General features: G+C 43.6%; 2 protein-coding genes and 2 long non-coding RNA genes across 5 annotated transcripts; 2 read left to right on the top strand and 2 right to left on the bottom strand.

The window, feature by feature from the left end:
- Positions 1-302,286: 302,286 nt before the first annotated feature.
- LOC132402214 (probable voltage-dependent R-type calcium channel subunit alpha-1E) lies at positions 302,287-903,086 on the top strand. Its single transcript, XM_059984957.1, has 48 exons — positions 302,287-302,411; positions 303,926-304,246; positions 450,247-450,352; positions 450,836-450,975; positions 522,869-522,960; positions 531,643-531,795; positions 551,288-551,478; positions 583,414-583,517; positions 595,538-595,653; positions 607,515-607,590; positions 621,137-621,267; positions 631,359-631,595; positions 633,134-633,246; positions 658,919-659,031; positions 670,157-670,288; positions 671,860-671,932; positions 675,756-675,873; positions 678,510-678,577; positions 687,098-687,195; positions 693,722-694,339; positions 695,817-696,115; positions 718,208-718,307; positions 721,755-721,884; positions 726,915-726,974; positions 729,179-729,285; positions 732,184-732,195; positions 732,496-732,592; positions 736,578-736,738; positions 768,416-768,550; positions 771,577-771,778; positions 779,758-779,922; positions 811,418-811,528; positions 812,026-812,109; positions 813,572-813,688; positions 816,896-816,961; positions 817,069-817,160; positions 820,190-820,331; positions 825,224-825,351; positions 831,308-831,404; positions 846,880-846,985; positions 853,729-853,836; positions 858,000-858,100; positions 860,086-860,192; positions 872,662-872,767; positions 891,726-891,830; positions 892,614-892,782; positions 893,406-893,569; positions 902,554-903,086. Exons 2-48 carry the CDS (start codon positions 303,927-303,929, stop codon positions 903,082-903,084), a joined length of 6,801 nt encoding a protein of 2,266 aa, XP_059840940.1. The 5' UTR covers positions 302,287-302,411; position 303,926; the 3' UTR covers positions 903,085-903,086.
- Positions 893,953-917,271, bottom strand: LOC132402215 (uncharacterized). Its single transcript, XR_009514847.1, has 3 exons — positions 915,171-917,271; positions 902,910-903,080; positions 893,953-901,796 (listed from the first exon to the last, which is right to left on the bottom strand). It is a non-coding gene; the product is annotated as an uncharacterized LOC132402215 (long non-coding RNA).
- Positions 917,272-926,441: 9,170 nt separating this feature from the next.
- On the top strand, positions 926,442-936,810 carry LOC132402213 (glutamine synthetase, mitochondrial). 2 transcript variants are annotated; one of them, XM_059984955.1, is made up of 8 exons: positions 926,442-926,593; positions 926,821-926,913; positions 927,339-927,513; positions 928,618-928,779; positions 929,928-930,074; positions 931,686-931,813; positions 934,259-934,458; positions 935,367-936,810. In XM_059984955.1, exons 2-8 carry the CDS (start codon positions 926,836-926,838, stop codon positions 935,683-935,685), a joined length of 1,209 nt encoding a protein of 402 aa, XP_059840938.1. In that variant the 5' UTR covers positions 926,442-926,593; positions 926,821-926,835; the 3' UTR covers positions 935,686-936,810. The 2 variants fall into 2 exon arrangements, with proteins under 2 accessions (XP_059840938.1, XP_059840939.1); XM_059984956.1 differs by lacking the exon at positions 926,821-926,913 and having other exon boundaries at positions 926,445-926,593.
- Positions 936,811-980,083: 43,273 nt separating this feature from the next.
- LOC132401633 (uncharacterized) lies at positions 980,084-986,674 on the bottom strand. Its single transcript, XR_009514645.1, has 2 exons — positions 986,539-986,674; positions 980,084-980,383 (listed from the first exon to the last, which is right to left on the bottom strand). It is a non-coding gene; the product is annotated as an uncharacterized LOC132401633 (long non-coding RNA).
- Positions 986,675-1,153,433: the final 166,759 nt, after the last annotated feature.

The following is a 1,153,433-nucleotide window of genomic DNA, read 5'->3' as shown; positions in this document are numbered from 1 at the left end:
ACGACACTTCACCATCACAAGACCATTATATCTTGCCCAGCAGATCCTCAATTACATCATGGTCATGTGACAGGCACAAGATACCCACGGGGTATGTAACACTATGTTCTGAAAAATCATTTAGAATCTTGTTTATATTATTGGCTAATTTACCATTGTATTTAATCTTTTCCTCCCATATAGCTTTCTTGGTTGCCCTCTGTTGGTTTTTAAAGGCTTCCCAATCCTTTGACACCCTACTAATCTTCTCCAGTTTGCAAGCCTTCTCTTTTGCTTTGATATTGTTCCCAACTTCCCTTCCCTTACTTGGCCCATTCTCCCCTGGTGAATTTCTGGGAATAATTTGGGAGCCATTCAATGAAATTCTGCTGTGGCTCCCAGATTACTCCCACAGACCCCTGCTATTGTTGCTCCCACCATCTTCCCTTCCAATCATTGTTGGCCAGCTCCTTCCTCGTCCCTCTGTAGTTACCTCTACTCATCTATAATACTCCTACATCAGACTTCAGTTTCTCCCTCTCAAACTGCAGGGTGAATTCTATGGTCACTGCCTCCTAAGGATCCTCAATTAGTCTGCCTCATTACATAGCCCCAAATCCAGAAATCACTGCTTTGGCCACAAGCCGCTCTAAAAAATCAACTTGTGGACATTCCACAAATTCATTAGCAACCTGGTTTTTCCAGTCTACCTGCACGTTGAAGTTTCCCATGATTACTGAACTCTTCTCATGTTTTCTATCCCCTGGTGGATTTTGCACTCCATGTCCTGACTCCTATTCAGAGGCAGAGGAATGGCGAAGGAAAAAGTGAGTTGGAAAATTCAATATTGAGCTCAGGAATATTGAGACACTATGCCTCAATGGAAGATGAGATGTTGTTTTTCAGGTTTGCAATGGGCTGCATGCTAACTGTGCAAGAGGCTACAGATGGATTTGCCTGAATGCAAAGGGACAGACAACCAGTCAGGTCACTCTTGTGGACTGAACACAGACACTCTGGCTGGCGAACAGCCTTTGTCGATTTGTTTCTGCAATGCAGGGGAGGCCACATTGATAAAACCTGATACAGTACACTGGATTGGAGGTGCAAGTGCATCACTATTTCACTCTGAATGGTGGAAGGAGAGAGGGGAAAGTATAGGTACTCCAAGCCCTATGATTACCTGGGAAAATGCCAAAAGAACAGGAGTGGTAGGTGGGAATGGAACTCACTAAAAGGGAGAGAAGTCTGTGAAATGTAAAGGAGCCAAGAACATGTGTCTGGTAGTGGAATCAAGTTGAAATTAGTAGAGATTATGAAGGATGACCATTTCAACGTAGAAACTGTTGTGCAGGAGGGAACACTCTTCTTGAACTGTCGGGGAGGAGAGGGGTGAAAGTAGGGCTGTGGTACACAGATGCGGTATAGTCAAGGATTTTTTCCACCATGGTAAAGGGAAACCCACCAATCAGAAAAAAAATGAAGATAGTTTTAGAGTCAACTTCCCAAAATGTCATAGAAACAGAAATGTCATAACAGCACAGAAACAGACATCTTCACCCGGAATTAATAACAGGTATGACAGTTTCCGCCTCCTCCACCCACTTCATAGCAACACTGTTCTTCCTCAGATCCCTGATAAGCCTTTTACCTCTTACCCTTTGCCCTTTACTTTACCACACTTCTGCTATTCTAATTTTGTATCTCTCTGTCAGTCCCTCCTCATCCTCCTCCACTCCAATCCTCTCCTCATATCTGAAATGTTCCATCCAAGGCCACATCCTGGTGTATCTCCTTTGCTCCCTAATCTACAATCATGACATTACTCCAGAGTAGGGATTATTTCTCATCAAAGCCAGTGCAATGCTGGTGGAGAAACTAGGGGAATAGAATATCATCCTTATAGGAGACTGAGAGGGAGGAACTATAGGTGAGAGAACAGAGGGAGTCTTTGTGCTTACAATGAATGTTTATAAGTCACTCATCCCCTGGGATGAATCCAGAGGTACAGATAGATCATGTAAAGATGAGAGCAAAGTAAAGAGTAGAGACCTTTAGTATTTTACCATCTTCCTGTCGTGAGTCAGGCTCACAATAAACATTCATTCTTAGCCTACAGGCTTCCATAGCTATCTCACTCTACCTTACCCCCTTCTCTGCTATACTTGCCCTAGCGATGTGACCCTCTGCATTGATGTCTCTGAAATGTCTTCCTTCTTCCTGAACTATGGCTTGGATCCAATTGACTTGAGATGACTGCATATGCATGAATGCAATTGACACATGAATATGACCCCGAGACCACAGTGATTGGGTGTCTTAGTGGGAAGACCCAAGCATTTGAAAAATTACATGTAACTCAAAAGAAGCATTATGAGGACATTGAAACTACAGAAATTGTCCTGTCGCCGTTGTTGTAACATATCAAAATATGCTGTTGTATTGGGCCAGGGAGTCTCTGTCTCTGTCTGTCTGTCTGTCTCTCTCATGACTCCAAAGGCTCCCAAATAAAGACTTTCATATCTACCAGCTGTCTCTCTTTGGCGACTTTGTTCCCAGGTACAACTTTCCCCTTCCTTCCTGGACAGAGAAGCTCCCCTAGTCCTCAGTTTTCATAAGCCCAACCTCCATATTCAACAGATAAACCTTCACATGTTCCACCACCTCCAACAAGATTCCATTCCAGATATACCGTCCCTTCCTCACCCCTTTTACCAATTTAATGGGTTCTCTCCCTTTGCAGCTCTCTGATCTGATCTCCTGTCATTCTGTCTTACAACAATTTTCCCATGCAGCTGCTGGAAATACAACATCTTACTAACTTTCCTACTGACTATGCAGGGGCCTTCCAGATGAAGCAGTGATTCACTTGCTCTTCTTACAACATTCAGTGATCTTCCTTACACTGGAGAAACCAAGCCTGAGCTCTGTCCACAGGACTGTTTTAGCCCAGAGTTTTGTGTTACCCATCAGTCAGAGTGAGAGTGGGATGATGAATTAAAGCGGAAAGCAACAGGAAACAAACAGAACTAATGCAAGGTTTTGATCTGAAATGCCAACAGTTCCTTGTCCCCATAGATGCTGCTCAACTTGCTAAGTTCCTCTAGCATCTTGGTGGCAAAGGCTGGGGCAAGAGTAAAGTGATCAGCTGGTACCAATGCATAATGGTCAATGGTTAGTTTGTGACTAGTTCTGGTACTGTAGAAAAACATTTGGGACAGTCCTGACCAGGGCTCTGGATGGTGCTCCTGCCAGTTTGTTGAGTAAGCTTCCTCAGTACGAATCAGGTAGACTCCCAGAGAGAGGTTTCACATGAAAGGTTTCATCACTTCCAACGGAGTCAATTTGCTATTGATTGCCAGGAGTCCAGAGCATTTATTCTTTTGGATCTGTGCAGAAGATATGACTGAATACATCAGCTAGTATTTGGACATCCTCCACGGGTCAGAGAGATCTGTGATCATATGGGGCATGCTGTCAGTGGAAGCTGAGAGGTCAGTTTCCATGACCATTTCATACCTGTCAATCACCTCTTCCTCCAGAACACAGGAGCATCTCCATGCCTATGGAATATAGCAGGCTGGACACATTTCAAACACACAGCTTACGCAGATCATGTGGGATAGTCAAGGCTTCGGTAACTCTCACCATACATTCAACAGCAGAGATGCGGCCCAAGCTGAAATGTGTATAGAATCATTAAATGGTATGAGTGAGCCACCTACCTGAATGTCTTCTCTTGACTGAGCAGAGAGCTGTGACCAAAGGTGAAGTAAGCCCTGGTCTAAATGAATGTTATAATGAATGGACCAGCCCAGGACCAGTTGAGGCAGATTATATTGTCCAGCACTGAGCCCAAGCAGGGAAAAATGGTCTATTGGACTCTTCTTATCTTTGGGATTCTGCTACAAGGCTGGGTTGTTAATGGTTTGACTCAAATGGGACACCTCATTGAGCATAAGACCACAAGAAATTGCAGAGACGTGAATACAGCTTAGCCCATGATTGACGCCTCCTACATTTCCCACCACTTTGGCAAAGCAGCCAACAGTTAGATTAATCTTAGAAAAGGTTAAAAGGTCAGAACAAGATTTTGGGCTAAATGGCTTTTATTGTGCTCTATGTTCTATTAGCATAATCGTGGACCCACTGCAATCCTACTCATTCTTTCTTTTCCCTCTTGCATCATGCAGAAGCTTAAGAACACATACCACCTGGCTCAAGGATAGCTTCTTATCAAACTCCTCATACACCAAGAGATGAACTCTTCATCTCTTATGGCCCTAACATTTTATTTGTCTACCTGCACTGCACTTTCTTTGTAAATACAAAATGTGCTCTGCTTAACTTTGCATTATCTCAATGGAATTAAGTACGAAATGATTTTTCTGAACTAAAGCTTTACACTGTATCTCAGCCCAGTGATAATCAGAAACCAGTTATCAATTACATTGCTGTTGGATGCTGTACTTTGGTCAGCCAGAACACCCATTATCAATGACAGCTCCGAGCTGGGGAAGCCTTCCTGTTTCTTATTCCACTCAACCCAGATCCGACAGGACAAATTCTGGAATCTCTCATTCTCCCAACACTATGGGATCGGCCACATAGAGGCTGCCAACATTTAGGAGGCATACACTTGTGAATCTGTAGATGGGTGACTTGGGAGCTGCAGCAATAAATACACTGGTAGTGGAGTGGTTGGTATACCAGTCATTGACGGCGTTGACAGAGCCAATCAGTTCCCACAAGGGTATGTTGAAACTCCCCCTGCAAGGATGCCTCTATTAATCAAGAAAAGGGACATTTCTGGAAAGAAATACACCATCCCATGCCTGTGTGTGTGTGGGGGGGTACATGTTCGGGTGAATGGTGAGGTGTGAAGTGTAGCAAGCTCGGTGGTATCAGCTGTTCAGTTACAGACATCCATCCACAACACTAGAGAATAGACTTCCCTTGATCAAAGAGTCCCTGATTAATCTGCATCCTTCCAAGAGAAGATTTAACCTGCTCTTTAGAATAGATTCTAACAGTCAATCAGTGAAGTTAAGCTACTGTCCCATATCTTCTCAGTTAATCCTTTCCACTCTCTCTAAACAACTTTAGAACATCAGCAATAATCCAACCATTCCTATCCCTGGGAGGATTGCAGTATTGTCATCAAAGCTCTGGAATTATGTCCCTTGCCCCCAGTTCACCTGGAGATTTATCAATTTACAAAGACATGAAATGTCTTAAAATGTTCTCTTTTGCACATCTCTATTAATGCCACATCAGGCCTCTCTTCAACGAAGGCAGAGGCATAGTCGTAATATATACCAAGTACTCTGAGTGATGGTACATGGTGTGATTCATAACCAGCATCCCACAACTGACTTGTGGGACAGAGTTGTGGGTGGAGAAATAGAAACAGGCACATGTTCCAACAGATCAAATTTCTTAAACTGACATATGACGTGAAGGGAGAATTAAGAATTGTAAGTTAATTCTTTCCATTGATTCATTCACACCAGGTGGAAGCTGCTCTGATATCTCAAAATACCCACAGCCGACAAACCAACCACCTTCATAGATCTGGAGCTACGAACAAGAGCAGCCCCAGAAATCTGGGTTTCATCCTCACCTCTGCAGCTGTCCATGTGGGCTTCCTCCCTCATCCACCCAGCACTCGGGCCAGTGAGTTCACTGACAGTTGTAAGTTGTCCTTACTGTGCTGGTGAGTGGTAGAATGTGGAGTGAGTTGACGGGAGTATTGGGAGAAGTTTTAAAAATGTGATTAATACAGCATTAGGGAAAATGAGTGGTTAATGGGTATGACAGAGAGAACTCAGTAAAACACAATCCTTACACGCACACACACGTCATTCTGCTGTCATTGCACTGTGTGTGCACACTTCGCTGTCTTCCCTGCTACATTCTCATAACCAAGCTGATGCGCTCGGTTCGGCTTTATGGTGCCTTTCCCACCATACACAGCAGAATATTCCATTTCTTTACTAATGGGGATGTGTAAATGTGTACAGTATGTATTGTTTGTATACTTTACTTAATGTGGATATTTCTGCTTATTTTGTAATATGAATGTAACTACATTTCGGGGTGCATCATATTCCAATTCATGTGTAGTCTTAAGTTAACTTTTTTTTGGTAATTAAGGATTATATGTCCTAGTGTAAAAAAAGGAGCTGACCACCCTCAGGAGGGGAGAGAGATTGTTGCTGCCCAGAGCTCACACTGGACAGAATAAGTATGGACCTATTATTGTGTTTCCTGGTAGGTATCTTCTTGTAAATATTGGCAGTTTTCACTCTTTTTGCGAATTTTTCTAAGTTTGACTTTTTGACGCATTCTTCAAACACCCTTGCAGAAGAGTGCTAAGTGACGCCAACCATTGGTCGTAACCCCATATGGTGACTGTGGTGGGATTGCCAGGCACAAAGAACTGTCAGAAAGATTGTGGTCCCAAGTCAGGAAACCCCAAGACGAAAAATGAAACAGATGCATGAGAAACAGCGGAGGAAGAACTTCGGCCCAGGGCCAAAGTACAAGGGCCTCCGAACTCTCCCTGGAAAATCTGTTCAGAGACTTTTTGTCTGCCCAGCAGAGGAGAGATGATGCTTTTAGGAAGGAACTTTAAAAACCTGTGGAAGGGCTTTAAATTGATTTCCAAGGGGAACCCTCAGGAGGACAGCCCGGATATGGCAACGGCCAGAGCAGGAGTAGGCCTTCCAGCTAGTTCCAGTACTGACAGGTAAAGCACTCGGAGCCTACACTGCAATGGGTGAAGAAAGGTCCATCTGACCAATGGAGGCACTGTTGGCTAAATGTGATAGGTCGGCAGAAATCTATTGCCAACACTCCACCATCAGGGGAGTCACCCAACCGAGATGTATCATTGTCTGCAGGGTCCCAATGCCAATGGATATGACCAGAGCAGAAATCCAAGGAGGGGATTGGTGAGGACATTGTTCTGGAGCAGCTGCTGTGGATTCTTCCTCCAGAAACCAAAACATGGTTCCAAGAGCATGAGCCAGTGGATGGACTGGCTATGTCCTGACTTGCCCTGCAGTACCTCAATTCCCACAAGGGGGGTGGGGGTGCCACCTCTGCCATCAGTCTGAAGCAACAGAGACTCTAACACTCCAAGGGACTCTCAGAGTAACTCTGCTAAATTTGGAGGTGAGAGAAAAGAGGAGAAAGAACTTTGGTAATTGCTCCTAAGGCTTTTATTTGCTTCCATTGTCAGCAGCCAGGTCATAAGTCCTCGGTGTGTCCTATCAAGAAGCCCAAACTCTCAGGTATGTGTTTTATACCAATAGAGGGAAAATGTGATGATGATGATGATGATGATGATGATGGTGATGATGATGATGATGATGATGATGATGATGGTGATGATGATGATGATGATGATGATGATGACTGTAATGATTGTGAGTATGGTAATGGAAAACAAGCTGTACAAAACTCTATGTTGTCAACATGAAACCGGGGCCTCAGAGCTGTGAATCAGCAGCTCTAACTGATGTACCACAGTGCCAGAAATGAGAGTGTGTGGCTGGGCTGTTGCAGAGGGACCTGACTGCTTTACGCCCAGCACCACTGTGTCAAGATTAAACCGGGGTTTCAGACCTGTGAGTCAGCAGCTCAATGTGGTGCACCACAGTGATCCAATTACAAAACATCTTCAGACTCTCTCTGACTTTTCTCACTGGTGTTTTGTTACCTCTCTTTGCTTTCCTTCCTTCCTTTTTCGAAGAGTGATCATTACAACTTCGCGGGGCGTCACATTTGCTTTGATATTAACTGAGTTAACAGCAAGTATCACTCTGACACTCCCAGTACTCTTTCAAGCTCTTTGTATTAATCTTTGACATAAGCATCCCTTTTCTGATCATCCTACACCTCGTTAGGCAGGGGGTCTGGATTCAGAGGCCCCACTATTTTCTTTCTGGGAACAAGTCTACTCTGAACTCTTGACCTTGCTTGTTGAGGGCCTCCCACTGCTCTGGGGCGGGTTTACCTTTAAGGAGCTGTTTCCAGTCCTCTTTTGCTGAATCACTTCTCAGTCTATTAAGAATGGCTTGAACCCAAGCGAGGATCTTTCAAGTACAGAATGTATAGCACAGGAACAGGATGCTCAGCTCACAATGCCCACGCCAACCACGATGCTGACATAAGCCAATCCCAAACACAAGAGCTTCTGCTGATGCCGGAACACACACAAAATACCGGAGGAACTCAGCAGGTCAGGCAGCATCTAGGGAGAGAAATGAACAGTCAGCATGTTGGGATAAGACTCTTTATCAAACTAATCCCATCAGTCTGCACATAATCCACATGCTACCATTCCTGTCATTGTGGCTATCTGAATGCCCCTTAACCATCACTATTGTGTAGTTTTGCACCTGTTTTTGTCACTGTTCTTTTCCGTGACCGAGTGAAATTAGGTGACTTATGTTGACTATTACAACCTGTTCTCACACAGCGATCCCTGGAGCTGTTTGGGTGTGACAGCTTTAGGCAAAAAAAAATGCAAATCCATCCCAAGTGAGAGACAAAGTCAATTTTATTATCAGATGCAGAACTTGTACAGATGCAATGAAAAACCTACTTAGACCGCAAGACATTGGAGCAGATTTAGGCTATTCGGCCCATCTAACCCACTGCCATTTCATCATGGCTGATCTGTTTCTCTCTCAATCCCATACTCCTGTCTTCTCCCTGTAACCTTTCACTAATCAAGAACCAATCAATCTCCACCTTAAATACATCCAACGTCTTGGTTTCCAAAGTGATTTGTGGCAATGAATTTCACAGAGTCACCAACCTCGAGGTAAAGAAATTCCTCCCGTATTCTCCATTCCAGATTGACATCTCTCTATTCTGAGGCTGTGCCCTCTGGCCCTAGACTCTCTCACTATAGGAAACATCCTCTCCAAATCCACTCTAGCTAGGCCTTTAAACACTTAATAGGTTTCAATGAGATCTCCCCTCATTCTTCTAAATTTCAGCGAGTTTAAGAACATAACAAAATAGGAGCAGGAGAAGGCCATCCGGCCTATCGAGTCTGCCCCACCATTCAATAAGATCATGGCTGATCTGTCCATAAACTCAGCTCCATCTACCCGCCTTTTCCCCATAACCCTTAATTCCTCTACTATGTAAAAATCTATTTAACTGTATTTTAAATATATTTAGAGAAGAAGCCTCAACTGCTTCCCTGGGCAGAGAAATCCACAGATTCACCACTCCCTAGGAAAAACAATTTCTCCTCATCTCCGTCCTAAATCTTCTCCCCTGAATCTTGAGGCAATGTCCCCTAGTTCTAGTCTCACCTACCAATGGAAACAACTTTACTACTTCTATCTTATCTATCCCTTTCAAAATTTAGTATGTTTCTATAAGATCCCCTCTCATTCTTCTGAATTCCAGACAGTACAGTCCCAGGTGACTCAATCTCTCCTTATAGGTTAACCCCTTCATCCCTGGAATCAACCTGGTGAACCTCCTCTGTACCGCTTCCAAAGCCAGTATATCCTTCCTCAAGTATGGAGACCAGAACTGTACACAGTACTCCAGATGCAGCCTCACCAGTACCTGTAGAGTTGCAACATGACCTCCCTACTCTTGAATTCATCCCTCTAGCAATGAAGGCCAATATTCTGTTTGCCTTCTTAATAACCTGTTGTACCTGCAAGCCAACTTTTCGTCATTCATGCACAAGCACTCCCAAGTCCCTCTGCACAACAGCATACTGAAATCTTTCACCATTTAAATAATAATCTGCTCTTCTATTATTCCTTCCAAAATGGATAATCTCACATTTACCAAAGTTGTATTCCATTTGCTGGACCTTGGCCCACTCACTTAACCTATCTAAACCCCTCTGCAGACTCTCCACATCCTCTGTACAGTTTGCTTATTAGGCTACGCTATACTCAGTCTCCTCTTCCAAATCATCAATGTAAATGGTAAACAGCTGCGGGCCCAGCACTCCACTCACCACAGACTGCCAACCGGAGAAACACCCATTTATACAAACTTACTGCCTTCTGTTGTTTAACCAATCCACTATCCATGCCAAAACACTTCCCCTGACTCCATGCATCCATATCTTATTTGTAAATCTCTTATGTATCGAACGCCTTCTGGAAATCCAAGTATATGACTTCCACCTGTTCCCCTCTATCCACTGGACTCATTATGTCCTCAAAGAACTCCAGTAAGTTTGTCAAACAGGACCTGCCCTTTCTGAATCCATGCTTCATCTGTCTAATGGAACCACTCCTTTCTAAATGTTTCGCTAATTCTTACTTAATGACAGCTTCAAGCATTTTCCCGAGTACAGATGTTAAGCTAACTGACCTATAGTTGCCCAAAAGTGGCGTGACATTTGCTGTCTTCCAATCCGCCGGGACCTGCCCAGAGTCTAGAGAATTTTGGTGAATGATTACCAACACGTCTACTATAACCTCCACCAATTCCCTCAGCAACCTGGGATGCATCCCTTCAGGATCAGGGGGCTTATCTACCTTCAGGCCCTCTATTTTGCTCATCACTAAACAGTGATTTTAACAAGGTCTTCACCTCCCATTTCATCCATAACATGATTTTTTGGCATATTAGATGTGTCCTCCACCATGAAGACTGACACAAAATAGTTGTTCAATGCCTCAGCCATTTCCTTATCACCCAATATCAATTTCCCCTTCTCGTCTTCCAAGGGACCTATGTTGACTTTAGCCACCCTCTTCTGCTTTATATATTTGTAACACGCTATAAGGTTTCACAGTTAAGGCACAGACTAGAAGGGCTGAAATGGCCTGTTTCTGTGCTGTAATTGTTATATGGTTATATGGTTATAACGTAATGGCTTCTATGTAAAGTTCCACTGTTAAGGTAATAGTTTCTCTGTAGCAAGAATGTTTGGGTTATGACTAGAGATAATGGGACTTTGGAATTCAGTGGCTATCCAATGGGAGAAATGTTGTTCTTTCTTGTGTGTCTGGGAGCTGGGTTTTTCGCGGTCTTTAGTCGAGGAGAGATGAAGAGGGAAGACGTGTGTGGAGAGAGCTGGTAGACCACCGGACGGAGTGGACTGGGATCTGAGGGTCCGAAGGTCAGCGACATTCGGAGAAGGCTGATGGTGGAAGAATGACTACTGAGTGAGCTCCAATGTAATTTTGATTTTGACTTGGGCCCTTTTTTTGTTTTGTTTATTTTCATTACTAACCTTATATTCAGATTAAGATTCATAAAGTCTATCATTTAATTGCATATGGCGTACTGTCTGATATTTTGTGTTGTGGGTTTGTAACTGGGGGCACATTACACAGCATCCACACAAACGTGATTACCCAGTTTGGCGGGGCTGAAAGCTGATTCCTCTAGATGAAAACGAGCTGGGCAAGCCTGAGGGTTATATATTTATAAAAACTTTTGCTATCTGTTTTTATATTTTATGCTAATTTACTTTAATTCCTTAACTTCTCTTTCCTTATTTCTTGTTCTTTGTTGATTTTTAAAATTTTCCCAATCCTCCAGACTCCAACTACTCTTTGCGACTCTGTACACATGAGCTCTTAATTTGATGCTATCTTTTATTTCCTTAGCTATCCAAGGCTGGCCCTTCCCACACTTACTGCCCTTACTTTTGGCTGGAATATACTTTTGTTGAGCACTGTGAAAAATCTGTTTGAAAGTATTCCACTGTTCCTCATCTGTCCTTCCAAATAACCTGTGCTCCCAATCCACATTAGCCAACTCCTCCCTCATCCTGTTGTAGTCTCCCTTGTTCAAGCATAAATCACTAGTTTTAGATCTAACTATTTCATCCTCCATCTGAAAGCGAAATTCAATCATACTATGATCACTCTTTCCAAGAGGATCCCTGACTACAAGATCATTAATCTTACCTGTCTCATTGCACGGGACTAGATCTAAGATAACATATTCTCTTGTAGGTTCACTAACATGATGCTAGAGAAAACCCTCACGGATACATTCTACGAAGTCCTCCTCAAGGCTTCCTTGACCAACCTGATTCACCCAATCTCCGTGGAAGCCCTCATGACAACTGCCATTCCATTCTTACAAGCCTCAGCCTCAGAGGTGGTTAATCACCTCTGCCATTGCAATATTTTTATTAGGTAGCCTATAGACAACTCCCACTAGTGATTTTTTTCCCTTTACTATTCTTAATCTCTACCAGATGGACTCAACATTCTGCTCCATAGATCTTAAATCATCTCTCACAATCACCCTGATCTCATCCTTAATTAAGATTGCCACCCCACCTCCTCTGCCTTCCTGCCTATCTTCCGGTATTACCTGATACCCTTGGATGTTTAATTCCCAGTCATCATCACCTTGCAACCTGGTTTCTGTAATGGCTGCTAAATCATATGCCTTGGTACTGATCTGTGCCACAAGTTCACTAACCTTGTTTCTAATACTACAGACATTTAGATAAAATGCCCTTATACTCATTGTTCTTTCAGAATCTAGTGACCTATGTGATTTTTGCTTTTTACTTTTATGTACTATACTCTTACTTTTTTTCTTCACTAACTCTGGCTTTGGTCTCTGCATCACTTCCCTCTTTTTTTCTGTGTGGGTTCCCATCCCCTTGCCATATTAGTTTAAAACCTCCCCAACAGCACTAGAAAACAATCTCACTAGGACATTGATCCCGGCCCGGAGTCAACAAATGCTCCACCTACGATAAGCCTTCCAATCCTGGAATCATTTTCATGAACTTCCTTTGAACCCTCTCCAGTGTCAACACATGCTTTCTTAGATAAGGAACCAAAACTACTCACAAAACTCCAAGTGATGCCTCACCAGTGCTTTATAAAGCCTCAACATTACATCCTTGTTTTCATACTCAAGTCCTCTTGAAGTGAATGCAAACATTGCACTTGTTTTCTTCACTACCAACTCAACCTACAAATTAACCTTTAGGAAATTCTGCACGAGGACTCCCAAGTCCCTTTGCAGCTCAGATTTTTGAACTTTCTCTCCATTTAGAGGATAGTCTATACTATTATTCCTTTACCAAAGTGCATGACCATACACTTCTCTGCCACATTTTTGCCCAATCGATCATGGCTAATGAAGATGGCACCAGTGAACAATGCAACCAAAGAAGATATCCTTCAGGCAGTTCAGGAAATTACTTCTTTCACATTTTACACCTCCTTCTCCTTTCCAATATATTCAGCGACTGTAGTTTGATGGTGAGTGATCTGGCATATTGCTTTCTCTGAGAGAAATTGATGAGCGTCCAAGCAAAATGCACGGCCTGGAGACTGAAAGGCCTGGAGATCGTGCTCTATCCATGCCAGTATTTTCCTTGTAATACACAGGCTCTTATCTTGCTAACTAGCCTCATGTGAGGTACCTTGTCAAAGGCCTTCTGAAAATTCAAGTACACAACATCCACTGATTCTGCTTTGATTATCCTGCTTGTTATTTTCTCAAAGAATTCCAACAGGTTCCCACCCCCCACCACAAACAGAGTTGCAAGAGGATGGGAATCAGAGTGCCAAAACAGTAGGTGGAGAGGTTGTGGAGACAGATGTTTGTGAAACTTCAGGCAAAGTCAGGAATCGAAAGGTTGAGCATGGTGCGACTAGTGTCCTGAGCTCAGTATTCTGGGGTTTCATTGCTTTAGATGCGACAGAGCAGGAGGGATTAAAGGAGGATGGTTGGCATTACTAGTCAAGGAAAATGTGACAGCAGTGCTCAGTCAGGACAGACTGAAGTACTTGTCTAATAAGGTGTTATGGTTGGAACTGAGAAATAAGAAAGGTATCCTGGTAAACCTCTTCTGCACCCTCTCCAAGGCCTCAACATCCTTCCTATAGTGGCTGACCAGAATTGTACGCGATACTACAGAGTTTTATGAAGTTGCAACATAACCTCTTGAGTTTTGAACTCAAACCATTGACTTAGAAAAGTAAGCATTCCATAAGGCTTCTTACCACCCTAACAACTTGAGCAACCACTTTCAAGGAATTTTGAAACTGGGACCCAAGCTCTCTCTGCTCAGCAACACTTAACAACTTCACCATTGAAAGTGCACTGTCCCTTGCACTTGCCTTACTGAGGTGCAACACCTCACATTTTTCTGGATTAAGTTCCACCTGCCATTTCTCTGTCTATAAATGCAACTGACCTATACCACGCTGTATCCTTTGCCAGTCCTCTACAACATTAACAGTCTTGGTATCATCCATAAACTTACTAACCCACCCATCTGCCTTTTCATCCAGGTCACTTATATACTACACAAACAGCAGAGGTCCCACCACAGACCCTTGTGGAACAGTATAAAGTACAGACCTCCAGCGTGAATAAGTTCCTTCAACTACAACCCCTGTCTTTTAAGTGCAAGTCAGTTATGAATCCAATCAGTCAATTTGTCGCCGTTCCCATGCATTCTAATCTTGATTTGCCTCCCATGAGTGACTTTTTCAAACGGCTTACTAAAATCCATGTAGACAACATCCACTGCTCTACCTTCATCAATTTCACTCTCATCACATTGTCAAAAATCTCAGTCAGGTTGATATGACCTGCCCCACACAAAGACTTGCTGGTTCACCCTAATTAGGCCATGGGTTTCCAAATGCTCATATATTCGATCCCTGTGAGTTTTCTTCAGCAATTTCCATACAACTAACGTGAGACTCACCGGTCTATAGTTTCCAGGATTTTCCCTTGTTCCCTTCCTAAATAGAGGTACAATGCTAGCCACTCACCAGTCCTCCGGGACCTCACCTGCTCCTAGGGAGGACAGACAGATACTGGTCAAGGCTCCAGCAATCTCATCCCTTGCCTCCCTCAATAACTTGGGGACTTATCTGCCTTCATACTCATTAGGAGGCCCAACACTTCCCCCTCCTTTACTTCTAAATGTGCTAACATAGTTATACACTCAGCACTGATCTCTTGCTCCTCCATGTCCTTCTCCTTGGTAAATACTGAAGCAAAGTACTCATTAAGGGCCTCCCTTCTCCACATTCTAGCAAATATTCCCCCCTTTATCCTTGAGTGGTCCTGCCCTCTCCTTAGTTATATTCCTACGCTTGATGTGTGTATAAAATGCCTTGAGATTCACCTTAATCCTACTTTTAATCATACTTTTTCATGGCCCCTCCTGGCTTTCCTAATTCCTTTCTTTGGTTCTTTTCTGGCTTCTTTATAATCCTCATGTGTTTCGTTTGATCCCAACTTCCAAAGCTTTACACACTTTTCCTTTTTCTTCTTGACTAAATTCATCACTTCTCTGGGCATCCAAAGTTCTCTTATCTTCCCATTCCTGTCTTCCCTTCTAACAGGAACATACCTTTCCTATACTCTTGCGCAATTGATCTTTAAACACCCTCCACATTTCTGATGTAGACCTGCCAGAAAAAAAGAGTTCCCAATTAACACTCTTTAGTTTTAGCCTAATTCCCTCGTAATTTGCCTGACTCCAATTTAAGAGTGTCCCACAAGGACCATACCTATCCTTATCTGTAGCTATCCTGAAAGTCAAGAGATGTGCTTACTGTTCCCTAACCACACACGCTCTGAAAGCTCACTCACCTGGCCAGGCTCATTCTCCGATATGAGGTCCAGTACAGCCCCTCCTCTCATTCGACTCTCTACATATCGACTGAAGAACCTCACCTGGATATGCACTAAACAAATTATGCCCCTCCTAAACCCCTTGCATTAGAAAGTTCCCAAGTTATATTCAGGAGCTGAAATCCCTCATGACAACAATCCTATTATTTTTATGCATTTCCTTCCTGTGATTACATATCTATTCCTCACTGTTCTGGTGGCAGGGGTGGGGGTGGGGGGTGGAAGCTGGTGTACAATCCTGTCAGTTTGATTACACCCTTCCTATTCCTGACTTCTACCCAAATGGGCTCAGCATCTGACCCCTCCATTATGTCTCCTCTCAGTGCAACTGTGATAGTGCAACTCCCCCCTTCTCTATCTTTTCTAAAACTTCAAAACCCTGGTACAATAATCACCCATTCCTGCCCCTCTCTCAGCCAAGTTTCAGTAATGGCTACAACATTACAGACCCATGAATTGATCACCCTTAACCATAATACACAAAATATAAATATAAAATACACACACTTCAGACATCTGACCCATCATACTTGTTATTTTGATTTTGTCTTTCAACACTTTCCCTGACATCCAATCCTTCCCTTGTTGACCTGGGTCTCTGGTTTTCAACCCCCTGCAAAACTAGCTTAAACTCTCCCGAGTAGCATCAGCGAACCTCTTGGCCAGGTATAGTTCCCCTCCAGTTCAGGTGAAACCCGTCCCTCTTGCACAGGTCACCCCTTCCCCAGAAAAGGTTCCAATGATCCAAGAACTTGAACCTTAGTGTCCTGCACCATTCCCTCAGTCACTCATTCATCCATGCTATCACCCCATTCCTACCTGCACTAGCCCATGGCACAGGGAGTAATCTTGAGATTACAACCTTGGAGATCCTTCACGTCTGCCTCTTTCCTAACACGATACACTCACTGTGTAAAACCTCTCCTCCTCTTCTGCCTGTGCCAATATGCACCACAACCTCTGGCTGTTCCGCCTTCCCCCTGAGAATATCCCACAGCCGTTCCGATACATCATGGATCCTCGCACCCAGGAGGCAACACACCATCCTCGGTGGCCACAGACTCTCCTGTCTGACCCCCTAACTATCGAGTCTCCATAACTAGCACACTGTCTGACTTTACCCTTCCCTGTCAGCCCCAGAGAGCCATTAGCCCAGCTGCTGCTGCCATGATCCGATGGGTCATTTCCCACCACACCAGCAGTATCCAAAGACATATGGTATACTTGTTGCTGAGGAAACCCTGCACTGATTGCTTATTCCCCTCTCCAGGTGATCACCCATCTACCATCTGAAATCTGTACTCTGGCTGTCAGCACCTCCTCAAAAGTCTAATCTATAATGTCTTCACCATTATTATCCTGAGTACTTCCAACTCCAGTTCCAGCTCCCTGACCCAGTCACTTCCCACAGATGTAGTCATCAGGAAAACCATCAGGTATCCTGAATTCCCACGTCTGACAGGAGGAGCATTCCATCCTGACTACTCTATACCAAAAAAAGAACTTCACAGTCTCACTACACACTGCCTCCACTTGTAAACCAACTGCGCCATGATGAGAGGGCGTACAGGAGTAAGATGTGCCAACTGGTGGAGTGGTGCCGCAGCTACAACCCGGCACTCAACATCAGTAAGATGAAGGAGCTGATTGTGGACTTCAGGAAGGGTAAGATGAAGGAACACATACCAATCCTCATGGAGAGATCAAAAATGGAGAGAGTGAGCAGCTTCAATTTTCTGGGTGTCAAGATCTCTGAGGATCTAACCTGGTCCCAACATATTGATGCAGTTATAAAGAAGGCAAGACAGCAGCTATACTTCTTTAGGAGTTTGAAGAGATTTGGCATGGAGGCTGTCTGGTATGGAGGGGCTACTGTACAGGACTGAAAGAAGCTGCAGAAGTTTGTAAACCTTATCAGCTCTATCTTGGATACTAGTGTACAAAGTACCTAGGACATCTTCAGGAAGCGGTGTCTCAGAATGGCAGCGTCCATTATTAAGAACCTCTAGCACCCGGGGCATGCCCTTTTCTCACTGCTGCCATCAGGCAGGAGACAGAAGCATCCCACAACGTTCAAGAACCACTACTTCCCTTCAACCATTTCATTCTTAAACCAAATGGCAAAACTCTCATCACTATGTTGTATTAATGCTTTGATTAGTGGTTAGTGCTCAGGGTATTGGAGTTTGGAGTTCATTTGTTAACTTGGCAGCAGCAGTTCAATGCAATACATAATCTAGCAGAGTGAGAAAAAATAGTAAATAAAGTAAAAATAATAAATAAACAAGTAAATCAATTACATATATTGAATAGATTTTTAAAAATGCAAAAGCAGAAATACTGTATATTTTTTTTAAAAAGTGAGGTAGTGTCCAAAGATTAAATGTCCATTTAGGAATCAGATGATGGTGGGGATCATTGATGATCGGTGTTGCCTTCTAGAGGCAGGATATCCTGGAGATACTACCTACAGTGGGGAGGAACATGCCCATGATGTATTCAGCAGAGTTCACTACTCTCTGCAGCTTCTTACGTTCCTGCACATTTGAATTGCTGTAGCAGACCATGATGCAAACAGAGAGACACAGGAAAATACAGTTACTGGAATATGGAGCAACAATGCGCTAGAGGAACTCAGTTGGTCACACAGCTTCTGCGACAGAAAACAACGTTTCAGTAGAGCTACTAGGACTTGATGTTTCAATGCCAATGATAAAGTCGGCACTGTCAATGTTGGCAGTAGACTTGGAGTGGCGACGAGCAGGGTAGCTACGTCATTGGGGTCATCAGGTGGGCACCCTCCTTCTTTGACGTTTCGTTGATAAGCCTACGGCATCTCCAGAGGGCTCAACGGTGCTACCTGACGCCCCAGGTACACCCCCCTCAGTTCCATACCCTCCTGTCTTCATCTTGCAGCCCAGTTGTTGTCTTTCCTTTTAATCCAAATCCAGTTGCTGCTTTCCTCTGCTGCATTTGACAAGGACTTGATTGCTTGTTGGAGGGAGATACCCCTCACCCTCACCTTCTTCAATAGACTAGCCGTAGATGTAGCAATGAATCCCCCGCATCACACCTCTACAGGGAAAATCTTGGTCTTCCAGCCGTTCAGAGCAGCTTCAGTTGCCAGTTCACAGTACTTGGTCTTTTTCCTCTCATAAGCTTCTTCAACGCCATCTGTGAGTGAGTGGGCCAGTGAAGGAGTGGAGATTTGAGGCTTTGACTCGAGAGGCTTCGACGAGGAGAGGCGGAGGATGAGCTCGGGTAAGCCCGGGTAAGTTCCTTTCAAAGGAGAAAGTTTCAAAAGTTGAGGCAAGTATTGGGTAGGTCATGGCAGCTGAGATCAGCCCCGTGGTTTATTCATCCTGCAGCATGTGGGAAATCAGGGATACTTCCAGTGTCCCCTGATGACTATGTGTGCAGGAAGTGTGTCCAACTGCAGCTTCTGGCAGACCGCATTGAGCGTCTGGAGCTGCGATTGGATTCATACTGGAGCAACCGCGATGCTGAGAAAGTCATGAATAGCACGTTCAGTGAGTTGGCCACACCGCAGGTAAAGGCTACACAGGCAGAAAGGGAAGGGGTGGCCACTGGACAGCGTAGCAGTAGGCAGGTAGTGCAGGAGTCCCCTGAGGTCATCTCCCTCCTAAACAGATATACTGTTTTGGATACTGTCGGGGGAGATGTCTCATCAGGGGAAGGCAGCAGCAGCCGAGTTCATTGCATCATGGGTGGCTCTGTGGCACAAGAGGGAAGGAAAAGGAGTGGGAGAGCTATAGAGATAGGGGATTCAATTATAAGGGGAATAGATAGGCGTTTCTGCGGCCGCAAACAAGACTCCAGGATGGTATGTTGCCTCCCTGGTGCAAGGGTCAAGGATGTCTCTGAGCGGCTGCAGGACATTCTGGAATGGGAGGGTGAACAGCCAGTGGTCGTGGTGCACATAGGTACCAACGATATAGGTAAAAAACGGGATGAGGTCCTACAAGGTGAATTTAGGGAGTTAAGAGATAAACTAAAAAGTAGGACCACAAAGGTAATAATCTCTGGATTACTACCAGTGCCATGTGCTAGTCAGAGTAGAAATAGGAGGATATTTCAGATGAATACGTGGCTTGAAAAATGGTGCAGGTGGAGGGATTCAAATTTCTGGGGCATTGGAACCAGTTCTGGGGAAGGTGGGACTGGTATAAACAGGACGGTCTGCACCTGGGCTGGACTGGAACCAATGTCCTAGGGGGAGCGTTTGCTACTGCTGTTCAGGAGGCTTTAAACTAATGTGGCAGGGGGATGGGAACAAGTGCAGAGAGTCAGAGGGGTGTAAAATGAGGGTAGAAGCAAAAAGTAGTAAGGTGAAAAGTAAAAGTGGCAGGCAGGCAAATCCAGGGCAAAAAGCAAAAAGAGCCACTTTTCAACATAATTGTATAAGGGCTAAGAGTGTTGTAAAAACAAGCCTGAAGGCTTTGTGTGTCAACGCGAGGAGTATTCGTAACAAGGTGGATGAATTGAATGTGCAGATAGTTATTAATGAATATGATATAGTTGGGATCACAGAGACATGGCTCCAGGGTGACCAAGGATGGGAGCTCAACATCCAGGGATATTCAATATTCAGGAGGGATAGACAGGAAAGAAAAGGAGGTGGGGTAGCATTGCTGGTTAGAGAGGAGATTAATGCAATAGAAAGGAAGGACATTAGCCTGGAGGATGTGGAATCAATATGGGTAGAGCTGCATAACACTAAGGAGCAGAAAACGCTGGTGGGAGTTGTGTACAGGCCACCTAACAGTAGTTGGGGATGGCATTAAACAGGAAATTAGAAATGTGTGCAATAAAGGAACAGTAGTTATAATGGGTGACTTCAATCTACATACAGATTGGGTGAACCAAATTGGTAAGGGTGCTGAGGAAGAGGATTTCTTGAAATGTATGCAGGATGGTTTTCTGAACCAACATGTCAAGGAACCAACTAGAGAGCAGGCCATTCTAGATTGGGTATTGAGCAATGAGGAAGGGTTAGTTAGCAATCTTGACGTGCGAGGCCCCTTGGGTAAGAGTGACCATAATATGGTGGAATTCTTCATTAAGATGGAGTGTGACATAGTTAATTCAGAAACAAAGGTTCTGAACTTAAAGAAGGGTAACTTTGAAGGTATGAGACGTGAATTAGCTAAGATAGACTGGCAAATGATACTTAAAGGGTTGATGGTGGATATGCAACAGCAAGCATTTAACGATTGCATGGATGAACTACAACAATTGTTCATCCCAGTTTGGCAAAAGAATAAACCAGGGAAGGTAGTGCACCTGTGGCTGACAAGGGAAATTAGGGATGGTATCAAGTCCAAAGAAGAAACATATAAATTAGCAAAAAAAAGTGGCAAAGTGGCACACCTGAGGACTGGGAGAAATTCAGAGACCAGCAGAGGAGGACAAAGGGCTTAATTAGGAAAGGGAAAAAAGATTGTGAGGGAAAGCTGGCAGGGAACATAAAAACTGACTGTAAAAGCTTTTACAGATACGTGAAAAGAAAAAGATTGGTCAAGACAAATGTAGGTCCTTTACAGTCAGAAACAGGTGAATTGATCACCTGTTAGGGAACAAAGACATGGCAGACCAATTGAATAACTACTTTGGTTCTGTCTTCACTAAGGAGGACATAAATAATCTTCCAGAAATAGTAAGGGACCGAGGGTCTAGTGAGATGGAGAAACTGAGGGAAATACATGTTAGTAGGGAAGTGGTGTTAGGTAAATTGAAGGGATTAAAGGTAGATAAATCCCCAGGGCCAGATGGTCTGCATCCCAGAGTGCTTAAGGAGGTAGCCCAAGAAATAGTGGATGCATTAGTGATAATTTTTCAAAACTCCTTAGATTCTGGATTAGTTCCTGAGGATTGGAGGGTGGCTAATGTAACCCCACTTTTTAAAAAAGGAGGGAGAGAGAAACTGGGGAATTACAGACCGGTTAGTCTGACATCGGTGGTGGGGAAGATGCTAGAGTCAATTATCAAAGATGTGATAACAGCACATTTGGAATGAGGTGAAATCATCAGACAAAGTCAGCATGGATTTGTGAAAGGAAAATCATGTCTGACGAATCTTATAGAATTTTTTGAAGATGTAACTAATAGAGTGGATAGGGGAGAGCCAGTGGATGTGGTATATTTAGATTTTCAAAAGGCTTTTGACAAGGTCCCACACAGGAGATTAGTGTGCAAGCTTAAAGCACATGGTATTAGGGGTATGGTATTGATGTGGATAGAGAATTGGTTGGCAGACAGGAAGCAAAGAGTGGGAGTAAACGGGACCTTTTCAGAATGGCAGGCAGTGACTAATGGGGTACCGCAAGGCTCAGTGCTGGGACCCCAGTTGTTTACAATATATATTAATGATTTAGACGAGGGAATTAAATGCAGCATCTCCAAGTTTTCAGATGACACGAAGCTGGGCGGCGGTGTTAGCTGTGAGGTGGATGCTAAGAGAATACAGGGTAACCTGGATAGGTTAGGTGAGTGGGCAAATTCGTGGCAGATGCAATTTAATGTGGATAAATGTGAGGTTATCCACTTTGGTTGCAAGAACAGGAAAACAGATTATTATCTGAACGGTGGCTGATTAGGAAAAGGAGCGATGCAACGAGACCTGGGTGTCATTGTACACCAGTCATTGAAGGTGGGCATGCAGGTACAGCAGGCAGTGAAAAAGGCAAATGGTATGTTGGCATTCATAGCAAAAGGATTTGAGTACAGGAGCAGGGAGGTTCTACTGCAGTTGTACAAGGCCTTGGTGAGACCGCACCTAGAGTATTGTGTGCAGTTTTGGTCCCCTAATCTGAGGAAAGACATCCTTGCCATAGAGGGAGTACAGAGAAGGTTCACCAGATTGATTCCTGGGATAGCAGGACTTTCATATGAAGAAAGACTGGATCGACTAGGCTTATACTCACTGGAATTTAGAAGATTGAGGGGGGATCTTATTGAAACGTATAAAATTCTAAAGGGATCAGGCTAGATGCAGGAGGATTGTTTCCGATGTTAGGGAAGTCCAGAATGAGGAGTCACAGTTTAAGGATAAAGGGGAAGCATTTTAGGACCGAGATGAGGAGAAACTTCTTCACACAGAGAGTGGTGAACCTGTGGAATTCTCTGCCACAGGAAACAGTTGAGGCTGGTTCATTGGCTATATTTAAGAGGAAGTTAGATATGGCCCTTGTGGCTAAAGGGATCAGGGGTTATGGAGAGAAAACAGGTACGGGGTTCTGAGTTGGATGATCAGCCATGATCATACTGAATGGCAGTGCAGGCTCGAAGGGCCAAATGGCCTACTCCTGCACCTATTTTCTATGTTTCTGAGTTTCCCATGGTACTGTCAATTCCACAACATATGCCCACTTGGCTGTTGTGGACCACAGGACTATGTCTGGCTGGAGTGTTGTAGCCGCAACGTCTGGGGGAAACACAAGCTTTTTCTTCAAGCCCACATCCATTTTCCAATCCTGAGCAACATGCAGAATGCTTATATCCTTTGATGTTATTTGGTGCTCTGGAGGTTGGCCTGCTGGTACAAATCGTGCAAAGTGGACATTTCCTGCCGAGGTTTGTGGGAGAGCGTTTACGGTGGGTTGCCTCTGTTCCAAGATTGATGCCAGCTGTCTGAGAACTTGGTTATGCCGCCAAATATATCGGCCCTGGCTGAGGCTCATGGTGCATCCTGTTAAAATGTGCCTTAGTGATCCAGGTGCTTGACAAAGAGAGCAAGTGGGGTCTTCTCCCCACCTCTGGTTCAGGCTCTGGGGTGTTGGTAGGAGGTCATAAGTGGCTCTGATGACAAAACTTAGCCGAGATCCCTCCATCTCCCAGATGTCACGCCAGCTGAGTTTCCTCTTTTCCAGGCTCTCTCAATTAGTCCATTGGTCCTGCTTGGCCATTGAAACTGCTCTAGCATGTCACTTTGCCTCCTCCTGTCCCCTCACCTCCTCAACCACGAGCCGTCTCTTCTGCACTGCTGTTGCCTTGTGCCATTGAGGAGCCTTTGGGACGAGCCTGAGACTGGCTCTCCCATGTTGGACTTGGCCAGCCACATCCCTGAAGCGAAGAGCAGACCTGGCACTCTGAACACTTCAGATGGGGTCCACTTCCTCCCCGTTGCCACATGGGGGGCTGCTGTTCGAATAACAGTATCTTCAGATTCAGTGAGGGTAATGACCAACCTTGCTTTGGTGCATTTGTATTCTTCCACAAGACTTGTAATTGGTAATTCCAATTTGCCGTTCCCGTACGGTCCAACAGGACTTAAGCATCGTGGAAGTCGAAGCCACTGTTTCACATGTGTGCTGATCACTCTTTCGAGCTTTTCCACCTTGTTGATGGGGATTTCATACACTGTTAAAGGCCACATGAGTCTTGGGAGTATGCCCAACTGGGAGCACCACAGCTTGAGTTTTCCTGGCAGCAAGGTCTTGTTGATGCGAGCTATGTATGTGATGGTATCCTTTTCGAGTTGTTTAAACTGCTCGGTGTCCTTGAGCTTAGCATCATACCATCGACCCAAGCTCTTCACTGGCATTTCTGACACAGTTGGGGCAGGTGTTCCATCAATATGAAATCTTTGATCCATGAGTTGACCTTTGACAATGGAGATGCTTCTGCACTTGCTGGGCTTGGTCTTCATCCTCGTCCATATGATGTTTTGATGAAGCTTTTCTAGAAGTCTCTTGGTGCAGGGGACAGTTGTCGTCAGTATTGTTATATCATCCATATAGGCACGTATCGGTGGTAACCTTTGACCAAACTGTAGCCGATCAAAGCACTGCATTTGGACCAGGATACTTTCCATAGTACATCTTCTGGGTTTTGTGACAATGTTCCATGACAAGCTGAGGCTCCTTGCTCATATTGACACTGGTGAGTATCCCTCGTGATTAACAGCCCTTCCTCTAAATCATAACACTTCACTGTACATTCAGTTACTGCTTTTCCTTGTAAGACCTCAGTGAACTGTTGGAATGAAATGATGGTGTGCAAAGCGAAGCTTTTCACTATACCTCAGTTCATGTGATAATAATAACTCAATTTACCAATTTGTGAGCCCGGGACAGGTCAGATGTCTTAATGTCCAGGAACTTAAAGCTGCCGACTCTCCATGGGGCATCCCCCAATCTGGACTAGCACGTGTTTGACCTCCCTCCCCTTCTGATTAGTTCTTCAGATCTACTGACACTGAAGAAGTTATTTTTATGACACCACTCAACTAGACGTCTTATCTCACTCTGGTAAGTGGCAGAGCCACTTGTCATTCATCTAACAGCATCTAACAGAGATGTCATTCATCTAACAGCAGGAGAACAAGCAGAGCCACTGACCACACTTCACCATCTACAGATTCAGTCACTACTTTGCATCAACACTCCCCCTTGTTTGTATCCCAGCATCTCCTTACCCCGTCTGCACGGATCTGTATTCTACAATGCGGCTATCACTCCTCTGCCTTTAATCAAAAAGGGATTTTCTCACTTAATCCAGGAACATCTCCGCAACTTTGAAGTAGCAGATTTTGGCTGATGCAGTGGATCTCACAGGAGGTTTGAAACCCCCATATATTTCAAATGTCGTTTCGCCAAAATCAAGACAGAAAATTGCGAGTACACGTTAGGTCAGGCAGCATTCCTGGAGGAGAAACAGAGTCAAAGTTTAGATTGATGTCCATTCATTAGCAACCAAAAAGGGAACAAACAAGCTTGCTGAGATGAAGGGCGGCTTATCTGTGATGTGGTGGAGACCAAAGTCATCAGAACAGTATTGTGTGAAACAGGCCCTTCAGCCCACAATGTAGTGCCTAACCAATTAAATTACGAATCAAATGGCCAACTAAACTAATCCCCTCTGCCTTCACAATGTCCACATCCTTCTATTTTTCTTCACATTCATATTCTTATTGAACCGTCTCTTAAAAGTCCTGAAATGTATCCGCTTCTGCCACCATTTCAGTCATCCACTGCTTTCTGTGTAAAAGACCTGCCCCTCACATCTCCTTTGAATTTGCCCCCTCTCACCTTAAATGCATGCCCTCGTATCTTAGAGATTTCAATCCTGTGAGAAAGACACTATCTGTCTACTCTATCTCTGGCTCTTACCCTCTCATAAACCTCTGTCAGGTCTCCCTGCAGCCTCCAGCGTTCCAGAAAAAACAACCTAAGTTTGTCCAAACTCTCATCGTAGCACACGCCCTTTTATCCCGGCAAACTTCTTCTGCACCCTCTCTAAAACCTTGCCATCTTTCCTTCAATGTGGTGGTGCAGTTCTGCAGATGTGGCCTAACTCGCATTTTATAAAGCTGCGACATAACTTCCTGCCTCTTGAACTCAGCGCCTCAACTAATAAATGGAAGCTTTCCGTAAGCCTGCTTAACCACTCTATCAACCTGTGTAGTCACTTTCAGGGCTTTATGAACTTGGATCCCAAGATCTTTCTGCTCATCAACACTGTTAAGAATCTTGCCCTTAACAGTGTACTGTCTCTTTATATTTGACCTACCAAGGTGCAACACTTCATGTTTGGCCGGATAAACTGCATCTGCTATTTCTCCATCCATATCTGCAATTGATCTATATCCCACTGTATTCTTTGCCAGTCTTCTACTCTATCCACAACTTCACCACTCTTCGTGTCATCTGCAAACTTCCTAACCCACCCATTTATATTTTCAACCAGGTCATTTGTATATCTCTGCACAAACAGCAGAGGTTCCAGTGCAGATTCCTGCAGAACACCATTAATCATAGGTGTCCAGCTAGAGCATGGCCTCAACCACAACTCTGCCTTCTATGGGCAAGTCAGTTCTGAATCCAAATGGCCAATTTATCATGAATCCCATGCATGTTAATCTCTGGATGAGGCTCCCATGAGGGACCTTGTCAAAATCTACGTGGATATTATCCACAGCTCTACTTGCATCAATCATCCTTGTCACCTTGTCAAAACATTCAAATCAAGTTAGTAAGACATGACTTGCCTTGCACAAAGCTGTGCTGACTCTCCCTAATTATTCCATGGGGTTTTCCAAATGCTCAAAAATCCTATCCCTAAGAATTCTCTCCAGTAACTTCCCTACCACTGAGACTCACTAGTCTAAAGTTTCCAGGATCATCCTTGGTTTCCTTCTTGAACAGTGGAACAACATCGGCTCCTCACCAATCCCCTGGGTGTGGCTCGAGAGGACACAAAGGTACTGGTCAGGGTCTCAAGCAATCCCTTCACTTGTCTCTCCCAATAACTTGGTGTATCCCAGCTGGCTCTGGGGATTTATCCACATTAATGCTCTTTAAGAGACCAAACACTCCTTCCTCCTTTTATTTTAAAATACTGTAACATATTAATACTCTCAGCACTGATCTCTCTATCCTTCACATCCTTCTCCTTGGTAAATACTAATGTAAAATACTCATTAAGGACCTCACCCCCCCCCCCCCATCCGTGAGTGGTCCTACCCCCTCCCTAGTTATCCCCATGCTCCTGATGTATGTATAGATTGCCTTGGGGTTCTCTTTAACCCTACCTGCCAAGAACTATTCATGGCCCCTCCTGACTTTCCTAATTCCCTTCTTGAACTCTTTTCTGGCTTCTTTACAATCCTCAAGGGCTCTGTTTAATTTTACCTTCCTAAGCTATCTATATTTTTCTTTTTTCTTCTTAACTAAGTTCATCACCTCCCTCGACACCCTAGGTTCTCTTACCCTGCCATCCTCGTCCTTCCTTCTGACTGGAGCATACCTGTTCATACCTGGAAATAACCTCCACATGTTGGACGTGGACTTACCCAAATACAGTTGTTCCCAGTTAACTCTCCCTAGTTTTTGCTTAATGACCTCATAATTTGCCTTGCTCCAATTTAATACAAGGTCCATACTTACCCTTAGCTATAGCTATTTTTTGTTTGGTAACTGCTCACCCACTGAAGGGCCAGCTACCTGGCTCATTACCCGACACCAGATCCACTACAGACCCTCAGAGTGATTTAAGAAACCCACCTAACAAATCCTACCCTATCCAAACCTCTTCCACTAAGAAGGCCGTTTATATTCAGGAAGTTGAAGACCCCCCAAGACAACAACCCTATTGCTTTTACATCGTTCATTAATCTGCTTGCATATCTCTTCCTCAATGGATTAGGGTAACAATTATTGTAAAACCCAGCAGTCAGAGAGAGAGAAAAAGGAAATGGAAAAGTCCAACCACTTCTTTGTAAAAAAAATATAAAAGATGTGCCTAGCTGAAAATGTTAAATTCAGTATTATGTCCCAAGGGCTGTCATGGACACAAACAGACAAGATTCTGTTCCTCAAGCCTACCCTGGGATTGTCTGAAGTATGGATGTGAAGGCAGGGAATCAGCTGGGAGTTTGATGGAGAATTGCGTACAACTGGGTCACGTTTGTGAGCTGCATGGATGGTCTGTCAGGTGATTACCAAATACGTGTTTGGCTTCACTTCCATATCCCATATCTTCTAACTCATCGAATCCCATACATCCCAACCTCATCACACCCCATCCCATCTCACATTGTCCTACTGTACCCACCCCATCCCATCTCACCCTGTCCTACTTACTTACCCTCCCACCCCACTCCATCCCATCTCACCCTGTCCTATGTATTTACTCTCTCCCACCCCAGCTCACCCTGTCCTACTTACTTACCCTCTCACCCCACTCCATCCCATCACACCCTGTCCTACTGCACCCACCCCATCCCATCTCACACTGTCCTACTTACCCTCCCACCCCACTCCATCCCATCTCACCCTGTCCTACGTACTTACTCTCTCCCACCCCACCGCACCCCAGCTTACCCTGTCCTACTTACTTACCCTCCCACCCCTCTCCATCCCATCACACCCCGTACTACTGCTCCCACCCCGCCACCCCGTCGATTCAGTCTCCCCCTGTCCTACCGTATCCACCCTACCCCACCCTATAGTCTCACCCTATCCTGCTGTACCCACCCAATTCAGTCTCACCCTGTCCTACTGTACCCACCCCCACCCCATTCATTCTCTTTCCCATTTTACTTCCGTCAGTCCAAGAATGCTGAGCTGTACAGCACAGATGGACGCTTCAGACCATAACTTCCATGCTGATATTTGTTCCAGATATCATCCAGTTTGTGTGTAAAGACCTCAGGCCTCAGATCCCCTTCCCCTCATCTTAAACTTGCGCAGCTTAACCTGGGTTTTGTGAAGCTGAAACATAACACCCCAAATCCTGTATTTAGTGCCCCAAACAACATGCATGTCATATATCCTCTTCACCGTCCTATCAGCCTATGTTGCTACTTTCAAGAATTTGACCCCAGAGTCTTGCTGTTCATGAACAAGAACCCCTTTCCATCACATTCTACCCCAGCATATCACCTCCCCAACTAAGACATCCTATCCTACCTTACCCTACTCCCCTCAACTCATTTTACCCTACCTAAACCACCCTACCCACCTCACCCCATTCTGGGATGTACGGTTTTGCCTTTCTTCATGAGCTACAAAGTTCTGTGGGACAAACTTCTCACCAACAAGTTCCTGATGCAGTTTGATCTCCATGGGTCTCCACGGGAAGGTGGGGTCTGATGGGTGACAAGTTTGTGTTGGTCATGTTATCGATGTTGCCAGTCCCAGTGCAGGTGTTGCTAGGCTACATTGTCAGGGTGTGTGGGTTACTTTACGCTTACAAATTATGAACAGTCACAAGGTGTTGGTCAGACCACATGTGGAAGATGCTGAGCAGTTTTGGATTCCTTATCTAAGAAAGGATGTGAGTGATTCTAGGATTAATGCATGATGTGATGGCTCTGGACCCATACTCACTGCAGTTTAGAAGAATGAGGAAGGATCTCATTAAAATCTACCAATAATTGAAAGGCCTAGATAGAGTGGATATGGATAGAAGGGGAGATGAGGAGCAAAGGACACAAGCTCAGAAATCCCTTTAGAACAGAGATGAGGAGGATGCAGAGCATGGAGAATCTGTGGAATTCACTGCGTGGGAGCCGAGTCATTGGGTATACTGAGAGAGGAGTTTGATAGGTTCTTAATTAGTAAGGCTGTCAAAGGTTATGGGGAGAAGGCAGGAAAATAAGGTTGAGAGGGATAATAAGTCAACTATAATAGAATGCCCTAATTCTGTTCCTATGTCTTGTGTCCCTCTCCCCCCTTTCCCTCATCACCCGATTATCCCATAAGACGATGTCTTTGTTTCTGGTGAAACAATCAGACTCTGTTATGAGACGGGTGGGCTACATCCACCAAACTGTGCCAAAGGCCCCAGCTTCTCCATGGACTGAACAGGTCCTCCACGAACATGCAGGAGGAGGAGTGGGAGGAAGCACTGACTGATTGCAGTGCCCTCAGTAATATCGTGACCACTGTCGGGTGGGCAGTCTGACACAATGGAGAGATATTAAATTGAAGCTTGAACTAAAAACCAGCATGGCACATCCTCTGAAAGCAATCTCTATGAATGATTACCGATTAAAGTGATGATGAAGTCCCGCCCATCCACTTCACAGCAAAGAAGTTGTTCTGATGCTCAGTCACCCACTGATAACACAGCAGCTAGTTTACACTGAACCACAAAAGCCACAATGTGACAATAGTCCATCTGGACAGAGTCTCAGTGGTGATCTTGAGGCTTCAGAGAAAGCAAAGAAAAGAAAAGCTCAAGTGGTTTCGTTCCCTTTTTTATATCAGCTCAGTTAGGATGGTAGAGATGCCAGGCAGGATAGTGGAATGTTCCTCTTGTGGGACGTGGGAAGGCAGGGAGACCTCCAGTGACCCTGATGACTATGACTGCAAGACATGTATCCAGCAAACTGGATGCTTTTAACAATCTGCATTAAGGAGTTGTTAACTGGAGGAACTCTGGATCGTTCGGGAGGCTGAAGGATGATAGATAGGATATACAGGCAGGTAGTTACACCCAGGTTGTCCCACTTGGTGGCACAATAATATCGGTGCCGGACTCCGGAGTGAAGGTTCCCGAGTTCAAATTCAAGTTGGGTTGAGCATCAAGCTGGCAACTCGGCCTCGTAAGAACAAGAATAGCTCGCTACGGAAACACCGTCATGACAGTGCCCCGATAACTCCACTGCCGAGTTAAGGGCTGTTCTAAAAGTTACATCCAGGTGCAGGACACAGGAGACTGGGTGACAGTCAGGAAGATGAAAGGGATTAAGGAGCCAGTGCAGAGTACCCCTGTGGCCATTCCCCTCAACAACAGGGATATCACGTTGGACACTGTCTAGTGGTGGGCGGTGACTGGTGCTGAGACTGCTTCTGTGACTCCGAAGGGAAGTGGGGAGAAGAGGCACGCTGTGGTGATAGAGGATTTATTAGTTTGGGGATTGGACAGGTTCTGCGGGTGAGAACGAGATTCCCAGATGGTATGTTGCCTACCGGGTGCCAGGGTCCAGTACATATTGGATCGAGTTCTTAGCATTCTTAAATGGGAGGGTGAACAGCCAGAGGTCATGGTCCATGTCGGTAGCAATAACATGGGTATACGTGTGACAAGGTTCTACAGAGGGACTTTAGGAAGCTGGTGCTAAGTTAAAGGGCTTGAGATCTCAGGATTGCTACCTGTGCCTCATGATAGTGAGGCCAGAACTAGGAAGGTTATACAGTTTAATATGTGGCTAAGGATTTGGATCATTGGGCTCTCTTCCAGGAAAGGTGGGACCTGTATCAAAAGGACGGCTTGCACCTGAACTGGAGGGGAACTAATATCCTAGCGGGAAGGTTTGTTAATGCTGCACGGTGAGATTTAAATTAGAGCTGCAGGGGGATGGGAACCAGAGTGCCAGAACAATTAATGGAGAGACTGTGGAGGAAGATGGTGATAAGACAAAGTTAGGAATCAAAAGTTTGAGCATGGTGTGACTGGTGTCCTGAGCTGCATATATTTCAATGCAAGAAGTATCGTAAAGGCAATTAATAGTGCTGAAGATGAGGTAGCTGGTTACTAACAGAGGCAATGTATAGTGAAGAAACTGAAAGATCTGAAGGTAGATAAGTCAGCTGGACCAGATGGTGTATGCACCAGAGTTCTGAAAGAGGAGGCTGAGGAGATTGTGAAGGCATTAGTAATGATCGTTCAAGAGTTACTAGATTCTGGATTGGTTCTGGAAGACTGAAAATTGCAAATGTCACTTCACACTTCAAGAAGGGGGAGAGGCAGAAGAAAGGAAACTATAGGCCTCAGAGGTCTGACCTCAGTGGTTGGGAAGATGTTGGAGTTGATCATTAAGGATGAGGTCTCAGGGTACCTGGTGGCACATGATAAAACAGGCAGTAGTCAGCATGGTTTCCTCAAGGGAAAATCATGCCTGACAAATATGTTAGAATTCTTTGAAGAAATAGAAAGCAGGTTAGACAAAGGAGAATTGACTGATATTGTGGATTTTCAAAGGGTGCTATTCATGAAGCTGCTTATCAAGCTACAAGCATATGGTTTACAGAGAGGTTCTAGCATGGATAAAGCAGTGTCTGATTGGTAGGAAGCAAAGAGCAGGAATAAAGGGAGCCTTTTCTGTTTGGCTCTCGGTGGCTAGTGGTGTTCCACAGGGATTTGCGTTGGGACCAATTCTTTTTAATGATGTCAATGATTTGGATGATGAAATTGATGGCTTTGTTGCAAAGTTTGCAGACAATATGAAGATTGGTGGAGAAGCAGGTAGTTTTGAGGAAGTAAAAGGGGCTAAAGAAGGATGGACAGATTAGCAGAAAGGGCAAAGAAGATAGATGAAGGCACGGGTAGTTTTGAGGAAAAACAAAGGCTGCAGAAGGACTTCGATTTAGAGAATGGGCAAAGAAATGGTAGATGGAAAAAAGAGTCAGTCACTTTGGTAGAAGAAATGAAAGGGTTGACTGTTTTCTAAATGGAGAGAAAATACAAAAATCCTGCTTGTGCAGGATTCCCTAATGTTCAATTTGCAGTTTGAGTCTGTGATAAGGAAAGCAAATGCAATGTTAGCATTCATTTCAAGAGGACTAGAATATAAAGAATGTAAAAGGAATCTTAAGAAAGAGATTAGAAAAGCTAAAAGAAGATACGAGGTTGGTTTGGCAAATAAGGTGAAAGTAAATCCGAAAGGATTCTACAGTTATATTAAAAGCAAGAGGATAGTGAGGGATAAAATTGGCCCCTTAGAGAATCAGAGTGGTCAGCTATGTGTGGAGCCGAGGGAGATGGGAGAGATTTTGAACGATTTCTTCTCTTCGGTATTTACTAAGGAGAAGGATATTGAATTGTGTAAGGTGTGGGAAACAAGTAAGGAAGTTATGGAACCTATGACAATTATAGAGGTGAAAGTACTGGAGCTTTTAAGAAATTTAAAAGTGGATAAATCTCCGGATCCTGACAGGATATTCCCCAGGACCTTGAGGGAAGTTTGTGTAGAGATAGCAGGAGCTCTGACGGAGATCTTTAAGATGTCATTAGAAACGGGGATTGTGCTGGAGGATTGGCGTATTGCTCATGTGGTTCCATTGTTTAAAAAGGGTTCTAGAAGTAAGCCTAGCAATTATAGACCTGTCAGTTTGACATCAGTGGTGGGTAAATTAATGGAAAGTATTCTTAGAGATAGTATTAATTATTATCTGGATAGACAGGATCTGATTAGGAGTAGCCAGCATGGATTTGTGTGTGGAAGGTCATGTTTGACAAACCTTATTGAATTTTTTGAAGAAGTTACGAGGAATGTTGACAAGGGTAAGGCAGTGGATGCAGTCTATATGGACTTCAGCAAAGCCTTTGACAAAGTTTCACATGGAAGGTTAGTTAAGAAGGTTCAGTCGTTAGGTATTAATGCTGGAGTAATAAAATGGATTCAACAGTGGCTAGATGGGAGATGCCAGAGAGTAGTGGTGGATAATTGTTTATCGGGATGGAGGCCGGTGATTAGCGGGGTGCCTCAGGGATCTGTTTTGGGCCCAATGTTGTTTGTAATATACATAAATGATCTGGATGATGGGGTGGTAAATTGGATTAGTAAGTATGCCAATGATACTAAGGTAGGAGGTGTTGTGGATAATGAGGTGGGTTTTCAAAGCTTGCAGGGAGATTTATGCCGGTTAGAAGAATGGGCTGAACGTTGTCAGATGGAGTTTAATGCTGAGAAGTGTGAGGTTCTACATTTTGGCAGGAATAATCCAAATAGAACATACAGGGTTAATGGTAGGGCATTGAGGAATGCAGAGGAACAGAGAGATCTAGGAATAACAGTGCATAGTTCCCTGAAGGTGGAGTCTCATGTAGATAGGGTGGTGAAGAAGGTTTTTGAAACGCTGGCCTTTATAAATCAAAGCATTGAGTACAGAAGTTGGGATGTAATGTTAAAATTGTACAAGGCATTGGTAAGGCCAAATTTGGAATATTGTGTGCAGTTCTGGTCGCCGAATTATAGGAAAGATATCAATAAATTGGAGAGAGTGCAGAGACGATTTACTAGGATGTTACCTGGGTTTCAGCACTTAAGTTACAGAGAAAGGTTGAACAAGTTAGGTCTCTATTCATTGGAGCGTAGAAGGTTGAGGGGGGATTTGATTGAAGTATTTAAAATTTTGAGAGGGATAGATAGAGTTGACGTGAATAGGCTGTTTCCATTGAGAGTAGGGGAGATTCAAACGAGAGGACATGATTTGAGAGTTAGGGGGCAGAAGTTTAAGGGAAACACAAGGGGGTATTTCTTTAGAGAGTGATAGCTGTGTGGAATGAGCTTCCTGTAGAAGTAGTAGAGGCTAGTTCAGTTGTGTCATTTAAGGTAAAATTGGATAGGTATATGGACAGGAAAGGAGTGGAGGGTTATGGGCTGAGTGCGGGTAGGTGGGACTAGGTGAGATTAAGAGTTCGGCACGGACTAGGAGGGCCGAGATGGCCTGTTTCCGTGCTGTGATTGTTATATGGTTATATGGTTATAAGAGGAAAGACATGATGTTAAAGCTTTATAAAGCACTGATGACGCCTCACTTGGAGTGTTCTGGGCAGTTTTGGGCCCCTTATCTTAGAAAGAATGTGTTGAAACTGAAGGAGATTCATAAAAATGATCAAACATGAGGAAATCTGCAGCTGCTGGAAATTCAAACAACAACACACACAAAATGTTGGTGGAACACAGCAGGCCAGGCAGCATCTATAGGGAGAAGCGCTGTCGACCTTTCGGGCCGAGACTCTTCGTCAGGACTAGTCAGGACCCTAACGAAGGGTCTCGGCCCGAAACGTCGACAGCGCTTCTCCCTATAGATATTGCCTGGCCTGCTGCGTTCCACCAACATTTTGTGTGTGTTGTTGTCATAAAAATGATTCCAGGATTGAAAGGCTTGTTATATGAAGAATGTTTGATGGCTCTATGCCTGTATTCACTGGAATTCAGAAGAATGAGGGGTGACCTCATTGAAACCTTTTGAATGGTGAAAGGCCTTAATAGAGTGGATATGATGTTTCCTATGATGGGAGAATCTAAGACCAGAGGAGATACAGCCTCAGAATGAAGGGTTGTCAGAATTGAGATGAGGAGAAATTTCTTTAGCCAAAGAGTGGTGAATCTGTGGAATTATTTGCCACAGGCAGCTGTGGAAGCCAAATCTTTTTGTATATTTAAGGTAGAGGTTGAGAGATTCCTGACTGCTCAGTGCATGAAGGGATATGGGGAGAAGGCAGGAGATTAGTCTGAGAGGAAAATTGGGTCAGTCATGATGAAATGATGAAATTGGCAGACACAATTGGCCAAATGGCCTAATTCTGCGCCTTTATCTTATGGTCTTATAATAATGATAAATATGGGCCTGAACATCCCACAGAATCTGCTGCTATTCTCCAAAGTAACAGCTTGGAAAGGAAGTGCCCGGTTTGTTTTTACCCTAAGTCGGGGGTCGGCAACCCGCGGCTCCGGAGCCACATGTGGCTCTTTTACGTCTGTGCTGCGGCTCCCTGTTGCTTTGGGAAATAATTGGTTGTGGCGACCCTTTTCCTGGCACATCCGAACCGACTCACAATTAGATAGCCTACGGGGGGTTGCGAGCACAGAGCTTTGGAGCCTCTGCGCCATGGGGGGCAGGTTGAGGGAGGCTTAAAAGTGAGACTGAAGATTTCGAATAAAGTTTTTTCCTTCGACTGCAGTTACCGACTCCGTGTCGTAATTTTAGCGCTGCGTGTAGCACACCGCTACATGGTCAGTATTTAATTAAAATGTATTTTATGTTAGTTTGTTAGTTTTTGAAATGTAAATCTAAATTTGAAGATTATGGTGATCTTGTACAATCTAAATAAGACGTTGTGGCGACCCATTTCCTGACACATCCGAACTGGCTCACAATTAGCCAGCATTCAGGCTAAGGGAGATAGCCTACGGGGGTTTGTGAGTACGTGTCTTTTGCAGCATCCGCGCCCATGGGGGGCGGGTTGAGGGAGGCTTAAAAGCAAGGCTGTTTAGTTCGAATAAAGCTATCTTTGACTGCAGTTTACTGACTGCATGTAGCACACCGCTACAACGTGTTTTTATCACTGGCTGTCCAGAGGGGAGGTGCTGAAACGCTTTGTCGCGTGTCTGGAAGAAGTGAAAACTTTCCTGGGCAGCAAAGGGCTCAACTTTCCTGAGCTGGAACAGCCAGAGTGGCTGGAAAAGCTACACTTCATGGTAGACATGACAGCGCACCTGAACACGCTGAACACAGCTCTTCGACGGGGTAAGGACGTACAGCCCTGCACATGTTGGAGGATGTTTTGGCATTCGAGCGCAAGTTGACGTTGCTTGCCAGAGATTTACAGAAAGGCACATTGTCTCACTTCCCCAATTTGAGAGAGTTCAAACAAGGTCACGACATGATAAATTCGGAGTATTTACATTCTGCAATCATCGCAATGCAAACATCGTTTGGGAAAAGCTTCAGTGAGTTCAGAGAGGAAAAAAACACATTATCCTTCCTGGTTACTCCCCTAAGCATCGATCCATCCCTACTGAATACGACTGCATTGTCAGGTGTGAGTCAACCTGAACAAGTATGATAAATATTTTAATTGCCTATTATTTTACTTATATTCATATGTTTTCATTGTTCAGTGAAATAGTCCTTTTATTTTTCAGGTTGACAGCTGGCTGACATTAGTTTTGGTTTGCTGCTGGCGGCAAATTTAAGTTTGGCGTTTTTCATAAATACAAGAAGGACTCAAATAGACGATGAGTATTTTACTTAAAAGTAACCTTCAACCCAACGTCTTTTTTTCGGAGTTCAAAATGTTTTTGTTGCATGCAGAAATGTAATTTCGTTTCTCTGCAGGAGTTCATCAATTTCATAAATGCAACACATTATAGTTTGTTTATACATAGCATAAAGGCAAAACAAAACGTTGTATGCAGTGTTATTTCATTTTAAATGTCAAACGGGTTTTGCGGCTCCCAGTGTTTTCTTTTCTGTGGGAAACTGGTCCAAGTGGCTCTTTCAGTGGTAAAGGTTGCTGACCCCTGCCCTAAGTAAAGGTATTCTCACTGTGACTCACATGATAGAGAGGCCTCAAGTCATATTCACTTGTTCATTCTTCTTTGACCCTTAGTTCCATCTAGTAGATTGGTCCAAAGATTAAGAAAAATAAACTGGATTCAAAATTAGCTAGGGCTTAGAAAATAGAGGGTGGTGGTTGAGACCGTAAATCAGGGTGGAGGTCAGTAACCAATAGCGATTTGCTGGGATCAGAGCTGGCACTTCTGCTGTTTGTGATGCAGAAATTATATAGATTTCTATATAATTATATAGATATGTAGATGGGCTAATTAATAAATTTGCAGGTAATACAGAAATTGGTGGAGTGTGGAAAGTGATGACGGATATAGATTGAGTCAAAGTTCATACAGCATGGAAAAAGGCCCTTTGGCCCAACTGTTTCATGCCAACTAAGATGTCAATATAAGCTAGCCCCATGTGCCCATGATTGGCCCACATCCCTCTAAACCTTTCCAATCCATGTATCTGCCCAAGTATCTTTTAAATGTTGTTGATGTATGGCAGTTCGAAATATGGGTAGAGAAATGCCAGACAGAGTATAATCCCAGCACGTATGAGGTGTTGTACTTTGGAAGCTCAAAAATAAGAGGAAATTCTGTGGCAAAGTGGCATGAATGCACAAAGGGATTTTGCAAGTCCGAGTCCATGGCTTCCTCAAGGTGGCAACACAGGTTAGGTTGGTAACAAAGGCATAGAGCAGTGGTTCCCAACCTTTTCTATGCCCCACACCCCTAGGAAATGTTTGGTTAATGTTCGCACCCCCTACAAAAGTAATATCATATTTGAAGATGAAAAAGTCTAATTTCTAATTTTTGAACCACATACAATAATGCGGGTGAACAACTTGAACTTAAAAAAATAAGCTTTTAACTCAGTGCATAAAATGCAAATATATCTCGAGCAATTAGATTCTAATTTATTCAGAAAAAATTGTAAACAGTGAAATCAATCCCAATTGTGAACATAAAATTCAATGACTTCTTTGCTCCTGCTTCTCATTCATGATTTTGTCAAAAGGGGGAATTTTCTTGCTGACTGCGATCTGCAGGTCTGCCTGTGGATTCAGGCGATTCCTAGATTTTGTCCTGATTGACAAAAGAGAACTGAGTCCAGATTCACACAAGTATGTTGTTGCAAATGGAATGAGGACACGGAGTGCTTTTCCACCAAGTCTTGGGAACATATCCAGTACTACACACCAAAACTCCTCCAAAGACTTGTTTTCAAATTGCATTTCAAGAGCTCAATTTGTCCGCAAATAAATAAGATCTTCCTTCAGTTTTTCATCATCTCACATTTTCTCCAAATTGTAGGAATATGGATTCATGATCCATTCTTCTGAAATCTTCAGGTCTCCAGCAGCAAAATATCCATCAAATGATTCTAACAGCATTTCCAAATGAGCCACAATTTCTTCACGCACAGTAGGAGTTATGGATCCAGCATCATCAACCATTTCTTCTAGTGAAGGAAAATTTGAGAGACTGCCTCTTTCCATCCTTTGACGCCAAAGACGTAGCTTTTCTTTGAAGGCATTCAACTTTTCACAAGCCTTCATTATGTTTATCCCTTTTCCTTGAAGAGAAACACTCAGGTCATTCATACGAGTGAAAATGTCAGCTAAGTAAGCCAGCATTTGGGCGAATTCCTGTGATTCCATTGCCCCAACCAGATCACATTCCCGCTCCTCCAGAAAAACTTTGATTTCTTCCTGCAGTTCAAAGAAGCAGGTTAAAGCGTGTCCTCGTGACAACCAACGGACTTCTGTGTGGAAAAGTAAAGCTGAATGCTCAGAATGCCCTGAATGCCCAGATCCTCACAAAATGATTTGAAGATGCGATGGTTCAAAGCACGCCCCCTGATCCAGTTGATGATCTTCACACAAGTATCAAAGGCTTCCTTCAAATTTGGAGGCAATGTTTTTGATGCCAAAGCATGCTGATGAAGAAAACAATGGGTAACTTGCAAGTCTGGAATCTCCTTTTTTATCAATGCAGAAAAGCCAGATTTATTTCCAAGCATTGCAGGTGCCCCATCAGTGCACACAGAACCAATGACTTTGATATCTAAATCATGTTTGGCAAAGAAGTCTTTCACCAGCTACATCACATCCTTTGCAGTTGTGTTTGTTTTCGGATCAGGAAACAGGAAATCTTCCTTCACAGCACCATCATTGACATACCTCACTAATGTGATGAGTTGACTACAACTGGAGACATCAGTTGACTCATCCAACTGAATAGAGATTTTAAGAGGACTAGCTCTGACATCTGAGATGACTTGATCCAAAATATCTTTACTCAAATCACTGATTCAGTTGTGAATGACATTATTTGATAGGGGCACCTGTTCAATTTTTTTTCTTGCTTCTTTGCCCAGGATAATTGTTGCCATTTCCAGTGCACATGGCTTGATGAGATCTTCGGCAATTGTATGGGGCTTCTTGGATTTGGCCAGTTTATATGCCACTTGGTATGAAGCAAGAAACAGTGGTTTTTCAACAGAAGTGAAACCTAATTTTGGAAGAGTTCCATGTGAATCAAAATGAGCTCTTTTGGTTTTCAGTGACCCAACATCATGTCCTTCAACATCAGCTCTGTCGTGCTTGTTCTTGAAGTGCTCTTGAAGCTTGGATGGCTTCAGATTTGAGTTGGAAAACACAATGCTACAAAGAATGCACTGGGGTTTTTGCAAGCCATCATTTCCTGTTGTGCAAGTGAAACCAAAGCACACATAGTCACCATTCCATTTCCTTCCTTTTGACGTGATGAAGGGTTAAGGGTAAAGAGAAAAATATAAGCTAATATGAGAAAAACTATCTGACTAAGTCAGGGATGACTGCTTTACTCAACCAGACATGCCTATAGCAAAGTATCGTGAGAAATACACTTTAGAATATTATATTATGATATTATCTGCAGTTACGCCAAGATAAATCGTCAGGTGGAAATGCTACAGGGACACAACGCAACTTATTAGGCTACTCTCTACTGAATTTACACACCTATTTCTGATAATTACCAGAGATATGAGCTCCCATCACACGATGCAAAGTCCTCGGTGCTAACCATGATACTTCCTCAATTAACACAATTCAAAATCATCAACGATTCAAGAAAAAAACCTTTTAAGAGAAAAAAACCTTTGAAATTCAAAAACTTCTTTACTACATTGAGACAAATACAAATGAAAGACTTCAGCTGCTTTTTATCAAAATGCCGCTTTTTAAAATGTTATAAATGAATAATTTACCTACTGTCTGCGGGTTTGGTTTTAATGCGAAGTCGTTACTCGATGGTTGATTTGGGATGTATAAAGATTTTGGCATTATGAGATAATTTTTAACTCTGAGATGTAACCTTCTAGCTAACATTGATGAGACTCCTCAACTCTGAGGTGTAAATCCCAGGTAACACTGATGAGACTCCTCAATGCTGACTTGGGCAGCAGGAGACTGGAGTGTGCTTAGGACAAGCGTTACTACCACTTCTCAAAGCACACTGGCAGCTGTCTGAGAGATGACTCGTGACTCATCACTCAAGGACACAAGCCACTCTTTGTCACACCCCCTGAAATTTTATCTCGCACCCCCTGGGGGTGCGGGCACCCCAGGTTCGGAACCCCTGGCATAGAGCGTGCTTACCCTCATTGACTGGGGCACTGAGTATAATAGTCACAACGTTTAAGGGAGATTTGGACAGATATATAGATAAGAAGAGTTGAGAGAGAGGGATATGGGTCAAATGCAGTCAAATGTGACTAGATCAGTTAGGCTCTTTAGTCAGTATGAACGAGTTGGGTTGATCTATGCTATTGAACTATGTCTCCATGCTATTGACTCTACGACTCAATAAGGTTGAATCATTTGTCGCTCTGCACTCCTTTCCAAAGAACTTTAATGAATTGCTGCTGATCAGTTTGAAGTCAGATTTGTAGAGCACAGAAGTGGGTCCTTGGGCCCACTATGTCAATGTCCATCCTTCTGCCCAACTATAATAATCTCATTTACCCCCATTAAAACTGTACCCTTCTGTGCCTTGCCTATTTAAGTGTCTAAACATTTCTGACATATAATCGTACGCATCTATCCTCACCCACCACCCTTGATGGAAAAGAAGCTCACTTTAGTGATGGGGTAATATTCCAAGGTGATGGACTGGGGTGGGGGCAAGATGACAGGCAGGTGACGTCAGGTAGAGGTGAGGGAGAGAGACAGTACCAGATGGAACACCGGAGGAGAGTCTGAAGATAGCAGACATGGTTGCTGGGGGCAGATAAGCAGGAACACCAGTGCAGGATTCGGAAAAGTAAAGTCAGTAAGAATGGGAACTATAGGAGGAGAGGTGATTGACAATTGGAACCAAACAGGGGCTGGATAGAGGAGGGGTGAACTTTCCATGAAGTAGATTTTGGAGCCAGGAAGTGAAGGAGATGAAGATGGGTGAAATAGGACTGGGGCAGGGCTGGAGGAGGGACAAAAATGGGAGGACTGTTGGATCAGAAGAAGAGTAGTGGGGAAGGGAGAGAGGTGAAAAAAGGGATGGAGGGTGGGGAAATTTGAAAATTCATGCCATTGGATTGTAGACACCCAGACAGAATATAAGGTATTGATACTTCAGTTGGTATTGGACTTCACCTTGTCTTCCCACCCCTGTCTGGTCCCAAATTGTCATCCACCGCTCCCCTAATAAGACTAAAAGACCATAGGAACAACCCCATTCTCCTGCCTTCTCCCTGTAACTTTTGACTCCCTGATTAATTAGGAGTCCTGATGAAGGGTCTCGGCCTGAAACATCGACTGTACTTCTCCCTATAGATGCTGCCTGGCCTGCTGCGTTCCACCAGCATTTTGTGTGTGTTGCTTGAATTTCCAGCATCCTCGTGCTTGCGTTAATCAAGAACCTATCAACCTCCATTGTAAATATACTTGGCCTGCACAGGCATCTGTGGCAATGATTCGCCATCCTCTGATGCAAGAATATTTTTCCCAGATCTGCTCTAAATGGATGTTCCTCTATTCTGAGGCTGTGCTTTCTGGTCCTTGGCTCCCCCAATATAGGAAACATCCTCTTCACATCCACTCTACACAGACCTTTCAATGTCCAATGGGTTTCAATGATAGTCCCCCCATTCCTCTAAACTCAAGTGAATATAGACCCAAAGTCATCATTTGCTGCTCCTGTGATAACCTTTTCATCCCTGGGATCATTCTTGCAAACCTCCTCTAAGGCCAGCTCGTGCTTCTTTTACTGACCAGAACCCAGGACTGGTGCAATTTTTGTGTCACTGCTTATTTCCCTCCACCTCCACCACCCTCCCATCTTACTCAATCTGATGTTTCTCCCTCCCCCTTTCTGCCACCATCTATCAGTCTTCAGCACGAGCCTGGTTAGCCTGTCAGCTCACAATCCTCCCTGGCTGCAGCCCTTCTCTTCTCAACTCTCCGCTCTCAGTCCGTACAGGGTTTTGACCCGTGACACCGCCCGGTTTTCTTGGCTGCGCCGATCTGGTCTAGGGAATACACACAGCTTGAGGTGGTGCTCCCACCGCAAACGTCAGTTTCTGTGGGTGCTTGTAATTTGCCACCCTGTTACAACTCAGTGACAGCACACTGCATAAGATTAAAAGAATTGTATTTATGAATCTCAACTTCACTAAAGGGTTAGTAAAGAAAAGAAAGGAAAAAACAAAGGGCCGTCATAATCAAACAGTCAAACGTGCACAGGGTGGAGCTCAACTCTTCCATATTCACTGATCCACGGTCGACCTCAGCAACTTGCTGCACGGAATCATAGACCCCCCACTGGGTCAAATCCTGTGACCGATTGGCTCCAGCATCTTCTCTCTTCATCTCCTGCTGAACAAAAGACAAGCTTACATTCCAAAGCACCCATTATCTCCAACCATAACCCAAATACTGTTTCTACAGAAAGACCATTACGTTAGCAATGAAACCTTTAAACAGTCGATATTGGCGACGTGAGATGAAGAGTCCTTGAAAGTGAATCCATTGGTTGTGAGAACATTTCAATGATGGAGCACGTGAAGTTAATGAAATTATCCCTTTTGGTTCAAGAACCTGATGGTTGAGGGGTAATAAGTGCTCCTGAACCTGGTGGTGTGGGTCCTGAGCCTCCTGCATCTTCTTCCTGATGGCAGCAGTGAGAAGGGAGCATGGCCTAGGTGGTGGGAGTCCCTGATGATGGATGCTGCTTTCCTGTGACAATGCTCCAAATGGATGTGCTCAGTGGTGGGGAAGATGTTACCCACGAAGGAGTGGGCCATATCCATTACTACTTGTAGGATTTTCTGTTCGAGAGCATTGGTGTTTCCACATCAAGCTACTCAATCAATCAATATACTCTCCACCCCACCTCCTGAGCCATTTGTCAAAGTTTTAGGTGTCATACCAGACCTTCACAAACTCCTAAGGAAGTAGAGGCAATGTTGTGCTTGCTTCGTAATTGCACTTAAATGCTGGACCCAAGACAGGTCTCTGAAATGATAACATTAAAGAATTTATAGTTGCTGACCCTGTCCACCTCTGGTCCTCTGATGAGGACTGGCTCATAGACCTCTGGTCAACTCCTTTGGAAGTCAATAATCAGCTCTTTGGTCTTGCTGACTTTGAATAAGAGGTTGTTGTTATGGCACAACTCGGCCAGATTTCCAATCTCCCTCCTGTACGCTGATTCATCACCACCTATGATTTGGCCCACAACAATGACGGCCGACGTCAGAAAACTTGTAACTGGCATTGGAGCTATGTTTAGCCCACAGTGATAAGCGTAAAGGGAGTAGAGCAGGGGGCTAAGCACCCAGCCTTCTGGTGCACCTGTGCTAATGGAGACCACAGAGTAGATGTTGTTGCCAATCCAAACTAACTGGCGTCTACAAGTGAGGAAATCAAGGAACCAATTGCACAAGGAGGTTTTGAGAACAAGGTCTTGAAGATTATTGATAAGTTTTGAGGGGATGATAATATTGTTTGCACATTCCAAGCACCAACTGCTCTCCATGTTAAAACAAAACTTAGCTGGCACATCTCTTTTAAACTTTCTTCCTCTCACCTTTAACCTATACCCACTTGAACTTGTTATTCCCCATCTGGGGAAAAGACTGACTATTGGCCTTCTCAATTTTACATATTTCTATTAAGGCTCTCCTCAACTTCGGACAGCCCAGATAAAACAACCAAAGTTGTCCAACCTGTTACACAGCACGTAAACAGGATTCATCCATGCCGAGACTCCTGTCAAAGCTTGTCCCATTTATCTGTGTTTAGCCCATACCTCTCTAACCCTTTCCTAATCACATCCCAATCCAACTACCTTGTTAATGTTTTTAATTCACTGTCTTTCCTGCTAATACTCTCAAATCCAGGCAATATCCAGTAAAACTCTTTTGCACTCTTTTCAAAGTCTCCACATTCCTCCTATTAAAGTTGTGCACAGTTCTCTAAATGTGGCATCCCCAAAGTATTATACAGATGCAACTTTTATTCTTAACACAGTGACCAATGAAGTAGCTGAACAGTTCTGGTAAGACGATGGCACATGCAAATGAAGCAGCATCTCAGGGGCCAACCAAAGGTACATTTTTTCTTTGTAAAATTTGTTTTTTTATGATCCAAAGACAGTTCTCCAAGAACTTTGCACAGTCCAGGGCTACACCGTCAGTCAGCCACTCATCGATCAGAGCAGCCGGACTGGTGTCAGTGGCAGAGCTGGCTGAGGTGTTGAAGGGGTTGGCCGAGAGGTCAAAAGGTCAGCCAGGGTGTCAAAGGGTCCGGTCAACAGCCCGCCGGGACGTCGTTGCAGCCAGTTTGGGTGTGGAGGAGCTGATCTGGCTGCAGAGCGTGTTGATGCCCACTACTCGGAACTATTGGATTTGGTGCAGATTACCTTGAGGGACCTTTTCAAGTGCTTTATGAGGTTGCTGCCAGGGCTCATGTGCCCGAGTTATAGCAAAAGATTGGGTAAGCTGGTACTTCATTCCCTGGAACATAGGAGACAGAGGAGAGATCTCACAGAGGTGTCAACAATCACGAGAGTGCATGTATATGGTCCCTTTCTCAGAGAATGGAGAACTAAAAACTAGGAGAGAGAGGAAAGATTGAAAAGGAACCTGAGGAGCAACTTCTTTAGTTGGAGCATATATGGAATGAGCTGCCAGAAAAAGTGTACATGCAGGTGCGATAACAACATTTAAAAGACATTTCGATAAGTATTTTGTTAGGAAGGGTTGAGAGTGATATGGATTAAAGATGGGCAATGGGACTAACTTGGCAGGCATGCATGGCCTGGGCTGAAGGACCTGTTTCTGGGCTGTACTGCCTTCGAGATGCGAGAGGAAACCAGAGCCCTTTGGAGTCCCTTGGGGACCTTGCCATCTCCACACTCTGACAGGACTGAGGTCAAGATCAAACCTGGCCTACTGGAGCAGTGCACCACATGCTTTGGAATCGATGACATTTTGGAAAATGGCATCCTAAAGCAACCACTACCTCCAGGACTAATCTCAGCAACTTCTAGCTGCATACTCTGCCTTTCACTAAGTGTAACAGCAAGATAATCCCTTTACTCTGCATCTTTGAAGTGGAATAGCATTCCAAAGAGTTCCTGATGGTGCAGTCAACCAACAACTGACACTACACCGCTCTCTCTACTAGGTCAAGGAGGAATGTGAAAATAAGGATTAGAATTTTACAACTGTGGGTTATTTCACCAGGGTTCAGTGAATGAAATTTGCAATGCTGTGGACATAGGTTTTCTTCGAGAGTGTGGGTGGCTGAAAGAGTTGGAACAATCAAGGCTGGATCTAACGGCGAGCCTGTGAGTTAATTGCCCCAAGAGTTGAATGGGTTCATTAGGTGCAGTCCCAGCATTGTCCACAAGAGGACACTACTGCTTCATCTTCCATCCATCAGTGCCTTCAGTGTCATTGTGGCCATTTGCTCACTAACGAGATTTATAAAGCAAGTGATGAATTATGTGCTCTGTTCTCATTTTTACACAGACTGTTCCCTTGCCCCCCCACCCCACCCACCTTGCACACACAGCTCTTCAGTCTCCATTCCAGAGCAAGGTAAGCTGACCTCAGAGCCCAGGGTGCACCTGACACTCACCGTACAAGAAGGTGGGCCTCACACTCGATGTCCACAAGCAAGTCACCCATATTAACTGCCGCACTCCAACACACTCCCTTAACCATAAATATTCCTGGTGAGACCCCAGAAAATATGGACCAAAGTTGAGTTTATTGTTAAAAGCACATGTGCACGAATGCAGTGATACAACAGTTAAAGTACTTGCAGGATAGAACAACATTTAAGCAGAATTCACAAGGAAAACATTTAAAATAAATCATATCCGATTTTCACAAGTAAGAACACAATGAAAAAAATCTCATTTTACCACAGGGTGACCAAGGTGCCTGTAAGCAGACAAACAAGGTTGTATAATTTAAACATTTGATAATAAACGTACTTTGAATCTTTGAAGGTGGTTATAGTGTTGCAAAGCTGTAGAGTTTAAGATTTTGAAAATTGGTCAAGAACCAAATACTTGTAGGTGTTCCTAAACCTGATGGTGCAGGACTTCAGCTTCTGCACCACGTGTCTGATGGTAGTTGTGGCAAGATGGCATGGCCCAGATGCTGAATGTTCCTGCCATAGCTCGCTCCCGTATCTCACAACCCAAACCTCATGAACAGACATCAAAGGCAGGCATCAGAAACACCATCCGTCAACACCTTAAATGCAAAGTCTGAGAAAGAACGTGCCCAAAGATCAAGATAAACCTGACATCAAGCTAATGGCCCAGCATTCCCAAGCCTGGACCACACAGCGCAGGCACCCGAGGGACCTCAGGGATATCGCTAACTTCCTCCAGCAGACTAAGTGAAGATAAGTAGACACTCCCAGCACAACACCCCAAGCACTCAAGCCCTCAGTTACTCTGCCAGCTCACTGGGCAAGCCATGTTGTTCTCATACTCAATGCCCACCTTCAAAACAGGCAGTCTGACATCTGTCTTGGAAAGAGACCATGAGGAAGGAGAAACAGATTCAAGGACACACTTAAGGTCGGCTTGATACATCGATACACCAACAGGAGGTCCTATCCATGAACACAACCGGATCATGCCAGGGCACACTTCTACTCTTCCAAACCCAACCACCTTGCAACACCTTTGATGTAAAGGGCACCAATACTCCCATGTGTCCATCCCTCCCACACTTGAAACACTTCCTGGATCTGGGCTAACATCACCACCTCAATCTTTCGCCAGGACAAATGGTGCTCCAACCTCTGTCACCTATCAGAATACAGAAGCTGGCCCTTCACCCGATCATGCCAACCACCAAGCTCCCATCTATATTAGTCCCACTTTGCAGTAAATGGCCTGTCATGTTCCAAATCATGGCAATTCAAGTGCCAAGCTAGTGCCCGCTTCCAGAACACGCGCAAAATGCTGGAGGAACACAGCAGCATCTAGGAAAAGAGAATAGTCAACATTTCGGGCTGAAACCCTTCCATCAGCTCCTCTGAGAGTCGGCCACTTCTGGATGAACAAGTCTCTTTTAATCCTTTGACCATGTACCCTAGACCCATACCCTCTGCTATGGGGAAAGGTTTATCATGATCTATCCCACCTCTTCCCCTCAGTTTTATATGTTTCTATTAGGTTGAAGGAAAACAAAGCTAATCCAGTCTCTCCTCACAATTGAAATGTCCCATCCCAGCAAATCTCCTGGATATTCCCTTCCAAGTTAATCACTTCTTCCCTATTGCGTGGTGACCAGAATTCCAGCTGTGGCCAAATATAAAACTGGAAAATACAACTCAGAACAGCCCAACACCGGAACAGGTCCTTTGTGCCACAGTTTTTGAGATGGCCATGATGCCAAATTAAACTAACCCTATCTGCCTGTTCTTGGTCCATGTCACTTTATTCCCTGAATGTACACGTGTATGTCTGAATGCCTTTTAAGTGTTACTATCAAATCTGCTTCCACCACCTCCCAAGCAGCATTTTCCAGGCAAATTTCTTACAAATCTCCTTTTAACTTTTTCCATCTCTCCTCAAACCAATGCCCTTTTCCACCTTGCATTAAAGATTCTGACAGTCCACCCTATCCCTGGCTCTCATCATTTTATCAACTTCAATCCAGAGAAAATAATCCGAGTTTGTCCAACCTTTCCTGGTAAACCTCTTCTTCATCTTCTCCAAAATGTCCACATCCTTCCTATAATTCAGTGACCAGAAGTGCACGCAGAACTTAACAAAGTGGCCTAACCAAAGTTTTATGCTGGTGCAGCACGACTTCTCAAATTTACTACTCGATGGTCTGATGATGCTGCATGTCTTCTGCATCACCTTCTATGGCCACGGAATGTTGTCACTACCAGGGAGCTACAGTACACAGATGCACCTCCAAATCCCTGGGTACTAAGGGCCCTGCATGCTATGTTCTCCTTACATCAGTCCTCTCAAAAGTGTAATACATCACAATTGTCCAGAGTAAACTCCATCTGCTGTTTTTTCATCTATAATCTGCTTTATTCTTCAACAGCTTTCCTCACTGACCACAACTTTGCTAATTTTTCTATCAGCAGTCCACTGACCATTTTGTCCACTTCTTTCAAACACCAGGAGTCCCAGAGGTCCACAGATCAAACTTTTGATTTCTGGATCATCGGCATTTTTTCTAGGGAAGGTATGATGTGTAAAAACAGACAGATTACCCCTGATCCCTGAGGGGGATCAATATCCTTACAGGCAGGTTTGCTAGAGCTGTTGGGGAGGTTTAAGCTAATTTGACAGGGGAATGGGAACCGGAGAGGTAGGGCTGTGGATGGGGCAGTTGACCTACAAGTCAATGTAGTGTGCTGTAAGACCTTGAGGAAGGACTGGCAAATGATAGGGCAAAGTTGCAGTCAGTGGGATGAGTTGGTGTAGCATGGGGGCAATATCAAAAAGGGTGATGAATACAGGACTGAAGGTGTTATATCTGAATGTATACATTGTACGGAATAAAGTAGGTGAACTTGCAGCACAGTTACAGATTGGCAGGTGTGATATTGTGAACATAAATGAGCTGTGGGTTGAAATAAGATCATAGTTGGGAGCTTAATATTCAAGGATACACATTGGATTGAAAGGACAGGCAGGTAGGCAGAGGGGGTGGGGTGGCTCTGTTGATAAAAAATGAAATCAAATCATTTGAAAGAGGTGACATAGGACTGGAAGATACAGAATCTTTGTGGGTAAAGAAACTGCAAGAGTAAAAAGACCCTGATGGGAGTTATACACAGACTCTAAACAGTAGCTAGGATGTGGGATATAAATTAAAATGGGAGTTAGAAAAGGCAAGTAATAAGGACAATGTTATGATAGTCATGGAGAATTTAAATAGGCGGGTGGATTGGGAAAATCAGGTTGGTGCTGGATCCCAAGAGAAAAAAAAATTGTGGAATGCCTACGAGGTGGCTTCTTAGGGCAGCTTGTAGTTGAGCCAAGTAGGGGATCAGCTATTCTGGATTGGGTGCTGTGTAATAAACTGGATTTGATTAGGGAGCTTAAGGCAAAGGAACACTTAAGAGACAGTGATCATATTATGATAGAATTCACTCTTGCAATTTGGGAGGGAGAAGATAAAGCCAGATGTATCAATTTACAGTAGAATAAAGGGAATTACAGAGGCATGAGAAAGGAGCTGTCTAAGGCTGACTGGAAGGGGACAGCAGAACAGCAATGGCTGGAGCTTTGGGAGGGGGGCAATTCAGAAGGTGAAGGATAGATATATTCCAAAGATGAATAATTATTCTCAAGGATGAAGCAATTGTGGCAAGTGAAGTCAAAGACATCATAAAAGCAAAAGAGAGGGCATATAATACAGCAAAAATTAGTGGGAGATCCTCAACAACCTGGATCAACATGTTGATGTGGGTGGCGACTTGTGTGCTTCAAGGACTCCATCAGGTGACTCCATGTTGGCACTGCTGTGGCAGAGACGCCAGACAAAGATTGATCCACCCCTGCCTCCTGAGTGGACAGACTCACATTTACCCCTCCCGGGCCACACTTCAATTAGGGGTGTGAATGCCATATGAAACAACAACAACAAGTGGGAGGTTAGAGGATTGGGAAGTTTTTAAAAAAAAACAAAATTTGTGCATGGAAGGTCATGTTTGATAAATCTTATTGAATTTTTTGAAGAGGTTACGAGGAAAGTTGACAAGGGTAAAGCAGTGGATGTTGTCTATATGGACTTCAGTAAGGCCTTTGACAAGGTTCCGCACGGAAGGTTAGTTAGGAAGGTTCAGTCGTTAGGTATTAATATTGAAGTAGTAAAATGGATTCAACAGTGGCTGGATGGGAGATGCCAGAAAGTAGTGGTGGATAACTGTTTGTCAAGTTGGAGGCCGGTGACTAGTGGTGTGCCTCAGGGATCTGTACTGGGTCCAATGTTGTTTGTCATATACATTAATGATCTGGATGATGGGGTGGTAAATTGGATTAGTAAGTATGCAGATGATACTAAGGTAGGTGGCGTGTGGATAATGAAGTAAGTTTTCAAAGTTTGCAGGGAGATTTAGACCAGTTAGAAGAGTGGGCTGAACAATGGCAGATGGAGTTTAATGCTGATAAGTGTGAGGTGCTACATTTTGGTAGGAATAATCCAAATAGGACATAGATGATAAATGGTAGGGCATTGAAGAATGCAGTAGAACAGAGAGATTTAGGAATAATGGTGCATAGTTCCCTGAAGGTGGAATCTCATGTGGATAGGGTGGTGAAGAGAGCTTTTGGTATGCTGGCCTTTATAAATCAGAGCATTGAGTATAGGAGTTGGGATGTCATGTTAAAATTGAACAAGGCATTGGTCAGGCCGAATTTGGAGTATTGTGTACAGTTCTGGTCACTGAATTATAGGAAAGATATCAACAAAATAAAGAGAGTACAGAGAAAATTTACTAGAATGTTACCTGGGTTTTAGCGCCTAAGTTACAGGGAAAGGCTGAATAAGTTAGGTCTTTATTTTTTGGAGCGTAGAAGGTTGAGGTGGGACTTGATAGAGGTATTTAAAATTATGAGGGGGATAGATAGAGTTGACGTGGATAGGCTTTTTCCATTGAGAGTAGGGGAGATTCAAACAAGAGGACATGATTTGAGAGTTAGGGGGCAAAAGTTTAAGGGTAACACAAGGGGGAATTTCTTTACTCAGAGAGTGGTAGCTGTGTGGAATGAGCTTCCAGTAGAAGGGGTAGAGACAGGTTCGGTATTGTCATTTAAAGTAAAATTGGATAGGTATATGGACAGGAAAGGAATGGAGGGTTATGGACTGAGTGCAGGCCAGTGGGACTAGGTGAGTGTAAGTGTAGGCATGGACTAGAAGGGCCGAGATTGCCTGTTTCAGTGCTGTAATTGTTATATGGTTATATGGTTATAACTGAAAAGACCATGGGGGGGGGGGAATGAAATATGAAGGTAAGCTCATCAATAATATAAAAGAGGATACAAAATGTATTTTTGGATATGTAAAGAGTAAAAGAGAGGCTGGAAAATGACACTGGAGAGGTAGTAATGGGGGATAAGTAAATGGCAGATGAACTTATGAAGTTTTTTGCATCAGTCTTCACTGTGGAAGATGCCAGCAGTGTGCCAAACATTTGGGAGTGGCAGGGACAGAAATGGGTGATGTTGCTGTTACTAAGGCCAAGGTGCTTGGGAAGCTGAGAAGTCTGAAGGTAGACAAGTCACTTTAATCAGGTGAGCTACACCCCAGGTTTCTGAAAGACGTAGTTTAAGAAATTGTGGAGGCAATAGTAGTGATCTTTCAAGAATCATGAGATTGTGGTTCTGGAGGACTGGAAAATTACAAATGTCACTCCACTCTTTATGAAGCGGGAGAGGGAAAAGATAGGAAATTAAAGACCAGTTAACCTGACTTCAGTGGTTGAGAAGATGATGCAGTTTATTATAAGTTTTGGGGTACTGGGAGGCACTTGATTAAGCAGGCCAAAGTCAGCATGGTTTCCTTAAGGGGAAGTTTTACCTGACAAATCCTTTAAAATTACAGGCAGGATAAGCAAAGTAGAGTCAGTGGATGTTGTTTATTTGGATTTTCAGAAGGACTTTGACAAGTTGTTAAATGTGAGGCTGCTTAACAAGATAAGAGCTCGTGGTATTCCAGGAAAGATACCAGCATGGATAGCAGGAGGCAAAGAGTGGGAATAAAGAGGGCCTTTTCTCCTTGGGTGCTGGTGATGTGGTGTTCAGTATAGGGACCTCTTCTTTGCCATTATATGGCAACGAATTGGATGATGGAATTGCAGATGATACAAAGAGAGGTGGAAGAGCAGGTAGTGCTGCCGAAGTAGGGGGTCTGCAGAAAGACATAGACGGATTGGGAAAATGGGCAAAGAAGTGGCAGAAAGCAGTGAAGGGAAGTGAACGTTGGTAGAAGAAATAAAGACACAGACTATATTCTAAATGGAGAGAAAATACAAAAAAATTGAGGCACAAAGGGACTTGGGAGTCCTTGTGCAGGATTCCCTAATGGTTAACTTGCAGGTTGAGTCTGTGGTAAGGAAGCCAAATGCAAAGCTAGCATTAGTTTTGTGATGACTGGAATACAAGTGCAAGGCTTTAATACTGAGGCTTTATAATTTCTGCTCAGTCCACAGTTAGGGTATTGTGAGCAGTTTTGGGCCCCTTATCTAACAAAAGATGTGTTGGCATTGGAGAGGTCCAGAGGAGGTTGACGAGAATGATTCTGGCAATGAAAGAATTAATGTATGAGGAGCATTTGATGGCTCTGGACCTGTACTCACTGAAGTTTAGAAAAATGAGGGGAGGATCTCATCGAAACTTATTGAATATTGAAGGCCTGGATAGAGTGGCTGTGGAGAGGATGTTTCCTATAGCGAGGAGTCTAGAACCAGAGAGCACAGCCTTAGAATGGAGGGTCATCCATTCAGAACAGGAATTTCTTTACAGAGAATGGTGAATCTGTGGAATTCATTGCCATGGACCACTGTGGAGTCCAATTTGAGTATATTTAAAACAGAGGTTGATTAGTCAGAGTGTCAAAGGTTACGGGGAGAGGACAGGAGAATGATGTTGAGAGGGATAATAAATCATCCAAGATCGAATGGCGGACCAAACTCAATGGGCTGAATGTCCTCATTCTGCTCCAATGTCTTTTGGTCTTATGGACCTGATTATCGACCTCTCACTAGAATAACTCCCTACCACAACACTGTCCAAGGCCAAGACTCCAGCGATCCCATGCATCCTAATCTTTGGATCAGCCTGCCACGAGAAGCTTGTTAAATGATTTAAAGATTCACAGTACGTATGCGGTATACAACCCTGAGATTCATCTTCCCACAAAACAAAGAAAACCATGGCACCCATTCAAAGAGAAACATCAAATCCCTAATGTGGAAAAAAGGACAAATGGCACAAATGGTAAAAAAAAATGAAAAACACAGAGTATAAAACATCGAGCCACAAGTCATCAAAAACAGTGCAGGAATATTCAGCTCAGCTCAGTTCCGTTTAATCTAGCTCTGTGTCGTTTGCTGACTGCAGGCCGCAGAGCCAATCCGTCCCGATCAAAATCACACAAAACAGCAACCTGAAACACATCCTAAACGTTCACCCCACAAACTACATCGATTAACTCCTGACCAAGGCTCTGGCACCATCAAGTGAAAGGGGGAGAGAGAGAGAGAGAGAGAGAAAGAGAGAGAGAGAGAGAGAGAGAGAGAGAGAGAGAGAGAGAGAGAGAGAGAGAGAGAGAGAGAGAGAGAGAGAGAGGGGGAGAGAGAGGGGGAGAGGGGGAGAGAGAGAGAAAGAGAGAGAGAGAGAGAGAGAGGGGGGAGAGAGAGGGGGGAGACAGACAGACAGTCAGTTCAAACATAGGTCCCTTCCTCCAGGAACAGCGAGTGAGAAGGAGAGAGAGAGACTGGTTACACACAAGTGAACACTTGCCCACATTCCTCTCTCCTCCTCGTTAATTCCTCAACACTTTAGTCAGCGAGATCTGCGAGAAACAGAGTCTATCATAGGCTCCAGGCTTTTTGGCCTCAGACTACACCCTTCACACAAAACCTCATTGAACTCCCTCAGAGACAGCAAAGCACCAGATCACTCAATCGGCCTGAACACACACCAAACTGTAAATCACAGCTTCCCACTGCGGCAGAATCATATTTTAAAAAAGGAGTAAAAGAAGTGAAGGAAGTGGTTTTGTGAACCGTCTGAAGGATGTCACCTTTGGTCATGTTATTTGCAGGTGCCATCTAGTAAAGTCATGTAAACGTCCTCTGCCCTGCTGTCATCAACTGCCTTTATCGCTGACCGAAAAATTCAGATCCAATTCATAAGACAGAACCTTCTCCACACAAAACCATGTTGACTGAACCTATTGGTCATGCTTTCCACATGAGTGAATCCTGTAGCTAAGGATCTTCTCTGGCAATTCCCTACCACTGATGTAATAGGTCTGTAATTTCCTAAACTATCCCTATTTAGCTTCTTAAGTAAAGTAACAAAATCAGCTACTCTCCAGTCCTCCAGGACCTCACCTGTGGCTAGAGAAGATGCAAAGACCTTTGTCAAAGCCTCTTCTCTTGCCGCTCTCAATCACCTGTGAACAGATTCCATCAGGTCTCGGTGACTTATCCATCTAAACAGTCTTCATCCATCTAAACAGGCCCAGGTTCTGCAACTTCTCAATCAGGATTGTGGGAATGATGGTATTAAATGCTAAGCTATAGTCGATGAACAGCATCCTGACATAGGTGTTGGTGCTGTCCAGGTGGTCTAGGGCCATGTGAAGACCCATTGAGGTTGCAGCTGCCATTGACCAGTGGTGATAGGCAAATTGCAATGGGTCTAGGTCCTTGCTGAGGCAAGAGTTCAGTCTAGACATGACCAACCTCTCAAAGCATTTCATCTGTAGATGTGAATGCTTCCAGGTGATCATGACTTTACAAAGTCATACCATAACGGCCCTGCCATGGCTGATAACAACTAATCCAAATGTTGGCTTACCGAGCTTGTCCAGGGGTGATGCCACCCTCAGAGATCCTTGGACACTCCCCACCCCCCCCCCCCCCATCTTTGTATACTCTAGATCTGTACTATTCTTTCCATTGGTAGGCAACCATCTCTTTGCATCGGCCAATACTCTGCTGTTTGCTCATTGCCATTGAATTGCAGCCAGACACGGTGTGGGAGTACAGCACTGGCCCACCCTGTCCACACCAGCCACAAAGCATCAGGTACTGAGCAACTCACCCCAGACTCTACCACCCGTCTGACACTAAGAGCAATTGAAAACAGCCGATTAACCTGATCAGGGGTAAACCCATGTATTCAGAGGGAGAGCTCCACACAGACAGTATCCGAAAACCAGACTGAATCCCCGTCTTTGCAGCTGTAGGACAGTGGCTTTACACTCTGTGCCACTTAAAACTTCCCACTTGCGGCTACAATCAACAACCTAATCACACCTCCCAAAGTTTATTATCAGAGTACATGCATGTCACCACAAACAACCCTCAGCTTCTTTTTCTGCAAATCAATAGAACAGTAACTGTAAACTGTTAACAGACGTGCAAATACAGATATAAATAAATAACAAGCATGAGAAAACAACATAACAGAGTCCATAAATGAGTGTAGCCTTCCCCATTTGTTCAAGAGCCTGATGGTTGAGGGGTAGTAACTGTGGTTCAACATCTGCAACCAATCAATTAACGCAGATAGCAAACAGCGAGGATCCCACAGTGTGATCCCCCCCTCATTACAGCCTCACCCACAGTGCTATCCCCTTCGTTACAGCCCCACCCACAGTGCAATCCCCCCTCATTACAGCTCCACCCACAGTGCAACCCCGTTACAGCCCCACCCACAGTGCGATCCCTTTCGTTACAGCCCCACCTACAGTGCAATCCCCCCTCATTACAGCCCCACCCACAGTGCAACCCCGTTACAGCCCCACCCACAGTGCGACCTCCCTCGTTACAGCCCCACCCACGGTATGACCTTCCCCCTCGTTACAGTCCCACCCACAGTGCAACCCTCCGTCATTACAGCCTCACTCACGGTGCGACTCCACTCCGTTACAGCCCCACCCATGGTACGACCTTCCACCCCGTTACAGCCCCACCCACGGTATGACCTTCCCCCTCATTACAGGCCCACCCACAGTGCAACCCTGTTACAGCCCCACCCACGGTGCGACTCCACCCCGTTACAGCCCCACCCACGGTAACACCTTCCCCCTCGTTACAGTCCCACCCACAGTGTGACCCTCCGTCATTACAGCCTCACTCACGGTGTGACACTCCAACAACTACCAGCCCTTATTTTTTGCAAAACTATAAAAGTTTATTTACACAATAAATACACAAAATACAAGCATTAAGTATTTACAAGACAGCTAATAAATTCAAATTAAAATATGATTACAACTGCTTACAAAACAGTCAGCTCCCTCGAAGGCCTACTGCTCCCAGGAATTTGCCACTGTCCCCATCGCGACCACGTGTTCCCTCTCCGAGGACAGCCGGGCACGATCGTATCCTCGGAAAAGGGACAGGTAGTCGGCTCGTGCAGCACCCTCCACTTCCCAGGACCCAGACCCGTGAATGTCCATCTTGTCCAGGCCCAGGGGTAAGCCCACCAGGAGATCCTCCTGGCGACCCGCCCGTTCCGTACTGGGTGCCCGTGGATGAGGAGCGCAGGGCTGAAGTGCAACCAGAACCTGAGCAGCAGCCCCTTCAGAAACTCAGACAGGGGCTGCAACCTCTCACACTCCGTAAACACCTGGTACACTGACTCCGCCCGGCCACAGAATGGACAGCTGGACGGGGTGTCGGTGAACCTGCTCAAAAACCTGTTGTACGGTACCGTCTGATGCAACGCCTTCCTCCCCAGATCCCCGATGTACAGGGGAGGGGCCCCTGCATAAAGAGATTTCCACTGGGGACCTCCTCCGCTGACACAGACCGTCAAGGTGAGTCCGGTCGGCAGACGGAGGCGAGGAAGTGAAAGGTGAGCAGGAGCAGCCCGGACAAGAAACGTTCTGGAGCGTCACGGAACGGCACGGTGGCATCCCCGTGAGACGGCTCTCGTTGTGCGGGACCCTCCCCCGCGTGGCCTCCCGATGCAATTCACTCAAAGCAGTGCAGCTGAGAATGTCCACTGGGAGCCGTGTGCCCTCCTGCAGGCAGAGCCCCTGGAGAAAGTGTGGTCGTTGTACTCTGCAGGGTCCAGAGTCAGAGAGCTGCCAGCTGGGTGCCCATGCACACCAGTTACTGACCACCTTCCGCAATCGGAACACACAAAACCACTGCAGAGACCCAGAGCCTGCTGTTGCTCTCCAGCCTCTTCTGGGTCCTGGAGCCAAAAGCAGCGGGTGGGACGAAGGTAATAAGCCAGTACCACTCCATGGAGGTGACTAGCTGATTTATAACCAATGCCTTCCTCCGGTAGGAGATCGCACAAAAGAGGCTTGACTAGCACCCCAGCCGGGCAGACATCTTTGTCTTCAAGTCCCACCAGGCCTCCTCTGTCGAGCTCAGGTAGACCCCCAAGTAGAGGAGGTGTGTGGTGTTCCACGCAAATGGCCTCAACCCCTCCGGTAGGGATCCACCTGCCTCTGACCCACCGAGACCCGTGACTCTTCTCCCAGTCGACCCTCGCAGAAGACACAGCCTAGAAAACACGCTAGCAGTCTCGCATCCTCTACAGGTTAACCGGGTCAGTGACAACGTCATTGGTGTGCGCTGAAAGAATGACCTCCAAGTCTGGTTCACGCAGAACCAAACCCGTTAACCCCTTGTGGAGAAGGGGCAGGAATGGCTCCACTCAACTGAGTACAACTGCCCTGACATGGGGCACCAGACACACCTCCCCGCTCCCAAAGCACCAGGATGGTGTCAAGGACCCATTGACATTAACAAGGCACTCCACTGCAGTGTACAGCAGTCAGATGCAGAGTGCCCCAAGCCCGAATGCTCGCAGAGACCGATAAAGGTACCCGTGTCTACCCTGTCAAACACCTTCACTTGGTCAAGGGAGAGAAAGGTCACTAACAGACTGGCTTCTCGGCACAGGCAAATCAGACACCGGATGAGGTGGATAATGCCCACTTGAGCCAGCACAGAGCCTAGACGACTGGCCGTTCCCTGCGCTGAGAGAGATACTAGGCACCAATTCCTTAGACAACGGAGATCCCTCTTCTTCAGCAGCTTCTCTACAACTGCTCTGTACCAAGAGAGAGGCAGCTCACCAGTTGCCATGCTTTCCCCCAATTCCCTTGCATAATCGGCCCTCGCAGGGTCGGAGAAATTCAACAGTCAATCCATCTATTTCCAGGGATTTGCCTCTCTTCAGCGGGCTGAGGGCACTGGCCAGATTCCCGAAAGATAGCAGGGCGTCCGGACGCTCAGTACCCCCAGGGCTGACCTTCGGCAAGTCCTCCCACAGAGCCTCGCGTGCATCCTCACTGCACAGGTCCAGTCAGAATAGAGCCTCGTAAAAGGAATGAACTTCCTCATCAATTCTCGCTGGATCCATGATGGAGGAGCCAGTAACTCCACAAACTGCCTGCGGACACCTCTCCCCTTCTCGAGAGATCCTACAGCATCTGGACCCCTGAACTCACATTAGCACCTCAGGACCTCTTAAGCTCCAGGTGCCTCAGTGCCTTCTCCTTCCTCTGGCATTCATCCCAGAGGGGCTGGTTCCCTCTGGTGGGCCGTAGCTGGGACTCAGAAGGAGCTGATCCATCTCGAACATCCGCTGCTTGTTTGACCCGTGCGCAAATTTCTGGCAGAAGTGGGATGTAAGCCTTGCCCACATCCTACCAGAGTCTCAAAGAGGAGTAACTCCCTCACTCCTCCTGCCAGGACTCCCAGAAGAGCCGGAACGAACCCCGGAACCGGCCGTCCTCCAGCAGCCTTTTGTTGAAATGCCGGTTTGCGGACCCCACCCGTGCGGGCAGCGCATTCAGCTCCACCCACACCAGGCGGTGGTTCGAGATCGCAACCGGCCACGTGGAGTCAGCCGACACCCGGGAGGCGTGCACCCAGGAGATGTAGAGTTGGTCGATCCGTGAGTCCCCGTCCCTCTGTACCTCCTGGAGAAAGCACAGAGGTCAGGGTGAAGGCTCCGCCAGTCATCGACCAAGTCCGAGGAGGCAATCAACTCCCGTAACGTCCTCACCGATGCTCAGCTACTCTGGGGACCAGTGTGACCCCTCTCCTCGAGGGTGCAATTGAAATCACCCCCAGGATAACACAGTCGTCACGATCTATGGACCCCAGCAACGCGGACACCTCTCGGAACAGGCGCCTGCATCGGGCCGGGCTCAGGCGCGTACGCACTGACAAAATGCATTGGCACGCCATCCTGACGCACGGCGAGGTGAAGCAGGCAGCCTGGCACGAGATCCTAAACCTGCACTATCTCAGGCTGGGAAAAAGGGTCACCCCACTGGAAGTGGAGTTGAGGTGGCTCATGTGGAACCCTCTCCCCCTCTGCCATTCCAGGAGCCAGGTTTCCTGCAGATCTCCCATCCCGGAGGACAGAGAGATGATGGAATCTGTGGAGAGTGCCCCCCTCCACTGCATTGATGTTAAGGGTCACAACACTCAGCCTCATGACTCACCTTATTGAGACCCGTCACCAGAGCCCCTGGGAGAAGGAGCAGAGCTCTCTTTCGAGCCCTCTCCCGTCTTCGCCCTACAGCCCTTCTCCAGGGACTCCAGGAGTCTCTTAAACTGCACCTCTCCTTACGGGTCACCTCAGCTCCCCTCCCCTTCGTTTGGAGGATCGTGCGGATCGACTGGACGACCCCTCCCAGACCCGACCAGCGATCAGTGGCCAACTGGGCCTTGAAACATTTCCTCCAGCAGTCCCTCAGGAACTGCTCGGTCTCCTCCAGAGAGACGGGCTGTGACTCGGTGTTGGATCGAGGAAGTCTGCCATCTCAGCTTCAGAAGAGTCCCCCTCTTCCCCCTCACCGGGTCCAACGTACTCCTCACCCTCCAGGCAGTCGGCCAATGTGACCAACGCACCTCTCATCCTAATTGTAGACCCGGCCACAGGCCCTATCTCATCCCCGGGACCAGTGACGGAGGGAGGCCCCTCCACCTCTGGATCCAGAATTCCTCCCACATCCCAGAGAAAACCTTGCTGGGTCGTACCCATTACACCCTCGGCACCTTCCCTGGAAACAACAGTAGGAGAGTCCCCTCCCTCCTGACCCCTTGGGACACACTCCCTCTGTCTGGCTGCACGGGATGGTGATTCCCGGTTACTCCGGTTTCCCTCATGGACTACACAGTCCTCGGCTGGGCACTCAGCCTTGATTGAGGCAACAATCCAGTAAACTAATCCCACAGGCAACCCCTGTTCTACAGGGCTTTGCCCCTCCCAGGGAATACGTGCTCTGAGTGTGCAGCCTCAACTGCCTCTTCACACAGCCCCTTACCAGCCCGGAGGATGCATGTTCATGAGATGCCACCCCAACGGAGAGCCCTTGTAAGACAGGGCTACCCTCCAGATCTGTGGGGACATCCTCCATGCATACAGCCTTTACAGGGGTAAATCCTCCTCCTCGTGGCCCCTGATTTCCAGTCTCAGGGGACACATCCCTCTGTCTGTACCTCCGAGGCAGAGTTGCCCATCTGACAGTTCGGGCAATTCTTCCGAATGTGCCCAAACTCTTTACAGGCATGGCACCTCGGGCAACCCATAGCCCACGGGATGGTACAGTAATGCCCTTCAAAATAAACCTGAAGCTGCCCCTCAGCATCCCCACCCCACTCCAGAGGCATAAGCAGACGGTACTGGAATGAGAATAGGTGCTCATAACCCCACGGAGGTGCCCCGTACCGTATTGGGGTTATTTTCGAACGTACCTCGCCGATGGAGCACAGATGGGGAAGAGGGTCTTGTCAGGGATATGGGGGTGGGCGTCAGAGAGTACTACCATCTACACAAGGTGAACACTTGGCTGCACCTGCTTAAAAACCCTCCCCACCTTTAACCCCTGATTCAGGGCCACAAACACACCCCTCACCGACTTCAAATGCGTAGAAAATGGTCTTTCCATTCAAAACCACAGATGCAACAATGCCCTCACGGTCACCAGTAGTCTCCGCCGCTGCTTTTATACACCATTCCTACTGACTAAAGTGGGCACTGTGCAGCTCTCTTTAAAGTCAGTAGTTTGAACAGGTGAACCCTTTGTGAACCCTCGGCCTCCACATTCGACGTGGTACCGACATCCTGGAGCTGCAACCCGTCAAGATGCAGTCAGGATTGAAAGGTTCAACACTCCCCTGGGTTATTACACAGCCTGTACCCAGCGGAACACCGACAGGCAGTCAAAATGAAACTGAACTAGCCCAGGGTGACTGGGTGAAGAGGACCTTGGACTTCAGCGTGGCCCGTGGCAGAAATGACTGGCCTGGAAAGACACTTTCATTCGCTGTGGCACTGACAGTGCTGAGGTTTTTAACACGGCACCAACTTTCCCTGTCTGCCCACTCATCCCAGATGGGCTGGTCCCCATCGGGCGGCCCAGCCGGGACTCCAGGCCGACCAGCTCCTTCTCGAGCCTATTCTGGCAGAACAGTCGGATGTGAGTCTTAGCCACATCCCACAGGATCTCAGAGAAGGGAAGCTCCACCACTCCTCCTGCCAGGACTCCCGGAACAGCCGGAATGAATCCAGCAGCCGGTTGTTGAAATGCCGGTACGCGGACCCCACCCGTGCGGCCAGCACATTCAGCTCCACCCACACCAGGCGGTGGTCCGAGCACACAACCAGCCACATGTCCATCCCCAGGACCAGTGACGGAGGGAGGCCCCACCACCCCTGGATCTAGAATCCCTCCCACAGCCAGGATAGAAGCCTGCTGGGCTGGGCGCATCTCACCCTCGTCATCCCCTCTGGAATCAGCACAAGGAGAGTCCCCTCCCTCCTCACCCCTCGGGACACACTTCCACTGATTAGCTGGGTGGGATGGCAATTAGGGTTGCTCCGGCTCCCCTCGAGAACTACACACTCTTCGGCAGGGCACTTTGCCTCGAATGAGGCAGCCATCTGGGAAACTAATCCCACAGGCGACTCCTGTTCTGCAGGGTTTTGCCCCTCCCCAGGGAATACGTGCTCCGAGTGCCTAATCTCAACCAAAGGCAAGTCTGCCTCCCCACACGGCCCCTCACCAGCCCAGAGCTCACGCGCCCAGGAGATGCCTCCCCAGGGCCCCTGTATGACAGGATGATCCTCCAGCTCAAGGGGGTATACACAGCACAAATGGCCTTTACCAGGGGTAAATCCTCCTCCTGAGGCCCCTGATCCCCAGTCTCAGGGGACACATCCCTCCGTTGTTTCAGGCCGCAGATATGCTGAGGTACACTGACCTCCATTACAGAGGCGTCGTCAGCCTCCGGCACCACCCCCACCCCCTCAGACTTTTTGATCTCACCTCGCCTTGGGAGCACAGGTAGGGGAAGAGGGTCCTAACAGGTATATTGGGGTGGGCCTCAGGGAGTACTACCAACTGGCTCCACCTGCATTAGGGCCCTCCCCACCTTTAATCCCCGACTCAGGCCCCAAAACACCCCTCGGTGACTTCAAATAGAAAAGAGTTTTCCCATTCAAAACAGCTGACTGCAACAATGCCCTCGCGGCCTCGAACAGTCTCCGTCATGGCTTTTATGGTGACATCCCTACCAACTGAAATAGGCACGGTACACTGTACAGCGTTCTGTAAAGTCAGTCATTTGAACGGGCGGTCCTCTTCGTCAGCCGTAACTATCGAGCCTGTGGCGTCCGCATATGGCAGTGGTGCGGACATCTTGGAGATGCAAACCGCCATGACGCAGTTTGAATTTAAAATTTCAACACTGCTGTTGGGATACGACGCAGTCCACACCCAGCAGAACACCAGCAACCATGCAAAAAGAAACAGTTCAGAGGCAAGATAAGACGAGACGGGGAAGGGAAAGTTCATGTGGTGTTAAAAATCTCAGTGCTGTCTGAGCAGCTGCAAACAATGGCATCTCGGAGTGCGGTTGCTGTACAGGCATTGCTGCAGAGTCCCGAGGCAGAGGGCCGTCAGCAGGGTGCACACGCATGCTGCCCTCCATGATCTGAAGGCTCAGGACCACCGCAGAGACCCAATGCCTCCAATTCCCCCAGAAGTCATCTACCAGCCTCTTCTGGGTCCTGGAGTCCAAAGAAGTGGGTGGGACTGAAGTAATCAGCTGGTACCATATTATGGAGGTGATCAGCTGATTTCTAACCAGCGCCCTTTCCCATTTACCAAACCCGTTAACCTCTGATGTAGAAAAAAACAGGAATGACTCCACACAGAGTACAACTGCCCCGACATGGGGCACCCCTGACGCACTCTCCTCCCAAAACACAAGAGCACTGTCAAGGACCCATTACCCTTAACAAGGCACTCTGCAGCAGTGTACAACAGTTCGACACGGGCCACGTTTACCCGAATGCTTGCAGAGTCCCCAAAAAGGTATTGGTGGTCCCTTTGTCAAGTGCCTTCTCCTGGTCAAGGGAGGGAAAGGCAACTGACAGACCAGCTTCTCAGCACAGGTAAATCCGATCCCGGACGAAGCGGATATTGTCCTGGATCGACCGCCCTGGGAATGTGCAGAGCTGATCAGAGTGGACCATTTGTGCCAGCACAGAGCCCAGATGATTAGCCATTGCCTGGGCAAAGATCTTGTACTCCACTCTGAGGAGGGTTACTGGGCGTCAATTCCTCAGGCAACAGAGATCCCCCTCTTTGGCAGCAGGGCAAGAACTGTACCCTGATTTGAGATCGCTGGCTCTGCAAAGCATTCTCTCCCACAGTGTGACACTTACTCAGTTCTGACACTCCCTCAGTACTGGTTACACTTTTCTTCTTTAATCAGGCATTTTGTCTCCAGTTGAAATAAATCCCAATAAAAATCTGTAGTGATGGAATTGCGCTCCCCACATGCTGGCTGATATAGCTTTTCCCTCCCTATGTGGCCCCTGATGTGTGGGTGTCCCTGGCAGGACCAGAGTTTATTAACCGCACACAACTTAGTCTCAGGAGCCTAAGGCTTGAGCTTCTGCCGTCTGCGTGGTTACTGATCTCCCACAGAGAATCAAAATCAGGTTCAATATCTATCATTGGCACATGTCGTGAAATTTGTTGTTTTGCAGCAGCAGTTCATAATTTTAAAAGCTATGAATTACAACAAGAAATACAAGAGGTGATTGATAAGTTTGTGGCCTAGGGTAGAAGGAGTCAATTTTCGAAAACATTTATTTTTCAACATAGCACCCTCCTGCATTTACACATTTAGTCCAGTGGTTGTGGAGCACACGGATCCCTTCTTTGTAGTAGTCGGAGTCTTGGACCTCCAGAAGTGGTCCACAGCAGGGGTGATTGATAAATTCATGGCCTAAGGTAGAAGGAGATGAGTTATACAGCTCTCGTTACATGCACATGCTGTTCAACTCTGGATGATTATGCAGAAAGTTTGAAGTTAATCTCATCCACAAAGAAGGGATCTGTATGCTCCACAACCACTGTACTAAATGTGTAAATGTAGGAGGGGACTATGTTGAAAAATAAATGTGCTAGGTTTTCTAAAATTGACTCCTTCCACCTTAGGCCACAAACTTATCAATCACCCCTCATAGAGAATGTATTCCAGTTAATTGGGACACATCAGGAACATTCCTTTAGGCCCAAGACAGAGGATACCCCAATTAGCCAAAGTTTCATGGAACTAGTTAAAAAGGTATAAAACAGCAAGCTACTGTTTAACTGAGTGGCAAATTATTATTTAAATGCAATAATGCCACCCACACTGCTTTGTCCAGTTCCATTTTTTCCAGGTCTGTAGTAATTGAGTTTAAGGGGTGGAGCACAGCAGCCAGGTTTGGCTGTAATAGTATTTGACTAATCCTAAAAAGGACCACAACTGTGACACATCCTTTGGTCCTGGTGGATGTTCCAGTAAAAATGCCACACTAAGACTGCTTGTCTTAAAGGATTCACATTTGTTGCACTGAGGCCTGGAACGATTAGAAGCCCATGATCTTCTAAGTCTTTTTAACACCATCTTGAGATTTTGGCAATGTTCCTTGGCATTCTCACCAGTGATGATGATGTCATCCAGGTAACACTGAGTGCCTGGGCAGCCTTGCAGAATCTGGTCCAAAGCTTTCTGCCAGAGTGCCGGTGCAGATGCTTCTCCAAAAATAAGCCAATTATATTGATAAAGCCCCTTGTGTGTGTTTATGGTGAGAAACACTTTGGGCTCTTCTTCCATCTCCATCTGTAGGTAGGCCTCAGCTAAATCCAAAGAACATAGAACATAGAAAACCTATAGCACAATACAGGCCCTTTGGCCCACAATGCTGTGCCAAACATGTATTTACTTTAGGAATTACCTCGGGTTTCCCAGAGCCCTCTGTTTTTCTAAGCTTCATGTCCCTATCCAGCAATCTCTTAAAAGGCCATATCATATCTGCCTCCACCACCATTGCTGGCAGCCCATTCCACACACTCACCACTCTACATAAAAAAATTTACCCCTGACATCTCCTCTGTACCTACTTCCAAGCACCTCAAACTTTGCCCTCTCATGTTAGCCATTTCAACCCTGGGAAAAAGCCTCTGACTATCCACATGATCAATGCCTCTCATCATCTTATATAACTCTATCAGGTCACTTCTCATCCTTCATCACTCCAAGGAGAAAAGGCCAGGTTCACTCAACCTATTCCCACAAGGTGTGCTCCCCAATCCAGGCAACATCCTTGTAAATCTCCTCTGCACCCTTTCTATGGTTTCCACATCCTTACTGTAGTGAGGCGACCAGAACTGAGCACAGTACTCCAAGTGGGGTCTGACCAGGGTCCTATATAGCTGCAACATTACCTCTTGGCTCCTAAATTCAATTCTACGATTGATGAGGACAAATATACCATACGTCTTCTTAACCATAGAGTCAACCTGTGCAGCAGGTTTGTGTGTCCTATGGACTCGGACCCCAAGATCCCTCTGATCCTCCACACTGCCAAGAGTCTTACCATTAATACTATATTCTGCCATCACATTTGACCTACCAAAATGAACCACTTCACACTTATCTGGGTTGAACTCCATCTGCTACTTCTCAGCCCAGTTTTGCATCCTATCAATGTCCAATTGTAACCTCTGACAGTCCTCCACACTATCCACAACACCTCCAACCTTTGTGTCATCAGCAAATTTACTAACCCATCCCTCCACTTCCTCATCCACACCATTAATAAAAATCACGAAGAGTAGGGGTTCCAGAACAGATCCCTGAGGCACTCCACTGGTGACCGACCTCCATGCAGAATATGACCTGTCTACAACCACTCTTTGCTTTCTGTGGACAAGCCTGTTCTGAATCCACAAAGCAATGTCCCCTTGGATCCCATGCCTCCTTACTTTCTCAATAAGCCTTGCATGGGGTACCTTATCAAATGCCTTGCTGAAATCCATATACACTACATCTACAGCTCTACCTTCATCAATGTGTTTAGTCACATCCTCAAAAAATTCAATCAGGCTCGTAAGGCATGACCTGCCTTTGACAAAGCCATGCTGACTATTCCGAATCATATTATATGATTCCGAATCATATATCACTTTGCCACTCTGCCACTTTGAGTTGTTTCTTTCCAGAAAGCTTGACATATATATCCTCTATCCTGGGCAGATTATATTGATCTGCTCTGGGTTGGCAGTGACCCTAAAATCATCACAGCACCTTACAGACCCATCCTTCTTGGCTACTGGGGCCATTGGCATTGCCCATAGGTTCCAGCCAACCTTCAGCCTCCATGTGATCTTGCTCACCTGCTACTTTATCACAGATGGTACAAGGATCCAGACAGGCTTTGTAAAACTTGGATGTAGCATTCTCATTAACACTTGATGTTTGAGTTTTCCAATGCCATCCTCGAACACGGTCGTAACATCATCCAGTACCTTTCTTAATTCACTTTGAGTTGACTCTATTGCAGGGAACATGACGTGCAAATGGTGGATGGATCTCCAATCAAGTTGTTGTAGTCTCAGCCAATCACAGCTCCACAATGCTGGACCTCCTGTATTTACCACATACAAGCCCAATGTATCTTGTTGGTTGTATTTCACTGTTATAAATATTATTTCCACAGGAGGTATTTTTTCTCCTGTGTAAGTTCATAGCTGGATATCCGCAGGCTTCAGTTCAGTATCTTTGAAGTGCCATTCAAACTCATTTTGTGGAATGATAGAAACAGCTGAGACAGTGTCCAATTACATTTCAATTAATTTGCCATTTACTTCTGGTGCAAGCCATATTGCTTGTCTCTTGCTAGTTTTCACATGGTAAATCTCAGGGTTTTTTTTATCAACAGCATGCAGATCAGTACACTTTTTGAAACTGCAACTTGACTTTCTATCTTTTTCTCTTCTCTTGATTTATTTTTGTCTGCCCAACATACTCTTTGAGTGTGTCCTACTTTGTTGCATTTTCTGCAAGTTTTGCCCTTAAACCTGCATTGGTCTGGTGTATGTGAGCCCCCGCCACAATAGTAACATAATTTGTTCAGCCAGGCAGGTTTCTGTTTAGTTCATACTCACTTTAATTCCTGACTGCAACTCAAATGCATCTCTCTCTGCTGTTTCCATTGATAAAGTGATTTCAACTGTTCTTGTAAATGTGAGTTAGGCTGCAGTTAAGAACTGTTTTAAATGCTTTCATGTAAGATTCCACAAACTAAATGATCTGTCAGTCATCATTAAGCCCATTACTGAACTGACAATGATCAGATAATCTCTCCAAATCAGCCACATAAACTAACATGGACTCCCCTTCTTTTTGATTCCACTTATGAAACCTGAAGTGTTCTGCTATCAACAATGGTTTTGGTTCTAAATATTCCTGCATTACATTCACAATATTAGCAAAACTCATCTCAGCTGGGTTGATTCAAGCAGTTAAACTACTAAGGAAACTGTATGTTTTTCCACCAATTGCACTCAGTAAAACCGGCACTCGCTTTCATTGGCTATTTCATTTGCTTTGAAATACTGCTCAATTCATTCAGTAGAAATGACCCAGTCATCTGTTGTGGAATCAAATGTGTCTATCTTTCTGATGTCACGAGCCATTACTGCATTTTTATGTATTATTATCACCCAGTGCACACTGTTAATGAACCTGTGAATTTTGTCAATTTTCTGCCTTTCTTTAATTCAACCACCTCTTTCCACTTCCAAAGGGACGTGCTGTGTTTCATCAGGTAGGTAGTCATCTCAGGTCTGTTTCAAAACTACCGAATCACCACTGTTATGTTTTGTAACTCCAAAATATAAAACCAATCAAAAGAAAAGCGCGGGAGCCCAGGATAATGTGCGCACTTAGCTCTTACTTTTGTGAGGTGCACACTCATCATGTAGTGCCATTCACTTACTTTTACATATAATGAATTATGTAAACAACAGTGCTTAATCAAACTGTATATATATATATAGTTTGATTAAGCACTGAATGTGCTGAATGTGTATACACACACACACACACACACACACACCCACACACACACCCACACACACGCACACGCACACACACACATGAACACACACACATGCACACGCACACACACGCACACATGCACACGCACACACACACGCACACACACGCACATGCACACACACACATGCACACACACACATGCACACCGACACACACACACCCACATGCGCACACATGCACACATGCACATGCACACAATATTGTTTAAATATCACTGAAATATTAAATGTACAGCACCACTTAAGGATCTTGTGCTTGAAGTGAAAGCAAGTGGTTTGGGTAATGAACTAGTATTTTATTTTGCTACTTACTGGGAATGATTTGGCAGATAGTGAAAAGAGAATTGGACATATTAATAATAGAACATAGATCATAGAACCGTGCAACACAGGAATGCAGTGCAAAACCAACAAAAAAAGTAAATTAAAAAAGCAAAACTAATCCCTCCTACCAACACAAAGTCCATATCCCTCCATCTTCTTTACATCTATGTCCCTATCTAAACATCTCGTAAAAGCCTCTAATGTATTTGCCTCTTACCACCACACCAGGCATCCACCACTGGGTAAAAACTTACTTCTCACATCCCCCTGAACCTACCACCTGCCTCACCTTCAATGCATGCCCTCTGGTATTAGACATTTCAGCTCTGGGAAACAGATATTCCCTGTACACTCTGTCCACACCTCTCATGATCTATCAGATCTCCCCTCAGTCTCCAGTGCTCAAGAGAAAACAACCCAAGTTTATCCAGCCTCTTGTGATAGCCCATGCCCTCAAAACCAGGCAGCACCCTGGTGTGGTAAACTATGTATACCTGTCTGGACACGCCCCTCTGCTGACTGCTCCTGTGGCTTCTCCCACAGACCCCTGTGTAAAGGTGATTGGAGGCACTGCTCCTCCCTCAGTCTCCAAGATGTAGTGGTCTCATTTGTTGCTAATAAAAGCCTATCGTTCGCCTCCTGTCTCCGAGAGTTATTGATTGGTGCATCAATTTTATGAACAGCAATTTTAAAACATGGAGAGCATTTTGTGACCTGACAGATTGGATATTGACCCTCAATCTCTTGGAGCCAGCATTGCTTTTGAACTCTGGCTTGCATGCTTCGAATCATACCTGCAAGAGATTCATGAGCCTGAACCTACAATGATGCACAAAATTCTCCTCTCCAGGGTCAGAGTCCCTGATCAGGGACCTGCCGACCTACCAAGGGGCACTGGATGCCCTCAAAAGACAGTACCTGCGGCTGGTGAACACCATCTATGCAAGACATCGCTTAGCGACACGGCGACAACAAGCCGGAGAGTCAAGTTCTGAGTTTGTCTGAGCCCTACAGACATTCGTGCAGGCCTGCGACTGCAGGGGGCTGACGGCGGAACAGCATGTGGAGCTCCTGGTATGAGACACCTTCGTTACGGGGATCAGGTCAGTGTACGTGCGCCAGCAGCTGCTGGAACACGCTGATCTTACCTTACATTCGGTGATCAAGCTGGCCAACACATTGGAGACTGCTCTGCACAATGCTGACGCTGTCCAGCCACGCGATCTCCTGCCGGCCCCATGGACGCTGCAGACCCCGCAACCCACCGGTGAATCGACCTCGGCTGCTGCCAGTCGCAAGTCTGTGAAATCCCCTCAACCCGGCGTATTGACCACAGCAGCTGCCAGTCACAAGTCAGCGCAGTGTTACTTCTGCGGACTCGAAAAGCACCCCCGAAAATGCTGCCCGGCCCGAGAAGCTACCTGCTCCAGCTGCAGGAAGAAGGGCCACTTCGCCAAGGCCTGTAAGTCTAAACCACGAGCGGGGTCAAGCAACGCTGCATGCGAGGCATGGGGGCCACCATCTTGGTCGCCGCCATCTTGTCTGCCCGCCTCGTGTGGGCTGCCTGCCCTCCTCATGCAAGGCATGGGGGTTGCCATCTTGGCCACCGCCACCTCGCCCCGCCCCCGACCCACGGGTGCTTACTGGGCACCAAGACGGCGATGCAACTCTGGCCTCTGTGACCCTCGACCCAAGCGCTCCACACCAGCTCGCCAGGTCAATGATGGACATCCTGGTGGAGGGGCACAGGACTCACTGCCTGTTTGACACAGGCAGCACTGAGAGTTTTATTCACCCGGACACAGTGCAACGCTGTGGACTCGTGACACAGCCGATAAGCCAGAGGGTCACCATGGCTTCTGGATCGCATTCCACAGACATCCGGGGGGTTGTGTAGCGACGTTGGTGGTGCAGGGCACAGAATATCGGAACTTTGCATTACTGGTCATGTCTCAACTGTGTGCCCCTGTGCTATTGGGGCTCGACTTCCAGAGCCACCTGAAAAGTGTGACAATGGAGTATGATGGGCCCCTCGCACCAATCACTGTCAGAAATCCTCAGTTTTGTGGGACTTCGTCATATACCCCGCTACTGACCACACACATCCCACCCAACACCATGCCAATGGCCGCACTACTGACACCACTTGCAGCCTCTCCACCCTCAATATCCCTCCCCCATTGCTGTTCGCCAACCTGATCCCCGACTGTAAGCCTGTGGCAACTAAAAGCAGGAGGTACAGTGAGGGGGACAGGGCCTTCATTAAGTTGGAGGTGCAGCAGCTGCTCAGGGAGGGGATCATTGAGCCAAGCACAAGTCCTTGGAGGGCCCAGGTGGTTGTTGTTCGGACCGGATAGAAAAATAGGATGGTTGTGGACCATAGACAGACCATCAATAGGTTCATGCAGCTTGACATGTACCCCCTACCCCGCATCGCAGATATGGTCAACCAGATAGCTCAGTACAAGGTGTACTCGATCATAGACCTGAAATCCGCTTACCATCAGCTCCCCATCTGCCCGGAGGACCACCCCTACACTGCCTTCGAGGCGGGCGGCAGGCTCTATCACTTCCTGCGCGTCCCTTTTGGTGTCACAAATGGTGTCTCTGTCTTCCAGAGGGAAATGGACCGGATGGTGGACCAATGCCAACTGAAGGCCACATTCCCATATCTGGATAACATCACCATCTGCGGTCACGACTGGCAGGATCACGACACCAACCTCCAACGATTTTTCCAAGCGGCCAAAGCTCTTAACCTCACCTATAACAGGGACAAGTGTGTGTTCGGAACCACCCGACTTGCTATCCTTGGGTCTGTCGTGGAGAACTGGGTCATTGGCCCTGACCCCGACTGTATGCACCCCCTGTTGGAACTCAATCTTCCCACCACCCTCAGAGCGCTCAAACGGTGCCTGGGCTTCTTTTCCTATTATGCCCAATGGGTCCCTCACTACGCAGACGAGGCCCGCCCCCGGTCAAGTCCACCGCATTTCCCCTCTCCACCGAGGCCCGCACAGCCTTCCGCCGCATTAAAGGGGACATTGCCAAAGCAACGATGCATGCGGTGGATGAGACCATTTCCTTCCAAGTAGAGAGTGACGCCTCCGACTTCGCGCTGGCTGCTACCCTCAATCAGGCAGGAAGGCCAGTAGCATTCTTTTCTCGTACCCTTCAGGGCCCTGATATTCGGCACTCCGCCGTGGAGAAAGAAGCCCAGGCCACAGTGGAAGCTGGAGGCACTATCTTGCCGGCAAAAGGTTCACCTTGCTGACCGACCAGCACTCAGTTGCGTTGATGTTCAGCAACCAACAGCGGGGCAAAATCAAAAATGATAAAATTTTGAGGTGGAGAATAGAACTCTCCACCTAAAACTATGACATCATGTACAGGCCTGGAAGGCTCTCCTGATGCCCTATCATGGAGAGTGTGTGCTAGCGCACAGCTCGACCGGCTATACACCCTCCATGCAGATCTTTGCCACCCGGGGGTCACCTGACTTTATCACTTTGTGAAAGCCCAGAACCTGCCGTACTCCCTGGAGGACATCAGGACGATGACCAGGGACTGCCAAGTCTGCACTGAGAGCAAACTGCACTTCTACCGTCCTGAAAAGGTGCAACTTATCAAGGCCACCCGCCCCTTTGAGCAACTGAGTGTCGACTTTAATGGCCCCCTTCCCTCCACCGACCGCAATGTGTACTTTCTCAACATAATCGATGAGTACTCGCGGTTCCCCTTTGCCATCCCCTGCCCCGATACCACTGCCATGTCCGTCATAAAAGCCCTGCGCCAGCTCTTCACTCTGTTCAGATATCCCTGCTATATCCACAGTGATAGAGGGTCCTCGTTTATGAATGACGAGCTGCGCCAATACCTGCTGGCTAAGGGCATTGCTACTAGTCGGACCACGAGCCATAATCCCCGGGGGAATAGACAGGTGGCGAGAGAGAATGCCACTGTGTGGAAGGCCACACTCTTAGCCCTTAGGTCAAAGGGATTGCCGGTCTCTCGCTGGCAGGAAGTCCTCCCCGAGGCACTCCACTCTATCTGCTCCCTGTTATGCACATCCACCAATACCACCCCTCATGAGCGACTCTTTTCTTTTCCCAGGAAGTCTGCCACTGGGACCACCCTACCCGCTTGGCTGACGTCCCCAGGGCCAGTGCTGCTCCGGAAACATGCGCGAAGCAATAAATACTCCCCGCTGGTAGAGAGGGTTCACCTACTTCATACAAACCCCCTGTATGTCTACATGGTCTTACCTGATGGGCGAAAGGACACGGTCTCCATCCGTGACCTGGCACCTGCAGGAGACCTATCCTGAACACTCCATGGTGACTATGAACCCCGTACCTACCATTGCATATACCCACGAGACACCACGCACACCAAGCCCTACACAGACTCCTCACGACACTCCCAATCCAGGCGCCACGCACACGCATGAGGGATTACTGACACCTAATGGGCTGGCACCTCAAGTCAGGCCGGAGCCAGCACAACCACCGGTGCTACGTAGATCGCAGCGACAGACTCGACCGCCTGATAGACTTGACCTGCAAATACACTTGTAAGAAACTTCGCCCTGTGGGGACTCTCTTTTAAAACAAAGGGGGGGTGAATGTGGTAAACTATGTATACCTGTCTGGACACGCCCCTCTGCTGACTGCTCCTGTGGCTCCTCCCACAGACCCCTGTAGAAAGGCGATTAAGGCCCTGCTCCTCCCTCAGTCTCCAGGATGTAGTAGTCTCATTTGCTGCTAATAAAAGCCTATCGTTTGCCTCCCGTCTCTGAGAGTTATTGATGGTGCATCACCTGGTGAACAACCTCTGCACTCTCTGCAAAGCCTCAATATCCTTCCTACAGTGGGGAAACCAGAACCGTGTGCAATACTCCAGATGTGGCCCAACCAGAGTTTTATAAAATTGCAACATAACCTCTTGACTTTTGAACTCAAAGTATCAATAATAAAAGCAAGCATTCCATAATCCTTCTTAACCACCCTATCGACCTGTGTAAGCACAAGTCTGGGGTGTAAAATGTTTCAACTAGTACCTGTATGAGAGAGAGTTTACCTTCGTTACTGATCATCAACCACTGGTGCCATTTTCAGTCTACAGAAGGGTGTCCCAAAAAAGCAGCAGTGTGAATTGTTTCTTGGAGGACACAAGACTGACTTCAAGAGGACAACTAATCATGGACACTGATGCACCGTCAATAACTCTCAGAGACTGGAAGTGAACGATGGGCTTTTATTAACAGCAAAAGGGAGCATGACATGTCCAAGACTGAGGGAGGAGCAGTGCCTCCAATCGCCTTTATACGGGGTCTGTGGGAGGAGCCACAGGAGCAGTCAACGGGGAGGGTGGGGGCGTGTCCAGACAGGTATACATAGTTTACCACAGACATGCTGATGGATTGTTACATTTACCCATGGAAAAGGAAATACAGGAAAATTCACAAAAGAGGACACTCCTCTTGACATATTCTCCCTGATGCTAGTCGTAAGTCTCCTTACTACGGCAGTGATGACACAAAGGGAAACCATAAAGGACCCCCCCCCCCCCCCCACACTGTCTCAGATTCTCACAGCAGCCCAACCTGCACAGCAGAAATTCTAGATCCCCCATTTTTACCAGCGCTGGCATGAACTTGCCCTTGACAGGGGTTGTCTAATGTGGGGAGTGAGAACTGCTGCACCATACCAGCTGAGGGCTGGTGCGCTGGAGGAGCTGCTGGACACACTGATCATCTAGGCATGGTCAAAATGAAAGCGTGGCACAAAGCTTAGTTTGGTGGCCTAGTATAGATCAGCAGATGGAGCAGCTTGCCGTTGACATGCTCTGTTCAGGATGCCAACACGTACAGAAGAAAGGTGCCCAGAGCAGTCAGAACTGTTTCTTGCAGTCCCAGAGTCAACCCCTACAATTACCATAGTGGAGGCCCCAGAACCTGACATTATGTCAGAGCCCCCATGCCCTAGTAAAAATATGACATGCATTAACACTACCAATGCCCTTTACGATTTTATTTACCTCTCTCCGATAATGTCTCCCTAAAACTCAGTCCCAGAAATCCTAGCAACATCCTTGTAAATCTTTTCTGCATTCTTTCCCCTTAAATATATATATACACACCACTGGGTGGAGTGGACTTGGAGTGAGGGTCCGAAGGGCAGCGACTATCGGAGGAGGTCGACGTGGACAATCAGCTCATCAGTGAGCTCCAACCTTGCGCCATGGACTGTTTCATAAGATTGGGCCCTTTTTCTCTTTTCATTGTCTTTACTAACCATATAGTCAACGTAAGAGTTATAAAGCTTAATCGTTTAATTGCATATTGTGTACCGTTTGTTATTTCAGGGTACTGATTTGTAACAGTATCCACACAAGTGATTTTTTTTAGTTTAGCCGGGCCGGGGGCTATCACCCCCCCCCCCATATTAAGCCATTTGCAGAAGTGTGAGTTACAATTGTGGGGACTTGTCCAGGATTGATTCCGTTGGATGCTGTGTGATTAGCCTGAGCAATGAGCCAGTGGGACAGATATTTGTACTCCGGATGAATTGTTAATTCACCCGTTAAGTTACAGTTAAAGTTGCGATTGTGGGTGGAGGTTTGATAAAATGGCTGCTGTGGCTGTGTTTTCATGCAGACCAGTAGCTGGGGAGATTTCCAAGACAGGGTTCTCTGGCTTCTGAGGAGTGAGGGGAAGGAGTGGTCGGATTCAGAATGTCTAATTAGTCCACGTCCCCTGGTGAAGAGTGAGAATTCTGAGGCAGTATCCACCCTTATGTCTCCGGCGAATAAATCCCCCAAGTTTATTTTAACCTGATTGCTTTGAAGACAAATCAGCTGCTGGAATTGAGTTCTGCTCCTCAGCGAGATGACCCGGGCATTGGTACCATCTGGGCAGCAGTCGAAAAGGGAGACATGGCTCAGTGTCGGTGTCGGTGTCCCCATTACTACGAGAATAGCCTCGGTTGGAGTTGAAGAACCAGATCTTATACGGGGTCACGTCACCCCCAGACCGACCCTGGTGTTGCCAGCTGGTTCTGCCTGAGAAATACAGGAGGATTACGGTGAAGTAACTTCAGGATGATTCTGGACATTTGGGGGTGGGAAAGATCTATGGATTGCTTGGAGACCAGTATTACTGGCCCCGAATGAAGTCAGAGGTCAAAGAATACTCTAAATCATGCATTCGTTGCATATGGTGGAAGACATTGCCTGTGCAGGCAGCTCCCTTGTCCCACTTGTAGAGTGCAGGGCCTCTGGACCTGGTGTGTATGGATTTCCTGCCCATAGAACCTGATGCCAGCAGCACAGTGCAATGTCTTAGTCATCACAGACCACTACACCAGATATGCTCAGGCTTTCCCTACCAAGGACCAGAGGGCGTCTACGGTGGCAGAAGTGCTATGGGAGAAGTATTTCATTCATTATGGTCTTCCCAGGTGGATACATAGAGATCAAGGACGGGATTTCGAGAGCAGACTCATCCATGAGTTACTGGGGAAGTCGAGAAGTTGAGGACCATGCCCTATCACCCACAGGGTGATCCCCAGCCAGAGAGGTTTAATCGGACCTTGTGAGACATGCTCGGGACCCTGGAGATCAACAAGAAGAGCAAGTGGAGGCAACATATTGGGCATCGGGTTCACAGTTAAAACTGTAGCTGAAATGAAGCTACTGGGTACTCGCCATATTATCTGATGCTTGGGCGTGAGGCAAGATTGCCTATTGATCTTTGTATTGGGACTGGTGAGGGTGACTTACCACTAAAGACTTATCTGAAGTATGTGTCTGACTTGAGAAAGGAATTGAAAAAGGCTTATGAATTAGCTGGGTTCGCGGCTGCCCAGCAGAATCAAGGGAATAAGAGGAGTTATGGTCACAAGGTGAGTTTCTCCCAACTCCTACCGGGAGACGGAGTCCTCATAAGGAACTTGGGGCTACCTGGAAAGCATAAGGTGGCTGCCCGCTGGGCGGCTACGCCCTATGTGATGCCAAACCTACCAGTTTACCAGGTGAAACCAGAGGATGGGAATGGGCCTGTCAAGATTCTGCATCGGAACCACCTGTTGCCCCTGGGTCAAGATGTGCAGGTAGACCCAGAGCCCGACTTCTAGCCTACACTTCGTAAGAGAAAACTTGGGGTGACTACTAGGCCCCCAACAGGCAAGGTTAGGCCGGCCCCCACTCTTGCAAGGGATACTGATTCGGAGGACCTGGATGTGTGGTATATGCCACCTTTTGCTAACTCCCCATTGATTGAGGAAGAGACTCCCAGCCCTTCTCGCGTTGAGACAGATGAAGTGGGGGTGGGGGCTATCTGTGGGCAGCCTGGGTTGCAGAGGGACTCTGCAGGGGAGGAAGCAGGGCTTAGCCAAGGGACAGAGGGGTCCAAATTGCAGGTGGGCACAAGTGATTGGTCGGGGGAGGCCTCGCCAGTAGTGTCTGAACCTGAAGAGTTAGGTGAGGGGGTGAGGAGGTCTCAGAGAATTAGGAGACCACTGGATAGGCTGGCCTATATAGCACGAGTGGAGCAGAGTGTGACCCCTACTGTTTTCGGGAGCTATGTCACTGCCTTGTGCACTTGGATTGGACTTTGTGTTTTGCAGGAAGGGTTGGCGAATTATCTCAACATCATGAGGACATGACTAAATTTGGTGGTGGGGGGGAAGAGTGTAACATGCTGTTGTTCTTTCTTGTGAGGGAGATTTTTGTGGGTTTTTGCCAGGGAGAGACGAGGAGAGAAGACGCGAATGGAGAGTTGGTAGACCGCTGGATGGGGTGGACGGAGTGAGGGTCCGAAGGGCACAGACAATCGGAGGAGGTCAATGGTGGACAATCAGCTCATCAGTGAGCTCCAACATTGCGCCATAGACTGTTTCATAAGATTGAGACCTTTTCCTTTTTTTTTCCCGTTGTCTTTACTAACCATATAGTCAAAGTAAGAATTATAAAGCTTAATCGTTTAATCGCATATTGTGTACCGTTTGTTATTTCGGGGTACTGATTTGTAATGGGGAAACATCGCACAGCATCCACCCAAACAAGAATTTTTTAAAGTTTGGCTGGGCCAGCGACTAACACCCCCTATATTAAGCCGCTCGTCGAAGAGTGAGTTACATTTAATTTAGTAATACAGCGCAGAGCCCTTTGAGCCAGGCTACCCCACAACCCCAACTAAACCTAACCTAAACATGGGACAATTTGCAATGAGCAATTAATCTAACTGGTATGTGTTTGGACTGTAGGAGGAAACAGGAACTCCTGGGGAATATCCATGCATTTCATACAGACTCCTAACAGAACTGTGCTGAACTGAACTCTGAACTCCAGAACGGCCTGAGGCATGATAATGTTGTGTTAACCACTATGCTACTGTGGTGCCCAGCATTTCCCCAATTACTATTACTGAAACCAAGGCCTCAGCAGCATCCTACAACCACACCTTTAAACTTGATGGCCTGATTGATACCAAAAGGCACATATCTTTAGAAGTTTGCCACGGTTTCTGATGAAGTGCCGAATCTCCGTAGACTCCTGAGGAATTAGAGGGGCTGTTGTGCTTTCTTCACAATTACATTTATATGATGGATCCAGGGCAGTTACCTAAGAATGTGACACCCAGGAATTTAAAGTTACTGACCCTCTCCACCTCTGATCCTCCGATAATTACTAGGTCATGGATCTATGGTTTCCCTCCCCTGAAGTCTACAATCAGCTCCTTGGTCTTATTGACATTGAGTGAGTTGTTATGACACCACTCAGCCAAGTTTTCAATTTCCCTCTTGTATGCTGATTCATTCCCACCTTTGATACAGCCCACAGCAGTGGAGTCATCAGTAAACTTGTGTATGGTATTGGAGCTGTACTTAGCCACACAGTCGTAGGTGCAAAGTGAGTAGAGCAGGGGTCTCAGTACACATCCCTGAAGGGCTCCTGTGCTGATGGAGATTGTGGAGGAGGTGTTTTTGCTAATCTGAACTGACTGGAATCTACAACTGAGGAAATGGTGGTTGTGGTGGTTGGAGGTCAATCATATCCTCAGGGCATCACTGCAGGAGTTCAACACAGACCCTGTGGATCACCACTAATCACTGGTTGGAATCATACCTGATACAAAGGAAGATGGTTGTGGTGGTTGGAGGTCAATCATCTCATCCTCAGGACATCGCTGCAGGAGTTCCTCAGGGAAGTGTATTATTGGCTAGCTTACTTTGGTATTCCATTTTTGCCTTCTTAATGACTTCTTAGTTACATATTATTGGTTTTAAAAGCTTCCCAATCCTCTAACTTCCTACTAATGCTTTGACGTCTCTTGTTATCCACGGTTATGACATCTTGCCTTCAGAGTACTTCTTCTTCTTTGGTATGCACATATCCGGCACCTTTGGAATTGCGTCCAGAAATCCCAGTCATTGCTGCTCTGCCATTATCTTCTTTCAATCGATTCTGGCTAATCCCCTCTCATGCTTCTGTAATTCCCTTTATTCCACTGTAATACTGATACACCTGACTTCAGCTTCTTCTCCAATTTCAGGGTGAAATCGATTACATTATGATCATTTTTCCCCTAGGGGCTCTTTTACCTTCTACTCAACTCTGGTTCTATGCACAAGACCCAATCCAGAATAGCTGATTCCCTGGTGGGCTCAATCACAAACTGCTCTTAAAAGCCATCTCCTTGGCATTCTAGAAACTCCCCCTCCTGGAATCCAGCAGCAACCTGATTTTCCCAATCTACCTGCATATTGACATCCCAATGACTATTGTAACATTGCTCTTTTGGCATGCATTTTCTATCTCCCATTGTAATTTGTAGACCACATCCTTACTACTGTTTGAGGGCCTGTATATAACTCCCATCAAGGTCTTTTTGTACCCTTGCAGTTCCTTAGCTCAATCCCCAATGATTCAACACCTTCCAAATCTATGTTGCTTCTTTTTAACGATTTGATTTCATTTTTTAGCAACAGAGTAACTCCTTTCAATACAATGTGTGTCCTTGGACATTAAGCTCCACGCTATAATCTTCTTTCAGCCATGATTCAGTGATGCCCTTAGCATCATACCCGCCAATCTACAAGTTCATCTACCTTATTCCATACACTGCGTGCATTCAAATATAACACCTCTAATCAGTATTCACCCCTTTCCATTCTGTCCAGCTTCAATATTGCAACTCATCCTGCTGACAGCAGTTTTGCCCTGTCGTCAGCATATCCTTGTTAGGAATCTCACTACACATCTGTTCATTAACCAGCTACCTCTTCCTCAGCACTATCACTCCAGTTCCCATTAAGCCATCCTGAACAACTCTACCCAACCAGCCCATAATGATACAAATCTTACTCAGGTTCAGGTGTAATCCAACCCTTTCATACAGGACGCACCTTCCCAGAAAGAGATCTCATTGATCCATAAATCTGAACCCCTGCGCCAGTTCCTCAGCCACACATTCACCCGTTACATTCAAGTTATCATATTCTTACCCTCAATGTTGTGTGGCACAGGCAGCAATCCGGAGGTTACTGCCCTGGAGGTCCTGTTTCTCAGCTTTCTACCCGACTCCCTGAAACCTCTCTTCAGGACCTCTTCACCAGGTCATTGGTGCCCTGGATCCGATCTGAGACATACCTGATCCTGGCACCAGGGAGGCATCCGGGTACCTTTATTGCACCTTCTGGAGTTCATCTCTGTCCCTCTGACTATGGAATCTCTTATTGACACAGCAGTCCTCTTCTCCTCTCTGCTCTTCTGTGCCCCAGCACTAGGCTCCAATCCGGAGACCAGGTCACTGTGTCCCCCCCCCCCACCCCACTGGTAGGCCATCCCCCTCAATGGATTCTATAGTTATAAACTTATTATTGAGGGGGGCGGCCACATGGGTACTCTGCACTGGCGGGGTATTTCCCCTCTTTCTCCTGACCGTCACCCAGTTACCTGTCTCCTGTAACCTAGGAGTGACTTCCTCCTTGTAATTCCTGTCTATCACCTCCTCATTCTCCCGTATGAGACAAAGGTTATCGAGCTGCTGCTCTGGTTCCTTAACACGTTCTCACAGGAGCTGCAGCTTGGTGCACCTCTATCCAGTCTCCCAGAATTCCCTCATCCCACTACAAAACACTGGCCCTGGAGCCATTCCACTAAGCTACTGTGCCCTAGCAGAAGAGGAATGAACAAGTAAGGACAGAGTGAAACTCGCCCCACACTTTACCTCGCCCAAGCCTGATGAGCTCGTGACACACTCAAAGGAAAGGCCCCTCCACTGCATCTGAGTTATTTTGATTGGCTCTTTCTAGGGAATCCCTCTTGCTGATTGGTCAGAGAAACTGTCGTGAAGCTCTGACTTTTCAATCATGAACGCGGACCTGACCGAAAGTTAGCTCTTTCTATGCACTGCCTCTTGCTGATTGGTTGTTCCTCAACTCAGAGAAACGTCCGCTTTAAATTTCGATCACGGTGCAGGAAGTAGCTCCCTCCACGCAACCCTCGACACTGACCGTCCAAACCAGAGAAAACCACCCCAAAGTTCGGCCCTGCAAATCCTGAACGCGAATGGTCGGGAAGGCAGCTTCCCCCATGCACTGCCTCCCGCTGACTGGTCAAACCCCACCTCAGAGAAACGGTGGCCAAGCTTTGCCTTTCAAATCTCGATCTCAGTCGAGACTGAAAGGCAGCTCCCCTTACCCCAGTGCTCGTAGAGGCAAATGCGATGGTGGTGTTAGATATGCAGCAAATGAAGCGATTTGGATCATGTGCGAGCAAGAAGTTTAGTTTAACTTGGCATCATATTCACTGCAAGCAACGAGAGCCGAAGAACCTGTTCCTGCGCTTGACTATTTTATAATAACTCACCAACACGATAATGCACTGATACAAGTGGTGCAGTGGTCTGGAGAGACAGTTGCTGCATCCAGGATACAAGAATGTGAAAACAATATTGAGAGAATTAATCAGTAACATCCTCCACCACCTAATTTATCAAAGGTTCCCAAGGCATTGTAAATGTGGATTAGACACAGTAAAGCTCCTTTTTCACTGTCCCATCACACAATCCTGGGACACAGACAGCATGCATTTTGTTGCCCCCTATCCATCAAATACTCCTGACAGGTTTTTGTGGGTTAGACGTAAAGCTAAATGCTCTGTTCCAGTATGGATTTCCAGAGGAGTGTGGGTTTGGTTCAGGATGAAGCTTCTTTGTTCCATCAAATGCTCCCTGGGCAGACACAGCAGGAGGTAAATCTCCTGTTGCACATTACGTTGACAGAATGATGCACCCTGCACCTCTCCTATTGTACACTCTCGGATTAGGAATAGACGGGTTCAATTCAAAGCAGAGTGCTCTTTTTCATTGATTCTATAGCAGGCATGGGCAAACTACGGCCCGTGGGCCATATGCGGCCCATTAAGCTTTTTAATCCGGCCCGCAGAACCTGATGAAATTATATTAATAAACCTTGTTAACGTTTTTTTCCCCGCAATTCTGGCATCTTCCCAATAGATGACGCACTCTATATACATTGACCTTTGTTGAGGTGCAGCGTATTACTCCACATTTGCGCTTTACTTTGTGACCTTGTGGCGACCCATTTCCTGGCACATCCGAACCGGCTCACAATTAGCCAGCGTTCCGGCTAAGGGAGAAAGCCTGCGAGGATTTGCGAGCACAGAGCTCCGCATATTGGCGCGCTCTCACTGTTCTGTCATTGTGCAGGCCGTTGTTGAGTTTTGGCACAGGGGACAATTGAATAAGAAGGAGCAGGACAAGTAGACCTGCATCTCCTACCATTTTTGAAATAAAGACAGTCAGGAGGAGAGTGATGATGATAATATCTTGAAGGATAACAGAATTTTCAGTGCTTTAAAATTATAACTGTTACTATTAAAAAAAGCTGTATTTTATTCATTTAATTTTCAGTGTTTTAAAAGACATTTCAATAAATAGCTAAATACCATGGGACTTCAAAGACAGATATTTTGTTGTAATGCATTTGTTCATTTTCAATTGAAATTAAAGCACATGTTTTCTACATATCCCATGATATTTTATTTTCTCTTATGAGGTGTATTACCAAAACACTCCGTCCATCTGCTCCTGGTCCGGCCCCCCTGTCAAATTTTAGAACCCTTTGTGGCCCTCAAGTCAAAAAGTTTGCCCACCCCTGTTCTATAGTGTCTCTTTGTATGTTCTGTGAACAGCCGCAGGAAGGAGAATCTCAGGACAGTATACATATGCAGCCATGGTAGTAAACGGTGACGTAGGTGTACTTTGATAATAAACTTTGAGCTCTGTCTCATTGCTATGCAATCTGGGCTACATTCCAAATAATGAAGCGCGTGCCTATGGCGCGGTGTAGTGTGGTACTGGCTAACCCAAGGATCAAGATTAATGAGGAATCTCCATTGTCAAGGCTCCAATATGTGCCGTGACTGACACCAACCCGGCAGGAGCTCACGCAATCTCGGCACGTGTCACAAAGTGGCATTCTGTTGCCATGGCTGCCAAGTCCTGCCACACATGTAAAGCAAAAGCTGCAAACAACAGAAAGCCTTGTCACGCGAATCTGAACTTTCACCTTGTGTCTTTGTGCTGCCTAATAAAGAAGGAAAAACAATAAAGGAGCAGAGAAGCCTCACAGCACATTGCAGCAAATTAGCACCCAAGGTGTTTCCCATGGATACTGTTGGGGCCTCAGATGGGAAATGAAACTGTACACTTAGCACAGCTCACCAAGCTGTTTCTTGTTATTTCTGTTAGCCAGGGTGAGTCAGTCAGTGCAAGACTGCAGAGGCACTGCTTTCTATGAAGGATTGTTTCTTGTCAGGAATATTTGTGAGGGAGTGCTGCACTGCTGGGGAAGCGGAGCAGGGGACTGAGGCGAGACAGGGGCCTGGAGGGAGTGCTGCACTGCTGCAGAGATGCCGAAAGAGTCTTTGTAACTGAGGATGCAATCAGAACATAACATATAACACTACAATTTGTCCTGTGATGTGCCCATGTTTTAATCTACTCAGGGAGCAATCTAATTCCTCCCTCCTACATTGCTCCTGATTTTTTTTCATTATCTATGTGCCTATTTAAGAGTTTATTGAATGCCCCTGATATGTCTGCCTCTACCAGCACCCCTGGCAGAGCATATGTTCACCACTCTCTGAAAAAAAAACTATCTCTGGCATCCTCTCTCTGTTTTCCTCCAATCAGCTTAAAAATTATGTCCCCTCATATTTGCCACTTCTGCCCCGGGAAAAAGTCACTGCCTAACCACTCAATCCATGCCACTTATCATCTTGTACACCCCTATCAAGTCACTTCTTATCCTCCTTCGCTCTAGAAAGTAAACCTTAGCTCACTCAGCCTATCCTCCCAAGACGCTCTCTAATCGAGCCAGCGTTCTTGTAAATCTCCTCTGAACTCCTTCTCAAGCTCCCACGTCCTCCTTATAATGAGATGAGCAGAAGCTAAAACCAGACTTCAATTGTGGTCTACGCAGGGTTCACAGAGCTTCAGTATTACCTCACAGCTCCTGGACTCAATCCTTCATCTTACACACACCGTGTGCCTTCTTAACAGCCCTATTATGTGTGTGGCAACTTTGAGGGGTTTATGGCCGTGGACCCTGAGGTCTTACACGCTGTTAAAGCTATATTCTGCCTGTAAACTCAATCTTCCAAAGTGAATCACTTTACGCAGGCTGAACTCCATCTGCCACTTCTCATTTCAGCCCTGCATCCTGACAATGTCCTGTTGTAACCCACGACAACCTTCTACACTACTGACAACTCCGCCAACCTTCGTGACATCTGCAAACTTAGTAACCCACTTCATCATCCAACTCATTTTTAAAAACATCACAAAGAGCGGGGGTCCCAGAATAGGTCCTTGAAGAAAACTACTTGTCACTGACCTCCAGGAAAAATACACTTCATCTACTACCACCCCTTGTCTTCTATGGCCAAACCAGTTCTGTATCCACATGGCCAAGATTCCCTGGATTCCATGCTTGTTGGAATGGGAATTAGGATGCTCTGCATTTCAACTCTATCCCTGTTAAGGCAGTGGGGTGAGGGCGGATGCCTGAGAAATGGAGGAGACACTGGTGAGGGCAGCATCAGTGGTGGAGGGATGGAACTCCTGTTCTTTGAGGAACATCACTGATATTCTGGACAGGAAGGTTTCATTCTGGGAACAGATGCAGTAGAGACAAAGGAACTAGGAAAAGTATGTAACTGGGGATCTCCAACCTCCGTAGAATCTCTTGTGCTTCTGAAGCCCTGTGCCTTGCATTGTGAAGTGTATTAGAGGGTGCAGCACAAAGTGCTGAACAGACCCAAAGACCAATGGATCATACACCTTTCTGGAGGACTCCCTGCTGAGGCTGGAAATGAGCCTTGTCATGTTTTTCAGGACAGAGCAGTTAGCTTCAGATTGACATCTGATAGAATAACTCTTGTGTGAGAGAAACTGCCAGAAAATTCAGCAGCTTCGGCAGTATCTGGCCAAGGAGGGGTGGAGTCAATGATCCTTAATGAGGAGTCCTCTCTCAGCAGTGCCTCCTCCTTCATGGGAGGGCAGGGCCAGGAGCACTGTTCTCCTGAAGATCTATTGTTGTGTGCACATGTCCAGTGAGAAACAGAGATACATAAATCAAATGTGACAATGAAGAAAAGTCTTTACAAAATGAGTAGTGCAATCACTGACAAGTCCATGGTTCTGAAGGAGGTTCCTAGTGTTCCATTGTTCAGGTAGGGTTGGGGTTGTGCAGACTCACTTGAGATCCTGATGTGTGTAGGAAAGTCGCTGTTCGTGAACTTGGTGGTGTGGGACTTCAGGGTCCTGCCTGGTTTCAACGAGGAGAGGACGTGACTGAGAAGGTGGGTATCCTTGATGATGGGTTCTCAGGGTAGCACCTCCTGTGATGGAAAGGGCTGTGCCCATGGTGATGACTCTCTGCAGCATACCGTATTGGGCAGTGCCAGGTTTTTGTATTTGTTAATTTTCAATGGTGCATCGTTACACACACCGGCCCAATTTGTTTCTCCAATTATCTACATTAGGACTGAATCCTTCTTAGCCTTGCTTATTCCAATGCCTGTCCAAGAATCTCTCAAACATAATGATTTTATTAATTCCAAAACTTTGCCACGCAGCATGTTCCAAATATCACCCACTTTGTGTTTTAAAAAAAATTATCCCTCAAATACTTTTTTAAGCTCTTTCCTCTCACCATCAACCTGCTCTTTTTGTTTTTAATACCTCTAGGAGTGGGGAAATGACTGACTGTCGACCTCCTATAACTCGATGTACTTCTGTCAGGTCATGCCTTGGCCTCCTTCACTCCTGTGAAGTCTCCCCCCCAAACCTGAGGTGCTCCAATTCAGAAAATATCCTGATAAATCTTCTCCGCACTCTCCGCACGCAAGCCTGTGAGGAAAGTGTGTCCGTGGGCCCCTGTCAATGTTTGAATATTTTATATTTTCCACACTTCTCCATCTGACACACAAGGAAGCCATTCTGCCATCAGGTCTATCCCAGCTCTCAGAGAAATCCTATTCTCCCCAGATGCCCATCATCTGCTCCATCTCTGGATTCTTGCCCTCACCCACATACTAGGGGCAAATTACAGCATTCCTTGGGGATGTGGGAGAAAGCTTGAGCACCCAAGGGAAAGCAAACTCCACACAAACAGTACTCACTCTTCTGGCTCCCCCTCAGAACCACTCTAAATCTCAGCCCTCTGGTTTTACCAATCACTTTCCTATTTATATCCTATCTATACTCCTTAAAATTTTATACAACTCAATCATGACTCCTCTTAACCGCCTTCACTCCAGGTAAAACAGATGTAGCCTCTCCAGCCTCTCCTCATAACAGAGATGCTCCTGGTGAATCTCTTCTGCACCCTCTCCATCACTGTCAGAGATTTAGTCACCGCACCATTCAGTGTGGTGACCAGAAATGCTTGCACTACTCCAGCCGAGGTCTGACTGATGTTTTATAAAGTTGGAGTGTAGAGTGTAGACCTCAGTGGTCTTGTTTTCAATGTCCCATCTAATGAAGGCCAGTATCCCATGTGCAGTCTTAATCGTGTAATTTATCTCCACTGCTAACTTTGTCTGTATACTAACGTCTCTCTGGGACCCTGCCATTCATGGTATATGTCCTAGTTTCATTAGTACTCATAATATATGTAAAGGGGGTTTCTTCGTTTTTCTTTGTTACTGTTGGGAAAGGGTTTCTTTGTTTTGTTAAAAGCAGGAATGTTTCTTTGTTGCGAGAGAGTGCTGGGAGAATTGTATTCCTTTGTAAACCAAATGGGGATTAATGTTCTTTCTTCTGAGTCTGTAATCTTTTGTTGACGGGCTTTTGGGCAGATCGGCGCAAGGGGGTCGAGAGAGAGGATGCAATGCTGTAAACTGGGCGAGGATCGGACCCCAAGCGGGGGTCCGAGGCTGGGAGGTACTCTGAGGAGGGGGGATGAAGCTAGATGTGCTTGGTTGACCACTCGGAGGGTCCTGAGCTGCGAGTCGAGGAGTTCGGAGGGGATCGAATGGTGGCCAGAAGACTTCAGTAATTGAGCTCCAACGGTTGTGCACGAAGTGGTTTGGACTTTGATAAGTTTGGCACCTTTTCTTTATTTTTCTCTTCATATATATTGTATTGTTATTAATCACTTAGTTATAGTAACCTTTATAAATTGTACTCATTTAATCGCATATGGTGTACTGTCTGTTTTTGGGCGAGGCGGGGACATCACACAGCATCCACACCAGCTGATTACCCAGTTTGGCGGGGCTGAAGGCTGCTCCCCCTAGACGAGAACGAGCTGAGCGAGCCTGAGGTGACCCAGGGGGTTACATATACACCACAGGACCATAGTGGTTAGCACGATGCTGTTACAGCTCTGTGGGTTTCGGCGTTTGGAGTTCAATTCCGGTGCTGTTCTGTAAGGAGTCAAAGGTCAAAGTTCAAAGTATATTTATTATCTAAGTATGAATAAATTATACAGCCTTGAGGTTTGTCTACTTACAGACAGCCATGAAACAAGAAATCCAAAAGAACCCATTGAAAAATGACTAACATCCAATGTGCAGAGAGAGGAAAAAACACAAATTGTGCAAACAATAAAAGGAAGCAACAGCATTCAGAACAGAAGTGAATCCATAGACATGAAGCGCCGAGCAGCCACAGCAGGTCACAGCCTCAGTTCATCCCTCAGTGGGACAAATCAGAGCTCACAGACACAAAGCCCGAAGCAGGTCACAGCCTCAGCTTTGGTGCTGTGGAGAGCAGAGGAAATGTTGCAGAGCAGCAACCTGACCGTCACTTCCGGTCCCGACATTTGATCTTTTCAATCCACCCAGCCCGGCATTCAAATTGTCCAAGCACTGGGTTGTCCCTCGTAGTGTCGCATCAATATACTCTGGGCCTGGACCATGTCTCAGCCCACACCCAAACTTTCCAAATTGGCCTGATACTTAGATGGATCCAGTCTCTCTCTCTCGATTTAGGTGGGTGAGCTCCGAAACTCCTCCATTCTGACTTTTCTCTGCTTTGCATGCACCGTCTCCATCTTGACCATGTCTAGACCTCGCTCCGACCACTTCACTTCCAACATGTCATGACCTCTCACTGACTTCACATTGCACCCCAGCATTTCAACCCTCAAGTCAGCTCACCTCTTCATTGTTTGTGGTGATTGTTTACCACAAATTTCCACAGAAAATGTGTTATTAAGGAAGCATCTGGTTGCGCTTTTTGCTTTATGAACCTCCAGTAAGCTGTCATCCATCTTGAGTAGCGCCATGTGAAACTGGCAGAGTCTCTGTATGTCCTCACTGTAGGATACATGGGTTTTCCCCAGCTGCTCCAGTTTCCTCCCACAAGATGTACCCAGTAGGTTAACTGGTCATTGTAAATTGTCCTGTGATTGGGCTGGGGTTAACCAAGGTAGTGGGGTTGCTGGGTGGCATGTCTGGAAGGGCCGAGCGAGCCTACTCCGCACTGTATCACTAAACAAATACATTACTTCTCAATATCAGGATTAAGCTCTATCTGCTATTACTCAGCCCACTTCACCAACACATGATTCTCATACTGTGACCTGACACTTCCATCTACACTATCAACAACCCCACCAACCTTCGTGCCCCCTATATCCACATCATACATGCAGCATCAGTCCCTGTAAAACACCACTAGGCACAAATATCCGATTACAAAATCAAATCATCACTTCATTCCCTGTCTCCTATTGCCAAGCCAGTTTCAGATCCAATTTATCGAACTGCTCTGGATCACCATGAGCCCTAATTGCTAGGACTGGTCTCGCAAGAGTGACTTTGTCAAAGGTTTTTCTGAAGTTTGTGTAAATCACATCTACTACACCTCCCTCATTGACATGCCTGTTAACTCAAAAACCTCAGTCAGATTGGTCAGACACTACCAGAATCTTTGTTTATCAGTCATCTCCTTTCCAAGTGATCATTAATAGTTTGTCCTATTGGGCCCTTCACCAGATGACCTTGGAGCTCTAGAATGAATCCTTAGTTGTCAGGACCCCCCCCCCCCGCCCCCCAGGACTCTTCATTACCACTCCCAATCAGCCTACCATTTACTCCATCGGCTCGAGCACTATTTCACGTGCCTTACCCTCACTGGGGTTAAATTCTACCTGCAAGTGCTTTTCTATATCCCTCACTTTCGAGTGTCAAACAACTACTGCCCTTAATCTGAAATGGTCCCGAATTGGAGGAAAGCTAATTCTTAAATGATAAGTTAGGATGTGGGAAAAAAAATTGATTTTGACCAGCTACATGCAGACAAATCTGTGTTGGACAGCTTGTAGTTTGTTAAAAGTGGAAGTTCAGAGCTAACATGTTCTTGTGAGGGTTATAGATAAGGAACAATAATTCACACAATCCTGGACGTCAAGGGATGCCAAGGACTGTGGAACGGGGGATAGTGGAGTCCAGGTGAGGGAGGTAATGATGTGAGAAGCTGGGTGACAGATGGAAGAGGCTGTAGAAGAAATAATCCTGTAAGTTAGGACAGTGGACCCTGAGGTAAAGGGAAGGAGGTGGGGATCTAAAGGCAGGTATCACCCTGCACTGCCTGACCCACTTTAACAAGGCAAAAGGGCAGAAATGCTGTAAGAATTCCACTGGTCAAACAGCATTTGTGGAGAGAGAAGCTAATCAATATTTCAGGGCACCCTATCACAGAGGGATGGCAGAGGGTTTACAGTTTTGAAAGCACAGCTGGGGGCACGGAAGGGTCAGTGAGGTGTTGGCCAGCAAGGAATTAAGATCTGCAAAACAGCAAATTGAAATGAGACTAGCACTGTGGAAACAGACAAATCAAATACTTGTTCTTGCCAAATATTTGAAGGAATGGGGACTGCTATTCTGTGAGACCCTTCTTGAAGCCACAGCTCCTGTGAAACTGTGAACCAATTTTTTGATCAGGGATGTGCTGATCGGAGTAATTGAAAGTGGATACAGCAAAGTCCCTGTTAATGAGCTACAAAAACTAAGATAATTTCCCAGTAATAAGCTGTTTATTTGGTTTGGTAGAAATGAACTGGAATTGGTTTATTATTGTCATGTGTACTGAGGTACAGTGAAAAGGCAGTTTTGCACACTGTTCAGAGAGATCAGTACATTTTGAAATAGATCGAGGCAAGATGACAAAGTGTAATGGCTACAGAGCAAGTGCAGTCCTGGTGAACAACAAGATGCAAGATCATCATGAGGTGGATTGTGAGGTCAAGTGTCTGTCTTATCCTCCAGAGGAAGCTCTCAGGTTTTTCCATCTTCTGCATGATGTAAGACAGGGGGAAAGAAAATGTCCGGGGTGTGTGTGTGAGGTCTTTGCTGGTTGCTTTACTAAGGCAGCAAGAAGTAGAGATGGAGTGAAGGGTTGGTTTCTATGATATGCTGAGCTGTGTTAGCAACTCCTAGATTCCTCGATTCCAACATCATTATTTGCGATATGGCTCATTACACTGGTATCATTTGCAGTTTCATGTGATCTCGTACAGAGCTGCTGCCATTCCAAGCCATAATGCAACAAACTAGGATGCTTTCTCAGGTGGATTAATGAAGATTGGTAAGGGTCAACCGGGACATGCCAAATATCTTCAGCTTCCTGAAGAAGCATTGATGAGCTTTCTTGGCCATGGCGTCTGCTTGCTTGGTTCAGGACAGGAGATATTGCTGTTATTTACTTGTTGCTCTCAATCCTCTCAACCTCCACATCATTGAGAAGGGAAGAGCATATGCACTGCCTCCATCCTGAAGTCAACAACGAGTACTTTTGTTTCGCTGACATTGGAGGAAATGTTGTTGCCATGACACCATGTTACTAAGTTCTCCATCTCCTTCCTAGATTCCAACATCATTATTTGAGATATGGCTCATTACGCTGGTATCATTTGCAATTTTGTAGATTAATTTGGAGCAGAATCTGACAAGGCAGTCATGGGTGCATAGGGAGTAGAGTAGGGGGCTGAAGACACAGCCTCATGGGACACCAGGTTTGAGGATCATTGTAACAGTGGTGTTAAAGGCTATTCTTACTGATAGTGGTCCGTTGGTCATGATGTTAGCAATCCAGTTACAGATGAAGGCATTGACTCCCAGAATCTAGAAATTGGTGATGAGTTTGTTTGGAATTATTGTAAGGCAGAGCTGTAGTCGATAAACAATAGCCCAACAGAGGTGACTTTAATGTGCAGAATCTTCAGAGATGAGTGTAGAGCCAGGCTTGTGGAAAGAACAGCCTGTGACTTGAGGTAATCCTAGTCCAGTGTTTGGCTAACCTGACTAATATGGTTCAAACTGGTGCACTACAGGGAGAACACAAGAAAGTTAAAAGAAGCACAAAAATGGGGGAGGATCCATGAAGATATATTGCTCCTCTTTTTTCAAAGAACAGCATTTCTCTTCCACCCCCGTTGATGCTACACTTACCCACATCTTCATTTCCTGTGCATCTGCCCTCACCCCACCCTCCCACTCATAACAGGGAGAGGGTTCCTGCTCTCCTTTCTTCCCATCCAACTGGCCTGCATGACCAGTACCATTCTCTGCAACTTCTGCCATCTCCAATGAGTTCCAACCATTAAGCACACTTTTCTCGCCTTCCCTATCTCTGCTTTTCATTTGGGTTGCTCTCTACGTGACTCACTTGTCACTCATCCCTCCTCACTGTTCTCCCTCCTAGTATTTATCCCTGCAAGTGTGACAAATGCTCCAATTAGCCCAGCATCTCCTACCTCACCACCACTCAGGGCCCCAAATAGTCCTTCTGGGTGAGGCAAAGCTTCAACTGTGAGTCTTTCAGGACAATCTACTGCATCCAGTACACCCAATGTGGCCTCCTCCACATCGGTGAGTCCTGACACACATTGGGTCCTCTTTATTGAGTATTTTTGCTTTGTCCACTGCAAAAGGCAGCATCTCATTAAAGTGGCTACCCATTTTGATTTTACTTCCCATTGCCATTCTGACAGGATTGTCCATGGCTTCCTCGACTGCCAATGGGAGGCCAAACTCAAGCTGTAGGAACAACACCTCATATTGTATCCGGGTAGCCTCTAACCTGATGGCATGAACATCAATTGCTTGATCTTCTGCAAATTTCCCCCCCCCCCTCTGTTTTTCTCTTTGTCCATTATCCATTCTGCCCCTTCGCCTCAGTTGCCCATCACCTCCTATTGGTCTCAACCAGCATCCGCCAGCTTGAACTTCTCCACCCCCTCCACTTTCTTACTGTGGTTTCTGTCTCTTCCTTTCCAGTCCGGATGATGGATCTCAGTTGACTGTTTTCTCCCCTCCATCTCAGATGCCGCCAGACTCCATCGTTTTAAATGGTGTTGCATCACATACAGAACATGAGATTAAAAGAATTGCAAATGAATCGGTGTTTCATCTGGAAAGTCTGTTTTGGTCCATGGATGGTGAATAGTTGGGTGTTACATCTTTGGTTACATGGGAAGGTACTGTGAGAGGGGGAATAGTGGGGTGGAATGAAATGATTGGTTTCTTTGAAACATGGTAGGGTAAAGAGGGGGAAATGTGATGGGTGGGGTAACTGTGCTGGAGCTGGTGGAAAACACTCAGGATAATTCATCGAGTGTGAAGGATAGTGGGCTGGAAGTTGGGGATGAGGAGAGCTTTTTGTTCTATCCCAGGGCAAAAAGTTTGACAGTCAAAAAGCAGAAAATAGAGGAAAATGCTGTTGAGAGCTTCACCATCATGGCAGAGAGGAAACTGTTCTTCAGGAAGACGGAGGTGTTTCAAAGGCACCACAATAGATGGTCTCATGTCTGGAACAAACGTAATGGAGACAAGAAACTGGGGAAAAGGAATGGCCTCCCTACAGGAGGCAGTCTTCTTGCTCAGGTAGTCTGAGGGCTTTGTAGCTAGACGTCTCCTGACATAGAGACAGAAATTTAGTAAAGGAAAGGAAGTGCCTGAGGTGGATCATGTAAATGTGACAGAAGGATGCCTAGACAGAAACGTGGATCTCAACATTTTTTTTACACAGAGTGGTGGCTGCCTGGAATGGACTGCCATGGGTGCTGTTGGAAGGAAATCGATAGATGTGTTTAAGAAGCAAATGCAGAGATTTAATTTAATTTAAAATCTCTTCTTGACAGACTCGGTGGATTGAAGGGTCTGTTCCTACCCTATACTCTTCTCTGTTTAATGTTCTATCCAGCTTCTGCTTCTAACTACAGCTCTCCATACCAGACAACATCTTTGTGAATCTCTGCAGCACTCCCTATTGCTACCACACAGCTCCTGTAATGTGGTGACCAGAATACTCCTAGTGCAATGTTACCAATGTTCTGTCTAACTGCAACATGACATCCCAAGTCTTATGCTCAGTGCCTCAGCTTAGCCACCCTACCACTTTCGAAATGTTTGAAGAATCTCTTGGGATTTTTATTAACTCTGCCTGCCAGATCAATCTCACACCCACTTTTGCCCTCCAGATTTCCCTTCACAGTCCTTCCAAACCCTCAACAATTCTCCTACCTCGGATATAAGGCTCGCTGGCCTGTAGCTTCCAAGCTTTTCCTTACTGCCCTTATTGAACATCAGCTATCTTCCAGGTACCTTACCTGTAGCTAACAAAGATGCAAACATTACTTCAGGGCCTCAGCAATCTCCTCTAACAGACCCTAGGGATTATGTACCCAAATATATTCCAATAACTCTAACACTTCCTCCTTCCTAATACAGACAGGATAGCAACCTAACCTCCCAGTCTCTACAACCTTCTCCTTGATGAATACTGATAATCATTCATATTCCTGACACGACGCATTTTTCTGGTTCCCAAAGGGCTCTATTCCCTTCTTCACTACACTCTTGCTTATAATGTATTTAGAAAAGGTGTTAGGATTCCCCTTTGCCAAGTTAATTTCATGCCCCCATTTTGCCCTTTTAATTTCTCTGATCTCTCCTGCAGGCATTGCAAACCACAAACAACATTTCCTTCTCTTGACATGCGCTCCCTTCTTCTCCTACCACCTTCAATATCCTCTGTTTCAATATCCTTCAAGGTTCCCTAAACTTATCATTTCTGCCTCTCTCCCCTACAGGGAGAAGCTGCCTCTGAACTCTTACTTTCTTGCTTTTAAACACCCACTTATCAGATGTTGTTTTCCCCTCTAGCAGCTGTTCCCAATCTACCTCACGCAGATCCAAGTGAAATCCTTTCACGTCTTTCTCACAGTACTCATGACATAGGAGGAGAGTACTTCGTCCATCATGACTAAACCAGCTTCAGTTCCCTCTGGTTCTTTCACTGCCCACCACCACATGGGGTACTTCACAATGGCAATTAACCTAACAGTGTGCACACTTGGTAATACCAGAGCACCCAGGGAAATCATGCGGTCACAGGGATAACACAGAGAGCACCCGTGGTCAGGATTGAAACAGTGAGGCAGGGCTCTACCCTTTGTAACATCCTACCTACTCCCCCTCCAGCTCTTGGTGGGTATGTGGAACAAGCTGCCAGAGCAAGTGGTATTATGCAACTTCCCCAGGACATTTAGACAGGTATAAGGATAAAAAAGGTTTGGAGGGATAAAGGGCTCGCCGGCCGGGTTGACAGCTCACCTCGGAGAAGGAAAGCTCTGATCTCAAACCTGAACTGCCTTGGCATCTATACCACTCATGAGGAAAGTTCAGGAGTAAACCCCAAGGAAAACTCCAGGGCAGGAATCCCTCAAGCAGTCTTACATTGTGTTCAATCCTGACTTGCAACTCTGGTACCAAACTGTATCGGTCTCTGCCGTTCCAGGGGGTTCGTCAGATGCGTGAAGTGGGGGAGCTTGCTGCCCGGGCCACAGCTTGCTCTCTATATCGTACTGCCCAGGATTGTGTATCTGGACAGCTTGGGTGCAACATCCACGGTCAACTCTGACCAACGGAGGCATCAGGCAGACAGGAGGGATGTGGGCCAAACGCAGGCAAATGAAACTGGTTTAGATGAGGATTTTTTGTTGGCATGGACAAGTTGCAATGTTTCGGTGCTGTATCGTTGCAGACTCTGTCACCCCAAACCTACCGCTATGGTGTAAGCGATCAGCAGAACAGCTCAGATAGAGCTCAGCTGCAGCACAAGGACTTGGCTTTCTTCATGCTGGAGCTACCTGGAGCAGTCAGTGGGAGTAGACCTGTGAGTAATCAGGAGTGTGGGGGAAGTTTTTGAAAATAAAATCAGAGATGACTGTATAGGAAGACTGTTCCCTCTTCTGAGAGGCTGTTGGTTGTATTGCAACTTGCAGCAAGACGTATATAATTAAAATTAGCAGCAAGCAAGGCTATTATCGAGACTAATGCATTATATAAAAAAGCTGTTTCATTAATTGTATTTCAAAACCAAGCAGATACAACACAAAGTACACCATGTAGGGTTAGGTGTGGTTTACTGGGGATAATGAATTAATAAAATGTTTACTTGAAAAGGAGAGAGAAGAATTTAAACAATGACGCTGAGAATGAAATAGGGAAAGGGAGCATGTTGACGATAAAGTGACCATTATACCAGTTACCACCCCCTTGGCTTCCAGACCACATCCCCAGTGCTCTCCTCTACCTTTACATAAAAACTATACAGAATTTTGATTTAAGATGTACAGTGAAAGAAAACAGGGACACCGCAGTCACAATGCTAGTGCCCACCCTACCTTTCTGGCCATTACATAAAAACTATACAGAATTTTGATTTAGGATTCACTGTGAAAGAAAACAGGGACACTGCACATGCAAACAGTGACAAATTATTGCAAAAATTATACAAATCTATCTAAAGCTACAAATTTGACTCTTTGCGGTGATGGGAACCACTCATCACCGACCGGCTCGGGGCCAGTCTCCCGACCGGCTGTTTCTCAACATCCCAAGAGCACGGCCTGGAAGACAAGCACGCCTTCAGGATTCCTAGGTTTTGCTGTCCTAGGGATGAGCTGATGCCACCAACTGAAACATCATGGGAGGAAACGGAAGATTGGGAACAGTGTCAGGGGCTCGGTACTTGACGAATCACGTGCTCTCTCATTGGTGGGGGAGAGGTTGCTGCCGATTCTTGAGTTGGAGAACTCGGGGAAAAGAGCGATGCAGCAGACTGCAACACCATAAGATCAGCAAGTTGTTTTGCTTATGTCTTCTCTCTCGCTGTGAAAGGGGGACATTTCTCTGGCCCTTTTTAGGAAGAAAGAAAGCCTGTGGTATGTTGAATTGTCGGGTGAACTATTCGTTCTCCTTTTACTGCATATCATGATCTCTCTTGGGGGCTTTGGGGGCTCTCTTGGTCTTGCTTGGTGGGCGGAGGGTGCTGATGCTTTTTGCTGAAATAAGTCGGGGTGGGGTAGGGTCATTGCTTCGCTGCTGTATGTGTGTGGGAGGGGGAGTAGGGAGAGCTTTGGGGTTCTAATGTTCTTTAGGGAACTGTTTTTGTGGATGTCTGCAAAGAACATGAACTTCAGGGTGTATATAGTATGCATTCTCCGATACTAAATTGAACTATTGAATTATTGAAATAAAATTATTTCTTTATTTTGCAGTAAAAACAATTTTCATCAGCAATTTGAGTGCTTACATCAGTAGTCCAAGTATTCTCTACCTCATTGCTTTTCCACCTTTCAGTGAGATGGAGGGGCTTGGTGCAGTGATATCAGCTTCTCAGCATCAGGCTGAATGTCACTGAGAAGGAGTCTCAGATCCCCACGTTCGGTAATTCGGAGCCTGTTTCATCGTTTGAAAGAATTTGGGCTACTGCAATATAGGGTAATCCACTAAATATGATGTTGGAAAGACAATAAAGAACATTTTGATCTTCTTCTACACTGCAGGATAGCATTCAGAGATTTCTTTCTGCAACCAGAAGTCTTGATTTGAATTTTTGAACCTCAGCTTCAGAAGGTAGGAGAATGGAGTTGAGAGGGAAATGGATCAGCCATGAAGAAATGGGAGAGTAGACTGGATGGGCCAAATGGCCTAATTCTGCTCCTATATCTTATGATCTTCAGGTCAAAATCATTTTTTTTATATCAAGATTAGTTCTTGCTCCGTCCTTCCTGTTAATTCCTCTTTACAACTGTTCAGGAATTGATTTATTACCCAATGTGGAATTTGGATAAAGGGAAGCTCCTGAGATCTCTCTGACTTCTCTCTTATACAGCTCATCCAGATGCGCACAGTATATTTGTAGATCATCATCTAGCATTCATTCTTCCTCTTCCAACTCAGAGAAGCTCAAAAATTGGAAAAGGTCAGGACAGCCAATGTTGCACTCAAATAAGGTTAACTTGGAGAGAAATGTGGCGACGATTGATTTGACTTTGTTAAGATTCACATAATTTCCTTGTAATTGAAGACTGATTTCATTAAACTTAGTGAATAATTCTGATAAATCAGCAATGTCGTGCCTAATAACTGGATTACTGAATGAAGCATTGGAGTCTTCAAAGAATTTTATCAAAAAGCGCATAAACTCATCCTAGGCATTTTTCTTTTGACAGCATGCAACAGGAAGCATTCAAACTGATTACCATTCTCAATATAAAGATCTCAAAATATGGAGAATTGAGATCACGGATTATATTTACCGCTGTGATAACAATATTTAATGATTTATGCAGCAAGATGTGCACTGTGAATTACACAGAGAATGGTAAATATGTTAGGTGCAGCATTTTTTCAAGAAAATAATAACCCAGAGGTGGTGCCCTGTCATTGATAGTTCCCCCATCTGTTGCACAAGTAAGCAGGTTGGTGAGTGGAACGTCATTCTCTTTGAAAAATTGCTCAGCAACCCTGAAATGTTGACTGCCACTTCATATCTGTTTCTAGTCCCCTTGTAAATAAAAACTCTTGAGCCATGCTTTCATCGTTTATGAAGCAAATATAACCAAGAAGTAAATATTCATTGCCTGGCAAAGTTGACTCATCCACTGCAGAGCAAATTCTGTTGTCCTAAGTATGTTTCACAAAGTGTCTTCCACATTCTCAGACATTACATCTATTTGTCTTCGATTAGCTTACCTTCATAGTTCATCTTTTCCCTCCTAATGGCTGTTTTAGGTGCCTTCTGTTGATTTTTAAAAGCTTCCCAATCCTCCAACATTCCCACTAAACGTTGGTATGTTATATGCCTCTCTTTTGCTTTTATGCTGTCTTTGATTTCCTTTGTCATCCACAGTGTACTGTCTCCTTGCACATGCCCTACCAAGGTGCAACACCTCACATTTATCTGGGTTAAACTCCATCTGCATTGTTTCTGACCATATCTGCAACTGATCTATATCATGCTGTATTCTTTGCCAGTCTTCTGCTCTCTCCACAGCTCCACCAATCTTGATATCATCCACAAACTTACTATCTACATTTTCATCCAGGTCATTTATGTATATCACAAACAGCAGGGGTCCCTGTGGAACATCATGAATCATAGACCACCAGCTCGAATAAGTCTCTTCAACCACTACCCTCTGTCTTCTACACTCATGCATGCAGACACTGCTCTACCTTCATCAATCTCTGTCATCACTTTGACAAAGAACTCAATCAACACAATGCAGTGTTGGCTCTCCCTAATTAGGCCATGGGTTTCTAAATGCTCATATATGCTATCCGGAAGAATTTTCTCCAGGAATTTCCCTATGACTAATATGAGACTCAACAGTCTATGAATGCCAGGATTTGCCCTTGTTCCCCACACAACATTAGCCACTTGCCAGTCTTCTGGGACCTCGCCTGTAGCTAGAGAGGACAGAAAAATACTGTCAATGACCCACCAATCTCCTCTTCTGCCTCCTTCAATAACCTGGGGTAAATCCTATCAAGCACCTTAATACTTATTAGGAGGCCCAACACTTTCTCCTCCTTGACCTGTAAACACCCTAACGTATTTACATAAACCCTCAGCACTGGTTTCCTGGTCCTCCATGTCCTTTTTCTTGGTAAGTACTTAAGCAAAGTACTTATGAAGTACCTCACTCACATTCTTATGTATAGAATGCCTTGGGATTCACCTAAATCCTATTTGCCAAGGACTTCTCATGGCCCCTCCTGGCTTCCCAAATTCCCTTCTTTAGTTCTTTTCTGGCTTCATTATAATCCTCATGTGTTTCGTTTGATCCCGACTTCCAAAGCTTTACATACTTTTCCTTTTTCTTCTTGACTAAATTCTCTGGACATCCAAGGTTCCCTTAGCTTCCCATCCCGGCCCTTCCTTCTAACAGGAACATACCTTTCCTGTACTCTGTGCAATTGATCTTTAAACACCCTCCACATGTCTGATGTGGACTTGCCAGAGAAAAGGTGTTCCCAATTAACACTCCTTAGTTCCTGTTTAATGCCCTCATAATTTGCCCTATTCCAATTGAAGATTCTCCCTCAAGGATCATACCTATCCTTATCAGTAGCTATCCTGAACGTTAAGGAGTTGTGCTCACTGTTCCCTAACTGCTCACCCACTGAAAGCTCAGTCACCTGGCCAGGCTCATTCTCCGATACTAGGTCTAGTATGGCTTCTCTTCTCATTGGACTGTCCACATGCTGATTTAAGAAACCCTCCAGGATACACTTAACAAATTTAGCCCTATCTAAACCCCTTGCACTCAGAAGGACCCAGTTTATATCAGGGAAGTTGAAATCCTCCATGACAACAAACTGATTAAAGAGGCTGGGATCCGAGGGGACCTTGCTTTGTGGATCCAGAACTGGCTTGCCCACAGAAGGCAAAGAGTGGTTGTAGTTGGGTCATATTCTGCATGGAGGTCGACGACCAGTGGTGTGCCTCAGGGATCTGTTCTGGGACCCCTTCTCTTCATGATTTTTATAAATGACTTGGAATAGGAGGTGGAGCGATAGATCAGTAAATTTGCTGATGACACAAAACTTGGGGGTGTTGTGGATAGTGTGGAGGGCTGTCAGAGGTTACAGTGGGACATTGATAGGATGCAAAACTGGGCTGAGAAGTGGCAGATGGAGTTCAACCCAGATAAGTGTGAGGTGGTTCATTTTGGTAGGTCAAATATGATGGCAGAATGTAGTATTAATGGTAAGATACTTGGCAGTGTGGAGGATCGGAGGGATCTTGGGGTCTGTCCATAGGGCACTCAAAGCAGCTGCGCAGATTGACTCTGTGTTTAAGAAGGCCTAAGGTGTGTTGGCCCATGGCACAGGGAGTAATCTGGCAAATACAGCCTTGGAGGTCCTTCTTCTTGCCTCTTTCCTAACACTATGCAGTCACTGTGTAAGACCTCTTCTCCTCTTCTACCTGTGTCATTAGTGCCAATACTGTATACACCATGACCTCTGGTTGTTTCCCTTTTCCCTTGAGAATATCCTGCAGCCACTCCAATACACCATGGACCCTAGCACTCAGGAGGCAACCCATCATCCTGGTGTCTTTTCAGTGGCCACAGAATCTCCTGTCTATCCTCCTAACTATCGAGTCACTTATATCTACTGTACTACCTGATTTTACCCTTTCCTGTTAAAGCCTCAGAGCAGCCACAGAGCCAGCAGCCTGGCTTCAGCTGCTCTGATCTGATGGGTTATTCCCTCAGCACTATCCAAAGATATATAGTATACTTGTGCTAAGGGGAATGGCCAAAGTGGAACCCAACACTGACTTCTTAATCCCCTTATTCTGCTGGGGGTCACCCATCTACTGAGCGAAGCCTGTAATCTGGGTGTGACCACCTCTTCAAAAGTCTCGTCTATAATAATCTCAGCCCGCCTTGACCTTGACCTTGAGTACACCCAACTCCAGCTGGATGTAGTCCATTCCAAACTGGAACAGGGCAGGTTTTGAAGGGGTGAGACAGATGTTTGCAGAAGTTGATTGAAACAGCGTGTTTGCAAGCAAAAGGTCATCTGGTAAGTGGGTGTCTTTTAAAGGTGAGATCACGAGTGCTGAGGGTCTGCATGTTCCCTTTGGAGAGAAGGGTAAGACAGCTGCGGACAAGTGAATGCCTTAAGGATGCATATACTGTATGTGTCTCTCTCTAGGCAGGAGTTTACTTAAGAAGGAAATCGGGAGAGCAACAAGGGGACATGAGATAATGACATCAGGAAATAAAAAGAACCAAGAAGATTAAGGGAAGTAACTCAGGAGAAAATTACAGGCTATTTGGGTCATTTATTTGTGGAGCAGCAGGAGCTTATCCAGATCCCCAAGGAGCATTTCTTCTCTGTTTTAATATGGAGAAACATTTGAAAACTTGGAGTTAAAAGGACATGTCCTGGAAAAGGTCTGCATTCCGGTAGACGAGGTGATAGACATCATAAATGTAGGCTGACCAGGGCATGATCAGGTATATTCAACAACACTGCAGATGGCTAAGGGAGTAATTGAGGGGACCCTAGCTGAGACATAGCCTCTAATAGGTATGATACTGGAGAAGACTCTGAGGGGAAAGTTATATGTTATGTGCACCTGCAACGGCAGGATTGATTAGCAATCAAGATCACAGCTTTGTGTGTGGGAGATTGTGTCTAATTATGATTGAGTTTTTTGATGAAATGTCACAGAGTCGGAGTTATGTAGCACTGAAACAGGCCCTTCGGCCCAACAGGTTCACGCTGGCTAAAATGCTCATCTAATTTATTCCTACTTGCCCGGGTTTGGTCCAGAACCTTCACAGCATTTCCCATCCATGTACCTGCGAGTTTTCTTTAAATATTGTTATCATACTTGCTTCATCTACTGCCTCTTGCAGTTCATTCCAATTCTATGTTCTCAGAATATTCATGTTAATTTGTGGCCATCGAAAAGTTCTGGCTGAAATAAGGAAAGGCTTTAAGTGGCCATCTCCTGTATTAAGCATCATTGAATACATATTCCTGCCATTTAAAGCACAATTCAGGGCATGTCTGTTTTGTCACAGTATTCTGGCCAGTAGTATATTCAATAAGCTATCCCTTTGGTTGTGTAGCAGTTAGCGTATTCTTTTATAGGGCCAGTGACCCGGGTTCATGAGGGTTTTCTCCAGGTGCTCCAGTTTTCTCCCACAATCCAAAGGCATTGTGTTAGTCGGTTAATTAGTCACATGGGTGTAATTGGGTGGTGTGGGCTCGTTGGTCTGGAAGGGCCTATAATGTATATTTCCCTAAATAAAAAATGCATGTATGTGTCACTCTTTGTTAAAACAACTGCCCCTAAAATTCCTATTAAATCTTACCACTCTCTCCTTTAATCCTATACCCTCTAGTTCTTGATTTTCCAACCCCAAAGGAGTAATTTTCACCCTATCTTTGCTTCTTGTGATTTTACATATATCTGTAAGATCACTTCTCCATCTCTTATACTTCGAGCTAAAAAAGTGCCAGTCTCACCAACATCTCCTTATAAGTCAGTCACGTATGACAAAGCGATCAAGGAGGTCAATGAGGACAGGGCAGTAGACATGGTCTACATGGACTTCTGTCGGCTGCTCTGGAAGGCTAGATCATATAGATTCAGGGGAGAAGAAGCTAACTGGATATGCAGTGAGCTCAATGGTAGGAAAGAGAGTGTAATTTTTCTTAGACTGGAAGTCTATGATTAGCGGTGTGTCAGTACACACAGGGGAGAAGTGATCTTACAGATATATGTAAAATCACATTGTTGTTTGTTATCTATAACAATGATTTGGATGAAATGTGCAAGGCCTGGTTTGTAAGATAGGTGGTATTACAAGCAGTGAAGAAGAATATTAAGAATTACAGCGGGATATTCATCAGCTGGGCAAGCGGGCAAAGGAATGGCAAACAGAGTTTAATTGAGATAAGTGCAAGTTCTCTGTGAGAAGACTTTCATAGTGAAGTGTAGGACCCTGAGATGTATTGTAGAAACCATATCACCCATGTTGCCAGTGAAATGTAGCACACCAGACAATTACTTTGCCTAACAACTATATGCTATTAATCACAATTAGTTCAGACAACTCAGATTCAGTACATAGTTTCAAACAAGACTCGTTATCTCGATAGCTTATTTTCACAACTCCTTTGGTTACTCAACTCTTCAGCTCACTTCTACAACTTCCAGGAGCCACTGCCTGCACCTAGACCTCACCCAGTCTAGATGAAGCTGTCAGAGTTTGATCTTGACAAGTTTTTCTCTGACTCCAGACTCAAGATTGTCTTCTTTAGAATCAGAATCAGGTTTATAATTGTCAGGATGTGTCGTGAAATTTGTTAACTTAGCAGGCGCAGTTCAATGCAATTCATAATATAGAAGAGAATGAACAAATAAATAAATAAATTATAGTATACGTATATTGAATACATTTAAAAACATGCAGAAATAACATATGTTAAAAAGGTGAGGTAGCATTCAATGTCCATTTAGGAATCGGATGGCAGAGGGGAAGAAGCTGTTCCTGAATCACTGAGTGTGTGCCTTCAGGCTCCCGTACCTCCTCCCTGATGGCAGAGGGGAAGAAGCTGTTCCTGAATCACTAAGTGTGTGTCTTCAGGCTCCCGTACCTCCTCCCTGATGGCGGAGGGGAAGAAGCTGTTCCTGAATCACTGAGTGTGTGTCTTCAGGCTCCCGTACCTCCTCCCTGATGGCGGAGGGGAAGAAGCTGTTCCTGAATCACTGAGTGTGTGTCTTCAGGCTCCCGTACCTCCTCCCTGATGGCGGAGGGGAAGAAGCTATTCCTGAATCACTGAGTGTGTGCCTTCAGGCTCCTGTACACCCTCCCTGATGGCAGAGGGGAAGAAGCTGTTCCTGAATCACTGAGTGTGTGCCTTCAGGCTCCCGTACCTCCTCCCTGATGGCAGAGGGGAAGAAGCTGTTCCTGAATCACTAAGTGTGTGTCTTCAGGCTCCCGTACCTCCTCCCTGATGGCGGAGGGGAAGAAGCTGTTCCTGAATCACTGAGTGTGTGTCTTCAGGCTCCCGTACCTCCTCCCTGATGGCGGAGGGGAAGAAGCTATTCCTGAATCACTGAGTGTGTGCCTTCAGGCTCCTGTACACCCTCCCTGATGGCAGAGGGGAAGAAGCTGTTCCTGAATCACTGAGTGTGTGCCTTCAGGCTCCCGTACCTCCTCATTCAGTGAGAAAAGCACATATCCTGGGTGCTGAAGGTCCTCAGTAATGGATGTTGGTTGGTCCTTGGAGTCCCTGCTGCTGGTTATCTCATAAGGAATATATTATATATGTTTCTTTACCTACTTTCCAGACATTACTTAGGACTAAACCAGAAGGGCATCTTAGCCAGCATGGACTAGTTGGGCCGAAGGGTCCGTTTCAGGCTGACTCCAAGACACTCCCTCAAAAAACTCAGTTGTCATCATAGTTAGAAAGTCTGGTTTAAGATGGCACTGGGGAGACCCAGCGACTACTCATCAGTGACAAACCAAACAAATACAGCTAAATACTTCATTAATAACACTTCCTCTGGTAAAAATTTCTGGTAAACGATTACTGCAAACATTGGCAAGGTGAGTGGAGGCGAGGCAGAGTCACGGCGAACGGAGGTGATGCAGAGTCGAGGCAGGTGGAAGCGAGGCTGAGTCAAGGCAGGCAGAGGTGAAGCAGAGCTGAGGCAGGCGGAGGCAAGGCATGCGGAGATGAGGCTGAGTCAAGACGATGAGAAGTGATGCAGAGTCAAGGCAAGTGGAGGAGAGGCAGAGTCGAGGTGGGCAGAGGTGAGGCAGAATCAAAGTGGGTGGAGGTGAGGCAGACTTGAGGCCAGCATAGGTGAGCTGAGGCGAGTCCCATCCACCAAGACCGAGGGCGAGGAAAGACCCAAAGTCTTAGCACCAGGATGATTTGGAGATGTCAGATACAGGTCAAAATGTGGCCTGTATTTTTACGCATTTCCTTCATCTGTTTACATATCTGTTCCTCAATGGCTACTGGGGGAGGCTGTAATACAATCCCATTAGTGTCACCCTTCCTATTCCTGACCTCTACCCAAATGGACTCAGTTTCTCAACCCCTCCATTATGTCTCCCTTGAATGCAGCTGTGATATTGCCCCTGATCAGTAGAGTAACTCCCCCCTACCCCCTTTACCTCTTTCTCTATCTTTTCTAAAACTTCAAAAACCTGGTACATTAACTATCCATTCCTACCCCTCTCTCAGCCAAGTTTCTGTCATGGCCACAACGTCGTAGTTCCATGTAAAAATGAAAAATGTTGTCTCATTTTTTGCTGTGTACTGTACCAGCAGTTATGGTTGAAGTGACAATAAAAGTGACTTGACTTGATGTGCTGATCCATGCTCTAAGTTCATCACCTTTACCCATCGTATTCCCAGCATTAAAATACACACACTTCTAACTATCTGACCCATCATACCTGTTATTTTGATTTTGCCTTTCAATAATTTCCATACCATTTCCCTTCCTGTTCAATCCTTCACTTCCCGACCTGGTGTTCCTGTTCCCAGCTGCCTGCAAAACCAGCTTAACCTCTCCTGAGTAACATTAGCAAATCTCCCGGCCTGGATATTGGTACCCCCTCCAGTTCCGGTGCTACCCATCCCTCTCGTATAGGTCACCCTTTCTCCAGAAAAGATTCCAATGATCCAAGAACTTGAAGTATGATGGTGCACGATCTCCTTTGCCATTCATCCATCAATGCTATCACCCCATTCCTACCTGCACTAGCCTGCACCAAGTAATTGTACTCAATTACAGTTACCCAATATATCTGAGACCTTCCATCCATTTCAATCATGAGCCCACCAAGACATCATAATATCTATCTATCCAGTCACGTAACTATCTATCTGTGTAACTTACTCAGCTATTGAACAAATACATTTTTAACATTTTCTTTAACAATAAGCACAATTCATTGCCATGTGAGTGACAGACTTATAGCAAGTTATATTGGTGAATAAATATGCTTGAAGAAATTAAAAGGACTAAAATCTAACAGAGGCAGCTGCATTGAAAATGGAATTTTTGTTGGTGAATATTTACAATACTGCAAAGAACTTGTGAACAGAAGCAGAAAATTTGAACTGCCACTTGAAAGTGGAAGCATTAAAGTTGGGAACTAGGCAAATTAAATGTTATGGTTTGTGAAAATAATGGAAAATAATAAGGATCTGGTAAAGACGTGGTAAGCACAGTCAATGTGATTTTTGAAAGCCATGAATTTGGGAAAATGAGGCAGGCAAGCTTCCTCAATAAGATTCGCTCAGTCAGACTCACGTCCACTGGAATGAAGTGCTTCAAGTAGTTGGTTATCGCTTGAATTAACTCCTGCTTGAGCAAAGACCTGGACTTGCTGCAATTTGCCTACTGCTGCTGTACTTCAACTTCCTTACTGCGAGACCACAATCAGTGCCGAAAGGCAATGACATCTCCTCCGCTCTGACTATTAACACTGGCACTCCTTAAGGATGCAAGCTTAATCAGCTGCTCCACTCTCTATCCTCATGACTGTAGCTAAGAACAGCATACACATCTATCAATTTACTGTTGACACCAGGATTTACAGCAGTGAGACAGATTGACTGGTTGAGTGGTGTTGCAACCACAACTTTGCACTCAACATCAGCAAGACCAAGGAACTGACTGAGAACTTCAGGAAGGAGAAGTTGGGAAAACACCCAAGCCCCCATTGAGGGGTCAGCACTTGAAAGAGCTTGCAGCTGCAAGTTCCTGGGCTTCAACATCTCAGTGGACCTATCCTGGACCCAACATATTGATATAAACATGAAGAAGGTGCACCCATGGCTCTACTTCATTAGGAGTAGTTTAAGTAGCTTGCACCAAGCTGCTGCAAATCTGAATTCAAAACAGAAAATGTTGGAAATACCCTGCATCTGTGGAGACTGCACATGTAGAGAAAAAAGCAGGGACTGTACATATCGAGAAAGAAGTGGGGACTGAACATTTGGGTCCCTTTATTTACTCCTCAGCGTCTTGTCCCTCAGTGGCATCATTCAGGAACACAGCATCCATTTGCAAGTGACCATATCGAGCCCATACCTCTCTAGCAGGTGACTCCCCACCCACTCTGAGATGAGATTCAAGCCATGAATCACATACCCTTTGCTCTCCCCAGATTCCCCTGCCTTTAGGCATCAGGTATTGCAGCACATTATTAAGTGTTCCTATAGTCTTTGATTATCGTTCATCATACTCAATCTTCACCCTACTCCTAGCCATTCCATTCCCCTCCCTCTGAACCTTCACCCTACTCCAATCCATTCTTTTCTCCTCCCTCTGAATCTTCACCCTACTCCAATCTAGTCCGTTCACCTCCCTCTAACTCCTCAGTTTCTTCAAACCTACCTCTGTCCAACTTTTGATCACCTTTATTCTACCTTAACTTAGCCTGTTTCGAACTTTGTCTTTATCCCTTGGGAAAATGGGAAATTTTACTATGTTAAAGTGATATACAAGTGCAAGTTATTATTGTATAGTCTGTATATCTGCGTTTGCCCAAGTCTTCATGGGGCTTTGTTATTACAAGTGTGTGCTTGCGTTGTATCTGTGTATGTTCATTGGAAAATTGATCTGTGTCTTACTGTGTTTATGTGCATGTATGTGTACGTGTGTGTGTGTGTGTGTGTGTGTGTGTGTGTGTGTGTGTGTGTGTGTGCACATGTGAGTGAGAGAGAGTGAGGATCGATGCAGTGAGCTTCATATGAGATGTGAGTGGATATGTTGAAGCCATTGTTCACTGCCCCCTCTGGTATCATTCTGCAGTGACTGAGCAAGTCCCTCACTCACTCTTTCTCTCTGTCACTCTCTCTCTCTCTCTCTCTCTCTCTGTCTCTCTCTCTGTATCTTGCCTCTTCAAGGAAGCTTACTTTAAAGGGCTCCGAAGCTGACACATGAAGCACACACTCAACTCAGGTAAGTGCCTGTTACATTTTATATATTGGGACTGTGTGAGTGAATGGCTCATGTTGGTGTGGAGCCTCACTTTGTCGCCAGCTGGTTCTCTCACACACATCGGCAGAAGCGTTCACACAAAGGCGATCTTGAAGGTGATGAAGCCTGCTGCCTGTTCCTGCCTCAGTCTGCCTGCTGCTGACAAGCATTCAACAAGCACATTCAACTGAAAATAATGCTTCACTGATTCGGTCATTCTTTTCAGAGCATTCAACAGGCTTGCAGCCTTTGAAGACATGTTTTGGTTTATGTCTCATGGAATTGCTGTATATTCTGACAAATAAATTGCCAGACTCACATCTTTGAGTGGAACTTGCTTTGAATCTGATACTGCCCAAATCAAGTTAGCCATCAAGTGTGTGAGCAGGGCAAGACACAGAGATCTGGGTGTGTTCCCACAACAGGCACAGCTCAGGATACGTGTCCAACTTTCAGATCAGTAATTTTTGCCAAATTTTAGTACTGCTCCAAAGCGCTGAGCAAACCAAGATACGTTGGGCAGGAGCCAGACGGACAGCAGCTATCTCTATGATTTAGTTCCTGACTCTTGGCTCCTTAATGATTCCATGCACCCCGCTCTCACTGGGATAGAGGTTCACGGTACCTTTCATTGGGCACTGATGCTCACACAGGAGCTCCTTCACTGTCAGCAGGTCTCATCCAACACCATTTGGCTCTCTTGAGGTTACAGCTCCAATAAATGATACAGCATTACTCCCAAGGGTCACCAACACTAACAGCTCCTGGGTTACCGACACTATAAGGCCCGGCTCTCACTAGGCAGGCACAATCGTTAGGATACTTAGTTGGTTACTGTTGCAGTGACACTGACGCTCACTGGGGTTTGGGGCCCATACTCATCTATTGGGTTAAAAACAAAATAACCCAGCAGGTCAGGATGAACGTCTGTGTTCCAGCTCCGACACAAGCTGGAATCAAACATGTTTTAACTATCTGAGGAGGGACAGGAATGGGAGAACAGAGAGGGTCAGTGATTGGGTGGAGCCCAGAGAGACCGAGTGGTTTAAATTGCGGTGCTGGCTAAGAGAGAGTGGCAAAGGCTTATTAATGCAACACACACAAACCACTGGATAACGCCACAGGCCAGGCAGCCTCTATGGAAAACAATAAACAGTCAACATTTAAGGTCGAGACCCTTCGTCAGGACTGGAGAGAAAAGACGAGAAGTCAGAGCAAGAAGGTAGGAGGAGGGGATGAAGAAGTACAAGGTAGTAGGAGATAGGTGAAACCGGGAGAGGGGGAGGAATGAAGTAAAGAGCTCGGAAACTGATGGGTGAAAGAGATAAAGAGCTGGAGAAGGGGAATTCGGACAAGAGAGCACAGAAGGCCATGGACGGAAAGGAAGAGGGAGGAGCACCAAAAGGAGGAGATGGGCAGGTAAGGAGATAAGGTGAGAGAGGGAAAAGGGAATGGGGAATGATGAAGGGGGACATTACCATAAGTTTGAGAAATTGATGTTCATGCCATCAGGTTGGAGGCTATGCAGGTGCAATATAAGCTGTTGCTCATCTAATCTGAGTGTGGCCTCATCATGACAGTGGAGGAGGCCATAGACTGACATGTCAGAATGGGAATGGGAAGTAGATGAAATGGGTGGCCACTGGGAGATTCCGCTTTTTCTGGCTGATGAAACATAGGAGCTCAGTGAAGTGATTTCCCAGTCTCACCACTTTACTGGAGGCCACGCCAGGAGCACTGTATACAGTAGGTGACCCCAACAGACTCACAGGTGAAGTGTCGAAGGACTTTTTGGGGACCTGGATGGCAGTGAGGGAGAAGGTGTAGTACTTGCCCACTTGCAAGGATAGGTGCCAGGAGAGAGATCAGAGGGGAGGGATGAATGGACAAGGGAGTCACGTAGGGAGTGATTTCTGCAGAAAGTGGGGGGAAAGGGAAAGTTGTGCTGATGATGGGATCCCGTTGGAGATGATAGAAGTTATGGAGAATTATGTGATGGGCACGAAGGCTGCTGGGGTGATAGATGAGGCCAAGATGAACCCTGTTCCTGGTGAAACGGCACGAGAATGAGGTGAGGGCAGACATGTGCAACATGGAAGAGATGCGGTTGAGGAAGGGAAGCCCCTTTCTTTGAAGAAGGCGGGCATCTCATTAGTTCTGTAATGAAAAGCCTCACCCTGAGAGCAGATGTGGCAGAGACAGAGGAATTGAGAGAAGGGGAAGGCACTTTTACAAGATTTATTAATTATTGCTGGTAAGTGTGAATGAGATGTAAATAGAGTGATACAGGAGAGTCGATGAGAGAGTGAAGAATTGCAGGAAATCTTTAAAAAATGAGAGCACCTGTAAAGAGAGTACACCTGAGTTTAATATTACAGATGGAATGAACTTCCATCAAATCTGGCAATTTTCTCACACGATTTAAGGATTGGTTACATGAAATCACTGAAATCCTGATGGTTGTAATGAGACCTGTCAGAAGATGAGGTGCTGTTCCTTGAGAGAGGAGATGAGTCTGCCCATAAGACCTCAGAACATTCATGATGATCTTGGTGCTACATCTTGCTCTTGTACAAAACTCAAAGGTTCATCGCCTTTACTGCCAACTTCCATCTGTACTCATTTCCACGTGATCCATTCCTGACTGTTCCTTGCCTTTCCTCAATTATTTTTCCCACTCAGTAGATCAGTTCACCATCAAGATCTGTTACAAGCCCACTGGCTCCCATAGTCAACTTAATGACACCTCCTTACATCTTGCCACCCGAAACTCTACAATCCAATCTCCCAGTTCCTCCATCCCCACTCTATGTCTGATAACACAAATTTCTACATTAATGTCTTTAAGATGTCTTCCTTTTTTCTTAACAGTGGCTTCCTTGCTGCCAGTTGCTAGGGACCTCAACAGTGCCAGTCCCATTTCACTCCCTTCTACCTTCAGCCAAGGAGCTAAGGATAGAGTTCCCCTTGTTCACACCTTGCACCCACCAGCCCCTACATTCAGCAGATCATCCTCTGTAATTGTTGATGCTTCTAGAGCAATTCCCCCACCACACCTGTCTTCTCCTCCTGAAGGGAATAAGCCCTTAACAGCTCTATGAACCACTCTTCCATTTCTACAAAGCCACTTCTTGTGCCACTTTCCAGCACAACCACAGGAAAGGTATTGTTATTTTTGCTTTTATATCCTCTCTTTGCACCACCCAGTGACCTGAACAGCCCGTATGGATGAAGCAGCAATTCCTGTGTGCTTCTTCCAATCTATTGCACTGCATTAACCACCTGTAATGTGGTCTTCTCTACCTGGAGAACTGAGTGACAGTGCTGTGGAGTATATGTGCAACGTGCAGGAAACTTGTGTGATCTGTGGACACCAGACTGTGCCCAGCACCACTGTCTGTAGTACGAGCTTTGTGCTTCATGTGTACCATTTTGTTATACTTGATGTATCTTGCATATGAACCATTCCTTGGAGAAACTGCATGATCTACTGTGGGTGTCTGACTGAGAAATGTTGTGGGTCATACTAATAGAAGCAGCTTCTCACATCACTTGACTCACTACAGTTGTGCTATTTAAGGGATATCTGACCACTTTCACGTGCTGTCACACCAGAAGCTCTCTAGGAGAAAGAGGTCTCAAGACATCAAAGGAAAAATGCCAGTGTTTCAATTGTCACTAAGTCTTACAGTACAATATGACGGACACTAGACCTCACAATCTACCTTGTCATGGCCTTGCACCTTATTGTCTGTCAGCACTGCACCTCCTTTGAAACTGTAACACAATTCTATGTTCTGTTACTGCCTACCCCTTTTCTCCGTTGGCAGAAATCAGTGCAAGAAGTCGTTCATTGGTGACGCAGCGCGAGGTTTAAAAAGCTTGGTGCTTTTGGACTTTTCTCAGTGGGCGTGTAAAGAAAGGACATGTAAGTGGAGCAGCCATTGCTGCTGTGGCCATTGTTGGAGTGGGCAATGATACAAGGGCTGATTGATAAGTTCGTGACCCAAGGCAGAAGGAGTCAATTTTAGAAAACCTAGCACATTTATTTTTCAACATAGTCCCCTCCTACAGGTACACACTTAGTCCAGCGGTCATGGAGCATACGGATCCCTTCTTTGTAGAAGTGGTCCACAGCTGGGGTGATTGATAAGTTTGTGGCCTAAGGTAGAAGGAGATGAGTTATTAACTTCAAACTTTCTGCATTATCACTCAAGGAGCTGAACTGTACGTGTGTGTAACGAGAGCGTCTTGGACCTCCAGGTGGTCCACAGCAGGGGTGATTGATAAGTTTGTGGCCTAAAGCAGAAGGAGATGTGTTATACAGCTCTTGTTACATGCACATGTAGTTCCACCCTCTGAGTGAAAATGCAGAAAATTTGAGGTTAATAACTCATCTCCTTCTACCTTAGGCTAGAAACTTATCAATCATCCCGTGCTGTGGACCACTTCTGGAGGTCCAAGACACCAACTTCTACAAAGAAGGGATCCGTTTGCCCCACAACTGCTGGACTAAGTGTGTAAATGTAGGAAAAATAAATGTGCCAGGTTTCCTAAAATTGACTCCTTCTACCTTAGGCCATGAACTTATCAATCACCCCTCATAGAGTGGGCAATGATGGAGTGGTCCAGCTTTGTCTCAACAGACTTGGGCAAGCACAGGCAGTGGTTCTAAATAAATAAGTAAGGAAGCTCCTCAGAAGTTTTACTTCCTGTTAGCACATAGCACACACAGGTGCAGAGTACACCTGTGGCCATTCACCTCAATAATAAGTACACGAGTTCTGACACTACTGAGAGGGGCGAGCTACTGGAGAAGCCACGGTGACTGGGTCTCTGGCACTGAGTCTGGTGTTGTGCCTCAGAAGAGCGGAGAGGTGAAGAGGACTGCAGTGGTGATAGGAGATTCCTTAGTCAGAGGAACAGAGACGAGGTTCTGTGGGTGCAATAGAGACACATGGATAGTATGTTTCTTAGCTAGTGCCAGGATCAGGGACGTCTCGGATCAGGTCCATGGTATTCTCAAAGGCGAGGGTAAGCAGCTAGATGTCTTGGTGCATATTGGCACAAATGACCTAGGTAGATAATGTGAGGAGGTTCTGAAGAAAGATTTTAGGAAGCTAGGTACAAAGCTGAGAAACAGGACCTCCAGGGTAGTAATCTCTGGATTGCTGCCTGTGCTATGTGTCAGTGAGGGTAAGAATATGATGATTTGGCAGGTGAATGTGTGGCTGAGGAACTGGTGCTGGGGCAGGGGTTCAGATTTATGGATCATTGGGATCTCTTCTGGGGAAGGTACAATTTGTACAAAAGGGACAAGTTACACCTGAACCAGAGGGGTCCAATATTTTTGCAGGCAGGTCGGCTAGAGTTACTCAAGAAGGTTTAAACTTATTTGGCAGGGCAATGGGAACTGGAGTGATAGTGCTGGAGATGAGGTAGCTGGTTTACAAACAGAGGCTGTGCATAGTGAGGAGAGGCTGTTGAAAGGGCAAAATTGCAGTCAACAGGATGAGTTGCAACGTAAAAGGTGCACAGAATTGAAAAGGGTGAAAACAGGACTGAAGGTGTTATATTTGAATGCACGCAGTGTATGGAATAAGGTAGATGAGCTTGTAGCACAGTTACAGATTGGCGGGTATGATGATGTTGTAGGCATCACTGAGTCAAAGTTCAAAATAAAATTTATTATCAGAGTACATGCATCTCGCCACATACAACCCTGAGGTTCTTCCCCTGCAGGTGTACCTGGAAATCTATAGAACAGTAACAGTAAACTGTAAGCATCAGGAACTATAAACTGTAACCAAATTGTCCAATGTAGATACAAATAGATAGCAATACATAACGAGCATGAAACGGAGTCCTCAAATGAGTGTCGCTATCCTCTTTTGTTCAAGAGCCTGATGGTTGAGGGTAGTGACTGTTCCTGAACCTCCAGGTGCAAGTCCTGAGGTTCTTGTACCTTCTATCTCATGTCAGCCGTGAGAAAAGAGCATGGTGAGGATCTCTGATGATGGATGCTGCTTTTCTTCGGCAATGTTTCATGTAGATGTGCTCAATAGTCGGGAGGGTTTTACCTGTGACATACTGGGCTCAATCCACCAACTTTTGTAGGATTTTCTGCTCAAAGGCATTGGTGTTCCCATACTAGGCCGTATAGCACACATTCCACCCAATATCAATAGAAGTTTGCCAAAGTTTTCAACGACATGTCAAGCCTCTGCAGACTCCTGAGGAAGTTGAGGCTCTGTCATGCGTTCTTCGCAATTATATTTATATGATGGGTCCAGGACAGGTCCTCTGAGATAGTGACACCCAGTAATTAAGGTTATTGACCATCTCCAGTGACCTATGACCAGCAGCCAATCAGCATTAGAGATTGATTAGTAGGGGGACATTAAAGGAAGGCAGGGCAAACACAGCAGCCATAGTGCCAGTCATCTGAGTGGTCATAGTCAGGGTGGTGATCTTGAAGCTTCAGCTCTTCAGGGCTTCAGTGAAAAGAGGCTTCACTCAGAGAAAAGCTCAAGTTTTTTCCATCGCTTTTTTATATCTGCTCAGCTAGGTAGAGATGACAGGCAGGAGAGTGGAATTCATCTCTTGTGGGATGTTGGAAGGCAGCAAGACCTTCAGTGTCCCTGACCACCACAACTGCAAGAACTGCATCTACCTGCAGCTACTAACAATCCACGTTAAGGAGTCGGAGCTGGAACTGGATGAACTGCGGATCATTCAGCAGCCTGAGGGGATGATAGATAGGACCTACAGAGAGGTAGTTACACCCAAGGTGCAGAACAGAGGAAACTGGGTAACAGTCAGGAAGTGAAAAGAGGTTGAGGAACCAGTTCAGAGACCCCTGAGGCCACTCCCCCGCCTTAAAAACAGGGATAGCACTGAATACCATCAGTGGGGATGACCTAACAGAGGAATATCCCAGTGGTCGGGTTTCTGGCACTGAGTCTGCCTCTGTGATTCAGAGGGAAGTAGGAAGAAGAGGCACACTGAGGTTAAAGTGGGATTTTTTAGTTTGTGGAATGGACAGAAGGTTCTGTAAGCGAGAACAAGAATCACACATGGTATGTTGCCTCCAGATCAAGCCCTCAGCACTCTTAAGTAGGAAGGTGAACAGCCAGAAGTCATGGTCGGTGTAAGTACCAATGACCTGGTAGGACAAGTGACGAGGTTCTGCATAAGGAGTTCAGGGAGTTAGGTGCTAAGTTAAAGGTCAAGATCTCCAGGATTGTTATCTCAGGATTGCTACCCATGCCACATGCTAGTGAGGCCAGAAATAGGAAGACATTTTTTGCCTGCCTTTTTGTTGGCTTTGTGGAACAGTCCATGTTCCAAGCCTATACGGGTATCCGTCCCCCTCTCTTCCTTCACTCCATCGACGACTGCATTGGCACTGCCTCCTGCACGCATGCTGAGCTCGTCGACTTCATTAACTTTGCCTCCAACTTTCACCCTGCCCTCAAATTTACCTCGTCTATTTCTGACACCTCCCTCCCCTTTCTTGATCTTTCTGTCTCCATCTCTGGAGACGGCCTATCTACAGATATCTCACAGCTACCTGGACTATTCTTCTTCCCACCCTGTCTCTTGCAAAAATGCTACCCCTTCTCACAATTCCTCCGTCTCCGCCGCATCTGCTCTCGGGATGAGGCTTTTCATTCCAGGACGAAGGAGATGTCTTCCTTTTTTAAATAAAGGGGCTTCCCTTCTTCCACCATCAACTCAGCTCTCAAACACATCTCTCCCATTTCCCGCACATCTGGCTTCACCCCATCCGCCCACCACCCCACTCAGGATAGGGTTCCCCTTGTCCTCACCTACCACCCCAGCAGCCTCCGGATCCAACGTATAATTCTCCGTTACTTCCGCCACCTCCAATGGAATCCCACTACCAAGCACATCTTTCCCTCCCCCGTTCTTTCTGCTTTCCACAGGGATCGCTCCCTACGCGACTCCCTTGTCCATTCATCCCCCCCACCCCTTCCCACCGATCTTCCTCCTGGCACTTATCCTTGTAAGCGGAACAAGTGCTACACCTGCCCTTACACTTCCTCCCTCGCCACCATTCAGGGCCCCAAACAGTCCTTCCAGGTGAGGCGACACTTCACCTGTGAGTCAGCTGTTGTGGTATACTGTGTCCGGTGTTCCCGGTGTGGACTTCTATATACTGGTGAGACTCGACGCAGACTGGGAGACCGTTTCGCTGAACACCTACGCTCTATCCGCCAGAGAAAGCAGGATCTCCCAGAGGCCATACATTTTAATTCCATGTCCCATTCCCATTCTGATATGTCTATCCGTGGCCTCCTCTACTGTCAAGATGAAGCCACACTCAGGTTGGAGGAACAACACCTTATTTTCCGGTTGGGTAGCCTCCAACCTGATGGCATGAACATTGACCTCTAACTTCCGTGAATGCCTCTCTTCCCTTCTTACCCCATCCCTGATATATTTAGTTTTTTTTCTCTCTCTGCCCATCACTCTGCCTGTTCTCCATCTCCCTCTGGTGCTCCCCTCCCCCTTTCTTTCTCCCTAGGCCTCCTGTCCCATGATCCTTTCCCTTCTCTCGCCCTGTATCTCTTTTGCTAATCACCTGTCTGGTTCCCAGCTTCACCCCACCCCCTCCGGACTTCTCCTATCATTTCGCATTTCCTCCTTCCCCTCCTACTTTCACATCTCTTGCTATCTTTCCTTTCAGTCAGTCCTGACGAAGGGTCTCGGCCCGAAACGTCGACAGCGCTTCTCCCTATAAATGCTGCCTGGCCTGCTGTGTTCCACCAGCATTTTGTGTGTGTTGCTTGAATTTCCAGCATCTGCAGATTTCCTCATGTTTGCCAATAAGAAGACTATACAGTTTAATACATAGTTGGTGTAGGAGGGAGGGATAATATTTTTGGATCATTGGGTTCTCATCCAGGGAAGGTGAGACCTATATAGAAGGGACAGCTTGCACCTGAACTGGAGGGGAAACTAATATCCTAGTGGGAAAGTTTGTAAAGCTGCACAGAGGGGTTTAAACTAGAGTTGCAGGGGATGGGAACCAGAGTGCCAGAACAGTTAGTGGAGACATTGTGGAGGCAGATGTTGGTAATACCTCAGACAAAGATAGAAATCAAAAGGTTGAGCACAGTGCAACTCGTATCCTGAGCTGTGAATATTTCAATGCAAAAGTATCGAAGGAAAGGGGGATAATATTGCTGAAGATGAGGTAGCTGGTTTACAAACTGAGGCAATGTGTAGTGAAGAGAGGCTGTTCATAGGGCAAAATTTCAGTCACCAGGATGAGTTGCAACATAAAAGGCAGACAAAATCAAAAAGGGTGAATACAGGACTGAAGATGTATCTGAATGCGTGCAGTATATGGAATAAGTTAGATGAATTTGTAGCACAGTTGCAGATTTGCAGGTTTGACGTTGTAGGCATCACTGAATCATGGCTGAAATATAATAGCTGGGAGCTTAATGTCCAAGGATACACATTGTATTGAAAGGATAGACAGGAAGACAGAGTTGCTCTGTTGAAAAAAATGAAATTAAATCATTAGAAAGAGGTGACAGAGAGACAGAAGGTGTTGAATGACTGTGGATAGAGCTAAGGAACTGCAAGGGTAAAAGGACTCTGATGGGAGTTATATACATACCCCTAAACAGTAGTAAGGATGTGATCTATAAATTATGAGAGATAGAAAATGCATGCGAAAAGGGCAAGACTGCAAGGGCATGGGGGTTCCAATATGCAGGTAGATTGGAAAAACCAGGTTCGTGTTGGATTTCAAGAGGGAGACTTTCTAGAATGATTACAAGATAGCTTTTTAGACCAGCTCATAAAAGGATGCCATAAATTTCTTCAGAATAATAAAGGGTAAAAGAGAGGTGAGTGTGGATATCTGATCGCTGGGAAACAATGCTGGAGAGGTAGCAATGAGGGACAAAGAAATGGCAGATGAACTGGATAAGTATTTTGCATCATTCTTCACTGTAGAACACATTAGTAGTGTGCTGGAAATTCCTGGTGTCAGTGGTCATGAAGTGTGTGAAGTTACCATGACTAGAGAGAAGGTTCTTGGGAAACTGAAGGGTCGGAAGGTAGGTAGGTCACCTGGGCCAGTTTGTGCACTCCCCAGGGTTCTGAAAGAGGTGGCTAAAGAGAATATGGAGACATCAGTAATGATCTTCCAAGAATCACTGGATTCTGGAATGGTTCCAAAAGGCTGGAAAATTACAAATGTCACTCCATTCTTCATGAAGGGAGAGGGGCTGAAGAAAGGAAACTATAGGCCAGTTAGTCTGACCTCAGGGATAGGGAAGATGTTGAAGTTGATTATGAAGGATGAGGTCTCAGTGTACTAGGAGGCACATGATAAAATAGGCCATAGTCAGAATGGTTTCCTCAAGGGAAAAATCTTGCCTGACAAATCTGTTGGAATTCTTTGAAGGAATAACAAGCAGGATAGACAAAGGAGAATTCATTGTGTATTGGATTTTCAGAAAGCCTTTGACAAGACGCCACACATGACGCTGCTTAACAAGCTACGAACCCTTTGTATTACAGGAAGGATTCTAGCATTGATAAAGTATATTTCAACCATCTACCAATCACTGTGTAAAAATAATCTACCTTGTAAACCTTTATACTTTACCTCTCACACCTAAGCCTATGCCCTCAAGTATTTGACATATCCACCCTCCTTCTTGGAAAAAGATTCTGATTATCTATCTATCCATGCCTCTCTTAATTTTACAAATTCCAATCAGGCCTCTGTTAGACGAAATTTATTTTATTTAGAGATACAGCCAGGAACATCCCCCTCTGTCCTAGCAAGCCCATACCACCTAATTACACCATGTGAACAACTAACCTGCTAGCCTGAAGCAGAAAGAACCCGGAGCACCTGGAGCAAACCCATATGGCCATGGGCTAATATTTCCAATCCAGCCAGCATTCTCTGCAAATCCTTTCCTACACATTCTCAACTCTCCACATCGTTAATGTAATGTGGTACTCAGAACAGCACAGAAAACGCAAAATGCGGCCTAATGACTGCTTTACACTGTGGCAATGTGACTTTCTGACATTTATAATGCCCTGGCCAATGAAGGCAACTATCCCAAGAGCCACCTTCAGTGCTCTATCTTGTGTTGCAACTTTCAGGAAGCTACAGATTTTGATCCCAAGCTCCCTCCGTAGGTCAATGCTGTTAATGCACACTTTTTCCTTACATTTGACCTTCCACTTTTCCACATTGAACTCCATCTGCCATTTCCCTGTCCATATTTCCAGAGGTTGCAATAAAGATGTCATCGTGGATTCCTGGGGTCCGACAGATGTTTTTGTGACTGTCATCATGAGACATGTGTTATAATTGTCCCTCTGCTGTCAGGGCATGGTCTTTCACTTCACAGTGAGGGCACTGGCAAGTAGAATGAGAGAAGGTTAGTTGATGCACAGGTTAGATGTCTCTGCTGGGATTATTCTCAAATACGAATCTCTTCATAATCTATTAACCTCTGCATTAAATATCCAGAAAGACTTAGCCTCCACAGCTGCCTGTGACAATGAATTCCACAGATGCACCTGGCTAAAGAAATTCCTCCTCATTGCCATTCTAAAAGGATGTTGCTCTGTTCTGACACTGTGTCCTTTGGTATTAGACTCTCCCACCATAGGAAACATCCTTTCCATATCCACTCACCATTCGATAAGTTTCAATGAGATCCCCCTCCCCCAATTCTTCTGAATTCCAGCAAATACAGGCTCAGAGCCAGCAAACAGTCTTCATATGACATGCCATTCAATCCTGGAATCATTTTTATGAACCTCCTTTGAACCTTCTCCAGTTTCAGCACATTCTTTCTAAGATAAAGAGCCAAAACTGCTCACAGTACTCCAAGTGAGGCCTCACCAATGCTTATATAAAGTCTCAACGTCACATCCTTGCTTTTATATTCTAGTCCTCTTGAAATGAATTCTAATATTGCATTTGTTTTCCTCACCACAGAGTCAACCTGCAAGTCAATCTTTAGGGGATCCTGCACAAGGACTCCCAAGAACCTTTGCGCCTCAGTTTTTTTTGTATTTTCTCTCCATTTAGAAAATAGTCAACCCCTTCATTTCTTCTATCAAAATGCATGACCATACACTCTCCAACACTGTATTCCATCTGCCACTTCTTTGCCCATACTACCAATCTGTCAGTCCTTCTTTAGCCTACTTTCTCAAAACTATCAGCCTCTCCATCAATCTTCACATCATCTACAAACTTTGCAACAAAGCCATCAATTCCATCATACTGATTACTGACAGAGTTGGTCCCAACACAGACCTCTGTGGGACACCACTAGTCACTGGCAGCCAACCAAAAAAGACTCCCTTTATTCCCACTCTTTGCCTCCTGCCAATCAGCCACTACTTTATCAATGCTAAAATATTTCCTGTAATACCATGGGCCCTTAGCTTGTTAAGTAGCCTCTATTGTGGCATCTTGTCCAAGGCCTTCTGAAAATCCAAGTATACAATATTAACCAATTCTCCTTTGTCTATCCTGATTCCTATTTCTTCAAAGAATTCCAGCAAATTTGCCAGGGAAGATTTTCACATGAGGAAACCATGCTGACTGTGGCCTATTTTATCATGTGCCTCCAAGTATCCTGAGGCCTCCTCCTTCATAATCAACTGCAATGTCTTCCCTATCCCTGATGTCACACTAACTGGCCTATAGTTTCCTCTCTTCAGCCTCTCTCCCTTTTTGAAGAGTGGAGTGACATTTGCAGTCTTCTGTAGCCATTCCAGAATATAATGATTCTTGGAAGATTATTACTAACGCTTCCACAATCTCTTTAGCCACCTCTTTCAGACCCTGGTCCAGGTGACTTATCTACCTTCAGACTTTTCAGCTTCCCTAAAACCTTTATATCCACTCCTGCCTCTCTTTTACACTTTAAAATAAACTTTTGATATCCTATTTAATATTATTAGTTAGTTTACTTTTGTATTCCATCTTAACTTGACTTTTCTCATTGCCTTCTGTTGGTTTTTTAAATCTTCCCAATCCTTCAACTTCCCACTAAATGCCCTTGTGTTCTTTTTTATGCTGGCTTTGACTTCTCTTGTTAGCCATAGTTGTATCATCTTTCCTTAAAAATACTTCTTCCTCTTTAGGATGTATATATCCGGTGCCTTCTGAATTGCTTCCAGAAATTCCAGCCATTGCTGCTCTGCCATCATCCCTGCCAGTGTTCTTTTCCAATCAATTCTGGCCAACTCTTCTCTCATGCCGCTGTAATTCCCTTTACTCCACTGTAATACTGATGCATCTGACTTCAACTTCAGGGGGGAATTCAATCATATTATGATCACTTTCCCCTAAGGGTTCTTTCACCTTAAATTCTCTAAACAATTCCAGATTATTGCACAACACCCAATCCAGAATAACCGATCCCTTGGTGGGCTCAACTACGAGATGCGCTAACAAACCATCTCATAGGCACTCTAGAAATTACCCCTCCTGGGATCCAGCACCATCCTAGTTTTCCCAATCTACCTGCATATTGAAATCCCCCATGACTATTGTAACATTTTCTATCTCCCACCGTAATTTGTAGACCACATCCTTACTGCTGTTTGGGGGCCTGTATACAACTCCCATCAGGGTCTTTTTACCCTTGCAGTTCCTTAGCTCTATCCACAATGATTCAACACCTTCTGACCTTATACAAACCTCTTTCTAACGATTTGATTTCAATTCTTACCAACAGAGCACCACCCCTCTGCCTTCCTGCCTGTCCTTTCAATACAATGCGTGTCCTTGGACTGAGAGCTTTATGCTCTCAGTTATAATTTTCTTTCAGCCATTATTCAGTGATGCCTACATACCTGCCAATCTGTAACTGTGCTTCAAGTTCATTTAGCTTATTCTGTTTGCTGTGTGCATTCAAATAAAACACCTTCAGTCCTGTATTTACCCTTTTCAATTTTGTCTGCCTTTTATGTTGCAACTCCTTCTGTTGACTGCAATTTTGCCCTGTCAACAGACTTTCCTCACTACACATTGTTCCTGTTCATAAACCAACCACCTCATCTTCAGCACCATCATCCCCCTCTCCTACAATACTTCTTGCTTTGAAATATACGCAGCTCAGGACACTAGTCACACCATGCCCAAACTTTTGATTTCTAACTTTGTCTCAGGTTTTTACCAACATCTGCCTCCACAACCTCTCCACTAACTGTTCTGGCACTCTGGTCCCCAATTCCTTCGCCATGTATTGAACCATATAATCTTCCTAGTTCTGGCCTCACTAGCACCTGGCACAGGTATCGGTCCTAAGATCACAACTCTGACGGTTCTGCCCTCTAACTTAGCGCCTAACTCCCTGAACTCTCTATGCAGAACCTCATCATTTCCATGTCATTGGATCACGACCTCTGGACGTTCACTTAAGGATGCCAAGGAGTCAATCCGAGATGGCATGAGCCCTGGTACCCACTTCCCTATCATCACAATGTGTTTTTTATCCCTCCTCTCTTCAGAGTCAAAGTGCCAGAACCCAACCACTGTGACTTCCCTCTGTCAGTCAACCCCTCCCACCAGTATCCAACGTGATATCCCTGTTGTTGAGGAGATGGCCACAGGGGTACTCTGCACTGGCTCCTTAACCCCTTTCTCCTTCCTGACTGTCACCTGGTTTCCTGTGTTTTGCACCTTGGGTGTAACTACCTCTCTATCGCTCCTGTCTATCACCCTTTCAGCCTCCGGAATAATCCGGAGTTCATCCAGTTCCAGCTCCCACTCCTTAACGTGGATTACTGGAAGCTGCTGCCGGATGAATTTCTCACAGCTTTAGTCATCTGGGACACTGGAAGTCTCCTTGCCTTCCCACATCCTGCAAGAAGTGCATTCCACTATCTGCCTGGGCTTTCTACAGTCCAAGCTGAGCAGATGTAAAGAAGGGAAGGAGAGATAAGACTTAACCTAGAGCTTTTCTTTACTTTCTCTCACTGAAGCATCTCTTCGCTGAACCTTTGAAGAGCTGAAGCCTCAAGCTCACCACGCTCACTCTGTTCACTCAGAAGATGGCCACTGTCTTCCTTTTGCTAATCAATCCCAAACGAGGATGGTCGCTGGTCAAAGCTCGGACAGTAGACCTGAGTGAAATCACGTCCTCTCAAACTTCTAATGTCCGGATTGCTCACTGGTCAAAGCTTTATACAACGACCCACCGCTGCCTTTTCTACTCAGACAGTGGGTCTGAGTGAAATCCCTGTGTACTAAGATGCAGGAAGAAACTCTTTTCACATAGATCCATCTGGATAACTTCATCACATCAGTACATTGAGGTAGTACAAGTGGAAAGCAAATACAGAATACAGTGTTACAGATGGAGAAAGGGCAGTGTAGATGGACAAGAAGGTGCAAAGACCAGATAGCTTGCCAGGTCAAGAGTCCATCTTACCATACAAGATGTCCGTCAATAGTCTGAAAACAGCAGGATAGATGTCCTTGACTCTGGTGGTACATTCTTTCAAGTTTTTGTATCTTCTGCCCGGTGGGAGGGAAGGAGAAGAGAGAATGTCCAGGGTGGACAAGGTCTCTGGTTATGTTGGCTGCTTTACTGCGGCAGGAGAATCTTATTGTGCAGTATATGGGGGGGAAGCTGGTTTCTGTGTTGGACTGGGCTGTGTCCACAGCTCTGGTCACAGGCAGAGCAGTTGGCATGGTGCATCTGGATAGGATGTTTTCTATGGTGCCTCAATAAAATTGGTCAATGGCGACATGCTGAATTTCCTCATCCTTCTCAGGATGTGGAGGCACCAGTGCTCGCTCTTTGCCATAGCATCTATGTGCCTGGATCAGGACCGGTTATTGGTGATGTTTACACCAGGGAACCTGAAGTTCTCATTCCTCATGAACTCAGAGCCATTGATGTAACCAGGAGCTTGTGCATGACCCTGCTTCTGTAGTCAAAGACCTGCTCTTTGGCTTGCTGCTATTGAGGGAAAGGTTGCTGAGACTATACAACACAACTACCTCCTTTCTGTACTCATCATTATTTATCATATGGCCCACTACGGTTGTGTCATCTGTTAACTTGTAGATGAAGTTAGAGCAAAATCTGTCCTCACAGTCGTGAGTGTAGAGAGAGTAGATTAGGGTACTGAAGATGCAGCATTGTGTGATGCCAGTGTTGAAGATAATCATGGTGGGGGTAGTCCTTACTGATTGCGGTGTATTGGCCAGGAAATCAGTGGCAAACAGAAGTGTTCTGTCCCAGGTGTAGAAGTTTAGAGATGAGCTTCTTTGGAATAAGACCATAATACCATAAGACATAGGAACAGATATAGGCCAACACAAGGAAATCTGCAGATGCTGGAAATTCAAGCAACACACACAAAATGAACACACAAACACACAAAGTACACAAACAGAAATAGGCTACCTGGCCCATCGAGTCTTCTCCGCCATTCAATGATGGCTGATCTCTTTTTCCTCTATCCTCCTCAACCCCAGTTCCCCGCCTTCTCCCCATAACCTTTGATGTCATGTCCAATCAAGAACTTATCAATCTCTGCCTTAAATACACCCAATGACCTGGCCTCCACAGCTGCATGTGGCAACAAATTCCACAAATTCACCACCCTTTGGCTAAAAAAATTTCTCCACATCTCTGTTTTGAAAGGGCGCCCCTCTATCCTGAGGCTGTGCCCTCTTGTCCTAGACTCTCCCACCATGGGAAACATTCTTTCCACATTTACTCTGTCTAGGCCTTTCAACATTTGAAAGGTTTCATTGAGATCCCCTCTCATCCTTCTGAATTCCAGACAGTACAGACCCAGAGCTACCAAATGTTCCCCATATGATAACCCTTTCATTCCTGGAATCATCCTTGTGAACGTCCCCTGGACCCTCTCCAATGTCAGCACATCTTTTCTAAGATGAGGAGCCCAAAACTGTTCACAATACTCAAGGTGAGGCTTCACCAGTGCCTTATGAAGCCTCGGCATCACATCCCTGCTCTTGTATTCTGGACCTCTTGAAATGAATGCTGAATGTATTACGGCAGTGAGGGTAGTGCTGAAGTGAATCTGTCAGGTTGTCTGGGAGGCTGGAGCTCTTCATGATGGTGGGTGTCTGAACTGCCAGGTGTTAGTTTCTTATTTTATTTTACATTTTACGTTAGTGATTGTTCATAAGATTACGAGAGACAGTAATAGGAAACAGAGTCAGAATTTTTCTACCAGACTAGAAAAGTCAAATACTAGAGGTATTCATGCATTTGAGGTGAGAATGGAGAGTTTCCAAAGGATGTGCAGGGCAGGTTTTCCACATTGAGCGTGGAAGTTGCTAAGATTTTGGCGGAGAAAATACAATAGACACTTTTACAAGGCTTTTAGATGGGTGCATAAATATTCATATCATGGAGCAAAGTACGTTATGCAAAGGTGTATAAGATGATGAGAGGCATTGATCACGTGGATAGTGAGAGGCTTCTTCCCAGGGCTGAAATGGTTAGTACAAGAGGGCACAGTTTTAAGGTGCTTGGAAGTAGGTACAGAGGAGATGTCAGGGGTAAGCTTTTTATGCAGAGGGTGGTGAGTATGTGGAATGGGCTGCCGGCAACGGTGGTGGAGGTGGATACAATAGGGTCTTTTAAGAGACTCCTGGACAGGTACATGAGTTCAGAAAAACGGAGGGTTATGGGTAACCCTAGGTAATTTCTAAGGTAAGGACATGTGTGGCACAGCTTTGTGGGCCAAAGGGCCTATATTGTGCTGTAGGTTTTCTATGTTTCTAAAGGCTGAAGGGGTTTAGGCACTGCCTAACGCAGGATCTGTGGGCTGAAGGACCTGTACCTGTGACATACTGTCCCCCATCTTATGTTTTATGGTTGTTATGGGGCATTTAGGGAGCAGTGTATGATACGAGTTGTAAATTAAAAATTGGCAGTGATTTTGTTTGACCTGGAATTCTGCTGGAATAGAAAACTACATTGAAACATGTGGCATCAACAAACAGTGGCTAATGTTGAAGGAATGAATACATAGCTTGCAAGTAAACATACAGTATATCTCATTAAGGCAAACAGAACCCAATAGGTAGAGTGGACTAGCTATAACTTTCAAGAAAAGTTACTGAAAATATTAGATCAAAGGAAAATAATACATAATGTTTGACAAAAAGACAGATCTGGAGATTGTGAAAATATTAGAATATAGCAAAGGAAGATTAAGACATCAATAAGAAAATGAAAAGCAGAAAATGAGAGTAGGCGAGCAAGAAACAAGACTGGAATCTCTCAAAGTATGGAAAATTTAAGATGAGACTAAGACGGGAGAAATAATTATAGAGCAATACTCAAAAACTGGAGGAACTCAGCAGGTTAGGAAGCATCCGTGGAAATGCATAAACAGTCACTGTTTTGGGCTGAGACCCTTCATCGGGACTGGAAAGCAAGGTGGGGGGGGGGGAGATGCCCTTGCCCAGAATAAAAAGTGGGGGGGGGGAGGGGAAGGAAGACAAACTAGAAAGCAATGAAGCCAGATGGGTAGGAAAGGTAAAGGGCTGGAGAGGGAACCTGGTGAAATAATAGCAAGGAAATTAAGAGAATATCTGATTTCATAAGAAACAAAATCCATAGTAAAATACAGATCCAGATTAGCCCCATAGAATCACACAGCTCAGAACTATGACCTGTGGCCCACTCTCTAGGTACTAGGCATCAAGTACCATGTACACTAGGGACTTCTTTATGCCTTGGACCAATGCCTTTAAGCGGGGGGTCTGTGGACTCCAGGCTGGGAACCCCTGATCTATACAAATCCCATTTATTGTCACAACCTTATACATCTTGATGATCGTGGTGTCCATTGGCATCGGGCATTGGTCTTAACTGCTGCAGGCCTTGAGTAGAAGAGCACGGCACAAAAATAACTGAAAGGCATGTTGCGTTGTGTTCAGATATCGTAACCTTGCAGAGGAAGAAAGATTGATTGAGTGAGTTGGGCAAAAACTTAACAGACAGAATATGATATAGAAAAGAGTGAGGTCACGCACTTCAGGAACAGGAATTAAAAGGCGGATTTTTATCAAAACGGAAAGACTGATCTAGTTATTGTAGTGCATGAATCATAAGAGCTTAGCACCAAGTAGTTGAATCAAATAGCATTTTGGCCTTTATTACAAAAACATTTAGAGTTTAAATATAGGGAGGTTTTGTTCCAGATGTACAGGGTGTTGATAAAGTCGCAACTGCAGTACCATGCACAGATTTGGGTCTCTTATCCAGAAAACATAGAATGTGCAAAGGATGTTTCCTTTGGTGGGAGAATCTGAGACCAGAGGACACAGCCTCAGAATAGAGGGGTGTCCTTTAAGAACAGAGATGAGGAGAAATTTCTTTAGCCAGAGAGTGGTGAATCTGTGGAATTCTTTGCCACTGGCAGCTGTGGAGGCCAAGCCTTTATGTATATATATTTAATGCAGAGGTTAATAGATTCTTGATTGGTCAGAGCAGGAAGAGATACAACGAACATGTACAACAAGCTGGAGGAACTCAGCGGGTCGGGCAGCATCCTGGAAACGAGCAGTCAACGTTTCGGGCCGAGACCCTTCATCAGTACATGTTGCTTTGACCCCAGCATCTGCAGTGTACTTTGTGTTGGAGAGGAGACTGGGGCTGAAAGGAAAATTGGATTAACCATGATAAAATGGTGAAGCAGACTCAATGGGCCAAACGGCCCATTTCTGCTCCTATATATCTTATGGTCTTATAGAACAGTACAGGCCTTTGGGCCCAGAATGTTGTTTCAACCTTTTAACCTACTCTAAGATCAATTTAATTCTTCCCTCCTGCATAACTCTCCATATTTCTATCATCCATATGCCTCTTTAAAAGTTCCTTAAGTAGCCCTGATGTATCTGGCTCGACCACCACACTAGGCCCCGCATTTCATGCACCCGGTAAAAGGATCTAGTAGCATTAGAACAATCCAAAGGAGATTCACCAAGATAATTCCTGGGCTGAAAGGGATGGCCTATCAGGAGAGGCCAAACATTTTGCAATTTGCACTCAATTTCCACAATGTCCTAGATTGATATGCCCTGGGAATTTATCCATCTTAATATGCTCTCGTTAATCTCCTCTTATGATATGCATATGATTGTATTCTTTGGAGCAAAGCTAATTTTTGATGACATTAGACAGGAACTTGCAAAGGTTGATTGGGAAAGGCTGTAGGAAAAATCTTAGTTGACCATACTCAGCAAATTGTTTGCAGTTCTGCTCACCCTGTTATAGGGAGGATGCTGAGATTATGGAAAAAGTTCAGAGGAGGTTTATTAGGATGTTGTCTGGATTTGATGGTGTGAGCTACAAGGAAAACTTGGACAAGTGTGGGTTGATTTCTGTATGTAGAGTGCTGAAGACCTAATAGAGGTTTTTAAAATTAGGAGAGGCCAAGATTAATTTTCAATCGAAGCAGGAGGCTGAGAGTGGAAGTCTGAAGCATCACGGAGAGAAGGTCGTTTTTCTTTAACTGATCGGGGAAAAGAGGCTAGACTGCGCAGGCACGTGACACAACGCGCCAAGGTTTAAAAGAAAGACTGCCTTATACAGCGGCCATCATCGTAGTGGCCATCGTTGGAGTGGACTGAGTCGGAGTGGGACGGCTTTGGCTCAATCAGGCTTCGGCAAGAAACAGGCAGAGGCGAGGGTAGGTTCCGGTAAGTTTCTGTTTTCTTTTTTTTTTGTTCAGACTAGAGAATATGCCAGGCAGGATGTTGGAATGCTCCTCTTGCAGGATGTGGGAAGTCAGGGAGACTTCCGGTGTCCCTGACAACGATAGCTGCAAGAAGTGCATCCAGCTGCCGCTCCTAACAAACCGCGTTAGGGAACTGGAGCAGGAGCTGGATGACCTCCGGATCAGTCAGGAGACTGAGCAGTTTATAGATAGTAGCTTCCGGGAGGTAGTTACACCTAAGAAACAGGGCACAGGTAATTGGGTTACCGTCAGGTGAGGGAAGGGGAAAGGGCAGGTAGTGCAGGGTTCCCCTGTGGCCATTCCCCTCCAAAACAGGTATATCGATTTGGATACTGTTGGGGGGATGGCTTACCTGGGACAAGCTGTGGCAGCCGGATCTCTGCCACTAAGTCTGGTTCTGCAGTGCAGAAGGGAGGGAGGAAGAAGAGGAGAGCGGTAGTGATACGGGACTCCATAGTCAGGGGTACAGACAGGAGATTCTGTGGTTGTAACAGAGACTCCTGGATGGTTTGTTGCCGTCCTGGTGCCAGGGTCAGGGATGTCTCTGATTGAGTGCATAGCATTCTGAAAAGGGAGGGTGATCAGCCAGATGTTGTGGTACACATTGGTACCAATGACATAGGTAGAAAGAGTCAAGATGTCCTGAAGAGTGAGTACAGAGAGCTTGGTAGGAAGTTGAAAAACAGGACCTCGAGGGTGGTAATCTCTGGATTGCTGCCTGTGCCACATGCAAGTGAGGGTAAGAGTAGGATGCTCTGGCAGATGAACACGTGGCTGAGAAACTGGTTTAGGGGGCAGGGTTTCAGATTTCTAGATCATTGGGACTTCTTCTGGGGCAGGTGGAACCTGTACAAGAGAGACCAGTTGCATCTGAACTACAAGGGGACCAATATACTGGCAGGGAGGTTTGCTAGTGTTATTGGGGAGGGTTTAAACTAGATTTGCAGGGGGATGGGAACCAGAGTGCCAGAGTAGATAGTGGAACGGGGGTAAAAATAAATGATGTTAGTAGTTCATGCAAAGTCACAAATAGTAAGGTTGTGTGTGGTAGTAATAATCTTCTGAGGTGTGTATATTTCAATGCGAGGAGTATTGTGGGAAAGGCAGACGAGCTCAGGGCCTGGATTGACATGTGGAATTATGACTTCATAGCCATTACTGAAACTTGGCTACAGGAGGGGCAGGACTGGCAGCTCAATGTTCCAGGGTTCCGATGTTTCAGATGTGATAGAGGCAGAGGGATGAAGAGTGGGGGGTGTGGCTTTGCTCGTCAGGGAAAATATTACAGCAGTGCTTCAGCAGGACAGATTAGAGGGCTTGTCTACTGAGGCCATATGGGTGGAGCTGAGAAACAGGAAATGTATTGCCACATTAATCAGGTTGTATTATAGACCACCCAATAGTCAGTGAGATTGGAGGAGCAAATCTGCAGAGAGATACCAGACAACCGCAGGAGACAGAAAGTTGTGATTGTAGGGGATTTTAATTTTCCACACATTGATTGGGACTCCCATGCTGTTAAAGGTCTAGATGGGTTAGAGTTTGTAAAATGTGTTCAGGAAAGTTTTCTAAATCAATATATAGATGTACCAACTAAGGAAGATGCAATATTAGATCTCCTATTAGGAAACGAGTTAGGACAGGTGACAGAAGTGTGTGTAGGGGAACACTTTGGTTCCAGTGATCATAACACTATTAGTTTCAACTTGATCATGGATAAAGATAGATCTGGTCCTTGAGTTGAGGTTCTAAACTGGAAAAAGGCCAAATTTGAAGAAATGAGAAAGGATCTAAAAAGCGTGGATTGGGACAGGTTGTTCTCTGGCAAGGATGTGATTGGTAAGTGGGAGGCCTTCAAAGGAGAAATTTTGAGAGTGCAGAGTTTGTATGTTCCTGTCAGGGTTAAAGGCAATGTGAATAAGAATAAGGAACCTTGGTTCTCTAGGGATATTGGAACTGATAAAGAAGGAGAGAGATGTATAACATGTATAGGCAACAGTGAGGATATAAGATGCTTGAGGAGCATAAAAAGAGTAAGAAAATACTTAAGAAAGAAATCAGGAGGGCTAAAAGAAGACATGAGGTTGCTTTGGCAGTCAGTGTGGAGGATAATCCTAAGAGTTTCTACAGGTGTGTTAAGATTGAAAGGATAGTAAAGGATAAAATTGGTCCTCTTGAAGATCAGAGTGGTCGGCTATGTATGGAACCTGAAGAAATGGGGGAGATATTAAATGTGTTTTTTGCATCTGTATTTACTAAGGAAACTGGAATGGAGTCTATGGAAACAAGGCAAACAAGAAGGGAAGGGATAGAATTTATACAGATTAAAGAGGAGGAGGTGCTTGCTGTCTTGAGGCAAATCAGAGTAGATAAATCCCCAGGACCTGACAGGGTATTCCCTCAAACCTTGAAGGAGACTAGTGTTGAAATTGCAGGGGGCCTGGCAGAAATATTTAAAATGTCAATATCCATGGGTCAGGTGCCGGAGGATTGGAGGATAGCTCATGTAGTTCCATTGTTTAAAAAAGGCACGAAAAGTAAGCCGAGAAATTATAGGCCAGTAAGTTTGACATTGGTAGTAGGTAAATTATTGTAAGGAATACTAAGAGATAGGATCTACAAGTATTTGGATAGACAGGGACTTATTAGAAAAAGTCAGCATGGCTTTGTGCATGGTAGATCATGTTTAGCCAATCTACTAGTGTTTTTCAAGGAAGTTACCAGGAAAGTGGATGAAGGGAACACAGTGGCTGATGTATACTTGGACTTCAGTAAGGTCTTTGACAAAGTCCTGCATGGGAGGTTAGTTAGGAAGATTCAGTCGCTAGGTATACATGGAGAGGTAGTAAATTGGATTAGACATTGGCTCAATGGAAGAAGCCAGAGAGTGGTAGTGGAGGATTGCTACTCTGAGTGGAGGCCTGTGACTAATGGTGTGCCACAGGGATCAGAGCTGGGTCCATCGTTATTTGTCATCTATATCAATGATCTGGATGATAATGTGGCAAATTGGATCAGCAAATTTGCTGATGATACAAAGATTGGAGATGTAGTGGACAGTGAGGAAGGTTTTCAAAGCTTGCAGAGGGATTTGGAGCAGTTGGAGGAATGGGCTGAAAAATGGCAGATAGAGTTTAATGCGGACAAGTGTGAGGTATTGCATTTCGGAAGGTCAAACCAAGGTAGAACATACAAGGTAAATGGTAGGACACAGAAATACAGTAGAACAGAGGGATCTGGGAGTACAGATACATAATTCCCTGAAAGTGGCGTCATAAGTAGTTAGGGTTGTAAAGAAAACTTTTGGTACATTGGCCCTTATAAATCAAAGTATTGAGTATAAGAGTTGGAATGTAATGGTGAAGTTGTATAAGACATTGGTGAGACCAAATTTGGAGTATTGTGTGCAGTTTTGGTCACCTAATTACAGGAAGGATATTAATAAGGTTGAAAGAGTGCAGAGAAGGTTTACAAGGATGTTGCCAGGACTTGAGAAACTGAATTACAGAGAAAGGTTGAATAGGTTAGGACTTTATTCCCTGGAGCGTAGAAGGATGAGGGGAGATTTGACAGAGGTATATAAAATTATGATGGGTATGGATAGAGTGAATGCAAGCAGGCTCTTTCCACTGAGGCTAGGGGAGAAGAAAAGGACATGGGTTAAGGGTGAAGGGGGAAAAGTTTAAAGGGAACATTAGGGGGGGGGGGCTTCTTCACACAGAGAGTGGTGGGAGTGTGGAATGAGCTGCCAGATGAAGTGGTGAATGCAGGCTCACTTTTAACATTTAAGAAAAACTTGGACATGGATAAATGGTGTATGGAGGGATATGGTCCAAGTGCAGGTCAGTGGGACAAGGCAGAAAAATGGTTCGGCACAGCCAAGAAGGGCCAAAAGACCTGTTTCTGTGCTGTAATGTTCTATGGTTCTAAGATAGGATAGTCAATCATAACTTGTTCTTCAGGGTAGATATGTCAAATAACAGAGGACATACTTATATGGATAAGGGGAGAAGTTTAACGGCAATTGGGTATATTATCACTGAGAGGTCGAGAAACTTTTTGCTAAATTGAAATTTGGGCCAAATGTGGGCAGACAGGAAAGCACCGTGATCAGCGTGGATGGGTTGGACTTTAGGATGTGTTTCTGAGCTTTCAATGAAATAGTCATGGCTTCTCGGTGCAGCACAGCACACAGGTCCTTCACCCCAGTGACTCCATGTCAACTATGAAGTTCATCCATTTAGATCCAGATTCCTGCATCCAGCCCATATTCCTCTAAGCCCCACCACTGCATTTACTTATCCAAGTGCCTCTTAAATGACACTATTGCTTCAGCTGCTTTCTCTGGCAGCTCATTCCATATATTCACAACTCGGGCATGAAAATGTTGCCCCTCAGGTTTCTTTTAAATCATTCCCCTCTCACTTTAAACTTATGCCTCCTAGTTTTGGACTCCCCTAACTACCCTGGGCAAAATATCTGCTGCCACCCATCTTGTCTGTGTTCTTCATGATTCTCTTGGAGATTACACCTCATTCTCCTGCACTCTAAGGAATAAAGACCTGGACAACCTCTTTGTAGAACTCATGCTCTCTAGCCTGGCAACATCCTCATAAATCTTTTCTGCACTCTTTTCAGTTAACCATGGCCGGCCTTTAACAGGTGACCAAAACTGTACCCAATACTTCAAGTGTGGCCTCACCACTGACTTACACAAGTTCAACGTATTTTTCTAGCTCCTATTCTCAGTTCTGTGAAGGCCAGCGTGATAAATACTTTTCTCATCACCCTGTGTATGTGTGATGCCTCTTTCAAAGAACTACAGAATGCTGTTGTACACTACATTACACACCCCAGTGCCCTAGCATTCATTTATAAGTCCTACGCTGGTTTGACTTACTAAAATGCATCACTTCACACTACTTGTATTAAAGTCCATTTGCCACTTTCCCTTAATGATCAAGATGTCCCTGTAATCTACGATAATCTTCATCACTATAAGCAACACCTCCTAATTTCATGTCATTCACAAATTTACCGATCAGGTCTTGTGCATTCACATTTCTATAAATAGCGAATAACAAAGGTATCAACAGTGGTATCTGCGGTACAGCACAAGTCATCATCATCCATTCTGGCAAACAACCTTCAACCACCACCTATTGGCTCCTACCTCTGAGCCTATTTTGAAATCACCTAACCAGCTCTCTCTGTATTCCATGGGACCAAAACTTCTAGACCAGATTACCATGACCAACTTTGCTGAAGTCTAAATAGACAACATCCACTTACCTATCCTCATCTACCTTCTTGGTTATTTCTTCCAATAATTCTGAAGGGTTTATCAAGTGTAGCTTTCCATGCGCAAAGCCATGTTGATCCATTCTAATCAGACTCTTTCTCACCAAACGTGAGTACATCCAGTAACCTCAGAATTCCCTTCAGTAACATGCTCACCACTGACGGAGGCTGACCAGCCTGTAGTCCTCTAACATGTCCTCGCTACCCCTTTTAAACAAGGAAACAGCATTAGCTTCCCTCCGGTCTTCAGGAGCTAATGACAAAGCAAATATTTTCATAAGAGCTTCCACATTTTCTCCTCTAAACTCCCACAAAGTCTGAAGGTGCACTTAGGATTTATCCATATGAGTCGAAGAGTCATAGAAAAGTACAGCACAGAAACAGGCCTTTCAGCCCATTTAGTCCATGACGAGCCATTTAAACTGCCTTCTCCAACTGAGTGGCATTCGGATCATAGCCTTCCATACCCCTGCCATCCAAGTACCTATCCAAACTTCTCTTAAATGTTGAAATTGAACTTGCATGCACGGCTTGTGCTGGGAGCTCATTCCGCAACCCCACAACCCTTTGAGTGAAGAAGTTCCTCTCATATTCCCCTTAAACTTTTCACCTTTCACCCTTAACCCATGGCTTCTAGTTGTAGTCTCACCCAATCTCATGGAAAATTACCTTATCTATACCCCTCAATTTTGTATACTTCTATCAAATCTCCTCTCAATCTTCTACATTCTCAAGAATACAATCCTAACTTATTCAATCGTTCCTTACAACTCAGGTCCTCCAGAGCCAGCAACATCTGTGTAAATTTTCTCTGCACTTTTTCAACCTTGTTTACATCTTTCCTGAAAGGTAGGTGACCAAACTGCACACAACACTCCAAATTAGGCCTCATCAAGGTCTGATACAACGTCCCATCCTATCTTCTGTACTCAATACATTCATTTATCAAAAGCTTTCTTTATGGCCCTATTTACCTGTGACACCACTTTCAATGAATTATGAACTTGTAACCACAGATCCCTTTGTTCTATCATGCTCCTCAGTGCCCTACTGTACACTGTGTGAGACCTATCCTGTTGCTCCTGCCAAAATGCAATACCTTACACTTGGCTACGTTAAATTTCCTTCTGCCATTTTTCAGCCATTTTCCAGCTGGTCCAGATCCTACTGCAAGCTCTAATAGTCTTGCTTGACTACTAGACACCCAATTTTGGTGTCATCCACAAATTTGCTGATCCAGTTAACCACATTATCATTCAGATCGTTGATATAGATGGCGAACAATAAGAAACCCAGGACTGACCCTTGCCCCAATCCACTCGTCACAGGCCTCCAGTCAGAGAGGCAATTATCTGCTACCACTCTCTGGCTTCTCCCATAAAGTCAATGACTAATCCAATTTACTACCTCTTCTTGAATGCCAAGCAATGGAATCTTCTTCACCAATGCAGGACCCTGTCAAAAGCCTTACTAAAGTCCACTTATACAGCATCTACTGCCTTGCTTTCATCAACTTTCCCTCTAACTTCATTATAATCCCAGCCATCTCCTGCAGCTCAAGACAGGTAACTTTGCTCTTCCTAATATAGCTATAGAATCGCTTGGGATTTTCCCTAAATCCATCTCATAACCTCTCTTTTCCCTCCTCAATTCCCTCTAAAATGTCTTTTTAATCTCTTTGTCAATGTCAAGGGATTCACTTGTCCCTGCCGTCCTAAACCCAATCTATGCTACAGTCTCCTTCTTGACTGCAGCCTCAATATCTCTTGTTAGCCAAGGTTCTCTGAACTTGCCAGGCTTAACCTTCCCCAAAACAGGAACATGCTGCTCCTGGATCTTGATATCCCACGATGTTTGTTCCTTTCCCTTCTGACAGACCAATACTGCTAAATCCTGCCTGGTACCCCCATCATTAGCCCTGCTCCCTAACCTCTACTTTTTCATCGCTATCTTCAAACCAATAGAATTACAGTCATGAGTGCTCTCTGATTGCTACTTCTGTTACTGGCCTTGTTCCCTACAGAAGATCCAGTGTTGCACCCTCCCAGGTATGGCCCTCCATGCTCGGGAAACTTTCTGGACATGTTTCACAAATTCCACCCCGAATAAACCCCTAACAGTCAAAACTAGAAAATTAACATCTCCCACTAAAAGTACAACCTAATTATTCCTACAACCACAAGCAACTTCTCTACACATCTGCTCCTCAAGTTTCCGCTGACTGTTGGAGTTCAGGATCAGCATGCTCCTGTGAGGATCAAGGATGAGGCCAGGTTTGAGAATCTTGGATGACAAGAGATAGTGCAAGTTTAGTTTGTTGGAAGCAAATCAGAATTAGATTTAATATCACTGGCATATGTTGTGAAATGTGTTAACTTTATGGCAGCAGTACAATGAAATACATGATAGATAAGCACAGAGAAAAACTGAGTTACATTAAGTGTGTGCGTGTATACACACACACACACACGCACACACACATGCATATATATATATATATATATATATATATATATATAGAAAGAGAGAGAGGGAGAGAGAGAGTTAAGATAAAATAAGCAGTGCAAAATTACAGAAATAAAAATAATGAGGTAGTGTTCATGGGTTCAATGTCCATTTAGAAAACGGATGGCAGAGGTTCCTGATTCACTGAGTGTGTGCCTTTAGGCTCCCGTATCTCCTTCCCGACGGTAACAGTGTGAAGAAAGCATGGTGGGGATCCTTAATGATGGACACTGTCTTCCATCAAGTGTAAGATTTAATAACTTGAAATCTGACAAGGCCATTGAGGAATATAAAGGAAGCAGGAAAGAATCTAAACAAGAAATTAGGAAAACCGAAATGTCTTTGGCAGGTAAGATAATAAATAACAAGGGTCCCATCACTAACCCCAGAAGCAGATGGAGAGTGGTTGAAGGAAACTAAAAGAAAGGTCTCAATTGTATTTACACAGGGCTGGTGGGTAGAAAGCACAAACAGTCCAAGGTGATGTGACCACTTTATTAGGTACCGCCTATGTGTACGTTCGTGATTTTCTGCTACTATAGCCCATCTACTTCAAAGTATGGCATGTTGTATGTTTAGATATGCTCTTCTGCACATCACTGTTGTAACTCATGATTATTTGAGTTACTGTTGCCTTCCTGCAAGCTTGAACTAGTCTGGCCATTCCCCTCTGATCACTCATTAACAAGACGTTTTCACCCACAGAACAGCTGCTCACTGGGTTCTTGCACCATTCTCTGTAAACTCTAGAGACCAGTTCGCATGAACATCCCAGGAGACCTGCAGTTTCTGAAATACTCATACAACCCTGTCTAGCACCACCAGTCTTTCCACAGTCAAAGTCACTTAGAACACATTTCTTCCCCATTCAGATATTTAGTCTGAACAACAAATGAACCTCTTGACCATGTCTGCATGCTTTTATGCATTGAGTTGTTGCCATCTGTTTGGCTGATTAGATATTTGCATTAACGAGCAGGTGTACCTAATAAAATGGCCTCTGAGTGTATAATATAATTGCAAAAACTTAAATTTTGCTCAAAAATAAGCCCTTCCACAGAGGTTGGGTGGGACTACAGCCAGAGGTCATGGGTTTAGGCTGAAAGGTGAAAAGTTTAAGGGGAACATGAAGGGAAGTTTCTTCACTTAAAGGGTCATGAGAAAGTGGATAAGTGTTGCATACAAACTGAACAATGTTTAAGAGAAGTTTGGAAAGGTACATGGATGGGTATGGAGGGCTATGGTTTCAGTGCAGGTCGATAGGAGTAGGTATTTTAAATGGTTCAGCACAGACTAGATGGACCAAAGGGTCTGTTTTTGTGCTGTACTTTTTTATGAGTCTATGACTCAAAATAGAACAGTGCACTTGATATTCTTGGTATGAAGTGTTTAGAAAAGATAAGGAAGGAAACAAGAAAGCAAGTATTAATTAAGAAAAGTACTAAAATGTTCTCGAGAAGTCAATTGCAGAACCCATTTGGTTTCAAGTTATTTATTTATCTAGAGATACAGTACGGAACAGGCCCTTCCTTCCCAATGAGCTGCACCACCCACAGCCCATTTATTTAATCCTAGGCTAATCACAGGAAAATTTACAATGACCAATTCACCTACTAACTAATACATGTTTGGACTCTGGGAGGATACTGGAACACCCAGAGGAAACACACGTGGTCACAGGGAGAACGTACAAACTCCTTACAAATGGCACTGGAATTGAACTCTGAACTTTGGAATGCCCCAACCTGTAATAGCGTCACATTAACCGCCATGCTACTATTGAGTGTAAACCAGAAAGGAGTTACCACACCACCGGGATCTTCTAAAGATCACCAAATACTGAGTTGGAGATGGAGTGATAATAGCTCAGTATTATAGTCATAGAGCTGTACAGCACAGAAACAGCTCTTCAACCATCCAGTCCGTGCCAAACTATTATTCTGCCTAGTTCCACCAACACACACCTGGGACATAGCCTTCCATACCCCTCCCATCCATTCAAACTTCTCTTAAATGTTGAAATTGAAACTGCACCCACCTCTTCCACTGGCAGCTCATTCCACACTCTCATCACCTTCTGAGTGACGGTTTCCCCTCATGTTCCCCTCAAACATTTCACCTTTCATCCTTAACCCATGATTTCTAGTTCAAGTGTCACCCTACCTCAATGAAAAAAAGCCTACTTGCATTTACCCTATCTATATCCCTCATAAGTTTGTATATTTCCATCAATTGTCCCCTCATTCTCCCACACTTCATGGATTTAATTGAGATAATTTTCCATCTGAGAGCTCAAGGAGGAGAAGAATCTCTGAAGTATGTCCAGGAGAACTTCCTTGATAAGAATGTTTTGGCTCATTATAGAAGGAGCTATCATTGTATTTGGGATGGGGTGGCCAATAAATGGGAGAACATTTGGAGAGCAGTGATCATCTTGATTGGTGAGAGAAAGGTATCGGGTGGTCTGAAATAGAACAATAAACTAAAGGAAGGCTGACTTCAGTGGCACGACAGACTAAAATAGAAAACATAATCTGATGAAGGAACTCAATGGGTCAAGTAGCATCTGTGGAGGAAAGGAATTGTCAGCATTTAGGGTCAAAATCCAACATTAATTTCATCGGACATCAGACTTCATTGTTATCCAAGTCATTGATACAGATGACAACAACAAAGGATCCAGCACTGACCTCTGTAGCACACCACTAGTCACAGACCTCCTCTAGTCACTAGAGAGAAAGGCAAACCTCTACTACCACTCTCTGGCTTCTCCCACAAAGCCAATGTCTAATCCTATTTACTATCTCATCTTGAATGCTGAGTGACTGAACCTTCTTGACCAACGTCCCATGCGGAGCTTTGTCAAATGGCTTGCTACAGTCCATGTAGACATCATCCACTGCTTTGCCCTCATCCACTTTGCTGGTAGCTTCCTCAAAAACCTCTATAACATTAGTTAGACATGACCTACCATGCACAAAGCCATGCTGACCATCATTAATCTGTCTATGTCTATCCAAATACTTATACATCCAGCCCCTTAGAATACCTTTGAATAATTTTCCCACAACTGATGTCAGACTCACTGGCCTATAATTTCCTGGTTTATGCTTAGAGCCTTTTTAAACAGCAGAGCAGCATTGGCTTTCTTCCAATTCTCTGGAATCTCTCCTGTCGTTAAGTATTATTTAAATACCTCAGGATAGCAAACACCTCTTCCTCTGTAATGTGTATAGAGTCCATGAAGTTGATGCCACTTTGCCTCACTTCTATAGACTCTGTGTCCACCTCCTGAATACAGATGCAAAAAAAATCTCCCCCACCTGTTCTGGCTCCACACAGTGATTTCCATTCTGGTCTTCCAGAGGACAAATTCTGTCCTGTACAATTCTTTTGCTCTTAACATATCTGTAGAATCCCTTAGGATTCTCCTTCATCTTGTCTTCTATAGCAACCTCATCTCTTCTTTTCACCTTCCTGATTTCTGTCTTAAGCATTTCTTGCATTTCTTGTACTCCATAAGCAGCTCATTTCTTCCTACCTGCCTATACCTGCTATGCACCTCCTTTTTTCTCTTAACTAGGGCCTTAGAAACCAAGGTTCCCTACACTTGTTATCTTTACCTTTCACTCTAACAGGCACATACAATCATTGTGCTCTCAAAATTTTGCCTTTGCCAGGAAACAGCCTCTCCCAATCCACACTTGCCAGATCATTTCTGATATCATCTTAACCTGTAGACCAGACTTACCTTTTTCCAAATTTACTTTGAAACTAATGGCATTGTGATCACTGGATGCAAAGTGTTCCCCTACACAAACTTCTGTCACCTGCCCTGTCTCATTCCCCAGTATCACATGTCCTTTCATTGGGACTTCTACGTACTGATGAATGAAACTTTCCTGAACACAGTTGACAAACTCTACCCCATCTAGATACACAGGAACACAACTGGACACTTGATGTAAAAGAGGTGAGAAAGGAAATAATCAGGGTCAAGGTAAACAACACTTGGAACCACGTGAGAAATTGGGGGCAGGACCTGTGTGTGAAGTGGATGGAAGGATTCAGGAGATTGAAAGGGATAAAGATGGGTGAAGGAGGGCTGGGAAGAGCGTGGGAAAAGGGAAGACGAAAGGACCAGAGGATCAGGAGGGTGGAGGGGAAGGAATAAAGGGGGATACCTAAAATTGGAAAATTAGTACCCATGCCATTGAGTTGTAGACAGAATTTAAACAAAACTAACCAAGACTGAAGCAGAATAGTGGCAAGTAGAAATAGAATAAGAAATGAATGACCTTGAGAGCAGAGACATGCAGGCTACGTACATGCCCACACAGATTAACAGTAAATAAAGCAAGCCCGAGCTCCTTAGCTCAGAATAAGGCAGAAATAATGCAGGTTGGGGAATAGCTTGAAAAACTAAGTTGGTGAAAAACTGGCTAAAGCGAAAAGCTGAAGGGAAAGTGGAAAAGAAAAGAATGACCACCACCATCCTCCAGGCCATGCTCTCTTCTTGTTGCTGCCATCAGGAAAGTAGTACAGGAGCCTCCAATCCCACACCACCAAGTTCAGGAACAGAAAATACCCTTCAACCATCAGGCTCCTGAACCAGCGTAGAGAACTTCACTGAACTGATTCCACAACCTATGAACTCACTTTCAAGAACTCTGCAACTCTGTATTACGTATTTATTCATTTGTTTGTCTTTTCAGATAATTAATATTATTATCTTTGCATTTTCACAGTAAGTCTTCTTTTGCAAATTGGTTGCTTGTCAGTCTTCATTTATGTGTAATTTTCATCGATTTTGTTGCAATTCTGTGTTCATAATTGGAAAAAATGAATCTCAAGATAGTATATAGTGATATATATGTACTTTGATCATAAATTTACTTTGAACTTTGAACTTTAACATGAACAATCCCAAGAGTTCAGTGGGTCTGTAAACTGGTCATTAGAAAGTTAGTTTCTTATTGTCACATACCAAGGGTACATTGGGAAAACATTGTTTTACTACCATCCACACAGATCTTTATTGAGGTTGTACAAGAGAAAAGCGATAGCAGAATTCAGAATAAAGTGTTACAGTTACAGAGAAAGTGCTGTGAAAGACAAGACTGTAATGAGGCAGTGATGCACCATAAATAACTCTCGGAGACGGGAGGCAAACAATAGGCTTTTATTGGCAGCAAAACGGAGCACGGCATCTCAGAGACTGAGGGAGGAACAGTGCCTCGATCGCCTTTTTACGGGGTCTGTGGGAGGAGTCACAGGAGCAGTCAGCAGAGGGGCGTGTCCAGACAGGTATACATCGTTTACCACAGGTAGATTGTGAGGTCAGGAGTCCATTTTATTATGAATAAAGAAGATATTCCTGAACTAGCTGGAATACTGAACGTGCATGTAAAGGACCCCAGTCTGGTCACTGGGGAATGGCAGATAGTAAAGGATCCCAGTCTGAGGTCAGTGGGAGAAGACAGCAACAGTCCTCGGCGTATGATCAATTAGAAATCACAGACAGTGAAGATCCACAAAGTGTGGCCAAAGGAGGATGATTAGCAATTAGGGCCTCATGCCTGTGGTAAATTAGGGATCACAGACTGTAAGATTCTTTGAGGTGCACTCCAGGTGGAATGTCAGCAGTGAAGATCTTGGGGATCTGGTGAAATGGGGATAACAGTTAATTGAGGTCATAGGAGTATGGTTATTGAAGGATTATGACAGAGGAGGTCTTGGTCCATGGGAGATGGTAGACTGAATGTTCTTATGATGTGGTCAGTGGAGGATGATTTACAATGAAGATCTCCTACATGTGGTCATTCTGGGAAAGCACACAGGGATCATCCCAGGTATGTGGTCAATGAGGAATTAATGACAGTGAAGGTCCGATGGGTGTTGAGGTTCATGGGTTTGGCAGACAGTTAAGATCCTGCAGGTGTGATTCCGGAGGACTGAAAAATAGCAAATGTCACTCCCTTCTTTAAGAATGGAGAGGGCAGAGGAAAGGAAATTATAGATGATGTTGGAGTCAATTGTTAAGGATGTGGTTTTGGTGGTGGAATTCTTTGAGGAAATAACAGGCAGGATAGACAAAGGAGAGTCAGTGAATGTTGTTTACTTGGATTTTCAGGAGGCCTTTGACAGGTACCACAGGCTGCTTAACAAGATAAGAAACCATGGTATTATAGAAAAGATACTAGCATGCATAGAAGATTGACTGGCTGGCAAGAGGCAAAGAGCCAAAGTCTTTGCTGGCTAGTTGCTGGTGAATAGTGGTGTTCCACAGGGGTTGATATTGGGACTATTTATTTTCGCATTATATGTCAATAATTTGGACGAAGGAATTATTGGCTTTGTGTCCAAGTCTGCGGATGATACAAAGATAGGTGGAGGGGCAGGGAGTGTTGAGGAAGCAGAGAGTCTGCAGAAAGACATAAACAGATTGAGCAATTGGGAGAATTGATATGAAGAGGATAGACTTCTCTGTAGTGGGTGAGTCTAGGACCAGAGGACACAGCCTCAGAAGAGAGGGACATCCATTTAGTACAGAGATGAGGAGGAATTTCTTTAGCCAGAGGGTGGTGAATTCTGTGGAATTCATTGCCACAGACTGCTATGGAAGCATGGTCTTAGAGTATATTTAAAGTGGAGGTTGATAGGTCCTTGATTAATCACAGCCTCAAATATTATGGGAAGAAGGCAGGAGAATTGGGCTGACATGGATAATACAGTAAATCAGTCATGATGGAATGGCAGAGCCAACTCAATGGGCTGAATGGCCTAACTCTGCTCCTGTGTCTTATGGTCTTTTGATTTTATGGTTGACTCACAATGAAGGTCATTCTGGGAAAGTAGACAGTGACCGTCCTGGGGGATGGTCAATGAGGGATTAATGATAGTGAAAATCATGGGGAGAGTCATGGGGAATGACAAGTGAAGGTTGCCAGCCTGTGGTCATTGTGGGAAAGCAGGCAGTGACCATCCTGGGATTTGGTCAATGAGAGATTAATGATAACGAAAATCATGGGGAGAGTCATGGGGAATGATAACGAAGGTTGCCAGCTTGTGGTCATTTTGGGAAAGCAGGCAGTGACCATCCCGGGCTATGGTCAGTGAGGAATGATCTCCTGTGTGTGGTCAATGAAGGATGGCAGGCAGTGAAGGTCCCTACAGTCTGGGCAGTTAGACTAGGACAGTCGGCAAATAGACTGCATCTGGAGATCAAAGAGTGTGAAGGGCATAGTGGTGTGGTTAATGGAGAAGACTGGGGGAAGATGGATGACGATGGTCTCAGGGTGTGATCAATGGGGTTCACATAGGGTGTGGTCAGCGGCGGATGACTAATAGTTGTGGTTCTTGATGTGTGCTCAATGGGATAAGTCAGACTATGGATGTCATTGGGGTTGTGGTCTACAGGGGTGACAGATGGTGAAGGAGCCTGAGGTCTGGTGAATGCTGGATGACTGACAATCACTGGTCTTGTCGGAATGACAAAAAGTGAAGATTCTGGGTCTGTGTTGAATGACAGAGATTGGAGGTCTACAGGGATCCTGTTTTATGTTCTGATGTGCATTAGGGATTTTGCAGGGACAAGCAGGGTTTTCATCCCAAACCTGCAAAAATATCAAGATTTGGAAAGTTAAGCCGTGTGCAGTAGAGTGATAGACTGCAGGAAGAGACAAGGAGACAGGCAGAGTGGGCAGATAAGTGGGAGCTAAATTTTAATTCAGAGAATTATGAACTGATTCACTTTGGCAGAAACAAGATGAGACAATAGAAGTGGAATAACACAATATGAAAGAGCATGCTGGAGCACACTAATCTGGCTGCATGTGAATGTGGGTGGGGAGGTGGCGAATGGTTTAGAAGATTGCGTGATCCTGGGACTTATAAGGAAAAGAGAACAAGAACAGGAAGCTGCTGTTGGTTAGATTGTATTGCCATTGGTTTATTATTGCCACATGTACCATGACACATTGAAAAGCTTGTCATAGAGTACAGCACAGAAACAGGCCCTTCAGCCAATCTAGTCCATGCCAAAACCATCTAAATGACCTACTCCCAAAGACCTGCAAGGACTCGTTGTCCTGCATACTGTTCAAGCAGATCAAATAATTACTCAGCACATTGAGCTAGAATCAGGAAAAACAATAACAATGCAGAATAAAGTGTAAAAGCTACCGTAATGGTGCAGTGCAGGTGAAAGATAATGTGCAAGATTGTAACCAAGTAGATTGTGAGGCCAAGATTTCATCTTATCATTCAAGAGATCCATTCAGGAGTCTGATGATGGTGGGATAGAAGGTGTCCTCGAGCTTGGTGGTATGTGCTTTCAGGCTTTTGTTTTAATCTTCCATGGGATGGGAGAGAGAAGAGACAGCATCCAGGGTGTGTGAGATCTGTGATTATGCTGGCTGCATCATTGCATTGAGAAGTGTGGACGGACTCCATCTAGGGATGACTGGTTCCTGTGATGTGCTCAGCTGTGATCACAACTCTCTTCAGTTTCTCACAGCCACATGCAGAGCAATTCCCATTACAAGCCGTTACGCAGCCAGGCAGTATCCTGGATAGAAATTGGTAAGAGTCAATGGAGACATGCCGAATTTCTATAGCTTCTTGAGGTGTTGGTGAGCTTTCTTAGCTGTGACATCAACGAGAATGGACCAGGACAGGCTATTGGTGATGTCCACATCTAGAAAGTTGAAGCTCTGAATCTCAGTACTGTTGACATAGGTCGGAGCATAGGGTCTTGGCCCAAATGTCGACTGTTTACTCCTTTCTATAGGTGCTGCCTGGCCTGCTGAGTTCCTCCAGCATTTTGTGTGTATTACATAGATAGGAGCACGTACACTGCCCCCACCCCTCCTTTTTCTGGTGTCAATGACCAGCTCTTTTGTTTTGTTGACATTGAGGAAAAGGTTGTTGTCACTAAGTTCTCTGTCTCCATAGTGTACTCTGACTCATCATTACATGGGATACAGCCAATAACATGGGATCTGCAATCTTCTAGATGGAGTCTGCCCACATGGTCATGAGTGTACTGGAGTAGCGAAGGTGTTGTGTTATTGGCTTGATTGGCTCTAATTGCATAACTGGCTTGGTGGTGGAAACCAAAGGGTGATGGTGGAAGGCTGATTTTGGACTCAATGTTTGTGACTAGTGATGTGCCACTTGGTGCTAGGCTCATTGCTACTTGTCATCTCTAGCAATGATTTAGTTGGGAATGCACAAGGTGTGGCTAGTAAGTCTATAGATGGCACAGATAGGTTCTATTGTTGACAGTGAAGGTAGTTTTCAGATTTACAGAAGGACCTCAATCAGCTGGATTAGTGGTTTGAGAAGTGGAGTTTAATTTGATAAGAATGTGGTGTGCATTTTGGTAAAACAAATCAGAGTAAGATTCACAGTGAACTGCAGGGCCATGAGCAGTGTTGTAGAGCAGAGGAATCTAGCAATTACATGCCCTGAAAGTGATGTTGTAGATAGGTAGGGTGGTGAAGCAGGTTTTTGGCATTCTGGCCTTAATCAGTCAGGAAACCGAGTATAGAAGGTAGCATGTTTGTTGCAGTTATACAAGATATTGATGAGGCTGCATTTGGAATACCATGGGGGACTGAGTGATTGAGAGCATGAATAAGTTGGGACATTACTCATTGGAGCATAGGAGAATGAAGGGTTATCTTTTCGACATGTATGAAATTGAGGGTCTTTTTCCAAGGGTTGGGATTCAAGAACTAGAGGGCAGAGGGTTAAGGTGAGTAGGGAGAGATTTAATAGGAACCTGATGGGCAACGTTTTCACCCAGAACAGTAGTCAGGATATGGAATGAGCTAGCAGAGGACGTGGTTGAGGCAGGTACATTAAGCATATTTAAAAGGCACATGCATAGAAATGGTTAAACAATATGGACCAAACATGGGCAAATGGGTCATGATGAAATGGGTAGTTTGGTCATTATGAATGGATTCAGTTGAAAGGAATGTTTCTGTGCTGTATGACTCCAATACTCTGTGACAATTTAGTTAGACAAAAACACACTACCTGTGTAGTAAACAGAAATGTAAACAAACTAAATACATAGCTGATTGGAGTCCTTCCCATTGGTTGTATTCCTGTTGTTTAATTGGCCAGCTAGGTGCAGGAGGTTGGGAAACCCAGCAGCTGCTCTCAGCAAGAGCATGTTTCCTGAGGAGCATCAGCTCAGGGTGTTGAACTGCAGTCTAAATTACCTTCAGAGGAGGAGCGGTACCTGGACAATTCGATCCAGGAGATGGTCATAGCTCCAGATATGAAGCCACCTGGTCAGGGACAGAAAAGTGTAACTACAAATCAGGTAGGTGTTTCACCTGGAATGCATTGATACAGGACCCTCAGGAATTAGGAGGACATAAAGGGCCACGAAATATCATTGGCAGACAAGGTTAAGTGGAATTCCAAAGCTTGTGTAAATATGTCAAGGTGGGGGGAGGGTGTAACAGGAAAAGACCATGGGAGCTGGAGATGTGGGCAATGCCATATATTAATATTTTTGTATTCACCAAGTAGACAGATAGCTTAGGGCAAGGAATGATCTAGAACATCTTAGTATTAAAAAGAGGAGATACTATATGTCATAAAGGTTAGTAAGTTTGTAGGGCCTGGTAAACACTAGGACCCTAAAGATAATTTTAGAACAAGGAAAGGTACAAACTCTTTGAATGTGGTGACACAGGTAGACAAGTTGGTGAGGAAAGTGCTTGGTATGCTTGCTTTCATTACTCAAGTACTGAGTAACAGAGTGGTGACAGCGTGTCTGCTAGCATGTAATGTTGAGGTTTTATGATTGGTCAGACCTCACAGAGTATAGTGAGCGGTTTTGGGCCCCTTATCTAAGAAAGAATATGCTAGCATTGGACAGGGTCCAGAGGAGATTCATGAGAATATTCCCAGGAATGAAAGGGTTAATGAATGAGGGTTTGATGGCTCCGGGCCTGTATTCACCAGAGTTCAGAAGAATGAGGGAATCTCACTGAAAATGATTGAATATTGAAAGACCTCGACAGAGTGGATCCAGGGGGAATGTTTCCTACAGTGGACGTTCCTAGGACCAGAGGGCACTGTCTCAGAATAGAAGCATGTTCCTTTATAACAGAGGTTAGACAGAAGGTGGTGAATTTGTGGAATTCATTGCCACAGGCGACTATGGAGGCCAAGTCATTGGGTACACTTAAGGTGGAGGTTGACAGGTTCTTGATTAGTAAGGGTGTCAAAGGTTATGAGGAGAATGGGGTTGAGAAGGATAATAAATAGTGGGGTAGACTTGATGGGCAAAATGGCCTAATTCTGCTCCTATGCCTTAGGGTCTTACCATGCTATAACTGTACAAGTCATTGGAGAGATCACACATGTGTACATTTCTAGTCTCCCAGCTCTTCATCCACTGTCTCCAAACTTCATATTTACTTCATGTCTTTTTGCTGCATTTTGCAATACTTGCAGACTTCTGTGTTGCTTTAGCTGGTGGACACAAACGGTGGACAAAAGAGCTATTTCATCACAGTGCACTATGCTCCTCTGCAGTCTTCAGAACCTCATTCCCACAAACACTGTGTAATCTCAGAGTGACAAATGGGCTCAACATAACTTTCTTGGGGATGTACTAAAGGGAGCTGTGGAATGATTGTTGGACTTCAGCAGGTCGCAGCTCTTCTGGAATGTGCTCTTGACATGATAACAGGTAACACTGTGGATAAGATATCACTGGCTTGTAGCTCCAGAGATCTGAGCCCGACCTTGACCTCAGGTGCTGCTCGTGTGCGGTTTGCATATTCTCCTTGTGAAATGTCCCAGTCTGGTGAATGATCCCAGACTAGAAACTCTTTCTCTGAGTTTTTCCAGCACTTTCTGCTTTTACGTCAAATTGCCCGCACGTCCTTCTCGTGCGCTTTGTAGATTAATTAGCTGATGTAAATTACCTCTAGCATGGGTAAGTAAGGGGCACGTAAGAGAGAGTAAGATGCAGCGTTACGGGGAAATATGAGAGGCGAATGGGACTGAATTGTAACTTCTCTGGGAGATGCTATGGGCTGAATGCTCCTTTCCGTTACTTTGAGCTTGATCTGTGGGAACAACTATGCTGCCTGTTGTCCCTCAAACACTTGAAGGATGATAATTATGTCACATCAGTGCTTCAAAAATATTGGTGAACAGCTCGGAACCAAGCCTTTCTCCAATGAGGAACTGTGAGCCTTATGACACAGACCTTGCCAAGACCGAATACCCCACTGCTTAAGCTTAGAGAGAAGACGCAATCCCTGGGAGACACACCACCATCATGCGATTTCCTGGCATTTGAAATCGACATGCTTGTAACTAACTGAGGCTACCACTTCTGGCTACTTTCTTTCTACATAAGCAGTCTGCAGGTGTATAAAGAAATTATTTTGAGCATTATCTTGGCTGTTAACTCATCACAGTAAGCCTGCCTCTACATTACCACTAAGGTCATGCATGGGCATTGAACACAGTCTGAAACTGACACACTATAACACAAGTGCTGAAAATGCTGATGTTCTCAGATGGACAGTATTTTAACACCTCATAAAAGAACAGATTCACTCCAGAATCATACCACAATGGCCATCATTGGTCACAGTGGCCACCATCTTCTGCCTCAGGTAGCAGCTTCCAATATACCAGCTGTTGTCCTGATGTTCCAGTGTATTGTTTCAGATATCAAGTGACCTTTCAGAGAAGGAGTGCTGGGTAACAGCACAATATTAGTCCCATAGGGCTACACAACTGTTGTATTAATAAGTGTGTCTTGTGCAGCCACTATTATTGTACACTGAATATGCATTGTGAAATCCAGGAATCAGCAACACTTGGATAGACAGATGTGGTTTAGCACATGTGCCCAAGGGCATAGAAACTGCTTTACTGACTCCTAGTGTGCTATGGCGCCCACGCGTACCAACTTCAGGAACCGGCAGTTCCACCTACAGTGACTCCCAGTTGCTTATCGATAGAATAAAAATTATTTTTCACTTGATGCACAGGAATAGTTCCACAGAAATGGAGACATACAGGTCTTCAGACACAATTCCTTCAACAGTACAGAGATGGCAACACATTCTGATTTCAATTCAGATTCAGATTGATTTATTTGTCATATGTACATCAAAACGGGCCAGCCGGCTGCTGGAGTAGTGGCATCAGCTCTGGACTTCAGGGCAGATGGTCCTGAGTTCAAACCAGCCGGGTCCCAACCTGGGCAGCAGCAGTATCTGAGCAGAAGAATGGCTTGGCAATCTACCTCCGAATCTTGTCACAGAAACCCAATGGTCCACGAGGTCACGAAGAGTCGGACTCGACTTAACGACTGAATAACAGACATCAAAACAACTAGTGAAATGTGTGATTTGTGTTAACAACCAACACAACCTAATGAACAGCTGAGGGTCGCCTGCAAGTGTCACCACACATTCCGGCACCACGGGCACAATATTCAGCAGAACATGAAGGTGAATGAAATGCTGGCCTTTAGTACAAAAAGGATGGATATAAAAAAGGGGCAATTCTTACTCAACAGTGCAAGGCATTGGTGAGACTACAGGTCAGTAGTATGCCCCATTTCCCAATCTACCATTGACGCTGCTCTCACCTACACCTCCTCTATTTCCCAAACATCCGCGCTCACCCCATCTTCCAACCACCTTAACAGTGATAGAGTTTGTCTTGTTTCTTACCTACCATCCCATGAGCCTTTGCATCCTGTACATCATTCTCCATAACTTCCACTATCTCCAAAGGAATCCTGCTACCAATTATATCTTTCCATCCCTCCCTTTCTCCAGGGATCACACCCTCAGTGAGCCCCTTGTCCATTTGTCCCTCCTCACTAATCTCCCTTCTGGGACTAATCCCTGAAAGTGGAATAAGTGCTACACCTGCCCATTTACCTCCTGCCTCACCTCCATTCAGGACCCAAACAGTCCTTCCAGGCGAGGCAACACTTCACCTGCAAATCTGCTGAGGTCATCTATTGTATCCAGTGCTCCCAATGCAGCCTCCTCTACTTTGGTGATACCCATTGTAAATTACGAGACAGCTTTATTGAGCGCCTCCATCCATCTGCCAGCTGTGTTATCAGCTCAGAGTTGAGGTGAATGAAGTTATCCACAGTGGTTCAGAAGCCTGATGGTTGAAGGGTAATAATTGTTCCTGAAGCTGGTGTTGTGGGACCCAAGGTTTCTGTACCTCCTGCTTGATGGCAGAAGCAAGAGAGAGCATGGCCTGGATGCTGATGAGGGATGTTGCACACCTTGTAGATGTGCTCAATGGTGTGGGGGGCTTTACTTGTGATAGTCTGGGCTGCATCCATTACTTCTTGTAGGCTTTTCCAATGTTGGGCATTGGCATTTCCATACCAGGCTGTGATGCAACCAGCCAGTATGCTCTCCATTGCACATCTATGGAAGTTTGTCAAAAGTTTCAATGAAGTGCCGAATCTTTGCAAGTTCTAAGTTTGCCTGGATTGGGGAGCATGCCTTCTGAGAATAGGTTGAGTGAACAGCCTTTTCTCCTTGGAGTGAAGGAGGATGAGAGGTGACCTGATAGAGGTGTATAAGATGATGAGAGGCATTGATCGTGTGGATAATCAGAGGCTTTTTCCCAGGTCTGAAATGGTTGCCACAAGAGGACACAGGTTCAAGGTGCTGGGGAGTAGGTACAGAGAAGATGTCAGGGGTAAGTTTTTTACTCAGAGAGTGGTGAGTGAGTGGAATAGGCTGCTGGCAATGGTGGTGGAGGCGGATACGATAGGGTCTTTTAAGAGACTTTTAGATAGGTACATGGAGCTTAGTAAAATAGAGGGCTATAGGTAAGCCTAGTAATTGCTAAGGTAGGGACATGTTCAGCACAACTTTGTGGGCTGAAGGGCCTGTATTGTGCTCTAGGTTTTCTATGTTTCCAAGAAAGTAGAGGTGCTGCCATGCCATTTTTTGTAATGGCACTGGCCAGATCCTCTGAAATGATAAAGCCAAAGAATTTAAAGTTCCTGGCCTTCTTCGCCTTTAGTCCCCAATGTGGAGTGACTCAAGGATGCCCATTTTCCTGCTCTTGTCATCAATAATCTGCTCTTTGGTTTTGCTGATGTTGGGTGAGAGATTGTTATGGCATCTTTCAACCAGATCTCCATCCTATATGTTGATTTGTCACCACCTTTGATTTGGCCAACGACCGTGTTATCAGCAAACTTAAATATAGCATTGGAGCTGTACTTTGCTTCACATTCATAAGTATAAAGTAAGTAGAGCAGGAGGCTAAGCACACAGCCTTGTGGTGTACCAGTGCTGATGGTGATTGTAGAGGAGATGTTGATGCCAATCTGAACGGACTGGGGTCTGCAAGTGAGGAAATTGCAGATCCATTGCACAAGGAGGGGTTGAGGACGAGATCTTGGAGCCTATTGATTGGTTTTGCAGGAGTGATGGCATTGAATGCAGAGCTTCAGTCAATGAAGAGCATCCTGATGTATGTATCTTCATTGTCCAGATAGAGTCACAAAGAACTTCAGCACAGGAACAGGCCCTTCAGCCCATCTAGTCTGTGCCAATTCTGTCTAGTCCTATTGACCTGCTCCTGGACCATTGTCCTCCATAACCTTCCCATTCACATATTTACAGAAATTTCTCTTAATTGTTGAAATCAAACCGGAATCCATTACTTCCACTGGCAGCTCATCTACATTCTCACCACCTTCTGATTGATGGAGTCCCCCATCAGATTCTCTTTAAATATTTCACCTTTCACCCTCTGGTTATCTCAGGTAACCTATGACCCCTAGTTCTACTCTCACCCAATTTAAGTGTCAAAAGCCTGCTTGCATTTACCCTGTCTACACCCCTCGTAATTTTGTATTCCTCTATCAAATGCCGCCATTCAGCTATGTTCCAGGTAATAAATTCAGAGAATGATTCCTAACCTATTCAATCTTTCCCTGTAACTCAGGTGATCAAGTCCGGGCAACATCCTTGTAAGTTTTCTCTGTACTCTTTCAATCATATGGACATCTTTCCTGAGGGTAGGGTCACCAGAACTGCACACAATACTGCCTCATCCATGTTTATTGAAGAGTTTTCAGTGATCACTGCTGCCTTGAAAAATATTTATTTGTTCCATGATCATCTTTTGACATATATAATAAAACTTTGGAAGCAAAAACTTTGGAAGTTTAATTCTGTAAAACAAGACAGAATTTCAATGATGGACTAAATCTGAAATAAATGTTGGTTTAAAGTGACAGGACAAACAGTACTGTTCATTACAAGACATCTTTAAAGATATCTTTTTTCTAAAGTTCATACACAAAATGCTGGTGGGACACAGCAGGCCAGGCAGCATCTATAGGGAGAAATGCTGTCGACGTTTCGGGCCGAGACCCTTCGTCAGGACTAACTGAAAGGAAAGATACTAAGAGATTTAAAAGTAGGATGGGGAGGGGGAAATGCGAAATGATAGGAGAAGACCGGAGGGGTTGGGGTGAAGCTGAGAGTTGGAAAGGTGATTGGCAAAAGGGATACAGAGCTGGAGAAGGGAAAGGATCATGGGATGGGAGGCCTCAGGAGAAAGAAGGGGGGGGGGGGGAGCTCCAGAGGGAGATGGAGAACTGGCAGAGTGATGGGCAGAGAGAGAGAAAAAAAAACAAACAACTAAATATGTCAGGGATGGGGTAAGAAGGGGAGGGGCATTAACGGAAGTTAGAGGTCAATGTTCATGCCATCAGGTTGGAGGCTACCCAGCCTGTATATAAGGCATTGTTCCTCCAACCTGAGTGTGGCTTCATCTTGACAGTAGAGGAGGCCATGGATAGACATATCAGAATGGGAATGGGATGTGGAATTAAAATGTGTGGCCACTGGGAGATCCTGCTTTCTCTGGTGGAAAGAGCATAGGAGTTCAGTGAAACAGTCTCCCAGTCTGTGTCGGGTCTCAGCAGTATATAAAAGGCCACACCGGGAGCACCGGATGCTGTATACCACACCGGCTGACTCACAGGTGAAGTGTCGCCTCACCTGGAAGGACTGTCTGGGGCCCTGAATGGTGGTGAGGGAGGAAGTGTAAGGGCAGGTGTAGCACTTGTTCTGTTTACAAGGATAAGTGCCAGGAGGGAGATCGGTGGGAAGGGATGGGGGGGGATGAATGGACAAGGGATTCATGTAGGGAGTGATCCCTGAGGAAAGCAGAAAGAGGTGGGGAGTGAAAGATGCGCTTGGTAGTGGGATCCTGTTGAAGGTGGCGGTAGTTACGGAGAATTATACGTTGGATCTGGAGGCTGGTGAGGTGGTAGGTAAGGACAAGGGGAACCCTATCCCAAGTGGGGTGGCAGGCGGATGGGGTGAGGGCAGATGTGCGGGAAATGGGAGAGATGCGATTGAGAGCAGAGTCGATGGTGGAAGAAGGGAAGCCCCTTTGTTTAAAAAAGGAAGACTTCTCCTTCGACCTGGAATGAAATGCCTCATCCCGAGAGCAGATGCGGCGGAAACAGAAGAATTGTGAGAAGGGGATAACATTTTAAAATCTCTGTCTCTGCCGCATCTGCTCTCAGGATGACGTTTTTCATTCCAGGATGAAGGAGATGTCTTCCTTTTTTAAACAAAGGGGCTTCCCTTCGTCCACGATTGACATTGCTTCTCCCTATAGATGCTGCCTGGCCTGCTGCATTCCACCAGCATTTTGTGTGAGTTGCCTGAATTTCCAGCATCTGCAGATTTCCTCGAGTTTCCTCTAAAGTTGTTGGTTTTTAGATTGTCTACCTGCTGTATGTTCTCCATAGCTGTTGCACTTTATTCTGTACTGTTATTCAATGCTGTTGAGGTAAAACTGTTGTAATGATCTGTGTGAAGAGCAGAGCAAGCTTTTCACCCCATCCCCGTACATGTGACAATAATAAATCAATTCCAGCTTTCATGTGCATGGTGAATAACAATTATACTTGAAATTAAATGTCTTGATTCAGCTAATGGCCATCTTGTCCCTTGCAACTGAACATGACAACAAGATTTTGCTTCATGCTTGGAGATACTTTTCCTGTGCTGAAGTTCTGTGCTTATTGGATCAAACAGGATCAGGCAACTATAAAACACAACTTCCAACACACCAATGGTTTTAATTCCTGCTGACATTTATCCGTTCCCTGACATTCAAATCATAGAGAACCAGAGCATAGAAACAGGCCCACTGGCTCACTCAGTCTGCTGCATACTCCCCTCGACCCACACCTGGATCATAGCCCTCCTACTCCTCCCACGTAAACCTCAATGTTGTGTTTGAACCCTTGCGCTTCAGCTGGCAACTCGTTCCACACTCTCGCCACCCTCTGCAATTCCTTCTCATTCTCACACTTGATTCCATCTTCAAACATGTGGTATTCAATCGCTCTGAAGTTACAGGTATGAAGGTGATAATATCTAACCATGAAGAGATTCCAGGCTCTTCCATGAAGAGCCAATAAACTGGCACCTCCTGTTGACCTGAAACGATGGTAGGCAAATTGAAGTGGATCCAAGCCGCAGCTCAGGCAGGGGTTGATGTGTTTCGTCACCAACCTCTCAAAGCACTTCATCATAGCGAGTGTAAGTGCTACTGGGTGATAGTATTTCAGGAAGGTACCATGTTCATAATTGAAGTCTGCTTGAAGGAGGTGTGTGCCCCAGACTGCCGAAATGAGAGATTAGATATCAGTGAACACTCCAGCCAGTAGAGTCGCACAGGTTGTCAATATCCAGCAAGGTACACTGTCTGGCCCAGAAGCTTTCTGTGGGTTCACCCACCTGAAGAATGTTCTCATGTTAGCCTCAGAGATTGAAGTCTCTGGGTTGCTGGGGTCTGTGGGAGTTCATAAAGGTGTCTCCAAGTTGAACTAAACTAACTGGAGTTTAGAAGAATGAAAGCCAAGCTCGTTAAATCATATAAGATTCTGGATCATATAATGGTAGATGTTGAGAGGATGTTTCCAGTTGTGAGTTCCAGTTCTCCAGTTCTGTTTCTCTCTCTACCAGTGAGGCCTGATCTACGGAGCATTCCCAGCTCTTTAATTTTATTCCTAGAATAGGGAGCAATAGAGTTGAGGTGGAGTTTACTGTCATACGCACAGGAACAAGCATGCTCAGGTCCAATTGCAGCAGCACCACACATGCACAACAAAGATTCACAACATTCACACAAGAAACATAAACATATATTATATCGGAAAGAACACAATTAGCACAAACTTTAAAGTCCATTGTAATGCAAAGTGATTATACTTCACAGAGGTAGTGATTAGAGTAGTGCAGATTGGTTAAGGAGTTGCACATTTTAGAAAAAGATGAGAATTTCTCCTCTCAGTGGGTGGTAAGCCACTGGAATTCCCTAACCTAGAGATTGTGGAGACATTGAACGCCTTCAAAGCAGGTGCTGACTGACAGTCAACTTCCAAGGAAGTCAAAGGTTAGGGAAAAAGAGTGGGAAAGTGTTGTTGAGGTCAACAGCTGGATCAGCCATGATCTGACTGAATGGCTCAGGGCCTACCTAATTGGCCCACTTTTCTCCTTGTTTCTTCCACCCTTGCATCCTATATCTTTTTCTGTGCTTTTATCCCAGCTAATGTTACTGTAATTTATTTCCCACCTCTCTCTGCCTTGTTATTTCTGACTTCTCTGAAATCCACCCACGTAATTAACACTTTCACCTGACCCTGCCCGTGACATTCTCTTCAATATGACGACCTCTTGTTTTGTTCTCCAGTTTTATTTATTTTTCTAGCACTTCACCCACCCACACAATTAAAATTGTTCCGCTAACTAACTTTGCTACATATTCTCCTTGTTTACCCCACCCCCTCAAGTATCCCCCTACCTCCCATGAACTATCTCATCCTGAAAGCCCTGTAACAAGGAGTGTTTAGCTGCACCTACTGTGTCCCTTTAAACTAGGTCTCAATTTGACCATTATGACATACTGTGTAGTGCTGAATGTCTTCTGGGGTCATCCAGTTATACAACCCAAAAACGGCCCCTCATCCAACTTGGTTGTCCATGTCAAACAAGTTGTCTACTTGAGCTATGAATACGTACACAACGCTGGAAGAACTCAGCAGATCAGGCAGCATCCATGAGAAAAGAATAGCCAATGTTTTGGGCCAAGACCCTTGTTTTTTTTTGTCTACTTGAGTTAGTTCCACTTCCTTGCATTTTGACCATATCCTTATACCTTTTAACATCCATGTATCTATCTAACTGCCTCTAAAATATTGTAATGGCATCCACTTCTCAAACTTGCTCCATGTAGCCATCACCCACTGTGTGAAAAAAGTGCCCCTCAGTTACTCTTTAAATCTTCCCCTTTCACCTTTAGACCTTCGTCCTCTGGTTTTAAACTTCCCTATCCTGGGTAAAAAACGTCACCTTATCTAAGTCACCCTCAGTCTCCTCTACTCTAGAGAATGCAGCCCCAGCCTATCCAGTCTCTAGTTTTAACACACACATTCCGATCCCAGTAATCTTCTGCACTCTTCCAAGCTGAATGACATCCTTCCAAGAATGTAACAAAATGAAATACAAAACACCACACTTTCTCTGTAACACTAATATTTCTGGATTCTGTCCCTTGATTTACCTTAAGGTTTTGGTGTGATGAAATGATTTGAATAGCAGGCATACAAAGTGAAGATTTTCACTGTACTTCAGTACACGTATCAAAAATAAACCAATTTATACTGGATTCATTGGCCAATGAAGGCAAGCATGCCAAATGCCTTGGGTATTACTGCTTTTAGAGAACTATGTACCCATACACTAGGTCTGACTGTTCTAGGGCCCTTATTTCATAAGTCTTGCCCTGGTTTAACTCACCAAACTCCAACACCATGTACTTCTCCAAGATAAATTCCATTTGCCATTCTCTGGCCCTCTTCCCAAGTTGCCCTTGTGAACTTGGGCAACTTGTTTCACTGTCACATTCAATTGTGTCTCTTCTGCAAATGTTAACCATGTTAACAACCTTCATTAAAACAGATGACCAATGAAAGTGAGCCCAGCAACGATCCCACCCCAGATGGTGCCTGACCTGTTGAGTTCCTTCAGCAGCTTGACTTTATTCTCCATATCATATTCCGATATATCCGTTTCTGCCCTCAGTCCATCTGGATGAAAGGGACATCTTATGAGAGAAAGTTAAACAGTTTGAGCCTGCCCTTTTCCCAAGTTAGATGACTGGTAATTTCACTGAGACATGAAAGACTGAGAGACGCTGAGATAAGGTTCCTCTCCAGCTTGTGGATTAGTGCAGCTCCAACAACTCTGTAAAAGCTCGGCACCATCTGGATAAAGCAGCTTACTTGATAGATACCCAGATTAGTGTAATTTTAGTGTAAACAAGAGCTTGATAGTTAGCACAGCATTGGATCAGTTTTCTGCTCTGTGACTCTGTGACAAATCAACACAACTGCCCTTTAATTATCTGCCCTGGCTCTCCTTAATCAAACTAAACTTCCCTAAATGGATGTCAATTTTTTCCAGGATCATTGGTTTCAAAAGTTTCTCTGTAAGTGAGGTTACGCTGACCAACCTTTCCCCAATCCTATCCCACTCAACAGGATGGAATGAGTCATAGGAACAGGCCCTTCAGCCCACTGGTCCATGTCAAGCAAGATGTCCATTTAAGCTCATCTCACCTACCTGTACTTGACCCATATCCTTCTAAACCAGACGTTCCCAACTGTTTTTATGCCATGGACCCCTACCATTAACCGAGGGGTCCGTGGACCCCAGGTTGGGAACCCCTGATCTAAACCCATCCTCTCTATTCATCTGCCCAGGTATCTTTTGAACATCATAATTTTACCCTCCTCAACTATTTCCTTTGGCACATCATTCCATAAAGCTATCACCCTTTCTGGGAAAAAGTTGCCTCTTAGCTCACTTTTAAATCTTTCCCCTGTCACTTTAAGCCTATGCCCTCTGCATTTTGATACCCTCTCCCTGCAATGTCTGTGTGAACTCATTCTATCTATGATTTTATACTCAGTCTCTTATGCTCAAGAATGGAGTTTTAGCCTGCCTCTCTCTATAACTTGGTCTGTTGAATTATAGAATATAAAACAATAAAGAACAGGAAAAGGTACAGCCCACAATGGTGTGCTGACCTAATAAAGCTAATGACAGCAAGTGCCTGCTGTCTGCACAAGGGCCAAATCCCTCCATTCTCTGCATCTCCATTATATCTACTTGGACCTCCACCATTCATTGAATGCACTCTGTCTGGTCCAGGTGACTTGTTCACATCTGCTGGAGGAACTCAGCAAATCAAGCAGCATTTGTGGAGGAAAGGGATATTTCAGATCCAGCCTCTTCAAATGGACTGAGGGTGGAGGGGGAAAGGGCTTGTATAAAGAGGTGAGAGGAGGGGCAAGGCAGAGGTTGGGTGATCAGTGAAACCAGGTGATGAATGGAAAAGAGGGCAGATAGAGACAGGTGAGTGAGTGGAGGTTAGAAGTTGGAGGTCTGGGAGGAGAAAAGATGAAGCTGATTTTGATGCTATCTAACCCATTGAGTTCCTCCAGCAAGTTTGCTGTTTTTTTGCTCCAGATTACAGACATCTGCAATCAGTCTGCGGCCTAGATTTTTTGTTGCCTTCACTGTCCTGTTTGAAACCCTCCTCATTCCTCTAGGTATCTTCAGAAATTTTTGAAGCCATGCATTGGATTGCCCCGTGTCATTCTTAACTATTAATCTAACACTCAACGTGATCCAATGATTTACAGCCCAAGTCTTCCATTGATACAGGAGCCACTTGACCCCCAACCCCAGGTCCCACTGAAGGTTCATCTCCATCTGTGTGAGGTCCTTTAACCCAGCACTGAGAACGCAGCATATGATACAGTCCTCAGTTACTGAAACAGTCCCTACGCTCACTGCATTTTGTTGTCTCACATGTCCTCTGTGCCCCATAGTTCTACGTTCTGAAAAGTTTCTCTTCAAGATGTCAACAGTCTACTGTTGTTTGGTAGAGGCACATGCAGTGGACGTTGTCTCACGTCCTGTCAGTGGTCTCTCTCTGCAAACTCCAGCCATTTCTATGTGCTACAACCCAGTTCATCCATGCTGACCAATTTAAACATTGTAATTGTACCTTCCTCTACTCCGTCCTCTAGCAATCTGCCACCTCCCTCTGTGTGAAGAAGTTGCTTTTCATTTTGCCTTTGAATCATTGCCATCTCACGTTACACCTAATCCCTCTCACTTTAGACTCCTTACCCTGAGACAAAGACTGTAACCATTCACCTTCTTGATGCCTTACAGGATTTTATAAACTTCTAAAAGGTCACCCTTCAGCCTCCTATGCTACGGGGAAAGAAGACCAAGCATTTTCTTATACCTCAGGCCCTCCAGTCCCAGCACATCCATGTGAGTCTTTTCTGCACAATTTCCTGTAGCTGGGTGACCAGAACTGGACACAACACTCCAAGTGTAGTCTCACAGTTTGGTCTGCAGGACACCAAGTCTTCTGGAGTTGCTATGCTGTAGGGATTACAGGTCTCAACTAGCTCCTAATGATTGGGGAATCTGAGTATTTCTTCTCTACTCCCCTTGTAATGAGGCTCGTTATTAACTTGTTATTCTGATGGAATGTCATCTTTTGTTTCAACCTCTGCCTTCCTATTTAAGTAACACAAGTCTGAGAACATTGATTCCTTCCTCCTGTGCATCAGATTCCCAAGCTCTGCACTCTATTCAATTTGTGTGTCAGCATGATCTGTTCACATCCAAAAGACCTGAATCAGCCCCTGCTGACTGCAATTACCAGCTATTGTGGTACCAGTTCTAAATGACCATCCAATTAACATTAATTACCGCTGGGACACAGCTTGTTTACTGTTGGCAAAACTCTGAAAAGTATAGGCAGTTGAATGTGAAGCCAAATTGAATTTCAGAAATAATTTTTTTTAAAGCAGCCACTCACTCGCTGATCAATGACTCGAAGGATAAACTTGGGTTTTAATACTGTTCACTCTCCTCATTATCTGCTATTTCTTTCTTTATAGATAAACATTCCATTTCCCATTGAAAACTGCAATTACATCTGCTCCCACGGCTTCCCCAGGCATTTTAAAAACAACCATTCTTGTCACCTTTGGTTCTTTTGCCAGGAGGACATCCTTGCCAATCAAGTTTTCCTCACCCACCCGCCCAGCTCATGGATTTCTCCTCTAACCTAATCTCCCCATCTCCCAAGCAACAGCTCCCAGATTCCACATTAGAGTCAATCTGCATTGACTAATTAACCTACTAGAATGAGGGAGAAGACTCAAAGGGAGAAATGTGCAAACTCCACACAGGTCAGGATTGAACCTGGAGCAGCGAGGCTGAACCATATTGCTACCCTTCAGTTGATGCTCCCTTACTCTTGACACCTCCCTCAACAGCAACAATCTCCCCCTGTTCTTCCTTGCATGGCTCCATTAGATCCCTGCTTTACATCTCTTCTAGTGTAAGGCCAGAAAGTTCAGCTGTAGCTGAAACAATGGTTGATCCCTGCTCCTGTATTCCATGCCTCTGTTTATGAACACTGGATTCCTTTCTGTTATTTGTTAACAACTTTCTTACCAACTCAACCAGTTTTGACAATTTATCCACCTATACCCCAGATCTCTTATCTTTCCAACCCGTCGCTTCATTTACTAATCAAAATTAAACTGAGCCTTAAATTTCACCAGTCCTGCCCGAGCTTGTCCTATGAAACTGTGTTTGGCTTTTACCCTTTAAACTTTTCATATCCATGCATCTGTCCAAATGACTTTTAATTGTTGTAATTTTTCCCACACCTGCCACTTCTTCTGGCTGCTCCCTCCATACACTCACTTCCCCCATTTGCAAAATATGCCCCTCAAGATCCCTTTTAAGTCAAACCTTCCACCACCAAGGAAAACAAGCAACAGCCTATCCTTTCTCTCCTTACTTACGTCTTCTAGTCCCAGTAACTCCTCATGAGTTTTTCAGATTAGTGACACCCTTCCCAGATCTAGACAACCAGGATTGCACACGGTACTCAGAATGTGATCTCACCAATTTCTCACCAACAACGTAGACTGGATAAATACATTCCATTCCCATTTTCTAAATTAAATCTATTAACTTGTTCTAATGTGTTTCATGAGTCTGACTCATTTGGTAGCATTTATTTCATTGAATTCTTGGCCTTCAATTTTGATGACAAGAATCAATTATCATAAGCCTTTTGAAGTCCATAATGTACATTAACCACATTTCCCCCATTTACCCTTGCAGCTACTTCTTTTAAGAAGTTTATTAGGTTACTTTGACATTGTGCGTACTGTGCCATGTCATTGACGCGGGCGATCACGGTCTTTCCATGACCATGATTGTTCTTGGCAAATTTTTCTTCAGAATTGGTTTTCCATTGCCTTCTTCTGGGCAGTGTCGTCACAAGACGGGTGACCCCAGCCATTATCAATACTCTGCAGAGATTGTCTGCCTGTTGTCAGTGGTTACATAACCAGGACTTGTGATATGGACCTGCTGCTCATACGACCATCCACCACATTCTGATCAGTGGGAGGGGGTGAGATAAACAGGTGCTATGGGTGACCTATGAGCTAGCAGAGTGAAAGAGCGACTTACATCTCCTTTGATAGAGATGTATCTCCACCCTGCCACCCAACTTTGAAGGAAATCAACTTTGCTGAATGCACAATGACTTAACCAATCAATCCACATCTGTCCAAATGATTGTTGATTCACTCCCTGATTTTTTGGTTCTCGATTATAAAATGGTATAGCACAACAACAGGCCCTTTTGCCCACAAAGTCATGCTGAAGTAAATAAGCTAACAGCACCTAATCTCAACTGTCCGTATATGGTCCATATACCTCCAATCTCTGCTTATCCATGTGCCTATCGAAGAGCCTCTTAAATATCTATATTGTATTTGCCTTCAATATGATCCCTGGCAGAACATTCCAGGCACCCATCACTCTGAGAGTGTAAAAAAAAACTTGCACGTCACATCTCCTTTTAACTTACTCCCCCCTCACCTTAAATGCATGCCCTGTATTAGTCATTTCAACTCTGGGAAAAAGCTACCAGCTGTCAACCTATATTGTGCCTCCTCATAATATTACAAACTTCTATCAAGTCTCCCTTCAGCCTCTGCCGCTCCAAGTTTGTCCAATCTCCCTCTATAACTGACATACTCTAATCCAGACAGCATCCTCTTCACTCCTTCCAAAGCCTCCTCATCCTTCCATAATGTGGTGGCTGGAACTGAATGTGACACTCTAGTCTTCCTGTCTGTTGAAATCAGTGCCTTGACTTGTAAAGGCAGGCATACCAGTACTGATGACCCCTTCTCCCGTCTTCAACCCTCTATCTCTTCCTGGACACCCTGCTCTGGTCTTCTTCCTGCTCGGATCTTCTCATTGCCAACTGCCAATGAGACATCAACTGTCTCAACTTTAGCGCTCCTCTCTCCAATTCCAACCTCACTCCCTCTGAACACTCTACTCTCCACTCCCTCTGCACAAAATCCAAACTTCACCATCAAACCCACAGATAAGGAGTGTGTTGTAGTAGTCTGACCTCTACCTTGATAAGGACAATTCTCAGACACCTCCTCCTACTTACCCCTCGAACAGGACCACATTAAGGAGCACCAGGCCATTGTCAACTGCACCATCACTGACATGATTAACTCTAGGGATCTCCTACCCACTGCTACCAACCTTAGAGTTCCCTTGTTCTGCACCTCCTATTTCTACCTCCTACCCAAGATCCACAAACCTGCCTCTCCAGTTAGACCCATTGTTTCAGCTTGTTCCTGCCCCACTGAACTTATATCTGCATACCCTGACTCTGTTTTACCCCCCCCCCCCCCCCCGGTTCAGTCCCTTCTTACCTACATCCGTGACATTTCACACACTCTGGATCTTTTCAATTACTTCAAGTTCCCTGCCCCGATCTTCTCATTTCCACCATGGATATCCAGTACCTATCCACCTCCTCCCCCTTCAGGAGGGCCTTAAAGCTCTCCACTTTTTTCTAGATAACAGGTCCAACCTGTTCCCCTCCACCATCTCACTCTTCCATCAGGCCTTGCTCTCAATAATTTCACCTTCCTCCAACTTCTTCCTACTTCCTTAAAACCAAAGGTGTAACCATGGGCACTTGCATGGGTCCCAGTTATGCCTGCCTTTCTTCATCTACATGGAACAGTCTACGCTCCAAGCCAACTAACTCCCCAACTTTTTCTACACTGCATTGACAACTGCATTGGGCTTGCTTTCTGCAACCACGCTGAGCTCATTGACTTCATTAACTTTGACTCCAACTTCCACCCTGTCCTCAAATTTACCTAATCCATTTCTGACACCTCCCTTACTTTTCTTAATCTCATTGTCTACTGATATATTTTATAAACTTACTGATCCACACAGCTACACTAACTATTCCTCTTCCATCTGTCATTTGTAAAAATGCCATCCCCTTCTCCTAGCCTATCTCTGGCGCATCTGTTCTCAGGAGGAACTTTTTCATTACAGAACAAATGACATAATAAGACAATAAGACATAGGAGCAGAATTAGGCCATTGTCCCATTGAGTCTGCGCCACCATCATGGCTGACCCCCTTTTCTTACCCCCTTCTCAGCTCCACTCCCCGGCCTTCTCCATAACCTTTGATGCCGTGTCCAATCAAGAACCTATCAAGCTCTGCCTTAAGTACACTGAACAACCTGGCCTCCACAGCTGCCTGTGTAACAAATTCCACAAACTCACCAATGTCTCACTAAAGAAAATTTTCTACATCTGTTTTAAATGGACGCTCCTCTATCCTGAGGCTGTGCCCTCTTGTCCTACACTCCCCCACCATGGGAAACATCCTTTCCACATCTACTCTTTCTAGGCCTTTCAATAATTTAAAGGTTTCAATGAGATCTCCCCTCATTCTTCTAAATTCCAGTAAGTACAGACCTAGAGCCATCAAATGTTCCTCATATGATAACCCTTTCATTCCCTGATTCATACTTGTGAACCGCCTCTGGACCCTCCCCAATGCCAGCACATCTTTTCTTAGATGAGGAGACCAAAACTGTTCACAATACTCAAGATGAAGTTTTAGTTTCAACTTGATCATGGATAAAGATTGATCTGGTCCTCTGGTTGAAGTTCTAAACTGGAAAAAGGCCAAATTTGAAGAAATGAGAAAAGATCTAAAAAGCGTGGATTGGGACAGGTTGTTCTCTGGCAAGGATGTGATTGGTAAGTGGGAGCCCTTCAAAGGAGAAATTTTGAAAGTGCAAAGTTTGTATGTTCCTGTCAGGGTTAAAGGCAAAATGAATAAGAATAAGGAACCTTGGTTCTCAAGTGATATTGGAACTCTGATAAAGAAGAAGAGAGAGATGTATAACATGTAAAGGCAACAGGGAGGAAATAAGATGCTTGAGGAGTATAAAAAGAGTAAGAAAATACTTAAGAAAGAAGTCAGGAGGGCTAAAAGAAGACATGAGGTTGCTTTGGCAGTCAGTGTGAAGGATAATCCTAAGGGCTTCTACAGGTAGGTTAAGATTGAAAGGATAGTAAGGGATAAAATCGGTCCTCTTGAAGATCAGAGTGGTCGGCTATGTACGGAACCTGAAGAAATGGGAGAGATATTAAATGGGTTTTTTGTATCTGTATTTACTAAGGAAACTGGAATGGAGTCTATGGAAACAAGGCAAACAAGTAGGGAGGCCATGGAACTTATACAGATTAAAGAGGAGGAGGTGCTTGCTGTCAAGGCAAATCAGAGTAGATAAATCCCCAGGACCTGACAGGGTATTCCCTCGGACCTTGAAGGAGACTAGTGTTGAAGTTGCAGGGGCCCTGGCAGAAATACATAAAATGTCAATATCCATGGGTCAGGTGCCTGGAGGATTGGGGAACTGTTATTTAAAAAAGGCTCAAAAAGTAAGCCAGGAAATTATAGGCTGGTAAGCTTGACATTGGTAGTAGGTAAATTATTGTAAGGAATACTAAGAGATAGGATCTACAAGTATTTGGATAGACAGGGACTTATTAGAAAAAGTCAGCATGGCTTTGTGTGTGGTAGGTCATGTTTAACCAATCTATTAGAGTTTTTCGAGGAAGTTACCAGGAAAGTGGATGAAGGGAAGGTGGTGGTTGTTGTATACATGGACTTCAGTAAAGCCTTTGACAAGGTCCTGCATGGGAGGTTAGTTAGGAAGATTCAGTCGCTAGGTATACATGGAGAGGTAGTAAATTGGATTAGACATTGGCTCAATGGCAGAAGTCAGAGAGTGGTAGTGGAGGATTGCTACTCTGAGTGGAGGCCTGTGACTAGTGGTGTGCCACAGGGATCAGTGCTGGGTCCATCGTTATTTGTCATCTATATCCATGATCTGGATGATAATGTGGCAAATTGGATCAGCAAATTTGCTAATGATACAAAGATTGGAGGTGTAGTGGACAGTGAGGAAAGTTTTCAAACTTTGCAGAGGGATTTGGACCATTTGGAGGAATGGGCTGAAAAATGGCAGATGGAGTTTAATGAGAACGCGTGGGAGGTATTGCACTTCATAAGGTCAAACCAAGGTAGAACGTACAAGGTAAATGGTAGGACACTGAGGAGTACAGTAGAACAGAGGGATCTGGAAGTACAGATACATAATTCTTAAAAGAGACTTCACAGGTAGATAGGGTGGTAAAGAGAGCTTTTGGTAAATTGGCCTTTATAAATCAAAGTATTGAGTATAAGAGTTGGAACATAATGGTGAGGTTGTACAAGACATTGGTGAGACTAAATTTGGAGTATTGTGTGCAGTTTTGGTCACCTAATTACGGGAAAGATATTAATAAGGTTGAAAGAGTGCAGAGAAAGTTTACAAGGATGTTGCCGGGACTTGAGAAACTGTGTTACAGAGAAAGGTTGAATAGGTTAGGACTTTATTCCCTGGAGTGTAGGAAAATGAGGGGTGATTTGATAGAGGTGTATAAAACTATGTTGGGTATAGATAGAATGAATGCAAGCAGGCTTTTTCCACTGAGGCTAGGGGAGAAAAAAACAGAGGTCATGTGTTAAGGGTGAAGGGGGAAAAGTTTAAAAGGAACATTGGGGGGGGGGTTCTTCTTCACGCAGAGAGTGGTAGGAGTATGGAATGAGCTGCCAGATGAAGTGGTGAATGCAGGCTCACTTTTGACATTTAAGAAAAACTTGGACAGGTACATGTATGAGAGGTGTATGGAGGGATATGGCCCAGGTGCAGGTCAGTGGGACTCGGCAGAAAAATGGTTTGGCACAGCCAAGAAGGGCCAAAAGGCCTGTTTCTGTGCTGTAATGTTCTATGGTTCTATGAGGCCTCACCAGTGCCTTATGAAGCCTCAGCATCATATCCCTGCTCTTCTATTCTGGACCTCTTGAAATGAATGCTGACATTGAATTTGCCTTGCTAACTACCAAGTCTACCTTCAAGTTAACTTTTAGGATGTTCTGCACAAGGACTTCCAAGTTCCTTTGCATTTCAGATTTTTGGATTTTCTTCCCATTTAGAAAATAGTCTGCACATTTATTTCTTCTACCAAAGTGCATTTTCCAACAATGTATTTCACTTGCCCATTCTCCTAATATGTCTAAGTTTTTCAACCACCTACCTGCCCCTCCACCAATCTTCGTATCAACTGCAAACTTGGCAACAAAGCCATCTATTCCATCATCTAAATCATTGATATACAATATAAAAAAATGAGGTCCCAACAGTGAACCCTGTGGAACACCAGTCACTGGCAGCCAACTAGAAAAGGATCCTTTTATTTCCACTCGCTGCCTCCCACCAATCAGCCAATGCTCTAACCATGCCAGTAACTTTCCTGTAGTACCATGGGCTCTTAACTTGGTAAGCAGCCTCATGTGTAGCACTTTGTCAAAGGACTTCTGAAAGTCCAAATATACATCTTCCACTACATCCCCTTTATTTATCCTACATGTAATTTACTCAAAGAATTCAAAAAGGTTTGTCCGACAAGATTTTCCCTTAAGAAAACCATGCTGACTTTGTTTCATCTTGTCCTGTGTCATCAAGTACTCCATAACCTCATCCTTAACAATTGAGGTCAGACTAACTGGTCTATAATTTCCTTTCTGCCGCCTTCCTTCTTTCTTAAAGTGTGGAGTGACAGTCCTCTGGTACCATGCCAGAGTCCAATGACTTGGAAAGATCATTACAATGCCTCCACAATCTCAACCATTACCTCTTTCAGAACCCCAGGAATGAGATGTCCTCCTTCTTCAAAGAAAGGGGCTTTCCTTCTCCCACCATCAACACTGCCTCACCCACAACTCTTCCATTTTGTGAAGCTCTGTCCTCACCCCCACCTCCCACTACCCCACTAGGGATAGGGTTCCATTTGTCCTCACTTACCACCCCACCAGCCTTCATGTCCAGCGCATAAATTCCCATAACTTCTGCCATTTCCAACAGGATCCCCCACCAAGCACATCTTCATCCCCCCACTTCCCACTTTCTGCAGGGATATGCGACACCCTTGTCCGTTCAACCCTCTCCACTGATCTCCTTCCTGATACCTAGCCTTGCAAATGGAACAAGGGCCATATCTGCCCTACACCTCCTCCCTTAATACCATTTAGGGCTCCATCTACTGCATCCAGCACTCCCAGTGGGGCCTCCTGTATATTGGTGAGACCCAATCTAGATTGGGAGACTGCTTCACTGAGCATCTACGCTCAGTCCGTCAGAAAAAGCGTAATCTCCCGGTGGCCACCCATTTCAATTCTACATCCCATTCCTATTCCAATATGTCAGTCCATGGCCTCCTCTACTGTTGCAATGAGGTCACGCTCAGGTTGGAGTATCAACACCTTATAGTCTGTCTGGGTAGCCTCCAACCTGATGGCATGAACATTGATTTCTTGAATTTCTGGTAATTGCCCCCCCCCCCCGTCCTCCACCATTTCCATTCCTGTTTCCCTCCCTTGCCCATCTCCTTACCTGCCTATCACCTCCTTCTGGTGCTCCTCCCCCTTCCCTTTCTTCCATGGTCTTCTGTCCTCTCCTTTCAGATTTCCTCTTTCAAGCCCTTTTCTCTTTCACCTAACAACCTCCCAGCTTATCACTTCACCCCTCCCCCTCTCCAGATTTCACCTATCGCCTGGAACATATTCCTCCCCTCCCCCACCTTCTTGCTTTCTTATCTTTTTTTTTCCAGTCCTGATGAAGGGTCCCACCCCAAAACATGGACTGTATACTCTTTTCCATAGATGCCGCCTGGCCTGCTGAATCCCTCCAGCGTTTTTTTGTGCTACAAGCATACCATATGCCTTCTTTACCATGCCGTCTCCTTGTACAGCCATTTTCAGGGAGCCATGGACTTGTACCCCAAGGTTCCTCCGTCCATAAACACTGTTTCAGGCCCTATTAACTGTCCTGTCCCTCTACATTTGATCTTTCAAAAGTGTGACCCTCACTCCTGTCCATATTAAATTCCATCTGCTATTTCTCTATCTATATCTGCAAAAGATCTATAATCTCACTCTATCCATTGGCAACCTTATATATAATCCACACCACCAATCTTTGTGTCATCTACAAACTTCCTAATCCACTCATACACATTTTCTTTCTTTTCTTTTTAAATCTTTTTATTAATTTTTAAGCAAACATAAATGAAACATGAATACAAAGTGTTTGAGAGTACATAGTTGATAGTTTAAGTAGACATTTAAATATATAATAATCAATATATATAGCCTCCCAAACTCATAGTATTTATGAACAAAAGAAACAAAAAGTAAAAAAAACCCAAAAAAAAGAGAAGAAAAAAAACACTAACCAACATGGGCCATTGCATAATGTTAGATACATACTGTAGTGCCAATAACTCCGAACCTCCATCCAAATAATTAAGGATAATAAAAGTGAGGTTTAGGAAAAGACAATTTAACTCATATGAAAATGTTGAATAAATGGTCTCCAAGTTTCTTCAAATTTAACTGAAGGATCAAAAACAACACTTCTAATTTTTTCTAAGCTCAAACAAGAGATAGTTTGAGAAAACCACTGAAATATAGTTGGAGGATTAATTTCTTTCCAATTCAGTAAAATAGATCTTCTAGCCATTAATGTAACAAATGTAATCATTTGTCAAGATGAAGAGGATAAATGACTATTATCCACCATTGGTAAACCAAAAATTGCTGTAATAGGATGCGGTTGGAAATTGATATTCAGAACTCTTGAAATAATACTGAAAATATCTTTCCAGTAATTTTGTAAACAAGGACAAGACCAAAACATATGGGTCAATGAAGCAACATCAGAATGACATCTGTCACAGGTTGGATTAACATGAGAATAAAATCGAGCAAGTTTATCCTTAGACATATGAGCTCTATGTACAACCTTAAATTGTATTAGGGCATGTTTAGCACAAATAGAGGACGATTTGACTAATAGTAAAATTTTCTCCCACTGCTCAGTGGACATAAGACAATGAAGTTCTTCTTCCCATTCCTTCTTAATTTTTTCTGATTTTTTCATGATTTTCATGATCATATTATAAATGACAGCTACTAAACCCTTTTGACAAGGATTCAGAGCTAAAATTCTTTCCGTAATGTCCGATGGACATAGTTTCGGAAAAGACTGTAACTCATTATACAAAAAATTTCTAACTTGCAAATATCTAAAAAAATGGGTTTTAGGTAAATTATATTTATTAGATAGCTGTTCAAAGGACATAATGCTATCATCCAAAAACAAATCACGAAAACATGTTATACCTTTTGTTTTCCATAAAAGAAAAGCTTGATCCATAAAAGAGGGCCGAAAAAAATAGTTAGATATTATAGGGCTTGATAAGATGAACTTATTCAAACCAAAAAATTTATGAAATTGAAACCAAATTCGCAATGTATATTTGACTATAGGATTAGTTATTTGCTTATTCAATTTAGATAAAGAAAAAGGAAGTGAAAATCCTAAAATTGAAAACAATGAGAAGTCTTGTACAGATTTATATTCCAAATTTACCCATTGTGGGCAAGCAGCTGTAGTCAATTCTTGTGTCCAAAATATTAAATATCGTATATTAACTGCCCAATAGTAAAATCTCAAGTTTGGCAAAGCCAAACCACCCTCCTTCTTAGGCTTCTGTAAATATTTTTTACCTAGTCTAGGATTTTTATTCTGCCACAGATAAGAAGATATTTTGGAGTCAATAATATCAAAAAAAGATTTAGGAATAAAAATTGGTAATGCTTGAAATAAATATAAGAATTTGGGTAATACCATCATCTTAATAGCATTAATTCGACCAGCCAATGACAGAGATAGTGGAGACCACCTGGTAGCAAGTTGCTTAATTTGGTCAATTAAGGGTAATACACATTTTCATCCAGGTCATTTGTATATATTTGCAAGAACTGTCAGGGAGGGTTTAAACTATTTTGGCAAGGGGATGGGAACTGGAGTGCTAGTGCTAGTGCTAGTGCTAGTGCTAGTGCTAGTGCTAGTGCTAGTGCTAGTGCTAGTGCTAGTGCTGAGGATGAGGTAGTTGGTTTACAAATAGAGGCAGTGTATGGTGAGACTGTTAACAAAGAAAGGCTGATGGTGAAATTGCAGTGACTGGATGAGTTGCAATGTAAAAGGAGGACAAAATCAAAAATGGTGATGAATTCAGGACTGAAGCTGTTATAGTTGAGTGTACACAGTATATGGAATCAGGCAGATGAACTTGTAGCCCAGTTACAGATTGGCATGTATGATGCTGAGGGCATCATTGAATTGTAGCTGAGAGAAAATCACTGAGCAGAGGCTGAATGAAGATCAGAGTTGGGAGCTTAATGTCCGAGGGTACACATTCTATTGAAAGGACAGGCAGGTAGGCTGAGGGGGTGGGGTGGATTTGGTGGTAAAAAATGATATCAAAACAATAGAAAGAGGTGACAGAGGATCGGAAGGTGTAGGATCATTGTGCTTAGAGCTCAGAAACTACAAGGGTAAGAAGACCCTGATGGAAGTTATATACAGGCCACAGAACAGGAGCAAAGATGAGGTCTACAAATTACAATAGGAGATAGAAAATGCATGTTAAAAAGGCAATGCTATGACATTCACGGGGGATGTTAATGTGCAGGTAAATTGAGAAAATCGGATTGGTGCTGGATTCCAAAAGGGGGATTTTCTAGAATGCCCATGAGAACGCTTGGTTGAGCCGAATCTGGGATCAGGTCTTCTGCATTGGGTGTTGTGCAATGAACTGGAACCAAATAGAGAGTTTAAGGTAAAGGAACCCTCAGGAGCCAGTGACATAATATGATAGAATTCATCATGCAGTTTGAGAATGAGAAGCTAAGGTCAGATGTATCTATATTATAGTGGAGTAAAGGGAATTCCAGAGGTGTGAGAGAGGAGCAGGCCAAGACTGATCAGAACTGAATATTGATGAGAATTTCTGGAAGCAATTTATCCCAAAGAAGTAGTAGTATTCTAAAGGCAGGATGACACAATTGTAGCTGACAAGATAAGTCAAAGCCCACATAAAAGCCAAAGAAAGGGCAGTAATAGAGCAAAAATTAGTGGGAAGTTAGAGGATCGGGAAGCTTTTTTTTAAAAAAAACAACAACTAAAAAGTCATAAAGGAAGAAAAGATGGAATACGAAGGTAAGACGGGCAATAATATTAAAGAGGATACCAAAAGTTTCTTCAGATATATAAAGTGTAAAAGCAAGGCAAGAATAGATATCAGAGCACTGGAAAATGATATTGGAGAGGTAGCATGGGGGACAAGGAAATGGCAGATGATCTGAATAAGTATTTTGCGTCGGTCTTCACTGTGGATACCAGATGTTTAATGATGCCAGGGGTGCAGAAATGCGTAAAAGTTTCCATTACTAGGGAGAAGGTACTTAGGGAACGAAAAGGTCTGGAGGTCGATAGGTCACACCACAGAGTTCTGAATGAGGTGGCCGAAGAGATTGTGGAGGCATTCTTTCAAGAATCAATAGATTCTGGCATGGTTTTGGACGATTGGAAAAATGCAAATGTCACTCCTCTCTTCAAGAAGCGAGAAAGGCAGAAAAAGGAAATTATAGGCCAGTTACTCTGATCTCAGTGGTTGGGATGATGTTGGAGTGGATTGTTAATGATGTGGTTTCAGACACATGAAAAATAGTCCATAGTCAGCATGGCTTCCCTCAGAGAAAATCTTGTCTGTCAAATCTTTTGCAATTCTTTGAAGAAATAACAAAAGAAAATCAGTGGATGTTGTGTACTTGGAATTTCAGATGGCCTTTGACAAGCTGCCACATGAAGCTATTTAACAAGTTAAGAGCCCATGGTATTACAGAAATGACACTACCATGGATAAAGCATAAGGCTCTCCTAATTGTCTTCTTAAGGCTTTTTTTCTAGTGTCCTTATAATCCCCAAGGCCTCTGATTGATTTTAGTTTCCCAAACCTTAAATACACTTAATTTTTTTTCTGAACTAAATTCACCACTTCTCTCAGCATCCAAGGTTATATTACCTTTCCATCTGTGTACTTCCTTCTTACCAGAACATACATACCAGTCCTATATACTGTGCAGTTAGTCCTGAAACAACCTCTACATGTCAGATGTGAACTTACCCAAAAGTAGCTCATCAATGAACTTCCCCAGTCCCTGGCTGGTACCCTTGTAATTTGACCATCTCTGTACAACACTCTCCCATGTCCTTATTCATAAATACACATCCTGATTCATAGCTTTCTTAAAACTATTGCTTCAATGTTCTTGAACTGAAAGGTCAGTCATCTGCAAAAGATCATTTCCCAACAGCAGGTCCAGTATGGCTCCTCCTCTAGTCAAACTATCTGATTTATGAAACCTTGTGTATATTCAGGAAGTTGAGGTAACCAGTGATAACAATGCTGTTACTTTTGCACTTTACCCTAACATGCCTGTGTATCTTTTCCTTAATGTCCCAATTGCTATGGGGGGGTGGGGCGACTTCTGTAGTATAATCCAATCAGAGAGATTGCATCTTTCTTATTTGAGTTCTACCCATGTAGTCAGTATATGAACCCTCTGTTATGTGCCCACTGACTCCAGCTGTGCTGTTGTCTTGATTAATAGTGCAACCCCCACCCCCAGCATCCTTTCACCTCCTCCCCTATCTGTTCTAAAATCATTGAGACCCTAGAACATTAAGCAACCAATCCTGTGCCTCTCAACCAAGCTTCTACAAAAGCTACAACATAATGTTTGCTCTTATTGATCCGTACTCTTAAATCCATCACCCTTACTTTTCACCGGGCTACAGTCTTCGCCAGCAGTCACTTGTTTGGTTGAGACGCTGTGAGGTTTAGACTGCCCATCTCATCAACCTGCACCAGGACCACAGCCCTCCATACCCCTACCGTCCATGTACCTATCCAAACTTCTCTTAAATGTTGAAATTGAGCTTGCATGCACCACTTGTTCCACACTCTCACCACCCTCTGAGTGAAGAAATAATCATGGGACAATTTACAATGACCAATTAGCCAGGTTTAATATCACTGGCATACATCATGAAATTTGTCAGCTTTGCAGCAGCAGTATAATGCAACACATGATCATTGAAAAAAACCCTGTGAATTAACGTACAAATACATAAAATATTTAAATTAAATAAGTAGTGTAAGAATAAAAATGTAACTGGTGAGGTAGTGGTCATGGGTTCACTGTCCATTCAGAAATCAGATGGCAGAGAGGAAGAAGCTGTTCCTGAATCACTGTGTCTTCAGGCTTCTGTCCCTCTTTCCTGACAGTATCAAGAAGAGGGCATGTCCTGGGTGCTGGGGTTCCTTAATGACGGATACCACCTTTTTGAGGCATCACTCCTTGAAGATGTCCTGGATACTATGTAGGCTAATGCCCATGACGGAGATGACTAAGTTTACAATGCTCTGCAGCATATTTCGATCCAGTGCAGTAGCCCCCCCCCCCACCCCTCGCTCTACCATACCAAATGGCGATGCAGCCAGTTAGAATGCTCTCCATGGAACATCTGTGAACATTTGCGAGTGTCTTCGTTGACATTCCACGTCTGCTCAAACTCCAAATGAAATATAGGCCCCATCACGCCTTCTATATGAAATATAGGCCCCATCACGCCAGCATTGTTACATTGGGCCCAGGATAGATCCCCAGAGATATTGACACCCAAGAACTAGAAATTGCTCACTCTTACCATTTCTGTCCCTCTGTGAGGACTGGTGTGTGTTCCCTCATCTTACGCTTTCTGAAGTCCACAATCAGTTCTTTGGTCTTACTGATGTTGAGTTCAAGGTTATTACTGTAACACCACTCAACTAGCTGATATATCTCGTTCCTACATCTTTGAACTGCGAGAAGATACTGGAACAAGCACCTGGAGGAGACCCACACACACACAGGAAGAACACACAGGCTTTCTTACAGAGGACACCAAAATTGAACTAAATTCCAAAGCCCCAAGCTGCAAGAACGAAACTAACCACCATCCTACCATACTGCCCCAGAGGTTTCCATAGTTCAAGAAGCATACAGGAGATTCTAGAAGAGGAACCTGGATGGTATGTTACCTCTCAGGTGGCAGGGGCAGGGATGTCTCAGATCAGGTCCATAGCATTCCAAAGGGGGAAGGTGAGCAGTCACAACCCGTGCTACATATTGGCATCAATGACATAGGCAGGGAAAGGGAGTAGGTCCTAAAGATAGAATAGGGAGTTAAACAGAAAACTGAAAAGCAGGATCTGCAGGGTAGTAATTTCTGGACTACAGCCTGTGACTCATGCCAGGATGATCTGACAGATGATTGCACGGCTGAGGAATAATGCAGGAGGCAGGGGTTCAGCTTTCTGGATCATTGCAATCTCTTCTAAGGAAGAAGGTATGACCTATACAAAAAGGACAGGTTACACATGAACTTGAGGGGAACCAATATCCTTGCAGGCAGATTTGCTAGAGCTTTTGGGGAGGATTTAAATTGATTTGGCAGGAGAATGGGAACCAGAGAGATAGGGTTGAGGATGGGGCAATTGATATACAAGTAGATGCAGTGCATAGTAAGACTGTGAGGAAGGACAAGAAGATCATAGGGCAAAATTGCAGTCAGTGAGATGAACCGAAATGTAACATGGAGGGGAAAAAAATCAAAACTGGTGATGATCGCAGGACTGAAGGTCCTACATTCAAATGCACACTGTATAGGAATAAGGCGGATGATCTTGTAGTGCAGGTGTGACGTGGGCATCACTGAGTGGTGGCTGAAAAAGATCATAGCTGGGAGCTAACATCCAAGGATACACATTGTATTGAAAGCACAGGCAGCTAGGCAGAGTGGATGGAATTCAGATTCAGATTCATTTTATTGTCATTTAGGAACCACAAATGCAATGCAGTTAAAAAATGAGACAACGTTCTCCAGAATTATATCGCAAAAAAAGCACACGACAAAACAGACCACACAAGAAAAACCACATAACATTTGGTAATCCCCAATCCAGAGTCCGGAGAGGCTGCTGCATATCAATATCGCGCTACTGTCTTAGCGTGTTCCCCAGAAAGGAACTCCAAACCCATCAGACAAAACAAGACTACCCAGTCACACCAAGTCAAGAGACCAACACTACCACCCAACAAACCGAAAACCTACACAAAAACCACATAGTTATAGTTAACATTTAGTTGCAACAGTGCAGACAATACCATAATTGATAAAAGACTAACTGACAAAAACCACATAATTTAACATATAGTTCCAACAGTGCAAAGCAATACCGTAATCTGATAAAGAGCAGACCATGGCACGGTAAATGAAAGTCCAGACAGCCCATCATCTCACGCAGACGGTAGAAGGAAGAAAAACTCTTCCTGCCATGAACCTCCAGTGCCGCAGCCTTGCCAATACAGCCCCCTAGAAGCTGATGGTAAAAAATGAAATTAAATTCTTAGAAAGAGGTGACATAGGATAGGAGGAAAATGTAGCATCATAGAACGTAGAACAGGAACAGGCCCTTCAGCCCACAATGTTGAGTGAACCAGATAAATAAATTAAAAAACCCAAATTCTAATCCTCCCTGCTTACACAATGTCCATATCCCTCCATCTTCCTCATATTCAAGTGCCTATCTATAAAGCCTCGAATGTATTTGCCTCTACCACCACACCAGGCAGCGCAGTCCAGACATCCGCCACTCTGGGTAAAAAACTTACCCCTCACATCTACTTTGAACTTATCCCCTCTAACCTTCAATGCATGCCCTCTGGTGTTAGGCATTTCAACCCAGGGAAAAAGAAACTCCCTGTCTACTCTATCTACGCCTCTCATGATCTTATAGACCTCTAGCAGCTCTCCCCTCAGCCTCCAGTGCTCCAAAGTTCATCCCTCCTGTCACGATAGTCCATATCCTCTAAACCAGGCAGCATCCTGGTAAACCTCTTCTGCACCCTCTCCAAAGCCTCAACATCCTTCCTAGAGTGGGGCGACCGAACTGTACACAGTTGTCTAGATTGGCCTAACTAGGGTTTTATGAAGTTGCAACATAACCCCTTGACTTTTGAACTCAATTCCTTGACTACTAAAAGCAAGCATTCCATAAGCTTTCTTAACTGTTCTATCGATCCATGTAGCCACTTTCATGGAGCTAAGAACTTGGATCCCAAGATCTCTGCTCAGCAACATGTTAAGGATCTTATCCTTAGCTTCAGACTGTCTCCTTGCATTCACCATACCAAGGTGCAACACCTCACATTTATCTGAGTTGGCCGTGGGATTGAGTTCAAGAGCTGTGAGGCAATGTTGCGGCTATATCTTATTTAGACCCCACATGGACTACTGTGTTCAGTTCTGGTCACCTCACTACAGGAAGGATGTGGTTACTATAGAGAGAGTGCAGTGGAGATTTACAAGAATGTGGCCTGGATTGGAGAGCGTGTCTTATGAGAATAGATTGAGTGAACTTGGCCTTTTCTCCTTGGAGTGATGGAGGATGGGAGGTGACCTGATAGAGGTGTATAAGATTATAAGAGGCATTGTTTGTGTGGATAGTCAGGGGCTTTTTCCCAGGGCTGAAATGGCTAGCACAAGAGGGCACAGTTTGAAGGTGCTCGGAAGCAGGTGCAGAGAGATGTCAGAGTTCTTCCACACAGAGAGTGGTGGGTGCATGGAACACACTGCCAGTGATGGTGGTAGAGGCCAGTACAATAGAGTCTTCAAAATGATTCTTAGATAGGTACGTTTAGGGCTCTGTGGTATGGAAATTCTAAGTAGTTTCTCGAGTAGGTTACATGGTCCGTACAATATTTTGGGCCGAAAGGCCTATAGATTTCTATGTTCTACGCAAACTCCATCTGCCACTTCTCAGCCCAAGTCTGCAAATGATCTATATCACATTGTATTCTTTGCCAGTCTTCTATGCGATCCAAAACTCCACCAGTATTGGTATCATCTGCAAACTTACCAACCTACCCATCTACACTTTCATCCAGGTCATTTGTATACATCACAAGCAGCAGAGGTCCCAACTCAGATCCCTGCAGAACATCATGAATTACAAAGCTGTGGCTTGAATAAGTCTTTTCCACCACTATACTCTGCCTTCTACGTGCAAGCCAGTTCTGAATCCAAATAACCAATTTGCTGCATCTTCATTTTCTGGATTAGCTTCCCATTGGGGACTTTGTCAAATGCCTTACTAAAATCTATGTAGTCAACATCCACTGCTTTACCTTCATCAATCTTTCTCATCGCCTTGTCAAAAAAAACTCAGTCAAGTTGGTAAGACATGACTTATCCCACACATAGCCACGCTGGCTCTTCCAAATGCTCATATATCCTATCCCTAAGAACTTCCTCCAGCAATTTCCCTACAACTGACATGAGACTTACCGGTCTATAGTTCCCAGAATTTTCCCTTGGTCCCTTCTTAAACAGAGGATTAATATTAGCCATTGCCAATTCTCCAGAAGACATGAGGATACTGGTCAAGGCCCCAGCAATCTTGTCTCTTGCCTCCTTCAGTAACCTGGGTAAATTCCATCAGGCCCACAGACCTCTCCACCTTAATACTCATTAGGAGACGCAACACTTTCTCCTCTTTGATCTCTAAATGCCCTAACATATTTATGCACTTTGCACTGATATTCTGCTCCTCCCTGAACTCTTCCTTGCTAAAAACTGAAGCAAAGTACTCATTAAGTACCTCCCTCACATTCTGGACAAAGAAGCAAATGTTTCCCTCTTTATCCTTGTGTGGTCCTACCCTCTCCCTAGTTATTCTCTTGCTCTTGATGATCATCAGGATAAAGTTAACAAACCACAAGGGTAAACAAATCGCAGAGGAGGCAGCTTGCTCTGTTGGTAAAAAATGAAATCAGATCATTAGAAAGAGGAGACGTAGGATCAGAAGGTGTTGAATCTCTGTGGATAGATCCAAGGAACTGCAAGGGTAAAAAGACCCTGATGGGAGTTATTTTCAGGCCACTGAACAGTAGCCAGGATGTGGGATACAAATTACATGGGAGATAGATAATGCATGTAGAAAGGACAGTGTTGTGATAATCATAGGGGATTTCAACATGCAGGTAGATTGGGAAAATTAGGCTGGTGCTGGATTACGAGAGAGTGAACTTGTAGAATGCCTACAAGATGGCTTTTTAGAGAAGCTTGTGTTGAGCCCACTAGGGGAATGGCAATTCTGGATTGAGTGTTGTGAAATGATCCAAATTTGATTAGGGAGCTTAAGGTAAAGAAACTCTTAGGAAGCAGTGATAGAATTCATCTTGCAGATTGAGAGGGAGAAGCTGAAGTCAACTGTATTAATACTACAATGGAGTAAAGAGAGGAGATACATAAGGGAGAACATGGGAGTTGTAAATAGACCCCCAAACAGTAGTAAGGATGTGATCTACAAATTACAACGGGAGGTAGAAAATTAATGCTGAAAGGGCAATATTACAATAATCATGGTGGATTTCAATATGCAGGTAGATTGGGAAAGTTAAGTTGGTGCTGGATTTCAAGAGGGGGAATTTCTTGAGTGCCTACAAGATGACTTTTTAGAGCAGCTCGTGATTGAGTGCACTAAGGGATCAGCTATTCTGGATTGGGTGTTGCACAATGAACCAAAATTGGTTAGACATTAAGGTAAAAGAACCCTCAAGAAGAAGCTAATATGATTGAATTCACCCTGAAATTTGAGACAAGAGAAGCTAAAGTCAGAAGTATCAGTTAAATAAAGGGAATTACAGAGGCATGAGGGAGGAGTTGGCCAGAATTGATGGGAAAAGAACACTGGCAGGGATGATGGCTGATCAGCAATGGCCTGAATTTATGAAAGCAATTCGGAAGGCACAAGATATATATATACCCCAAAGAGGAAGAAGTATTCTAAAAGAAAGATGACACAACCATGGCGAATGAGAAATCCAAGCCAACATAAAAGCCAAAGAGAGGGTATATAATAGAGCAATAGTGGGAAGTCCAAGGATTGGGAAGCTTTTAAAAAACAACAGAAGACAATTTAAAAAGTCATTAAGAAGGTAAAGATGGAACATGAAAGTAAGCTAGCCTATAATATTAAAGAAGATAACAAAAATTTCTTCAGACACATAAAGTGTAAAATAGAGGCGAGAGTGGATATTGGACCACTGGAAATTGATGTTGGAGAGGTAGTAATGGTGGACAAAGAAATGGCAGAGAAACTGAATAAGTTGCAACCTGATGGCATGAACATTGACTTCTCTAACTTATGTTAATACCCCTCCTCCCCTTATTACCCCATCCCTTATTTATTTATTTCCCCCCTCCCCTTTTTTCCACTCTCTGCCATCACTCTTTGCCTGTTCTCCATCTCCCTCTGGTGCTCCCCTCCCCCTTTCTCCCATCTCCCTCGGCCTCCCATCCCACGATCCTTTCCCTTCTCCAGCTCTGTATCCCTTTTGCCAATCACCTTTCCAGCTCTTAGCTTCATCCCACCCCCTCCGGTCTTCTCCTATCATTTCACATTTCCCCCTCCCCCTCCTACTTTCAAATCTCTTACTATCTTTCCTTTCAGTTAGTCCTGACGAAGGGTCTCGGCCCAAAACATCGACAGTGCTTTTCCCTATAGATGCTGCCTGGCCTGCTGTGTTCCACCAGCATCTTGTGTGTGTTACAAGTATTTTACATCACTGTGGAAGAGACTAGCAGTATGGTGGAAGTTCCAGCTGTCAGGGATCATGAATTGTGTGAAGTTACCATAACTAGACAGAAGGTTCTTGGGAAACCAAAAGGTCTGAAAGTAGATAAGTCACCAGGACCATATGGTGTACACCCCAGGGTTCTGAAGAGATTGTGGAGGCATTAGTAATGATCAATTGATTCTGGAATGGTTCCGGAAGACTGAAACGTTGCAGGTGGCACTCTACTCTTCAATAAAGGAGAGAGACAGAAGAAAGGAAGCTACAGGTCAGTTAGTCTGACCTCAGTGGTTGGGAAGATGTCAGAGTCGATTATTTAGGATGAGGTCTCTGGGTACTTGGAGGCACATAATAAAATAGGCCATGGTTAGTATGGTTTCCTCGAGGGAAAATCTTGCCTGATAAATCTGTTGAAATTCTTGAAGAAATAATAAGCAGGATAGACAAAGGAGAATCGATTGATATTCAGTTTTCAAAAGGCCTTTGGCAAGGTGCCACACATGAGGCAGGAGGCAAAGAGGGGGAATAAAGAGAGCCTTTTCTGTTTGGCTACCGGTGACTAGTGGTGTTCCACATGGAACCGATTCTTTTTACATTATACGAGGGGTGATTGATAAGTTTGTGGCCTAAGGTAGAAAGAGTCAATTTTAGAAAATCTAGCACATTTATTTTTCAACATAGTCCCCTCCTACAGGTACACACTTAGTCCAATGGTCATGGAGCATACGGATCTTGAACCTCAAGAAAGTGTCCACAGCAGGGGTGATTGATAAGTTTGTGGCCTAAGGTAGAAGGACATGAGTTATACAGGTCTCGTTACATGCACATGCAGTTCAACTCTTTGAGTGATTATGCAGAGAGTTTGAAGGTATTAACAGGATGCAGCGAAGATTCATCAGACTGACTCCAGGAATGGTGGGTTTGCTGTATGTGCAGAGGTCCAGTAGGCTGTGACTCCATTCACTGGAGTTTAGACAGCCGAGAAGTGACTTCAATTGAAACATACAATCTTCTGACAGGGCTCGACAGGGTGGCTGAAAGGAAACTGTTCACTCTGGCTGAGGCATCTAGAAGGTGAGGTTTGCAAGCACTGAAACAAAAACATTTCATTACACAGCCAGTGTCCTGCCCTTGTCTGAGAAAGGCAACAGGAAACAATTCAGAAACTATAGGCACAAACGGGTACAATGGTGGAAAGCTGCACTGAGATCGCAGATCTGCCATGGTCCTGATTAAGTGCAGAGCAGGGGTTGGATGTCCAATTCCTACTTTCATTTCTTGTCCTGATGATCAAGGGATTGTCAATTTACTCACTTGTGGAAGAAGCAACATAAAAGATGGTTGAGGGTTAATTCTGACAAAGGGTCTTTGAGCTGAACCATTAACTCTGTTTCTTTTCCCAGAGATAAGGCTTGACCTGCTGTGTATTTTCAGCACCATAATAAAAAAAGCCGAGGTGCGTTTACACACTAACCTTGAGAGTGATGACGTTTACCAGGAATCCTTGTTGTTGCTAGATGTTCCAGGGATTCCCTCACTGAATCACTCATTCCCAGGTCTTGCCTGCCCTTTAGAATTCTCCCATGTTGCAAAGAGCTTAAGTAGCACATGGTAATCAGATACTTGGCCTTTGGTCCCAGTTGGTGAGTGCATTGTGGGAGTGAGATTTGAAAAAGTGAGTGAAGCCAATTGAGACACCCTGCATGCCTGACTGCAAGGAGCCTTTGGCGAGTGCATTGTGGGATTGAGATTTGAAAAAGTGGACGGGGCCAGCCAAGACATTCTGCACATTCTGTGGGGTAATTCAGCACTTGGGAAAGCCACTAGAATTAAGTCAGGTTTAAACAGAGCAGCCACTGTGGGAGCAGCCTTAGTGTTGGAGTGAGGGTTTCAAGATTTGCCTCAAAGACTATGGTAGGTTTCTTTCTTACTTTGTATGTCAGTGCCTAGCTAGTGTAGTGAAAATGGGTCCAGGGACGTGGTAAATTTCATGTGAGATGTGGGAATTCTGGCCGACCTGCAGTCTCCTTGATAACCACCTCTGTGTAAAGAGTATCCAGCTGCAGCTCTTTACAAACTGTGTTAGAGAACTGGAGCTGCAACTGGATGACCCATGGCTCATTTTGGAGATCAATAAAATTGACAGAGAGGTAGTCACCCCCAATTTATAGGAGGCAGGCAGCTGGGAGATTGTCAGGAGAGGGAAACAGAATAGGCAGACAGTGCCACTTTGAATACTGTCACCGGGGGTGGGGGGGATATCGGGGGAAAACCATAGCAACCAGGTCTCTGACACTGAGTCTGGCTCCATAACTCAGAAGGGAATGGGAAGAAGAGGTAGTGATAGGGGATTCAGCAGCTAGGGGAGCGGACAGGAGATGCTGTGAATGTGAAAGAGACACATGTTGCCTCACTGGTGCCGGGGTCAGGCATATCTCAGATCATGTCTACATCATTCTAAAGGGGAGGGTGAGCAGCCAGAAGTCATGGTACATATAGGTACTAACGACATAGGTAAGAAAAGGATTGAGGTCCTGAAGAGAGAATAAAGGGAGCTATTCAGAAGCTGAAAAGCAAGACCTCAAGGATTGTAATCTCTGGATTGCTGCCTGTGCCACGAGCCAGTGAGAGAAAGAATAGGGTGATTTGGCATCTGAATGTGTGGCTGAGGAAATGGTGCAAGGGCAAGCGTTTCAGATTTGTGTATCATTGGGATCTCTTCTGGTTGTCACAAGGGCAGGAATGGCTGCTGGATGTTCTGGGTTTGGATGTTTCAGAAAGAAGGGAGGTAAAAGAGGTGAGGGAGTGGCGTTAATCAGGGATAGTATCACAGCGGCAGAAAGGGAAGACGTTGTGGAGGGATTGTCTATTGAGTCAGTGTGTGTGTGTGTGTGTGTCAGAAACAGGAAGGAGGCAGTTACTCTATTGCAAATATCCTATAGTCACCCCCCCCCCCCCAATAGCAACAGAGACACTGAGGAACAGATTGGGAGGCAGATTTTAGAAGCGTGCAAAATAGGGGCAATTATAATGCTATTAAGCAGGACCTGGGTATTATAAATGGAGGCTGTTTAGGGAGCACTTGCCTGGGGTTTTGCATATGTCTGTCCCGTTAACATCTAATGAAGAATAAGAAAGCAGCATATTTAAGGTTTACGAAACAAGGATCAGACCGGGCTCTAGAGAGTTATTTAGGATGGATTTAGGAGTGCTAGAAGAGAGTATAAGTAGGATTAAGGAACACCCAAAGGCGTTCTATGTGTATGTGAAGAACAGGAGGAGTGTGCGACCGATCAGGGATAAAAGAAAACTCAAGTCTGGAGTCAGAGGAGGTAGGGAAGGTTCGTAATGAATACTTTGCTTCAGTAATCACCAGTGAGAGGGACCTTGACATTTGTGAGGACATCATAGAACAGACTAATATGCCAATATAATATAACATCTGTTGATGCTAAAAAAGAGCCTGAGCTGGAACTTTTGAAAAAGAGTAGAGTAAATAAGAACCTGGGTCCAGAGAAGATATACTTTAGGTTACTACGGGAATTGGGGAAAGAGATTACTGTGCACTGGCCGCTGGAGTTGTACCAAATGATTGGAAGGTGGCAAATGTTACTCATTTGTTCAAGAAAGGGAGTCAGGATAATCCTGGGATTATAAACCAGTGAGTCTTCCTTCGGCGATGGGCAAATTTTTGGAGAAACTTCTTGAGAGACACGATTAACAAGCACTTGGAGAAGTATAGTCTGATTAGGGATAGTCTGCATGACTTTGTGAGGGGTAAGACATACCTCATGAGCCCAATTGAATTCTTTGTGGATCTAACAAAGGTAAAGTGCTGGATGTGGTGTATATAGATTTTAGTAAGGCATTTTCAAGGTTCCCCATTGTAGATTAATTCAGAAAGTCAGGAGGTATGGAATCCAGGGAAACTTCACTGTGTAGATTCAGAATTGACCTGTCCATAGAAGACAGAGTGTGGTAGTAGATGGAGTGTATTCTGCCTGGAGATCAGTGACTGGTGGTAATCCACATGGATCTGTTCTAGGGCCTCTGCCTTCACAATTTGTATAAATGGCTTGGATGAGGAAGAGTGGGTTAGTAACCTTGAAGATGACACTTAGGTTGGTGGAGTTGTAAATAGTGTAGAGAGTTGTAGAGTGCAGAAGGACATTGACATTGACGGAATGCAATAGAACATAGAATAGTACGGCACAGTACAGGCCCTTCGGCCCACAATGTTGTGCCGACCCTTAAACCCTGCCTTGCATATAATCCCCCACCTTAAATTCCTCCATATACCAGTCTAGTAGCCTCTTAAATTTCACTAGTGTATCTGCCTCCACCACTGACTCAGGCAGTGACTCAGGCACTGACTCAGGCACTGACTCATGCCATGCGCCAACCACTCTCTGAGTAAAAAGCCTTCCTCTAATATCCCCCTTGAAGTGGCAGATGGAGTCCATTCCAGAAAAGTGTGAAGTTATATTGTAGGCAGAATACAAGTTAATGGCAGGATTCTTGGCAGTGCGAAGGAACAGAGGGATGGTGGGTCCATGTCCATCGATTCCTCGAAGTTGATAGGATGATTAAGAAGGTGTAGGCTGTGTGGCCTTCATTTGTTGGGGGATTGAGTTCAAGAGCCACAAGGTAATGTTGCAGCTCTATAAGACTGGTCAGACCACACTTGAAATATTGCATTCAATCTGGTCCCGTCATTATATAAAAGATGTGAAAGAAGCTGCAGTGAAGATGCATCTACTTCATTAGGGGCTTGAGATGATGTGGTATGTCCCCAAAGAGCCTTTCAAATTTCTTTAGCTATATGGCGGACAGCGTTCATCACAGCTTGGTATGGAGGCTCCATTGCATCGAGTCATAAGAGGCTGCAGAAGGTTGTAGACTCAGCTGGCTCTATCGCAGACACAACCCTGCCCACCACTGAGGTCATCTTCAAGAGGCAGTGCCTCAAGAAGGCAGCGTCCACCATTAAGAGCTCTCACAATCCTGGACATGCCCACTTCCCATTATTACCAGTAAGGAAGAGGTAAGGGAGTCTGAAGACCCACACCCAGTGCTTCAGGGACAGTTTCTTCCCTTCATCATCAAATTTCTGAATGGTCCATGAGCACTGCTTCATTATTCCTTATTTTTGTGGGCTTATCTATTTTGTAATTGATAGCAGTTTTATGTCTTAGCACTACACTGATACTGCAGAATAACAGATTTCACGTTATCTAAGACAGTGATAATAAATCTGATTCTGATTCTGAGGCCTTGGAACGGAATGACGGTGGTATAAGGGAGTGTCACCAGTGACAGGAAGCAGGGACGATGGGCTGAAGGGCAAGCCTTTTGAGACAAGGTTCTGTGCAGCCATCAAAGAAGAAATCTGTGTATTTCTGAAAGGTTTCTGTGAAAGAAATTAAGTGTATTGTATGGAAGTATTTTCCTGGCAAGCATTGAATTTCTGATCCATTTTTTTAAAATTGTGTCAAATTGTCATTACGTCTGATGCAACCTCTGAGTTCAGTCAACATAATCTGCTCTGTGTAAATTGTTCTCACTCACCCAACCATTATGATTCATTTTGCATCACTTTCGAAGCTAAAAATAACCACTACTGCTGTGATGACAACTGCTGACTCTCCTGCTGTTCACTTCAGTTTTACATATAAATGCTGTGGCCTCATCAGGTCCAACATGCCTCATCACCCCACCTTCCCTCTCCCTCTGCCATGAAGCCCCCATCTTTCCAGACCTGTCTCGCTCCCTTGCACCATGCACACATCCTCTCTCAGAACTGTTGAGGATGACACAGTGCAAAACATGATTCAATGTACACATCCTCTCAGTAGAGACCTAACCACATTCTATGCTCTAAATCATGAACCTAGCTATGTTACACCGCTGTATTGGCTAACGTTCTGCACATAGTTAACTGCAAAAATAAAAGACTGAATAAACCTTGCATTATGTTGATAATTGGTTGATACAGAACACAGAGGTAAAGGAATCCCCACTGAGTGGCAGCATATCAAAACAAACTTCAGCTTTGTGTATGACACATGTAGATGTCTTAGATGAAGATAGTGTTTTATACCTAATTCTGGACTTTTTTTGTTGGAGATATATTAACTGTGTGGGTATAAGACAGAGAAATGAGTTTAAAACTAAATGCTTGGCCATACTTGGGGGTTTTAAGGAACACATTCAAATAGAAAGGCAGAGAGAATTTGAGCCAAGCAGGATCTTTGCAAGGAGAGTCTGAGACACCACGAGGAGGAAACATGGAGGTCAGTGGAAGGTTTATGGAGACTTTAGATGTGTAAGAGACCAAGTGTGAAAAAAAACAGATGTTTCAAGGATCTCTGAAATTGTAGATCGTGCAGAAGGAAAGAGGGTTGAATTCATGAAGGGGCATAAAAACGGAATTTAAATTCCTGAAGGGAATTTAAATTAAGAATTTCAATTTTGGGGAATCTGGGCAAATGTGAGGTGTTGTACTTTGGAGATCAAATGTAAAGGGAAGGTACTCAGTTAATGCCATTGAACTTCTGAAGGTTCTTGGCACCTAAGTTCAGAGCTCCCTGAAAGAGGCTTCCCAAGTCAGTAGGGTGGTAAAGAAGGCATATGGCATGCTTGTCTTTATTAGTCAAGGCATTGAGTTCAAGAAAGTCATGCTGCAGCTTTCAAAAACTCTGGTTAGGTCACATCAGGAGTATTACAGTTAATTCTGGTCACCCCATTATAGGAAGGAAGTGGGGCCTTTGGGTGCAGAAGTGTTTTACCAAATTGCTTCCTGGATTAGAGGGCGTGTGCTACAAAGAGAGATCAGACGAAGCTGGACAGTATTCTCTTGAGATTGAGGGGAGACCTGATGGAAATTTATAGGTACAATAGCTAGCCAGTACCCTTTTCCCAGGATGAAGTGTCTAACCCCAAAAAGTATGCATTTGAATCGGAAGGGGAAGTTCAAAGGAAATCTGTGGGGCAAGGTCTTTTTTTCATGTAGGGAGTGGTGGGTGCCTGGAAGGAATGATATCAGAGGCAGAAATGGTGGCTGTGATTAAGAGCCCCTTCAAGAGCCAATTGAATTTACAGAGAATGGAGGGACGGGGACCATGTGCAGCTAGAAGGGATTAGGTGCTTTTAGTTTAATTTGCTTGGCATTACATGGTAGTTTTAAGCACCTACTTCTGTGCTGTGCTGTTCTATGTTCAAATTAAAGATCTATTTACAGAGGACTCAACAAGGAACAACCCAGAGTTATGGGTGAACAGGATGGTGTGAGGAGCTCGGTTGAACTTGTTATGAACGAATGGTAGAAGAGCTCACTCCTTGAAACAGTTTGTCTTTATGTACTCTATCAACTCCTTAAGATCTTCATTTACATCAATTCAAAGTAAATTTTATTATCAAAGTACATATACGAAAAAGGATCGAGTGCTTTCCCAACATATATGATGAATAAACTCTTCTTGGGCATCCAGCCAGGAAAAGTGAAATTTGATTGTCTTCTTCTTCTTTGGCTGTCCATCAGAATCCGATGACGACGTCCATTCCTTTAACGGTGAGATCTTTGATGACTATACAGTCCTATCCTGACCCACGAGTTCTATTGCAGGTGGTACTGGTGGTAGTATAATATAACCATCTAACAATTACAGCACAGAAACAGGCCATTTCGGCCATTCTAGTCCATGCCAAACGCTTACTCTCACCTAGTCCCACCTACCTGCACTCAGCCCATAACCCTCCATTCCTTTCCTGTCCATAGACCTATCCAATTTTTTTTTAATGGCAAAATCGAACCTGCCTGTACCACTTCTACTGGAAACTCATTCCACACAGCAACCACTCTGAGTAAAGAAGTTCCCCCTCGTGTTACCCCTAAACTTTTGCCCCCTAATTCTCAACTCATGTCCTCTTGTTTGAATCTCCCCTCCTCTCAATGGAAAAAGCCTATCTACATCAACCCTATCTATCCCCCTCATTATTTTAAATACCTCTATCAAGTCCCCCCTCAACCTTCTACGCTCCAAAGAATAAAGACCTAACTTGTTCAACCTTTCTCTGTAACTTAGGTGCTGAAACCCAGGTAATATTCTAGTAAATCTCCTCTGTACTCTCTCTATACTCAATGCTCTAATTTATAAAGGCCAGCATACCAAAAGCTTTCTTCACCACCCTATCCACATGAGATTCTACTTTCCGGGAACTATGCACCATTATTCCTAGATTACTCTGTTCTACTGCATTCCTCAATGCCCTACCATTTACCACGTATATCTTATTTTGATTATTCCTACCAAAATGTAGCACCTCACACTTATCAGCGTTAAACTCCATCTGCCATCTTTCAGCCCACTCTTCTAACTGCCCTAAATCTCTCTGCAAGCTTTGAAAGTGATGGCAACCATGGCTGCATTTCTCCTGGCTCTCTTCTGCTGTCTTCTGGTTGTTCTTTCCATCTCCAGAACACGAACCCCATCCCTACACAGCTGTCACCAAGTGTTACGATCAGCAGCAACATCCTCCAGGTCCTCAGGTCTGATCTTGCGCTTCCTTAAAGCATTCTTCATCTGATCCTTATAGCGCTTCTTCGGCCCTCCAGCTGAGTGTCGACCATGATGTAGCTGGCTGTATGACACTCTGTGGGGTAGCCGACATGGGGGCATCCTTATCACGTGCCCCAGACACCGCAATTGACGCTGGGTGATCATGGCCTCAAAACTTCTGCAGATGGTCTTTACAAGTATTTCAGAGTGAGGGACCTGCTCACGCCAAGTAATTCCCAGGATGCGCTGGAGGCAGCTTATGTGGAAGCGCTCCAAGGACTTGATGTGATGGCTGTCTGTAGGTTACCCAAGCTTCACAGCCATAAAGGAGGGTGGTGACACAGATCGCTTGGTATACGGCGACCTTTGTAGAGGGACGAAGGCTCCTGTTCTGAAAGACTCTACCCCGAAGTCTCCCAAAGGCAGCTGTTTAATGCGGCTCTGGATGTCGTTGTCAATGCCGCTATCCTCAGAGAGAATGCTCCCCAGGTATTTGAAAGATGGCACTACTGACAGCTTTTCATTACTAACAGTGAAGGCAGGTCGGGTGGGTGGAACACCAGTACTCCATTGGCAAACCACTTCTGTCTTGGTGGTATTGACAGTCAGCCCCATCCTGCTGTACGCTCTCACCACCACAGCAAGGACAGTCTGAAGATCCTCCGGAGTATGGGCCACAAGAGCGCAGTCGTCTGCATACTGCAGCTCCAGGACCCACTCTCTACGGAGTTCGGTGGTTGTGTGGAGCCTCCTGATGTCAAAGAGGTTGCCGTCTAATCTGACGTCCACTGCCACACCACTGCTCTCTTCAATCTCGCTGTGGAGAAGCTTGGTAACACACAGGAGGAAGATGTTAAAGAGCACTGGCACTAGCACACACCCTGCCTCACCCCTGTGCGTACAAGGAAGGGCTCGGACTCTTGTCCTCCTATGGTCACCCGAGCAGTCATCCCATTGTGGAACTGGCGGAGGATGTTAACAAATTTGTTGGGACAGCCAAACCTGAGGAGGACATCCCATAAGAGCTCTCTTTGCACAGTGTTGAATGCTTTGGGGAGGTCGACAAAGGCCATAAACAGGTCTTGATGTTGCTCCGGGCACTTTTCCTGAAGCTGCCGGGCTGTGAAGATCATGTCGATCGTGTCCCTGTTCTTGGTAAATCCACACTGCGACATAAGGCAGCATTGACTCGGTGATGTTGCTGATGAGCCTCTGAAGCGTCACCTTAGCCAGGACCTTTCCAGCAACAAAAAGGGGTGATATGCCCCTACCATTGCCACAGGTGGCCTTGTCACCCTTGTTCTTATAAATTACAACAATGTTTGCATTTCTCCATTACTGTGGGATGTTCTCGTCAATCCAGGCCTTGGTGATGTACGGTAGAGGGTGTGCATACACATGTACCCTCCGTTCTTCAGTAACTCGGCAGGGATATTGTCAGTGCCAGGGGACTTACTGTTCCTAAGGGAATGGACAGCTGACAGAACCTCCTGGAAGGTTGGTGGTAGACTGAGGTTGTGGATAGGAGGAAGTTCAGGCATTTCGTCCAGGATGGTGGGGTCTGCGTCAGAATCCTGATTAAGCAGGATGTTAAAATGCTCAGCCCACCTCAGCAGAATGGTATTCTGATTCTTCATAGGTGTTTGACCATCTGCTGTTTTCAGGGGAGTAACGCATCGATTTATTGGGCCGTAGTTGGTTTTGACAGCATTGTAAAAATTATGCATGTCATTATTATCGGCAAAGGACTGGATTTCATGTGCCTTTTCAGTCCACCACTCATTTTCCTCCGAGCCGCCTGCCAATGCTGCCTGATGCTGGTGGACGATGGGTTGTCTAAAGTTGCCCGGTGTGCTTTGTGCATGTCTTTAAGCAAGTTGTGGATGGTATCTGAGTTGTCATCAAACCAGTCTTGGTGGTTTCTGCTCTTATGGCCGATGGATTGGGCTGCTGCCTCATAGAGCGCAGAGCTGATATAGGTCCACTGTTGTTCCGTGGTATTTTCTGAACTCAGGCAAGGTTCCAGCTCCCTTAATTTCTCAGACAGAATGCATCGAAACTCACTTCTTGGTTCTATGTTTCGCAGGCGGTTGCAATTTAGCCACTTTTTATTGGGCTTTTGCATCAGTAAGGGGGGACGCACTTTCATATGGAGCTTGGGCACAATCATACGGTGGTCAGTCCAGCACTCTGCACCCCTTGATGTCACTATGTCTCACAATGATGAAGTCGATCATGTGCCAATGTTTAGAGCGAGGGTGCATCCACGAGGTCTTATATTTTGCCTTCTGCTGGAAGATGGTGTTGGTTATGGTAAGGTTATGCTCCAAGCAAAGAGTAAGTAGCCTCATGACATTTGCATTGACCTGGCCAATACCATGCCTACCTAGCACTCCACTTCATATCCTGTTGTTCTGTCCCACCCTAGCGTTGAAGTCCCCAAGCAAAAGGATCTTATCATTCTTAGGGATCCAGCAAAGAGCTTCATCCAATGTCTGATAACAACATTCCTTGTCCTCATTCTCAGGTGGCAAAGTTGGTGCGTAAGCATTGAGAAGCGTGGCATAACGTTTCTTTGCCAGGGGGATACAGAGGGTTATTAGTCTTTCACTAATGCCAACAGGTGTTTCTATGAGACTTGGTAGAAAGGTGTTTACGAGCCTGTGCTGATCAGCTGGCTCCCATCTTCACTCAGCTCTTTAACTGATCTCTGGAGCTGAGTGAGGTTCCGACTTGCTTCAAGTGCTCTACCATCATCCCCGTCCCCAAGAAACCCACTATCACAGGACTGAACGACTACAGACCTGTCGCATTGACATCTGTGGTCATGAAATCCTTTGAACGCTTGGTGTTGAACCACCTGAAGACCCTCACCAGCAGCCTGCTGGATCCCCTGCAGTTTGCCTACCGGGCAAATAGGTCAGTAGACGATGCAGTCAACCTGGGACTGCACTATATCCTGCAACATCTGGATCGTCCTGGGACCTATGCTCGGATACTGTTTGTGGATTTCAGTTCGGCGTTTAACACCATCATCCCTCATACCCTCTGCTCCAAATTGTCTCACCTCACTGTGCCACCTGACCTCTGCGATTGGATTTACAGCTTCTTGACCAACAGAAGTCAGCAGGTAAGGATGGGACAGGTCACCTCGGATACTCGAATCACCAACACCGGCGCCCCCCAGGGGTGTGTCCTCTCTCCACTGCTGTTCTCCCTCTACACCAATGACTGCACCTCCTCCAACCCCTATGTGAAGATTTTGAAGTTTGCAGACGACACCACCGTCATCGGACTTATCCAGAACAGGGATGAGTCTGCATATCGACAGCAGGTGGACCAACTGGCGCTCTGGTGCAGTCGGAACAATCTGGAGCTGAACATGCTCAAGACAAAGGAGATGATAGTGGATTTCAGGAGACATCCCCCCCGTTATGTCGCCCCTCACAGTCCTCGGCAGCCCTGTGTCCACCGTGGAGAACTTCAGGTTCCTGGGAACCACCATCTCTCAGGATCTGAAGTGGGAGCAGAACATCAGCTCCATCCTGAAGAAGGCCCAGCAGCGGTTGTACTTCCTGCGGCTCTTGAGGAAATATGGTCTGCCTCAGGAATTGCTGCTGCAGTTCCGCCACCAAGCAGGATAGAACCAGACTTCAGCGCACAGTGAGGACTGCCGAGCGCATCATTGGAGCCTCCCTGCCCTCTATCGTGGACCTGTACTCTTCCAGGTTGAAGAAGAGGGCGGGGAACATCATAAAGGACTCCTCCCACCCTGCGCACGGACTGTTTGAACTGCTTCCGTCTGGTAGGCGCTTCAGATCCCTCCAGACTAAGACTAATAGGCACTGGAAAAGTTTTTTCCTTACTGCGGTCACTTTGCTGAACAGTTAACTGCCGGTTAACTGTTGGCTAACTATTACTTGGATTGCACTACTTGTATGTATAATCTATATTTTCATTTATATTTATCATCTGTTATGAGCAGAGAGACAACATCTGCCGGAAGTAAATTCCTTGTATGTGTACAAGCACTTGGCGATTAAAGTCTGATTCTGATTCTGATTCTTGATGGCCAATCCTACTCCGTGGAGATGTTGTCCACCTGGGGGGAAACCTTTCCAGACGAAGGTGGAACCCATCCCTTCCTGTGGTAAAGAGCCTTCATCCAGGAGCCTGGTCTCACTCAGGGCAGCAATGTCGATGTTGTAGCACCTCAGCTCAGCAGCGATCAAGGCGCTTCTCTGATGAGGTCTGTCAGAGATGCCATACGAGTCCTTACATTCCATGTTTCCAGTTTTAAGTTGTATTGTTTCTTATTTCGACTGCAGTAGTGGATAGGCATGGTAACCTATCCAGGTGAGTGATTGAATGAGCAATTTTTAGGCCACCTTTTCTATGCCCTTCCCCAATTGGGGTGAGCAGTGCGGTCCCTAAACAGGGCTGCTCAGTCGCACAGGGGTCTGCCGAAAACAGCTGCCACTCAGTCCCAGCTGCTAGCAACCAAATACCCTGTGCCGCTGCCGTGCAGGGTTCTGACTAGGAGCGTCCCAGTCCATTCGTACCTGCTCCCATTGCCAGATGCCCCATCACTGTCAGATGTCAACCATATGTAAGGTTCAGGTATTGTTCACCGTGGTCAGAGGTGGAGACCTGCGCAAGGAAGATATTAAAGTGCCACAGGGGGTGCGCCATCCCCAGTAGCACTATCTTCACCATGATGGGGTAAATCCCGGTGGCAAGGGTGGACCCAGGATAACCGGTCCCACATCTTGGCTGCAGGAAGCTGCCGGGTCCTTGGTCTGTTAAGGCCCGTCTATTGCGCACTGCCAGCGCATTGCTTTTCTGTCAGGGTGTGCTCCCTTAGCCTTGTCTCAACAGACTTACCACATGGCAGTGGGGCTATTTACCCACAGCTGGGACAGTGGTTGATGGGCGCCAGGGCGTATCCACACAGTGGTGGGCCTGCACGCCATGTCTCTGGGGCCCACTGCTGCTCTGAGATCCCCTGTAGTTTAGCCTGGGCCTGTAAGATACCTAGTTGCCACGTGTGGCCCTGAGGAGGCACTGCAGGAGTCTTGGTGGTGGAGAGGCTCTGGACTGGCAGGGGGAGGCTTACACACTCGGCTCCTCTTTTCACCCTCTGTTGAGGAGGCTGGCCAGCGGCAATAGCTGTAAGCAGAGAGTAGCAAGCAGAGCACCATGCGGCACACACCATGCAACATGCACTAACTACACTACTGCACTAGACGCTTCACACACACCCTGTAAGCAAGTACTCCACCCACGCACAAATTTGATTGTAAACAAGGTGGGACAGCAGAAACCTGATTTTATGAGGACTAATCAATCAGGAGGGATGGACAACAGAAGTGTATATACCACTGGACAGACATGCCCAGGCATCATCCCTGATGAAGATGGCAGAGTTTGTCATCAAAATGTTGGTTAAAATCGATACCTACACCTATGTGGAACCCAGAGTTTATTCATCAAAGTACATATATATTGCCATATACAACCCTGGGATTCATTTTCTTGTGGACATACTCAGCAAATCTATAGAACAGTAATTATAACAGGATCAATGAAAGATCAAACAGACTGCAGAAGACAACAAACTGTGCAAATGCAAAAATAATAATTAGCAATAAATAATATGAAAATGAGATAATAAGATAAAGAATCCTTAAAGTGAGATCATTGGTTGTGGGAACATCTCAATGATGGGCAAGTGAGTGTAGTTATCCCCTTTGGTTCAAGAGCCTGATGGTTGAAGGTTAGTAACTGTTCTTCAACCTGGTGGGGATCTCTGATGATGGATGACAGCATTTCATATAGATGTGTTCAATGGTTGGGAGGGCTTCACCCGTGATGTACTGGGCCAAATCCACTAACTTTTGCAGGATTTTCCATTCAAAGGGATTGCTGTTTCCATACCAGGACATGAGTCAGTATACTCTCCACTGCACATCTATAGAACTTTTTTGAAGTTTTCGATGTCATGCTGAATCTCCACAGGGTCCTAAGGAAGTAGAGGTGCTGACATGCTTTCTTTGCAATTGCAGTTTCGCGTTGAGTCCAGGACAAATCCTCTGAAATAGTAACACACACAGTGATTTAAAGTTGCTAACCCTCTCCATCTCTGATCCTCCAATGAGGAACGGCTCATGGACGTCTGGTTTCCCTCTCCTGAAGTCCACAATCAGTTCCTTGGTCTTGCTGACATCGAGTGAGAGGTTGTTGTTATGGCACAACTTGGCTAAATTCTCAATCTCCTTCCTGTATGCTGATTCATCACCACCTTTAATTCAGCCCACAACCATGGTGTCATCAGCAAACTTGTATAAGGTACAATTGTACATGATCCTTGAATTTCTCGTAATAAAGTTTCCAGTCCTGGGCGGCTGAAGCAAGGAGTATTGGAAGTCTTAACAAGTATGGCATCTGAGGACAAAGATCTTCCTCTTTCTGTTCCCACAAATACTGTCTGATCTGCCCTTCCTGCCTCTCTTTCCATTACCCTCTCATGATGCCTATCCCCCTTCAGAGTCACAGAGTCATACATAATGGAAATATGTCAACCAAGCTGTTTACCTCAGCTAGTCCTATTTCGCCCATTTAATTCTTTCCTATCCAAATATCCTTTAAACATCATAATTGTGCCTATCTCTACCACCTCCTCTGGCAGCTCATTCCATATACTCATCATACATTTGCCCCTCACCCCACTCTTTTAAATCTTTCCTTTCTGAACTTAAACCTATATCCTTTTTTTAAGGCTCCCTTATCCTAGAAAAAAGACAATGACCACTCATTTTATCTATGCCCCTCATGATTTAATAAAACTTTGAATGGTGACTACTCAACCTCTTTTATTGTTCCTGGGAAAAGAACCCTAGCTATCCAGTCTCTCCTAAGAACCTGACCCTCAAGTCCCACCAACATCCTTGGGAATCTCTTCTGCACTCTCTCTAGTTTAGTCATACCCTTTCTATAGCATGTTGAACAGAACTACACATGCTATTCCAGGTGGGGTCTCACAATGAACAGGTGTAACATTGCATCCTTACTTTTGTTCTCAATGTCCCATCCAATGTATGCCATATGCCTTCTTTATCATCTTGTCTACCTCTGTCTCCAGCAAACTATGTACCTGTATCCCTTGATCAATGACACTCTTCTGGGCTCTGTCATTCATGGTGTTTGTCCTGCCTTAGTTTAATATTACAAAATACATCACTTTGCACTTGTCCAAGTGGAATTCCATTGCCATTCTCTTGCCCATTTTCCCAGTTGATGTAGATTCTGTTGTAATCATTGACAACCTTCTTCAAGTTGCCCTTGCCACATCTCCCTCACTTCTCCCACAGCCCAAACTCCCTTCTCTTCAGTCTGTTCACTTATACCTCCCCTTCCAACTCCTCCTCTTGCTACATTCTCTCCCCCGGCCTCTTACTTTGAATCGTTCTCATTCACCCCATATCCACAACATGTCTCCCCTGAAATGAAAACCCAGAGGAGTGGCAGAGGTCTTCAAATGATAAAAAGGTGCAGTGAAATAATGATAATTATGGATACTGATATTTATCATCTGAATGAACAAACGAATTCAGGAGAAGCATCAGTATGTAGAGAGGTGAGAACCTGACATTGGTCCCAAGGGAATGCTTAAGTGGAGAGGGAAGATGCATTCAGGAGGGAACTGTGCAAATAGGTGAGGGAGGAAAGAAAGCAAGGGCAAGGGCAAAGAAAGAAGTGTGGAGTGGTGTCTGAGTGGAGGGTGACTCCCTCTCACACTGCTCCTGTGTTTTCTTTAGCTGTAGGAAAGGAGGGTAGATCATGTGCTTCCTTCTGCTGATGAGTAGCGGCAAGAAGGTATTTAGTATAAATTGGCACAACACAGTGGGCCAAATGGCCTGTGCAGTGCTATGTTTTATCACCTGAGTGATGTGATCAACATGCAGGAAACAGCATACCCTGGTGCTTTCTTTCTTTTTCAATCTTTTTATTGAGTTTCATATATAAAAAAAAACATAACTAACCTGGTGCTTTCACAATCATTTTGGGGCATTTTAACCTGGCCAGCTTGAAAAAGTCACTAAATAATTATTATCAACAAATCACTTGTTATACCAGAGGAAGCAACACTGTTACACCACCATTAAGAATGCCTACTGTGCTATTGTGTGCCCACATTTCGGGGAGTCTGATCACCTAATCCCTGCGTATAGGCTGAGACTGAAGACTGCAGCACCAGTAATGAGGATCAAGAAGCTATCGACGAGGTAAGCACGGGAGCACCTACAGGACTGTTTTGAACCAGTAGACTGGACTGTATTCAGGAAATCACCTTCAAATCTGGATGAGTATGCTGCATCTGTGTGAATGAGTGTGTGCCTACGAAAACTTGCTGTACATTCCCAAACCAAAACCCATGGATGAACCAGGAGGCATTTAAATCTGGCGACCCTGGTCTGTACAAGAAAGCCAGGTTTGACCTACAGAGGGCTATTTCAAGCGCAATTCCATGCGAGGTTGGAGGCGACATTAGATACACATCAACTCTGGCAGGATTTGTAGGACATTACATGAAAGGCAGCAATGCCTCACTACCAGATGAGCTCAATGTCCTCTACGCCCACTTTGAAAGGGAGAATATAACTACATCTGTGAAGATCCCTCTTGCATCTTTGACCCTGTGATCTCTGTCTGTTGTCAGGCTGATGTCATCTGTGACCCTGTGACCTCTGTCTGATGTCAGGCTGATGTCATCTGTGACCCTGTGACCCTGTGATCTCTGTCTGATGTCAGGCTGATGTCATCTGTGACCCTGTGATCTCTGTCTGATGTCAGGCTGCCTTTCTGGAGGGTGAACCCTCGCAAGGCGGCAGGCCCCAGTGGAGCACCTAGTAAAGCTCTGTAAACTTGTGCCAACAAGTTTATTGGAGGAGTATTCAAGGCCATTTTCAACCTCTCACTGCTATGGTCAGAAGTTCCCACCTGCTTCAAAACAGCAACAGTCATACCAGTGCCCAAGAAGAGCCGTGTGAACTGTCTTAATGACTGTCATCCAGTAGCACTCACATCTATGGTGATGAAATACTTTGAGAAGTTGGTCATGGCTAGAGTCAACTTCTGCCTAGCAAGGATCTGGACTGCCACTTGCCTGTTGCTACAATAGGTCTACAGCAGATATAATCTCAATGGCTCTTCGCACGACCTTAGATCATCTGAATCATATTTATGTCAGGGTGCAGTTTGTGACTATAGCTCAGCGTTTTACACCATCACTCCAACAGTCCATAGATAAGCTACAGAACCTGGGCCTCTGTACCTCCCTCTGCAACTGGATCCTCGACTTCCTAATGGGAAGTCCACAGTCTGCGCAGATTGGTGATAACGTATCCTTCTCGCAGACGACCAACACTGGCGCACCTCAGGGGTGTGTGCTTAGCCCACTGCTCTACTCCCTCTATACCTATGATTGTGTGGCTAGGCACAGCTCAGGTGCCATCTATAAACTTGCTCATAATAGAATTATTGTTGGTAGAATCTCAGATGGAAAAGAGAGGACATACAGGAGCAAGATATACCAGCTAGCTGAGTGGTGTCGCAACAACAAACAACAAACTCTATGTCAATAAGACGAAGGAGCTGATTGTGCACTTCAAAAAGAGTAAGACAAGGGAACACAAACCAATTATCATAGAGGAATCAGAAGTGGAGAGAGTGAGCAGTTTCAAGTTCCTGGGTGTCAAGATCTCTGAGGATCTAACCTGGTACCAACATATTGATGCAGCTATAAAGAAGGAAAGACAGCATCTATATTTCATTAGAAATTTGGAGAGATTTGGTTTGCCACCTAAAACACTCAAAAACTTCTATAAACGACTCATGGAGAGCATTCTGACAGGTTGCATCACTGCCTGGTATGGGGTGGTGGGAGACTACTGCACAGGACCGAAAGAAGCTACAGGAAGTTGTAAAATTAGTCAGCTCCATCTTGGGTACCAGCCTCTTTAGTAGCCAAGAAATCTTCAGGGAGTGGTGTCTCAGAAAGGCAACATCCATTATTAAGGACACCATCATGCAGGATTTGCCCTCTTCTCATTGTCAGGAAGGAAGTACAGAAGCCTGAAGGCACACACTCAGCGATTCAGGAACAGCTTCTTCCCCTCTGCCATCTGATTCTTAAATGGAATTGAACCTATGAACACCACCTCAAATTTCATGACACTTGATAATAAACCTGGTTCTGATTCTGATTCGACACTGTGAGCCTGAACCTCCATCAAATTGCTGACGGCTTTCCTGTCTGCTACCAATATCTACCACAATTCTCCAACAGTAGTACTCTCTGCCACCAATCCCTCTCCATGAACCATTCTGCTTCCCGTCTATATCAAGTGATCCTGACTGCTACATCGCTCCTACCACATTCCTGTCCATGACTACTGTACTTTAATGGTCCTGTCCATTATCACTGTCTGCCAGTAACTTTATCATCACACAATTAGTGTCCTGGTGCCCTAACTGTTGTCCTCAGCTTCCCTGTCAGTGTTAAGGAACAAATGTGGATATGTGGTGACTTGATTTGCAAGGTTCTACACTGAACCGTGCACAGTGGAGTGGAAAGTTGCCCTTAGTTGTATCAAATTCCATCATGATAGTTTGGTAATTTTATTTTAGTTAATTAACTTAAAAAGCTTGACTGAGAAGTTGGTGTTGGTAATGGTACTGAGAAGATTCGAGACTGTAGTTAAAACCAATTTGGTTCACAAACATTCTTTAGGGAAGAAAATTCTGCTTTATTAAGTGAGTCAAAAAAATTATCCTACACATGCATGCAGCAAGACGGAGACAAAATCCAGCAAGAGCTGAGAAGTGTCTGAGACAGAAATGTGGAACGGCAGCGTGTGTCGGAGCAATACTAATCCTAGGACGCTGATATCACCAGCAACCAGTACCTCAACTGAACCAGTAACACAGAGTCATGGAATATAACTCAATACCAGGCCTTTCAGTCCAACCAGTCCATACTTACCGCAGTGCCCACTCAGCTAGTCCCAACATCCTACAGTCAGCCCATATCCTTCAAGCTGCATCCCTCCACGTACCTATCCAAATAATTCTTAAGTGATACTATTGAACCTGCCTTAACCACTTCCTTTGGCGACTCCATATACACATCAGCTGTGTAAAAAAAGTTGTCCTTAGGTCCCATTTAAATCTTTCCCTTCTCTCCTTAAACCTATGACCCCAGTTTTGGACTCCCCTGCCTTATCTTTGCCACTCATAATTTTAAACATTCTAAAAGGTTGCCTCTCATTCTCCTGCCTTCCAAGGAAAGATGACCTCGCCTACATACTGTCTCTCTTTTACTCAGGTCCTCTAGTCCTGGCAACATCCTTGTAAATTTTCTCTGTACTCTTTCCAGTTTAACCATCCCTTTCCTATAACAGACTGTCCAAAACTGTACGCAGTGGTCCAAGTATTTGTTCTTCAACAACATAATATCCCAGCTGTTGTACTCATTACCTCGAATGATGAAAGCCAGTACGTTAGGCTCCATTATAATCATCCTGTCTACCTGTGATACCACTTTAACGAACTATGCTTATGTATTCATTAAATAAACACCATGGTTACCAGGTAAGAAGCATGGCTGGGTATCCTGTGTTCAACAACTCACCTTCAGACACACCATTCTCCATATTGTATCCTCCGAGTACACCAATCTCCATACTTTAACCTCCAGACACAACAATCTTTGTACCGCATCCTGCAGGTACACCAATCTCCATACCAAATCCTGCGAGTACATCAATCTCCATACTTTAACCTCCAGACACAACAATCTCTGTACCGCATCCTGCAGGTACACCAATCTCCATACCGTATACTGCGGGTACACCAATCTCCATACCAAATCCTGCAGGTACACCAATCTGCGTACCGTATCCTGCAGGTACACCAGTCTCTGTACCGTATCCTGCAGGTACACCAATCTCCGTACCAAATCCTGCAGGTACACCAATCTCCGTACCAAATCCTGCAGGTACATCAAACTCCGTACCGTATCCTGCGGGTACACCAATCTCCGTACCGTATCCTGCAGGTACACCAATCTCCATACCGAATCCTGCGGGTACACCAATCTCCGTACCGTATCCTGCAGGTACACCAATCTCCATACCGTATCCTGCAGGTACATCAAACTCCGTACCGTATCCTGCGGGTACACCAATCTCCATACCGTATCCTGCAGGTACACCAATCTCCATACCGAATCCTGCGGGTACACCAATCTCCGTACCGTATCCTGCAGGTACACCAATCTCCATACCGAATCCTGCGGGTACACCAATCTCCGTACCGTATCCTGCAGGTACACCAATCTCCATACCGTATCCTGCAGGTACATCAAACTCCGTACCGTATCCTGCGGGTACACCAATCTCCATACCAAATCCTGCGAGTACATCAATCTCCATACTTTAACCTCCAGACACAACAATCTCTGTACCGCATCCTGCAGGTACACCAATCTCCGTACCGTATACTGCGGGTACACCAATCTCCATACCGTATCCTGCAGGTACACCAATCTCCATACCGAATCCTGCGGGTACACCAATCTCCGTACCGTATCCTGCAGGTACACCAATCTCCATACCGTATCCTGCAGGTACATCAAACTCCGTACCGTATCCTGCGGGTACACCAATCTCCATACCGTATCCTGCAGGTACATCAAACTCCGTACCGTATCCTGCGGGTACACCAATCTCCATACCGTATCCTCGGGTACACCAATCTCCATACCAAATCCTGCAGGTACATCAAACTCCGTACCGTATCCTGCGGGTACATCAAACTCCGTACTGTATCCTGCGGGTACACCAAACTCCGTACCGTATCCTGCAGGTACACCAATCTCCATACCATATCCTGCGGGTACACCAATCTCCGTACCATATCCTGCGGGTACACCAATCTCCATACCAAATCCTGCGGGTACACCAATCTCCGTACCGTATCCTGCAGGTACACCAATCTCCATACCGTATCCTGCGGGTACACCAATCTCCGTACCGTATCCTGCGGGTACACCAATTTCCATACCAAATCCTGCAGGTACACAAATCTCCATACCAAATCCTGCAGGTACATCAAACTCCGTACCGTATCCTGCGGGTACACCAATCTCCATACCAAATCCTGCAGGTACATCAAACTCCGTACCGTATCCTACGGGTACACCAATCTCCATACCGTATCCTGCAGGTACACCAATCTCCATACCAAATCCTGCAGGTACATCAAACTCCGTACCGTATCCTGCGGGTACACCAATCTCCATACCGAATCCTGCAGGTACATCAAACTCCGTACCGTATCCTGCGGGTACACCAATCTCCGTACCGTATCCTGCGGGTACACCAATCTCCATACCAAATCCTGCAGGTACATCAAACTCCGTACCGTATCCTGCTGGTACACCAATCTCCGTACCGTATCCTGCAGGTACACCAATCTCCATACCGTATCCTGCAGGTACACCAATCTCCATACCGAATCCTGCGGGTACACCAATCTCCGTACCGTATCCTGCAGGTACACCAATCTCCATACCGTATCCTGCAGGTACATCAAACTCCGTACCGTATCCTGCAGGTACACCAATCTCCATACCGTATCCTGCAGGTACATCAAACTCCGTACCGTATCCTGCGGGTACACCAATCTCCATACCGTATCCTGTGGGTACACCAATTTCCATACCAAATCCTGCAGGTACATCAAACTCCGTACCGTATCCTACGGGTACACCAATCTCCGTACCGTATCCTGCAGGTACACCAATCTCCATACCGAATCCTGCAGGTACATCAAACTCCGTACCGTATCCTGCGGGTACACCAATCTCCATACCATATCCTGCAGGTACATCAAACTCCGTACCGTATCCTGCGGGTACACCAATCTCCGTACCATATCCTGCAGGTACACCAATCTCCGTACCGTATCCTGCGGGTACACCAATCTCCATACCAAATCCTGCGGGTACACCAATCTCCGTACCGTATCCTGCAGGTACACCAATCTCCATACCGTATCCTGCGGGTACACCAATCTCCGTACCGTATCCTGCGGGTACACCAATTTCCATACCAAATCCTGCAGGTACATCAAACTCCGTACCGTATCCTGCGGGTACACCAATCTCCATACCAAATCCTGCAGGTACATCAAACTCCGTACCGTATCCTGCGGGTACACCAATCTCCGTACCGTACCCTGCGGGTACACCAATCTCCATACCAAATCCTGCAGGTACATCAAACTCCGTACCGTATCCTGCAGGTACACCAATCTCCGTATCGTATCCTGCAGGTACACCAATCTCCGTACTGTATCCTGTGGGTACACCAGTCTCTGTACCATATCCTGTGGGTACACTGATCTCCATACCGTATCCTGCGGGTACATCAATCTCCGTACTGTATCCTGTGGGTACACTGATCTCCGTACTGTATCCTGCAGGAACATCAATCTCCATACCATATCCTGCGGGAACATCAATCTCCGTACTGTAACCTGCGGGTACACTGATCTCTGTACAGTATACGATGCACAATGTAGGGGATTCTGAATGTTCTCCTCTTGGCTGCATGTGAAGCTCAGAAGTATAGATAATCATTTTGATAATGGAATTTCCTACTGTCCATACTGGCCAAAATGGAATTAAATTAATCCCATTTCCCTGTTTATAATGTGGAGATTCCAGGTCTTCAAATAATTCAACAGCACGCAGGACTTGACTGGCACCTTGCCCAGCATCTAAAACTTGATTATGCACTGCCTGAAATGTGTGCCCCCTACAAAACACACTGGCCAGTTAGTACAGCAGCCTGTTTCCCCGTCACCCTCTACCAAGAAGTCACACCTCATATTGTACCTTCCAGCTACAGCCACATCACCTGAGAATGCTGATGCAGCTTACAGAAAGATTTATTTTGCTGTTTGTGGGTCTAAAGGGCTACCCCATTAGAAGGCAAGGGCCCCCCTTTCAATCACTGGAACCAACTATGACTAGTTGTGCCCGTTCTTGAAATTGTGGGACAGTCCAATAGACATAAACAGGCCACGAAAATTACCCCAGTAAACCTGTAGTGATCTCTGCACTGACTCAAACGGAGGTTGACAGAATTCAGTCCAGGATGCTGTCCAAGTTGCGTGCCATCTTGGACAATGTCTCCCATCCACTCCATAATGTACTGGTTAGGCACAGGAGTATGTTCAGCCAGAGACTCGTTCCACCAAGATGCATCATAGGAAGTCAATCCTGCCTGAGGCCATCAAACTTTACAACTCCTCCCTTGGAGTGTCAGATACCCTGAGCCAATAGGCTGGTCCTGGACTTATTTCCACTTGGCATAATTTACTTATTATTTAATTATTTTTTTGTTTTATATTACTATATTTCTACACTGTTCTTGGTTGGTGCGACTGTAATTTCCCTCAGGATCAATAAAGTATGTCTGTCTGTCTGTCAATTATAGGGCAAGGGAAGTTACCTTGAATGGGAGGAGTTGAGTGTTGAGGAACTATAGGAGGACTTTGGAGAGTAGATCCCCACATCTTGTAGATGTTAAGGCATTCAGTTTAGAAGTCTGGAAGTTACACAGCAGCTTTGTAAAATTCTATTTAGCCCCATCTGGAGTATTGTATACAGTTCTGGTTGCCCCATCACAGGAAGAATGTCAATGCTTTAGAGAGGGTGCAGGAAAGGTTGCCAGGATTTTGTCTGAATTAGAGGGCATGTGCTATAAGGAGAGTCTAGACAAACTTGGGTTGATTTCTTTGGAGAGGCAGAGGCTGAGGGGAGATCTGATAAGAGAGGCACAAATGGAGTAAGTGGGCAATACCTTTTTCCCAGGACAAAATGTCTAATACTGGAGAACATATGTTCGAGGTGAGAGGGGCTAATTTTGAAGGAAATGTGAGGGAGAAGTATTTTACACACAGTGGTGGGTGCCTGAAATGCACAGCCTGGGGACATTTAAGAGATGCACAATAATGTGAAGATTGTGGAAGGATATGGACGTTGTGTAGGCAGAAGTAATTAGTTGGTGATTTGATTCCAAATGTAACCGTTTCAGCAAGACGTTGTGGGCTGTAGGGCCTGCTCCTGAGCTGTACTGCTCTATGTTAAATCTTTAAAGGGAACTGGACAATGCATGAGGTTGCTAGAGAGCTGCAGAGGATTCTAGGACAAGGAATAGAATATAAAAAGAGAGGATTATGCTGGAACTGATTAGTCCAGAGCTGGAACACAGCATAGAGGTAAGATTACCACATTGCAGGGAAGATGTGATCACACGAAGAGGTTGCAGATGAGATTCATTAGGATATTGCCAAGGCTGGGAATCTGTCCCTGAGCAAAATTAGGACTGCAGTTGTTTTCCTTGGAACAACAGAGGCCGAGAAGAGAATTAAATGAAGTGGATCGAGATATGAGGTTAGAGTAAATAAAGAGGACCTACTTCCCTGAGCAGATGGTCATAACCAAAGAATTAGTATAGAGGAGAGATGAGGAAAGGTTCCCTCACCCAGCATCTGATGGGGAAAGAAACTCATTGCCCTAAAGTGTAATGGAGACAGAAAACTCTATCACATTCTCTTAATGCCGGGATATTTACTGGAGGGACTATGGACGAGTGCTGGGAGGTGAGGGGGCGGGTGGTTGTCTGTCTTTTTAAACTAGCCTAAGGACAATTGGTTGACAATTGTGTTAAGAGTTTTCTGTGAGTCAGCAACTAATTGTTCAACATTCAGAGAAAAAGTATGATAATTACAGGTGAGTTAGATGTTCAACGGTGGGTAAATAATTGGATTTTTTTATGGAATATACATCAAAAGTTTTGAAACTGATGTAGGAGATATGATTGGAAAATGACCCTGGTGAAACATGGCAAAATGTTACAGGCGGCTTAAAAAATCTTCTAAATATACTTCTGAACTACTCTCACTGTAACCTGCAGCCTGTAACATACTTTTGAACCATCTGAATGAACCGGCGATTTCACTATCTTCGAGAGGACTGACTGGACTTAACTCTCAAGCTTGCAGGTGTATGAGGAATTGCTAAAAATCTGTAATCACGGAGACATGGCTCACTCCGGTTACGATACACCAGAGAAGGAAGTAGGTGGTGGGGGGAGGGGGGGGTTTAATGATAAAAACTTTGTGGTGCTCAGATGCAGCGGTCTTGTCACACACTTGTTACTGCGACCTGGCATATCTGCTGATTAATTGCTGACCATTCTACTTATCTGGAGAGCTCTCCTCTGCGATCCTAACTGCTGTTTATATGCTGCCAAAGGCCAACGTTAAGCAGGTACTCGGGCACTGAGTGCCGCCATCAGCAAAGAAGAAATCATTGTTGGGGACTTCATTCAGGTTGTTCGAAGGAATCTCTGCCCAATTATCATCAACGTATCACCTGCACCACCACAGGGTCCCAACACAGTCGACCACTGCTGTACTATGATTAGAACTGCACACTTTTCAATCCCTAGACCACATATCAGAAAATCTGATCACTTAGCTGTCCTCTTTTTTCCTCTTTTTTTTCTCCAGTCCTGATGAAGGGCCAAAACGTCGACTGTACTCTTTTCCATAGATGCTGCCTGGCCTCCTGAGTTCCTCCAGCATTTTGTGTGTGTTACCTGTGTGGTGAACTACATATACCTGTCTGGACAAGCCCCCTGCTGACTGCTCCTGTGGCTCCTCCCACAGACCTCTGTATAAAGGCGATTGAGGCCTGAGCCCGGCCCTCAGTCTCCAGGATGTAGTATGGTGGTCAACCACTGCTTTTTCTTTCTTCCAGTCGATAAAAGCCGATATCTCGCCTTTACGTCTCAGAGAGAGTTATTGATGGTGCACCAACCTGCATACAGGCAAAATAAATACACCCACAATTGTCACATACTTTATAAAAACACAAGTGTGTCCCCACAAAATCATTCAGTCTTCCCTAATCAGAAGTCCTGGATAAACCAAGAGATCCACAATCTGCTAAGGGCCAGAGCAGTGGCGTTCAGGTCTGGTGACCAAGTAAGGTACAAGAGGTCCAAGAATGATATCTAGAAAGCACCTCGTGTCGAGCGGCAATTCCGGACCTAACTTGAATCACCAAAGGATGCTCGACGGCTGTGGCAGGGCTTGAATGCTATCATTTCCTACAAAGTGAAACTAAGCAACATAGGTGACAACAGGGTTTAGCTCCCAGGTGAGCTTCAATGCCTTTTATGCTCGCTTTGACAGTCAAAACATGGAGGCACCTTCACAAACTCCCACAGGCCTCGACGACTATGTGATTTCAGATTCTCAGGCTGATGTGAGAGCATCCTTCAGGAGCGTGAGCCCACAGAAAGCACCCAGACCAAATGAAGTACCTGGCCGAGTACTAAAGACCTATGCCGATCAACTGGCTAAAGTGCTCTCTGATACCTCTTGCTTCAGCAGTCTCAGGTACCCACCTGCTTCAAGCAGGCTTCAATTACACCGGTGCCTAAGCAGAATGTGGTAACCTGCCTCAATGACTATCATCCAGTAGTACTTACATCCACTGTAATGAAGTGTGATAAGAGGCTTGGCGATGAAACATATTAACTCATGCCGGAGAAGCAACTTTCATCTGCTACAATCTGCCTACCCTCACAACAGGTCAACAGCAGATGCCATTTCATTGGCTCTTGACTCAGTCCTGAAACATCTGGGCAGCAAAGATACATGCTTCAGGATACTCTTCATTGACTACAGCCAAGCATTCAATACTATCATCTCCTCAAAATTAATTAGTAAGTTTCAAGACGTATTACTCTGTACCCACCTCGTGCAATTGGATCCTTGATTTCCGCATTTCCAGACCCAGTCAGTTTGTATTGAAACAACATTTCCTCCACCATCTCCATCAGCACTGGTGCACTACAAGGCTGTGTGCTTAGCCCCCTGCTCTACTCGTTTTACACTTATGACTGTGTGGCTAAGCACAGCTCCGATGCCATATTCACATTTGCTAATGACACCACTGTCACAGACTGAATCAAAGGTGGTGACAAATCAGCATACTGGAGGGAGATTGAAAATCTGGTTGAATGGTGCCACCAGAACAGCTTCTTACTCAATGTCAGAAAGACCAAGGAGCTGATTATTGTCTTCAGAAGGAGGAAACCTGTCACAGGAAAGCAGCATCCATCATCAAGGACATCCACAATCCAGGTCATGCTCTCACCTTGCTGCAGGAAGGAGGTACAGAAGCCTCAGGATCCACACAAGCAGGTTCAGGAACAGTTATTATCCCTCAGCCATCAGAGCCTGAGCCGGAGGCATAGCTTCGTTTGACTTCACTCCCCCCATCACTGAACTGCTCCCGCAACCTATGGATTCACTTTCAAGGAATATTCATTTCATGTTCCCAATATTTATTGCATAGTATTTAGTAGTATTATTATTATTTTTTTCTTTTTATCTTTCTTTTCATACTTGCACAGTTTGTTGTCTTTTGCACACTGGTTACTTGTCCTGTTGGGTGGGGTCGCTTACTGATTCTATTGTATTTCTTGTACCTACTGCAAGGCAATGTATCTCAGGGCTGTATATGGTGACATTTATGCACTTTAATCATAAATTTACTTTGAAGAAGTAAATGAACTTCAAAGAACTTTACTTTGAAGAAAGAAACTTGCAAATAATACAAAAGAATCCTGATAAGGATTTCAACACAAAGCATCCATAGATGTTGATCAACTCGCCGCGGTCCTCTAGCAAATTTTTTTGCTGCTCCAGATTCATCTGTGGTCTCTTGTATCTCCAAAAGAGAATTACTGTTGATATTGTAGAAGAGATTTGGACTGTAAGAACTAATCAATAGAATAGTCGTGTGGGAAAGACAAGGTAATTCAGCACAGAGAAGGGTGAGGTAATATACTCTGGGAGGCTTAAGAAAGGAATGGTCGTATGTTTAACTATAAGCAAAGAACATTCTGATGGTGTTTATTTTCAATTCCCTGAAGGAAGCAAAACAAGTGGTAAACTCAAAAGCGAAAACCCGCTGATTAAAGCAGAAATGCTGAAACTGCTCAACAGTTCAGGCAGCATCTGTCAAAAGAGAAACAGTCAATGATTCAGATTAATGATCAAAGAGAGAAAACAAGTCAGTTTTTACTAGAAGAGAAGGTGAGGGGGAGATGGTAGAACAAAGGAAACGTCTCGGATAGGATAAGACCAGAATGCTTCTTTGTTTAATGTGCTGTTAATGTTGACAATACATAGGTTTCAGTAAATAAATAAATTCCATAAAAGAGAAGGTAACAAAGAGATAGTTTGAAACGATTTTGGAATTCTGAAAGCAGAGACAGTCTGAAGCTGGGGTGAAGACACTTGACTGACAAAACAGGAACAGCTTAATAAATAGATCAACAACCTAGTCATAGAGTTTTAGAGTCATATGGTCAAACAGCATGGACAGAGGCCCTTCAGTGCAACTGGTGCAAGATTTATCTAAGCTGGTCTCATTTCCCCACATTTGGCCCATACTCTCCTGTCCTATCCATCTGTCTGTCCAAGGGTCTTTTAAATGTTGTTATTGTATCTGTCACCACCACTTCCTCTGGCCACTCATTCCAAGTACTCACCACTCTCTAAATGGAAAAGGTTTTCTAAATCTCTCCGCTCTCACCTTAATCCTGTACCTCTTGTCCTTGAATCCCTAACACGGAAAAAGACTAAGTGCATTGACCATTATAATTTTATACACCTCTATAAATTCACCCATCATTGTCCTTTGCTCCAGTGAATAAAATCCCAACCTACTCAACCTCTCCTCCATAACTCAACTTTCAAGTTTTCTCTTTCCAATTCTGATGAAGGTTGCCAGACCTGAAACCCTATCTCTTTTTCCATTGATGCAGCCTAAACTGCTGAGTATCTCAATTCAGTTTCTTCTTTTGTTAGGAGTCAGTGTTGGGTGTCACTGCTTCCTCAGACAAATGGCATTTCACTGCTACTATTTTGTGATTTGGGACTGAGACAGCATAATCCAGGTGCCCCCCCCCCCCCCCCCGACATATAGCATAGCCACAGCAGACGCCAAACATTTCAAAATTATCTTTGCCAAGTAGAACCAGTTCCTCGCAGCCAACTCTTTCTCCACTCACTGCCTGATGTTGATGATCCCCTGTTAGCACAGGTGGGACAGGAGCTCAGGGAAGGTGGGGGGGGGGGGGGGAACGTTTCATACTGCTATCTCTTGAATTTTTCATGTGAGCTGAACACATGGTGCTAAGAGGATCGAAGGCCAATTGTCAAATGTGGCACCCAACCAGCACTGATTAACATGATAAACTGTTTGGTTTGAGCACTTTCAGCAGGTGCAGCCACTTCTCCTCAACGTGACAAAAGGTGCCAGACTGCTGAAGAAGTGCAACTACCACTCAAAACCTTCCATCCAAGTGGACTTGGGAGAGCCTACTTTATGGTCATTGGGGTATTTCTCTAGAGCAGCGGAGACTTGGGGGAGGTTTGATAAAAGTATATAAAATTATGTGAGGCCTAGAGAGACAGACGGTATCTTTTACCCAGGATTGAAATGTCTAATGTTAAAGGGTGAGAGAGGAAAAGTACAAAGGAGATATGCAAAGCAAATCTTTTACTCTGAGTAATGGATGCCTGGATTACCCTGCCATGGGTAGTGGCAGTAGGAGACAGCAAAGGAGCTCTTATGAGACTTTTAGACAGGCAGATGAATACACAGAAAAGGGAGTGATATGGTCACTGTGCAGAGAAAAAGGATTAGATTAATTAGAGGTCATTGATCTAACTCATTTACCACAGTATTGTGGGTTCTGTGTTATGCAGTTCTGTTTACATAATGCATTTTGGGTTACTTCTTTCTCATTCAGTCAATGAACGTGGGCAATGAGGCCCATCCCGTCCTTCCCGGAGAAGGTTGTGGTGAGGTTCTGTGGACTTTGTGCTCTCACTGTGCTGTTAATTGCCTGGCGATGGAGTAGGTCTGCAAAAGAGGTCATTGCGGGCGGTTTTATCTCATTGTCCCCTTCCGAGTGGTGGAGGTGGCAGGTCGGGGAGGTGCTGTCCGAGCAGACTGCTTGAGTAACTGTGTGCCAGTGTTTAGGCAGAGGGCAAGTGTCTGGATCGAGTCGAGCTTCTTGAGTATGGATCCTCTTTACTACAGAGCAAAGCACAGCAAATAGAACTTAATTGATACAAGGTGATGAAGTTTGGGAGGTTTTATGAGGGTTGATAGGGCATACAGTTGAAATATATTGAGGAGCTGGAGGATCTTGGTGTACAAATTCACAGATGCCCCGAAGTGCCAGCACAGAAAAGGCAAAATGCTTCGAACTTAAACCATTACAGCACAGGAACAGACCCTTTGGCCAATGATGTTCTGCCAAAGTAATTAAACTAGAAATTAACTGTTTTACTAAACTAATCCCTTCTGCTTACATGATGTCCATACCCTCCACTCTCTGCAAATGCATGTGTCTATCTAAGATGCCTCTACCAGCCTTGGCAGCACGTTCCCGGCCCCCGCCTCTCTCTGTGGATAAAGAAACACCCATTCATAGATGCTTGCCTTCACAAACTGGTGCATGGAGGTAAGAGCAGGGGGTCATAGCGCAGCTTTCTAAAACTTATACTCGGCCACTATGGAAAGGATGTGCTTACACTGGAGAAGATGCAGAGGAGAATCACCAGGGTGTTGCCTGGAATGAAACGTTTCAGTTATGAGGGAGAGATTGAAGGCTAATCTGATAGGAGTATATAAAATGATGAGAGGATTAGGTAGCTTAGAGAGTAATAAACTTTTCCCCTAACAGAAGCATATAAAACCAGAGAAATAAGAGATTGAGAATTAGTTTATTATTGCTACACCTAGCAAGATAAATGAAAGCTTATGTTTTCATAGAGATCATGACAGATCCAGACAGATCATGCTTTACGTAAATTCATCAAGGTAGGAAGGAAACAAATAACAGAATGCAGAATATAGAAATGAGAACATTTCGGCACAGTACAAGCCCTTTGGCTTATGATGTTGTGCCGACCTTTTAACCTACTCTAAGATCCTCCAGCAACACACACAAAATGCTGGTGGAACACAGCAGGCCAGGCAGCATCTATAGGGAGAAGCGCTGTCGACGTTTTGGGCCGAGACCCTTCGTCAGGACTAACTGAAAGGAAAGATAGTAAGAGATTTGAAAGTAGGAGGGGGAGGGGGAAATGCAAAATGATAGGAGAAGACCGGAGGGGGTGGGGTGAAGCTGAGAGCCAGACAGGTGATTGGCAAAAGGGATACAGAGCTGGAGAAGGGAGACGATCATGGGATGGGAGGCCTAGGGAGAAAGAAAGGGGGAGGGGAGCACCAGAGGGAGATGGAGAACAGGCAAAGAGTGATGGGCAGAGAGAAACTCACAGCTCTCACAGCTACCTGGACTATTCCTCTTCCCACCCTGTCTCTTGCAAAAATGCTATCCCTTTCTCACAATTCCTCCGTCTCCACCACACCTGCTCTCGGGATGAGGCTTTTCATTCCAGGACAAAGGAGATGTCTTCCTTTTTTAAACAAAAGGGCTTCCCTTCTTCCACCAACAACTCTGCTCTCAAACACATCTCTCCCATTTCCCACACATCTGCCCTCACCCCATCCGCCCACCACCCCACTCGGGATAGGGTTCCCCTTGTCCTCACCTACCACCCCACCAGCCTCCGGATCCAACGTATAATTCTCCGTAACTTCTGCCACCTCCAGCGGGATCCCTCTACCAAGTACATCTTTCCCTCCCCCCTTTCTGCTTTCCACAGGGATCTCTCCCTACGTGACTCCCTTGTCCACTCGTCCCCCCCCCATCCCTTCCCACCGATGTCCCTCCTGGTACTTATCCTTGTAAGCGGAACAAGTGCTACACCTACCTTTACACTTCCTCTCTCAACACCATTCAGGGCCCCAGACAGTCCTTCCAGGTGAGGAGACACTTCACCTGTGAGTCGGCTGGTGTTGTATACTGCGTCCGGTGCTCCTGATGTGGCCTTTTTTATATTGGTGAGACCCAACGCAGACTGGGAGAACATTTCGCTGAACATCTACATTCTGTCCGCCAGAGAAAGCAGGATCTCCCAGTGGCTACACATTTTAATTCCAAATTCCATTCCCATTCTGATCTGTCTAACCATGGCCTCCTCTACTGTCAAAATGAATCCACACTCAGGTTGGAGGAACAACACCTTATATACCGGCTGGGTAGCCTCCAACCTGATGGCATGAACATTGACTTCTCTAACTTCCATTAATGCCCCTCCCCTTCTTACCCCATCCCTGACATATTTAGTTTTTTTTTCTCTCTCTGCCCATCACTCTGCCTGTTCTCCAACTCCCTCTGGTGCTCCCCTCCCCCTCCTACTTTCAAATCTCTTACTATCTTTCCTTTCATTTAGTCCTGACGAAGGGTCTCGGCCCGAAACATCGACAGCACTTCTCCCTATAGATGCTGCCTGGCCTGCTGCATTCCACCAGCATTTTGTGTGTGTTGTTTGAATTTCCAGCACCTGCAGATTTCCTCGTGTTTGCCTAAGATCCTCCATAGCCTTTTATTTTTCTATCATTAAAGTGCCTATCTGAGAGATTCTTAAATGTCCTGAATGTATCTGCCTCCACCACCACCTCTGTCAGAGTTTTCCATGGACCCACCACTCTCTGTGTAACAAACTTAGCTCTGACATCCCCCCTCTACTTTCCTTCAAACACCTAATAATTATGCCCCCTCATATTAGCCACTCCTACCCTGGGAAAAAGTCTGACTGTCCACTCAGTCTATGGCTCTTAACATCTTGTACACCTCTATCAAGTCACCTCTCATCCTCCTTCACTCCAAAGAAAAAACCTATAGACTAACTTCATAAGGCACGCTCTCTAATCCAGGCAACATCCTGGTAAATCTCCCTTACACCCTCTCTAAAGCCTTCCCATCCTTCCTATAATGAAGCAACCAAAACTAAGTACAATATTCCAAGGCTGGCTTAACCAGGGTTTTATAGAGTTGCAACATTACCTCACAGCTCTTGAACAAAATCACACGACTAATAAAGACCATCACACCATACACCTTCTTAGCAATCCTACCAACTTGCGTGGCACTTGGATCTGGACCCCAATGTCACTCCGTTCCTCGACACTGTCAAGAGTTCTGCCACTAACCCTGCCATTAATTTTGTCTTCAAATTTGATCTTCCAAAATGAATCAATTGCTTTAGAATTTTCTGGGTTGAGCGCCATTTGTCACTTCTCAGCATACCTCTGCACCCTGTTAACGTTCTACTGCAACCTGCAACAACCCTGCTCTCTATCCACAACTCCACCAACCTTTGTGTCATCTGTAAACATACTGACCCACACTTCCATTTCCTCATCCAGCTCACTTATAACTATCACAAAGAGCAAGTGTCTCAGAACAGATCCCTGAGGAACACAACCGGTTGTCGGCCTCCAGGCAGATGATGTTCCATCTTAACACCCTCTGCCTCTATGGGCGAGCCAATTTCAAATCCAGTACATGGACAACGTCACCGTCTTCTGCTCTGGTCCGAGGTCAGTTCGCAGGCTGATCAGCATCTGCGAACAGTTCGAGCAGGCGTCGGGGGCCAGGGTCAACCGCACGAAGAGCGAAGCCATGCTCTTCGGCAACTGGTCTGACCGATCCAGCGTCCCCTTCACCATCAGGGCTGATCACGTGAAGGTGTTGGGGACCGAGGCGTGCAACAAGAACTGGCAGGAGCGGACTGCCAAGGTCAAAAAGAAACTGGGACTGTGGGGAGGGCGCTCCCTATCAATAGCAGGCAAGAACCTGGTCATCAGGTGTGAGGTGCTCTCAGGGCTGCTGTACTTGGCGCAGGTGTGGCTAGTCCCCTGCTCCTTCAGCTCGGAAATCACCCGAGCCGTCTTCAGATTCGTCTGGAGATCCAAGATGGAGCAGGTCAGACGGACCACAATGCACAAGTCCCTGGACAACGGGGGCAAAAACGTCCCCAATGTCGCCCTCACCCTGATGGCCAGCTTTGTGTGTGGCTGCATCAGGTTGTGTGTGGATCCCAGGTACGTGGGCACCAAGTACCACTATGTGCCCAGGTTCTACCTGCCAACCTGGCTACGAAGGATGGGCCTGGCCCCTTTCCCGCACAACACCCGTCAGCTGGTCATTGCCGCCATACCTGTCCTTCATAGAGAAGTTCTTTCAGGTCAACGCCTTTGACCACAGGGCCAGGCAGTGGTCAGCACGTAAGGTCCTGCAGGCACTGCAGGAGAAGGACGAGATGGACACAGTGGGGTGGTTCCCTGAGCAGACTGTCCAGTTCATCTGGCAAAATGCCTCATCGCCAGACCTCACCAACAGGCACCAAGACCTCGCCTGGCTGGCGATGAGAGGGGCCCTCCCAGTCCGATCCCTCCTGTATGCCCGGAACGTCGTCCCCACACACCTCTGCCCACGGGAGGACAGCAGAGAGGAGGAGTCGGTGACTCACCTCTTTGCACACTGTGGGTTCGCGGAGAAGGTGTGGAGGAGGATGGAAGGGACAGTGTCGAGGTTCATCCCCAGCAACTGCGTAACAGAGGACTCTCTAATCTACCGGCTGTTCCCGGGGACGCACACCGAGACCAACATCTGGTACTGCTGGCAGATCATCAACTCAGTGAAAGACGCTCGTTGGTCGGCCCGAAACTTGATGGTCTTCCAGCACACGGAGATGTCCGTGGGGGAATGCTGCCGACTGGCACATTCTCGGCTGCAGGAGTATGTCCTGAGGGACGCACTCAAACTCGGTGCAGCCACTGCAAGGGCCCGCTGGGGATGGACCATAGTCTAGGGTTCTTCTCCCGCAGGAGTTGAGGGGTAGGGGGGCGGGGTGTATACCCCTCAACACGTGTATGTAAATATGAAGTAACAGAATGCCACTTGGGTGGCTAAAGTGTGGGAATGTAAAGACTGTAATGGAAACATTTATAAAGGACTGAGAGTCATTGAATGGTTTATTGTATATAATTTTATTTTTGAATAAAGTATATTTTGATTAATAAAAAAAATTTCGAATCCACGCAGCCGTTTCCCTGGATCCCATGTCTCCTGACTTTCTCAAGGAGCCCACTATATGGTACTTTTATCAAATGCCTAACCAAAATCCATATACACCTCATCCACTGTTGTATAGTCTTCAATGTGCTTTGTCATATCCACAAAGAATTCAACCAGATTCCTAAGGCTTGACCTGTCCCTTACAAAGCCATGCTGACTATCCCTAATCAGTCTATGCTTCTCCAAATGCTCATAAATCCTGTCTCTTAGAATCTTTTCCAATAATATGCCCATCACTGAAGTAAGACTCACTGGTCTATAATTCCTAGGGTTAGCTCTACTCCCTTTCTTGAACAAAGGAATAACATTTCCCACCCCCCATTACCTGCTGCTACTTCTGTGTTATAGTAACAGAGGAAGTGAAGAGCAGCGACAAATTTAAGGGCCACAACATGGATGTTGGGAGTTTATCTTTGCCATATAAGAAGTCTATTTAAGAGTCTCATAACAGTGAATAGAAACTGTCCTTGAACCAGATAGTACCTATTTACAATCTTTAGCATTTTCTACCCAATAGGTGGGGGTGAGGGTGGGAAATGACCAGGGCAGGGGTGGGCTTTGATTATGTAAGTGGCTTTCTTGAGGCAGTGGGGAGTGTAAATGGAGGGGAAGTTGTTTTTGTGCTGGGCTTGGCTTCGCTCACAACTCTCTGTAATTTCTTGTGGTCTTGAGCATACTCAGCTGCTGTGCTTTGTACGTTCACCAGTAAAAATTGTGAGTGTCATTGGGGACTTGCTGAATTTTCTCAGATCTATAGAAGACTTGAAAGATAATATTCTCACCCAGATACGAATCTGTTTGAGAGGTGGCAGAGGTAGGCACACTCACAAAATTGAGAATGATATGGATGAGTATTTGAATCACGGGCTGCAGACCAAGTGCTGGTACATGGTAAGAATCTAGATAAGTACTCGGTGATTGATGATATGAAGGGCCAAATGGCCTGTTTTTGTGCTGTGGGACTGTAACCACGGTGAGTTCTCTGCTGTAACCTGTGCTGTTCTCTCTCAGGAGAATGAATAGAATTTGCTGAAGGTTGTTTTTTCTGATGTTGTGACTGCAAGAATCTCAAGAGGGAAGCTGGTTGCAGTTGCTGTATCCATTTTTCATACTCATCTGTCTGATTCTGCAATGGTGCTATTTAACCATTCTTAGTTGTAGTCATCAAAGTTCACCTCTCAGTACATCTTGTGTCCTCTTTATTCAAATGTTGTTCAATATGGAGGAGTAATGACTCATTAAACGAAGGAGGCAGGAAGATGATAATCAACAGGAGCTTTCTTTGCCAGTGACTGTGAATGTGTTCTTCAGGGTATTGGCCTGAAGGTAAGATTCTGTGAGTACGATGGCACCTGCCTCTTGCTACTCCATGAGCAGGAGACCACTGCATTAGGGCAGGTCCACTGAAGGTCAAGAAGATGACTTTCCAGGACTGGTGACACTGAAGCTGATGCTACGCGATCTGATTTGTATGGTTATTCACTCTGGCAGAAGTTGTTCGAAACAAAGTTTGAAGTTTGTGAGACAGAGGAACTGGATCTTGAGGGCAGGGCAGCTGTAGGGGTCCAATTAGAAGTGAGAGCGCAAGGATAACTCGGGACAGGGTCGGACCACTCAAGGATAGAGGGGGATCATTTGTTTATATGTAGAGAATGTAGTGAGGTTATTAATGAGTACTTTACAGCACCATTTGCCAAGCAAAATGATATTGAGGATAGGGAGATCAGTGCTGAGTGTTTTGATATGCAAGGGCGTATCGAGGTAAAGGAGGAGGTAACGTTGGGTCTCTTAAAGAGCATTAAGGTGGATAAGTCCCCAGGGTCTGATGGGATATACTCCAGGATATTGAGAAAAGCAAGGGAAGAGATTTCTGGGACCTATACCAGTATCTTTATGTCCTTTCTAGCCACAGGTGAGGTCCCAGAGGACTGGTGATTAGTTAATGTTATTCCATTATTTAAGACGGAACCAGGGATAATCCTGGAAAATATAGACTGGCGATTCTCATGTTAGTGGTAGGGAAGTTACTGGAGAGAATTGTTAGGGATAGGATTTATGAGCATTTGGAAAACCCCATGGAATAGTTAAGAAGAGCCAGTATGATTGAGTTTTTTCATGAGTCGATGAGGGTGATTGATGAAAATAGAACAGTGGATGTCATCTACATAGATTTTAGTAAGGTGTTTGACAAGGTCCCTCATGGGAGGCTCATCCAGAAGATTAAGATGCATGGGATCCACAGTGAATTGGCCATTTGGATTCAGAATTGGCTTTCCCACAGAAGGCAGAGGGTAGTGGTTGAAGGGATTTACTCTAGCTGGAGCTCTGTGATTAGTGGAGTTCTGCAGGGATCTGTACAGGGACCTCAGCTGTTTGTGATGTATATAAGTGACCTGGATGAAAATGTAAATAGATGGGTTAGTAAGTTTGCAGATGATACAAAGGTTGGTTGTGTTGTGGATCAAACAACACACACAAAATGCTGGTGGAACACAGCAGGCCAGGCAGCATCTATAAAGAGAAGCACTGTCGACGTTTCGGGTTGAAAACCTTCGTCAGGACTAACTAAAAGGAAAGATAGTAAGAGATCTGAAACTAGTGGGGGGAGGGGAAATGCAAAATGATAGGAGAAGACTGGAGGAGGTGGAATGAAGCTAAGAACTGGAAAGGTGATTGGCGAAAGTGATACAGAGCTGGAGAAGGGAAAGGATCATGGGACGGGAGGCCTCGGGAGAAAGAAGGGTGGGGGGGAAGCACCAGAGGGAGATGGAGAACAGGCAAACAACTAAATATGTCAGGAATGGGGTAAGAAGGGGAGGAGGGGCACTAACAGAAGTTAGAGGTCAATGTTCATGCCATCAGGTTGGAGGCTACCCAGCCGGTATATAAGGAGTTGTTCCTCCAACCTGAGTTTGGATTCATTTTGACAGTAGAGGAGGCCATGGATAGACATATCAGAATGGGAATGGGATGTGGAATTAAAATGTGTGGCCACTGGGAGATCCTGCCTTCTCCGGCAGACCGAGCGTAGGTGTTCAGCAAAACAGTCTCCCAGTCTGCGTCAGGTCTCACCAATATATAAAAGGCCACACCGGGAGCACCAGACGCAGTATACCACACTGGCCGACTCACAGGTGAAGTGTTGCCTCACCCGGAAGGACTGTCTGGGGCCCTGAATGGTGGTGAGGGAGGAAGTGTAAGGGCAGGTGTAGCACTTGTTCTGTTTACAAAGATAAGTGCCAGGAGGGAGCAATCCCTGCGGAAAGCAGAAAGAGGTGGGGAGGGAAAGATGTGCTTGGTAGTGGGATCCCATTGGAGGTGGCGGTAGTTACGGAGAATTATACATTGGACCTGGAAGCTGGTGGGGTGGTAGGTGAGGACAAGGGGAACCCTATCCCGAGTTGGGTGGTGGGCGGATGGGGTGAGGGCAGATGTGCGGGAAATGGGAGAGATGCGTTTGAGAGCAGAGTTGATGGTGGAAGAAGGGAAGCCCCTTTGTTTAAAAAAGGAAGACATCTCCTTCAACCTGGAATGAAATTTTCCTCATGTTTGTGTTGTGTATAGCAGGTAAGACTGGAAAATGGGATATAGATCATCTGTAGATATGGGTGGAGAAATGGCAGTTGCCGTTTAACTTAGATAAATGTGAAGTCTTACACCTTGGTAGGTCAAATGTAAACAGACAGTACAGTACACTGTTAAGGGCAAGATCCTTACCAGCATTGACGAGCAGAGGGATCTTGGGGTCCACTTTCATAGCTCACTGAAAGTTGCTAAATAAGGGTTGTTGAGAAGGCAAATAGCATGTTTGCCTCTATTAGTTGAGGCATTGAGTCCAAAAACCAGGAAGTTATGTGGCAGCTTTATAAAGCTCTAGTTAGGCCTAGAGTTGTGGTCACCCCGTTACAGGGTGTATGTCAAGGCTTTGGAGAGGATACAGAACAGATTTACCCAGATTAGAGGTCATGTGCTATAATGAGAGGTTGGATGAACTTGGGTTGTTTTCTCTGGAGAAGCGGAGTCTAAGTGAGGATTTGACAGAGGTTTATAAGATTATGAGAGGCATAGGAAGAGTAGACAGACAATATCCTCTTCCAAAAGTTGAAATGTCTAATACCGGAGGGCATGTATTTAGGGTGAGGAGGGCTAATTCCAAAGGAGATGTGAGAGGCAATTTTATTTTACATGAAGAGTGGTGGGTGCCTGAAATGCACTGCCTGGGGTGGTGGCAGATGCAGAAACACTGGAGACTTTTAAGAGATGTTTAGATAGACACATGGAAGGATATGGACATTGTGTAGACAGAAGAGATTAGTTTAGTTAGCCATTTGATTCCTAATTTACTAGCTTCAGCACAACATTGTAGGCTGTGCTGTACATTCTATGTTATATGAATACGAGTGAACTAGATGGAATTTCACAGCACAATAGTTTCATGGCATCCATTAGGGATACAAGTATTATCTTCAGATTACTTAATTAACTGAATTTAAATTTCCTACTAGCTGTGTGGGTTCAGACTTATAATTCCAGCTCATTATTCTTGGCCTCTGGATAACTTGTTCAGTAACAAAATCACTGTTGCAATAAATTGGATTATAACACTTCTGTACATAGAAGGAAGTATATTTTTGAGCAATATTTTTCCAGTTACAGCACACAGGTGTAGAAATCCAGTGAAAACAGAGCATTTAAGAAAACATTGCATGTAATGCACAAAGCTAACTGTGTAAAGGATTGCAGGAAACAAAACACACTAGCAGGGTGGTCTTCAATAACTGTGAGCACTCGCTTGTTGGAGGAATGAGGCAAGTTTTAAAAAGAACTCGGGATCTTTCAGGATTTTTCAGCAGAGTTCCATCACCGTGAGCACTCGTTTGTTGGAAAGGTGATAAGAGATTTAAAAGGAGTTTGGGGCCCTTCAGGGCTTTGCAGCAGACTTCAATCATTGTGAGCACTTGCTTATTGGAGAGTTAGTGTGAGGTTTAAAAAGAGCTTGGGACCTTTCGAGACTTTCTGTTATACTTTAATCATCACGAGCACTCACTTATTGGAACGATGGTGTGAGGTTTAGTCCACAAGGCAAAGGAGTAGAAAAAGACCATTCAGTTCATTAAGTCTGCTCCACCACTCCATCATGGCCAACTTACAACCTTTTTCAACCCCATTCTCCTGCCTTCTCTCTGCAACCTCTGATGCCCAGACTAATCAACCTCCTCTTTAAATGTACCCAACGGCTTGGCCTCCACAACTGCCCGTGGCAGTGAATTCCACAGATTCACCACCTTCTAACTAAAGAAATTCCTCCTCACCTTCTATTCTGACGCTGTGCTCTCTGATCCTAGACTCACCCACTCTAGGAAACATCCTTCCACAATCGCTCTATCTCATCCTTTCAATATTTGATCAGTTACAATGAGATCCCCCTTAATTCTTCTGAACCCTGGTGAGTACAGACACAGAGCTATCAAACGCTCTTCACATATCAACCCTTTCATTGCTGGATCTTTCCTGTGAACCTCCTCTGGACCTCCCCAATGCCAGCACATCTAAACTACTCACAATACTCCAAGTGGTCTGACCAATGCATTATAAAGCCTCAGCCTTGCTTTATATTCTTGTTGTCTTGAACTGAATGCTAACGTTGCATTTGCATTTCTTACCACTGACTCAACCTGCAAGTTAACCTTTAAGGAATCCTATACAAGGACTATCAAGTCCCAGTGGGGCCTTTTGGGTCTTTTCAGCAGACTTCAGTCCTCATGATCTATTAGGCACTTATTAAAGACTATAAAACTAAATTAGGTGAAACAGAGATGCCACAGTATGATTGGGACAATGTTAGAGTGGTCACTGTTTGGCTCAAGAAGATTAGAGAAAAAGAGGTGAAAGCTCTAAGTAACTTTCTCATAGCTTTCTTTCTTTCCCTGTTTATTAGTACATAGCTAATGTGTTGAGAATTGGTCCAGGTTCAATGGTATGTTCTTTGTGTGAGATGTGAAAACTCCAGGAAACCTCCAGTCCATAAGACCATAAGACATATATAGGAACAAAATTAGGACATTCAGCACATTAAATCTGCTTACTATTCCATCAAGGCTGATGTATAATCCCTTTTAACCCCATTCTCCTGCCTTCTTCCTATAACCTGTGACACCTTGACTGAGCAAGAACCTATCAACCACAACTTTAAATATACCCAATGACTTGGCCTTCACAGCAATCTGTGGCAATGAGTTCTACAGACTCATCACCTAAAGAAATCCCCCCTCTGCCTTACCTTTGTTCTAAATGGCTGTCTCTCTATGCTGAGACTGTACCCTCTGGTCCTAGTCTATAAGAAACATCCACTCTATATAGGCTTCAATGAGGTCCATCCCCATTCTTCCAAACTCCAGTGAGTACAGGCCTAGAGCTATCAAATGCTCCTCAAACGTTGAACCTTTCATTCTCGGAATCATTCTTGTGAACCTCCTCTGGGCCTTCTCCAATAGCAGTACACCTCTTTGATAAGCAGCTGAAAACTGCTCACAATATTCCATGTGGTCTGATGAAACCTCTGGCTTATACCGTCCTCTTATACTCTAGTCCTTTTAAAACGAATGCGAATATTGCATTTGCCTTCCATACCACCAGCTCAGCCTGCAAGATATAGTAGCTGGTCATTGCATCAGACGATGACAGGAAACCTGTGTGGTAGGGTTTTTAAAGTGGTGTCAGAATCAGGTTTATTATCACCGGCATGTGATGTGAAATTGGTTAATTTAGCAGCAGCAGTCCAATGCTATACATGAACTATGTCTAGAAAAAAGTAATAAATAAAATAAAACATAATAATAAACAGGTAAATCAATTCCATATATTGAATAGATTTTTACAAATGTGCAAAAATAGAAATACTGCATATTAAAAAAAGTGAGGTAGTGTCCAAAGCTTCAATGTCTGTTTAGGAATCAGATGGCAGAGCGGAAGAAGCTCAAGTCAAGTCAAGTTTATTGTCATTTCGACCATAAACTGCTGGTATAATATCACTGAGTGTGTGCCTTCAGGCTTCTGTATCTCCTATCTGATGGTAACAGTGAGAAAAGGACATGCCCTGGGTGCTGGAAGTCCTTAATAATGGACGCTGCCTTTCTGAGACACCACTCCCAAAAGACATCCTGTGTACTTTGTAGGCTAGTACCCAAGATGGAGCTGATTAGATTTACAACCTTCTGCAGCTTCTTTCCGTCCTGTGCAGTAGCTCCTCCAAACCAGACAGTGATGCAGCCTGTCAGAGTGCTCTCCATGGTACAACTATAGAAGTTTTTGAGTGTATTTGTTGATATGCCAAATCTCTTTAAACGCCTAATGAAGTATAGCCACTGTCTTGCCTTCTTTATGTCTACAATGATATGTTGGGACCAGGTTAGATCCTCAGAGATCTTGACATTGAGGAACTTGAAGCTGCTCACTCTCTCCACTTCTGATCCCTCTATGAGGATTGTACCATTGTACTCAGGTAGTTCCACTCTTTCAACCTCAGAAGTCTGAGTCCAGTGGTATGAACCAGTATCACAAACTGGAGTCTTCCTTGGTTGCAGTGGACGATCATAACGCCTTCTGTGCCTTGTCATGCCCTTCGCTCTCCACGGTGTGTGGTAGAACTGCACTCATGACTGTTGCATCTCAGTGTAGATCTCATCCACCCAGTCCACCAGAGCTGACATCACAATCTGGGTCAGGCATGTCCCTACCTCTCTGGGGTATGAGGCCCACTGGCTACCCTCACCTGGTTTAGCCTGCCTGTCAAAGCAGTGCACCAGGGTGTGACCGCTGTCACATGCAAACAGCAATTTGTAGTCACAAGCGAGAGCTGAGTGTTCGGTGGGGAACAAAGGTGAGTACTTCCCCTCCCTGGACACCCCATACATTCCACTTGTATCTGCCAGATAATCTTTAGGGAATCCTGCACATGGACTCCCAAATCCTTTTGTATCTCTGATTTTTGAATTTTCTCCCCATTTAGAACGTAACCTATGCCTTTATTCCTTCTACCAAAGTGCATGACCATACACTTTTCATCTGTCACTCTTTACCCATTCTTTCAATCTGAATGTGGGGGTAGAAGGGTGGGTTGGCAAGTTTGCAGATGACACAAAGGTTGGTGGTGTTGTAGATAGTGTTGAGGATTGTCGAAGATTGCAGAGAGACATTGATAGGATGCAGAAGTGGGCTGAGAAGTGGCAGATGGAGTTCAACCCAGAGAAGTGTGAGGTGGTACACTTTGGAAGGACAAACTCTGGTTAGGCCACACTTGGAGCACTGTGTCCAGTTCTGGTCGTCTCGGTTTAGGAAGGATGTGGAAGCATTGGAAAGGATACAGAGGAGATTTACCAGGATGCTGCCTGGTTTAGAATGGATTATGATCAGAGATTAAGGGAGCTTTACTCTTTGGAGAGAAGGAGGATGAGAGGAGACATGATAGAGGTGTACAAGATATTAAGAGGAATAGACAGAGTGGACAGCCAGCGCCTCTTCCCCAGGGCACCACTCCTTAATACAAGAGGACATGTTCTGTCTAAGTCTTTCAACACGACCTGCCCCTCCACCTATTTTCATATCGTCTGCAAACTTGCCATTCCCCTAATGGGCTCAACTGCAAGCTGCTCTTAAAAAGCATTTCATAGGCATTCTGAAAATTTTCTTTCTTGGAATCTGGCACCAACTTAATTTTCCCAATCTACCCGCATATTGAAATCCCCCACTAGGAGAATGGCAATTCTAGATTGGGTGTTGTACGTGCCTTTTCTGTCTCCCATTGTAATTTATATCCCACATCCTGGCTACTGTTTGGAGGCCTGTATATAATTCCCATTAGGTTCTTTTCTTACCCTTGCAGTTTCTTAACTCTACCTACAAGGATTCTACATCTTCCAATCCTCTTTCTAAGGATTGCCTTTAATTTTTTACCAACAGAGCCACCCTATCGCCTCTACCTATCCACCTGTCTTTTCAATACAATGTGTATCCTGGGACGTTAAGCTCCCAACTATGATCTTCGTTCAGCCATGGCTCAGTGATGCCAGTGGTAGCTAAGTAGTTATAAGTGTCCTTTAAGACTACTGTATGAAGTATATTCAGCTGCAGCTTCTTACAAAACTTGTTAGGGAAGTAGAGCTGCAACTGGTTGGTCTTAGACTCATACGGGAGACTGAGGAAGTGACAGATACGAGGTACAGGAAGGTAGACACCCCTGAATTGTAGGAGGTAGGTAGCTAGTTGACTGTCAGGGGAGGGAACAGGAAAAGACAGTCAGTGCAGAGTATTTTTGTGGCCATTCCCTGATATGTATACCGATTTGGATACTGTTGTGTGGGGGGGGGGGGGGGGGACACAAGCTTCCGGGGAAGCTGCAGTGACAGACAGAAGCCAGTGCACTGTCTGGCTCTGTAGCTCAGAAGGGAAGGGGGAAGAATACAATAGTGATCGGGGATTCCATAGTTAGATGAGATTCTGTGGACGTGAAAGAGGCACATGTATGGTATCTTGTCACCCAGGTGCCAAGGTCAGGGAGGCCTCAAATCATTCTCAGGAGGAGGTTTGAACAGCTGGAAGTCATGCTACATATTGGTGCCAATGACATAGATAGGAAAAGGGAGGAGGCCTTGAAGAGAAAATATAGGGAATTAGGTAGAAAGCTGAAAGGCAGGACCTCCTGGTAGTAATCTCTGGATTTCTGTCTGTGCCATGCACCAGTGAGGGTAACAATTGGATGATTTGGCAGATAAATGCATGGCTGAGGAAATTCTGCAGGGGGTGGGGTTTCAGATTTCTGGATCATAGGATTCTCTTCTGAGGGAGAGTATGACCTGTATAAAAAGGACCTGTTACACCTGATCCTAAGGAGTACCAATGTCCTTGCAAGCAGCTTTACTAAAGCTGTTGGGGTGAGTTTAAACTAATTTGCTTGAAGGATGGGAACTGGGGTGATAGGACTAAGGATAGGACAATGGGTATACAAGTAGATGCAGGGTGTAGTGTGACTGTGAGGAAATTCAGACAGATAATTGGGCAAAATTGCAGTCAATGAGTTAGATGAGTTGAAGTGTAGCACGGGGAGCAAAATTGTAAAGGGTGATGAATGCAGGACTGAAAGTGTTAACATTTGAATGCCTGCAGTATAGGAATAAGGTGGATGATCTTGTAGCGCAATTAGAGATTGGCATGTATACCGTTATGGGCATCACTGAGTCGTGGTTGAAAGATCATAGTTGAGAGCTTAACATCTAAGGATACATATTTTATCAAAAGGACAGGCAGGTGGGTGGAGGGGGTTGTGTGACGCTGATGATAAAAAATGAAATCAAATCCTTAAAAAAAGGTGTCATGCGATCAGAAAATCTATCATCCTACTGGATAAAGTTAAAAAAACTGCAAGCGTAATAAAAACACCGATGGCAGTTATATTCAGACCTCTGAACAGTAGCCAGAATGTGGGATATAAGTTACAAAGAGAGATAGAAAAGGCATGTGAAAGGGGCAATGTTGCAATAATCATGGGGGATTTTAATATGCAGGTAGAATGGGAAAATCAAGTTGGCGCTGGATCCAATGAGAAGGAATATGTAGAATGCTTATGAGGTGGCCTTTTTAGATAAGCTTATGGTTGAGCCCACTAGCAGAATGAAATTCTGTTTTGGGTGTTGTATAATGACCAAAATTTGATTAGGGAGTTTAAGGTAAAGGAACCCTTAGGTGACAGTGATTATGATAATGATAGAATTCGTTCTGCGGTTTGAGAAGGAGAAGATAAAGTGAGATGTATCAGTAATACCATGGAGTAAAGGGAATTACAGAGGCATGAGAGAGGAGCTGGTCAACATTGATTGGAAAGGGACACTAGCAGGGATGATGGCAGAACAGCAATGGCTGAAGCTTCTGAGAATAACAATAAGTATACCGTTTTGGATACTGTTGGTGGGGACAACCTACCAGGGACAAGTTGCAGTGGTTGCGTCTCTGGCACCGAGACTGGACCCTCAGCTCAGAAGGGAAGGAGGGAAAAGAGCAGAGCAGTACTGATAGGGGATTCGATAGTTTGGGGGACAGATAGGAGGTTCTGTGGAAGAGATCGAGAAACCCGGATGGTCTGTTGTCTCCTTGGTGCCAGGGTCCGCAATATCTTGGATCGAGTTCTCAGTATTCTCAAGAGGGAGGGTGAGCAGCCGGATGTCGCAATGTAGGGACCAATGACGTGGGTAGGAAGAGTGAGGAGGTCCTGAAAGGTGAGTTTAGGGAGCTAGGTGCCAAGTTACAGGACAGGAGCTCCAGGATAGCAATCTCAGGATTGCTACCAGTGCCACGTGCAGGTGGGTTTAGAAATAGTAAGACAGTGCAGATCAACATGTGGCTGAAGACATGGTTCATGAAGGAGGGCTTCAGATTTATAGATAATTGGCCAGTTTTCCAGGGAAGTTGGGACCTGGTCCAGCAGGACAGTTTGCATCTGAATTGGAGGGGGACAAATATTCTTGCAGGTAGGCTCCAGTGGACTTAAACTAGATATGAGGGGGGAGGGAAACCAGAGTGTAGGAACAGATGTATGGGAGAAGGAAGAAAAAGAAGAGAGTAAAGTTCTTTGTACTGTTAGAGATAAACAGAGAGGAAGAGGTGGTGAATTTCTTAAATGCATTTATTTTTATGCTAGGAGCATTGTAAGAAAGGTGGATGAGATTAGAGCATGGATTGATACCTGGAGAGGGTTGTAGCTATTAGTGAAACATGGTTGCAGGAGGGGTGTGATTGCCAACTAAATATTCCTGGATTTTGTTGCTTCAGCTGTGATAAAATCGGAGGGACAAGAGGGAGAGGTGTTGCGTTGCTTGTCAGAGAAAATATTACAGTGGTGCTCTGGCAGGAAAGATTACGGCGCTCATCTAGGGAGACTATTTGGGTGGAATTGAGGAATGGGAAAGGTGTAGTAACACTTATAGGGGTGTATTATAGACCACAATGGGGAACGAGAATTGAAGGAGCAAATTTGCAAGGAGATAGCAGATAGTTGTAGTAAGCACAAGGTTGTGATTGTGGGAGATTTTATTTTTACACACATAGACTGGGAAGCCCATACTGTAAAAGGGATGGATGGTTTGGAGTTTGTAAAATGTGTGCAGATAGTTTTTTGCAGCAATACATAGAGGTACCAACTAGAGAAGGGGCAGTGTTGGATCTTCTGTTAGGGAATGAAATAGGTCAGGTGACGAAGGGACCTTCGTTGGGGAGCACTTCGGGTCCAGTGATCACAATGCCATTAGTTTCAATATAATTATGGAGAAGGATAGGACTGGACCCAGGGTTGAGATTTTTGATTGGAGAAAGGCTAACTTTGAGACGTTGCAAAAGGATTTAGAAGGAGTGGATTGGGACAATTTGTTTTATGGGAAGCATGTAATAGACAAATGGCGGTCATTTAAAGGTGAAATTTTGAGGGTACAGAATCTTTATGTTCCTGTTAGGTTGAAAGGAAAGGTTAAAAGATTGAGAGAGCCATAGTTTTCAAGAGATATTGGAAACTTGGTTAGGGAAAAGAGAGATATCTACAATAAATATAGGCAGCATGGAGTAAATGAGGTGCTCGAGGAATATAAAGAATGTAAGAAGAATCTTAAGAAAGAAATTAGAAAAGCTAAAAGAAGATATGAGGTTGCTTTGGCAAATAAGGTGAAAATAAATCCAAAGGGTTTCTACAGTTATATTAATAGCAAAACGATAGTGAGGGATAAAATTGGTCCCTTAGAGAATCAGAGTGGACAGCATGTGTGCAGCCGAAAGAGATGGGGGAGATATTGAACAATTTCTTTTCTTCGGTATTCACTAAGGAGAAGGATATTGAATTGTGTAAGGTAAGGGAAACAAGTAGGGAAGTTATGGGAACTATGACAATTAAAGAGGAGGAAGTACTGGCGCTTTTAAGGAATATAAAAGTGGATAAGTCTCCAGTCCTGGCAGGATATTCCCTAGGACCTTGAGGGAGGTTAGTGTAGAAATAGCAGGGGCTCTGACAGAAATATTTCAAATGTCATTAGAAACGGGGATGGTGTCAGAGGATTGGCGTATTGCTCATGTGGTTCCATTGTTTAAAAAGGGTTCTAAGAGTAAACCTAGCAGTTATAGGCCTGTCAGTTTGATGTCAGTGGTGGGTAAATTAATGGAAAGTATTCTTAGAGATGGTATATATAATTATCCGGATAGACAGGGTAACTGATTAGGAACAGTCAACATGGATTTGTGCGTGGAAGGTCAAGTTTGACAAACCTTATTGAATTTTTTGAAGAGGTTACGAGGAAAGTTGACGAGGGTAAAGCAGTGGATGTTGTCTATATGGACTTCAGTAAGGCCTTTGACAAGGTTCCACACAGAAGGTTAGTTAGGAAGGTTTAATCGTTAGGTATTGATATTGAAGTAGTAAAATGGATTCAACAGTGGCTGGATGGGAGATGCGAGAGAGTAGTGGTGGATAACTGTTTGTCAGGTTGGAGGCCGGTGACTAGTGGTGTGCCTCAGGGATTTGTACTGGGTCCAATGTTGTTTGTCATATACATTAATGATCTGGATGATGGGGTGGTAAATTGGATTAGTAAGTATGCAGATGATACTAAGGTAGGTGGCGTTGTGGATAATGAAGTTGGTTTTCAAAGTTTGCACAGAGATTTAGGACAGTTAGAAGAGTGGGCTGAACGATGGCAGATGGAGTTTAATTCTGATAAGTGTGAGGTGCTACATTTTGGTAGGAATAATCCAAATAGGACATACATAGTAAATGGTAGGGCATTGAAGAATGCAGTAGAACAGAGTGATCTAGGAATAATGGTGCATAGTTCCCTGAAGGTGGAATCTCATGTGGATAGGGTGGTGAAGAAAGCCTTTGGTATGTTGGCCTTTATAAATCAGAGCATTGAGTATAGGAGTTGGGATGTCATGTTAAAATTGTACAAGGCATTGGTAAGGCCGAATTTGGAGTATTGTGTACAGTTCTGGTCACCGAATTATAGGAAAAATGTCGACAAAATAGAGAGAGTACAGAAAAGGTTTACTAGAATGTTACTTGGGTTTCAGCACCTAAGTTATAGGGAAAGATTGAACAAGTTAGGTCTTTATTCTTTGGAGCGTAGAAGGTTGAGGGGGGACTTGATAGAGGTATTTAAAATTATGAGGGGGATAGATAGAGTTGACGTGGATAGGCTTTTTCCATTGAGAGTAGGGGAGATTCAAACAAGAGGACATGAGTTGAGAGTTAGGCGGCAAAAGTTTAGGGGTAACACGAGGGGGAATGTCTTTACTCAGAGCTTCCGGTAGAAGTGGTAGAGGCAGGTAGTGTATTGTCATTTAAAGCAAAATTGGATAAGTATATGGACAGGAAAGGAATGGAGGGTTATGGGCAGTGTACAGGTTGGTGGGACGAGGTGAGAGTAAGCATTCGGCGCAGACTAGAAGGGCCGAGATGGCCTGTTTATGTGCTGTAATTGTTATATGGTTATATAAATACAACTAACACCAACAGGACATCATCCATGTGTTCATTGAATTCAGGAAGGCATTCAAAAGGGTGTGGCATGATGCACACTGGGCCACAATGAGCCAGAAGCTGCTCCAAACCATCAAGCAGTTCTACACCAAAGCTAGCAGTGCGGTACTTGTTTAAGGCAAAGTTAGAGTGTGGTTCCACACATCAGTTGGAATCTGACAAGGCTGCCTCCTTTCACCCATGCCGTACAACATTTTCTTGGAGCAAATAATGACAGATGCCCTGGAAGACCATATCAGCACAGTCAGTATCAGAGGACAGATCATAACCAACCTTCAGTTCGCCAATGACATTGATGGGCTGGCAGGATGAATTGGCCTGCCTTATGAACCATCTGAAGGACACATCTATCAGATATGGCACGTAATTCAGCCCAGAGAAAATCCAAGCTGATGAGAAACAGTGAGCAGCCAGTCACGACAAAAATCACTGTCAGCAGACAAGAGCTAGAGGCTATCAAATGGTTCAAGTATCTTGGCGCCATCATCAACCAAGAAGGATCAAAGCCTGAAGACCTTGCAAGGACAGCCCGAGAAACAGCAAAGTTGGCTGAACTAAAACCAATCTGGAGAGGCAATAACTTTGCACGCAGATCCAAGTTGAAACTCCTGCATGCACTTGTGCTCTCCATCTTCCTGTATGCATGTGAATTATGGACTTTGACAGCAGAACTGCAAAAGGAGATCCAGGCAGTAGGAATGAGATGCTTTGGAGGCTCCTTGGCATCTCCCAAACGGACCATGTCTCATACGGCGAAGTATGAAGGACCATCACCCAGCACTCGAGACACTATGAAGATCTACTGTCCACAGTAAAGAAGAGAAAGCTGAGGTGGTATGGCCACATAACAAGATCAAGTGGACTCTCAAAGACCATTCTTCAGGGGATGGTGCGGGGGAAAAGAAAAAGGGGCAAACAGAGGAAGAAATGGACAGACAATGTTGCAGAGTGGACCCGAGAGAGGTTTGCCACAACCCAGGCACTTGCCCACAACCGTGAGAGGTGGAGGCAACTGGTGCAGAGCTCACATGTACAGCATCCCTACGGCCCAGGCGGGTTGCAGAATCCGTAACCATAACAGTAACTTACATGTCACCACTTACATCCCTCAGATTCTTCTTCCTGTGGGCGTACTCCACAAAAAAAAACAGTAACTATAAACAGGATCAATGAAAAACAAACTGTACAAATACAAATATAAATAAACAGCAATAAATAACGAGAGCATGAAATAACAAGATAAAGAGTCCTTAAAGTGAGATCATTGTTTGGGGGAACACCGGAAATTGAATGAGTGTAATTATCCCCTGTTGTTCATGAGCCTGATGGTTGAGGGGTAGTAACTGTTCTGGAACCTGGTGGTCTGAGTCCTGAGGCTCTTGTACCTTCTACCTGATGGCCGCAGTGAGAAAAGAGAGTGGTCTGATGATGGATGCTGCTTTTCTATAACAAAGTTTCACGTAGATGTGCTCAATGATTGGGAGGGCTTTACCCAGTGAATCCACGACCTTTTGTAGGATTTTCCACTCAAAGCCATTGGTGTTCCTTTACCAGGCCATAATGCAGCCAATCAATACACTTTCCACCACACATCTGTATAAGTTTGTTCAGGTTTTTGAAGACACACTCAATCTCTGCAGACTTCAAAGGAAGTTCAAAGGTTAATTTTATTATCGAAGTATGTATGCAGAGCACAACTCTGAGATTCCTCTTCTCCAGATAGCCATAAAATACAGAAAAGCCATGGAATTCATTTACGTTGAGCCCCCTCCCCGCACAAAAAAGAAAATGAAATAAAATTCGCAAACTCCAAAGCCCCAACCTCTCCCTCGCACAAAACTAACAGGTTGCCCAGCCAGACAGCAGCTAAGACATCAAACCCCTAGCCCCCAAGCCCATCCCATGCAAAAAGAAACCATAGTCTATACTGATAAACATGTCTTGGAATTTCAAAAATACCGAGGAGAGCAACAGCTCAAATTCAGTCCTTTCACAAGGCCTTCATCCGTCAAGAAGCAGTCTCCCGATCTGCAGCCCGACACAGCCTCTCATGGGGAGTGACCTCTAGCCAGACACAGGTCTCAACCCCTGGTCCGATCCATTAGGAATGACCAGAGTCAATCATGGTCTCCTGTTCAGGACAGCTCATGCTCATGGTCCTCTCCTGGACTTTTCTAGGAACGCACAGCACTGGATCATTCAGCTGAATGCCAGACTCTGAGCCACGGGCTCCGACAGCTTCTGAAACACAATTAAGATAAAGAGAATAAGTAAAAGATGCAGAAACGGTGAAATAATTGACTATCTGGAAGATGTCACCTCGGAATTGTCGTTTGCATTAGAGATGTTCTCATGTTCTTCTTTCTTCCTTCTATCGTCTGCGTGAGATGATGGACTGTCTGGACTTTGAGACTTTCATTTACCGTGCCATGGTCTGCTCTTTATCAGATTACGGTATTGCTTTGCACTGTTGGAACTATATGTTAAATTATGTGGTTTTTGTCAGTTAGTCTTTTATCAATTATGGTATTGTCTGCACTGTTGCAACTAAATGTGAACTATAACTATGTTGTTTTTGTATAGGTTTTTGGTTTGTTGGGTGGTAGTGCTGATCTCTTGACTTGGTGTGTCTGGGTAGTCTTGTTTTGTCTGGTGGATTTGGAGTTCCTTTCCGGGGAATGTGCTAAGATGGTAGCACGATATTAATACGCAGCAGCCTCTCCGGACTCTGGATTAGGGATTACCCAACGTTATGTTGTTTTTCTTGTGTGGTCTGTTTTGTCATGTGCTTTTTTTGTGATATCATTCCGGAGAACGTTGTCTCATTTTTTAAATGCATTGCATTTGTGGTTTCTAAATGACAATAAACTGAATCTAAATCTGAATCTGAATGTTTTGTTTGCATTAAATTTATATGAAGGGTCCAGGACAGGTCCTCTGAGATAGTAGCACCCAGGACAGACCCTCTGCACCTCTGATCCTCCAATGAGGACTAGCTCAAGGATCTCTGGTTGCCCTCTCCTGAAATCTACAATCAGCTCTTTGGTCCCACTGGCATTGAGTGAGAGGTTGTTGTTATGGCAGATTTTCAGTCTCCCTCCTGTATGCTGATCCATCACTACCTTTTATACAACCCACAACATCAGCGAAATTGTATATGGGTTGGAGCTATACGTAGCCATACATTCATAGGTGAAATGCAAGTAGAGCAAGGGGACTAAGCACACAGCCATGTGGTGTTCCTCTGCTGATGGCGATCGTGGAAGAGATGTTGTTGCCAATGTGAACTGACAGGGGTTGACAAGTGTGGAAATCCAGGATCCAATTGCACAAGGGGGTATTGAGGCCCAGGTCTTGGAATTTACTGATTAGTTTTGAGAGGATGATGGTATTAACTGCTGAGCTATAATCGATAAAGGGGATTCTGATGTGTGCATCTCTGCTGTTCCAGGGTTGAGTGAAGAGGCAATGAGATGGCATGTGCTGTAGACCTGTTGCATCGGTAGGCAAATTGGAGCAGATCCAAGTCGCCACTCAGACAGCAGCTAATATGCTTCAACACCAAACTCTCAAAAGACTTCATCCTGTGGATGTAAGTGTCATTGAGACAGGTTACTGCGCTATTCTTGGGCACTGGTATAATTGAAGCCTGCTTGAAGCAGGTGGGTACCACACACTGCCAGAGCGAGAGGTTGAAGATATCCATGAACACAGCAGCCAGTGGTCAGCACAAGTCTTCAGTACTCAGCTAAGCACTCCAGGTACTCCATCTGGACTAGGTGCTTTCCTTGAATTCACTCTTTTGAAGGCAGCCCACATGTCATCTTTAGATACTGAGGCCAAAGGATCATTGAGAGACGTGGGGATATGTGATGGTTCCTCCTTGTTCTGGTGGTCAAAGTGAACAGAGGAGGCATTGAGCTCATCGGAAGTGAAGCTCTGCTGTCCCCATGTCACAACATTTAACTTTGTAGGAAGTTATGGCATTCAATCCCTGCCACAGCTGTCGAGCATCCTTCATTGATTCCAGTTTTGTCTGGAATCTCCACTTCGCCTGTGAGATGGTTTTCCAGAGATTATACCTGCACCTCCTGTAGCATTCTTGATCTCCAGACTTGAATGCCTCTGATCTGGCCCTCAGCAAATTCCAGATTTCATTGTTCATCCAGGGCTTCTGATTGGGGTAAGCTCTGAACAATTTTGTGGGGATACACTCATCCACTGCTGTTTTAATAAAGTCTGCAATGACCCTGGTGTATTCATTCATGTCCTCAGATGAGTGCTTGAACATGGCCCAGTCCACTGACCCAAGGCAATCCTGTAACTGTTCCTCAGCCTCCCGCAACCATCTCTTTGTTGTCTTGATCTCTGGAGCCTTGCTTATTAGGCTCTGTCTGTATGCAGGAGATAGCGGAGCATCCATATGATCTGACTTGCCAAAATACAGTCTCAGAAAGGAATGATAGTCATTGCTTATCGTGGTATAGCAGTGGTCTGGTGTGTTGGGACCTCAGATGCAACAGGTTACATGCTGGTGATAATTGGGCAGGGTTTTCTTCAAACAGGCCTGGTTGAAATCACTGACTATAATTTGAAATGTGTTGGGATGAGCTGTTTCTTGCCTGCAGATGACGTTGTGCAGTTTTGTGAGTGCTTGATTATAATCAGCTGCTGGTGGTATATGGCCCCCCTTGGATCATGTTATAATGTTCTACAACATTGAATCACAGCAGATTTAATTTAGCTTTTTTGACACTTAGTAAGACCCTTTTGTGTTGTAAAGATCATCACTGGAGCAGCCAATTGGTTTCAGAAGTCCCATAATTCATTAAATGAAGATCATCATATGCAGTCAAGGTGTTTCAGTTGATTGTAGTAAAAATACACACTGTACATTCAACTGCTGGTGAGTCAGTATCCTGGCAAAAATTGTACCATGAAGAGAAAAGAACACTCTAAGCAACTTCTTGAAGGAGTTATTGAAAAGAACAAGTCTGGAGATGGATATAAGAAAATCTCTAAATGACTGAATATCCCCTTAAGTTGAGTCAATCATCAAGAAATGGAAAGAATATGGCTCAGCCGTAAATCTGCGTAGAGCGGGCAATCCTCAAAACCTGAGTGACTATGCAAGAAAGGGACTAGTGAGGGAGGCCAGTCCTATGACAACCCTGGAGGAGTTACAAGCTTCAGTGGCTGAGATGGGAGAGACTGTGAATACAACAACTGTTGTCTGGTTGCTTCACTAGTCGCATCTTTATGGGAGAGTAGCCACTATTGAAAAAAAACTCACATGAAATCTCATCTAGGGTTTGCCAGAAGAGAGACTCTGAAGTCAGCTGGAAGAAGGTTCTATGGTCTGATGAAACCAAAAGTGAGTTTTTGGCAATCAGACTAAACAGTATGGTTGGTGTAAGCACTGCACATCACCAAAACATACCATCACTAGCACGAAATATGGAGGTGGCTGCATCATGCTGTGGGGATGCTTCACTGCAGCAGGCCCTGGAAGGCTGCAGAGGGTAAAATGAATGCAGCAAAATACAGGGAAATCCTGGAGGAAAACCTGATGCAGTCTGCAAGAGAACTGCAACTTGGGGGAAGATTTCTTTTCCAGCAAAACAATGACCTAAAGCATAAAGCCAAAGCTACATAGGAATGGCTTAAAAAATACAATGTCCTGGAGTGGCCGAATCTTCAATCCAATTAAGAATATTGACTAGACTTGAAAAAAGGCTGTTCAATCATGATCCTATGGACTCTGACAGAACTTGAGCAGTTTTGTAAAGAAGAATGGAGGATAAATTGTAGTGTCCAGATGTGCAAAATTGATAGAGATCTATTCACACTGATTCAAAGCTGTAATTGCTACCAAAGGTCATCTACTAAATACTGGCTTGAAGGGGGTGAATAATAATGCAATCAATTATTTTGTGTTTAATAACTGTAATGAATTTAGACCAATTTCTAGAAAGTTGTTTTCGCTTTGGTATGAAAGAGTCTTTTCAGTTAAGCAGTATCAAAAAGACAAATCAAATCCACTGTGATTCAATGTTGTAAAAGATGAAAGCTTCCGGGGGGGGGGGGGTTTCAATACTTTTTATAGGCACTGTAAACTATGGTCAGGATCATGGATGAGAACTCCTGAGGCAAATAGAATGGTCTACATTTGATTTTAAGTGTTCTAAGTCAGGCAAACAAGAATTCGACATAACCCCCAAGTCCGAACACCAAAGAAAATTGACTAAAAAGCACACATCGACACCTTTTTCCTTACCCGGGTGTGCAGTTTGATCTATCCTGAAAATCATCAAACCTTCTGCTCTGACCACCACGTCTGGAGTATCCATTGAGAGGCAAGTCTCAGTGCAACAAGCAATTGAGATGTGCTTCATCTACCTCTGATACAACAGCCTTGCCCTGAGATCACCAATCTCATTTTCCAGTAACTGCACTTTTGCCAGCAAGATTCTAGGTAGACAAGGACTCATCCTTCTGATTCAGCCTGGTTTGAATTCCACTTCTCAAGCCTCGTTTTCAGCCATGGCGTTGACCCTTAAAGGTGCTGCACTTAACTGCTAAGCATTTAACTGTCGATCATGAGATCTGAAGATCATTGATGTAATTTTGTAGTCTGTTAAGAGGAACTTTGTATACTGCAGATTGTGGTGAAAGTAACTCGGAAGAAGTATATTGCCCATGTAGTGACTTTGGTCAAAATGATTTTACAGCTTCTATATCAAGAAAGCATTGCCTGGAATTGTGTTATGCCCTCCTGTCCAGCATTAAAGTGCTGTGCACATCTCTATCCAGTTAGATCTAATTAAAAGATTTTAAAATACTTTTTAAAAACATATGCTTAAACAGGTTTACTGGAGTTCCTGTGGAAAACAAATCAGTACTTAAAGTTTTCTCCCAACGCAGCTATAGAAAGGTGACTCTTGAAGGAGTGGGAAAAATGTTGAGTCACAGTCCAGTGTGTCTGGTCTGATCAGTTTCCACACCTCTCCCTCTGCTATCAGGGATGTTGTATGTTGGGTGTTGCATATTACATTGGACCAACTCTTTGTTCCACATGTCCACGCTGACCATCGAGTACCTATCTATACTAATCCCAATTACCAACCCTTGGTTCATTATTTACAATGTTTTGACAAGTTAACTGCTCCTCCAGATTTTCTGAAAATTGTGAGTATACATGCCTTCTCCCATGGTGCATTCCAGATTGCAAACACCTGAAGTGGAAAAGCTCTGATTTCCTTAAACCTCTTACTCCTCACCTTAACTTTTACCTTCTGGTCTTAGACACCTCAGCCATGGGGAAATGTACTTCACTATCTGCCCTATCTATGCCTCTCATAAACTTTGTACATCTCCATCGGGTTCTCTCTCTGCCTGGTAAACAAACTCAGCTTTCATAACTGCATCCCAGGCAATATCCTGCTGAATCTCTCTGAACCCTTTCCAGTACAATCAGGTCCCTCCTATAACATAGTGATCAGAACTGCACACAATCCTTCAGCTATGTCCACACTAATATTTTGTAAATGTCCTCTCTGTTCTGGCATTCGAATGCTTTGCCCAATGAAGGCAAACAGCCTGTGCTCTGTCATCATCTTCTCTATCTGTGCTGCCACCTTCAGGGCTTTTTATTCTTGTACATCAAGGTTCATTTATTCTTCAATTTTGCTCAGTTCCCTACTGTTCATGATGTGTGACTCATCCTTATTAACACTTTAAAATGCATCGCCTCACATGTACCGGGATTAATTGCCATTGTTCCACACAACTTCCCAATGACCAAAATTATTCTCCTCCTCATTCTCAAAAACATTCAGGTCATCTTCAGAATTACTAATCATGTTAATCACTGATGTATGCAACAAACACATGAATCCCATGACTGATCCCTGTCATCCACAGCTGGTTACAAACTTCCAGTCATAAAAATCCCTTCCCCTCATTACGTTGCAAATATTGAATTCAATTTTCCAGCTTTCCCTCAATCCCATGATAGGTTTAGGACCAGCTTTCGTTTGGAGACTTTGTCAAAGACCTTCCAGAAGTCTATGTAGATCACATTGATCTCATCAATTTACTTAGTTACCTCTTCAAAAAATTCAATTAAAATTGTCAAACAGGATCTCAGAACATCAAAGCCATACTATCTCTGATCAATCCTTGCCTTTCCAAGTGTAGATTAAATTCTCCCTCAGGAATTTTTTTCAAATGTTTTTCCACAACTGATATCAGAGCGATGGACCTGAAATTACTTGGCTAAATTCTTCTGCCCTTCTTGAAGGAAGATACATTTGCTATCTCTTAGCTATCTGGCATCTCCCCTTTAGTGAGAAAAAGTTACAGATCTCTCTGTTAGGACCCTATTCTGCCCTTTCCTTTACCCTCCTTGCCCCTCACCCTCTTTTCACCATCCCAAATAAAATTTCCAAATTGCAGAATACAGATGAATAGTATTTATCTTAGACCTCAGCCACAGCATTTGGTTTCTCATACAGATTTTGTTAGAGCCTAAAGTGCCCCATTCTTTCCCTAATTATCCTCTTCCTAATATATTCACAAAACATTTTGGGATTTTCCTTAATCATATCTGTAAATGATAATTTGTGCCTCATCTTAGTTTTCCAAATTTTTCTAAGTCAATCTCCCACTGACATTGTCTTTACTCTTAATAGGCACCCCTGATTTTTAAACCTTGATATCCCAGTACATGCAGGATTCTCTAGATTTGCTGTCTCTAATCTTAAGAGAACATGTTCGCCCTGAACTCTCAATATTTCACTCTTAAATTACCCCTTAATAACCTTTCCCATTCAACATTTGCTGGACCCTGAACAGCGAAGGTGAAACTGACCTTCCCCCAATTTATGACTAACTTCCAGATTATCCTTAGCCCTTCCCAGAAGCAATGCCCACTCGGAGGAGACATAGTTCACTCAGGTTTACCGATGGAGCAGAAAAGGCAGTAACTTGAGGCAGTTTGGCCACTGTTTAAAGCCCCAATAAATATTCAGGATTGATTGACAAAAACAAATTAAAGTAAGGCAGAAGCAAGTGGAGTGGCCATCGTTGGGGTGGTCAGAGTCCGAGTGGAGATTCTGAGACTTTAGCTCTTTGAGACTTCAGCGAGGAGAAGCTTGAGAGAGAAAAGGAAAAAAAGCCGTTGGTGGAGTTTTTTTTTTAACCCTATTGTTCATCCTTGCTTGTATTTGTTCAGTTAGGAACAGTTAGAGATGCCAGGCAGGATAGTGGATCGCTGCTCTTGCGGGATGTGGGAAGGCAGGGAGGAAAAACGGTGTCCCTGACGAAAACACCTGTGAGAAGTGCATCCAGCTGCAGCTTCAAACGCTATGTGTTAAGAGTTGGAGCTGGAGCTAGAACTAGATGAACTCTGGATCGTTTGGGAGGTTGTGGGGGAAATAGATAGGACAAGCCGCAGGATACTGGAAACTGGGCGACAGTCAGAAAGGGGAAAGGGGTTAAACAGCCAGTTCAGAGTATAGTACCCCTATGGACATCCCCCTCAACAATAGGTATACCACTTCGTATACTGTTGGGGGGGTGGGTAATGACCAAGCAGAGGAAGGTCACAATAGTCAGGTTTCTGGCACTGAGTCTGGCTCTATGAATCAGAAGGGAAGTGGAGAAGAAGAGGCATGCTGTGGTGATAGAGGATTCATTAGGTAGGAGAATGGAAAGGAGGTTCTGTGGGTGAGAAGGAGATTCCTGGATGATGTGTTGCATCCCGGGTGCCAGGGTCTGGGACATCTCAGATCAAATCCTCAGCATTCTTAAGTGGGAGAGTGAACAGAGGTCATGGTCCATGTAGGTACCGATGACATGGGTAAGAGGAGTCATGAGGTTCTGCAAAGTGAGTGCAGGTGCTAAGTTAAAGAGCAGGGCCTCCAGGGCTGTGATTGCTACCAGTGCCATGTTCTAATAAAGCCAGGAAGGGGAAGATTATACTGTTTAACATATGGCTTAGGAGTTGGTGTAGATGGCAGGGCATTAGATTTTTGGATCATTGGGCTCTCTTCTAGGAAAGGTGGAACCTGTACAGAAGAGATAGTTTGCACCTGAACTGGAAGGAGACTAATATCCTGCATGGGGCATGGGGTAGGTGGGGGGTGTTAAACTAGAAATGTGGGGAATGGGAAACAGAGTGCCAGAACAGTTAGTGGAGAGGTTGTGGAAAGAAATGTTGTTAAGACCTCAGGCAAAGTCAGTAATCAAAAGGTTGAGCATAGTGTGACTAAGTGTCCTGAGCTGCGTATATTAAAAACATTAAGTATTGTAGGCAAGGCAGATGAGCTCAGGGCATTGATTCAACTCCTGGAATTATGATATGGTAGAAACACTCAGTTGCAGGAGGGGCAGGATTGGAAGCTCAGCATTCTGAGGTTCTGTTGTTTTAGACGTGATGGAGCAGAAGGGATTAAAGGAGGAGAGGTGGCGTTATTAGTCAAAGAAAATATCACGGCAGTGCTCAGCCATGACAGACTGGAGATCTCATCCAGTGAGGTGTTATGGGTGGAACTGAGGAACATGAAAGGTATGACCATGTTATTCGGGCTATATGACAGACCACCCAACAGTCTGAGGGATTTGGAGGAAGTTTGTGGAGAGATCGCAGAGTGTTCTAAGAAGCATAAGGTTGTTACATTAGGTGGTTTTAATTTTCCACACATTGACTGGGACTCTCATACTTTAAAAGGACTAGATGGAATAGAGTTTGTCAAATGTGTTCAAGAAAGTTTTCTTAATAAGTATGTCGAAGTCCCAATGAGCAAGTGTGTGATATTTGATTTGCTATTGGGGAATGAGACAGGGCAGATGACAGAAGTTTGTGTAGGGGAACACTTTGTATCTAGTGATCCTAAGGCCATTAGTTTCAAAGTAAGTATGCAAAAAGATGGGCTGGTCCACAGGTTGAGCTTCAATTTTGATGGTATCTGGCAAGTGTGGATTGGGACAGGCTGTTTTGTGTCAAAGATGTACTTGGTAAATGAGAAGCCTTCAAAATTGTAATTTTGAGAGTACAAAGCTGTATGTGCCTGTCAGAATAAAAGGTAAAGATATCAGGTTTAGGGTACCTTGGTCTTCAAGAGATATTGAGGCCCTGGTTAAGAGGAAAAAGGAAGTGCGTGGCAGGTAGAAATAAATGAGATACTGTGGAGTTTAAGAAATGCAAGAGAACACTTCAGAAAGAAGTCAAGAAGGCATGAATTTGCTCTAGCAAACAACGTAATAGGAAACCTTCGGGTGTTTTACAGATATGTTAAGAAGGATTGCAAGGGACAAACTTGGTCCTCTGGAAGATCAGAATGGCAGTTTAGCCTTCCAGTCACGCCTTGCATCCTTACTTATCTGGTTTACTTTTGCCTTGCCTAACTTTTGACTAGCCAAGTTCTCCATTTGACTGAAACTTCCGCCGCCCCCCTCCCCCCAACTAAACATCTACTGTGTGGTTCCACCTCTGTGGGCGAGGCTGAAACAGCATTAGTTCAAAACACCACCCCCTCCCCAACATATTAACTAGCTAACGTCCAGGCCATCAAGAATAAAGTTGATGAACTAAGGGTAAGACTGACCTTTCAACGGAAACTGAGAGATTGTGCTATTTCTCATTGAAGCTTCCACCTGCTTCACCTGACAGCATCACTCAAGGGCTTCTCAATTCACCAGATGGACCATCCATGGGCAAACTGATGTGATGTCAACCAAGACAGCTTCAATAGTGATTACCAAATTACTACCAACATGTGTCCTGTCCCACCAGGAGCCTAAAGACCCTTGTTTATTGCTTTACAAACATCAAAGGTGCCTGTATAGCACTTTCCTCCCACTACCCCCACCCCCCCATCCACATTTGGGTAAATCAGACTGCCAGGCTGTGCTCCCACTCCCTGCATTCAAACGGAAGTTGAAATGGGACAATCCAGCACAGAAAGTACAATGCTGGTCTAGGAAACAGATGACCTCCTATGTGACCACTTTGGTTTGCTAGACTGGTCCATATTGAAGACTTTGCTGCCAGCCTCGACGAATATGTCACTACTATCACAGACTTTATCAGCGAGTTTGTTGAGAAGTGTGCACTAATCCAGATGTTCTCAAACCGGAAACCATTGAACTGGGAGATCTACACTTTTCTGAAGTCTAGGTCTGCAGCATTCAAATCAGGTGAGCGTGTCCTTTGCAAACAATCAAAAAATCATAAAGCCATCCAAGATGTTGAAAGCCAGTCCAAAATCAAGTCACAGTTTAGCCGTCAGCTGTGGCAGGGCTCACATAACAGGTTACAAAACGAAGTCGGGCAGCATCACTGCCAACAGCACATCCCTTGACAAGTGAACGTATCTATGTTCATCTTGAACAGCATGGAATAGATATGTCACTACCCATTCCAACAGTGTCCGGTGCACCTGAATCTGTAGTCACCATCATGGACATAAGATCAGTCATCGGAGAGCGAACCCACGGAATGTATTAGGCCGATAGTGCCCCGCACAGTGTCTTTACATCCTGTGCAGATCAATTGGAAGGGGTATTTGCAGTCATTCATAATCTCTCCCTGCTGAAGGCTGTGATTCCATTCTGCTTAAAGAAAACCACAATAATCCCAGTACCCCCCCACCCCAAAAAAGATAATGCAAGCTAATGTGCCTTAACAAATACCATCCTGTGGCTCTGATACCTACCATCATGAAGAGCTTCAGGAGGCTTGTCATGGCACACATCCACCCCTGCCTTCCAAACAACCTCGATCCACTGCAAGTTACAGTTATCATCCTCAATGAGATAGGGAGCTTAGTGACAGGGTGTCATTACAGCAACCTTTCCCTGAATATCAACAAAACGCTAACCTCAGGAAGTGGGGTGGTGCACATGGTCCTGTCTACGTCATTAGTGTTGAGGTTGAGAACTTCAACTTCCTAGATGTGAACATCACCAATATCCTGTTCTAATCCAACACCTTAATGTCACAGCCAAGAGAGTTCACCAACATCTCTACTTCAGGAGGCTAAAAAAACAAATTATCATGACCCCATCAACCCGCGTAATTTTTTTTTATCAATTCACCATTGAAAGTGTTGAATCTGAATATATAATGGCTGATGACTGCAAGAAACTGAATTTGAATCTGAATTGACTATTTCTTACATCCTTCACATACATGAGGAGTAAAAATCTTTGTTACATCTCTGTCTGAATGTGCAAGTTATAGTAATTTGTATTAAATAGTATGTACAGTAAGATATATCACAGAACAGTCAATATAACATAGAAATACAATTGTGTCAGTGTGAATTAATCAATCTGATGGCCTGGTGGAAGTCCTGGAGCCTGTTGGTCCCGGCTTTTATGCTGCGGTACCGTTTCCCGGATGGTAGCAGCTGGGACAGTTTGTGGTTGGGGTGACTCGGGTCCCCAAAGATCCTTCGGGCCCTTTTTATGCACCTGTCAATGTAAAGAGTCTGGTGAATAAAATCGACAATCTCAGAGCCAGGGTGCTGAATCAGAGGGACATTAGGACCGTGTGTGTCCTTTGTTTCCCAGAATCCTGGTTAACCCCTTCCGTATCAGATGCAGCGATTCAGATCAATGGGTTTACTATACACCATCGTGATAGGTCTAGAGTCTCTCAAAAGCAGAGGTGGAGGAGTATGCCTCATGATCAACTCTTTTTGGCACACAAATATTTCAGTGCTGTCCCAATTCTGCTCACCAGACCTGGAATATCTAACAGTAAAGTACCAGCCTTTTTACCTACCATGGGGGTTCTCTGGGGTCATTTTGGTAGCTATTTGCATTCCACCTCAGGTCAAAGTCAAGCAGGCTTGAGATGATCTAAGTAATGGGATGCATGGAACTGCGCTAAGCAACTACCATCAACAGATCACTTGCAATACCGGAGGAAACAACACACTGGACCATTGCTACACCACCGTTAGGAATGCCTACTGTGCTATTCCATGCCCTCACTTTGGGAAGTCTGATCACCTGGCTGTACTTCTACTCCCTGAGTATAGGCAGAGACTGAAGACTTCAGCACCAGCAGTGAGGACTAAGCAGGTATGGACAAGGGAAGCACAGGAGCGCCTGCAGGACTGCTTTGAATTGGTGGACTGGACTGTACTCAGGGATTCATCTTCGAACCTGGATGTGTATGCTGCCGTTGTTACTGACTTCATTAAAACCTGTGTGGATGAATGTGTGCCTACAACAGTGATGTCAAACTCAAGGCCTGTGGGCCATATCCGGCCCGGCATACAATTATATCCGGCCCGCGAGATCATTTTAGATCGATCTATTATTTTAATTATTAATGGCCCGGCGATATGAAGCCTATGATTGTAAGTTAATACCAATCATAAAAATAATGCTTGCTCAGCAGTCTTCTTCATAAGAAACGGAATTTGTGGAAGTGAAACACTTTGTAGTTATAGCAGAGACTGAGACACATGAGAACAGGCTGAAAAAACGGAGGCAATGAAAGCTGCGTTCGCACGCGTCCGACTGATCCGGCCCACATGAAGCTGCATTTTGCCCAATCCAGCCCGTGACCTAAAATGTGTTTGACACCCCTGGCCTACAAAGACTTACCGTACATTCCCAAAACAAAACCCATGGATGAACCAGGAGGTATGTCATCTGCTGAAGGCTAGATCTGTGGCATTCAAGTCTGGCAACACAGGCCTGTACCAGAAATCCAGGTATGATTTGCGGATGGCTATTTCAAGGGAGAAAAGACAATTTCAAACAAGTTTGGAGGCGACATCGGATGCATGGCAACTCTGGCAGGGTCTGCAAAACATTACTTCCTACAAGGCGAAACCCACTAGCATGAAAGGCAGCGATGCTTCACTACCAGATGAACTCAATGCCTTCTAAGCCCGCTTTGAAAGGAAGAACACAACTACAACTGTGAAGATCCCTGCTGGACTTGATGACCCTGTGATCTCTGTCTCAGAGGCCGATGTTAGACTGTCTTTAAAGAGAGTGAACCCTCACAGGGCAGAAGGTCCCGATAGAGTACCTGTGAAGGCTCTGAAAACCTGTGCCAACCAACTAGCGGGAGTATTCAAGGACATATTCAACTTCTCACTGCAATGGGCAGAAATTCCCACTTGCTTCAAAAAGGCAACAATTATACCAATGCCTAAGAAGAAGAATGTGAGCTGCCTTAATGACTATTGCCCGGTATCACTCATATTGACAGTGATGAAATGCTTTGAGAGGTTGGTCATGACTAGACTGAACTCCTGCCTCAGCAAGGACCTGGACCCATTGCAATTTGCAAATCACCACATTAGGTCAATGGCAGGTGCAATCTCAGTGGCTCTCCACACGGCTTTAGACAACCTGAACAACACAAACATCTATGTCAGGATGCTGTTCATCGACTATAGCTCAGCATTTAATACCATCATTTCCACAATCCTGATTGAGAAGTTGCAGAACCTGGGCCTCTGTACCTCCCTCTGCAATTGGATCCTAGACTTCCTAACCAGAAGACCACAATCTGTGTGGATTGGTGATAACATATCTTCCTCGCTGACAATCAACACTGGCACACCTCAGGGGTGTGTGCTTAGCCCACTGCTCTACTCTTAATAAACACATGACTATGTGGCTAGTCATTGCTCAAATACCATCTATAAATTTGCTGACGATACAAACATTGTTGGTAGAACCTTAGGTGGTGATGAGAGGGCATACAGGAGTGAGATATGCCAACCAGTGGAGTGGTGCCATAGCAACAACCTGGCACTCAATGTTATTAAGATGAAAGAACTGATTGTGGACTTCAGGAAGGGTAAGACAAAGGAACACAAAGCAATCCTCATAGAGGGATCAGAAGTTGAGAGAGTGAGCAAGTTTAAGTTCCTGGGTGTCAAGATCTCTGAGGATCTAACCTGGTGCCAACATATCGATGTAGTTTCAGAGAAGGCAAGACAGTGGCTGTACTTCATTAGGAGTTTGAAGAGATTTGGCACGTTCACAAATGCGCTCAAAAACTTCTATAGTTGTACTGTGGAGAGCATTCCAACAGGCTGCATCACTGTCTGGTATGGAGGGGCTACTGCACAGGACTGAAAGAAACTGCAGAAGGTTGTAAGTCTAGTCAACTCCATCTTGGGTACTAGCTTACAAAGTACCCGGGACATCTTTAGGGAGCGGTGTCTCAGAAAGGCAGTGTCCATTATTAAGGACTTCCAGCACCTAGGGCTTGTCCCTCTTCTCACTGTTACCATGAGGTTGGAGATACAGAAGCCTGAAGGCACACACTCAACAATTCAGGAACAGCTTCTTCCCCTCTGCCATTCGATTCTTAAATGGAAATCAAATTTTTGGCCACTATCTCACTTTTTTTTAATATACAGTATTTTTGTTTTTGCACTCTTTTTAAAGTCTATTCAATATATATATACCGTAATTGATTTACTTATTTTTTTATTTTATTTTTTCTGTCTGTTAGATTATGTATTGTATTGAACTGCTGCTCCTGAGTTAACAAATATCATGTCACATACTGTGATAATAAACCTGATTCTGATTCTGAAATGTCCTGAATAGTGAGAAGTACACATCCACAGATGCGCTGGGCTGTCCGTACCACTCTTTACAGAGCCCTGCGATTGAGTTGAGTACAGTTCCCATATCAGCCAGTCAGGATGCCCTCAACGGTGCCCCTGTAGAAAGCCCTTGGGATTTGGGGTCTCGAGCCAAACTTCTTCAACCGTCTGAGGTGCTATTGTGCTTTTTTTCCATCACACAACCAGTACGTACAGATTAGGTAAGATCCTCAGTGATGTCTATACCAAGGAACTAGAAGCTGTTTACCCTCTCAACCCCAGATCCATTGATGTCAATAGGGGTTAGCCTGTCTTCATTCCTCCTGTAATCCACAACCAGCTCCTTTGTTTTTGTGACATTGAGGGAGAGGTTGTTTTCTTGACACTGCTGTATCAGGATGATTGACTTCTCTGTAGGCTGCCTCGTTATTATTCGAGAAAAGGCCAATCAATGTAATATCACCTGCAAATTTAATTAGCAGATTGGAGCCGTGGGTGGCGACACAATAATGGGTATACGGAGAGTAAAGGAGGGAGTTCATGTGTTGAGGACACTGCAAAAAGTTGTGAACTCAGCTGAGTACATCACAGGAACCAGCCTCGCCTCTATCGACCTTTGTCTATATTTCTTCGAGTAACAGAGTTAGAGAGCACTACGGTACAGAAACAGGCTCTTCGGCCCATCTAGTCTGTGCTGAACTTTTATTCTGCTATGTCCCATTGAGCAGCATCTGGACCGTAGCCCTCCATTCCCCACCTATATTCTTTTAAATGTTGAAATCAAACCCACATCCACCACTTCCAGTGGCAGTTCATTCCACACCCTTACCACCATTTGAATAAAGAAGTTCCTCCTTCTGTCTCTTTAAACATTTCATGGATTTTGAATGCAAAGTTTGAAAAAATTCAGCGGGGTCAGACAGGTCATGTTGCACTCTTGTGATAACCAGAGACATTGGCCTGTGGATTCTGAGCAGGAGTTTTGTAAAACCTCTTTTCTGCTGTTCAGCACTCTTAAAATCAGTCATCAGGCATTTTGCAAGGGCCAATTAATGTTAGGTTATAGCACTTGAGGCTTTGGCTTGAGAGGCAGAGGCTAAGGTAGATTTTGGGTAAGTTTCCTTATTTTCTTGTCTATTACTACCTTGTAGTGTAGTAGGAATAGGTCCAGGGCCAGTGGTGTATTTTTCATGTTGGGTGTGGGAGTTGTAGGAGACCAGATTTCTGAATGATCATGAATCCATGATAACTATTTCTCCCTGGTAACTACATCTGCGTGAACTGCATCCAGCTAAATCCCCTCACAGGCCATGTCGCAGCAACCTTGCACTCAATGTCGGGAAGACCAAGGAGTTGATTGTAGACTTTTGGAAGAGGAAGTCAAGGGAACACAAATCAGTCTTCATTGAGGGATCAGCAGTGGAAAGAGTGAGCACTTTCAAGTTCCTGGGTGTGAACCTCTCCATTGTGGCCCAACATATTGATGCAATTAATAGGGCCAAATTGCAGTCATTGGGATGGGATGAAGTGTGTCATTGTAATAAAAGTATCAGGAACAGGGGTAATAAAGTTAAAGCATGGTTTAGTACATGGAACTATGACACTGTGGCCACTACAGAGACTTTTCACAAGGACAGAAATGGCTGCCGGATGTTCCGGGCTTGGATGTTTCAGAAGGAACAGGAAGGGAAGTTAAGAAGTGGGGGAGTGGCGATGCTAACTGGGGATAGTACCTCAGCTGCAGGAAGGGAGGATGTCATGGAAGGAATGTCTACTCAGTCCATGTGATGGAAGTCAGAAATGGGAAAGGAGCAAACACTATTTGGTCTGTTTTATAGACCATCAATAGCAAAAGAGACACTGGGGAACAGATTGGGAGGCAGATTTTGGAAGAATGCAAAAATAACAGGGTTGTTATCATGGGTGACTTTAACTCCCTAATGTTGATTGGCACTTCCTGAGTGTAAACGATGCGGATGAGGCAGAATTTATTAGGTGTGTCCAGAAAGAATTCTTGAGGCAATATGTAGACAAGCTGACGAGAGGAGAGGCCATACTGGATTTGATGCTGGGCAAGGTGTCAGATTTCTCAGTGAGACATTGACCGCAACTCCCTAACCTTTATCATATCCTTGCAGAGGGACAGGCACAGGTGGTATGGAAAAGTATCTAACTGTGGGAGGGGCAACTGTGATGTTATTAGTCAGATGTGGAACATTTCATCAAGAGGACAAAGAAGCTTACTTAAGGTTTAGGAAGCAAGGATCAGCCAGGGCTCTAGAGAGTTACAAGGTAGCCAGGAAGGAACTGGAGAACAGACTTGGAAAAGGTAGAATGGGGCATGAGAAAACTTTGGCAAGATTAAAGGTTTTCTACACGTGAAGAACAGGAAAATAACTGAAATGAAGGTAGGACCAGTCAATGATGGAAGAGGAATCATATGCCTGGTGTTGGGGGAAGTCATGAAAGAATACCTTGCTTCAGTGAGAGGGACCTTGACATTTGTGAGAACAGAGTAAAACAGGCTGATATGGCTAGAATATGTCGACGTTAAGAAAGAGGATGTGCTGGAACTTTTGGAAAAACATGAGGATAGATCGATCCCGGGGCTGGTTAGAATATACCCCAGGCTGCCATGGGAAGTGAGGGAAGAGGTTGGTCCAGTTTCCTCCCACAGTCCAAAGACATACTGGTTAGTAGGTTAATTGGTTATTTTAAATTGTCTTTGATTAGGCAAAAATTAAATAGGTAGGTTGCAGACAGGTGTGGCTCATTGGCCTGGAAGGGTCATTCCATGCTCTAAATAAATGAATAAAATGTTGGCGCAATATTGTGGGAGAAAGGGCCTATGCTATACTCTGTGTTCTATGTTCCTTCACCCTTAACCCATGACCTGAAGTTCTAGTGTAAACCTCAGTGGGAAAAGCCTCCTTGCATTTACCCTAGCTATACCCCTCATAATTTTGTAAACATTGTTGCCTCTGTAAAGCAGCCACCATAATCAAAGATCCCTCCACCCCAAGCATTCTCTCTTCTCCCCTCTGCCAGCAGGCAGAAAGCATATACCACCTGGTTCAAGGAGAACTTCTATCCCATGTTAACAGACACTTGAATAGACATTTTGTAGAATAAGATAGAGTCTTCAGCTCTCAATCTACCTCATTACAGCCTTGGATTTTATTGTTTACCTGCACTACTTTTAGACCATAAGACATAGGAGCAGAATCAGGTCATTCAGCCCATCGAGTCTGCTCTGCCATTTTTATCATGGCTGATCTGTCATCCATCTCAACCCCATTCTATTGCCCTGTAACCTTCGATGGCCTGACTAACCTATCAACCTCTGCTTTAAATAGACTCAATGACTTGGCCTCCACACCTGTCCATGCAAATGAATTCCACAGATTCACCACCTTCTGGATCAGAAATTGCTTCTTATCTCTGTTCTAAATGGATGTCCCTCTATTCTGAGGCTGTGCCCTCTGGTCCGAGACTCACCCACTTGTAGGAAACATCCTCTGCACGTTCACTCTGCCTAGGCCTTTCAATATTTGATTGGTTTCAATGAGATCCCCCCATCCACCCAACACCCCCACCCCCAACCACATTTTCTCAGTAGCTTTTACACTTTATTCTGTATTGTTACTGTTTTATCTTTTTCTAACTCAATGCACTGTGTAATGATCTGATCTGTATAAGCTTTTTGTTGTGTCTTGGTACATGTGACAATTATAAACCAATGCCCCCTGCTCCGTAACATTTCTAATAACATTAAATGTGACTAATACAAGTTTGCCTTTTGGGTATTTACATCATTAAAATTTGAAAATGATAAATGATTTGTGGTTGTTGGGAATTAAATATTAGCGTTGAGCTATTGATTATTGGATGTTGAGAAATTAATCTTTGGAAGCTGGGGGTTGGTAATTGAATGCTGGGATTTGGAGTTTGGGAATTGGGTGTTGGAGATTGGATGTCAGGTGGGAGTTGAGCGCCGGAGCTAGAATGAGTATGTAATGCATCACGCGTAGTAACTACATGCCCTGTTCAGAACTCTGACCTGTCTCTTACTCTGTATCTCCCAAAGGCACCAGAGATGTTTGCCGTTGCCTCGGAGAACTTGTCTCCCACCATGGACCAGTCGTTTGAAGCCGTGCTAGAGACCAGCCCTCAGGACAATCTGCTGCCAAGTTGGAGGGTGCTGTCCAGGCGACCTTGCTCCATGCTGATGGCACACTGCAGGCTAGAGAGCTCCCTGGGCAGCCCAAGCCCCAGCCCTGGCACTATGGCCCGTGACACCAGCTCCTGTTTCAGCTTTGATGGCAGCAGCTGGTCCAGTGTACCGGTATGGGGGCTCAGCCCACTGCCCCTCGACCAAGCCGCTTTCCTCCTCAGTCCTCGTGTCATGCAGAGGAGGGGAGGTTTGGTGGAACAGCGAGACGTCATCAGGGCGCACGAGGCGCACAAGCTACAGAGCACGCCGCAGGCTCGTCGCAGGGAGTGGGAGTAAGTTTGTCGGGAGTGAGTGAGTCGGAGGGTGGGAGTGCGAATGTCTAGCGCTGGGTGTGGGATGGAGGCAACTTGGACGGATGCTGTAGCAGCATAGAGGTTAGTGCAAAGTTCTTACAGCTTGTGGTGTCAGAGTTCAGAAGTTCAATTCCAGCATCCTCTGTGAGCGCTTGGGTTACCTCCCCCATTCCAATGAATACCAATCACTTGGTGAACTGGTCATTGTAAGTTTTCCCCCGATGAGCTAAATATGTGGGCTGCTGGTTGGTAGAGCTCAGTGAGCTGGTAGGGCCTGTTCCACTGTAAATAAACAGCAGCCCAAGCTCAGTGCAGGGTGCAGGGGCCAGTACTGCCACAGGATGAGGGAAAACAGTGAAAGGCTGGGGGGAGGGAGGTGGACAAAGAGGAGGTGGTAAGAGAGAGATTGAGAGGGGTTAGGGAAGTTGTAGGAGAGAGAGAATAAGGCAAGGGAGAATGAATGGCCAGTTCATCAAAATCTTTTTGCCATTCTCTGGGTATCAAAAGTAAGAGGGCATAGGTTTAAGATGAGTGGAAGGGTTTTCAAGAGGTAAGTTCCTGTTACTCAGAACAGGATTGATAACTGGAAAGTATTAAAAAAGGATCTAGCTAGTGCTTTCCTGGCATTTATGACGAATAAAGTCTTCTTGGGCTTCCAACCGGGTAGTTATCGATTTTAACTGACATTTCAATGACAAACTTAATGATGCCTGGGGATGTCTGTTCCGGTGGTATTTATACTCCTGTAGTCCATCCCTCCTAATTGGTTAGTCCTCATCCAATCAGGTTTCTGCTATCCTACCTTGTTTACAATTGAATTCCAGTTCCAAGGTAGGACAATGGAAACCTGGTTGGATGAGGACTAGCCAATCAGGAGAGATGGCCAACAGGGGTATAATTACCACTGGACTAGACATGCCCAGGCATCATCCCTGATGAAGATGACAGAGTTTGTCATCAAAACATCAGTTAAAATCGATACCTGTACCTGGCTAAAAGCCCGAGGAAAGTTTATTTCTCTGGAAAGTGTTGTCAGAGAAGGTGGTAGAGTCAGATATATTTGTACAGCATTTCTATACATATTTTGAGTCACAACACACAGAATATTGGGGGAAATCAGCTAGTCAGGCAGCATCACTGGAGACATTTCAGCCTGCAACATGGAAGAGAGGAGACTGGATAATGAGGGACAGGGCATGGAGGTGGATGGGATGAGAGAGAAAGAGAAAAACACTTTAGTCATGGAAGCAGAATAGGCATTTGTTTAAAAAGCAAACATGAGGAAATCTGCAGATGCTGGAAATTCAAGCAATACACACAAAATGCTGGTGGAACACAGCAGGCCAGGCAGACTCTTGCTATCTTTCCTTTCAGTTAGTCCTGACGAAGGGTCTCGGCCTGAGATGTCGACAGAGCTTCTCCCGATAGATGCTGCCTGGCCTGCTGCGTTCCACCAGCATTTTGTGTTTGTTGCTAGGCATTTGTTTAATGTGCTTTCACTACTAGCCAACAAGGACAGGACTGTACTCCTTCATTACTACCTTATTAAATAAACTATTTCCTTTCATTTCTTTAGAGCAATAGAGAGATACAGACAGACCATTCAGCCCTACTGGATCTGCACTGACACATTGGCACTAACCCTATATTTAATACCCTGATATCCACTGATCTCTGTTCTGAATGATGACTGAGCATCCACAGCCCTTCGGGGTAGAGAATTCCCAAACATTATCACAATTTCTCTTCATCTCTAATTCATTCTGACTCTCCCTTAATCTGTGCCTGTTCATTCTAGTCAGGGGTGTCAAGATTTTGAAGCAATTGAGATCACTTTTCATTTTTTTGAACTCCACATGATAAAGGTCTAACTAAATCTCCTTTCATGTGACGTGCCTACCACCCCAAGAACCACTTGCATCCTCCCTTTGCCAGGTACACCTTTTCTTCAGTGGGCTGCAATCAGCGTGGGGCCAATCTCAAGAGAAGAGGTGTAAGCAGAGCAGCCATTGTTGGAGCTGTCGTTTTTGGAGTGGGGGAGTGTTACAGTGGTCTGGCTTTGGCTCAACAGGCTGTAAGAACAGACTTGGGCAAGCACAGGCGAAGGTTTGAAGTAAGTTTTTAGTATATTTTTGTTAGTACATAGCTAGTGTGCCGAGAATGGATCTGGAAGTAGTGGTATGTTCTTTATGTGTGATGTTTGAACTCCAGAGACCTCCAGTCTACCTAGTAACTACATCCACATAAACTGCATCAAACTGCAGCTCCTTAGAGACCATGTTAAGAACTGGAGCTGTAGTTGGATGACATTCCATTCATTTGGGAAGATGAGGTGATAGATAAAAGTTACAGGGAGTTGGTCACCCCCAAGTTGCAGGAAGCAGGTCACTTGGTGACTATTAGAAAAGGTAAAGAGAATAGGCAGCCATTGTAGAGTACCCCTGTGCCCATTCCCCTCAATAATAAGTGTGCCGCTTTGGATACTGTTGGAGGAGATTACCAGCAGGGTCTCTGGCACTGATTCTCGCTTTGTGGAGGAAAGGGGGAAGAAGAGGAGTGCAGTGGTGATGGGGAATTCCATGATTAGAGGAACAGGAAGCAGGTTCTGTGAATGTGAAAGAGACACTGGACTGTATGTTGCCTCACAAGTGCCAGGGTCAGGGATGTCTTGGATCAGGTCTATGGCATTCTGAAGGGGGAGGTGGAAGAGCCAGAAGTCATGGTGCATATTGATACCAAAAAGGGAGGAGGTCCTGACGAGAGAATATAGGGAGTTGGGCTGAAAGCTGCAAAGCAGGACCTCCAGTGTAGTAATCTCTGAATTGCTGCATGTGTCACTCTTTAAAAAGGGAGGGAAGGAGAATAGGATGAATGGATGAAGAATTAATGCAGGGGACAGGGTTTCAGATTTCCAGATCATTGGGATCTTTTCAGGGGAATATAGGACCTGTATGTACAATGTCCTGTGTATGTTACTCAAAATGGCTTCTTTGGTTTGTTACGAGTAGGAATGCTTCTTTGTCGGATAAGTGTTTCTCTCGCCATTGTTTCGCTTCAGAATGGCTGATATGGTAATTGTATTCATTTGTTAATCAATGGGGAATGTTATTGTGTCTTGTGAGGCTGGGAACTTGGGGGAGGGGTTTTCGCGGGTTTTTGGTGTGAGGGGAGTCGGGAGAAAGACGCTGAGGGAGGTGGACATGCGCTCGGAAGACCACCGGGGAGTCCGGGGTGGAAGACGTGGAAGTCGGAGGCAAGCGACGAAGGGTCGAATGGTTTGATGGTTGAGCTCCAACGAGTGCACTAAACAGACTGAACTTTGATAAGTTGGCGCCTTTTGTTTTTTTCCATATATATATATAGTATTGCCTAATACTGCTTTAATTTTAGTAAACTCTTTAAAGTGTATTTCTTAACGGTATTTGTTGTGGGTTTGATACCGTTGGCGGGCACGAGGCATAAACTTGATTCTCACAGCACCTGCGCATACGGGAGGTGGGTTGGTGAGTGGCTGGATCTCCGTTTCCCCTAGACATATACCAGCCTTTTGGGTAAGTGTTACATGTACAAAAAAGGACAGTTTACACCTGAACCTGAGGGGGACCAATGTCCTCATGGGCAGGTTTGCTGGAGCTGTTGGAGAAGGTTTAAACTAATTTGTTAGGGGAATGGGAACTGGTGAAACAGAGCTGAGAACAGGGTAGTTGGTATACAGTTAGATGCAATGTGTATTGAGACTGAGAAAGAACAGGCCGATGATGGGGAGGATAATTGCAGTCAGTGGGATGAATCAAAGTGTAATAGTGGTATGACTGTTGGTAAAAATGAAACCGAATCCTGAGGAAGAGATGAAGTAGTATTGGAACTTGCTGAATCCTTGTAGGTAAAAATACCCTGATGAAAGTTGTATACTGGATTCTGAACAGTAGCCAGGATGTGAGCTACAAATTACAGTGGGTGATTGAAAAGGCATGTCAAAAGGGTAACGTAGCAATAATCATGGGAAATTCCAATATGTGGGTAGGGGAAAATTGGGTTGGTGCTGATTTTAGATCCCAAGAGGGAATTTCGAGCAGTTTGTGGTCAAGCCCTCTAGGTGAAAGGCAATTCTGGGTTGGGTGTTATGTAATGAACTAGATTTGATTAGGGAGCGTGAGGTAAAAGAACCCTTGGGAGGTAGTAATCATAATATGATAGAATTCATCATGTAGTTTGAGAGGGAGAAGATGAAGTCAGATATATTAGAATTACAGTGGAGTAAAATGAATTACAGAAACATGAGAGAGGAGCTGGCCAAAGTCGATCAGAAGGGGACGCTCACAGTGACAATGGCAGAACAGCAATGTTGCTGCTATTATTAAGGAGAAGGTGCATGGGAAGCTAAAAGGTCTGAAGTCAGATGGACTACACCCCAGGTTTCTGAAAGAGGTAGGTGAAGTGATTGCAGAGCCATTAGTAATGATCTTACAAGAATCACTAGATTCTGGAATGGTTCCTGAGCACTAAAAAATTTCAAATGTCCCTCCACTCTTTTAAAAAGGGAGGGAGGCAGCAAAAAGAAATTATAGGCCAGTTAGCCTGATTTCCATCATTTGGAGAGATGGTCTATTATTAAGGATGAGTTTTGGGGTACTTGGAGGAAAATGATAACATAGGCCAAAGTCAGCCTGATTTTATAAAGGGGAAATCTTACCTGACAAATCTGTTGGAATTCTTTGAAGAAATAACAGGCTGGATAAACAAAGGAGTCAGTGAATGTTGTTTATTTGGATTTTCGGATAGCCTTTGACAAGGTGCCTCAAATCAGGCTGCTAAACAAGATAAGAGTCCGTGGTATTACAGGAAATATACTAGCATGGATAGAGGACTGGCTGACTGCAAAGGATGTGAATAAAGGGGATCTTTTCCGGTTGACTGCCAGTAACTAGAGATGTGCCGCAGGCTTCAGTGTTGGGACCACTTCTTTTCATGTTATATGTCAACGACTTGGATAAAGGGATCGATGGCCTTGTGGCCAAGTTTGTGGTGATATGATGATAGGTGGTTGGTCAGGTTGTGTTGAGGAGGAAGGGTGTGTGCAGAAGGGCTTAGATAGATTGGGCGAATGGACAAAGAAGTGGCAGATGGAATGTAGTGCAGAGAAGTGCAAGGTCATGCACTTTGGTAGAAGGAGTAAAGGCAACAACTATTTTCTAAATGGAGAGAAAATTCAAAAATCAAAAGTACAAAGAGACTTGGAAGTCCTCTTACGGCATTCCCTGAAATTTAATTTGCAGGTTGAGTTGGTGGTAAGGAAGGCAAATGCATTGATTAGAATTGATTGAGAGGGCTAGAATACAAAAGCAAGGCTTTACAAAGCATTGGTTAGATCACACTTGGAGTATTGTGAGCCCCATATGTAAGAAAAGAACTGCCGGCATTCCAGAGGAGGTTCACAAGAATGATCCCAGGAATGATAGGGTTAACATATAAGGAGGGTTTGGTGGCTCACGGCCTGTACTTGTTGGAGTTTAGAAGAATGAGGTGGTGGGGATGTCTCATTGAAACCTACCAAATATTGAAAGGCCTCAATAGAGTCAACGTGGAGAGGATGTTTCCTATAGTGGGTGAGTCTAGGACCAGAGGACCCAGCCTCATAATTTAAGACTATCCAATTAGGACACAGACTCACAGATGGTGAGTTTGTGGAATTCATTGCCATAGACAGCTATGCAGGCCAATACATAGGGTATATTTAAGGTGTTGATAGGTTCCTGATTAATCAGGGAGAAGGCAGGAGAATGGGATTGAGAGAGCTATGTTGGAATGGCAGAGCAGACTTGATGGACCAAATGGCCTAATTCTGCTGCTGTGAGTTATGAATTTTCATTACATAAGGAGACTAACATTGTATGGAGTCACTAAAGCCCTAGCCCTATGTGATGTAGTAACATATCTTTATTCTTGTACTGAAGTGCTCTTGAAATAAAGCTAACTTAACACTTGTCTTCATAACTGCCAATTGAACCTGCATTTCAGCTTTCAGTAACTTGCATACTAGGACACCCCGGCTATGCTTGAACATCAACATTTCCCAAACTCTCACCACTTAAAACATACTCACAATTTTTACTTTTACTACTGATGAATCACCTCACATTTTCCACATTATACTCTACCAGCCACATTGTTGCCCACATTGAGTTGAAGCCTCTCTACATCACCACCCACATCCCCCTCAGTTTCACATTATCAGCAGACAGGAAAATGACAGATTTAGTGGCCTCTTCCAGATTATCACCGTGAGTTGTGTATTGTAGGGGTCCACGGGTGGATCTGGTCACTAGTTATAGCCTAGTGATCTGAGAAGGTCAGTTTGGTCCTGCTCCTGGTTTTCTATCAGTTATCAATGACAATCCACACCAGTGTATGATCTCCAATTCCATGTACTCTGACCTTGTTCACCAATCTCCTGTGTGGGTCAGAGGGAATAAGGGGAGTTATAGAGAGGTCAAAGGGAATGAAGGAATTGGGGATGAGAAGAAAAAGAAAACCAAGTGGGAAGAGAATGCTGATGAGGAGAGATGAGGATTGGGAGAGTGGGACAATGAGAAAGTAAAATATATAAAGCAAGATTTGGAGGAAAAAGAGCATGGGGAAAGTAAAGGTAAAAGAAAGAGGGGAAGACATTTGAAAATCAAGAGGATGAAGATGAGGGTTGAGGAGACAGAAAGAGAACAAGGAGATGGATAATAAGGAAAGGAGATGAGCTGAAAGTGGGGAAAGAATAGGAGGAGACAGGGCAGTCAGAGGAAAGAGTGGATAAATTGTGAGGGAAGAGGAGGGTGAATTTGAGGGTAGAGAGGATGAAAAGGGTAATGGGGTGAAGAGAAAGGGCATGAGGGAAAGAGACGTGAGGGAAAATGGGAGAAAGAAAGGATGAGTGAAAGACAAGATGCAGAGTGAGAGGAGGAGATGGGAGGTGGAGGCTGATATACAAAAACAGACAGAAAAAGAGAGTGGACAAGCAAAGAAAGTAGAATGAATGGGATGAAAAGGGGAAAGATGAGAAAGAAATATTGGGAAAGAGAGAATAAAGCAGTATGGAGTTGGGTGAGGGAAAGAGTGGAGTAAGTGACAGGCTGGAGTTAGTGAGAGAGAGGTTGCTTATTCCACATACTTCATGGTTTTATTGCAGTGTCAATGTCCATCACACTCTGCCTGAATATGTTCAATGACTCAGTCTCCTGAGCTCTCTGGAGCAGGAAATTGCGAACAGTTACAATCCTCAGAGGAGATTTCTCCTCATCTGCATTTAAAATGGGTGACCCCTTATCTTATCTCCCTAGTTTTTGAAAATCCACCAAACCTTTCACTCCTGGAATCAACCTGCAAACCACCTCTACACTACCTCCTATTTCATTCCTTAAATACAGTGACCCAAACAGTCCACAGTGCTCCATGTGTGGTCTTATCAGCAGCCTTTAAACCTGAATCAAGTCTTCCTCATTTGTTGTGTTCATTCCTCTGGTTGACATTCCACTTGTCTCAACTTACTTGTACCTGCTGTCATCTTTCTTACTCATGTGCTAGATGCCAGGTCCTTCTGCACTGTAACATTGTGTAGTCTCACTTTGCTTTCATAGAAACTTGCTTTTCCATTCTTCCTTCCAAAGTGACCACCCTCACTGTCTCCCATGTTATACCCCATCTGATAGCTCTTACCCACACAAAGTGGTACTCGGAATGCAGTGGTCTCAGAGTATGAGCTTTGGTGAGTGAGGGGGCCGTATCTGTTATTTTAAGTTTGATTTGTTTAAGTTTTATTAAATTTGATAATGATTAAGTTTGGTTATTAAGGAAGTGATACTTTGCAATGATGTTCTTTGTGAACCGAGAATCAGATTTATTTCATTGACACAGATGATATGAAACTCATTGTTCAGTGGTAGTAGTACAATGTAAAGACATAACATCACTATAAAAGTACAAAACTGGTATGAAAGTAATAATGAGAGTGTTTATTGGTTCATCAGATGTCTGACTGTTGAAGGTTAAAAAAAAACCTGTTTCTGAATCACTCACTGTGGGTCTTCGGGCTCCTGTAACTCCTCCCTGATGGTAGTAATGAGAAGAGGGTGTATCCCGGATGGTGAGGTTCCTTAATGATGGACGCTGCCTTTTTGAGGCATCATTCTTGAAGGTGTCCTGGACAATGGGGAGGGTTATGCCCACAAACCTCCACAGCCTCTTGAGACCCCATGAATCAGAGCCTCTATACCAGGCTGCATTGCAACCGGTCAGAATGCTCTCCTTTGTACCTTCGGAGAAATACCATCGATTTCCTTTCGTACCATTGGGGAGGAGGTAGAGGAGCCTAAAGATCCCCCACTCAATGATTCCGGAGCAGCTGCTTCCCCTCCATCCTCAGATTTCTAAATGGTCTCTGAACCATGAATGCTACCTCCTCATTCTTCTTTTTTTTTGCACTATTTATTTATCTTGTACTTCATAGTAATTTCCTGTCTTTGCACAATGCTGCTGTCACAAAATAACAAACATCACGTCATAAAAGGCAGTGATAGTAAAGCTGATTTAGATTCTGATTCCACAATTCCCTGGAGAGACTGCTTAAAAGAGTTTTCATAGAATCATATAATTTTTGTGTCATCTGCAAATTTATTAATCATACTCCTACATTCACATCTAATATATCAATGCATATAACAAGCACCTTTCTCTGTGCTGCACTGCTGGGGTAGAGGCTTCCAATCACAAGAACAGCCCTCCAACACGACCTTCTTTCAAAGTCGAAGTAAATTCATTTTCAATTGGCGTACAGCTACCATATACTATCCTTGCAGGCATTCAGACAAAGAAATACAATAGAATCAATGGGGAACTACACACAAAGACAGACAACCAATGTGTAAAAGAAGACAAACTGTGCAAATAAAATTAACAATAAGAATAAATAAATAATACTGAGAATGTGAGTTGTAGAGTTCTTGAAAGTGTTTGAATAGATCAAGGAATCAGTTCAGTGTTGAGTTGAGTGAAGTTATCCACATTGGTTTATTGGAGCTGTACTTAGCCTCACAGTCATAAGAATAAAGCAAATAGAGCAGGGGCTAAGCACACAGCCTTGTGGTGCAACTGTTCTGATTTTAATTGTGAAGGAGATGTGGCCAATCTGTACTAACTGGGGTCTGCTGTTGACGAAATCAAGAATCCAGTTGCACAAGGAGGTTTTGAGGCTTAAGTCTTGGAGAGTTTTGATTAGCTTGAAGGGGATAATGGTGTTAAGCTCTGAGCAGTACAATGCAGAGCATTCTGATATGTGCACCTTCACTGTCCAGATGTTCCAGAGCTGAGTGAAGAGCCAATGAGATGGCATCTGCTATTGATCTGTTGTGACAATAGGCAAATTAGAGTGGATCCAAGTCATTCCTCAGGCAGGAGATGACATACTTCATGATTATCTTTCAGAGCACTTCATTACAGTGGATATAAGTGCTACAGAAAGTTAATCATTAAGGCAAGTTACCACATTCTTTCTGGGCACTGGTATGATTGAAGCAGGTAGGTACCTCAGACTGCTGAAGCAAGAGGTTGGAGATGTCAGTAGGCACTCCACATATTGGCAGGAACTCCCATACTGTAAAATGACTAAATGGGATCGCGTTTGTCAAGCATGCTCAGGAAAGTTTCCTTAATCACTACATAGAAGTTCCAACGAGTGTGTGATACTTGATCTCCTGTTAGAGAATTAGGCAAAGCAGGTGACAGAAGCTAGTGCTGGGGGATGCTTTGCATCTAGTGATCATAATGCCATTAGTTTCAAAGTAAGTATGGGAAAAGACAGGTCTGGGCCACAGATTGAGATTCTAAGCTGGAGAAAGGCCAATTTTGATGGTATCAGAAAGGATCTGGCTGCTTTGGTGTACGTGTTACATGGGAGGCCTTCAAATGAAATTTTGAGAGAACAAAGCTTGTACGTGACTGTCAGAATAAAAAAGTAAAGATAACAGGTTTAGGGAACCTTGGTTTTCAAGAGATATTAAGGCCCTGGTTATGAGAAAAAGAGGTGCTTTGTAGGTATAGGCAGGTAGGAACAAATGAGGTACTTGAGTACAAGAAATGAAGGAGAACAATGAAGAAGACCATCAGGAAGGCTAAAATAAGGCATGAGGGAGCTCCAGCAGACAAGGTAAAGGAGAACTTTAAGGGTGTCTACAGCTACATTAAGAGCAAAAGGATTGCAAGGGACAAAATTAGTCTTCTGGAAGATCAGAATGGTAATCCATGTGTAGAGCCAAAAGAGATGGGGGAGATCTTAAATGGATTATTTGCATCTGTATTTATTTGGGAGATGGACACGGTCTATAGAAGTAAGGCAAAGCAGCAGAGAAGTCATGGACCCTATAGTGGTTACAAAGGAGAAGATGTTTGCTGTCTTGAGGCAAATTAGGGTGGATAAATCCTCTGGGCCTGACTGGGTGTCCCCTCGGACCCTGTGGAGGTAAGTGCTGAAATTGCAGGAGCCCTAGCAGAAATATTTAGATAATCCTTCGTGACAGGTGAGGTTCCTGGAGGCCATAGCTGGACCTCTAGTACGTTCCTGAGATACCAGATCTATCTGGCCTTGAACAGATTGCAGATCTCTTGGTTCATCTAGGGCTTCTAGTTAGGGAAGACTGAATGATCTTGTGGGGACATTCTTGTCCACAACTATCTTTATAATGTCCGTGACAACCGTGACATATTCTTTCAGATCTTCTGATGAGTACTTGAACATGGCCTAGTCTACTAACTCGAAGAAATCCCGTCACCAGTCCCCTGCCTCCAGCGACCACCTGTTTGTTGTGGTTACAATTGGTATCTTGCTTTTTAGCCTCTGCTTGTAGGAAGTGCAAAGCCAAATGATCAGATTTGCTAAAATGTGGTGAAGGAATGAAATAGTAGGCATTGTTGATCGTACTGTAGCAGTAGTTGAGTGTGCTGTGTGATGTGCTAAAGATAACCAAGTCAATATTGAATCAATGAGGAAGCAGGGAGTCTGCAGAAGCAGTTGGACAAATTGATAAGGTTGTTAAGAAGGCACATGGATGATAGAGTAATGTTGGAATATGTAGGAGGGAAGTGTTAGAATGATTTTAGAGTAACTTAAGATGTTGGCACAACACAGTGGGCCAAATGTCATGTACTGTGATTCTGTATTCTCTAACACTGTCTGTTTTCAAACAGCTTTAGAGGAACTTTGATCCATGTGTAGCCCATTCTCGTGCTAACCTGAAAGCCTTTTTTATGGTAAACTGCTTCTGAAATTAGCTCATAGTTTAACATATCTAGAAACTTTTGAGACTAATATCCTGTTTGTGTTGGAGGTGAGCATAAAGTTAGGTCCCATCAGTATCTGTTCTACCAGTATCATTACATGCCCTGAGAGTGTTCAGTTGGGCGTAAAATGTTGCTGTGGTCTAACGCTTGCTGTAACTGTCCATACTTGATTTAAATGTTGTCAAAGGTGCAAAACTGTATATGTGGCCTGTCTGAGAAGTGCTTTACAGGACAGAGGGAGCATCACTCTTACATTAAAAATATGAGCACATAATGCCCTTGGAAGAACTAATAAAGTATACAATAATAGTAGGGTGCAAAGGAGCACTGAGGAGCAGAGGGACCTTGGTGTGCAAGTCCAAGGATCACCGAAGGTTCAAAGTTTATTATCGAAGTATGTAAATGAAACCATACACTACGAAATTCATTTTCTTGCAGGCATTCACAGGAACAAAGAATACAAGAAAATCAATGAAAATAACACAAAGACCAACAAATAACTAATGATATTAATAATGAATAAATAAACAAGATACAGAGTTATAGAGTCTTTGAAATCAATGCCATAGGTTGTGGGATCAGTCGAGACAAGTAAAGTTATCCATGCTCATTCAGAAGCCTGATGACTGAAGGGTAATAAATGTTCCTGAACCTGGTAGTGTGGGGCCTTCTTCCTGATGGCAGCAGCAGCAGCAAGAAGAGAGCATGTCCTGGATGATGGACACTGCTTCCTTCTGACAATGCTCCTTGTAGATGTGTTCATTGGTGGGGAGGGCTTTTCCTGTGATGGACTGGCTGTATCCACTATTTTTTTGCAGGTCTTTCTCTTCCTCAGCATTAGTGTTTCTAGACCAGGCCATATAGCAACTATTTGGGATACTCTCCACTATGCATCTATAGAAGTTTGTCAAAGTTTTAGATTAAATTGTAAATTTGCATAAACATTAAGAAAGTAGAGACACAACCATGAATTCTTTGTAGCAGCAGTTACGTGCTGGACCTAGAAAAGATCCTCCAAAATGATTTCCCCTAACCCTGAAGGTACTAACCCTCTTCACCACTGATCCCTTAAAGAGGACTGGCTTAAGGACCTTTCTGGGAACTGGAGTGATAGGGCTGAGAATAGGGTAGTTGGTTTACAAATAGAGGCAGTGTGTAGTGAGACAGCCAGCAAGGACAGGCTGATGATGGAGCAAAATTGCAGTTAATGGGATCAGTTGCAATGTGAAAGGTGGACAGAATTGAAAAGGGTGATGAATACAAGACTGAAGATGTTGTATTTGAATGCAGACAGTATATGGAATAAGGTAGATGAACTTGTAGCTCAGTTACAGATTTGCACACATGACATTGTGGGCATCACTGAATCGTGGCTGAAAGAAGATTATACCTGGGAGCTTAACATCCAAGGATACACATTGTATTGAAAAGACGGGCAGGTGGGCAGAGGGGGTGGCATGGCTCTGTTAGTTTAAAACAAAATGAAATCACATTCTTAGAAAGAGGTGGCATAGGATTGGAAGGTGTAGAATCATTGTAGGTGTAGCAAAGAAGCTGCAAGGGTAAAAAGACCCTGATGGGAGCTGCATACAGGCCTCTGAACAGTAGTAAAGATGTGGGCTACAAACTACAATGGGGAAACCGTAAAGGTATGTCAAAAAGGCAATGTTATGATAATCATAGGGGATTTCAGTGTTCAGGTTGATTGGGTAAATCAGTTTGCTGCTGGATCCCAAGAGGGGGAGTTTGTAGAATGACTACAATATGGCTTTTTAGAGCAGCTTGTGGTTGAGCCCACCAAGGGATCAGCTATTCTAGACTGAACCAGAATTGATTAAAGAACTTAAGGTAGAGAAACCCTTAGGGGAAAGTGATCATAACATGATTGAATTCACCCTGAAATTTGAGAAGGAGACACTAAAGTCAGATGTATCAGTATTACTATGAAGTAAAGAGAATTACAGGGGCATGAGAGAGGAGCTGGCCAAAATTGATTGGAAGGGGACACTAGCAAGGATGATAGAAGAACAGCAATGGCTGGAGTTTCTAGAAGCAATTTGGAAGGCACAAGATAGTTACAAACCTAAGAAAAAGTGTTCTGAAGGCAAGATGACACAACTGGGGCTGACAAGGAGAAGTCAAAGCCAGCATAAAAGCTAAAGAGAGGGCTTTTAATAGAGCAAAAATTGATGGGAAGTTAGAGGATTGGGAAGCTTTTAAAGACCAACAGAAGGCAACTAAAAAAGCAATAAAGAAGGAAAAGATGGAATATGACAGTAGGCTAGCCAATAATATTAAATAGGATATCAAAAGTTTCTTCAGATACATTTTCAATAGGAGATAATGGACCGCTGAAGAAAGATGCTGAAGAGGTAGTAATGGGTGGCAAGGAAATAGTGGATGAATTGAATAAGAATTTTGCACCAGTCTTTATTGTAGAAGACATCAGTAGTATGCCAGAAGTTTAAGAGTGTCGACGGACAGAAGTGAGATATACCGCCCAGCCATCCCAAAATTTATTCCTACAATTTTCAATGACCAACTAACCTATCAACTGGTATACCTTTGGACTGTGGGAGAAAACTGCAGCACCCAGAGGAAATCCACAAGGTCACAAGGCAAACGTGCAAACTCCTTACAGGCAGTGGCGGGAATTAAAATTGGGTCGCTGGTACTGTATAGCTTTGTGCGGACCACCGATACCATGCCACCTGTTTAATTAAAGGAAAACCTTGCCTGACAAATCTGGTGAAATTCTTTGAAGAAGTGAAAAGCAGGATAGGCAAAGAAGAATCAGTGGATGTTGTGTACTTGGATTTTCAGTAGGCCTTCCACAAGGTGCCAGACATGAAGCTGCTTAACAAGAACCCATGGTATTATAGGAAATATACTAGCATGGATAGAGTATTGGCTGATTGGCAGGATGCAAAGAGTGGGAATAAAGGGTGCCTTTTCTGGTTGATTGCCGGTGACTAGTGGTTTTCCACAGGGGACTGTGTTTGGACTGATCCTTTTTACGTTATATGTCAATAATTTGGATGAAGGAATTGATGGCTTTATGGCCAAACTTGTGGATGATACAAAGACGGGTGGAGGATCAGGTAGTGTTGAGGAAGCAGAGAGGCTACAGGAGGACTTAAACAGATTTGGAGAATGTGCTAAGAAGTGGCAGATGTAATTCAGGGTCAGGAAGTGTATGGCCATTGTATGCACATTGGCAGAAGAAATAAAAGCTAGACTATTTACTAAATGGTGAAGAAATTCAAAAATCTGAAGCATAAAGGGACGTGGGAAACCTCATGCAGAATTCCCTAAAGGTAAATTTGCAGGTGGAGTCAGTGGTGAGGAAGGAAAATGCAATGTTAGCATTCAGGTCAAGAGGATTCCAATAAAGGCAAGGATGTAACTTTGAGGCTTTATAAGGCACTGGTGACACCTTAGTTGTAGTAGTGTGAACAGTCGTGGGCCCATATCTAAGAAAGGAGGTTCACGAAAATAATTCCGGGATTGATAGGGTTATCAAGGGAGGGGTGAGGGGACAGTAGATGTCCCTCCCTTCGCCCTTTCCTTCTTCTCCTCACCATCACCTCCCCGTCCCATTAGCTCAAACTCCTCACTTCTTTGCCCTCCCCTTTCCCCGCCTTATATCTCCCTCCCTACCACTCTCTGCCCCTCCTTCCCCATCCACCATCTACCCCTCACCATCCGACCCTACCCTCCTCATATCTTTATACCTTCTGCATGGAGGCCAGTGACCAGCGGTGTGCCTTAGAGATCTGTTCTGGGACCACTACTCTATGTGATTTTTATAAATGACCTGGAGGAAGAAGTGGAGGGATGGGTTAGTAAGTTTGTTGATGACACAAAGGTTGGGGGTGTTGTGGATAGTGTGGAGGGCTGTCAGAGGTTACAGCAGGACATTGATAGGATGCAAAACTCTGCTGAGAAGTGGCAGATGGAGTTCAACCCAGTTAAGTGTGAGTTTGTTCATTTTGGCAGGTCAAATATGATGGCAGAATATAGTATTAATGGTAAGACTCTTGGCATTGTGCAAGATAAGAGGGATCTTGGTGTCTGAGTCTATAGGACAAAGCTGCTACGTAGGTTGACTCTGTGGTTAAGAAGGCATTAATGACAGGCAATGATCATGTGGATAGTCAGAGGCTTTTTCCCAGGGCCGAAATGGTTAGCACGAGAGGGCACAGTTTTAAGGTGCTTGGAAGTAGGTACAGAGGAGATGTCAGGGATAAGTTTTTTTACGCAGAGAGTGGTGAGTGCATGGAATGGGCTGCTGGAGGTGGACACGATAGGATCTGTTAAGAGACTCCTGGATGGCTACATGGAGCTTAGAAAAATAGAGGGGTTAGGGTAAGGCTAGGTAGTTCTAAGGTAAGGGCATGTTTGGCACAGCTTTGTGGGCTGAAGGGCCTGTAGTGTGCTGTAGGTTTTCTATCTTTCTTTCTTTCTATCATATGAGGAGCGTTTGATGGCTCTAGGCCTGTTGTCACTGCGATTCAGGAGACCGAGGGGGAATGTCATCTCAACCTATTGAATGTTGAAAGGCCTTGATAAGAGTCAATGGGGAGAGGATGTTTCCTATGGTTGGGGAGTCTAAGACCAGAGGACACAGACTTGAAATAGAGGGACATCCATTTAGATTGGAGGTGAAGAGGAATTTCTTCAGCCAGAGAGGTGGATCTCTGGATTTGTTGCCACAGGCAGCTGTGGAGGCCAAGTGATTGAGAATATTTAAGGCAGAGGTTGATGGGCTCTTTATTAGTCAGGTCATGATGAGCTACAGAGAGAAGGCAGGAGATTAGCGCTGAGAGGGAAATGGATCAGCCTTGGTGAAATGGTGGAACAGGCTTGATGGACCAAATGGTCTGATTTTGTTTCTACTGTATAACTTATGGTCTTCCTCCTGTAGTCAATAACTCTACAAATACATAGTTCCCTGAAAGTGGGGTCACAGGTAGATATAGAGCAGTGAAGAGGGCTTTTTGTACACTGGCCTTTCAATCAGGGTGATGAGTATTGAAGTTGGAATGTTATGACACAGTTGAACAAAATATTGGTGAGGCCGTCTTTGAAACATTGTTCAGTTTTGGCCATCCTGCTACAGGACAGTTGCCACTAAACAGAAGAGAGTGCAGAGGATACTTATTAATATTTAGCCAAGACTTGAGGGTCAGGATAATGGAGACAAACTGAAAGGGTTGGGACTGTATTCACTGGAGCATAGGAGGTTGAAGGATAATCTTAGCAGTTTGCAAAATCATGATGGGTATAGATTGGGTGAATGCACAAGTTCTTTTCCAAAGGGCGGGGAATCAATAAGTTGAGGACATGGGTTTAGGATGAGAGGACAGATGCATAACGGAGAGCTGAGGGCAAATTTTACAACTGGAGTATGAAATGGGGAATGAGCTGCCAGTTGAAGTAGCTGAGGCAGGTATATTAACAATATGGAGAAGAAATGTTTAGAGGGAAATAGGCTAAACATAGGTAACTGGGACTAGCTTAGATAAAAACATTGGTGTGGACCAGTTGGGCTGAAGGGATTGTGTCCATGCTGTATAACAGAGAGGTGGTAACTATACTTTCATTAGCATGTAAGATAAGAATAGCGAGGTTGGGGTACAACTTTACAAAACATTGGTTAGGCCACGGGGAAGTACTGGCTACAGATGTATGAAGGATGTGATTGTACTGAAGAGGATGCAGGAGAGATGCACAAGGATCTTATCTGGGATAGAATACTTCAGCTCTGAGGAGTGACCCCAGAGGCTGGTCTGTTTTCTTTGGAGTGGATGAGGCCAAGAGGGACCAAATAGAAGTGTATAAAATTGAGGAGAATTGATAAGGTGGGTAGTGGGAAATTTACCCCCCACCCCCTCCCCAGCAGTGTGGCTAAAACTAAAGGACTTGGGTCAAGCTGAAGAAGCTTGAAGGGGATCTGAGGAAGAACTTTTTATTCCAAATGGCAGATGGAATCAGAAGAGCACTGATTGAATCAGTGATGCAGACATTTAAGGGCTACTGAAACAAGCACTTCAAGGATATGGACCAGTACTGTTTAATGAGATTAGTGTTGATGGGTAGCATGATGGTTAGTGTTGACTTGATGGGCCAAAGGGTCTGTGTCTTGCTGTCTCATGGGACTGCTTTGTGGAATACTGTTTATCCAGATCCATGAGGATCCAGACTGGGAGGACCATCAGATGGCAGAATGCACTGCCATGACGGGGCTGGACGGCAGTCACTGTCAAGGAAGTGGAAAGACTAAGGGAGCAAAGAAGAGAAAAATCACAGATGCTAGAAATCTGAGCAACACACAAAATGCTGGAGGAACTCAGCAGGCCAGGCAGCATCTAGGAAAAGAGTACAGTCGAAGTTTCGGGCCGAGACCCTTCAGCAGGACTGGAGAAATAAAGCTGAGGCGTAGATTTAAAAGGTGACGGGAGAGAAACAGCAAGTGATAGGTGATAGGTGAACCCTGGAGGGGGAGGGATGAAGTAAATTGCTGGAAAGTTGAATGGTCATAGAGATACAGGGCTGGAGAAGTGGGGGTCTGATAGAGGACAGATGGTCATGGAAGAAAAAAAGCGAGAGGAGCACTAGAGGGCTGCGATGAGCGGGCAAGGAGATAAGGTGAGAGACAGAAAAGGGGATGGGGAACAGTGAAAGGAGGGACATCATTGGGTTTGAGAAATCGATGTTCATGGGAGGCTACCCAGACAGAAAATAAGGCGATGTTCCTCCAACCTAAGTGTGGCCTCATCATGACAGTGGAGGAGGCTAGGGATAGACGTATCGGAATGGGAAGCGGAATTAAAGTGGGTGGTCACTGAATGATCCCGTTTCTTCTGGCGGACAGAGTGTAGGTGCTTGACGAAACAGTCTCCCAATCTAAGTCGGGTCTCACCGATATACAGGAGGCCACACTGGGAGTACTGGACACAGCATATGACCCCAACATACTCACAGGTGAAGAGTCGCCTCACCTGGAAGGACTGTTTGGAGCCCTAAATGGTAGTGAGGGAGGAAGTGTAGGGGCAGCTGTAGCACTTGTTCTGTTTGCAAGGATAAATGCTGGTGGGGAGGAATGAATGGACAAGGGAGTTGCGTAGAGAGTGATTCCTGCAGAAAGTGTGGTGGGGAGGGAAAGATGAGCTTGGGAGTGGGATCCCTAAGACTATGGGAGCAGCCTGGACATGAAGGACCTCCATATGGTCACAGTGATACAGAATATGAAAAGGTCCTTTGCCCCATGAGTCTACACTGACCATCAATTGCCCATTTCCTTCAATCCTATATCAGTCCACATTCTCCTCTGCTCACCTACACTTTAAAGGAAATTTACTGTGGCCAGATCACATAGCTTTGGGAGCAGGTAGGAAACAAGAGGAAATTCCTACGGTCATAGGAAGAACACGCAGCCTCCATACAAACTGCACTCAGGTCAGGATTGAACCCAGATGTTTGGTGCTGTGAGGCAACAGCCAAGTTTCTGGCCTGAATTTGATAAACATTTCCATCCCAGTGGGGTGGGAGGCGGGTTGGGATAAGATTGCTCCACACTTTGATGGGACCGGCAGAGGCTTTCCCATGGGTTATGATGGTGTGTGGCTCACTCCCCTTCGCACACCACCTGCTTGACCGGTCAACCTGACAGACAGTCCTCTGCTGGTAAAGGAATAGAGACACTCTCACTCAAGGTGATCACATCCCCGACTCTGAACATGTTCCAGTTAAAGTTGGGCAACTCCCCCTGGAGCAGCTGATCTCCATTGATGAGAGGTGTGTGGCAACTTCAAGACAGTGCCCAGTCGGGAAAGGATACCAACAAAGAGGATACTTCATGGATGGGTCAAAACTGCTTTCCTCAGTTAGGACAGCCTGAATAGTGGAACACCCTGATGTTCCCTCTTGCTCAGGCAGAAGTCCAGGAGCACAAAGTCATCAGAAAGTTACAGAAATAGAACAGGGTGCCTGGCGGATAGTGTGGTGCTATTGCAGCTCAGGGTGTTGGAGTTTGGAGTTCAGAGTTCAACCCTGGTGTCCTCTGTAGATCCTGCCTGTGAAATGCGTGAGTGTTTCTCCAGGTGCTCCTGATTCCTCCCACAGTTCAAAGGTGTACCGGGTAGGGTAACTGACCATTGTACATTGTCCCGTGATAAGGTTGTTGGGGTTTGCTGGGTGGTGCAGCTTGAAGGGTGGAAGGGCCAATTCCGCAATGTGACACTAAGTAAAAATAAAACCGAGACAGACCCTTCATCCCATTTTGTCCATGCTGACCAAATTGCCTACCTGAGGGGTAGATTACAGGAAATGTTTTCCCTTAGAAACAAACTAAACCAGTGGACATAGATTTAGTGTAAGAGATTTAGAGGGAATGTGAAGTTCACCCAGACAGTGCTGAGCACCTGCAACATCATCAGTAATGTTCAGACATGGCAGCTGAGGCAGGGATTCCAGTTGTAGGTTTGAGATGAGAAATACTCTGATCCTAAGCACAACACAAGTGGCGTCATCTCCCTTTATAGTTGGTATCTTGTCCTTACTGCCTACACTTGGAGGAGGAAGATGAACACATGTATGGTTTGCCAGTGTATGTCTCCTTTGCAGCCAGGGCTCTGCCTGCCCCACCTGGTGTGAGCAAAGCTCCTCAACTGTGTAAAAAGGCAGAGGTGACACCTTGTAACTTCACCAACCAGCTGCTGAAGGATGAGTGACTTCCATTGACTCCAGATTGACCAGAGAAAGAAGCAGGGATGCTTGTCTTCAAGACTGTGGTGGTTGTCGACATACTTGTTTCTTCTGCCAGGAGAAAGGCAGGGCTCAGGCACCTTGAGGGAGAGGTGTAAGAGAAAACCTCTTCAGCTTTAAGAAACTATCATCTGGTTACCTTTTCCAGTCGGTTTTCAAGTCGCATTTCTCCTGGTCACGAGTAACTTCTTGGGTCTTTATGCACACTTAAGACTTGTGAGCTAGTCTGGGTTGTACAACATCTGGCCAGCTGTATTCCACCTGTGTGGCGTGTACCTGTGTCATTCCTGTGAAGATAGTGGGTTTGACTGTATGAAGGATGTGCAAATGAAGAGAGAAAACTGAGCCAATGTCACAGATTGATGGGTATTGAATTGACTTTATTTCTTACATCCTTCACATACACGAAGAGTAAAAATCTTTATGTTACATCCCCCACCTAAATGTGAAGTCATAGTACTTTATGATAAATAGAACAGTCAATGTAATATTGAGTACACACAAATCAGCGTGAGTTAATCATTCTGATGGCCTGGTGGAAGGAGCTGTCCCTGGCTTGTCCTGTTGGTCCTGGCTTTTATGCTGCAGCACTGGTTCCTGAATGGTAACAGATGGACTCAGGTCCCCAATGATCCTACAGGCTCTTTATACACACCTGTCCTTGCAGATGTCCTGAAGCATGGGAAATTCACAACTACAGATGTGCTGGGCTGTCCACACCGTTCTCTGCCGAATCCTGTGATTAAGGGAGGTACAGCTCCCATACCAGGCAGTGATACAGCAGCCAGTCAGGATGCTCTCAATTGTGCCCCTGTAGGAAGTTCTTAGGATTTGGGGGCCCATACCAAACTTCCTCTGCCATTTGGTGTGTACAGACCATGTGAGGTCCTTGGTGATGTGGATGCCAAGGAGCTTAAAGCTGTTTACCCTCTCAACCCCAGATCCATTGATGTCAATGGGGGTTAGCCCGTCTCCATTCCTCCTGTAATCCCAGAACCAGCTTCTTTGTTTTTGTGACATTGAGGAAGAGGTTGTTTTCTTGACACCACTGTGTCAGAGAGATGACTTCTTCTCTGTAGGCCACCTCGTTACTGTTTGAGATTAGGCCAATCAATGTAGTGTCGTCAGCAAATTTGATTAGCAGATTAGAGCTGTGGGTGGCGACACAGTCATGGGTATACAGTGAGTAAAGGAGAGTACTCAATATACAACCCTGATGGGCTCCTGTATTGAGAGTCAGAGGAGTGGAGGTGAGGGAGCCCACTCTTACCCCCTGACGGCGACCTGACAGGAAGTCCAGGATCCAGCTGCACAAGGCAGGGTCAAGGCCGAAGTCACTAGCCAGTAGTATGCTAGGGAGTGGCGGCCGATTTGGATAGAACTATGGTGCTGAATGCTGAACTGTAGTCCAAGAACAGCATTCTCACAGAAGCATCCTACCGCAGATGTGTAAGGACGGTGTGTAGAGTTGTGGCTATTGTGTCGTCTGTCGATCGGTAGGCGAATTGCAGGGGGTCCTGTTTGGGTGGTAGCAAGTTGCAGGTGTAATCCTGACCAGCCTGTCAAAGCATTTGCTTATTATTGAGGTGAGTGTGACAGGACGCCAGTCATTTAGGCATGTTACCTTGGTCTTTTTTGGTACAGGAACAATAGTGGATAATTTGAAGCAGGAGGGCACTCTACACTGGGAGAGGGAGAGATTAAAACTGTCAGTAAACACACTATGGTGAACTACATATACCTGTCTGGACACGCCCCCTGCTGACTGCTCCTGTGGCTCCTCCCACAGACCCCGGTATAAAGGCGATTGAGGTCTGAGCCCGGCCTCTCTGTCTCCAGGATGTAGTATGGTGGTCAACCACTGCTTGTTCTCTCTTCCATTCAATAAAAGCTGATATCTCACCTTCACGTCTCAGAGAGAGTTATTGATGGTGCATCACACACCTTCCAGTTGTGCTGCACATATCCTGAGAACTCACCCTGGGATGCCGTCTGGTCCCGCAGCCTTGCGACTGCCACTCATTGGAAACCTCTGCATGCCTCAGATGACCAGGTTGTAGCGGTGGCTTTCCTCGGAGGGTCAGAGTTAGCGACATCGAACCGAGCGTAAAAGCCATTGAGCTCATCTGGGAAAGAGGCCACGATGTTGGCAGCACCACAACGTTTGGTTTTGAAGTCTGCAATGGTATGCAACCTCACCATAACTCACGTGTGCTATTCATTGTAAATCTTGACTCAATCTTGTTCCTGTATTGCTGTTTCGCAGCCTTGATAGCTTTGCGCAGGTCATAGCTGCTTTTCTTGAGCTCTAGCTCATCACCAGCGGTGTAAGCTCGATGTCACACTGTAAGTGCTGCTTGCACAGAACTATTGATCCAGGGTTTCTGGTTCGGAAAGAACCTGGCCAACTTCTGGCGGACAATATCATTGATGCACTTTGGGACAAAGCACGTGACTCCATCGGTGAATTTGGAGACATTGTGGCGACCCACTTCCCCGCGAACTCGAACCGGCTCACAAAGCGGCGCGCGCTGGCATTGAGGCAGGTCCCAAAGAGGGCGCCAAGCCTGCTTCACCAGCAAGGGGAAAAGTCCGCGCGTGGGACAGGACTGTGAATATGCGCCCCCTTCAGCATTCCGGCCCGGGGAGGGCGGGATCAGAAAGGCCTTAAAGCGAGGCCACAAAGTTTGAATAAACCTCTTTTGTAACTGCAGCTCACCAACTCCGTGTCATTATTGCAGCGCTGCGTGTAGCACACTGTTACAACATCCTCATCATGAAAGACTTTCCAGTCAATGTAATTGAAGCAGTCCTGCAGCATGGACACCAATCGGCTGGACCAACGGTGAACGGTTTTAACTATGGCCACGTATTGTTTCAGCTTCTGCTTGTACGTTGGCAGAAGCAGGATCGAAGAGTGATCTGATTTTCCAAAAGCTGGGTAAAGGAGAGCTTTATAAGCATTGTGGAAGGGAGCGTAACAGTGGTCAAGTATCTTATCTCTATGAGTGCTCACCTGGATGTGCTGATAAAACTTCGGAGAGATTTTCGTCAGAGATGCTCGATTAAAGTCACCGGCGAAGATGAAGGCAGCCTCTGGGTGTGCAGTCTCCAGTGTGTTGATGGTCTCAAACAGTTTCTTGAGAGCCGGGTCAGTATCAGCCTGCGGTGGAATGTACACTACTGTGATGGTAACAGCCGTGAACTCCCTAGGCAGCCAGTAGGGTCTGCACAGAAGCACCAGGTAATCCAGGTCTGGGGAGCAAAAGGAGTTGAGTGCATGCACGTTCTGGGGGTTGTGCCAAGCATTGTTGACTATGAAGCATACCCCTCCTCCTTTACACTTCCCAGAGAGGTTTTACACCTGTCCGCCTGGAACAAGGAGAACCCAGAGGGCTCGATGGCATGATCCGCTATCTCCTCCATCAGCCAGGTCTCCACGAAGCACAAAATGTTACATTCCTTTTTTTCCCGCTGACAGGAGATTCAAGTTCTCAGTTCACAAAGCTTGTTATCCAGGGACTGAACATTAGCCAGTAGTATGCTAGGGAGTGGCGGCCGATTTGCACGATGTCTCTGCCTCAGCAGGACGCCGGCCCTTCTCCCTTGCTCTGGCGCTTCTTCCAAGGTAGTGTCTCCCATGGATCGTGAAAGCAGAGGTTCCCAGTGTAGGAAAGGCGGCACATAGTGAGTAAATGCCATCTTTCCGATGTTCAGAAGGGTCAGTCTATTGTATCTGATGTGACTATCAGAAAATACTTGAACAGAAAATGCTAAGAAAATCATAGAAATTAGTAGATTTGGAACAGAGCTCACAACACAGCCGCTGTACTTGGCACCATCTTGATCTTGTCAGATGTGAACAAAAAAAGTAAGATACGTGATGTAGTAGAGTTTGAAAATGTCCAGAAAACTACAATGTTATCCATTGGTAGCATTCCTCAAACTTTATTGGCCATTGGTATAAAAGTGTAGGAGGCTACAAACAGATTGGTCTAAATGTGAATGGGAAGGAGAATTAAATAAAGTACACTAAGTTAGAAACCCTGGCGAATCACTGCTTTGGTTTCAGGATGGTGGGAGGGGAAAAGGTAATGGGGCAGGAGCTACATCTCCTGAGGCTGCATGGCCAATTGAAGGGGAGGTGGTAGGAGCAGTGAAAAAGTGGGCCAGCGAGTCTTGAACAGAATGACCCCTTTGAGAATGGGCAGGAAGATGTGTATGGAGGTGGAAATTTTTAAAAAGGATCTGTTAAATGCCAAGTCTGGGTGGATAGTGAGACCCTGATGAAGTCTATATCCATATACATTCCCATATCAGGAAGAGATGGATGAGAAGAGAGATGCAGTTAATAGATGAGATCTGGTCAAGGGTTTATCATCTTGCAGTCGAGTTACTGTCAAATACATGCATAGATGAAATGAAAACCTGCAATTATGCACAATTTTTACAAGAAAGAACATAATTAGATCAAATGAAAAGCAAAGTACCTCATGAAAGTCATTATGGTGTTACAATACAGAGGTAGTGATTAGGTTCTTCAACCCAACTAGCTCTCTATCCCTCTGAGAAGGTCTCTGTCTCTATCCCTGTCCTTTCCTTTGTCCAATTCTCTCAGATCCTGAGGTAGGCCTGAAGTAAGCTTGGAGCTCGGGCCTCTCCTCAGTTTCCAGGCAACACGACTCAAGATGCCTAGTCATCCTCCATGGCTTTCATTTGAATAGTCTCTTCCACTGCTTGCCAATCTCTGTCCCCTGCTGACAACACCACAGGACAGAGGAAAATGGCAGCAAAACAATCTTTGGGCTGCTAAATTGGAATTTGCTGCTCCGAGGTTAGAACATCTGTGAATATACTGTGCCTCCTTGTAGGATGGATCTGCACTTCATTTGAGGTCCAGAAGGGGACCTGGAATTTGGGACTGAATTGTCCCTGTGTCCACCACCTTTTGCCAACATGAAGAGTCATACAGCATGGAAAAGGCCCTTCAGCCCAACTGGCCTACACTAAGCAAGATTCCCATCTAAACTGGTCCCATTTGTCCCCATTTGGCCATATCCCTCTAAACCTTTTCTATCCATGTACTTATCCAAGTGTCCTTAAATGTTGTTAATGCACCTGCCTCAAAAAACTTCTTTTGGCCGCTAATGTTATACTCTGACCAGCTCTAGGTGAAAAGGTTCCTATTTAATCTCTCCTCTCTCACCTTTGAAACTGATGTCCTTTAATTCTTGATTCCACAACTCTGGGAAAAGACCAAAATTACCTTGCCTATTCCACTCATGGTTTTATCTATCTCTATAAAATCATCCATCTGTCTCCTGCACACCAAGGAATAAAGTCCCAACCTGCTCAAGCCCTCTCCATGTAACAGTCCCTTAAGTCCTGGCAACATCTTTGTAAATCTGTTCTGCATTCTTGACAGTCTGGTGGCATCTTGGCTCTCTCAGGGTGACCGAAACTGAATACAATATTCCAAGTGCAGCCTCGCCAACTCAACGTACAATGACAACATAACATCTTAACTTCTATATGCTGAGTTCTAACTGAAGGAGACCAGCACGTCAAAATCCACCTTCACCACCCTGTCTACCTGTAACACCATTTTCAGGGACCTATATGCTTGTACTCCCAGGTCCTCCAGTTCTACAACACTCTTCATGATCCTACAGTTCACTGCGATAAGTTGGCAGTGGAAAGAGAAAATGTATTTGAGGTATTCTACCAGACCAGGAAGAATTAGGGTAATCCCTGACTCCACCCCCACCACACCAGCCCCTTTGTTCAGGTTCAGGTGAGAAAGGTGAAGCTTTCCAGGAATGAAGGGCAGGAATATTGTGCAGTGCTCTCCAATGGGTTCCATTCTTAGCGAGCCTATTCTGAAGGCCAGAGATGCAACCTAATAAGACTTCAGGAAAATACAGTCTTCCTGTCTAATAGCCTGAAAACCCAATGGCCTCAGCCTTCACACAGGTCTCCATACCCATGTTGGGATGGATAGATCTTTGATATTAGAAAAGATGACAGACTTCTCCACAGGTGCAACTTCACCATTACAGTCACAAAGCTGTAGGAGAACGTGAAGTGGACATGGATCTACATGCTACACCAACCTCCAGTAGAACCAGCAGCAAAAATACACAGTAAAGGGTTAAGGAGATGAATTGCCAAGGACGGTGACAATGCTATTATGGTAGACCTTCAGTTGGAGGAGGATTCTGACCACTTGAAATTCCCTCTGTTTTACTACACTTTAAGGTTAGAACACAGAACAGTACAGCATAGCATAGGTCCTTCAATCCACTACATCAATGCCAATTTAAACTAGCCCCATCTGCCCCCCATCCTCTATCTGTTCATGTGTCTATCTAAATGCTTTGTAAACATTGCTATAGGGAAAAGATCGTGACCATTCCCCTTACCTATACAATGACTTTGACTTTATTTAACTCGGACTCCTGTGCTCCAGTGAGAATTTTCCATTCGATCCAATCTCTCCTTGAACTAAAGGCCTCGATTCCAGGCAGCATCTTGGTGTATCTCTTCTGCACTCTTTCTACCACTATTGGATTCTTCCTTGCTTTCCATGAAATTCTGAGATAGATTTCATCAGCTCCTGGGGATTTCTACACCTTAGTGTATGTCATTTTTCCTAACCTTCCTCTTTCCTGATACATATTCCTGACTATCAGCTACAGTAGGGCATACTGTATACAGTAAGTAGGGTGTCAGAGAATGATGCGTGGAGGCACCTTGGTACTCAAGTCCATACTTCTCTAAAGTTGGCAACACAGGTGGATATGGTGGTGAAGAAGGCATATGGCATAGTCCAGTGCAGAGAATAGAAGATTTGGGACATGAAACACTGGGTTGATGCTTTTTTTGATATCATGTACAGTTCTGGTCACACTGTAGGAAGGGTGTGGTCACGGTGGAGGAGGTGCAGAGGAGATTCACAAGGATTGGACCAGACAGAAATTTATAAAATTATCAGAGGCATAGAGTAGACAGTTAGGGACATTTTTTCCAGGGTAGGGGTGACGTAAGACAAGAGGACATAGGTGAGAGGAAGGGGATAATAGAGAATCTTAAGCTTAATATTCTCACATAGTGTTGGAATCAGCCTGAGGAGGAGGTGGACATTCTCCCAACATTTAAGAGGCATCTACTGTAGATCTGCATTTGAATTGCTAAGGAATAGAAGGCTATGAACCTAATGAGGGTAAAGAGCAATTGAATTGATGCATACACGGGTCGGTGTGGATATCTTGAGATGTTCTCTGCTGCACAGCACTGACTCCATAAGCATGTTACAAAAAAAGTTACAAAAAAAAAATTTCTCTGTGCCTTTTCCTAAACCTATGCTATCTCGTAAACAGTTCTGCCATGGAGAAAAGTATGCTTTTGTCTAACCTATCTGTGCACCCCATTATTTTGTCTACCTCAATCAGATCCCTTCTGAGCCCCCTACCTACCTTGGGCTGCTGGATGGAATGCAACAGTTTCAATGCCTATCACTTGACTCCTGTAACAGTACAGAGTGACCTATTCCTTAAATTGCAGTAGTTCGCACTTCCAGGCCTTGGATGTTTTACCAGTATCCGGCCAAAACAAGAGGTGTATATGCCCATGAGAGAGGGAGATATTAGGATGTTCAGAAGCCGTTAAATGATGAGGTGAACCACATGGTTAAATGGTCTGTTTCCATACTGCAAATTTGATGTTGTTCAGTGCAGCCCAAATGCAGACCACTGGAACACTTGAAATGGCAACAAAAATAAGTGCTTAACTTTAAATGCTGTAGGTCCACCGCAGAGGGTAAACCTGTTGACAGATCTTCACACCATACCTGCCAGGTGAGTATTGAACAAGTATTTCAGCCAGTATCCAATCTGCAATATAACTGCATTAGGGATGTTTTCTGATTGAATTGTTGTGTCTGTCCTGGGCAGTGCAGATGGAGATTTACTCTTTCCCTACTGCATGCAGTGCTTGCCCTGGGAATCATTGATGGGATGGTGCTAGTGAGCAATTCTATATTTGCCCTGTGTTGGCTCTGCCCTGTAAAGTTAAATGGAGCAATTCCGCTGACAGTCTACTTGAACTAACTTCTCATGGTCAGTATTGGCCACCACGTGCTAAACTTATAGAGCTTTCTTTGCTGTCCTGGGTCAGCACTGAGAAGTACAATATCTGATTATTTATCTTTTTTGTCAAATCTCACTGCTGTGTTTTCCAACATTACAACATTAGAATAGACAATAGACAATAGGTGCAGAAGTAGACCATTCGGCCCCTCGAGTCTGCACCACCATTCTGAGATCATGGCTGATCATTCACTATCAATACCCAGTCCCTGCCTTGTCCCCATATCCCTTGATTCCCCTATCCATCAGATATCTATCTAGCTCCTTCTTGAAAGCATCCAGAGAATTGGCCTCCACCGTCTTCCGAGGTAGTGCATTCCACACCTGCACAACTCTCTGGGAGAAGAAGCTCTTCTTCAACTCTGTTTTAAATAACTGACCTCTTATTCTCAATCCATGCCCTCTGGTACTGGACTCTCCCAACATCTGGAACATATTTCCTGCCTCAATCCTATCAAATCCTTAAATTATCTTAAATGTTTCAATCAGATCCCCTCTCAATCTCCTCAATTCCAGCGTGTACAAACCCAATCTCTCCAATCTCTCTGCGTAAGACAGCCCTGCCATCCCAGGAATCAACCTAGTGAATCTACGCTGAACTTCCTCAACTGCCAGAATGTCCTTCCTTAAACCTGGAGACCAAAACTGTACACAATATTCCAGGTATGGTCTCACCAGGGCCCTGTACAAATGCAAAAGGACATCCTTGCTCTTGTATTCAATTCCCCTTGTAACAAAGGCCAACATTCCATTTGCCCTCTTCACTGCCTGTTGCACTTGCTCATTCACCTTCATTGACTGATGAACTAGGACTCCTAGGTCTCTTTGCATTTCTCCCTTACCTAACTCTACACCGTTCAGACAATACTCTGCCCTCTTGTTCCTGCTTCCAAAGTGGATAACTTCACATTTATTCACATTGAATGACATCTGCCAAGTATCTGCCCACTCACCCAGCCTATCCAAGTCTCCCTGTATTCTCCTAACGTCCTCTTCGCATGTCACACTGCCACCCAGTTTAGTATCGTCAGCAAACTTGCTGATATAGTTTTCAATGCCCTCATCTAAATCATTGACATAAATCGTAAAGAGCTGTGGTCCCAATACAGAGCCCTGTGGTACCCCACTAGTCACCTCCAGCCAGTCCGAGAAACACCCATTCACTGCTACCCTTTGCTTTCTATCTGCCAACCAGTTTTCTATCCATGTTGAAACCCTGCCCCCAATGCCATGAGCTCTGATTTTACTCACCAATCTCCTATGTGGCACCTTATCGAATGCCTTCGGAAAATCTAGGTATACAACTTCCACTGGCTTACCCTCGTCTAACATCCTTGTTACACCCTCAAAAAACTCCAACAGATTAGTCAAGCATGATTTGCCCTTGGTAAATCCATGCTGGCTCGGCCTAATCCTATTTCTGCCATCTAGATGTGCCACTATTTCGTCCTTAATAATGGACTCAAGCATCTTCCCCACGACTGACGTTAGGCTAACAGGGCGATAGTTCTCCGTTTCCTCCTTCCCTCCCTTCTTGAAAAGTGGGATAACATTAGCCACTCTCCAACCTTCAGGAACTGATCCTGAATCTAAGGAACATTGGAAAATGATTACCAATGCATCCGCAATTTCCTGAGCCACCTCTTTTAGAACCCTCGGATACAGACCATCTGGACCCGGGGATTTATTAGCCTTCAGTCCTACCAGTCTACTCATCACAGTTTCTTTCCTAATGTCAATCTGTCTCAATTCCTCTGATATCCTATGACCCTGGCCCATCCATACATCTGGGAGATTGCTTGTGTCCTCCCTGGTGAAGACAGATCTAAAGTACGCATTAAATTCTGTTGCCATTTCCCTGTTTCCCATAACAATTTCTCCCAATTCATTCTTCAAGGGGCCAACATTGTTCTTAACTATCTTCTTTCTCTTCACATAGCTAAAAAAGCTTTTGCTATCCCCTTTTATATTCCTGGCTAGACTGAGCTCATACCTGATTTTTTCTCTCCGTATTGCTTTTTTAGTTAAGATCTGCTGCTCCTTAAAACTTTCCCAATCATCTGTATTCCTACTCATCTTAGCCCTGTCATACTTCTTTTTCTTTAATGCTATACAATCTCTGACTTCCTTTGTCAACCACTGTGGCCCCTTCCCCCTCTTTGAATCCTTCCTTCTCATTGGAATGAACTGCTTTTGCATCTTTTGTATTATGCCCAAGAATATCTGCCACTGCTGATCCACTGTCTTTCCTGCCAGGGCATCCGCCCATTTAACTTTGGCCAGCTCTTCCCTCCTGGCTCCGTAGTCTCCTTTATTTAATTGCAACACTAACACCTCTGATCTGCCCTTATCCCTCTCAAATTGTAGATAAAAACTTATCATGTTATGATCACTACTTCCTAATGGCTCCTTTACTTCAAGATCACTTATCAATTCCTGTTCATTACACATCACCAAGTCCAAAATAGCCTCGTTCCTGGTTGGCTCAAGCACAAGCTGTTCCAAAAATACATCCCTTAGACACTCCACAAACTCCCTATCCTGGGGTCCAGCACCTACCTGATTCTCCCAGTTCACCTGCATGTTGAAATCTCCCATAACGACTACATCACCTTTAGCACATGCCAATGTTAACTCCCTAATCAACTTGTACCCAATATCCACGCTACTGTTTGGGGTCTGTACACAACACCCATTAGGGTCTTTTTACCCTTGCTGTTCCTCAGCTCAATCCACACAGACTCTACTTCCCCTGTTCCCAAGTCACCTCTTGCTAAGGACTGAATCTCATTCCTTACCAGCAGGGCCACCCCACCCCCTCTTCCCATATTTCTGTCTCTACGATAGCACGTATACCCTGGTACACTCAATTCCCAGGCCTGATCCCCTTGCAGCCATGTCTCCGTTATCCCAACAATATCGTAGTTCCCCATTTTCATCTGAGCTTCAAGCTCATCTGCCTTATTTCTGACACTACGTGCATTCAAGTATAGAATTCTTAGCCCATTCCTCCTCTCTTTGCTTAAAAGACTGTCTACTGTACCTAACCCAGCTCCTTGAACTTCCATCGGGCTAATTGCACCCTGAATTTTGATGACCTTCTCAAGATCACCCAAACCTTCTACACATGCTCCTTCTGACCAACCCTCTGGATCTGGATCCCTGCCCCCTGCACATCTAGTTTAAACCCCCCCGAGCAGCACTGGCAAACACTCCTGCAAGAATGCTAGTACCCCTCCGGTTCAGATGTAGACTGTCCCTTCGAAACAGATCCCAATGTCCCTGGAACAAAGACCAATTATCCAAAAACCTGAACCCTTCCTTCCTGCACCATGCTCTCAGCCTCGTATTAATGTGCATAATCATTCTATTCTTCGCCTCACTCGCACGTGGCACAGGTAGCAATCCCGAGATTGTCACCCTGGAGGTCCTGCCTTTCAGCTTCGCTCCTAACTCCCTGAACTCTCTAAGCAGGACCCCCTCACTCACCTTACCTACATCGTTGGTCCCTACATGGACTACTACATCTGGGTTCATGCCCTCGTTCTCAAGAATAGCCTGCACCAGATCTGAGATGTCCCGGACCCTGGCACCAGGGAGGCAACATACCATCCGAGACTCCCGATCTGCCCCACAAAATCTCCTATCTGCCCCCCTAACTATAGAATCCCCTAAAACTATCGCTCTCTTCTCTTCCCTCCTCCCCTTTCTGGTTGAGGGTTCAACCTCTGTGCCAGAGGCAGGACCACTGCAACTCATTCCTGGTAGGTCATCCCCATCAACAGTATCCAGTACGGTATACTTATTGTTAATGGGAATGGCCGCAGGGGTGCTCTGCTCTCTCTGCCTGCTCCCCCTGCCTCTCTGGACCGTCACCCATCTGCCTAAATCTTGGTTCTTTGGTGTGACTACCTCCTGATAACTCCTATCTATCTCTGCCTCTGCCTCCCGAATGATCCGTAGTTCATCCAGCTCCAGCTCCAACTCCCTAACTCGGGCTGATAGGAGCTGCAGCTGGACGCACCTCTTGCAGGTGTGGTCATCAGGGACAACTGTGTTGACCCTGACTTCCCACATACTGCATACGGAGCACACCACTGCTCTGACTGTCTCCCCCATACCTGAACTGGATTGATAGAATAAGTCTAAAAAGCACCTAGCGACCTTACCTTCTTCCCCTCAGCGAGCAATCACACAGCCTTACCGAAGTCCCCTTACGCCGAAGCCCACTTAGCCAAAGCCCAGGACTCTGCTTCCACGGACTCCGCTGCCCGCTCTGACAAGAAGTCCTGCCTTTTAAAGTGCGCGCTCGACGCTGACGTCACTCGCGCCTGCGCGAGTTTTTACCTTATTTTTTACCTTACAAAATTAGCTGCAGAACGTAGTGATGAGGAATAGACACCTGAATTTGGCCCCATAATTTCCAATGTCTTCCATCTCTGGGGTCCAGTTCATCTCAGCTGTATGCCATCTGTGGTATACTGAAAGAAACAGATTTCTCTAATTCATTGTCAGCTTCATCTTTAGGGCCTAGTTTTAAGGTGAGGATTAAGGGGTTTGGGGTGGTGGGGAGGGGAGATTAGTCAGAGGAAGGATAATTTTCACCTGGAAGATGATTGCAATCTGGCATGTAGTGTGTCTGAGGCAGGTATGAATGCAGGCAATTGGTTAAGATTTAGAACACAGAACATAGAACAATACAGTACAGTACAGGCCCTTTGGCCCACAATGTTATGCCGACCCTTAAACCCTGCCTCCCATATAACCAGCCCCTCCACCTTAAATTCCTCCATATACCTGTCTAGTAGTCTCTTAAATTTCACTAGTGTATCTGCCTCCACCACTGACTCAGGCAGTGCATTCCATGCACCAACCACTCTCTGAGTAAAAAACCTTCCTCTAATATCCCCCTTGAACTTTCCTCCCCTTACCTTAAAGCCATGTCCTCTTGTACTGAGAAGTGGTGCCCTGGGGAAGAGGCGCTGGCTGTCCACTCTGTCTATTCCTCTTAATATCTTGTACACCTCTAACAAGTCTCCTCTCATCCTCCTCTCCAGAGTATAAAGTCCTAGCTCCCTTAATCTCTGATCATAATGCATACTCTCTAAACCAGGCAGCATCCTGGTAAATCTCCTCTGTACCCTTTCCAATACTTCCACATACTTCCTATACTGAGGCGACCAGAACTGGACACAGTACTCCAAGTGTGGCCTAACCAGAGTTTTATAGAGCTGCATCATTACCCTGCGACTCTTAAACTCTATCCCTCGACTTATGAAAGCTAACACTCCATAACCTTTCTTAACTACCCTATCTACCTGTGAGGCAACTTTCAGGGATCTGTGGACATGTGCCCATAGATCCCTCTGCTCCTCCACACTCCCAAGTATCCTGCCATTTACTTTGTACTCAGCCTTGGAGTTTGTCCTTCCAAGGTGTACCATCTCACACTTCTCTGGGTTGAACTCCATCTGCCACTTCTCAGCCCACTTCTGCATCCTATCAATGTCACTCTGCAATATTTGACAACCCTCAACACTAACCACAAAACCTCCAACCTTTGCGTCGTCTGCAAACTTGCCAATCCACCCTTCTACCCCCCACATCTAGGTCATTAATAAAAATTACAAAAAGTAGAAGTCCCAGAACTGATCCTTGTGGGACACCACCAGTCACAACCCTCCAATCTGAATGTACTCCCTCCACCACGGCCCTCTGCTTTCTGCAGGCAAGCCAATTTAAGAAACAACCGGAAAACACTTTATTCCCAGGCCATAGTAGACAGCGAAACAAGTGCAGATAAATAGTTAATTACCTGATGGGTTTTTTTAAAATATTTTTTTCTGGCAGGATTATTGGGATCAAAGAACAATGTATCAACATAGTTAATTCAGAAACAAAGGTTCTGAACTTAAAGAAGGGTAACTTTGAAGGTATGAGACGTGAATTAGCTAAGATAGACTGGCAAATGATACTTAAAGGGTTGACGGTGGATATACAATGGCAAGCATTTAAAGATCGCATGGATGAACTACAACAATTGTTCATCCCAGTTTGGCAAAAGAATAAACCAGGGAAGGTAGTTCACCCATGGCTGACAAGAGAAATTAGGGATAGTATCAACTCCAAAGAAGAAACATATAAATTAGCAAAAAAAAGCAACACACCTGAGGACTGGGAGAAATTCAGAGACCAGCAGAGGAGGACAAAGGGCATAATTAGGAAAGGGAAAAAAGATTATGAGAGAAAGCTGGCAGGGAAAATAAAAACTGACTGAAAAAGCTTTTATAGATACATGAAAAGAAAAAGATTGGTCAAGACAAATGTAGGTCCTTTACATTCAGAAACAGGTGAATTGATCATAGGGAACAAAGACATGGCAGACCAATTGAGTAACTACTTTGCTTCTGTCTTCACTAAGGAGGACATAAATAATCTTCCAGAAATAGTAAGGGACCGAGGGTCTAGTGAGATGGAGAAACTGAGGGAAATACATGTTAGTAGGGAAGTGGTGTTAGGTAAATTGAAGGGATTAAAGGCAGATAAATCCCCAGGGCCAGATGGTCTGCATCCCAGAGCGCTTAAGGAAGTAGCCCAAGAAATAGTGGATGCATTAGTGATAATTTTTCAAAACTCCTTAGATTCTGGATTAGTTCCTGAGGATTGGAGGGTGGCTAATGTAACCCCACTTTTTAAAAAAAGAGGGAATTATAGACCGGTTAGTCTGACATCAGTGGTGGGGAAAATGCTAGAGTCGGTTATCAAAGATGTGATAACAGCACATTTGGAAAGAGGTGAAATCATTGGACAAAGTCAGCATGGATTTGTGAAAGGAAAATCGTGTCTGACGAATCTTATAGAATTTTTTGAAGATGTAACTAGTAGAGTGGATAGGGGAGAGCCAGTGGATGTGGTATATTTAGATTTTCAAAAGGCTTTTGACGTCCCACACAGGAGATTAGTGTGCAACGTTAAGGCACACTGTATTGGGGGTATTGATGTGGATAGAGAATTGGTTGGCAGACAGGAGTAAACGGGACCTTTTCAGAATGGCAGGCAGTGCCTAGTGGGGTACCGCAAGGCTCAGTGCTGGGACCCCAGTTGTTTACAATATATATTAATGATTTAGACGAGGGAATTAAATGCAGCATCTCCAAGTTTTCAGATGACACGAAGCTGGGCGGCGGTGTTAGCTGTGAGGAGGATGCTAAGAGGATGCAGGGTAACCTGGATAGGTTAGGTGAGTGGGCAAATTCATGGCAGATGCAATTTAATGTGGATAAATGTGAGGTTATCCACTTTGGTTGCAAGAACATTGAAAACAGATTATTATCTGAATGGTGGCCGATTAGGAAAAGGGGAGATGCAACGAGACCTGGGTGTCATTGTAGACCAGTCATTGAAGGTGGGCATGCAGGTACAGCAGGCGGTGAAAAAGGGAAATGGTATGTTGGCATTCATAGCAAAAGGATTTGAGTACAGGAGCAGAGAGGTTCTACTGCAGTTGTACAGGGCCTTGGTGTGCAGTTTTGGTCCCCTAATCTGAGGAAAGACATTCTTGCCATAGAGGGAGTACAGAGAAGGTTCACCAGATTGATTCCTGGGATGGCAGGACTTTCATATGAAAAAAGACTGGATAGACTAGGCTTATACTCACTGGAATTTAAAAGATTGAGGGGGGATCTAATTGAAACGTATAAAATTCTAAAGGGATTGGACAGGCTAGATGCAGGAAGATTGTTTCCAATGTTGGGGAAGTCCAGAACGAGGGGTCACAGTTTAAGGATAAAGGGGAAGCCTTTTAGGACCGAGATGTGGAAAAACTTCTTCACACAGAGAGTGGTGAATCTGTGGAATTCTCTGCCACAGGAAACAGTTGAGGCCAGTTCATTGGCTATATTCAAGAGGAAGTTAGATATGGCCCTTGTGGCTAAAGGGATTAGGGGTTATGGAGAGAAAGCAGGTACAGGGTTCTGAGTTGGATGATCAGCCATGATCATACTGAATGGCGGTGCAGGCTCGAAGGGCTGAATGGCCTACTCCTGCACCTATTTTCTATGTTTCTATGTATCGGAGGAAATCAGGTCAGGATCAGTGGAGGGAAGCTCTTGGGATATTGTGGACATTTTTGTTGCCCAATTCCTGTGTGGTAATAGTCTGCATTTGGGCTGACTACATCTGATTTATAGCACAGAAACAGACACTTTAACCCACCAGATCCATCCCCGCATTTGTGCTGCTCTTCATTATTTAACCCCTTTCAATACATCTGAATATTTCTCTTTCTCGTACATTTAAACAGCACTTGTTTAGGGATGGAATACACTGAATACATCAGGTTCTGTTCTATGCTTTATTTTCCTCCAAGTGAGCCCCTGAATTTCCATGCTTTTGGTGTGCTCAGCTGCAGAGAGTACAAATTGGATCTGTTTTTTTCACTTGCTCCATTTGCATTAATTTAGTTCAATAATGAATTTTCATATTTGTAAGTAGATGTTTATTTAAAGACAAGATTCATATTTTAATTGTGCCCAGGCTGCAAGGTAAACATGTAACTCTCCAAAAGCACATTCCTATAAACACTCTCATTATCAACAAAGTGTGTTCTGTTCTGATGACTCTGTGATTGCCCCCAAGCCGAATACATTATCAAATTTGTTTGGGGGTGAGCAAGTCAGCCAGGGAACCTGTTCTTGATCAAAGTCTTGTGCTGGAGAGTGCACACGATGCTGTGCATGGAGAGGGCCGGTGTAGCTGATATGCTTTTCTGCAGACATTTACTTCTGTCTGTAGACCTTAGTTGAATGACCTAGAAATTCTAAAGTGCATACAGATGTATGCAAAACTGTTGCTAGAAAGAGACATGTGCCAGTTGTTGGTGGGGTCAGAGGGAAATTGGATGTGTTACATCCGAAGATGTAAATGTTGTGATGCCTTGGCTTTAACTACCCAGATGACCATGTGTTATTTTACACTTCATCTGTGAAATAAAGACACAAATTACAGCATAGGTGCTGTTGCAATTGTGACAACATTACTGATGTACTTCAGTAAACCTTAGTGAGAAAGGGGCTTTCCTTCATCCCTTTCTCAACCTAATTCTATAGAATGTATCCTGCTCTTGATCTATCTTAGCCAACCTCCATTTTGTCACCTGTCCTACATCTCCCTCCTTTCTCCCAGCTCTACTTTTCAAAATGTAAGTTCCCCAGTTCTGTGGAAGTGTTGACCAATGACCCATAATGTTGACCAATGTTTCTTTCCACAGATGTTGCTTGACTGCCTGAGTTTTTCCAGCATTTTTATTCTTAGAAATATTTGATTTAGTAAGCTTTTTCCAGTGTGGTTGGATGGATGGCACTAGCTTTAAATAACTTGTTGGAAGATATCTTAGCAACACATACAAAATGCTGCAGGAACTCAGCAAGCCAGGAAACATCTATGGAAAAGAGTAAACAGTCGATGCTTTGGGCTGAGACCCTTCGTCAGGACTGTTGTTTGTGTTGCTTGGTCATCAAGCATCTGCAGAATTTTCTCTTGTTTGTGATTGCAAGATATCTTACCAAGTTCCACATAGTTTGGTTAGTCTAGTCTCACCTACTTTGGTAGAACTAATCTTCTCTATTTTTAACCAGATAGATGAAACATCTTCAGTATTATTTCATCTACGTTGGAGTGATGGATATCACCAAGTGTCATATAATGTTTTGAGTCTAATTTTAGATTTACCCACCTTGGTGGGACAGAACTTATCTAGCTTTATTTAGTTTGTGAAACTGATCTTAATAAATCTTGTCTGGTTTATCGGACAGTCATTTAATCGTTTGTTGTCCTGTTGAATGGATCTGCTTGTTTTATTCCCTTAGTGTAAATTATTTTACAAGATTCTCTTGTCAGAGATGCAGCCTGACCTGCCCGCCACATGCCAACTTTTCTGTTTCAAACAAGGGCTGGAAGTTTATGACAATCTGTTTGCAACCTCCATCTCCAACTTGCTCACTAGTTTGGGGAGCATTCCATCTACAGCAGTTGATTTGCCCACCTTAAGTGTTGCCTTTCCAACACCACTTCTAATTCATTATCCCCTTCCACAACAGCTTTGCAGAACCTTCCTTGATGAAGACCGTTTAAAAAGTACTCAGTTGGCATTCCAATACTCCTCACTATTTCAATTGAACTCTTTTGGAACCTCCGCTGTTCTCATGCCACAGTGGCTTCCTATATATTTTACTAGTTACAATAGACAGATTCTCCCATAGTTATTGTCTTCTGTCATTGTCCTCTCTCCTTTCAGGTGACACAATTAGTTTGGTCTCACTTGAATTATCATCTGACATGTGTCACACACATTTTTTATTTCATTTCTATGTTCTTTGTTATCCAACAAGTTGTGGCTTGCTTCCCCCATAGGCATGTACCCAATCTGTACCTTAAGTCCCCAGTACAAATAGATTTAGCTCCATTTTACCCACACCAGATCTTCATGAGCCATACAGCACAGAATCAGACCCTTTGACACATCTGTGCTGACCCAGTTTTCTACTTCATCCTATCTATCTGCACTCAGACCATAGCCTTCCATACCTCGCTCAACCAAGAGTCTCTTAGATAGGCACAACAATGTACAGAAAATGAAATGATGTGGACCATGACCAGGAGATTAAGTATCATTAACTTAAATAGTCTCACACCAATATCATGGGCCAAAAGACTATTCCTGTGCTGCATTACTCTTGAGTCTAAGGATTGGGAGAAGAAAGCTTTAAGTTCCAGAGGAAATGGAGAGGGGCAAGAGAACTAAAGGAAAGGTCTATGATGAAGTGTCAGTCAAGAGAGATTGAATGATAAAATGGCATGGTGCCAATTGAGAAAATGTGGTGAGGGCTGATGAACAACACAATGTGTGTCTTGGTAAGATATAAATAGAATAAAATCTGATCCACCAGATGAGGAGAGAAAAGTGAATATTGGAAACGTAAGCAACAGGCTGGTTATCCGCAATAACTGAATTCAGTGTTGAGTCTGAAATTCTGTGATGCCCTAAGTTGGGATATGAGCACAGTTCCACAAGCTTACATTAGGCATTTTTGGAAAAAGTTGGATTGGGAGGGAGAATTAAAGTAAGAGACAGCATGATATCAGGGTTGTAGACCAAATTAAGGTGTGCTGCAACGTTGTCACCCAGTCTGTGTTTGGTTTTAAAGAAGGGAACTTAGTGAGGTGAATAAAGCACACAAAATTGGAAGAAATTCCAATATGGATTTAATGAAAGGTGCAATGAGAAGGGTGATGACAGACTATTCTGGAGTGAATTCTTCGGAATTTTGAAAGGTGAGTTAGGTGTAAGTTGCTAGTACCACCTTAAGGGTGTGAAAATTGGAGGCAGTTGGGATAGAATATGATAACGAAAGGATTTCTATCTGTGCTCTGGATGGGAAGAAAGGAGGTTAGAACAGAAGCACAAGAAATGGAAGAGATGAGCTTTAGAGTCCTGTTGACCCTCAGGAGGGGGAAATCTCAGTTGAGGAACCAAAGATGCAATGGAAATAGAGAAAATGGGAGAACCAAATTGAGTCTTTGTGGCAAACAGAGTAAGTTGCAACAACAAACTTGCACTAAACATAAGTAAGATCAAGGAATTGATCGAGGAGGTCAGGAAGTGGAAGTAGAGGAAGACACACAAGACCTCACTGAGAGATCAGCAGTGGAAAGGGTGAGAACTTTCTTCCTGGGTGCCAACATCTCTGAGGATCTATCTTGAGCTCAACATATCATTGCACTACAAAGAGGTCACAACAGCAGCTATATTTCATTGGGAATTTGAGATTTGGTATGTCACCAAATAGTCTAGCATATTTCTACAGATAGACAATAGACAATAGGTGCAGAAGTAGACCATTCGGCCCCTCGAGTCTGCACCGCCATTCTGAGATCATGGCTGATCATTCACTATCAATACCCAGTCCCTGCCTTGTCCCCATATCCCTTGATTCCCCTATCCATCAGATATCTATCTAGCTCCTTCTTGAAAGCATCCAGAGAATTGGCCTCCACCGTCTTCCGAGGCAGTGCATTCCACACCTCCACAACTCTCTGGGAGAAGAAGTTTTTCCTCAACTCTGTTTTAAATAACTGACCTCTTATTCTCAATCCATGCCCTCTGGTACTGGACTCTCCCAACATCTGGAACATATTTCCTGCCTCAATCCTATCAAATCCTTTAATTATCTTAAATGTTTCAATCAGATCCCCTCTCAATCTCCTCAATTCCAGTGTGTACAAGCCCAATCTCTCCAATCTCTCTGCGTAAGACAGCCCTGCCATCCCAGGAATCAACCTAGTGAATCTACGCTGCACTTCCTCAATTGCCAGAATGTCCTTCCTTAAACCTGGAGACCAAAACTGTACACAATATTCCAGGTGTGGTCTCACCAGGACCCTGTACAAATGCAAAAGGACATCCTTGCTCTTGTATTCAATTCCCCTTGTAACAAAGGCCAACATTCCATTTGCCCTCTTCACTGCCTGTTGCACTTGCTCATTCACCTTCATTGACTGACGAACTAGGACTCCTAGGTCTCTTTGCATTTCTCCCTTACCTAACTCTACACCGTTCAGACAATACTCTGCCCTCTTGTTCCTGCTTACAAAGTGGATAACTTCACATTTATTCACATTGAATGACATCTGCCAAGTATCTGCCCACTCACCCAGCCTATCCAAGTCTCCCTGTATTCTCCTAACGTCCTCTTCGCATGTCACACTGCCACCCAGTTTAGTATCGTCAGCAAACTTGCTGATATAGTTTTCAATGCCCTCATCTAAATCGTTGACATAAATCATAAAGAGCTGTGGTCCCAATACAGAGCCCTGTGGTACCCCACTAGTCACCTCCAGCCAGACCGAGAAACATCCATTCACTGCTACCCTTTGCTTTCTATCTGCCAACCAGTTTTCTATCCATGTTGAAACCCTGCCCCCAATGCCATGAGCTCTGATTTTACTCACCAATCTCCTATGTGGCACCTTATCGAATGCCTTCGGAAAATCTAGGTACACTACATCCACTGGTTTACCCTCGTCTAACATCCTTGTTACACCCTCAAAAAACTCCAACAGATTAGTCAAGCATGACTTGCCCTTGGTAAATCCATGCTGGCTCGGCCTAATCCTATTACTGCCATCAAGATATGCCACTATTTCGTCCTTAATAATGGACTCAAGCATCTTCCCCACGACTTACGTTAGGCTAACAGGGCGATAGTTCTCCGTTTTCTCCTTCCCTCCCTTCTTGAAAAGTGGGATAACATTAGCCACTCTCCAATCTTCAGGAACTGATCCTGAACCTAAGGAACCTTGGAAAATGATTACCAATGCATCCGCAATTTCCTGAGCCACCTCTTTTAGAACCCTCAGATGCAGACCATCAGGACCCAGGGATTTATTAGCCTTCAGTCCTATCAGTCTACTCATCACAGTTTCTTTCCTAATGTCAATCTGTTTCAATTCCTCTGATATCTTATGACCCTGGCCCATCCATACATCTGGGAGATTGCTTGTGTCCTCCCTGGTGAAGACAGATCTAAAGTACGCATTAAATTCTGTTGCCATTTCCCTGTTTCCCATAACAATTTCTCCCAATTCATTCTTCAAGGGGCCAACATTGTTCTTAACTATCTTCTTTCTCTTCACATAGCTAAAAAAGCTTTTGCTATCCCCTTTTATATTCCTGGCTAGACTGAGCTCATACCCGATTTTTTTCTCTCCATATTGCTTTTTTTTAGTTAAGATCTGCTGTTCCTTAAAACTTTCACAATCATCTGTATTCCCACTCATCTTAGCTCTGTCATACTTCTTTTTCTTTAATGCTATACAATCTCTGACTTCCTTTGTCAACCACTGTGGCCCCTTCCCCCTCTTTGAATCCTTCCTTCTCATTGGAATGAACTGCTTTTGCATCTTTTGTATTATCCCCAAGAATATCTGCCACTGCTGATCCACTGTCTTTCCTGCCAGGGCATCCGCCCATTTAACTTTGGCCGCTTTCTAACTGGTTACATCAACTTCTGGCATGGAGCTGCAGAACTTACAAACACAGCCAGCTTCATCATGGGCACTCACCTCTCTAGCATCCAGGACATCTTCAAAAGGCGATGCCTCAAAAGAGCTGCATCCATCATTCAGGACCCTTATCACTTAGGACAAGCCCTCTTCTCATTGCTACAATTAAAGATGAAGCACAGGAGTCTGAAGATGCACATTCAACATTTTAAGAACAGCTTCTTCCCCTCCGCCATCCTCTTTCTGAATGGACATTGAAGCCAGGAACACTGCTTCACTATCTTTTTCTCTTTTTACACTAATTGCACCTTATTGTAATGTATTGGTTTTTTTTAAAATGATGTATTCCACTGTACTGCTGCCACTAAACAACAAATTTCATGACAAGTCGGTGATATTAAAGCTGATCTGATTTAGAAGTAGAAGTGTATTTAAACAAAACTGGTTGCTAACCTGTCAACTGAAAAGGAGAGAAAGGGGTTGAGGAACTGAATGGAAATGTCAGATACAACTGAGAACAAGGTGGAAATTGACAGTGACAACTACACAATTTTCCAGTTTTGTACCAGGAGCAGTGCCAATATAACCATTAAGGTAAAGAAAAATGAGACCAGAAGAGGCCCTGTGTAGGATCAAAACAAAGGTCATTCCACATCTCCCACAGGGAGGGCACAGCTTGAGCCCACATGAGTTCCACCTTTTGATTGAAAGGAACTGAGAGAGTGTCGAAAAGAGTTCAGTGAAATGAGGACAGCTCAGTCAGGTGCACAGTGGTGGCTCGGAGTGACTGGATGGACCTCTGCTCGAGTAGGTACCACCCTGGTATGAAATGGAGGTACAGAGGGATTGGGTGTCCATGCTGAAGCAGAGCTAGTTAGGGCCAGAATCTGGAAACAATCAAAGCAGATGAGAGCATTGCTAAATTCTGATTGCATTGAAGACTTACCAGAATGCTACTTTACTGTACTTGGAATGTTTTAGCTGGAAGGAGAGACTGGATAGGCTGAGTTACAAGCAGCATGAACAGAATTGATAGTGATTTTTTTTTTCAATAGCAGGGATGTTAGTGACTGGAGATTGGGGTTTAAGATACTGGGCACAAGATTTAGGGGGAATCCAAGGAAGAACCTTTACACTTAAAGGATGATTGGTATCCACACCACACTGCCAGTGTGTGTAATGAAGACAGAAGCTCTCAGTATTGAAAAAGTAAACTGAGAAGAAGTAGCATCGCCAAGGTATGTTCCACTATCAACCAAGTGTTAGTAAATGGAGCAAAAACTGAGCTGGTACAGGAACCCTATGGGTCAGTCAGCAGCTGTGGAGGGAAATGGATGTTCCTATTGGTCCACCTTGCCTCCCTTATTTGGTTCCTCTCTACCTTCTTTTCTTATCAGACTCCAGAATTGGCAATACTTTATTACCTCCACCTGTCACATCTCAGCCTCTGTTACTATCTCCACTCTTTCCTACCCAATCTGACTTTGTCAGCCAATCAACCCTTCCTCACCTGGATCTACCTGCAAGCTCTTGACTCACTCCTCCCCCTTGACTAATTATACTGACTATCTTTCCTCTATCAGTTCAGTTGAATTGTTTCAACATGAAACATTGACTGTCCATTTCCCTCCTCGCATATCAGATTCGGGTTTAGTATCATTGGCGTATGTTGTCAAATTTGTTGCTATGAGGCACCAGTACATTGCAGTAAGAACACATATTTTAAAAATTAAATGAAATTAATTGTGCAAAAAGAGGGGGGGGGGGGGAAATAGTGAGCTAGTGTTCATGGGTTCAATGTCCCTTCAGAAATCTGATGGCAGAGGGGAAGAAATTATGCCTGAATTGTTGAGTGTGTTCCTTCAGGCTCCTAGATGGTAGCAATGAGAAAAGGGCATGGCCTGGATGACAGGGGTCCTTAATGATGGATACTGCCTTTTTGGAACATCACTCCTTGAAGATGTCCTGGATGCTGGGGAGGTTATTGCCCATGATGGAGCTGGCTGAGTTCACAACTTTCTGCAGCTTATTTCAACCATTGGAAATGACTCCACAGATGCTGTTCATTCTGCTGTCTACCTCCAGCTTGTTTTTAGCTCCATATTCCAATACCTGCAGTCACTTGCATGCTGGTAAATTGAATTGGTTTAGTTAGCTTGTGTGTTGGTTAGCCTATACATGATAGGTCAAAGAGAATGCTGCTGGACGATGAAAATGTTAATGACTCTAACATGAAAAATTGAAATAAGTTAGGACACAAGTAAAACATACTGCAGAAATTAATTGGATTGAAATATGATAAATCCCCAAACCTGTTGCTATTCGTCCAAGTTTTGAAAGAGGTGGCTATGGAGATAATGGATCAACTTCCAAAATATCATATATCTGAGAACAGTACCTTGAAGCCACAGTTGTTTCTGACTTGCTGCATCTCCACGCAATATTTTCTGGCACAACCACAGTCCTTGTACTGAAAAATACTGGAAGGAGTTCAAAACAGCCCCCACTTGGCAAGTGATGAATCCATTGGCGACCTCACCCACTGGCACCAGGGCTGTTTCGATGAAACGAGAAAACAATGCTTGAATTTGAAATATCCCCAGATTGAATGGAGGAACTTGCTGCACTTGGAACATCAACATTTCATGGCAGCAAATAAAAGAGGTGCTCAGGGAGAAAAACTCAAAGATCTATATTATCAAAGAAAATTTGGTGAAAATACAAGAAGAAGGAGATCAAGCTCTATACTGATAAATGATATTTGGAGCTTTTCCCAGGTCAACAGGTTGTTTATGGTTCAACAACCTAGGGTTCCTCCTTGGTTTGGAGGATATGTGCTTCAAGAAGAGGTTTGACAAGCCGGGGTTATTTCCTCTAGACCAGCGATGGCTGAGGGCAGATTTGATATTAATTTATAAAACTATGCATAGCACAGATAGAATAAACAGCCAGCATCTTTTCCCAGAATTGAATCTCTGATACTAGAGGGCATATATTTAAGGTGAGAGGGGCAAAACACAAAGGAGACGTGTGGACAAGTTTTCTTTTAACCAGAGGTTCCCAGCCTTTTTTATGTAATGGACCCTTATCATTAATTGAATGGTAACCCCTGTGGGTTGGTAGAATGCGCTGCCAGCTATGGGGGTAGAGACAGAGAGCATTGGAGTTTTTAAGAGATTCTTTAATAGATACACAAATATGCTGAGGAGAGAAGGATAAAGACAATGGGATAAGACTCACCAAGAGGAATAAAAAGCCAAAGAATTATTCACTTCCCCTAAACCCAAGAATGTGTCAAGTAAGCCAAGAGTCATGAGGCTTCAGGAGGAAATGGTTTGCCAGTTAGTCTTCATGGCTGGAAATTGGGAATTGGTTCCATGAACTTTTTTTTTTGGAATATGGGACAGAAAGTGGAGGAAAACCAACACATTGATTTCATTAAGAATGGGGACATGCCATTGTGGAAATTTTTGAGAGATTGGCTTGTTCTTCACTGTCTGGAAGTCAACCTGGAATCTTAGGGAGAATGTTAGAAACCACATCCAGACCTGCGCATTTCCTTCATGACCTTGACAAGACTTTGACCCAGTGCAAAGATATTGACAAAGATACTGTCTTATGAAAGATATTGACTAGATTTGACTTCCCAGCACAATGCAATAGATTTATAAAGCTTTTGTTGTCCATTGTCTGTATAGATAATGGTTAGTTTTGTATGTCCTTTAAACAGCAATCAGGTTACTATCATCACTCTGTCTGGTCATCTCGAGAATTATTTAATCCTTACCAAAGGCTACTTTCTCTTTGGAATTTGATTTGGGTAAATGGATGGAGAGTTCTTTACTATTTTTAAACGCTCAGGTTTCTGAGACATCTATCTGAGGAACCGACCACCCTTGTTTACATCAATGACCATCTCAAGTCTGCATAAAATCCCTTTGCTGAGGCTTGGCCAGTTCAAGAAAGTCAAGAAAGTCAAGGTTATTAGCCAACTCAAGTTCCTGAAAATGACTCTCCCTGATTTTCACTGAGGGATAGATCCTGGAAACAGCTCCTTTCCTCAGAGGATACCACCTTTCCTGTGAGTGTCACTGATGAGATTTGCCATTGGATCAGTTCTAGTTGAAACTATGAGGCCAACAGAGAAATTGAGGTGGATTTGCCAGACAGCCTTGGTTTTAAAGTTTTGGTCTCTTAAGCTTTTCTTTCCAGTGGTATACCTTCAATTGCCATCAACAGTGGAAGGTCGTTGGTTCTACTTCAATGAAAGACCACAAACATGTCTGATTTTATATGAGTAAAAACCACAATACACTATTTGTGGACGACTGCTGTCCTCATTCCAATTTGTGAGGTAAACAGGAATTTGACATTTCATTGGAAGCCACAAAACAACTCGCAGAAAATGTGAGGTCACTGCAGCTACGTGGAACGGTCATACAGCAGGGAAACAGGCTCTTCTGCCCAATTCATCCATACCAACAAAGGTATTGTCTTGACCTAGTCCCACTTGCCTGCATTTGGCCCATATTCTTCTCAACCTTTTCTATCTGTACCTATTTAAATGCCTTTTAAACATGTTTAAAACCCCAGTTTTTTCAGTCCTGAAGAAGGATCTCAGATCAAAATGTTGATAGTTTATTCATCCCCATAGATGCTGCTTGAGTTCCTCCTGGATTCTGTGTGTGTTGCTTTAGATTTCCAGCATCTGCAGACTTGCTCATGTTTATCTTTGGCCGTCATGCCCGTGGTGAACACTATGTTCAATTAAACTAAATCTCTTCTGCCTATACAGAATCAGAATCAGACTTTAATCGACAAGTACCCGTGCACATACAAGGAATTTACTTCCGGCAGATCGTTCTCTCTGCTCATAACAATAATAATGATAAATATAAATGAAAATATAGATTATACATACAGGTAGTGCAATCCAAGTAATAGTTAGCCGACAGTTAACCGGCAGTTAACTGTTCAGCAAAGTGACCGCAGTAAGGAAAAAACTTCTCCAGTGCCTATTAGTCTTAGTCTGGAGGGATCTGAAGCGCCTACCAGATGGAAGCAGTATCCATATATCTCCATTCCTTGCAGATTCATATGTCTATTTTTTAAGCAGCCTCTTAAATGTCACTATTGTATCTGCTTCCATCCCTCCTCCTGGCAGTACATTCCAGACATCTAGCAGTCTCTATGTAAAATAAATTACCCCACACATCTCCTCTGAACAAACATGAGAAAATCTGCAGATGCTGGAAATCTAAGCAACACACACAAAATGCTGGAGGAACATCTAAGGTAAAAAGTACAGTCAACATTTCAGGCAGAGACCCTTCCTCAGGGCTGGAGAAAAAAATATCTACTCCTCTGCTTTTTTTCTCCAGTCCTTCTGAAAGGTTTCGGTCTGAAACGTCAACTGTACTTTTTTCCTTAGATGCTGCCTGGTCTGCTGAGTTCCTCCAGCAATTTGTGTGTGTTCCTTTGAACCTAGCTCTTTATCTTAAATTGTATGCCCTCTAGTACTACACATTTTGACCTAGGAAAAATATACTATGAGCCCAAAAATAATTTATGCACTATAATCTCATAATTATATAAGCTTGTATCAGTTCTCTTCTTAGCCTCTGACACTCCAAGAAAAAGACAACCTCTCTTTGAAACACATGCCTCATAAACCAAGCAACATCCTAGTAAACTTCTTGTACACCCTCTTCAAAGGCTCCACATCTTTCTGGTAACAGGATGATCAGTATCACACATAGTACTTCAAGTTCAGCCTAACCGAAGTTTTATACAGTTGGAACATGACTTCCTTATTCTTACAAGCAGTGAATCAACCAATGAAGGCAAACCATCCTATCTATCCTTTCAGGGGGCTATGGGCTTGGACACCCTCAAGATCCCTCTGTTTAACAATGTTGTTAAGTGTGCCATTTACCGTATATAGTAGACCTCCCAAAGTACAATACCTCACACTCCATCAGCCCAGATCTAGAACTGACCTATTTCCTAGATTTGTGGAAAATAATTGTAAAGACAAAACAATCAGTATTGAGCGAGTGGAATGTTGGGCTACTTGGCACAAGGGGGAATTGCCTGGTATAGAATGATTGTGAGCAAACGTTGCAGTAGCTCCTCTTCAGCTTCTCTAAGCTGAGCTTCCCCTCATTAGGAAACAAGCAAGGAAACAAGAATTGGAATTACCGTGCAGAGAAACCAGGGGTGACACTTCCAGCCCAGGGGTTTTTCTGGAGATCTGCAAGGGGGGAGTCAGACAGGAGCTCAGGAGCTTGGACAACGGTCCCAGAAAAGACACTAGAATCTTCAAGAGGTCTGGACATATGTGTATAAGAAAGGAATTGAGAAAGTTCAATGAAAAACACTAGGTTCTGCAGATGCTGGAAATCTTGACATGCTGGAGAAACTTAGCAAGCCAGGCAGCACCTATGAACAGGAATAAATAAACCATCTTTTGGGACGAGACCCTTCAGCATCACAAAAAAAAACAGAATACAACATGTACTTAAGGGAGCATCTGCGCAGGGAGAAACAGTTGAAAATTGTTTTAAAAACTCAAGGTACTGTAAATCTGAAATTAAAATAAAGCAGAAAATACAGGAAGCACTGGGCAGGTCAGACAGCATAGACCTGAAACATTAACTGGTCTCTCTTTTACAGATGATGCTCACCTGTTGAATGCTTCCAGTATTTTCTGTTTTTAAATTTCAGATGTCCAGTTTTTTTTATTGATTTTCACGCAAAGACCACGCAGGTTTAATACATGCCTAGAGGTAAATAAAGACAGAAGTGAATGATGGGGGACTGAAGGAATCACGCGATACACAAATCTAATGGAGTTGTGTGTGTAAGGATAACTATCAACCGGGAATACAAGGTAGTCAGTGTGAATTTAACAGGATTAGGACGACAGAAGTGCGGCTCTTCCCGATATGTGTGTGTGATCGTGTAAAAGAGATGGATGAGTATGAATCATCTTCGAGGTGTGGATGGGTTCGGATGCAATGGGAAGGACGGCTATGTGTCAGTATTGGGGGAGGGTGTGGGGAGCTGCAGCGAGCCGAGCGGATGGGCAAGGTTTGAATGTGGAGCAGCGACGCTTTGAGGGAGCGGGCTGTGGTGGGCAGTTGCTGCCGTGCCGCACCTTGTCCCACAGGCGGCAGTGTGAGGCTGTCCGGGGGCGCCAGGGCGCTGGCTGCGACCTCGGCGGATCCACGGTCACCCGGCAAACGGAGAGCCCGCGCACATCAGCGCCTGGCTGGTCGCAGGTTCGATCCTTCGCGGGGCCGCACAGTAAGGAACCTTTCTCGACGTCGCGCTTTGTTTTTTTATTGCCTTTGGATGAATGAATCGTGTGGATGGGTTCGGATGTGTTTCATACTGCAGAGACACAAAAAAACCTACCCGCTGTAGTCAACGGAGGGTCGTCCTGATCTGGAACGAGGGAGGAAAGTACGACGGGGTGGGGGAGGAGGGAGAAGAGGAAGGAGAGGGCAGAGTGAATGAGGGAGGGGGCTGGGGTTCAGAGTCCAGCTGGGCGCAGGTCGGAGGTCATCCGCAATTGTGGCGAGCGTGACCCCAAGGCGGTGGCGGTGGCGAGCGCCCTCCCTCCCTCCATCACTCTCTCCTCTCCATCCGTCCGCCGGTAGTCAGTGAAGCACTGGGCCGGCGACAGGGAGCCCGGCGGCCGTTGTCCAGCCTCGCCGTCTGTCTGCGGGCGAGAGTGAGTGTGGGGGGCGAGGGAGGGACAGCGGATCAAATCCCCACAACCCTCGCCCCTCGCACCGGTCCCTTACTCTCTATTGCGCTCCATTCTTCCCTCACATCCCCCCTCTCCGTTCCTCCATCTCCATCCTCATTCGCCCTTCTTCCTCTCTGTTCGTTTACTTTTCCCTCTTGAACCAACCCTCATCTCTCAGACCTCCGTCACCCCTCCACCCAAACCCCCTTACTCCTCTCACATTCCGCCTTCTCCTTTTCTCAACCCTCACACTTCCCTTGCCACCTTTACCCGTTGCCTATCGTCGCCCACATTGTTTATCCTAATCCCCCATAAAATATAGAAGTATTAGGCCATTCAGCCCATTGTGTCTGCTCCACTATTCGATCAAAGCAGATCTTTTTTCAACCCCATTTTCTCACCTTCCCCCCAAAACCTTTAATCCTCTTACCAATCAGGAACCCATCAATCTCTGCCCTTAAATACATCCAGTAACTTGGGCCTCCAAAGCCCTCTGTTGTAGCAAATTCCACAAACTCAGCACTCTCTGGCTAAAGAAATTCTTCCTCATCTCAGTTCTAAAGGGACGCCCCTGTACCCTCAGATGTAAAACTCTTCTACTAATGGAAAAATCCTCTCTATGTCTATTCTCTTGGCTTTTCAGTATTTGATGTGTTTCAATGAGAAACCCCCCACAATCTTCTAAACTCCAGCGAATACAAGCCCAGAACTATCAAACATTCCTCACAGGTTCTGAGCCAAAAATTGCATAGAGTGCTCCAAATGTGGTCTGACCAATTCCTTATATAGCCTCAGCAGTACATCCTTGCCTTTATATTCTAGTTTTGCCTTCTTCCCTACCAACTCAGTTTGCAAATTAACTTTAAGGGGATCCTGAACTAGGACTCCCAGGTCCCTTGCAGCTCCGATTTTTGAATTCACCATCCATATCCTAAACCCCCCCCCCCCCCCGCATCTGTCACCCTCCTAATTCCTCAGCTATCCTGTTCCCCTCTGTTTCCCTCTTGCCACTTGCCTACCCTCCTTCCTCCCCTCAGCATCTCAACTGCCTGCTCTCTCTCCACAGGATGGCTCGGTTTGGGGAAGCAGTGAGCGGTTTGTCTGCCGATGCCAGCCCGGAGCAGGGAAAGAGCCGCCACCAGGTGCCGGTGAGTGGGGAAACGGCCGCAGCGGCCGCCGCAGCAGGAGCAGCGGCAGCGGTGGCAGCAGCAGCGGCGGCACAGGGCTCGGCTGGTTTCAAGCAGAGCCGGGCACAGCGGGCACGCACCATGGCTCTCTACAACCCCATCCCTGTTCGACACAACTGCTTGACCGCTAACAGATCCCTCTTCCTGTTTGGAGAGGATAATATCATCAGGAAGTCAGCCAGAAGAGTCATCGAATGGCCATATCCTTCCATATCTACTCGCTCGAGTGTCTCACCCAATCCACCATCTTCCCGCTGCCATCTCACCCCAAATCCCAGAGTGGTATAGAACAGAAACTGCCCTTCGGCTCACCACGCCCATGTCCACCTTCCTGCCCATTTATACTATTCCTATTTGCCTGCATTAGGACATTATCCTATTGTGTCTGCTTGCATCATGACCTCTGGCACTAAGTTACAGATATCAATCACTCTCTGTAAAAAAAGAACTTACCTCCCAGATCCCTTTTAACTTTCCTTTCCTATAAATTTCCTATAAACTTACACCCTCTTGTTTTTGATAAAAATACTGTGGGAAAATGTTTCCGAGTATTTACCCTATCTATACATTTCATAATCTTATATACATCTCCCTGGTCATCCTTCGCTCCATGGAAAGCAAGCCCAGCCTGTCCAATCACTTCCCATCACTAAATCCTTCAATCCAGTCAACATTCTAGTAAACCTCCGCTGCCCTCTCTCCAGAGCAGTCACGTCAGAACTGCACACCACACTAGTGTTTTCTAATGTAGTGACATGCTGTCCAACTTTTACTTTATATTTGACATCTTGATTTTATGTTGGGGCATGGAATATCTTCCCATTCACCTATCCCATCGTGAGCTCAACCCTACCATCCATCCACTCACCCATCCCTCCATTCCCCCAAGGGAGTGTAACACATTCATTCCCTAGTTTCTTATCTCTGCCCAAGCCGCTACAAAAAAATCCCAAGTATACTGACGGAACTAGATCAGCCCAGGTGCTGTTTCTTTGTCATTTCACGAAGAAACAAGGGAGTGTTAAATGGGGGTGCTGAAAAACTCTTGTCCATGGAAGCGCCTGTCCCTGTTACAAAAGCTAGGGTAAAACTGAAAGTTTCCCTGACCTGGAAGTGTGGCCCCAGCTGTGCACTTCATTGATTTCAATGTCAGACATGTGGCTTTATGTTGTATTCATGACATATTTTAGAAAATTTTCATCTGCTGGACTGAGCTATTAAATGGCTTCGCTACTTGTTTCAATCATCAATGCAGGTAATTTTTTTTTACCATTTAATCAGTGTGTGAGAGTACATTGTTATGCAGAACTGTAATGAGGTAAGCTAACTTGTAGCTGGCATTAACAATGCTTCTTGATTTGTTGATTTGGCTCGATGCCTTCAGTGAAGTCTAAGAGATTTTCTCTGAATTTCTCCCTTCCCCACCCAACTTGCAGTTTGTGATGGACATTGAAATGTGGTAGTTTTAGCACACACCTTCACCCAGAGTTGCTTCATGATTATACTTGTGCTTTCATTGTGTACCGCTGTCTAATGCTAGTTAATAGACAATAGACAAGAGATAGTAGGTGTAGGAGTAGGCCATTTGGCCCTTCTAGCCAGCACCACCATTCACTGTGATCATGGCTGATCATACACAATCAGTACCCTGTTCCTGCTCTCTCCCCATATCCCTTGACCCTGCTATCTATAAGAGCTCTATCTAACTCTCTCTTGAATGCATCCAGAGACTTGGCTTCCACTGCCTTCTGGGGCAGAGCATTCCACATACCCACCACTCTCTGGGTGAAAAAGTTTTTCGGCATCTCTGTTCTAAATGGCCTACCCCTTATTCTTAAACTGTGGCCTCTAATTCTGGACTCACCCATCAGTGGGAACATGCTTCCTGTCTCCAGCGTGTCCAATCCCTTAATAATCTTATATGTTTCAATCAGATCCCCTCTCATCCTTCTAAATTCCAGCGTGTACAAGACCAGTCGCTCCAATCTTTCAACATATGACAGTCCCGCCATTCCAGGAATTAACCTTGTGAACCTACGCTGCACTCCCTCAGTAGCAAAAATGTCCTTCCTCAAATTTGGAGACCAAAACTGCACACAATACTCCAGGTGTAGTCTCACCAGGGCCTTGTACAGCTGCAGAAGGACCTCTTTACTCCTATACTCAATTCCTCTTGTTATAAAGGCCAGCATGACATTAGTTTTCTTCACTGCCTGCTGTACCTGCATGCTTGCTTTCATTGACTGATGTACAAGAACACCTAGATCTCGTTGTACTTCCCCTTTTCCTAACTTGACTCCATTTAGATAGTAATCTGCCTTCCTGTTCTTGCCACCAAAGTGGATACCCTCACATTTATCCATATTAAACTGCATCTGCCATACATTTGCCCACTCACCCAACCTGTCCAAGTAACCCTGCATTCTCATAACATCCTCCTGACATTTCACACTGCCCCCCAGATTTGTGTCATCAGCAAATTTGCTAATGTTACTTTTAATCCCTTCATCTAAATCATTAATGTATATTGTAAACAGCTACGGTCCCAGCACTGAACCTTGCGGTACCCCACTGGTCACAGCCTGCCATTCCGAAAGGGACCCGTTAATCGCTACTCTTTGTCCTGTCAGCCAGCCAATTTTCAATCCATGTCAGTACTCTGCCCCCAATACCATGTGCCCTAATTTTGCCCACTAATCTCCAATGTGGGACTTTATCAAAAGCTTTCTGTAAGTCCAGGTACACTACATCCACTGGCTCTCCCTTGTCCATTTTCATAGTTATATCCTCAAAAAACTCCAGAAGATTAGTCAAGCATGATTTTCCCTTCATAAATCCATGCTGACTCAGACTGATCCTTCTACTGCTATCCAAATGTATTGTAATTTCCCCTTTTATAATTGACTCCAGCATCTTTCCCACCACTGACGTCAGGCTAACCGGTCTATAATTCCCTGTTTTCTCTCTCCCTCCTTTCTTGAAAAGTGGGACAACATTAGCCACCCTCCAATCAGCAGGAACTGTTCCTGAATCTATAGAACATTGGAAAATGATTACCGCCCCTTACTCCCCTTAAGATCTTACTTCCTCTTTGGAATGAACCGATCCTGCACCTTCTGCATTATTCCCAGAAATACCTGCCATTGTTGTGCTAGGGTATTGTTCCATTGAACTTTGGCCAGCTCCTCCCTCATAACTCCAAAGTTCCCTTTGTTCAACTGTAATACTGACATATCTGATTTTCCCTTCTCCTTCTCAAATTGTAGGTTAAAACATATCATATTATGGTCACTACCTCCTAATGGTTCCTTTACCTCGAGGTCCCTTATCAAATCCAGTTCATTGCACAACACTAAATCTAGAATTGCCTTCTCCCTGGTAGGCTCCAGTACCAGCTGTTCTAAGAATCCATCTCGAAGGCACTCCACAAACTCCATTTCTTGGGGTCCAGTACCATTCTGATTCTCCCAGTCTACCTGCATGTTGAAATCCCCCATGACAACTGTATCATTACCTTTGCGACATGCCAATTTTAACTCTGCATTCAACTTACCCCCTACATCCAGACTGCTGTTTGGGGGCCTGTAGATAACTCCTATTCGGGTCTTTCTACCCTTAGAATTTCTCAGTTCTATCCATACTGATTCTACATCCCCTTAAGATTGTGTCTTTTACTGTAGCCCATGGTTGGATCAGGTTGGTGATGGAATATGTTGTTGGCAGTAGTTGTTGCCTGACACCTGACACCTGAGTAGCACAAAAATGTTAAGCACTTTATAAAATTAATATATGATGGGAGTGCACATTTCAATGGAAGTATACATTTCCGATCCTGGGAATATTTTGGGAACGAAGAGTAGAGCAACTTTCCGATGTCAACCAGTGCTGATGAAGGAACGGTCAATATGTTTCCAAGTAGAAATGTTTGCAAGACCTGGAGATGACAGTTTATCTTGGAAGAAATATTAAGCTTCTTGTTTGTGCACTGATGAATGACAACATAGTCACGGTGTTGCTAAATTTTAGTGACTAAGATTGTGCTGGTTTGTTCAAGAACTGAATGATTGAAGGGAAGCATCTGTTCTTGAACTTGAGAGTGGGGATTTCTGCTTGATGGTATGAATTGGATGGTGGGGTCTTTGGATGAGGCAGCGCTTGCTGTAGATGCCACCAATTATGGGGAGTGACGTGTGTGACATGTTGGCAGATACAATGGGTGTGGGAAGTGGTTGGGTTGAGTCCTGGTAGTTTGCTTGTGGGAAGTGCTGCTGACGAATCTGTAGTGCCTTGTATTGCTGATTCACGTTATATCTGTGGTCTAAGGCGTCAGGACTTGTTTAGGGTGCCAGATGCTAATCAAATAAGTCACAGATGGGTCAGATCAGGTGAGAACTTCAGGTGTCCTTCTCTGTAGAGTATTGTCACTGAGCAATATAGCATGGGTACAGGCTCTATGGCCCCCACCCAGTTTCAGAGTTCAGCCCGAATCCCTGTAAACCCCGTGCCTCCACCAACTTATCCAAGTGCTTAAATGAATCAGAATCAGAACCATATCTTGAAATTTGTTGTTTTGCAGCAACATAGAGCCAAAAGATAAATTGACTATAATTATAAAAAAAAGTGCAAAAAAATGGAATAATTATGTAGTGTAATGGGTTTGCGGACTGTTCAGAAATTTGATGGCAAAGGTGAAGATGCTGTTCCTAAATAATTTGAAATGGGTCTTTTGGCTCCATTGCCTCCTTGCCCATGGAAGTAATGAGAAGAGAGGGCATGTCCCAGATGGTGAGTGAACTTAGTGATGGATGTCACCTTCTCGATGTGGAGGGGGTTGTGCCCGTGATGGAGCTGGCTGAATCCATAAAGCTGCAGCCTCTTGCAATCCTGTACATCGGAGCCTCAGTACTAGGCTGCGTTGCAACCAGTCAGAATCCTCTCACTATAGAAATTTGCACAAGTCTCTGGTGACATAACAAATCTCCATGAACTCTTAAAAGAAGTAGAGCCGCTGGTGTGCTTTCTTCCGATTATACAAATGTGTTGGGCCGATTCGTATTATATATAGTTGCACATGCATACGTGCAAGCCTACTGTACATGGTAATAGACGAATGAAATTATACCATTGAACCTGCTTCAACCACTTTCTCTGTCAGCTTATTTCAATATACTCACCCCCCCCCATGCATGGAAAATGTTGTTACACAGGTCCTTTTAAAATCTTTCCTCCTTTCATCCTAAACATATAGCTTTGGACTCCACTACCATGGGGAAAAGGCTGTTATCATCTACTTCATAGAGGTGTTTAAATCTATGAGAGGCATTAGTAAGGTCACCCCTCATTCTCTTGTGTTCTGAGGAATAAAGACATATCCCAGCAATTTGGGCCCTTTAGTCCTGGCAACTAGTGTCACAGAGTCATAGAGAACCATAGAGCACTACAGTACAGAAACATGACCTTTGGCCCATCTACTTCATGCTGAACTATTATTCAGCCTAGTCCCATCGACTCGCACCTGGACCATAGCCCTCCATACAATACCCATGCATGTATAGTAGTTATCCAAACTTCGCTTAAATGTTACAATCAAACCCGTATCCTCTACTTCCACTGACAACTCATTTCACATTCACATCACCTTCTGAGCAAAGAAGTTCAATCTTAGATTCCCCTAAAGTATTTCACCTTTCACCTTAATCTATGACCTTGGAGGAAAAATCTTGCTTGCATTTACCCTTGTAATGCCCCTCATAATTTTGTATACCTCTATCAAATATCCTCTCTTTCTCTTACTCTCCAGGAAATAGTCTTAATCTATTCAAGCTTTTCCTGTAACTCAGGTCCTCTAGACCCAACAGCATCTTGTAAATTTTCTTTGTACTTTTTGAACTTTATTATATCTTTCCTGTAGGTAGGTGACCAGAACCGCATATAATATTTCCAAATTAGACCTCACCAACATCTTCACACAACTTCCACATAACATTCCAGAGTACTTCACACACTGATTTACAAATGCCAATGTACAAAAGCTCTCTTTATGACCCTATCTGTCTGTGATGCCACTTTCAAGGAATTATGGATCTGTATTTCCAGGTTTGTTCTACCACGCTTTTCAGTGCCCTCTGTTTACTCTATAAATCCTAACCCTTTGTTGACCTTCCAAAGTGCATGACCTCATACTTGTCTGTCTGTAATTCCATCTGCCATTTTTCCAGATGGTTCAGATCCTGGTGTAACCTTTGATAGTTTTCTCTCACTGCCCCCAGTCTTGGTGTCATTCCCAAATTTGCTGATCCAATTTACTACATTATCATCTAAATCCTAATATAGATGACAAACAACAATGGACCCAGCACCAATTCCTGTGGCATATCACTAGTTACAAACCTCCAGTCAGAGAGGAAGCCATTTACTACCATTCTCTGGCTTCTCTCTGTTGAACCCAAATCATACTAAATGCCAAGCAACTGAACCATCTTGATCAGTCTCCTGTGTGGAACTTAGTCAAAGATCTTGCTAAAGTCCATGTAGACCATGTCCACTTTTTTCCTTGATCAACTTTCCTGGTAACCTCCTCAAAAAACTCTATAAGTTTGGTTAAACACAACCCACCATGCACACAGCCATGTTGAATGTTCTTAATCCTCAGAATACAAAGACATCCCTTTAGAACAGAGATGAAGCAGAATTCCTTCAGCCAGAGGATGGTAAATCTGTGGAATTTGTATCACAGACAGCAGAGAAGGCCAAGCCACTGGGTATATTTAAAGCAGAGACTGAACATTTCTTTATAAGTAGAGGTGTCAAAAGTTATGGGAAGAAGGCAGCAGATTGAGAGGGATAATAAATCAACTACGATTGCATAGTGGAGCACACCCGAAGGGCCGAATAGTCTAATTCTGCTCCTATGTCTTATGATCTTGTAATCTAATCAGGATCAGTTTATCCAAGTACTTATAGATCCTGTCCCTTCGAATGCCTTCCTATAATTTACCCACTACCACCGTCCGGATCACTGGCCTATAATTTCCTGGCTCATCCTTGGTCTTTCTTGAACAACGGAATGGCATTAGCTGTACTCCGATCCTTCAGCACCTTACCTGTGGCTAAGGATATCTTAAATACCTCAAAATTCAAAGTGAATTTTATTATCAGATTACATATACGTCACCATATAGAACCCTGAAATTAATTTTCTTGTGGACATACTCAGCAAATCAATAGAATAGCAACTATGACAGGATCAATGAAAGATCAACCTCTACGAGGATTCCTGCAATTTCTGCACAAGCCTCCCACCAGGTGCAAGAGGATACCTTTTCAGGTATCCCTTTGCACTTAATTGGCCATCCTAATTTGCCTCAAAAAAGCAAACACTTCCTTATCTGTAATCCATATACTGTCCTTGACCTCACTGCTGCTTTGCCTCAGTTCTATCAGGTCTTGAGTCCATCTTCGAGTAAATATAGAAGCAAAAATTTGATTTAAGGTCTCCCCCATCTCCTTATTCTCCATGCATAGATGGCCATGCTGATTTTCAAGAGGACTAATTTTGTCCCTTGCTCACCTTTTGCTCTTAATTTGTCTGTAGAAGCACTTGGAATTCCCTTCACGTTGTCTGCTGAGGCACCCTCTCCTGATTTCCTTCTTGTGTGATCTCTTGATTTGTTCAGGACCTCAATATCACTCAAAAACCAAGGTTCCCTAAACCTAAGCCTTGCCTTTTATCGTAACAGGAACATACAATCTCTGTACTCTCAATATTTCACTTTTGAAGGCCTACCCTTTTGCCAAGCATAGCTTTACTAGTTGAAGAGATTTTTTTTTTGTGGCTGTCCAACATATTAAAAAATATATTTTAATTCTTTAAAGAAATGAAAAAGAAAAAGTGAACAGAATGTCTAGTGATCTCGTTACTACCACTCGGTCAACATCAGAGTCCAAACTGCAGCAGTAGTTGTGGAACTTCTTCATCCAAGCTGAGATATGGGAACAGACTGCTTCATAATCTGAGAAGTTGTGCACAGAGCTCAACACTTTTCAGTCATCAATAAAAGTCCCATTTCAGACAAGGGTGGTGAGTTTCTGTTATGGGGAGGGAAAGGGATATATATCAAGGTATTATATAGAGGATGGGAACTATCACTCGTATTCTGTCCAATAGTAACACTCATTCAACAGGATTATATGGTCATGATCACGTTGACATTTATAGAAGTGTGCCCTATGTAAATTGGAAGCCACATTTGGCAATGCATTTGACATATACTTCATTGGTTAAAGTCTGCCTTGCAATGCCACAACTGAAAATTCTCCTTATAATTCTTTATCATTCTTTAACTAATCCTCTTCTTTCAATCACTTTTCACTCTTCTGAAAAAATCAGACATTCTGCATGGAGGCCAGGGACCAGTGGTGTGCCTCAGGGATCTGTTCTGGGACCCCTACTCTTTGTGATTTTTATAAATGACCTGGATGAGGAAGTGGAGGGATGGGTTAGTAAACTTGCTGATGACACAAAGGTTGGGGGTGTTGTGGATAGGGTGGAGGGCTGTCAAAGGTTACAGCGGGACATTGATAGGATGCAAAACTGGGCTGAGAAGTGGCAGATGGAGTTCAACCCAGATAAGTGTGAGGTGGTTCATTTTGGTAGGTCAAATATGATGGCAGAATATAGTAAGACTCTTGGCAGTGTGGAGGATCAGAGGGATCTTGGGGTCCAAATCCCTAGGACACTCAAAGCTGCTACGCAGGTTGACGGTGGTTAAGAAGGCATATGGTGCATTGGCCTTTGTCAATTGTGGGATTGAGTTTAAGAGCTGAGAGGTAATGTTGCAGCTATATAGGACCCTGGTCAGACCCCACTGTGCTCAATTCTGGTCGCCTCACCACAGGAAGGATGTGGAAAACATAGAAAGGGTGTAGAGGAGATTTACAAGGATGTTGCCTGGATTGGGGAGCATGCCTTATGAAAATAGGTTGAGTGAACACGGCCTTTTCTCCTTGGAGTGATGGAGGATGAGAGGTGACCTGATAGAGGTGTACAAGATAATGAGAGCTATTGATCATGTGGATAGTTAGAGGCTTTTCCTCAAGGCTGAAATGGCTAGCATGAGAGAGCATAGTTTTAAGGTGCTTGGAAGTAGGTACAGAGGAGATGTCAGGGGTAAGACTTTTTACTCAGAGAGTGGTGAGTGTGTGGAATGGGCTGCTGGTGGTGATGGTGGAGGCAGAAACAATAGGGTCTTTTAAGAGAACCCTGGATGGCTACATGGAGCTTAGAAAAATAGAGGGCTATGGGTAAAGTCTAGCTAGTTCTAAGGTAGGGATATGTTTGGCTTTGTGGACTGAAGAGCCTGTATGGTTTCTATGTTTCTATGTTTCCCACCACCCCACGCTTCCAGCAGCCCAGAATCTGTCCCAAACTAGTTCCACTTTCCTGTTTTTCTCATTATGAAGAACCTAAACTGATGTTAATGCCCCTTTCTTTGCCCATAGGATGACCCTATTGTGTGTGATTGAGAGGTGAATTTTGGGAGAGGTCTTTCAAGTCCATCATTGCAAGTTGGAGTTTCAGTTTAGAATCATTGTGTAAAGTTCAGAACCTTGCACTGCCATTCCCCTATGCTTATGGAGGGAATTTCAATTTGACTTCAATAGGGCTCTTATATGCATGCAGAGATCTGTGTTTGTCTTCATTATGCTTATTGGTTGGTTGATTGTCACAGTCTACAACCCTGCTGTCTGCTTGGACCCCAACGTGTGTTTCTGTTGAGGTGGTTTGTATTTGAAACGATAGGAAAACTAATATTTGGGGATGAATTTTTGTCTGGAAGCCAATCATAGGATTCTTGGATTGGTAGTGGGGGAGAGGGATTTTATAGCTAGAATGTCAGACTTGCAGCAGTAAATCTACATCAAAAATATCAATTTGCCAAAGGAACTCGATGAGTCATGTAGCATCTGTGGGGGGAGAGGGATAAGAATTGTTGATGGTTCAGGCCAAAAGACCCTCTCAACCTATTGAGTTCCTCTAGCACATGGTGCGTTGCTTCAGATTAAAGCATCTGCAGTCTCTTGTGTCTGCTTTCTGTCTTGAATCTGACTGAAGTTTGAGATAGATAAGTCATTGAGTTACATTCTGGAATGGGGAGTTTGAGCACCTGTAAATAATTACTAATGAAATCGTAGCATTGTTAATGCACGCTGCCGTCCTGGTCACTGAATTTCTGGCTGCTGTTGTTTTGTGATAGCAGTGAGTGTGATGGGGGTGCCTGCTGTTTGTGAGTTGTTGCCTTGCTGAGTGTTAAACGCAGGGCTTGCTCGATCATGAAGTGCTGAGAGGAACTGGGTGGGCAACAGTTTTCTGCTTTGCTTTGAATAATTAATATTCTGCAGATCATTGCAAATAAAATCCAAAGGATTATGCTTTCAGTTGCTTCTTAGACTGTTGATCTGCAGTAGTTGCTCTGTGTTCATTGGTTATGTGGAGCCCCTCCCCAAACAGCCCACACCAGGGCTGCCTCACAACTGGGCAACAATGCTTTGTGCTCTCCTGTTGTCCAAATGCTGATCCAGATTTGAGCCCAGTGGGATACCAGCTCTTCCCATGGGCAGTGGATGTTAATAAACTGATTAATATTCCATCAGGCACATGGCTGAATATTTAATGTGAGGACACAGCACTGAATTTTCTGCAGCTGTTTCTCAATCTCTACCACTGAAGTCGGTGGAGGAAATATCCGATCGTTTTATCCTTATAAACATTAACAAATCTTCTGCAATGCAATTCAGAGGAAGGTTTCTTCCTGAGTACACAGAGAGAGAGAGAGAGAGAGAGAGAAAAATGGTGATGAAGAGCACACATTTCTCCCGAGTGAGGAGCAGCGGACTGCTGGACCGTGTAAACACAAAGGAGCTCTCATATTATTGTATTTAAAAGCCAGACTTACATACGTATATCCTAACAAATGGCAGAACGTTTACCCTCTCTCTCCACTTAGAGTAATTGCTGTTTATTGATCTTGTGTACTTTTAATGCCCGTCATTGTAGTGCTGTGGAGGAATAACTACCATATTGGAAAGATTTTTGTGTATTTTATGACTTGTGGGTGGGTGTCTGTACAAATGGAACTAGTTTATTACCCTGGGACAGTCTGTATCCTTTACCAATTCTGTCTTGGGAAGACCATAACTCCAGCCACAAAGCCATTCTTCACCAATGAAGGCAAACAGTTAGTGAGCTATTCTGGAATCACCGCAGACCAAATATATCTTCACCTTATTCCAACAAAGGTTACTTGAGGCAAGAGGGTATGTGTGTGTGCTTTATATTTCCCATCCCCATCTAATGTGGAGCATAAATGCTATCCCCTAACCCCACCTCTGTGCTACATGCCTGCAGGTCATTACAAACGCCTAGCAATTCAACAAATACATGGATACATAGTGACCCTTTCTGCCAGCAGGCTGACCTGTATCTCCATTTCTGTCACTCCTTAACAATCACAAGCTCCAACTGTCTTTCCTTCAGCATTTCAAGAGTCTGGAATTGCAAATATGTTTTTTTTAATAAAGATTAATACTTGAAACATATGTTGCATCATGTGACAAGATTCAATTCCAGTTTCAAACCAGTTGCAGAAGGCATGAAGTGTTTTTGCAGCTATTTGTCACAGATGCAGACGTCTCTGTGAACCAGTTAATGGTGATCAGCAGAAGCAAGGGCCAGTGTCACACCCACTGAGCTTTGTGACTCACTGCTGCTGGGCTGCAAATGGATCAGAAAGAGATTCACATTACCCACCAATCCCATTCCTGACTGATTCCACTGTTCGAGAGGTATCAGAGTAAACCAAAGGAGAGGCACTTAGGGTAACGAGAAAAATAAAAATTGTTGCAAAGGTAGGCAAGACTAACATTTACTTCTTTGACCTCTGCAAAGAAATGTGCCTTTGAAGTGGTCAGCCTTGTCTTGGCCAGTTTAACCTACCTCCTGCATGATGCCTTTCTTTGCAGATGCCAATTGCCCACATTAGGACCATGTCCCTCCACTCCTTTCCAGTCCAAATGCTTTGTAACTGTATCTGCCTCACCCATCTCCTCTGGCAGCTTATTTCAGTAACCATCAGTGAGAAAAACCTATCCTTTAGATCTTGTTTCTTAACCTGTACCTCTAGTTTTAGACTAACCAGCCCTGGAATAAAGACTATCTATCCTATCTGTGCCCCTCTGGAAGGTCGCCCCTCTGCCTCCTTTGCACCAGGGAAAGTAGTTGCAGCCGATCCAATCTCCCTGCTTTCCTTGCAACCCTGTCCACCTGTGTCGCCATTTTCCATGAGCTATGGACTTTCACCACAAACTTTTTTATGTATATCAACATTCCTAAGATCACTGCCACTTACTCAAAACGTCCTATCAGAACTTGACCTCACAAAGTGCATTACCTCACATTTATCTGTATTAAATTCTATCTGCCAACTCTCTGCTCAACTTTCCAGCTGAACTATGTCTCACTGTATCCTTAGACATCCATTTTTGTTACCTGCAACTCTTTTTATCTTTGTTTCATCTGCAGACTTACTAATCAGATCACCTATCTTCTCATCCAAGTCACTTATAGATGTTACAAACATCAAAGGTCCAAGCACTGACCCTTGCAGGCGCACTAGTGGTTACAGACTTCCAGTAAGAATAACATCGCTACCAACCTCTGCTTCCTATCACCCAATCAGTTTCAAATCATTTTGCCAATGCTCCTTGGATTGTTTGTGCCTTAAATCTTTGATCAGACTGCTTTGTAGATTCTTGTCATAGAGTTATGTTGTCCACCTAGCTAACCCCAATTTCCTGATCTCGATCTATATATCTCTCCAGGCACTTCCCCTCTATGTTTCCATCCCAAAGTGCTTCTTAAGTGGTAATATTATACCTGCCTTCAGTACTTCCCTGTGGCAGCTCATTCCATATACTCACTACACTATGCATGAAAAACTTGCCCCTTGAATCCCTTTCAAAAAGTGAAGGTGTAATGTTGAGACTTTCTAAAGCACTGGTGGGACATCACTTGGAGTAGTGTGTGCAGTTTTGGGCTCCTTATCTTAGAAATTGGAGAGGGTTCTAAGGAGGTTCACGAAAATGATTCCAGGATTGAATGGCTTGTCATACAAAGAGCGTTTGATGGCTCTGGGCCTGTATTCACTGGAATTTAGAAAAATGGGGGGATGACCTAATTAAAACCTATCAAGTGGTGAAAGGCCTTGACAGAGTGGACATGGAGAGGATGTTTCCTATGGTGGGAGTGTCTAAGACCAAAGGACACAGCCTCAAAATAGAGGGGCATTCTTTTAGAAAAAAGATGAGGAGGAATTTCTTTAGCCAGAGAGTGGTGAATCTGTGGAATTCATGGCCACAGGCAGCTGTGGAAGCCAAGTCTTTGTATATTTAAGGCAGAGTTTGATAGATTCTTGATTGGTCAGGGCATGAAGGAATACGGGGGAAGGCAGGAGATTGGGGCTGAGGCAGAATGGATTAACCATGATGAAATTGTGGAGCAGACTCAATGGGCTTAATTCTGCTACTATATTTTAAGGTATTATGGTCTAAATCTTTGTCACCTTAAACCTATGTACCCTAATTTTGGAATCCTACCCTGGAGAAAAGATGGTTAATGTTCATCTCATCTATGCCTCTGGAAATATTAAGCATCTTTATGAGGTCACCCCTTATTTCCTGTGTTCAAAAGAATAAGATCTAATCTAGTTGACCTCTCCCTGTAATATTAGCAATATCCTCATGAAATTTTCTTGCACTATTTCTAATTTAAACATATTTTTCGTGTAACAGGGTGACCAAAACTACACAGTACTCCCAAGTATAGCCTCACCAACAATTTACTTCAGTGCAATATCCCAATTTCTATACTCATTACCTGACTGATCAAGGCCAGTGTGTTGAACATCTTTTTCATCAATCTGCCTAACTGATGCTGCTTTCAACAAATTATGCATTTGTTTCCATAGGTTCTTCTGTTCCATTACATTCCCTAGTGCCCTACTATACATACTGTCAATCCTACACTGGTTTGACTTTCCAAAATGCATCATCTGACATTTATCTGTGTTGAAATCCATTTGCCATTCCTTGGCCTGCTCCCCTAACGAGTCCCCCTATAATCGAAAAACTTCAGAAGTCCTTATAGAACAGGTGTACCACTTGCCTTTATCAATTTCTTAGTTGCCTCCTCAAAAACCTCAGATTTGTGAGTCATCTTCCTGTACAAACCCATGCAAGCTTCTCCTAGCCAGTTCCTGCCTTTCCAAGTGAACATAAACTCTGAACTCAAAGCCTTCTCTAACAACTTTCCACTACGGATTTTCCACTACAGGCTTTTCCACTACAGGCTTTACCATCTACAGGCTACTTTCCACTACAGGCTTTACCATCTACAGGCTACTTTCCACTACAGGCTTTACCATCTTGCAGCTGCTGCCCTTTTTGAACAAGACGACAGCATTAGCCATTTGCCAGACTTCTGATCTCTCACCCAGGCTAACAAAGATGCAAAAATCTCAATCAGAGCAATTACCCGGTCTGTAGCATCTTGGGATAAATTGCACCTTTAAGACCATATGACATAGGAACAAAATTAGGCCATTCAGCTCATCGAGTCTGCTCCACCATTCCATCGTGTCTGATTTATTATCCCTCTCAACCTCTTTCTTCTGCCTTCTTCCTGTAACCTTTGCCACTGATTAATGAAGGACCTATCAACCTCCGCCTTAACTATACGCAATCACATGACCTGCACAGCCATATGTGGCAATGAATTCCACAGATTCCCGCCCTCTGCCTAGAGAATTTTTTTCCTCATGTCTGCTCTAAATGAACATCCCTCTATTCTGAGGCTGTGCCTGCTGGTTCTAGACCACCTGCCCCCCACTATAGGAAACATCCTCTCCACATCCACCCTGTCTAGGCCTTTCAAAATTTGACAAGTTTCAATGAAACTTATTTTTATTGGTATTTTTTATTGTTATTTGTTATTGTTATTGTTATTGTTCTTATTGTTCAAAGAGTACAGGCCCAGATCCATCAAATGTTCCTCATATGTTAACCCTTTCTTTCCTGGGGTCATTCCTGTAAACCTCCTTTGGACTGTTTCCAATGCTGCTAGCTCTCCTTTTCTCAGAGAAGTGGCCCAGAACTGCTCACAAGTGTGGTGTGAAATACCTTATAAAGCTTCAGCATTACATCCTTGCTTTTGTATTCTAATCCTCTTGAAATGAATGTTTGCCTTCCCTACACTGATTTAACCTGCAAGTTAATCTTATGTCATGAGCCTCTTTGCACCTCTTATTTTTGAATTTTTTCCCCATTTAGAAAATAGTATACACCTTTATTCCTTCTACCAAAGTGCATGACATTGTACTTACCTACTGTATGTTGCATTTTTGCCACTTCTTTGCCCATTTCCCCAATCTGTCTAAGTCCTGCAGACACCCGGCTTCGTCAACACTACCTGCTCCTCCCCAGATCATCTTATGACCACAAACATGGCCGCAAAGCCGTCAGTTCTTTCATTCAAAATCATTGACTTATAACGTGAAAAGGAACAGTCCCAGCACCAACCCCTGCAGCACACCACTAATAACCGGCAGCTTTATTCCCACTGTTTTTCTCCTACCGGTCAGCCAATCTTCTATCCATGTTAGAGCGTATCCTGAAATACCATGGGCTCTTATCTTGTTATGCAGCCTAATGTGTGGCACCTTGTCAAAGGCCTTCTGAAAATCTGAATAAACAACATCCATTAACTCCTTTGTCTATCCTGCCTGTTATTTCCTCAATTTGTCAGCCAAGATATCCCCTTGAGAAAATCAGGCTGCCTTTGGCCTATTTTATCATCTGTCTCCAAGTACCCTGAAACATCATCCTTTATAATAGGCTGCAACATATTTCCAACCACTGAAGTCAGGCTAACTGGCTTATAATTTCCTTTTTTCTGTCCTCTTCCCTTCTTAAAGAGTGGAGTGACATTTACAATTTTCCATTCCTCAGGAACCATTCCAGAATCTAGTGATTCTTAAGAGATAATTGTTAATGCCCCCACAATCTCTTCACCTACTTCTATCAGAACCCTGGGGTGTAGTCCGTCTTGTCCTGGTGACTTAACTATCTTCAGACTTTTCAGCTTCCCAATCACCACCTCCTTGGTAATAGCAACTACACTCTCTTCTGACCCCTGACACTCAAATTGCTTCCACACTGCTAGTTTCGTACACAGTGAAGACTGATCCTAAGTACTTATTGAGTTCATCCACCATTTCATTGTCCTCCATTACTACCTCTCCAGCGTCATTTTCCAGCGGTCTGATATCCATGCTCACCGCTTAACGTTGACATCGCTTCTATCGATGCTGCCTAGCCTGCTGTGTTCTACCAGCATTTTGTGTGTGTTGTTGTTCATATTTCGTCTTTTCTTTCTTTATGGCTTTTTTAGTTGCCTTCTGTTGGTTTTTAAAACTTCCCAATCCTCTACCTTCCCACCATTGTTTAAAAATATGCCCCCTCTTTAGCTTTAATGCTGTCTTTGACTTCCCTTGTCAGCCACAGTTGCCTCATCCACCTTTTAGAATACTTCTTCATCTTTGGGATGATCCATCTGAATTGTTCTCAGAAGTTCTAGCCTTTGCTCTTCTGCCTTCATTCCTTCTAGCGTCCCGTTCCAATCAACTTTGGCCAGCTTCTCTGTCATTCCTCAGTAATCCCCTTTACTCCACTGTAATACTGATACATCTGATTGTAGCTCCTCCTTCTCAAACTGCAGAGTAAATTCTGTCATGTGATCACTGTCTCCTAAGAGTTCCTTTACCATAAGTTCCCTAATTAAAGCTTGTTCATTGCACCCAATCCAGAATTGCCTTCTCCCTAGTGGGCTCAACCACAAGCTATTCTATAAAGCATTAAAATAATACCCTCTCTTGGGATCCAGCACCAGCCTAATTTTCCTAATCTACCTACATATTGAAATCCCCCATGATTATCATAACATTGTCCTTTCTACAAGCCTTTTCCATCTTCCATTGTAATTTGTATCTCACATCCTGGCTATTGTTTGGAAGGCTGTAGGTAACTCCTATCAGGGTCTTTTTACCCTCTCAGTTTCTTAATTCTACCCACAAGGATTCTACATCTTCCGATCCTATTCCACCTCTTTCTAGTAATGTGATTTTGTTTTTTTACCAATAAAGCCAACCAGCCAACCCACCCCCTCTGCTTGTCTTCCTGTGCTTCAATACAATGTGTACTTGAATGTAAGCTCCCAACTGTGAACTTCTTTCTCAGAGATGTCTGTAACATCATATCTGCCAATCTCTAACTGCACTACAATATCATCTACCTTATTCCACATACTGCATGAATTCAAATATAATACTTTTAGTCCTCTATTCATCACCGTTTTTGATTTTGGGCCCCCGCTACACTTTAACTTATCCCACTGACTGCAATTTTGTCTTTTCATCTGCCTGTTCATTCTCATAGTCTCACCGCACACTGCATCTAGTTCTATGCCAACTATCCCATCCTTAGACCTACCAGTCCAGTTGCCATCCCTGAAAATTAGTGTTATCCCTCCCGAACTGCTCTAGCAAACCTGCCTGCAAGGATATTGGTTCCCCTCAGGTTCAGGTGTAACCCGTCTTTTTTCTATTGGTCATACGTTCCGCAGCGAGATCCCAATGATCCACAAGTCTGATAGCATGCCCCATGCACCAATTCTTCAGCTACGCATTCATCTGTCTATCTTATCCTCACTGGCATTTGGCACAATCATCAGTTCAGAGATTGGAGAAAACCCTGGAAAAAACTTCTTGTTTTTTAAATTTATTCTGGATAGTTTCATAACCTCTCCTGCATTTAAACTATTTAGTTTACAGACACACTTCAACTTATCCCACTGACTGCAATCTTGCCCTATCAACCGCATATCCTTCCTTACAGTCTTACTATACAATGCATCTACTGGTATGTCAACTGCCCTATCCTCTACTCTGTCCCTGCCAAATTAGTTTAAAACCTTTACAAAATCTTGAGCAAACCTGATCACAACATGATAGTTCCAGTCCCAGGTGTGATCCATAATTTTTGTACAGGTCATACCTTATCTGAAAAATTGTCTCTGCACCAATTCCTCAGCCATGCATTCATCTGCTAAATCATCCTCGTCTTACCTTCACCACCATGTGGCACAGGCAGTAATCTATAGATTACTACACTTCAGGTCCTGCTTCTCAGCTTTCTACCTAGCTGCCTATATTCTCTCTTCAGGACTTAATCCCTTTTCCTACCCATGTTGTTGGTGCCAATAAGAACTACAGCTTCTGGCTGCACACCCTCCCCTTTCATAATGCTGTTTATCCTGGTTGACAGAGTCATTTCATGACCTCTTCTAATACCTTTCTTAAGTTTTCTCCTGTATCACTATAAATTTCAAAGGAGTTACTCAATGCCAATTCCCTACACCTAACATGCTCTTTCTTCTTTTTCCTGATCAAGCACTGTAAATCGAAGTTTCCTTAAACTTGATAAATTGTTTTTTTTTAGATGTACTGAGGTACAGTGAAAAAGGTTTTGCATTCCATCCATACAGATAATTTCATCTTATCTGATACAGGAATGCAGATAACATTTTACAGAGAAGGTAAAAGTAGGCAGACACTAAGGTGCATGGCCATATCTGGGTAGATTGTAACGTCAAGAGTTCATCTTATCATATAAGAGGTCTGCTCAATGTCTTATAACAGCAGGTTAGAAGGAAATCTTGAGCACTGTGGTCCATGCTTTCAGGATTTTGTATCTTCTGTCTGATGGGAAGTGGGAGAAAAAAGGACGTCTGGGGTGGAGGTAACTGATTGTGCTGGCTGCTTTTCTAAAGCAGCCAGAAATGTAATCCATGGAGGGGAGGCTGGTTTCTGTAATGTGCTGAGTTCTGTGCACAATTTGCTGAAGTGTCTTGCGGTCTCAGGCTGTCAAGAATGGTATTTGAACCCTACATCCAGTGAGATTGCGAACTGAATGCAGTGCCTTGAATCACCCAGCCATCCCAATGAGCAACTTTGCTTCTTACCCTTTCTGAGAGATGCTGCCTCTGAACTCTTACACATCCCCTAATTATTGGATATTGTTTCCCCTCTAGCAGCTGCTTCTAATAGACTTCCAAGAGTTTCTGTCTTGTACTATTGAAATCTACCTTCCCCTTGTCAAGGGTTCTATCTCGAGGACCAACCTCATCTTTCTCCATCATGACCTCTAGATTTCTCTGCAGATGCTTCAGCCACTTGTCTGTCTTATTCTCTAAGGTCAAGTACAACTCCCACCTTAGTAGGGCTCTGTACATAGTTCTTCAGAAAGCCCTGTCCAATGCGTTTTACAAATTCCTCCACGTCTGATCCTCTTAGACTAAGGCAATCTGTCTCAATATTGGGGAAGTTAACCCTCCTCCCACCCCTGCTACTGTAACCATGAAATTTTACAGACTTCTGTGTCTGCCTACATGTCCTTTCTCTAAGTCCCACTGAAAATTGGGAGGCAAATAGAATAACCCCATCATAATACAGTGTCTTTTTTATTGCTTAACTTCAACTGTACAACCTGATTGGCTGATCCTTTAGGACATCTTCCTGTCAGGAGAGCAACCACCCTCCCCTTTTGCCCTGAATCAGTCATGTCTGACACTTCTGTACCATAGAGCATTAAGCCGCCAGTCCTGCACTTCCCTCAGGATGTTCTCGATTGCAAAAATATAATCCATTGCGCTAATCCCCACTCTCAGCTCCTCTGTTTTACCTATAAGATAGATGAACTGAGTGTGGGGATCAGTGCATTGCTTCCTCATACCCTCTTCTGTGTCAGTGACGCCATCGTGTCAGCTGCAGATTTGCTAATCAAATCTCCTACATTCACATTTACATCATTAGTATACGGTATATAACAATTAGTGATACGTTCGCAGGTCAGGCCCCTAGGCATTATAGCAATAGTTTTAACTCATTGAGGCCCTTATTGTGATGCCAATAGCTTTCCAATTTGAAACCATGGCTGCTGTACAATAATATTAGCAGCCAAGGTTCTTTGTGGTATGCCAGTAACTACCAGCTGAGACCCCAGTTGTTGTGCTAATAACTTTACTGTTATTGTTGATAACCCATTATAGACAATCACTTGGATATTGTCATATTTTCTTTTTTCATTAGAGCATGGAAACAGGTCCTTCAGTTTAACTAGTCCATGCCAAACACAGCATCTTTCCTGCTAGTGCAAGTTGCGGCATTTGACCCACAACCCCCCAAGTCCCTCCCCTCTTTGTATTTATCCAAATGCTTCTTAAATCCTGCTGTTCTATCCACCTTACACTTCATTACAGGAACTCCGTTACCTCTGTGTAAACAGCTTATCTCTTCAGGTCTCTTTTAAATGTCTCCTTTCTTACCTTTTATATATGTTCTCTGATTTTGGAATCCTGAACAGTGGGGAAATGATGATAACCATCCAACCATCCAACTTCATGATTTTATAAACCTCTGTAAGGTCACTCCTCTTTTTTTCTACATTCCAGGGAACAAAGGTCCAGCTTGGCCTACCTCTCCCTGTAATTAAGGCTCTCTAGTCCAGGCAGCAATATCTCCTCTGTCCAGCTTGACAGTGTCTTTCCAATAACAGTGTGACCAAAACTGAACACAATACAAACGCAGCCTCACCAACGACTTGTATAACTGCAACATCCCTACTTTTAAATTCAGTGTCCTGACTGATGAGAGCCAGTGTGCTGAACACCTTCTTAAAACCCTGTCTACTTGTGTGGCTACATTCAGAAATCTGTCCCTGTTAGTACCCTGCCAATCACTGTGCAAGTCTCGTTCTGATCTGACTATCCAAAGTACATCACCTCACGTTTAACAAAGTTGAATCCCTTTGCCATTCCTCAACCATTGTAACTTGCTTCACTGTCTCCAAGACACCCTAATTTAGTATCAACAGCAAACTTGCTAATCATACTATGTGCATTCATATTCAAACCATTTTCGTAGATAACGTGTAACAACACTGACTCCTGAGGCACCCCACTAGTCACAGGCTGCCATTTGTAAAATTGATCTTCAACCATCACCCTCTGTGCCTATCATCAGCCAATTCTGAATCCACCTCACTAACTCCTCTTGAATCCCATGCAATCTAACATTCTAGATCAGCCTGCCATGCAGGACCTTATCAAAGACCTCACTGAAGTCTATATGGACAACATCCACTGCTCTATCTTCATTTATCCCCTTAATTACCTTTTAGAAAAGTTCCAAAAGATGCAATATATCAGACATGACCTTCCACACAAAGCACTATGCTGACTACTCCTGATCAGGCCCTGAATATCTAAGTGATGGTAGATCTTGTTCCTCAGAATTCCCTACAGTAACTTCCTTTCAACTGGAGACTGACTCACCAGCCTGTATTTTTAAGGCCTGTCCTTTGCAATCCTTTTTGAAAAATGGAATAATATTAGTCACTCTCCAGTCTTGTGGAAGTTATCAAGGCCCTCGTGTTATGGCAGTACCATTGCTGGATGTTGACAATGTGAGGGAGCTAGTGTTTCTGTTTGAGGCCCTTGGTACCATGGCAATAACTTGACTTTGCATGGTCTTAGTTTATGGCAGCAACTTTGGAGGATGAGCCTCTTGCTTTTTTGGAAGTCACTTCACTGGTCAAGCCCTCAGTTTTTTTGCCAATAGCTTTAATAATTCAGGAATTCAGGAATCTTAGGTAATTTTTCAGTAGCTCTACTAGTTGTACATGTTTTGGCACAGATTTTACACATTGATGCTCCTAGAATTACAACAGTTGGTTTACTAACTTGCTTTCCTTGGTTTTATGGTTTTTGCTTTTCTATTAAAAGCTCTTAACCTCATGGCAATAATGTTACTAGCTCTGATCCCTTGTGTTTTGGCTATGACCACGTTTGTGGAGGTGTTATAGCAATAACTTTTCTGGTCAATGCTTTTGGTATTACACAAATAATTCATCAAGCCCTTGATGCAGAGGCTATTTGAAGTTCTTGTAGTTTTGCCAAAGTTATTGTTGCTCTGGCATTAATTCAAAATCAGGAACAGAATCTGAATGGGGTTTATATCACTGTTTTAAGTTATGTGAAATCTGTTTTGTGGCAGCATTACAGTGCAAAGATAGAAAATAACTTTAAGTTACAAAATAAGTAGAGCTAAAAAAGGAATAACAATCTTGTGTTCATGAAGTGCTAAAAACTTCATAGCAGGGAGGAAGAAGCTGTTTCTGAATCATTGGTTGGGAGTCTTCTGGCTCCTGTACTTCCTTCCTGATGGTAGTAATGAGAAGAGGGTGTCTCCTGAATGGTGAATTTTACCATTGATAACTTAAGTTGATAACTTGAGTGTTATGGCAGCAACTTTACAAATTCAGGGCCTTAATGTCATAATAATTACTTTGCTAATTAAGACTTCCTTGGCTTAATGACAGTATATTTTCAATTTGTCAATTTGTTGATGTGATGACGATTTAATATAGGTGGTCATTCATGATGTGTCCTGAAGAAGGGTTTTCGCTCAAAATGTTTTTTTCCATAGATGCTGCCTTACCTGCTGAGTTCCTCCAACATTTTGTGTGTGTTATTTCATGTTTACATTTTCTTACAAAATATCTAGATCATTTGGCCCATCTAATTTATCCCCTCAGAGCATTTCCACTTGCTTCCTTCTGACTGATGCTCCATTTTGCCATAAGGGCACGTAGATTACCAGCGGAGGTTCTTGTAACATTATTATTTGTGCCATTAACTTTATTGGTTGGTGAAGTGAAAATGACTTTACCAGTTAATGATCTTGATGAAATGGAAATAGCTTGTCAGATCCTGGATCAAAGTTCAAAGTTAATTTATTATCAATGTATGTATATGTCACTATATACAATCCTGAGATTCATTTTCTTGTGGGCATACACATTAAATTCAAGAAATTCAATAGAATCAATGAAAGATGATACAATAGGATTAACAACCGATATGCAAAAGAAAACAGACTGTGCAAATACAAAAGAAAAAAAATGCAATAAATATTGAGAACGTGAGGTGAAGAGTTCTTGAAAGTGATTTCATAAGTTATGGGGACATTTCAATGATGGGCAAGTGAAGTTAAGTGAAGTTATCCCCTTTTGTTCAAGAGCCTGATGATTGAGGGGTAATAACTGTACCTGAACCTGGCAGTGTGAGTCCTGAGGCTCCTGTACCTCTTTCCTGATGTCAGCAGTGGGAAGAGAGCATGTCCTGGATGGTGAAGGTCCTTGATGATAGATGCTGCTTTCTGGAACAGTGCCCTGTGTAGATATGCTCAGTGCTGGGGAGGGCTTTGCCCATGTTTGACTGGGCCATATCCACTACTTTTTGTAGGCTTTTCTGTTCAAGGTCATTGGTGTTTGCAGCCAGACTGTGATGCAGCCAGTCAGTATACTCTCCACCACACGTCAATAGAAGTTTGTCTCAGGAATCAGAGGTGCTGCCGTGCTTTATTCATAATGATACTTAGACAGGTCCTCTAAAGCAAATTTAAGGTTGCCAACCCTCTCTACCTCTGATCCTCCAATGGCTCATGGACCCCTGGTCTTCCCCCTCCTGAAGTTAATAATCAACTCTGTGGTCTGGCTGACATTGAGTGAGAGGTTGGTGTTTTGACTAACTTTTCAATCTCCCTCCTGTATGCTGATTCATCACTACCTTTGATTTGGCCTATGACAGTGGTGTCATTGGCAATCTTAAATATGGCATTGAAGCTTACTTAGCCACTCAGTGGTAAGTGTAAGTTGAGTAGAACAGGGGGCTAAGCACACAGGCTTGTGGTGCACTTGTGCTGGTGGAGCTTGTGGAGGAGATGTTGTTGCCAATCTGAATGTGCCAGGGTTGAGTGATGAGACAATGAAATGGCAACGGCTGTAGACCTGTTGTGACAATAGGCAAATTAGAGTGGATCCAAGTCACTTCTCAGACAGGAGTTGATATGTTTCATCACCAACCTGTCAATGCACTTCATCACAGTGGATGTAAGTGCTACTGGGTGATAGTCATTGGAACACACAAAATGTTGGTGGAACGCAGAAGGCCTGGCAGCATCTATAGGAAGAAACACAGTCGACGCTTCAGGCTGAGATCCTTCATCAGGACTAACTGAAAGAAGAGATAGTAAGAAATTTGAAAGTGGGGGGAGATCCGAAATGATAGGAGACGGGAGGGGGAGGGATGAAGCTAAGCGCTGGAAAGTTGATTGGCAAAAGGGATACAGATCATGGGATGGGAGGCCTAGGGAGAAAGAAAGGGGGAGGGGAGCACCAGAGGGAGATGGAGAGCAGGCAAGGAGTGATTGTGAGAGAGGCAGAGAGAGAAAAAAGAGAGAAAAAGGAAAAAAAAGGGTGGGTAAATAAATAAATAGATAGATAGATAGATAAATAAATAAATAAGGGATGGGGTGAGAAGGAGAGGGGGAGCATTAATGAAAGTTAGAGACATCAATGTGCATGCCACCGGGTTGGAGACTACCCAGACGGAATATAAGGTGTTATTCCTCCAACCTGAGTGTGGATTCATCTTGACAGTAGAGGGGGCCATGGTTAGACATATCAGAATGGGAATGGGACGTGGAATTAAAATGTCTGGCCATTGGGAGGTCCTGCTTTCTCTGGCGGACAGAGCATAGGTGTTCAGCGAAACGATCTCCCAGTCTGCGTCGGGTCTCACCAATATATAAAAGGCCGCGCCAGGAGCACCGGATGCAGTATACCATACCAGCCGACTCACAGGTGAAGTGTCGCCTCACCTGGAAAGACTGTTTGGGGCCCTGAATAGTGGTGAGGGAGGAAGTGTAAGGGCAGGTGGAGCACTTTTTCTGCTTACTAGGATAAGTGCCAGGAGGGAGATCGGTTGGAAAGGATGGGAGGGACAAATGTACAAGGAAGTCGCACATCTTTCCCTCCCCCACTTTCTGCTTTCCAAAGGGATTGCTCCCTATGTGGATGTAAGTGCTACTGGATGATAGTCATTGAGGCAGGGTACCACGTTCTTCTTAAACACCAGTATAATTGAAACAGGTGGGTACCTCAGACTGCCGAAGCGAGAGGTTAAAAATCTCAGTGAACACTCTTGCCAGTTGATCAGAATGGGTCTTTAGTACTCGGCCAGGTACAGAGCCGGATGCTTTCCATGGGTTCATCCTTCTGAAAGATACTCTCAAGTCTGCCTCAGAGACTGAAATCGCTGGGTCATCGGGCACTATGGGAGTTCATGAAGGTTCCTCCATATTTTGGTGGTCAAAGCAAGCATAAAAGGCATTGAGCTATTCTGGGATTGAAGCCTTGTTGTCACCTATGTCACCTGTTTTCACTTTGTAGGAGGCAATAGCACTCAAGCCCCTGCCACAGCTGTCGAGCATCCTTCAGTGATTCAAGGTAGGTCTGGAATTGCCTCCACATGTGTGATGACTTTCCAGAGATCATACCTACACCTCTTGTATCTTTCATGGTCACCAGACCTGAATGCCACTGCTCTGTGCTTAGCAGATTGTGGATGACTTGGGTTTATCCAAGATTCTGGTTGGGGAAGACTTAATGATTTTGTGGGACACACCAATCAATGACTGATTTTATAAAGTCCATAACAAGTGTGTTGTATTCATTCAGATCCTCTGATGAGTCCTTGAACATGGCCCATTCTACTGACTCCAAGCAATCATGTAGCCACTACTCTGCCTCCTGCGACTGCCAATGGGAGTATCTTTACTAGTTAAGGCTCAAGATGTAATGTTAGTACCTTTATTATTCAAGGCTTCTACTATTGCTGCAATAGATTATGAGGCCCTTAATGTTATGGCAATAACTCATTGAAACCCTCAGTATTTTGGTAATACATTTACTTGTCAAGATTCTGGGTGTTAGGGCCATATACTTTACTATTCAATCCCTATTTTGGGCAATATCTTCTCTAGTTAGCATTCCCAATGTAATGGCAATAACTTTACTCATTGAGAACTTTGTTATTACAGTAAAAATGTTAATACATGGCCTATGACATTATGGTGAAAACTTTACAAATCAAACCATTGGTGCTACAGCAGTACTTTAGGATTTCATGGTGAAAATAACTTTGTTTTGTCAAGGCCCTAGCAGGAACATAATTAGTTAAGGACCTGAATATAATGGGAACAATTTCTGTAATTGAAACACTTACTGTTAAAATTAAATTGGAAATTTTGGTTACTATGGATGCAATAAAGGTGAAAAACTTTGATCCGGAGTATACATTGCATCAAAGCTTTGAGGTAGAACAAGGGGAACCAATAACAGTATGCAGAATAAAGTGTTCCAGCTATACAGGAAGTGCAGTGCCAGCAGAAGATAAGTTGCAAGATCATAACAAGGTCAAGAGTCCGTTTTGCTGTACTGAGGGAACCGCTCAATAGTCTGAGTACAGTATAGAGCATGGAGGGATCTGCTTTTAGAGTTTTATAACTTCTGCCCAATGGGAGGGGAGAGAAGGAAGAATGTCTAAGATGAGTGGAGTTTTTGATTATGTTGGCTGCTTTAGCTAGGCAGTGAGATGTAGACAGAATCCAAGGAGTAGAGGCTAGTTTTTGTGATGTGCTGAGCTGTGACCTGCAACTCTCTGCAGTTTTTTTGTAATCATTGGCAGAAGAGTTTCCATACCAATCCACGTTGCATCTAGGTAGGATGCTTTCTATGCTGCATCTCCGAAATTGGTGAGGATCAACAGGGACATGTGAAGTTTTCTTAGTCTCTTGAGGAAGTGCTGGTGCACTTTCTTGGCCATCGTGTCTACGTGGTTGGACCAGGATAGATGATGTTCAATCCCTCAGCTACTTCAATCCCTCAGCCCTTTTGACCTCAGCACTATTGATATTAACAGGAACATTTGTACTGTTTCCCTCTTCGAAGTCAATAATCAGCTCTTGTTCTATTGACATAATTAGTCAATTATGTAATTGGGATCTCTCAACCCTTTCAATCTTAGCACTATGAATTTATATAGAAGTGTGTGCATCACTCTGCTTACTGAAGTCAATGACCAGCTCACTTGTTTTGCTGACATTGAGTGAAAAGCTGTTTTTATGCTATCATACCATTAGGCTCTCTATTTCTTTCCTGTACTCTCATTGTTAATTGAGATTTCGCCCACTGTGGTGGTGTCATCTGCACACTGTAGATGGAGGTGGAGCAGGATATGGCCTCACAGTCGTGAGTGTATAGGATGTAAAATAGGGGGCCAAGGTCACTGGTGTTGAGGATAATTGTGATGGCAAAAACTACTGGTCAGTGTTTAGGTGTTTTGTTGTGACCCTTGCAGTATTAACTTTAGTTGTTGAGTTACTGGTACCAATATCTACCTGTGGAAGTCGTAGCTGATAAAGCAATATGTTGACTAGTGAGATCTTTGATGTCCTGAATAACTCTTGAAAGATCATTACTAATGCTTTCACAATTTCTTCAGTTGCCTCTTTCAGAACCAGTCCAGGTGACTTATCTACCTTCAGACCTTTCAACTACCTCAGCACCTTGATCTTTGTCACCGTTACAACCTCACCAGTGTCATTTTTTAGTAGTCTGATATCCACACTCCCCTCTCTTTAACTCTTTATATACCTGAAAAAATATTTGGTATCTTATATTATTGGCTAGCTCATCTTCATATTTCATCTTCTCACTCCTTATTGCTTTTTTAATTGTCTTCTGTTGGTTTTTAAAAGTTTCTTAAACCTCTAACTTCTCACTAATTTTTGCTATATTATATGTCCACTCTTTTCCTTTTACATTGTCTTTGACTTCCCTTGTCAGGCACAGTTGCCTCATCCTCCCTTTCGAATACTTCTTCATCTTTGGGATGCGTCTATCCTGTGCCTCTGTAATTCCCTGTACTCTGCTGTAATATTGATAAATCTGACTTTATCATCTCTATCTCAAAAAGCAGGGTGATTTCTATCATTATAATCACTGTCTCCTAAGGGTTTCTTTATCTTAAGCTCCCAAATCAAATCTGATTCATTATACATCATGGAATCCCCCATGATTATCACAACATTGTCTTTTTTACAAGTCTTTTCCATCTTCCATTGTAATTTGTATCTCACATCCTGGCTATTGTTTGGAAGGCTGTAGGTAACTCCCATCAGGGTCTTTTTACCCTTGCAGTTTCTTAACTCTACCCACGAGGACTCTACAATTTCTGATCCTGTCGCCTCTTTCTAAGAATTTAATTTTATTTTTTTACTAACAGAGCCACCCCATCCCTTCTGCTTACTTGTCTGTCCTTTCAATATAATGTTCATCCTTGGATGTAAACTTCCAGCTGTGATCTCCTTACAGCCATGACTTAGTGAAGCTCACAACGTCATACCTGCCAATCTCTACAAGTTCATCTACTTTATTACATATACTGCATGCATTCAAATGTAACTTGTTCAGTCCTGCATTCATCACCCTATTCAATGTTGCCCTCATGTTACCAGAAGCTAAATCATTATCCTTTTCTGAACCACACACTGCATCTACTTGTATACCAACTGCCCCATCCTCTGCCCTATCACTTCAGTTCCCATTCCCCTGTGAAATTAGTTTAAACCAAGGGTTCCAATCTTTTTTTTATGCCATGGGCCAATATCATTCACCAAGGGGACCATGGTCCCCAGTTTGGGAATCCCGAGTTTAAACTCTCCCCAGTAGCTTCAGCAAACCTGGCGGCAAGTTTATTGGTCTCTGTCAGGTTCAGGTGTAACCCATCCCTTTTGTACAAGTCATACCTACCCCAGAAGAGATCACAGTGATCTAGAAATCTGAAATGCTGCACCAATTCCTCAGCCTCGCTCTCATCTGCCAAAGCATTCTTACTCTCACTGGTGTGTGGCGCAGGCAGCAATCCAGAGATTATTACCCTGGAGGTCCTGCTTTTCAGCCTTTTAACTACTCTCTACATTATCTCAAATACAAGAAAATTTACCGATGCTGGAAATCCAAGGTGTGTTGCCCTATATTACCTATTCAGGTCCTCATCCCTTTTTCTACCAATGTTGTTGGTACCAATATGTACCACAACTATTGGGTGCTCACTCCCCCCTCTTAGAATGGTCTGAGACATCCTTGACTCTGGCACCTGGGAGGCAACATAGAATCTCCTGTCTGCTCCCCAAACTATGGAATCCCCTATACCTACTGCAGTCTTAGACCATAAGATATAGGAGCAGAAATAGGCCACCTGCCTAATCATGGCTAATCCATTTTTCCTCTCAGCTCCAGTCTCCTGCCTTCCGTCCCCCCGTATCCCTTCATGCCTTGACCAATCAAGAATCTATAACCTCTGCCTTAAATAAACACGAAGACTTCCCCCCCCCCGCCACTGTTGCTTGTGGAAGGAATTCTACTGATTCACCACTCTCTGGCTAAAGAAATTCATCCTTATCTCCATTCTAAAAGGACACCATTCTAATCTGAGGCTGTGTCCTCTGGTCTTAGACTTTTCCATCATAGGAAATAACCTCCCTACATCCGCTCAATCAAGGCCTTTCATCATTTGATAGGTTTCAATGAGGTCACCCCTCATTTTTTCTGAATTCTGGTGAATACAGGCCCAGAGCCATCAAACACTCTTCGTATGACAACGCTGTTCTTTTTTCCCCTCTTCCCTTCTGAGCCACAGAGCCAGACTCAATGCCAGAAACCTGATCTCTGTGGTTTTTCCCTGGTATGCCATTCTGCCCCACCCCCTCAAACAGTATCCAAGGCTGCATACTGTATACTTGAGCAGAAAAGCTACAGGCATACTCTGCACTACCCACCTATTCCCTTTCCCTTTCCTGACAATTTAGCATCAAGGTCCTTTTGGCAAGTTGAAGCCCTTGGTATTCTGGTGATAGGTTTTCTCATGGAGACCTTGGTGCTTATGCAGAAACTTTATTCCAAATGCTTGAACTGATAAGATTATCCTTTTGAACAAAGGGTCATAAGTTATTTTGTAACTGGCAGTACTTGGTAAAGTGGCAATACCTTCACTAGCGAAGAGCTTTGGATTCATAATAGGTAACTGTTGGTGTGATACAGTGAATTTACTCAATGGTACTTCTGAGTCAGTTCCTCAAGATTGAGAATGATTGGCTTCTTTTTGGGCTTTTGTTGACCCTGTGCTGTCTAATGAGCCCATGTGAGATCCATGGACCCATCCACAGATGAGACTGGAGGTAATTTATGAATTTGTACACTTTTTCCATTTACGGTGGGCTGTGTGCCTCAATTTATGAAGTAATTGATGACGTCCTGAGTGCTGTTTTAAATGGACATGTGCAAGAGGCTCTGGAAAGTCGGTGGGGATTTTACACTCCAAGGAAGATTTGAATCTTCTTCTAATTGGCCTCAATCTCTTCTCAAGACAACTCGAAAAAGTGTCAAATTGGGATGTTGGTGTTGATCTGAGAACGGTGTGGCCTACTCAACAGAGTTGACTGACTACCAGGTCCTCAGGTTTGGAGGTGTTGGCCTGTGACAGGCGCCTGACATTGACAGTCTTTTTGTTAAAATTAATCCGAAGGATTTGCAGAGACAGTGAGCGATCTATCAGGTAGCTATTTGTATGCGTTTGAAACGTGGACCACCTACTGTAGCTTAATACATCCATTTTAGTCATCACATGGCAATAATCATAGCTACAAGCTCCAACTCAATCACCAAAACCTCCTGCTTCCTTGCTCATCTGCAGCTGAATTCCTTCCTTACCTTCTTACCTCCACAATATCTATTTTCCTTTGGTTAGCCTCTTGCCTTGTATTTTCTGTGAGCTAGTTATTTAGAAGTATTTTGCATATGGTCCGTGCTCTGCCTGATCTGTTTCCTCGTCACACCTGGCTGCTGACTTATATTAACACTTTGTCAATTAACACGCTGATTTTGCTTAGAGACACAAATCTGTAAATGCTAGAATCTTGAGCAAAAACATATTGCTGGAGGAACTTGTCAGATTAAGCAGAATCTGTGGAAGGAAATATGGTAGTCACTGTTTGTTCTGAACTATCCACTTCCCTCCAAGGTTGCTACCTGATGCACTGAGTTCCTCGAGCAGCTCATTGATTTTTCTTGTCCTACTTTCGGTTCTCTCTGTGAGCTGCTTTCTCTTTCTCTGTAATCTCTTCTGTCCTGTAATCAGAGGAGGACCTTTTTCACCTGGACATTTACTTGGATCTGCAATGTCTGAGAGAGTAGTGGAAGCAGAGTCACTGACAGCATTTGAAAACTGTCTAGATGAACACTTGACTAGTTTTGGCATGGATGGTTATGGGTCAGGTCCTGAAAAATGGGTGCCGACTGGTCAGTATGGGCAAGGTGGGCCAAATGGCCTGTTTCTATGAATGTTTATATAGCTCTCCAAACCTGCACATTCTGGATTTCAATTGCTCCATTACTGATAGTTGTTGTTGTTCCTTTTCTGCACTTTGTGGTGCATCGAGCGGCAGCCTTGCTGTTTCTTTAGCATTTTTGCCTTTTTTTACGAGGCCGAGTTGTTAGCTTGATCTTAACCCAGCATGGATGGAAAGCGTGGAAGGAGCTGGCCAGATTCGAACCCCGGACCACTTGCCTTGAAGTCCAGTGCAGATGTCACTACCCCATCAGCCGGCAAATGGCAGAAATGCCAAGCCCCAAATTCTGGAATATTCACCCTGATGGCCTTCACCATTCAACCACTCTTTCCTCCTAGATGTTCTGAGGGTAAAAGGCATGATGTCTTTCAAGATTCACTGACAGAGTAATCTCAAGTGAACATGAGATGTTTAGAGTCTTGGACTGGGGGATGGCCAATGTTGTTCCTTTATTTAAGAAGAGCTGCAAGGATAAGCTGGGTAATTATAGGCTGGTTTTACATCAGTGACAGGGAAATTAATGGAGAAAATTTTAAGAGACAGGATTGCGTGCACTTGAAAAGGTAGGGACTATTTAGGATAACAAGCATGGCTTTGTGTAGGGAAAGTTCTGTCTTGCTAATTTAATGCAGTCCTTTTATTGATGAGGGCAGGGTGGCAAATGTTGTCTTCTTAAGGCAATTGACAAGATCTGCATTTTAGGTTGGTCCAGGAGATTCCAATGCAACTTGGCTTATTGGATCCAAAATTGGCTTGGTAAAAGGAGTGGGAGGGTAGTGGTACAAGTCTAGAAACTAGTGGTGTACCACACCAGTCATTGCTGGCCTCTTTGCTCTTTGTGATATATGTACATTAATGGCTTGCATGTGAATGTAAGACATATGATAAGTTTGTGGATGGCACAAAAGCTGCCTGTGTCCATGCCAGTGAAAATAAGAATAGGATGATTTGGAGGGTGAATGCATGGCCGGGAGCAGGAGTTCACATTTCTGCATCATTGTGAACTCTTCTTGGGACCTATACAAAAGTGATGGGTTACACCTGAACCCAATGGAATAACATCCTTGCGGGCCAGTTTGGTAGAGCTGTTCTGGAGGGTTTAAACTAATTTGGCAAGGAATGGGAACCGGAGTGATAGTGCTGATAACAGGGTAGTTGGTTTACATGCAGAGGTAGTATGTAGTAAGACTTCTTGCAAAGAGAGGCTGATGATAGAGCAAAATTACAGTCAGTGGGATGAGTTGCAATGTAAAAGGGGGACAAATTCGCAAAGGTGATGAAATATAGGACTGAAGGCGCTATATTTTAATGCACACAGCATACAGGAGAAGGTAGTTGAGCATGTAGGACAGTTAGAGATTGCCAGGTATGACATTGTGGGCATTACTGAGTCATGGCTGAGAGAAGGTTATAGCTGGGAGTTTAACAGCCAAGGATACACATTGTATTGAAAGGACAGGGGCTGAGGTGGCTCTTTTGGTAAAAAAAAATGAAATCATATTCTTAGAAAGAGGTGACATTGGATTGGAAGTGTAGAATTGTGGGTAGAGCTAAGAAACTGCAAGGCTAAGAAGATCCTGATGGGATTTATATACAGTCTCAGAACAATAACCAGGATGTGGGCTACAAATTACAATGGTAATTAGAAAAGACTTGTCAAAAGGACACTGTTTCAATAGTTTTTGGGGATTTCAATACGCAAACAGATTGGGAAAATCAGGTTGGTGCTGGATCGTAAGCGGGGGGAATTTGTAGAATGCTGACAAGATGGCTTTTTGACAGATCGTGGTGAAGCCCACTTAGCTATTCTAAATTGAGTGTTGTGTAATGAACCAGACAGAACTTAAGATAAAGGAACCCACTGGGAGGGAAGTGATCATAAAGTGATAGAATAATCAGACATATCAGTATTACAGTGGATTAATGGGAGTTACAGAGGCACGAGAGAGGAACTGGCCTAAGTTGATTGAAAGAGGGCACTAGCAGAGATAATGGCAGAGCAGCAATGGATAGTTTTTCTGGGAGCAATTCAGAAGGTGCAGGATAGATACCTCCCAAAGAAGTAGTTTTTTCAAAGGATGGATGATGTAACCATGGTTTATAAGAAAGTCAAAACCACCATAAAAGGCAGAGAGGGCATATAATAGAGCCAAAGTTAGTGGGAAGTTAGAGGATTGGGAAGCCTTTAAAAAAAACAACAGAAGGCAACTAAAATGTCATAAATAGGGAAAAGATGGAGAATATGAAGATAAGCTAGCCAGAAATTTTTCAAATATATAAAGCGTAAAAGAGAGGTGAGAGTCGATATCGGTCCACTGGAAAATGATGCTGTAAAGGTAGTAATGGGAAACAAAGAAGTGTCAGATGCACTGAATAAGTATTTTGCATCATTCTTCACTGTGAAAGGTGCTAACAGTATGCTGAAAGTTTGAGAGTGTCAGAGAGCAAAAGTGAGTGAAGTTGCTATTACTTGGATGAAGATGCTTCGGATACTGAAAGGTCTGAAGGTAGATAAGTCACTTGGACGAGATTGGTCTACACCCCAGGGTTCTGAAATAGGTAGCTGAAGAGATTGTTGAGACATCAGTAATGATGTTTCAAGAATCAATAGATTCTGGCGTTGTTCCAGAGGACTGAAAAATTACAAATGTCACTGCAGTTTTCAGAAGGGAGAGAGGCAGAAGGAAGGAAATTATAGGGCAGTTAGTCTGATCTCAGTGGTTGAGAAAATGTTGGAGTCAATTATTAAGGATCTGGTTTCTAGGTAGTTGGAAGCATGTGATAAAATAAGCCAAAGTCAGCATGGTTTCCTTAAGGGAAAATTTTGCCTGATAAATCTGTTAGAATTATTTGAAGAAATAACAAGCAGGATAGACAAAGGAGAATCAGTGGAAGTTGTGTACTTGGATTTTCAGAAGGCCTTTGACAAGGTGTTGCACATGAGACTGTTTAACAAGTTAAGAGCCTTTAACAGCATGGTATTACAGGAAAGTACTAGCATGGATAGGCCATTTGCTGACTGACAAAGAGAGGGCCTTTTTTGGTTGGCTGCTGGTGACTAGTGGTGTACCACAAGGGTCTGAGTTGGGACAGCTTTTTTTCACATTATGTGTCAATGATTTAGATTCAGGATTGGTAGGCTTCTGGCCAAGTTTGTGGAAAAGACAAAGATAGGTAGGGGTGCAGGTAGTATTGAGGAAGCAGGGAGTCATATACTTTGGTAGAAGGAATAAAGACATAGAGTATTTTCTAAATGGAGAGAAAAATCAGAAATCAGAGGCACATAACGAATTGGAAATCCTCGTGTAGTATTCCATTGAGGTTAATCTACAGGTTGAGTCTGTGGTAAGGAAGGCAAAGACAATGTAGCATTCATTTTGAGAGGACTAGAATATAAAAAACAAGAATGTAATGCTATGCCCCCTTATCTAAGAAAGAATGTGCTAACATTGGAGAAGGTACTGAGGAGGCTTGCAAGAATGATCCCAGGAATGAAAGAATTAACTTATGAAGAGCATTTGATGCTCTGGACCTATACCCCCCCCCCCACCGAAAATTTAGAACGATGAAGGGGATTCTCTTTGAAACCTATCTAATATTAAAAGGGCCAGAGAGACTGGATGTGGAGAAGATGTTTCCTACAGTGGGACAGTCGAGAACCAGAGGGCATAGCCTCAGAATATAAGGACATCCCTTTAGCACAGAGCTGAGGAGGAACTTCTTTAGCCAGAGGGTGGTGAATTTGTAGATTTTGTTGCCTTAGATGGCTGTGTAGGCCAAGTTATTGGGCATACTTAAAGCAGAGGTTGATAGTTTCTTGATTAGTAAGGGTCTCAAGGGAGTGGGAAGAAGGCTGGAGAACAGTGTTTAGAGGGATAATAAACCAGTCATGATGAAATGGTGGAACAGACTTGATGTGCTGAGTAGCCTAATGTTGCATCTTTGTCGTATGGTCTGATGGCTGGTCTTATTTTCCCTGGAACAAAGGAGGCTGGTGGTTACGATGATAAGCTTAGATAGGGACATGGTAGCGACATCAAAAGCAAGAGACCATAGGTTTAAGGTGAGATAAAAAGTTTTAAAGGGGATATCTGGAATGCAGTGTCTGAAGAGGTGATGGAATTAAATACAATAACAGTGTTCAACGACCAAAGCGTACAGTTACAAAGGGAAAAGAGTACACAGATGGTAATGCCGCTATGTACATGGTGGGGCCAAAGAGCTGGTTTCTGTGCTGTCCAATGTTATGATCCTTTTCCTCTCCTTTGCACACAGCTATAATATACTGACGGCTTTACCGTCTTTGGTTTTATTGATCATCATCCTGCATCAAAGTCAGGTAGTTTTGTTTTAAGTTTCACGCTGGAAGCCCAAGTAGAAAAATCAAACCTGTTGCTTCAGTGTACCTAGTGAATACTGCAGTTCTTTAAATGGTCCCTTGCATCAAGTAAATGTACAAAGATATGCCTGTAGTTGTTTATCCCTCTGTGGATTATACAAGCTCGTATGCTATCATAATCATATTGCTGTGATGTGAATTTTTGATGGGTTCAGTGGGTTGCTGTATTTCCTACGTAGCAATAATTATTCCTCTTCAGAAGTACTTTGTAGTCTGTAAAGCAGTTTGAGTGACCTGAGCCTGTGAAAGGTAATGTCGTTACAGTGCAACTCTGTCCATGCCTGTTGTAAGTCTGAATACATGCATATCTTATTATATGCAATACCATTGTTAACCTGAAATTATTAACCTGCTCAGTTGAAGATAAAACACCAAAGACACGAAATTACCTCTGAAGCGGTTTTTATTCAGAGAGGAGTTCGCAGCCCCACACACTTCGGGCGTAAGGTAGCCAACTCCTAATTTGTCAGTTCACAGAGGTCATACTTGTACCCAAAAATGGGGCACTACATTCGCAAATATGGTTACCGATTCAAATTCATCGATTGATTGGCTATTGCATAGTTAAGCACGCAAAATACTCGGAATGAGCATAGACGCAAGCGAAGTACTTGGAATAAGTATAGACGCAAGCAAAACACTCAAAATAGGTATATAGATCAGATACTTTGCCAAACGCATTGTCTTGCGGTGGCAAGGTTCCTCTTTGCTTGTGGTTTCTACATAGGTCTGGCATCCTATTTTAGTTACCTGTTCTTTGTTCTCCTACACTTCCCCAATGATGTATTCTCTCCCTGGTCCTGTCTACATATTTTGCTACACTTACCCCTCGTCCCCCCCTTCTACACGTACCCCCTACCCTCTCCACATTCTCATTCCCTTCTGTGATCATGAAATGATCACTCCATAACAGTCTATTATTATCTAGGAGCTTATTTCAATTAACATACATGTGGTCTGATTATATATTTGGCTTAGCTCTGGACCTGTGTATATGGAAATGATAATTCTTTCTCTTTAGATATGTGTGCCTACTTTGTAGCATAGTAATAAATTACATCACTGGGTTCTATTCCTGCTGTGAAATGTTGGCATAATGGTTGAGAGTGGTAATATCACTTACCTGCGTGGATCGTGATAATTGACTGTTACAGTGGGCTTTGTCTCCATTCTGTGTGTGTGCTTCTAGCTTGCTGCTCTGCTGGCCTCTTCCCTGTCCATTGCATAGTGATATAATTGGCTCTGCCTTGCATGAAATGTAAGACTTTGTTTTAGAGGGCTATTTTCTCAATTGTGGCTATAATTTATTGGTACATTGCAGCTAATTTGTATACATGCTCCTAATTTGTTCATGTGCTAGATAGACTCTGTTCATTTCCTGAAAAAAATACTGCAACCTGCTGTGCTCTGCCTGTAGCTTGCTACTTGAGTAGAATTTAGTATGAATTTGTCTGCCCTGTAAATTTTAGCATTATCTCTTTGGTTCTAATCTTACACTTTGGCATGCAAGTGTGTAGCTGAATGAGAGTTGCAACACAGGTGCCATGGGAGTGAAAAGCCATTTGGTATGCCTGCCTTCATAGGCCAAGGTACTGAGCATAAGAATTCTGATGTAATGTTGCAGCTGTCCAAAAACATTGGTTAGACTGCACTTGTAGCATTGCGCACTATTCTAGTCATGGTAGTATTAGAGTGCAGGTGTGATTCACTGCTGTCACCTGGAATGGTGGGCTGTAGTTATGCGGAGAAATGCAGATAGGCTGGGTCTGGTTTTCCTTGGAGTGAAAGGGATGGGCGGTGACCTCATGGACGGTTTATAAGATCATGACTGACATAGAAAAGGTGAAAGGTCGCAGTTTTTTCAGGGTAGTGAAGTTTAAACCCAGAGGGCATAGGTTTAAAGTGAGAGGGGAAAGATTTAAAGGGGATATGAGGGGCAACCTTTTCACACTGAGGTTGGTGGGTATATGGAACATGCTGCCAGAGGAAGTATACAGTTGCATAAATGGGCAAAGGTAGGAAAATTGGGACCAGCTTAGAAAGACACCTTGGCCACTATGGACAAGTTCAGGTTTATTGTTTTGGGCATAAGTGCCATGATTATTAGCTTCCTGCAGTAACCGGATGGTATTGTATAATCCTGACAAGCATACATTACTGTGGTGAACTATGTGCCTGTCGGGACACGCCCCTGCTGACTGCTCCTGTGGCTCCTCCCACAGGCCCCTGTATAAAGGAGACCTGCGGCCTGAAGATCGGCCTCAGTCTCCAGGACCTTGTATGATAAACACTCACTCCTGGTTCCTTCTTCCAGTCAATAAAGGCCGATATCTCGCCTACGTCTCAGTGTGAGTTATTGATGGTGCATCAATTTTATTGACTGGAAGTTTTAAAACATGGAACCCGTTTTGCGTCCGGACCGGTTGGATTTGGACCCTCAAGACCCTGACGCAGCTCTCGCTTTTGAACACTGGCTTGCATGCTTCCAATCGTACTTGGCGGAGCTTCGTGCGACTGAACCCGCCGTTATGCACAGAATCCTACTCTCGAGGGTCTCCTCCAAAGTTTACTCCTTTATCCGGGACCTGCCGACCTACGAAGGGGCACTGGACGCCCTCAAACAACAGTACCTGCGGCCGGTGAACACCGTCTACGCACGACATCGCTTAGCTACCCGGCAACAGCGGCCTGGCGAATCGTGCGCTGAGTTTCTCCGAGCACTACAGACACTCGTCCGAGCTTGTGACTGCAAGACGCTCACGGCAGAACAGCATGCGGAGCTGCTGGTGCGAGACGCCTTTGTGACGGGACTGAGGTCAGTGTACATGCGCCAGCGGCTGCTGGAGAACTCGGATCTTACCTTAAGCTCGGCGATAGAGAAGGCCAACGCTCTAGAAGCTGCGCGGCATAACGCCGACGCTGTCCAGTCGCGCGATTCCCCGCCGGTTTCGTGGACGCCTCAGACCCCGCCACCGCCGGCTCCCGGGAGCGAATTCGCCAACGCCGCCGCCAGTCGCCATTCCACGAGCTCCCCGACCCAGACCACGGCTGTGGCCCGTAAGAAACTCGTGCCTTGTTATTTCTGTGGCCAAAAGAAACATCCTCGACAACGCTGTCCAGCGCGAGAAGCGACCTGCTCCAGCTGCGGAAAGCGGGGCCACTTCGCCAAGGTCTGTAAGTCTCAACCTCGAGCGGAGTGCAGCGCTGCGGGTGAAACGTGGAGGCCGCCATCTTGCATGCCGGGATGTGGGCGGCCATCTTTGTCGACGTCAGCACGCCCCGCCCCCGATCCTCGGATGCTGACCGGGTACCCCGGATGTGAGCGGCCATCTTTGTCGGCGTCAGCATGCCCCGCCCCCGACCCTCCGATGCTGACCGGGTACCCCGACGGCGATCCAACTCTGGCCACTGTGACTCTCGACCAAAGCGCCCCACACCAGCTTGCAAGGTCCATGATGGACATCCAGGTGGAGGGGCATTGGACTGGATGCCTGTTTGACACGGGCAGCACTGGGAGTTTTATTCACCCGGACACAGTGCAACGCTGCGGACTTGCAACGCGGCCGGTCAGTCGGAGGTTCCATTTGGCCTCTGGGTCGCAGTCCGCAGACATCCGGGCGGGTTGTGTAGCGACTTTGGTGGTGCAAGGCACAGTATATCGGGACTTTGAACTGCTGGTCATGCCTAATCTGTGTGCACCTGTGCTATTGGGGCTGGACTTCCAGAGCCATCTCGAAAGTGTGACTATGGTATACGACGGGCCCCTCCCACCACTCACTGTCAAGAATCCTCAGTTTTGTGGGACTTCTTCACATACCCCGCTACTGACCACACACACACACGGACACACACATCCCATCCAGAACCAGGCCAACAGCTGCGCTACCGACACTTGCAGCCTCTCCACTCTCAAGATCCCTCCCCCACCGCTGTTCGCCAACCTGACCCCCGACTGTAAACCTGTGGCAACCAAAAGCAGGAGGTACAGCGCGGGGGACCGGGCCTTCATTCGGTCGGAGGTGCAGCGGCTGCTCAGGGAGGGGATCATTGAGCCGAGCACAAGCCCTTGGAGGGCCCAGGTGGTTGTTGTTCGGACTGGGCAGAAAAATAGGATGGTGGTGGACTATAGTCAAACCATCAATAGGTTTACGCAGCTTGACGCATACCCCCTACCCCGCATCGCGGATATGGTCAACCAGATTGCTCAGTATAAGGTGTACTCGACAATAGATCTGAAATCCGCTTATCACCAGCTCCCCATCTGCCCAGAGGACCGCCCCTACACCGCCTTCGAGGCGGGCGGCCGGCTCTATCACTTCCTGCGCGTCCCTTTCGGTGTCACGAATGGTGTCTCTGTCTTCCAGAGGGAAATGGACCGGATGGTGGACCAGTACCAACTGCAGGCCACATTTCCCTATCTGGATAACATCACCATCTGTGGTCATGACAGGCCAGATCACGACGCCAACCTCCAACGGTTTCTCCAAGTGGCCGCAGCTCTGAACCTTACTTATAACAGGGACAAGTGTGTTTTTGGTACCACCCGCCTTGCTATACTTGGGTATGTCGTGGAATACGGGGTTATTGGGCCTGATCCCGAACGTATGCGCCCCCTGTTAGAGCTCCCTCTTCCCACCACTCTCAAGGCCCTCAGACGGTGCCTGGGGTTTTTTTCCTATTACGCCCAATGGGTCCCCCATTACGCAGACAAGGCTCGCCCCCTGGTCAAGTCTACCTCGTTTCCCCTCTCTGCTGAGGCCTGCGCGGCCTTCAACTGCATTAAAGCGGACATTGCCAAAGCTACGATGCATGCAGTGGACGAGACCGCTCCCTTCCAAGTGGAGTGTGATGCCTCCGATTTCGCTCTGGCTGCTACCCTTAATCAGGAAGGCAGACCAGTAGCATTCTTTTCTCGCACCCTCCAAGGCTCTGAAATTCGGCACTCCGCGGTGGAGAAAGAAGCCCAGGCCATAGTGGAGGCTGTTAGGCACTGGAGGCACTATCTTGCTGGCAAAAGATTCACTGTGCTGACCGACCAGCGCTCGGTTGCGTTCCTGTTCAGCAACCAACAGCGGGGCAAGATCAAAAATGATAAGATTTTGCGGTGGAGGATAGAACTCTCCACCTACACCTATGATATCCTGTACCGGCCTGGCAGACTCAATGAGCCCCCTGATGCCCTATCCCGGGGAACATGTGCTAGCACACAGCTCGACCAGCTGTACGCCCTTCATGCACAACTTTGCCATCCGGGGGTCACCCGATTTTACCATTTTGTGAAAGCTCGGAACCTGCCGTACTCCCTGGAGGACATCAGGACGATGACCAGGGACTGCCAAATTTGTGCCGAGTGCAAACCGCACTTCTACTGTCCTGACACGGCACAACTTGTCAAGGCCACCCGCCCTTTTGAACGCCTGAGTGTTGACTTTAAGGGCCCCCTTCCCTCCACTGACCGCAATGTCTATTTTCTCAGTGTTATTGACGAGTTCTCACGGTTCCCCTTTGCCATCCCCTGCCCCGACACCACTGCCACGTCCGTCATAAAAGCCCTGCGCCAGCTCTTCACTCTGTTCGGGTATCCCTGCTATATCCACAGTGATAGAGGGTCCTCCTTTATGAGTGAAGAGCTGCGCCAGTACTTGCTAGCTAGGGGCATTGCTACCAGTCGGACCACGAGTTATAATCCCCGGGGTAATGGCCAGGTAGAGCGGGAGAATGCCACAGTGTGGAAGGCCACACTTTTAGCCCTCAAGTCCAAAGGGTTGCCGGTCTCTCGATGGCAGGAGGTCCTCCCTGAGGCACTGCACTCTATCCGCTCTCTGTTATGTACGTCCACCAATGCCACCCCTCACGAACGCCTATTCTCTTTTCCCAGGAAGTCTGTCACTGGGACCACCCTACCAGTTTGGCTGACGTCCCCGGGGCCAGTGCTGCTCCGGAAACATGTGAGGAGCAATAAATACTCCCCGCTGGTGGAGAGGGTTCACCTTCTCCATGCGAACCCCCAGTATGCTTACGTGGTCTTACCTGATGGGCGGGAGGACACGGTCTCCATCCGCGACCTGGCACCCGCAGGTGCAGCAGACCACTACCCTGAAGGCTCTCCGGTAACTGTGAACCCTGCACCAGAGGTGACACCGTACTCACCAGGCCCTACACAGACTCCTCACGACACTTGTATACCGGGCGTTTCGTACGCATTTATACCAGGCGCCTCGCACATGCATGAGGGATCACCGGCGCCTAGTGGGCAAGAACACGCGCAACCCCCGTCCCCTGTGCAATCGCCAATGTTGCCGGCACCTATGCAGTCACAGCCGGTGCTACGTAGATCGCAGCGACAGATTCGACCGCCTGATCGGCTTGACTTGTAAGAACCTTCGCTACATGAGGACTTTTTCAAACGAAGGGGGGGTGAATGTGGTGAACTATGTGCCTGTCGGGACACGCCCCTGCTGACTGCTCCTGTGGCTCCTCCCACAGGCCCCTGTATAAAGGAGACCTGCGGCCTGAAGATCGGCCTCAGTCTCCAGGACCTTGTATGATAGACACTCACTCCTGGTTCCTTCTTCCAGTCAATAAAAGCCGATATCTCGCCTACGTCTCAGTGTGAGTTATTGATGGTGCATCAATTACATACTGTAAATGTAATTGAACATAAGGTAACACCAGAAGTCTCTCTGCATTTTATAACTGATTCTATAACTGGAATAAATTTGTATCTGTCCATTGCTGGAGTTGCTCAACAGATTGGGTTCAGTGCTTCTGATGTGTCAGATTGTACTGGGCTTTGTCTCTACCCTATACATGTGGCTATTACCTGTTTGTCAATATAGGTACGTGGAAAGCATACAAGGGTTTCTAGAGCTGTGATTGTATTGGGCTCCCTGTCCACAAAGCCCTAAACGAAAAAAAAGACTCTAAGCCTATCTGATTTAGATATCACCGTAGGAGGTTTACACTGAATCCATCTACTCTTCAAAGATTAACGTACTTCCCAGTCTATCCAATGCAGCAAGGTTTATCTGTCAATACCCACTGCTTGTGGTGCCTCCACCCACCCCAACCAAAGTATCAAAGCTATCAAAGTAGCTTAAAGACAGTTTACTTTATCTTAAATTATACAGTTAAATTTAGACAAATAGTTTTTAATACACATTTAGCACTCACAGGGGATTTATAAAAGATTTCTGAATTACAAAAGATTTACAAACTACAAAGGATTTCCAAACAAGTACAATTCTTATGAACTAGAAATCATACCAAATTGCAGATGAGCGAGTCGTCGGACAGAAACCAAAGGTTGAGTATTGAATTCTAGTTCTTCTTTATTCAACCCTATATTTCTGTCATTCTCCTTGTCATTCCTAATTCCTAATGCTCTTCATATTTATACTATTTTCTACTGGATGACATCATCTGCATATGTTCCAGATACCTTTGCTGGAACAAAGTAACTTGCACAGATGGATTTAAAAGCTTCTGATTGCAGAGATCCTAAAAATCCACAACTAACATTGTGAGGATGGCCTTCTGAGTACACAAACGGCCCAACTTGTAACAATGCTTGACGTGCTTAGTGACTTTGTCTTGTGTTTAACTAATGGAGACAAGAAGTCACTTTGCAAAATTTCAAACTGATGGCTGCTTGCAATTTACATTAAGAACTGGCTCTGGTTCTTGTTTACAACAAAAAGCTGAGCGAAGAATATTTTTTTGCAAGTTCAACTTTATAACCAACAGCTCTGACCCTTTGAAAGGGTTATGTTGTTGTGCAAGAGCTTAGAAATAAGCCTCTCAGGTTCTGGAAGGTGAACATCCATGATAGAAGGGATATGCCAAGGTGGGTGTATGCAAGCTTGCTTCGGTGCTATAATGTAAAGTTTCAGTCTCTTGAGTGAGCAGCAAATGCTTGAAATAGTATTTGAGGAAGTGGTTTAAGTAAGTACAATAACCACATTTAAGAGAAACACTCGGACAGGTACATGTACAGGAAAGCTTGAGAGGGATATGGGCTCAACATGTGCAAAGATGGGGATCTTGGTAGGCATGGACCTCTGCATCTGAAGGGCTTGTTTTGATGCTGACCTGAAGCTTGGTGTCTGCATATACACAAGCATCCCCTGCTAGGCCACTGTGTTTGTGTGACGTCAGATGGAGTGGTGCAGGTTGTAGTAAGAATGACTGAAGGAAGTGTTAGGCCATTAGTGCAGCCATGTTTGACACCAGTCTTGACAGAGACACAAGAGACTGCAGATGCTTGAATCTGGAACAAAGAAGCAAGTTGAATCCTGACAAAGGGTTTCCACCTGAAATGTTAACAATTCTTTGGTAATCTGCTCAGGCACCAAGCACGGGTCTGTGGTGCAGAAGAGAAAGAGAGAGAAGAAGGGAGTGGTAGTGATAGGGGACTCGATAGAGAAGGGGAATAGACAGGAGATTTTGCGAACATGAACAGGTCACCCGGATTGTATGTTACCTTCCAGGTGCCAGGGTCAGGGATGTCTCAGATCACGCCCACAACATATTGGAGAGGGTGGGGGAACAGTCAAATGTGTTGGTACATGTTGGTACCAGTGACATAGTAAGAAAAAGCAATGAGGTCCTGAAAAGAGAATTTAGAGAGCTAGGCAGAAAGCTGAGAAGCAGGACCTCCAGTGTAGTAATTGTTGGATTGCTGTCTGTGCCACGAGCCTGTGAGGGTAGAAACAGGATGATTTGGCAGAGATGCGTGGCTGAGAAACTGGTGCAGGGGGCAAGGCTTCAGATTCTTGGATAATTGGTATCTGTTCTGAGGAAGGTATGACCTTTTCAAAAGTGACAGTTTGCACCTGAACTCAAGAGGACCAATGTTCTCGTGGGCAGGTTTGTTAGAGCTGTAGGGGAGGGTTTAAACTAACTTGGCAGAGGAGTGGGAACCAGAGTGAAGGGACTCAGGACAGGATGGTAAAAAAAAGTAAAGATAGCCTGCAGTCAGATAGTCAGGAATGGCAGGCAGGTGATGGGACTTTGTTGCAGCCAACAGGCTGAGTATCAAATCATTAGGGATGCAGAATCAGAAAGGATAGCAAATACGGTGCTCAAGGTGTTGTATCTAAATGCGCATAGTTTAAGAAATAAGGTGATGATCTAGTTGCAATACTGTATTACAGATTGCAAGGTATGATGTTGTGGCCATCACTGAATTGTGGCTGAAGTATGGTTGTAGTTGGGAGCTTAATGTCCAAGGTTACACATTACAGTGGCATGCAAAAGTTTGGGCACCCCTGGTCAAAATTTCTGTTACCGTGAATAGTTAAGTGAGTAGAAGATGAACTGATCTCCAAAAGTCATAAAGTTAAAGATGAAACATTCTTTTCAACATTTTAAGCAATATTAGGTATTATTTTTATTTTGTACAATCTTAGAGTGAAAAACGGAAAGGAGCACTGTGCAAAAGTTTTGGAGCCCCAAGAGATTTAACCTCTCCGATAACTTTTACCAAGGTCTCAGACCTTAAATAGCTTGTTAGGGCTATGGTTTGTTCACAGTCATCGTTAGGAAAGGCCAGGTGATGCAAATTTCAAAGCTTTATAAATACCCTGACTCCTCAAACCTTGTCCCAACAATCAGTAGCCACGGGCTCCTCTAAACAGCTGCCTAGCACTCTGAAAATTAAAATAAAGCAGGAGAAGGCTATAAGAAGATAGCAAAGCATTCTCAGGTAGCCATTTCCTCAGTTCGTAATGTAATTAAAAATAGCAGTTAACAGGAGCGATGGAGGTCGAGTTGAGGTCTGGAAGACCAAGGAAACTTTCCCAGAGAACTGCTCATAGGATTGCTAGAAAGGCAAATAAAAACCCCCGCTGGACCCCCTTCAGGAAGATTTAGCAGACTCTGGAGTGGTGGTGCACTGTTCTACTGTGCAGCGACACCTGCATAATATGACCTTCATGGAGGAGTCATCAGAAGAAAACCTTCCCTGCATCCTCACCACAAAATTCAGTGTCAGAAGTTTGCAAAGGAACATTTAAACGAGCCTGATGCATTTTGGAAACAAGTCCTGTGGACTGATGAAGTTAAAATAGAATTTTTTGGCTGCAATGAGCAAAGGTATGTTTGGAGATAAAGGGGTGCAGAATTTCATGAAAAGGACATCTCTCCAACTGTTAAGCATGGGGGTGGATCGATCATGCTTTGGGCTTGTGTTGCAGCCAGTGGCACGGGGAACATTTCACTGGTAGAGGGAAGAATGAATTCAATTAAATACCAGTAAATTCCTGAAGCAAACATCACACCATCTGTAAAAAAAAGTGAAGATGAAAAGAGGGTGGCTTTTACAACAGGATAATGATCCTAAACACACCTCAAAATTCATAATGGACTACTTCAAAAGGCGCAAGCTGAAGGTTTTGCCATGGCCCTCACATCCCCCAACCTAAACATCACCGAAAATCTATGGATAGACCTCAAAAGAGCAGTGCATGCAAGACGGCCCAAGAGTCTCACAGAACTAGAAGCCTTTTGCAAGGAAGAATGGGGGAAAATCCCCCAAACAAAAATTGAAAGTCTCTTATCTGGCTACAGAAAGCATTTACAAGCTGTGATACCTGCCAAAGGGTACTGCCTAAGTACTGACCATGCAGGGTGCCCAAACTTTTGCTTCAGGCCCTTTTCCTTTTTTGTTATTTTGAAACTGTAAAAGATGAAAATAAAAAAGTAATCTTGCTTAAAATATTAAAGAAATGTGTCATCTTTATGCCTTTTGGAAATCAGGTCATCTTTTACTTGCTTAGCTATTCACAGTAACAGAAATTTTGACCAGGGGTGCCCAAACTTTTGCATGCCACTGTATATCAGAGGGATAGGAAGGTAGGCAGAGGAGAGTGGTGTGGCTCCACTGGTAAAGAATGGCAACAAATCTGTAGAAAGATGTGACATAGGATCGAAAGATGTTAGATCCTTGTGGGCTGAGTTAAGAAACTGTGAGGGTAAAAGGATGTTTATGGCAGTTATTTACGGGCCTCCCAACAGAGGCTGGGAGATGGACCACAGGTTACAACAGGAAATAGAAAAGGCGAGTCAAAAGGGCAATGTTATGGTAGTCATGGAGATTTTAACATGCATTAAGGGAAAATCGGGTTGTAATGGATCTCAAGAGAGTGAGTTTGTTGAATGCCTAAGAGATGGCTTTTTAGAGCAATTTGTTGTTAAGCCCATTAGAGGATCAGCTATACTGGATTGGGTGTTATGTAATGAATTGGAGGCGATTAGGGAGTTTAAGGTAAAAGAACCCTTAGGAACCAGTGATCACAATATGATTGTGTTTAACTTGAAATTTGATAGGGAGAAAGTAAAGTCTGATGCAGCAGTATTTCAGTGGAGTCAAGGAAATTACAGTGGTATGAGAGAAGAGTTGGCCAAAGTAAATTGGAAGGAGCTGCTGGCAGGGATGTCAGCAGAGCAGCAATGGTGTGCGTTTCTGGGAAAATGAGAAAGATGCAGGACATGTATATTCTAAACATGAAGAAATACTCAAATGGTAAAATAGTACAACTGTGGCTGACAAGGGAAGTCAAAGCTACTGTAAGAGGGTATAAAACAAAGCAAAAATTAGTTGGAAGTTAGAGGATTGGGAAGTTTTTAAAAACCTACAGACAGCACCTGTACAGAAATGAGACTGGAAATAGAAAATGAGGCAGGAGAAATAACGGGGCACAAGGAGGTGGCTGATGAACTAAATGAGTATTTTGCATTAGTCTTCACTGTGGAAGACACTAGCTGTATGCCTGATGTTGTAGTGGATGAAGGAAGAGAAGTGGGCACAGTTACTGTTACAAGAGAGAAGGTGCTTAAAAAGCTGAAAGACCTAAAGGTACGTAAGTCACCCAGACCAGAGGAACTGCACCCTAGGGTTCTGAAAGAAGTAAGTAGTGTTAGAGATTGTGGTGGCATTAGAAATGATTTTGCAAAGATCTCTGGCATGGTGCTAGAGTATTGGAAAATTGCAAATGTTACTGCACTCCTTAAGAAAGGAGATTTCTTAAAGGAAATTATAGACCAGTTGGCTTGCCCTCAGTGGTTGGGAAGATGCTGGAGTCAATTGTTAAGGATGAAGTGATGGAGTACTTTGTGACACAGGACAAGGTGGTACAAAATCAGCATGGTGTCCTTCAGGGAAAATTCTTTGAGGAGATTACAAGTAGGATAGATTAAGGGGATACGGTGGATGTTGTATATTGGACTTTCAGAAGGCCTTCGACAAGGTGCCACACATGAGGCTGCTTACCAAGTTAAGAGCCCTTGGAATTACAGGAAAGTTACTAACACGGTTAGAGCATTGGCTGTTTGATAGGAGGCAGTGAGTGGGAATAAAAAGATCCTTTTCTGGTTGGCTGACGGTGACTTGTGGTGTTCCGCAGGGGTTGGTGTTGGGACCACTTCTTTTTATGATGTACATAAATGATGTAGATGATGGAATCGATGGCTTTCTTGCCAAGTTTGCAGATGATACAAAGATTGGTGGAGGGGCAGGTAGTGTTGAGGAAACAGGATGTAGAGGGACTTAGATTAGGAAAATGGGCAAGAAAGAGGCAAATGAAATACAATGAATTGTATTTATTTTATTTCTTTCTTGACATACATCAGTAAAAATCTTTACGATGAGTCTCCATCTAAATATGCAATGTGCAATTTATGGTAATTTGCAATAAATAGAACAGTCAATGTAACATAGAAATACACTCAGATCAGCATGAGTTAAGCATTCTGATGGCCTGGTGGAAGAAGCTGTCCCTGAGTCTGTTGGTCCTGGCTTTTATGCTGCAGTACTGTTTCTCAGATGGTAGCAGCTGGAATAGATTGTGATTGGGGTGACTCGGGTTCCCAAAGATCCTACGGGACCTTTGTCTTTATAAATGTCCTGAATCATGGGAAGCTCACAACTACAGATGCGCTGGGCTGTCAGCATCACTCTGAGCAGGATCCTGTGATTAAGGGAGGTACAGTTTCCATACCAGGCAGTGATGCAGCTAGTCAGGATGCTCTCAATTGTGTCCCTGTAGAAAGTTCTTAGGATTTGGGAGGCCATTCCAAACTTCCTCAATCGTCTGAGGTGAAAGAGGTGCTGTTGTGCCTTTTTCACCACACAGCTGATGTGCACTTTTCACCACACAGCTGATGTGCACAGACCATGTGAGGTCCTCAGAGATGTGGATGCCGAGAAACTTAACGCTGTTTATCCTCTCAACCCCAGATTCATTGATGTCAATAGGGGTTAGCCCAGCTCCTGGAATTCACAACCAGCTCCTTTGTTTTTGCAACATTGAGGAAGAGGTTATTTTCTTGACACCACTGTGCAACAAAAATGACTTCTTCCTGATAGGCCACCTCATTATTGAGATTCAGCCAAGCAATGTAGTGTTGTTGGCAAATTTAATTAGCAGATTAGGGCTGTGAGTGGCGACACAGTCATAGGTATACACTGAGTAAAGGAGGGGACAGTACACAGCCCTGAGTGGCTCCTGTGTGGAGAGTCAGAGGGGTGGAGGTCAGGGAGTCCACTCTTATCACCAGCTGGCAATCTGACAGGAAGTTCAGGATCCAGGTGCACAAGGCAAGGTCTAGGCCAAGGTCTCTAAGTTCTTGTCGAGCCTGGATGGAATTATGGTATTGAATGCTGAACTGTAGTCCAAGAACAACATTTTCACATAAGCATCCTTCTTCTCCAGATGTGTAAGGATGGTATGTAGAGCAGTGACTATGGTGTCGTCTGTCGATTGGTTGTGTTGGTAGGCAAATTGTAGGGGGTCCAGTCTGGGTGGTAGCAAGCTGCAGATGTAATCCTTGACCAGCCTCTGAAAGCTTTTTTTTTTAAACTTTTTTTATTGCATTTTTAAATGGTTACAAAGTATGAAAAAACAATGTATATAACCCTTACCCCCTCCCCTTAACCCCTCCCCCCTAACTGCCCTATAGAAAAAAAGAAAGAAAGAAAGAAAGAAAGAAAGAATGCCTGGTTGTTGGAAGATCTCCACATGCTCCATGGAATTCGTAACAACTTTAATATGTATATTTATTTCTTTCCCCTAATAACCAATTGTTTCATCTTCAGAGCATCTATATATTTAATCCTGTCTTTTGTAAATAAGGGCTCCAAATTTTCAGAAATGTTTCATATTTATCTCTTAAATTACAAGTAATTTTTTCTAATGGAATACAACCATAGATTTCTTTCTTCCAAGAATCTATACTGAGGTGAGTGCGACAGGATGCTAGTCTTTAAGGCATGTTACCTTGGTCTTTTTTGTTACAGGGACAATGGTGGATAACTTGAAGCAGGAGGGCACTCTAGGCTGGGAGAGGGAGAGATTAAAAATGTCAGTCAGCAGACCTGCCATGTTGGAAAATGCTTAGTCATGCACTTTGGTGGTGGAAATAAATGTGCAGACTATTTTCTAAATGGGAAGAAAATCCAGGAATCTGAGATGCAGAGGGACTTGGAAGTCCTTGTGCAGAACACCCTAAAGGTTAATTTGCAGGTTGAGTCGGTGGTAAGGAAGACAAATGCCATGTTAGTATACATTTCAAGTGGTCCAGAATACAAAAGCAAGGATGTGATGCTGAGGCTTTATAAGGCACTGCTATGGCCTCACCTTGAGTATTATGAATAGTTTTGGGCCCCTTATCTTAGAAAAGATGTGCTGGCATTGGAGGGGGTCCAGAGGAGGTTCACAAGGATGATTCCAGGAATGAAAGAGTTATATGAAGAACGTATGATGGCTCTGGGTCTGTACTTGCTGGAATTCAGTAGGATTGGGGGAGGGAATCTCACTGAAACCTTTCAAATGTTGAAAGGCCTAAATAGAGTAGATGTAGAAAGGATGTTTTCCATGGTGGGAGAGTCTAAGACAAGAGGGCACAGTCTCAGGATAGAGGAGAGCCCTTTCAAAACAGAGATGTGAAGAAATTTCTTCAGCCAACGGGTAGTGAATTTATGGAATTTGTTGCCACATGCAGCAGTGGAGGCCAGGTTGTTCAGTGTATTTAAGGTAGAGATTGATAGGTTCTTGATTGGACATGGCATCAAAGGTTATGGGGAGAAGGCCGGAACTGAAGTTGAAGAGGAGATTTTTAAAAAAGAGGAACAGCCGTGATTGAATGGCGGAGCTGACTCGATGGGCCAGATGGCCTAATTCTGCTCTTATGTATTATGGACCCCCCCCCCCCCCCCACCCCACAGATGCTACTCAGTATATTGAGTTTCTCCAGCAGATTGTTTGCTGGTCCCTACTGAGATGGATTCTGTAGATCCATAGGTTAGGATCACAGTTTTCATGAGGCTTAACTTCTGCTGAATTTAGAGATGGTATCACCCAGACTTGCTTGGTAGATGGAGGCAAAGGGTTCAGCCAAGTTTACTGCTGCTCTCTGCATTTTTCAAGGATGTGTTAAGGCGAGATTTTTTGTAGGTTGTGATGGAACATAACCTCCTTGACCAGTGGGGGAAAGCAATTGATGAAACCCCTTAACTGCCAGATTATTGTTTAACCCTTTCATATTGTACAATGCTAAATCTAAAATAGCCTGTTCCCTTGTTGGTTCCTCAAAATAGTGATCTAGAAAGCTAACTCCATTAATTCATCCTCCACACTATTACTGCTAATTTAGTTAGCCCAGTCTATATTTAGTTTCAAGTCTCGAATGGTTTATTGTATTACCTTTGTTACATTCACATCGAATTTCCTGATTTATACCTGCCCTACATTAGCACCACTGTTTGAGGCCTATCACCTCTCACCAATGCAGTCTGCCCCTTGCTGTTTATCAGCTCCACCCAAATGATTAAATATTTTTGATTTCCTGAGAATAGACCATTCCATATAACCATATAACAATTACAGCATGGAAACAGGCCATCTCGGCCCTTCGAGTCCGTGCAGAATGCTTACTCTCACCTAGTCCCACCGACCTGCACTCAGCCCATAACCCTCCATTCCTTTCCTGTCCATATACCTATCCAATTTTACTTTAAATGACAATATCGAACCTGCCTCTAGCACTTCTACTGGAAGCTCGTTCCTCACAGCTACCATTCTCTGAATAAAGAAATTCCCCCTCGTGTTACCCCTAAACTTTTGCCCTCTAACTCTGAACTCATGTCTTCTTGTTTCAATCTCCCCTACTCTCAATGGAAAAAGCCAATCAACATCAACTCTATCTATCCCCCTCATAATTTTAAATACCTCTATCAAGTTCCCCCCTCAACTTCTACGCTCCAAAGAATAAAGACCTAACTTGTTCAACCTTTCTCTGTAACTTAGGTGCTGAAACCCAGGTAACATTGTAGTAAATCTCCTCTGTACTCTCTCTATTTTGTTGACATCTTTCCTATAATTTCCTATAATACACAATACTCCAAATTTGGCCTGACCAATGCCTTGTACAATTTTAACATTAGATCCCAACTCCTATACTCAATGCTCTGATTTATAAAGGCCAGCATACCAAAAGCTTTCTTCACCACCCTATCCACATGAGATTCCACCTTCAGGGAACTATGCACCATATTTCCTAGATGACTGTGTTCTACTGCATTCTTCAATGCCCTACCATTTACCTTGTATGTCCTATTTTGATTATTCCTACCAAAATGTAGCACCTCACACTTATTAGCATTAAACTCCACTTAAATGTCTTTATTTCATCAATTATTTTAAAGTTGTTTGTTTTTCTTTTCCAGTTTTCCTGTTAATTAATTAAGAATCCTGGAATCTTTCAGCCATGTCCCTGTTAGAACTTATCCATTTATTTGTGAATTTGCTGTGCATTTAGCATCTAGATAAACAGACTTCATTTCTGTTGTTTTACAATTTTTTCCCCACTCTATGCTCATTATTACCATTCTGCACCATTATTTTGTCTCTGATTGTCAACTTAAAAAAATTATTTCTTGCCAAAAATCCCCAGCCCACCGTTATTCATATGAAAATCTTATTTGCAACCCTAGTTACTCAACTGGGTGGAATGTTGTCCCAATAAATACCTTTCCCAGTAGCAGTGCTAGTGACCAGTGAATTCAAACTCATTTTTCCTATACCAGGCTTTGACCTACAAGTTGAACCTTCTGATCTGATTAACAGTTTGCACATGGCTCAGGTAGGAATCCAGAGATTATTACTCTGGTGGTTTTGTCTTGATTCAGAAATTGGTTTCTCATATTCCTTCTGTTAGTTGATTCCCAGATAGACCACAAGAACTGGATCGTTCTCCTCCCATTTTGTGTTCCTGCCTAGCCTTGAGCAGGTGACATTTAGACTGCACTTGTGGCTGCAGAAAATAGTTCCAACAAGGAAGATGATAAGTGCAGCTGCAATGTGACTGATGGAGGTCAGAGAGTAACCAGCAAACAGATGTGGAGTTTGAGAAACTTCCATTTGAGTTGTTGAGCTGAAGTCTGAGAAGAATGGTGAAATTTACATGGGGAGTTTGATCATAGTCCTTAGGGTCATGGTACTATACAGCATGAAAACAGGCCCACTTGCCTATGCTAACCAAGGTTCCTATCAAAGATGGCCTTATTTGCCTACACTTGGCCCACATCCCTCTAAACCAGGATTCTCAAACTTTCTTATGGCATGGACCAATTACCATTAACTGAAGGGTTGGTGGACCCTAGTTTGTCTAAATGTTTTCTGTCCATGTACCAGACCAAGTGCTTTTCTTAAATGTTGTTAAGGTACCTGCTCAACAACTTCCTCTGACATCTCATTCCATGACCACCCTCTTGGATGAAAAGGTTGGTCTCAGGTTTCCATGGAATCTCCTCTCTCACTCTAAACCTATTAAGAGTAGTTGGTTATATATCCGGATGGGCTGGGTGGAATATGGAGGGCTATGGTCCAGGTGCATGTTAATGGGACTAGGCAGAATATAGTTTGGCATAGACTAGGTGTGCTGAAAGGCCTTTTTTAGTGCTATTGTGCTCTGTGCCATCTGGTTCTTGATTTTCTTTCTGTGCAAAAAAGACTGCGCACATTCCCCCTATCCATGCCCCTCATAGTTTTATACAGCTCTGTAAGATCACCCCTCATTCACCAATGCGCAGTGAAGAATGTCCCAGCCTAATCAACCTATCTTTATAGCTTAGTCGCTCTAGCCTTTCCATTCTTGCCAGATTATTGGCACATTTTCTTTATATGGTGGTCAAAACTGAACTCAATATTCTAGATGCAGTCTCATTTAGATTACAAAATAGCTAGGGTTGATCGGTGGTCAAGGACAAACGGATATTAGTGCAGATGTATATGAGGTGTTGCACTCACAAATCAGGTAGCAGTTATACGGTGAACAGTAGGGCACTGAGGAGTGCAGTAGACCAGAGGGATCTGGGAATACAGATACATAATTCCTTGAAAGTGATGTCACAGGTAGATAGTATTGTAAAGAGAGTTTTTAGCACAAAGTGTTGAGTACAATGGATGGCATGTTAAATTGAAGTTGCATAAGACATTGATGAGGCCTAATTTGAAGTAATTTGTACAGTATGTTTGCCTACCTATAGGAAAGATGTCAATAAGATTGAGGGAATGCAGAGAAAATTTACAAGGATGTTTCCAGGACTTGAGAAGCTGAGTTATAGGGAAAGGTTGAATAGGCTAGGACTTTTTTTCCCTAGAGTGTAGGAGAATGAGGGGAGATTTGGTATAGGTATACAAAATTATGAGAGGTATAGATAAGTTAAATACAAGCAGGCTTTTTTCAGTTAGTTTCAATGAGACTAGAATTAAAGATTATGGGTTAATGGTAAAAGATGAAATGTTCAAGGGGAACATGAGGGGAAATTTCTTCACTCAGAGGGTGGTAAGAGTGTGGAACGAATTGCTAGCAGAAGTGTTGGACCACAATTATGATTTCAACATTTAAGAGAATATTGATGGGTATCAATATAGGTGCATGGATAAGTGAAGTGTGGAGGGTTTGTGGTCCAGGTGCAGGTTGATAGGACTAGGCAAGTTAATAGCTTGGCACACACTAGATGGGCTGAAGGGCCTGTTTTTGTGCTGCGCTGTTCTGTGACTCTATGAATCTATGTGAGTAGGGTCAGGTATTTCTGGGCACTCTGTATGATGAAGTCCAATAAATAGAATGTTTAATAACATTTTCACTTCTAAATATTTGAATCTGTTTGGCAGCATCAGAATCAGGTTTAATATCACTGGCATATGTCATGAAATTTGTTGTTTTGTGGCAGCAGTACATTGCAATACATTACAATTAAAAACACGAAATTACAATACGAAATTATATAGATACAATTATATATAGAAGTATATGTATTAAAAATGAATTAAGCAAATTGTGCAAAAGGGGAGCAAAAAGATAGTGAGGCAGTGTGCATGGGTTCATTGTCCTTCAGAAATCTGATGGCAGAGGGAAAGGAGCTGCTCCTGAAATGTTGAGTGTGTGCCTTCAGGCTTCTGTACCTCCTCTTTTATGGTAGCAATGAGAAGAGGGCATGTCCTGGGTGATGGGGGTCATTAATGATGCCTTTTGAAAGTGTACTGAATGCTGGGGAGGCTAGTGCCTATGATGGAGCTGGCTGAATTTACAGCTTACTGCAGCTTTTTCTGATCCTGTGTCGTGGCCCCTCCGGACCAGAAGGCGATGCAACCAATTAGAATGCTCTCCATGGTACATCTGTAGAAATTTGTGAGTCTTTGGTGTCATACCAATTCTCCTCAAACTCCTAATGAAGTATAGATGCTGTTGCACCTCCTTTGCTGTTGCATCTATATGTTGGACCCTGGATAGTTCTTGAGATATGTTATCACCAAGGAACATGAAACTGCTCAGCCTTTCCACTGACGATCCCCTGTTGAGGACTGGTGTATGTTCCCTCAACTTCTCCTCCTGAAGTCAACAATCAATCCTTTGATTTTCCTGATGTTAAGTGGAGGTTTTTGTTGTGACACCACTCAACCAGCTGATCTGGCTCACTCTTGTGTGTCTCCTTGTCGCAATCTGAAATTCCACTAGCAATAGTTGTGTCATCAGCAAATTTATAAATGGCGTTTGAACTGTGCCTAGCCACACAGTCTTGGATGTAGAGTGAGTAGAGCAATGGGCTAAGCACACATCTGAGGTGTGTCAGTGTTGATTGTCAGCGAGGAGGAGGTGTTAACTTCTGACCCACCTTGACTGTGATCTCCCAGTGAGGAAGTCAAGGATCCATTTGCAAAGGGAGTGACAGAGACCAAGGTTTTGGAGCTTGTTGATTACCTAAGGATACTGAGGGTATGATTATGTTGATCTGTAAGGAGAGAAAATATTAATGTTGTATTGGTCTTAAATATTAACCATGTTTTCAGGCATGCTGCCCAGTGGGTTGAACATTTTTTGGTTTCTGTTATTTTATTTCACCTATCTAGTACATTGCTAATTAGTTTGGTCTATTATTTCAAGATCAGTTTTAGTTTGAACTCAGCCCATGGTTTATAAAACATGCAGTCCAGCAAGAATCAGTTGCAGAGTGAAATCAGAATTCAAGATAATCTTTCCTGTCCCAGGTGTAAAGTATTGATAAATTAAATTAATCAGGTAAATTGGCTTAATATAATTATATGTACCAAAGTACAGTGAAAACTTTGGTTTGCCTGCCATCCATGCAGATCTTTTCATTATAGTGGTGCATTGAGATCATGCAAGGGAAAACAATAACAGAATGTCTGAGCAGTTTTAGGCCCCTTATTTAAGGAAGGATGTGCTGATGTTGGAGAGGGTTCAGAAGATGTTCACAAAAATGATTCCCGGAATGAAAGGGTTACCTTATGAGCAGCCACTGAAGACTCTGGATCTGTACTTAATGGAATTTAGAATAAGTGGGGTAAGGTGCGGGATAGCATTGAAATCTGTCTAATGTTGAAAGGCCTAGATAGGGTGGATGTAAGGAGGATGTTTCCTTTTGGGGGTGACTAGAATCAGTGGGCACAGCCTCAAAATAGACGGTCCATTTAGAACAGAAATGAGGAATTTCTTTAGCCACATGGTGGTGAATCTGTGGAATTTGTTGCCGCAGGTGACTGTGAAAGCCAGGTCATTGGGTGTATTTAAGGTGGAGGTTAATTGGTTCTTGATTAGTGATTGGGTGAAAAGTTATGGGGAGAAGGCATGAAAATGGGGTTGAGAGGGTAATGGATCAGCCATGATGAAATAGCGGAGCAGACTTGATGGGCTGATTGGCCCACTTCTGCTTCTGTGTCCTATGGCTATATGGTCTAATGCAGCAAGAGGTTACAGTGACTTATCCTACTGCCATGGAGACAGTAAGGTGCAAGGTCATAACAAGTTCGATTGCGTGGTCAAGAGTCCACCTTATCATACTAGGGAACTGATCAGTAGTCTTATAACATTGGGATCGAAGCTGTCCTTTGGTGTGGTGGTACATGATTTTGTATCTTCTGCCTGATGGAAGAAAGGAAAAGAGAATGTTCAGGATGGGTGTGGTCTTTGATTATGTTGGCTGCTGTACTGAGGCTGCAAGAAGTGTCCCTATTTCTCTGCATTTTCTTATAGTCTTGGGCTGTACGGTTGCCATACCAAGCCAAGGTGTATTCAGATGTGATCCTTTCTGTGGTGTGTGTATCTGTAAAAATTGGTGAGATTCAAAGAGAAGATGTCAATTTTTTTTTAGCCTCCTGAGGAAGTGGAGGAGTTAGTATAATTTCTTGGCTATTGCACCATCCTGCTCTGCTTTTAATTGAGGTACCTTCAGCAAACAGATGAAGAATCAAATATAATATCCGCCTGATCTGTATTTAGCTATTACAATATAGAACTGGACAGAAACAGGCCTTTCAGCCCACCAAGCTGTGGCAAACCAATTAAAATAATGATGCTAATTTGACTAATCCCTTTTGTCTGTGCATGTGCCATATTCAAGTCCCATCTAATAGACGCCGAAGAAACACCTCCTTTGGAGCTGACTCCACCACCACTGTTGAGCACACTGCAGGCACCCACCACACCGTGTTTTTAAAAACAAACCTGCTCCACGCATCTCCTTTGAACTTATTAAATCCAGCCAGGCTGAAAATTAAATCTTATTGAGCATATGTAATAAAAGCCACACCCTTTGATAAAAATTACTGGCATTTTGGTTTGGTGTTGAGATCACAGATTTGCCTGGTTAAGTGGCGCACCAGGACGGCAATCCCTCCCTGCTCCCAGGGTCTAAAGTAAGTGGTGTCCGCCCTGCTCGACACAGGTGAATGGATGTTGCCAGTAACTTTACTGATGAGTATCATATAAATAACTTCAGAAGCATGAGGCAAGTGGGCAACCAGACTCTGAAGAGGAAGCAGAGTCAGGGTTCTGTCTCTTTCTCAATTGGCTAGTGTGTGAGGTTACCCACCAGGTCATCTTGACTCAAGTATTGTAAATGATAACTTCTGCACACTCAAAAGACGTACAGTCTGAGGCTGAAATATTTATATCCTTTAATGTAAGAAACTTGCAAATGGGCTGCCTTGATTGATCTCCCTCTTTGTCTGATAATTATGCAGCTGTATCTTTGGGTGCTGAGAATTGGGCCCTGTTCAGTGTCTTCACATTTATGCTTGGCTGAATAACAGACTATTACCAAGTTCCTGTGCAGACTGAACAACTAGCAAAACAAGCTGCTCTCCCCCACCCTAGGCCGACAGAGACTGATTGTGAACTGATAGACATACTGTTATATCAGTCTTGCCAGTAATAAACTAAGCAGTCTTTCCCAGATTTGCTTCAGGTTTCAGAACATCTTGTTTACCTTCATCTACTGAATAATAACCAAGTAATTATTCTGCTGCAGGAGCACTATGCAGCTATGTTCACAGTGCCTTAGATCTTTTTAACCTTTATACTTCTAGTTAAATAGGTTATTTATGCACCATATATATTTCTGGTTATTGATTTATTATTTAGTTCAGAACCTAATTCTGAGAGATTAATTGGAAGTTTAAATTTCACTCCTGGGTCTAGATGTCAGCTGCAGATGTACTGTATAAATGTAGAATGGTTAAGAAAGCAGATCACTGTTCCTTTTGATACATTGATTATTTTTTGCACTTTAGCAGAACTTGCTGCTTATAGGACATGGAATTCTGCATTAGCACAAGATCAGGATAGATACTATATTCTGCAGTCACAGACTCGAATCCTAAAGAGGACTATTATTGTCCAACTAGTGGCAGCGGGAAGGATATCTCTTTGGGACTGGAGAGGAACTTGGATTGGGAGAGATTGGATTGTCATGGTCAATGTCATGATAATCCTTTGCAGGCACCCCGGAGTACTGAAAAAATACCAGTAATTCTGTGTCTGCAGAAATAATTCAGATCTACAGCCGGATAAGTATACTGACATCAGTGTCCACTTTCACACCATCATTCTCGGCCCAGCATTGAGAGCTCCCCAGACGAATCACATCGTCTGCAGAGTTGACACCATCCTCTTGTTTTTGGAGATTCTATTCCAAGCTGTGTGATGGGAATCAGTTTCCATCAGGATACCGGTTTAAGATAAACACAAAGTATACTGCAGATGCTGTGGTCAAGTCAAGACATACAAACAAGCTGGATGAACTCAGCAGGTCGGGCAGCATCCATTGAAAGGAGCAACGGATCCTGACGAAGGGTCTCGGCCCGAAACATTGACTGCTCTTTTCAACGGATGCTGCCCAACCTGCTGAGTTCATCCAGCTTGTTTGTACATACCGGTTTAAGATGGTGCTGCTGAAGAAGAGTGACAGCTTATTGGTAGTTTGAAAGGCATGAAATTTGACTAAAAAAATTATTAATATCTTTCCTGTAGTAATTTGTTAGAAACTATCACATTGAAGAGGAGAGTGAATTTGAGGGGTGAGCTTTGCTGGTGCATTGCAAAATTGATGCAGATATAGTTGGACTGAGTAATTCAGAGGGGAGCAGTCGAGGCAGAGGAGTTTTGATGCCTGTCCAACTAACCTAAGAACCGTGCCAACTTGGAGAAGTCGAGAACAGCTTTGGGCTGGGTGGCATGGTTGAGGTCCGGAGCGTTTTGCTGCAGTGGGGCCTGGGTCCTAATGCAAGGCACAGACCACTATTTGGACAATCTAAATGCTAGCTCGGATAGACTGGAAGGGTAGGCTGTCAGGAGTTGGGCTGATTTCGCTCGATCTCCCATGACACTGAGGCTGTGAGACTGCCTGGGTTGCTGTGCTTCATGTCTGCAAGCTTCCTGATGATTTGCCCCACTAATATGATGAACTGAGACTCTGGATTGTTCCAGGGATTTGGATCTAAGGATTCAATTTGGTTCAGAATGCTGTGCTCGCTTCTATTGTTTCCATGATCTGTGTGGTTTTTTTTTAAATTTCTCCTTCTCTGTGCATTGGGTGTTGGTCTTTAACTTTTTAATTGGGTTCTTTTGGGTTTCTTGCTTTGTGACTGCCTGTAAGCAGACAGATCTCAAAATTGTATAATTTTAAACATTCTTTGATAATAAATGTATTTGAACCTTCAAAACAAATTACCAGGAAAAAAAATTCTAGCATGGTCTTGAGTTGTAACTAATGCTTGCTCAAAATGGAGCACAAGTATTCAGGAAGGTATTGAGAACCTTGACTTGATGTGAAGTTCATGACAAAACACTCACATCGCCAGGTGCTTGCTGCTCCATTTATAGTGAGAGGAACCTGGAGATCCCTTACTGGTCATGCCACCCATCTTAGTTTCCATGAAACTGTAGTGAAAGTGACATTCTTGATCCTGTGGGACTGTTCAAGAAGATGAAGAAAAACTGAAAGGTTTAAAAATATAGAACCGAGAAGTTCTGATGAGGGAGAGAGCCAGTCAAAATTACAGGCAGAACTACAAAGTAATAGGATGAAACAGAGCAGAAAATAAGATGTGTGACTCAGATTAGTGTGAGGGAAATGGGTTTCAATTCATTTGGCACTGGTGAAAATGAAGGAAATGTTTGGTTGGGACACACTTCACTTCCAGGGGACTATAGCCAATGTCTTGCAAAATCAAGTTATTAGGTTTTTGGGCCCGAAATGTCGACTGTACTTTTTTCCATAGATGCCTGCTGAATGCCAGCATTTTGTGTGCGTTGCTCGGATTTTCAGCATCAGCAGATTTTCTCTTGTTTGTTATTAGGTTTAAAGATAGTATTTCCAACAAAGGTGTTTTGGGGCATGGGGGTAATGTAGGGGTAATGCAGATTTCTGGTGTGGTGAGGTTTAGTGAATTAAACACAAAGACATAAGCAGGGTAATGATGTGGATGAGACAGTTATCAGGTGACCAAAACTGAGAATTGGATGTTTCAGAAAGATAGGCAAAATTAGAAGGAAGAGGAGGGAGGCAGTGAATCAGAAACTCAGTGAAGTATCCTCAGTTTTTGTGGAGTTAAGGATTATAAATGGCAGAAAGCACTGGTGAGATTAGTCAAAAGGCCTCCTAATAGAAGCTGCACTATTGAATATACCATCCATCAGAAATAATACAAGATCATACCAAAGGTAGAACACTTTATGAGAAACTAATCTTCAAAATTGTTGAAGGTAATCTTGAGGATGAGGTCAAGAAATCCAAAGGCAATTTCCATCATTAACAATGCACTGTGTCTATATCTACATTAAATACCAAAAGAATTTGATGGTACCATTGTCTGACAGCAGCTTTTGGTAATGAGAAACAGCTCTCGTTGCTTCTGAGTAATGTTCTCTCACTTGAATTGACTTTATTACTTACATCCTTCACATACATGAGGAATAAAAATCTTTTATGTTTCGTCTCCGTCTAAATGTGCAATGTGCAATTTCTAGTAATTTGTAGTAAGTAGTATATACAATAAGATATACAACAGAACAGTCCATATGGCTTAGAAATACAGTTGTATCAGTGTGAATTAATCAGTCTGATGGCCTGGTGGAAGAAGCTGTCCTAGAGTCTGTTGGTCCTGGCTTTAATGCTGCAGTACTGTTTCCTGGATGGTGGCAGCTGGAAGGAACAGTTTGTGGTTGGGGTGACTCGGGTCCCCAATGATCCTTCGGGCCTTTTTTACACACCTGACTTTGTAAATGTCCTGAATAGTGGGAAGTTTACACATACAGATGTGCCGGGCTATTCGCACCTCTCTCTGCAGAGTCCTGCCATTGAGGGAAGTACAGTTCCCATATCAGGCAGTGATGCTGCCAGTCAGGATGCTCTCAATTGTGCCCCTTTAGAAAGTTCTTAGGATTTGGGGTCCCATAACAAACTTCCTCAACCGTCTGAGGTGAAAGAGGCTCTGTTGTCTTTTTCACCACACAGCCAAAATGTACAAATCATGTGAGATCCTTGGTGATGTTTATACAATGATTCACCCTGGGGCTCAACCTCTCAACCCCAGATCCATTGGTGAATATGAGTGAGCCGTTCTCCATTCCTCCTGTAATCCACAACCAGCTCCTTTGTTTTTGCGACATTGAGGGGGAGTTTGTTTTCTTTACTGTGGTAGGCTTCTACAGTAAGTTGAGTGAATCACTCAGAAATATAGCCACCAATGACAGGACTGTGTGAGTTGAGATGACTATACCAGTTAGAGCATTATCTCATAGAGCACTAAACACAAACAGAGAATTTCTCTGCAGAGAAATAGACCACTAAGTTATGCGCCTGGTTGCACCTATGTTAAAACAAGTCAATTTTTGCAGGTTATGTACTCGCTCATCAGTAAGCTCTGCATTGTGCTGAATGCTTTTTGGAATGTGAGTTAATTCATGGTGAATTGAATAGATCGACCAGTTTTCTAAGAATACTTTTCTACCATTGTCATAACCTTCAGTTATTGATGGTATAGTACGGCTTTCTTTAGGAGACCCAATGACTAGTCCCTCCACTTGGAAGTTGTCACTCACTTCCAATGCAGTTCGTAACGTCATAGATTCAAACAGCATGTAAACCGGCCTTTCACCCCAACGTGTCAGTTACAACCAAACTAGTAGTCTAAACTGGTCCCATTTGCTACTCCAGAGAATAGTTTTGATTCTGATTTTGGGCAGTGTTGCGTGGAGTTTGTACGTTCTCCCTGTGACTGAGTGGATTTCCCGCAGGTACTCTGATTTCTTCCTGAAGCTCAATTGCAGGTTGTTAAGTTAGTTGGCTATTATAAATTGCCTCTTGTGTTTAGATAAGTGGTGAAACTTGTCTACTGCCTACTATCTTGTTGACCACGCAAAAGATAAAAATAGCATTTTGTGATCTTCCTCAATCATGAGTTGAAAGCAAATTATGAAATGGTAGACACAACCAACCAAAGGATGGTTCACCTTCTGATCCACTAAGTTATTGACAGCCACAACTGGAAAGGCAGATGGAGCTTGGGAATGCTGGGCTGAAGTCTTTTAATGTGACGGCCATATTTTTCCAACAAATTGCTAAGCTTGTGTATTTATTTGCTAGGGATATGACAGGGTTAAAATCAGATTTAATGGCAGTGTTATCCTAAGTTACCCTTACTGAGCAATCAGCAACATTTAATTATCCTGTGTCCAAGCTGCAGCCCTTGTTGGCTTGTATATTGAAAGAAAACTGAGATTTAGTACATTTCATCCCCTGGCAGCAATGCACCACCTCCATCACCACTCGAAATAAAAGTGAACAGCAGCCAATTAAACAACGTCAAGTCCTTCTGCTGCCTTGGTAACCAGTGACACAAGCTGTGACAACGAACTTCCAGCACGTTTAAAGTCAGCACCTCAGCTTTCGGTTGCTAACAAAAATAACTGCGGACAATTTGGGGGAGGTTTCTTTTTCGTCATAGTGTCTGTACAATACTAAATTAACAGAGCTGATATACTCCTTTGTCTGCTTTACTCCTTGAGACCTGTCAGTATTGAATAACTTAATGGCTACAATAAACCCACCTCCCTCAGCAACACAGTGGGAAGCTGATCATTTTGAAATGTTGACACAAGTAGCCACACCTACTGTACTAGCCATGCTGACATAAACACTTTATACATGGAAATTGCTGTAGAGTGAATTTGCAAATGGCAGTACAGGCCATTCCTGTTACAAACCCCTGCCTTGTGGATATCCCTCAATACAAACAAGCTGACTTCCAAGTTTTTGGCTTTGTGTAATTGCCTGATAAAATTTTAAACAAGTTTTGAAACAAGTTGAGTTTAACTAACTTTATCGCAGAGCTTCACTGGTGATAGTGAAGGGAACCGAGTGAATTGGAGTTGGCCAGTGCAGTTCAGACTGATCCTGGGGCTGTCCTTTGCTGAGGCAGAGGCAATATTGGAATTGTGGTTTGAACCACTGTATGGTTCGGTCTGTATGGGGACGGTTTTGCCATTTGCTGTGGGGCTGCAGGCATCTTCTCAATCGTGGTAACAGAGTATTTCCATGTACCTTCTGTCTATGTACCCCTGAGCCATGGCAGGCAGGGACTGGGTGGAGCTGAGTAGACTCATTCACTAACTCACTGAATCAATGAGGTCGACTTATGCCATCCTTCTTGTGTCTGCTTACCTCTCCTATCACAACTGTTTTCATGATCCTCTCCCACACACTATCTGTTCATAAATTGGTAAATTGGTTTATTATGTCACACATGCCAAGGTACAGTGAAAAACTTGCCTGCCACATTAATCATACAGATCATTTCATTACACTGTATATTGAGTTGGTACAGGAGAAAATAACCAATTGCAGAATAGAGTATTACAGTTACAGAGGAAGTACAGTATAAGCAGAGAGGCAGTAAGGGGGAAGGCCTTAATGATGTAGCATGAAAGCATGGTCCATCTTATTGTAGAATATAAGGGAAGGATGGAAGCTGTCCTTCAACCTGGTAGTACGTGCTTTCAGATTTTGTATCTTCTTTCTGGTGGGAGGTGGGAGAAGAATGGGTGGGGTCTTTGATTATGCTGACTGCTTTTCTGAGGTCGCAAGGAATGTAGACGGAGGCCATGGAAGGGAGGGTAGTATCCATGACATGAAAAGCAGTGTCCACAACTCTGCAGTTTCTTGTGCTCCCAAGAAGAGCAATTGCCATCACACGTAAAATGCTGGAGGAACTCAGCGAGCCAGGCATCACCAATGGTGGGACGTGGATTGATTTTGGAGTAAGTTAAAGCGTTGGCATAACACCATGGGCCGAAGGGCCTGTGCTGTTCTATGTTCCAAGTACACAGTCAACATTACAGGCTGAGACCCTTCATTGAGCAGTTGCCATACCAAGCACCCAGATATGGAACTTTGATGAAAATTGGTCTTGGTCAATAGCGACTTGCAGAATTTCTGTAGGCTCCTGAGGATGTAGAAGGACTGCAGCACTTTTTTGGTCATGTCGTATCTGTGGTTGGACAAGGACAAGCAATTAGTGATATTCATTCTCAGTTACTTCAAGCCCTCAGTCCTCTGGACCTCTACACCATTGAAATTAACAGAAGCATGTGTACCATTCCCCTTCCTGAATCGATTTCTTTTGTTTCACTGACACTGAGGGGAAGGTTGTTGCCACGACACTATATCACTAAGCTCTCTATCATCTTCTTGTACTCCAGGTCATTGTTATTTGGGAAATTGCCCACTGTAGTCTGCAAACTTGTAAGGGGACTTAGACAATCTGGTCACACATCCGTGAATGCATAGAGAGTAAAATAAGGGCTGCACCTGCAGCCTTGTGGAGCACCAGTGTTGGGGACCATGGCTGTGGAGAGTATCCCAACAACATTGCTGCCTATCCTTACTGATTTCAATCTGATGGTCATGAAGTCAAGGAACCAGTTGCAAAGGGCAGTATTGAGTCCCAGGTCGAGGAGTTCAGAGATGAGTTTGCCTGGAATTATGGTATTGAAGGTGGCGATGTAGTCAACAAACAATGGTGGCATAGAGCACTACAGCACAGAATCAGGCTCCTCAGCCCATCTAATTCAAGCCAAACTATTATTCTGCCTAGTCCCATCAATCCATACCTGGTCCGTAGCCTTCCATATCCCTCCCCTCGATGTACTTATGCAAATTTCTCTTAAATGTTGAAATCAAATCCATATCCACCACTTCTGCTGGGAGTTCATTCCACATTCTCATCACCTTCTGATTGAAGAAATCTCCTTTATGTTCCCCTTAAATGTTTCACCTTTCACCCTTAACCTTTCACCTCTAGTCTCACCCAACCTCAATGTGCTTGTATTTACATAGCTATACAAATTTGTTATACCATTGTCAAATCTCACGTCATTCTTCTACACTCCAGGGAATGAAGTCCTAACTGATTCAGTCTTTCCCTATAACTCAGGTCCTCAAGTACTGGCAGCATCCTGGTAAATTTTCTCTGCATTTGTTCATGTTTATTGATATCTTTCCTGTAGGTTGATGACAGGAACTACACACAGTACTCCAAAATAGTCTCACCAACGTTTTACACAGCTGCAAAATAACATCCCTAACATTCACTGTGTAAATCTTGCTGTGGTTTGTCTTCCAAAGTGCAGCACCTCACACTTGTGTGCAATAAATTCCATCTGCCATTTTTCAACCCATTCTGCCAGCTGGTTGAAATGCTGTTGACAGTTTTGATAGTCTAATAGGTGTGTCTGTACTGTCCAGATGCTCCAGAGATGAGTTTAGGGCCAGGGAGGTAGTGTCTGCAATGGACCTGTTTCAGTGGCAGGCAAATTACAGTGGTTTGATCATCACTATCTTATGTGAAGTACCATGCAAAATCATGAAACCTGTGTAAATTACAAAATAAGTAAGTGCAAAACAGAAGGAATAATGAGATAGTGTTCATAGACTCAAAGATCACCACAACACAGAAACAGTCTCTTGGGTCCATCTGGCCAACTATTATTCTGCCTTGTGCTTTTGACATGCATCCAGAACATGGCCCTTCATACCCCTCCCATCAATGTACTTATCAAAACTTCTCTTCAATGTTGAAATCGAGCTCATATGCACCACTTGTGCATTTTGTTGCAGCTTGTGGAACAACATGCAGCTTGTTCCATACTCTCACGGCCCTCTGAGTGAAGAAATGGCCATTCATGTTCTGCTTAACCTTATTCTCAAACTCTGAATTAAACATAGTCGTTGGTGTGCCTTTTTCGTAATTTCATCAATCTGTTGTCACAGGTAGATAGGGTAGTAAAGAGAGCTTTTGGTACATTGGCCTTTATAAACCAAAGTATTGAGTCTAAGATAAAAACACAAAAATGCTGGCAGAACTCTTATTGAGTATAAGAGTTGGAATGTTATGGTGAGGTTGTGTAAGGTATTGGTGAGGCCGAATTTGGAGTATTGTGTGCAGTTTTGGTCACCGAGTTACAGGAAGGATATTAATAAGGTTGAAAGAGTGCAGGGAAGGTTTACAAGGATGTTGCTGGGACAAGTGAGAAACTGAGTTACAGAGAAAGGTTGAATAGGTTAGGACTTTATTCCCTGGAGCGTAGAAGAATGAGGGGAGATTTGATAGAGGTATATGAAATTATGATGGGTATAGATAGAGTGAATGTAAGCAGGCTTTTTCCACTGAGGTTAGGGGAGGAAAAAACCAGAGGACATGGGTTAAGGGTGAAGGGGGGAAAGTTTAAAGGGAACATTGGGGGTGCTTCTTCACACAGAGAGTGGTGGGAGTGTGGAATGAGCTGCCAGATGAAGTTGTAAATGCAGACTCACTTTTAACATTTAAGAAAAACTTGGACAGGTACATGGATGAGAGGTGTATGGAGGGATATGGTCCAGGTGCAGGTCAGTGGGACTAGGCAGAAAAATGGTTTGGCACAGCCAAGCAGAGCCAAAAGGCCTGTTTCTGTGCTGTAATGTTCTATGGTTCTATGTTGGGATCAGGATAGATATCCTGGCACCGAGGAACTTAAGTGGTCACTCTTTCCCCCGCTGATCTCTCATTGAGGACTGGGAGATGTTCTTTCAAATTTCCCTTCCTGAAGCCCATGATCGATTCATTAATCTTGCTGATGTTAACTGTGAAGTTTTGTTGCATCATCTCACTCTCTCCTTCTCAGTCTTGTACATCTCCTCATTGAGATTTTACCAATAACAGTGGTGTCATCTGTGGATCTATAGATGGCACTTGAACTGTCCTTGGAGAGTAGAACAGAAGGTTCGAAACAATTCATGATGGTGGATGTTAGAGTGACTGAGAGTAGTCAGTAAGTCACTTCATGAAGGCAGTTAGTCATTTCTCAATTATGAACAGTTCTCAGTAACTGAATCTTGCAGTAGCCCGGGGACTGCTATATTAGCTCTTCCCAGGCTCGCCTGGTTGACTGCGTCAAGTAGCACAATGAATCTGCCTGGCTGGTCAGCTGTCTGGGAAGATGGGGTCTGTATAACAAACATGGCACTTATTTACAAAGAGTGCAGAATGAATAACAAAACAGCAGGCGGCCTGCTTGGCAGGCAGCAGAAGGGAACAGAGACACCAAATGTCCTGGCAGATACAAGAAACAGCAGATACTGGAATTTGGAGGAAGAAATAAGCTGCTAGAGGAACTTGGCCGTTCAGGCAGCTTCTGAGGAGGGAAATGCACAGCTGAAGTTTTGATTCAAGAGCCTTCATCAGGACTGAAAGATAGAGGGAAGATGACTGGTATAATGAGATGAGGGGAAGGGGTGAAACAAGAGTTGGCAGGTGGTAGTGGATCCAGATGAAGAAGGATGATAGGCAGGATTGGGGATGGGACTGTGGCTATAGTGACAGAGGCTGGGAGATGATTGGTGGAGATAACTCCTGATGTTGCCTTTTCTACTTCGCTGAGCACCTTCAAACATGGCCAGCTGAAGCTCCCGGGTACCAGCCATTTTAATTCTCCTCTCCATTCCAACCTCAAAAGAAGGCAATGGAAAACCACTTCTGTTAGGAAAATTTGCAAGAACAAGCGTGGTCATGGAAAAACCATGATTGCCTATATCATATGACATGGCACATAACGAACGAGCAAACCTGATTCCAACACCAACCTGTCAGTCTGTTTTCAACCTCTTCCACATCATTGGTGAGGCTAAACGTAAATTAGAGAAAAAAGACTTCATCTTCTGCTGGTTTATTCAACAAACCAACAACATGAGCATTGAATTATCCAACCTTTGATTAACTGTTTTCCTCTGTCCCTTTTCTTTCTCCTGCTGATCTACTCAGTTTTTACTAAATCCCCCAATTTCCAACACCCTGTTTCTTTTCTCTTTCCCCTCCTCCACCTACTCCAATTGTCCATCACCCACACACTGCTCATGTTAGGACTTCCCCGTACTGTTCCCACCTGCCTTCTCTATCTAGCTATCTCCCTTGATTCCTTGCTCCACCTTCCTGTCCTATCAGATTCTACCAACTGCTGCCCCTTCTGTTCTCCACCTCTCACCTCCCAGTCTCTTGTGCTATTTCTACTCCCCTTTTCCTCCACCTGCTCATCACCCCTCTACCAGCTCTTGTCCCATCCCTTCCCCTCACATCTTTATACTGATTGTCTCCTCTCAATCTTTGAGAAAGGTCTTGACTTGAGATGACACTTTCCATTTCCCTCCACAATGCCACCTGACCTGCTGAGTTATTCTAGCATTTTGTTTATTGTTCCAATATGCCCTGGCACATTTCCCACCACTGTGTGTGGGAACTAATTTCTAGGATTAATTGCTGTCATTCTCAGACACATTGCAAGTCATAGTGGTTACACTTTAGATGCTTGTCTGGAGGGTTGGCAATAATATAAATGGGCTTGTGTCTTGATGGAATGCTGCAACCCATGTTTTTTACAGAAATCCTTTAAATTCAAGTGTACTTGATTATGGAGCATGTCCTATCATACTAATGTCCCAATTGGAATTGCTTGCCAACAAGAGTTTATGTCTGTGCAAAGCTGAGAATGTTTTAATGCAACTTTCTGAGTCTGGAGTTGTTCTTGTCCTGCAGAAGTTATGTCCATGGAAGGACTGATTCCTAACTTCAATTCATCTTGCAAAGTTGTCTAAGCATCCAGTGGCAAGAAGTCCTACAGCTTTCTATGTTTACAGGACTTACTCACCACTTGCCTGTTAGGTTCTGATTTATTTCTGCAAGACTATAGCACATGTACTGATTTACAGGAAATACTGTACCAGGTGCTGAATGATGTGACATGGCCAAATTTCTGCACAAGCTGTTGGCTCCTGTATGTGAATGCATGTGCAGTCATTTCCATCTGGAGGAGTGGGGAAGTCATGAGTAGAATGAAGGTGGGGATAGGACTTTGAACAGAAGGTCTTCAGTCACCTATCCTTTTACCTGAATCTCAGCAGGGAGCAGAGGATGAGGCTTCTCTCAATGAGTAACAGTGTCCTTCAAATGTTCCATCTGCTATAAACGACACTGCAGTGTCCAAGGAGTGTAAAGGTGATTATTGGCACAGTCCAGGCATTCTCCAGTTGTAGCTGGCCAGTTGTGAACACTTTCTAAGGTGCCATCACCTGTTAATGTGAGCACTCACTGACACTTTACTAACCAGGAGATCTTTGTATGTTTCATTGTCCTTTGCAAGTGCTGGTGGTTCTTCCATGGTGCAGTGTGTGGTTGCTTTGTACATTAACTAAGATGGCCCTCTGCAGCCAGAAAGGATTTCACTCTGCTGGTGAAAACCCATGGTGTCACCATAAGCTGTGCAGAGTCCTGGAGAGTGAATCTTTAGGTTGTAGGAATAGTTCACTGTAGGAGTGAGTGAAGTTATCCCCTCTGGTTCAAGGGCTTGATGGTTGAGGGATAGTAACTGTCTTTGAACTCTCTAAGTCCTGAGGCTCCTCCAACTCCTTCCTGATGGGAGCAGCGAGAAGAGAGCATGGCTTAGATGGTTGGGGTTCTTGATGATGGATGCTGTTTTCTTGTAACAGCACTCCAAGTAGATGTCCTCAATGTTGGGCAGAACTTTAGAGTCATAGTACACTACAGCACAGAACCAGGCCAATCAGCCCATCCAGTCTGTGTTGAACCATTGATCTGCTTAGTCCCATTGACCTCCACCCAGACAATTGCTCTCCTTATCCCTCCCATGCATGTACAGTAATTATCAACACTTCTTACATTTTACAATCAAATTTGTATCTACCACTTCCACTGGCTGCTCATTCCACCCTCACACCACCCCTCAAGTTTCCCTAAAATATTTAATCTTTCTCCCTTAACCTATGACCTGTAGTTCTACTCTCAACTAACCACAGAGGAAAAATTCTGCTAGCATTTAGCCCTGTCTATACCCCTCATAATTTTGTATACTTCTATCAAGCCTGCCTTCCCACTCTCCAGAGAGTGAACTTTTAATCTATTCAGACTTTCCCTATAACTCAGGTACTGAAGTCCTGGCATCCACCTTGTAAGTTTTATTTACACTCTTTCAAGTTCCGTATCCCTCCCATGTATGCACCTATCCAAATTTCTCTTACATTTTGAAAGTGAACGTGCAATTATCACTTGCACTGGCATCTTGTTACACACTCTCACCACCTTCAGTGAAGAAGCTACTCCTCATGTTACTCCTCAAGCTACTTCAGCATTCCTCCTTTCACCCTTGAATCATGACCTGCAGTAGTAGTCTCACCCAACCTCAGTGGAAAAAGCCTGCTTGCATTCACCATATCTATACTCCTCATAATTTTGCAAACCTCAATCAAATATTCCCTTAATCTTCTACATTCTAGGGAATAAATTCATAATCTGTACAACCTTTCCCTATGAACTCAGACCCTCAAGTTCCAGCAATATCTTTGTAAATTTTCTCTGCATTTTTATCACCTACCTTTCCTGTAGGTAGGTGACCAAAATTGCACACAATACTCCAAATTAGGCTTTACCAATATCTTACATAATTTCAACATTAGATCACAACTCCTGTACTCAATATATTGACTTAAGAAGCCGCTGAGCCTGTCATCAGTAGTGGGAAAGTTATTGCAAGGTATCTAAAGGAATACCTTGCAATAACACTTTCTTTACAACTCTGTCTGCCTGTAACGCCACCTTCAAAGAATTATAGACCTGTATTTCCAGATTCTTCTGTTCTACCACAGTGCCCTACTGCTTACCTTGTAAGGCCCACCCTGGTTGGTGCTCCTAAACTGGAACACCTCACATTTGGCTGCATTAAATTCCACCTGCCATTTTCTGTCCATTTTTCCGGCTGTTCCAGATTTCGTTGCCAGACCTGATTGTCTTCCTTGCTGACCACAACAATTCTATTCTTGGTGTCATCTACAAATTTATTGATCCAGTTTACCACATTATAATCGAGATCATTGATATAGATGACAAACAACAATGGACCCATCACCAGTCCCTACGGCACACCATTAGGCCCAGGCCTTTAGTCAGAGAGGCAACTATCTACTAATACTTTCTGACTTTTCCCTCAAAGCCAATGTCTAATCCAATTTACTACCTCATCTTGAATGCCAGGTGACTGAACCTTCTTGACCAAACTCTCATGCAGAACTTTGTCAAGATCTTGTTAAAGTCCATGAGGACAACATCCACTGCCTTGCCTTCATCAACAGTTCTGGTAACTTACTTGAAAAACTCTATAACATTACCACGCACAAGCCATGTTGACTATCCCTAATCTGTCCTTGTCTATCCAAGTACTGTAGCTGGTCCTTTAGAATATCTTGCAATAACTTTCCCACTACTGATGTCAGGCTCAGTGGTTTATAATTTCCTGTATTATTCTTGGAGTCTTTCTTAAACAATAGAAGATTAGCTATCCTCCAATCCTATGGCACCCCACCCATGACTAATGGTGTTTTAAAATTGGGACCTTGCAATTTTTGTACCAGCCTCCCATAGATTCAGAAGGAACACCCTGTGTCAGGCCCTGGGGAATTTTATTCACCCTAATTTGCCTCAAGATATCAAACACCTCATCCGCTGTAATCTATATAGTGTCTATGACCTTGCTGCTGCTTTGCCTCACTTCTATTGAGTCTATGTCTGTCTCCTGAGTAAATACAGATGCAAACAATCCAATGAAGATCTCCCCTATCTCTTTTGGCTTCATGCATAGGTTACCACTGATCTCCAGAGGACCAATTTTGTCCATTGCTAAAATTTTGCTCTTAATATATCTGTAGAAGCCTTCAGAATTCCCCTCCACTTTGTCTGCTAGAGCAACCTCATACCTTCTTTTAGTTCTCCTGTTTTACTTGTTAAGTGTTCTCTTTCATTTCTAATACTCCTCAAGTACATTATTTGTTCCTACCTTTTTCTCTTAATCGGCCTCAATATCTCTTGAAAACCAAGGTTCCTTGAACTTGTTATCTTTACTATTTATTCTGATAATCATATACAAGCTTTGAAGTCTTAAATTTTCACTTTTGAAGACCTCCATTTACACCTTTGCCTGAAAACAACCTGTCCCAAGCCACACCTGTCAGATCCTTTCTAAAATCATTAAATTTGACCTTTGTCCAATTTTGAATCTGAACCCAAGGACCAGACCTATTTTTTCGATAAGTACCTTGGATCTAATTGCATTACGAGATGCGAAGTTTTTCCTTATACAAGCTTCTGTCACTTCCCCTGTGTCATTCCTTAATAGGTGATCTAATATCACACTCTCTCTGGTTGGGACTTAGATGTACTGATTAACAAAACGTTTGTGAACACATTTCACAAACTCTTTCCCATCCTTTTACAGTATGGGAGTCCCAATCAACATGTGAAAGTGAAAATCACCTTCTATAACAACCTTGTTTTCCATGCAACAGTCTGTGAGCTCTCTACAAATTTGCTCCTCTATATCCTGTTGACTGTTGGATGGTCTATAAAACAATCCCATTAATGTTATCACACCTTTCTTGTTCCTTAGCTGTGCCATAAAGCCCACTGGATGAGCTCCCCAGTCTGTCCTATCTGAGCACTGCCGTGCCATTTTTCTTAACTAAATATGCCACTCCTCCCCCTTTGATCGCTTCCGCTCTATCACATCTAATACAACAAATCTCTGGAACTTTGACCTGCCAGACATAGCCTTCCTGCAAAAAAGTCTCACTAATCACTACAATGTCTGAATTCTTCATGCTGATCCATGCCCTAAGCACACCCACCCTTCTCTCAATACTCCTTGCATTGAAATGTACACAGCTCAGAACATTAGCCCCACCATGCTCAACCTTTTGATTCCTGACTTTGTAGCCTTAACAATATCTTTCTCCCCATTCTCTCCACTCACTGTTCTGGCACTCTGGTGCACATCCCCCGCAACTCTAGTTTAAGCCCTCCACTCCCCCACACATCACCAGCAAACCTTCCCACTATGATATTAGACCCGCTCCAGTTCAGCTATAAACTATAAAGTTCATCTGTACGGATCTCACCTTCCCTGGAAGAGAGCCCATGATCCAAAAATCTGAAGCCCTCCTTCCTACACCATTCCTTAGTTGCAAGTTAAACTGTATAATCTTACTATTTATGCCCTTACTAGCACATGGCACCGGTATCAATACTGAGATCACAACCCTGAATGTCCTGTCTTTTAACTTAGCACCTAACTCCCTGAACTCACTTTGGAGGACTTTTTATCTCCTCTACCAATGTCATTAGTGCCAACATGGACCATGACCTCTTAAGAATGCTGTGGTCTCGATCTGAGATGTTCCTGACCCTGGTTCTCGGGAGGCAACATACTTTCTGGGAGTCTCATTCTCATCCACAGAACCTCCAATCTTTTCCCCTAACTGTTAAATCCCCTGTCACTACAGCTTGCCCCTTCTCTTCCCCCCCTTCCCTTTTGAACCACAGGGCCAGACTCAGTGCCAGAGACCTGACTGTTGTGGCTTTCCTCTACTGGGTCATTCCCCCTCCCCCACCAACAGTATCCAAAGTTGTTGTTGAGGGGAACAACCACAGGGGTACTCTGCACTGGCAGTCTATCCCCTTTCCCTCTCCTGATGGTCACCCAGTTACCTGTATCCTGCATCTTTAGTGAAGCTGCCTCCCAAAATGTCTTGCCTATCAACTCCTCAGCTTCCTGATTAATCTAGAGTTCATCCAATTCCAGCTCCTTTGCATAGTCTGTTAGAAGCTGCAGCCTGATGCATTTTTTGCAGGTGTAGTCATCGGAGACATTGGAGCTCTCCCTGCCTTTCCACATCCTGGAAGAGGAGTGTTCAACTACCCTGCCTGGCATCCCTACTGCTCTAAATGTGTAGTAAGAAAGAATAAATAACAAAAAAAATTACCAATGGTCTGTGCTTCTCCTCAGTAAAGGCTCTGATGCTGGACTGAGCTGTATCTACTGTTTTCTGTAGGATTCTCTGTTCAAGGGTATTGGAGTTTCTGTATCAGGCTGTGATGCAACTAGTCAATATACTCTCCACCATACATCTATAGAAGTTTGCCAAAGTTTTAGATGATATGCCAAATGAAACTACAAACTACAAACTTCTACAAAACCTCTACAAACTTCTAAGTAAGTAGAGGTGCTGCTCTGCTTTCTTCGTAATTGCACTTACATGCTGGGACCAGGGCATGCCCTTAGAAATGATAACACCAAGGAATTTAAAGTTGCTGACCCTCTCCACCTCTGGTTCCCCTGATGAGAACTGGCTCATGGATCTGTTTTCTTCCTCATGAAGTCAATCATCAGCTCCTTGGTCTTGCTGACATTGAGTAAGAGGTTGTTGTTTTGGCACCACTCAGCCAGATTTTCAGTCTTCCTCCTATATGCTGATGTGTCACCAGCTTTAACTTGGCCAACAACAGTGGTGTGGTCAGCAAATTTAAATATGGCATTGGAGCTGTGTTTAGTGTCACAGTGTCAAGTATAAAGCAAGTAGAGCAGGAGGGTAAGCACACAGCCTTGTGCAACTATGTTGATAGTGATTGTGGAGGAGATATTGTTGCCAGTTTGAACTGACTGGGGTCTGTAAGTGAGGAAGCTCTATTTATTTATTTATTCGGCAATAAAGGACAGAGTTGGCCCTACTGGCCCTTTTGAGCCACATTGCTGCGGCAACCCCTGACAAACCTGATTAACCCTGACCTAATCACAGGACAATTTACAATGACCAGTTGACCTACCCTGAACCTCTTTGGACTGTGGGAGGAAACCAAAGTACGCAAGGAAAGCCCATGCATTCCATGAAGAAGACGTACAGAGACTCCATACGGAACAGCGCTGGGATTGAACTCCGAACTCAGGAACGTCCCGAGCTGTCATGTCATTGCGCTAACTGTTATGCTGCCTTGGTGCAAGCATCCAGTTGAACAAAAGGGTACTGAGGCCTAGATGTTGGATCTTATTGATCAGTCCACCCCACATGACAATGGATGTTGGGCAGGCAGAAATTTCCCATAGTGGCAGACATCCTCCTTGCTCAGTGTGCCATTATGCCATGCTAAGAGTGATGGAATAGAATTGGCTTCCTCTGGATTTGTTCCAGCTATTGGTGGAGCAAGTCTCAGTGTTCTTCCAAAGTGGTGACAATTGTATCGTTCTCTCTGCTAAGTGCTGAAGTACAAGTGGTGGCGTTTAAGGGATTTCCAAAATGCGCTGCTGGAAGGAGTGCTATAATGTGGCACTTGCCATTTTGAATGGGATTGTGAAATATAAGACTTTGCTTTACAGTTGGCTGAATTCTAAACGTTGGTGTTTCTGTAGTGTGCTGGCCAGAGTAAGAGGTGTGAATGCAATTTAACAATTGTTCATATTTTATAGAGTAAAACAACAGAAAAACAGGCCCTTTGGCCCACTGTGTCCATGCAAGCCATGAAATAGGGTATGCTGAATAAAACATCAATATATCCTTGTGTCCGCCCTTGCATAATAGGAATCTCAGAGATTCATATTCCATAGCATATTATATAATCCTGAATATATTGAAATAAAATGCCTTAATGCTGTTGATTGTGCCTTTAGGGAAATTGTTGTATTGCTTATATTAAAATTTGAGAAGGAGTGGTACATTAAAAGTATACTCTATTGCAGAAGAAATTATATGTGTTGCTATATTTGATAGAATCAGAATCAGATTTGTTATGTGATTTTGTGTCTTTGTGATTTTATGTCTTTGCACTGTACTGCTGCCAGAAAACAACAAATTTCACATCATAAAACTTACAAAATACATAAATAGTGCACAAAGGGAATAATAAAGGAAATAGTGTTCCTGGATTTGTGGACAGTTTCAGAAATCTGATGACAGAAGGGAAGAAGCTGTTCCTGAATCAATGAATGTGAGTCTTCAGATTCCTGTAACCTCTCCCTGATGGTAGTAATGAGAAGAGGGCATGACCTGGATGGTGAGGTTTCTTGGAGAGAGTAATATTGAATGCCTTCAGGAGTATTGTTCCAGTTCAGGAAAACCATGCAGGCATGTTTTTCGAGGGAATGCTATTATATATCAATACAGATATCTCAAGGATGTCCGTTAATAGAAGTGCACATTTCTGTGGAGATTCATAAATCAAAGATGAGTCTCCAAATCACTGACTGGAGATGGATAGCACTATTAGAACATTAGAAAGGTTTTGTCAAGACCAGGCCATTCAGCCCAACAAAGCCTGCCAAATTCCCATTCACATAGTGTGTTGAAATAACTATCGAGTTTAGATTTGAAAGTCTCTAAGGTACTACTCTCAACTATACAACTAGGTAGTTTGTTCCAGGTGTCCACAACTCACTGTGTAAAGAAATGCTTCCTGATGTTAGTGTGAGATCTCCCTTTAACCAGTCTCCATCGATGGTCCCACATCCTCGTTGATGGATTAATTTTGAAGTAGCAGCTGACATCCACCTGACTTATACCCTTAATGATTTTGAACACATCTATCATGTCTCTCTTCTCATTCTAAAGATCTGGAGTCTAGTTGTCCTTCTCTGGACTCTCTCCAGTGCCTTCACATCCCTTACACAATATGGAGACCAAAATTGTGCACAGCTCTCAAGTTGTGGCCTTACAAGTTCATTATACAGCTTAAGGAGAACATCCCTAAATTTGAACTCCACTGAGCGCATACAGTATATAGCCTAACATTCTATTAGCCTTCCTAATCACTTCTGTGCATTGTCTAGATGTTGATAGTGATGAGTCTTCAGGGTGTCCAGCTCCTTCTCATACAGTGCAATTTTTAACTCAAGATCCCTATTATACATTTATATCTAATATTTCTACTTCCTTTATGTAGTATTTTACATTTGCTCACATTAAATTTCATCTGCCATTTATCTGCCCACATCTATTTTTTATTTAGATCTAACTGTATTGATTCCGCTGCCTGAATCTTATCAGCTCATCACCTTAATTTTATGTCATCAGCAAACTTTAGTAGTTTATTTGTTATGTACTTATCCAAATCATTAATGTAAGTTTAAAAACAGCAACTGTCCCAAAACCGATCCTGCAGAACCTTACTTTTAACATCACCTAGGCGTGAAAATGATCCTCTCAGCATAACGCAATGTTTTTTGCTTTTGAGCCAATTCTGCACCCATTCACAATCCTTACCCTGAATCCCTCCCTCCTGTGATTTGATTATTAACCTTTTGTGGGGCACGTCAAAAACCCTCAAAGTCCAAGTAAATGATATCAGCTGCTCTACTGTTACCATAAATTTTAGTTGCCTTTTCGTAGAACTCAAGCATATTAGTAAAACATGATTTCCCCTTTTCTGAACCATGCTGACCTTCTGCTAATATGCCTATTCTTACCAGTTGCTTTTCCATCTCATTCTTTATTAATGTTTCCATTATATTGCCTGAAATACTTTAAGCTTACTGGTCTATAGTTACCAGGGTCAGTGTGGTCACCCTTCCTATATAACGGGACAATGATGGTCCAATTCCAGTCCTTAAGGATTTCACCAGTCTTCACTGACTTTTGAAAAATACATGTTAGGGTTTTGTATATATAAATACAGGCCTGTTTAAGTACCCTTGGATTTATTGTACCTGCTTTGGGGGAAGTGCTCAACAGAAAGGGGTATTTCTTTGAGAGGAGAGGGAAGGATAATGGAGGGAGAGTGGAGGAAGGAAGGAGAGAAAAAAGAAACAAAAATAACAGAAAATATCTGAAAAATTGTTGATAATGTTAGAATAGATGAGGGTGGATGTGATCTGTTGACATTTTCAGAATCTTTTAGATGAAGTCCCACAAAGGTGATCAGTCAGTAGGGTAAATGCACCCGAGTTTTGCTTGTTTTTGTACGATGATGATTAATGAAGGTCATTAATGTCACTTTAACATTAATGGAGATTATGCTCATGCCATCTCCCAACAGTGCATGCTTCCTCCTTTACTTCTTTCCCTTTAGCCCTGCAACTTTACCCTCACTCACATACACATCCATCAATCTTTTTTTTTGATTTGCCGGCTATTTTTTTAATGTTAGGGTTCAGGTTACAGTTAGCAGCTAACTCCCACAGAACATCCTTAGGGTGTAGGAAGGACCAAGAGTATAACTGTACCATTCATGCACACTCCATACATTGAACCCGGTCTGCCCAGTGCTTATAAAGCCTCAACATCACATCTTTTTTCCTGTATTCCTCTTGAAATTAATGCCAACATTGCACTTGCCTTCCTGATCATCAACTCAACATGCAAGTTTATCTTTAGGGAATACTGCACAAGGACTCCCAACTCCCTTTGCATCTCAGATTTTTTGAATTTTTTCCCCTTTTAGAAAATAGACTCCATCTTTATTCCTTCTACCAAAGTGTGTGACCATATATTACTCTACATTATATTCCATCTGCCACTGCTTTGCCCGTTCCCCTATCTCTCTAAGTCCTTCTGCAGACTGTGTTTCCTCAAAATTTCCTGCCCATCCACCTATCTTTGTGTAATCTGCAATCTTGGCCACATTGCCGTCAATTCCAAATCCAAATTGTTGACGTATAATGTGAAAAGAAGCATCTCCAGTACAGACCTCTGTAGAACACCACTGTCACTGACTGCCAACCAGACTAGCCCCACACCCTCTTATTCCGACTCTTTGCCTCCTGCTAATCAGCTGAACTTCTATCCATGCTTGTACCTTTCCTGTAATATCTTGTTAAGTAGGCTCATGTTCGGCATCTTGTCAAAGGCCTTCTGAAAATCCAAATAAACAACATCCTCTAACTCTCCTTTGTCTATCCTGCCTGTTATTTCCTCAAAGAAATCCAATAGACTTGTTGGCAAGATTTTCTCCTTAAGGAAACCATGCTGACTTTGGCCTACTTTATCATTCGCTTCAAGTACCACAATGCCTCATGCTTAATAATGACAACTTAATAATACCAAATCACGGAAAGTTAACATGCAGGAGCAAGCAGTAAGGAAGCCAAATGGTACATTGGCTTTTATAGCCTGTGGAGCTGCGTAAAGAAATGTGAGTTCATTTAAAACAATATGTTTCTGGATATTTGAGGAATCACGTATTTTTGGGATGATGTGTGTGGCTGAGATGGAAGGTGAGCTATTATCTTTATGGATGGGTAGACAGTTTATGTTCTTGAATAAATCTTGATTTTTGTGGCAAGATTGTACAATAGTTACTTTCAGGGTTTCTTACTAAAACCTGGATATGTTCATCATTTACTCAACTGATCTCCAGTTGCTTTGTGATCTCTGCCACTGGATTTTAATGGGGAGTTTGAGATATTCTGACATTCCTATGCAGGCACGTCCACTACCCTCAGTTCTGCACATTCTGTACTCAAGCAGTAGTTGCCAACCAGGTGCACCAGCTGGTGTCCCAGGTTAAGACCCCACTGCATCACCTGGAGCCATCCACAAGTTATCCAGAGGCATGTGACACAAGTAGTGTGATGGCGTTTCAACTATGAGCTCTAAAATATTGTTTTTGATACCCTACTGTGTTAATTTAAAAAAAATTCTTTTCACATGAATTCCATGAGAGCCAATTTTATCTCATATCTTAAACTTTGTTTAGTGATTTGTGAATTCAGTAAGGGTGATTTCCGTTTGTCAAATAGCTGTAATGTGGAGGGTCACCTGTATATGTTTCACTAAATTACCTTCTATTCTTGAAAACTTCATTAAATTTACCCAAACCTGCTCAATCTTTCTTCATAGGTAAACTCTGTTATTATAGGAGCCAAAGTTGTGAGCTTTCTTTGTGTACTTCCAATGCAAGCTTGCCATCTTTACACCCAGAATCTGATACTATACACGGTGTTCCAGAAATGGTCTCAACAATACCCTATAAAATTGTAAGAAAACTTACCTATTCTTATACTTCATACCTCTTGTGTTAAAAGCTGACAGTGAACATTGAATTCTCTGATTTCAAGTAAACTGCTTCCCTATTATCCCTTTTCTCTCTCCTGATCTGCCCAGTTCTCCTGGCACCTACCCCAGCTCCCTTCATCCTGCTTCTTTTCCCTCCTCACCCACTGCATCTGTCCATCACCCACACACTACTCCCACTGGTTCCACTTACACATTGTTTCCATCTGCTCACCCCACTTCCTTCATTTGATGCCATGTCGAGCTTTATCTCCAATCAGATTCCACAAACTTCAGCTCTTTGACACCTCCGCCCATCACCTCCCAGCCTCTTTCGCTCTTTCCACACTCCCTTCCTCCATTTTTCTGTCACTCAACCTCACCTCTTACCCCACCCCTTCACTTCTTTATACTGATTGTCTCCTCTCAACTGGCTCTCTTCCCTATACATTTTAAGTCCAAATCAATAGAGGATCAAATTTGTAAAGAGATCACAGACAGTTGCAAAAAACCATAAAGGTTGAGATAGTAGGTAATTTTAACTTTCCACATATTGACTTTGACTCTCATATTGTAAAAGGGCTGGATGGGAAAGAATTTGTCAAATGTGTTCATGCATGTGTCCTTAGTACATAGTTGTCCCAATTACAGAGAGTGTTATACTAGATCTTCTGTTAGGGAATGAGACTGGGCAGTTGACAAAAGTTTGAAGGGGAACACTTTACCTCTGATGATCATAATGACATTAGTTTTAATTATGAAAAAAAATCTGCTCCAATATTGGAGAAAGGCCAAAATTGATGGTATCAGAAAGGATCAGGTAAGTGTGGATCAGGTCAGGTTACTCTCTGGCAAAGGTGTACTTGGTAAGTGGGAGGCCTCCAAAAGTAAAATTTTGAGAGTCCAGTGTATGTTCCTGTCAGAATAAAAGCCAAGCACAGCAGGTATAAGGAACACACACAAAACACTGGAGGAGCTCGGTTTCTATGGAAAAGAGCAAACAGTCAACGTTTTGGGCCGAGACCTTTCATCGAGACCATCAGGTATAGAGAACCATTGTTTTTGAGAGAAATTGAGGCCCTGGTTAAGAAAAAGAAGGAGGTGCACAGCAGGTGCATGAGGAGTATAAGAAATGTAAGAGAACACAAGCAGGAAATCAGAAGGGCTCAAAAAAGCCATTAGATTGCTCTGGCAGACAAGGTGAAGGAGAATCCCAAGGGCTTCTACAGATATATTATGAGGAAAAGGGATAGCAAGGGACAACATTGGTCCACTGGAAGATCAGAATGATCATCCTTGCCTGGAGCTGAAAGGAATGAGAGAGAACTTAAATGTTTTTTTGCATCTCTCTTTACCTGGGAGACGGACAGAGTCTATCACAGTGTGGCGAAGCAGCAGCACTGGGTCATGGGCCCGATACAGATTACAGAAGAAGAGGTGCTTGATGTCTTGAGACAAATTAGGATGGATAAATACCCAAGGCCTGCAAGATGTTCCCTTGGACCCTGTGGGAGGCAAGTGCAGAAATTGCCGGGGCCCTAGTAGAGATATTTGAAACATCCTTAGTCATGGGCGAGATGCTGTAAGGTTGGAGGATAGCTAATGTTGTTCCATTGTTTAAGGTGTTACATATCCCGTAACTGGATAACTCACCAGCAAAGATAGAGAGGTCAGTTGGAGTCTGATGGCACTAATTTCGAACGTTTTATTCATAAAGGGGCACAAAATTAAGGTTAACACAAACACTCAGAACATATACATCGGCCAAACTCAATCTAAAGCGCGGGTATAGCAATAATCATCATTAAGAAATAATCTCAACTGTTGTCTAGGGGATAATATATTGTCCATTGGAAATATAAAAGTCACTCAGAAGTCTGCAGGCGTCAGACTTTTTGGGGAATTGCTGGGTTTCATGTGTTTCAGAGAGAGTAAGGAGAAACGGGAAAACTTGCCCGGGTCTTTGACGAAGCAACACCGTTGAATCAGGGGAGCGTTGTTTCCCTGTTATTAGTTAGAAGTCCTTCTCGGTATTATCAGCCACCTGCTCCCTAGGCAGAGAAGTTATGGAGCGCTCATGGCTTTTGACTGGCTTCCAGCTATCACGGGAGCGATGAGCGATCGAGTCCTTCTGTGCGTCTCTCTCTGGGGAACAGCCTTCTGCAGTCCCCTTTTATCTTGACTTGCAGAGTTGTAGATGTCCATCAAAGTAGGGTGATGCAATCCCCACCCCCACATTGCCCGAGGGTGTCCATATCCGTGGTAGCTGTCACGTAGCAGGGTCATGCCCTTAGCACAGGTGTCTCTAAGAGCCCTGGCCAGAACCGTTACATTGTCTCTCATTTTCCTGGGTCTGAGACCCGAATTAATAGTGATCTTGCGATTCTCCGGAAGGAGGGGGCTGCTCCCGCCCCTTCGGCCCCTCAGAACTGTGGTACATTCATAACAAAGGACTCTTAAGACTAAGCCAAGAAATGGTAGGCTGGTAATGGGAAAGTTATTTGAAGGTGTTCTAAGGGACCAAATAAATAAGTTTTTGGATAGACGGGGACTGATTAAGGATAGTCAGCATGGCTTTGTGCATAGTCTGTCATGTCTAACCAATATTATAGAGTTTTTCAAGGAAGTTACCAGGAAAATTGATGATGGCGAGGCAGTAGATGGGTCTGCATGGGTTTGAGCGAAGCTTTTGACAAGGTTCTACAAAGGGAGGTTGGTTAGAAAGGTTCAGTCACTTGGTCTTCAGGATGAGGTAGTAAATTGGATTAAGCATGGGCTTTGCAGAAGAAGCCAGAGAGTGGTAGTAGATGATTGCCTCTCTGACTGGAGGCCTGTGGCAAGTGGTGTGCTGCAGAGGCCAGTGGCTCTGTTGCTGTTTTTCATCCATTTCAATGATCAGGATGATAAAGTGGTTAACTGGATCAGCAAATTTGTGGATGGCACCATGATTGGGGATGTAGTGGACAGGGAGGAAGCTTGGAGTGGGATCTGGACCAGCTGGAAAAGTGGGCTGGAAAATGGCAAATGAAGTTTATTGCAGACAAGTGTGAGGTATTTCACTGTGGGAAGACAAACCAGGGTAGGTCTTACACAGTGAGCAGTAGGGCACTGAGGAGTGTGATAGAATAGAGGGTTCTGTGAATACCAATCCATAATTTCTTGAAAGTGGCATCACAGGAAGAAAACTTTTGACATATTGGCCTTCATAAATCAATACATTGAGTATAGGAACTGGTATGTTATGTTGAAATTTGTGAGGCCTACTTTGGAGTATTGTGTGCACCTACCTACAGGAAAGATGTAGATAACAATGAAAGAATGCAGAGCAAATGCTTCTGGGACTTGAAAACCTGAATTGTAGGAAAAAGCTGAATAGGTTAGGACTTTATTTCCTAGAGCATAGGAGAGTGAGTGGAGATTTGACGGAGGTATACAGAACTATGAGGGGTACAGTTAGGTTAAGTGCAAGCAGGCTTTTTCCACTGAGGTTGGGTGAGACTATAACTTGAAGTCATGGATTAAGGGTGAAAGGTAAAATGTTTACAGGAACATGAATGGGATTTTCTTCACTTAGAGAGTGGTGAGTGTGTGAAACGAACTACCAGCGGAAGGGTGGATGTAGGTGTGGTGAACTATGTACCTGTCTGGACACGCCCCCTGCTGACTGCTCCTGTGGCTCCTCCCACAGGCCCCTGTATAAAGGCGATCTGAGGCCTGACGCTCGGCCTCAGTCTCCAGGACATAGTATGATAGACACTCACTCCTGGTTCCTTCTTCCAGTCAATAAAAGCCGATATCTCGCCTTACGTCTCAGTGTGAGTTATTGATGGTGCATCAGTAGGTTTGATTTCAACATTTAAAAGACATTTCGACGGGTACATGGGTGGGAGGGTAATGCAGGGCTATGGTCCAGGTGCAGGTTGATGAGACTAGGCAGATTCATGGTTTGACGTAGAGTGGAGGTGCTTAAGAGCCTCTTTCTGTGTTCCATGACACTGAGGGGTCTCAACCTGAAACATCACCTGTCTACTTTCCTCCACAGATGCTGCCTGACCCACTGAGTTCTTCCAGCACTTTTGTGAGTTACCCGATTTCTCTTCCCAGTAATGTCTTGTAGTAGCAGGGTAACCTTTATACATGATCTATGAGGATGGTCAATTGTTGCCATCTAATCATGTTAACAACAGCACCCGGTTGGTGACTTCGAGAGTCTAACTACACTGCAATGTTCTGTCCTCCTTGACTTAACCGTGTGCGGCCTGCTGTGCTTGGTAGATGGGGAGAAAAAAGCACATTGAAAAGTGATAGTGAGGAGGAGGAATGTAAGAGATGCATGCTTGCACCATCTGCATTGTGTAAATCAGCAATGTGTTTAAAGGGAAATAGGATGTCAGAATAGTGGTTAGTCATTAGCAACTTCTGTGTTCCCTATGGCTGAGGCGTTCAGCAACAGTGAAGCCTCTCTCCCAGAGAATTGCACATATGCATGTTTGGCACCAGTTCACCTTGTCCTGCAAGAAAGAAGGAACTGTGTCAGTCAGCTGTGTCTTTTAGATGTTGCCGAAGAGGTAGAAGTCAGAAGATGTGTTTGTGAGTTGTAGAGGAATGTTTAGTGTGTGAAGGCAGTGAGGGAGAGATATGAATTGTGAATGGTAGTTCTTTATCATTTGGTGAATGGGGTTGTGTTCTATGAAGTGATGGGTGAGGCTTAGGTTGAATTAGGGGATGAAAGGTAACTCAAAATGTTTTTACTGACTACGGTAATGTACATTATATCATTAAACTCCTCCTCGTGTGGCAGTGTTCTTCTTGGGACTTCTATCCTGACTTTTCCACCTTCTGTCATTACTATGTGTTGCTCAACTACCTACCGTATATGTCTTGATTACTTCTTTTTCCTGTTTTCCTTCTACACCACACAACTATGTTTGAGGATGGGGGGGGGGTGGTGTTGGTTTACTCCTCACTGCAATATGTCATCTCATGTGACAGACTCCCAGGTATGGAAAGAATTCAGCCAATGTCAATATCACTAACATCAGTGGTGGGAAAGGACCAGGAGTGGATTCTGAGAGATGGGATCTACCTGCATTGAGCTGGTTAGTCCTTAGAGATAGTCAGTGTGGCTTTGCATGTGGGAAATCGTGTGTCACAAATTAGGTTGAGTTTTTGAAGAGCTGACCAAGAGAATTGACAAGGCAGGGGGTAGGGTTCAATCATTTGGGATCCAGGGTGAGCTAGCCAATTGGATGCAAAATTGGCTTGGTGGCGGTGTGGTCAGTGTTTTTCACAGCAGTGATGTACTGCATGAATTGGTGTTACCCCTGTTGTTTGTCATCTATATTTGAGTTTTATGATAATGCAATTGGCATGGTTAGTAAGCTTGTTGATGAAACCAAGACAGGTGGTGTGATGGACAGTGTCTGCAGTTACATGATCTACTGTAGAACAATAGGGAAAGTTAGAATAGCAGATGGAATTTAACTTGGACAGTTGAAAGTTATGCATTTTGGTGAGGCAAACCAGGGCAGAACATGTGCAGCTGGGCCCTGGGGAGTGTTGTAGGACAGAGAAAGAGACTTGCGGGTACAGTTGTATAGTGTTAGAAACTGGCTACACAGGTAGAGAGAATGGTGAAGAAGCCATTTGGTACACTTCCCATTATCAGTCAATACAGGAGTTGGAACATCATATTATAACTGTACAAGACATTGTTGAGTCTGCACCTGGAATATTGTGTGCAGGTCTGGTCATCATACAATGGGAAGAATGTGATTAAGCTGAGGGTATAGAAAAGACACACAGGGATTCTGAAAGGATTTGAAGGCTTGAATTATAAGGAGAGACTGGAGAGGCTGGTTCTGTTTTCTCTGGAGTAAAGGAGGATGAAGGGTGACCTTATACAGGTTTATAAAATCATTCTGTGGCATCTCTAGCTTAATTACATCCTTCTTTTATGATGGCATATCGCATTCTCACAGAAGTGTTTTAAGCAGTGCTGTAGTACAAAGGCTCTATCGAGCTGACTGATATAACTCTGCATTTGTGCAGACAGAGTGATATGATACATACATAGTTGTAAGTACCAGCATGTAGTGCATCCGTTAGGATTGTGGTGATGTTTTGTTGCTATAGAGGGAGCATCAGGTTAGACTAATGTCAGCAGTAGGGAAAACACCAGAATCTATTGTTAGGAAAGTGGTAGCAGAGCACTTGGAAGACAATAACAAAAATAGGTAGTCACACAACACAGATCCCCATTTAAACTTGCCCCATTTAAAAATTAGAATCAGGTTTATTTTCACTGTATGGTATGTTATGAAATTTGTTGTTTTGTGGAAACAGTGCAGTTCAAAGACAAAATTGCTATAAATTACAAAATCAATAAACAATGCAAAAATGGAATAATGAAGTAGTGTTATTGAATTGTTCAGAAATCTGATGTGGAGGGGGATGCTGTTGACCTGTAGGTCTTCAGGCTTCTGTACTTTCTTCCTGATGGCAGTAATGAGAAGAGAGCATTTGAGAGCCTTCAGTGATGGATATCACTTTCTTGAGGAACTGCCTTAATGTAGATGTCCTTTTGGTCAATATCCCTTTTTCTATCCAGGTACCTGACCATTACCTTTTAAATACTGTTAATGTATCTGCCTCAAAATGTTCGATTATAAGTACTTTATGCAAGAAAATGTTGTACTTCAGACTCCTATTAATTCTCTGCCCTCTTCCCTCTCCCATCGTAAACCTACGCCATGTAGTTCGTGAGTTCCGAACCCTGGGGAGAAAAGAGAGCATTCACCCTATCTATGTTCCTCATAACTTTATACAACACTATAAGATTGCTCCTCATTCTCCAAGACTCCAGTGAATAAATTCCTAGCTTGCCCCACTCAGTACCTCAAATCCTGGCAACATCCTTGTAAATCTCTGCATTTTTTCTGGCTTAATGTCAAGTATGATCTCACCAATGTCTTGTGCAACTGCAACATTATATCCCAACCTCCTCAATCTATAACTCAAGAGATTCTGCAGAAGCTGGAAATCTTGAGTAAGACACTCAAAATGCTGAAGGAATTCCTCTCCAAATGCTGCCTGACGCGTTGAGTTCTTCCAGCATTTTGTACGTTACTCTGCCCTGACTGATGAAAATGATTGTGATTGCAGTGATGTTTCTATAGAGGGAGCATCACCCCCACAGACTAGTTAGATTGACGTCCATATAAGGAAAATACTAGAAGAATCTATTGTCAGGACAGTGGGAGCCGAGCACTTACAAAATAATAACTGAAATAGATAGAGTCAAACATACAGTTAGGTCTGAAAAGTGCCTTTTGACTAACCTGTTTGAGTTTTGAGGTTGTGACGAGCAGAATGGGTAAGAGCAAATCAGCTGATCTGTATTTGTATTTCAAGAAGGTCTTTGATAAGGTCCCATATGGATAATTCAATCAAAGTAAAGGATATGATACTAAGTGTAAATTACTGGACAGGATTGAAGATTGATGGACAGGATACATTCAGAACGAGCAGCTCAATCCTGGATTGCGAGACTATTGCAAGGGGAATTGCTGCTGAGGCTTCCAGCTGTTCAGAATCTATGACAATGATCTAAATGAGGGGTCAAGCAGTTTAAATGGTTCGTCACAGACGAGATGGGCCAAAGGGCCTGTTTCTGTACTGAACTTTTCTATGACTATATCTGGATTTGCTGGTAATACAAAGCTGGTAGAAGTGGATATGGCAGGGCCCCAGACTGATTTCATGTGAATATAGAGAGGCTAAATTAAGATCAAAAGGATTGCAAATACAAAACAAGTCCTCTGGAGATTAGATTCTCTGTTTGGAGGGAAAAGAGATGGGAGAGATCTTGTGTTTTTTTAGCATCTGTCTTGACTCAGGAGACAGACACAGAGTCTGTAGAAGTGAGGCAGTGACAAGTGAGGGATTGGAGGATAGCTAATCAAAGACTCTAAAAATAAACCAGCAAATTATAAGCCTGTGAGCCTGACGTCAGTAGTGGTTATTGGAAAATATTATAAGAGTTTGGATATATGAGTATTTGGATAGACAGGGATTGATTAGGGATAGTCAGCATGGCTTTGTGCATGGTAGGTGCTGTCTAACCAATCTTATAGAGATTTCCAATAATGTTATCAGGGAAGTTGATAAAGGCAAGGTGGTGGATGTTGTCTACATTGGCTTTAGTGTGGCATTTGACAAAGGTCCCACATGGGAGGTTGGTCAGGGAGGTTCAGACACTTGGCATTCAGGATGAGGTTGTAAATTGAATTGGACATTGGCTTTACAGAAGAAGCCAGAGAATGGCAGTAGAGGGTTGCCTCTCTGACTGGAGGCTTGTGATTAGTGGAATGCTGCAAGGACCAGTGCTGGGTCCATTGTTGTTTGTCATCTATTTCAATGATCTGGATGATAATGTGGTTAACTGGATCAGCAAATTTGCGGACATCAGCAAGATTTGGGGTGTAGCGCACAGCGAGGAAGATGATTAAAGAAGGAGGTGAAAAAGAACCCAAGGGCCTGCAGAAATCTCTAGAACTTGCGGAAGTTTCTTTTCGTGTGTCTACTATAAGAAAAACACTGAACAGGAATGGTGTTCATGGAAGGAACCATGTAGGAAACCACTGCTCTCCAAAAAAGAAAAATTGCTGCACGTCTCAAGTTTGCAAAGCCCTATTTGGATGTTCCACAGTGTTCTGTAGACAGACGAGACAAAAGTTGAACTTTTTGGCAAAATTGCACACCATTATGTTTGGAGGAAAAGGGGCACTGCACACTAACACAAAAACCTCATTCTAACTGTGAAGCATGATGGAAGGAGCATCATGGTTTGGGGCTGCTTTGCTGCCTCAGGGCCTAGACAGTTTGCAGTCCTTGAGGGAACAATGAATTCAAAATTGTATCAAGACGTTTTACAGGAGAATGTCAGGGTTGCAGTTTGTTACATGAAAATTAATAGGAGTTGGATGATGCAACAAGACAATGATCCCTAAAGTAAACCAACACCAGAATGGTTTAAAAAGAAGAAAATTTGTGTTTTGGAATGGCCAAGTTAGAGTCCAGGCCTTAACCTAATTGAGGTGCTGCAGCATGACCTGAAGAGAGCTGATTGTGCAAGGTACCCCCGAAATATTGATAAATTGAAACAGTTTTGTGTGAAGGAATGGTCTAAAATGCCTCCTCGCCATTGTGCAAATCTGATCATCAGCTGCAGGAAACGTTCAGTGGATGTTATTGCTGCTCAAGGAGGTTCTACCAGTTATTAAATACAGGGGTTCACATACTTCTTCTCAGGCCTGGAAATTCTCCAATTTTGTCTCTCAATTCAAGGACCAGACTTTGAAACTCATGGAATTATGATCAGTAGATTCAAAGTGTTTCCCTACATATACTTCTGTCACCTGCCCTGTCTCATTCCCTAACAGGAGATCCAGTATCACACTCTGTCTAGTTAGGACCATTATATATTGATTAAGAAAACTTCCCTGAACACATTTGACAAACTCTATCCCATCCAGCCCTTTTGTAGTATGGGAGTTCCAGTCAACATGTGAAAAGATAAAGTCACCTACTATTACAAACTTATTTTTCTTGCAGTTGTCTGCCATTGCTCTGCAAATTTGGTCCTCTAACTCCCACTGACAATTGGGGGGTCTATAATGTCATTAATGTGTTTATTCCTTTCTTATTCCTCAGTTCTACCCATTTCTGTGTCTTATGCAAAATACTGGTTGCATTGAAATGAACACAACTCAGAACGTTATTCTCACTATGCTCAACCTTTCAATTCCTGTCTTTGTATGGGCTTAATAACATCTTTCCCCACAACCACTTCCTGGCACTCTAGTTCCCATCCCCCTGTAACTTGATGGTTAATGCAGGAATGTAGCACTGAGATGTAATTGAAGCCATTTGGATTGAGTGGCAGAGAAAACAGGTACAGATATTTGGATTGAGTGGCAGGGAAAACAGGTACAGATAGATCTACCTCTACATCTATCCATGATGTTCTGATGCACTGTCAGAAGTCTTTTCTTCCATCAAAGAATTTCTGGAATCCAAGTGTCATAGAAAGGATTTTGTGATGATAATGTACCTTTGATATGGGAGTACTGAAACACAAGCTGTCATTCCTCCAAAGTGAGTGCAGTAACACAATTTTTTAAAATAATTATTTGTATGATATGTGAGCTTTAGGTCAGGCCGGCACTGGATGCCTTCTCCCAGGCTACTGAAATGCAGGTGTGGTGAACAACTTTTTTGAAGTGCTGAAATTGAGGCAAAAATGCTCCCACAGGTCTGTTAGGGAGGACTGCCCGTGTGATGATGAAACAGCTATATTATATTTTTAAGTCAAAGTAGTATGCAAGTTAGAGACTTGTTCATGCAAATTTCCCTGGGGGAAAAGAGGAATGGGGATGGGAAAAGATCATTGCCTCATGACAAGACCTTGTCCTAGAAACTTGACTGCACTAGAAAATGTACACGAGAATAGAAGTGGCTGAAGGGACCTGTGCCAGTTTGAACTGCCGCTCCTATCTGAAATTCATCTGTGCAACCCATTAAAGAATTGCAGTATTTAAGAGCGCAGAAACAGGCTCCACAACCTAACTTGCCTTTGCCTTTCATGATACCTAGTTACATTAATCCTATTTGCCCACATTAGTGCTGCCCAAATACATTTAAACATTGTAATTGTGTCCACTCATAGAACTACCTCTGGCAGCTCACTCCAGGTAACCACCACCCTGTGTGTGGAAAACCTGCCCATCAAATCTCCTTTAAATTTTGCCCTCTAGAGTGTTGTCCCTGGGAGAAAGATTATGGCTACTTACCATTTCTATACCCTCATAATTTTATCTACCTTCCTAATGTTACTATCAACTTTACACACTCCAAGGAAAACAGTCCCAGCTTACGCAACCTCTCCCCTTAACTACAGCCTTTCATTCCAGACAAAATCCTGCATTCTCTCTATTGTTACCACATCCTGTTTGTAATGTGGCAACCAGAACTGTAATCAAAATTCTAAGTGTCATCTAATCAAAGTTTTGTTCAACTGTGAGATCATGTCCTAACTCTTATACTTGGTGTTTTGGCAAGCATTCCATATGCCTTTTTCACTGCCCTATTCATCTATGTTGCCAATTTGAGAGAACTATGGATTTGCACCCTAAGGTCTCTACATATATAAATTTCTTAAGATCCCTGCTGTTTATTCTGTTTGTTCCACCAGAATTTGACCTCTCCAATTGCATTACCTCACACTTCCTTGAATTAAGTTCCATTTGTCATCAAAAGGCTGAACTATTCAGCTGATCTACAATGTGTCCTGCTATATCTCTGGACAATCTCCCACACTATCATGATGCTACCAGTTTTAAAGTCTTCTGGAAACTTATTAATCAGACCACCTCCCATCCAAGTCAATTGTATTTATATGACAAACAACTAAGGTCCCTGCACCAATCCCTGTGCTACATCAATCAGGAAAGAATCTCCTATCCACCAAGCCTCTCTGACTCCCGTCAGCAGATCCCGTTTGCCAACACCGTGTATCCCATATTCCTTAACCATTGGGACCAGCGTAGCCTGTGAGATCATGTCAAAAGCCTTGCTGACATCCATGTTAACTACACCTACTACTCTGCTGTCTTCATTTTTGTTACACCTCCTCAGAAAACTCTATTAGATTTGTGAGACATGATCTCCCTGCACAAAACCATGCTGACTCCTATAACCATTCCCTGCCTTTCCAAGTGAAGATAAATCCTGTCTCTCAGAATCTTCCCCAACAATTTCTCTACCACTCTTTAAGAAGAGAGGAAGGCAACAAAAAGGAAATCACAGGCCAGCTAGCCTGGCCTCAGTGGTTGCGAAAGTGTTGGGAGTCTATTATTATGGATGAGATTTCGGCGTTCTTGGAGACTGAGATAAAATAAGTCAAAGTCAACATGGTTTCTCCAAAGGGAGATCTTGCCTGATGAGTTCTTTGAGGAAGTAACAAGTAGGGTGGACGAAAGAGAGGTGATGGATGCCATTTACTTGGATTCTCAGAAGGCATTTGATAAGGTGCCACATATAAGGCTGCTTAACAAGATAATATGTTATGGTGTTACAATAAAGATACAGGCATGGATAGTGGAATGGCTGACAGGCAAGAGGCAGAGAGTGGGAATAACAAGAATCTTTGCTGGTTGGCTGCCAGTGACCAAGTGGTGTTCCTCTGGACAGCTGCTTTTCACATTGTTTGTCGAAGATTTGGATAATGGAATTGATGGCTTTGTGGCAAAGTTTGTGGATGATACGAAGATAGGTGCTGAGGAAGCAATGAGATTGCAGCAGGACTCAGACAAATTGGAAGGAGGGGCAAAACAGTGGCAGATGGAATACAGTGTTGGAAATGCATGAAAATGCATTTTGATGAAAGGAACAATAGTGTGGACTATTATCTAAATGGGGAGAAGGTTCAAACATCAGAGGTGCAGAGAGACTTAGGAGTCCTTGTGCAAGATCCCCAGAAGGTTGAGCCTGTGGTAAAGAAGACAAATGCAATGTTGGCATTTATTTCAAGGGGAATAGAATATAAAAGCAAGGAGGTATATTAGTCAGGCTGTACTTGGAATATTCTCAAAAGTTTTGGGCTCTATATCTCAGAAAGAAGGTATTGCCTTTGGACAGAGTCCAGAGGAGATTCACGAGGATAATTCTGGGACTGAAGGAGTTAACATATGAGGAGCATTTGGCACTTTGGGCCTACCGAATGATGAAAGGACTGAATGGGGTGGATGTTTCCTCTGGTGGGGATATCCAGAACTAGAGGGCACAGCCTCAAAATTGAGGGAGGACCTTTTACATTTGCAGAACAGAAGTAAGGAGGATTTTTTTATATAGAGAGTAGTGAATCTATGGAATGCTGTGCCACAAACTGTGGTAGAGGCCAAGTCCATGGGTATATTTAAGGTGGAAGTTGATTGTTTCCTGATCGGTCAAGGCATAAAAAGGATATGGAGAGAAGGCAAGTGAATGGGGTTGAGTGGGATCCGGGATCAGCCATGATGGACTGGTGGAGCAGACCTGATGGGCTAAATGGCCACTTTTGTTCCTCTGATTTATGGTCTTAAGATCTATAGCCATGATGGTATCTTTCCTGTAATACCGTGGACTGCTTGTTAAGCAGCCTCATGTGTGGCACTTTGTCAAGAGCCTTCCCAAAGTTCAAGTGCACAATATCAACCAATTCTCCCTTGTCCATTCTGCTTGTTATCTCTTCAAAGAATTCCAACAGATCTGCCAGGTAAGGTCTTCCCTTGAGGAAACCATACCTACTATGGCCTATTTTATCATGTACCCTTCAAGTACCCCAAAACCACATTCTATAACAACCAACTCTGACATTTTCCCAACCACTGAGGTCGGACTAATTGACCTATCATTTGCTTTCTTCTGCCTCTCTCCTTTCTTGGAGTGACATTTGAAATTTTCCAGTTACCCGGAACCATTCCAGAATCTAGTGATTCATGAAAGATCATTACCAATGACTTCACAATCTCTTCAGCCACCTCTTTCAGAACCCTGGGGTGTAGACCATCTGGTTCAAGTGATTTATCTAGCTTCAGACCTTTCAAGCATCTTCATCCTAGTAATGGCAACATCAAACACTTCTGACACCTGACGCCCTCAAACTTCCAGCATACAGCTAGTGTCTTCCATAGTCAAGACTGATGCAGAATACTTATTCAGTTAGTCCACCATTTCCTTGTCCCCCCACTATGAACTCTCCAGCATCATTTTCCAGTGGCCTGATATCCACTCTTGCCTTTCTTTTACACTTTATGTATTTGAAGAAACTTTTGGTATCTTCTTTAAAATTATTGCCAAATTTACTTTTGTATTCAACCTTTTCCTTCTTAATAACTTTTGTTGCTTGCCTTCTATTAGCTTTTAAAAGATTCCCAATACTTCACACTAGTTTTTGCTCTATTATATGCCCTCTCTTTGGCTTTTTTGTTAACAAGACCTCTCTTGTTAGCCACTGTTAAGTCATCTTGTCCTTAGAATAGATCCTCCTCTTTGGGACTTGTATATCCCCTGCCCTCTGATTTGCTTCAGAAGTTTCATGCCATTGCTGGTCTGCTGTCATCCTTGTCAGTGTTCTTTTCCAGTCAATTTTGACCAGCTCCTCTCTCGTGCCTCTGTAATTCCCTTTACTCCACTGTAATACCGATACAACTGATTTTAGATCATAAGACAAAGGAGCAGAAGTTGGCCATTCAGCCCATCGAGTCTGTTCTGCCATTTTATCATGAGCTGATCCATTCTCCCATTTAGTCCCACTCCCCCGCCTTCCACCATAACCTTTGATGCCCTAGCTACTCAGATACCTATCACTCTCTGCCTTAAATACACCCAATGACTTGACCTCTACTGCCGCCCGTGGCAACAAATTCCACAGATTCACCACCCTCTGGCTAAAAAATTTTCTTTGCATCTCTGTTCTGAATAGGTGCCCTTCAATCCTAAAGTCATGTCCTCTCGTACTAGACTCTCCCACCATGGGAAACAACATTGCCACATCCACTCTGTCCATGCCTTTCAATATTTGAAATGTTTCTATGAGGTCCCCCCTCATTCTTCTAAACGGCAAGGAGTACAGTCCAAGAGCAGTCAAAATTTCCTCATATGTTAACCCTCTCATTCCTGGAATCATTCTAGTGAAACTTCTCTGAACCCTCTCCGAACCCTCTCCAACGTCAGCATATCCTTTCTTAAATAAGGAGCCCAAAACTGCACACGCTACTCCAAGTGAGGTCTTACCAGTGCCTTCTAGAGCCTCAACCTCACATCCCAGTTCCTATACTCTATTCCTCTGGAAATGAATGCCAACATTGCATTCACCTTCTTCACCACTGACTCAGCCCAGAGGTTAACCTTAAGGGTATCCTGCACGAGGACTCCCAAGTCCTGTTGCATCTCAGAACTTTGAATTCTCTCCCCATTTAAATAATAGTCTGCCCGTTTATTTCTTCTACCAAAGTGCATGACCATACACTTGTAACCCTTACCCAACAGGCTGGTATATGTCTAGGGGAAAGAGGAGATCCAGCCACTCACCAACCCACCTCCCGTACACGCAGGTGCTGTGAGAATCGAGTTTATGCCTCGCTCCGGCCAGCAGTATCAAACCCACAACAAATACCGTTATGACATACACTTTAAAGAGTTTACTAAAATTAAAAGAGTAGTAGGCAATACAATATATATATATATACAAGGAAAAAAACAAAAGGCGCCAACTTATCAAAGTTCAGTCTGTTTAGTGCACTCGTTGGAGCTCAATCAACGAACCATTCGACCCCTCGTCGCTTGCCTCCGACCTCCACGTCTTCGCACCTAGGACCGCGCCCGGGTGACTTCCGAGCAGTGCAGCGCACGTCCACCTTCCTCGACGTCTTCCTCCCGCCCTCTCCTCCCACCAAAAAACCCGCGAAAACCCTTGCCTCAAGTCCCAGCATCACAAGACACAATAACATTCCCCATTGATTAACAAATGAATACAATTACCATATCAGCCATTCTAAAGTGAAACAACGGCGAGAGAAACACTTATCCGACAAAGAAGCATTCCTACTTGTAACAAACCAAAGAGGCCATTTTGAGTAACATACACAGGATATTGTACACACTTTTCAACATTGTATTTCATTTGCCACTACTTTGCCCATTCTCCCAATCTATCCAAGTCTCTCTGCAGACTCTCTGTTTCCTCAGCACTACTGGCCCCTCCACCTATCTTTGTATCATCAGCAAACTTAGCCACAAAACCATCTATTCCATAATCCAAATCGTTGATATACAACATAAAAAGAAGCGGCTCCAACACAGACCCCTGTGGAACACCACTGGTAACCGGCAGCCATCCAGAATGGAATCCCTTTATTCCCACTCTCTGTTTCCTGCCAATCAGCCAATGCTCTATCCATGTATGTAACTTTCCTGTAATTCCATGGGCTCTTATCTTGTTTAGCAGCCTCATGTGCGGCACCTTGTCAAAGGCCTTCTGAAAATCCAAATACACAACATCCACTGCATCTCCCTTGTCTAGCCTACTTGTAATTTCCTCAAAAAATTGCACTAGGTTTGTCAGGCAGGATTTTCCTTTAAGGAAACCATGCTGAGTTCTGCCTATCTTGTCATATGCCTCCAGGTACTCCGTAACCTCATCCTTGACAATCAACTCCAATAACTTCCCAAACACCGATGTTAAGCTAACAGGTCTATAATTTCCTTATTGCTTCCTTGCCCCCTTCTTAAATAGCGGAGTGACATTTGCAATCTTCAAGTCCTCCGGAACCATGCCAGAATCTATTGACTTTTGAAAGATTATTGCTAATGTCTCCACAATCTCCACAGCTATTTCCTTCAGAACACGAGGGTGCATTCCATCTGGTCCGAGAGATTTATCTACCCTTAGACTATTCAGCTTTTTGAGTGCTTTCTCTGTCATAATTGTGACTGCTCACACTTCTCTTTCCTGACGCTCTTGAGTGTCTGGTATACTGCTGATGTTTTCCTCAGTGAAGACTGATGCAAAATACCGTTCAGTTCCTCCGCCATCTCCTTATCTCCCATTACAATTTCTCCAGCATCATTTTCTATCGGTGCAATACCTACTCTCACCTGTCTTTTACTCTTTATATACTTGAGAAAGCTTTTAGTATCCTCTTTGATATTATTTGCTAGCTTCCTTTCATAGTTCATCTTCTCCCTCTTAATGACCTTCTTAGTTTCCTTTTGTAAGCTTTTAAAATCTTCCCAATCCTCTGTCTTCCCACTAATTTTTGCTTCCTTCTATGCCCAGAGAGCTGTGGGAGTCTGGAATGCTCTGTCCCAGAAGGCAGTAGAGGCCAAGTCTCTGGATGCTTTCAAGTGAGAGCTAGATAGAGCTCTTATAGATAGTGGGGTGAAGGGATATGGGAGAGGGCAAGAACGGGGTACTGATTGTGTATGATCAGCCATGATCACAGTGAATGGCGGTGCTGGCTAGAAGGGCCGAATGTCCTACTCCTGCACCTACTGTCTATTGTCTTTGCTCTTACTTTGGCTTTGACTACTCTTGTCAGCCATGGTTGCATCCCTTTTCCATTTGAAAATTTCTTTTTTTTTTGGAATATATCTGTCTTGCACCTTTTTCACTTCTCACATAAACACCAGCCACTGCTGCTCTGCCGTCCTTCCCGCTAGTGTCCCTTTCCAGTCAACTTTGGCCAGTTCCTCTCTCATGCCGCTGTAATTTCCTTTACTCCACTGATGCATCGGATTTCGGCTTCTCTTTCTCAAATTTCACTGTGAACTCAATCATGTTATGATCACTGTCTCCTAAGGGTTCCTTCACCTCAATCTCTCTAATCATCTCTGGTTCATTACACAATACCCAATCCAGTACAGCTGATTCCCTAGTGGGCTCAACAACAAGCTGTTCTAAAAAGCCATCTCGTAGACATTCTACAAATTCTCTCTCTTGAGATCCAGTGCCGACCTGATTTTCCCAATCCACTCGCATGTTAAAATCCCCCACAATTATCATAACCCTGCCATTCTGGCAAGCCTTTTCAATTTCCTATTGTAATTTGTAGTCCACATCACTGCAGCTGTTATGAGGCCTGTATATAACTGCCATCAGGGTCCTTTTAACCCTGCGATTTCTTAGCTCAACCCATAAAGATTCTGCAACTTCCGATCCTATGTCACCTCTTTCTAATGATTTAATATCATTTCTTACCAATAAGGCCACGCCACCCCCTTTGCCAACCTGCCTATCCTTCCGATACACCATGTATCCTTGGACGTTCAGCTCCCAGAGACATGCATCCTTTAGCTACGTCTCAGTGATGGCCACAACCTGCCAACCTGTAGCTGTACAACAAGATCATCCACCTTATTCCTTATGCTGCGTGCATTTAAGTATAACACCCTAAGTCCAGTATTTGGTACTTTTTGCTTTGATTGCGCTGCAACTCATCCCAATGGCTGCAAATTTGCCCCATCACCTGCCTGTCCTTCCTGACATCTTTACTGCTCACTGTCTTAGGTTTATTTGTTTTCCCCCTCCTTTGCTCTATCATTCTGGTTCCCATCCCCCTGCCAAATTAGTTTAAACTCTCCCTAATAGCGCTATTAAACCTTCTCACCAGGATATTGGTCCCCTTCAGGTTCAGGTGTAACGTCCTTTTTGAACAGGTCATACTTCCCCCAGAAGAGATCCCAATGATCCAAGAATCTGAAGCCCTGCCCCCTGCACCAGTCTCTCAGCCACGTATTCATCTGCCTGATCTAACTATTCTTGCCCTCGCTAGCACGTGGCACAGGTAGCAATCCTGAGATTACTACCTTGGAGGTCCTGCTTCTCAGCTTCCTTTCTAACTCCCGGAAATCTCTCTTCAGGACCTCTTCCCTTTTCGTATTTACCAACCTGTACCAAGACAGCTGGCTGCTCGCCCTCTCCCTTCAGAATATTCTGGACCCGATCCGAGACATCCCGTACTCTGGCACTTGGGAGGCAGCACACCATGCAGGTATCTCTATCAGGCTCACAGAATCTCCCGTCTGTCCCCGACTATGAAATCCCCTATGACTACTGCATTCCTCTTCTCCCTCCTTCCCTCCTGCACAACAGCGCCAGGCTCAGTGCCAGAGACCCTGTCACTGTGGCTGTCCCCTGTCAGGACATCTCCCTCAACAGCATCCAAAACGATATACTTGTTGCTGAGGGGGGCAGCCACAGGGGTGCTCTCCACTATCCAGGCATTTCCCTTCCCTGTCCCGACAGTCACTCAGTTTTCTGACCCCTGTAGCATAGGGATGACTACCTCCCTGTAGCTCCTGCTTATCACCTCTTCACTTTCCCTAATAAGCAGTAGGTCATCAAGCGGCAGCTCCAGATCCCTAACACGGTGTCTGAGGAGCTGCATCTCGGTGCACCTGGCGCAGATGTGGCCATCAGGGAGGCTGGAGGTCTCCCAGGATTCCCACATCTGACACCCTGAACGAAGCAGTGACCCAACTCTACATGAACGAAACAAGGGAAAATAAGTCTACTTACCCACTTACCTCGCCAAACACACAAACTTTTTAAACAGTTAGCTCGTACCGTTAGCTGTGTGAGCCCTGGTGTTCCTCCATCTGTCCGGGCCGATTCACTAAGGGGAAAAATAGAGTTGGTGTCTCGCTGTCACCTCTTCCCATTACCGCCTAAGCCCATAGAGCCAAAGCCCTACACTCTGCTACTTGCTCTATAGGGTGGTCTTCTTTTTAAACTCTCCGTGCTGTCCTGTTTACGTTACGCGCCTGCGCAGCCTCGCCCATTTTGTACTCGAAGAAGTTTTTTTTTAAACTGCTTTCCTTCAGAATTTAGCTCTCACGCCACCCTTCTAGTCCCGATCCAAAAAACTTTTAGCTTCCCCTTCTCAAATTTCAGGGTGAATTCTATCATATTATGATCATTTACCCCAAAGGGTTCTTTTACCTTAAGCTCTCTAATCATTCCAGTTCATTGCACAACACCCAATCCAGTATAGCTGATGGCCATGAGCTGCTCTGAAAAGCCAGCTCATAGGTATTCTAGAAACTCCCACTCTTGGGATCCACCACTAACTTGATTTTCCCAATCTACCTGAACGTTGAAATGCACTGTGTCTTTTAAATCTTGATTGAGGACCTGATTGAAGGGTAGCTCTTCTTATGTCCTCCCACTTGGTGATTGATTGCAGTGGAACTCTCGTCACTGAGGTACAATTAATGTTGTGAATATTGTTTCAAGAACCTGATGGTTGTAGGGAAATAGTTGTTCTTGAACCTGGTGGTGTGGGACCTCAAGCTTATGTACCTCCTGGAGGGCAGGATCATCTGGGATTCTTTAAGATAGGTGCCAACTTCTTGAGGCATTGTCCCTGGTAAATTCTGTTGATGGTGGGGAGGGATGTGCCCACAACAGACTGGGCTGTGTTCACTATTCTCAATAACCTCCTGTGTTTCTGTACATTGGAATTGCCAAAGCAGACAGGATACCAAGAAGAACCAGTGCTGGTATGATGGGAACGACAAGCGCAAGGAACTAGTCAACCACAGATAGGATGGGAAGTTCATATTTCTTGAAGAAAAAATGTGGCAGAGATGAAAAACCCCAGACCTAAAGAACATACACTCAGTGGCCTCCTTATGTGGTTCATCAATGCAGATGTCTAATCAGCCAATCATGTGGCAGCAAACCAATACACAGGACCATCCAGACATGGTCAAGATGTTCAGACCAAACATCAGAATAGGGGAAGAAATGTGATTTAAGTGACTTTGACTGTGGAATGATTGTTGGTGCCAGACAGGGTGGTTTGAATTTCTCAGAAAATGCGGATCTCCTGGGATTTTCACACACAACAGTCTCTAGAGTTTACAGAGAATGGTGCAAAAAACAAATCCAGTGAGCAGCAGTTCTGTGGGCAAAAGCACCTTGTTAATGAGAGAGACCAGAAGAGAATGGCCAGACTGGTTTGAGCTGACAGGAAGGTGACAGTAACTCAAGTAACCATGCATTCCAACAGTGGTTGTGCAGGAGAACATGTCTGAATGCACAGCACATCGGACCATGAAGTGAATGGGCAACATCAGCAGAAGACCATAAGCATATATTCAGTGGCCATGTTATCAGGTATATGAGGTACCTAATGAAGTGACCACTGAATGATTAGTGAATGGTGAGAATCCAAGAAGCAATATACTGGCAGCAGGAACCTAACCCATGTGAGTTCCTCAGTGATGGAAAAGCCATACGTGCTTCAAACACCTGAAGCCTCACCCAGCGAGAGCCAAAGCCAAAGTGAACTCAACACAGATGGATAGGTTGTCAGCTCTAATCCAAAGGCACTTAAAAGATGTTCTCAACTATTTAGTTCCCTGGCCTCCGTAACTGGGCTAGCCTTGCTGCTATCCCCAACTGACAAGATATTGAGGAAGTCAGATTGCTACTTGAAAGTAGCAAGGAGGTTCATGATGAAAGCTGAAAACTCACAATTCTACAATCTCATCCTCTGGGGGAAGGTAAATGTAATTATTGTTAAGAAGGGCGACACTCTTGATTTCCAAATCAGAAGTCAGTACACTGAAACACACCCTTTGGCTCGAATCATCCAAGGTACCCACCTAAACTAGTCCCATTTTCTGCATTTGGCCATACTCTCTCTGAACCTTTCCTATCCATGAACCTGTCCAAAAGTCCTTTAAATGTTGCTGTTGTACCAACTTTAGCAGCTCGTACCATATATCCACCATCCTCTGTGAGAAGAAGTTGCCCCTCAAGTCCCTTTTAAATCTTTCACCTCTCACCTTAGGTTTTGGTTCCCTTTCCCTGGGAAAACAAACGCATCTCTCTATATCCTCATGATTTTATTCACCTATTAAAGTTGCCCCCTATTCTGCGATTCTCCAAGGAATAAAGATCTAGCCAGCCCCTTCTCTCCCTACGACTCAGTTCATCCAGCCCTGGCAACATTCTCATAACTCTTTCCAACTTGATGATGTTATTTTCACCTTATTTCAGTGCTCCAAAAGTGTAGGGATCTCCACCCTCTTCAAAATATGGCTGTCTGTCACTTCAATAAAGTGTTTAATGCCTTCTGTCAGGAGAGACTGCTGCACTAATGGTTGTGATGTGCTGAAGTGAACCAAAGGGTCACAAAGTGCTCAGCTTTAGCGATCTGTAGAAACACAGGACATAGAACAGTACAGCACAGGAACAGGCTCTGTAGTCCATTAGTCTCTGATGACCACAATACCAACTTAAACTGCACACCTGCCTACAGATATACTGTTTGATCCAGGGAAGCCATGATACTAACAAATACTGTGATGCACAGTAAAATATTTTTTGGTGAAGTTCAGCATCAAACAATTCTGCAGCATTCTCCTGACACTTTTCTCAATTTCTCTGACGACCATGTTGTACTTCACCTCCAACAGTCTAGATGTGGAACTGAACTGATGGGGAACTGTTCACTGAAGCATCCAGTTGACTATCCACATCGAAAGAACAAGGACCTCTGCCAATTTGCTCCATTTACATAATGAAATGGTGATTAGTGTTGTGCAGGTTGGTTTAAGAACCAAATCGTTAAAGGGAAAAAGCGGCTCTTTAATCTGGTGATGTGAAACTTGCAAATTTGTGTATCTCCTGCTCAATGGTTCCTGTAACAAGATGGCATAGAGTGGATGGTGGGGATCTTTGATGACGTTGCCTTCTTGAGATACAGTGGATAGTGGAGTGGAATGTGTTGGGCAGAGTTGATGAATTGGTGAGAGACCAGCTGGAATATTGTGAGTAGTTCCGTTATCATACTCTGGGAAGAATATGAATAAGCTGGCGAGGATGCAGAAGGTTCACAAGGATGATGTTGGAACTGGAGCATTTGAGTTGTAAGGAAAGACTGGATAAGATTAGTTGTTTTCCTTTGAGCAAAGCAAGTTGAGGAGTGCCTTCATAATTAGAAGGGGCACAGATAATTTGGATTGTTGCAGTCCCAGGGTAGTGGAGTCTAAAACTAGAGGACATATGTTTAAAGTGAGAGAGGAATGATTCAAAGAGTCTAAGGCAAGTTTTCTCACACAGAGAGCAGTGGGTAGTGTACTGCCAGAGGAAGTGGTAAAAGCAGGTATGATTGCATTAAAAGACACTCATCAGGTACAGGAATAGGAAAGGTTAGAGTGGAATATAAAACGTGGAATATAAAGCAAGAATATTGTCTGATCACTCTCCTTTAATAATGACAATGATAATGATAGATAAAGAGGAATCAATTTATAGATGGAGATTTAATTCAATTTTACTAAAACGTCAAGATTTTTGTGATTTTATGAAAAAGCAGATTCAGTTCTTTTTAGATACAAATTTACATTCAGTTGATGATAAATTTATATTGTGGGAAGCAATGAAAGCATATTTGAGAGGCCAGATAATAAGTTATACTTCTAAAATTAAGAAGGAATATATGATAGAAATAGATCAATTGGAAAAAGAGATTATAAAATTAGAAAAAGAATCTCAAAGAAATATGACAGAAGAAAAACAAAGACAACTTATTAATAAGAAGTTAAAATATAATACACTCCAGGAAAGGTTAGAGTGATATGGGCCAAGTGAGGGCAAATGGGACTAGCTTAAGAAAGCACACCTTAATTGGCATGGGCCATTTGGGCCTGTTTCCATGTGTATAATTCTAGGACTCTGTGGATATTTACAAGTCTGATCACCACACCACTGCAAGGATGTGATTATCCTGAAATTTACTGTGGTGATACCAGGGATAGAGTATTTAGTTAATGGAATGACTGGATACTCTGTGTTTGTCTTCTCTGGAAATGAGGGGGAACCTGCTATAAGTATCCAAAGTTATGAGTGCTGTGAATAGAGTAGATTTTAAGAAACTGCTTAGATGTGAATATACAATTTATGATAAAGTGTTTGCAGACGACACAAAAATGGGTGGTGCTGAAGGTAGTAGTAAGGATGACAGAGGCTGCTAAACAATATTGATCAGCTGGTAAATTGGATGGAGCAATGATGGATGCAAGTTAGTCCCAATAAAGTATGTGATGATGCATCTTGGAAGTCAAAGGAAGGTAAAACACATCATAAACATGGGTCTCTGAGGAATTATTAAGGAATAGAAGACCTTGGTTTGCAAGTCAATATATTCTTAAAAATAGCAGCACTGGGTAGATCAGGTGGTAAAGCAGACTTGTGGGACACTGGCCTTCATTAGCTGTTGTATTGAATATAACTGTATGGCGGTCATGATTCAGCTTTTAAAGTAGCAGCTCAAGTAGTTGGGATCTCTTTGAGGGTAGGAGCGAGCTGTACAAGAGAGACGGGCTGCACCTGAACTGGAGGGATACCAATATCCTGCCTGAAAGATCTGCTACTACTGCTTAGGAGAGTTTAAACTAGAGTTTCAGGGGGTGGGGTGGGACTTTGAACAGTAGAGTCGCTCTCGACTTTTCCCCAGGGGGAGGATGCTAAAAACAAGAGGGCATAGGTTTAAGATAAGAGGCAAGGGATTTGAAGGGGACAACAAGGGCAGTTTCTTCACATAAACAATAGTGCGCATTTGGAATGAGCTGCTGGAAATTGTGGTTGACGTGGACACATTAGGAACATTTAAAAGCCATTTAGATAAGTACTTGAATAGGAGGGATCAACCAGTGCAGCTGTGGGCCAAAGGTCTCTAGATGGACTAGTTTGCTGGGCAACTCATTTAGGCTGAAGGGACTATGTGACTCCAAGGCAGGGGTTTCCAGTGCTTTTTCATGCCCCGGACCCTTACCATTAAATGAGAGGTCATGGACCCCTGCTGTATGGCTAGGCCAGAGGAGGAGGAGGGCTCTTGTTGCTGTGCTGTATTGCACTGCAGAAGGTGATTAAGAGATTGATCAAGGTGTAATCTGGGTTGTAATGTTTCAGTTACAAGGAGAAACTGGATGGGCTGGGGTTTTCTTTGGAGTGGAGGAGGCTGACTGGGGACCTGTAAAAGTATATAAAATTATGAGGGACTTAGAGCGGGTAGTGAGAAATGTGACCCTATAATGGGGACATCTAAAATCAGAAGCCGTGGGTTTAAGGTGAGGAGTAAGAAAGCTAGCGGGGATATGAGGAAGCCTTTTCTTCCTGGCCGTGGGTGGATGGAATCTGGAATGCACTGCATGACAAGGTGATGTAATCAGATTTTCTCACAATATCTAAGGTATCTGGATCTGCACTTAAACGTGCAAAGTGTAGAAGGCAAGTATCTAAGTGTTGGTAAATGGGGTCAAAATAGATGGGACAATGGTCACTATTAACACTAAGTGTTTGTATGTATGTGTGTGTTGTCCTTGGAGCTGGTATGAAAATATAAGTATGCCTCAGTTGGAGAGAGTGCAGTATTTGTGTGTGGACTTCTACAGTGCCAGGGTATGTCTCCATGAAGGAAATGGTAACATTTCCTGGATGAATTCCTTGATACACATCTGTGTTTCTCTTGCTTTCCTGGAGCGAGTGTTCTATGAATTGGTCTGAAGGGAGTGGTGCAGTAGAGGTATGGTTCACTGTTGGGTGTGTTATAGTACAAGTGCACATGTTACACAGGTGTGTCACAGAGTAACAACCCTTCACTCAAAACAGTTCATGTTGACTATGTTGACCACCAGCTAGTCCTAATTTACTGTGTTTAGCCAGTATCCATATAACCTACACCCCTCCATGTACCTATCTTCTTAAATAATACTATTGCACCTGCCTCAACTACTTCCTCTGTTATCTCATTCCATGTGTCCACCACCCTCTGTGTGTTGAAGTTGTCCTCAGGTCCCTTTTAAATCATTACCCTCTCATCCTAAAGCTATTGTCCCTAGTTTTAGGGACACATCTGCCATAAAGAAAAAAACGTCATGTTCCACCCTATCTATGCTTCCCATAATTTTAAACATCTCTTTAAGGTTGCCCCTGACTGATGAAGTCAATAGTGCCAGTTATGTGTATCACTGGTGTGTGTAATAATTCAATTGTGTGTTTCACTAAAGGGAGTGCAAGTGTGTGATTCATTAGAGAGAAAGCAATGCAACATGAGAGTTTGCGTTACTATATACAGAATGTTGCATAATCTTGTTTTACCCTAGGTGAGAGCTGTTGTATGAATATACGATTCCCAGGTGGAAACACAGTAGTTGCAAGATTGTGCTTCATTTGAAGGAGGGTGCTAATATACCTGACCATTTCCCCAGAGTCAGCAGCATAATCGGTATATATTTGTGTGCTATGATACAGGATTGTATTTACATTTTGAATATGCTCTGATGTAGATCATAGTCATAGTCTCATAACTCTACAGCACAGAAACAGGCCATTTGGCCCATGTAGCCCATGCTGAACAATTTATCTACCTAGTCCCATTGACCTGCACCTGAACCAAAGCCCTCCATACCCCTCCCATCCATGTACCTATTTCTCTTAAATGTTGAATTCGAACCCACATCCACCTCTTCCACCGACAACTTGTTCCACACTCTCAGCACCCTTTGAGTGAAGAAGTTGCCCCTCATGTTCCCTACGAACATTTCACAGTTTTACCCTCAACCAATGATCTCTAGTTCTTGTCTCGCTCTACCTCAGTGGAAAAAGGCTGCTTGCATTTAACCTATCCATAATCAAAATAATTTTGTATACCTCTATCAAATTGCCTATCATTCTTCTTTGCTTCAAGGAATAAAGTCATAACCTATTTGAACTTCCTTTATAACTTAGATCCTTAAGTCCTGGCAATATCCTTGTAAATTTTCTTTGCACTCTATCAATGTTACTGAAATCCTTTTTGCAGGTAGATGACCAGAACTTCACATAGTACTCCAAATTAGGCCTCACCAATGTGTTATATTTTGTCTTAAATATATTTACTGAGGTAGCCTTCACTGATTTGTTGGGCAGAGAATTCCACAGATTCACCACTCTTTGGGAAAAGCAGTTCCTCCTCATCTCTGTCCTAAATTTACTTCCCTGAATCTTGAGGCTATGTCCCCTAGTTCTAGTCTCACCTACAAGTGAAAACAACTTTTCTGCCTCTGTCTTATCTAAACCTTTCATAATTTTAAATGTTTCTATAAAATCTCCTCTCATCCTTCTGAATTCCAGCAAGTACAGTCCCAGGCGACTCAATCTAACCCCATCTCTAGAATCAGCCTGGTGAACCTCCTCTGCACTGCTTCCAAAGCCAGTATATCTTTCCTCAAGTAAGGGAAATAGAACTGCACACAGTACTCCAGGTGTGGCCCCACCAGTATGCTATACAGTTGCAGCATAACCTCCCTGCTCTTAAATTCAGTCCCTCTAACAATGAAGGACAACATTCCATTTGCCTTCTTGATAGCCAGCTGCACCTGCAAACCATCCTTTTGTGAGTTATGCACAAGTACTCTTAAGTCCTTTTGCACAGCAGCAGGCTGTAATCTTTTACCATTTAAGTAATAATCTGATCTTCCATTTTTCCTTCTAAAGTAGATGACCTCACATTTACCAACATTGTACTCCATCTGCCAGACCTTTGCCCATTCACTTACCCTATCTATATATATCTCTGCAGACTCTCCGTGTCCTCTGCAAATTTGCTTTTCTACTCAATTTAGTGTCATCAGCAAAACCTAGATCACTACACTTGGTCCCCTCTTCCAGATTGTTAATGTATATTGTGAACAGTTGCAGGCCCAGCACTGACCCCTGTGGCACACCGCTCACCACTGATTGCCAACCAGAGAAACATCCATGTATCCCAAAACTCAGCTTTCTATTGGTTACCCAACTCTCTATCCATGCTAATACATCACCCCCAACTCCATGTATCTTTATCTTATGAATAAGTCTTTTATGTGGCACCTTCTCGAATGTCTTCTGGAAATCCAAGTAAATAATGTCCATCTCTTCCCCTCTATCCACTGCACTTGTTACATCCTCAAAGGACTCCAGTAAGTTTGTCAAACAGGACCTGTCTTTGCCGAATCGGTGCTACGCCTGCGTGATGGATCCATTTCTTTCCAGATGACTGGCTATTTCTTCTTTAACAATAGCTTCAAGCAGTTCTCCAACTACAGATATTAAACTAACTGGCCTATAGTTACATGCCTTCTGCTTACATTCTTTTTTTTTTGAACAGTGGCACGATATTCGCCTTTTTCCAATCTGCCGGGACTGCCCAGAGTCCAGAGAATTTTGGTAAATTATCACCAAAGCCTCAACTATAGCTTCTGTCATTTCTTTCAGAACCCTGAGATGCATTCTATCAAGACCAGGGGACTTGTCTATCTTTAGGACCACAAGTTTGCTCAGCACTACCTGTTTAGTGATAGCTATTGTATTGAGGTCCTCACCTCCCATCACATCCAAATCACCTCTCTTCAGCATGTTAGACATGTCCTCAACCGTGAAAATCAATAAAAAAATAGTCATTCAAAGCCTCGGCCATTTTCTCATTACCCTTTATCAATTCCTCCTTCTTGTCTTCCAAGGGACTTACATTCACTTCGGCCACCCTTTTCTGCTTTATATAATTATAAAAAATTTTTACAATCTTTTTTATACTTTGGACTAGTTTATTTTCATAATCTATCTTCCCTTTCATTATTGTTGTTATTTGTTGCTTTTTAAAGTTTTCCCAGTTTTCCAGTTTCCCACTACTCTTGACAACGTTGTATGCACGAGCTTTTAATTTGATGCCATCTTTTATTTCCTTAGTTACGCAAGGCTGGCTCTCCCTACTCTTACTGTCCTTGCTTTTAACTGGAATATATTTTTGTTGAGCACTGTGAAAAATCTCTTTGAAAGTCTTCCACTGTTCCTCAACCATCCCACCATATAGTCTTTGTTCCCAGTCTACACTATCCAACTCCTCCCTCATCCCACAGTAGTTTCCCTTGTTTAGGCATAATACACTGATTTTAGGTCAAACTATTGCACCCTCCATTTGTATGAGAAACTCAATCATACTGTATTCGCTCTTTCCAAGAGGATCCCTAACTACAGGATCACTAATTTTACCTGTCTCATTACACAGGATTATTACCAGATCCAAGATAGCATGTTCCCTTGCAGGTTCAGTAACATGGCTTTCATGTATGTATTCTACGAAGTCCTCCTCAAGGCTGCCTCGACCAACTTGATTCACCCAATCAATGAGCAAGTTAAAGTCCCCCCATGCCAACTGCTGTTCCATTCTTAAATGCCTCAGTTTATTGCCTGTGCCACTGTAATGTTATTACTCGGTGGCCTATAGACAGCTCTCACCAGTGATTTTTTTCCCCTTTACTATTCCTAATCTCTATCTAGATGGATTCAACATTCTGCTCCTTAGATCTTATATCATCTCTCACTATCGCCCTGATTTCCTCCTTAATTAAACGATCTTCATTACTTTCTTGACTATCCTTCTGTATTATGTGATATCCTTGTGTATCTAATGGCCACTAAATCATACCACTTTATACTGATTCGTGCCACAAGTTCACTGACATTTTTACAAATACTACGAGCATTCAGATAAAGTGCCCTTACACTCATTGTGCCTTTAAAATCTAGTAATATTTTTCTCTTAGGCATGGCTTTTCTGCACTCTACCTTTTGTTTTCTCTTTTTTAAATTTTTGCTTTATTTTTATCCACATTTTTCTTTTTTACTTTATCCATACTTCTCCAATCTGTTGAACCCACCCCACACTATTTAGTTTAAAGCCCTATCCACAGCCCTAGTTATGCAATTCGCCAGGATCCAGGTCCCATCATAGTTCAGGTGGAGCCTGTCCCAGTGGAACAGCTCTCTCCTTCCCCAATACTGGTGCTAGTTTCCCATGAATTCAAACCCACTTCTCCCACACCAATCCTTGAGCCACACATTTAACTCTCTAATTTTCTTAACCCTGTGCCAATTTGCATGTGATTCAGTTAGTAATCCAGAGATTACCACCTTTTTGGTTCTGCTTTTTAATTTAATCCCTAGCTGCTCAAAATCCCTCAGCAGAACCTCTGGTAACATCCTCAAAAAAACTCTTTAAAATTGGATAGACACGACCTATTATGCACAAAGCTACGTTGTCTATCCCTAATCATTCCTTGTCTATGCAAACACTTACACATCCAGACTATCTTCCAGTAATTTGCCCACGACTGATGTCAGGCTCACAGGCCTATAATTTCCTAGCTTAGTCTTCAAAGGTGCAATTAATGTAAGAGAAATGTATACTGTATATATCCTGAAATGCTTTTTCTTCACAACCATCCACGAAAACAGAGAAGTGTTCCCTAAGAATGAATGACAGTTAAATGCTAGAAGTCCAATGTACCCCCACTCCCCTCCCTCCCACGTGTAAGCGGCAACAAGCAATGATCCCCCTCTCCCCCACCAGCAAAAAAAGCATCGGCACCCACCACCAAGCACTCAAGCGTGCAGCAAAGACACAGACTTGTAGTACCCCAAAGACAACTCATTTACCTGGTATTTGACATACCACAGTCTCTCTCTCCCTAATAAGGGAAAAAGAGTTGTCTCCGTTTCAGAGCGAGAGGGGAGACATAACAAACAACTCGCTGGTTTATGGTGTTAAAAGTGTGTGGCATTGCTTTTTCCAAGCTCTGTGCCCAAAGATCTCAGATCTTAGAGCCTTTCTTAAACATTGGAAGAGCATTAGTTGTCCTCCAATCCTCTGGCGTGGCTAGGGAATGGTTTTTACCTGAACTGGAGGGGGAGCTAATATCCTTGCTGGAAGGCTTGCTAGTGCTTCTCAGTGTGGTGAGGAGGGTTTAAACTGAAGTTGCAGGGGATGGGAACCATTTTACAGGGCAGATAGTAGAGTTGTTCTGGGGAAGGATGTTGTTAAGCTAAGCCTACATTCCCAGACAGGAATAAAAATGTTGAAAAGTCCAATACCAAGTTGCACACTGGTGTGATACGACCAAGGAGTAGGACTTTGTTCACCATGGTCTGTGAGGTAATAGTGTTGAATGCCAAACTGACATATGTAAATGCATGTTTCATTCAGAACAGTGTCCTCATTAAAGTGTGTGTGTTTCTAAAAGGACTGTTAAACAGATGAGGGCCCAGAACTGTTCACCAAGTGCAATCTGACCAGTGTTTTCTAGTGTCTCAGCATTACATCCTTGCTCTTGTGTTCTAGTCCTCTTAAAATGAACGCTGACATTGAATTTGCCTTCCTTATCACCCATTCAAACTGCAAGTTAACCTTTAAGGATCCTGCACAAGGACACCCAAGTCCCTTTCCACCTCTGATTTCTGTATTTTCTCTCTGTTTAGAAAATAGTCTATGCCTTTATTCCTTTTACCAGAATGCATAACCATATACTTCCCTCCACTATATTCCAACTACCACTTCTTTGTCCATTCTCTAAACTGTCCAAGTCCTTCTGCAGATTCCCTGCTTCCTCAACACTACCTGCCCTCCCACCTGTCTTCATATCATCCACAAACTTGGCCACAAAGCCATCAGATCTGTCATCTAAATTGTTAACAGTATAATGTGAAAAAAAGTGGTCCCAACACTGACCCATGCAGAACACCACTAGTCACTGGCAGCCAACCAGAAAATGCCCCCTTTATTCCCACTCTTTGGCTGCCCCCAGTCAGCTAATCTTCTATCCATGCTACACACACAGAATGCTGGAGGAACTCAGCAAGCCAGGCACATCCATGGAAAAGAGCACAGTCAACGTTTTGAACTGAGACCCTTCATCAGGACTGGAGAAAAGAAGATGAGAAGTCAGAATAAGAAAGTGGAGGGAGGGAAGGGAGAAACACAAGGTGATAGGCAAATTCCTATTTCCATTCCATTGTGTCCCCTCCATTGTCGTGATGAGGCCAAATTCAGGTTGGAGGAACAACACCTTGTATTCCGTCTGGGTAGCCTCCAACCTGATGGCATGGGCATCGATTCCTCAGACTTCTGGTAATGCTCCTCCCTTCATCATTTCCCATCCCCTTTTTCCTCTCTCTCCTTGCCTGGTCATCGCCTCCCTCTGAAGCTCCTCCCCCCTTTTCTTTCTTCCATGGCCTTATGTCCTCTCCTATCAGACTCACACTTCTCTAACCCTGTGTTTCTTTCACCAATCAACTTCCCAGCTCTTTACTTCACCACTCCTCCTCTGGGTTTTACCTATCACCTTGAGTTTCTCCCTCCTCCCCCCCCCCCCCACCTTTTAGCTCTACTCCTCACCTTTTCTTTTATTTCTTCAGTCCTGCTGAAGGGTCTCAGTCCAAAACATCAACTGTTTACTCTTTTCCATAGATGGTCCCTGGTTTGCTGAGTTCCTCCATCATTTTGAGTGTGTTGCTTGGATTTCCACCATCTGCAAATTTTCTCTTCTAGGTGATAGGTGAAGCTGGGAGGGGTCTGGTCCAGGTAACTTATCTACCTTCAGACCTTTCAGCTTCCTAAGCATCTTCTCCTTAATAATAGCAAGCATACTCACTTCTGTCCCCGACACTCACGAATTTCTGGCATATTACTGATGACTTCCACAATGAAGTGTGTGGTTTCAGGTTCCTGTACCTCCTTCCTGATGGTAGAAGTGAGAAAAGGACATATCTTAAATGGTGCGGGGTCCTTAATGATGGATGCTGCCTTTTTGAGGCATCCTCTACTCGTTATATATCTGAAAAATACTTTTGATGTCCTCATTTATATTATAGGCCAGCTTACCTTAATTCATTTTCCCTCTTCTAACTTCCTTCTGTTGGTTTTTAATAGTTTCCCTATCTTCTAACTCCTCACTATTTTTGGCTACATTATATGCCCCTCTCTTGCTTTTATCCTGTCTTTGACTTCACTTTTCAGCCTTTTTGAGTACTACTACTCCCCCTTTGCTGTGTATTTATCCTGCACCTTCCAAATTACTTCAGAAACTCCAGGTATTGTCTTTGTGCCGTCGTCCCTGCTAGTATCATTTTCCGATCAGCTCCTCTCTCATGCCTCTGTAATTCCCTTTACTCCACTGTAATACTGGCACATTTAGTTTTATCTTCTCCCTCTCAAAACTACAGCATGAATTCTAATATTTTATGGTCACTGCATCCTACGGGTTCCTTTACCTTAAGCTCTCTAATCAAATCTGGTTCATTACATAACACCCAATCCAGAATTATTTTTTCCTAATTGGGCTTAACCACAAGCTGCCCTAAAAAAAACTATCTCTTAGGCATTCTATACATTTCCCTCTCTTGGAAACTAGCACCAGCCTTATTTTCCCAATCTATCTGCATGTTGAAACCCTCATGACCATCATAACATGCCTTTTTACATGCCTTTTTTGTTTCCCATTGTAATTTGTACCCCATTCTGGCTCCTGTTTGGAGGCCTGTGTATAACTTCCATCAGAGTCTTTTTACCCTTGCAGTTTCTTAACTCTACCTCAAGGATTCAACATCTTCCAATCCTATGTCACCTCTTTCTAAGGATTTTATTTCACTTTTTACCAATGGATCCACCCCACCTCCTCTGCCTACCTGCTGGTCCTTTCGACACATTGTGCATCTTGGATGTAAGCTCCTAAGTATCTTCTTTCAACCATGATTTGGTGATGCCCACAAGGTCGTTCCTACTAATCTCTAACTGTAATGTATGGATCTTTTTCTTTTAAAGCAATGACACCCCGCCCCCACCCCAGCTCTGTGTATTGATCTATTGTCTACGCATGCACTATTGTTTACACATGTGCATAGTTTTCTCTCCCTCTCCCCTTCTCCTTCTCTCTCTCCCCCCCTCTCTCCCTCTCTCCCCAATGTGAATACACCAGTTAAAGTCATCTCACATGAGCATACTTTTATTTAATCAATATGTAGTTGTGTTTGGAGACGAGTACGAACCTGAATGTCAGAAAATATCACGAACTGCACCGCCAGTTACAGGATTACAGCATAATTACAGGATTACAGCACAATTACAGGATGAAGCAGCGAGAGTTAAACAGCACGAAGGTGCAGATGCTAGCAAAAGAGCACGTGAGTAACACAGTGAAAGAAGTTCTGAATTTAAAGTGAAAATAACATATCGATGGCTTCAGTTGGGAAAGCTGACTATTTCACAGCGCTGATGAATGCTGGGAGTCATATCAACAGGGTGGAACTGTACTGTAACGCAAACAACGTGGATGAGTAAAAGAAAGCCGCTACACTTCTCAGCTTAATGGGTGCTAGAATGTACAGTCTCTTACGCAACTTAGTAACCCCTGTAAAATGGTTACAAGTATACAGTTTTACAACACCACTTGAGCTCTAAACTGTTGGTAATAGCTAAGAGATTTACATTTTACAAAAGGTACCAGTCAAAAGATGAAAGCCTTTCTGAATTCATTGCAGAACTGTGCAGACTTTCCCACTACTGTGACTTTAGAGATGGACTTTCTGATTCATTAAGGGACAGGCTTGTATGTGGCATGCATAGTCAAAGCACTCAAAAGAAGCTACTCTCCGAAAGAGACCTAATCTTAGAACAGGCATTGACCATTGAAATATCATTAGACACTGCTGAAAAGGGTGCAGCAAAACTACAGAAAAACTGGTTAGGATGTGAAATGCACAAAATGACCCTGAATGGTGCAAAAAGCCAAAAACGTTATCGATACAGCAAATCCTCCCATGATGCCAATTACTGTTGTTTCAAAGAAAAAGTTTACAGAAAGTGTCACAAGTGAAGGTCACATAGAGTGTGCAAGGCAGACGAAAAGCATAACCAGTGAAAAGTCTTAAACGCAAAACTAAGCAAATGCATAAAGCTACCAAATATAAAACAGAATCAGACAACATAGAGTCTGACAAAGGTGAATTGTCATGCCTAGAACTGCATGGTATTATTGAAACAGATCACAAAATCATCTGGATCACAATAGATGTGTCTGGTGTAAAACTGAAAATGGAGCTGGATACAAGGTCAGCTTTGTTCATAATTTCAGAGGCTGACTGCAACAAATTGTTTTCTAAGAAATAATTAGAGAAGACCGCAAGTGATGCTAAAGACTTAAACCGGCAAAAATGTGTCTCCCAAAGGAAGCTGAAAGTGAATGTGACATATGGAGGCCAAACGCAACAGTTAGAGCTTTATGTGTTGAGAAGTAGAGGGGCCAACAACTTTTGGACATGAATGGTTGAGAAAAATCCAACTAGACTGGCACTCAATCAAAGCTCTCAGTGTGACATTGACAAGCAACGGCAACCCAAATGGTAACACTAACCAGAGACTGGCACAGCTGCTTAATGCTATTTAGAAGGTGTTTGAGAAGAAGATTGGTAAACTCAAAGGAATGAAGGCCAGAATTGAACTGGATGAAGCAGCAACACCAAGATTCCATAAAACGTATCCAGTGCTTTATGCACTACATCCTAAAGTGGATGCTGAACTGCAGAAATTGGAGACTTCTGGAATTTTCTCCATGTTGGAGTGGAGTGATTGGGTCATGCCCATTGTCCCAGTGATCAAGAAAGGGAAAGCCAGAGCTGTTCACATATGTGTGGATTTCAAGGTGAGCATCAACCCAGTGTTGTCTACTGTGCAGTATCCCCTGCCAGGAATAGAATATATTTTTGCATCTTTGACAGGTGGAGAGAGGTTTTCAAAGATTGACTTGTCACAAGCCTATCTGCAAATGGGGATTGAAGAGTCAAGCAGGAAGTTCCTCATATTCGCCACTCACAAGGGACTGTTCCATTATAATTGTCTCATCTTTGGCGTTGCATCAGCTCCAGCAATTTAGCGAAAACCAATAGACCAAGTGCCCTAAGATATCCCTAGAGCACAATGTTACCATCATTGTGATGGGCAAGAATAATGAAGAGCACCTCCAGACCTTGGTAAAGTGCTTACCAGGTTGAGTGAGTATGGTCTGCGTGCACAGAGTGAGTTTTTCACGAATGAAATTTCATGTTGTGGACATGTTAGTGACAAGCATGGCTTACATAAGTCACAAGTGAAGACTGAAGCAGTGCTACAGGCACCCAAACCAGAAAATGTGTCACAGCTCGGGTCATACTTGGGCCTTGGAAACTACTACTACCACTGGTTTATCCCAAACATTGCTACAGTACTGCATCCATGGAACACACTGTTACAGTCAGGAGCAAAATGGGAATGGTCAGAAAGAAGTGAGAAAGCATTCAAGAAAACAAGAGACTAACAACATCCGATGAACTGCTCACCCATTATGACCCATCCTTGCCCATCAGACTGGCATGCAATGCTTATGGCATTTAAGCTGTTTTGACACACATTATGGAAGATGGATTTGAACACCTAATTGTGTTTCTTCAAGATCACTGATGAGCACAGAACACAAAAACACACAGGTTGACTGAGAGGCCCATAATATAGTATGGTGAAAAAGGAAGTTCCACCACCTCCTCTCTGGACAAAAATTTACACTAGTGACGGATCACCAGCCCCTTGTGTCCGTTTTCAATCCCAGGGAGGGAATTTCAGTGATGACTGCTACCCGGTTACAATATTTGGCACGATTTCTAGGAGCCCACTCTTATGACATAGAGTTCAAGGGTACCAAACAACAAAGCAATGATGATGGCTTGTCACATCTTCCACTATTGGCAATTGAAGAAGAAATGTCTTCATGCTGTGACCAAGCAGAAGTGTTCTATATTGCAATGGTGGACCAGTTGCTGGTAACAAATTCTGAAATACAAAGGAAAACAAGACATCAGCATGCAAGCTCATGATAACTCTATGTTTCCAGAGTTCTCTTTGAGATGAGACTAACTGTTGGTATGCCAAAGAATGCTGATGAGCAGATCTTGTGTTGTGGTTCCCTCTAAAACAGATTATGTTAGAATATCTGTGTGAAGGACAGCTGGGTGCAGTCAAGATGAAGAGTCTCACCTGGTCTCGCGTGGTGGCTGGGAAGAGATAAGCAGATTGAAAACTTGGCCAAAACCTGTTTGGAATGCCAAAAAGTTCAAAAGGCACCCCCACACGCACTGTTACATCAGTGGGAATGGCCATCATCACCATGGTAAAATGCACATATTGACATTCCTTGACCTTTCATGGACTTAATGTTTCTGATTGATTTGGATGCTCATTTGAAGTATCCAGAAATTATACTTAGGAAGTCAAATACATCAGCAAATTCTGTCTCTGCTCTGAGGATTATCTTCACCAGAAATGGCTTACCCAAACAAATTGTGAGTGACAATGGTCCACAAATCATGTCAGAAGAATGGGTTAGCTGAAAGGTTTCTCCAAACCTCCGAGAAGTCTATTAAAGCGACGGACAAGGAGGACATTTCTCTACAGCACAAGGTGGACAACTTACTTTTTGTGTATCAGATCTCTGTCCGTGTGACGACAAATCAAACACTTGCAATGCTGTTCATGAACAGGAATCTGAGATCTCACATAAACCTCCTGAAACCAGACCTCTGGAAGGAAGTACAGAATAAACAGTTCAGCCAATTGCCAAGTGAAGCGGCAAGGAGCTTTCAAAATTGGATTGGAAGTCCTAGCATCTTCTAGATTACTTTCTAGATCTCTTCTAGATTACTGAGAAGACAAGCGGACACCTGGTAGGATAGCTAGAAGAACTGGACCACTGATGTACACAGTGGATGTTGGAGATCAGACATGGAGACATCATGTGGACCAGATACTGGATGCTCAACCAAAGAACACACCTGAGTCGATTGTATACAACAAGACAGACTCATAAACAGAAAATACTGTGCAGATGCTGGGGTCAAAGCAACACACACAATGTGCTGGAGAAACTCAGCAGGTCGGGCAGGCTCACTACTGTCACTGGACTTACCTCTCTGATGATGTCACCGACAGCAGTGTGACATCGGAAACCGAGAATGTTGTCTTGGACAAGACACCTATCAAACCTGATGCCACTCTACAGGTCCGAAGGCACAATGAGAACGTTATCATTGACAAGACACATGCTAAACCTGATGCCATTCCACAGGTCCAGAGACGCTATCCTGAAAGAAACAGAGTGCCACTCAGAAGACTCAACCTTTAGAACTGTAAAGTTAGTCATGGACTGTTAATGTGAAAGCATGTTTATTTGGAATATGGGTTTATGAAAGGGAAATTGAGTGTTCTATACATATACAGTTTATGTTGCATTAATCAAAAGGGGGAGGAAGAGTAATGTATGGATCTATTTCTTTTAGCAGAATGACCCCCCCCCACCCCCGCACTGTGTATTGATGCATGACATCACTGACCCTGGCACTTGGAAGGCAACATGCCATCCGTATGACTCTTTCACATACACAGAATCTGCTTTCTGCTCTAACTGTGGAATCCCCTATCACTACTGCACTCCTCTTCTCTCCTATCCCTTCTGAGCCACAGAGCCAGACTTTGTGCCAGACACCTGGTTGCTATGGCTTTTCCCTAGATCATTCCTACCCCAACCCTCCCCCCCCACCAATAGTATCCAAAGCAATTTTCTTATTATTGAGGGGAACAGCCATGGGGTAATCTGCTCTGTCTGTCTGTTCCTTTCCCTCTCCCGACAGTCACCCACCTGCCTGTCTCCTGCAACTTAGGGGTGACTACCTCCCTGTAGCTCCTATCTATTACCTCCTCATTCTCCTGTATGAGCTGAAGGTCATCGGGATGCAGCTCCAATTCCTTAACACAGTCTCTCAGAAGCTGCAGCTCAATGCACCTCTTGGAGATCAGGAAGACTGGAGGTCTCCTAGAGTTAGCGCATCTAACACGAAGAAAATAACACTAACCCTGGATCTAATTTCTTCACACTAGGAGTGTGATATTGATAAAGAAAGAAAAAATAACTTGATCAAAACTTTGATCTTGCGTCTCTTCCCACTTGCTACAAGGATCTACCCCTTAGTAATAATGATCAGAGAGAATCTGACAAATTCCTTTATTGTCTCAATGGAAGAACATATGAATTTATACAACTTGCTAACCCTCCATGAACAGTCAAAGAATAGAAAAGTAATACCAGTAAAAGGAGGCCATGCTGGCCATGAATTCCTCTGATCTCCATGTGTCTGTGGTCCTCCACCTCTGCAATGGTGTGTCTATGGAGAGTTATTGCTGTTAGAGCACTTGAAGCGTTTGCTTTTATATTCATTCCTTACCAGGTCAAATGTTGGCTATCAGTCTTCTGACTGACCTTTAACACCTTCTTGTTGGCTCTGGTCCAGGCCAGCACCCAATTATTGCCCTTCTTCCGCAAGTGACAACTGGTAATTTATGGCTCTTCTCTTCAACTCTGGATCAAAGCAGTAGCCAGCTTGAATCACTCAGGGCAGACACAGACCACACCATTCACAAACCTGCGTGTTATATCAGAGATCACCTCACAAATAACTTCTTATTTGGAAATGATTTCTAGTCCAGTAGATTGCCTGAAGCATCATTGTATCTACTTTAAAACGCTGATCAAGTCAAACAACTTCACAAAATGGAGAAGGCAGAGCAGATTCACAAAACATCAGCCTCCATCTCTTTCAAGCGCATGGTAAGAACAAAGGCTATTAGTCTGTCCTTGATTTGTTCGAGTTCACTGATTTGTAAACTGCAGTCCTTTTTAGCCAACATACCGAAGCCTGTTGGACCAAAGCCTGACCATTGTAACACTAGCTCACTCACATAGAGGTTGCTGCACTTGCACCTCATTTCTTTTTATTGGCCTTTGCCAAATACCTAATTGTTCATTATGATGGAAACATGTCAAAAATTCCCAAAAGAACCTAGGCTCTTTTTAAACCTTGCGCTACCTCGCTTAGAAGCGAGTGCTCCCAATGGTCAAAGGGCACTGGGTTTTCTCGGGAGTATGAGCTTTAATGGTTTTGGTTTTTTTCTCTCTTGAGGGACTATTGTATAAATCATTGTACACTTAGAATCATGTGGTTGTATTACAGAGTGGAAGGCCTTTTACCGATGCCAACCCCTTGCTGCACATCTGCACTAATTTACCTTCTATAGGATATTCAGCTCTGCAGAGAGCATGCACTAATACAAGGTTGTGTTTCCCTGGATGCAAGTGTTATAATAGTAGTCTCTGTTTCCCTCGTGGGAATGCAATGTACATTTACCTTGAGAAATTGCACTTCAATCCTTGAAATACTGGTGTTATAATAGTTAAGGGAATGCATTCTGGTATTATAGCCCATGTATCACAATACTCACATTATGTCATTAGCCAATGGTGAGGTTTTACCAGACTGGAGAATTACTAATACAATCTCCTTGTTTGAAAAGGTCATTAGGAATAAGCCTGGAAATTACAGGATGATGAGTATTCATTCCATCACTGGCAGGGAAGTTGTTGAAGAAGATTCTGAAGGACGGGATTTCAGTTTTCTTGGAAAGGGAGGAACTGATCAGAAGTATCTGCATTTTATGGTGCAGAGGAGATACTGTATCATAAATCTCTGTTTTCTGAGTAGGTAACTAAGAAAATTGATGGAGACAGAGCAGTGGACATGGTTTACATGGACTTCAGTAAGGCCTTTGACAAGGTCTTATATAATAATCTGGTGCAGAAATTTGAGGCACAAGGGATCCAAGGTGAGTTGCAAAAAGTATCCAAAGTTGGCTTGGTGATAGGAGGCAGAGGGTAGTGCTGGATGGATGTTTTCTATGACTGGAAGTTTGAGAAAAATGTTGTACGCATGTTGTTCTGCACGATCAGTGCTGTCGTCTTTGTTATTTGTAACTTATATAAATGACTTGCATCACAATGTAGGAGGATTGATTAGTAAGTTTACAATAAGGTTTGCAAATTTGAAAATAATTTTGCGAATTTCATAAAAGCTTGTGGGGGTTCTAGATCAAGGGTTCCCAACCTGGGGTCCATGGACCCTTTGGCTAATGGTAAGGCTCCATGGCATTAAAAAGGTTGGTAACCCTTGTTCTAGATAGTGAAAATGTTGTTTAGGGTGCAGTGGTACGTAGATTAGCTGAAACATTGGGTAGAGTAGTAGCAGACAGAATCTGGCAGATGTGAAGTAATGTACTTGGGGAGCTCAAATTCTGGTATGGCATACAGAGTAAATAGCAGAGACCTTATAAATACAGATGTACAGTTTTGGTCACCACACTATGGGAAGGATGTGGTAGCACGAAAGAGAGAGTGCAGAAGAGATTCGCCATGGTGTTGCCTGGAATGGAGGGCTGTATTTATCAGGAGAGATTGGATAGACTGGGTTAATTCTCTGGAATGTAAGAGGCTGGGGGATGACCTTATAGAGAGTTACAAAATCATAAGGAGGTTATATAAGGTAGAAAGTCCAGGACAAGAGGATACAGTTTAAGTTGAGAGGGGAGATATTTTTTTAAAAGAAGTCAATTTTAAGCCTAACCCTCTGACGGCCCTATTTGGTATTGTTTCAGGACAAGATATTAAGCTGAAGGCATCTGATTTACATATTTTGGCCTTTAGCTCTCTTATAGCTAGGAGAACGCATTTGTTTAAATGGAAAGATGTTTATCCGCCTACTCGTGCTCAATGGTTATGTGACGTTATGTCATGTTTAGATTTAGAGAAGATTCGTTGTTCAATTTCTGAATCTCATCAAGACTTTCAAACATTGTGGGGACCTTTTCTGAATTGTTTTCAAAACCTTCAATTCACTGTTTAAATTCAGATGTTGGCTATTATTAATTTTTATTATGTGAGAAGGTACCTTAATGAACAGTTTCAGTCTTGGCAGGGATTAGATTCTTTTTTTTTTGTAATAAATTAGTATAGTTCAATATAACTATTGATTAACATATAAATACAAGGCAATGTGATTGTTATTATGAACAGATTTAATGTAATCGGTAGTTTTTAAAATCTTGATCTTTTATATACACTTCCTTGTACTCTGCATTCTTCTATGTATAAACTAATGAAAAATATTGGAAAGAAAAAATCTGAGGGGTAAGATTTTCACACAGCTGGGATGGTTTTCCTGAATAAGCTGCCAGAGGAGGATGTTGAGGTCAGTGTAATTACAGATTTAAAAAAGCATTTGGATGTATATTTGGATAAGAAAGGTATAGAAGAATACAGGCCTAATGTGGCCAAATAGGACTAGTGTAGATAGGTACCATGGTTGGATGGAGGAGCTGCCGCTGTACTGTGTATGACTATATGTATGTTAGATACAAGATTTTGTTTCGCTGGAGAGAAAGATATTTTTGCAGTTTGCAGTTCTCTGGAGGGAATTCATTGAATCATTCAACATAGAAACAATCCCTTCAGCTCACTGTACCATGCTGACCATTGTGCACACTTCTATTGATCCCATTTTGCAGTACGTGGCCTGTGTCTGACTGCATCTTGGCAATGCAAATGCTCATTAACATACTAAAATATTGTGAGAGTCTCTGCCTTCACCATCAGTCAGTTAGTCCTCCAGACTGCAACCACCCTTCAGGTGAACAAACATCTGACTTGGATCACCTTTAAATTTCCTACCCTTTGCCTTTAACATGTGGCTTTTATCTTTAGAAGTCTTTTATGGCAGAAAGGTTTCTTTCTGTCTACCTTGTCCTACAAAATTACTCATGATCTTGTATTCCTCTATGTAGCTATACTCTCCCACTCCATACCCTCAGCCTCTTCTAGCAAATGCTTAGAGAGCATGTTCTTGAGAGACTATTTGCATAGTACTTGTGTGCAGTTTGGTGGTTGCTATGATAACTTAGGATCTGATCTGTATCTGTTCCTTTACAATAAATGGAAGTTTCCAAACTGTCAGTATTTCTACTGATAAGCACGTCCAAAAATGTTAGTTTCCCCTCAGTTTCTGTTTTTATTGTGGAGTTAATATTATACACATTGTTGATTAGTTTATAAGCTCTTTCAAATTTGCTGCATTTTACTATGACAAAGGTATCATTGATATAACCGACTCAAATTTTAGGGTTTATAATTGCAAACACCATCTTTTCTCACATTTGCATTATGGCCTCCACTATGAACCCGAAGATGGGTAAATCCTTTGGTGTTTATGAAGTGTACCGTTAAATTTAAAGTAGATGCATAAGCAGAATTCTTCCAGTTTGCATGTGCTATCTTTGCTTGGTCTCTCAGGGTTTGCTTCTTCATTGGGGAGCAATTCTAATAAAGTTTCTTTGTGTAGGTTAAGATCAATGGAGCTGAACAGAGAGGTGACGTCAAACAAGATCATTGTTTCATCCTCGTCTATGAGGATGTTGTTCAGTTTGTTCAAGAACTGTTGTACATTATTTATTGAGTGTTCATATCCTGCTATTAGATATCGAAGATGCCGCCACATTTCTCTCGCTAACTTGTAAGTGGGGATCCTGGTTAACGATATAATTGGATAAGTTCTTGCTTTGTGAACCTTTGGAAGGCTATAGAGTTACAAAATCGTTAGCATTGTTGGCCTTCAATCTCCAACACTCGCCTTTTGTGAACTTTTGCTGGCCCTGAAGCTGTTTCACATAATATTTTTGTTGGCTAATCCATGAACATCAACTAGCTATAAAGCGCAATGACCAACTCTCCCTAGTCTCTACCCATGAAGATCGAGATGGGCACAAATTCAGCTGGGCCTCACTGGAAGTCATGCCACAAACAAATACACGGCATGCAAAAGAATTCCTGGAGGCTTGGTTTTCTGCAAACAATTCTGTAATCAAGCATGTAGACCTCAATCCTGTTTATGAGTCGATGTGGGCAAAATTCCAGACCACAGCACACAAATTCCACCACACAACCAATCATTGATGAGATTTCCATCCCACATCAGAATTGAGTTTCCAAAATGATGACCAATCAGCTTATTGGTTAGTATATAAAGGCCAGGCATTTGGAGGATACATCACAGTGGACAGCGACTGATTATATCTCCTTGCATGGTGACAAAATGTTTCCAAGTAAGTTGACCCAATTGTCAATGATCCGAGCTACACATAGACCATAAGACCGTAGGACACAGGAGCAGAATTAGTCCGTTTGTCCTAGACTCTCCCACCATGGGAAACATCCTTTCCACATCTACTCTGTCTAGGCTTTTCAACATTTCCCCTCATTCTTCTAAATTCCAGTGAGTACAGACCATGAATTTTCCAACATTGTATTCCATTTGCCACTTTCTTGTCTATTTTCCAAATCAGTCTAAGTCTTTCTGTAGCCTACCTGTTTCCTCAACACTACCTGCCCCTCCTCCAATCTTCATATCATCTGCAAATTTGGCAACAAAGCCATCTATTCCATTATCTAAATCACTGATATACAGCATAAAACGAAGTGATCCCAGCACGAACCACTGATGAACACCACTACTCACTGGCAGCCAACCAGAGAAAGGATCCTTTTATTTTCACTCGCTGCATCCTACCAATCAGCCAATGCTCTAAGCATGCCAGTAACTTTGCTGTAATAGGATGGGCTCGTAGCTTGGTAAGCCACCTCATGTGTTGCACTTTGTCGAAGGCCTTCTGAAAGTCCAAATATACAACATCCATTGCATCCCCTTTAACTATCCTACTTGTAATCACTTCAGGTTACAACAGGTTCCAACAGGTTTGTCAGGCAAGATTTTCCCTTAAGGAAACCACGCTGACTTTGTCCAATTTGGTCCTGTGTCACGAGGTACTCCATCACCTCGTCCTTATCAGTTGACTCCAACATCTTCCCAACCACTGAGGTCAAGCTAACTGGTCTATAATTTCCATTCTTCTGCTTTCCTCCTTTCTTAAAGAGTGGAATTATTCACGAATCTTTTGTATTATTTCTATACAGTTTCTTATCACAAGATATAGATGAGTCTACTGTGAAAGGAAAAATAGTGGGCCTCCTCTTAAGGTAATAAGATGGGCCAGGTAACTGAAATGGCAATTGGGGAAGCACTTTGGGTCCAGTGAACACAATTATATTAGTGTTAAAATAGTAATGGAAAAAGATAGAACCAGTCTACATGTTAAAGTCCTCAAGTGGAGCAAGACCAATCTTGAGGTCAACAGGCAGGGTTGACTGGGTGACTTTATTGAAAAGCAAAGGAACAATTGGCAAGTGGGAGGCTTTTAAAAGGGTCATTATCAAGTTCAGGTGCATCATTTTCTGATTAGGGTGAAGGATAGACTTACCAAGTTCAGGGAGTCCTGGCTGATGAGAGATCTTGAGACTCGGGCCAGGAAGGTGAAGGAAATCTTTTAGGCAGCAATGTAGAGAGTACCTGGAATAAGCTGCCAGAAGAAGTGGTCGAGATGGGTGTACTTGCAAGATTTAAGAGGCATCTAGATAGTGACTTGCAGGGGAAAGGCTTCAAGGGCTATGAGTCAAATGTAGTCAACTGGGACTAATAGGGAGGATATTGTGTTCAGCATGGACCAGTTGAGCAGAAGGGTCTGTTTCTGTGCTATATAGAGTGTGCTGTCACTCTAAGACTCAAAGGGAAGTAAACCCTATTTAAGGGAAGCTTCTCCATTCTCTCCTCATAATTAAAATATTCTATTCTAGTCAACATCCTGCTAAATCTCCTCTGCTGCCACTCCAATGTTGTCAGAACGGCACACAATATCCCAGCTGCAGCCTAACCAATACTTTATATGGTTTACCATAACCTTCCTGTTTTCATATTCTCTGCTCTGGCTAATGAAGCCAATTACCCCAAGTACCATCTAAGCTCTATGCTCACACCAAGTATCACTGAATTTGGAACCTAGAGTCTCTTTTTTGTTCAAGCCAATAACCAAGTCATTGAACTTTCAAGGTGCCAGTCCAGTGAATGGTATTCAAGCCACCAACCCCCTTTTCATTGTATTTTGATGTTACACAACAGTACTATAATTTTTTCAGTGAACTTGGTGACTTTTAAGAGAGCATGGAAAACAAAAGGTTAAACAGTGAGGTTGAATAGAACACTGGAAATGGAGCTCCAGTGAAATTAAAAGGGAGTTTGGGTACGAAGTCTAAGGGTGGTTTAAAGGAGAAGTTACCCAGGAAAACAACTGGTGTTGTTTACAGGATAACATTCATTTGGTAAATTAGATGATATTTGATCTTAATAAGTTTGAAGGGTCGGTCTAACAAGTGCAGCACACATATTCATCATGAACCCTGGGTCCTTAGGTCTGTGTTTTCTTGGAATAAGTGCTGTAATTCAAGTGCTTGATTCAATGGAGGCAGTGCTGTAAGGTGTTTTCCTTGAATAAGTGTTTATATAAATGCACTTTTTATTCGGGTTAACATTGATTTTTGTTCCATTTCCCTGGAAATAGTGTCAAAACACATCTTTGCTTCCTTTGAGGAAATTATATAAAGAAGTGTGCCTCTCCTTTGAAGGTCTGGCATATCTCATACTATCTATCCATGGAAGGAATACTGTGATACAAATGTACATTTCTTTGGAGGTGGTGCTGTAATATCAGTGTGCATTACCCTGCAGGGAACGTGTGTGTGTGTGTGTGTGTGTGTGTGTGTGTGTATGTATGTGTGTCTCTCTCTCTCAGCGAGCGAGCAAAGTGAGTGTGTATCTAAAGTGACATTTTAAAAAACAGATACATTTCCTTGCAGTGAAGTATGATGTGTTTACTTCCCTGGAGGGAATGCAATTGTGTGCTTCCTGGAGGGATTTCATTGATAGAAGTGGGTGTGCCAATAAAGAGGCCACTATAAATCCAGGCATGTTTTTCGCTAGATAGATTTCTGTAAAATGTGCTTCCTGCAGAGATTGTGAAAATACAATTATGCTTTTTCTTTCAAAGTGTTTAGTAGAACAAGCGTTTGCTTCTCCAGAGACAGTATTTCTCTGATTGTGTACTTACCAGATAAAGTGGTAAAATGCAGCTTTGCATTATGTATTTGTAGAGTGACTGCCGCAATATGAGGTTATGTGTTATCTATAGTGTTTGTATCTACCAGAGTAAGTGGATCTGGAAGGAATGCTGCACCACAAGCACATGTGAGACTGAAGGAAAAGCAAAAATACAAGGCATGCAGTGTATGTTGGGAAAGAACACTGCGGTCTGTGTCTCTTTAGGGAATGCTACAAGGATATGTGTCACTGGGCGAAGTGCTGTGATACAAGGATTTGTCATTTTGGATAGAGTGTTTTAATACAAGAAGTATATGTCTTTCAAGGAAGTGTTGGAGGCAAGTCTGTATGTGGAATACAGTGGTGTCTTTGCTGGAAGGTATGCAAGGATGTGTGACTTGGAAAGCCCTTCTTGAATGCAGGTGCACATGTCTAAAGGGGATGCTTTAATACAGGGGTATGTGTAACTAGAGGGAATCTCCACATATCTGGAAGGAATTATATATATGAGATGTTCCATTTTGGGAAGTCAAGTAGGAGCAGGACACATACAGTAAGTGGTAGGGCACTGAAGACTTAGAGATCCAAGTCCATTATTCCCTGCAAATGGCAAAACTGGTAATCAGGGTATTGAAGGAGGGATAGGGCAAATTTGCCTTAATAGGTCAGGATATAGAATTTGACATTATGGTGCAGCTTTACAAAATAATGGTCAGACTGCATTTCTGACCACTACTTTATAGGAAGGATGTGGTTGCAGGGGAGAGTGTGACTGGATGGGAATACTTTAGTCCTGGCGAGAGATTGGATGGGTTATGTTTGATTAGCCTGGAGTGAAGGAGGCTGAGAGGTAATCTGATGGTACTGTATGTCAAATTATAGAAAATGTAGATAAGATAGATAGTAAGAAAACATTTTCCATCTAAAACAAGACTGCATCGGTTTAAAGTGAAAGGAAAGAGTTGTAAAGGGGATTTGAGGAGTAAGCTTTCTTTTACACAGAGTGATTGATATCTTGAATGCACAGCTAGAGGAGGTGGTAGAACTGGATACAATTGCTATTTTTAAGAGGCGTTTAACCAAGAACTTGAATAGCCAAGGCATAAAGGAGACACAAGAGTTTGCAGATGCTGGAATCTGGAGCATCACACAAAAAGATCAAAGAACTCAGGCAATTCAGCAGATCAGGCAGCATCAGAGAGGGGAAATGGAAAGTTATAAAGAGGTGATGGGGTGGAAATACGTCTCTACCAAAGGTGCTCCTTCCCTCTGCTAACCTGCAGGTCACCATTGGGCAAGTGTATCACTTGTTTGGACTCCAGTCAGAGTCACGTGAAACCATGGGAGCAGGTAATGGATGTTTGCTTGAGAAGTGGCAAACCACTTGGCATGATCATGATCGCCTACATCATGTGACACGGCACATCATTATGATGATCTACAGGTGAAGAGAAGGGGTTGGCAGCTGATAGGTGGATCCAGGTGAGAGCAGGGAGAGGCAGAGAAGTAGGCGTGAGTTGAAGCAGCAACAGAGCTGCAGATGATGGAATCTGGAGTGAGTGGCGGAGGGGGAAGGAACATGGGTTTGAGGAGTGTAGGAGGAACACATAAGTGTAGGAGGAACTGGGTACATGGAGGAGAGAGAAAAGGGACAGGGGAGAGCAGTTTGCCAGCTTGTGGAGGAGCCCAACAGAACAGACGCTGCTGTTTCTTTGGCTGCACTTATTCTCACCCTAAAGTGGAGGAGGCCGAGGAAAGGAAAGTCCGAGGGAGGGGAATTCAAAATGACTGGCAACCAAGAGATCCAGACAGTGATGATGGATGGAGCGCATATGCTTGGTGAATTGATTACCCAATCTGGGTCTGGTCTTACCGACTGAGAGAACACCACACTGGAGACAATAAATAATGCTGATGGATTTGCATATGAAAAACCCTATCTCCTCAAAGGACTGAATTATGCTGAGAGAGGAGGCGCAGGGATAATGTTGATGTTCCTTCAGACAGGGCTTTGGGGATAGATGTCTGAAAATAATCTTGGGAGTGGAGTAATCTATCTCTGAGTAGGGACCAGCAGTGAATGTGTCTGGAGGGAGTGTTGTAGCACAGATGGGTATGTGTGTCAGAGGGGTGTTACAACACAGGAGTGAGTGTGTGTGTGGAAAACCAGTGTACATTTTTTTTGAGGTTGTGTAATCAAAAAATGTTTGACTAGAACGAGTGCTATCATATGGGGGATGACCCTCTCGCTAGAGGACTGTAATGTAAAGCAATGTGTCCCAGAAGCTATTGTGCAGTGCTAGGTAAGTGTGAATGGAGCAAGTAGTACAGAGCATAAATCAGTGCAGCACAAGAACTAGCCCTTTGGCCTACCTTGACTGTGCCAAACATTAAACTACTTATTAAATACCTAACCAAGCTAATTGCTTCTGCCTACACATGTACATATCCATCCATTTATGTGCCTCTCGGAGAGCCACTATTGTATTTGCCTCTACCACCATCCCTTATAGTGTATTCCAGGCACCCACCAGTCTCTGTGGACTTACACTCCTAGATATCTCTATAGGTCAACACTGTAAAGGGCCTTCATTTAGTGTACTGTCCCTTTTCATTTGATCGCCCAAAGCACAGCGCCTCACGTTTGGTTGGGTTAAACTTCTCTGCCCATAGTTATACAGTAACTGATCTATATCCCGCTGTATCTTTCTGAAATCTTCTGTACTATCTACAGCTCCACCAATCTTTATATTATTTGCCAGATCACTAATCTACCCATCCATATCATTTGCGTAAATCACAAACAGATACCTACAGATCCTGCTGGTCACAAACCTCAGCCCCGTCAATCACTACAACTCAAGTCAATTCTGAATCTAAATAACTAGACACCATGGATCCTCCAGAAGAATTTATGCCTGGAGCCGGCGCCACTATACAATAGAGTCGGACCATGGATTTCAGGGCCATGGATTTCAGTCTCTAGAATGACTGCAAACACGAGGAAATCTGCAGATGCTGGAAATTTAAACAGCACATACATAACGCTGGTGGAACACAGCAATCCAGGCAGCATCTATAGGAAGAAGCACTGTCGACGTTTAAGGCCGAGACCCTTCGTAAGGACTAACTGAAAGGAGAGATACTAAGAGACCTGAAAGTAGTGGGGGGAGGGGGAAATGCGAAATGATAGGAGAAGACCGAAGGGGATGGGGTGAATCTAAGAGCTGGAAAGGTGATTGGCAAAAGTGATACAGAGCTGGAGAAGGGAAAGGATCATGGGATGGGAGGCCAAGGGAGATGGGAGAAAGGGGGAGGGGAGCACCAGAGGGAGATGGAGAACGGGCAGAGAGAGAGAGAAAAAAGAGGGGGAGGAAAAGCTAAATATATCAGGGATGGGGTAAGAAGGGGAGGAGGGGCATTAACGGAAGTTAGAGAAGTCAATGTTCATGCCATCAAGTTGGAGGCTACCCAGCCGGTATATAATGTGTTGTTCCTCCAACTTGAGTGTGGATTCACCTTGACAGTAGAGGAGGCCATGGATAGACATATCAGAATGGGAATGAGACGTGGAATTAAAATGTGTGGCCACTGGGAGATCCTGCTTTCTCTGGTGGAAAGAGCATAGGTGTTCGGTGAAACAGTCTCCCAGTCTGTAGTCTGTGTCGGGTCTCACCAATATATAAAAGGCCACACTGGGAGCATCGGATGCAGTATACCACACCAGCCGACTCACAGGTGAAGTGTCGCCTCACCTGGAAGGACTGTCTGGGGCCCTGAAAGGTGGTGAGGGAGGAAGTGTAAGGGCAGGTGTAGCACTTGTTCCTCTTGCAAGGATAAGTGCCAGGAGGGAGATCAGTGGGAAGGAATGGGGGGGACGAGTGGACAAGGGAGTCGCATAGGGAGCGATCCCTGTGGAAAGCAGAAAGGGGGGGAGGGAAAGATGTGCTTGGTAGTGGGATCCTGTTGGAGGTGGCAGAAGTTACGGAGAATTATACGTTGGACCTGGAGGCTGGTGGGGTGGTAGGTGAGGACAAGGGAAACCCTATCCCAAGTGGGGTGGCAGGTGGATGTGCGGGAAATGGGAGAAGTTAGTTCTTACTCTCAATAATTTCTCCTTTGGCTCCTCCCACTTCCTCCAAACCAAGGATGTAGCCATGGGCACCCGTATGGGTCCCAGTTATGCCTGCCTTTGTGTTCGTTTTGTGGAACAGTCAATGTTCCAAGTCTGTACGGGTATCCATCGCCCTCTTTTCCTTCGCTACATCACTGACTGCATTGGCGCTGCCTCCTGCACGAATGCTGAGCTTGTTGACTTCATTAACTTTGCCTCCAACTTTCACCCTGCCCTCAAATTTACCTGGTCCATTTGACACCTCCCTCCCCTTTCTTGATCTTTCTGTCTCCATCTCTGGAGATGGCCTATCTACTGATATCTACTATAAGCCTACAGACTCTCAGAGCAACCTGGACTATTCTTCTCACCCTGTCTCTTGCAAAAATGCTATCCCCTAGAATTCCTCTGTCTCTGTCGCATCTGCGCTCAGGATGAGGCTTTTCATTACAGGACAAAGGAGATGTCTTCCTTTTTTAAACAAAGGGGCTTCCCTTTTTCCACCATCAACTCTGCTCTCAAATGCATCTCTCCCATTTCCCGCACTTCTGCCCTCACCCCATCCGCCCGCCACCCCACTCGGGATAGGGTTCCCCTTGTCCTCACCTACCACCCCACCAGCCTCCAGGTCCAACGTATAATTCTCCGTAACTTCCGCCACCTCCAACGGGATCCCACTACCAAGCACATCTTTCCCTCCCCCCCCCCTTTCTGCTTTCCGCAGGGATCGCTCCCTACGCGACTCCCTTGTCCACTAGTCCCCACCATCCCTTCCCACCGATCTCCCTCCTGGCACTTATCCTTGTAAGCGGAACAAGTGCTACACCTGCCCTTACACTTCCTCCCTTACCACCATTCAGGGCCCCAGACAGTCCTTCCAGGTGAGGCAACACTTAACCTATGAGTCAGCTGGTGTGGTATACTGTGTCCGGTGCTCCCGGTGTGGCCATTTATATATTGGTGAGACCTGACGCAGACTGGGAGACCATTTTGCTGAACACCTATGCTTGGTCTGCCAGAGAAAACAGGTTCTCACAGTGGCCACGCATTTTAATTCCACGTCCCATTCCCATTCTGATATGTCTATCCATAGCCTCTTCTACTGTCAAGATGAATCCACACTCAGGTTGGAGGAACAACACCTTATATACCAGCTGGGTAGCCTCCAACCTGATGGCATGAACATTGATATCTCTAACTTCCGTTAATGCCCCTCCTCCCCTTCTTACCCCATCCCTGACATATTTAGTTGTTTGTTTTTTTTTCTCTCTCTGCCCATCACCCTGCCTGTTCTCCATCTCCCTCTGGTGCTACCCCTCTCCCCCTTTCTTTCTCCTGAGGCCTCCCATCCCATGATCCTTTCCCTTCTCCAGCTCTGTATCACTTTCGCCAATCACCGTTCCAGCTCTTAGCTTCATCCCACCTCCTCCAGTCTTCTCCTATCATTTCGCATTTCCCCCTCCCCCCACTACTTTCAAATCTCTTAGTATCTCTCCTTTCAGTTAGTCCTGACGAAGGGTCTCGGCCCGAAACATCGACAGTGCTTCTTCCTGTAGATGCTGCCTGGCCTGCTGTGTTCCACCAGCATTTTGTGTGTGTTGTTTCTCGAATGACTGGTATAAATGATTGTTTTTGTTGTTGGGTGGAGTGCTGCAATACATGTGGCTGTGTTTCTGGAGTAAGACCCATAGTAAAGGGTTTTTTTGTGAAGTAAGTGGTTAAAAATACAAAGGTCGCTACCTTTGTACGAAGTGCTGTAACTCACTGATCTGTGTATCCGAAAGGAGTAGTACAATATAATGAGCTGTGCCTCAAAGGGGAATGCTGGAACAGAAGTGTGTGCGTGTCTCTGGAGGGAAAATTGAAAAACACATGCACCTGTGCAGATGGTGTTCTGTAATATAAGTGCATATAACTCTGTCTTCTTATAAAAGGGTATATGACCCCCAAACAGCATTAAGGATGTGTCTACAAATTACAACAGGAGTTAGAAAATGCATGCCAAAAGCGTGATGTTACAATAGGCATGAGCGATTTCAATATGCAGGTAGATCGGGAAATCTAGCTGGTGCAGGACCCCAAGAGGGGGAATTTCTAGAATGCCTAGATAGGGCTTTTTAGAGTAGCTCATGGTTGAGACCAGCAGGGGATCAGTTATTCTGGATTGGGTGTTGTGCAATGAACCAGAATTGATTAGAGAGCTTAAAGTAAAGGAACCCTCAAGGGAAATGATCATAATATGATAGAATTCACCCTGCAATTTCAGAAGGAGAAGCTAAAGTCAAATGTGCCAGTATTACAGCGGAGTAAAGGGAATTACAGAGGCATAAGAGAGGAGCTGGTCAGAATTGATTGGAAAAGAACACTGGCAGGGATGAAAGCAGAACAGCAATGGTTGGAATTTCTGGAAGCAATCTGTAAGGCACAGGATATATACATCCCAAAGAGGAAGAAGTATTCTAAAGGCAACCATGGCAAACAAGAGAAGTCAAAGCCAAACATAAAAGCCAAAGAAGGGGCATATATTAGAGCAAAAATTAATGGGAAGGTAGAGGATTGGGAAGCTTTTAAAAACCGACTGAAGGCAACTAAAAATAGTCATTAAGAGGGAAATGTTAGAATATGGAAGTAAGCTAGCCAATAAAATTTAGAGAATACCAAAAGTTTCTTCAGATACATGAAGTGTTAAAGAAAGGCGAAAGTGGATATTGGCCTGCTGGAAAATGATGCTGGGCAGGTAGTAATGGGAGTAAAGGAAATGGTGGATGAACTGATCAAGTACTTTTCATCAGTCTTCACTGTAGAAGACGCTATCATAATGCTGGAAATTTGAGAATCAAGGGGCAGAAGTGTATGAAGTTGCCATTACTAAGGAGAAGGTTCTTGGGAAGCTAAGAGATATCAAGATGGTATACACACCAGGGTTCTGAAAGAGGTGGCTGAAGAGATTGTGGAGGCATTAGTAATTATCTTTCAAGAATCAATTGATTCTGGTATTGTTCTGGAGAAATGGAAGTTGCAAATGTCACTCCACTCTTCAAGAAGGGAGAGAGGCAGAACAAAAGGAAATTATAGGCCAGTTAGTCTAACCTCAGTGGTTTTGAAGATGTTGGAGTTGATTGTTAAGGATGTGGTTTTGGTTTGCTTGGTGGTACTTAGTAAAGTAGGTTATTGTCAGCATGGTTTCCTTAAGGGAATATCTTGCCTGACAAATCTGTTGGAATTCTTTGAAGAAATAACAAATAGGATGGACAAAGGAGAATCTGTAGGTGTTGTGTCCTTGGATTTTCAGAAGGCCTTTGATAAGGTGCTGCACATGAGGCTGCTTAACAAGTTAAGAGCCCATGGTGTTACAGGAAAGATACTAGCATGGATAAACAGTGGCTGACATAAAGAGAGCCTTTTTTGGTTGGCTGTCAGTGACTAGAGTTGTCCCACAGGGGTCTGTGTTGGGACTGATTCTTTTAACATGATATGTCAATGACTTGATTAATGGAATTGATAGCTTTGTGGAAGGTATGAAAAGAGGTGGAATGGCAGTTTTGAAGAAATGGGGTACAGAAGGACAGGCAGATTAAGAGAATTAAGAGAGCAAGATGGAATACAGTGTCAGGAAGTGTATGGTCATGACTTTTGTAGAAGAAATGGAAGAGTAGACTATTTTCTAAATAGAGAGAAAATTCAAAAATCTGAGATGCGAAGGGGCTTGGGAGTCCTTGTTCAGGATTCCCTAAAGGTGAATTTGCAGGTAGAGTCTTGACGAGAGAAGTAATTGCGATGTTGGCATAATTTCAAGAGGACTAGAATATAAAAGCAAAGATGTAATGTTGAGGCTTTATAAAGCACTGGCAAGGCCTCTCTTGGAATATTGGGAGCAGTTTTGAGCACCTTATCTTAGAAAGCATGTGTTGACATTAAAGAGGGTTCAAAGGAGGTTTCACGAAAATGATTCCAGGATTGAAAGGCTTATCATATGAATAGCATTTGATGGCTCTGGGCCTGGACTCACTGGGATTCAGAATAATGAGAGGTGACCTAATTGAAACCTATTGAATGTTGAAAGGCTTCGATAAAATGGATGTGGAGAGGATGTTTCATATGGTGAGGGAGTCTAGGACCAGAGGCCACAGCCTCAGAATAGAGGGGTGTCCTTTTAGTTGGGAGATGAGGAGGAATTTCTTTAGCCACAGAGTGATGAATCTGTGGAATTCGTTGCCACAGGCAGCTGTGGAGCCCAAGTAATTGGATATATTTAAGGTAGAGACTGATAGATTCTTGATTAGTCAGGGTTGAAATACTATAGGAGAGGCCAGAGATTGGGGTAGAGGGAATAAATTGGATCAGCCATGATGAAATAGCAGAGCAGACTTGATGGGCCAAATAACCTAATTCTGCTCCTATATCTTATGGTCTTAATCTGGTATTTTGTGTATCTGGAAGTGGTAGAACACAGTGGGTTGTATGTCTGGAACTAACGCTACTAGCCAGGAGTGTGTCTTTGAAGCGAGTACCTAAAAACGTGTCTCCCCAGAGACTCATGGTCTTAAACAGGCCTGTGGATAGGTATTCAAAACGTACAATATTCATAATTGTGAGTGTGTGTGGAGCAGGAGCTAAAATATCGTTATAAGTGTCTTCATAGGAAGTGTTCTATTATGAATTACATATCCCTGGAGGAACTGTTGTGGTCAATGTATGATCAGCTCTGGAAAGAATGGTGTAATACCTGGTGTAGATACAAGATGTTCTCTGCAGTTGATGCTATACTAAGAAGCTGCACCTATTATGCTTTGCTGCGTATTCCTCTGGGCATCAACCTGTCCATTTGTGTCCCATTTGAAGTCATAGATCATAGACTAATACAGCATGCAAATGGTCCACACTGACCAAGCTAGTCCCATTTCCCAGTGTTTGGCCCATGAATGAACCTTTCCTATCCAAGTGCCTGTCCATTTGCTTTTTAACTGTCTGCCTCAACCACTTCCTCTTGCAGCTCATTACACATACACTCCACCCCCTTATGGAAAAAAGTTGTCCCTCGTGTTCCTAATAAATCTCTCACCTCTTCCCTAAACTTATGCCTTCTAGTTCTTGATCGTCCAACCCTGGGAAAAAGACTGAGTGCATTCATCTGACCTATGTCCCTCAGGATCTTGCATCTTTCTCCCTGTAACTCTGTCTGTCCGGACTTGGCAAGATCTTATAAATCTTTAATACACTCTTTCCTGTTTGATAACATATTTTGTATACAAGGATAACCAAAATTTTGCATAATACTCCATGCACTCTCACAAGAACAAGCACACCATAACCTCCCAGTTTTTATACTCAGTACTTATATAATACTATTACGATACATGGATCTTCACTGAAGAAAAGATGGCTGGAGTCACTTAGCACTTTTGCCCAAGGGTGTTTGTTCAGTGAGTCAAGAAGTCAAACTTACAAAAATCAACAAAAATAGCAAAAAGAAAATTGTCTATATATGCAAAAAGATATCTACCAGAAAACACAATAAATAGCTCCATACTATTTTCAGTGTGAACTGGCGGCTCAATTTCTCTTTCTCTCTCTCTCTTTCTCAATCTCCTACTGAGAGTGATCCGCCCTGTTTTTTTTTAGGCACTTGGACATACCATCTTTAATTACCCAGAAAGTTAACAAAGACTACACATGAATCAAAATATGCTGTGCCTCACAATGTAGTTACAACCACATTACAAAATAAACAACAGTACCTACATTAAATACAGTATACAAACAATATATATACACATTTACACATCCCCATTACTAAAGAAATGGAATATTCTGCTGTGTATGGTGGGAAAGGCACCATAAAGCCGAACCGAGCGCATCAGCTTGGTTATGAGAATGTAGCAGGGAAGACAGCGAAGTGTGCACACACAGTGCAATGACAGCAGAATGACGTGTGTGTCTGTGTGTGTGTAAAAATGCCCATGCGTAAAGAATATTTTTGATGTCAAACTCTGCAATCATCATCAGGGATGATGCTTGGGCAAATCTAGTCCAGTGGTATATAAACCTCCATCATTCACCCCTCCGGATTGGTTATAATCATATAATAATTACAACATGGAAACAGGCCATCTTGGCCCTTCTAGTCCATGCCGATCGCTTACTCTCACCTAGTCCCACCGACCTACACTCAGCCCATAACCCTCCATTCCTTTCCTGTCCATACACTTATCAGTTAGTCCTCATCCTATCAGGTGGCTACAAGGTGAAGGAAAACAATTGGGCCCTTAAAAGGACCAAGGGAAAAGCCAGGAAATGTAACGAGGAGGAATCTGTTGCTACTGCCTGTCTTACCTATATTTCCAGGATTAATACACAAACCCATAAGAAAGCTCAAATCAGAGCTTATGCAGGTCAAAAATGACCTGGGACTCAGGATGGCTGGAACATACAGGATTCCTGTGAATGCGCAGCAGTATTTATCAGCCAGATAGATCGCACGGTGGAAACCTCATCAAGGAGAACACAAGGTATATTCGTGTTTGATACCTGGAGAAATCAGCAGCAGCAGAAGTTTACATTTGCAATGGCCAGAGGATTGACTTTGATGGCACAAAACTTGTGTGTTGCACGAATGGCTTTTGGGACCATCCGGTGAAGGAAGTCATTGAAATAAAACTTGAGGAAAAGAGTTTTGACAAAGACTAAGGTCTCACTCTAAGTAAGAACCGGAATTTGATTGTAAATAAGGTGCGAGAGCAAAAACTTGATAGGATGAGGACTAACCAATCAGGAGGGGTGGACGATGGGGGTATAAATACCACCAGACTAGAAATGTCCAGGCATCATCCGTGATGAAAATGGTGGAGTTTGTCATCGAAATGTTTGTTAAAATCGATACCTGTACCTGGCTAGGAGCCCAAGAAGAGTTTATTCATCATATACACCAGGAAAGCACTAGATACTTTTTTTAAAAGATAGTTGTATTTGTTTTTAGAATATTTGTCAATTATCATTAGCAAGAAACTCGAATCGTGTGGAAAACAGTGGTCAGAATCAGGTTTAATATCACTGATGTTTGTCGTGAACTTTGTTGTTTTATGGCAGCAATACATAATAATAAAAGCTACAAATTACAATAGAATGCAGGATGTGTATATATACATATACACATAAAAAATTAGTAATGGAAAAAGAGAGGGGAATAAAATACTGATGGGTTCAATATCCATTCAGAAATCTGATGTGGAGGGGATGAAGCTGTTCCTGAAGTGTTGAGTATGAGTCTTCAGGCTTCTATACCACCTCCTTGATGGTAGCAATGAGAAAAGGGCATGTGCTGTGTGATTGGAGTCCTTAATTGATGCCGCCTCTTTGAGTCATCACCTCCTTGATGCTGAGAAGACAAGTGCCCGTGATGGACAGACTGAGTTAACAACTTTCTGCAGCCTTTTCTGATCCTTTGCAGTGGCCCCTCCATTACCAGACAGTGATGCATCCAATTAGAATGCCAGTGAACAGGAAATATTGATATCCTGGTGCCAGTGGGTACAACATCAACATTCCCTAAGTCTTCTGGAAACACTGCTGTAGCAAGAAATAATTAGAAACTTGTATTCAAAACTTCCTCTCTTCTGTTTTATTTAAACAGTCTAAGACATATTGCATCTGAGCCAGTAGTTTTTCCTTTTTCAAAGACACTATATCTATGGAAAACTCCAGGTTCATTGGATTTTAGGAAGGGGGCTTGCTTATTCAGTATATGTACAGTATTCTAGCATATCTGGTTTCTTTCCATAGTTCAAGTACAAGTTCAAGTTTATACTCGTCCAGTTGTACAATGTATACCATCAAAGGAAACAATGTTCCTCTGGACCAAGGTGCACAACACAGTACATGTAATTTACATGTTAACACAAAAGTAATATTACCATAAATAATAAGGTGCATTTATGAAACAAGTTAAAAAGAGTAAAACGCTACTGCTGCTTTGTACATGCAGAAATGTGGGTAGTGGCAGGGAGATCAGAAGTCTCACAACCTGGGAGAAGAAGCTGTTTCCCAGCCTAACAGTCTTTGTTCGAATGCTACAGTAGGGTTCAAAGGGATAGTTGGGTGGTCGGGAAGGATCGTTGACAATGCTAAGGGGCCTGTGTATGTAGCACTCGATAAATAACTCTGATGAATGAAAGAGAGACCCCAGTGATTCTCTCAGTAGTCCTTGCAATCCTTTGTAGGGCCTTGCAGACAGATTCCTTGCAATTCCCATACCAAACAGGGATGCAGCTGGTCAGGACACTCAGTGGTACTCCTGTAAAAATTGGTTAGAATGGAAGTAGATACAGAGGAGATGTCAGGGGAGGGAAGGATGTGGAAACCATAGAAAGGATGCAGAGGAGATTTACAAGGATGTTGCCTGGATTGGGGAGCATGCCTTATGAGAATAGGTTGAGTGAACTCGGCCTTTTCTCCTTGGAGTGACAGAGTGACGTGATAGAGGTGTACAAGATGATGAGAGGCATTGCTCTTGTGGATTTTTCCCAGGGCTGAAATGGCTAGCACGAGAGGGCATAGTTTAAGGTGCTTGGAAAGTAGGTACAGAGGAGGTGTTAGGGTTAAGGTCTTTATGCAGAGAGTGGTGAGTGCGTGGAATGGGCTGCCAGCAACTTTTGGATAGGTACATGGAGCTTAGAAAAATAGAGGGCTATGGGTAACCCTAGGTAATTTCTAAGGTAAGGACATGTTCGGCACAACTTTGTGGGCCGAAGGGCCTGTATTGTGCTGTATGTTTTCTATGTTTCTAATGGGGAGGGAGGGATGAGCACCTCTCGCCTCAGTCTCCTCAGGAAGTGGAGACACTGCTGTAGTTCCTTGACCAAAGAAGGGGTTTTGATAGACCAGCTGAGAGTGCCCGTTATGTGGCATTCCAAGAAAGTTGGTGCTCATAACTCTTTCCCTGCAGGAGCTGTTGTTGTGAAGTGAGGAGTGGTCAGTCTGTACCTTCTTAAATGTCCACAATCACCTCTTTGCTCTTGTCCATATTGAGACATTGAGACTCAAGTTGTTGTGCTCACACCATTCTATCAGCCGCTCTACCTCCTCTCTATGCCTCTCATTGTCATCGTTGATGAGGCCAACCACTGTTGTGACATCAGCGAATTTGATGATTCCGTTTGAACTGGATTAATCAGTGCAGGCTTGTGTTGGCAACATTAACAGTGCTGGTGTTCAGTGTGATGGAGCTAGAAATGTTGCTGCCAACACAGACTGGCTGTGGTCTTTCTGTCAAGAAGTTCAAGATCTACAATAGTTGCATAAATGAGCTTCTGAGGGATGATTGTAATAAATGTTGAGCTGGTCAATTAACAGCATCCCAGTGTATGAGTCCATTCGCAAACAAGAGAAAATCTGCAGATGCTTGAGCAACTCAGCAGTCTAGGCAGTATTTATGGAAAAGAATACAGTTGACATTTTGGGCCGAGCCCCTTCAGTGTCTTGCTGAAGGCTGAAATGTTGGCTGTACTATTTTCCATAGAAGCTGCCTGGCCTGCTGAGTCCCTCCAGCATTTTGCGACTGTTTCCTGGTGTATGAGGCTCCATTTTCCAGGTGGTCAGAACAGAGTAGAATGCGGAGGCTATTGCTTCATCAGTGGACTGATTTTGAGTGATAAGCAAACTGGAAAGGGTCCAATGTTGCAGGAAGATGGGATTTAATGTGATCAATGTTCAGCCTCTAATGGCACTTCATTATTGTTGAATTCAGTGCCATTGGACAGTAGTCATTAAGGCAGGTCACTGTCACCCTCTTGAGCACCAAGATAATGGTGGCTGCCTTGAAGCTTGAAGGGACATTGGACTGTTCCAGAGAGATGTTCAAGATGTCTGTTCAAACCTCTCTTAACTGGACTGCACAGTTCCTCAGCACCCGACCAGGTTCTACTGCTTTACATGGGTTACCCTGCCAGGGTCATCCTCACATCTGCTCCTCGGGGGGAGGCAGAAGGAGGGCCTTCCTCAAGGCACATTGTTCCCTGCATCAAGCAGTGTGTAAAAGGCACACTGACGAAGAGAGACGTCACTATCATTGGAGCGCAGAATGGATGTACAGTAGCCAGTTATGGTCTGAATACCCTGGCACATGTCTCCGGTGTCACAGAAAAAGGTGTATATTCTCTATGAATAACCCTGTTGTGCCTTCCTGGTGGCATGGGAAAGTGCAGCTCTTGCTGATCTGAGAGCTGTATTAGCTCCCAATCTGAAGGCAGCATTCCGATCTTTCAGCCCTGCCCAGACTTCTGCTGTCAGCCAAGGCTTCGGATTTGCCCTCACGTAGATGTATTAAATAACAGTGATGTCCTCAATGCACTTCTCTATACATCCCACAGATCGCACATATTCACCGATGTTAATGTAATGATGGGAGGTATCCGCCTCACTGAACATGATCCAGCCCGTGTTTTCAAAACAATCCCGCAATGCTGAGTTGCTTCTTCTGCCAAGGTCTTTATCTCCCTTTGAAAGTTTGACAGTTTAATCCGTGGTCTGTATTTAGGAGTTGGCATAAACGATAAGTAGTCAGAATATCCAAGGTAGGGGCAGGGAGCAGACTTGTATACACCAGGGATGTTGGTCTAATGCAGAATTTAGGAGGGTTAATGGCACCTAACGGTGACTCCGTTGCTTGCAACCATGGAAACAGCTCCATTTCCATCTTTAATATCTCTATTTTTCCCTTTCAGGGTTCTTTTGAAGACCCTGACCTGGAGTTATACACTGACTACGGTTTTTTGCGGGAATGGGACCCACTCTAGTGGCTCCATGATCGGCTGTTGTTGTTCGGCATGCCATAGGCTCGGGCTGAGAGTCTGGCTTGGATTTGGCAGCCTAGGATCTCGGGGCTCTGGAGATGGGCAGATCAAGGGTCAGTGTCACAACAGGAGACCCATGTGTCGTCAGGGGAGTCGGGTTATCTGCGACTATGTACTTGGAGGCCCAGGATCTTTGTGATCTTCAGGCACAGAGCTTGAGAAAAGTGATGTAATGGACTTTTAACATTGTAAACCAGCAAGTTGTTTGTTATATCTCCCCACTCGCTGGGAAAACAGAGTCATTCCTTCCTCCCTTATTAGGGGGAGAGAGAGAACCTGTGGTATGTTGTATACTGGGTGAAACATAAAGTCTTTGGGGTAACTGCAAGTCTGTGTCTTTGCTATCGCTTTGCTCACGCTTGAGTGCACAGAAAAATATACACCTTTTTCTGTGACACCGGAGACATGTGCCAGGGTATTCAGACCATAACTGGCTACTGTACACCCATTCTGCACTCAAAAAAAAGCAGTGCGGATGCTTTTTTTGCCGGTGGGAGGAGGGGGGATTGTTGCTCGCTGCGGCTTACACATAGGAGGGGGGGAGCTGGGAGGGGACTTTGGGGATCTAACATCTAACTGCCATTCATTCTTTGGGACACTCCTCTGTTTTTGTGGATGATTACAAAGAAAAAGCATCTCAGGATGTATAATGTATACATCTCTCTGACATTAAATTGCACCTTTGAACCTTAATGTTTTCTCATCTCTGGTAGCAAAGCCAACATGCTGATAGAAATTAGGCACGATTGTTTTCAGGTTAACATAGTTAAAGTCTCCAGCAAAAATAAGAAACCATTGGGGTGTGTGGCTTGGAGGTTACTGATCCCACCATGGAGCTCACAAAGCACTTCCCCAGCATTAGCACGATGGGGGGATGGGGGAGATGTACACAGCCACAATCAAAATGGCAGTGAACTCCCTTGGTGAGTAGAAGAGCTTGCACTTCACCATTAAAAACAGCGAATAGTGCTTCATTACAACCAGAACTCTTACCAGAGGCAAGAAGTGGATCGTCACGCACCAGTTCTGATGAAACACAAACCTCTTCTGCTGATGTTGCCAGAATTCATGGAATTTCTGTCTGTCCAAAAAGAGGTGAATCCCTCCACCTGCATGGCCACTTCAGGGGTGATATTGTGGAACTACATTTCTATCAAGTTGTGCATGCAGCAATCCTTCATCCTACACTGATTTGTTCTCAGACGCAGACAATCTAGTTATTTCCTAGTGATCGAATGTTTGAAAGCAGAGTCAATGAGAGAGCTGGCCTGCAGGGTTTCACCATTAGTTCTACATACAGCCCACTTCCCACACTTCTAGCCACTTGCTAGTGAGGTAGACTTGCTGTACTTGGTGTTCTTAATATCCAGTAGTGTCTTGCGATCATAAGAAAGACTTAAAGGACGAACAGTTACACCATTAGTTGGAGGCAGAGTGTTTACTGTGAGAGGGTGTGCCACTGTCTTGTTCATTTACTGTGAGCTCCTTGAGATTAAGATGCATGTTTATGGAAAACCACTGAAAAATGAACCTGACTCCTAAGAGAGTGCACATGGACCATAGAGCATGGTATAGGAATAAGCCCATTGTGCACAATGTCTTCACTGAGCACGATGACAAATGAGTCCTCTTCTATCTATATATCTCCCTCATCCCTGCGTATTCATCTATCGGTTTTCCAACTTAGTAAATCTCACCATGGTATCTGTGTCCACTATTCTCCCTGTGTTTTCTAGATACCTACCACTCTGTTTGAGAAGAGAACTTACCATACACTTGTCACTTAAATTTCACCCCTCCTCACCTTAAATGTGTGACGACTACCTATTAACATTTCTGCCCTGGGAAAAAGAGTCAGACTGTCTACCTTATCTGTGGCTATCATCGTTTAATAAACTTCTATCAGGTCTCCCCCTCAACACCAGCTGCTCCAGAGAAAGCAACCAGTGTGTCTAACCTTTCCTTTTTGCTTATTCCTCCTAATCCATGCTGTACCCATCACCATTCACAACATACCTTCTTATCATTACTGCTATCAGGGAGAAGGTACAAGAGCCTGAAGAGACACATTTGATGTTTTAGGAACAGCATCTTCTCATCCACCATCAGATTTCTGTACGGTCTATGAATGTTACCTTGTTTATTCATCTTTACGCTATTTATTTATGTATGTATTTATTTATTACAACTTTTACATCTTGCATTGTGGTAGTGGTTGGCATCCATCTGTCTTTGAGGGCAATGGGTGATGATGATCATTATCAGAAGCCTGGGCAGAAGGTATGAAGATCCTGGAATGCTCAGTCCCCAAGATCTCCCTCTCGACCTCACCAGTGTAGTTCAAAGGAGAGCTTAATGAAGTAATATGTTTGGCACCAGCTTGGCTGCAGAAGCTGCTAGAAGGATGGTCAATAATGTCCAACTGCCTTGGGAATTCCACTCTGGATTTTCTGTCTGGGTTTACTCCTGTAGCCTTCATCTCTCCTGAGACTGCCTACAAGGCAGTGCGGCTATTTTACCCATAGCTGTGAACCTGGTTCATGAGCACCAGGGCATGTTCACACACCAGTGGACCTATGAGCTTTGTGTGTAGGAGCCAGACCTCCTCCCCATCCTCTGTATTTCAGCCTGAGTCCAAAAGGAGTTCAGTTTCCATGTGTCGCCAGCAAGGAGGCATGACATGAGGCTTGCTGGTGGAGAGGCAATGTACTTACAGGGAGAGACTTGCCACATTCAGCTCTCATTTTCGCAAGACTGCTAGCCTGATTTGGATTCTGCCCTTTCCAAAGTCTTCATATCTTTCTGGTAGTGAGTCAACCAGACCTGCACACAATACTCACATATGTGGCCTAACTAAAGCTTTATATAGCTGCAGATTTATTCCTTGCTCTTGTATTAATGCCTCAGCCAATGCACCTTCTTTACCATTCTTTCTCCTTTTGTGGCCACTTACAGGGTGCTATGGACTTGGGCCCCAAGTTCCCTCTGCGCATCAGTGTCATTAAGGATCCTGCCATTTACTGTATGCTTTTCTCTTATCTTTGGACCCCCCCCCCCCAAAGTGAAATCCCTCACACAATAACTCAAGTGTCATGCTGTAGAATGATGCATGATTATCATAAGCGCATGGGCTTCCAGAGAGACTGCTGTACTTTCTCGGTTGCACTCTGTGCCCTAAGAACATGGAGATGAAATACGAGTTTTGCCTATGTTTAGTGACAGATACCACCTTGGTAGAGGAGGGGGCCTGATGCAAAATCAACTAATTGGATGTAGGATTAATGACCTGAATGCAGGGAATTCCATTGTCATATCCAGAGATATGAGTCATCCTTGATGTGAACCAGCCAGAGCACCCAAACCTTCCTTGGAACTGAATACAAGGAGCCCACACAAACCGCTCCACAAAAATTAATGTTTTTAGTACTTCTGTGTGAAACCTGCAAATTTCTGGTTTAGCACCTCCAACATTGAATCATGGTAATTATCAATTAGCCCCGAACAGAACTATCAAACATTTGCTGCTTATTAGCACATTTATCTGTTTACATTCTTCCCATAAAGCTGTTGATGAACTCGTTGAAAGTGGAGAGAGATCAACAATGAGAGATTACATGACCTGAAAGTCCTGATATGCTGATTGTAGACCATTGGAAAAGAGGTGATGTGAAGCAAAAGAGAAATCCCCTGGCACGCAATAGTTGTGATGATTTTGTCAGTGCCAGAGTTTGGGAAATGTGCCTGATGATCTCTGAATGTTTGTTTGGAATGGAATGTCTAGTTTTCCTTGACACTTAAACTCCATTTGAATACATGATTCTGGCTACAATCATTGCCAACTGTGTTGTGCTGGCTTTGGAACAGCACCTGCCAAATGGAGACAAGACCCCCATGGCTCGAAGTTTGGTGAGTACAAAGCTATCTGTTGGGGACTTGGGGTTGCTAGAGGTAAGGGTTGAGGAGAAGGTGAAGGATGGAGGGTGCAGTGGCTTCAGACTTTGTGTTGGGGGTGTTTGAAGTGTTAAGTAGCTGGGTCATGTAGGTACAGATCTGGAGATTTGAGGCGAGTAACTGAGAGGTGGGTTTGGAATTGGAGGGCTGGATTAGAATTTGCAAATTACGAAAAATTAACAAGTGAGGATTCAAGGTTAAGGAGCTTGTAGGACAGGATTGGAGATGTGTGAAGCCGTGGGAAAGAAAAAAGCTGAGCATTTGGATACATTTTTCAGTAAGGAAGTTTGAGGAAATAGTGACAGAGACGGTGGTGTTGTGATGGTCATTTGATGAGCTGCCTTTTCAGACCAATGTTTGGTCAAAGTTATTCTCCAATAGCATTTCAAACACATTCTGTTATAACCTTTCAATTGTTTTTTATGTTCCCTCCATCAGGAACAAACTGAGCCATATTTTATTGGGATCTTTTGCTTTGAAGCTGGGATTAAAATTGTAGCACTGGGATTTGTATTCCACAAAGGATCGTATCTTCGGAATGGCTGGAACGTAATGGATTTCATCGTTGTCCTGAGTGGGTAAGTAATTTCAGTCTTCTCATCTTAAAGTGCACTACACAGGAAGCAGCCTAACATGACCATTGGGGTTCATATAAACCTTTCGATTTGCCTTCACAACACCCCACTGGGATACCATTCTATTTCTATTCTCACCCCATAAATATCCATTGGCATCGACTACCACATATCAATTGGACTGACCAGAATACCTCCTTTTGTCCCACTGTATCAAGTTGACATGTAACCTCAGTGTTTTTTTATTAGGAAGTGATTCAGGAGACTAGTAACTTGTGATACTGTCCAGTCAGATGAGGGGTAGTTACCTGAAGAGCTTTGCCCATAAGTCGCACAGAATTATCAGAGGTCACCAGGCAGTGCTGTACTGGTAAGATATGGAAAATGGCTTAGGTTTATCCTTCACAAAGAGCAGGACCAATCCAATCCCTGATTCCCATACATTAAATCTCTCCGTTATCTGATAGCTTACTGGTAATGCTACAGTCATCTGCATGGACTTCAGTAAATCCTTTGACAAGGTCCTATGTAGGAAACAGCTCTAGAAAGCCCATGTGGCCCTTGACAAGTTGGAAAATTTGATCCAAAATTCACTTGTTAGGATAATGTTTGTTGGAGGGGTGTTAATTCTGTGACATGCGAGTATTCAACTGTGATATATGAGACCATTGTTCTATATTTTAACAACACGGATATGAATATAGAGGGTGTGATTAGAAAGTCCATCACCGGAGATTCTGAGGAGTCATTGAATTGTTCATTGTGGGAGTGAGATTTGAAAAAGTGAGTGGGGCCAGTTGGGGAATCCTCAGGAATCCTCAGGAGTCTGTGGAGATTTGGCATGTTATCAGAAACATTGGCAAACTTCCATAGATGTGTGGTGGAATGTGTGCTGACTGGCTGCATTACAGCCTGGTATGGGAACACCAATGCCTTTGAGTGAAAAATCCTATGAAAAGTAGTGGATTCAGCCCAGTACGTCATGGGTAAAAGCCTCCCAACCACTTACAGCTACATGAAGCGTTGCCATAGAAAAGCAGCATCCATCATCAGAGGCCCTCACCACCCAGGCCATGCTCTTTTATCGCTGCTGCCATTAGATAGAAAGTACAGGAGCCTCAGGACTCACATCACCAGGTTCTAGGACAGTTATTACCTTTCAGCCATCAGGCTCTTGAACCAAAAGGGATAGCTGCACTAATTTAAGGACTCTCTTCTTGTTATTTCATGCTCATTATTTATTTCTATTTATTATCTGTATTTGTTCACAGTTCCTGATGTTTACAATTTGCAGATCCTGTTTACAGTTACCATTCTATAGGTTTGCTGAGTTTGTTAGGTTTCTCCCTGATGACTACACCTGCAAGAAGTGCAGCTAGTTGCAGCTTTTCACAGAGCATGATGAACTGTTGATTGACAGACGATACAGCAAGGTAGTTACACCAAGGTTGCAGGGCACAAGTAACTGTTGACCATTCGGAAGGGGAAGAGCAATGGGCAGTCAGTGCTGGGTACCCCTGTGGCTGATTCCCTAAATAATATATAGATCGCTTTGGATACTGTTGGAGGGGATGAGCTGGCAGAGGAAAGCCACAGCAGTCAGCTCTCTGACTCAGGAGGGAAGGCGGGGTGAAGAGACATGCTGTAGTGACGGGGAATACGTTGATTAAGAGAACAGACAGGATGTTCTGTCAGTGAGAACAGGATTTGTGGATGGCATGTTGCCTCCCAGTGCCAGTGTCTGAGACATCTCAGACTGAGTCCATAGAGTTCTTAAGTGGGGGGGTGAGCGGCCACAGGTCGGTGTCTGTGTTGTACCAATAACAAAGGTAGAAAGGGTGACAAGATCCTGCAAAGTAATTTCGGGGAGTTAGGTGCAAAGTTAAAGGACAGTTCCTTCAGGTTTGTGACTTCAGGGTTGGTTGCTACCCTTGCAACATGCTAGTGAGGCCAGAATTGGAAGATCACACAGTTGAACACATGACTAACAAGATGGTGCAGGTGGCAGGGCATCAGATTTTTAGATCATTGAGCTGCCTTCCAGGGAAGACGGGATGGTTTGCAGAAAGGGTTGCTAGTGCTGCTTTGAAGGGTTTAAAACTGGAGCTGAAGGGGAATAGGAATCAGAGTGTTAGGGCACATAGTGGAGTGGTTGTGGGAATGATGTTATTCAGCCTACATACATAGACAGGAATTGAAAGGTTGAGCATGGTGGCAATAATGTTCTGAATTGCATCTATTTTAATACAAGGAGTATTGTGGGTAGGGCTGATGAGCTTAGAGCATGGATAAGCGTATGGAATTGCTGTATTGTTGGCATCAATAGGTTGCAATAGGGGCAGGACTGGCAGCTCAATATTCAGGAGGGATTAAAGGAGTCAGAGAAAATGTCATTGTAGTGCTCGGACAGGATGGACTAGAGAGCCCATCTACTCAGGTTGTCTGAATGGAACTAAGGAATAAGAAATGGAAGGCTTTGGGGCTCCAAGGCTTCGCGGCGCTGGGAATGGGCTGATTCCGTGCCAGTGCTGCCGACTGAAGCTTCGCGGAAGAAAACGGAACATCGGGAACAGCGGATCAACTGGTCGGGCCTCTGTACTCTTTCTCTCGTTTCTGGGGAGAGTTTGTTGCCAATTCTCAAGTTGGAGTACCCAAAAAAGAAACATGCAAGAGACTGTAAATCAGCAAGTTGTTTTGTCTGTGACCCCCCCCCCCCCATGCTGTGTGACTCTTCTCTGCCATTTTATTAGGTAGAGGGAGAGCCTATGACATGTCAAATTGTCGGGTGAATGATTAGTTCCTGCTGTACTGCAGATCATGGTCTTTATTGGGGGTTTGTTATCACATGCTTGGTGCGTGGTGGGTGCTGATGGTTTTTGCAAAAAAGTGCGGGGGGAAGGATTTTGCTTAGCGTGGGAAGACCTTTGGGGTTCTTACACTTTAACTGACACTTATTCTTTGGGGCACACTTCTGTTTTCATGGATGTCTGAAGAACAAGAATTTCAGGTTGTATATTGTATACATTCTCTGATATTAAATGAAACTGTTGAACTATTGAATATGTTAATGGAATTATACTAAAGACCACCCAATAGTCAGTAGGATTTAGAGGAAGAAATGTGTAAAGAGATGTGCAAGAATTATAACATTGTGATTGATAGTAGGTGATTATAACTTTCCACATAATGACTGTAAAAGGGCTGGATTGAGTAGTTTGTCAAATGTGATCAGGAAGGTTTCCGTAATCTATAGATGTTCCTACTAGAGAGAATGTAATACCAAATCTCCTATTCCTAAATGAGACAGGGCAGGTGACAAGGGTGTGTTGGGGAAAACATGTCAGATCTAGTGATCAATAATTCCATTAGTTTCAAGATAATTATGGAGAAGAATAGGCTTGGTCCTTGGATTGAGATAATTAATTTGGAGTAAGGCCAATTTTGATGGGACCGTGTCAAATGCCTTGCTAAAGTCCACGTAGACAATATCCACTGCGTTTCCTTCATTAACATTCCTGGAAACATCATGAAAAAACTCTTCAAGATTGGTTAGATGTGATCTACCATGCACAAAGCCATGTTGTCTATACTTAATCAGTCTATGCTATCCAAATACTTAAGTATCCGGTTCCTTAGAATATCTTCCAATAACGTACCCACTACTGTTGTCAGTCTCACTAGCCTATAATTTCCCAGCTTATTCTTAGAGGCTTTCTTAAACAACACAACGGCATTATCTATCCTCTAATCCTCTGGCACCTCACCCGTGGCTAAGGATGTTTTAAGTCCCTCTGCCAGGGCCCCTGCAATTTCTGCATTAACCTCCCACAGGGTCCAAGGGAACACTTTGTTAAGCCCTGGAAATTTATCCAGCCTAATTCGCCTCAGGACATCTACGACCTCCTCCTCTGTAATCCATATACTGTCCATGCCCTCATTTCTGTTTTGCCCCATTTCTATAGACTCTGTGTCCTTCTGCTGAGTAAATACATTTAAGGTCTTCCCCTATCTTTTTTGGCTCCATGCATAGATGTCCACTCTGAGTTTCAAGAGGTTTAATTTTGTGCTTTGCTATCCTTTTGCTTCCCTCTGTACTTAATATATCTGTAGAAGCCTTTGGGATTCTTCTTAAGCTTGTTTGTCAGAACAACTTCAAGCTTTCTTTCAGCCCTCTTGATTTCCTTCTTAAGTGTTCTCTTGCCTTTCTCATACTCATCAAGTACCTCATTTGTTCCTTCCCGCCTTTACCTGCTATGCATGCCCTCCTTCTCTTTAACGATAGCCTCAATTTCTCTTGAAAACCAAGGTTCCCTAAATCTGTTACCCTTGCTATTTAATCTGACAAGATTGTAAAAACTTTGTACTCTCAACATTTTACAAGACCTCCCACTTACCAAGTATACCTTTGCCAAAACAATCAACACTTATCAACACTTGCCAGATCCTTTCTGATACCATCAAAATTGGCCTTTCTCGAATTTAGAATCTCAACCTGCAGACCAGACCCATCCTTCTCCATAATTCAAAGTTCAAAAGTTACAACTAAATTTATTACCAAAATGCATATATGACACCATATTATACTCTGAGATTTGATTCTTGTAAACATACACAGTAAATCTAAGAAAAACAGTAGAAGCAATGAAAGGTTGTATCCAACAGGATGGGCGAACAACCAATGTGCAAAGAACACCAAACTGTAAATACAAAAGAAAAAGAAACAATGAATATCGAGAACATGAAATGATGAGTTATTGCAAGTCAGTCCATAGGTTGTGGGAACAGTTCCGTGATGGGGTGGATGAAGTTGAGTGATGTTATTCCTTCTGGTTGAAGAGCTTGATGGTTGAGGGATAATAACTGTTCCTTAACCCGGTGGTCAGGGTCATGAGGCTCCTGTACCACCTTACTGATAGCAGCAGTAAGAAGAGAACCTGTCTTAGGTGGTGGGAGTCCTTGATGAGAGGTGCTGCTTTCCTGCGACAGGGCTCCATGTAGTTGTGTTCAGTGGTGGGGAGGGCTTTACCCATGATGGACTGGGTTGTATCCACTACCTTTTGTAGGACTGTTTCATTCAAGGGCATTGACATTTCCATACCAGGCATGATGGAACCAGTCATTACACTCTCCACCACACATCTATAAAAAATTGTCAAAGTTTTAGATGTCATGCTGAATCTTCGCAAATTTTAAGGAAGCAGAGGTGCTGCCATGCTTTCTTCATAATTGTATCTACAGGCTGGCCAAGAACAGATCCTCTAAAATGATAACACCAAGGAATTTTAAGTTGCTTATGCTGTTCACCTCTGATTCCCCCAATCTTGAAACGAATGATATTATAGAAATGTAGAAAACCTACAGCACAATACAGGTCCTTCGGCCCACAATGCTGTGCTAAGCATGTATTATAGAAATTATCTAGGGTAACCCATATCCCTCTATTTTTTTAAGCTCCGTGTACTTATCCAAGAGTCTCTATACAGACCCTATTGTATGCGTAATCACTAGATTCAAAGTGTTCTCTACGTTCAGTTATGTCACAAGCTCTGAAGATATTCCCTAATAGAAGATCCAGTTCTTTACAGTCTCTAGTTGGGACCTGTATGTATTGATTGAAGGAACTCTCCTGAACACACTTGACAAACCTTATCCCATTCAGCCCTTTTTCAGTATGGGAGTCCCAGTTAAAACGTGGAAAGTTCAAATCAGTTTCTGGTAAAACCTTGCGTTTCTTGTAACTGTCAACAATCTCTCTACAAATTTATTCCTCAAAATCCTGCTGACTATTGGGTGATCTTATAACATAATCCCTCCCGCTCTATCGTATCTAAAATAACTGAGCCCCAGAACATTAAGCTGTCAGTCCTGCACCTCCTGCAACTTCTGGTAATTTTACCCTCTCACCTGCTGATCACCTCTGACTGGTATCCCTCCTCCTTCCCTTTCTCCCATGGTGCACTCTCCTCTCCCTTCAGATTTTGTCTTCTTCAGCCCCCTTACCTTTTCCTTCTATATCACCTCGCAGCTTCTCACCTCACCCTTCCCTCACCCACCTAATTGCCCCTTCACCTAGCTTCACCTCTCAGATTCCAGTTTGTACTTCTTCCCCTCCCCTCATCACCTTCTTATTCTGTCTTCTTCGCCCTTCCTTTACAATCTTGATAAAGAGTCCTAGCCTGAAATGTTGACTCTTTATTCCTTTCCATCACTGCTGCTGAGTTCCTTCAGCAATTTGTTAGTCTTGATGGAAAAAGCATGAAGATGGAGGTCACTGGGAAGAGGCAGAATCATTGCTCAGCATGGACTAGATGGGCTGAAGGATGTGTTGCAGTACTGTAAGACCTTATGAAATTTGGTAATGCTGTTAGCATGTAAGGAAGATAGTCAGAAATTACAAGATGATGTTGAGCAGAGGTAAGATGGATGTTTTGATGGCAGATGGAATGTAATCCTGATGATCACAAAGCAATGCATTTTGGAAGCTTGCTTAAGGATAGGAACTAGACAATGAATGGCAGGCCTCCAGGAGGTATAGAGGAACAACGGGTCCTCTGCAGACATCTAAGGTTATCTGAAATTGGCAGCTTACGCAGATAAGCACCACATAGAGCAGCAACTGCCATGTTCTGGTGAACGGTAAGGCTTTGGTAAAGCTCAGGAGGCAGAGTTGTAATCTGCTAATGTTTGTTCTCTCCCTTTGTAGAAAGGACCGGTGATAATGGATATGCAAGGTAAGTCAGAGGAATGCTCCTCCTGTAAACTGTGGGACCTTGGGCAGACTTCCAGTCTCTGTGGTGACTTCAACCTTTAATAAGTGTGTCTAGCTGCAGCTCCCGTCACTCCACCTGGAGAGGTTTGAGCTGCAGTTAGACTCTATAAAGTATCTGGGATGCACAGTATCTGGTAGGTATCACAATCAGTGAGTTGGTCACATCGCAGGTACACTACTGGTGACAGGAGACCACCACAGAGAACAATAAGGACTGGTGGTGCCCTGCGTTAAACAGATATAGTTTTGGTTATGACTGTGGTGGCACCAGCAAAGTTTACAGCACAAAAGTTGGTACTGATGCAGAGCAGGGAGGGAAACATCTAGGTAGGCAGTAGCAGTGGGGGATTTGTTAGTGATGGGACAGACAGGTGCTTCTGTGGCTGAGTAAGACTCCAGAATGTCTCAGGAGTGAATCTGCAGATGCTGGAAATAAATAAAACACACAAAATGCTGGCAGAACCCAGCAGGCCAGACAGCATCTATGGGAGGAGGTAATCACCTGATGAAGGGTTTCGTCCCGAAACGTTGTTATTACCTCCTCCCTTAGATGCTGTCTGGCCTGCTGAGTTCTGCCAGCATTTTGTGTGTTTTCTCCAGAATGGTCTGCTGCCTCCTTGGTGCCAGAGTCAGGGATGCCTCTGAGTCAATACGGAACATTCTGAGAAAGAAGGAGAATAACTAGAGATTATCGTCTCACTGGTACAGAACAAGATTAGAGGCATAGGTAATAAAAATAAGCAGAATTATAGTAGTGTGAGATTTTAAATTGCCCCATTTTAACTGGAATTGCCTTAGTGCAAGAGGATTAGATGGGATGGAATTTGTTAGGTGGGTCCATGAAAGATTTCTGAGACTAGTGACGAGGCTGTAACTCAGACTTTCTGTTGGGAAATAATACTGAACAAGTGCTGGAAGTGTTAGTGAGGAAGCACATGGCGCAATTCTGTCAGCGGAATTGAGAAAATGTTAGTCTTCCAGTTGAGGCCTTGAATTGGGGTAATGCTTATTTCAGTACTCGAGAGGGGACCTCATGAAGTTAGATGTCGTGAACAGCACCATTCGACAAATGGGAGTCTTTTAAAGGAGAGCTAGCAAGAGTTCAGAGCCAGTATGTTCTAGTAAGAGTGAAAGGGGAAGAGAGAGCAAAATTAGGAAAGCTTGAATGACAAAGAATACTGAAGGTTTGATTGGGGAGAATATGGAAACAAATGGCAGGTACAGGCAATTAGAAGTAGGCCATCCTATCACTGAGTCCTGGCCCTCAGTTCAATATGATTACAGCTGGCCTCAGCTCCTGTGCAATAGAGCATAGAATGTTCTGTTCTAATCAGTACCACATAGGAACAGGCCCTTCAGCCCAGAATGTTAAGATGAACTAATTAAACTTGCAATTAAGAGACCTCCTGCTGGCACATGCTTATATCTCTCTCTTCACTGCATATTTATGGTGCCCTTTAAAACACTTGTCTTCATCACCTCCCCTGCAAGAGCATTACAGGCACCCAGCACTGTGTAAAAACTTGCCTCGCACATCTCTTTTGAATTTTCCACTTCCCATCTTAAATGTTTGCCTTCAAATGTTAAACATTTCGACCATGGGAGAAATATACAGGCTGTCTGTCTATGTTTTGCATAATCTTATAAACTTCTATCAGGTCTTTGCCACTCCAGAGAAAACAACCTGATATGTTCAATCTCTCCCCATAGCACATGCCCTCTAATCCAGACGGCATCCTGATGAAACACTCTGCATCCTCTACAAAGCTTCCACATCCTATTTATATGGGGCTATCAGAACTGAATGCTGTACTCCAGATGTGGCCTAACCAGAGTTGTATAAAACTGCAGTATAATTTCCTGACTATTGAATGCAATGCCCTGAATAATAAAGGCACATGCCTTCTTTACCTGTCAACTTGCGCAGCCACTTTCAGGGAGCTATGGACTTCTACCCCAAAATCCCTCTGTACATTAACACTGTGAAGGGTCCAGTCATTAATTGTCCATTCTCTTCACAGATTAATACTGTTAAGGGTCCTGTCATTAGCTGTCTATTCCCTCTGTACATTAATACTGTTAAAGGTCCAGTCATTAACTGTGTATTCTCTCTGTACATTAACTGTTAAGTGTCCTGTCATTAACCATGCTTTCTCTCTGTACATTAACACTGTTAAGGATGTTAACATTAAGTGTGTAATCTCTAGTACATTAACTGTTAAGGACCCTGTCATTAAACTGTGCACTATCTCTGTACATTAACTGTTCATTCTTGCTGTACGTTAACTGTTAAGGGTCCTGTCACTAACTTTGTAATTTCTGTGTACATTAACTGTTAACTGTCCTGTCCTTAACCGTGCATGCTGTCTGTACATTAACTGTTAAGGGTCCTGTCCATTAACTGTAATCTCTCTGTAAGTTAACTGTTGAAGGTTTTGTCATTAACTGTGCATTTTCTCTGTACATTAACTGTTAAGTCTCCTGTCACTAACTTTGTAATTTCTCTGTATATTGACTGTTAAGGACCCAGTCATTAACTGTGCATGCTCCCTGTACATTAACTGTTTGGGACCCTGTCATTAAACTCTGCATTCTCACTGTACATTAACTGTGCATTCTCTCTGTACATTAACTGTTAAGGACCCTGTCATTAAACTCTGCATTCTCACTGTACATTAACTGTGCATTCTCTCTGTACGTTAACTGTTAAGGATCCTGTCATTAAACTGTGCATTCACTGTACATTAACTGTGCATTCTCTCTGTACGTTAACACTATACCCACAAAAGGTTAAGTACCCACACAATATTTAAGAATTATGTAGATTATTATTTGAATCAGCAAGTGGAGGCAAATGGGATAAGTATATATGGTCAGCAGACATTGTGGCTGTTGTGTTCCTGTCTCTCAAATTTGATGCTGCCTGCTGAGTTTCTTCAGCATTTTGTCTGTGTCCCTTGAATTGTCTACATGTCCATTGTCTACATGGCCCTTAGCTTGCCCTTTGACAAGGTTCCTCATGGTATGTTGACCTGGAAGATTAGATCTAGCTACCTGGGTAAAATGTTAGCTTGGAGGAAGGAGTCAGAGGATGTATTCAGATTGGGGCTTTGGTGGTGTGCAACAGGGCTCAGTGCTGAGTCCATATTGTTTGTTATCTGTATTAATGATTTGGATGACTATACTTGTTAAATGATTTGTAAGTTTGAGGATGACACCAAAATTGGTGGTGCAGTGGGGGCAATGAAGAAGATCATTTGAGGTTACAGCAGAATCTAGATGGGGAAGTAGGCTGAGGAATGGTAGCTAGGATTTAACTCTGAAAAGTGTGAGGTGTTGCATTTTGGTAAGTTAAACCAGGGCGAGACTTGACACTAAATGGTAGGGCCCTGAAAAGTATTGTAGAACAGAGAACCTGAAGGTTGCTGGTTCATAGTTTCAAGAAAATGACAGCACAGGTCAGCAGAGTGGAGAAGGAGGTGTTTTGCACATTGGCCTTCATCAGTCAGGGCACTCAGTTCAGATGTAAGGATGGCATGTTTCAGATGAGCTAGTCATTGGTGAGACCACACTTAGATTATTGTGTGCAGTTCCAATTGCCCAGGTATAGGAAGGATGCCATTAAACTGGAAAGGATGCAGAAAAGTTTAACAAGTTTGTCAGGATTCCTGATGGTCTAGTGGTTAGGATTTGGTGCTTTCATCACCCTGGACCGGGTTGGATTCCTGGTTAGTAAAGATAGTTTTGGGGATGTCAGAGGTAAGTTTTTTCATTCAGAGAGTGGTAGGTGTGAAACATGCTGTCATGGGTGGTGGTAAAGGCAGACCCTTAGCTTGGCGAGTTAAAAGTGGCGAGCTGTGTGGAAGGATGGATTAGATTGTCCTTGGAGTTAGTTAAAAGGTCGGCACAACATTGTGGCTGAAGGGCCTGGGTTGTGCTGTAAGGTTCTGTCTTCTGATGTTATCAGGACTGGAAGTTATAAGTTATGAGAGACTGTATCGGCTGGGTCTTTTTTCCCTGGAGAGTAGGAAGCTGAGGGCTGACCTTTTAGTGGTTTATAAAATCATGAAGGGAATAGATAGGGTGAGTGGTCACCTTTTTCACAGGGTAGAGGAGTTTAGAGTGTATAACCGAGAGGGAGAAGAGTTAACGGGAACCTTAGCAGCTTCTCATGCAGTGGTGGGTATATGAACAAGCTGGCAGAGGAAGTGGTAGAGATGGGTACAATTACAAGATTTAAAAGACATTTGGACAGGTTCATGGCCTGGAAAGATCTAGAAGGATATGGGCCTGTTGGAGGGATAAGGGACACTCTTAACTGAGACAAGCTCAAGTAGACATCTTGGTCAGCTTGGACAAGTTAGGCCAAAGTTTCCATGTTATGTACCTCTATGAATCTTCTTTACTTGTGATGGAATTGCTTAGCTCTGTCTGTTGCATGCTGCTGAATATCCATATGATACTTCCTAATCCATGCTGTCTCTGTCACTTATCTTTTTGGACATTTGCTGACAGCTGATCTATCAAACAGAAGAGATTCTGCAGATGCAGGATAGCCAGAGACCTTTCTGAAAAGGAGGGAAGAAGCCAGAATAAGAATGTTGGGGGGGGGGGGGGGGTGAGGACGACAGGCTAGAAGGTGACTGGTGAAGCCAGATGAGTGGGGGAGGGGTGATGAAGTGCTGGGAGGTGAAAAAGGTAAAGAAAGGGCTGAAGAAGGAATCTGATCAGAGAGGAGAGTGGACCATAGGAGAAAGGGAAGGAGGTGATAGGCACAGGTGAGGAAAAGAGTTTAAAGGGGAGCTAGAGTGGGGAATGAAAGAAGAGTGAATGGGGAGGGGGAAAAATTACGGGAAGTTAGAGAAATTGATGTTCATGTTATCAGGCTACTTAGACAGAATACAAGGTGTTGCTCCTCTAACCTGAGAGTTGCTTCATCATGGCAGTAGAGGAGGCCATGGACCAACATGTGGGAATGGGAATGGGGATTGGAATTAAAGTAGTTGGCCACTGGGAAATCCTGCTTATTGCAGATGGAGCAAAGCAGTCACCAATGTAGAGGAGGCCATATCAGGTGAACTGAATAGAGTAGGTGAAGTCACAACTTGAGAAAATCTAAAGATGCTTGACATCCAGAGCAACACACACAGAATGCTGGAGGAATTCAGCAGGTCAGGCAGCATCTATAGGAAAGAGTAAACAGTCAACGTTTCAGACTGAGACCTTTCAGAAGTATTCCAGCTTTCTGGGAAAATGGGGTGTTCAGGTTGAACAAAAGGCTTGCCATGATCTTACAGTCCTCCCTGATACAGGAGGGGTTCCAGAGGATTGAGGGCATCCTATCAACCACAGCTGTTAGGGATGGGGGTAGTTTTTAGACATAAGAACTAGGGAAAATATCATTCAATACTTGGTAAAGTTACTGGAGAGCCAATATGGATTGATTAAAGGTATTATTGATTCATTAATAGTAATCAAAGTAATAAAAAAGGGAATAACATAATTACCATCTTGATGGATTTTCAAATTGATAACTTCCCATAACAGCCAGTAGTAAAGTTGAGGCCTCTGGTTCAGAAGCGGCATAGATGGGAAATTAGAGTTAAGTTAGAATGCCATTAAGTCACACAGCATGAACATTACCCATTCAGTCCATCAGATCTATGCTAATCATTCGTGCCCTTTCAACATTAATCCCATTTAACCTTCTGTACTTTACCAGCACCTCCCCCAGATTCTATGGAAGATTTACAGTAGCCTGTTAACCTGCCAGCCACATTTATTTGAGAAGGCTGGAGCAGTTTGATGAAACGCGTCCATTTACTGGGTGATTGTTAAACTTTGTGTAACAGCACTGGAGGTTGGGATTTAACAAGGATCACTGTAACTGTGAGACAGCAGCTGTCCAAGTTGTGTCATTGAATAGTTGTTTGGAGGATTTGTTTTACCGGAGTTCAGAGATGGGACCACTGGATTTTTCACACTGATTCATAGATTTGGAAGCACAGGGGAAAATTACAGATTTGCCCTAAGTCTGGAATTGTGACAAAAATTGAGAAGATTAGTAATGGCAGAACCCACAAAAGGGCTCACAGAGTGTGCTGAGAAAGCCTGATGACATTTAAAATTTAAAGAATAATGTAAAATGATGCACATTGGCAGAAATAATAAGGAGAGACAATATAGATTAAATAGCACAGTTATAAGCAGAGTACAGGAATAAACAAAACTCCTCAAAAGAGGCAACACAGTTTGAGAGAGGGGTTTGTAAAATGTGGGGTGCTGCAATTTCATAAATAGAGACATCGAGAACAAGATGATGTTGGTCTGTGTAGAACATTAGTTGAGCCTTAGCTGGAGTTGCGCCTCAGGTCCCTTTTAAACCTTTCTCCTTTCACCCTAAATCTATGAGTTTTAGCTTTGAACCCTGCTCCACTCAAGAAAAAAACTATTACTGCCCATCTTATCTACCATTAAGATTTAATACTTCTCTAAGATTGCCCCTCATTCTCCTACATTCCAAGGAATAAAGACCTATCCTGGGGCTAAGCCAAAGATCCGTTTAATTTCTTTAGCCACGGGCAATGTCCTGGGGAACTGGAGGGTAGCAAATGTTGTTCCATTGCTTAAGAAGGGAAATAAAAATACTCAAGGAATGTATTGGCTAGTGAGTGTCGTGTCAGAGGTAGGGAAATTTTTGGAGAGGATTTTTAATCATACGGTTTATACACATTTGGAAAAGCATGACCCAAATACGTGCAGTCAGCATGGCAGGTCATGTCTTACTAACTCGGTTGAGTTTTTGAGGTAGTGACCAAGGTGATCGATACTGCAGTGGTTAGTGGATGTTGTCTGCATGGACTTGAATAAGGCAAAGTTCTTCATTGTAGGCTGAATCAGAAGATTGACGTACATAGGGTCTACCTTGAATTGGTGAAAATTGGGTAAAACTGTTGTTGAGTGGGTTAGTAAATTTTCAGATAACACAAAGATTGGTAGAGTTGTGGATATTTAATTCAGGCAAGTGTAAAGTGTTGTTCTTTACAAAGTCATGAGTCATACAACACAAAAAGGTCCTTTGGCCCAATTGATCCATGCTGTCAAAGATGCCCATTTAAACTAGTCCAATTTGGCTTCATTTGGGCCATATCTTTCTTAATCTATCATATCCATGCATTTTAAATGTTGTTGAATTACCTGCATCAGCCACTTCCTCTGGCAACTCTTTTCATATACTGACCACCCTCTGAGTGAACAAAAAGTTGCCCCTCAATTTCCTATTAAACCTTCCACCTCACCTTAAACCTGTATCCTCAAAGTGTAGTTCTTAGTTTGTGATTTTATACTTTAGATCATTCTTCATTGTCCTACACTTCAGTGAAAACAATCCAACCTGGCTCAGCCTTTCTCCAGAACTCAGTCCCTCAAGTTCCAGAACATAAGAAACAAAAACAGGAATAGGACATCTGGCCCATCGAGCCTGCTTCGCCATTCAATAAGATCATGACTGATCTGACCATGGACTCATCCCCACCCACCTACCTTTTCCCCATAATCCTTAATTTCCCTACTGTGCAAAAAAAAACCCTCTCAAAAGAACCCACCTCAAAAGATTTCCTCTACACTCTTTCCAACTTAATAGTAACTTTCCTATAGCAGGATTACTAAAACTGAGCAGATCTTGTAGAACCACAACTAATATCCCAAATTCTATATTCAGTGCCCTGACTAATGAAAGCCAGTGCCAGAAGCCTTCTTGATCAGTCTACTTGTGATGCTATTTTCAGTGAATGATGTACTTTTACTCAAAATGCCCCTCTGTTCTACAACGCTCCTCAAACCTCCTATGCCTGGTATGTCTTCCCAAGATGCAACATCTTGCACTTATCCAAATTGCCATTCTTCAGCCCACATGCCCAGTTGATCAAGATCTACCATTTTCATTCTCAATGACACTACCTATTTTGGTAGCTTACTAGCTATGCCTTGTAGTTCCTTATCCAAAATACTGAGATAGCTGACAAATAGTAATGAGCATCGCAATGAATCCTATGCAAACCACTAGTCTCCAGTCTGAAAAACAAATCTCCCCATCACCCTCTGCTTCCTATCCTCAAGCCAGTTCTCTATCCAATTAGCTAGCTCTTGCTAGATCCAGTGCAGTCGAACATTCTATAGCAGTCTGACACACGGAACACTATCAAAAGGCCTTACTGATGTCTATATAGGCCATGTCAACTGCCCTGCCTCCATTGACTTTCTTGGTTACTACTTCAAAAATCTCAATCCTAATCATGAGACAGGATCTCCCATGCATAAAGCGATGCCGACTGTCCCTAATCACCCCATGTTTTTCCAAATGCTTGAATACCTTTCTCCTCAGAATCCCTTCTGGTAACTTATTTACCACAGTTGTTAGGCTTACTGGTCTATATTCTGGTCAAAGTTCCCAGATTTTTCTTTGCAGCCCTTCTCAAATAAAGGCACAACATGAGCCACCCTCCAGTATTCCAGCACTTCACTCAATGCTAATAATAATGCATATATCCCAGCCAGGGCACTTGTAATTTATTTAGAGTATATTAACTATATGCCCATCACTGAAGGAGATGTAATTGAGTTGACATCTCTGACAAGGTCAGATGCAGTTGATCTAATACCAATAACAATGGCAGTGATTTAAATCCATCAAGTATAATTGCTTTTAAGCTCTTGTGTCTCTCTGGAATAAAGTTCCACTGTGTAGGTAAGGTAAATAGAGAAGAAAATAAAAGAAAAGCTCTCTGAAAAGATTAAAAACCAATGATTAAATGTCAAAAGCAATAATATTGCAGGATGAGTGAGCGGAATCGAGGGAAGTTGTATAAAGTTGGGTAGGCCTTTCCTCTTTTTTTTACAACATACAATAGTACAATATAGGAACAGGCCTTTGGCCTACAACGACTGTGCCAACCATCGTGCCAAATTAAACTAATCTCATCTGTTGTACCTGGCCCCTGTCCTTCTATTCCTTGCCTGTTCACATATCTGTCTAATTGCCTGTAAACATTGCTACTTGTATAGTTTCCCCTTAGATTTGACCACCCAAAATGTATTACCTTACTCTTACTGTATCTGAATTAACCTCCATCTTCCATTTCTCTGCCTGAATTTCCAACTGGTTCATGTATCCTTCTGTTTCCTTTGATAATGTACTTCCCTTAATCTGTGTTCTCCAATTTTGTAAAATAAACCAACTTATTAAATAGACCAGTTACATTTTCTCTATTGTAAACTATTGAGGTCCCAGCAATGATCCCTATGAAATACACTGATCACTGACCTTCATCCAGAATAACACCCTTCTACCGTGGTCCTAAGTCCTCCATGGCAAAGTCAGTTTTGGATCCAATTTGGCATTTTACTATAAATCTTACAGCATTTGTTGTTTTGGACCATCTTGGAGATAAAATTTGGTTTTGATGAAAAGTTGTCCTGTTTTGTTTTTTTTTTGGCTGAAGTTGCCTCGTCCCAGTACCTGTATCTCTTTACATTTTAAATCTAGTGTATCACATACTGATTAATTTTAAATACAGTGGGATATTCTATATCTATCTCAATGAAAGTCAGATCCTTACCACTCTCCTAGTTATTGACCTCTTTAGAATTATAGATGTATAGCTCACAAACAGGCCTTTCGGCCCAACTAGTCCATACCATAAGACTGAAATACAGGAGCAGAATTAAGCCATTTGGGCCATTGCATCAGAACCACTATTCCATTATAGCTGATTTATTATCCCCCTTAACCTCATTCTTCTGCCCTCTCCCCATAACCTTTGTCACCCTGACTAATCAAGAACCTATCAATCTCCACTTTAAATACACTCAATGACAAAACTGCTCACAATACTCCAAGTGTGGTCTGACCAATGCCTTATAAATTCTCAGCTCACATCCTTGCTCTTATATTAAAGTCTTATCAATAAAATGCGAACATTGCATTTGCCTTCCTTACCACTGACTACTGCAAGTTCACCTTTAGGGAAACCTGCACAAGGCCTCCCAAGTCCCTTTGCACCTCTGATTTTTGTATATTTTTCCCCATTTAGAAAATAGTCTATGATTTTATTCCTTCTACCAAAGTACATGACCTTACACTTCCCTACACTATATTCCATCTGCCACTAATTGCCCATTCTCTCAATCTGTCTAAGTCATTCTGCACTCACCCTGCCCCTTCACCTATCTATCTTTGTATCATCCGCAAACTTGGCCACAAAGTCATCAATTCTGTCATCCAAATCACTGACAATTAATGTAAAAAGAAGCGCTCTCAACACTGACACCTCTTTATTCCCACTCTTTGCCTTCTGCCAGTCATCCAATTTTCTATCGATGCTAGATCGTTCCCGTAATACCATAGGCACTTAACTTCTTTAGCAGCCTCATATGTAGCACCTTGTCAAGAGCCTTCTGAAAATCCAAGTAAACAACATCTACTGAATCTCTTCAGTCTATCCTATCTGTTATTTCCTCAAAGAATTCCAACAGATTTTTCAGGCAAAACAGATTTTCCGTAAGGAAATCATGCTGACTTTGGCCTACTTTATCATGTGTTTCCAAGTATCCCAAAACCTCATCCTTAATAATGGGCTGTAATATCTTCCCAACCACTGAAGTTAGGTGCAATAGCCTACAATTTCCTTTCTTCTACCTCCCTCCCTTCTTTAAAAGTAAAGCGACATTTATGATTTTCCAGTCGTCTGGAACCATTTTAGAATCTACTGATTCATGAAAGATTATTACTAATTCCTCCACAATCTCTTCACCTACCTCTTTCAGAACCATTTGGTGTAGTCCATCTGATCCAAATGAGTTATCTATCCTCAAGAGGTTTCAGGTTCCTAAACACCTTCTCCTTGGTAATAATAACTACACTCATTAATGCCTCCTGACACTCTTGAATATGTAGCATACTGCTAGTATCTTCCACAGTGAAGACTGATTCAAAATACTAGTTCATCTGCAAATTTTTTGCATCCCATTGCTACCTCATCACTATCATTTTCCAGCACTCTTGCCTCTCTTTTATTCTGTATATATCGGAAAAAAACTCTTTGGTATCCTACTTTATATTATTGACTAGCTTAGCTTCATATTTCATCCTTTCCCTTCTAATGATTTTTTTTAGTTGCCTTCTGTTGGTTTTTAAAAGCCATGGTTGCCTCATCATCCCTTTAGAATACTACTACATCTTTGGGATGTATCTATCCTGTTCCTTTCAAATTGCTCCCAAAAACTCCAGCCATTGTGGTTCTGCCGTCGTCCCTGATAGAGTCCCCTTCTAATCAACTTTGGCCAGCTCCTCTCTCATGTTTCTGTAATTCCCTTTACTCCAGTGTAATACTGATACATCTGACTTTATGTTCTTCCTCTCAAACCGCATGGTGAACTCTATCATATTATCAGAATCAGGTTTATTATCACCAGCATGTGTTGTGAAATTTGTTAACTTAGCAGTTGCAGTTGAATGCAATACATAATCTAGAAGAAGACAAATAAATAAATAAGCAAATCAATTACAGTACATGTATATTGAATAGATTAAAATTGTACTAAAAACAAATAATATATATTAAAAAAGTGAGGTAATGTTCACAGGTTCAATGTCCATTTAGGAATAGGATGGCAGAGGGGAAGAAGCTGTTCCTGAATCACTGAGTGTGTGCCTTCAGGCTTCAGTACCACCTACCTGATGGCAACAGTGAGAAAAAGGCATACTTTTTGTATGCCTGCTGGAAAGGTGCTGGAGATCCTTAATAATGGACCTCCTGAGACAGCACTCCTTGAAGATGTCCTGGGTACTTTGTAGGCCAGTACCCAAGATGGAGCTGATCAGATTTACAACCCTCTGCAGCTCCTTTCGGTCCCCCCCCCACCCCATATTAGACATGATGCATCCTGTCAGAATGCTCTCCACGGTACATCTATAGAAGTTTTTAAGTGAATTTGTTGACATACCAAATCTCTTTAAACTCCTAATGAAGTATGGTCACTGTCTTGCCTTCTTTATAACTGCATTGATATGTTGGGACCAGATTAGATCCACAGAGATCTTGACACCTAGGAACTTGAAGCTGCTCACTCTCTCCACTTCTGATCCCTCTATGAGGATTGGTATGTGTTCCTTCGTCTTACCCTTCCTGAAGTTCACAATCAGCTCTTTTGTCTTACTGATGTTCAGTGCTAGATTGTTGCTGCGACCCCACTCCTCTAGTTGGCATATCTCACTCCTGTGTGCTCTCTCGTTACCGCCTGAGATTCTAGCAACAATGGTTGTATCATCACCAAATTTGTAGATGGCATTTGACCTCTGCCTGGCCACACAATCATGGGTATATAGGGAGTGGAGCAGTGGGCTAAGTACACACCCCTGATGTGCACCAGTGTTGATCATCAGCGAAGAGGAGATTTTATCACCAATCTGCACAGATTGTGGTCTTCCGATTAGTAAGTCAAGGATCCATTTCCAGAGTTAGGTACAGGGGCCCAGGTTCTGTAACTTCTCAATCAGGATTGTGAGAATGATGTTATTAAATGCTGAGCTATAGTTGATGAGCAGCATCCTGACATAGGTGTTTGTGTTGTCCTGGTGGTCTAAAGCCGTGTGGAGGGCCATTGAGATTGCACCTGCCATTGACCTATTGTGGTGATCGGCAAATTTCAATGGGTCCAGGTCCTTGCTGAGGCAGGAGTTCAATCTAGTCATGACCAACCTCTCAGAGCACTGTAGATGTGAGTGCTATCAGGCGATAGTTATTAAGGCAGCCCACATTACTGTATTCTTCTTAGGCACTGGTGTAATTGTTGCCTTTGTAAAGTAAATGAGAAGTTATGATCACTGTCTTCTAAGGGTTCCTTTACCTTAAACTTTTAAAATTAAATTTAGTTCATTACTCCTAATATTCAATCCAGAATGATCTTTGTCTTAATTGGGCCCAACCACAAGCTGCTCTAAACAGCTACCTCGTAGGCATTCTACAAATTTCCTCTTTTGGAATCCAGCACCAACCTGATTTTCCCCATCTATCTCGACTACTGTAGCATTACCCTTTTGACATGCCTTTTCTATCTTCTGTTGTAATTTATAGCCCTCATTCTGGCAATTTACAGGAGATAAGGATTCAGGGTAAGGTTTGCGAATCGGTATAGAATTGGCTCAAAAACAGAAAATAACGAGTTACGGTGAGAGGATTATTCTTACACCTAGAAGGTGTTCAAAGAGGGGTTACGCAAGGATTGGTTTTGGGGCTGCTGCTGTTTTTAATTTACATTAATGGTTTGGATAAGTGCATAACAAATAAACTAGTAAGGTTTGCCAATGACACAAAATTAGAGGGAACAGGCTAATAACATTCAGGCAGCAGAATCAATACAGTTAGGTCTAAACAAAATCCAGATGTGGGCAGATAAATGGCAGATGAAACTTAATGTAAGCTAATGTAAAATATTATAAATAGGAAGGAGAAATATTTGATATAAATATACAATGGGGGGGGGGTCTTGAGTTAGAAAGTGCACTTTATGACAAGGATCTGGGCATCCTGAAAGACTCATCACTATCAATATCTAGATAATGCACGGAAGTGATTAGGAAGGCTCATAGAATGTTAGGCTATATACTGTATGCGCTCAGTGCAGTTGAAGTCAAGGGATGTTTTGCTTAAGCTGTATAATGTGCCTATGAGGCCACACTTGAGCACTATGTACAATTTTGATCTCCCTATTGTGTGAGGGATGTGAAGTCACTGGAGGGAGTCCAGAGAATGGTAGCTAGGCTCATTCCAGGTCTGCAGGGTATGAGTATGAAGAAAGACTGAAAGAATTAAATCTTTGTAGCCTAAGTAGATGTAGATTGAGAGGAGACATGATAGAAGTGTCCAAAATCATTAAGGGAATAAGTAAAGTGGATGACAGTTGCACTTTAAAATTAATCCATCATCAAGGAGTCATGGGTGGAAAATGGTTATAGGAAGATTTCAGACTCACATCAGGAAGCATTTCTTTACACAGTGAGTTGTGGACACATGGAACAAATTATCTAGTTGTGTAGTTAAGAGTAGTACCTTGGAGTCTTTCAAATCCAAACTCAATAGTTATTTCAACACACTATGTAAATAGGAATTTGGCAGGCTTTGTTGGGCTGAATGGCCTGTTCTTGACAAAACCTTTCTAATGTTCTAATGCCATTGGTTCCAATGTATACCACAACCTCTGGCTGCTCACCCTCCCTCTTGAGAATCTTCTGCAGCCTGTCTGAGACATCCTGGACCTTAGCACCTGGGTGGCAACACACCATCCTTGCATCTCTTTCGTGGCCACAAAATCTCCTATCCTTCCCCTTAACTATCTAGTCTCCTATCACTATCACTCTGCCTGGCTTTGCTGACCCTGCGAGCCAGTTGCAGTGCTACTGGCCTGGCTGCTGCTGCTCTGCCTGGTAAGTCACTCCTCCACCCTCCAGCAGTATCCAAGTGGGTATGCTTGTTGCTGAGGTGAATGGGAACCTTGAACTGACTGCTCTGCTTCTTCCCTTTCTTCTGGTGGTTACCCTTTAATATCTGAAGTGTGACCACCTCAGAAAAAAGTCTCATCTTTGAGGTTTCAGCCTTCTGGATGATCCTGACTACATCTAGTTCCAGCTTTATGCAAATAAATCTCAAGTATTACATATAGGAATTACTTTATCAGTCAGTAACTGAATTTGGTTGCACTTTCTGCAGATATTGTCATCAAGAAAACTATAAGGTGCCCTGAAATCCAGCATCTCACAGGGAAGCATTTGATTGCCTGGTCTACCATCTTTCCTACCTCTGCTACACCCCTAACTTTGCAAGCTTTCATAAGTTCTAGCCTGTGTCTGTTCTCACCAAAGTCTGCTGAGCCAAACTTTGGCCACTTCAATAGCTGCTCCACTTGCACCTTGCTTCTTTTTTTAATTGGCCCCTGCTGAGTCATTAAGAGATCATTATGATTGCATCCTGCTGAGAAGATTCAAAAGGCCACAGCTCTTTTTACATCTTGCACTCCTTCACCAATGAATGTCTTCTGATGAGGATTGCAACCCATCAAGTTCTAAAAGGCCCCAAGCTCTTTTTACACCTCGCTTTGCCTCATCAATGAATGTCTTCTCATGATGATCGCAGGCTGCTGAAAATTAAACAAGATTTCACTTTTTCTTATGATTAATGGATTCCTTTACCTTCCTACTTGCCTGAATGTCTTATAAATGTTGTACGTTTCTCAAGCACTTCCTCGGGTAGCTAGTTTCATGTACCTCTATGAAAATAACTTAGTTTACAGGTTCCTATCAAATCTCTCCCCTCTCACTTTAAACTTATGTCCTCCACGTTCTTGGTTCCCTAACCCTGGGAAAAAGAGTGTGCATATTTATTTATTGACCCTCTCTTTGCTCCACATGGTTTCATACAGCTCTATAAGATCACCATGCTTCTACATTCCAATGCATACAACTTCTGCTCAACATCTCTCCTCAACTCGGTCTCTCAAGTCCAAGCAAATCTCCTCTGCACTCTTCCCAATTTAATGGCATCTTTCCCATAGCAGGGCAAGCAAAACGGAACACTGTAATCCAAATGCAGCCTTGTACAAGTGCAAAATAACATCCCAACTTCTATACACAGTGCCCTAATTGATGAAGGCCTGTGTACTAAGCAATTTCTTCTCTGTGCTGTTTACCCATGATTGAAATGAGCTTTTGCTAAGAAAAACAGTACATTCTATCAATTCCAGGCATGTTACTTATAAGTGGATGCATCTCCTTATAATCTTCCCTCAGTTCTAAAGAAAACAACTCTGGTGTTGCTATTCTCTGCTGAACTATTTAGGCCTGACAGTATCTTAAATGCCCTCTCTACTTGGTGTCCTCTCTCACACCTAAACTTCCATTCTGTAATATGGTGATCACAAAAATGCACAGTACTGCAGCTGTGTTCTAGTTAGAATTTTACAGCAAACAAACATGCTCCCTTTGTCAAAAAGGAGGAATATCCCATACATCTTCAAGTTAATTCAGGGGGAACATAGGGATATATTTTACCTGAACATTCAAAACTGTCACATGAACCAAAATTATATTAGATGCATTTACGGGCTTGAAGGTGGATAAGTTGTGGTATTGTAGTCAGCTGTGAAAAGTAAGGAAGGAGATTGCTGGATCTTTGGCAACATAAGAGGTGTTGAGAACTCCAAATCTGATATCTTTATTGAAGAATGTAACAGGAGCTGAGCCAGTTATTACAGGTCAGTGGCTCTAATATCAGTGGTAAGGAAATTAGTAAAAAAAACATTTTGAGGGACAGCAATCATCTGCACATGATAGATGGAGATTTAATTAAGGATAACTCAATTGAGGTCTTGACTGATAAATTTAGCTGAATGTTTTAAATGCTTAAATAAAGTAGGCAGTCAGTATCTTTTTCCCTGAGTTGAAATGTCTAAAACTACAGGGTATATGAATTTAAGATGAGATGGAACAAGATCAAAGCAGGTGTACAGTACATGTTTTTTAACATAGAGAGTGGTAGGTGCCTTGAGTGTGCTGCCAGAGTAGTAGTGCAAGCCAAATATGATAGAGGCATTTAAGAGTCTCAAAGATAGACACTGGAATGTACAGAGAAGATATGGACATTGTTTAGATAGGAGGGATTATGTAGACAGGAGGGATATGAGCATTCTTTAAGCGGAGGGGATTAATTCAGTTAGGAATTTAATTAATAGTTTAATTTGCTCAGCACATCGTGGCCTGTTCCTGTGATATACTGTTCTCTGTTCTAAAGAAGTCCTGTGTGTATGATTGAGTGTAGTGTTAGTAATGTATTTCAGATAGGTTTCAATGGTCCAACTTGGGAGACTAGTCCACAGGGTAGGAGCCTGTTAGATCTTGTGAAATATGAGTTGCGTGGAGATAGTTTCACCTTAGGTTCAGCACAGTGGTACCGGGGGTGGGGCGGGGGGGGGGGAATGGGAGAAGCAGTCAGTGCAGGTTACCCTGTGGCTGTCCTGCTCAATAATAAGTATATTGGTCTGGAGAAAGGTCTCGGCCCAAAATGTGGACTATCTAATAATTTCCATAAATGCTGCCTGACCTGCAGCATTTTTTGTGTGTTGCTTTGTTTTGGATACGGTTGGGTGCATCAACCTAGCAGAGGAAACTCACAGCAGTCAGATCTCGGGTACTGAGCCTGGCTCTGTGATTCAGAAGGGAAGAGGAAGAAGAGGTGAGAAGTAGTGATAGAGGAATCGTTGGTTATGGGAACATACAGGAGGGTCTGCAGAAGAGAACGAAGTTCCTGGATGATATATTGCCTTCCAGGTGCCAAGATCAGAGATATCTCAGATTGAGCCTACAACATACTTAAGAGGGAGGGTGACCAGACTGAGGTCATGGTCCACTTTGGTTCTAATGACATAGGCAGGAAGACTGATGAGGTTCTGCAAAGTAAGTTCAGGCAGTTAGGTGCTGGCTTAAATTACCAGACCTCCAGGGTTGTGATCCCAGGATTGCTATTTTTGCTGTGTGCTAGTGAGACCAGAAAAGGGAAGTTAATACCTTTTAAACACGTAGATAAAAAGATGGTGTAGAAGGGAGGGCTTCAGATTTTATTGGATTATTGAGCTCTCTTCTAGGGAAGGTGGCATATTGCGCATTTGGGACTGTTTGAACCTGAATTGGAGGTGGATCAAGAGTACCAGGAGCTATGATATTATTTTCAAGTTGTTTAAGACATTGGTGAGGGCTAATTTGGAGTACTGTGTGCAGTTCTGGTCACTGTAAGAAAGATATCAATAAGATTAAAAGAGTACAGAGAAAATTTACAAAGATTTTGCCGGGGCTTGAGATCCTCATTTGTATGGAAAGGTTGAATAGGTTAGGACTTTATTCCCTGGAGTGTAGGAGAATGAGGGGAGATTTGATAATGTTATACAAAATTATGAAGAGGTGTAGATAGCGTTAATTCAAGCAGGCTTTTTCCACTGAGGTTGCGTGGCTCTAGAAGTAGAGATCATAAGTTTAGGTTGAAAGGTGAAATATTTAAGGGGAAGCTCAAAGAGTGGTGCAAGTGTGTAATGAGCTGCCGGTGGAAGTTGTTGATGCCAGTTCAGCTGCAATAGTTAAGAGAGGTTTGGATAACTACATGTCTGGAGGGTCATGGTCCAATTGCAGATTGAAGGGACTAGGCAGAATAGCAGCTTGACAAGGATGGGATGGGCCAAAGGACCTGTTTCTGTTCTGTAGTGCTCCATGAGAAGTGGCAGATGGAGTTCAACCCAGATAAGTGTGAAGTAGTTCATTTTGGCAGGTCAAATATGATGGCAAAATATAGTATTAATTGTAAGAATCTTGGCAGTGTGGAAGATCAGAGTGTCCAAGTTCATAGGACACTCAAAGCTGCTGCGCAGGTTGATTCTGTGGTTAAGAAGGCATACAGTGAATTAGCCTTCATCAATCGTGGGATTGAGTCTAGGAACTGAGAGGTAATGTTGCAGCTATATAGAACTCTGATCAGACCCCACATGAAGTACTGTGCTGAGTTCTGGTTCTAGGAAGGATGTGGAAGCCGTAGAAAGGGTGCAGAGGAGATTTACAATGGATTGGGGAGAATGCCTTATAAGAATAGGTTGAGTGAACTCAGCCTTTTCTCCTTGGAGCAATGGAGGATGAGAGGTGACCCGATAGAGGTGTATAAAATGATAAGAGGCATTGATAGTGTGGATAGTCAGAGGCTTTTTCCCAGGCTAAAACGGTTAACGTGAGAGGGCACAGTTCTAAGGTGCTTGGAAGTAGGTACAGAGGCGATGTCAGGGTTAAGTTTTTTATGCAGAGAATGGTTTGTGCGTGGAGTGGGCTGCTGGTGACGGTGATGGAGGTGGATACAATAGGGTCTTTTAAGAGACTTTTGGATAGGTACATGGAGCTTAGAAAAATAGAAGGCTATTGGTAACCCGAGGTAATTTCTAAGGTAAGGCCATGTTCAGTACAGCATTGTGGGCCAAAAGGTCTGTATTGTGCTGTAGGTTTTCTATGTTTCTATGACAACTTAAAACACACAATACAGTGACAGAATACAGAGGTTGATGGTTGTGGTTGCACTTGTGACTGGTAACCTGTCACAGGAATTATCACCGAAGTCCATGTACTTTGTTATATACATTAACAATCAGGATGTGCATTTGGGAAGTATAATTAGGAATTTGCAAATGACTTGATGGTAGAGGAGTCTTTGATAACAAAACAACATTGGTCAATTGGTATGGTCGGCAGCAAAATTGCAGATGGAATTTAATCATGAAAAATGTGAATTGATGCATTTAGGGATGACTAATAAGGCCAGGGCCAACACAGTGAATGATACAGTCTTCAGAGATACTGGGGTACCAAGGGACCTTGGAGTGCAAGTCCATGAATCTCTGACAGCAGCAGCACCAGCGGATAAAGTGGTCATAAAGACGTACAGAATATTTGTCTTCATTAACCAGTGCATAGAATATAAGAGCAGGGAAATCATGATATAACTATGTGAATCATTGATTTGGACAGAACTAGAGTACTGTGTGACATTCTCAGTAACCACACAATAGGAAAGATATCAGTATACGAGAAACCATAACTAAGGACCAGAATCAGGCCTTTCAGCCGATTGAGTCTGCCCCACCATTTCATCATGGCCAATTTATTATCCCTCTCAACCCCAGTCTCTTGCTATCTCCCCATAACCTTTGGTGCCCTGACTAATCAAGAATCTATCAGTGTCCGCTTTAAATATACCCAATAACTTGGCCTCCACGGCCACATGTGCCAATGAATTCTCTACCCAAAGGCTAAAGAAATCCCTCCTCATTTTTGTTCTTAATGGATATCCCTCTAGTCTGAGGCTTTGTCCTCTGGTCCTAGACTCACCTCTAAAGGAAACATCCTCTCCACTTCCACTTTGTCTAGGCCTTTCAACATTCAATAGGTTTCAATGGATCATGCCTCGTTCTTCGAAATTCCAGCAAATATAGGCCCAGAGTCATTAAACCCCCTCATACTTTAACTCTTTCATTCCCAGGATCATTCTCATTAACTTCCCTCTCCAATGCCAGCACATCCTTTATTAGAAAAGGGGCCCAAAACAGCTCTCAATACTTCAAGAGCAGTCTGACCAATGTGTTATAAAGCCTCAGCAGTACGTCCTTGCTTTTATATTCTAGTCCTCTCAAAATGAATATTAACTTTGGATTTGACTTCCTTACCAGTGATTCAACCTGCAATTTAACCTTTAAGGACCCTGCACAAGACCTCCCAAGACCTTTTGCACATCTGCAGATTTATCAAGAAGTTGCTTGAGTTGGAGGAGAATCTGGATGGGCTGGGTTTGTATTCTCCAGATTAGGAAGGACTGAAAAGTGACCTAATTTAGGTAAATAAAATTTTGTGCAACATGGATCAGGTAGATGATGAAAAACTGTTATCCAAGCAGAGCATCTATGACAAAAATACACACAAGGACACAGGTAAATACAGGCAGTCCCCAGGTTACGAACAAGTTCCGTTCCTGAGTCCGTCTTTAAGTCGGATTTGTACGTAAGTTGGAACAAGTATATCTGGTGTTATTTAGCGTCAGTCAAACATTTGTCTTAGTATATAGTGTGTATTTTACCTTTCTATGCATATAGAACACTTAAGAAACGTATGTATTCCAATAATTAAACCACTGCATTGCTTCATCAGGGCAGGGCCTTTCACATGCTCCCTTATTCTCACTTTATCCTTTAAAATTGTTCTGATCGTTGACCGACTGTAGCCTAATGCTTTTCCAATGACCAATGGTGTTTCCCCTTTTTCCAAACGCTTTATTATTTCCACTTTATTTTCAGTCGTGATCACTCCCCATCAACGGAACAGAAACACTGCGGGCGGAGGGTCCTGCCTCAGCTGGGTCCTAAACCCCACCGCACTGAATTTCCCGGGTCCTAAACTCCACTGCACTGAGACAGGTTAAATGGGGCAAGTGGGGGCTGTGCTGGGTTTGGGTACTGTATTTGATCCTCCACAATATTCTGCGTGGGAATTTAAACTGGAGGTGGCAGTGTTTTTTTACAAGGTCGAGTTGTGAGCTAGATATGAACCCACCACGGATGGTATGGGAGTCACTGGATCGACATCAGCCCGGCACGGGAGCAGCCTGTCACTAGATTGAACTCGGGGACCTCCATTCTCCAGCCTGGCGCTGATCTCACTGTGCCACCAGCCGACTGGAATGGGGGGGTGGTGGGGGGTGGTCAGGGTGAATTTTGCTAGGAAAAATTTAAGCCAAATACAAAGTTACACACTCAACACAGTGTCAACGGCAATAACTTAAAATGGCAGACGGTGTTGCGAACTGACTTAAAATGGTTGACGGCGTTCCCCTTCCTCGGTACATAAGTAGGAGTTTTTCGTAAGTCGGAAGTTCGTAACTTGGGGACTACCAGTATGAGCAGGAATTAGCCATTCAGCCCTCAAGCTGGCTGCAGTATTCATCGTGAACCCAGACCTCAGCTCCTTCTCTGCCAGATCCCTACAGCACTGTGGTGAACTACATATACCTGTCTGGACACGCCCCCTGCTAATTGCTCCTGTGGCCCCTCCCACAGACCCCGGTATAAAGGCGATTGAGGCCTGAGCCCGCCCCTCAGTCTCCAGGATGTAGTATGGTGGTCAACTACTGCTTGTTCTTTCTTCCAGTCAATAAAAGCCGATACCTCGCTTTCACGTCTCAGAGAGTTATTGATGGTGCATCAAGCACTTAATCCACCAACCTTTCAAACATTTATATACCTCCGCTATAAAACCAATGTTCTGGCCTCCATTAGTGTTCTCTACCCTCTGCATCAAAGGATTTTAAGGTTTCTCGGTTTTAAGTGACCGTATGAAATTACATCTTGCAGTCTGAGATTTTCTCACCAGTGAAAACATATTATATGTCTTCAGGATCTTAAGGTAAGGTGTAAGAGGTTCGGAAGGGATTTTGGGAAGGACCTTTTCACCCAAGTAGTGGTTGAAATCTGGAATATGTTGTGAGATAGGGTAGTGGAGATTATTGAAACAGCATTTCATAATTATTGAGATCAGTATTTGGAATAAATGTTGTAACTGTGCTGGCCTTAATCTCTTTCTCTGGAGTTTGTTATATATCCACCCTATTTTGTGTAAAAGTTTGCCTCTGAGATCCTTTTTAAATCTTTCTTCTGACCTTAAACCTGTGCCCTTTTAGTCTCTAGCCTGGGGTAAAAAACTGTGACCATTATAATGCCCCTCATAACTTAATAAACTTCTAAAGGTCACCGCTCAAGCACCTTCACTCTAAAAAAAACACAATACCAGTCTATCCAATGATTATTTATAACTGAAGCCCTCCAGTCCAACTTTCCTGTGAATCTTTCCTGTGAAGGTTCCTGTGAACCTTATTTAGTTTAATCACATCCTGTAGTGTGCTGACCAGATTTGCACACCTAACTCCTATGCACAGTGCTTTGTATAATGAAGGCAAACATATTCTCTTCCTTTTTCACCACCCTGTCTATCTGAGTTGCCATTTTCAGGAAACTCTGTATTTGTGTTCTACAGTCCAGTTATTCAACAACATGTGTGCAGGCCCTACCATTTATTGTACAAGTCCTGGTTTGATTTAATTTTTCAAAATGAATCACTTTGCACTTGTTCAAGTTAAATTACATTTGCCATTCCTTTGCCTACTTTCTTGTTGATCAAGATCTGTTGAAATCCTGTTTACTACCACCTTCTCTGTCATCAATTTTTGTACCATATGCATATTTACTAATTATGCTGCCTGCACTCTTTTTCAAATTGGTAATTATGTATAACAAACAGTAAATGATCCCACACTCAGCGGAACAACTACCACTGCCATCCTCTGACTGCTTCCATCAAGCTGATTTTTACAGTTCATAATTTAGTGTATCATCCTACATTCCAGTCTTCTAGACCAATCTTCTTATCAAAGGCCTTGATAAGGTCCACGTAGGTAATGTTTACTACTCTGTCCATGTCTATCATCTTGGTAACTTCTTCCAAAAAGAAGTTAAGGCAAATTTGTGAGGCACAATTTACCACGAACAAAGGGACTTCTGCTATCCATCAAAATACTTGCCTTTCATGTCTTTCAGAATCCTTTCCACTAGCTCATCGGCCTGTAGTTCCCTGGCTTGTCATTGCAGCCCTTAGCAACATGAGCCAATCTTCAGCCTTCTCGTATCTCACTTGATTAAAGAGGATACAGAGTTCTGAGCCAGAGCACCAGCCATCTCTTCTTTTGCTTCCCACAACATCCCAGGAAAAACATGGTTGGATCCTGGGGATTTCTGCACCTTTTTGCACTTATGGCTTTCATTCTTTGACATCACTATTCTCTTCCCTAAACTCCCAAACTTCCATGCCCATCTCCATGGTAAATGCAGATGAGAAGAATTCACTTAGGACCTTGCTCATCTCCTGCAGATCCATACTGATTTTTCTCCTAATCAGTGGATCAGGCACCATTTATTGCGAGAATCAGAATTAGGTTTGTTATCACTAACATACGTTGTGAAATTTGCAGTTTTGCTATGGCAGTAGAGCGCAATGTATAAAGTACACCGTGGATTCCGGTGAACTAAGACGTCAGAACCAATACCTTTTGGACCCATTAAGTGGCTGCCCCAATTAGCCAAGGTTTCATGGAAATTGTTAAAAAGGTATATATAAAAAAAAGAAACATGACTGCTTAACTGAGTAACAAATTGGGTATTTAAATGAAATACAGAATAAATAAGAACACTACCAATAGTGCTGCAGTACTATAAAACTGTTAATAGTTATCGATGGAGGAATTCATCCAATGAATGTTGTCATATTCTTGATTAACTGTAAAAACTGTAAATTAACAAAATCAGCACAACCACCTAGTGTAGATAATGGACCGCCTTCATACAATACTTTTAACAATTGCACCCTCAATGTTCATTTTCATTGTAACATTTAAGATAATTGTCAATACCTTCAAATTCTCGTAGTTCCTCACTTGTTGAAGTAGTGAAATAGTTTCAATTTTATACCTGGCCATTTCTGCCATCTCCAAGCCTGAATGCTTGAAACCGCTGTGAGCAAGAGTTCTGAATTGTCTTACTGCTTATTTCTCGCCAACTATCAGTGACTATAATCACTGCTTTTTGAACACAAACACACAACTGATGGTTTAAAAAAATATTTGCTTTAGCACTTTGTAATGTCTAATGGCCATATAAGTACACATGACTAATAGTAGTTAGAAACTATTCTGCAACAGTTTCTAGTGCCAATTAAATGGCATAGTGTTGCATATAAATTAAAATAGTAGGGAAATAAGCATTCATGGACTGTTTACAAACCTGATGGTGGACGGAAAGAAGCTGTTCCTAAAATGTTTAGTTTGTATCTTCAGGTCCTATTTTTCCTTCCTGATAGCGGTAATGAGAAGAAGACATGTCTAGGGTGGTGGGGGCCCTTAATGATGGATGCCACCTTTCTAAGGTATCACTTTTCGAAGATGTCCTCAGTGACGAGGAAGCTAGTTTAGCGATCATAATATGAGTGCAGTGATTATCATCCAGTTGCGCGCATATTATGATCACTGCTTCTTAAGGGTTTCTTTACCTTAGGTTCCCTAATTAAATCTGGTTCATTACACTACATTCAATACAGAATGGCCTTTTCTCTAGCTGGCTGAACCACAAGCTGATTTAAAAAGCCGTGTTGTAGGCATTTTACAAATTCCTTTAATTACTGCTGCAGTGCCTATCACCCAGAATCTAATAGATGTGAGTCATTGTGACAGCTCCTCTGCTCTTCATGGACACTGGTATGATTGGTGCTCTTTTGAAGTAAGTGGAAACCTCTGAATGCAGCAGGGAGAGATTGAAGATATTCTTGAACATTTCAGCCAGTGGTTGGCACAGATTTTCAGTGCCCTACCAGGTACACTATTTTGCGAAGGTTCACACTCTTGAAAGATGTTCTGATATCTGAAACAGCTATCACAGGGTTGTCAGATGCTGTAGGGGTGTAGTGTTTTACTTCCTTTCAAAGCGTGACTGGTGAAGAAGGTTTTTGACACACTGGCAAAACATTGATTACTAGTGAGTATCAAAACAAATGAATGTTGAGTATTGATGTTAGGATGCTATGTTTTAAGATGCTGGAGGAACCTAATATGGGATGGTGTTCATTTATAGTCACCTGCTAAAGGAAAGATGAGTTCAACTTAAAATCTGATAGGAAGAAAGTAAAGTCTGATGTAGCAGTATTTCAGTGAAGTAAGGGAAATTACAGTGGTATGAGAGAGGAGTTGGAAGAAGCTACTGGCAGGGATGTCAGCAGAGCAGCAATGGCATGCATTTCTGGGGAAAATGAGGAAAGTGCAAGACATATGTATTCCAAAAATGAAGAGATACTCAAATGGTAAGATAGTACAACCATGACATGACTAACAAGAGAAGTCAAAGCTATTGTAAAAGTAAAAGAAAGGGCAGACAACAAAGCAAAAATTAGTGGGAAGATAGAGGATTGGGAAGTTTTTAAAAACCTAGAGAGCAACTATAAAAATCATTAGAAGGGAAAGGATGAAATTTGAAAGCAAGCTGGCAATTAATATCAAAGTGGATAGTAAAAGTTTCTTCAAGTGTGCTAAAAATAAAAGAGAAATGACAGTGGACATAAGACCGCTTGCTTGGTAGATATGTGAGAGTGAATGTGATGGGAGCTATAGTGGACAGAATAGTTTTCATTCGTGCTGTACAATAGATGATGAGGTAATGCCGGTCACTGGGCAGAAGCTCAGTGCTCACTGTTAATCTAGCCAGGATCATTGCCAGGAAGCTTTGAGGCACATAGTGTTTGAGAATCATGGCCTTTACTAAGCACAGATAAATTCCCTCTCATCTCTGTTTTGAGCTCAGTATATTGCAGTCATTCAAATGTCACGTCACCCTGGCAGCCAACAATTCTTGTGGCTGATTGCCATGGAGATTTCTTGGCTGCCAGGTAACCGTTCAATTACTTTGTTCTCATCTTTAGTGTGAAAACTCTGCTAAACCTTTACGTCAAAGCAAGATAATAAAAATCAAACAAGGAAGTCACTCTAGCCTACAGTGTCTGCCTGGTCCGGTCAAACTCTCCATTTAGTCCAACTCCCCTGTTATGGCTGCTCAATTCTTCCTTTTCTACGTATGTAACCAGTGCTAGAGACATCAAAATGAGTATCTTGACGAAGTACTAAATGGGAGGGAATTAGATAAGTATAAAAGAAGCAACAGAGAAAAGGAAGAATTTCAAAGGGAACCAAAGATGGAATAAAGCCATGAGATAAATTGACACAAAATATATTCAGCGCTCTGAGCTTTCTTTATTGGACACCATGAGCAAAAGCCTTGTATTCCCTTCATGTAGTGCTTATCAGTTTGGCACATTGGTAATGCCATCTGTTATGTGTCTAATTCTGAGCCTGAACATGGATTCTTAGGCACAGACTTTAGTCTGGCATATGTCTGGGAAACACCTCGCTCACTGGCAGCCTGTGAAGATGGCCAGGTGTTTGGAGTTCAGACATGGGCCCTGCCTCTGCTCTCATTTTTTCATTCCATTTTCAATGTTTGGTTAGTAGTAGTAGGCAGCCGTCAATCCAGGGAATCATGGGTTTGTGTCTCTGGTGGACTGTGTCCTCTCCAGGGCGCAAGCCTGGGCGGGTAGATTTGAAGAACTGGCTGTTGCCCACATAGCGAGATCCCCCTCTCCACGTCACCGATGTGGTCCAAGGGAAGGACAAGCGCCGATGCAACTTGGCACCAGTGTCGTCGCAGAGGTTGCCTGAGTGAAGTTGTAAACAACATCAAACTGCCTCAGGTTTTACTTCTGAAGCCTTTCCTATGGGTGGGTGTGGCCGCAAAGCAGCAGGGGTTTAAAATCCGAGTTTTCCTTCTCCTAGGCGGTTTGTGTTCAAGGCTGATGAGCTCCACCTGCCAGAAGCAACTGGTCTTGAGGTGCTAGATGGCCTGCCTTTGCCCCTTCTCCTGTCACTAGAACCAATTCCACCAGGCTAGTAGCTAAGCCACACATGAAAGCCAAGAGTTGGACCCGGTTGTCAGAGGCTGTTCGAGTCACACGCCATGTTCAGTTAATGGTAGTAGAATCACACTTACAACCCACGTTAGATACCCTTGAGAAGGTGGCGGTGACCTACTGTAGTCCTACTCCTGATGGTACCATCGTTAGGGAAATCAAAGCTGTAAGGTTCAGCTGAGTAGCTTGTTGGAGTATCTCAGAGTCTACCACATGAGGCTTATATAGACCAGAGAAGGACAGCGTATTCTGAGTAACAGAATTATAAACCATGTAAAACAGGCCCTTCGATCCAACTCACCCATGCCAACCAAGTCATCTCCCTCATCTAGTCCTATTTACTTGTGTTTGACCCACATCCCTCTCAACCGTTCATACTAACAAGCCTGTAAAAATGTCTTTTAAACATTGTAATTGTCCTTGCATCAACCCTTATACCATCAGCTCGTTCCATGTACCCACTTACCCCTCAAGTCTTCCTTCACTTTAAACCTGCAGTTTAAGACTCCTCTACCCTGGATAAAAAACTATAATATCCACCATATTGATGTCCTCATGATTTTATAATGAGAGAGGTTACTCCTCAGACTTCTTTTATCCATGGTAAGGACTCTCAGCCAAATGGTGGGCAGACCCTACACTGAAATGGACTTCGTAACAGCAGACTGTCTGGAATGGGTGAGAGCTCTTCTGAGGTGACATTTGGCAGATAATTTTTAACAGAAAGGTGGTTCTTGTTTAGAAGAGCACCAGGACTAATGATCTAGAGTCAGGATCCAACTCATTGCCAACCAAATCAAGCAGTGTAAGCCGTCAATGTTCATCCAAACTGGGCCAAGTTTTATTTTCAGATGGGGGAGGAGGGATTAACAAGAATTCTCCAATAAATTTGTAGTTGGAGGGATGTGTTTGGAATATTATCTAAAGTCATAGATATGGATGTTCAACCTAATCCACTTACAGCAATTTTTGGGATTATTCCAGAGGAAGCAAGCAAAGTGTCTGCTTCCGCCCAACATGTGATAGCTTTTTCAACTTTACTGGCTAGGAGCTATTTTGCTACACTGGAAAGAATCTAACCCGCCTACTGTTTTCTATTGGCTGTCCTCCATCATGTCATGTTTAAGCCTGGAGAAAATTAGAAGCCGGACATTTAATACATCCTTTAATTTTGAACAAGTTTGGTGACCCTTTATTCAATATTTTCATATGATTTAATTTATTTTTCATTTATTTATTTTTCTTTATTCTCTTTGGGGAAAATCCTTGTCCATGGAGGTTCGGAGATGACTGAAAGGATGTGTTTTTTTCTTTCTCTCTTTTTTTCTAATTTTATCCTCAATTGGACTGCCCAATCTTTTTCTTTCCTTTTTTTTTCTTTCTCTTTTTTTTCAGTTTAGTTAGTGGGGGGGGGGGGTTTCTTTATCAATAAAATGAAATTAAATGAATCTTTTGAGTAGGTTACTACAGGAGATGTTGCAAGTTCTGTATTTGGGTGAACAAACAGTATCTGAGGTCAGACATAACACACAAAAACTGAGCAAGTGCATACGGCTAAACTGACAGAGCGAGAGAAAAACAACCAGGACCTACACAGTGACAAATGGCGAAGATAATCTTTCTAAGGAGCTTCAAACTGAAAAGGCCCTGGGGAAATTTTCAAAAGCCTCGTCAATATTTAACACTCTGTGATTAGTGTGACGACCAAGGAGAGTGATAAGGTTCGGGTTTATAAAAATAAATTGCTCTAAGAATCCTTCAATCTGACATGTCCCTCAGGGTAAAGCAACATTAAATAAAAACAGAGGATGTGTTTGTGTGAAGTGGAGAGTGAGCTGATGTGAAAGGCATTGTCTCTCAGAATCAAACGGTTAATAAACTGATCAGCCATCCTTCCAGGAAAATGGCTGTTGCAGTTTCAAATTCATTAGCCCCTCTGCCCTTAACTTGTATGCACAGCCCTGTGTCCCTTTCTACTGACAGCATTGTCACCAACCCTGACCACGTCGTGTCTCTACTTCTCATCATAATTCTCATTCAATTTTCTGGTCCTCATCTTTGTGGCTGTATAAAACTTAGATTAGGCTTCACTCAGAGTATAGTGTTCCTTTCTGGTCACTGCATTACAAGAAGGTACACAGAGAGGCCTTCAGAGAGTGTAGAAGAGGTTCAGCAGGATGTTGCCTGGATTAGAGGGCATGTGCTAGAAGAAGAGGATAGACAACTGTGCATTGTTCTTTCTGGAGCAGCAGAGGCTGAGGGGAGACATGATAGAAGTTTATAAAATAATGAGAGGCATAGACAGAGTAGACATTCAGAGTTATATTCCCAGATGAGAGGGGAAAACTTGCAAGGCAAGGTTTTACTCAGAGGGTGTCAAGAACAAGCTTCCAGGAGAGGTGGTGAACGCAGGTATAATAGTAGTGTTTAAGAGGCATTTAGAAAGGAACGTGAATATGCAGGGGATGAAGATATTGATCATGTGTAAGCAGGGGGGATGTATTAAAATTAGCATTGTGGCCAGCGCAGATTTACTGGGCAGAAGGGCTGTACTGTTCTGTGCTCATTACTGCAGACCCTCTACTCAACATATTCCTCAATCCTACTCACCCACCTTGCCAGATTTTTCAGTTCCACCATCTGATAGAAACATAGAAAATAGGTGCAGAAGTAGGCCATTCGGCCCTTTGAGCCTGCACTGCCATTCGGTATGATCACGGCTGATCATCCAATTTAGAACCCTGTACCTGCCTTCTCTCCATACCCCCTGATCCCTTTAGCCACAAGGGCCATATCTAACTTGATCTCCTTATTTTGCCTTAAATCTCACTCCCTCACCATAACGCTCCTCTGCCAAGAGCACATCTTTGTACATTTATCAGCCTCAGCATTCTGCCTAGGAACTTGGGATTTCTTAATCCCAAGTAACACCTTGGCCTCATAGATCCAGAGACAAGTCAATCTTTGAAAACCTCTCCCCACCTTCCAAAGATGCAAAAATCTGTTCATGGCAGGGAATATTGCACAGGATGCAGCACAGAGGTGATGCTCACCTTGAAGTACCTGCATATGCACACAGCTCTGCCCTTTATTGATCACTCAACCTTGGAGATAATGCCAGACTCTGGACACGCTCTATGGAGTCTTGATGTTGCTGCTTCATTCAGTTCAATTCTGGCCTTCATGCCTTTGAGTTTACCAATACCCTTCTTGAATACCTCTCATTAGCATTAAACACCTCTGACAGTCTCTGGTTAGTTATTGCTGTTTGGACTGCAGTTGCCTGTTGATGATACATTGAGAGCTTTGATTATGTGCCATTCTCAACCATTCACGTCAGAAAAGAGCTGGCCTTCCGCAATATGCCTTTGGGAAACACTTTTTTTGCCTGTGTAGGTCTTCAGTATCACCAAGATCTTTTCTAAAGGTAGCTTAGAAAACAGTCTGTTGTAGTCAGCCTCTGAAATTAAAGACAAGGCCAACCCTGTATCCAGCTCCATTTTCAGTTTGACCCCAGATACATCTATTGTAATCCATATGATTCTGTGATCTGCTTCAGTAATGCAATGCAGTTCTAGGCATGACAGCTCATGTTTGTCAGACTTTGTGACCATTTCACATTTGGTCACTTGGTGCATTTGTTTAGTTTTGTGTTTGAAATTTTTCACTCTGTGTGGTTTTTCTAATTGGGTGTGCTTTTTGTCTGACTTGCACATTCTCTCTTTGTCATCTTGTCTGTGACACTCTCTGCAAACCTTTTCTTTGAACCAACAGTCATTTGCATAATGGGAGGATTTGCCACATTGATAACATTTTTGGGTTTTTTGCGCCATTCAGGGACATATTGTGCATTTCACATTCTAAGCTCTTTTTCTGTAGTTCTGGTGCAACCATTTCTACTGTCTCCAATGCTACTGCAATGGTCAATACCCATTCTAAGGTTAGGTCTCTTTCTGCCAGTAGCCTCTTTTGAGTACTTTGACTATGCATGCTACATACAAGCCTGTCCCTTAATGCATCAGAAAGTCCATCTGTGAAGTCACAGCACTGGGAAGGTTTGCGCAGTTCTGCAATGCATTCAGAAGTGCTTTCATTCTTTGGCTGGTTCATTTTGATAAATCTATATCTGTCAGCTATAACTAGTGGTTTAAGTGATATTGTAAAATTGCAACAATTTCATCGAATGTCTTGCTTGCTAGCTTTGCAGGAGTTACTAAGTTGTGTAAAGGCCTGTATATTTTAGCACCCATTAGACTAAGAAACATGGAAACATTATTTACCTCATGCACATGGTTCGTGTTATAGTACAGTTCAACCCTCTCTATATACAATTCTCAATCCTCATTAGCACTATCAAATTCATCAACTTTCCCGACTAAGGGTCATCGTCACTTTATTTTCACATTTTGTTAGTTGTATGTCTTTCACTATGCAGTTACTCATACGTCCCTTCGTTAACGTCCATAACCGCCTTCTCCATAATGTTTAACTTTGTCCTCTTGCTGTCCCTCTCCTTCCTCTGAAGTCTGTCAACTCTTAACAGTCAGTGCAGTTGGTGATATTCGCTGACACTCAGGTTCGTACTCGGCACCAATTTGTTGTGCCTGTACAACTACATATCAATTAAATAAAAGCATGCACATGGGAGGTGAGGTTAACTGGTATTTTCACATTGCAGGAAGAGAACAGGTCAATGCGTAAGTTATCAGTCCATCAGTAGTGCTAAGGGGAGTCACTGCTCTAAAGGGAATAGATCCATACCTTACAGGATCCATGATTAATTGACTGTTTGGATTCAGACCTGGCTTGCCCATGGAGGACAGAGGGTAGTAGTCAATGGGACTTATTCTAGCTGGATGTCTGTCATTTAACTTTTTGTTTATACACCATTGCTCTGAGCAGAAAATTTTTACATGACCAGAAATCTACACAGCACTTTAAATTTCTTTTTTGTTAAATGTATACTATGAATATTTAGAATGTAAATTTAAAAATCACATCCTTTTGATTTTATTTATTAATTGAAGGGTATAATGGAGTACAGTACAGAAAATCTGTCATGTTTTGTAAGCTTTTTCTCACCTGTCTTTATTATAAATCCATTGTTTATAAACACTGTCCAGATTAATTTTGCATCCACATCTTAATCCTCATTAGGTTATCCAAATGTTTGATTTCTGTCTTTTTTTTGGATTTACATGTGATTGAATTCATAAGACTAAATCCATGTTCCCAGTCAGCACTAGAAGTTTGAAATGTTTCAATGATGCCAACAAGGACTGACAGTTCTTCAAATTCTTCATTTCTAAGCATGTAGTTCAACATATCATTGAAAGTCTTAATTGCAGCAGTCTTTTTCCAGAAATGACAAATTTTGAAATCTTGATATTGTGATCATTTTGATGTGATGTTTTGTTTTTGTTCATAATAGTAGCTGAATATTTTTTGTTGGTGTTCAGCAGGTCAGCAGTTTATTAACAATAAGTTGCCAACGTCCATTCTGTGTTTATTGTTATAATTTGTAAGTGTTGTAATTGCAACACTGACAATGTAAGTACATTGAAGCTCCAAAATGTTTCTAAGTAAAGGTTGTGGTGTGTTTTTTATTTAGAAAACTCGTGAATTATATTAATTAATACATAATTTCATTATAATAATTTCACATAATTTCATAATACATTATTTCACAATTATATTAACAGATTTCAAAATTACATTAATGTTATATCAAAGAAAATTCAACTGTGTGGCAATGAAGGCTATGTGCACAGATGCATTTCAGTTACTGTGCGGCTGCACACCCAAGCAACTTAGAGAGGATGGTGTTAGTGGTGTTCCGCAGGGACCTGTGCTGGCATCTCTGTTGTTTGTGATGTGTACATATAACTTGGATTAAAATGAGTGGATTAGTAAATTTGCAGATAATATGAAGATTGCTGATGATGTGGATAGTGTAAAAGACTGGCAAAGAATACAATTTGATAAAGACTCAGTTACAGTTAATGGCGGTGAAATGGCAGATGTCGTTTAATCCAGCCAAATGGGTAACCTTGCATCTTGGTAGGTCAAATGTGAAATGTACATTGTTTATAAATAGTGTTTACGAGCAGAGGGATCTTGAGGTCCAAGTTCTTAGCTCCCTGAAAGTGGCTACAAAGGTGGATAGGGTGGTTAAGCAGGCAGATGGCATGCTTGCCTTTATTAGTCAGGAAGTTAGCTTCATAAAACTCTAGTATGGCCATTTCTGGAGTGTTGGTCCATTATAAGAAGGATGTCGAGGCAGTGCAGAAAAAGTTTACTGGGACCTTGCCTGGATTAAAGGGCATGTGGTATAACGAGAGGTTGGACAAACTCGGGTTGTTTTCTCTAGAATGGCAGAGGCTAAGGGGAGATCTGATTGAGATTTATAAGATTATGAGAGGCATCGATGGAGTAGGCAAACAATATTTTTTCCAAGGCTTGAAATGTCTTGAAGGCTTGAAAGGGCATGCATTGAAGGTGAGAGGTGGTAATTTCAAAGGAGATACAAAGGGCAAGTTTTTTCTAATGCAGAGTGTGTTGGGTGCTTGGAATGCGCCACCTGGGGTGGTGGTAGAGGCGGAAACATTAGGGACTTCTAAGGGACATTTAGATAGACACGTGACTGTGAGGAAAAGGGAAGGGTATGGACATTGTGTTACATTGTTGGACCTCATGTCCTATGAGTGTGCAGCATCTCTTTAAAGCTAACAGGCTGCTGTTCAATGTTTGGCAGTAGTGTCTGCAGACCTCTGCAAAATTCAGACAGAATTTGTGATTCTCCACACTCAGAGATTGAGCTCATAGCCATCATCACTGCAGTTAGCACCCACTTAGTTGCTTGTTATCAGATTGATGGTCAATTCATGTTCAGGCTATTTCAAAAGTGAATAGTTTCCCTCATTTTGAGTTCTTCAAGTTTGTCATCCTCCAGTCTGGCCTTTTAATAAAACATTCATGACTAGTGAAAGGAAATCATTGAAAATAAAACAGAGCCCTACAGAACAGGGTTCTGGCCCTTTGGGGAGGAGGTGGTGTATATATAAATTGTTCTTTGAAAACATGACAGTCTAAAAAAAGAACTGAGGACCTCAAGCTTTATAAATTGAGGCTCAGTAGAGCAATTAAGTTAGGATGAGTCCTTTGTAAAGCATGGGTTGAACCACAGCTCGGGTATTATAAGTAATAGAACAGGACAGCACAGGAGCAGGCCCACAATGCCAGTTTAAATTAGTCCTCTGCCTGCATATGGTCCATGTCCTTCCAGTTCCTCCCTGTTCATATAACTGTCTAAATGCATCTTAAACATAGTTCCGCCACTACTCCTGGCAGCAAGCCCCTGGATCGTCCACGTAAAACTACACAGACCTGCCTCATCTCCCATGAACACCAACTCCCCCAGCTTAAGCTTATCCCCTCTAGATTTGACATTTCTCGCCCTGTGAACCTCCCCTGCCTATGTCATTTTTTACCCTTGGAGAAAGGATCTGACTACCTCCCCTGTCTATGCCACTCAGAGTTTCAAAAGTGCATTTAATGTCAGAGAGATATATACAAAATACATCCTGAAATGCTTTTTCTTCACAACAATCCACGAAAACAGAGGAGTGCCCCAAAGGATGAATGACAGTTAAATGTTCCCCCCCAGCTCCCCCCTCCCATGTGTAAGCAGCAGCAAGCAACAATCCCCCCTCCCCCCACCGGCAAATAAAGCATCGGCTCCACCACCAAGCACTCAAGCGTGAGCAAAGCGATAGCAAAGACACAGACTTGCAGTTACCCCAAAGACTATGTGTTCACCCGGTATTCGACATACCATAGGCTCTCTCCCTCCCTGATAAGGGAGAAAGAGATGTCTCTGTTTCACAGTGAGAGGGGAGACATAACAAACAACTTGCTGGTTTACCATGTTAAAAGTCTGTTGTGTTGTTTTTTCTGAGCTCTGCCCAAAGATCTCAGGTCTCTGGGCACACAGCCAAAGGTCTTGCAGCTCCAACCACACACTGATCTGGGACATCGACCTTCGATCCACCTGTCTCCAGAGCCCCAGATCCTAGGCCTCCAAAGGAAAGCTGAACTCTTAGGCCACGCCCTTGACATGTTGGATAATGGGCGGTCATGACCCCCAGCAGTGGGTCCCATTCCCGCAAACAACCGTAGTCAGCATATAACTCCAGGTCAGGGTCTTCAAAAGAACCCTGAAAGGGAAAAATAAAGATATTAAAGATGGAGGTAGAGCTGTTTCCAAAGATGCAAGCAAAGGAGTCGCCGTTGACTAAGCTCTGCTCTCTGACAATTTCATAGTTCATGAAATTTTGATTAGGTCTCTGGGAAGCCTCGACCCTCAGAGAAAATAACCAAAGTTCATCTAACCCAGAGGTCCCCAACATTTTTTATGCCATGGGCCCCTATCACTAACTGAAGGGTCCACGGACTCCAGATTCACAACCCTTGGTCTAACCTCATTATAGTATGCATCCTCTAATTCAGGCAACATCCTGGTTAACCCCTTCTCCACCCTCACCAAAGCCTCCATATCCTTCCTGTAATGGAGTGACTGGAATCGAATGCAATATTCCAGATGCAGCCCAACCAGAGGTTTATGAAGTTGCGACAACTTTCCAAATCCTGAAAACAATGACTTGACTAATAAAGGCAATCATGCCAAAAGCCTTCTTCACCATATTATCAACATGTGTACCTGCTTTCAATGAGCTCTGGATTTGGACCTTTAAAATTCCTCTGTATGTCATCAACGTTAATGCCTTGCCACTGTCCATTTGATTTGCCAAAGTATAATACATCACATTTGGCTAGACTAAACTCATTCTCAAAGTTCAAAGTAAGTTTAAGTTTGTTATTAAAATGTGTGTGTGTGTGTGTATACAACTTATACACCATATACAACTTTCAGATTCATTTCCTTGCAGGCATACGCAGAAGATCCTAGAAACACAATAGAATTAATGAAAGACCACACCCAACTGCATGGACAAACAACCAATGCACCAATGTCATACAACACAGCACATAATGATGATGTTGAATTTTGCAAATGGGTGTCTTGTTGAGTGCAGTTTTTCATTGATGTTGGCAATCATGGTTATTCCATGACCATGATTGTTCTTGGCAAATTTTTTCTACAGAAGTCGTTTACCATTGCCTTCTGGGCAGTGCCTTTACTAGACAGGTGACCCCAGCCATTATCATTATTCTTCAGAGTCTGTTTGCCTGCCGTCAGTGGTTACAGTGGTCACTAGGACTTGTGAAATGCAGCAGCTGCTCATACAACCATCCACCAGCTGCTCCTATGGCTTCATGTGACCCTGATCAGGGGTTGGGGGGGAGCTAAGCAGGTGCTATACCTTGCCAAAGGGTGACCTGCAAGTTAACAAGAGGGAAGGAGTGCCTTGCATCTCCTTTGGTGGAGATGTATCTCCACGCTACGTCAAAAGGTAACAAACTGTGCAAATACAAAAGAGATAATAATAATGACAAACAAGTAATAAATATTGAGATATGAGATGAAGAGTCCTTGAAAGTCAGTCCATAGGTTGTGGGAACAGTTCAATGATGAGGTGAGTGACGTTATCCCCTCTGGTTCAAGAGCCTAATGGTTAAGGGGTAATAACTGTTACTGAACTTGGTGGCGTGGGTTCTGAGGCTCCTTCACCTTCTTCCTGATGACAGCAGTCAGATTAAAGCACGGTCTGGTTGGTGGTGGTCCTTAAAGACTACCTTCCCTCAAGAACACTTCATGTAGATATCCTCCAATATAACCCTTTTGAGTGCATCTGGTGATATTGTCCCTGATTAATAATGTATCTCCTCCACCCCTTTTATGTCCTTCTCTAACTTTACTGAAACATCAAAACACTGGAAAGTAAAGCTTACAGCCTCATCTGGAACCATAATGTCTCAGGGGAAATCAATTGTGGTTTCTGCTCATTAATAGAGTATGGTTGCTCACTCTTCCAAACTGTGTGAGAGACTGAGATCATTTTCTCAATTACCAAAGAATGAATATTCCTCGGTCCCAGATGGCTATTGTGCTATCACCTGAACTTTATTATAATATTTCAAATCTATAGGTCATTCCAGAAAGCTATTCAGTAAACTTTCACCCTGTAACTCACAGGTGTCTGTTATTCTGTGTATATTGGGCCTGGACTTCACCTTCCAAACATGTGTCAGTTGTTTAACTGGATGCGCTCCCCTTATATTTGGCTGCAGGTTCAAATCCCAATCCAGAGATCTGATCACAGATTACTTCAGTGCCATGCTGACCTGCCCTCTTAGGAGATTGTAAAGGTCTTTGACACTGTCAAAAGACTGTGAGGACTTGAGGACCAAATATGTTGAGTACTTGCATGTATTTGTTAGAATAGTAGATTCCAAATTTCCTAGTATCTTCTTAGCCACCCAGAGTGCCAATGGAATTTGTGTAGAGTGACCTAGACCGTTTCCTCTTGCAATATATAGAGGAACATACACAAGGAGAAAACCTAACATCATACATGGCCAGGATGCTTCACTCCCATATTAGTTCACCTTTTATGCACACTTTGAAAGGGAGAATAAAACTACACCTGTGCCTGCCAGGTACGCCACTGGGGCCTGTCTCCTTGTGAGGGTTCTGATGACCTTGAGATATCTGTCACAGAGGCGAGACATCAGAACAGCTTTCAAGAGGGTGAACCCTCACAAGGAGTCAGGCCCTGATGGTGCATTTGGCAGGGCACTGAAAACCTATGGCTAGAGTGTTCAAAGACATCTTCAACCTCTCACTGCTGCAGATGGAGGTTCAAAAGTGAATATATCACACTGGTGCCCAAGAAGAGCAGAGTAAGCTGCCTCAGTGACTGTCGTCACTTTGAGAGATTGATCATGGTTAGAATCAACTCCTACCTAACCAAGGACCTGGACCTGCTGCAATTTCCCTATTGCCACAATAGGTCTATACTAGATGCAATCTCATTGGCTGTCCAGTTACCAATGGAACATCTGAACAACAACAATACCAATGTTCATTGATTACAGCTCAGCATTCAACACTATCACCCCCTTAGTACTATTCAATAAGCTACAAAACCATCAAGCAAACCTTCAAAGCCACTGTAGGAGTGGAAATTGTGTGAGTAAATAGGTCAGGGCTTTGGCTGAACAGTCTTGGGCAAGAACAGGCAGAGGTTCTAAATAAGTTTCTAGTAAGTTTTTTTTTTCTTTCTTTGTTTATTAGTAACATAGGCAGTGAACTGAGAATGAGTTCAGAGTTAGAGGTATGTTCTCAATGTGAGATGTGGGAACTCTAGGAGACTTCCAGTTTCCCTGATGATTATGAATATCCGAATGAAGTGCATTGAGCTGCAGCTCCTTAGAAATAACGTTAAGGAACTGGAACTGCAGTTTGATGACCTTTGGGTCATACAGGAGAATGAGGGGGTGATAGATAGGAGCTACAGGGAAGTAGTCACCCCTAGGTTGCAGGAAGCAGGTACCTGGGTGACTGTCAGGAAATAAGCACCAGTGCAGAGTACCCCTGTGGCAGATTCCATGAATAATAAATATACAACTTTGGATACTGTTAAGCAGGGGTGGGGGATAACCTACCAGCAAAAAGCCACAGGAGCAGTTCTCTGGCTCTGTCGCTCAGAAGGGAAGGGGGAGAATCAGAGCAATAGCGATAGGGGATTCCGTAGTTAGAGGAACTGACAGGAAATTCTGTGGACATGAAAAAGAAACCCGGATGGTGTTCACCTCCCAGGCACCAGGATCAGGGATATCTCGGATCAGGTTCATAGCATGCTGAAGGGGGAGCCTGTCAGATGTGTACCATGTCATCTGGTGAGCAGCCACATGACATGATACATATTGGTACCAATAACAGAAGCAGGAAAACAGATTCAAAGTACATTTATTATCAATGTATACAGTGTGCAACCCTGAGAATCGTCTTCCCTACAGACAGCCATAAAACAGAAAAACATCAACTCCCCCCACGTGCAAAAAAAAAACCAAACTGCGCAAATGACAACAAAAAGAAAGCAAGAAACAGAATATAAAATAAAATCAAAAGAGTCCAGGCATATTTCAGTTCAGCTCAGTATTTGTTAACTGCAGGCTGCTCTGATTCAAAATTGCCCAATAATAGCAGCGATCAGAAACCAGAAACACACCATAATGTGGATTGCAGAGCCCAATCCACAAATTGTGTTGATTAAATCTTGCTCCAGCACCATTCTCTGACAGGACCGAGGGAGAGAGACCATTTGAACGCAGTGAGCTTCCTTTAGGAGCAATGACCAAGAGGGAGGGAGAGAGAGAGAGAGGATACCTTCCTCCGGCAGCAACGGTGTTGAACGCTCACTCGCCTTGATGATTTCAACCTTCCTTGGTGTTTTAATCAGCGAGGTCAGTGCAAAATAGAGACTGCAAGCTTCACTTGAAGTCTCATGGAAATAGCTAAGTGCCAGATAGCTCAATCAGCCTGAAAACACACAATGTAGATCACCGGTTCCAACAGTAGCAGAACCATCTTTGGGAAAAACAAAAGACACAGAAGAAATGAAAGAAGTAGTTTCATGAACTGTCTGGAGGATGCCACCCTTGGTAGCATTGTTTGCTGGCACCATCTTCTTTCCTGTATTCTCTCTTCAGCAGGCGATCCTGAAGAGTAAACGTAGGGAATTGGGTAGAAAGCTGAAAAGGAGGACCTCCAGATAGCAATCTCTGGATTATTACCTGTGCCATGCGCATGAGAGTAAGAATGATAAGATTTGGCAAATAAATGAATGGCTGAGGAATTGGTGCAGAGGGCAGGGTTTCAGATTTCTGGATCATTGGGATTTCTTCTGAGGAAGGTATGACCTGGGGAGAACCCAAGGAGATCCAATATCCTCCTGGACAGGTTTGCCAGAGCTGTTGGATTTGGCAGGGAGAACAGAACCGGAGTGATGGAGCTGAGGATGGGGTGGTTGGTATACAAGTAGATGCAGTGAGCAATGAGACTGTGAGGAAGGACAAACAGATGAGAGTCCAAATTTGGAGTCAGCGGGATGAGTTGAAATGTTGGTGGTTGGTTGGCATCTGTCTGTCTTGAAGGACAATGGGTGATGATTATCAGCATCATCACAAGCCTGGGCGGAAGGTATGGAGATCCTGAGATGTCCAGTCCTCAAGATCCCCCTCTCGGCCTCACTAGTGTAGTCCAAAGGAAAGCTTATGAAGCAATAGGTTTGGCACCAGTTTGGCTGCAACAGCTGCCAGAAGAATGTTCAATGATGTCCAGCTGCCTTAGGGGCTCCACTCCGGATTTGCTGTCTGGGTCTACACCCCTTCATCTCTCCCAAGGCTGCCCACAATGCTATTTAGCCATAAGTGGGCATCTGGTTCACAAGCACCAGGGTGTGTCCACACACTGGTAGGCCTGCGTACTACATGTTCAGGAGTCAGACCTCCTCCCCGTCATCGGTAGTTCAGCTTGAGTGTGAAAGAAATTCAGTTTCCGTGTGTCGCTGGTGAAGAAGCATTACATGAGGCTTGCTGTTGGAGAGGCTAAGTACAGGCAGGGAGAGACTTACACATTCAGCTCTCGTTTGTAAGACTGCTAGCCAGTGGTGGAAGCTGAAAGTGAGAGCAACAAGCACTATGCACTACACTGCCACACTGGATGCATCATAACAACCATTTTGACAGTATTTTGTAACATAAGGACAAATGGATACATGGAAGGGTGATGAATACAGGACTGAATGCACACAATGTACATAGTAAGGTAGATGATCTTGTAATGCAGTTAAAGATTGGCAGGTATGACATTGTGGGCATCACTGAGTCATGGCTGAAAGAAGATCGTACTTGGGAGCTTAGCATCTAAGGATACACAATGTATTGAAAGGACGGGGAGGTAGGCCAAGGTGGCGGGGTGGCTCTGTTGATAAAAATTGAAATCAAACCCTTAGAAAGAGGTGACATAGGATTGGAAGATGTAGAATCCTTGTGGGTAGAGTTACAAACTGCAAGGATAAAAGACCCTGATGCAAGTTATATACAGGACTCTGAACAGTAACGAGGATGTGAGTTACAAATTACAAGGGATATAGAAAATGCATGTAAAAAGGGCAATGTTACGATAGTTACGGGTGATTTCAATATGCAGCTAGATTGGGAAAATGAGGCTGGTTGTGTATCCAAGTGAGGGAATTTGAAGTGTACCTTTGAGATGACTTTTTGGAGCAGCTTGTGGTTGAACCCACAAGAAGAAAAGCATTTCTGGAATGGATGCTTTGTCATGAACCAGATTTGATAAGGGAGTTTAAGGTAAAGGAACCCTTAGGAGAAAATGAATATAATATGATAGAATTCACCCTGCAGTTTGAGCAGGAGAAGCTAAGGTCAGATGTATCTACTTATGGGGTGCCTTCAAGGGTGAACTTGAAGCAGCTCAGCTCGATGGATATCCTGTTTCAGCCTGCTGCAGCTGAGAATCACAACTGCACCCAAGGTCTGTATAGTTAATAAAGATGTTTTAATGTGACTGAACAATTGCTTCAAAAGGGCAACAATTATACCAGTGCCTAAGGAGAATAGTACGAGCTGCTTTAATTACGATCGTGCAGTCGCACTCACATCTACAGTGATGAAATGCTTTTGAGAGGCTGGTCATGACTAGAATCAACACCTGTCTCAGGAAGGGCTTGAACCCACTGCAATTTGCCTTTAGCAATATTTTATCATGTATTGCATTGTACTGCTGCCCCTAAGTTAAACAAATTTCACAACATGCTGGTGATATTAAACCTGATTCTGATATATGCTGCTTAAAACTGACAGAAATAATGTTGATTGTGGCTTTACTAGCTTTGCTAGGAGGACTCCTTGTCAGAAATGTGGATGCCACTCCTGGCTACAAGTGTTTTAAAAAAATAACAAGGTTTCAACTACGAATACTGACTATCTTGCTGGCAAACGTACAATCTCTGGTAAATAAAATAGACTATCTCAGAGCTAGGGTGCTATATCAGATAGATATTGTCAGGCAACTGAGGTCTGTACAAGAAAACCAGGTATGATTTGTGGAGGGCTTTTCCAAGTGAGGTTGGAGGCGATATCAGATATATGTCAATTCTGAAGTCAATTACTTCCTACAAAGAGAATCCTAGTAACATGAATGGCAGTGATGCTTCACTACCAAGACAAGTTGGATACCTTCTATGCCTGCTTTGAAAGGGAGAGTATAACTATAGCTGTGAAGGTCCCTTCTGCACCCAATGACCCTGTGATCTCTGCCTTGGAGGCCGATGTCAGGTTCTCTTTCAGGAGGGTGAACCCCCTCAAGATGACAAGCCCCAATGGAGTACCTAGTAAGGCTCTGAAAACCTACGTTAACCATCTGGCAGAAGTATTCAAGGACATTTTCAACCTCTCACTGCTACGGTCAGAAGTTCCCACCTGCTTCAAAAGAGCAACAATCATACCAGTGCCCAAGAAGAGAAGGTGAGCTACCTTAATGACTACCGTCCTGTTGCATTTGCATCTACGGTGATGAAATGCTTTAAGAGATTGGTCATGGCTAGAATCAGCTCCTGTCTCAGCAAGGACCTGGAGCCTCTGCAATTTTTAATCTAACTATTCTATATATATATATATATATATATATACTAACTGTAATTGATTTATTTCTTTTCTCTATTATATTGTACTGCTGCTGCTAAGTTAACAAATTTCACAACACATGCTGGTGATATTAAACCTGATTCTGATCAGTATCACAGTGGAGTAAAGCAAATTACAGAAGCATGAAAGAGGAGCTGGCAGAAGTTTATTGGAAGGGGATGCTAGCAGGGAAGACAGCAGAACAGCAGTCGCATTAAATATACTCAATGACTTGGCCTCCACTACTAATGGTGGCCATGAATTCCACAGATTCACCATTCTCTTGCTATAGAATTTCTTCCTCTTCTCTGTTCTCTAGAGGAAGTTCCTTTATTCTGAGGCTGTGCCCTCTGGCTTTAGACTCATCTACTATTGGCAGCCTCCTCTTTGTCAGAAAAATTAGAGAAGTCTTGACCCAAATGCAGCGCAGCAGAGATGATCTAGTGGTGAGCAATCACTTTAATAATAAACTGGAAAATAACAAGCCACAAGGGGTCACAGAACAGGAGGGAATGGATACTTAACAAGGTAACTAAAGGCTAGGAGCAATTAGTTCAGGTTGGCTGGTTAGTGTTAGTGTACAAAGATTGTGGATGAGAGCTGGGTTTAAATAGGCTGCAGATGATGTGTTGGAAGTGAGTGGCAGGTGTCTCCTTTTAGCTGGGTGGAGACTGGGAGTTGTCTACCTAAGCAGGCCTGACAGTCTCCACATCCAATCAGTCTAGCCCTTTCAATATGTGATAGGTTCAATGAGATTGCCTCCTCATTCTAAGTTCCAGTGAGTACTGGTCGAAAGCCATTGAACCCTTCTCATATGTTAACATTTTCATTCCCAGAATCATTCTCATGAACTTCCTCTGGACCCTCTCCAATGCTAGCACATCTTTTCATAGATGAAGGCAAAAAATACAATACTCCAAGTGCGGTCTGACCCAATATCTTATAAGGCCCCAGCATTGCATCCTTGCTCTTATATTCTAGTCCTTTCGAAATGAGTTCTAACATTGCATTTGCCTTCCTCACAACAGACTCAACCTGCAAATGAAACTTTGGGAGATCCTGCATGAGGACTCCCAAGTCCCTTTGCATCCAGTTTTTAAAAAAAGTTTTATCCCATTTAGAAAATAGTCTATGCTTTTATTCCTGCATGACCATACACTTCTCAACACTGTATTCCATCTGCCACTTCTTTGCCCTTTCTCCTAATTTGTCTAATTCCTTCTGTAGCCTCTCTAAACACTTGTAAATCCTGCACAATAATGTGCAAGACTCACTGGCCTAGAATTCCCAGGATAATCCCTTTTACATCTTGAATAATAGAACATTTGTCATCCTCCAATCTTGTACCACTCCGGTGGCCAGGGAAAATGCAATGATCATCATCAATGCCCCCGCAATCTCTTCTCTTGCTTTCTGCTGTAACCTGGGTTATATCTGTCCAGCCCCAGGGATGTACCTACCCTCATATCTCGGAGCACCTGGATAGCAGCAATACATATGACATGCTGCTGTTTATTGATTACAGCTTGGCATTCAATACCATCATCCCCTCAGTACTAATCAATAAGCTTCAAAACCCTAGGCCTTACCCTCTGATCCATCAGATTACTAAAAGGTCCGTGAATGCTGCTGTGCTGTTCCTCTTTGCACTATTTATTTATTTGTTTTTGTATCTCACAGTAATTTTTAATTTTTGCTCTGTGTCATTGTTCTCCCAAGTAAATACTTTTGGATGACATCAGCACCTATCATAAAACGTGGCTATTGTGTATTTAATATTTCAGGTAAAAGCTGAGTAATATTGTAAATATATTGTTTAAGCATTCTTTGTTGTTTACATTATTCATTATGGGTTATAAGTAAAAGTACGTGAATAGCATACAACATTACACCACCACACCTCTCTAAAGTAAAACAAGATGTACATGAGTTATCCCCAGCTCCTGTGTTTTTCTTTCAATTTGATTTGCAATTACAAAACCTAACAGCTATGCTAAAGGTGATTGAGTTGTGATCAATACCTCCAAAATGCTTGCACTCTGAGAGGTCTGTCATCTGACAGCCTTCCTTGTCTAGTACCAGATCTAGTATGACCTCTCCTCTAGTCAGCCTAACAAATTCTGCCCCATCTAAATCTTTTACACTCAGGAGATGCCAATCAATATAAGGAATTTAGTCACCCATGACATCAATTGTGATATTTTTGCACCATTCCAAATTCTGTCTACTTAACTACTCAATGTACCAGTGACTATTTGGAGGGGTGGGGGTACTCCCAATAGAGTGATAACTCCTTTCCTGTTTCTGACTTCCACTCACCTATTGATAACGATCTCTTTCTGACTTTCTGCAGCTCTGATTCGCAATACAATCTCAACCTTTCCTCCCTTTGTTTTTACCTTCCTCCCTATCCCTTTTGAAACATGGAAACCCCAGAACATCAAGCAGCCAATCCTACCCTTTACACCAACTGCTCCAATTGACCTATCACTCTGGATCCCATCCCAAGCCTGCCCATAAGGATATTAGAGCCTTTTGAGTTCAGTGTAACTCGTCCCTTTTGAAGAGGTCATACTTTCTGATCGATTATGAGAATGTGTGCACATGTGCATGGCAGTTGATTGATCATGCGGTGTATCAATACGGCCCTCTCTGTTCATGTGGGCTTTTGAATGTGCATGTTTTTGCCTCAGTGGCAATGTTTCCTCTAATTTGTAATGACCAGTGTGCGCAAAAATCTTGTGCTCTGTAATTTTTTGCCTAGTAACAATATGTGTGCACTGAATTATATATATAGAGATATTCATTTTAAGAGCTAGCAAATCACTGTCAATAAGAACTTCAATCTCCTCTGGAATTGATTATTTTCACTCCTGTTCATCAGTACTTTCTCAAAACATACATAGCAGGTCCGTAGCATGTAATGAATGATTTTCTTGCTGGAGCTTTTGCATACTTTCCTTGCTAAATGACATGATTTGCTTGCTAAATGACGTTTTGAAAAGTCAAGTTTCCAAATATCACTCCACTTCTCCCCACTTGCCAATTCTCCAGCAACTTTTGCATCGCGACAATACACACAGGTAACACAGTTTTCTGTATTGTACATAAATGTTTCTCGTAGCTGCACGTTCCTGACCTCATGAGCTTTCGGTGTAGCAGTTTCATTAAGCCATTCTGCTTTAAATGAACTAGCAATTCTTTTGTGCTTCACACCCTCTGTTTCTCTGGAATTTACATGGGGAATCAATAGTTTCTTCAATAAAAACGGTATAAATAAGCTAGTCTAAAATCCGCAGACAAATCATCGCAAACTCCATGTTGTCAACACTGCCAGCATCAGGAACTGGAAAAGGAAATGTGATTGTGTACGATTGTGAAATATACTTAACATGCAAACGAGGTAGAGGATGACAACTTTTGTGCACAGTTTAAATTTCTTTGTGCGCTAGTAGCAAAAGATGTGTGTGCTTGCACACGCACACACCTTAGAGTTATCCAGGGTGTACCATGGCTAACACAAATCAGTAAAAACGTTTAATCTGCCTAATGCATTCTTGCTCCACGCATACATAACACCTTCCCAATAAGCGATCCCAATGATCCACAAATCTGAATGTATACCAATTCTTCACCTACACATTCATTGGCCATATTTTCCTAATCTTACCCCTCACTGGAGTATAGCACAGCCATTAATCTAAAGATTATTATCCTTGAGGTTCTGTTTTTTAGCTTCCTACCTAACGCCCTCTTCAGGGCCTCACCTCTTTCCCTATCTGTGTTGTTGGTACCAATGTGTACCAGTATTTGTGGCTGACCCCCTCCCCCCACCCCTAGGAGTGTTGTGGTCTTGATCTGAGATATCTCTGATGCTAGCACCTGGAAGGCAGCATACAAACTGGGAGTCTCAATCTCGCTGACAAAATTGCCTTTTTGTTACTAATGAGTCCCCTGTCTATATCAATACTGCTCCCCTCTCCCACCACCCTTTTCCTCTCTGAGCTACGGAGCTAGACACATTGCCAGAGACCTGGCTGCCGTGGCTTTTCCATGGTGGGTCATTCAACAGTATTCAAAGCGGCACACTTGTGTTTAAGGGGAACAGCCACTGGGCTACCTTAGACTGACTGCCTATTCTGTTTCCATCTCCTGACTGATATCTAGTTACCTGCATCCTGCCACCTTGGTGTGACTGCTTCTCCATTACTCCTGTTTGATCAAATCCCCAAGGCCTGACCAAGTGCACTCCCCAGAGACCAGAGAAAAAATTGCAGAGCCTCTTATAGAGATATTTACTTCTTCATTGGGCATTGGTGAACTTCCAGATACTGGAGGGTGGTTAATGTTGTTCAAGAAGAGTAGCAATGACAGGCCAGTTGTTGTGAAGTTACAGCAGGGAAATCTGAGGGACAATATCTACTATCACTCAGATAGTCAAGGCCTGATCAGGAATAAGTTAAAGTCTGTCCTGAGCCTCATAGGCTCATTAGGCCAATGCTTATGCCGGTTTCTGTGGTGTGAAGCCACTGACAATACGGGACTTCCCCTCTTCCCCCCCCCCCTCCCCCGGATAGAACGCCAGTCTATTGCGAGTAACCTCCAGCATTTTGCCGGTACCCATTTTCAGCTGGGTGGACTGGAGCAATGAGTGGTTAAGTGCCTTGATCAAGGACACAACACACTGCCTTGGCTGGGGCTCAAATTCATGACCTCCAGATCGCTAGTCCAATGCCTTATCCATTGGCCACGCGCTACACCTGATCAGGAATAATCAGCATGATTTTGTGTATAGAAGGTCAAGCATGAATGTTTTGTAGTTTTTCAGAGTTATTTAAGGGGATAGATGAAGCTAGTGCATTGGACATTGTCTCTATGAACCTTTCACAAGGTCATATACATAGGGCTGAACTTAGAAGGTTACATTAAGTGCAATTCAGTGTGAGCTGGTGAGGTTTTTTCAGAATTGGCTAAGTTAGGGTCTTACGAGGATAGGTTGAGTGAGCTCGGGGTTTTCTGTTTGGAATGCTGAAGGATAAGAGGTGACTGGATAGAGGTATACAAAATAGAGCCATAGTAGACAGTCATGGGCTTTTTACCCAGGGCAGAAATAGCTAAAGTGAGGGGGCAACATTTAAAAATCTGGAGGAAAGTTTAGAGGGGATGTCAGAATTAGGTTTTTTTTTACACAGAGTGCTTAAGTGTATGGAACATGCTAGTAGTGGTAGAAGAAAATATGTTGTATTTAAGAGATTCTGAGGCACATGAGTTTTTCAAGGAGGTTACCAGAAAAGTTGATGAAAGCAAGACAGTGGTTGTTGCCTACATGGACTTCAGCAGGGCATTTGACAAGGACCCACTTGAGAGGTTGGTCAAGAAGGTTCAGTCGCTTGGCGTTCAGCATGATGTATTAGACATTGGATTAGACATTGGCTTTGCGTGAGAAGTCAGAGAGTGGTAGCAGACAGTTACCTCTCTGACTGGAGGCCCGTGACTAGTGGAATGCCACAGGGATCAGTGCTGGGTCTGTTGTTGTTTGTCATCTATATCAGTGATCTGGATGATAATGTGGTTAACTGGATCAGTAAATTTACAGATACCACCAATTTTAATGGGCAGCATGGAAGACTATCAAAGCTTACAGCAGGACCTGGACCAGCAGGAAAAATAAAAGTTAAAAGTGGCAGTGAGCAGGTGTTGCACATTGGAAGGCCAGCCTGAGTGAATGATAGAGCACTGAGGAATGTGGTAGAACAAAGGGATCTGAGAATACGGACATCATAAAGAAAACTTTTGACACATTGGCATTCATAATTGAAGTATTGAGTACAGGAGATGGAGTGTTATCTTGAAGTTGTGTAAGGTGTTGATGAGGCCTAATGTGGAGTATTGTGTACAGTTTTAGTCACCTACTTACAGGAAAGATGTAAATAAGGTTGAAAGAGTACAGAGAAAGTTTACAAGGATGTCGCTGGGACTGGAGGACCTGAGTTATAAGGAAGTATTTAAAAGGTTAGTACTTTATTTCCGAGAACATAGTAGATTGAGGGGAAGATTTGATAGAGAGACATAGATAAGGTAAATGCAAGCAGGGTTTTTCCACTGAGAGACTACAACTAGAGGTCAGGGTTTAAGGGTGAAAGGTGAAATGTTTAAGGGGAACATGATGGGAAACTTCTTCAGTCAGAGAGTGTGGAATGAGCTGCCAGCACAAATGGTGGATGTGACTTTGATTTAAATGTTTAAGAGACGTTTAGGTAATTATATAGATGGGAGGGGTATGGAAGGCTATGCTCTGTGTCCAGGTCGATGAGATTAAGCAGTTTAAATGGTTCAACATGGACTAGATGGGCCAAAGGGTCTGTTTCTGTTCTGTAGTTTTCTATGATTGGGTGAAAAGAAACTGGAGGTCTATGTGGGAGGGAAGAGTTAGATTGATCTTAGAGTAGGTTAATTGGTCAGTACAACATCGTGGGCCAAAATGATAGTGAAGCAAGTAACAGTGAATTGCAAACAGAACTTGAATAGATAGATGAAAATTTGTGGATAACACCAAGATTGGGTGTAGTGAACAGTGAGGAAGGCTATCAAAGCTTGCAGCAGGACCTGGACCAGCTGGAAAAATGGCAGAGGTGCTACACTTTTGGAGGACAAACCAGCATAGGACTGACATAGTGAACAATAAGAGTACCGAGGAGTAAGGTAGAACAGAGGAATATGGGAATACAATACATAACTCATTGAAAGTGTAATTACAGGTCGTAAAGAAAGCTTTTGGCATGTTGGCGTTCATAGAAACATAGAAAATAGGTGCAGCAGTAGGCCATTCGGCCCTTCGAGCCTGCACCACCATTCAGTACGAACATGGCTGATCATCCAACTTAGAACCCTGTACCTGCTTTCTCTCCATACCCCCGATCCCTTTAGCCACAAGGGCCATATCTAACTTCCTCTTAAATGTAGCCAATGAACCGGCCTCAACTGTTTACTGTGGCAGAGAATTACACAGATTCACCACTCTCTGTGTGAAGAAGTATTTCCTCATCTCGGTCCTAAAAGGCTTCCCCTTTATCCTTAAACTGTGACTCCTCGTTCTGGACCTCCCCAACATCGGAAACAATTTTCCTGCATCTAGCCTGTCCAATCCCTTTAGAATTTTATATGTTTCAATAAGATCTCCCCTCAATCTTCTAAATTCCAGTGAGTATAAGCATAGTCAATCCAGTCTTTCTTCATATGAAAGTCCTGCCATCCCAGGAATCAATCTGGTGAACCTTCTTCGTACTCCCTCTATGGCAAAAATGTCTTTCCTCAGATTAGGGGATCAAAACTGCACACAATACTCTAGGTGCGGTCTCACCAGGGCCTTGTACAACCGCAGTAGAACCTCCCTGCTCCTGTACTCAAATCCTTTTGCTATGAATGTCAACATACCATTTGCCTTTTGAGTACAAGAATTGGGATGTTATGTTGAAGTTGTAAAGGCCTTGGTGAGGCCTAATTTGGAGTATTGTATTACAGAAAAGATGTAAGTAAGATTAAAAGAATACAGAGAACATTAACAAAGTTGTTTCCTGGACGTGAAGATCTGAGTTACTTTATCTGAGAACTTTACTCCCAGGAGTATAGGAAAATGAGGAAAGATTTGAAAAAGGCATGCAAAATGATGAGGAGTATAGCTGTGGTAAATGTAAGCAGGCTTTTTCCACTGAGGTAGGGTAAGTCTAGAATTAGAGGTCATAGGTTTAGGGTGAAAGTGGAAATATTTAAGGGGAACATGAGTGGGAACAACTTCATTCAGAGGGTGGTGAAAGTGAGGAACGAACTACCAGTGGAAGTAATACCATATAACCATATAACAATCGCAGCACGGAAACAGACCAACTCAGCCCTCCTAGTCAGTGCCGAACTCTTAATCTCACCTAGTCCCACCGACCTGCACTCAGCCCATAATCCTCCACTCCTTTCCTGTCCATATACCTATCCAATTTTACCTTAAATGACACAACTGAACTGGCCTCTACTACTTCTACAGGAAGCTCATTCCACACAGCTATCACTCTCTGAGTAAAGAAATACCCCCTCGTGTTACCCCCCTTAAACTTCTGCCCCTTAACTCTCAAATCATGTCCTCTCATTTGAATCTCCCCTACTCTCAATGGAAACAGCCTATTCACGTCAACTCTATATATCCCTCTCAAAATTTTAAATACCTCGATCAAATCCCCCCTCAACCTTCTACGCTCCAATGAATAGAGACCTAACTTGTTCAACCTTTCTCTGTAACTTAAGTGCTGAAACCCAGGTAACATCCTAGTAAATCGTCTCTGCACTCTCTCTAATTTATTGATATCTTTCCTATAATTCGGTGACCAGAACTGTACACAATATTCCAAATTTGGCCTTACCAATGCTTTGATTTATAAAGGCCAGTGTTCCAAAAGTCTTCTTCACCACCCTATCTACATGAGACTCCACCTTCAGGGAACTATGCACTGTTATTCCTAGATCTCTCTGTTCCACTGCATACCTCAATGCCCTACCATATACCCTGTATGTTTTATTTGGATTATTCCTGCCAAAATGTACATTTGGGTTTAATTTCAACAATTAAGAGAAGTTTAGATAAGCACGTGGTTGGGAGGTAGTGAGAAAGAGCTCTGGTCCATGTGCAAGTAGATGGAACTAGGCAGAGTAACAGTTTGGCACTGACTAAATGGGATGTTTCTGGTGCTGAAGTACTCTATGGCCTGAGGAATGGCAAACAGATTTCAACGTAAATAAGGGTGAGTTGAAGCATTTTGAACATTGAAATGAATGAATGTCTGGCTATTGACAAGTGTTGTGGGACAGCGAGACACAGATGCACAGTTTGCTGAAAGCAGATTCACTAGTCAACACAGTGGTGAAGAATGCATTTAGCATGCTGTCAGGACATTGTTTAGGAGTGGAGACATTGTGTTGTAGTTATTGCTGAAATTGCACGTGGAATATTGTATTCAGTTTTGGTCACCCTGTTATAGGAAAACATTGTCAAGCTAGAGAGGGTGTTGAAGTGATTTACAAGGATGCTGCTTAGACTCAAGCAAACACGAGGAAATCTGCAGATGCTGGAAATTGAAGCAACACACACAAAATGCTGGTGGAACACAGCAGGCCAGGCAGCATCTATAAGGAGAAGCACTATCGATGTTTCGGGCCGAGACCCTTCGTCAGGACTGACTGAAAAGAAAGATAGTAAGAGATTTAAAAGTAGGAGGGGGAGGGGGAAATGCAAAATGATAGGAGAAGACTGGAGGGGTTGGGGTGAAGCTGAGAGCTGGAAAGGTGATTGGCAAAAGGGATACAGAGCTGGAGAAGGGAAAGGATCATGAGACGGGAGGCCTAGGGAGAAAGGGGAAGGAGAGCACCAGAGGGAGATGGAGAATGGGCAGAGAGAGAAAAAAAAGAGGGGGAAAAAAAGCTAAATTTATCAGGGATGGGGTAAGAAGAGGAGGAGGGGCATTAACGGAAGTTAGAGAAGTCAATGTTCACGCCATCAGGTTGGAGGCTACCCAGCCTGTATATAAGGCGTTGTTTCTCCAACCTGAGTGTGGCTTCATCTTGACAGTAGAGGAGGCCATGGTTTGACATATCAGAATGAGAATGGGACGTGGAATTAAGGAGCCTGAGTTGAGGGAGAGGTTGGCCATGCTGGCTGGATATTTATTCTTTGGAGTACAGGAGAATAAAGAGAATTTTACAAAATCATGTGGGGTATGGATAAGGTGGACAGTCAAAGATTTTACCCAGACCTGGGGTATCCAAAACTAGAAGGCACAGATACAAGAGTAGAGAGATTTAAAACAGGCTTGACAGGCAACTCCTTTACACAGAGGTTAGTGAATACTTGGAGTTTTCTGCCAGTGGAAGTGGTCAATGCTGGTACAATTGCAAGATTTGAGAGTCTGTTGTGGAGGTATTTGGAATGGGGGAACTTGAATGGTTTGGGCCAAATGCAGGCAAATGGGAGTAACATGAGAATGTTCTGGTTGGTGTGGATCAATTGGGCTGAAGGTGCTGTTTCCATGCTCTATAAGGACTGCTTTGAAAAGGAGTAGGGGTTCTTGCCCTCTCATTGTGGTGAACGTTCATTCATCAGTCATTGTAGATTTACCTCAGTTTTGCAGTTAATAGCACAGCAATTGAGAGCTCAAGAACGTAGTGTTTGGTTTTACACCATTATGCTAGCAAATGCCAGTAGTTTTGTGGTGATTGCACATGGTCATTGTGCAATTGCTGCATGTGAAAATGTCTATGTGCAAATTGGCTGTATGTCTCCAACATTGTACTCTTGTTTGCTTTTAGTAAAACACTTTATCATCTCTAGGAGGCTTTGGGAAGCCAGTTGTAATTGTGTTTCATTCTGTATGAAAATCATCTGACTGCCTTGAATCAATGTACCAGGAAAATTACCCCCAGCTGCTTGATTATGTTAATAATATTAATAAAATATTTGAGTCTCACTGTTAGTTTGGTTAATATATAAGTCTCACTATTTACCCTTTCAAACGACAATAATAAAAAGTAGTATAAATAGTAATAAAATGGGACTGGCACTATATAGTGCATTTTGCGGACAGCTCACAGGGAAAATACTAGATGTGCATCCTTTTGCAGCCTGTAATTTCCCTTTAAGAAATACACTTTTGAATTGTCTAAATATAATCTTATAATCTCCGAATGTGTCTGAAGGACTTGCCAAGCTCTAGTCTCTGAAATGCAGGTGCAGCACCTGGAAGCGACCAGATGTCTGTCAGCGATTCAAGAAACACCAGAGGGGTCCTCAGGCCAGAATGAAGCAATGGGGAAAACAACCCCCACTCTCTAGCACCCTCCTGGACAAAATGCAGTCATTGGAAAGCAAAATAGAGTAAATAAGGGCAAGATTGCTATATCATCAGATTTCTCCATGGTCCATGAAACCATGAATGTTACCTCACTATTTTGCTCTCTTTTTATGCTACATTTATTTTTGTATAAATGTCTGTTTCTTCTTGTAACTTACAATGTATTTGATGTATACACATACTGCTGTCATAAAGCAACAGATTTCTCAATATGTCAGTGATAAAAAACCTGATTCTGATGCTGATCCTTACCCAAGACTTCATTCTGGCTACTTTGAAGAAATATCTGAATAACTCACACAAGGTGCTGGAGGAACTCAGCAGGCCAGGCAGCATCTTTGGAAAAGAGTACAATCAACATTTTGGGCCAGGACCCTTCCTGAAACGTTGACTGTACTCTTCTCCATAGATGCTGCCTGTCCTGCTGAGTTCCTCCAGTATATTGTGTGTGTTGCCTGGATTTCCAGCATCTGCAGATTTTCTTTTGTTTGTGGTTGAAGAAATATCGGTTCAATTACCATCTGCACATGACCTAGAGCACCATCAAGGGTGCCACTATTCCATCCTTCGACTGCATTTCAGGAAATCTGACCAACTGGCTGCCTTCCTCCTATCTGTATATAAGCAGAGACCAAAGGGCAAGGCACCAGACGTAAAGACAACAAAAAGATGGTCATGAAAGGCAGAGGAACGGCTTTGAGTCAGTGAGTGTTCAAGCACTCATCAGGGGACCTGAACGACAAGCATGGTTGTCCCCGCAAAATCTTTCAAAATCTTCCCCGAAAAGAAGCCCTGGATGTCCCAAGAGATTTAAAATCTGCTGAAGGCTAGATCTGTAGTGTTCAGATCTGGGAAAATACAAGTGGTCCAAGTATGACTTCTGGAAGGCCACCTCACATGCATAGTGGTAATTCCAAATTAATATAGAATCACAGACGGATGTTGGACAGCTGTGGCAGAGCTTGAATGCCACCACCTCATACAAAGCAAAACCAAGCAGCACTAAGGCTATGTCCACACTACGCCGGATAAATCTGTAACTGAAGCTTTTTCTCTCGTTTTTACCCTCTGTCCACACTAAAACGGTGTTTTTGTCCCCTAAAACCGGAGCTTTTCAGAAACGCTGTCCAGGGTGTGTAATTTTGATAAAGCCACTTGGGCAGATCAGTGTAGATGGGGTAACCAGAGAAATCTGAAAATACTGTCAGACGGCAGCGTTCCATTTCATTGTTTTCCTGAACACAACCCCCCACACAATCTAACAATTTCAGAACAGGCGGCAACGAGACTGAAGCCAGAAGAGTTAAAAATGTACTCACCAAATACTTTGACCCATAACTTACTGAATAAATAAGTATATTTACTTTGCCCTGTTTTCTGTCATTGCCCGTATGTAGGTGGTTTACCTATTTATGCAAGTACTTCTCTGCCAATAGATGTGTACCAGCCTAATGTAACATTGTATGGAAATACAAGGTAATACTGATGCAGACATGTTTTATACATTTAACAAGGGGCTTTATTAATGCAACAGTTAGTCAGTTTTTCAATGTTCGTCCTCAGCCGGGTCATACTGTCCATGAACTCCCTGTCGGTTGCCTCTGTACATTCCAGTATTTGTTTTTTTTTTACTTTTAGGTTCTCCTGCGCAAGAGCCAACAGTTGTCCGTTGTTTTTTTTTCTAGTTTGTAACTGCACAAGCGCGCACTTTCACAGTCAGATTCGACACCAAACAAGTCGCTTGTTTTCGGTAGATGTGTCCTGCGTATGCACAGTAGGAGGAGATTTGGCGAAATCTCCGTTTCAATGTGGACAGAAATATTTTTTAAAATGCCTAATGTGGATGCCTACTGTTTTTATGCGAAACCGGCATCTTCAAAATTATCCGGTCTAGTGTGGATGTAGCCTAAGCTCAACAAGGTTTCATTCCCAGATAAGCTCAATGCCTTTTATGTTTGCTTTGACTAACACAAGGTACTTTCACAAACCCCCACTGCTCCTGACGACCCTGTGAAATGGAGACACCTCTTTACCCCTTATTAGGGAGAGAGAGAGAGCCTGTGGTATGTTAAGTACCAAGTGAACAAGTAGTCTTTGGAGTACTGCAAGTCTGTGCCTTTGCTGTTACTTTGCCCACATTTGAGTGCTCAGTGGCGGGTGTTGAGGCTTTTTTTTTGTTGGTGGGGGGAGGGGGGATTGTTGCTTGCTGCCGCTTACGCGTGGGAGGGAGGGGAGCTGGGGGGTGCTTTGGGTTTCTAACATCTGTCATTCATTCTTTGGGGGCAATCCTCTGTTTACGTGGATGGTTGTGAAGAAAAAGCATTTCAGGATGTATATTGAATACATTTCTCTGGTATTAAATGTACCTTTGAAACCTTGGTCTCTGAGGCCAACGAGAGAGCATCTTTCAAGTGGGTGAATCCATGGAAAGCACCTAGCTCATACTAGCTGAGCACTGAACACTTGTGCTAATCAACTGGCTGGAGTGTTTATGGACATCCTGAACCTCTTGCTTTGGCAGTCTGAGGCATCCTTCTGCTTCAAGTATACCTATTACCAAGAAGATTCTGGTAACCTGCCTCAATGATTATGTCCAGTAGCACTTAAATCTATAATGATGAAGTGCTTTGAGAGGGTGATTGAGCATATCAAGTCCTACTTGGGAAGAGATTTGGATCCACTCCAGTTTGCCTACTGTCATAACAGGTCCACAGCAGATACTATGTTATTGACTTCACTCAGCTTCAGAACACCTGGACATTGAAGATGTATATAATACAATGCTCTTCATTGACTACAAATCAACATTCAGCACTATCATCCTCTCAAAATTCATCACTAAGCTCCAAGACATTGGCTCAATACCTTCCGCCATGCAACTGGATCTTCTGTTTATTCACTGGCAAACCACAGACTGGCAGCATCTCTCTGACAATCAGCATCAACACAGGTGCACCCAAAGGCTATCCGCTTAGCTTCCTGCTTTGCTAACTTTATACCTAATGTGTGACTAAGTGCAGCTTGAATGCTGTATTTAAGCTTGCTGATGACACTTGGCCAAATCAAAATAGGCGACGAATTGACTTATAGGTGTGTTGTTCACAGGTTCAGTGAGTGGGGACAGAAGAGACTCACTATCTTTAAGTAGGTTAACTATTTATTTCCAAGGCCCAACAGACATTTAGTAAACCCTTCAAGCTAAACTCGGTTAAAGATACTGAATGCCCAAAGTAGCAGGACAAAACAGATACTAACCGTACACACACAGTGGCAAATATTTATTTAAAGTGTGCACCCAGGCCCTCTCCACTGTAGCAAACCAACCACTGTCTACCATTTCAGCAGCTCCCTCATTTACTTGGTCCACGGTGAACCAAGCAGAATAGAAACAACATAGTTACCACACACAAGATTTAAACCCGACTGGTGCTGTGAGATCGTCAGCTAAACGGAAGCCAGTTACTACCCAGTGTTTTACAGCAATCTACCAGCCCCCTAATGCTCCAAAAAACCACTGCCTTTCCCCCAGGGTATGGTAGTTACGGAGCTAGCCCTCCACAAGTGACTTACTTACTGACTGCTGGATACAATCAGCTAGGTGTGTAATGTTCACCGTCTTGTCAGAGTTGCAGATGCAGCTCTCCTGACCAATCACAGCACAGGTGCCACCCTTCTTTGCGAGCAGGTGGTCCAAGGCCATCTGGTTTTTTAAGACCACCATCCAAAACAACCATCATCTCAATTGACACACTGATCAGTGCATCCATCACAGAGGCCATGCATATCAGTTCCCAGGACAGCCTGGCCCAAGCACTACAGTTTAGAGTCCAGTGAGTGCCCACGTTCTTGTCACCATTCAGTGTTGACCCAGTCATCCCATCATACTGGTCCTGCTCACACTCACTGTGTCCAACTGGTTGGTTGGACCTGTGATCATCGTACCCCCTGCACTAGCACTCCTTCCCCTTCCCTGTTGGCACAGCAACCACTCTCCAAATCGGGACCTTGGGATTAGACAATTAGACAGCCCTTAATTCACCTACTTCACCAGGGTTACTGAAACCCAAGTTCTTCAGGGCTATCGCTGTGGGGCAAGGTTGGCTGAAATGGACTGCTTTCCCCCAAGAGAGAACAAAGCCAGAGAAGCTGAACAAGTTCCTCCAGCTGTTCTGTTCTTCATCATTAAAGGAGATCAGTACTAGCCTTCTGCAGCGTGTGATAGTACCTTCATGCAGACTTAACAGTCTGAAGTTCAGGTGTGGTTTGCATTCTCATGCACCGTTCTTTAGGAATGTGTTGTAGGATCTTACTCTGACCACCATCATTACCACTCCTGTAAGCATCCATCACTTTGCCTTTCTGTAATGCAGGAAGACACAAGCTCCCTCCCTCCTGGTTAGCCATTGGGTATTTTGACAGACTATCCCCCGTTGCCCCAGTAACACCACCCATCCTGTATTTCCTGGTCTCCGTGCGCCCTGGTGGCCCACCCATTCCCCCCTCCCCCACAGGGCTGCTGGCCAGGAGTTCACTTCGTCCACTGTCTGTAACGGCACACTCCTCACCGCTGAAAGGTGTGGGTGGGAGTCAATAACTTAATCTGCTGTTTCTGCAGCCTGTCCATCACTCGATCAGCCCTTCTGCATGTGTGCAGTTGGGGATGTGGAACAGCCACAGAGTGCCAGACATATAATCCATGTCCATATTTCCCTTCCTGCAGAGCCTTTGGAAAAACATAGAACAATTTCCACAGTGGAAAACTTGAATGCATTTTCCAAAGAACAAAGGGACTTAATACATTCACACAGCCACAAAGTGGCAAAATATTTCAATCAGTCACCCTTTCTGCTGAAGCATTTAATTCAAACACCCTTCCTATAGAAAATTAACAAACACAAGACAGGCTTTGTGTATACACAGAGGCACGTGAACACAGCCACAAACACAAACACACACACACACATGCGCACAAGCACATACACACACAGACTCGCGTGTGACCACACCTCATACAACTTTTTTCAAACTCAAACCATTCACAGGTTATTACGGGGGGGGTGGGTACAGGAAGGCACTACCCACTATCCCACCCCTCTGTAGCCAAAGGCCCTCCAGTGCCTTTTGCAGATTCTCTAGTGAAGGATAAAGGGAATTCTGAGCAGAATGTGAGGAATCCAGTGGAGGACAGAAGGTGTTCTTATCGGTAGAGGGCTTGAGGAATGACCTTCCCTCCTTAGTGGCCTCCTGACCTCTCTTCTCTGGGCAGATGGCATGTAGGGTGGGAGTGGAAACACAATTTACCTGCTCCTTTAGGAACCTGGCTCTGAGCAATGCCAGAAACGGTTCTTCACAGGTCATGTGGGACCTTCCATTCCCAGGCTGCTTGTCTAATTTGCACAATCGACTACAGGGACCCGCCCTCATCTACTCTAATTCCTCCAGTAATCTGATGGCAGCATCTGTCTATCGCTTGTCCCAAGAAGGGCAGCACCTCTCCTTTTAGATCGTGTGCTGCTGCTTTAACTGAATAAAGGTGGTGTTGTAGCGTATTGCATGATGTTTACAGTACAGGCGACCCGGGTTCAGTTCCTGTCACTGCCTGTACGGAGTTCGTGACTGCAGCAGCTTCCTCCCACGATCCAAAGATGTAGTGGTTGGTAGATAAATCGGTCATTGTAAATTGCCCTGTGATTAGGGTAGGATTCAAATGGGGTTTGCTGGGCAACACAGCTGGATAGGCCCACTGTGACTCAATTAATAAATAAATAATTGTCAATCATGGTTGAATTTAACACATGATCCCCTGGTGGAAAGTCACTGTTATGATAGATCAGTAGCAAGGACCAAGAAGGTACGGCCAAGGGAGGCTCAGGAGTGCTTACAGGACTGCTTTGAGTCAGTAAGCTGGACAGGATTCAGAGATTCATCTTTGGGCTTGGATGAATATGCCACAGTTGTCACTGACTTCATTAAAACCTGTGTGGATAAATGTGTGCCTATGAAAACTACATACACTCCCAAACCAAAGCCATGGATAAGCCAGGAGGTTCGTAGTCTACTGAGGGCTTGATCTGTGGCATTTAAGTCTGAAGATCTAGGTCTGTACAAAAAAACCAGGTATGATTTGAGGACAGCTATTTTAAGAGCGAAGAGACCATTCCGAGAGACTGGAGTCGACGTCGAACACATGTCATCTCTGACAGGGTTTGCAGGCCATTACTTCTGACAAAGCAAAGCCAAACATTATAAATAGCAGCGATGCTTCACTACCAGGTGGGCTCAATGCCTTTTATGCTCGCTTTGGAAGGGGGGATAAAACCACAGCTATAAGGATTCCTGCTGCACCCAACAACCCTGTGATCTCTGTCTTGGAGGCCGACTTCAGGCTTTCTTTCAGGAGGGTTAACCCTCGCAAGGTGGAGCACCTGGCTAGGCTCTGAAAACCTGTGCCAACCAGTTGGCAGGAGTATTCAAGGACATTTTCAAACTCTCATTGCTGCAGTGGGATGTTCCCACCTATTTCTAAAGGGCAACAATTATACCAGTGCCAAAGATGAGCAGTGTGAGCTACCATCCAGTGAGCTCACACCTCCAGTAATGAAATGCATTGAAAGGTTGGTTATGGCTAGCATTAACACCTGTCTCAGGGAGGACCTGGACCCACTGCAATTTGCCTATCACCACAATAACTCTATAGCAGACGTGATTTCAATGGCTCTCCACACCGCCTAAGATCGCCTGGACGATACGAATACTTATGTCAGGCTGCTGCTTATTGACTATAGCTCAGCGTTTACCTCCATCATTCCTACAGACCTGATTAACGAGCTCCAGAACCTGGGCCTTTGCACCCCTCTCTGCAGCTTCTTCCTTGAATTCCTAACTGGAAGACCACCATCTTCTGAAAGACCAATTTCCCTCGGGATCAATAAAGTATGTCTGTCTGTCTGTGCTGATTCGAAATAACATATCCACCTTGTTGATAATCAACACTGGTGCAATTCAAAGGATTTGTGCTGAGCCCACTGCTGCGCTTCCTCCATACCCCTGTCTGTGAGGCTAGGCATAGCTCAATTCCATTGATAAATTTGCTGTTGATACACTTGTTGGCAGAATCTCAGATGGAAATGAGAGGGCGCAAAGAAGTGAGATATACCAGTTAGTTGAGCGGTGTCATAGCAACAAACTTGCACTCAATGACAGCAAGTCCAAAGAGCTGGTTAAGAAAGAGTAAGTCGAAGGAACAGAAACCAATCCTCACAGAGGGATTAGAAGTGGAGAGATTGAGCAGTTTCAAGTTCCTGGGTGTCAATATCTTTGAGGACGTAACCTGGATGCAACATATCGATGCAGCTATAAAAAAGGCAAGACAGCAGCTATACTTCAATGAGAGCTTGAAGAGATTTGGTATGTCACCTAAAACACTCAAAAACATCTGCAGAAGTACCGTGGAAAGCATTCTTACTGGCTGCATCACTGTCTGATATGGGTTTGGGGGCAGGGCAATTGCACAGGATCAAAGTAAGTTGCAGAAAGCTGTAGAATTAGTCAGTTCCGTCATGGGCACTAACCTCCATTGTATCCAAGACATCTTCAAGGAATGGTGCCTCAAGAAGGCGGTGTGCATCATTAAGGATCCCCATCACCCAAGACATGCCCAGTTTTCATTGTTACCATCAGGAAGAAGATACAGGAGTCTGAAGGCACACCCTCAGTGATTCAGGAACAGCTTCTTCCCCTCTGCCATCTGATTTCTGAATGGACATTGAACCCAAAACACAGCTCACTACTTCTTTATTTTTGCACTACTTAATTTAACTATTTAATATGCATATATACTTATTGTAATTCTGTTTTTCTTTTCTATATTTATCATATATTGCATTGTAGTACTGCTGCAAAGTTAACAAATTTCACACCACATGCCACTAATATTAAACCTGATACTGATCTCTTGTGACTGGACCCCACTACTGAAGGCTCTGTTCCCTTCCCCCACTGGGTTGCATTCCACCCAGAGCTGCAAATCCCATTCGAACAGTGAGGGATGCCTGACCATAACCACTACTATCACTCCATCCCATAGAGATTCCTCACCCCCATGGGAAGCGGGTGGCCCTCTCGGCATTGTTGATCATCTGGTGCCCCCTGACAGGCCCCTGGAATAGACTCGTTCCAGCACTCCGTGCAGCCCAGCAGGGCAGAGGTTTCTCTAACTTCTGCCCATACTTGTCTCCCAGCTCTGCCAGTTCCTTAGTGGAGAACTCACAGATGGTGGTTGTCTCAGGGAGAACCATGGTGCTATCCTCCCCAGATCCCTCTCTCCCAGTCTGCTGCTCTTCCTCATCCTGTTCCATAGAAGCTGGAGGGACTAAAATCTGGCAGCCCCTTGCCTGGTCTGGGACTGTGTGGCCACCGGTCTGGCCAGTAATGCAAGTGGGGAAGGGCAGTCACGCAGAGGAGGATCCCCAAGGCTCTCTTCCCATCCTTACCATCTAACCAAATGTTCCCGTCCTTCATCCACGTGTTGGGTTTGCCTCCTGGCATCATCAGCTCTTGCACCTTAATGGAGTCCAGATGCAAATTAGACCTTCTAACTCCCTGGCCCGGATTGGCACTGCCCAGGGACTCTCCCGTGGTAACACATTGTTGGTTTATTGATTCTATTGCCTTCCTCAAACCATCTACCTCTTTCTCCTTTTGTGAGATTACCTCCTGTTGCTGCCACACTACAGCAGCCAGAAAGCATCCCTTGGGCTCCCCTTCCTCTTGGGGAACCCTGGCTTATTATGTATAGACACGATGTGGTGTTCGATTTTCACCCCTTAGACCATCTGTGGGCATCCCGTAGTCTGCCAGTGGGTTGGTGAGACTCCCAAATCCCGCACCATCATTGGTCCATCCAAGAATTCAGCTCTCCTCATACCAGGGGTTCTCTCTCTAAGTTTTCCTTCCAAAGATACTTATGTTCTGTTCAAACACCGAATCCTGCTTGCAGTGCCAATTGTTGTGGGAAATCACGCTTGACAGCTACCAAGTGGGGACAGAAGAAACTTACTACCAGTATGTAAGTTAACTATTTACAGGACAAGATAGACACTAAACCTTCAGTAAACTTTTCAAGCTAAACTTGGTTGCAGATACTTGTCTAAGCTGTGTGCACAAAGTAGCAGGACAAAACAGACACTAAATGTAAACACAGTGGCAAATACTTATTTAGATTGTATGCTTGGGCCATCTGCACTGCAGCACACCTCCACTATCTACTGTTTCCATGGCACCCTCGTCTACCCGGTCCTCGGCAACCTGAGCAGAAAAGAGACCGCTTGGTTACTGCATGCTAGATATAAACCTTACCGACACTGAGCCAGTGGGAGGGGAGGCAATGCTCCTGACACAGATCAGTCCTCACCTCCCAAGGGGCAGCAGCTTTCAATGAGCAGGTAAGGTAAGGCGCATATTGTAACAAGGAGGGAGACTAAAAATATGCAACAACCTCTCAATCAACAACAGCCAAACCAATGGGTTAGTCATTGACAACTGGAGAAAGAAGCTGGAAGTCTACGAGAGGGTCAGTAGCTTAAATTCCTTGGCAATAACATATCAAAGAATCTATTCTGGGACCAGTACGTGCAAAGAAGGCATGGCTACACTTCAATTTTCTTGGAAGTTTGCATAAACTTTGGAATGTCACCAAAAACATTTCTATAAATACACAGTGGACAGTATCCTGACTGGTTGCATCACAGCTTGGTATGGAAACACCACTGCCCAGTCCATCACAGGCAAAGCCCTCTTCACCACAGAATACATTTACATGGAGTGCTGCCGCAAGAAAGCAGCATCCATCGACAAAGACCTCCACCATCAAGCCTATCTTCACTTCTCGCTACTGCCATTGGGCAGGAGGTACAGGAGCTTTAGGTCTCATGACACCAGGCGCAGGAACAGTTATTACCTTACAATCATCAGGCTCCTGACCTGGCATGGATAACTTTACTGACCACAACTCTGAACTAATTCTACAGCCTACACACTCACTTTAAGAGACCCTTTACAACTTATGTTCTCAGTATTACAACTCCTGTTGCCAGTATTGTGTTTTATTTGTGTAGTTTATCCTTTTATGTTTTTTTCTTTGTCAGTATTTGTTTATGTGTAGTTTTCCTAAATTATATTGTATTTCTTTATTCTTCCAGTAAAAGCCTGCACAAAAATTAATCTCAAGGTAGCATAGGCATTCACTGGCCACTTTATTAGGTACACATATATACCTGAATTACAAATAACTGTTGATACTACTCCTCCATTCAAACTCACTGATCTGCATTCTAAATCCACTCCTTTTGAATCTGTTCCCAACAAAAATACACTCAGTGGCCACTTTATTAGGTACACCCGTTTACCAGTTCATTGATGCAAATATCTAATCAGCCAATCACGTGGCTGCAAGTCAAAGCATAAAAGCATGTACACATGGTAAAGTGCTTCAGATGGTCAGACTTAACATCAAGATGGGGAATTAACGTAAAATAATTGCTGGTGCCAGACGGGGTTGTTTGAGTCTCTCAGAAACTACTGACCTCCTGGGATTTTTACATGTAACAGTCTCTAGAATTTACAGAGAATGGTGTGAAAAGCAAAAAAAATTCAGTGAGCTGCAGTTCTGTGTGCGAAAGCATTTGTTAATGAGAGTGTTCAGAGGAGAGTGGCCGCTGAAGTAAGGCAACAATAACTCAAAACTGCTACAACAGTAGTGTGCACAAAAACATCTCTGAACACAACACAGCGAATCTTGGATGGGCCACGGCAGCAGAAAACCACAAACATACACTCAGTGGCCACTTTATTAGGTACATTCCTGCACACTACTGTAGTAATGCATGGTCATTCCTGTACTTAATAAAGAGGTCACTGTGTGTATGTACTTTTATAATAAATTTACTTTGAGCTCTAAAGTCAATCAGCTGACAGTGCTGGTACCCGGGTGACATATTCAATGGCTGTTGTTGTATGGGAACGGAAGTTCACTGCCTGTCAGTGCAATCCTTCTGTGTAATGTTTTTATGTTCAAGTACAGGTCCTCTCTGGATCATAAATTCCTGACTTGATATACGAAGCCCAGCCGAGCAGAGCAGCTACCATTGAGTAGACGTACTCACTATGTTACCGATAGCCACTTTTCCCATGCCTTGCTCTGCTGATACTGCTCTCTCTGTGGTCCTGTTCATTTCCAACTGACAAACAGGTCTCATGAACGCAGCCCTGCCATTACCCAGGACTGCCTGTACTCAGCAGCACAATTAATTGGTTGAGGTGTGGTGGAGCAGTGTGAGTTCTCTTCCTAATCCCAAGGACACAGCCCAACTCTCTCCTTTTTCCTTCCAGGCTCTTGGCCACAGCAGCAACGCACTTCAACCTCCGAACTCTGAGGGCAGTCCGTGTTCTGAGACCTCTGAAGCTGGTGTCTGGGATTCCCAGTGAGTCTGCTTTTCATGGAATGAAAAATCTTCAACATTTTATAAACTTCCATCCGATCTCCACTCTGCTTCTCTCTTGTAACTACTGGCCCTCTTAATATATACGTATTTCACCCTCTCTCATGGCTTCACCTCCTCCTTGTGAAGTGACCAGAACAGAACACATTACTATAGCTGAGGTTGGGCCAGAAGGTTCAGGACAATCTCCTTGGTTTATACTCTGTACCTTGATAAAAACCTTTTTCAATGATTGTGTTCCCACCACCCCCCAAGACCTTCTTTTCCTGAACCTCTTTAGACAGTGTCCTTTATTCCAGATTGCCTCTTCTCATTCTTCCTAACACCTCACATGTCTATACATTAAACTCTATAAGTTGGGGTAAGATAGCATGCAAACAGACTCTGGCCCAACTAGTCCATATCCATCATAGCTTACTTCCTGCTAGTCCCTGTTGCCCCCACATAGCCCATATCATCCAAGCCACCCCCCCCCCCCCCGCATGCACCTATCCAAATGCCTCTTCAATCTTGCAATAAGATCCACCTCAACCACTTTCTCTGGCAGCTCATTCCAGGTGTTCACTGCCTTCTGTGTAAAGAAGTTGCCTCTCAGGTCTCTTTTAAATCTCTCCACTCTTGTATCTGTGACCTATTGTTTTGGACACCCCAAGTCCAATATTCTGTTACTCTCCTCTTCACAGTTCAAAGAAACCGTGACCTGTACCAGCACCAATTCCCCCAGGTAGGCTGTCATCCAGTTTGAAATATCAGCAACCTGACACTCACTTTTTCCCTCCATTCCCTGCATATTTATGTGCTTGTTAAACACCACTATCATTCCTGCTTTCACCAGCACCCTGGCAGCCCATTCCAGGAATGTGTAAAATAAAACTTGCCCTGACACAACTCTTTAAACTTCCTTCCTCCACCATAAATGCATGTTCTCTCATATTTGATATCTCAACCTTGGAAGAAAGATTTTGGCTGTTTCCCCACGGGTAGGCGTGGGTATGTAATGTTGCTGGTATTACAACAGGGGACAGCAATGGGTAACCAGAGATGAGAAGTTGAGCTAAAAGACACAAAAATGGGAAAGTCAGGGGAGGATTGGGGGTGGGGGGGGGGGGAAGAGGCAGGACAGGAGGGAGAAGAGAATATCAAGCTACCAGAGGTGAGTTACCTAAAACTAGACAATTCAGTGTAGTCAGAGTTTGAGGAGTTGTTTCTCTAGTTTGTGCTGGGCTTCATTCTGGCAGTGGGGAAGGGTGAGAATGGACAGTTCAGTGTGGGAATGGGTCAGGGAAGTGAAATAGTCTGCAGCCAAGAACTTGGGATAACCCTTGCAGACTGAACATAGAGGTTCTGCAAAGCAGTCCTCCAGTCAGCAATTGGTCTCGTCAAAGTAGAGGACTCACGGAATGCAGTAATGAGGTTGGAGGGGGGTACACATCTAGCTCACCTGGAAGGGCTGCTCACATCTCTGAATGGTGGTGAGAGAGACTAAAAGTGAGCGCAGGGGAATGTGCCAGTGGTAAGAGAGGGGGGTTGTGGCAGGATGAACACACCAGGGGATCACGGCGGGAGTGGTACGTCCAGAAGGTAGAAAGGGGCAGGGAGAAGGAGATGTGTTTGGTGGTGGAATCTTGTTTCAGCTGGTGGAAATGATGAAGGATGCTGTACTGGATGTGGAAGCTGAAGAAAGGTGAGGACCTCGGAACGCATGTGATCCAGTATTTGAGTTGGGACTTTATGTTGCATTTGTACAAGATTTTGGTGAGACCACACTGTTAGTATTATGCACTAATATCATTTGTTCATCATGTTAAGTGGAAGACATCATTAATCTAGAAAGAGTGTAGAGAAGATTGCTAAGGATGTCGCTAGGGCTCAAGGCCTGAGTAATAGGGAGAGATTATTCATGTTGGATGATAACAACATTTAAAAGATATTTGGTAGGAGGGGTTTGGAGGGGTCCCAAGCAAGGGTAAATGGAACTATCTTGATGGCCACCATGGTCAGCCTGGGTGAATTGGGCTAATGGATCTGATATCATGCTGATTTACTTTGTCTCTTTGACTCTTTGTAAGGACATTGACAGGTCCAACATAGAGACTAGTTCAAAAAGTTCGAGCCCATGGCATCTAAGGCAAGTTGGCAAATTGGTTCCAAAAGTGATTTGGTTATAGGAGTCAAAGGGTTGGTGGAAGATTTATTTTTGTGACCAGTGGTGAACTGTCAATCATGACACATTTCAAATTATAGTCACGGACTTGATTGAAGAAATCTCTGCCTAATTATCATCAGCTTATAAACAGCAGCACCAGAGGCTCCAACACACTTGACCACTTCTACACTATGATTAGGAGTGCCTACTGTTCCGTGCCTAGACCGCGTTTCAGAAATCTGAACACTTGGCTGCCGTCTTACCTGCATACAGGCAGGGGCTAAAGGGCAAGTCTCCAGAGATAAGGACAACAAAGAGGAGGAATGGGAGCAGAGAAGCACCTGTGGGATTACTTCAAGCAAATGGACTGGGCCATATTCAAGGACTCATGAGATGATCAGAATGAATACACTGCAGTTGTCATTAACTTTATAGAAGAAGTTGTGGACAAGTGTGTCCCCACAAAATTATTCAGGGTCTTCCCCAACGAGAAGCCCTGGATGAACCATGAGATCCACAACCTGCTGAGGACCAGATCAGTTGCATTTAGGTCTGGCATCCAAGTAAGATACAAGAGGTCCAGGTATGATTTATGGAAAGCCATCTCACCTGCGGTTCGGGACCAAACTTGAATCTCTGAAGGATGATCAACAGCTGCGGCAGCAGTTCAATGAATTCACCTACTACAAAGTGAAACTAAGCAACATAGGTGACTACAAAGCTTTCACTCTCAGATGAGCTCAATACCTTCTATGCTCGCTTTCACTGGAAAACAAAACTTCACAAATTCCCACAGCCCCTGATGACTCCGCGATTTCAGTCTCAGGCCGATGTGAGAGCATACTTCAGGTGGGTGAACCCACAGAAAGCATTTGGCCCATATGGGGTACCTGGCTCATCACTAATGACCTGTGCTGATCAACTGGCTGTGATAACTTGAACCTCCAATTTTGGTAGTCTGAGGTACACTCCTGCTTCAAGCAGGCTTTAGTTACAGTGCCTATAAAAAGTATTCACCTCCTCGGAAGTTCTTGCTTTATCATTTTACAACTTTGAATCACAGTGGATTTAATTTGGCTTTTTTGACGCTGATCAACAGAAAAAGACTTTTGTGTCAAAGTGAAAACACCTCTACAAAGTGATCAAAATTAATTATAAATACAAACACAAAATAATTGATTGCATAAGTATTCACCCCTTTAATATGACACACCAAATCATCACTGGTGCAGCCAATTGGTTTTAGAAGTCACATAATTAGTTAAATGGACTGTGTGGCAATGAGAGGGAAGAGGTGGCTGCATATCACAGTGGGGAGAAACACAACAGGGCACGAGGTTGGCGAGCTGACATCTGAGACTCCAGCATCATTGGGCTGGACCTGATGTCTCACTGGGAGGCCATGTGGATGTTCCGGGGGGCAACACCCTATCTTGGCTTGTTCAACACCACATTAAAACTGGGGAAACCTGCCCCATCCACCTGTGGCCCTATCACCTGGCCCTCAGCAAACACCAGGAGGCGGAGCAGTGGATCAGAGCTGGGAGCAGCTGGCGTCTTCGAGCTCCCCGACAACACGTGGGCAGCCCCAGGCAGTGTTGGTTAGGAAGAGAGATAGATCGTGGTGGTTCCGCATAGACTACCACTATCTCAGTGCCAGGACGCAGAAGGATTCCCGTCCACTGCCCCAAATTGAGATGCTCTGGACTGTATCGTGTGTTCGACCTGATTCAGCTCTCTCGATCTCCACAGTGGCTTCTGGCCTGGGAGGTCCAACCCAGAACTACCTTCACATTGGTCAAGGACTGTGGCACTTTCGGGTAAATGCTGTTTGGGCTGTGTATCGCTCTAGCCAAATTCAAGAGATCGACGGAGAGGGTGCTGGCTCACATTCTGCGGAGTTGCTGTGTCACTGCCATTTCTGATGATGCTCTGCCGAACCTGGAAGAGGTCTTTTCTGCCATCAAACAGACGAAACTCTACCTCAACCCTACAAAATGCTGTCTGCTGCATCGCCAGACGAAGTTCCTGGGGCATATGGTGAATGCAGAAGGAGTGGCAATCAAAAAAAGGTGGCAGAGGTCAAGGAATGGCCCACCCTGGCAATGCTTTGAGCTTTGCCTGTTTATTAAGGACTTTACCACGGTCGCCAGTTCCCTGCACCAGCTCAGCAAAAGGAGAGGCCCTTGGCCTGGACTGACACCTGCGCTGCAGCCTCCGACCAGCTCCGAACTGTGTTCACCCAGTGCTGGCATATCCCAATCCAGCACACCTTTTCCTTGTTGACCCAGAGGTCAGCCATGGGGGTATCGGTGCAGTGCTATATCAAACCACTGTGTTTTGCCATAGATAACTTCACAAAGTGGCCAGAGACATACGTGGTCCCGGACCAGAGTGCCACCACCACTGCTGAGAGGCTCGAAGAGGAATTCTCATGCCACTTCGGCATCCCTGAGGAACTCCAAAGCTACCTGGGGTGCAACTTTGAGGCACAGGTGTTCGGCGAAGGCAGCTGGCAGTCACCAAAATGTGGACCACCCCCTTCACCTGCAAAGTGATGGGCTGGTGGGATGATTTAACTGACCCTGGCCATCCTCGTCAGCCAGCACCAGTGCGATTGGAATCACTGCTTTGCGGCCATACCGGATACCAGTTCAGGAAATCACCAGGTGTACGCTGACGGTACTTGTGTTTGGGTGGGAACTGCGCACGCTGGCGGATTGGGTGTTTGTTCCCCTCCCCAGCCAGCGATTCCTGGGGAGGCCGGCTTGGATTACCTATGGGTTGTTCATGTTGCGGCTCGGCAGAGCCAAAGTGCAGCCAGCTGCGGTCAAAAATCAGCTTATGATGACCACAGCAGGGGACAGGACTTTACTGTGGAGAACCGAGTATGGGTCTACTGCTCCACCTGGAAGAAGGGACTATCCCCCAAACTTGGAAGCCATTGGAAGGGGCCGGGAGAGGTGCTCCGATATAGTATACCGGGTGCGGCTGCCTGAGAAGCACTAGGCAGTTGTGCTGCAGCAGGACCCTGTATCGGCCCTTGGCCACCAAGTTAAGGGAAGAGGGGTGATACTCTGGGTATCCTGCCTCTTGCCTCATCATACAGTGCCTCCCCTGGGGGGGGGGGGGGCAACAACCACTTCCAAGTGCCCCAGATGGCAGAGTCGACCATCACCAGGACTTAAGATCTTTGTTGCGGACTCTGTGGTTGCTGGTATGACTGACCTCTCAGGCGAGGGGCATTGTGCCACTCTGGGCGGGGCACGGTCAACAGATCACCCCTGTATTCCTTATGGCCAGCACTAATTATTGTTCTTGTTTTAAAAGGCTTTTGTGGTGTGCGTGTTCAGTAGAATTATGATGAGAGTCTAAAGTTCATTTCTTTTAGCTCTGCTTATACCTTGCTCACTTGTGTGTTTGTGTGCCACCCTGAAATGTAACCTGGGTGTGTAATAGTCACCTCCCCCATCAATATACGACTGAGTTAGTTCTCACTGAGCTATTGCACTCTGACTGTTATTGTGCTTGTCGCAATAAAAATGGCTGTTGAGATAAACAATCTGTTCTTCTCTGTCATCATGGACGGAATGCTTGCCACAATATGAACTCCTGCCTGAGATGCAACTTGAATTCACCCCAGTTTTCCTACTGGCACAACAGGTCCACAGCAGATGCCATCTCATCGGCTCTTCACTCAACTCTGGAACATCTGGACAGCAAAGGTGCATACATCAGGAGGCTCTTTACCAAGTACAGTTTGGCATTCAATACTATCATCCCCTCAAAACTAATCAGTAAGTTTCAAGACCTTGAAGCCTCTGTGCGCAGTTAGATCCTTGATTTCCTTGACCCCAGTCAGTTCAAATTGGTAACAACATGCCCTCCACAATCTCCATCTGCACAGATGCACCACAAGGTTATGTTCTTAGCCCCCTGCTCTACTTGCTTTGAACTTATGACTGTGAGGCTAAGCACTCTTCTATGCCATATTTAAGTTTGCTGATGTTTGCTGTTGTTGGCCAAGTTAAAGGTGGTGGACAAATCAGCATATAGGAGGGAGATTGAAAATCTGGCTGAGTAGTGCCACAACAACATCTCACTCAATATCAGTAAGACCAAGTAGATGTCAAGGAGCTGACTTCAGGAGGAAGAAACTGGAGGTCCATGTTCCAGTCCTCATTGGAGGATCAGACGTGAAAAGAGTCAACAGTGTTATCACTTCAGAGGATCTATCCTGAACCCATTACAAGGAAAGTACGGCAGCTTCCTTAGAAGTTTGCAAAGATTCAACAACATCTAAAACTTTGACAAATTTCTGTAGATGCATGGTGGAGAATATATTGGTTGTATCATGGCCTTGTATAGAAATACCAATGCCCTTGAACAGAAAATCCTACAAAAAGTAGTGGATACAGACCAGTCCATTATGGGTGAAGCCTTCTCTACCATGGAGCACAGTGTGCTATTGCAGAAAAGCAACATCCATCTTAAGGGTCTCCCACCACCCAGGCCAAGTTTGAGTTCAAGTTCAGGTTCAATGTTCATTCAACCATACATGAATATAGCCAAACAAAACAGCATTACTCCAGGGCCAAGGTGCAAAAGACAGTACTGACAGCTACACACAGCACAAGACAGATATACCATATATAAGACAGCACATATAAGCTATCATTAAAATACAATCACACAAAATACTGTATAGTCCATTATGGTATGGACCCTGTCCATGAATGTTGTAGAAATCTGGTCAACCAGTTTGTCTTCAGCTGAGTGAACATAGTGGGGGGGGGGGGGGTGAGGGAGGGAGCAGCACTAACTTCAGCTTAAACACAGCATCACACCGCCTCTGGTGGAACACACCATCTCCAACACCTCTCGTAATTAGACGACACCACAGCTTGAGGCCTAGTTGTCCCTATGACCAAGGCCACACAGCTTCCCTCGTGTCTACCAATAAATCAGTAATCAGACTTGCAGCATTCCATATTGACTATGTCCAACAGGGTCTTGTGATTACAAGGAAAGTGACTAAGACTGTTAGACTGCACACCGCCTTCATGCACCGACTCCTCTGATGCCTCTCTGACAAAGGCAGCAGCTCCTCTGCCATCGAACATCTCACTGATTTGCAGTACTTTAATATCTTAATCTCCAGCAGGGTGTTGTGATAGTGAGAAAGTACATTTGAAAAGGACAATATCACCTTTGGTTGGCTCCATAGAAGCCACTGCTATCAAACACGTCACCGTCTCGCTTCTTGCTGCTGCCATCAGGAAGGTGGAGCCTCAGGACCCAAGCACCAGATTCAGAACAGTTATTATCCCCCAACTATCAGGCTCTTGAACCAGAGGGGATAACTTCACTTACCTCACCATTGAAATGTTCCCACAACCTGTGGACTTTCTTTCAAGGACTCTTCATCTCATGTTCTTGATTTTTGATGCTTATTTATGTGTTTTATTTTGTATTTGCGCAGATGGTTGTCCTTTGCACAGGGGTTGTTTGCCCATCCTGTCGCATTTGATCTTTCATTGATTCTACAGTTTTTCTTGAATTTAGCATGTATGCCCACAAGAAAACAAATCTTGGGGTTGTATGTGGTGACATATATGTACTTCAATAATAAATTTACTTTGAAATTTGGTGTAGCACAGGGAATGGTGCTGGATTCCTTAATGTTTATTGTATAAACAATTTGAACATGAGTACAGGTTGGTGATGAATTCATGGATTATAGGGTGATAATGACCTATTGGTCAGACGGCCAGAGCAATGGACAATGATGTCTAACCCTGATAAGGTGAAAACAAAAGCACATAGGATACTAGCCTTCTTTAGCTTGGTCACCAAAGGATAAGAGCAGGGACATTTGGTTGGAATTGTATTATATTTGTTTGGCCACAGTAGTATATACAGTTCTGTTTGCTAGAGTATAGGTAAATATGAAAATGTAACTACAGAGGGTGCTGAAAAGATTCACCTGGATGTTGTCTGGAATGGAGGGTACAGGAAGACGTGACAAACATGATACAAAATTACGGGGATGTTGTTGATAGTAGGAAATCCTTCCCTGTGTAGCTGGTGTGTCTGAACAGGTGAATGTAGTTTTATGGTAAGTACAGAGGTTTTGAGGAAGTACTTTTTCACACAGATAATGGGATTTGGGAATACCCTGACCTGAGAATGTGGTGGAGGCAGATGCTTCCACAAGAGTTAAGAAAGATCTCGATGAACACTTGAATCACCGAGGCAAAGCAGACTGCTAAATAGAAGTAGTCCTGATGGGTACTCAGAATCAACATGATGGGCAGCAAGACTGACTCTTTATAGAAATATGAAAAGGGAATATCTCTGATAGGGTTGGACCGAACTCGGCATGCTGATAAGCTGTTGATAGTTAGTGGCAGTCAGAGAAAGAGAACGTTAGGAGCTGCTGTTCTTCCTGAGACCATGAGGGAGGACAGCTGGGATCAGTAAGATCTGACTCTTTTTGTTGTTTTCCTGCTCTGTAGGTTTGCAGATTGTGTTGAAGTCCATCATGAAAGCAATGGTACCTCTGCTGCAGATTGGCCTGCTCCTCTTCTTTGCCATCCTCATGTTTGCCATCATTGGCCTCGAGTTCTACTATGGTAAACTGCACCATACCTGCTACACAGATGGCGCCGGTAAGTGTCATTAGGAAATATCTTGGGCTGCATTAGTCTGGCAGATTCTTTGACCAGTCGGCATTCAAGAGTGCTGTAGTCTGCTTCCATTATGAAGGAATGTTTAGCCAATCCCAATTCATGAGAGTCCATGGCCAAACAGTGAAGGAACGTGTAGCCTATCCTGTGGAATGGGTCTTCTTGCCAAATGCGGCCCTAAAATACAGTACAAAGGCCATGAAGGAACCGGGTGTGGTTCAGAGGCAAGGATAGAAACTGTGTAGGTGGTGAGTGAGTACATAAACAAGTGGGATTCTATGGTGATTGTAATTGGATAGGCAGAACTCATTATTTGGCAGGGTCCATGCTTACCCTGTGGCCAGATATACAGAGTGACCAAGTAGTCAAAATCTATGTGTAAGGCTGAACTGTTGACAACACTGAGCTCTGCAGTATCTTCAGGAGAGGCTTTCTGATTTGCGGGATGAAGTAATGCTCTTGACACGGTGAATGTCAGTGCTAATTCACATCTTGGTCAGAACCATTGCCAAAGGATACATTTTTATGCATTGCTGACAGATTTCCACTATTCACATTTAGCTTTAGAAGAGCAGCAGGGTATTCTGCTTCACTTTGGGTTTTAACATTGCACATGATTGACCCATTATTTTGCTACAATATTCTTTCCTTTTATTGAGCTGTCATTTGTGAATGATGTATCAAGTCTGAAGTTTTATTCCTTCGGATTCAGATAAATTTGTTTATTTTGTTTTATTTTCTCACTATTATGTTGTCTTTGTTTTCTCTCTCAAACCAGTATTCCTTTCTGTGGAGTCTGTCCTCCGGAGCATTGGAAGTTGGGGGGTAGGGGAGTGGCCTGATAGAAGTTTATAAAACTATGAGAGGAACTGATAGACAGTTAGTATCTTTCTCCGAGGGTCAAAATGTCTCATAGTAGAGGGCATGCTTTCAAGTTGAAAGTGGGGATGTTCAAAGGAGATACACAGGGCATTTTTTTTTTGCATGGAGAGGGTGAGTGCCTGGAACGTGCTGCCTGGGTGGTGATGGTAGCAGATACGACAGAGGTATTTAAGAGGCTTTAGATGGACACATGAATGTGTGATATGGGACAGGCTAGCATTTATAGCCTTTCTCAAATTGCTCTTCTTGAACCACTACAGTTTGGGAGGTGGTATTGGAGGAGCCTGGAGTAACTGCAGTGCTTTTAGAAGCTGGTACACACTGTAAACCTCTACACTGGTGGTGGACCGAATGAATATGTTGGTGCCAGATATGTAAGTCAAGTAGGCTGCATGATCCTCACTCAAAGCTCCTTGAGTGTTTCTGCTATTGCACTCCTGTAGATAACTGGACTGTATTCTATTGTACTCCTGACTCATGCCTTGTAGATTAAGTGAGGAGATGAGCCATTTCTTGATCTTTGAGTCCCTCACTCTCAGGTGCTGCTGCTGTGATGTCCTGGAGCTAGACTGTTGACCACCAACAACCAGAACTATCTTCCTTTGCATGAGTTATGACTTCAACTGTTCAAGAGTTTTCCCCTCAACACCCATTGGCCAGGAGAGTTTTCTCCTCAACACCCATTGGCCAGGAGAGTTTTCTCCTCAACACTCATTGACTGCAGCTGCTGGAGTTCGGAGCAGAAAACAAACTGCAGGAGCAGGTCAAGCAATATCTGGTAGACAGATAGTCAACCTTTCAGGTTAGGCTGAAGGTGGCCTCCTTTACACTATCTGCTAGACCCTGAATTGTTGATCCTGCAACTTTTTTAATCTGTGAGGTTCAATTCCCCACAAGGTTGAGCCTTGTCCAGTGAGTCAGGACAGAAGGAATATAGTAGTCACTAGTAAGGCCAGATTTATTTCCATTCATAATTGAAGGCAGTGGAAGTGAGCCATGCACGTGAACCACTGCCAGTGATGCTATTAGCAGGGATGTTTCAGGATTTAGACCCAGTACGGAAGGACCAATGATGTTTCCAAGTCAGGATGGTATGTGGCTTGGATACAAACCTACTAGAAGTAGTGTTCCCCAATGTTTTTTGCCCTTGTGTTTTGTAGCAGCAGAGGTCTCAGATTTAGCAGTTGCTGTCAGAGTAGCGATGATAAAGCCCACTCAATTGGCGACGTTGTGGACTGCATAAATTACTGAAGAATACTGTAGGATATAATTCATTTCTAGGTGTGGAAGGGTGTGAGATGTTGCACTTTGGGAGGTAAAACATGAAAGGGTAGTACACAATTAATGACAGGTTCACATTTAATGGCAGACCCTTAACAGTGCTGATGAATAGAGGGATCCCAAAAGCTATTGATAGGATGGTAAAGCAGGCATACGGCTTGACTTCATTAATGTAGGCAATAGTTTCAAAAGCCAGGAAGTTATTCACAGCTTTATAAAACTGGATGGGCCACATTGCATTCAATTCTGGTCAACACATTAAAGGAAAGATGTGGAGGCTTTGGAGAGGATGGAGAGAGTCACACCATTTGGTTTTGGTGAAGGTCACGTGCCCTTATGAAGGTGGGGACTTTAAAAATCTTACAGCAGGCAACAATAGCACATTCAGTGCAAAGATACTTATGGTATGCCAGAGATGGAAAGGTTTTAGAAAAAGTGCAGAAATATTTACAGTGCAAAAAAAAAGCAAAAATGACAAAAGTGAAAATGGAGATTATATACCTGATGCACCATCAATAACTCTCTCTGAGACGTGAAGGCGAGATATTGGCTTTTATTGACTGGAAGAAAGAACAAGCAGTAGTTGACCACCATACTACATCCTGGAGACTGAGGGCCGGGCTCAGGCCTCAATCGCCTTTATACCGGGATCTGTGGGAGGAGCCACAGGAACAGTCAGCAGGGGGCGTGTCCAGACAGGTATATGTAGTTCACCATATTCACCCCCCCTTTGTTTTAAAAGAGAGTCCCCATGGGGCGAAGTTTCTTACAAGTATATTTACAGGTTAAGTCTATCAGGTGGTCGAATCTGTCGCTGTGATCTATGTAGCACCGGCTGTGATTGCACAGGTGCCGGTGGTGATTGTACCAGAGACGGTGGTTGTGCTGGTTCTGGCCTAACTGGAGGTGTCAGCCCACTAGGCGTCAGTGATCCCTCATGTGTGTGCGAGGCGCCTGTATAGGAGTGTCGTGAGGAGTCTGTGTAGGGCTCGGTGTGCGTAGTGTCACCTCGGGTACAGGGTTCATAGTTACCGTGGAGTGTTCAGGGTAGTGGACTGCTGCTCCTACGGGCGCCAGGTCGCGGACGGAGACCGTGTCCTCCCGCCCATCAGGTAAGACCACGTAAGCATACTGGGGGTTCGCATATAGAAGGTGAACCCTCTCGACCATCGGGGAGTATTTAGTACTCCTCACATGTTTCCGGAGCAGCACTGGCCCTGGGGACGTCAGCCAAGCTGGTAGGGTGGTCCCAGTGGCAGACTTCCTGGGAAAAGAGAATAGGTGCTCGTGAGGGGTGGCATTGGTGGAGGTACATAACAGGGAGTGGATAGAGTGGAGTGCCTCAGGGAGGACCTCCTGCCATCGAGAGACCGGCAACCCTTTTGACTTAAGGGCTAAAAGTGTGGCTTTCCACACTGGGGCATTCTCCCTCTCCACCTGTCCTTTTCCCCGGGGATTATAACTCGTGGTCCGACTAGTAGCAATGCCCTTAGCCAGCAGGTACTGGCGCAGCTCGTCACTCATAAAGGAGGACCCTCTATCACTGTGGATATAGCAGGGATATCCGAACAGAGTGAAGAGCTGGCGCAGGGCTTTTATGACGGACGTGGTAGTGGTGTCGGGGCAGGGGATGACAAAGGGGAACCGTGAGTACTCTTCGATAATATTGAGAAAATAGACATTGCGGTCGGTGGAGGGAAGGGGGCCCTTAAAGTCAACACTCAGCTGCTCAAAGGGGTGGGTGGCCTTGATAAGTTGCGCCTTTTCAGGATGGTAGAAGTGCGGTTTGCACTCAGCGCAGACTTGGCAGTCCCTGGTCATCGTCCTGATGTCCTCAAGGGAGTACGGCAGGTTCCGGGCTTTCATGAAATGGTAAAATTGGGTGACCCCCGGATGGCAAAGATGTGCATGGAGGGCGTATAGCTGGTCGAGCTGTGCGCTGGCACATGCTCCCTGGGATAGGGCATCAGGGGGCTCATTGAGCCTTCCAGGCCGGTACAGGATATCATAGTTGTAGGTGGAGAGTTCTATTCTCCACCGCAAAATTTTATCATTTTTGATTTTTCACCGCTGTTGGTTATAAACATGAACGCAACTAAGCGCTGGTCGGTCAGCAAGGTGAACCTTTTGCCGGCGAGATAGTGCCTCCAGTGTGTTATAGCTTCCACTATGGCCTGGGCTTCTTTCTCCACCGCGGAGTGCCGAATTTCAGAGCCTTGAAGGGTACAAGAAAAGAATGCTACTGGCCTGCCTGCCTGATTGAGGGTAGCAGCCAGCGCGAAATCGGAGGCGTCACTCTCTACATGGAAGGGAATGGTGTCATCCACCGCATGCATCGTAGCTTTGGCAATGTTCCCTTTAATGCAGCTGAAGGCCACGCAGGCCTTGGCAGAGAGGGGAAAAGTGGTAGACTTGACCAGGGGGCGGGCCTTGTCTGCGTAATGGGGGACCCATTGGGCGTAATAGGAAAAGAAGCCCAGGCACCATCTGAGGGTTTTGAGAGTGGTGGGAAGAGGGAGTTCTAACAGGGGGTGCATACGGTCGGGATCAGGGCCAATGACTCCGTTTTCCACGACATACCCAAGGATAGTGAGTCGGGTGGTTCCAAACACGCACTTGTCCCTGTTATAAGTAAGGTTCAGGGCTTTGGCCACTTGGAAAAATCGTTGGAGGTTGGCGTTGTGATCCAGCCAGTCGTAACCACAGATGGTGATGTTATCCAGATAGGGAAATGTGGCCTTCAGTTGGCACTGGTCCACCATCCGGTCCATTTCCCTCTGGAAGACCGAGACACCATTTGTGACACCGAATGGGACGCGCAGGAAGTGATAGAGCCTGCCGCCCACCTCGAAGGTGGTGTAGGGGCAGTCCTCTGGGCGGATGGGGAGCTGGTGATAAGCGGATTTCAGATCTATTGTCGAGTACACCTTGTACTGAGCTATCTGGTTGACCATATCTGCGATTCGGGGAAGGGAGTACGCGTCAAGCTGTGTGAACCTATTGATGGTTTGACTATAGTCCATGACCACCCTATTTTTCTGCCCGGTCCGAACAACAACCACCTGGGCCCTCCAAGGGCTTGAGCTTGGCTCAATGATACCCTCCCTGAGCAGCCACTGCACCTCTGACTGAATGAAGGCCCTGTCCCCCATGCTGTACCTCCTGCTTTTAGTTGCCACAGGTTTACAGTCGGGGGCTAGGTTGGTGAACAGCGGTGGGGGAGGGATCTTGAGGGTGGAGAGGCTGCAAGTGGTGTCAGTGGCACAGCTGTCGGCATGGTGCTGGGTGGGATGTGTGGTTCGGTGTGTGTGTGTGTGTGTGTGTGTGTGGTCAGTAGCGGCATATATGACGAAGTCCCACAAAACTGAGGATTCCTGACAGTGAGTGGTGGGAGAGGCCCGTCATATGCCATAGTCACACTTTCAAGATGGCTCTGGAAGTCCAGCCCCAATAGCACAGGCACGCACAGTTGAGGCATGACCAGTAGCGCAAAGTTCCTATATTCTGTGCCCTGCAATGTCGCTACACAACCCACCCGGATGTCTGTGGAATACAACACAGAAGCCAAGGTGACCCTCTGGCTTACCGGCCGTATCACGAGTCCGCAGCGTTGCACTGTGGCCGGGTCAATAAAACTCTCAGTGCTGCCCGTGTCAAATAGGCAGCTAGTACTATGCCCCTCCACCAGGATGTCCATCATTGACCTTGCAAGCTGGTGTGGGGCGCTTTGGTTGAGGGTTCCGGTGGCCAGAGTTGAACTGCTGTCTTGGTGCTCGGTAAGCACCAGTGGGTCGGGGGCGGGGCATGTTGGTGCCGATAAAGATGGTCGCCCCCATCCGGGCATGCAAGATGGCGGCCCCCATGCCTCGCACGAGGCAGGCAGGCAAGATGGCGGCCCCCATGCCTCACACGCAGCACTGCCCGACCCCGCTCGTGGTTTAGACTTACAGACCTTGGCGAAATGGCCCTTCTTCCTACAGCTGGAGCAGGTCACTTCTCGTACCGGGCAGCGTTTTCGGGGGTGCTTTTCGAGTCTGCAGAAGTAACACTGCGCAGGCTTGCGACCGGCAGCAGCTGTGGTCGGGTTCGGGGAGTTCGTGGAATCGCGACTGGCAGCGGCGTTGGCGAATTCGCTCGCGGGAACCAGCAGCGGCGGGGTCTGAGGTGTCCACGGAACCGATGGAGAATCATGCGGCTGGACTGCATCGGCGTTGTGCAGAGCAGCCTCCAGCGTGTCGGCCATCTCGATCGCCGAGCGTAAGGTAAGATCGGCATTTTCCAGCAGCTGCTGGTGCACATACACTGACCTGATTCCTGTAACAAAGGCGTCTCGTACAAGGAGCTCCGCATGCTGTTCCACCATGAGGGTTTTGCAGTCGCAAGTCCGCACGAGTGTCTGTAGGGCTCGGAGAAACTCGGTGCTGGATTCTTCAGGCCGCTGCCGCCGCGTAGCTAAGTGATGTCTTGCGTGGACGGTGTTCACCAGCCGCAGGTACTGTCTTTTGAGGGCGTCCAGTGCCCCTTCGTAGGTCAGCAGGCCTCTGATAAGTGAGTAAACTTTCGGGGTGACCCTCGAGAGGAGAATTCGGTGCATAACAGCGGGTTCAGTTGCACGACCCTCCTCCAAGTATGATTGGAAGCATGCAAGCCAGAGTTCAAAGGCAAGAGCTGCTTCAGGGGCTTGGGGAGTCCAAATCCAATCTTTCCAGACGTAAAACGCTTTCCATGTTTTAAAACTTCCAGTCAGTAAAATTGATGCACCATCAATAACTCTCTCTGAGACGTGAAGGCGAGATATTGACTTTTATTGACTGGAAGAAAGAACAAGCAGTAGTTGACCACCATACTACATCCTGGAGACTGAGGGCCGGGCTCAGGCCTCAAGCGCCTTTATACCGGGGTCTGTGGGAGGAGCCACAGGAGCAGTCAGCAGGGGGCGTGTCCAGACAGGTATATGTAGTTCACCACATTACTATCGGACCTTTATGACTGTAGGTCATTGAGGATACCAGTCTAAACCCACCCCCCACACCAAAATGAGCCTTAAATCTCCTTGTTCCAGGAGAAAAGGGATTGTCCATTCTTTGGAAAGCGGGGGAGTGGTTATCCTGAGTCTAAACAATTACACAGACAATTACAAACAAATCCCAAAACTCAGGATTTCACATCCTTCTTCACAATCACAAATGTCCACAAATGCGTTCATCACAATAAGATCGCAATGACATTGCGCAACAAAACCAATCAATAACTAGCCATTTTCCAGCAGTCAGCACTCCTTGACATCCCCCAGAATGAACTCTTCCACTGAGCATGTGTCGTCCCCACCACAAACAGGCGCCTTTTTCAGGCACCTCACCCGTCAGTTGGGTCTCCCTTCTGAAACTGCAAGCAACAAACAGGATGTGTCAAAGATTGTCACTGTCCTGGAGTGTATAGATACAAACAGAAGTGTCTATGCTGCATATTCACCTAGTATGTTTACCTGATAAGTGCAGTGTCTGCACTACCAGACAGGGATCATGAGAATTACCGGGCCACTGGGGTGGAGGGAGGAAGACATTACTTGTGGCAGACCTGAGGAACTTTACGAGGATGCTACCTGGATTAGAGACCATGTGCTATGAAGAGAGGTAAGACAAATCAAAACCTAACAGCATGAATGGCAGCAATGTTAAACTCTCAGGTCAGCTAAACACCTTTTACGCATGCTTTGAAAGGGAGTGTACTTTGAGGGGTAGCAACTGTTTTGAACCTGGTGGTGTGAGTCCTGAGGCACTTGTACTTTCTATCTGATGGCAGCGGTGAGAAAGGAGTGCGGCCTTGGTGGTGAGGATCTCTGTTAATGGTTGCTCCTTTCCTATGGCAGTGTTTCATGTAGATGTGCTCAGTCATCACATATGTATAATGAATGTAACAACAAATTTCACGGCATATGCCAGTGATATTAATTCTGATCCTGAGGACAAGGTGGGCTTGTTTTCCCTAGAGCAGCAGAGGCTGAGGGGAGTCCTGATAATTTATAGAATTATGCTTATTATCGAGTAAACAGCCAGTATATTTTTCTCAGGATTGAAATATGCAGGACTAGGGACGTGCATTTAAGTTGAGTGGGTGGAACAGGATAGGAGATGTGCAAGTGTTTTTTTTTACAGAAATTGGTGGGGCTTTGAAAGCACTGTCAACATTGAATCAGCGGGATAGCAGTGGAAACTGCGAGCAGGTTCAAACTCTTGCCAGTGCACACCTCACACAAAATGGTCCCAGAACATATTCTATACAATCAGGAAGGTCACCTGAGGAAGCAGAAGAGAGCTGTATAATGCACATCTATACTCACATCCTTCTACAGATGTGCAGTTGAGAGCATCCTGCATGGTATGTAAACTACACTGCAGCAGACAGGAAGGCTCTACAGGGAGTAGTCAAAACTTATTAACACTTCCCCAGCACCAGCCTACCTGCCACCAAGGACATGCACACTGGCTCTTTTACTGCTGAAAAAGAGTCAGTAACATCATGAAGGATCCCACTTACACTGCTCATGGACTGTTTTTCCCACTACCATCAGGAAGGAGGTTATATAATTTAATGTGCCTAGAGTCACTTTATGGACATACAATGAATCTATGTATATAAGTTATCTTACATATTCATACTTATTGTGTTTTTGCATTTTTGTGTTCTTCATCTTATTGTGTGTTTCGTGCTGCATTGGATCCCGAGTAACAATTATTTTGTTCTCCTTTACACTTGTGTCCTGGAATGACATTAAGCAATCTTGAGAAATTGATTTTGATCAGCCGATGAACTGTCAGGCGTGGTGATAGAGGTAGATTGCATAAGGATGTTCAAGAGTTACTTAGAAAGGCACGTGGATATGCAAGGGGTGGGTCAATGTGTGTGTAAGAGGGATTAAGGCTTGGTCAGTGCTGTACATTAGGTATTGAATAGACTGAACTTGGAGTATTGTGAGCAGTTTTAGCCCCTTGACTAAGAAAAGATGTGCTGGCATTGGAGAGGGTCAAAAGAAACTTCTTGAAAATGATTCTGGGAATGAAAGTGTTTACACATGAAGAGCATTTGATAGCTCTGGGCCTGTACTCATTGCAGTTTAGAAGAATGAAGGGGGATTTCATTGAACTCTATTGAATGTTGTGAATATTGAAATGTCTGGATGGAGTGGATTTAGGGAGGATGTTTCCTCTGATGGGTGAGTCTAGCACCAGCGAGCACAGCCTCGGAATGGGTTGGCATCCATTTGGAAGGTTTGCTAGTGCTTAACGGGGGTGGTGGGGGTAAACTAGAGTTGCAAGGGGATGGGAACCAGTGTGCCAGAACAGATAGTGGAAAGATTGTGGAGACAGATGTTGGTAACACCTCAGACAAAGTCAGGAATCAAAAGATTGATAAACACAAAGTACACTGCAAATGCTGTGGTCAAAGCAACACGTACAAACAAGCTGGAGGAACTCAGCAGGTCAGGCAGTATCCATGGAAATGAGCAGTCAATGTTTCGGGCTGAGATCCTTCATCAGGACTTATCAAAAGATTGAGCATGGTGCGACTAATGTTCTGAGCTGCGTATATTTCAATGCAAGTAGTATTGTAGGAAAGGCAGATGAGCTCAGGGCATGGATCAACACATGGAATTATGATATTGTAGCCATTAGTGAGACCTGGTTGCAGGAGGGGCAGGACTGGCAGCTCAGTATTCCTGTTTCTGTTCTTTAGATACAAGAGAGAAGGAGGGATTAAAAGGAAGAGAGGTGGTCTTACATAGGGAAAATGTCAGAGCAGTGCTCTGTCAGGACAGACTGGAGAACTTATCTAGTGAGGCTTTAGAAATAAGAAATAAGGAAGGTCAGACCACTTTAATGAGGCTGTATATGGACCACCCAACAGTCCGTGGCATTTAGAGGATCAAATATGTAGAGAGATCGCAGACTGATCCAAGAAATATAAGGTTGTTATAGTAGGTGATTTCAACTTTCTACATATTCACTGGGAATCCTAATCTGTAAACAGACTAGATGGGATAGAGTTTGTCTGTTGCATTCAGGAAAGTTCCCTTAATCAGTACATAGAATTCCCAATGAGTGAGTAATACTGGATCTGCTATTAGAGAATGAGACAGGGCAGGTGACAGAAGTTTATGTAGGGGAACACTGCATGTAGTGATTATAATGCTATTAGCTTCAAAGTAAATATGCAAAGAGATAGGTCTGGTCCATGGATTGAGATTCTAAATTGGAGAAAGTCCAATTTTGTTGGTATCAGAAAGGTCCTGACAAGTGTGGATTGGGATAGACTGCTTTCTGGAGATGCACTTGGTAAGCGAGTGACCTTCAAAAGTGAAATTTTGAGTATAAAGCTTTTATGTGCCTGTCAGAATAAAAGGTAAAGATATCAGGTTTAGGAAACCTTGGCTTTCGAGAGATATTGAAGCCCTGGTTAAGAGAAAAAAGGAGGTGCGTAGCAGTTATAGGCAGGTAGGAACAAATGAGGTGCTTATGGAGTGTAAGAAATGCAAAATAACACTTAAGAAAGAAATCAGGAGTGCTAAAAGAAGACATGAGGTTCTCCTAGCAGACAAGGTGAAGAGGAATTCTAAGGGATGCTACAGATATGTCAAGAGCAAAAGAATTGCAAGGGACAAAATTGGTCCTCTGGAATATCATAATGGTAATTATGCATGGAGCCAAAAGAGATGGGGGGGGCGATCTTAAATGGATTTTTTGCCTCTATAGTTACTTGGTAGACAAACACAAAACCTATTGAAAGAGGCAGAGTAATAGCAAGATCATGGGCCCTATACAGATTACAGAGGAGAAGGATTTTGCTGTTGAGGCAGATTAGGGTGGATAAATCCCCAATGCCTGACAAGGTGTTCCCTTGACCCTATGGGAGGCATTTGCAGGGATTCTAGCAGAGAGATTTAAATCATCTTAGTGACTGATGTGGTAGTGGAGGATTGGAGGATAGCTAATATTGTTCCATGGTGCCCCATGTGCTTTGTAAATGGAGAAAAGGGCATTACAATGTTGGGAAGTAAATTGGTTATGAAAGGACCTTTTCCTGTAGCCACAGGATTTGCATGGGTGCTCAAGTTCAGTGGTAATGCAATTGGATGTCAAGTTTGCTGTATGGTAAAAATCCTCATTACTTTGCCCTTTTGTGGCTTCTTATTAGTCCACATCTGAATATTGCCCAGGTTTTGCTTACAAGAAGCCAAAGACTACATCACAGGCTGAGAAGTTGCAAATGGAATTGTAGATCGTGCATACATTCACAATTGCAACTTTATGACGAAGCAGCTGAAGGTGATTGGATCCAAGACACTGCTGTGAGGAACTCTGGAAGTGATATCTGGGATGATTGACCTCCAATAACCACAACCTTTGTATAAGGTTGTAATTGCATCAATATGTTAGACCCAGGATAGATCTTCAGAGATGTTGATGCACAGGAACTTGAAACTACTCACCCTTTCCACTCGATTTCCCCTTCCTAAAGTCCACAATCAATTTCTTGGTCTTACTGACATTGAGTGCAAGGTTGTTTTTATGACACAATTCAACCAGCTGGTCTGTTTTACTCCTGTATGCTTCCTTGATGCCATCTGATATCCTGCCAACAATAGTGTAACTGGCAAATCTATAGATGGCATTTGAGCTGTGCCTAGCCACACAGTTGTGGGTTTAGAGAGAGTAGGGCAGTGGGTTAAGCATGCATCCTTAAGGTGTACCAGTGTTGATTGTCAGCGAGGAGATCTGTGGTCTCCTGATGGGGAAGCCAAGGATCCAGTTGAAAAGGGAGGTACAGAAGCCCAGGTTTTGGAGCATGTTGATTAGAACTAAGGATATGATTTTGTTGAACGTTGAGCAGTAATCTATAAACAGGAACGTGTCATACAGTACTATGCAAAAGTCTTAGGCACCCTAGGTTTTTATGAGTTCAGATGACCCTAATGCGGCTTCCACAGAGTCCTCATCATTGAGGCTGTCTGGAATTACTTGGAGAGACAAAAGAAAGTGAGAGAGCCAAAGTCTTCAGAAGAACTGTGGCAGGTTCCCCAAGATGCTTGGAACAACCTACCAGCCAATTTTCTTATAAAACTGCACAATATTGTATCTAAAAGAATTAATGTGGTTTTAAAGGCAAAAAGTGGTCATGTAGCGATGTGCTACACACAGCGCTGAAATAACAACACACAGTCGGTAAGTCGTTTTGAGACTAGTTTATTCAAACTTTGTGGCGCTGGCATTTAATCCCTAGCACCCGCCCTCTCCAGGCAGAAATGACATCAGAGGTGCATTACCAAAGTCTCCCCCTGTGCGCTGGCTATTTGTGACATAACCCCCCCCCCACAACCAGCGATACACCCCCCAATGTCCACAGTCTGGATCAGCCTCTGTTTGGGAAGTCTGCCTCTGCGCCGCGGTGCCTGAACCTCAACCGGCTGCGCCAAGTCCACATGGGCTGGTTTGAGTCGGTCCACCGTGAAAACCTCCTCTTTCCCCCCAATGTCCAGAACGTACATGGACCCATTGTTGCTGATCACCTTGAACGGCCCCTCGTACGGCCGCTGTAGTGGTGCCCAGTGTCCACCCCTTTGTACAAACACAAACTTACAGTTCTGCAGGTCTTTGTATACATGGGTCAGGGTCTGTCCGTGCTGTGAAGTTGGTACGGGGTCCAGGTTGCCGAACCTTTCGCATAGTCTGTCCAGGACAGCTGCGGGTTCTTCCTCTTGCCCCCTTGGGGCTGGTATGAACTCTCCTGGGACAGCCAGGGGCACGCCATACACCAACTCGGCTGACGTGGCGTGCAGATCCTCTTTGGGCGCTGTGCGAATTCCAAGCAGGACCCAGAGAAGCTCGTCCTCTCAGGGGGGCCATGAGAGCCAACTTCAAGTGACGGAAGCGTTCCACTAGTCCGTTGAACTATGAGTGGTAGGCAGTTGTGTGGTGTAGCTGCATTCCCAACAGGCTGGCCACAGCCAACCACAGGCTGGAGGTGAACTGGGCGCCTCTGTCGGAGGTAATGTGGGCCGGTACCCCGAAGTGTGCTACCCAGGTTGCAATCAGTGCTCGGGCGCAGGAATCGGCAGATGTGTTGGTGAGCAGGACCGCCTCTGGCCACTTCGTGAACCGGTCTACCATAGTTAGGAGGTACCGCGCTCCTCGGGACACTGGTAGGGGGCCCACGATATCCACATGAATGTAGTTGAACCTCTGGTGGGTGGGTTTGAACTGCTGCGGCAGGGCTTTAGTGCGCTGCTGCACCTTGGCTGTTTGGCACTGCGCGCACATTCTGGCCCATTCACTGACCTGCTTGCGAAGTTCGTGGCACGTGAACTTGCTGGAGACCAGCTGGATGGTTGTCCTGATAGATGGATGTGCCAAACCGTGTATGGAGTCGAAAACCCGCCGCCTCCAGACTGCCAGGACGATGGGGCAAGGTTGGCTGGTCGCCATGTTGCACAAGAGAGTCCTCTCACCTGGGCCTACGAGAAAGTCTTGTAGCTGCAAACCCGAATCTACGGTCCTGTAGCTGGGTATCTCATCGTCTGCCTGCTTTGCCTCCGCCAGTGCCGCATAGTCCACCAACAGGGACAGGGCCCGGACAGCTGGTCTGGAGAGTGCGTCCGCCACGACGTTGTCCTTTCCCGGGACATGTACTCGGAGATGTAGGACAGATGTCGCTGCTGGCGAGCCAACCAGGGATCGGACATCTTCGTGTACGCGAAGGTCAACCGTTTGTGGTCCGTGAATACAGTGAACTTGGGTGAACCTTCCAAGAAGTACCTGAAATGCCGGATTGCCAGATACAGTGCCAACAGCTCCCGGTCAAAAGCACCGTACTTAAGTTCGGGTGGTTGTAGGTGCTTGCTGAAGAATGCCAGAGGTTGCCAGTGACCCTCGATGAGCTGCTCCAGCACCCCACCGACTGCTGTGTCAGATTCATCCACCGTGAGGGCAGTCGGAACATTCGTCCTGAGGTGCACCAGCATCACAGCATCTGCCAAGGCTTCCTTGGCTTTAACGAAAGCGGCCACGGCCTCCTCGTCCCAAGTAATTTCCTTGCCTTTACCCAACATCAGGGTGTACAAAGGTCGCATGATACGGGCTGCTGAGGGGAGGAAACGGTGGTAGAAGTTCACCATACCAATGAACTCCTGCAGGCCTTTGACCATGTTGGGCCGGGCAAAGTGGCGAATTGCATCTACCTTGGCGGGCAGAGGTGTTGTCCCGTCTTTGGTAATCCTGTGGCCCAGGAAGTCGATGGTATCGAGACCAAACTGGCATTTGGCTGGGTTGATCGTGAGGCCGAAATCACTCAGGCGAGAGTAGAGCTGGCAGAGGTGGGGCAGATGCTCCTGACGACTACTGCTGGCTATAAGGATGTTGTCCAAATAGATGAACGCAAAGTCCAGGTCATGTCCCACTGCATCCATTAGCCACTGGAATTTCTGTGCGGCATTCTTCAGGCCGAAAGACATTCGGAGGAACTCGAACAGGCCGAACGGGGTGATGAGTGCTGTTTTGGGGATGTCTTCAGGGTGCATCGGGATTTGATGGTATCCCCGGACGAGGTCTACTTTGGAAAAGATTCTTGCCCTGTGCAGATTTGCTGCAAAGTCCTGTATGTGTGGCATGGGGTAGTGGTCTGGAGTTGTAGCCTGGTTCTCCAAACCCCGGCTGCTTTGGGCACCATGTGCAGGGGGGAGGCCCATGGGCTGTCAGACCTCCGTACGATCCCCAATTCCTCCATCCTCTTGAACTCCTCCTTCGCCAGGCAGAGTTTTTCCGGGGGGAGCCTTCGTGCGCGGACGTGGAGGAGTGGTCCCTGGGTCGGGATGTGGTGCTGAACCCCGTGTCTGGGCATGGCTACCGTGAACTGCGGTGCCAGAATCAATGGGAAGTCCACCAGGATTCTGATGAATTCGTTGTCCAACAGCGTGATGGTCCAGATGTGGGGCCTGCAACTTGGCTTCACCCAGGGAGAACATCTGGAAAGTCTCGGCATGTACCAGTCTTTTCCCTTGCAAGTCGACCAGCAGGCTGTGAGCTCGCAAGAAGTCCGCCCCCAGGAGTGGTTGGGTCATGGCGGCCAGTGTGTAGTCCCACGTGAACCGGCTGGCACCGAACTATGCGGGTGCCATAGGTCTGTATCGTGCTGCCGTTTGCGGCCCTCAGGATGGGTCCTGGCTTCCTGTTGCGGGTGTCGTACCCCGTCGGGGGTAAGACACTGATTTCCGCTCTGGTGTCGACCAAGAAGCGGTGTCCCGACTGTTTGTCCCAGATGTACAAGTGGCTGTCCTGGTGGCCAGCCGCCATAGTCATTAGTGGCAGCTGGCCCTGGCCCTTGCAGGGCGGGCGACAATGGTGGGCTTTTGTGCCCCACCGCTGGTGGTAGAAACACCACTGTTCACTGTCCTCCTCACTCCTGCCTCTGTGTTGTGTGCACCCCACTGCCAGGCCTGGTCTGGTCTACTGTTGGGCGCGTGGCCTGGTAATCTGACCCTTGGACACCACTCTTGGCTTTCCACAGCACGTCTGCCCAAACCGCCGCCTTCTGGGGGTCGCTGAAATCTGCATCAGCCAGTAGCAGATGTATGTCCTTGGGCAGCTGCTCTAGGAACACTTCCTCGAACATGAGGCAGGGCTTGTGTCCGTCGGCCATGGCCAGCATCTCGTTCATCAATGCTGACGGCAGTCTGTCTCCCAAACCGTCCAGGTGAAGCAGGCGGGCACCTCGCTCACGCTGTGAGAGGCCAAAGATCCCAATGAACAGCGCCTTGAATGCTTCATATTTACCTTCTTCCGGGGGCGACTGTATGAAATCTGCAACCTGGGCGGCTGTCTCCTGGTCTAGGGTGATCACCACGTGGTAGTAACGTGTGGAATCAGAAGTGGTCTGGAACTGGGCTTCTGCTTGGCTAAACCACACGCGTGGTTGCAGCGTCCAGAAAGTCGGCAGTTTTAGCGAAACGGCGTGAACAGATGAAGAGTCGGTCATCTTTGGTCCAAATCCTGTTTGGACCATCGGGGTCACCAATGTAGCTATGTACTACACACAGCGCTGAAATAATGACACGCAGTCAGTAAGTCGTTTCGAGACTAGTTTATTCAAACTTCGCAGCGTTGGCATTTAATCCCTAGCGCCCGCCCTCTCCTAGCAGAAATGACGACAAAGGTGCATTACCAAAGTCTCCCCCCGCGCGCTGGCTATTTGTGAGCCGGTTCACCTGCGCAGAAAGTGGGTCGCCACAGTCACACCAAATATTGATTTGATTTTTTTTTACTGTATACTACTCTTCATAGTAATTTCTTGATATTTAGAATTTTCATTTCGTTATTTTTGAAATCAACTTTGCTTTAAAGTTTTTTGTTTACATGTGCCTTAGACTTTTGCACAGTTATTGCTATTGTCCAGGCGATCCAAGACCAGTCTGGAGCTAACTGATCTGAGTGAAATCTATACTGGGCAGTGAGTAAGTGAGTAAATGCTACTTGATTCTTCAAATGGTATTTGCAGTTGCAGTCGCAGTCAACTCAGCAGAGGCCTCACGCAGGCCAGTGAGAGAGATTTGAAAAAGGAGTTTTCACGGGATTTCAGATTTTCTCAGCAGCACAGTTGTGATTCATTAGCAAGGGTAAATAAAATAGTGGCCATAGTTTGAGTGGACCAGTGTTAGCGTGAGGAGGCTTTGGCTGATTAGGCTTCAGCGTGAACCGGCTTGGTCAAGTTATGTAGTTGGTTTCTTTCTCTTTCTTCTTCATTCTTCGTCTGTTAATGCATAATTAGAGCAGTGAAAGTGGCTCCCGGGGTTGTGTTGTGTTCTTTGTGTGAGATGTGGGAATTCTGGAAGACCTCCGGCCTTCCGGACAGCCACATCTGCACAAGGTGCACCAAGTTGCAGTTCCCTGGAGAACATATTAGGGAAATGGAGTTGCAACTTGATAACCTTCGGTTCATTTGGAAACTGGGGAGATGATAGATAGAAGCTACAGGGAGGTAGTCAGCCCCCAAGTTGAAGGAGGCAGGTAAATGGCTGACTGTCAAGAGAGGGAAGGGAAATGGGCAGTCAGTATGGGGTACCCCTTTGGCTGCTCCCATCAATAATAAGTATACAACTTTGGAAATTGTTGACAGGGGATGACCTATCAGGGGGAACCTGGAGCGACTGGGTCTATTGAGTCTCACAGTGTACTCAGAAGGGAAGGGGTGAGAAGAGGACTGTAGTAGTGATAGAGGTTCCATAGTTAGAGGAGTAGGCACGAGATCCTGTGGGCACTACAGAGGGACCCATATGGTACATCTTGGATTGGGTCCACAACATTCTAAAGGGGGAGGGTGAGCAGCCAGAAGTCCTGGTTCATACTGGCACTAGTGACATAGGTAGGAAGGGTGAGGAGGTCCTGAAGAGAGAGTTTAGGGTGATAGGTAGAAAGCTGAAAAGCAGGACATCCAAGGAAGCAATCTCTGGATTGCTGCCTGTACCACATGCTAGTGGATATAAGAATAGGAGCACTTGGCAGACGAATGTGTGGCTGAGAAACATGGTTGAGATGATTGTGGTAGATGGGGCAGGGTTTCAGATTTCTGGATCATTGGGATCGCTTTTGGGGTAGGTATGACCTGTACGTCAGGAATGGTTACACCTAAATGCAGGAGGACCAATATCCTTGTGGGCAGGTTTGCCCCCGGAGTTTCTGGGAGCAATTTGGAAGATGCAGGATGGATATATCCCAAACATTCTAAATACAGGATGATGCAACTATGACTGACAAGTGAAGTCGAAGGCAAAATAAAGAAAGAGAGGGTAAATAGTACTGGGAAGTTAGAGGGTCGGAAAACCAAAAGTTTTTTCAAATATATGAAGAGTAAAAGAGAAGCGAGAATAGATATTGAACTGCTGGAAAATGACCCTGGAGAGGTAGTAATTGGGGACAAGGAAATGGCGATGAACTGCTTAAATATTTTGCATCATTGTGGAAGACACTAGCAGTATACCGGAACTTTGAAAGTATCAGCGGGCAGAAAGTACTCGACATTTCAGTAGTTATGTAACAATGGGATAAAAGCTGTTCTTGATCCTGGTAGTACATGGTGTAAGGCTTTTGTGTCTTCTCAATGAGAGGGAAGAGAAGACAGAATGACCTGTGTGGAAGGGTTCCTTTATTATATTGGCTTCTTTACCGAGGCAGTGAGTAGTGTAGATGGAGTCTATGGAAGGGAGACTGGCTTCTGTAATATGCTGAGCTGTGTCCACAACTCTGCAGTTACTTGCAGTCTTGGGAACAGCAGTTGCCACATGAAACTGTGATGCATCAAGATAGGATGCTCTTCATGATGCATCTATAAAAGCTGGTGAGGGTCAATGGGCACTTGCTGAATTTTCTTAGGCTTCTGAGGAAGCAGAGGTGCTCCTTCTTAGCCATCGTGTGGAACTAATTAGATGAGGACAAGTTTTTGGTGATGATTACACCTAGGAATGTAAAGCTCACAGATATCTGCTCTTCAGTACTATTGATACAGGCAGGGCTGTGTGCTTCGTGATGCTTTCTGACCAGCTCTTTAGTTTTGCTGACTTTGAGGGAACAGTTGTTATTGCGACATTACCATTTGGGGCTTTCACTGGGGAATTGGATGGTCACTTGTCAAAGAGTGATTTCTGGAGGTGTAAGGAAAGAGTTAGGGAATAAGACCAGTGAGAATAGACTAGGAGTTGGTACAATCTGATGCACTGAATAGACTCTTGTATCATCACAACTGTGGTTCTGAGTGATTGTCTTGTGTCTGAGGTATCACTCAATTAGCATCACCAAAGCAGGTTTTAAACATAAGAGACCACAAACAAATTGCTGGAGGAATTCAGAGGGTCAAACAGCATCTATGAGGTCAAAGGAATTGTAAACATTTTGGATCGAAACTCAGCATCAGGAATGAGCGAGAGGGAGAAGGCTGGTATAGAGAGGAGAGGGGTGTGGTCAGGCAGGAGTCTGAGGTATTTGGTGGACTGAGGAGTTGTGTAAGATGACAGGTAATGTTGGGTAGGGTGAAGTTGGGAGAAGGTGGCAGGTGACTGATACATGGAGCCAGACAAAGCAAAGGCAACCACACAACAGCATGGTTGTTATTTCATTTTTGCTTGTGTAAAACACCTGTCATATTTTCCACTATACTGTTATGACCACCCGTGTAAGGGTACAGTGCTACTTCTGCTAGTGTTTAATGATGTATTATTGTGGAAGGTTTATTTTGGTTCTGTTTCATGTGTTTTTCTGATTTACATTCACAGTAGCAGAAGAACTGGAGTTTCAGTTTCCTTGTGGCACTCAGGAGCCAGCCCGTCTCTGCCCAAATGGCACTTTCTGTTCATACTGGATCGGACCCAATGACGGCATCACTCAGTTCGATAACATCCTGTTTGCACTGCTGACTGTCTTCCAGTGCATCACCATGGAGGGATGGACCACCATTCTCTACAATGTAAGTGGGATAAAGTGGGAGTGTTCCGTTGGATTATATCACAGAATAAGGGTAATTGGCCCAGCAGGCCCACGTCTGCTCATATTAGAGCAATGTCAGAAGTTGTTATCAAACCACAAACAAGAGAAAACCTGCAGATGCTGGAAATCCGAGCAACACACACAAAATGCTGGAGGAACTCAGCAGGCCAGGCAGCATCTAAGGGGAACAGAACTACAGTTGATGTTTCAGGCTGAAACCCTTTGGCAGGACTGAAGGGTTGCCGAAGGTTTTCCGCCCGAAACGTCGACTGTACTTTTTTCCATAGATGCTGCCTGGCTTGCTGAGTTCCTCCAGCATTTTGTTTGTGATGGTCAGAAGTTGTTACGTTGTTCCATTGTCATCAGTCCATTCTCTTTATCTCTGTATAATCCTACACTTATTCATCTGCCTCATAACTTCCTTTTGCCACTTGCTTATATCATGTGGTAATTTACGCCAGCCACGTATCCTGATGATGTCAGAAGAGATGGACCATCAGGAAAAACTCACATTTTCAGGAAAAATGTGTGGTGTTTTTTCAGATGGTCCATTGAGTGGATTGGCTTTGGCTCAACAGGCCTAGAAAAGCACAGGTGGAGGTTCTAAGTAAGTTTCTAGTAATTTTTTTTCTCTTTCTTTGTCTATTAGTCTGTAAGAAGTGTACCAAGAATGGGTCCAGAGTTAGTGGCATATTCTTTGAGTGAGATGTGGGAACTCTGAGAGACTTCCAGTCTCCCTGATAACTATGAATATCTGTATGAAGTGCGTTGAGCTGCAGCTACTTAAAGACAATGTTAAGGAACTGGAGCTGCAACTTGATGACCCTTGGGTAATACAAGAGAATGGGGAGGTGAGATTTAGAAGCTATAGCGAAGTCGTCATCAGGAGAGGGAAATGGCAACCATATTGGTACCACGACTTAAATGGGAAAAGGGAGGCAGTCCTGAAGAGAGAAGAAAGGGAGTTAGATATAAAGCCGAAAAGCTAGACCTCCAGGATAGTAATCTCTGGATTGCTGCCTGTACCATGCACCAGCTAGGGAGGCAGAACAGGATGATTTGGCAGATGAATGCGTGGCAGAGTAATTGGTGCAGGGGGCAGAGTTTCAAATTTCTGGATCATTGAGATTTCTTCTGGGGAAAGTACGACCTGTACAAAAAGGATAGTTTACATCTGAACCTGAGAGGTACCTATATCCTTGCAAGCAGGTTATGTAGAGCTATTGTGGAGGAGAATGGGAACCGGAAATAATAGAGTTGAGGATGGGGCAGTTGGTATACAAGTAGATGATGTGTGCTGTGAGACTGAGGAAGGACAGGTACATAATAGGGCAAGATTGCAGTCAGTGGGATGAGTTGAAGTGTAACATGGAGGCAAAATTGATCTTATAGTGCAATAAGACATTAGAAGGTATGATGTTGTGGACATCACTGAGTTGTGGCTGAATGAAGATAATTCTAGGGAGCCTAACATCCAAAGGATATTGTTTCAAAAGGACAGGCAAGGAGGCAGAAGGGATGGGGAGGCTCTGTTGGTTAAAAATGAAGTCAAATCCTTATGAAGAGATGACGTTTGATCGGAGGATGTAGAAACCTTATGGGTAAGAGTTAAGATACTCCAAGTGTAAAAAAACTTTGGTTAGATACATGGATGGGAGGGGTATGAAGGGCTATGCCTGGGTACTAGTCAATGGAACTAGGCATGTTAATGGTTTGACATTGACCAAATGGGCCAAAGGGCCTGCATCTGTGCTACAGTGTTCTATGGCTGACTCTTTGAGGCTAGTTCTTTAATACGAGGAATGTCGGAAGATGAAGTATTTAAAGTTTTAAATATAGAAATATTTAAAGTTATGAAAGACAGAAATAAGATGGATGGTAACATTCTTTTCCCAGGATAAGGGAGACCAAAGTCTAGACTGAGAAGGGAAAGATTTGAGAGGGACCCAAGAGGTAATTTTTCACGCAGAGTCTGGTGAGTATATGGAATAGGCTGCCAGGAGAAGTGTTTGGGCAGGTAAAATAATAGCGTTTAAGGAGCACTTGGATAGATACATGAAGGGATAAGCTTAGAGGGGAACGGCCCAAATGTAGAACACTGGGACTTGCTAGGTAGGGATTCTGATTGATGGTTGGTCTGAAGGATCGGTTTTGGTGCTATTTTGTTGTATGGCTCTATGATTGAAGGGGGTTATAATGGGAAAGAGAGGTTAATGGCAAGTGAAACAAGAATGTGATCAGGGAGTGGTGAAGGGAAGGACCATAAGATATGGGAGCAGAATTAGGCCATTCAGCCTAACGAGTCTGCTCCACTATTCCATCACTCTATCCTTTTCAACCCCTTTCTCCCAATAGCGATGCTTCACTACCAGATGAACTTAATGCCTCCTATGCCCACCTGCTGCACCTGGTGACCCAATGATTTTTGTCTCAGAGGCTGATATTAGACTGTCTTTAAAGAGGGTGAACCTTTGCAAGGCGGAAGGCCCTGACCGAGTACCTGGTAAGGCTCTGAAAGCTTGTGCCAACCAATTGGCGGGAGTATTCAAGGATGTTTTCAACCTCTCACTGCTGTGGGCGGAAGTTCCCTCATTCTTCAAAAAGGCAGCAATTATACCGTGCCTGAGAAGAATAATGTGAGCTGCCTTAATGACTACCGCCCAGTAGCACTCACATCTACAGTGATGAAATGCTTTGAGGCCTGGACCCACTGCAGTTAGCCTAGTGCCACAATAGGTCAACGGCAGACGCAATCTCAGTGGCTCTTCGCAGGGCCTTAGACCACCTGGACAATACAAACACCTACGTCAGAATGCTGTTTGTTGACTATAGCTCAGCATTTAACACCATCATTCCCACAGTCCTGATTGAGAAGTTACAGAATCTGGGTATCTGTACCTCCCTCTGCATTTGGATCCTCTACTTCCCAACCAGAAGACCACAATCTGTGCAGATTGGAGATGATATCTCCTCCTTGCTGACGATCAACACTGGTGCATCTCAGGGGGTGTGCTCAGCCCACTGCTCTAATCCCTGTATACACAGACTGTGCTGCTAGGCGTAGCTTAAATACCATCTGTAAATTTGCTGATACAACCATTGTTGGTAGAATCCCAGATGGAGAAGAGAGAGCGTACAGGAGCGACATATGCCAACTAGTGGAGTGGTTCCACAGCAACAACCTGGCACTCAATATCAGTAAGACAAAAGAGCTGATTGTGGACTTCAGAAAGGGTAAGGCGAAGGAACACATACCAATTCTCAAAGAAGTTTCAGAAGCGGAGAGTGAGCAGTTTCAAGTTCCTGAAGACCTAACCTGGTTCCAACATAGCAGTTATAAAGAAGGCAAGACAGTGACTATACTTCATTAGGAGTTTGAAGAGATTTGATATGTCAACAAAAACATTCAAAGACTTCTATAGATGTACATGGAGAGCATTCTGACAGGCTGCATCACTGTCTGGTATGGTTTGGGTGGCAGTGGTGGGGGGGAGGCTACTGCACAGGACCAAAAGAAGCTGCAGAGGCTTGTAAATTTAGTCTGCTCCATCTTGGGTACTAGCCAACAAAGATGTGGTATCTCACAAAGGCAGCATCCATTATTATGACCTCCAGCACCCAGGGCATGCCCTTTTCTCACTGTTACCATCAGGTGGGAGGTACAGAAGCCTGAAGGCACACACTCAGTGATTCAGGAACAGCTCCTTCCCCTCTGCCATCCGATTCCTAAATGAACATTGAATCCATGAACACTAGCTCACTTTATAAATATGTATTATTTCTGTTTTTGCGCAATTTTAATCTATTCAATATATGTATACTGTCATTGATTTAATTATTTTTTTCTTCTATATGTATTGCATTGAACTGTTTCTGCTAAGTTAACATTTCGTGACTCATGCCAGTGATAATAAACTTGATTCTGAACTAGAGTGCAAGGACAGATAGTGGAGCGGTTCTGGAGAAAAATGTTTCTGCGTATTGATTAGGACTCCCATACTGTTAAAGGTCTAGATGGGTTAGAGTTTGTAAAATATGTTCAAGAAAGTTTTCTAAATCAATATATAGAGGTATATACTAGAGAGGATGTAATATTAGACCTCCTATTAGGAAACGAGTTAGGACAAGTGACAGAAGTGTGTTTAGGGGAACACTTCGGGTCTAGTGATCATAACGCCAATAGTTTCAACTTGGTCATGGATCTAAAAAGCGTAAATTGAGACAGTTTGTTCTCTGGCAAACTGTGATTGGTAAGTGGGAGCCCTTCAAAGGAGAAATTTTGAGAGTGCAGAGCTTGCATGTTCCTGTCAGGATTAAAGGCAAAGTGAATAAGAATAAGGAACCTTGGTTCTCGAAGGATATTGGAAATCTGATAAAGAAGTAGAGAGAGATGTATGACAGGTATAGGGAACAAGGAGCAAATAAGGTGCTTGAGGAGTATAAAAAGTGCAAGAAAATACTTCAGAAACAAATCAGGAGGGCAAAAAGAAGACATGAGATTGCTTTGGCAGTCGAGGTGAAGGATAATCCAAAGAGCTTTTACAGGTAAATTAAGAGCGAAAGAATAGTAAGGGGTAAAATTGGTCCTCTTGAAGATCAGAGTGGTTGGCTATGCATGGAACCAAAAGAAATGGGGGAGATCTTAAATGGTTTTTTTGCATCTGTATTTACTAAGGAAACTGGCATGGAGTCTATGAAAATAAGGCAAACAAGTAGTGAGGTCATGGAACCTATATAGATGAAAAAGGAGGTGGTGCTTGCTGTCTTGAGGCAAATCAGAGTAGATAAGTCCCCAGGACCTGACAGAGTATTCCCTCGGACCTTGAAGGAGACTAGTGTTGAAATTGCAGGGATCTTGGCAGATATATTTAAAGTGTTGATATCCATGGGCGAGGTGCTGGAGGATTGGAGGGTAGCTCATGTTGTTCCATTGTTTAAAAAAGGCTCTAAAAGTAACATGGGAAATTATAGGCCAGTAAGTTTGACATCAGTAGCAGGTAAATTATTGGAAGGAGTACTAAGAGATCGGATCTCCAAGAATTTGGATGCATAGAACATAGAACAATACAGCACAGTACAGGCCCTTCAGCCCACAATGTTCTGCTGACCCTTAAACTCTGCCTCCCATATAACCCCCCCCCCACTTTAAATTCCTCCATATACCTGTCTATACAGGGACTTATTAGGGAGAGTCAACATGGCTTTGTGCATGGTAAGTCATGTTTAACCAATCTATTAGAGTTTTTCGAGGAGGTTACCAGGAAGGTTGATGAAGGGAAGGCAGTGGATGTTGTCGACATGGACTTCAGTAAGGCCCTTGACAAGGTCCCACATGGGAGGTTAGTTAGGAAGATTCAGTTGCTAGGTATACATGGAGAGGTAGTAAATTGGATTAGACATTAGACATTGACTCAATGGGAGAAGTCAGAGAGTGGTAGTGGAGGATTGCTTCTCTGAGTGGAGGCCTGTGACAAGTGGTGTGCCACAGGGATCAGTGCTGGGTCCATTGTTATTTGTAATCTATATCAATGATCTGGATGATAATGTGGTAAATTGGATCAGCAAATTTACAGATGATGCAAAGACTGGAGGTCTAGTGGACAATGAGGAAGGTTTTCAAAGCTTGCAGAGGGATTTGGACCAGCTGGAAAAATGGGCTGACAAATGGCAGGTGGAGTTTAATGCAGATAAGTGTGAGGTATTGCACTTTGGAAGGACAAACCAAAGTAGAACATACAGGGTAAATGGTAGGACACTGAGGAGTGCAGTAGAACAGAGGGATCTGGGAATACAGATACAAAATTCCCTAAACGTGGTGTCACAGGTAGATAGGATCATAAAGAAAGTTTTTGGTACATTGGCCTTTATAAATCAAAGTATTGAGTATAAGAGTTGGAATGTTATGGTGAGGTTGTATAAGGCATTGGTGGAGCCGAATTTGGAGTATTGTGTGTAGTTTAGATCACCAAATTACAGGAAGGATATTAATAAGGTTAAAAGAGTGCAGAGAAGGTTTACAAGGATGTTGAAGGGACTTGAGAAACTGAGTTACAGAGAAAGGTTGAATAGGTTAGGACTTTATTCCCTGGAGTGTAGAAGAATGAATGAAGATTTGATAGAGGTGTATAAAATTATGATGGGTATGGATAGAGTGAATGCAAGCAGGCTTTTTCCACTGAAGCTAGGGGAGGACAAAATCCAGAGGACGTTGGTTGAGGCTGAAAGGGGAAAAGTTTAAAGGGAGCATTAGGGGGAGCTTCTTCACACAGAGAGTAGTGGGAGTGTGGAATGAGCTGCCAGTTGAAGTGGTGAATGCAGGCTCACTTTTAACATTTAAGAAAAACTTGGACAGGTACATGGATGAGAGGTGTATGGAGGGATATGGGCCAGGTGCAGGTCAGTGGGACTAGGCAGAAAAATGGTTCGGCACAGCCAAGAAGGGCCAAAAGACCTGTTTTCTGTGCTGTAATGTTCTATGATTCTATGGTTCTAAGCCTACATACAAGGTCAGGAATCAAAAGATTGAACAGGTGGGACGAATGTTTTGAGCTGTGTACATTTGAGAAGACTTTAAAAGTGAAAATTTGAGGATTCTGTGTTTGTACGTTCCTGTCAGAAAAGAAGAGGACCTTGATATTTAAAAGATATTGAGACATTGGTTAAGAAAAATGAGGTGCAATAGCAGGTATAGGCAAGTAGGAAAATTGTTTTTCTTCAGGAGTATAATAAATACAAGAGAAGACTTAAGGAAATCAAAACGGCTAAAGGAAGGTGTGAGGTTGCTCTAGCAAATAAGGTGAAGGAGAATCCTGAGGACTACTACAAATATAGTAAGAGCAAAAGGATAGCGAGGGACAAAATCTAGTCCATGCCAAAACCATTTCAAATGCTGAGTCCCATTAACCTGCATTGGGACCTTAGCCCTCCATATCCCTGCTATCCATGTACCTATCCAATCTTCTTTTAAACATTGAAATCAAGCTTAAATGCATCCCTTGTCCTGGCAGCTCATTCCACACTCATGACCCTCCTCTCATGTGCCTCTTAAATTTCTCATCTTAACCCATGACCTCTGGTTGTATGCTCAACCAACATCAGTGGAAAAAAGCCTGCTTACATTTAGCCAAAATATACCCCTCATAATTTTGCATAGCTCTTTCAAATTTCCTTTTAATCCTCTACATTCTAAGAAAATAGTCCTAACCTGTTCAATCTTTCCCTACAGCTCAAGTCCTCCAGACTCAGTAACATCCTTGTAAATTTTCTCTGCATTCTTTCAACCTTGTTTACATCTTTCCTGTAGGTAGGTGACCAAAACTGTACACAATACTCCACATTAGGCCTCACCAACATCTTACACAATTTCAACATAAGATCCCATCTCCTGTACTCAGTACTTTGACTTATGAAGGCCAATTTGCTAAAAGCTTTATATATGACCCTATTTACCTGTGACACCACTTTCAACAAATTATGGACCTGTATTTCCAGATCCCTTTGTTCTACCAAACTCTTCAGAGCCCTGCCATTCACAGTGTAAGATCTACCCTGATTGGTCCTACCAAAGTGCAAAACTTCACACTTGTCTGCATCAAATTCCATCTGCCACTTTTCTGCCCAGTTTTCCAGCTGATGTAGATTTCACTGCAAGCCATGATAGCCTTCCTTACTGTCCACTACACTGCCAGTCTTGGTATATCTACAAACTTGCTGACCCAGTTGACCAGATTATCATCCAGATCATTGATATATAGATGACAAACAATAAAGGACCCAGTACTGATTCCTGTGGCACACCACTAGTCACAGGACTCCAGTTGGAGAGGCAATTATCTACTACCACTCTCTGGTGTCTCCCACAAAGCCATTGACTAATCCAATTTACTCCCTCATTTTGAATGCTGAGTGACTGAACCTTTCTCAACAATGTCTCATGCAGGACCTTGTCAAATGCCTCACTGAAGTCCACGTAGATAATATCCACTGCCTTACCTTTATCTAGTTTCCTGGTAACTTCCTCAAAAAGCTCTATAAGATTGGTTATACATAACCTAACAGGCACAAATCCATGCTACCTATCCTTAATTAGTTCATGTCTATCCAAATACTTGTATGACTGGTCTCTTAGAATACCTTCCAATAACTTTCCCACAGCTGCTGTCAGACTCCCAACTTGTAAGTGTGAGGTACCTCATTTTGGTAGGACTAATCAAAATAGGACATACATGGTAAATGGTAGGGCATTTAGAAATGCAGTAGAACAGAGTGATCTAGGAATAACGGTGCATAGTTCCCTGAAGGTGGAATCTCATGTGGATAGGGTAGAGAAGAAAGCTTTTGGTATGCTGGCCTTTATAAATCAGAGCATTGAGTATAGGAGTTGGGATGTAATGTTAAAATTGTACAAGGCATTGGTGAGGCCAAATTTGGAGTATTGTATACAGTTCTGGTCACCAAATTATGGGAAAGATGTCAACCAAATAACCATATAACAATCACAGCACGGAAACAGGCCATCTTGGCCCTCCTAGTCCGTGCCGAACTCTTAATCTCACCTAGTCCCACCTACCCGCACTCAGCCCATAACCCTCCACTCCTTTGCTGTCCATATACCTATCCAATTTTACCTTAAATGATACAACTGAACTGGCCTCTACTACTTCTACAGGAAGCTCATTCCACACAGCTATCACTCTCTGAGTAAAGAAATACCCCCTCGTGTTTCCCTTAAACTTCTGCCCCCTAACTCTCAAATCATGTCCTCTCGTTTGAATCTCCCCTACTCTCAATGGAAACAGCCTATTCACGTCAACTCTATCTATCCCTCTCAAAATTTTAAATACCTCGATCAAATTCCCCCTCAACCTTCTATGCTCCAATGAATAGAGACCTAACTTGTTCAACCTTTCTCTGTAACTTAAGTGCTGAAACCCAGGTAACATCCTAGTAAATCGTCTCTGCACTCTCTCTAATTTATTGATATCTTTCTGATAATTCGGTGACCAGAACTGTACACAATATTTCAAGTTTGGCCTTACCAATGCCTTGTACAATTTTAACATTACATCCCAACTTCTGTATTCAATGCTTTGATTTATAAAGGCCCGCGTTCCAAAAGACTTCTTCACCACCCTATCTACATGAGACTCCACCTTCAGGGAACTATGCACTGTTATTCCTAGATCTCTCTGTTCCTTTGCATTCCTCAATGCCCTACCATTTACCCTGTATGTTCTATTTGGATTATTCCTGCCAAAATGTAGAACCTCACACTTCTCAGCATTAAACTCCATCTGCCAACGTTCAGCCCATTCTTCTAACCGGCATAAATCTCCCTGCAAGCTTTGAAAACCCACCTCATTATCCACAACACCTCCTACCTTAGTATCATCGGCATACTTACTAGTCCAATTTACCACCCCATCATCCAGATCATTTATATATATTACAAACAACATGGGGCCCAAAACAGATCCCTGAGGCACCCCGCTAGTCACCGGCCACCATCCCGATAAACAATTATCCACCACTACTCTCTGGCATCTCCCATCTAGCCACTGTTGAATCCATTTTATTACTCCAGCATTAATACCTAACGACTGAACCTTCTTAACTAACCTTCCATGTGGAGCTTTGTCAAAGGCTTTGCTGAAGTCCATATAGACTACATCCACTGCCTTACCCTCGTCAACATTCCTCGTAACTTCTTCAAAAAATTCAATAAGGTTTGTCAAACATGACCTTCCACGCACAAATCCATGCTGGCTACTTCTAATCAGATCCCATCTATCCAGATAATTATAAATACTATCTCTAAGAATACTTTCCATTAATTTACCCACCACTGATGTCAAACTGATAGGTCTATAATTGCTAGGCTTCCTTCTAGAGCCCTTTTTAAACAATAGAACCACATGAGCAATACGCCAATCCTCTGGCACAATCCCCGTTTCTAATGACATATTAAAGATCTCCGTCAGAGCTCCTGCTATTTCTACACAAACTTCCCTCAAGGTCCTGGGGAATATCCTGTCAGGACCCGGAGATTTTTAAATTTCTTAAAAGCGCCAGTACTTCCACCTCTTTAATTGTCATAGGTTCCATAACTTCCTTACTTGTTTCCCACACCTTAGACAATCCTCCTCCTTAGTGAATACCGAAGAGAAGAAATCATTCAAAATCTCTCCCATCTCCTTCGGTTCCACACATAGCTGACCACTCTGATTCTCTAAGGGGCCAATTTTATCCCTCACTATCCTCTTGCTTTTAATATAACTGTAGAAACCTTTCGGATTTACTTTCACCTTATTTGCCAAACCAACCTCGTATCTTCTTTTAGCTTTTCTAATCTCTTTCTTAAGATTCCTTTTACATTCTTTATATTCCTCGAGCAATTCCTTTACTCCATGCTGCCTATATCTATTGTAGACATCCCTCTTTTTCCGAACCAAATTTCTAATATCCCTTGAAAACCATGGTGCTTTCAAACCTTTAACCTTTCCTTTCAACCTAACAGGAACATGAAGATTCTGTACCCTCATAATTTCACCCTTAAATGACTTCCATTTCTCTATTACATCCTTCCCATAAAACAACTTGACCCAATCCACTCTCTCTAAATCCCTTCGCATCTCCTCAAAGATAGCCTTTCTCCAATCAAAAATCTCAACTCTAGGTCCTGTCCTGTTCTTCTCCATAATTATATTGAAGCTAATGCTATTGTGATCACTGGACCCGAAGTGCTCCCCAACACATACATCTGTCAGCTGACCTATCGCATTCCCTAACAGGAGATCCATCACTGCCCCATCTCTAGTCGGTACTTCTATGTATTGTTGCAAAAAACTATCCTCCACACATTTCACAAACTCTAAACCATCCATCCCTTTTACAGAATGAGCTTCCCAGTCTACGTGTGGAAAATTAAAATCTCCCACAATCACCACCTTGTGTTTACTACAAATATCTGCTATCTCCTCACACATTTGCTCTTCCAACTCACGCTCCCCATTAGGTGGCCTATAATACACTCCTATCAGTGTTACTACACCTTTCCCATTCCTCAGTTCCACCCAAATAGCCTCCCTAGAGGAGCTCTCTAATCTATCCTTCCAAAGCACCGCCATAAGATTTTCTCGGACAAGCAATGCAACACCTCCTCCTCTGGCCCCTCCTACTCTATCACACCTGAAGCAACTAAATCCAGGAATATTTAGTTGCCAATCACACCCTTCCTGCAACCATGTTTCACTAATAGCTACAACATCATAATTCCAGGTACCAATCCACGCTTTAAGCTCATCCACCTTTCTTACAATGCTCCTAGCATTAAAATAGATACATTTAAGATACTCTCCACCTCCTCCTCTCTTTTCATCCCTAACAATGCATTCAAATTTATTACTCTTTTCTTTCTTCTCCCCTACATCTTCGGGCTGAGCGCATCCCTTCTCCATCACCTGCCTTTCCTCCCTCACACACTGTCTACTTACTTGCTCTACTGGTGAACTAACCTCCTCTCCCATAGTTTCCTCAAATTGATTCCCGCCCCCCCATCTTACTAGTTTAAAGTCTGCCCTGGAGCCCTAGCAAACCTCCCTGCTAGGATATTGGTCCCCCCAGGATTCAAGTGTAACCCGTCCTTCTTGAACAGGTCACGCCTGCCCCAGAAGAGGTCCCAATGATCCAGAAACTTGAATCCCTGCCCCCTGCTCCAATCCCACAGCCACGCATTCATCCTCCACCTAATTCCATTCCTACTCTCACTGTCACGTGGCACAGGCAGTAATCCCGAGATTACTACCTTTGCAGTCCTTCTTCTTAGCTGCCTTCCTAACTCCCTATACTCTCGTTTCAGGACCTCTTCCCCTTTCCTACCTATGTCATTGGTACCTACATGTACCACGACCTCTGGTTCCTCACCCTCCCACTTCAGGATATCTTGGACGCGATCAGAAACCCTGACCCTGAACCCTGGCACCAGGGAGGCAAATTACCATCCAGAACTCCCGATCACCTCCACAGAACCGCCTGTCTGAACCCCTGACTATCGAGTCCCCTATTACTATGGTCCTCTTTCTTCTATCCCTACCCTTCTGAGCTACAGGGCCGTCCTCTGTGCTGGAGGCCCGGCCACTGTCACTTCCACCAGGTAGGCTGTCCCCCCCCCAACAGTACTCAAACATGAGTACTTATTGTCTAGGGGTACAGCCACAGGGGTACTCTCTAGTACCTGCCTCTTCCCCTTCCTGACTGTAACCCACCTATCTGCCTCCCGTGGTCCCGGAGTGACCACCTGCCTGTAACTCCTCTCTATCACCTCCTCACTCTCCCTGACCAGGTGAAGGTCATCGAGCTGCAGCTCCAGTTCCCTAACTCGGTCCCTCAGGAGCTGCAGTTCGGCGCACCTAGTGCAGATGTGGACGTCCGGGAGACTCGGAGACTCCAGGACCTCCCACATCCGACACCGAGAACAACAAGCTGTCCTCACACTCATACTTCCCAAATAACTGAAAATAACAAGAACTAAAAGATAAGTCTACTGTGCCCTCTTCCGCCTAAGCCCCCTGAGCCCAAGCCCTACACTCTGCTCCTGGCGCACTCCGCTGCCCGCAAACGAAGCTGTCTGCTTCTTAAGGCTGTGTTCTTTTTATATCTTCCCTCCTTCCCAGGCCTCCTTCACGCGCCTGCGCAGTCCCGCCTCTCAGAACTCCGATCTGAGACGCAATTGGACAATTTGAAAATGGCCGCCGCCGCACTTCCTCTCAAAGCCTCGCTATCCTCTTCCAAAAGAGAGAGTACAGAAGAGATTTACTAGAATGTCACCTGGGTTTCAGCACCTAAGTTACAGAGAAAGGTTGAACAAGTTAGGTCTTTATTCTTTGGAGAGTAGAAGGTTGAGGAGGGACTTGATAGAGGTATTTAAAATTATGAGGGGGATAGATAGAGTTGACGTGGATAGGCTTTTTCCATTGAGAGTTGGAGAGATTCAAACAAGTGGACATGAGTTGAGAGTTAGGGGGCAAAAGTTTAGGGGTAACACAAGGGGGAACTTATTTACTCAGAGAGTGGTAGCTGTGTGGAACAAGCTTCCAGTAGAAGTAGTAGAGGCAGGTTCGATATTGTCATTTAAAAAAAAACAATTGGATAGGTATATGGACAGGAAAGGAATGGAGGGTTATGGGCTAAGTGCAGATCGGTGGGACTAGGTGAGAGTAAGCGCTCAGCACGGACTAGAAGGGCCAAGGTGGCCTGTTTCCATGCTGTAATTGTTATATGGTTATAATTAACTGGTTTCTATTTAAGCCTTTTTTAAACAGCAGATCAACATTGCCAATCCTGCAATCCTTTGGTACTTCTGTTGTTGCTAAGGATGCTTTAGATGGCTCTGCTAGGGCCCTTACACTTTCCTCCTGTAGGTTTCGAGGGAACACCTTGTCAGGCCCTGGGGGTTTAATCACCCCAATTTGCCTCATGGGAGCAAACACCTCTTCCTCTGCAATCTGTACAGGGTCCATGAACTTGATACCACTTTGCCTCACTTCTGTAGACTCTGTCTATCTACTGAGTAAATACAGATGCAAACAGTGTATTTAAGATCTCTCTCATCTGGTTTGGCTCCATACATGGATTACCATTCTTATCTTACAGAAGACCAATTTTGTCCCTTACAATCCTTTTGCTCTTAACATACCTGTAGAATCCCTTAGGATTCTCCTTAACCCTATCTGCTAGAACAACTTCATGCCTTCTTTTAGCCTTCCTAATTTCGTTCTCAAGTGTTTTCTTGCATTCCTTGTACTCTATAAGTAGCTCATTTGTTCCTACTTGCACCTCCTTTTATTTTCTCTTAACCAATGGCTCAATATCTCTGGAAAACCAAGGTTCCCTATACTTGTTATCTTTACCTTTTACTCTGACAGGCACATTCAAGCTTTGTACTCTCAAAATTTAATTTTTTGAAGGCCTCCCAATTTCTAAGCACACCTTTGCCAGAAGACAGTCTGTCCCAATTGACACTTCCCAGATAATTTCTGATACCATCAAAATTGGCCTTTCTCCAATTTAGAATCTCAATGCGGACCAGACCTATCTTTTTGTATATTTTCTTTGAAACTAATGGCATTGTAGTCACTGGATTCGAAGTGTTCCCCTACATAAACTTCTATCACTTGCCTTGTCTCATTCTGTAGTAGCAGATCCAGCTTTGTCATTGGGACTTCTATGTACTGATGAAGGGAACACATTTCCTGAACACATTTGTCAAACTTTATACAATGTAGTCGTTTTACATTATGAGTAAATATGTGCATAGTTAAAATCACCTATTATAACAATCATATGTTTCTTGCACCACTCTGCAATCTCTTTACAAATTTGTTCTTCTAAATCCCTAGGACTGTTGGATGGTCTGTAATATAACACCATTAACATGGTCAAACCTTTTCTATTTCTCAGTTCCTCACATAATGTCTCATCAAGTTCTCAGTTTTCCTGACTGAGCACTGCCATGACATTTTCCCTGACTAGTATTGCCATCCTTCCTCCTTTAATCCCTCCCACAGTATCGCATCTAAAACAATGGAACCCTGGAATATTGAGCTTCCAGTCCTGCACCTCCAGTAACCAAATCTCACTGAAGGCTACATTATAATTCCAGGTATGGATCCATGCTGAGTTCATCCGCCTCTCCTACGAAATATATGCAGCTCAACCTTTAGATCCTGACATTAAGATCTTACCAATGTCTCCCTCCACAATCTCTCCACTAACTGCTCTGGTACACTGGTTCACATCTTCCTGCAACTCTATTTTAAAATCTACTGTGTAACATTAACAAACATTCCCACTAATATCCTCCAGTTCAGGTGCAAACCATTCAAGATGGATTCAACAATCTTGTGCCCTCCCTTATACACCAACTCCTTAGCCACATTTTAAACAGTATAATCTACTTACAAACATAGTTCTGGCATCATTAGCACTTGGCACAGGTAGCAATCTTGAGATGACAACCCTGGAGATCTTGCCCTTTAACTTAGCACCTAACTCCCTGAACTCCATATGCAGAACCTTGTCACTTGTTATGCCCATGTCATTGGTACCTATGTAGACCATATGGTACCTTCAATCACTAAGAATGATTTAAATATCCCTGCTTGTACCCCAGCAGTTTCTGCACTTGCCTCCCACAGGGTTAAAAGGAACAGCTTGTCAGTCCCAGGGGATTTATCCATCTTTATTTGCCTTAGGGTAGCAAACACTTCCTCCCCTGTAATCTGTACAGGGTCCATGAAATTGATGCTGCTTTGCCTCACTTCTATAGACTCTGTTCATTTCCCAAGTAAAACTGACACAAAGAAATTATTGAATATCTCCCACTCTGTTTCAGCTCCACACATGAATTACCATCCTGGCCTTCCAGAGGACCAATTTTGTTCCTTGCAATCCTTTTGGTCTTAACATAAAGGAAGCTTTTCTTTGTAAAGAATGCATTTGGTACATTGGCCTTCATGAATCAAAGGATTGAGTACAAGAGTTTCGATGTTACGTTGAAATTGGAAAAGACATTAGTGAAAACTAATTGCGTCCAGTTTGGGTTACCTACATACATGAAAGATACCTACATACATACATACCTACATACATGAAAGAAATAAATAAGATTGAAAGAGTGCAGATAAAAATTACAATAATATTGCTGGGACTTGAGAACCTGATTTGTCAGGAAAAGTTTGAATAGATTAGAAGTTTATTCCATAGAATATAGAAGACTGAGGGTGGTTTTGATAGAGGTGTACAAAATTTTGAGGGATATGGATAAGTTAAATGCCAGCAGGCTTTTTTACACTGAAGTTGTGTGAGAATAGAGGTTTTGGGTTAAAGATGAATGGTGAAATGCTTAAGGGGAGCATGAGGGAGGATGGTGAGAGTATGGAACAAGATCCTATGTTTTATAGTCTATGTGTAAACCCCACAGAGTGGTACACAAGCACAGGATTGGACCCAGGTCCCTGTCAGGCAAAGAGGATACCTCAATCTTGGGAAAAAGATTGTGTATTCACCCTATCTGTGCCCATAAATCACATTTCTCCTACTATCACCCCTTCCCATTTCCTTTGTACATTGCAACTTGCACTTTGTCACTTGTGCATATTAGCCTAGCCCTGATGCTTTATTGCCACTGCAGTACAATAGGGTCCACTGCTTTCTGCAGGAATGAAACAAGCTGCAGAGAGTAGTGTGGCAGCCAGCGCATCATAGGCACATCCCTCCTCACTATCCATACATATGTATGTGAGGTGCTGCCTTAAGAAGACAACAAAATCAATCATCAGAGATCCCCACCATTCAGGACATGCCATGTTCACTCAGCAACCATCGGGCAGGAGGTACAGAAGCCTGAGGTGTCACACCACCAGGTTTAAGAAAAGCTACTTTCCTTCAACCGTTCCTTTCTTGAACTAACCCGCACCACCCTAATCACCACTTCAGTACAGTAACACTTTATATTGTAAGGTACTTTGTTTTATTTCATCCTAATTATGTTATTTCTCATATAGTTTAATTTGTGTTTTCGTATTAACATTGTGACTTTGATGCTCTGCGGCTGTGATGTTGTTGCAAGTAAGTTTTTCATTACATCTGTGCATGATGTACTTGTGGCCTATGACAATGAACTTGACATTGAATTATTCACAAAGGCCAGTTAACCTACTGAGATGTGTTAACTGGTGTGTTAAGCTAACACCAGATGTGTTAAGCTGGTGTTCCCAGAGAAAACCCAGGTGGAGGGAACATGTGAACTTCATATGGACAGTCCCAGAGGTCAGGATGGAATGTGAGTTGCAGGACCTGTCAGGAGCCACAGCCAGCCTGTCTGCAATTCTCAGATTACCTGTGGTTGCAGTCCAATGCCAGAAACACCAGTGTAAGGTCCTGTCATTTGAATGAAGCATCATACTGAGGCCCTGTCTGCTCTCTTTGGTGGACATTAGATCCCATCACATTACTTCATCAGACAGCCAAGAACTTTTCCTGAGCTAGTTGCGTGAATATTTATTCGTTAACCAACATCATTGAAACATGTTATCTCGCATTTATTTTGTATCTATTTTTGGACATCTTGCTGTTCTCTAATTTGTTCACACCTTTCCTGCATTACAAGTTTGACAGATTAACTTCATTAACACAAGAAATTCTGCAGATGCTGGCAATCCAAATTAACACGCACAAAATGCTGGAGGAACTCAGCAGGTCAGGCAGCATCTAAGGAAGTGAATAAACAGTTGACATTGCAGGCCGAGAACCTTCATCTAAAAAGGAAGGGGGAAGGATAGGCATCCGTTAGTCTTGTGAAACCATGGATTTGTGCCTTGGAAGGTTTCCAGGGTGCAGGCCTGGGCAGGGTTGTATGGGAGACCGGCAGTTTCCCAAGCTGCAAGCCTTCCCCTCTCCACGCCACTGATGTTGTCCAAGGGAAGGGCACTAGGACCCAAGCAGCTTGGCACCGGTGACGTCGCAGAGCAATGTGTTGTTAAGTGCCTTATCAAGGATACAACATGCTGCCTCAGCTGAGGCTCGAACCAGTGACCTTCAGGTCACTAGACTGATGCCTTATCCACTAGGCCATGCGCCAAGGGGGAAGATGCCAGAATAAAAAGATGGGGGTAGAGGAAGGAGGCAACCAAAGCCAGATAGGTAGGAAAGGTAAAGGGCTGGAAAGGAAGGAACATTATAGGAGAGGAGAGTGGACCACAAGAGAAAGGGAAGGAGGAGGGAACCCATGGGAAGTGGTAAACAAGTAGAAGAGGTGAGAGGCCATAGAGGGGAATAGAAGAAGAGGGCAAAGAAGGAATATTTTTTTAAACTGGAAGAAGAAATCAATCTTCTTGCTTCATTGTTTGTAATGCCTCAGTTTGAGAAGGGGGCAATATTCCTTTCTGCGTGCCAATGTGAATTTGGAAATGAGTTGCAGACAAGTAATGAACAAAGTAAATTGTATTGGAAGTTTTCTATTGACAAGGTTGGTGTCAAGGTACAGAACGCTGAAACTGAGGCCAATGTATTGCTTTTAGAGTTTCTTTGCATTCCGCAAGTGAAATGATGAACCATGACTCATTTGGTTGTACTCTTGGTTCTCAGTCAAAGGATGTGGTTCAACCCAGAAATGTAAGCACAAAAATCGTGAGCCTGCTGCAGAATACTACTCTATTTGGAATTGCCTGATGGGTAGAACTGGGTGTTGGGTTCTTCCAACAAAGTGACCTTGCATGATTGTACATACAATTATAGATAATAAAATTAAAATTGGTAAATCTTTTTCTTAGTCATATGTACTGAGGTGCAGTGTAAAATGGGTTTTGCGTCATGTTTATACAGATCAATTTATTACAACAGCTGATTGAGATAATACAATGTAAAACAAGGTAGAGGATTAGGAAAAGTTACAGGAAGATTCAGATCAGCTTGGTTTGTAGGCTCTCAATCCAGATAAATGCGAGCTGTGACATTTTGACAGATCTCATCAAAGTATAATTTATACAATGAATGGTAGGTTCCTGGAGAGAGTTAGAGCAGAGTGATTTGGGAGTGAAGGTGTGTAGTTTGCTGAAAGTGGTGTCAGAGGTAGAAAAGGTGATAGAAAAAAAATCATTTGTATCTAATAAAGTGGCCATTGAGTGTATATTTATGATCTTCTGCTGCTGTAGCCCATCTACTTCAAGGTTTGGCATGTTGTGCATTCACACACACTTCCACACACGACTATTGTAACATGTGGTTATGAGTTACTGTCACCTTCCAGTCAGCTTGAACCAGGCTGCCCATTGGCTTCTGACCTCTCTTATTAATGAGGATTATTTTTTTCCCACAGAGCTGATGCTCGCTGGATGATGTTTTTGTTTTTCACACCATTCTCCGTAAACGCTAGAGACTGTGGTGCATGAAAATCCTGCGCCAGCAGTTTCTGAAATACGCAAGCCACCCCATCTGGCACCAGCAATCATTCTGCTATCAAAATCACTTAGATTTCATTTCTTCCCCATTTTGGATTTTGGTCTGAACAACAACAACCTCTTGACCATGTCTACATGCTTTTATGGACTGAGTTGCTGCCACATGATTAGCTGATTAAATATTTGCATTAATAAGCAGGTGAACAAATGTACATAATAAAGTGTTCAATGTATGTTATTAAAGAAATAAGAATACAGAGAGGAAGTCATCACCCAGACACGGTGGTGTCAAGAAAATATCCTCTCCCTCAACCACTAGAAAATGAGGCAGGAGAAATAATAATGGGGGCCAAGGAGATGGCTGATGAAGTATCTTCCATCAGTCTTCACTGTGGAAGAAACTAGTTGTGTGCCAGATGTTGAAGAGTGGGAGGGAAGAGAAGTGAGTGCAGTTACTATCAAAAGCTGAAAGACCCAAGGCTACGTTAGTCACCCAGAACAGATGAATTGCACACCAGGTCTCTGAAAGAGGTAGCAATAGAGATTGCGGAGGCATGATCTTTCAAAAATCATTGGATTCTGGCATGGTGCCAGAGGACTGGAAAATTGCAAAAGAAAGGAGAAAGGCCGCAGAAAGGAAGTTATAGACCAGTTAGCCTGACCTCAGTGGTTGAGAAGATGGAGTCAATTGTTAAGAATGAGGTTATGGAGTACTTGGTGACACAAGACAAGATAGAACGAAGTCAGAATAGTTTCCTTCAGGGAAAATCTTGCCTGATAAACTTGTTGGGATTCTTTGAGGAGATTACAAGGAGGATAGATAAAAGGGATGCAGTGGATGTTCCATATGTGGCATTTGACAAGGTGCCACACATGAGGCTTTTTACCAAGTTAAGATCCTAGGATATTATAGGAAAGTGACTACCAAGGTTAGAGCATTAGCTGATTAGTAAGAGGCAGTGAGTGGAAATAAAAGTATCTTTTTCTGTTTGGATGCCAGTGTTCTGCAGAGGTCTGTTGGGACTGCTACTTTTTATACAGTTTATCAATGATGTAGATGATGGAATAGATGGCTTTGTTGCCAAGTTTGCAAATGATGTGAAGTGATTGGTGGAGCGGCAGGTAGTGATGAGTAAACAGGTAGGCTGCAGAAAGACTTGAGAATGGGCAAGAAAGTGACAGATAAAATACAATGTTGGAAAATACACGGTCATGCACTTTGGTAGAAGAAGTAAATGTGATTTTCTAAACGGGGAGAAAATCCAAAAATCTGAGATGAAAAGGAACTTGGGAAGCCTTGTGCAGAACTCCCTAGAGATTAACTTGCAGGTTAAATCAAGGAAGGCAAATACAATGTTAGCATTTGTAACACTTACCCAAAAGGCTGGTATATGTCTAGGGGAAACAGAGTTCCAGCAACTCACCAACCCTCCTCCCTTTCGCGCAGGTGCTGTGAGAATCGAGTTTATGCCTCGCGCCCGCCAACAGTATCAAACCCGCAACAAATACCGTTATGAAATACACTTTAAAGAGTTTACTAAAATTAAAAGAGTATTAGGCAATACAATATATATATAAGGAAAAAAACAAAAGGCGCCAACTTATCAAAGTTCAGTCTGTTTAGTGCACTCATTGGAGCTCAATCAACAAACCAATGACCCATCTGACCGCCATGCCGTTGCACCTGAGACCACCCCAGTGGTCTTATGAGCAGTCCAGCGCACGTCCACTTTCCTCGGCGTCTTCCTCCCGACTCCCCTCACACCAAAAACCCGCGAAAACCCCTCCCCCAAGTTCCCAGCCTCACAAGACACAATAACATTCCCCATTGACTAACAAATGAATACAATTACCATATCAGCCATTCTAAAGCGAAACAATGGCGAGAGAAACACTTATCCGACAAAGAAGCATTCCTACTCGTAACAAACCAAAGAAGCCATTTTGAGTAACATACACAGGACATTGTACACATTCATTTCAAGAGGTCTAGAATACAAGAGTAGGGATGTGATTCTGAGGCTTTATAAGGTACTAGTGAGGCCTCATCTTGAGTATTGTGAACAGTTTTGGTCTCCTCATCTAAGAAAAGATGTGCTGGCATTGGAGAGGGTTCAGAGGAGGTTCACAAGCATGATTCTGGGGTTGAAATGGTTTTCATAGGATGAATGTTTGATGGCTCTGGGTCAGATAGCGGGGTGGGATCTCATCGAAACTTTCAAATGCTGAAAGGCCTAGACAGAGTAGAGGTGGAAAGGACATTTACCACTGTGTCTAGGACAAGAGGGCACAGCTTCAGGATAGAGGGGTATCTATTTAAAACAGGGATGCAATGAAATTTCTTTAGCCAGAGGGTGGTGAATTTGTGGAATTTGTTACCAAAGGCAGCTGTGGAGGCCAGGTCATTGGGTGTATTTAAGGTAGAGCTTGATAGGTTTTTGATTGGACACAGCATCAAAGGTTACATAGTGAAGGCCAGAGAGTGGGGCTGAGGAGGGGGGAAGAAGGATCAGCCATAATTGAGTGGTGTAGCAGACTCCATGGACCAGATGGTCCAATTCTTCTCCCATCCCTTCGGTTGATTAGCTTTTATTCTGTAGAATAAATATTCTCAATGGAGGGGAGTGCAGGACAGTAGGTCCTATTCTCAGTATATGGAATAACCCATGAAGAGTTGAGAGGAGGAGAAATTTCTTCATCCAGAAAGTAGTGAACATTTGGAATTCAAGCAATACACACAAAATGCTGGTGGAACGCAGCAGGCCAGGCAGCATCTATCGGAAGAAGTACAGTCAACGTTTTGGGCTGAGACCTTTTGTCAGGACTAACTGAAAGAAAAGATAGTAAGAGGTTTGAAAGTGGGAGGTGGAGGGGGATATCTGAAATGATAGGAAAAGACAGGAGGGGAAGGAGCTGGAAAGTTGATTGGCAAAAGGGATACACAGCTGGAATTCTACTGCAACACACAGTTGTTCATTAAAGATATTCAAGGAGTAGTTGAATGTTGTTGATGGACCAGAGGAGAGAGAAACAGGAACAAAATTTTTTTACCACCAGCTGTGAATGTATTGAATGGAGTACTCAAGTGGCTAGATGGCCTTTTTTTGATCTTATTTTCTAAGTTACTAAGTGAAAAAATAAGAGCAACATGTAGCTACCTGGCCCTTCAGGCCTTCTCCACCTTTTTAGTGTTTTAGGAGCATCTTGTTCCCTGCTGAATGGACAATGAACCCACAAACACTATCTCACTGTTTTACATGACTTCTTTTTTATATAGTTCTTATTATAAAATGTAGTATATTTTATGTACTGCACTGTACTGCTGCCACAAAACAACACATGATTCTGAGACCTTGTGCCTCACAGAGCCAGTGAGCCATGTTCATTTCTGACCATGTGGAATTTGTATGTTCTCCCTGTGATTCCTGTAAATTGTTCATATGTGAGTGGTAGAATCTGGGGAAGTTAGTTATCAAGCCGTGCAGACCGGAAACAGACCCTCTTACAGAACTTGTTCATAACCATCTATACACATTCTATTTATCACATTATGTCCCTATTCTACTATATCTTGCCTATCTAAGCAACTCTTAAACCAGCTGTTCATTGCATATCAATGAATTGGATGAACAGATCACATGTAATATATCCAAATTTACTGATATTTCAAAGCTGGATTGCTGTGTGGTGTTAGAGGAGGATGGTAGTGCTTTGGAGGGATACTGACAAAGGAAGAGAACAGAAAAACACCTGGCACATAGATCCTAGAGTCCTACAGCACAGAAACAGGCCTGAGTGGTCAACACCAACCAAGATGCCCATCAGTTTGTCCCATTTGCCTGTGTTTGGCTCATATCCTTTGAAACCTTTCCTGACATACCTAAACACATATGACTGATGGCCAACAACCAAGTATTCACATTGTCAAGGTTGCTGATGACAGTTGGATATCACCAATGATGAGACAGCCTATAGGGAGAAACTGGTGCCAGGCAAATGACCTCTTCCTCAATGTCAACAAGACGCAAGGAGTTGGTTATAGACCAGGAGAATTCGCACCACTCACACCCTTCTGTACGTCAGTAGTACAGCAGTGGAAGCTGTGAGCAGTTTCAAACTCTTGGATCACGGAACACATCCTACACAATCACGAAAGCTCAACAATGCCTCAACTTTCTGAGGAGGCAGAAGGGGGGGGCTATCTGCTCCCCAATACTCATAACCTGCACAGATATGCATCCTAATATGCTGTATCACTGCACGGTATGGAAACTGCACTACACAGACAGGAAGGCTCTACAGTGGGTACTGAAAACTGCCTATGCAGTCTAACTGGCATCAAGAGTATATATACAGAAAGGTACCAGAAAAAGGCCAGCAATATCATGAAGGATCCCATCCCGCTGTACATGGCCTGTTTGTCACACTCCAGTCAGGGAGGAAGCTACATAGCACCATGCCAGGACCACTGGACTCATAAACAGTTACTTTCCCCAAGCAGTAAGGTTGATCAACACCTCTACCAACTAATGCACTCCTCTACACCTGCAACCACCGCTCCTTTATAATTTCCTTTCAGAGTCACATTATGTATAGACACTCCTGTGCCTCCTATCACTCTATGTACATATAATCAATGTATACAAGCTTTCGTGTGTGTTTATGTTGATAGTATTTTTTGTCTTAATGGGTATTGTTTTGTGCTGCTTTGGGATCCAGAGTAACATTTATTTTGTCGTCCTTTACTCTTGTGCACTGGAAATCATATGCAACAACTTTGAATACATGTAGCTGTCCAAGTAGATAATGTACCCATTCAATGACTTCCTCTCATAACTCATTCCATGTACTGACCAGTCTCTGGGTGGCAAAGTTGTCTCTTGGGTTCTTATTGCCCTCACCAAAACCTATGCCTTCTAGTTCCTGCTTCCCCAACCCTGGAAAAAAGACTGTACATTCACTATACCTCAGCATTTTGAGAAGATCACCTTCATTTGGGAGTAAGAACAGGAAGGCAGATTATTATCTGAACGGTGGAGAGTTAGGTAAGGGAGAAATATAAAGAGATCTAGGAGTCCTTGTTCATCAGTCACTGAAGGTGAATGAGCAAGTGCAGCAGGCAGTGAAGAAGGCTAATGGAATGTTGGCCTTTATTACAAAGGGAATTGAGTACAAGAGCAAGGAAATCCTCTTGCATTTGTACAGAGCCCTGGTGAGACCACTCCTGGAGTATTGTGTACAGTTTTGGTCTCCAGGGTTAAGGAAGGACATCCTGGCTGTAGAGGAAGTGCAGCGTAGATTCCCGAGGTTAATTTCTGGGATGTCTGGACTGTCTTATGCAGAGAGGTTAGAGAGACTGGGCTTGTACACGCTGGAATTAAGGAGATTGAGAGGGGATCTGATTGAATCATATAAGATTATTAAGGGATTGGACAAGATAGAGGCAGGAAATATGTTCCAGATGCTGGGAGAGTCTAGTACCAGAGGGCATGGTTTGAGAATAAGGGGTAGGTCATTTAGGACAGAGTTAAGGAAAAACTTCTTCTCCCAGAGAGCTGTGGGGGTCTGGAATGCACTCCCTCGGAAGGTAGTGGAGGCCAATTCTCTGGATGCTTTCAAGAAGGAGCTAGATAGGTATCTTATGGATAGGGGAATCAAGGGATATAGGGACAAGGTAGGAACCGGGTATTGATATTCGTTGATCAGCCATGATCTCAAAATGGCGGTGCAGGCTCGAAGGGCCGAATGGTCTACTTCTGCACCTATTGTCTATTGTCTATTTTCTAAACTCCAGCAAATAAAAACTCAACTTGCTTAACCTGTCTCCCTCAAGTCCTAGCAACATCCTTGTAACTTTCCTCTGAACTCTTTTCAGCTTAATGATGTCTTTACTACAGCAACGTGACTAAAACTGAACACAATATTCCAACTGCAGCCTCACCAATATCTTGTAGAACTGCAGCATGATATCCCAAATTCTGTTCCCTGCCCTGACCGACAGATGAAGGCAGCATGCCAAAAGCCTTTTGCACTACCCTTCTACCTGAGAAGTCACTTTCAGAAAACCATGTACTTCTCGGTCCCTCTTTTATACAAACTTCCCAACACCCCACTGTTTACTCTGAATGTCCTTTTGAGAGTTCATTTGAGTTCCCTAAATGCAATACTTTGCATTAATCCAAATTAAACTCTATTTTCCATTTACCCAACTGATCAAGAACCCTCTGTAAATCCTGGTAACAATTTTCACTGTCAACAAACACCATCTATTTTTGTATATTTTGCAAATGTATTAATAATGCCTGTACATTCTCATCCAAATCATAGCTGACAAATAGATGTGGCCCCAGCACTGATTATCAATAACAGCGACCTTCTGCAATCATTCTCTGCTTCCTACTGTCAAATATGTTCTGTATCCAGTTACCTAGCTCTCCCTGGATCCCATGCAATCTAACTTTCCATAGCAGCTTACCATATGGTCCCTAAACAAAGGCCTTACTGACCATACAGTGCCTATAAAAAATATTCACCCTCCCTTGGAAGTTTTCATGTTTTATTGTTTTACAACATTGAATCACAATGGATTTAAGTTTGGCTTTTTTTGACTCAATAGAAAAGACTCCTTCATGTCGAAGTGAAAACAAATTTCTACAAATTGGGCTAAATTTATTACAGTTTTGCTAAACAGATAATTGATTGCATAATTACTCAACCCTTCAAGTCAATATTTAGTAGATGCACTTTTGGCAGCAATTACAGTCTTGAGTTTGAGTGGATAGGTCTCTATCAGCTTTGCACATCTGGACACTGCAATTTTTCCCCATTCTTCTTTACAAAATTGCTCAAGCTCTGTGAGATTGCATGGGATTGAGAGTGAACAGCCCTTTTCAAGTCCAATCACAAATTCTGAATTGGATTGTAGTCTGGACTTTGACTCAGCCACTCCAGGACACTAACTTTGTTGTTTTTAAGCCGTTCCTGTGTAGCTTTGGCTGTATCCTTGGGGTCATTGTCATGCTGGAAAACAAATCTTCTCCCAAGTCGCAGCTCTCTTGCATCAGGTTTTCCTCCAAGATTTCCCTGTATATTGCTGCATTCATTTTACCCTCTATCTTCACAAGCCTTCCAGGGCCTGCTGCAGTGAAGCATCCCCACAGCATGATGCAGCTCCCACTATGCTTCACAGTAGGGATGGTGTGGTGTCTGGCTTATGCCAAACATAGCATTTACTCTGATGGCCAAAAACCTCAATTTTCGTTTCATCAGACCATAGAATCTTCTTCCAGCTGACTTCAGAGTCTTCCACATGTCATTTGGCAAACTCTAGCTGAGATTTCATGTGAGATTTTATTTTCCAAAGTGGCTTTCTCTTTGCCACTCTCCCATAAAGCTGCAACTATTGAAGTACCTAGGCAACAGTTGTTCTATGCACACTATCTCCCACCTCAGCCACTGAATGTTGTAACTTCTCCAGAGTTGTCACAGGTCTTTTGGTGGCCTCTCTCAGTAGTCCCATTCTTGCACAGTCACTCAGTTTTTTAGGACGTCCTGTTCTAGGCAGATTTTCAACTGTGCCATGTTCTTTCCATTTCTCGATAATTGATTTAACTGTACCCCAAGGGATATACAGCGACTTGGAAATTTTCTTGCATCCCTCTCCTGACTTGTGTTTTTCAATAACCTTTCCGCAGAGATGATTGGAGTGTTCTTTTGTCTTCGTGGTGTAGTTTTTGCCAGGATACTGAATCACCAGTAGTTGGACCTTCCAGCTATAGTTGTATTTTTTGCCAATTGAAACCCCTTGATTCCACACGTGATCTCCATTTAACTAATTATGTGACTTGTAGAGATCTGTTTTCTCTTTGACATGAAAGAGATTTTTTCTGTTGATCAGTGTCAAAAAATGCCAAATTTAAATCCACAGTGATTCAATGTTATAAAACAATAAAACATAAAAACTTCCAAAGTGAGTGAATACTATTTATAGACATTGTAGAGGTGGTAATATGAGGACCATTGAATGACTCAACCCCTTCAGCCCATTGTGTTGGTTGGTGTACATAAAGTCCACATCAAAAAAGTACAATTCCTTGGGATTAGGGGAGAATGATGAATTGGGCTTTTGATTGTATGTCCCTATTATCTTTAAAGGTAATGGAACAGGTGAAAGAAGTGGTCAAAAAGACATACAGAATACGTTCCATTATTAGCTGAAGCATAGATTCTGGTTATTGTGTTGCAGGGAGGGTGAGATTTCACTGGAAAGATACAGAGGAGAATTATGAGATTGTAAGTCTGTAGAAGGTGAAAGATTGTTATTTTTGGAATAGATGAGGAAAGAGTTAATTCAGGTGTATCTGTTTATCTCAGGATCTCTTGCTTCATTTGACCAATTGTCAACTAAATTTGCTCTGCCAAAAACACATTTTTACAGATACCTTCAAATTAGAGATTTCTTACATTCCCAATTAACTACTTTTCGTATAGGTCCTGATAAAAATTTACTGGATGATCTTTTAAATTTAAAACCTTTTGTTAATGGTTCTATTACCGGTATCTATAACTTGTTGATTGATTCTAGACAAGACTTTTTAGGTAAAATAAAAAAAAGCTTGGGAGGATGGCCTAAATTGTCAGATTTCTGATGAAAGATGGAATAAAACTCTTAAACGGGTTAATAAATCATCTTTCTGTGCCCGTCATTCTCTTCTACCATTTAAAGTGGTTCATAGAGCTTACATTTCTAAACAGAAGCTGTCCAGTTTTTATCCAAATGTTTCTCCACTTTGTAATAAATGCAACTCTGCTGATGCCTCTTTAATTCGTATGTTTTGGTTTTGCCCTAAAATTGAAAAGTTTTGGCAGGAAGTATTCCATACCTTCTCACAACTTTTTAGGGTCCAATTTGACCCAAATCCCCTTACTGCCTTGTTTGGTATTATTGCAAATGAAGATATAACTTTAAATACTCCTAACCTACAGGTTTTAGTTTTTACCTCTCTCTTAGCAAGGAGAGCAATCTTGCTTAAATGGAAGGAGTCTACCCCTCCTACACATCTTCAATGGCTACATGATATTATGTCTTATTTAAATTTAAAGAAGATCCGCTGCTCAGTAAATTCGAAACAATCTTTTTATGATATCTGGGGACCTTTCCTAAATTACTTTTCCAATTTATAAAGCTTAACAGTGCACAGACTTTTATGTATATTTCTATCTTCTCTTCTTAAGCGAATATGTTTCTTTTCTAATTATCTATTATCATCCATCAGCTTTTTTCTTTGGTAGTTGGTGGGGGTTGACTTTTTTATATAAAAACTTTCTTTTATGATGTATGACCTATCTTTAAATTTTTGATTACAGAGTGGTATACCTTTATGTGATATGCTATAACATTTTGATCAATTTTATTACAATATGTGAATGTACACAATTTATGTTGAGATGTATCTATATGTTGCACTCTGTAAATCTTTTTTCTTCTGAATAAAAATATTGTAAAAAGAAAAGAATTCATGTGTATCAAATAATGGTGGGCTTGAATTGTGTAAATAGGAAGGATCTGTTTCCATTTTGAAAGGGATCAGCAAGGGTGTAGATTGAATGCAGAAAGTAGAAGGAGCAGAGGGAAGATGCACATCGAGTAACATTTCTCACCCAGGAGATGCGTGAGGTTTGAGATTTGGAATTCTCCCCCAAAGGGGTGTCGGGACAGCAGCCATCATTATACTTAAACAGTTTTTGTTGATGTATTTAATGAGCTGTTTCCATTATATACCCAATGCTGAGAAGTGGGGATCTTTTTATCTGGGGATAGTATTGCCAAAGATAATAGTATAGTACAGGAGTAGGCCCCGTGGTCCACAATGTGTTTGATGAATGAAGCTAATCCCTTCAGTCTGCACAAGCTCTTTATCTCTGCATTATCTGCATATTCATCTGCCAATGGGAGAGACTCTTCAACATTTTCATTGTCCCTGCCTCCACCTCCATCCCTGGCAGCACATTTCAGGCATCCAGCATTCTCTGTGAAAAAGCTACCTTTAAAGTTATCCCTTATCTTAAGTATTAGACATTTTGATAGGGAAAAAGATACCGGCAGTCTATTCTACCTCTGCGGCTAAAGGTGCATCTAGTAAATACTGACTTGAAGGTGGTGAATACTCATGCAATCAATTATTTTTGTGTTTTATATTTATAATTAATTTAGATCACTTTTTAGAGCTTTGTTTTTCACTTTGACACAATAGAGTCTTTTTCTGTTGATCTGTGTCAGAAAAGCCAAATTAAATCCACTGTGATTCAATTTTGTAAAACAATAAAACATGAATACTTTTTATAGGTGGTGTATCTATTGTCCTGCCCTCATGAACTTCATTGGTCACTTCATTAAAGAACTTTATCAACTTTGTGAGACACAATCTCTCATTCACAAAGCCATGCTGACTATCCTGAATCAACCTGTCTTTCCAAATGCTTGTCTATCTTTTCCCTCAGAATCCTCTCAAATAACTTACCTACCACAGATGTTAGGCTTACTGATCTGAAGTTCCCAGGTTTGAACTATTTAAAGCACTGAAGCCTTCATTTTGTCTCCATATTGAAAAAAATAAGAGCAAGATAATCATAAAGTGGATATTCATAATGTGGCAAAGTCTTAGGTTTAGCAGAAAAGAAATTGAAAGGTGCAGTATTTAATGGTGATTGGAGGAGGTCCTTCTACATGAAGCACTGAAAGCTAAAGGAGGCAGACCTGATGAAAGGTCTTGACCTGAAACATCGACTATACATTTTGCTCCATCGATGTTACCTAACCCACTGAATTTCTTCAGTGTGTTGCTCCACTTTTCTAGTATCTGCAGTCTCTTGTGTTTCCTTGCAGGTTCAGTGAGCAGTTAGGAAGGCAATCAATATAGTCATGTTCCAATTGTACAGAGCCCTGGTAAGACTCCACCATATTATGTATGGGTCTGCAGTCCCTACACTTGCAATAGAACGAGGTTCTTCATGGGAAGGTGTATGAGGAGATGTTAAGCAGACTGGGTTTGGTCTTCAAGTTTTGACGAACAAAAAGAGATCTCATTGAAGCTTACAAAATGCTCATCATGGGGCTTGCTTGATATTTTCCATGGGAAAAGTGTCTGGATCATGTGCCTCACATGAGACTTTTTCACCCAGAGAGTTTTGGATCTCTGCCTCAGAAGGCAGTGGAGGCCAATTCTCTGAATGCTTTCAAGAAAGAGTGAGATAGAGCTCTTAAAGATAGCAGAGTCAAGGGATATGGGGAGAAGGCAGGAACGGGGTACTGACTGTGGATGATCAGCCATGATCACATTGAATGGCGGTGCTGGCTCGAAGGGCCAAGTGGCCTACTCCTGCACCTAGGAGCTAGGAAACAGCTCTTTGTAATGTTTTGTATCATAACATCTTTGCACAGTCATGGTTGTCAAAGTACTACATGTCCAAATGCAACAGTGTAGCTGGAATCACTGGACTTGCTCACTAAATATCAAGAACAGTAGATCATGTGGACAATCAAACAGCTGTTACTTGACGGGATGGCGTGTGCTGAAGGAGGACTTTGAACATTTAGAATTTGATCAAGTACAATACTGAAAACAGGCAGGTTGTTTGTACTCTCACAAACACTAATCACATCTTGGTGCTGTGTTAACCAATGTGGCAGAATTGTCTCCATGTTCTTGAGTCAAATGCTGTCATGTTGCCATGGTTTTGTGGATGTATGGGGTTAAGCACTTTACCCTGTTTGAAATGCTTCCAATTGCTCTTCATTAAGAGTCACAGTCATCTGAGCACTTGCTGCATTTCAAGAGATGAAGTGTTTGTGCAGTTTTAGCATATGAATCGTTCAATGATCTGGTTATTTCTGGGTTTATGTAACTACAACCATCAGAAGAGGCTGGCCCCCCAACCCAGTACAGATTCCAGCACACCAGTTATACCTCTGTTCTTTCTCTCACCATCAACGACAGCTCTTCCCCTGGGCACCTGGGGTGTTGGTTTTCAGGAAATGCCTGATGTATGGATCAATGTCCCTGTTGGGAATACAACAATTCCCTTTGCTGCTCTTCCAATAAGTCATGCTCACTGTATTGAATTCAGTATAGTGGCAAGTAGCACCCACTTCAGCAGGTTTGCCTGTCTCCATCCCTGGTTCAGTCTGTCTGCTGTCATGATCATTATCAGAAGCTCATTATCAAGAGTTCTGCTGTTTATTTCGTTCATCATGACATGCGGCTTTTACTGATTATGCTAGAAAATAAATTCATGATGAGCAAGGGTTGAAATGTTGGAGTAGACAAGAATGCTGAGTGAATTTGTAATCAGATCAACCATGATCTTTCAAGGGGACAAGGGGCCTGATACTCTCCTGGAGACATGAGACTGGATGCTGGAATCTGGAACAACTCTAAAGGAGCTCATTGGGTCAAGCAACATCGTTGGGGGAAAGGACTTGCCACTATTTTGGTGTTTCTTTCTGTATGCAAGGTTTCAACCCAAAATATAGACAGTCCTTTTCCTCTCACAAATGCTGCTTGACCCACTGAGCTCCTCAGATGGATTGTTTGGCACTCCTAAGCTAATTTGTTGATATACTGATCGACTTTGTCGGTGCGCTGATTGATTTTGGCTTCTGGACCTCAGCAACGGAGTCTTTAGCATAATATGCCAAAGCTGTGCTCTGCTTTGGCATATTAGTTTTATTGGGAAGAGCAATTAGGGGAGGATGTGTATGTGTGGCCAGCAACAAACTCGAATGGATAGTAGAGTTGTGAGGAAGATTAAAGAGTTTGAAGTTCCTTTCAAAGATCAGGGGTCTGTGCAATACCAACCTGGCTCTTGGGCTTCACCAATCCATTTTATGAGACAAGAGCGATAGATATCATGTGACTGTGATGTCCAGATGTAAAGGGATTTCTTCTTGTGTTTTGCAGACGGATGATGCCTTAGGAGCAATGTGGAATTGGCTGTACTTCATTCCGCTCATCATCATTGGCTCCTTCTTTGTGTTGAACCTTGTTCTCGGAGTGTTGTCTGGGTAAGTTGTCTGGCATCAAGTTCAAATGTTCCTCCAAAAGGAGGAAGATGTTATCAACCCAAAGGAAGAGACATTGTCCAACTGACATCACAGTTAGAGATCAAGGACTGCAAAAAGTTATTAATCAGCTGGTAAATTGGGTGAAGAAATGGCAGAGGGATTTTAACCCAATGTGTGATGAGCTGTGTTCCAGAGACGTAATATGAACAGGATGAACACCATAAATGTAGAACTCTTAGGAATTATTGAAGAACACAAAGACCATAGAGTATATATATCCACAGTTCACTAATAAGAGCAGCACAGACCGATAGGGTGGTAAAGTTAACTTATTGGATGCTGGCCTTATTAGTTTTGGCTTAGAATAGAGGAGCCTGAAGATCACTGAGTACAGCTTTATAAAGATCTAGCTGGAGTGTTAACTGACTTTTATGGTCAAGATAATTTGGGAATTTAAGATGTGATTGCACATACAACGGGAGTTCACAGAGTTGGATTCTAAGTTAAAGGGCAGGACTTTCAGGGTTGTGATCTCAGGATTGCTACCCAGGCCATGTACTAGTGAGGCCAGAAATAGGAAGATTATATACAGTTTAATACATGGCTAAGGAGTTGGTGTAGGAAGGAGGGCATAAGACTTTTGGATCATTGAGCTCTCTTCCAGGGAAGTTGGGACATGTGCAGAAGAGGAGTTGCAGCGGGATGGGAACCAGAGTGCCAGAGCAGTTAGTGGAGAAGTTGTGGAGACAGATGTTAAGACCTCAGACAAAGTCAGGAACCAAAAAGTTGAGGATGGTGCGACTAGTGTTCTGAGCTGCATCGTAGGAAAGGTAGATGAGCTCAGAGCATGGAGTTGTGATATTGTTGCTGTTAGTGAGACTTGGTTGCCAGAACTGCAGGACTGGTAACTTAATATTTCAGGGTTCCGTTGCTTTAGACATGACAGAACAGGAGGGGTGGTGTTACCAGTCAGGGAAAATGTCACGGCAGTGCTCAGTCTGGACTGACTGGAGAACTCGTCTAATGAGGCATTATGGGTGCATTATGGGAGAAATAAGAAAGGTATGGCTGTATTAAGGAGGTTATATTACAGACCACCCAGTAGTCCAAGGGATTTAGAGGAAAAAATTTGTAGAGGAATTGCAAACTATTGCAAGAAACATAAGGTTGTTATAGTAGGTGATTTTAAGTTTCCACATACTGACTAGGAATCCCATACTGTAAAAGGACTAGCTAGAATAGAGTATGTCAAATATGTTCAAGTAAGTTTCCTTAATTAGGACATAGAAGTCCCTACAAGAGAGTGTGTGATACTTGATCTGCTATTAGGAAATGATATAGGGTACATTACAGAAGGTTATGTAGGGGAGCGCTTTGCATCTAGTGATCACAATGCATTAGTTACAAAGTAAATACGCAAAAAGATGGGCCTGGTCCACGAATTGAGATTCTAAATTGAAGAAAGGACAATTTTCATGGTATCAGGAAGGTTCTAGCAAACGTGGATTGGGACAGGCTGTTTTCTGGTAGAAGTGTATTTGGTAAGCACGAGGCCTTCAAAAGTGAAGTCTTGAGAGTATAAAGCTGTTAGAATAAAAGGTAAAAATAATGGGTGAAGGGAATCTTGGTTTTCAAGAGATATTGAGGCCTTGGTTTAAAAAGGAGGTGCACTGCAGCTACAGATGGGTAGGAACAAATGAGGTGCTTATGGAGTGTAAGAAACACAAGAGACCACTTAAGAAAGAAATCAGGAGGGCTATGAGAAGACATGAGGTTACCTTAGCACAGAAGATGAAGGGGAATCCAAAGGGATTCTACAGATATGTTTAAGAGGAAAAAGATTGCAAGGGACAAAATTGGTCCTCTGAAAGATCGGAATGGTAATCCATGCGTGGAGCCAAAAGAAGTGGCAGAGAACTTAAATTACTCTTTTGCCTCTTAGGAGAGAGTTGCAGAGTCTATAGAAGTGAGGCAAAGTGGCATCATCGTCATGGAGCCTATACAGATTACAGAGAGGGTATTTGCTGCCCTGAGGCAAATCAGGGTGGATAAATCCCCAGGGCCTGTCAAGGTGTTCTGTCAGACCCTATGGGAGACAATTGCAGAAATTACTGGGGCCTTAGCAGAGATATTTAAGTCATCCTTAGCGACAGGTAGGGATGATAGCTAATGTTGTTCTCCTGTTCAAGAAAGGTTCTAAAAATAAAGCAGGAAATTTATGCCAGTGAGCCTGACATCAGGACAGGAAAAGTTATTGGAAGGTATTCAAAGGGACTGGATATGTAAGTATTTGGATAGACATGGACTGATTAATGATGGCCAGCATGGCTTTGTGCATGTTAGATCATGTTACACCAATCAATAGAGCTTTTCGAGGAAATTACCGGGGAAGTGGATGAAGGCCAGGCAGTGGATTTTAATAAAACCTTGACAAGGTCCTGCAGGGGAAGCTGGTTGAGAGGGTTCAGTCACCCGACATTCAAGATGAGGTAGTAAATTGGTTAGACATTGCCTTTGTGGGAGAAGCCAGAGGTGATAGTAGATGGTTACCGCTCTGACTAGAACCCTGCAACTAATGGAGTTCTGCAGGGATCAGTGCTGGATCCATTGTTGTCGTCATGATAATGTGGTTAACTGGATCAGCAAATTTGTGGATGACACTAAGCTTAGGGGTGTAGTGGAGAGCAAACTATCATGGCTTACAGCAGGATCTGGACCAGCTAGAAAAATGGGCTGAAAATGGCAGATCAATTTAATACAGACAAGTAAGAGGATTGCATCTCAGTAGGACCAACCGGTGTAGGTCTTACTCAGTGGATGGTAGGGCACTGAGGAGTGTGGTAGAGCAAAGTGTTCTGGGAATACAGGTACATAATTCGTTGATAGTGGCATCACAGGTGCCACTATAAACAAATAGCAAAAGCTTCTGGCTCATTGATAGATCAAGGTATTGAGTACAGGAGATGGGATGTTGTGTTGAAGTTGTACAAGACATTTTTTGAGGCCTGATTTGGAGTATTGTGTGCAGTTTTGGTCACCTACCTACAGGTATGATTGAAAGAGTACAGAGAAAATTTACAAAGATGTTGCCAGGTCTGGAGTACCTAAGTTATAAGGAAAGCTTCAATAGGTTAGGACTTTATTCCTTGGAACATAGAAAGTTGAGAGGTGATTTGATAGAAATATACAAAATTATAAGGGATATAGATAGAGTAAATGTTAGCAGGCTTTTTCCACCAAGGTTTGGTGGGACTACAACCAAAGGCCATGGGTTAAGGGTGAAAGGTAAACAGTTTAAGGGGAATATGAGGGGAAACTTCTTCACTCAGAGGGTAGTGAGAGTAAGGAATGAGCTGCCAGTAGAAGTGATGGATACAAGCTTGATTTCAACATTTAAGAGAAGTTTGATTAGGTACATGGCTGGGAGGGCTATGGAGGCTCTGGCCCTGTGTAGTGCAGGTCAGTGAGAGTAGGCAGTTTAAATGTTTCAGCATTGACTAGATGGGCCAAAGGGCCTATTTCTCTGCTGTACTTTTCTATGATTCTATGATGGATGTAGAGGAGATTCACTTGGATGTTCTATGAGATGGAACATTACAGTTACAACAGGAGGCTGGATAGTTGTGGTCTGTTTTCCTTGGGGTACAGAAGACTTTGGAGTCTCATAAGGGTTTAGAAAATAGTAAGGAACATACGTAAGGTGGAAAATAAGGAACATAATGGAAATGAATGAAACTAGAAGGCATAGATTCAAGGTGTAAGAGCTCTGGAGAGTATTTGTAAAAAAGTATTTTCAACCAGATGGTGATGCCATCTGGATAACACTGCCTGAGAAGACGATTGAAGCAGAGGCTCTCATAACATTTAAAAATATCAGGACAAACACTTGAATCACTAAGGCTTTGAAGACTATAGACCAAGTGCTGGTGAATGAGATTGGTGAAGATAAGCACTTGATGGCATCAAGCATATGATGGGCCGAAGGGTCTGTTTCTGTGCTAATAGGTTGAATTTAGAAGCACTTTGAACTCAAAATGGCTTTTCTACTTAATGAAACAAGAAAGGACGCAGTTGATTCACAAGAATGCTGTTGAACTTGAGCAGGTTTCATTGTTTAGAAAATGTGGTTAGTTTTCAAACTGAACAGTAATTTCTGTGAAGAAGTCATAGAAAAAGTTGGAAAATTCATCACTTGTCTTGCTATAAAAGATGTTACTTTAAGAGTTTAGATGTGGACCGCTCCAGTTCCACAACAAGTTTCTATCACTTAGTTGAGAAAAACGTTGATCCATTTGTTTGTTAAGCATGTACAGTCCCAGCTATCTGATGGCACAGTATCAGGACCCATGGAAGTTCTTCAAAGCAGAAAACAAAGAAAGTGGATGGTAAACATTGAAGTTCTTCATGAGTTGCCACTGAGATCATTGCTTTTATGATGCATTGTTAATGGAGGAACCATGGTTTTAATGTGGACAAATAGGACTAGTGTAGATAAATAAAAGGGTTAGCATGGTCATGGTGTGCTTTCTTGCCTGCTACTGTACTGTACAACTTCCAGACTCCATAATTCAGGTGTTTGGGGTAAGATGTTTAAATTTGTAGAAAACACAAAGATAAAGGTGTGGTTAACTCTAAGGAGAATACTGATAGTTGAAGACACAATGAGACAGAGAAGTGGCAGATGAAATTTAATACAGAAAAATGTAGTCAATTACATTGGTATAAAAATAGGGAGAGGCGTGAAAGACAAAATGGCATAGTTATGAGTCTGGAGCAGCAGGGAGACCAAGGTGAACATGTACACACTGTAAATCCTTGCAAGAGGCAGAACATGTTGAGATGTAATTGTACTGTAACCAAACAGGCTCTCTGTCCCACCACTGGCCATACCAATTCCATTTTCCAGCAGTCAGCACAATGCCTTAGCGTTTCAAGTGGTTATCTAAATCCTTTAATCCTTGAATCTTTTCACAGTGTTTGCCTCAGGAAATGTGTTCCAGATTTCAATCAACCATTAAAATGATTTATTTTTAATTTTTATTTCGCAATATAATGCGGAGTAGCCTCTTCCAACCTTTCAAGCAGCTGAAAATCAAGCCACTGAAAATCCCAAAACCCTGATGTAACCTAACCAGTTATGGATAATTTACAATGACCAGTTAACCTAACCAGTATGTCTTTGGACTGTGGGAGGAAACCGGAACGTCTGGGGAAAACCCATTGGGAGGACGTACAGACTCCTCACAGATGGTGCTGAGATAGAACTTCGACCCGAGCTGTAATAGCATCACAATAACCACTGCACTACCATGGTGCCCATTTCTTCTGTAGATTCAGAACTTCTTATGTAGATATACAAATCCCTAATGTATGAACAATGGAGAGCTATGGACTGTATAGGAGGGAATAGATGGAATTAGGGTGATATGCCGGCACAATATCGTAGACTGTGTGCTATGTTATACACTCAGTGGTCAGTTTATTAGGTACATTCTGGCCACTGAGTGTATGTTTGAGGTCTTCTTCTGCTATAGTCCATCCACTTTAAGGTTAGATGTGTTGTATGGTCAGAGATGCACATCTGTACACCACTGTTGTACACATGGTTATTCAAGTTACTGTCATCTTCCTGTCAGCTTGAACAAGTCTGGCCATTCTCCTCTGACCTCTCTCATTAACAAGGTGTTTCCGTCCACAGAACTGCCACTCACAAACTCTAGAGACTATTGTGTTTGTAAATGCCAGGAGGTCAACAGTTTCTGAGATACCAACAATCATTCCATGGTCAAAGTCACTTAGATCACATTTCTTCACCATTCTGATGTTTGGTGTGCACCAGAATTGAACCTCTTGACCATGTCTGCAGGCTTTTATGCAATGAATTGCTGCCATATGATTAGCTGAGTAGATTTTTACTTTAATGTGCAGGTGTACCTAATAAAGTGGCCACTGAAGCCTTAGCTGAAACCCATGCCATCTAATCATAGATGATACTGTTATTAGAAAATGTTAATCTGTGCTCCTTATCGATTTGCATATCTGAATCAGGAAATCTTTAGCCATTTCTTTTCCAAGAAACAAGCCCATTGAATCTGGCTTTTCCTCACAGCTGAAGTGCTCCATCCCAGACGCCGTACTGGTGAGTTTCCTCTCCTCCCTCTCCAGTATACTTCCATAGCCACCTTATTGCCCCTTGCTGCTACCCTTTAGGGGTGTTTGGATATGCACTAAGGTTCCTCTGGTTCTCAGTGTTTCCTTGGATTTTACTATTCATTATATATATCCTGGCCTTTTAGTCCTTATATTCTCAGGATTACGTTTCATCTGCTAGGTCCCTGCCCATTTTACCAAATGTTCATATCATATGTAGCCCAAGACCACCCTGACACATTCACATTCAGATGAATAATGTATAAAAACTATTAGGCTCAGCACTGATCCTGCATAACAGCATTGGACAGGGGCTTCCAGTTGCAAATACAACCTCTCCAAAAGTTTCAGTCAAATTAATTGACCCAATTCTTCCCTTCTATTATATGTCATAGCCTTCAACTGCAGAACTAAATCTCTCCACTATTACAGTCTGCTTGCTCTCTTCCTGCTGTCACCATTAATTTTGCCAAATGGCTGTGGATTACATGGCCTCTACTCCATGTGAGTTTTTAATGCAAGTCTTGAGTTATGTCTTTTGGTCTACATCAATCACACCAGACTCATCTCCATAACTAGTTGTCTCTTTGAAAACCTCAGTAAAGTTAATCACAGAGTATCTTCCCTCAGCAGAGCCTATAAGATAATCCTTGACTGTGACCCTCCAAGTGCAGATTGATATCAGAAGATGTTTCCAAAGATTTCTCTACCATTACTATGACTTAGATGGCACACCTCCTTCTGTGGTGAATAAAGGCACTGTTTGTGCTACCTTCCAGTCATCTGTCATTGCCTTTGTGGCCAGTGAAAATTTAAAAGTCTCCCTTGCCTCTCGAAGCAAGCTGAGATAGGACACAGAAGGGTACAGTACAGGTCCAGGCCCTTCAGCCCATCATGATTGTGCCAACCATAATGCAAAATTAATCTAATCCCATCTGTCTGCACGTGGTCTGTAAGATGCACATGATCCATGTGTCTGTCTAAACACCTTTCAACCACCACTGTCATTTCTGTTTCTCTCATTTGTCCTGGAAGCTCATTCCAGGAACCCATAATATTTATGTAAAAAAACTTATTCCATTAATTTCCTTTAAACTTTTCCCTTCTCAACCTAAAGCTATGATATTTGATATTCTACCCTGAGAAAAAGATTTTGACTTTGTACCTTACCTGGGCCTCACACCATTTCCGTCAGGCCTCACCTCAACTTCTGAGGCTCCAGAGTTTCAGAATCAGAATCAAGTTGAATATCAAAGGCATATGTCATAAAATCTGTTGTTTTGTTGCACCAGTACATTGCGATATATGATAATCATGAACATTAAATTACAATGAGAAGTACATATAAAGAAAATTAAATAAGTAGTGCAAAAAAAGGAGAAGATGATAGTGAGGTAGTGTTCATGGTTCATTGTCCATTCAGAAATCTGATGGTGAAGGGGAAAAAGCTGGTTTTGAAACATTGAGTGTGTGGCTTCAGACTCCTTTACCTCCTCCTTGACAGTAGCAGTATTTGTCCAACCAGAACCTTAATATCTCTTGAAAACCAAGGCTTCCTAAAACTGTAGCCACGTAGAAACATACAAACTCTGCCTTACCCATTATATTCCTTGTTTTAAAATATATACACCAGACCATCATTCCTTATGTATTTATTATCTTGCTGTTCCTGTTTTTGTTACTAATACCTTTATTTGACACCTCCATTTTCTCAATCAATCCACTGCTCCCCTCCTGGTCCAGTTCTCACCCTAGTCTACCATCCTAGCTCATCAGGCCTGGAGATTTATCTACTTTTAAGTTCAGTAAAGTATCTAATATTTCCTTTTTTCCAATGGGAATATGTTATTGAACTCCAAAAAACAATGTATTTCTTTATGGTGAGTACAGTCAAAAAACCCTCACTTAAGATTTAGTTCAATTCAGCATTGTAGTCAGTTGAAACAATATGGACTGAAAGGCCTGTTCAATAACAGGTTATTGAAAAGGCAAACGGAATGTTGGCTCTCATTGCTAGAGGGATTGAATTCAAGAGCAGGGAGGTCATGCTGGAACTACACAGAGTACTGGTGAGGCTGCACCTGAAGTACTGTGTGCAGTTCTGGTCTCCGTACTTGAGGAAGGATATATTGGCTTCAAAGGCAGTGCAGAGGAGTTTCACCAGGTTGATTCCAGAGATGAAAGGGTTAACCTATGAGGTGTGATTGAGTCACCTGGGACTACACTCTCTGGAATTCAGAAGAATGGGAGGGGATCTTATAGAAGCATGTAAAATTTTGAAAGGGATAGATATGATAGAAGTGGGAAAGTTGTTTTCATTGGTAGGTGAAACTAGAACTAGGGGACATTGCCTCAAGATTCAGGGGAGAAGATTTAGGACAGAGATGAGAAGAAACTGTTTTTCCCACAGAGCAGTTGAGGCTTCTTCACTAAATATATTTAAAATACAGTTAGATTCTTACATAGTAGAGGAATTAAGATTTATGGGGAAAAGGCAGGTAGATGGAGCTGAGTTACGGACATATCAGCCATGATCTTATTGAATGGCAGGGCAGGCTCGATGGGCCGGATAGCCTACTCCTGCTCCTATTTCTTATGTTCTTATGGGCTGCACAGTTCGTTTTTTTAATATACTGTGGAATAGGCCCTTCCAGCCTTTCAAGCCACACCACCCAGCAATCCCCTGATTTAATGCTAGACTAATCACAGGACAATTTACAATGACCAGTTAACCTACCAAATGGTACGTCTTTGGACTGTGGAAGAAAACCAGAGCACCCGGAGGAAACCCATGCGGTCATGGGGAGAATGTACATTCTTACAGGCAGCGGCGGGAATTGAAACTGGGTTGCCTATACTGTAAAGTGTTGTGCTAACTCCTACGCTACCGTGCCACCCTTTGTCCTAAAGATGTTACCAGCATCGTCCATCGCTCTCAGTGTTTAATGTCCAAAGTAAATTTATTGTCAAGTTACATACACGTCCATATACTACCCTGGGATTCACTTTCTTGTGGACATTCACAGTAGATACAAAGAAACACAATAGAATGAATTAAAAACTACACACAAAGACAGACAAACAACCAAAGTCAGAGGCTTTTTCCAAGGGCTGAAATGGCTGCTACAAGAGGGCACAGTTTTAAGGTGCTTGGAAGCAGGTACAGAGGAGATGTCAGAGAGTGGTGAGTGCATGGAATGGGTTGCCAGCGACAGTGGTGGAGGCGGATATGATACGGTCTTTTAAGAGACTACTGGATAGGTACATGGAGCTTGGAAAAATACAGGGCTATGGGTAACCTAGGTAATTTCTAAAGTAAGTACATGTTCAGCACAGCATTGTGGGCCGAAGGGCCTGTATTGCGCTGTAGGTTTTCTGTGTTTCTATGATGACAGATTGTGCAAATTCAAAAAAGAACAAAATAATAAATAAATAAAAGATTTTAAGAACATAAGTTGTAGAGACCTTGAAAGCAAGTTCGCAGGTTGTGGAAGTCAGTCCAGTGTTGGGTGAGTGAAGGTATCCACTCTGGTTCAGGAGCCTGATGATTGAGGATAATATCTGTTCATGAATCTCGTGGTGTGGGACCTCACATTCTTGTACTTCCTTCCTGGTGACAGCATGGATGGCGGTGTCCTTGATGCACTAAGGAGTTCCCAGTCTATGCCTGGGAAGTTGAAGTCACCCACAATAATAACCCTGAATATTTTTGCTCCTTTCAATAATTTGCCTGCATATCTGTTCCACAGTGTCCCTAGGGGTCTATAGCATCTGCTCCTCAATGAACTATGGGATCTATAGTGTAAATCCATGAGTGATGGCATCTTTCTTATTTTTGAGTCTATTCATATAGACTCATTCAATGAGTGTTCCATTTCTTCCCCACTAAGCAGAGCTGTGATGCCTCTCTAGTAAGGCAATTCCTCCCCCTTTTTTATTCACTGCCCTATCTGTTCTAGAACATCAAGACCCTGGTATATTCAGTCTAGTCCCCTTTACAAGCAGGTCTCTAACTGTCACAGCATAGATCCACATTCTAAGATGATCACCTTTACTCTCAATACTCCATGCATTGGAATACACACACCTCAATCCATCTGTTGTTTGTATCCCCTACCTCCTGTTTATCCTTCATGGCCATATTGCTGCTTATGGCATATTACTTAATCCCTCTATTCTGTGATCTGGTGTTCTCGTTCCCATTTCACTGCCAGTCCAGTTTAATAAAGTGTCCTTTTGAAAAAAAGACTTTGAGACAATTTCTTTATTTAAGGGTGAAACCTTATTTCTAATGTAATATATGTTCATAGGGAATAAAGAAATGTTTTTTTAAAGGTCTTCCATTATTAACTACATTACCTATTTATCTTTTCTCCATCCACTTTGGCTGTAATGGCCTTCACTCTGTTGTAATTGCCTTTATTTAAATCAATGTTCAGATCCAAGTTCATCATCCTCAGGCAGAATGTGAAGTCCTGTCATGTTATGATCACTCATCCACTGAGGATCCTTTCCCTCCTGAAATCATTAATTAATCCAGTCTCATTACACATGGCCAGATTTAAAACAGATTGTTCTCTGAATGGTTCTATTCTCAGAGGCTGTCCTGATTACACTCTGAGCTTATCCTCAAGCTTTACTTTCCCAATTTTATTTGACTCTTTCTACATGAAAATTAAACCCACCTAAAATTATTGTGTTAGCTTTCTCTCAAATCTCTATTTATTAATTCACTTTTTTGTCCAATTAATAACTCTGCTTTCTTTCCCTTGGTATTTCTTTTCTATGTCCTAATCCTAAACTCCCAAGCCAGCGTTACTGTACAGTTCACATCCTTGAATGACATTATTACCACACCACCTTTCCCTTTGTCCCTATGCTCCCAAACTGTCAACTACCCCCAGAATATTCAGTTCACAGCACCAATATCCTTATATCCAAGTGCCTTTGATGGCTCACAGATCATAACTATTTATTTCAATGTATTTTATTAGTTCACGTACCTCATTAATGTTGTGTGCAATCAATTTTCCACAAGTTGATCCTTATTGGAGATGCACAAGTACCTTTATGCACACTATTCCTGGTGATCACCAGCCATGTGGCCATCCTACACTGTTGTCTTGTCTACCTTGCACTTTACAAATATATCCTCAAATATCTGCCCATCCCTCACAGTGTAATTTCAAGTCTGAAGCCTTGTGATCTGTCATGACTTAGCCAATCTCCATGTGTTCAGGAGACTTAAGAGACTGTAGATGCGGAAATCTGGAACAAAGAACAAACTGCTGGAGGACCTCGCGGATGGCTGGAGGAACTACAATTTACCCAGTTTCAATCCCATCCCCACTTGGTTCCATTTGTACATCATCCCTCTCTATCTGGTTCAACTAATCACCTCCGTTCCTTTTTCTTCCTCCACCCTTTGCAGCCCACAACTAGCCCCTTTTTCCTCTCTCCTTAGATGTCTTCACCCATTATCCACCAGCTACCATTTACCAACTCTATTCATCCCTCTCTCCCACCTGGCTCCATATGCCCATTATCTCCCTGGTTCCACTGATCACATGTCAGCCTCTGCCTCACTCCTCCCTCTACACCCCCAGTCCTGATGAAGGATCTTGATAAGAGATGTCGACTGTCCTTTTCCCTCCACAGATGCTGCCTGACCTGCTGAGACTCTTCAGCAGTCTGCTACTTGTTCTGTATGTTTGGAGACAGGGACAGGTCTTCAGACACTTCAGGAGAGTTTCCCGCTGGCTTTTAGTTTCCCTGTCAGGTATATGCCAGTCCTGATGATGACAGCAGCACGAGGTGGAGGATAAGACTGGCTTGGCACCAGCACTAACTCTTCTCTCTGCTTCTCCCAGTGAATTCGCCAAGGAACGGGAGAGGGTGGAAAATAGGAGGTCGTTCCTGAAGCTCCGGAGGCAGCAGCAGATTGAGCGGGAGTTAAACGGATATCGGGCCTGGATCGACAAAGCAGGTGACCTCTCGGGGGTGGAGAGAAACTGATAGAAGGTTACTGAGTTTGGTATTGGTATTAGTATTGGTTTATTGTTGTTACATGTACAGAGACACAGTGAAAAGCTTGTCTTACATGTGTTTATTCAGATCAAAGTTCAAAGTAAATCTTTTATCAAAGTACATATATGTCACCATATACAACACTGAGATTAATTTTTTTGCAGGCATACTCAATAAATCTATATTAGAATTATAACCATAATGTTTCAGACATGCTAGAGGCAGAGGGATGAAGGGTGTGGGGGGGTGGCATTGCTAGTCAGGGAAAATGTTACAGCAGTTCTCGGGCAGGACAAATTAGAGGGCTTATCTACCGAGGCCATATGGGTGGAGCTGAGAAACATGAAAGGTATGACCACATTGAGGTTGTATTATAGACCACCTAATAGTCAGTGAGAATTGGAGGAGCAAATCTGCAGAGAGATAGCAGACAACTGCAGAAAACATAACTTTGTGATAGTAGTGGATTTTAATTTTCCACATATTGTTTGGGACTCCCATACTGTTAAAGGTCTAGATGGGTTAGAACTTGTAAAATGTGTTAAGGGAAGTTTTCTAAATCAATATATATATATATATATATATATATATAGGCACTGACTAGAGAGGATGCAATATTAGATCTCCAATTAGGAAATGAGTTAGGACAGGTGATGGAAGTGTGTGTAGGGGAACACTTTGGTTCCAGTGATCATAACACCATTAGTTTCAACTTGATCGTGGATAAAGACAGATCTGGTCCTCGGGTTGAGGTTCTAAACTGGAAAAAGGCCAAATTTGAAGAAATGAGAAAGGATCTAAAAAGCATGGATTAGGACAGGTTGTTCTCTGGCAAGGATGTGATTGGTAAGTGGGAGGCCTTCAAAGGAGAAATTTTGAGAATGCAGAGTTTGTATGTTCCTGTCAGGATTAAAGGCAATGTGAATAAGAATAAGGAACCTTGGTTCTCTAGGGATTTTGGAACTCTGATAAAGAAGAAGAGAGAAATGTATGACGTGTATAGGAAACAGGGAGCAAATAAGGTGCTTGAGGAGTATAAAAAAGTGCAAAAAAAACTTAAAGAAATCTGAGGGCTAAAAGAAGACATGAGGTAGCTTTGGCAGTCAATGTGAAGGATAATCTAAAGAGCTTCTACAGGTACATTAAGAGCAAAAGGATAGTAAAGGATAAAATTGGTCTTCTTGAAGATCAAAGTGGTCGGCTATGTATGGAACCAAAATAAATGGAGGAGATCTTAAATGGCTTTTTTGCATCTGTATTTACTAAAGAAGTTGGCATGGAGTCAATGGAATTAAGGCAAACAAGTAGTGAGGTCATGGAACCTATATAGATTGAAGAGGAGGAGGTACTTGCTGTCTTGAGGCAAATCAGAGTAGATAAATCCCCATGACCTTGAAGGAGACTAATGTTGAATTTGCAGGGGCCCTGGCAGATATATTTAAAATGTCGGTATCTACGGGTGAGGTGCTGGAGGATTGGAGGGTAGCTCATGTTGTTCCATTGTTTAAAAAAGGCTCTAAAACTAATCCGGGAAATTATAGGCCGGTAAATTTGACATCAGTAGTAGGTAAATTATTGGTAGGAGTACTAAGAGATAGGATCTACAAGCATTTAGATAGACAGGGACTTAGTAGGGAGAGTCAACAGGGCTTTGTGCATGCTAGGTCATGTTTAACAAATTACAGTTTTTCGAGGAGTTTACCAGGAATGTGGATGAAAGGAAGGAAGTGGATGTTGTCTACATGGATTTCAGTAAGGCCTTTGAGAAGGTCCCTCATGGGAGGTTAGTTAGGAAAGTTCAGTCGCTAGGTATACATGGTGAGGTGGTAAATTGGATTAGACATTAGCTCAATGGGAGAAGTCAGAGAGTGGTAGTGGAGGATTGCTTCTTTGAGTGGAGGCCTGTGACTAGTGGTGTGCCACAGGGATCAGTGCTGGGTCCATTGTTATGTGTCATCTATATCAATGATCTGGATGATAATGTGGTAAATTGGATCAGCAAATTTGCTGATGATACAAAGATTGGAGGTGTAGTGGATAGTGAGTAATGTTTTCAAAGCTTGCAGAGGGATTTGGACCAGCTGGAAAAATGGGCTGAAAAATGGCAGATAGAGTTTAATGCGGACAAGTGTGAGGTATTGCACTTTGGAAGGATAAACCAAGGTAGAACATACAAGGTAAATGGTAGTGCAAAGGGATCTGGGAATACAGATACATAATTCCCTAAAAGTGGCGTCACAGATAGATAGGGTAGTAAAGAGAGCTTTTGGTACTTTGGCCTTTATAAGTCAAAGTATTGAGTATAAGGGTTGGAATGTTATGGTGAGGTTGTATAAGGCATTGGCTGAATTTGAGTATTGTGTGCAGTTTTGGTCACTGAATTACAGAAAGGATATTAATAAGGTTGAAAAAGTGCAGAGAAGGTTTACAAGGATGTTGCCGGGACTTGAGAAGCTGAGTTACAGAGAAAGGTTGAATAGGTTAGGGCTTTATTCCCTGGGGTGTAGAAGAATGCGGGGAGATTTGAGAGAGCTATATAAAATTATGCTGGGTATAGATAGAGTGAATGCAAGCAGGCTTTTTCCACTGAGGCTAGGTGAGAAAAAAACCAGAGGACATGGGTTAAGGATGAAGGGGGAAAAGTTTAAAGGGAACATTAGAGGGGACTTCTTCACACAGAGAGTGGTGGGAGTGTGGAATGAGCTGCCAGATGAAGTGGTAAATGCACTTTTAACATTTAAGTAAAATTTGGACAGGTACATGGATGAGAGGTGTATGGAGGGATATGGTCCTGGTGCAGGTCAGTGGGATTAGGCTGAGAAGTGGTTCGGCACAGCCAAGAAGGGCCAGAAGGCCTGTTTCTGTGCTGTAATGTTCTATGGTTCTAATAGAATCGAAGAAAGATGACACCAACTCGGGCATTCAACCAGTGTTCAAAAGACAACAAACTCTGCAAATTCAAGGAGAAAGAAATAATAATAAATAAATAAGCAATAAGTATCAAGAACATGAGATGAAGAGTCCTTAAAAATGAGTCCATAGGTCGTGGGAATATTTCAGTGATGGGGCAAGTGAAGTTGAGTGAAGTTAACACCTTTGATTCAATAGTCTAAAGATGGAGGGGTAATAACTGTTCCTGAAACTGGTGTTGTGAGTCCTGAAGCTCCTTTACCTTCTTCCTGATGGCAGTAATGAGAAGAGAGCATGACTTGGATGGTATAGGTCTCTGATGATGGATCTGCTTTCCTGGACAATTATCAATGATGTTTTCATTGGTGGGGAGGGCTTTACCATGATAGTCTGGGCCATATCTGCTGTTTTGTAGGATTTACTGTAGGGGGTCTAGTTTGGGTGGTAGCAAGCTTCAGATGTAATCCTTGACCAGCCTCTCAAAGCATTTGCTTATTATTGAGGTGAATGCGACAGGATGCCAGTCGTTCAGGCATGTTACCTTGGTCCTTTTTGGTACAAGGACAATGGTAGATAATTTGAAGCAGGAGGGCACTCTACACTGGGCGAGGGAGAGATTAAAAATATCTGTAAACACACCTGCTAGTTGTACTGCGCACATCTTAAGTACTTGCCCTGGGATGCCGTCCAGTCCTGCAGCCTTGTGACGGTCCAGTCGTTGGAAACATCTGCATATCTCAGCATCAGAGATGACCAGGTTGCAGTTTGTAGCGGTGGCTTTCCTCGGAGGGTCAGGGTTAGCAACATCGAACTAAGCGTAAAAGTCATTGAGCTCATCTGGGAAAGAGGCCACGATGTTGGCGGCACCACAACTTTTGGCTTTGAAGGCTGCGATGTTATGCAACCCTCGCCACAAGTCACGTGTCCTATTCGTTGTGAATCTTGACTCAATCTTCTCCCTATCTTGTTATTTTGCAGCCTTGATAGCTTTGTGCAGATCATAGCTGCTTTTCTTGAGCTCTAGTTGATTTCCAGCAATGTAAACTCGATGTCATGCTGTAAGTGCTGCTCGCACAGAATTATTGCTCCAGGGTTTCTGGTTCGGGAAGACCCTGACTGACTTCTGGGGGACAACATCGTCGATGCACTTCCAGATGAAGCACGTGGCTCCATCAGTGAATTTGGAGACATCCTCATCATAGAAGATATTTCGGTCAACATCACTGAAGCAGTGTGGATCTAACTTCGAGTTTACTTTAAGCGAGGCATGCACATATCATAAAGTAACGTGATAACATATGCAATTAACATATTTATCCAACTGACCTGTAATCAATTATTTTGAATGAACAAGAATGCTTAATCAACCAATATATACAAGATTAATCAAATATTACTGGAATATTTCATTCATAACTCACTCCCTGCATAGCTATAAACTCCAAATCAATAGAAAATGCATCTCAATTACATATACAGAATATTAGTATATACACACATCCTCACCATAATAAATTTCAAATATCCCATTCAGGCCTAAAGATTTCATCGCTGTGGTAGATTTCTTACTCGTGTGGGATAACATCTATTCTGAGCAGGGAGATCATTGCTTGGCTGGTGAGACATGCCATTGTGAACCGATCTCAGGTTCTGGGGCCTCCTCTGGAGTGACTGTAGGAGTTATTTCTGACATTGCAGGAAGTGACTCTGACAACAGTCACCACCTTTTCTATCTAACAATTAACTCTGTTGTCCTCTACTGATCAATGAGTCACCTCTAAATGATATCAGATGCAATCTCCACTGTATAGGAGAGTGGTTCAGTTCTGCCCTTAATAGTTCCGAGTACCCCCTTGTGGTTACCTCTGTAGCCCCTCACCAGAACTACTTGTCCAGGAGTGAAACATTGAGCTCCTTGTTCAAGGAACCTTCAATTTGTCTCAGCTGTTGGTCCTACATACTCATTCTGAGATTGAGTTTGACGAAATCCAAGCCTGAACGCAAAGGACAACCCAGTAACAGCATAGCTGGTGAGTTGCTGGTTGTGAATTGTACTGCAAGGAGGAAATTGGCAAGCCTTCGGTGTTCTGCTGACATAGCTGGCTGCGCATTCTTTAGATACTGGTCCACCCTTTCTGCCAAGCCATTTGAGCTGGGTGGGATGGTGCAGATATAATATGTCTTACTCCTTTCACTTTTAGGAATGAATGAAACTATCCTGCCACAAACTGTGGTCCATTGCCATTGACTTGTATTCTGTAACACCAATCCTGCAGAAGAGGCTTCTCAATACATCAGCATTGTGCAAGACTGAAGTGGAGTCGATTGGGAACACTTCTGGCCATTTTATAGTTGCATCTACTGCTACCAAGAAATTTGTGCCCACGAACAGTCTGACAAAATCCACATGAGCCTTCTGCCAGAGCAATGCAGGCCTTTGACAGGGATGGAGAGACGCTGTTCTTCCCATTTTCCTGACATGTTGGTGTCCCATACAGTGCATGTCGAGCTGCATGGTCTGTTGACATATCACAGCCGAAGCTTCGAGCCAAAGCTTTCATTGTAACCACACCCACGTGACCACATGTAGCTCCTCCAACACTTCAGCTCTCAGCTTGATGGTACAACCACTCTCTATCTCCAAATCAGGCAACCTTCATCAAGGGCAAGTTCATCCCGATGCTGGTAAAAATGAGGGAACTGGAGTTTCTGCTATATGTTCTAGCTATTTTGAATGGTCATGTGGACTTGAGGCAGTGTAGGATCGTTTCTGGTTTCCGGAAGAAGGCAACACTACCAAAGGCAACATCCTCTAGATGGGTTATGAAGCAATTCCTTTCTGCTACTGTTAGAACTTGTTATCTGGGGGGTGGGATTTGATGTTTTTCTTTGAACATGTTGTTTCCATGGTTCTTATTTGTTTTGTGATTTCAGGTTGTATACTGCAAAACTACGTTGGTAATAAATATACTTTGAACTTTGGATCATCTCTGCATATAGAGAGACTTCGATTTGCGTTAACAAGAATACATCAGCAGGAGTGTTTTCATTTTGTAAATTTTTCCGGAAATTCCTTTTCCAAGGGTAAATGGGACAATCCATCAGCATTTCCATGATTAGTCATCCTCTTGAATTCAATCTTGTAATTGGAGCTTCCAAGAAACAGAGCCCATCTCTGAATTGGTGCTGCTGCTGCTGTTAGGGGAGCACACTTCTGTGGATTGAAAATAAACACCAGTGTTAAACTCTCTCCCATACAACTATTGGTTAAAATGTTTTGCACCCCAAACCAGTCTTAAGGCCCCGTTGTCAATCCCTGCATAGTTTTTCTCTCCAGCAGTAAGGGAATGTTATTCATTCAAAGGCTATTCATTTCCATCACTCATAACATGTGACATGACTGCACCTTTAGCATAAGGTGAGATATCACAGGCAAGCTTCACTGGATGGTGTGTCGGTACAGTCTGTGATGTCATCATTTCCTTTACCATTTTGAAAGCCATCTCACACTATTTTGTTCAGTACCATTTCTTCCTGCTCTGCAGTAATGATTTCAGTGGGTGGAGCACAGTAGCCATGTTTGGCAGTAATCTATTACAGTAGTTGACAAATCCTAAAAAGGACTGCAGCTAGAGATGTGTTAATGTTGATGTGTTCTTTGGCCTTGGGACGTCCACCACTGCTTGAATTTTCTCAGCACACTGTACATCAATAGTGTGACCACAGTAAGTGATGCTTGGTTTAAAGAATTCACGCTTGTCACGTCATCCTCTGAACCCATAATCTTCTAATCAAAACAAGGTTTTGATTCCTTCTCATCCTTACTGGTAATAATAATACGCATACAAGAAGCTGGAGGAACTTAGCAGATTGGGCAGCATCCGTGGAAACGAGCAGTCAACGTTTCGGGCCAAGACCCTTTGTCAGGACTGAAGAGGGAGGGGGCAGGGGCCCTATAAAGAAGGTGGGGGGAGGGTGGGAAGGAGAGGGCTGATAGGTGCCAGGTAAAAAAAAACAATAACAGGAAAGATCAAGGGGTGGGGGAAGGGAAGCAGGGAGGGGATAGGCAGGAAAGATGAAGAAGGAATGTAAGGGGAAAGCAGTATGGGTAGTAGGAGGCAGAACCATGAGGGAGGTGATAGGCAGCTGGAGGAGGAGGCAGAGTGAAACTGGGATGGGGGAAGGAGGGGGAGGGAATAACCGGAAGTTGGAGAATTCGATGTTCACACCAAGGGGCTGGAGACTACCCAGATGGTATATGAGGTGTTGCTCCTCCAACCTGAGTTTAGCCTCATCATGGCAGTAGAGGATGCCATGTATGGACATATCCAAATGGGAATATGAAGCAGAGATGAAGTGGGTGGCAATCAGGAGATCCTGTCTGTTGTGACGGATGGAGCGGAGGTGCTCGACGAAGTGGTCCCCCAATCTGCGTCGGGTCTCGCCGATGTAGAGGAGGCCGCACTGGGAGCACCTGATGCAATAGATGACTCCAACATACTCACAAGTGACGGTTGCCTCACCTGGAAGGACCGTTTGGGGCCCTGAATGGTGGAAAGAAAGGAGGTGTAGGGACAGGTGCAGCATTTACACTTGCATGGATAAGTACCAGGTGAGAGATCTGTGGGGAGGGATGTGTGGACCAGGCAGTCAGGGAGGGAACAATCCCTGCAAAAAACGGAGAGTGGTAGAGAGGGAAAGATGTGCTTAGTGGTGGGGTCCTGCTGAAGATGGCGGAAGTTGCGGAGGAAAATATGCTGGATCCGGAGGCTAGTGGGGTGGTAGGTGGTAGTGATGCATCTAGGTAACACTGAGTGCCTGGGCCAATTCACAGCACCTGGTCTATAGCTTTCTGCCAAAGTGCAGGTGCAGATGCTCCTCCAAAAAGTAAGCTTATTCTAGCGATAAAGCCCTTTGTGAGAGTTCATGATGAGAAACACTTTGGACTCAACTATGTCCACTTTGCTGAAGTGTTTTCCTCCAGAAAGGTTTGCAAAGGTATCTTCTATCCTGGGCAAAAGGTATTGCCAACATGCTCTTTGTATGTGTCCTACTTTGTCGCACTTTCTACAAGTTTACAATCTTTTAAATTTGCATTGGTCCAGCATAATCGAGCCCCTACCAGAACAACTTGTTCAGTCTGGCTGGTTTCTGTTCAGACGCTGCAATTTTGTTCACATTCACTCGCATTTCTAACTGCAACTCAATTGTGTCGTTGTCTATGGTTTCCATTGATGCAGCGATTTCAGTTGTTTTCCTGAGTTGTGCTTCTATTAGGAGCTGTTTTTGAATACCTTCTTGTAAGATTCTGGAACCTTCATGTCTCATTAAACCTTTACTGAATTGACTGCTCAGACAGTCACTTCAATTCAGCCTCACACACTGAAATGGACATCCTTTCCTTTTGATTCCACTTAAGAAAACTAAGGTTTCTGCAATCAATAATGGTTTCAGTTCAAAATGTTCCTGCACTACTTTGACAATATCTGCAGTGCTCATTTCTGCTGGTTTTGGTTGGAGCAGTTAAACTATGAAGCCAACAGTATGCCTTTAAAACCAATGAGCTCATCAATTTTTCTGACATCACCGGCCATTTCTGCTTTTTTTTAATGATTATTACCACCCAGTACTTACTCTTTACAAACCTTTAAATTCTTCCATTTTCTAGCTTTTTGAAAAAAACTTGACAGTCTCTTCCCTTCCAAAGAACATGTGCTGCACTGCTTTAAAAAAATTCAACAGGCTCTGCACATGTTGGGCTGCATTTTTTTTTTGTTTGAACGTCTTGCTGCACTTCAACAGATCCATGGCTGTCTTGAGCTCATTTTAAAAATACCTAGTTTCCAGTGTTATGGTTGTTTGACTTTAAAACATTAAACTAATTCAAAGGAAGACCCGGAAGTCCAGAAATGCGGATCTAAGTTCGAGTTTACTTTAAGTGAGGCATGCGTGTATCACATGGCAGCACAATAATGTATGCAGTTCCCATATTTATGTATATAGCCCATAATGAATTATTAAGATGAACAAAAATGCTTGATCAACCAAAAGATAAATGCAAGATGACTCAAATATTTTTGAAATATTAAATACGCAACATATTTGTCAGACCACACTTGGAGTATTATGAAGTTTTTGTCCCCTTAGCTAATAAAGGATGTGCTGGCCCTGGAGAGGGTCCAGAAGAGATTCACAAGAATGATCCCGGGAATGAAAGGATTAATGTATGAGGAGTATTTGATGGTTGTGGGCCTTTACTCGCTGGAGTTTAGAAGAATGGGGGGGGGGGGGGTGGATCTCATTGAAATCTTTTGAATTTTGAAAGACCTAGATAGAGTGAACGTGGAGAGGGTGTTTCTTGCAGTAGGGGAGAGCACAGTCTCGGATGTCCCTTTAGAACAGAGATGAGGAGGAATTTCCTTAGCTGGAGGGTGGTGAATCTGTGAATTTGTTGTCAAAGATTGCTTTGGAGGCCAAGTCTTTGGGTTTATTTAAAGCAGAGGTTGATATGTTCTTGATTAGTAAGTGTGTCAAAGGTTATTGGGAGAAGGTAAGGATAATGAGGCTATTGAGAGATAATAAATCAGCCACATTGGAATGTTGGAGAAGATTTGATGAGCTCATTAAGGAGGCATAGGATCCAAGGGGACATTGACTTGTGGATCCAGAACTGGCTTACCCACAGGAGGCAAAGGGTGGTTCTAGACGGGTCATATTCTGCAATGGAGGTTGGTCACCAGTGGTGTGCCTCAGGGATCTGTTCTGGGACCACTTCTCTTTGTGATTTTGATAAATGACCTGGATGAGGAAGTCGAGGGATGGGTTATTAAATTTGCTGATGACGCAGAGGTTAGGAGTCTTGTGGGTAGTGTGGAGGGCTGTCAGAGGTTACAGTGGGACATTGATAGGATGCAAAACTGGGCAAGAAGTGGCAGATGAGTGTGAGGTATTTCATTTTGGTAGGTCAAATATAATGGCAGAATATAGTATTAATGGTAAGACTCTTGGCAGTGTGGATTGAGCTTAGGAGCCGAGAGGTAATGTTGCAGCTATATAGGACCCTGGTCAGACCCCACTTGGAGTACTGTGCTCAGTTCTGCTCACCTCACTACAGGAAGGAGAGGGAAACTGTAGAAAGGATGAAGAGGGGAGATTTACAAAGATGTTGCCTGGATTGGGGAGCGTGCCTTAATAACCATATAACAATCACAGCACGGAAACAGGCCATCTCGGCCCTCCTAGTTTGTGCCGAACTCTTAATCTCACCTAGTCCCACCTACCTGCACTCAGCCCATAACCCTCCACTCCTTTCCTGTCCATATACCTATCCAATTTTACCTTAAATGACACAACTGAACTGTCCTCTACTACTTCTACAGGAAACTCATTCCACACATCTATCATTCTCTGAGTAAAGAAATACCCCCTCGTGTTTCCCTTAAACTTCTGCCCCCTAACTCTCAAATCATGTCCTCTCGTTTGAATCTCCCCTACTCTCAATGGAAACAGCCTATTCACGTCAACTCTATCTATCCCTCTCAAAATTTTAAATACCTCGATCAAATCCCCCCTCAACCTCCTACACTCCAATGAATAGAGACCTAACTTGTTCAACCTTTCTCTGTAACTTAAGTGCTGAAACCCAGGTAACATCCTAGTAAATCGTCTCTGCACTCTCTCTAATTTATTGATATCTTTCCTATAATTCGGTGACCAGAACTGCACACAATATTCCAAATTTGGCCTTACCAATGCCTTGTACAATTTTAACATTACGTCCCAACTTCTGTACTCAATGCTTTGATTTATAAAGGCCAGCGTTCCAAAAGCCTTCTTCACCACCCTATCTACATGAGACTCCACCTTCAGGGAACTATGCACTGTTATTCCTAGATCTCTCTGTTCCTTTGCATTCCTCAATGCCCTACCATTTACCCTGTATGTTCTATTTGGATTATTCCTGCCAAAATGTAGAACCTCACACTTCTCAGCATTAAACTCCATCTGCCAACGTTCAGCCCATTCTTCTAACCGGCATAAATCTCCCTGCAAGCTTTGAAAACCCACCTCATTATCCACAACACCTCCTACCTTAGTATCATCGGCATATTTACTAATCCAATTTACCACCCCATCATCCAGATCATTTATGTATATTACAAATAACATTGGGCCCAAAACAGATCCCTGAGGCACCCCGCTAATCACCGGCCTCCATCCCGATAAACAAATATCCACCACTACTCTCTGGCATCTCCCATCTAGCCACTGTTGAATCCATTTTATTACTCCAGCATTAATACCTAACGACTGGTTGAGTGAATAGGTTGAGTGAATTCAGCCTTTTCTCCTTGGAATGATGGAGGATGAGATGTGGCCTGACAGAGGTGTATAAGCTGATGAGAGGCATTGATCGTGTGGATAGTCAGAGGCTTTTTCCCTGGGCTGAAATGGCTAGCATGAGAGGGCACAGTTTTAAGGTGCTTGGAAGAAGGTACAGAGGAGATGTCGGGGGTAAGTTTTTTACACAGAGAGTGGTGAGTGAGTGGAATGGTCTGCTGGTGTCGGCGGTGGAGGCAGAAATGATAGGGTCTTTTGAGACCCCTGGATGGCTACATGGAGCTTAGAAAAATAGAGGGCCATGGGTAACCCTAGGTAATTTCTAAGTTAAGTACAAGTTCGGCACAGCTTTGTGGGTTGAAGGGCCTGTATCGTGCTGTAGGTTTTCTGTGTTTATAAATGGCCTAATTCTGTTTCACTGTCTTATGGGTAGGAGCATATGAGCCATTTGGGCAGGTGAGACTAGCTCAGGTAGATATCTTGATCAGCATGGATGAGTTGGACCAAGTGGCCTGTTTCCATGATTATTGGACTATAACTCTCATTTGCTCTTTCTCTCTCCCCCAACAGAGGAAGTGATGTTACTGGAAGAAAATAAAAATGCCGGAGAAAAATCAGCCCTGGACGGTGAGATTGCCTCTGTCTGGTCTTGTCACCTTTTGTTTTCTGTCACTCCCTTTCTGTTAGGACCTTCCCCGTCCTTTCCCACCCAGTGACATCAAGCACCTTCTAAGCAACATGACACCCTTCAGCTATCCTTCCCAAAGGGAATAATTTCATATTTATCCATGTTATACTGTATCTGCCATGCTCACTCTGTCTATGTAAGTAGAAGCCTCTTTCAATCTTATTTACACTTCATAATGCCACCAATTTTAATGTCATTGGCTAATTTAGAAGCTTTGCATTCTGTTCTCGCTGTAAAATGGAAACACCTCTTTTTTTTCTCTTATTGGGGAGGGAGAGAGCCTGTGGTATGTCAAATTATCGGGTGTACAAGTAGTTTTTGAGCTACTACAAGTCTGTGTCTTTATTGATGCTTTGCTACATGCTTGAATGCTCCGTGGGGGGTGTTGATGCTTTTATGCTGGTGGGGGTGGGGGGATTGTCATTGCCTTGCATGGGAGGGGGAGTTGGGGGGTGTTTCTTGGGGTTCTGACATTCTAACTGCCAATCATTCTCTGGGGCACTCTTCTGTTTTCATGGATGGCTGCAAAGAAGAAGAATTTCAGGATGTATATTTTATACATTTCTCTAACATTAAATGTACCTATTGATCTATTGTTCTTTCATATCAATCATTGCTAAATATTGTAAATAGTTGAGGCCCAAGCACTCACCCCTGCGATACCCACTAATGACCAGCTGCAGTCGCAAATACAGAACACAAATAATTCAACACGTTCACCACTGACTGATAGATTTTCTGGAATGTTGGATGTTATTTCTATTAATAATGTTGCACACTGCTAATTCATCTTTTTTGTAGATGTTACACTGTATTTATAATAAATTTCTAGTGAACCTGGTTCACAAAAGACTACAATTGCTGGAATCTGGAACAACAAACTGCTGACAATCTCAACAAGTCAAGCACACTTGTGGGGGAGAATGGATAGTCAAGATTTCAGGTCAAAACCATTCATCTAGACTGAAAGGGAGAGGAGAGATGGTCAGTTTTAAGCAGTAAGGGGAAGAGTTGGCAGGTGAAGAAGCATGGGGGAAGCGAGAGAGCTGGGAGGGGATGGTGGAGGTCACAAAGTGCTGTGGTAGGAGAGTAAGGTGGAGTACGGAAACAAGGGTGGGAGTTGGGAAGCGCAGATGGGAACAGTGCAAGGAGGGGCCCAGTAGGAGTAGTGTGTGGTGATGGGCAGTTGGAGCAGGTAGAGAAGGGGAAGGAATCAGGGTGGTGTTGGAAGAACTGGGTTGCACAGGAGGAGAGAGAAAAGATACAGTGGCAGGAGAAGTTTACTGGGAGTTGAAGAATACAATGTTCTTGGTGCCAGGTTCAAGACTATCCAGGTGCAAAATGAGGTGCTGTCTGGAAGGAGCATTTGATCCATGGCTCTAGTGGTTTTAAAAAGAAGTCTGGAAACCAGTTCCCCATAAGTGGAGAGGGAGCATGGGCAGTAAATGAAGAGGGATCGTAGGAAGTGGGTCAATGAGTGGAGAGGGAGCATGGGAAGTGCCCCAGTGAGTGGAGAGAGATGGGAAGTGGAGTCCCGGTAAGTGGAAAGGGACTGTGGGAAGTTGGGCCCCAGTGAGTGGAAAGGGACCATGGGAAGTGGGGCCTAAGTAAGTGGAGAGAGAGAGCACGGGAAATGAGTCCCAGTGAGTGGAGAGAGAGCACGGGAAATGAGTCCCAGTGAGTGGCAAGAGAGCACAGGAAGTTGGGTCCCAGTGAGTGGAGAGGGAGCATGGGAAGTGGGGCCCCATTGAGTAGACAGGGAAGTGTGGTCCCAGTGAGTGGAGAGGGAACATGGGAAGTGGGGTCCCAGTGAGTGGGGAGGGAGCATGGGAAGTGCGGCCCCAGTGAGTGAAGAGGGAGCATGGGAAGTGGGGTCCCAGTGAGTGGAGAGGGAGCATGGGAAGTGGGGTCCCAGTGAGTGGAGAGGGAGCATGGGAAGTGGGGTCCCAGTGAGTGGAGAGGGAGCATGGGAAGTGGGGCCCCAGTGAGTGAAGAGGGAGCATGGGAAGTGGGGTCCCAGTGAGTGGAGAGGGTGCATGGGAAGTGGGGTCCCAGTGAGTGGAGAGGGAGCATGGGAAGTGGGGCCCCAGTGAGTGAAGAGGGAGCATGGGAATTGGGGTCCCAGTGAGTGGAGAGGGTGCATGGGAAGTGGGGTCCCAGTGAGTGGAGAGGGAGCATGGGAAGTGGGGCCCCAGTGAGTGAAGCGGGAGCATGGGAAGTGGGGCCCCAGTGAGTGGAGAGAGAGCATGGGAAATGGGGCAGTGAGTGTCGAAGGAATACAGGAAGTAGGGCGGTGATGTCATAGACCAAAATATTGGGACTTGCGAGTAGTTGGACAGTAATTTGTCTGAGATTTACTGTATTCCTTCTTTCTGCTACCTGTCAACCAGTTTTCAGTCCATGTCAATACATCACCCTAGCAGCATGCATTCCAATTTTGCATGCCGAATGGAGCTTTGACAAAGGCTTTCAGAAATTCAAAGTTGACCATATCTAGTTTTCCCTGATCTGTTTCAGGAATTATAGCCTCAGAAAACTATAAGTTGCATTTCATGAAACTACCTCAATGTTGTTTATGTCTCACCCTGTTGGTTCTTTCTCAGCACCATTATCCTTCATAACTTGGTTGCAGGAGGGGCAGGTTTGGCAGCTCAATATTCCAGGCTTCCGCTGTTTTAGGAGTGAGAAAGTGGGAGGCATTAAAGAAGGAGGGGTGACCTTATTAGGCAGGGAGAATGTCATGCAGTGCTCAGTTAGGATAGACTGGAGAACTCATCCTCTGAGGACCTTATGGGTGGAACTGAGGAATAAGCAAGGTATGACCATGTTAATGGAGCTTTATTACCGACCACCCAACAGTCTGGGAGATTTGGAGGAACAAATTTGTAGAGAGATCGCAGACTGGGCAAGAAACATGAAGTTGTCGTAGTCAGTGATTTTAACTTCCCACAAAACTTTCAGTTAAAGATGGTGCTACTGAACGCATGTGACAGCTCACTGGTAGTTCAAAAGGTGAGAAATTTGAGTAAAAACATGACTAAGAACACCTTAAGCACCTCTGGCAGAGATATTTAATAGTTCCTTTGCTACAGGAGAGGTACCAGAGGTCTGGAGGATAGCCAGTGTGTTTTTCTGCTGTTTCAGAAAGGCTCTAAAAATATACCAGGAAATTACAGGCTGGTGAGTCTGACATCAGTTATGGGACATTTATTGGACAATATTCTAAGGGACCGGATATATAAGTATTTGAATAGCCATGGATTGATCAAGGATAGTCAGCGTGGTTTTGTTTGTGGTAAGTCCTGTCTAACAAATCTTAATAGTGTTTTTCAAGGAAGTTACCAGAAAAGTTACTGAAGGCAAGGCAGTGGTTGTTGTCTACATGGACTTTAGCAAGGCACTTGACAAGGTTCCACGTGGGAGGTTGGTCAAGAAGGTTCGGTCATCTGGTATTCAAGATGAGGTAGTAAATTGGATTAGACATTGACTTTATGGGAGAAGCCAGAAAGTGGTAGTAGCTGGTTGCCTCTCTGACTGGAGGCCTGTGACGAGTGGGTCTATTAATGTCTGTCATCTTTCTTCATCAATCTTTTTATTAAGTTTCAAATATATAAACATAACAATGATAGTGATACAAAGAGATCAGGATTACATTAATAATGGTTAATGTGTACATAAGCAGATTCCGAGTAACATGTGTAATCTAAGCCTCCCAATCTCTTAGTAACTAAACATGAGAAAGAGTCAAAGAAAAAAGATTTTTACAAGAAAAAAAAATCCCCCTAAACTAACAGGAAATAAAAACAAAGCAAAACAAAAGCTGGGCTGCCTTATGTCATCAGTTAAAATTGTCATTTGTCATTAACTCTGCTCCTCTATACACAAACAAAAAGTTATTGGAAGGATTCGGAAAAGGTCAGCTTACATCCTATGAAAATGTTGAATAAATGGTCTCCAAGATTCTTCAAATTTAATCGAAGAGTCGGTAGTGCCACTCCTAATTTTTTCCAAGTTTAAGCATGTTATAGTTTGGGAAAACCATTGAAATGTAGTAGGGGGATTAGAATCTTTCCATTTAAATAAAATGGATCTTCTGGCTATTAATGTAACAAATGCAATCAAATGGCAAGCTGAAGGGGATAATTGACTAGACTCCATCACTGGTAACCCAAAAATTGCAGTAATAGGATAGGCAATACATTTTCCAATCTAATTGCCAATATTTTGGAAAAGATTTTGGAGTCCACATTCAACAAGGATATAGGTCTATATGATGCACATTCAGTGGAGTCTTTATCTTTTTAAGAATTAAAGAAATAGATGCTTCATGAAAGGATTGTGGTAATTTACCTACAAATAAGGCATCCTTAAAGATTCTGCATAACTAAGGAGAAAGTAGATTTGAGAAAGATTTCAAAAATTCTACTGTATACCCATCCAAACCAGGTGCTTTACCAGAATTCATCAAAGAAGTTGATTTCTTTTTCTTCTTCCATGATGGGTGCAATCTAATGCTAAACGTTCATTAAGCGGTAATTTCAGAATATTCAATTTCCTTAGAAATTCATGCAATATGATAGAATCATCAGGAAATTCTGATTGGTATAAAGAGGTATAGAATTCTTGAAAACATTTATTAATTTCATCATGGTCAACTGTCAAACTACCATCCTGTTTATGAACTTTAATAATCTGACGTTTAGCCAAAGCAATTTTCAATTGGTGGGCCAATAATTTACCCAATTTATCATCATGTAAATAACATTGACTCTTAGTTTTAAGTAATTGATTTTCAATCAGGGATGTTATTAACAAACAGTGTTGCATCTGAAGTTCAACTCTGTTTTTATACAGCTCCAGATTAGGAGCAACAGAATATTTTTTATCAATTTCTTTAATCTGATCAACCAATGTACGTATTTCATTATTAATCTGTTTTCTCAATCCAGCAGAATATGATATAATTTGACCACGGATGTATACTTTAAAAGTATCCCATAATATCCCACTGGAAATTTCTTCTGGAAAGGTAGTTGAAAAGAAAAAGGCAATCTGTTCTTTAATAAAAGCTAATGAAGTTTAAATCCTGGAGTAGAGTAGAATTGAACTGCCATTGCTTAGCACTAAAATTTACATCAATTAATTTGATTGATAGTTTCAAGGGTGTATGATCGGAAACGGCAGTTGCATCGTACTCACTGGCAGTAAAAGACGGAACTAACCAAGAGTCAATAAAAAAGCAGTCAATTCTAGAATAATTATGATATACATGAGAAAAGAATGAAAATTCTTTATCGTTAGGATGTAAAAACCTCCAAATATCTAAAATTCCAGAGTTAACTAAAAAAGAATTAATAAGAATAGCAGATTTGTTTGGAGGTACCTGATTGGATGCAGACCTGTCCATCGAAGGATTTGAACGACAGTTAAAATCTCCGCCCACTATAACATATATTCATTTAAATTAGGAAGAGATACAAATAAATGTTTAAAGAATTCAGGATAGTCAGCATTTAGAGCATAGATATTAACCATTACATCTTTTTGGTTATAAAGTAAACCAGTAATTAATAGAAATCTGTAGCGGTGTGCTACATGCAGCACCGAAATAACGACACGGAGTCAGTAAACTGCAGTTAAAAAAAGATTTTATTTGAACTTCGCGGCCTCGCTTTAAAGCCTCCCTGATCCCGCCCTCCCCGGGTGCGGATGCTGTAGGGGGCACGTATTCACAGTCCTGTCCCGCACGCAGATGCTGTAGGGGGCACGTATTCACAGTCCTGTCCTGCACACAGATGCTGTAGGAGGCACATATTCACAGTACCGCGCGGGCTTTTCCCCTTGCTGGTGAAGCAGACCTGGCGCCCTTTTGGGACTGGCCTTTATGCCAGCGCGCTGGCTATTTGTGAGCCGGTTCGAGTGCGCTAGGAAGTGGGTCGCCACAAATATACCATTCGGGTCTGAGATTGTTTCATAGTGAACTAATGAAATAGAGGAGTCTATAAAAATATATACACCTTTCACCTTAGCCTGTGAATTAGAATGGAATTGCTATCACTTCCAAAACCTAAAGAAACACTGATTATCCTCCTTCCTCACATGAGTTTCCTGGGCAAAGATAATCTGAGCATTCAATCTATTAAAAACTTTAAAAATCTTCTTCCATTTAATCGGTTGATTCAAACCATTTGTAGTCCATGAGACAAAGTTAGTAATATTATCCATTTTATTTGAACAAAGCATATGGTATGTAAAAGGTTAACTTTCCAGGAAGAGGGAAAAAGGTTTAAAGAGGAACCAGAAGTTATGACAATTCAGACATATTTGATAGGTTCAGTTCAGCCCAGATGAAAAAAATCTAAACTAAAGAGAGTCCCACCCCCTGCCCACAAAGACCCGAAAACTGGCCAATAGACAGCCAGTAAGCTAACTAGAAATTCCCCTACCCCCACTCTCTTGATGGCAAGTCTCCAAAATAGAAAAAGATGCAAAATACCACCCAGTCAAAACATTGAAAAAGGAATTCCATAGTTGCAAAATATCTTGAGAAGCAAATTCTTAAAAAAGTGAAACAGAATACAATCTTATTAATAATTCAAGAAAAAAAATTCAGTCACCAGATCAGAAAAAACCTTCAAACTCTAACAGTCAGATCTATAAACTGGTTATTAATTTATAAACTAAATGAATACAGACACAAAAAAATTAGAAAAAACATGAACTTCCACCTTAGTCAAAACATTGAGAAGGGAATGCTATAAGCAACACCAAAGCAGTGTTAAAAAAAAGATCAGCCATTTGCAGAATATTTTAACAGGCAAGCTCCAAAAAAAATGAAATGGAATTCACTCTTCTTAATCTTTCAGAGAAAAAAAAAGTCAATCACCAACTCAATTTCTTAATTATTTTCAAAAAACAGTTAAAAATTGTAACAAAGGGGAAAAAAAGAAACTTAAACATAGAAGCATAATAAACATCCATACTCCGAAACAGAATATGAGTGTTATCAAACCAGTAGCAAAAATCTTCAAACTTCAAAAGTCTAAATCTATGAACTGATTATTAACTTATAAACCAAATGAATACAGACACAAAGAGGCATTCAATATTAGACAGCTGGGATCGAACATTGGTCATCAAGGAATCGTTGAGCTTCTTCTGCCATTTAAACCATTTACGTGATTTGTCAAGCAGAACAACCCTTAAACGGGCTGGAAATAGCAGAGCTGGTTGAAACTTTCTTTGATAAAGTTTGGATAGTTTAAAATGCGATCTTTCTCGCATCACTTCTGGACTATGGTCTTCAACCTTGAAACTTGAGGTCCCTGTGTACAATAACCCCTTTCCAACAGGCAATTTGAATTAGATGCTCCTTGGTTTACACATAGTGGAATCAAAGTATAACAGGCCAGGGTTTCAGTTCGTTAGGGGGTTTAGCTCTCAGCACAATGCACGCAATCCAGTTTAGGAATAGTAGAGAGAGCTTCAGAGCCAAACACATCCATTAAAAATTGAGAAAAGAATTTAAAAAAGCTCACCACTCTCAACATCTTCACGGAGTCCTATTATTTGCAGGTTCTGTCTACGACTGCGACTTTCCAGGTCAATAATCTTGAGTTTATACTGTTCCAAGATAATTTCTTTTCCAGTGCATCCAATCTACGATCTCTCTGTCTTCCAGCTTCATCGAGTTCAGCTATTTGCCGTTATTTTTTTTTTACGCTCCTGCTTAAGAGCTCCCAGTTTGCTTTCAATCTCCTTTAATACTACTTCTAAAGTAGAAATTTTTTTATTGAATTTATCATCCAGGAGTTTTGACATAGCTTCCAAAGTGAGTTTCTTCTACTCCCATTACTGGCTTCCTTGCCTTCGGCTGAAGCTTTTTGCCCTCTGGTATTCATTTTCAGTGATTAGAAGTCAAAGTTCAGGCATATAAAAGTGTTATAAACACTTTAATATAAATAGTGAAAGGGTGGTAAAGAAATTGAAAAATGAACAGAGCAAAACCAAAATACGACTTACTCCATCTAGTGCCCCAAGAGAATCTCCGTTTGTCACCTATATCAAAAATCTGGATGATAATGTGGTTCTTCGTATTGGTGCGTTGCAAGGCACCAAGGTTGGGGTGTAGTGCACAGTGAGGAAGATTATCAAGACTTGCAGTGTGATCTGGACCAGCTGTAAAATGGAAGATGAAATTTAATGCAGGCAAGTGTGAGGTGATGCTCTTTGGTAGGACCAACCAGGGTGGGTCTTACACAGTGAATGGTAAGGCTCTGGGGAGTGCAGTAGAAGAAAGGGATCTGGGAATACAGGTACATAATTTATTGAAATTGGTGTCACAGGTAGGATTGTAAAGAAATCTTTTGGCCTTCATTAATCAAAGTACTGAGTACAGGAGATGGGATGTTATGTTGAAGTTGGTGAGGCCTAATCTGGAGTACTGTGTGCATTTTTGGTCATCTACATACAGGAAAGATGTAAGTAAGATTAAAGGAGTACAAAGAAAGTTTATAAAGGTATGCCAGATCTTGAGGACCTGAAATATGAGGAAAGAGTGAATAGGTTAGGACTTTATTCCTTGGAACATAGAAGATGGAAAGGAGATTTGATGGGGATATCCAAAATTATGAGGGATATATATAGGGTAAGTACAAGCAGGTTTTTCCACTGAGGTTGGATGGCACTACAACTAGAGGTCATGTGGTAAGGGTGAAATGTGAAAAGTTTAAGGGAACATGAGGAGAAACTTCTTCACTCAAGAGTTGTGAGAGTTTGGAACATGCTGCCAGCACAAGAGGTGGATATGCATTCAATTTCAAAATTTAAGTTAAGTTTGGAAAGCTACTTGGATGGTAGGGATATGGAGGGCTAAGGTTCTGGTACAGGTTGATGGGAGTAGGCTGTTTAAATGGTTAATCATGTACTAGATGGGTCAAAGGGCCAATTTATGGGCTGTACATTTCCATGACTCTTATTACAGTGTTGTGTTTTCCCTATTCCTGTTGCTATGTTAACTGGTCTGTAATTTTCTGTTTTCCCTCCCCCTCCCTTTTATTTTAAATATTTGCCTCCTTCCAATCTGTGAGGATTGTTCCATGGTTAATAGAATTCTAGAAAGCAATCAGTGTATCAAGCCTTGGGGATTTACTAGCTTTCAGTCCCATTATTTTCTCTAGTTTTATTTTCTTACTAATACTAATTTCCTTTAATTCCTTACCATAATTAGATTCTTGGTTTCTAACTTTTCTTGTAGGTTCAAACAGCTTGGGGAGTCATTGATGACTTTCATTCTCCCATTTACACTAAACCCACATTGATCCTGTTTTCTCTTTTCCATGTTCCTATCACCAACACACTGGGGACATTTTGTACAGTACAGCACAGGAACAGGTCTTCCAGACAAGATGTTGTGCCAAATTAATTAAACTAATGGTAGCTTCTACTTGCACATGATCCATATGCCTCCACTCTTTCCCTATCTTCAGGTGCCCCTCTAAGAACCTCATAAGCACCACTATTGTTTCTAATTCCACTATCACTCCAGACATTCACCACTGTGTAAAAATAAAATGCCCCACACATCTCCTTTAAACTTCTCCTCTCTCACCCTACGTACATGCCCTCTGCTAAAAGATATTTCAACTCTTGGACAAAGATACCAGCTGTGTACTCGCATAATTTTATGATCTTTTAAAAGGTTTTTAAAAGGCTCAGTCTTTGCTGCTCCAGGTAAAACAACCCTAGCTTGTTCAGATACTCCTTTAAGCACATGTCCTCTGATCCAGGCAGCATCTTGGTAAACTTCATCTGAACCCTCTCCAAGCCTCCACTCCTCTAAATGGTTGAGCAAAACTGAATACATTACTTCAGATACAGAGTTTGATGAAAGCTGCAACATAGTTTACTGTGCACAGCTTACAGTTATCAATTCACTTATAACTCATGCATCTTTAGGAGGAAACTGGAGCACTCTGAATCACATGTTGTCACGAGGAGAACATGCAAACTCTGCAGTCGTAGCCCCAGAGGTCAGGATTAAACCTGATTAAAATCAGTAGCTATACTAACTGTGAAATTTTGTCACTTAAAACCTACCTTTATCCTTTCCTGTAATAACTCCACCAACTCACAAAGCCAAAGGTCCTCACCCAAGATCAGAGTTCAATTCTATCATCCTCTAATGAGTTTGTATGTCCTCCCCGTGAACCTATAGGTTTCTTCCCACAGTCTAAAGACGTATTGGTTAGAAGGTCAGTTGGTCATTTTAAATTGTTCTGTGATTAGGCTGGGGTTAAATAGGTAGGTTGCTAGGCAGTGGAACTCATTGGGCTGGAAGGGCACTGTATCTCTAAAAAATGAATATATAAATAATCAGGTTTAATTTCACTGTTGTGAAATGTGTTGTTTTGCAGCAGCAGTACATTGCAAATTATAATAATAAAACTATAATTTACAGTATGAAACATTTTTAAAATTTAAATTGATCATGCAGTGCAATTCTGAACCAAACTTGAATTAACAAAGGAGGCTTGACAGTTGTGGCGGGTCTTGAATACTATCACCTTTTATAAAGTTAAATCAAGTGACATAGGAGACAACAGGGCTTCGCTTCCAGATGAGCTCAATGCCTTCTATGCTTGTTTTGACCATCAAAACATGGAGGAACCATCATGATCTCCCACATCCCCTGATGATCCTCTAATTTCAGTCCCTGAATCTAATGTTTGAGCAGCCTTAAGAAGGGTGAACCCATGCAAAGCATCCAGCCCAGATGGGATAATTATCCAAGTACCATTGCTGATCATCTGGCTAGTGTGTTCACTGAGATCTTTAACCTTTCAGTTTGATGGTGTGTGGTACCCACCTGCCTGAAGCAGGCTTCAATTATACCAGGGCCTAAGAAGAGCATGGTGACCTGCCTCTCTGACCATCACCCAGTAGCACTTACATCCACAGTGATGAAGTGTTTTGAGAGGTTGGTGATGAAACATATCAACTCCTGCCTAAAAGGCAACTTGAATCTGCTCTAATTTGCCTACTGGAGCAAATGATCCACAACAGATGCCACCTCATTGGCTCTTCACTCAACCCTAGAACATCTGGACGGCAAAGATACACCAGGATACTCTTTATTGACTACAGCTCAGAATTCAACACCATTATCCTCTCAAAACTAATCAATAAGCTCCAAGACCTTGGCCTTAACACCTCCTTGTGCAATTGAATCCTGGATTTCCTCACTTGCAGACCCCAGTCATTCTGGGTTGGCAACAATATCTCCTTCACGATCTTCATCAGCACAGGAAAACCACAAGGATATGTGTTTAGTCCCCAGCTCTACTCACTGAACATTTACCACTCTATGGCTAAGCACAGCTCCAACGCCATATTCAAGTTTTCTGACAACACCTCTGTCATTGGTCAAATCATTGGTGGTGATAAATTAGCATAAAGGAGAGAAATTGAAAATCTGGCTGAGTGGTGTCAAAAGAACAACCACTTACTCAGTGTCAGCAAGATCAAGGACCTGATTTTAGACTACAGGGGAAGGAAACCAAAGGTTCCATGAGCCAGTCCAAGTTGGAGGATCAGAGGCAGAGAGGGTTAGCAACTTTAAATTATATCATTAAAGGTGATATTATTTCGGAAGACCTGACTTGGGCTCAACATGCAAGTGCAATTATGAAGAAGGCACAACAGCATCTCTACTTCCGTAGGAGTTTTTGAAGACTCATTAAGACATCTAAAACTTTGACAAACTTCTGCAGATGTGTAATGGAGAGTATATTGACTGGCTGCATCACAACCTGGTATGGAAACACCAATGCCCTTGAACAGAAAATCCTACACCCAGGTCATGCTGTCTTCTTGCTGCTACCATAAAAAAAAAGGTACAAGAGCCTCAGGACTCACACCACCAGGTTCAGGAACAGTTACTATTCCTCAATCTTAAACTCTTGAAGGAAACTTCACTCAGCTTCATTTTCCAGATCATTGAAATGCTACCACAACCAATGGACTCAGTTTCAAGGACTCTATCTCATGTTCTCAATATTTGTTGCTTATTTGTTTTTTTATAATTATTTCTTCTTTTTGCATTTGTTGCCTTCTGCACTCTGGTTGAACACCCGGGTTGGACGGTCTTTCATTGATTCTGTTATGGTTATTATTCGATAAATTTATTGAGTATGCCCACCAGGAAAAGAAAGTCAGGGTTGTGTATGATGACATATATGTGCTTTGATAATAAACTTTATTTTGAACTTTGAAATTTACTTTGAAAAGAGAGGAAAAAATATATAGTGAGTTAGCATATATGGTTTTATTGTCCATTCATAAATCTGATGGTAGAGGAGAAGAAGCTGTTCTTGAAACCTTAAATGTGGGTCTTTGGGCTCCTGTACCTCCTCCTTGATGGTAGCAATGAGAAGAGGTTATGTCTTAGGCTATAGGGGTCCTTAATGTTAGGTGCTGCCTTTCTGAGGCAGCACCTTTTGAAGATGACCTCAGTACTGGGAGGCTGGTGCCTACGATGGAGCTGGCTGAGTTTCCAACTTCCTGCAGCGTTTTCCAATCCTCTGCTGATGCAGAGATGGTGCTGCAGCCAGTTAGAATGCTCTCTATGATACATCTGTAGAAATTTTCAAGAGTCTTTGGTGCCATACCAAGTGTCCTCAAACTCCTAATGAAATTCAGCCACTGTCATGCCTTCTTTGTTAATGTATCAATATATTCGGCCCAAGATCTTCAGAGATGTCGACACCGAGGAACTTGAAATTGATCACCCCTTCCATTGCTAATCCCTCAATGAGGATTGGTGTGTGTTCCCTCAATTTCCCCTTCCTGAAGTCCACAATGAGTTATTTGCTCTTACTGATGTTGAGTGCAAGGCTATTGTTGCAACACCACTTAACCAGCTGATCTATCTCACTCCTGTGCACCTTGTCACCATCTGAAATTCTGCCAACATAGTTCTGGCATTGGCAAATTTACAGACAGCACTTGAGCTCTGCCTAGCCACACAGTCATATCCCATCTCCAATATGATGTCAACTATCTAAACCTACATCAGGACCTTTTTCACTTCCAGCACACATCAGGACTATCTGTAGAGGCTCACTGGTATCTCCATTACCCTGCCAGATCCTCACTTTAGGGAAACCAGGGAAAGAAGGAACATACAGTTATTGGGCAGGAAACAAACCAGATGAGAAAAGGTGTAACACTTATCATGCTGCTGAGTTCAGTGAGTCAGGCAGGATCTATGGAGGGAATTGGACAGTCAGCATTTTGGGTCGAGTCCTTTCATCTGGATTGGAAAGGCGGTGTTGGGCAGGTAGGTAGTTACCTCTTTACACCTCATTCTGTGCTTTCATGAGACCACAGAGAGAGTGGACCTCCATTCATTTAAGTTTGGATGTTGCCTCTCTTCTCTCACACTGTTCTCTTGAATACTTGGCACTTTCATCATTGACAATTAATAGATTTCTGTATTTGGGAGGTACAAGCTTTATCTGAGATCAATAAATTCTTTGTTTTCAGTCCTTAGAAGAGCAACAATCAAAAAAGGCCGAATGGATATGATCCACACAGAGTCAAGTGATGATCACTACACTGAAATATCTTCTGTGGGTGAGTCTCACTCTTCCTTAGATGAGATTGATGGAAACAGAATTGTACAGTAAGGAACAACAGCCCTGAAGCCTAATTAAACACACCAGGACTCCAGTTCCCATGCTTGCTTTAAACACATCAGGACCCCAGATACCACACAGAGCAGCACGATAGTGCAGTGGTTAGCACAAAGCTTTACAGTACAGGAGACCCAGGTTCAATTCCCATTGCTGCCTGTAAGGAGCTTTCTGTGTTCTCCCCATGACTGCATGGTTTTCCTCCAGACCCTCTGGTTTCTATCCACAGTCCAAAGATGTACTGGTTAGTAGGTTAATTGGTCATTGTAAATTGTCCTGCAATTAGGCTGGGTGGCACAGCTCGAATGGCCAGAAGGGTCTTCTCTGTACTGCATCTCAATGAAATAAAATTTATTTGATACTGGTTTATTATTGTAATATACTGAAATACAGTGAAAAGCCTGCATTTAGTGCATATCCCTCTAAACTTTTCCAGTCCATGCACCTTTCCAAGTGTCTTTTAAAATCTATAATTGTACCCATGTCTACCACTTCCTCTGGCAGTGTATTGCACATACAGTACCCATCACTGTCTATATGAAAAGTTTGCGTCTACTCTTTTCATATCTGTCCCTCTCACATTAAATGTATGCTCTCTCATTTTAGACCCTCTCCAACTTCTTTAAATTCACTCTTAAACTTCTTATGCTCCAAGGATAACAGCCCCAACCTATCCTGTTTCTCCTTACAGTTCAAGCCCTTCAGTTCCAGCAACATCTGTGTAAGTTCTTACTCCACCCTCTCTAGTGTACTCACATCCTTCCTAAAGTACTGCGACCAGAAGTGCATAACATATTCTATGTAAGGACTTACTAATAGACAATAGACAATAGACAATAGGTGCAGAAGTAGACCATTCGGCCCCTCGAGTCTGCACCGCCATTCTGAGATCATGGCTGATCATTCACTATCAATACCCAGTCCCTGCCTTGTCCCCATATCCCTTGATTCCCCTATCCATCAGATATCTATCCAGCTCCTTCTTGAAAGCATCCAGAGAATTGGCCTCCACCATCTTCCAAGGCAGTGCATTCCACACCTCCACAACTCTCTGGGAGAAGAAGTTCTTCCTCAACTCTGGTTTAAATAACTGACCTCTTATTCTCAATCCATGCCCTCTGGTACTGGACTCTCCTAACATCTGGAACATATTTCCTGCCTCAATCCTATCAAATCCTTTAATTATCTTAAACGTTTCAATCAGATCCCCTCTCAATCTCCTCAATTCCAGTGTGTACAAGCCCAATCTCTCCAATCTCTCTGCATAAGACAGCCCTGCCATCCCCGGAATCAACCTAGTGAATCTAAGCTGCACTTCCTCAATTGCCAGAATGGCCTTCCTTAAACCTGGAGACCAAAACTGTACACAATATTCCAGGTGTGGTCTCACCAATGTCCTACACAGCTGTAACATGACGTTTCAACTAAAACATATAGAACAGTACAGCACAGGAACAGGCTCTTCAGCCCACAATGTGAATGCTAAGCAGGACAGCAAATGAATCTAATCTGTTCTGCCTGCAAATCATCTATATCCCTCCATTCTTGTGGCTATCTAACAGCCTTTTGAACTACATTATCATATCTCCTCTCACTGTTGCCACCCCTGGTAGCTTGTTCCAGACACCCACCATCTTCAGTGTGTTTAAATAAAAAAAATTAAAAATAAATCAAATCTGGCCTGCATATCCCCTTTAAATTTCCTGCCTCTCAGCTCAAAGCTATGCCAAGTCAAGTCACTTTTTATTGTCATTTCGACCATAACTGCTGGTACAGTACACAGTAAAAACAAGACAACGTTTTTCAGGGCCATGGTGCTACATGAAACAGTACAAAAAAGACACTGAACTACATAAAACAACAAAAAACTACACTAGACTACAGACCTACCCAGAACTGCATAAAGTGCACAAAACAGTGCAGGCATTACAATAAATAATAAACAAGACACCAGGCACAGTAGAGGTCAGTAGTTGGTGTCAGTCCAGACGCTGGGTATTGAGGAGTCTGATAGCTTGGGGGAAGAAACTGTTACATTGTCTGGTCATGAGAGCCCGAATGCTTCCGTGCCTTTTCCCAGAAGGCAGGAGAGAGAAGAGTTTGTATGAGGGGTGCGTGGGGTCCTTCATAATGCTGTTTGCTTTGCGGTGCAGCATGTGGTGTAACTGTCTGTGATGGCGGGAAGAGAGACCCCAATGATCTTCTCAGCTGACCTCACTATCCGCTGCAGGGTCTTGCGATCCGAGATGGTGCAATTTCCGAACCAGGCAGTGATTCAGCTGCTCAGGATGCTCTCGATACAACCCCTGTAGAATGTGATGAGGATAGGGGGTGTGGGAGATGGACTTTCCTCAGCCTTCGCAGAAAGTAGAGATGCTGCTGGGGTTTTTTTGCTATGGAGCTGGTGTTGAGGGACCAGGTGAGATTCTCCACCAGGTGAACACCAAAAAATTTGGTGCTCTTAACGATCTTAACGATAAGGAGCCGTCAATGTTCAGCAGGGAGTGGTTGCTCCGTGCCCTTCTGAAGTCAACAACCATCTCTTTTGCTTTGTTCACATTCAGAGACAGGTTGTTGTCTCTGCACCAGTCCGTTAGCCGCTGCACCTCCTGTCTGTAAGCTGACTTGTTGTTCTTGCTGATGAGACCCACCACGGTCGTGTCATCAGCGAACTTGATGATGTGGTTCGAGCTGTGTGTTGCAGCACAATCGTGGGTCAGCGGAGTGAACAGCAGTGGACTGAGCACACAGCCTTGGGGGGCCCCCATGCTCAGTGTGATGGTGTTGGAGATGCTACTTCCAATCCGGACTGGCTGAGATCTCCCAGTCAGGAAGTCTAGGATCCAGTTGCAGAGGGAGGTGTTCAGGCCCAATAGGCTCAGCTTTCCAATCAGTTTCTGAGTAATGATTGTGTTGAATGCTGAACCGAAGTCTATGAACAGCATTCAAACGTACATGTCATTTTTGTCCAGATGGGTTAGGGCCAGTTGGAGGGTTATGGCAATGGCGTCGTCTGTTGAACGGTTGGGACGGTACGCAAACTGCAGGGGGTCCAGTGAGGGGGGCATCAGGATCTTGATGTGCCTCATGACGAGCCTCTTGATACACTTCATGATGATGGACGTGAGTGTGACGGGACTGTAGTCATTGAGACAGGACACTGCAGACTTCTTCGGCACGGGGACAGTGGTGCTGGCCTTGAGCACGTTGGAATGACAGCACTGCTCAGGGAGATGTTGAAGATGTCTGTGAGAACATCTGCTAGCTGGTCTGCACATCCTGTAAGCACTCTGCCAGAAATATTGTCTGGTCCAGCAGCCTTCCGTGGTTTGACCCTGCACAGGGTTCTCCTCACGTCAGCCACAGTGTGACACAGCACTTGGTCATTTGGAGGAGGGGTGGACTTCCTCGCCACCACGTCCTCTAGTCTTCAGTATTTCTTCTCTGGGGAAAAAGCTGTCGACCCTATCTATGCCTCTCACAGATTTACAAACTTCAGTCAGGTCTCCCCTCAGCATACAATGCTCCAGAGAAAACAACCAAAGTCTCCTTTTCGAGCTGATCCATTCTACTTACTTGTGTTGCCACTTCCAAGGAGGTGAGGAGTGAACCACAAGATCCCTCTGTTCAATAATGTTGTTAAGGGTCCTGCATTAATTGTATACTTTCCCCTTAGATTTGACTTCCCAAAGTGCAGCAACTTGCACTTGCCTAAATAAAATTCCATCTGCCATCCTCTGCCCATAATTGTAATTGATCTATACCGTGTAATATCCTTTAATGATCTTCTGTGTTATCGACACTATGTTTTTGCATTATCTACAAATTTACAAACTAACCTATCTACACTTTTGTTAAGTCATTTGTGTATACATCACAAACAAAGGAGTTACCATGGCTGATCACAACTGAACTCCACTGATCACAGACCTTCAGGCAAAATAACCTCTATTTTCCTTCTTAAGCAAAGGAACAACATTAGCTACTCTCTAGTGTTCCAGGACCTTGTGGCTAGAGAGGACATGAAGATCATGGTGAAGGACCCAGCTCTTGCCTCTCTCTGTTCCCTATTCTTTAAGAGATCCAATACTGCTTCCTTCTTGATTATCAAAATGCCCTGGTTTAAACCTAACCCACACTGCTCTCACTATCTCCCATGTTGTTCCTCTTCATGAATACCAACGCAAGGCACTCGTTTAGTACTTGTGCTTGTATAGATCTTTTAAATGTTGTAAGTATTCCTCCTTATCCACCTCTTTTGACAGAACATTCCATATACTCACCAAACTCATATCTATCCCTGGGAAAGAGAGGTTCCCTCTCTTAAGATTACCAATGAGCCTCCTATTCTTCAGAGAAATGATCCAATCTGCACAGTCTCTTCTTACAACTCGTGCACTCTCGTCCTAATAACATCCTTGGGAATATTGTCTGCACCCTTTGCAGTCTACTGACGTCCATCCTATAGCTGGGGGACCACAGCCGTGCACAGTTTTCCAAGTATGGTCTCACTAACAACATTTACAGTTGCAACTTGACTGACAATGATAGATGTGCCACATGTCTTTTTCATCACCCTCTCTACCTAACGTCACCACTTTCTGGGAACTATGCACGTGAACGCCTAGGTGTCTCTGCTCTACAACATCATCCAGAGCCCTGCCCTTTACTGTACTCCAAGGAACATTGAAGCATATGCCAACGCACAGATAAAGGCAACAGGACTAGTCAGTGAGATAGTTAAAAAAACACACAGAATGTTCTTTATTAGCCACGGCACAGTATTAAAGACCAGAGAGGGTATCCCAGAGACACGAGTTAAGTGAAACCTTGAGCAATTTCTCATCATTACCTACCTAGAACGATGCCTTTGAATTGCAGAAGTACAGGGGAGATTAATGAGGATTAATGATTTACCAGGACTGGTAAATTGTAGCAATGAGGAAAGATTGGATAGGCTGGGGTTCTTTCTTTGCAACAGAGAAGACTAAGTGAAAGCATTACTGCACTGTGTGAAGTTATAAAGAATCTCAATAATATAAATGGGAACGATCTATTTCCCTTGGTGGAATAATCAAAAGCTAGGACACATGGGTTTCAAGTAAGTGATGGGAGCAGATGGGCGGTAAGTTCTTCGACTGTAGAGTTGCAGGGGTCTGGAATCCACCACCTGAAAGGATGATGGAGGCAGAAACTTCATCACATTTTCACAGCCTCTGGATGGGCTGTGACCTGCAAACTATGGAGCCACTATCAGCCACTGGTTATACTGGGAACCTTGATTATAACCAGCAAAGATACGGTGAGCCAATTAGCTACATAAGTTGCAAGTTTTCTATGATATCTGACCGAGTTGGAACTCCCTGTATTTCACTTGTTCCCATTGCTTTTGGACTGGAATATCCCCTCTTGAACCAAGAGAATATTGGCCCCTTGTTCCTTGGCCCCTGCCCTAAGCCTACTTCTAATTCACTTTCTTTAGTGACCTGTCAGATCCTTGTGTGAGTATTCTACCTTTATCCATCACAAGGCAACAGTACAGCAGAGGAACAGACCTTTCAACCCACAATGTTGTGCCAAACTAATTGAACAAGTACTTAATTGCCTAAACTAATCCTTTCAGCCTACACAAAGTCCATATCCCTCATTTCTTTGCACCTCCATATGCCAATGTACGAGCCACTTAAGCACCTCTGTTGTATTTGCCTCCACCACAGCGTATTCCAGGCCCCTACCACTCACCCACATATCTCCTTTCATGTTAACCCCTCTCAACTTAAATGTCTGTGCTCTATTTTAGATATATCCACCCTGGGAAAAAGACACCAGCTGTCTATCTGTTTTCAGTGGTCACTTTATTACTTTATGTACTTAATAAAGTTGCTAATGAGTGCACGTTAGTGATCTTCTGCTGCTATTGCTTATCCAATTCAAGGTTCGATATGTTGTGCATACCGCTGTTGTAATGTATGTTTATTTGAGACTGTCATCTTCCTGTCAGCTTGAACCAATCTGGCTATTTTCCTCTGATCGCTCTCATTAAGAAAATCTTTTCATCCACAGAACTGCTGCTCACTGGATGATTTTTTTAGATTTTCATACCATTCTCTGTAAACTCTAGACTCTGTAATACGAGAAAATCCCAGGAGATCAGCAGTTTCTGAGATATTCAAGCCACCCCATCTGGCACCAACAATCATTCCATGGTCAACGTAATTTATATCATATTTTTCTCCATTCTGATGGGTGATCTGAGCAACAGCTATACCTCTTGACCATGTCTGCATATTTTTATGAATTGAGTTGCTGCCACATGATTGGCTGATCACATATTTGCATAACGAGCATGTGTACAAAAAAAAAGTAGCCAATGTATGCATATCTAATCTTATCACCCTCTGTCAGGCCTCCATCAACCTGTGCCACTTCAACAACCCAACTTTGGCCGCCACCTCTGTATAATCAGACAGCTTCCTTGTAAACCTCTTCTGTACCCTCTCCAAAGTCTCCACAGCCTTTTGACAATGCAGCAACCAGAATTGAATGCAATTCTCCATATTTGGTCAAACCAGAGTTTATAAAGTTGGTACATAAAATCTTGATTCTTGAACTCATTGCTCACTAATAAAGACAAACTTACACAAATTTGTTTGCACTGTAATGTTAATCAATAAAAATTTTAATTTTGTTGTCTGAGTGGAAAACTTCAGGCTGACTGCCTCCACTTTATTGAAACATATCAAGCCCATTAATTTATCTAGCTTATACATTGACACCTTGTCCAGTAGCACCTGAACTTTAAATATCAACCAACTCCTATTCTCAGCCATCCATCCTCTTGCCCCTTATTGTTTCTTCAATCTCTTACAACTTGATATAACTTTATCACAATGGTCGAAGATATTTGTGCTCCCATAATAATAATAATAATCAATTAATAATCTCCTTCCCTCGCGACCTGTTATCTTTACCTTTTATTGCGATAGACACATATAAGCTTTGTACTCTCAAAATTCAGCTTTGAAGTCCTCCCACTTCCCAAGTACACCTTATTAGGCAAATCAAGGTGGATAAATTCCCAAGGCCAAACAAGGTGTTCCCTCGGGCCCTACAGGAGGCAAGTGCAGAAAATGCAGGGGCTCTAGCAGGTATATTTAAAGCATCCTTAGCGACAGAAGAGGTACCAGAGGTGTCAGAATAAATGGTAAAGAAAATAAGCATAGGGAACTTTGGTTTTCACGAGATATTGAGGCCCTACTTAATAAAAAAAGGAGGTGCTAGGTGGTATAGGCTTTAGCTTCAAAGTAAATGTGCAAAGAGATAGGTATGGTCCTTGGGTTGAGATTCAAAATTAGAGAAGGGCCAAATTTGATGCTATCAGAAATGATCTAGTAAGTGTGGATTGGGACAGACTGTTTTCTGGCAGAGGAGTACTTCGAAAATGAAATGTTGAGAGTACAAAGCTCGTATTTGCCTGTGAGAATAAGGTAAAGTTAACAAGTGTAGAGACCCTTGGTTTTCAAGAGATATTGAGGCCCTGCTTAAGAAAAAACAAGGAGGTGCATAACAGGTATAGGCAAGTAGGAACAAATGAGGTGCTTATGGAGTACAAGAAATGAAAGAAAACACTTGGAAAAGAAAACAGGAACCCTAAAAGAAGGCATAAAGTTGCTCTAGCAGACAAGGTGAAAGACAATCTCAAGGGATTCTACAGGTATGTTAAGAGCAAAAGGATTGCAAGGGACAAAATTGGTCTTCAGTAAGACCAAAATGATAATCCAGCTATGGAGCCAAAACAGAGGGGGGAGATCATAAGTAAGTTCTTTGCATCTGTATTTACTCGGGAGACCGATGCAGCGTCTATAGAAGTGAGGCAAGAGGCATCAATGTCATGGACCCTGTACAGGAGGTGCTTCCTACCCTGAGGCAAGTCAGGGTGGACCTGACAAGGCGTTCCCTTGGACCCTAAGGGAGGCAAGTGCAGAAATTGCCAGGACCCTAGCAGTGATATTTGAAACATCCTCAATGACAAGAGAGGTACCAGAGGATTGGAGGATAGCCAGTGTGGTTCCGCTGTTAAAAAAAGGCCAGCGCATCTGATATCAGTTGTGGGAAATTTATTGGAAGGTGTTCTAAAGGACCAGATACATAAGCTTTTGGATAGACATGGACTGTTTAAGAATAGTCAGATTGGCTTCGTGCACGGTAGGTTATGTCTAACCAATCTTATAGAGTTTTTCAAGGAAGATACCCGGGAAGTGGATGAAGGCATTGTAGTTGATGTTGTCTACATGGACTTAGCAAGGCATTTGGCAAGGTCCCACATGGGAGGCTGGTCAAGAACGTTCAGTCGCTCAGCATTCAGGATGAGGTAGTAACTGGATTAGATATTTGATTTGAGAGAGAAGCCAGAGTGTGGTAGTAGATGATTGCCTTCTTGAGGCCTGTGGCTAGTGAAGTACCGCAGGAATCAGTGCTGGGTCCTTTGTCGTTTGTCATCTATATCACTGATCTGGATGATAATGTGGTTAACTGGATCAGCAAATTTGATCCAGTTAATCACATTAACAAAGATTGGGGGTTTAGTGGACAGTGAAGAAAGCTATCATGGCTTGCAGAGGGATTTGCATCAGCTGGAAAAATGGGCTGAAAAAGTGGCAGATGGAATGTAATACAGACAAGTGTGAGGTTTTGCACTTTGGTAGGGTAGGTCCTACACTGTGAACGGTAGGGCACTGAGTTGATAATGGTCTGAAGGTCCTGAGTTATAAGGAAGGATAGAATAGGTTAAGACTGTATTCTTTAGAAAGTAGAAGATTGCAAGATTTGACGGAGGTATACAGTTGGCCCCCCCTTATCTGCAGATTCTGCATGCGCGGATTCAACCAACCGTGGATCGGGAAAACCCGGAAGTTCTCTCTCCAGCACTCGTTGTTTGAGCATGTACAGACTATTTTTTGTTGTTATTATTCTCTAAACAACACAGTATAACAACTATTTACGTATCATTTACATTGTATTAGGTATTAGAAGTAATCTAGAAATGACTTAAAAGTACAGGCAGTCCCTGGGTTATGAATGAGTTCCATTCCTGAGTCCGTCTTTAAGTCGGATTTGAAGTCGGAACAGGTACATCCGGTATTATTTAGCGTAAGTTAGTCAAACGTTTTTCTTAGTATATAGTACATATTTTACCTTTCTATGCATATAAAACACTTAAGAAACATACATATTTTAATAAGTAAACCACTGCGTTGCTTTGTAATAATTGGAGCTTTCATCGGGGCAGGGCCTTTTACAAGCTCCATTAAAATTGTTCCGATCGTTGACTGATTGTAGCCTGACGCTTTTCCAATGACAGATGGCGTTTCACCTCTTTCCAGTCGCTTTATTACTTCCACCTTATTTTCAATCGCAATCGTGATTATTTTCGTGAACAGAAACATAGCAGTTTCAGAGCTACGCTAGGTCCTAATGTCCACCGCTCTGAACATGTTAAGTAAAGTCCGGGGTTCCGCTGGGTCCTAAAGACCACTGCACTAATTCAGGCTAAATAAGGGACTTGAGCATCTGCGATTTTTGGTATCCGCAGGGGTTCTTGGAACCAATCCTCCGTGGATAAGGAGGGCCAACTGTGCAAAATTATGTGTGGTATAGATAGGGTAAATGCAAGCAAACTTTTTCTAATGAGGTTGGTTGGGACTATGACCAGAGGTCATGGCTTAAGGGTGAAAAGTAAAAGATTCAAGGGGAACATGAGGGGAAACTTCTTCACTCAGAGGGTTGTGAGAATGTGGAATGAGTTGCCAGTACATGTGGTCCATGCGAACTTGGTTTCAACATTCAAGAGGTTTGAATAGGTATATGGAGGGCTATTGTTGATGGGAGTAGGCTGTTTGAATGGTTTCGGAATGGACGATGGGCTGATAAGCCTATTTCTGTGCTGTACATCTCTATGGCTCTATGACTTTTGTCAGCGTAGACAAGTCGGGTCGAAGCGCCAATTTCTGTGCTATATAATTCTGACTACAGTTATTTTCTTCTTGTTTCATCCAGGGTCTCCGCTGGCAAGGGCCAGCATTAAGAGCACCAAGCTATTAGAGGGTTCATCTTACTTCCGCCGCAAGGAGCGCATGCTACGCATCTCCATCCGTCACATGGTCAAGTCACATGCCTTCTATTGGATTGTCCTGGGTCTGGTGGCCCTTAACACAGTGTGTGTTGCTATCGTCCACTATGACCAGCCCTTGTGGCTCTCCAATTTCCTATGTAAGTACACTTTCTTCTCTTGCCTACCATTTCTTGGCCCACTCATTCAGGTTGAACTGCATTATATCAAAGTGAAGGTGCAAATCGACAATGAATTAAATGCCATATATTCACCTGATCCCCACAATACTTATGATCCTAACGAAATACATCTGTCCATTAAAAGCTTAAGTTGATCTCAGCACACTTGCTTATTGGAGGAAGAAACTTCTGCATCAACCCTACCCTCAATATTAAGGAGTGCTCCTCATATCATTGCTGCCTGTCCACTGTAAAGGGTGTGTCTGTTGTCCTGCTCTCCCTTATGCAGGGAAAGCTACCACTTTATCAATCCTCTCAAATGTTTATTATCTTCGCTTTGTGTCTATGGGTTTCTTCCTTTACCTTGCCTTCTCCCCACCCACGCCACTGCCAGGGAATTTTTTGAGAGATACAACAAAATATTAAATTCTGGACCCAAACTCTTTCTAGAATCCTTCTCACAATGGAACCCCCCCCCCCCCCCCAAAGAGATTCTTTGAATTCTTAGTAAATTATACTTTCTGTAATTGTATCTCTGTCCACCGTTCCTGCAATAGTTTGCTTCCTTCTCAGGCACGTGATCTTCTTTCTACTGGATTGAAAAGGGAACTGACATGGAAGCCAGGCAAATACCAAGTCACCCCAGAGCTAAGTGCAAGGTCCCACCCAGTTACTTGATTTGGGGCAAGAGGGTGGGTAGGGTCTTGTCAATCCAGCGTCACCCATAATGTCTTTCACAACCTCAGAATGTACCAAAGTACTTCAGTGTGGATGGAGTAACTTCATGAAAGAGGTGATTACATAATGTGGTCCCCAAAAAAGGAAACTTATGGCTTTTATTTCCAGAAGACATTCCTCTGAAGTTCACTGGTGTTATATTTCATGGAACTCAGAGCAATTGACTGTCCCGGCTGAGAAGCAGACTGATCAACAGGACACATAGAAAGTATAATGGCCAAATCTAGCGAAAGTAATCAGTACAATGGAAGGAGTGCTGACTTAATATCAAGAGCAAAAGGGCACAGGGGGTGGAGGTATAAAATCTTGGTTAGTTACCCTTGACAAAAGTTAGTCATGACAGTAGTTGAGATCAGCCACAGTGAAAGAAGTGTGAGCACTACTGAGAAAGTGCCTTGGAATAACCTGAGTATATGAATATTATATCATATGAAAAGTATATGAATGCAAATGAATTTTTTTGTTATGCCCTATATTTGACAAGAACCAGGGAGGCACTCTTGCTCTGCAATGGGATGCAGTGCCTGACCAGAAGTGGGAAGCTCTTATTTCTTCATCGCCAACATATGAAGAATTGCTGTCCTCCCACTCTGCACCTCCCCTGCCCCTATCCTACCCCACTCCAACACCTCAACAAGAGGCACCCAGGGAACAGGCCAGAGCTGGGGATGGACTGGTGCAGCTCTGTGACAACAATGCAGACTGGAGCTGCGCATGGGATCATGCTGTGCCTCTCACACCGTCTGGTCTCTCTAATCCGTCCCATTTCCTTTTCTCAGACTATGCTGAATTCACCTTTCTGGGTCTCTTTCTGTCCGAGATGTTTCTAAAGATGTACGGCTGTGGTCCTCGACTTTATTTTCACTCCTCCTTCAACTGTTTTGACTGTGGGGTGAGTTCACAAATATCCATCTCATCAAAGAACTTTCCTCCATTGTGTCTGGTAGCAGACCCCAGCAGTGCTGAAGTAGCAGATGCCTGCAGTACTGTCTGTCTTTGGTAGCTGACCCCTGCAGTACTGTGTGTCTTTGGTAGCTGACCCCAGCAGTGCTATGTATCTTTCATAGTGTATCCCTGCAGTGTTGTATGTCTGGTTGCAGATATCTACGGGTCTGTGTGTCTATGTTAATGTACACCTACAGCAGCATGATATCAGACTCCAATTGTGTTATGTGAGAATCCCTCTAGCACTCTCTCATGGTATCTTCTATCAGCCATGTAGCTGTGTACAAAAATGGCTGGTATCAGACATTTGACAGACTGTGAAAATGCATCAGATATCAGACACCAAAATTCCTATGACTGTCTCAATGATCAGGTCATTATTCACAGTTCACTAGTTGTTATTAAACCTTCATAACATTAAATAACTGTGTCCTTATCATCCCTCTGTGGTGCAGTTTCACAATATGTAATGTCTATAATACTGTATAACTGTGTCTGGTTACGTTTCCCTGTTATATTGTACAACTGTGATTGATTACAGAACATTGTGTCTTTATCTGGTATTAGACTCTAGACCCGTTGGTACTGTATGCCTGTGGTATCATGTTTTTAACACAAGAGATTCTACAGACATTGGAAATCCAGAACAACACTCAACATGTTGAAGGAACAAAGCAGGTTGGGCTGCATCTATGGAGGGGAGTAAACAGTTGACATTTTGGGCCAAGGCCCTTCATCAAGACTGGAAAGGAAGGGGGGTAAAAGCCAAAATAAGAAGATGGGAAGGAAAATGAAGTGAGAAGCTATGAGGTGATAGGTGGAACGGGTAAAGGGCTGAGGAAGAAGTAATTTGATAGGAGTGAAGGGTGGACCATGGGAGGAGGGTTGGGCGGGTCAAGAGAAAAGGAATAAGAGGGGAGCCAGAATGAGGAATGGAAAAGAGAGGAGAGAAATTAGTGGAAGTTAGAGAAATCAATGTTCATGCTGTCAGGTTAGAGGCTACCCAGAAGGAATATGCGGTGTCACTCATCCAATGTGGCAGTAGAGAGGCCATGAACTGGTAAGTCCTAATGGGAAATAGAACTAAAATGGATGACCACCATGAAGTTACTCCTTTTGTGGCAGATGGACAAAGTGATCTCCCAGTATATGTCAGGTGTCACTGATGTAGAGAAGGATGCAACAGGCGCACTAGATACAATAGATGACCCTGACAGACTCACAAGTGAAGTGTCACTTCACCTGGAAGGACTCTTTGGGGCCCTGAATAGTGGTGAGGACGGAGGTGTCAGGACAGGTGACAGACTTGTCCTACTTGAAGAAATCAGACTAGAAATGAGGTCAGTGGAGAGGGATAAGTGGACAAGGAAGTCACATCAAGAACGACCCCTGCGGAAAGCAGAGAGTGGAGGTGGTGGGGGGGGGGGTGGAATTAAAGATGCATTTAGTAATAGATGCTGTTGAAGATGGCGGAAATTACAAAGAATGATGCGCTGGATGCGGAGGCTCATGAGGTAACATCTGTGCCTGTTATCCATGGATTGTGGTATTGTCTGGCTGACTGTAAACATACCTTACAAACAGCACGCCAGACTCTTCCGCCGCAGCCCTCAGATACATACAAACCCTGAAATACAGCAGGGAAGCTGTTGCCCTGGGAGCTGCTTACATTGACTTCAGACCTCGCAAAGTGCCCTGAGTTCAAAATGAACAAGGAGACCTCCTGCTGATTATCACCTTTCTTCAGCTGATGGATGTGAAACTAAATTTTGAATATACTCTGTGCAGGAACTTAACATTAGTAGATGTTTGGTCACACTATCATGGCTAGCACCCGTGGGGTTCTCCTTATCCGTGATGGTTGGTCTCTGGCTGCTGGAGAGTTATCGCCCCTGTGTATTTGGAGCTCCTGAGTCTTGTACTGTTCCTCATCAATTGAACCATTGGATCTCCATTCCATTGGCTCAAGGTCACTTGACCTACCTGGGTTACCTTCTTACTGGTCATTGTACAGGGCTACAGCCAACATTGTTCCATGGCTCTGCCCACTCCAGCCTTGTGTATTTGTGTCTTTACACTCTGACTGGTCCAAACCAGTTAAATGAGGCAACCCAGACAGAGTCTAACAAGGTTACCAATTGCAGGTCTGGCGTTTTACATAACAAGTAGCTACTCCTCTGAGAATGGTCTCAAGTATATTGCTCTGATTAGATCGTCCCAGAGCAATTCAGAGTCCATTCCCTTTATATGACAAATGGCTATTTGTTTGAGAATGGTCTCAGATTTAGCAGATCTGAAGCTTCCTGTGTCCCCATTCAGTTGCTCTGATTAGATTATCCAAGTGCAAGAAACTGTTCAGTCCACAGAATGGGGGAAAACAAAGACAACTGGCGTGTCTGCTCCCCCTGTCTTTGATCAGACTGAAGTTTCTTCTGGCCAACACAACCTTTCTCTGTAATTCAGGTCCTCGAGTCCAGACAACATCCTTGTAAATTTTCTCTGTGCTCTTTCCAGCTTATTGATATCACTGCTGTAGGTAGGTGACCAGAACCAAATTCAGCCCCACCAATGTCTTATACAACTTTAGCCTTGCATCCCAACTCTTGTAACTCAGTTCTCTGATTAATGAAGAACAATGTGCTGAAAGCTCCCTTTATGATCTCACCTACCTGTGATGGCACATTCAAGGAATTGTAGATTTGTATTCCTAGATCCATTTGTTCTCACTGTCTTACCTTTCACTGTGCAAATGCTACTGTTTTTTTTTGCAAAGTGCAAAACTTCTCACTTAAATTCCATCTGCTATTTTCCCAACTGGTCCAAATGTCACTTCAAGCTTTGATAGCCTTCTGCAATGCCCACTACACTTCCAGTCTTGGTGTTATTCACAAATTTGCTGGTACAGTTCACATTATCATCCAAATCATTAATGTGGATGATAAACAACAATACCCAATCCAGAATTGCTTTTCCCCGGTGGGCTCAACCACGTGGTTCTAAAAAGCCATTTCATAGGCATTCTACAAATTCCCCCTCTTGTGATGGATTCTGAGGTTTAAATCCAAGGCTCTTTTAGAAGTCAAGAATGAAGCATAAAAAATGTTGCTTCACAATCATTTCATTAACAGTTGATAAAACAAAGGGAAGTTGAAACAAACGGGGACAGAGGTCTACTTAGGGGAACTAAAGAAAAATGGTGCCTAGCACCAAACAGCTACTGTTATACCATAGTAATAAGAAAAATTCCATTCTAATCTATAGATAATAATAATCCAATTAGAAAATTCTTATTCAATACTGCAGTAAAAAGTTAACCAATGAGAAAAGCGCTTATTTACTTGATGCAGTGCAAAGCTTCCAGAATTATACTTTGTAGAGCCACTAGAGGCATGTTAAACTATATAAAAGCAACTTAAAATACAAGCAGATAATTGATTATTAAACAGTAAAGAAAATTACAATTAGATCTAATACTTGGGTCCACCACCAACCTGATTTTCCCAGTATATCTGCATATTGAAATCCCCCATGACTATCATAACTTCGCCCTTATTTACATGTCTTTTCTATCTCCGATTGTAATTTGTACCTCGCATCCTGGCTACTGTGTGGAGGCCTGTATATAACTCCCATCAGGGTTGTTTTATCCTTGTTGTTTCTTAACTCTACCCACAAGGATTCTATATCTCCTCATTCTAAAGATTTGATTTCAGTTTTTACCGACAGAGCCACTCCACCCTCTTTGCCTGCCTGCCTGCCTGTCTTTTCGATATAATGTGCATACTTGGTTGTTGAGCTCCCAACTATGATCTTTCTGACACGATTCAGTGATGCCCACAACATCATACCTGCCAATCTCTAACTGTACTACAAGATCATCCATCTTATTCCGTATATCATGTACATTCAAATATAACACCTACAGTCCTGTAATCAGCACCCTTTAGATTTTGCTCCCAAGTTTTAGAAACATAGAAAACCAACAGCCCTTGTGCCAAAGTTGTGCCGAACATGTCCCTACCTCAGAAACTACTAGGCTTACCTATAGTCCTCTATTTTACCAAGCTCCATGTACCTATCTAAAAGCCTCTTAAAAGACCCTATTGTATCCGCCTCCAGCACTGTTACTGGCAGCCCATTCCGTGCACTCACCACTCTCTGAGTAAAAAATTTACCCCTGACATCTTCTCTGTACCTACTCCCCAGCACCTTAAACCTGTGTCCTCTTGTGGCAACCATTTCAGACCTGGGAAAAAGCCTCTGACTATCCACACGATCACTGCCTCTCATCATCTTGTACACCTCTATCAGGTCACCTCTCATCCTCCTTCGCTCCAAGGAGAAAAGGCCAAGTTCACTCAACATATTCTCATAAGGCATGCTCCCCGATCCAGGCAACATCCTTGTAAATCTCCTCTGCACCCTTTCTATGGCTTCCACATCCTTTCTGTAGTGAGGCAACCGGAACTGAGTGCAGTACTCCAAGTGGTGTCTGACCAGGGTCCTATATAGCTGCAACATTAACTCTCAGCTCCTAAATTCAATTCCACGATTGATACATCATACACCTTCTTAACCACAGAGTCAACCACAACCTGTGCAGCTGCTTTGAGCATCCTATGGACTCGGACCCCAAGATCCCTCTGATCCTCCACACTGCCAAGAGTCTTACCATTAATACTATATTCTGCCATCATATTTGACCTACCAAAATGAACCATTTCACACATCTACATTAAACTCCATCTGCATCTTCAACTTCAACTCAAACTGCAACTTTGCCCAATCATTTATCTGTCCTTCCTCCCAGTCTCATCTAGTTCTATACCCACTGTCCCATCTTGTACCCTATCACTCAGGTTCCCACACCCATGCTAAACTAGTTTAAACCCTTCCTAAGAAGTCTTGCTAACCTGCCCGCAGGGATATTGGTCCCCATTGTATTCAGCTGTAACCCATCCTTTTTGTACAGGTCGTACCTTCCCCAGAAGAGATCCCAATCACTCAGAAGTCTGAAGCCCTACCCCCTGACAATTCTTTTTTTTTAAACTTTTTTTATTGCATTTTTAAATGGTTACAAAGTATGAAAAAACAATGTATATAACCCTTACCCCCTCCCCTTAACCCCTCCCCCCTAACTGCCCTATAGAAAAAAAAAGAAAGAAAGAAAGAATGCCTGGTTGTTGGAAGATCTCCACATGCTCCATGGAATTCGTAATAACTTTAATATGTATATTTATTTCTTTCCCCTAATAACCAATTGTTTCATCTTCAGAGCATCTATATATTTAATCCTGTCTTTTGTAAATAAGGGCTCCAAATTTTCAGAAATGTTTCATATTTATCTCTTAAATTATAAGTATTTTTTTCTAATGGAATACAACCATAGATTTCTTTCTTCCAAGAATCTATACTTAAATGTGTATCCGATTTCCAAGTAACTGCAATAGCTTTTTTGGCTACTGCCAGTGCAATTTTTATAAATTCTTTCTGATACTTATTTAGTTTGAGTTTCGGTTTTATCCCTTCAATATCACCTAGTAAAAATAATATTGGTAATTAAACAAGGAGTCCATAAGTCAAGACAAAAATGGGAAAGTGATTTGAATATTAAAATTGAAGAAACAAATTGGTCAAGACTATGTCTTGATAGTATGACAAATACAATAAATGTTCGGTTAAGATTAGTGCAGTATAATTTTCTACATCAATTATATATTACACCACAAAAAATAAAAAAATTAAATCCAAATTTATCGGATCAGTGTTTCCGATGTAACCAGGAAACTGGTACTTTTTTACATTCGACATGGTCTTGCTCTAAAATTCAACCTTTTTGGACAAATTTAAGACTTTTACTGGAACAAATTACAGGAACACAATTTCCTCATAATCCCTGACAATTCTTCAGCTACACATTCATCTGCCAGATCATCCTTTTCTTACCCTCACTCGCATGTGGCATAGGCACCAACACTGGAGGTCCTGTTTTTCAGCTTTCTGCCTAACTCCCTATGTTCTTTGTTAAGGACCTCCTCCTTTTTCTTATCTATATCGTTGGTACCAATATGTATCACGACTTCCAGCTGATCACCCTGCCCTTTTTAGAATGTATGGACCTGTCTCAAGATGTCCCTGATCCTGGCACCTGGGAAGCAACATACTATTTTGGTGTCTCTTTTCCCCATCTACAGAATCTGCTTTCTGCTCCTTTAACTATGGAATCCTCTATCTCTAGTACTCCTCTCCCCCCACCTGCCCTTCTGAGCCATGGAGCCAAACTCAGTGCCAGAGACCTGACTACTGTGGCTTTCCTCTGGTAGGTCATTCCCCCACCAACATTATTCAAAGTGGTATACATGTAGTTGAGGGGAATGGCCGTGGGGTTACTCTGCAGTAACTGCCTTTTTCCTTTCTCCCCTCCTGATGGTCACCCAGTTACCTGTGTCCTACACCTTGGGGGTAACCTCCTCGTACTGTATGTCCTGTCGATCAACCCCTGATCCAATTCCTGTTCCAGTTCCAATTCCTTAGTATGGTCTGTTAGAAGCTGCAGCTGTCTGCACCTTTTGCAAGTGTTGTCATCAGGGACACTGGCGGTCTCCCGCCTTCCCACATCCCACAAGGGGAGCATTCCACTATCCTACCTGGCACCCCCTCTGCTCTAACTGTGCAACGAGAAAGAAAGAAAAATTAAATGAAAATTTTCATCAAAAATTAACAAATCTTTACCTTATCTTCCAAATCCCTGTTTAGCCTTACCTCTTCCTTTGTAATACAAACAATTCTTTGAGTTGTTTATGATATTACAATGCCAACATCTGAATCCTCTCTGAACATAATGGTGATTAGCATTGTTCTATTCTGACTTCTCATCTCTTTTTTCCAGTCCTGATGAAGGGTTGTGGGCCAAAATGACAACAGTTTACTCCTTTCCATAACTGCTGTCTGGCCTGCTGAGTTCCTTCAGCATTTTGTGTGTATTATTAATAATGGTAGTGGTGACTTTGGTTGTCAAGGCCCCAGGCTCTGGAGTTCCCACTCAACCTCTCAGTTCCTGTCCCCCTCTTTCCCATTTAGTGGCCTTGTTTTTGGTTACTTATTCCCAATGTCTCCCGGCTCAGAAACTGATAAAGCATGTGGGAGTCTTTGATGATGTAAAGGATGCTACATTATTGCACTGTGCGACTTTATCAAAGATCAGACATAAACAAAACATGATGGTAGATCATCTCCTCTACACTGAGAACGACTCTGGTTTCAGATAGTGAAGTCCCCTTGCCATGTGGAAAAGAGGACCTCACAGAAAATATTCAATATGTATCTATAGAAATGTAGTTCATCTGACGTAATTCATCTGCAGTTCATCAATGTTTCAGTCTCTGAACTGAAGCATTGGCTCTCATTTCTTCCCACATATGGTGTCTGCCTTTCTGAGTGTACCCAGCAGTTTCTGCTTTTATTTCAGATTTTCAGCATCAACAATTTTATTTGATTTCGACACTGCTTTAATAGTGACCTGTTTGTATCTGCAGACGTACTGACTGACATTGTACTACACTGCCCCCCCCCCCCATAGTGGATGACCTTGTATCTATGTGAGTGAGACTATACACCAGTAGTGTTCTACAAAAATGCTTCATGTCAGAGGTTTTCGAACTCTGTGGCTGTGGCTACAACAGCTCACTGTTGTATTGTCATAAATATAGCAAGAAAATATTCCAGGGGTTCATTCCACCCCTGGTTCATGTCAAGCTGACAATGGACGAGGTGAACACCATGATCAGCAATCATGAGACTGTGTACCCCGACGCCCTCCCGAACATTGCAAGAACTTTAACCAGGCCTGCTTCAAGAAACCTCAGACTGACTACCACTAACATTTCACCTGTGGAACAGAGGAGGCTACAGACATGACCATTGTTACACCACCATAGCCATCAAGTGTCTATGTTTCACATTAAGTATGCTTTCTCTGCTACTCTGGACCAGTGCCACTTTGCCTATAAGGCAAATAGATCAGCCAAGGATGTAACCTCCATTGCTCACCACATCGTACTGGAACACTTGGAGCATATGAACACCTATGCCAGAATGCTTTTTATTGACTACAGTTCTGCCTTCAACAGCAAACTCTCTAACACGATGACCATTAAGCTACACAGACTGGGACTCAACCATCAGTTTGCAACTGGATTCTGGACTTTCTTACCAAACACACCCAGACAGTCAGACTAGGCAAGTATGCATCTCCTCCCAGACTCTGAACATCGGTGTACCACAGGGACGTGTACTGAGCCCACTCCTTTACACTCCCTTCACCCCTGACTGACCCCTGCCTATGCCAACAACTCCATCATCAAATTTGCAGATGATACCACAGTGATTGGATTAATTACAAATAACAATGATCCAGAAACTGTCTGAATGGTGCAATTACCATGACCTTTCACTCAACATGAAAATAAACAAATAAATGCTTATCAAATTCAGGAAATCACGAGGTATGATCAAGCTCCACGTAAATGGTGAAGCTGTGGAAAGGGCCTCCAGTTTTATGTTCCTGAGAGTGAACATCACATTAGAAGCTCTTCTGGACCACCAACACCTCCTTGACAGTAGGGAAGGTTCTGCAGTGCCTATACTATCTTAAGAGTTGAAGGAGAGCAAATCTGCCCCAAAGCTGCTGATAAACCTATATCAATGTGTGTAACTGGGAGCATACTGACATAAGGTGTGATAGTATGGTACACTAGCTGCAACAAGATTGACCAAAAAGCACTTCAATGGGTGATTAGGACTGCACAGATCATCCAGATATGGAAAACAATCTACAACTCACTAGTAAAGAGTAAAACAGTCAACATTTCATCCACACCCTGATAACTGTTTACTCTTTTCCATGCTGCTGCCTGGCCCACTGAGTTCCTCCAGCATTTTGTGTTTGTTACTTTGATTTCCATTATTTGCAGATCTTCTCTTGTTTGTCATCAACAACTTGCGCTGTCTTTGGTGAGCTCACAACATTGTAATGGACTCAACCCACCCCAGTAATCACCTGTTCAATCTCCTACCATCTGACAGGAGATGCAGAAACATCTCTGCATGGACATCCAGACCGAGCTGGTCCCCCTGGACTGTTGTGCAACCGAACAAATCCCCAACATCCTCCCATTGTCTGTAGGAACTATGGATAATCTCAAAGTTCAATACGTGGGCATGTGTACTATTTGGGTAAATGGGGCAGCTACCATCCTTTGATTACAGGGCTATTTGTTTTTTTTAAACTTCAGCTTTAATGCTTGATGCTATTTTATATTTAATCATTGTATTTTGTAACATGGGCATGTGCAGTACTTTAATGGGCAACCACTGTTTCTTTTAATTTTAGAGTTATTTGCTTTTAATTCAGGTTTAACTTAGATGTTATTCTAAATAACTAAGACAATATTTTAAATGTGTTTTTAGTAACTGAATTGCCAGTATGCTGTTTTTTACTGAATTGTGTAGCACTGTTATTTCATTGTCCTCAGCAATGCCAATAAAGCTCTAACTAAGCATGCTGTTCCATGTCTGCATTTTGGGAAGTCCAATCCCCTGGCTGTACTTCAACTCCTGACACTCTGGCAGAGACTGAGGACCACAGCACTACTGGAGAAGATTGCAAAAGTCTGGTCAAGGAAGGCAAAGAAGGGCTTACAGTCTGCTTTGAGACTGTTGTATATTCAGAGATTCATCTTCAGATCTGAATGAATATGCCACAGTTGTCACAGGCTTCATCAAAATCTATGTTGGAGAGTGTGTGCCTTCAATAACATACTTGACATACCCAAAGCAGAAGCCATGGATAAACCAGCAGATTTGCAGTCTGCTGAGGGCTAGATCTGTGATGTTCAAGACTAGTTATCCAGAGCACTACAAGAAGTTCAGCTACAACTTATGGAAGGTAATCTTAAGAGTGAAAAAGCAGTTCCAAATAAAGTTAGATACAGAATTGTATACATGTCAACACTGGCAGGGTTTGGATGCCATTACTTCCTACAAGACAAATCCTAACATTATAAATGGCTATAGTGCTTCACTCTCCAATAAGCTGAACACTTTTTATTCACACTTTGAAGTTAAAAATAAAACTATCCCGACAGTATCTGGTGACTCTGTGATATCTATCTCAGAGGCCAATATCAGAACATCTTTCAAGTGGGTGAACCCTCAAAAGATGTCAAGTCCCAATTGTATACCTGGTCAGGCACTGAAAGTCTGTACTAACCTACTGGCTGGAGTTTTCAAGGACATTGTCAAACTCTCACTGCTGCAGTTGGAGGTTGTGAGCTGCCTGTATGGCTATTGCCCAGTAGCACTCACATATACCGTGATAAAATGCTCAGAGAGGTTGGTCATTGCTAGACTTAACTGCTGCCTGAGTAAGGTTCTGGACCTGCTGCAATATGCCTACTGCCAATAGGCCTACAACAGATGCAGTCTCACTGGCTCACGAGTCAGTCTTGGACCACCTGGACAATAGCAATATCTGCATCAGGTTTCAACACTATCATCGTGCAATACTAATCAACAAGCTTCAAAATCTGGGCATGTTTAATCTTTGATTAGATCCTTGACTTCCCAGTGTGAGACTTCAGTCAGCATGGATTGGAGATAAGATCTCCTCCTCCCTGACAGTCAACACAGGCGCACCTCAAAGATGTGTGCGTAGCTCACTGCTCTACTGTCTACATACATGACTGCATGGCTAGGCACAGCTCAAACACCATCTATAAATTTACCAATGATAGCTGCTGTTGGCAGAATCTCAGATGGTGACAAGGAATCTTACACAAGTGAGATAGTGGTGTTGCAACATCAGTGTCAGTAAGACTCAGGAATTGATGGTAGACTTCAGGAAGGGGAAGTCTGGAAAACACGCACCAGTCCTCATTAAGGAGCCAGCAGTGGGAGGAGTGAGCAGCTTCAAGTTCCTGGGTATCAACATCTCTGAATAACTATACTTGGCCCAACATATGGATGCAATTACATAGAGAGCATGCCACTGACTATATTTCATTCGGAGCTTGAGGAGATTTGATATGTCTAGCAAATTTCTACAGATGGAGAGCATTCTGATAGATTGCATTACTGTCTGATGGGGCATCTGTGCACAGAATTGGCAAAAGCTGCAGGTGGTAGTAAACTCATCCAGCTTCATCATGGTCACTAGCCTCCTCACTGCTGAGTACATATTCAAAAGGCAATGGCATACATCATAAATGACCCTCATGATCCAAGTTATGCCCTCTTCCCATTCCTACCACCAGGGAGGAGGTACAGGAATCTGAAGACACACACTCAATGTTTTAGGAACAGTTTCTTCCCTTCCATTATTAGATTTTTTTTAATGGTCCATGAACCCAGGAACACAGCCTCACTATTTTGCTCTCTTTTTGAACTACTTATTTATGTATTAACATTTGTTATCATAATAGTTTTTTTTAAATGTAGTGCACTTTACTGATGCCACAAAACAGCAAATTTCATGACATATCTCAGTGAAATTTCTGGTTTAAGATGGCACTGCTGAAGGCAAGTGACATCTTACTGGTATTTTGAAAAGCAAGAGGTTCAACTAGAAATATTATTAATTACACATTTTCTGAAGTAAATTGTGGTAAACTTATCACCACAAATAATGAAAAGGCGAATGAAGGTGAATCTGACTGGAGAGATGAGATGGAGTTGGAGCAACTGATTCAGAGAGGAGGAATTAAAGTGAAGGAGTTTTGATGTCTGTCCACCTAACCTGGGCATGAGGTTGGTTTGCTCTAAGCCAATTTTGAGAGGTCAAGAACAGCTTAGGGCTGGGTGGCAAGGTCTAGGCCAAGAGCATATCGCTGCGGCAGGGCCAGAGTCCTAAGGCGAGGCACGATCTGATGTTTAGACAATTTAAACGCCAGCTCAGATAGACTGGAAAGGCTGGGTGTCATGACTAGGGGCAGGAGTCAGTCTGGTTTCTCTCGCTCTCCCATGATGATCATTTCTCTCTTTGTGGCACTGAGGCAGTGAGACTGCCCTAGTGGCTGTGCTTGGTGTTTGTGAGCTTCACTGCAGTTTACCCTAGTAAAATGATGAACTGAGACCGAGTCTTTGGGCCTATGTTGGCTGCTTGGGGACTCGGAGCCAATGAACTCAATCTGGTTCAGAATGCTGTTGTTTGCTTCTATTATTTGCATGATTTGTGTTTTTTTTCTCTCTTTCTCTGTGCATTGGGTGTTGATCTTTAATTTTTTTAGTGTTCCTATGAAACTTCTCCCCTGTCACCTTAAACCTATGCCCTCTGGTTCGTGATTTCCCAAGTCCTGGGAAAACAACTGTGTCCATTCATTCGATTGATAGCCCTCGTGATTTTATACACCTCTGAAAGATCACCATCATTCTGCCTCAGTGAATAAAGTCCAACCTGCTCATCTTCTCTCCATCACTCTGTCTCAGCAACATACTCACAAATCTCTGCTGGGCTCTTTCCAGCTTAATGGCATCTTTCCTGTAGATGGGTGATTGAGGTTGAATACCATATTCCACATGTGGCCTCTGCAATATCTTGTGTGTCTGTTTCTCCAATATTACTAGCTCTGTTTCTGGATTCAGAGCCTTGTTAGTATCACATGACCGTACTTGGTCCTGGGCTGCTCTAGATTCCAGCATCTGCAGTCCCAATATTACTCCAATATTGTATGATTTCATATTATAGTGATGCTGTATAACTCTGCCTGGTTTACTCTTCCTGTGGAATGATCCAACTGTGTCTGTTGACAGATATCTGCATGGGAAGCAGTACCCTAGTGATTAAATTATTGCTGTAGTAATCCAGAGAGCTGGCCTAATGGTTTGAAAACACAAGTTCAAATCCCTCCATGGCAACGGGAGAAATTTAAATACTGTTATTAAATAATTAAGCATAAAAAATGATATTAATAATGGTGACCAGGAAACTGGCAGATTGTCAAAAATGTCCATCTGGCACATGGGTGTCCTCCAGGGAAGGAAATCTCTCTTATTACAAAGTGGTTGACTTCTAACTGTGCTTTGAAAGGGCCGCATAGTGCTACTTCAAAAGGCAATGAGCTTTGGCTCAGGCAGCAGATTTAGACATTGAATAAGCACACCCAATCTATAATTCTGAGAAGTCCCTTCTCACCCAAGACTGATGCCCTCAGCTGAAAGAGCTCTTCCACAGAATAGTCCAGCAGCAATGTGACATAGCAATCCTCAAGGCTTTTTGGCAAGAACTCATATTCCACCATCACTACCTCTGATCACCGGATACTCCCAGCTTAAAAGTACCCACGTTAATTACAGCCCATAGTTACAAGTGAGCATGTGGAAGACTAATGGGATTGATTTGCCAGATGCTGCAGGGCTGCAGGCACCTTTTGCCAACTGAAAACTCAGTTGGCAGCCACATTTCTGACCTGACCTGTGAACTGCAAATAGTATCCGGAATGGAATGCTGCCAAAACTGGGGGGTACCGGTGGTGTATGCAGGAGGAAGTGTGATATTCCTTAGTTTTTTCTGCAAACCTGAAGTTTCCTGACATTAGGGCAGATTACCCTTCCTCAGTACATGTAGAGACATAGAGTCATAGTACACCACAGCACAGAAACAGGCCCTTCAGTCCATCTAGTCCATGCTGAAATATTATTCTACCTAGTCCTATCGACATGCACCTGGACCATACCCCTCTCATCCAGGTACAGTTCCTATCCAAATTTCTCTTCCAGTAACATGGTGGCACACTCGAACTCAGCAGCCAGTCTGGGTCCAATCATTTGTTCATCTTGTATGTCTGATTTTACAATTGCAAGTCGCTGCTGGAAACTAAGAACATCAAGTACTGCAACACTATCCTGTTAGCAAGCTGCTCAGTAGCGATGGAGCTGGACTTATTGCATACCGTAGTTGTGTTGTCGTCTGGACTTGTTATGCACTGTTGGGCAGTGCAAGTGATTGTCTTGAATGTTTTTATTGTGATCGCAAGACCCTGGTAGACATTGGTAACGTAGAATGCTGCAAGTCTGGTTCACTGGTTCATTGGTGAGACTGGTGGGGGGGATGTTGTGTTCCCTTGGTTGAGGTGAGGACCAGTCTGAGGCCGTGGGGTCACTTGTTGCAACTGACCAGGAGAGGAGATGCTGAGGCAATGTGAGAGAGCCCCTGCGGGGCACGCTGGAATTCATACTTGAGTTAGCGGAGCGTCCAGCCGCTCATTGCTGCCCAGTTTTCACTCGGTGGAAGAACATGCTGGGCCAGGACAACTTACCATCAATTCTGCAGTCATGGCACTCGGACTTGGGCTATATGTTTGTTTTTTTCTTTATGACTTTTTTCTGAAACAAACCATCATCATCATGTGCCATGTTGTATGACATGGGTGATCATGGTCTTGACCATAATTGTTCTTAGCAAATTTTTCTGCAGAAGTGGTTTGCCGTTGCTTTTTTCTGGGCAGTGTTTTAACAAGACAGGTAACCCCTGCCATTATCAATACTCTTCAGCGATTGTTTGCCTGGTATCAATAGTTGCATAACTGGGACCAGCTGCTCATATAACCATCCACCACCTACTTCCATGGCTTCCCATGACTCTGATTGGGAGGCTAAGCAGGTGCTGCACCTTGTCCAATGGTGACCTCTAGACCAGCGTCTTACACCTCTTTTGGTAGAGACATATCTCCACCCTACCACCCAGAAACTGCAACCATATGTGCCATTGGTGCTATGTGCAGTGTACTGTGTGCTGCTCGAAATGTGCTTTGCACCTTTTTCCAGAGGAGTGCTTCTTCATTTGTCTATTCTCATGTGTAATTGAATGATAATTAAACTTGAACTTAAATGTTGCAATCAAACCCGCATCCTCCACTTCCACTGGCAGCTCGTTTCACACTCTCACCACCCTCTGAGTGAAGAAGACTCCCCCTCATGATCCCTTTAAACATTTCACCTTTCACCCTTAACCCATGACCTCTAGTTTTAGTCTCACCCAACCTCAGTGGAAAAAAAGCCTGCTTGCATTTACCCTATCTATACCCCTCATAATTTTGTATGCCTCTATCAAATCTCCTCTTGTTTTCTATGCTCTTGGGAATAAAGTCCTAACCTGCTTAACCATTCCCTATAACTCAGGGTTTCAAGTCCTGGCTATGCCAATGTAAATTTTCTCTGCACTCTTTCAGTCTTCTTGACATAATTTCTTAGAATGTAGAGCAAAAAGCAAGGAATGAACTCCCATTAACCTTCCACGTACTTGACAGGCTGGAACTCCAGAGCTGATGACAGACCATAACTCTGCTCACTCAAGGACCTATTGTAAATGTTAATGATTGCATTGATAAGAATGACTGTAACCCTTTTCTCATGAAGAAATGGTCCCACCTCTACACTGTAGGCATCCTCCATTGTGTTTTCTGCTCAATGTGATCAATTCCAGTTAGCAGGCAGGAGACATCAAAGACTGGAGCAACAAACAAGATGCAGAAGGAACTCAGTGGGCCAGGCAGCATCTGTGGAGGGAACTGGACAGATAGCAGCACTAGAACTGCATTCTACCATAATTTGTAACTCCTTAGCCATACATTAAACTGTATAATCTTCCGATTTTTGGTGTCACAAGCCATGTGGCATGGATAGCAATCCTGTGATCACAACCCTTGAAATTAGTTTAGAATTTAAACTAATTTGATAGGGGGATGCAGACTAGAGTGATAGGGCTGAGGGCGGGGAAGTTGGCGCCCCATCCGAGTTGATGTAGTGTGTAGTGAGACTGTAAAGAAGGACAGGCAGATGATAAGGCAAAATTGCAATCGATAGAATGGGTTGAGGTGTAACGTGGAGGAAAAATTGAAAAATGTGACAAATATAGGACTGAAGATGTTATATTTGAACACACACACTATATGGAATAGGGTAGATAATCTTGTAGCACAGTTAGAAATTGGCAGGTATGATTTTGTGGGCATTACTGAGTGATGCCAGAAAGAAGATTATAGTTGATAGCTTAACATCCAAGGATACACGTTATATCAAAAGGACAGGCAAGTAGGCAGAGGGTGTGGGATGGCTCTGTTGGCAAATAATTAAATCAAATCCTTGGAAAGAGGTGATCAGAAGGTGTAGAATCCTTGTGGATAGAGCTAAGGAACTGCAGGGGAAAAAAAGACACTGATGGGAGTTATATGCAGGCCTCTAAGCAGCAGCCAGCATGTGGGCTGCATATGACAACTGGAGATAGAAAAGGCATGTAAAAAGGGCAATCTTACACTATTCGTGGGGGGGGGGGTGCATTATATGATGCAGATATGTACTTTCATCCGGCAGTGTGATAAATATATCAAAGTAGTATTCTAAAGGGAGGATAAGGCAACCATGGCAGAAAAGCGAAAGAGAGGGACGTATAATATAGCAAAAATTAATGGTAAGTTAGAGGATTGGAAAGCTTTTAAAAACCAACAGAAAACAACTAAAAAAGCAATAATGAGAAAAAGGTGAAACATAAAGGAAACATAAACATAAAACAATAATATAAAAGAGGTTATCAAAGTTTTTTCAGATATATATAGAGTTGATATCGGACTGGTGGAAAATAACACTGGAGAAGTAGTAATAGGGTCCAAAGAAATGGTGGATAAACTTAGTAAGTATTTTGAATCAGTCTTCACTATGGAAGACACTAGCAATCTGCCAGAAATGAGTGCAGTTGCTATTACTAAGGGGAAGGGTCTAGGGAAGCTGAAGGGCCTGAAATAACAGGCAGGATAGATAAAGGAGAGATAGTCGATGTTGTTTACTTGGATTTTCAGAAGGCCTTACACAAAGAGTTATACATGAGATTGCTAAGAGCCCGTGGTATTACTGGAATGATACTAGCATGGATAGAAGGTTGGCTGAATGGCAGGAGGTAAAGATTGAGAATGAAGGGGGCCTTTTCTTTTTGGTAACCGGTGGCAATGGTGTTCCACAGGGGTCTATTTTGGGTCCACTTCTTTTAACGTTATATGTCAATAATTTGGATGATGGAATTGATGGCTTTTGGCCAAGTTTGGGAATAATACAAAGATAGATGGAGGGGCAGATAGTGTTGAGGAAACAGGGAGACTGCAGAAGGACTTAGTCAGATTAGGAGAACAGGCAAAAAAGTGGCAAATGGAACTGTATGTAGGGAAGTGTATGGTCATGCACTTTGGTTGAAGCAATAATGGTATAAACCACTTTGTAAACGGGGAGAAAATTCAGAAATCAGAGGTGCATAGGGACTTGAGAGTCCTTGTGCAGAATTTCCTAAAGATTAACTTGCAGGTTGAGTTGGTGGTAAGGAAACTAAATGCAATGTTGGCATTAATTTCTAGAAGATTAGAATATAGGGATGTGATGTTGAGGCTTTGTAAAGTCATTGGTACTTGGAGTATTGTGACAGTTTTGAGCCCCTTATCTAGGACAATGATGTGCTGGCATTGGAGAGGTTCATGAGAATGGTCCCAGGAATGAAAGGGGGCCTGTACTCACTGGAGTTTGGGACAATGAGTGGGATCTCATTGAAACCTAACAAAAATTGAAAGCCCTCAATAGAGTGGATGTGGAGATGATCTAGTGGGTGAGTCTTGGACCAAAGGGCACTGCCTCAGAATTGAAGGACATTCCTTTAAAACAGAGATGAAGAGGAATTTCTTTACCCAAATGCTGGTGAATATGTGGAATTCACAGCTACAGGTGGCTGAGTAGGTCACTGAGTATATTTAAAGTGCAGATTGATTCTTGATTACTAAGGGCAACAAAGATTATGGGGAGAAGTGGTTGAGAGGACTAATAAATCAGCTCTATTTCTGCTCCTCTACCTTATGGTCACAGGAAGCTGATGTTTGAAGAAGACCCCTTGCAATGGTTTTCCATTTTACAGAGAGAGGAAGGTCCCTCTGCAATTACTCACTATGGATTATCTTCTTTTTTGAAGATGGTCACGATTACAGTATATCTGAGCTTATCCGCTCTGCTCTTCTCTTCCCAGAGGGAGAAGATGATGAGACCCCAGATGAGCTCATTCTCACAGCCATTCACTTTATGGTCGCCTCTAAAACAGGCATATCTTCCTCAGTAAATCTGCAATATCCTAGCACGCTATTAGGTGGTGTTGGATTGGCAGATTTTATTTAACTCTGGTAGATAATTTGAGTCATGCACAACTTGGACTGAAGAGCTTGCTTCTGCACCATGTAACTCTATTGGATATTACCCCAAATAATACCTTCAAACACTTGTCAGAATCAGGTTTATTAGCACTGGCATGTGTTGTGAAATTTGTTAACTTAGCAGCAGCAGTTCAATGCAATACATAATATAGTGGAAGAAGAAGAAAAAATAAATAAAAGAAAATACAATAATAATAAATAAATATATCTTTTTCAGTATATGTATATTGAATAGATTAAAAACTGGGCCAAAACAGAAATAATATATATTTAAAAAGTGAGGTAGTGTTCATGGGTTCAATATGCATTTAGAAGTTGGATGATAGAGGGGAAGAAGCTGATCCTGAATCGCTGAGTGGGTGCCTTCAGGCTTCTGTACCTCCTACCGGATGGTAACAGTGAGAAAAGGGCATGTCTTGGGTGCTGGAGGTCCTTAATAATGGACACTGCCTTTCTGAGACACCGCTCCCTAAAGATGTCCTGGGTACTTTGTAGGCTAGTTCCCAAGATGGAGCCAACTAAATTTACAACTCTCTGCAGCTTCTTTTGGTCCTGTGCAGTAGCCACTCCATACCAGACAGTGATGCAGCCTGTCAGAATGCTCTCCATGGTACAATTATAGAAGTTTTTGAGTGTATTTGTTGACATACCAAATCTCTTCAAACTCCTAATGAAGTATAGTCACTGTCTTGCCTTTATAATTGCATCGATATGTTGGGACCAAGTTAGGTCCTCAGAGATCTTGACACCCAAGAAATTGAAACTGCTCACTCTCTCCACTTCAGATCCCTCTGAGGATTGGTATGTGTTCCTTTGTCTTACCCTTCCTGAAGTCCACAATCAGCTCTTTCGTCTTACTGATGTTGAGTGCAAGGTTGTTGCTGCGACTCCACTCCACTAGTTGGCAGATCTCGCTCCTGTACGCCCTCTCATCTCTATCTGAGACTACCAACAATGGTTGTATCATCAACAAATTTATAGATGGTATTTGAGCTGTACAGTCATGGGTATAGAGAGAGTAGAGCAGTGGGCTAAGCACACACCCCTGAGGTGCGAGGAGGAGATTTTTATCACCAATCCACACACATTGTGGTCTTCTGGTTAGGAAGTCGAGGATCCAATTGCAGAGGGTGGTTTTGAGGCCCAGGTTCTGTAATTTCTCAGTCAGGATTGTGGGAATGATGGTGTTAAATGCTGAGGTATAATCGATAAACAGCATCCTAACATAATTGTTTGTATTGGCCAAGTGGTCTAAAGCCATGTGAAGAGCCATTGTGATTGCATTTGCCGTTGACTTATTGTGGTAATAGGCAAACTGCAATGGGTCCAGGTCCTTGCTGAGGCAGGATTGTGATTGCATTTGCCGTTGACTTATTGTGGCAATAGGCAAACTGCAATGGGTCCAGGTCCTTGCTGAGGCAGGATTTCAGTCTAGTCATAACCAACCTCTCAAAACATTTCATCAGGGTTGATGTGAATGCTACCGAGTGATAGTCATTAAGGCAGCTCACATTATTCTTCTTAGGCACTGGTATAATTGTTGCCTTTTTGAGGAAAGTGGGAACTTCTGCCTGTAGCAGTGAGAGGTTGAAACTGTTCTTGAATACTCCTGCCAGTTGGTTGACACAAATTTTCAGAGCCTTACCAGGTAATCCATCAGGACATTCTGCCTTGCAACAGTTCACCCTCTCTAAAGACAGTCTAACGTCAGCCTCTGAGACAGAGATCACAGGGTCATCTGGTGCAGCAGAGATCTTCACAGCTGTGGTAATATTCTCCCTTTCAAAGTGGGCATAGAAGGCATTGAGTTCATCTGGTAGTAAAGCATCGCTGCCATTCATGCTATTGGGTTTCGCTTTGTAGATATTAATGTCTTGCAAACCCTGCCAGAGTTGTCGCCTCAAACTTCATTCAAAATTGCCTCTGCACCCTTGAAATAGCCCTCCACAAATCATATCTGGTTTTCTGGTACAGACCTGGGTCGCCGAACTTAAATGTCACAGATCTAGCCTTCAGCAGGCAATGTACCTCCTGGTTCATCCACAGCTTTTGGTTTGGGAATGTATAGTAAGTCTTTGTAGGCATGCTCTCATCCACATAGATTTTAATGAAGTTGGTAACAACTGCAGCATATTCATCCAGGTTTGAAGATGAATCCGTGAATACAATCCAGTTCACCGATTCAAAGCACTCCTGTGCTTACCTTGTCTACTGGTGCTGCAGTCTTCAGTTTCTGCCTGTACTCAGGGAGTAGAAGTACATCCAGGTGATCAGACTTCCCTAAGTGAGGGAGTGGATTAGCACGTTAGGCTAATCATTCCTGATGGTGGTGTAGCAATGGTCCAGTGTGTTGTTTCCTCTGGTGTTGCAAGTGATCTGTTGATGGTAGTTGCTTAGTGATTTTTCCAAACTGGCCTGGTTAAAATCCCCCAAGACGATGGTGAAGCTGTTAGGGTGCGCTGTTTCGTGCATGTTGACCCCATTGCTCAGATCATCTAAAGCCTGATTGACATTGGTCTGAGGTGGAACGTATACTGCTGTCAAAATGATCCTGGAAATCTCCCGTGGTAGGTAAAAGGTGAATTGTAATTCAACTTTTAGATTTGAGTAGTGTAATGAACTTTCTAGTGAATCAGTTCAGTTTAGAAAGAATGTGGGACTGAGTATAGGGAGACGTTAAATAGAGAAGGACTTTATTCATTGTAACATAGGAGAATGGAGGGTGATCTTATAGAGGTGCATAATATCAAAAGAGGCAGAGATAGGGTAAAAGTGCACAGGGTTTGGGAATCAATAACTAGAGGGCATTGGCTTGAGTTAAGAGGGAAGAGATTTAGAATATAGAACTGTTAAACACAGAAACAGGTCCTTTATCCCACAATGTTGTGCCAAACCAATTAAATTAGTAATAAAATGGCCAACTAAACTAATCTTTTCTGCCGACTCAATGCCCATATCCTTCTATTTTCCTCATACTCGTGTCTATTTAAACGTCTCATGAAGGTCTCGAATGTTTCTTCCTCCACCATCCCAGGCAGCGCATTCCAGGTACCCACCACTCTCTGAGTAAACAACAGAAAGTCTTAGTTTATATCATGGAAGTTGAAGTCTCTCATAATAACAACCCTATTATTTTTACACCTTTCCTTAATATGCCTCAATGTCCCAGTGGCTATTAGGGGGCCTGTCGTATAATCCCAACAGAGTGATTGAATCCTTCCTTTCTTTGAGATCTACCCATACAGACCCAGTGGACAAGCCCTCCATTCTGTTCCCTCGAGTACAGCTGTGAAATTGCCCCAGGTTAGTAATATAACTCCACATTCCTCTTTTACCTCCCTCTCTAACATTGAAACCCTGAGACATTAAGCATTCATTCATGCCCCTCTCTCAACCAGGTCTCTATAATGGACACAATATTACAGTTCTGGATACTGATCCAAGCTCTAAGTTCATCACCTTTACCCATAATACTGCTAGCATTAAAATAGGCACAATTCAAACTATCTGTCACATCCAAGACTCCACTCCCATACCAGTTCTTCAACCACTCATTCATCTGAACTATCATCCTATTCCTGCCCTGATTAGTATGTGACACTGGGACTAATTCAGAGATTACTGCCTTGGATGTCTTCCCTAATTCCTTATACTCACTGTGCAGGACTTTCTACCCATGTGATTGGTGCCAATGTGCACCACGACCTCTAGCTGCTCACCCTCCCTCCTGAGGACACTGTGCAGCTGCTCTGAGACATCCTGGACTCTAGCACCTGGGAGGCAACACACCATCCTGGCATCTCTTTCACTGCCACAGAATCTCCCGTCCAGCCCCCTAACTGTTGAGTGTCCAATCACAATCACTCTACCTGACTTTACCCTTCCCTGCTGAGGCTTAGAGATAGCCATGGTGTCATTGGCCTGGCAGCTACTGCTGCTGTGCCCTGATAGGACAACCCCCAGCAGAATCCATATTGGTGTATTTGCTGCTGAGGGGAATGGCCACAGGGGGACCCTGCACTAACTGCTTACTGCCTAACTTCTCCCAATGGTCACCCATCTACTGTCTAAAACCTTTATCACCTCAGTAAATGTGTCAGTATTGAGGTTTTCAGGAGCTGAAGTAGGGTGCACTTCCTGCAGATGTAGTCACCAGCACCCTGCGTCTTGCAGGAGGAGCATTCCATTGCCTTAACTGCCATCCTGCCTACACGTTATACCTTTGGCTACGACTTCTTAAGGCTAAGTTGTACAATTAATTAAAGCCTGACCACTTGAAACCCTGGCCCACTCACACAATGGTAGCTCTGATCTTTATTGTGCCCTGCTATGTTATTGATAACCTTGGCAATCTCTCTCCTGGCAAGCAACTCCCAACAAGCCCCAGTCACTCTTTAAACTTGGTGTGTAAATTCTACAAGGAACTGTCTCCAACTCCCTCTGCAATCTCCTGCTCCACAGTTTAATAGGAGCTTGAGGAACATCCGTTTCGCCCAGAGAAATGAACCACCAGAGTAAGTAGTTGACGAGAACAGCATTTTAAAGGCATTTGGACAGGAAGTGTCAAACATGGGCAGCTCATTCACACTCAAGACACAGACATACTTGTTCTTTTCCTGTCCTTTCATCCAATATTGCTTTTATTCCAGGTGTACTGTGTTACTCTGTCTAGTGTTAGAACTTGTCAGTCCTCTGTTGAACTGTTTGATCACACTAATTTCTTCTTCTTTTCAATCTTTTTATTAAATTTCATATATAAAAAAAAACAACACAAAATAATGAATAGATTACAGATTCAATAAACTTGAGATTACATTAGTAATAGGATAATAATATCCTATTAAAACATCCATCAACAAAAGGTGCATAAATCAATCAAGTCTATGTAAATATATATGAAAAACAAAAATAATCGTCGAAAAAAAAGAAAAAAAAATTGAAATTATATATGAGAAAAAATATATAATGACAAAAAAATACTAAACTAACACTAACATGGGCAATAATAACACTTTATAAATATATAAAGGTGTCAAGAAAAGAACTCCAGAACTCCATACCTGAACAAGTATAAGTAGAGAAAAGGATCTGAAATAAGCCAAATTAATTCATATGAAAGTGTCGAATAAATGGTCCCCAGGTTTCTTCAAATTTAATTGAAGAATCAAAGATAGTGCTTCTGATTTTTTCCAAACTCAAATAAGAAATAGTTTGGGAGAACCACTGAAATGTAGTAGGAGGATTTACTTCTTTCCAGTTTTGTAATATAGACCTTCTGGCAATTAATGTTACAAAGGCAATCATTCGTCTGATTGAAGGGGAAAGTTGATTGCCATCTTCATTTGGTATACCGAAAATTGCAGTAATAAAATGGGGTTGTAAATCGATATTCCATACTGAGGAAATGACATCAAAAATGTCCTTCCAATAGTTATGTAAAGTGGGACATGTCCAAAACATGTGAGTCAATGAAGCCACTTCTAAGTGACATCTGTCACATTGAGGATTGATATGCGAATAAAATCGGGCAAGTTTATCTTTAGACATATAAGCTCTATGTACAATTTTAAATTGTATTAAAGCATGTTTAGCACAAATAGAGGAGGAATTAACCATTTGTAAAATTTTTTCCCATTTATCTGTTGATATATTACATCGAAGTTCTTTTTCCCATTCTTGTCTAATTCTATCCGATATTTCTGGCTGTATCTTCATAATCATGTTATAAATAAAAGCTACTAATCCCTTCTGACAAGGATTAAAAGTAAAAATCAAATCTGAAAAATCCGATGGAGTTGAATTAGGAAAAGATGGAAGAATTTTATGTAAGAAATTTCTAATTTGTAAGTATCTAAAAAAATTAGATTTAGGTAATTCAAATTTGTTGGATAGTTGATCAAAGGACATCAAAGTACCTTCAAAAAAAAGATCACGAAAACATTTTATACCTTTCCTTTTCCATATACTAAAAGCTTGATCTGTCAATGAAGGTTTAAAAAAAAAATTACATAAAATAGGGCTGTCCAAAGCAAAGTTTTTCAGATTAAAGAATTTGCGAAATTGAAACCAAATTCGTAGTGTATGTTTAACAACAGGGTTAGATATCTGTTTATTGAATTTGGCTAAATCAATAGGAAGAAAAGAACCAAGAACGGAAAATATAGAATATCCCTTAACCTCACTACATTCCAAATTTACCCACTGTGGGCACACAGGTGAATCCAAATCTAGTTTCCAGTACATTAGGTTACGAATATTATTCGCCCAATAATAAAATCTAAAGTTAGGTAAAGCTAGACCACCATCTTTTTTAGACTTTTGTAATTGCCTTTTGCTTAACCTAGGATTTTTATTTTGCCAAACAAATGAGGAAATCTTTGAATCAATATTATCAAAAAAAGATTTAGGAATAAAAATTGGTAAAGCTTGGAATAAATATAAAAATTTCGGTAAAATCATCATTTTAATAGCATTAATCCGACCAACTAATGATAAAAATAAGGGAGACCATCTAGTAGTAAGTTGCTGAATTTGATGAAGCATAGGTAAAAAATTCAGTCCAAATAAATCTTTATATTTCTTGGTAATTTTTATACCTAAATAGATAAAGTTATCAGTAACAACTTTAAATGGCATCCTATCACTCAATAAAGTTTGCGCGTTTAAAGGGAATAACTCACTCTTATCTAAGTTTAACTTATAACCAGAAAAACTACCAAATTGAGCCAACAAGGATAAAATAGCAGGAATAGACCTACTAGGATTAGAAATATATAACAACAAATCATCAGCATAAAGCGATAATTTGTATAACTTCTCATTACGGGTAATACCAAAAATATTAGGAGACTCACGAATAGCAATAGCTAAAGGTTCTAATGCAATATTAAATAGTAAAGGACTTAAAGGACAACCTTGTCTCGTACCACGAGATAATTGAAAAAAAGAGGATCTATAATTATTTGTAAGAACAGAAGCAACAGGTTTATAATATATTAATTTAATCCATGATATAAAATTACACTAATTTCAGATCTGTGCAAAAAGTCTGCTATCAGACACAACCATACCATGACAGAGTTTTTGCACTAATGCTGTTACTAATCTAAATCTGCAGGCTGGTCTACATCCCCATCTCTCTCTTGGCCTGTTTCTTGTCTGTTCCCTCATGGGTGTCTCATCCTGTCTCCCAGCTTGTATTCCATTCTCTATCCCAATCTGTCCGTCATGCTGGCTTGTAGTCTGTATCCCCGTCTGTTTCAGACAGATTGCACCCTGGTCCATATTCAGTCTATGTCTCAGCCAGTGTCCCAGAGTATACCAAGTCCTTGTATCATTGTCTCTCCTAACTCCTGGTTTCCACCTCTAATTCAATCCTTTGCTCAGCAGGTTATTATCGGCAGTATATTTGACGTCGTGTGGACGATAATTCGGCCAGAAACATCATTTGGCATCAGCGTTCTCCGTGCATTGAGATTGCTCCGAATTTTCAAAATCACAAAGTAAGTGGAAGTTAGACTAGGGACTTCTGTCAGATTTCTAACACTGGGACCATCTCCTTGTGTGTTCCCACACATTGCGGTTGACGGGAATATATAATGGGGGAAAAGGAATGGCAGGCGAATTGAACAGATACTTTGGTCTGACCTTGTGGAAGAAAACATACAATGTTGCCAGAAACACTGTATAAGGGAACAAAGATCTAGTAAGGATGAGGAAATAGAAGCAAATATTCAATGAAACAATTGAAAAGTAGTTGCAATTCAAATCAAGTTTATTGTCATGTACAGAATTTTAGTAAGATACAAGTTCAATGAAAAGCTTGCTGTGGTATCGCAGGCAATTAATTGCAGGCACACACAGAACTTGAGTTATACAATACAGTGAAAAGGGAAAAACTAAAAGATTGCAAAAAAGAAACATATTAATGCAAAAAAAAAACACATTTAGAGACAAACCTCACAGTGTTTCTTTGCTGAAGTAAGATCAGGGTTGCACAGAGTAAGGGAAGAAGAACCTGATGGTTACAGGAAGGCACATGAAGGTGTGGGACTCAAGACTTCTCTACCTCCTGCCTGACAGCAGCTAGGAGAGGGTGTGAGCCATGAAGATAGACATCTTGAGCTAGCCTTGTCTGTAAATGCTGTCAGTGGTGGGGAGGCTGTGCCCATGACCAACCTAACAGAGTCCATTACTCTCTGCAGCCTCTTGCATTCCTGTGCATTGGAATTATTATTCCAGGCTATGATGCAGCCAGTGAGGATATTTTCAACAATGCACAAGTTTGTGAGAGAATCTGGTGACATGCCAAATCTCCTCACACTCCTCAGAAAGCAGAGGTACTGGTATGCCTTCTTTATGTTGTGTCTAGTTCAGGTCATCTAAGCCATTTATGCTATGAATTTAAAGCTGGTATCCCTCTTCTTCTTTGTCCCACCAATGGAAACTGGTACAGGGTCTTCCGACTTAATGTTCTGAAGTCAGTGATTAGTTCCCTGCACTGAAAGCAAATAAATGACAAAGATCTAGTCATCTTTCTCCCAGACTTTTGAAGGAAGTAACAATGGAGACAGTAAATGCTATGAATATCATCAGAAATTCTATCAGTTTTAATTGTTCCTGTGGGTTGGAGGACAGCAAATGTAATTCTACTACCTAAGGATAGTGAAAACAGGAAATTGGCAGCCCATTGGCATAACATCATTGGCAGGGAAGATGCTGGAGCTTGTGATAAGGATTGCAACTCCAGAACAAGCTGCAAAGAATAATAGGATTTTGCAATGACAGCCTGGATTTATGGAAACAAAACACACTAGGAAATGCCTCAAATAGGCTGTGTCTGTGGAAGGAGAAATGGAGTTAACTATCAATTAAAACGCCCTTTGCTAGAAGGGAAGGCGATATTCAGATGCAAGTAGGGTGGGGGAGGGTATTATCTCTGACAGAGTGAAACTGAGATACCGACATAGACAAAACAATATGAAAGCTGTGAAATGCAGAGCAATAAAACATGCCCAACAGGTTAGCATGGGAATGTCTCAGAAATAAAAGGGGGAAAGTGGGATTAAAGACCAAACAAGCTAAGCTAATATCACAGATGATTGACAGATACAGACTAATTATATTACCTGAAGTTGTAGAGTTCAACATGAAATCAAACAGTTTTACTGATCTTCTGGGTGGTTTGAGGATGCAACTCATAGAATAGGTAGAGAAGAACTGGGGATATGATGCATTGGAAGTAACAGCAAATCATTCAACACACAGACCTTTGTTAGATCCTCACCGGACCCAAAGACCATAACTCAATCCTCACCAGACCCACAGACCGTAGCTCAATCCTCACCAGACCCACAGACCGTAGCTCAATCCTCACTGGATCCTGCACAAGAAAACCAGCTCTTCACTAGTTTTCCCCAGAAGTACTAGCTCTTAGTTCATTTCCATGTCCTGACACCTACCCTCCATTAATTGCTATAAATAGAGAACTGTTCCTCCCTGACTCCAGCACACACTAGGACCAGCATCTCAGTTCCTCTATGTTGGTGCTAGCATAAGCCATTCACCAGTTGAACCACATAGTGTCAGACTCTTCCTTGGTCCTCTTAGGAGAGAAGCAGCACTGGTTCTTCTACTGGACCTTCACAGGTAAAAACACCAGGGTCTTACTGGCACATTGATACCAGTATGTCACTGGGACCCACAATGACACCAAAGTGTCACTGGTCCTCACACTGTACATTGGCACAGGGGTCTTAAGGGTATTCCTACAGGGATTAAAGCTGCTCGCTATATCTAGCACAGAGGGATGAGCACCCCCCTCGATTCTCCATACTGGAACAAGCTCTTAACTGATTTCTAAACAAAGTAATTTGCTCTTCCATGGTTCCCACAAACTGGGGCCAACTCCACACTGGTTCTTTCATATCCTCCTCTTTGCTGCTGCTCTTGTGCTGTAGCCTTTACCTTCCTGGCCTCGGCTCCTCACTGCTTCCCACTTCTGCTATGACCTCTCTGTCTCTGTCCTTTGACACTGTAATGAGGGAAAACAAATCATCTTCCAGCTAGGCAATTTGTAGCCATTTGAACTCCAGAATGAAATCAATAATTTTAGATGATCAGCTTTTCCAATTAGAATCAAAACCAAAACCAACCGTTAACCTTAACTCTGTTTATTCCTTTTCGCAGATGCTATGTGATCTGCAGTCTCTTTGGAATTCTCTTTTTTTTTCAGATTTCCAGAAACTACATTGTTCTTAAAGAGTTGTGGAGTATTACAGCCCTTTTAGTGCAGCTCCTCTGTGCTGACTGTGATGCCCACCAAGCTGATGACATTTGCCTGTATTTAGCCCATATTCCTCCAAATAATTCCTGTGCATGTACCTATCCAAGTGCTTTTAAATGTTGTTATTGTACTTGGGCAACCACTTCCTCTGGCCGCTCATTACATACACAGTACCTACCACTGTCTGCATAGAACATAGAATAGTACAGCACAGGAAAAGGCCCTTCAGCCCACAATGTTGTTTCAAACCAGCTAAAAAGCAAATCAAAAACATCCAGACACTAATCCCTCCCACCTACATTATGTCCATATCCCTCCATCTTCCTTACATTCACGTGCCTATCCAAACGCAACTTAAAAGCCTCTAATGTATTTGCTTCAACCGGCATATTAGGCAGTGTATTCCAGACGTCTACATCTCTCTGAGTAAAAGTTTTACCTTTCACAGCTCCTTTGAAAGTGCCCCTTCTCACCTTCAATGCATGCCTCTTGGTATCAGATATTCAATCCTGGGAAAAAGATACTGTCTGTCCACTCTATCGCCTCCTCTCATAATCTTGTAAGCCTCTATCGGATCTCTCCTCAGCCTCTGACGCTCCAGAGAAAACAACCCAAATTTATCAGCCCCTTTGATAGTGCGTGCCCCCTAAACCAGGCAGCATCCTGGTGAGGAATTGATTCCCCACCAGTTCAGGTGCAATCTGTCCACCTTGCACAGTTCATTCTTTTCCCAGAAAAGGTTCTAATGATCAAAGAAACCCTGTCCCCTGTGCCATCTTCTCAGCCACCATTCATCCGTGCTATCGCCCTATTCCTACCTGCACTAGCCATGGCATAGGGAGTATTACCTTGGAAGTCCTTCTCTTCCCTAACTCTATACACTCACTGTGTAGGACCTCTTCCCCTTTTCTGCTTATGTTACTGGTGCCAATATGCACCACAACCTCTGGCTGTTCCCCCTTCCCCTTGAGAATATCCTGCATCTGCTCTGATACATCATCGACCCTGGCACATCGGAGGCAAAACACTATCCTGGTGTCCCTTTTGCAGTAACAGAATCTCCTATCAGTGCCCTATAAATACAGTACCACCTGACTTCACCCTTTCCTGTCAAGCCTCAGAGCTAGCCATCTGTTTGCTACTGTCATGATCTGATGAGTTATTGCCTCACCACCCCAGCAGTCTCCAAAGAGGAATACTTGGCAACAGAGGAACACTGCACTGACTTCTTAATCCCCATACCTCTCCTAGTGGTCACCCATCTACTGTCCCAAGGCTGTACTCTGGGTGTATTCTTCAAAAGTTTCATCTAAAATATTTTCAGCCTCCTGTATGCTTCTGAGTACATCAAACTCCAGCTCCAACTCTTTGATCTGGTCAGTCTGGGCTGAAGCTGAGTGCACTTCCCACAGATGTAGTCATCTGGGAAACCATCAAATATCCCAAATTCCCACATCTGACAGGAGGAGCATTCCATCCTGACTACTCTATACCAAAAAAAAGAAAAAGGCTTGCCTCTTCTTAAGTGTGCCTCCGCCTGTTCTCGCTGAAGTCTGTTAAGCCAAAGCCTCCCCACCCTATCACTGGCACACTCCAACAATGTCTGCTTCACTTGAGCTTACCGTCCCTTTATTTGCAGCTGAGTTTAGGCCACACCTGCACAGCCCAAAAAACAGTCCTTACCTGAATCTGTTCCTTTTATACTCTCTCTCCCAACTTCTATCAGACTCAAACTCCTACATTCACATTCCCTACACCTGAGCTGGCAAAAAAAGACTGGATTTTTCCAAGTCTACTGTTTTTGTATTCACACTCCAAACTTCAGTAAGCCTCTGACACCGACACTTACCGTACTAGCGCAAGCCAAATAGACCAGCTTTACCTGAATCTGCTCCTTTTATTCCCTCCCTCCCAATTGTATAACCATCAGGTCCCTTGGTCCTAGACTCCTCCACTAGGAAAGATCAACTTTTTGTGCAGTTTCTATATGTTTTTGATATTTGATAGGTTTCACTGATATACCCCCTCATTTGCCTTACAAAGCCTCAGCATTACATCCTTGCTTTTATATTCTGGACTTCTCAAAATGAATGCTAACATTGCATTTGCTTTCCTTACCACTGACTCAACCTGCAAGTTAACTTTTAGGGAATCCTGTACAAGGATTCCCTAGTCCCTTTGCACTTCTGACTTCTGCACTTGCTTCCTGTTTAGAAAATACTCTATGCTTTTATTCCAGCTACAGGACCATACACTTCCCTACACACAATTCCATCTGCCAGATCTTTGCCCATTTTCCTAATCTGTCTGAATCCTTCTGCAGACTCCTTGCTTCCTCAACACTACCTGCCCCTCCACCTATTTGCGTATTGCCCGCAAACCTGGCAACAAAGCCATCAATTCCATCATCCATATTAAGTAAAAAGAAGCAGTCCCAACACAGACCCTTATAGAACACCAGTAGTAACCTACTACCAATCAGAAAAGGCTCCCTTTATTCCCACTCTTTGCCTCCTGCCTCTTCTATCCATGCTAGTATCTTTCATATGATACCATAAGTTCTTGTTTCGCCTAGCAACCTCATTTATGGTACCTTGTCAAAGGCCTTCCAAATATCCAAGTAAACAACATCCACTAACTCTCCTTTGTCTATTCTGCCTGTTATTTCATCAAAGAATTCCAGCAGATTTTTCAGACAAAGACTCAATAGTCTATAACTCAAGACTCCCCCTTCCCACTGAGTCCTGGCAGCATCTCATTAATCTTCTTTGCACTCTTTCCAGTTTGATACCTTTCCTGTAACAGGGCAACCAAAACTGTGCACAACACTCCAATTCATTAACAGGAGAGATAATGCAACACACACAAAATACTGGAGGAACTCAGCAAGTGATGTGGCATATATGGAGGGAAATAAGCAGTTGATGGTTCAGCAACTGGATAAGAAAGAAGCATAAACCAAAATAAAAACAATGGTGGTGAGGAGCTGGGGTGGAGTAGGGGCAGGTGATAGGTGAGGCCAAGTGAAGGAGAAGATTGGGGGGAGGAGGGAATGGAATAAGAAGTTGGGAGAGGATAGGTAGAAGAAGTAAAAGGTTGATGAAGGAATCTTAACAGGAGAATGCAGTAGACTATTAACGAAAAGGAAGGAGGTGGGAAGCCAGAGGGAGGTGAGGAGAAAAGAATGGAGTGAGTGGGTAACCAGATGAGGAATAGCAAAAAAGGGAGAAGGGAAGGGAGAAAATTACCACAAATTAGATAAATCAATGTTCGTGCCATCGAGTAAGAGGCTACCCAGACAGAATATGAGGAGCTGCTCCTCCAACCTGAGTTTGGCCTAATTGTGGCAGTAGAGGAGACCATGGGCAGACATGTTAAAATGGAAATGGAAAGTTGAATTGAAATGGGTAGCCACCAAGAGATCCTACTTTTTGCGACTGGCGGAGTGAAAATGCTCAACAAAGAGGTCCCCCAATCTACATTATGTCTCACAATGGTGATGGAACCTGTTCTTTGAAGAAGGAAGATACCTTAGATTTTCTGAAATGGAAAGCCTCATCCTGAGAACAGATACAGCAGAGAATAAGGAACTGAGAGAAGGTAACAGGAATTTTACAAGTGGAAGGATGGAAAGAGGTATAGTCAGATAGCTCTGAGAGTCAGTGGGTTTGTAAAAGATAACAGTAGATAGTCTTCCTCCAGAGATGGACACAGAGAGACCAAAAAAGGGGAGAGAGTTGTCTGTGTAGCAGTGAAAAAGTTGGGGAGTGTTACCATTGTAGGCTTGGTACATGGACTGTTCCACAAAGCCAATGAAACAGCAGGAAGAGCTGCAGCCCATGTGAGTACACATAGCTACACTTTGTTTGGAGAAAATGGGAGGAACTAAAAGAGAAATTTCTTACCCTCAACAATTTATTTTTCAGTTCCAACAGACAAAGGAGGGTGGTGGTGGAGAGGAACTGGTCAGCTCTGCTGTCCAGAAAGAAGTGGCGAGCTTTAAGGCATTCCTGATGGGGTATATAAGTGTATATGGACTGGACATTAGTATTGAAAATAAGGCAATCCTGTCCAGGGAACTGACAGTGGTTGAAGTGATAAAGTGTCACAGATGTAGGTAGAAAGTAACTAAACAAAAGGGGTCAACATGGAGTCAAGGTAATTTCAGTAGAGCAGGAGAAACATTGGGACTGCCAGTACAGTTAGGTTGTGGATCTTGGGTAGGAGGTGTAAACAAGCAGTGGTGAGGATTGTGGCAGTAGATTGGAGATCACAGAGTCAATGTGATTGGTGACTGTGAAGGCAACAATGGCCTGATGCCCTCTTTAAGGGGTAGGTAGGGAGAAGGGCCTGAGAGATACCATCAGGACTCAGCAAGTTGGAGGTCAATCCGCCGGCAGGCCCCTTGTTAGTAGGTTTGATAGTGAGTTTGGAATTTGTGTGGAGGTCAGTGTGTTCAAAGGACATTGGAAAGAGGAGTGCTGAAGTTGAGAATTGTTGTCTCATTGGCAGTTAGGGATGAAAAGCAGGGAGAAGGCCAGAGCAGCGTATCTAAGAGGAGGAGGGTTGAAGACAGGCAAAAGGGTCATTGGTGGGGCTGGGTAGTATTTGTCAGAGGCTCAGAGCTGCAGGCAATGGGAAAAGAGCTCAGCATCATGGCAGGCTTGGAATTCATCGAGTTCTGGGTGCAGGGGGTCAATGGCAAAGCCCTTTCTGAGGCCTTAGTGAGGGGAAGGTTGGATGGGATGGTGAAGGCATGGCAGCCTGAGACACCGGGGATGGTTGAGTAAGAGAAGTAGTAGCACCAGTAGCAGTGAGAAAGATCTTGGCCTGTGGCTGAGGACAGAGCCAGCGGCTTCCAATACTGCAAGTGTGATCTCATCAACATCTTATCTCTGTTCCAATTGTATTCTTTTTTTTTCTTCTGACCTCAATAATCTGCAGTTTATATCTCCCCAGACAGAGACATTACTTCCCCTCTCTCAGATGGTACCACCATCACTCTGTCAGCTTACCTCTCTTGGTCTCCATCCCATTCCCTTTGTTCTTTTCACTATTCCTTCTTCCCTGCAACTTAAAACAGCTTGGATTTCCAAGCTCTACTAGTTCTGGTAAAAGGCTGTCACCCTGAAATCTCAGTTTCACTCTACAGAGGCTGCCCGATCTGATGAGTATTTCTAGTAATTAGCAGTTTTATTCTAATTAGAACATGACAAAAGACACAGAAGTAGGGGATAGTTACACCTCTAATTGTTCAAAATCTTATGTGTGTGCAGGTTCAGTCTGCTCCACCTCTTCAGAATCAGGTTTATTATCACTGGCATGTGTCATGAAATTGAGCAGCTCAATGCAAAACATAATATAGATAGAAAAAAAGTAAATCAATTACATAAAATATGTGTGTATAAATTAGATTTAAAATGGTGCAAAGTAGAAATATATATAGACAAAAAAGTGAGATAGTTCAATGTCCATTTAGGAATCATATGGCAGAGGGCAAGAAGCACCTTTGTGTAGGCATCACCCAAAAGTCCATCAGTATACTCCCTCTAATGTAAACCAGGATGGGAGAACAACTTTGTGTGCAAAATTCCACATGGAGTCTCAGCATAACAATATATAATAAAGAGCAAGACTCAAATCTTCTTGCAAACAGGGCAGATATTTGCTTTGTTTTCCTAATTGCTTGCTGTATCTGTTTGTACAGAGAAACACAAACAGCTTTCAAAGTCCTACCATTTAAAAAACATCCTTTTTATTTCTTTCATCTAAAACAAATGTCAATTTTTTTTCACATTATATTTTACCACCTGCTCACTTAACCTATCTATATTCCAACACACAAAATGCTGGAGGAACTCAGCAGACCAGGCAGCATCTATGGAAAAAAGTACAGTCGACGTTTCGAGCCAAAACCTTCGGCATATTCCCGGAACCTTTTCTGCAACTTCTTCACAGCACACACTGCTATGAACCATCAGCAAGAGTGTTGGAACAAGCCTCCCCTCATCTCTGATATCCCTTCAATATCTCTGAGGATCTGACCTGGTCCCAACATATTGATGCAGCTATAAAGAAGGCAAGACAGTGTCTTTATTTCATTAAGAGTTTGAGGAGGTTTGGTTTGTCACCTAACAACATTCAAACTTCCACAGATGTACCATGGAGAGCATTCTGACAGGCTGCAACACTCTCTGATAAGGGGGTGGGGGTGGAGCTACTGCACAGGATTGTAAGAAGCTACAGAAAGTTGTAAAATTAGTCAGCTTAACAGGTACTAGTATCTAAGCTATCTTCAAGGAGCGGTTCTTCAGAAAGACAGCGTCCATTATTAATGGCCCCCATCACCCAAGACATGCCCTTTTCTCAGTGTTACCATCAGGAAGAAGGTACAGAAGCCAGAAGGCACACACTCAGTGATTCAGCAACAGCTTCTTCCCCTCTGCCATCAGATTTCTCAATGGACATTGAACCCGTGAACACTAGCTCACTTTTTTTTTTGTTGTTTTTGCAATATTTTTAATTTAACTATTTAACTTACATATATATACTTACTGCAATTGATTTTTTTCTCTAAATTTATCATATGTTGCATTTTACTGCTGCCACTAAGTTAACAAATTTCACAACATATACCAGTGACATTGAACCTGATGCTGATTCAGATCATTGTTTGGACTGTGAAGCGGTGTGGTCTCTGTACTGACCCTTGCAACATATGACAAGCTTTGCATTTGGAAAATAACTTAATTCATATCTCCTTTATTTATTTCAGTTAACCAATCTTGAGTTTGCCCTAGTATATTACCCCAACATGATAATTACGCTTAATAATCCCACGTGTAGCAATTTATCAACATCCTAACTGCTTCACTGTAATCGTTCTGCCAGATAATCCTAGAAAGCTCCAACCAAACAACAAAGTGTGTTAATTGAGAGCATCCTAACTGGCTGTATCACTGCCTGCTATGGGAATAGTAATTCCCTCAATCACAGGACTCTGCAGAGAGTGGTGCAGACAGCCCAGCACATCTGTGGATGTGAACTTCCCACTATTTAGGACATTTACAGAGACAGGTGCATAAAGGGGGCCCAAAGGATCATTGGAGATCATTGGGCACCCCAACCACAAACTGTTCCAGCTGCTGCCATCTGGGAAATGGTATCGTAACATAAAAGCCAAAACCAACAGGTTCTGGGATAGCTTCCTCTACCAGACCACCAGACTGATTAATTCACACTGCACAATTGTATTTCTATGCTATATTGACAGTTCTACATAATATTTATTACAAATTACTATAAATATCACATTGTACATTTAGACGGAGACGTAACAAAGATTTTTACTCCTCATGGATGTGAAGGATGTAAGAAATAAAGCAAATTCAATTCATCTTCATTTCAATTCATTTCTTTCATCTGCCACTTCTTTGCCAATTCTCCTAATCAGTTTATGTTCTTCTGCAGCCTCCCTGTTTCTCAACACTACCTGTCCCTCCTTAGGCTATAGTCCATTTGGTCCACGTAACGTACCGACCTCAAAACTTTTCAGCTTACCTTAGTAACTGCGACTGCACTCATTTCTGTCCCCTGACACTCTCACATTTCTGGCTCACTGCTGGTGACGTCACAGTGAAAAGAACTGAGAAATAAAGTTTGTCCACCATTTCCTTATCCACCCATTACTATCTCTCCAGCATTGTTTTCCAGCAATCTAATATCCATTCTCACCTCTCTTTTAATGTTTCTAAAAAGACTTTTGGGATCCTCTTTTATATTATTGGCTACCTTACATTCAAATGTAGTCTTTTCTCTCCATATTGCTTTTTTAGTCGCCTTCTGTTGGTTTTAAAAAGCTTCCCAAACCTCCAGCTCAGTGATAAGTTTTACTATATTATATGCCCTCTCTTTTGGTTTTATGCTGGCTTTGATTTTCTAGTCAGCCACAGCTGTCGCATCCTCCCTTTAGAAAACGTATTCATCTTTGGGTTGCATCTGTCCTACACCTTCCAAATTGCTCCCAGAAACTACAGCATTGCTGCTGTGCCATCATCTTGGCTTGCTATTGTCCCCCTCCAATCAACTTTGGTCAGCTCCTCTTTTATGCCTGTGTAATTTCCATTACTACACTGTAATTCTGATGCATCTGATTTCAGCTTCTGCCTCTCAAATTCCAGGGTGAATTCTATCATATTATGATCACTGCCTCCTGAGCACTCCTTTTGCCTTTAGCTCTCTGTTCCATGCTTCTTTCTCACAAGTTTCTCAAACGTGTGTGTAGTCTTTGATTGTCTGACTTTTATTTTCCTTTGATAATCCTTTTCCTCTCTCTTCCCAAGGTACTGGGCCTCTCTGCGGAACCTAGTAGTCTCCTTAATGAGCTCGATGAAATCCATCATCAGCCTCCTGTTCCTCCTCTTCCTCTTCATCGTTGTATTTGCTCTTCTGGGGATGCAGCTGTTTGGTGGTCAGTGAGTATTCCCCGCACATCTGATTGATTTAAGTATCAGCTCAGCTTGCCTAACTCCTCTTGCTTATCAGGGATATTATTGCCAACTTCTTCCTTGCCCCTCAAACCTACTCCTACACTCTTCTTACTACATTCCATTTCACCTTCACTTACTCACCTTGCCATATCATCAAACCCACATACCCTTCCCTATCCGATGAAATTAATCGTATACCTAGCACTCTCCTGCAACCCCACCTCAACTGCTTCTCACTGCCATCCGTTCTCCATTTCTTACATCTGTCACAAAAAGGTCTGGAAAATGGCACCTCACCCATTTGAAAACACCATTGCATGATATTTAATGGAATGTTTTGTAACCATTCTTGAGATGCACTGACAAAATTTATTACCCTTGTGCTTAATAAGTTCGGTGAGACTTGTCTTGAATTGCTGCCAGTTTGATGAAATGCCAAATGCTGTTAGTTTGGAAACATCAGGATTCTAAACCAAACAGAAAGACAAAGAGAGCCAGACTATCCAAACAGATTGGAACGGTATAGGTGTTGGAGTAGATTGTGTGACCGGCAGTACTCCCACATACCTGGGCGTCACGGTAGCATTGCAGTTAGCACAACGCTATTACAGCTTGGGGCTTTGGAGTTCAGAGTTCAGTTCCGACATCATCTGGAAGGAGTCAGTACATACACCCCATGGAATGTGTGAGTTTTCTCTTGATCCTTTGGTATCCTCCCACAGTCCAGAGATGTACCGGTTAGTTGGTTGATTGGTTATTGTAAATTGTTCAGTGATTAGGCTAGGGTTAAATTGGTGGTTTGCTGGGCAGTGTGGCTTGAAGGGCTAGAATGGCCTGTTCTGTGCTGCATCTCAACATAAAATTAAAAATATCTTTAGTTTTCATGTGGTGGAGGTTATGGGTGCTTCCTCAAATGTTTTGACATTGATATTGTGCTTTCTTTGAATAATATGCAGTGTAGCCAAAGTGCATTAAGACATGGCACTAACTGTTGATGTCAGGACTGCCACTAGGACAGACTGCATTGGGTATGGGACCCAGTAATATGGAACATTGTTGGAGATTATTCCTTACAGATGGTGGGTGAAAAGTTTAGCAGCCAAGAGGCAGGTCTCACTCGCAGGATTTTCAGACTTGTGGTACAGCAGGTAAAGCAACTTACTCACTGCATCAGAGACCCAAGATCAATTCCAGTGTTGGGTACTCTCTGGGTGGAGTTTGCATGTTCTGTCTGTGGCTGTGTGTATTTCCCCAGTGTGTTCAGGTTTCCTACTACATACCAGTTTTGTAGGTTAATTGGTGACTATAACCTGCCACTAGAGCAGTAGAATCTGGGGAGCGTAGATAAGAATATTGGGAAAAATTTAGAAATGGGAGTAATATAGGATTGGTATAAATGATGATTCACAGTCAGCATGTACTCAGTACTATTTCTATGCTGTTTCTCTCTATTACTGCACCAACCCCTTATTTCCTTATAATGATACACGAGTGGCTGATGTTTTCTGTTTCATTGTGCAACCTTCAAGTCTTTTCACATGTTCTTTTCATCTTAGATTCAACTTTGAGGAAGGTACACCTCCAACCAACTTTGACACTTTTCCCGCTGCAATCATCACTGTGTTTCAGGTACAGGTGTCCAGCACTTTGAATGATGGCCTTAATAATGCATGAATAAGTCAAAGTTACACAAAGATGCATTGAAGAAGAGGAAATGTGCTAGTCAAAGCACAAAGATCACTTATCAGAAAATGGTGTATTCCTTATAATGTATCCCTCTGTGTGTAGCACTTGATAATTAACAGAAAAAGCAAGTAGTATTCATCCAAAATTTTTCAGTAATTGTCAGTTAGAAACAAAGATGTGCAATATGAGTCAAAGGCCAATAAACTTAAACAATATCCAGCAATCATGAACAAGTGAGTGAGTAATGAAGACATAAAGCTAAGTGGCATAGTGAAGATAACTGGTGACAAAGACATAGAATTATCGAGTCAAATGTGAAGCATTTGTGAAGATATGTAATAATCTGTGTGCAATGAAGAGGTGTAACATTGCTGAGTGCAGATGATGTACAAACTCTGTACATGATGTACAAAATGGCCCCTGAGTGATGATTTTAGATTTACCTGCAAAAGCAGTCAGGTCCTATTTCAAGCAGAAAAACAGAATTGACAAAGCAAGTTTTGGCCAATTGCAACATGAGAGCACAAATCACAACAATATTGTTACAGTTCCATATCCATTCTCCAGATCAAAAACTTTCATTTACTAAGACATGAATGGGCTATCAAGTCATAATATAATGATATTAGGGTGATATTAGTCAATCAGTGAATACTGATGTAATGTTGGTTAATAATAGGTGAAGATTTGCAAAATTAATCAGTGACTGGTGAAGGTATGGAACATTTGCCAATGAGTCTAAAAATGTGTAACTTTATTTGCTGAGAAGACATGTCAAAGTGAATTATCACATTGTAGCTATACATGGCTGGCGTGCTCTTGGAGCACTGTGTGTAGTTCTATAGGAAGGGTGTGATTTTGCTGGACAGAGTGTAGAAAAGGTTCACCAAGATGTTGTTTGCATTAGAGGACATGTGTTATGCAGAATGATTGGATAAGCTCGGCATGTTTTCCCTGGAGCAAAGGAGATGGAGGATGATGTCATAGGAGCATTATAGGATTATGAAAGACAAAGATTGGTTAGATAGCCAACACCATTTTTATAAAGTAAGGCTATCAAAAAACAAGGCAGCCTAGGTTTAAGGTGAGAGGAATGAGATGGGCCAAAGGGCATATTTCTATGCTACACATCTGTGACGCTATGATCCTATGTATGTTATATTAGTGAAGACATTAAATACAGAGGAATTAAAATACAGTGAGTGAAGTTGCATAATACGAGTCAATTGGAAATGAGTGCCCACAATGAGAGATGGACATTGATCATTCACTGATAAATACCTCGATAGGATCAATATGTTTTATTGAAATTGTACAAGACATTGATGAGGCCTAATTAGGAGTATCGTGTGCATTTTGGTCAGCTACCTACAGGAAAGAGACTTAATAAGATTGAAAGAGTGCAAAGAAAATTTACAAGGATGTTGTCAGGATTTGAGGACCTGAGTTATAAGGAAAGTTCAAAATGTTCAGACTTTATTCCCTGGGGCGTAGAAAAATGGGGGGTAGAATTGATAGAAGTATACAGAATTATGAGGGGTATAGATAGATTAAATGCAACAGGCTTTTTCTACTATGGTTAGGTGAGACTAAAACTAGAGGTCATGCGTTAAGGCAGAAAGGTGAAATGTTTAAGGGGAATATGAGATGGACTTCTTCCTTAGAGGGTGATAAGAGTGTGGAGCAAGCTGCCAGTGAAAATGATGAGTACAAGTTCAATTTCAGTATTTAAGATAAATTTGGTTAAGAGCATGGATGTGAGGGTTATGGAGGGCTGTGCTCCAGATGCACGTTGATGGGACGAAGCAGATTCATGGTTCAGCATTGTCTAGTCAATGAAGGGCTCGTTTCTGTAGTGGTCTATGACTTTTAACAGAACCTCATTCTGTGTTTGGTTAAAAAAAAAGCATGTGGTAAATGGGTCATCAGTGAGTTAGTGATGTGAAGATACGCAAATGTTAGTAGATTTGTACATATGTATCAAAGATGATTTTTTTTTATTGAATTGACTTTATTTCTTATATCCTTCACATACATGAGGAGTAAAAATCTTTATGTTACGTCTCTGCCTAAATGTGCAATGTGCAATCATGGTAATTTATAATAATTTTTAATAAATAGAACAGTCAATGTAATATAGGGTACACTCAAATCAGTGTGAGTTCATTAGTCTGATGGCCTGGTGGAAGAAGCTGTCCTGGAGCCTGTTGGTCCTGGCTTTTATGCTACAGTACCATTTCCCGGATGGTAGCAGCTGGAATAGATTGTGGTTGGGATGGTTTCGGTCCCCAGTGATGCTACACCTGTCCTTGTAAATGTCCTGAACCATGGGAACTACAGATGCACTGGGCTGTCCACACCACTCTCTGCAGAGTACTGCGATTAAAGGAGGTACAGTTTTATGGTTAATTGATGAAAATATGGGTTACGAGTCAGTGATGCTATGTAATGTAACAAGGAAACAAGGACATTGGTGAAATCTGTGCGAAAATGAGCCACTACAGCAGTACAAGTCCTCCCCAGCTTACAAACCTCTGACTGACAGACACTCTGTGCCTATGCATGAGCATTTGAGAGGCCAGCTGATCGCCATACCCACACTGCTTGCTCTGCTTTCACAGCTGTTTCAGTGATCCCCTCCCACACGCTGTTGGTCAATTCCCACTTACAAACAGTTCAGGAGCAAAGCATTTCATAATCTGGGAATAAAACAAAGTATGCTACTGACAGTGGTGTTGCACCAAGAACCTGGTATGGACTGCCCAGCTGCCGTGCAGGTTATTTCTCAGGCCACGCCAATGAAATGGTGAAACTCAAACTGGCATAGCCCTGTGTACAGTTATTCATTGAGACATAACGTGAGGTAGTCACTGGTCATCAAGCTTATCAAAGAAATGTCTGAGTTGAGGAGAGCTTGCAACCAAACAGACAGAGAGGAGCACAGGTGATTAGAGAGAGTGACTGCAGGGTAGACAAAGTTGGATTGCTTCCTCGGGTAGATCAGAGGCTGAGGGAAGACCCGATAGAGCTTTATTAAATTATAAGAGGCAGATGATCAGAATCTTTCTCCCAGAGTAGAAATGTCAGAGTTCGAAGTACAAGAGCAGCAAGTCTCTTTTTAAACACAGAGTGATGGGTGCCTGGAACATGTTGCCGGGGCGGTGGGAGCCGCATGAATATGCACGGATGCAGGGTTATGGATGATGTACAGGCAGAAGGGATTTAGTTCAATTCAGCATTGTGGTTCAGCTCAGACAAGGTGTGGCAAAATTGTAGGTTTTACCCAGGCAGTCTGCCGGCACATAGAGCAGTCATTGCAGGGGGTACTAGCAGGATGCAGCCTGCTTCCCTGATCCGTTGAATGGCCACCCCACTTGCCCAAGTTCTCCCAGCACTTTTCTCACATGCAGCCATCTTCAGCTGCATTACTGGATGACTCCACACCAGAATGTGTACCAATTAGATCATCATTGCCATTGGGAGGCAGGGCTTCACATCAGGTTCCCAACAGGGCAGCACACAACCCACATATCTGTCTTTCTTCAAGTACTGTGACTGTTTGAACTAGAGGACCAGGGTTCCAGCTTTCTGTAAAGAGGGTACTGCTGTATTTACTGAGTGGTAATGAAAATCAGTGTTAATTTCTGTGCTTCCTTATATTGGTCCCAATATGTCCACAAGAAGATTTTGCTCCAGATCTCACCTTTGTATGTTTGAGTTTCTTCTGCTTACGCAACCAGAGTAATATGAAATCTTTTCCCTACAGATTTTAACAGGTGAAGATTGGAATGAGGTGATGTACAATGGGATAAAATCACAAGGAGGCGTGAACTCAGGAATGTGGTCTTCTGTATATTTCATTGTCCTCACACTCTTCGGCAACTGTATCCTTTTGCTGGATAAAGTTCCTGCTCTTTCAGACTGTGTTCTTGCTTTGGGTTCAAACTATACTCTCTGATTAGGAACTCAGGGATCCTTTCAAAATATTCAAAGCCTGAAGTGAATAATGGACTACCTTGCTGACATGAAAGAAGGGGCTGATGTCATTTTTAAATGATACTGGCCATTCAGTAAGTTGTTACTCAGCCTCCCCCCTCAGATATGTGAGATTGCTGGCCATAAAGGTGTCACTAAAAGAAATAATGTCTTCATAAAGGAGATAATCCAACACATTAATTGCCAGAGTATTAATATCTTACATATGCCCTTCTATAATTTTTTCGGCACCTTTCAGTTTATACATTTAAGTTATGGTTAATGCAGGCAAATTGGAGTCACAAGTCTGGACAGTTTGACCAATAGTTAGTCTCTCCTCACACTCAGACTTGGAGTTGAAGAATGATTTAGAAAACTGATGGAGGTTTAAAGTCAAATCTGATTCAAAAAGAGGAATGAGCTCATTGAAGATTAACACAAAGGTCAAAAATAGTGGCAGGAAGGAAGTAGAAGGGTCTTTTATTGGGAAAAAGAAATACATACGAGTTTTTAAAACTTCTGGCAATGAGTTACCAACTTCTTATTTGACCAGTGGCTTAGGAGGAACACAAACCATTTTGTTGCAAGAACCCTAGCATTCTTGACTCTTGAACCTACCTTTCTGCAGGAATTTTACTGGATAGTTGGGGTGATTGTTCTAGTATTAATTGTTAGAATCCGGTTTTCCAGGAGAAGTTGAAGTTTAGCACCACTACAGTCTGGGTCTAGAAATTAAACCATGGACAAATGAAGATCAATCAATACCAGACATTTCAGTATGGACTCTTCAGGAAGAATAAGTTGCCATAGAATTTGTGGCCTTTGACCCGTGGCAAAACCATGAAGATTGTCAAACGAAGCAGTATTGGAACATTTAAATGGTTGTGTCCCAGGCTGTAAGGGGAAAACAGGAGCTCCCACAAGTGAACAGAAGAACATTTTGTTGGGTAGTTAATCAAGATGTTGTTCCTCCATGACAGAAGGCACCATGACCAGTGGGTCAGGCAGTATCTTTGCCACGCACTCACCACTCTCTGTGTAAAAGAAACTTACCCCTGACATCTCCTCTGTACCTACTCCCCAACACCTTAAACCTGTGTCCTCTTGTGGCAACCATTTCAGCCCTGGGAAAAAGTCTCGGACTATCCACACAATCAACGCCTCTCAGCATCTTATACACCTCTATCAGGTCACCTCTCATCCTCTGTCGCTCCAAAGGAGAAAAGATTGAGTTCACTCAACCTATCCTCATAAGACATGCTCCCCAATCCAGGCAACATACTTGCAAATCTCCACTGCACCATAAGTTGAGGAAGGAAAACGAAATTTGAACCAAGGCAGAAGAAACCCAGGAGGACAAGTAAATGGGTGATAGGAAAATGAGATCAAGTGAGAGAGGGTGATGTCTAACACGGGGTAGAGGAGGGTGGATAGAAAAGTTGAACAAAAGGAGAGAGACCCTTTTTGGACTGGTAAGAGTGGGGAAGCAACGCAGGGGAGGGGGTAACTGAGGATGGAAAAGTCAATGTTCAAACCTTTGGATTGTAGACCATACAGGCAGATTATCGGGTAAAGAAGGGTCTCGGCCCAAAACATCAACAGTTTTCTCTTTTCCATAGATGTTGCCTGACCTGCTGAGTTCCTCCAGCATTTTGTGTGTGTTGCTTTGGACCTCCAGGCTCTGCAGATTCTCTCGTGTCTTAGAGTATGATGTGTTGTTCCTCTGGTTTTTGGTGGACCTCAAAGAGCCAGGAGAGAGCCATTGTTGTGGGAACAAGGAAGGATATTGAAATTGCATGTAACCAGAAGCTTGAGATGGCCATTGTAGACAGGACAAATAGCTGATGTTTACTTACTCAGCATTTGGTCTCACCAATGTATAGACCATAAGACAATAAGACACAGGAGCCAAACTCATCATGGCTGATACAATTTCCCCCTCAACCCCAATCTCCTGCCTTCTCCCTGACCTAACCAATCAAGAGTCTTCCAACCTCTACCTTGAATATACGTAATGGCTAGGCCTCCACAGACACCTGTGGAATGAATTCCATAGATTCATGACCCTCTGGTTCCTCTTTATCTCCATTCTAAATGGACATCCCTCTGTATGAGTCCTCATTGTGAGCACCAATATACAGAAATATAAGGCCCTGCAATTTTGTATATGAGACCATACATTCACATTTGTCAGCCACCTGCCATACCTAAAACTCTCTGCCAAGTGAACAGTTGCAGATATTGAAATGAATGTGAGCCTGCCTATTAATTCACTAGTTGATAGGAACACCAAATGGAGAAACTGAATTCTGTTCTCACTATTTACATTTCCAGCAAAGTTTGGGACCGTTCTGTGTCTGCCATAACTATACTGATTACTTGTTGATTGTCATGTGATTTGTTTCTTTGCTGGGTGAAGGATTTGGTTTGGGATTCTCTGCAATAAGGACAACTTCCTCCAATCAGGGCCAGAACTACACTTTTAAAAAGTCAGTCTTATCGGTTTATCAGCTTACTTTATGAATGCCTTAACTCTGATGAAAAGACACCTTGCTGAATGTGTTTCTGGCAATCGCAGTCGATAATCTAGCTAATGCCCAGGAACTGACCAAGGTAGTGCCCGATTATAATTATTTCAATGCCCAACTGATAGAAAGAGGCCCACTGCAGATTCTTTCAAATACACTTCAGCTGAGCCACTAGTACAAGTTCTATACAACAAAGATCAGTGCAGAGATTGAACCATAGAACATTACAGCACAGAAACAGGCCTTTTGGCCTTTCTTGGCTGTGCCGAAACATTTTTGTGCCTAGTCCCACTGATGTTATTTAAATTCCACACAATACACGTGGAGAGCAATAAACTGAGCAAATAGACCTTCAAACATAGCAGCAGAATTAGACCATTCAGGTCATGAAGTCTGCTCTGCCATTTCATCATAGCTGATACATTTCACTCTCATCCCTATTCTCCTGCCATCTCCCCGTAGCCCTTCACGCTCTGATTTATCAAGAATCTATCAACCTTCGCCTTAAATGCATCCAATGACATGGTCTCCACAACTGCCTGTGGCAAAAAATTCCACAGATTCACCACCTTCTGGCTAAAGAAATTCCTTCTTATCTCCGTTCTAAAGCAATGTCCCTATAGTCTATGCCCTCTGGTCTTAGACTCCTCAATCATAGGAGACATCTGCTCCACATCCACTCTATTGAGGCCTTTCAATGTGAGATAGCTTTTAAAGAGAATCCCTCTGAGATGACATCTTCTAGTGAGTAAGGACCCAGAGCCATCAATTGCTCCTTATACACTAAGCCTTTCATTCCTGGAATCATTCTCATGAACCTCCTCTGAACTCTCTCCAATGCCAGTACATCCTTTCTCAAATAAGGGGCCCAAAAATGATCACAGTACTTCAAATGAGGCCTCACCAGTGCCTTATAAAGCCTCAGCAATACATTCTTGTTTTGATGTTCTCGTCTTCTCAAAATGAATGCTAACATTGTATTTGCCTTCCTCTCCACCAACTCAACCTGCAAATTGACCTTGGCAAAAATCATACATGAGGACTCCCAAGTCCCTTTGCACCATGGATTTTTGGGTTTTCTCCCCATTTAGAAAATAGTCTATACTTTTATTCCTTTCTACCGAAGTGTATGACCATACACTTACCGACACTGCATGCCATTCGCCACTTCCTTGCTCATTTTCCTAATCTGTTCAAGTCCTTCTGCAGCCTCCCTGCTTTCTTAACACTACCTGCCCCTCCACCTGTCTTTGTATCATCCACAAACCTGGCCACAAAGCCATCAATTCTATCATGCAAATCATTGATATACAACATAAAAGAGGTGGTTCCAACACAGACCCCTGTCACCAGCAGCTAATCAGAAAAGGCTCCTTCATTCCCACTCCTTTCTTCCTGCTAATCAGCTACTGCTCTATCCGTGCTAGTATCTTTCTTGTAATATCATGGGCTCTTATCTTGTTAAGCAGCCTCATGTGCAGCTCCTTGTCAAAAGCCTTCTGAAAATCCAAGTACTCAACATTTGTCTATCCTGCTTGTTATCTTCCTCAATGAATACTAACAGATTTGCTAGGCAAGATTGTCTCTTAAGAAAACTATGCTGACTTTGGCCTATTTCACCAACTACTCCAAAACAACATCCTTAACAATAGACTCCAATGTCTTCCCTACCACTGAGGTCAGACTAACTGGCCTATAATTATCTTTCTTCTGCCTCTCTCCCTTCTTGATCAGTGGTGTGAAATTTGCAATTTTCCAATCCTCTGAAACCATTCCAGAATCAAATGATTCTTGAAAGATCACAACTAATGCCTCCACAATCTTTAGCTATCCCTTTCAGAACCCTGGTCAGAACCATTTGGTCGAGGTGATAACTAACTTCAGACCTTTCAGCTTCCCAAGCTTTTCTCTCTAATAACAGAAACTGCATTCACTTCTGCCCAAAACTTTCAAACTTCCAGCAGACTGCTAGTGTCTTGTAGTTACTTTGTTATAGGAGGGCAGCAATGATAAGTCCAATGTTAAGCCCACAGGCCAGTGAGTATTGCATCAATTGTAGGGAAACTATTGCAAAAACAAACCTATTCTCCTGCCTTCTCCCCAATGACCTGTCAGATACATCATGGTCAAGATGAAAGGACACACTTCAGATTCTATACAGTGTAGACTAGGAGAGAAGCATTATATGGATTCCTTGGATACAGACTGCAACAGAGATACTGAACAAATTCCATACTTAGTAGGCTCAATGTACAGATTCTCTTCAATACAGTTCCAGGGTATAAAAGTTTCAGGTGCACTGGGAGTGGGCTGGTGATCTTAAATGCAGTATTATTTGTTGATTTTATTTTATTTAGAGTTACAGCATGGAATATACCCTTCCTACCCACCACCCCAACAACTTAATCATGGGACAATTTACAATGACCAATCAACTTACCTAACAGGTCTTATGACTGTAGGAGGAAACCAGAGTACCCAGGGAAAACCCCTGCATTCCGTGGGGAGGGCGTATAGAGACGCCTTACAGAGTACACCAGAATTGAACCCTGAAACCCAACTCCCCAAGCTGTAATAATGTCGCGCTAACTGCTAAGCTACTATGGTGCCCCAATTAATTCAGAATTAATTTGGGAAAATATGATGGCAATATAGAGGAGAATGTCTTGGAAGGTTCTTCCAATGAGGCATTATCAATGCAACTTTTAAATAAGACCAGGACAATCATTTTGCTTAAGTTACACTACAGTCCACCCCAACATTCTTCAGGACATAGAGGATCAGATACATAGACAAATCACAGAAAGGTGAAAGAGAATCAGGATATAGTAGTGGGGGATTTCAATTCTGCCCAGTACTGATTAGGATTGCCTTTATATGGGGTTTGGACGAGGAGGACTTTTCAAAGTGTACCCAAGGGAGTTTTTGAGACAACACTTAGGAAATGAGCTGGACAAGCAGTGGAAATTTCAATGGGGGGATTTTGGTAATAACAATCATTACTCTGTAAGTTTCAGGTAATAATGGATGAGGATGATAGAGAATTTAAGGTCCTATATTGAGGGAAGGCTGGTTTCTATAGCATAAGAGAGGACCTGGTGAAATTAGATTGGGAACAGATGCTTGCAGGTAAAACAACATCTAATAAGTGAGATTTTTTTTTTCCAGAAGAGATAGACATAGTTCAGGGCCAAGAGGTTCCGGTAAGTGCAGAAGGCAAGGATGACAGGGTCAGGTGTAAAGGACCATAGAGGGCTGATGAGAAAAAAGGAAACATGACTGGTATATGCATCTCAAAATGGAGAACCCTTTAAGTGTAGAAGAGTACTTATAGATAAAAGGACCCATGAGGTACCATTGGCAGACAAGATGTTTTCTGAGTATATTGAAAGCAAATAGTAACCAGGGAAAGAGTGACAATCTGTGGAGCCAGGGAATGTGATCAAAGTTCTGAATAAATATCTGCTGGATATTTACCAAAGAGAAAGATATGGTAGATGGAGAAATCAGATCGAGGAAGAGTGATACTCTGGAGCATGTAGGGAGGAGCTATGAGATGCCTTGGGATATATGCCCAGAGCCAAATGAGATGTATCCTCAGCTGCTATGAGAGTCAAATGAGAAGATTGTTGAGGCCCTGACAGAGATTTTTGCAACTTCATTGACAATAGATGAGGTGTTAGAAGGCTAGAGGGCAGTAAATATTGTTACTTTGTTAAAGAAGGACTACAGTGATAAGACCACAGGCCAGTGAGTATTGCATCAATTGCAGGGAAACTATTGCAAAAAAAAATGTTCTAAGGGACCAGATTTATCTACACTGGGAAAGGTGAGGATTGATCAGGATGGCTTTTATTTTGTGGGAAAGAGTTAACTGAGATTATTCCACATGGATGTCTGGACTCTAACAAGGTTGTGCATTGTACACAGGTCCATGGGATGTAGGGTAAGTTGGCAGAGTGGATGCAAATATCTCTTAGTGATAATGAGACAGAAGGTGAAGATGGAAGGAATATTTTCTGACTGGAAAGCTGTAAATGTAGGAGGTACGATTAGTTGGTTTACGAATAACATGAATACATGGTGTTGCGCAGTGTGAGGAGGGTTGTCTAAGGCTACAGCTGGATATATTTTAGATGGAAGGTTGTGTAGAACATTGGCAGATGCAAATTAATTCCAACACAAATATTTTGAGAGGGAAAATGAGGGCAGGAGATATACCGTAAATGCTAGGACCTTCCGAATCTTGAGGCACACGTCCATAAATCCATGGAAGTAGTATCAGAGATGGATGGGAAGCTGAAGAACACATTGTGAGATGCTTGCCCTCATCAGCTATAGCATAGCATATAAGAGCTGAGACATCATGTTATAAATTCATTGCATGTCAGGCCACAGCTGGAGTATTGCGTGCAGTTCTGGTCACCGCACCATGGGACAGATATGATTGCACTGGAGAGAATGCAGAGGAGAATTGAAGCATGCCTTGGATGGAATGTCTCAGCTATAAGACGACACTGGATAAGCCTGGGGTTGTTTTCCTGAAGCAGAGACTGAAGGTAGACATAGGTAGGTACACACAGAATTTTGTGTGTGATAGATAAAGTCAATAGTAAGACTTTTCTTCCCCCATGGTGGGGGTGTCTAAGGCTGGAAGGCATAGTTTGAAGGTGAGAGAGGGGTGGGTTGGAGGGGATCTGAGGGAGATCTATTTTCAACCAGAGAGTGGTTTAAGTTACAATCAAAGTGTCAAAGGAGCTGGCATTAGGTAGTCTCATAACATGTAAAGAAATATCTAGACAAACACTGAAATGCCAAGGCCTGTAAGAAAAGGAATCTTTGTGTGAATGCAGGATCAGTAGAGATGTGTGCTGTGGTCAGCACAGATGTGGTTAGTAAAGGGCATGAACCTGTGTTGTTCAATGCCATGGCTGTATATCAAGCTGCAACAGAGACACTTAACAGATTCCCAACAATACAAATGGAACTGAGGCACTATACAGATTTATGACAATACATACTAGATTATATACAGTGCAGACTGGGTGAGGATACTGATTTCCATTATAGTATAGATTGAGGGTACTACATAGAACATACAACAGTACAGCTCACAAACAGGTCCTTCATTTGTTCAGCAAAATGTTGTGCTGAACAAATTAAATTAGTAATCAAATGGCCAATTAAATTAATCCCATCTGCCTACACAATGTCAGTATCCTTCCATTTCTCTCACAGTCATGTGTCTATCTAAACGTCTCTTTAAAATCTCTAATGTTTCTGCCTCTACCACCACCACAGGCAGTGCATTCCAGGCATTCACCACTCTCTGTGTAAAAAAAACCCTACCCCTCACAATTTCTTTGAAATTACCCCCTCTCACCTTACAAGTATGCCCTCTGGTATTAGACATTTCAACCCTGACAAAAATATACTGTCTGTCTACTCTCTTTGTCTCTCAAAATCTTATAAACATCTATGAGATTCCCCCCTGAGCTTCTGCCACTCCAGAGTAAACAGCCCAAGTTTATCCAACCTCTTATTATAGTGCATGCCGTCTAATCCAGGCAGCATCCTGGTAATCTTGTTCTGCACCCTCCCTAAAGCCTCGACATCCTTCCTATAATGGGAAAACCAGAACTATATGCAATATTACAGATGCAGCCTAACTAGAGTTTTATGAAGCTGCGACATAATTTCCCGACTTTTGAACTCACTACCTTGACCAATAAAGGAAATCATGTCATATGCCTTCTTAATCACCCTACCAATCTGTGTAGCCACTTTCAGGGAACTATGAACTTGGACCTCAAGGTATCTCTGTTCATCAACGCTATGAAGGGTCTTGCCTTTAACTGTGTACTGTCTCTTTCTGTTTGACCTGCCAAGGTGCAAGACTTCACATTTGGTCAGGCTAAACTCCATTTCTCTGCCCATATCTACAACTAATCTATATCCCGTTGTATTCCTTGCCAGTCTTCTATGCTGTCCACAGCACCACCAATCTTTATATCATTTGCAAACATACTTACTCACCCATCTACAGTACATTTTCATCCAGGTAACTTATATAAATCACAAGTAGTGGAGGTCCCAGTACAGATCTCTGTGGAACACCACTAATGACAGACCTCACAGTTTCCAGGATTATCCCTGGTTCCCATCTTGAGCAATGGAACAACATTCTGATTTCCTCCAGGACCTTGCCTGTGACTAGTGAGGACACAAAGATATTAGTCAAGATCACAGCAATCTCTTCTCTTGCCTCTCTCAATAACCTGGGGTATATCCCATCAGACCTGTGAGACTTATCCAACTTGATGCTCTTAACCTCAAAATGCCCGAGCATAGCTCAGCACTCATCTTCCTATCGTCCATGTCCTTCTCCTTGGTAAATACTGATAAAAGGACTTCACCCACATCCTCCACATCCAAGCAAATGTTTAATACTTATCCTCTTGGTCTTGATGCATGTATAATGCTTTAGGATTCTCTTTAATCTTACTTGCCAAGGACTTCTCACAGCCCCTCCAGGCTTTTCTAATTCCCTAATAGAGTTCTTTTTTGGGTTCTTTATGTTCCTTAAGAGCAGTGTTGGTTTCTAGCTTCTGATGCTTTAAATCTTTCCTCTTCCTTGTTGACTAAGGTTCTATTACCTTGCCAGCCTTGCTCTTTCTTCTTACTGGAACATCCCTGTACTCTGTGCAGTTGGTCTTTAAACACCCTCCACTTGTTGGATGTGGATGCCTAAAGACAGGTGTATCCAATTAACTGTCCCTCGTTCCTGCCTAATGCTCTTGTAATTTGCCCTGCTGCAATTTAACACTCTCCTGCAAGATCTGTGTTTATCCTCAGCTGCAGTTTTCTTAAACTTTAAGGACTTGAGATCACTGTTCCCCAACTGCTCACCTACTGAAATGTCGCTCACCTGGACAGGCTCACTACCTATCAGCAGATCTAGTACAACCCCTCCTATTGTTGGACTATCTACATGTTGATTTAAGAAACACTCCTAGGTGCACCTAACAAACTTTGCCCCATCTAAAGCACTTGAACTCAGAAGGCCCCTGTTTATTTTAGAGAAGCTGAGGTCCCCCACGACAACAACCCTGTTGGTTTTACAGCTTTCCTTGATCTGCCTGCATATCTGTTTCTGAATGTGCTGATGGCTATTGGAGGGTCAGTAGTACAATCCCAAGAATGATTACACACTCCCTATTTTTGATTCCTAACCATGTAGACTCAGTGGACATGACTTCCGGCATGTCCACTGAGTGTGGCTGTGATATTGTCCCTGATTAGAAGTACAGCTTCCACCCCCCCACCCTTACCTCACTCTCAATCTTTCTACAACATTGAAACACTGGGACATTGGCAACTGTTCCTCTCCCTCTCTTAACCAAGTCTCTGTTAAAGCTGCAAAGCCATACCTCCATGTACTGATCTAGGCTCAAAGTTCATCCTCTCTCTCTCTGATCTCTCATTCTCCTGAAAGTATTGATACTATAAAATACAGACTGAGTGAAGATACCATATAGATTCCATACAATACAGACTGGGGATGAGGATGCTGTAAAGACTCATACAATGCAGACTAGCCTTGGGTACCTTATGGGTCAAACAATGCAGATTATTACTTTGATTTCACACTTTCAGGCCTGTTTTGATCAAATCCAGACAATTTAGAAGACTGGTGCTAGTACTGGTTTCAAATACAAGTTACAATTATTCCTATTTACTGGTATTTGAATCACTGTTCACTATAATGATTGAAATTATGCTGATTTAGTCAGACATAGTGGGTTTGAGTTCTATTTCAAATTGAACATCTGATTTAGTCTGACACCAATTCATCATGGAGCTGTTCTGCAGTGCCACTGGGGCTGTACTGCTACAACACTGCTCTTTGGGAGGGGCAGTGCAAAGGGAGAGTCTTACTGTGAATGGGGCAGTATTGATGGAGTCACTGGAGTGAGTGGGGTAGTACTGAGGGGGAGCCATACTGTGGGGCAGTATTGAGGGAGAGTCACACTGTCAGTGGAACAGTATTGAGAGAGAGAGAGAGAGAGAGAGAGTAATACTGTGGGGCAGTACTGAGAGAGAGCCATACAGTGTGGGGCAGCATTGAGGGGAAGTCATACTGAGCAAGGCAGTGCTGAGAAGTAATACTGTTTGAGTGGGGCAGTATTGAGGGAGAGTCACATTGTGAGTGAGGCAGCATTGAGACAGTGGAGCAGTATTGAGAGAGTAATACTGTGGGGCAATATTGAGGGAGATTCATACTGTGAATAGGGCAGTGCTGAGGGAGAGTCATACTGTGAGTGGGACAGTATTGAGAGAGGTTTATACTGTGGGGCAGTATTGAGGGAGTGCAGCATATCAAAGGGAACGTAGCACGCCAATACTGCCCGCACGGGGATTGCTCTGTCAGTAAAGACCACACCTACAATCTGTGTTCGTAAAATAACTCGTGTCACTATTCTGAGGAAGAACACTTTGAATTCTCCTCAAGACAGAGGTGCAGGAGGCTCTTCCTTATTTCTGATTGAACATTCCTGTCTAGGTTATGAAAGTTAAGATTCATGGCATCTCACCTTTGTTCCAGGAGGAGCAGGAAGAGGAGGAGGCCATCAACCAGAAGCATGCTCTGCAGAAGGCAAAGGAAGTCAGCCCCATGTCTGCCCCAGGGTTCCCCTCTACAGAGTGAGTGGAAGAAACATTCATACACACCTAATAACGTAACCCCTCCCTCCCTCCTAATGGTGTGTTTCTATTTTTCTTTCTCTCTCCCTCTCCTCCCCTGTTTCTCCCCTTCTTCCTCCCCCTCTCCCTCTTCCCCAATCCTCCTCCCATTTCTATTCCCTTTCCCACTGCCCTTCCCTCCAACCTATTTTCATGCCCTTCTCCCTCCTGGTTCTATCCACAGTCTTTCAGTGAGCAAGATGTGGGAAGTAGAAAAGTCAAATAATAAAGGCAATGTTAGGATAGCCATGGTGGATTTCAATGTACAGGTAGATTGGAAAGATCAGGTTGGTGTTGGATCCCAAGAGGGGGAATTTGTAGATTGCCTTCCAGATGGCTTTTTCAAGCAGCTGAGGTTGAATGGCAATTCCGTGTTGGGTATTGTGTAATAATCCAATTGTCTCAGTAGTGCAGAGGAGTAAAGGGAATTACAGAGGCGTGACGGAGGAGCTGGCCAAAGTTGATTGGAAGGGAATACTGGAAGGGACGATGGCAACATTGCAATGGCTGGATTTCCTGGGAGCAATTCAGGTTAGATACATGCTAAAAATGAAGAACTATTCAAAAGAGTGGACAAGGCAACCATGAGTGACAAGGGAAATGAAAGACAGCGTTAAAGCAAAAGAGAGGGCATACAATATAGCAGAAGTTAGAGGATTGGGAACCTTTAAAAAAATCCATAAGGAGAGAAAAGATGAAATATGAAGGAAAGCTTGCCAAAAATATCAAAGAGGATACTAAAATAAATGTAAGGCAAGAGTGGATATCGGATATCTGGAAAATGACGCTGAAGAGGTAACACTGGGGGACAAAGAAATGGCGGACAAACAATAAGTATTTTGCATCAGTCCTCACTGTTGAAGACACTAGCAGCATGCCAGAAGTTGGAGAGCATCTGGGGGCAGAAGTGAGGGTAGTTGCTATTACTAAGTAGAATGTGTTTGGAAAGCTGAAAATTCTGAAGGTAGATAAGTCACCTGAACCAGACTGAGTTCACCCAGGGTTCTGAACGAGGTGGCTGAAGAGATTGTGGAGGGATTAGTAATGATCTTTCAAGAATCACTCTTTTCTGGAATGGTTTTGGAGGGCTGAAAAATTGCAAATGTCACTGCACTCTTTAAGATGGGAGGGTTGCAGAAGAAGGGAAATTATGGGCCAGTTAACCTATCTTTAGTTATTGGGAAGATGTTGGAATCTGTTATTAGGGATGAGGACTCTGGGTACTTGAAGGCACATGATAAAGTAGGCCAGAGTCAGGATGGTTTTCTTATGGGGAAATTTTGCCTAACAAAGCTGTTGGAAATCTTTGAGGAAGTAACAGGCAGGATGGATGAAGGAGAGTCAGTGGATGTTGTTTACTTGGATTTTCAGAAGGCCTTTGACAGGGTGCTGCACAGCAGGCTGCTGAGCAAGATAAGAGCCCATGGTAATACAGGAAAGATACTAACATGGATGGAACATTAGCTGATTGGCCGGAGGCAAAGAGTTGGAAAAGAGGGCCTGTTCTGGTTGGTTGCTTATGACAAATGTGTTCCACAGAGGCTGGTATTAGAACCGCTTCTTTTCACATTTTATGTCAATGATTTGGATGAGAGAATTAATGGTTTTGTGGCCAAGCTTGCAGACGATACAAAAATAGGTGGAGGAGCATGTAGTTTAGGAAACAAGGAGTCTGCAGAAGGACTTAGACAGATTGGGCAAAGAAGTAGCGGGTGAAAGAAGTTGCATAGGGAATTTATTTGATCATGCACTTTGGTTGAAGGAATAAAAGTAGGGTCTGTCTTCTAAATGGGCAAAAAATTCAAAAATCGAGGAGCAACGGGACTTGGGAGTCCTTGTGCTGGATTCCCTAAAAGTTAACATGCAGGTTGAGTACTACCATGCTTTACCCATACTCTAAGTTCATCACCCTTGTTTCTGATACTTCATGCATTAAGATAGGCACACTTCAACCCATCACACTGATTAAAATGTTGCTATATCAACTGCTTATCCTTCCTCAAAGTCTCTCTACATGCAGCATCTACCTGTATACCAACTGCCCCATTCTCTGACCTGTCATTGTGGTTCCTATCCCCCTGCCAATCTAGTCTAAAGGTTCTAGCAAATCTGTCCAAAGGGATATTGGTCCCCCTCAATTTCAGGTGTAAGCCATCATTTTTGTACAGGTCATACCCTCCCCAGAAGAGATCCCAATAGTCCACAAATCTGAAACTCTGCCCCCTGCAGAGTTCCTCAGCCACACATTCATCTACCAAATCATCCTATTCATACAATCACTGGCATGTGGCACAGGCTGGAATCCAGGGACACTACCATTGAGATTCTGCTTTTCCACTTTCTACCTATATTCTTTCTTCAGGACTTTATCCTTTTTCCTATCCATGTCATTGGTACAAATATATACCTCAACTTCTAGCTACTCACCCTCTCCCTTTAGAAAGCTGTGGACCTGAACTGAGATATCCCTGACCATAGCACCTGGGAGGCAACATACCATCTGGGTGTCTGTTTCACATCTGCAGGATCTCCTGTCTCCCACTGTCTAACTATTGAACTCCCTGTCAACATTACACTCCTCTTCTCCCCCTTCCCTTCTGAGACAAAGTGCCAGAGACCTGCCTTTGTTGTTCTGCCTATATTGTTCCTACCAACATGTACAACGACCTCTGGCTGTTCACCCTCCTCTTCGAGAATGTTCTGAACTCACTCAGGTACACCATCTTGACCATGCTTAACCCTGGCACACTGCCCTGGGGTTAGTTCTGCGGCCACAGAACTTCCTATATTTTCCCTTCATCATCAAGTCTCTTGATAGTGTCAGCCTGTCGGACGGCTTTCCTCAGTGCTGGTTACAGAACCTCACTGCTGCTACTAGCCCCTAAAAGAACAGCCTGTCTCAAAAGTACCCAAAGGAGTGTAGTAGTGAGTGAGGGGAACTGTCACTGCTCTTACTTCTGGTGGCCACCCATCTATATGACCACATCCGTAAAATTCGCACTTATGAAGCTCTCAAGTTCCTGAATGATCCTGAATACATCCAACCCTAGCTCTAGTTCCTTGACCCAGTCTGACAAGAACTGCAGTTGGGTGCACTTCCTATAGGAGTAGTCAACAGAGAGGTTGTGAGGTTCCTTGACTTCCTATATCTTGCAGAAGGAACATCTGATCAGAGACCAGCACTGGTAGCTCATTTTGTTGCTGCTTCACCCCCTCCAGAAGCTGTCTATCTTCGCCTTCCCCTCCCCCATCTCATTCCACATCCCCCTTTTTCTTCATTTATCTATCATCCATCTGCCTGCTTCTCTCAACTGCTCCTCCCTTACCTGCCTCATCCTGCCCATCATCTTTCACCATTCCTTAGTCCACCCATTACCTCTGACCTCTGTCAAACTACTTTTAGATTTGTGGATCTCAAAGTTCATCAGCCTTGTCCCTGATACTTCATACATTAAGATAGATATATGTCAACCCATCACACTGATTGAAATGTTGCCCTATCAGCTATCTATCCTCCTCATACTCTCTCTACATGCAGCATCTATCTGTACACCAACTGCCCCATTCTCTGACCTATTCTCCCTCTTTATACTGGTAATCTCACCTCTGCTCTCAGTACTAGTGCAAGATTTTGATGCAAAACATTTGTAATTCCTTTCCTCTCACAGATGCTGGTTGATCTGTTGAGTTCTTCCAATTGGATTTACGAGGGGTAAATGCACGTAGGCTGTTCCACTGAGTTTGGTTGAGACAACAACTAGAGGTCATAGGTTAAAGGTGAAAAGTGAAATGTTTAAGGAGACCTTGAAGGAGAACTTCTTCACTCAGAGGGTGGTGGGAGTGTGGAACAAGCTGCCAGCGCATGTGATGGGCATTTAAGAGAGATTTGGATAGGTGAAATACGGGAGGGGTATGGAGGGCTGGGTGCAGGTCAACAGACTAGACAGCATAATAATTTAGCAGACTAGATGGTCCAAAGGGCTTGTTTCTGTGCTGTATTGTTCTTTTGTGTCAGTCCAGATTCTAGCATTTGCAGTCTCCACAAATCAGATCTTGTTCAACTGATATTTCAATATGCAGCTAGACTGGGAAAATCAGGTTGGTGCTGGATTCCAAGAGGGGGAATTTCTAGAATGCCTAGAGATGGCTTTTTAGCACAGCTCATGGCTAAGCCCACTAGGGGATCAGCTAGTGTGGATTGGGTGTTGTGCAATGAACCAGAATTGATCAGAGAGCTTAAGGTAAAAGATCCCTTAGGGGAAAGTGATCATAATATGTATATTTAAGGCAGAGGTTGATAGATACAGGGCATGAAGGGATAGATGGAGAAGGCAGGAGACTGGGGCTGAAAGGAAAATTGTATCAGCCACAATGAAGTGGCAGAGTAGATGCAGTAGGCCAAATGGCCCAATTCTGCCACTATATCTTTTGGTCTTATGGACAAAGCCCACGAGGGTGGCCAGTTGGGGTTGGATGGAGGGGGTCACTGTTTTGAAAGAAAGCATCAGCTATGTAAGAGTTGTGAGGTGAAATTCTTTCTCTCAGATGGTCATGAATGTTTGTGCCTCTCTTCCTCAAACGAGAATGGAAGCAGAGTCCTTGAATACTGTATAACATAGTGGTAAATAGAATCTTGTTAAGCAAAGAGATGCAAAATCACTGGTGATAATACCAATAGATACAGAAGCAGAATTAGGTCATTTGGCCAATTGAGTCTGCTACACCATTGAATAATGGCTATTTTTTATATCTCAACCCCATTTTCCCAGTTCTCCCCCTTAACATTCTCTGTCTTAAGTACATCCAATGACTTGGCCTCCACAGCTCCCTGTGGCAGCAAATTCCACAGATTAATCATTCTCAGGCTGGAAAAAAAAATTCACCTAATCTCATTGCCTTTATTCTGAGGCTGAATCTTGGACTCTTCTACTTACTGAAATATCTTCTCTATGTTCATTGTAATTAGGATTTACCCTGGTTTTCAACAAATTCTCCCACTCATTGTTCTGAATTCAATGAGAGCCATCAAACATTCCTCATTCCCTGAATCATTCTTCTGAACCTCTTGTGGACCTTTTTCAGGGCCAGCATGTCTTTCCTTTGATACAGGGCTCAAAATATTCCAAGTATTGTGTGACGATCCTGTGATAGACAAGAATGTGAAGGTAGAATTACAACAGTATGGGCCTCATCTTATTAAACGTTGAGCAGGCTCCAGAAACCAATTGTCCTACTCCTGCCCCTAGTTCAGGTGCTAGTAAAAGTATAATTCCTCAAATTCTTGATAATTAGTCAACAGTTATCATTACTAATGACATAGCAATCAGCACATGACCGATATCAATGATGTCAAATCATGTTTACATTTACAGAAGTTTTTAGAGAAGAGAAAGAGTACATTAAGTTGGAAGTGTGGCAAATCATGATTAACTTTAGTCAAGAAAATGTAAGTGAGAAAGGGATTTGTGTGTCCTGAATACAGGAATTTGAGAGGGAGATGATTGTGTCCTGGATACAGGAATTTGGGAAAAGAGATTTGAGTCTCTCAGATACGAGAATCTGAGTGGACATTTTGCATAACCTGGAATGTTAGTGAGAGGTTATGTTATCCCAGATACATGACTATAACGTGATGGCAACTTTCCCACACTTCTAATTCTGTCAGGTAGCACAGTGATGCGGCCATTAGTACTACAGCGATCTGGGTTTGACCTTGACTTGTGTAGTAGGTTGCCCGTTGTGCTGCCATTTCCTCCCACACCACTAAACCTCGCAGGTTTGTAGGCTTGACTATTTCATATTGTTCAAAAGTTTAGGAGCTTCAGGAGTTAATGGCCAAGTGAGGGAAGTGAGAGAATGGGATTGATGGAATTACTCCGAGACCTGGCACAAAAGTGATGAGCTCTGCTGTGTGTGCCAAGATGCTACCTGGATTAAACGGTATGAGCCGTAAACAGGGGTTGAATACTCTTGGGTTGTTTTCTCTGATGCACTGCAGGCTGAAGGGAATTGATAAAAGTTTATAAAATTATGAAAGTCATAGTCAGAGAGACAGTGAGAATCTTTTTCCCAGGGTAAATACCATATAATATTCAATTTAAGGTGAAAGGAGATGAATAGGGAAAACTCACAGAAGTGGTGAGTACCTGGACAGACTGCCAGGGTGATTGTGGCAGCAGATGGTGGTGGCATTTGGGAGGCTATTAGATGAATACACAGGAAATGGAGGGATATGGATCATGTACAGGCAGAAGGCATTGTTTATTTGGCATTATGCTTGGCACTGTCATGATGGGCCAAAGGGACAATTCCTGTGCTGTTCTGTTCTGTGTTCGTAAAATAAGTCCGAGGAAGTGATGTGAGTTCACAACTAGAAAACAAAGACCAGGAACAAATGTGAGAGGAGGTACTTGCACTGTGTCGTTTGTGTTGTGTGTTTACTGTACAGTTATTGCATTGCCTTTATTGCCTTTCATGCACCTTCCAGGAGGGAGTTCCGGAGGCACAAGCACATGTCTATCTGGGAGGCCAGAACCAGTCAGCTGAGACGGCGGATGCAGATGAGCAGCCGCGAAGCGCTGTTTGCCGAGGCACTGCAGGGGCTGGAGGGCAGCAGGTATCGGAGGCATCGTTCCAGGGTCTTCGAAGGTGAAAGTCTCTGGCGGCTGGGTGACCTGCAGGCCGGGGACGCTGATCAGCTCGGAGAAGGTGGCAAGCGAGAAGCCTTCAAAAGTCGGTCACTCCGCAATAACTGGCAGCCAGCAGAGCCGAGCAAGGAAGACTCCTCAATAAAAGTGAACGGAGATCAGGACTACCGGCAGGGGCGAACTCTCGGCCGCAGCATTGAGGCTAGGCAGAGCTTCAGAATGGCCGAACCTGTCAGGGCCAAGAGGAGGTACAGGTCCCTCTACAAGGAAGCAAAACTGGGGCTGGAGGAGAGCGCCGAGACCACTCTCAGCCACCGGGCCAGCAAGAGCAAGGAGGAGGGGCTGTTGCAGCGACTTCCTGAGGAACAGGAGAGCAGCCAATCCGCCCACGGCCCCGAGGAGAAAGATGCTCAACAGCCAATGAAGGCATTCTCTTGGCAAGGGAAGCCACACACAAGGTTGGCAATGCCTGAAAGGGATTTTACATTAGTGTCTTCCAGGACCACTTGTCAAATTGTCAAGCGGCAGCTGACAGGCCCACAGTGCGCCACACTTCCCAAACTAGCCTATCCAAGTTTTAACAGGGCCAGCATGATACCTCATTTTCTTCCCATTTCTCTCTCCTTCCTTCTTTCTATTTCCCTCCATCATCCCTTCTTTTCCCTACATCCTCTCCCTCCTCCCACTACCTACCCCTCATTCCCTTTACTTTCCCTCAATCCTTCTTCCTCCTTGCACTCCTCCTGTCTTCCTACTCCTCCTTCTCCCCATCTCACTCTTTTAGAGCGCATAGATTTAAGGTGTTAGGGGGATTTAGAAACAACTTGAGGGGTAAATTTTTCATCCCAAAGGGTGGTGGATATACAGAATGAACTGTCAGAAAAGATAGCTGAAGCAGGTACAATAACAACACTCAGACAGTACATGGAGAGGAAAGGCTTAGAGCGGGGTTCCCAGCCTTTTTTACTGTCATACACCAACACCTTTAAGCAAGGGATCAGTGGACCCCAGGTCAGGGACCCCTGATTTAGAGGGATATGGTCCAAAACAGGCAAATGGAACAAGCACTATTTCAGGCAGACATCATGATTGGCATGGATGAGCTGGGCCAAAGAGTCTGTTTCCAAGCTGTATAACTCTGTGGCTCCTGGTCAGAGGATGATGACCTGGAGCTATTTCGGTGGTCTGACACCAGTCAGGTCCCAGGGGTGCAGGACTAGAGAATTCTAATCTGTTTAAATCTGTCTTCATGCCTACTGTCTGCACCAGACTATTTTAATGATCTACCCACCTTCCCCTCTTGCCACTGGTTCCCGACTGCTCACCAGTTATAAAGTACTCTCTCCTGTCCTTGTGACATCCAACATGGATAAACACACTTCTGCCTGAGGTGGATCTATTTGTCACCAACTTTGCAATTCTCTCCGTCCAGTAATCATTTAACTATTCCCTTTCTATGCTACTCACGTTGGTGCCATTAGCATACTTTGATATGAGGCTTTAACTTCTGTTACCTACAGCAGGCGGAAGTGAAGTCAGGCTCCATTTCACATTCAACCCTTTTTTAAGGAACCAGATGGCTGTGAGAGTTAAATCTGCAGTGCCCCATTGTCTCCTGTTAAAAGAAAAATATCACCATGAAATAGTGCATTACGTAATGAATAGCATGTGTACTCCCCCACAAGAACTAACATCTTCTAATGATATCTGTCAATAAGTTTATTCTTATTGTAAACACAATAAATACTGTTGTGTGCTACTGCCTTCCTGTCAAAATCGTTCCAAATTTATCATGATCAGAATTATATTTGAGCCGCCTCCATTTTAAGGTTATAAGATCTTAGCTCACTTATGCAGGCCAACAAGCAGAAAGGTGAGGGACTCTTGCAGAAGTTGGGGAAGTTGACTGAAATGGTCTCACATATCTCCACACAGCTCTACCAATCGAACTGTTGGTGCAGACACAAGCTCATCCAGCAGGCAAGCGGAGAAAGACTGTACCAGAGTACCTGAGAGTGAAAAAGTTGACAATGCAAAGAACAGCAAGCAGGTGAATGAACAAACCAGCTTGTTAAACATGCAGCTGGATCTACAAACCACTCAAACATCCCCAGGAGAGAAGGAGCTGACCACCAGTTCCAGGGACATTGAGCAGGACAAGGCACGGGAGCAGACAGAGATTGATATAGACTGTGAAAACACGGAGACACCCATGGATTCCCTCGTCACACCAGGTAGGACCTCCTTGGTATCAGAAATGGGACTGGAGAGGGAATCATCGAAATGGTCAAAAAGAACTTCACCAAAGTGTTTAATATCAGGGTTACTTAGAGACACAAAAAATAGGCCAAGGTCAGCATGGTTTCCTTAAGGGGGAAAACTTTACTGACAAATCTGTAGGAATACTTTGAGGGTATAGGATAAACAAAAGAGAGTAAAGGTTCCACACATGACCCTGCTAAATGAGATGAGTAAATTGTATTACATCACTTGCATGGATAGAAAGTTGGCGAACTGTCTGGAAGCAACAAGTGAGAATAAAGGGGTGCTTTCTGGTTGGTTGCCAGTGATTAGTGGTGTTCCGTAGAGGTTGGTGTTGGAACCATTTCATTTCACATTATATGTCAATGATTTGGATGATGGAATTGGTTGCTCTGTGGCCAGGTTTGTGGACAATATGAAGATAGGTGGAGGGGCAGGTATTGTTGAAGAAGCAGGGAGTTTGCAGAAGGTCTTGGACAGATTAGGTAAATGGGCAAAGAGGTGGCAGATTGAATATAGTGTTGAAAAGTGAATGATCATGCACTTTGGCAGAGGAATAAATGGTGGTGAGAAAGGCAGATGCAATGTTGGCATTCATTTCGAGAAGACTAGAATTTATAAAAGTAAAGATATAATGCTGAGACTTTATAAGGCATTGGTCAGACTGCACTTTGAATATTGTGAGTAGTTTTGGACCCAATCTCTCAGAAAGGATATCCATGCGTTTGAACTTCCAGAGGAAGTTCACAAGAATAATCCCAGGAATGAAAAGGTTTACATATGAGAAGAATTTGATGGCTTACTGGAGTTTAAAAATTTTTTTAAGGGGATCTCATTGGAATCTATCAAAAAAAATGAAAGGTCTAGTTAGAGTGGACATGGAGAGGATGTTTACTATAGTGGGGGCATTTAGGACCAGAGGGCACAGCTACAGAACACAAGAGTGTCCCTTTAGAACAGTGATAATGGGGATTTTCTTTGGTCAGAGAGTGGTGAATCTGTGGAATTCATTGCCACAGATGGCTGTGGAGGCCAAATCATTGAGTATATTTAAAGCAGAGGTTAATATGTTCTTGATTGGTCAGGATGTTAATGGTCACAGCGAGAAAACAGGAGAATGGGTTTGAGAAGAATAATATATCAGCCATGATGAAATGGAGGAGCAGACTCAATGGGCCAAAAGGCTTAATTCTACTCCTATGTCTTGTTTTATGGATTCAGTGAGTATCTTGAATGCTGCAATAGAGACAGATCACTTTCTCTGAAAAGTGTGAAGTGATTTACTTTGGAAGGTTGAATTTGAAGGCATGATTCTTAGCAATGCAAAGTTCAAAGTAATGTTATTATCAAAGTACACATATGTCACCATCTACAACCCTGAAATTTGTTTTCTTGTGGGTATACTCAGTAAATCCAAGAAACTGAGAATCAATGAAAGACTGCACCCAACAGGACAGACAAACAACCAATGTGCAAAAGACAACAAATTATGCAAATACAAAATAAATAATAATAAATAAATATCGAGAAGATGAGATGAAGAGCCCTTGAAAGTGAGAGCATAGGTTGTGGGGACATTTCAATGATGGGCGAGTGAAGTTATCCCCACTAGTTCAAGATCCTGATGGTTGAGGTGTAATAACTGTTCCTGAACCTGGTGGTGTGGGACCTGAGGCTCTTGGCAGTTAACGAGAAGAGAGCGTGGCCTGGGTGGTGGTGGTCCTTGATAATGGATACTGCTTTATATAGATGTGCTCAGTGATGGGAAGGGCTTTACCTGTGACTGGACCATATCCACTACTTTCTATAGGATTTTCCATTCAAGGGCATTAGTATTTCCCATACCAAGCCATGATGCAACCAATCAATAAACTCTTCCACCAGTTTTAAATGTCCTGCCAAATTTTTGCAAACAGCTAAGGAAATAGAGATGCTGCCATGCTTTCTTCATAATTGCACTTACAACAGGGCCCTGGACAGATCCTCCAATTGCACAAGAGGGTATTGAGGCCAAGGTCTTGAAGCCTACTGATTAGTTTTTAGGGAATGATACTGTAGCAGTATGGAGGAACTGAGAGATCTTAAGATCCAGGTCCATAGATTCATCAAAGTTTGCATGCAATTTGATAGGATTGTTTAGAAGGCGTATGGTGTGTTGGGGTTCATTAGTCAAGGTATTGAGTTCAAGAGCCATGAGATAATGATGCAGCTCGATAAAACCCTGCTTATACCACCTTGGTTATGTCACATGTAGCTGTCAAGGGAAGTCAAAGCTATTGTAAAAGCAAAGAAAGGGCATACAACAAAGCAAAAATTAGTGGGAAGTTTTCAAAAACCTACAGAGAACAACTAAAAAAAAAATCAATAGAAGGGAAAAGATGAAATATGAAAGCAAGTTAGCAAATAATATCAAAATAGATAGTAAAAGTTTTTTCAAATATGTTAAAAATAAAAGAGAAATAAGAGTGGATATAGGAATGCTAGAAAGTGAGACAGGAGAAATAATAACAGGGGCAAGGAGATGGCTGATGAACTAAATGAATAGTTTGCGTCAGTCTTCATTAGCAGTATGCCTGATGATGTGGTGTGTAAAGGAAGAGAAATGGGTGCAGTTACTGTTACAAGAGAGAAATAGCTAATATAAGGAGTCATAATTTTAAGGTGATCAGAGCAAAGTAGAAGGGGGATGTCAGAAGTATGTTTTTGTACAGAGAGGGTAGGTGTTTGGAAACCTGTGCCCTGGGTGGTGAGACGCAGATGCATTAGGGTCATTTAAAAAAACTCTTAGGTAGGCACACGGTTGATAGAAAAATGGAGGGCTATGTAGGAAGGGAGGATTAGATTGATCTTAGGGTAAGCTAAAAGCCATACTAAGATTTATCTAACCCTTACTTCTTACATAGTACAACGTGATGGCCCCAAGAGCCTGTACTGTGCTGTCATTGGGCTGGTGGGTGTATGCTTAATACAACAGCTAAATCCAAGGAAATTTAACTCAGGTTCACACACATCCACTTACTGAGGGTATTACCATTATACTTAGTTGGAGCAAATCAACACCAGTGCAAAGCAAACAAATCTGTAGCTGGAAGTGATATGCCATGGTCTTTAATTCCATAGAGTCATAGAGTGACACAATATGAAAACAGACCTTTCAGCCCAGGCCAACCAAGTTGTCTACCTGAGGTAGTCCCAATTGCCTGTGTTTGGCCCATATCCCTCTAAAAGTTTCCTATCCATATACTAGTCTAAAAATCTTTTAAACACTGCAATTGTACCTGCCTCTACAATTTCCACTGGCAGCTCATTGCATACAAGCACTGCCTTCTGTTTGAAAAGCTTGCCCCCTCAGGTCCTTTTTAAGTCCTTCCTCTCTTACCGTACAATGTATGGCCTCTAGTCTAAGACTCCCCTACCCTTGGAATAACACTGTCCATCCACTTTTATCAATGTCATCCATGATTTTACATATAAGGTCACCCCTGAACCTTTCACACGCAACAGTAAAAAGTCCTTGTCCTTACAATCTCTTTTTATAACTCAAGGACTTCAGTCCCAGTAACATATCTGTGAATAGTTTCTACATCCTCTTAAGCCTAACCTCATCCTTTCCATAGTAAGGAAAACCGAACTGCACCCAATATTCCAGCTGCAGTCTCACCAATAACTTGCAAAAATGTGACAAGATGTTTCAGCCAATGTACTCAAAAGCAAAAACCTAAATGCTGCAGTTGTCAACTTGGTACATACTGTTGCTGTGCTTTACAACTTGGCACTCTCTTCGTAATGATCCGTTCCAGTATTCAAAATGTTAACAATTGATCATGGTCTTGACATCTCAGTGTAACACCCTGCAATTAAAAAGGTAGCAATTTGCAATGTCACAAGCTATAATTCACAGTGTAACACGTAATTAAACAATGTCATACACTGTTATTCACAATGCCACACTGTAAAACAGTGTCACATGTTGTAATTCAGTGTTTCATACTGTAGTTCACAGTATCACAGTCTGTAATTCACAATGCCACACACACATTAATTCACACTATCACACAGTGAAATTCATACTAATACACTCCCTAATTCACAGCGGTATGCTCTGTCATTCACAATGTCACGCTGTAATTCATAGTGACTCACTCTGTAATTCACAATGACATTGCTATTCCCTCTGTCACTAAACTAACAGAAGTTTGTCAAATTATGAGAGGTACACATATGGACTGCTGCCAATCATAAACACAAGAGATTCTGCAGGTGCTGGAAATCCGGAGTAGCACACACAAAATGCTGGAGCCATGTACAGCGGGCAGCGGAGTGACAGGGCTTTGGCAGTAATGGGACAAGGCGAGGTAGGTTTAACTGTGTTATTTGTGGAAAGGAGGAAGTATGTGTGTGAGGCCGGTGTTCTGTGCTCAGTGTCAGATGTGGGAGGTCCTGCAGTCTCCCAGCCTCCCGGACGGCCATATTTTGCACCTGGTGTATCGAGCTGCAGCTCCTGAGGGACCGCGTTAGGAAACTGGAGCTGCAGTTTGACGATCTTCATCTGGTCGGGGAGAGCAAGGAGATGATAGAGAGGAGTTACAGGAAGGAGGTTACACTGGGGACATGGGAGACAGACAAGTGAGTCACAGTCAGGAGGGGGAAGGGGAAGAGTCAGGTACTAGAGAGTACCCCTGTGGCTGTACCCCTTGACAATAAGTACTCCTGTTTGAGTACTGTTGGGGTGGGGGGCAGCCTACCTGGGGGAAGCGACAGAGTCTGGCACAGAGTCCAACCCTGTGGCTCAGATGGGTAGGGAAAGGAAGAGGAAGGGAGTAGTGATAGGGGACTATAGTTAGGGGGTCTGACAGGTGATTGTGTGGATGCAGGAAAGAAACTCAGATGGTAGTTTGCCTCCCAGGTGCCAGGGTCCAGGATGTTTCAGATCACGTCCAAGATATCCTGCAGCGGGAGGGAGAACAGCCAGAGGTCATGGTACATATTGGTACCAACAACATAGGTAGGAAAAGGGAAGAAGTCCTGAAAAAAGACTACAGGGAGTTAGGAAGGAAGTTGAGAAGTAGGACCGCAAAGTAATCTCAGGATTACTGCCTGTGCCAAGCGACAGTGAGAATAGGAATAGAATGAGATGGAGGATAAATGTATGGCTGAGGGATTGGAGAAGGGGGCAGGGATTCAGATTTCTGGATCATTGGGACTTCTTTTGGGGTAGGTGTAACCTGTACAAAAGGACAGGTTGCACTTAAATCCCAGGGGGACCAATATCCTGGAGGGGAGGTTTGCTAAGGCTACTGGGGAGAGTTTAAACTAGAATTGTTGGGGGTGAGAACCAAACGGAAGAGACTGGGGAAGAGGAGGTTAGCTGACAAATAGAGAAAGCTTGTAGACAGTGTGAGAGGGAGGATAGGCAGGTGATAGAGAAGGGATACGCTCAGACCAAAGGTTTGAGGTATGTCTATTTTAATGCAAGGAGTGTTGTAAACAAAACGGATGAGCTTAGAGCGTGGATCAGTACCTGGAGATATGATGTGGTGGCCATTACAGGGACTTGGATGGCTCAGGGACAGGAATGGTTACTTCAAGTGCCAGGTTTAAGATGTTTCAGAAAGAACAGGGAAGGAAGCAATAGAGGTGGGGGCACGGCACTGTTGATCAAAGCTAGTGTCACGGCTGCAGAAAAGGTGGATGCCATGGAGGGATTATCTACGGAGTCTTTGTGGGTGGAAATTAGGAAAAGGAAGGGGTCAATAACTTTACTGGATTTTTTTTAATAGGCCGCCCAATAGTAACAGGGATATCAAGGAATAGATACAGAAACAGATCCTGGAAAGGTGTAATAATAGTAACAGAGGACGATCGATCCAAATTAGGATCTTACCAACAATTGAAATCACCACCCAGTATAAGAGAGTATGAGTTTAAGTCTAGTAGAGAGGAGAAAAAATGTTCAAAGAAATTAACATCATCAAAATTGGGGGCATACAGGTTTGCTAGTACAACTTTAGTATTATATAGTTTACCAGAAACAATAATAAAATGGCCATTTGTATCAGATATCTTATTATGGAGTTCAAAAGGAATATTTGAGTTAATAAGGATAGAGACCACCCCCCCCCCCCCCCCAGCTTTGGCAGCAAAGGATGAATGAAAATGCTGACTTTGACAAAAGCCGGGAGTTATCAGAACAACGGATATGAGTTTCTTGAAGGAAAGCAATGTCAGCTCTAAGTTGTTTAATATGGGAGAAGACCTTCCTTCTTTTAACAGGGTGATTCAATCCCTTTACATTCCAGCTCACAAATTTAAGTGTATTAACCATTATCAATTGTTAGTGCATAGAAGGCAGCAGGCATATAAAAAGTCAAGCAATACAATAACAGTCTGTGAACAAAAATGTAAACATAGATTCGTAGAATCAAAACAGAAACATGTCCTGAGTAACAAAGGAAAGCAAAAGAAACAGTGAGTAGTGTTGGAACTGGAGAATCCACCCGACCCTCGCAACCCAAAACTAGACGGCTACCAAAAAAAGCAAAAATTAACCCAAATATGACTTCCAGTTCTGTCGTTAACAACAGTTCCGTATAAATACTATAGCAAATGATAACTAGTTTATGCACTAGAAAACATAATTACAAATAGAACAACTTCAACAGAAGCATAAAACTTAATACAAAGAAAATCAGAAGAAAACCAAAACTAACCTACCCGCGAAAAATTATAAAAGATTAAAAGAAAAAAAAAGGGGAGGGAGAAAAGAGGGAAATTATAGATTCGAAGAGAGTACTTATCAACCATTTACAGAAAAAAAAAGCAAAATTAAACTATGAATCAACCAACAGGGAGGCCTTCAATAAAAACTCCAAACCTCCAAAACAAGTTAGAGTCAATTGTAGATCTCTATAGATAAAGTTATACAAGAATAAAATAGATTACACAAGTGCAATCTAAACATCCGCAGGGAAACATTAAACTCAGATTATCTATTTAGGAAGAATGCACCAAGTCCAGGGAGAGATTGTCTACAACCCTTAGAGTTTCAATAGATAATGTCTGAATTATTCAAGTAAAGTCTGAGTCCAGAAAAAATAGCTTTTCTGCGAGAGGTACTTATCCACCATTTTAGAAGGTCAGACCGGTTCCAAAGAAGACGAGATAGCCGAAAGACTTCCAACAAATGCCTCAGCCTCCTTCACTGATTTAAACCACTTATATTCTCCAGTAGTAAGCGTAATTCGGAGATCAGCTGGATTTCGAAGGGAGGGTCTAAGTCCGCGATCAAAAAGCACTTTCATTACACCTTTAAACTCAGCACGCATCTTCAGAACCTGGGGGGCAAAATCCTCCACAAAATGAATGACTGTATTTTGAAAAGCAGAAGTACCTCTGTGGCGTGCCTCCATAATCAAACGGTTTTTCACCTGATATTGATGAAAGCACAAAATTACCGGCCGTGGGCGGGAACCCAGAATTGCATGGGGAACGTAGATCCTGTGTGCCCTTTCAAGCTCAGGTGGAGTCGGAAAAAATTCTTTCCCAAAACTCTCAGAGAAAATCGGAAAAAAATTCAACGGGAGAGCCCTTTTCAATGGCCTCTGGCAAAACAAGAATTCGTAGATTGCAACGACTGCTCCGGTTCTCAAGATCCACCATTTTGGAGAAAAGTTTACAATTCTTCTCCTCTAGGCTGGAGCAGAGAGTTTCCAGATATTGAACACGGCGTTTTAAATCTTCAGAGGTTGAGTCGATGCAAGATAAATGATCAGCATGTTCGTCCACTCTAGCGTTGATCCAATCCAATTTGACATCCAGCTGTTTGAAAGAAGTTCTAAATTCCTTTAAAATATCTTGTCGATGTTGTTCCAAAGCAGCGAGAATGTCAGCCGGCAAAGCCGTAGAAGCTTCCTTTTTCCCAGTTTTAGTACTTTTGGTAGACATTATAAGATAGATGTGTTCGCAGGCAAGTAAAAGAGACCTAATAAAATACCTAACTAAGATTTAAGAATGGAGACATATAGTGCAAAGATAGGGAGAATAACAGAGCAAAAGTTAGGAGCAGCTAAACAATCGCCATCTTACTGGAAGTGCCCCGGAAAGGTGTAATAATAACAGAGTTGTCATGATGGGAGATTTTAATTCCCAAATATCGATTGGCTTCTCCGTAGAGCAAGGGGTTTAGATGGAGTGGTTTGTTAGGTCTGTTCAGGAAGGTTTCTGAACTCAATATGTAGATAAGCCTACAACAGGAGAGGCTGTACTTGATTTGGTATTGGGAAATGAACCTGGTTAGGTGTCAGATCTCTCAGTGGGAGAGCATTTTGGAGATAGTGGTCATAATTTTATCTCCTTTACAATAGCATTGGACAGAAATGGGAACAGACAAGTTAGACAAGTGTTTAATTGGAGTAAGCGGAATTATGAGGCTATCAGGCAGGAAATTGGAAGCTTAAATTGAAAACAGATGTTCTCAGGGAAAATTACGGAAGAAATGTCACAAATGTTCAGGGGATATTTGTGTGGATTTCTGCATAGGTACATTCCAATGAGACAAGGTTGTTATGGTAGGGTACAGAAACTGTGGTGTACAAAGGCTGTAATAAATCTAGTCAAGAACAAAGAAGAACTTACAAAAGGTTCAGAGAGCTAGTTAATTTTAGAGATCTAGAAGATTATAAGTTTAAGAGGAAGGAGCTTAAGAAGGAAATTAGGAGAGCCCAAAGAGGCCATGAGAAGGCCTTGGCCGGCAGGATTAAGGAAAACCCCAAGGCATTCTACAAGTATGTGAAGAGCAGGAGGATAAGATGTGAAAGAATAGGACCTATCAAGTGTGGCAGTGGGAAAATGTGTATGGAACCAGAGGAAATAGCAGAGGTACTTAATGAATACTTTGCTTCAGTATTCACTATGGAAAAGGATCTTGGTGATTGTAGTGATGACTTGCAGCAGACTGGAAAGCTTGAGCATGTAGATATTAAGAATGAGGATTTGCTGCAGCTTTTGGAAAGCATCAAGTTGGATAAGTCGCTGGGACTGGACGAAATATATGCCAGATTACTGTGGGATGTGAGGGAGGAGAATGCTGAACCTCTGGCGATGATTTTTGCATCATCAATGGGGACGGGAGAGGTTCTGGAGGATTGGAGGGTTGCAAATGTTCCTTTATTCAAGAAAGGGAGTAGAAATTATAGACCAGTGAGTCTTACCTCTGTGGTTGGTAAGTTAATGGAGAAGATCCTTGGAGGCAGGATTTATGAACATTTGGAGAGGCATAATATGATTAGGAATAGCCAGCATTGCTTTGTCAAGAGCAGGTCATACCTTACGAGCCTGATTATTTGAGGATGTGACTAAAGACATTGATGAAGGAAGAGCAGTAGATGTAGTGTATATGGATTTCAGCAAGGCATTTGATAAGGTACCCCATGTGAGGCTTATTGAGAAAGTAAGGAGGCATGGGATCCAAGGGACATTGCTTTGTGGATCCAGAACTGGCTTGCCCACAGAAGGCAAAGAGTGGTTGTAGACGGGTTATATTCTGCATGGAGGTCAGTGATCAGTGGTGTGCCTCAGGGATCTGTTCTGAGACCCTTACTCTCTGTGATTTTTATAAATGACCTGGATGAGAAAGTGGAGGGATGGGTTAGTAAGTTTGCTGATGACACAAAGGTTGGAGGTGTTGTGGATAGTGTGGAGGGCTGTCAAAGCTTACAGCGGGACATTGATAGGATGCAAAACTGGGCTGAGAGTAGCAGATGGAGTTCAACCCAGATAAGTGTGAAGTGGTTCATCTTGGTAGGTCAAATATGATGGCAGAATATAGTATTAATGGCAGTGTGGAGGATGAGAGGGATCTTGGGGTCCGAGTCCAAAGAACGTTCAAAGCAGCTGCGCACATTGACTCTGTGGTTAAGAAGGCATATGGTGTATTGGCCTTCATCAATCATGAAATTGAATTTAGAAGCCGATAGGTAATGTTACAGCTATATAGGACCCTGGTCAGACCCACTTGGAGTACTGTGCCTAGTTCTGGTCGCCTCACTACAGGAAGGATGTGGAAGCCATAGAAAGGGTGCAGAGGAGATTTACAAGGATGTTGCCTGGATTGGGGAGCATGCCTTATGAGAATAGGTTGAGTGAACTCGGCCTTTTCTCCTTAGAGCGACAGAGGATGAGAAATTACCTGATAGAGGTGTACAAGGTGATGAGAGGCATTGATCACATGGATTGTCAAAGGCTTTTTCCCCAGGGCTGAAATGGTTGCCACAAAAGGACACAGGTTTAAGGTGCTGGGGAGTAGGTACAGAGGAGATGTCAGGAGATGTTTTTTACTCAGAGAGTGGCGAGTGCGCAGAATGGGCTGCCGGCAACGGTGGTGGAGGTGAATATGATAGGGTCTTTTAAGAGGCTTTTGGATAGGTACATGGAGCTTAGAAAAATAGAGGGCTATAGGTAAGCCTAGTAATTTCTGAGATAGGGACATGTTCTGCACAACTTTGTGGGCCGAAGGGCCTGTATTGTGCTGTAGGTTTTCTGTGTTTCTATGTAACTCAGCATCTATGCAGAGGAAAAACAGCCAGTGTTTCAAGGCCAAGACCCTTTATCTTGACTGGAAAGGAAGGAGGAAGAATCCAGAATAAGAAAGTGGGGGGAGGGGAAAGAGTACATGCTGGGTGAAACCAGTTGAGGGGGAAGGTCAGCGGGTGGAGGAGGGAGGATGAATTGAGAAGCTGGGAGGTGATAGATGGAAAAAGTGAAAGACTGAAGAAGATAGAAGAGAGTGAACCATGGGAGAAAGAGAAGGAGGATAGGCACCAGAGGAAAATGATAGGCAGGTGAGGAGAAAGGATAAGAGGGGAGGCTAAATGGACAATGAACAAATAGAGGTGGCAAAGATTGCCAAAAATTAAAGAAGTTCATCTTCACATTGTCAGGTGGGACCCTACCCAGACAGAATACAGAATTGTATTCCACTTCCCAGTCCTATTCTGATATGTCTGTCCATGGCCTCCTTTACTGCCAGAATGAGTCCCCTCCCAAATTGGAGGAGCACTATATCAAATTCCATCTGTGAGCCTCCAACCTGATGGCATGAACATCAGTTTCTGGTCATTTCTCCTTCCTTCTCTCTTTTTCCATTCTCCATTCTGGCTCCCCTCTTACCTGTTCTTTTCTCCTCCCCTGCTTATCACCTCTTCTGGTCCCCCTTTTCCTTCCCTCCTTCCCTCTCTCCCACTGTCCATGTTATGATTTATAACTCCAGAAACCAGTCAAAAGAAAAACTCAGGAGCCATAGATGCTGCCTGATCTGCTGAGATCTTCCAGCATTTTATGTGTGCTGCTTAAATTTCTAGCATCTTCAGAATTTCTTGTGTTTATGATTCACTTGTCAACTTTGTTTTTCTTTAATGAGGTGCTCACATATGATGTGGTGCTATAGTGACGTATGCCATTCATATACTTCTTACATATAATCTATAATGAATTATGTAAACAAACAGAATGTTTAATCAATCAATATATTTACAGTATTATTCAAATATTACTGAATTACTGAATACACTGCACTCCTCTCTGCTTAGCTAGAAGATCCAACTCAATATGGATTGTATCTCAACTCAAATATGTAATGTACGATATGCAACACATAAAAATAATCTAAAATATGATCAGATCTTCATGCAAGTCTTAAAGTTAGATAAAGGAAACCTAAAACTAGACAAAGACATTATACTTGTTCATTTATTTATTGAGAGAAATGATCCAATATTACATGTATTTGTCAGGAAAAGTATGTGAACCTCTGGGGTAATATCTATTTGGAGTCAGGTGTTCCAATCAATGAGATGAGATTGGAAGTGTGGGTTGTGGAGGTGCCCCTGCCCTATAAAAAGATATACAAAGACAGGTTACTAACAGAGCCTGCTCTTTTCAAGAAAGATCTGTTTATATGCACTATGTCTCAAGTAAAGCAACTTTCAGAACCTTAGAATAAGAATTGTAGTGATGCATGGTGCTGGAAAAGGCTACTAAAGCATTTCTAAGACCTGAGTGTTCATCAGTCCACAGGAAGAGAAATTGTCTCCAAATGGAAGAAACTCAGTACTGTTGCTACTCTCCCTAAGAGTGAACATCTTGCAAAGGTCACAACATGCAATGCTGAAGGTGAAAAAGATTCTACAATGTTCTACAAATTCTACAAAGGTTCTACAATGTTCTTTGGACAGATGAGACAAAAGTTGAACATTTTGGCAGAAATGCACATTGCTAAAGTGTATTTGAAGGAAAAAGGACACTGCACACCAACATGAAAACCTCATCTCAACTATGAAGCATGCTGGAAGGAGCATCATGGTTTGTGACTGGTTTGCTCCCTCAGAACCCAGACAGCTTGAGGGAACCATGAATGCAAAATTGTATCAAGACATTTTGTATGAGAATGTCAGGGTAGCAGTCCTTCACCTGAAGCTTAATAGAAGTTGGATAATGCAACAAGACAATGATCTGAAACACAAGAGTAAATCAACCACAGAGAGGTTTAACAAGAAGAAAATTTGTGTTTTGGAATGGCCGAGTCAAAGTCCTGACCTCAGTCCTATAGAAACTTTGTCGAAGTACCTGAAGCAAGCAGTTCATGTAAGGAAGTTCAGCAACATCCCAGAGTTGAAGCAGTTTTGTAAGGAGGAATGGCCTAAAATTCCTCCCAGCCAATGTGCAGGATTGATCAACAGTTACTGGAAATGTTTGGTTGAAGTTATTGCTGTACAATGGGGTCACACCAGTTACTGAAAGCAATGGTTCACATACTTTTTCCAAGGAATACATGTAATATTGGATAATTTTTCAACATGTATGTATAATGTGGAATAATATCTTTCCTGACAAGAGGGATCATTCTGCTTGGCAGGTGAAACTTGTGGCTGTATCTCAGATTCAGGGGCCTTGTCCGTGGTGGTTGTAGGAGTTGATTCTGGGACTGTAGGAAGTGATTCAAACAGCTCTGGATACCTCTCTTCTCTAATAACTGATCGATGTGTCATCTCCAGATGACATCAGACACAATTTCCACTGTGTAGGAGAATGGCCCAGTTCTTTCCAAGTACCCACTTTTGATCACCTCTGCCCTTTGTTAGGACAGCTTGTCCAGGAGCGAAAAATTGAATCTCCATGTTTGAGGAGCCCTTAATTTGCATACTCCTCTGAGACTGGGTTTGAGGAGATTCAAGCATGAGCACAAAGGATGACCTAGGAACAGCTTTGCTGGTGAGTTGTTGGTTGTGGAGTGTGCTTTATTGCAATATTCAAAGAGGAAATTGGCAAGCTTCTGATTCAGTTTAGTGTGTTCTGCTGACATTACTGAGAATGTCTTCTTTAGTCTCAGGACAAACCTATCTGCCAAGCCATGGGTGATATGGTGCAGATGTAATAGGTCTGATTCTATTTATTTTCAGGAATGACTGAAACTGCTCCGTAATAAACTGTGGCCTGTTGTCACTGACTAAGTGTTCTGGAACACCAGTCCTTGAGAAGAGGCTTCTGCACCCAGTAACAGTGTGTGAGACTGTAGTGCAGGCTATTAGGAACACTTTCTGGACACTTTGTAGCTTCATCCACTACTATCAAGAAACTTGTGCCCTGAATGGCCCAGCAAAATCCATATGAATCCTCTGCCAGGGCAACACAAGCCATTCCCAGGGGTGTAAAGGCACTGTTCTTGCATCATCTGGACATGTTGGCATCCTGAACAGTGCGTAGCAAGCTCCTCCATCTGCTGACCTATCCCAGGCCACCAGACAAAGCTTCAACCAAATGCCTTTGTCTTGACCACACCTAGATGATCAGCATGCATTCCTCCAACACTTAAGCTCTCAGCATGGATGGTACAACAACTCTCAATCCCCACGTAAGGCAATCCCTGTCAAGGGCAAGTTCATCCCAACACTGATAAAAATGGGGAAACTGAAGGTTCTGCTGCATATTCCAGCCATTTTGAGTTGTCACGTAGACCTGGTTTCCTTTGAATTATCGCTGCTGTAATAAGAAGACTTTCAATTTACGTTAGCGAGAATACGTCAAGAGGAGTGTCCTCTTTTGTAAATTTTCAAGGTATTTTCTTTTCCAAGAGTAAGCAGGACAATCCATCAGCATTTCTGTGATTGGTCATCCTCTTGATTCAACCTTGTAATTGTTTCTTCCAAAAAGCAAAGCCCATTTCTGCATTTGTGCTGCTGCTGTTAGTGGAACACCCCTCTGTGGATTGAAAATGGACACCAGTGGTTGATACTCAGTAATGAGAGTAAACTCTCTCCTATACAAGTACTGGTTGAAACAATTTGCACCCCGAATCAGACTCAAGGCCTCTCTGTCAATCTGTGCATAATTTTTCTCTGCAGTAGTAAGGGAACATGATGCAAAGGCTATGGGGCATTCACTTCCATCATTCACATTACATGACGCGACTGCACCTATATCAGAAAGCGAGGCATCACAAGCAAGCTTCACTGGATGATGTGTACCACAATGTGAGTTAAGTGTCTGACGTTGCCATTTACTTCACTTTTTGGAAAGCCACCTTACAATGCTTTGTCCATTGCTATTTCTTCCCAATCTGAAGTAATCAGTTCAAGGAGTGAAGCAGAGTAGCCAGATTTGGCAGGAACCTGTTATAGTAATTGACAAATTCTAAAAAGACTGCAGCTGTAACATGTTGTTAGGCCTTGTGGCATCCATTGCTGTTTGAATTTTCTCAACGTACTACTGTAATTCTTGTGCGTCAGTGGTGTGACCGTAGTAAGTGATGCTTAGTTTAAAGAATTCACACTTGTCATGTTGTACTCTAAGCCCATAATCTATTAATCTTTTTAACACTGTATTGAGATTTTGGAGATTTTGCTGGACAGTCTTGCAGTACCTGGTCCCTAGCTTTCTGCCAGAGTATAGGTGTGAATGTTACTCCAAAAATAAGCCAATTATCATGATAAAAAACCCTTTGTGAGTGTTTATGCTGAGAAACACTTTGGACTCTTCTTTCATCTACCTCAAGTTAGTCCATTTTGCCGAAGTGTTTCTCTCCAGAAAGGTTTGCAAAGATATCCTCTATACCCTCTACCTGCAGAGGGTATTGATCTAATTTCAGTACTGGGTATTTGGTGACTTAAGATCCCCACAGATCCTGATAGACACATCCTTCTTGGCTACTCAGACCACTGGCATTGCCCATGGGCTCCACTCAACCTTGGAGTCCATTCCTTCAGCTTCCATGCAATCTAGCTCACTGACTACGTTATTGCAGGATCTGGACATGCTTTGTAAAACTTGGGTGTGGCATTTCATTTAATAGTATTTTACCCTTGCAATGTTTGAGGTTTTCAAATGTCATCCTTGAACTCTGCTGTGGTATTATCGAGTACCTTTCTTAATTCATTTTCAGTTGACTGTGTTACAGGGCATGTGGTATGTAAATGGTGGATGGATCTCCAATCAAGTTGTAGTTTTCTCAGCCAATCACAAACCCACAAGCCCTCCTGTTTTTAGCACATGCAAACCTTGTTGATTGATTTAATTCACGGTTACAAAGTCATTCCCACAGGAGTTACAGTATGTTTTTCCAGTATAAGTTGTTAGTTGGATACCTGCAGGCTTCAGTTCAGTATCTCTGAACTGCTGTTCAAACTCATTTTGTAGAATGACTGGAATAGCTGTTCCTGTGTCCATTTCCATTTTAATTAATTTGCCATTCACTTCTGGTGTAAGCTATATTGCTTGTCTCTTATTACTTTTCTCAAGGTTACGCAGTCCTGTGTCACACTTAACATAATCAGTTTTTTTTATCAACAGCATGCAGATTAGTGCTCTCTTTAAAACTGCAACTTGACTTTTTATCTTTTTCCCTGCCCAACATGCTCTTTCCTTGTATCCTACTTTGTTGCATTTCTGTTTAAACCTGCATTAGTCTAGTGTATATGAGACCCTGCCACAATGGTGACACAATTTATTTGATCAGGGAGGTTTCTGTGTAGATGTTGCAATTTTGTTCACGCTCACTTTCACTCCTGACTGTAACTCACTTGCATCTCCGTCTGCTGTTTCCATTGATACAGCAATTTCAACTGCTCTTTTAAATGTGAGTTGTGCTTCAGTTAGGAACCGTTTTTGATTGCTTTCTTTATCCAGTTTTCAGAAGTAGGTGAAGATCTGATCATATTTTAGGTCATATTTATGCACCACTATACATTGACTGAACACACACTGCCAAATTAAACTAATCCCCCTCATGATCCATATCACTCCATTCTCTGCAAATTCATGTTCTACTTGCATCCATTTAAACACTTTACCAAATCTTTTTCCACCACTCACTGGCAACCTGTTTCAGATGCCCACCTTACACTCACTGTGTAAGAAAACTTTACGTCTCACCTTTAATACATGTGATCTAGTACCTGGCATTTCTACTCCAGGAAAAATACCTTTCTATGCCTCTCAAAGTCCCATCAGGTTACCCCTTCAGCTTCTGACACTCCAGTGAAAATAACCCGAGCTTGCCCAACCTTTCCTTACAGCTTATGCTCCCTAATCCAGGCAGCCTCCTGGTAAACCCCTTCTGTACCCTCTCCAAGTCTCCATATTGTTCCTGTAATGGGCAAACCAGCATTACACACAATACTCCAAATGTGGCCAAACCATATAGTTTTGTACAGCTGTAACATGACTTCCTGACTCATAGTCAATGCCCCAGCCAATGAAGGCAAGCATGCCTTACACCTTCTTTACTCGTCTACCTACTTGTGTTGGCACTTTCAGGGAGATATATTTGGACACCATGATCCTTTTGAACAACAATGTTGTTAAGGGTTATGTCCTTATCCTTTATATTTCATTTCCCAAAGCACAACACTTGTCCTGATATAACTCTGCCTGTCATTTCTCCACCCATACTGGGGTGCCATAGTAATGTAGCGGTTAGCTCAGGGCACCCGAGTTTGAAGTTCAGCTCTGGCATCCTCTGTAACCAGGTTTGTGCGCACTTCCCCTGTGCATGTGGGTTTCCTCTGGGTGCTCCAGTTTCCTCCCACAGTCCAAAGACATACTGGTTAGTAGGTTAAATCACACCTCAGTGAGCCAGGAGGGTCTGTTCTGCACTGTATCTATCTCTAAATTAAAAATAAAATATCAGTAACTGATCTATGCCTACTGTAAACTTCAATGGCCATCTTTACACTCTGCAGCTCTGTCAATTTTTGTGTCAAACTTTTGTCCTCAATATAATTGCTTTGTTTTGGATATCACACTGTCATTTTTTGTTTATTCCTGTTTTCAGTGTAACTTCATTTTTCAGGATATCCCAGTATTTCTAATGTCTTACCATTGACACTCTGTCACACTGTATTCTCCATTTAGCTCCATTGGTCTCAGTCACACTGTTGTTCTCAATGTTCACAGTGTTCTCAATGCCATTGCAAAAAAGGAGGACTTCATGGAGGAATCATCTACTGAGTCAGTGTGAGTGGAAGTCAGAAACAGGAAGGTATAAATCACTCTTCTGGGAGTATTTTACAGGACCCCCATCCCCCAATTGCAATCGTCACTGAGGAACAAATTGGAAAGCAGATTTTGGAAAAGTGCAAAAACAACAGAGTTGTTGTCATGGGGGATTTCAATTTCCCTAATATTGATTGATACCTCCTTTGTGGAAGAGGTTTAGATGCGTCAGAATATGTTAGGTGTCCAAGAAGGATTCCTGAGGAAAGATAGACAGGCTGACTAGAGGAGAGGCCATACCAGATCTGGTACTAAGTAATGGACCAGGTCAGGTGTCAGATCTCTCAGTGGGTGAGCATTTCAGAGACAGTGACCACAACTTCCTGACCTTTACTATATCCTTAGAGAGGGATGGGAGCAGGTGATATGTGAAAGCAATTGGGGGAAGGAGAATTATAATGCTGTTAGGCTGGAACTTGGGTAAATCAATTTGAAACAAATATAATCAGGGAAATACACAACAGAAGTATAGAAGTTGTTTAGGGCATGCTTGCATGGGTTCTGGATAGGTTTATCCTTATCGGGGAAAAGATGGTAGGGTGAAGGAACAATGGCTGACAAGAGATATGGAACATTTAGTCAAGAAGGAGAAAGAAGCTTACTTAGTTTAGGAAGCAAGGATCAGGCGGGGCTCTTGAGAGTCCTGAAGTAGCTAGGAAGGACCTGAAGATTGGACTTCGGAGAGCTAGAAGGGGACAAGACTTTGGCAAGTAGGATTAAGGAAAACCCCAAGGTGTCTACAGGTATGTAAAAAACAGGAGGATGACTAGGATGAAGATTGGATCAATCACAGAGAAGAGGAAACATGTGCCTGGAGTTAGAGGAGGTAAGAAAGGTCCTTAATGAATACGTTGCTTCGCTATTCACCAGTGAGAGGGACCTTGATGTTTGGGAGGACAGTGTAAAACAGGCTGATATACTGGAATATGTTGATGTTAAGGAAAAGAATGTGTTGGAACTTTTGAAGAACTTTAGGAAAATGTCCCCCGGGTCAGACAGAATGTATTCCAGGTTACTACAGTAAGCGAGGGAGGAGATCGCTACATCTTTGTGTCCTCACTGGCCACAGGAGTAGTACAAGATGACTGAAGGGTGGAAAATGTAATTTCTTTGATCAAGAAAGGGAGAAAGGATAACTCTGTGAATTATAGACCAGTGAGTCTTGCTTCAGTGGTGGCAAATTATTGGAGAAGATTCTTAGAGACAGGATTTACATGCATTTGGAGAAGCATAGTCTGATTTGGGATAGTCAGCATGACTTTGTGAGGAGCAGCTGGTGCCTCTCAAGCCTAACTGAATTTTTTGAGTATGTGACCAAACACTTTGATATAGGCAGAGCAGTGGATGTGTTGTGTATGGATTTTGGTGAGGCATTCAATAAGGTGCCCCGTAGTAGGCTCATTCAGGAAGTCAGGAAGCAAGGGACTCAGAGAAACCTGGCTGTATAGATTCAGACAACACACACAAAATGCTGGGGGATCTCAGCAGTCCAGACAGTAACTATGGAAAAGAGAACTATTGACACCTTCATCAGGAACCCTCATTTCTATTGATGCTGCCTCGCCTGCCGAGTTCCTCCAGCTTTTTGTGTGTGTTGCTTGGATTTCCAGCATCTGCAAATTTTCTCTTGTTTGTGTGTGGATTCAGAACTAGCTTACTAATAGAAGGATTGTGGTTGTAGATGTAACGTTTTAGGCCAGAAGGTCAGTGACCACAGGTATCTCTTGTGGCACCCCCACTCTGTGGAATTTTTATGGATAACTTGGAAGAGGAAGTGGAAGGGTGGGTTAGTAAGTTTGCAGATGACAGGAAGATCAGTGGTGTTGTGGATCTTATAGAAGATTATCGAGGGTTACAATAGGATATTGATAGATGCAGAGCTGAGAAGTGGCAGATGGAGTTCAATCTGGAAGAGCCTGAAGTGAGTTGCTTTGGAAGGTTGAATTTGAAAGCAGGATACAAGGTTAATGGCAGGACCTTACCAGTGTGGAAGAACAGGGGGATCTTGGAATGCATGTTCATAGATCTCTCAAAGTTGCCTCGCAAACTGATAGAGTTGTTAAGAAGGCATGTGGTGTGGAAGCCTGCATTAAATTGGCAGAGCCGTGAGGTCATGTTGCAGCTCCATAAAACCCTAGTTAATTCCCTTTGGGAATACACTGTTCAGTTCCACAGCCTCATTTTGGGAAGGTTGTCATAGCTTTAGAGAGAGAGTATGGAAGAGATTTACCAGGATGCTGCCTGAATTGGAGAGTACATCTTATGAGGATAAGTTGATTGAGCTAGGGCTTTTCTCCTTGGAGCAAATTAGGATGAAAGGTGACTTGATAGAAGTTTAGAATATGATGAAGCATGGATCAACTGTATAACTAGAAACTTTTACCCAGTGCAAAAATAGTTCATATAGGGAGTATAATTTTAAGGTAATTGGAGGAAAGCATAGGAGGGATGTAAGAGGTATGTTTTTGTACACAGAGAGTAGTGGGTCATGGAACATGTTGCCAGTGATGCTGGTAGAGGCCAATACATTAGGAAAATTTAAGAGACTCTTAAATAGGCACATGGATGACAGAAAATGGAGTGTCATATGAGAGGGCAGGGTTCGATTGATCTTAGAGTAGGTTAAGAGGTTGGCACAATATGTGGGCCATAAGTCCCGTACTGTGCTGTAATGTTCTGTGTTCTAATATTACCAGTGAGGCTTAATTGGTCTTAGTCAAACTGTTGTTCTCAATGTGATTCTCGTGTTGTCACTGAGATGCCATTGTTCTTAATGTCACATTGCCGTTCTCAATGTAATTTTGTTATTCTCAATGTTACACTGCTGTCCTCATCATCTCCCTGCTATCAACATCATGCTGTTGTTCTCATTGTCATATTCTGATAATCGATGTTCCTCACTGGTATCATACTGTTGTTCTCAGTGTCACACTGTTGTTATCAATGAGATGCTGTTCTCAGTGTCACACTGTTGTTCAAAATATACACCATTCTCAATATCTCACGAACCTTGATGCCGCATATTTTTCAGTGTCTTATTTATTTCTGCAAAATTACACTTTGTATATTTCCGTGAGACTCTCTGCTGTACTGATCATGATCCTCTATCAGAATATTGAACAGTAGCTTTCCCATCATCGATGTTACACTGAGTATTGCAGTCCTCAACTCTCATTGTCAACCCATTTTCTCTAGACCTCTCCGTGAGTAATTCACTCTGATGCCAGATCCGTGGTTCACAACGTCAACCACTGTTTTGTCCATATCGTATTGTGTAGTCATCAGTATTGCCCTCTAGTTATATCATGGCCACTTTGTAACAACCTGAAATTCTCAATCACAAAACTGTCTCACTGTCACTCCCCATCTACACTGAAATGCCTTCTGTACCTCTCCCTGTATTTCTTTTATCTTAACTAATTCACGAAGTGATAATTCTCAAAATTGAATCCCCATCACCACCCCCGGCTCTAACAATCTTAAGGAACCAGTCTATAGAATAATAACCATAACAGAATCAATGAAAGACCGCACCAACTTGGGCATTCAACTGGCATGCAAAAAACAACAAACTGTACAAATACAAAAAAAAGCATAATAATAAATAAGCAATAAATATTGAGAACGTGAGCTGAAGAGTCCTTGAAACTGGGTCCATTGGTTGTGGAAACAGTTCAATAATGGGGCAAAAGAAGTTGAATGATGTTATTCCCTTTGGTTCAAGAGCCTGATAGTTGAGAGGTAATAACTGTTCCTGAACATGGTGGTGTGAGTCCTGAAGATCCTGCACCTTCTTCCTGATGGCAGCAGAGAGAAGGTTGCATGTCCTGGGTGGTGGGTGACTCTGATGGTGGATGCTGCTTTCCTGTGACAGCATTTCATGTAGATATGCTCAATGGTGGGGAGGGTTTTACCCATGATGGACTGGGCCAAACTAGAACTAGAAGTCAAGAACTAGAGAGCACAAGTTTAAGGTGAGATAGAAAAGATTTAATAGGAATCTGAGAGGTGGGTTTTTCATCCATGAGCTGCCAGAAGTGGTGGTTAAGGAGGTACACTTGAACATGTACAAGCACATAGAAATGAAAGGTTTAGAATGTTGTGGACCAAATACAGGCAAATGGGACTAGTTTAGATGGGTATCTTGGTTGCCATGGACCAGTTGAGTCAAAGGGCCTGTTTCTGAGTTGTATGACTTTTATCTATGACTCTTGTTACAAGATCCTGCCTCTCCTTGCCTACGTAGACTTTCCTTCCTTTGTAGCATGTGTAAAAGCTCAGCTCTCCCCTTCGTCTGAAGGTATAGGTTGACTGAGTGATAGTCCCATGTCCGACAAGCCACCCCCATGCCAAATCTCGATTGAGCTGAGTACTCTACTTCCCCCACCCCCATCACAGTGACGCACCTCAGCCTCTGTCATCAACTGTGGGCTTGGTGGTCACAGGTTAGAGACAGAATACACCAGTTTGAAGTGAAGCAGGCCATTTGATTTCGATGCATTTCTGGGTTTCTTTTACAGGAAATGTGTGCAGCAGCAGTAGTTCAGTAAAAGATGAAGAGAAGAAATCCAAGGCGATTATACCCTACAGCTCCATGTTTCTCTTCAGCACAACCAACCCGTAAGTCACCTCAGTTCCTGACTGCTTGCCAGCCTCCCTTGACCAGGCTGATTTAAAATTAATTGCTCAGAGAAATGAGAGTATTTGTAAAGGGGGTTTCTGCCTGATAAGGTGGATTGTGCTGGAATCTTCAGGAATCTGTCCAACCAAAAGCTGGCATCCAATATTATTGTCTTTGGCTTTGGGAGCAGTATTGGCAGAGATGCACAAATCAGGTTCCAAAGGGGTGCCCACCTATCCATACCTGTCTGAAAATTCCTTAAACACCTTTCAACTGAGGCTATCCCAGGCAGAACCCTGCATATGTTGGAAATGTGAAAACAGGAAGTACCCGGTGCTGGAAGCACTCAACAGATCAGTCATCATCTCTGGAGCAAGAAATAGAGTCAACATTCTTGATCACAAACCTCTCAAGAGGTCATTGTGCCCTGTTCTTTGCAGGACCACAGTAGGAGTGCAGAACAGCACCCAGCGGCAGTATAACACGTCAGATTTTCAGAGGTGGTACTGGGGTGTCTGGTGGAGCAGGTGTAATGTAGATGTGATCCAACAAAGGTAGAGAGTGTGAGACCACAAACACAACAGAAGTGAAGGATATGGGAAGAGATTGCCAAACAATGGGCTGCAAAATATGGAGACACAAGACAAAGATGAAGGTTCTTAACCTGAAATGCTAACTGTCCTTTTCTCTCTACAGTTAAAACAGAATGTACAGCCCACAGTGTCTCTGCTGACTATGATGCTGAAATAAACTAAATCCTTTCTTCCTGTACCTGTACAGAATATGACCCACAGTGTTCCCTTCTCTGCATATTCATACGCCTATCTAAAAGCCTTGTAAAAACATCGATCATATCCGTTTCCACTACTAACCCTGGCAGCTTATTTCACGCTCTAACCACTGTCTGTGTAAAATAATTTGCCCCACCCACAATTTCTTTTGAAGTTATACCCTGTCGTCTTAAACGCATGCCCTCTAATATTTAATAATTCAACCCTGGGGAAAAGATTCCAGCTGTTTACTGTCATAATTTTAGAAACTGCCCTCAGGTCTCCCCTCAGCTTCCTACACTCTAAAGTAAACAACTCTAGTTTGTCCAATATAACCCACTGAATATAACTCACTCCAGCACCTCGATGTTTGCTGCAGCCACAATATCTTGCATCTCACTGCCAAATTCAAGTAGTAATGAATGAGCTATACATTGTGCAATCAACTCGGAGCTGATTCCACAACCTACAGACTCTACAACTCATGTTCTCAGTATTATTTATTTATTTGTATTTACACAGTTCATTTTGTTTTGTACGTTGGTTGTTTGTCAATCTTTGTGTGGAATTTTTCATTGATCCTATTGTATTTATTTGTTCTACTGTGAATGCCTGCAATAAAATGTCTCAAGGTAGTATATGGTGACATATACATACTTTGAAAATAAATTTACTTTGAACTTTGAGCAAAGTTAAGGCTGTTCAATAAGTTGGTGAAACTACTACTGAAATTCGCATTCCCCAACAATTGTTTGGTTATAAGTTATACTGATGGTAAGGAGCTGAATAGTGTGACCGATACACAGGGAAGATGAGTTGAATAATAACCACGTCCAACAAATCCTACCAAGCACCCTTGGCTTTCATCAACCACTCCCACACAATCAGATCCTGGAGGCCTGGAGCCAGAATTCAATGAAACCAGTCATTAAAACACTTTGGGTACATGAACAGGCTCCCTTCTAGCATCCTCCACCCATCCTAGAGTCGATGGTGGTAGGCCCTTCGGCCCAATTCATTTACACCAGCCATTGTGCCCACCAAGGTAGTCACGTTTCCTCCTAAACCCCTTATCCAAATGTTTTTTAAGTGTTGTTATTGTACCTAACTCACATCTTCTGGTCATTCCATGTATTTATCACACTCTTCATGAAAAAATTGCCCCATGGGTCCTTTTTTAACTATTTCCCACTCAGCTTAAAACTATGCCATCTATTTTTTGCTTACCTTGCCTAGGGAAAAGACTCTGTGTTCATACTATGATTTTATACACCTCTTCAAGTTTACCCTTAGTCTCCTACATTCCAAAAATTAAAGTCCAAGCCTGCCAAACCTCTCGTTACAACTCTGGCCGTCAAGTCCTTGCGGTCCCATGTGCCACCTAGGCACTAAGGGTTCAGACGACGATCAAGTCTTGCAACAGCTTCAAAGCCTGATTTCCCTGCATCTCTGATTTCCATGAAGCAGAAATCAGGAGTCTGATAGAATGCGGTCCATTTGGCTGGATGACTAAAACTCCAACAACACTTAAGTAGCTCAGTGTCGTGCAGGAGAGAGCAACTGATTTGTTTGGCAAGTTACAGTTCAGCAGTGCTAGGTTCAGGAGAAGGATTGATGAGTTTCCACTCTGGGATTCCAACTTTGCTCCTTCAGGACATCTGTGCCACTGAAACAAGGATTATCATTAGGCTATTCAGCCCTTTGAGCGTGCCCCAGCATTCAATATAATCTTCATGAATCATCTAAATTTTAGTATCCTCTTCCAGCTTTCTCCCCTGTCATCTGATCCCTCTTGTTCACCTTAATCTGCTGAACAAACTCAGCAGGATGAACAGCATACTTTGTGACTAAGAAATGTCAAAGTAGCACACAAAATGCTGGAGGATTTCAGCAAGTCAGGTAGAATCTATAGAAGGGAATAAACCGTTAATGTTTCAGGCTAAGATCCTTCATCGGGACTAGAAAAGAAATGGAAAGATGCCAGATTAAGAAGGCTGAGGGAGGGAAAGTAGGACCAGCTGGCAGGAGAAGCCAAGTGAGGGGAAAGGTGGGTGGGTGGGTTGAATGCAGTAAGAAGCTGAGAGGTGATAGGTGGAAAAGGTAAATGGCTGAAGAAGAAGGAATCTGATAGGAAAGAAGAGTGGACCATGGAGAAAGGAAAAGGGAGGCAATGAGCAGGCAAGAAGGGAATGGGGTAAGAAAGAAACCAGAACAGGGAATGGAAATGAGAGAAGGGGAGGATGGAGAAATCACCAGCGTTAGAGAAATCAATGTTCATGCTATCAGGTTGGAGGCTACCCTGATGGAATATGATATGTTGCTTCTCCAACCCAAGAGTGATGTCATCATGTCAGTAGAGGAGGCCATGGACCAACATGTCAGAATGGGAATGGGAATTAGAACTAAGATGAAATCACACCTGTTGTACCACATGGAGCAAAAGGTCCCCAAATCTACGTCGAGTCTTAACGATGCAGAGGAGACTGCAGCAGGAAAACCGGATACAGTAGATGACCCTTAGAGACTCATGGGTGAAATGTTGTTTTGCTTGGAATGACTTTGGGGTCCTAAATGGTGGTGAACGAGGAGATGAAGGGGCAGGAGACCTCCTGTTTTCATCCTGAATGAGATTGTCATTTTACGTTATGTCTGCAGTGACTCTTTCTGCCTTGGCAGGGTCCGCAGAGCATGCCACTTCATTGTCAACCTGCGCTACTTTGAGATGTGTATCCTTCTGGTGATTGCAGCCAGCAGTGTGGCTCTTGCAGCAGAGGATCCCATCAACAAGGACTCAGCTAGAAATCAGGTAAGGCCAATTCAAGGGTGTTCAGCATTGTTCTCGAGTTAAGGAACACAGGAGGCTAAAGGTGCTTGCCTTTATTAGTCAAGACATTGAGTTCAAAACTCAGCGCTAATGTGTCAAGGACCTCAGCCACTCCCACATCTGCCTCTGGAAACTCCAGTTTCACTGACAAATAACCATCACATGGATAATCACCCGCAATAAGACCCCAGATTACTAGTACCTTCAGTGGCATCAATGGTAAATGCGTCAGATACCAGTTGTAAAACGAATGGTATAACAAGGTGACCTGTGAGCCTGTGTCAAGTATGGCTCCAGTATAAATACCCTGGAGCAATACCAATGTAGTATAATTGGTACCATAAATACCAATGTAGCGATACACTGGAGCTTGCCCCACTAAGCCTTCAGGAATAGGGTTTTTTGCGTTAGTGTGTTCCCCCGAAGACGCCAGGCCATTCCCTCAGTGGGTCTCTTCTAAATTTCCCTCTACTTAGGTACCCGGGGGCTCACTCTCCTAGGGTTTCCCATCATTCAGACTCCCACCTGAAGTGTCCCTCATCACCACAGTTATAACAGACAATACCAGCCACTCCCCTTCTTGTGGGACCCCAGTTGTTAGCAGCCCTCTGAGTAGTCCATTCCCTTAGAGGGTCCGCCTCCCTGTCAGGGAGTCCACACCCGCTGATAACAACCGGGACATCTCAGTTCTTATCTCTGCCACGATCTCTTTTACCATTCCCCAGGTTGGGCTATCCGTGGTCATTACAACACAGGTGCTACTACCAAGGACTGTACCCTGCTGGTTGAGTCTTCCCGCACCTCCGACGCATTCTCCTCCTCTTGTACTTCTCTGATCAGCTCAACAAACCAGGGAGGGGGGTGCATCTTACGAGACAGTCGGAGACCCCAAGGTTTTGGGACGGAGTGTCTTTCACTATTTGATCCATTCTCAACTGATCCACCTCTGCCATCTGAATGGCCCCTCTATGCCACAAATAATTTAGTTGTCTCTCTAGCTGAAAGGTATAGACAGAAAGCTTCTCCTCCTTCTCCTGATTTGTTACCCCATTTCAAGCAAGTACCACGAAATAACAGACAGTACACTGCATACAATTACAAGATTTAGCTTTATAATTCTGAATTTGACTGAAGGGTTGGTAATGGGAAAAAAAATGAAAAAGGGCCCAGTTTCATGAAACAGTTTCCCCTTCGCCGATCGTCCTTCAATCTCCCCAATCTTTGTCAAATCACAGCCCCAATCCAGGTCGACACCTACAACCTCTTCTTTCTTCATCTCCAACAAAGCCCTAAGCCCAACCTTAGTGTCCCTCACCAGGGAAACCTCCCCTAAATGCAGCCATCCTGGTTGGATAGGATACAATTCTTCTAGCTCTTATCTTCAACAATATCCCAAACAAGCAGCTTACAAAGAACAGAACAGCATACCAGAGAAAAAAATATGAATCATTTGAACCAGACCTGGTCATTACATATACAATACCTTGAGACTCTTTTTAATTCTATTTGTTAAGGACTTGTCATGGCTTTCCTTGCTTTTCTAATTCCCTTCTTGAGTTACTTCCTGGCTTTTTTTATAATCCTCCAGGGCTCTGTTTGATTCTAAATTCCTAATGCTTTTATTTTTTTTCTTCTTGACTAAATTTATCACCACCCTCAACATCCAAGCTTCTCTTACCTTGCATCTTTATCCTTCCTTCTAACTGAAACAGAGTACCGACCATGTATTCTGGTCTTTAAATACCCTCCACATAATAGTTGTGGACTTGTCCAAAAACAGCTGTTTCCAATTAACTCTCCCTACTTCCTGCCTAATGCTGTCATTGATCTAGTTTAATTCTCTGCCACAATGTGTGTATTTACCTTTCTCTATAGTTACCCTAAAATTTAAGGAGTTCTGGTCACTGGTCCCTAACTGCTCACCAAATGGAAGTTCATTCACCTAGCAAGGATCATTATCCTGTACATCCTTTCCTCTTGTTGGACTACCTACATACTGATTTATGAAACCCACCTAACAAATTTTGCACTAAGAAGGTCAAGTTTAAATTAGGGAAGTTGAAGTTCCCCATGGCACCAACCTATTACTTTTACATCTTTCCTTAATCTGCTCACATACCTGTACCTCAATATCCTTGTGGCTTCTGGGGGGGGGGGGGGGTTCTGTAGTATAATCCCATCAGAGTGATTGCACCTTTACTATTTTTGTTCCATCCATATAGACTCAGTGGATGAGCCCTCCATTAAGTCCCCTCTGAGTACAGCTGTGATATTGTCCCAGATTAGTGGTGCAACTTCCCCTCTCTCCTCTTTTACCCTCCTCTCTAACTTTATTAAAACATCAAACCCCTGGGGCATTATGCACCCATTCCTGTCCCACAACCATGTCCCTGTCATGACCACAACATCATAGTTCTGATAACTAGTCCATGGTCTAAGTTCATCACCTTTACCCATAACACTCCTCGTATTAAAATACACTCACTTCAAACTACCCGATCTGTTACTTTGCTCCTGCTTGTTTTTACTGGTTTGGATGTCTGCCTTCTTCTGCTTCCCTCCACTTTCTCATCTGGTGCTCTGGTTCCCATCCTCCTGCCAGACTAATTTAACAACCCCCCCCCCCCCCCCCAGCCAGGATATTTGTTCCCCTGCAGTTTAGGTGCAACTTGTCCATCTCGTACAGGTCACAGTCTTCAGGGAAACTGTTAGGTACCTTGATACCGCACACCTCACAAGAGGAGCATTCTAACATCTTAACCATCCTGCCTACACTGACCCAAAGAGCAAGAATTTACAGACAACAAAAAAAAGACATCCTAATGCCTCCTTCTTTGTCTCCTAAGTCCGTTCTTAAGCTCCTTCCTGGCTACTTTATAATTCTTAAAAGTCTGTCTGACTTTTGCTTACTAAACCTTAAGAATGCTTCCTTCTTCCTTTTGTTCTGCCTGTCTTGTCAACCATGGTTCCTTTACCCTACTGTCCTGCCCCTGTCTCATTGGATTACAAACCTATCCAAAGCCCAATACAAGTTCATTTTTTACAAGCCTCATTTATTTTACTTTTTATTTTTATTTAGGCATAGGACACGGAATAGGCCCTTCCAGCCCCTTGAGCCGCTTTGCCCAGCAACAGCCAATAACCCCTGATTTAACCCTAACCTAATCATGGGACAATTTACAATGACCAATGAACCTACTAACCAGTACATCTTTGGACTATGGGAGGAAACCGGAGCACCAGAAGAAACACACACATTCCATGGAAGGATGTACAGACTGCTTACAGAGGATGCTGCGATTGAACTCTGAACTCTGATGCCCCGTGATATAATAGCATCACACTAACCATTATGCTGCTGTGAATTTACCCTAGAACACCAGTTCCCAAGTTCCTGCCTAATACTATAATAATTTGTCCTCCCCCAGTTAAATACTTTTCCATATTATCTGTCCTATCTTTGTCCGTGGCTTTGCTAAAGACCATGGAGTTGTGGTCACTATTTCCAAAATACTCATCCACTGAGGGGTTTGTTTTCTGATCAAGTTCATTGCCTAGTACTGGATCCAGTATGGCATCACTCTAGTTGGCCTGTCCACCTACTCTGTCCCTTCTAAAGCCTTTGCATTAAGGAGGTGCCAGTCAATGTTAGGGAAGTTGAAGTTACCGAAAAGAACAACCTTTTTTTTGTTCTTTTTTTGCACCTTTCCAAAATCTGCCTACTTATTTGCTCCTCAGTGTAATGGTGGTACTGGAATATTCCATTAGCCCTCCCAATACCACCAGGACACCAAGCAGAGAAATAGGCAGATTGCTTCCTTTCTGCTTCTGACTTCCACCCACACTGACACAGTAGACAATCCCTCTACAATGTCATCTCTTTGAGCAGCTGTGATTACTATCCCTGACCTTCCTCCCCCCACCCCTTTTTACCTCCCTCCCTATCTCTTTTAAAGCCCAGTATATCAAACAGTCTGTCCTGCCCTTTCAACAGCCAAGTCATTGTAATGCCAGTGAGGCATTTAATTTCTGTTTTGGTACAAGGGCTTTTTCCTGTGCTGGTGCTCTAGCTTTGTAGATCTGACGAATATCAGCCTTTGAGAATGAAAGTGTAACAAAAGTGTCAAGTGTTACGCATTGCATGGTTGAGAGTGAGTTGACTGAATTGAATATAAAACTATTCAACTAAGTCAAAGAAAAGTTGAGTTTCTACTGAAAGGAAATTTAAACCAGAGTTAATTATCTGTTTAACTGCAACTTTTGCCTGTGCATTGTGCTGGCTGTTCATGTAGATGTTATGGTTGTGTCATGGTGTTGTGGTGCTCTCCTTTAGTTGTGTTCTTTTTGCAGTTTTCCGAGGCATGGGGTAGGTGCACATTTACACTGAACTTCGGCAGTGTTCCCACAGATCAGCTGCCTGCTCTTCTCTCTCTCTCTGCACTAGTACCAGAGTGCGGAGACTCTGGTCTGCTCGTACCCAAGTCTCATGTGCGGTGTCTCATTGTTGGTAATGTTCGGGCAGCTGTAACCTGTCACAGGATACCCTATATTATTGGAGCACTGACTGTCATTGATAGGGTTGTGTATCATTCCAGAGCAGAAATAGCAATCAGGAAAGCTGAGAGACTACAACTCCATATGTGTTGAAGTGTGGTGTGTGAAGTCCATTATATTGAAAGCATTGTTTTGTTTTGGGGAAAATGTCAGTTAAACCCATGGATAGACAGTGGAAGAAAATGGAATATAATGTGGTAGAGTTTGTCAAGGAGAAGCAGAACTTGGATTGAAACCGGATATCATATTTTGTAGAATTAAGCAACATAAAAGTAAGTACCTGATGTGTTTTGTGGACATACTGTTAATCATATTCTCTCTCTCTCTCTTTCTCTCAATCTCTCATTCTATCTTTTACTTTATCCCCCCCCCCTTTCTCTCTCTCACTTATTCTCTCTCTCTCCTCTCCCTCTCCCTCTCATTCTCTCTCTCACTCTCTCTCTCCATCTAACTCCCAGGTGCTCAAGTACTTTGACTACGTGTTCACAGGAGTTTTCACCTTTGAAATGGTAATAAAGGTAAACCACTTAATTATAGAATGTTACCTCAACCCATTCTGTCCTGCTCCCTGTAAGACCTATGTCCATCAACCTGCCAGATGCTGGATTACGATGCATCTCCCATCTCCTCATCTGGATGTTGAAATATGAAATGTTAACTGTGTATACAAAACTGATGCTCCATGAGGCAGCACAGTGGTACAGCTAGTAAAGTTGGTGCCAGAGACCCAGGTACAGCCCTCACCCAATCAGTGCAAGAGATTTAATTAGGAGAATGAGAATTGGATGCATTATTGGAGGGGAGTCACTGTTGGTCTGTGGACACAAGAGACACCTCACTGAGTTAAGATAATGTAATTAGCTGATCTCTTTCACCCATCTATTTGCAAAAGGATTTTGCCATGCCATGGTCATAGGGATATACAGAATGGAGAAAGACCCTTCGACACAACCTTTCATGCCAATCAAGGTGCCTACTTGAGCTAGTCCTATTTATCTATATTTAGCCCATATCCCTCTAAACTATTCCTCACTGTGAACCTGTCCAAATGTCTTATAAGTAGTGCAATTGTACCCACTTCTGCCATTTCCTCTGATAGCTTGTTCTGTTCACCCACCCCAGTCTATGTGAAAAGCTTTCCCTCAAGTCCCTCTTAAATCTTTTGCATCTGACTTTAAACCTATGCCCTCAAGTTTTAATCTATGTTTAGACTTTTTTAGACTATTGTTTATTGACTATAGTTCCACCTTCAATACTATGATTCCAGACAAACTCATCTCCAAACTCCTAAAACTGGGACTCTGCAATTGGATGCTTGACTTCCTGACCAACAAACTCCAACCAGTAAAGACAGGCAGTAACACCTCAGCCATTATCCTCAACACTGATGCCCCACCTCCTTCCAACACTGCATCCTCAACCTCCTTCGCTACTCCCCATACACCCACCAAATTTAGCTTCAACTCCATTTACAAGTATGCAGATGATACCATCATAGTGGTCTATATCTCAAATAATGATGAGATGGAGAACAAGAAGGGAATAGAGAGCTTAGTGATGTACTGTCAGGACAACAACCTTCCCCTCAATGATAGCAGAACAAAACAGCTGGTCATTGGCTTCAGGAAGGAGACTGTACAAATTATATCAACAGCGCTGAAGTCAAGAGGACTCAAAGCTTCGAATTCTCAGAGTGAACGTCACCTGTAATCTGTCTTGATCCCAACACATAGACGCTATGGCAAAGAAAACTCAGTAGCACCTCTAGTGTCTCAGGGGCTAAAGAAATTTGGCATGTGCCCTTTCACCATCACCAGTTTTTATCAATGCATCACAGAAAGCATCCTATCCCGAAGTATTATGTGAAACATTTTGCCCAAGAATATAAGAAATCATGGAGAATCATTTGCTCCTCTTCCCATCCCATTCAGCAAAAGGCACAGAAGCCTAAAAGCATATATCAGCAGGCTCAAGAACAGCTTCTTTCCCACTGGTTGTAAGACCATTGGATAATTCCTTAATAGATTTTTGACCTCGGAATTTCCCTCACTATGGCCTTGCACCATATTATCTGCCTGCACTGTGCTTTCTCTGTACTGTAACATTCGGCATTCTGTTATTGTTTTACCTTCTACCACCTCATTGCACTGTTGTAATGAATTGATCTGTATGGACAGCATGCAAGACAAGTTTTTTTAAGAGTACCTTCATACATGCGACATTAATAAACCAATTTAGCGTACTCTGGGGAAAATATTGTGGCCATCTACCCTATCATACCTCTTAAGGTAACTCTCTAAGGTTACTGCTCAAACTCCTTTATTCCAGTGAATACAGACCCAGCCTATTCAGTCTCTCCTAATAACCGAAGACTTTAGGCCCTGGTAACATCCTTATGAATTGTTTCTACACCTTCTCTAGCTTAATCACATCCTTCCTGTCATGTGGCTTCCAGCCTTGGCCCAGAACATCTTTGTATAAACTTCCTTACCATTCCTTCCTCAATTTGCAGTTTTAAACCCTTTTTTTGGTCAAATTATGGGTCATTGGCATGAATAAGCTTAACATGACTTAGTTCTAATTCCACGCTGTGGAGCATGCAGGGACGTTACAGTAGATACTATATCAGTGCAAATTGATAGTGTTTTCAGATTTAAAAACAGGCAAATGTGAAATGTGAAGTTACTGTTGATTAATTATTCAGGTGTGATCCTTTCTCTAGATGATAGACATTGGTTTGATTTTCCATGAAGGCTCTTATTTCCGCGACGTTTGGAACATTCTGGATTTCATTGTAGTGAGTGGAGCACTGGTTGCGTTTGCTTTCACGTAAGTGCAAAGGGAAATACTGAATCTTTCCATTGCTGGTTCAGCTTAGGCAAGAGAGAGTCCAGAGGGTGTTTATTTGAGGGAGACTACAGAATACTTCCAAACCGTTCAAACTCGTATAGAGACAGCATAGATACATAGAACCATACAGCACAGAAATAGGCTCTATGACCCAACTGGTCCATGCCTACCAAGATTCCCACCCTACCTCGTCCCATTTGCCAGTGTATGGCTCATATCCCCCTAAATCTTTCCTACCCATGTACCTGTCCAATTACCTTTTAAATGTTGTTAATGTACTTCCTCCAACAGCTCATTCCATATACAGACCCCACCCCACCTGGGTGAAAAAGTTGCCCCCCCCCCCCAAGTTCCTATTAATTTTTTCCTCTTTTACCCCAAACATGTGCCCTGTATTTCTCGATTCTCCAGCCCTGGGAAAAGGCTGTGACCATTCACTAGGCCGCTCATGATTTTAAACAGCCCTATAAAATCACTTCATTCTCCTATGCTCCAATGAAAATGGTCCAAATCTACTCTACCTCTCTCTATAACGTAGTCCCTTGAGTCCTAGCAACATCCTTGTGTCTTTTCTGCACCATTTCCAGCTTAATGGCATCTTTCCACAGCACAGTGACCAAAACTGAACACAGTATTCTCAGGGCAGCCTCATCAACATCTTGTGCAACTGTAACATAACATCTTAGCTTCTATATCCGTTACCCTGACTGATAAAGGCCAGCATGTCAAAAGTTTTCTTCACCACCTTGCCTGCTTACAAAACCACTTTAGGAAAACCATGGACTTCTACTCCTAGGTCTTTTTGTTCTACAGCACTCCCCAGGGCCCTATCTTTCACTTATTTCTATTCTCAAAATGCAACACCTCGCACTATAGTATGGGTTAGATATGTAATGTAGCTCACTCTACACTGCCTCATCAGCTCCTGGGCTACAGACTAGATACGTTTGTACATAGTGAAACACATCCTGCACTGCCCAACCAAACCTATGCAGGTACAGAACGGGATATTGATTCCTAGTCTTCTGTTTAGAAATTATAAGAATATTGATGATGAGAAAAACAAAATAAGACTTTTTGACAGATTTTAAACAAGAAGTGGATATCTGCAGATGGTAGAACACTGGATGTTGACTAGCCAGTGGGGAAGGGTTAAAATGCATATCATCTTGTACATGCAAGTCAAAGAGAAAGGACAAAACAAACGTATAGGATAGGAATCTGATTAATGATAACCAGGAATGGAACAGTACATACAAGGAGACCTCCAAGGCAGTCAGGGTATTGGACTTTAAGCAAGAGAATTTGACTTTAAGAGGGGGAATATTTTGCTTCATTTACAGAGCTTCAATAATCTGAAACATCAGGACAATGGCGGTGCTAACCTGGCAGATTTCCTGCACTTTTGGATTCAATTCCCATTAACACCCAGCCCTTTAATTCACTTTTTTTAGATGTTATATGGTAGATATTAGTGTTCAAATAAACTGGATGAGTTTAAAGAAAACATGGATAGCAGGGTATGTGATTTTAATGGGAGCGTGGGAAAGGGGCCCTGGTGAGTCTAAGGGAGTGCAGGAAACAGGGTCTTGCAGCGTCCAAGGATCTGTGATTGCAGGTGCCCTCTGAGTCTAAATGGAGCATAGTAATGGGGCCCTGTTAAATCCAACTGTATGGCATCAAAACAGGTCCTTTAGCTGATCATGTTTTTGCCAAATCTATGCTGTTCCTAACTCCATTTTCATCTGGATGCCAACCAGTCTTGGTGTGAAAAATTCACCCCTCAGATTCCCGTTATGGCTCCTCCCTCTCACCTTAAATCTGTGCACTCTAGCTTCAGGCACCCCCACCTAGCAAAAACAGACCCTGGCTATCTACTCTATCTACATCCCTCATACCTCTATCATGTCATTTCACTATCTCCTACTGTCCAGGGAAAATAGTCCCTGACAATCCAGACTCTTACAACTTCCAATCCAGATAATATCCCCATGATTCATTTCTGCACTCTTTCCAGCTTAGTCACCTCTTTTATAAAGGTAATGGGAATGGGCCCTGTTGAATTTATAGGGAGTGTGGAAAACAACACCCTGTTAGTTGGGTGCCAAACCATTGGGATTGATGAACAACCAGAGAGATTACTTTAACTGTATACAGGATCCAGTGAGATCAGGCATGAAATGTCTGAACTTCATCCCTAAAAAAGAATTTTCGTCCAACAGAGGTTTACCATGTTGACTCCTGAAAAGACAGGTTGTTATGTATGGAGAGAAGAGTAAGACTGAGATGATACTCCCTTGACTTTGCATGAGTAGGGTGTAATCTCATTGAAACATACAGGATTGTTAATTACTTGCTAGGGTAGATGGCAAGGATGGTGTTTCCCCCAAGCTGTGGTGTGTAGAATCTGGGGTCTCAAAAGAAAGAAAACACCTTTCAGGACAGAATTTATTTACCCAAAGGGGAGTGAGGATATTTTCTACCCATAAAGTCTGTGGAGGGTGGGCAGAGACTGCATCCACAGTAGATAGTTATAGACTGGTGCGTAATAAGGGAATGCAGTATCATGCAATGAATTGGGACTGAAGTATTAGTTTATTCTTGATCTTAATGAATGGTGGGAAGACACAGGGGGCATTTAGCTTTGTCCTGCTTCCATTATGTCATCTGGAAGGTGCAAGTCATTTTATGAAGCCAAGAGTACACCAGCAATCACTACCACCATTCAGGAGGGATGCCTGCTCTGTCAGTCTTTGTGCACTGTTGCTGATATATTGACGTGTGCTGATATATCTGTTCATGTTTATCTTAGTTGACTTATTAACCTTGCATCCTACTCTTCTCTCCTTTCTCCTCTGAATTCTCCTCCTTCCCAAGGAATCTCATTGGGTAATTACAATTGATATCTTTCTATGTCTTGTTAGAGATATTACAGTAGCATGCCAATGACTTCTCAGGTCACATATAGACCAGACCAATTAAGGGTGGCAGGTTCACGGTGAACCAGATGCTTACAGCTGAAAATTATATATCCTTCTGTGTTTAACATCCTCTGTAAACCTCTGTAAAGTGCTTTAAAGTTTGACCTCTTCATAAATGCATAAATATGTAGAGTAAGCTGTTCCTGTTTAATGTTAATACCAAAACTTAAGTCAGTGTTAAATATCAGTGTTTTAATATTATCTGTAGGGGTTCCAGTGGGAAAGACATAAACACGATCAAGTCTCTACGTGTTCTCCGTGTGTTACGGCCACTCAAGACCATTAAGCGACTCCCTAAACTGAAGGTATGGAGTTATATTCCTGGTTTCAGTTTTAGGCTGCTAAGAGGCAATGTTTTCTCTGCCCATAACCAACTAAAAATTATGAGGATTTCTCATAGTTCCTTGTTAACTTTCCTCTTTCATCCTTCTTAATCGGTAGGTTTCTGTTCATCATTACACCTCCCTCTCACTTCATTAGATACATCTTAAAATTCTCACATTTTCTGATACTTTCCCAGAACTTCAAAACTGTGGAAGCTGTCAGCACATGCAGTTCTCCTTTTCTGCTGTAACTTGCAACCAGTTAATTAGTGACAAATCAGAACAGACAAAAAATCTTCAAAACAGCTGAGGTCTGTTCATCTGGTACTTCATTATGACCTGATCTTGCTCTCACATCATCATTGCCCAGTCAGGGTGGGGAAAGTTTACTTCTGCATGATTGAAGTCAATCTACTGATATTTGTACATCTAAAAATGCTTTTTTTAGGAATTGTTATACCAGCTACAAATCCCTGATTCCAAAGTGGAATACATCTTATTGATAGTGGTTTGTCAGGGATTTTGGAGAGAAACGTAGATTGAAAAGGTTTCGAGAGGTAACACATGCAAATGGTGGTAAAAGCTGGGCCAAAGGGCCTGTTTCTGTGCTGTATCTCACTATGATTCTTTTCCTTGTGGTTAGGGTAGCTGATTTGTTCCAATGCCTTTGTATGCATTTAAACATCCATTCTACATAATATGAGAAAAAATGCGTGAACTGGTCATACACCTCTCAAACCTGCTCAATAAGATCAAGACTGATCAACTTTCAGTCCTGTACGAACACAACCTAGTTAATGTCTAACGTTAGATGCACGTTAGTTAACGTCTGCACGTTAGATGAGACTGACTGATATGACTCACTGACTGGTGGACGGCCAGTGGGTTGCCATCTATTTATTTACTGATTTAGAGATACAGCACAGTAACAGGCCCTTCTGAACCCAATGAGCCAGATCTGCCAATTACACCCATGTGACTGATTAAACTATTAACCAGTATGTCCTTGGACCGTGGGAGAAAACCGGAGCACCAGAAGGAAATCCACACATTCATGGGAGAATTTACAGGCAGAAGTGGAAATGGACCCAGGTCTCTGTCACTGATATTGTAATAGCACAACACTAGCCATTATGTTACCATGCCACCCATTGCTCAGTCCATGACCATCTGAGTGAAATTTTTCTTATCTCACTCCCCAATGTCCAGTCCTTTATCCCAAGCAAAGTTCTAGACCCTCCAGCAAAAGGGAACAAGGAAATGGACTCCCAGTGACAGTCCTGTTAACCCTTCCAATAATATTAGAAATTTCATCAACAGTATTACTAGTTCGTATTAACTTAGTATTTATTCATTGTAAGAGAATCTTACACTCCAGTAATCAGGTCATTGAAACTCACATGTACTGCTTCTGAGACAAGTATATCCTGCTGAAGTTAGACCAATGGAATGTGCTCCATTCATCCAACTGGAAGAGTGTTATATTCCCCAGGCATCTAAAACCTCTTACAGTTCACATTCCTCTCTACCTTTAGACCATTAGCAAACCTGAAATCATGAAGGCAGAAGCCCAAGGATTGATTACAGATCGCCAACCAGGATGATACATTTTTCTAGTCTGTTACCCGAACTAAGTGGATAAGTTATTTTCACCTGATTGAATGTCTTTGGAAATTCAGGTTCTCCTTTTCTCTTCTGCTTATCCACACTCAGTATAAATACATCATTTGTCAAACACTATTTTCCTTACATAAAGTATGCTGATTCTGTATAGTCATGATCTTTTCAGTCCACCATTTCCATATTCCTAAAAAAAAATAATAGGTTCTCACATATTCCCTCCTGACATTATCTAAGTTTCTTTTCTTCTTCTCATCCTCCTCCTCATCTCCCCTCTCCCTCTCTCTCTCTCTCCCCCTTCTCCCTCTCTCTCTCCCCCTCCCTCTCTGTCTCTCTCCCTCTCTCTGTCTCTATCTCTCTCTCTCCACATCACCCCCACCCCCACCCCCCTTTAAGGTAAGGTATCAGGAGAGATGGTGAGTTTAGTCTAGAAGAAAAAGGAAGTATTTGTAAGGTTTAGAACATTAAATTCAAGCTGAGCCCTTGAAGATCATAAAAAAGCCAGAAAAGAACTCAAGAACTAGGAGAACCTGGAGGGGCCATGAAATGTCCTTGGCAAGTGCGATAATGAGAATCGCAAGGCATTCTATACATATATCATGAGCAAGGAGGCAGGTAGGGTCATTGAAGGATAACAAGAGAATATGTGCTAAAAGGCAGAGGATATAGATGTAAATGAGTACTTACATGTGAGTACTTTGCATCAGTATTTACCAAGGAGGAGGATGTGAAAGATGGGGAGATCAGTCTGGATTCTGCTAATTTGTTAGAGCTTATAAAGAAAGGGGTAGTGTTGGGTCTTTGGAGGAACATTAAGGGAATTAAGTCCCCAGGACCTGTTAGTATATATACAGGTTATTGAGAGAGGCAAGAGATGAGATTGATGGGGCCTTGACCAATATCTTCATGTCCTCTCTAGCCACAGGTGAGGTCCCAGAGGACTGATGAGTAGCTGATATTGTTCCTTATTCCAGAGGGAAAATATAAGCAATGAATCACACAGGGGAGGGTGGATTAATAAATTTACATATGATACATAGATTGGCTGTGTTGTGGATAGTGTAGAAGATAGAATGGGATATCAATAAATGACAGATATGGATGGAGAAATGGCAAATGGAGTTTAATTTGGCCAAGTGTGATTTGTTGCACTTTGGAAAGTCAAATGTAAAGGGAAGGTACACTGTCAATCATAGGGCCCTTAAGTATTGATGCACAGACAGATCTTGGGTTCCAAGACTTCACTCCCTGAAGTGTGACTGCACAGGTTGATAGAGTGGTGAAGAAGGTATTATGGTATGTTACCTTTATTAGTCAAGACATTGAAATTGAATTTCAGGAAAATATTTTGTGACATTGTAAAACTCTGCTTCAGGGGAATCATGAGCTTTGCATTCACAATATGGGAAGGTCATGGATCCTTTGGAGAAAATACAGAAGAGGTTTACTAGGATGCTGTCTGGATTAGAGGGCATGTTCTATGAGGAGATGTTGGACAAACTTGAGAGCATTTACAGAAATAACTAATAATTCTGAACATTTGAGGAATAATAACAAAACAGAATATGTTTTAAAAGATGAGAGACTAGTAAGCGTCCTGTGGGGAAATTTGGCGATCCTTGCATATACATCAGGGGAAGTTAAGAGTAAAGGTTCTGCAAGTAATCTGGAAATCAATGTCTGCGTTTCTGCAAGGATTTGAAGTAAGAGAAGTGGTATCTCATTGAGTTTGAAAGGGTTTTGATCTGGGTACCCTATACAGGTCTGATTATGTCATTAGGAATGTACTTGGCTTGAAGGTGATGCCCCAAAGAAGAGGGCCTTCTTCGGAGCAATGATTAGGTAGAATGGCCCTGCAAGCGATGGAGTTTAAAAGAATGAGTAAAAACCCCTTAGAAACAAGAAATTCTTGCAAGTTGATATTTATATTGACCAAGGGGACAGATGACTATCTAAGAGTCTCAAATTATGAGTTTGGACAATTGGGTCAGAGATGCAGAGAATATGCTATACTGTGAATCTTCAGAATTCTCCGCAGAATACTGTGGATGCTCAGTATGTTCAATAATTCAAAAGGTATTGGGACAGGGTTAGAAAGTGGGCTTGAGTAAAGTAGATGGTGGGCAGATTGAGGAGGCTCTATGCCTTTTTACATTTCTCATTCCTTCTATTAACACACCACAGTCTGTCTCTAAGATCATTCACCTCCATCTGCATCAAAGCCTTTGGCACTTTTACTTCCACAGTGTGGACAAGTAGTACTGAAGGCATAAATGATAGACTGCCAGTGGGTTTGGGGCTCTTTGCTGATGGCATGGGTTACTATCCTGTGGCATTCTGGTTTCAGGCAGTATTCGACTGCGTGGTGACATCACTGAAGAACGTGTTTAACATTCTGATAGTCTACAAACTCTTCATGTTCATCTTCGCAGTGATCGCTGTACAGCTCTTCAAGGGCAAGTTTTTCTACTGCACAGATAGCAGCAAGATGACCAAAGAGGAATGCAGGTAATGATGCAGACCCAAATCATGAGAAATGTGAGCTCAGACTACACCGACACCACATACACAAGATAGTGTTCACATTATGTGATACTGACACCACACACACACACTTGCTTTTTCCACATCAGCTCACTCTTACACTACATAGACACCAGTGTCCACATGAAATCAAGGTGACAGTACCTACACACACTGTCTTTATCAGATCTGACTGAGACTGCACTCACACCACAGTGTCAACCTCATGAACAAGACACACACTACAGTGTCCACAGCAGGTCACACTTATAATATACAGTATACATTGTCCATTTCAGTTCACAGTGATACAACACACACTCTCTCAGATGTCCATATTAGATCACCCTGACAGAATATACTCATTATATTGTCCACATCAGATCACACTGACACTGCATACATACCTGTGTCCACATCAACACACACTGACACTGTATACACTGTGTAGTTTGCACACACTCTATTGTGCATAAAATTCTGCATAACTTCCCCATTGGACTTTATCTTTTTCCATGAGATTCTAATATTTCTATATTGCTTCCTTTTCGAGACTGTAGTTATCAACATAGAACACTACAGCACAGTACTGTGACGACCTTTTAGCTTACTTTAAGATCAACCTAATCCTTCCCTCCTACATAGCCCTTCCAGTAGAAGTGGTACAAGCAGGTTTGGTATTGTCATTTAAAGTAAAATTGGATAGATATATGGACAAGAAAGGAATGGAGGATTATGGGCTGAGTGTAGGTCGGTGGGATCAGGTGAGAGTAAGCGTTCAGCACGGTCTAGAAGGGCCGAGATGGCCTGTTTCTGTGCTGTAATTGTTATATGGTTATATTATTCTGTCATCCAAGTGCCTAAGAGTTTCTTAACGTATCTGCCTCTACCAGCACCCCTGGCAGGGTGTTCCACACACTTACCACTATCTATGTTAAGAACATCCTTCCTATACTTTCCTCTAATCACCTGAAAATTATGCCCCCCTGGCATTAGCCATTTACACCCTAGAAAAACTATCCACTCGGTATATGCTTCTTATCATCTTGTACACCTCTATCAAGTCACCTCTGATCCTCTTTCATTCAAAAGAAAAAAGTTAGCTCACTCAACCAATCCTCATAAGACAGGCTGTCTAATCCAGACAGCATCCTGGTAAATCTCCTTTGCACCCTCTCTAAAGCCTTCCCATAATGAGGTGACCAAAACAGAGCATAATGTTCCAAGTGTGATTTAGCTAGGGTTTTATGGAGCTGCAGTATTACCTCAGGGCTCTTGAACTCAATGTGCCGGCTAACAAAGGCCAACACACCATACCCCTGTCAATTTGCACAGCAGCTTTGAGGGATCTGTGGATGTGGACCTAAGATGCCTCTGTTCTTCCACACTGCCAAGAATCCTGCCATTAACTCTATATTCTGCCTTCAAATTCAATCTTCCAAAATGAATCAGTTCACACTTCTCCAGATTGAACTCTGTCTTCCACTTCTCAGCCCATCTATGCACTCTGTTAAATTCTACAACAGCCTTCTGCACGATCCACAACTCCATCAAACTTTGTGTCGTCTGCAAACCATATTACAAAGACCAGATTACTATTGTACACAGAGTGAATTTTATTCTCCAAGGAACAAGCAAGATAGGAAAATTGGCGAAGATGTGTTCATTAAATTGGATGTTTATGATATATTCTAATTCTGCTACTGTTTTACCTGTAATAAAAAGCTTTGGAAGCTCTGTGCATTTAACAATTGTAACAAAATGAACGCACCATTATGAACTAATGTGACTTAATGAAGCAGAAACTCTACAGTGTTACCCTAATCTTACTTTTAAATGTAAAAGTCTGTGGTATCTGATGATGTTCTCTACTTTTCGAAATTAATTTAGAAAAAAAACTATTGTCTCCTTCCTTCTCTGGAGGTGTGGTACAACCTAATTTAAACAAGAGAGATGCAAAATCTATGGGTGGATAAGCAGTCCAATAGCAATAGTGTGTCTCTACCATTTAGTGAATGTTATTGCTGCTCAGTGTTGCATTATAAACCTTTGACCTGAGTACTGAAAAACTGTAAAGAGTATTGTAAATTCTGGACTGTATTTTTAGAGTTTAACATTATTTACCAACACATTTTCTCCTGAAAATATGGTCATACTAAGTAATTATATTTGAATCTCCCCCGTTTGCTGTCTGACATAAATCTTCTGTATGTTTGATTTTTTGTACTTGGCTTTGTATGAATCTCCGTTCTCCCTTTCCGAACAGGCTGTGTCATTATTTATCTCTCCCTCCTGAAACTCTCCAGATCACAGCTTTTCAACTGCACAGGGATCCTCAGTTGATCTGCGTATATTTCATATTTACAACTGTTGTTAATGACAGACGAAGGGCCTGACAATCTTTCAGATAGGTTTGCTCACTATAAATGCAAGATGCAGAAGTAAGTTGTGAGAATGACTCAGTCTGCCTGGCGTCTATAGCTGCAAAAATGTTTGAATCAGTTATTAATGAGATAACAACAGAATGACAGAAGTTGTTACAAGTGGCAGTGAGGTCTCATGAAGGAAAAATCACACCTGATTAAGTTATTAGTGTTTTTCAGGAAGTATTAACCAGGATGGATAGAGGGGAACTCAGAGCCATAGAAGTGTACAGCAGAGAAACAGACCCCGTGGCCCAACTTATCCATGCCCATTATTATGCCTGTCAATACTAATCCCACTTGCCAGCCTTAATTTCATATCGTTCTGCACCCTGTTGATTTAAGTACTAAATGTCCCTGCCTCCACCATCTCCACCAGCAGTGCAATACAGGTACCAACTGCTCTTTGCCCCTCATATATCCCGTTGAATCTCCTGTTTGTGTGTGGATTTCCTCAGGACTTTTGCAAAGGGGCCACAAAAATTGTTTTCAAAATAAGGACTCAATAATCATAGTCATCAAGTCATAGAGAGATTTAGCACAGAAGTAAGCCCTTCGGTCCACTGAGTCTGTACTGAACATCAAACACCTACGTTTGCACTAATTCTACTCTAACCTAAATTGTTCCACTCCTTCATTACCATCCATTTCCATGAGACCATTAAACATAGGAGCAGAATTAGGCCACTTGGCCCATTGAGTCTGCTCTGCCAATTGATCATTCAGTTTTGTCCCCTTTTTACATTGCAACTTATCTCACTGACTGCAAGTTTACCCTATCATCTTCCTGTCCTTTCTGGCAGTCTCATGACACACTGCCTCTGCTTGTATACCAATTGCCCCATCCTCAGCCCTATCACTCAGTTTCCCATACCCTTGCCAAATTAGTTTAAATCCTCCCAACAGTTCCAGCAAACTTGCCTGCAAGGATTTGGTCACCTGGGGTTCAGGTGTAACCTATCCCTTCCATACAGGGATCCCAGTGATCTGAAACTCTGCTCCCTGCATCAGTTCCTCAGCCACGCATTCATCTGCCAAATCATCCTATTCTTACCCTCACTGGTGCATGGCACAGGGATTACTACCCTGGAGGTCTTGCTTTTCAGCTTTCCCTCCCAGCCGTACTAGATTTTCCACTCACCTACTCACTTGGGGCAATTAACCTTCCAATCTGCACATCTTTGGAATGTGGGAAGAAAGTGGAGCGTTTGGACAAAATCCCATATGGTCACTGGGAGAACGAGCACACCCCACAGAGTTAGAATCAGAGATTGGGATCAAACCTGGGTCACTGAGCTGTGAGCAGCTCACCAGGTGCTCAAGGTTATAAGAAGCATGAGTAAGAGAAGGTCGTTTTCAGGCAAAAGTCTGGAAGGATCAAGTGATTCTCCTCTCTGAAGTACTCAAAGGTACTTCACATACAGCAGGTAATCAGGAATGCAAGTATATAATTTTAGCCTTTTTGTAAAGAAAGTTTTGCTGTAAGAACATAGTGCACAGCACAGTGCAGGCCCTTCAGCCCACAATGTTGTGCCGACACTTAAACCCTGCCTCCCATATAACCCCCCACCTTAAATTCCTCCATATACCTGTCTAGTAGTCTCTTAAATTTCACTAGTGTATCTGCCTCCACCACTGACTCAGGCAGTGCATTCCACACACCAACCACTCTCTGAGTAAAAAACCTTCCTCTAATATCCCCCTTGAACTTCCCACCCCTTATCTTAAAGCCATGTCCTCTTGTATTAAGCAGTGGTGCCCTGGGGAAGAGGCGCTGGTCCATTCTATCTATTCCTCTTAATATCTTGCATACCTCTATTATGTCTCCTCTCATCCTCCTTTTCTCCAAAGCCCTAGCCCCCTTAATCTCTGATCATAATGCATACTCTCTAAACCAGACAGCATCTTGGTAAATCTCCTCTGTACCCTTTCCAATGCTTCCACATCCTTCCTATAGTGAGGCAACCAGAACTGGACACAGTGTGGCCTAACTAGAGTTTTATAGAGCTGCATCATTACCTCGCAACTCTTAAACCCTATCCCTTGACTTATGAAAGCTAACACCCCATAAGCTTTCTTAACTACCTTATCTGCCTGTGAGGTAGATAGTGTATTAATATTCAAGAAAAGAGGGGAACTATTGACCAGTCACCCTGAAGGAAAGTGCTGGAGCCCATTATTATGAAGGTAATAGCAAGTCCTTAGTTATCAAGCTGTGTCAACGTTGCTTTATGCGAAGGCATCTGTGTTTGACAAATGTGCTAGCGTTCCTTAAGGATCTAACAAGCTAGGTGGATAAAGGGAAGCCTGTAGTGCATTTGGATTCCTGGGAAGGTTTCAGTAAAATGGAGTCATACAGCACAGAAACAGCCTTTCAGCCCAACTGATGCATGCCAAACAAGATTCCCATCTAAACTGGTCCCATTTCCTTGTATTTCACCCATATCCCTCTAAACCTATCCCATCCGTGTACCTGTGCAAGAACCTTTTAAATGTTGTTATTGTACCTGTCTCAACCACTTCTGCTGTCAGCTCATTCCACATACCCATTGTCCTCTGGGTAAAAAGGTTGCCCTCTGGTTATAGATTTCTCAGCTCTGGGGAAAAGTTTGTGTGCATTCCCCCTATCTATGTAGCCTATAATTTTATACACTTCTATTAGATCCCCTCTCAGATTCAGAAGGTCCAAGGAATACAGACCTAGCCTATCCAACCTCTCCTGTTAATTCCGACCTTCGAGTCCTGGTAACACCCTTGTAAACTGTTTCTGCACTATTCCCAGTTTAATAGCATCTTTCCTATAGTAGGGTGACCCAAACTGAGCACAATACTGCAAGGCAACATGAGTGAATCTGCAGATGCTGGAAATAAATAAAAACACAAAATGCTGGCAGAACTCAGCAGGCCAGACAGCATCTATGGGGGGAGGTAGTGACGACGTTTCAGGCCGAAACCCTTCATCAGGAGTGAAGTAACATGGGATGGTCGAGGGGGGATAAGAAGTGGGGGGAGGGATGCAGTAGAGAGTTGGGAAGTGATAGGCTGAAGGGAAATGGGCGAGGGGGAAGGTGGAGAATTATGGGAAATAAAAGAGAAAGAAAGGTAGGGCTGGGGGGAGATTATAGTGAGGTGGGAAAAAGAGAGAGAAACAGAACCAGACTAAAATTATAGATAGGGATGGGGTAAGGGGGGCAGGGGTATCAACGGAGGTCTGTGAGTTGAATGTTCATGCCGGCAGGTAGGAGGCTACCTAGGCGGGAGATAAGGTATTGCTCCATCGACCTGCGTGTGGCCTCATCTTGACAGTAGACGAGGCCACAGACAGACACATTGGAGTGGGAGTGGTCTGTGGAATTGAAGTGTGTGGCCACAGGGAGATCCCGCCACTGCTGGAGAACTGAGCGCTGGTGTTCGACGAAATGGTTTCCCAGTCTGTGGCGGGTCTCCACAATGTATAACTGGCCACATCGGGAGCACCGGATACAGTATATCATCCCAGTTGACTTACAGGTGAAGTGGTGCCTCACCCGAAAGGACTGTCTGGGGCCTGGGATGGTGGTGAGGGAAGAAGTGTGGGGGCAGGTGCAGCACTTCTTCCGTTTGCAGGGATAAGCGCCTGGAGGGAGGTCGGTGGGGAGGGATGGGGGGATGAATGGACAAGGGAGTCACGTAGGGAGCAATCCCTGCGGAAAGCTGAGAGTGGGGGGGAGGGGAAGATTTCTGCTTTGGCTCCTTCCACTTCTTCCAGACAAAAGGTGTAGCCATGGGCACCTGCATGGGTCCTAGCTATGCCTGCCCTTTTGTCGGCCATGTGGAGCAATCTATGTTCCAAGCCTACACCGGTATCTGTCCTCCTCTCTTCTTATGTTACATCGACGAGTGCATCGGCGCTGCTTCCTGCACACATGCTGAGCTCGTCGACTTCATTAACTTCGCCTCCAACTTTCACCCCGCCCTCAAATTCACCTGGTCTATTTCCGACACCTCCCTCCCCTTTCTAGATCTTTCTGCTTCTAGCTCTGGAGACAGCCTAACCACCGATGTCTACTACAAACCTACAGACTCTCACAGCTACCTGGACTATTCCTCCTCCCACCCTGTCTCCTGCAAAAATGCCATCCCTTTCTCTCAATTCCTCCACCTCTGCTGCATCTGCTCTCAGGATGAGGCCTTTCATTCTAGAACAAAGGAAATGTCTTCCTTTTTTAAAGAAAGGGGCTTCCCTTCATCCACTCTGCCCTCCATCGTGTCTCCCATATTTCACGCACCTCTGCCCTCACCCTATCCCCCCGTCAGCCCACCAGGGATAGAGTCCCCCTGGTCCTCACCTATCACCCTACCAGCCTCCAGATCCAAAGTATCGTAACTTCCGCCACCTCCTATGGGATCCCACAACCAGACACATCATCTCCTCCCACCCACTCTCAGCTTTCCGCAGGGATCGCTCCCTACGCAACTCCCTTGTCCATTCATCCCCCCATCCCTCCCCACCGACCTCCCACCAGGCACTTATCCCTGCAAACGGAAGAAGTGCTACACCTGCCCCCACACTTCTTCTCTCACCACCATCCTAGGCCCCAGACAGTCCTTTCAGGTGAGGCACCACTTCACCTGTAAGTCAACTGGGGTGATATACTGTATCCGGTGCTCCCGATGTGGCCAGTTATACATTGTGGAGACCCGCCACAGACTGGGAAACCATTTCGTCGAACACCAGCGCTCAGTCCTCCAGCAGTGGCGGGATCTCCCTGTGGCCACACACTTCAATTCCACAGACCACTCCCACTTCGATGTGTCTGTCTGTGGCTTCGTCTACCGTCAAGATGAGGCCACACGCAGGTCGATGGAGCAATACCTTATCTCCTGCCTAGGTAGCCTCCTTCCTACCTGCCGGCATGAACATTCAACTCACAGACCTCCGTTGATACCCCTGCCCCCCCTTATCCCATCCCTATCTTTAATTTTAGTCTGGTTCTCTGTCTCTCTCTTTTTCCCCCCTCACTATAATCTCCCCCCAGCCCTACCTTTCTTTCTCTTTTATTTCCCATAATTCTCCACCTTCCCCCTCGCCCATTTCCCTTCAGCCTATCACTTCCCAGCTCTCTACTTCATCCCTCCCCCCACTTCTTATCCCCCCTCGACCATCCCATGTTACTTCACTCCTGATGAAGGGTTTTGGCCCGAAACGTCATCACTACCTCCTCCCATAGATGCTGTCTGGCCTGCTGAGTTATGCCAGCATTTTGTGTTTTTACAATACTGCAAGTATAGCCTCAGCCACATCTTGCACCATGATCACCCAATTTCCATACTCATTGCCCTGACTGCTGAAGACCAGCATACCAACGCCTTCTTCAACACCCTGTCTACCTGTGACTCTACTATCAGGGGACCATGTACTCATACACTAAAGTCCCTCTGTTCTATAACATATACCACATCAGGGAACTGGAGCTGCAACTCGATGACCTTCATCTGGTCAGGAAGAGTGAGGAGGTGATAGAGAGGAGCTGTAGGCAGGTGGTCACCCTGGGACCACAGGAGACAGAGAAGTGGGTAACGTCAGGAGAGGGAAGGGCAAGAAGCAGATACTAGAGAGTTCCTCAGTGGCTGTGCCCCTTAATAATAAGTGTTCCTGCTTGAGTACTGTTGGGGGGACAGCCTACCTGGGGTAAGCAACTGTTGATTGCGCCTCTGGCGCAGAGTCTGGCCCTGTGGCTCAGAAGGGTAGGGAAAGACTGAAAAAAGGCTACAGGAAGTTAGTAAAGAAGTTGAGAAGCAGGACCTCAAAGGTAGCAATTTCAGGATTACTGCCTGTGCCACTTGACAGTGAGTATAGGAATAGAATGAAGTGCAGGATAAATGTGTGGCTGAGGGATTGGAGCAGGGGGCAGGGATTCAGATTTCTGGATCATTGGGACCTCTTCTGAGGCAGGTGTGACCTGTACAAAAAGGACAGGTTGCACTTGAATCTGAGGGGGACCAATATCCTGGTGGGGAGATTTGCTGAGGCTACTGGTGAGAATTTAAACTAGAAATACTGGGGGGGTGGGAACCAAATTGAAGTGGCAGAGGAAAAGGAGGTTGGCTCACAAATAGAGAAAGTTTGAAGACAATGCAAAAGGGAGGTGATAGAGAAGGGACACGCTCAGTCCAGTGGTTTGAGATGTGTCTATTTTAATGCGAGGAGTATCATGAATAAAGCAGATGAACTTAGAGCATGGATCAGCACCTGGAGCTATGATGTTGCGGCCATTACAGAGACTTGAATGGTGCAGGGGCAGGAATGGCTACTTTGAGTACCAGGCTTTATATGTTTCAGAAAGGATAGGGAGGGAGGCAAAAGAGGTGGGGGCATGGCACTGCTGATTAGAGATAGTGTCATGGCTGCAGAAAAGGAGGAAGTCATAGAGGGGTTGTCTATGGAGTCTCTGTGGGTGGAAATTAGGAATAGGAAGGGGTCAATAACTCTACTGGGAGATTTTTATAGACCACCCGATAGTAACAGGGACATTGAGGAGCATATAGGGAGACAAATTCTGGAAAGGAGCAATAATAACAGGATGTTTGTGGTGGGAGATTTTAATTTTCCAAATATGGATTGGCATCTCCCTAGAGTGAGGGTTTTAGATGGGGTGGAGTTTGGAGTTTGTTAGGTATGTTCAGGAGGGTTTCTTAACACAATATGAAGATAAGCCTACAAGAGGAGAGGCTGTACTTGATCTGGTATTGGGAAATGAACCTGGTCAGGTGTCATGTCTCTAAGTAGGAGTGTATTTTGGAGATAGTGATCACAATTCAATCTCCTTTACTATAGCATTGGAGAGGGATAGGAACAGACAAGTTAGGGAAATGTTTAATTGGAGTAAGGGGAACTATGAAGCTATCAGACAGAAACTTGGAAGCATAAATTGGAAACAGATGTTCTCAGGGAAACGTACTGAAGAAATGTGGCAAATGTTCAGGGGATATTTGTGTGGGGTTCTGAGTAGGTACGTTCCAATGAGACATGGGAAGGATGGTAGGGTACAAGATTCGTGGTGTACAAAGACTGTTGTAAATCTAGTCAAGAAGAAAAGAAGAGCTTATTGTTACCAATCCCGTAACTGGGTTACTTACCAGCAAAGATAGAGGCGTCCATTGGAGTCTGGTGCTACCATTTTTAACAGTTTGTTTGTCACTGTTTTGCAATAGTTGGAGAGAGAGAGAGATAGAAGAATGGGAACAGTTACCGCTATTGTTTTTGCCAATCTTCCTTTATGATTTCGATCCGTCGGTGTCTCGTTGTTGTGGCTGTTCAAGTATGACCTCTCCTTTAGCTAAACCGTTCTCCCGCAATGAGCCCACCACCCAGGCAAGGGAGGACACACACGAGCTCTCACCGGCTTTCGCTATAAAATGCTGTCACTGGATTTCTAGCGTTTCTCCTGGTGTGTCTGAGGGGCGTTCCCCAGACCCCTCTTTTATCCTCACTCATGGGGTCTCAGATGTCAGTCAGGTTGGGATGATGCAATCCCTCAACCAGACCACTCTGGTTGTCCCCTGAGGGGTTTCAATGAATAGTACAGTACTCAATACACAATTCCTTCTCCAAGAGACAATAGCAGTAATCAGTGGTTCCATTCTGCTTGTGGTAGGGGACATTCCACCTTGTTGTGTATTCTGCGTTGTCTATAACAACTGCCTTTTCTGTGATCCTGCGCCTCTCTCTCTCTCTCTCATTATTGACATGATGTGTATCTCTCTCATTTCCTGGGTCTCAGACCAGAAATAATAGCGATCTTGCAATTCTCAAAAAGGGGGGGGGAGCTTTGCACCCTTCAGATTTGGGTGGACTTTGATTTAATTTGACTCCAATTTAACAACCATCTATGTTTATCAGAGTTGCTCCACATTCGTAACACCCCCATCCTTCTAAGGATTTTTACCACAGGTAAAAATTAACTAATACAGAGTCTTACAGAATTTCAGAATCTAACACAATACAAAAGAGTGAAAACTACAGAGTAATACAGTTATACATTCAAGTTAGCACCTAAACAGTTAGCGATTACATTGTCACTTTAATATCTTAATATCTTGTACCTTAATAGATTCCTGTAGCATCAGACTCCAATTTAATAACCACCTATATTTATTCCTTTTCTTCAGCAAAACAAAACTGAAGAGTTGTGATCTTAGCTTACGTGAATATTACAAAAGTTTATGCAAATACTAAACTTTATTTTACTTTCAAACTTAACAGTCAATCTTCCATGGTGTTGTCTTTATTATTTACATGCTTTGTCGAAATCCCTTAAAACCGGATCCTGTTATTTAAAGTGGCATCCCGTCAACCCTCGCCCCTTTTCCAGTTAACTCCCACGTGGTTAGCTTACTTACCAGTGTGGAATAGGCTTTTGCATGCTCCTTTCATAGGAGTTATTTTATCAACAATGTTTTCCAAACTTAGCCCATTTTCTGAACTTCCACGCAATTCTTTATTTTTATGCAAGTCGTTAGTTTTATCTTCAGGACCCTTCATTCTATTAGTTTTCAGTTTAATATCTGCAAGCAATCCCTCTTTGTCCAAACAACATTTCAAATTCTGCCTCTTCACAGCACACCCTTGAATAACATTAGCGCGTGGGGCACCTTTACATTCCAAATCAAACTGTAATTGATTTGCAGGCACCTTGGTAACGAGCCATTGTTCCTTCAGCCTGGTTACTGATTCTGACACCAATCCAGACTTTAAATTTTCTTCATTCAATTTAGGAACTACACTTTTCCTTTTTCCTTCAATAATAATATCCACATCACCCCCGTTTATCTCCTCACTAACTTTTAACACACCTTCGAACACAAACAACTGGGAATTCTCACTTCCCACTAGTACCAAGGTTAACCCTTTCTTCACTGAACCAAGTCCATCTGACCCACAAGGACTGCATTCCTTTTTAACTGAATCAGATACCTCAGACTTTTCCTGAGTTTCATTACTAGGTTCAGTACCACGTGCATCCACATCTTGAACACATTCAATGGGACATCTACCTCTTCCAGGCTTTCAATACTGTCCCCTTTTCAAATTCTAAATTCCCCTGATCCTCCCAGTTACTCTCTGGGCAACTTCCTTCCGGAGTAAACTCAACCCTGCGGGCTGAAACAACGTCATCTGCTAACCCAGCAGACTCCTTCAACGTAACAGCATCCTTTTCATCTAGGACCGCCCTTATTTTATTATCGGGAACACATTTAAAATTTTCAACTTCTTCAAACAGTTCTGTCAAGCCAGACAGATCATCCATGTCCAACTCTGGACCTTCTAACAGCCTTATCTGTTTCTCATTTTTACTCCGTGCCTCTATAAATTTCCTCCTGGCTAAGGGTAGGTTTACCTCCTCTCCCCTACTCCCTTTCACCTCCCTATTCTCCATTTTACCTTTCCCCAACCCCTCTTGATACAGGGTCAGTAAAAACGTCTCAGCCAAATCGATACTGGCCTGATTTAAACTGGTCACTTTATCAGCTGTCTTTCTCGACATGCTGCGAGTGATCGCGCATGCGGGATAGATCTTGGAACCTAGGGGCGGGTCCTCAGCACTTACAGGCTTGCTCATCAGCTTCATTGCTGACCAAACCTCACCCCCGGCTAAATCATTACCCAGAAGGACGTCCACGTCAGTTCTCGGAAATTCTGATCGCACCCCTATTTCAACTGGTCCAGATACCAGCTCACAATTTATAATGATCCTATGCAAAGGCACAGCTTCTGTCCCTTTTCCTATGCCTCTCAAAGCTACCTCTCCCATCTTAGGACCAAAATCTAGTACCTTACTGAGAATCAATGACTGCTCAGCTCCAGTATCTCTCCAGATCTGCACTGGAACTGGTGTTTCTCCCTCTTTCACAGACATCGGTCCCTTCTGAAATCAATTTCTCACTCCCCTCTCGTATTCTATCTACCTGGGGCTTTCTCGTCGATTTACTGATCAACACAATACACCCTGTAGGGACTGCTGCTTTCCCTTTTCCTGTCTCCTTCCTCAGAGCAAAGCACTTAGATGCAATATGACCCACCTTTCCACAATTAAAACAGGTCAAGCCAGGACCCCTCCTGCCATCTTGCCTTTCTTCCTCCTTATTTTTACCACTAGTTCCCGGCTGAAACTCTGCCTCAGCTGGTGGGCTTTCTCTACCGTTCCCACGGTCTTTCTGGTAACTCTTATTCGAGGAAATCTTTGTCTTGTGGGTTAGGGCATATTCATCTGCAAACCTGGCAAATTCGGATATGGACTTATTCGGCTTCTTGGTCAAATACATCTGGATATCATCTGAAACACAACCTTTAAATTCCTCAATCAGAATTAACTCCCTTAAACGCCGAAAATCTTCTTCCACCATTTCTGCTCCACACCAACGATCCAAGAGCACACCCTTCTCATAGGCAAACTCTGCATATGTCTGATTCCACCCTTTCTTTAAATTTCTGAACTTTTGTCTATAGGCCTCAGGTGTGAATTTGTAGGCCCAAAGAATGGCCTGTTTTACTTCCTCGTAATTCTCATACTCCTCCTCCTCCACAGACAATGCCGCATATGCTCGTTGTGCCTTCCCTTTTAACACACTTTGTAACAATGTCACCCACTGATCTCTGGGCCACTTCTGACTCACTGCCACCTTTTCAAAATGCAAGAAATAACTATCAACATCCGTCTCCTCGAATGGAGGTACTAACCTAAACTCCCTACTAACGTTAAACCTCTCCTCTTGGTCTGGCCCTTGAGCTCTTCACTCTTTCCTTAAAGTCTCCATGTCCAGCTCATGCTGCCTCTGTTTCTCCTTCTCCTCATACACCCTCTGCTTTTCAGCTCTTTCCTTCTCCTTTTCAGCTGCTTCCAGCTGTTTTAACAATTTCAAGCTCCCTCTGCTTTTCAGCTCTTTCCTTCTCCCTCTTCAGCTCTTTCCTTCTCCTTTTCAGCTGCTTCCAGCTGTTTTAACTTAATTTCATGCTCCAACCTTAATTTTTCCAACTCTAACTGAACCTTCCCACTTGCTGGTACCTTTTCAGGGATCTGTTCCACTACCTCAGCTGAAAACACATTATTCTCAATATAATGCTGAGTTACAACCATCCGCATCTCCCGCTTTTTCATTGACAACCACACCTCTGCGAGATTTAGTCCTTTCGCAACATTTATTAAGTCCGACTTTGTGGCAGCCTCTAGCGCCTCCGGAGTCAGGTTTTTTATAAATTCGTCTACGTCCATCTTTGCTGGTTTCCCGTCTGGTTACCCGCACAACCAGATCCAAGTTTGGACTTAAAAGCCCGATTTACTGGCTCTCCAATTTGGTATCAAATCTCGAGACGAGGCCCGTACGGTTGTTACGAACCCCGTAACTGGGTTACTTACCAGCAAAGATAAAGGCATCCGTTGGAGTCTGGTGATACTATTTTTAACAGTATTTATTAGTAAAAATACACAAAAATAATATCAATGCAAATATACAGATAATATACATCATCAATACTAAACTTAAAAGTGCGGGTGTAATAATAATCAATAAGAAATAAGCTCTATCGTTGTCTAGGGGATAATGAATTGTCCGATTGAAATATAAAGTTCGTTTCAGTTCACACAGGCTGCCGTTGTTTGTTTGTTGCTGTGTTGCAATTGTTGGAGAGAGAGAGAGAGAGATAGAAGAATGGAAACAGTTGCCGCTATTGTTTTTGCCAACCTTCCTTTATGATTTTGATCCGTCGGTGTCTCGTTGTTGTGGCTGTTCAAGTATGACCTCTCCTTTAGCTAAACCGTTCTTCCGTGTTGAGCCCACCACCCAGGCAAGGGAGGACACACACGAGCTCTCACCAGCTTTTGCTATAAAACGCTGTCACTGGATTTCTAGCGTTTCTCCTGGTGCGTCTGAAGGGAGTTCCCCAGACCCCTCTTTTATCCTCACTCACGGGGGCTCAGATGTCAATCAGGTTGGGATGATGCAATCCCTCAACCAGACCACTCTGGTTGTCCCCTGAGGGGTTTCAATGAATAGTACAGTATTCAATACACAATTCCTTCTCTAAGAGACAATAGCAGTAATCAGTGGTTCCGTTCTGCTTGTGTTAGGGGACATTCCACCTTGTTGTGTATTCTGCGTTGTCTATAACAACTGCCTTTTCTGTGATCCTGCATCTCTCTCTCTCATTATTGACATGATGTGTATCTCTCTCATTTCCTGGGCCTCAGACCTGAAATAATAGCGATCTTGCGATTCTCAAAAAGTGGGGGGGGGGGGGGGGGAGATTGCACCCTTCGGCCCATCAGAGTTGCTCCACATTCGTAACATTATGAAAGGTTCAAAAAGCTAAGTAATGATATGAATCTAGAAGATTATAAGGCTAGCAGGAAGGAGCTTAAGAATGAAATTAGGAGAGCCAGAAGGGGCCATGAGAAGTCTTTGGAAGACAGGATTAAGGAAAACCCCAAGGCATTCTACAAGTATATGAAGAGCAAGAGGATAAGACATGTTAGAATAGGACCAATCAAATGCGACAATGGAAAAGTGTGTATGGAACCGGAGGCAATAGTGGAGGTACTTAGTGAATACTTTGCTTGTATTCACTACGAGAAAGGATCTTGGCAATTGTAGGGATGACTTGCGGTGGACTAAAAAGTTTGAGACTGTAGATATTAAGAAAGAGGATGTGCTGGAGCTTTTGGAAAGCATCAACTTGTAAGTCACCGGGACCGGACAGGATGTAACCCAGGCTACTGTGGGAAGCAAGGGAGGAGATTGCTGAGTCTCTGGCAATGATCTTTGCATCATCAATGAGGATGGGAGAGGTTCTGGAAGATTGGAGGGTTGCGGATGTTGTTCCCTTATTGAAGAAAGGGAGTAGAGATAGCCCAGGAAATTATAGACCCATGAGTCTTACTTCAGTGGTTGGTAAGTTGATGGAAAAGATCCTGAGAGGCAGGATTTATGAACATTTGGAGAGGCATATGATTAGGAATAGTCAGCATGGCATTTGCAAAGGCAGGTCATGCCTTACGAGCCTGTTTGAATTTTTTGAGGATGTGACTAAACACATTGACGAAGGTAGAGCTGTAGATGTTGTGTATATGGATTTTTGCAAGGCATTTGATAAGGTACCCCATGCAAGACTTATTGAAAAAGTAAGGAGGCATGGGATCCAAGGGGACATTGCTTTGTGGATCCAGAACAGGCTCACACACAGAAGGCAAAGAGTGGTTGTGGAGGGGTCATATTCTGCATGGAGGTCGGTCACCAGTGGAGTGCCTCAGGGATCTGTTCTGGGACCCCTACTTTCCATGATTTTTATAAATGACTTGGATGAGGAAGTGGAGGGATGGGTTAGTAAGTTTGCTGATGACACAAAGGTTGGGGGTGTCGTGAATAGTGTGGAGGACTGTCAGAGTTACAATGGGACATTGATAAGATGCAAAACTGGGCTGAGAAGTAGCAGATGGAGTTCAACCCAGATAAGTGTGAAGTGGTTCATTTTGGTAGGTCATATATGAAGGCAGAATATAGTATTAATAGCAGTGTGGAGGATTAGAGGGATCTTGGGGTCCAAGTCCATAGGACAATCAAAGCTGCTGCGCAGGTCGACTGTGCAGTTAAGAAGACATATGGTGCATTGGCCTTCATCAATCTTGGGATTGAGTTTAAGAGCCGAAAGGTACTGTTGCAGCTATATAGGACCCTGGTCAGACCTCCACTTGGAGTACTGTGCTCAATTCTGGTCACCTCATTATAGGGAGGATGTGGAAACCGTAGAAAGGGTGCAGAGGAGATTTACAAGGATGTTGCCTGGATTAGGGAGCATGCCTTATGAGAATAGGTTGAGTGAACTCGGCCTTTTCTCCTTGGAGCAACAGAGGATGAGAGGTGACTTGATAGAGGTATACAAGATAATAAGAGGCATTGAAAGTGTGGATAGTCAGATGCTTTTCCCCAGGGCTGAAATGGCTAGCATGAGAGGGCATAGTTTTAAGGTGCTTAGAAATAGGTACAGTAGAGAATGGTGAGTGCATGGAATGGGCTGCTCGCGGCAGAAACATTAGGGTTTTTAAGAGACTCCTGGACGGCTACATGGAGCTTAGAAAAATAGAGGGCTATGGGTAAAGCCTAGGCAGTTCTAAGATAGGGACATGTTCAACACAGCTTTGTGGGCCGAAGGGCCTGTATTGTGCTGTATGTTTTCTATGTTTCTATATACCAATAGCCTTCTTCAACACCCTGTCTACCTATGACTCTACTTTCAGGGGACCATGTACTCATACTCTAAAGGCCTTCTGTTCTATAACACTTCTCAGAGTCTTATTGTACACTGTGAAAGTTCTGTCTTGCTTTGACTTTCCAAAATGCAACACCTTGCACTTACCTCAGTTAAAGAAAGGATTTGGAAAGGGTGCAGAGGAGATTTACCAGGATGCAGGCTGATGTAGAGGGTCTTCTGAAGATTGGTAGAATGAGTTAGGAGGATCAAAGGAGGATGAGAGGAGACTTGATAGAGGTGTACAAGATGATAAGAGCATAGATTGAGTGGATAACTGGTAATTTTTTCCCCAAGGCAGAAATAGCTAGAATGAAGGGACATATGTTTTGTAACCCCAAAACATAAAAAACTAATTAAACAAGAGAGACAGTAATCGTTTTTACTTTAGCGAGGCACGCATATATGATGTGCTGTAGTGGTGATTTATGCCATTAATGTACTTTTACGCTTTTACCTGTAACCTATAACAAAGAATGCTTAATCAAACAACTTATAGTTCACTATAATATTTTGTGTGTGTGTGTGTGCGTGTGTGTATGTATTGTTGTGGAATATTTATTAGTCTTGTGGGATAATGTCACAGGGTGTTGAAGAAGGCTTTTGGTATGCTTGGCAGGCAACACTTATGGCTGTGAAACAATCTGATGTTCTAGGGACACCTCTGTGGTGAGTTTAGGAGTTGACTCTGGGACTGCAGGAACTCGTTCTGACAGCGATGGCTGCCTTCCTTCTCTAACAATTGACTCTGCTCTCCTCAACTGATCAATGTGTTGTCTCTAGATGATATCAGACACAATCTCCAATGTGTAGGAGAGTGTTTCAGTTCTGTCCTTAATCTTACCGAGTACCCACTTTTGATCTGTAAGGAGTTTATATGTTCTCACTGTGACCACATGGATTTCCTCCAGGTACTCCCGTTTTCTCCCACATTCCAAAGATATACAGTTTAGTTGGTTAATTGGTCACAGGGATATAATTGAGCAGTGTGGTTTCATTGGGCCAAAAGGCCTGTTACTGTACTGTATTTCTAAATTTTAAAAACTAAAGTAATTACAAAGAGCAATGAAATATTGGCCTTTTTTGCAAGGAGGTATAAGAGATCTGTGGAGGCTAACTTGTGTAATATCAATCCACACATCCGCAGGAATCAATCAGAAAATCCTTGTCTGCGACACCTCCAGTGAAAGTAAACCAGTTGTGTAATATATTCATGGCAGAGACTGACAACATTTAAACTGTAAGTTACTGTGAATGTGGGGTGAAAGCAGGAGACTGGTCATATGGCCAAGAGTGAAACAACTATGATATTATGAATGAGGAAGAGGCCCTACTCCCCCTGTCTCTTACATTCAGTTTTATCTATTGTGTATTCCAGTTTCCCAGAGTAAACTCTCCCTTTATTCCTGACCTTCAGACTGTTCTCCCATTCTGTGAATGTATTGTATGTATATACAACAGCAATACAGTATACAATTGGGGCAACACCCAAACTAAAGTTGTCTTTATCACCATAATTTTTCATATCTCTACCATCAGCCACCTCCATTCCAATGAAAACAAACCCATAAAACCATGTCATAGGAGCTGAATTCGGGTATTTGACCCAAAATGTCTGCTCCTAGCAATACCCAGTATCTCCTCACAGTTGAAACACTCCATCCCAGGCAACATCTGAGTGAATCTACTCTGCACCCTCTCATCCTCCCTATAGTGCAGTAGTGTGGCAACTAGAACTCCAGCTCTGGCCCAATTAATATTTTATAAAGTTGTACCAGAAGATCCCTTTTCTAATATTCTACTCTCTTTACGCCTTCTTCATCACTTTATCAAACAGTGTTGCAATGGGTTGATGTTCGCACACTGAAGTACCTCACTTCCTCAATACTCCCTAAGGGGCTACAGTTCATGGTGTAGGTCCTCTCAAAGAGTATCACCTTACACTTATCAGGATTAGAGTCCATCTGCCATTGCTCTGCTTATTAAATTATCAATGTTGTTCTATAGCCCAAGAATTCTTTCTCATTCTCAACACCACCACCAGTTTTCAGTTGCAATTTTACAGTCAATAGTTTGGAAAGTGGTTAATGCTATCCCAGAATTTTAAAAGAGGCAGAGGAAATAGGAACCTATTAGCCTGTTCATCCGTGGTGACAAAACTGCTCAATCCATATAAAAGGTGTGGCAGTAGAGTACTTGGAGAAGAATAACAGGATTGCTAAGGGTCAAACATAGATTAAAATCATGCTTGATAAATAGTCATACAGTACAGAAACAAGTTGTATCCATTCTCACCATCAAGTGCACATCCATATCATTATCATTTCCCCAATACTTGGTCTGTTGCCTTTTCTGCTTTGGTAATTCAAGTCCTCATCCAGATACGTCTTAAATGTTACAGAGCCTCTCCCTCCACCTTTCACTGAAATAGTATGTCCCAGATTCCAACCATCCTCTGAGAGAAAAAAGTCTTCCTCAGAATATTTCTGTAACTCTCATCCCTTACCCTAAACATTCAATGCTTAATTCCTTGAGAAAAAAGGTTTCCTATCGTCTACCTTCAATGTCACTCATAAGTTGATGCGTAGATAAAATTTTAATTTTTGGGAGTGAGATATTCATGGGACTAAATGAGAACAAACCTCCAGGACTCGATGGACTGCACACAAGAGTTTTAAAAGGAGTTGCCACAGGGATAGTGAACCCATTAATTGAAATGTTCCAGGACTGTCTGAATTCAGTGATAAATAAAACTGAATCTGGTTGTAAAACAGCAGTGCGACTGCCTTGTTCAAGAATGGAGGAAGTTAGTCTAACATTGATTGTTGGCATGAGTATAAGATTTGACACGTCACATTGCAGCTGTACAAAACACTAATTACACTGCATATGAAGTGTTGTGTACAGTTTGGGTCACCATGGTACAGGAAGGATGTGGCAGAATATTTCAATAGAGAGAGTACAGATGAGAATCACCAGGATGTTGTCTTGAATGGAGGGCTGTAGTTATCGACAAGTTTGGGCAGGCTGGGTTTATTCTCATTGGAATGCAGGAAGCTTAGCAAGATTTATAAAATTTTCAGGAGCATGCTGTAGATAAGGCAGATGGAATCTTTCTCCATTACCGAGGAGTCTTGAACTAAAGAGCACAGGTTTAAGGTGAGAGGGGAGACATGTATAGGAGTTCTGAGGGGTAAGTTGACTGTTCACAGCTGATTGTGCTTACCTGGAATGAGCTACTTAAGAAGGTGGTGGAGATGGTTTCAACATTTGGGCAGATATTTAGATAGGAAATGCATAGAGGGACATGGGCCTAGTGTAGATAATTATCTTGGTTAGCATGGATGAGGTGGGATGAAGATGCCTGTTTCCCTTTTTTCTCCCCTTTTAATATGTCTGTTACACATATATGTTATAGGATTCTATGAGGTGGGGAAAGCAAAAGTAGACTGGGATCAGATGTATCTTGTAGATGTAGATGTATCTGCATTTGGGAAGGAGTCTTAAAGTGAAATAACAATAGAGGGTCAACATGTTCTGTGAGGGTGAAAAGTAAGGACACCAAGTCAGAGGTATTGCACTAAATGAAGTGGGAAAAAAAAGCAATGCAAGGTGAGGGGAATGAAAAAATGGGAGAAAGGAGTAGTAGTGTAGAGGGTAATTAGGAGGGCAAATTGCTGGCACAAAGTATCACTGGCAGAAAAGATTCAGGAAAATACCTGGCACTTTCTAAGCATATTAAAGGCAAGAGGGAAAGAGTAAGGCCTGTTATGGAGCAATGTGATACTCTGCACATGAAACCAGATGAAACTTATGAAGCTTCAAATAAATACTAATCAATTATCATTGGAGAATTCAGTGTGTAGACAATGAAATTTTGGAATGTGATGTCATTAAAAGCGGATAAATCCCCAAAGATTCATGTGCTGTAAGGCACACTGCCATAGGAAGCAAGGGAAAAGATTGCTGGGGCCAGGAGAGGGGTTTTTAAATCTTTGCTGACCACAGCTGAGATGTCAAGTGATTGGAAGACTCCCAAATGTGATTCCATTATTCAAGAAGGGCAGCAGGGATAAGCCAGGTAATTACAGGCTAGTGAGTCCAATAACATTTATTTAGTTATTTGAAACTAAAAAAAATCAATAAAATTTCAATTTTAAAAAATGGAGGCACAATGGCAGTGTGCGCGGACACTCCAGGAATGAATATCTGTTATCTGTAAGTAAGGGCCATACACAATCCTGATTTGATGGGGACAGGCGTGAGAAGCACGGAGGAACATCTGGTGAAACTTCTGACATGCCTGTTTTGCTGCCACTGCTACTCTGCAATTGAAAAATCTCCGGAGGGAAAGGCCCCGAATCCTCGGCTTTGACTGTTGCTTGGTGGCCGGGGCCGGTGTTGAAGCTCTCGGCAGAGATGGTGCTCGGTGTCAGAGGCTCGAAGTTTTTTGGACGGACTCAGAGTTGGCTGTGGTCGGATGCTTCCAGAGGCTGCATCGGGAAGCTTTGCGGCGCTGGAGGTTCATCGCAGGAAGAGGTTTTCTTCCTTCTACCGTCTATGTGAGATGATGGGCTATCGAGGACTTTGAGACTTTCATTTACCATGTCCATGGTCTGCCCTTATCAAATTACGGCATTGCTTTGCACTGTTGTAACTATATATTATAATCATCTGGTTTTTGTAAGTTAGTCTTGGTCTGTCTTGTGTTTTTGTGATATCATACTGGAGGAACATTGTATCATTTCTTAATACATGCATTACTAAATGACAATAAACAAGGACTGAGTGTCCTCACAATCTAAATCTATTAAGTTATTAGGAAAAATATCAGTGGCAGAATTACACTTCACCTGGACAGGCAGAGATGAATTAAACATTATTATTGCTTTGACAGGAATAGATCTTTAAGCTTATATATTTATTTTATTTAGAGATACAGGTGAAACAGGCCCTTCTGGCACATCAAGCCTTACCACCCAGCAACCCAGCTATTTAACCCTAGCCTAATATCAGGACAATTTACAATGACCAGTATATTTCTGGAATGTGGGAGGAAACTGGAGCACCAGGAGGAAACCTATTCATTCAGGGGAAAGGCATGCAAACTTCTTACAAACGGCATCAAAATTGAACACCAAACTCCGACATCTCAAGCTGTAATACTGTCATGCTTACCACTCCTCACTTAAGTTTAGGAAATTTTATCGAAATGTATAGATGCAGCTATATGTCGTCTACATGGACTTCAATAACACCTTTGATAGCTTCATTCATGGAAAGCAAGTCCAAGTGATTCATATCCATGAGCTTCAGGTCAAGTTGGCAAATTGGATCTAAAAATGGTTTTGTTAAAGGTAAGAGGGTGTTTTTTTTTTTTTTTTTTTTTTTTACAGACAGTGCCTATAAAAAGTATTCATTTCCACCCCACCCCGGAAGCTTTCATGTTTTGTTGTTTTACACCATGGAATCACAGTGAATTAATTTGGCTTTTTTGACACTGATTGACAGGAAAAGACATGTGTAGAAGTGAAAACAAATCTCTACAAAGTGATCTAAATTAATTACAAATATGAAGCAATAATTGATTGCACAAGTATTCACCCCTTCAAGTCAGTATTTAGTAGATTTACCTTTGGCAGCAATTACAGCCTTGAGTCTGTGTGTGGATAGATCTCTATCAGCTTTGAACATCTGGACACTGCAATTTTCCCCATTCTTCTGTACAAAACAGCTCAAGCTCTGTCCAATTGCATGGGGATTGTGAGTGAATAACCCTTTTCAAATCCAGCTACAAATTCTCAATTGGATTGAAGTCTGCACTCTGTCTTGGCTACTCCAGGACATTAACCTTGTTGTTTTTAAATCATTCTTGTGTAGCTTTGGCTTTATGTGTTGGGCCATTGTCTTGCAGGAAAAGAATTCTTCTCCCAAGTCACATTTATTTTACCCTCTATCTTCACAAGCCTTCCAGGGTCTCCTGCAGTGAAACGTCCTCACAGCATGATACAGCCACCATCATGCTTCATGGTAGGAATAGTATGTTTTTGATGATGTGCAGTGTTTGGCATACACCAAATATAGCGTTTAGTCTTATATCTAAAAAGCTCAGTTTTAGTTTCATCAACCCATAGATCCTTCTTCCAATGGACTTGAGAGTCTCCCACATGCCTTCTGGTAAACTCTAGCCAGGATTTCAGTTGAGTTTTTTTCTCCAACAATGGCTTTAACTTTGCCACTCTCCCATAGAACTGTGACTGGTGAAGCACCCAGGCAACTGTTGTTGTATGTGCTGTCTCTCCCAACTCAGCCACTGAAGCTTGTAACTCCTCCAGATGGTCATAGGTCTCTTGGTGGCCTCCTTACAAGTCCCTTTCTTGTATGGTCACTCAGTTTTTGAGGACAGCCTGCTCTGCACAGATTTACAGCTGAGCCATCTTCTTTACATTTCTTGACAATTGACTAAACAAGGGATATTCTGTGACTTGGAAATTTTCTTGTATCCATCTCCTGTCTTGTGCTTATCAATAACCTTTTTGTGGAGTTGCTTGGAGGGTTCTTTTGTCTTCATGGTGTAGTTTTTACCTGGATACTGACTCACCAGGAGTTAAGCTTTCCTGATACAGGTGTATTTTTACTACAATCAATTGAAACACCTTGATTGAACACAGGTGATCTCCATTTAACTAATTATGTGACTTCTAAAACCAATTGGCTGCACCAGTGATGATCTGGTGTGTCGTAGTAAAGGGGGTGAAGACTCATGCAATCAATTATTTTGTGTTTTATATTTGTAATTAATTTAGATCACTTTGTGGAGATCTGTTTTCACTTTGACATAAAAGAGTTTTTTCTGTTGATCAGCCGAAATAAATCCAATGTGATTCAATGTTGTGAAACAATAAAATATAAAAATGTCTGGAGGGGGGATGAATACATTTTAATAAGCATTGTATATTAATTGTTTGGCTATAGGACATCTGGTTAATAGGTGGCATTGATCTTGAAGAGCACAGTCAAATGCTGCTGAATAGCAGTGCAGTTTGTGTGAGTTGATGTATTTTGAGATGACCAAGTGGTTTCGGTAATTGTTTATTATTGTCACAGGTACCAAGGTACAGTGAAAATCTGAGTTTAGCAATGTATCAATACAGATCTTAACTCAAGTTAACTTTCATAACTCAAGTACTTTCAGCAGTACAGTTTTGATTGATTGAGTTCCTCTCCACACCTTGTGGTGCTTTGGGCAGCAACCTTGCTGTCTCTTTAGGATTTATCTGTTTTTTTATGAGGCTAACTCGATGGCTAGCTCGATGGGTGGAAAGCATGCAAGGACCCAGCCAAATTCAAACCCAGGACTACTCGCCTCGGAGGCCCGTGCAGATGCCACTACGCCACTGGCTGGCTTTCAAGTAGTACAAGTGATAGCATATTACAAATTACACACAAACTGCTGGAGGAACCTAGCAGGCCAGGCAGCATCTATGGAAAATAGTAAACTGTTGACGTTTCAGGCCAAGACCCTTCATGAGGACTTGTGTTTTATATTTTTAACTATATTTATTTCCTCATGAAGGGTTTTGGCCTGAAAGTCAACCGTGTTACTGTTGTACATAGATGTTGCCTGGCCTGCTGAGTTCCTCCAGCATCTTGAGCGTGTGTTGCCTCGACTTACAGCATCTGCAGATTTTCTTGTGTTTGCGACATATTGCAAAATATTGTGTTTTGGCTGCAGTTAAAGGGAAAGTGCAGTGCAAGAAAGCAATAAGGTGCAAGGGCATTGACAAGGTAGATTGTGAGTGGATCTTGTGTACATTTTTAATGTACATGAGGTCCACTCATGAATCTTCTAACAGCTGTATAGAAGCTGATCTTAAGCCTAATGGTGTGTTTTTTCAAGATTGATGGAAGGGAATTATCAGCCTTTATATAAAAAATTAAGGAAGATATGGCAAGATGGAACCTGATTCCTTTTTTCAGTCTCAGTTCAAGGATTGAGTCCATTACAATGAATATACTGCCCAGACTGTTTTATCTCTTTCACACCCTACCAATAGAGATTAATCAAAATCAGTTCAATGAATGGAACAAGATGTTATCAAGGTATATTTGGCATGGTAAAAAGTTTTGAGATGAACTCTAGGCCTATTATTTTGCAGCACAGTTGAGAGCTGTGATACGTTGGTGCAACCCATCATATGACACTCAATGGAAAAACATTGAGGAGCAGGTACTTCCCATCCCCATACAAGCAATTTTAGCTGATAACAACCTGCAAAGGTACATAAATACTATTGATAACCCAAGGGTGAAATTGACTCTTAAAATATGGAAAACTACTATAAAAGAATATAATCTAGAGGGAGATATTGCAATTCTTAAATGGTGTGCATATGACTCGGATTTTACACCAAATAAATTGGATGCTAGATTTAAGGACTGGACAGCTAAAGGAATAACAGTTCTTTGCAACATAATGAAAGAAGGAACACTGTTCAGTTTTGAAATGCTTAAAGAGAAACACTTGTTAGAAAAACAAGCTTTTTATCGGTATTTACAGATGCAACAATATGTTAATAAAGTGCTTAAAAATGTAACCAAGGCAGGTACATGCTTGATAGAGCTTTTTAGAAAAGCATATAATTCAGATAATGGTAGTAGAATCATTTCAAGCATGTATAAGGGGTTGTCAAATCTTAAAACACATTTGACTTCATACATTAAAACAAAATGGGAGAAGGAAGGAGGGATAATTATATCTGAGGAAGAATGGACAATAATATGGAGATATCAGTGGAAGTGTACCAGTTCACAGAAATGGAGGGAGTTCGGATAGAAAAACTTGATAAGATATTTTATTACACCCTCTTAGAAATCCCACTATGATAGTAACCTCCCTGTTTGCTGGAGAAATTGTGGAAATCAAAATGCAAATCATTATCATATTTTTGGGACTGCCCTGTTATCAAAAACTATTGGAGAGGGATACACAATGCCCTACAAGACATCTTTAAATGTGAAATACCCTTAGAGAGTAAGACCATATATTTTGGATATATACCTCAAGAATGGTTGAAAAGAGATAAATATTTAATGAATATACTGTTGGTGGCTGATAAAAAGACTCTTACTTGGAAATGGTTATCACAGGAGAGCCCAACTTTAAATGCATGGATGGAAATTACAGTGGACATTTACAAAATGGAGAAGGTAACAGCATCTGTTAATCATAAGCTGGAACAATTTGATTCATACTGGGAAAAATGGTTTAACTACATAATGCCTCATAGGCCTGATTTTATTCTCACAAATCAATGAATATGTTGTAAAAAAAAAGATCACTCCCTACTTGTACATAGTTCTTTTGCTTTTTTTTCTTTCCACTCTTTTCTATAAGTGCATACCTCAGATAAATACTTTGTGGAGATTTGTGACATATATGATTATATGATATATATGTACAGTGTCTGAAATACATCTTATGGAAATGTTTGATGATGAACTTCAATAAAAAAAATAAATTACAAAAAAAAAGATTGATGGAAGGGGGAGAGAAGAGAGAATGTCCAGAATGGGATGAGTTTTTCATTATGGAGGTTGTTTTTTGTGATAATCTAAGTTGTGACCACAACTCTGTAATTTCCTCCTGTCCTGAACAGCTTATATCCCAAGCTGAGGTGCATCTGAATAGGATGCATTCATGGCGCATCAATAAAATTGTTCAGGGTCATTGGGACATGCCAAATTTCCTTAGCTATATTACATCTGAGGGAGTAGAGGCACTGGTGAGCTCTCTCAACATGGTACCTATGTGGTTGGATCAGTACAGGATATTGGTGATCACTCCTAGGAACTTGAAGCTCTCAACCATCCTCCACTTAGCACTGTTGATACAAACAGGTGCATGTTCACTGCCCCTTCCGGAAATTAATTACCAGCTCTTTTGTTTTGCTAACATTGAAAGCAAGGTTGTTGTTATGACACCATGTCACTTGTTTCTCGACTCCTTCCTGTACTTCAAATGATCATTATTGATCATTTGACCCACTACAGCGATAACTTTTGCAAACTTAGAGCAGAACCTAGCCATTCAGTAATGGGAGTACAGGGACTGAGGGGACACAGCCTTGCTGAGGATGATTGTAGTGAAGGTGATTGCAGTTTGTTAGTGACAATGTCAAGGACCAGTGCAAAGGGAGGTGCTAACGTGTTTGAAATTTTGGTATTGAATCAATTAGTCAATAAATAGTAATCTAATATAGGGTTCTTTGTTATCCAGTGTAGGGCCAGGAAGATGACATCTAATATGGACCTAATTCATTAGCAGTTAAACTGCAGTGTTGAATCACTGGAAAATGACACTGGAGAGGTAGTAATAGGGCCAAAGAAATGAATGACACCAGCAGGATGCCAGAACTTTGAGAGTGTCAGGGAGCAGAAGTGTGTATAGTTGCTACCATTAAGGTGAAAATACTTGGGAAGCTGAAAATTTTGAAGATATCTAAGTAACCTGAACCAGATGGACAACACCCAGGGTTCTGAATGAGTTAGCCGAAGATGGTGTGGAGGCATTAGTAATGATCTTTCAGGGATCACTGGACCCTGGAATGGTTTCGGAGGAGTGGAATTATCACTGCACTCTAAGATGGGAGGGAGGCAGAAGAAAAGGAAATAATAGGCTGTTAACCTGACTTCAGTGGTTAGGAAGATGTTGGACTCCATTAGTAAGGATGAAGTTTTGGGCTAGTTGGAGGCACATGATAAAGAAGGCCAAAGTCAGCATGGTTTCCTTGAGGGGAAATTTTGCCTGGCAAATCTTTTAGAATTATTTGAGGAAATAACAGGCAAGATAAACAAAGGAAAGTCAGTGGATGTTGTTTACTTGGATTTTCAGAAGACCTTTGACAAAGTGCTGTACATGAGACAGCATTGTATTACTAAAAAAATACTGGCATGGATAGAGAATTGGCTGACTGGCAGGAGGCAGAGAATGGAAATAAAGGGAGCCTTTTCTGGTTGCTACCCGTGATGAGTAGTGTTCCACAGGTGTTGGAGTCCACTTCTTATCACATTATATATCAATGATTTGAATGAGGAATTGATGGCTTTGTGGCCAAATTTGCAAACAATACAAAGAGAGGTGAAGGGGTAGATAGTGTTGAGGAAGCAGGGACTCAGCAGAAGGCCTCGTGCACTTTGGTAGCAGGAATAAAAGTGTATACTTTTTCTGAATGAGGATAAAATACAAAAATCAAAGGTGCAAAGGGACTTAGGGGTCCTCGTGCAGAATTCCCTAAAGGTTAACTTGTAGGTTGAGTGATATTAAGGAAGACAAATGCAGTATTAACTACAAGACCATAAGATGGTTGATAGTTTTTTGATTCGTCAGGGTATCAAAGGTTATGGGGAAAAGGCAGGCGAAAGTGGTTGAGAGGGATAATGAATCAGCCATTATGGAATGATGGTGCAGACTCAATGAGCCAAATGGACTAATTCTGCTCCTATGTCTTATGGTCTTATGATGGTGCAAGATTCCCTGAAGATGGAAGCAGAAATGGAAAAGCTAGTGAAGGAATGCATATAGGATAGTTCCCTTCATTATCCAAGGCAGAGTATATGAGAACTGGGAGGTTGTAGAACACCTTTATAAAACATTGGTTAGAGCAAGAACACAGGAGCAGCAGTAGGCTAGTTGACCTCTGCATCTGCCCCACCATCTGCCTCAAATCCTTCTTGTGTCAGATCCTCAGAGTCCTCAGTCTCACTGATATTTAAAAAGTTATCTACTTCCACTTCATTTCCATAACTCCCTAGTATGGAGAGTCCCAGGTATCCAGCAGTCACTGTGAGAAGACATTTCAATGTACCTTAAATGCTGCCCTCTTCAAGCTTTTCACACTAAAGTTTTCCCAGTTCGTATTCTGCTAACATGATCATCCACTTTTTGCTCCCAGTCTCTACCTATCTGGCCTCATTGAAAACACCCTCTGGGAACATGGATCATAATCTCTGTTTGTGTACCCATTAGAATACAATATTACTGTTCTGTGATCCATGATCCTGGTGTCAACACTTTATTCTGGGTTCACATCTGTAGCCATATGAGCACCTCAACACTAAGATTCCACCCACTATTGCCCTTTTTCCCCACTTGCATAGTTATATAGTCCGTAAGATGGAATTCCCATGTGCCACAAGTTGTACATTAGGAAAGATGCCATTAAACTGGAAAGAATGCAGGGGGATTTTACAGTGATATTGCCAGGGCTCATGAGATTGAACAGATGTACAGAAGTTGAGCAGGCTGAGAGCAAGGGAGAATGAGTGGTGACCTTATAAAGTGTATAAAATCATGAGAGGCATAGATAGGGTGAATGGACTCTTGTCTTTTTCTCAGGAAGGGGAATCAAGAACTGGAGAACACAGGTTTTGTTGAGAGGGGAGAAATTTAGTCCAGAACTCGAGGACACAGGTTTAGGTGAGAGGGAATAGATTTTATACGAATTTGAGGAGCATCTTTTTCACCCAGAGGATGGTCAGTATCTGGAATGAGCAGCCAGAGGATGTGGCTGAGGTAGGTCCATTAGCCACATTTAAAATGTTCTTGAATAGGTACATGGATAGGAAACGTGGGCCAAATGTGGCCAGATGGAGCTTACGTATGTAAATGTGAATCTTGGTTGGCTTGGATCATTGGGCTTGTATCCATGCTGTATGACCCTATGACTCTACCACCAGGGACTGAGTTATCAGCTTTTTGTGTAATTGAGAACCTGCTATTAAAATGTAATCCAACCTGTTCCCAAACTTTATTTGGGTTGTTAAAAAAAGACAAAAATGCCAACTCTCCCTATTGTGACTGGTATCAATGTCAGTCACACTGTCCAACCAAAGGCTAATGTTGAGAACATCCCATTGAACCTCTGAGCAAAGCTTCCTCACTCACCAAAGCCTGCTGCTCTGAAACAACTGCACTTTGAGATCCGCAGTGAAAATATGCTAGAATTGTTTGTAAATGCAACTAGCAGTGTAGATGAGTGAGAACAAGTGGGTTTGCGTTTTCAAAAAAGCTCTCAGATACCACACAAGAGATTAGGTCCAAAATTAATGCACATGGAGTTGTGGATAAGGTGTTGATATAGAGAAAAGGCTGATTGACAGATGGGAAATAGAGAAAGTGAATAAATGAGTCATTTCCTAAGTGGCATCAGTGACCACTACAGTAGCAAGGGATCAGTGCTGTGACCCCAGTAAAGAAACTTGGACAAAACTGGGTGAGAGGCTGAGTCTTGAGGACCATGCAGAATATCAACAGATTCATTTGGACAACATAAGGGAATGGCAGGTACACAGCAAATGTAATGTCAGGTGGATAGTTGTAACATTATCCACTTTAGTGGCCATAACAAGAAGGCAAGTAGATAAATTGATCTATTATTGTTACATGTTTTGCATGCCATCCATACAGATCATTTCATCATACCAATCCATCAAGTCAGTACAAGGACTGACTTATTCAGCAATAACAAAATGCTGAATAAAGTATTACAGTTACAGAGAATGTGCAGTGCAGGCAGACAAAGCCATACTGAAGTAGATTGTGAGGTCTCATCCAGCTTATCATACTAGGGAATCGTTCAATAGTCTTATTTCATCAGGATAGAAACTGTCCTTGATGCTGGTACAATCAGCATGTAGCATAGGAGTTAGCACACTGACTTCTCAGCACCATACCACTGATCAGAGTTTAGTTCCTGCCTCTATCTATAAGAAGCTTGTATGTTCTCACTGTGACTGCATAAGTTTCCTCAGGGTGCTCTGGTTTACTCCCACATTCCAAAGACATAAGGATAGGGTTAGTGAGCTGTCAGCTGGGCACCAGAAACATGGCAACACTTGCAGGTTACCACTAGCACAGTGGTGTTGATGAAAAACAACACATTTCACTGCATGTTTTGATGTTCTTGTGATAAATAAAGCTAATCTTTAAATTTATTTCTTTGTTACATCCTTTCATATCTTCTGCCTGATGGGAGGGGAAGAAAAGAGAATGTCTGGGGTGAATGGTGTCTTTGATTTTGTTGGGCCAGAATTATTATCCTAATGGCATCATATTGCCGAAAGGGGAGATGTAACAAGACTTGGGTGTCCTTCTGCATCAACCAGAGAAACATGCATGTCCCCAACCCACCATTTCATGCTTAGCCTTCTGCCAAGGTTGAGTGGATCTAAAAGTACAAAGTACTAATTGAAAATTAGTTAGACTAATGGAACATTGTGTGCAGTTCTGATTATCACAGTACAAGAAGGATGCTGTAGTGATAGAGAGAATGCAGAAGAGGTTCACCAGGAGGCAGAGTGAAGAGGAATGACTGGATAGGCTTGATATGTTCTTGCTGCAATGTACGAAGCTGAGAGATGACCTTATGGAGGTTTATAAAACTGAGGACCATAGATTGGATAGATAGAGTCTTGGTCCCAGGGCAGGGGAGTCTAGAACTAGAGAGCATCCATTCAAAGCACGAGGAGGAAATTTTAAAGGAGATATTAGGGGTTAGATTTTCCAGAGGAGGAGCTAGTTATCTGAAATGAGTTGCCAGTAGAGCAGGAAGCAGGTACAGTTAAAGCATTTAAAAGACAGCTATTCAGATAGGGACGTAGGTTTGATACAGGCAAATAAGATGAGCATAGATGAGCATTCTGGTCAGTAAGACCAAGGCGGAATAAAAAGGACATGTCTGTGTTATATCTTCCTACGATTCTCTATGAAAATTGGAGTTCTCGTTCATCAGAGCTGGTGTACTGACCTTCAGTCACTCTGAGTCAGTTAACGATTGTGTGTGTGTGTGGATAATTCTGCGAGTGCATACAGTTCCATGCATTTGTAAGTATTTTTGAGTCTATATGCATGCAAATATCCAGATCCTAATTGGAATTCTTTGTCTGACCCATTTCCAGAGGCCAATTTGTGTTGTACGAGACTGAGAATAAAGTTGTTGACCGAGAGTGGAAACGTTATGACTTCCATTATGATAATGTTATCTGGGCCCTGCTGACACTGTTCACTGTCTCCACTGGAGAAGGCTGGCCACAGTGAGTATTTCCATCAACGTTAGCCTTTGAACAGTTATTACCCTCAACCATCAGGCTCTTGAACCAGAGGGTTCAACTTCATTCAACTTCACTCGCCCCATCTCTGAACTGGACTCACTTTCAAAGACTTTTCATCTCATGTTCTCAATATTTATTGCTAACTTATTTATTATTGTTGTTATTATTATTTTCCCTCTTTCTTTTTGTATTTGTGCAGTTTGTTTTATTTGCACATTGGTTATTGTCCGCCTTGTAGGGTGCATTCTTTTACTCAATCTATTTTGTTTCTTGTATTTACTGTGATTGCCCACAAGAAAGTGAATCTTGGGGTTGTATGTAGTGACGTATGTGTATTTTAATAATAAATTTACTTTGAACTTTGTTTCCATTATGTGAACATTGTGGCTTCCAAGATTGCTGTATTCATTGTTCTAGCATTTCCCTGTGTATGGAGTATGAAGAGGCAGTCTTCTGAGGTGGATCGGAGGGGATCTTATAGAAACATATAAAATTATGAAAGGGATAGACAAGGTAGAGACAAGAAAGTTGTTTCCACTGGTAAGTGAGCCCCAAAATTCAAGGGAATAGATTTAGGACAGTGATAAAGAGAAACTGCTTTTCGCAGAGTAATGTATCCATGGAATTCTGTGCCTATGGAAGCAATATCATAGCAGGGCATTTTGAGGTTATGGGATAAATGCAGGTAGGTGGCGCTGTGACCACAGCTTGACCAGTCATCAACTTATTAAAGATGGAGCAAAATTGACGGGCCAGATGGCCTACTCTTGCTTCTGTTTTTTACATTCTTATGTTTAAAGGGATTGATTGGGAACTGTTTCCTCTGCTGGGTAAATCTAGAAAAGAGGAGGATAAAGTAAAAAAATTGGGGCTGTGTCCTTCAGGTATGGTATCATGAAGAACTTCTTCACTCACCAAAGACTGCAACGAATGTCAGAGTCATTGAGCACAGAAACGATCCATTTGGTTCATCACATCCACACTGATCAGTGGTCACACATCAGTATTAACCCCTTCCAGCACTTCTTTCCCCAGGCAATTCAAATGCTTATCTAGACACTTTTTAAATACTGCCAGTGAATCTTCTTCTGCCGCTCTATCCAACGGTGTGTCACCTCTCTATAGGTGAAAAAGGTTCCCCTCCGATCCTCTCAAAATCTCTAACCCTTACCCCAAATCTATGGCCCGTGGTTTTAGCTGCCTCTGACTTGAGGAAGGCTTTTCCTGTCTCTCACAGCTTAGAAACAGACCCTTTGGCCCACCATGTCTTTACAACTTTTGAATCCCATTTACCCTCTTGAGATCCATTTTCCTCCATGCATTGGCAATTCAAGTGCTTGTCTATATGCTTCTTAAATGTTGTGAGTCTTTGCCTCTGCCACCTCTTTGTGAAGTACATTGCATACTCTCAGGTACCCTCGGACCTTCCCACCTCTAATCTTACCCCACAATTTTCACTACCTGTCCTTTCTATCCCCATCATAAATGTTATATCTCTGTGTCCTTCACATCAAGGAAAACTAATTCATGCTTTTCTTGTAATCATACTTTTCAAATCCAGGCACCATCCTGGTGAATTTCCTCTGAATCCTTTCCAGTGCGACTACATCCTTTCTTTATTGTAAGAACCAGAACCCTTGCTGTGGACTTCTAATTTTTTTTTAAAGCTGTAACATCATATTAAGATGGTCTTTGCCAAGGGTTCCCAACCTGGAGTTATTGACCCCTTGGTTAATGGTAAAGCTCCATGGCATAAAAACGGTTGGGAATACCTGGTCTATGCCATGGCCAATGAGAATAAGCATCCCATTTACATTTTTCACTATCTTATCTAAATGTACTACTACCTTCAAGGACCTCTGGAGGTACCCCAAGAGCCCTTTATTCTTCAATTCTTTCTTAGACCCTACCATTCACAGACCCTACATTCATGTAGACCCTACATTCCTATCCTAATTAGTTGTTCAAAATGCATTGCCTCACATTTATCAAAGTTAAACTCCATCTGCCATTTCTCAGTCTACTTCACTAACAAGTGAATATCACTCTGTGAACTAAAACCACCCTCCACACTGTCAGCAACTCCATCAATCTTTATGTCATCTACACAAGACTGACCATGCTCCTACGTCCACATCCATATTGTTGTACATTACGATACGTGTACAAAGTCCCAGCACCAATCCCCCAGAAAAACAGTGGTCACAGGCATGCATTGACAAAAATAACCCTCTAACATCATGCTCTCTGATTGTCAAGCCAAATTTGGATCTAGTTTCCCAGTTTGTTCTGGATCCCACGGGCCCTAGCCTTTTAGTCTTTGAGGGACCTTGTCAAAGGACTTACTGAGGTCCATGTAAATCTCAGTTACCTCTCTGCCTTCCTCATTGCAATTCTTCCAGAACAAGTCATTCAAATTGGTCAAACAGGTTCTCCCCCTAAACTCTCACTGGCTATCTATGAATAGTCCCTGCTTTTCCAAGTAATCATTAATCCCCATTCTGGTTCTCAGATTGGACTTTTGTTCAGGAAGATTTTCAGAATGTGAGGCAGAACAGTGGATTTGGGATACAAGACACACGATCTAAATGAATGTTGAATGGAGTGCAGGATCTCAGGACTCACACAAGCTCCTCCGTTGTTGTGTCCCTATCTTCTTGGGGACCACAGAATTACACCCAAGTGGTAATTTCCATTCAGAGGGTGATTGGGATAAACCAAACAGTATAATGATCCCCGCTGGGGAAAGGATATAGAGAATTAGTAAGTGTGCAGATATCACCCTGAGTGAGGAAGACAGAGTGACACCCATCACAGTATAGGTAGTTCCTGACACATTTACCCAGGAATCAAGAGGACAAAGCAAAACCTACTGATACTTGCTGCTCCCCACATCCGTGTCCGTGGGTTGCCCTGGCAGGGATGTTGCAACCTTATCTTTGAGCTGCATGCACAGTATCCCATTTTAAAAGTCTTTATTAACATGTTGAATTCTTGTGTTCTGTCAGGGTTCTACAGCATTCCGTGGACGTGACAGAGGCTGACCAAGGACCAATCCCAGGGAACAGAATGGAAATGTCCATCTTCTACGTTGTATATTTTGTTGTATTCCCCTTCTTTTTTGTCAATATCTTTGTGGCCTTGATAATCATCACCTTCCAGGAGCAGGGAGACAAGATGCTGGAGGAGAGCAGCCTAGAGAAAAACGAGGTTTCTTTGTCTTGGACTTTCACTCACTCTGCTGTACATCTCACTGTCCAATTCCCTTCATATCTCATTTGCTCTTTACACCACATTCTGCCACACCCTCCACAATCCACACTCCCTGGCTTCCTACCTTTTATAATTTACACTCACAATTCTTACTCCATCAGAATTTTTTTTTTCCCTTTCATAACCTGTTTCCTTTCCACTGAGGTGATTGGCCAGACTGGATCCAAAATTGAGTTGGTGAAAGGATCCAGAGGATACTGGTGTGTAGGTGTGTTTTACTGGCTGGAGGTCTGTAACCTGTAGTATACAACAGGGATAGGTGCTGGGGCCTCTGTTGTTATATATATTTATATACAGTGCCTATAAAAATTATTCACCCCCCCAAAAGTTTTTATGTTTTATTATTTTACAACATTGAATCATAGTTCTGAATTTAGTTTGCCTTTTTTGACGCTGATCAACAGATAAGATTTTTCCATGTCAAAGTGAAAATAAATTTCTGCAAATTGTTATAAATTTATTACAATTATTAAATCAACAAAAAATAATTGATTGCATAATTACTCACCCCCTTCAAGTCCGTATTTAGTAGATGCACCTTTGGCAGCAATTACAGCCTTGAGTCTGTGTGGATAAGTCTTTATCAGCTTTGCACACCAGGACACTGCAATTTTTTCCCAGTCTTCTTTACAAAACTGCTCAAGCTCTGTCAGATTGCATGGGGATCATGAGTGAACAACCCTTTTCAAGTCCAGCCACAGGTTCTCAATTGGATTAAGGTCTGGACTCTGACTTGACCACTCCAGGCATTAACTTTGTTGTCTTTAAACCGTTCTTGTGTAGCTTTGGCTTTATGCTTGGGGTCATTGTCTTGCTGGAAAACAAATCTCCCAGACTGCAGTTCTCTTGCAGACTGCATCAGGTTTTCCTCCAGGATTTCCCTGTATATTGCTGCATTCATTTTACCCTCTACCTTCACAAGCCTTCCAGGGCCTGCTGCAGTGAAGCAACCCCTCAGCATGATCCCCACAGCCACCACCACCTTATGCTGAACATAGCATACAGTCTGATGGCCAAAAAGCTCAATTCTGGTTTCATGAGACCATAGAGCCTTCTTGCAGCTGACTTTGGAGTCTCCCACGTGCCTTCTGGCAAACTCTAGCTGAAATTTCATGTGAGTTTTTTTTCAGCAGTGGCTTTCTCTTTGCCACCCACCCATAAAGCTGCGACTGGTGAAGCACCCGGGCAACAGTTGTATGCACAGTCTCTCCTATCTCAGCCACTTCGATAACCTCCGGAGTTGTCAATAGACAATAGGTGCGGGAGTAGGCTATTCGGTCCTTTGAGCCAGCACTGCCATAGTGGCCTCCCTCAGTGGCCCCCTTCTTGCACGGTCACTCAGTATTTGAGGACAGCCTGCTCTAGGCAGATTTATAGCTGTGCCATATTCTTTTGTGATTATTAAATTAACTATACTCCAAGGGATATTCAGTGACTTGGAAGTTTTCTTGTATCCGTCTCCTGACGTGTTTTTCAATAACCTTTTTGCAGAGTTGCTTGTTCTTTTCTCTTCATGGTGTAGTTTTTGCCAGAATACTGACTCACCAGCTGTTGGACCTTCCAGATACAGGTTACAGATACTACAATCAGTTGAAAAACCTTGACTGGACACAGTTCTCCAAAAACAGATCTCCATTTAACTAATCATGTGACTTCTAAAACCAATTGGTTACACCAGTGGTGATTTGGTGTGTCAAATTAAAGGGGGTGAATACTTATGCAATCGATTATTTTGTGTTTTATATTTGTAATTAATTTAGATCACTTTGTAGAGATTTGTTTTCACTTTGACAGAAGAAAGTTATTTTCTGTTGATCAGTGTCAAAAAGCCAAATTAAATCCACTGTGATTCAATGTTGTAAAACCATAAGGCATGGAAACTTGTGGGGGGGGGGCTGAATACTCTTTATAGGCACTGTATATTGTATGTAAAAGTCTTGGATTAGAACATAGGTGTTATGATTAGTAAGTTATCAGATGACACAACATGGATAGTGAACACATTTGTCTAAGGATACAGTGGGACACAGACCTGCTGGAAAGAAGTGGTACAGATGAAACTTATCCAAACAGGTATGAGGTAATGCACTTTGGGAGACCAAATTCTGGACGACTTAGTTGCATTCGAATTAGTTGCAGGCTTAGGAAAGGTGATGAAATGAGAGACTTAGGGGTGCAAGTCCATAGCTCCCTGAAAGTAGAGATGCAGGCAGATAGGGAGTGAAGAGGGCATTAGGTATGTTTGCCTTCTTTGGCTAATGTATGAGAATCAGATGTGGGATACCGTTTTGCAACTATACAAAACATTGGTTGGACTCCATTTGAATCACACAGTATTATGTACAGTTCTGGTCACCACACTACAGGTAATCTGTGGCAGTAATAAAGGGAGTGCAGAGGAGATTCACTGGGAAGTTGCCTGGAATGGAGGGGTTTAATTATAAGGCGTGTTTGGATGGGCTGTGGTTGTTCTCAGTAGAAAGTTTTATCAGATTATAATGGGGCATAGATAAGATAGTCATAGTCTTTTTACCCAGGACAGTGGGGTCTAGAGGTAGATGGCACAGGTTTCAGGCAGGTGGGGGTGGGGGCAGAGAATGTAAGTAAAATCCAAAGGGGAAGATTTCATGCCAAGTACTGGTTATCTGGAACAAGTTGTCAGAGGAGGTGATAGAAGTAGATTCAATCACAATGTTTAAACTGCATGTGGACAGGTAGTTACATTGGAAAGGCATATGTGAGCCCAATAGAGGCAAATGTAGATAGGCATCTTGGCTGGGGTGGAATGTCTGGTGCACAGTCTATGATTCTAAGAACTCAGCTTTCAACAGATTGTTGCTGCAGTGCACTGAATGGCTTGTTTCCATGATGTACCATTCTATTGATCTAAGAGCAGAAATGCTGGAAATTATCAGTGGGTTTGGCAGCATCTGTGGAGGAAAAAACAGAGTTCCCTCCAATAAACTTATCATTAGAATCAGAAACTTCAGTCAAGTGTTTCACCTGAAACACTTACACCATCCTTTTTCTATAGATGCTACTTGACCTCCTGAACACCTCCAGCACTTTTTATAATTTCAGATTTTCACACCAGCATTCTTTCACTTTTCAGTTGCTTCATGTGCTGCTAGATCTCCACTCTCACTTCCTCTAGTAACAAACTATTTGCATGGGTGTCTGAAACTAATAGGCATTGGTTTAAGGTGAGAGACGAAGATTTAAAGGGGAGTTGAGAGGTACTTTTTCACACAGAGGGTGGAGGGTAGATGGAATAAATTGCTCAAGGAAGTGGTAGAGGTGGGTACAATAACAATGTTTAAGAGATATGTGGGCAGGTCAATGGATAGGAAAGATTTAAAGGGTTGTGGCCCAAATACAGGCAAATGGGACTATCTCATACAGTCATCATGGATGAGTTGGTTTGTTTCTGTGCTACGTAACTGTGACATATTAATATTCCATATTAACTACTTTCTTCAGTCAATGAAAATAAGAACATTACAGAACATAATACAGGACCAGACCCCTTTGCACCCCATGTCTTTGCCAAACATGATTCCAAATGAATCTGCACGTGGTCCCAATCTCTCCATTCCCTGCCTCTTCTAAATTCCTCTTAAACTTTGCTATCGTATGTGCCCTTGCCATTTTCTGGCAGCTCATTCCAGGAATCTATTTCCTTCTCCAAAAATTTACTCTTTAAAGCTTCCGGTGTGGAGGCTGAAAATCTGAAATAAAAAAATGTAAAATACAGGTTAGGCAGAGAAAGAAGCAGTGTGTTTGACATGTCAAGTGTTTATGGCAATTTGCTGTTTCTATTAAGTTGGATTAAAGAGGAATGAAAGCCAGTCATTTTGTGATGGTTACCATTGGTTCACTGAGCTTGCAAGTAACTCCTTCCTATGCAAACCAGCTTCATGGAAGGGATTTACTGAAACCACACCTGGAGTATGGTCTCCAGTTCTAGCCTCCTTAGATATGGAAGCCTTAAGAGACATTGTTCTCAAATCTCACCAAAACTCCTGAAACGAGTGAGATGAGTCTGAGTAGAATCAGCTGACACTCACTAGAATCCAGAAGAATGAGAGATGGTTAATGACTACCACCCAGTGGGTCTGACATTCATCGTCATGAACTGCTTTGAAAGACTGATCATAATAGGCATTAACTCCAGCCTTCTCAACAACCTCGACCCACTGCAATTCGCCTACTACTGAAACAGGATGTCATCTTCCTGTATTTATTTAGAAATACAGCACAGTAACAGGCCCTTCCAGCACTAAGAGCCTACACTGTCCAATTATACCCATGTGACCAATTAACCTTCTAACTCCTAAGTCTTCATAGTGTGTGAGAAAACCAGAGCACCCAGAGGAAATCCACATGGTAACAGGAAGAATATACAAACTCCTTTCAGGCAGCAGCAGCAGCAATTGAATCCAGGTCGCTGGCACTGTAAAGCATTATGTGAACTACAGTGCCACTGTTCCTGGCCCTAAACTCATCTCTGGAGCATCTGGACAGTAAAGACACTTATGTTAGACTATTGTTTATGAATCATAACTCTGCCTTCAAGATTATAATTCTAAGAAAACTTATCAATGCACTCTGGAAGTAATTGCCTGCCTCTGCAATTGGATCTTTGACTTCTCACTCACAAACTGTAATTAGTAAGGATAGGCAGCACAATTATTCTCAGCACTAGTACTCCAGAAGCTGCATCCTCAGTCCCCAAATTTACAGCCTATGCATTTACGGCTCTGTGGCTAGAGTCTAACTCCATTCCCAAGTTTGCAGATGATACTGCACTATCTCAATAACAATGAGTCAGAGCACAGGAAGGGGGTGGAGAGCTTAGTGCCATGGTGTCATGACAAAAACCTTTCCTTCAGTGTCAGCAATACCAAAGAGCAGCTCATTGACTTCAGGAATCAAGGTGGTGCACATACTGTACTCCTCTCTACATCAGTGATGCAGAGGTCGAGAGGGTTGAAAGTCTCAATTTCCTAGGAGTAAACATCACCTGTCCTGGTCCAACCACGTAAAAGTCATGGCTGAGAAAGCTCATCAATGCCTCTACTTCCTCAGGAGGGTAAAGAAATTTGGCATGTCTCCATTGACTCTTGCCAATTTCTATTGACGGACCTCAGAAAGCATCCTAACTGAGTGCATCATGGCTTGCTTGTGATGGCAAGAAAGAGCTCGGCACATCATGGAAGCCAGCCTCCCCTCTATGGATATAGTTATTTTTCTCACTGCCTCAGTAAAGCAGCCCGCATAATCAAAGACCCTATCCACGTAGACTTGCTTTCTTCTCCACTCTCCAATCAAGCAGAAGATACAAAAACCTGAAAGCACACACCATCAGGCTCGCTTCTGCTCCACCTTTGAAAGACTATTGAATGGTTCCATAGTACAATAAGATAGACCTGACCTCATAGTCTACCTCATGCACCTTGCTGTCTACCTGCACTGCACTTTCTTTGTAGCTGTTACACTTTATTTTGCATTCTGTTATTGTTTTACTTTGTATTACTTTAATGCACTGTGTAATGATTTGATCTGTAAGAACAGTAGACAAGACAAGCTTTTCATTGTATCTTGGTACACGTGACAATAATAAACCAATTCCAATTCTCAGTAAGCCACTAGAGACTGCAGATACTGCACAGTGGGCCAGGCAGCTTCAATGGATGGAAAGGGGTGGTCAGTGGTCTCAGTGAAATGTGTAAGGTTGTGAGAATGATTGACACAGTAAATACCGAGAAGCTGTTTTCTTAGGCTGTGAAGAATTCCATTAGATGTCATTTTAAAATAAAGGTAATTGGTGGTGATTGATAATTGGCTTATGGTTGCATGTATCAGTGAAAAGCCATCCAGACATATCATTCCATATATAATTGGATTGAAGCAGTAAAAAGAAAACTCAATGCTGAATATAGTGTTACAATTACAGAGAGAGTGCAGTTTAGGGAGACAAATAAAGTGCCAGGATCATGACGAGTTAATTGAGAGATCAAGGGTCCATCTTTTAGGATAAAAGAGGTTTGTTCAAGAGTCTTATAATCTTTCCTTGAACGTGGCAATATGTGTTCTCAGGCTTTTGTATTTTTTGCCCTACCTAGGGGTGAGAAAAGAGAATGTCTGGGGTCCTTGATTATGCTGGCTATTTTTATAAGGCAGTAGGAAATATAGTTGGTCTCTTTCTGTTACACATTTGTTTGATTTGCTGGGCTATATTCACTATTCTGAAGATTTTTGCAAAGTTTGGCTGAGCAGTTGCCAAACCAAGTTGTGATGCATCTGCAGAGGATGATTTCTATAGTGCATCTGTAAAAGCTGGTGAGGCTGAATTCTTTGCTGAGTCTTGTGAATTGTTGAAATTCTGTACCTCAGGTGCTATACGTACCAGTTCTTTCGTATATTCAAACACCTCACAGGTTCGATCTCTGAACGCTAAGGGAACCCGAAGACAATGAAATAGGGCAGAATTTCATTGAATTGGCAGAAAAAACAACTGTTTAGAAGTTGTGCTGTGATCATATAAAATGTGGGCAGGTTTCGCAGCCAAAAATACAGGTTTTGACTCCTCTTAAAGCCAACTGATTTCAGTTTTCACTTTTCATGTACCCATACTTTTCTCGCCATAATCTCTTCGCTCAATAATCTCTTCACACCAAGCTTTCCACTGCAGACTTCAGACTTGCTTCATGATTCACAATTCTTACTCAAGCTGCACGTGTTTGATGCCACGTTAAAGGGACAGGGAAACTAAGCAGCAGATTTAAAGGCTGTAATGGTATAATTCAGTAGCTTCTTCCAGACTACTGTTTCTCCCACACCCTACCAGCCAACTCCCCTAAACAACGCTGCCATCATTCACAATCTTTCCCACAAGGCCACTGCATCAATAGTGACCTTTTAGTCTCTATGTGGACTGAGGCCCTTATCTCATTTACTCACCAGTTCCCCGCCTCTGGCGATCTTGACATCACCAATCCCTGTTCGTTGGTCCTGTTCCCCTTCTGTTGTCCATTAGTGCAGTCACCCATCTCAACTCCCACCTCTCACTGCCTACTGTTACACCACTCACATTAAATTAGAACATAGAACAGTACAGCACAGCAACAGGCTCTTCAGCCCATTATGCCTGTGCTGTCCATGATCTTGAATTAAAACGTCATCCTGCACATTCATGTGTGTCTTAACAGCCTCACATCTGCTTCCATCACCACCCCTGGAATCCCATTTCCAGCACCCTGCGCCCTTTTTATAAAAAGAAACTTGCCTTGCACATTTCCTTTTTACTTGTCCCCTCTTACCATAATCAATGCCCTTTGGTATTTGACATTTCCACCCTGAGGGAAAGATCCTGACCCTGCCTATGTGCTTTCCGTAATTTTATAACCTTCTATCAGGTATCTGATGTTCCGGAAAAAAACAGTCCAAGTTTGTCCAAAATTTTTGATAGCATATGCCCTTTAATCCAGGCAGCATCCTGGTGAACCTCTTTTGCACCCCTTCCAAAGCTTCCACATACTTCCTCTAATGCGGCAATCTGAATTCACTCCAAGAGTGGCCTAACCAAAGTTTTATGTTTTGACATCTCTTCATCTGATTATTTCAGCCTTTACCTACAGTTACTCTAATTCCCCTCTCACTCCACACCAGCACTCAAGCTCCTCTTCCAATATGGTCCTGTATCTTATTCCAACCTCCTGTGTTGACCATTCACACAGCATTGCCAACTTGACACTGCATCTTCTCTCACTGGGTCCACACCTGACACAAAGTGATCTCCACAACATCATTGCATGAAGTAAATAAGCCCAGAGCAGCAAGGTAATAACGCAGTGAAGGGTTGTCTGTTGTAATTCTAGTCCAGAAGTCATCTTGTATATCTGTTTTCTCCCCAGAGAGCCTGTATCGATTTTGCCATCAGTGCCAAGCCCTTGACAAGGTACATGCCACAGAACCGACAGACATTCCAGTACAGAGTCTGGCACTTTGTGGTGTCGCCCTCCTTCGAGTACACCATACTGACCATGATAGCGCTCAACACTGTGGTTCTCATGATGAAGGTAAGCATGGCTGTGAGCCATAGATTCAAAGTCTGCCATGACGTGGAATGCTGATTAACGTTGTTCTCCTTAATTCACTCCTCACACTAGAGACATAAGAGATTCTGTAGATGTTGGAAATCTTGAGCAACACACACAAAATGCTCAAGGAGCTCAGCAGGCCAGTCAACAGTTTTTTCCCCTCTGTAGATACTGCCCCTCCATCGAGCATTTTGTGTGTATTCCTCACATTACATTTGCAACACCCCTGAGCTATCTGTAAAAGGTTTGGTGGGATCTGGGCCAGATGCAGGCACATGAGACTAGCTTAGGTTGGCATCTTGGTGGGCATGGATGAATTGGGCTGAAGGGCCTGTTTTTGTGCCATAATGATTTATGACTTTATGTCTCTGGTCTTACAGTTCTTGACTATTTTTCCACCCCCTCTTTTGATTGCCTCACGTTTAATAGATATGAATTTAGCTGCCAAAGATCCTCATTGTGAAATTTCACACTTAACCAGATTTCATAAATGTCTCTCTGACCCCCTGCATTCCTTTTTTCAACTTAAACCCTATTCTTTAGTCGAACCTTTGGGTGTCCAGCCATTTACCTCCATTAAAATGATAGAGTTGTAGAGTAGACCGAGTAACTCCCTCTAAAATGGAGTCCTACTGAGTTGTGTAATTCTAACATCAGGTTATCACGCATGATTAGATAAGCAACACAGGACAATTGAGAGTAAATCTAACATTCTTCAAGACCACGTTACATCTGTAACATTGGGTGATATTATGCTCCACAGTGTTGCTCTCCATGCAATGAGACAGTGTTGATATTTCCTGTACATAGATACTACTGATGAATACAATACTAACATTGGGGAAGATCTTGTGGGTAATATTCCGAACAAGTATTTTACTCTTGGTTTCACACAAGAGAGGGATCTTGCTAATGTTATTGTTAATGTGGTATGTATAAAATGTCAAATGTGACAATCATTGTAAAAGGGAAACTTTGATATTGATTTGGCATTAATAAATTATCAAACCCATATAAAGATAATGCCGGGTTGTTGAAGGAAGGGAGGAAATTGCAGGATCACATTGTGTTGGGTAACATCCCTGTTAGTCTTGCTCTGTTTGGTAAAAATTTTCATGTGGTGAATCTCAGGAGTGTTAGGTGATACTGAGTTTCATTAGATTTGCTTTAGAATACTAACCATGGGTGATACTCAGTGATACTCGGCTAAGGCAGCACCTGAAGAGAATAGAGTTAATGTTTCAGAACTGATCAATGCTATGTAGTGTTTGGTAATACAAGGGGTAATTGATAAGTTTGTGGCCTAAGGTAGAAAGAGTCAATTTTAGAAAACCTAGCACATTTATTTTTCAATATAGTCCCCTCCTACATTTACACACTTAGTCCAGCAGTCGTCATCTCCTTCTACCTTAGGCCACGAACTTATCAGTTACCCCTGATGAGTTATTAACTTTCTGCATAATCACTCAAAGAGTTGAACTGCATGTGCATGTAACAAGAGCTGTATAACTCATCTCCTTCTACCTTAGGCCACAAACTTATCAATCACCCCGGCTGTAGACACTTTCTGGAAGTCCATGACCATTGGACTAAGTGTGTAAATGGACAAGGGGACTATGTTGAAAAATAAATGTGCTAGGTTTTCTAAAATTGACTCCTTCTACTTTAAGCCATGAACTTATCAATCACCCTTCGTATTGGCTGGATTGGAACTACAGCTCCAACTGTAGATCACCCTGATGGTCTGCTGGCATAAGAGTCACACAGTCAAAAAGCAGAAAAAGAGGCCCTATGGTCCACCATGCCCATGTCGTCTGTTGTACTTATCGACATTATTCTCATTCACTTTCACTAGGTCCATAGACTTCTATGCCTTGGCAATTCAAGTATTTGGCTGGATGCTTCTTAAATGTTATGAGTATATCTCCTTCCACCACCCCTTCAGGTAGTAATTCCTGACGAGCTCCTTCTGAGTGAAAGAATTCTCACATAACCTCTTTAATTCTCCTGCCTGTCACCCTAAACCTGTATATGTCCTCTTGTCTTAGACACCAATACTATGGGGAAAAAGATTTTGACTACAGTCTTGAATAAAAACCACCAGCTCCACCTACAGAACAGTCTGATGATCTGCTGATAACTCATCACTTTCACTATTCTAAATAATTAAAAAAATTTAAATGATCAACTAAGTTAGAAACACATGAATGCTGTTAATTAGCTAATAGATAATTGCACTTTGAAATATATAACTTGCCTCACTTGGTGACCATGTTTGGATTAATATGGCTGTGTCACTTGCGACTGGTGTAACGCTGAGGTGTGTGCTGCTCATGGAACAGCATGAGCATGGTAGGCCATGGGCATACCAGAGGGAGAGTGGGAGGTCAGAAGCACATGGCCTATACTGTGCAATATGGGGTAACACACAGTTAACTTTTCAGTGGCGAGTACCATGTTTCTAGACTGTTTTTTACAGCGGCAACACTGGGTGTTTCTGAGGTACACAGGACTACTTCCCATGCCACTGGACAATGCTGGGTTACTTCCTGTAGAATGGAGAGCTACTGTTTAACACCGGCTATACTTCGTCAAGTCAAGTCACTTTTATTGGCATTTTGACCATAACTGCTTGTACAGTATATATAAAAATGAGACAACGTTTTTTCAGGACCATGGTGTTACATGACACAGCACAAAAACTAGACTGAACTACATAAAAAAAATACAGAAAAAAAAAACTACACTAGACAACAGACCTACCCAGGATTGCATAAAGTACACAAAACAGTGCAGGCATTACAATAAATAATAAACAAGACACCAGGCACAGTAGAGGTCAGTAAGTTGGTGTCAGTCCAGACTCTGGGTATTGAGGAGTCTGTTAGCTTAGGGGAAGAAACTGTTACACATTGATGCACCATCAATAACTCTCTCTGAGACGTGAAGTCGAGATATCGGCTTTTATTGACTGGAAGAAAGAACAAGCAGTAGTTGACCACCATACTACATCCTGGAGAATGAGGGCCAGGCTCAGGCCTCAATCGCCTTTATACCGGGGTCTGTGGGAGGAGCCACAGGAGCAGTCAGCAGGGGGCGTGTCCAGACAGGTATATGTAGTTCACCGCACATAGTCTGTTTGTGAGAGCCCAAATACTTTGGTGCCTTTTCCCAGACGGCAGGAGGGAGAAAAGTTTGTATGAGGGGTGCGTGGGGTCCTTCATAACGCTGTTTGCTTTGCGGATGCAGCGTGTAGTGTAAATGTCCGTAATGGCAGAAAGAGAGACTCCGATGATCTTCCCAGCTGACCTCACTATCCGCTGCAGAGCCTTGCGATCCGAGATGGTGCAATTTCCGAACCAGGCAGTGATGCAGCTGCTCAGAATACTCTCAGTACAGCCCCTGTAGAATGTGATGAGGATGGGGGGTGGGAGATGGACTTTCCTCAGCCTTCACAGAAAGTAGAGACACTGCTGGGCTTTCTTTGCTATGGAGCTGGTGTTGAGGAACCAGGTGAGATTCTCCGTCAGGTGAACACCAAGAAATTTGGTGCTCTTTATGATCTCTACCGAGGAGCCGTCAATGTTCAGAGGGGAGTGGTCGCTCCATGCCCTCCTGAAGTTAACAACCATCTCTTTTGTTCACATTCAGAGACAGGTTGTTGGCTCTGCACCAATCCGTTAGCTGCTGAACCTCCTCTCTGTAAGCTGACTCATCGTTCTTGCTGATGAGACCCACCACGGTCGTATCATTAGCGAACTTGATGATGTGGTTTGAGCTGTATGTTGCAGCACAGTTGTTGGTCAGCAGAGTGAACAGCAGTGGACTGAGCACGCAACCCTGGGGAGCCCCCGTGCTCAGTGTGATGGTGTTGCAGATGCTGCTCCCAATCCGAACTGACTGAGGTCTTCCAGTCAGGAAGTCTAGTATCCAGTTGCAGAGGGAGGTGTTCAGGCCCAGTAGGCTCAGCTTTCCAGTCAGTTTCTGAGGGATGATTGTTTTGAATGCTGAACTGAAGTCTATGAACAGCAATCGAACGTATGTGTCTTTTTTGTCCAGGTGGGTTAGGGCTAGGTGGAGGGTGATGTCTGTTGAGCGGTTGGGACGGTGATGCACCATCAATAACTCTCTCTGAGACGTGAAGGCGAGATATCGGCTTTTATTGACTGGAAGAAAGAACAAGCAGTAGTTGACCACCATACTACATCCTGGAGACTGAGGGCCGGGCTCAGGCCTCAATCGCCTTTTTACCGGGGTCTGTGGGAGGAGCCACGATCAGTGGGAGGGGCCACAGGAGCAGTCAGCAGGGGGCATGTCCAGACAGGTATATGTAGTTTACCACATTCACTCCCCCTTTGTTTTAAAAGAGAGTCCCCATGGGGCGAAGTTTCTTACAAGTATATTTACAGGTTAAGTCTATCAGGTGGTCGAATCTGTCGCTGTGATCTACGTAGCACCAGCTGTGATTGCACGGGTGCCAGTGGTGATTGCACCGGAGACGGTGGTTGTGCTGGTTCTGGCCTAACTGGAGGTGTCAGCCCACTAGGCGTCAGTGATCACTCATGCGAGTGCGAGGTGCCTAGTATATGCGTGTACGAGACACCCGGTATAGGAGTGTCGTGAGGAGTCTGTGTAGGGCTCGGTGTGCGTAGTGTCACCTCGGGTACAGGGTTCATAGTTACCGTGGAGTGTTCAGGGTAGTGGTCTGCTGCTCCTGCGGGCACCAGGTCACGGACGGAGACCGTGTCCTCCCACCCATCAGGTAAGACCACATAAGCATTCTGGGGGTTCGCATGTAGGTGGTGAACCCTCTCGACCAGCGGGGAGTATTTATTGCTCCTCACATGTTTCCGGAGCAGCACTGGCCCTGGGGACGTCAGCCAAGCTGATAGGGTGGTTCCAGTGACAGACTTCCTGGGAAAAGAGAATAGGCGCTTGTGAGGGGTGGCATTGGTGGATGTACATAACAGGGAGCGGATAGAGTGGAGTGCCTCAGGGAGGACCTCCTGCCATCGAGAGACCGGCAACCCTTTTGACTTAAGGCTAAAAGTGTGGCCTTCCACACTGTGGCATTCTCCCTCTCCACCTGTCCATTTCCCCGGGGATTATAACTTGTGGTCCAACTAGTAGCGATGCCCCTAGCCAACAGGTACTGGCGCAGCTCGTCACTCATAAAGGAGGACCCTCTATCACTGTGGATATAGCAGGGATATCCGAACAGAGTGAAGAGCTGGCGCAGGGCTTTTATGACGGACGTGGTAGTGGTGTCGGGGCAGGGGATGACAAAGGGGAACCGCGAGCACTCGTCAATAATGTTGAGAAAGTAGACATTGCGATCGGTAGAGGGAAGGGGGCCCTTAAAGTCAACATCAGTCGCTCAAAGGGGCGGGTGGCCTTGATAAGTTGCGCCTTTTCAGGACGGTAGAAGTGCGGTTTACACTCAGCGCAGACTTGGCAGTCCCTGGTCATCGTCCTGATGTCCTCAAGGGAGTACGGCAGGTTCTGGGCTTTCACGAAATGTTAAAATCGGGTGATCCCTGGATGGCAAAGATGTGCATGGAGGGCGTATAGCTGGTCAAGCTGTGCGCTGGCACATGCTCCCTGGGATAGGGCATCAGGGGACTCATTGAGCCTTCCAGGCCGGTACAGGGTATCATAGTTGTAGGTGGAGAGTTCTATTCTCCACCGCAAAGTTTTATCATTTTTGATTTTGCCCCACTGTTGGTTGCTGAACATGAACGCAACTGAGCGCTGGTCGGTCAGCAAGGTGAACTTTTTGCCGGCGAGATAGTACCTCCAGTGCCTTATAGCTTCCACTATGGCCTGGGCTTCTTTCTCCACCGCGGAGTGCCGAATTTCAGAACCTTGAAGGGTACGAGAAAAGAATGCTACTGGCCTACCTGCCTGATTGAGGGTAGCAGCAAGCGCGAAATCGGAGGCGTCACTCTCTACTTGGAAGGGAGTGGTCTCATCCACCGCATGCATCGTTGCTTTGGCAATGTTCCCTTTAATGCAGCTGAAGCCCATGCAGTATTACTTCTGCGGACTCGAAAAGCACCCCCAAAAATGCTGCCCAGCCTGAGAAGCGACCTGCTCCAGCTGTGGGAAGAAGGGCCATTTCACCAAGGTCTGTAAGTCTAAACCACGAGCGGGGTCAGGCAGCGCTGCGTGTGAGGCATGGGGGCTGCCATCTTGCATGCCCGTGTGTGGGCAGCCATCTTTGTTAGTGCCAACATGCCCCGCCCCCTACCCACTGGTGCTTACCGGGCACCAAGATGGCAGTTCAACTCTGGCCTCCGTAACCCTTGACCAAAGCGCCTCACACCAACCTGCAAGGTCAATGTAGTATGGTGGTCAACTACTACATCCTGGAGATGTAGTTTGGGCTCAGGCCTCAATCGCCTTTATGCCGGGGTCTGTGGGAGGAGCCACAGTCAGTGGGAGGGGCCACAGGAGCAGTCAGCTGGGGGCGTGTCCAGACAGGAATATGTAGTTCACCACAGACCTTGACCTTCTATTAGGTAATTAAACCATGCAGGTTGTTGAAGTGCTATTAAGAGAGCACTCCGAGAACAGTGGCCATAACTATGTACAATACATTTCATACGTAAAGATCTGTCCTTAACTTGGGGAGGCCATCCCCCAATTCCCCCTAAATTGGGGGAAGGATGAGTTCAATAGCATAAGCCATTCTGAAGCATGTCAGTATTAAGAAGGTGGAGATGTTAGATATCTTGGAATGCATAAGGTGTGAATGTGTAAGGGTATGCATAATATCCCCAGGGTTGGATGAGGCCTATTCCAGAAAGCTGTGGGAATTGGGGGAGGAAATTGCTGGAGCTGTGCAGAGATTTTTGCATCCTCAGTAACCACAGGTGAGGTCCCGGAAGACTGGAGAACACTAATATTGTTTCTTTATTAAAGAAGGGCACCAGGATGTAACTACAGGCTGGTAAGTCTTGTCAGTAGTAAGAAAATTGTTCGGGAAAATTCTAAGAGATGGGATTATGTGTATGTTGAAAAAGAAAGACTAATCAGAAATAGTCAGTATGGCTGTGAGGGATGACCTGTCTCACTAATTTGATTGAGGTTTTCAAGGGCATAACAAAGGAGATCGATCAGGACAAGATGGTAGACATTGTCTATGAGGACTTCAGTAAAGCATTTGACTAGGTTCCAACATGGCAGGCTGATCCAGAACATTAGGACACGTGGGATACAAGACTAATGGATCCAAAATTCACTTGGTCATAAAACTATAAGATGTGGTGGCAGAATTAGACCGTTCAACCCAACAGAACAGGGATATCAAGGAGCAGATAGGGAAACAGATCCTGAAAACGTGTAATAATAACAGAGTTGTCATGATGGGACATTTTAATTCCCAAATATCAATTGGCATCTCTCTAGAGCAAGGGGTTCAGATGAGGTGGAGTTTGCTTGGTGTGTTCTGGAATGTTTCTTTACACAGTATGTCGATAAGCCTACAAGAGGAGAGGCTGTACTTGATTTGGTATTGGGAAATGAACCTGGTTAGGTGTCAGATCTCTCAGTGGGAGAGCATTTTGGAGATAGTGATCATAATTCTATCTCCTTTACAATAGCTTTGGAGAGAGAGAGGAACAGACAAGTTAGAAAAGCATTTAAGGGGAAATTATAAGGCTATCAGACAGGAAATTGGAGGCTTAAATTGGAAACAGATATTCTCAGGGAAAAGTACAGAAGAAATGTGGCAAATATTCAGGGGATATTTGTGTAGAGTTCTGTATAGGTATGTTCCAATAAGACAGGGAAGTTATGGTAGGGTGCAGGAACCGTGGTGTACGAAGGCTGTCATAAACCTAGTCAAGAAGAAAAGAAAAGCTTACAAAAGGTTCAGAAAGCCAGGTAATGTTATAGATCTAGATGATTACAGTTGGCCCTCCTTATCCACGAAGGATTGGTTCCAGGACCCCTCATGGATACCAAAATTCACGGATGCTCAAGTCCCTTATTCAACCTGTCCCAATGCAGTGGATCTTAAGACCCAGCGGAACCCAAGACCTTATTTAACCAGTCTCAGTGCGATAGACATTAGGACCCAGTGGCAGAAATCTGAATCCACCGTGTTTCTGTTCATGAAAGTAATCTCGATAACGATTGAAAATAAAGTGGAAATAATAAAGTGATCAGAAAGAGATGAAACGCCATCTGTCATTGGAAAAGCGTTAGGCTACGTCGGTCAACGATCGGAGCAATTTTAAAGGATAAAGTGAGAAAGGCTGTGCCCCAATGAAAGCTACAATTATTACTAAGCAACACAGTGGTGGCTTAAGTATTGGGTTTTGGGGTTTTGGGTTTTTGATACTCCACATCAACTCGGCATGGTGGAGAGCGCACTTGATAGCGATCTGTCACTAGATCAAACTCAGGAACTTCCCAAGCCCGGCGCTGAAACATACGTTCTTAAGTGTTTTATATGCATAGAAAGGTAAAATATATACTATATAAGAATGCAAATGTTTGACTAACTGACACTAAATAATACCAGATGTACCTGTTCCAACTTAATTAGTAAGAGTACTCCCGATTTTTTTCAATCCCAATCCGCGATAACCCACACACATCCTCCCCTATACTTTAAATCATCTCTAGATTACTTATAATACCTAATACAATGTAAATGCTATGTAAAGTAGTTGTTATACTGTATTGTTTAGGGAATAATGACAAGAAAAAAAGTCTGTACATGCTCAAACAACAAGTACTGGAAGAGCACTTCCAGGTTTTCGCGATTCGCGATGCAGAATTCGCGGATAAGAAGGGCCGACTGTACTAGACAATGGGGTGACCCGCTGGGGCATCCTTTGAGAGAAAGGTAGTGCAGTCTGACGTGACCAGAATGAACATTAAATTTTCCTTAATGTTATTAGTATTGCTTTGCTTTGGAGATTGAAGAATAAAAACCAGTTCATTAAAGAAAGACGTGTATCAAGGCGAATATAGCTCCTCCTCATTTAACGAAGGACCCTTCTGATGGCAACATTTCTGGTTGATCCGCCACCCTTGTGCCTCTCATTGTCATTCTGGAGACGTGCATCCTTTCATGCGCTGTCTCTTCATCTCTTCTGCTGTTTATTCTTTGTATCTGATCTTGGAGACGTGCATTTCTCAGCTCCTTTGTCTCTTCCACTCTCCTCCTTCTGTGCCTGTTGTTGTCATTCTGGAGACATGAATGCCTCTCCTCCTCTGTCTCTTCTCTCATCTTTTTTGTCCTGACTCTTTGATCCTGGAGTCGTGTGGCACTGGACTCATCCAATTCTTGTTCTCTCCCTCTCCTTGCCACTTCCTGACGACATTTGGCGTCACCTCTTGACCATAGTGTCCTCCTCCTCTTTCCACATGGTATAATTAAGCTGACCATTTTTTTTACCCTAATGCTAGATAGAAGATACGAAGCAGTAATACCAAAGGAAGCTGATTATTCTTGATGACGTGGTTGGTGCTCTCCTAAATGGACGTGATATAGTCACCACTGTCCTTTGACTGCAGCAAAGGGTTTTATGGGTGTCTCGAAGAACGTCATTATGGGTTACAGGATGTTATGTCATGCTTAAATTTAGAGAAGATCCCACGTTCAGTTTTTGAATCTAGTCAAGACTTTTATACATTGTGGGGACCATTTGTGAGTTATTTTCAAAACCTTTGATTTGTTGTAAAAGTACAGATGGTGGCTAATAATATATTTTATTATATGATAAGGGTTTTTTTTCCTTTTTTCTTGCTTTTCCTAACAGCTCTGACTTCGGTAGTGGGTTCAGATTTGTTTTTTTCTGTATAACAAAATTATTATACAGGTAGTCCCCGGGTTACGAACGTCCAACTTACAGACAACTTGTACTTACGAACCGAGGAAGGAGAAAGCCGTCCGCCATTTTAAGTCGGATAGCGACACCATCCGCCATTTTACGTCGTTTCCATTGACACTGTGTTGAGTGTTTAACTTTTTATTTGGCTTAAATTTTTCTTAGTAAAATTCACCCTGACCCCGCCGCCCCCCACCCCCTTTCCAGTTGGCTGGTGGCACAGTGAGATCAGCGCCAGGCTGGAGAACGGAGTTTCCCGAGTTCGATCCAGTGATAGACCGTTTCCGTGCCGGGTTGATGTCGATCCAGTGACTCCCGTACCATCCATTCTGGGTTGATGTCAAGCTCACAACTCGACCTCGTAAAAAAAAACACTGCCACCTCCAGTTTAAATTCCCACGCGGAATATTGTGGAGGATCAAATACCCAAACCCAGCACATTGTCCCATTTAGCCTGTCTCAGTGCGGTGGTCCTTAGGACCTAGCAGACTCTGGGAGCTGGCAAAGCTCGGAGCCACCGCCCACAGTGTTTCTGTTCCATTGACGGGAAGCAATCATAATTGAAAATAAAGTGAAAATAATAAAGCGTTTGGAAAGAGGTGAAATGCCATTGGTCATTGGAAAAGCGTTATGCTACAGTCGGTCAATGATCAGAACAATTTTAAAGGATAACGGATAAAGTGAGAATAATGGAGCATTTGAAAGGCGCTGCCCCAATGAAAGCTACAATTATTACTAAACAACGCAGTGGTTTAATTATTGGAATACATATGTTTCTTAAGTGTTTTATATGCATAGAAAGGTAAAGTATATACTATATACTAAGACAAACGTTTGACTAACTGACGCTAAATAATACCGGATGTACTTGTTCCGACTTCCGTACAAATCCAACTTAAAGATGGACTCAGGAACAGAACTCATATACATAACCCGGAGACTACCTGTATTTCAATATTATGATTTAATTTAATTTTTATGAATACAGGGTTTTGTGATTGTAACTGTATTTTTAATACAATGTATTTGGTACTATTTTTTGACTTATATATCTTCATGTACTCTGTATTCCTTTATGCAGAGACGAATAAAAATATTGAAAGAGAAGTATGCCATTACAATAAGATTTAATGATCTCTTATTGATAGGTGGCAGTTAGATCTGTCCCAATCCTGCACATGCTGATGGTGGTCAGAAGTATGTGGCTGCTCGAAATAGAGCTGCTGTGCCCGTTTGCTCCGGTTGGTGTTGCTGCTGAGGCTGGCCGTGTGCATGCGTCGTGGTGTCACGTCCCGATTTCCATGATGGCGGATCGGCTCTCGGGTGAAAGCCAGCTGATTGATTTTTGCGAATGAGCAATTTTATATGAATATATAACCCTGAACTTTGCCTGTTCAAAAAGTTAGCGCATTTTAAGTCGATTTAGCCAAAAAAAAAAGTGCCGCTGTAATGCACCATTTGCGCCAATTGGAGGTCACAAACAGAGCATATAACAATCACAGTACGGAAACAGGCCATCTCGGCCCTCCTAGTCCATGCCGAACTCTTAATCTCACCTAGTCCCACCTACCCGCACTCAGCCCATTACCCTCCACTCCTTTCCTGTCCATATACCTATCCAATTTTACCTTAAATGACACAACTGAACTGGCCTCTACTACTCCTACAGGAAGCTCATTGCACACAGCTATCACTCTCTCTGAGTAAAGAAATACCCCCTCGTGTTTCCCTTAAACTTTTGCCCCTAACTCTCAAATCATGTCCTCTCATTTGAATCTCCCCTACTCTCAATGGAAGCAGCCTATTCACGTCAACTCTATCTATTCCTCTCAAAATTTTAAATACCTCGATCAAATCTCCCCTCAACCTTCTACATTCCTATGAATAGAGACCTAACTTGTTCAACCTTTCCCTGTAACTTAAGTGCTGAAACCCAGGTAACATCCTAGTAAATCGTCTCTGCACTCTCTCTAATTTATTGATATCTTTCCTATAATTCGGTGACCAGAACTGTACACAATATTCTAAATTTGGCCTTACCAATGCCTTGTTCAATTTCAACATTACATCCCTACTTCTGTACTCAATGCTTTGATTTATAAAGGCCAGCGTTCCAAAGGCCTTCTTCACCACCCTATCTACATGAGACTCCACCTTCAGGGAACTATGCACTGTTATTCCTAGATCTCTCTGTTCCACTGCATTCCTCAATGCCCTACCATTTACCCTGTATGTTCTATTTGAATTATTCCAGCCAAAATGTAGAACCTCACAGTTCTCAGCATTAAACTCCATCTGCCAACGTTCAGCCCATTCTTCTAACCGGCATAAATCTCCCTGCAAGCTTTGAAAACCCACCTCATTATCCACAACACCTCCTACCTTAGTATCATCGGCATACTTACTAATCCAATTTACCACCCCATCATCCAGATCATTTATGTATATTACAAACAACATTGGGCCCAAAACAGATCCCTGAGGCACCCCGCTAATCACCGACCTCCATCCCGATAACCAATTATCCACTACTACTCTCTGGCATCTCCCATCTAGCCACTGTTGAATCCATTTTATTACTCCAGCATTAATACCTAACAACTGAACCTTCTTAACTAGCCTTCCATGTGGAACCTTGTCAAAGGCTTTGCTGAAGTCCATATAGACTACATCCACTGCCTTACCCTCGTCAACATTCCTCGTAACTTCTTCAAAAAATTCAATAAGACATGAGACTTTTAGTAGTTTATAGATAAGGCTACTAGGAAGGAGCTTAAGAAGGTAATGAGGAGAGCCAGAAGGGACCATGAGAAGGCATTGGCAGACAGAATTAAGGAAAACCCCAAGGTATTCTTCAAGAATGTGAAGAGCAAGAGGTTAAGATGTGAAAGAATAGGACCCATCAAGTGTGACAGTGGGCAAGTGTGTATGGAACCAGAAGAAATAGCAGAGGTACTTAATGAATACTTTATTTCAGTATTCACTATGGAAAAGGATCTTACTGATTGTAGTGATGGCTTGCAGCAGACTGAAAAGCTTGAAGCAGATACGTATTAAGAAAGAGAAAGAGCTGGAGCTTTTGGAAAGCATCAAGTTGGATAAGTCACTGGGACCAGACGAAATGTACCCCAGGCTACTGTGGGAGGTGAGGGAAGGGATTGCTGAGCTGCTGGTGATTATCTTTGCATCATCAGTGGGACAGGAGAGGTTCCGGAGGATTGAAGGATTGCGGATGTTGTTTCTTTATTCAAGAAAGGGAGTAGAGATAGCCCAGGAAGTTATAGACCAGTGAGTCTTACCTCAGTGGTTGGTAAATTGATGGAGAAGATCCTGTATTTATGTACATTTGAAGAGGTATAATATGATTAGGAATAGTCAGCATGGCTTTGTCAAGGGCAGGTTGTGCCTTATGAGCCTGATTGAATTTTTTGAGGATATGACTAAACACATTGATGAAGGAAGGGCCTTAGATGTAGTGTATATGGATTTCAGCAAGGCATTTGATAAGGTACCCCATGCAAGGCTTATTGAGAAAGTAAGGAGGCATGGGATCCAAGGGGACATTGCTTTGTGGATCCAGAACTGGCTTGCCCTCAGAAGGCAAAGAGTGGTTGTAGACGGGTCATATTCTGCTTGGGGGTCGGTCACCAGTGTTGTGCCTCAGGGATCTGTTCTGGGACCCCTTCTCTTCATGATTTTTATAAATGACCTGGATAAGGAAGTGGAGGGATGGGTTAGTAAGTTTGTTGATGTCACAAAGGTTGGGGGTGTTGTGGATAGTGTGGAGGGCTGTCAGAGGTTGCAGCGGGACATTGATAGGATACAAAACTGTGCTGAGAAGTAGCAGATGGAGTTCAACCCAGTTAAGTGTGAAGTGGTTCATTTTGGTAGGTCAAATATGATGGCAGAATATAGTATTAATGGTAAGTCTCTTAGCAGTGTGGAGGATCAGAGGGATCTTGGGGTCCGAGTCCATAAGACACTCAAAGCAGTTGCGCAGGTTGACTCCATGGTTAAGAAGGCATATGGTGCATTGGCCTTCATCAATTGTGGAATTGAATTTAGGAGCTGAAAGGCAATGTTGCAGCTATATAGGACCCTGGTCAGACCCCACTTGGAGTACTGTGCTCGGTTCTGGTCACCTCACTACAGGAAGGATGTGGAAACCATAGAAAGGGTGCAGAGGAGATTTACAAGGATGTTGCCTGGAGTGCGGAGCTTGCCTTATGAGAATAGGTTGAATGAACTCGGCCTTTTCTCCTTGGAGCGAAGGAGGATGAGAGGTGACCTGATAGAGGTGTATAAGATAATGAGAGGTATTGATCATGTGGATAGTCAGAGGCTTTTTTCCCAGGTTTGAAATGGTTGCCACAAGAGGACACAGATTTAAGGTGCTGGGGAGTAGGTACAGAGGAGATGTCGGGTAAGTTTTTTACTCAGAGAGTGGTGAGTGCTTGGCTGCCAGCAACGGTGGTGGAGGCAGATATGATAGGGTTTTTTAAGAGGCTTTTAGATAGGTACATGGAGCTTAGTAAAATAGAGGGCTATAGGTAAGCCTAGTCATTTCTAATGTAGGGACATGTTCGGCACAACTTTGTGGGCCAAAGGGCCTGTATTGTGCTGTAGGTTTTCTCTGGGTTTCTCTCTAGAACTGCTCTGCCATCCCTTCATAGTTGATTTATTATCCCTGTCAACCCCATTCTCCTGCCCTCTGCCTGTAACCTATGACACCCTTTCTAATTAAGAACCTAGCTACTTCCACTTTAAATATACCAAATTGCTTGGCCTCCACGGCAGACTTTGGCATTGACTTCCATTGATCCACTGTCCTCTGGGTAAAGAAATTTCTCCTCATCCCTTTTCTAAAGGAGTGTCCTTCTGTCCTCAAGCTGTCCTTTAGTCCTAGACTCCCCCTCTGTAGGAAACATCCTCTCTACATCCACCCTATCTAGGCCTTTCAATATTTGATAGGTTTCAATGAGATCCCACTTCATTCTTTAAAACTCTAGCAAGTGTAGGGTGGATGTCGTTTCTTTGATTGGAATTTTGTGTCTAGGGGTGTGTCATGGAGATTTGAGTGGGGTGTTTGCTGTGCGTGATATATATTAATGTCAAAAATCTGAAGTATGATTAGTAAGTTTACAGATGACACAAAGAAAGTGGATAGTGTTGTAGATAGTGAGGAAGGTCTAAAGGAAGATGTGGAACAGTGCTATACTGCATGGAGCATTGGCAGATGGAATTTAATCCCAACATGTACAAGGTAATGCATTTTGGGACGTCAAATAGAGGGGTAAGACAAAGATGGTAAATAGTAGATCAACTGCCCATGGAGCGTGGCTATGCAAAGCTATGCAGTGAGTTAATCATCTTCTCAAAGATCACCTGAGACAGAGCCCTTCTTCAGGATTTTTAATGAGATCTTGCTCATGAAATTGCAGAAAGTTAAGAAAAATATGCAGTTAACTCATTAACTCATTCAGGCCACATGCCTGAATATATTAATACTACTGATTATTCTTGCAATCAGTGTTTAGCAAGGTAATAGACACAGATGACACTCCTTAACTATGCTGTGTAACCAAGAATATATTTGTGGCGTAATGATATCTTAAAAACAATAAGTAAAAATAATACTTCCTTCAAAATATATCTACTAAATGTTTACTGATATTAACAAAACTTAAGACACAGATATTGCTGTTTCAGGGGCAAATAAACAGTGGATGGAGATAGATGTCTTTCCACTGTGTGCTTGAAGTTCAAGCTTACATACAGGAGGTGATGTTCATATAAAATGAACTGCACCTCCAGAGGTCAGAATGCTCCCTGCCTGGCATCCATAGGATGTCAACTTAACTATTGAAACTAAAATACAAATGATTGTCTCATTAAGTCTTTGGCAAAGAAGGACAGTCTCAGAAACTTGGCTTGAAACCAGTCATACTACACAGCCTTTAACCATTCTCACTTTGAAACTGTTGTCCATGATGACATACTTGCTCACAGTAATGTCTAGTGGGAAGAGAGGTGAGATCTGCTTTGGGAGTTAAGCTTTGCTTTGCCCAAGATGAGTCCAATTTTGCCATGCCCAGCAACATCTGTGGCCTTCAGGTACCTCTGTGCTTCAGTCCCAAATTCCTTCTCTCCCTCAGTGGCTGCCCTCTTAGGGTCATAAATTGCCACAGCTGATGAGGGATATTTACCGATTACATAAACTCTCATGTGGTACTCCAGGATCTCATCCTGTTAGTGATCATGAAACCACAAGAATCTGAGATACTCTTGATAATCCTATCTCACGAAGAAGCAAAGGACTCAATTCTAAAGTTTATGAGTACCCCAAGCAGGCTGCTGTTGAGGTCTGGACCCTGCAAGAGCACTTCCTTCAATGATATGCCTTTGAACTATGCACTTGAATCAAAGACTATTTGTATTTTTGTTTGTTTCTGGGGGTAGTAGACACCAAAGTTGCACACATACTGGTTTTCTTTGTTGGGATCTGGTGAAGGTACTAATTGTTCCTGAAAAGTCTCTCCATGAACTCCGCTTAATGATCTTTCATTTCTGGTTTCCTTCTCAGTGACCAACTGAGGGACATGAGTTGACTGAGGGCCTGCTCTCTGTTATTTGGTAGGAGTTGTTGTGGAGAGCAGGAAGGAAGTGAAGCTACCCGATTGTTTGACTTGTCTTTGCTCAATTCTTTGTTCATGGCTCAAAAGAAGACTTCATCTTCAATGAAAGGTGCCAGCACATAGTCACCTTCAAAGTGACAGAAGACCAGCTTGCCTAAATCTGGTTGAGAAGAGGTAAGTATGTCAGGGCGCTTGGTTTACTAGCTTACTCTCTTCTCTTCCTTACAGATTCTACTCTCACAGGGTCTGAAATGACTTTGGTGCCCATTCTCCATGACATTAACTGTGCAGACAATGGACCAATGAGTGCCATTAAAGTAGACTTCACCTGCTATGACCCAACTCAGGTTCAGCCATTGGGCATGATGTGCATCATGTAGACCATTGTGCTGTTCAAGTACCTTATGTGAATGGATGGTGTCTGTGCCAAGCAACAGGAGACTCTCAACCAAAGCGTCAAGCAGGGGAATCTTGTCAGCTACATCCTTTAGATGAGAATGACCACATGCAGCTTCAGAAATTGGGACTTCACCCCTGTGGTTGGGAATATGGTCACTCTCTATGAGAGTTGGTAAATCTACTGAGACAAATCCACTGACTTTTCTTCCAGCAATTTCTGATGGTCCAGAACATGTCTTTAGCTTGCATGGGGAAATGGAAATTTGAATACAGAATGTGTCAAAGAATGTCTAGTTTGTCAATGATACATTGATATATAATATCAATATAACCTATGCCTTTATTTTTTGCTCAGGATGTTCTCTTGTGTAGATGTTATTTAGATATATTTTAGAGCAGGATTTGCCTTGGAACACTTTCCTGGCTACCTCAGTGCATGAGGAAGTAGCTACATCTGATGGATGCTCAGCAGGCTCCCTGCTGTGCTGGAACCAGTGGTAGCCCAAGGTGCTAGCCCTGAATGAAATACTAATCTGTGCTGGTCGCTGTTGCACTCAGTGCAGTGTGTGATAGCTTCACAGTCTTGTGCTCAGTGATCTGTTGAAGTACATTGAAATATATTGAGTGCTCCTTTTGAAAGCATCTCTGGAATGCTCAGTTTTTGTCTAAATCCTCTGCATTTCCTTAAAGGGTGAGATTTCCTATGGTCTGGGCATTGTCTATTGGGGTTGTTGATGGAGTTTCTTCTTCAGTTTTGTTGACCATGTTAGAGGCACTGATTTCTCATGCTTCTGTTAGAGACCTTTCTTTGAATGACGTGTTACCAGAATTTGAGGGCTAGAACTAGGGTTATTTCACATTTCTGTGTTGTGGCAGACAAATTTCACAAAGAATGAAAATAGCAGATAATAGGCATGATACTTTGATTTATACTTGAACCATTTAGTTTATCCATCATTCCCACAAACCTGATTGAGAAGTTACATAACCTGGGCCTCTGTTCCTCCCTCTGCAATTGGATCCTCAACTTCCTAACCAGAAGACCACAGTCTGTACAGATTGGTGATAACATATTCTCCTTGCTAACGATCAACACTGGTGCACCTCAGGGATGTGTGCTTAGCCCACTGCTCTACTCTCAAAATACACATGACCGTGTGGCTAGGCATAGCTCAAATACCATCTATAAATTTGCTGATGATACAACCATTGTTGATAGAATCTAAGGTGGTGACAAGAGGACATACAGGAGTGAAATATGCCAACTAGTGGAATGGTGCCGCAGCAACAACTTGGCACTCAACATCAGTAAAATGAGAGAGCTGATTGGGGACTTCAGGAAGGGTAAGACGAAGGAGCACATACCAATGCTCATAGAGGGATCGGAAGTGGAGACAGTGAGCAGTTTCAAGTTCCTGGATGTCAAGATTTCTGAGGATCTAACCTGGTCCCAATGTATCCTTATAGTCATAAGGAAGACAAGACAGCATCTGTACTTTATTAGGAGTTTGAAGAGATTTAGCATGTCACAAATACACTCTAAAACTTCTATAGTTGTACTGTGGAGAGCATTCTGTCAGGCTGCATCATTGTCTGGTATGGAGGGGCTACTGCACAGGACCGAAAGAAGCTGCAGAAGGTTGTAAATCTAGTCAGCTCCATCTTGGGCACTAGCATACAAAGTACCCAGGACATCTTTAAGGAGCTGTGTCTCAGAAAGGCAGCATCCATTATTAAGGACCTCCAGCACCCAGGGCATGCCCTTTTCTCATGGTGACCATCAGGTAAGAGAAACAGAAGCCTGAAGGCACACACTCAGTGATTCAGGAACAGCTTCTTCCTCTCTGCCATCAGATTCCTAAATGGACATTGAAGCTTTGGACACTACCTCACTTTTTTAATATAGGGTATTTCTGTTTATGCATGTTTTTTAAAATATTTACTTGTTTATGTATTATTAAGTTTTATTTTATTTATTGTTATTTTTTTCTCTCTCTCTCTGCTAGATTATGTATCGCATTGAACTGCTGCTGCTAAGTTAACAAATTTCACATCACATGCCAGTGATAATAAACCTGATTCTGATTCTGATTCCAATGATCTCGCATGTTGTTTGGTAGTTCTGTAGTTTGGTATAGAGTTTATTTCTCTTGCTGTGTCCAAGGAACTCAACCCTATCAGGTAACCTCATTTTTTTGTGGCTTGCAGTTCCAACAACAGACCTGCAAGTTTCTGTAGCTTCTGTGGTTCACTGTGTGAGAGCTTTGGAAAATCATCAAGTCTGCTGAAGAGAGATGCTTCGATTCCCTCTGGAAAGCCATAGCATTTGTCCAGCCTCTGCCACAGCATTTACAAACTCATAGCTGGACTATTAACATTCACTGACTTAACCCTTGTTGCATTTTGAAATGACTCTCCATCAAGCCAGTTACAGAGTAGGTTTAGCTTTTCACTAGGTTTGAGACTTAGTCCTTCCACAGCATCACCAAAGCTTGTCTTCCTGGACAGATAACTGGCAGGCTGGCTGTCAAACACTCTTAGTCCTGCTGTGTCTAAGTCTCACAAACCAGGTGCCAAGCCAAATCTAATGCACCTGCAGCTCCTGAATGAGGGCATTGTGGTGTGCCCAATGTGTGGGATGAATGGAACTTCAGTCTGTCCATTTCTTTACAGTTCGGTTTGGTATCGGCAGCAACTCTAGTCTGAAGTCTTTGCTGTGTTGAAACTGCAGAAGGGGATGTTGTGCATCTTTGCTACTGTAGATCTTGACTGTCAATACCTGGACTTTGTGAAAAGTATGTTAGCTACACGGTGCGGACAGCTGTTTCTTGTAGAGTTGGAGCACTTGTCTTTTTTTAGCCAAAATGTGCTTGGACATGTTCTTTAGTAAGCTGTTGTGATGGCAAAGCATGAGTGATTCTGGTTATAAACTAGCCACAGCCGTTGCTTCATACACCTTGGCCTCTGCTGAGGCGGCCCTGGCTTCATGCTCTTCCCTGAGTGCAGTTAATGTAGCCCTCATGACTATACATGCCTTCTCCGTGTCTGTGTGAGCTTTCTCCACTTGCATCTTAACTTCACACTAAGCAAAGCTGCTCTTATTCTTCCCGGTTTGGCTCTGGCATAGATTAATTTGGATTTTGTTTTGAAGCACACATGGAAAGACATCTATCTCCACCAGCTGCGTATTTGTCCTTGAAACAACAACATCTTTTCACTCTACTCCCCTCGCAGTGTGGATATGCAAAGTGATGCAGTGAGTTAAACACCTTCTCAAAAATCACCCAAGACAGAAGCTTCCTTCAGGGTGTGTGAAAGATGGGATAAACATTATAAAAGTGATAAGGGACTTAGCATGGGTATACTGTTTACCTCAGAAAAAATGTAGCCCAGGCTGCATTAAAGTGAAGGAGGAAACTGCAGGGTCTGTTGCCATTGCTTTACCATCTCCTCTGGCTGCACAGTTGGTGCCGGATGATTGGGGGTGTAATTTGTACTGTAGCTTAACAAGGGAAGAGAGGAATAAAACCAACTAATTACAGGCCAATTAGTTAAATAACTGGTGGGAAGATTATTGGAATTCCTTAAAAGGTCAGAATAAATCTTCTCTTAAAAAGATACAGATTGATTAGAGACAGCCAGCTTTAATTTTTTAAAGAACATTGTTCTAATTTAATTACATATATATAGAGAGACAGTAACAATGAGGTCCATTGAATCCCTCAGCCCCTTCAGTCCTCTGTATGTTGGTAAGGGCAGTGTAGTTAAATTAATCATAAAGTCTCATATCACTTCAGTCTACACAAGATCTTTGTCCGTCCATTATCGGTATATTCATGTGCTGATGGGAGAGCCTCTTTAACACTTAAATCGTGTCTGCATCCATCACCATCCCTGGCAGAACATTCCAGGCATCCACCATTCTCTGTGTAAAAAAACTTGCACCACAAGTCTCCTTTAAAATTACCCCCCCCCCCCATCTTAGATATTAGACATTTTGACGCTGAATAAAAGATACTGGCTGTCTATTCTATGTAACTATGCTTCTCATTTTATAAATTTGTATCAGGTATCCTTTCAGTCTCTGTTGCTCCAAACAAAAGAAACCTAATTAGTCTAACATCCCCTTATAGTACAAACCTTCTAATCCAGGCAGCATTCTGGTAAACCTATTCTGTACCCTCTCCAAAACTTCCACATCTTCCTGTAATAGGGCTACCAGAAATCAATGTGATATTCCAGTCACAGCTTAACCAGAGTTTTATAAAGCTGCATCATATCTTACTGATTCTTAAAATTAATGGCCTGACTAATAAAGGCAAGCATGCTAGGAGCCCCTTTCAGCATCCTGTCAACCTGTGCAGCCACTTTCAGGATGCTGTGGACTTGAACTCCAAGATCCCTCCGCACATCAACACTGTTAAAGGTCCTTTCTACATCAGGAATCTTCTATGATCATCACCATGAGTACCGGTATATTTCCCTTGCTGCTGACAATGTTTTCACCCCTGCACACTTTATCCTGAAAATATACCAGACTTCCAGTGCACCAAGGCTGTTGTGTGGTCAATAGGCCTTCTTGTGCTCCAGTGCCTTGCGTGAAGATGGCTTGACTAATTCCCACACAAACTGATGAACTTCTCTCAGTTTCTGCTGTAGTGTTGTGCTGAAGACTTCAAACCTGATTTCGGTTTGTGTCAAATTCTTTGGAGTTTCTCCAGTTCTGCACACCACAGGTCCCAGGAGACATTCGATTGAGTGTACCAAGGAAGATTTCAAAAGAAGTGAGCGGGGCAGTTGGGATATTATGTATGCCACAGGAAACATTGGATTGTGCGTAGTTAAGCATTTGAAAAAAATGTTTAAGCAGAGCGGCCAATCTACAAGTGGGCCAGTGTTAGAATGGGGAACCAAGGTTTGTTTCAGAGATAGGTTTTTTCCATTACGGCAGCGTAATTGAGCTCTGACCATTGACCAATCCGAACATCAGAAGTTTGAGAGGAGGAGATTTCACTCAGATCCATTGCCTGAATAGCAAAAAGCAGCAGCGGATCGCAACAATGTAATTGAGCTCTGACCAGTGGCCAGCCAACGTTTGGGATTGATTAGCAAGAGCAAATTAAAGGAAAGCAGAGGCAAGCACAATGGCTATCTTTGTAGTGGCCAGAGTTAGAGTGGTGATCTTAAGGCTTTAGCTCTTTGAAGCTTCAGTAAGAGAAAGCAAAAAAAAGAAATGCTCTAGGTAGTTTTTTTTCCCCCTTACCTTCTTTAGGTCTGCTCAGTTAGGATAGTAGAAATGCCAGACAGGATAGCTGAATGCTCCTCTTGCAGGATGTGGGAAGGCAGGGAGACCTCCAGTGTCCCTGATGACCACAACTGTAACGTTCTCCTTCGCGTGTAACGAAACGCCGAATTAAACGTCGAGATAAACCACAGTTAATAAGAACCAGATCGCAGTAAGATTAACCATTTACTGTTCACTCTTCACATTAACATATGGTGAAAACTGTTGATAAAACAATACAAGATTGATACAGTATTTGTTCCTTCCTTAATATCACATTTCAATTGTAAATACTTGCAAAGGTGACTATAACAACATTACACTAAGGTGCAGTATACAGGGAGAGTTTACCTGCTCCATTGACTACTTTAAATACACTTCCATGCAAACTATCCGCAACTCTTTAACTAACAAAAGCATAAACATTATCGACCGTCGTTAGTTCTAACAGGATCGGCATTAACATCTTAGTTCAACATATCGATTATCTATTAACTTACAGCGTTGCTCTCACTGTGATTTCTCATGCCTGCAAAACAACTTCTGCTCAGGTGTGCCTCGTGGTAAGCCCCCACCCTCGCGCTAATTTCAAACCGGTACTTTCCCACAAGACGCGGCGAAACCAGATGTGACGTCATCGCATGCCGATATATTTTACATGCAATGAATATACTTTAAACACTTCTAATTCTAACTAGAAAATACTATCGAATGAATTACTAAGCGAAAATATTATAAACTAAATAACTGTCGTAAAGACAGCACACACTCCCCGCTTGACCTTTGTAAGGTCACAATGAGCAGAGTACAAAACTTAGTCTCTTAATCAGTCATTGGGTAGAAGTAGAATAACTTCTGCACATCGCCTTGGTCGGTAGTCTTCAATTTGATCTTCCTGACATGTCCATCCCCACTAGGGAATGTAGCAGTGATTCTGGCCGTTGGCCAGCTGTTGCGGGCGATTTGCTTGTCCCTGAGCAGGACTAAGCCTCCAACTTGAAGATTCCTGTGGGGTTCTGTCCACTTTCGTCTCTGTTGCAACAAAGGTAGATATTTTTGTCTCCAGCAAGGCCAGAACTGATTTGCCAGAGCCTGGACTTGTCTCCATTGCTTTGTGTACAAATCCTTGTCTGAGAAGTCTCCTGGTGGAGGAGGTGTTCCTGCCTTCTGTGTAGGGAGCATTGATGGCGAAGGTATGAAGGGGTTTTCTGGGTCAGAAGACACAGGTAGGAGTGATTGTGCATTTATAATGGCTGTGACCTCTGCCATTAGGGTGCACAGTACCTCGTGGGTCAATCGGGTGCGTTGCTGCATCTCAGGTTTCCTTTTCCAGGTTTTCCGTAAGGACGTGAACCGTTTGACTGCCTGCTCTTTGTTATCTGGTGAGTGCTGGCGTGGTTCTCTGAAAGGCAATGGGGCAACCCCATTAGTTGCTTCATCCCTGAAGACCTTGGTGTCTTTGGTTTTTAAAGAAATGGTATCTTGAGCTGATTGTGCAAGTTTGTTTCCGTGCTCGGTTCGAACGAAAACTGACTGACCTAGCGTCTCGTCGGTTACTTTACGCTTGGTAATGTCTTGTTGTGCTTCTTTAGGGTACACCTTAGTGAGACAGATCTTGGAACAAGAACGGCTTGACTGAGTTTGACTGCAAACTTCTGTACAGTTCGAGCTGACAATTGTTGTCCTGGAGTGAACCTCTCCCTCCCCGCCGTCCTGTTGTGGGGGTGAAGGAGCGTTGTCGGTTCTTTCATTCTTGACTTCATCACGGAGCCGTGAGGGTAAATTTCCTTCCTCGTATGGATGTGATGCAATCGTGACTCTCTGAGGTTCCTTGTAGCTGGGGAAGTTATCGAATACGTATGGAGAGGGGAGTCGAGCCTGCCTGTCTATTTGATATTGTACATAGTCGCTTGTGCGTTCCAGTCTGGTCCTTTCTAAAGTAGATCTTACTTCGGTCAGATCATGCGACCCTTCAGGTTCTTCTATGTACTCTGCTTCCGCCATGGCAGCTTCTTCTTCTCTTTCTAGCTGCAGCACTTGCAACTCTGTCGATATTTTTGCCATTTCCAACTGGGTTTCGGCTTCTCGGGCAGCCGCTTTCCTTTGTCTGGCGGCCTTTTCCTTCTGGATTTCGGCTTCTCTGGCAGCCTTTTCTTTCTGGATTTCGGCTTCTCTGGCGGCCCTTTCTTTCTGGATTTCGGCTTCTCTGGCAGCCTTTTCTTTCTGGATTTCAGCTTCTCTGATGGCCTGCAGCATTTTCAAAACTGCTTCTTGTCTGGCGTAATGCAGTCGCACCTTGGCGGCTTCTGTCTTGGCTCTTGCCTGGGTGGACTTACTTGATGTCGGTTTACCGCCCTTGTCGCTGGGCGGCGTCGACTTGATGCTGGATCGAGCTGACATTGCAGCACTTGAAACACCTGATAATGTCGCTTTTTCACTGTAACGTTCTCCTTCGTGTGTAACGAAACGCCGAATTAAACGTCGAGATAAACCACAGTTAATAAGAACCAGATCGCAGTAAGATTAACCATTTACTGTTCACTCTTCACATTAACATATGGTGAAAACTGTTGATAAAACAATACAAGATTGATACAGTATTTGTTCCTTCCTTAATATCACATTTCAATTGTAAATACTTGCAAAGGTGACTATAACAACATTACACTAAGGTGCAGTATACAGGGAGAGTTTACCTGCTCCATTGACTACTTTAAATACACTTCCATGCAAACTATCCGCAACTCTTTAACTAACAAAAGCATAAACATTATCGACTGTCGTTACTTCTAACAGGATCGGCATTAACATCTTAGTTCAACATATCGATTATCTATTAACTTACAGTGTTGCTCTCACTGTGATTTCTCATGCCTGCAAAACAACTTCTGCTCAGGTGTGCCTCGTGGTAAGCCCCCACCCTCGCGCTAATTTCAAACCGGTACTTTCCCACAAGACGCGGCAAAACCAGATGTGACGTCATCGCATGCCGATATATTTTACATGCAATGAATATACTTTAAACACTTCTAATTCTAACTAGAAAATACTATCGAATGAATTACTAAGCGAAAATATTATAAACTAAATAACTGTCGTAAAGACAGCACAACAACTGTGAGAAGTGCATCCAGCTGCAGCTTCTAACAAACTGCGTTTAGGAGTCGGAGCTGGAACTGGATGAATTTCGGATCATTCGGGAGGCTGAAGGGGTGATAGATAGAACATATGAAGAGGTAGTTACACCCAAGGTGCAGGGCACAGGAAATGGGATGACCGTCAGAAAGGGGAAAGGGGTTAAACAGCCAGAACAGAGTACCCCAAAACTGTGGTGTTAGGGGATTCATTAGTCAGTGGAACGAACAAGAGGTTCTGTGGGCAAGAACAAGATTCCTGGATGCCTTCTGGGTGCCAGGGTCTGTCGTGGTTTCTTGTGCCCCACAAATGACTAGGAGACACAGAAGATTCTTCAAGAAGGGTTAAACTTTAATTTGCAAATCAAAGCTGAGACAGTCATTGAGCTAGTCGCTGATTGCCCACCGATCCGTGGACATAGCATGTTTTATAGTAATCTCCTGGTTTAGTTGCATTAGCATATGCAATCGGTCTGTAGTTGCGTACCACACGTACATCCGCCACTATTGTTTCTACCCATTGACTTAATCATGTTCTAATCTACATCCCTTAGCTACCTCTTATTAACACAACATTGTCTTCTACATTCTTAGGATTTCATTCTCTAGCAAATAGCAAGTTGCAACTTTTATACTCCAATAGGTCCAGGACATCTCAGATGAAACCCTCAGCATTCTTAAATGGGAGGGTGAACAGTCAAAGATCTTGGTCCATGTAGGTTACCAATGACATGGGTAGGATGAATGATGAGATTCTGCATAGGGAATTTATGGAGTTAGGTTAAAGGGCAGGACATCCAGGGTTGTGATCTCAGGATTACTATCCATGCCAAGTGCTAGTGAGGCCAGATAAATTATACAGTTTAACACATGGCTAAGGAGTTGGTGTAGGAGGGAGGGCATAAGATTTTTAGATCACAGTGCTCTCTTCCAGGGAAGGTGGGACTTCTACAGAAGAGACGATTTGCTCCTGAACTGGAGGGGGACTAATATCCGAGCAGGAAGGTTTACAAATGCTGCACGTGAGGTTTAAACTAGAGTTGCAGGAGGATGACATCCAGAGTGGCAGAACAATTAGTGGAGATGTTGGTAAGAACTCAGACGAAGTCAGGAATCGAAAGGTAGAGCATGGTGCAACTAGTGTCCTAAGATGCATATATTTCAATGCAGTAAATATCATAGAAAAGGCAGATGAGCTCAAGGCATTGGTAAACACCTGGAATTATGACGTCATAGCCACTATTGAGACTTGATTGCAGGAAGGATAGGACTGGCAACTCAATATTCCAGGATTCCGTTGTTTTAGACATGATAGAATGTGAGGGATTAAAGGAGGAGGAATGGATACTAGTCAGGGAAAATGTCACAGCAGTGCTCTGTCATGACAGACCGGAGAACACTACTAGTGGGGCGTTATGGTAGAACTAAGAAAGGTATAGCCATGTTAATGGAGCTATATTACAGACCACCCAACAGTCCTAGGGATTTACAGGAAGAAATTTGTAAAGAAATTGCACACTGTTGCAAGAAACAAAAGATTGTTATGCAAGGTGAAGTGGACGAAGGCAAGGCGGTTGATGTTGTTTACATGGACTTTAGCAAGGCATTTGACAAGGTCCCACATGGGAGGCTGGTCAAGAAGGTTCAGTCATTCACCATTCAGGATGAGGTAGTAAATTGGATTAGATATTGGTTTTTGAATTATGATTGTATTAAACACCAAACTGTATTGATAAACAGCATTCTGGCATATGAGGCACTATATTCTACATGGACAGGACAAGAGTGAAATGCAGAGGCTATGGCATCATCAGTGGACCGATTTAGAACAAAGATGGAGAAATACAATAGATGCAAAAAAAAAGACTGACAAATAACCAACATGCAGAATGAGACAAAGTGAAACTACAGAAATAAATAAGAACATGAGTTATACAGTCCTTGAAATACAGAATCAGTTCAGTGCTGAGGTGAGCTAAGTTATCCACGCTGTCCCTTAACCTGGTGGTGGGGCCTAAGGTTCCCATATCTCCTTCCTAATGGCAGCAGTGAGAAGAGAGCGTAACCTAAATGGCAGGGGTCCTTGATGATGGATGCTGCTTTCTTGTGGCTTGCTCCTTGTAGATGTTCTCAGTGGTGGGAGATGGCTTTTCCTGTAATGGACTGGGTTGTATCCACCACTTATTGTAGTACTGGCTCAACTCAGCATGGCCTGAATTATCAGAGAGTGCTCAAAGATGTGAGTCGCTGTTGGAATGATAAGCCCAATGTAAAATTCACGACCTCGAGTGGAGCTTATCTTGGATCAGTGGGTGTTGACTGGAAGGAGATTTAAGTAGAATTTCCACTGATTCTCTGACCTTCAGAGCTGTTCTGGGAATTTCAGTCAATGCATCTGGGAAAGACATGTCCATTGGATTACATCTTGTAATGTTGAGTGGGTCTGGATTGAGAATAGAGACTCAGAGACTGAAGCAACAAACTATGTGCAGGAGGAACTCAGCAGGTCAGGCAGCATCAGTGAAGAGATAGCTGCTTTTTCAGGTCAACACCATGTATCAGGATTGAGAGTGGGGAGGGGAGATAGCCAGTGTAAAGACACGAGCAAGAAACCACACAGCGAGAGACATGAGAGAGAGGGACATGCTGAACTCCTGTCGAAGAGAGGTGGGAAACTTATCTGAAATTGGCATCCCTTGATGAAACATTGTAGTGGAAATGTTAAATGCTTTTGTAATGTTAGGTAGAACTGGGTTCCGCGATGTACTTATGATTTACATCTCCCACCAACTTACACTCCACCACACATCTATAGAAGTCTGTTAAAGTTTTAGATGTTATGCCAAATCTTCGCAAGCTTCTAAGAAAGTACAGATGTTGTTGTGCTTTCTTTGTAATGGGAATAGAATGCTGGGCCCAGGACAGATCCTCTGAAATGAGAAATTTAAAGTTTATAAACTCTCCACATTTAATTCCCCAATGAGTAATGACTTATGGATTTCCAGTTTCCTCCTTCTTAGGCGAATAATCACTCCTTGGTCTTGCTGACATTGAGTGAAGGGTTGGTGTTGTGATTGTGTACTTCTGAACTTCTCTAAACTTCTCATAACTGTTGCCTACATCCACAAGTTCCACTGGCAATTCATTCCATGCTCTCTCCATCCTCTGAGTGATGAAGTTCCCTTCATGTTCCCCTTAAATAGTTCACCTTTTACCCCAAAGCCATGATCTCCAGTCTAGTCTCACCCAACCTCAGTGGAAAAAGCTTGCTTCAGGTGAGATTTAATAGGAACTTGAGAACTCTTGGGTGGTCAGTATACGGAGCAAGTTACCAAAGAAACTGCTTGAATCAGATACATTTAACAACATTTAAACAATGTTTAGAAGGATGTGGTACAAAGATGTGCAAATGGCCAAGGGGCCAATTATTAACCAAAGCCGTTCCATCACGGGTAAAGTGTGCCCCACCTCTGAGCTCATCTACACTTTGTACATGAAATGCTATCTCAGGAAAGCAATGTTCATCATCCTGGACTCTCACCACCCAGGACATGATCTCTTCTCACTGCTGCCATTAGGAAGAAGTTACAGGAACCTCAGGACTCATACCACCAGGTTCAGGAGCAATTACTACCTCTCAACCACCAGGCTGTTGAACCAAAGGGGATAGTTTCACTCAACTTCACTTGTCCTGTCGTACAAATATCCCACAACCAATGAAATTACTTTCAAAGACTGTTCATCTCATGTTTTCAATAGTTATTGCTTATTTAATAATCATTATTATTTCTTTCTTTTTGTATTTGCACAGTTTGTAGTCTTTTGCACACTGGTTGAATGCCCAAGTTGGTGTGGTCTTTCTCTGATTCTGTCATGATTATAATTCTATTGATTTATTGAGTATCCCCACAAGAAAATGTCTCAGGGTTGTATATGGTAACATATTTATACTTTGATAATAAATTTACTTTATACTTTGAAATTTGAAATTGGTCTAACTTAGATAGGAATCTTTATTGGCATAGACCTGTTGGGTAGGAGAGCCTGTTTCCATAGACCTGTTGGGCAGGAGAGCCTGTTTCCATAGACCAGTTGGGCAGGAGAGCCTGTTTCCATAGACCAGTTGGGTAGGAGAGTCTGTTTCCATAGATCAGTTGGGAAGGAGAGCCTGTTTCTATAAACCAGTTGGGAAGGTGAGCCTGTTTCCATAGACTTGTTGGGCAGGAGAGCCTGTTTCCATAGACCAGTTGGAAAGGAGAGCCGGTTTCCATAGACCAGTTGGGCAGGAGAGCCTGTTTCTATAGACCAGTTGGAAAGGAGAGCCTGTTTCTATAAACCAGTTGGGAAGATGCGCCTGTTCCACGGACCAGTTGGGCAGAAGAGCCTGTTTCCAAAGTCGAGTTACATAGGAGTATTACAAGATGCACCCAACCGCGCCAGTTTCCAGGGTTTAGATGCTCTAACTCTTCGGAGTACAGATAGCTGGTTTGGTCCCCTTGAAGCATTCAGGACCATCCTATTAGTGGACAATCATGTTTTGGGCACCAACAAAGGTGACAAAGGTGCTCTTTGTCAGCTTTTGCAAGGAGGAAGCAAGATCACTTGGGAAAGCCAGCTGGTCACTCTGCAGAGCCAGTACATCTTCCACCTCTGGAGAGATGGTGACCCAGGCTCTTGCTGAGGCTTCCTCATTCAATGCTCATTAGTGTTTGAATGCCAGCCGTCCAGTTTCCTTTGGAGCGCAGAAAGGCAGCCTTCATTATCAGAAGAGCTCTGGCTTGGGCCCCGCACATTGGGAACAAAGGTCACAAGTTTGCACAGATTTGGAGGAATTCATGGCTGCCTTGAGGAAGGTGTTCCATCACCCTGACAGAGCCGGTCGACCCTCGGACTGTCTGATGAAGATTCAATTGGGCAGACAGTCAGCAGCCGACTTCACTATCAAGTTTCACACCTTGGCCCAAAAGAGTGGCTGGAACAGTGAGGCCTTGGCCGCCCTATACTGCTGTGAACTTTGAGATGAACTGAAGGATGTCCTCACCTGGGGAGAGCCAACAGAGGACCTAGAGGTTCTGATTGATCAACCCATTCATTTCAGTAATAGTCTGGCAGAGTGTAAGTGGGACTACATCAAAAGGTCAAAGAGGACTAGCCTAAGCCTTGTCTCAATTCATTGTAGTTCTGCCCCACCTCCCACCCCAATCTCAGACCATGACCTGTTCAGGACACAGTTGAACCCATGCAGATCAGCTGCACTGGACTCTTCATGAATGGGAGGTCCCGGTGACAGAGTCAAGGCTGCTGCTGTTACTGCAGAAAGGCAGGTCACCTACAGGCTGAATGAACGAGGCTGCAACCATTGGGAGGACAGCAAAGATCGTCCATTGTTGGGAGGACACAGATTCAGGTTTTGTGTTGAAGGCAGAGATCACCTAGAATAAGAATCAGAGGGCGTTGAAGGCTTTGATGGACTATGGGGCAGCAGGTAATTTTCTGGGCTTAGGAACCACCCGTCAGCATGACATACCGCTGTAAGAGTTGAGCCAGTCCCTGCCTGCAATTCTCCTGGACAGCTGCCCGCAAGGTTCCAGGCAGATCCAGCACAAACTGTGTTTTTGCTGATCATGTGGAGGACATTAGTTTTTGCCATCACCAGGTTCAAGAGCACACCATCAGGCTCCTGAACCAGAGGGGATAACTTCATTTGCCCCATCACTGAACCATTCCCACAAACTATGGACTCACTTTCAAGGACTCTTCATCTCATGTTCTCGATATTTATTGTTTATTTATTAATTATTATTTTTTCTTTCTTTTTGTATTTGTACAGTTTGTTATCTTGCACACTGGTGCAGTCTTTCATTGATTCTATTATAGTTGTTGGATTTATTGAGTATGCCCATAAGAAAATGAATCTCAGGGTTGGCAGCATCCATGGAAAAAGAGTACAGTCAACATTTTGGGCTGAAGCATCAACTGTACTCTCTTCCATAGATGCTGCCTGGCCTGCTGAGTTCATCCAGCATTTTGTATGGTGTTGCTCAGATTTATAGTATCTGCAGATTTTCTCTTGTTTGTGGTTGAATCCCAGTGTTGTATGTGGTGACGATATGTATGTTGATAATGAATTTACTCTGAACTTTGTAGCCTGACTGTCTCTTTGCTTTTCCATTGCAGCATCATTCTCCCCCACCTGGCTTTGTGAGTGTGCTGAAACTGATGAACATTGCCTTCACCATCACCTTCACCCTTGAGTGCATCCTTAAAATCATTGCCTTTGGATTCCTGGTGAGTACCATTAGAAGAGTAACCACCATTTGGGTAAAATATAGCAATGTATAGGGTGAAGAATGGTATGCCAAGAATCAGGCCACGTGACCTTATGTTGCCCGAGGCTGTACCATGGGATCAGCAATGCACAAACCTCACATTAGGAAGGCTTGAAGATGAATGATGTTTTCCTCTGTCTCCACTGTCTTTGCCAATGGTAGATAGTACAGAGATAATACTGTTTAACTGAGCAGTGTGAGGTGGAATAGTGCGAAGGAAGCTCCAAAACAATGAAAATGTATTTGCTAAGAGAGGTTGGAGAGCTGTGGTGCTTTAATATGGGGAACCACTATGGATTCAGTGAGCTCCAACAATAAAACTATTTGACTGAGAACCAACTGCATCTCAGATTATCTTCTTGTGAGACGATAGGAGCAGCAGTTACTTGTTAAAGTATTGGCAGATCAAAGAGGCACGAAACATTCTCACTTCTCCTGTTTATTCCTCCCTTACAGAACTACTTCAGAGACTCGTGGAACGTATTTGATTTTGTGACTGTGGTGGGCAGCATCAGTGAGATCATTGTAACAGAATGCAATGTACGGTGCCTCAATGCCATACCACTTAGTGTGCGCGAGAGTGTGAGACTGACACAATCAGAACATGACTGGATGTGAGGCTATGTATGAAAGAGAATATCGTGAGAGTATCAGCTGGGAGACAGTGTGATTGTGAGTGAGTGAAGAAAAGGGAAATTAATGAATAAGAGAGGGAATAGATTTAAGGTGGGAGGTGGATTTTTAAGGGGACCGAGGTTTTTCCAGTCAGAGGGTGGTAAGTATATGGAACAAGGTGTCAGAGGAAGTGGAAGAGGCAGGTACATTTCAACATTTAAGAGATATATGGACAGATAGGAAAGGTTTAGATGGATAGAAAAGGTTTAGAGATATTATATATAGGCCAAATGCAGGCAAATGGCACTACATCAGATAGATAGCTTGCTGTACATGGACAAGGTTGGGGGGAGAGAGACTATTTCTGTATCTGTGCTGTATATCTCTATGTCTATTGATCAAGGGTGGGAGAGTACAAGAGAGGGCACAATCAGTAGTGAAAGTGAGAGAGGGCACACTCCCAAACAAGAGACTGAGGGATGAACCTGATAGAAGTTTGTGAAATTATGGGAGGTAGAGGTAGAGTAGAGAGTCAGAATCTTGTTCCCAGTGTAGAAATGTCCAAAAATACAGGAGGGCATGCATTTAAGGTGTAAGCGGAAAACTGAACAGGCTGCCTGGGATGGTAGTAGAGGTACAAGTATGTGGAGTAGAAGGGATATGGATCATGTACAAGCAGGGGAGATTTAGTTTAATTCGGCATTGTATTTAGCACAGGCATGATGGGCCAAAGGGCCTTGTTCCTGCGCTGTACTATTCTACATTCCAAGAGCAATCACAATCAGAATTGTATAACTAATGGAAAGGGCACAGTTGAAAATGTGATTGAATATGAGATAGGTGAGGAAATAAGTTCAAAAGTATAATAGAGGGAGCAATCATGTATGAGGGATTGGGAGTTGTTGGGGTTCAGGGTAGAAGGGCTCTGATGGGTTGAAAGAGAGAATTGATGATGTAGGGGCATCCTAGAGTTCATGATAGAGAGGCTCTGAGAGTGTAGGGAGTATTCTTGAGGTATAGTGTAGATGGGTTCCCATGGAGTGAAAGGGGAAGAAACCCTGAACATGTAGAGGAACATTCTTGGGGTACCACCTAGTGGAGTGAGGGTGTATGATTCAGGCCTTTGGGGAAATGTACTTGTGTTGTATGGTATGAGAGCTGTAACAGGATGAAGAGAAGAAGGCCTCTGATGGAGTCAAGGAGCTGGGGTTCAGTGTAGAAGCATGTGAACAGTGGGCCAGTGGCATCTCCTGACTTTCACTGACAATTGCTGAGACCCTGGGTAATAGGAAAGGGCACAGAATGACAATAAACCACTAAGTGGGCAGAGCTGTGAACAGATAGTGAAGGGGCTTCCTTTTGATCTTTCCTTTTGACCTCCCCACAGCTGAAGTTCGTGAACCTGAGCTTCCTGAAGCTGTTCCGTGCTGCCCGCCTCATCAAGCTGCTACGTCAAGGTTACACCATCCGCATCCTCCTCTGGACCTTCGTGCAGTCCTTCAAGGTAGTGATTTCGCCCAAGTTTTTCCACCCATTGTACTCCCAATAGTCACCAGATCAACATATCAGAGAGAGGTAGCCCACTCCACACACTAACAACAATCCCTTTAATTACCCTCCAAATCTATAAGGTGCCGCAGCTCAATCTGAGGATGATCACCTCTGTCTAACACAATGCAACCTAAGGACAATGCTGGACTCTCCTTTCCCCAGCTTTACACACTGTCTCTTGTGTTTGAAGCATTACTCATCTCGCTAAGGTGCAGGTACACCAGCGAAAAATTAATGCACTTTTTAGATAATTGTATTCTAATTCTCTTAATTCATTTTTTAATTATCAATACCAGAGCACTTTGTAGCAAGAGAGATAATGTCGCAGCAGTGCTGTCGTAGTGATGTGCAAACAGACTAAGTTGTAGTGGGGAACTGAGGCTTTGGCTCAAGAGTCTTTGGGGAAAAAAGGCTGAGGCCAAGGTCCCAGAGGCCATTGCATGAGTGGGCTAGCGTAGGAAACTGAGGTCTGAAGCTTGGTTCGAGAGGCTTAAGGATGGAGGCAAAGTGAAAAGCAGCAAAGAAGATGTAAGGTTTTATTTTAAAAAGTAGTTAACTAAAAATACACCAAATCACAACTAATTATGTTGGGATGAGGACTGGATGATGTGCTGTAGCTGCATGATGTGGGAGCCAGTGAACCCCATTGTGGTTTCTGGTGACCACATCTGCAGCAAGTGTTGTCTGCTCGAGGAACTCAGACTCAAAAACAATAACCTGGACTCTGAGCTTCAAACACTGAAAACTCCCCAAACAGTAGTAACGATGCGGTCTACAAATTGCAATGGGATATAGAAAATGCATGCTAAAAGGGCAATATTACAATAGTCATGGGAGATTTCAATATGCCTGTAAATTGGGAAAATCAGGTTGTTGCGGGGTCCCAAAAGGGGACATTTCTAGAGTGCCTATGTGATGGCTTTTTAGAGCACACTAGAGGATCAGCTATTCTGGATTGGGTGTTGTGCAATGAACTGGAATTAATTAAAAAGTATATGGAAAAAGAACCCTAAGGGACAAGTGATCGTAATATGACCAAATTCACCCTGAAATCTCAGAAGGAAAACTCAAAGTCAGCTGTGTCAGTATTACAGTGGAGTAAAGGGGATTGCAGAGGCACGAGAGGAGTTGGCCAAACTTGATTGGAAAAGAACACTGGCAGGGGTGAAGGCAGAGTAGTAATGCTGGGAATTTCTGGAAGCAATTCGGAAGGCACAGGATATAAACATCCCAAAGAGGAAGAAATACTCTCAGGGCAAGATGATGCAACCATGGCTAATGAGAGAAGGCGAAGCCAACATAAAAGCCAAAGAGATCCAAAATTGTTGGGAAGTTAGAGGATTGGAAAGGTTTCAAGAACCAACAGAAGGTGACTAAAAAATTCATAAAGAAGGAAAAGATGGAATACAAAAGTAAGCTAGCCAATAGTATTAAAGAGCATACCAAAACTTTCTTCAGATACATAGTGTGTAAAAGAGAGGCAAGAATGGATATTGGACCACTTGAGAATGATGCTGGAGAGGTAGTAATGGGGGACAAGGAAATGGCGGAAGAACGGATTACCTTTTTTGCATCAGTCTTTACTGTGGAAGACACTTGCAGTATGGTGGAAATTCCAGAGTGTCAGAGGTCAGAAGTTACTATTATCCCTATTTATCTCAATACTTATCCTGTCCCTTAGAATAGCTTCCAGTAACCTACCCACTACTGATGTCAGGCTCACAGACATTGATAAACCACATGTTCAAAGGTTCAAAATACATTTATTCTCAACTTTGAGATTCGTCTCCTAACAAGGAAACCCAAAAACAAACCCAGTATATATGAAAAAAAGACTGTCTAACACACAATGTGTCAAGAATTTTTTAAAAAACACATCGTCCATAAGAAAATAAAATACTAAAATAATCCATAAAAACACCCAATCTCAAACACCCAATGTGCAATAAAAAATTGTAAGTTGTTTTAGGCCCCATAGCTAAAAATGATGTGCCGGCATTGGAGAAGGTTGTGGAGGAGGTTTACAAGTATGATCCTGGGGATGAAAGAGTTAATGCATGAAGAACACTTGCTGCCTTTGAGCCTGTACTCACTGGAGTTTAGAAGAATGAGAGGCATCTGATTGAAGCCTTCCAAATATTATGGCCTGGATAAAGTGTTTATACAGAGAATGTGTCCAATTTTGCAAGAGTATAGGACCAATTGCACAGAATAAAAGGACATCCCTTTAGAACAGAGATAGGGAGGGATTTCTTGAGCTAGAGGGTGGTGAATCTCTGGAATTCATTGCCAGAGACAGCTGTGGAAGCCAAGTTATTGGGTGTATTTAAAGTGGAGGTGAATAGTTTCTTCATTAGTAACAGCGTCAAAGGTTACAGGGAGATGGCAGGAAAATAGAGCTGAGAGGAATGATAGAATGGAGCAAACCTGATGGACTGAATGGCCTAATTCAGCTCTTGCATCTTACTCTTGTGGTCTCAGTGATGTGCAATGAGATTTCTGGAGCAATTCTAATAATATGGCAAGTAGGTGTCATAGTTGGAGCCTTGTAAATCTAGAAATGCAATGCCAGTCAACTGGAGGAATGGGACAGACTGAAATACTCTGACGCATTGCACAGGCTCAGGGGGCTGCATTTCCTCCTGTGTTAATGTAGTTATTAATCCATAAGAAATGTGGGTTTCTCTATGTCTTCTGCATCTTCTGCTTAGAACAATCAGCCACTTCCCACCCCACCATCCACACCAATGGTAGTATCTATGAGGAGCTGCTTCAGGAAGACAATACCCATCATCAGAGTTCCCCACCATCCAGGCCATATCATCATCTTCCAGTTGCCACCAGGCAGAAGGTACAGATGCCTTAAGATCCACACCACCCAGTTCAAGAACAGCTGCTTCCCTTCAACTATTCAGTTTTTGAGCCAACCTGCACAATCCTAATCACTACCTCAGTATAGAAACATGATAACCACTTTGCACTACAATGGACATTTTTTATGTTCTTTCATATATAATTTTATACAAATTGTATTTATATATTTTTTGTAAATGTTGTGTCTGACGCTCTACCTGTGATGCCTCTGCAAATACGCATCTATGCACACTTGTACTTGGGCACATGACAATATATTTGACTTTGACTTTATTGTTATCCCTAGGCTCTTCCATATGTCTGCCTCCTGATTGCAATGTTGTTCTTCATTTATGCCATAATTGGAATGCAGGTGGGCCCCTGTCTTACACAGAAAGATTCACCATATCAACAGAACAGTTTGAGTATTCTATATGCTAACAGAATCTCTGCTTGTAATCTTTCCCTGGATTTATGTAGCTTTTTGGAAATATTGGACTGGATGACCATACCCCCATCAATCGACACAACAACTTCCACACCTTCTTCAATGCCTTGATGTTGCTGTTCCGGTGAGTCCCACTCCTAACTCCCAGTAGTGGAGATCCAACCTGAACTGATCAGTCTCTGAATGTGACTGTTGTATTCCTTTTCAAAGCTTAGTAAATTCAATATAAGATGATCCCCATTAAAGACCTCTCTGTTAGCTTTATTGGGTAGGCATAAGGAGTTATACATAGTCATTCTGTAAAAGAGTAGAACTTCCACTGTTCTGGAATTAAAAATGTGAGGCCATTAGTCAGGATTGACCATGGATGTTGTGTCCCAGCTGTCTATGTGATAGGCAAGCCAGGGTACTATGATAGGGAGAGCAAGCTGTTGTCCATGCGGAGACCGATACAGTCTGGCATCAGTGACATCACAGGAATCGCAGTCAGTGTTGGACTCAACTTATGGACTCTAGATCTGAATTTTTCCTTGGGGTTTACTCCTAAAGCCTTCTCCATGAGTGGGTATAACTACATGGCAACAGAGGTTAAAGATCAGAGTTTCCTTCTCCTAGCTGAACTGCCAACCACAGCTAATCAGACCCATCTGCCACAAGCAGCTGGTTTTAAGGTGCCAGTAACCCACTTTTGCCTCTTCTGTCAATAGGAACGGTTCCGCTGGGCTTAGTAGCTAAGCCACACGTGAAGGCCAGGAGGCTATTTGAGACGCACACCATTGGGAGCTTATCCCCACTTCCACCCCCAGATGTAACCACCTTGAGGAATCATAATTAAAGAACACTTGAAATATTTCACATAATGGAATGTGAAATATTTACCCAATGCATAATACATTTAAAATTTGATTTTAACAATTTAAAAAATATAGCAATAAAAACCTGATCTTCAGAAGAGTGCCTGGGAAGCTGAGAGATTGTTGTAAGGTCCCAACTGCTTCACTTATGGTTTTGAAATTATTGAAAAGTACAAATTCTTAATGGTTTCAAAAAATAGATGACAGAGCAGACTTGAGCAGCTGAATGGTCTATCTATTCCTGCTTCATTTTCTTCTTTTTTTAAAAATAAAATGATCAAAGAGCATCTCTGGAAAGGGAATGGCTGTTGACATGAAATCAAATTCTTACATTTTCAGTACTGATATTAATCGTAAATGGGCGACAATAGGAAGTGGGGCTTGACTTGGGATAAAGAAGCTTATCTAGTTGTAGAGGAAGTAGGCTCTGCTAGGATTCTGAATGAGTATATTGTGTGGGTCTTTGTAAGAATATGATGCTGCCATATCAGAGAGCAAAGTTAATCTACCCTGATAGTCCTAGAGGGCTGAGGATCTTTCACACATTTTGAAGGTGGTTTGGGAGGTCAAGGGCTTCTTCCACTATTACCCCGGGTTCTACTGATCCCTTTGGCTGATTGTTCAAGGATTAGAATATAAATTTAAAACTTAGGGCCAAAGGGTGTCTACACAGTGGGGAGTTGCGATGTGCTCTTCACTGCCTGCCAGATGACCTAAAACTTAGAAGTGATAAACAATGAAGAAGGGTGATTACAGCTAGGCTGGCGCAGTGGGCAGATATGACAGATGAAATTCAATACAGGAAAGTTTGAAATAATACATTTTTCCTGAAATATAAAGGAAGCTAAATGGCAGGGTTCTGGAAACTGTTCAAGAACAGAGAAATATGTGTGTTCATAATTCTGTGAGTTGTTAGGCCATAGCTGAAGTATTGTGTGCCATTCTGGTTACAACATCATCAGAAGTATATCATTAAGATAGAGGGAGTGCATAAATTATTCAATAAAATCAAAAAAAATCCAAAAACTCCAGAAAGAAGGGAAATCCAAACCCCCTACACTGGTTTAAGATGAGAAAGGGGACCTGATGAGCACATTTGTCACATAGAGGGTGGTTGGGTATATGGATCGAGCTGCCAGAGGAAGTGGTAGAGACAAGTACAATAACAATGTTTAAAAGACACTTAGGCGTGCATAGGAAAAGCTCAGATGGATATGGGCAGACTGAAGGAGAAGTTCATAAAACACCTGGGGTCACAAACAGAGACAGAGAGAACAAAGGCAAAGAGATGAAGTTGGAAATTTTTGATTCAGCCATAATTGAAATATTTGGTGCAATTCTGCTCACCAAACTTCATGTGAGTGTCACAGAAAGAGTTTTGGAAGTATTTAGGGAAGTAGTTGGAGAGGTGAGTGATTCTAGCTGTAGGGATGGATGGGAGAAGCTGGAAAAGGTTAGGAAGAAATTTGTTAAAGGTGGAGGTCCTGACTAGTGTAGAGCAGAGAAACAGAGCAGGAATAGACAATTGCTGGGAGAACTCAATATGTTGAGCAGCATTGGTGGAGGGGGTAGGAAGCAATAATTGACATTTCAGGTCAATGGCCTGCAGTCGGACTGGGAGTGGAGAGGGATAATTTCAGTATAAGATGGGTGAGGGAGGTTTTGTGAGACAGGGGCCAGTCGGTGATTGGTGGACTGAAGAGGGTGAAGAATGACAGGTAGATAGTATCAGGTAGGAAGGAATATGGTGGAGTTGGGAGACAGAGGTAGGTGGATGAAAGATGGAAGCAGATAGAACATAATGAATGGCAGATGGAGCAAAGAGGGGAGGGGATGGTAAAGACAGAGCCAGCTGCTGGAGGGAGATAAATAGGAACATAAAGGTTACAGAGCTGGACTTGGGTAAAAGAGGTAATAGGCCCCATTAGGGGAGAGCTGAAGGACAGTAGAACCAGAACCAGGTGGGGAAAGGGGACAGCCTTTGGATGAAAGAATCTGTTTGTGGTGGGTGGATGGAACTGAGAGGGGGAAGATGGTTCATGAGAGCTTGGAGAGGGTGGAAAAGGAGACAAAAATTGGGATTGGGAAGGAAAAGGGGGAAGAACACACCAGAGGTGTTGGGAGATAAAACTGGAAACTCAATGATTGCAGATTATCAAGGCAGAAATATAAGATGTTCTTCCTGAAATAGAGGAAATAGTTCCCATTAGTTGAAGGGCCAGGAACAGATTTAATATTTAAGAAAGATCAAGGAAAGTGTGCGATGCTGTCATGCTAACAGATTGTGTGCTTTCTGCAGAAGTGCGACTGGGGAGTCCTGGCAAGAGATCATGCTGGCCTGCCTGAGTGGGAAGGAGTGCGAAGGGACCAGGGAGCCCACCTGCGGCACAGACTTTGCTTACTTTTACTTTGTCTCTTTCATATTCCTCTGCTCATTCCTTGTAAGTAGCAATCTTAGAGTGAAAAACAAGATTCAGTATCCTTGGTGACATCATTAATCTGATCACTCAAAGACCATTGGAATGCTTCACTACCCATTAACACTGTGTCCCATATTTTCAGAATCCAATGCCTTAACCCAGTTGTTCCTGACTACCCTTGCTTGCTGCCAGTTGGCCTTGGCTCTGTGCACTTGGCTCTCCTTCCTGCACTGAGCACACAGTCCAAGCTGACGTTTCATAAGACCACCACATAGGAGCAGAATTAGGCCATTCAGCCCATTGAGTCTGCTCCGCCATTCCATCATGACTGATTGTTATGCCTCATATCTCCATTCTCCTGCTTTCTTCCCATAACATTTGACATCCTTACTAATCAAGAACTGTCAACCTCTGCTTTATATATACAGAATGACCTGGCCTTCTGTGTCAATGAATTCCACAGATTCACCACCATTCCCTCTATTCTGAAGCTGTGCCCTCTGGTCCTGGACTTCCCCATTCTAGGAAACATCCTCTCCATGTCCACTCTATCTAGGCCTTTCAATATCTGATAGGTTCCAATGAGATCACCCCTCATTCTTCTAAACCTCAGCGAATACAGGCCCAGAACCATCAAACGCTCCTCACACAGGCTAAAGAAATTCCTCCTCATCCCTGTTCTAAAGGGACGTCCTTTTATTCTGAGACTGTGCCAACTGGTCCTGGACTCCCCCACTGTAGGAAATATCATCTGTGTGTCCACTATATCCAGGCCTTTTAATATTCAGAAAGTTTTACTCAGATTCCCCCTTCAATCTTCTAAAATCTCATGAGTTCAAGCCCAGAGCCATCGAAATCTCCTCTTACATTTACCCTTTCATTCCTGGGATTACTCTCGTAAACCTCCACTGGACCCTCTGCAATGCCAGCACATCTTTCCGCAGATAATTTTGGGCTCCAAAATTGCTCACAATATTCTTAAGTGCCATCTGACCAATGCCTTATAAAGCTTCAGCATTACATCCTTGCTTTTATATTCTCGTTGTCTTAAAATGAATTTGCCTTCTTCAACAAGAACTCAACCTGCAAGTTAATCTTTAGGGAATTCTGCACAAGGACTCCCAAGTCCCTTTGCATCTCTGATTACTGAATTTTCTCCCCATTTGTAAAATAGTCTACATCTTTATTCCTTCTACCTATAAGCATGACCATATTTTTCCTGACACGGTATTCCACCTGCTACTTCTTTGCCCAATCTCCTAATCTGTCCAAGTGCTTCTGCAGTCTCTCTACTTCCTCAACACTATCTGCCCCTCCACCTATCATCGTATCATCTGCAAAAACACAAAAGTGTCGATTCTGTCATCCAAATCATTGAAATATAACATGAAAAGAAACAGTCCCAACACCAACAAACACAGAACACTGCTAGTCATTAGCAGGCCACCAGAAAAGGCTCCCTTTATTCCCACTCTTTGCCTCTTGCCTGTCAGCTAATCCTCTGATCATGCTATTATCTTTCCTTTTGTAACATGGGCTCTTATCTTGTTTGGCAGTCTCATGTGCAGTGCCTTCACAAAGGCCTTCTGAAAATCCAAGTAAACAACATCCACTGACTCTCCTTTGTCTATTCTGCCTTTTATTTCCTCAAAGAATTCCAACAGATTTGTCAGGCAAGAATTCCCATAAGCAAAATCACGCTGACTTTGGCCTATTTCAGTGCAGTGCAATGGAGTACTTTGTTCTTGCTGGGACTGATGTTTGCAAAGTGATTGAAATACACTCCACGTACCCTCGGAGACTGACGTAGAGATGGATGTATATGTAGAGGCATCCTCGCAATGTTTACCTCTTTATCACATCACAAAAACTGGGGAAGGGTTGTTACTTTTCTCTTAGCTCTCATGCTCACAGTTATGCATGTGAAGGAACACACACACACACACGCACACACGCACACACACCACCACCACCACCAGCCACGTGAGCACTCACAGCATCAGCTGCACTCGCACAGTTAGACACAGCTTTAGAACATAGAGCAGAGCAGTAAGCTACAGCCCACTATGCTGTGCCAAGTCTCTTAAATGTCTCTAATAACCACCCCTAGCAGCACATTCCACGCACCTACCACTCACTGTGTAAAAAAAACCTACCTCTGACATCCTCTGTATACTTTCCTCCTAACACCTTAAAGTTATGCCCCCTTGTATTAGCCACTTCCACCCTGGAAAAATGCCCCCGGCTATCTATGCCTATGTCTATGCATCTTGTATACCTCCATCAAGTCACCTCTCATCCTTCTTCTCTCCAAACTGAAAACCCCTAGCTAGCTTGCTCAACCTGTCCTCATAATACATACTTTCTAATGCATAGCCAAGCTGCACTAAGCATTACTATAACAGTTAGCACAACACTATTACAGCTCGAGGCATCAGAGTTTGGAGTTCAATGCCCGTGTACTCTGTACGAAAGTTTGTACTTCCTTCTCATGTGTGTATGGGTTTCCTATAGGTGCTCTAGTTTCTTCCTACAGTCCAAAAATATACTTGTTAGTAGGTTAATTGCTCATTGTAAATAGTCATGTGATTAGGCTAACCTGTGATATGTGGATAGCACAGCTGAAAAAGCCAAAAGGGCCTGTTCCATACTGTATCTCATTAAAAAAAATCCTGGTATCATCATGGTACATCTCCTCTGCTCCCTCTCTAAAGCTTCCACATCCTTCCTATAATGAGCCAGTACTCTTGGAGTAATGTGTCTAACCAGAGAGTTTTATAGAGCTACAGCATTACCTCGCAGCTCTTGAACTCAATCTCTGCCTTTGCTCTGCCTTTTTCGATATGTTTTATCACTTTCTCAAAGAATTCAGCCAGGGTCATTAGGCACTACCAGTCATTCACAATGCCATCCTTAATTATGCTTTGCTTCTCCAAGTGCTCATAAATCCTGTTTCTAAGAATCCTCTCCGATAGTGTGCCCACTAATGATGTCAGTTTCACTGTCTGTATTTCCCAGTGTTATCCCTATTATCTGCTTTAAACAAAGGAATAATATTTACCACTCTTCAATCCTCTAAAACTACTTCTGTGGCCAGTGAGGATGCAAAGATCATCACCAAAGGGACAGTAATCTTTTCCCTCGCTTCCCATAGTAACTGGTCTATCTCCCATTCAACCCTAGGAATTTAACTGTCCTAAAGTTTTTCAAATTTTCCAACACATCTTCAACAGCGGCATCTTTCAGCATATCAGCCTGTTCTACAATGACCTCACATTCATCAAGGTCCCTCTCAATTGTGAATACTGAAACAAAGTATTCTTAAAGGACCTCCCCAACCTCCTCTGACTGCAGGCACATATTTCCTCTTTTGTCCCTGATTGGCCTTACCCTCACAGTTATCTCCTGCTCTTCACATTTGTGTAGAACACCTTGATCTTACTCGCCAAAGCATTCTCATGTCACCTAGCTCACCTTCTGCAAGTCTGGTCTTAAGAACCTTCCTGGTTAGGTTGTAACTCAAAAGCCCTGACTGATCTTTGAACATAGAAACATAGAAAACCTACAGCACAATACAAGCTGTGCCGAACATGTCCTTACATGTGTAAGCATCTTTTTTCCTCATGACCAGATGTTCCACATCTCTTGTCAACCATAGTTCCTTCACCCTATCATCCTTCCCCTGAGTGGGACAAACCTATTCAGGGCCCCATGTAAGTTCTCCCTAAGCAAGCTACACATTGCCATTGTACATTTCCCTGAGTACATCCGTTCCCATTTAATGCTCCCAAGTCCCTGCCTAATATCATCATAAATCACTCTCTACTGATGAAAAACTTTCCCATGTTCAATAACCATATAACAATCACAGCACGGAAACAGGCCATCTCAGCCCTCCTAGTCCGTGCCGAACTCTTAATCTCACCTAGTCCCACCTACCCACACTCAGCCCATAACCCTCCACTCCTTTCCTGTCCATATACCTATCCAATTTTACCTTAAATGATACAACTGAACTGGCCTCTACTACTTCTACAGGAAGCTCATTCCACACAGCTATCACTCTCGGAGTAAAGAAATACCCCCTCGTGTTTCCCTTAAACTTCTGCCCCCTAACTCTCAAATCATGTCCTCTCGTTTGAATCTCCACTACTCTCAATGGAAACAGCCTATTCACGTCAACTCTATCTATCCCTCTCAAAATTTTAAATACCATAAATACTATGGTAAAGTTCAAGGAGTTGTGGTCATTGTCTCTGAAATGTTCATCCACTGAGAGATCTGTCACCTGACCAGGTTCATTATTGTATTAAAGATCAAAGTGAATTTATTATCACAGTACCGATGTGTCACCATCAATAACCCTGAGATTCTTTTTCTTGCAGACATACTCAATAAATCAATAACAGAATAATAACCATAACAGAACCAACGAAAGACTGCACCAGCTTGGGCATTCTAGCAGTGTGCAAATACAAGAGAAAGGAATATTAGTAATAAATAAATAAGCAATAAGTATTGAGAACATGAGATGAAAAACATACTACAAAACATTTCATTGTCTGTAAAGCACAATTTCTTTATTTTAATTGGTGCTTCACCAAAGTAGCTTCCCTCAATATCTGGTGTGTGGGGTTCCTTGCTTTTACCATACACGTTGGCTCAGAGATGTGCACCAGCCACCACTTGGTATCAAGTCTGTGATCCTAAATAGTTACTGCACTGCCGGAGTTTTGCTGTTCCTATTGAACTGTTCGGAGAACTCTTGGCAGTGGAGAAATGCAGCCGCTGAGTTTGATCCTTAGGGGCATCCCTTTGTGTTGGAGTGTTGATTCAGCTATTGGCTGCTTACATCTAGAGCAGATGTTTGGCCGGAGGGACCTCTTGTGAAAGAAATGTTGATTGTCTTCCAGATGCTGAACCTGTTTGTGGCCGTCATCATGGATAACTTTGAGTATCTGACACGGGACTCATCTATCCTAGGCCCTCATCATTTGGATGAGTTTGTGCGGGTCTGGGCTGAATACGATCGGGCTGCCTGGTAGGTGTACAAGCCTGAAGGGGCTACCTCTTGCAAGCTAAATAGTAATGTCATAGGATGAGGCAGAAATGTATAACGAGGGAGAAAAGAAGAGCTGCATTCTCCTCATGTTGGAGAATGTGATGAGGGATTTAGTCTAAGGATAAAATGTTTTATTTCTAGCTGACACCTGCACACTGACACATGCTCCCCCCTCACCCTCAAGTAACTATCTTGTGCCCCTCAGTACTCTCACTCAGGGAACTAACAGTACCTGTACTAGTGTCTGTCAGTCCCTCTTCCTCATGAAGATAACTGTATACTCTCTCAGGACCACTGCCACCTTTCCTTGTTAAGCCTGCCCATCCCAAAGACAATAAAATAAAAGACAGGGGAGGTGCATTCAGATGGAGTTGCAGGCAAGGAACGTTACCATGGTGATGGTCACAGTGGCATTGAACTCCTTAGCCTCCAGCTAGTTTTAAGTGGAGGTAGCTGACTTCTACCATGACTTGGTCTGCAGCTTTGCCGTAGTATTAGGGACTCAGTGCAGGTTCTCACTTAGAGAGAAGGATTTATTTTAGCATCAGGCAGTGAAGGGATCTAAATCCACCTCGGAGGTAGACTTTAGAAAGTGTTAGACATAGGTATTAAACATTCTACATGGGAACCCTGATCTTTTTGTTTAACGCTCTAAACTTCAACATGTGTTCTTAATAGTCAATACTACACCTACAGGAAGATCGTATGACCTTTACACAGCTCTGAGACAACCTACTCTACCAACACTACTCCAGACCAATGGATGGCTTCAAGGACAAAATCTGTTCTCCTGTCTGTGCTGCCTCAAGGCAATACCAGTTCCTATAAATACTGACCGTAGGCACAGGGCTGATAAGCCTGAAGATAATAATTTCTGAGAATCACATTTATTGTCACTGACATATGTGACATGAAATTTGTTGTTTTGCAGCAGCATTACAGTATGAAAAAATAAAATTAAACTGCAAAAATAAATACTAAACAAAGGAAGAATTAGGCAGTGTTGGTGAGTATATGGACCATGTGGAAAAATTATGATGTAGAGGAAGAAACTGCTCCTGGGTCTTTGAGTATAGGTCTTAAGACTACTATACCTCCTCCCCCAAAGGTAGTACGAACAATGGCATCAATCATCAATTCTGATGTCTAAGGCTGAATTCACTGTAAAAATTATCTACTTTACATCATCACCTGCATCCTCCACAATCTTGTGGTCATGCAGAGTAGCCCTTGTTCTTTGTTCCAAAATAAGTGGAACAGAAGGAGCAAGAGAAAGACAGGAGGTGCTGAGCAGATGTAACAGATCAGCTGCTTCGGTGGACAATCCTCTCCTTCCAATAAAGGTTCAGACAAAGAGGGAAGTAGTGGCTACTTGAAGCGCAGACTTCCAGCATTCAGACATGGGATGATAAGATTACATATAGACTATAGGTACTGAACACCCCCAAACAACCTTCTTGGCAGCGCAATGCAATACCCACCACTGCTATTCCTGGACAGCCATTGATTAGTAATTCAGCAAACATGAAATTCATGTGCAACATACAATCTGCTGGAAGAAAGCATCAGGTCAAGCAGCATATGTGTGATGAAAGGAACTGTCAATATCAAAACCCTCCGTCAGGACTTTAACCCTCCAGATGGAGGTTTCAACCCAAAATGTTGACAATTCATTTCCTTCTACAGGTGCCAGTTGACCTGTAGGGTTCTTCCAGCAGATTGTTGCTTCAGATTCCAGCATCCACAATCTCTGGTGTCTCCATGAGCTTCTTGTGACTTCTGGAACATGTCAGAGGCTTTCATTCCTCACAAAGACTTTCCACAATCTCAAGACTGCTGAAAGAAGTGTCCCCACTTGCGTCAGTGAATTCTGTCCACTTGTCTCTGTGTTGTCTCCTCAGCAGCAAAAGGGAAAAGGTGTGACAACTGTTACCAGGAAACTTCCTTAATTGTATTCATGCATAGGCTTTCTGCGCTCCAAGCTGCATGGCCTGCTACGGTTATCTGGTTCTTCTTGAGAAGATAGTGAACAACTGATTTATGGATCTTCAGCATTACTGATGGTGGAGAATCTCCCATTGTGCTGTACAGTGGGTCACTGTAGAAGTCAGACTCAATGACCACTGTGAAATGACAACATATTCAAGTTGGATGATGTGTACTTGGTGTCAGTGACAAAACCAGGAAATCAGTATTGTTGCACTTCCGTTTCTCCTTGAGGTGCCCTGGAAGCCAGACAAGTTGCTACAATCTCTCTGAACATGTAACAACTACAAGCCAAGTGAGCTACTATAACCAGCAGTGAATATCCAGGAGCAGCCAAACCTTGTTTAAATTGAAGAAAAATTTTCAAAGTGAAATAGTGGGTCAAGTGGTGTATCATTGGCATTTTGAAGTGACGGGTAATCACAGTACTGCAGCCTCTGAATCATTTTGCCTCTTTCTGTACATGAGCACTGAAACATCAGACAGGCTCTAAATTAATTTCTGTATTACTAGTCAATTTAGAGACAAATTCCTTTATGTGAGGGATTGAGGGTTATCAGTATACAGTATATGAGGCAGTGTAAAATATCAATGTTAGTAAATATCTCTGAAGGAGAGAGACTGAGAAACAACAGTCAGTATACAGTTTTTGTTCCATTGTTTGGAATGTGGGCATCATGGCCACAACCAAAATTTATCACCCAACTCATTCGCCCTCGAGAGGGTGATAGTATGCCTCCTCTTTGCCCCACTACAGCCCTTCTGGTGAAGAGAATTCCACAGCGCTGTTGCCCAGAGATTAGGCCCAGCAATTCATTTCTGAGTCAGGAAGGAATGTGATTTACAAGCAGTAATGTTTCATATGCCTTCTGCCTTTGTCCTCCTTGATGACCATTGGTGGTTTAATAGGGTGAGAACAGCTGTGAGAGATCAGTAGGGCATAAAAGGGAGGAAGTGACCTAGACATTAGATATACAGAACATCAGCTCTTGTGTTAGGCTAAGGACAGATCTACTTACCCAGAAAAACCGTGGGTCAGACATGTAGAGACAAGAACATTGCTTCTTGAAAGGGTTCTTGACTAGGTTCTCTCAGACGCCTCAGCCTTCACTATTCTCCCTCAAGTTTGCTGAGCCATGACTAACGCTTCATATTTCTGTGAAATGGGGACATCTGAGATGAGGATAATGATGAAGCCATCCGTCTATCTCAAAGGACAATGGATGGCAGCTTTGCAGTGACCTCTCCAGGGCACAAGTCTGGGTGGAAGGTATAGAGATCCTGGGATGTCCAGTCTTCCAGATCCCCTTCTCAGCCTCACCTGTGTAGTCCAAAAGAAAGCAAAGCAATACGTTTGGCACCAGCTTGGATGCAGGAGCTGCTGGAAGGATGTTCAGTGACCTCCAGCCACACCCGATTTTCTGTCTGGGTTTACTCCTGTAACCTTCATCTCTCCCGAGGCTGCCCACAAGGAGTGGGGACATCTGAGAGAGATCAGATGTCAGTATTCCTCGGCCTCACAATAATCTAGACCTCCAACTCAATTCTCCAAGATATCCTGCAAGAAATTAACCCTATCTTTATCTCAAACAGAGGGATATGGACTAACTGCCTGCTTTTCCCTTGCAAGCCTATTCCTCCAGGCTAGTTTCCAATTTCCATCTCGATAATGACACTACTGCCTGCTCTGCACATTTCTGCTACTTGCCTGCCATTTGCTTAGGTGAGAAACACAAGACAGATCAGTAACGGTGTTGCATACTGCATCTGCAGTTCTGACAATGTTGGGCTAACGCACAAGAAAGTGGTGTTCTGCACTCAAATGTCCAGGTCAATACCTCCTTTCACTGTTGGTTCTCACTCTATTTAACCATGGAAACCAACATTTACCATGAGGAAGTTCACTCAGAATCAGATGAAGAACAAGTCCATTTCCTGGTCTCCCCACAGAAGTAGCACTGAACTGTGTTCTTGTTGAGAGATGGATCTGTCATTCTCTCTGTGGCTATTATTGTTGTCTAACTGACTGTGCTTTTTTTGTAGCGGAAGGATTCACTATAAAGACATGTACGCAATAGTGTGTATGATCACACCCCCCCTGGGACTGGGGAGGAAGTGCCCTTGTAGGGTGGCCTGCAAGGTTTGCTCCATATTAACTTCACACACAGTGGTTATCTCCCTCTGACTGGGGAACAACATACCTCCTTTAAAGAGACAGAATCTCAGCTTTGCTGCACCTCACTAGTTTCAACCTGCTGACAGGAACCATCTCAAAATGGCCGGGAGCCTGTTTGGGTGTGGATTGGTGGGTGGGTGTGCTTCTTGGTCTCAGAGCACTATTCCTGCTGCCACTGGTACTAAGTCTCACTAACGTTGTACTCCTGGAAGCTCTCAATGTGTTGCTGTTACATTTTTCATAAAGGTGGCCTTCTGTTCACACAGACTCTTACCCACCCTCTTTCTCTCTCTGTTTCATACATTTATTTTCTCCTCTCAACACTCACACTAATACTCTCTCACAATCACAGATATACACCATTCTCTTTATCTGCCACATACGCAATCTCCAACTAACTTTTCATATACATTTTTACATGTGCAGTTTCTTTCTCAAACACATTCTCTTCCTAAGCATGCACGTGCACACGCACACATATGCACTCCTTCACAAAATACATATTCACTCTCTCACAAACATACTCTTTTCTCATATGCATTCTCTCAGTAATACACAGTTCTGACTCATTAGAACTCTCTCTCTCTCTCTCCCCCCTCACTTACCCTCACACACACAGCCATTGTCACTCAAACTGACAAACACACACGTGCATGCGGACAATTAGATGAGCACTCACAAATTCCAGAAGGATAAGGATTAACATTAAACACAGTCATTGTCACAATAAGACAGATACAAACAGAAATATACTTAAGTGCATGTTTGCAGACACACACGGGTACACACCAGATAAACATTTAGATATGTAAACACTCGACACACATTTCACCTACCTAAACACAATTGCCAACACACAAACACTGATTTTTCCTCAGTATAAACTCATACAAAGGCACAAAGAAACATACTCTCTCCATCTCTCACACACACATTCACACAAAAACATGCATACTGATATGCAAACCAAACTTGGCATGTCAGTTTTGGCCATCTTTGGAGGCAGTGATGAAAAACATATCACTGGTCTCTCCAGCAGGTCAGCAGCCTGTTCCACTTTTACTCATGTGCATGAGTTGAGAACCTAGTGATGGATGCACCCTGGTATATTGTAACTTTTGGAAAAGGCTTTAATATTAAATGGGAGGTGAAGACCTGTGTAAAAATAATAGAACTGAGAGAAACTGTTTCTTTAATGAGGCTGAAATGCATACTCCACATGCATGGGATGCATGTCTTCCTCCCCACCTTCTCTCCCTCCCTCACTCCCTCCTCTCCTCTGACTCTGCTTGTGCACTGAGTACTGTTCATCCAGTAGGAAATTAACCAGAAACCCCATCATCACTTGGGACTTTACCGAGTATGATCACATTCTACCACCACATTTATGCAACAGCTGAACTTTGGGTAAACAAAGAATAAAGACATTAAAATAATTGGCAAATATACCAAGGAGGTAACTTTACACAGCAGGTTTCTGTGATGTGAAATGCACTGCCTGGAAGGGTGGAGGAAGCAGATTCTGTTGTAAGTTTCAAAAGGGGATTGGATTAATGCTTTTAAGGGAATGGGCATTTGGGTGAGACTGATTGGATAGCTCTTCCAAAGAGCCTGCACACACACACAATAGACTGATTGGCCACCTTTTGACTTTATATTATTATAATTCTAAGAAAAAAAAGGACTGTTCTGCTGATTGAGATAGATGTGATTAACTCTTTCCTGTTCTGTTTCTCCTGGACATGCTTACCATCCCCCTCCCTCCATGCAAAGCGGCCGAATCCATTACACTGACATGTATCAAATGCTGACCCTCATGTCTCCACCGCTGGGTCTGGGGAAGAAATGTCCTTCGAAAGTTGCTTACAAGGTAGAAGGAAAACAAAATCAGTCTGTGCCTGCCTGACACTGAAAGGATATTTATCACTGTTTATATTCTAGGGTGAATAGAACCAATTCTCAATCTAATGAGAGTTATTTTTAAAATATCATCCATTAATATATGTGTTTATATTAACTTTTCTCAAATTAGTCTTGGAAAACAGTGACTTGTTTTTACCCTGTTCTGAAAGTTGTTTATTTGTCAGGATGGAGGATGTTCATATTGGGAATGGAATCCTTTAATTGACATTTATAGCAAAGATGTTACTAAGTTAGGGAGAGGACAGAAAACATTTTCCAGGATGTTGCCTGGATTTTGGGACCTGCTTTACAAGGAGAGGTTGGGTTGACAAAGACATTATTCCAGGGATCTTAGGAGATTGAGTGGTGACCTGATAGAGGTTGATAGGGTCATGACGGACATGGATGGAGCAAAAGCACAGTTTGTTTTTTTCCCAGGGAAAGGGTGTGATAAGGAAGAAAACATGGGTTTAAAATCAGAGGTGAGAGATTTAAAGGGACATCAGAGACAGCTTCTTCACATAATGGTGGAATATACTTGGAATGAACTGCTGGAAGTGGTGGTTGAGGTGGGCACATTAGCAACATTTAACAGCCATCTAGATAAGTACATGGATAGGACAGATTGGATTCAAGGGCTATGGTCCAAAAGCAGGCAGGTGGGACTAGCTTGGTGGGCAACATTGGGCATGGATGAACTGAGCTGAAGTGCCTGTTCCTCTGCAGTATATATGACTTTACCTTAAGCAGGTCCTCTAAAGTGTTTGTCGTGATGGTGTAAAGGGATTTATACTCTAAAACTAACCTGCCCTGACTGGAAACACTCCTATTGCAAAGCATTAATTAACAATCCTCACCTTGATACACAGAAAGGAACAGGGTTGAAGTGTCCATGGCTTCCCTGATCATTTTGGAGAAGTAAATGATGCCTGAAAGGGATGATCTGTGTGTCAGTGGCTTGCCAGAACACAGACATTCTCTATGAAGTCTTGGCAGGTGGTGCATGATTTGATCAGTCATTTAACACTTCGATCTGTCTTCCCCCACCCCACCCCACCTCCAGAGCATTCATTGTCTTTGATCTCATACTGGAAACTCTTGGTATTGTTGAAATAAATATTCCATTTGGGTAGCCTCCAACTTGACAGCATGAACATCAATTTCTCTAATTTCCAGAAATTTCAGCCTCCTTCCCTCTTTCTCTTCTTCCATCCCCTATTCTGGCTCCCCTCTTACCTCTTCTTTTCTCCTTACCTACCTATGACCTACCTCTGCTGCTTGTCCTCCTTCCCTTTCTCTCATGGTCAACCCCCCTATCCTGTCAGATACCTTTTCCTTCAGCCCTTTATCTTCTCCACCTGTAACTTTCAGCTTCTCACTTCATCACCCCTCCCCCAGCCACCTACCTGCCCCCTCACCTGGCTTCACCTGCCACTTTCTAGCTTGTGCTCATTCCCATCCCCCACCTTTTTATTCTAACTCTTACCCTTTTCTTTCCAGTCTGGAGGAAGGGGCTCAGCCCAAGCAATGATTCTTTATTCCTTTCCATAGATTGCTGCTGACATGCTGAGCTCATCCAACATTTTGTGTATTTTACTCTGGATTCCCAGCATCTACAGAATCTGTTGTGTTAATAGTTGAATCCCTGGCAGGTTTTAAGAACATTGCCAGCTCTCAGTAATGTCTGAATTGTCCTGTAAATGTGCATTTCATTGTGTTAGTTGTTGTAGGTTGTGGCACTGTCTGAAATGAATGATCAAGACCCAATGTAGGTAACCTCCATCTGTTTGATTGATTGACATTTTATCCACATGACCAGAACCTGTGTTCTCCCAAGTGTCTCAATACGGTGGCGACACTACTCATTAAAGGCTGGAAAGTCACTGGCCTCCATCTCGAAGCCTCCTATTTTGATGTGCTGCATATTATGTAAAGCCACACAGGGTAAAAGGTCACAGGTCCTCTCCTCTATTCAGACTGAAGTAGCTCATCCCAGCTACAAGATGTTTTGAGACTCTCTAGTTGGGTGAGGAAAGGAGATAGGCTTGGTTAAGGTTCCTGATGGTATCTAGAATCAGGTCATGCCTCACCGTGTACCCCAGGTTCACTGAAGGAAAAGTCATCCTATCACTATCAAGACCAGGGTTCCCAACTTTTTATGCCATGGACAAATACCACTAAGCAAGGGGTCCTTCGGCTCCAGGTATTCTGAGACCATGCCTTCTGGTCCCTCACTCTACCACTATTGGAAACATTCTCTCTACATCCACTCTGTCTAGCACTTTCAATATTCAATAGCTTGCAATGAGATTCCCCCTCTTTCTTCTAAGCTCTAGTGAGTACAGGTCCAGAACCATCAAATGCTCTTCAGATATTAACCCTTTCATTCCAGGGATCATTCTCCTAGACCTCTTCTGGACCCTCTCCAATGCCAGCACATCCTTTCTATGATAAAGGACCCAGAATTGCTCACAATACTTCATGTGGTCTGATGAATGTCTAATAAAGCCTCAGCATTACATCCTTGTTTTTATATTCTAGTCCTCTTGAAATGAATGTTAACATTACAATTGCATTCCCTACCACCAACTCAACCTGCAAACTAACCTTTAGGAAATCCTGCAGGAAGTCTTCCAAGTCCCTTTGCACCTCAGATTTCTGAATGTGCTCCCTATTTAGAAATTAGTCTTTGTCTTTATTCCTTCGATCATAACCATACACTTCCCTACACTGTATTCCAACAGATACTTCTTTGCTTATTCTCCTAATCTGTCCATCCTTCTATAGACTCTCTGCTTCCTCAACATTACTGGCCCCTTCACCAATCTTTGTATCATCCACTAACCTAGCCATAAAGCCATCAATTCCATCATCCGATCATTGGCATTTAACATGACATATAGCAATCCCAACACTGACCCCTGTGGAACACCATGAGTCATTGGCAGCCAACCAATAAAGGCTCACTCTTTTCCACCTGCCAATCAGCCAGTCTTCTATCCATGCTAATATCTCTCCCATAATACTGGCATTTATCTTGTTTAGCAGCCTCACATGTGGCACCTTGTCAAAGGTCTTTTGAAATTCCAAGTAAACAACATCAACCTACTCTCCTTTGTCTATCCTGCACATTATTTCCTTGAATTCCAACAGATTTTTCAGGCAAGATTTCCCTTAGGGAAACTATGCTGACTTTGGCCCATTTTATCATGTACCTTGACACCTCAACCTTAATACGGACTCTAACATCTTGCCAACCACTGACATCAAGCTAATCGGCCTATAATTTTCTCTCTTTTACTTCTGTCCCTTCGTAAAGAGTGGAGTGACATTGCAATAATCATTCCAGAATCTAATGATTCTGATGAATCTAATGATCACTGCTAAGGTCTCCACAATCTCTTCAGCTACCTCTTTTAGAACCCTGGGGTGTACACCATCTGGTCTAAGTGACTTATCTACTTTCAGACCTTTCATCTTACCAAGCACTTTATCCTTACTAATAGCAACTGCACTCACCCCTGTCCCCTAACACTCTTGAATTTCTGGCATACTGCTGCTATCTGCCACGGTGAAAATTGACACAATTGACATCAAAATGGCAATCCATCTGCCATTTCTTTGTCCGCCATTACCACCTCTCCAACATTATTTTCCAATGGTCTTTTATTTCCTCTAACTTCTCTTTTACTTTTTACATATCTGAACAAAACTTTTGGTATCCTCTTTGATATTATGATAGCTTACCTTCATCTTTTAACCATATAACAATTACAGCACGGAAACAGGCCATCTTGGCCCTTCTAGTCCGTGCCAAACGCATACTCTCATCTAGTCCCACCTACCTGCACTCAAGCCATAACCCTCCATTCCTTTCCTGTCCATATACCTATCCAATTTTTTTTAAATGACAAAATCGAACCTGCCTCTACCACTTCTACTGGAAGCTCATTCCGCACAGCTACCACTTTCTGAGTAAAGAAGCTCCCCCTCATGTTACCCCTAAACTTTTGCCCTTAACTCTCAACTCATGTCCACTTGTTTGAATCTCCCCTACTCTCAATGGAAAAAGCCTATCCACATCAACTGTATCTATCCCCCTCATAATTTTAAATATCTCTATCAAGTCCCCCCTCAACCTTCTATGCTCCAAAGAATAAAGACATAACTTGTTCAACCTTTCCCTGTAACTTAGGTGCTGAAACCCAGGTAACATTCTAGTGAATCTCCTCCATACTCTCTCTATTTTGTTGACATCTTTCTTTTAATTCGGTGACCAGAACTGTACACAATACTCCAAATTTGGCCTCACCAATGCCTTGTACGATTTTAACATGATATCCCAACTCCTATACTCAATGCTCTGATTTATAAAGGCCAACATACCAAAAGCTTTCTTCACCACCCTATCCACATGAGATTCCACCTTCAGGGAACTATGCACCATTATTCCTAGATCACTCTGTTCTACTGCATTCCTCAATGCCCTACCATTTACCATGTATGTCCTATTTTGATTAGTCCTACCAAAATATAGCACCGCACACTTATCAGCATTAAACTCCATCTGCCATCTTTCAGCCCACTCTTCTAACTGGCCTAAATCTCTTTGCAAGCTTTGAAAACCTACTTCATTATCCACACCACCTATCGTAGTATCATCTGCATACTTACTAATCCAATTTACCACCCCGTCATCCAGATCATTAATGTATATGACAAAAAACATTGGACCCAGTACAGATCCCTGAGGAACACCACTAGTCACCAGCCTCCAACCTGACAACAGTTATCCACCACTACTACTCTCTGGCATCTCCCATCCAACCACTGTTGAATCCATTTTACTACTTCAATATTAATACCTAACGATTGAACCTTCCTAACTAACCTTCTGTGTGGAACCTTGTCAAAGGCCTTACCAAAGTCCATATAGACAACATTCACTGCTTTACCCTCGTCAACTTTCCTCGTAACCTCTTCAAAAAATTCAATAAGATTTGTCAAACATGACCTTCCACACACAAATCCATGTTGACTGTTCCTAATCAGACCCTGTCTATCCAGATAATTATATATACCATCTCTAAGACGACTTTCCATTAATTTACACACCACTCACATCAAACTGACAGGCCTATAACTGCTAGTTTTACTCTTAGGACCCTTTTTAAACAATGGAACCACATGAGTCAATCCTCTGGAACCATCCCTGTCTCTAATGACGTTTGAAATATTTCTGTCAGAGCCCCTGCTATTTCTACACTAACTTCCCTCAAGGTCCTAGGGAATATCCTGTCAGGACCTGGAGATTTATCCACTTTTATATTCTTTAAAAACACCAGTACTTCCTCTTCTTTAATCATCATAGTTTCCATAACTACCCTACTTGATTCCCTTACCTTACACAATTCAATAACCTTCTCCTTAGTGAATACCAAAGAAAAGATATTGTTCAAACTCTCCCCCATCTCTTTTGGCTCTGCACATAGCTGTCCACTCTGATTCTCTAAGGAACTAATTTTATCCCTCACTATCCTTTTGCTATTAATATAACTGTATAAACCCTTTGGATTTATTTTCACCTTACTTGCCAAAGCAACCTCATATCTTCTTTTAGCTTTTCTTATTTCTTTCTTAAGATTCTTTTTACATTCTTTGTATTCTTCGAGTACCTCATTTACTCCATGCTGCCTATATTTATTGTAGATCTCCCTCTTTTTCTGAACCAAATTTCCAATATCCCTTGAAAACCATGGCTCTCTCAAGCTTTTAACCTATCCTTTCAACCTAACAGGAACATAAAGATTCTGTACCCTCAAAATTTCACCTTTAAATGACCTCCATTTTTCTGTTGCATCCTTCCCATAAAACAAATTGTTCCAATCCACTCCCTCTAAATTCTTTCGCATCTCCTCAAAGTGAGCCTTTCTCCAATCAAAAATCTCAACCCTGGGTCCAGTCCTATCCTCCTCCATAATTATATTGAAACTAATGGCATTGTGATCACTGGACCCGAAGTGCTCCCCAACACTTTTCTCTCCTTATTGCTTTTTTAGTTGCCTTCTTTTGGTTTTGAAAAGCTTTCCAATCCTCTAGATCCCCATTATCATTGCTATGTTATATGCCCTCTCTTTTGCTTTAATGCTGACCTTGTCTTCCTTTAACAGCCATGGTTTCCATGCCTACCCTTTAGAATGCCTCTTCTTTGTAATAAGTCTACAGTGCACCTTCCAAATTGCTCCCTGATACTCCAGCCATTGCTGTTCTGATATCATCCCTACTAGTGTCCCCTTCCAATCAACTTTGATCAGCTCCTCTCAGATGCCTCTGTAGTTCCCTTTACTCCACATTAATACTGATATGTCTAATTTTAGCCTCTCCCTCTCAAACTGCAGGGTGAATTCTGTCATTTTATCATCACTGCATCCTAAGGGTTCTTTTATTTTAAGCAACGCATCCAAAATGCTGGAGAAACTCAGCAGGTCAGGCAGGTTACTTTAAGCTCTCTAATAAAATCTAGTCCATTACACAACACTTAGGGGATAATTGCCTTTTCCCTAAAGGTTCAGCCATGAGCTGCTATAAAGAGCCATCTTGTAGGCAATCTATAAATTCCTTCAATGTTCCTTCAGACTATTCAATATCCTCTGATTTACTGTAAATTTCCTTGCCTTGTTTTGCCTCTCTCGATGCATTACCTCACACTTCTCTGGATTAAATTCTATTTTCCAATTTTCCACCTGGCTTAAAAGATCATTGCTGTCTTCCTGCAGTCCAGATCTTCCTTGTTGTCAACCAAGCTAATGTTTGTATCACCTGTAATCATCTTTATCTTCTCTTTACAGTGAACTATGTCAAATGTCTTTCCTAATGACATGTTGTAACATAAAACACAGAATCTGACAAAAGTAAACAGAAAAGTAGTAATGAAATAGCAATAGTAAATGTGGATTGGGGCAGGCTGTTTTCTAGCTAAGGTGTACATGGTAAGTGGGAGGTCTTCAGAAGAAAAATTTTGAGAGCACTGAGTTTTTTTATTAATGGCAGAATAAAAGGCAAGATTACAAGGATACCTTGATTTTTGAGAGATGTGGAGGCCCTAGTTAAGCAAAAGAAGGAGGTACACAGCAGAATTGGCAGGAAGGAACAAATGAGATCTTGAGGAGTGTAAGAAATACAAGAGAACACTTGAGAAGGAAATCAGGAGGGCTAAAAGAAGGCATGAAGTGCTCTCACAGGCAAGATGCAGGAGAATCCCAAAGGCTTGTACAGATATAAAAGGATAGCAAGTGACAAATTAGTCCTCTTAAAGATCAGAGTGGTCATCTATGCATGGAGTCAAAAGAGATGGGGGAGATGTTTTGTATCTGTATTTACTTGTGAGACAGACACAAAGTTCATAGAAGTGAGGCAAAACAGCAGTAAGGATTACAGAGGAGGAGGGTTTGCTATCTTGAGGCAAATTAGGACGGATAAATCCCCAGGGCCTTACAAGGTCTTCCCTTGGACTTTGTGGGAGGTGAAATTGAAGGGGCCCAAGTAGAGATATTTAGAAGTCTTTAGTACCAGGTGAGATGCTGGAGAAAAGTTGATGAAGGCAAAGCAATGGCTGTTATCTACATGGACTTTAGCTAGGCCTTTGATTAAAAAAAATCAAAAAGGTTCAGTGGCTTAGTATAAAGGATGGGGTAGTAAATTGGATTAATCATTAGCTTCATGGAAGATGCCAGAGAATGGTTGCCTCACTGATTGGAGGCCAGTGTCTAGTGGAGTGCCACAGGGATCAGATTTGGGTCCATTGTTGTTTATCATCTATATCAGTGATCTGTATGATAATGTGGTTAACTGGATCAGCCAATTTGCGAACAGCGAGCAAGGCTACCAAAGCTTGCAGTGGGATCTGGACCAGCTGGAAAAATGGGCAGATGGAATTTAACACAGAAGTTTGAGATGTAATTTCGAGAGCACGAACATGGATGGTGGTAGGGCACTGAGGAGTGCAGTGGAACAGAGGGATATGGGAATACAGATAAATATTCCTTAAAAATGGCATCTGAGAAGGTTTGAAATAGAGACTGTGCCATGCAGCCAATGAATAGCTGGGGCTTATTTAGATAGCCTTGAAAGAGAGTATTTGGCACATTGGCCTCAATAAATCGATGTATTGAGGAGATGGGAATGTTGTATTAAAGTTGTATAATACGCTGGTGAGGCCTAATTTGAAGTATTGTGTGCACCCACCTATAGGAAAGATATCAATAAGATTGTAAGACTACAGAGAAGACTTACCAGGATGTTGCAAGGACTTAAGGAGCTAATTTATATGGAAAGGTTGAAGACATCTGGACTTTATTCCCTGAAGCGTAGGAGAATGAGGGAAAATTGGATAAAGGTATACAAAATAAGGAGGTCTATAGAATGGTTAATTGCAAGCAGGCCTTTTCTACTGAGGTTGAGTGAGATTAGAACTAGAGGTCATGGGTTAAAGGTAAAAGGGGAACATGAGGAGGATCTGCTTCACTCATAGGGTGGTGAGAGTGTGGAATAAACTGCCAGTGGAAGTGATGGTTGCAGGTTTGATTGCAACATTTAAGAGAAATTTGAATAGATACATGGATGAGAAACTCCACCATGGATGGGTCCCAAGCCCCACTGCAAAGGAGGACAGTTGGCTATGAGGCTAGCAACCCTTTTCCTTGAAAACCCAGCAGTACAGAAACATCAACACAAGCTTCAAAAACCTCATCCCTGAGAGAGGAAGGATTTTTGAAAATGGGTTACACCTGCATTTGGGCCAAGATGTAGAGTGGGAAGATGAGCAGTATAAAGAGGGTAAGAGGAGTGATGAAGAATAGAATGGGAAGATGAGCAGTACAAAGAGGAGAAGGGGAGTGATGAAGAGTCGAATGGGAAGATGAGCAGTATAAAGAGGAGAGGGAGAGTGATGAGTGACAGTCCTGAGGTGATTGGAGGACAGAGGAAGGATGTAGGATTACAGGCAGATCGAGCTAGGTGGGGGGTGGATTTGGGGGACAGAGGCAATTGGATAGCAAATTGAGGTAGATGGAATAAGGTGAAGGGTGAAGGTTAGAGATAGCTATGGGAGGATGATAAGCAGGATCACAAGGATCTGCCAATGCTGGACTCTAGTAACTGAGCTAGTAATGGGCTCTTGCTTCACTAAACTTAACTTCTTGATTCCATCCTGTCTTCCCTTGTTCATTCCTTTCCACCTACTTGCAGGACACTTCACATGCATTCCATCATTTTGTTAACTCCCCATTCCCTGGCTCCCATCGCTTCAACTTCACTGTGGATGTTCAGTAGTTATACACCTTCATTCCCCCATCATGATAGTCTTAGAACTCTGCTTCTTTCTGCAACAAAGGCTAAATCACTTTCCCTCCATGAACATTCTCATTTGCCTGGCTGAACAAGTCTTGGCTCCACTCACTTTTTACAAATCAAAGATGTAAACATGGATATCTAAATAAGCCCCAGGTATTCATTGGCTCCGTGGTACGGTCTCTATTCCAAACCTTCACAGCGCTTTCTCTGTTACAGCAATGACTGCATTGGTGTTGCTTCATGCATGCATGTAGGATTCATCAACTTATCACCTTCGCCACATGCTTCCACCCTCCCCTCAAATTTACGTGGACTATTTCTGAAACTTCTCTCCCTTTTCTAGTTCTGTCTGTCTCGTCCTCAGAAGACAAACTATCCACTGCTATTTCCTATAAATGTGCTACCTCCCACAGCTACTTAGTCTACACCTCTTCCCACCTTGTCTCTTACTGCAGTGCCATTTGTCATCCCTGACTCCCAGTTTCTCTATCAACGCCACATCAGCTCTCAAGATGAGGCTTTCTGTTCCAGGACATCTGAACTGTCTTCCATTTTCAGGAATCATGCTTTCCCTTCTGCTGTGGTTGATGGAGCCCAATCGTGTTTCTCGTACTTCTGCTCTCATCCCACCTCCTCCCAGACAGAACAGTTCCCCTGATTCTTACCTTTTACCCTACCAGCCTCCATACCCAACACATCATCCATTGTCATTTCCTCCAGAGGCAATGAGATCGCGCTGCCTTCCCCTTCCCACCTTACACAGTGACAATTCACTCCATGACTCCTTCATTCATTTGCTGAGACCTCCCAGCCACATCTCCCAGACCCCAACACTTTTGCTTGCAATCACAGGAGGTGTGACACTTGTTCGTACACCTCCTCTCTCACCATCATCCAGGCACTTAAGTTGTCTCTCACTCCCTCCCTCTCCCCACCTCCCTCCACCCACTGTCTCTTCTCACAACTGGTTCCATCTGTCCTTCACCTCTCCCATAATAGTTCCCATGTTCACCTCCTTTACTTAGCCAACTCCAGCACTGGTAACCCTTGTGTTCCTGCTCATCTTCCTCCAGCCATGTCTCCCACCATCACCCTTTCCTACTCCCATTTCACTGCCTGTTTTCCCTTTGACTGATGCTACTTAGCATCACCTGCCACTGTCTCCCAACTCTACCCACTTGCCCTCCCCTACCTACCACAGTCCACTAATATCTCAATTCCTCTCTTATCACTCCCTCTTTATTCTTTTACTAACCCTCTTCAGTCTTTCTGCAAGGTTTCAGCACGAAACATCAAAAATTCCTTTCCCCCAACAGATGCTGCTCAACCTGCCAAGTGTCAAACCTATGTTGATTCAGCCTAACTTCAGCCTTGTTTCTAGTTCCTTATCAGAGATTCCTGTCATTTTCTCTCTTACTGATGTCAGGCTAACTGGTCTGGAGTCTCCTGCTCTCTCCACTCTCACATCTGAGCATAGATTCAGAAAGGGGAAGAAGAGAGATGGAAAGGAACAGGAGAAAATTGGTGTGAAGCTATTTGAACCAGAGTAAACAAGGGTTAGAAAAACAGGGATAAAAATTGTACAGCAGAGAAACGGACCCTTCGTCCCACCATGTCTGTGTTAAACATCAAGTGCATAACACTATTACAGCTTTTTACTAGCACTTGATCTATAGCCTACTATGCTCTGGTGATTCGGGTGCCTTTAATATGTTGCATAAGAGATGGAACAGGCAGCTCAGGACAAGTCCTTCGACTCACCATATTTTGTCGAAAATATTGTTAGACATTTCCTCTCTCTTTGTGTGAAACGTTCTTCCTCTTCTAAAACCTTAAATCTATGTCCTCTGATCTTAGACACTCTACTATGATGAGAAGTTTACTATCCACCTATCTATGTTCCTTGTAATTTTGTGCACCTGTCAGATTGGTTCTCACCCTCCTCCAGTCCAAGGAAATAAAAACTCCACTCTGTCCAGGCTCTCCTCGCAGTTCATCCCATGTCATGTTGTGATGGAGCATTTCGACCCAAAACATTGACAGTTCTCTTCCTCCAACAGATGCTGCTCAATCCTCGTTCCTCTGGCAGATTGTTTGTTGCGGCATATTCCAGCATCTGCCATCTCTTATGTCTCTGCCCTCTGCACCGACTCAAAAGCTATCATGTCCTTCCAATTCACTTTGTGATTTTCTTATATTCTGTGCCCCAGCTAATGAAGGAAAGCATCCTTTATGCCTTATTTATCTGTGCAAATGCCTTCAGGGGCTCTTGAACTTGTAAACTAAGATTCCTCTGTTCCTCAATACTCCCGAGAGACGTATGTCCCATGGTGTATGCTATACCCTGATATACCTTCCAAAATGCATAATTTCACACTACCATCTAAGTGAACAAGGCACATGTACTGAAGATACACATGTAGTAGGACAAATTGTTATATTGTTATTGACAATATAACCTGTTATAGAACATAGAGCAGTACAGCCCAGGAACAGGCCCTTCAGCCCACAATGATGAGCTGTTCCAATTACATTAGTAACCAAATGACCAACTAAACTAATCCCTTATGCCTACCAATGTCCAAATCCTTCCACTTACCCCATTCATGTGTCTATCTAAACCTCTCTTAAGAATCTGTCATGTATCTGCCGCTATCACCAGCCCATGCAGCATATTCCAGACACCCAACACTTCCTGTGTAAAAAAATTTGCCCCTCACATTTCCTTTGAAATTACCCCCTCTCACCTTAAATGCATGCCCTCTGGTATTAGTGATTTCAACCCTGGGAATACTGTCTGTCTACTCTATTTTATCAACCTCAATCAGATCTCCCCTCCAACATCTCATTATAGCACATGTTCTCTAATCAAGGCAGCATCTTAACAATATGTTACTGAAACATGACTTAAGTAGGAGTAGGACTGACATTAGTACAGGCCTTTCAGGTAAAGGAAAGGAAAGATGAACAAAGAGTAAGGCGACAACAATCTTGGAGACAAGTCTGTGTGAATCATAATATTATGGAAGGCTCATTTTTAAATGAAGGAGCAAAAAAGGACATTCCCCTTATTGACGGAGTATAAGATCTCCAAACAGTCCACTCTGATGGAGAGAGACAAGTATGGAAACAAATCATTTACTGCAGCAAGTCCAAGCAGGTGAAAAGTATTTCAATACCCCAGATATTAACTGCAATGCAGTCAGTACAAACAGTATACAAGGCTCAAAGTACCTCCTTCAGAAGGACTTCTTTGAAGGCAGTATGTGATAAACCCATCTCAAAGAGAGTGACAACAACTGCTGGACTTACTGGATCAAGCAGTGGCTGTGGGGAGAAAGAAATTGTTGATGTTTTGGGTCAGAACCGTGCTTCAGGATTCCCACCCCTCCACCCCAAGGAGAGCAATTCTCTATTTATGTTTTGGAATGAAGCTGAGTAGCGTGAGAGCATTTCTTTAGAAGATAATTCATTTAGATACAATGTAGTTAGGGAAAGGTTAAGGCTAAAATAGGAGTTTGTATTAGGGTAAAGGCAATCTTACCAGACAGAAAAGAGAACAGAAAATAGTTACACCAATATAAATCTTTAGAAACAACAAAAGGTATTTAATGAAGGGCTTTCAAAGGCTTCAAAGTGAATAAGGTCCAGTAAAGATAAAGGACAAGACTATCAAATCTAGAGCCCTTGGATAATGTGGGCAAGAAAAGGCAAAAACAGGAAGCTTTGAACAGAAGCTAAGATGCAACAGACAGCTCAGAAGATTAGGAAGTATGAAAGCGTGATTAATAAGGGAAATGTGGAAAACCAAAGAGAAAATTATGGCAAAAATCCATTATATACATAAAGCAAAGAATGACTAGGTTCTTAATGGATATTTTGCAGTTGTTTACAAAAGGGGGATAATAGTGTTATAATTAACATAAATGAGTGAAATGAAGATGGTAAAAGAGGGAATATTAAGGGATTTTGCATCTTTGAAAGTGGATAAACTACTATAGTTGAATGAAATGTTTATCAGGCTGCTAAGAGAAGCAAGGAGAGAAATTGCAGAGGGTCTAACTAAATCTTTCCAGATCCCTCAGGGTATTTCCAAATGCAGTATCCATAATAAGGAAGTTTGCAGATGAAACAAATATTGGGTATGTGGTTGACAATAGAAATCTTTAGACAGCAGAAAGACAAAAATGGTTTGGTAAGATGAGGAAAAACATTCTTAATGTTATTTGATCAATACACTCAAAAGTGTTGACTATCATTCTTAACAGGACCCCTTGCATTGATACACCCTTCAGTATAAGGACAATGGTGTTCTGCTGCAATTCGTCCATAAGATAATGGAGCAGAAGTAGGCCATTCAGCCCACTGATCATGCTACACCATTCAGTTATAGCGGATGTTTTAACCCCATTCACCTGCCTTCTTTCCATTACCCTTAACCCTGTTACCAAGCAAGAACCTATTGATCTTAGCCTTAAATACACACAATGACTTGGCCTCCACACCCAATGAATTCCACAGAATCACCATGCTCTGGCTGAAGAAATACCTCTCACATTTAAATGTTCCTTTGTTCTGAGGCCATTCCTTCAGATTCTAGACTAATTGAAACATCCTCTGTACGTACTTTCTATCCAGGCCCTTAAGAATTCAATCACAAACAAGATAAAATCTGCAGATGCTGGAAATCCAAACAACACACACAAAATGCTGGAGGAACTCAGCAGGAAAAGAGTACAGTCAACGTTTCGAGCCAAGATGCTTCAGCAGGACTGGAGAAGATAAAATGAGGAGTCCTTTAAATATTCAGTATTAAGTATTGAGTCCTTAGTATTAAGTAAGTTTCAATGAGATACACACCCAATCCTTCTGAGCTCCATTAAGTACAGGCTCAAATATCATACGCTCCTCATACATTAAACCTTACATTCCTGAAATCATTCCTGCTAGCCTTCTCTGGACCCTGTCCAGGGCTAGCAGACCATATGGGCCCCAAAATTGCTCACATTAACAGCTAGTCCACATCTTCAGTTCTGTGTATGATCCTGGACTCCAGGGAGGTTGAGGTTGCATTGGAGAGGAGATTTATGAGGATGTTTCCAGGACATGGAAATGCTAGCAGTGAGGAACAGTGGAATACCTGGTGTTTTTCACAGTAGGTTGAGTGAAGCTGTAACTTAAGTTTGTGGTGTTATTAGAGACCTGGATAGAGAAAATGGGACCATCCTGTTTATCTAGTTGGTCTAGGAACAAGATGAGGATAGGTTCTGCAACCCATAGTTTGGTGGGGAATGGAACTCCCTGGCTGAAAGGCAGAAACCGCCGTCACATTTATACATCGTTAGGATCCATACTGGAAGAGCTGTGACCTGAAGAGCTACAGATCTAGTGCTGGTGGAGGGTGGCGTGATCTGTGGGTTGGGGTTAGATTTGACTGATGACTGGTATAGATGTGATGGGCTGAATGGACTTCTCTGCCATGCATTTTCTATGGGTAAAAGGGCGCCTGTGTGTCAATAATTTATTGCAATTGCAAGATAGGAGGGGTCTGGATGAAGGCTCCCCTTCAGGACATGGACAACCCCATCTATTGCTCTGGTAGTAGATACAAAGGTTGACCACCTACCTGAACTCTCCTGCCATTTCTAAGATTAGTGTCCCAAGAAAAAAAGTGGAGACAAATTCTCAATGTGAAGTGAGAAAGTTGATGTTTTTCCTCAGTGTTTTTGTTCATGTGTCATAAAAAGATGGGAAGGTTGACAGGGAGCAAAGCATGTGGTGGGTTAGCCGCTGTGTATCAGGGGATGACCACTATGAAGGTAGGTAGGCTAGAAATCCAATGGTGGTTGGTTGGTCAAAGGTTCTCAGTGGCAGGAAGGTGCAGGACATGGAAAAGCTGGAGAATACGGTCAGATAGAGGGGGAGGTAAGCAAAGGATAAGGGAAAATAATGCCCTTGCAAGAAAACACATAACCTGCTAGAGTCACCAGATTGGAACTATTGTGGGAAGTAGCTAGATCCCAGTATGGAGACAGGATGAAAAGGCAGCATTACTGGATCTGGCTGTGGCTTACTGTCCTTCTCCTTTATAGAGACTGGTACTGATGAATATGCCTGTTACTGAGGACAAGACTGTCCACTTCACCTCCACCCTCATGGCCTTGATCAGGACTGCACTTCAAATCAAGCTTGCAAGAGGTAAGCGGACATTCATCATTGACATCACTACTCCACAAACTTTAACCAGGAGTAACCACATCAAGAACACTTTGGTGCGTTTTATCATAGTAAGATGTCCCAAGGTCTATCATGGTGTGTTTATCAGACACAATTAAAATGCTCCTGATAATTGGGACCTGAAATAAAAACAGCAGAAAATAATTAGCAGGTTAGAGGTGCATCAGAGGTGAGAGAAACAGATTAACGTTTCGTCACATCACTGGATGTATAATTCTACCATCTCTCTGACCCATACACATTCCGACTGTTGCTCAGACCTCAGCAGTTCAGGCAGCATCTATGGAGGGAAATCGACAACTGATATTTCAGCTCAAGACTCTTCATCTGATCCTGATAAAGGGTTTCAGCTTGAAATGTTGACCATCCATTTCTCTCTAGAGATGCTGCTTGACCTGCTGTGCTCCTCCAGCACCTTTTGTGTTCCCTCCAGGTTCCGGCATCCCCAGTCTCTTATGTCTTTGTTTCTGAAGCTTTCTCCGTTCCAAAGTCTCATGCTTGCTCATTCTTCCCCTCCCTCGCTCTCTCACTCTTCCTCACTCTCACCCCCCCTCAGTCTCACCCTTACTCACTTTCACCCTTCCCAACTCTCACTCACTCAGTCTTACTCTCCCTCACTCTCCATCCTCCCACTATCACCTCTCCCTCACTTTCATACTCCATCATTCTCAGATCTTCCTCATTCTCACTGCCTCACACTCCTGCATATCCCTCACCCTCAATGTCATATTATGACTTGGAATTCTGATCTGCCAAACCCACCTTCTGAGCTAACATTAACTCCACATTCTCTCCATTTCCCACAAAGAGTTCCCTTGTTAACCTCAACCTCAACCATCCAATCATTCAACCTTTGCAGCGGATGTCCCACCTTAGGGCAAAACCATGTTCACCTTAGTCAGTGAACTAGGAATTGGACAACTCAGTTGTTAATTCACATTCCACTGTGACAGTTCCAAGATTTGGAATTCAATTTCAAAATGTAAATTAAAAGCTTTATCTATTTCTAGGCCAATTATCAGAAGCAGGGCAAATGAATGGGCTAATTTTAATACCAGCCAATAATAATGAAATTCTTTCCGGTGTCCTATATTATGGAAATTTCAGTTTGATCTTTAAGGACTGCAGTCCTTTTCAGTGTTTCTGACTTTTAACTAATCCACACACTCAAGGTCCATGCCCAACATCTCAGAATAACTTGATCGAGTCAAAATGTGGCCTTCCTCAGACTGCCCATATCGCCAGAAAGAATCGGAAGTTTATAACAGTCCTGATGAAGGCTCTCGGTCCGAAACGTCAACAGCGCTTCTCCCTATAGATGCTGCCTGGCCTGCTGTGTTCCACCAGCATTTTGTGTGTGTTGTTTGAATTTCCAGCATCTGCAGATTTCCTCATGGAAGTTTATAACCTTACTTTTTCACAATATCCTTCTATTCCATCTTCTTATTCTGACCTTTGTAGTATGAACCTCGATTTCTTGCAAGACACCAGCCATAATGTACACATTGTATGAAAGTAACCAGTTCAACAATCAGCCAGGGTCACTGGACACACATCTTGCTGGTGTAGACACCATGGCACACTGGACATATTTCTTGCTAGTGTAGTCACCACAGACACTGGACACACTTCTTGCTAGTGTAGTCACCACGGACACTTGTCACACTTCTTGCTAGTGTAGTCACCACGGACACTGGACACATTTCTTGCTAGTGTAGTCACCACAGACACACTGGACACACTTCCAGCTGGTGTTGTCACCAAGGACACTGGACACAATTCTTGCTGATATAGTCACCAGGGATACTGGACTTAAGAACATAAGAAAGAGGAGCAGGAGTCAGCCATCTGGCCCGTTGAGCCTGCTCTGCTGTTCAATCTGGCCATGGACTGATTTCCACCTATCTGCCTTTTCCCCATAACCTTAATTCCCCTACTATGCAAAAACCTGTCCAAATTTGTCTTAAATATATTTACTGAGGTAGCCTCCCCTACTTCATTGGGTCGAGAATTTCACAGATTCATCACCCTCTGGGAAAAGCAGTTCATCCTCATCAGCAACCTAAATCTACTCCCCCAAATCTTGAGGCTACGTGCCCAGGTTCTAGTCTTACCTATCAGTGGAAACAACTTTCCTGCCTCTACTTTATCTATCCCTTTCATAATTTAATGTTTCTGTAAGGTCTCCTGTCATTCTTCCGAATTCCCGTGAGTAGAGTCCCAGGTGACTCAATCTCTCCTCATAGTCTAACCTCTTCTTATCTGGAATCAATCTTGTGAACCTCCTCTGCACTGCCTCCAAAGCCAGTATATCCTTCCTCAAGTAAGGAGACCAGAACTGCACGTACGGCCTCACTAGTACCCTGTACAGTTGCAGCATAACCTCCTTGCTCTTAAATTCAATCCCTTGAACAATGGCCAACATTCCATTTGCCTTCTTTGTAGCCTGCTGCAGCTGCAAACCAGACTTTTGTGATTCATGCAAGTCCCTTTGCACAGCAGCATGCCGCAATATTTTATATTTAAATAATAATCTTCTCTTCCATTTTTTCTTCCAAGTGGATGACCTCACATTTACCAACATTGTATTCCATCTGCCAGACCCTTGCCCACACACTTAACTTATCCATATCTCTCTGCGGACTCTCCGTATCTTCTGCACAATTTGCTTTTCCACTCAATTTAGTATCATCAGCAAACTTAGATACACTACACCTGGTCCCCTCTTCCAGATCGTTAATGTCTATTGTGAACAGTTGCAGGACCAGCACCGACCCCTGCGACACACTGCTCACCACTGATTGCCAACGAGAAACACCCACATCTCCCAACTCTTTGCCTTCTATTATTTAACCAATCCTCTATCCATGCTAATACATCACCCGCAACCCTATGCATCCTTATCTTATGGATAAGTCTTTTATGTGGCATCTTATCGAACACCTGCTGGAAATCCACAATCCACTGAACACACTTATTGCTGGTGCAGTCACTCCCACAAAGTAGCCTGCCAATGATACGCTTATTCCACTCTTAAGGTAGCAGGACATGTAGATAAGACCATAAGACATAGGAGCAGAATTAGGCCATTCAGTTCATTGAGTCTACTTCACCATTTGATCATGGCTGATCCCATTTTCCTGCCTTCTTCCTGTAACCTTTCATGTCCTGCCTTATCAAGAATCTATCCATCTCTATTTTAAATACACCCAATGACCTGGTCTCCACAGCTGACTGGCAATGAATTCCACAGGCTCTCCACCCTCTGGCTAAAGAAATTCATCCTCATCTCTGTTTTAAATAGAAATCCCTCTATTCTGAATTTGAGCCCTCTGGTACTAAACTCCACTACAATGGATCCACTCTATCTGGGCCTTCCAGCATTCGATTGGTTTCAATGAGAACCCCCTCTCCCTTATTCTTCTAAATTCCAGCAAGTACACAGCCTAGAGCCCTTTTATTTGCCGATTTGCCTCCTGCCGATCAGCTAATGCTCTATCCATGCTAGTATCTTTCCTGTGCACTTATCTTGCTAAACAGCCTTATGTGCAGCATCTTGTCAAAAGCCAGGTACACAAGACCCACTGATTCTCCTTTTCTATTCTTTTTCTATTGTTCTTAACGAATTCCAACAGATTTGTCAAGGAAGATTTTCTTTTAAGGAAACCATGCTGACTATAGCCTATTTTACTATGTACCAAGTACCCCAAAACCTCATCCTTAACAATCAACTCCAACATCTTCCCAACCACTGAAGTCAGGCTAACTGCCTATAGTTTCCTTTCTCTGCCTCATTCCCTTCTTGAAGAGTGGAGTGATGTTTGCAGTTTTGCAGTTGACTGGAACCATGCCAGAATCTCATGATTCTTGAAAGATCATTACTAATGCCCCCACAATCTCTTCACCTACCCCTTTCTGACCCTGGGTGTAGACCATCTGGTCCAGGTGACTTGTATACCTTCAGACCTTTCAGCTTGCTAAGTATCTTCTCCCTAGTAATAGCAACTGCACTCACTTCTACCACCTGACACTCTCCGGCATACTGCTCATGTTTCCACAGTGAAGACTGATGCAAAACACTTATTCATTTCATCTTCCATTGCCTTGTCCCCCAATTACTACCTCTCCTGTGTCGGTTTAAGGTGACACAGAAACACAGCAACATGGAAGTCATAATCAGAATTGGATTTAAAATCACTGGCATATTTCGTGAAATTTGTTAACTTTACGGCACCAGTACAATGAAATAAATATAGAGAAAAAACAGAATTACTGTAAGTACATATATGTCTATTAAATAGTTAAAATAAGTTGTGCAAAAATAATAGAAATAAAAAATAGTGAGGTAGTGTTCATGGATCCAGTGTCCATTAAGGTCATGCTGGAACTGGATAAAAGACTTCTACAGAACTGGAAATGTGACAAAAACATTGAACTTTAAATTCCAGCCAAGGAGAAGGGTAGAGACAGGGAATGTTTGTGAGGGGGGAGGAGGTGAAGACCAAAGAGAGAGAGACAAAGACAGAGAGGGGGATGTCATTCTTGGAACAGAAGATGTTATAAACTGATCTGATTGGGACTGAGAAACAGCCATTGGTGCTGAGATGTCTACTTGTATTGAGGTGGGAGGTTATGTTGCAGTTGTACAGAATGCTGGTGAGGCTGCCCCTGAAGTACAGTTTCAGTCGCTACATTATGGGAAAGATGTTATTAAACTAGAAAGAGTAGTGAAAATGTACAAGAATGCAGCCAGGACTCAAAGTCCTAGTTATATGGAAGTGTTGGTCAGGCTAGGACTTTATTCCTTGGAATGTGGGAATGTGGGTGCTGTGACCTTATAGAGGTACATTAAATCATGAGAGGGAGAGATATAATTAATGTAGGACACTGGGGGGGGGGGACGTAATTTTATAGAGGTGTGTAAAATTATAACAGACAGAGAATGGGTCAATATAGGAGGTGGGGGTGGGGTGGGGGTTCTAATCTTATAGAGGTATATAAAATCATGAGAGACAGAGACAGGCTAGATACACATGATCTTTTTTTTCCGGGAAGGGGAAACAAAAAACTAGGGTGCACTGGTTTAAGGTAAGAGGGGAAAGTATTAAAAGGGACCTGGGGGGTCAGCTTCTTCATGTAGTCAATGAGGCATAAATGGACTGAGCTGCCGGGGGAGTGGTTGAGGCTGATACAATACCAATATTTAAAGGCACTTGGACAAGTACATGGATAGAAGGGGTTTAGCAGGATACAGGTAAATGGAACTAGCTTAGTAGCACTATGGTTGACACAGACAAGCTGGGTTAAAGGGCCTGTTTCCATGCCATTTTACTCTATGACTCAATGAAAAATAGAGACTAAAGTACTTCAGATACCTCCCAAAGAGTGGGACTGGGAGTTATAGAGAGACACTCTTTTTTTAAATTTATTTCTTAGTTATTTACTGAGATACAACACAGAACAGGCCCTTTTGGTCCTTTGCCTAGCAATCCCAATTTAATCCTAGCCTAATCAGAGGGAGGAAACTGGAACACCCAGAGGACACGTCACCTGTGAGTCGGCTGGTGTGGTGTATGCGTCCGGTGCTCCCGGTGTGGTGTACTGCGTCCGGTGCTCCCGGTGTGGTATACTGTGTCCAGTGCTTCCGGTGTGGCCTCTTATATATTGGTGAGACCCGACGCAGACTGGGAGACCATTTCGCTGAACGCCTACGCTCGGTCCGCCAGAGAAAGCAGGATCTCCCAGTGGCCACACATTTTAATTCCATGTCCCAGTCCCATTCTGATATGTCTATCCATGGCATCCTCTACTGTCAAGATGAAGCCACACTCAGGTTGGAGGAACAACACCTTATATACCGGCTGGGTAGCCTCCAACCTGATGGCATGAACATTGACTTCTCTAACTTCTGTTAATGCCTCTCTTCCCCTTCTTACCCCATCCCTGATATATTTAGTTTTTTTTCTCTCTCTGCCCATCACTCTGCCTGTTCTCCATCTCCCTCTGGTGCTCCCCTCCCCCTTTCTTTCTCCCGAGGCCTCCAGTTCCATGATCCTTTCCCTTCTATAGCTCTGTATCCCTTTTGCCAATCACCTGTCTGGCTGTCAGCTTCACCCTACCCCCTCCGGTCTTCTCCTATCATTTCGCATTTTCCCCTCCCCCTCCTACTTTCAAATCTCTCACTATCTTTCCTTTCAGTTAGTCCTGACAAAGGGTCTCGGCCCAAAATGTCGACAGCGCTTCTTCCTATAGATGTTGCCTGGCCTGCTGCGTTCCACCAGCATTTTGTGTGTGTTGCTTGAATTTCCAGCATCTACAGATTTCCTCGTGACACCCAGTGGAAACCCATGCAGTCATGCGGAGAATGTACAAATTCCTTACACATATCTTCAGTTACAATACTTTCAACAATACACCTCTGGAAGTTAGTTAGAGTGTTCAGTGACATGCCAAAATTCATAATCTCAGACTGATCCTTCCTTGTGATTGCCTCAATCAGTGATGGGCACCAAACACTGACCTTACCAACAACACACACCTTCTTTAAGTATAGAATTCTCAGGGAGATATTTGAAAATTGATAGGTCTCTTTTATTCATTAATAAAGGAATTGTTTGTAATTGCCAGTTATTTCTGAGTTTGGGGCAGTGCTCCTGTGCTCTCCAGATTGTGAGTTGTGCTTCCTGAACAAATTTCTCTGTCAGGTGGAGCAGACAAACAGCAGCTGGATGCAGAACTGAGAAAGGAAATCATGACAATTTGGCCTCACCTATCACAGAAGACCCTGGACCTCTTGGTTCCCATGCACTCATGTAAGTGAAGAGAAACCCAGATTGCTGGAAATACTTAGCAGGTGAGGTAGCATCTGTGAAGACAGAAATAATTAACAGTTCAGATCAATGACTTTTCAATAAGTGAGACATGTTCCTATCCAAAAAAAGTGTGCTGTGTACCATGACAGGTGTGCTGGAAATGGCCATGAACAGCTTAAATCACCCAAAGGTTTCAGTAATCAATGATCAACCATAAGCCTTAAAATTCTAAATTAGAAGACCATTCAGAGTTAAGAATTGTAATTTTCCTGAATTACAGATTTTTCAATTATATTCTGGTCACCCAGCTAGTGAAAGGACATCATTATCAAATGAAATCAAATCATTAGATAGAGGTAACAGAGGATTGGACGATATTAAATTGTTGTGGGTAGAGCTAAGGAACTGCAAGGGTAAAAGAACCCTGATGGGAACTTTGGGACCCCCCCCCCCAAAACCACGATTAAGATGTGATCTATAAATTACAATGGGAGATAAAAAATAGGTGTCATGTTACAATAGTCAATATGCAGCTAGATTGGATAAATTAGGTTAGTGCTGGATCCCAAGAGGGGGATTTTCCAGAATGCCTACTACATGGCTTTTTAGAACAGCTCGTGGTTAAGCCTAATAGGGGATCAGCTATTCTGGATTGGGTGTCATGCAATGAACCGGAATTAATCAGAGTTGAAGCTGAAGAAACCCTTGGGGTAAATAATCATAATATGATAGAATTTACACTGCAATTTGAGAACAAAGAGTCAAGTGTATCAGTATTACAGTGGAGTAAAAGGAACTGCAGAGATGTGAAAGAGGAGCTGGCCAAAATTGATTGGAAAGGAACACAATAAAAAAGTCATAAAGAAGAAAAAGACGGAATATGAAGGTAAGTTAGCCAGTAATATTTACGAGGATACCAAAAGTTTCTTGATACTTAAAGTGTAAAAGAGAGGCAAGAGTAGATAGCGGACCACTGGAAAATGATGCTGGAGAGGAAGTGTGTTTTTAAGTTGTCATTACTCTGGAGGGGCTTATGAAGCTGAAAGGTCTAAAGGTAGATAGGTTGCTTAGACCAGATGATATATACCCTAGGGTTCTGAAAATTGTGAATGAAAAGATTGCGGAGGCATTATTAATGATCTTTCAAAAATCAATTAATTCTGGCATGGTTCTGAGGGAATGGAAAATTGCAAATGTCACTCCACTCTTAAAGACAGGAGGAAAGCAGAAGAAAGGAAATTATAGGCCAGTTGGTCTGACCTCTGTGATTGGGAAGATGTTGGAGTTGATTGTTAAGGATGTGGTTTCAGGGTACTTGGAGACACATGATAAAATAAGGCATAGTCAGCGTGGTTTCCTCAAGGGAAAATCTTGTCTGACAAATCTGTTAGAATTCTTTGTAGAAATAAGGCAGGATAAACAAAGGAAAGTCGCTGGATGTTGTGTCCTTGGATTTTCAGAAGGCTTTTGACAAGGTGCCACACATGAGGCTGCTTAATAAGCTAAGAGGCCATGGTATTACAGGAAAGATACTAGTACAGATAGAGCATTGGCTGATTGGCAGTAGGCAAAGAGTGAGAATAAAGGGAGTCTTTTCTGGTTGGCTGCCAGTGAGTAGTGGTGTTCCACAGGGGTTTGTGTTGGGACCAATTCTTTTTACGTTATATGTCTATCATTGGATGACAGAATTCATTGCTTTGTGGCCAAGTTTGTGGATGATATGAAGATAGGTGGAGGGCCAGGTAGTTTTGTGGAAGTAGAGAGGCTACAGAATGATTTAGACAGATTAGGAGAATGGACAAAGAAGTGGCAGATAAAATGCAGTGTTGAGAAGAGTATGGACTTGCACTTCGGTAGGATTAAAAGCATAGATTATTTTCCAAACATGGAAAAATTTTAAAAATCCGAAGTGCAAAGGGTCTTGCGTGTCCTCAAGCAGGATTCCCTAAAGGTTAACTTACAGGTTGAGTCAGAGGTGAGGAAGGTAAATGCAATGTTAGCATTCATTTTGAAAGGATTAGAATTTATAAAAATGATATAATACTAAGTTTTTATAAAGCATTATTGAAGCCTCACTTGGAGTATTGTGAGCAGTTTTGGGCCCCATATCTAAGAAAGGATGTGCTGACATTGGAAAGGGTTTAAAGGACATTCACAAAAATGATTCCAGGATTGAATGGCTTGTCATATGAGGAGCATTTGGTGGCCCTGAGCCTTTACTCACTGGAATTGAGAAGGATGAGGGGTGACCTCATTGTATCTATCAAATAGTGAAAGGCCTCGATAAAGTGGATGTGGAGAGGATGTTTCCAATAGTAGGTGAGTCTAAAACCAGAGCACACAGTCTCAGAATAGAGGGGCATCCATTTAGAATGTAGATGAGGAGGAATTTCTTTAGCCAGCGAGTAGTGATTCTGTGGAATTCGGTGCTACAGGCGCCTGCGGAGACCAAGTCATTGGGTGTATTTAAGTCAGAGATTCGTGATTAGTCAGGGCATAAAGGGATAAGGGGAGAGGGTTGGAGATTGGGGCTAAGTGAAAATGTATCAGCCATGATGAAATGGCAGAGCAGACTCGATGGGCCAAATGGCCTAATTCTGCTCCTATATCTTATAGTCTAATTAAGCTGGAAAGTGTGCAGAAAAAATTTACAAGAATGTTACCAGGACTTTAGTTATAAGGAGAGTCTAATGGGGTGGGGCTTTATTCCCTGAAGTGTTGAAGGCAGTGAAGTGGGTAAGCAAAGTGGATGGTCAGTCTTTTCCCCGTAGTAGGGTCATCTAAAGATATAAGGTAGAGGTTTAAAGTGAGGAAAGGAAGTGTTTGAAAGGGGGCTGAGGCATGGGGGGGTACAAACTGTCAGAGAAAATGGTAGAGATGGAAACAATTACAGTGTTTGAAAGGAATGTACAGCTACATGAATAGAAAGATTTAGAAGGACTCTACACAGTCACGTAGGACCAGGTCAAGGTAGATAGCATGGACAAGGTGGGCTGAAAGCCCTTTTTCCAAACTGTATGGCTCTATGATACACATTTTATTTCCTGAACAGAATCATTGTAAATGAACTTCAGCTTTCTATCATGGGCCTCCATAGATAGATTCAAAATCTGTCCTCTTTCAAATTCAAGGACAGTTGTGGGCCCATAGATGTTCCATCCAAGATGATCTAAGCTGCACAATCACTTTAAACTGTGGTCTTCCACACTGTGTTGTCAAGGAACCATACTTTTCCTTGTTAAATGGCAGTACATAAGGCAATAGTGTTTTTACTGTTTGTTCTTGGTGGCTGTGTATGTTTGCAATATGACTGATTTCTGGATCACCGAATATCTTCAGATGGCACAGTGGCACAGATGGTAGAGCTATTGCCTCACGGTACCAGAGACTTGGGTTCGAACTGACCTCAGATGCTGTCTACATGGCATTTGCATCTTCTCTCGGTGTGCATGTGGGTTTCTGCCTAATGCTCTAGTCTCCACCCACAGTTAGTTGGCTGCTGTAAATTGACCCTAATGCGTGTTAGAATCTGGGGAGGACACAAAGAGAATGCAGTGAGAATGAATGAATGAATGAGCCTCTGTCAGTCAGGGTCGACCATGGATGTTGTATCCTATCTGTGTACATATTCAAAGCCTGGGCAGCACAATATGGAGAGCTGCTGCTCCTCCTTCCCATGTATCTGACGAACCTAAAGGAACAGCAAAGACCAATACAATTTGGTACCAGCAGCATCGCAGGAATTGCCAGTCAGCATTGAACTCAATGTAGGACTGCCTTAGGGACTCCAGCTCCAGAGTTTTACCTTGGCATTTATTCCTGAATCCTTCAGAGTGGGTATAACCACAAGACAGCAGAAGTTTAAGATCAGAGTTTTCCTTCTTCCAGGTGAGCTGCCAACCATGGCTGATGTGCCCCATGTCTGGTTTTAAGGCATCAGTAACCTTTTAGAGTCAGTAGAAATAGTTCCGTCGGGCTTAGTAGCTAAGCCACACATGAAGGCCAGGAACTGGATTTGGTTGTCAGAGGCTATTTGAGGCACAGGCCATTGGGAGCATTTAATAGGTAGAATTTTTTAAAATGATACTAATGTAGGATTGGTGTAAGGGGGTTCAGTTTCTGTGCTGCATCTCTCTCTGACTCTATCTCCCAATCTCCTCCAGACACAGACTTAACAGTTGGGAAAATTTACGCTGCCATGATGATCATGGACTACTACAAACAGAGCAAGAACAAGAAGTATCAGAAACTGCAGGAAGAGCAGGTACTGGCCTCAGGATAACACAAACTAAATATTGTACACAATGAGAAACTGAAGCGTGAGATGAAAATGGTGGAAAGATAGAGTGTATGAAATGGGAAAGGAAATAGAAAAGAAAAGTAAATGTGGTGGAGGGGTGTGTAGGTGTAGGTGAAATGTCTGAAGAGGTGACCAGGTGAATTGGGACAGAGAAGTGATGGACAGAATGTACAAATTCTAATGTGAGGGAAGGTGAGCTGGATTAAATTCAGAGAGGAGATGAACACAACTGCGTGAATGGAAAGACTTGCATTTGGAAGCAGGGGCTGGAATGCTTGACAACTTTGGGGAAGATGGGAAAAGTGAAGAGAAGATGAGGGAGGACTTCTGGAGAAAATGGGGTGGGTAAAATAAAGGGAGCAATATTTGAGACAATGGTGTAACTAGTGATGGTTGGGGTCTAAAATAAGTTAAAAAAACAAGTGTTGAGGTCCTCATGTGGAGCACCTCAGGTATTTAGATGTGATACCGCCAACAATACTCAGTGGTCATGTCTCAGCTGTTGTTTAACTTTGTAGAGTAGTCATGCTTCATTCCATTATTCAACTGCACAGCAATAGTGAATCTGCTGTACTGATCACTTTCACCAAATGCCTGTCAATAACAAGATTCAGGTCAGAAGCTGAAGAGAAGGTGTAACAGTGAAAGGATGTTTGACTTGGCAGCTCAGCAGGCAGGAAAAGTTGTTGATTTGCTTTCTTTTATCTCAAAGAGCTGCAGTCTTGATTATAAATAAAGATTGGTGCTGTGAATAGCATAGAAGATTGCCAAGGATACAGTGGGATATAGATCAGTTGCAGAGTAATAGCAGCTGAAGTTTAATCTGGCTAAGTGTAAGGAGTGGAAATTTGAGAGATCAAACACAAAAGGGACCTACCAAATATTGAAAGGCCTGGTTAGAGTGGATGCAGAGAGGACATTTCCAGTAGCGAGTGAGTCTAAGTTCAGAGTGCATAGCTCAGAATAAAAGAACATCTTTTAGAATTGAAATTAAGAGACATTTATTTAGTCAGACGGTGGTGAATCTACAGCATTGACACAGATGACTGTGGAGGCTAAGTCAATGCCTATAGTTAAAGCAGCTGATAGATCCTGAATAGTGAGGGCATCAAAGGTTACAGTTAGAAGGCAAGTGAATCGGGTTGAGAGGAAAAAATAAATCAGCCTTGATCAACTGGTAGAGCAGACTCTTTGGGCCAAGTGGCCTGATTCTGCTCCTGTGTATATTGTTAATTGCAGGACCTTTAACAGTAAAAGAGTTCAAAGTCTATAGCTGCCTGAAATCTAAAAAAGTGATAAAAAGGACATATTTTATTGTTGCTTGCATTGGTTGTGGTTTTGAGTATGAGTAAGGAAGTCATGCTACAGCTATATAAAACTTCAGCTAAACCGCACTTCGAGTATTACATTCATTTCTGGTCATCCCATTGTAAGAAAGATGTTGAGGCTTTGGAGAGGGTGCAGAAGAGGTTTACCAGGATGCTGCTTGAATTAGAGGACATGTGCTATTAGGAAAAGCTGGACAAAGTTGGGTTATTTTCTATGGAGAAATGGAGGCAAAAGGTCTCGACAGAGGTTTATACAATTACGAGAGGCATAGTTTATTTTTCCCAGAGTTTAAATGTCTAATGCATTTAATACGAGAGGAGAATAGTTCAAAGGATATGTGTAAGGCACATTTGTTTACATAGAGACGTGTGGGTACAGGAGAGCACTGCCCAAGATGGTGGTGGAGTCAGATATGAGAGAGACAGAGAATGGAGGGATACAGACATTGTGTAGCCAAAAGGGATTAGTTTAGTTGTTTAATTAGTTCAGTACGTGTTCCTGTGCTGTACTGTTACATGTTCTATGATCCAGTGTGAGTGAGTAACTCCACTCTGAGTTATGAATGGCATTCTTTGGACAAGCCATGCAGTGTGATGAATACACCTTCTCTCTTTGCTTAGAGTCGAACACCCATGTTCCAGCGGATGGAAGCTTCCTCTCTACCTCCACAGATCATCTCGAGCTCTAAAGGTTTGCCTTTTCTGCAGGCAGACAGAGGACCTGACTTGTAAGTTCCATGTGATTGCTGCCCTGCGTCAATCATGGTTTGTGACTCTAGGTGGTAAAATCTGATTGGATGTTTTTAACTGGTTTCCAATTTCAAAACTAGAGGGATTGAAGCCAGCAAAACCTTTAGCACCTAAGGTGGACCATTAAAGCAACACCAGAAGTTTGTGGAAGACCATCCAGCAGCTGGAGTGTGCACGCAGGGCTCAAGTCTGAGTGTGAAGGGGAACAGGTCTTTCACACCAGAATGAGAACAGACCTTTCCCCCACCAGGTACATCAACAGATTAGTCTGAGACCAGAGAGATAACCGGAGCAACAGGCAGAATCAGAGTATGAATCAGTTCAAATCAAGGACAGCAGCAATGTAAGGATCAATAAGGGGAACAGAATATAAGAAAGGGACAACGTAATTATCAAGGACAGCTTCAAGAGAAGGGAAGAGAAAGGATCAAGGGAAAGGGTGGGACATAGGAATGAGAAAGGGGCAGGATCAAGGGAAGATATGGGATTGAAAAAGTAGTTTCAATGAGAAACAGTGGGTTTAAGAAAGAGGTGAAATTGAGGGAAGAGCCATGATCATCAGAATCAAAGAACAAGAGAATTAAGGAAGGGGTGGGATAAAGGGAACAGATATTGCAAGTTAGAGGCACAACTGAGTTAGGAGATAAGGAATTGGACACACGATCTTCCATGGTCCAGTTTGTGGTGAGGGGCCACAGCCCACGTAGCTTTTAGTAACCCACCAAAAGACCAACAATTTTGGTTCAAAGGCATTAGGCCAGATACTAAACCGTGGCACAGCACTCAACCTTGCAGTGTTTGCCTGTTCCAAGTGGCCTGTATAAATGTAAATATATACACCTGATGCACTGATGTGTATGGTGTATAATTTCTTACATCTGATGTTTGGTGACCTCTCCAAGTAAGTAGATCAAACAGATGAAGGAGCTGCAAAAAACATGTCAGGAACACTTGAATATACACAAGGAATTGAATCCCTTCAGCCCATCTAGTTCATGCTGACTTATTTTGCCTGGTCCCATGGACCTACATATGGACCATATACCTCCCATTCATATACTTGCCCAAACTATTCTTAAAATGTTGAAATCAAATCCTATCCATAACTTTCACTGACAGCTTGTTCCACACTCTCATGGCCCTCAGAGTGAAAAAGTCGCCCGTCATGTTCCCCTTAAACATTTCACCTTTCACACTTAACCTCTAGTTCTCGTCTCACCCAAACTCTGTGGAAGAAGACTGCTTGTGTGTACCCTCTCTGTGTCCCTCATAATTTTGTATACTTCTATCAAATCTCCTCTAATTCTCCCACAATCTAGGAAATAAATTCCAAACCTATTCAACCTTTCCCCATAATTCAAGTCTTCAAGTCCAGGCAACATAATTGTAAATTTTCTCTGTACTCTTTCTATCATATTACGATTTTTCCTGAAATTAGCTGACCAAAACTGGACACAAGATTCCAAATTAGGCCTCGCTGCCACCTTACACAACTTCGACATGACATCCCAACTCCTGTAGTCAATACTTTCATCTATGAAGGTCAATGTGCCAAAAGTTTTCTTTACAGCCCTATCTACCCGTGAAGCCACTTTCAAAGAATTATGTACCTGTATTCCCAGATCCCTTTGTTCTTCTGCACTCCTCAGTGCCCTACCATTCACTGTGTAAGTCCTACCTTCATTGGTCCTACCAAAGTGCACAATGCACTTGTCTGCATTAAATTCCATCTGCCAATTTTCAGCCCATTTTTTCAACTGATGCAGATCCTTCTGCAAGCCAAGATAGCCTTCCTCGCTGTCTATTACACCCCCAATCTAGGTGTCATCAGCAAATCTGCAGTTCCAGTTAACCACATTATCATCCAGATCATTGATGTAGATGACAAACAAAGGACCCAATATCGATCCCAGCAGTACTCCACTAGTCACAGGCCTCCAGTCACACAGGCAACCATCTACTACCACTGTCTGGTTTCTCCCACAAACCAATGTCCAATCCAATTTAACACATATCTTGAATGCCAAGCAACTGAACCTTCTTGACCAACCTCCCATGCGGGACCTTATCAGATACCTTGCTTAAGTCTGTGTAGACAACATCTACTGCCTTGTAATCATCTGTTGTCCTAGGGTTTTGAAAAAACTCCGTAAGATTGAATAGACCTCACCTACCACACACAAAGCCATACTGACTATCTAAATATCTGTCCGGTCCCTTAGAATACCTTACAATAACTTACCCACCGCTGATGCCATACTCACTGGTCTATCATTTCCTGATTTATTTTTAGAGCCTTTTTTAAACAGCAGAACAACATTGGCTATCCTCGAATCCTCTGGTACCTCTGCTGCCGTAAAGGATGTTTTAAATATCTCTGCAAGGGCCCTGGAAATTTCTGCACTTGCCTCTTGTAGCATCCTGTCTTTAGACAGCTGTGGACCCCATCTGAGACATCCCTGACCCTGGCACCTGAGAGACAACATGCCATCCAGGTGTCTCTTTCATGTCCACAGAATCTCTTGTCTGTTCAATCCCCTGTCAACACTGCAGTCATATTCTCCCTTTCTGAGCCAGAGCCGGATTGCAGGGGCTTTCCTCTGGTAGGTCACTCTCCACCTCCCAACAGCATCTAAAGTGGCATACTTGTTCTTGAGAGGATCAGCTACAGGAGTATCCAGAAGTGGTTGCCTATTCCCTTTCCCTCTCCTAAAGAACTTGCATCCTGCACCTTAGCTCTAACTACAAACCTCTGAAAGAATTTTTTTACAGAGCAGGCAGGAGCTACGTGGGAGGACCATGAACAAGGAGACATAGCTAAAAGGGTCTGAAGGGATCTGCCCCGGGTTATTGAGGAAGGCTAGAGATGAGATTGCTGGCTCATTGACCAATATCTTTGTGTCCTCTCTAGCCAGATGCAAGGTCCCAGAGGACTGGTGAGTAGCTAATATTGTTCCATTTTTCAAGAAGGCAACTGGGGTCACCCTGGAAACTATGGACTGGTGAGTCTCGTGTCAGGGTAAGAAAGTTACAGGAGAGAATTCTTAAGGATAGGATTGATGAGTATTTGGAAAACTATAGCTTAATTAGGGAGAACCAGCATGGCTTTGTGCGGAGTAAATCGTGTCTTACTAACTTGTTTGCATTTTTTGATGAGGTGACGAGGGTGATTGATGAAGATAGAACAGTGGATGTTGCCTACATGGATTTTAGTAAAGCTTTTGACAAGGTCCCTCATGGGAGGCTCATCCAGAAAATTAAGGTGAATGGGATTTATGATGAATTGGCAGTTTGGATTCAAAACTGGCTTGCCCATGGAAGATAGTAGTTATTGAAGGGAATTATTCTAGCCGGAGGTCTGTGATTAGTGTTGTTCTGCAGAGATCTGTACTGGGATGTTTGTGATGTATATAAATGACCTGGATGACAATGTTGAAGGGTGGGTTAGTAGATCAGTGGGAGATATGGGCAGAAAAATTGCAATGGATTTTAACCCAGCCAAATGTGAAGTCAAATGCAAAGAGACAGTACACTTGTAAGGGTTGAGGAGCAGAGGGATCTTGGGGTCCAAGTATACAGTTCCATGAAAGTGGCTATACAGGCTGATAGGGTAGTTAAGAAGGTAGATGGCATGCCTGCTCTTATTAGTTGATGCACTGAGTTCGAAAGTCAGGAAAATATGTTGCAGTTTTATAAAACTCCAGTTAGGCTACACTTGAAGTATTGCGTATAGGTCTGGTCACCCTATTATAAGAAGGATATTGACACTTTGGAGAGGGTGCAGAAGAGGTTTACCAGGATACTGCTGGATGAGAGAGAATGTGCTACAACAAGAGGTTGGACAAATTTAGGTTGTTTCTCTGAAGCAATGGAGGCTGAGGGGAGTTCGGCTAGAGGTTTATAAGATTATGCAAAGCATAGATAGAGTAGACAGATTTTTTTCCCCCAGGGCTGAAATGTCAAATGCCAGAGGGCATGTATTTAAGATGAGAAGAAATAAGTTCAAAGGAAATGTGAGGGGCAAGGCTTTTTTTACACAGAGAGTGTTGGGTGCCTGGTATGCACTGCCTGGGGTGGTGGTAGAGGCAGATACATTAGAGATTTTTAAGAGATGTTTAGATAGGTATGTGAATGTTAAGGAAGTAGAAGGATGTGGGCATTGTGTTGGCAGAAGAGATTAGTTCAGATAGCCATTGATTTTTAATTTGATTGGTTCAGCACAATATTGCAGGCCAAAGGGTCTGTTCCTGTACTGTACTGCTCCATGCTATGAGATATAATCTGAGTTTAAAACAGGGCAATACATTAGGGAAGAGGAAAGTTAACCGGACACTGTGTTTCAGGAAGCAATCGCACCTATTTGACCAGGGACAAGAGTATATAACTACAATTGCAAGTGAGGCAGGCAGTGGGATCCCAAAGGTAGTGCTTCAGCCCCTGAGCTTGCCTAACCAGAACTGTGGCACCATGGTTCATGGAGCCACTCAGGAGGGAGGAGAGAAGAGAAATGTAGCCATGATAGGGGTTTGTATAGTCAGGGAAATGGACACCATTCTCAGTAACAGGGATCGAGAGTCCTGCAAGCTGTGTGTCCTGGGTTCAGGGCATCTCATCTGACCTGCAGACGAATATGGAGTGGGAGGGGGAGAAATCCAGTTGGCGTGGTCCATGTGGGCACTAACAAAATAAGAAAACAAGAGGGTTCTGCTGAGGGAATTTGAGCAGCTAGGGGTTAAATTAAAATACAGAACTAAAAAGGTAATAATCTCTTACCTGTGCCACATGCAAATTGGCAAAAAATTTTATTGGATCAGAGAGCTAAATGGGTGGTCCAAAGATTGAAGTGGGAGAAGTGGAATTGGATTCGCAGAGCACTGGCATCAGTATTGGGAAAGGAGGGAGCTGCTCCACCTGAAACATACTGGGACCGGGGTCCTGGTGAATCACATGCTATAATCAAGCTACGGATAAGGCTTTAGGAGGGTGGTTTCAAAAGAGAGGGTAAAGTAAAAAGGAAGGAGAGTGCAGAAGAGGTTATAAAAGTTTCCAGAATAAAGAAAAAAGCAAAAACTTTGGAAAGGAATAAAAATTTAACTACCGGTAACATGGGGAAAAATTTAAAAGGGCAATGAATACAGGAGTGAAGGTATTATATATGAATGCATGCAAAATGTGAAATAAGGTAGATGATCTTGTAGCACAGTTAGAAGTTGGCAAGCCTGACATTGTGGTTCTCAGTGAGTTGGTGCTGAAAGAAGATCACAGTTAGAAAAGACAGGCAGATAGGCAGAGGGGATGAGGTGGCTTTGATGGTAAAAAAATAGAATAGAATCGTTAGAAAGAGCTGACATAGGATCGGAAGATTTAAAAACCTTGAGAGTAGAGTTAAGATACTGCAAGAGTAAAAAAAAACTTGATGGGAGTTATATACAGATTTCCACACTACAGGGCAAATGTGGGGTTCAAATTACAGTGGGGTATAGAAACAGCATGTAAAAAGGTAATGTTATGATGGTCATGGGAGATTTCAATATGCAAGTGGAAAAATCTGCAGATGGATTTGGAAAAATCAGGTTTGTTCTAGTTCCCAAGAGAAAGAATTTGTAGAATGCCTATGAGATGACTTTTTAGAACAGCTTGTGGTTGAGCCCACCAGGGGATCATCAATTCTGGATTGGATGTTGTTTAATGAATCTAATTTGATTAGGGATCTTAAGATAAAATAATAGAATTCACCCCGCAGTTTGAGAGAGAGAAGCTAAAATCAAATGCATCGGCATTCTAGTGGAGTAAAGGGAATTACAGAAGCATGAGAGAGAAACTAACCAAAGTTGATTGGAAGGGGCCATTAGTTGAAATGATGGCAGAGCAGCAATGGCTAAAGATTTCAGGGAGCAATTTGGAAGGCTCAGGCTAGATTAATCACGAAGAAGAATTATTCTAAAGGGAGAATAAGGCAACCACAGCTGATAAGGAAAGTCAAGAACAGCATAAAAGCAAAAGAGGGGGCAAATAATATCACAAAAACAGTGGGAATCTAGACGACTGGGAAGCTTTAAAAAACCAACAGAAGGCAACAAAAAACAGCTACAAGGAGAGAAAAAAATTAAAATATGAATGTAAGCTAGCTAATAATATAAAAGAGCATACCATACATTATATATATGAGTGGATTTTGGAACAGTATCACTGTAGAAGACACCAGCTGTATGCCAGAAATTGGTGCATATCATGGGGGCATACATAAGTGAGTATATTGACTATTTCTAAAGAGAAGGGGTTTAGGAAACTGAAAGTTCTGAAGGTAGGTAAGTCACCTGGACCTAAAGGACTATAACCCAGTGTTCTGAAAGAGGTAACTGAAGAGATTTGATGGCATTTGTAATGGTCTTTCAAGAATTCACGACCAAAGGAACATCTGCAGATGCTGGAGATCCAAGCAACACACACAAAATGCTGAGGGATCTCAGCAGGCCAGGCAGCATCTATGGAAAAATGTACAGTGGCTGTTTCAGGCCGAAACTGCTTGGAAGGACTGGAGAAAAAAAAACTGAGGAGTAGATTAAAAAGATGGGGGAGGGGAGAGAGACACACCAGGTGCTAAGTGAAACCTGTTGTGGTGGGGGGCATTACAGGAAGTTTGAGAAATCGATGTTCATGCCATCAGATTGGAAGCTACCCAAACAGAATATAAGGCATTGTTCCTCCAACCTCTTACATTTCACACACGTATGCTTTTACCCCGTCCTCTCGCCACCCTCCCAGGGTGTCCACACCCACCACCCCACCAGCCTCTGCATCCAGCACATATTTCTCCGAAACTTCTGCCACCTCGAACAGGATCCCACCACCAAGCACATCTTTCTCCCTCCCCACCACCACTTTCTGCTTTCCTCACGGATCACTCCCTATGTGACTACTACTTTGTCCATTCATCCCTCTCCACCTATCCCCCTACTGGCACTTGCAAGCAGAACAAGTGCTACACCTGCCCAACACCTCCTCCCTCACTACCATTCAGGGCCCTAAACAGTCCTTCCAGCTGAAGCAACACTTCACCTGTGAGTCAGTTGGGGTCATTTACTGTATTTGCTGCTCCCAATGTGGCCTCCTATATATCGGTGAGACCCAACGTAGATTGGGAGACTGCTTTGCCGAGCATCTACGCTCCATCTGCCAGAACAAGCAGGATCTCCCAGTGACCACCCATTTTAATTTCACTTCCCATTCTGATATGTCCATCCATGGCCTCCTCCACTATCATGGTGAGGCCACACTTAGGTTGGAAGAACACCACCTTATTCCATTTGGGTAGCCTCCAAACCTGATGGCATGAACATCCATTTCTCAAGCTTCCTGTAATGCCCCCCACCTCCCCCTTCACAATTTCCCATCCCCTTTTTTCTCTCTCATCTTATCTCCTTGCCTGCTCATCACCTCCCTCTGGGGCTCCTCCCCCCGCCCTTTTGCTTTCTTCCACAGCCTTCTCTCTTTCACCAATCAACTTCACAGCTCTTTACTTTATTCCCACCCTCCTCTAGGTTTCACCTATCACCTTGTGTTTCTCTCTCCCCTCCCCCCACCTTTTAAAACTACTTCTCGGCTTTATTTCTCCAATCCCGCTGAAGGGTTTTGGCCCAAAACGTCGACTGTACTTTTTTCCATAGATGCTGCCAGGCCTGCTGAGTTCCTCCAGCATTTTGTGTGTGATCTTTCAAGAATTACTAAATTCATGAATGCTTATGGAGGACTGGAAAATCTTAAATGTTATTCTACTCCATAAGAAGGGAGGGAGCCAAAAGTCAGGCTATTCTAGAGCAGTTACCCCTGACTTCAATGGTTGGGTAGATATTGGAGTTATTTATTTATTTGTCTGTCTATTTATGTAGAGGTCTTGGCCCTGCCTTGTGCAGCTGGATCCTGGACTTCCTGTCAGATCGCCAGCAGATTGTAAGAGTGGGCTCCCTCACCTCCAATCCTCTGACTCTCAATACAGGAGCCCATTAGGGCTGTGTACTGTCCCCTTCTTTACTCCCTGTATACCCACGACTGTATCGCCATCCACAGCTCAAACCTGCCGATTAAATTTGCCAACGACACTACATTGATTGGCCTAATCTCAAACAATAACAAGGTGGCCTATAGGGAAGAAGTCATCTCTCTTGACACAGAGGTGTCAAGAAAACAACCTCTCCCTCAATGCAGCAAAAACAAAGGAACTGGTTGTGGATTACAGGAGCAAAGAAGATGAGCTAACCCTTATTGACACATCAATGGATCTGGGGTTGAGAGGGTAAACAGTTTTAAGTTCCTCAGCATCCATATCGCTGAAGAGCTCACGTGGTCTGTACACACCAGCTGTGTGATAAAAAAGGCACAACAGCAGCTCTTTCACCTCAGACAGTTGAAGTTTGGTATGGGCCCCCAAATCCTAACAACTTTCTACAGGGGCACAATTGGGAGCATCTTGACTGGCTGTGTCACTGTCTAGTAATGGAACTGTGCCTCCCTTAATCGCAGGATTCTGCAGAGAGTGGTGCAGACAGCCCAGCACATCTGTAGTTGTGAACTACAACTACAGTTGTGTAGTCATGATTCAGGACAGCTGAGGACCCAAACCATCCCAACCACAATCTATCCCAGCTGCTACCATCAGGGAAATGGTACCACAGCATAAAAGCCAGGACCAACAGGTCCAGGACAGCTTCTTCCACCAGGCCATCAGACTGATGAACTCACACTGATTTGAGTGTATTTCTATATTACATTGACTGTTCTATTTATTATAAATTACTATGATTGCACATTTAAATGGAGATATAATGTAAAGATTTTTACACCTCATGTATGTGAAGGATGTAAGAAATGAAGTCAATTCAATTCAGGTATAGTGCAGAATAGTCCTTTCTGGTCCTTAAAGCCATGCCACCAGCAATCCCAATTTAACCCTAGCCTAGTCACAGGGCAATTTATAATGGCTAGTTAACATACTAACTGGTGTGTTTTTGGAAGTGGGAGGAAACTGAGGAAACCCACACATTTCATGAAACCTCCTTCCTGAGGACACAGTTTTAAGTTGCTTGGAAGTAGGTACAAAGGGGATGTCAGTGGTAAGTTTTTTACGCAGAGAGGGGTGATTGTGTGGAATGGGCTGCCTGCAACAGTGTTGGAGTTGGATACAATCGGGTCTTTTAAGAGACTCCAGGATAAGTACATGCAGCTTAAAAAAACAGAGGGCTATGGGTAACCCTAAGTAATTTCTAAAGTAGGTATATGTTTGGTACAGCATTGTGGGCCAAAGGGCCTGTATTGTGCTGTGGGTTTTCTATGTTTCTAGGACAGCAAGATTGAACTCTGAACTCCAAAGCCCCAACCTGGAATAGCATCACGCTATGCTACCGTAGCATCCCAGAGATTATTAAAGATGAGGTTTCAGGGAACTGGAGGCACATAATATAATAGGCAGAAGGTGGTATCATTTCCTTCAGGTGAAATCTCACCTGGAATTCCTTGAGGAAATAACAGGCACGATAGACAAAGGAAATCAGTGAATGTGGTTTACTTGGATTCTTAGAAGGCATTTCACAAAAAGCAGTGCAAGGGTGCTTAACAAGATAAGAGCCCATGGTATTATGGAAAGATAATATCCTGGAGAGAAGGTTGGCTGACTGGCAGGAGGCAAAGAGCGGGAATAAAGGGGGGCTTACCTGGTTGCCTGCCAGTGATTAATGGTGTTCCATGGAGTTGGTGCTGGGACCGAATCTATTCACGTTATGTTTCAATGATCTGGTTGACGGAATTGAGGGCTTTATGGCTAGATTTGCAGACAATACAAAGATAGGTGGAGGAGCAGGTAATGTTGAGGAAACGGGGAGTCTGCAGAAGGTCTTGGACATAGTAGAAGAATGAGTAAAGAGTACAGATGGAATACTGTGTAGGGAGTGTGTGCAAAGTACATAACTGTATAGTGTATGGTCATGCACTTTAGTAGGAGAAATTTATGCACAGACTACTATCCAAACAGGAAGAATATTAAGAATTAAGGTGCAAAGGGACTTGGGAAGACCTTGTACAGGATTCACTAAAGGTTAACGTGCAAGTTGAGTTGGTGATAAGGAAGGCAAATGCAATGTTAGAATTCATTTTGAGAGGTAAAAAAAACAAGGATTAATGCTGAGGCTCTATGAGAAGTTGGTCAGAATGCACTTGGAATATAGTGAGCAATTTTCAGCCCCTTATCTAAGAAAGAAGATACTGGCAATGGAGAAGGTCCAGAGGAGGTTTGGGACAATGACCCTGAGAATAAAAGGGTTAACACATGAGGTGCATTTGATGGCTTTGCGCTTACTTGATGGAGTTTAGAAGAATGAGGGGAGATCTCCATGAAGTCTATTGTATACCGAAAGGTCTAGATCAAGTGGACATGGAGAGGATGTTTCCTATAGCGGAGGAGTCTAGGACCAGAGGGCACAGACTCAGAATATAAGGACATCCTTTAGGAACAGAGTTGAGCAGGAATATCTTTCACCAGAGCACAGTGATTCTGTGGAACTCATTGGCATGGAGAGCTCTAGACACCAAATTGTTGAGAATGTTAATAGCAGAAGCTGATAGGTTCTTAATTAATCAGGGCATCAAAGATTACAGAGAGAAGGTAGGAGAAGGGGTAGAATAGCCTAATGTTTAATGGTCTTATATTTAAGGTAACGATAGATAAATATTTGAAAGATTGAGGAATTGAGGGTTCTGGACAACTGACACAGAAGAGTTGATGCCAAGATAGATTAGTTATGATTATATTGAGTAAACTAGTGGCCTATTCCTGTTGCTTTTCTTGTTGCTATGTTAGGGCTTCCCCCTCACCCCTTTAGTCCACCATTTCTGTACAGGTGTGTGAGTAAAATCAATGCCTCTAGATGGTGGAACCTTTCTCACTGGAGAGTTGCTGCAGCTAGATCTCCAGTCATTGTGAGGGACAGTGCCCTTTGGCAGTTTATGTACTTCTCAACATGAGAAGTTTCAGTTCCACCTCAGCACTTCCCTCATAATGTACTACAGTGCTTTCCCCCCAGTGGGTCAGAGATCCTGTGGTCAAATTCTCTGCCGTGTTTGAACTTATAATGTAGGCAGATGCTCAAGTGTATTTCTGAGGGAGTTCAGTGAATGTCAAGGTGCCAGATTTTCAGGGATTTCCAACCTTTTTTATACCACGGGCCCCTACCATTACCAAGGGGTCCATAGAGCCGAGGTTGGGAACCTCAACTGTAAGCCATGACTACCCTTACCCTCTAATATCAACAATCTCAGGGCCAAACTTGGAGGTGAATAAATTCTGGCCAAATCTCATCCCTCACCTAACACTGCCTAAGCCATTGTCTGATCATTATCACGTTGTTGGTGAGAGGAGACTATTGAATGGGCAGTGCTTCCTGACTACTGCAGTAGCTAACATCCAGGCTACATTCACACTAGACCGGATAATTTTGAAAACGGCTGGTTTCGCATAAAAACAATAGGCATCCACACTATGCATTTTTTAAAATATCTCTGTCCACATTGAAATGGAGATTTCGGCAAACCTCCTCCTACTGCGCATGCGCAGGACACATTTACCAGAAACAAGCGACATGTTTGGTGTCAAATCTTGCTGTGAAAGACGGTGTGTGTTTGTTCAGTTACAGACTAGAAAAAATTAAACAATGGGCATCTGTTGGCTCTCACGCAGGAGGACTTAAAAGTAAAAAAAAACAAATACTGAAGTGTATGGAGGCAACCGACAGGGAGTTCATGAACTGTATGACCTGGCTGACGATGAACATTGAAAAACTGACTAACTCTGTTGCATTAATAAAGCACCTTGTTAAATGTGTAAAACATGTCTGTATCAGTATTATCTCATATTTCCATACGACGTTACATTAGACTGTTACACATCTATTATCAGAGAAGTACTTGCATAAATAGGTAAACCACCTTCATACAAGCAAGGACAGAAAACAGGGCAAAGTGAGTATACTTATTTATTCAGTAAGTTATGGGTCAAAGTATTTGGTGAGTATATTTCTAACTTTTCTGGCTTCAGTCTCGTTGCCGTCTGTTCTGAAATTGTTAGGTTGCGTTCAAGAAAACAATGAAATGGCGCGCTGGCGTCACCATCTGTTTTCAGATTTCTCGGGTTACCCCATCCACACTGATCTGCCCAAGCGGCTTTTTCAAAAATACACACTTTGGAGAGCGTTTCTGAAAAGCTCTGGTTTCAGGGGACGAGAATGCCGTTTTAGTGTGAACGGAGGGAAAACACAAAGAGAAAAAGCTTTGGTCACGGATTTATCCGGTGTAGTGTGGACTTAGCCTCAGAAGTTAAAAAATGCTTTGAGCTCTGACCAGTCATGGAGCAGTGGAAATGTACCTTCTGTCTGACTTTCCTCCATTTTTTCCCCTTCACAGGGATAGCAGAAGTGAATTTGCCCCTTTGGTACCTTTACCCCCAGTCATGTTCCAGCAAGGCAGAACATCAAGCCAAGGAGAAGAAATCCACAACCAACGGCCAAAGGTAGGAATTCAACCACCAGACAGATCAGAGTAAACATGGCAAGAGGGAAGGTAATGGGTCCTAGGATATCTGCCAGAGACCTAAAAACATTATGGGTACTGTATAAAATTATTGGTTGAAACAAGAATGGCTCAAGATCAGGTAACAGATTGTTCATGACTGGCTGGGTATGCACAAATCAGCAGAATGTAAGGAGATGGGCTGAAAAATGGCAGATGAAATTTAATGTAGACAAGTGTGAGGTGTTGCACTTTGGGATGACAAAACCAGGGTCGGACTTACACTGTGAGCAGTAGGGTACTAAGGAGTGTGGTAGAACAGAGGGATCTAAGAATACAGGTCCAAAATTCCTTGTAAGTGGTGTCACAGGTAAACAGAGTTGTAAAGAAAGCTTTTGGCATATTGGCCTTCATAAATCAATGTATTGAGTACAGAAGATAAGATGTTATTTGAAATTGCATAAGTTGCTGGTGAGGCCTAATTTGGAGTATTGTGTTCAGTTTTGGTCACCTGCCTACAGGAAAGATATAAATAAGATTAAAAGAATGCAGAGAAAAGTTATGAGAATGTTGCCAGACATGACTGAAAGGGAAAGATAGAATAAAGTGTTGGTACTTTATTCCATAATATGTAGAAGATTACCCAATTATCTACAGCATGTAACCTTTTGCACTACGGGCCCCAACACACTAGACCACTGCTACACTACGATAAGGAATGTCTATCATTCCTTCCCGAGACTGCATTTGGGCAAGTTGGATTACTCGGCTGTCCTCCTACCTCCTGCAAACAGACAGAGCCTGAAGAGCAAGGCTCCAGATATCAGAGATCAAGAGGTGGTCACGGGAGAATGAGGAATGGTTACAGGATTGCCTCAAGTCAGTGGACTGGGCAGTGTTCACACACTCATTTGAGGATCTGAATGGCCACACCAGCGTCATTACAAACTTCATTAAAACAGCTGTGGATGAGTTGTGTCCCCACAAAAATTGTTCAGGGCTTTCCCCAATCAGAAGCCCTGGAAGAACAATGAAATCTGGAATTTTCTAAGAGCCAGATCAGAGGCATTCAAGTCTGGAGATCAAGAATGCTACAAGAGGTGCCGGTATGATCTCCAGAAAGCCATCTTTCATCAAAGTGGAGATTCTGGAATAGACAAAGGATGCTCGACAGCTGTGGCAGGGTTTGAATGCTATCATCTCCTACAAAGTTAAATCTTGTGAGATAGGGGACAGCAGAGCTTCACTTCCAGATCAGTTCAATGCCTTCTATGCTCGCTTTGAGCACCAGAACAGGGAGGAGCCATCATGCACCCTCATGTCTCCCAGGATCCTTTGGTCTTAGTATCTGAAGATGACTTGCGGACTACCTTGAAGAGAGCGAATCCAAGGAAAGCATCTTGTCCAGATGGATTACCTGGCTGAGTACTGAAGACCTGTGCCACCCAACCGGCTAGTGTATTTACGGATATCTTCAACTTCTCGCTTTAGCAGTGTGTCGTACCCACCTCCTTCAAGCAGGCTTCAGTTGTACCGGTGCCCAACAATAGTGCAGTAACCTGTCCAAATGACTATCACACAGTGGCACTTACATCCACAGTTTTTATTAAGTGTTTTGAGAGGCTGGTGTTGAAGCATATCAGCTCCTGTCTGAATTGGAGTGACTTGGATCTGCTCAATTCACCTCCCGATGCAACAGGCCAACAGCAGTTGCTATTGCATTGGCTCTTCACACAACTTTGGAATATCTGGACAGCAAAGATGCACACATCAGGATGCTCTTTATTGATTACAGCTTGGCATTAGCACCCTCATCCCCTCAAAACTAATTGGTAAACTCCAAGACCTGGGCTTCAATAACCACTATGTAATTGGATCCTGGATTTCTTCACTTGTAGACCCCAGTCAGTTCAGATCGGCAAAATCATCTCCTCCACAATCTTTATTAGCACAGGAGCATTGCAGGGATGTGTAGTTAGCCCCCGCTCTACTCACTTTACATCTATGATTGTGTGGCTAAGTACATCTCCAACACCATACACAAGTTTGCTGATGACCCCGCTGTTGTGGGCTGTATCAAAGGGGGTGATGAACCAGCATACAGGAGGGAGATTGAAAATTTGGCTGAGTGGTGTAATAACAACAATCTCTCACTCAATGTCAACAAGACCAAGGAACTTATTGTAGACTTCAGGAGAGGGAAATCAGAGGTCCATGAGCCAGTAATCATCGGAGGTAAATGCAAGGAGAATTTTTTCCTCTGAGGTTGGGTGAGACTGCAACTGAAGGTCATGGATTAAGAGTGAAAGGTGAATTATTTAAGAGGAACACGAGAGGGAATTTCTTCACTCAAATGGTGGGGAAAGCTTGGAATGAGCTTCCAGCGCAAGTGGTCGATTTCAACATTCAAGAGTAATTTGGACCATTACATGGACAGGAGGGGTATGGTTGACTGTGGTCTGGGTGCAGCTCGATAGGCCTAGTCAGGGTAATGGTTTGGAACAGGCTAGATGGGTCAAAGGGCCTGTTTCTGTGCTGTAGTGTTATGTGTTCTAAGTGTTTCAGATTGGTGTAAAGAAGTGTTTTATGACTCTATGAACAGTGACTGACACATAGCGAAGATTAGGGTTTAAGCATGTTGAGTCAACATGACCAAATCCTGCTTGCATTAGCAACGTTTGTACAGATAACCAGGCTAGGTATAAAATAAATAAAATGACCTCTACAGACTATGCGATATAAATTGATAAACAGTCAAGCGAAGGTTAATGTTACGTAGAGATCAGCGTGGCACATTAAGCTTAGTAATGGATTTATTGATTGTAGGGTAATGTCAAATTGAACAGCCATGTACAGATAAACAAGATTTGTACAAACTAACCAATCTGTAACACTTAGAACATGTAACACTACAGCAAAGCAAAGGCCCTTCAGCCCACAATGATGTGATGACCTTTTAACCTATTTGAAGATGAATCTAAACCTTCCTGATTACATTGCCCTCCATTTTTCTATCAACCATGTAACTATAGAAAGCTTTTTAAATGTCCCTTATATATCTGCTTCTACCACCACCCTTGGCAGGGCATTCCACAGAGTCACTTGTAAAACTTACTTCTGATATCCCCCTATACTTTCCTCAAATCACCTTAAACTAGGCCTACTCATATTAGCCACATCTGCCCTGGTAAAAAGTCTCTGGCTATCTACTTAATCAATAGCTCATCATTTTGTACTCCTCTATCAAGTCACCTCTCATCTTCCTTTGCCCCAAAGAGAAAAGCCTTAGTTCACTCAACCTATCCTCATAAAAAATTCTCTCTAATCCAGGCAACATCCTGGTAAATCTACTCTACGCCCTCTCTAGAGCTTCTATTTCCTTCCTATAATGAGGTGACCAGAACTGTACATAGTAATTCAAGTGTGCTCTAACTAGGGTTTTATAGAGCTGCAACATTAATCCCTTGACTAATGAAGGCTAGCACACCATGCGCTTTTTCAACTACCCTTTCAATTTGCTCGGCAACTTTGAGGGATCTATGGACATGGACCACAAGATCCCTCTGTTCCTCCACACTACTAAGAATTCTGCCATTAAACCCTCTATACAACCTTCAAATTTGACTTTTCAATCTAAATCACTTCACACTTTCCAATTTAAACTCCATCTGCCACTACTCAGCCCACTACTGCTTTCTGTTAATGACCTGTTTTAACTTACAACAACCTTCTAACTAATCACAAATCCAACAACCTTCATCTTCATATCTAAAAGCCTCTTAAACTCCACAAGACTGCCTCCTTCCTCTACTACCCCCGGTAACCTATTCCAGGTACCTCTCACTCTCTGCATTAAAAACATGCCCCTCGCATCACCTTCCAGGGGTAAAGATTCTGACTGTCTACTCTATCTACTGTATGTCACTCATAATTATAAAACCTTCTATCAGGTCTATTAATCAGAATCTAGAAGAATGAGGGGTGACCTAACTGAAACCTATCGAATGGTGAAAGGCCTTGATAGAGTGGGTGTAGAAAGGATGTTTCCTATGGTGTAAGTGTCTAAGACCAGAGGACACAGCCTCAAAATAGAGGGGTGTCCTTTTAGAACAGAGATGAGGAGGAATTTCTTTAGCCAAAGAGTGGTGAATCTGGAATTCATTGCCACAGGCAGCTGTGGAGCCTAAGTTTTTATGTACAGTATGTTTAATGCAGAGGATGATAGATTCTTGATTAGGTCAAGGCATGAAGGGATAGTGGGGGGGGGGGGGGAAGGCAGGAGATTGGTGTTGAGGAAAAATGGATTAGCCATGATCTTAAGGTTTTGTGGTCTCCCCTCAGCCTCTCTACAGTGACACTAGAGAACAACACAAGATTGTCTAGCCTTACCTTATAGGCCATACCATCTAATCCAGACAGCATCCTGATATATCTCTTTTTTTTAACTTTTTTTTATTGCATTTTTAAGTAGTTACAAAATGAAGTATGGAAAAACAATGTATATAACCCTTCCCCCCTCCCCTTATCCCCTCCCCCCTAACTGCCCTATAGAAAAAAAAGAAAGAAAGAAAGAAAGAAAGAATGCCTGGTTGTTGGAAGATCTCCACATGCTCCATGGAATTCGTAATAACTTTAATATGTATATTTATTTCTTTCCCCAAATAACCAATTGTTTCATCTTCAGAACATTTATAGATTTAATCCTGTCTTTTGTAAATAAGGGCTCCAAATTTTCAGAAATGTTTCATATTTATCTCTTAAATTATACGTAATTTTTTCTAATGGAATACAACCATAAATTTCTTTCTTCCAAGAATCTATACTTAAATATGTATCCGATTTCCAAGTAACTGCAATAGCTTTTTTGGCTACTGCCAGTGCAATTTTTATAAATTCTTTCTGGTATTTATTTAGTTTGAGTTTTGGTTTTATCCCTTCAATATCACCTAATAAGAGTAATATTGGATTATGAGGAAATTGTGTTCCTGTAATTTGTTCCAGTAAAAGTCTTAAATTTGTCCAAAAAGGTTGAATTTTAGAACAAGACCATGTAGAATGTAAAAAAGTACCAGTTTCCTGGTTACATCGGAAACACTGATCCGATAAGTTTGGATTTAATTTATTTATTTTTTGTGGTGTAATATATAATTGATGTAGAAAATTATACTGCACTAATCTTAACCGAACATTTATTGTATTTGTCATGCTATCAAGACATAGTCTTGACCAATTTGTTTCTTCAATTTTAATATTCAAATCACTTTCCCATTTTTGTCTTGACTTATGAACTCCTTGTTTAATTGCCTGTTTTTGAATCAAATTATACATACAAGATACAAATTTTTTAATATTTCCGTTTGAATTAAAATTTCTATTTCATTAGGTTTCGGCAATAACATTGTTTGACCTAATTTTTCTCTTAAATAAGCCCTTAATTGAAAGTAACAAAATAAAGTATTATTTGATACTTTATATTTATTCTTTAATTGATCAAATGACATTAATATACCTCCTTCAAAACAATATCATCATCATCAACATTTATCTTATTCCATAAATCAATCAAATGTTTTAATATAGGAGATTCTTTCTTTTCCCGTATCCATTTAGATTCCCATTTGTATATAAAATCTTCTGGTACGTTTTCTCCTATTTTATCTAGTTCTATTCTAACCCATGCCGGTTTATCTTTCTTGAAAAAAGATGCAATAAATCTAAGTTGATTTGCTTTATAATAATTCTTAAAATTTGGAAGTTGTAATCCTCCTAGATCAAATTTCCATGTCAATTTTTCCAACGATATTCTTGACATCTTACCTTTCCAGAGAAATTTCCTCACATATTTGTTTAACTCTTGAAAAAACTTCTGGGGTAATTGTATTGGTAATGATTGAAATAAGTATTGTAGTCTAGGGAATATATTCATTTTTATAGTATTTACTCTACCTACTAATGTTATTGGTAATGCCATCCATTTATCAAGATCTTCCTGAATTTTTTTCAAAAGTGGTAAATAATTTAATTTGTATAAGTTTTTTATGTCATTATCAACTCTTATACCTAAATATTTTATACCATTTGCTGGCCATCTAAATTGAGTTATTAATCGACATTGATTATAATCTCCTTTAGTAAGAGGTAAAATTTCACTTTTATCCCAATTTATTTTATAACCCGATATTTTCCCATATTCTTCTAATCTATAGGATAATTTGCGTAGTGAATGTAGTGGATCTGTTAAATAAAGTAGAACATCATCAGCAAATAAGTTAATCTTGTATTCTTCCTGATTAACTCTGAAACCCTTAATATCTGGATCCATTCTAATTAATTCAGCTAGTGGTTCTATTGCCAACACAAACAAAGCAGGTGATGATGGGCAACCTTGCCTAGTTGATCTTGTTAACTGAAATGATGTTGAAATTTGACCATTTGTCACTACTTTAGCTTTGGGATTAGTATTTAAGGTTTTAATCCATTTTATAAATGATGTTCCTAATCCATATTTTTCCAATACCTTAAATAAAAAATCCCATTCCAATCTATCAAATGCTTTTTCTGCATCTAAAGCAACTGCCACACTCATTTCCTCCCTCTTTTGCGCTAAATGGATTATACTAAATAACCGGGTTACATTATCTGCCGATTGTCTATTTTTGATAAATCCTGTTTGATCCATATGCACTAATTTTGGTAAGCATTTAGATAATCTATTAGATAAGATTTTTGCTATTATTTTATAATCGGTGTTTAATAAAGAAATAGGTCTATATGATGCTGGTTTTAAAAGGTCTCTATCTTTTTTTGGCAATACTATTAAAATAGCTGTTGAAAAAGATTCTGGAAGTTTATGCGTTCTTTCCGCTTGATATATTAACTCCATAAAAGGAGGAATTAATAAATCTTTAAACTTTTTATAAAATTCAGGTGGAAAACCATCTTCTCCTGGAGATTTATTACTTTGAAGTGATCCCAAAGCTTCCTCAACTTCCTTCAATGTAAAAGGCGTATCTAATCCCTTTTGTTCTTCTGTATTTAATTTTGGAAGAGTTATTTGTGATAAAAATTATTCTATCTTAACATCATCATTCTTTGATTCTGATTTATACAACTCAGAATAAAAATTCTTAAAAGCCTCATTAATTTCTAGAGGCTTATAAGTAATTTCATTCACTTTTGTTTGAATTGCATTTATTGCTTTGGAAATCTGATTTGTTTTTAACTGCCATGCAAGAACTTTATGTGATCTTTCACCTAGTTCATAATATCTCTGTTTAGTTCTCATAATTACTTTTTCTGTTCGATATGTCTGGAGTGTATTATATTTTAACTTCTTATTAATAAGTTGTCTTTGTTTTTCTTCTGTCATATTTCTTTGAGATTCTTTTTCTAATTTTATAATCTCTTTTTCCAATTGATCTATTTCTATCATATATTCCTTCTTAATTTTAGAAGTATAACTTATTATCTGGCCTCTCAAATATGCTTTCATTGCTTCCCATAATATAAATTTATCATCAACTGAATGTAAATTTGTATCTAAAAAGAACTGAATCTGCTTTTTCATAAAATCACAAAAATCGACGTTTTAATAGAATTGAATTAAATCTCCATCTATAAATTGATTCCTCTTTATCTATCATTGTCATTGTCATTATTAAAGGAGAGTGATCAGACAATATTCTTGCTTTATATTCCACATTTTTCACTCTATCTTGAGTATCTATATTGATAATAGGAAAAAATCTATCCTAGAGTATGTTTTATGTCTATTTGAATAGAATGAATAATCCCTTTCTTTTGGATTGATTCTTCTCCATATATCAATTAAATTTAAATCTTTCATCAATGATAGAGTTAATTTTGCTACTTTTGATTTTGTAATAGCCTTTGTTGATCTATCTAAAACTGGATCTAAACAAAAATTAAAATCTCCACCTATTAATATTTTATCATGTGCGTTAGCCAAATTCAAAAAAACCTCCTGTATAAATTTTACATCATTTTCATTTGGTGCATAAATATTCATAAGAGTCCATAGTTCTGAAAAAATTTGACAATGTATAATTAAATATCTTCCTGCCGAATCAGTTAATACATTTTGTATTTTAATTGGTAAATTTTTATTAACCAAAATTGCAACTCCTCTCGCCTTTGAGTTAAATGAAGCTACAATAACATTTCCAACCCAATCTCTTTTTAATTTCTGATGTTCTATATCCGTTAAATGAGTTTCTTGTAAGAAAGCTATATCTATTTTCATTTTTTTAATATATGTTAAAATTCTTTTTCTTTTTATTGGTCCATTAAGCCCATTAACATTAAAACAAAAAATTCAATAGATTAGTCATTATTTTTAATTATGTTACTCCAATCTATAATAATATCTAATCTTTCAACTTTCATTGTGTCCTGGGAAATCTTTTTAGAAGTCTCCATGTTGCTATGTGTGTCCCCACCAATCATCCAGGCAAAAGAATAGAAGAAAAATAGAAAGTAAAGAAAAAAACAAAATACCCCCCTACTAATGTTGTGAAAGAAAAAAAACACAACATTACCCCCCTCTATTGTACGGGTCATGGCAATCGCCATGATTACACACGTGAATCCCGTAGTAACCGATTCAAAGCTCCCCAGCCCCCCCGCAACATAAAAAGTACATATATAAAAAAAACATACTATTCTCAGTTATTATTTCTAAAATTTTACTTTTCTCCCTTATATCATCCTTAAATGTCCATCAGTTCCATTCACTATCTCTGTCGTCATCTTTAACCATTACATTTAAAAGTCTCTACGTTTAATTAGCGAAGAGATGGGAGTTTTTGTGTGAACACCTCCGCTTCTCGATAATCAGAAAAAAATCTTTTTCCCTCCTCCAAAAAAATTATCAGTGTTGCTGGGTGACGCATTAAAAACTTATAACCTTTTTTCATAAAACATTTTTAGCTGGGTTGAATTCTTTCTTTCTCTTCAAAAGGTTATAACTTATATCAGGATAAAAAAGAACTGGTTTCTCTGCTATCATCAATGGACCTTTTCTTCTTTTAGCACCTTGGGCAGCTGCCTTCAAAATCTTTTCTTTATCCTGGTATCTTAAACATCTTATCAGAATTGATCGCGGATTTTGATCATCTTGAGATCTTGGTCTTAAGGCTCTGTGCACCCTTTCAATCTCAATTGAAATTTCTTCTCCCATTTCCAATTTTTCAGGTATCCATTTTTGAAAAAAATTTATTGGGTCTGCTCCTTCGGTACCTTCTTTAAGTCCAACAATTCTAATATTGTTGCGTCTACTAAAATTTTCGAGCTTATCAATTTTTCCCACGAGTTGTTTTCTTTCTGATGTCCAGGCATCATTATCATCTTCCATCTTCTTCATTCTTCCATCCATTTCTTCCACTTTGACTTCCAAATCTGTAATTTTCTTTTCCATTTTTTCCTGTTTCTTTGTCATTTTATCAAACATAGCCTCCATTTTTGTTATTTTTTCTTTAATTACTTTTAATGCATTTAATTTTTCTAATTTATGCATTATTTGCCTCAAAGTCTTTTTTGTGTTTTCAGAGGAACTTTCATCTTCTTCTTCTTCTCCATCTTCGTCTGATTTTTCCAGAGAGTCCGACTCTCTCTCAGACTCACTTTCACTGTCGGTTTCAGTCGTTGCTGGGTTTTGTAGTTCTGGTTGCACTCGTTTGCGCATGCTCGTTCCTTTACGCTTGCGCAGTTCTCGTTGATCTTTTCCTTTAGAAATGGCCGATGCTGCCGCGGCCTCCTTTTCTGTTTCACTGGTGGTGTGTTGTACCTGAGTCCGCGGTTCTTCGGTAGAAGTAGGCCTTGATTCTGTTCCAACTTGAGCGGTCTTCGCGGAAGTAGTTTTCTTCATCCTCTGTTTATGAGGCATAGCTTAAAACAATCCAGAGTAGTTTATGAGTAACCTTAAAAAAGTATTGATTGACTTTTCTTCACTTAAACATTAATTTATTAACTTTTTTACGGGAGGGCTGAGTTCCAGCGTCTCGATCCTACGTCATCACGTGACGTCCCTCTTCTGAACCCCCTCTCACCTTCAGTCTCTACATTTTCCCATAATGGGGCAATCAGAACTGCTTAGAATAGTTCAAGTGGGGTCTGACTAAAGTTTTGTATAGCTGCAGCTAAACTTCCTTATTCTTATACTCAACATGCCTGCCAATGAAGGCATGCTTCCCATATACCTTCTTTGCCACCTTAACCACTTGTCTAGCCACTTTCAAAGAACTATGGACCTGGAACCCAAGATCCCTCCCTACTTCAAAGCTGTTAAGGGGCCTATCATTAAATGCATACTTTCTTCTTTAATTTGTCTTCCCAAAGTACAACACCACACACCTGTGCAGATTAAATTTCATCTTCCACTTCTCTAACCATATCTATCCTTGCCTGCTGTATTCTTTCATAGTCCTTCACATTGACCACAGTTCCACCAATTTTGGTGTCATCTGCTTACTTGTTAATCCATCCATTTACATTTTCATCCAAATTAGTGATATATGTCACAAATAGAGGTCCCAGCATTGATCCTTGTGAAAAACCACTTGCCACAGACCTCCAGTCAGAATAACAGGGTGTCAGCCTTTACCTTTCATCTTCTATAGGCAAACCAGTTCTGAATCTAAACTTGCATTTCACCCTAGATCCTAAGCATATTTATCTTCTGAATCAACCTACCATAAACATCCTTATAACATGCCTTACTAACATCCAGGCAGGTAACATCCACTACCTTACCCTCATTAAGTACCGTAAATTCCGGACTATAAGCCGCTACTTTTTTCCCACGCTTTGAACACTGCGGCAACACTGTGGCCTATACTACGGTGCGGCTAATGCATGTTTTTTTTTCATGCCGCCAAAAACATTTTGCCTCGTAACAGTAGACCAATAAAATTGATGAGTAGTTCACAGAGGTCCAATGAAATTGTACGATAAATCAAGCACACTTTCACAATTAAATTATTGTAAATCAGTCATTTGTACTCACCCTCATCAACATGGAAAACACTCGAAGAAAAGCATATGATGCAGCTTTTAAGTTAAAGGCAATCAATCTGGCGGTTGAAGAAGGAAATCGAGCTGCTGCACATAATCTTGGCATAAATGAATCGATGGTGAGACGATGGAGACGCCAGCATGAAGAATTGAGTCAATGCAAAAAGACGACAAAAGCTTTCAGAGGTAATCATAGCAGATGGCCCGAACTTGAAAACTTTCTTGAAGACTGGGTTAACACACAGAGAGCAGGCGGTCGCGGTGTTTCCACCGTGCAGATCAGACTGAAGGCTAAAGCATTCGCCACCAAAATGAAAATCGAAGATTTTAGAGGTGGGCCATCGTGGTGTTTTAGATTTATGAGACGAAAAGGCCTGTCCGTCAGGGTACGCACGCCTCTGTGTCAGCAGCTCCCTCCCGACCATGAGGAACAACTTGCTAACTTCCGCACATTCACTCAAACAAAGATAGCGGAGAATTCCATCGGGCCAGATGATATCATAAATGTGGATGAAGTACCTTTGACGTTTGACCTGCCTCTCACTCGGACTGTTAATAAAAAAGGTGACTCGTCCATCACACTGAAAACAAGTGGCCATGAGAGAACGCATTTTACTTGTGTTCTGAGCTGCACAGCATCCGGACTAAAGCTTCCACTGATGGTGATTTTTAAGCGGCTGACAATGAAAGTTCAGTGAAAGCTGCCATCAAGAGTACAAACTCAATTCCAGCTGTGATTCCTGGGGGCACCACGAAGTATTTGCAGCCACTGGACATCAGCATGAACCGGGCATTTAAAGTGGCACTGCGCGTTGAGTGGGAGGCTTGGATGACGAGCAGCGAGAAATCCTTTACCAAAACAGGACGCATGCGAAGAGCATCTTTAACTCAAGTCTGCCAGTGGATCCTAAATGCGTGGAGCCGTGTCACAACATCCACCATCACCAACGGGTTTCGAAAGGCTGGACTGCTGCGTGATGAAGAGGACCGCATGCGCTCAAGTGAGAGCGACAACGAAGAGACTGAAGTGAGTGACGAGATCCTGAGATTGTTCAATTCAGACACTGAAGGACTTTGATGGTTTTAGTGCGCAGGAGGAAGATGAAGAAGGCGATCAATAACTTTTCCTGGTAGGCTGCAGTATATATTTTTTTTACCAGTCGTTAGGAGATATTGGAATGTTGTTCGTGCACTGTTCAGTAAAAAAGTATACGCAACGTAATTTGTGTGTTACCGATACGTATGTATATTTAAAAGTAGCTGTGTTACAGGCACTGTTCCAAAAAAAGCATTTGCAATATGTATTTGTTTATGTTACCATACGGATTTAATTAAAAGTTAAAAAATCGTCACGTGTAATATCTTTCTGTGTAAATATCTCATATTACAACGTGGAACACCTGCGGCTTAAAATCCGGTGCGGCCTGTACAAGTACAAAATTGATTTTCTTTCTAAAATTAGAGCGTGCGGCTTTTAATCAGGTGCGCTCTGTAGTCCGGAATCTACGGTACATTTGTTGCCTCAGAAAGTTTATAAGGCATATCCTGGCCTGCATAATGTCATGATAATTGTCCTTATGCAGCCCATGCCTTTCCAAATGCACACGAATCCTATCCTCAGTATCCTCTCTAACAGCTTACTTACCACTGACGTGAGCTGACTGCATTTCCTTTCTTGAACCAAGGCACAATATTTGCGATTTTCCAGTGTTTCGGCACCCCTCCTGTTGCTAGTGAGGACACAAAGGAGCCTGTAAAAGCCCAGTAATCCCCTCACTTACTTCCTTAAATACTCCTTTATTAGTTGAGCATTGCATTTAAGAGCCAAGAAGTGATGTTGCAGTTCTATAAAACTCCAGTTAGACTGTACCTAGAGTATTGCATTCAGTCCTATTTACCCCAGTACAGGAATGATTTGGAGGCTTTGGAGAGGGTGCAGAAGAGGTTTACCAGAATGCTGCCAGGATTAGAGGGAATGTGCTATGAGGAGAGTGTGGATAAACTTCTCTGAGAAGCAAAAAGCAGGGTCATTCAGGGCATTCTGCACACCACAGATCGCTGGAAGCCATTGGATTGTACACAGAGAAAGTAAGATTTTAAAAAGCGAGCACAGACAGGCAAGACATTCTGCACGCCTCCAATCAGGGATTATGTAAGCACTTAGCAAGAGCCAATAATAACAAGTTGTGTTTAAGTGGAGTGGCGACTATGTGAGTGGGACAGGTTTAGAATGGAAAGTTCAGGCTTTGTCTCATACAGGTGTTAACCCTCAGGTTCAGCCAGCATGCGTTTGTCTTGGGGAAGCCAGCCTCTTGCCCAGCCAAACTGAGAAATCTCGTTTGTGTGGATGCTGTGTGATGTGTTGCCTGGTTGCAAATCAGTACCACTAAATATCAGACAGTACACCGTATGCAATTAAACAATTGAGCTTTGTAATTCTTAATCTGACTATAGGGTTAGTGAAGAAATTAAAAAGAAGAAGGGCCCATTTTAATGAAACAGTCTAACGTGCACGTTGGAGCTCACGGTTGTCTATCCATTCGTTCCCCATATACCTCCTCCGAGCGTCATCAACTCCCAGACCCTCGCTCAAGGTCCACTCCGTCCTGCGATCTACCAACTCTCTCCACTTGCGTCTTCTCTCTTCATCTCTCACCGACAATAGACCGTGAATACCTTCTCTCAGACACCCAAGAAGAAACAACATGCCCCTCACTGGATGGGGCACATTCCAAAGCCCCCGTTATCTCTAGTCATAACTCAAACACTGCTACTACAGAGAAACCATTACATAGGCAGTGAAACATTACAGAGAGGCCATTACATTAGCAGTGAAACTTTACAGAGCATTACACAGGCTTCAGTGAGAAGAGAAGGCTGTGGGTAGATTTCAGGTAATTTTTTTTCTTTGTTTTTTACTTATTTCACAGTTAGAACAGTGGGAATGCCAAACAGGACAGTAGAATGCTCCTCTTGTGGGCTGTGGGAAGACAGGGAGACCTCCAGTCTCCCTGATGACAGGAACTACAAGAAGTGCATTCAGCTACAGCTTCTTGCAGAACATGTATAGGAATTAGAGCTAGAGTTGTATGAACTGCACATAGGTTTACTGACAGGCAATAAAGGGAGATAGTTACACCTCAAGTGCAGGACACAGGTAACTGAGTGACTGAGAGGGGTAAAGACGATAGGCAGCCAGTGAAGAGAACACCTGTGGCTGCTCCTCGCGACCACTTCAGATACTTTTGAGGGGTATGAACTTCAAGAGGAAAGCCACAGCAGTCAGCTCTCTGGCACTGAGTCTGGTTATGTGGCTCAGAATTGAAAGGGGCAAAAGAGACGATTCACTGGTTAGAGGAATGAACAGTGGGTTCTGTGAAAAAGAATGAGATTCCTGGATGGTATGTTGTCTCCCAGGTGCCAGAGTCAAGAACATCTCAGATCTAGTTCACAGCATTCGTAACTGAGAGGGTGAGCAGCCTCTCATGCAATGTAAACTTAACATCCCAACTCCTGTACTCATGGCCTTTCATGAGCCAAAGGCTTTCTTTATGAATATATCAACCAGTGGTGCTACTATCAAGAAATTCTGGATCTATATCCCCAGATGCTTCTCTTCCACCACACTCCTCAGTGCCCAACCAGTCACCATGAAAGACCTACCAGCTGGTCCTACCAAAGTGTAACACATCACACTTGTCTGAATTAAATTCCATCTGCTATTTTTCAATCCATTTTTCCCATCTTCCTCACTTTCCACTACATCCCCAATCTTGGTGTTGTTGTGTTTCGTAACTTCAAAACATTGAAGTAATTCAAAGGAAAAGACAGGAGTCTGAAAGAAGACCATAAGAAATAGGAGCAGAATTACGTTGCTTGATCCATTGAATCCGCTCTGGCGTTTCTTTATTGCTGATCCATTTCCCTCTGTGCCCCAGTCTCCATCCTTCTTCCTGCCCTGATTAGTTAAGAATCCATCAACCTCTGCCTTAAGTATACCCAATGGCTTGTCCTTCACAGCCATCTCTGGAATTCCACAGATTCACCACTCTCTGGCTAAGAAATTCCTCCTCACCTCCTTTCTAAATGGACATCCCTCTTTTCTGAGGCTGTGTCCACTGGCCTCTCCCACTGGAGAAAACATCCTCTTGACATCCACTCTATCAAGGCCTTTCAAAGTTCATTAGATTTCAGTGAGATCCTTTCTCATTCTTCTTAATTCCAGTAAGTGCAGGCCCACAGTCATCAAATGCTCTTCATATAATAAGCCTCTTAAACTCCTTTGAACCCTCTCCAATGTAAGCACATCCTTTCTTATATAAGGGGCCCCAAAATGCTCATAGTACTCCAAAGTACTGGTGCCTTATAAAGTCTTAGCATTACATCCTTGCTTTGATATTCTAATCCTCTTGTACTAAATGCTAGCATTGCATTTGCCTTCCTCACCACCAACCCAACCTGCAAATTTAACCTTTAGGGAATTAGCCACCTCAAGAACCCTAGGGTATAGACCATCTGGCACAGATGACTTACATGCCTTCAGACCTTTCAGTTTCTCAATACTTTCTCCCTAGTAATGGCAACTTCACTCACTTCTCCCCCATGTCCTCCACAGTGAAGACTGATGCAAAATACTTCTTAAATTCATCTGCCATTTCCTCATTCTCCATTACTACCTCTCCAGCATCATATTCCAGCAGTCTGATTCTTGCCTGTCTTTTCCACTTTATATATCTGAAGAAACTTCTGGTATCCTCTCCATCGACTCCTTCCTTTTTGGTCTTCCTTTGGTCAACCTTAATGCACACAGAGTAGATTCTGGTTAGCTATACGCACAAAAGCAAATGCTTGCAACTTTACTTAAGCTAAACTAAGCCGTGTTTTCCAAGTAACTGCCTGACTAACATATCAGAAGATTTCTCAGATATGTTGCCTACAAAAACTGTTGTAGTCAGACCACTGTTTTCATCACTTTCATGATTTCTCTGAGCAGCATGGTCCTTCCTTGGTCCAACATGCTTTCCAACCAAGAGGTTGGCATCGACACCTGTTTGCCCTCCAGTTCATGATGTACAGCATGGAGACGGTTGTGGCATCATCCAGTAACTTTAATTCATTTTCAGTTGACTCTTTTGTTGGAATCCTGAGGGATTCTACAGATATGTTGAAAGCAAAAGAATTGCAAGGGACAAAACTGGTCCTCTAGTAGATCAGAATGGAGCTGAAAGAGATGGGGGAAGTCTTAAATGTTTTGTTTCTGCATCTATATTTTCTCTGGAGATGGACGCAGAGTCTGTAGATGGACTGTATTTGGATTACAGAGGAAGAGATGCTTGCTGTCTTGAGGCAAGTTGGGTATTTAAAACATACTTAACCACAGGTGCTGGAGGATTGGAGGAAAGCTAGTTTTATTCCATTGCTCTAAGAATAAGCAGTTAGCGCTGTACAGCTTGGAGCGTCAAAATTTGGAGTTCAGTCCTGGTGTTCTCTGTAAGAAATGCCTGGGTTTTCTCTAGATGCTCCAGTTTCCTCCCACAGTCCAAAGACGTACCAGATAGGTTAATTAGTCATTGTAAATTGTCCCATGATTGTTAGGGTTAAATTAGGGTTGTTGGGGGTTGCTGGGTTGTGTGCTCAAAGGGGCGGAATGGCCCATTCTGCTTTTTACTTCTAAATAAAAACATTTTTAAAATGTCATTCTCCAAACAATTACTGCATGTTTGGCTTGCCGAGTCAGTCTGTCTTTAGCCCTTCGTGATAATTGTATTCTCCATTGCAAATGGTTGTCTGATTTCCTGATTTACAGTAAACCAAGCTCACCATTGCCATAACAGTTTGGGTGCCTATTAACAACTCCCGCCAGTTTCTTAGCTCTACCCCAGTTAATTTCATGCCTTGATTTCCTGAAATAGGACCCCTCCTCTCTGCCAACGTTATCACAATATTTTTTTCCAGGGCTTCCTCAATTTCTGTTTTGTCCACTCCTTTTTAAAGTATTATCGTATCCTGGAACATTTAATTGTGAATGCTGGTTACTTTGTGACATTGTTCCAGTGCTGGGTAGTACAGTGATGTTGCTAATAAGAGTTGCTGCTCACCAAGCTAGAGACTCAGGGTCACTTCTGGCCTTAACTGCTGTTTGTATGGAGTTTGCACGTTCTCCCTCTGACTACATGGGTTTCCGCTGGATGTCAAAGTTGTGTGGGTTGATGGGTTAATTGGCCACTACAAATTTCCCCTTGTGTGCAGGTGAGTGGTGGACTGTCTGGGGGGAGTTGATGGAAACATGAGCAGAATAACAGATTTGTGTACAAGCGGATTGATAAGTTTTTGGCCTAAGGTAGGAGGAGTCAATTTTAGAAAACCTAGCACATTTATTTTTCAACATAGTCCCCTCCTACATTTACACACTTAGTCCAGCAGTCGTGGAGATACGGATCTTGAAACTCCAGAAAGTGTCCACAGCAGAGGTAATTGATAAGTTCATGGTCTAGGGTAGAAGGAGATGAATTATACAGCTCTCGTTACATGCACATGCAGGTCAGCTCTTGGAGTGATTATGCAGAAAGTTTGAAGTTAATAACTCATCTCCTTCTACCATAGGCACAAACTTATCAGTCAGCCCTGATGAGTTATTAACTTCAAACTTTCTGCATAATCACCCTGAATGGAGTTGAGAGAGGAGGCGAATGGGCAGGTGTAGCACTTTGGCCACTTGCGGGAGTTAAGTGCTGGGAGGGAGATTAGTGGCGAGGGACAAATGGACACGAAAAACTTGCAGGGAACAATCCTTAAGGAAAGTGGAACGTGGGGGCCCATTCAGGGCCCCATATAGTCCTTCCAATTGAGGCAACATTTACCCAGTGAATCTAATGGGGTCGTCTATTGTGTCCTGATGCGGCCTCCTCCACATTGGTGAGACCCGTCGTAAATTGGGGGACTGCTTCATCGAGCACCTCCGCTCCATCTGCCAGAAGTGGAACGTCCTGATGGCCAAACATTTTAATTCCCATTCCCGTTCCGACACGTCAGTCCATGACCTCCTCTTGTGCCACCAGGCACCCTCAGGGTGGAGGAGCAACACCTTATATTCTGTCTGAGTAGCCTCCAACCCAGTGGCATGAATATCAATTTCCCCTACTGGTAAAAAAAATCCCTCCCCCTCCCTTCTTCTATTCCACACTCTGGCCTCTTACCTCTTCTCACCTACCTATCACCTTCCCCTGGTGCCTTCCTCCTTCCCTTTCTCCCATGCTCAACTCTGCTATCAGATTCCTTCCTCTCCAGTGCTTTACCTTTCCCTCTCATCTAACTTCACCTATAACCTTAAGACCATAAGATCTTAAGGTGTTTCTAAGGTGGAGTAGAACAAGGTGTTGCTCCTCCACCCCGAGGGTGCCATCATGGTAGTATAGAAATTCCAGTTTAGAGTGAAAGGAATGGCAGCCATAGGTTTTCAAAGAACATTAAGTATACTGTTATGGATCATGAGTCTAGAATGGTGAAGGACATGCTTACATTATACATTATACAAACAAGAGAAAATCTGCAGATGCCAGAAATCCAAGCAACACATACAGAATGTGTGGATTGTATTCCTGCACCGTGAAGTCTCTTCTAGAGATGCCTACTCTGAAGAAGTTTTAATCTTCCGTTCTGCTGAAGGGTTTCAGCCCAGAACTTCAACTGTACTCTTCCCCAAAGATGCTGCCTGACCTGCCAAGTTCCTCCTGCATTTTGTGTGTGTGTTGCTTTCACATTAAACACAGGGTTTCCAATGGAAATGTGAACAGAATAACTGAAAATTGTTGCCAATTTTGTTTATGGATGTAATGCTTGGTCTGCACACATTTTTAAGTGTTTAAAATTTGCCTGTTTATCAGATATTCAGCAATATTCATTGTTTTGTTTTGGTTTGTAATATACAGGAACTAAAGAAAGTAAAAGTAGAATACCCTCATTATGGTCACTATCTCCCCATTGAAAACCAGGGCCGGGCAGTGTCCATGCCCCGACTAGAAACCGAGTCCGAGGTAAATGCTGGTTTCCTCCCTATCCAAAATCAATATATTTGTGTTTTTGTTCTCCATTTCTTTCTGTGCTACCTGGAAATTACTACAAACCACTCTCTGCAATCTATTTTGCTGTTAAATTGATGGATGATTGTATCTATAATTTGGGGAAAACATATGTCCCTATTCCATCTACAGAAACTATTCATAAATTTAAATCTTCTCTCTGTCTTAGCTGTTCAGTGTCAAAGCCGTTGGCTGTGAAAAAATTTATCCCAGATGAATTTACATTCTTGTTTGACCTCAATGTACGTGAATCAATCTGCAACATGTCATCTTATGAGATTTTAAGGAAGCTGGAAAATGATAGAATTTAGGTCAGTAACGTAGTGATATCCAATTTGGATTTAAAAGGACCCCATTCGAGAAGATGATTAAATTGCAGAGAATCATAGAAACTTATGAGAGAGGAAAGGACCCTTTCAGCCCACATCCTCCACGCTATCATAATGCCCACTACACTAATCCCAGTTGTCCACATTCACCTTTCCTATCCAAATACCTGCCCAAATGTCAAGTAATGTTGCCTGCCTCCTCTGGAGGTACATTTCAGTTACCCACCTGCCACCACACCACCAGACATTCCAGCTGGAGAAGCTCTCCAGTTTTAAATAATGTAAATGCAAGAGCAAAGAGCCAGGTTGTGAAAGTGTTGAAATTAAAATGACTGTTGTTAATATGTATGCCTTAATACATGGCTTAGCTGGCTAAAGAGTTAGATGTTTGTTGTTCTTGTGATGACAGTCCACTGAAGATCCAAGCCCCATGAAGCGTTCATTCTCCACATTTACTGCCAACCACACAAACAGCACCTGGCTCAATGAGTACTCTTTGGAGAGAGCTGGTCCAGAGGACCTTTACCAAAAATGGAGCCGTCGACATCTGAGGTCATCCGTCAGGTCTTCAAATGCAGGTAGGATTTTGCACTTATTCCCACTGGGTGGGTAAGGAAGCACTGAGTCTCAATTACATCTCACAGACTTCAAACAATAAACATGGGCGACCTTGTAGGTTAATCTGTAACTATGCCACACTTCTAAACTCATGTGAACTCCACCCGTCCAACTGTTCTGGGACAGTCAACCAGCATGAAATGCTGGAGTCAAGTTTCACAGTGAAGGAAAATAAAGATATTTTGTGAACATGAACGACCTCATCTGAAACACCAGATCTGTTTCTCTCCCCTCCACCGCTGTTTGACCAAAAGTACATCTGATTCCATTACATTACACGCAACCTCCCTGGCCATTTGCCTTCTCTAAGCATTAGAATAAGTATTGATTTATTATTGTCACAATGACAAACTCTATTTTGCTTGCCATCCATACAGATCATTTCAGAACATCAGTACATCCAAAGTGAAAAACAGAATGCAGAATATAGTGTTACCATAGTTTGTCTGGGCTTTACAATACATTGCTGTCTAAGTTTCTGGTCACCTAACTCTTTGTCACTGTACTTAAGCCCCAGCTGAGTTTTATTTGTGAAGAATCCTCAGCAAGGCTGAGCTCTGAGTTCTGGGTACTCCCTACACAGGCAGCCATGAGAGAGGCCGTTCCAAGGAGAGGAAGCACCTCCTCTCACCCGAGAGGTCTCTCTGCAACTCGGAGGAGCGTGCTCAGCACTCACAGCACCCATGCCAGGACCAGAGGATGTCTCGATCACCAAGCCCAGGATATTCACACAGTGTACAGGAGCAGGTAGGTTCCCAGGATTTTACTCCTGCCCACTGATCTCTCACTGATGGAGGGTTTGATACCACAATGGAAGAGCCAATGTTCGTTGTCACCAAATATGTAGTGACAGTCAGTCTGCTGGAGTATCTTATCTGGCTGAGCAGCTTCTCTGGGGGGAAAGGAACGGTCAACATTTCAGGTTGAAACTCTACAACAGAACTGAAAGTGGAGAGGGGCGGTGGCCAACATAAAGAGGAGAGAAGGAGAATTGAGAAAGGGTCCAGAAGGTGATTGGTAGACTGCAGATGGATGAAGTGTTACGTATTCAGGCAACAATAAATATATGAGTTCAGCAAGGGATTTTATAACAAACAACACTTTTATTAAACACTGAAAACAAACCCCCCAAAAGTAAACAAACACTAATGTAACCGGAAATCAGCTGCTGTGCGGCAGCTTAATCAGTTCTTAAAGCGATGTTGCAAAAACAGTTCTTTAAAGTAGTATTGCCAAAAGTTCGAAATGCTCACAGTCCATTTAAAAGGAGAGACTTTATAAGACGATTTAAATTCCCTTTCACGTCGTTTTGCTTCGATCCCCGACGTCGAACTTTTCCCACAAAGAATTTACGAAACGAAACGAAACGGCTTAAAGGCACTGACCTTTCCTTTATCACACTGTCCTCAATCTTCTGCTATCCCGCAGAGATTAACACGAGAACAGTCAACGAATTCCTTTCGAATAAGGATTAAAAAAGGTAGAACCCGTTTCATCATCGAAAATCAATTCTCCTCGATCTTTAATTCATGAACTCCGATCTTCACTGATTCTCAAACTAGCAGTATTGTAAAGAACCTGCTGGCAATGACCTTTTAAACTTTAGGCATTAGATAAAACTTCATCTTTCAACTAAACTGCGTCATCACATTAAATCACGCAGTGGCATGAAGTCAACTTGGCAAATCCAGCCACGAACTGCCCCTCCTCACAGGGTGGGGTCTTCCTTTTATAACCTGTAAAAAAAACTTGTCACATGATCTCTACTGGCGAGAAAATGACATCACTCCACCATCACAAGACTATTACCTCAAGTCCAGTACAGCTTCAACCCCAGTCACGTGACAAGGGTACCACTGTCATGTGTCACGAGTACGTAACACCTCCCTCCAAAAAAACATTTTTGGTCTGACAAGACCAAAATTTTTAACAATTGCTTACAAGAAAAACAAATGTATAAATTTTATAACATACATAATATACAATACCATCATATAACATTATAACTCACAATACAGTAGGAGTGTTACAATTGAAAAAAAAACCACTCCATAAAAAAAATTGCATTGTACATTCAACATCGAGATAGACAATCACAGTGGCATGTCCAAATTCACTCTTAGCTAAATTAATAGTTAAGTTAGCTTTTGAAAGCCTTACAAACAATTTCTCCACCGCAATAATGTGTGCTTCCTAAGTATCATTTCCTGTCACTAAATCATCAATATAAGCATCAGTATCTTTCAATCCCTGAATCACAGAGTTAATCATCCTCTGGAAAGTACCTGGGGCATTCTTCATCCCAAATGGAAGAACATTATACTCATATAACCCAGATGGAGTTACAAATGCAGAAATCTCTCTACCTCTGTCCGTTAATGGAACACACCAATATCCTTTCAATAAATCAATCTTTGTAAGGAACTTTGCTTTTCCAACTTTATCTACACAATCATCTACTCTAGGAATTGGATATGCATCTGTTTTCGTTACAGCATTCACCTTCCTATAGTCCATACAAAACCTAATACTACCATCTGGTTTTGGCACCATAACACATGGCGAACTCCAATTCGAGTTAGAATGTCTAATGATATTATCCTCTAACATATATTCAATTTCTTTCTCAGCAAGTTCACATTTTTCTATGTTGATCCTATATGGATGTTGTTTAATAGGTTTGGCATCTCCAACATATACATCATGTGAAGCTATAGTAGTCCTTCTCAGAACATCTGGAAACAACTCCCTATATTTAAAAATTAATTCCTTCATCTATTGTTTCTGCTCTAGCTGTAAATGTGCTAATTTCTCATCAATATTTTCCAGAATGGTTGAATTTGGTAACCTAACAGAAACAATGTTGGATTTAGAATGAAAGTCAGATGAATCATCTATCATGTTCCTAGTTAAATCAAATTCATTCTCACTAACCACAACAGTCACTGTATCAGATTGTTTCTCAAAATATGGTTTTATTGTAGCGGTGTGCTACACGCAGCGCTAAAATTACGACACGGAGTCGGTAACTGCAGTCGAAGGAAAAAACTTTATAAAAAATCTTCAGCCTCACTTTTAAGCCTCCCTCAACCTGCCCCCCATGGCGCAGAGGCTCCAAAGCTCTGTGCTCGCAAACCCCCGTAGGCTATCTAATTGTGAGTCGGTTCGGATGTGCCTGGAAATGGGTCGCCACATTATCATATTTATACAGCAAAGTTGTGTTGACCTTCTACGATCTGGAGTTTTTATCACGTAATCCACATCATTGATTTTAGACACAATTTCATAAAGACCATGAAATCTAGCTTGTAAAGGATTTGTCTGCACTGGGAAAAGAACCAACACCTTATCTCCAGGCTTAAACATCCTCATCCTAGCTTCTTTATCATACCAAGTTTTCATTTTCTCCTGAGCCAAGTTTAAATGTTCCTTGGCTAAGCTACAAGCTTTATGTAACCTGTACTTAAATTTCAAAACATAGTCCAACAAATTAGTGTGTACTTCCTTACTAATCCACTGTTCTTTCAATAAAGCTAAAGGTCCTCTAACTCTATGCCCAAACACAAGTTCAAATGGACTAAAACCTAAAGATTCCTGTACCGATTCCCTTACTGCAAATAAAAGTAAGTTTATACCCTCATCCCAGTCACTTTCATTTTCCACACAAAATGTCCTAATCATATTCTTGAGGGTAAAATGAAACCTCTCCAAGGCACCTTGCGATTCTGGATGGTATGCAGACGAAGTGATTTGCTTAGCTCCCAATTTATAAACTATCTGTTGAAACAATCCAGACATAAAATTAATGCCTTGATCAGTTTGTATCTCCTTAGGTAATCCAAAATAAGTAAAGAATTTTATAAGAGCCTTTGTCACAGTTTTAGCTTTTATATTCCTAAGTGGTACTGCCTCTGGAAACCTAGACACATGATAGTCAACAAATACTGATAACCAGTTTTTGTCTTTGGTAATGGACCAACACAATCTACAATAACTTTAGAAAATGGTTCACCAAATGCTGGAATAGGTTGTAATGGAGCTACTGGTGTAACCTGATTTGGTTTATCCACAATTTGACAAGTATGGCACGTATTACAAAACATCGCCACATCTTTTCTTAGACCAGGCCAGTAAAAATGTTTTAAAATCTTGTCCACAGTTTTCCTTACCCCTTGATGTCCACCTAAAGGCACACTGTGAGCTAAAGTCAAAATCTCATTTCGATAAACTTTCGGGACAACCACCTGGTAAACAACATTCCAATCCTCACTTGCAGGAATTGTAGGTGATCTCCACTTACTCATCAACACTCCTTTTTCCAAGTAATATCCTACTGGCATCTTCTCAATTTCACTACCTAGTAAAGTGTGTTCTCTTAACTTTATAGTCTGAGTCCCTACTCTACTCTGCTATCATCTCCTTCCGAGACAGAGATAAATCTTTATAGTCAGACTTACTCCAAGAATCTTGTTCAACAACGTAGGTAAGAAAGTCTTTGACACATCCTCAAAACTCGAATCCTGAGTTGAACAGTCCTGAGTAACAACCTCATTCTGCGCATCAATCTTTTTAGCCATAGCTCTAGTCACAACACAGGAAGAATCTGTGTTAGAATTCAACTCTGGTTCCTCTAACTCCATTGTCAAATGCACTTCAGGAAAAACTTGTCCACCTGCCAAGTCATTACCTAACAATAAAGAAATACCCTTCACAGGTAAGCTATGCTGTAATCCTACTTTAACAAATCCTGTAACTAACCCTGATTTTAAATTTACTTTATGTAAATGTACAGGCATAAAATCACTCCCAACACCTCTTATGTAATTTACCTCACCAGAATCAGACTCTTCATTAAACTTCAACACACTGTCTAACATCAGTGATTGAGAAGCACCAGTATCCCTAAGGATTTTTATTGGCACCAGAGTAGATCATTCCTTCAAGGATACAAACCCTTCAGTTATAAAATGATCATATCCCTTTTTAACATGATCAGACTCTAACAAAGTCTCATTTGTGTTTATCAAACCCTGTAATTTTACAGGTGCTTCCGTATGTTGCACACAAGCATCTGTAACTGCTTCCTTCTCTTTCTTTTTCAATCTGAAACAGTTAGCTATTACATGGCCAGGCTTCTTACAATAGTTACAATTAAGACCAAACTGTCTTTCCTTCACAGGCTTTCCTTCCTCCTTACCTTTCTCATTAACTTCTGATTTAATTTCTGATTTAACTTGAGTCTCCATGTTATTTTTCTTCTTAAAAATTCTGCCCTGAGGAAATTTATTCTTATGGATTAAAACATACTCATCAGCTAATCTAGCACAGTCCTGCAATTTATCAGTATCCCTCTCACTTAACTTCAAGTCCTTACGTCAACAGGAATGCTTCTTTTAAATTCCTCCATTAAAATCAGCTCTCTCAATGTATCATAGTCCCCATTTACATTTTTAGAAGAAACCCATCTCTCAAAACACACAGCTTTATCATAGGCAAATTCCACATAAGTTTTTTCCACAGACTTTTTCAAACTTCTGAATCTTTCCCTATAAGCTTCTGGGACTAATTTGTATGCGCTTAGGTTATGCATCTTCACAATATCATAATCAAGCGCTTGCACAGCAGTTAAAGCTGTGTAAACTTGTTGTGCTTTACCTTTAATTACACTCTGTAACAACACTGACCATTTATCTTTCGGCCACTCTGACATCCGAGCAATAGTTTCAAAATGTTGAAAATATCTTTCCACTTCTGTTTCACTAAATGGAGGGACCAATATAATTTCTTGACTAGCAACAAATGATTTTTTAGAACCAGTAGACTGTTTCCCAGACCTTAATTCCTCCATTGTATATTCAAATTCCCTCTGTTTTTGATCAGCCTCTAATTTACAACTCTCTAACAGCATTTGTTCGATTTGCAACTGCATCTCAAGATTACTTATTGGAAATGACTCTAAAACCGAATCATCAAAAAAACCCGAATCCACATAGTGTGACGTGATTTTTCTCTGTATCACAGCCTTTGATGTAGTCGTCAAAATACCTTTAAGTTGCAACCTACTAGCTATCTCAGACATCTCAGTCTTTTTCGCCTTCTCTAACAACTCCGCGCCTGGCAAAGCCAGAAACTCATCAATATTCATCGTTGTCAAATACCACTCACAAGCCAATCAAACAAAAGAATCGAGTAGTCCCCATTTCCAAAACACTGATGCAAAAGTCAGCAAGCATCTAAACTCAAACGATCCAATCCCAGACGAGCCCCCATATTTATGTTACGTATTCAGGCAACAATAAATATATGAGTTCGGCAAGGGATTTTATAACAAACAACACTTTTATTAAACACTGAAAACAAACCCCCCAAAAGTAAACAAACACTAACGTAACCGGAAACAGCTGCTGTGCGGCAGCTTAATCAGTTCTTAAAGCGATGTTGCAAAAACAGTTCTTTAAAGTAGTATTGCCAAAAGTTCGATATGCTTACAGTCCATTTAAAAGGAGAGACTTTATAAGATGATTTAAATTCCCTTTCACGTCATTTTGCTTCGATCCCCGACGTCGAACTTTTCCCACAAAGAATTTACGAAACGAAACGGCTTAAAGGCACTGACCTTTCCTTTATCACACTGTCCTCAATCTTCTGCTATCCCACAGAGATTAACACGAGAACAGTCAACGAATTCCTTTCGAATAAGGATTAAATAAGGTAGAACCCGTTTCACCATCGAAAATCAATTCTCCTCGATCTTTAACTCCCAAACTCCAATCTTCACTCTCCACTAATTTCAAACTAGCAGTATTGTAAAGAACCTGCTGGCAATGACCTTTTAAACTTTAGGCATTAGATAAAACTTCATCTTTCAACTAAACTGCGTCATCACATTAAATCACGCAGTGGCATGAAGTCAATTTGGCAAATCCCGCCACGAACTGCCCCTCCTCACAGGGTGGGGTCTTCCTTTTATAACCTGTAAAAAAAAACCTGTCACATGATCTCTACTGGTGGGAAAATGACATCACTCCACCATCACAAGACCATTACCTCAAGTCCAGTATAGCTTCAACCCCAGTCACGTGACAAGGGTACCACTGTCATGTGTCATGAGTGTGTAACAGAAGCATGACAGGCAGATAGATCCAAGTAGGGAAGGCTGGAGTTGGGAGTCAGAGGCAGATGGGTGATAGGTAGAGGCAGGTAGAGTGAGCTTGAGAGATGGAAGGGTGAAGGCAGAGACAACTGCAGGAGGGAGATAAACAGAAGCACAAAGTGGCGTCCGATTCTGATAAATAAAGGAGGTGCTAATGGGATAATGAAGGGACAGGTGAAGAGCAGGTGGAACCAGATGGGGAAATGGATTTGACGGATGAAATGTGTTGGTAGTGGGTAAATAGAACCAGGAGGGAGACAAAAGGTAGAAGATGCAAAAAGGGACAAAAATGGAAATACTGGACCTGATCTACTTATCACAAGTAAATGTGGTGGCTTGGTAAAGAACTAGGCATTTGTTTAGGAACGAACTGCCAGAAGAAGTGGTAGAGGTAGATACAATTACATTTCAAGACACTCACAGACAGGTATGAACAGGGAAGGCTTAGAGAGTTAGGGACCAAACATGGAAATGGGACCAGCTTAGTAGTGATCTTGGTCAATATCGATGAGTTTGGACAAGGGGCTTATTACTCTGTGACTGTATGACTTTAGCATGCAATGTTTCCAGGTGTCAGATTTTCTACTGTTACGTATTCAGGCAACAATAAATATATGAGTTCGGCAAGGGTTTCTTAATACAAACAACACGTTTATTAAACACAGAAAACAAACCCCCCCAAAAGTAAACAAACACTAACGCAACCGGAAACAGCTGCGGTGCGGCAGCCCAAACAGTTCTTAAAGCGATATTGCAAAAACAGTTCTTAAAGTGATATTGCAAAAACATTTCTTTAAAGTGGTATTGCCAAAAGTTCGATATTCTCACAGTCCATTTAAAAGGAGAGACTTTATAAGATGATTTAAATTCTCTTTCACGTCGCTTAGCTTCAATCCCCAACATCGAACTTCCCACGAAGAATTCACGAAACAGAACGGCTTAAAGGCACTGACCTTTCCTTCTCCACTACCTTCAATCCTTTCTGGTTACCCAGGGATTAACACAAAGATAGTCAACGAAATCCTTCCATATAAGGATCAAACAAAAAGGTCGAAACCCGTTTCACCGTAGAAAGCGATTCTCCTCGATCTTTAACTCTCGAACTTCGATCTTCACTCTCCACAAATTTCTCGAACTAGCAGAATAAAGAACCTGCTGGAAATGACCTCTTAAACTTTAGGCATTAAATAAAACTTCATCTTTCAACTAAACTGCGTCATCACTTAAAACACGCAGTGGCATGAAGTCAACCTGGCAAATCCAGCCACGAACTGCCCCTCCTCACGGGGTGGGGTCTTCCTTTTATAACCTGAAAAAAAAACTTGTCACATGATCTCTACTGGCAGGAAAATGACGTCACTCCACCATCACAAGACCATCACCTCAAGTCCAGTATAGCTTCAACCCCAGTCACGTGACAAGGGCACCACTGTCATGTGCCACGAGTAAGTAACACTACACTTCACCAGATTGTCTACATCACCCTGTGCCTTCTGTTTATCACCCACCCCCACATCTTCCCATTTTCTATCCAGCCCTTACTTCTTCCCATCACACTCACGTTATCTGTCCCACTCTTTGATCTGATGTGGCGTCTTTCAAACAGCACTTCATCACCAGTGATGCTGTACTCTGTACCAATGAGGGGATGTAGGGAACACAGCTACTCGCATGTTCTGTATCAGGGGGTAGTGTTTCCAAGGGAACCCAGAATCTTTCTCAAATAGCACATCTTTGACACCGGTCTCAAAGGGCAGCAGAGACATGAAACACTGGAATCTGGAGCAACAATCTGCAGGAACTCAGTGGTTTGAGCAGCACCTGTGGGGGGAAAAGGAATTATCAATATTTCCCGTTGAACCCCTCTCCAGTTCCCATCAACCATTTTCCCCTTTCCTTCCTGGTTGCATCCACACACCCACTGGCTTCTCCCCCCGCCCTTCATGTGGATCCAGTTCCAGCAGCCTTTCACCTGTCTCCTGATGGTTCCCTTCTCACCTTTTTTACTTGTCAGAATCCACTACTGGTAGCTCTCCAGCTTTCACCCTCCTCCCCTCCCCACCTTGCCTCCTTTTAGACTCTTCCTACCTGTCACACACTTGTCCAACTCCCCTCCCCTTACCTGGCACCACCTACCTGTCATATTTCACCCCTCCCTCAGCCTACCGATCACCTACCTGGCCTAACTCACCACTCCACCTCTTCTCTTTATACCGGTCATCCAATCGGTCCTGACGCATGGTTTCGATCTGAAAAATCAACAATTCCTATTACCCCCCCCCCTCCCCCAGATGCTGCTTCACCTGCTGCATTCTTCCAGCAGGGTGTTTCTTGCTTCATGTGCCTTGGCACCTCATCCCTAACGGCAGTTTTGTCCTGCTCCTGCTCCTCCACAGTACTACCCTGGAGACTCCAGTGCCTGGAGTGGGACTTGACCTTACAGCCTCCCTGCTCAGAGCCACATGCTGGCTGCTGAGATGTGCCTGTATTGTCTGGTGAGAGGCTGCTAAGCCTACTCAGTTGATTGAAACACATGATCATCTTTAAAATAAATGCCTTCTGTGTTCTGTCCTTCCAGGTTAAGAGTGAGAGCCCGATCCCTTCCACGTCCGGGACCAGCACACCCAAGCATGGACGGAGACAGCTCCCACAAACGCCCACCAAACCCCGGCCCCATATTTCATACTCCCCCGTGGCCCAGCGCCCCGACACCTTGTCACCCCCATCCAGCCAAGCCACCCCAAGGAGCAAAGAGGCCAGGTATCAGTCCCTGAGAGTTCAACCCAACAAGACACTGTGGACCGAGTCTCCTGGTCTGAGCAAGAAAACTGACAGCCAGCACTCGACGCCGCTGCGGTACATATCAGAGCCCTCCCTGACCCTCCACGATGATCTGGGCAGCCTGGACCAGGCCCTTGGCGAGGAAACGCTCACCTTCGAGGCTGCAGTGGCCACAAGCCTTGGCAGATCCCACACCATCTCTTCTGCTCCTCCTCTCAGGCACTCCTGGCAACTGCCCAACGGGAGTTACCGCACTCGAGTGGTGCGATGTGGAGCAACCACTGGCCCCGACCCTTTCACCGACACTGATGAGGACGACAAATGCTAAACTTGGCACAAACGCAACGGGGGTTGGGCAGGGGAGCGAAGGAGGAGGACGGGAGAGGAAATCAAATCACCGTGGTGCGTGGCTACAAGGAAAAACCAAAACAAAGAAGTCTGCAAAACCTTACAGATACTGAAGAGACCAGATACTCCAGGAGTGTGGTCTCCCAAGCGTGAAAAATGAAGGTTTTGCTCCCACCTCTCCCAACTCCCCAGCACCCCAAACTGGACCATGCATGGACAAGTCAAAGTGCAAGTTGGCATTACCCAACTATATATGGACAAAGGTGTCATTTCAGGAGATTCAGCAAAGGAACGTTGTAAAAGACCTCACACTCTCGCTGAAGCAGCATTGGATGAGTCTCCTGGATCCTTCCCTTTGTACGTTACCAACAGTGACAGACACTTTGGATGGGGAGAGAGTCAAGCCTGCTGCTCCCTCACTCTGAGTCCCATAGGTTGTGTGTTGCTTGAAACCCCAAAACTTCCAACCCCCCCCCCCCCCACGTCCTGGGGTAGCAGCAGCCCCCTTGCCTTTCCTCCTTATTTTTGATCACCCGTTATCTTTATATTTGAAAAATGTTCTATTCTTTCTGAAAATCTAAACCAAAAAAAGCTGTGTTATACAAATATTGTTAACATTTTCACCAAAATGGTAAATGTGTTGGCAGAATCAGCTGTGCCGTGACTACAGCAGCAACAAACAGACATCTTCAGCTGTGACTACAGTAGGAATAGACAGGCATTTTATACTGTGACTACCAGTAGGACCAGACAGATGTCTCCTACAGTGATTACAGTAGGACTAGTCAGGCTTCTCCAGCTGTAACTACAGTAAGACCACATTGTCACCACCAACTGTGACTACAGCATGACCAGACAGGTGTTTCCGGTTGTGACTACCATGCAGTTCATTGCAGAACGATTTGGCAATAACAGGCACTCCTGAAATGTGCATGGACCACATGAAATCCCATGTGCTGTAATGCTGCCACTTCTGAAGTGCTTTAAACAGAGAAAGTAGAGAAGTTTTATTTGTAAATAATTACAGTTCTCCTTCCTTACTCTGCCATCTTCCTGTAATCCATTTCCTACTTCCTGCCTGAAAGACTGCCCGGTGTGTGCTTCTAGTATGATGCATGGAGTTTGGAAAGTTCTGTCAACCTATTGAGTTCAGTGATTAACTTACTGGCATGTGATTGAGATTTTAAGAAGTGTTTCTGATTTCTTTTCCAATATATGAAACATGTTTAAATTAAATGCTTGATTTTTAATGCAAGATGACCATAACATTCACTGGGCTTTGCCCCAGTGGCATTGACTGAAACTCAGCCACTCTCTAGCCTTTTCACATTGTACTTTTGGCACTGCGATAGCCCTTTATAAAGTGTATTGTGTGGTATTGACAATCAGAATGCTAAAAGGTGTTTGCTTTGTCCTGGAGCTTTAACTTTTATGTCCAAATCAATAAAAATCCTTTACCAGGTGATGGTGTTGTGGTCTGAGGGTGAATCCAGATTGCCTCCCTTCCTGAAAGGACATTTTACCAGCTCCCAAGCTTCACAACAGGTATGAACAAACACTGGGGTCACTCTGCCATAGCCACGTTGGGCAACAGAGATGGGCAGAACCATCCTCTCTGCAATAGATGGAATGCAGCTGCGACAGAGGCATCCCTTCAGTAAAGTGATCTCAACCAGTCCAAATGTATGGCTTGAAGGTGCTTGTACTCAGGGTGAGAAGGCTGGAAGGAGAGGTAGGGATGACTCCAGGAGATGGGGGAGGTGACACTGGGAGGAGAGAGGTGGGGCGAACCCAGGAGGGAAAGGGAAGATGGGGTGAACCTGGTGGCAAGGTCACCTCCTTGACAGAACAAGAGAGGTAGAGATGATCGTCACTCAGAAAGGAGATGTTGACCCAGGTGAGGAGTGGCGGTGATCCCAAGGGAAGGTGAAAGGGTAAAAGTACCCTCTTGGTCAGGGTCCCATCCTCAACTTGTGGTGACAAACCCCCACCTCATCCCCACACCCTACCTGAATGTGTAGCTAACCCACACTCATTCACCTCCCTCCCTGTGCAATGAGCTGCCTTTCCTCTCACCAAGTACTCCCGCCCAGTTGCTGAGGATATCTCCTTCTCTTGGCTACAAAAGGTAACCATGGACACTGAGGTGAGCAGCAGGGTCAGAAGAGGCCCTTGGTGAATTCCAGGCAGGGAGCTGGTGATGGAGGTCAGTCACACTTTGAGATCATTGGCCCACCTCTGTTACCCCGCTCACTGGTCACTGTGTGAGATGAATCCCCAGTGGAGCCTGCATCTCCTGTGTACTCAGGCTCAACCTGCCCCAACTCAGTTAATCCTACTGAGTGAGATTTCAGGGTGAGAACATGAAGATAGTGGAGACTGAAAGAGTGGAAATCTGCAGACGCTGGAAGCCTGAAATCAAATGTCAGAGCGTGCCCTGCTGCAGGGTTTCAACCCACAACATTGATCATCTTGCTTTTTCCACAGATTCTGCCTGACCTGCCGAGTTCCTCTAACAGGTTGTTTCTTGCTTTGAGTTAGATGGAATGTTTGTCGCACACTTCCTCGGTCAGTAGCAGAGGCACTCCTCTGGGAAACAGTCAGCAGGTCAGAGAGAGTGAACATTTCAGGTTGAAGACCTTTCATTGGAACAACCGGAATACAAGCAGGTTGCAGGGAAGCAGGAATGGTGGAGAGAGAAAAGCATTGTGTGTGACCAGAAAGGTTCCCCATATACATGGAGTAGCTGCTGTCTGCAGAAGGTGAAAGATGGGAGTGTGGTGGGACTGAAACGTTGCTGGATCTGTGAGATGCTAGAATCCTGAAAAGGACGAGAATGCTGGTAACACCCAGCAGGTTGGGCAGCGAGGGCGGAGAGAGACCCCAAGCCAACGTTCCATCAGCACAGGCCAGTTCTGACACAAAACTGGAAAGGCTGGTTATCTGCAGTTGCTGAATTCCAGAAAAAGTGCCTAGGCAGATGACAAGGAGCTGCATTTACATAGTTTTTGTTGGATAGATGTAGGAGGCCAAACCTGAGCTGTCATTGTGGAGGAAGTAATCAAATCATAGCAGAGAAACAGACCTTTCAGCTCAACTGGGCCACATCAGCACTGGCACTCCTCGGGAGTGTGTGCTTAACCCACTGCTCTATTCTCTATATGCATGTCTGTGTGGCTAGGCATAGCTCAAATACCATCTATAAACTTGAAGATACAACCATTGTCGGTAGAATCTCAGATGGTGATGAGAGGGCATACAGGAGTGAGATATGCCAACTAGTGGAGTGGTACTGAAGCAACAACCTGGCACTCAATGTCAGTAAGACGAAAGAGCTGATTGTGGACTTCAGGAAGGGTAAGACGAAGGAACACATACCAATCCCCATAGAGGGATCAGAAGTGGAGAGAGTGAGCAGCTTCAAGTTCCTGGGTGTCGAGATCTCTGAGAATCTACAGAATCTACCTGGTCCCAACATATCATTGTAATTATAAAGAAGGCAAGACAGTGGCTATACTTTATTAGGAGTTCGAAGTGATTTGGCATGTCAACAAATGCACTCAAAAACTTCTATAATTGTACCATGGAGAGCATTCTGACAGGCTACATCACTGTTTGGTATGGAGGGGCTAGTGCACAAGATCTAAAGTAGCTGTAGAAGGCTGTAAATCTAGTTAGCTCCATTTTGGGCACTAGCCTACAAAGTACCCAGGACATCTTTAGGGAGCAGTGTCTCAGAAAGGCAGCATCCGTTATTAAGTATCTCCAGCACCCAGGGTATGCCCTTTTCTCACTGTTACCATCAGGTAGGAGATACAGAAGCCTGAAGGCACACACTCAGTGATTCAGGAACATCTTCCTCTCTGCCATCCAATTCCTAAATGGACATTGAATCTTTGGACACTACCTCACTTTTTTTTTTAAATGTACAGTATTTCTGTTTTTGCACTCTTTTAAAAAAATCTATTCAAATATACATATACCATAATTGATTTACTTATTATTTTTTTCTCTGCCAGATTATGAATTGCATTGAACTGCTGCTGCTAAGTTAACAAATTTCACGTCACATGCCAGCGATGATAAACCTGATTCTGATCTTACTGTCTCACTGAAATGTGATGTTTTCTGGCAGCAGTACAGTGCAAAGACATAAACTTACTATAATTTACATAATAAATAAAGTTACAAAACAAAAGGAATAATGAAGTAGTCTTCATGTTTTCATGGACCATGCAGAAATCTGAAGGCAGAGGGGAAGGAGCTGTTCCTAAATCATTGAGCTTGGGTCTTCAGGCTCCTGTACCTCTGCCCTGATGGTAGAATTGAATTGAATTGACTTTATTTCTTACATCCTTCGCATACATTGATGAGTAAAAGACTTTACGTCTCTGCTTAAATGTGTAATCTGCAATCATAGTAATTTATAATAAATAGAACAGTCAATGTAACATAGAAATACACTCAAATCAGTGTGAGTTAATCAGTCTGATGGCCTGGTGGAAGAAGCTGTCCTGGAACCTGTTGGTCCTGGCTTTTATGCTGCAGTACCATTTCCCAGATGGTAGCAGCTGGAGTAGATTGTGTTTGGGCTGACTTGGGTCCCCAATGATCCTTTGGACCCTTTTCTCACACCTGTGTTTGTAAATGTCCTGAATCATGGGAAGTTCACAACTACAGATGCACTGGGCTGTCCACACCACTCTCTGCAGAATCTTGCAATTAAGGGCAGTACGGTTCCCATACCAGGCAGTGATGCAGCCAGTCATGATGCTCTCAATTGTGCCCCTATAGAAAGTTCTTAGGACTTGGGGGGCCCATACCAAACTTCCTCAATCATCTGAGGTAGAAGAGGTGCTGATGTGCCTTTTTCACCACACAGCTGGTGTGTACAGACCATGTGAGGTCCTTGGTGATGTGGATGCCAAGGAACTTAAAGCTGTTTATCCTCTCAACCCCAGATCCATTGATGTCAATAGGGGTTAGCCTGTCTCCGTTCCTCTTGTAATCCACAACCAGCTCCTTTGTTTTTGCGACATTGAGGGAGAGGTTGTTTTCTTGACACCACTGTGTCAGGGTGATGACTTCTCTGTCGGCTGCCTTGTTATTATTTGAGATTAGGCCAATCAATGTAGTGTCATCAGCAAATTTAATTTGCAGATTGGAGTTGTGGGTGGTGACACAGTCATGGGTATGCAGGGAGTAAAGGAGGGAATTCAGTACACAGCCCTGTGGGGCTCATGTATTGAGAGTCAGAGGGATAGAAGTGAGGGAGCCCACCCTTACCACCTGCTGGTGATCTGACAGGAAGTCCAGGATCCAGCTGCACAAGGCAGGGTCAAGGCCAAGGTCTCTGAGCTTCCTGTTGAGCTTGGATGGAATTATGATGTTGAATGCTGAACTGTAGTTCAAGAATAGCATTCTCATATAAGCATCCTTCTCCAGATGTGTAAGGATGGTATGTAGAGCAGTGGCTATTGTGTCATCTGTTGATCCGTTCTGTCATCTGTCGATCTACTGTGTCAGTAGGGTCCAGTTTGGGTGGTAGCATGCTGCAGAAGTAGTCTTTGACCAGCCTCTCAAAGCAGGTAATGGGAAGACACATGTCCTAGATGCCAATGGTCCTTAATAATGGATGTTGCTTCCTTGAGGCACACCTCTTTAAGGTGTCCTTGGTGGCAGGGAGGGTTCTGCCCATGATGGTGCTGATCCAGTCTACAACTCTCTGTAACTTCTTCTGATCTTGTGCACTGGAGCCTCCATACCAGGTTGTGATGCCACTACTCAGGAGAAGAAGGCAGAATAAGAAGCTGGAGGAAGCGGAGATGTACAGGTGATAGGTGAAGGGGAAGTTGCGGGTTGGTGGGGGGGGGGGAACGGTGATGAAGTAGGAAGCTCGGAGGTGATAGGTGGAAGAGATAAAGGGCTGAAGATAGAACCTGATAGGAGAAGATGTGGACCAGGGAATAGAGGGAAGGAGAGACGGAGCCAATGGGCAGATGAGGAGAACAGAATGAGTGAGAGGGGAACTAGAATGGGGAATGGAAAAAGAGAAAAGGGGTGCAGGGAGAAATTACCATAAGTTTGAGAAATTGATGTTCATGCCATCGGTTTGGAGGCTACCCAGCTGGAATATGATGTGTTGCTCCTCCAACGTGCGTGGGGCCTCATCATAACATTAGAGATGGTTAAGGACTGACATTCCAAGAAAGTAAAGACACTGCCATGTTATTGTATCTAAACGCTAGGCATAAGACAGGTGATTTATTATGTGAATTTAAAGCTGATGTTCAGTGTATTGTGTTTCTTACAAACCTGTCTGCCCTCTCCTGATTTTCAGCTATCAGCCTGCACTGTATTCCTTTCTCATTTCCTTACCTTAGACATTGTGTCATCTCCTCAGAAACCACACAGCAGCTGAAAGGTGCAAGGATATGGGTGACATTTCTCCTGTCTGCCTTAAGCTTACTGTCCTGATTGGGGCGATTACAGGAGCAACATGCAGCCACAGGGTGTCTCCACTGCTTTACTTTTACTAAATAATGAACTTAAACACATTTTCTTTCGACACAGGAGGTTCACTCTCAAATCAATCCCATTTCCTCATTTTTCCGTTCTTTCCTACAATCACCATCATTCTCCCTCATTCACCGACACAAGCAATAGACCCATTAAACCACCAAAACTCTCACCTTTTTGATGTGGGAAGAAATTGGAGCACCCTGTGAGGTCACTGAGAACGTGCAAGCTCCAGAGAGAGAACACCAGAGTCCAGGGTTGAACCCAGGTCAGTGGTTCTATCCCTCTTCTGTCAGTCAGTGCCCACTGGGCCTTGGTCATATCCAAACTACTGTTGCTGTCAGTGAGGGTGTCTGAAACTTCCTGACGAAAGGAGTTAACACCATACTTGGTGCTTGCTGTCCGCGATCACACAAAGCTCCATGTGAGGTGTGATAATTGAGGGAATCATTGAGTGCTCAGGATAATCTCCACAAAATGGGGAGAGTGAGTAAGGAATTGACATCACAGGAAAAGCCCTCCCCACCACTCAGCACATCTACATCATGGACATTGCCAGAAGAAAGAAATATCCATCATCAAAGAACCACACCATCCAGGTCATGTTCTCTTCTCATTGCTATCATTGGGAAAGAGGCACAGGAACCTTTGGTTGCACCCCGCCAGGTTCAAGAACAGCTATTACCCTTCAACAATCAGATTCCTGAACCAGTGTGGATAACTTCATTCACCTCAACACTGGACGCGGACTATGGACGCACTTTCAAGAACTCTACAACTCATGTTCTCAGTATTATTTATTTATCTATCTGTTTATTTTTTATTTGCACATTGATTGCTTTGTGTATAGTTTTTCATTTATTCTATTGTATTGTTCTACTGTGAATGCCTGCAAGAAAATGAATCTCAGGGTAGTATGTGGTGACATATAGAGTACATACTTTGATTATAAATTTCCTTTGAACACAGTTTAAGGAAAGAATGAAATAGCAGTCTGCTTTGCAATTTTCCAAATGTGCTGGGAATATGAATGAAAGCCCCAATGTTAAGAACTCAAAAAGGGTCGAGAGGACATAGACCAGCTCCCTTGGAAGCCTACTGCTTCCAGCTACAAGCACCCCAGCTACATGTGGAAAGAGCCCCACTTGGCAAGAAATTACATTGTAGCTTTATGAAGCTCTGGTTAGGCTGCATCTGGAGTATTGCATTCAGTCGAGAAGGATGTGCAGACTTTGGTGAGGGTGCACCAGATAGGTTCACCAGGAAGCAATCTGATGCTATAGGAGACTTTGAATGCAGGTTGTTTTCTCTGGAGACATGGAAGCCAAGGGAAGACCTATAGATAAAAACACAAAATGCTGGCAGAACTCAGCAGGCCAGACAGCATCTATGGGAGGAGGTAGTGACGACGTTTCGGGCCGAAACCCTTCACCAGGAGTCAAGTAATATGGGATGGTCGAGGGGGGATAAGAAGTGGGGGGAGGGATGAAGTAGAGAGCTGGGAAGTGATAGGCTGAAGGGAAATGGGCGAGGGGGAAGGTGGAGAATTATGGGAAATAAAAGAGAAAGAAAGGTAGGGCTGGGGGGAGATTATAGTGAGGAGGGAAAAAGAAAGAGACAGAGAACCAGACTAAAATTATAGATAGGGATGGGGTAAGGGGGGGCAGGGGTATCAACGGAGGTCTGTGAGTTGAATGTTCATGCCGGCAGGTAGGAAGGAGGCTACCTAGGCGGGAGAAAAGGTATTGCTCCATCGACCTGCATGTGGCCTCATCTTGACGGTAGACGAGGCCACGGACAGACACATCAGAGTGGGAGTGGTCTGTGGAATTGAAGTGTGTGGCCACAGGGAGATCCCGCCACTGCTGGAGGACTGAGCGCCGGTGTTCGGCGAAACGGTCTCCCAGTCTGTGGCAGGTCTCCCCAATGTATAAATGGCCACATCGGGAGCACTGGATACAGTATATCACCCCAGTTGACTCGCAGGTGAAGTGGTGCCTCACCTGAAAGGACTGTCTGGGGCCTAGGATGGTGGTGAGGGAAGAAGTGTGGGGGCAGGTGTAGCACTTCTTACGTTTGCAGGGATAAGTGCCTGGAGGGAGGTCGGTGGGGAGGGATGGGGGGGATGAATGGACGTGGGAGTCGCGTAGGGAGCGAACCTTGCGGAAAGCTGAGAGTGGTGGGGAGGGGAAGATGTGGTTGGTGGTGGGACCACGTAGGAGGTGGCGGAAGTTACGGAGGATCATGCGTTGGATCTGTAGGCTGGTAGGGTGATAGGTGAGGACCGGGGGACTCTATCCCTGGTGGGCTGGCGGGGGAATGGGGTGAGGGCAGAGGTGCGTGAAATACAGGAGATGCGATGGAGGGCAGAGTTGATAGTGGACGAAGGGAAGCCCCTTTCTTTAAAAAAGGAAGACATCTCCTTTGTCCTAGAATGAAAGGCCTCATCCTGAGAGCAGATGCGGTGGAGGTGGAGGAATTGAGAGAAAGGGATGGCATTTTTGCAGGAGACGGGGTGGGAGGAGGAATAATCTAGGTAACTGTGGGAGTGTGTAGGTTTGTAGTAGACATCGGTGGATAGGCTGTCTCCAGAGACAGAAACAGAAAGATCTAGAAAGGGGAGGGAGGTGTTGGAAATAGACCAGATGAATTTGAGGGCGGGGTGAAAGTTGGAGGCGAAGTTAATGAAGTCGACGAGCTCAGCATGTGTGCAGGAAGCAGTGCCAATGCAGTCGTCGATATAACGCAAGAAAAGAGGAGGACAAATACCAGTGTAGGCTTGGAACATATGGCCGACAAAAAGGCAGGCACAGCTAGGACCCAAGCGGGTGCCCATGGCTACACCTTTAGTTTGGAGGAAGTGGGAGGAGCCAAAGGAGAAATTGTTAAGGGTGAGGACTAATTCCGCGAGGCGGAGAAGAGTGGTGGTAGAGGGTGACTGGCTGGGTCTGGAATCCAGGAAGAAACGGAGAGCTTGGAGACCTTCCTGGTGGGGGATAGAGGTATATAGGGAATTGGTGTCCATAGTGAAAATGAGGCAGTGGGGGCCAGGGAACTTGAAATCTTTGAAGAGATGTAAAGCATGGGAAGTATCACGGACATAGGTGGGAAGGGATTGAATAAGGGGAGGTAAAACAGAGTCGAGATAGGCAGAAACGAGTTCAGTGGGGCGAGAGCAAGCAGAGACAATGGGTCTGCCTGGACAGGCAGGTTTGTGAATCTTAGGTAGGAGGTAGAAACGGGAAGTGCGGGGTGTGGGAACTATAAGTTTGGTGGCAGTGGAAGACCTATAGAAGTTGATATAATTCTGAGAGGCACAGAGTAGAAAGCTGGTATCTTTATTTTCCCCAGGGTAGAAATATCTAGTAGTCATGCATTTATGAGAAGAAGAAAGTTCAAAGGGGATGTGTATGGTAAGTAGCTTTACACACTGGTGCCTGGAATGCGCTGCCTGGAGAGTCGAATACAATAGAGGTATTTAGGAGACCCTCAGAGATATGGAGCATGTGCAGGCAGAAGGGATTAGGTGTTATTAGTTTGGCACTACATGTTGGGCTGAAGGAACTGTTTCTATGCTGTCCTACGTTCTGTGTCCTAGACCCAGGACTCAGACAGGACTGTTTAGCTGTCCTGAGTTAATTGGGAAACTTGTTGCCATTCCATCAGTGTACAGAAGGATGAACCTGCCCATTGACCATCTAATCCACTGTGGAGTTGTAAAACTGACCAAATAGATTCCAGTCTGCAGCTCCCCGGGTGTCTGTTACTTTCTACACAAACCATCCCAACCCTGTGGGTAATCTCTGGTCTGTAACCCAGTCCTGTATTTGTGCGTGCTGTCTGATGGTGAAGCATGAGGTTGATGCAAAAGGGAAGCAGGAATGTTGAACAAGTCAGATGAACACATTTCAACAGGCTGCCATCATTGAAGCTACTTGCATTAACTGTCCTCAGGGAGTGGGTATGATCATGACCATACACAGATCTAATGATCTCTCTCCTCCTGATCTACCCAGCTCCTCCTCCAACCCCCCACCTACACCCCCAGCTCCCTATCACTCTGTTTATTTTCCCTCCTCCAAACTTTGCATCTTCCCATTACCCGCACCTCCTCCCACTGGGTCCCCTTCTCCATGGTTCCCATCGGCCCTCCCCACCTTCCTCACTTGGTTCCATGCCCCACTTTCCTCTCCAATCAGAATCCACCATCTGCAGCCCTTTATCATCTCCACCCAAAACCTCCCAGCCTCCTGCATCTACCACATGCACCTCATCTGCATCTGCCTATTACCTGCCAAGCTCTTGCCCCACCTCTTCCCCTCACCTTTTTCATACAAGCTGTCTTCCCTCTCCTGTTTCAGACCAGATGAAGGGGTCTCAGCCCATAATATTAATTGTCCACTTCCTTCCACAGACATTGCCCGATCCGCTGAAATCCTCCAGTTGCGTGTTTAAAGGGTTGTTTCATTCTAGTGTTCCAATCAGATGTGGCTAACATTTAGATCCTAATTTCCCCCTTTCATCATCTGAGAGCCTGTTGTCGTGCTGAGTCAGGTCTGGCCTTGCAAAGCAGCATTTTCCTTCCTTCATGCAAGTCAGCATTATGAGTCAGAAAGCAGCCAACACCAAGAGTGACTTCAGTCCATTGCACGCCGGAGTCATCTGCCTGACAGATCAGTAATTTAAGACAACTATGCTGTGTACAGAAAGTAAAGAGAGGAACTGAAAAATGCAACAGACAGCATGGATCTGCAGATAACAAGAATGGGAACTGATTTATTCAAATTAGCATATGTGAGGCCATCAAATGTTGGACCAGAGATTCTGGTGTTCGCTGACATTGTAAATACTTTGCATCTGCCTTACAGATAAAGAATATCTCTGGCTCATCACCACACAGAGAAGGAACATTCAGATGGGTCTGAGAACCTGGGCAACTGGCAAAAGAGTGCACCATCTCAAAAACTACCTCCCCACCAGGGAAGAGTCTGCAGATCCCACTGTCCTCACCAGCCAAAGATTGCCAAGAGGCAGCTGGGATGTTACACTTCTTCAGGGCGACTTTGATCACATGCATCAATCATTGTCTTCCCACTGTCCTCTTCCCCCAATAGAGTGTGGAGTTAGGCATGCAAATTCAGTCCCTGTTCCTGCTTTTCACCATATTCCTTGTTCGTTCCTATCCTAAGTTCAACAACTCTTTATTGAACATATTTAACACAACACAGAGCAATACAGCTCATCAACAGGCCCTTTGGCCACCATGTTGTGCCAAGTACAATCCTGAATTAAACTAAACCATTCCCGATCCGTATCTCTCCATTTTCACTATCATATTTGTTTACACCAGCACATTCTAGGTACCCACCACTCTCTGTAAAATATCTTGTCTCTTACCTCTCCTTTAAACTTTTCCTCTCTCACCTTAAATGTATGTCCCTAGTACTTCTAATTAATGTCTTGGCCTTTAACTGTTATCAGCTATAGAGAATTCCACAGATTCACCATTCTCTGGGAGAAGAAATGTCTCCACATATTAGTCCTTACCTTATGCTGACACCCCAGTTTGGAGACTCCCCATGCATCAGGAGCAATTTGTCCTGGATCAAGATTCTTTGTAGATTGTTTATTGCTCCAGATTCCAGTATATGTGTCTCCTTTCACTACAAACTTGTCCAGTCCTGTTAGAATTTTGTACGCTTCTAAGAGATCCTCTGTCATTCTCCTAAATATCAGTGAATAAAAGCTTAATTAGTCCAGTCTCTCTTGTATAAAACTTACTTTGCCAGCAATCAGTTGGTGAACTCAATTCCTTGTAAAATCATCCTTCCTCAGGTACAGAGACCAAAGCTACACACAATATTCAAGGTGTACAATTTCAGCAAGGCATCCCTGCTCCTAACCTCGGAATCCCATCCACTACCACCGTGAACAACTTCGCTCTCTCACTGAGTGTTGCGCCTGCTTAAGGATGTCCGGATCACTTCCTCCTTTCCCAATCCATCCCCATTCCGATAATACACTGCCGTCTTATTATTGGCACCAAAGTCAATTACATCACATTCATCCACGATTTATGGCATCTGCACATATCTGCCCATTACATCAACATGTCCAAATCACCCGGGAATTCATCTACACCTTTTTCAAAGCTCGCTCTCCGTCTCAGCCTTGTGTCCTCCACAGATTTGGAAATAATACATATAGTTCCAAACCATCATCATCAGTGCTGATTACTGTCCCACAAGTTACTCCTCGTCACGGCCGATGTCCAAGTGGAACCTAAAAGCAGCAGTGCGGAACTGAACTGCTGCATTCCTGCAAAGGCGGGCTTCACTCCAGGTGTTCACATGGAAATGTGTGCTGCTCCAATCTGGTGTTTTGGGAGTGAGACTGTGATACCACTTTCCCATCTGTGTTTGGATCTGGCCTCAAACCTGGGTCTTCTCCGGGTTACGGGCAGAAGTAATGAACAGGGGTTGGTGGAGTTGCAAGTGTGGATGGGGACGCTGTTGCAAGAGTGGTGGTGGTATTGGTGTTGTAGTGGTGACGTAGGGGTAAACACTGGTGGTTTTGTAGGGGGTTTTGCTGGTGTTGCAGTGGTTTGCGGGTGGCATAGCGAGAATGGGTTATTGTTGCAGGGGCAAGGGAAGTGTGGAGGAGAGGGAGAGTGTACTGCCATTCTTTTAGTGAACTCTCGGGTCCAGCTGTCCTTTGGAGACAGAAATGGTTGCGATGTGGCCTCCTGGCTAGGTGAACGACCCTACAAATATAGAGCAGGATTCTCTGCAACATGTAAGCACCCCATGGAAAGATAAAAAGTCTCTCCCAACCCTGATGGGAGATCGAGCAACAGACTCCAAACAAACTACTGGGGGAACTCAGAAAGTCAGGCAGTATCTGTGGAGGGTCAAGATCTTTCATCTGGATTAAAAGAGGGGTAGCAGCCAGCAAAAGAAGTGGAGTGGGATGGGTGGAGCATGCTAAAGGTGAATCCGGCTGGGGGGATGGCAGAGCAGAGAGGGACAACAGCAACAGAGGCTGCGAGGAGATGGATGGAAGTGACAAAGAATCAGAATCGGAATCAGGTTTAATATCACCAGCACATGTCCTGAAATTTGTTGTCTTCGTGGCAGCAGCACAATGCAATACATAGTAATAGAGGGAAAAAATGTGAACTACAGTAAATATATATGTATATAGACGTTATAGTTAAGTAGGTAGTGCAAAAATAGAAATTAAAAGTAGTGATATAGTGTTCATTGTCCATTCAGTAACAGATTGCAGAGAGGAAGAAGCTGTTCCTGAATCATTGAGTGCGTGTCTTCAGGCTTTCGTACCTCCTTCCTGATGGTAACAATGAGAACAAGACATGACCTGGGTGACAGAAGTCTTTAATGTTGGACGCTGCTTTTTTGAGGCATGGCTCCTACAGAGGCTGGTGCCTGTGATGGAGCTGACTGAGTTTACAACTCTCTGTAGCTTATTTCGATTTTGTGCAGTAACCCCCCCCCCCCCGCCAACCAAAACAGACGGTGGTGCAGTCAGTTAATATGTTCTCCACAGTACATCTGTAGAAACTTGTGTCTTTGGTGACAGACCGAATCTCCTCAAACCCCTAATGAAATATAGCCACTGTCTTGCCTTCTCAGTAGATAATGCTGGGCCTGGGACAGATCCTCTGAGATACTGACACTCACTCTTTCCAGTTCGGATCCCTCTATGAGAACTGGTGTGTATTTCCTGCTCTTATACTTTCCAAAGTCCATCATCAGTTCTTTGGCCAAACTGACACTGAGTACAAGATTCTTGCTGCAACATCACCCTCTTAACACCATCTGAAACTCTGCCAACAATCGTTCTGTCATCAGCAAGTTTACAGGTGGCATTTGAGCTGTGCCAGGCACACAGTCATGGGTGTACAGAGAGAACAGCAATGGTCTAGGCACACATCCGTGAGGGGCGCCAGTGTTGATTGTAAGTGAGATCGAGATGTTATTTCCAATCTGCACCAGTTGTGGTCTTCTGGTTAGGAACTTGTGGTGAACTGCATATACCTGTCTGGACACGCCCCCTGCTGACTGCCCCTGTGACTCCTCCCACAGACCGTGGCTCCTCCCACACTGTCACCCTGTGGTGAACTACATATACCTGTCTGGACACGCCCCCTGCTGACTGCCCCTGTGACTCCTCCCACAGACCGTGGCTCCTCCCACACTGTCACCCTGTGGTGAACTACATATACCTGTCTGGACACGCCCCCTGCTGACTGCCCCTGTGACTCCTCCCACAGACCGTGGCTCCTCCCACACTGTCACCCTGTGGTGAACTACATATACCTGTCTGGACACGCCCCCTGCTGACTGCCCCTGTGACTCCTCCCACAGACCGTGGCTCCTCCCACACTGTCACCCTGTGGTGAACTACATATACCTGTCTGGACACGCCCCCTGCTGACTGCTCCTGTGGCTCCTCCCACAGACCCCGGTATAAAGGCGATTGAGGCCTGAGCCCGGCCCTCAGTCTCCAGGATGTAGTATGGTGGTCAACTACTGCTTGTTCTTTCTTCCAGTCAATAAAAGCTGATATCTCGCCTTCACGTCTCAGAGAGAGTTATTGATGGTGCATCAGAACTTGAATGCAGTTGCAAAAGGAGGTACAGAGTCCCAAATTCTGGAGCTTTTTGATCAGAACTGTAGAAAAGGTGTTAAACATTGAGCTGTAGTCAATAAATAGCATCCTGACATAGGTATTTGTGTTGTCCAGGTAATCCAAGGCCACATGGAGAACCAGAGGTCACATCCACCGTAGCCTGTTGTGACAATAGGCAAATTGCAGTTGGTCCAGGTCCTTGCTGAGAGAGCAGTTAATTCGAGCCATATACAACCTCTCAAAGCACTTCATCACCATAGATGAGAGTGCTACTGGATGACAGTTGTTAAGGGACCTCACCCAGTTCTTCTTGGGAACTGATATGATTGTTGCCTTTAAAGCAGGGGGGGTGAAGCAAAGGGCTGCATACGGTGCAATCTGATAGGAGAGAAGTCGGAGCACGGAACCAAGGGAGGGAGGTAGGGAGGACAGATTGGAACACAGGGGGTGAGAGATCCGCCAGATCCCAGCATCTGCATTCTCTTTTGTCTCCAAAATGTGGGAACAAATGAATAGACAAGCTGTAACTAGTGGGGTATTACATGGATAGCCGTTATTCACAATCCATGTCAACGAGTGGCTGATTCTTCTAAGCTGATACTAAACCAAGTGGGACTGGAGTATGCGGGAGGATGGAGAGAGGCTTCAGCAGGGCATCGACGAACTGAGTGCGTGGGTGAGAATACCGCAGATCCATAGAACATTACAGCACAGAAACAGGCCTTTTGCCACACAATACACACTTTGTCTTCATTACTGAGGGATAGGACTCCAACTTCTGTCGGATAATTTATTGTTGACCAGAATTGATTGGAAGGGGTGATGGCAGAGTAGCAATGGCTAGAATTTCTGGAAGCAATTCAGAAGGCACAGGATAAGTATATATCCTAAAAAGGAAGAAGTATTCTAAAGGAAAGATGACACAACTATAGCTAACAACTGAAGTCAAAGCCAACAGCAAAGCCAAAGAAAAGGCATATAATATTAGTGGGAAGTTAGAGGATTGGAAAGCTTTTAAAAACCAACAGAAGACAACTAAAAGAAGGTAAAGATGGAATATGAAAGTAAGCTAGTCAATAATATTAAAGAGAATATCAACATTTTTTCAGATGCATACAGTGCAAAAAGAGGCAAGAATGGATGTCGGACCACTGGAAAACGACGCTGAAGACATAGTAATGGGGGACAATGTAACTTCAAACAAACTGAATGAGTATTTTGCATCTGTCTTAGTATGTGAAATTACCATAAATAAGGAGAAGATTCATGGGGAAAATGAAAGAGCTGAAGATAGATAAGTCACCTGGACTAGATGCTATACACACCAAGGTCCTGAAAAAGGCTGAAGAGATTGTGGAGGCACTAGAACATTCAAAACTTTCAAAAATCAATAGATTCTGGAATGGTTTCAAAAGACTAGAAAATTGCAAATGTCACTCCACTCTTCAAGAAGTGAGAGAGGCAGAAAAAAGGAAACTATAGACCAGTTAGTTTGACCTCAGCAAATGAGAAGATGTGGTTTCCTTAAAGGAAAATCTTGCCTTACAAATCTGTTAGAATTCTTTCAAGAAATAACAAGCAGGATAGACAAGGAAGAATTGGATGAGGTTGTGTACTTGGATTTTCAGAAAGCCTTTCACAAGATGCCACACATGAGGTTGTTTTACAAGCTATGAGCATGTGGCATTAGAGGTAATAACTTGGTGTGGATAAAGCAGTGACTGATTGGCAGGAGGCAAGGAATGGGAATAAAGGGAGCATTTTCTGTTTGGCTGCCGGTGAATAATGGTGTGCCATGGGGTCTGTGTTGAGATTGATTCTTTTTAGGTTATATGTCAATGATTCGGATGATGGAATTGGTGACTTTGTTGAAAAGTTTGCAGACGATATAAAGGTGGTTGGAGGTGCAGGTAGTTTTGAGGAAGTAGAGAGGCTACAGGAGGACTTAGTTTAGGAGAATGGGCAAAGAACTGGCAGATGAAATAAACTTTTGGGAAGAGTATGGTCATACATTTTGAAAAAAGAAATGAAAGGGTAGACTATTTTCTAAATGGAGAGAAAATACAGAAATCTGAGGTGCAAGGGGACTTGGGAGTCTTTGTGCAGGAGATTAATTGGCAGCTTGTGCCTGTGGTGAGGAAGGCAAATGTGATGTTAGCATTCATTTCAAGAGGACTAGAATATAAGGGCAAAGATGTATTGCTGAGATTTTATAAAGCACTGTGAGACTTCACATGGAGTACTGTGAACAGTTTTGGGCTCTCATCGTAGAAAGGAATGGGTTCAAATGTGGTCCACAAAAATAATTCCAGGATTGAAAAACTTGTCATATGAAGAGTGTTTGATGACTCTGGGCCTACATTCACTAGAATTTAGAAGAATGAAGAGTGACCTCATTGAACCTATTGAATGGTGAAAGACCCCAATAGAGTGGATGTGAAGAGGATGTTTCCTATGGTGGGAGAGTATAAGACCAGAGGACACATCCTCAGAATAGAGAGTCATCCTTTTAGAAAAAGATGAGGAGGAATTTCTTCAGCCAGAGAGTGGTGTATCTGTGGAATCCAAGTCTTTGGGTATATTTAAGGCAGAGGTTGATAGGTTCTTAATTGGTCAGGGCATGAAGGGATATGGGGAGAAGGCAGAAGATTGGGGCTGTGAGGAAAATTGGATCAGGCATGATGAAACGGCAGAGGAGACTCGATGGGTCACATGGCCTAATTCTGCTCCTATAGGTTATGGTCTTATGATGTTATAATCAAAAACATGGATACCCAGGTCGCTGGCAATGACACTAGTGTGGAATAGTTAACCCCTCCACGGCAGAGGACATGGAATCCTGCAGATGGCAGCAACGCATCAAACTCACGCACTGTCTTTCGCAAGAATCCGGATTCCGTTTGACAGTAACTCACCAAATCTGCATGGGACTTCGGCACCGAGAGGGGAGGGGAGATGGGGGAAGTGAGTAGGGAACAGGAATAGGAATAACTCTTTGTGAGAACGTATAGGCTGGTGGGTCAATGACGTCAATAAATCCTGAAAATTATCACAAGACTGGCCAGCAATTTTGTGTCAGATGTTTGTTGCTGAGTTTGCCATCCTCTGTACACAGCAGGCTGTGATTAAGATCTGTCTACTTTCTTATTACTTCTTGCAATACCTCCACTGACAGCAACTGCCCTTACCTTAGCCCTTTTATGACACTTGCAAGTTACAGCAAAAGAATTTGCACTGTGAACTTCATGGGAATGTTCTATATCAAACACAGTAAAACTAAAACCTTTGAACATATTAAGATAATTTTGGTATGAAGGTAGCCAGGATTCAGGGATAGAGGAGTGGGGGGGTGGGGTGTTATCTTGCCTCTGGTGAAGGGGGGTGACATCTTGCCTCTGGCAATGGTGTCATGGTTATCTGACAGACTCCAGAGGAGGAGTTACAAAAATTGCCTGCTGTGCATGATTTGTATTGTCAGTATTTAGTACAACTCCAAAAATAAAGCCAGTAATTCACATAAATCAGCTAGAAATAATTAGATTCCAATTGACCAAACATGCACACTACATTTTTGGGAAGTCTGGATAACCTCAGTAAAACCCATTCAGATGCAAGCAGGTTATCAAATCAGGTTTTTTTCCATGTCCACGGCCTTATTACATAAACTGTGGTTTAAAAGGATCTGAGGGACAAATTTTTCACACAGAAGGGTGATGGGCACATGGAATGAGCTACCAGAGCAAGTGATAGAGGTGAATACAATTGTAATGTTTGGACAGGTACATGGATAATAAATGTTTAGAGGGATATGGACCAAGCACGGACAAAGGGGACTAGCTTAGACTAACTAGAAGCACCTTGATCTGCATGGACAAGATGGGCCAAAGGGCCTGTTTCTGTGCTATATTCCTCTATGACACTGTGACAGTACAGCAGCAGAAAAGGCTCTTCAGCCCACCATGAAGAGGGAAAGAGGAACTTGGGATCCAAGTCCAGAGATCCCTCAAAGTTTCTGCAAAGTTTATAGGATGGTTAAAGTGTACGGTGTACTGGTCTTCATTAGTCAGGGAAATGAGTTCAAGAGCTGCAAGATAAGGTACCAGCTCTATAAAGCTCCAGTTAGACCATTATTATGTTCAGTTCTGTTTGTTTCATTTTCGGAAGGATGTGGAAGCTTTAGAGAGGGTGCAGAGATTAATGAGGATGTTGCCTGGATTAGAGGCCATGTTTTATGAGCAAAAGTTGAGTGAGCCAGGGTTCTTCTCTTTGGAGTGACAGAGGATGAGAGGCAACCTGATAGAGATGTATAAGATTATGAGAGGCATAGCTTATGAGTGGATAGCCAGCACCTTATGTCCAGGGTGTCAGTGACCAAATACATAGGGCATCCATTAAAGATGAGTGGAGAAAAGTTCAGGGAGAGATGTCAGAGATAGTTTTGTTTACACAGAGTGCTGTGTTCCTGGAACACACTGACTGCCAGGACTGGTGGTAATGACTAATACAGTAGGGACACTGGAAAGACTTTTGATAAACACTTGGCTGTAAGAAAAACAGTGTGTGAAAGGGAAGAGTTAGATTGATTGATGACCAGGTCTATAAGCGTCAGCACATCATAGGCCAAGGGGCCTGTACCGTGCTGTACTGTTCTATGCCTGTGCCAGTTCAAACTAATCCCATCTGCCTGCATGCGGTCTTTGTCCCTCTGACTGCTATCTGTACGTCTGTCTGTCTAATTGACTTCTATTTGTCAGAAGCAGACATCTGGGTTGGCAGAAGCTGAGGGGACAGGTTTACAAAAAGATGTGAGGCACTGATGGGATAGACAACTATAACCTTTTTTCCCCAGGGTAGAAATGTCAAGTACCAGAAGTCATGCATCTAAGGTGAGAGGGGGAAAAGTTTACAGGGAAAATGCAGAGGCACAGAGAGTGCTGGTGGCATTGGAAAAGCTGTTGTATAGATACATGAATATCCAGAGAACAGAGATAAGGAAGAAGGAATTTGATTACTTTGTCATGTTCATCTCCACTTACCTTCCGTAATAAAATGCTGTCACCTACCAAATGAGAAAGGTGGGAGATTAACTTGTGCAGTTGACTTTGAGTATTTAGTGTTGGATATACTCCAACACTGACAACACAAAACACCCCCCAAGAAAACTCGGTGAGAAGCCATTGTTACAATCAGAATATTCATCCCCTTAAACAACAGGATAAATGGGAATTTCCTTGGTTCTTCTGGTTCAATATTTTACATCTACTCCTGCACTCCACTACCCCAACCCCCATCAACACCAATCTCTGCCCAAAGTCAGCTCCTGCATCACAAGTGCCTGCACCAAATATCCTTTTCTGACTGTAGAAAGCTCTGTAATGGTCAGAGCTGGACATAAAGGGCATTATGAGTAGCAGATCCTTGCTGCTCACTCGTTGCCCACAATAGGGAAAGAACTCGCTTGGTAGTAAGAGAAAGATTAACTGGCACCTTCCACAACCTCCCTCCCAATCCCCCCCAAGACACTGGGCCACCAATTATTCAGTAGGAATCTTCCCAGCTACATTATCTGTTGTAGTAAAGACAAGGAGAATAGAAACAAAGGGCAGAACAATCACCCTTCAATACTGCTCCCACTTTCAATGCAATCATGGCTGATGGATTTCAATATTGTACCTTATCTCAACATCCTCAATTCCCTTTATGGCTAGAAATATACCTACTTCCTTCCTAAATATATTCAGCTATGTGGTGTCTACTTCCTACAGCAGGAGAAAATTCCAAAGGTTTCCTTCTTCCCATGTGATGGAAACCCTCCCCAGTCCATTCCTAAGTGCCTTGCCCTATATGCTGAGATACTGGTCCCGGTTTCTAAACCTCCATCCAGGTAAGGCGTCGATTTGTCCCGCCTTGTCAAAGGTGTGCATGTGCTTTTGGCTTGGAGAATTTTTTTTAAATGACAAGGAGGAGTGCAGGAGTGAGATAGAGGGGTTGCCTGATTGAATGGTATCACAACAACCACCTCACACTGAGCCCAAAAGTCTGATTGTAGATCTCAGGAAGGAGAAGTCAGGAGAACACATGCAACTTCTCCTTGGGGGGTGGGGGGGTTAGTATGGAAAGGGTATGGAAAGTTCCTGGGCATCAACTTCTCGCATCATCTCTCCTGGGCCCAATACATTAATAAATCATGAAGAAGGCATGTCAGCGGCTCTACTGCACTAGAAGTTTGAGGAAATTCAATACGTTATCAAAGACCCTTGCAGATTTCTTCAGCTATGCAGTGGGAAAGCATTTGGATAGTTGGCAACACAACTTGGTATGGAGGTTCTAACTCACAGGATGACAAAACTCCAGAGGATGTAGACACAAGTCTTTCCCTCAAGGGCACAACCTTTCCTACCCTCGAAAAGGTATTGTCCATTACTACATACCATTGGTTGGCATCCATCTGTCTCAATGGACAATAGATGATGATCACCATCACAACCCTAGGTGGATGGTATGGAGATCCTGAGATCCCCCTCTCGGCCTCACCATTGTAATCCAAAGAATAGCTTATGAAACAATACGATTGGCACCAGCTTGGCTGCAGGAGTTCAGTGCCATCCAGCTGTCTTAGGGGCTCTGGATTTTCTGTCCGGATTTACTCCCGTAGCCTTCATCTCTCGCAAGGCTGCCCACGAGGCAATTTACCCATAGCTGGGGATCTGGTTCACGAGCACCAGGGTGTGTTAACACATCAGTGGGTCTGCGTGGTACATGTGCAAGGGCCAGACCTCCCCCCTGTCCTCTGTAGTTCAGCCCGAGTTGAAGGGAGTTTGGTTTCCATGTGTCGCCAGTGAGGAGGCACGACATGAGGCTTGCTGGTGGAGAGGCCACATACTGGCAGGGAGAGACTTACACAGTCAGCTCTCCTTTTCACAAGACTGCTAGCCAGCAGTGGAAGCTGAAAGTGACAGTGACAAGCACTACCCACAACACTAGGCCCGCCACAACAACCATTTTGACTATTATACACCATCTGGGATAATATTCCTTCTTGCAACCTGCCATTGGGTAGGAAGTACAGGAGCCTGAAGACCCACACTCAGTGATACAGAACAGCTTCTTCCCCTCTGCAATCTGATTTCTGATTAATTGATCGATGAACACTACCTTGATATTTTTCTTGCACTATTTATTTTTGTAGTTTATAATAATGTTTATATTTTTGCACGGTTCTGCTGCCTCAGAACAGCGGATCTCACATCGGACACGTAAGTAATAAATATAATTCTAAGAGTGACTGAATTTACCAGCGTCGTTAAGAGGGTTCAAGTCAGGCCAGTTGATCGCAGTGAAGTTTGCAAAGTAATAATTATACAGACCTTAATTGCATAAGAGTTTGACAGTTAGTCAGAAGACAGCACTTCCGACAAAACTGCACTTAGGCAACGGGGAGGAGGGCCGCGATCGGCAGGCGATCACTTAAACGACAGCGGTGCTAGTAAGTCAGGTTCTAAGGAACAGGAAGCCCAAATGAATCCCTCATCCGTGCTCCGAGTGCATTTGATTTATAACACCGCAATCCTCTTATCTATTTCCACGAAATCAGTTGCATTACTGAGCGAGAGTTATTGTTACACGCTGCGGATTTAAACCGCAACGGATTATTTTAAATAAACTCAAGTGCTCGGGATATTCTGCCAGTGCTAGGAATTGCTGTTTAAAACTGAAGTTTCAAATTAAAAATAACACTGTGCGAATGCTCCCGGCCCAAACTTAGGGAGGGAAGATGATGTTTCACAAACAATGCACGCTTCACATGATGTTGTGCAACTAATATTTGGGACTAATTTAATTCCGGGCCAAATGTGAGAAGTAACGGGGTTCTTCACCTTTGCAACAGGGGAAAAAGAAAATCACCGCACTTTCTGACCGCGGAGTGGGACGAGTTCAGCTTTTCTTGCTTTTGCCCAGATGCTAATCTACGTGTTCTATTTCTGCATCTTGTGCAATATAACAAGGGCCCTTTGGTCGCAGACATTTCTACGAATCGGAAGCACAGGGGAGGGGAGTGAAGCTGGAGGGGGATGGGGGGATGAGGGGGAACAGAGAAACCGCAGCCAGGAGGGGAGGTGCTAGCAACTCCCAGAGTCTGACCGCCACCAATGATCGCAGCACAAGGGCTGGCCCGGCACAGCATCACATCCTGGCATCACCTGGGCAGAACCCCGGACTGTATGTTATAAATGCAACTCCCAGGGCCGTTTGCACGGCAGCCGAATGAAAAGCTGCAAGGGTGAATTGAAGAGTGAGCAGTTCCTGCAAGTTTAAAGGTACAGTCGTCACGGGCAACTACTGGGATCAGTGACTCTCTCTCCCCACCCCCCCCCCCACCACCTCTTATCTCAGGGGAGCAGACAGCAGCTGAACAACCTGAGCCTCTCTGTAGGAGTTACTAGCTCCTACTTTGCCTGTTTTATCGATGCTTTTATTTTGGGTCGGCGCTTTTACCGGTTAAAAAGCCCATGTACTTGTAATAATTGGGAATTTTGTTTTGTAGTATTTTTGGTGAAGGATGCGGATCTCTCGATGTGTCCTGTTTCTGGTAAAAAAAATCGGTAATAGCAAGCCGACGATATGGCGGAATCAACATGTAGGTTGATGTTCAGTCCAAATAGACGTTAGGGATCTTGTGAAAATCAGTCGCTTGGTGGCGGGGGAGGGAAGGCATGATTTGCATGGCAGGGTGTGATCCAGGAACTTAATTTGCGGGTTTGATCAAGAGTGCGGCCAGAAAAATGATTGCGGGGTTGATCAGGGTGAAGCCAGCAATGAGTCGCGTCCGGGCTGTGCTGCAGTTGCAGCCGGTGTAGATGGGTCGGGGTGGACTGCATGCTTGGGTTGCATGGCCGGAGCCGTGCAGGACTGACCGCAGCCTCGCACAGCGGAGCCGGCCGGCAGCCGGACCCCTCCCCCTCAGTTTCTTTGTTGGCCGACCGGCCGACCGGCGTGCGCGGTGCGCCCTCCCACCCCACCCCCGGAGGGAGGCTCACCAGTCTTGCCTTCTTTCCCCTGCAGACCTACAAGATGGCCACTTCAGCCAGTGCCAGCCTCAACAAGGTGGTCAAGAAGAACTACATGGAGCTGCCACAGGACGGCAAAGTGCAGGCCATGTACATCTGGATCGACGGCACGGGAGAAGCGGTACGCTGCAAGACCAGAACCCTGGATCAGGAGCCCAAGACCATTGCTGGTAGGTCCAAACCCTCTCCCCAGATACGCCGGCCAGTAGCCCCCCAGGTAGGAGAGACACACACACACTCACCATTATCTTGAATCCATTCCATACCTCTGTTCGTTGAACTGCCCCCACAGTTGGTAGATATGTGTGTTTTGGGTCCTGCTCGAGCTGCCTGCTTGCATTTCCCTCATTTTCACCCTCCAGGGCCTCTGCTCAGCCTGCTGGTCTCTCACCCTGCGCCCGAACTTCCTCTGCTTGACCGGCCACTGTCCTCGGGAGACTCTGGGTATGAAGTGGTGTGCCTTCTCCGGGCCCTGGTGCCGGAATATTTAACTCCTGGAATCTGGACTGCATGGCTTCCCAATTATTCCTAATGTAAACACTGGAGTGGCGCTTTGGCTTGGAGCCAGTTTAAATCCAGCTGGAGCTCTGCTTTTTTTGAGAAATTTTAAAGAAAAATCGGCTGTGCTGTAATGAATGAAGCGTGTCAGCCTTGCTATGGTGACCCTTGCAATCACCACAGTAACACTGTCATTTCGCATGGTGCCAAGTGTGACATGACTCTCCAATCCGTGCTTTTTGTGCCTTGTCTCACAGGTTCTTTAGTCCATGTCTGTGGAGTAAATGCACTGTTTCAGTGCAAGGTGTGAAATTGCGGTTATTTTTACCTGCATCACAATTTTACTAAAATTGCATTGCAAATGTTTCTATTGCAGCAGACATGGTTGGCTATCTTCCCCTAGACTGGGCAATGTGATTGTTGCAGTTGTCTGCTTTGGAGACCCCTGGTTGAAGGCAATGGTCTGTCTCAAAAAGTTCACTATGGAGTTTTAATTATTTGCACGTAAGATAGGTAAATATGACATGGGGTAGGGAGGTGGTTGGTGGGGGATGAAACCATTTAGAGCAATTTTCCACTGCTATGGACTTCATACGCTTCAAACGCATAATACTTGTGCTCACGCTGCCTCCAGGCTCCTTCACATGATGTACTGAGACAATGTGAGTTGCTGTTCATGAGTTTGCTTTGTTGTCTGAATGGTCCTTTCTTTTGAGCTGGAAAACTTTGTCTTTTGCGTCACATTTGCTTTCTGTAAAGCTTTTGTCCCTTTTCAGATCTGCCGGAGTGGAACTTCGACGGCTCCAGTACCTATCAGTCGGAGGGATCCAATAGCGACATGTACCTGATTCCGTCTGCCATATTCCGGGACCCCTTCCGTCGGGATCCAAACAAGCTTGTGCTGTGCGAAGTCCTCAAGTACAACGGGAAGCCAGCAGGTATGGAAGACATAGCAAGTTGCAAGGCCACTCAGACTATCTTCCATTTTGCTGGTGCCGCCCAATTATCTCTCGCCCTGAAGCCCTGCTCGTTCTGAGTCTGTTAATCCAGGCATAGATTTTATGCTCTCATTTGTTTGCTAATTGTACATGAAAGGAAGTGACATTGGGTTAGAGGTAGTCGATAGTGGATGAGGACAAGTTCTTATTGACCACTCTTCCCACTCTCAGCTGCCCTCAACTACTGATGCACTTTTCATGGAACCAACCTTCCTAAGCTGTCATTCATAACATAATGTCCTTCAGGCTCAGACCTTCTTTCCCTTTCTGTAAAGGCTAAGACATTCCCTGATCCCCTGAATCCATTCTGCCCCATTAATGCCCCCTCAAGGCTTTGGGATCCACTTCTCGTGGTGTTAGACCTGAATTGCCCACTCAGTTGACGCTGTTCCTGTGAAATTACTTTGGTTGAAAGTTTTACTTTGAAAGGCATAGGGTTGTACTGAACCAACCAATTGAAGCAGTCTCTTGGGTCTCCTTTCCTGTCGCCCTGTAAATTTTATCTCTGCATATCCTTCTCTGTTCAGTACCCTGATTAGAACATGCAGAGCATAGAATTTTAGACTGGTCAGCCCAACTTGTAGAGCTGACCACAATGGCAACTTAAACCAGATATGGTCTCCATTCTCTGCCGATTCACGTCTGTCTAAATGTTGCTGTCATGTCTGCTTCTACCACCTTCCAAGTGCATCCAAGCCTCCTATCGTTCTGAAACACACATTTGCCTCACTCGTTTCTTTTAAACATGCCCCCTCTCACCTGAAACCTATTCTTAGTACCGTTTGACATTTCTGTCCTGGGGTAAACTATTCTATCTTGTGTATATCTCTTAAGTATTTATTTCTATCAGCCTCTGAAACTCCAGCGAAAGCAACCTCAGTCAGCCAGCTTCTCCCCAATCTGGGCAACGTCCTGGTGAATTTCTTCTGTCTCTGTTATAATGGGGTCAGTAGAATCAGCCACATTACATCCGTCCAGGATTTCTGTCTCTTGTCGCCCTTTGTGTTTGCCAAAACTAATACTAAATAGTTTCTTTTGAGGGGAAATGTTACATAATTGATGTTACAACCTGTTGTTTCTTTCTACAGAAAGTAATCTTAGAAATTCCTGTCAAAAAATCATGTCTATGATTTCGAACCAGATCCCCTGGTTTGGGATGGAACAGGAGTATACTTTGCTGGGTACAGATGGGCACCCGTTCGGGTGGCCTTCCAATGGTTTTCCTGGACCACAAGGTGTGCTATCACTTTCAATCCCATATTTTAGAAAAATGTTAGTGATGCTGGTAGTAAAACCTTGTATTGCCCAGCGTGTGGGAGAACAAAATGGGATTGGGTAAATAGTGCTTATTCCGCTTGGACTCGATCAGCTGAAGGGTTTACATGACTTTCTATGCATTATTACTGTAGTGGTTAAGTTTCAGGCTGTTTCCAAGTTAGGAACATCTGATCTGTGGGCATCCCAACAAAGTGAACTTGTTTCCATAAATTCAAAAATGTACATGCATGCATTTGTTTCTATGATGAGCAAAAGGTTTTGTGTTTTTTTTTCCATTTAGTAATTGCTATTTTCAGCCTGATGTGCTTTTCATGTCAACCATTGCAATACTGGAGAAGTGGTTACCATATTGAGTGTATTTCTGATTTATGGTGACAATTGGTTGTAAAATAGAATCTGTTGTTATCTGGGGACAGCCTAACAACCCAGGCACGAGAGCACATGCTGTAACTTTGATTAGTAAAAACACAAGGAACCACTAGGTTCAGCCCTGCCTTTTGAGGAAGGAAGTGCACGATCTTTTACCAGTCAGGACTGTATAAGATGTTTATTGTAGTCTGCAGTGGTCCGACCAGTTGCTTTGAATCAGGACAAGAATAAAAGTCAAACAGGCCACTATCAGCACTACTGAAAACGGGTCTTGCAAAATTACTCCAGCCCTGTATGTCTTTAAGGGTCTCAAACTGTGGTTCTGGTGTCTAGAAGTAATTGTTCTGAACTGCAGAGCTGTGTGGTGTCGAGACATCCTGGTCAGTGGGCATCAAAGGGAAAATGCAAGTCGCTGGAATCAAACCTTGTACGGAGTAAGGTGGTTGTCAAATTATCCCGGACCAAGAACATGACATAGGAGGTTCTGATGGCCGTGTTGAGATCCATGAGAAGATTGGAAATGGGGATGTTATAGCTGTTCAAAATTCTGTTCCACTCACAACTTGTCTGCACATTGCAAAACCCAGACAATGTTGAAGTGTGGACTGATAATTGACCTTTGTGCCTGGTGCCAACCAACCATTTCCATCACTGAGTTCTCCATTGATATCCTGGGATTCAACAGTGATTAGAAAGCTGGATCAGCCACAAATGAGAGACAAGTGAGTGTCTCGTGTCCTGACACCCCAAGACTGTCCAGAAGGCAAAAGCTGGGAGTGGGGTGCAGCACTCAGCTGCTCCTCACTATACGGACCATATTAATTTCCTTCACCACTTTATCAACCGTCTACAAAATGTTCTGCAGTTACATTCTTTGTTCTTGGATAGCACCTCCCAAATCTAACCCCCCCCCCCCCCCCCCACCATCGAGAAGCACAGGACAGAAAGTGAATTGAAACACCACCACCTATGTTTCTCTCCAAAGGGCATACCACCCTGATCTGAAAATCCATCATCCCCAGCAGCACTGTGGCAACGTCTTCGTCAGAAAGCTAGCAACAGTCCAAGAATATGGCTGCACTCCAAACTCCCCAAGGGTATTTGAGGATCAGTAATAATGCTGACACTGCCAATGACATCCATCTCTTTAAAAGGTTTAGCTACCATTCCTGTTTTTTTAATTGCTATCTGTCTTATAGGGCCCTACTACTGTGGAGTCGGTGCAGACAAAGCATACGGACGTGACATTGTAGAGGCCCATTACCGAGCCTGCCTCTATGCTGGAATTAACATCTCTGGAACAAACGCTGAGGTTATGGCTTCACAGGTAAGATGAGATGTGGTTGGTAATCATTCCTTAATGAACTGATAAAGGAAGGTGCTTTGTGGAGGTATCAGAGTGCTAATGGTTTTGAAGAGGTGTGGAAAGAATCAGTGTAGTCAATTGTATTAAAATTATGTTTTCAACTTTTTTGTTTAGTTTGCTAAATTGCAGCATTATGTTTCCCACTGACGTTCTAGGAATGGGTCTGTGAATTGTTGGTAAGTGGACAGAAAATGAACAGGCAGCAACAGGGAGAGAACTTGAACAGGCAGAGGCTGCAAGAGGCCTTAGTTCAGCACATGCCTACGTGGATTTGTGAATTCAAACATTGATTTTCTGACGACATTAGTATTATTTTGCCCGAGTGTTCTGTTGTTACGATGTACTGAGCTGCCACCAACATTGCTCAAGGACTGAAAGGGAGGTGGCATTCTGAAGCGGGGCAAAATTTAGAACTGATTTCTGAGTGATTGGGTGAAGTTGCCATTGACGGTATGCTCAGGGATACAAGCCACAATGCAGGAAGTTTAGAGATACACAGTTTTTAAATCTGATGCAGGGTGTTGACCCAAAATGTCAGCAATTACTTTCCCGCTTACTGAGTTGCTGCAGTAATTTTAGTGTTACAGTACTTGTAAATGCCATTGATAGATTTTGGGGTGTGATTGGCTGGGTTTGCCCCATGGAGAAATAGGAAGTTTCCATCTCGCAGGGAAGGAGATGAGCTGACAAATGCACGAGTTCTAATCCTAAGGGAAGGCTTGACAATGTTTCTTCCGCACTGCTTGGAATTTTATGGTTGTCCCTGGTGCAGGACTTAAACCATCTGATTGGGGAAATGCTGTTGGGAGAGAGTTCTATTTAGATGCAATGATGAGAGTTAACCAATATTTTTCTTAATGTGATGGGGTGGGGGGGGGGGGTGTCTACAACTTGAAAGGGGACTGTGCAAGCAGTAGTGTTTCCCTGCACTGGCTAGCCTTCTGTTGATGGGTTTGGGTGGTGCTATTAGAGTAACCTGGTGAGTGCAGCTGGTCGAAGGAAGGAGGGTGTATGCCAGGGATTATTAGGGTGCCAAATCAAGTGACCTGCTTGCATGGTGAGATTTTGAGTTGTTGGAGCTGTGTTCAGACATTTGCACCACACTCCTGATTTGTACCATGGGATCTCACTGGACACAGGATCCCCAGCCTCTGAGCTGCTGTGGCCAGGGTATTTGTGTGGCTGGTTCAGTGGAGTCAGATGCATTAGTGTTTTGTCGGGGGTTTCATTAAAAGAGTAAATGAGACTGGGGTGCAAAAACACAATGAATTAACTGTTTTCCTTCCCTGGGAAATACTTGTGCTCACTATCTCTACCCTTCAGATTTTACCTCTACAAGGTCACCCCCAGTCTCTTACATTCCAAGGAATGAGAAACATAGAAAACCTACAGCACAACACAGGCCCTTCGGCCCACAATGCTGTGCCAAACATGTCCCTACCTTAGAACTACCTAGGCTTACTCATAGCCCTCCACTATTCTAAGCTCCATGTCTCTTAAAAGACCCTATTGCTTCCACCGCCGGCGGCAGCCCATTCCACACACGTTTGTTTCTCTGCATTTTTTAAAAAAAAACAACTTACCCCTAACATCTCCTCTGTACCTAATTACAAGCACCTTAAAACTGCCCTCTCGTACTAGCCATTTCAGCCCTGGGAAGAAGCCTCAAATTTACTACCCCATCCCTCCACTTCCTCATCCAGGTCATTTATAAAAATCATGAAGAGTAGGGTTCCCAGAACAGATCCCTGAGGCATACCACTGGTCACCGACCTCCATGCAGAATATGACCCATCTACAACCACTCTTTGCCTTCTGTGGGCAAGCCAGTTCAGGATCCACAAAGCAATATCCCCTTGGATCCCATGCCTCCTTACTTTCTCAATAAGCCTTGCATGGGGTACCTTATCAACTGCCTTGCTGAGATCCATATACACTGCATCTACTGCTCTTCCTTCATCAATGTATTTAGTCACATCCTCAAAAAATTCAATCAGGCTCGTAAGGCATGACCATGCTGACTAATCACTGGACTCACTGGTCTATAATTTCCTAGGCTATCCCTACCTGCCCAACCTCACTATATAACTCGGGCCTGTGAGAGCATTGTTGTAAATCTCTACACTTATTTTCCATTTTAATGAGTGTGAAGTGTTACTGATGTCTTTGTCATCAAGACCACCCTAAATGTGCACCATCATTGGGTCTCTGTCCTGAGTGGCTGCAACTTGGAAATCAAAGTTGTAACGGGGTCCTCGATAATGTGTGCATTGCTAGGAATATGGATGAACCATCTCTAAAACAATATCTTGACAATAAAGTTGGAACTTTGCAGTTGCTGCAATGCAGCACTGGGCACTGAATTCTTGCTTTCGAACTAATCTATACACCTTGACTTTATTACAGTGGGAATACCAAGTTGGGCCCTGTGAAGGCATTGACATGGGTGACCACTTGTGGATGTCACGATTCATTCTGCACAGGGTGTGTGAGGATTTTGGCATCATTGCCAGCTTTGACCCAAAGCCCATACCTGGTAACTGGAATGGTGCTGGCTGCCACACCAACTTCAGCACCAAGATGATGCGGGAAGAAGGCGGGTTGAAGTGAGTATTACACCATGGGGCTGAGTGTCTGAAGCAGAAATGGGGGAACCCTTCGCGTTCTAACCTTGCTGTACTCAAGTGAGGTGGGGGGGAGGTTATGATGAGATTACTTTTACCCAACTGGTGCGTCCTTACTGGTACGAAAATATGAATTCTCTCCTTTGATGGTAGGTTGGTGTTGCAAGTTCAGTCTCAATTGAAGGAAAATTCAATTCAAAACTCAGTGCAATTCATTATCATAGGCAAAAGTCCATGGGGGCAATAAAACTTAGCAGCGTCATCAGACACCAAGCATTAGATAAGCAGCATTCACATGAAAAGAAATTTAAACATTGTGTTTACACTAAGGACTACAATTGGAACAAAGCACCAGTCTGTTTTGGTGCAAAGTGGACATACTGTTGCTAAGCTCCCTTGGTTGGGGCTTCAAGGATCAAAGGGAAGTAGGATTTTATTAATTTAGAGATACAGCAGGGAACTTTTGGCCACCAGCGACCCACCATTTTAACTCTGACCTAACCCCAGCCCCACTATCCACTCACTGGTACGTTGTTGGACTGTGAGAGGAAGCTAGAGGAGGAAACTGGTGTATTCCACATGTGGGATTAAACTCCAAACTGCAGAACCCCCAGAGCTGTAATAGTGCCACACTAACCTCTATGCTACTGTGTTTCTGAGCCTGGAGATGTGGATCTACCAGGCTTCTGTACCTCCTGTTTATGTTGGTAGCTGTAAAAAAAAATGGTATCAGCCAGATGGTGAGGATCTTTGGATACTGCTTTGATGCAGTGCCTCCTGGGGAGGGTCACGACTATGATTTATTGGGTTGTGTCCACTGCTCCCTGCAGCTTCTTGTGCTCCTGTACATTCAAGTTGGCATACAACAGTAAAACTATTCTTTCTTTTAGAGTCATTGAGGAATGCATTGAAAAACTCGGCAAGAGGCATCAGTACCACATCCGTGCCTATGATCCCAAGGGAGGGTTGGACAATGCCAGGCGTCTGACGGGCTACCACGAAACTTCCAATATTAACGAGTTCTCGGCTGGAGTTGCCAACAGGGGAGCCAGCATCCGCATACCTCGTTCTGTTGGCCAAGACAAGAAAGGTTACTTTGAAGACCGCCGTCCGTCTGCCAATTGTGACCCCTATGCAGTCACTGAAGCATTGGTCCGTACATGCCTATTGAATGAAACTGGTGATGTGCCTGTTGAGTACAAGAACTAAAGCAGAATGGACCTGGCATCTGTGGCATTGAATTCCTCAGAACTCTCCTATACTGTCCAGGTGCTGAGGGGAAGGGGAGGGAGGTGTTGGTTTGATTTAAATTTCTGAACATCATTTTTTCTGTATCTGGAAGGCAAGGATCGTATGTGGACAAGATATCAAAGCTGTTTATCTTGAACAGTTGAAGATAGATCTTTGAGTTGACTGGTCAACTTCACATGGACAATAACCTGTAATTTAATACAGTCAACTTTGATACTAAAGCAGGGCTTTTTTTATTATAATACAACATAATATTTTTTGGTTGAGTGACACTTTCTCTACTAAAAGAAAGTCTCTTGGATCTATACTGATCCACAGTAATACTAATACTGTAGGGTGCACAGTTTTACTGAGTTTTAATGATAGTTGGCATTTTCTTCAGATAAATTTTCTGCAGTGCTTGAAGAGGTTCTACAAAATGGCTGACTGGTGGGTGTTAAATTATGATGACCAATTTCATTAGTGCTCTGGGAGGAAGAAGTGTCTGTACAGTAACAACCTGGTACAGTCTGGCCAGATAATAACGGTATTGCAGAAAGTTCTGGAGCATTCTTAGTGATGCCTTGCATTTAATGACTTCACTTGTCCTGAGGATGATTCCTTCAAATATCAAATGTGCTTGGCTATTCTCCGGATGAGGAGAAGGGGAGATCTGTGGATGGGGTATTGCTTAACAAATATTTGTAAAGTTGGGCTGTGACACCAATTGTGCATTCTATTTTTCAAAGGAAGGGATTAATGTTGGTAACCAATATGTGATTGTCCATTGTGAGTTGTTTGACTTTTTCTAGATAATATTAAGACATTATAGGGAAAAGTTCAGTTGTAAAAAATTATTTCCAAGTTTTTCTGTAATCCCTGTGAGTTATATGTACAGGGAATAATTCCCAGTTCTACATTTTTGTCAGTTTCTGAAGCATGCTGTAAGCATTGATGTCTTTTTAACGGTATTTTAATGGTACAGATTTGTTTCAGGGTTCAACTTTGCTGTAGGTTTTTTAATTGAACTTTTTTAAATTGCTATCTCAGTCTTGTATTTTGAATTGTCATTGCTAAAATTGAGTAAAGTGGATTTTAATCACATCATGTCTGAATCAAATCTGCAAAGTGAGTCTTGTGTTGATTGTGTCCTACACTGAGCCTGGACACATGTAAGAAAGAGGCTGTGTTAGTGTATTTGCTTCATGCCTGCTTACTGTCCAACACAGGCCTCAAGTAATTTACACTTGAATGCTGACTGGGTGCTTTCAGTGTCTTTGTCACTTTTGCTGGTACTGTCTTCTCAAAACAATGGTGGTCTACGTGGGATGCCGTGCACAGCGTTAGCCCTCACGCTTTGGCTGAGGCCACCTCTGGGGCTTTAGAGGGTGTTTTCTCTCACAAATGCACCTCGTTCTATCAGCACCTGCTGTTCTTCCCTCAAACTTGCAGCTGTGTTATCCCCGATATTTTCTTTCCCCCACCCCCCCCCCCCCCCAGCCAAAGGAGCTGTTTACATTTGACATTGAAAAATGATAGGAATTGCTGTGGATACTTTGCAGCTCAGGTAATGTGTGGTAAGAGCCTTTAAACCACTTGGCCTGCAACACTTTCAGTTCAAGATCCTGATGGTGTTTGCTAATGGAGTGGTGGGTACCGTACACAGTGAGTAATAAGCCAAACATTGCTCTCAGCTCTCAGTGGGAAGTAGTTTACTGCTTTTGCAGTAGGCTGAACCTGATAAAATGTTCTAACTGAGGTGCTGACAACCATGGTTGATAAAATGCTGCCTATGCACCTCCTGTGAATTGTGGAGGGAACTAAACACACAGATCCTTCAAACTATACAAGCACTTAGAGTCTGACAGCCTTCCTGCCGCTACCACTTCTAACATGATTTTGGTGTGGATCTTTCACTGATCTGTGCTGAAGTCCTCTGGGAGGTGGGGGGGCGGGGCACCCTTCAACAGGAAACACCATGGTGGAGCAGTGCTAGATGGTTCCCTGCAGAATGACCTTTGCAAGGGTGGGGGGGGTTGGCAAATGCAATGGCCTGATTCGTACTAATTATATGGCACTATATCAAATGTACACAGATGCATAATGGAATGTATTGTTTGCCTATTGAAAAATTGGCTTGGAAAGGTGACACTGGGCACAATAATAACTAACGTTAATGCTAACAAAGCTAGCAAGAATTATATGGGTGTTATGGATGTGGAATTATCCTCCTATCTTCACCCACAGGTTTAGTTGCTGCTTGTTATGAACTTCCTGGTGCCAAGTTAGCTACAAACTAATGGTGATGGCATTTCAGTGTGCAGCAAGATTGCCCCCCTCGCTCGACTGAAACAAGTCACTAAACTCCAGAGCACCCCTCCAGCAAAAACTGACAAACACTCACCCTAACCCAGGGACGGGCTGCCCTTCAAGCTGCTGTTCTGATCCACTGTTGTGTCTGCAGCATGTGGGGATTACCATGATAGCCTTATCAACTAGTATTCTGTAGCCAGCACCCTGGCAACACCCAGTGTTGAGAGAAACACGGGATGTTTTCAAGAAATTGAGAATCAACAGGCCATGAAAACCAGCAGCTTGCACTGCCCTCGCTCCCCAAGACTCCAGTCCTGGTAAAACGTAAAACTGGATCGTGAGCTGAGGAACTGGACAGCCTATCAGACTCTCTGCATGGAGGCAACTCTCTCCTATGTCCATGAAGACTTCACATGTTGGACAGTCCTTCCTGTTACCTGTGGAGAGACCCTCCAGAAATCATCATCTTTTTCTGCAGATGATTCCCAACCTGCTGAGCAGGATCAGTTGTATGGATTCCAAGATGAATGGTTTCCCAATGACCATGTATCAAACAGCTTTAGAGCTTTGAGAAATGAGGGGGAAAGAAAACCTCACTGAAACTGGTAAATTAGTTCCATAGGCTGGATCCAGGGAGGGTGCTTGCCAGAAGGCAAGTCTCAGAATAAGAGTTGGGCTTGCACCTTCACTCAGAGCTTGGTGAGTCTTTGAGTTCTGCCCCAGAGGGTTGTGGAGACTCAGTCACTGAGATCAAACAGGAATTGGTAAATATCTGCATATTATGGGACAAGAGAAGAAAAATAGCTATCGGTTGTGCTTATGATGAATGGGGCAGCAGACTCAATGCCCCGCCCCCCCCACTTGTGGTTCCTTTAACACAATGCATGTGAATCGCTAGCCAGTGGGTAAGCTCACACTGTCTGACTAGGGTTTCAAGAGACTGAGGTAACAATGATGGCAGATGCTGGAACCTGGTGCAACACACAAAAGGTGTGGAGGAACTAAGCAGGTCGGGCAGCATATCCAAAGAGGAAAAGGGGCAATCTACATTTCAGATTGAGCTCTCTCAGCTGGTCTGGAAGATAAGCAATGCAAAAGGGTTGGGACAAGAGCTAGCAGCTGATAGGTAGACCTATGAAGAGGGTAAAAGGCAAGTGGAGGAGAAAGTGAGACTCACAGAGAAGTACAGCACAGGAACAGTCCCTTCAGCCCATCTAGTTTGTGCAGAACCATTTAAACTGTCTTATCCCAATGTCCTGCACCAGCACCATAGCCCTCCATACCCCCTACTATCCAATCTTCTCTTAAATGATGAAATCGAGCTTGCATGGACATTTTCCAAACCCTATGAGTGAAGAAATTTCCCCTCATGTTCCCCTTTCACCCTTAACCCGTGACCTCTGGTTGTAATCTAATCCAACCTCAGTGAAAAATAAGAATGATGTCAGATGCCGGGAGGTGAGAGATGGAAGTGAAAAAGGATAAAGATGAGAGTTTCTGATATGGAGGGAAGATGGAGAGTTGATTTATGAAGGAAGTGGGAGAAGTCTATCATATTCCACCTTCTTCAGTCCTTTGTCACTTCCACTAGTCACGTGCCAGATTATAACATTATATCTACCCTCTTCACCTGGACCCACCTATCAAAGAAACATAGAAAACCTACAGCACAATACAGGCCCTTCAGCCTTCAAAGTTGTGCCAAACATGTCCCTACCTTAGAAATTACTAGGCTTACCCATAGCCCTCTTTTTTCTAAGTCTCTTAAAAGACCCTATCGTATCAGCTGGCAGTCCATTCCACGCACTCACCACTCTGCATTTTTTAAAAAAAAAACAACTTACCCCTGACATCTTCTCTGTACCTACTTCCAAACACCTTAAAACTGTTCCTTCTCGTGTTAGCCATTTCAGCCCTGGGAAAAAGCCTCTGACTACCCGTATGATCAATGCCTCTTATCATCTTATACACCTCTGTCTCCTGCTCCACTCCTCCTTCTCACCTTCATCTTCCAGTCTTGATGAAAAGTATCAACTTATTTCAACTGAGCTTTTCCCTCCACAGATGCTGCCTGACCCGCTGAGATCCTCCTGTGTGCTGTATTACGTTGATAATTGATAGAATGCGTTCACCCGCTACACGCTGTTGATAAGCCTTATCCTTGTGAGTCACATTACTTTAACTTTTGTTCTCCTGTTTATAAAAAGAAACAACACGCCGAGGCAGTGCCAAGGGATCTGGTCTGAAGGAGAATCACTGACCTTGAAACCATTCCCCAGAGTCGGGTGGCAGGAGCTTCTTCCTGCCGTGTTCCGCGGTGACTCAGAAAAGTAAAGATATGAATTGGAATTGCAGGAAATCAGGACCATTATGATCTAGCTCTGCTGGAGAGGAGTGCGTGGGGATAAAGACAAAGAGTTTAGAACGGAGTGTCCACGGCAAGATAAAGTGAGTCACAGTATTGCATAAGTTGATACTGTGGGCCAAATTGCCTTTGTATTGCGATGCTCCAGATTGAAACACTTTTTCCTATGTCTCCATGGTTACATCCACCCTCAAATTATGAGATCAGTACTGTATCCACTCTTCCACAGATGCATTTCCACCAGTGACATGCGTAACAGCTGAAGTCCTTGTTGCCCATGCCTTGGCCAAGCAACGGGGCAAAGCCGGGGTATCTTGGTGGCACATCCTGCTTCTCAGGACCGGATATCTGGCCAGTCAGATCAGAAACAAAGCTGTAGCCTCATGGTCATGAGGAGGCTGTCAGAGCTGGAATGGATGGCAGGAGCCAGCTGTAGTTGTTTGTAAGAAGGTAGTACAGCAGCTAGGTTAATTCTGGACAACAGCACCCAGCTGGTGCACTTGAGCACATCCAGTAGTCACACTGAAGCAGTCTAGGCCTGGGTAATTGAACACCAGGCAGGACATTGGTACAGCTGAGCTGAGAGCATCTGCACTGCCAGAGTTTGATGTGCATGGTACCCTGGTTCTGACAGCACACTGATTGCATGGAAGTCTCCTTCGGTAGTCCCACAAGGGCGTGTCTGTCCATCAATCAATCAGTGAGCACCCTCTGCTTTAGAGATCTAGGTCTCCCTTCCCTTTTTCGCTTTTGTCAGATGTGAACCACAAGGCAGTTGTGTGCTCTGCCTCCTGCAAAATCAGCCGCTGAAATCCCCTCACTCAGCACTGCCGGCCTGACCTCAGGGTCAGACTGGTCACAGATGAGTTTATTATTGTCAAAGTGTGATGTCCATAAAGAACATTCCGTACAAAAGTCCATCGAGGTGCAGACTGCAAAATATAGTGTTGCACCAAAAGAGAAAGTGTAGTCAAGGTAGAATGGCAGATAAAGGGTTCACGCCTAGTACAAAAGAGGTCCATTCAAGAGTCTGATAGCAGGTGTGATAGAAGCTGTCTTTGAGCCTGATGGAACATGACCTCAAACTTTTGAATCTCCTCAGTGGGAGAGGGTGAAGAAAGAATGACTGGGTTAAGAGGGGTCTTTGATTATATTGGCTCCTTTCTGGAGGCAGTGAGAAATACAGAGTCCATGGAGCTAGTTTGTGTGATAGACTGGGTTGTGACCACAACTCAATGTCTCCACAGCCTCTAACTGTTCTGGCACTCTGGTTCCCATCCCCCTGCAACACTAGTTTAAACCCCACTGTGCAGCATTAACAAACCTTTCCGCTAGGATATTAGTCCCCATCCAGTTTTGGTGCAAACCATCTCTTCTGTATAGGTCCCACCTGCCTTGGAAGAGAGCCCAATTATCCAAAAATCAGAAGACCTCCCTCCTCCACCAACTCCTTAGCCACATGTTAAACTGTAAGATCTTCCTATTTCTAGTCTCACTAGTACGTGGACTGCATAGCTGGCAGCTTAACATCCAAGGATACTCAAAGCACAGGCAGGTAAGCAGACGGGGTGGAGTTGCTCTGTTGGTAAATAATGAAATCAAAATCTTAGAAAGAAGTGACATAGCTTCAGAAAGTAGAAAATTATTGCAGCTAAGAAACTGCAAGGTTAAAAAGACCCTGATGGGAGTTATATACAGGCCTCTGAACATTAGCAAAGATCTGGGCTTTAATTACAAAGGGAGATAGAAAATACACCTCTAAAGGGCAGTGTTACAATAGTCATGGGGGATTTCAATCTGCAGGTAGGTTGGGAAAATCAGGTTGGTGCTAGATCTCTAGAGGGGGAATTTATACAATGCCTATGAGATAGCTTTTTAGAGCAGCTCATGGTGGAATTGAATCTTGAGCAATGAACCTGAATCAATTTGAGAGCTTAAGGTAAAGGAGCCTTTAGGGAACAGTGATCATAATATGACAAAATTCACCCTACAATTTGAGAGGAAGTGGCTAAAGTTGGATGTATCAGCATTACAGTGAAGTAAAGGAAATTACAGAGGCATGAGAGAGGAGCTGTTCAAAGTTAATTGGAAAGGGACAGTAGCAGGAATGACAGCAGAGCAGCAATGGCAGGAGTTTCTGGGAGAAATTCGGAAGGTGCAGGATAGATACATCCCAAAGAAGAAGCATTCTAAGGGCAGGATGACATAACCAAAGGTATTTTCTGATACATAAAGAGTAAAAGAGAGATGAGTAGATACTGTACTGCTGGAGAGGTAGTAATAGAGGACAAAGAAATGGAGGATAAATTGAATAAGTATTTTGCATTAGTCTTCACTGTGGAAGACACTAGCAGTAGGTTGAAGGTTTGAGAGTGTCAGAGGGCAGAAGTGAGCGAAGATACCATCTCTAGGGAGAAGATGCTTGGGAAACTGAAAGGTCAGATGGTCTACATCCCAAGGTTCTGAAAAATGTAGCTGAAGAGATTGTGGAGGCATTAGTAATGATATTCAGAAGTCAATATATTGTGGCATGGTTCTGGAGGATTGGAAAATTACAAATGTCACTCCACTCTTCAAAAAGGGAGAGAGACAGAAAGAAAATTATGGTTGGCTTCCAGTGACCAGTGGTGTTCCACAGGGGTCTATGTTGGGACCACTTCCTTTTATGGTATATGTCAATGATTTGGATGGTGGAAGTGATGGCTTTGTGGCCAAGTTGCAGACAATATGAAGATAGGTGGAGGGGCAGGTAGTGTTGAGGAAGCAGGGAGGTTGCAGAAGGACTTGGACAGATTAGGAAAATGGGCAAAGAAGTGGCTGATGGAATACAGTGTTGGGGAATATATGGTTATGCACTTTGTTAGAAGAAATAAAAACATAGACCAAATTCTAAATGAAGAGAAAATTCAAGAAATCCAAGGTGCAAAGGAACTGGGGAGTCCTCATGTTGGATTCCTGACAGTTTAATTTGCATGTTGAGTCAGTGGTAAGGAAGGCAAATGGAATATTAATATTAATTTTGAGAGGACTGGTAAATAAAAGAAAGACTGAAATGTTGAAGCCTTACACTGTGAGCAGTTTTGGGCCCCTTATCTAAGAACAAATTTGCTGACTTTGGAGAGGGTTTCAGAGGAGCTTCATGAAAATGATTCTGGGATTGAAAGACTTGTCATATGAGGAGCTTTTGATGGTTCTGGCCCTGCAATTACTAGAATTCAGAAGAATGGGGCGGGGGGGGGGCAGGATCTCATTGAAACATCGAATGTTGAAATGCCTCAATAGAGCGGATGTGGGGAGGATGTTTCCTACGGTCAGGAATTCTAGGACCGGAAGGTTCAGCCTCATAGTAGAGGTGCATCCATTTAGAATAGAGATGAGGAGGAATTTCTTTAGCCAGAGAGTGGTGAATCTGTGGAATTCATGGCCACAGGCAGCTGTGGAGGCCAAGTCATTGGGTATATTTGTGGAAGAGGTTGACAGATACTTGAATAGTCAGGGCATTATGAGTTACAGGGAAAAGGCAGAGAATGGGACTGCGAGGGAATTGGAGCAGACTCAATGAGTCAAGTGGCTCCTATATCTTATGGTCTTATGGGTAGCAAATCTGAGATCAAAACCCTAGAGGGCTTATCCTTTAATTTAGCACCTATCACCCTGAACTCACTTTGCAGAAACTTGTCCATCTTCCTACCTACGTCATTGGTATCTGTATGGACCATGACCTCTGACTGCTCAACCTCCCACTTAACACTGCTGAGCACTCAATCTGAGATGTCCCAGACCCTGGCATCATACCATCTAGTAGACTCATTTTTTTGCACAAAACCTCGTTTCTGTTTCAATTAATGAATCCCCAGTCACCACAGTTCACCTCCGCTCTTCCCTACTGACCCACAGAGCCAGACTCAGTGCCGGAGATTTGACCACTGTGACTTTCCTTCTCATGGGGTACTCTGAACTGGCTCATTAACCTCTTTCACCCTCCTGACTGTCACCCTGTTTCCTGTGTCCTGCACCTTGGATGTCATTACCCCTCTGTATGTCCTGTCCATCACCCCCTCAGCTGACTGAATGATCTGGTGTTCATCCAGTCACAGCTCCAGCTCCTTAACACCTCTCTGTATTTCCTTGTGGTATTGGACAGATTAGTTACCATACCAACACATGATGCACCTAGATAGGATGCTTTCTATGGTGCATCTATAGTAATTGGTGAAGGTCGTTAAGGACATGCAAAATGTCTTTAGCCTGCCGAGGAAGTAGATATATTGATCACCTTTCTTGGCTATAGCATTCACGTACCTTGACCAGGAATACTGGCAGTTCCATGGCCCGAATTGTGGGGGGGTGGGGGGGATTAAAGGGAAAGTAGTGGCATCACCAGGTAGAAAAAAAATATCATGGCAAAACTTTAATTGAGGCTGAATGGGTGGAACCAAGGATTATGAAAGGGATGATCATATTAATGTGTTTAAATTTTTGACTATCCAATCATCAGCAGGATTTAGAGGAGCAACTCTTGTAGAGAGATAGCAGATAGTTGAAAGGAATATAAGTAAGTAACTTTCCAGATATTGCCTGGAACTCCCATAGTGTAAAAGGGCTGGAAGGGATCAAGGTTGTCAAATGTTTCAGGAGAGTTTCCTTAATCAATATATAGAGGTCCCAACTAAAGAGTGTGTAGAACTGGATCTGCTATTGGGAAACAAGAATGGGCAGGTGACAGAAGTCTGTGCAAGGGAAACATTTTCGATCCCGTGATTATAAATCTATTAGTTTCAAGATAATTATGGAGAAGGATAAGTCTGGACCTGAGATTCTAAATTGAGAAAGGGCAATTTTGATAGCAACAAAAGGATCTGGCAGGTGTTGACTAGCATAGGTGTTTCTCTGGCAAAGAGGTGCTTGATAAGAGGGAGGGCTTCAAAACTGAAATTTTATGAGTACAGAGTTTGCATATTGCAATCAGAATATAAGGCAAGGCTGAAGTTTGGAGAACCTTGGTTTTAGAAAGATATTTTGAGCCTGGTTAAGAAAAAGAAGCAGGTGCAAAGCAGGAAGTGAGAAGTGCAAGAAAAAACTTAAGATGGAAATTGGGATGGCTAGAAGAAGGCATGAGGTTGCTCCAGCAGACAAGTTGAAGGAAAATCCCAAGGGCTTCTACTAGAGATAGTCAACATGGTAGGTCATGTCCAACCAATCTTATAGAGTATTTCAAAGAGTTTACCAGGAAAGTTGATAAAGGAAAACAGGTAGATGGTGTTAACATGGATTTTAGCAAGGCATTTGACAAGATCCCACCCAGGAAGTTTGCCAAGAACTTGCTTGGCATTCAAGATGAAATAGTAAATTGGATTCAATTAGATTGTTGCCTCTCTTATGAAGGCCTGTGACTAGTGGAGTGCTGGATCTACTGTTGTTTGTCATCTATATTAATTATTTAGAAAATAATGTGGTAAGCAAATTTGCGGCTGACACCAAGATTGGAGGTGTGATGGACAGTTTGCAATGTGATTAGGACCAGCTGGTAAAATGGGCTGAAAAATGGCAAATGGAATATAATGCAGACAAATGTGAGGTGTTGCACCTCACCAATCAGAAAGGACAAATCAGAACTTACATGGTGAGTGGTAAGGCATCAAGAAATGCAGTAGAACAGAAGAAACTGGGAATACAGTTTCATAATTCCTTGAAAGTGCATCACAGGAAGATAGGGTAGTAAAGAAAGCATTTTGGTACATTGGCCTTCATAAATCAAAATATTGAGTACAAGAGTTGGGATGTTATGTTGAAGTTGTATGAGACATTGGTGAGGCCTAATTTGGAGTATCATGTGCAGTTTTGGCCACTTACCTACAGGAAAGAAGTAACTAAGGTTGAAAGATTACAGAGAAAATTTACAAAGATGTTGCTGGGACCTGAGTTAGAGGGAGAAGTGTGACTACCAAATTTACCAAAAGGTTAATGCGCTACCGAATGTGTGTGACAGCTTCTGGTAGTCGAAAAGATAAGAAATCCAACTAAAAACATCAGTAAAATTACGTTTTCTGTGATACATTGTGTTAAATTATCGCCGCAAACAGTGAAGGGGCAAGCAAAAATGAGGCAAGCTCAGGGCATGAGCCAAGACGGTGTGTTGCAGTTGGAGTTCCCATGTTAATTCAGCTGGCCCAGGAGTGAGGTTGGATCACTCTGGGCACTGTTAAGAGTAGTCGGGGCCTGGGCAGAGAAGCTCCAACTCTTATTCAACTGACTCAGCTGCGAGTTTGGAGAGTGGTAACTGTGTGGAACACACTGCCAGGGGTGGTGATAGATGTAAATACATCAGGGACATGTCAGAGACTCTTAGGTGGTCACATGGATGAATGAAAAATGGAGGGTTATGCGGGAGAGAAAGCATCAGATTGATCTTAGAGTAGGTTAAAAGGTCGGCACCATCTCAAAGGCTGAAGGGCCTTCACTGTTCTATGTTCTATTTAAACTTCTGTAATGTGAACCATTAAACCTATACTGGCCCATTCATATATTCTGAAAGACAACATTGAGTACCCAATTAGATTCCTAATATGATCCTAATTTTAGATAGTTACTTCTTGTGACAGATAGTGAATGATTCTAATTAGTCTTTTTGAGGAAGCAGCTGGTTTGCCCACTCTACTGATATCATTTTCCCCTCGCCTCTCTCTTTTACCAATTGTATTCCATGCTTTATAAGAATCATATTGCAATTTTTCAAGTCATTCACCTTTAATTTCCCTTTCAGGTTTATCCCCTAGCATGTAATGTCTGATAGATGTGTGTCGTACAGCCACGTCTTTCCTTCTGTGCCACTTCAGCTGTGGAGCGTGCCTGTATTATCCTTTCCTCAACTGCACAATCCCATGATCCAGGCTGTAACAAAGAGCCCTTGTGATCGGAACCAGATCCTCACAGATTTCACCCACATGACTTTATAATCATCTCAGAGGCTCACTGAGACTTTGCAATGTTTTTTCTTTATATAGAAACATAGAAAACCTACAACACAATACAGGCCCTTCAGCCTACAAAGTTGTGCCGAACATGTCCCTACCTTAGAAATTACTAGGCTTACCCATAGCCCTCTATTTTTCTAAGCTCCATGTACCTATCCAAAAGACTCTTAAAAGACCCTATTGTATCTGCCTCCACCACCATTGCTGGCAGCCCATTCCACGCACTTACCCCTGACACCTCCTCTGTACCTGCCCCCCAGCACCTTAAACCTGTGTCCTCTTGTGGCAACCATTTCAGCCCTGGGAAAAAGCCTCTGACAATCCACACGATCAATGCTTTTCATCACCTTGTACACCTCTATCAGGACGCCTCTCATCCTCCATTGCTCCAAGGAGAAAATGCCGAGTTCACTCAACCTATTCTCACAAGCCATGCTCCCCAATCCAGGCAACATCCTTGTAAATCTCCTCTGCACCCTTTCTATGGCTTCCACATTCTTCCTGTAGTGAGGCAACCAGAACTGAGCACAGTACTCCAAGTGGTGTCTGACCAGGGTCCTATATAGCTGCAACATTAACTCTCGGTTCTTAAACTCAGTCCCATGATTGATGAAGGCCAATACACCATACGCCTTCTTATCCACAGAGTCAACCTGCACAGCTTCTTTGAGCGTCCTATGGACTCGGACCCCAAGAAACCTCTGATCCTCCACACTGCCAAGAGTCTTATCATTAATACTATATTCTGCCATCATATTTGACATACCATAATGAACCACTTCACACTTCTCTGTGTTGAAATCCATCTGCCACATCTCAGTTTTGCATCCTATCAATGTCCCGCTGTAACCTCTGACAGCCCTCCACACTATCCACAACACCTCCAACCTTTGTGTCATCAACAAACTTACTAAACAACCCTCCACTTCTTCATCCAGGTCATTTATAAAAATCACAAAGAGTAGGGGTCCCAGAACAGATCCCTGAGGCACACCACTGGTCACTGACCTCCATGCAGAATATGACCCGTCTACAACCACTCTTTGCCTTCTGTGGGCAAGCCAATTCTGGATCCACAAAGCAATGTCCCCTTGGATCCCATGCCTCCTTACTTTCTCAATAAGCCTTGCATGGGGTACCTTATCAAATGCCTTGCTGAGATCCATATACACTACATCTACTGCTCTTCCTTCATCAATGTGTTTACAGTGTTTTGCTTACAGACAGTCCCACTTTCCACCTCAGCATCCATGCAAGTGCAGAGTTCTCCGAAAGCGGTGTCACCAATAGATATGGTAGCATGCTGGCCTTCTTTGGTCAGGGAGTTATGAAATTCTGTTGCAGTTATATAAGAGGTTGTTGAGCTTTCACTTAGAGTATTGTGTACAGTTTGCTCACCCTGATACAGAAAAGATATTATTAAACTAGAAAAGGTGCAGACCAGATTTACCAGGATGTTACCTGTGTCTGAGTTACAAGGAGGTTGCCTTGACCAGGAAAGTAGGAGATAGAAATACACAACATCATGAGGGATGTGGGCAGGTCTTTTTCCCCTTGGAGGGGGTCCTAAAGATGAGAAAGTTAAGAAGTTAAAAATGGACATTGTGTGCATCTTCTTCACCTAAGGGTGGTGCATATTTGGTATGAACCGCCAGATATAGTGGTTGAGGTGAGTACATTAGAAACATTTAAAATCCTTGGAGTCATAGAGTAATAGAAATTTACTGCATAGAAACAGGCCCTTTGGCCCATCTAGACCATGCTGAACCAGTAAAACTGCCTAGTCCCATCAACCTGCACCTGAACCGGTCCTCCATACCCTTCCCATCCATGTACCTATCAAAACTTCTCTTAAAACTACATACACTACTTGAGCTGGCAGCTTGTTTCACACTTTCTCCACCCCCTGAGTGAAGAAGTTTCCCTTCATGTTCCCCTTAAGCATTTCACCTTTTGCCCTTAACCCAAGAGCTCTAGTTGTAGTCTCACCTAACCTAGTGGAAAAATCTTGCTTGCATTTACCCTGTCTATACCCCTCATAATTTTGTACATTTCTATCAAATTCTCCCTCAATCTTCTACATTCTAGCAAATAAAGTTCTAACTTATTCAATCTTTCCTTATAACTTGGGTTCTCCAGCCCCAGCAGCATCCTTTTAAATTTTCTCTGTACTCTGTCAACTTTGTTTACATCTTTCCTGCAGGAAGGTGACCGAAGTTGCACACAGTACATCCCATCACCTGTGATCAATACTTTGATCAATGAAGGCCAATGTGACGAAAGCTTTCCTTACATCCCTATCTACCTGTGACACCACTTTCAATAAATTATGTACCTGTATTCCCACACTCCTCAGTCCCCTACCGCTTCCTGTTATAAGACCTACCTTGGCTGGTCCTCCCAAAGTGCAAAACCTCGCATATGTTCGCATTGTATTCCATCTGCCATTTTTCCAGCTGGTCCAGATCCCACTGCAAGCTTTGATAGTCTTCCTCGCTGTCCACTACACCCCCAATCTCGGTATCATCTGCAAATTTACTAATCCAGTTCACCACATTTTCATCCAGATCGTTGATATAGATGACAAGCAACAAAGGACCCAGCACCGATCCCTGTGGTGCTCCACTAGTCACAGGCCTCCAATCAGAGAGGTAATCATCTTCTACCACTCTCTGGCTTCTGCCGCAAAGCCAATGTCTAATCCAATTTACCACATCATTTTGAATGCCAAGCCACTGAACCTTTTTGACTAACCTCCCATGTGGGATCTTGTCAGATGATTTGCATATAGACAACATCCACTGCCTTGTCTTCATTAACATTCCTGGTAAATGCTTTGAAAACTCTATGGTTGGTCAGACATGACCTACCAGGCACAATGTTGACTATCCCCATTCAGTCCATATCTATCCAAATACTCATATATCTGGTCCCTTAGAATGCCTTCCAATAACTTTCCCACAACTGATGTCAGGCTCACCGGCCTATAATTTCCTGGTTTATTTTCAGAGCCTTTCTTAAACAGTGGACAACATTACCTATCCCCCAAACCTCTGGTAACTCACCTTTTGCTAAGGATGATTCAAATATCTCCGCTAGATCCCTTCCAATTTCTGCACTTGCCTCCCACAGAGTCTGAGGGAACACTTTGTCAGGCCTTGGGGATTTATCCACCCTAATTTGCCTTAGGACAACAAACATCTCCTCCTCTGTGATCTACTTAGGGTCCTCGCTGCTTGTTTGCCTCACTTCAATTTGTCTCCTGAGTAAATACAGATGCAAAAATTCCACTTCAGATCTTCCCCCCATCTAAAGACCTGGTGGTGGACCTGAGGAGGGCTAAGGCACTGGTGACCCCTGTTTCCATCCAAGGGGTCAGTGTGGACATGGTGGAGGATTACAAATACCTGGGGATACGAATTGACAATAAACTGGACTGGTCAAAGAACACTGAGGCTGTCTACAAGAAGGGTCAGAGCTGTCTCTACTTCCTGAGGAGACTGAGGTCCTTTAACATCTGCCGGACAATGCTGAGGATGTTCTACGAGTCTGTGGTGGCCAGTGCTATCATGTTTGCTGTTGTGTGCTGGGGCAGCAGGCTGAGGGTAGCAGACACCAACTCATTCATAAGGCCAGTGATGTTGTGGGTGTAGAACTGGACTCTCTGATGGTGGTGTCTGAAAAGAGAATGCTGTCCATTGCATGCCATCTTGGACAATGTCTCCCATCCACTCCATAATGTACTGGTAGGCACAGGAGTACATTCAGCCAGAGACTCATTCCACCGAGATGCAACACTGAGCGTCATAGGATGTCATTCCTGCCTGTGGCCATCAAACTTTACAACTCCTCCCTCGGAGTGTCAGATGCCCTGAGCCAATAGGCTGGTCCTGGACTTATTTCCACTTGGCATAATTTACTTATTATTATTTAATTATTTATGGTTTTATATTGCTATATTTCTACACTACTCTTGGTTGGTGCAACTGTAACAAAACCCAGTTTCCCTCAGGATCAATAAAGTATCTCTGTCTGTCTGTTTTGGCTCATGCATAGATTACCATTCTGGTCTTCCAGAGGACCAATTGTGTCCCTTTAGTCCTTAACGTATCTGTAGAATCCCTTAGGGCTCTCCTTCACCTTGTCTGCTGGAGCAACCTCAGTGGGCAAAGGAAAGGCTTCAAAGATAACATCAAAATTGGGCTGAAGGAATTCAACATTACATCTAAAAGCTCAGGAGACATTGCACTCATGAGATGCACCTGTAGGAAATAAGTCCAAGAGGGAAATGCACTAGCTGAGAGCGATCTCCACTGTGCCGCAGAAAACAAGCGGCAGCTGTAAAAGGAGAGGATAAACAGCCAAAAGGCCTGACCACTAACCACAGTTACCACTTACTCGTGTTCACACTGCACGATGTGGACCCAGATTTGTCTCTACAGCCAGCTGTAGAGACACCAATAGACAACTCCTGGGACAGAGACAGCTGGTGAAGTGTCATGCAAACAGTGACTGAGTGCCTTCATCAGCCCTGATGAATTCCAACAAGATAAATCTAACAGGCAACATTCCCCCTTCAGGAAACCATTCTGACTTTGGCCTATTTTATCATGTACTTCTAAGTACCCCAAAAACTCATCCTTAATAATGACACAAAATCTTACCAACCACTGAAGTAAGGTTCACTGGCCTATAACTTTCAGTCATTTTTCTTCCTCCCTTCTTAAAGAGTGGAATGACATTCATGATTTTCCTGTCCTGGTCACCTTATTACAGGAAGGATGTGGAAGCTTTGGAGAGGTACAGATTGCTGCCTGGATTAGAGGATGTAGCTTAAGAGGAAAGTTTGAATGAGTGAGGGCTTTATTAGTATTCACTTTGAGAGACTGAGAATATAAAAGCAACAATCTAATGTTAAGGCTTTATAGGGCTCATGCTTGCAGTATTGTAGATAGGCAGATGGTTGGAAGAAAATTGGTCAATGCTGGAGCAAAGGGTTAGTTTGATCCTGGAGTACATTTATATAGATCAGCATTATGGGCCAAAGGGTACTGTTCTACTTGTAGAGAGAGAGACAATCAACAGTTTGGGTCAGAGTTGGAAGATGGTGGAAGGATGTGTAGAACACAGGCAGTATCTGTGATAGGACATGTTAAAGTGGATAAGTTGCCAGCTAGCTCATCAACTGTGACTATATCTGGAGAGAAGAAACAGAGGAGAGCAGATGGAAATGGTTCTTATCTATCCAATAAGTCATGAGAAACAGCACTTGATCATCCATCCGGGACAAGTCTTCTGGACTCAAAGAATGACATGCTCTTTCTTCCCGTGTGCATCGGTCATTTCTGCCTGCCATCCTTTGTCTTGTCTCTGTGAATTGACACCATTATTCCAGAACTACAGTCAACCACAACATGCACAGCTACAGCTGGCTGAACTGCTTCATAGTACATAGAATGATACAGCAGAGGAACAGGCCATTCGGCCCGCATGTTCACTTGATTACCTCTCATTTCACTAACATGTTTTTCTTTATCAGATCTTTCTCTTTCCACAGATGTTGCCTGTCCTGTATAGTTTCTCTAGTGCTTTCCACTTTCTGTTCTCTCCATAATTTTAACCTTCTCAGTAATTCCCAGCATCGACCACTCATTACTCAGAGACAGGGCTGGTAACTGTCCTGTCACATACAGTACGTTCTTTTGTTCTGCACATCCCTCACCTATGAAACACTACCTGCATCTCTCTCTCTGTCTCTCTCTTTCCCAGTTCGGAAGAAAGCCCGCTAACTGTCTCTGCACAGAAGCTGCATGACCTGCTGAGTGCTGGTTTGGGGTGAGAGCTTTGACAAACCTCGTTTTCAGAGCTTCATCCCAGCAGACAGAATTCAGGCAATTTGAGGCAGCAGTCTGCACTGAGTGAAACTGCTGAGGGGGTTTACTGCAGACACCAGCAAACGATGGCAGGGATGATGAAGGGACACAGAAAAGTTAAAAAAAATCTTGCTCCTTCTTAAAAGAGTTTAAACTATGCGTTAACGACTGCAAGAACAGTGATGCCAACATAATCAGATGGCCAGTAATCAAAGTCTTAGAGCCATGTTATCGAGCACATTTCTGTGCAATACAAGAAGCCATCTACTTTGTTCATAATAAACAAGGACACTGTGTACCCGTGGGAAACTGCTACAGAACACAACACTTAGTTACTAATGGTTCATTCTGTCCCCCACCCATGTTTCTCTGCAACATTTAAGCTGATTCAGTACATCAGTGGGACATTACTGTTCCTGACCAGAGCCAAGAGCAGAAAGAAAAGCAGTTGGTTGTTTTGAAACCTTTCACCTATTTAAAGAATCGTCAGAGCCAACAACAGAAAGTAAAGCAGCCAGTTATTTTGAAGCATTGCCCTGAAACTCTGTTGGCTGAACTGCTTCACAGAACATAGAACAGTACAGCACAGGAACAGGCCATTCGGCCTGCAATGTTGTGCTGAACCAATCAAATTATGAACCAAATGGGGAACCAAACTAATCTTTTCTGCCTATACAATGTTCATATCTTTTTATTTCACTCACATTCATCTGTCTACCTAAAATCTTAAAAGACTAATGTTTCTACCTCGACCGCCACCCCAATAAAATTGATGCATCATCAATAACTCACTCTGAGACGTGAAGGCGAGATATCGGTTTTTATTGACTGGAAGAAGGAACAAACATACTACATCCTGGAGACTGAGGCCTGGGCTCAGGCCTTGATCGTCTTTATACCGGGGTCTGTGGGAGGAGCCACAGGAGCAGTCAGCAGGGGGCGTGTCCAGACAGGTATATGTAGTTCACCACACACTTTCAAAGGTATCAGACATTTCAACCCTGGGAAGAAGACACAGCTTCCTTGTCAGATAACTCCCTCAAGTCTCATCAGTGCAAGAACAATATCTTTCAAAGCCTACCTTTTATTTACCAGCAGCAGTTTGTGCAGACAGGTGTTACTTGAGGACATACCAATGGCCCTGACACGAAGCAAAACGCACACACCGAACCAAGAGTCTTGTGCACTCCTATAAACTACCCATCAGCTCCAGTGTTAAGGGCACACTGATTTAAACATTCCTACCTTGCATTCTCTCTTCTCTTTCCCCACCCATCAAGCTGTATCTATTAAAGCCTGAAAGCATGTACCAACAGGACAGCTTCTATCCTGGCATTGAAAGCTGTTTGGCAATCCCCCATTGTTACGACACACACACAACCGTGCTAGATTCTGGACTTGTGCTCTAACACTCCCGAGTATGGTGCGGCCCTTTTAGGGATCTGGGGCCGTCCTGCTGTTGGTCAGCCATGTTTTGGCACTAGGTTTTCAATATTTAAGGAGCAGTTGAATAGAATTGCTCAATCTCAGTTCTACTTGGATTATCATCTAGCACCTAGTTTAGTATATTGTTCCCGTTCCAACCTCACACGGTGTCTCGATTCCGGCCTCAGATATTCCAGCAAGAGGATTTCTAAACAGAGCCTTGAGATACACAACCTCCGGGTTGCCGTGTGCCAACTTTCACCAGAATCACTCAGGTGAGGCTGTCAGTCACTCTGCGGAATCAGTACATCTTCCAATCCCAGAGAGGTTGGACAGTGAACCGCGTTCTTGTCACGGCTTCCTCACTCAATGCTCATTAGTGTTTGAACTCCAGTCATCCCGGTTCCCTGTGGATTGCAGAAAGGAGACCTTCATGATCTCTCTCCTGATTGGGAGAGTCCCGGCCTGGGCCACCACATGTTGAGAATGAAGACCAGAGATTTGCTTGGATTTGGAACAATTTATGGCCGCCCTGGGGAGGGTGTCCCATCATCCCACTGGAGCTAGCCAAGCCTGGAACCATCTGATGAAGGTGTGTCAGGGCAATTGGTCAATGGCTGACTATGCTATTGAGTTTTGGACTTTGACCCAAGAGAGTAGCTGGGACAGGAAGGTCTTGGCCACTCTATACCAACACAGTCTCAGAGATGAACTAAAGGATTTCCTCGCCTTAGGAGAACCGGCAGAGGACTTAGAGGTTCTGATTGACTGGTCCATCCACCTTGATAATCATCTGGTAGAGCGAGAATGGGACTACTGCAAGAGGTCGAAGAGGGCTAGCCCAAGCCCGAAGTCATCGCATCCTAGTTCCACTCCCCGAACTTGGACAATGACCAACACGCCTACCACTTGGGATCCTGTCAAGTCCGTGCAAGTTGGCTGCACAAGGCTCTCCATCAATGAGACTTCCCAGTGTCAGTCAAAGTGGCTCCTATTACTGAGGGGAAGTAGGTCACCTGCAGGGTGAATGTCCGAAGCCGCAGCCGTCGGGAGAACTGCTAAGACCATCCAGTGTTGGGAGGACTGTGATGATAACAGCCACTACTCCCAACCCCACAGATTCTGATGTCACGTTGAAGGTGGAGATATTCTGGGGTAGGAGTCATAGAGAGGTGAATGCTTTTGTGGACTCTGGGGTAGCTGATAATCTCCTGGTCTTGGGGACTGCCCTTCCATTTGTCATCCCATTGCAGGAGTTGAGCCAGTTCATGCCCCCAGCTGTCTTGTATGGCCGTCTGTGAGGGTCCAGGCAAATCCAATAGCATGTAATGGATTTGCAGGTGAGGATTGAGGATTATGTAGAGGATATTAGTTTGATTCATTGATTCATCTCTCATACCCCTGATCCTTGGCTGTCCCAGGAAGGGAGGATCATAGCTTGGTCCAGTCATTACAAGTATTCCAACCACCGGACTGTCCTGAGACCAATGACCGATGAGGGGACAGACTTCAGTTTGGGCTAACCTGAAGCCTTCAAGGACAAACAAGCCAGCTCCAGCCAGCAGGCCAACAGGTCTAGTTGGGGATACACTGGAACAAGAGAGAAGGGAACTCTAGTTCAGGAGCAAATCAAAGAGGTGCTCAAGCAGTCGAGAACACTAGCAGAACCTTAAAGGATCCAGCCATTAGGTCTCCACTAAGGAGCCTCAGGAGTTGTCCTCGAAGAAGGGTTTGGAGTTTTGGTAGTAGACATTATTATTCTTCGTTTTTATTTACATTTACAGTTTTAGGGTTTTGAATGCTCCAATTATTTTTTTTTACATCTTGTAATGGTTGGCCTGGCATTTTTTTTTTGTGGGAGGGTGGGGAGGATACTAACTTTATAGGATTTTTTTCTGGGTGCTTTTTCCTTACCGTTTTGAACTATAGAATTGATATGATTATTTTGCACTGTATTAATCTTCATTTTGCTGTTGAGTTTTTGCTTGTAGTGGTTGTAGAAAAAAAATGCAATTTGGTTGAAATCCTTTCCATCTACAAGGATTTGGAAGAGGTCTTCAGCATGGGAAAAGCCTTGACTCTTCCACCACACCAACCCCACCAGGCTATAGATCTGCTGCCTGGCATTTGTCCTCTGTGGGGTCGATTGCACACGCTCCAGGCCCAGAGAGAAGCTCTATAGAAGAATACTATGCATAAAGGAGGCTCTTGCCATGGGATTCATTTTTTTCCCCTCCACCTCTCCAGCCCATGTGGGTTTCCTCTTTGTACATAAAAAGAATGGGAACCTGCAGGCGTGCATTGATTACAGAAGGCTGAACCACATAACATTCAAGAATCATTACCCCCTCCGCTCATGAACACTGCCTTCGAGATTCTCCAAGGGACAAGAGTATTCTTGAAGCTAGACTTGTATACAATCTAATCTGTGTAAAGGAGGGTAATGAATGGAAAACCACATTCAATACACTGATGACTCACTGATGACTGATACTATGACACCCTGGCCATGCCCTTCAGCCTCACAAACCCTCCAGCAGTTTACCAGGCCTTTATAAACAGCATGCTCCAGGATGCTCTCCATAAGCACGCCTTCATCGACTTGGATGATATCTTGAAGTCCATGGAGGAGCACAGCACTCATGTCAGAGATATTTTAAAGAGGCTTCTAGACCATGGACTTTATGTTAAGCTGGAGAAGTCGGAATTTCACGTGACCACCATTTTTGGGTTTCAGCCTCTCCATTGGCAATCTCAAGATGGACCTTAGTAAGGCCCAGGCAGTCAGAGATTGGCCACAACCATCCACCATGAAGCAAGTCCAACAGTTCCTGGGATTTGGGCCAATTTTTACCAGAAATTCTTCAGGAAGTTCAGCTCGGTGGCAGCTTCACTGACAGCACTAACCATGAGATCCATGGGCCATTTTGTTTGGACTACTGAAGTGGAAGGTGCCTTTGCAGAGCTCAAACAATGGTCATGACAACTCTTTTTTTTTATTGATTTTTTAATGCATTTTCTACAACACTACAAATTTAAAAAAACCCAAAAACAAAATAGAAAATTAATACAGTGCAAGATAAACTTACAATAGTAATATAATACAAAATAAGATAATTGAGAAAGCACCCAAATTGAAGTCATGTAAAGTTAGTGTCCTCCCCAAGCCCCACAACAAAAAAATCTTCAGACCAACCAAAACAAAATGTAGAAAATACAAATCAGAACATTCAAACCCCCAAATCTGTAAATACACTTGAAAACAGAAGATAATAATGCCTACTACCAAAAAAAAAGAGCTGAAAGCAAGGGACTGAAAAAAAAACTCTATTAAGAGGAAAATTATGAAAATACTCAATAAAAGGTCCCCAAACCTTATGAAACTTTATATCCGAATTAAGAATTGAGTAATGGATTTTTTTCAAGGTCTAAACAGGACATTATATCATTAAGCCATTGAGCATGCGTGGGTGGGGCAACATTTCTCCATCTAAAATCTAGCCAGGAGAGAAGCAAAAGATAATATTTGACATTTAGTCAAACTCAAGCGTATATCTGTCTCACCCAAGAAACCAAACAGAGCAATTAAAGGGTTCTAATTGCAATTTTTAAAAAAAATTTTAAAAATTATTTTTTTTTTAAAAAGCAATTAAGGTACTAAGTGGTGATTCAGAATACAGGATAAAGTTATAAAAACATCTTTCCAAAATTTCTCTAAGCTAGGACAGGTCCGGTACATATGAATAAGAGAAGCCTCGCCACTTTTGCACTTATCACAAAGAGGACTAATATTAGGGTAAAATCGAGATAATTTAGATTTGGACATATGGGCTCTATGAACAATCTTAAACTGTAAAAGACAGTGGTGAGCACAGAGAGAAGTTGAATTAACCGATTTGAGAATCGAGTCCCAAATCTCATCAGATAAAGGAATATTTAAGTCATGCTCCCAAGCCATTCTAATTTTATCCACAGGGGCACGCCGTAAGGATACTAATTTATCATGGATAAAGGATACTAAGCCTTTACCTGGTGGATTAATAGAAAGAAAGAAATCCATAGCATTTTTCTCGGGCATTTCAGGGAAGTTGGGAATTAAAGGATTGATAAAGAGTCTGATTTGGAGATATCTAAAGAAATGGGCATTAGGCAGGTTGAACTTAGCAGAGAGTTGTTGAAAGGATGCGAAGCGATTATCGATAAAAAGATCTTCAAAATGTCTATTGCCCTTCCTATACCAATCATAGAATTTAGAATCATACATAGTAGGTAGAAAAAGATGATTATGTAAGATAGGACTAGAAAGGGAAAAACCATAAAAACCATAAAATTTCCTGAACTGGGCCCATATTCACAAAGTGTGTCCAACAAGAGGATTAACAATTAGTCTGGACAAACTACTAGGGAGTGCAGAATCAAGAAGTGCAGAAATAGATAGATCTTTAGTGGAATTCAGCTCCATTGCTACCCAATTAGGGCACTCAGATTGGCTATGAAAAAAAGACCAAAAGATAGTGCAACGAATGTTAGCTGCCTAGTAGTATAAATGAAAATTAGGTAAGGCAATGCCACCCTCTTTTTTAGATTTTTGAAGATAAACTTTATTAATTCTAGAATGCTTATTCTTCCACAGATAGGACAAAATAATAGAGTCTAAGGAATCAAAAAAGGTTTTAGAAATAAAAATTGGAATAGATTGAAATAAATATAAAAATTTAGGGAGAACATACATTTTAATAACATTAATACGACCTACCAAGGACATAGATAGAGGTGACCATTGTGACAGACTCTGTTTTGTAGTGTATAAAAGATTGGCAAAATTTTCACAAAAAAGATCTTTAAACTTCCTTTTAACTGTAATACCAAGGTAAGTAAATTGATTATGAACTACTTTAAAGGGGTGGTCTCGAAATGCTAATACTTGTGCCTTCTTTATTAATTGGGAAAAGTTCACTCTTATGTAAATTAAGTTTATAGCCTGAAAACTGGCTAAATTGATCAAGAAGTGAAAACATTGGAGGTAAGGATGTGGACAGATTTGAAAGAAAAAGTAATAGATCATCAGCATAAAGAGAAACTTTATGCTCAACACCCCCTCTCCAAATCCCAGTCAATTCAGGACAGCTTTGGAATGCTATCGCCAGAGGTTCTACAGCCAAATCAAAAAGAAAGGGACTTAAAGGGCATCCCTGACGGGTGCCACGTTTAAGGTTAAATAACTGGGATCGCTGAGAATTAGTCAAAACAGAGGCAGTAGGACAAAAATAGATCAATTTGATCCAAGAGATAAAACTTTGACCAAGGTCAAACTTTTCTAAAACCGCAAAGAGGTAGTTCCACTCTATACGATCAAATACTTTCTCCGCATCGAGAGAAATAACGCATTCAGGAATCCCAGCTGAAGGTGAACATAAAATATTAAATAAACGCCGTATGTTAAAAAAAGGAAGACGGTTTTTAATAAAACCAGTTTGATCATCATCAGAAATAATAGAGGGTATAACAGTTTCTAATCTATGAGCCCAGACTTTGGCCAAGATTTTAACATCAACATTAAGTAAAAAAATCAGCATGTACGAGGAACACTCTGTTGGGTCTTTACCCTTTTTTAATAAGAGAATATACATGCCTCATTAAATGAGGGTGGCAATTTACCATAGTTAAACGAGTCAGATAGTACTGAGAGTAACTGAGGAGAAAGGAGTGAAAAGAATGATTTATAAAATTCTACGGGGAACCCATCAGGTCCAGGAGATTTGCCTGAAGACAGTGCAGAAATTGCAAAAGATATTTCTTTTAATGATGTAGGCTCATTAAGTTTTGCTTTAAAATCAGATGAAAGCGAAGGAATATTCAGAGTAGATAAAAAAAGATCAACAGAAATATTCTCATTCAGAGATTCAGGGGAATAAAGCCAAGAGTAAAAATTTTTAAATACGCCTTTGATTTCTGAATGATTCGATGTAATATCCCTGTTCTCCTTCCGGATCTTTGTGATATGTTGTTTAGCTTTAGAACGCCTCAACTGATTAACTAGAAATTTACCAGATTTGTCACCGTGAATATAAAAGCAACTCTTACTTTCAAGAAGTTGACATTCAACAGGTTGAGTAGAGAGATGGTCAAATTTAGTTTGAAGTTCTACATGCTTCTTATATAATTCAGGGTTATTAGTTTGAGCATATAATTTATCTAATTCTATAATCTGATTAATTAGGTCTAATCAACCTATATGGGACTTTCTATTAAGATTTGCTGTATATGAGATTATTTGACCCCTCAGATATGCTTTCATGGCATCCCAGAAAATCTGGGATGACATTTCAGATGACGCATTAGTGTTTAAATATTAAGTTATCTGATCCTTAATAAGTTTTAGAAAATCATCATCTGATAATAAAATTGGGTTAAAACGCCAATGTTGATTCCTCTGAGGGAGACCAGGAAAATTTAGAGACAAAGTAATTGGAGCATGATCAGAAATCAGTATACTCTGATAGTCACAAGAATGGACAAATGAAATAAGTTGATTATCAATTTAAAAAGTCAATTCTAGTAAAGGTATGGTGAACCTGTGAAAAAAAGGAATAATCTCTCTCAGTAGGATGAAGGAAATGCCATATATCAGAGATACCATAGTTAGAAAGAAAAGATTGAATAGCTAAAGCAGATTTAGTAGGTGATCTAGTAACGGGATGATTTATCCAAATTTGGATCTAACCAGCAATTAAAGTCGCCACCCAATATAAGAGAATATGAATTTAAATCTGGTAATGAGGAGAAAAACGTTCAAAAAAATTAACATCGTCAGAATTGGGAGCATACAGGTTTGTTAGTACAACTTTAGTATTATATAATTTACCAGAAATGATAATAAAACGGCCATTTGTGTCAGATATCTTACTATGGAGTTCAAAAGGAATATTTGAATTAATAAGGATGGAAACCCCCCCTGGCTTTGGCCGGGAAGGATGAATGAAAATGCTGACCCACCCACTTTGACAAAAGCCGAGAATTATCAGAACTACGAATATGAGTTTCTTGAAGGAAAGCAATGTCAGCTTTAAGTTGCTTAATATGGGAGAAGACCTTCCTTCTTTTAACAGGGTGATTCAATCCCTTTACATTCCAGCTCACAAATTTCAGTGTACTAACCATTATCAATTGTTAATACATAATACATAAATAAAAAAAAGTAAGCATATATAAAATCAAACATTGCAATAACAGTCTGGGAGCAAAAATATAAACATAAATCAGTAAAATCAGGACAGAAGCATGTCCTGAATAACACAGGAAAACAGAAAAAACAATAAATAGTGTTGGAACTGGAGAACCCACCCCACCCTCACAACCCAAAACTAGATGGCTACCCAAAAAAGCAGCTAGCTCTACAAAAAAATGTTACCCCAAAAATAACTTCCAGTTCCGTATCATTCACATAGGCTCCGTATAGATAATATAGCAAATACTAATTAATTTATGCACTAGAGAGCAAAATTACAAATAGGAACAACTTTGTCAGAAAAGATATAAAACTTAATACAAAAAAAATCAAAAAAAAACTAACCTACCCGCAAGAAACTATGAAAAATTGAAAGAGAAAGATAAAAGTGGGGGGGAGGGGGAAATTATAAATTTAAAGAGAATACATATCAGCTGTTTTAAAAAAAGGCAAATCTTATATCGTAAATCAACAGGGAGGCCTTCAATAAGAAACTCCAAGCCTCCGAAACAAATTAAGACCAATTGTAGTTCTCTATAGTTAAAGTCATTCAGAAATAGGATAAATTACACAAGTAAAATCTAAAGTCTGCAGGGAAACATTAAATTTAGATCATCTATTTAAGAAAATCGCGCCAAGTCCAGGGAGAGACTAACTAGAACCCTTAGAATCTCAGTAGTTAATGTCTGAGTTATTCAAGTAGAGTCAGAGTTCGCAAAAAAACTTTAATTCAAGAAGTACTTATCAGCCATTTTAGAAAATCAAACCAGGTCAGAGGAAGTCAAGATGGCTGGAAGATTTCCAACGAACAACTCAGCCTCCTTCACTATTTAAACCACTTATATTCTCCAGTAGTAAGCATAATTCGAAGATCAGCAGGGTTACGAAGAGAAGGTTTGAATCCACGATTAAAAAGCTCTTTCATTACGCCTTTGAACTCAGCACGCATCTTCAGAACCTGGGGGGCATAATCTTCCACGAAACAAATGGTGGTATTTTGGAAAGTCAGAGTACCTCTTCGGCGTGCATCTATAATCAAACGGTTTTTCACCTGATATCGATGGCAACACAGGATAATTGGCCGTGGTCTAGAACCCAAAATAGCACGAGGAAAATAAATCCTGTTAGCCCTTTCTAGCTCAGGTGGAGTCGGGAGAAATTCTTTCCCGAAAATCTCACAGAGAAAAGAAGAGAAAAATTCAACATAAGAGCCCTTTTCGGTAGCCTCCGGCAAACTGAGAATTCGAAGATTGCAGCGTCTGCTCCGATTTTAGAGATCCGCCATTTTGGAAGTAAATTTACTGTTTTTCTCCGTTAGATTGGAGCAGAGAGTTTCTAGATGTTGAACACGGCGTTCTAAACCTTCAGAGGTTAGGTCGATGCGAGATAAATGTTTAGTATGGTCATCCACTCTGGCATTAATCTGATCCAATTCTGACTCCAGCTGACTGATAGAAGCTCTAAATTCAGTCTTGATATCCTTTAGAGTGTCTTATCGATGCTGTTCCAGGATAGAGAGAATCTTGGCTGACAGAGCCGTGGGAGTTTCTTTTTTCCCGAGTTTAGTACTTTTTGTAGCCATTATAAGATAGATGTATTAGCAGGCAGATAAAAGAAAGCAAATAAAATAACGAACTAAGGTTTAAAAAGGTTTAAAAAGGTTTTGCACATAGTGCGAAAACAGGAAGTATAACGGAGCAAAAGTTTGAAGCGACAAAACAATCGCCATCTTACCGGAAGTGATGACAACTCTCTTTTTTGTTGACCTTCCCGTCATCGTGGAGGTAGGTGCCTTGAATGTCAGAGTAGGTGCACTGCTGTCTCAATGGTCACCTTTGGATGGTAACATGCACCCCTGTGCATTCTTCTTCGGGTGGCTATCCCTGAAGAATGTACACAGGTGGCTATGACATTGGGAATAGAGAACTGTTTGCGGTCAATTTGGCTTTGGAGGAATGGTGTCACTGGCTTGAAGGAGCCAACAACTCTATTATTATGTAGACAGACCACAAGAACCTGGCTTATATTCAGGAGGGCAAGAGACCAAATTCCAGGCAGGCCAGGTGGTCCTTGTTCAATAACTGCTTTAATTTTGTCTTGACCTATCGCCCAAGGTCAAAAAAGCAGAGACCAGATACCTTGTTCCGTCAGTTTGATGAACCCAAATGAGAGGAGCAGCTGACCACCATTTTTCCCCAAGCCAAAGTGATAGCAGCAATTTACTTGGGAATCGACGCTCTTGTTTGCAAGGCCCAGGCATAAGGGGAGATTCCTAAGAATGGCCCTCTGGGTCAGCTGTTCATCCCAAGTTCCATTCAGTCCCAGATACTTCAATGGGGACACGCATTGAGAATGCCCACCTGCACAGGGATTGTCAGCACCCTGGAGTCATCAAGAGGAGATACTGGTGGCCTGGAATAGCGAGAGAGGTCCGTCAATCTGTGCTGGCATGGAAAGTATGTGTCTGTAACAAAGAGTCCCATACCCAACATCAAGGGTTCCTTTGTCATGGGTCTTCCTCCTTCCAATCAGAAAACCGTCATCATGGTAATTGTTGATCATTTTTTGAGGGCCTGCAGATGATTTGCCTTGGGCAGACTACCATGCACCAGTGACAGCCAAAATTGTTCTGCACCAGGTCTTCAGCATCCACGGTTTTCCAGTGGACATAGTGTCAGGTCATGGTCCACATATAACCATATAACAATTACAGCATGGAAACAAGCCATCTTGGCCCTTCTGGTCCATGCCAAACGCTTATTCTCACCTAGTCCCACTGACCCGCACTCAGCCCATAACCCTCCATTCCTTTCCTGTCCATATACCTATCCAATTTTTTTTTTTTAATGACAAAATTGAACCTGCCTCTGCCACTTCTACTGGAAGCTGGTTCCACACAGCTACCACTCTCAGTAAAGAAGTTCCCCCTCGTGTTACCCCTAAACTTTTGCCCCTTAACTCTCAATTCATGTCCTCTTGTTTGAATCTCCCTTACTCTCAATGGAAAAAGCCTATCCACGTCAACTCTATCTATCCCCCTCATAATTTTAAATACCTCTTTCAAGTACCCCCTCAACCTTCTATGCTCCAAAGAATAAAGACCTAACTTGTTCAACCTTTCCCTGTAACTTAGGTGCTGAAACCCAGGTAACATTCTAGTAAATCTTCCCTGTACTCGCTCTAATTTGTTGACATCTTTCCTATAATTCGGTGACCAGAACTGTACACAATACTCCAAATTTGGCCTCACCAATGCATTGTACAATTGCATAAAGTTTTTGGAGGACATTCTTTAAGTTGACTGGGGAAACAATTAGTCTTTCCTCTGGGTTTCACCCACAGTCCAATGGCCAGATGGAGTGAGTGAACCAAGAAGCCTGGCCTCAGAAAGACCAGAAGAAATGGACAACCATTTGATGTGAACCAAGGTCGCCCATAACACTTTATGGCATTCCGTTCATGGGATGTCTGTTTGAATGCCAATTTGGGTAATCTTCAACACTCTTTCTGAGCAGGAGGCTGAGGTTGGGGTTCCCACAGCCAGAGATCTTGTCAGAGACAGGGACCAGCTTTGCATCCTGGGTAATGGGTCTGACTGTCTACTCAGGATTTACCTCTCCGGGTGAGTCTTGGAAATTGGCACCCAAGTTCTTTGGACCCTTCAAGGTTCTCAAAGAAGCTAACCGGGTGGCTTATACCTTGCAGCTGCAGAAGACCCTCAAAATCAATCCCATTTTCCACATTTCCAAATTAAAACCTGTGAACACCAGCCCTTTAGCCCCTCTGCCATCAGTCCCACTGCCACCCAGGTTTGTGGACAGGGAATTGGTATGTCTTCACCATGAAAAGAATTTTGGATTCACAAACTGTTCGGGGCATTGGACTGGGAAGGATTTGGACCCTAGGGACAGTGCAGAGTTCCTGGAAGGGACATCTTGGATCTGGCTCTTATCCACAACTCCATCACAGTCTCTCTAAGCAACTCAGGCCATCACAAGTCAGGCATGGGGGTGGTCCTGTTATGACATGCACCAAACCACACCAGCTTCCAGGGCTTAGACACTCTAACTCTCCAAAATATGGCTAGCTGTGGCAGCCCCTTTAGGGATTCAGGACCACCCTAATAATTGACAGCCGTGTTTTGGCACCAGGATTTTAATATTTAAGGAGGTCGAGTGCTTAATCATTACCTCTAATTGGATTACTCAATAGTGGGAGAAACAACAGTGACGTTCTTATGATGCAACCAATCAGTATTCTTAAGATGAGAATTTTGCTGACTTCATGTCATGTTTTGACAAAGGCCTATAAAACTTCAGTTAGGACACATATGGAGCATTCTGTGTAGTCCAGGCTTTGGGGAGACTGCTGACTCTCAGGCCAAGGCCACTCATTGCTCGGGGTCGACCATGGATGTCTACATTTAGTCGATACACAAGCCAGAGCTGTAAGGGCAAGCTGTTTCCAATGGAGAAGACTCCCCCTCTCCACACTACTGATATATCCCAAAAAAACGGTACAGGCCATTACAGTTGGCAGCAGCATTGTCGCAGATGTTGCCAGTCAACCTCGAACTAGTATGTGTCTAGTGCCGAAATCTCATTGATGTTGCTTGCATTGTTGCCACACGAGCAAAACTAAATTATGAATAGATAATAAATGTTGGCATTCAGAACATAGAGCATAGAACAGTACATCACAGGAACAGACCCGTCCGCCCAGTTGTGCCAAACTACTAACACATAAGCCAAAGTACAGCAACAGCTACTTACCACCAGAGCAGTAAAGAAATCATCTCCAGATACCATCGAGGTCTTAAAGAGCTGCTTTGAGGTATGCTGTAAAACCATAAGATAAAGGAGCAGAAGTAGGCCATTTGGCCCATCGAGTCTGCTCTGCCATTCAATCATGGGCTGATCCAATTCTTCCAGTCATCCCCACTCTCCTGTTTTCACCCCATACCCTTTGATACCCTGGCTAATCAAGAACCTATCTATCTCTGCCTTAGATACACCCAATGATTTGGCCTCCACAGCCGCTCATAGCAACAAATTCCACAGATTTACCACCCTATGACTAAAGTAATTTCTCTGCATCTCAGTCCTAAAAGAACATCCTTTAATCCTGAAGTTGTACTCTCTTGTCCTAGAATCCCCTACCATGGGAAATAACTTTGCTATATCTAATCTACTCAGGCCTTTAACATTCGGAATGTTTCTATGAAATCCTGGACTCCAAGGAATACAGCCAGATGCTCCTCATATGGTAACCCTTTCATTCCTGGAATCATTCTTGTGAATCTTCTCTGAACCCTCAATGTCAGTATATCCTTTCTAAAATAAGGAGCCCAAAACTGCACACAATACTCCAAGTGTGATCTCACAAGTGCCTTATAGAGCCTCAATATTACATTCCTATATTCTATACCTCTAGGAATGAATGCCAACATTGCCTTCTTCACCACCAACTCAACCTGGAGGTTTACTGTTAGGGTTTCTTACACAAGGACTCCAAAGTCCCTTTGCATCTCTGCAATTTGAATTCTCTCCCCATCTAAATAACATTCTGCCCATTTATTTCTTCCACCAAAGTGCATGACCATACACTTTCCAAGATTTGCCACTTCTTTGCCCATTCCCCTAAACCAGGGGTCGGCAACCCGCGGCTCCGGAGCCGCATGCGACTCTTTCATCTCTGTGCTGCGGCTCCCTGTGGTTTGTTAGTTTTTGAAATGTAATTCGAAATTTGAAGATTATGGTGATCTTGTACAATCTAAGTAAAACGTTGTGGCAACACCATTTCCTGGCACATCCGAACCGGCTCACAATTAGCCACCGCTCCGGCTAAGGGAGATAGCCTACGGGGGTTTGTGAGTACGTGTCTTTTGGAGCATCCGCGCCCACGGGGGGCAGGTTGAGGGAGGCTTTAAAGCAAGGCTGTTTAGTTCGAATAAAGTTATCTTTGACAGCAGTGTCGTTATCTTAGCGCTGCGTGTAGCACACCGCCACAACGTGTTTTTTATCACTATTAATATACATCACCACTGCCAATCCCTGACACCCGCCAGTGCGTGATTTCTTTTAATTTTTCGATCGAAGGTAGGCTAACTCTGGAGTAACCTTCAACCCAACGTCTTTTTTTCGGAGTTCAAAATGTTTTTGTTGCATGCAGAAATGTAATTTCGTTTTCTCTGCAGGAGTTCATTAATTTTATAAATGTAACACATTTTAGTTTGTTTATACATAGCATAAAGGCAAAAAAAACCGTTGTATGCAGTGTTATTTCATTTTAAGTGTCAAACGGGTTTTGTGGCTCCCAGTATTTTCTTTTCTGTGGGAAATGGGTCCATATGGCTCTTTCAGTGGTAATGGTTGCCGACCCCTGCCCTAAACTATCTAAGTCTCTCTGCAGGCTCTCTGTTTCCTCAACACTACCCACTCCTCCACCTTTCTATCTGTTTTGTGAACCATATGGGCAAACTTACTGATTGCTCACTGGCTACATCATCTTCTGTGTGGACAAACCATGGGTCATCAGCGATCTGAAGACTCCTCTCAACCATAAGGAGAGCGCCTTTAGATCAGGAGACGAGGAGGGGAGGAATGGAAACATGCAGAGGGAGCTAAAGGAGAAGATCAAGCTGACTAAAGAGGAATACAGGAGAGAGCTAGAGAATAAACATGGGTGGAGTAGCACACAGGAGACGTGGAGAGGCATGAAGAACATCACTGCCTTCAATGCCTAGCTGTAGTGGCTCGAAATGCAGCCATGAATGGGCAAATGAGTTAAAACAATTCTTCAATATGTTTGACAATTGCCCTCCTGTTCACACCCCCTCAGCACACCAGCCCAGGTTCAGAGGCACCCAATGCTTCCTCAACTCCAAAACTTCCCCTCCTCCCTCCCTCCCCCCTCCACTTCAACACATGGGTAAACATCACAGGCTACCCCTGTCTACACCCCTCCTTCCTCTCCACCTACCATCCACACCTCCACATACCAGCTGCTGTCGTCCTGATCAACACCTCCCCAAGCCCCACCTTCCACCAACTCCCCAGTCTTTTTGGACTCTCTTTCAATACTGAGCAGGTGAGAAGGGTTCTGGGGAAAGTCAGACATGTCAAAGCTTTGGGACCATATGGTGTGACCCAGGGTCCTGAAAGAGTGTGCTGAGTAGTTGTGTGGAGTTCTCCAGCGCATTTTCAATCTGAGTCTCAGCTTAGAAAGGGTCCTGACTGTGTGGAAGACATCATGTTTGGTCCCAGTCCCCAAGAAGGGTCGACCAGAAGCCTTGAATGACTACTGTCTTGTGACCCTGACCTCACATATCATGAAGACCTTAGAGAGGCTGGCCGTGGCTCACTCTGACCCCTGATCAGATCAACCCTCGATCCCCTGCATTTTGCCTACCAGGAGCACAGGAGTTGATGATTCTGTCCTGCTGAACAGAGCCGACTCCCATATGGATAAGCAGGGCAGCACTGTGAGGATCATGTTTTCTGACTTCTCAAGTGCCTTCAATACCATACAGCCCTCTTTGCTGGGGGGAAAAGCTCTGTTCAGTGCAGGTTAACACTTCCATTGTATCCTGGGTAACGGACTACCTGACTGGCAGGCCACAGTTTGTGTGGCTTTAGAGCTGTGTGTCAGACATGGCTGTAAGCAACAGTGTGGCCCCACAGGGGATTGTATTGGCTCCCTTCCTGTTTACCATGTATACCTTGGACTTTCAGTACAACACTGAGTTGTGTCATCTGCAGAAATTCTCTGATGACTCAGCAATAGTTGGGTGCATAAAGGGAGAACAGGAGGATGAATACAGGGCCTAGTGGAAGTAAGACAAAGATGGTGATGAACTCTAGAAAGACTAAGCCTGCACCGCTCCCTGATACCATTGGTAGTGAGGACATGGATGTGATGACAACCTACAGGGGTGCACCTGGACGACAGATTTGAGTGGAGCACCAACACAGGCTGTGTACAAGAGGGGTCAGAGTCACCTCAGGAGGTCCTGAGAAGACTGAGGTCCTTTGGAGAGCGCAGGCCTCTCCTTCACATGTTCTATCAGTCTGTTGTCGCCAGTACAATCTTCTATGTGGTGCTGTGCTGGGGCAATGGCATCAACACGGGTGATGCCAACAGGCTCAATAAACTGAGTAGAAGGGCTGGCTCTATTATAGGAATCAACTGGACACACTGGAGGCTGTGGTAGAACAGAGGACTCCGGAAAGTCCTGTCAATTCTGCACAATGTTTCTCACCCTCTGCATGCCAACTTAGCTGAATAGAGGGGCACTTTTAGTGATAGACCAAGATAACTGTGCTGCTCCAAATAGCGTGATATGAGATCATCCTTACCCGCAGCCATTAGGCTCTACAATGAGTCATCCTTTAGAGGGGGAAATGACAACGCCCTCCTGTTAGACTGTGACTAACCTCTGCGTACCAAAGCTCTGTTAAACTCGGCTTAGCTCCATTTAACACACCCCGTTAACACAGACACCCTGTGCAATACCACCATCACTTCTTATCTGGACAGTGTGAATGTGTACCCATTACTGTATAAAATTATGGCAATTCTTGCACTACCATCTTATCAGTGTGAACTTGTAAATCTTGTCAACTCTGACATGGAAATCTTATTTTTAAGGTAACTTTTTTAAAATTCTTTTTGTAACTTTTTTAAACTTTTTTTATTCTTTCTTACTTTAATATTTGTACATCTGTGGACTTATAATGCTGTTGTGACACTGTTATTTCCTTTGGGATGAATAAAGTATCTATCCATCGATAATTCAACTAATCCCTTCTGCCTGTAGTGTACATGGTACATTTCCCTCAGTTCTCTGTACATTCAAGTGTATAGGGCCTCTATTTTATCTGTCTCCACCACCCCCCCTGGCAACAAGCTCTATGCACCCACCACTACCTGTGTAAAAATAAAAGCCCAAAGTACCTCAGCTTCCACCAGTCCTGAAATAACAATCCAAGTTCAACCTACCTTTCCTTATCGTCCATACCCTCCTAGTCCAGCTAAATCCCATTAAACCTCTCCTGTATCCTCTCCACTACCTCCACATCCTTCCTATAAAGCAGTGACAAGTACTGAGTGCAAAGTTCCCAATGCAGCCTAACCAGAGTTTTATAAAGCTGCAACATTAACATGCTGGCTCTGGAACTCAGTGCTCAACTAACAAAGACAAGAATGTCATATGTCTTCTTTATGATGTGTGGCGACTTTCAGGAAGCAATTGACTTGAACTCCAAGATCCATCCGAAGATGCTAAGGATCCTGCCACTAACTGTGTACTTTCAGTGACACCCACAATATGTGAATGAAGAAATTACTTAATGGAACTTAGTCAACTGTTTATACGTCAGAATCAATAAATTAGTCCTTTTGGTTCAACGCCAGGGTCAAGGATGCTTTGAGCATCCTTAAGGAAGGTGAATGCATGGAAAGCATCTGGCCCAGGCAGTGTACTGAAGATCTGTACTAATTAACTGGCTAGAGTATTTACTGACACCTTCAAATTCTTGTTTCAGCAGTCTGAGGTACCACCTGTTTCAAGCAGGCTTCAGTTGTACTGTTGCCCAAGAAGAACATGGTAACCTGTCTCAATGACTATGATCTGGTCACAGTTTCATTTACTGTGAAGAGCTTTGAGAGGCTGGTCATAAAGCGTATCAATTCCTGCCTGAGAAGTGACCTTGATCCACTACAGTTTGCCTACAATCACAACATGTCAAGAGCAGATACTACTTTACTGCCAGTATCCCAGTCCCTTCATTTTTCTTTCAATTAGTTTTTGAAGTTACTAACCATAATAGTGGTGATGAAGAGATTTTCCTGTTGAAGCACAGCACATTTTTCTTCAAAAGGGATACAACGAGTATGGCCACGGGTTCATGAACAGTGAGTACGGGGTGATAATAGTAAATCAAAAAATTGAAGAAGTGGCTGGCTATATCAGGAAAATAGATGCATTTGATTGCACAACAGATAAGTGGATGATGTATACCGAATAAATTGAGCAGTATTTTGAAGCAAATGAAATATCCAATGAAAGACCAGTGTCAGTGTTGCTGAGTGCAATGGGTAGAAAAGCATACAGTTTGCAAACCAGCCAAAATGTGCTTTGCTGATATCATGAACGTAATATAAGAACATTTACATAGAAACAAAAACGTTGATAATTGCAGGACACTTTAGGTTTCATAAACAGAATCAAAAGGAAAGAGAGTCATTTCAACTTACATGGCTGTATTGAAGAAATTGCCCGAGCATTGTCAGTTCAGTTTTCAGCTTAATGATGCACTAAGAGATCATTTAGTTTGTGGAACCTTACAAGAAAGTATTTGAAAATGGCTCCTAACTGAAGCACAATTCACATTTAAAAGAGCAGTTGAAATTGTTGCATCAATGGAAACAGTAGACAGAGACTCAATTGAGTTGCAGTCAGGAATGAAAGTGAGCATAAACAAAATTGCAACATCTAAAGAGAAACCTGCCTGGCTGAACAAATCATGTTACCATTGTGGCAGGCTCACGTACACCAGACCAATGCAGGTTTAAAGGGAAAATTCAGAAAATACAACAAAATAGAACACATACAAAGACAGAAATAAATGGAAGTGAAAATGATAAACAGTCAAGTTGCAGTTTCAAAAAGAGCCCTAACCTTCATGCTGGGATGCAAAATTTGATAATGATGAGAGTGACACAGGACTGAGGAGCCTTGAGGTTTACAATGTGAAAACTAACAGGAGGCAAGCAATGTGGCACACACCAGAAGTGAACGACAAATTAATTAAAATGATTTGGACCCTAACTCAGCTGCTTCAGTCATTCCACAAAATAAGTCTGAACAGGATTTCAAAGATACTGAACTGAGGCCTGCAGATATCCAACTAAGAACTTAGACTGGGAAAAAGATGTGGTAGCATAATGGTTAGCACAACGTTTTACAGTGCAGACGACCCGTGTTCAATTCCTGCTGTTGCCTGTCAGGAGTTTGTATGTTCTCCCTGTGACCGTGAGGGTTTCCTCCGGGTGCTCCATTATTTGTTCCATTATTATGCTCCACACCGCCTTTATTTATTTATTTATTTATTTATTTATTTATTTATTTATTTATTTATTTATTTATTTATTGCTTGTTTGGTTATTTATTTATATTTATTCACATGGAGTTGGCCCTTCAAGCCACACTGCCTAGCAATCCCCAATTTAATGCAAGCATAATCATGGGATAATTTACAATGACCAATTAACCTACCAACCTGTGCATCTTTGGACAGTGGTAGGAAACTGGAGCCCCTGGAGGAAACCCACACAGTCACGGGGAGAACATACAAACTCCTTACAGGAAGCGGCATGAAATGAACCCAGGTCCCTGGCACTGTAAAGCGTTGTGCTAACCACTGTGCCACTGTGCTGCCCTTTAACTGGAACCCACTTCGGCTTTGATCACCGAGCAGAGGATGTCTGTTAGGGAGTGCTGTGCATGTGACATCCTTCAGGTGTTATGGAAGTAGAAGATATCAGTGCAATCAGAGTCACACATCACTGACATATGTTGTGAAACTTGAACCATTAACTATTTCAAAATGTTAGCTGGAAGCAGTAATCAGTTTGACATTAAAAGGATAGCTGTATAAACAAACTGTTCTGCCATTTTTCAGCCTGTTTTTCCAGCTGATGCAAGCCATGATAGCCTTCCTTACTGTTTACTACAAATTTGCTGATCCAGTTAACCACATTAACATCGAGATCATTAATATAGATATGTATTTTTTAAATTTTGAGATCTACAGCCCTCAGCCCACAATGCTGTGCCAATCATGTAACCTACTCTAGAAACCACCTAGAATTTCCCTGGTGCATAACCCTCCATTTTTCTAAGCTCTATGTACCTATCTGAGTCTCTTGAAAGACCCTATTGTATCCGCCTCCACCACCACCACTCGTAGTGCATTCCACTCATCCACCACTCTCTATATGAAAAACTTACCTATGACATCCCCTCTCTATCTACTTCCAAGCACTTTAAAACTATGCCCCTCATGTTAGCCATTTCAGCCCTGGGAAAAAGCCTCTGGCTATCCACACAGTCAATGCCCCTCATCATCTTATACACCTCTATCAAGCCACCTCTCATCCTCCATCGCTCCAAGGAGAAAAGGCCAAGTTCACTCAACCTATTCTCATAAGGCAAACTCTCCAATCCAGGCAACATCCATGGAACTCTCCTCTGCACATCCTTCCTGTAGTGAGGTGACCAGAACTGAGCACAGTGGGGTCTGACCAACGTCTTATATAACTGTAACATTACCTCACGGTTCTTGAACTCAGTCCCACGGTTGATGATTGTATCAACAAAGAACCCATTACTAATCCCTTTGGCACACCACTAGTCATAGGCCTCCAGTCAAAGAGGTAATCATCCATTAACACTCTCTGGCTTCTGCCATAAAGCCAATGTTTAATCCAATTTACTATCTCATCCTGATTATTGAGCACAGAATCTTCCTGGCCAGCCTCCCATGTGGGACCTTGTCAAATGCCTTATTAAAGTGTGCCTTACAAGTGTGAGGTATTGCACCTTGGAAGGACAAACCAAGACAGAACATACAGGGTAAATGGTAGGGCACTGAGGAATGCAGTAGAACAGAGGGATCTGGGAATACAGATACAAAATTCCCTAAAAGTGGCGTCACAGGTAGATAGGGTCGTAAAGAGAGCTTTTGGTACATTTATAAATTAAAGTATTGAGTATAAGAGTTGGAATGCTATGGTGAATTTGTGTAAGACATTGGTGAGACTGAATTTGGAGTATTGTGTGCAGTTTTGGTCAGCGAGTTACAGGAAGGATATTAATAAGGTTGAAAGAGTGCAGAGAAGGTTTACAAGGTTTACAAGGACTTGAGAAACTGAGTTACAGAGGAAGTCTAGGACTTTATCCCCTGGAGCATAGAAGAATGAGGGGAGGTTTGATAGAGGTGTATAAAATTATGATGGGTATAGATAGAGTGAATGCAAGCAGGCTTTTTCCACTGAGGCCAGGGGAGAAAAAAAAAGAGGCCATGGGTTAAGGGTGAAGGGGGAAAAGTTTAAAGGGAACATGGGAGGGGGCGGCTTCTTCACACAGAGAGTTGTGGGAGTGTGGAATGAGCTGCCAGATGAAGTGGTGAATGTGGGCTCACTTTTAACATTTAAGAAAAACTTGGACAGGTACATGGATGAGAGGTGTATGGAGGGATATGGTCCAGGTGCAGGTCAGTGGGACTAGGCAGAAAAATGGTTCAGCACAGCCAAGAAGGGCCAAAAGGCCTATTTTTGTGCTGTAATGTTCTATGGTTCTAAAATCCATGTAGACAAAGTCCACTGTTTTGCCTACATCCACTTCCCTTGTAACTTCTCGAAAAGCTCTAGAAGATTAGCTAGACATGACCTACCATGCATGAAGCCATGCTGACTATCCTTAATCATCTATGTCTATCCAAATACTTGTTGGTCTCTTAAAACACCTACCAATTTCTTTCCCACAACTGATGTCAGACTAACCAGCCTGTAATTTCCTGGTTTTTGTTTAGAGCCTTTTTTAAGCAGTGGAACAACATTGGAAATCCTCCGATCCTCTGGTACCTCTCCTGTCTCTAATCATGGTTTAAATATCTCTGCTAGGGCCTCAGCAATTTCTGCGCACCTCCCAAAGGGTCCAAGGGAGCACTTTATCAGGCCTTTAGGATTAATCCGCCCTGATTTGCCAGAGGGCAGCAAACCCCTCCTCCTCTGCAATCTGCACAGAGTCCATGAAGTTGATGCTGCTTTGCCTCACTTCTATAGACTCTGCATCTGTCTCCTGAGTAAATACGATGCAAAAGAATGTTATTTATGATCCCCCCCATCTGTTTTGGCTCCACACATGGATTATCATTCTGGTCTTCCAGAGGACCATTTTTGTCCCTTGCAATCTTTTTGCTCTTAACATACCCCTTAGGATTTCCCTTCACCTTGTCTGCTAGAGCAACTCCATGCCTTCTTTCAGTCTTCCTGATTTCTTTCTTAAGTGTCCTCTTTCATTTCTTGTACTCCATAAGTATCTCATTTGTTCTTACTTGCCTATTCTTGCTATTCACCTCCTTTTTTCTCCTAATGAGGCCCTCAATACCTCTTGAAAACCAAGGTTCCCTAACAGCACATACAAGTTTTGTACTCCCAAAATTTTGTTTTTGAAAGCCTCCCATTTTCCAAGTACTCCTTTGCCGGAAAACAACCATTCCCAATTCACATTTGCCAGATCCTTTCTAATACCACCTAATTGGCCTTTCTCAGATTTAGAATCTAAACCTGCAGACCAATTATATCTCTTTGCATATTTATTTTGAAACTAATGGCATTGTGGTCACTGGATGCAAAGGGTTCCCCTACAGAAACTTCTGTCACCTTCCCTGTCTCATTCCATAATAGCAGATCCAGTATCGCACACTCTCTCATTGGGATACTGATGAAGGAAACTTTCCTGAACACATTTGACATATGTGTTTTTACAGTATGGGATTTCCAGTCAATATGTGGAAATTAAAATCACCTACTATAACAACCTTATGTTTCTTGCAACAGTCTGTGACCTCTTTACAAATTTGTTCCTCTAAATCCCTAGGACAGTTGGGTGGTCTGTAATAGAGCCCTATTAATGTGATAATATCTTTCTTATTCAACCCATAGTGCCTCACTGGTTGGCTTCTCCAGTCTGCCCTGGCGGAGCAATGCCGTGAAATTTTTTCCTAACTAGTAATGCCAACCCTCCTTCTTCAATCCCTCCCGCTCTGTCTCATCTAAAACAACAGAACCCCGGAATATTGGGCTGCCAGTCCTGTCCCTCCTGCAACCAAGTCTCACTAATGGCTACAACGTCACAAATCCAGGTATTGATCTATACCCTGAGCTCATTGGCCTTTCCTACGATACTTCTTGCATTGAAATATGCTCAAGACACTAGTCGCACCATACTCAATCTTTTGATTCCTGACTTTGTCTGAGGTCTTACCAACATTTGCCCCCACAACCTCTCCACTAACTGTTCTGGCATTCTGTTTCCCATCCCCCTGCAACTCTAGTTTAATCCCCACTGTGCAGCATTGACAAACCCACCCGCTAGGATATTAGTCACCAGTTTGCACCTAGTTAAGGTTTTTAGATCACTGGGCTCTCTTCCAGCAAAGGTGGGACCTGTACAGAAGGGACAGTTTGCAAACCTAGGGTGCAAACTGTCCCTTCTGTACAGGTCCCACCTTCGCTGGAAGAGAGTCCAATGATCTAAAAATCTTAACCCCTTCCTCCTACTCCAACCCCTTAGCTATGTATTAAGCTGTATAATCTTCCTATTTCTGGCCTCACTAGCATGTGGCACAGGTAACATTCCTGAGATCACAGCCCTGGAGGTCCTGCCAGGTGTAGTGATGTAATGAAAAACTTGTTTGCAGCAGCATCACAGGCACATAGCAGTAGAGACCAACATTCAAAGTAAATAAACATAAATTAATCATAAACTAAACTCAATTTCTCCAGGAAAGAATACAAGTATAAGATAAGAAGGTCCATTTTAGTACAAAGTGATCAAAGAGCCATTGTGTTGCTAATGCTAGAGATGTGCCAGATGGTTCAAGATCTGAATGTTTGAAGGGAAGGAACTGTTCTTGGACCTGCTGATATGGGACTTCAGATTTCCATTTGCCTAAGAGAAGATGACATGGTAGAAAGCATCAATGATGGATATTGCCTGTTTGAGGTAATGCCTGCTTTAGATATGATCGATTGTGGGCAAAGCTCTCTGCAGTCTCTTACATTACTGCACATTCAAACTGATGTATCAGTTCAGTCAGGATGCTTTCAACAGTACATTTGTAGTAACTGTCAGTGTTTGATAACAAGCTGAAACTTCTTAACTTGTAAAAATGCTGCTGTGCCTTCCTTGTGATTTCATCTGCATGTCACCCTATGATCAACCAGAACTTCAGCATTTGGTTCCAAAATTCCTCGTGGGCCACCTTCTCCTGCTGCTGCTGCTGCTGCTGCCCTCTTCCTTTACCAGGCGCAGTAATAAATTATGAGTTGTTATTCTTGATTTATACCCCCCCCCCCATTTCTGTTCTCCTCATCTTGCAATCCACCAAGATCTAGCACCACTGACATGCATTTCTCCAGCAGCAGGGCTGTGTCCCAGCCAGATCCAGTAACCTGGCACTCCTGGTGAAGTCTTTCAGTTACCCCCTTCAATTAAGACAGCCTTTTGTTCTCTGTTTGAGACAGCTACTGTTTGTTGGCCTCTCTGGTGGTCCAGTGCCACATTCTGTTTGATGTCCCTGTGGGTGTTTGTGCTGTTGGTGTGGAGTATTACATATTTCCCCATCAAAATTCAACCTCAGGAAGGGAATTCATGTCCCTGCTGACAAAGGGGCATCTCAGAGTACAAGTAGCATGTTCTGTTCTCATGGGAAAATCAGAATTTTGGAAGACTAATTTGTTTTCTGAGTACCAACAAGAGAAAGTAAAATTTTCTACAACTCTCCTGATATAAGCACACAATGAAGAAACCCAAATTTGGGGTCAGAATCAACCTTTCAGCTTGTTGTCTTACACAGTAGCACTACAGAGCTACCTTGACCACAGCCAATCTGCTGGTCATGGGTCAAACAGTAGAGGGAAGGGAACTGTTGATGCTTTGGATTGAAATCCTGTAGCAGAACTGATCACTTGTATCTCTGAAACACCTCGCTGAAACTCCAGGATCCTGCCATTCACCTTGGCCCCAACGCACTCTCTAACAGAGATGTTGTGCTCTCAGAAGATCATGGGTTCTGGGCTATATAATTCAAACAGGCACTCCAAGCAGGAACAGAGGGAGTGCTGCACAGTCAAGGCTGCACCATTCATCATGTGACGAGACTAAAGGCTGGCTCCTCCAAACTGGGTGTAGAAGGGAGTCTGACTTTGAGACATTCAGTCATAATCCTGTGGATGGTAGCTTCACACCATTGGCTATTCAACCAAGCAACATACCCAAAGCCCAGATCTGTAGTTCCTCTCATTCCAGACACCACACCCCCTCCCCACTTGCCCTGAGACCATCCATCTTATCTATGGCCCTTATGATCTTATGCCTCTATAATGTAACTCCTGATCTGCCTTTGTTCCAGGGAAAACAATCAGGCCCCAGAGGCAATTTCCCTGCAGAATCTGCTCAATCATTTGGATTAGATTATTTGATCAGTACCATATTACTCTCTGTATTACTGTCCACAGATTGCATGTGTGCTTCCTGAGGCATGTTAGTGCCATCATTAAATTGGCCGTAAAGTGAGCAAGGCCCATAGATATGAGTGGAAGGTGGTTTCTTCATGGCATCTTTGCAGGTTAAACCAAAACCAAAAGTTGGAGAGGCTAGCTGGCTGATGGAGCACTGGTATCTTGGCAGCACCGTGGTCAAATGAAGAAAGAGTTTAAATCCCACCATGGAATACACATGTGGAAAAGGGATCTAGTGCTTTCCCAATGTATATGACAAATAAACTCTTCTCAGGCCCCCAGCCAGGTACAGCTATCGATTTTAGTGAGATTTTGATGACAAACTCTGCCATCTTCTTCAGGTTATCCCTTAGCCTTCTTCACTCCAGTGAAAATAGATCCAGCCTATCTGTATAACCTGAGCCCTCCAGTTCCTGCAACAACCTCATGAATCCTTTCTGTGCCCTCTCTAGATATTCACTTATTTTTTTTTGTTCTGATGAAGGGTCTCGGCCGAAACGTCGACAGTGCTTTTCGCTATAGATGCTGCCTGGCCTGCTGCGTTCCACCAGCATTTTGTGTGTGTTGCTTGAATTTCCAGCATCTGCAGATTTCCTCATGTTTGCGTTATTTATTTGTTTGTTAGTTTATTTATTTAGAAATACGGCACATAACAGATCCTTCCGGCTCAATGAGCACGATCCTTAGCAACCTACCTATTTAACAGTGACTTAATCACAAGACAATTTAGAAAGGTTTCAAAGGTACATCTAATGTCAGAGAAATGTATATAATATGCATTCTGAAATACTCGTTCACCCGGTATTCGACATACCACAGGCTCTCTCTCTCTCTCTCTAATAAGGAAAAAGAGGTGTCTCTGTTTCACAGTGAGAGGGGAGACATAACAAACAACTCGTTGATTTATTATGTTAAAAGTCCATTGTGTCGCTTTTTCCGAGCTCTGTGCCCAAAGAACTCGGGTCTCTGGCTACACAGCCAGCTGGCTGCTTTCGATCTTCCATCGAATTCCTGCGGAGGCACCGACCTTCGGTCCACCCGTTTCCAGAGCCACAGAATCCCGGAACTCCAAAGACTGCATCCCAGGAATATCGAATAACGGCCAGTCGTGAAACCCTGAGAGCAGGTCCCATTCCTACAAAGAACCGAAGTCAGCACGTGACTCCAGGTCAGGGTCTTCGAAAGAACCCTGAAAGGGAAAAATAAAGATAGTAAAGATAGAAATAGAGCTGTTTCTGAAGATGCAAGCAAAGGAGTTGCCGTTAGGTGCCATTGTCTCTCCTAAGCTCCTTCAATGACTAATTAACCTACCAACAAGTACATCTTTGGATTGTGGGAGGAAACCAGATCATACAGAGAACTTACAAACTCCTTATAAATGCCTCTGGAATTGAACTCTGAGCTCTGGAACAGCCTGAACTGTCATACTGTGACGCCCTACATTCTTCCTGTGGCCGGACTCACCACTGCCTTTGCAGGGGCAAATGGGTGAGTGCCAATAAATAGTGTGCTGCCAGGGGCATTGTGACCATCACAGACACTGCAGGATGAATAATGCTTTCCCCCCTCATCACCTTCCCTTCTGAAGCTGGAAGAAAGGTGTAGGTGGAAGGCAGTGCAGAGAATGTAGCAGTGACCAGTTCACCCCCACACTGAGTAAACAGGCAGGGTTGCATCACCTTTGATCTGTGAGTGCAGGGTTAACTGTCACCAACCAAGCGACCAGAAAAGATGAGGAAATCAAAAAAGGCTTGTTTACAGCCTGTGTGTGTTTCTGAGGCAATGCTGGGCTTATCTCAGCCTGCGAATCCTTGTGTAAAGGAAGGTCCCGGCTGACCAGCACAGTGCAATATTAGCATTCAGCAGAAGATCGATGATGTCCCTCAAACATGGTGCTCACAGACTACTGGTGAAATGGGCCCAGGCAGTGTGCAGATACTCACACAGCGAGGAAACAGGAGTAGGTGTATTCAATTGTTGAATCAAGCTCGTAGGAAGAGGTTGGTCAGCTGGTCATGCTGATTCCCTCCCACCTCATCTCTCAGCAGCAGATTGTTTCATTTCTCATGGCTGTGTGGTAAGGCCACTGCCTCAGAACAACAGAAACCGGGTTCAATCCAGTGCTGTATGAGTTTCCTGCCAGAAAAAGCGAATTCCACTTCCCATTCCCATTCCAATATGTCTATCTATAACCTCCTCCACTGTCGCGATGCAGCCACTCTTAGGTTAGAGGAACAACACCTTATATTCCGTCTGGTTAGCCTTCAACCTGATGGTATGGACATCTATTTCTCGAACTTCAGGTGATGTCCCCCCTTCCCCTTTCACCTTTCCCCATCCGCTTTTTCCTCTTTCACCTTATCTCCATGCCTGCCCATTGCCTCCCTCTGGTGCTCCTCTCCCCTCTTCTTTCTTCCATCAACTCCTGTCTTCTATCAGACACTCTCTCTTCTGCAGCCCTGGTCCTTCACCAATCAACTTCCCAGCTTTTTACTTCATCCCTCCCCCTCCCAGTTTCACCTATCACCTTGTGTTTCTCCCTCCCCTCCCCACACCTTTTAAATCTACCCCTCAGCTTTATTTCTCCAATCCTGCTGAAGGGTCTCGGCCCGAAACGTCGACCGTGCTTTTTTCCATAGATGCTGCCTGGCCTGCTGAGTTCCTCCAGCATTTTGCGAGTGTTGCTCGGATTTCCAGCAGCTGCAGATTTTCTGTTGTCTCTCTGGAGTTGGTTTGTTTGCATTGTGACTGAATGGGTTTCCTCCTGGTGCTCCAGTTCCCTCCCACTTCCAAAGGATGTGCAGTTTATTGCCCTGAGTATGTAGGGGAGAGGTAGAAAATCCAGAAAGTGGGGGAATTGATGGGAATGTGGGGTGATTAAAAAATTGGATTAGTGTAGGGTTAGTGTGAACGGGTCATAAGGGCTGTCTGTGGTTTCTGTCCTACTGTACGTACTGTTCCCCACTCTCAATGCCGCCTGACTTACTGAGTACACTCAGCAGCTTATGTGTGTTGCTCAAGATTTCCAGCATCTACAGAATCTCTTGTGTTTTTGATTGGCCGTTCCATATATTGACCACTCTCTGGGTGAAAAAGTTGTCCCTCAGTTTCCTGTTAAATCCCTCCACTCTCATCTTAAGCCTATACCCTCTAGTTCTTGATTCACCAACCCTGGAAAAAAAGGCTACACACATTGACCGTCATGATTTTGTACACCTTTATAAGATCACCCCGATTCTCTATGCTCCAGTGAATAAAGTCTTGACCTGCTTATCCTCTCTCTGCATAACTCTGTCCCTTGAGTCCCAGTAACATCCCCATAAATCTCCTCAGCACACCTTCCAGTATCTTTCCTATAGCACAGTGATCAAAACTGGCACAATATTCCAAATTCAGCCCTATAAGTGATCCCGGTCTCTCTTGACCTGGCAACATTCTCATAAATGCTCTCCACACTTGTTCACTTTAATATTGTCCTTCCTAGAAAAGGGCAACCAAAACTGAACACAATCTCCAAGTGCAGACATAACAGTGTTCTGTCTAACTGCAATGTGAATGCCCATCCATTACACTCACTGCCCTGAACGATGAAAGCCTGGTATCATCACCATGGGCACGAAGGGCAGCACGATAGAATAGAACAGAAAATAACTCTATTGTCGTTAGTACTGGAGTACTAAAGAAGCTGCTACTCCAGTCCGTGCAAAACAGATATTTACAATGCTTGCCATGCAGCTTACTTTTTAAAAAATTCCCACACTTACATGCAAGTGATTAGCACAACGCTTCTCAGTACAGGCAACCTGGGTTCATTTCTCACTGCTGTCTATGAGGAGTTTATATGCTCTCCCCATGACCATGTGGGTTTCCTTCAGGTGCTCCTGTCCCTTCCCACAGCCCGAAGGCGTACTGGTTGGTAGGTTAATTGGTCATTTTAAATTGTTTAGTGACTAGGCTAGAATTAGATCAGGGAATTGCTGGGCAGCAAGGCTCGAAGAGCCGGAAAGGCCTAATCTGTGCTGTATCTCAATAAATAAACAATATGTCCAAATCAGATTCCATCTCATTGGCTCCTCACTCAAGCCTGGAACATCACAACAGCAGGAGGCTCTTTATCAACTACAGTTTGACATTCAATACCACCATCCCCTCAAAACTGATCAATAAGCTTCAAGACCTCCTTGTGCATTGGATCCTCAATTTCCTCACTTTGGTTATTTTGGATTGGCAACAAATTCTCCTCCATGATCTCCATCAGCAATGGTACACTACAAGGCTGTGTGCTCCATTCACTTTACACTCTTGACTGTGTGGCTGAGCACAGCTCCAAAGCCTTTTTCAAATTTGCTGATGACACCACTGTCATAGGCGAAATCAAAGATGGTGACAAATCAGCACATAGGAAGGAGGCTGAAAATCTGTCTGAGTGTTACCACAACAATAATCTCTTGCTCAATGTCAGCAAGACCAAGGAGCTGATTGTTAACTTCAGGGGGAGGAAACCAGAGGTCCATGAGTCCTCACCAGAGGATCAGAGATGGAGAGGGTCAGCAACTTTAAATTCCTCAGTGTTATCAATTTGGAGGACCTATTCTAGGCCCAGTACATAAGTGCAATTACAAAGAAAGCACTTCTACTTCCTTAAACGTTTGTGAAGATCTAGCATGACATCTAAAACCTTGAAAAATTTCTCTAGATGCATGGTGGAGAGTATATTGACTGACTGCATCACGGCCTGATATGGAAACAACTCTTGAATGGAAAATCATATAAAAAGTAGTGGATGCAGCCCAGTCCATCACAGGTAAAGCCCTCTCCACCACTGAGCACATCTACAGGAAGCATTGTCACAGGAAAGCAGTATCCACCATCAGGGACTCCACCACCTGGGTCATGCTCTCTTCTTGCTGCTATCATCAGGAAGAAAGTACAGGAGCCTCAAGACTCACACCACCAGGTTCAGGAGGAGTTATTGCCCCTCACCCATCAGGCTTTAATGAACCAAAAGAGATAATTTCACTTGCCCTATCACTGAAATGTTCTCACAACTTATAGACTCAGTTTCCAGGACTCTTCATCTCATGTTCTCGATATTTATTGCTTATATATTTATTATTTCTTTTTTTGTATTTACACATTTTGTTGTTTTCTGCACACCAGTTGAATATCCAAGCGGTCTTTCATTTATTCTATTACGGATTTACTGAGTGTGCCCACATGAAAATGAACCTTAGGATTGTATATACTGACATATATGTACCTTGATAATAGATTTACTTTGAACTTTGGGCACCATGTCCTCTTTCATCTGCAGAAATGTGTCCCCAAACACAACATCTCTGCCCTGAATGAAAATTTTGCCTAACCTCCTTGGTTTTGGACACTACCCATAGAGACCAGGATCTTTCAACGTCCTAACTACTAGCCCTACACCTAATTTCTATGTAGCTACAGCCACCTGCATATCTGTTCTTGCTCATGTTTGAAATCACTTCTTGCAGCTTGTTTAATCTTACACCCAAAACCAAGCCAAAAATTTAATTTAGAAGCAGTAAAAGTGGAAGGATGGGCCATACTGTCTTTGAGCCAGTGCTACTATTCAATATGATCATATCTGTCCCTCTGACCACATTCCCACTCTCTCCATACCTTGATGCTGTGTATCCAGCTCTTTTACCTGATATCCCAGAGATGATTCCTGGTTCTCAGATGGCAGCAAGGAAACAATTCCCCGCATCCAGCCTACCTGGTACTGTCTGAATTTCAGGGGATGAAAGTGGACATGGTGACCAAAGTTCTCCTCTGACTCTTCTAAACATTAACATCTTAACAAAAGATGCATTTAAGGTGAGAGGGGGAAAGTTTAAAGGAGGTGGTGGGACAAGTATTTTTCACATTACATGGAGGGTGCCTGGAATGGGCTGCCACAGATACTGGTGGGAGCAGATCATGGTATTTAAGAGGTTTTTAGCCTCTTTCCTTCCTGATCTCCCCCTTCCCTTTCTTCCATGGTCTTCTACCCTCTCCTATCAGAGTCCCCCTTCTCCAGCCCTTTTTCTCTTTCACCAATCAACTTCCCAGCTCTTCACTTCACCCCTCCCACATCTCCTGGTTTCATCTATCACAAACCACCTTGTACTTCTTCCAGCCCTTCCCCCACCTTCTTGTTCTAACTTCTCATCTTTTTTTCCAGTCCTGATGAAGGGCCTTGGCCTGAACCTCGACTGTTCACTCTTTTCCATAGATGCTGTCTGGCCTGCTGAGTTCCTCCAGAGTTTTGTGTGTGTTGTTTGGAATAATGTGTTCAGTTTTGATCACTGTGCTACAGGGAAGGTGCTGCAAAGTGTGCTGAGGAGACTTACAAGGATATTGCTGGGACTCAAGGAACTGAGCTATGGAGAGTCAAGACTTTATTCATTGAGCACAGGAGAATGAGGGGTGATCTTAAACAGGTGTACAAAATCGTGACGGGCAGAGATAGGGTCGATGTGTATAGCCTTTTTCCTCAGGGTGGGTGAATCAAGAACTAGAGGGTGTAGGCATAACATGAGAATGGAGAGATTTAACAGGAACCTGGCAGACAACTTTTTCACGCAGAGAGTAGTCTATATATAGAACGGCAAATCATAAACATAAGGAATTTTGCAGATGCTTGAAATCTTGAGCAATACATAAAATGCTGGGAACACTTTGTAATTCAGGCAGCATCGATGTTTTTGTGCCAAGATCTTTAATCAGGTTTGGTGAAGAGTCTCGGTCCAAAACATCAGCTGTTTATTGCCGTCCATAGCTGCTACCTGACTTGCTGAGTTCCTCCAGCATTTTGTGTGTGTTGCTCAATATATAGAATGCAGTACCGGAAGTGGTTGAGGCAGGTATACTAGCAGGTACATGCACAAGTAGATTAATAAGAAAATGCAGAGAGATTTGGGCCAAGCATGGGCAAATAGGAATTGCTTAGATGGGCATTTTGTTTGGTATGGACCAGTTGGCTGAAGAGTTTATTTCCATGCTGAGTCACTCTATGGCTCTATGAGCGGGCAGAAAAGATTTAGATGAATTTGGAATTGTTTTCAGTACAGACATGGATGGCCAAAAGGCCTGTTCCTGTGTTCTAGTACAGCTGACACAATTTCTCTTCAAACCAGGATATGGTCTGATAAACCTTCTCCCTCCATTACAACCTTTGGACAAAAGGTCAGCTGTTTCTAGACAAGAGACGGACTTTTAGACTAGAGTGATGGAGTAGAATGCTATATCTCTGTTTACTTGAATGAACAAGTTAAACTCATCTGAAGAGTTGTATCATATCAGGTCCAGACCATGATGTGGCCTGTTACTTACCCATCTTCATATCCTTTTGACAAATGTCCCTTACAGCACAAACGAGTTGTTAGCTGCAGTTTGCGACCTGTGGGAACGTTTAGAATTACCAGTCTCTCACACCGCAGAAAGCAAGAGTGTGCAGCTTGTGGAATGCCACTGGCAGGGAACCTGAAGCCAAAGGTCATAAATCTGGTTAATCCACTGAGAAATCAGGAGAATCCCTTTACCCAGGGAGAGGAGAGCATGTGCAATTCACTGCAGAGTAAATGAGGCGACATGAGCAGACATTTAAAATATCACCAGAGTGAGACAAAGAAAATGGTGTCATAGTCAGAATCAGGTTTAATAGCATCGGCATCTGTGAACTTTGCAGCAGCAGTTCAATGCAGTACATGTTAACAGAGAGAAAAAGAAAACTGTGAATTACAGTAGGTGTGAATATGTCTATTAAATAATTAAATAAGTAGTCAAAGAAAATTGGAAGTAAAGACCAGTAGTGAGATAGTGTTCACGGGTTCAATACCCATTCAGAAATCAGATGACAGAGGGGAAGAAGCTGTTCCTGAATCGCTGACTGTGTGCCTTCAGGCTCCTGTACCTCCTACCTGATGGTAGCAATGAGAAGAGGGCATGACCTGGATGGTAGGGTCCTTAATGATGGACAATGTATCTGTGAGGCACCGCTCCTTGAAGATGACCTGGTTACTATAGAGGCCATGATGGAGCTGGCTGGTTTTACAACTCTCTGTAGGTTATTTCGATCCTGTGCATTAGCTCCCCATCCCCCATACCAGATGTCATGCAACCCATTAGAATTCTCTCCATTGTACATCTGCAGAAATTTACGAGTGTTCTTGACGACATACCAAATCTCAAACTCCTAATGAAATATAAACCCTTTCTTGCCTTCTTTATAGCTGCATCGATATGTTGTGCCCAGGTTAGGTCCTCAAGATATTGACACCCAAGGAAATGAAATTGGTCAGTCTCTCTACTTCTAATCCTTCTATTAGGGCTGGTTGTGTTCCCTCGCCTTACCCTTTCTGAAGTCCACAATCAGTTCTTTGGTCTTACTGACGTTGTTGTAGTGACACCACTCAACTAGCTGGTATAGATGCATTTGAGCTGTGCCTACCCCCACAGTCATGGGTGTGGAGAGAGTAGAGCAGTGAGCTAGGCACACATCCCTCAGGTGCGCCAGTGTTGACTGTCAGCAAGATCGAGATGTTATTTCCAATCTGAAACAGTTGTGGGCTTCTGGTTAGGAAGTCAAGGATCCAGTTACAGAGGGAGGTTCTGTAGCTTTACAATCAGAATTGTAGGAATGATGCCGTTAAACGCTGAGCTGTAGTCAATAAACAGCATTCTGATGTAGGTATTTGTATTGTCCAGGTTATCCAAGGCGGTGTGGAGAGCCAGCAGATCGCATCCAAATTAGACCTATTGTGGCAATAGGCAAATTGCAGTGGGTCCAGATTGTTGCTGAGTCAGGAGTTGAATCTAGCTATAATGAACCTCCGAAAGTATTTGATCGCCATAGGTGTGAGTGCTATTGGATGATTGTTGTTAAGGCAGCTCACCCTGCTCTTCTTGGGCACTGTTGCCCTTTTGAAGCAGATGGAAACTTCTAACTGAAGCAATGAGAAATTGAAAATGTCTTTGAACACCCCAGCCAGCTGATTGGCACAGGTTTTCAGAGAATTACCAGTCTCTCCATTGGGATCTGTCACCTTGCGAGGGTTCACCCTCCTAAAAGACAGCCTGACACAAGGTTTTTACAGCAGGGAAGCAGGCCCTTTGGCCCAACTGGTCCATGTTGACCAAGATTCCCCATCCAGCCTAGACCTATTTAACAGGTTTGGCTCATAAAACCTTTCCAATCCATGGACCTGTCCAAATGTCTTATTAAAGTTGTTATTGTACTTACTACAACCACTTCCTCTGGCAGCTGATTTCCATCTTTTCATAAAAACTTCACCCTCATGTTCCCCTTAAATCATTCCCCTATATCCTTAACGCCATCCCCTTTCAACCTTGTTTTCCCTGCTCCAGGAAAATGTCTGAGTGCAGTTGTAGAGAAATGTAATTGGTGGAAATGTACAGAATTCACAACCATCGACATTGACTTGGAGTTCACTTTAAGAGACAGGTCAACATGATGACTTAATTATATAAAGTATTGTTACCATGCTTCTGTGTTCAGTGTTTGAAATGCATTGTTACGGTTTTTCTTAAACAAATCGTCTCATGCAGATTTATTTGCAAAAACCTACATTGGTGACCCCAATGTTCTAGGATGATTCCAGAGGTATTGAACGTCAGCCAATACTTTGAACCTGCCGGAGTTTTGGGAGCAAAATGCCGTCGCTTGGTTTGTACAAGCTGAGGCCCATTTCGCGCTGTGAGAAATCACCAAGTATTTCTATGTGGGAGCATCGCTCAGCAACGACACAGAGTGGTGAGTCTACTAGAACACCTGCCTGAACACGGTAAATACTGATCGCTGAAAACTCACCTCTTACAGACTTTCGAACTGTCAGAGTCTGAGCACACCTGGCCTCAGTGATGGAGTGAGTGGACCACATGTGGCCTCTCCTAGGAAATCACCATCCTTGTTTTATTTTTAAAGAACTCTTCATGCAGCAAATGCCTGATCAAGTTTGGATAGCTCTTACTAATGCACCTGTGAAGGACTGTAGGGAGCCAGTCTGGATTCTCAACCATTGACTTTCTCAGCTATGGCATCTCTGCAGATGGTGCAAAACCCCTCCCATCAAAACTAGCTGCTATTATGGATTTCCCACCACCCCGCAATACTTAAAAATTACAGTTTTAGGCCTGATGAAGTTCTATCACCATTTCATTCCGTGAACTGCTGAACTTGTGCCCCCCCCCCCCCGTGTAGTGCGTTGAAAGGCAATACCCCTAATCACGTGCTTGACTGGCCAGCAGACATGACCAGGCATTTGATGATACCATATAAGACCTGTCTAACGCTCCCCAATGCACCTATAGCCATACCTCTGACGCTTCAGTCTACTCTGTGAGTGCTGTGCACAAACAGTTGGGCAGAGGCATCTGGCAGCCACTCGCCTTCTTCAGCCTGCAGCTCTGTTCCCATGCAAGGAAGTACAGCACATTTGACCGTGAGCATCTCAGAGTCTATCTGACTGTCCACCATTTTTGTTTTCTTCTAGAGGGTCACCATTTCACAGCGTTCGTTGACCACAAAGCCCTCGTGCATGCGATAGCCAAAATATCAGCCCCTTGGTCTGTACAACAGCAATGCCACCTGACCTATACATGCAAGTTCACAACAGATACACACCATATCAAGGGGGGGAAGAATGCCGTGACCAATTGCCTCTCAAGGCCAGCTGTCGAGGCCCTACACAAGGGGTTGATTACGCTGGCATGGCTGCTGACCAGTTACTGATCCAGAGGACCGGGCTTACCGAACAGCAGTCACAGGTCTCTGGTTGGCTGATATTAAGTTCAGGGTAGCTGGGGTGTCCCTCCTGTGCGACGACTCATCTGGTTGCCCTCACTCTTTGGTGCCTACAGACTGAGGTAGATTGTTTTTGGCTCCTTTCACATCCGGGCCTGAAGGCCTCACCAAAACTGCTAGCACTAAATTTTGTGTGACATCGCCTTCGAAAGGATGTATGTGATTGCAAAAAATTAACTGTCATGTTCAGACACTATTGGCACATTTTGAGCTCCCTGAGCAACAGTTTGACCATGTCAATGTGGACTTTGTTGGTTCCCTTCCCCTTGCTGTGGTTTCATGCACCTCCTTACCATGGTGGACCATACCATTCCTCTAGCATGGACAACAGCTGCAGACATGGCTCGGGCCTTCATCAGCACCTGTGTTGCTCTGTTTGGCACCCCATCTAATATTTCCTCTGACCACGATCCCCAATTCATAGCAGACCTGAACCTCAGTGTTAGGCTACATCACACCATGATATATCACCCGCAGTCCAATGGCCTGTGCAAGTGGTATCACTGCACCTTAAAGGCTTCTCTGAGGGCTTCCCTGGTGGATGAGTGTTGGCACGATTGTCTCCTGTGGGCCCTCCTGAGGCTCAGAACTGCTCTAAAAGAGGACCTGCAGTCGTCCGCAGCTAAGTTGTTATACAGGCAGCCATTAAGAGCTCCAGATGATTTCACTCCGGCCAGCACAACCGCCTGGTCAGCTTCTCCACAGCATTCTGCCCCCCCTCAGTAAATTCAATTATTCCTCACCTATTCCTACCTCCCATCATGGAGTGCAGTACTCCTGGTTTCCTGTTGATCTACATTCCGCCTCGTTTGTTTTTGTCTGCCATGATGCACACCAACATCCCCTTAGGCCTCCTTACAGTGGCCCATTCCACGTTTTGGAATGGGGAGAAAAGACTTCTATCATAGATGGGTGAACCTAAACAAGATTTGGAGGATCCCATTACCATGTTGACCAGGATACTGATATATGACATGCTGTCACGACATGACAATGAATGTGCCAACACATCTCTGGACGAGCCAGAAGCACTTGCTGTTCCTCCTCCTGAGCAGTGGGGGGGTTGCGGTGCTCATCTGATCTCCAGACAGGCTCACAATGCTGGTTTCAGTGAATTCTGGGGTGCCTGGATAGGGCAATGCTGGAAATGACCATAATTCACAACCATCAACATTGAGTTGGAGTTCACACTGAGACACAGGTCTAACATGATGATGTAAAGTATTGTTACTGTGTTTTTTGTGTTCAGTTTTGGAGTAAACAATAAATTAGTTGTTAATAGTTTTTCTTAAACATAAAACTCCTCAGACAGTTTTATTTGAAAAAACCTACAGTTCTACATCCCTCATGAATTTATATACCTTTTTCAGATCCCCTCACAATCTCTCACACTCTGAGGAAAAAAGTTGTAGCCTGTCCGACCTCTGGCTATAACTCAGTTGAACCAGCCCTGACACCATGCTTGTAAACCATTTCTGGACTTGAACCAGTTTAATAAGTTCTTTGGTTATAGGTCAACCGACAATCACCAATATCCTGGTCAACTGCAGCAAGACCTCCCAACTTTTACACTCAGTACCCTGATGTATGAAGGCCAGCATGACAGAAGTCCCTGTTGACCAGTGACTTAACTTTCAATGAGCCATGTGCTGTTACTCCAAGGTCCCTCTGTCCCACAACACTCTCCAGGACTCTGCTATTCACTGTGAAAGTACTACTTGGATTCAACTTTCCAAAATATAACACCTCAAACATCTCAAAATGAAACTATTTATCAGCCCAGTTACTCAGCTGATCAAGATCCAACAGTAATTCTTCATTGTCCACTATACCACCCTGTGTTTGTGTATTCTGCAAACTCACGAACCATACTTTGCATATCCTTATCCAAATTGTAGATATAAATGAGAAACAAAACTGTGACCAGCACCGACCCTTGGGGCACATCACTGGATATGGGCCTCCAATCTAAGGTGCACCGTCACCCTTTGCTTTCGACCATAATTAACCTTGGTCCACATGTACATATATCTTATCTCTCAGAATACTCCCCTGTAAGTTACTTGTCTCACATGTTAGACTTATTGGTCAAGGGCCCCTATGTTTTGTTTTGCCTCACTTCTCACATGAAAACACAATGTTTGTCATTCATCGAAGAATAAACAATTCTTGCTTCAAGCAGTTTGTTCCTGTGCCATAGAATTTTGCAATCACGTCTTATATAAAGATCCAGAGCAGGAGATTCCCAACGTAGTTAAAATATTTCAAGAATGATGAAAAACAAATTAAGTTCTGTCAATACCTTAATTCTATTCCAAGAACTCATTCTGACAATTTCTAAATCTCAGTGCAATACTCATTGGTGTAGTTAATCCCAAATAACACAAGATTTAACAGGGAAGCTAAACACTGGTGGGCAAAACTCTCTAGGTAAGGTTCTGGCATGACCTTTAGCCCTTCCACTCTGCCTTGAGTTTTGACCATTCAGCCCATAATCTTTAACACTTCCATGAAAGTCAAAAACTATTTCCAGTTTGTGGATTCCACAAAAGCAAACTGTTCGGTGACCCATGAACAAGAGCAAAGTGCCTGTAGCTTTCCATTCTGATCACAACTGATGACATCACTGAGCAACAGCTGGCTCTGGTTAAAGCTTCCTTCAAATCAGATTTGACCAAAACTTTGAAACAAATCCAAAACAACAATCTGTACCAAGGCAGAAGTTCGGAGCAACATATTTCAGCCATGAAAGGGCTTCCAGCAGTCAGCTAAGCGAGTGCTGTGTTGACACCAGTTGCATTCTTGCCCTACTGTTTATGTTGAGAGAACTCGAGTCCGGGGGATCATGCTGTGTGAGGCTGACAGTGTAGATCCTGGCTCAGGGCACCCTGCCAGACCCTGTAAGCACATCTTATATGCTTTTACATAAATAGGAATGGATTGAAGCCAAACCTAACTAGGAAAAACGGAAGTCAGGAACACACCAAATACCAGCTCCACACACGAGGAAATCTGCAGATGCTGGAAATTCAAACAACAATACACACAAAATGCTGGTGGAACACAGCAGGCCAGGCAGCATCTATAGGGAGAAGCGCTGTCAACGTTTTGGGCCAAAACATCGACAGTGCCTCTCCCTGTAGATGCTGCCTGGCCTGGTGTGTTCCACCAGCACTTTGTGTGTGTTGTTGTTGTTTGAAATACCAGCTCCGTGTTGCTTCACATCTTGACACTGCAACATTGCACAGATGTTGCGATTTCCCTTTGCTGCAAAGTGCAAAGGGGTTGCACACGGACCAAGTGTCCCTAAGCTGTTAACAAATCCCCAATATAGGCAGCAGTGGGGCCTGCAGTAGTCCATTGCCAGAGGATCTGATCAGTTCTCTCAGAGCAAAATGTTGGTCTTACTGGCAATGTTACTATGGAAACATAAGAGCAGTAGTAAGCCGTTCAACCCTTCAATCCTCAGTCTCAGTACACTATTTTTACTCATACCCCTGATGCTAGTTGTGTCCAAGACTCCACCTCCTTCAGACCCTCTCAACCACTCCGCCTCCACTGCACAGGATCAACCTCTTATCACCCAACATTTCTGAAACCTAACTGGTGACCTGTCCTGTACACTCGTTCAACAGCAAGTAGGTGCTTTGAGACAAGGAGACTAGGAGTGTACATGCTACTCCAGGTGAGGTTGCACTAGGCCCTGTGTGATTGAAGTTAGTCTGTTCTTGTCCCTGTGCTCATACCTTCTTGCAATGCATCATTCGCCATCTGAACTGCCCGCTGCACCCACGTGTGAGGTTTCAGTGACCCCTAAGCAGACCTCCTGAACCCGATTTAAGTGTTACTTGTGGGCAGTTTGTGAGGCAAAGACTCCTCCAATGAATAATGGATGTCCTTGGGTTATGATAGTTCCTGAGAACTGTCCATCATTATGGTAGAGCATCACGGAAACAGTTGTGATAAGAGAGCAAGAGGCATGGGAAGAGGGGCCGCCGGGAGGCCTCACTGACTCAGAGAGTAAGTGAACCTGCTCGGTGGTCCCAGCTCTGCTTGGCTCCACCATAATGTCATCAGAATGAGGTCACTCAGCCCATCAGCTCTGCTTCTCGATTCAATCATACACTTTGTTTACAGTCCCATTCTCTAACCTTCTCCCTGTAACCCTCAACTCCTTTGCCATTCAAGAATCTTGGTCTCCAAATCCCACAGATTCACTACCCTCTGGCTGAAGAAATTCTTCCTCATCTCAGTTCTAAGGGGATATCCTTTGAAAAAGTAACAAGCAGAATAAACAAAGGAGAATCGGTTGATATTGTATACTTGGATTTTCAGAAGGCACCATACATGAGGCTGGTTAACAAGCTACAAGCCTGTGGTATTACAGAAAAGATTCTAGCATGTCTGGCCTTTAACACTATCATGGAGAAGGATAGAATCAGAGAGGACAGGAAGATTTTTAATTGGGGTAGAGCAAATTATGAGGCTATAAGGCTAGAACTTACAGGTGTGAATTGGGATGATGTTTTTACAGGGAAATGTACTATGGGCATGTGGTCGATGTTTAGGGATCTCTTGCAGGATGTTAGGGATAAATTTATCCCGGTGAGGAAGATAAAGAATGGTAGGGTGAAGGAACCATGGGTAACAAGTGAGGTGAAAAATCTGGTCAGGTGCAAGAAGGCAGCATACATGAGGTTTAGGAAGCAAGGATCAGATGGGACTATTGAGGAATATAGGGTAGCAAGAAAGGAGCTTAAGAAGAGGCTGAAGAAGAGGTTGGAAGAAAGAAATTTATAGCTGTATTCCACTTGAAAAAATTACTTATAATTTAAGAGATAAATATGAAACATTTTTGAAAAATTTGGCGCCCTTATTTACAAAAGACAGGATTAAATATATAGGTGCTCCAAAGATGAAATAATTGGTTATTTGGGGAAAGAAATAAATATATATACTAAAGTTATTACGAACTCCATGGAGCATGTGGGGATCTTCCAATGTCCAGGCATTCTTTCTTTCTTTCTTTCTTTTTCTTTCTTTCTTTCTTTCTTTCTTTCTTTCTTTCTTTCTTTCTTTCTTTCTTTCTTTCTTTCTTTCTTTCTTTCTTTCTTTCTTTCTTTCTTTCTTTCTTTCTTTCTTTCTTTCTTTCTTTCTTTCTTTCTTTCTTTCTTTCTTTCTTTCTTTCTTTCTTTCTTTCTTTCTTTCTTTCTTTCTTTCTTTCTTTCTTTCTTTCTTCTATTTTTTCTATAGGGATGCTAGGGGGGAGGGGTTAAGGGGAGGGGGGGATGGGTAATATACATTTTTTTTCATACTTTTATTTTGTAACTACTTGAAATACAATAAAAAAAAGTTTAAAAAAAAAAGAGGCTGAGGAGAGCAAGACAGGTGAGTAGGGTAAAGGAAAACCCCAAGGCATCTTCAATTATGTGAAGAACAAAAGGATGACAGGAGTGAAGGTAGGACCGATTAGAGATAAAGGTGGGAAGATGTGCCTGGAGGCTGTGGAAGTGAGCGAAGTCCTCAATGAATACTTCTCTTCGATATTCACCAATGAGGGGGAACTTGAGGGTTCCGGTGACATCATCGTTGAGAATGGCAGCTTAAGTCACTAGCTCCTCCGGAAAAATGCGTATTAAGTCCCATTATTCCATCAGGTATAATATTTTTTGAAAAATATTTGAACTGAAAAGAGGGGAAATAATGGGGAGAAGAAATGGAAATAAAAAAAGCGACACTGAGGAGCCTGCAGCCGAGAGGAGTGCAGCGAGCGGCTCTCCGACCCGACTGTGTGCAAGCGAGGCAACCGCTGGGCCTCATTCAGGCGAAGCGGCGAATATCTTTGAAATCCTGAAAGGAATAATGGAGGTCCAGAAAGAAATAAAGCAGCAGGTCCGGGATATTAAGGCAGAACTCACCAGCGTTAATCAAAAAGTAATGGTGGCAGAGACTCAAATCGAGAAGGTGGAAGATCACATTCAAAACGTGGAACAGATACTGAGTAAGACAATAAAAACATTACATCACCAAGAAGGTAAACTGCTTGACCTGGAGGGAAGATCACGGCGGAAAATATCAGAATCTACAACGTTCATGAAGGAGCGGAGGGCTCGTCTATGACGGAGTTTGTCAAAAAGCTACTGCGGGACGCGCTGGATATTCCCTCGGTTATGAAGCTGGAAATCGAGAGGACACACCGCGCTCTGGTTCCAAAACCTACCCAGGACAGAAAGCCATGCTCTATAATAATTAAATTCCTTTGGTATAGCACCAAGATGCGCATTCTACAAAGGGCCTGGGGCAAGAAGAGAGTGTTTTAAAATACATTAGGACAGATAAGTCCCCAGGGCCTGATGGAATATTCCCCAGGCTAATCCATGAGGCGAGGGAAGAGATTGCTGAGCCTCTGGCTATGATCTTTATGTCCTTGTTATCCACGGGAATGGTACCGGAGTATTGGAGGGAGGCGAATGTTGTCCCCTTGTTCAAAAAAGGTAGTAGGAATAGTCTGGGTAATTATAGACCAGTGAGCCTTACGTCTGTGTTGGAAAAGATTCTTAGAGATAGAATCTATGGGCATTTAGAGAATCATGGTCTGATCAGGGACAGCCAGCATGGCTTTGTGAAGGGCAGATCATGTCTAACAAGCCTGATAGAGTTCTTTGAGGAGGTGACCAGACATATAGATGAGGGTAGTGCAGTGGATGTGATCTACATGGATTTTAGTAAGGCACTTGATAAGGTTCCACACTGTCGGCTTATTCAGAAAGTCAGAAGGCATGGGATCCAGGGAAGTTTGGCCAGGTGGATTCAAAATTGACTTGCCAGCAGAAAGCAGAGTGTTATGGTGGAGGGAGTACATTCAGATTGGAGGGTTGTGACTAGTGGTGTCCCACAAGGATCGGTTTTGGGACCTCTACTTTTCGTGATTTTTATTAAAGACCTGGATATGGGGTAGAAGGGTGGGTTGGCAAGTTTGCAGTCGACACAAAGGTTGGTGGGGTTGTGAATAGTGTAGAGGATTGTTGAAGATTGCAGAGAGACATTGATAAGATGCAGAAGTGGGCTAAGAAGTGGCAGATGGAGTTCAACCCAGAGAAGTGTGAGGTGGTACACTTTAGAAGGACAAACTCCAAGGCAGAGTACAAAGTAAATGGCAGGATACTTGGTAGTGTGGAGGAGCAGAGGGATCTGGGGTACATGTCCACAGATCCCTGAAAGTTGCCTCACAGAGACATAGGGTAACTAAGAAAGCTTATGGAGTGTTAGCTTTCATAAGTCGAGGGATAGAGTTTAAGAGTCACGGGGTAATGAAGCAGCTCTACAAAACTCTGGTTAGGCCACACTTGGAGTACTGTATCCAGTTCTGGTCACCTCACTATAGGAAGGATGTGGAAGCATTGGAAAGGGTACAGAGGAGATTTACCAGGATGCTGCCTGGTTTAGAGAATATGGATTATGATCAGAGATTAAGGGAGCTTTACTCTTTGGAGAGAAGGAGGATGAGAGGAGACATGATAGAGGTATACAAGATATTAAGAGGAATAGACAGAGTGGACAGCCAGCGCCTCTTCCCCAGGGCACCACTTCTCAGTACAAGAGGACATGGCTTTAAGGTAAGGGGAGGGAAGTTCAAGGGGGATATTAGAGGAAGGTTTTTTATTCAGAGAGTGGTTAGTGCATGGAATGCACTGCCTGAGTCAGTGGTGGAGGCAGATACACTAGTGAAGTTTAAGAGACTACTAGACAGGTATATGGAGGAATTTAAGGTGGGGGGGGAGTATTTGGGAGGCAGGGTTTGAGGGTCGGCACAACATTGTGGGCCAAAGGCCTGTACTGTGCTGTTCTATTCTATGTTCTATGTAAAGCATTGGCTGATTGGCAGGAGACAAAGACTGGGAATAAAATGAGCATTTTCTGTTTAGCTGCCAGGAACTAGTGGTGTTCCACAGGGGTCTGTATTGAGACCAATTCTTTTTACATTATATGTCAATAATTTGAATAGTGGAATTGATGGCTTTGTTGCAATGTCTGAAGACAACATGAAGATAGATGGAGGGGCATGTAGTTTCAAGGAAGTAAGTGATGGGCAAAGAAGTGGCAGATGGAATAGAGTGTTGGAGGGTGTATGGTCATGCACTTTGGTAGAATAAATGAAAGGGTTGACTATTTTCTAAATGGAGAGAAAATACAAAAAAATTTGAGGTGCAAAGGAACTTGGGAGTCCTTGTGCAGGATTCCCTAGAGGTTAATTTGCAGGTCAAGTCTGTGGTGAGGAAGATAAATGCAATGTTGGCATTCATTTCAAGAGGACTAAAATACAAAAGCATCCTTTCAGAACAAAGATGTGGAGGAATTTCTTTAGTCAGAGAGTGGTGGATCTGTGGAATTCACTGCCATAGGCAGCTATGGAGGCCAAGTCTTTATGTATATTTAAGGCAGAGGTTGATAGGTTCTTCATTTGTCAGGGCATGTATGGACCAGAGATTAGGGCTGAAAGGGAAAATGAAATAGTGGAGCAGACTCGATGGGCCAAATGGCCTAATTCTGCTTCTAAATCTTATGGTCTTATATTCCTTTGTTCTGAGGCTGTGCCTCCAGATCACAGACTCTCTTATTAATGGAAACAGCCTGTCCATGTCCACTGTATCAGGGCATTTCAGTATCTTTGCTCATTCTTGACCCCTTCTCCCTCCTGGTTCTATCCACCCATGGTACACATAGGTTCCCACCTCCACAGATCTGGTTCTAACCATCAGTCACCTCTGTAATGGTTCCCATTTTCACCTCCTTTACTGATCAGAGTCCAGCCCTTTGTGTTCCTACTTATCTCCCTTCAGCAGCTGTCTTCAACATTTATTCTCCCCTCCCCCAACTTGTCCATCTGTCAGTTTTTTTCCATTTTCTGTCTCTCTGTCCATGCATCGTTCTCCTCCAACTGTCCCCCCACCCCACCCACCAAATCAGTTCTCCCGCCTGTCATCTTACACCCTTCCTCAGTCTTGAAATTCTTACTCGTCACTCCTCTCCTCTCTGAGTCCTCATGACTCAAAACATTGTTATTTCCTTTCACACACACTCAAGAGAAGACATACACATGTCATTTGTCACAGTGAAAGGCAAATCAAATTAATGATGAGAGGCATTGATCATGTGGATAGTCAGAGGCTTTTCCAATGTGCTGAAATGGCTAACACAAGAGGGGACACAGTTTTAAGGTGCTTGGAAGTAGGTACAAGGGGAATGTCAGAGTTAAGTTTTTCACACAGAGTGGTAAGCCTGTGGAATGCACTGCTAGCGACAGTGGTAGAGGTGAATGCAATAGGGTCTTTTAAGGGACTCTTAGAAAGGTACTTGGAGCTAAGAAAAATAGAGGGCTATGCAGTAGGGTAATTCTAGGCAGTTTCTAGAGTAGAACTCTGTGGGCTGAAGGGCCTGTAATGTGCTGTAGATTTCTATGATTCTATGAAATAAGTCAGGGTGCCATAGCACCCAGAGTCATGGGGAGTACATACAAGCTCCTTTCTGACAGTGGGATGAATTGAATCGAGATCATACAGTTGGTGTTGCACTAACCATAACACTCAGATCCTGGAGTGGCTTGGTAACAGCATCTCCTCCACAATCTCTACAACACAGGTGCACCACAAGGCTGGGTGCTGAGCCCCCGCTCCACCCGCTTTTACATTTATGGCTGTGTGGCTAAGCACAGCTCCAATGCCATACTCAAGACAACACCACTGTCAAAGACCAGATCAGAGGTGGTGACGAATCAGAATTTAGGAGTGATATTGAAAATCTGGCTGAGTGGTGCCTCTTACTTAATGTCAGCAAGACCAAGGAACTATTGATTAACTTCAGGAGGAGTAAACATGAGACAATCCTCATTGAAGGATCAGAGATGGAGAAGATCAGCAACTTGAAATTTGTTAGTGTTTTTATTTCAGAGTACCTTTCCTGATCCCAGCACACAAGAAAGCACAGCAGCACCTCTACTTCTTTAGGAGTTTGTGAAGATTCAGAATGACACCTAAAACTTCTGCAAACTTCTATAGATGTGTAGTGGAGAGTATATTAACTGGGTGCATCACAGCCTGGTATGGAAACACTAATGCTCTCGAATGGAAAATCATACAAAAAGTTGTGGGTATGGCGCAGTCCATCACTCCCCACTGCTGTGAACATCTACATGAAGTTCTGTTGAAGGAAAGTAGCATCCATCATTGGGGACACCCATGAATCAGGACATGCTCTCTTCTCGCTGCTGTCATTAGGAAGAAGGTACAGGAGCCATCAGGTTAGAACATAGACCAGTACAGCACAGGACCAGGCCATTCAGCCCACAGTGTTGTGCTGAACCAGCTAAAAACCAAATCAAACACTGATCCCTCCTAACTACACAATATCCAGATCCCTCCATCTTCCTCACATGCATGAGCCTATCCAAACCTCTCTTAAAAGCCTCAAATGTATTTGCCTCTACCACTGTACAAGGCAGCACATTCCAGGCATCCACCACTAAGTAAAAAACTTACCCCTCACATCTCCCTCTCACCTTCAATGCATGCCCTCTGGTATTAGACATTTCAACCCTGGGAAACAGATACCCCCTGTCCACTCTATCTATGCCCCTCATAATCTTATAAATCTCTATCAGATCTCCCCTCAGCCTCCACTGCTCCAAAGAAAACAACCCAAATTTATTCAGCCTCTCAGACAGCATCCTGGTAAACCTCTTCTGCACCCTCTCCAAAGCCTCAACGTCCTTCCTATAGTGGGGCGACTAGAACTGCATGCAATACTCAAGCTGTGGCCTAACCAGAGTTTTATAATGCTGCAACAGGCTCAGGAACAGTTACTACTCCTCAGCCATCAGGCTCTTAAATCATAGCGGTTAACTTCACGTAACTTCATGCGTCCCATCATTGACATGTTCCCACAACCTATGGACTCACTTTCAAGGTCTCTTCACTCCATGTCCTCAATAGTTATAACTTATTTATTTGTTTGTTTATTTATTTTTGTATTTTCATAGTTTGTTGTCTTATGCACTCTGGTCGAACTCTCAAGTAGGGTGCAGACTTTCATTGATTCAATTATGGTTATTATTCATAGTTAATTTAACCATATATATGTAGGTCTCCATTAGTCTTGTGAGACCATGGATTTGCACCTTGGAAAGTTTCCAGGGCGTAAGCCTGGGCAAGGTTGTATGGAAGACCAGCAGTTGCCCATGCTGCAGGTCTCCCCCCTCCAAGCCACTGATGTTGTCCAAGGGAAGGGCATTAGGACCCATACAGCTTGGCACTGGTGTCGTCGCAGAGCAATGTGTGGTTAAGTGCCTTGATCAAGGACATACACGCAGTCTCAACCAAGGTTTGAACTAGCGACCTTCAGATCACTAGGCAAACGCCTTAACCACTTGACCACGTGCCAACAGTATTTTTTATTATATTTACAATGTATTGCATTGTACTGCTGCCATAAAGTTATCAATTTTCACAACATATGCTGGTGATATTAAACCTGATTCTGATTCTGATTCTGATTCTGACCATGCCCACAAGAAAATGAATCTCAGGGTTGTATATGGTGACAAATGTGTACTTTGATAATAAATTTACTTTGAACAGACTGTGTAAAATCTATTGGGTCGGCTGCAGGTTGAAAAGAGTCAGCCGGGAATAGTTTGTTGGACCTTAGCAGACGCATTGGGCAAAGGCAGTGCCAGTCAAAGACCAGGAAAGGCAGTGTCATATACAGTCAACAGGTGATATTTTGGGCCTTCAGGACTCAAGATTGAAGGGCATCAGTCCAAAATGCCAACATTTATTTGGCTGTGAGGCATAGTAAGTGCTGTGTCAGAGGCCTGCTAAAGGTCAGAGTGAGAATAGAAAAGTTGCAGGTTTGGGTAAATCTGGTCTTTTCTCAGGGACTCAGACGTAGTAAGTGTTGGGAGAGAGAGTGTATAAAAGGAGTAGATTCAGGTAAGGCCCATCTTACTGCTGCACAGGCACTGTAAGATGCCCAAATAAAAGGAAGGTAGGGTCAAGCAGAGCGGCCATGTTTGGAGTGCGCCGGTGACAGAGTGGGAAGGCTTTGGCTTAGCAGGCTTTGGTGAGAACAGGCAGAGGCACAGATAAGAAGAGGTAAGCTTTTTTTTTTCAGTTCAGAGTAGTCAGGATAGATTGCTCCTCCTGTCAGATTTATTTATTTATTGAGAGTAGGTCCTATGGGAATTCAGGATACCTGACAGCTTCCCTGTAGGAAGTGCACCCAGCTTCAGCTCCTGACAGACTGTATGTATTGTGGGAGAGCAAGCTCAAGGATTCGACAAGTGAAACAGGAGACACAGATTTAAAAATGGGTACCTGAGGTAAATTTGGTTACCTTTTAAATAAACAGATACTCTGCTAAACCTCCCCGATTTATAAAACTCAGGAAGTAAGCATGCTATGAACAGATACTTAGCAAATCGCAGGAAGGGGCCCTGTCTATGTCTGCATTGCTCTCTCAGTGGTCCTTCAGGACGGGTCATGAATTCAGGCTCTGTGTTTGCAAGGTAAGAAAGAGAGCGAACCCTCTGCACGTGCTAACTTTTAACCCCCAGGGTGCTGAGAACTGGAATGTGCTCTGTGGTGCATAAGCCAGCCAATGGGAAAACAGCATTGCAAACTTTAAATGAACCGATCAGCAGGATGGCAGTGGCTTTTGAACAGAATAAGCTACGCCCTCCAGAGGACACCGGATCAAGTAACTGGAGCTGGAGCTGGATGTACTTGGGATCATCCAGGAGGTTGAAGACATTTTTATTTATTATTGATTACGATAAAGCTTGGAATAGGCTTTTCCGGCCCTTTGAGTCACACTGCCCAGCAACCCCTGAGTTAATCCTACTCTAATCACAGGACAACTTACAATGACCAATTAACCTACCAACCAATACATCTTTGGACTGTGGGAGGAAACCGAAGCATTTGGAGGAAACCCACACAGTCACGGGGAGAAGCTCCTTACAGGTGATGGTGGGAATTGAACCTGGGTTACCTGTACTGTAAAGCATCATGCTAACCACTTTTGAAGAGGTGGTGACACTCCGAGTAGAGGGGTGACCAGCAAAAGGGGCAAGGGGAATAAGCAGTCAGTGCAGGGTTTCCTTGTGGCCATTCCCCCCAGCAACTCATACACGACATGACTCTAGATACTGCCCAGGGAATAATCCATCAGGACACAGCACCAATCAGCCTGGTGTCACAGTGGCTTGACGGGGAAGGGTAAGGTCGGGTAGTGCTGTAGTTATGGGGGACTCAATGGTTTGGGGGACAGACAGGAGATTCTATGGCTACAAAAAAGACACCAGGATGGTGTGTTGCCTCCTGGGTGCTACGGTCCATGATGTATCAGAATGGTTGCAGGATATTTTCAGGAGGAAGGGGGAACAGCCAGAGGTCGTAGAGCATATTGGTGCCAATGACGCAGGCAGGAAAGGGAAGAGTGAGTGAAGAATAAAGAGGAAGTGAGTATATAGAATTAGGGAAGAGGCTGAAGAGAAGGATCTCCAAGATTGTAATCTCTGAATTACTCCTTGTGCCACGGGTTAGTGCAGGTAGGAATGGGATGATAGCACAGATGAATGAGTGGCTGTGGAGATGGTGTTCAAGTTCTTTGAACCCCTTTTCTAGGAAAGTGGTGATCTGTACAAGAGAGATGGGTAGCACCTGAACTGTAAGGGACCAGTATTCAGGCCGCGAGGTTTGCTGATGCTACCTGAGAGAGTTTAATCTAGTTTTTCAGGGGGCTGGGAACTGGAGGACCAGGTCAGCAAGGGAAGGATTGGACCAGAAAGTAGATGTCAGGGAAAGTATTAAATGGCAAAATCGAAATAATAGGGATTTTAGGCTGGATAGCTTGGTATGTATATTTTAATGCTAGGAGTATCATAGGTAAAAGTTGATGAACTTAGAGCATGGATCAGTACATGGAACTATGATGTTGTAAACAATACAAAAATTTGGTTGAGAGAAGTGCAGGAATAGGTGATTAATGTACCAGGTTTTTGAAGTTTTAGAAAAGATAGTGAAGGAGGTAGGGTGGTGGGGGGGGGGGGAGAAGAGTTGCACTATAATTGGGGACAATGTCACAGCTACACTCAGAGGAGACACTGAGTCCGTTTGGGCAGAACTCGGGAATAGGAAGGGTGCAATCACACTGATGCGATTGTACTACGGACCCTTCCGATAGCCACCAGGACAGTGAGAACAGATATGTAAACAGATTAAGGAAATGTGTAAAAATAATAGGGTGTTGTCATGGAGGATTTCAATTTCCCTAATATAAATTGGTACCTTCTTAGTATAAGGGGCTTAAATGGGGCAGAATTTGTTACATGTATCCAGCAGGGTTTGATAAATCAATATGAGGACGACCCAATGCAAGGAGGGGCTGTACTGGACCTGGTGTTCGGTAATGAGTTTGGTGAGTGACTGACCTTTCAGTGGGTGAGCAGTTTGGGAACAGTGACTACAATTCCTCAGCTTTCAGGATAGTTATAGGTAAGGATAGGTATGTCCTTGCAGGAGAGTTTTAAAGTAGAGTAGCAAAAATTACAAGAGCATTAGGCAGGAACACCTACCCAACTGGGAACACCTTTTCGCAGGCAAGTCCACAACAGGTAAGTGGAGTGTGTTTAAAGATCAATTGAACAGAGTACAAGAACGGTATGTTCCTTTTGGAAGGAAAGGCCAGGATGGAAAGATTAGAAAACCTTAGACATTGACAGAGGTGATGAATTTAGTCAAGAAGAAAAAGGAAAAGTATATAAAGCTTCAGAAATTAGGATCAAATGGAGCACATGAGGAGCATAAAGAAGCCAGAAGAGAACTGAAGAAAGGAATTAGGAAAGCCAGGAGAAGCTATGAAAAGCCCTTGGCAAGTAGAATCCAAGGCAATCTATACATAGATCACGAGCAAGAGGGTAACTAGGGAAAGGGTAGGACCACTCACGGATAAAGAGGAGAACATTTACTTGGATAAGGAGAATGTGAGTGAGGTACAGTACTTAATGAGTACTTTGCTTCAGTATTTACCAGGGAAAAGGACATGGAGGACCAGGAGATCAGTGCTGAATGTATGACTATGTTAGGACATTTAGAGGTCAAGGAGGAGAAATTGTTGGGCCTCTTAATAAGTATTAAAGTGGATTTATCACAGGTTATTTAAGGAGGCAAGAGACAAAATTTCTGGGCCCTTGGCCAGTATCTTCATATCCTCTCTAGCCACAGATGTGATGCTGGAGGACTGGTTAGTGGCCAATGTTGTACCTCTGTTTAACAAAGGAAAATCGTGGAAACTATAGACAGGTGAGTCTCATGTTAGTTGTAGGGAAATTGCTGGAGAAAATTCTTAGGGATAGGATATATGAGCATTTAGAAACCCATGGCATAATTAGGGAGAGCCAGCATGGCTTTGTACGTGGCAGGTCATGCCTTACCAACTTGATTGAATTTTTTTTGACAAGGTGTTGAGAGAGATTGACAAAGGTAGGGCAATGGATGTTGTCTACATGGATTTAAAAGAACTTCGGACAGGTGCATTAATAAGAGAAGTTCAGTGCCCAATGCCAGCAATAGGATTAGATTAGGTAATCACCTTGGTTGGCATGGATGAGTTGTGCTGAAAGGCCTACTTCCATTCCATTAGTGTTGTTAGTATTTTCATGGAGCTAATTGCCATATAAGACAGTGTGAATTGAGAAGAGGGAGCAGTGGATCAGCAGTACCAGGCGGGTAACAGTTATATATTTAGCTTCCTCACAGAGCAACAGACAGGCTTTTGTCATGTTGCCCGTTGGCCCTGATTGCTGTTGACTAGGAACATAATTTGAATACTCCTGCAGCGCCCAAATCCCAGAGTGTGTTCCCTAGCAACTAAACTGCAAAGTAGGAACACAAAATATCAAGCTGGAATACCAGAAGAGATTTTGTCACCAGAGATACAGGATTGTTGAACTTGGTCAGGGTCAGTTACTGACAGGGTTTAAGCAGGAATGTCAGTCAAGGAGGTGCCTCATAGAAGCTGCAAAATACACTGAAAATGTTCCATCATTTTTTCCATTTCTTGTACTATCATACTGCTGCAAGACAAATTTCATGACATGCAGTATGTCAGTAATAATAAACCTGATTCTGATTTATCAGGCAGCTCATTGCATTACCCACCTCTGGAGGAGTCAGGGAGGAGGGGAATGGGGTGTTGTCAGCAATCCTGTATCTCAATGGTTATTGGCTGCACTGCCAAGCACCCCACTCCCCATGTCTGAGCCCACAAGGATCACTTTCCAGGCCAGAGCCAGGCTGAATGTCTCCGTTACTCCAGAATCTCCCAACAGACAGAAGGGCTGGAAATTTTGCAATCAGTGACAAGCACTGTCTCTTTGCTGTTGTTTTCGGACACAATCTCAGGATGACCCAATCCATATTGGGTGGCACAAAAGCGTAGTAGTTCGCACAACGCTTTACAGTTCAGGCAACCCAGGTTCAATTCCCACCACTGACTGGAAGGAGTTTGTATGTTCTCCCCGTGACTGCATGAGACTCCTCCCACAATCCAAAGATGCACTGGTTGGTAGGTTAATTGGTCATTGTAAACTGTCCCATGATTAGGCTAGGATTAAATCGGGGGTTGCTGGGTGGAGCAGGTCAAAGGGCCAGAAGAGTCTATTCTGCATTGCATCTCAATAAATGAATAAATTTGAACAGAGAACTGCCCAGCAACACTCATCACTGAGTAATGGCAGACATGGAAATACAGACAGAGACAAATAGAGAATATCAGTGTGGTTGGGCTTCACTTGGATATCCAGGTAGAGAACGTTCATGGAGGTACAGCTGCAGAGACAGGTAGTGAAAGTTACTCAGTGTGGATGGAACGTCACCTCTAGAGACAGGTAGTCAACATTACGCAGAATGGATGGAACTACACTTGCAGAGACAGGTGTGGATGGAACTACACCTGCAGAAACAGATGTGTATGGAACCACACCTGCAGAGATAGGTAGAGAATGTTACTCAGTGTGAATAAAATACACCTCTAGAGACAGGCAGAGGATATCCTGGATGTGTTTGAGTCTACCTAAGTGGAGAGATTGGAGAGCCCCCTCACTTAGCGAGGCTTGGGTGTAATTCTAAAAGTCACAACACCTTTGATGATCTTTAAACCTTGTAGGTCTCTATACAGTATGGATCTAGTTCTTTTAGAGCAATGTTGATCTGTGTTGATCTGTTGTCACACGTCCGCATTTGTCTACACATGTGCCTTGTTCTCACTCTCTCTCTCGCGCGCTGCAATGTGACTACATCTGTTAAAGCAATCTCCCACTTGCATGTTTTTATTTAATTGATATGTAGCTGTGCACAAACACACAAGTTGTTGACGAGTACGAACCTGAATGTCAGAAAATATCACAAACTGCACAGACAGTTATGGGATGAAACAGCGAGAGTTAAACAGCATGAGAAGGTCATCACAGATGCTAACAAAGGAATTCATGCGTAACTGCCTGCTTAGTACACAGTGAAAGGCACACTGAATTTAAAGTGAAAATAACATAGTGACAGCTTCAGTTGGGAAAGTTGATAAAATTGATAGTGCTAATGAAGGCTGGGGATCATATCAAGACAGTGTAACTGTATTGTGATGTGAACAACCTGCAGGAGCAAAAGAAAGCCCCTATACTTCTTTGTTTAATGGGTGCAAGAACGTTCAGTCTCCGACAACCTACAAGCCCAGCTTGCAAGACAATCGATGGTACTGCGATCATTTTACAAAATCACTTGAGCCCTAAACTGCGGGTAATAGCTGAGAGATTTAGATTTTACATGATCGGACATGGAGATGTCATGTGGACCAGATTCTGGATACTCAACCGAAGAACACACCTGAGTCAGCTCCATCCGGCAAGACGGACACATTACTGTCACCAGACTTATCTCTCAGTGACGATGACACTGACAACAACATGACTCCAGAAACCAAGAACGTTGTCTTAAACAAGACACCTGCCAAACCCAGTGCCACTCCACATTTGATCATGGGCGTCAGCAAGTTAGACTGGCGGGAAGAATTTAAAAAGACAGCTTTATAGAGGAGGCACTGGAAGAGTAGATGTCTGAGCAGAGGGAGTCAGAGTAGGACGGCTTTGGTTCAAGGGGGCTTCGGCAATAACGGGTCAAGGCGAGGTAAGTTAGTTGTGAAGAATAAGAGCAGGAAGTCTGTCTGCCAGGCTGGAGTTCTGTGACAGATGTGTTGAGCTGCAGCTCCTTAGGGACCAGGATAGGGAACTGGAGTTACAGCTCGATGACCTTCGTCTGGTCAGGGGAAGTGAGGAGATGATAGAGAGGAGCTATAGGCAAGTAATCACACCGGGGCCTTGGGAGACAGTTAAGTAGGTAACAGTCAGGAGAGGGAAGGGCAAGAGTCAGATACTAGAGAGTACCCCTGTGGCTGTCCCCCTTAACAATAAGTACTCCTGCTTGAGTACTGTTGGTGGAGTGGGGGGAACGGCCTACCTGGGGGAAGCAACAGTGGCCGCGCCTCTGGCACAGTGTCTGGCCCTGTGGCTCAGAAGGATAGGGAAAGGAAGAGGATGGCAGCAGTGATAGGGAACTCTATAGTTAGAGGGTCAAACAGGTAATTCTGTGGACACAGGAAAGAAACTGGGATGGTACCTCCCAGGTGCCAGGGTCCAGGATGTTTCTGATTGCATCCATGATATCTTGTGGTGGGAAGGTGAACAGCCAGAGATCGTGGTACATATTGGTATCAACAACATAGGTAAGGAAAGGGAGGAGGATCTGAAAACAGACTACAGGGAGTTAGGAAGGAAGTTGAGAACCAGGACCTCAAAGGTAGTAACCTCGGGATTACTGTCTGTGCCACGTGACAGTGAGTATAGGAATAAAGTGAGGTGGAGGATAAATGCATGGCTCAGGGATTGGAGCAGGGGACAGGGATTCAGATTTCTGGATCATTGGGACCTCTTTTGGGGCAGGTGTGACCTGTACAAAAAGGACGGGTTGCATTTGAATCCCAGGGGGACCAATATCCTGGTGGGGAAGTTTGCTAAGGTTACTGGGGAGAGTTTAAACTAGAATTGTTGGGGGGTGGGAACCGAACTGAAGAGACTAGGGAAGAGGAGGTTAGCTCACAAATAGAGAAAGCTTGTAGACAGTGTTAGAGGGAGAAAAGGCAGGTGATTGAGAAGGGATGCACTCAGACTGATGGTTTGAGATGTGTCTATCTTAATACAACAAGTATCATGAACAAGGCGGATGAGCTTAGAGCGTGGATCAGTACTTGGAGCTATGATTGTGGCCATTACAGAGACTTGGATGGCTCAGGGGCAGGAATGGTTACTTAGAGTGCCAGGCTTTAGATGTTTCAGAAAGGACATGGAGGGAGGGAAAAGAGATAGGGACGTGGCACTGCTGATCAGGGATAGTGTCACGGCTGCAGAAAAGGAGGAAGTCATAGAGGGATTGCCTACTGAGACTTTGTGGGCAGAAGTTAGAAACAGAAAGGGGTCAATACTCTACTGGGTGCTTTTTTTATGGACCACCCAATACTAACAGGAACATCAAGGAGCAGATAGGGAGACAGATTCTGGAACAGTCCAATATAATAGAGTTGTCATGATTCAAAATTTTAATTTCCCCAATATTGACTGGCATCGCTCTAGAGCAAAGGTTTTAGCTGGAGTGAAGTTTGTTAGCAATGTTCAGGAAGGTTTCCTGACACAATATGTCGATAAGCCTACAAGAGGAGAGGCTGTAATTGATCTGCTATTGGGAAATGAACCTGGTCAGGTGTCAGATTTCTCAGTGGGAGAGCATTTTGGAGATAGTGATCGCAATTCTATCTCTTTTACCATAGCATTGGAGAGAGATAGGAACAGACAAGTTAGGAAAGTGTTTAATTGGAGTAAGAGGAAATATGAAGCTGTTAGGCAGGAACTTGGAAGCAAAATTGGGAGCAGGTGTTCTCAGGGAAATGCATGACAGAAATGTGGCAAATGTTCAGGGATATTTGTGTGGTGTTCTGCATAGGTACATTCCAATGAGACAGGGAAAGGATAGTAGGGTACAGGGAACCATGGTGTACAAAATCTGTTGAAAATTTAGTCAAGAAAAGCTTACAAAAGGTTCATAAAACTAAGTAATGATAGAGATCTAGAAAATTATGTCTAGCAGGAAGGAACTTAAGAATGAAATTAGGAGAGCCAGAAGGGGCCATGAGAAGGCCTTGGTGGGCAGCATTAAGAAAAACTCGAAGGCATTCTACAAGTGTGTGAAGAGCAAAAGATAAGATGTGAGAGAATAGGAGCAATCAAGTGTGACAGTAGAAAAGTGTGTATGGAACTGGAGGAGGTAGCAGAGGTACTTAATGAATACTTCACTTCAGTATTCACTACAGAAAAGGACCTTGGCGATTGTAGGGATGATTTACAGCAGACTGAAAAGCTTGAGCACATAGACATTAAGAAAGAGGATGTGCTGGAGCTTTTGGAAAGCATCAAGTTTGATAAGTCACCAGGACTGGATGAGATATAGCCCAGGCTATTGTGGGAGGCAAGGGAAGAGATTTCTGAGCCTCTGGTAAACATCTTTGCATCATTAATGGAGATGGGAGAGGTTCCAGAGGATTGGAGGGTTGCAGATGTGATTCCCTTATTCAAGAAAGGGAGTAGAGATAACCCAGGAAATTATAGACTCGTGAGTCTTACTTCAGTGGGTGGTAAGTTGATGGAGAAGATCCTGAGAGGCAGGATTTATGAACATTTAGAGATGCATAATATGATTAGGAATAGTCAGCATGGCCTTGTTAAAGGTAGGTCGTTCTTTACAAGCATGATTGAATTTTTTGAGGATGTGACTAAACACATTGATGAAGGTAGAGCCGTAGATGTAGTGTATATGGATTTCAGCAAGGCATTTGATAAGGTTACCCATGCAAAACTTATTGAGAAAGTAAAGAGGCATGGGATCCAAGGGGACCTTACTTGTGGATCCAGAAGTGACTTGCCCACAGAAGGCAAAGAGTGGTTGTAGACGGGTTATATTCTGCATGGAGGGCAGTGACCGGTGGTGTGCCTCAGGGCTCTGTTCTGGGACTCCTACACTTTGTGATTTTTATAAATGACCTGGATGAGGAAGTGGAGGAATGGGCTAGTAAATTTGCTGATGACACAAAGGTAGGGGTGTTGTGGATTGTATGGAGGGCTTTCAGAGGTTACAGTGGGACATTGATAGGATGCAAAACTGGGCTGAGAAGTAGCAGATGGAGTTCAACCCAGAAAACTGTGAGGTGGTTCATTTTCATAGGTCACATATGATGGCAGAATATAGCATTAATGGTAAGACAATAGACAATAGGTGCAGGAGTAGGCCATTCGGTCCTTCAAGCCTGCACCGCCATTCGCTATGATCATGGCTGATCATCCACAATCAGTACCCCGTTCCTGCCTTTTCCCCATATCCCTTGACTCCGCTATCTTTAAGAGGTCTATCTAACTCTTTCTTAAAAGCATTCAGAGGATTGGCCTCCACTGCCTTCTGAGGCAGAGCATTCCATAGATCCACAACTCTCTGGGTGAAAAAGTTTTTCCTCAACTCCTACCCCTTATTCTTAAACTGGGGCCTCTGGTTCTGGACTCCTATAACATCGGGAACATGTTTCCTGCCTCTAGCATGTCCAATCCCTTAATAATCTTATATGTTTCAATCAGATTCCCTCTCATCCTTCTAAATTCCAGTGTATACAAGCCCAGTCACTCCAATCTTTCAACATGTGACAGTCCCGCCATCCCGGGAATTAACCTCGTGAACCTATGCTGCACTTCCTCAAAAGCAAGAATGTCCTTCCTCAAATTTGGAGACCAAAACTGCACACAATACTCCAGGTGGGGTCTCACCAGGGCCCTGTACAACTGCAGAAGGACCTCTTTGCTCCTATACTCAACTTCCCTTGTTATGAAGGCCAACATGCCATTAGCTTTCTTCATTGCCTGCTGTACCTGCATGCTTACTTTCATTGACTGATGTACAAGAACACCTAGATCTCGTTGTACTTCCCCTTTTCCTAACTTGACACCATTCAGATAGTAATCTGCCTTCCTGTTTTTTCCCACTAAAGTGGATAACCTCACATTTATCCACATTAAACTGCATCTGCCATGCATCTGCCCACTCACCCAACCTGTCTGTAACCCTGCATTCTCCTAACATCCTCCTCATATTTCACACTGCCACCCAGCTTTGTGTTATCTGCAAATTTGCTAAAGTTACTTTTAATCCCTTCATCAAAATCATTAATCATTAATGTATATTGTAAATAGCTGTGGTCCCAGCACTGAGCCTTGCGGTACCCCACTAGTCACTGCCTGCCATTCTGAAAAGGACCCGTTAATCCCTACTCTGTTTCCTGTCTGCCAATCAATTTTCTATCCATGTTAGTACCCTACCCCCAATACCATGTGCTCTAATTTTGCCCTCTAATCTCCTATCAAAGATTTTCTGTAAGTCCAGATACACTACATCTACTGGCTCTCCCTTGTCCCTTTTCATAGTTATATCCTCAAAAAATTCCAGAAGATTAGTCAAGCATGACTTCCCCTTCATAAATCCATGTTGACTCAGACCGACCCTGTTACTGCTATCCAAATGTGCTGCTATTTCATCTTTTATAATTGACTCCAGCATCTTCCCCACCACCGAGGTCAGGCTAACTGGTCTATAATTCACTGTTTTCTCTCTCTCTCCTTTCTTAAAAAGTGGGATAACATTATCTACCCTCCAATCCTCAGGAACTGATCCTGAATCTATAGAACATTGGAAAATGATTACCAATGCATCCACAATTTCTAGATCCACCTCCTTAAGTACCCTGGGATGCAGACCATCAGACCCCGGGGATTGATCAGCCTTCAGTCCCATTAGTCCACCCAACACCATTTTCACCACTCTTGGCACTTGTTCACCACTTGTGGAGTATCAGAGGGATCTTGGGGTCCGAGTCCATAGGACGCTCAAAGCAGCTGCACAGGTTGACTCTGTGGTTAAAAAGGCGTCTGGTGTATTGGCCTTCATCAATCGTGGGATTGAGTTTAGGAACGGAGAGATTATGTTGCAGCTATATAGGACCCTGGTCAGACTCCACTTGGAATACTGTTCTCAGTTCTGGTCACTTCACTGCAGAAAGGATGTGGAAACTATAGAAAGGATACAGAGGAGATTTACAAGGATGTTGCCTGGATTGGGGAGCATGCCTTATGAGAATAGGTTGAAAGAACTCGGACTTTTCTCCTTGGAGCAACGGAAGATGAGAGGTGACGTGATAGAGGTGTACAAGGTGATGAGAGGGATTGATCGTGTGGATAGTCAGAGGCGTTTTCCCAGGGCTGAAATGGCTAACGTGAGAGGGAACAGTTCTGAGATGCTTGGAAGTAGGTACAGAGGAGATGTCAGGGGTAAGTTTTTTGCACAGAGTGTTGAGTGCCTGGAATGGGCTGCCGGCGACAGTGGTGGAGGTGGATACGATAGGGTCTTTTAAGAGACTCCTGGATAGGTACATGGAGCTTAGAAAAATAGAGGGCTATGGGTAACCCTAGGTAATTTCTAAAGTAAGTACATGTGTATTGTGCTGTAGGTTTTCTATGTTTCTGTGTTTCTATGTCCGGAGGCGTGACAAAAACATTATCATTGACAAGATACCTGCCAAACCTAATACCACTCCACAGGTCCTGAGGCACTATACTGAAAGAAGCAGAGTGCCATTCAGAAGACTGAATCTTTAGAACTGTGAAGTTAGTTATGGACTGTTATTGTGAAAGCATGTTTATTCGGAATATGGGTTTATGAAAGGGAAATTGAATGTTTTGTACATATACAGTTTACATTGCATTAATCTAATGGGGGATGAAGTGTGATGTGTGGATATATTTACTTTAGAATGATGACCGCCACTCCTCCTTTAGAACTACATATTGATCTGCTGCCTGCACATGCACATTGTTCTCCCCTCTCCCCCTCTCTCTCTCTCTCTCACTACAATGTGAATACAGCAGTTAAAGCTGTCTCCTGCATGCATGTTTTTATTTAATTGGTATGTTTTGTGCGTGGACATAACAGTCTCCATCTGACAACTTTCAGAGCAACAGAGGTACAGTTACGGATTCTGCAAACCGCCTGGGCCGTAGGGATGCTGTACATGTGAGCTCTGCACCAATTGCCTCCACCTCTCACGGTTGTGGGCAAGTGCCTGGGTTGTGGCAAACCTCTCTCGGGTCCACTCTGCAACATTGTCTGTCCATTTCTTCCTCTGTTTGCCCCTTTTTCTTTTCCCCCGCACCATCCCCTGAAGAATGGTCTTTGAGAGTCCACTTGATCTTGTTATGTGGCCATACCACCTCAGCTTTCTCTTCTTTACTGTGGACAGTAGATCTTCATAGTGTCTCGAGTGCTGGGTGATGGTCCTTCATACTTCGCCGTATGAGACATGGTCCGTATGGGAGATGCCAAGGAGCCTCCAAAGCATCTCATTCCTACTGCCTGGATCTCCTTTTGCAGTTCTGCTGTCATGATTCACATGCATACAGGAAGATGGAGAGCACAAGTGCATGCAGGAGTTTCAACTTGGATCTGCGTGCAAAGTTATTGCCTCTCCAGATTGGTTTTAGTTCAGCCAACTTTGCTGTTTCTCGGGCTGTCCTTGCAAGGTCTTCAGGCTTTGATCCTTCTTGGTTGATGATGGCGCCAAGATACTTGAACCATTTGACAGCCTCTAGTTCTTGTTCACTGACTGTGATTTTTGTCGTGACTGGCTGCTCACTGTTTCTCATCAGCTTGGTTTTCTCTGCACTGATCTCCATGCCATACCTGGTAGGTGTATTGTCCAGAGCAACAGAGATCCTCAGCAATAAACAGGGAACTATTTACTTTACTCTTGCTGCCGCTGGTTATTATGTTTGTGATGTGGTGATAACTTGGCAGTTATTATCCCAAGTCGAAACATTACCCATGTTTTGTATGTGACCGAAAGTGTCTTTGTTCATTCATGGATCAACAGAGTTCACCCAGACGTCACCCCGACTGAGTGCTTGCATCGGTTCCCTCAGCTTCTCATCAGCACTTTTCAATGCAGCTGTCTTCATCCCAGTATGACCCAGTTTCTTCACTCCCATTGGGACATTGGCAGCTTCCCTTAAGACAGATGCAAGTAGTATTCTCATCACATTCGCCACATCAAGGCATCAATCTTCATCTTTACCCTGGTTTCCAGCAGTTTACCTTTTTGTTGCCTATGGTTTCTGTAAGAACTCTCATATTTATTTGGAACATCCCATATCGTTAACCCAGTGTTCTCACACACCCTCCCTCTGCTCCCATTTCTCTTCTTTTCCTCGTGTGAAGACACTGCCTCCAGTTCTGCCTGCCAGTTTACTCAGAGACATTGTGTTTGAACTGCTCTGGAAGTGACAAGTGGAAAACATTATAATCAGGTTCCATCATCTGCCAGCCATTTGTGACCTCTATTTACCATCTCACAGTCTCTGTTGCACTTTCATACCCTTCGTCTCCATCTGCCCATCACCCTCCATTCACCTGGATCTACCCATCACATGCCAGCTTTTGCCACACCCTCTCCTCTCACCTCTTCACCTCTGGCAACTCCCTTCCATCATTCAGTCTGGATGAAGGGTCTGAACCCCAAGCAATGACTGTCCATTTCCTGCCACAGATGCTGTCTGAGCCACTGAAGTCATCCATCGGTTTGATTTTTATTATTTCCCACACCCAGGTGATAAAATAGGGTCTTGAAGGGATAACTCTAACCACACTCCCAGCTCAATTAAATAGCACAGGACAGTAGCTAAGTTCTTAACACAGTGGCTAAACTAGAAGTCCTAATGCATAGCTCACTGGGTCAGCAGGGATCAAAAGTCCACTGAATGGTTATCAGTGGAGGAGACTGTTGCTACAAATACTGCTGAACTGAGCAGGAGAATTTTATTTCATTTGGAGTTCGGACTTTCCCCAGAACCTGATGTGTTTCTGGAATGCATCAGTCTTCGAAAGTAGTTTTGTAATCTGACTCCTTGATGTTTTGTCACTGATATAACTTGGCCCTGATATTCTGGCAGAGGACACTAAATGTGCAGCCTGCTGCAGTTTGAAGGTGTTTAAATCCAGTGTGTGTTCAGTGTTACCGTCGCACTCCTGACCTGGTGTTGCACACTGCTGACGGACTCAACATGCTGCTCAACAACAAGCTTACCACTTATCTGGGCAGATGGAAGTCTGCCCAGTCAGTAACTTTCCACAACTCTTGATCCTCTCAGAAGAGGACAGCTACTGCCAAGGTCACAGCACATTCTAACAACTGACTCATGTACCCTGGCTCAGTAATATCGTCATCTGTCACCTACACCAGCTGTACTCGTGGGACAACTCACCTTGCCCAATCCACAACACAAACCCTTCTCCTAGCACAGAGCTCTCTGCTGCCCCTCCCATAGCGCACGCTCCCTCAGTACCACCCCTCCCACAGCACACACTCCCTCAGTACCAACACTCCCTCAGTACCAACCCTCCCTCAGTACCACCCCTCCCACAGTGCACACTCCCTCAATACCACCCCTCCCACAGTGTGACCCTCCCTCAGTACCACCCCTCCCATAGCGCACACTCCCTCAGTACCACCCCTCTCACAGTGTGACCTTCCCTCAGTACCACCCCTCCCACAGCACACCCTCCCTCAGTACCAACCCTCCCTCAGTACCAACCCTCCCTCAGTACCACTCCTCCCACAGTGCACACTCCCTCAATACCACCCCTCCCACAGCACACACTCCCTCAGTACCAACCCTCCCTCAGTACCACCCCTCCCACAGTGGCCCTCCCTCAGTACCACCCCTCCCACAGTGCACACTCCCTCAATACCACCCCTCCCACAGTGTGACCCTCCCTCAGTACCACCCCTCCCATAGCGCACCCTCAGTACCACCCCTCCCATAGTGTGACCCTCCCTCAGTACCACCCCTCCCATAGCGCACACTCCCTCAGTACCACCCCTCTCACAGTGTGACCTTCCCTCAGTACCACCCCTCCCACAGTGGGGCCCTCTCTCAGTACCTCCCCTCCCGCAGTGTGACCCTACCTTATACCACCCCTCCCACAGCACACACTCCCTCAGTACCAACACTCCCTCAGTACCAACCCTCCCTCAGTACCACCCCTCCCACAGAGTGGCCCTCCCTCAGTACCACCCCTCCCACAGTGCACACTCCCTCAATACCACCCCTCCCACAGTGTGACCCTCCCTCAGTACCACCCCTCCCATAGCGCACACTCCCTCAGTACCACCCCTCTCACAGTGTGACCTTCCCTCAGTACCACCCTACCCACAGTGTGGCACTCCCTCAGTACCACCCCTCCCACAGTGGGGCCCTCTCTCAGTACCTCCCCTCCCGCAGTGTGACCCTACCTTATACCACCCCTCCCACAGTGCAATGCTCCCTCAGTACCATCCCCCATAGTATGACCCTCCCTCAGTACCACCCCTCCCACAGTGGCCCTCCCTTAGTACCACCCCTCTCACAGTGCACACTCCCTCATTACCACCCCTCCCACAGTGTGACCCTCCCTCAGTACCACCCCTCCCATAGCGCACACTCCCTCAGTACCACCCCTCCCACAGTGTGACCCTCCCTCAGTACCACCCTACCCACAGTGGCCCTCCCTTAGTACCACCCCTCTCACAGTGCACACTCCCTCATTACCACCCCTCCCACAGTGTGACCCTCCCTCAGTACCACCCCTCCCATAGCGCACACTCCCTCAGTACCACCCCTCTCACAGTGTGACCCTCCCTCAGTACCACCCTACCCACAGTGGGGCCCTCTCTCAGTACCTCCCCTCCCACAGTGTGACCCTACCTTATATCACCCCTCCCACAGTGCACTGCTCCCTCAGTACCATCCCCCATAGTGTGACCTTCCCTCAGTACCACCCCTCCCACAGCACACACTCCCTCAGTACCACCCCTCCCTCAGTACCAACCCTCCCACAGTGTGACCCTACCTTATATCACCCCTCCCACAGTGCACTGCTCCCTCAGTACCATCCCCCATAGTGTGACCTTCCCTCAGTACCACCCCTCCCACAGTGTGACCCTCCCTCAGTGCAGCTCTCCTTCAGACTACCTTTGTCGACCTTACCAATCATGAACCACTGTTTAAATATACTGTACTGTACTCAATGACCTGGCCTCCACAGCCATCTGTGGTCAAGAGTTCCACAGATTCACCAACCTCTGGCTGTTGAAGTTCCCCCTCATCTCCATTTTAACCCTCTCTAATGGCAGCACATCCTTACTCAGACAAGAGGCCCAAAATTGCTTACAATACTCCAAATATGATCTGACTAATACCTTATAAAGCCTCAGCATTGCCCTTATATTGTAGTCCACTCAAAATGAATGCTAACATTGTACTTGCCTTCCACACCACTGACTCAATCTGGAAGTTAACCTTTAGAGATTCCCGCACTAGACTCTCAAGTCCCTTTGCACCACTGAGTTTTGAATTTTCCTCCCGCTTAGAAAATAGTCTACAACTTGAAACCTACCAAATTGCATTAACAAACACTTCCCTACACTCTATTCCATCTACAACTTATTTGTCCATTCTCCTTCTGCAGAATTCCTGCTTCCTCAACACTGTCCCCTCCACCTACCTTTGTGTCACCCAGAAACTTTGCCGCAGAAGTAATCAATTCTGTCATCCAAATTATTGACATATAATGTAAAAATAGACCCCTGTGAACATCACTAATCACCGGCAGCCAACCAGAAAAGGCTCCTTATATTCCCATTCCTTGCCTCCTTCCAATCAGCCAATGTTTTATCCATACTAGTATATTTCCTGCAATACCATGGGCTCTTGTTAAGCAGCCTCACATGAGACACCTTGTCAAAGGCCTTCTAAAAATCCAATTACACAACATCCACCAATTCTCCTTTCTCTGTCCTGCTTGTTATTTCTTCAAAGAATTCCCACAGATTTGTCATACAAGATTTTCCCTTGAGGAAACCACACTGACTATGGCCTATTTTATCATGTGCCTCCAAGTACCTTGAAATTGCATCCTTGATCTTCCCAACCACTGAAGTCAGACTAACTGAAATATATCTTCAAGCCTTTTGCCTCTGTCCTTTCTAATGGAGTGATATTTGCAATTTTCTAGCCCTCCAGAACCATTAAAGAATCAAGTGATTCCTGAAAGATGCCTCCACAATTTCTTCAGCCATCTCTTTCAGAACCCCAGGGTTTTGCCCACCTAGTGCTGGTGACTTATCTATCTTCAGACCTTTCAGTTCCCCAAGCACTGCTCTTTAGTAATAGCATCTGCATTCACTCCTGCCCCCCAGACACTTACAAATTTCTGATAAACTGCTGATGAAAACTGGCGTAAGTACTTAATAAGTTTATCTGCCATTTCCTTGCTCCCCCTCCCCCATTATTATTTCTCCAGGCATAAGATGATCAGAATTACTAACAATGTCACTGCACTTTCACTGTAACTGCAACACTATATCAGGGTGGAGGAGCAACACCTTATACTCCATCTGGGTAGCCTTCAACCTGATTGCACGAATATCAATTTCTACTTTCGGTAAAAAATATCACCCCTCCCTTCCTCTATTCCCTTTGTTCTATGGATCACTTTTTACTGCTATCAGATTCCTTCTTCTCCAGCCCTTGACCTTTCCAAGCCACCTGGCTTCACCTATCACCTTCCAGCTAGTCTCTTTCCCTTCCCCCCACCCACCTTTTTATTCTGGTGTCTTCCCTCTTTCTTCCAGCCCTGAAGAAGGGTCTCGGCCTGAAACGTTCATTTCCATGGATGCTACCTGACCTGAATTTTGTGTGTATTGATTTGGATTTCCATCATCTGCAGACTTTCTTGTTTTTGCTGTATCCTGAATTCACTTCCATTTTACTACCTCTCTGTACTTATGTATGGAATTATCTGTCTGCATAGCAGGCAAATGAAAGATTTTCACTATATCTTGTTACATTTCATAATAATAAACCAATAAATATTACAATAACAACCCCTCTCTCAACATCAGTAAAATAAAGAGCTGATTGTTGACCATGGAGTGGGAGGAGGTGAAACATGCACCAATTTACATTGCGGAACTGGCAGTGGAGAGAGTCAGAGGCTTTAAGTTACTTAACATATTATACAACCTGTCCTGTCCCAGCCCAACACATACAGTGGCATGCAAAAGTTTGGGCTACCCCTGGTCAAAATTTCTGTTACTGTGAATAGCTAAGTGAGTAAAAGATGACCTGATTTCCAAAAGGCATGAAGTTAAAGATGACACATTTCTTTAATATTTTAAGCAAGATTACTTTTTTATTTCCATCTTTTACAGTTTCAAACTAACAAAAAAGGAAAAGGGCCTGAAGCAAAAGTTTGGGCACCCTGCATGGTCAGTACTTAGTAACACCCCCTTTGGCAAGTATCACAGCTTGTAAACACTTTCTGTAGCCAGCTAAGAGTCTTTCAATTCTTGTTTGGGGGATTTTCACCCATTCTTCCTTGCAAAAAGCTTCTAGTTCTGTGAGATTCTTGGGCCGTCTTGCATGCACTGCTTTTTTGAGGTCGATCCACAGATTTTCGATGATGTTTAGGTCGGGGGACTGTGAGGGCCATGGCAAAACCTTCAGCTTGCGCCTCTTGAGGTAGTCCATTGTGGATTTTGAGGTGTGTTTAGGATCATTATCCTGTTGTAGAAGCCACCCTCTTTTCGTCCTCAGCTTTCTTTGTAGATGGTGTGATGTTTGCTTCCAGAATTTTCTGGTATTTAATTGAATTCATTCTTCTCTCTACCAGTGAAATGTTCTCCGTGCCACTGGCTGCAACTCAAGCCCAATGCATGATGGATCCATTGCACATGCTTAACAGTTGGAGAGGTGTTCTTTTCATGAAATTCTACCCCCTTTTTCCCCAAACATACCTTTGCTCATTGCTGCTAAAAAGTTCTACCTTAACTTCATCAGTCCACAGGACTTGTTTCCAAAATGCATCAGGCTTGTTTAGATGGTCTTTTGCAAATTTCTGTCACTGAATTTTGTGGTGAGGATGCAGGAAGGGTTTTCTTCTGATGACTCTTCCATGAAGGTTATATTTGTGCAGGTGTCGCTGCACAGTAGAACAGTGCACCACCACTCCAGAGTCTGCTAAATCTTCCTGAAGGTCTTTTGCAGTCAAATGGGGGTTTTGATTTGCCTTTCTAGCAATCCTACGAGCAGTTCTCTCAGAAAGTTTTCTTGGTCTTCCAGACCTCAACTTGACCTCCACTGTTCCTGTTAACGGCCATTTCTTAATTACATTACGAACTGAGGAAACGGCTACCTGAGAACACTTTGCTATCTTCTTACAGCCTTCTCCTGCTTTATTTTAATTTTCAGAGTGCAAGGCAACTGCATAGAGGAGCCCATGGCTGCTGATTGTTGGGACAAGGTTTGAGGAGTCAGGGTATTTATAAAGCTTGGAAATTTGCATCATCTGGCCTTTCCTAATGATGATTGTGAATAAGCCATAGCCCTAACAAGCTAATTAAGGTCTGAGACCCTGGTAAAAGTTATCTGAGAGCTCAAATCTCTTGGGGTGCCCGAACTTCTGCATGGTGCTCCTTTCCTTTTTTTCACTCTAAAATTGTACAAAACAAAAATAATACACTAATCTTGCTTAGTGTTGAAAAGAATGTTTCATCTTAACTTTATGACTTTTGGAGATCAGTTCATCTTCTACTCACTTAACTATTCACAGTAATAGAAATTTTGACCGGGGTGCCCAAACTTTTGCATGACACCGTAGATGTAATCATATGGAAAAGCACCAGGATAAAAGTCATTCTTGAGTCAGGTGGTTCATTTTTCAGGAATTTGTATCTTCTGCCTGGGGGGGCAGTGGAGAAGAGGGTTGGGTGGGTGCTTTTCCAAGCTGTGAGTTGTGTAGACACTCATGATGTAACTTGTTTTCACAATGGACTGGGCTGTGTTCACCACTCTCTGCAATTTCTTGCAGTCTTGGGCAATGCAGTTGCTATACCAAGCTGTGATGCAGCTGGATAGGATACTTATCACAGTGCATCTGTAAACATTGATGGAAGTCACAGGGGACATGCCAAATGTCTTTAGCCCCTGAAGAGATAAAGGTGCTAGTGTGCTTCCTTGACCATGTTTTTGTGTAGCTGTTTCGTCAGCCACAGTTCCCTTTCCCTACCATTTTTTCTTTGTCTCAGTGGGACAAACCTATCCTGAACCCAGCACAAGTGGTCCCTAAACTTCCTCCACATTACTTCTGTGCTTTCATTCTTGAACATCTGTTTCCACTGGTCTTTGGTGGAAGATGTAGGATTTGATCCGGTGGGGAAACGCCCAGGTGCAGAGGCCTGCTGAGGATCGGTGAATATGGCTTTTGGAAGATTTGAGCTCCGACCTGTGCATGTTTAACTGTTTAATTATAACGGGCCATTTTGTTTTAGTCTTTCTTTTCTTTACTAAATTGGTGTATTCACGTTGCCGAGAGAGAGAGGGAAAACAATGCACACAGCGCAGGCACAGACAACAGATCAATACATAGTGCTAAGGGGGGGGGAGGTCATGGCTCTAAAAGAAATAGATCCATACATTACAGGCATGGCAGCACCTCTACTTTCTTGGATGTTTGCAAAGATTTGGCATGTTTATCAATACTCTGATAAACTTCTGTAGATGTGTGGTGGGCAGTAAACTGACTGGTTGAATCACAGCCTGTTAAAGCCCTCCCCATCATTATGCACATCTACAAAGAGCAGTGTCACAGGAAAGCAGCATCCATCATCAAGGACCCCCACCATCAGGCCATGCTCTTTTCTCACTGCTACAAGAGCTTTAGATCCTACACCACCAGATTCAGAAACAGTTATCAAGCCATCAACCCTCAGCCATCAAGTTCAAACCAGAGTGGATAATTTCATTCACCCCAACACTGAACTGATTCCTCATCCTATGGACTCACTTTCAAGGACTCTACATCTCATGTTCTCAATATTCACTTATTTATTTATATTTTTTGTATTTTCACAATTTGTAATCTTTTGCACATTGGTTGTCTTTATTGTGTGCAGTTTTTCATTGGTTCTATTGTGTTTCTTTGTATTTATTGTGAATGCCAGTAAGAAAATTAATCTCAGGTTTGTATATGGTAGAGGGAGGAAGGGAGGACTCCAGTCAGAAGAAAGGATTGCATGTAAAGCTTACTCTATCTGGCATCTTGTTAGCCTATATACAGTCGCTGGAGAACAAGATAGAGCTTAGGGCAAGATTGCTGGATCAGAAGGAATTAAGGGACTGCTGCATTCTCTATTTCAGGAAGATAGGGCTCACTCTGGACACAGTGGATATGGCGGTCTAGCCCCAAGGGCTCTAGATCCACTGGATGGACAGCTGCTGATTCAGAGAAGGCAAGAGGTGGGGTCTGTATTTCATGATTAACTCTTGGTGGTGCTTGGACATAAGTGTCTTGTCACTCTCTTACTCCCAACCTGGAACAAGTAATGATTACGTGCCATCCATTCTACTTACCTAGAGAGTACTCCTTTATGACCCTGACCAAAGTTTTCATACTGCCAAAGGCAGATTTAAGCAGGTACTCTGTGACGCAATTAGCAAACAAGAAACAGCCTGCCCTGGTGCCATTGCTGGAGACTTCAATCAGGCTTGCTTGAATAAATCTTTACCCAATTATCATAAGCATATCACCTGTAGCACCAGGGTTCCCAACACTCTCCATCATTGTTACATTATGATCAGGAAAGCCTACCTGGGCTACTTTTTGGCCTAACTCACTCAACATATCTACTACTGTCTTATGTACACCAGGTCTGCAGTGTTCTTCTCCTCTCTGCATACAGGCAGAGACCCAGAAACAAGGGGCAGAGCTACGGGTGGTGTCAGAGGGCAACTTCTCTCAGCTCATCAGTGAAACAGTTAAAATCTTCCTTTTCTAATGGCTCTGTTTTCTTTTCAGGGTTGCTGGGTCCTATCGGGATCTTTGATCTACAGCAGCTCTCAGAGACTAGGGGTCTGCATGATGGCGTGTTGGTGCTCTTGGAGCTCACCAATCAGCCATGTTTTGACATGTCCAGGTTCAACCTGAAGTTGGGCGCCTGCATGGCCCCATGTTATTGATTCACTCTTTGGGGGTTTTTCTTCTGTTTCATGGATGTCTGTGGAGGGCAAGAATTTCAGGTTATATTCTCTGATATTAAATGGAACTGTTGAACTATTGGACAATTGAACTAACAGAGATAGGACAACTATGAGGTGGTCGTGGGACACGGGGAGTGGCTATGGGATTGCTTCAAGTCAGTGGACTGGGGTTCAGAGGTAGAGAGTAAGTTTAAATCCCTCGACGTTATCATTTCAGAGAATCTGTTCAGGGTCCAACACGTAAGTGCCATTACAGGGAAAATATGGCAGTGTCTCAGCTTTCTTAAAAGTTTGTGAAGATGCAGCATTTCATCTAAAATTTTGACGTGCTTCTATAGGTGCATGGTGGAGAATATACTGCCTGGTAGCATCGTGATCTGGTATGGAAACACCAATACCCTTAAACAGAAAAGCCTGCAAAAAGTAGGGGATATGGCCCAGCCCATCACAGAAAAAGTCTTCCCCACCATTAAGCATATCTGCAAGGAATACTGTCACAGGAAAGCAGCATCCACCATCAAGGTCTTGCTCCCTTCTCAATATTGGTAAGGAGGTCAGGAGCCTTCAGTCTACACCACCAAGTTCAGGAACCGTTGTTACTCTTCAACCAGGGAGATAACTTCACTCATCCCAGCTGATTCCACAATCTATGGACTTCCTTTCAAGGACTCTGCAACACATGTACTCAATATTTATTACTTATTTATGTATTATAATTGATTTCTTTTTTCTATTTGCACAATTTGTTGTCTTTTCATATTTGTTGTTTCTGATTCTATTGTATTCTTTGCCTGCAAGAAAAATGAATCTCAGGATAACATATAGTGACATACTGTATATGTACTTTGATAATAAATTTTGATTATTTGATTTGAACTTTGATATCCTTCTACACTTCATATTAATATTCATGTCACTATCAAAAAGCCTCTTCAAACCTCATAACCACCACCAAAGTGCCTGCTTCCACCATTACCCCTGGTAACCTATTCCAGGAAGCTATACTCTCTGCGTGAAAAGAAGACTTACTCCTCACATCACCTTTAAACCTCTGTGCTCTGGTATTTCACATTTTACTCTGGGAAAAGAATTCTGACTATCTTACCCCACCTATAAACCATATAATTTTAAAAACCATTATAAGTGTCCCCTCACTAGTTTTGAGGCAACCGTAATCTGCCTTTGCCCCTTCACCTATCAGTAGAAATGGTTCCACCGGGCTTAGCAAAGCCACACATGAAGACTAGGAGCTGGTTGTCAGAGGCTTCTTGAAATGCATGTCATTGGGAGCATTTAATAGGTAGTGGGAGTTTATCCCCACTACCTCCCCCAACTATGATAACCTTAAGGAACCAAGTCCATTTTTAAGGATGAGGTTTCAAGGTATATAGAGGCACATGATAAAATAGACCAAAGTAAGCATGATTTCCTTCAGGGAAAATCTTACCTGACAAACCTATTGGAAGTCTTTGAGGATCTAACAGGCAGAATAGACAAAGGAGAGTCTGTGGATGGTGTTTACCTGGATTTTAAGAAACCTTTGACAAGGTGCTGCACAGGAAGCTGCAAAATAAGATAGAAGTCCATGATATTACAGGAAAGATGTTAGCATGGGCAGTAGATTGGCTGACTCTAGAAGCAAAGTGTGAGCATTCCCTGTTTGGTTGCTGGTGACTAGTGAGCAGTGTTCCGCAGGATGCAGTGTAGAGTTTGCTACTTTTCACGTTTTGTGCTCATGATCTGAATGACAGAAATGATGGTTTATGGCCAAGTTTTTGGATGAAACAAAGATAGAAGAAGAAGCAGGTAGTGCTAAGGAAGCAGGGAGTCTGCAGAAGAATTCAGACCAACTAGGAGAATGGGCATAGAAGTGGCAGATGGAATACAGTGGAGGGAAGTGAATGGCCATACACTTTGATAGAAGGAATAAAGGCATGGAACATTTTCTAAATGGGAGTGAATTCAGAAATCAGAGATGCAAAGGAACTTGGGAGTAAACGTGTAGGATTCCCTAAAGGCTAAACTCCAGGTTAAGTTGGTGGTAAGGAAGGCAAATGCATTGTTAGCATTCATTTCCAGAGGACTAGAATATAAAAGCAAGGATCTAATGCTGAGACATTATTAGGCACTGGTCAGCTCACATTTGAAGTACTATGTGCAGTTTTGGGCCCAATATCTAAGGAAGGATATGCTAGCACTGGAGAAGGTTGAGATGAGGCTTATGAGAATAATACTGGGGATGAAGGGGTTAGTGAATGAGGAGCATATGATGGCTCTGGGCCTGTACTTGCTGGAGTTCAGAAGAATGGGTGAGGGGTGATCTCACTGAAACCTACAGAATAATGAAAGTCTTAGACAGGGTGGAAGTAGAAAGTATGCTTCCAATAATGGAGGAGTCTAGGACCAAGAGGCACAAACTCTGAATGCAAGAACTTCCCTTTAGAACAGAGATGAGGATGAATATCGTTACCCAGAAGGTGGTGAATCTGTGGAATTCATTGTCACAGCCAGCTGTGGAGGCCAAGTCATTGGGTTTTTTAAAGCATAGATTGATAGGTTCTTAATGGCAAGGTTGAGAAAGATTACAAGGAAAAGGCAGGAGAATGGGGTTGAGGGGGAAAATCAATCTGCCATAATTGAATGGACTTTGTGATCCTATGACTTTTGGCCTTATGGTCTTATGATACTGAAGAAGAAAAATGTGTGGAGTGCTTTAAGAATTGCTTCTTAGCAAAGTGGGCAATGCAACCTCCCCCAGAGTGGGCTATTTGAGATCTTGGTCACAAGTAATGAGGAAGGATACTTAGCAATCTTGTGGTTACATACCTCCCAAGGTGGTGGTGACAACAAGATAATAGAATTCCACACACAGTTTAAGGGTGAACACCACAGAATCAAAATCAATGTCTTCAATTTCAATACAGGCAATTCCAATGGCATTGATGTACACTGGACTGGGAAAATAAGCTAAGAAGGATCAGCAGATGATTAGTGATAGATATTCAAGTAACTGGCCCATAACACACAGCAGGAATTTACCTCAAGAAGAAAGAGGAGTAGGAAGCTTAGGACAGCACAGCGGTACAGTTAGTACAATACCTGTCTTCAGCTCCAGAGACCAGGGCTCAATCCTGACCTTGGGTGATGTCTATGTAGAATTTGCATGTCCTTTAGATACTACGGGTGGGGCAGGGGAAGTGGATGACCTACCAGAGTGAGTCACAGTCTGGCACTGAGTCTGGTGCTGTGACTCAAAAGAGCAGAGAGGTGAAGAGGACTGCAGTGTTGGTAAGAGATTCCTTAGTCAGAGGAACAGAGATAAGTTTCTGTGGGTGTGATAGAGACACATGGATGGTATGTGGTTTCCTGGTGCCAGGATCAGGGATGTCTTGGATTGGATCCACGGCATTCTCAATGGCGAGGGCGAACAGCTTGATATCTTGGTACATATTGGCACCAATGACATAGATAGATTAGGTGAGGAGGTCCTGAAGAGAGATTTTATAGAGCTAGGTACAAAGCTGAGAAACAGGTCCTCCAGGGTAGTAATCTCTGGATTGCTGCCTGTGCCATGTGCCAGTGGGGAAAGAATAGGATGATTTAGCAGGTGAATGTGTGTCTGAGGAACTGGTGCAGTGGACAGGGATTCAGATTTATGGATCATGGAATCTTTTCTGGGGAAGTTACAACCTGCTCAAAAGGGGTTAAACCTGAACCTGAGTGGGTCCCCTATCCTTGTGAACAGGTAAGCTAGAGTTACTTGGGTGGGTTTAAACTAATTTGACAGGGAGATGGGAACTGGAGTGATAGTGCTGAAGATGAGGTAGTTGGTTTACAAACAGAGGCAATGTGTAGTGAGTCTCTTAGCAAGCAGAGGCTGGTGATAGGGCAAAATTGCAATCAACATGGTGAGATGCAATGTAAAAGGTGGACAAAATCGAAAAGGGTGAATACAAGATGGAAGGCATTATATTTGAATGTGTGCAGAATACGGAATAAGGTTCATGAACTTGTAGCACAGTTACAGATTGGCGGGTATGATGTTGTAGGTATCACAGAATCATGGCTGAAAGAAGATTATAGCTGAGAGCTTAATGTCCAAGGATACAAGAGGATTGTATCAAAAGGATTGCCAGGAAGGCAGAGGGGCGGCATTGTTCTGTTGGTAAAATATGAAATCAAATTATTAGAAAGAGGTGTTGTAGGTTTTGGAAGGTATTGAGTCATTGTGGATAGAGCCTGAGGACTGCAAGGGTAAAAGGCCTTGATGGGAGTTACATACAGAACCCCAGACAGTTGTAAGGATGAGATCTACAGGTTAGAAAGGGAGATAGAAAATGCATGCAAAAAAGGCAAAGTTATAATAGTCAAGGGGGATTTCAATATGCAGGTAAACTGAGAAAATCAGGTTGTTGCTGGATCCCAAGAGGGGAATTTCTAGAATGCCAATGAGATGGCTTTTTAAAGCAGCTCATGGTTGAACCCTCTAGGCCAAGGGTCGGCAACCTTTACCATGGAAAGAGCCATTTGGACACGTTTCCCACAGAAAAGAGAACTCTGGGAGCCACAAAACCCGTTTGACATTTAAAATGAAATAACACTGCATACAATGGTTTTTTTTGCCTTTATGCTATGTATAAACAAACTATAATGTGTTGCATTTATGAAATCAATGGACTCCTGCAGAGTAAACGAAATTACATTTCTGCATGCAACAAATCATTTTGAACTCTGAAAAAAAGACGTTGGGTTGAAGGTTACTTTTAAGTAAAATACTCAAAGTCTATTTGAGTCCTTCTTGTATTTATGAAAAATGCCGAACTTAAATTGTTCGTCAGCAGCAAACCAAAAATAACATCAGCCAGCTGTCAACCTGAAAAATAAAAGAACAATTTCACTGAACAATGAAAAAATATGAATATACGTAAAATAATAGGCAATTAAAATATTTATCATACTTGGTTAATGGGATTTCTGCTCCTGGACCTCACTGCACAGCATCTGCACATCAGGGCTGTATGACGTCACCTTCATCTTTACACAGGATCGCAAGCTGTCATCTGTGAGGCGTGCACGGTGTTTGTTTCTAATAAAGTTCATGTTGGAGAACACCTGCTCACATACATATGTGGATCCAAAGATCGACAGGACACCAAGCGCATACTTTATAATGTTTACATAAGTGTCGGGGATAGCATTCCATGTTTCGAACACAAGTTTGTCCGATTTGGGGAGGTTTTCAATATCACTCCATTTGTGATTCTGAGCAAGAACGGACTTCAGACAGGCAACATCTTCAAGGTCTGCTGTCAAGCGTCTAAACTTGGACACCCATATGTCTTTGTCAGCTATGTCGGCCAGTTCCATCTCAAGATCAGGTTGACTCACACCTGCCAATGTACTCATATTCAGTAGGGATGGATCGATGCTTAGGGGAGTGACCGGGAAGGATAATGTGTTTTTTTCCTCTCTGAACTCACAGAAGTGTTTCCCCAAACGATGCTTGCATTGCGATGCTTGCAGAATGTAATACTCCGAATTTATCATGTCGTGAGCTTGTTTGAACTCTCTCAAATTGGGGAAGTGAGACAATGTGCCTTTCCAGAAATCTCTGGCAAGCACTGTGAACTTGCGCTCGAATGCCAAAACATCCTCCAACATGTGCAGGGCTGTGCGTCCTTTCCCCTGAAGAGCTGTGTTTAGCGTGTTCATGTGCGCTGTCATGTCTACCATGAAGTGTAGCTTTTCCAGCCACTCTGGCTGTTCCAACTCAGGAAAGGTGAGCCCTTTGCTGCCCAGGAAAGTTTTCACTTCTTCCAGACACGCGACAAAGCGTTTCAGCACCTCCCCTCTGGACAGCCACCGGACTTTGTTGTGCAGCAGGAGATCAGAATATGCGCTTTCCAGCTCGTCCAGTAACAAACGGAATTGACGGTGATTTAAACTTTTTGCCATTATTTTATTGACAATCTGAATGACAACATCCATTACTTCTGTGCATTCCGGAGGAAATGTTTGAGCGCACAGTGCCTCTTGGTGCAAGATGCTGTGAAAAGTCAGCAGCTTTCTGTCCAGCGACTTCTGCAGTAAAGCCACAAACCCCTTGTGCGCTCCTGTCATACTTGGTGCCCCATCAGTAGCCACTGACACCAGGTGGGTGGTCTTTATTCCTTTGGCTCTTAAACAATTCAAGACAGCCTCACAGATTTCCTCCCCCTGTGTATGGCCTTTTAGAGGTATCAACTCAATCATTTCTTCCTGTGGCCAGCAGAGTTTACATACTGGCAGAACAGCGGTATTTGTTCAATATCACCTTTGTCTTTAGACTCGTCACAGGAAATCGAGTAGGCCACAGCTGAACTGATATCTTTAATTTGCTGTCTTGGGATGTCTTCTGCCATTTTTATGGTTCTGTCTTTGACAGTCTTTGCAGAGAGGGGCATATCCCTGATTTTCTGCACAATTTCACTCTTGTTTTTAAAGTCCGTGAATAGATGTTCTGAAATCTTAATGAAAGATTCTTTTATATAGTTACCATCTGTAAACTGCTTCCTGTGCCTGACTATTTGCTGAGCGGCAACAAAACTAGCATATGTAGTTGATTTTCCAGACATCATCCACTACTTGAAATGATTTTTGCTCAGATCAACCTTCCGTATGAGTTCCGAAACGGCTTTTTTTCTCTCATCTCCATCCGGATATTTTTGAGCAAAGGCTGCGTGTTTATTCTGGAAATGTCTTGCAACATTTGACTTTTTGTAGTTTGCTAGTTTCTCATTGCATATTAAGCATACCGGTAAACCAGTCTCGTCAGCAGTGAAAGCAAATGAATCTGCCCACGTATCATTAAACGTTCTGTTTTCTTCAGTCACTTTTCTTTTTTTAGAATTCTCCATAGTTAGCCTACCTTGGATCGAAAAATTTAAAAAATCGCGCACTGGCGGGTGTCAGGCATTGGCAGTGGTGACGTATATTAATAGCGACAAAAAACACATTTTATTTAGATTGTACAAGATCACCATAATCTTCAAATTTAGAATTACATTTCAAAAACTAACAAACTAACATAAAATACATTTTAATTAAATACTCATCATTTATCTTCCAAAGCCACAGGGAGCCGCAGTACAGAGATGAAAGAGTCGCATGCGGCTCCAGAGCCACGGGTTGCTGACCCCTGATCCAGGCGATCAGCTATTCTGCATTGGGTGTTATGCAATTAACCTAGAAGGGATTAAAGAGCTTAAGGTAAAAGACACCATCAGGGGTAACTGATCAAGATATCATTGAATTCACCATGAAATTTGAGAAGCAAAACTAAAGTCAGATATATCAGTATTACAGTGGAATTACAGAGGCATAAAAGAGGAGTTGGCCAGAATTCACTGGAAAAGAACAAGAGCAAGAATATTAAGAAACTGAGCCAGAAACTGTGGAACTAAAACAAGAAATTAAACAAGAGGTATGACAACAGAGCAGGAATGGCTGGAATTTCTGGAAGCAATTAGGAAGATACAGGATATGTACACCCCCTTCATTGGACGGCGCACATTACAAAGCCCCTGTTATCTCTAGCCATGACCCAGACACTGCTTCTACAGAAAAAACATTACATTAGCAGAATTAGAAGTGAGGTAGTGTTCAAGGGTTCAATGTCCATTTAGGTTCTGCCTTGGTTCGTCCTTCCAAAGTCCAATACTTCACACTTGTCTGTATTAAACTCCATCTTCCATTTTTCAGCCCATTTTTCCAGCTGGTCCAGATCCCTCTGCAAGCTTTGAAAACCTTCCTCACTGTCCACTACACCTCCAGTCTTTGCATCATCAGCAAATTTGCTGATCCAATTTACCATATTATCATCCAGATCGTTGATATAGATGACAAATAAAAATGGACCCAGCACTGATCCCTGTGGAAAACCACTAGACACAGGCCTTCACTCAAAGAAGCAATCCACTCTCTGACTTCTCCCATTGACCCAATGTTTAATCCAATTTACTACCTCACCATGTATACCTAGTTACTGAATCTTCCTAACTAATCTCCCATACAGGACTTGTCAAAAGCCTTGCTGAAGTCTATGTAGACAACATTCACTGCCTTCCCTTCATTCACTTTCCCGGTAACCTCCTCAAAAAATTTGTTAAACATGACCTACCACACACAAAGTCATGTTGACTCTCCCTAATAAGTCCCAGTCCATCCAAATACCAGTAGATCCTATCTTTTAGTACTCCTTCCAATAATTTACCTACTACAGACATCAAACTTACCGGCCTATAATTTCCCGGATTACTTTTTGAGCCTTTTTTAAACAACAGAACAACATGAGCTATCCTCCAATCCTCCGGCACCTCACCCGTGGATACTGACATTTTAAGTATATCTACCAGGACACCTGCAATTTCAACACTAGTCTCCTTCAAGGTCCTAGGGAATACCCTGTCAGGTCCTGGGGATTTATCTACTCTGATTTGCCTCAAGATAGCAAGCATCTCCTCCTCTTCAATCTGTATAGGTTCCATGACCTCACTACTTGTTTGCCTCATTTCCATTGACTCCATGCCAGTTTCCTTAGTAAATACAGATGAAAGAAACCCATTTAAGATTTCACTCATTTCTTTTGGTGCCATACATAGCTGACCACTCTGATCTTCAAGAGGACCAATTTTATCCCTTACTATCCTTTTGCTCTTAATATACCCGTAGAAGCTCTTTATATCCTTCACCTTGACTGCCAAACCTACCTCACATCTTCTTTTAGCCCTCCTGATTTCTTTCTTAATTTTTTTTTTGCACTTTTTATATTCCTCAAGTGCCTTATTTGCTCCCTGTTTCCTATACATGTCATACATCATTCTCTTCTTCTTTATCAGATTTCCAATATCCCTCGAGAACCAAGGTTCTTTATTGTTATTCACATTGCCTTTAATCCTGACAGGAACTTACAAACTCTGCACTCTCAAAATTTCTCCTTTGAAGGCCTCCCACTTACCAATGACATCCTTGCCAGAGAACAACCTGTTCCAATCCATGCTTTTTAGATCCTTTCTCATTTCTTCAAATTTGGCCTTTTTCCAGTTTAGAACCTCAACTCAAGGACCAGATCTATCTTTATCCATGATCAAGTTGAAACTAATGGTGTTATGATCACTGGAACCAAAGTGTTCCCCTACACACACTTCCGTCACCCGTCCTAACTCGTTTCCTAATAGGAGATCTAATATTGCATCCTCTCTAGTCGGTACCTCTATATATTGGTTTAGAAAACTTTCCAGAACACATTTTACAAACTCTAACCCGTCTAGACCTTTAACAGTATGGGAGTCCCAATCAATATGTGGAAAATTAAAATCCCCTACTATCTCAACTTTATGTTTCCTGCAGTTGTCTGCTATCTCTCTGCAGATTTGCTCCTCCAATTCTCGATGACTATTGAGTGGTCTATAATACAACCCGATTAATGTGGTCATACCTTTCCTGTTTCTCAGCTCCACCCATATAGCCTCGGTAGACAAGCCCTCTGATCTGTGCTGCCTGAGCACTGCTGTAACATTTTCTCTGACTAGCAATGTCAACCCCCCCCACCCTTCATCCCTCTGCCTCTATCACATCTGAAACATCGGAACCCTGGAACATTAAGCTGCCAGGCCTGCCCCTCCTGTAGCCAAGTTTCACTAATGGCTACAATGTCATAATTCCACATGTCAATCCATGCCCTCAGCTTGTCAGCCTTTCCCACGATACTCCTCGCATTGAAATAGACACACCTCAGAAGATTATTACCACCACACACACTTCTATTTGTGACTTTGCATGAAACTTTAACATAATTTATTTTCACCCCCACTCCACAATCTACTCTGGCATCCTGGTTCCTATTCCCCTGCAAATCTAGTTTAAACACCCCCCCCCCAATAGCACTAACAAACCTCCCTGCAAGGATATTGGTCCCCCTGTAGTTCAGGTGTAACCCATCTCTCTTGTACAGGTCCCACCTGCCCCAGAAGAGGTCGCAAAGATCCTGAAATCTGAAACCCTGCCCCATACACCAGTTCCTCAGCCACGTGTTCACCCTCCAGAGCATCCTACACTTACCCTCACTGGCACGTGGCACAGGTAACAATCCTGAGATTACCACCCTCGAGGTCCTGCTTTTTAACTTCCTACCAAGCTCTCTAAGCTCACTCTTCAGGACCTCCTCATTCTTTCTTCCTACGTCATTGGTACCGATGTGTACCATGATATCTGGCTGCTCACCCTCCCACTTCAGAATGTTGTGCATGCAATCAGAGACATCCCTGACCCTGGCACCCGGGAGGCAACAAACCATCTGGGAGTCTCTGTCGCGACCACAGAGCCTCCTGTCTGTACCCAGTGAGCGTGAAACAGCTCAGCACTCTGAAACTTGCTGGGTTTTATGTAGGAGATCATTCTTCTTCGTCTTTTGATAATCAGTGGTGAAGAGAGTCAGCCGCTTTGAATTCCAGGTAGTTTAACCTATTTGGTTACCTGTCCTGAGCTCTCACATAAATACAATCAGAAGAAAGGCTGATCAGCATCTTTACTTTCTGAGAGGTCAAAGAGGTTTGGCTTGCAACAAACACTCTGAAAACCCTCTGAATCATGTGCTGGGGAAGGTATCGTGACTGGTTACATCACAGCTTGGTTCAGCAATTTGAATGCCATGATGTAACCAGTCATGATACCTTCACCAGCGCATGATTCAGAGGTTCTTCAGATAACAAGCCAAACCTCTTTAGCCTCTCTGAAAGTAAAGACGCTGATGAGCCTTCCTTCTGAATGTAAAGTTCATAAAGTACTCCGCCCAGTACATCCTGAGCGCATCCCTCCCTACAACTGGCAGAATCTTCAGGGGGTGCTGCCTCAACAAGACAGCATTCATCTTCAAAGCTCCTCACCTTGCCCTCTTATCATAGCTACCACTGGGCAGGAGGTACGGAATCCTGATGCCCCACACCGCCAGGTTCAAGAAGGGCTATTTCCCTTCAGTCATTCATTTCTTGAACCATTTCTTGGTTGGTGCAGCTGTAATGAAACCCAATTTCCCTCGGGATCAATAAAGTATGTCTGTCTGTCTGTCTATCAATCAGCACAACCCTAATTACTATAATCCAGCAGTTATGATGCCTTTGATCACCTTGCACCAAAATGGACTTTGTTTTTGTTCTAATTGTTTCTTCCTTGTGTAATATTTAAATTACTTTTATCTTGTGAATGCTATATTTCTGATGCTACATATACGTCTGTAATGCTGCTAGAAATAAGTTTTTCATTGCACCTATACATACATATACTTGTGTTCTTATGACGATAAACTCGACTTCTTCAAATTTTTCAACTTTATTTTCAGTCAAGACAACTGGGCATTTGTTGGTGGCTCGCAGTGCATCCCCACATAGAAGAAAGAAATTCTCACTGTCCCGGGCTTTGTTTACATGTTTCAGAAGTTAGGAGGTTTTGAAGTGCTGACGCCGCTGTTCAGAGATCAGGTCTGTGTGCTGAACCAGTCAGTCCAGTCTGCCCCTGACACCCTCCCCATTCAGAGTACACTCAGCTGGAGCCATTAATCCTGCCTTTATCACATCTACCTGCACAATCCTGCACTAAACTCATTACGATGGTGGATAGGTAATCCAATCCACTGATAATTTACTCTTGATTGGGACTCTGACCTAATATAATTATTACTCAAAGGATGAGAGTCACTCAACACTGTTTGCTGTTCCAGCAAGTTTCTGTTGTGTGATGGCTGGGACTCAGAGTGCCCAGTAGCCCACAAACAGACAGATAGAAGTAACCTTTGTCCTGAGACTGGGCTAGTTAAAATGGAGGATCATCCAGAAGGTATATCAGCATAACATGAGCAGGAATAAGACACTTGGCCCTCAAGTGTCCTCTAATTCTATAAGAACCTGACTAATCTGGTAAAGCTGGTGTTGTTCGCATTTTAAGCTTAACTTCCCTGCTCTTATATTCCAAGGAGAAGGTGTTGCAGACAGTGGATTTGCTAAAAGAGTGTGGAGAAGAATGCAAGTGTTTGTGTCTGAATTCATTCCCAATAGCATAACAGAGGACTCTCCGACCTATGGGCTGTTCCCAGGGATGCACATCAAGACAGATACCAAGTGTTGCTGGAAGATCATCAACTTAGCTCTTTGATCTGTGCAGAACCTATTGGTCTTCCAGCACAGCGAGATGTCCATATGGGGTGCTGCAGGCTGGCACACCCCAGGCTACAGGAGTAGGTGCTGGGGGATGCATGTACACGGTGGTGGTTAGGGGAACGGCCACAGTCTAATCTCTTTCCACTACTGCATATGAAGGGATTGTCAGATGGAGAAACATTTAAAGGGTGTTCCACCCCGGGGGCCACATGAGTGGCAATCATGCTCTGTCAATTAGAAAGCTTTAACACTCCTGAATGAATTAACCAAATGATTCTAAGAATATAAAACTTTTTGCACTGTTTTTTATTCATCAAGAATAAAGTCTATTTTTGAACTGAAAGTTAAAAAAAGATATTGTAATCTCAGCTAATAAAGGAAAGTATCTGATGTGGCTCTTTGAGTTTGCCTTGTTGCTTCTATGCAAAACACTATCCTTCTGTTGCTTCCTACAGTCACTCATTTGCCCTGTTATAATCAGCACCTCAACTAGGGTGAACTACATATACCTGCTCCTGTGGCTCCTCTCACGGACCCCGGTATAAAGGCGATTGGAGACTGAGCCTGGCCTCAGTCTCCAGGATGCAGTGTGGTGGTCAATTGCTGCTTGATCTTTCTTCCAGCCAATAAAAACCTATATCTCGCCTCATGTCTCAGAGAGTTATTGATGGTGCATCATATACCTTAACTCAGATAGTAAATACAGATAATGCAGGCAGTGTCTGTGATGAGACAGTTGCAAACTCAGATTAAAGATCTTCCTTAAGCACCAGAATAAGCTAGAAATCAAGCTAGGAAGAGCCTATGATGGTGCTTGGTATCCCAGTGGATGTTGGGCCTTGGCGGTAATGCCATAAGGTAGCCTCCAACCTGATGGCATGAACATTGATTTCTCTAACTTCCAGTAACTGCTACCCCTCCCCCCATCCCTCTTATTCACTTCCCCACACTGGCCTATTGCCTCTTCTCCTCGCCTGCCTATCACTTACTCCTTGTGCCCCTTCTCTTTCCCTTTCTCTCATGATTCACTCACCCCTCTTGTCAGATTCCTTCTTCTTCAGCCCTATGTCGGAAATTTGAGAGTGTCATGAAAAAGGGTCTCAGCCCAAAACGCTGTTTACTCTTTTCCATAGATGTTGCTTGGCCTTCTGAGTTAATCCAACATTTTATGTGTGTTGTTGCTTTGGATTTCCAGCATCGTCTGATTTTCTCATGTTTGCTCATCAACATGTTCCCATCATTATTGATTTACTATTTATTATTATTATTATTATTATGTATTGGTACAGTTTGTATTATTTTACACATTAGTTGTTCGTCAGTCTTTGTGTAGTTTTTCACTGATTCTACTGTAGTTCTCTGTTCTACTGTGAATGCCCACAAGGGTAGTATATGGTGATATATACATACTTTTAATAATAAATTTACTTTGAACTTTCAAATGTAGAAGGATTTGTAAAACATGAAATAGAGATATATAGGAATGAACATAAACCTCAGAATCTGAGGCAGCCTATATAGGAAAGCATAGCATATGCCTGTTCAACCAGCCTGTTGACTGGGAAGGTGCCTCAGTCCGTCCGCTCCATTTACTATCCTCCCACTCATTCTATATCCCCACACTTCATTGCGGGTTCCTGATTTCATTACCTCATGCCTCTCAGGATTAAACTCTATTTGCCATCTGACCAGCTCTCTGCTGTCAATCTCATGGCCAATGTTTATTGCATCTGCAACCTTCCTTATCATGACCTCCCCCTCCCCCCGAATTTCAATTCCACTGTTTCAATGCATTGTGTAACAATCAGATCTGTACAAAACAAGCTTTTCACCATATCTTGGTACATGTGCCAATCTAGGATCTAAAATATCCTTAGGAGCCACCATCTTTTATTTTGACCAGCCTGACATGTGGTACCTTATCAAAATTTTTGCTGTAATCCACAGAGACTGCATTAAACTCAGCACCCCACTGATGCCCCATTTCACAATGTCATTGAAGTGAACAGATGGTTGAGTGTGCCTTTACATATGAAGTCCATGCTGGCTCTTCCTGATTAGTTTGTCCATGGCCAAGCAAAGCTTCATGCTATTACATACAATTGTTCCAATAATTTATTTCCCAGTGAAGTTAAATTAATTGCCCTGTAACTGCCCGGTTTATCCCTTCCAGTCTCTTTGAACCATGGGAGAAAGTCAGCAGCCCCCTGATCCTCCTTTAGCTGGGGAGGACAGGAAAACTGTACTCAGAATCTCTGGAATTTCCTCCCTTGCTCCTCTTCACAGCCTCAAAGGTACTTCATCCTGGCCTGGGATTATGAGATGTTTTGTGCAGACAGATGTTTTTCCCCAGGGTAGAAACATTGAACACTAGAATACATGCATTTAAGGTGAGGGGGAAAGTTTAATGGAGGTGAGTGAGGCACGTATGGAGGGTGTCTGGAATGGGTTGCCAGATGTAACAGTGAAAGCAGACAGGAGAGAGGCATTTAAGAGGCTGTCAGATAGAGCTATGAAGAAGCCAGGAATGGAGGGATTACGGATCGTGTACAAGCAGAAGGGATGTTGTTCTCTTTAACTTTGTGTTCAACACAAACATTGAGGGCTGTAGGCCTGTTCCTGTGCTGCACTGTTCCATCTCCTTTGTTTATTAGATTTATCCTATCAAATATTTCACATTTTAACTCTTCCACAAAACACTGACATTATCAATTATCTACTGAGAATCTTATCCACATGATCACTCTCCAGACACATATTCTTGGCTATCTTTAGCCTCTATTTTTTCCTCACTAATTTTCCTGGACTTTAAGCAATTATAAAACTCCCTGGATTTTTTTTTTAACTTTGCTTGCCAGCATTCTCCCACACTACCCCCACCCCCAGCATTTCTCAGCCCTTCTAGCATCTACTCCCAGTCCATTTTTGCTAAATTACCTCCCAGTCCTGTGAAATTGGCCAGCAGTCAATTTAGAAACTTTCTTCTTTTTCCAAAACTACAGTATACTAAATCTGAGTCTAGATCACAACCACAAACTGCTCTCCAACTGAGACTTCATTCATCTGCTCAGCTACACTCTATGTTTCTATCTCTGTTATAATTGTTGGTGAGACCACACGGAGTACTGCCCATATTTTTTGTTGCCACACTGCAGGAAAGATGTCATTAAAGTGGAAAGGGTGCTGGAAAGATTCATGAGAATATTACCAGAACTGGAGGGTTTGAGTTCGAAGGAGAAGCTGAATAGGCTGGGATTGTTTTCCCTGGAATGAAGGAAGCTGAGGAGTGACCTCATAGAAGTTTGTAAAGTCATGATGGGAAAAAATAATGTGAATGACCACAGTGTACACCCAGGATAGAGGGGTCTAAAGCAAAAGGACATAGGCTTAAAATAAGATGGGAAAGATTTTCAAAGTTCAAAGTACATTTATTATCAATGTATGTATATTTTATACAACCTTGGGATTTGTCTCCTTACAGGCAGCCACAAAACAAAGAAACCCAATAGAATCCTTTTAAGAAATACAAGACCGTCAAACACCCAATGTGCATAGTAAAAAAAAACAAATCATACAAACAGTAAAAGTAAGCAAATACCATTCCGAACTGAAGTTCATGGAAGTGAGTCCACAGACACGAAGCCAGGCATCTCTGCAGGTGATTCAGGAGCAGGCCTTCGCCTCAGTTCAGCGCAGAGACGAGTAAATCTCGACTGGCCCATCCCTTGCCTCCGACCCAACACTCCATCTCTTCAAATTGGCCTAGTGCTTAAATCGTCCAAACCTGGGGTTGCTCCTTGCTCTGGGCCTAGGCCCTGCCGCCTCAATTTGGCCCATCCCTGACCTTTCCAATTCGGCCCAGTGTTTAAATCAATCAAACCTCGGATCGTTCCTCACTTGGGCCCAGGCTCCACCTTGATTCTGCCTATCCTCCGCTCGCCTCACCTCGGTTCTGCCGATCTAATCACCTTTCCAGTCCGCTCCAGCAATGGCCAAACGTTTGAAAGAGTAACTGAGGGGCAAGAGTGATAGTTATACAGAATGAGCTGCAAGAAGAGGTGGGTACATTAAAAGCATTTAAACGACATTCGGACAGGTCCACAGACATGAAATGAAGTGAATAGGATTAGCTCAGTCAGCAAGAATGAGTGGGGTTAATGGGCTGGTTTCCATGTTGTGTAATTCTACAACTTCTTACAACCGTTCATTGTTCCGCAACTACACACATGTTGCCTGACCTGCTGACTTGTTTTGGATTTCTAGCAGTCTCCAATCACTGTTACAATAGAGGTGATTGTATATGAGAGACAGTGTGTGCACAGCAAGATTCCACAATGCATAGTCTGATAACGGCTACACTAGTGTGACCTGGATTGTGGGGACACCTTCCCTGCTCTGCGTTATGCAATGCCGTAGGATCTTGTGCATCTGCTCAGAGAGGGGCAAGTGGCTCATCTGGGAAACCAGTTAAACCAGGGCAGGATTTACACTGTAAACTGTAGAGCCCCAGAGGGTGTTGTAGAACAGAGAAAGCTAGAGTTACAGGTACATAATTCCCTGAAAGTGGCACAACAGGAAGAGAGGTGGCCAACTTCCTGACTGATTCTTGGCTTCATCAGTCAGAGTGCCGAGAATTGAGAGCTCATGATACAACTCCTGCTGCTGTCTGTAAGGATTTTGTACATTCTCCCTCTCCCCACCCCGTGATTGTGTGGGTTTCCTTTCCTCCAGATGCTCCTGGATGCGCCAGTTGGTCATTGTAAATTGTCCTGTGATTGGTCCAGGATTAAATTGGAGGTTGCCGGGCAGTGTGACTCGAGGGTCCGGAAGGACCTACTCCAAGTTGTTCCTCAATAAATAAATAAATAAGCTGTACAAGTCATTAGTGAGACCATACCTTAAGTATTATATACAGGAAGGATATCATTAAACTTGAGAAGATCAGAACAGATTCACATGTCTGTGACTGGGACTGGAGAGCTTGAATTATAAGGAAAAACAGGGACTAGTTTCCCAGGAGTGAAGGAGGCTGGGTGGGGGGGGAGGGTGACCTTGTAGAGGTTTATAAAATCATAAGGGACCTAGATAAGATTAATGGTTGCAGTCTTTTTATCCACAGGAGGGGAGTCAAAAGCTAGAGGGCACTGGTTTTTACACAGATGGTGGAGGGTATGTGGAATGAGCTGGCAGAGGAAGTGGTTGAGGCAGGTACAATTACAGTGTCTTAAAAACATTTGACCAGGTACATGGATAGGAAAGGTTTAGAGGAAAGTGGGCCAAGCACAGGCAAATTAGATTAGTTCAGGTAGGCACCCTGGTCAGGACGGATGAGTTGAACCAAAGGGTCTGATTGTGTGCTTGTATAACACACTCACTCCCTCAGCAGCAGGGAAGGTCATTGTCCAACCTGCCTAAGGATGGTTATATCACTAACCGAGATTAATGTCAGTCACTTTTACCATCCACACATTCGAAAGCGTGTCTGCATTCACATCTCCAGTATCCCCCATTGTATACACTATTTAACAGAAACCTTGCACCATCTATTTTGAGTCAAACTTCCTCCAAAACATCAGACGTGCAATTCTTCTGAAGTACATGTGGGTGCACAACTTGTTCCTTCAGCCACCACGATGTTTATCAGGTATCTGTTGAAACAGAATAATCATAGGTTCCAAATTCATGCAATATTTTAATTAATTAAATGTGAATCATGGACTTGTAGAAAACTACAACTTAGAAACATGCCCTGTTGCCCATCTAAACCATTCTGACCCATTTAAACTGCCTTCCCATTGACCTGCACCCAAACTATAGACCCCAGGTTGGGAACCCCTGCCTTAAACATTTCACCTTTCACCCCTAACCCATGACCTCTAATTGTAGACTCACCCAATGTCAGTGGAAAAGGTTTGCTTGCATTTATCCTATCTCTACCCCTCATAATTTTGTATATCACTATCAAATCCCCCCTCAGCCCTCTATGTTCTAGGGAATAAAGTTCTAACTTATTCAATCTTTCCTGATAACTCAGGTCCTTCAGTTCAGCAATCAGCGACATTCATGTAAAATCCCTCTGTACTCTTTCAACCTTATTTACATATTTCCCGCAGGTAGATGACCAAAACTACACACAATACTCCAAATTCAGCCTCAACTTCAACATAATATCCCATCTGCGGTATTCAGTACTTTGATCTATGAAGAGCAAAATGCCAAAAGCTTTCTTTATGACCCTATCTACCTGTGATGCCATTGAAAATGAATAAAGGGCCTGTATTTCCAGATGCCTTTGTTCTACTGCACTCCTCAGTGCCATACTGTTGATTGTGTAAGAACTACCCTGGTTGGTCCTCCCAAAGTGCAACACCTCGCGTTAAATTTCATCTACCATTTTTTAGTCCAATTTTACAGATGGTCCAGATCCTGTTGAATGCTTTGATAGTCTTCCTCACTGTCCAATACAACCCCAGTCTTGGTGTCATCTGAAAATTTGCTGATCCAGTTCACCGCGTTATCAACCAGATCATGGATATAGATGACAAACAACATCAAACCCAGCACCAATCTTTGTGGCACTCCACGACTCACAGGCCTCCAATCAGAGAGTAAACTATCTACTACCACTTCTCCCACAAAGTCACTGTTCAATCCATTTTATTACCTCATCTTCAATGCCAAGCAACTGAATCTTCTCGACCAGCCTCCCATGGAGATTGTCAAGTGCCTTGCTAAAGTCAAGGATAATCCACTGCCTTGCCTTCATCAACTATCCTGATAACTTCCTCAAAATACTATGAGGTTGGTTAAACATGACCTGCCACACAAGAAGCTATGCTGACTATCCCTAATAAGCCCCCGTCTATCTGAATGCTCATATACCCAGTCCCTTCGAGTACCTTTCAATAGCTTTCCCACTACTGATGTCAGGCTCACCAACCTATAATTCCTGGTTTATTCTTCCAGCGTTGTTTAAACAGCTAAACAACATTAGCCATCTTCCATTCCTCCAGTACCTAACCTGTCATTAAGGATGATTTAAATATCCCTGCAATTTCTGCACTAGCCTCCTACAGAGTCCATGGAAACACCTTATCAGGCTCTGGGGATTTTCCTCAAGACAGCTAACACCTCCTCCTCTGTAATCTGTATAAGGTCCATGATCTTGTGCTGCTTTATCTTACTTCTATAGGCTCTTCATGTCTGTCTTCTGAGTAATTACAGATGCAAAAGGTACATTTAATTTCTCCCTCATCACATGGCTTGCCTTTCTGATCCTCCAGAGGACCAATTTTGTCCCTTGCAATCCTTTCACTCTTAACATATCTGTAGAATCCCTTAGGGTTCTCCTTCACCTTGTCTGCTGGAGCAACCTCATGCTTTCTTTTAGCCTTCCTGATTTCTTTCTGAAGTGTTCTCTTGCATTTTTATACTCCATAAGTATCTCATTTGTTCTTACCTTCCTCTACCTGCTATGCACCTCCTTTTTTCTGAACAAGGGCCTCAATATCTCTCAAAAAACGAAGTTCCCTAAACCTGTTATCCTTGGTTTTATTTTGACAGGCACATGTAATCCTTGTACTCTCAAACTTCCACTTTAAAAGCCCGCCCAATCCACACTTACTAGATCCTTTCTAATACTATCAAAATTGGCCTTTCTCCAATTTAGAATCTCTACCCAAGGACTAGACCTACCGTTTTCCATAATTACCTTGAAATTAATGGCATTATGATCACTAGATGCAAACTGTTCACCTACACAAACTTCTGTGACCTGCCCTGTCTCATTCCCTAATAGGAGATCAAGAATTGCACACTCTCTCTTTGAGATTTCAATGTACTGATTAAGGAAGCTTTCCTGAACACATTTGACAAACTCTTTCCCATCTAGTCCTTTTACAGAATGGAGTCCTAGTCAATATGTGGAAAGTTCAAATCACCTACTGTCTAATCACCTATTTTTTTTACTGATCGGGGAAAAGCGACTAGACTGCGCAGGCACATGACGTAGCGCACCAAAGCGCCATATACAGCGGCCATCCTCGGAGTGGACCGAGTCAGAGTGAGATGGCTTTGGCTCAACAGGCTTTGGCATGAACAGGCAGGTGCGAGGGTAGGTTTCGGTAAGTTTTGTTTTGTTTGTTTAGAGTAGAGAGAATGCCAGGCAGGATGTTGGAATGCTCCTCTTCCAGGATGTGGGAAGTCAGGGAGACCTCCAGTGTTCCTGACAATGACACCTGCAAGAAGTGCATCCAGCTGCAGCTCCTAACAAACCGTGTGAGGCAACTGGAGCAGGAGCTGGATGACCTCCAAATCATTCAGGAGAATGAGGAGTTTATAGATAGTAGTTTCAGAGAGGTAGTTACACCAAAGGAGCAGCACACAGATAATTGGGTTACTGTCAGATGAGGGAAGGGGAAAGGGCAAGCAGAGCAGGGCTCCCCTGTGGCCATTCCCCTCATCAAGTATACCAATTTGGATACTGTTGGGGGGGGAATGACCTACCTGGGACAAGCTGCTGAAGCCGGATCTCTGGCACTGAGTCTGGTTTTGCAGTGCGGGGTGGGGGGGTGCGCGGAAGAAGAGGAGAGCGGTGGTGATAGGGGACTCAATAGTTAGAGGCTCTGTGGTCGCGACAGAGACTCCCAGATGGTTTGTTGCCTCCCAGGTGTCAGGGTCAGGGATGTCTCTGATTGCGTGCATGGCATTCTGAAATGGGGGGATGAGCAGCCAGATGTCATGGTACACATCGGTACCAATGACGTAGGAAGAAAGAGTGAGGAGGTCCTGAAGAGTGAGCTTAGAGAGCTTGGTAGGAAGTGAAAAAGCAGGACATCGAGGGTGGTAATCTCAGGATTGTTACCTGTGCCACGTGCCAGTGAGGGTAAGAATAGGATGCTCTGGAGGGTGAACACGTGGCTGAGGAACTGGTGTAGGGGGCAGGGTTTCAGATTTCAGGATCATTGGGACCCCTTCTGGGTCAGGTGGGGACTGTACAAGAGAGATGGGTTACACCTGAACTACTGGGGGACCAATGTCCTTGCAGGGAGGTTTGTTAGCGTTATTGGGGAGGGTTTACACTAGATTTGTAGGGGGATGGGAACCAGAGTGCCAGAGTAGATAGTGGAGTGGGGCTGAAAATAAATGATGTTAAAGTTTCATGCAAAGTCACAAATAGAAGTGTTGTGTGTGGTGGTAGTAATCTTCTGAGGTGTATCGTGGGAAAGGCTGACGAGCTGAGGGCCTGGATTGACATGTGGAATTATGACACTGCAGCCATTAGTGAAACTTGGCTACAGGAGGGGCAGGCCTGGCAGCTTAATGTTCCAGGGTTCCGATGTTTCAGACGTGATAGAGGCAGAGGGATGAAAGGTAAGGGGGTGACATTGCTAGTCAGGGAAAATGTTACAGCAGTGCTCAGGCAGCACAGATCAGAGGGCTTGTCTACCAAGGCCATATGGGTGGAGCTGAGAAACAGGAAAGGTATGACCACATTAATCAGGTTGTATTATAGACCACCCAATAGTCATCGAGAATTGGAGGAGCAAATCTGCAGAGAGATAGCAGACAACTGCAGGAAACATAAAGTTGTGATAGTACGGGATTTTAATTTTCCACGTATTGATTGGGACTCCCATACTGTTAAAGGTCTAGACGGGTTAGAGTTTGTAAAATGTGTTCTGGAAAGTTTTCTAAATCTATATATAGGGGTACTGACTAGAGAGGATGCAATATTAGATCTCCTATAAGGAAACGAGTTAGGACGGGTGACTGAAGTGTGTGTAGGGGAACACTTTAGTTCCAGTGATCATAACACCATCAGTTTCAACTTGATCATGGATAAAGACAGATCTGGTCCTTGGGTTGATGTTCTGAACTGGAAAAAGGCCAAATTTGAAGAAATGAGAAAGTATCTAAAAAGCGTGGATTGGGACAGGTTGTTCTCTGGCAAGGATGTCATTGGTAAGTGGGAGGCCTTCAAAGGAGAAATTTTGAGAGTGCAGAGTTTGTATGTTCCTGTCAGGATTGAAGGCAATGTGAATAAGGATAAGGAACCTTGGTTCTCAAGGGATATTGGAACCCTGATAAAGACGGAGAGAGAGTGATGTATGACATGTATAGGAAACAGTGAGCAAATAAGGTACTTGAGGAGTATAAAAAGTGCAAAAAATACTCAAGAAAGATAAATTAAGTAGATAAATCCCCAGGACCTGACCTTGGACCTTGAAGAAGACTAGTGTTGAAATTGCAGGGGCCCTGGCAGGTATATTTAAAATGTCGGTATCCACGGGTGAGGTGCCGGAGGATTGGAAGATAGCTCATGTTGTTCCATCGTTTAAAAAAGGCTCTGAAAGTAATCCAGGAAATTATAGGCTGTTAAATTTGAAGTTGGTAGTAGGTAAATTATTGGAAGGAGTACAAAGAGATAGGATCTACAAGTATTTAGATAGACAGGAACTTATTAGGGAGAGTCAACATGGCTTTGTGCATGGTAGGTCATGTTTAACAAATCTATTTTTATTTTTTGAGGAGGTTGCAAGGAAAGTGAATGTTGTCTACATGTTTCAGTTAGGCCTTTGACAAGGTCCCGCATGGGAGGTTAGTTAGGAAGATTCAGTCGCGAGGTAAATATGGTGAGGTAGTAAATTGGATTAGACATTGGCTCAATGGGAGAAGTCAGAGAGTGGTAGTGGAGGATTGCTACTCTGAGTGGAGGCCTGTGACTAGTGGTGTGCCACAGGGATCAGTGCTGGGTCCATGTAACTATGAAAATGGACAAGGGAGAGCCAGAAAGCCTTTGATAAAGTCCCACATAGGAGATTAGTGGGCAAAATTAGGACACACGGTATTGGGGGCAGAGTACTGACATGGATTGAAAATTGGCTGGCTGACAGGAAACAAAGAGTAGCGATTAATGGGTCCCTTTCGGAATGGCAGGCTGTGACCAGTGGAGTACCACAAGGTTCGGTGCTGGGACCACAGCTGTTTACAATATACATTAATGATTTAGATGAAAGGATTAAAAGTAACATTAGCAAATTTGCCGATGACACAAAGCTGGGTGGCAGTGTGAAATGTCAGGAGGATGTTATGAGAATGCAGGGTGACTTGGACAGGTTGGGTGAGTGGGCAAATGTATAGAGGGATGAGAGGGGATCTGATTGAAACATATAAGATTATTAAGGGATTGGACACGCTGGAGGCAGGAAGCATGTTCCCGCTGATGGGTGAGTCCAGAACTGGAGGCCACAGTTTAAGAATAAGGGGTAGGCCATTTAGAACAGAGATGCAGAAAATCTTTTTCACCCAGAGAGTGGTGGATATGTGGAATGCTCTGCCCCAGAAGGCAGTGGAGGCCAAGTCTCTGGATGCTTTCAAGAGAGAGTTAGACAGAGCTCTTATAGATAGCGGGGTCAAGGGATATGGGGAGAGGGCAGGAACGGGGTACTGATTGTGTATGATCAGCCATGATCACAGTGAATGACAGTGCTGGCTAGAAGGGCCGAATGGCCTACTCCTGTACCTACTGGCTATTGTCTATTGTCCATTGTCCATTGTTATTTGTCATCTATATCAATGATCTGGATGATAGTGTGGTAAATTGGATCAGCAAATTTGCTGATGATACAAAGATTGGAGGTGTAGTGGACAGTGAGGAAGGTTTTCAAAGCTTGCAGAGGGATTTGGACCAGCTGGAAAAATGGGCTGACAAATGGCAGATGGAGTTTAATACAGACAAGTGTAAAGTATTGCACGTTGGAAGGAAAAACCAAGGTAGAACATACCAGGTAAATGGTAGGACACAGAGGAGTGTAGCAGAGCAGAGGGATCTAGGAATACAGATACAAAATACCCTAAAAGTGGCGTCACAGGTAGATCGGTTAGCAAAGAGAGCTTTTGGTACATTGGCCTTTATAAATCAAAGTATTGAGTATAAGAGTTGGAATGTTATGGTGAGTTTGTATAAGGCATTGGTGAGGCTGAATTTGAAGTACTGTGTGCAGTTTTGGTCACCGAATTACAGGAAGGATATTAATAAGGTTGAAAGAGTGCAGAGAAGGTTTACAAGGATGTTGCTGGGACTTGAAAAACTGAATTACAGAGAAAGGTTGAATAGGTTATTCCCCGGAGCGTAGAAGAATGAGGGGAAATTTGATAGAGGTATATCAAATTATGATGGGTATAGATAGAGTGAATACAAGCAGGCTTTTTCCACTGAGGCTAGGGGAGAAAAAAGCCAGAGGTCATGGGTTAAGGGTGAAAGGGGAAAAGTTTAAAAGGAACATTAGGGGTGGGCTTCTTCACACAGAAAGTGGTGGGAGTGTGAAATGAGCTGCTAGATGAAGTGGTAAATGCGGGCTCACTTTTAACATTTAAGAAAAACTTGGACAGGTACATGTATGAGAGGTGTATGGAGGGATATGGCCCAGGTGCAGGTCAGTGGGACTAGGCAGAAAAATGGTTCGGCACAGCCAAGAAGGGCCAAAAGGCCTGTTTCTGTTCTGTAATGTTCTATGGTTCTATGGTTCTACTGTCATAACCTTATGCTTTTGTAATAGTTGGTGATCTCTCTACAAGTTAGTTTCGCTAAATCCCTAGGACTGTTAGATGGTCAAAAATATAACCCCATTAAAGTGGTCACACATTTCCTAGTCCTCATACCCATAAAGCCTCACTAGTCGAGTTCTCCAGTCTGTCCTGACTGAGCATTGCCAAGACATTTTCCCCGACTAGTAACTCTATCTTTAATCCTTCCTGTTCTGTCTCATCAAAAACAACTGAACACCGAAATATTGAGCTGCCAGGTGCAGGAGTCTTGGGTGCTGGCCAACATTTGATTAGTGTGGTTTGTGGATTGGACTCATTTTTAGAGGAGTACAGTTCATGTCATTTTTTCTTTCTGATTTCCAGTTACTCCTTTTTTATTGTAATTTTGTGGGATGTTGATCAGGGGATTCTGGATCTGCAGCTTGCAATCAACAAAAAGAGACAGCGCTAAATTGAACTGAACTGAATTAACTGAGCATTCCTAGACTGCTACCAGGCTGTGCAGTTATGTTTATATTATGTTCAATAATCTGTGTGCCATTTTCTCTGTTTTTTAGCATTTGCGTGATTTGTTCTTTGTGTGTGTGTGTGTTTGATGTTTTCTTTGAATGGATTCCGTGCTGGCTGTCTGCGGGACAACAGTTTTCAGGGTTGTATTCTGCACAGGGTTGTAATCTTTGGCCTATGCCTGAGCTCATCTGCCTTTGCTGCAATACTTCTTGCATTGAAATATGCACAATTCAGAGCATTAGTCGCACCATGCTCAATCTTTTGATTCCTGACTCTGTCTGAGGTCTGAACAACACCTGTCTGCACAACCTCTGGTCTGGCGCTCTGGTTCACATCCCCCTGCAACTCTGGTTTAACCCCCCATCTTCCTGGCAGGACTAGCAAACCTTCCTGCTTGGATATTAGTTTAGGTGCAAATCGTCCCTTCTGTACAAGTCCCGTGGAAGCAGGGATTCCAAACTGGGGTTCACAGACCCCTCATTAATGGTAAGGGTCCATGGCATAACAAAAGGCTGGGAACCCTTGCCTGGAAGAGAGCCCAATGATTCAAAAATATGAATACCTCTCTTCTTCACCAACTCTTTATCCACATGTTAAACTGTACGACCTTCCTATTTTTGGTCGCACTAACAACCCTAAAATCATAATCCTAGAGGTCCTGCCCTTTAACTTAGCACCTAACTCCCTGAACCTACTTTGCAGGATCTCGTCACTCTTCCTGCCTAAGTCATTGGTAGTTACAAGGGCCATGACCTCTGGCTCACCTTCCCAATCATGAATACTGAGGACTCAATCTGAGACGTCCCGGACCTTGGCACCCGGGAGGCAACATACCATCAGGAAATCTCATTCTCATCCACAGAACCTTCTTTTTGTTCCCCTAACTAACAAATCCCCTACCACCACGGTTAGCCTCTTCTCCCCCACTCCCTACTGCCCTTCTGAATCACAGAGCCAGCCTCAGTGCCAGAGACCTGATCAATGTGACTTTCCTCTGCTAGGCCATTCTGTCACCCACCAACAGTATCCAAAGTTGAGGGGTATGGCTACAATAGTACTCTGCACTGGCTGTTTAAACCCTTTTCCCTTCCTGACTGTTACCCAATTTCCTGCACTCTGCACCATGGATGTAGCTACGTCTCTATATGTCCTAACTATCACCCCCTCAGCCTCCTGAATTATCCAGAGATTATCCAATTCCAGCTCCAACTCCTTAATGCAGAATGTCAGAACTGCAGCTGGATGCGCTTCTTGCAGGTGAAGTATAATGGGAAAATTATTTCCATTATATTTCAAAATCTTGGCTACAGTAGCCAATCAATAACGGTAGCATACAGAACGTCATTTCATCCTTGATGGGTCACTTTTCAATGTCACAGGTTCATCCCCCTGCTCTGCATGTCAAACTGTGTCTACAAAGGAATCATTGCTTCACTCTTTTGGCCATTGACACATTCCACGTTTGGAAAAATACTGCGATCGTAAATCAGGAGTAATTCTGAGTTTTGTGGAAAAATACCTGAGCCAAAAGCCTCTTATGTTGCTCATTATCATCACAGACTTATCAAAGTTTGATAAGAACCCTAGCTTTAGAAGGAAGAAACAACTCCCCCTGCCTCATACACTCTGTACATTACAGCTGTTTATGCACATCAATACTGCAGACACGCCAGATATTCTGCTGTTACTATTATTGGTTAGAGAGCCAAGAAAACTTTCTGTACCTTTTTGAAATACCCCATCAATATACAACAGCCCTTTAGGTTTGTCATTCTTCCTGAAAGAGCACAGCTACTTCCTGTCAAATGCCAAGCATCACTTTAAGTCTGTAGCTTGAGACCACTGAGTCTCCGTGGTAACAGTGTGGAACCATCTCCCTTACAAAAGATGACAGTGTCAGCCTTTCCCTATCATTCCAACTCAATGTCTCTGCACTTTGGCATTTAATTCACAATTTTAATGGGAGTGCTATTCATTAATCAGCAGTGGAAAACTCTTCTAATCTTTTGAATTTAGTGGATAAGCACAATAAAAAGGTCAATGATAATTGATAAGACTGCACACTATTTCAAGAAACAGTTGCAGTGATTAGTTTATTCCATGTATCAGACAGGCTCAGTTACACTCTACAAAGAAAACATTTAGTTCCAGCATTCAATCAAATGTCATCGTGTTTATCTCTCCCGTGTAATACAATCACTCGTCAAATTAAAGTTGAAATAAAAGTCAGCATCTTACCACACAGATAACATTGAGGCCCTCCATTGGTCGGGGTCCACCATAATTGCTGCGGCTTAGCTATCTGCGTTCAGTCGATATGCAAGCTACGGCAGTACAATACGGAAACCAACCGGTTTCCAATACAGCAGGCTCCCCCTCACCATGCAGCTGGTGAATCCAAAGGAACAGCAGAGATTGATACAGTTTTGCACCAGCATTGTCACAGGAGTCACCAGTCAGCATTGAAGTCAACGTAGAGCTGCCTTGCGGACTCCAGCTCTGGATTTTTCCTCAGGGTTTACTTCTGAAGCCTTCCCCATGAGTGGATATAACTGTAAGGCAATGGAATTTTGAGATTAGAGTTTCCCTTCTCCTAAATGAGCTGCCAACCGCAGCTGACGAATCCCATCTGCCCAAAGTGATCTGTTTTAAGATGGGAGTAACCCACCTTTGCCCCTTATCCTGTCAGTAGAAATGGTTTTGCAGGGCTTAGCAGCCAAGCCACATGTGAAGGCCAAGAAGCTGATTTGGTTGTCAGAGCTACTTTAGACACATGCCACTGGGAGCATTTAATATATAGTGGGAGCTTATCCCAACTACCACCCCCAGCTATGACAACCTTAAGGAACCATCCGGGATATCAAAGTCCCTAATTGTGAGCATAGAACAGTACAGCACAGAAACAGACCCTTTGGGCCACTATGTCTATACCAGCCATGATGCCAGATGAATCTAATCCTGTCTGTCTGTACATAGGCCACATCCCCCCCATTCGCTACCTGTTCACGTGCCTTTCCAAATGCCTTTTAAATGTTGTTATCATATCTGGTTCCAACACCACCTCTGGCAAGGTGCTTTCCAGGCACCTACCACTCTGTGTGTAAAAACAATTGCTTCGCACATCTCCTTTAAACATTCCCCCTCTCACTTTAAAGCTGTGCCCTCTAGTATTTGACAATTCCACCCTAGATTCTGATTACCTACTCTATCTATTCCTCTCTAATTTGTTAAACAGATTGAGTCTCCCCTCAGCCTCCAATACTCCAGAGAGAGCAATCCAAATTTGTCCAACTTCCCCTTATACTTAGCACTCTGTAACCTTGGCAGCCATCCTGGGCGAACCTCTTCTATACTTTCTCCAAAGCCTCCACATTCTTCCTAAACTGCACTCAGTATTCCAAAGACAGCCTTACCAAAGTTTTATACAGATGCAACAAGACTGCACAGATTTTTATTCAAGACCCTGACCAACGAGGGCAAGCATGCCATACCACTAATTCTACTCATGCAGCCACTTTCAGGGAATTACAGACTTTGAACCCCTAGATTTCTTTGTACATTATTGCTCCTCACGCCCCTGGCCCTATAGCTCCTCTGGACACCCAGATGTCATGTCACTGGAGTGGTCAGATGTCAGTTGTTGCCTCCATAGATCAGAGGCTGATACAATATGAAGCTAGTTCTGAGTCTGTTTAGAGTGCACCTCCTGATGGCCCAGACTAACTGGACTCTCCTTCCATAACCTCACTCCACTGCAGTCTCAGGAATGACACCGAACCCCAGGTTCAAGAGCCTCATTTGACACCTGTATCCCTCACCTGACCCTGAGAACCCACCAAATCCCTGATCCCATCCTCACTTATTGCAGACTTCCTCACAGTTCCGCCCATCACTGCCAGCCGACCCTTGCTCCAGCTCTCTTTCTCACCCCTGACTCTTCCCCACCTGATCCCTCCCTCCCCCCAATATTGTGAGCTGGGACACCAACATAGTATTGCCTGTCTTCCATTCATTGTCCTCTTCCTGTGTATTTCTCCTCCACTCCTGAACTTCTCAGTGCTCTGCACACCCAAGGAACAGAGTAACTGCAACCTCGCTGAATACAGTAACTTTTCTGCACACACTAAGCATGGCAGGTGTTCCTGAAGACATTGGTGTGGCTGCATGCACACATCTTGTTCAGGCACTAATCACTGCAAAGCCTACTGCACAAGGCAGCTGTGGTAGAACTTGCTGCACATTCTAACTGCGGCAGACCCTGCTTTATGCTGCAGCCAAGGGAGACTTCGCTGCGTGCACAAACTGCAGCAGAACTTGCTGCAAGTACAAACTGCGACAGACTTGCTACATGCATTAACGTCTGCACACAGACCTTCCAGCACAAATGAAGTACAGCAGCGCTTTCCTCACACATTACTACAGCAAACCATGCTGCGTGCAACAACCATTGCTGCTCATTCTAACACGGCAGATCTTGCTGCGTTCACGAAATGTGGCACAATCTAACTGTAGCCACCCTGCCACATGCTCTACCTGCAGTAGACATCTCTACATACATTACCCATGACAGACCTGAAGTAGAACACTGAACATTCGAGCTCAGGAGCAGGCACTGTGGCCTCCCACGTCTTTGCCAAAGGTGACGCCTACTTAAGTTGCACATCTGTGCCCATGTGTCTCAATTAACTGCAACTTCCAGCTTGGTTTGAGTGGAATAGGCGCATTCCCCCTGTGCCCATGTGGGCTCCTACAGTTTAGAGTCATCGAGGCGTAATCATACAGCACAGAAACAGGCCCTTCAGCCCAAGTCCATTATTTATGCTAGTCCCATTTGCCTGTGTTTCACCTATACCACTCTAAACCTTTTTTTTCTCCATGTACTTCCCCAAATATCTTATAAAAGTTCTTAACAGTATCTGCTTCAACCTCTTCCTTTGACTGTTCATTCCATATGCTGACCATTCTCTGTGTGAAAAGTTGCCCTTCGGGTTCCTATTAAATCTTAAACCCATGTCCTCGAGTTTTTGATTCTTTCCCTGTAAAAATGTCTGTGCACATTGACCCTGTCTATGCCCTTCATGATTTCCTACACCTCTATAGGGTCTCCGCTCAGCTTCCTACAGTCAAATAAACAAAGTCTGCCCAATCTCTCCCTATAACTCAGGCCTTGGAGTCTTGAGTACAGTACTCTGATTTCCTCCCATATCCCAAGGAGGAGCAGGGTTTGGGGATCAGAAGGGAAAGTAGTGCCGTATGATATATTCTTAAGTCAGCTTACGGATTCTCCAGCTCCTTTTGCAGCTGGGAGGAGACAGTGTATGGTGTATATATGTGGAATGTGAGAGGTTGTAGCCTCTATTTGAGTATCTGAAGAGACTGCTCCTCAATGTTTGGCTGCACTTCAACCTAATCTTCAGCCACCCAGTGAAGGTGGAAGAGAGAGGAGAGAATGGATATCACACCACTGGAAAACAATGCTGGAGAGATAGTAAAGATTTAAAAAGCAGTGCTTCGTGGTAATTTCTCTGAGTTGAGGAGCGACCAACCAGCAAGAGGCAGTGTGTGAAAAGAGCTACCATTCAGTCAGGTCCACATTCAAGATTGAAAAGGCAGAGCTTCGCGGCAGTTTTCTCTGAGTTGAGGAGGGACCAATCAATGAGAGGGATTCATTAGAAAGGGCCAATAACAATAACTCATGTGCAAGCAGAGCAGCCATTGGTTTGGAGTGTGCCAGTGTTTCAAGTGGCTTTGGCTCATCGAGCTTGGGCAAGGTGAAGTAGCTGGTAACAAACAGCAGAAAATCTGCAAAGGCCACTTAACTAAACACAGAGGAAGGAGAGTTCAGTGGGTAGGGGAAGGGTAGTGTAGGTGAAATTGAGGCTGAGTATTTACAGGCAAGAAGGTGGGTGACCAAATGCGCCGCGGAAGTGGGGAACAAAGCAAAGGAAACTGTGCATGAAAGGGAGTTGTGTAAGCACCTGTACAATGCGCGGAAGGGCAGGGAATGGGGTCACTCCTTAGTTCGTTTAGTGGTCCAGGCCTTCCACATACAACACAGCTCTCAGAACCGCGGCCTAGAAGCTGCATCATCAAGTTAATAGACAATAGACAATAGGTGCAGAAGTAGACCATTCAGCCCCTCGAGTCTGCACCGCCATTCTGAGATCATGGCTGATCATTCACTTCAGACACTCCACAGCATGACACCAGTCACCATACAAAGCCAATCCTGCTTCTGAGGAGAGGATGGGAAGACGCCCAAATCCACAGGTGAGAAGGAATGTGCAAACACCAACAATAAAGAAAATCAGATTAAAGTTTTGGGATAAGATTTCAGAAAAGGATTAGCACGGATTCCAGGAAGCAACACGGGACAATGACCTTCTAGAACACAAAGGTTGTGGATACAAATCCCAGTCTGGAAAGCAATAACTGTAGGTAGTCTGAGGGCCGGGGAGGAGGAGAGATTGGGGAACGGGGAGAGGTGAGAGATGGAGAGAGGGAGAAGGGGTAAGAGGGAAAGGTGGGAAGGAGGAGAGAGGGAAAGGAACAGGGAAAACAGGAGAAGGGAGGACAGGAAGGGAAAGGAAGGGGTAGGGGCAGAAGGAGTGGTAGAGGAAAGGGAGGGGAGAGGGAGAGGTTGAAAGTCAGTGCCTTTGAAAGGCAGATAGGCTGCCTTTGAACACAGTGGAGGTCAGAACGTATCTGCCTGTGGGAGGTGAAGAAGGCACAATGGGATGTGGAGTTGCCTCTGGGGTTCTATCTCTAATCTATGTCAATGAAGAGGCCCATTGAGACACTTGTGACCATTCTGATGCACATAACAGAAGTTATTTAATCTGTCTTGTGATTCCCCATGGTTGAAACAAGTCTTCTGCATTCTCCCAGGTGCACACAGTGCTGAGTGTTCACTCATCATGCCTACACATTCCACGATTATCTGAGTTCAGTGACTGTCATTCCCACTGTGTACAGTGTTTACTGATCTCTGTCCGCCTCGTCCACATGCACACAGCTCATGATGCACTGTGTTCACTCCTGCCTGAGTGTGACTATTGTCTGCCTCCATTCCATGTGCACGGCACGCATTAAATCTGATGTCTTCCAAACCGCTTGTTCGTGTGTTCATGTTGCAGTGTTGTACCTCGCCACACAAAGCTCTGTCTCTGTCCCTCCCAGCTACATTCTCTCTTATAAAACAGTTGACCCTTGCATCAGTTGGAGTCTCCTGACGTCATGCAAGTAGGTTGACATGAATTGGCCTCTGCCAAACTGGAAGTTTTTGCTCTCTTGTTTTGATAGAACCTGTTCTATTATTTACTCATTGGATTGTTAAACAAATTTGCATTGATAGTTTAAAAAAAATGGCTCGTGAGATTTGCCAGCCAGCTTATCTTTTGGTATTCCAATGCAAATGCTTACTGGAATGTACAGTCCCTTCCACCAAACATTAGCACTCAGTCATTGACCCTTGTTCACTTGCTTTCAGCTTCTCCCTCAGAAAAGGTAGCGGTATTAGCATACTGGCCTTCATCATGCAGGGTGCAGATATGTCTCTACCAAAGGAGGAGTAAGGCGGTCTTTTCCTCCGCTAGCCTGCAGGTTACTCTTGGGCAAGGTGTAGCACATGCTTAGCCCCCTTCCCCCCTCCCCTATCAGGGTCACGTGAGGCTATAGGAGCAGGTGGTGGATGGTCGTATGAGCCGCTGGTGCATCTCACAAATCCTGGTGAGATGACCACTGATGCCAGGCAGACAATTTCTGAAGAGTATTGAAAATGGCTAGGGTCACCCATCTTATAAAGACTCAGCCCAGAAGAAGGCAATGAAAAATCACTCCTGAGGAGAAGTTTGCCAAGAACAATCATGCTCATGGAAAGACCATGATCCCCCACGTCATACAACACGGTACAAAAAGAACAAACAGCCTTCATCAGTCAGGGCACTAAGTATAAAAGCTGGGAGGTCATTGTGGAGTTGTTCAGGACACTGGTGAGGCAGCACTTGGAGTATTGCATTCTGATTTGGTCGCCATGCAATAGGAAAGACGTTATTAAACTGGGAAGGGTACAGAAAAAAAATTAAAAGGATGTTTGCAGTACTTGAGGGAGAGGGAAAGGTTGAATAGGTTGGGACTTTATTCCTTGAATGTAGGAGACTCAGAGGTTATCTTATCGAGGTGTATAAATCATGAGAGGCATAGATAGGGTGAATGCACTCAATCTGTTTCAAGTCAAGAACTAAAGGGCATAGACTTAAGGAGAGAGGGAAAGATTTGTTAGAAACTTGGTAACCTTTTTAAACAAAGGGTGGTACCTATGTGGAATGAGCCATCAGATGGAGAGCTGGAGGTGGATACAAGAGGCAATTTTTAAAGGACAGTTGGACAGGTATGTCAATTGGAAAGATTTAGAAAGTTATGTTTGAAATGCTTGGAAATGGGGCATCTTGGTCAGCAATGACCAGGTGGGCTGAAGGACCTGCCCGTGCTGTAAGATTTTATGGCACTATTTGTAGTAGAACACAAGAGAGCTATGGTAATACTGTGACTGCTCATGTTAACACCTCGCCATCCTCACACTGAATGGTGCTGCCTGCCTCTCCTCCCCATACGCACTCCTCAGACGCACAGGTCCTGTATTACACACTGTACACAGAAACACAAAGAAACAAGAGCAGGAATAGAGATCAACCCATCAAGCCTGCCCATCAATTCAGTGTCATCATGTCCATCTATACTGCTTTTCCTGTGCCACTTCTCTATAACTCTCAATCCTTTAAATATCAGTCTACTTCCTCTTAAATACCACATCGATCTGACCTCCAGCCAGCCTCTTCATCCTCAGTTCATATTCATCTCAGTTTGAAATGACTTAAATTACCTTCAAGTTCAAGAGTGTTGTTGTCATAGGCATACATACGCAGGGTATATTGCTATGAAAGTTGGGTTTTACAACAGCAGAACAGTACATTACAAACATAGCAAACATGAATTGACATCAACATAAACTCACACGAATTTTACACCCTTAGATCCATACAAAACACGTGCAAAATTGAAAGAGAGAGAATAATATTATAATCCGAGGTAGTGTTCAGGTTTTTCAGGCTGATTCAAAAACCTAACAGCAGTACAGAAGCAACAATTGCTGAACTTTGAGGTGTAGGTCATCAAGTTCCTGTACCTCCTGCCTGATGGCAACATGGAGAAGAGGGCACGACCCAGATGGCGGTGGTCTCTGATGGTGGATGGCACCTTCCTGAGTCATCACCTCTTGTAGATGTCCTCAACGGTGAGGAGACCTGTCCGTCTGATGGAACTGGCTGAGACCACTGCTCTCTATAGCCTCTTATGTTCCTGTGCATTGGATTTTCCATACTAGGCTATGATACAACCAGTCAGAGCTTCAGATTTTGCTGAGGTTGGTGTTGGATCCACTACTTTTCACGTTATATCCTACTGATCTGGATGATGGAATTGATGGCTTTGTGCCCAGGTTTATGGAGGTGACTGTGTGGCTAGGCATAGATCAAATACCATCTCTAAATTTACTGATGATACAATCACTGTTGATAGAATCTCAGGTGGTGATGGGAGGGTGTACAGGAGCGAGATTTGCAAAGTAGTTGAGTGGTGTTGCAGCAACAACCTGGCACTCAACGTCAGTAAGACGAAAGAGCAGATTGTGGACTTCAGGAAGGGTAAGATGAAGGAACACATACCAATCCACAGAGAGAGATCAGAAATGGAGAGAGTGAGCAGTTTCAAGTTCCTGGGTGTCAAGATCTGTGACGATCCAACCAGGTCCCAACATATCGATGTACTTATAAAGAAGGCCAGACAGAGCTATACTTCATTAGGAATTTGAAGAGATTGAGCATGTCAACAAATACATTCAAAAATTTCTATAGATGTACCATGGAGAGCATTCTGTCAGGTTGCATTACTGTCTGGTAAGGGGGGGGGGGGGCTACTGCAGAGGACCAAAAGAAGCTGTAGAAGGTTATAAATCTAGTCAGCTCCATCTTGGGTACTAGCCTACGAAGTACCCAGGACACCTTCAGGGAGCAGTGTCTCAGAAAGGTAGCATCCATTATTAAGGACCTCCAGAACCCAAGGCATGTCCTTTTCTCATGGTTACCATCAGGTAGGAGGTACAGAAGCTTGAAGGCACACACTCAGTGATTCAGGAACAGCTTCTTCCCCTCTGCAATGCGATTCCTAAGTGGACACGATCTCACTTTTTTTAATATAAAGTATTTAGAAACATAGAAAACCTGCAGCAAAATACAGGCCATTCAGCCCACAAAGCTGTGCCAAACATGTCCTTACCCAAGAAATTACCTAGGGTTTCCCATAGCCCTCTATTTCTCTGAGCTCCATGTACTTGTCCAGGAGTCTCTTAAAAGACCCTATCATATCTGCCTCCACCATCATTGCCAGCAGCCCATTCCACACACTCACCACTCTCTGCGTAAAAAACTTACCCTTGCCATCTCCTCTGTACATTAAAACTATGCCTGTTCATGTTAGCCATTTCAGCCCTGGGAAAAAGCCTCTGACTATCCACACGATCAATGACTCTCATCATCTTATACACCGTTTCTGTTTTTTCTTTTTGTTATTTCTGTCTTTTGCACACTTTTTAATCTATTCGATATATGTATACTGTAATTTATTTCTTATTATTATTACTATTTTTATATTTTTTCTCTTCTAGATTATGCATTGCATTGAACTGCTGCTGCTAAGTTAACACATTTCACGTCACATGTCGGTGATAATAAACCTGATTCTGAATCTGATACAAAGGTGGGGCGGGTAAGTTGAGGAACCCTTTCATTTCTGGGACCATAAACCTCCTGTGGACCCTGTTCAATGCAGCACATTCTTTCTTAAATAAGGAGCACAATACTGCATGTGGTCCAACCAGTGCCTTATAAAGCTTTAGCATTACATCCTTGCTTTTATATTCTAGTCCTCTCAAAATGAATCATTTGCCTTCCTTACCACATATAACTTACTTTATCAAGTGCCACCAACCTCATGTTATGGTCCAGTCCGGACGGAGCCCGCACTCCGGGTCTTGATCCTGTCCGCAGACTCCGGGTCTTGTAGCCGTCCCTCCTTTCTCCCTTGAGCCCGATTAGTCACACCGGTGGATCATCGTGGCTTGTTGGGGCTCAAGCAAGTGCACCTGATGCCCGTCAGCTGGCGGTGTATATAGGGGGCTCTGGGACTGAGTGGAGTTGGAGGCTTGCCTTGGAGTTCCCTTTGTTATAAGATGAGTTCTTTGAGGAAGTCTGGCAGTCACCCTGGACCTAGTTCCCTTCCTATCCCTTGCCTCTGTCAGGCAAGCCTGGCTGGACTGCTGTTGCCTGGTGGGGGACTCTGCCCCATTCCATCCCTTGCTGCTGATGGGTTGTGCCCTGCAACCTACCCAGGTGCCCTGTGACCTGCTCAGGCCCCTGTGTTCCTGCCTGGGAGGTCTGGGCCCTGCCCAGTGAACTCCTAGACCCTGCCTGAACTCTAAGACTCTCCTGGAACCCTAGAATCACCTTGAATGCCATGTCCTTCATGCACACCATGGTCACCACATCTTGTCTATCATTTAGTTGTTCCTGTCCTGCCCCTAGTACTTCAGTGCCTGTGTCCTGCACTTGGGTCCAGCCTCCTGTCCCCTTATGACACATCATCCTTAATAATGTACTCCAATGTCTTCCTATTCACTGAAGTCAGGCCAACTGCCTTATAATTTCCTTTCTTCTGCCTCCCTCCCTTCTTAAAGAGTAAAGTGACATTTGCAATTTTCCAGTCTTTTGGAACCATTCCAGAATCTAGTGATTCTGGAAAGATCACTATGAATGCCTCCACAATCTCTTCAGCTACCTCTTTTGGAACCCTGAGCTGTTGTTCACATGGTCCAGGTGATTTATATTCCTTCAGACCTTTCAGCATCCCAAGCACTTTCTCCTTAGTAATGGCAAAGATGCTCATTTCTGCCCTGTGGCACTCTCAAATTCTGGCATACTGCTGGTGTCTTCCACAACAAAATACTTACTAAATTTATATGCCATTTCTGTGTTCCCCATTGTTACCTCTCCAGTGTAATTTTCCAGAGGTAATCTCATTTTTCTTTTACTCTTAGTACCCCCTTTTATATTATTGGGTAGTTTACCTTCATATTTCATTTTTTTCTCATATGTTTTTCAGTTGCCTTCTTTTGTTTTTTAAATGTTTCCCCATCTAGCTTTCCATTAATGTTTGCTATATTATGTGCCTTCTCTTTTGGTTTTATGTCTTTGGCTTCCCTTGTAAGCCATGGTTGTCTTATCCACCCTTTTGAATATTTCTTTTTTTGTGATGATTCTGTGTGTGTCTTCCCAGAAACTTCAGCTATTGCTGTTTTGCCATCATCCTTGCTAGTGTCCCCTTTCAATCAACCTTGTCTAGCTCCACTCTTATGTCTTGTAATTCCCTTTAGTCCTCTTAATACATACATCTGATAATAGTGATATTCCCTCTCAAATGGCAGGGTGATTTCTATCATATTATGACCACTGGCTCCTATGTGGTCCTTTACTTTAAGCTCCCTAATCAAATCTGATACATTACGTAACACCCAATCCAGAATTGCCTTTTCCTTAGTGGGCTCAATCGCAAACTGCTCTATAAAGCCATCTTTTAGGCATTCTACAAATTCCTTCTCTTGGAATCAGAATCAGGCTTAACATCTCTGGCATATGTTGTGAAATTTAATGATTTGTAGCAGTGGTATGTTGCAGTACATAATAAAAAAACTCTAAACTATGATAAGAGATATATGTATAAATAAAATAAGTAGTGCAAAAAGAGAACATAAAAGATTAAAATATAGTGAGGTATGGTTTTATTGTCCATTCAGAAATCTGATGGCGTAGGGGAAGAAGTTGATTTTCTCAATTTACCTGCACAGTGAAATCCCCCACAACTATCATAATATTGCTCTTTTTACAAGTTCCTTTTCTATCTCCAACATCCTGGTTATTGTTTGGAGACCATCAGGATCTTTTTTACCCTTCCTGTTTCTTAACTCTACCCACAAATACCTAAAACAAAAAGAACAAATTCATTGCGGCTGTTTACCCTCATTCATTGACAAGTAAAGGAAAATGTTTTGGACTCTTCTATTACTTGGCAGGCACTCAACAATAACCTGCTCATCAGCTGATTGACAATCAGGTCTGATGAAACATTAACTCTGTTTCTGTCCCCATTGATGTAGTCTAACTAGTTGAGTCTTTCCAGCATTTTCTTGACTAGATTTCCAGCATGTATAGTTCGTTTGATTGTCACCTGCCAGGACCACTCCACTCCAGACTTTTTCACTGCCTCAGCCCAGATGCAAACAAAAGAGCTGAGCTCTAAAGAGAGGTGAGGGTGACTTCCCTTGACCCAAACTCCACTTAACAAACAATGGTAAATAAGCCAATGAGAATCAAAGTAAAAATGTTTCACAGGTTTAATATTAATATTATTGAGAAAATTGTTGTTTTCCAGCACCAGTGCATAGCAATACATAATAATAAAAAAACTATAAATTACTATCAATATATAATATGTGCACTTGAATTAAATAAGCAGTGAAAAAAGTGAGGGAAAAATAGTGAGGTAGCGTTCATTGTTTGTCCATTCAGAAATCCGATGGCAGAGTGAACAAGCTTCTGAAACATCGAAAGTGTGTCTTCAGGCTCCTGTATAACACCATATTCTGCGTTCTGTGCTTTTCTCCCCTTTCTGTACTACTCAACATACTTATCAATCTACTGTCCGGATGGTATACAATGAAAGCTTTAGAGTATCTCAGTACATGTGACAATCATAAACAAATTATCAAGGACTAATCCCTCACTCAGTGACTCACTACTCTATCTCAATCTTCCCTCCCTCCCCCTGTAGCTTTCTTTCTATCCCTGTCTCTCAATCACCCTTCCCCTTCCTTATTCAGCTCACTTCCTCGCTCTGCCTTTTTCCTTTATCTGTTCTCCCTCACCTCCAATCTCTCTCCATCAAGCTCCTTTCTTTTCAGAAAACTCTCCTCTCACTCCTTCTGTGCCTCCGAATACTCACTCTTCCTCAATGTTTCCCTCTCTGCCTCCCGTCTTGCAACCTATATTTTCAAACATTGCTTGTTGTCCTTGTGCAAAGGGATTTGAAAAGTATGTTCCACTGTCACATCCATAGCTGGAATTAAACTTCAATATGTTATTAGAAATCAGTAAAACTCAATCTACTCCAAGAGCCAGCTGTTGTTTTTCACCAATCTAACATCTGGCACCTGAAACTAAGCTAAAATCACTTCATCCAAATCTGCTGTCTGATGCGGTGAAATTAATGCCCCTCTAAAACTCTCAGCCCACTGATTAAAGTCCTAAATCCCACACTGATTACAGTTCGTTGTCAGCAGGTAAGGTGAGAGGGCATCGACTGCTTTTATATAACGCCTTGTGTGACATTGTGACCCACTGCATTTTATAACCAGTAAGATGTAAGAAGCACAGAAGTTGTTTTCCTCCACCAGATTGTGTGTTGCTCCGGATTTTGAGCTGAAACATCAACAGCTCCTCTCCTCAACCAGATGTTGCTCAACCTGCTGAGTTCCTCCAATAGTTTGGTTTGTGTCATCATGCAAATTATCTTTACCCACACATCAGTAAAGTGGTAGGGTAGTATGGCATTATTAGTTGAGTTCAAGAGTCAAGAAGTTTTGTTGCAGTTTTACAAAACTCTGTTTAGATCACATCTGAGTATTGCATTCAATTCTGGTCATTAATTATAGAAATGATGTGGAGATGTTGGAGAGGGTACAGAAGAAGTCTGCCTTTGATGTTGCCTGGATTAGAGGGCATGTGTTGTAAGGAGAGGGTGGATAAACTTGGGTAGTTTTCTCTGAAGTGGTAGAGGCTGACGGGAGAGCTGATAGAAATTCATAAGATTATGAGAGGCATAGATGGATAGCCAATATATTTTCACAAGGATCAAAATCTCTAATCCTAGAGGCCATGTATTTAAGGCAAGAGAGATTTAGTTCAAAGGAGATCTGTGGGGCTGTTTTGTTTTTACAGACAGTGAAGTGTGCCTGGAATGTACTGCACGTGGTGATGGTGGAGACATTTAGGAGGCTCAAAGGCAGGCAAATGAATTGGCAGAGAACAAAGGGATATGAACCATGAGCAGACAGAAGGGATTAGGTATCATTAGGTTAATTAGTGTAGTGCAACATGTTCCTGCTTTATGTTCTATACTACGTGGCCAAGTTATTAGGTTCATCTGTCCAGCTGCATGTTAATATAAATATCTGATCAGTCAATCATGAAGCAGCACCTCATTGTATAAAAGCATGTAGACATGGTCAAGAGGTTCAGTGTTGTTCAGAATGGGAGAGAAATGTAACCTAGTGACTTTCAATATGGTGTCAGACAGGGTGGTTTGAGTATCTCATATCTCCTAAGATTTCTATGCTTAACCCAAAGTTTACAGAGAATGGTGCGATAAACAAAAAACATCCAGTAATTGGCAGACTTGTGGGCATAAACACCGTGTTCATGAGGGAGGTCAGAGGAGAACAGTCAGACGGGTTCAAGCATATAGGAAGGCGATTGTAACTCAAATAACCATGCGTTACAAAAGTAGTGTGCAGAAGAGTATCTCTGAATGCATAAAATGTCGAACTTTGAAGTGGATGAGACACAGCAGCAGAAGACCACGAACTACACTCAGTGGCCACTTTATTAAGTATAGAAGGTATGTGTATGTTCAGTGTTCCATGCTCCATGTTGTGTGTTCCATGTTCTACTCCCCATGGTCTACCCCCCTTCACACTGCACCCCCACTTGCTAGTAGCCAGTTTGGCTCCTGTGGTCTACACCCACCCTGATGCCATCTGATCCCTTCCCAGTCCCAGCTTCTATATCTTCCACTCCATTGCCCAATGCTTCTTTGGGTGCACTTGAGTTCCTAGGCACATCTCTTTGCCCAGATGTTGGTCGAGGGTGACCTTGAATGAAGGCTGAGAACAATAGAAATGCCCTGTGATTTTTGACAAATGAGCAGGAAAATTCTCAGCAGGTGCACTGAAAGTTCCTGGCATAGGTTTCAAAGGTACATTGAACTTCAGAGAAATGTATACAATATACATCCTAAAATGCTTTTTCTTCATAACCATCCACGAAAACAGAGGAGTGCCTCCAAAGAATGAATGATAGTTAAATGTTAGAAACCCAAAGTCCCCCCCAGCTCTCCCCCTCCCATGATTAAGTGGTAGCCAGCAATGATTCCCCCCATCCCCCCACAGGCAAAAAAAACTTTGGCACCCACCACTGAGTACTCAAGCGTGAGCAAAGCAACTGCAAAGACACAGACCTGCAGCTACCCCAAAGACAACTTGTTCACCTGATATTCGACATAGCACAGGCTCTCTCTCTCCCTAATAAGGGAGAAAGAGATGTCTCCGTTTCACAGCGAAAGGGGAGACATAACAAACAATTCGCTGGTTTACGATGTTAAAAGTCTGTTATGTTTCTTTTTCCAAGCTCTGTGCCCAAAGATCTCGGGCACTGCCTTAGATCTTCCATCCCCCACGACACACCGATCTCCTGCCTGGACACCGACCTCCACTAACCCCCTCCCCACTCCCCCACCCATCTCCAGAGCCATGAAATCTCGGCCCTCCGAAGGTGAGCTGAGCTCTTAGGCCACACCCTTGGTGTGCTGAATAACAGCCAGTCTTGAAACCCCAGAGCATGTCCCATTCCCACAAGGAACAGAAGTCAGTGTGTAACTCCAGGTCAGGGTCTTCAAAAGAACCCTGAAAGGGAAAAATAAAAGATGTTAAAGATGGAAATAGAGCTGTTTCCGAAAATGCAAGCAAAGGAGTCGCCGTTAGGCACCACTGATCCTCCTAAGCTCCTCCTCCTGGTTCTGGCCTGGGACCTCCATCCTTGGAGGAAGGACACTTACCCTGAGCAGGGAAAGCTCAGAACACAAAGCCACAAATATTGACTTCAGCAAAACATTTGCCTAACCTTAGAAAGTCCCTGCAAGGAACAGAGAAACCACTTAAGAAAATACTCTCATTCCTGGAAACAGAACTTCACTGCCTTACTGAAGGGTCTCTCTCACTGTGTCACCTTACCCCACACTCATTGAAGGTCCTTGCACTGGGAACTGCATTCAAAGCTATTTCGTTCCCTCAAACCATCCTAATGCCAAAGAAGGACTTGACTCCATGTTGGTTTCTTCAGTTATGAAGGGGGAATTTCCATGTTTCAGAGGAGATTGCATACTCTCCATTTGACCAGGTAGGTTGGTAGTTTAATTGGCCAAATTGCCCCTAGTATGTGGGTGAGGGCAAGAATCTGAGGGGAGATGATGGGCATGTGAGGAGAATGGTGCAGGCTTATAGGTCTCATCAACACCCTCCAAGGGGAAGGTGCAACACAGCTCATGAGAGAAACTTTGCTCTTCATCCACCCGCATCCCTCCTTACATTCCTCACCGTCCCCCTCACTTCACACTAACTCACCCCTCCACTCCACGCTCACTCACCCTCCTCCCCTCCATCTCCTCACCTCACCTTCACTTTCTGTCTCTCTCCTCCCTGCACCCATGCATTCTCCTCTCCATAGCCTATTCCTCCTCCCCAACGCCCCTCATCTTCCTCTTATCATCTCCCTCTTCCTTTCCTTCCCTCTTTTCACCTCTCACCCTCACATCTGCTCTACCTCCTCACCCTCCCCTCCACATTTCAACATCTCCTCTTTCCACCCCTCCACTCAACTCAACCCAACTCACCCCTCTTTCCCCTCCATCCTCACACATACCCCTTCCTTCCCATTATATCATCACCAGCTTGTGCCCCCTGACTCCCTCCTCACTCCCCTCCATTCTCTCTTTCCTCTTCTTCCACCTCTCCTGCTCACCCCACTCACAGCCCTTCCCCTTCCACTGGCCTGCCCTCTCGCCATCACCTCCTCCCTCCCTCCCTCCCTTGCTCTGCACCTTTGCTTGCCAGAAGAGTCTTTTTTACTAAATCCAGGGGAAGGTTCAGAACACAGAGGTGGAGCAGCATAACAAGATGCAGGTCTCTCATGGAAACCCTTCAGTGACAAGGTAGACTGAACCTGATTTTGTTGTTTTTGAGACCAGTGTAAGTCTCATAAATAAAGATGAGATACTGAATGCAGATTTAAAGGTGGATAAATCCCCAGCTGCTAATAGAGGTAAGGGAAGAGATTGCTACAGCTCATACTGAGATTTGTAAATCCACCCTGATTACAAGCAAGGTACCAGATGACTGAAAGACTGATTATGCAGTGTCCCTTTTCAAAAAGGGAGCAGGGGATAGCCTGGTGAATGTAGATCTGTGCCTAAAATCAGTGGTAGGGGAGTTATTGGAAGCATTCTGAGGGCCAGGATTTACCCAGTTTACACATGGATTGAAGTCACCTGTGTTTCTTCTATAGCCCTTGTTACAGGTACATCAGGAGCATGAATCAAGTTTCTGGAGGAGATCTTTTCTTTCTATTGTCTTAATCCCATCATTTAAAATCAATACCACTCCCCTTCCCATTTTCCTGCTCATTTGTTCCCAGCTTTCCTGAAATATTTAATTCCCAACCTTGATCACCTGGCAACCATGTTCCACAGTGCAGACCCATTTATGAGCATTCTTCACCTACCTTTCAGGTGCAGACAGATGAAGCAAAGAGTATAAACAAAGAGCATTGAACAGTACAGATATGACAATTATCTTTGCCAAACATCATGCTGAATTAAATAATCCCTCCCACTTGGTCATAAACCATGTCGTTCTAGTCCTTGCATATTCACATGCCTATCTAAATACCTTCTGAACACCACTATCCCTGGCAGCCTGTCCAGGCACTCGCCATTTCTGTATGAAAAAAAAATTGCCCCTGCACCTCTTCCATGCCCTTTCTAAAGCCTCCACAGCCTTCTGGCGAAGAGGTGACCAGAAATTTAAACAATACTGCAAGGACAACTAAACCAAAATCTCCAGCAACTATAGCATGACTCCCTGACCCTTATACTCAATGCCATGATCAATGAAGACCCTAAGATCCCTTTGTACATCAACTGTGTCCTTACACTTATTAAGTGTCCTGTCATTAACTGTGTACTTTACCCGTATGTTTCACCTCCCAAAGTCTAACAGCTCACACTTGCCCAGATTTGCTATTTCTCCACCCATATCTGTAACTGATCTATATAGCTGAACACATTGACAGATAGTGTGATCCCACATTGCTGCTTCAGCAGCCAATCTATCATGTTGACTTTGCTCTTCCTGATCTAAACACTGGCGATTACAGCTTTTTCTAGCAAAGCCTGCACACTTTGAAAGATCTTGAGTCAAGTCCTTTACACAAAAGCAAAGAGATTCACTCTATTCACCCTTTCACCCTCCCATTTCTGGCCTTATCCCCATTAATCACCTCAGAACCCCGCTCCAGTGTGTTCAGCATAGGGCTGGCTGGAACATGACAACTTGCTGCAAGCTGCTCCCTGCAGATTCACTCATTGCTTCTGTTATAATCATTCCACAATTTAAAGCCTAAATTGTCTGTCTACACTTTATTCTGCATTGTCATTGTTTGACCTTATTTGTGTTATGCACAGAATACTGATTTGACTTTATTCGTGCGAATCACGGAATACTGATTTGACCTTATTCGTGCTAATCACGGAATACTGATTTGATCTTATTCGTGCTAATCACGGAATACTGATTTGACCTTATTCGTGCTAATCACAGAATACTGATTTGACCTTATTCGTGCTAATCACGGAATACTGATTTGACCTTATTCGTGCGAATCACAGAATACTGATTTGACCTGCAAGACACAACTTTAACTTTCTCTTGTCAGTAATAAACCAACCCTTTCAGAACAGGCCTGCTCATGGGACAGTCCCAGCATCAACTGATGCAGCTTCAGCAAAACCTCACTACTTTCAAGCAAATGCTGGTGGCTACATCTGCTTTGTTTTAATCCCTGCTCACCTGCAGAGCAACCTTGTACTCTGAGATCTTGTTATTCCTGCTTGCAACCCATTCTCCCATCTTTCAGTAATGTGCCCTCCTTATTCACAATCAGAAAATGTTCCTCCTTTTATGTATTTGTGTAGGATTTCATTTGCTCAATCTGCAAGTTCACTAACATCCTCCTGTAGGCCTCCTTCGCAAAAACTATCCATCCCCCACTCTCTCCCCAACAGCTCGCCATTATCTACAGGCTGTGCACTGATTCGCTCAGAGCTATACTGTTGCCAGGCCGGACGTGTGCTGAACATGGGATTTGAACCCACGACTGAAGCAAGGGAAGCTGAACAGTTGCTGACACCTAGTGGCTGGTGGGGTAACAGCCCCCTCCACTCTGGATCTGACTGACTTCAGCCCTCAACGATATCCCTACAGGGCTGCACTGGATCGAGGAGGGTTGAGGCCACAGGCAGCGAGCAAGAGTCTGGGAGAGATCTAGAGGTTCATACACCACTCCAGGAATGAGGCCTGGATGGAAAATGGCAAGGACCACAGTGGCTAGAGTGCCCTGTTGCAGGGAGAGCAATAGGTGAGTGAGGGTGAGGGGATCTACAGTGCCAGCTCCCCAGTACTTCTGGGCCACAAACAATAATAGGAGCATGTGGAGCGATGAAGTACCAGATGTGCATTTCTCCCCACAGATGCTGCTCAACCCATTGATTCATCCAGCATATTGTTAAGAATACAGCACAGTACAGTTCCTCTGGCCCGCAATGTTGTGCTAACCTTTTAACCTACCCTAAGATCAATCTATCCCTTCCCTCCCACGTAGCCCTCCATTTTGTTACATACAACTCTCTTAGTTCTCCTGAATGTATCTGACTCTGTCTCCACCCCATTAGGCACTAAATGGTTAATTGTGCCATAAACAGTGCACTCTGCCTCAAAGTTTGACCTTCCAGTGTGAATCACTTCATACTTTTTCAGGTGAACTCCATCTATCAGTTCTCAGCTCAGCTCTGCACCCTATCAATGTCCCGTTGTAACCTATGACAATTTATACACTACATTCTCATCAAGGAATTGATTGTGGACTTCAAGAAGGGGAAGTCGAGGAACACACTCCAGTCCTCGTTGAGGGATCAGCAGTGGAAAAGGTGTGCAGTTTCAAGATCTTGGATGAAGATCTATCCTGGCCCCAATATATTGATGTAATTACAAAGAAGGCACAACAACAGCTTTAGTTCATTAGGCATTTGAGGAGATTTGGTATGTCACCAAAGACGTACTGTGGAAAGCATTCCAACTGGTTGAATTACCATTTGTATGGAGGGACCACTGTACAGGATTGGAAACAACTGCGGAAAGTTACAAACTCAGCCATGGGCAGAAGCCTCCCTGCCATCCTCCAAATGTGATGCCTCAAAAAGGCAATATCCATCATTAAGAGCCCCCATCACCCAGGACATGACCTCTTCTCACTGCTACCATCAAAGAGGAGGTGCAGAAGCCTGAAGACACACACTCAACATTTTAGGAACAGCTTCTTACTCTCCACCATCAGATTTCTGAGAGCAGACAAAGAACCCACATACACTACCTCACTTTTTTATGCTCTCTTTTTGCACTACTTGTTTTGTTTTTTTATTTATATATATGTATATTTCTTACTGTAATTTAGTTTTTTATTATTATGTCTTGCATTTTACTGTTGCCACATGACAACAAATTTCACAACCAGTGATATTAAACCTGATTCTGATTCTATGATTCTATCCACACCACCACCGACCTTTGTGTCATCAGCAAACTTGTTAACCCACCCCTCCACTTCCTCATCCAAGTCATTTATAAAAATCACAATTGACAGGATTCCTGGAACAATACTAGCCATCAACTTCCAGGCAGAATACGTACCATCTACAACCACCCACTGCCCTCTGCAGGCAATCCAATTCTGTATCCACACAGCCAAGTTTCCCTGGATCCCATGTGTCCTGACTTTCTCAAAGAGCCTACCATGGGAACCATATCAATAGCCTTACTAAGATCCATATACATCACATTCACTGCTCTAGCTTCACCAATTTGTTTTGTCATTTCCTCAAAGAATGCAATCAGGCTCCTGAAGCATGTCCTGTACTTCACAAAGCCATGCTGACTATCCCTAATCAGACTGTGCTTCTCCAAATGCTCATAAATCCTGTCCCTAAAATCCTCTTCCATAGTTTGCCCACTACTAACATAAGACTCACTGGTCTATAATTCTTATTATTTTTCTCAAACAAGGGAATAACACTCACCATCTTCTAATCAGCATTGTATCTCTAAATAAAAATAAACAAACACGCTGCTAGGCATGATGGTAGAGGCAGATATGTTAGGGACATTTAAGAGACTCCTAAATAGACACATGGATGAAAAAAATGGAAGGGACTGGACTGATCTTGGACTGAAGGCACGGTACTGTGCTGTGTTCCATGTTCTATTTTCCACTAGTACAGAGACTGAAACCTCCTGTTCAGGTAATGCTGAACGTTACATACAGTGATGAGGTTAATGCATCTGTCCTCAAACTCAAACCAGAGTGACACCTTTTTCATCACCGTATGTAACGTGCAGCATTACCTGAACAGGAGGTTTCAGTCTCTGTGCTAGTGGAACATAGCAGGTCTTGAGAATCAGATGCTGAGAGTGACAGAACAGTTCCCTGCCAAGATCCTTACTGCAGCTATACAATGGCATGGAATCATTTCACTGAGATCTTCTCAGAGGAATGGCTGCTGATGCCTCTCATCAACTCTAAGCCGAGAGTTGCACCTTGCATTTAGAGGCAGAGAGTTCTCTTCACGCTGACAACGTCACTCAATCCCCTTCAGGTCAGCCTCCGCAGCACAACTGGCGCAGTCAGCCTCATTCAAGCACGTCGCAGGTAACTGAGAACCGCAGCACAGTGTGGGTCAGTCAGAGATCTCTGATTTATGATCTAGCCAGGGCAATGATTCCTCAGCAGTCTTCTGGGAGCTCTGAGTGCCATATCCAGCCAATGAAAGATTGCATCCTTCCATTAGGGGCATCTCCAGAGGTCCTCCCAGCCCAAGGAGTCTTGCCCTACTGCCTGCTTCTCCAGTTCCTGCTGGTGAACAGGAGGCAGCATTGACGAGCACCGCTGGTCACAGGCCAGACCTGGAACTGCATTGGGAGGTATCAGCACACGTGGTGTGTCCTGTGTCCTGGAGCTGGATGCAGGAGCATGGATGCAGCCCGGAGGTAAGCCGACTAACTGCTTGAGAGACATGTGACTGCCCCAGCCTCCGATGGGTTCAGCTCATCCCTGAACATGGATGCTCACAGGACCGTGGCCTGTCTGCCTGAGCTCTGGGACATGCCTCCACACCCTGGCTAGGATACTCCGTATTTCCAGTCAATCACTTCTTGTCAGAATTAGGACACTTGAGAAACCAACTTCACTTTTGTTTTGAAGTTCTGGGGGTACATGTCCACAGATCCCTGAAAATTGCCCCACAGGTAGATAGGGTAGTTAAGAAAGCTTATGGGGTGTTAGCTTTCATAAATCGAGGGACAGAGTTTAAGAGACGCGATGTAATGATGCAGCTCTATAAAACTCCAGTTAGGCCACACTTGGAGTACTGTGTCCAGTTCTGGTCACCTCAATTTAGGAAGGATGTGGAAGCATTGGAAAGGGTACAGAGGAGATTTACCAGGATGCTGCCTGGTTTAGAGAATATGGATTATGATCAGAGATTAAGGGAGCTAGGGTTTTACTCTTTGGAGAGAAGGAGGGTGAGAGGAGACATGATAGAGATGTACAAGATATTAGGAGGAATAGACAGAGTACAGAGCAAGCACCCCTTCCCCATGCTCAGTACAAGAGGACATGGCTCTAAGGTAAGGGGAGGGAAGTTCAAGGGGGTTTTAACAGGGAAACTTAACCCCCTTAAGTTCAAGGGGGTTAGAGGAAGGTTTTTCACTCAGAGAGTGGTTGGTGCATGAAATGCACTGCCTGAGTCAGTGGTGGAGGCAGATACACTACTGAAGTTTAAGAGACTACTAGACAGGTATATGGAGGAATTTAAGGTGGGGGGTTATTTGGGAGGTAGGGTTTGAGGGTCAGCACAACATTGTGGGCTGAAGGGCCTGTATTGTGCTGTACTATTCTATGTTCTAAAGGAGAGTGAGAGCTGGTAAGTACAGGGATGAGTGAGGAGTGAGGGAGAACGAATGACACTCATTGTGCTGCTGCTGGCTGAGGGGCTTGTTAATCACAGCTGACTCACCTGGAGGTGCAAAGAGGAGGTGAATAAGACACGGTCCCAATGGGTGCAGAAGACAGAGAGAACTGTAGATGGTGGAAAGGTATCATGAGGTGAGTCCACTCACCACAGTATACCCAGTGTTTCTGTGGTGATCCAATGGAGACCCCCCCTTCCCCCCCCCCCAGTATGTTGATGGTGGGAGATTTGGCAATGGGAATGTCTCTGAATGTCAGGGATTGAAGATTAGTTTCGCTTGTTGAAGGTAGCCATTCCATTACCTAGTACCTATAAAAAGCCCATATTACTTCCACTTATCAGCCTGTGCCTACTTTCTGGATCTCATAGATACCAGCTGATTCATTTGCTATGAAGTTCTAATAGAAATGAACTGTGTAGCCATCAGTGAACATCCTCCTTCCTGATGGGAGTAAGGTCATTCATGAAGCAGATGATGGTATTTGAGTCGTGGACACTGTCTTGAGGATCTTCTGAGCTGATGTCCTGGGGCTGGGATGATATACCTTCAACAGGCATAACCGTTTTTCTTTGTGTGACAACAGCTCCAGCCATTGTGTCTTTTCCCTCAATGAAGAGTTTGACTTGGGGTCCTTGATGCCACACATGGTCACTAACAAGTACCACCTGTTGTCACCTCTCTCACTCTCCCGTTATCATCAGTGCAGAGAGTCAGTGGGGATTGCAGAGGGATATACAGAAAGTGGCACTAATATTGAGATGGCAGTCTTATGACCCTGCAACACAGGACCTAAACAGCAAAAACAACAGGCAGTGGACAGAGCTAAGTTATCTTATCCATCTCATGGATCAGATCAAAGTTCTGTAATTGTACTACAATGACAGTGCTGCAGACTTTGATCTACTCAGTTTGGTTGTAATTAGTATCAGTTTATTATTGTCAAATGTACCAAAGTACAGTGAAAAACTTTTGCTTGCATGCCATCCAGAAAGATAATTAGACCAAAAGATACTAGAGCAGAATTAGGCTGTTCGGTATTTGAGTCTGCTCCTCCATTCCATTATGATTGATTTATTATCCCTCTCAATGCCATTCTCCTACCTTCTCCCCCTAACATTTGACACCCTCATTAACCTCCATTTTAAATATACCCAATGACTTAGCCTCCACATAAAGTGGCAATGAGTACACAGATTCATCACCCTCCGGATAAAGAAATTACTCCTCCTCTCTGTCTTAACGGGATGCCCTTCTATTCTGATGTTATGCCCTTAGTCCAAGATTCTCTCACTACTTCAAGCATCTTCTCCATGCCTACCCTCTCTCTAGGCCAGGAATTCCCATCCTTTTTTACGCCATTGACCCCTACCATTAACCAAGAAGTCCGTGGACCCTAGTTTGGGAACATCTGCTCTCAGCTTTTCAATAGATTTCAATGAGACCACATTTTCTGTTTATATATTTTTTTTATTTGGCATTTCCAGGAGGTGCAGTACATTTCACAAACAAGAGAAAATCTGCAGATGCTGGAACTCCAGGCAACACACACGAAATGCTGGAGGAACTCAGTTGAAAGGTCTCGGCCCAAATTGTCGATAGAACTCTTTTCCACAGACGTTGTCCAGCTGGTTGAGTTCCTCCAGCATTTTGTGTGTGTTAATATGCAGGACGTTGATTGTCACTTACTCACCCACACCTAGTATAGGTTTTGCCAGGACCATTCTGCTCCGGGCCCTTTCACTGCCTTAGCCCAAATATGAATAAGATTTGACAGTGACGCCCCCTGACATCAAACAGTATTTAACAAGATAAGTCAATGAGAATCAAAATGAAAACACCCCAACAACTGGAATCAAACATTGATAAAAGCAAGGTGGTTGCATTTGTAGGACCGTGAACATCTTAATCACTATCTAAACCCCAGGATATCTCAGTGCCAATGCATCTCAATCCCAGGAAACTACAGCACCAGGATGTCTCATTCCCAGACTGAAGGATGCTGAGGGGTGACCTTATAAGAGCTTTATAGAATCATGAGGGGCATAGATAGGGTGGATGCATAGTCTTTTTTCTGGGGTTGCAAATCATGAACTAGATGGTGTAAGTTTAATGAGCTACCAGAGAAAGTGGTAGCAGCAGGAACAATAGCTCTTAAAAGACAGTAACATTGGTACACGATGGGGAAAATTTAGAGAGTTGTGGGCCAAACATAGGCATCTTGGTCAGCATGAAGCATTCGGGCTGGGGCTGAAGGACCTATTTCAGTGCTGTATACCTCTGTGATCATCAGGAAACCAGAGGAGGCTTGACCCACAGGCAAAGCAGCAGAGACCATTCAGCGATGATGATAACTTTAATAATAGGCTGCAAAAATAACAAGCCAGGAAGGGCCGCAAAGTAAGAGAGAGCAGATATCAAACACCACAGACAACAAACAGGAAGGCTAGGAGAAACTGGTTCCAGCTGGATGGTTCATCAGGTGAACAAGGACTGCAGATGAGAGCTGGGTTTAAATAGGCTGCAGGTGATGAATTGGAAATGAGTGGCAGGTGACTCCCGTTAGCTGGGTGGAGACAGGGAGGTGCCTGACAGGATCCCCCCTCCTACGGCTGGCACCTGACAGCCCAGGATGAGCAAGTATATGCAGTGGAACTCCACGGTGAACATCTCATCCACAACAAAGTGAATCCATCAACTGGCGAACGGTGTACACTGGACCAGCTTCCACCAACCTAGGTTCCAGCGGTGGTTTGAATGGTCGATGAACAACCGGCTTGAAGCAGGATACAGTATGTGGAAGATAGGTATGATTCTGAGCGATCAAGCTAATCATCCAAGCTCGTCTCACTTGCCCACATTTGGCCCGTAATCTTCTGAACCTTTCCTAGCCAAACGTTCTTTAAATGTTGTTATTGTTTCTACCTCAGCAATTCCCTCTGACAGCTCCATATTGTATGTATGGATGTATACAATATCCATATACTGACTATCCTCTGGATGAAGAAGTCCCTCAGATCCCTCTTAAATCTTTCCCTTCTCATCCTTAACCTACACTGCCTGATGTTGGTCTTCCCTGCCCTGGGGAAGAGACTGTTACCTTCCACCCTATTTCTGCCTCTCATGATTTTATACAACTCTGTAAGTTTATCCCTCAGGCTTCTACATTCCAAGGAATGAAGTCCCAGGCTGCCCAACCTCTTCAAATCCTGGCAACATATTCTTAAATCTTCTTTGCACTCTCTCCTACACAGGGTGACTAAAAACTGCACACAATACTCCAAATACATCTTCATCAGTATTTTATATAACAGGGAAAAATAATGAAAGGATTATTTTAGGTTTAGTATAAAAGGGTGATTCATGGTCAGTACAGACTCAATGGGCCAAATGACCGGGTCTGTGCTGTATCCCTCTATGACCCAATAATACCTACCACTGGTTTTCTAAAACAGAATATGATGCATAACTTTCTTGTACCCAGTCATAAAGAAAATACTTTTCATCACATCATGTTTGATCTTCAGTTGAAGAGACACTTTTACCATCTTGTATGAATTATTATTCAAACCATTGAATTCGTTATATTTTTATAACCCAGTGACTCTTCTGACAAGCTGTTGGAGTTTATTCTTTAATCAGTTCCCTCTCAGCCCTTCTGCTCCAGGGCTTCTGAGTTCCTTCTAACTCAGCTTATCAAGTCTCTCCTCAAAACTGCAATGTTACATACCAGACAACATTCTGGAGAATCAGAACATCCCAGTGGCCAAACATTTTAATTCCAGTTCTTATTCACCTTTCGATATCTTGGTCCATGGCTTTTTCTTGTGCCAAGATGAGGCCACCCTCAGGTTAGAGGATTAACACCTTAAATTCCAGCTGGGTAGCCTCCAACCTGATGGCATGAATATCGATTTCTCCTACTGGTAAAAAAATTCCCTTCCCCTTCCCCTTCCCCTTTTCTTCTATTCCCCACTCTGGCCTCTTACCTCTTCTCACCTGCTAATCACCTCCTTTGGATCTTCTCCTTCCCTTCCTCCTGTGGTCCATTCTTCTCTCCTACCAGAGTCCTTCCTCTCCAGCCATTTACCGTTCCTAATCACCTGGTTTCACCTATGACCTCGCAGCTAGTCTCCTTCCCCTCCCTCACCTTTTTTCATTCTGGCACCTTCCCCCTTCCTTTCCAGTCCTGAAGAACGGTCTCAGCCCAAAAGGTCAATTGTTCATTTCAAAGGACACTGAGTTTCTCCAGCATTTTGTGTGTGTAATTCTGGTGAATCTACTCTTCAGTGTAATCACATCCTTAATGTAAAGTGGTGGCCGGTGTTCGGACCGCTGCTTTTTACGACATATGTCAATGATTTGGACTATGGCACTACGATTTGTGGCTAAATTTGCTGATGATACAAATATCGGTGGAGGAGCGGGTAGTGTTGAGGAAACAGAGAGCCTGCAGAGAGACTTAGATAGTTTAGGGGAATGGGCAAAGAAGTGGCAAATGAAATACAATGTTGGAAAGTGTATAGTCATGCATTTTGGTGGAAAAAATAAACAGGCAGATGGGAAGAGAATTCAACATGCAAAGGTGCAAAGGGATTTGGGAGTCCTTGTGCAAGATACCCTAAAGGTTAACCTCCAGGTTGAGTCGGTTGTGAAGAAGGTGAATGCAATGTTGGCATTCATTTCTAGAGGTATAGAATATAAGAGCAGGGATGTGATGGTGAGGTTCTATAAGGCACTGGTAAGACCTCACTTGGAGTACTGTGTGCGGTTTTGGGCTCCTTATTTTAGAAAGGATATACTGATATTGGAGAGGGTTCAGAGAAAATTCACAAGTATGATTCCAGGGTTACCGTATGAGGAACTTCTGGCGGCTCTTGGGCTGTATTCCCTGGAGTTCAGGAGAATGAGGGGGATTCTCATAGAAACATTCTGAATGTTAAAAAGCCTGAACAGATTAGATATGCAAAGTCATTTCCATGGTAGGGGATTCTAGGACAAGAGGACACGACGTCAGGATTAAAGGATGTCCATTTAGAACTGAGATGTGGAGAAATTACTTTAGTCAGAGGAAGGTAAATCTGTGGAATTTGTTGTCACGAGTGGCTATGGAGGTCAAGTCATTGGGTGTATTTAAGGCAGAGATAGATAGGTTCTTGATTATCCAGGGCATTAAAGGGTATGGGGAGAAGTCAGGGTTGTGGGGAGACTGGAAGAATTGGATCAGCCCATGATTCAATGGTGGAGCAGACTCGATGGGTTGAATGGCCTATTTCTGCTCCTATATATTATTGTCTTATGGCCGGAACTGTAAAGAGCTATGGCCTAGCCAATATTTTATAAGGCTGTACCAGAATCTCCCTGCTCTTATATTCTATGTTCTGGCTAATGAATACAAACATTCCATATGCCTTCATCACCACCTTATCTACTGGTGTTACCACATTCAAGGGTCTATAACTTGTCCGTCAAGGTTCCTCTGTTCCTCAGTACTCCCTGGTGCCCTATCATTGATGGCATATGGTCTACTTTTATTGGTCCTCACCTCATACTTAACAGGATTAAATTATATCTTTCATTACACTGCCTAACTGACCAGCTAATGAATATCATTCTGTAGCCTGAGATTTTGCCCTCCACCTTGCTATCAGAAACACCAATTACTGAGTCAACTGCAAATATAGTATAATATACCTTTGACATTCCTGATTATGAATGAACACTATAGGGATTCCAGCACCACCGGTCATAAGGTTTCAATCATAAAAGCAACCCTGCACCCTCAAGCCTATTTTGAAGCAATTTGCCATTTTGCCCTGCATACCATGGGCATTAACACTTTGTATCAGTGTCCCATATGGGACCCCATCAAAGACCTTACCAAAGTCTATATAGACTATATCAACCAGATTATCTTCACCAATATGTTGTGTGACTTCTTCAAAAAACTGTATCAAGAGGATCTCCTACCAATAAATCTGTACTGATTATTACAGATCAATCCCAGCTTTCTTGAAATTATTGCGTCGCTCATATTTCTTTTCCATTAGCTTCCCCACCACTGACACTGATCGTAGACTTACTGGCCTGTAATCCCTGATGTGAGATGGTTGATGTCATGGTTTAAGTTTTCCAAAATTTGGACAAGGTTTCATAAGATTGGAAAAATAACAAATGGAACTTCTTCATTCAAATGGAGAAGGGGTTAGAAAGCAGGAATCTATAACAACAAACAAGACACTCAGCAGGTCAAGCAGCATCTGCAGATGGACATATACAATTGATATTTCAGGTCAGAACCCTTCATCTGGCTAGAAAGGGGATAGCCAGCATAAAGAGGAGAAGGAATCTATAATCCAGTTAGCTTACTATGTCATTGAGAAACTGCTAGAAGAAATTTGTAAAGAGAAGTCACTTAGAAAAACTTAGGCAGTTCTGTGGGTGACTAATCCTGTTTGACCGATTTTTTGAAGGTAACAGAAGGCACTTGATAAGGCGCCAGCCCAAATGTTATTGTAGAAAGTAACATCTCCTGGGAGACAGATGAAGGCAGGTTGATAGGTATTATTTATATGGACTTTAGTGAGGGATTTGACCAAGAAGACATGTGGAATTGGGACAAGCTGGCCAATTAGTTCTAAAATTGACCTGCAGAAACCAAATAGGTGGTAGTAGAAGGATACTTTACTGATGTTCAAGTTAGTGACCAGAGATGTACCATAAGGATCAGTGCTGGGACCTTTTTGAAATTCTTGGATATTTATATAGAAGAGTTGAAAGAGTGCAGAGAAGGTTTACAAGAATGTTGCTGGGACTTGAGAAACTGAGTTACAGAGAAAGATTGAAAAGGTTAGGACTTTATTCCCTGGAGCGTAGAAGAATGAGTGGTGATTTGATAGAGGTATATAAGATTATGATGGGTATAGATAGAGTGATTGCAAGCAGGCTTTTTCCACTGAGGCCAGGGGAGAAAAAACCAGAGGACAAGGGTTAAGGGTGAAGGGGGGAAAGTTTAAAGGGAACATTAGGGGGGCTTCTTCATACAGAGAGTGGTGGGAGTGTGAAATGAGTTACCAGATGAAGTTGTAAATACGGGTTCACTTTTAACATTTAAGAAAAACTTGGACAGGTACATGTATGAGAGGTGTATGGAGGGATATGGGCCAAGTACTGGTCAGTGGGACTAGGCAGAAAAATGGTTTGGCACAGCTAAGTAGGGCCAAAAGGCCTGTTTCTGTGCTGTAATGTTCTACGGTTCTATGGTATGATTAGTAAATGTAAAGATGCCACAGAATATGTTGATGTACATAGCAAGGAAGATTGGCTAACACTATGGCAGGATATAGATCTGTTGGAAAGTTGAACGAAGAACTGACAAATGGAACTTAATCCCAATAAGTGAGAAGTAATGCATTCTGTAAATTCAGACATGTAAGACATGTACAGTAATCGTGCAGCACTAGGGAACAAGAGTAGAAAAATTCAAGCTTCCTGAAAACAGGATGGTGAAGAAGGCAAATGACATGCTTGCTTCTTAGGTCAGAACATAGAATATGAAAAGTTAGGACGTTATGTTTCAACTTTACAAGATACTTGTTATGCTGCATGGAGATTTGTGTACATACTTGTCACCACGCTATAGGAAGGATGTGATTGTGTTGGAGAGAGTGCAAGGAAGATTCACCAGCATGTAGCCTAGATTGTGGTCTTTATTCCGTGGAGAGATTGGATAGTTGGGCTTGTTTTCTCTTGAGTATAGGAGGCTAAGGGGAGAGTTGGAAGATGTGTACAAGATTACAAGTGGCAGAGAGAGCATAGATTATCAATTTTTTTTCCCATGAAAAGGATATCAAAAAGAAGAGGGCAGAGGTCAAGGCTGATATCTGGAACATGCTGGCAGAGGAAGTGGAATCAGATATGATTATGTTGTTTTGGAGACATTCAGACAGGCAGGGATTGGCCATTTATCCTGTATTCCTTGCCTCAATTGACCGTGCTGCACACTCCACTGCACCACCCCAGACTGAATGCCTACCTGAGCCATGTCGACATCCTCCCATACCCTAGAACGTCCTCGGTGTCAACAACTCTGCTGGTTTCGGCCAAGCTTCTCAGCTGTGGCTCCTATCTGGATGCAACATGGCTCGGTATGACAATTGCTCTCCACAAGACTGCCAGAAATTGCAGAGGGTTGTGAACGCAGTTTGGCACACACTGAAAACCAGACTCCCCTTCATTGACTCTGTCTACACTTTCACTGCCTCAGGAAAGCAGCCAACATAGTCAAACACACCACCCACCCAAATACTCTCTCTTTTCTCCTCTTCCATTGGACAAAAGATTTAAAAAAAGCTTGAAAGCATGCACTACTAGGCACAAGGACAGCTTCTATCCCACTCTTACACTACTATTGAGCAGGCCTCTTCAATGATAAAGCAAACTCCTGGCCTCACAAACCTACTTCGTCCTGGCCCCTGCATCTTATTGTCTGGACTTCCTCAGTAACTGCAACACAAAATTCTGTATTCTGTTATTGCTTTCCCTTGCACTATCTCAATGTCGTCATGTTTGGAATGATCTCTATGGCTAGCAAAGCTGTATCTCAATACACGTGGCAATAATAAACCAATTTAAAAGTGCAAAGTAAATTTATAATCAAAGTACATACACATTACCATATACATTCCTGAGATTTGTTTGCTTGCAGGCATACGTAGTAAGTCCAAGATAGAATCGATGAAAAACTGCACCCAACTGTGCAAATACAAAAGAAGAAAAATAAATATATATAAGCAAATAATATCGAGAACATGAGATGAAGAGTCCTTGAAAGTAGATTGTAGGAACAGTTCAGTGATGGGGCGAGTGCAGTGGAGTAAAGTTATCAAAGTTATCCCCTCTGGTTCAAAAGACTGATTTTAGGGGGGATAATACCTGTTCCTGAACATCATGGAGTGGGTCCTGAGGTTCCTGCACCTTCTTCCTGATGGCAGCAGAGAGAAGAGAGCATGACCTGAGTGGTGGGGGTCCCTGATGATGGATGTTGCTTTCCTGTGGATGTGCTTCCTAGAGATGTGCTCAATGGTGGGGAGGGCTTTACTCACGATAGACTGGGCCATATCCACTACTTTTTCTAGGGTTTTCTGTTCAAGGGCATTGGTGTTTCCACACCAGGTTGTGACACAACCAATTAATTTACTCTCTGCCACACATCTATAAAAGTTTGTCAAAGCTTTAGATGTCATGCCAAATTTTCACAAACTTCTAAGGAAGTAGAGGTGCTGCTGTGCTTTCTTTGTAGTTGCATTTATATGCTGGGCCCAGGGCAGATCCTCTGAAATGATAACACAGAGAAATTTAAAGTTGCTGACTCTTTCCACCTCTAATTCCCAGGTGAGGACTGGCACATAGACCTATGGTTTTCTCCACCTGAAGTCAATAATCAGCTCCTTGGTCTTGCTGATATTGAGTGAAGTGTTGTTGTGACACCTCTCAGCCAGATTTTCTCTCTCCCTCCTACATGCTGATTCATCACCACCTTTGATTTGGCCAGTGACAGTGGTGTCATCAGCAAACGTAAATATTGCATTGGAGCTGTGCTTAGCTTCACAGTCCTAAGTGTAAAGAGAGTAGAGCAGGAGGCGAAGCACACAGCCTTGTGGTGCATCTGTGATGATTTACTAATTACAATTAAGCTGAACATCTGAGAAAGGTCATCTCTTACCCCATCTTCCTTCCCTCAATTGCCTACCATTCTGCAGCTTTCACCAGGTACAGAGGTTCGCTCCAACTGGTTGGGCCTCGGCCCCTGGCACCCTGCTACTCCAATCCCTCTTTTCTTTGCGCAGAGAGTGGGTGGCCCAGTAGTGCCCCTGCTGGTGCCACCGTCTCACAGCTCCAAAGAGCCAGGTTCAATGCTGTGCTGTCTCTTTGAGTTTATACCACAGGTGGCAACATGGCTTTTCCCTGCTGCTTTGCCCTCCACCCAAATAACCTGTTAGTAAGTTAATGGCACACTAAAAATTGCTGCCAGTCTGTATTTGAGTGGTACAGCCCAGAATGAGTGAGAATAAAAATGGGATTAGTGTAGGGGTAGGCAAGGCGGACAGCCACAGTCTTTTCCCCAGAGTGGGGGAATATACAACTTTAGGTGAGAAGGGAAACATTTGGAAGGAGCAATTATTTCTCACAGAAAATGAGGGGTGTGTTGAATGAGCTGGTAGAGAAAGTGATAAAGGTGGGTACAATTACAACATTTAAAAAACATTTGGGTAGGAAATATTTAGAGGGACGTGGGCCAAAGGTGGACAAATGAGACAAGCTCATTTAGGGAAATTGGTTGGCAAGGACAAATCTGGTCAAAGGGCTTGTTTCCCTGCTGTAAATCTCAATGACTCAAGAGTAAATGGGTGTTTCATGGTCTCTATGGATTCACTAGGCTGGACGACCTGTTTCCATACCCTACGTCTCTGAACCAGCCACAGCCACTCCAAGTCCCTGAGAACAGATCCCTGCAATCTTTGGCAATTAAAACCTCAAGCTGGATATCAAAATGCTGCAGCCTCTGGAAGCCTGCAGCATTAACACAAAAGAGTTGGAAATATTTATCAGGTCAGACAGCAACTGAGGAGGGAGGAATGGGGTTAATATTTCATATCTGAGGGTCTCTGTTGGCTTGATGAAAGGCCATCATTCTGAAATGTTGACGGTTCCCCTCTCTGACCTACAGAGGGTTTCCAGAACATCAGGCTACTTGACTATGTGAGCTTATTGCAGGAAGTGACTGACAAGGACTCTGGCACTAAAGACCCAGAGACAGATTGACAGGGGTGAGGAGGGAGAAATGCATCTGCTCCTTTGGGCATTTGCCTCTTTCCATGCACAGTTATCTTGGGTTAATACAACTCTGATCAAAATCTAGCCAGAGGAAGAGCAAACCCCAACTGGACCCCAGAGTGCCAGACTACTGTTGAATACTAAGTAGATAGATAGACATAAAAACACAAAATGCTGGCAGAACACAGCAGGCCAGACAGCATCTATGGGAGGAGGTAGTGATGACATTTCGGGCCGAAACCCTTCAACAGGAGTGAAGTAACATGGGATGGTCGAGGGGGGATAAGAAGTGGGGGGAGGAATGAAGTAGCGAGCTGGGAAGTGATAGGCTGAAGGGTGTGAAGTGTGTGGCCACAGGGAGATCCCACCACTGCCTGAGGACTGAGCGCCAGTGTTCAGCGAAACGGTCTCCCAGTCTGCGGCGAGTCTCCCCAATGTATAAATGGCCACATCGGGTGCACACTTCATTTTCACAGACCACTCCCACTCCGATATGTCTGTCCATGGCCTCCTCTACCGTCAAGATGAGGCCACACGTAGGTTGATGGAGCAATACCTTATCTCCCGCCTAGGTAGCCTCCTACCTGCCGGCATGAACATTCAACTCTCAGACCTCCGTTGATACCCCTGCCTCCCCTCCTTACCCCATCCCTATCTATAATTTTAGTCTGGTTCTCTGTCTCTTTCTTTTTCCCCCCTCACTATAATCTCCTCCCAGCCCTACCTTTCTTACTCTTTTATTTCCCATAATTCTCCACCTTCCCCCTAGCCCATTTCCCTTCAGCCTATCACTTCCCAGCTCTCTACTTCATCCCTCCCCCCACTTCTTATCCCCCCTCGACCATCCCATGTTATTTCACTCCTGATGAAGGGTTTCGGCCCGAAACGTCGTCACGACCTCCCCCCATAGATGCTGTCTGGCCTGCTGAGTTCTGCCAGCATTTTGTGTTTTTATTTATTTCCAGCATCTGCAGATTCAGTCGCGTTGCCTTTAGATAGATAGACAGATACTTTTTAATCCCAAATGAAATTACAATGTCACAGAAGCATTACAAGTGCACAGATATACAAACACACAATAATAGAAGAGAGGTAAGAAAGAATAAAAAATGTTAGCTCAAACAGTCTTACAGGAGGGAATTATCACTTCCCTGGCTATAGGTTGACTCATTATAGAGTCTAATGGCTGAGAGTAAGAATGACCTCATATGGTGCTCTTTGGGGCAGCGCAGTTGTCTTAGTCTATTACTAAAAGAGTTCCTCTGTTCAGCCAAGGTGGCATGCAGAAGGTGAGAAACACTGTCCAGAATTGCCAGGATTTTCCATAGGGTCCTTTGTTCTACCACAGTCCCCACTGTGTCTGTTTTACTCCTATAACAGAGCTATAACTCCTTCTAATCAGTTTATTGAGCCTGTTGGCATCACTCATGTTGATGCCATTGCCCCAGCACACCAGCAGTTAGAAGATTGTACTGGCGACAACAGACTGGTAGAACGTGTGAAGGAGAGGCCTGCATACTCCAAAGGACCCGTATCTTCAGGAAGTAGAGATGACTCTGGCGCTTCTTGCCCACAGTCTCTGTGTTAGTACTCCACTCAAGTCTGTCATCCAGGTGCACCCCCAGGTACTTGTAGGTCCTCATCACATCCATGTCCTCACCGCCAATAATAACAGGGAGCAGTGCAGGCTTAGTCTTCTTAACATCCGTCACCATCTCCTTTGTCTTATTGATAATGAACTGCAGATGATTCAGATTGCACTATTTGACAAAGTACTCTTCCAAGGCTCTGCATTCATCCTCCTGTCTTCCCTTTATACACCCAACTATTGCTGAGTCATCATAGACAGCATAGCTTTAAAGTGATGGGGGAAGTTTAAAGAAGATGTGAGGAGTAAATTACTTACACAGGTGGGTGCCTGGAATGTGCTGCCAGAGAAAATGTTAGAAGCAGGTAAATTAGATGCATTTTAAAAAACTGATAGATAGACACCTGAATATGCATGGAATAGAGGGATGTGGTTCATGAGCGGGCAGCAGTTTGTTTAATTTGGTATCATGATCCGCATAGACATTGTGGGCGAAAGGGCCTGTTTCTCTGCTGTACTGTTCTATGTTCTGAACCGACCGATCAACTCTTTTGCACTTCCTCTGGAAGCAAGAGCTGTCCCTGTTTGCACTTTGGAGCTATAGCACTTGGGACGGGATCAAGCCTGCTCACAAAGGCTCCATTCAGCTGGTGACTCAAGAGCAATGATTTCAGAGCACAGCTGCCAGCCAAATGGAGCAGCTCTCTCATTGCATGGTACAGGGAGCAGGGACATTCAGTCCGCACACTTGCTGAAAATAACAGCTTCTATTACCCTAGAAAACCCAGAATGTTTGCGCCATCAGTCTCCTGACGGAAACACTCTCTAAGACGGAAACTGTGCACCTCGCTGGCTCCCATTGTTGTCAGGAGAGTCCCATTGTATCAGTGACTAGGCAGGAGGGATACTGCTGGCCTTGTTCTGCTCTACTATGAGTGGAGTAACCCCTGAACTGCCAGTTCTCTCCCACAACATAACTCTTTGATTTGATGAGCTACCCATCACCCCAATATCCGACCATCTCCATCCCACCCATCACCACAACATCCCATCCTCCACACCACCCATCACCCAAACATCCCATCCTCCACACCACCCATCACCCAAACATCCCATCCTCCACACCACCCATCACCCAAACATCCCATCCTCCACACCACCCATCACCCAAACATCCCATCCTCCACACCACCCATCACCCAAACATCCCATCCTCCACACCACCCATCACCCAAACATCCCATCCTCCACACCACCCATCACCCAAACAACCCATCCTCCACACCACCCATCACCCAAACATCCCATCCTCCACACCACCCATCACCCAAACATCCCATCCTCCACACCACCCATCACCCAAACATCCCATCCTCCACACCACCCATCACCCAAACAACCCATCCTCCACACCACCCATCACCCAAACATCCCATCCTCCACACCACCCATCACCCAAACAACCCATCCCCCACACCACCCATCACCCATACAACCCATCCTCCACACCACCCATCACCCAAACATCCCATCCTCCACACCACCCATCACCCAAACATACCATCTTCATTTCCAACCGTCACCCCAATATCTGACCATCTCCATCCCACCCATCACCACAACATCCCATCCTCCACACCAAACATCACCCATACAACCCATCCTCCACACCACCCATCACCACAACATCCCATCCTCCACACCACCCATCACCCATACAACCCATCATCCACACCACCCGTCATCCAAACATCCCATCTTCCTTTCCAACCGGCACCCTAATATCTGACCATCTCCATCCCACCCATCACCCCAACAACCCATCCTCCACACTACCCATCACCCCAACATCCCATCCTCCACACCACCCATCACCCAAACATCCCATCCTCCACACCACCCATCACCCAAACATCCCATCCTCCACACCACCCATCACCCAAACAACCCATCCTCCACACCACCCATCACCCCAACATCCCATCCTCCACACCACCCATCACCCAAACATCCCATCCTCCACACCACCCGTCATCCAAACATCCCATCCTCCACACCACCCATCACCCAAACATCCCATCCTCCACACCACCCATCACCCAAACATACCATCATCCACACCACCCGTCATCCAAACATCCCATCCTCCACACCACCCATCACCCATACAACCCATCCTCCACACCACCCATCACCCAAACATCCCATCCTCCACACCACCCGTCACCCATACAACCCATCCTCCACACCACCCGTCATCCAAACATCCCATCCTCCACACCACCCATCACCCATACAACCCATCCTCCACACCACCCATCACCCAAACAACCCATCCCCCACACCACCCATCACCCATACAACCCATCCTCCACACCACCCATCACCCAAACATCCCATCCTCCACACCACCCATCACCCATACAACCCATCCTCCACACCACCTGTCATCCAAACATCCCATCCTCCACACCACCCATCACCCAAACATCCCATCCTCCACACCACCCATCACCCAAACATCCCATCCTCCACACTACCCATCACCCAAACATCCCATCCTCCACACCACCCATCACCCAAACATCCCATCCTCCACACCACCCATCACCCAAACATCCCATCCTCCACACCACCCATCACCCAAACAACCCATCCTCCACACCACCCATCACCCAAACATCCCATCCTCCACACCACCCATCACCCAAACAACCCATCCCCCACACCACCCATCACCCATACAACCCATCCTCCACACCACCCATCACACAAACATCCCATCCTCCACACCACCCATCACCCAAACATCCCATCTTCCTTTCCAACCGTCACCCCAATATCTGACCATCTCCATCCCACCCATCACCACAACATCCCATCCTCCACACCAAACATCACCCATACAACCCATCCTCCACACCACCCATCACCACAACATCCCATCCTCCACACCACCCATCACCCATACAACGCATCCTCCACACCACCCGTCATCCAAACATTCCATCTTCCTTTCCAACCGGCACCCTAATATCTGACCATCTCCATCCCACCCATCACCCCAACAACCCATCCTCCACACTACCCATCACCCCAACATCCCATCCTCCACACCACCCATCACCCAAACATCCCATCCTCCACACCACCCATCACCCAAACATCCCATCCTCCACACCACCCATCACCCAAACAACCCATCCTCCACACCACCCATCACCCCAACATCCCATCCTCCACACCACCCATCACCCAAACATCCCATCCTCCACACCACCCGTCATCCAAACATCCCATCCTCCACACCACCCATCACCCAAACATCCCATCCTCCACACCACCCATCACCCAAACATACCATCCTCCACACCACCCGTCATCCAAACATCCCATCCTCCACACCACCCATCACCCATACAACCCATCCTCCACACCACCCAACACCCATACAACCCATCCTCCACACCACCCATCACCCAAACATCCCATCCTCCACACCACCCGTCACCCATACAACCCATCCTCCACACCACCCGTCATCCAAACATCCCATCCTCCACACCACCCATCACCCATACAACCCATCCTCCACACCACCCATCACCCAAACAACCCATCCCCCACACCACCCATCACCCATACAACCCATCCTCCACACCACCCATCACCCAAACATCCCATCCTCCACACCACCCATCACCCATACAACCCATCCTCCACACCACCTGTCATCCAAACATCCCATCCTCCACACCACCCATCACCCAAACATCCCATCCTCCACACCACCCATCACCCAAACATCCCATCCTCCACACTACCCATCACCCAAACATCCCATCCTCCACACCACCCTCACCCAAACATCCCATCCTCCACACTACCCATCACCCAAACATCCCATCCTCCACACTACCCATCACCCAAACATCCGATCCTCCACACCACCCATCATCCAAACATCCCATCCTCCACACCACCCATCACCCAAACAACCCATCCTCCACACCACCCATCACCCAAACAACCCATCCTCCACACCACCCATCACCCAAACATCCCATCCTCCACACCACCCGTCATCCAAACATCCCATCCTCCACACCACCCATCACCCAAACATCCCATCCTCCACACCACCCATCACCCATACAACCCATCCTCCACACCACCTGTCATCCAAACATCCCATCCTCCACACCACCCATCACCCAAACATCCCATCCTCCACACCACCCATCACCCAAACATCCCATCCTCCACACTACCCATCACCCAAACATCCCATCCTCCACACCACCCATCACCCAAACATCCCATCCTCCACACCACCCATCACCCAAACATCCCATCCTCCACACCACCCATCACCCAAACAACCCATCCTCCACACCACCCATCACCCAAACATCCCATCCTCCACACCACCCATCACCCAAACAACCCATCCCCCACACCACCCATCACCCATACAACCCATCCTCCACACCACCCATCACCCAAACATCCCATCCTCCACACCACCCATCACCCAAACATCCCATCTTCCTTTCCAACCGTCACCCCAATATCTGACCATCTCCATCCCACCCATCACCACAACATCCCATCCTCCACACCAAACATCACCCATACAACCCATCCTCCACACCACCCATCACCCAAACATCCCATCCTCCACACCACCCATCACCCATACAACCCATCCTCCACACCACCCGTCATCCAAACATCCCATCTTCCTTTCCAACCGGCACCCTAATATCTGACCATCTCCATCCCACCCATCACCCCAACAACCCATCCTCCACACTACCCATCACCCCAACATCCCATCCTCCACACCACCCATCACCCAAACATCCCATCCTCCACACCACCCATCACCCAAACATCCCATCCTCCACACCACCCATCACCCAAACAACCAATCTCCACACCACCCATCACCCCAACATCCCATCCTCCACACCACCCATCACCCAAACATCCCATCCTCCACACCACCCGTCATCCAAACATCCCATCCTCCACACCACCCATCACCCAAACATCCCATCCTCCACACCACCCATCACCCAAACATTCCATCATCCACACCACCCGTCATCCAAACATCCCATCCTCCACACCACCCATCACCCATACAACCCATCCTCCACACCACCCATCACCCATACAACCCATCCTCCACACCACCCATCACCCAAACATCCCATCCTCCACACCACCCGTCACCCATACAACCCATCCTCCACACCACCCGTCATCCAAACATCCCATCCTCCACACCACCCATCACCCATAGAACCCATCCTCCACACCACCCATCACCCAAACAACCCATCCCCCACACCACCCATCACCCATACAACCCATCCTCCACACCACCCATCACCCAAACATCCCATCCTCCACACCACCCATCACCCATACAACCCATCCTCCACACCACCTGTCATCCAAACATCCCATCCTCCACACCACCCATCACCCAAACATCCCATCCTCCACACCACCCATCACCCAAACATCCCATCCTCCACACTACCCATCACCCAAACATCCCATCCTCCACACCACCCATCACCCAAACATCCCATCCTCCACACCACCCATCACCCAAACATCCCATCCTCCACACCACCCATCACCCAAACAACCCATCCTCCACACCACCCATCACCCAAACATCCCATCCTCCACACCACCCATCACCCAAACAACCCATCCCCCACACCACCCATCACCCATACAACCCATCCTCCACACCACCCATCACCCAAACATCCCATCCTCCACACCACCCATCACCCAAACATCCCATCTTCCTTTCCAACCGTCACCCCAATATCTGACCATCTCCATCCCACCCATCACCACAACATCCCATCCTCCACACCAAACATCACCCATACAACCCATCCTCCACACCACCCATCACCACAACATCCCATCCTCCACACCACCCATCACCCAGACAACCCATCCTCCACACCACCCGTCATCCAAACATCCCATCTTCCTTTCCAACCGGCACCCTAATATCTGACCATCTCCATCCCACCCATCACCCCAACAACCCATCCTCCACACTACCCATCACCCCAACATCCCATCCTCCACACCACCCATCACCCAAACATCCCATCCTCCACACCACCCATCACCCAAACATCCCATCCTCCACACCACCCATCACCCAAACAACCCATCCTCCACACCACCCATCACCCCAACATCCCATCCTCCACACCACCCATCACCCAAACATCCCATCCTCCACACCACCCGTCATCCAAACATCCCATCCTCCACACCACCCATCACCCAAACATCCCATCCTCCACACCACCCATCACCCAAACATACCATCCTCCACACCACCCGTCATCCAAACATCCCATCCTCCACACCACCCATCACCCATACAACCCATCCTCCACACCACCCATCACCCATACAACCCATCCTCCACACCACCCATCACCCAAACATCCCATCCTCCACACCACCCGTCACCCATACAACCCATCCTCCACACCACCCGTCATCCAAACATCCCATCCTCCACACCACCCATCACCCATACAACCCATCCTCCACACCACCCATCACCCAAACAACCCATCCCCCACACCACCCATCACCCATACAACCCATCCTCCACACCACCCATCACCCAAACATCCCATCCTCCACACCACCCATCACCCATACAACCCATCCTCCACACCACCTGTCATCCAAACATCCCATCCTCCACACCACCCATCACCCAAACATCCCATCCTCCACACCACCCATCACCCAAACATCCCATCCTCCACACTACCCATCACCCAAACATCCCATCCTCCACACCACCCTCACCCAAACATCCCATCCTTCACACTACCCATCACCCAAACATCCCATCCTCCACACTACCCATCACCCAAACATCCGATCCTCCAAACCACCCATCATCCAAACATCCCATCCTCCACACCACCCATCACCCAAACAACCCATCCTCCACACCACCCATCACCCAAACAACCCATCCTCCACACCACCCATCACCCAAACATCCCATCCTCCACACCACCCGTCATCCAAACATCCCATCCTCCACACCACCCGTCATCCAAACATCCCATCCTCCACACCACCCATCACCCAAACATCCCATCCTCCACACCACCCATCACCCAAACAACCCATCCTCCACACCACCCATCACCCAAACATCCGATCCTCCACACCACCCATCACCCATACAACCCATCCTCCACACCACCCATCACCCAAACATCCCATCCTCCACACCACCCATCACCCAAACAACCCATCCTCCACACCACCCATCACCCAAACATCCCATCCTCCACACCACCCATCACCCAAACATCCCATCCTCCACACCACCCATCACCCAAACATCCCATCCTCCACACCACCCATCACCCAAACAACCCATCCTCCACACCACCCATCACCCAAACATCCCATCCTCCACACCACCCATCACCCAAACAACCCATCCCCCACACCACCCATCACCCATACAACCCATCCTCCACACCACCCATCACCCAAACATCCCATCCTCCACACCACCCATCACCCAAACATCCCATCTTCCTTTCCAACCGTCACCCCAATATCTGACCATCTCCATCCCACCCATCACCACAACATCCCATCCTCCACACCAAACATCACCCATACAACCCATCCTCCACACCACCCATCACCACAACATCCCATCCTCCACACCACCCATCACCCATACAACCCATCCTCCACACCACCCGTCATCCAAACATCCCATCTTCCTTTCCAACCGGCACCCTAATATCTGACCATCTCCATCCCACCCATCACCCCAACAACCAATCCTCCACACTACCCATCACCTCAACATCCCATCCTCCACACCACCCATCACCCAAACATCCCATCCTCCACACCACCCATCACCCAAACATCCCATCCTCCACACCACCCATCACCCAAACAACCCATCCTCCACACCACCCATCACCCCAACATCCCATCCTCCACACCACCCATCACCCAAACATCCCATCCTCCACACCACCCGTCATCCAAACATCCCATCCTCCACACCACCCATCACCCAAACATCCCATCCTCCACACCACCCATCCCCCAAACATACCATCCTCCACACCACCCGTCATCCAAACATCCCATCCTCCACACCACCCATCACCCATACAACCCATCCACCACACCACCCATCACCCAAACAACCCATCCCCCACACCACCCATCACCCATACAACCCATCCTCCACACCACCCATCACCCAAACATCCCATCCTCCACACCACCCATCACCCATACAACCCATCCTCCACACCACCTGTCATCCAAACATCCCATCCTCCACACCACCCGTCACCCAAACATCCCATCCTCCACACCACCCATCACCCAAACATCCCATCCTCCACACTACCCATCACCCAAACATCCCATCCTCCACACCACCCTCACCCAAACATCCCATCCTCCACACTACCCATCACCCAAACATCCCATCCTCCACACTACCCATCACCCAAACATCCGATCCTCCAAACCACCCATCATCCAAACATCCCATCCTCCACACCACCCATCACCCAAACAACCCATCCTCCACACCACCCATCACCCAAACAACCCATCCTCCACACCACCCATCACCCAAACATCCCATCCTCCACACCACCCGTCATCCAAACATCCCATCCTCCACACCACCCGTCATCCAAACATCCCATCCTCCACACCACCCGTCATCCAAACATCCCATCCTCCACACCACCCATCACCCAAACATCCCATCCTCCACACCACCCATCACCCAAACAACCCATCCTCCACACCACCCATCACCCAAACAACCCATCGTCCACACCACCCATCACCCAAACAACCCATCCTCCACACCACCCATCACCCAAACATCCGATCCTCCACACCACCCATCATCCAAACATCCCATCCTCCACACCACCCATCACCCAAACATCCCATCCTCCACACCACCCATCACCCAAACATCCCATCCTCCACACCACCCATCACCCAAACAACCCATCCTCCACACCACCCATCACCCAAACAACCCATCCTCCACACCACCCATCACCCAAACAACCCATCCTCCACACCACCCATCACCCAAACATCCCATCCTCCACACCACCCATCACCCAAACAACCCATCCTCCACACCACCCATCACCCAAACATCCCATCCTCCACACCACCCATCACCCAAACAACCCATCCTCCACACCACCCATCACCCAAACATCCCATCCTCCACACCACCCGTCATCCAAACATCCCATCCTCCACACCACCCATCACCCATACAACCCATCCTCCACACCACCCATCACCCATACAACCCATCCTCCACACCACCCATCACCCATACAACCCATCCTCCACACCACCCATCACCCAAACATCCCATCCTCCACACCACCCGTCACCCATACAACCCATCCTCCACACCACCCGTCATCCAAACATCCCATCCTCCACACCACCCATCACCCATACAACCCATCCTCCACACCACCCATCACCCAAACAACCCATCCCCCACACCACCCATCACCCATACAACCCATCCTCCACACCACCCATCACCCAAACATCCCATCCTCCACACCACCCATCACCCATACAACCCATCCTCCACACCACCTGTCATCCAAACATCCCATCCTCCACACCACCCATCACCCAAACATCCCATCCTCCACACCACCCATCACCCAAACATCCCATCCTCCACACTACCCATCACCCAAACATCCCATCCTCCACACCACCCTCACCCAAACATCCCATCCTCCACACTACCCATCACCCAAACATCCCATCCTCCACACTACCCATCACCCAAACATCCGATCCTCCACACCACCCATCATCCAAACATCCCATCCTCCACACCACCCATCACCCAAACAACCCATCCTCCACACCACCCATCACCCAAACAACCCATCCTCCACACCACCCATCACCCAAACATCCCATCCTCCACACCACCCGTCATCCAAACATCCCATCCTCCACACCACCCATCACCCAAACATCCCATCCTCCACACCACCCATCACCCATACAACCCATCCTCCACACCACCTGTCATCCAAACATCCCATCCTCCACACCACCCATCACCCAAACATCCCATCCTCCACACCACCCATCACCCAAACATCCCATCCTCCACACTACCCATCACCCAAACATCCCATCCTCCACACCACCCATCACCCAAACATCCCATCCTCCACACCACCCATCACCCAAACATCCCATCCTCCACACCACCCATCACCCAAACAACCCATCCTCCACACCACCCATCACCCAAACATCCCATCCTCCACACCACCCATCACCCAAACAACCCATCCCCCACACCACCCATCACCCATACAACCCATCCTCCACACCACCCATCACCCAAACATCCCATCCTCCACACCACCCATCACCCAAACATCCCATCTTCCTTTCCAACCGTCACCCCAATATCTGACCATCTCCATCCCACCCATCACCACAACATCCCATCCTCCACACCAAACATCACCCATACAACCCATCCTCCACACCACCCATCACCTCAACATCCCATCCTCCACACCACCCATCACCCATACAACCCATCCTCCACACCACCCGTCATCCAAACATCCCATCTTCCTTTCCAACCGGCACCCTAATATCTGACCATCTCCATCCCACCCATCACCCCAACAACCCATCCTCCACACTACCCATCACCCCAACATCCCATCCTCCACACCACCCATCACCCAAACATCCCATCCTCCACACCACCCATCACCCAAACATCCCATCCTCCACACCACCCATCACCCAAACAACCAATCTCCACACCACCCATCACCCCAACATCCCATCCTCCACACCACCCATCACCCAAACATCCCATCCTCCACACCACCCGTCATCCAAACATCCCATCCTCCACACCACCCATCACCCAAACATCCCATCCTCCACACCACCCATCACCCAAACATTCCATCATCCACACCACCCGTCATCCAAACATCCCATCCTCCACACCACCCATCACCCATACAACCCATCCTCCACACCACCCATCACCCATACAACCCATCCTCCACACCACCCATCACCCAAACATCCCATCCTCCACACCACCCGTCACCCATACAACCCATCCTCCACACCACCCGTCATCCAAACATCCCATCCTCCACACCACCCATCACCCATAGAACCCATCCTCCACACCACCCATCACCCAAACAACCCATCCCCCACACCACCCATCACCCATACAACCCATCCTCCACACCACCCATCACCCAAACATCCCATCCTCCACACCACCCATCACCCATACAACCCATCCTCCACACCACCTGTCATCCAAACATCCCATCCTCCACACCACCCATCACCCAAACATCCCATCCTCCACACCACCCATCACCCAAACATCCCATCCTCCACACTACCCATCACCCAAACATCCCATCCTCCACACCACCCATCACCCAAACATCCCATCCTCCACACCACCCATCACCCAAACATCCCATCCTCCACACCACCCATCACCCAAACAACCCATCCTCCACACCACCCATCACCCAAACATCCCATCCTCCACACCACCCATCACCCAAACAACCCATCCCCCACACCACCCATCACCCATACAACCCATCCTCCACACCACCCATCACCCAAACATCCCATCCTCCACACCACCCATCACCCAAACATCCCATCTTCCTTTCCAACCGTCACCCCAATATCTGACCATCTCCATCCCACCCATCACCACAACATCCCATCCTCCACACCAAACATCACCCATACAACCCATCCTCCACACCACCCATCACCACAACATCCCATCCTCCACACCACCCATCACCCAGACAACCCATCCTCCACACCACCCGTCATCCAAACATCCCATCTTCCTTTCCAACCGGCACCCTAATATCTGACCATCTCCATCCCACCCATCACCCCAACAACCCATCCTCCACACTACCCATCACCCCAACATCCCATCCTCCACACCACCCATCACCCAAACATCCCATCCTCCACACCACCCATCACCCAAACATCCCATCCTCCACACCACCCATCACCCAAACAACCCATCCTCCACACCACCCATCACCCCAACATCCCATCCTCCACACCACCCATCACCCAAACATCCCATCCTCCACACCACCCGTCATCCAAACATCCCATCCTCCACACCACCCATCACCCAAACATCCCATCCTCCACACCACCCATCACCCAAACATACCATCCTCCACACCACCCGTCATCCAAACATCCCATCCTCCACACCACCCATCACCCATACAACCCATCCTCCACACCACCCATCACCCATACAACCCATCCTCCACACCACCCATCACCCAAACATCCCATCCTCCACACCACCCGTCACCCATACAACCCATCCTCCACACCACCCGTCATCCAAACATCCCATCCTCCACACCACCCATCACCCATACAACCCATCCTCCACACCACCCATCACCCAAACAACCCATCCCCCACACCACCCATCACCCATACAACCCATCCTCCACACCACCCATCACCCAAACATCCCATCCTCCACACCACCCATCACCCATACAACCCATCCTCCACACCACCTGTCATCCAAACATCCCATCCTCCACACCACCCATCACCCAAACATCCCATCCTCCACACCACCCATCACCCAAACATCCCATCCTCCACACTACCCATCACCCAAACATCCCATCCTCCACACCACCCTCACCCAAACATCCCATCCTTCACACTACCCATCACCCAAACATCCCATCCTCCACACTACCCATCACCCAAACATCCGATCCTCCAAACCACCCATCATCCAAACATCCCATCCTCCACACCACCCATCACCCAAACAACCCATCCTCCACACCACCCATCACCCAAACAACCCATCCTCCACACCACCCATCACCCAAACATCCCATCCTCCACACCACCCGTCATCCAAACATCCCATCCTCCACACCACCCGTCATCCAAACATCCCATCCTCCACACCACCCATCACCCAAACATCCCATCCTCCACACCACCCATCACCCAAACAACCCATCCTCCACACCACCCATCACCCAAACATCCGATCCTCCACACCACCCATCACCCATACAACCCATCCTCCACACCACCCATCACCCAAACATCCCATCCTCCACACCACCCATCACCCAAACAACCCATCCTCCACACCACCCATCACCCAAACATCCCATCCTCCACACCACCCATCACCCAAACATCCCATCCTCCACACCACCCATCACCCAAACATCCCATCCTCCACACCACCCATCACCCAAACAACCCATCCTCCACACCACCCATCACCCAAACATCCCATCCTCCACACCACCCATCACCCAAACAACCCATCCCCCACACCACCCATCACCCATACAACCCATCCTCCACACCACCCATCACCCAAACATCCCATCCTCCACACCACCCATCACCCAAACATCCCATCTTCCTTTCCAACCGTCACCCCAATATCTGACCATCTCCATCCCACCCATCACCACAACATCCCATCCTCCACACCAAACATCACCCATACAACCCATCCTCCACACCACCCATCACCACAACATCCCATCCTCCACACCACCCATCACCCATACAACCCATCCTCCACACCACCCGTCATCCAAACATCCCATCTTCCTTTCCAACCGGCACCCTAATATCTGACCATCTCCATCCCACCCATCACCCCAACAACCAATCCTCCACACTACCCATCACCTCAACATCCCATCCTCCACACCACCCATCACCCAAACATCCCATCCTCCACACCACCCATCACCCAAACATCCCATCCTCCACACCACCCATCACCCAAACAACCCATCCTCCACACCACCCATCACCCCAACATCCCATCCTCCACAGCACCCATCACCCAAACATCCCATCCTCCACACCACCCGTCATCCAAACATCCCATCCTCCACACCACCCATCACCCAAACATCCCATCCTCCACACCACCCATCACCCAAACATACCATCCTCCACACCACCCGTCATCCAAACATCCCATCCTCCACACCACCCATCACCCATACAACCCATCCTCCACACCACCCATCACCCAAACAACCCATCCCCCACACCACCCATCACCCATACAACCCATCCTCCACACCACCCATCACCCAAACATCCCATCCTCCACACCACCCATCACCCATACAACCCATCCTCCACACCACCTGTCATCCAAACATCCCATCCTCCACACCACCCGTCACCCAAACATCCCATCCTCCACACCACCCATCACCCAAACATCCCATCCTCCACACTACCCATCACCCAAACATCCCATCCTCCACACCACCCTCACCCAAACATCCCATCCTCCACACTACCCATCACCCAAACATCCCATCCTCCACACTACCCATCACCCAAACATCCGATCCTCCAAACCACCCATCATCCAAACATCCCATCCTCCACACCACCCATCACCCAAACAACCCATCCTCCACACCACCCATCACCCAAACAACCCATCCTCCACACCACCCATCACCCAAACATCCCATCCTCCACACCACCCGTCATCCAAACATCCCATCCTCCACACCACCCGTCATCCAAACATCCCATCCTCCACACCACCCGTCATCCAAACATCCCATCCTCCACACCACCCATCACCCAAACATCCCATCCTCCACACCACCCATCACCCAAACAACCCATCCTCCACACCACCCATCACCCAAACAACCCATCGTCCACACCACCCATCACCCAAACAACCCATCCTCCACACCACCCATCACCCAAACATCCGATCCTCCACACCACCCATCATCCAAACATCCCATCCTCCACACCACCCATCACCCAAACATCCCATCCTCCACACCACCCATCACCCAAACATCCCATCCTCCACACCACCCATCACCCAAACAACCCATCCTCCACACCACCCATCACCCAAACAACCCATCCTCCACACCACCCATCACCCAAACAACCCATCCTCCACACCACCCATCACCCAAACATCCCATCCTCCACACCACCCATCACCCAAACAACCCATCCTCCACACCACCCATCACCCAAACATCCCATCCTCCACACCACCCATCACCCAAACAACCCATCCTCCACACCACCCATCACCCAAACATCCCATCCTCCACACCACCCATCACCCAAACATCCCATCCTCCACACCACCCATCACCCAAACAACCCATCCTCCACACCACCCATCACCCAAACAACCCATCCTCCACACCACCCATCACCCAAACATCCCATCCTCCACACCACCCATCACCCAAACAACCCATCCTCCACACCACCCATCACCCAAACATCCCATCCTCCACACCACCCATCACCCAAACATCCCATCCTCCACACCACCCATCATCCAAACATCCCATCCTCCACACCACCCATCACCCAAACATCCCATCCTCCACACCACCCATCACCCAAACATCCCATCCTCCACACCACCCATCACCCATACAACCCATCCTCCACACCACCCATCACCCAAACATCCGATCCTCCACACCACCCATCACCCAAACATCCCATCCTCCACACCACCCGTCATCCAAACATCCCATCCTCCACACCACCCATCACCCATACAACCCATCCTCCACACCACCCATCATCCAAACATCCCATCCTCCACACCACCCATCACCCAAACAACCCATCCCCCACACCACCCATCACCCATACAACCCATCCTCCACACCACCCGTCATCCAAACATCCCATCCTCCACACCACCCATCACCCAAACATCCCATCTTCCTTTCCAACCGGCACCCAAACATCCCATCCTCCACACCACCCATCACCCAAACATCCCATCCTCCACACCACCCATCACCCATACAACCCATCCTCCACACCACCCATCATCCAAACATCCCATCCTCCACACCACCCATCACCCAAACATCCCATCCTCCACACCACCCATCACCCAAACAACCCATCCTCCACACCACCCATCACCCAAACAACCCATCCTCCACACCACCCATCACCCAAACATCCCATCCTCCACACCACCCGTCATCCAAACATCCCATCCTCCACACCACCCGTCATCCAAACATCCCATCCTCCACACCACCCATCACCCAAACATCCCATCCTCCACACCACCCATCACCCAAACAACCCATCCTCCACACCACCCATCACCCAAACAACCCATCGTCCACACCACCCATCACCCAAACAACCCATCCTCCACACCACCCGTCATCCAAACATCCCATCCTCCACACCACCCGTCATCCAAACATCCCATCCTCCACACCACCCATCACCCAAACATCCCATCCTCCACACCACCCATCACCCAAACATACCATCCTCCACACCACCCGTCATCCAAACATCCCATCCTCCACACCACCCATCACCCATACAACCCATCCTCCACACCACCCATCACCCAAACATCCCATCCTCCACACCACCCATCACCCAAACATCCCATCCTCCACACCACCCATCACCCATACAACCCATCCTCCACACCACCCGTCACCCATACAACCCATCCTCCACACCACCCATCACCCAAACATCCCATCCTCCACACCACCCATCACCCAAACATCCCATCCTCCACACCACCCATCACCCAAACATCCCATCCTCCACACCACCCATCACCCATACAACCCATCCTCCACACCACCCATCATCCAAACATCCCATCCTCCACACCACCCATCACCCAAACAACCCATCCCCCACACCACCCATCACCCATACAACCCATCCTCCACACCACCCGTCATCCAAACATCCCATCCTCCACACCACCCATCACCCAAACATCCCATCTTCCTTTCCAACCGGCACCCTAATATCTGACCATCTCCATCCCACCCATCACCCCAACAACCCATCCTCCACACTACCCATCACCCCAACATCCCATCCTCCACACCACCCATCACCCAAACATCCCATCCTCCACACCACCCATCATCCAAACATCCCATCCTCCACACCACCCATCACCCAAACATCCCATCTTCCTCTCCAACCGGCACCCTAATATCTGACCATCTCCATCCCACCCATCACCCCAACAACCCATCCTCCACACCACCCATCACCCAAACATCCCATCCTCCACACCACCCATCACCCATACAACCCATCCTCCACACCACCCATCATCCAAACATCCGATCCTCCACACCACCCATCACCCATACAACCCATCCTCCACACCACCCGTCATCCAAACATCCCATCCTCCACACCACCCATCACCCAAACATCCCATCTTCCTTTCCAACCGGCACCCTAATATCTGACCATCTCCATCCCACCCATCACCCCAACAACCCATCCTCCACACTACCCATCACCCCAACATCCCATCCTCCACACCACCCATCACCCAAACATCCCATCCTCCACACCACCCATCATCCAAACATCCCATCCTCCACACCACCCATCACCCAAACATCCCATCTTCCTTTCCAACCGGCACCCTAATATCTGACCATCTCCATCCCACCCATCACCCCAACAACCCATCCTCCACACTACCCATCACCCCAACATCCCACCACCTCCATCCCACTGCCAGAAACCCAATCTGTAATTCCTACACGTGGGATAGGGGATTTTCTTCACCATGGACATGCTCTCACTGTCTACTTGTGGGAGTAGAAGCGTCAGCACCTAGAGTGAGGAGTGGATGGACGTAGCTATCGACTGACAGTCTGGCTTTCCTTCCTGCTCATCACTTGACAGATGGGAACTGGATCAGCACAAACAGAAAACTGGGGGAGATGGGAGCAAAAGTCCCACGACATCAGAGCAGCACTTCATGAAGGAGACCTGATTAAACTGGTCAGGGGGATTCAGAGGGAAACTCTCCTGGGGTTGGAGTGTACTTAAGAGAGAAGTTAAGAGGGCAAAAAGAGGATATGAAAAGGATCTGGCAAGCAAGGAGAATCAAAATCCTAAGAGAATCGCTAGATGTATGAAGAGTAAAAAGTATTAAAAGAGTAAAAAGGAGAGAATACATCCCCTTAAAGATCAGCATCGCTGTCGGTTTTTATTTTTTGTTATCTTAGCGATGCAGCGCAGAGTAGGCCCTTCCGTCTCCCCAGCAAACCCCAACAAACCCAACCTAATAACAGGACAACTTACAATGACCAATTAACCCACCGAGCAGGTCTTTGGACTGTGGGAGGAAACAGCAGCACCCAGGGAGAACCGACACATTTCACAGGGGGAACACACAGGGACTTCTCACAGAGGATGCTGGAATTTAACTCCGGAACACATGAAGCTGTCATAGGATCATGCTAACCGCTATGCTACTGTTTGTGGAACTAAAGACAATGGGTGAGAATCTTAACCAATATTTCCCTTCAGATTTAACTATGGAGAAAGTGATGGAAGCTAAGGAAATGGGCAAATGAGTGGTGTTGCCTTAGACCACATACAAATTATTAGGGAGGAGGTACTAGAGGCCTTAAAGTGCATTAAGACCATAAAACCATAAGACATAGGAGCAAAAATTAAGCCATTTAGCCAATCAGATCTACACAGCCGTTCAATCATAGCTGATTTATTTTCTCTCAATGCCATTCTTCTGCGTTTGACTTTTTAATGCCCTTCCTAATCAAGAACCCAAACTCCACTTTAAATATACCCAATGACTTGGGCTCCATAGCCATCTGTGGCAATGAATTTCACAGATTCACCACCCTCTGGCTAAAGAAATGCCTCCCCATCTTTGTCTAAAGGGATTTCCTTGCATTGTGAGGTTGTTCCTTCTGGTCCTAGACTCCCCTGTTATAGGAAATATCCTCACCATATCCACGCTATCTAGTCCTTTCAATAAGCAATAGGTTTCATTGATATTCCCCCCCCCCCCATTCTTATAAAGCCCAGTGGGTACAGGCCCAGAGCCATCAAACAGATTAACCCTGTCATTCCCAGGATTATTCTCGTGAACCACATCTGCACCTTCTCCAATGCCAGTACATCATTTCTCAGATAAGGGCCCCAAGACTGCTTACTACACTTGTGCAGACTGACCAGTGCCCCAGTGTTACATTCTTGCTTTTATATTCTAGTCCTCTTAAAACATCGCATTTGCCCTCCCTACCCTGAACTCAACCTGCAAGTTAATCTTTAGGGAATCCTGCATGAGGACTCCCAAGTCCCTTTGCACATCCAATTTCTCAATTTGCTCGCAATTTGGAAAATAGTCTGTCTTTCATCCTTCTACCAAACTGCATGACCATATGCTTCTCTGCACTATTTTCCATCTTCCCATTCTCTTAATCTGTCTGGGTCCTTCTGCATACTCCCTGTTTCCTCAACACGACCTGCCCTTCAAACTATCTTTGTCCCCAAATTTGGCCATAAATCTATTAATTCTGTCATCCAAATAATTGACATATAATGTGAAAAGAAACGGTCTGATAGTCACCAACAGCCAACCAGAAAATGCCTCCTCTATACCTGCTCTTTGCCTCCTGCCAGTCAGCCAATCTTCTGTCCATGCTCATATGGACTCTGATCTCATTTTTATAAATGACCTGGATGAGGAAGTGGAGGGATGGGTTAGTAAATTTGCTGATGACACAAAGGTTGGGGGTGTTGTGGATAGTGCGGAGGGCTGTCAGAAGTTACAGCGGGACACCAATAGGATGCAAAACTGGGCTGAGAAGTGGCAGATGAGTTCAACCTAGGTAAGTGTGAGGTGGTTCATTTTGGTAGGTCAAATATGATAGCAGAATATGGTAAGACTCTTGGCAGTGTGGAGGATCAGAGGGATCTTGGGGTCCGAGTCCATAGGACACTCAAAGCTGCTGCATAGGTTTACTCTGTGCATAAGAAAGCATATGGTGCATTGGCCTTCATCAAGCGTAGGATTGAGTTTAAGAGCCGAAAGGTAATGTTACAGCTATATAGGACCCTGGTCAGATTCCACTTGGAGTACTGTGCTCAGTTCTGGTCACCTCACTACAGAACAGATGTGGAAACTATAGAAAGGGTGCAGGGGAGATTTACAAGGATGTTGCCTGGATTGGGGAGCATGTCTTATGAGAACAGGTTGAGTGAACTCAGTCTTTTCTCCTTGGACCTGATAGAGGTGTATAACATGATGAAAGGCATTGATGGATAGTCAGAGGCTTTTTCCCAGGGCTGAAATCGCTAACACAAGAGGGCACAGTTTTAAGGTGCTTGGAAGTAGGTACAGAGAAGATGTCAGTGGTAAGATTTTTATGCAGAGAGTGGTGAGTGCATGGAATGGGCTGCCAGTGATGGTGGTGGAGGTGGATATGATAGGGTCTTTTAAGAGACTCCTGGATAGGTACATAGAGCTTAGAAAAATAGTGGGCAATTGATAACCTTGGGTGATTTCTAAAGTAAGGACTGTACTTGTTTGGCACAGCATTGTGGGCAGAAGGGTCTGTATTGTGCTGTAGGTTTTCTATGTTTCTATTTCATTTATCAGCCTCATATGTAGCATCATGTCAAAGGGCCTCTGAAAGTCCATGTAAATAACAGAGTGACATTTGCTATTTTCCAATATTCCATCATCTTTCCAGAAACTAGTGATATTTTGAAAGCTTGCTACTAATGCCTCCACAATCTCTTCAGCTACCTCTTTCAGAATATTGAAGTGTAGTTCATCTGGTCCAGGTAACTTATTTATGCTCAGACCTTTCAGCTTCCCTAGCACCTTCTCCTCAGTAATAGCAATGACACTTACTTCTGCTCCCTGAAGGAATTTCTGGCAAACTGCTGGTGTTTTCCAGTGAAGACTGATGCAAAATACTTATTGACTTCTAACATTTCTTTCTCCCCTATTACTACCTCAGCAGTGTCATTTTCCAGCAGTCCAACATTCACTCTTTACCTTCTATACTGTCTTTGATTTCCCTTCTCAGCCATGGTTGTCTCATCGTCCCTCTAGAACCCTTCTTCTTCTTTGGGATGAACCAATCTTGTGTCTTCCGAATTGCTCCCAGAAACTCCAGTCATTGCTAATCTGAAATCATCAACTTTGGCCAGCTTCTCTCTCTTGCCTCTATAATTCCCTTTACTCCACTGTAATACTGATACATCTGACTTTATCTTCTCCTTCTCAAACTGCAGGATGAATCCAATTGTATTATGATCTCTGTCTCCTAAGGGTTCCTTTACCTTAAGTTCCCCGATCAAATCTGGTCTTGACACAACACCCAATGTAGAATTCTCTTTTCCCTAGTGGGGTCAACCACAAGCTGCTCTAAAAAGCCATCATGTAGGCATTCTATAAATTATTCCACTTAATAGCTGGCACCTATCTGAATTTCCTAATCTACCTACATATTGAAACCCCCATGTCCATTGTAACATTGACTAGTTTACATGCCTTTTCCATCTCCTGTTGTAATTTGTACCCTACATCCTGACTACTGTTCAGAGGCCTGTAACTCCTATCAGTGTCTTTTAACCTTTGCAGTTTACCTCTGCCCTCAAGAAGTCTACATTATCCAATTCTATGTAATTTTTTCTAACAGAGCCACCCTAGCCCCTCTACCCACCTGCTTATCCTTTCTATATGATGTTATCCTTGGATGTTAAGTTCCCAACTGTATCTTTTTTTAGTCACGACTTGGTCATACCTGCCAATTTCTAACACTGCCACAAGATCTCCTAGCTTATTCCACAAACAGGATGCATTCAAATAATATACCTTCATTCCTGTATTCATCACCCTTTTCGATTTTGTCTCTATGTTACTAGAAGTTGAATTCTTATCCCTTTCTAAGCTTTGTGTCTTTATATTTATTCTGAGACGTCTGGTTTAAGATGACACTGGTGAATCTCCGGCTTCTAGCTGGTGGCCAGTGAAACAAGGGAAACAACTAAATAAACACTCAGTTCCCACTTAACACTGAGGATGCGTTCTTCGGAGGTGGACCGCTATGTAAATCAGCACTCTGAGGGGTCATTTTAACATTATGTAAACGGACATGTGTGCCTGATAAAAATCATTGCCAAGATATATATTATTTTATGTATACACAGTGATTCGTGGAGTAACAAATACGTAGATGGGCCTAACCTGTACATTAGTGGAGCAGCAACACATCACAGCAAGTGATGGTGGTTATTTCTTACAGGAGGGATCAGGCTGGGGTCCTCCTCGAATTCCAGCTTCTTCTTCAAGAAGGCAACGAGAGTTGACAGCCTTTTCTTAAGTTTCCTCTCATGAAGCTGTTCTCAGTAGCAGGAAATCACGTCAAGAACATCTCTCTTTGCCTATTGCTTCACTTCTAGTCAGGGTCATTATCGATGAACTGTTCCATGATTTGTATGATCGTGGTGATGCTAGTTCTGAGGAATTTTGTGATGAGATTTCTTGCTGACGTTTTCTCTTCTCCAACTGTGTCCTCAGATTCACCAAGGAAGGGTTGCTCTGCCAATTCTTGAAGCTCTTTGTTACTAAGGCTCTCACTACGAGAATGCAGTAACTCTTCAACATTGTCTTCATTAACAACCTCTAATCCCACTTCATCAGCCAGTTCAATGGTGCTTTGGATGACTGTTTCCACCTGAAATCCTAGGTTGTTGTTGCATGCTTCTAGCCATAGTTTCTTCCACACTCCATTTATGCTGTTTGAAGTTACTTCATCTCAGGCAGCTTTGATATTGTCTACGGCTTTCATGATGTTATGGTTTTTCAAAATTGCCTGATGGATTGCTTGCCTTGACCTTTTTACTTCCTTTACAAGTTGTTTGAATGTGCAACAATAGTAGTAGTATTAAATTTTGATATTACTCCTTGACTCATTGGTTGGAGTTGGGTGGACGGTAAATCACTTCTACAGGAATGTAGGTCCAAAGGGTGCTGAGATTCTCAGGATGGCCTGGGGCATTATCAAGCACCAATAATGCTTTAGGTTCAAGGTCATGTTCCTCACAATACCACTTCACTGCTGGACAAAAATGTGAAACAAATCAATTTTGGAAAACATCAATCGTCACCCAGGCTTTCTTGTTTCATTCCCTAATCACTGGTAGACTTGACTTTCAAATGCCTTTCATTGCTCGTGGTGTTTCGGAGTGATATACATAGGTTTTAACTTGAAGTCACCTTTAGCATTTCCTCCTTTCAAGAGAGTTAACCGGTCCTTTGCAACCTTGAACGCAGATGCATGTTTCTCTTCTTGGGAGATGGAAGTACAAGAAAGCATTCTTTTCCAAAAGAGGCCTGCTTCATCCACATGGAAGACAAGCTCATCCTTTTTGATTGTGGTCTTGAGTGTTGCAGGAAAATCCTGGGCTGCCTTGCTGTCTGCACTAGCCACTTCACCTGAGATACGTATACTGTGGAGGTTCCTGTGCTGTTTAATTCTATTAAACCAACCTCTGCTGGCTATGAACATTACCAATGTTCCTTCTTCTTGAATATGATTGAAGATGCTTTTTGTCTTTTCCATTATTATCAGCTGGCTTATGGGCATGTTTCATTGTGGTTGGTCATCCACCCAGATATATATAGTCTATTTTTTATCTTTTCAAGCAACTGGCTCCTTGAACAAGTCACCTTTATTGATGGTAACTTTGAGATCATTGTTGCAGAAGCTTTTATCTTGTTTGCAGTTGTTATAATTGTTCTGATCGTCGATGTAGCCAATTTCAAACAGGTGCCAACATCAACCTTCCAAACGCAGTATCACTTGCAGTTTCATATCCATGTTAATGCTTTTCCTAGACATCTTGGTGGAAGTTGCAGGCTGGTTTCCAGACATTCTGCATAAAAGAAAAAGGAATAAATTGGTGTGAGAGCAAGAATGTTTACACGCACGGGGGAGGGAGAGCATGAATTTATATGTGATTGGCTGTGAGTGTATTGGAGCGTATGTAAAGTGCTCTCATAGGCTGATTGAATGTTTACTGTAATGGTGGGCGCTCTTGAGAAGTTTTAAGTGTTGCTTAGAATGAATTTTTGTCATTTTTTAAAAATTTCAATAAAGAATTGAATAACCATGGTGTAACAAATCAACACTATGCGGGGTAGTGTTATACGGGGTCTGAGTGTACTTTGTTAATCACTCTTTTTCTGGCAAACGATAATCAGAAAAAATCATCTGTAATTTCCTGTTGAACTTGGAGGCAATTCAATGTAGCAGAACCAAGGCAAGGTGAGGCAGCAGGCCCATTGCCAAGAGCAAGGAAGACCCGAGGTTCAAATTAAGTTCTGGGCTAAAATAGGAAGGGTTAGACACAGGCTGAATCGAGGTGGCAGAGTCCAGGTCCCGGAGTGTATCGAAACAACTGAACCCGGTTTCTGGATGAAGACTGGGCCAAAATGGAAAAGTCAGATTGTCAGCGCCCAAGGCAAGGAATGGGCCGGTTCAACTCATTGCTGCATTCTGTGCTGAACTAAGGATCTGCAGACAGACTCTGTTTGTGGACTATTCAGAACACTATTTGCTTGCATCTATTGCTTGCACGATTTGGGTTTTTTTCTCTGCACATTGGCAGTTTGACTCTTTTTTTAATGTGTTCTTTTGAGTTTCATTGTTTTATGGCTGCCTGTTAGGAGATGAATCTCAAGGTTGTATAATGTATACATACTTAAATAATAAATGCACTTTGAACTTTGAACCTCTCCTTCCCTGTTAACTTATCCTCACTTTTACAAGTTGTTGAACCCGTTAAGTGGGATAAACCATCAGGGTCTCACCTGCTACATACTCTTCAGAGTATTCCTTTGGCATTCATAATGTCTAATCAAAAAGAACAAAGTTGAACAATCCCGCTGAGAGTTTTCCTCAGCAGAGTGGTCCTGAAGAATTGGTCTGTACCTCCCTTCCATGCCCTCACCATCATTTACCCCTCCCCTCAACATCTAAAGTCACCCCCCCACCACCTCCCTTCCTCTCCCCTCCCTTCCCCCTTTCCTCTCTCCTCCCTTCCCCCTTTCCTCTCCCTAACCTCCCCTATCGCATCTCCCACCCTTGCCTATCGCCTATCTTCCCCCCCCGCCAGAGAGATTCACAAGTACACAACAACACAGTGCTGGCAGAGAACCATCTGCTGTTGCCGAGACTGATGGCTATGTCCAGCTGCTCACTTAGCCCATATCACTGTGCCTGTCCCGTGCTTATGCAACCCGTCTCACATGCACCCAGAATGCGGCACTTACGTAATACTTGTTTGTGAGACTCCGTGCTGGGACAACACAAACAAACTAGACTGAATTAGAAGCTTGTGTCCCAGCCTGACATGGCTCTCTGTACCCACAGAGGCTCTGTACAGCCTCTCTGTACCCACGCCTGAGTCAGACAACAGGGTCTTAAAGCAACGAGGACAACAAACTGTCAGCCCAGGAGCCCAAGGAGGGTGGCTCTCCACAAACCAGCACACCCCTTCCCCTTACACTGCATCACATCCCACCACTCTCTACATATACAGTCTTCATCTCTCTTTCAAACCAAACCTCACCTTTACCCATTATATCTTCCCACCTTCATTCTACAGCCAGTACCCTCACATCAAATAATCCCCCAATCATTTCCTCATCAAATTCCCTTCACCTACAGAAATATCCTCACTTCTGCCAAGTCCTGGCTTGGAATTTCTCTCTGACTCAGGACAGTACATGTCCTGCTACAGGATTTTGGCTTGAAATGTCAACAATTCTTTTCCTTCTGCAGATGCTGTTTGACCTGTTGAGTTCCTCAAGCAGCTTGTTTGTTGCTGCAGTATGTAAGTTGAGCTAAACAGCTGGAGTTATGCTACAATCTGAGATGGCGCCAATACACGGAGACTCTTTGCGTACAGCTCCGAAGGGTATCATCAAATATTCCCATTTAGGACTAATACAGCTGAAATCCACAGTCTCACAGCCAATGTAAGCAACATTGTTTTAAGGCATTTAAAAAATCTATCTTCAAAACTGCCAGAATCCAGACTGCAGACTCAGATTGCAAGTGGAGTTAACCTTTAAGAAAAAGGAAACGAGGAAAACAAGCTAGTCTGTCAGCAAGATTGAAATGCAGAGCCCTTATACACCACCACCACCACCCCCTCCATACAGACACACCTGACTACCCTGCTGCCAAATGTATAGTCTCTGGAAAGTAAAATCGAAGACCTCAGAGCAAGACTGCACTACCAGAGGGACTTCTGGGACTGCTGTGTACTTTGCTTCACAGAAACAAGCTCACCCCCATCATTTCGGACAGAGTTAACTATCCACCACAAAAAAAGGAAAGCTGAGTCTTTTAAAAGTAGAGGAGGCAGAGTATGGTTCCATGATTAACTTGTCATAGAACACAAATGTGGCAGTTCTGTCTCAGTCCAGCACACCTGACCTGGAACATCTAGCGGTCAAATGTCATCCATTTTATCTGCCAAGGTAGCTTTCCACCATCATCCTGGTAGCAGAGTACATTCCATCTCGGGTCAGAGTCAGGCAGGAACTGAAGGAGCTCAATTCCGTGTCCAGCAGTCACAAACAGCACACCCTTTTGCTTTCCCTAGAATTACAGGGGATTGCAACCAGGCCAGCCTGGAGAAGTCTCTGACCAACTACCATCTGTGTATCTTCACAAACATATCAGACATACCCAAACCAAAGGCTGTGGATGTACCAGGAGATTCATAGTCTACTAAGAGTTAGCTCCATGGGTTTTAAGACCGGTGATCCAGAACTATACAAGATGTCCAGGTATGAGCTACGGAAGGCTACTTTATGAGCAAAAAATCAATTCAGATTGAAGCTAGAGATGGAATCAGATACATGCCAGCTCTGGCAGGGTTTGCAGGCTATTACTTCCAACAAAGTGAAACCTAACATCATGATAGCTGTCATACTTCAGTCTCAGGTGAGCTCAATGCCTTTTATTCTTGCTTTAAAAGGAAGAATAAAACTACACCCGTTTGAATTCCTGCAGCCTCCAGTCACCCTGTGATCTCTACCTCGGAGGCCAAAGTCTGAATGTCGTCCCAAAGGGTGAACCTTTGCAAGTTGTCAAATCCTGATGGTAGGGCTCTGACAACCTGTGCCAACCATCTGGCAAGTGCGTTCAAGGACATCTTCAAACTCTCACTGCTGCAGTTGGACATTCCCACCTGCTTCAAAAGGGTAACTATCATACCAGTGCCTAAGAAGAGCAAGATGAGCTGCCTCAATGATTATCTCCCAGTTGCACTCAGACTAAGTGCTTTGAGAGGCTGGTCATGGCCAGAATCAGCTTGTGCCTGAGCAAGGTCCTGGGCTCGCCGCTATTTGCCTATCACCACAACAGGGCTACAGCAGATGCAATCCTGTCAGATTGCCGGCAGATGGTAAGAGTGGGCTCCCTCACCTCTGCCCCTCTGACTCTCAACACAGGTGCTGTGTCTTAAGCCCCCTCCTTTACTCTCTATATACCCAAGACTGTGTCACCACCCACAGCTCCAATCTGCTAATTGGCTGACGATACTACACTGAGTGGCCTAATCTCAGATAATAATGAGGCACCCAACAGAGAAGAAGTCATCACCCTGACACAGTGATGTCAAGAAAACAACCTCTCCCTCAACGTCACAAAAATAAAAGGAGCTGGTTGTGGATTACAGGAGGAATGGAGACAGGCTAGCTCCTATTGACATCAATGGATCTGGGGTTAAGAGGGTGAACAGCTTTAAGTTCCTCTGCATAAACATCACCGAGGATCTCACATGGTCTGCATATACTGGCTGTATAGTGAAAAAAGCACAGCAGCATCTCTTTCACCACAGACAGTTGAAGAAGTTTGGTATGGCCCCCAAAATGTAAGAACATTCTGTAGGGGCACGATTGAGAGCATCCTAAGTGGCTGCATCACTGCCTGGTATGGGAACTGTACTTCCCTCAATCATAGGACTCTGCAGAGAGTGGTGCAGACAGCCCAGCACATCTGTAGTTATGAATGTTTACAAAGACAGGTGTGTAAAAAGGGCCTGAAGGATCACTGGAGACCTGAGTCACCCCAACCACAAACTGTTCCAGCTGCTGTCATCTGGGAAATAGTGCCACAGCATAAAAGCCATAAACAACAGTATCCGGGATAGCTTCTTCCACCAGGTTATCAGACTGATTAATTCACGCTGCTGCAACTGTATTTCTATGCTATATTGACTATCCTGTGGGACATAATGTTTATACTATAAATTACTATAATTGCACATTTGAACAGAGACATAATGTAAAGATTTTTAGTCTTCATGTGTATGAAGGATGTAAGTAATAAAGTCAATTCAATTCAGTTCAATCTCATTGGCTCTCCACCTGGCCTTGGATCACCTGGACAACAGCAACACCTGGACAAACAGCAAAACCTGTGCCAAGCTGCTGTTTATTGATTACAGCTCAGTATTCAAAACCATCATACCCTGAGTATTAATCAACAGACTTCAAAACCTGGGCCTTTGTGCCTTCCTCAGCAACTGGACTTCCTCACCAGGAGACCACATCTGTGTGGATTGGAAATACATCTCCACCTTACTGATAATCAACACTGGCTCACTGCAAGGTTGTGTGCATAGCCCACTGCTCTATTCTCTCTAAATCTATGACTGAGTGGCTTGGCACAGCTCAAGTGTCATCTATAAATTTGCCAATGACACAACCATTGTCGGCAGAATTTCAGAAGGCATCGAGGAAGTGTACAGTAGCTGATTAAGTCGTTTCACAACAACCACCTCACACTCAACATCAGTAAAACCAAACAATTGATTGAGGACTTCAGGAAGGGGAAGTCAAGGGAACACACACCAGTCCTCATTGAGAGATCAGTAGTGGAAAGAGTGAGCAGCTTCAAGTTCCTGGGTGTTGACCTCTGAGAAGGTCTATCATATTGATCCAATCACAAAGGATGGATGACTTCAGTAGGAACTTGAGGAGATTTGGTATACTGTATCACAAAAGACTTATGCAAATTTCTATGGAAATATCATGGAGAGAATTCTAACAGGTCTTGTCTGACAGGGCCATTGCACAGGATTGGAAAAAGCTGCAGGAAATTGCAAACTCAGCCAGCTCCATTGTGGGCACCAGCCTCCTCAGTACTGAGGACACCTACATAAGGGGATGCCTCAAAAAGAGGGCACCCATCATTTAGGACCCCAATTATCCAGGTTATGCCCGCTTCTCATTACTACCGTCAAAGAGGAGGAACAGGAGCCTGAAGGCACACACTCAATGTTACAGGAACAGCTGTTCTTCCCCTCTCCCATCAGATTTCTGAACAGAAAATGCACCCATGTGCACTAGCTCTATATATTTTTTCTTTTTTTTGCACTACTTATTTGAATTAGATTTTTAGATATATATTTCTTATTGTAATTTATAGGTTTTTTATTATGTATTGCATTGTATTGCTGCCACATAGCAGCAACTTTCACAGCGTATATCAGTGATATTAGCCTGACCTATTTCTGATTCTGAGTCACCATATTCCAAGAAGAACATGATAGCATTATAATGGTCTCCCATTACAGGAAGGATGTGGAGGCTTTGGAAAGGGTGCAGAGATGTAGCCTGAATAAGAGGCTATATAGAGAGACTGGACAGACTTTAGTAGTTTTTTTCTGTAACGTGGGAGGCTGATAGAAGTTTATAAGATTATGAGATGCACAGGTTGGTGGACAGTCAAAATGTTTTTCCAGGGTTGAAATGTCAAATAGTAGAGGGCATAGCTTTAAGGTGAGAGGGGTAAGGTTTTAACGGAGATGTGTGGGATATGTTTTTTAACACAGAGAATGGTGGGTGCCTGGAACAGGCTACCAGCGGTGGTGGTGGAAGCAGGTACAATGGAGGTGTTTAAGAGGCTGTTAGATGGGCACATGAAAATGCAGGGATATGGAATATGTACAGGAAGAAGAGAATTAGTTTAATTTGGCATTAAATTCAGCTCAGATGTGGTTGGCTGAAGAGCTTGTTCCTGTGCTCTACTTTATTCACTTATGGAATGTTGATGTTAACAGCAACTCCAGCATTTATTGTGCATTCCTCATTGCTAATAGATGGTGGGGGGGGGGGGGAGAATGATGAGTGAGCACATATTGGCTAAACTGTGAAAAACCGGGCAAAATGATGACCACCTGTTGGCCAAACTGGGGAAGGAGGACAGATTCCCTCCCAAGGAGCTCTGGTGAAGTTGGGGGGGGGGGGGTTTACAATCATCCTGTTCAAGGATGATATCACAGAGTAGCTTCCTTTCTGTTTATCTGAACCTCCCAGGTAGTGGTGGGACTGGGTCAGTGCTCTGAAGCTCTGACTGCCGCTCCAGTCACAACAACTGCACGTCCCTGTATCCTGACCTGACAATTTAAGCTCCACAGGTACAGGGTGCAGGGTAAACTGCTCACATGTTCCACAGCCAGGCCATCCTCAGGGCCGCTGATGCAGCAACGCAGACCACGGCAAACTTCAAGACCACAAGAAACTGCAAAGAGTTGTAAATATGGCTCAGCCCGTCGTGGAAAGCAATCTCCTATCCATGGATCCTGTCTACAATTCTCATTGGCTTGGGAAGGCAGCCAGCAAAATCAAAGACCACTCCTGCTCCAAATATCCTCCCGTCTCCTATTGGACAGAAGATACAAACTCCTGAAAGCCTGTTCCAACAGGCTCAAGTACAGCTTCTATCCTTCTGTTATAAGAATATTGATTGGTCCTCTTGTACCATAAAATGGACTCTTACTGTCTACCTGCTCTATAACTGGAAAACTACATTCTGTATTCTGCTTTTGTTTTCCCTTGTACTATCTCATTGTACCTGATGTGATGATCCTGTATGGATGCACTCAAAATAAAGCTTTTCATTCTACCTTGGCCATGTGATAATAATACTAATTCCTGGAAGAGCAGTGTGCCACACACACTGAGGCTATTCTGATTTGCCTGCAGCGATTTACTGAGATTCAAGATCCAAGACTGTTTAATGCCATTTCCCGCAAACAAGTGTAAAGGAGAATGAAAAAATTATTACTTCAGATCTGATACAGCACAAAATACAACAGAAAGATATAGAACACTATAATAATAAAATAAACAATAAATATAAATACATGAGATAGTTTGTATACAGTATGTCCATAAAATGATGCTAGGTGAGAGTGTGGAATGAGCTGCCAGATGAAGTAGTAAATGTGGGCTCACTTTTGACGTTTAAGAAAAACTTGGACAGATATATGGATGAGAGGGGTTTGGAGGGATATGGTCCAGGTGCAGGTCAGTGGGTCTAGGTAGAAAAATGGTTCAGCACAGCCAAGAAGGGCCAAAAGGCCTGTTTCTGTGCTGTAATGTTCTATGGTCCTATGGTCCTATGGTTCTATAAGGTGACTGATAGGAAATAACACAGTTTAGTGGAGTTAATGGGTGGAGGTTTGATCAGTCTTACTGCTTGGGGAAAGTAACTTTCCAACCCAAAATGACAACTATTTATTCATTTCCAGAGATGCTGCCTAACCTGTTGAGCTCCTCTGGCATTTTGTGTCTATTGCTTTGAGTTTCCAGCACCTGCAGAATTTCTGACATTTGTGTTTTTGAGGCTAGTGGACTTGGCGTAAATGCTAAATAGCCTCCTCCCTGATTGGAGTGGGACAAATCTTCCATCAGCAAGGTGGGTTGGATCCTTTATGAAGTTACAAACCCTTTTCCAACACTTTCCTGTATATATATATATATATATATATATATATATATATACATATACACACACGCACAGTGGCATGCAAAAGTTTGGGCACCCCTGGTCAAAATTTCTGTTACTGTGAATAGTTAAGTGAGTAGAAGATGAACTGATCTCCAAAAGTCATAAAGTTAAAGATGAGACATTCTTTTCAACATTTTAAGAAAGATTAGTGTATTATTTTTGTTTTGTACAATTTTAGAGTGGAAAAAAAGGAAAGGAGCACCATGCAAAAGTTTGGGCACCTCAAGAGATTTGAGCTCTCAGATAACTTTTACCAAGGTCTCAGACCTTAATTAGTTTGTTAGGGCTTCGGCTTGTTCACAGTCATCGTTATGAAAGGCCAGATGATGCAAATTTCAAAGCTTTATAAATACCCTGACTCCTCAAACCTCGTCCCAACAATCAGCAGCTGCCTACAACTCTGAAAATTAAAATAAAGCAGGAGAAGGCTATAAGAAGATACCAAAGTGTTTTCAGGTATCCGTCTCCCCAGTTTATAATGTAATTAAGAAATGGCCGTTAACAGGAACAGTGGAGGTCAAGTTGAGGTCTGGAAGACCAAGAAAACTTTCTGAGAGAACTGCTCGTAGGATTGCTAGAAAGGCAAATCAAAACCCCCACATGACTGCAAAAGACCTTCAGGAAGATTTAGCAGACTCTGGAGTGGTGGTGCACTGTTCTACTGTGCAGCGACACCTGCACAAATATGACCTTCATGGAAGAGTCATCAGAAAAAAACCTTTCCTGCATCCTCACCACAAAATTCAGCGTCAGATGTTTGCAAAGGAACATCTAAACAAGCCTGATTCATTTTGGAAACAAGTCCTGTGAACTGATGAAGTTAAAATAGAACTTTTTGGCTGCAATGAGCAAAGGTATGTTTGGAGGAAAAAGGGTGCAGAATTTCATGAAAAGCAGCACAGAGGTGGATCAATCATGCTTTGGGTTTGTGTTGCAGCCAGTGGCACGGGGAACATTTCACTGGTAGAGGTAAGAATGAATTCAATTAAATACCAGCAAATTCTAGAAGCAAACATAACAGTGTCGTAAAAAAAGCTGAAGTTAAAAAGAAGATGGCTTCTACAACAGGTCCTTGGTGACAGAAAGGCTGGTGCCACTGATGCATTGGGTAGTTTTGACAACCCATTGAAGAGCCTTCCTGTCCACCTCAGTGCAATTTCTGTACCAAGCAGTGATGCAGCTTGTCAGAATGCTGATCCATAGCGCATCAGATGGAGCTATTGGTAGTTCCAGCCAGTGTTACACAGCTCAAGCATCAGGAGCAGTGAGAGCGTGGTGCCTACTGATCATCACGCCCAGTGTGGTTGTGATGCGCACTCTGGTTTGTCCATGGATTCCTGAAGGAGACACTAACCTCCTGGGATTGACATCTATTTAATTCACATCCTCATTTCCACACCAGCTATCTGTCATGGCCTCCACCACTGCCAGGGATGAGGCCACAAAGAAAATAGGGGAACTGCACACCAACATGGGCAAATGGGACTAGCTTTAATAGGCATTTTGGTCAGCATGGACTAGTGAGTCAGAGGGTGGTTTCTCTGCTCTTTATCACCATGACTCTAGTCTACAAATCAATGGCAGGATTGAGGTATCGCTTTAGAATAGAATTAAGGAGGAATTTCTTTAGCCATCTGGAATTCATTGCCACAGATGGTTATGAGGTCATTGGGTATATTTAGAGCAGAGGTTAATAGGTTCTTGATTAATAAGGGTATCAAAGGTTATGGGGAGTGTTACGTATCCCGTAACTGGAGAACTTACCAGCAAAGATAGAGAGGTCCGTTGAAGTCTGATGTCACTATTTTCAAACGTTTTATTTATAAAGGGACACAAAAGTAGGGTTAATACATACATTCAGATAATGCACATCGTCAACACTCAATCTAAAGCGCGGGTATAGTAATAATCAATATTAAGAAGTGAGCTCTGCTGTTGTCTAGGGGTTAATAGATTGTCCGTTGGAAATATAAAAGTCACTCAGAAAGTCTGCAGGCCTCAGCCCTTTGAAAATCGCTGGGTTTCACATGGGGCAACCGAGAGAGAGAGATTGGGGGAGAAGAGAAAGAATTTGCCGAGTCTTGATGAAGCTGCCGTGAAATCGGGGGGGGGGGGGAGCATTGGTTTCCTCTCCCCGATGTTAGTTAAAAGCGGTTTTCTGTGATTCCAGCCACAAATTCCAATCCCGGAATCTAACGCACGTGGCTTCCTTCAGAATGGCTTCCCGCTGCTGCGGGAACACTCGCTCGTGTCTTCTTGGTGCGTCTGAGGGGGCTGTCCCCCTGAGACTCTCCTTTATACTTCCTTACGGGGTCGCAGGTGTCAATCAGGTTGGGATGATGCAATCTCTCTCTCAATCAGCCCACCTTGCCCAAGGGCTTTTCACGTGGTCTCCATGAGACAATAGTCACTGTCGTCTTATTCTGTATCCCAGGTGGGACGTGCAATTTGGCACATTTCTCTCTCTTTCTCTCCCACTGGGTCTACCGACCCTCCCCCCCCCGTTTGACAGGTGCTCTGGCGATTCTCACAAAGGAGGGGGCTGGGATCATAACAGGAGAAAGCAGCAGAATGGAGTTTAGAGGGATAATAAATCAGCCATGATGGAATGGTGCAGCTGCTTGATGGGCCGAATGTACTAATTCTGCTCCTGTGTCTTATGGCATGAACATTGAATTCTCCAATTTCAGGTAACCTGCACCCCCTCTGTCCCCTTTCTCACTCTTCCTGACATACTTGGTTCCTCCTAAATTCACCAAGCCTTCATCACCCTCATACGTTCTCCTCCTTCTCCCACTCCATCAACCCAACACCCACACACTCCTTCCACTGGTTCCCCTTGCCTACTGTTCCCAATTGCTCTCTCCATTTTTATTCCATTATCCACCTTCCTCTCCTGTCAGATACTTCCACCTCCCAGCCTCTGTCATTATTCCCACTTTCCCAGCCCCCATCTGCCTACATTCCTCCTCATCTAGATCTAACTATCACGTCCAGCCCTTCCCCTTCATTTCTTTATGACGACTATCTCCCCTCTATCTTTCAGGTCAGATGGAAGGTCTCAACCAAAACATCAATTGTCCATTTTCCTCCCACAGATGGTGAGGTTCTCCCATTACAGGGAGTGGCGCTGATCAGGAGAGTGTGGAAGCAGGATCCGTCATTAATAGGGTTATCACTTGCAGACTAAGGAGACATTTTGGGCCGGCATACAGTTTGTGGACTAAATGGCCCTCTGTAACTGTAGGTGAAGGTTGTGGACAAGCAGATGCTTGCGGGCAGTAGTGAAACCAGTATCCCGAGGGAAGGGTGAGGGCTAGCTATATCCACTGTGGTGGCTATCCTGATGGTATCTTCCCACCACCGGTCACTCACCCACTCCCCAAGATGGACTTTGTTAAATCACGTGGTCTGATAGAGCACTGGCAGTCTGTTTGCTCTGGTAACAAGCAAATTCACCACTCTCTCCCCTGCATGACGTTTCCGGGAATATAACAAAGAGGAATTGTAGCTTGAGTTTGTGTTATTAAATACTGTTCCTTTTGTGTGAAGTACAAAGCCTGGTGATATTGAAAGGCCTCATTGTGTTAGCTCTGCATTAGGCTCAATGTGGAATGGCTGTGATGATGTTGCCAAATATGAAGAAACAAACTGTTTACTTGGAAAGTTTAATTCAGCAATTTCTAAAGACTGTAACATAAGACATTGAACTAACAGCAATTTTAACACAACGTTATTTTACTGTTTAAGTATGTAATAAGTCATTTACTCACCCCGATCATCATCTTGTTTAATGACCCTGTTAGGTTCCAGGCAAGGTTAATGACGCTGGATCCCACAGCAGTGAAACCTTGAGAATTGGTTAGTCTGAGTTTTGACAAATAAGTATTTGGTCTCTGCTATCACTCTGAGAGCTGATCACTGTGGACAAGGTCTGAATCTAGACTGTAAAATCTCATTAGACACCCCACCCCCTCCTATCTGTCCCTGATTTGAGTATCACCTTGTCTTCCTTTTGTGGGGATAGTGCCAGGCTAAGTCCACCCTGTTCTGGGAAATCTTTAGTGGGACAGCAGGTTACTGAGAAGCCTACCAGTTAATCGTGCAGCTCCAGTCTGTCACCTGGTGAACAGGAAACTGACACCTTGGGAAAAAGTTGATTCCAAATACTGAGGTCTGCCTGAGTGCAGTCACGTCATCTCACGCTGCAGTGGCTAACATTCCCACAGCCCCAGGGAATAAAGAGCAATTATGTGATGTTCTTGGCAACAACTCAGGACCCAACAGGATGCTGCAGCCTGTTCCAGAGTGGCTGGATGAAGACCTTTCTTCCCCTGCCCTCTTCTAATCCAGCTCTGTGGGAGCCTCAGGTGAGTCTTGTACCCACTTCTGGACAGGGGACCATTCTGCCCAGCCCACCATTTCTGCTGTCCCTCTTCTACCCCATAGCTCTGCTCCTGTCCCAAAGCCTGGCAAAGCCACCTTTGGGTCAGTCCATGGCAGTGATTAGTTTAATGTATCAATGCATTTACCCTTGAAAGACTCTCAGAGCAGGGTAGATAACAGCAGACAAACTGTTCACTTCTACAAAGGGCTAACATTGTGGGACAGGGAGCTTGGGTACCATCAGGGCTCATCTGTAATAACTGATCCCAGCAAAATTCCAGTAAAGATATAAGGGAGGCAAATGGTTGAATATCTTGAACTCTCTACCAGAAAGATGGCATATACAGATACAATCGCCAGTTTTAAAAGACACTTGGACAAGATTTGAATAGCTAGGCATAGACGGATACGAACAATGTGGGCAAGTGGCAATAATACGGATTGGTAAAAAGGTTAGCATGGACATGGTGGGCTAAGGGCCTATTTCTGTTCTGCACAACTCTGTGATTCTATTTCAAGGAGATCACCTCTCATTCTTCTAAATGATAGGGCAAATACAACAGAGCAGTTTAAGAGGTTCTTGGACAGACGCACGAAAGTGCAGAAAATGAAGGGATATTATGAACATTGTGAAGGCAGAAGGAAGGGATTAGCTTAATTAGGCATCTAAACACTAGTTTAATTAGTTTGGCATAACATGTTGGGCTGAAAAGCCAGTTCATGAGCTGTACTGTTATATGTTCTATAAGGCCAATCCATTTAATCTTTCCTCAGAGAAGAAACAACCACTCTCAGCAAGATCCCTCTAGCTCATCCATCCTGGTAGCAGGCCTTGAGACATGAGATCCAAACCTCAAAAATCTGTGAAAGCACCCCAACAAAGCTTTTCCAAACCAGCCTGTGGAAGCCAGGACATTGAGTACATTTAAGGTGAAATTTGATAGGTTCTTGATCAGTCAAGGCGTGAAAGACAAGAAGGCTAGGGAATGGGGTTAAGAGGGAAATGGATCAACCATGGGGAAATAACAGATCAGACACGATGGGCCGAATGGTCTAATTCTGCTCCTACGTTTTATAGTCTTAAGTTTGAAAGGCTCCAATCATCACACTTTGAAGACTCAGGATCTTCCCGCACTCCGTTGTGGAGAAATTATCATCGACATTCTCTCTGGCATCAGCATACTTACTGTACCCGTGAAAAACAGGCACAAGTGTGAAGTGGGCTGATTGTAACCTTAGAGGTGCAACCAGCTGAAGCTCCAGTTCCAGAGATACCTACTGTGAGGGCAGGAAGAAGAGATACATACAGTGTTGGTGGTGGAAGGAGAGATACCTACTGTGTGGGCAGGAGGAAGAGATACATACAGTGTAGGTGGTGGGGGGAGAGATACCTACTGTGTGGGCAGGAGGAAGAGATACATACAGTGTTGGTGGTGGGGGGAGAGATACCTACTGTGTGGGCAGTGGGAAAAGATACATACAGTGTGGGCAGGGGGAAAAATACCTATAGTGTGGGCAAAATGGGAGAGATACCTACAGGGTGGGTGGGGGAGAGAGATACCTACAGAGTGAGTGGGGGGAGAGATACCTACAGGGTGGGTAGGAGGGAGAGATACCTCAGAGTGGGCAAAATGGGAGAGACACCTACAGGGTGGGTAGAGGACAGAGATACCTACAGAGTGAGTAGGGAGGAAAGATACCTACAGAGTAGGTAGTGGGGAGAGATATCTACAGTGTGGGCAAAGGGAGAGAGATACCTACAGAATGGGTAGGGGGCAGAGATACCTACAGAGTGGGTAAGGGGAGAGATACCTACAGTGTGGGCAAAGGGAGAGATACCTACAGAGTGAATGGGGAGAGAGATACCTAGAGAGTGAGTGGGGGGAGAGATACCTACAGGGTGAGTAGGAGGGAGAGATACCTCAGAGTGGGCAAAATGGGAGAGACACCTACAGGGGGGTAGGGAGGAGAGATACCTACAGAGTGGGTGGGGGGAGATATATACGGTGTGGGCAAAGGGAGAGAGATACCTACAGAATGGGTAGAGGGCAGAGATACCTACAGAGTGGGTAGGGGGGAGAGATACCTACAGTGTAGGCAAAGGGAGAGATACCTACAGGGTGGGTGGGGGAGAGAGATACCTACAGAGTGAGTGGGGGGAGAGATACCTACAGGGTGGGTAGGAGGGAGAGATACCTCAGAGTGGGCAAAATGGGAGAGACACCTACAGGGTGGGTAGGGAGGAGAGATACCTACAGAGTGGGTGGGGGGAGATATATACGGTGTGGGCAAAGGGAGAGAGATACCTACAGAATGGGTAGAGGGCAGAGATACCTACAGAGTGGGTAGGGGGGAGAGATACCTACAGAGTGGGTAGGGGGCAGAGATACCTACAGTGTGGGTAGGGGGAGAGATACCTACAGTGTAGGCAAAGGGAGAGATACCTACAGAGTGGGCAAAGGGAGAGATACCTACAGAGTGGGTAGGGGGGAGAGATACCTACAGAGTGGGCAAAGGGAGAGATACCTACAGAGTGGGTAGGGGGGAGAGATACCTACAGGGTGGGCAAAGGGAGAGATACCTACAGGGTGGGTGGGGGGAGAGATACCTACAGTGTGGGCAAAGGGAGAGATACCTACAGAGTGGGTAGGGGGGAGAGATACCTACAGGGTGGGCAAAGGGAGAGATACCTACAGAATGGTTAGGGGGCAGAGATACCTACAGGGTGGGTAGGGGGGAGAGATACCTACAGAATGGGTAGGGGGCAGAGATACCTACAGGGTGGGTAGGGGGGAGAGATACCTACAGGGTGGGCTTGCACCTCAGCAGTGAATGTGTAACATTCTACCTTCCACCATAGATCATCAGTTTACTTTCTACACAATCAATGCCTCTTCAGTTAAACACCTTAATTGGATCAACCTAGTGTTATAATTATGTCACTGATTGAGCATACTTGGATCATCTCTTAGTGGTGATCTCCCCGTGCTCAATGCCTATCTGTCAGAGCTTTGTTCCTTTCATAACCCTTGCTAATTGCTTCCATCCATTCCACACTCTGACTCTCCTACCCAGTGCTTTAACACAGTCAGAACATTATCACAGTGTGAGCTTGGATGTGGGTTTGAAAGAGAACCTTAAGAGTGAGGAAAAGCCATGAAGAGGGTGTGGAGAGTCTCCCAGGCCAGGGCTTTGAGCTCTACAACTGATAACTCCACTAACAAAGTCACAGAGTGGAGCAATTAGGTGAAATTGGAGAGGTTCCAAGATCTAAGTAGGAATTATAAGGAGGTTATAGACCAGGATGGGCAAGGTTCAGGGAGAAATCTGATTTAGTAATGGCTAAAGACTGGGATATATAACTTTATTCTCTCATCTGTCATTCATAAAAGACATATCAAGTCGAGGTGTCAGCATTTACTGCCAATTCCACATCCATCAGCATCTCTCTCTGCCTCCTGCTCCCTACCCAAATTCCAGTGTCTGTCCAAAGGCCAGTTCAGGTGCTGGTTTGGTATATTTAATATGACGGGGGGGGGGGGAAGGAGAGAGAGAGAGGGAGAGGGGGGGGGAGAGAGAGAGAGAGAGAGAAGGGGGGAGAGAGAGAGAGAGAGAGAGAGTGTTCCTTTAAATAAACTATTATGGGTTATTTGTAAAAATAAATATGTCATCACACTACCACATGATACATACACGTCTAGCTTAAAGTAAGTTTGAATTTAGACTCACATTTCAGACTCTTGTGCTTTCCTGACATTACAAAACATAACACCTATGTGCTCACACTATACTGCCAAGTCAAAATTAATAAAATAACACCTCGGATACCCTGTGTGATGTTAGTTCTGCAGTGGGCAACTCAGATCACTGTGGCTATGACCCCAGGAAGACCTCCATTCTGGGGCCCAGCCTCTCCGGATACTAGCAGCTGCTACCATGAGAGTGAACTATCCACATGAACCAAGATTCATGAAACTTAAGAGTTTCAGTCCCCCTTTAACAACCAATACTAAACACACTATAGCCTATTGGATCAATGATCTTGCCATTATATGCATATGTGTCATCAGAGATGGACACCCAGTAGCAGCACTTTTGCATTAGTTCATACCTCTCTGACTGGCAGCATCTACAGCAGATGCTGCATCTAAAAGGCTGCATCTACTATCAAGGACCCCTACCATCCATGTCATGCTGCCTTCTCACTGCTATCATTGAACAGGAGGCATCACACCACCTGCAATCCTACAACCATCAGGTTCTTGAACTGACCTACACAACCCAAACCCTACCTCAGCAATGGAACACCTCAAAGCACGACTTGCACTACAATGGCTTTGTCTTCAATGGTGACTTTTTTGGCACTGATGTCTTGTTTTTGCACAGTTTTTTTCTTCTTTGCTGTCCTGTATAATTTACATATAACTTATATTCTATGCGTTGTGTGCAGCTATAAGCCTGGGATATTGCTGTAAGCAAGTTTTTCATTTTCATAAATTCAAATACAACATTTCAAGCAAGATGTTGGAAATGAGAAATAAAATCAAAAGGCACAGGAAGCCCAGGATTTCATAATCTGAAACAGCGACTCTGTTTCTCTTCCTACAGATCCTGCTTGACCAGCTGAGTGTTTCCAGTGTTGGTTTCTATGATTTCCCTCATAGAACTTGAGCGAAACCTTTGTAACAGGGACCTCAGGGACTTCTTGAATGTACACCTGATCTAATGTTGCCTTATCCTGAACTCCTTTGACCTAACTCTCATAGGTATATGTATTGTAAGGATACGTACATATAGAGGAAAGATTTGGAGGAATAATGGCCAAGCACAGTCAAATTGGATGAGGTCAGTTAGGAAACTTGGTTGCCATGGATGAGATAGGCAGAAAGTCCTTTTTCTGCACTCTTGGTACCAATATATTGCTGCAGAATCTAGTGCCTCATTGTTACAAGATCAGCTTAGAAAATTATTTACATCTCTACTGGCCATGTCCCAACAACTCTGTGGCATCCTTTACATCCTGGGAGGGTAGTAGGACCCTGACTTAACATTCTTTGATGACAACAATGGTAAAAACCATTTGGCTGTTTTAATAGCTGCACTGAACTATTCTTACCCAAACCCTCAATGCTGAGCATTTCTTTAAAAAATATTTTCTTCATGGGGATATTATATTTGGGTTGAAGTGCCTTGGCCACTCCTGGTTTCCTGAGTAAGGGCCAGATGGGGATTTAGCAGAGGGAATCAAAGGCTGGGGAGAAGCAGGTGGTTATTACAGAAGGAGAGTATAAACCAGGAGGGTTCTAACTAGGAAGGGTACAAATGAGATCAGATACAGATCAGGGAGGTAGAGTTGACATGGGAGGAGGTTAAAACAAAAGATGGTTGCACAGTAGCATAACAATTACTGTAACACTCGACCTTGTTCAATTCCCGCCACTATCTGCAAGGAGTTTGTATGTTGTCCCCGTGACCATACGGGATTCCTCCAGATGCTCCAGTTTCCTCCCAAATACCAAAGAAGTAAGGCTTCGTAAGTTGTGGACATACAATGTTATTGACAGAAACATGGCTATACTTGTGGGCTGCCCCCAGCACATCATTGGACTGTATTGGTCATTGACACAAACAACGCATTTCAGATTCAGATTTAGATTCAGTTTATTGTCATTTAGAAACCACAAATGCAATGCAGTTAAAAAATGAGACAATGTTCCTCCAGAATAATATCACAAAAGTACATGACAAAACTGACTACACCAGAAAATCCACATAACGTTTGGCAATCCCCAATCCAGAGTCCGGAGAGGCTGCTGCGTACTAATATCGCGCTACCATCTTAGCGCGTTCCCCGGAAAAGGGCTCAAATCCCACCAGACAAATCAAGACCAAAAACTAAAGCTACAAGACCTGCACAAAGACACATAGTTACAACATATAGTTACAACAGTGCAAACAATAGCATAATTGATAAAAAAAAGACCATGGGCACAGTAAAAATAGTCCAAATATGTTAAAAGACTATAAGTTCAAAAGAAACCACCATACAATTTCCACAAGTCCTCAGGGTCCCCGATAGACTCATCATCCCACACAGTTTCAATGTACAAGTGACAAATAAAGCTAATCTTTTATCCTGACAAAGGGTCTCGGCCCGAAACGTCGACAGCGCTTCTCCCTATAGATGCTGCCTAGCTTGCTGTGTTCTACCAGCATTTTGTGTGTGTTGTTTGAATTTCCAGCATCTGCAGATTTCCTTGTGTTTAATCTTTTATCTAATGTTATCTTTCCAGGAATCTAGGGTAGGAAGGTGAGGTTAGAATGGAGGCAGTGAAGACACAGCTGTCAGTGACAGCAGGGAACTGGTGAAAAAATGCCAGCTTTCACTTTCCGACATACACGTGGACCAGCTGTGGCTTTACAAAACACCCTCATCATCACTTTAAACAAGATCTCTTTATTGCCTGAACTACTTCAAACAGAATTTTCAGAGTTGCATTCTTGCCGTGGAGCATTAGCCCTGTTACGTAACCACAGCCCGACCACAATTTATCAGCAGACTCTCTCCTAAGCAATACTTCTTTACAACCAATAAAATAAGATCCCATTGGGCCAAAGTCCATCTTGAACAGCTGAGCCGACACTTCTGCCATGGCTCCACTTTTTGATCTTATTGACTGTTGCAAGCCTGCTGTACCAGCTTGAGATACCTTCATGTGTTTGTCAGAGAAAACAGCAACAGCCACTAACAGGGCTCGTGCCTTGCAAGGTGGAGATGTAGACAAGGACCTAAGTGTTTCAAAGGAGTCAACAAATGTAATTTTCACCACCATTAACTAAGGACTGTGCTTGGTTAATGAGGGTGGTGTTAAACAAGGGAGAATTTAAACAGAGGTTTTAAATGAAGGAAATTTTATTTGGCTTATTATTGTTACACATACAAAAGTATAATGAAAAATCTTGTTCTGCATGCCAACTATATGGATCATTTCACAATATCAGTATATCAAGGTAGTACAGTGAATCAGCAATAACAGAACACTGAACATAGTTTTACATTTACAAAGAAAGTGCAATGCAGGAAGACAAGGGTCCAGTTACAAAGGCAGATATTGATTCCCAGATCTAGGAGTTGGAGAATTGTTTACCTGGAATTACAATATTTAAGGCAGAAATATAATCAATGAACAATAGGTGTCCTTGCTGTACAGGTGCTCCAGAGATGAGCATAGGGGCAGGGAGATGGCATCTGCCATAAATGTTTTTCAACTGTAGGCAAATTGCAGTGGGTGAGGTAGCCTGCGAGGCTGAATCTGATGTATGCTATGACCAGCAAAGAACTTTATGATGGTGGAAATTAGAGCCACAGGGCAGTAGTCATTAGGGTTCATGGTCAAGGCAAGTTACCTTGTTTCTTTTAATGTATTGGGGTGATACTGGTCTTCTTAGAGCAGGTGGAAACCTCATATTGTAGTAAGGAAAGGTTAAAAATACGTACAAATACCCCCACCAGCTGATCTGTTCAGGATCGATGGGCATGGCAGGGACTCCATCTACCCCAGGTGTTTTCCAGAGGTTCATTCTCCAAAGACTGATCTGACATCTGCAACAATGACTGTAGGTTTGGGTGTCGGGGCAGGAGGTAACATTCCAATGCCCTCCTGTTCAAAATGTGCGTGGAATGCGTTAAAATCATTGCAAAGAGATGCATTGTAGCCAGCAATACTGCCCAGCTTTGTTTAGTGGCCCTGCCACAATTCACAGCTAGTCTGGGATTCAATTTTGAAGTGATATAGTCTTTTGGCATCCTTGGCAGCTTCTTACAAAGGTTGTACCTCGATTTCTTGCATAGGTCAGAATCACCCAATTTGAACACCACACTCCTAGACTTCAGTAGGAAGTGGATCTCTCGGTACATCCACGGCTTCTGGTTTGAGAACACCTAGATTGACACGTTTGGCACACTGGGCTCTACTCACTTTCTGATAAAGTCCTTGAATTTCTGAATAACAGACCACAATCCGTAAGGATGGCAGCAACATTACCGCCATGCATATCCCAAATAATGGCGTTCTACAAGGCTGTGTGGCCAGATTCTGCTCTAAATCTTGCAGATGACTCCAGCAAGTGTGCCAAATCTCAAATAACAATGAATCAGTAAACAGGAAGAAGACAGAGAGCCTAGTGACATGATGTCCACCCGCATTGCATTCTCTCTGTAACTGTTAACACTATATTCTGCATTGTCATTGTTTTCCTTTGTGCTATCTTCATGCACTGTTGTAATGAAAAGATCTGCATGATGACATGCAGTGTTTCAATGCACATGTGACAATAATAAACCAATTCCAATAAGGTGCAAAGCCATATCTAGGTAGGCTGTGAAGTCAAGTGTCCATCTTATCATTTTAGGAGACCATTCAATAGTCTTTTGATAGGATAGCGGCTATCCTTGAGCCTAGTAGTACATGTTTCCAGGCTTTTGTATCTTCTTCCAAATGGGAGTTGGAAAAAAAGAAGAAATGAAATGAAGAATGATTTAATTGGAAGAAGATTTAATTGAGAGAGGATTTAAAAGGGAAGTTATAAATTATAGAATATTTAATTGAGGAAAGCTTTAAATGAGGGAGAGGTAGAGAAACAGAGAGATATTGCGTGGGAATTCCTGAGCTTCTGACCAAGGCAGCTAAAGGATGCCAGGGTGGAAGACAGGAAGCTGGGCGTCGTGCAGAGGCAATGAGAGATAGGGAATTTTACAATTTGCACAAGCTTAACCCACTGCCCTACTCCCTATACTCATCACCGCACAGCTAAAAACCACCATCTATAAATTTGCAGATGACACTACATTTTTTGGCTCACCTAAGATGCTAGCAAATTTCTATAGATGGACAGTGGAGGGCATTCTGACTGCTTGCGGTCCCGCCTGGTATGGAGGCTCCAAAGTGCAGATCAAAAAGGCTGCAGAGTTGTAGATTCAGCCATTTGCACCATGGACACAATCCTCCCCACTGTCAAGGATATCTTCAATAGGCTATGCCTCGAAAAGGCAGCACCTAGCATTAAGGCCCTCACCATCTAGGACAAGCTCTTTTCTCATTACCACCATCAGAGCGGATATACAAGAGCCTGAAGACCCACACACAATGTTTTAGGAACAGCTTCTTCCCTTCCGCCATCAGATTTCTGAACAGTCTATGAAATTTGCTATTCCTTTTGTAAACATTTATTTTTATTGTAATACAGTAATTGTTACATCTTGCACTGTATGGTTGGCACAAAATAACAAATTTCATGACATATGTCACTGATTATAAACTGGATTCTGATTCAGTTGCAGGCTTTCCCCATTCCTGTCTCACTAGTCACCATCTGCAGCCCCTCTGTGAATCTGTACTGGAGGAGGAGCGGTGTTGGACATTGGATGGCATTATCAGTTGTTGAGATGTGATTGACATTGGGCCAATGTAGGGTGTCAGGACTCAGATCAATACTCTCACAGAGATCCCCTTAGTCCCTCTGTGCAAGGGTTCACCAAAGTAAAGTCAAAACTGCCAGGATTTCATAGTGACCTTTCTCACTGGGGTACAGCATTGGGACTTCTGCCCTTCCCTAATGAAGGTGTTGATTTGATTTGAATATATCCCTGGAGTTCTGGACAAGCCACCTTGTACCCACTACTCCTTAGTCACATGGCCTTCTCCATTCATGGCAGTCTTGAATAATGAACATACAACAGTACCCCACAGGAAAGGGCCCTTTCTCCAATTGTGTTGCACCAAGCACACCACCAAATTAAACTAATCCATTCTGCATGCACAGGATCCATTTCCTTCCAATCCCTGCTCGTTAATGTGTCCATTGAAAAGCTTTGAGTGCCACTGTCGTATGTGCTTTCACCACTGCCCCAGCAACATATCCAGGTACCTACCACCTTTTGTGTTGGCCCACACATCTCCTTTGAATTTTCCCTCTCTCACCTTGAGCCTATGCCGTAGTATATGGCATTACACCCAGGGGAAAAAAGAAATTAGCCGTTTATCTATGTCTCTCATCATTTTATAAATTTCATTCAGATCTCCCCTCAGTTTCCACTGCAGCAGAGAAAACAACCCAAGTTTGTCCATCTTCTTCTTATAGCATATTCCCTCTAACCCAGGCAGCGTCTGCTAAACCTCTTCTGCACCCTCTCCAATTAATTCACCACTGTCTGTAGCAGTTTGTGCATTCTCCCCATGACCGCATGGGTTTTTTTTCCCAGCAGGCTGCAATCATTGCAAGAAGTCATTGCAATGCATTGCGAGGCAACACAAGGTTTAAAAAGAAATCAAGGCCTTTTGCAAACTAAAGTCAGGCTGCAATCATAACTATCTTTTAGAGACTCAGCAGGGGTCAATAAAAAGAAGTAAGGTGGAAGCAGAGCAGCTATTTTTGGAGTGGCCAGACTTTGGTTCAACAGACTTGGGTTAGAACAAGCAAAACTTAGTTAAAGAGTAGGCAGAATGGTTCTCCTTGTGAGATGTGGGATTTCAGGGTACTGGACAGTCTCCCCTATAACTACTTCTGCAGGAAATGCAGCTCCTGACTGACGAGGTCAAGGAACTGGAGCTGGGTGCTCGCAGGACCCTCCAGGAGGTTGAAAACTTCATGGATGAGACTTTGATGGAGGTGGTCACACCCAGAGTACAGGCTTCAGATCATAGGTGCATGACCACCAGAAGTAAGGGGAGTAAGCAGTTAGTGCAGGGTTTCCCTGTGACCATTCCCTTCAGCAACAAGTTTACCCCTTTCGATACTGATGGGGGGGGCGTAGGGAATGACCTATCAGGGCACCTGCAGCAGCCATGCCAGTGCCAGCTTTGAGGCTCAGTAGGGAAGGCTAAAGTCAGGCAGAGCAATAGTGATAGGAGACTCAATAGTTAGGGGGATGGAGAGGAAAGAGACACCAGGATGGCGTGGGGGTCCAGAACGTTCCAGAGCAGTTGCAGAAGATTCTCGAGAGGGAGGGTGAGCAGCCATAGGTTGTGGTGCACATTGGCACCAATGACAAAGGTAGAAAGGGGGAGAAGGTCCTGCACAGTGAGTATAGAGAGTTGGGGAAAAAGCTGAAGGACCTTCAAGGATATCTGGATGACTCCCAGTGCTAAATGCTAGTCAGGGCTGGAACAAGATGATAGTAGAGATGAGTGAGTGGCTGAGGCAGGGTTTCAGATTTCTGGATCACCATGATTTCTTCTGGTGAAGCTATGACTTGTACAAAAAAATCAGGTTACACCTGAACCCAAGGTGGAAACCAATATCCTTGCAGGCAGGCTTGCTAGAGCTGTTGGGGAGGATTTCAACTAATTTGGCGGGGGGCGAGAACTGGAGTGATAGGGCTGTAAACAAGTGGATGCAATGTGTAGTGAGACTGTGAGGAAGGACAGGCAGACGATTGGCAAAACTGTGATCAGTGAGATAAGTTCAAGTATAACATGGAGGCAAAATCAAAAGGGTGATGAATGCGGGACTGAAGGTGTTATATTTGACAGCATGCAGTATATTGAATAAGGTAGTTGAGCATGTAGCACAGTTAGAGATTTGGCAGGTATGACATTGTGGGCATCACTGAGTCATTGCTGAATGAAGATTATAATGGAGCTTAACATCCAAGGATACATACTGTATCTAAAGACAGGTAGGCAAATGTGGTGGGGTGGCTCATTTGGTAAAAAAACGAAATCAGATCCTTAGAAGAGGTGAGATAGGATCAGGAATGTAGAATCCTTGTGGGTAGCGTTAAGAAACTACAAGGGTAAAAAGATCTTGATGGGAGTTATATACAGGCCTCCAAACAGTAGCCAGGATATGGTCTACAAATTACAATGGGAGATAGAAAATGCACGACAAAAGGTCAATGTTAAGATAGTCATAGGGGATTTCAATATGCAGGTAGATTGGGAAAATCTGGTTGCTGTTGGATTCCAAGAGAGGAAATTTATAGAATGCCTATGAGATGGTTTTTTAGATTAGCTTATGGCTGAACCCACTAGGGGAATGGCAATTCTACAGTGGGTATTGTGTAATGAACCCAATTTGATTAGGGAGTTAAAGGTAGAGGAACCGTTAGGAAGCAGCGATCATATGATAAAATTCACCATGCAGTTTGAGAGGAAGAAGACAGTCAGATGTATCAGTATTACAGTGAAGTACAGACGCAAGAGAGAGGAGCTGGCCAAAGTTGATTGGAAAGGGAAACTAGCAGGGATAATGGCAGAATAGCAATGGCTAGAGTTTCTTGGGGCAATTCGGATGGTGCCAGATAGATAAATCCCAAAGACGAAAAGTATTCTAAAGGGAAGATGAGGCAATCATGACCGACAGGGGAAATCAAAGATAGCATAAAAGTAAAACAGATTGCATATAATATAGCAAAACCCAAATGAAGGCAACTTAAAAAAACCATAAGGACAGAAAAGATTAAATATGAAAGGCAAGCTAATAATATAAAAGAGGATACTAGAAGTTCTTTCAGATATATAAAGAATTAAAGAGAGGCAAGAATGGCTATCAGACCCCTGAAAAATTATGATGGAGAGGTAGCAATGGGGAACAAAGGAATAGCAGATGAACTCAAAAAGTATTTTGCATCAGCCTTCACTATGGAAGACACTAGTGGTATGCCAGTATTTTAAGAGTGTCATGAGGGAGAAGTGAGTGTAATTGCTATTACTAAGGAAAAGATGCTTGGGAAGCTGAAAGATCTGAAGGTAGATAGGTCACCTGAACCAGATGGACTACACCCAGTATTCTGAAAGAGGTAGCTGACAAGATTATGGAGACATTAGTAATGATCTTGCAAGAGTCATTGGATTCTGGAATAGTTCTGGAGGACCAGAAAATTGCAAATGTCACTCCACTCTTTAAGTAAGGGAGGTAGAAGAAAGGAAATTATAGGCCAGTTAGCCTGACTTCAATGGGTGGGAATTCAGCATTGGTCACATGGGTGTAATTGGGCAGAGTGGGCTCATTGGGCTGGAAGGATTGGTTACCATGCTATACATCTAAATAAAGTAAATAGATATCGTGGAATGACCAGAATTGCACATAATACTCCAAAATCTTATAGAACTTCAGCATGAAGAGGTAAAGCTCTACGAAGAGAATCAAGACAATACTCATGTTCTTGTAGCTTGGTGTTCAGCCTGTTGCAGAACCTTGCAGTCGGGTTTGAATCTGAGACCCAGGCTGACACAACTGCAGCTGCAGTTCCAGGCTCCTGATGTAGCTCAAGACTGCCACCCTGTGGTGGCTCTAATAATGAACCCAGTACTTGAAGCAGTCGACCAGCCTGTCAACCACACATCACATTGCCAGCTGGACGGTCACGTATGGAACCTTGAGGCAGTGATTAAACTTTGAGGAAACCACCACTCGGACAGATCACTCCATGTTCCCAGCAGAGCTTTTAACCCTGAGACCTCTCCATTCCAACTGCCCTCCAGCCCAAGTTGTCTAATTCATCTGGTTGTCTGCCTGCCAACTCTCATACAAGGACATCCCTGAGTGTTTCACTGTTTATGGCTCCTGCTCCAGCAACATCTGGAGAACATTTATTTCCAGTCTCTCCTCTCCTAACACGTTGAAAACCAGGAGCACTTCCAGCCCTGGAGTCAAACATTCTAAGGCTGACTTGATGGGCTGAATAGCCCAATTCTGCCTCGATGATTTATGGACTTAATATCTTATTTCACATCATACCAATGCAGCTGGCCCTGTCTTTACCAGATAGGGTTTCATTTTCTAGAGCTGCTTCTCCAAACCACTTCTCTTTTCCCACTTTACAACAACTTGTAGCTATATATTATTTTAGTAAAGACTCATTCATTTCCCTCCACAGATTCTGAACAACCTACTGAGTTTCTCTGGCTTTTTGATTCAAATTCCAGCACCTACATTCTCATATGTCTTCAGCTACAAGAACAGTGTTGAGCTCTTTTTCAGACTTGTTTGCCCCATTACAGGAAGGATGTTTAGGCTTTGGACGATTCAGAAGAGGCCTACCAGGTGCTGCCTGGGTTAGAGGGTATGAGCTCTGATGGCAGAGTGAATAAACTAGTGTTGTTTACTCTGAAGCCTCGGAGACTGACTGGAAACCTATTAGAAGTTTGTAAAATTAATGATGAGGCCTCCATCTGTTGGGTTGATCATGGATGTTGCATCCCAACTGTTTAGATCTGCAAGCCAGGGCTCTTTGATATAAAGAACAAGCTGTTGCATATGTAGCAAGCTCTCCCCCTCCATGTTTCTGATGTACGCAAAGAAACAGCAGAGACCCATACAGTTTGGCACCAGAAGAGTCACAAGAGTTGCCAGTCAGCATTGAACTCAACGTAAGCCTGCCTTAGGGACTCCAGATCCAAAAGAGGCCTCACCAGTGCTTTATAAAATTTTACATTACATCCTTGCTTTTATATTCTAGACCTCCTCAAATGAATGCTAACATCGCATTTGCCTTTGTCACCACAGACTCAACCTGCAAATTAAACTTTAAGCAATCCTTCACAAGGACTCCTAAGTCCTTTGCATCTCAGTATTTTGTATTTTCTCTCCATTTAGAAAATAGTCAACCCTTTCATTTCTTCTACCAAAGTGCATGACCGTACACTTCCCAACACTGTATTCCATCTGACCCTTCTTTGCCCATTCTCCTAGTCTATGTCCTTCTGTAGCCTTTCTACTTCCTCAAAACTACCTGTCCATCCACCTATCTTCACACTGCAATAAAGCCATTAATTCCATCATCCAAACCATTGATGTGTAACATTAAAAAAATAGGAACCAATACAGACTGCTATGGAACACCACTAGTCATTCTCAGCCAATCAGAAAAGGCTCTCTCTATTCCCACTGCTTGCCTCCTGTCAATCAGCCACTACTTCATCTATGCTAGAATCTTTCCTGTAATACCATGGGCTCATAACTTCATGTGAGACTCCTCATCAAAGGCCTTCTGAAAACCCAAGTACACATCACCAACCCATTCTCCTTTGTCTATACTGCTTGTTATTTCTTTAAAGAATTCCAACAGATTTGTCAGATGAGATTTTCCCTTGAGGAAACCATGCTGAAAATGGCTTATTTATCATGTACCTCCAAGGACCCTGAAACCTCATCCTTAATAATCGACTTCAACATCAGACTAACTGGCCTATAGCTCCACAGGTTATAGTCTATGTAGGTATGAATTACATGAATAGGACAAGTGACCAGGCTTCGCATAGAGAGTTCAAGGAGTTAGGTGCTAAGTTAAAGGGCAGGATCTCAGGATTGCTCCCCATGCCACGTGATAAAGAGGCCGGAACTCAGAAGATTATACAGTTTAACATGTGGCTATGGAGTTGGTGTAAGAGGGAGGGCATAAGTTTTTTGGATCATTAGATTCATTTCCAGTGAAGGTGGGACCTGTACAGACGGGACAGAAGGTACCTGAACTAGACAGGAGACTAATATCCTAGCAGGAAGCTTTGTTAATGCTGCGTGGAAGGGTTTAAACTAGAGTTGCAAGGAGATGGGAACCAGAGTGCTAGAACAGTGAATGGCAAGGTTGTGGAGGCAAATGTTGGTAAGACGTCAGACAAGTCAGCAAATAAAAGGTTGAGCATGGTACAACTAGTGTCCTGAGTTACAAATATTTCAACGTAAGTAGTATCGTAGAAAAGGAGAGGCAGGACTGGCAGCTCAATATTCTGAGGTTCCATTGTTTTTGTCGTGACAGAGTGGGAGGGATTAAAGGAGGAGAGGAGGTCAGGGAAAATGCCACAGCATTGCTCCGTCGGGACAGACTATGGAAAATGACTAGTGAGGCGTTTTGGGTGGAACTCAGAAATAAGAAAGGTATGACCACATCAATGGGGCTATATTACAGACCACCCAACAGCCCTTGGGATTTAGAGAAATGAATTGTAAAGAGATTGCAGACTGTTACAAAAAACATAAGGTTCTTACATTCGGTGATTTTAACTTTCCACATATTGACTGGGAATTCCATGTTGTAAAAGCACTAGATGGGAATGTGTTTGTCGAATGTGTTCAGGAAAGTTTCCTTAATCAGTACATTAGAAGTCCCAACAAGAGAGCATGTGATACTGGATCTGTTATTAGGGAATGAGAGACAGTTGACAGAAATTTTGTGTAGGGAAACACTTTTCAAACAATGACCACAATGTCGTTAGTTTCAAAGTAAATATGCAAAAAGTTAGGTCTGGTCCATGGGTTGAGATTCTAAATTGCAGAAAGGCCAATTTGATGGCATCAAAAATGGTCTGGGAAGTTGGATTAGGACAGGCTTTTTTCTGGCAAATGCGTACTTGGAAAGTGGGAAGCTTTCAAAAATGAAATTTTGAGAGAACAAAGCTTGTATGTGCCTGTCAGAATAAAAGGTAAAGATAAGAAGTTTAGAGAACCTTGGTTTTCAAGAGATATCGAGGGTCTGGTTAAGACAGGGGTCAGCAACCTTTACCACTGAAAGAGCCACTTGGACCCGTTTCCCACAGAAAAGAAAACACTGGGAGCCGCAAAACCCGTTTGACATTTAAAATGAAATAACATTGCATACAACGTTTTTTTTGCCTTTATGCTATGTATAAACAAACTATAATGTGTTGCATTTATGAAATTGATGAACTCCTGCAGAGAAAACGAAATTACATTTCTGCATGCAACAAAAACATTTTGAACTCCGAAAAAAAGACATTGGGTTGAAGGTTACTTTTAAGTAAAATACTCAATGTCTATTTGAGTTCTTCTTGTATTTATGAAAAACGCTGAACTTAAATTTTCCGCCAGCAGCAAACCAAAAATAACGTCAGCCAGCTGTCAACTTGAAAAATAAAAGGACTATTTCACTGAACAATGAAAAAATATGAATATTCCTAAAATAATAGGCAATTAAAATATTTATCATACTTGGTTAATGGGATTTCTGCTCCTGGACCTCAGCGCACAGCATCTGCACATCAGGGCTGTATGACGTCACCTTCATCTTTACACAGGATCGCAAGCTGTCATCTGTGAGGCGTGCACGATGTTTGTTTCTAATAAAGTTCATGTTGGAGAACACCTGCTCACATACATATGTGGATCCAAAGATCGACAGGACTCCAAGCGCATACTTTTTAATGTTTACATAAATGTCGGGGATAGCATTCCATGTTTCGAACACAAGTTTGTCCGGTTTAGGGAGGTTTTCAATATCACTCCATTTGTGATTCTGAGCAAGAACGGCCTTCTGACGGGCAACATCTTCAAGGTCTGCTGTCAAGCGTCTAAACTTGGACACCCATATGTCTTTGTCGGCTATTTCGGCCAGTTCCATCTCAAGATCAGGTTTACTCACACCTGCCAATGCAGTCGTATTCAGTAGAGGTGAATCGATGCTTGGGGGAGTGACCGGGAAGGATAATGTGTTTTTTTCCTCTCTGAACTCACAGAAGCGTTTCCCAAACGATGTTTGCATTGCGATGATTGCAGAATGTAAATACTCCGAACTTATCATGTCGTGACCTTGTTTGAACTCTCTCAAATTGGGGAAGTGAGACAAAGTGCCTTTCTGTCAATCTCTGGCAAGCACTGTCAACTTGCGCTCGAATGCCAAAACTCCTCCAACATGTGTAGGGCTGTACGTCCTTTCCCCTGAAAAGCTGTGTTCAGCGTGTTCAGGTGCGCTGTCATGTCTACCATGAAGTGTAGCTTTTCCAGCCCTTTGCTGCCCAGGAAAGTTTTCACTTCTTCCAGACACGCGACAAAGCATTTCAGCACCTCCCCTCTGGACAGCCACCGGACTTTGTTGTGCAGCAGGAGATCAGAATATGCGCTTTCCAGCTCGTCCAGTAACAAACGGAATTGACGGTGATTTAAACTTTTTGCCATTATTTTATTGACAATCTGAATGACAACATCCATTACTTCTGTGCATTCTGGAGGAAATGTTTGAGCGCACAGTGCCTCTTGGTGCAAGATGCAGTGAAAAATCAGCAGCTTTCTGTCCAGCGACTTCTACAGTAAAGCCACAATTCCCTTGTGCGTTCCCGTCATATTCGGTGCCCCATCAGTAGCTATTGACACCAGGTGGGTAGTCTTTATTCCTTTGGCTCTTAAACAATTCAAGACAGCCTCACAGATGTCCTCCCCCCGTGTTTGGTCTTTTAGAGGTATCAACTCAATCAGTTCTTCCTGTGGCCCGGCAGAGTTTACATACCGGCAGAACAACGCTATTTGTTCAATATCACCTTTGTCTTTAGACTCGTCACAGGCAATCGAGTAGGCCACAGCTGAATTGATGTCTTTAATTTGCTGTCTTGTGATGTCTTCTGCCATTTTTATGGTTCTGTCTTTGACAGTCTTTGCAGAGAGGGGCATATCCCTGATTTTCTGCACAATTTCACTCTTGTTTTTAAAGTCCGTGAATAGATGTTCTGAAATCTTAATGAAAGATTCTTTTATATATTCACCATCTGTAAACTGCTTCCCGTGCCTGACTATTTCCTGAGCGGCAATATAACTAGTGTATGTCGTTGGTTTTCCGGACTTCATCCATTGCTTGAAATGATTTTTGCTCAGATCAACCTTCCGCATTAGTTCCGAAACGGCTTTTTTTCTCTCATCTCCATCCGGATATTTTTGAGCAAAGGCTGCGTGTTTATTCTAGAAATGCTTTGCAACATTTGACTTTTTGTTGTTTGCTAGTTTCTCATTGCATATTAAGCATACCGGTAAACCAGTCTCGTCAACAGTGAAAGCAAATGAATCTGTCCACGTATCATTAAACGTTCTGTTTTCTTCAGTCACTTTTCTTTTTTTAGAATTCTCCATAGTTGGCCTACCTTGGATCGAAAAATTAAAGAAATCGCGCACTGACGGATGTCAGGTATTGGCAGTGGTGACGTATATTAATAGCGATAAAAACACGTTGTAGCGGTGTGCTCACGCAGTCAGTAAACTGCAGTCGAATAACTTTATTCGAACTAAACAGCCTTGCTTTTAAGCCTCCCTCAACCTGGCCCCCATGGGCGCGGATGCTGCAAAAGACCAATTATTTCCCAAAGCAACAGGGAGCCGCAGCACAGAGGTAAAAGAGCCGCATGTGGCTCCGGAGCCGCGGGTTGCCGACCCCCGGGTTAAGAGAAAAAAAGGAGGTGCATAGCAGGTACAGACAGGTAGGAACAAATTAGCCCATAAGACATAGGAGCAGAATTAGGCCATCTGGCTCATCGAGTCTGCTCCACCATTCAATCATGGCCGATCCTTTCTTTCCTCCTCCATAACCCCAGTTCCCAGCCTTCTCCCCTTTGATGCCATGTCCAAACTCGAACCTCTCAACCTCTGCCTTAAATATACCCTACTACCTGGCCTCCACAGCTGCACATGGTAACAAATCCACAAATTCACCACCCTTTGCCTAAAGAAATGTCTCCGCATCTCTGTTTTGAAAGGGTGCCCCTCTATCCTTCTTGTCCTATACTCTCCCACCATGGGAAACATCCTTTCCCCATCTACTCTGTCTGAGCCTTTCAACATTCGAAAGGTTTCAGTGAGATACCCCATCAACCCTCTGAATTCCAGAGCCATCAAACGTTCCTCATATGATAACCCTTTCATTCCTGAAATCATCATGAACTTCCTCTGGACCTGCTGCCAGCACATCTTTTCTAAGATGAGACCAAAACTGTTCACAATACTCAAGGTGAGGCCTCACCAGTGCCTTATAAAGCCTCAGCATCATATCACCGCTCTTGTATTCTAGACCTCTTGAAATGAATGCTAACATGGCATTTGCCTTCCTCACCACCAACCCAATGTGCAAATTAACCTTTAGGGTGTTCTGCACAAGGACTCCCAAGTCCCTCTGCATCTCAGATTCATGCATTTACTCCCCGTTTAGAAAATAGTCTGCACATTTATTTCTACTACCAAAGTGCACAACTATGCATTTTTCATTTGCCACTTTCTTGCCCATTCTCCTAACCTGTCTAAGTCCTTCTGCATCCTACCTTTTTCCTCAACACTACCTGCCCCTCTACCAATCTTCATGTCATCTGCAAACTTGGCAATAAAGCCTGCTATTCCAAAGAAGCGGTCCCAACACTGACCCCTGGGGAACACCACCAGACACTGGCAGCCAACCAGAAAAGGATCCTTTTATTCCCACTCGCTGCCTCCTACCAATCAGCCAATGCTCTAACCATGTTAGTAACTTTCCTGTAATTCCAAGGGCTCTTAACTTGGTAAGCAGCCTCATGTGTGGCACCTTGTCGAAGGCCTTCTGAAAGTCCAATATACAACATCCACCGTATCCCCTTAATCTATCCTACTTGTAATCTCCTCAAAGAATTCTAACAAGTTCATCAGGCAGGATTTTCCCTGAAGGAAACCATGCTGATTTTGTACTATCTTGTCCTGTGTCACAAAGTACTCCATCACCTCATCCTTAACAATTGACTCCAACATCTTCCCAACCACTGAGGTCAAGCTAACTGGTCTATAATTTCTTTTCTGCTGTCTTCCTCCTTTCTTAAAGAGTGGAGTAACATTTGTAACTTTCCAGTCTTCTGGTACCATGCCAGAGTCCAATGACTTTTATTTCTAATGCCACCACAATCTCTAATGCTACCTCTTTCAAAACCCTAGGGTGTAGTTCCCCTGGCCCGGGTGACTTATGGACCTTTAGGTTTTCCAGTTTTTTGAGCACCTCCTCTTTTATATAAGTAACTGTACCCACTTCTCTTCCTTCACACACTACAACATCAGGCATACAGCTAGTGTCTTCCACAGTGAAGACTGACGCAAAATACTCATTTAGTTAAAAACACAAAATGCTGGCAGAACTCAGCAGGCCAGACAGCCTCTATGGGAGGAAGTAGTGACAACGTTTCGGGCCGAAACCCTTCATCAGGAGTGATGAAGGGTTTCGGCCTAAAACGTCGTCAATACCTCCTCCCATAGAGGCTGTCTGGCCTGCTGAGTTCTGCCAGCATTTTGTGTTTTTATTTATTTCCTGCATCTGCAAATTCACTCGTGTTGCCTTTGAATACTCATATAGTTCATCAGCCATCTCCTTGTCCCCTGTTATTATCTCTCCTGCTTCATTTTCTAGTGGTCCTATGTCCACTCTCATTTCTCTTTTATTTTTAACATACTTGAGAAAACTTGTACTATCCATTTTGATATTATTTGCTAGCTTGCTTTGATATTTCATCTTTTCCCTTCTAATGACTATTTTTAGTTACTCTCTGTATGTTTTTAAAAACTTTCCAATCCTCTACCTTCCCACTAATTTTTGCTTTGCTATATGCCCTTTCTTTTGCGTTTACAATAGCCTTGACTTCCTTTGTCAGCCACTGTTAATACTATTTTACCATTTGAGTATTTCTTCATTTCTGGAATACATCTATCCTGCACCTTCCTCATTTTTCCCAGAAACACGCCATTGCTGCTCTGCTGACATCCAGCCAGCAGCTCCTTCCAACTTACTTTACCCAACGCCTCTCCCATACCACTGTAATTTCCCTGACTCTACTGAAATACTGCTACATCAGACTTTCTCCCTATCAAATTTCAAGTTGAACACAATCATATTGTGATCACTGGTTCCTAAGGGTTCTTTTACCTTAAGCTCCCTAATCGCCCCCAGTTCATTACGAAACACCCAATCCAGTATAGCTAATCCCCTAGTAGGCTCAATGACAAACTGCTCTAAAGAGTCATCTCTTAGGCATTCAACAAATTCACTCTCTTGAAATCTGTTACCAACCAACAATTGACCTGCATGTTAAAATCTCCCATGACTACCATAACATTGTCCTTTTGACTCGCCTTTTCCATTTCCTGTTGTAACCTGTGGTCCACCTCCCAGCCTCTGTTGGGAGGCCTGTATATAACTGCCATCAATGCCCTTATACCCTGACAGTTTCTTAACTCAACCCACAAGGATTCAACATCTCCTGATCCTATGTCACATCTTTCTACTGATTTGATACCATTCTTTACCAGCAGAGCCACACCACCCCCTCTGCCTAATTTCCTATCCTTCTAATATAATGTGTAGCCTTGACATTCAGCTCACAACTACAACAGAATTATTTCTACAACATCTTATTTCTTATACTACATGCATTTAGATACAACACCTTGAGCACCGTATTTGCTAAACTTTCAGATTCTGCATTCCTAATGATTTGATACTCAGCCTGTTGGCTGCAACAAAGTCCCATCACCTGCCTGCCCTTCCTGACAATCTGACTGCAGGCTATCTTTACTTTTTTACCATCCGTCCTTTCCTGAGTCACTTCACTCTGGTTCCCAGCCCCCAGCCAAGTTTGTTTAAACCCTTCCCAACAGCTCTAACAAACCTGCCCATGAGAATATTGGTCCCTCTCGGGTTCAAGTGCAACCTGTCACTTTTGAACAGGTCATACCTCCCCCAGAAGAGATCCCAATTATTCAAGAACCTGAAGCCTTGTCCCATGCACCAGCTTCTCAGCCACACATTTATCTGCCAAATTAGGTGCTTATGGAGTACAAGAAGTGCAAGAGGACTTTTAAGAAAAAAAATCAGGAGGGTTGAAAGAAGGCAAGACGTTGCTCCTACAGACAAGGTGAAAGAGAATCTGAAGGGATTATACAGATATGTTAAGAGCAAAAGGATTGCAAGGAACAAAATTGGTCCTCTGGAAGATCACAATAGTAATCCGTGCGTGGAGCCATAACAGATAGGAGAGATCCTAAATGCATTCTTTGCATCCGTATTTACTCAAGAGACAGATACAGAGTCTATAGAAGTGAGGCAAAGCGGCATCAACTTTATGGACCCTGTACAGATTACAGAGGAGGTGGTGTTTACTACCCTGAGGCACAGTAGGGTGGATAAATCCCCAGGTCCTGACGAGGTGTTCCCTCGAACCCTATGGGGAGCAAGTGCAGAAAAAGTTGGGGCCCTGACAGAAATGTTTAAAACATCCTCAGCAACAGGGGAGGTACCAGAGAATTGAAACATAGAATCATAGAAAACCTACAGCACAATACAGGCCCTTCGGCCCACAAAGTTGTGCCGAACATGTCCCTACCTTAAAAATTACTAGGGTTACCCAAAGCCCTTTATTTTTCTAAGCTCCATGTACCTATCCAAAAGTCCCTTAAAAGACCCTATCATATCCACCTCCACCACCATCGCCGACAGACCATTCCACGCACTCATCACTCTTTGCGTAAAAACCTTACCCCTGACATCTCCTCTGTACCTACTCCCCAAGCTCCTTAAACCTGTGCCCTCTTGTGGCAGCCATTTCACCCCTGGGAAAAAGCCTCTGACTATCCACACAATCAATTGGAATGTTGTTCTGCTGTTTAAAAAAGACTCTGAACGTAAACCAGGAAATTATAGGTCGGTAAGTCTGACATCAGTTGTGAGAAAAGTTATTGGGAGGTATTCTAAAGGACCGGATATATGAGTACTTGAATAGACGTGGACTGATTAAGGACAGTCAGCATGGCTTCGTGCTTGGTAGATCATGTCTAACTAATCTTATAGAGTATTTTGAGTAAGTTACCAGGAAACTGGATGAAGGCAAAGCAATCAACGTTGTTGACATAGACTTTAGTAAAGCATTTGTCAAGGTCTCGCATGCAAGGCTGGTCAAGAAGGTTCAGTGGCTCGGCATTCAGGATGAGATAATAAATTGGATTAGACATTGGCTTAGTGGGAGAAGCCAGAGTGTGGTATTAGAAGGTTGCCTCTCTGGATGGATGCCTTTGTCTTGTGCTGTGCACAGGGAATGGTGCTGGGTCTTTGGTTGCTTGTAAGATTGGGGGTGTAATGGACAGTGAGGAAAGCTATCATAGCTTGCAGAGGGATCTGCCTCGGCTGGAAAAACGAACAAAGGGATCTCAGAATGCAGGTACATAATTCTTTGGAAGTGGCATCACAGGTAGATAGGGTCATTAAAAAAAAAATCCTTTGGCACATTGGTCTTCATAAATCATTGTATTGAGTACAGAAGATGGGACGTTATGTTTAAGTTGTACAAGATGATGGTGAGGCCTAATTTGGAATATTGTGTGTAATTTTGGACATCTACCTACAGTAAACATATAAAGTTGAAAGAGTACAGACAAAATTTACAAGGATGTTGCTGACACAAGAGGATCTGAGTTAAGAGAAAAGATTGAATAAGTTAGGAGTTTATCCCTTGGAATATAGACAATTGAAGGGAGATTTGACAGAGGGATACAAAATTATGAAGGGAATAAATAGGGTAAATGCAAGCAGGCCTTTAATACTGAGGTTGGGTGGGATTACAAACAAAGGTCATGGTGGCATTCAAGAGGCTCTTCGATGGACATGCGAAGATATAGGGAATGGGGAATATGAATCGCATACAAACTGAAGAGATTTAGTTTAATTCGGCATCATGTTCGCACAGACATGGTGGACCAAAGGGCCTGTACTATGCTGTAGGATTCTATGTTCTAAGGGAGGTTTGACAAACTTGAGATGCTTTCTTTGGAATGTCTGAGACTGAGGGGAGAAATCTGGATTATACCCACTCCCCACAGACTTATATTATACACTCTTGTATTCAGTGCCACCTGTTTCCTGGAGTTAAAGTTGTGTTGCGTGGTAACTGAACAGGATTTCGCAGCAACAAGGTGCGTGTTTCTTCACATTTGTGTCGTGTCTCTTGATGGTGGAATTAGAGAGGCCAGGGCTGTTGCCCAGAGGGACAATGACACAGTCTCTTTGTTTCTAGAACCAGTGGGCAGCCTTGTATTTCTCCACATTAAACTGCATTTGCCACACCTTTGCCCACCCACACAAAATGCATTTGCCGCACATTTGCCCACCTAAATTGTATTTGCCACAATGTGGTGTCCTCCACACTGAAGACACCAAATGCAGACTGGGTGATTGCTCTGTATTCAGTGCACTGTGTAACACTGAGTTTCCCACTGCCTGCCATTTTAATCCCCCATTCCACTCTGACCTATTAGCCTGTGATCTCCTGTACTGTCACAGAGAGGTCCAACACTAGCATGAGAAACAGCATCTTATCTTCAGTCCAAGAATGGTGTAGCCTTCCCAGTTTAATACTGAATTCTACAACTTCAGGTGGAGTCATTGAGTAATACAGCACAGAAACTGATCCTTCAGCTCAACTGGTCCATGCTGACCACTGCATTCTCCTTACTACTCCCAGTTACCCATGGTAGGCTCATAAGCTACAATAAGCCTCCCTCCAAGTACCTATCTAAATGCCTCTTAAATCTTGCAATTATACCTGCCTCCTTCCTCTGATAGCTAATTCTAGATAATCTCTATCTTCTGCTTAAAGAAGTTACCTTTTTGATATGTTTTAAATCTCTCCCCTTTTATCTTGTGACTGCACACTCTAGTTTTGGACTTTCTAACACTGCGGAAAGACTATCAATAGCACTCATTATTTTATAGTCTTCAATGAGGTCACTCTGCATTCTCCTACGCTTCAAGAAATAAAGATCCAGTCTGGCCAACCTGTCCCTATAACTCAGGTCCTGTCACCCAGGCAGTACCTTTATAAATCTCTTCACCCTTTCCAGCATGATAAGGTACTGCCTAAGAAAAGGATGACGAAATCTGTACCCTGTACTCTAAACCCGCTGTCCAGCTTGTTTCTGCCCCACCAAACTTATATCTGCATATCTCGACTCTGTCTTATCTCCCCTGGTTCAGGCCCTTCCTACCTACATCCGTTCCCTGGCCCCAATCATCTCATTTTCACCATGAATGTCCAATCCCTATAGATCTCCATTCCCCCATCAGGAGGGTCTAAAGCTCTGCACTTCTTTCTAGACAACAGACCCAACTTATTCTCCTCCACCACCACTCTCCTCCGTCTTTCGGAACTGGTCCTCACTCTCAAAGATTTCTCTTTCAGCTCCTCCCACTTCCTTCAAACCAAACCATGGGCACTCACTTAAGTTCCAGCTATGCCTGCTTTTTTGATGGCTATGTGGAACAATCTATGTTCCAACCCTACAATGGTATAAATCCCCAATTTTTCCTTTACTACACTGACAACTATATTGGTGCTGCTTCCTGCACCCATGCTGAGCTCATCAACTTTGCCTCCAACTTCTCCCTGCCTTCAAATTTACCTGGCCCATTTTTGACACCTTCCTCCCTTTTCTCAATTTCCCCGTCTTCTGGAGACAGCTTATCCACTGATATCTTTTAAAACCCACTGATTCTCACAGCTACCAGCACTAAACTCTTCCCACCCTGTCATGCACAAAAACGCCATACCCTTTTCTCAGTTCCTCTGCCTCAGCCACATCTGCTCTCTGGATGAGGCATTTCATCCAGACCTAATGAGATATCCCTCTTCTTCAAAGAAAGGGGCTTCCCTTCCTCTTCCATCAACACTGCCCTCACCAGCATCTCTCCATTTTGTGCACATTTGACCTCACCCCATCCTCCCACCACCCCACCAGGGACAGGGTTCCTCCTGTCCTCACCTACCACCCCACCAGCCTCTGTATCCAGTACATAATTCTCTGTAACTTCTGTCATCTCCAATAGATCCCACAACAAGCACATCTTCCCTCTCTCTCTCCTCCCACCACCACTTTTCTGCAGGGATAGCTCCTTTCTCAATTTGCCCCTCCCCACTGATCTCCCTCCCGGCCCATTCCCATTCCAACATGTCAATCCATGGCCTCCTCTACTGCCACACTTAGGTTGGAGGAGCAACACCTTATATTCCGTCTGGGAAGCCTACAATTTGATGGCATGAACATTGATTTCTCGAACTTCTGGAAATGTTCCCCCCTCCCTTCACCAAATCCCCATTCCCAATTCCCTCTCTCACCATATCTCCATACCTGCTCATCACCTCCCTCGGGTACTCCTCCATCTTTGCTTTCTTCCATGGTCTTCTACCCTTTCCTATCAGATCCCCCCTTCTCCAGCCCTTCACCAATCAACTTCTCAGCTCTTTACTTCACCCCTCCCCCTCCTCATTTCACCTAGCACCTTGTACTTCTTCCTCCCTTCTTACTCTGACTTCTCGTCTTTTCTTCCAGTCCTGACAAAGGGTCTCAGCATGAAACGTCAACTGTTTGCTCTTTTCCATAGATGCTGCCTGACTTGTTGAGTTCCTCAGCGATTTGTGTGTGTTGCTTGGATTTCTTGCATCTGCAGATTGTCTCATGTTTGTGACTCTGAAAGTGTTGTAACGAATGATCTATAAAACTACTCTTACGTCCATGCCTTGACTGATGACAGCCAGCATGCTAAGTGCCTTCTTCACAACCCTTTCTATTTGCATGGCTGCTTTCAGCAATCATTCACCTGTACTCCCAGGTCCCTCTATTGCACAACACTCATCAGTCCCCTGTCATTCACTGGCCTGAATGTCCAAAATGCATCTCCTTAGACTACAGAAGCCTGAAGGCACATACTCAGTGATTCAGGAACAGCTTCTTCCCCTTTGCCATCCGATTCCTAAATGGACATTGAAGTTTTGGACACTACCTCACTATTTTTTAATATACAGTATTTCTGTTTTTTGCACATTTTTAAAAATCTATTCAATACACATAATTGATTTACTTGTTTATTTATTACGACGTTTTATTTTATTTATTTTCTCTCTTTCTGCTAGATTATGTATTGCATAAACTGCTGCTACTAAGTTAACAAATTCACGTCACATGCCCGTGATAATAAACCTGATTCTGATTATCTAAGATGAAATCAGTTTGCTATTCCTCAGCCCACTTTCCTTATTGACAAAGATCGTTTTGTAATTCATTGTAACCTGCTTCACCCCATAGTTTAGTAACATCAACAAACTTGTTAATTGTGCCATGTAGTCACATACAAATAAATCATTTACATAAATAATGAATAGCAAAGGTCAAAACACTGACCCCTGTGGCCCTGCCAGTCACAGGCCTCCTGTCAGAGAATCAACCTTGAATTATCATCTTCTGCTTCCTATCATTGAGCCAATTATAAACCCACCTTATTAGCAACTCCTAAATCTAATGCGACCTAACCTTCCAGATCTGCTTGCCAAATGGGACCTTGTTAAAGGCCTTACTGAACAAGCCAACATCCATTGCTCTACCTTCGTCTATCCCCTTGGTCACCTCTTCAAAAAACTCCAAAAGATCAGACAGATGTCAATGTACAAAGCCATGCTGACTACTGCAGACCAGGCCCTGACTATGAAAGAGTGGGCAAACCTTGGCCTTCAGAACTCCTTTCAGTAGCATCACTACAGCTGAAGTTAGGCTCACAGTTTCCTGGCCTGTTATTGATACTCCTCTTGAACACTGGAAAAACAATAGCCACCCTCAAGTCTCTGGCAGTTCACTAGTGGCTAATGATGAAGCAAATATTCCTACAAGGGCCTCTGCAGTTTCTTCCTTGGCCTCCCAAAATATTCAGGGGAGAACTTGGTCAGGCCCTGTTCCAAGCCTTATGACATCTTGGCATCCATGATATTCTCCTTCATAAACACTGAGGAGAAATAGACATTAAAAATCTCAGCTATCTCCTGCAGCTCCACACATAAGTGGCTCTGATGGTCTTTAAGCGGACCTAGTCTCTCCTTAGTCAACCTTTTACTGTTAATATCACTAAAGTACCTCTTGGTATTATACTTAGCCCTGTCTGTCAACTCTATCTCTTGCCCTCTTTTTGCCTTCCTGATTTCATTCTTACACCATTTATACTCATTCAGGGATTTCCTTGCACCCAGCTGCTTAAAGGCAATGAATGCTTCCTTCTTTTTCCAGAGCAGAGCCTCTGTGTCATGTCAGCCTAGGTTCACTGAATTTGACATGTCTACCTTAACAGAAACATTCTGCCCCTAGACTCTTAAGGTGACCTTTTTAAAACTCTTCCACTTGCTAACTGTTCCTTTGCTTTTAAATAGATTCTCCCAGTTGAGCTCAGCTAGATTCTACTTAATGCCCTCAGAGTTGGACCTGCTCCAATTCAAGATTTTAACCCGTGAACCTGTTCTATCTTTACCCATGACTATTTTAAAACCAATAGAGTTGTGGTCACTGGACCCAAAGTGCACCCCAATTGCCATTTTGGCTACTTGGCCTGCCTCGTTCCCTAAGAGGAGGTCCAGTGTTGCTCCTACCAAGTACTACATGAAGAAGCTGGCTTGAATACACTAATTAATTCCACCCAATCCAGGCCCTTTGCTATCTGGCTGACCCAATGGATGCTAGAAAAATTGAAATCTTCCAATAGCGCTACCCTGTTCCTCTCACAGATACATGCAATATCTCAACACATCTGCTCTTCAAGTTCCCACTGACTATTGCGGCTTTATAATATTGCCTGTCAAGGTGTCCATAGTTTCTTAAAGCTGTTATAGGCGGAGGTGGTGCTGAGGACAAGTTCCCACTACCTATTAAATGCTTCCAATGGTTTACGTCTCAAGTAGCCTCTGAAAACCAAGTCCAGTTCCTTCACGTGTGGCTTAGCTACTAAGCCCAGTAGAATTGTTTCTACTGACAGGAAAAGGGGTAAAAGCCGGTTACTGGAGCCTTAAAACCAGTCGCTTCGAGCATTTGGGGCTCTTCAGCAGTAGTTGGTGGCTCATCTAGAAAGAAAACTCTGATCTTAAACCTCTGCTGTCTTGCAGCTATACCCACTCATGGAGAAGGCTTCGGGAGTAAGCCCCGAGGAATAATCTGGGGCTCTTCTCTCAGCCATGTTTCTGTTAAGGCCACAACCACCCAGTCTCTCGAGACCCTTAGCTCATCTGCCTTACTTGTTAAGCTATGTGCACAATGTATAAATAGATGTAATTTAAAGCTGAGGTCCTATCTGCCCTTTTATTGTAAACATGTCTATCTTGACTGCAAGGCTTACATGCTCTGATTGTTGCACATACTTGTCTTCTTGCTGATTTCACTCTGTCGAGACCCATGCTCCTGCTGATCGTTTAAATTTTGACTGGTGGTAAAAGCAAATTTCCCCACTAAGATATTAGTCCCCCTCTGGTTCAAGTGAAACATGTCCCTCTTGTAAAGGTCACCTCTACCCCAGAAGTGATTCCAATGATCCAAGAACCTGAATCCCTGCGCCATGCCACAGATCTCATCCATGCACTCATCTGGCCTATCTTTCTATTCCTGAACTCTGCAGCCATGGCACCAGGAGTAATCTGGAGGTCACCTGCCCTTGAGGTCCTCCATTTCTCATCAGTCATCCATGATATTGATTCAACTTGATTTTCACATATTCTGGCCATCTCCAAAATACAAAAGCCTACATACAAATGGATTCCTGTTATTAAATTCAAAGTTCAATTAATATACATATTTTCATTGCTAGTTTCTTCTCTCACTCCAGCTTTAGAAATGTTCTTTCATGCACTTTTGACGACATTAATATATGGTTACTCTACCACAGCCCTGTGTAATATATGGACCCTTGACCTAACAATCTACCTCATCATGGCACTTTCTCTGCAGCTGTATCACTATATTCTGATTCTGTTATTGTTTTTCTCCTTTTGTACTTCCTCAATTTACTAATGCTTTGAAATTATCTCCATGGATGACACACAAAACTAAGTTTTTCCTCTGTATTTTGGTACACAATATGATTAGAAACCAATTCTAGTAGCAAGTGTATTCTCAGACTTGGGGACAAAATCACTTAGTGGACATCAGTAAAAATGGAGCCTGTTGGTTACCGGAGACATTCTGGGAGAAAATGATATACCAACTCTTTCCAGCTAGACACATCCCCCCACTCTGTATTTCACAACTTCCACATTCTTA

Source organism: Hypanus sabinus, chromosome 11 (genome assembly GCF_030144855.1).
Source record: "Hypanus sabinus isolate sHypSab1 chromosome 11, sHypSab1.hap1, whole genome shotgun sequence".
Lineage (NCBI taxonomy): Eukaryota > Metazoa > Chordata > Chondrichthyes > Myliobatiformes > Dasyatidae > Hypanus > Hypanus sabinus.
Note: the sequence above shows the minus strand (reverse complement) of the source record. Positions and strands in the feature narration are given on the sequence as shown.

Bases quoted from the DNA above. Each gene is read 5' to 3' on its own strand.
- LOC132402214 (XM_059984957.1), top strand. From the start codon at position 303,927: ATGGCTCGGTTTGGGGAAGCAGTGAGCGGTTTGTCTGCCGATGCCAGC. The intron at 633,247-658,918 runs GTGAGTTCACAA...TTTGCTCAGCAG, and splicing joins TCAACTGTTTTGACTGTGGG to GTTATTATCGGCAGTATATT. The intron at 853,837-857,999 runs GTAAGTGAAGAG...AATCTCCTCCAG, and splicing joins CTTGGTTCCCATGCACTCAT to ACACAGACTTAACAGTTGGG.
- LOC132402213 (XM_059984955.1), top strand. From the start codon at position 926,836: ATGCGGATCTCTCGATGTGTCCTGTTTCTGGTAAAAAAAATCGGTAAT. The intron at 930,075-931,685 runs GTGTGCTATCAC...TCTGTCTTATAG, and splicing joins TGGTTTTCCTGGACCACAAG to GGCCCTACTACTGTGGAGTC. The intron at 931,814-934,258 runs GTAAGATGAGAT...ACTTTATTACAG, and splicing joins CTGAGGTTATGGCTTCACAG to TGGGAATACCAAGTTGGGCC.